Source organism: Furipterus horrens, unplaced genomic scaffold (assembly GCF_987537825.1).
Source record: "Furipterus horrens unplaced genomic scaffold, mFurHor1.1.pri manual_scaffold_1, whole genome shotgun sequence".
Taxonomy (NCBI): Eukaryota; Metazoa; Chordata; class Mammalia; order Chiroptera; family Furipteridae; genus Furipterus; species Furipterus horrens.
In genome coordinates this window covers 198,941,466-200,094,898 of record NW_028327171.1, presented here as the reverse complement: position 1 = coordinate 200,094,898, position 1,153,433 = coordinate 198,941,466, and the positions used below count along the sequence as shown (strand labels likewise).

At 36.3% G+C, this 1,153,433-nt stretch overlaps 2 protein-coding genes and 1 pseudogene across 4 annotated transcripts; 2 read left to right on the top strand and 1 right to left on the bottom strand.

Annotated features, from left to right (window-relative positions):
* Positions 1-77,303: 77,303 nt before the first annotated feature.
* On the top strand, positions 77,304-216,932 carry IKZF2 (IKAROS family zinc finger 2). Of its 3 annotated transcripts, none has more exons than XM_090283392.1 (8): positions 77,304-77,472; positions 80,956-81,004; positions 81,817-81,921; positions 165,695-165,961; positions 172,542-172,709; positions 199,213-199,350; positions 209,816-209,959; positions 215,777-216,932. In XM_090283392.1, exons 2-8 carry the CDS (start codon positions 80,971-80,973, stop codon positions 216,499-216,501), a joined length of 1,581 nt encoding a protein of 526 aa, XP_090139518.1. In that variant the 5' UTR covers positions 77,304-77,472; positions 80,956-80,970; the 3' UTR covers positions 216,502-216,932. The 3 variants fall into 3 exon arrangements, with proteins under 3 accessions (XP_090139518.1, XP_090139511.1, XP_090139502.1); XM_090283385.1 differs by having other exon boundaries at positions 77,419-77,472; positions 165,695-165,883; XM_090283376.1 differs by lacking the exon at positions 77,304-77,472 and adding an exon at positions 79,157-79,424.
* Positions 216,933-373,478: 156,546 nt separating this feature from the next.
* Positions 373,479-374,717, bottom strand: LOC150022608 (PC-esterase domain-containing protein 1B pseudogene; annotated as a pseudogene).
* Positions 374,718-601,773: 227,056 nt separating this feature from the next.
* LOC150022607 (receptor tyrosine-protein kinase erbB-4-like) lies at positions 601,774-1,122,967 on the top strand. Its single transcript, XM_090288254.1, has 4 exons — positions 601,774-602,505; positions 956,776-956,927; positions 1,122,562-1,122,748; positions 1,122,948-1,122,967. The coding sequence occupies exons 1-4, from the start codon at positions 602,424-602,426 to the stop codon at positions 1,122,965-1,122,967; spliced, it is 441 nt and encodes a 146-aa protein (XP_090144380.1). The 5' UTR covers positions 601,774-602,423.
* Positions 1,122,968-1,153,433: the final 30,466 nt, after the last annotated feature.

Below are 1,153,433 nucleotides of genomic sequence, written 5' to 3'. Positions count from 1 at the left end.
TTGGGTAATTATCTAGAAACCCTTTTTTTTTTTTAATATAGTTAACTAAGCAATTTCTTCTAATGAAGGTGAACTATGTTCTCTAAGAAAACTACCTCAACTTTTTCTAAAAGGTGAGCTTTAAATAAATGCACATAATAAAATATCCTCAAGGTTAGCATCATATGGATCATTATATTCAGGAAGGCAGTCTTAATTAAATTATAAATTATTTCCAGATTATAAAGAGCTTTGCTCATTCATGTCTGTATTTTATACAACAGTGCTCTGAAGTGATTACTACACTAAAGTTAAGGAGTAGTATAATCATTGCAAATCAGAAAATGTTGAAGTCCAAGAAAATACTTCATGCAATGACCACTTTTTGTAAGGTGACACTGAGCTTTCACAGAATGCTGTCCAACTCTAACAGAGAACCCTAAACTCTGGTGCTCCAGCAGTATCAGTGATTCCCTCATACGGGAAAATTTTGTAAGACAAAAGAACACAAAAGCAGATCTAGTTGACATGCAGGTGAACTTGATGCTAGGCTCCATAAATCAACAGGTTCAATTCATTCTCTTCCACATCCTTATTTTTTTTGCTACAGCCAAACACACAGAAGATTGGAAAACAAAATTTTCGGGAAATCAATAGAATGTTCTCTACTGATAAAGCTGCCAAGGCTGAGGCAGAGGTAACCTCCCCTCAGATTAAAAAGGTCTGTGAAAGCTCCCTTTCCAGTGTAATTAAAGATACATTTCAAACTCACTTGTGGGCCATTCTAAATTTATAGGTCCCGGGACAAGCTAACTGCATCAGAATTTCTGGAGGTAAACTCCTAGCATGCAAATGCATATTAAATATATGTTGACATTTGTCTCCATAGATAACTATCATGTAGAGAAATCTAAGATCATAAAAAGAAAGCAAAAGTATCTGGTGGAGGAATAATTTTTAAAATATATACTCCATGATTCTATTTCCAGAATTGAGACTTAAGATTATTTACCTGCAATGAATAAATCGAGTGTCACAATCAACCGAATTTGTGCCCTTTGGTAATCTTACTCCAAATCAGGTCTGCCCTCCCGTAAGGCCACCGTGGTAAAGTGGGTATTTACTAAGTTTCTTTTTGTTAGTGCAAACGTTTTTAATTTTGTAAAAGTTAAATATCAGAAAGTTTCTATATAAAAACTCAAAATGTTACCAAAAAAGTAAATTCCAATTATATAAACACTGTTTCCTGTGTATAAGCATATAGATAAAGCCCCTTTTCTGTCATCAAGTGCTCTGATAACTTAAGCATATGCGACCTAATAGTATAAGCCTTGCATATGCATATTACTTTCTTCAAGAGAACTCAGAGTTTATGGGCACTCAACAGCACTCCAAAATTCCTATAGGAGGTGTAGAAGGAGTTAGTTCTCTCTGTATACATATATGTATACGAAATTGAGGCATGCACATATTAATAAGTTAACAGGAGTCTGTAGCTAGGCCAGGAATAGAATCCAGGTTACATATTTTTAGACTAGTGCCTCTGATTTTCACACACAATATAATACTTACCCACACTCTTTAAAAGGACACGGCTTTTGGCAAGGAGAGGAGCAGGAAAGAGAATTTGAGTAGCCCTACAACTGAATGAAAATCAGCACGGTACAGCATACGTGTGTTTGAAGTCTTCTCTCTTAAGTAGGTAACATGAATGCATCTATTTAATGGTGACAGTAGCCCTACAAGACAGATATTATGCCCCCTTTCCAAGTAAAAAAACTGAGGATCCATAATTTGCCCAATGAAAACTCAAGTTACGTAGCCACATTCCTGGGGGTAATGAGAAGCTCTTCTCAGGGCACAGAACTGGTGCTCAACAAATATCAGCCCCATGGCTCCGCAGGGCTGCCCCTGACGCCTCCCTCTGCTGGGGCTGATTTCCTTCTCTGTTACCGATAACGGCAGGCAACTTGGCTGAGTAACTGGAAACACGTTTTGAATAGTACGACTTAGTATTAACGGGGAAATAAAGTGTGGTTTCTTTCTTACTCAATAAAATAAAATAAAATAAAAAACAGCAGATAGCCAATCACAGAATAGCCCTCGGTGAATCACATTTCCTCAAATATATTCATACTTCATGTGACACAGGAAAGATTTCTGTACATGTTTTCCTTAGGCCTGCAGTGGTTTGCAGTTGTTCAAATGGCCAAACATTTATTGATCACCTAGGATTATCCAGGCTCTAAGTACATTACTTTAGTTAATTCTCAGAATGACAGCATGAAGAAAAATGCCGTCTTTACAGATAACTTCACCATTTAATAAATAACAGATAAGAAGTGGTGAGGCCAGAACTCAGATCCAGACATTCTGGCCACGGAGGGCACACGCGTGTGCCTTTCCCTCTGCCGCTTCTCTCTGGGCTGTGTGATTCCGAATCCATCCTCTGCCTCACAGATGGCATCTGCAAACTTGCTTGATTACTCTCAGTCCCAGCACTTTAGAGCCTTGGCCTCTTGTCCTGTGGACAGGCTTCATCTAGATTGAGTCATGGAAGAGGATAAAGGAAGACCTTGATTTCTTATTACCTGACAGGACCTTTACTTGGGGATGGTAGCATTCCCGAGCTCCACCCCTGATCACACCATTTGCTGTTTATGTCAAGTCAGCACATTACCAAGGTCCTGTGAGTCTTAAAAATTGAAAAACCGTGACCATAAAATTTGATACTGCTCATTAAATTAAATGTGAAATAAAAGCCTTGCATAAATAAAATTTAGTGTTAACTCTTTTTAACATGAAAGGTAATATATTAAGAATAGTGTATTTTAATACAATAAGAGAATTTAACGTCAAAAATGTTGGGCTGTACGCAGCAAATGTGTTATCACAGTACAGGTTCTTCATGAAAGAGTTTTCCATATTAATCCAAGTTTCCGGGTACTCAGGTCAGACAGCCTTGTTTCAAGGCTTTCCATGATCACAGAGAGTGAGACTGTTTGTGAATAAGGATGGCAATTAAGTGCTCTTTCTCATAATGTGTGCATGCACAGAGAAAGAGCAGGAGAAGCTTTCTTTCAGTAGGTTCTATATACGTGACTACATGAGCTTAGCCTCATCCCCCGCCCCACGCCCACCCCCGCAGTCCCAAGGCTTAGAGGTGTGTCTCAGTCCTGGGATGGCCAGGAGGAGTTTACAGTGGCCTAAGTAATCTCATCTAATCACTCCACAGCACTGCAAGCATATTGACATTCTCAATATGTCCCTTCTGTGGCAAGGATGGGAAGTACTGGCTAAGATATTGTTCAGTGCTCTAGTTAAGTGTATAATATCTGTGCACATCTACACAATGAACAAGCTATACAATTTGTAATTATTTTCCCAATGTTATATGTGTTATATTTATTGAATTCTAATTTGGTTAATTTTTAATCTCATAATTAAAAAATAGTGCTTTATATTATGTATCCTTTTTAAAATTTAATTTTCAAGTAAGTCATTCTTATTATTTTACAAAGGCATCTGTCCAAATGGACTTGGGTAGAATGTTCTTTCAACATAGTTTGAGAAAGACTGCTCTAGGCTACATCTGCCCGCTTAATAGAAAGTTGACCCTATATTCTCCTCTCCTGATAGAATATACTCATGCTTATTTATATTCAAAGTACTAGCTTGATTTTATTCTCTCAACACTCAAGCCAGAGATCTTACCTGCCCCCTTGAAGCTGAAGGAATATAGTCACTTCTTGATGGTAACTGTGCTAGAACATGGGGCCATGATATGGTAGGGTCATCAAACCCAAAGCCTGGTGTTTTATGTGAAATCTGAGTAGTAGAGGTCATGCTTGCCTTTGCTTCCACGTGCCTAGTGAGAAAGCATTTTTCTCTTGTTGGCTGAAAACTTGCCAGGGCTGACAATGTTAAATGCTATTTTTCTGTCTGTTATTACTCCTGAAACCTCGCCTGTCAAAACTCTTTTTGATTGTTACCCTCAGTCTGGGCTGCCAGTGTTCAGGCTGGTTGGGCTGCCTTATGTAGCCTTTTTCAGGTTGACAGGAACAGTAGGTGGTCATTGTTTCCTGTAGATTCAGAATCATCTTCTAATTCACCCATCTGACCTGGCATAAAGCGCAGTCCAACAGCCCCATCTCTTCCTACCCCTTATGCTGACCTGCCCTTTTATGCTATAAAACCTAGGTCAAGGCTATCTCCACTCGTCTCAGCAAATGTCAACAACTTTGAATCTCAAGTGGAAGGGGTTCAGGGTCTTGATCCCTTTGTTATCAAATAATAGCTGGGCCTGATCACCTCTCTCACCAGCAAGCTTCAAGCTTTGCTCATTAATAGCCTTTTGCCAAAGAATATGCAGGTAGGGAAAACGTAGATTTACAGTTGTTCGTGTAGAAAATAATACAATAGTTAATAAATACGAGAATAAGCTCTGTGTTTGCATACTTACAACGGTAAACCTACTTTTGCCCAACCCTGTATATTTCGCTAAGTAATTCTGCTTACCTGGAAACTCCCTTACATATTTAAAATTTTTTGTTAACCTTAACAGTTTTTATAAATCACAGTTCTTTTTAGACTTGAGCACCTCTGACATTATTCTGACAGTCGGTATCACCATAATATCTAAGTATGTGGCCTTTCTTCTTGTGTTTTGCCAATTTAAAATCTGACCCTGTCAGTAATTTCCTGGGAGGTACCCTGGCTCTTTTCAATACTTTTTTTTTAATGCTTCCAATATGCAAATGCATAGGTCAGGTCACTAGTACCAATTTCCCTAATAGCTTCTTTCACCTTTTACAGGATGAAACTATCAGTGAGCTAAGACAAAAATTTATCAAATGCTCTGCTTTCGAGAAATGAGATTTTCAATTGAATGTGTACTTGAAGTCTAGCTTTGTCATTTGCACAAGGTGAATTTAATCTATTCCCTTTCTTTGTCAGGTTCTCTCGAGTACAATTCTACACTAATAATAATAGTTAATGTTTATTAAACACCTCCTTCATGCCAGGAAATAGATGTCTAATCTTATTTAATCCTCACTGCAACCTTATGGGGTAGACAATATCATCATCCACATTGTACACGTGAGGAATTTGAAATTAAATGAAATGTATATGGTCCCCTAGCTATAAATGACATATTCAGGACAGGAGTCCGGCAATCCAGTTTCTAAGTTCAGCTCGGTAACCACGATGATATCCAGTCTAATCTTAAATTGTTTCTAATCTTCTGGCCTCACAGAAATACATTCTATAATTCTATAGATTTTCATGAGGAAATATATACTTTTTAGCATATGGCACTTCGCTCTTCTCTACCTCTCTTAATAACAGTTGTTTTTTTTTTTTTTTAACTAAATAGTATATCCTTCCATAGTATAATTTACCATTGAATTTTTTTCTTCCCAGACTCTCAGGTCTCATTCATTTCCTTACGTTACAAGCTCTGTTTCGTTTTGTTTATTAATCATGTTTTTCAGCTATTCTTGGACCTATATTAGGCACAAGGGGAAAAAAACAGGTAGCCTGAACAGATTAATCTAATGTACCTCCTTTAAAAGTATATTAAGTTTAGGAGCATTCAGAAAAGAGCATGCCCATATATTCCTATTACTTATGGTAAATATTTTTAAAGTGAAAATGTTGCAAGAAAGTCATTTGTAAAGTTAAAGTTGAAAGAGATTTTGGGATTTATCTATTACTTTTGGGGAAAATAATGACACTTGGAAATAACAAATGAGCTGCCTATAGTTAAAAAGCTAGTTCCTTCAACTTTTTTCCAAAACAATGCTTTCAGTAGGTGATCAATAGTTAAAATGCTATTTAGCTTTAAATTTATTTATATTAACTATAATTCTTCAACATCTCCCCCACATAATAGGTATTACATTTAAAATATACCCTTTTATCATTTTGCATTTTGAATTTCTTAAGGTACAGTTATTTAATTATACCCATAAAAGTAGGCTCTGAATTCATAAAAGGTTTATGACATAAAACTACTATTTTAATTAGGCAACATATATTCTGAAAAATGGATGCAAAAAAGTATACATAAAAATTCTATAGCATATCTCATGAGGAAAACTTTTTAAAAATGTCAAACATAGGCAAAGGGAAAATAACAAAAATAGGACACTGGTTCTAAAAGCAATCTCAACAACAGGAAAATAGCTATTGAATGAAAAATCATTCAGCCACCTTTTTCTCTATTAGATTTTCTTTTTCCTCCTTGGAAATATAACAGATTTCTACTCTCATTCAAGTAACACTGCATTTGATAAGAGTAGACAACAGCTACCTGTGGTTGCTTAATTCATTATTTGGACGTAAGTGTTTTTACTGACAGACTTTATTAAAAATATTCTGTTTTTAAATATAAGCACTGGCTTAAAAAAAAACAGAGCTTATGAAGGAACATTTTCAAAATTTACAGTTTAATGATAAAAATCTGTGTGAGTAGGTAAAGTTGAATATCCAGGAAGCCCGAGAAAATTAAAAATTGTGAAAAAACTCTGAAGTTTCAAAAGCGATATAGTTCTAATTATAACTGAACTCATATCCTTTCAGGCATCTGATCCTCATATTAAAAATAAAACTCAAATATAATGTAGAAACTAAATTTCATTGCCTATTGTAAGCTTCGTTTATGAGAATAAAAGTTTGCAAACAGAAGCTTGAGGGATGGTATCATGGGAAAGTAATTATATTGACATAAAGAAGTTTGTTTTCAACATTCGCACCCCCCACCTTTTTTTTTTTTTAACGCTACTCAACCACTTTAACATGTGTCTCCTCCTTTTTGCCACCTAATACAGCGGATTCACATTTAGTCTGCTGTTCCATGAGGGGCTTATCTTCAATAAGGAAGAGACTGGTAACTGACCAAAAATACACCACCGACTCTTAAGATCTATGGTTTCAAACTTGGAAAAAAATATGTTTCAGAATGAAAATTTAAAAAAAAAACTTTTTAAAATAAGAATTAAGAAACTTCATATGATGATCATTACAAACAACCTGGCTTCACAGATGTCCTCATTAAAGCTGGAGGTCCCACTGAAAGGAATATTGACTCAAGAATATGACATGCTTGAGTTTTAGGCCAAATTTGCAACTAAAAAAATGCTGATAAATTGAGGCAAGTCATGTGCCTCTCCATTCTAAAAACTTTCTCATCTATAAAAATAAAATTATTTTAATTATTGTACATTTCTCCTTTATCATTCATATTAGTTTTACTTACGTATTCAAATCTCAATTTCATGTCAAAATAAATTTGAGGAAGTTTCCAAAGTAAACCTAAAAAGTTGAAGAAGAGGAAAAATATGAAGAGTAAAAATAAAATGAAATTGGGGAGGGTTGGTAGACAGAATGGCATTCTATTTGGGGGCAAGCTTTTCTTCAGCAATAACTCCATTTTAGAGCCAAACTTTCACAGTGGGAAAGGGTAAAGGAAACATAAAAACCCCTAAATTCCTAAGGGATATAGGTTGGAAAAATATTCTTTAATTGTTTTCCTGTTTTTTTTCCATTAGTAAATACCTGAAAAGAAAGAAACAAATTTAAAAAACCTAATGGGGGCCTGTAGTAAAATACTCTGTCTATGTATCCAAATCATCATATAATTTTTTTTAAATCCCCTAGTTCCAAAAGTTAAAATATCTTTTCATTGGTGCAGATGTAGAAAATAATACTGTAAAATACTTGTTAGCTACTACCACCATTAAAGCAGTATAGAATTTTTAATAGAAAAATATATACAATCTTCAAGGGTAATGAACACTTTCAAATACTTTCTTTCATTTTTGCCTCCCTCCAATTTTTTTCTTCCTCAGCCCCAAATTATAGAAGCAGTTTTCAGTGTCTTACAGATGCATTTCCCTCCAATCCAAAATGAGCTTTAATAATGTTAGTGTTAGCAACTAGTTCCATAGCAACTGTTATGGGATCTTTTATTTACATAGACTCAATTTTCTAGAGCAATTACATTTGTAACTCACAACAGTACAAAGAAACTTACACTAAAATTATCTTTTGCATCTGGTAAGAGTGTAAAAGTACTTAAAATATTTTGAGGGTGTTTCTTAAGAGCTCTCCCTGGGTCAATTAAGTTGTATTGTTTTGCTACCACACTCATGCCAGCCTAAAGCAAGACCAGGCGATACTAACTTCTAGCTAAGTGATTTAAATGGCCATAATGTTCAAAAAATTAAAAAACCAGAATAGTTTTTGTCACTATATTTGGTAATTTTCTTTCTCATGTGTTTAAAAAAAAAAAAAAAAAAGTATTCCTCTAAGAAAACCTGCTGAGTTAATATGGAAGACAGTTTCACTATTGGTATTGTACTAAAAAATAACAGTCACCCTTATAGTTCATAGAAAGAAAATCAAATCCTATTTTAGTGAAGTTTTTATAACAGGCTTTTGGTTGATAATGTTGAAGAATCATGATATATTTAAGAGATATTAATGGTCATTTATCTTTGATGTCAGAGGGAGACAAAGGCATGAGGAACAGAAGATTTACGGTGACATATTATAGACTCACTTGGTAGATGTTAGATTATTTCACTCTTCCTCTGAATGACAATGAAGCTTTATCAACTTCCCTTTATTAAGGCTAAAAATATATCCTATAATAGGATCATAAACATTTAATGAAACTCACAGCTGTGCTGAATTTTAAAATTAGGATAGGATGGACAAGTAGTTCATAGAAAAATAAATCAACCTTACACCTACATTACCAGTTAACAGCCCACCTCTTCTAATTCATCTCTAAACCTGACCTCTCCCCTGAAGACCAGGCATGTACTTCCAACTTCCTAAATGAATCTTGATGTACAAAATGAGTTGGTTTTCTTCCCAAGCACATCTAGATATCTGAGATATGTCACGGGAGAAAGCTCAAATTCAAGAAGATAGAACAAGATGATTGACCTTTTTTTTATTTTTTCACTGCTTTCTGGGAAAAAGATTAAAACTCATATTATCTATATCTTAAGTTGGGTTCCCCATAAACAGACTCTGAAATGAGGACTCATGTGAATGTGATTAATACTGTTTTCCCAGAAAAAAGTACCAATAGAGGAGTAAGGAAATGGGACTAGTAAGGGAAGGAGAGTAAGCAGGCATGTGTTATCGGCAATCTTATGGAAGGTAACTAGCTTTGTCCCACAAAGGATGTCTGATGATAGTGTAGGTCATGCTTCCAATTCATCCTGACCAAGACAAGGTAGCTGGAATATATATACTCCTGCACCTGTCAATCACTGGCTAAGAAATGTGCCTGGAAAGATGTAAAATCCCACGTATTTCTAATAAAAGTGAGCAAAGTGAGGTCTTGCAGCCTGAGCAACCCTCCAACAAAGAGACACAGTGCTGATGATTTAAGCGTGAAACATATCCTACCTCCATGGGAATGTGCTAGGTTCCTCATATGGTCCAAGCAAGTTTTGGGGGTGTGCAGACTGACTCTGTCCCAATCTCCACACTGGTGACTGTCTAAAATTATTTTCCTGATACCTACATTTATTCTTTATTTCTTTTCTGGGGTGAAAGTGCTTTCTATGGGCCATGGTTGCAGTTCTTTCCACTCTGTTCCACAGCTTAATACGAGGCCAGGGGATATGTATTATTGGTCAGCTCCATGTCTTAAAAGCTCAAATATGAACATGCCTTCAATGAGATATGTTTTTTCTAGTTCACCAGAATCTCCTAACAGCATCAGTTATGATTTGATGCAGCTTCATATCACAAAAAAAAAAAGTAGTAGTGTTTCTCCAAGGATGGTGGCCAGACCAGCTGCATCGGCATCACCTGGCAGTCAACAGATAATACATGTATATGCTTCATAAAAGGCCCTGCAATTTTCATATGTAAATACTCTGGCCATGAGTGACTTACCAACTTGATGCCATTGCAGAGAGATGGGGAGAGATGTGCACAACTGACTCTCCCAAGCCCAGCCAGCTCCTGCAAACCGCTGCCCAGAACGTTAATGTAGAGTCCATCCTAGCTACAAGGAAGGCTTTGAAATGAAGGCATTATTTCAAGAAACCATGCACCCAGACTAAAATTCAAGGTCCATTGTGAAGGGTGAAGGGAAGAGTGGATATTGCGCAGGCATTGGCTCTCTCTGCCCAGCACTACTTACTTTGTCCCACATCTGATCTACTATATCCATTTATGCTACCTGCTTGGATCCTATGCAGATGTCTCTGCCTTAGATGTTGTCCAAATTTTAGTTAGATCACTTTCAAATACCAATAGATGCTCACCTGAAAAGACTGGGGAATAATTATAGGTGCCAAAATAGCTCGGAATACATTGCATATGATGATACATGAAGAGCAGCATAAACATATAAATAGATAAAGCTCATTCAGTAACTAAAAAGTCATATACCTCTTTTCAGTAGGGAAAAATCCAGGATATTAGATTGTCCATTTTGTGATGCTATGAGAAGCCACGTGCTACACTAAAGAAAATACGGGCTCCGTTGATAGACATACCTGATTTTAAACCACAACTCTTCCACTTAGACTTTGTAGAAATTTGTTCACATTCTTGAAAACTGTATTCTTACATGTCAGTAAAGAACTAATTAAGTAAAACAAGGAACATGATTTTGATACATAATTGTTCAAATGTATGCAAGAATCCCTTACATGAAGGAAGAACATTGAAAAGGCATAGTAGATACAGTTGCATAGCAACCTTCAATAAGAAAATGTACTCCGGAGTTCTGTGTATCCATGGGGCTAGATAATGTCTGTATAAAGAGCCATTAATACCTTACTTTTTAGTTCAACAACTTTTGTAGAAAATAAAGCCATTGAACTCTCCTGTCTCCTCCTCCCCATAAAATTTCTACTTGCCCACACTTGGTACAGTTGTTGTCCCCTTTGCCAACCCACCTATCTGACCTTCTCGTATCCTTCTTATGAGGATCCTTATGATTACATTGGGTCCGCCTGGATAATCCAGGATAATCTCCCCATCAGACTATTTTTAATTTATTCACATCTGTAAAGTCCTTTTGGCCATATAAGGTAATATTACCAGGTTCCAGGGATTAGGATGTGAACATCATTGTGGAAGTCATGATTCAGCCTACCACAATCTGCCATCTGGGCTGCAATGTTTTATGTACATTCTATGTGCAAAGTACATTCACCCCACTTCAAAATCCCCAAAAGTCTCAACTCATGGTGGCATTAACTCAAAGTCCAAAACACCATCTATGTATCACCTTCTCAAAAGTCCCAAATCTCATCATCTAAATCAGGTGTGATTAAGACGCTGGATATTGTCAATTTGGGGGCAAAATTCTTCTCTATCTCTGGACGTGTGGATTTAAAAAAACAGTTATCTACTCCCATAATACACGGTGGAACAGGTATAGGATAACAGTTATCTACATTTTCATTCAAAAATAGAGAAAATGGGAAAAAGAAAGGAATAACCAATGAAAGAAGAAAGGAGTCACCAGTTTCAGGCAATTGAGATTGATTTTTCATGGGCATGTGCAACCTAGATTATGTGCACAAACTTTCTGATTCCTAAGGTCGACTAGTATCCCAGGAGGGCTTTTCTTGGCTGTCTCCCTGTCCTATTAAATTTCTGACTACCCTGCAATTTTGTTTGTATTAGCACTACCAACCCTCTCTTGATTGATCTCCATCAAGATTTCTGTTGTTTATGACAACACCATTAGGTACGGATTTTCCACTCTCTGTTCCAGATAAGATCTATTCTCTCAGGTAGAAGAGCAAAGCTCTTCCTCCTTGTCGCTTATTCTGTGTCCTGGGAGGAACCCGAGCCACTGCACCAGAGCTGGGGTTGAGGGTCTGCTTTTCCAGAAGTAATACTTCCATAATGCAGGCAGTCATGGGGCAAGTGGTAGCTGCCCCAGTCTTCTTGGGTGGACCTTCTCAACATGGAATTTCAACTCTATGAGTGAGATGGAAGGAAGGAGCAGAGGGTTATAGGCAGGGCCTCAATATTCTCGGTGCCTTGTGAGGGGGACAGAGCTTCTACCTTCTAAATGGTGGCTGAGTGGGAAAGAAATCCTCTTGGCCATGCTTACTTCTACACCATGGATCTGGGGGTAATAAAACTTCTGGAAGCCTGCTCCTCAGAGCAAGATATTGGGGCCCCAGATAGGGAGCTGGAGAGTGAGGTCACTCCCTCTTAGATGCACACACTTGGGTTGAGTTTACACAAGACCATGTGAATAATGAAGTGAATCATGGTTCAAATGTTACAGACTCTCATTGTTTTCACTGAGATATAGTAGATTTTCTTGAATGAATACTTCCCCATTTGCTGTATGCCTTTAGGACAAATTCCTAAGGCTTACATGAATGCTTTTTATAATTTTTCACCAGTTAAATTTTTTGCCAGAGGAGAGTTCTTATCATTCTGGAAGCCCTACTCTCTGACCTCTTCAAGACTCCTTTGCCTCATCTGTAACATGGTTGCAAAAGGAGATGATGTATTTTCCTGGGCTGGGAGGTACTAAATGCTCAAAAAATTTTACTTCTAACTAGAAAAACATGCAGTTACATTCTTCTTTCAGCTTAAAACTTATATATTGATAAGATTCCTTAGTTAACACAGAAGATGTAGTAATGTGTTATAGATTAGAAAAATAGGGAATCTGACCCTCATGCTATGTAATATTTCATAGCGTATATAGTCAAGTTCTAATTTCAGTTCTGTCATGGACTTCTAATGAAATTTTTGATAGTTTACCACACAAACATTGCTTCTTATGTAGTCTTGTTCTTTACCTTCAGAGTTTGCAAAATGGTCAGATATGGAACCTGTCCTGATGAAGAAATAACTTTCTTAAGGGCTAGTACTCTTTTCTTCATGTGAAATGTAAATAGAGATAATCTTGAAACAGTCTAGCCAGAAAGTAGCAGTCAGTTGAATATATGCATTAATATTTGTAACATGAAGACAAAATGTTCTACAACAAGGAGGTAGTTCCATCTTTCTTCTTGGAATGCTGAAACTCTCTTTGACCCTGGAGGAAACCTGAAAGAAAAACAATCGGCTATTTTAAAGGAAGATTAGTGTTGCAGCTTCTGGTGACTCATTTCTCATTGGACCCTGCTAAAACTGGTTTTGACTGTTCTTTTTCTGGATGAGCCAGCCAAAAGTTTATCCAAAGTAAGCTGGTTTTGATTTCTAACGTGGACTAAACCTGTCACTTTTTTTAGTTATATAAATAAAGTTGTACTCATCCCTCTATGATTTCTTCCAAGAACAAATTCTATGTATTTGTAAGTCTTAAAACCCGGACTGGAGTGAGTTAGAAACACTGCCTTTGACCTTCATGACATCTGTTTTGCAAGGCCAACCTCAAGTGGACACAACTTTCATGACGTTTCTGAGTCCTTAAAACTCTATACATTTAAAAATAGTTTGCCATTTAGCCGTGTTGGATGTCTATAATTCCATTAATACGTAATTTACCTGGCCCTGTACAACTTAGTTTGTCGTTTTCTTTCCAACTGTGCAATCCTTTGAGATAAGTCTTTGGTAAATAGAGGAAGAGATTGAAAGAAAAAAATTCTCTGAGACTGGCTGTCAATGACTGGTCTTTGAACCATAGAAAAATGAAATCATGAAAGATTATATAGACCCCAAAGGGATAAGTAGGATCTCCTGCACACACAGAGAAAAATCAATCCTCTCACAATTGTCCCTAGGCCATTACAGAATCCCACCCCGCTCTCCCACATTAAAGTTGTACTTGAAGGTACACCAAAGGACAGCACCAATGTGTGTCTCCCAAAAGCCTTTGTGATTGTTTGTCAGGGGCACTGAGGCAGTGCTATTTAAAGAGACTCCTCATAGCTTGAAACAAGCATAAATCAAATAGACAGCCTGGAAGAATCTAGTATAAGACACAAGATTCTTTTTTAACTGTCCCTTCATATAGACCAACAAATATACAGTCTGTCATTAATTTATTTTGATTGTGTCCCCATTTTCCCTCCTAATATTGACTATCTGTACCTTCTCTTTTTGTTCTTAATGAATTCTTCCAGCCTTAACTAGTTTTTTATTTTATTGATTTTCTTTGTTTATATTTTATTTTATTAATCTGTACATTTGCTTATTATTTTCTTTCTTGCTTTCATTCTGTTGTTCTTACTCTAGCTCCCTAAATTCAATGCTTACCTCGTTACTTTTAATCTTTCTTGTTTTCTCTCTAAAAACTTCTATAACTGTGTCCCACAAATTTATGATATAATGCATTTACTGATATCCAATTCCAAATTCATAATTTGCATTATTATTTATTTTTTGAGCCATAATTGTTTAGAATTTGGTTTCCTAGTTTGTCAAGATAAGACTAGGAGCTTTCTTTCCTTATACATATGTAGATACTATTTTCAGACCAAAATGCCATTAATTTATAAAGTTTATATAATTTAAAAGTTTCTTCTGAGACCAATAGGTGGTTTAATATTTCTATAAATAATCCATATGTTATTGAAAAGAATGTACATTTTGTTTATTTTGAAGGTATATATTGACCAATCGTCGTCGTCGTCGTCGTCGTCGTCGGCAGCCGTCCGTCTCGAGAGACGATGGTGTAGCTTCTTAAGAGTCTATCTGCACCGCTGAGAATGGCTGTGCAGTCCGACTCGGGAGTGACACGGTATCTGTCTCCTCCCGTGTTGAATCGACATCTTGCGATGACGCTGGAGTGTCCTCTCCAGTGAAGCTGAAGCTACAGAGCCTGGGCAGGGTGATATGGAGGGTCTGCTGTTGCCCATGCAGCAGACCCCCCCCTCTCTTCGCAGCTGAAGGATCCAAGGGAAAGACGGAGTCAATATAGCTTGGCTTCAGGTGCGCCGCAGGAGTTGCCGGTGTTGACTACAACGTCGAACCGCCTTAGGGACTCCGGCTCCGGATTTTCTGTCGGGGTTTACTCCCTTAGCCTTTCCCCTGAAGAGGTATGCCGCAAGGCAGCGGAGGTTTTTTGGAATCAGAGTTTTCCTTCTCTGATATTGACCAATAGATTGAGTTTAAATATGTTATTAAATTTTTCTTTTCCATTACCTCATTTTGCTTAGCTTGAATTTATTAACTTTTGAGCAAGGTGTTAAATTACTCAAATATGACAGATTTGAAAATTTCTTCTTATAATTCTGTCCACTTTGCTTTACATATTTAAAACAATGTTGTTTTATACCACAGTCTCAGAAATGTTTTATCTTTCTGGTGAATTGAAGCTTTATGATTAAATACATACCTAATTAACACTAATAATTATTTTATTAATTATTAATAATATACCAGGTTCTTTTTGGTAATTAATACTTATGCCAGGTTACTTTTGGTAATTATTTTGTGATAATTATTCTTCTATCTCTATATATTCAATTATGGTTTAAATGAATGTTTTATGCAATATATAAAATTCATTTGAAAATCTTCATCTTTTAACTAGTTTTACTAATAATACACATTATGATGATGCCACCTAGAGTATATGGATTTGTTTCTACCATATTATTTGAACTTTATATCTACCATGCATTTTCTTTGATACTTTTTCCATTCTTCCTGCCTTCTAATGAGCAGATACTTTGTCTTTCTTTATTTGTTCCTTAACTAGTTTAGAAGTTTATATATTCGATTTTTATGCTTTTAGTGATTGTTATTACATAATACACTTACTTGATTAAAAAGATTAAACATAATTACAGAGGGAACTAATTAAATTATTTATTTCAAACAATAGGTTATAAAAAGTGGTTTTTTAATAGACATTCCTATGTGCACTGAACAATCTCCAATTATGCAGTTTAATAAAAAATACAAGGATTAGTTCTGTGTGTTTATGATAGGTTACTATTTTTGCACACATACTTTGCCAAGTCAATGGACAAAATATCTCTGGAAGTATATCTAAGGAACTGGTAATAGCAACTAATCCTGGAGAGAGGAAATAGGCACATGTGAAATAAGTGTGGGAAGGAAAATGCTTTTCACTGAATATCCTTTGTACATTTTAAATTTTGTATATCCATATATTACATTTTCAAAAAAATCAGTAATTTAAAACATATTAACCAATATCTCTTCTCCCAAATAATGCAAGGATCTTTCCCTGCTCTTGCTTCTAATATATCAGTTAATATCTAATGCATCAGGCAATGTTGCTTAATTGACAACTACAAAATCCCAGGAACACCCAACAATAAATCATTTCTCACTATGTGTCTAGGTTATCTGGGGATGGCTGAGCTAGTCTACCCTGGACACTGAGTTCACACTGTGCATTAGATCATATCTGCTCCAGGCATCTCGTATTTTCCTGGAATCAGTGGCTACCTGGAAGCATACTCTTCTCATCACAAAAAAGTAGGAATGCAAGAGCAACAAGAATGCACATTACGAACTTTTTTTTTTCTCTCACTGCAACTGTTAGCATTTCATTGACCAAAGAGAATTCCAAGTCCAAGCCCAACCTAAATTTGGTGAAGAAATATATTCCTCCCTTGCATATGAACAGCAAAGAGTAGTAAGTGAATATTTGTTGAATAATTATCAAATCTATCACATCTAGTATTTTAGCTCTTCTTTGCTTTGAAAGTCCCCCAGATTAGTCTCTTTTTAACACTTGGCATTTAATTTGATTTGCTTAGGTCTTCACCAGTTTCTTTCTCCAACAATGCTCCTTGCATTTCATTCTTTTACACTGTTCAATTACTATCTCACTACATAGTTCTTTCAGCAAGGTCCTTGAATAGTAAACTTCCACTGACTCTGTTCAGAAATGTGTCTTCAATGATAACTTAGCTCAGTATAGAGCAGAAGTGGCTGGAATTTTTACTCAACAATTAATTATTTTACAGTATTAAAATCTAACTTGGATTCACAGACCTGCCAAAACTTTTGTCTGAAAGTTAGAATTTGATTAGGAATAAATGGACCTTGAAGCACAGAATGAGAGCATTGGAGTGGGAGTGCATTCAGACAAATGTAAGAGTTGGAGCTGTCAATTGTCCCTGAACCTCCCCCTTGCCTGCAGAAGTATAATAGTTATTTCTTTATTACCTGAGAAGACAACAATTTCCTCAGGTGAAGACTGTGCAATAACCAACCTCACTAACCCAGTTACCTTGCAAAGTAAAGCTTATTCTTCACACCCTCCAAAACTCTTCATTGATTCCAGACCTATAACCAGAGACAGATCCAGGCATAACCCTCAAGAGAAAGTACCTAATGAACTATGAGATTTTTGTTAATTTATAGAAGAATATGAATTCTAACAATGTTATATCAAGTGGGTGGAATAGACTTTAGGTCAGACCAAAGTTCTCAATATGATGTACTTATTAAAAATTTTGAGTTCAGTGTATAAGCTTCAATAACTGAATCTAAGTTTGTTTGTTTGCTTACCTGAAACATGGATTCAGTGTTGGATTATGTCTAATGAAGTTAAGTTTCCAGAATTCTCCTTGCATAATGTAGAGGAAATAATGCCAAAGCTTAGGAACATAGAAATGTCAAATTGTACATATCATGTGTGTCTTCTTTATCATGTCTGACAGGAAGTTTCAGAGTATGCTTCTTTCTTTAAAATACTGAGAAGTGCCTGAGAAGAGGTCTTACAGGTCTTGAAAAGTGCTGTAAGATCTGACCCATGTAGGCCAGAGAAGTGGGTAAGAAGTGCCATCACTTACATGCACTTTTTTTATTTCAAAGAATATGATGGGATATTGTGAAAGCTAAGTAAGTACAATTACCTAGTAGACAGCTATTATCTCAGTTGTACCAGCCTTACTGACTATATAAACAGAAATCACAGATGTGAAGTGCTATGATTTTTATTTACCCAATTCCCCTACCCCTTTGCCCACCATAGATGGAAGGACACACTGGGATGGGAGGGGCACTTCCTTTTCCAAAGACCAATGAGAGAGGAACTTCAAGACAATAAATAATAATAATAAAAAAAATTGAAAGAGCTTTCCAGAAGTGAAGAGTGACATCATTCAGTTCAGCCAATGGATTTTTTATTTTTACCTAAGTCTACCAGAGCCAAGAAAAATATATACTTGGAAAATGATAACAGGACAAAGACAAGAAAGTAATGTATCAGCCAGGTACTCTGCCATTTATCATTGCAGGACTGCCTATATTTCCTGGGAGCCAAGAAACGCAAATGAAAAGTTTAATCCTTCTTGCTGGTATGTGAGGAGAATGCCTGCCACATGGAGAGACAACCAGCAGAGAGTAGCAGAGAGGATAACCCCAAGAGATGAATAATCCTGGAAGAGGAGAAACTTGACCAAGGATGGTACAGGGAGCTCCAGGAGACTGGAATCTTCTCCAAATGTCATTTAGGGCTGGCAAAGTTTTGACTGTTGATTGAAAGCAATGATTCAAGAAAAATTAAACCTTTTGGGGGGGGTGTGGGGGGTTGGTGCCCTATTGAGTTCAAACAGTTCAATGAATGAATTATAAATCTGTAAGATGCTAAGAGCAGGGTAAGGCAAGAGAAATAAAGAAGACTGTGAGCTTTCAACTTTGGGCAACTTGGAAAATGATGATTGTCTTGATTAAAGGAAAGAGAAGAAGGACCAGTTGGGAGGGGGCTGGAAAAATTGATGGGTTGTGTTTAAGACATTTGAGTTGGGTTTAGACAATTGGGGTGCTGAGATTTCTGGCTTCCAGAAATTAACTGGAAATGCATGAGAGAAGGTAAAAAAGGAGGTCAAGAAGCGCATACATGGTGGATGTTCAGAAAAAGATGATCACCTTCTACATGAAAGGAATGAATTTTCCATGGTAGACTGCTCATTAAGGATATCTCCCTAAGTCGTAACGAAGAGCTCCTTTTGTCAAGAAAAATTTAAATAGTTAAACATCGCATTAAAGTAACGATGGAAGAAATCAAAACTGAATGGCCTGTGCCTTTTAACTATTCTTATTACTTTATTGATGAAACCTTAAGCTCTTATATTTGATGATATTGTATTTCTAATAAAGTCTCTTCTATTTTTTCTTATGTAAAGGACCTGCCTTTCTGTTAAAGGAAGCCAACCTTTATTGAAAGATCCTGTCACTTAACAACTCCAGCTTTGCTACTTAAACAACCTGGATTTGTCCTTAATGACCAGACAAGTGTCTGCCACTGTAAAATTAGGCAAGTCAAACTTCTAACTTTTGGAAAGTTAAAGTTAACTTTCTGAGAATCATTCTTCACAGGAATCAGGAAACAAAGGTATAAGGCTCTAATTTCCTAGGTAGATAATTATTCTAACCAGAAATAAATGCTATATTTACTTTCTCCTATAAGTTTGGTTTATATTACTTTAACTTCATTCATAAAAACTAAAAAGAGATTAGGCTGTTCATCTCAAAAGAAGTGTATGTAACTGGATGTCCATGGTGCTTAATAAAGCATGCTCTAAAATGGATAAAGAAAAAAAAACATCTTCAGCCTGAAAGCAAGGGTGCCCCCCCATACACACACACACTCATGGCACTTTGTGACACTTGGCAGCTCATTATCACACTTCACAGAGTCCCATGTCAGCATGTCAGATTTCTCTGAATTTTGACAGAATTAAAGTAGTGCCATTTCATATAATTGATATTGTACAGTTAATCAGGCAATGGCTCCATAACAGAGTAACATTCTCAAAAGGCTTAATTACTGAACTGTGAAGATTTACTGCCATCTGGAAGTTCCTTCCCAAAGTTCTGTTCCTGAGTTGTATGTAGGGTTCACAAAAATAACTTGGTCCACTTAGAAATTATGCCCTCGATTTGAAAATTAGAATTGTTATTTTTGGAATCTCATTTGGCCTAAAGATCATAGAAACCTTATGAAAAATAAAGGAGCAATGGTACATGAGATGGAAGGAAATAAAAGTGGAAGCTCTGGAAATTATTTTCTTTATGTAACATTTAAGAGTACAGGCTTGGGAGCCAGATGGCTAGATTTCAAATCCCAGTTCCACCACTTACTAATCATGTGAGCTTGGACAAGTTACTTAAACTTTATGTGCCTCAGTTTCTTCATCTGGAAGATGAGGATGCTAATAGCATTTATATGACAGGATCAGAGTGAGGATTAAATATCTTAACATTTAAAAAGTGCTTGGAACTATGCATGGCACATTGTGAACAACATAAGCATTCATTATTATTTTTAGTATTAAGATTTAAAAATTAATTTTTCCTCAAGATTGTTCTCATCCTAAGAGACAAATACACCATTTGAAAAACACCTTCTAGGCTATTAAGTTTTCTATGCCTAAGGACTAGTAAGTTAAATACATGGTACCATCATCATTTCTCAGAAATTTTGTAAGTAGAACCCCCCCCTTTTAAGAAAAAGTTTGAATTGAATTCCAACTAAATTCTAGTCTAGTCTAAGAATCTATGAATCTATAAAATTAATTATAACAGGTGCTATGGACTGAACTGTGTTTCTTCAAAATTTATACATTGATGTGATGGTGTTAGGAGATGGGGCTTTTGAGTGGTAATTAGGTTTAGGATTAGTGTCCTTATAAAGAGAAACCAGAAAGTTTGCTTCCTCAATCTCTCTCCGCCATTGGAGAACACAGCAAGAAAGTGTCCATCTGCAATCCAGCAAGAGAGCCCTCCTTAGGGAAACTAACTGAATGCATCTTAATATTGGACCTCCAGCCTCCACAACTGTGAAAAAATAAATTCCTATTGTTTAAACCACCCAGACCATGATCTTTTGTTATGGCAGCCCAAGCTGACTAATACAATGGGTTAAGAAACTGATAAGAAATTTCAGAAGAGAGAACTTTCATACAAAAGGCTTCTTAATTCATTACCTTTTATCATGCCATTGCAGTATCTATGAAGAAGAACAAGAAGAATGAGGAGAAACAGAAGAAAGAGGAGGAGGAGAATTATTATTACAATTATTATTATTATTATTATTATTATTATTAAAGTTCTTGATTGGTAGGAAGTTAGAAATAATTTCTAGGGAGGAAATAGGGTCTTCTGTAGCCTGAGTGGAACCCAGGGGGTAGATAGCAAGATAAATAGAAAACAAGAAATGACAAAATATATGTATCTTAGACATTCTCACGAATGAGGATATTAGATAAAATAGAATTAATTTTATTAAATCATTTCATACATTGTTAATATAACCAGACTTTTCTGATTTAAAATGTTTTGTGATATTTTTATATCATCACATATACTTCTATTATTGTGTTTTTGCTGAGACTCACAGTGTTTCATTAAGGGGACATACCACCATTTATTTAACAAATTTTGAAATGATGGGAATTCATAGTGCTTTCACTTCTTTAATGATATGATGAATGTTCTTCTATTATAGTATTGGACACCTCTTAAGCAATCCTTTAGATGCTTTCATTAGTAACCCTCTTCATTTCAGACACCTATGTGCCTGCCAGTACTGCAGAGGCTCTGGCCAGCTCCACACAGATGCAACCAGATAGCATTTTGCCTCAGATACCTGTGATGTCTCACCTCCCACCCCAGGAATTCCTCACTGGCTCTAAGGCATGAGATTCCAGGGAACCCTTTGGGGCCCACTCTTCACGAGATAAAATTTTGACCAATAGGAATGAAGACTGGAGGATATACACTTATCACCTTTCTCTCCTATGATGAACAGACCCGATAAACATTTCATTAGGTTTCTCAGATGGTGTTATAGGATTTAGCAACCAGCTGTTCATAGTGATTTTCCTCTTTTTTTTTCTTCTTTGCTTCCCTTGACCAAGCTCCTCCAAATATGGCACATATACAATAGCCTTTGTTTTAGGTTATGCTCTCTGATGAACAAATCAAGAAATATGTGATCAGGAATCACTTTAGAAATCATAACCTCAAAATAGGATCTCAGAGCTGGATTACTCAATGGTCAGATATTAATGAGGACCCCCCCACACACACACACATATACACAGATGGTAAAAAAGAAAACTCTGTTATGCAATAACATCATAATTACTGAGCCTTCCTCCTTTGGTTGATTGAGATGAGGTGAAAGTAGAAGAAGGTAAGACATCTGAATGGGGTAAGGGCAATTGTAAGTATTACAATGATAAGGATGGTGGTATAAACTAACTTTTGTTAACTGTGTTGGAAATCTTGAAAATTAAAATGAAGTCTCATAAGTCAGTTGTCAGTGCTAGCAAACTATGAAACTCAGCCTCTATGGCCTCTTAGATGGAGAATCTCATCTCCTCCAGCTCCAGAACCCACTTGGCTGAATCTCAGGCTCAAGATACAATTGTAACGGTGACAGTGTTTAAATCAGATTATGAGGCAACATCTGGACTGATGTTCCATATCAGAGTCAGAGCCCATATAGGTAAAGATTTGGGACCAGGGACTGAAATAAGGACATTTAGAGGGAAAAGCTTGAGAATCTCAAAGCCTCATAATTCTCCTGAACCCGCCATTTTGGTGAAGCAATCCTTTTGCTGGAACAGAGGATACTTCCCCGCATAGAGAAAGTGCAAGACCCTCACCTGAGGCCAGTGTCTTGCAAAGTGATGTAAGACTTGCCCTTTAAATGTGTCATTGCCTCCAGGCCAATAACTAGAGTCAAATCTCTTATTGACTACCACATACACTCCCTGCCCTTGAGAGAATTAGCTTAAACATCAAAGACTTGTGGGACATGGAATTTATATAAGCACAAGATTTGGAAGAACATGTAGGAATGGCTTGTAGGCATGTACAACCAAGGTGTTGGAATAAAAGTCTTGTCGGAAAGATCTAAACATGGTTCTAATACTCTCCTGTTATGGTTTCTTAAAACTTGGGATTATGTAAGTCTAGAGAATGCATGTGACAGATTATATTTTCCAAAGATGGCCACATTGTTTCCTAACCCACATGGTATTCTAGAAGCTTGCCAATCTCTTATCAAGAGGTGGGAGTTTGGATCTGGGCAGGCTGTGACTGCTTCTGTGAACACACTGCAGCAGAACTGAAGCCACAGGATTTCTGAGGTCAGGTTACTAGTTGATCTACTATGTAAATGACATCACAATATTAGACCCGGTGAGCAGCTGATTCCCTAGAAAGACCCATGGCTGTCAAAGTTTAGATGACAAAACCCACAAAAATTTAAGAGCCTGCCACATCTACAGTTTGTAAATGTCTGTTAATCTGAGGTGCATTATGGTATCCTCTTAAAGTAGGAACACAGGGCCAGATACTCCATGTCAACCACTGTTGCATCAATGTCTCTTAATCATTTCAAACCCAGGGCTTTAAGGTGATGAAAGGTCTTCCCTATAGTCCAGTTGATGGAAGAGAAAAGTAATTGTGTCTGGTTCACAGATGGGTCAGTATGATAGTTTAATGTTAACTATAAATGGTTTGATGCTGCATTATATATAGCACCACTTGGGGACAATCTAATGACACCGGTAAAGGGAAATTCTCCCAATGGGAAGATGATGAGCAGTACACTTGGTTGTTCAACTCCTGTGGAAGAAAAAGTGACCTGGGGCAAGGATATTTAGAGAGCCCTACACAATGGCAAATCATTAGGCTGGTTTTTCAAAAGTGATCTGAAAAAAAGTGTGACAGGTATGACAAGAATGACAGAGGCCTGTAACTGGGCTCAAACTTCAGTGCCCACGAGTACACATCCACCACAGACAATGGAATGACTTATCCTGAGATAGCAGCTTGACTCTCTCCTCAGTAGGACCAGTGCTAAGAATGCAGTGGAGACAGTGGCAGTGACAGAGACAATGCATGAACGGAGTAGTATTGCCTTCCTCTCACCAAGAATGACCTAAATGCTGTCACTGCTGAATGACCAAACTGCCATCAGTAGAGAGCAACAGATGATATAGCATCACACCTTGAGGAAATTGGCTAACCAGTTTGGGGCAGATTGATTATATTGAATCCCTTTCCACTCTAAGGGCCAAGGGCCAGCTATTGGTGAGGAAAATCTTCAGCTGGTGAAGAAGAGGAATGATAAAGAGCATTTACAATCTCAGGACAAACAACATCAGTGGAAATGGTAAGACATTTTATGTTGTTTGGTCTGGTTTTGGTTTGCTTGTTTTTCACTCAACTTCTAACACCATCTCTACAGTGACTGTGACTGTCCTTCATCTTGAAGAGTTGGTTCTCTGGCAAATTTGAGTTGTACCTCTCCTCCTGCAGGGGAGAAGTGAGGGCAACTTATTCTCACCAAAAAATGCAGGCCCCAGAACATAGTAGGGAGATCTCCCCAATGGAAGACACAGCAGGTCTCAGTGCTGCGAGGGATGGGCTTTGTTGCGTGTCACCCGTGCTCTGCAGTGGATCCTCCCAACCTCATATTCCAGGCAATTCAAGGTCATTGACCAGTTCAGACAGGTGCAGCCTGACAGCAGCTCACCTCAGGCCCAGGTAGAATGACCTTCAAGCTGGATTTGGGTTGGGATCCTAGGAGGGCGGGGGATACAGAGGAGCTGTTTATGTGCAAGTTGGAATTGTGGTAGAGTTAACTCCCACTGGGGTGGATTGTTGCCCAGCGAGAGATGGGCGTAGGTCCCTAAGTGCTGCCTCTTTCCCCACAGATTGAAAGCCTAAACACATCGAGCATATTCTGGTCCATAATGGTGACTGAACTGATCATGTGTCCTTGGGCTGCACTCTCTCCGTCCTTACTTTGCTCCCCTGTCCTCACTTGTGCTTCATGGGGTAACGTTCCAGTAAAGAACTTACCCACAAGGCTTTGTTTCAGGATCTGCTTTGGCGGAACACAGGCAAAGACATGAAATTCCTTCACATATTTATGTTTCCTTAGGATAAATTCTTATATCTGGCATCACAGAGCCACAGCATATTTTTAAGGTTTCAAAGCATGTTGCCAAAAGTGCTCTCCAGAATGATTTTGCAGTTTCCACTCATGTGTTCATGAGGAATATATGGATGTGGCCACTTTCCCACACACTCATTCAGGACAGGCCATTTTTTACTATTTGGTAATTCAATATGTAAAAAATGGCATATCCTTGTTATAATTTTTAACATCAGATTAAATTTGGGCTTTGTTCTTAACATGAGAATAAATTTGGATCTTATAATATAAGCATCTGCTTATTGCCCACTTATTTATATTTGGAGAAAGTTTTAATTTTGCCAGTGTTATATCTATTTTTTATGTAATTGCAAGAGTTCTTTATTCATGAAAGTTATGAAAAAATCCATTATCTTTCTTATATGGTGAATGCATTTCACTAGTTTGTTTACCCTTTAATTTTGCTTATGATGCTCTTGGACATTGTCCCTGGCTGGTTTGGCTCAGTGGATTGAGCGTCGACCTGCGAGCTAAGTGTCGCTGGTTCGATCTTCCAGTCAGGGCACATCAGAGAAGGAAAACTCTGACTCCAAAAAACCTCCGCTGCCTTGCGGCATACCTCTTCAGGGGAAGGCTAAGGGAGTAAACCCTGACAGAAAATCCGGAGCCGGAGTCCCTAAGGCAGTTTGACGTTGTAGTCAATACCAGCAACTCCTGCAGCACACCTGAAGCCAAGCTGTATTGACTCCGTCTTTCCCTTGGACCCTTCAGCTGCGAAGAGAGGGGGGATCTGCTGCACGGGCAACAGCAGACCCTCCATATCACCCTGCCCAGGCTCTGTAGCTTCAGCTTCACTGGAGAGGACACTCCAGCATCATCACAAGATGTCGATTCAACACGGGAGGAGACAGATACCGTGTCACTCCCGAGTTGGACTGCACAGCCATTCTCGGCGGTGCAGATAGACTCTTAAGAAGCTACACCATCGTCTCTCGAGACGGACGGCTGCCGCCGCCGACGACGCTCTTGGACATTCATACCTTTGTTGTTATTGTTTTGGAGGTCTGTCCCATTGATCTGGCTCTTTATCAGAATCACATTGTTTTGTTATGGCATTTTTATAGTGTTTTAATATCTTGTAAGTCTCCTATTTTCTTTATTAATTTTTGAAAACACTCTTGGCTAGTCTTACAGTCATTCTTTCTAAAATTTCATTGTTATGTTGCACTTAACAAGTAACTCTGGTCATCTGAACTAGGGGTTTACATGTCTTTTTCATTTTGATTTATTTACATTGTGAATTATAAAAATGTATTGCCAAATTAAGCAATTGTTTAATGTAGTGGTTTTCAACCTTTTTCATCTCATGGCATATATAAACTAATTACTAAAATTCTGTAGCACAACAAAAAATATAATTTTTGCCAATCAGACAAAATAACTGGGTATAATTTCGATTCATTTACACTGAACAATTGTTGTGTTGGGTGTTGTAATTTTTTAAATTTGGCAATCTAAGGAAAAGGAGGTCAGAGGTCAGTGCCCATGACTAAGCAGTCAAGTACTGCATGTTTTAAAATTTTCTGTGGTACACCAGTGTGCCTCCTGTGGCACACAGATTGAAAATCACTGTTTTAATGTCTTAAATAAACTTAATGTGGTCTATTTCTCTCTATTCCTACTACTGCTACCTTAGTTTGACCCCTTATCATTTTTGTATCTGGCTTATTACAGTTGCCTCCCCAAAAGACTCACCATCCAATAATTCTGCCCCCTCTTCAAACCACAAGATTCTCTTCAAAGAATCAATTCTGGTGGGTTTTATTGGTTCTCCACATTCTTCAGTATGAAGTCCATTTAACACGGTGTACAAAGCCCATCATAATCTAGCCTTTGGGTATCTCTCCCACCCCATGTCTCACCACTTCCTCTCCCCTCTCCCATTCCAACCCAACTGCGCCCCTGGAGTTCTTCATTTGTTCCCAAAATGGGCACTATACCATCCTTGGTGCCTCTGCCCAGGCTGTTTCTTAAAAAGAAACAAAACAACAAACAAAAAAAACCAGTCTCATTCTTTCACTGTCTCATCTTTGACTGTCTAATGACTATTCATGATACTTGGCTCAGCCCTTATCTTCTCTAATATGCCTTTCTTGATCCAGTCTTGAATTTGTGTTCTTTCTTTTGCATTCCCAGCACATCCCACACATGCTGCTATCTTTACAATGTTTATACTCCGTGGTCATTGTCGCTAAATCTTTGGAGTCAAGGATGATGTTCAGTATCTTTTGTAACCCCAAAATCTAGCACAGTATCTGCTATAAGAGTCAGTTAATGGATGATGGTTGATAAAATAAAATAATTCTTGGTTTCCACACCTGAATGGTGAGGATGACATTTCAACTGAACAACATTATATAATGGTAAAATTAGATAAATACCTGAGAGGGCCTTGAACGCTCTTAATTGGTATACAAATACAAGACAAGAGTCAAAGATAAAGAGTTATATTTCCAAATGCTCAGAGTGAGAATTTCATTACTTTCTAGATTAAAAAAGAAAATGTAACCATTTAAAAATTGAATTTTATTTAAAACCCATTGATCCTCAGAAATAATTTTGAGTTCATAAACATTTTATTTGGGATGTTTCTATTAGCTCTTACAATGTGTTTATGATACATAATCATAATTATTTCCATCTAACCTTTACATTTGGTGACATACTCAAGTATAGAAACTTTCCTTTGTAAAAAGGTTGTATTTTACCATGTTTTTTACAAAGTAGTTTTGTCAGTTACCACAAAAAAATAAGTTATATTTTTTATAATCAGAACACTGCTGCTATCATTTGAAAATGCTTTCCAAGGGCAAGTATGTATTCTAAATAACAAGTTATGTATATTAAGTAAGTATAGTAAAAGTCAAAAAGCTGATCATAAATGTCTCAAGTTGCTAACATCCTTACCACGTTAAAAAAAGAGCACAAACTAGAAAGTTTTTTAATCTACCTGTTAAAAAGCAGTTTATAAGTGGATTGAGAAAATGTGATCTTCTAAAACTTAAGAAAATTAAAGACAAGTTTTCATGTTAAGGAAGTTATCAAACTGATTTAATCTTGCTGAATGCTTTTAAATATTTCCTTAGTAACAATATGTACATATGCTTATTTTAATATGTTTCATAATTCTTTTAGTTATTTTAATGTAACATGTTTCTGATCAACTTGTTGGGGGCAAGATTTCTTTAAGCACAAATATATAACTCAAGAAACAGGAGGACTCATCTGAATTAGGTGCCCATTTAACACATATTTATTGGCTAAATAATTATCTAAGATATTCAGACATTTTTCGTAAGAGCTCACCTCTGATTTTCTTCAATTACAATCTTTCAAAAATGTATACCTCTTCTTATATTAAATTTTACTTTTTGAATGGCTTAAAGTACTCTTATATCTTTGCTTCTTTTTAAATACCTTAATGACATTGCTTTGATTTCCCTTTTGAAATCTTTGCTAATGTTAGATCTATATATAATATAGACAATTTTTGTCTTCCTAAAATGTCACACATATGTAATGGAAATTTAAAGTACAGCACTTGACTCAAAAATTTCATGAATTAAAATAATACATCCATCAGGAAAAAGCAAGGTGTTTCTGGTAGTTATGTGTTAGGGGAAAGGACAGAAAGTGATTGTAGTTAAGAACTTCAAAATACTAAACTTCCCTGGCACTTATCAGTTCTCATCCTTCAACCTTTTTTTATTCATCTGTAGTTCTCTTTCTGGCCTCCAGGGTTTAGATTTCACCTTCCACAGGGTCTATATTTCTTTACACGCATTCCCTCTGATGCCTTCCCGCACTTACAAAGTTCTAGGCCCTTTCTTGCTGCTCCCTTACTACCGAACAGTTCACCAACCATACATATAAGCAAACTTGAAGATGTGGCTACAAATCTGCATGTACATTTTTATTTAAAAAAAAAAAACAAAAGAGAAAAACAAAAATAGGGGTAGTGGAGAGTATGGTGTGTAATGAAAACCTAATCATCATTCTCTTCTTCTTGATTTTCTCTTCAATAATAAATGCAAAAGTCATATATGTTGGTACTTAAATGGACTCATGATATATAAAAATATTTTTTCAGCATTTGGCACTGGGCTTGATGAAAACCATTCAGCATGCTGTTTCACTCCCATTTGAAATGCCAGCATGGGAAGTTTAGCATCATGAGTATGTTATAGAATCAATACAACAGACTGAATATTCAGCCCATAAAAAGGAAACTTGGCATATTTTTAAATATACTCTACTTAGTAGGAAAAAAAAAGTTAAGAGCAACAAAAGTCATATAGTATTGGTATAATATAGTGTGCCAAAAAAAAATAACCTTTTTTAAAAAAAGAAGAAATCTCGATATTTGTTTAAAAACATTTTTATTGTCAACACTATTACAGGTGTCCCCCAACCCCCACCTTTTTCCCCATCCACCAAGCCTCAGCTCCCATCCTGGCCTCTCTATACCATATATAATATGGACATGTTAGATCTTTTAAAATCAAATATGGCCCTTTTAAAATAAAACCAAACAACTTAAAAAGTTGCTACATGGGTAATACTTCATGTAACAGGCAAATAATGCTTCATATAGTAAGAATGAGAAAAATCAAAAGTTTCTTTAATCTTAAGAACTGGTTTTGACAACTTAAACAATCTGATGCACACTTCTCCACATTAGGGATAAACCCCCACTTTAAGAGATACACTTTGGGGGCAAACTTGGTTGGTGGCAGGGTGCCTCTCAAACTCTCTCATCAGTGAAGGGACCCTTCTCAGTTACCACATTCCACCTACAGGCAGCATACAACTTTCACAGGGAAGCAGTGAGTCCCTGTCCCATAATGTTTAAACCCACAGACCTGATTTTCTGAGCCTCCTCAAGCTGGAGTCTTTTTTCTACTTTCATTTTCTGTCATTTAAAAAATGTCACCTATAGTGCTTGCTAAATTCCCACTGGCGTCTGCTCCTGGACTCTTTAATCTCGTCCCTTGATCTGCCTGTTTATTTCCATGCTGCCATCACACAGCATTACACTGTTTTAATTGTCACACCTTAACAACACAGCTTACTATGCTCTCGGTAAATTCCTACTTATTACTCTTCTTTCTCAGAATTTTTCTAAACATCTCTACACATGTAGTTTTCCAAATAAATGAGGATTATACTGTCATGTCAAAAAAGAGAATCTTTGTATTATATTTACAAATACATTTGTAGAAAATTCACACCTTTATAATGTCTGTCATTCCAATAAGAACAAATTATATCTCTCCATTTCTTCTGACGTCCTTCCATGTCCTTCATTTCGTTGATTGGTTTGTGTTTTTTCTTCATACAGGTTGTATATATTCCTTGTTAAGTTTATTCTTGGCATTCTTTGTCCGGGGCCTGCACTTTGCATGGGAAGGTAAGATGCCCTGCTGTGTTGGTTTGACTCAGAAATCTATTCCTCCTCTTGGGGACTGGCTTATTTCTAAAAATACCATTAGGAAAAACTTTGATAGGCTTTCAATCCATTTTGTTCTTGAGAAGAAAATACAGGCCAAAAATTTAGGAATGAGAGGCTTCTCCTTGCATTGCTACATCACCTTGTCACCGATTCTCAATAGCTGCAAATGCGACCTGAGAATGTGGCCTGCAAAGCTTTGGTTGCTTAGCAACAAATGGGACCAGCTCCTCCTCTCCCCATTCTTCTAGAAATAAAGGCTTAAGCCTCAGGGCTCTGAAAGGAAGCATCAGTTAGAAATCAGAGTGAAGGGCCTTTCTTCCTTAATCTGCCTTCACTTACTTCCAAAAGGCCATCCTGCATTCCAAGCTCTGGGCACAGGATAGATTTATAAAAAGAAGTCTCATCACACCTGGGAGGGGACCAGCCCTGGAAAATATTGTACCTCAGGGAAGCCAGGTGCCAACAATTCCCAGCTCCCCTCCTTGTTCAGAATAACATTACTCCTTGTCAGGAGCCCAATCTTAGCCAAAAATACCCAGCGTAATAGAGACGTCTGCTGCTGTCACTTAGTGGTCTCAGAGCCGGAAGCAGGGACAGAAACCACTTCCTGCAACAGAGGTACACTGACTATCCACGCATGTTCCTGTCTGTTCCCCATTGGACAAACTTCCTTCCCTCTGTGCCTTTTCCCCTGTACTTCATTTTAAGCTCCAAAGATTTACCAGTGGACTCCAATAGTCCCCTTCCACGCAGCTCATTTAATTCCCCAAAGCGAAGAAATTAATCTGATCCTCTCCTCAGCCTTTTCAGCCAGGACACAAAGCACAGGCCACTAGCCGGATCCTGGAATCGTTACCTTTGGTTAGCAGTCCACCTCTCATCCAAGAAGCTGCAGCCAGTGGTGGTGTTATCGGAGAAACCCTGCTTCTTCTCGCCAATGCACACATCAGCGGGCCTATGAGCGGGCGCGCAAAATTTATTACTGAATGGGAGAGCGAAAGCAAGGGTGGCAAAGGCTTGGGGGGGCAAGCTCACCCTAGGGTGGCCAGAAGGCCAAGAGCATCATGAGAGCCAAGAAAGAGAGTCCTTTTTCCTAAAGACTTATCTAGTTGGCGGGATGGGCTGAGGGAGTTACATTTTGATTGACAGGTTAAGGTGGTACCAGGTTTCCAGGACTTGGGCTGTGAGTACCTAAAGGTGTTAGCGGGCTTCTTCCTTTAGGCACTATGGGCCCTTTCCCACCTTTCAGGCCTTGGGATGTCAACATAGTTTCAAAGGCTTTCCTTCCCAGATAGTGGAAAGGACACATAGAATTCCAAGGACTTTCCTCTTCCCGTGCTAACATAATGTTTCTTGTGATGTTGAAACACCTGCCAATATTATGGGACCAGGCCCAGGACTGCTGAGTCAGCGGGTGAGGCACGTCTCCCCTGATGCTCATTCCCCTGTAACGGTGGGGGCCCAGAGCTAAGGGACGAAGAATAGGGCCTTTTTATCCTGTGGCTGAGTGGCAGCAATTAACTTTTGTCACTGTCTTTTTACTTTTCACTTTTGAGCCACTTTGTTTCAGTTATCTCTCCTTTAAACATCCCAGAGACTGTTTTCAACTTCACTTGAAGGTTCATCTTTTAAAGAAATGAATTGTTTAAGTACATTTTAATTTAGGTTTAATAATGGCAATATGTAATTTAATAATTTAAGCTAAATGTTCCATAAATCAGCATTTATAGAACATTTAGTATGTACTAGGTGCTGTCATAGACCCTTTTTATATAAGTGACATATTATCATTTAATCCTTACATGAAAGGTGTTCATTATCCTCATATGCTAGATGAGGAAACTGAGGCACAAACTGGTTAAGAAACTTGCTCCATAGCACACACCTAGTAATTGGTGATTCAGGATTGGAACTTGCAGTAACTGACTACAGAGTGAGCTTTTCTCCGTCATCTGAGTTTCAGTTGGCTGTGCTTTCGGCTGCTTCCTCTTTTCTTTTCTTTTATTTCTTTTCTTTTCCTTTTTAATGTTTTGCCCTGTGATTGATACTTTCTTCTCCACTTCCTCTGGTGTCCTTATTCCTGTCTGTCTCCATCTCAGACCTACCCCTTCATATGAGGAAGATCCCGCCTTCACCTAAGGAACTCAGGAAGCTATCAAAAGGCCAGACCAGAGAAACAAAGCCAGGAGGGGCTGGATACTCACTTTACATTCCAGAAATGCCAGCCTGGCTGAGGAATGTAGTTGAACTGCGCCGGGAGAGAGGCTCCAGTCCCCATCCTTTCTCAGAGCCGACCTGCATTTCCCTTCTGGGTCCCTCAGATTTCAGCAGAGCTTGACAGGATTTCCTTCACTTTTCATACGATTGCTATCCTCTCTAAAGAAATGGCATCTTTCTTTCATTGGCTTCTAAACTCTACTCTATTTGGAAGAAATTCTTTGCTGGTCTGTGGTCTGTGTTTGGTATCATTTCCAAAATAAGTATCTCCCACCCCGTCCCACACCATCCCTTGTGGTTTCTTTACTTCATCGCAGGGGGTCTTTTATGATTGGGGTAGAATTATGTGCTCTTAAGTCACCACTGTACTGGAATTGTTAACTTTTGATTCATCCAGTTTGAGCTAATCTTCAATTTCCATTTACATGAGGAATATTTTTCAGCTACCCAATATCACCATTAAAATTATGTTTAAATATTTTAGGAATGAACAATCAACAGGAATTTATTGTTTCTCTACCCAGACTCCATTTAAGTAGGGTGCCTAGAAACTAATGTTAAAAAAATAACAATAATGATAATAAATGGTAATGTTAATATTTCATCTAATACAGTCACTAAGTATATGTATATATTATAAATTAATGCTTATGTACCAGGAATCTAAATGTCATTATAAATGCTATGTATTTATCAAGAACCCCACTGAGACCAGGAAAAACATTAAAAGAACATTAACCTGCTATATGGCACGAAGTTCACCAGTTTCTCGTTTGTAGTTTGTATTCTGGAATATAGCAAAGAATTAGATTCTGGATGTCTGACAAAATTTCACTGACTCCAGTAAAAGTCAATGGAAGTTTTGCATGAATCAGATCATGTTCCTTAAGTTATTTAAAAACTAAGTATGAATTTGGACTAATAGATAGAAGAAAAATTGATTAAGGTCAATCAATTTATAATTAATGTGTAGACCAATAAGCACTGTAGAAAGTTCAATTCCAAAGGTCATTCTCAAGAAGAAAAAAATAATTTAAAAATTAACAGGGAGAGCCCTCATTGAATCTTATATTTTATTGAAAAACATAAGCAGAGTAGTACAATGATGTCTTCTTTTAAAGGTATTATGACGTACTAGCTGAAGTATTCTCATGCTCCATGTGGACTCATCTGCCACAAAAATGCATCCCTACATTCTGGCATTCTACAATAAAACCAGAAACACACACACAGAGACACACAAATGCTCATATATTCTACTAGTCTTTCACAAACTAATGTAAGAAAATAAACTTCTTTAAGTAGTTTTGCTATAAAAATATGGCAGTAAAAATGTAAAATAAATATAATCCTACTACAACTCATAAAACCTAGAATTCTTTCTTACCACTAAAGTCTTAAAAGGGGGATGCAACATGGTTAGAACTATTTCTGGTTTTGAAAACATCAATTATGAAAACCATTAGGATTGTGTTTTTACCAGCAACTGCTCACCACATATCTGGGAATTGCATGATTTTTACAAATGAGGTAGCTAATGCAATTTTATGGTATAACTTACCTCAAAATAGTAACATACCTCTCAAGGAGCATCCTAGGTCTTGGGAATATTGAGCGCCACACAGGAAATTATATCTGTGCTCTGCAGGAAAGGAAAAATATCACTATACATATAAACCCTTGAAAGGAAAGGTAGATGGAGCAGAGAGAACAAGAGATGGAGGGATAAATATGTAAAAAGAGAAAATTATGACCTCTATTTAGCTATAAAGTAATGATTTGGGGTTTAATGTGAAATGTTTTTCTTTGCTTTTTAGCTATACTTTATACATCCTCCAGATGAGGAAAAAACACTTACAACATTATGGTGTATGGCTGAAGGCTGACCTTATGTCCCCAGTGAGAGAGCAATTAATTTAGTCAATGTTCAGCATCCAGTTGTAACCTTGTGATCCTTTCATTCACCTACTGACAAATCTAGTTCATGACAGACAGTTTGCAATATAATTGTTCTACACAGAATCACTTCCATAATAAATTATCTTTGTGGCTCTTTTTATTATACCTTAAATTATTGCTTTACTTAAACAAAATTTAAGACAAAATGAGTCTTCTTTGCCTTAGTTTGAAAAGGATTTTTAGATATTAAAAAAAAGAAGATTTTATTTATTTATTTTTAGAGAAGTGGGAAGGGAGGGAGAAAGAGAAAAACATTGATTGGTTGCCTTTACAAGCCCCATCCAGGGACTGAACCCACAACCTGGGCATGTGCCCTGACCAGGAATTGCACCAATGACATTTTGCTTTGTGGGATGACACCCAACCAAGTCACACCAGTCAGGACTAGATATCTCTTTCATGCTGTTGGTCTCAACTTTGAGAACTTATCAAAACTAATGTATTGATATTCCTTATATACCAATATTGTCTTCCCCAAGAAGATAACCCAAAACATTTTTATTATTACTCAAGACAATCTGACAATTTCTTTTGAAAACACAACTTCTGAATTATCCACACCCCAGCAGCTACATACAGTGTACCAACTTCAAGTTCAACATGAAGAAACCAAATAATTTCAAGGTAATGAAAACTAATCTTCACATGCATTGAAAAACACATTAAGAAAGTGGAGTATTTTCAACTGGTACTTTTGTTGCCACAGCTGACACTGGTCTGGACCTAAGCAAGCTGGGACTAATGACATGATTTCACCAGGAATGTGACATTTGAGACAAATAGCATGTAATACAGCATAGAGTAAATAAAATGAAAAGGACCCAGAAAGAAGGACTACTCCTGTTTAACAAATTCCAATGTCAAAAGGGCCAGACAGATAATTATAGAAGAGCGAACAACACCTATGTAAGTACATGTGCATAGCCAAGTGGGTAGGGGGGACTGTGGAAAATTAGAGAGAGCAAGTCCCGTCTAAAGAGGTACACTAATCTGCTGATAGACATGTTTTTTTATTCACCAAACATTTAATATCACATTCCTGATAAACACTCATTCCCCCATATCCTCTTCAGTCCCATGGCATTAAGACCAAATATGGCCCTGACCAATGTGGCTCAGTTGGATGAGCAACTGATCCATGTTTCTCTCACAATGATGTTTCTCTTCTTCTCTTTCTCCAACCCTTCTCCTCCATCTAAAAAATAGATAAATAAGTGTTTTTAGAAAACCAAATATACAAATGACAGCCAATGTTATAATCTAGTCAAAACTACTCCTCTGAACTCCATATTGTCATGTCCAGCTGCCTATTTAACATCTTAACTTGGATGTGTGCCAGGCATCTTAACAAATTCTTGATTCTTGATTTTCCTCTCTGAAATAAGAACTTTCTAGTTCTTTCCCATCTCAGTGAATGTCTCCACTACTTGTGGTTTCTCAAGTCCAAGACTTCAGGTAATCCATAATGTTTTTCTCTTTTGTCTTATCCTTTAAATCCAATCCATCAAGTCCTGGGGGCTTTAGTTTAGAAATAAGCTGAGTCAGACCTCTTTCCAAAACCATTGTTACCACTCTAATTTTCTGTGTTCTGGTCGATTGCAAAAAGTCTCATAACCATTTCCCTGCTTCCACTCTCCGTCCCTCCTCATAGCCTTTCCTCCATGTAGCATGGTAATGTGCCGCAGCGACACTTAGCAGCAAGATAATCTAGTTGGGAATGCAAAAGAGTCTGCAGTCAGGGTCCACATAACATTTCAGTCAATGATGAACTGCATATACGACAGTGGTCACATAATATTACAATGGAGTGAAAAATTCCTATCACCTAGTGACATCATGGCTCTCACAATATCACAAAGAAACACATCTGTTTGTGTGACGCTGGTATAAAGTAATCTATTATGCACCAGCTATATAAAAGTATCGAACATATAATTATGTTTAATATATAATACTTGATAATGATAATAAACAATGTTGTTACTGGTTTATGTATTTACTGTACTACATTTTTATTTTCATTTTATAGTGTACTCTTTTTATTTATAAAACAATGTTTTCTGTAAAACAGTATGTCGTTTCTGGTGTCAGCAGCCTCATACATCGCACACAAGGGGTTTACCACCCTTTGTGTCATTTTCTCTTGTGCTCAACTTAATCTTGTGTTGTTTTGCACAGTAACATGCTTAGAAGACTTGTAGTCCAGGAGCAACAGACATACCATATAGCCATGGTATATAGTAGCCTGTTCCCCCTGGCTGGTTTGGCTCAGTGGATTGAGCGTCGGCCTGCGAGCTAAGTGTCGCTGGTTCGATCTTCCAGTCAGGGCACATCAGAGAAGGAAAACTCTGACTCCAAAAAACCTCCGCTGCCTTGCAGCATACCTCTTCAGGGGAAAGGCTAAGGGAGTAAACCCCGACAGAAAATCCGGAGCCGGAGTCCCTAAGGCGGTTTGACGTTGTAGTCAACACCGGCAACTCCTGCGGCGCACCTGAAGCCAAGCTGTATTGACTCCGTCTTTCCCTTGGACACTTCAGCTGCGAAGAGAGGGGGGGTCTGCTGCATGGGCAACAGCAGACCCTCCATATCACCCTGCCCAGGCTCTGTAGCTTCAGCTTCACTGGAGAGGACACTCCAGCGTCATCGCAAGATGTCGATTCAACACGGGAGGAGACAGATACCGTGTCACTCCCGAGTCGGACTGCACAGCCATTCTCGGCGGTGCAGATAGACTCTTAAGAAGCTACACCATCGTCTCTCGAGACGGACGACTGCTGATGACGATAGTAGCCTGTACCATCTAGATCACCTAAAGAAGCATTTCTCAAAATGTATTGCTGTTGTTAGGAAGCATATAACTTGCATTCAATACTCCTCTACCTTGGACATTTGCCTTCTTTTTTCCATCTCTAAATGCCGCTAAATATCTACATCCATCTCCTCATAACCACTGCTCTCAAGCACTCCAGCATTATCTGACATACTACACTTTTACTCTAGAACAAAAGCTCTAGAAAGGCAGGCTTTGTTTGTTTTCTTTTTTGCTGTATTCATAAAGGCTCACAGTGCTTACTCAGTGATGGATGGATGAGATCCAAATTCAGGCATGTAATCTCAAAGCTTACGCATTTACCATAACACAGCTTGACTGTTGGACGTGGCAGGTCACAAAGGGCCTTAGGAGTCAAAGAGTTTCAATTATATTCTGGGAGCAAAAAGTTATTGAAAGGTTTAAAATAGAAGAGTGACATCATTAGATTCACATTTAAGCAGAATACTTTGACAGTATCCCTGGAGAATATTTTGGGTGGAAGAAAACCCAGAATATTTAGGGAGATTTGCAATAATCTAAGCAAGGGATGCTGGTGGCCTGGAATAGGCTAGTGGCAACAGAGATGGAGAGAAAAGGACTAATTAGATGTTTTTGTAAGATAAATCTATCAGGGCCTGGTGACTGATTGAAGTGAGGAGCTAGAATAATTTACATGTTTATGTCATTCTCTACAATAGGTTGGCTTGGGGGGGGTTATTAATTAGTTCAGTGTGGTCATGATAAGTTTAAATATCTGTAGGAAATCCATATGGAATTATCATAAGGCCAATAATCAAGAGGACTATAGTCTAGTAGTTTAGATTTTGGAGTAATTTACCATATAGATTATAATTAGAGCTATTGAAGAAGAGATCATCCAAGAAGACCATGAAGATTAGGATTTGAAGATAATCTAGAATAAAAATATGAAGAGAACATGTAAAAGGCAGTCAGAGGAAGAAAAGCTTGCAAAGGAGAATAAGGAGTGATCAGCAGGTAAAAGGAAAACCTGCTGTTATTTGCCCAGAGAGAACTTGCTGGGAAAAGCAGCTTACTGAAGTGCCTAATATATGCTCGAGAAGTAGTATGCACCAGGAGACTCTGAGTCAAATTACTCCATCATTCAAAAAACCTAACATATAAAACCATCAGAACAGAGTAGTGGACAAGCTGGAAAGACCTAATGGGTTGACCAACACAATGCCATGGTTGGTATTAAATGTGGTATATAACAAATAGGCAATAATGTTTAGAAGGGTGCTGGGAAATGCCCAGTAGAGAAATGACAGAGGAAATAAAAAAGAAAGAAATTAAATGGCGTACCAAGGCCAAGATCCTATATACCCATTTTGCCTCAATTTTCCCGTGCCACTCACTGCTATAAAATTTCACAATACTCCAAAATCTCTGGAGATTGATTCTTTTCAATATAAGGAGAAGAGTTAGCAAACTTTTATTTGGGTTTCAGCCTAACTGTATTGTATACAGAGTCATGTTGCTCATTATTCATTCTGACAATAAAATACTAATTCTAATAGCAAAATCAGCTAATTCTCAACGATTATTTCAGAGTATTAATGCAAGATCTCTGAGAGTGCTCTCTTAACAGTTATAAACAACATTTTTCAGTATCATTTTACATAATTAAGAAACTCAGCATAAAGACTGCGATTAGTTTAAAAAACATGTGTTGTTTAGTCACAGTTCACTTGCTGAGCAATTCATATGTATTAGGACATCTTTTTTTCATTATTTTTGTTGTTGACACTATTGCAGATGTGCCCATTCCCCCAACTTTGCTCCTTTCCTCCCAGCCTGTATCACCCCCTTTTTCCGGCCATCACACACTGGTGTCTGTGTCCATGGGTTATACATGTGTGTTTTAAGTGCTATACATGCATCGGCTAATTGAAGCTGCGCAACTCTATCAAGTAGATTATTATTGTTATTGTTATTATTATTGCCATTTTCAAGTGAAACTGAAGCTACAGAGCCTGGGCAGGGTTTCACTTGAGAGGACACTCCAGCGTCATCGCAAGATGTCGACTCAACACGGGAGGAGACAGATACCGGTTATCAGCTCATCCGATTGGCGAAGGAAATGAGCGCCAGGGGTCTCCTCTGACGGTGGGAGAGGTCATCGCACCTCACTGGACAGCTACTGTCTCGCCATGGCTCGCCTGCCCCACTGGGTGCGTGGGGATCAGAGAGGCGCCTCTCGAAAAGTGGGCCACAAAACACCCGCACCAGTTAATTCCAAGCAAACAACAAGAAAGAAGCCTCCGGCTCTTCGCCTCGCTAGCTGGAACATCAGGACCATGTGCCCCGGACTTACTGCAGACCTTCCGTGGATCAAGGGTGCCAGGAAAACCGCTGTCATCGATAGGGAACTGGCACGACTAAACATCGACATTGCGGCTCTACAGGAGACCCGGTTGGCCGACAACGGAACTATCAGAGAAACCAACTACACCTTCTACTGGCAAGGGAAGTCTCCGGACCAACCAAGACAGCACGGTGTTGGGTTCGCTGTGAAGAACACGCTTGTTAACTCCATAGAGCCACCCACAGGAGGCACAGAGAGATTACTTACCCTCCGATTGTCAACAACTTTCGGCCCAGTCAGCATTCTTAGCGCGTATGCCCCAACCCTCTGCGCCACCACCGAAGAGAAAGAACAGTTCTACCATGCACTGGACGAAGCGTTATCCAAGATTCCCAGAAATAACGCTCTCTATCTCCTTGGAGACTTCAACGCAAGAGTAGGAGCCAACCACATGGCCTGGCCCACCTGCCTTGGAAACTTTGGGAGAGGAAAGATCAATGAGAATGGTCAGCGACTGCTTGAGCTTTTGTGTCACCACGGCCTGTGCGTGACAAACACATTCTTCAAGTGCAAAGAGATCCACCAGGTGTCATGGAGGCACCCCCGCTCCCGCCATTGGCACCAGCTTGACCTTGTCATCACCAGAAGAACGGATATTGGCAGCACCCTCCTCACCCACAGCTACCACAGTGCAGACTGCGACACGGACCATGCCCTCGTGGTAAGCAAGGTGCGCATAACGCCGAAGAGGTTGCACCACTCCAAGATGAAGGGTCACCCACGCATCAACACCAGTTGTGCCAGCAACCCAGTTAAGACCCAGCAATTCATCAACAAGATGGAAGATGCACTCGGCGAGGGAGTGGCGGCAGATGACATTATCGAATCCAATTGGCCACGTCTCCGCGACGCCATATACAACTCCGCCATTATTGCTTACGGGAAGAAAGAGCGGAAGAACGCTGACTGGTTCCAGGCTCACTGGGAAGAAATGGAACCCGTGATCGAGGCTAAGAGGAAGGCCCTACTGGCTTACAAGGTCACGCCCACTCCCAGTACACTTCAAGCTCTACGGGCTGCCAGGAACAAAGTCCAGAAGACCGCCCGCCACTGTGCCAACACCTATTGGCTAAACCTGTGCAGAAGCATTCAGGAAGCCGCCGATATAGGCAACGCATGAGGAATGTATGAGGGTATCAAGAAGGCAACAGGCCCAATCCCCTCCAAGATCGCCCCCCTTAAGTCCAAGACAGGTGAGGTCATCACTGACCAGGAACAGCAAATGCGGCGGTGGACCGAGCACTACCTCGAGCTGTACGCAACGAAGAACACCGTAACAGACACTGCTCTTAACGCCATCCCAGACCTACCAGTCATGGAGGAGCTAGACACCCCACCTATTGCGGCAGAGCTCGGCAAAGCCATCGACCGCCTTGCTTGCAGGAAAGCACCAGGAAGCGACGGAATCCCTCCAGAAATCCTAAAGAGCGGGAAACCAGTCCTGCTACAGCCGCTCCACCATCTACTCTGTCTCTGCTGGAAGGAGGGTTACATCCCCCAGGATATGAGAGACGCCAACATTATCACCATGTACAAGAACAAAGGAGACCGCAGCGACTGCAACAACTACCGGGGCATCTCTCTCCTCAGCGTCGTCGGCAAAGTATTCGCCCGGGTCGCTCTTGCCCGCCTGCAGACCCTTGCTTCCCGCGTCTACCCAGAGTCCCAGTGTGGCTTCAGAGCTGGCCGCTCAACAGTGGACATGATCTTCTCCCTACGCCAGCTGCAGGAGAAGTGTCACGAGCAGCATAAACCACTCTACCTCGCCTTTATTGACCTCACGAAGGCGTTTGATCTGGTCAGTCGAAGCGGACTCTTCAGCTTGCTACGGAAGATTGGCTGTCCACCACATCTGCTTGCTGTGGTCATGTCCTTTCACGACAACATGCACAGCACGGTGTCCTACAACGGCGCAACCTCTGAGGCCTTCCCAGTCAGCAGCGGAGTAAAGCAGGGCTGCGTCCTCGCGCCTACACTGTTCGGAATCTTCTTCTCCATGCTCCTCCAATACGCCTTTAAGGACTGCAGCGAGGGGGTCTTCATTCACACCAGATCCGATGGCAAGCTCTACAACCTGGCCCGTCTACGAGCCAAGACCAAAGTCAAAGAGGTGCTCATCCGTGAGATGCTCTTCGCCGACGACGCAGCTTTGACATCACACTCCGAAGAGGGACTCCAGCAGCTAGTCACTTGCCTTTCCCACGCATGCAAGGAGTTCGGACTAGCCATCAGCCTGACGAAGACGAATGTTATGGCTCAAGGCACGGGGACTCCCCCATGCATCACCATCGATGGATACACCCTGGAAGTTGTCAACGACTTCACTTACCTCGGGTCCACCATCTCGAGCTCTCTGTCAGTCGACTTGGAGGTCAACCGGAGAATCGCCAGGGCAGCCACAGTTATGGCCAGACTGAACCGGCGAGCGTGGAACAATTCCAGCCTCACTGAGAAAACCAGACTGCGCATCTACCAAGCCTGCGTACTCAGCACTCTCCTCTATGGCAGCGAGACGTGGACCACCTACGCAAGGCACGAAAGGAAACTCAACAGCTTCCACATGAGGTGCCTGCGACGCGTCCTGCATGTCGCCTGGCAGGATAAGGTCCCCAACACCGAGGTGCTGAAGCGAGCCAATATGAGCAGTTTGCATGCAGTTCTTAGCGAGAGACGCCTCAGGTGGCTCGGCCATGTCAAAAGAATGGATGCAGGCCGTATCCCCAAAGACCTCCTCTACGGCGAGCTAGCAGAAGGCAAGAGGATGACAGGGCGCCCAAAACTGCGGTTCAAAGACATCTGCAAAAAGGACATGACACAATGCTCCATCAATCTCAACACATGGGAAGTTCAAGCAGACGACCGCCTAGCCTGGAGGCTCGCGGTCAGGCAAGGTACGTCACGGGCAGAGGCTGCGCGCAACGACGAGGCGGTCCAGAAAAGATCGAGGCGGAAGCAGTGTCAACAGCAGCAACAACGGCCATCTGCCTTCACCTGTACCAAGTGCAGCAGGGATTGTCACTCCCGAATCGGACTGCACAGCCATTCTCGGCGGTGCAGATAGACTCTCGGGAAGCTACGCCATCGTCTCTCGAGACGGACGGCTGCCGACGACGACGATTGCCATTTTACAAATGCAGAAGCCAAGGCGCTGAGAGTCTGAGTGTTCTGCTTGCTCCAGAGCAGAGCCAGGAACTCCTGCACCCTGACCATGGCTTGCATGTCTGTCTCCTTTTCAGTTACTTTGCCTCCAGGATTTTGTGCTGTGGACCATTCACTTATCAACACTTGTTTTCTTGTGAGAGTTAAATCTCATACTCCGTCCCTCACCAAATGACACAATGTTATCTCCATCATTTGATAGGATGCAGCATTAATAATTTTTATGATGGTAGTAGAAGCAAATTCTTCTGTGCTGCTTTTTGAACTGAACAATCATACAGCAAGTGAACTCAATAACGAAGCACTTACATATAGATTTTAATATGAAAGAAATATAAAGTTATGATCAATATTTAATCTCTTACACATAATGGGCTGATTTCCATTTCCTGGTGCAAAAAAACCTAGAGAGATCGTCTCCGCCGAGAGAACCGATGACTGGGAAGGGAACACAGCAAGGCAAGTGTTCTCTGAAGTATCATAGTTCCTGAATGCTTTGCACTGACACCCGTTAGAGGGTTTCCAGCACACCATCAAAGTCGATCTTCCCACATTTCCCCCTTGCTGCCATAAATTTCAAGAGTTCCATAATTTCTCACACCTGATCAATGTATTTATTGGCCTGTAGGTATTTCTGACTCTATAATTTTACTCTTAAAGGATATTGATCTAGTTGTAATTTTTATTTTTAATATTTTATATTAAAAATAGATTAAACATCTTTTTATTTAAAATATAAATCAAATATAGTATGAGTTTTAATTTTAATATTTTACATGAATGAACTTTAATGTCATGTACATCCGATAAACATGGCTAAAATGCTGTGTATAAAATGTGAAATAAGAATTTGGGTTGATAAAGGCAGATAGCAAAGTCACTGGTTTGATGTTAATAATATTGACTAGATCCCTGCATTTCAAATAAAGACAATTGAGTGTGTAGTAAATCAGTGAATGAGTTCTTGTATTCTCAATTATAGTCCAGACAGAAAAATAAAAATGTGTAGAGTCTAGAGAAATGTATGTACATTCACAAGTATACAGTCAAATGTGTCTGTTAATGAGTGTTGCTCAGAGAAATTTTCATCAGAAGCACACAATCATTTGCATATACATCTGGTCCCTTGTAATTTAGTAGTGGCATTGTTGGAGTACTTGCTTCACAAGGTTAATTGGCATAGTCATCTGTTTTTTAAAATTATTAAATTATTTTAAGTCCAAAAAGTAAGCATAGAAAGGCCTGCAAGGGAGTATGGTGTCAAGGCTCCTCAGTACCTTGACTGTGATGTACAGACACTCACAAATGAGGACAAGTAACACTGGGAAGATGACTCAAATTGCGGATTGAATGAATATCAATATCCTGGTTGTAATATTATATAATAGTGTAGTAAGATATTATCATTGGGAGAAACTAAACAAAGTGTACAAGGGATCTCTCTGTATTACTTTTTACATCTGCATAAGTATATATAATTATCTCAGAGAAAATTTAAATAAAAGGTAATTACATAAGGGAAGTACAATAAAAATCAAATTAATTTTTAGAAAATATACTTTTTGTGAATTAAAAACATGTTATTGTGAAATTTCTTTTAAAGGCTACTGTGTGTTACCTTATTTAAAAATTTTCCTTTTGTTTATATAATTATTTGATATTTTATAACTTTGGTATTCTCTTCTAGGGCATGTCTCATTTGTTAATTTTTTAATATGTAAACTTATTTGTTATGTTGGCATATGACTAGAAAAAGAGTCCAGCCAAATTTCATCTACAGTGTACATGGGGAGTTTTTTTTTTGTTTTTTGTTTTATTGTGAAGCAGCAAATACAATATTTTATAGCACCTGAAGTTAGAAATACTGGTTTTACATAAAAAAAAAAAACTGCAGTTGTTTTCCAACTTGTATGGTAATAACAATATTAGAACAATATTTTAGAACAATAAGAAGAAAGGGGGGGGAAACGGAGAAGAAAGATAGTACTTATTGCTTTTTTATTAACTCATCTGATCCTTATCACAGTGGTATAAGATTGATAGTATAATGACCTCCATTTTATTGATGAGAAAACTGAAACAAAGAGTAACAAAATAATTCTTCCAAGGTCAAATATCTAGTAAGAGTCAAGATTGAATTGAAAGCAAGTCAGATTTCTTTTAATTTTGGGCAATTTTCAGTGTATCCAAATCTCAAAGTAAATTTCATCTTTATCCAAGATAAGGCTGCACTGCTGTTGTCAACATACTCTGCTTTGGGATAGAATTACATCAAGAGAATTGATAACAATGATAGTTTCTTGTTAACTCTTAGAACTTTAAATGAACTGTCATGGCATCTTAGGAATTTTTGTGGTCCATGGGGAAGAAAGTAAAAAAATGCAAATCAATGTTATATCATGTCATATAGCAAGGAAGATAAGCAAATAAACAAAATATCAAATAATAAACAATGATGTTTTCATATTCAGTTTATTCAACAGTTTTAGAATTATTAATACGTGATAGCTATAGTATGGTACTAATGAGATCAAATACACAAGTCTGACTTATTCATTTTACAAATAGTTATTAAGCACTACTATATGCAAAGCCATATTCTGAAAGCTAGGAGAAACAGGAAAACATGTAAATTACAGTCCTTGCCCTCAAGGAGCTCAGTACCTGTGCAGGAAGATAAGAAATGTAGGCAAATAAATCCAGGGTGAGACAGCACTGTGTTGAGATTCAAGTAAACGGGGAAAATAAAATATTTTAGTGGATGAGTATAAATGTAATTCAGAAAGGTGTCTCAGTATTGATACTTAAGTAGCTTTGACAATACGGGTACTTGATTGACTCACAAAATTTTACATAGTGAAAGTGGTTGGGAAAACTTGATCCAGCAGATTGGTGGTATTCCCAAGTAACGGTTTTGTTTTTCTCTTCAGTTTTCTGTGTGGCAAATTTATTCCAAGACTTGTTAACCTTATAGTTTTAAAATGGTTATCAATAACCCCAATAAAAAGGTGTGAGTGAGAGAAAAAGGGAGTGAGATAATGATGAATTGACTAATTATTTTTACCCCAAATACCAACTAAAGTCTTGGACGTCCTAACTGAACCACCTGCATCCTTTACTGACCCTTGGATAATCTCTCTGACCAGGAGAATTCCATGTATCATGTCAGCTTAGGCCTTGGTTCACATGACCCAACATTCATGAACCAATCTTTACTCCAAGGGCACCTATGGCTGTATCACTCAGACTGACATTAGCTAATAAGAGTCCAATTTTAGGGGACCTGGACTGGTCTGACTTCCCTTGTGTAGCTTTTAGAGAAATGAGGGCAGCGTGAAAAGAACACAAGGCAGCAACCAAGTAGGACCACTGCAGTCCACTCCATGCAGCCAGATACAAACCCCTTTCAGTACAAGGAGGGGCATTCGAGGTGACTATTGAAGGACTAGAAATACACACACAGCAATTCATTCTTTTCTTGATGATTTCAGGGGCACTTCAAAACCTTTTAGTAAGGAAGGTCACCCATTGTATTCAATTTACTGGAGTGAAGACACAATGAAATGTCGGTTTTTCAAGTTTCCCAGAGAACCATTCAGTTTCAAGCAGAGAGAGAGCTGTTCCTGGAGGTAGAGTGGTTTTTGACTCTTACATCTTATCCAGAAGCTTCCTTTTCTCTCCCCACTTCCCTGAGTAAGCTCCCGAAGTCAAGGTTTTCAAAACCTGCTCAGTAAAAGTGGGTGCTTCATGCATTATGAGACATTTAATTCTAGATCTTGAAACTGACCCATAAGTGGCTATGTTTATGAAGAGGCTTGCCTTCCCACATCTGGAAATATCTTTGATGTTCTTTTGAGGTCTCTGAACTAACTTCTTCCCCTAATTTCTGTTACTTGTGTTACTGTAAAACAGTCTGTCAGAGTGCTGGGGAGTCTCTCCATTGGCCAAGATGGTGTCAGGGGAGGTTCTTACACTAAGAGCAGAAAGCTAGAAATATCAATGGTTAGGGCCCAAGTGCACAAAGATAGCAAGGCAATTGGATAGAAAAAAAGCCCTTGAATAAAATCTCTTTTGTTTTGCATCAGCATCTGCCTTATAAGTTTGGCAGACAAACCTCCCTTTTTGTTCAGTTACACTCATAATAACTATCAGGGGTCCAAAATTCCCCCCCACCACTTCCCAACTCTCAAATTGATTCTGTCTTCTCTTGCCATTTCCCACAGGGAGTCCATTTTTTTTTCTACTGTGTGTTATAAAACTGTCCCTTGCTGATATAAACTCTCCTTGCACAATTCTGTATTTATAATTGTCACCAATTTAAAGATTAAATAAAGTGCAGTTATTTTCTAATCTTATTTCATCATCCACTTTCCTTAAGTGAGATTTTTTTTTTTTTCAGAAAATATCACAGCATGTATTTAGTCTGTAATGAAGATTACACATTTTCTTATCCTTCTCATATCACTCAATGGGGAAAAGAGAAATCGACTGATTTGTGGGTCTTCACACCCTTAACTCATCATCATTATTCCACTTTTCTGCTTTTGATGTTTAGAAGATCCAATACGACTTTCTAACTTCTTTGCATTTTCTACTTTCTGTTCTGCATCCACCTTTCTCCCTCCCCAAGAAACACTGACCCTCCCTTGTGAGTTTCAGAATTTCAGAATCTGTTTCATATTTATTCTTGGTATTTAAAACTGGTGTCATACTCAACAATTTTAAAGTCTTTGCTGAATGCTCATAGTATATAATAAATTTATAATTCTTTACTTTCTTCAAATCCCTTAAGTCGTGCATCTTCTCTATACTAGCTCTCCCAGCAACACGACCAACTCCATGTAGATGACATTTCCACAGGTTTCAGACTTACCAACATTTCAGTCTTGATCCTGTTCCTCTTTCACCATAAATTTACCTGCCACGTGCCCCATTCTCACTGTACCTACTCTTCCCCTCTGTCCAGAGCTTAATCATTTGATTCCTTCCACTTCATCTAGTCCAGTTAACCCTTCTGGCTACAACCTTTTATCAATAAGTCCCAGCTCCCTTCCCTTGTCACATAAGGGAAAAGCTTTCAGTTGGCCATTCAAGACTTTGCTTACATGTTTCTATTTTCAGTTTCTTTCACAGTTCCTCAATATAAATTATGCATTCTAGTTTAACTGGTTTAATTACTACCCCACAGACACATCAGTGATTATTGCTGCCTTGTAATCTTGTTTACTCTTTCCTGTTGGACGGAGGAGGTGTAGAAGCAGGTTATTCCTACTTCTGTCTTTACCCAAATTTATTCTACAAAGAATCACTCAACTTCCATCTCCACAAGGCTTTCCCTGCCTATTTAAGCAGAGAGGTTTCTCTTTCTTCTGGACTTTATGACACTTTTCTGACCACTTGGTTGGAACTTTATCATATCGCTTATTATTATTTAATTTGTCATATGTATGTATAGGCTCTTATTCTCAAGCATATAAGATCCTTAAGGGCAAGGCCTATGTCTTTTATATTTGTTTATTTGTATCTACTACACAGTACTGATAATATGAGAAGGACATAGCATAAAACTGTTGAATAAAATAAATGAAGAAAAACTTAGTTCTAAGGCAGCAGACCCTCATTCAGATTTCCTATCATATGGCTATATACATTTTATTTAAACTACATTGTTTAGTGACATAATACTGGAACAATGTGAAAAGAAAGTACACAAGTTAATTTTAAGTTTTTTATGAATGTAAAATAGTGATCAAGCTTGCAGGCTCTAGAATCAAAAAATCTGATTTGAATCCAGCTTACTAGATATGTAAGAATGGGCAAGATTCTTAGCATTTCTCTAAGACTGTTCTTCATCTTTAAAATGGAAATTATAATGCTACAAACCATATGGAGTTGTTTTAAAATTAGAGCAAAGTATTCAGTACTCTGCTGAGTACTTATTAATTGCTTAAGATAGTAAATATTATCAGATATCTATAACATAAAGTGAACCTATTACTCTAAGGAATTACTATGTGGCTAAACTGCCAAATACTGCACACTGACCCCAAAACATGTCAATGGATTATTACATGAAATATCAACATATGTTTTGCAATAAGCAGCTTCCAAAGACCTAAAGTCTCATAATGTAAAAACAATGAGAATTCTCCCAATGAGAACCAAATTTTTACACCAAATTCCATCCCTTACCACAGGTAGCTTCAAAGGCATCATAGGTAACGGCAGTCTTCTGTGGGATGATTGGTCACTGTTATACTCACAATCACACTATTGGCCCCTACTGACAAGACTTTTATGTTGAATTCTTAGCTTAGCCAGGGACCATCCTCAACTATATAATACATGCCATCATTTTGGATGTTCTAGTTTTAATAAGAAATGGTTCCCCATGTTCTATGCAGGGGCTGTTGACTTTTCTTTGCTTCTTGGACCATCTATGTATATTTTTCCTGTGGAATCCACAAGTTTAAAATTAGGAAGCTAAATTATGAAGCTCTTTCTGTAAATAATCCAGCAGCCTGTTCTTTCTCTTTACAATGAATAGGGATCACCAAGTTTCTTTTATTGAGGGCTGACCATGTGCCAGGCACAATTTCTTTGAGGGACTTAGGATTTCTGCCCCCAAGAAGCTTATGTCCCAAAGGCAGGACATATGAGTGGCAAAGGGGCAGTCACTCTCCTTTGTTTTGAGTTCATTCTTTCTCTTCTTTGGGCTATTGGGCAGCAAGCTTTTAAGATACTGCAAACTCATTAAAAAAACTAGTGACTTTTCTAGCCTTTCTAAGATTGGTCTGTTCCTCAAGATGTATCACCTTTCTTCTTCTGAGGCTGACAAGGAACTCCAGTAGGCTCCAGCTTCACTCTCATTAAGTAATAAGTAGAAATTGTCAGTCTCTGAGGTATATTGATGACAAGCTGTACATTAACTGAAGCTGAATGCTCATCAGCTCCTAAAATATTTGCCCAGAGGGACAGTTTTAAACTCTCCTAAATCTAGTTAAGAAGGCCAGAGGCCATAGCTCTGAATTACTATAATTAAGGGAAATTCTTATTCTAACTAAAATTCCTGGAATATGGGAGTAGTATCTTTTTATACAAATCTTGGAATTATTGTCATGAGCTGTTAAGGTAACATTAAATGAGCATAATTTAAAAAAATAAAAGCAAATTAATCTAAATAAACAAAATATTTAAAAAATATGTTTGGAACTGAGTGCAAAATATCTTTCCATAAAACTATTCTAAAATTAAAAAGTTTATTTTTAAAATGATTTCTGGGGGTTGGGGAGTAGAAGAGCATACAGATGTCAATTTAGGTTCTCATTTTAGTCTTTCTATTGCTTGAGGTTCTCTTTGTACTATGAAGCATTGGATACAAACATAAAATCCTGTTTATCATTTAAACAACATTATAAAATGTTTCTTTTATTTCTTTTTAAAATGTCTTGCTTGATGTGCTGAGGGTTAAGCAGATAAAAAAGTAAAAGTCATTGTAACTTTCATACTCCATAAAGAAAAGACCTAAGTGCATTGACATAATGTGTTGGCCTTCGTATGTAACTATAAGGCTGATGTACTGTCAATACCACTCAGCTTAGAGCTGAGCAGTGGTGACAGGTGGAGCTGAGCTGTCCACAAAGGCCTTGAGAACATGGTCAGCGGAAGACGGGCCCAACGCTTGACTGGGAGGGAAATGGGTTAAGTTGATTCTGGTACACCTTGATGACAGCCGACATAGTTCAAGGAACACTAAATACAAGGTATGAAATTCTTCCTGCCTTTGGCCAGGCTATTTAGCCGGCACCAGCTAGGATCAACCTTGCTATCTAGGTTCAATAGTTTAACAGTGATTCAGTGGTGTACTCTTTAGCCCAATGATGTCAAAAGTGGTGTAGTATTCATACCCTAAGGGATCTACAGAAAAATCTCTTGGGTTGAAAGTAAGAAAACATTAGAACTTGTACTCATATGTATTTTGATCTAAAAAGAAATATATTAAAATATACTAATACGTACTATATGGGTTAACCCTGGCATCCTCACCAGATCTGTCTGTTAAATATCATTTCAGTAGAAGGTAACATTGGTTTCTCACACTTTGCTTCTATTAGAAGGAACTTTCCTAGTCAAACTTTTGATCTTGCCACCCCTCTAAGCCAATGCCGTCAGTCTATCCAGTCTAGCAATACCTAGACTGGACAAGTACTAATTCTGAGGACCGTTAGCAAACTCTCAGATGAAGCTACATTCTCTGAAGTAGACTCTTCTAATAAAAATAATAATTTGTCTTCCTATGTCACATGTCACTTTATTTCTTAGTTTGTTTAGACAAGACGTCCTATTAGAGACTCTCACAGTCTTTTACCACATATGATAATAGGAAGTTTTCTGAGGGAAGTGTAAGAGTTGACAACTAGAGGGCTTGACAATGGTCCTCTCATTCATTCATTCACTTTCAGTCTGTGTATAAGTAAGTGACTCTATGGCTGTGTCAAATATCTTTCACTGACTCCTCCAGGTCTATTTTTCAACCCTGTTAACTCTCCTTTGTACCCTGGCTGGCTGACCTCAATGCGTTATACCCAAGGGTGCCCTTGACTGTCAGCTTCTGGTTGGTTACATTTTCTGTGACAACTAGTGGCTATACTGCCTAACAGACAGCTGCAATAATGTAAACAATCATTCCCTTCCTGAGAGAGGTAATGTTTTAACAATGAGGGAAATAATAATTGCTTTTAAAAAGAACCTCATGCTATGGAGGCCATGTTTTGAAAAGGGTGATTTCTACTACATCTATTTTTTGTAACTAAGTGTTAGTAACTGTCATGCTGATATCTAGAAAATTTAAAAACATAATTTTCTAATGTGCTTAAACATAGTTTAGTGGGTTTGAAGTGCATTTGTCAAAAATGAAATAGTCAATCTTTGATTATGTTGAAAGAACTACTAAATGACATCAGGGAAAATGAAATTTTAAATTTACAAATAAAATTTAAACTACATTTTTGTGTTGGTATGAACAGAATTGAAAATTGAGTGTCATTATTATTATTATTATTTTTAGTGCAGGCAAATAAATATTTCTTCCTTTTGGTTCTACCTCGGGTTGTGTGGGAAATTTTTCAACTGTGATGGTTACCAAACGCAAGTATGAAAATACACCAAAAACTTCTAAGCAGACCTCTTAATTGCTTCAACAAAAAATTTTAAACCAATATTTTCAAAAACATAAGTTTTTTTTCCAGCTTTTCTTTATTGATTATATTGTTACAATAGTTCCAATTTTCTCCCCTTTACTCCCCTCCACCCAGCATCTCCCTCCCCCAGCAATTCCCCCCCCAAGTCCATACCCATGGTTCGTAAAAAATAACTATCCCTCCCTCTCGGATATTAAGACCCTTTGTAATCTTGTAAAGGGCAATGGGCGAAGGTCTCAAGCTCCTCTAGCTGCTTCAAGCTGGACATGGTCGTCGTCCTACCTACCCTTGGGTCCAGAAATCCCTAGTAATAGTGGGGGTGTGGAGGGGAGGGTGGCCTTCCCACATGGGGAAGGATCGTGCAGATTCCAGGTCAGTTGGCTGTCTCCGGACAACGGCGTGCTTGGTTTAACAGGCTGGCATCCTTGTTGTATTCTGGGGGCAACAGATTTGGCAAAAAGGGTTAAAAGACATCATTCAATCCATAACCACTAGATGACAAAAGGCAGGGATTAATTTTTCAATGTCCCACATTAGGGGGGAAAAAAAAAAAAAAAAGGATTTCTTTGGAGGAAGGTGTGCTAGGCACATTTCACCTGTCCAAAACCCTTTTGCCCATTATATTTAGTTTGGGCCGAGGGAAATAGTTTATGTTTCCCCCCTCTCAGGCCTCTGGGCTCTTTCTGTCCAAGCCATTAGGATAGAAAAGAGAAACCAATTTTAAAGTGAAGCCCACAGACCACCCCATTCTTCACCAAGCCAGCCCTTTAGTTCAGCCAAACCGTTGAGTCTCAGGAGGCAGCGCTGCAGACAGGATTAAGTGAGGCTTATGCGTACAGACAATCACTCAGGTAATGCGATCATAGGCTTATGCCCTTTGAAAACAGAAAACACATGTTAATTTATGTAACATAACCAACAAACAAGTCTCTAAATCTGTAGGACTGTCTTATTGGGAAGACATCCAGTTGCAAGGCACTTGACATTCTACTTGCCTGCAATTTGAATCTCTTTGGTGATATCACAGACATGGTTTAATTTTCAAGTGAAACCATATTTTAAATGAGAAGAAACTTTTAAGACAGTTAGCTGACCTACTTTACAGTCTACTACTGATCATTGTGATTTTCCTTGCATAATGATTTTTCTCCCTAAGATTACCCTCCTTGTCTTTAAAGGGACTACATTAAGTCCATTTTTAATTTATCCTGTTCATTTGCATAAACATAACAAGAGCAGCAAATGATCACTTATGATCTTTAGTTCTGCTTTGCTGGAACTTACCCAAGGAACATTTAGGGTGACCCTCAGTCTGCTCTTCAGGGCACAGAAGCTGGGCCACATACCTGGCATTCATCCTTGCCTGTACACACCTGTCCTTTCCAAGTCTTTCTGGTTTTCCATTGTGCCTTAAGGTCCCTTCTAGCCATCTTTCAGGAAACAACCTTCGTTCCTTCCCTGGAGAGATTGCTGTGGACCGCACAACCAACCATGGTACCAGGCCTTTTATCTCGCGGGCTTTTATTACCTTTGAAAGTCATTCCCAGTTCCTCAGGGCTTTTTGGTAACAACTTGAGCCCAAGTATGTCTCCTTTAGGCTTGACATTTCAGTCAAAGGCTTGGTCAAAAAAAAGGAACCTCTATTAACAACTGGTCTTATTAGGTCTATGCAAAGAAACTTAAGTCATTACTTACTTGTTTAGAATGCCAAACTCTGGAGAGATCAAATAGGGAGAAAAATAAACAACGTGAAGGAAAATCTTGGACCTAGTATTCACTGAACTGGCATTTCCGTTCTTCATATTTTCATTTTTCCCCCACTAAAAAAAATTTTTTGTTTGTTTTTCCATTACAGTTGTCTCACTTTTTTCCCCCTCTTGCTTCCCTGTACCCTGCCCCTCCCTTCCCCCACATTCAGTCCCTACTCAGTTGCCCATGTCCGTGGGTCATTTATACATGTTCTTTGACTTGACCCTTCCCCTTCTTACCCCCTTCTCTCCCTCCCCCCTCCCCCCTTGTTACTGTTAGTCTACTTATTGTTTACATAGCTCTGGTTCAATTTTGCTCATTTGTTTGTGTTGTTCATTAGTTTCCTGTAATAGGTGACAGCATAAGGTATTTTTCTTTCGTTGCCTGGCTTATTTCACTAGCATTATTCTCTCTAGTTCCATCCATGTTGTTGCAAATGGTAGAAGTTCCTTCTTTCTTTCTGCTACATAGAACTCCATTGTGTAAATGTACCACAGTTTTTTGATCCACTCATCTACAGATGGGCATTTAGGTTGTTTCCAGCACTTGGGTATTGTAAATAGTGCTGCTATGAACATAGGGGTGCACAGGTTTTTTGAATTGGTGTTTCAGGATTTTTCGTATATAATCCTAGCAATGAATTGCTGGTTCAAAAGGCAGTTCCATTTTTAGTTTTCTGAGGAAATTCCAAACTGTTTTCCATAGTGGCTGCACCAGTCTGCATTCCCACCAGCAATGCACCAGGGTTCCCGTTTCTCCGCATCCTCTCCAGCACAAGTTGTTTGTTGATTTGTTGATTATGGCCATTCTGACTGGTGTGAGGTGGTATCTCATTGTGGTTTTTATTTGAATCTCTCTGATGGCTAGTGATGTTGAGCATACTTTCATATGTCTATGGGCCCTCCGTATGTCTTCTTTGGAGAAGTGTTTGTTCAGGTCCTTTGCCCATTTTTTAATTGGGTTGTCTGTCTTCTTGGTGTTGAGTCGTATGAGTTCTTTATATATTTTGGAGATCAATCCCTTGTCTGAGATGTCATTGGCGAATATATTTTCCCATATGGTTGGTTTCCTTTGCATCTTGCTGATGTTTTCTTTAGCTGAGCAGAAACTTTTTAGTTTGATGTAGTCCCATTTGCTTATTCTTTCCTTTATTTCCCTTGCCTTAGGAGATATATCAGTGAAAAAGTTGCTACGTGGGATATCTGAAATTTTCCTGCCTATTTTTTCCTCTAGGACTTTTATGGTATCACGGCTTACACTTAAGTCTTTGATCCATTTTGAGTTTATTCTGGTGTATGGTGTAAGTTGGTGGTCTAGTTTCATTTTTTTGCATGTCCCTGTCCAGTTCTCCCAACACCATTTGTTGAAGAGGCTCTTTTCACTCCATTTGATGTTCTTTCCCCCTTTGTCAAATATTAGTTGACCATATGAACCTGGGTTTATTTCTGGGCTCTCTATTCTGTTCCATTGGTCTATATGTCTGTTTTTATGCCAGTACCAGACAGTTTTGATTACCGTGGCCTTGTAGTATAGTTTGATATCAGGTATTGTGATTCCTCCTACTGTGTTCTTCCTCAAAATTGCTGTGGCTATTCGGGCTCTTTTTTGATTCCATATAAATTTTTGAAGTATTTGTTCTAGGTCTGTGAAATATGTTGCTGGTATTTTAATAGGGATTGCATTGAATCTATAAATTGCTTTGGGTAGTATGGACATTTTAATGATGTTGATTCTTCCCATCCATGAGCATGGTATATGCTTCCATTTATTTGTATCTTCTTTAATTTCTTTCTTCAGTGCTATGTAGTTTTCTGAGTACAGGTCTTTTACCTCCTTGGTTAAGTTTATTCCTAGGTATTTTATTTTTCTTGTTGCTATGGTAAATGGGATTTTTCTTTCAGTTTCTATCTCTGAGTATTTATTGTTGGTGTATAAAAATGCCTTTGATTTCTTAATATTGACTTTGTATCCTGCTATTTTGCCGAATTCACTTATTAGGTCGAGTAGTTTTTTTGTGAAGTCTATAGGGTTTTCTATGTACACTATCATGTCATCTGCAAATAATGGCAGTTTTACTTCCTCTTTTCCAATTTGGATGCCTTTTATTTCTCTTTCTTGTTTGATTGCAGTGGCTAGAACTTTCAAGACTATGTTGAATAGGAGTGGAGAGAGCGGACATCCTTGTCTTGTTCCTGATCTCAGGGGGAATGCTCTCAGTTTTTGCCCATTGAGTATAATGTTGGCTTCAGGTTTCTCATATATGGCCTTTATTATGTTGAGGTATGCTCCCTCTATTCCCATTTTGCTGAGAGTTTTTATCATAAATGGGTGTTGTACTTGATCAAATGCTTTTTCTGCATCTATTGATATTATCATGTGGTTTTTGTCTTTCATTTTGTTTATGCAGTGTATCACGTTTATTGATTTGTGAATATTAAACCATCCTTGCATCCCTGGGATGAATCCTACTTGATTGTGGTGTATGATCTTTCTAATGTGTTGCTGGATCCGGTTTGCCAATATTTTGTTGAGGATTTTAGCATCTATGTTCATCAGCGATATTGGCCTGTAGTTTTCTTTCTTTCTTGTGTCTTGACCTGGATTTGGAATTAGGGTTATATTGGCTTCATAGAATGAGTTTGGCAGTCTTCCCTCTTCTTGTATCTTTTGGAATAGTCTGAGGAGGATAGGAGTTCTTTCCTAAATGTTTTGTAGAATTCACTTGTGAAGCCATCCGGTCCAGGGCTTTTGTGTGCTGGGAGTTTTTTGATTGCTGCTTCAATTTCACTAGCTGTTAGTGGTCTATTCAGACTTTCTGCTTCTTCTTGATCCAGTTTGGGAAGACTATAGGTTTCCAGGAATTTGTCCATTTCTTCTAGGTTGTCAAATTTCTTGCCATATAGTTGTTCATAATAATTTCTTATAATCCTTTGTATTTCTGTAGTATCAGTTGTGATTTCTCCACTTTTGTTTCTGATTTTATTTATTTGGGTCCTCTCTCTTTTTTTCTTGATGAGCCTGGTTAAAGGCTTGTCAATTTTGTTTATCTTCTCAAAGAACCAGCTCCTACTTTTGTTGATCTTTTGAATTGTTTAGACTCTATGTCATTTAATTCTGCCTTGATCTTGATGATTTCCTTTCTTCTACTTGATCTGGGCTTTGCTTGTTGTTCTTCCTCTAGTTCTTGTAGCTGTAGGGTTAAATTTTTTATTAGAGATTCATCTAGCTTTTTTAGGTAGGCCTGTATTGCTATGAACTTTCCTCTTAGGACTGCTTTCGCTGTATCCCATAGGTTTTGGGTTGTTGTGTGTTCATTATCATTAGTTTCCAGAAACTTTTTGATTTCTTCCTTGATGTCATTGTTAACCCATTCATTACTTAATAGCATGTTATTCATTCTCCATGAGTTTGAATGTTTTTGAGTTTTTTCCTTGAGGTTGATTTCCAATTTTAAGCCATTGTGATCTGAGAAGATGCTTGATATAATTTCAATTTTCTTGAATTTGCTAAGGCTTGTTTTGTGTCCTACCATGTGGTCTATCTTTGAAAATGTTCCATGTGCACTTGAGAAGTATGTATATTTTGCTTCTTTGGGATGAAAACTTCTATATATATCGACTAAGTCCATTTGATCTAGAGTGTTGTTCAGTGCCTCAATATCTTTGGTGTTTTTTTGCTTCGAAGATCTGTCCATTGTTGACAATGGGGTGTTAAAGTCCCCTACTATGAGTGTGTTGCTGTCTATATCTTTCTTGGAGTCTTTCAAAACTTTCCTTACATATTTGGGTGCTCCTAAGTTGGGTGCATATATATTTATAAGGGTTATATCTTCTTGATGGATTTTTCCCTTAAGTATTACGAAATGCCCTCTTTGTCTCTTTTTATGGACTTTGCTGTGAAATCTGTTTTGTCTGATATAAGTATTGCTACCCCGGCTTTTTTTTCATGTCCATTTGCTTGAAATACTTTTTTCCATCCCTTTACTTTCAGTCTGTGTAGATCTTTTGTTCTAAGGTGGGTCTCTTGTAGACAGCATATATGTGGGTCATTCTTTCTAATCCATTCAGCTACCCTATGTCTTTTAATTGGAGCGTTTAATCCATTTACATTTAAGGTTATTACCGATAAGTACTTATTCATTGTCATTTTTCCCCTTTGTACTCGTGTTCTTCTCTGTCTCTCTCTGTTTCTTTATCTTCTTAGAGCAGATCCTTTAGCATCTCTTGCAATGCTGGTTTGGTGGAGATGTATTCTTTTAGCCTTCTTTTGTCTTGGAAGCTCCTTATTTCACCCTCCATTTTGAATGAGAGCTTTGCTGGGTATAGTATTCTAGGTTGTAGGCCTTTGTTTTTCATTACTTGGAATATATTTTGCCATTCCCTTCTGGCTTGTAGTGTTTCTGCTGAGAAATCTGATGATAGCCTTATTGGAGCTCCCTTGTATGTTATTAGTTGTTTCTCTCTTGCTGCTTTTAGGATCCTCTCTTTGTCTTTGAATGTTGCCATTTTAATTATGATGTGTCTTGAGGTGGGCCTGTTGGGATTCATCTTCATTGGGACCCTCTGTGCTTCCTGGACTTGCGTGACTCTTTCTCTCGTCATGTTAGGGAAGTTTTCTGTCATTAGTTTTTCAAAGAGGTTTTCTATCCCTTGCTCTTCTTCTTCTCCTTCTGGAATTCCTATGATACAGATATTATTACGTTTCATGTTTTCCTGCAGCTGTCTTAGAACCTCTTCAGTCTTGTTCAGTCTTTTTTCATTTTGTTGCATTGTCTGGGAGTTTTTGTGTACGTTGTCCTCCAGCTCGCTGATCCAATCTTCTGCTTCCTCTAGCCTGCTTTTAATTCCTTCTACTGTGTTCTTCAATTCAGAGATTGTATTCTTCATTTCCTCCTGGCTCTTATTGATAGCTTCTATGTCCTTTTTCATGCTCGTGTAATTCTCTGTGAGTTCCTTGTAGTTCTTCTGGAGCTCCTTGTAGTTTCCCTGGAGTTCTGTGTAGTTTCCGCTGAGCTCATTCAGCTTCTCCATAATCCATGTTTTGAATTCCATATCTGATAGTTCGCTCCCCTCTATTTCATTTAGCACTCTTTCTGAGGATTCTACCTTTCCTTTTGATGGGAGGTTGTTTCTCTGTCTCCCCATTTTTGTGACTCCTATTGTTTGTTGGTGCTTCTTAGAATAATCTGCACTTCCTGGATCTGCCTCTGGTGGCGTCAGATCATGTACCAGTCTGGCCCTAGGCAGCCTGTTGGAGACTTCCAGGGATCTACTGCTGTTGTCTGTCTTCTTTGATTGTTAATCTATTCAATCTGTGATTAGCTGTCAGGCTTAAGGACCGTGGGTGTGGCAGCTTAATTCCTGTAGGCAGGGCTTTTGCTTCCCCTCAGGCTGACGCCACTTGGAGGGGAATGGTCTACCCGCAGTACTGGGGATGAGTCAGCACTGGGACCCAGTCGGCTGCTCCTCCAGTTCTCCCCTCAAAGCCACCGTGCCAAACTCTCCCCAAGTGTCTCCAGTCCTCTCTGCCTTCCCTCTGCTTGAGCCCAGGGTAAGTGGTGGCCAAAATATTTTCGTATGTGATCCACTTAACAGTTCTTTTTCTCCCACTGTTTCTCTCCGGCTAGCAAGAAACCCTGTGGCTTTTCGCTTTTCACAGCTGATACTATTTTACTTTCCACTCTGTTGCTGTAGGCTGGGAAGCCCAGCTGGGGGTTTAGACCCTGCCCTTCTCAGGGGGAATCCCCGGCTGCTGAGCTGTTTCTCAGTCCCTTCAGCAGCCACCTGTGTGAGCCCAGCCAGCCCTTCCACGTCTCCGCACTCCCTACCGGTCAAATGGTGATGTAGCGGCCTTTTCTGTCTCTCCGTGGTTATAAGACTTCTTTTCAGCTGGTGTTCGGTTGGTTATTCCAGATGATTTCTCCAAAATTAAGTTGTAAATCCAGACTGGTCCTGGGAGGAGGTTAGTGTAGCTTCCACTTACTCCTCCGCCATCTTGGATCTCTCCCAAAAACATAAGTTTTGGTAGTAAGATGAAAGGAACCCAGTAGGCTCTCTTACTCTTGAGTGGTGTGTCGCTCATCATGAACCTACAGTAATATATAATGTAAATAAAGGCAAGCCTTACTATATTAAGGCACTGAGGTTCTAGTGTTTGGTTACAGCAGCTATCCTACCTTGATAAGTACAAAAACAGGCATTTTGGTTACAAAATCCAGAAATAAGTGGCATTGGTTTAGTGACTGGCCAGAAGAGGGGAAAACACAATAGAGTGGGCTGGACGTTGGGAGATTTCTGATATATCATAGCAAACTCTCAGTAAGCTGCCATGGGAGAACCTGGAAGGCAGATCACATGTCTACTGGATCTGTAGGTCTAGGGGAAGCAGGTGGAACTGTCGGTGCAGTAGAGTGTTGGCCACTACTTCAGCAAGAAAGACATATACTCAGGGTGCGTTTGGGCAGATTTTGAAGCAGAAACTGGCAACGGTAGGAAGTTCAGGGGTCAAGGGCCTTCCGTGGTTGAAAAGTTGATAGCTCTGGGATCTGAAATTAAAAATAGTCCAAAATGACAAAAGAACCGGTGAGATTTCTCAAACAACTCAGCCCTTCAGTAAACATCAGGTTAAGAAAGGTATTTTTCCATCTTATAGTTTCATATTGCCTCAACATAGATGAACGGAAAGCATGGGGACCAGGAAATAAAGAATAAGGCAAGTTCAATAAGTATTTTAAAGCCTTGGCATGTGGAACTGAAAGCAAATAGAACAGGAACTTAATAATTTTTATAAAAGAAATAGTAGTGCCAAAAATAAACGTAAGCCAGGGCTAAAAATAAAAAGGTCTGGGGGTTGATAACTACCTGTGGACAGGGAGGTATGAACACGGCATAATCCACAATGATTCCTCCGTAATCATTCTGTGTTTCTGTGGAGGACAGTGGTTAAGACAGAAACTCAGAGAGAGGAGCCAAGCACTACAGAAAGAAGAATCAGAGACAAAACAAGAAACTGTCTATACCTTGGGTAGTCACCCTTCACAGTATTTACCCAGAAGGATTTAATAATTTCTATGGATCATTGACGGCTATGTGTATTTTATTTTTTCTTCTTTTGATTGGAAGCTTTTATTGCAGTCATATTGAGGAAAGGACATAGAGTACCAGACCCAGGGAAAGCTATGTAATTTGTGGGAACCAGCGCAAAATAAAAATGGGGGGCCCCTTGTTCAATAAGCAGGGAAAATTTGCCATTAAACACTCTAAAATATAAGGCATTCGCTTTTTCTTTTTTTACTGTATGTTTGATTTATCATTGTATTTTACATTTGCTACTTTATAATCTTCTTAATAAATAGTTAATTTTATTATTCACGTTTTATTGTGCATTGCCAGTTTTAAATGGAAATACAACAGCATTTAACTCAAATGTGGAACTACTGAAATTACACAGTTCTTGTCTTGTCACTTGAACATGCATTTGTTCTTCCAGAACAGTGGAAATGTGGCTTACAACTAATTGGACTTTTTATTTTGCTTCTCGGTGTGTTCACATTCTTTTAATTCTGCCTACCTTTGGCTTACAGATGAGAAAGGAAGGAATGAAAGAAGGAACTATGGTTGCTTATCTTTCCTTTTCCTTCTATTACATCATTTCAGTGTAAGGGGTTGGCTAATCCAGGGCAAGATAGCACAAGAAAAAGGATATAATGGAGTTTCTCGGTCTTTGTGTTTCTTAGAACACCATTACCTTCTTCCTGTGTTCGAAGCAAGTTTCTAGTTCAAATGGAAAGAATGACGTCTCAGGGCTATCAGTGCCCTGCTTACTCAATCATAGTGACAACATGCTTACCCTGTACTCACACTGAATGTTATAAACTCTCAAGTATCATCAATCTTCCAGAATTTTGTGCTCATGGTTCAGCACAAACACTGTATGTGAATGGGGTAGCAAGAAATGGCGGGTGCACACGTTGCACATATCTGCTCTGCTCATGTGTGTGCTCCATCATCCCACTGGACTTCATTTACAAAACACAAATTTAAAGATAAAGTGATTAGTAATTGGATAACACTGAGAACACTGCATTAAGCCAATTGCAGGGGCCTGAGTGTGGGGACTTGGGCAACGGTGCAGGTCATACACGCGTGAGGCTGGTCCTGACTGGACCTGAGAGGACCACGCAGACATGAGTCTGGGCATCCTGGACTTTGAGCTAGATTCTGTGATGGGGATCGGACCTTGCATGATCTCAGTTGGGGAAAGGATACATTATTCATGGGAGGAAAAGAGTGAAATGGAGTTTGGGGTGAATGAAAAGATACATTATTGTATTCACCAAAAGCAGAGAAAAGTAAGCTAGACTGGATCCCCTGGACTTCCTCTTAGTTGGTGTGCCGTATGACTGAGTTCTGTCCACTGGAATGTGGGCAGTGGCATGTCCCGCAGTCCTGTGCCCGGCCAATAAAGACTTCCCCCATAGTGCTCTCTCTTGTCCTTCGCTTGTCTGCCAGGCAGATGCGGAAAAGCCAACAGAAGGATGACTGAGCAAGTTCAGAGAGATCTTGAACCCCATCAAACATTTTAAACAAGAAACAAACTTCTACACTGATATTTGCGCTTGTTTATTACAAATATTAGCTTCTTCCAAATAGAAGAAACTTCTATCCTCCGAATAAGCTACCTTTAACTCAGAAACTCTTCATCATGAAGGCTCAAGTTAAGGATGTCAGCTCATCTTGGAACCTGGACAGACATATGGGATAATTCAGGGATGTAAAGGAGATTTTTTTGGTGGGAATCATTGGGTGCAGGGAGCCCACTGGTTGATTACACAGCCTGGGAATAAGGTTAAGCCACGGATGCGTATGTTAAACAGCTATAGTTTTAAAGTTTGTGGGCCACAGTGGTTGAGGGTGAAGGATAGTGTCAAGAAAATTAAAAAATAAACCAATGTTGTATTCTCTGAGAGGCATTCAGTGATCCCGAAGGAGCACCCCTCCATCCTCACTCCTTTATTCCTTGTGATGACACCTTGTTTATTTCCTTTATGACACATTGTACACATGTTAATTACACATCTGTTTGCTGAATTAATTCTTCATTGGTTTACACAGTACAATGTGTTTCATATGGTCAACTTTATTAGTTTCATTAACTCTTGTGTCTAATTGAGTGTCTAGCGCTGAATGAATGAATACATGAATACACACAGGAATATATGCATAAACTATGTTCAATCATGAGACATTTAACACTTTACTCTCTCTCTCTGTTGGTTCCTGCCTTGTCCCCTGATACTGCCCGAGTGGCTATCCCACATCTTAGTTGCTTGACTGGATCCCTGATTCATACAGTTAGACCTCTACAATATCGCCCATCCCCCTGCTTAGACTCGCCTGCTATTTTGACATTTGCCCAACAACTTCCCAGCCTCTGCTTAGATAGACACCCTAGGCCTTATCCCTTGATTTAGATGCTCTGTCCTTAGTACTTGTGCCCATCTTTTCATTCCTAGTCTCTCTTCAGATGCACAATCTAGTGTGTGTGCTACCAGTATAACTGACACTTGCTTCACACCCAGGTCCAAGATCATGTATCTTAGCACTGATTGTGAATCCAAGTGTGCCCAGAGGGTGGCTGCCTCTGAGCCCTCTCTCTCCCAATTTCCTTAGTATGGAGGCTCAGCTCCTGACCTAGTGTGGTTCATATCAAACACGCACACTTTATAAAATAAAACAAAACTTTAAATACAAGAGAAAATGAGTTAAACAAAAAAATACTTTAGTCCTGAAATAACAGGTGATACCAATAATTTGGCATTAATCTCAGAGAAGGTCTTGGGAGGTCAGGGATTGTGTGTGTACTTAATCTGATGTCACACACAATCCCCCACACCATGCTATGCACAGCAAGTACTCAATAACTATTTCTTTGTGGGTTGTTTGGTTATTGTGACTAAAACTTCATAATCTTGACAAATATTGATGTAGTAGAACATGCCACAAAATCTGTTCTTAGCTCCAGTTCCCTTGAGCAGCCTTGGCTTGCTACCCACATGATTCTGTGCTGAGGTCTCTCTCAGCCACATTTCACCACCATGGTGACAACACTGAAGTGGCCGAGTGAGTGTAGTGCCTGCTCATAAAATCATTTCAAGTAAATGGCTTTAGATCCTCTCAGCTGTTATTCAAATCTATATCATTATTTACTGTAAAACACAAAACATCATGGTCTCATATATTTCTTCCCTCATTGAACTTGCACTAGGCAAGCTATGTGACAGGGCATGAAGGTATGATAAGGTTGGTCACTCAGAATTCGTTTCCTTAAGAATTCTATTCTTTCTCTAAATTGTGGATAATTGGAATTGACTGTCTCGTGGATTTTAAGGGAATTAAAGGAATTTGGCTAATGATTTGGTGCTTTGACAAGAACACACCACATGCAGTGGGTACAAAAACCTGGAAGTTATTATGTATCTGTTTTGAGATAAACACTTTGCCGCTACTGACATCCTGTAACTTTTTAAAATTATAGTTTCAAAAAAAGTAAGCCAAATTGGTTGCCATGGAAATGATGATGATGTCACAGAGGATGATGACTTTTCATCATCTACAAGAAGCAAGAGCAGATGTGCTTGTAAGAAACAAAGATCTTGTTTCCATACAAATGTTCTCAAAATAAAACACAAAGGAAGAAAAATACCCAGAGCACATAATGCAAAGGGAAAGGATTGCTTCTAAATAGAATGTTTTACAAAGTTTTCCATACAGTCTCAGCTGCTCCTCAAAGCACAGCCAGCTTGAACACGGATAGCAGACGTGAAATTACATTACTCACAAAATTAGTATTCAGGTTGCACAATACCTCCTTTCAAAGGCTCCAAGCATACTTTATGCATGCACAATTATAGAAGCAGGTAATGAGAGGGATTCTGATTTTTTGCCTATTGTTATTAATGTACTTAGCTAGATAAAGCTTGATAAACTTGCTTTGTTAAAAATAAATGCAAGCAATAATTTATTAATTCTATTGAAAATATTTTTCGGCTTTTATTATCGGATGCATTGAATAATTCTTAAAAAACACACATAATTCTGTCCATGGATTTGGGTAGCAACATATCAAAGCTCAGTAACAATAATCTGCAAGCTACAGTATTTTTAAATAATTTTATTACTTCACATTACAATTAATTTTACTTCAATTATTAGAGATTTTTTAAAAGGGTATTCAAAGTTTATGACTATGACCTCTTGAAATGCATGGATAAGATAAACAATATATCAAGTAAATGGGTTGTGTCAAAATACAATATATTACACTGCTCTCATTACATCACTTTACATTTAATCCTATACTTTGATGGTCATTTGATGATACCCTCCTAAATTAATTCTTCGGATTCTCAAATATCACTCATCACAAGCTCAAATATTTCTTAGAACTTATCAAAGTTTAAATTAAAATGAAATTAATTATAATAAAGTTCTCACTCCTAAAGTAAAAAAAGTCTAACTTGCAACATAGATTTGCCAATAAAAATTTAGAATTTTTATATAGCTAAATGAAATATATGAACTGAGTGGAAAAGAAATAAAATAACCATTTGGACAATTCCTAAAATATATTTCTTCTAAAGAAGTATACTATTAAACAATCTTTTAAGTGAAATACATAAAAGATAAGACTAAGATACATTGGGCTTGAATTCTACATTACTATTAAGTGGTAGCATATACATTTCACTTTACTCTCAATTTAATGTCTGAACTAATTATTCATTTTTATTCAAATGAAAATTGAATTGTCAATTTTGTTGAAAAATGCAAAATACTAGCATAGAATAAAATAAAAATAGAAGAGTAAAAATTAAAAGTTCATTAAGTTTTCTGGCCTGAGTTTAAAAAAAAGAGAATAAGTAACAGGTATTTCTGAGCCAGATTTTAATTCTAGTTTTAGTTCTGCAATCATATTGTCAACACTATTTTAAGACATAAGCTCACTTATTAAAAGTACATAATATGAATATAGTACTGTAAATGAACACCAAGTTTGAGGTGTATAGCGAGAACTGAAATACTATAATAATATAACTTCTAAAAAAGAGAAATAAAAACGCTTAAGAGACAGGCTTTTTATAAACACTACAAAGATTTAGGAGAAACCAAAGAAATGTTTGTTTAATAAGTGCAAAAGACAGTAATAGCTTAGTTGATTTAGACAAAGTGTGAAGGCCTAAATTAAAAAAATAGCATAGATATTTGAAAACAGAAAAAAAGAAAGGAAAATGCATTAAATGGCTTTTTAATGAATGAATGACTACACAGTATTGGAATATTTTATGCCACTTTATTGATGAAGGATTCCATCTCTATGATAATTTTTATTAACAAAGATAGTACTAAATCTGTGGAAATCACAGTGTTAAGAAATAAGAACATCATAAAAGATGATGACCCAGTCTTTCTCTAAAATTGCTCTAAGACTATAAGGGAGATAAGATACAGATGCATAAAAATATATCTTATTGGGAGCTAAATGAAAACATTATTGATGTAGATAGTAGATACTAGGTAAGTTAACCTAAATGGAATTACAAAGCGTATATTTATAATGTATGGTAGCAGCACAGTTCAGGGGCACAAATATCATAAAATGTAGTATGAAGATTCAACAGAACTGAAACTGCTTATAGCAGTGATAGCATATGTTGTCTTTTCATATACAAAGGATTTTGTCTATAAATAGGTTTTTGTATCTTTGATTTCATTTTAAAGACTGCCCATGAGGGTGAACAAACAACCACTGTGTAGTTTGTAGACTTTGGGAGTGATATCTTAGTTTGCAAATTATTGTAAACCTTTTGCCCCTATGTGAGAGTGGGTTGGTTCATTTAGATGTTTGTTGTGATGTGAGGTTTTCCGGGCAGCGACGCAGATGCTGTAATTCCCAGCTGGCTGAGATCTGTATTAAAAAGTTGGAATCTGACATATTGCATTAGGAGGATTACGTTTTGAAGAACCAGCATGAGAAATGAATATTCCAAGCCACGTGGGAGAGAATATGTTTCTATGACACTATAGTAATTAATGGTACAGCTGCAATCACACTAATTTAAGAATGGCCTCTGCAAAATAGCTTTTCATAATATTGGGTTGCTTCATTTTTTTAAAGAAACACGGTATAATCCTAACTAGGGTACAAGGCAGTTTTCAACCTTGATCAGTTACAAATATTGACTCATTTAATCCTTATTTAATTTTTTAAAAGACTTGTGAAATAAATTCTATTATTATTGTATACACCTTTAACAGATGAGGAAATGGAGAGATTTAGAAATTCGCCCAACTGTGAAGTAATGATTAAGTGGTACAGCTGGGATCTGAACCCTAGGCCTTCCGGATTGAAGGCTTTTTGTCACTGTGGCATCAATGACACTTCCGTCAGTATCACCTGGGTCAAATTCCTCTTGGAGCACTGAGCTGGGAAATTTTGTGTCTGTGTTTTGCCTTCCCAGACCATGAGACCAATTCGTGTGTTTGTCTTCTGCCTGGTTGCTCTGAGTTCAGAACTAAGTTTTGTGTTCAGTGGTGGCATTTTTGTAACCAGAATTTCTTCATGCTTTTTCTTTCCCCTCTGCTTCTTGGCTTCTTTTATGTTCCATATAGTTTTTCATCTTATTGTTCTCTGAATTTACTGGGAGTAAAAATTCTTTTAGGAAGTATTAGGGATCAATCAATAATCAACTTCTAATGTAACCACAAATTAGTTTTGAATGGAACACAAGCCTGTTTTCCAATTTATAAATAGAAGAACTACAGGAGACCAGATGTGTCTTCTATCAGTCACTTAAGATAAGGCGTGGCTAAACTAAACGGGAAGGTCATCTGAAACCAGTGGTCTTAACTTCTTCTAATACTTAGCAATAAAAACATACACAGACTTAATTAGATTTGGCCTTTCCAGTGCATTTGTTCTTTCCTTCCGGGGCACTAGAAGAGCCACTGTCCCCTAAGCCCACTTCATGTGGTGGATATGAGGATAATGGGAACCTGAGATAAAACAATGCCATGTCCTCTTATCTTTTATGAAAGGCAGAGTTAAAGGGCAGAGAACAAAAGGCTGGGATTCTAAATGACTTGCTGCTATGTAGCCTGACTTTTACCACTGACTCGCTGATAACATGGAAATTCTTTAAATTCTACAGGTTGAATATGATATGATTAAAATATATCTTCATTACAAAATTTCACCTCTCCTTCTAGCTGGACACTTTGATCACTCTCTGTTATTATCCCTTCATTTCATATATGAAGAAATAAGGACCAGAGAAATGAAGTGAATCAATCACAGTAAAACAGAACCACAGTTTTCTGACCTCTGGAACCTTGAGTATTAAGAAATCAAACATTGCAGGTACATCTCATCCTTCTCCTTCTCAACTCAGAAGTTATGACTATTCTGAAAGTGGCATCTTTCTATTCCATTTTATTATATGTTTACTCGTCGGCAGCCGTCCGTCTCGAGAGACGATGGTGTAGCTTCTTAAGAGTCTATCTGCACCGCCGAGAATGGCTGTGCAGTCCGACTCGGGAGTGACACGGTATCTGTCTCCTCCCGTGTTAAATCGACATCTTGCGATGACGCTGGAGTGTCCTCTCCAGTGAAGCTGAAGCTACAGAGCCTGGGCAGGGTGATATGGAGGGTCTGCTGTTGCCCATGCAGCAGACCCCCCCTCTCTTCGCAGCTGAAGGGTCCAAGGGAAAGACGGAGTCGATACAGCTTGGGTTCAGGTGCGCCGCAGGAGTTGCCGGTGTTGACTACAACGTCAAACCGCCTTAGGGACTCCGGCTCCGGATTTTCTGTTGGGGTTTACTCCCTTAGCCTTTCCCCTGAAGAGGTATGCCGCAAGGCAGCGGAGGTTTTTTGGAGTCAGAGTTTTCCTTCTCTGATGTGCCCTGACTGGAAGATCGAACCAGCGACACTTAGCTCGCAGGCCGACGCTCAATCCACTGAGCCAAACCAGCCAGGGGTGAATAGCTTGGGTGCAGAATACAAATTTGTGAACCATGGTTTTTGGCAGTGAGGAAGATTTCTTATCTTGAGGTAGTTCTAAAAAATTGTGTATATATTTTTAAATAAATGACTCATATATTTAATTGATGTTGCAAGCTTAATACTTCCAAGACACCTATGGAAAGTCTATTTTAAGTAAGAATGAGTATTTTTAGAACATGAATGAAAACCACTCATTTTAACTTACATATTTGTCAAGGAGACTGATGAATGTCCATAGCTCAGGAAAATGGCTTTATATTTCCATAAACTACATCAATAAACTTATAAACGTTATTCCTTGGTTGTATTGCAATATACACTTGCAGACTTAAAATACAAACGGCTTTACTGATGTAATGGTCTCCTATGAAGATGCAGTAATGGGAATTTCTCTGTTTAGTGAAGTAGGATTTTTTATATATATAAAAAGAATCTTCAATTCCAATATGGTTACATATTATTATATTGGTCTTTGAAGGTGCATGTTAGCCTATGGTTGTGACTAGAGACAAAAGAATATTTTGCTTTTGGTAAGGTGATTTATTGTTATCTTTTTGGCATTATCTATTCCTTTCGTCATCAGCTCTCAATGTACAATGCTTGGCAATATCTAGTGACTTCGATGAATAACCCAGTCTTCCTATGATCCAGAGGCCTTAAGCTGCCTTGTTTTCTTACCCTGATTTTGAAGGAAGTAATGGAGTTGCATTGGCAGAGAGAAAGTCGAATCTGCCAAAGCTCCGAAGAAAAACACTCAACACATAAGTACACGGTGGAGCAAGTGTTAGGAGGTATCATCCCAATTAGGAGTCATCTGATAGCAGCTGATCTGCAGGAAGTGGACTCTGTGAAACCTTTATTTGACCCCTGAAGGTGTGGCTGTCCATCTGATTCCAGATTAAAGGAGGCAAGCAGCCAGTGGACAGGAAGACTGAGACGGCAGACTGAAGCTCCCAGAGAAGTGACTCACCTCTTCCACACTCTCAATTCAAACATCACTTGCTCTCTGATTCAGTACCACACTGCTCCATCCCCTCCCAAACCATTCCTACCATAGTCCTGGAAACTCCTATCTCAGGAAAAACAAATGAGTAAGCAAATCCATTCCATACCTTCTCACTTATTAAAATAAACAAACAAACAAACCCCAAATCAAGTATTTCCTAAATGAAAGAGCTCTTCCTTGAGGCCACTGCTCCTCTTTAAAGTGGGATGAATATATAACTTAAAGAAACCAGGTCACTTTTAAGAGTAACAGGGGGTACTATTAACAAGTATGTAAGAACCGTTATTGGCAAGCCAGATGATATGGTCACCCTATTTATAGTCCTCTCAACTGAAGGCCACTCATTTTCCTATGATTCACCTGGTTCAGGGTTAGAAAATGGGGTCAGCATCCCCCGTACAACCCCAAACCATTTTTCACAGCTGGACTGTGAGTTCGGTTATAACCCTGAGAATGCCAGTGGCGTATCTGTGGTCACCAGTCTCAACTGGTACCTTTATTCTGCCCATCGATTTTCCCATCTGTTTTAGTTAGTTTCTTTCACACTCTTTATAGCATCTATTTCAAGATTGTTCACTCTTCTTAAATGTTCAATCCATTTTTCCCATTACTGTCATTAACACTGACACCTTCTTCAAACCCTCAACTTATCACGTCAACTAACTTACTTGCATTTGTACCTGTCCCTTTCTTGCTTCTCTTTAGTACAAGAGGTATTGCCTCTCCTACTTGAAGCGAATTGTTTTATTTGTTCTCTAGACCCTTTTTCCCCTGGCTCCGCGGGGACTTCATTTCACCAATTTTCTGCTAGTTTCAATATCGTAATTGTTATTGACACCTTCTCATCAGCATTGTGACATGCTTAAGTTTTACTTAAAAACAAAAATTCTGTGTCTGTGCAAACTGGGACAGAAAAAAATTAATTAAAATAGTACAGTTTTATTTTCCTATTCCAGTAATCACTGTATTTGTAAATTCAAAATGAGAGAAAGGTCTCAGTCTCCCAGGCTTCACTTAAGGGATCCTAAAAAAAATGTACAAATTGAACTTTATTACAAACTGAGAGCTACTCTCCACTGGAAAAAAAATTGTTTCTTGAAATCCAAAATATCATTTAAGAATACCATAACTATTGTCACAATGTTCAGAGAAAGTCAGTAATCATTCTTTGCACATAAAGGTGAAGTGAGTTTACAAAAGGGAGCTGTGTGACGTACGTGTTCTGAGAGCATTGAATCAGAAATGACCCCCTTCGAACAAAATATGCAAATATATTTGGGTGTCCAGAATTTTAAGTTGTTACCATGAATTACTACTCAATTCTTTCTAGGGAGGTTATCATTTAATTCTCTGTGGTTCTTTCATACACTCACTTGAGGAAGAGGCCAAGGTAGGTACAGATGAATAGCTAATATTAAAGTATTAGATGTCAAATAGGTCATGTCCCACTTACAGATAGGCACTGGATTTGGTAGAGTTCTATGTTGATAACACATTCGATTAACCTCCTAAGAAGACCGTGGACATTCAGTTTTCCTTTCTAGTGGTTCAAAATTGGCACGTTACCCAAAGAGCAGGATTTAACTACAGCAACAGATTTGTATGATTAATAAATATATTTGACTATTTAAGAGACAGTATAGCATGATGGCGTTAACACATGCCTTTGAGTCCAGCTCTGACCCTGTGAGACCCTGGACAAGATAATATCTCCAAGCTTCAACTTCTTCATGTGAAAATGGGCTATTATTACCTCTCTTAAAAAGAACTCTGAGGGCTAAATGAGATAATGCATGTAACATGCCTACCATGATGCCTAGCATAAAATAAATGTCTACAACGATGATATATACGGATTACCCAGTCTCTTTCTCTTTTTTTGCCAGAGGTTAGGATTTCTGCATTTTGTAGCTAGTATACAAAACATACTGAGACTTGAATCAAGTCAGAAGAGCAAGATATGGACTATAAGTCACTGCATAGCAAGACTTCTTAGAATATTAAAATAAATAAATAAATAAATAAATGTCTACAACAATGATATATACTGATTACCCAGTCTCTCTGATGTTCCACTGTTGTTAAAATCAGTTAAATCACCAATCTAAAGTGCTATAGATACTGCATAGAATTTATTTCTCAATAATGGTATATTTCAAAAACAGTCTTCCAATGAAGCAGTTTCTGGAATCTAGTTTATAGGGCTTTCGATAATATCCTTAGTCTACCAAGTGGGACTTTCCCAGGTGTCTAGTACCTCACCATGACGTTGTTTTAAGTACCTTTTGGAACATAACCGCTATGTGGAGAAACATTGATGGTGTTATTCTCATATTCACATATCTTGTCTTAAGACAGTGCAGAATGCCACACTAACCTCTATATTAAGCTAACCTTTCTCTAAACCACAAGTCATGAGAATTGGGGGAGGTGACATTTGACTTTACTACCTGCAAATGACCTTTCTTTGATTCATTTCTCTCTGCCACACCACAAGCCTTCTTTCAGCGTTATCAAGCAGGAAGTGGCTCTCCATTTCTATCCCTGTACAGCTTTTAGTTCCCTAGGTTTCCACTCTCTGTTGGTAATGTGTTCTTCTATTTTCTTCAGTCTATACAGAATTATTTAAAAATGTGATTACACTTGACTATGAAAGGATTTTGGTTTATAGAGTTGAGGGTTTTCACAAACACTGAACATGTAAATTCCATGAGTTTTTCACAGGATTAAAAAATCAGATCATACTCTTTCTGGCACTGATTTACATGGCAGATCTTCCCCTGGAGATGAGACTTGTCATCACCCTGCATTAGACTACGGTTATCTCCAGCACAATCCAGCCGGAGGTATTACGGATCTTTAGGCTAGTCTGTCCTACTTTCACCTCCCAATTCCAAAGTCAAGTAACCATTTTTGGTTTTCCTTTTTTCCCTCGTGGGTGGTAATTATCCTGTATCAACATTAATATGCACTAAACAATGTGTTCTTCTCCTGTTAACCTCTTTCTCTTCATGAGCTGACTCTTTAAAAAAGTTTAATCTTTTTGTTTCTTTCCTTGTACTAATACTTTATTGGAGGTTCCAATAACCTCATTATACTTTTTGTTCAATAATTTGGTGGTGTCTTAGAAGAATGTTCTTCCCAATGCCTTTCAGAGTTGTTTTCTGAGCATCAGCTCTCTACACTCAACCCAGCTCAAATTTCCTTCATTTTTGCTTGAATGAAACACAGTTCCTCAAATGCTGAACACATCCATAATTTAAAGCAACTATGATAGCTTTCAGCGACATCTTTAAAAATGCGTGCTTCCATTTTTATTCAGACACCTCTCTAGTCTTCACCTTCTTGGTCTAAATTTAACTCCTAAAACTTAGAATTCTCATTCAGGATAGAGATAGCTTATCACCTGCTCTATATCAAAACATGCTCTCTAGAAGAAATCTGATATTATTCTATCAAAGTGTGAAGTTAAGTCATAATGTTACCTTTTCTAGGTACAAGAGCCTTATCTCTAATTGCAAAGTGACACTCTTAAGAATTGTTAAAAGAAACTATTGTTCAAGGTGGAAAGAATTAGAAGACCCTTACCATGTATGATTCACATGCCACCCAGACAGACCCCAATCAATGTAGTCAGGGAGGCAAAGCTGCCAGGTATTAATATGCCTTATTTATGATCTTAGAATGTTTTCTTTGAAACTATAGTTCTAATTCTGGCTTCCTTGCTTCTTCATAGTGCCAATCTAGGTCGACAGGAGAAAAGTGAAACCATTGTTCCACATCCCACTTAAAAAGAGAACACTGCTTCAAAGAGGCGAACGCCACCACCTGACAAAAATAAAACAAATAATCAGTTTTAAAACATTGTGCCTATGTGTGCTCGTTAATCTCAACTTTTTCAGGGATTCAAGGTATTTTAGGGCACCTGCTCTAGATGATTATGTTCTATAGCTAGAATAAAGTCACCTAAATAAAAAAAAATAATATATAACAATTTCCAAAAATTTTCCCTTAATATTAGGAAAGTACTGCCATGTTTTAAATTGTCCTCTTCTACCTTCTACTGAAAACAAAACCCAAACTTGAAAATATAGAGTTAATTCCTTGAACAAACTAGGGCTTTTAAATCTAAAACAGATAAAAAAGCCATCCAAAGAAAACAAATTAATACTTCATAATGTACTTTTTAGCTATCATGCCTTTTTAAATTTTTCTTTTGCTAATTGTACTTAGTGGTTATAGAATTAAATCTGTTGCATTCCTTGATAATCAACCTGGTTCATGAATTATCAGTCATTAACATGAAATAATTTGTTTATGAAACAGAGGGGACACATAAATGTATTTTACTCAAAATTGTCTGATATACAATTTTAATCACCTTTATTATTTATAGTTGTAAAATTCATTACACCCACCAATTTATATTATATCACATTCTTCATATGAACCATAAGCCAGAGCTAAGTATATTTGTAACATGACCTATGATGCAAGATTTTACCAAATTCTTTATGGAATGAGAATGTATCTTTAATATTCTACCAATTTTGTCCATTGAAAAGTTTAACACACAGAAAGTAGGTATGTGATTAGCTCCGTATTCATCCATCCAGTCAATGTGTAATGAGTAACAACTCATGCCAAGCATTTCGCTAATTCTAAGAAAACAACTGTTAGCAGGACACACATAATATCTGCCCTTAAAAGGATGATATTTTAGTTGAGGGAGAGTTTAGCTATTAAAAACTCAACAAATAAATACATTATTTAAAAATTGTATAATTCTCATTAGGGATAGAGGTAGCAATAAGAAAAGATGAAATACTGCCATTTGTGACAACATGGATGGACCTTGAGAATATTATGCTAAGTGAAACTAAGTCAGTCAGAAAAAGCTAAGAACCACATGATTTCACTCATATGTGGGATATAAAACTGAAACTCAGAGACACAGACAGACAACAGTATGGTGATTACCAGAGGGAAGTGGGTGGTGAGATGGTAGGGGGTAAAGAGGGTCAAATATATGGCAACAGAAGATGATTTGAGCTTGGGTGGTGGGCACACAATGCAATATACAGATCATGTATCATAGTAATGTACACTTGAAACCTATATAACCCTATGAACCAATGTCACCCCAATGAATTTAATAAAGAAGAAAAAAACTCAACAAATGAATAAAATATTTACAAATTGTACAGCGAAGGAAATGTGCCAGGTGCTAACATAGAGGTTGGTGCTGGGAAGGCAGTTTCAGTAGGATGGGACAGAAAGGATCAGTAAGAACCAGCTATGTGAAAAATGGTGGGGGTTGGGTATGTTTTCTCCCCACCTCCTTACCCCTTCCCCAAAGTCAAAATTTAACTATCCAACTGCATACAGAAGATAAAGAGCATAGTCTAACTACATATGTACTTTTAAAATGTATGTGGTGTAGTTAGGGTAAAAGTGGAAAAATGTTCTCTGACCACTATAACAATGCAGTTGAGAAAAACTGTGAACAAAGTGAATTACTACAGTTTATACAAAGGCTCCTTCTCACAAGTGGAATTGTGAGTCTCAGAGCCAGGACTATTCCACCGCAGAGGCTAAAATAGAACTCCTAGTTTTAGTCTGTCCAATAATCTTGACTTCTTTGGAGGTAAGTTGGATATACCATGATTTGCAAATGAGAAAGGAGCATATGATGTTAAAAAAGAGGGGCAAATTCCCCGGAATGGCCTAATTCTCACAAGTGGTCATTTGCAGTTCTAAAATCTAAGAGCCACTGCCCTCTGCCCAAATTCCACACTCTTGGGGAGACAGGCACCAAAAGTCAAGTACTATCTGAATGCTTAGCCACTAGAGGGAGAGAGCGTGCCTCTGGTGATGAGGAAGCCAATGAAAGTAACTCATGAAAAGGATAGTCTTTCAAAAGAGCTAAATTAAGCCCTAATCAGCCAGGGGACAAGGGCTTTATCAACTGTGGTAGTTTTGAGGAACTTTAGGATGATTCCTTAAAATTTCACAATGATTCTTCTTCTATTAAATAATTAAATCGTTTACACTATCCAGACATTTCATCTTAATTTTCAATATATTTTAATTCATCTTTTCTAAGAACCTTCATAACTTTGTAGACATGTAGGCTTAGTTTTTAGGAGAGATTGATAACAATTTAGAGATGTTACCCTTTATATTCTAGAAATCAACATTCCATTTTTCTAAGATAACTTAAGATAAAAATATTTGCTGTCTACTGGGATGATTAAAATGATTTGTGGAATTCTATGTTGTCTTTCCCAAATAGGACTTTTATTTAGATAATTGACAAGTTAAAAAATAACCTGTTTACCAACATATAACTCACAGAAACTGCAATTTTTCTTCAAATTGTCATAAAGTCATTGCTAGCCTGAGCCCAAACGATTGCTCTCTGATGAATATTGGATAATCTTGTTTGCAGTATGGCATTAAGTATCATTACAGTTGTCTAATAAATACAATATGTGAAATAAACTTTTAAAAAATTCATTATAAAATGTAAAGTACTATGCAAATTGCATGTGTATCAATGTGAATGGATTCCTTCCCCATCACAAAATCTAAAGGAAAATGTCTTTACGTTATTCAAAATTTCCCAGAAATACAAAATGGTGCTTAAGATATAGTTGATTTTATTTTCAATGTATCATTTTCTATCCTCAGCAGAAAAGAGAGAGAGAGAGAGAGAGAGAGAGAGAGAGAGAGAGAGAGAGAGAAAGAGAGAGAGAAACAGCAACTCAGCAACTATTTCTGGGATTCTTGAAAGGAGGCGTTCAGTGCCTACTTTCAGCATTGATTTTCTCCGCAATTTGTGATATGGTTTCTCAGAAATGCTGTTTGGCAGTCCTAATAATTTTATGTGTTTTCAAACTTAAGCCACCCCAGACTACACAGTTCAGTATTTTCAGCTCCTGTCATTTTCCTTTTCCCTTTAATTACAGAAATCTCTATTCCCACTTTTTGTCAGTGTGGTCAAGAAAAATGCTAAATGCTACTATTTGTAGCAAGAACACCCATTTAACATGACGATCTATTTTAAGTTCTTCCCAAATAAAAAGGCTGTGCGATAACTAATTAGTGATATTGATGGGCAACACTTTTACGCCTAACAACTTTTTGGACCCACGCGCGTTCCTTCGACTTGGATGGATGTAGCAGTTGCCCGGGGGAGAAAAACGCAAGCAAATACTAATTGTAAACTTGCACTGGAACACACTTCCAAAATAGTTTAGGAGTTGAGCTTCACCTCAGACCTGAACTTCCTTCTCAATCCATTCCCGAGGGCCCTTGTATGCTGATTCGTGTCCTGGTATATACGGTGCCATTCACTGAAACTGCATCGCATAGTTTATTGCGAAGCCTGAGTGGGTGGGTCCACGCGCACACCCCGACTCGGGCCAGGACGCCCAGCCCGGAGCTGCGCGTCGGGCGCCTGGATCGCCGTCCGCTCCCGTCTCCGGGCCTCACCACAAATCCCAGTTGGAAAGAAAACTTCACGCGGTCGAAATGAGCCTCCTCTCACCGTTGCAATCCTTCCTTCTCGGCCGGCAGAAAACGTGAGATTTATTATGGCTCGGAGGGAGCGGGTTGGGGTCGCGGCGGCGCTCTCGGAAGCGGGTTACCTTGGCCCCCCTTTGGGGGCGGGATTCGCCGTCCGGGGTCTGCCGGGCGGGGGGCGACGCAGCCGGCAGCGCGGGTGGGCGCGAGGGAGTGCGCGCGTCGCCGAGCCGCCGGGGCAGCACTTGTCCTGTAATCGATTGCCGAGCGCGCCGAGCGGCCCAGCGCGCAGACACGCGCACACGCGCCCTTGCCAGCCCGCGCGCGCACACTTACACACGCACAGCCGCCCAGGCCCCGCACACGCGCGCGCACGCACGTCCGGCCGCCTGCCCGCGCCCCGGGCCCCGCTGCCCGCCGCCGCCTTCTCCAGCCAGCCCTCCGCCCGCGGGCGTCTGCGCGAGCCCGGCCGGCGGGGGAGATGTGCTCCGGCTGCGGCGGATCGGTTTCTCGGGGTTTGACCAGCTGTCCCGGGCTAACCCTGCTCCTCGCTGAAGATGGAGGAAGTAAAAACAGGATTACCCTTAGCTACAGATCCACTGCCTTAGTTTCCACCACCAACTGCAGTGCACAAACACACGTTAGGCACAGAAAAGAAAGAAAGAGAGAGGACACACTAACAGTAAACACAAACAAAAGGGTGATGGGATTATTTTACTGCATGCACTGCTGAGGTAAATCTCCGTTTGGCTTTTGCGTGGTGAAGAACAGCTCTTGTTTTATTTGTCGTCTTATTCATAGATAATATATAAATATATGTGTCTGATTTGCAAAAGGGGGGAGTATTTTCAAAGTTAAGTGTAATTATATAGCATCTCGTTTTGCACTGTGATGTGATCAAATGACTTGTTGCTGTTAACCAGTGGTAACAATAATAATGTTTTTTTTTTTCCTCCGGAGGGATGGCTTGTGGTTATGATTAGGGTAATAATTTCTGTAAAGGACGCTCAGGGAATCGGGATGAGGATGATGTCCTCTGCCTTAATTTATCGCCCCCCCTCCCTTGTAATCTGTTTCTGGGGTGTTAATTGATTAATCAGTTCTCATCTCTGTAGCTGTCATGGATTTGGACTTGTTTTGCTTTGTTTTAACTTGAATTCCAAGAAAGATTGGGCAGTTGGGCATAAATTGCAGCTGTCCAGAGAGAAGGTAATATCCAGATCATGTTGGAATTAAAAAAAAAACAACAACACAGGTATGACATGTACTAAGGCAACAGTTAAATCACTTTGACAGGTTCTGGTATGGGCGAAAGAGATGGAATTAAGGTTTATTTATTTATTTATTTTGCCAAGGGCGAACAACAGTCTTGTGAAGTTGGCCTAGGTTCCTTGCTGGGTTCTGTCTGACTGTCCCTCCCCTCTAACCACCCCCCACCTTTTCTTTCAGTTTTCTTGTCTTAGCTTTTGGTCGATTCTTAAAGAACCGGTGGATCAAGTTTTTTCTCTTCTTGTTAATCGCATTGCTGTAGCACTGACTGACCTCTCTCTCTCTCCCTCTTTTTTTTTTTTTTTTTCCTCTTTCCTGAAAGTACGTGGTGCCATTCCTGAGTGACTTTTCCTACTAGACCATCCCAAAGGGACGAGGGGGAGGGGTGAAAGGAGGAGGAGGAGGAGGAGGTGGAGGAGGAGGAGAAGGGGGGTGTTCCTTCTCTCTCATTTCTTGGTTTTGTTTATCAGCGGATCTGTTTGCTGGATTTGGGCTCGGAATGACCCACCTGTAAAGTGCTTTTCCTTCCTCCTCGCCTTGAACTCTGCAGGGGGCTTGGCTTGGAGGGGGCAAGGGAGGGAAAGAGAGAAGGGGGAAACACAAAAAACTTCTTTCTTTCTCTCTCCGTTTATCTTCAGCCCGACATTGTCACCTCTCCTTTGAGGGGTTACAAGAAGCTGAGATCTCCCGACAGAGCTGGAAATGGTGATGAATCTTTTTTAATCAAAGGACAATTTCTTTTGTATGTACATTTCGTTTCTATTTCTCCTTTTCTTTTTCTTTCTTTCCTTCTCTGAGGGTTAATAACCATTTCATTGATGGGGCAGACTTCTTTCGCTTCTCCCTGACGTTTCTTTCTTTATAATATGTGTGTGTTAAATGTGTACATTTTTAAAGAGAGAAACTCATTTGTAAAATATCCGAAGAAACTGCGCCCCTTTTAAACTTTACGGATGCCTTTCTTTAACGCCTTATGTAATCATAATTTGAAAGAATTTGATAACAGTACAGCAGGTTGAAATTTAAGTGCTATGTAGTGGCTGAGTTGGGAATTTGATCTGATTATTCCATAAAGAAAGAAAGAAAAGTTTTTTTGGGGGTAGGGAGGGTGGTGGTGAAGAAGGGGAGGGGAGGGAGAAGGGAAGTGGTTTTGGAGACAAGAAGTGAAGCTGCCTGTTTTCCAGTAAGTAATGGAGAAATTCCAGGAGCCAGGGCTAAATATACTTGGCGATCAATACAGAAATGGCTCATTGTGAATAATTTAGCTGCTGGTGCAGTGAGAGTTTTGAAACTAAAGGCAAAAAGGACCAGGGCCAGAGGGAAAAAAATAAGTAAAAATCTCCTCCGGACATGTCAGTTCTTTAAACTTTTTCCTTCAAAGAATAGAGTTAGCTTATCGATCTTTTCATTATGTAAAATCAAAGCTAGGGGGTGTCATCTCATGCCACTTACTTTTGTTTCTGAGAATTAAGTTCTTGTTTTGCGTCATTGGCGCATGAGAATAATCCCCCAAACTTTGAAAAAGTGATTCCCCTCCCAACAGCAAAAAGTTTATGAAATTTTCAAAATCAGAATGTATTAAGTAAGCTTGGCATTTGTATCCAACCATGGTCTGGCAGGAAATTAAGGTTACATTGAACAGGTGCTTACGCAAAACTTGGGGTAGGCTAAAATGTCAATACAAGTTTGGGAGTTGGGTAACTACTGCAGAAATCTTAGAGACACACTTGGGCACTAAGTTTTTTTGTTTTTGTTTTTGACTTTTGTTTTCTTATATTTGTTTGTTCTCCCCCCTCCCTCTTAGAACATGATGAACCAACTTACAACAATTGTGAATAGAACTATCTGTATACTAGGGAAGTCCTCAAACTGCAGTGTGATTGTGGGAAGTAGTGAGGGGTAAAAGACTTAAATCCCATGTAAAGCTGGCATGTTTGAGATGTGACCCCCTGTTTTTTTTTTTGTTTGTTTATTTGTTTGTTTGTTTTTGAATCAAGTATGTTCTGATTAACAGAGTCGTTCCTTTCTTGCTACAGCCCATCTCACAGCACACTTATCTTTCCTATCCTATCTCCAGCAGGAATCAGATCATTTGCAGAAAGAGTTCAGTGACTTGCAAATGAGCACATACAGTACACTGTAGTATGTTCCCTGGGCACAGGTTGCAGCAGCAGCAACATGGGCTGACTGCTTGGAGCTTCAGATAAGTTAAGCATTTAATGGCAGAACTGAAAGGAATCGTTGTGTTAAGGGTATAATCTTTTGTGTTGCAGCACTGCACTTTGACTATGGAAACAGAGGCTATTGATGGCTATATAACGTGTAAGTATTCGTTTTCATGCATTTTGTATTGGTGATAAAATTATGCTTTGGTATTACCTGTATTTTAACTTGTCAATTGTAAGTTGTTGTTTTTTAATTTTTTTATCATGGATTCTATATTCTTATTTTCTATCTCTTCACAATTTCACCTTTAAATGAGTTTGATAAAATAATAGCATACAGTGAAACAGAAGAAAATATAGAAATATACTTACTCTATTAAGGGTAACATATAACTCAGTAGTATCTTAGCAGATCCACACTTTCCGACTTGATTACTTTACCTAAGTTTAGAATAGGTCAGGTTAAATATATGCCTGGAGTGTACTAAATATTTATTACTCAGTAGCCTAATTTTTCAGACACATACTGTGAAAGAGCATTAGCTCCCTTAAGTTGACATGTTTTTAGCCAATTCTCCTTTCAAATATCCAACTCTGATAGCCAGCATTTTGGAAAATGCTCATTATAAATACTGTATGCTCAATGATTAAATTAGATTTTAAAGTAAACTTATTTTTTCAAGTAAAGGATACTTTGGAAATCAGCTACTCCTAATTCCTCTTATTTTACAGTTGAGATTATTGTGATAATGAATTTTTTTTATTGTGGGCTGGCTGTGGCTTTTTATCATTTCTTTCATTTACTATATATTTCTAAATGATATTTCTTTATAGTTTCTTTTAAGGAAAAAAGTGTATCACATTAAAATTTCAAGGCTATTTGTGCCATTGCATGTATGGAGCAAAGTTGGCAATTAGATATTATATGACAATAAACAGAGACCAAAATATTTTATTTTGTGAAAGCAGGTGACAATGAGCTCTCACCTGAAAGGGAGCACTCCAGTATGGCGATTGACCTCACCTCAAGCACACCCAATGGACAGCATGCCTCACCAGGTCACATGACAAGCAGTAAGTCTTCTTTTTATGATATTTTTTCTATTTCTCTAGACACACTTGAATTTGTTAGGTCTGTGGGGTCCTCTCACATTGTGGTGTAGCTGCTGCTATAGATTTTGCTAAAGAAAGAACAACAGAGATTTATTCCTGTTCATTCTAGTATCATAAAACATGAGTCTGCTTACTAGTCTGAACTATCCCAAGGTGGCATTTGGGAGCTGGTGCTTACCTGTATCAGGTAAGAAATGTTAGGCTTTTCTGGTTATTGTTTTGGCTTGCCAGGTTTATGACTAGATTTGTTGTTGTTGGATTTTTTAAAAAAAGGTAGAAACATGTCACTTCCAAAGGACTCTTCACATTAAAAAGTGAGATAATTTTATATTGCATTGGTACGAAGCTAATCCATTAGTGGCAGAATTGCAGTGTTACTTGATTTTTTTTTTTTTTTTTTTACATGTGAAAGTTTCTCCTCCAAAGTGTTGGAAGTTAAGTATAATTGAATATTTGTGGAATTCACTTACATCCATTTCTCTGACAAAGTGAATGTGTTTTGTTTAGGGCTGTCCAGAAAAGAACTGAGAAAATTTGGAAGGATGTTTTGAACTTATAGGAATAGACAGTTTTGGCTACTATTTTTGATGAAGAGTCATTCATTGATGTAGTAAACTTTTTTGTATAATAAAAGAGCAACTTACATGCTGTCAGTTATAGAAGACAAAATACTTTAAGACCATAGTTTGCTTTCTCTTATAATGTTTTTATCAGTTAGTTATCAAGTGCAAATGCTCTATTATTCCTACTCAAACAAAATTTGAAATCTTGTGTTTCCCTTATAGTTCTGGTATATGTTATAAAAGATGTTTGACTTATATTTAACTTTATTTAACTTAGAAGTTTTCTATTTGAGTGATATGTGAAGGAAAGGCATTTTCTTTCCCCCCTTTTTTTTTAAATTAAGATTTTATAACTAAAGAAAACTGAATCATCTACTGAATTACAAGCATATCCTTAAGTTAACTCTCATTTTCTAGAGAGAACAAATTTTCCTTTCCAATTCCCTCTTATAGTTCTCAAAGCTTAAAGTTATTATAAAGCTACTGGCTTTGTAAGTGGTAAAGACTTCTGAATTATAAGCAAAAGTATATAGTGTACTGTTGAATACATTTTGTAATTAATTAACTTTAAGTGATTCTGGCTATTGACTTGAAATTTTGATTGAACTGTGTGAATTTACTTATTTAATAGTTTTCTTTTTATTAATGGGAAACACTTTCTAGGAAGATTTCATTCTAGAAGCAGTTGCTGAAATTCTTTTAACACGTAGAAAGAAAAATTAATAGTGAGTGAATGTATATTAAATTATAGTGCTAATCACTTATAATGGATCTTGTAGTATTAACTTCCTTTTTGCTAGTTGGCTATAGATTTGATGAAAGTTATATTATTACTGTAATATAGGCAGTACAACTTTTACATTTTAACATTTTAACAATGTTACTAGTTCTTTGGTAAAATACATTTTTATTTCTCAAATAATTTTTGTATAATTTCCTAAAGAGGAAAGATAGATGAATATTAAATTTCTGTTAGCCAACTACTTAACTATTGGCTTTAGAAACATTGAATATACGTGGTAGATATTAATTTAATCGTAGACTTCTGACGGTTACCCCTTAGCCACCACTAGAATATCATCAGGGAAATGCTTTTTAATTGGTTGATTGCTTCTTTTATTTGTGAATTTGATTCTGGTTTAGCAAATATTGGCTTCAAAAAGGTCGTTCATCCACTTTATAGTGCAGAGTATAGGCATGATCACTTTGAACAAATAAGAGCTGTGCTTTTGACATTTGGGCTTTTCACACCCAATAACATTAGCATTATGTTTGGTAAAGAGGTGCTTTTTTTTTTTTTTTTTTTTTAACTTACTAGCCTGTGGCAGTTTCATGTTAGTATGGTTTTTGGCTGAGCTGCACGTGTTTTCGCGTTCTTTTCCAAAGAGTTGCAGGTTAAACATTTTGGCTTTCACTTCAGAGCTGTCTCGCATCCTTTATGTAGCCTCTATTTACAGTATCTAGGTTACCCAGTTAGGTGTTAGATGGAGAAGATACCCATTTTTCCTTTCTGTTAGATCTAGGAGAATATCAGCATTTGCTATTGCCAAAGCAAAAAAGTGGTAGTGAGAGACTCTTGTCTATTAATTTGAACAGGAGACCTAGAATCTGTCACTCATATTTCTCTGTAACTAAAAATAATTTTTTTGCGTCTGTGTGACCTGTCAAATCACTTGTGTCTGTGATCACTGGTTTTTGTAAATCCCTTTGCATACATTCTTGATTTTATTAAATTCAGAGAAATTAATTTATTTTCTGCATTTTTTAATATCATCATATATACTTCCGGAAGGGCTATTGCTTCCAAAAACAGAATTGCCTTTTTGATTGAAACTTTTAAAGCAAAAAGTAAATGTGAAAATCTTCCTGAGAGAAGGCTTCCAGGAACAGCTAGGAGAGGACAGGAGTAGATGTGTAAGAGGGAAAAAGTTATGTTTAAACAGTTTAGGGAAAAAAATAAAGGAATTAAAACCTTTGATTTTTATGAAATAACGAACATCCTGGCAATCAAGTATTGATGCGATGTGACAGCCCACTTCTTCTGGCTTTATGGAAAGTGGTCAGTTTTGCTCTAAGATCCTAGTCATTTGTTTAGGTTATTTGATGACTATTCTAAGATGAAGAGTATCTGTACAACTTGCTGCCAGCTATTGTATAATAAATAATGACAGCAGCCACCCCTGTTTGACAGGGCTAGAAGAGAGCATCAGCAACGTGAGCGAGAACTAAAAATGTTACAATGCCTAACAGTTCTTGGTTTCAAAATTCAGCATGAAAGAAAACCTTAAAAAGAAGTAAGAGGTATTAGTGATCTTAGCATTTTCTAATGACTGCTTCCTATGTTTTAGAATGCATTTTCTTAGAGAACTTTAGACTTTTTCTTCTGGAATAAGGATCTCTTTGATAAGAAGATGAGCATTGTTGCCTGAGATCATTAGTGTACGTATTGAGTCTGCTGACAGTCTTCGGTGTCAGGGATGACAGTACATGCCTTGATGGCTACTGGAAATACACAGTGTTAAGTTATTTTAAAAATAGATTCTGGAAGTTAAGAATCTGAGACAGACAACTCAGACAGAACAATATAAAAATAATCCATATTGTATTTCGGCCCATCAGATGAGACTTGCTTTGTGATTCCTTCTGTTTCTGGGTTAGCTCATTTCCAATTCTTGCAAAGTCGCTTCAGTATCAGTTTCAAACTGGTCTATACCTGCTGCTGACTATTGTGAAAAGAATTTTAAGGTTCAAGAATTTTAAATTAATTTTATTTTTCTTTTCGTCCACTTTTATAAGGCCAAAGAGTGACTATTAACCGGAGATAGTTTAAATGGTTTGAAAATACATCCTGACACAAACTTTGTTCCTATTACTTTAAAATCTTTACATGGATCAAGTTCTCAGTTAATACTATTTATCAGTCAGTTTGATGGCCAGATGGCATGTAAAGAATTGGAAGAAGTAGTAAGTAATTCTAGTTTTACAAGACTCTGACCAATAATCAGGTCAGGGAATCTAGTTTATCCTTTACAGAGTGCTTCACATCAATTTTTTTTTTTTTAGCTAGTTTCCATTTTTAGAACCAAGTGAAGCAGAAGTATATTATGATTTCCATTTTTCAAATGTGGAAAAGGAAGCTTAAAGAAATCAGTCCGCCTTTTAGGTCCCTTAGCAGAAGGAAGAAGCCATCAGGATTGGGACATAAAACTGTAAGTTAGTTGGTTTACTTAACTGATATTTCTCTGTCATGTCATTAGGTCAGGGTGCTCACCATGACCCAGGTTTTAGTGACAAAAGCAGTATTACAAAAGTAGAAGAGGGTTATTATGAGGGTGGAGTAATATCAGGTAATCTTGCTCTAGTGCACTTAAAAAAAAGAACATATTATGGGACTCACCAGCTTTCTGAGTTGTCTTCTGTAGCTTAGTTTGGCAGTCACCCTTGGTTGGATTTCCAGAGGTTACACCCTAATGTAACGTCAGGTGGGCTTGATGCAAAAACTCACTGTTTTGAACTGTAGTACTGAGGTTTGCGTAGATACCCAACATACCTTAGTTTTTATTTGTTAGGAATTTTTTTTTCAATCAGTTTTATTTGATTTTTTTTTACACCTTATCAGATGTAAGTGTCATGACTGTGTATAAAAACAAAAAGAAGGAATCAAAGGAAGTATGTACGTGCAGGGAATTAACAGCAAAAATGCTGTATTTTTTCTTGTACCTCGTTTCTCCCTTCCCCCAGTTTTAGGCTGCCTCAGAGTAAGAATAAAGGTCAGTCTTCAAGAAACAAAACAAATTTATGATAACAGTGTTATCCTTATTGCCTCTATCTTTTTCCAAATCTGTCTTTCCTACTGGAAGTACATTAAAAAAAAAAGTAACCAGATTAATTTGGTTCTATTGGGAGTCTTCCTTCAAGCCCTAGTGGATTGAGATCTCTGGGTCTCATGCTCTTCTCTCTAACTTTGAATATTGATATATTTTGATCCTATGATATTTTGAAAGATGAATAGCAAGGGTCACAGTCCTAAAATGAATAGAATATGATGTTTTTCTTTGCTTTTACCTGTTTATATCAAATATACTTATTGATCCAGTGGTCTTTTCTTTTTGTGAATTAGTCAATAGTGAAAATATCTGCTTTAAAGTAGGTTAGGAGTATTTAGGAACTATTTCCCTTATTATAAATGTTTAATCACTACTGGCATGCGAGATGGGAAGGGAGGTGTAATTTCTGAGTGTACATAGGAGTCCCCTAGCATTATGCTATATGCATCCGTAGTATTTCACTTAGTTTCCACAACAGCTCTGTGAGGTTAGTAGTTACTCTATTTTATAACATAGAAACCGGATTGTCAGTGGTTAAAGTATGGGCTTTGCAGTTATATGGGCCTGCGTTAGACTTCTTGGCCACTAACTTACTATGTGACCTCAGGTGTTGCTTCACATCTCTTAGTTCATCTGTGGAATGGGGATCAGCAACCCCTACCTCCGTGGATTTTTGTGAGATTGGAATGAGGCAATATATTCAAAATGCTTAGCTCAGTTTCTGGTTCATCCAATAAATAATCACCGCTGCTATCAGAGCAATGGTTACTTTTTCATTGTCCATGACTCATAAAGAAAAGAGTTTGTTGTCAAATCCAGATGTTTGAAACTCAGGTCTCTCTCTCTCTCTTTTTTTTTTTTTTTTCCTTTCCTTTTTACTACATAGGTCCATGGAACGGAGGCAGGCATTAGGGTAAAAACCTTCTATTATTTAAAGCATTTATGAAGCTTTTGGTTAGGAAAGAAGTAGAGTTTGTCTGTATATTAGAAACATTTTATTGGTTTCAGTGTTCCTGAGTTTTGTATTTTTGGTTATATGGAGAGAAGACTCATTTACTTACTATTGGTGCTCCAACGCCACCTGTCATTGTAAATGGAAGAAGAAAAAGTCCTCTTAATAGAGTAACCTATCCATATCTAGAATCAATTATTTCTTAGAAAGTCTGCATCTAAAATTTTACTTTATTGAGGCTGCTAGTAGTACCATAAATTCTCAAGTTGATACTACTAATCAGATTGTAGGCCTGATTGTTGCTAATTGTGCATTTGGGAGGTAATAATCTAGGTGTTCTAAATTTGAAGTAAGCTTAAGTTCACTTACAGGCATTTAACATGTTGCTGTATTTTTCCAGTTGGTTAATTCAACAAATACTGATAGGCTACCTTTTATGTGTCAGGAATAGTAAGGTGAATCCAAAGGTGAATAGTCCACCATCCTTGTCCTCAGGAGCCCACACTCTAGTTTGAAAGACAGATACCTAAACAGAATGTTATACTATGGTAAGTTCAGTGTTCTAATTATTCCAGGCAATGGGGCAGGGAGGGTACTAGTTCTGAAGACATACTAGAGGGAGAGGCTGCTTGAGCTGGGACTTACTAAATGAAGAGGAATTAGCAGAGAAGGAGAAGGCTTTTTCGGTAAACTCAGCTACCATGGTAGCTGAGATGGAATAGATATGTTCTGGAGAATCCAAGCAGATTGGTATTTCTGGATTTGTAAAGTTTGAGTCTGGGAGTCTGAGGCCAGAGCAAGATGATGGCATATCTTGTATAAGAGGAAACTTGGATTTCATTGTCAAGGGAACCAATGAACATGACTTGCCTTTTGATTGACATGGATTACACTGGCTGCAATGTCGGAAAAAGATTGGGATGGGGACCAGTCTACAGGATTCTTAAATGGGCTGTGAAAATGATTGAGTGAGAAGCCGTGAAAGGTAGTGGCAATGGGATTCTAAGGAAGAGAAAGACTTGGGAAATATGTAATAGCTTAAAGTGGACAGGGCTGGGATAGTAGGATAAAGGAAAGTAGTCCATGATGATCCCTAAGTTATTGGATAGATGGTGATAGGTGCCCTCAAGGGAGACAGGAAATACTGGAGCAGGTTTCCAGGAAAAGATTTAGTTGAGTTTAATTCTGAATACAGAGAGTTTGGAGTACCTGTAGAATTTGGGAGGGAATAGCAGTCAGGCAGGTAGACAGATTAGACGCAAGTGTGAATTTTCCTAATTAGGGAAATCCAATACGTGTCTTGTGGTTTGGTTTCTTTCCCTTCTGTATTGCTTTAACAATAGTTTAGTATTTCTTAAAAACTTCCCAAGTAATTCTCAGCATTTGATCAGTGACCTGACTTCCCTAACAGCCCCATTAAATCAAAATTCTGTTGAAATGTTTGAGCACAGGTATTAATGAACTCTTTGATTAATGGAGTCCTTCTATGCTTGTCTCAGAGGTTGGATTAGTTGATGGGATTGACTCACTAATTTTTAAACAAAATATGCCAGCCCTTCTTAAAATTGTGTGATATATTAAATATCATCACTTCTATGCTTATACATTTTAAAAAATCATAAGACTAATGTATGCCATATCTCCAATGTCTCTACTGTGAGGATTTGTCTTTATTCTATAACCTATTTTTTTATAAATAAGTATATAATTTCAAATATATAACGATCTGTTAACTAAATACTGACCAGTTCTGCCACATTAATAGTCAAGGAATTTAATAATTTTGTCTAGTGCTGTTTTGAAAACTTTGAGATAAATATACATACATGATATATATTATTTTAAAATGGTGTGCTATATACTTAATTTTTTAAAAAGGCTATAATATCATGCCATCTGGGGTAAAATTACCTAGAGGGAAAGATGTAATATATAAAACATCTTAACTAACATATTTATTGCCTCAACAATATCTATTATGAAACTTCATCTTAAAAATGTAAGTTCTGATTACCCAAGACATCATGGAATTCCAAATGCATGTTAATGATGGAAATACTTCATCTGAGATTTCCTGTATGTGGAGATATAGAACTCTCTAGAGAGATATTTTTCATCTTTTAAACATTGATCCAGCCAACATTTATTAAGCACTTACTTTATGTGATGCGCTGCTGATACTGGGGCACAAGGAATATTAGTGTTTTTGGTAGAGAAGGACATTGCCTTTAAGGGTTCAAATGAATTCATGTTTTATTTGATAATTTTTTCAGATACTTTCTGAGATACTTATTTAAGGTAATCCTATTGCATTTAGAAGCAAATAAGTGTGACGTGCTCATCAGGATTTATATCCATTATAGATGAATGAATTGCTTGTTACCTTTTACCGTTGAGAGTTCTTTAAAAATGTATAAATTTGAAAATGCACAATAAAACAGACAAAAATACAACCAGCTTTTAAGAGGGTTCCACAGGATAACATTTCCACAAGAAATGTTTTATAATGCAAGATTTGGCTCTCAGCCTTGCAAGTTCCAAAGCTTGATTGGCGGCACATTTAAGGTAGACCCATGTCTCAGGGTTGGCTCACATTGAACAACTATAAAATTGATCTTTAAATTCGTAATGGCAATTTATGACTATACTTTGACTAAAAATCAAACGAACAAAAAGTCTGCAGCCAAGGATCTGGATCATCGCAGTTGGCTTGACCAGATCATTTTGTTATTGTGAACCAACCTATATGGATAATCAGTGAAGGTCATTTGGTTAGCAAGAAATCAGTACAAAGGAAGTTAGGTATGTAATTCGAATATCTAAAGGCATCAAACTTAAGTGCCTGATATATTCACCATCACCTTAGAGATACTTTGCCATTTGGATCATTGTGGTTGAAGTCCTTTGTCCAATTCCTTCTTCCCTGGATAGACATGGATTTAGATTCCCTAGATATAGACTTAGCCAAAATACTTTTTTTGTTGTTTTTTTTTATTTGTTTTGTTTTTTGTTTTCATCTTCCTTGGCAAGTCCTCCAGATTCATTCTTTAACTTATATTACTATATATAATCAGGTTACAACCAATTCTTGTGCAGGCCTAGGGTCCATTTATTTTCTTTAATGTAATTTTATTAAATGTTGATTTTATAGCTTAACTCTATGAATGCAATTTTATAATGCCTATAAAAAGTACCCCAACTATTACCGTAACTTCAAACTTCCATTCGCAGAAATATTGACAGGTGACGTGGTTTCAGAGGTATTAAATGTATTATAGAAGAAGATAGAAAATAGCACTGCCACTTGAGAAAGACACCGTAAGTTAGCTGGGGATTTAGAAGAGCTTCTAGTTTACAGGTCAGCAGGAGCAAATATCACACCAGTTTTGTGAAATCATTGAAGTAGTCAGACCACAGCAAAAATAGTTTATAGAAAATTATAGGATTATAGGTTAGTAAATAGGAAAGGCTATCTTAATTCCTGAGTATGAGTTTAAGAATATTTTTGGAAAGCATACAGCTTTTTGGGGGGGTCACACATTGATTATAAAGAAGTTAATTGGAGATTTTGCATATGTGAACCTTTGAGGAAAGTGACCATGCCTCATCTGTCTGCATCCCCAGTACACGGAGTCTTCCTGGGACTTTGGAGTAACCCAGGCGTTAGTTATTGAATTAAGGAACTACTTATGATTAGCATGTTGCACACGTGTATTGAAATAATGTACTTCTGACCTATTTGAGGAAATTTGGAAACTTGATTTCTTAGATGTTGAAATAACTCTGAAATCCTAATTTACTTATTTTCTCTGTTTGGGTATGCCTTTATTTTAATCATGTCACACCCTAAAAAGGACTTTGTAATCTTCTGATCAGCACCAGAAAGAGGATCTCTAATATACTAACTAGCTCTTAAGTTTTCTGATTCTGTACAATCATATTCAGTGGAACACAAGTTAATGTAAATGTTTCCATGAATATTTTATAGTCATCATCATCAAAATTACTAATATCTTTATATAACAAATTTATAGTTTATAGTCCACATGCTTATAATTTTTAAATCAGTTCTCTATCACATATTTTAAACTACTTTTAGTAGCACATACCAAATGGAATGCTTCAATTAACTTTTCTTACCCACTGCAGATATTTCGAGGAGCACATAATTAATCAGTGAAAAGTCACGTTCTAATAAATTAACATTCTGGGTGTCTGCACCTTTGACATTTTTGTCATTGCTCTCATATTATTGTGGAAGCTGTAACTCTCCTTACACCTGACAATGTCAACTCTACCTTCTTCTAAGACAGCAGTATGCAGGGCTTGGTTATATTTTGAAGTGCTAGGCTACTACTTTGTTCTGTTCTCTTGAATTAACTTTATGAATTTCTGGTTTAGTTGCAAAGAGGTATTGTTTCTTCTACAACTATGTAAGACCTTTTCTGTTACTGTCATTTTCATGAAGATCTTTATTGCTTTGTTTTTGTTGTTTAAAACAAACATTAATGAGTAATATTTGCATATAAAATATATTTTTTATAAGATATCTTTAACCAGACATGTTAATATCTTTACCATCTAGACAGTCAGACATGGATTGCCTTATTTTTTCAATATATATTAACTTTTGACTGGAAAAGGATTATTTTGATCTGTAGCTTTTAGGCCTGCACATATAAGTTTAATTACTGATTAAAATAAGTCCATTTATTTCTATTAGAAATGATTACTTAGATCCTTAGAAATTGCATTGTTTAAGTATTTTTAGGTATTAAAAATAGGAAATAGTACAAATCATTTTAGGTACTGCTTTAAAATTACAAACACTTTAGCAACACTAATTCCAATGTAATATTTTAAAATACAAATTTAATTCTATTATGTTTGCAAAATACTTGAAAGGAGTAATAGATTTTGTTTGGCTATAATTGAGAACTAGAAAAAGAAATGAGATATTTTGTGAGTCTGCTGTTTTTAAACTCTCAAAATATGAATTACATATTGCCATCTGTCTGAACTATGACAGATTAATGACCTAATGACAGTTTTTGGATTCAGTTTCTGGAAAACAAAAACAAACAAAAGGGAAATATGCACCCCCCCCCCTGTCTCCCAACAAAACACAACTTAAAATAACTTATTATACATAAATTGTTACTACAGTAAAGTTTTTTGCATAAAACATTTTTGATGAAGTTAAGTGGTCTTACTTGGTCTCACAATTTGAGTCCAATAGCTGGTAACAAATTTGAAGAGATGTTTTTTCTCTAACAAATCAGAGAAACTATAGTTAACTAAATAATTGCTTTCATATAACTGGATATTCAGGGAAGTGCCATTTGTGTTTCAAAAGCATATATGTGCGCATGTGCATACATGTATAAATGCAAAGAATAAATAGGTAAAAGAAGGAAACATTGAACTATTGATAAAGTTCAGTTTGGGATACGTGAGGGTAAACTAGGTGATTTATTACTTATTCTAAATAGATCTACATTGTTTGGATCTTTTTCTAAAGATCTTTTATTTGTGTGCTTGAAAGAAAACTAAAACAGTCAACCATCTTGTCAAATAAATAAAGTACAGAGTTATTTGGTAAGCGAGCCGATGATATCTCTGATTAATGTAGGTCTAACCTTGAAATTTCAGTAATATTACAGACTCATCAAAACAGTCTGCTGCTATTGGTGATAAATACTGGTCAGGGGAATTGCCATATACCAATGCTGTCTAAAGACTTAATATTATTTTGGGTTTATTCTGAATATAAGGTATTTTCTTTATGGCGATAATACAGTGGAATGTCCAAATCAAGTTATATACTCTACATATTTTGAGTGATAGCCATGCACAGCATGAGCTGTGGTAAACAGTATACACATAAGTGCATTTCTGGCAATGGTCAGCCAGAAGAAATCTGAGTAGAAAAAGTTAAAACTTAGCACTTAGATACTTTGTTCTATGTTATATATGACAATCATGTTTATTTTTAAAAAGAGATATAGTTGCTTTTTCATGGTTATCAATTTAAAACTCCATTGAGCATTGCTATTTTTTTACATTAAAACTTGTGAAGCTATATTGTTTTTAGCTAGACGATGGTGGTATGTTGCTGGTGGGAATAAAGCCTGTGAAAATAACTTGATTCATATACAAGAAAAAAGTAGAGGTGTGAAGTATGGAGAACATAGAAGAGACCTGGCTTGAAAAGGTAAAAAAAAAAAAAAAGAATAAAAAATGAGAGACAAGCCACAGAATCCACTAGTTAGTAAGTGTAGAGGGAGGAGCAGGGCAAATGAAAAATAGGATCTCTCCCTCCTCCTTTTTCTTCTTTTAGGAAGCATAAATAAAGAAAAATTGGAACTTATAGGTTAATTAAAGAAGCTATCTGCTTGAATGGCGAAGAATGTGGCTGTAAGATTAGAATGGTTTTTGATAGAAGATAAGTGATAAATATTGAGAGAGAATCCATAGAAAGAAGTGAACTTCTTCAGAGTCTGAAAGCCAGGGAGTCGAAGATGGCAGTAGACTGGTAAGAAAAGCTGGAGTCCAAAGAGGTACAGAGTAGGCAGGGAGATTGAGGCACTGTATGTGAAGTGGTTGTACCAAGTGCAGATTGTTTGCTGTTGTAAACCAGTGATGTTCCTGATGGCCTTGCGGGACTAATCTGTCGCTCTTATATTTTGTGAAAGTGACTGTGTAATGTATACATTGTGTGAGAGATATCCTATCCGGTTGTGTTGTAAATTATCACTGATGCAGTCAACTTTGGTCTTGTTCTTCATCTGCCTTTTTACTTCAATCCAGTGGAAATGAGTGTTGGGCAGTTAGGGAGACCGTAAGCCTGCCAGAAACAGTAAGAACTTTCTCTGCTTTCTTTTCTTTTTTTCCTCTTGGGAGGTGGCAGTGAAGAAGGAACTTGATATTGAGCAGAGGAGATGGGGTTTTGCATCCAGTTTTGTTCTCTGATCTGTTGTTTTTCCATTTTCCTTCTGAAGTATCTAAGACACAGCCCTGAGTGTTTCAAAAGACTTTTCCTGAGATCCTGCTCTGTCAGAGATTTAGAATTCCCAGGTTGGCTTTTACCCATTACAACACTCTTCAAGATAAACCTTGTAATAATACTGTAGTAAAATTTTATCGGACAGGAGATGAAGTTTACACATATATTATCATTGAAGGGGAGATTTGCTAAGCCTATAAATAATAAAAACAATGTCAGAGTATATGCCTAACTTGCTTAAGGAATCAAACTTTTTATAAGCCTATTAAAAATAACATTTTACTTGTAAGATACTTTATATTCTTTGAAATACTTTCACATCTAACTTACAATGTGCTCATTAAAACTTAACATTTATTTAAACAGTCTCAGAGGAATCCACTCTTTCTGGCATTGCATAAGCATTTTATTTGTTACTAGAAAATAATAAACATATATTTTTAAAAATTACAAAATTGAATAAATTTTCCTCTTCCCTTCCTCCATTAGTATAAAAGAGTGAGTCCTGATAAATATCAAATGTGTGACACTTAGATACCTCATCTTTTGGAGTCTCAGTTTATAAAGCAGAGACATTAATATCTGCCTTTTCAGAAGAGTGGCCAGCATTACAAATAATGTATGTAAAGTCTTCAGAATGGTGACTGGCACGTGGTGAGTTAACCAGAATGGTAGCTATTATTACTATTATTATTATTAGTTAGGTAAAAAGAATATGAGAAAAAAACTTGACTTGAACAACTAAGAAACAGATCCTACCAACACGTGATATTAAATAGGCTTCCTTCTCGGAAGGACATGCTTTTAGCCTGCTTTTCATCAACAAGAAAGGAAAGAAGTCCAAAACTGCCAATAAAACACAAGATGTCTACATCTCTGACTGGATATTTTTGCTCTTCCTCTGTCTGAGTGCTGTCAGATAGTCTTGTTTGAAAGGAAAATGTGTGTGCAGAGAGGAGGCAATTATTAATTCTGTTGCATTCAAATCAATTACTAAAGAAATGAAACTAAAATTACCTAATTAAAGCAAATCACAAATAAATCTGCTCTGTTTGTGTAAGATACAATTGAAATGGTAATTGTGTAGTAGCAATGCATTTCATTAGAGAATGGCAGTCGAGAGGGGTGTTCAGAGGCAAAACTTGACTGCAGGGTGCGCCTCCCTCCTGACCTGGCCCAGAGGGAGCTTTTGGTGGGGACTTGTGGACTAGATGTGTTGGTGAGTGAATTCCTATTAAGGTTCTGAAATTTCATGAACTTCCATACTCATGGTGCTGTGTGCCCTACATCATAATGCATCTCTCTGTCCCCTGGAATTCTGAGAACTATCAGACCCCAGTCATGTCCATGATTGTCCCTCTTACCCTGTGAACAGTCAAGTAGAAAATTGGGTATTTGTTTAAAAAGGTTTTATAGCACCCTAGATATAAACAGACTACCCATAGGTCATTTGCTTTAGGGGAGTAGAAATCTTATTAAATCTCAGTGAGATCATCTAAATATACACATTTTGCTTTCCATGTCCAAAGCGTAACTTTTCCTGGGTCAAGGTTACTATTAGCATAGAGACAGTGCAATGGGTCTTTAAAACCAAATGATCCTTTTTTATCTACAAGTAGTTTCTTCTCTAGTCTAGGAAATCTTTATCACTTCCTATCTTATTTTACCATTACTCCTTGACTTATCTTATCTTATCTCCCCCTATGACTGGAACCACCTTGAGGTCAGGGAAAAGGACAGTAGTCTTTGCAGCCTGAGGGTAGCAGACATGACTTGAGAGTCGAACAGATAAGGATTTGTATCTTGTCTGTGCTGTCTTCTTTCCTTCATTTGTGAAGGAGGGGAAGTTAGCGCTTGTCTCTTAGGGTTGTTGTGAGGATTCATAAAACAACTTTAGTCAAGTTTCTATCATAATACCTAACACGTTTCAAGAAATAATTCAAGAAATATTGATTCCTCTTTTCCACAGAAGCTGGCTAGCATGGTGCCTTAAACATACCAGTCTCACAATTAAGAATATTGTCTGTTAGTTTTAAATGTACTGTGAGTTATCATGTGTTGGTTATCTGACTGGACACAATAGAGACATATCTCATTATTCTATTCATGGTTATTACTCAGATTAACCCCAAAGATTTGAACACTTCAGCACTATGTGTGCTGAGGATACCAGAGTCCAAATCACCCAGCTAGTCTTTTTACCCACAAAGCAGTTGCACAATAAATGCTCCAAAGTTAGTTCTAGCTTAGACTCTAACTGTTTACAACATTCATTAAGCAGAATACTTTGCTGGACTAAAAGCATTAAGTACTTAGAAACGTCACGTGGCTTCACTGACCTTTTCAGGCCAGTGTCGCTCTAGGATATAGAGATAGATTTTTCAAAAAACTTTAAAAGGTTGTAGAGAATCTTGATCATGTGTGTATATAAAGTTAAAATGCACTTTGAGCAGTTTGGTTACTTGTTGGCCCTTTAGGAGACACATGAAAATGGATGCAATACTCCCATTGCTTTTAGTCAACTTATCAAGGAGCTAAACACTCTAAAGAGTGTTTAAAAACCTATGAATCAAATAGCTCTTCCTTGAAACTGTACGCAGTTCTGCTTAAGCTAGATTGTGAGACCAGACCTCAATTTTCTTAGAGTGATTGTGATAATTATCACATTTGTTAATGTTATTATAACAGTACCTAAGATCAGATACACAATCTTTACAAAAGATTTTTTCCAGTTTTTATCTGAATCCTTTCTTGAAATATTGTTTAAATGTGTCTAAGCAATTTTTGATCAGCAGTCATTATCTGGTTTCACAAGCATTTTTGCATTCATTCCTATAGCTACAAGAAATGAGGCTGTGTACTTAATAGCGTTGAGAATACCAAATCTTCTCATTGTTTACATTGTAACAGATCATCTTCCGAAGAAGTAATCTTTTTATTGCTTCTCTACCTTGTTTTTCTTTATTTTTTTACGTTACAACAAAATTGTATGTTATTTGGAAGCTTATGAAACCTAGTTCACTTAGCCTAAGTTTCTATAAATTAAGCCTATGTTATTTAACTGGCATTGTCAGGAAAGCAGTGTACTTAAATCTTAACTAAACTGAAAGTGCTTGTATCTTTATAGTAGCAATTTAATGATAAAGAGCATCTGCACTTTTAAGCAGAAAAAGAACCCTTTGTGCTAATCTGTAATTTTGTTTGCCATTTTTTTCTTTATTGTGTGAGTGGTTGGAGTTGAATTACTTTAAGACACTTTTAGCCAATAATAAGGTGTTTTTAATCAATTACAGTGCATTGCTACCTATTATGGGGGTTCTTCATGATTGTAGAGGGCTCCCGCACTCCTCTTGATGCATGCTTTTCAAGTGTAGAGATTATGGCTATTTCGGGTATGACTGTATCTTCAGGATCATGTATCTGGATGGGCTCGACTCTGGTGACTGAGGCCTGTTAAGCATACTCATCACATTATAGTAAAGCCTTTTATTGCTTTAAAATGCTCTCATGCTTTGAATTTGGTGTTTTTTTTATTTCTTTGTTGCCTATGAGAGACCCCGGGCTTGGTAATTAGTATTTATTTCTGTGTCTCTTTTTACCACGGGTTTTGATTTTCTAGATTGCTGTCTATTGAGATAAAGGAAATCAGCTTCATCTTTTAGCTGCCCTTATGACTAGATCTGTAGGTTCTTTCCCTCTCTTACTCGGTTTATTTCTTTAGATAATGTCGATGCTTCGACTTTTAAATCTGTTTAAAAATGCTGTTTGGTTTTGGTATTGTTTCTTTCCTCAAACTCCACATCCAATCCGTAAGATAATATTGGCTCCACTTCTAAAATACTTCCTGAATTTACATAATTCTCACCATGGTCATTCCTACAACTGTAGTCTGAGATACTCTCATTTTCTTGTCCCCTAAGACTGAAATATTGTAAAAACTTATATCTGGTCTTCTTGTCTTTATTCTTGTTCCTCCATCCCCCATAATCTACCTAGTAGGCAGAGCTAGACTTTCGAAAATCTAAGTCAGATTTTAACAATCCGTTGCTTTAAACACAAAAGGTTTCTACTAAAACTAGAATAAAATTAAGATTCCTTTCTAAAGTCTACAAGATTCTAAAGGATATGACTATCCCCTCCATGTCTGACTTCTTCCAGTGCTCTTCTTGTTCACTAAACTCTAAAACCAGCTTCCATCTCTCTTCTCCTTGGACATGGCAAGTTCATTTCCATGTGAGGGTCTTCGCACTCTCCGTTCCTTCTGATGGGAGCACCCTTCTTTCATAAAATTGCATAAAAGCCTCCTTTTCTTAAATCAACTGTAAGCCCTTGGGTAGGCTTTTAGGCATTCCATTAAATTACTATTTTATTTTCTTTGTTATGCTTAATAGTATCTGAACTTTTCATCTATTTGTCTCTTCTCCCAATACACACTTGAAGAATATTTGTTTTGGTCACTGATATAGCTCCACAACACACAGATTAGGGCCAGGAACATAAAAGATAATAATTGTGGGCTCAAGGACCAACTAAATCCTTATCTTTTCCCTTCTATCAATAGAATTATGTGTGTGTATGTACCTGTGTGGTAAACACAGTCGCTTATGCTGTAATATCCATTCCAAAGCATGCGTTTTAGAAATCTGTATATTGAGCTCAAGAACATATAGGAAAGTATAGTAGAACATTAAATTAAAACCTTGTCTTCTGGCTCTTAGCCTGGTGTTAGTTCCCTTACATAATATGCTCATTCCTGCTTTTCATTCATTTGTTTTTTTTTACTTCACTTATTAAAAATATTGGGAACATACCTGTGAGTGCAGCTGTTCTCATATTTTGGGGTGAAGTCCAGTGAATGTGGTGAAGAGTACTGACTTTCAAGCTACATAGACCTAGGGTCAAGTCCTGGATCTGCTCCTTAAATTTTAGGGAATTGTCTTTCAACTGTGTAACCTTGGGAATGTTCCTTGGATTTTTTACATTCAGTTCCCTGAGATATAAATAACAATACTATCATAAGGTTTTAAGAAATACATGCAATAACTAACATAAAACACTAAGCTCATTTTCTGGCACAATTAACTGTTATTATTGTTTGTAGATTGTAGATGTTTATATGTGATTTTTATATCTATTAGATATGGTTCCTATTTGAAATATAAGTAAAATCAACTCAGTCTAAACTTAGCTCTCTCCTTCTAAAGAATGTTTCTTTTTCTGATTTGATTGCCATACATTTAGAATATTCATTTCCATTAAACAAACAAAAACCAAGTTTGCCATCTGCAAATTTTACTGTTTTACAAATTCATTGTGTTGTTTCACCAATCTGTTTTATTTTATAATGGTAAGTTTATTTAGGTATTTTATTTAACTTTATATTACACTTAATAGTATTTTAATTATGGCTGATTATCATGGTAATTTAATAGTCTCTCAGTACTTAGGAAAGGGAACGCTTTATAAAACCCATCAAATCTCATTTCTTTAGTTCTTAGGATGTTTTGGAAATATATATTTTTAAGTTAGTTAATTGTGTGGAAAAATTGCAAGTTATAACTTTTTAGAAAAGAAAATTGATGTATCTAACCAAAAATCCTGATGATAAATTAGGATCTAAAGAGAAAAGGAAAACAAGGATAGTATCAATTTCAAATTACCTTTATTTGAGTGGATTAACTGTCATCATTCCATGACTGTATGGGCATAATATAAATCTATAAGATGTTCAGAATGGGGTTAACTTCCAGGAAGGAAATGGTGTAATCTAAACCCTATAGTTGGAAAATAATGAGAATTAGGAACTACATTGATTAATAATGGATCACATTATTATCCATGATTAAAGACTGCTAGGTAGAACTGATGTAACATGGTTTTCTTTTTTTGGAAAATAATAGCCTAATTATAATGGTGTTCCACTTGGTGTTTAGTAAAAATGCAATACCCTGAGAACATACACGGGGTTTAGAAAGAGACCTAACCTCTGTAGCTTAGTGGTTTGGCACTTCTGACACACATTTTGGGAGTGGTTTGAAATTAGAATATAAAGTCAGAACAGCATGACTTCAGCTAATGTACTGTTTGCCCTTGACCCCTTCTCCACAACCTGCCAGTGATGATAGGTCTTTGACAAGTGTAACTGCCTTATGCCCATTTTATTTACAGTTTTCATAGCTAATGAATAATAAGAAAAAGTCCACCAGGACCTGATTGTTTACCTCTCTAATAGCAGCTTACAGACGGTGCATGCTGTGGCTGTTACAAACCATGTCCTATAATAGCATTTGATGTAAGTAGCTGCACACCATTCTGTATTGTGGTTGGAGCTGGAGAAATAGAAAATTGGTCATTTCCCGGCAGATAGCAGTAAGTTTCAATTCAGTCAGAATGCTATATGTACTGTGATAGGTTTATAATTATTACCCAAAGATTGATGGTTTCTTGGTGAGTGTAAATTTGTGCAGCAGTAATCCATTAAGAAATCAATAATCATTCCATTCTGATGTGTAGTTCCTATTCACTGTTATAAATGTGTACCCAGAGCTGAAACCAATGCCTTTTTAAAAAAAATTGTAGTTGACACTATTGGAAATGAAGGGATTTATAACACTTTTTTTCTTCAATCAGATTCTTTTTCTTTGCTTGTGTTCTCTTGCCCTATATGGCATAGCCAATAAAAGGCTGCATATTTTCTTGACATTTAAAAATTTTATTTAGACCTCTTTTAAAATCTTTGTCTCCTTTTCTTTGTCTTTTAATTAGTTGTTTAATGGCAAGTTACTTATAAGTTTAAAGTACCTCAGTCTTTTTTCCTGTAATATGGAGGTGTTTTTTTTTTTCCCTAAATCTACATGGTCAGGAGAGTGGTCAGTTCTTCCTTTTAAAATAAAATTTTAACCTTAAGCTATAATCTTAACCTTACGCTGTAATCTTCTCATAAAAAGCAAATCTAACACTTACTTATTCCTGGAACCTACTAAGCATTCTGCTAGATGCCATTGTCGGACGCAAAGATTATGACACCATTAACTATGCTCTCAGATGAGCTTATACTTCAGAGACAGAGAGACAGAAAAGACAGAAGTCAGCACAAGTAACACAAGGATGTGAAGAAAGCAGAAAAGTGGTGGGGGAGACGTCGGCTCTGAAACCGTCCATTACGTAAGTTCCGAACTGGAACGTCGGTGTTCTGGCGTGATAGTGCCGGGGACGGTGGGCTGTGGGCGCCCAGCTTCATCCCGCAGGGGATGTGGCCAGCGTTACAACACTCAGCCACGGTATGGGGCTGGAGGGTAGTCTAAGTGAGGATTAGAAATGAAAATGACATCGGACCAGAGTAGCAAGTTAAAGCAGTGGAGAGAAGTACAAGCTGAAAAGTAAAAGCACCACAGCCCCACGAATCCCAGTCCTCAACTTCTCCCGTTACCAGTTTCTTAATTATCTTTACGTACTTATTCAGTTTTTACCAGCAGGTTCAGGATTGTGCTAGCTCAGCTAGTATATAGACTACCATATCCATATCCACATACTGGTATTTTTCTTTTATACAAATAGGATTACACTATGCATACAGACTTACAGCTTGATTTTTCAATTGGGATTTTTTTTTTTTTTTTCATATCAATACTTATAATTCCATTATATATTGAGGACACATCATGATTTACTTAGCTAGTGCCTATCTGATAAGCATTTAGTTTCTAGGTTTTTGCTATTACATAAACAATATTTATCATGAATGTTCTTGTCCATCCATTTTTATTAGCATATATCTTCATGATAACTTGGCGGTAGATTTACTATGTCAGGAAATCTGTGCAGTGACCATTTTGGTGGATAAAGTATGGTCAGATTGCCTTTTGTAAAGCTTACTGATTTCCACTACAAGTAGTTTGGGAGTCCCTGTTCTGTTACCTTTGACAACATTGAATTTTATCAATTTTGATTAATCTGAGAGGGGAAACTAGGATCTAAGAATGTTTTGACATTTTCTTAATTATGGTTACTTAAACATTATTTCATATGTTTATTGGCAAAAATGTCCGTTTAATTCCTGTCCCTGAAGAACATTTCTGCTTTAGCATTCAAGAGAAATTACAATTAAAAACTCTACTAATAACTAGGAAAAGGAAGAAAAAAAGTTTTATTTGGTGTCTGCCTTTTGAGGAAAATGAAATGGGAGGATACTGATCATTTGATGTTAAGTAAAAACTTCCAAATATTAAATACCTGACAGCAGAAGATCCAGCTTTAAAGCCTGTATCTGCTTTTATTTTCCTGGTTCATTTTGATGAATCCCCTAACAAACCCTCCAGAAGTATTTAGCATAGTACTTCAATAAAGTTCAAAGGTTAATGAAATCTTAATTGTTATATTATGAAACCTGGCTATGCATGTAGCAGCAATTCTTTTAAGGAGAAAAGGATGTATTTAAAGAGTAGAAGTAGCAAGCAAATAGTACAGAAAGAAAAATAAGGCTTTACTTAAAAAAAAAATAATTTGATTGGTTACATTTAAGTGCTAGATGTGAGATATAAGGGGATAACTTATATGAGGTATGAGGGGATGCGGAGCTGCCTGTGTTGGACCCAATGTCTCTTTCTTTCCTATTTCAAGATCTCTGAGCCTGTCAGTTGATAAACAAGTTGATTTACCTGAAAACTCCCAGGCTAAGCCTGCTCTTAAGAGAAGCTGACATCGAGTACTCTTTTCGTTTGTTTTCTTGTATACTTTTTCAGGAAAGTACTAGGTTCGGACTTGCCCTGTGTTTCACTCACACAGGAAACTGAAGTAGGCTTGAGAGCAGAGAAGGTCCTTTGCATGACAGACATGTTTTTCATGAGAAATTATGCATCTAGATATGTTCTGTAGTTTCACAGCTTCCAGTCTGTCCCAAGATCTAGATTGTTGGGGCCTGTTAAAGAATACGCCAAGCCCAGGTCACCAAGGATCTGGGCTTGTTCTTGGACTCAAAGAGAATTCTGAAGTGGAACAAAATTGTATCTCTTTCCCTTTCCTGCTCCTCTAAGACATCAGTTTGAGGAGGTAGCTGATTCATCCTTTGCTTTTTGCCTATAAAATCATGTTTAAAAATATCAGGCTTCTAAGTTCTCTTCTGGGGCTACCAGTGAGTGTGTATGTGTATTCATGTCATTCATTTCTCCAGTGAAAATAATGCTGATGAATCAAAGCACTGACTTGGAAGTGACCCCAGAGGTCATTTAGAACAACTTCCTAAACAAAGCTAGCATATCCTTGCCAGCATGTGTGACAGGAGGTCTCTGGGATTGTACTTGACCGCTTCAGGGCTAAAGGAAGGGCACTCGGTGCATTGTTGATCAGCTCTAATTTTCAGAAAGTTCTTTATATTGTGCCCTCATCTGCCTCTCTGGAATGTTATTAAGACACAAACTAAATATCTACAGGGAGTTTGGCATGCTTTGTTCTATATTAGTGCTTATAGATTAGGATTTCATGTAGGTTTTTAGAGTTTTGTGTTGCCCTTGTCTTTGAAAGATTATCGTAATTTCTTTTCCAGAATAATACCATAGGTGTTATGTTGCTTAACATATAGCTCCTGTCTCTTTACATCTTCACCCAAACAGCAACAGGTAAACCATCTAAGTATGGTTACATAACAAACAGAATGTAACAAAACATTCTGACTATTTTTAGTAATTTACATCTTATTAATGTTACTTTAGTTATTTTATACCTTCAAATAACTTTATCTTTTATTTAACACTTCAAATTAAATTATGGGTAAAATGCTGATTTGCCTGGAAACTGAGCATGTTTTGAAGACAGGAATTCATTGATTAAGTTTCCATTTCAAATGCAATGTAAAATTTTGGCTTTGTGCATAGAATGTTGAGTAGTTACTATGTTACTCTAAAACTTGATGCTTTGAGATGAGAGTAGAATTTACAAGTGAACAGGAATAGAGAGAGGTGTCAAAATTTATATGAAGAAAATGGAATCATCTTTCAGGGATTTATTTAGTTTAGGATGTGGAAACTTACCAAATTTTCCAGCTAAAATTTCTTATGAAAGATTTGTAGGTGAAAAATATAATATGAAGTCCCCAGGCAAGTGTTCTAGACGTCCATGTTGGTTCCTCTGAGAATATTTGACTTGGCTTATGACTTTGTATTTCTCCCTTGCCTGAGTGGTAGTTTAACTGTGCCTTTATTGGATTTACTATTGTAATTGGATATGGAATTGTGCCGGGAAGCATATATTTCAATATGTGCACCTAAGCGATCTAAATCATTAGGATGGTGACTCACTCACAGCGAACAGGGAAATTAGCAGGCTTTGTCTGTCTCTGTGTGAACAGGCGGGGAGGAGCTGACTCTGGCTAGCTGCAGATATACCAGTGTTCTCGATCAGCTGTGGCAAAACCTAGCCACGTGGAGGGTGGGACTTTCTCTGTTTAGCCAGGCTAGGTTTTATCCGACATGTCTTTGCTCTGTGTTGGAGAATTATCTAATTAAGGGGTTTGTTGGCTAGTAAATGATTAGCTATATGTGTAGGAAATGTGTTAGCTCATTCATTTATGTCACTGAAGAGTTGATAAGGGTTCTCCAGCAAGTTCACATACCACCATGGCAAGGAACATTATGAATATCTCAGAAAAGAATAACTTTTACAACCAACTTATTTTAAAAACAGTTATGTCATAGAGCCTTGTTTCCCAAACTTACTTGCCCATAAGAATTATTCTGGAATGTTTTTATAAATAGTCCCACACTGTACCCTAGGTGTACAGAATCAAAATCTTGAAGGAAGGAACCTGTGGCTTTGATGATCAGGCAAGTGTAGGAAACACTGAAATACAGGCATATCTCATTTTATTGGGATTTGTTTTAGTGTGCCTCACAGATGTGGCATTTTTAACAAATTGAAGGGAAGCACTCCACCAGCAAAAAAGATTATGACTGTCACTTACGTAAGACTCACTTTACTGCTGTGGTCTGGAACCGAACCTGCAATATCTCCGACGTGTGCCTGTGGTATATATGCAGGGAATTGGGAAGGACTGCATGGAGATAGAAGGCAGTGGCTGCTCCAGAAGTTAGGGAATCACACCACGTACTTGCTGTCAAACAGTAAAATGCCCCTTTCTTTTCTATGATGGCATAAGCAAATGATTGGTTTGCAGGGGATGGAGGGGGAAGGTGGACGTTTCTCTTTAGAAAAACAACAACTAATATGTAAAGGTATATACATATATATATATTATTGCAGTAGGCAATATGTACTTACTCTTTTTCTTTTCTTTATTATTTCTTTTTCTCTACCCACATTTGGTCCTTTTTCTTTTTCTTGGCCTTCTGGATTATTTTGCTTGGTACGTTTTCTAAAACCATGTGCCCCGTTTTCACACTGCATTTAATGGGACCGAATATTTTCTCTCTCCACGTCTTTCTCAGTTGTGTTCCTTCAGCCTGTTTACAAAAAATAGACGCATGTTCCTGTTTCAGCCAGGGAGCTTGTGCATCTGTTGACACTTCAGAAATAATCAGTTTAGATTTCAACAGCTGATTAGTGCTCAGTTCTAACCAAACTGAGAAGGAACTTTTAAGAATGATAACATATTATTCGACTTAGCTGTCTGTACAAAAATGTAATAATGATCATATTTAAGCAGTGCTGTGGTTATAAAGGCTTTTGCTATAGTTCTGTTTTTCTTTATTTTACCTTAAACAAGCTACCAAAACATTCAATGACCAGTCTGCCAAGAGCAATTATTCCAAGAGTAATCACAAAAATTTCATTGGGCTCCTTTTACTTATAGTAACCCTGAATATTAGAAAAAAATTTATTGGTGGAATTCCAGGACTATTCTGTATGATCTGCTAAACAATTTTACAGGGACTCCAACTTCCACATTGAATTACTACTGAATGTAAGAAATATAGCTAATGGTATCAGCATGGCACCCAAGTACTGATTTGCCTATAAGATAGGAAGCCGTATCCCCATGAGCTGGAGCCAAAAGGAAAGAAGAGATGCACGTTTTAAATGTGCCTGTGCAAACATTTACCTGGTTGACCTTATATTTCTCCAATAGTCCGTGGAAATAGACTAGAAATAAAATCAGAGAATACAATAGGATCGATAGAAATAATAGAATATGTAGAAATAGAATGAGAAAGCATAAAACTGATTTATAGAATAGACCCTATAGGATAATTATCTAAATCAATAAGTGTGCATTGTTTGAATACTTTATGAAAACTATTGTATGTAGAATAAAGAAGAATATTCTTCATTTAAAGAGAATGAAATTTGGCATAGAGAAATCAAATAAATTAAAAATCAGATATCACTTGGATATTTTAAATGTGAGGTTGATACATTCAGGCAAACATTACAGAGTTTTTCAGTTTTATCCATATGATTAACGCAGAGGGTACCCTGAATCTTTAGGAAGAATTGGAGGTCATCTACCTTCTAGTTATAGTCATAGAATTAATAATTCCTTTTCTACAGTCTTGTCACCTATTGCTGTCATACAAATCTGTCATTCCTGTTCCTGAAAACCTTCATGACTCCCCTTACCTTTGGGGAGCTACAAAGAGTATATTACCTATAAAGAACTGATAAACTCTTTAACATTTTATGCTACACCCTTTATTAAATAACACAATCTATATTTTTATTCTCACCTCCTAAAATTGCCTTTCACATATATCCTGTTTCAACCACAGCCACTTGTCATGTCTTGAACATATGTTCTTTGATGTTGCTTTACCTTTACATAATTCTTTTTCTTGAATTTCTGTCCCTTTTTCTCAACCAGTCAAGCTCCCAATCCTTCTTAAAGACCAAATGTCACTGCTTCTTTCAAACTTTAGTTACTCCCCTGCATTCTTTTAGCACTGATTATGTACACAATTCTATTATAGAACTTACCACATCCTGTATTTACTGTTTTATGTCTGTCTCCCATATTGGACTTTAAAATCCTCTAGGACAGAGACTGTCTTATTCATCTCTGTACCTGCAATCTTGCCACTGTACCTGCCACATAGGAGGTATACCCCTCCCCAGTTTTTTATTACCAGATGAATAAGGGAGAGTAAACCGGCTTGGATAGAGTGGATGGGAGTTGGGGTGCTGCCTTTGAAGAAAGAGAGGTGGAGATCTCCTTTAGCTGTAAATGCCAGTTTCGATCTGCCTTCACTTGCCCTTAGGTGAACGGGATGCAGTAGAGCTCCACATAGGATAGCTACGTCTGAATCCAACTCTCTAGACATAGTCAGACACCCAGCACGGAAGCCTTTTCAGGTCTTGCCTCATGGTTATTCTTGTAATTTGGAGCCTGCCAAGAGAGAACGTCCATACCTGGGCCTCATAGTAGGCTAGACTATTAATAAGCAAAATTCCTTTGGACTTCCTTATATGTGTCATCTGTAGCAGAATAATAACAGTGGTACACCCTTTCTTCTTTGTCCTTCTCGTGTTTCTTCTCTCCCACACTTCCAGCGGTCCTGTTTGTGCTGGCTCATGGTTTTCGACTTATAACGAAACTTCCTCTGGCCAAAACCTAGGGCGATTTGTTTCAGCTCAGTCGTTTGCCCTTTGTCAAGTTGACCTATTTCATTGAAAAGAAAACGAGGTTGTGGTGGGAAGAGTACTCAGAACGCAGGAAGGGGCATGTCACCGGGGCCCCAGCAAAGGTTGGGGAGATAAGGCTAGCTTCAGTGAAGACCGTGAATTGTCTCTGCGCCCTCTTTGCTCTTCTTTCTTCCTTCTCAGCACTGCCCTTCAGAAACCCACTTCCCTTGTACTTTTCTGCTGTGTCGCTGTCCCACTCGGGCCTGGCTTCCTTTCAGGGTTCTGATATGTGTCCACCAGCCCTCTTCATCCAAGGCAGTGCTAGTCTGTGGCCGTAGGACCCCTTTGTACATTCTGTCCCCTCGCTAGAACAAGTTACGGAAACTCATTTAAAGCTGAGATTTTACAGAGTGACATAGTTTAATAAATTACTGTTGTCTTACAGTGCTATATATCACATATATGCTTCAGTAGAGGTTTTTCTAGAAATAGAGAAGTCTCAAGTCATTTTAATACATTTCTCATAATGAGAGTTTCAGGTACCAGATCACACTGGAGGGTATGGAGGAAAAGTTGGGGACCATAAATAGTATTCTTTTGTTTTCTATCAAATTAGTAACATTGCAGCAACCTCTCAGCCCACAGGTGGTACCAAACCTGAGCTGAGACTTTGTTTTTCATGAGTACAGAATATCAGCACTAACTTTGTGGCTTGAAAAGGGTTAGAGAATATTAGTACCTGAAAGTCTCTTGTTGGCCATTCTTTGACCTCATGCCAAATAATTTTTTTTTTGGAGGGGGGGCGGTTGGGGGTTGCCTCTGGTTGCATCTATAACACATATAATGCTTGAGGTAATAATAGGATTTGAAACCTTTTTTTAGTTTGGTAGAGTTGGCATTGTTTACTTTTGTTTAATTTTAGTATGAAGGACTTCTGGTTTAGTTTTGTAAATACAGGACACACTTCCCAATGTTTTTGAAGGCTGTATAAATATATACTTGAACATGTCACCCGGAGACCTCCCGCCAGCCATCATGTGTGTGAGCAGTGTCCAGGCATGTGTAGTGCGGGAAAGGTGCGCACATTTCATAATTTCTACACTTGTCGAAACTTTGCCCTCGAAGGAATGCAGCTGCTTTGATAAAGCCCCTACAAAACCTCAGCTTCTAAATATATGTAAAGAATCAAATGCCACAGCCATAAAAATGTGTTTAGTAAAAATATACCAAGCCTTTCTATTTTGGTATTCAATGCATTTGTCCTCAGAAGGAGGGAAAACCTGATCAGTTGGAAGACGTAGAGCAAGAACTATTTGTAAAAGGGATCACCTTTAAGTTCATTTATAAGCCTTTCCTCTTTTTTTATTAAGAGTGTATTTTTGTTCTGTATCCTGATTATACTGGTAGTTACATGAATCTATATGTTGTAGAACTGGACACTGAAGGGGGAGGGATAAAGCTCAATTTTTGCATATGACAATATTAAAAATAAAATGATACAATAAAGGAATGCACTTTTTATTTGAAACCGTGGTAAAATGGTGGTTAAATTTCCAGAATAACCAATGAAAAGGCTCAGTTAATATAAGACTTATCTGATCGATAGTATTCATAGTATTACGCACACTAACCTTTTATGAAGAAATACATTTTAAATCACAAGTGAGATTTTGAAGAATACATTTTTCCCTGTACAGCCAGGAGTGGGAACAGAGCTTTGGCAGTTTGAGTCCCTGGTGGTCATTGCGGTACGTTCCGCTACAGTCACTGTGGTTCTTGAGGTAGGGGCTCACATTGAAAGTTGAGAGAGGATTGACTGAGGGTAGTTGTAAGGAGACCCTGGCCTTAGCAGATCAAGAGTCCTGACTGTTGGGCAGTCATCAGTTCCTTGATGTGCCTAGCATTTTGCACACAGTGGTAGTGGATGATCAATAACTAGTGCCTGGAAGCTGGGGCTTAGGATCTGCCCAGGTTCAAATCCTGGCTCCACTAACCAGCTCTGCGACCTTGGATAATTTACTTCACCTCTCTGTGCTTCATCTCCCTCGGCCTTAAAGATTGGGAAGAACACCTCTCTCATAGGCTGTTGGGAGGATTAAGTGAGATGAAGCATGAAGCTCTTAGCAGAGTTGGGGTACCTTGTAAGTGATCTCGTAAATGTGAAATGCTCTTATTAAATAACTGCTTTGTGAATGGCTGTGGCTGCTGCTGCTTTCTGTGTTAGGGAGACTGTCCAGTAATGATGGCTCCTTTACACACTGGTTTCCTTACTGGGGTCAGGAGCCTTTGTGAAATATTTTTTTTTCATAGTACACAGAAAACTCAGATGTCTAAACTTTTTTTTCTTAAATGTTTTATTTGTTTAATTTTAGAAAAAGGGTAAGGTAGCGAGAAAAAGAGGGGGAGAAACATGAGCGTGTGGTTGCCTCTCACACACCCCCCAACTGGGGACCTGGCCCACAACCCAGGCATGTTTACTGACTGGGAATCGAACCAGTGACCCTTTGGTTCACAGGTCGGCACTCAGTGCACTGAGCCACACCAGCCAGGGCTCAGATGTCTAAACTTTTAATGTTTCTTTTTATTTCTGTGTACGTTCAATTCCGAGCCTTATTCATAATGAATTTTACCTTAAATGCCATTGAGTAAAAATTATTTGGTGTACCAGTTATTTGAAGCATTTATAATAATATGGGTTAATTTTCCTGGATTGTGATTATTGGATGTAAAAATGATGATTTTAATAAAGTATATTTTAATTAGATATATGTTATTTTAAGTATTTTTAATAGAATGAATGCAGGTTAATTAAGGGGAAAAATGCATAAGTAGAAAGGAATATTCAAAACCTCACAATTAGAACCAATTACAGTGCAAAGTAATAAAAGCAGAAATTCTTCTATAGCATTATTCTAAGTGCTTTGCATATACTGTAATTTATTTAACAACTCAAATGATTCCTATCCAGTTCATTTTTTATTCCCATGTAAACACAGGAATGACTGGGATCTTATAATAAAAATTTTATATGATTATTTTGTCTCAATTGTTTACATTCTAAACACTGTTTTATGTCACTAAGTGCACATATACATTATGTTTTTTAACAGCTACAGAATATTGTATTTTGTGGTAATGAACCTACTGGCACATCTTTTTTTTTTGTTCTTGTAATCAAGGTGGAGTTTGTCTCTTAAGATGTTGATAATAATAACTTCGTTTTTCCTACAAATAGTGTTATTAATCAAAAGGCAACAAAGTATCATCTACTATTTTTTCTTATTAAAAGAGTTTCAGGCAGCGCTTTGCTATATCTAGTTCTAGAGTTTTACCCTGCCTCTGTGTACCTGTTCTACCAAGTCAGAAAGCTCTGATGTTAACGTAGCTATTTTTTCTATCATACACCCAAACAATGTGATTCCGAGATAGCTATTTCTTTCTAAAATGTTTTAAAGTAAAATAAGATCTACGTATTTATTATGCTGTGTAAATGATTAGACTTTCTTGGTTTACTGACAGTTGGCATGTAGTATAGAAATTATCTTTTAGTTTTGATGGGAAAAACTTGGTCTAATGCCAATTATGACTATTTCCTGATAGTAATTGGGACATATTTGTTGAGATCCACATGGTTTGAGTCATGCAGTGCCTTAACCTATCCCTTTAATTTATTTTTAAGGCAGGAGATGAGAGTGATGGATTGGTTTCAGGGTGTGAACACAGTCTCTGATTGTAATTCGGGAGATATGTGGATCTGAAGTTGATGGGCAGGCTGCCTGCTTAGCCAGGTGAGCTTCCATTATCTCAAGAACCTGTACGGATTAGTCTGCTATCATATTGAGAGACCTCACTATGAACAGAGCTATTTTCCCAGGGTGGCTGAGAAGTAAAAGGTAATATTCCATCTCAGGCTTAATTTTTCCATTGTTTCAAGCCTATAGACTTTTATTTAACTAATAGGGATAGCATATTTATTCAAGAGGGAACCAGAAGTCTTATTTTCCTCTCCAGTCACCATTTCTCTTCCTCCTACTTCAAATTGGGGCCAGTGCATGTCTAAGGCATAAAAATCTATACTTTTATTTTTCTAGGGTAGTGTCTTGCAAAACCTAGAAGTTCAGCACACTTACTGAATATTGAGTGGATAAAATTAGATTAAGACCTGTATAAATAACAACATGAAATATGATTTATCATAATGTGTGTGATTGTATGTGTTTATTATACAGCTTCTTTGCAGCTACTGAGCACAGTATTGTCTAATTTGGCTGTGATTTTTTTCTTTCTTAGATTACGATTGAAACTGCTCTTTTACAATTTTTAAGAGGTAACAGGAATTTGCTTTAATTCTAGGAAGCTTTCCTTGAATAGGTTTATGCTTCTGTTTCTTAAGAGGCTTATGTTTTGATCAAAGTCATTAAATTAGATGTCTTGGAGGATCAGACCTTCACACTTTATGACGGATTTCTTTTCTTTTTTATTTTATGAGGAATTTCTTACCTGATTTTCACATACTCTTTCATGTACTTTATATTATGAATGCATTCAGTGTGTACACTGAGGTACATTACATGTTAATCTAACCATTAATAATTATATTTCTCAATTACACCTGACAGCGAATCAGTGGGTAAAACATGAAAGAAAAAAAAAATCTTAGTCTATCTCACTTATATTTTATTTTATCAAAATACTCTTTTAGATTTTTAGTAGCAATTATATTTAGGATCTATCAAAGTAAAACTATCAAGAGTACTGGTCAGAGGGAAAAAACACCTCTGTCCTTACCACACACACACAAGGACACACACACACACACACAAGGACACACACACACACACACACACACACACACACATACACCCCTTATTATTTTAGAGGAAGATTAGATTTTAAATTTGCCTGAAGAAGCTACAGATACTATTTTTTTTTTCAAGAAACCTATTGTCATCAGTAGCAAATACAAGCACCTAAAATATATTTTAAAATTTCAGTCAGCTGTTATTTGAACCTAAACTTGAGAGTTGGTTATCAGTGTTGAAGGAATACAGGAAGTCATGTAAAGGCAGGGAACAAGGCTGTGTTAACGCGTTGAGGAGGACTGATTGCTATAGGCATATCAGGAAGAGGGTGGTGTAGTTTCTGAGGGAAATAGGTGTTCTGGTAGCCTGCTATCGCCTGCCATCCATGTGATAAACATAAAATTATCCACTTAGCTTTATTTCTATCAAACTCATGTACCCTGCTTCTCCTTGCTGAATAGACGCCACATTTCATAGTATAGTCCCAGTCAGGTTTAGAAACATGCTAAAACTAAACAAAACACATACCATTCTCCATCTCTCCACCACAATTAGAGGAAATTAATGTGCCAAAGATCAGTAGGTGCAATTGAGAGAGAGAGAGAGAGAGACAGAGAGAGAGAGAGAGAGAGAGAGAGAGAGAGAGAGAGAGAAGAAAAAACAGATATTTTTACTTCAGTAGTAAATGAACTTTCAAATATGACTTTTTTTTTCTTTTTTGGAGAAATAGACACTTGCAGAGTTAGGGGGTTTCTTGAGATTGTACTTGAAATTAATGTAGCACATTTACAAAAGGGAGCCTAAGTATTAACATCATTTGATATGTATACTGGATAGATTCCAAAGTTGATGGAACTGTGAATTTTGTCTAATAAATACCTATTTTCTATGAGCTCAAAAGTTTGCTTTGGAGAGGCACTGGGACACTGGGAATTAAGGAGGGAATGGGGTTACTCTTTCCTCTAGGGTGGAATTAAGATGCTTATTAGCTAAGTATCGTAGAGATTCGGGTGCTCTGCCTACCATTTCAGATACATTTAGAGTAGTACCATCACGTACTTCCAGGATTGTCCCTTGCTACAGCTGTGCCAGGAGCCATATTGGGTATAGGTTAGTCTTTGTGGATAAAATAGAAAGACTTGTTTTTATATTGTTGTGGGAATTGTCACTGGATACCTTTGCCCTTTCATACAAATCTTTATCACATGCCTATCTCCACTTCATTTTAAATCCCCTAAGAATTTGCATATAAAATAAAAGAAATAGAAACAGATGCAAGATACAGGGAACACACTGATGGTTGCCAGAGGGGATTAAGAACTACAAATCGGTAGCGAAGTACAAATTGGATGTAAAGTACAGCATAGGGAAAATAATCAATAATATTGTAATAATTACGTACGATGTCAGGCAGGTAACTGAAAATGTCAGGGGACCGTATTCAAGTATATGATTGTCTATAACCACTATGCTGTACACCTGAGACTAACACAAAATAATATTGAATATGAACTGTAATGAAAAATGAAATAAAATAGAGAAATTGCACATCAGTCTGAAGCAGGAAAGCTCTCTATTCCTCAGGAGGATATTTGTTCATACCAGCTCTCCTAGTGCCACCAGCTTCTCCAGTGAAAACACACCTGTAGTTACATTGTATGTACTATTACCTCTTTCACTAGTTAGAAGCAGTAAGGAGTAGGGGATAGGCAATAATTTAGAAAGTTTTCATAATTGTCTTCAAGAAATGTGACATAAAAATATTTCTTATCCAAGTCACAGATTTGAAAATCTGGAGCATAAGACTACCTCTATCAGAGATATTTACATGTTACTGTGGAATAGTTAAAAATATATATAATTGAGTCATACATATGGTAACTTCTTTTAATGTACTGGTAAATTACTATTTTTTTAGCATGCTTATTGATTTCATAAAGCCCCTAAAAGTACTTACTTGCATCTGTATATAAAGGAAAAATAAAATGGAGACCTTGATACATATTTATTGATTATCTCCAAGGCCTTGGAAGGGTCGTCATGGCCCAGATCAGACTTTTGATCATATTGGAATGTTCATAATTATTTCTAATACAGGACAGAAAGTTTATATTTTTAATTATTTTTTTCTCAGTTTCTGTATTTTAGGGGTTCTGTTTTTCTTTTGGCAACTGTAGGGTCAAGGTAAATATTGTATTAAACCAGTGAAATATATTATTGAAACATGCATTTACAAGTATTGACTCATTTAATCTTCCTAAAACCATATGAGGTGGATACTGTTGCCCTCGTCTTATAGATCAGACACAAATGTACAATTAAAAGCCATTAAGAAGTAAAGCTGTGATTGAGACCTAGGTTGTGTGGCTCCAGAATCCTTGTTCTTAGTTAGGATGACAGTATTTCCCAAACTGCAGATTATAATTTATTATGGGCTGGGGATCAATATAGCGCATTTTCAACTAGCATTTTAATAAAAATAAATCATTGTGTGTATATATTATGTGTAATAAGTTTTTATAAACATGTGCATCTATATTTAGACAGATCTAGATGCAGATATATATTGAGTTGCAATAAGAAATGTATTCTGATTGTGTACCTAGGTCAAAAACATTTGCAAGCCACTGAACTGCACTATAGAGCCATTCACCATTCCATGTCTTAAATATAGGTGTTTAGTAAACAATAAGTTAAATGAATGTATTATTAAATTTAAACAAAAAACATAAAAACAACTCACACTGTCTTAGGCTTAAAGGATTCTGCTGAACATATAATTTCCCTGTGGAGTAGGAATGAAAATGTTAGTCCCAAGTTCTCAATCAGTAGAACTATAGCACTCACATAATCAATTAGTTTATATCCAATTCCCAACTTAGATTCAAGTTGCCCTCCCCCAAATTTTCTGGTTTGTAATTTTTTATTACTTTAAGACTGTCAAATAATAATCATAGTCCAAAATAAGTGGCAATTTCTAAAAATTTAGTTAATCTGGATTCCATTAAAGTAATGATACATTATCAACAAGTGACGTTTATTTCAGCAATGCAAAGATAATTCAATGGTAGGAAATTCACTAATACTTATCATATTAAACTAAGTATAAAAATTATAGGGTTATTTCTATGTACACTGAAAAGACATATGATAAAAATTAACAACCATTCCTCACACTTAATAAAATAGGGCTTAAAGGAGACTTCTTCGATGGGATAAATATGTATTTATATAATCTCCAAAGCTATTATGATTGATGGGAAAACACGTGAAGTATACTCACTAGCATCAGAAATAAAAACAAATTTGGCTCACTTCCTTCACTGTTATTTACAATTGTAATGGAGGAAACTACCAATGCTACTGATGAAAAGAATTGAAAGTAGGCTATTCAAATGAGAAAGGAAGCAGTGAAATAATTGTTATTCACAGATAATGAGATTTTATACCCACAACCATCAGAGAATCAGTTGAAAAATGATCGCAAACAACATATTAATTCAGTAATAGGAAGTTCAAAATTAATCTATATTTTATTTAATTGTATAATATTCATATTAAAGAATATGCAGAAGAACACTTAAAATGGGAAGACATGCTATATTCTTTCACTGGTAGACTCATCATCCATTTCTAATACTGAACATCAGGAATTGGAACAAAGATTTAAATGTGAAAGATGAAACCATAAAAGTAACAGAATTACACCCTGACCAGAGAGCTCAGTTGGTTAGAGACTCATCCCCATATGCCAGGGTTGTAGGTTCGCTCTCTGGTCAGGGCACATGCAAGTAGCAACCAATGAATGCATAAATAAGTAGGACAACAAATCTCTCTCTCTCTCTCTTCTCCCCCTCTCTTCCCTTCCTCTCTCTAAAAATCAATCAATAAAATTTTTTTTAAGTAATAGAAGAAAATCTGAAGTTTTTATGGTCTGAGAATGGAGGTCATTTTAATAAAATGCAAAATCCAAAAGTCAATTCAAGAAGATTAATGCATTTAAACTTATAAAACTTTAAAACTTCTACATGGCAAACAAATATGAGCAAAAGCAAAAGATAAATAGGTTGGAAGTAAAAATTACAACTCATTATGAATAAGATCTAATCTCCCTAATACATAGCAACTCCTAGTAATTGACTAGACCTAACACAGTCTGGTTATATTAACACATAGTTGACAGAAAAATACCACTGGCTTTACACATATAAAGAGTTTCTCAACTTCTTTCAAAATAAAAGAAATCTAAGGCTATACTGACAGCATTTTTTAAAAAATGCACTACATTAGCAAAAATCCAAATGTATAATAGCATACTCTGTTGGCAAGGCTAGAAGGAAACTAGGATTTCCATGCACTGTTGATGGGAGGATGAGTTGATATGGATGTAAATTAGAACAAATGCATATGAGCTTTGATTTAGTATTCCCATTTCTACATATTTATCTTACAGTATATTTGTGAAATGTTAAGTGTACAAATTTATTCATGGCTACTTTGTTTTTAATAGCAAAAGATGGGAAACATTTTGCAAGTAATGTCCATCAGTGGAGGACTGATGAAATAAACTATGTACATAAATAATGGAATGTATGTAGGTATAAAGAAAAAAGAAAAATGAAGACTGTTATGAATATGAAAAGATCTCCGAAATACGTTGTTAAGAAATAGAAGGGCAGGATAAAATAAGTCATATTTATGCAAAAAGGAGAAATTACTGGGAGTTATATTAAAAAATTCAGAAACAATACAAGAAAGCAGTAAGTTGGTTATTTATTTTGGGGTACATAGGTAGAGGACTCATAGCTAAGTGGATAGGGGATTAGGACAGAGGCAAGACTTTTCATTATATCCTTTTTAAAAGCAGAACTTTTCATTATATACTTAATATTTAAACCATTCAAATACACGTATTTATCTGTTCAACAACAACAACGAAAAGAAAGAAAAGATAAACACAAAAAATAACAAATGAATCACACCCCTCAATGTTAACAAACAGTCGAACAAAAGTTAGGAGGGGAATTCATCTTACTGATTACTGGACATTGTTATACAATATGCAACTCTGAAAATTATATTATTAAAGTGTCTGTATTATATATTATTTTGCTGATGCTTATCTCTTTGAAATTAAGATTGCCAAATTGCTATTGTATAATATGGTGGTAATAATGGTAGTGTAGGAGTTTGTTTTCGTTACTATTAAAATTCAGTTAATAAATATAAATATATAGTACATAAACACACATGAGAACATTAAAAATCTATTCAATGTAGGATTCAAGAGCTACATCTTAGTTTTGGTAGGATTTATTTATTCTGTGAATTTTTTAACCTCTCAGAAAGTAGTTTTCTTAATTTGTGAAAAAAGATACCAATACTTACCTCATGGAATTGTGGCCAAGATTAGAGTGATTGTCTTTATAAAACACTTAGCATAATAAAGGCTGAATATGAGCATTTATTATCCTGTGATTGTATTAATTATGATATTCAGACTTAAAATTCTAAGGTGAATGTAAGCAAGGAAAAATGTACAATTTACCCCTACTTAAAATATATGATTTATTTGAATAGAATAAGGAGGGAATAGGTTACAGATTTTTTAATGGTTTAAGTTTGTGTCTACTTGCATTTTTTATTTACCAAGAGCCTGATAAGATGAACTGTTCAAACCACTTTATAATTATCTCCTCAAATTTAATATTTGATATGGAAAATGAATTGTTATATTTAAATTCTTTGAAATACTTTAGATTATGGTTGATTGTTTTAAAATGGCACATTCACTGGGTGGAATGAGATGTAGTTATTAAAAACTAGATGCATAAAGATTATGATGCCCTAGGAATTTTTCAAAATACAGGAATTTAAAAGGCTACAAAACTTTATTTACTAGGATCTCAAATTGGTAAATAAAAACCCACTAATGTATTTGAATTTCATAGAAAAAACATAGGAAGAATATACATCAAATTTTATTAGTGGTCATCTTTGAATGCTGAAAATGTTTTTTCCATATTTTCTAGATTTCCAAATTTTCTGTTGAATTCAATGAACATTATTGCATATATATATATATATATATATACTAAAAAAGCAGTGTGTTTATACTTTGAAAATGGAAAATAGAATCTAAATATACGTACCTACTAAAGAAAAACAGTTCAAAGCTGTATTAGCTTTGTTAGTGGAATCTTATTCCAGAAGAGTAGAAGTTGGCACCTGGAAGGACTCTTGGCACTTCTGCCTATTGAGGAGGGGTTTATTTTGGTAAAGTAACACTGCCACTATAGCCTGATGGCCACTGCAGTGGGATCAGATCTCAGGTCACATCAGTTCATTAGCTCAGCATGTAGCTCAGCTCTCTGAAATTGTGGGCCACACTAAGGGTTGGTTTTTTTTTTTTTTTTTTAATTTTTTTGAATTAATGGGGGTGACATTGGATAATAAAATTTTATATAGCTTTTAGGTGTACAATTCTATAGTATATCATCTGTATATTGTAGTGTGTGTTCACCACCCCAAGTCAAAACGCTAAGAGTTTTTAGGTGATCCCTGTGTCTTTCATGCATATAATTGTACTTATCGAGACCAAATACAGATCACAGGGCATGAGGGATGGTAAAGTAGCTATTATAAAGAGATTATTTTGTGCTTTGTAAATGGAAGAGGAATTAAAAATGAATGTGTAAAGTTCTTCCATACTTCTGTTCATTTTTTAAAAATTCCCTACTTTACAATGAAATATGTGTACATCTTAGAGTCTTCATTATTCCATTTCTTAGCAGCTGGTATTCTAGTTGACATCAGACATTACACCCATTTTGAATACTTTGGGGAATAGTAGTAAGTGGACTAAACACTGAAAATGATGTCTTGTAGATTTCTATTTAGTAATTTCAATCTTTTTACCTTGATTTATAGTCATTCCATCCTCCTGAAAATTTAATTTAGTGTCCCTGTTGTCTTTAGGTTACCTTTTGTCTAATTTAGGACCATGCATCTGATTCTTTTCATTTCATTTAATTAGAGCTTTTGAGGGATATTTCAACTCCTTTCATTTTAGAGGTGTGAAACAGATGAAGAAAAGTTAGGGACTTGTCCAAGGCTACACAGGTAGTAAATACATAAAACTCAAGTCTTTTCTCTTTCAGTTCAGTGTGCATTATGCTCTATCATGTTCTAGTTATGTATTATTGAGAAAGGGCTAGGATATACCTGTTCTTTACCAAATTATGACCAGATAGGTGCAATGATAGATACTTTGAACAAAAATTACATTAAATTTTTTTAAAAGGATACTTTTTAGTACTATTGTCCCAGCATTAATTACATCTTAAATACATGTGTTATTTAGTATATTCATTATAGTACTAAATATGAACAAGACATATGAAAGTGAGATTTGAGATTCTTTACTTTTAGATTTTTCTAAGTGGCAAAAAGCTGTTACATATTTGGTATCAGAATGGAACACCTACAAAGAACAAATTTAAAAAAAAATTAGTTAGACCATCTTTTCATTTAGAAAAACAAGGATGTCCTAAGTTAAACAGGAAGAGTTTGGTCCCCTCTTTCTGTAACTTGTTTAGAAACCACAGAGTAAATTTTTAAAAATTGCATCGATGTCAAAAATATTTAAATACTAATTATCTGATTCATTATTTTCACTTATTATAATAATGCCATCCCCCCCACCCTCAGAGAAGTAGCCAATTGTAAAGTTTAACAATTTAAAAAAAGCAAGTTTAGGAACTTTGTATCTTAAAATAAAAAAATGGAATAATTCTTATCACTGTATTTTGGATTATCAAAATATGTAATTGAAGAAAATGTTATGAAAAAGATTACAGATTTACTTTTGCCCCAGAGATGTTTTATTATTTGAAGAAGGGAAAAATTAAATAGTGTAAAAAACATTGTGAAACTCTTAAATCTTAGTGCAAACACTACAGTGAAATAGAGTTTTCTGAAGTAGAGTTTGGTTAAATTGAGAGTATAGCATCCTCACAACAGAGGTTTTGAGCATGGTGCTCATCTGTCAATAGTTTGGCTAGTTTTTTTTTCTTTTTCCCCCAGAATTTCCAGTATTTGATTGGAGGAAAAAAGGATCTTTGCACTTTAGTCTTTGGTTACAATTTTATAAGTTGGTAAGCTTTCTGTAAGTTGTGCTGTTTCACTTTAGATAAAATTGTTTCATCAAGGCATTTGGGAAAAATGGAGTCTGTCTGCGGTGGTATGATGTAATGTGTATAAACGAAACTTTCAGATAAGAGAAAAAACAATCCAGGGATTAAATACCATTCCTTCATCGTGTGTGTGTATGTGTGTGTGTTCCTTTGCTACAGTGGTATTCTCTCCCCTCCTTCCAAACCTCTTGTGTATTTTCACTAATAGTGATGTCGGGTTCTTTTGGGAACAGTAGGAAAGGAAAACAGCAAGGGAGAAGAGGATTGGATTGGATCTTCGGGGAATGACTGGGAGGGAAGGCAGTGGGGGAATTGGTTTCTATGGGTAGCTTGTGGGAGGGAGCCCTGCCATAAGAGAGGAGTCAAATCTTTGGGGAGGTTCAAGGGACTAAAAGGCCCGGAATTAGACATTTCAGAGAGTCATTGGAATGAAAAGCAAAAGAGCAATGGAGGAATTCATTTGGACATGCCTCAAAGCAGACTAGTGAGGGAAGAAGCATCGGGCTCCTCTCAGAAAGTTGTGGTTTTCAAGCAGGGATGAGGGAAGGATGGACTCTCTCCACTGCTGCTGTTGTTGGATCCACTTAGGTCCCTGGTGGAAGGGAAGGATCTGAATGGCTGCAGTTAGAAATGGTTGGCTGTGTATCTCTGTTTGAGTATGAAAGTGTTGTTCTGACTTCCTCTCCTTTTCACTGTCTTATCTGCGTATGGGAATGGCTGAAGGCTTTATTGCTATCTGTGTGTTGCATGCTCTGTGGATCTTTTAAGGCGTGACCTTATCGAAGTTGGCATCTAAATGCAAAGGAAAATGCAGGGCAAGCTTGTTCTAGTCGGGGTTCCTGTCACCAGACCATGGCAGTGTGGAACAATGGATACATTACCTGAATTCACTGGATGCAAGCAGTCCCTGCTTTTATGCCTGCCCTTATCAGTGTTTAAAATAGTGCCCAGTACTAAGAGTACTGTCTGTAAAGAGAACATCTCCTTCCCATTCTCTTCTCTTCCCTATCCTTTATGAATATTTTAGGGGGAAGGCTTTTGTTTGAGCAGCTAGAAATGTGGAAAAACAAGATTACAAGGCCCAGGTGAAAGTAGTACAAGATTGGAAGAATGAAACTCTTTTTTCTCCACTCGGAGTAAAATGATACTTTTGGCTTGGGGCCAGAGAAACATCAGAGTTAGGATGGTGCATACAGGACTGGCAACATGTTTGTGAAGGAATGGGCTGGGAGAGCCTCCTCTCTGCCCTGTGGTTTACTGCTGTATTTGAGTTTTAACTCTGGTTTTTTTTTGTCCGTTGGAAGCAGTGGTAAGAGAGATTACACTAAGCTTTAAAACCACAACAAAACAAAACTTTTAAAACATTTGTGTGGTAGCCTAAGAAACTGACAGGTCTGTGTTCAATGTTCTAATACTATTTTTCTGACAGTTTGTAGTGCCTATGGAATAGTTAACTCTATTTTTTTTCTTTCCATTCTATCTGCATTATAAATAGAATTGGAGGTATGTGAGCATTAAAATAAAGGAAACTATAATTTTATGCAGAAAATATATACATCTTCTGAAAGTGCCATTTTTTATATGACATAATTAGCATTCCTTTTTAGTACATTTCCAAATACTGTACTTTTTTAGAAAATTCAAAGAAAGTTTAACTTTTCTTTATCAATTTAACTATATTTGTGATAAAGAATTTTACAGTATTTTTAATCTTAATGTATTCCTATAATAATTGTTATAATTTATAATAATTAACATCTTTAGCAAATCTGTGTGCACCTTAAAATACTGTTTTGCGTTTTATTTTCCCTAATTATACAAAGTTCACAAAACAAACCTTTACTGAAGATTGAGATGCAATTTTATTGTAAGAACAGATTTGTTATCACAGGATGGAGACATGGATAAGAAAGGTTCAAGAGATTTCCCATTCTTTCCTTAAAAAAAAGTGTATTTATCCTTTGTTATCTTGTATTCATTCATTCATTTTTTAACTCAATGTGGTACCTGTAGTAAGTGCCCATTAAACTTATATTGTTTCCTTTTTAGTCTGTTGATTTGATAAGTTATAAGGTTATCTTTTGTAATCATTAATAAAATATTTTTTGATTTGTCTTTAATACTTTTAAAAGTTAAATTATTAGGCTTTGGAGACAGATGTAGGTTAAAATCCAGCTGTTTGGTTAGCTGTTGATAAACATGTATATAAGTCTAGCTATCATCATTTATTACAATTTATTGACATTTAACCAAAAGAATAGCTAGATACAGAGTGACCTTGTGTGAATAAATTAGCATCTCTGAGCCTCAGTTGCCATCCACATATAAAGAGAAGTGGTAATACTTATATCTGTTGAGATTGTTATAAATAGACATATATTTAAGCCCTCTATATATTTGGAATATATAGATGCTTAGTTTCTTAGACATTATAGGCACCTGGTTATTTATTGTTATTATTTATATTATCACTCTTGTGACCACTATATGGACTCGAGCCCCCATGCCATTTTCCCTCTCTATGTGTCCATTACCACCTCCCGTACTATATTCTAGAGTTAAAAAATTTTAGCTTCCTTATTTATCACACCTGATTCCACCTCTATGCCTTCACGCATGCTCTGGACAGCAGCCTAGTAATGCTGAGGAAGCATTCCCCCCCCCCCTCTTCTTGTGCAGCTGGGAAAGTGGCAGAAAGAGTGAAGTATTTCCTTATTAGTTAAACAACAGTATGTGTTTCTATAGATTTAATATGACTGAGGCCCTTTCCCTCAAATGTTACATATAGTCTTATGGAAATCATTTTGAAGCATGCTGTGGGTTTTTATATATTCTTTTTGTTAGTTTCTGATCATGAGTTATTGAAATCTTAAGAGATTGACATCTTATTTCTTTTTAAAATTCTATGTGGTTTGTATGTTGGAAACAAAGAAAAGGGGCAGAAGCAACTTCCAAACTTGTCTTGGTGAATTATGAACTGCTGTGGTTTATTTTGTTTGTAATACAGTGATAGTCAAGTACTGTATTCACTGTACATTTTAATTCAGTATTGAAAATTCAATCCTGAATTTTTGTCCTTTTCCACTTTCTTTTTATGCTTCAAGAGCTTAATACCTTTGCTCCAGCTGGATAAAAGTTGAGCAAACAGATACCTTGACAACCACTAACAGTACCACACCTTGGCTTTCCTGGGCACAGAAAGTAGTCACCTATTTCTGCGATTAAACACCTGTCCTGTCTGAAAGATGCCAGTCACAAATGCCATAAAATATATCATAATTGAAAATATGGAGTTGTCACAACTTAAAAAATATGTATGTATTGTATATGCTTCTTTCCCAGTTGTATACCACAAAAAGGAAAAAAAAATGTGTGTGTGGCAGATTGAAGTCTGCAGCCTGGAAATCACTTCCTGTTGGCTTGCCTGGTGACAATGTTCTTCTAAGTGCCAGTTTTAATACTAGTAACTGGTCATGGATCAGTTATCTGAAATGGAAGGTTTATTTGTTAAAGGAGGAATGACATTATTTCCTGTCTTTTACACAAAGCTAAAGTGAGAATAAAGTGGTAAGACTGTCCCTCTGCACTTTAGGTGTGAATGTACTATCATCTGTGCTACTGGTTTGATTGCCACAGCTACTGTCATTAGCAGCTTGGACCAAACATGGAACAAGCTGTACTGTAGTTCGTGTATGATGGAATACAGAGACTGATTAAAGGTACTGGGAAAGGCACTGGATTATTCATTTGACAGCTGATCGTGGCCTTGTATGTTGGGCCTTAAAGTTATTGTCATTTGTGTCCATTAAACATTTTTACTTGCTGCTTTTTGAAATGAAATACAGATTTAATTTGGGCCTAGGAAAGGCTTTTCTCCATTTGAAACTGATTTGTTTTGTGTTCTCAGAATCATCTCCATAGTAGATCGTGTCAGGTACCAGAAAAACCTCACTATGAAGAGAGCTTATATATCATGGAAGTCCTTTGCCCAGTGCCTTTCCTGGGACTGCCGTGGGGACAAACACTGTTAGTTTGACATCTGAAAGAAGAAAAACTCTTTTAGATTGGAGAAATAATGAGTAATGCTGGTTTAGAGCCTGTCTCTTATCTTTCTCTCCAATTCAGTCACTATATGGCGTTATAAATAACCAAATAAAACATTTCATGGTTTCTGAGATTTCTTTTTAGGCAGGCTTGAAAGGTATGAAGTGATTTACTGATAAACCAAACTTCATTGTTATAGGCAGAAGAATGAATGTTTTGGCTCCATCTCACTTTGTTTTATTGTATTACACTCTTCTTAGGGATAGGGGTATAGATTTGTTTCATCTCTAATAAAGTTCAACTGTGTAGGTAGGGTCAGTAATGTTAAATTATTTGCGTTAATGCCAAAACTGATAAGAGGTTGTGTTGAAACTATAAAAGAAAAGAAAATACATAATAAGCATTTTTATTCTGTAATAAAATCAAACTTTTTAATACATTATTTACTTTGTTGGCTTTAGGCTATTGGGATTTCTCTTTAATAACTCTATACAAGTATATTGAACTCTTTAAAAATATTACCTGAAGTAGCAAAAGGTTCTGTTAAAGTTGCCAAGTGTTCCAAAATAAATTGTTTTATTAGTGTGAGGAATTTCATTAATAATTTAAATGTAAACCTGTGAAGTTACTCTTATCGTTTGGTTTTCATAGTTTATTTAGTGACTATTCTACAGTATAGAAGTTATTCTGTACTGCTCTGTACTAAATCAGTATTGTTAAAATCCAATTGCTTCCTTCAATAACCTTTTAAGATAGTGTATGAAGTATGTGGTTTTTATGAGAGGCTAATACGGTATACTGGCTATGTTTCTGTGTATTTTTTTATTAATATCTAAATTAAGTTGAAAACAATATAAGTGGAACATCATTAGTAAGAGAAGAATTTTTAGTTTTTAATTTTAGTTTGATTTATTACACAACAGCCACTCCCCATTCATTCCTAAAATCAAGCATTCTTTGTAACAATTTTCAAAAATGTCTGTAGACTGGGCAGTGTTTCGTTACCTTCCTGCCTTCAGATAAATATAGAAATTGAGTAATTATTTAAAACTTGTTTAAAATTTTGATAGTAATAAAATTGGGATCTTGTATTTTATATTTTTCAAATTTCACTCTTATTGTATTATATGAAAGTATTTATAACCAATTGGAAATCAAATAAAAATGTGTTCTTTCGTAGATTGTTTGACAAGCACTGCTTTAGAAGACCTAAGGAGAGTTATCTATGTGCATTAATTACCTTAAGTGCTATACTTTATGATATAAACATTTCCCAAACCAACTTATATTAGTAACTGATTTATATAGATAACCATATAATTTTTATACAGGAAACTAAAGTGAAAATGAAAGCCAACTCTTCACTGTCTCTAAAGCAGCAGGGCTTTTTACTCATATGCCTTATAAGTATCATTTATTAATTGCTTACAATGTGCCAGATACAATGGGTTTGCTTTATCTCACTGCTCTAAAAGCACATGGGAGTGGGGTCCATATTAGCCTCATTTTATTTATTGGTTTCTTTACATTTTTTTTTTCTTTTACTGAATATAGAGAGAGGGGAAGGGAGGGAGAAAGAGAGGGAGAGAAAGACTGATGTGAGAGAGAAACATTGATTGCCTCTTGCATGCATCGGGACCAGGGACTGAACTGCAACCCAGCCGTGTGCTCTGTTAGGGAATCAAGCCACAACCTTTGGTTGGTGGGATGTCGCCCAGCCTACTGAGCCACACTGGCCAGGGCCATATTAGCCTCATTTTTAAAATGAGGATGGGGGAGGGGTTGTTATACATGTAAATTTTTTTGTTACAGTAGGAGATTATGTTTTCTAATTTTCATTTTAGACTTTTTAGGACTTTTTTTTTAGTAATAGGAAGAAAAGATTACGTACTTTAGCAGATTTTAATAGTTTTATATGTACTGTACTCTAAAATCAGGAGCTAGGTAAGGGTGGAAGAGGAAAGATCAGGTCCTTTCAGATTTCCCTTCTGTTGTAAGTTGGTACATATGTTTAAGATACGGCTTCATCACACATGTTGATTTTGACCTCAGAGTCTGTCACTATTAATTATTGAAAAATGCAAACTTTTAGGGATAGTGTATTCACATTATAGTTGATACTGTTTGTAAGGTGGAATCCTTCTTTGCACAAAGATGATGAGATGTGATTTTTGAATGACATCCCTATTCTTTATATGATCATAAAGTGGCCATAGTTAATCGACTCTCAGGAAACATGTATATAATATTTGCATCTATTTTCTGTTTCCCTTTGCAAATGAAAAAAGAAGGAAAGGAAAGGAGGGAAGTTGGGAAGGAGGGAGGGAGAGGACAGAGAGGAAGGGAAACTTTCCTCATGCAGAGTCCACAACCGAATAAGCCTTCAGTTGTTGGGCAAAGTCAGTTGGTTTACTGTTTTTGTTCTTCTTCTCTAAAATTCTGTAATTTGACTAGGTAATATTTAGTTGGATTTATATTTTGTTTGCCCTCATTTGGTCAGTTCTACCACTTGTCATCGATGTGCCCACATGCCTGATAGCCTTTAGACAGTGTTTACAGATGAAGGATAAAAGCTGTCAAGGGGAAGACTAGAAGAGGTGACTGTGATTCTCTGCTGCCCTGGAAGGCACTTGGATAATGGAGAAACAAGTGCCTGCATGTGTTGGATTTTGTTAATTGGATCCAGCTCCAGTAAAAGACAACTGAGGTCATGTCAACACCTTGGAAGGCTGGGAGACTGGAACTGGAGCAGCTGAGCCAATCCCCAGACAAACAGGTTTTAAGCAGGAGAGAGAGAGAGAGAGAGAGAGAAAGAGAGAGAGAGAAAGAGAGAGAGAGATCTGCTTTGGAGTCTCTTTCCACATCACCTGAGGCACTGATTCTGTTCATTTATGTATCAAATAGATCTTTTATCAAGACTTACTTCTCTTTATGTAGCACAAGTAGTTGCTCATTTTTGTGTTAGACTTTGAGGTCTTTTAATTTTCTTCAGAGTAAGAAGCAAAGGAGATACTAGTTCTGTAATTAGGTATTATGAAGGGAAGACCACTTGTGGCAATAGTGAGGTCTTTTATTGATTATCAGCATTTGATGTAAAGTTAAATGCAGATTAAATGTACTGTGTGCCTCAATATTGTGCTTAAATATTTCCAGGTTATGTACTATCACACACTCAAACCTCTTTTAACTCTAGAGTGAGATTTTCTTGTAATTTCTAAAAATGGAGACTTGGATTCTAGTCTCAGCTTCATCACTGGCTTCCACCCCAGACCAATTTAATCAAAATCTTCAGGGTTGGGGCTCAGGCATCTATAATGATTCTTTAATTCCCCTAAATAATTTTGCTACACAGTGAAGGTCTAGAACCACGTTCATAGAATGATATAACTAACCTAACTTTTGGGATTTTCTGAAGTCAATTAACACACATCAACTGTACCCTTGCAAAAAGTACTATATAATTTATAATGTCTTTGTTTTTCAATGTTGAATTGGAAAATGGTCCTTTGATGTGATCCTGCACTTTGGCAGATTACATTTAACCTTAAATAGGGTGTAAAGATGTTTAGTGGTGGATATCATAAATATATAATTATATAATATTTTATCACATGCTTAATGACAAATAAATAATTGATTTGCCAACAACTATATACTGATAGAGGGAAGGGGAGAGAAGCGATGAGTGAAGGGAGAGGGAATAACATTTATTGAAATCTCTGTGTGCTCTGTGCCAGGTTCTGTAACACAATAACCTCTAATAAGGAATCACTATTCCCTCTTATACATGAAGAAATCAGGACTTAATGAGTTTGTTGATTAAATTTAATTATATTTCATTAAGTCATAGAATCTCATGGATATGATTGATCCTAAAAGTCATCTAAGTAAGTCATCTACTGCACATAAAGGCTAAATGTGAAGGTTTTGGGGTACTTAAAATATGAAATCAGGAATGAACCTTGGGATCTAAACTATTGTCTGTCAGCAAAAGTAAGCACAGTAAAAAGAAAAGTCCTGAGAAAGAAAATCGATACTATACAGATCATAGAGAGCGACTATTTGCTTAACTGTGTAAAGTTACTTTAAAATCTCTTTGGCAGTTATAGCAGAGATGGACTTTTACTTTAATTCTTTAGATATGATTATTCCTTATTAAGATGTTTTAAAATATTGTGTATCAATTTATAAATCTTATTATTTAGAGATATTGCATATTTTTAGAACCACTACAGTTAACTTGAATATCTAAAATAATTCCATAGTTGTATACCAATTTTATTTAATAAGGGTTTATTATTTTGATAATCAGAGAAAAACTATTGACGTTTACATATAATTTTCAGATGTTTTATTGAGAACAGGGCAAGTCTGATTTGCTATTCTCAGACCCTTTTAGAGTCAATCTTTTAGCTATGGTTTGTGAAATTTGTGTCAAGATTAGAGTATGATGCTTTTAATCAAGCAGCTTACCTTCAGAGAATGGGTTATTTATTAATTTTCTTTTTGAGATTTTAGGTATATAATCTTCTACAGTACTTGTTCTAGGCTTTTCTGAGGCTATTTGCCAGGTCATCTTCTGTATGGACTGTCTGATATTTAGCAGTCATTGTAACCCAGAGATGGGTTCCTTATATATATATCAACTAATATTATTAAGAAAACTGAAAGTAGAATTCTTTTATTCCAAGTCACAATATTTATATTTTATTTTAAACATCTATAATTCTCTATTTAGTAAATGGAAACAATATCCTTAGATGAGCGAGACATACTAAATTTGGAATATTTCCTGAATTTTGCTTACCCTGAAATACATGCAAGAGCTTCTGGTTCTTTAGATTTAGTGAAATAGCAAAATATACTTCTTAGCATGAATTGAAACGTCTGTTCTTCACCCTTTCATAAACAGATATTTTTATCATAAGAGACTTTGTTAAAACTAGATAAAACAGAATTTCAATGTTGTATTAATTGTTATAAACATATTTTTAAAGATTTAATGTTTGAAATGTTTATTTATACCTAACAGTTAAATGTTCATTGTATAACTAAAATAAGTAATATATGCATGGTTTAACATTTTGACTCTTCAGTGTTTAAAATATTTTTATTATTTAGATAAATCTTCAGTCAAGAAGATCTGTTTTTTATTTTCTCAGCTTGTTATATTTGACTTTATGTGTTCTCTGTCAAGATTTTATTCACTCATGCATGCATGCATTTCTACTCCTTCATGTTTGTTCATGGACCAAACATTTATAGGGTGTTTACTGTGTGAGGGACACTTTTCCTAGGTCACAAATCTTCCTAGTAGGATATTCCAGTTAAGTTAGTTGGGTGACTAGATTGGATATAGTTATTTTTGCAATCTTAGACTATGTTTTGGTCCACTGGTTCTCATTTAATTGGTCAAGCCTCAATGTATTAGTCTGTTCAGTCTGCCATAACAAAATACCTTATCCTGGGTGGCTTTAACAACAAACATTTATTTTCTCAAAATTCTGGGGGTTGGAAGTCTGAGATAAGGGTACCAACATGGTTGAGTCTGGTGAGGACTCTTCAAGCTGCACACAGCCAACCACCTTCTCACTGTGTCCTCACAATGGAGGGAGGGAGGACGAACAACACAGGCTTAGGCACAAGCTAGCAGTGTATGCAAGCTCTCTGCTGTCTCTTCTTAAAAGGGCACTTATCCTCATTATGAAGACCCCACCCTCATGATCTCATCTAATCCTAATGATCTCCTGTAAGCCCCTTTTCCAAACACTGTCACATTGGGGGTTAGGACTTCAACAAAAGAGTTTTGAGGAACACAATTCAGTCCATAGCAATTACTATCTTTTAAAAAGAAATAGCTAAATGAATCTGCTATGCATCCTGGATGGAGGGTCACTGTTTTAAGTGAATCTTGAGTTTATTGAATGAGTTGTGTATTGCAAGATTATATAACATCCTAATTTTTAATTTAATGGTGTATTTTGGTCAATTTTAATTTACCTTATACTAAAAGCTAACTCTTATCAATCATCATTATAATGTTCACTTACTTAAGGAGCTTTTTACAGTAATCATATCTCTTCTGATTTTTTCCAAAGTCTGCAACTTTAAGTTCAGTTCTAAATTTAAGATATATGTTTATAGCTGCCTTTAGAATGTTTAGAAATAACTATACACATTTTAAACTCAACAGATTAAAAACTCAGAATTCTTACATGACACTTCACTTAAACTTATTTTCTTTCCAAAATATCTTCTTCTTTGTTATTACTATAACTCTCTACACCTATGGCTCTTGAGACTTGAAATCTTGATATCATTGATTACTTAATATTCTTTGTTTCTCATATGTGGTCAGTTCTCCGCTTTCTTATTTTTCCCCCTTAAGCTTTGTCTTGGTTGGATCTCATCCTCTCATTCTACTGCTCCTTGTCTCTTTTAGGCTTCCTTTTCCTGGGGCTGATATTTAGCACTCACAGGTCTAGTTGTACTGGTTGCTAAAATATTTAAAATGCACTTTTTTGGGACAGGTTTGAGAAATAGCCTTTTTCCCCCAAGTCTCTTGAGTAACTCTTCGTCCCCAGCAAATGCCAAGGACCTATCTGGGCTCCTGAAGCTATGGGCTTCCCTTGCTGACTCTCGCCTGCTGTTGCTTGTGGGAACTGTAGCTTCTCTGTGATGAATCACTTTGTGTAATTGTTAACTATGGGGAATATCTCTCCTGTCTGTACTTCACGCTTCCTAAGTATTACGGTAGTTTAGTAAAGTGGCCCCTTACTGACCCTGTACCTCTAGCTACGTTTTCCTCTAACACAGTCATCATATCTAGATGACTCTTCTTAATGTCATCCCTCCTCTGAGCAAGAGATGGAACTCCGTTCAGACCCTTTATCTACTGACCTGACCTTTGCTGCTTAGCCTGTTACTCCATGCCTCTCACACGAAGTCAGATTGATCACACACAAAGATGTTCTCCTTTCCTTTTTTAAGTTTACCTTTGTTGATTGTCACATCTTTGAAATTCTTTATCTTGTGCCATTCTAAGTCAAAGATCTCCGTGAAGTTCTATGTCAGTTCTCTCTCAGATAGGACCTCATGAAACTTCTGCTAGCTTCCCAGACTATAATGATTTTCTCTTCTTAGACTCCTTATAGCAGCCTATCTCTTATAAAGTATCAGTTCTAGAAAGAGAAAGTTAGAGTTTATGTAGCTGACGTTTCTAACTCAGGAATCCTTTCTGCAGAACCTTGAATATGCGATCAAGATTTTTTGCAAGCCTTTAAAGCTGGTGATTCCGTTGTTGGGCACTTCTAGTTATTATCCAATTATTTAATGAAATATTTCTTGATGTTTCCTGTGTGACAGGCACTGAACTTACTTTACAATAATGATCAAAACGGATGCGACTACAAGCTTCTTGTAGAGCTTATATACAGTGTGGGGAATACATTAAAAATGTAAGCACACACAGGAATGTATAGTAATAATTTATGGTAGGTGCTATGAAAGAAAAGAACAAGGGGCAATGGAAAAGAACATGAAGGGCTTTAGTTTATAGTGAATATTTAGAAAAGGTAACATTTAAGCTGAAGACTAAGTAAGGAGGGGAAACTCAGAGAGTTGTGGTGTATGACAAACTATTTAAGTATATATGTATGTATGTGTGCAAAGGTCCTGAGGTAGAAGAAGGCTGTCTTTATTCAATATAGAAGTGAAAGAAGGCAGGTGGGTCTAGTATTTGAGGAAAAGATGAAGGTTGGGACATGTGGCTGGAGAGATAGGAAAGGAGCCATATGATATATACTTTCTTGTAGATCATAGAAAGAAGTTTGAATTTTTGTCCTAACGCATTGAGCAGCTATGGGAAAATTTTGGACACTGAGCCAGATTTATTATTTTGGGGGGGAGGAGGACAAGTTTTTAAATTTAGAAAGGCTGATTTTCTGTATTTCTTAAATGACTTAGTTATGGAAATGTTGAGCAAGTACACAGCCATTGTCTTGCAGTAGAGAGTTTTTGACCTTCATTAATAAAAGGCTGCCACTCCCTGAGAATGCAGGTGTGTTCTGTTCTTTGTAAAGCTAGTTCCTGGGGAGGAGGAGGCCACTTTCCATAAGATGTTCAGGGCCTTCTGGGAGAGAAGGAGCTAATACGTGGTGTTGGGGGATGGAGCTGTGTGGCCCCCTCACTACAAAAGGGGAAAAAAAACAACAACCCAGTGTCAGAAAAAAGCAATGAGTGTGCTAAAATAAAATTACCTTAAGGAAAGATGTACTTGGGGACAGAAAAGGGGAACTCAGGGACGGAACCGCCACTCAGAAGAGCTTTTGAATTCATGGGGCTGATGCTGCAAAGTCGTACAGATGTAGCCAGAGTAGTTTGTGCTCTGAGGGAGAGCAGCTGGTAATGGTAGGTGGGAACCGTGGAGTTACAGCGGCCATGACTGAGGCTAGGCACCACATGAAACCGGATCGTCAAGCTTGCGTGGCTTGAGCAGGGAGCCAGAGAGGACAGCACAGATGGGTAGTCAAAGACCAGTAGCCTTGGGGGCAGAGAACTAGTTAGTGCTTCCCACTCCTCCTTAAAGTGTGGTATATAGAATGCACTTCTAGGGCAAAGGAGAGCTCTGACCAGTTATATTTAAAGTAAACATTTAAATATGACCATAATTGTACCTCAAAATGATGGAGCATGTCATTAGGGCTATAGTTTATAAAAGAAGGTGCAACTTGTTTCTTTCTTTTTTTTTTTTTTTTTTTTAGAAAATAGGTTGGAAAGTGGAAGGGAAAAAATCGGGAAGCCAGTGGACATGAGGAAATCAGTAGCAGTTAAGTAAACTATCATATTGATTAGCACTGGAGTAATACTGGTAGAGATAAGTGAAATATTGTTTCTTTATTAAGATCTCAGATTTTCCTGCAGCAACTTAGTTGATCCTGTATCTTCCAGAGATCTAGCCTTGAGCTTTCATATCTGCTTTGTCTGTTCTTTCTGCCCTGATTAAACATTTCTGACTGCTCCAATGATTCCTCAGATGATTTCTGGAATCCAGACTCAGCCATTTAGAGGATCAGGTTTCCTTATCAGCAGTGTGTCATCCATGGGTTTGATAAACGTGCCTTGCATTTTTTTTTTCCCAATCTGGTTAAAGTAGCCCTGTGGCATACAATTGAGACCTCTCTTTATGTTAACATTTTTCATGAATCAACACTTTGGGCGTGGTTGTTCAACCTGTTATGAATGTACCTAACTCATTATTTCCTGCATATTTCGCCATTTTGACCTCAGGAATATCATGAGAGATTTCTTCAAATGTGTAATTAAGTTCAGGATGAACAAAGTCCACATTTTCTTTATCTCCCAATCTAGTAGTTGAATCAATGATAAAAATATTCTCAGCGAACCCATATTTGGAACCTTTTTTAAAGTTGTTACACAAACATTTGCCTACTAATTTCAATGGGTTCATTTTAAACTTGCTTATCTGAGATTTGCAGAACTCACATCCTTTGCCTTTAAAAATAATAGAATTAGCCTGCCTGTAGTGCTCTGGCACCTTTCCTGTTCTCTGAAGTATTTCGAAAGGTTCTTGCAGTAGTTTCTTGATCACTTCTACGTATCCTTTGAAGTCCATGGAATATATGCATCTGAGCTTGACACTTATAGGTTTATTTTTTCACAGGTCTGGAGGCTCGAAGTCTAAGATCAAGGGGTCAGCAGGGTTGGTGCCTTCCGAGGGCTGTGCAGGAGAACCTCCCATGCCTCTTTGCTGACTGCTGGTGGTTTGCTGGTCACCTCTGGCATTCAATGACTTGTGGATTCATCACCCTGATCTTTGCCTTCATGTTCACATGTTTCTCCCTGAGTGAATAGCTGTGTTCAAGTTTCCTGTCTTTATAAGGATACCAGTCATACCTTAACTAATTATATCTTTAAGTTTAAAAAAGCTTTAATTTTTAAATTTGTTCATTCCTTAATGTAACTGAAATATGATATAAAACCACTTCATTGTATAATTCTCTCTATGTATGGCCAAGGCATCACATAAAAGTGTGACTACCTAAGTAAATGAGCCTGTAGCTGGTGATCCAAAAGATCTTGTAAGTTTAGCCTCCATTAGAAAGCTTTGAATAAGAGGGAAAAAAATAGACTTCACCTGTAGGCAGAACCTAAATGACTATAAGGGAACCCATGTTCTTCAGTCCTCACCAGCCTGTGACTTCCACATAAAGACACATACATTCTGATGGTGAGCAGAATTAAGATAGTTCATGCTCCCCAATAGCAGCCCCGCTGGCCTGATACATGGAAATTAGCACTCTTCACAGTGTTCCCACTTCCTAGTTACCTCTGGAAGTCTACTATCACTCATGCATGTCTGGACATCATTCTTTCAGTCATCATTACCACAAGCTGCCTGCCACTCTTCCTATGGCTTTCAGATACCACATCTACAGCTTAAGAAGTTCATTGACAAAGACCCTCTGTTGTCATTACCTATAAGGAGAAATCCAATGCTTGTATCGAGGATGCCAGATATGGCTTCTGAGGTTGTTTGTAGGAGCCCTCCCCCCAGCTTTGTGCCATGCCATGTCATATCTGTCTTAGACTCTGAGAGGGCCAGAACAACAGGAAGTGCCTCTTGATCACTTTCTGGCCATAGTCTCTTTTCCAGAATTTCATTTCTCATGACATGCAGTTCCATCATCTTAGCCCTCATTCCTCTACTGTAAACATTGAATCTCAGGCAAGGAGGCCCACGGGAACCAGACTCTTGGTTGTCCTTTCATCTCTGTACTTATCTGTTACTTTAGTTCCATTTCCTACTCCTTCTCCCCTTTTTGGAATAAAGGTTCTCATGCTCATGAATAGTTACAAACAGATTTGGGCTAGAGAGTGGAAGTTATTTTTTGGGCTGCAGATCAGTTAGCCAAAAATGGTCTGTTACATAAAGCATTACATTTACTAAATTAAAATGAACTAGGATCATTCTTGAGAATTGTAAAACTTTGCTTATTTGTCGTATTTGAGGAACAGCAAGTCCAGCCCGGTCATAGTGGTGTGAATGAGAAGAATAGTAGGGGGTGAGCTATATTTCAAAGAATCCACTCTTAATACTCTGGAGAGTAGACGGAGGGTGCGGTACTGGAAGCAGAGTGATACTAAGGAGGCCTGGGTAGAAGTGATTTATATGAAAGGTGTTTGTGGATTCAACCAGAGCAGGAGCCGTGGCGATGGCGAGAAGTGGTCAGATACATTGTAGAAGTAGAGCCTGTTGGAGTTGCTGCTGGGTTGGGAGTGGCGTGTGAGGGAAAAAGAGAGGTCTGGAATGATTACTGGATTTTGACCTAAACAATACCGTGAATAGTCATGTAGTCATGTCATTTACTCCTGCGGAAGGGCCTGTGGGGAACAGGTGAAGTTTGAGATTCTTTTCTATGACATACAAATAGATATCTTGACTCTTAACCAAAAGGTTGGACAGCCAGAACACTCTTGCAGGGTAGTGCAGTTATGAAACGTCGTACAGTGTAATTGAGGTCCAAGCTGCCAGATATTTGAGCACCATATATGAACTTCCCTCCTGACATGTATGGCAGATCTTTTATGTGTGATACAACCTTTCCCCCCACCCCCATATTTATGCTTTCCTTCTTTCCAAATCCGTACTCTGCTACCTACTAATTATAAGATTTGGCTAAGTTACTTAAGACTTGGTGTCTTTATCTGTAAATGGCAATAATGTTACTTATTTCACTGGATTGTTTGCGGATTACATTAGAAATGTTTGTGAAACTCCTAGAACAGTGCCTGATATGTTGTTATAACCTATTAAATATCTTCAGTTATTGTTATTATTTTTGTAAAATGAATGCTATTCTTAAAGCCAATTTTAAATATTTTGGAATGAAATAGGGTAACATGAACAAATAATGATGGATCAGCATTTTACACACACATATATATTCAGTATATAGTGCTTTTTCCTTTTTTAAATTAGTTGTATTTTTTTACCTCGGAGAACTACAAAATATTAAAATCGGTATCTTGAATTTTATAAGCACATGTGGGGATTTTCTGAATTGTAAATATGATTAGTGATGTAAGTTAGTACTTGGTACTTCATAAGATCTGCCATAATCACATGCAAATCCAAATTCACACAGAAATGAGTCAGAAATGCAGGAACAGGCAGTGTTTTGATCACATTTTCTCCCTGCTCTGCGAGGCCTCATCTCGCCAGCATCGTGTGTACCAAGACCTTTTATTTGCTTGGATTTTCTGTTCACTTTACCTTCCCTACCCTTTGCTTTAAAACCCAAGATTACTACTGTAAGTGTACAGGTATTAATGAAAAAATTGTTTTTAGAACAGAATAAATGTATGCTAGATAATACTATGTCAAGACTCTTCTCATTTCATTAATAGAGACATCTTTAAAAAGCAAAGGCCTGATCACTTAATACAACTAGTCTCTTCGGGCTGTGGTGTTGAACCTGGAAGAAAGCCAGACGTGGCCAGTATAAGGTTAGATTCCATTCCATCAGCATAATAGTTAATAATAGTTGACTGACAGGGATGTGAAGGGTGCCCTCTTTTCCTCCCCCCTCCAGCCCCATTCCAGCCTAACCTCTCTAGGGAATATGCCATTCCTAAAATTCCTTGCTCAGGCACAGCCAGGGGCTGCTGGACTGGTGCCTTATTGTGTAAGGGTTGGAGGTGTCTCTCCCAGACAGTCGCTAGTGTCTGTGATTTCTGCGGAGGAGGTCCAGAAACCTCTAAACATCTGTAGGGGACATGGGCAAAAGGTGAGCGGCCCCTGCTGTGGCTAGTGTTTATGTGTGAAACATAACTGGACTTCTGTTCCGTCACCTGGACTGACTTCGTACCACATCGAGATCATTGCTGCGTCTCTGCTGTCGCAGGTGACATTCTTGTCAGTGGAAATTTAAAGCTCTTTTCATCTGTCGGATATTATTTTGCATTGTTAAAACTATGTCTGTTCGAGGAGCTTAGTGCTGGTAAGTTAGTAACATTTGCAGCTTTCTTCCAGCCTTTTTTTTTTTTTTTCTTTTTTCTTTTTTTCTGGATGCAGGTATTTGCAGGATAGGAACTATTCAAACAGTTATAGCATTCCAGAGATTCTTTCCCTGGATTCAACATGCTTATGTTTCAGAGTTATATTTAAGCACTGAGAAGTATTTCTGAATACTGAAGCACATAAGATTCATTAGGAGAGCGTTTAAGTAAAAATTCAAAAGTTGTTTTTTAAGTCCAAGTAATCCCTGTTCTTAGTGGGGTGATAATTCCTGCACTGAAGCAGTCTTGAATTCTATAATTCGGTGAAGTGAGTATCTGGTGTTGCCTGCAGTTTGGGTTAGCAATTATTCTTTACCTCACATATCACCACTACAGAGCCACTTGCTAACTTTTAATCGCCGCCTTCTCAAGTTTAAGAACTTGGCCAGAGAGATCCCGGAAAGTCTCAACATTTTCCAGTGAGTGAAGTCCATCTCTTTTGGAGATCTTGACACCTATCATTAACAAGACTGCAACCTCCTTAAGGAAATCAAGAACAGAGACCTGCTCTTCTGTATATTTAGCAAAACATAGAGTTCTACGTCAGGATAATTCTTAAATAGAGCGCATTGTGCTGCCAGGCAGGCTGACCCAACATCATGTCACCTCCTTCATTCTACGGATTATGTTGTGGGTTTCAAATGTTTTTCTCAGGTCAGTTTCCCTATCATTAATGCTGCAACACCTTTGCTGAGTAGATAGCCACTCTCTCATTCTTTTATTACACCGCATTGAAACCAGCATGCTGACTCCCATGGGTTGATGAATAAACTCCAGTTTTACAGGCTTTTGTTAAATAAGCTTTAAAAAGAGTTTCTGGAATTAAAATATGATGAAAAAAATCCCTAAACCAGACTTAAACACACACACACACACACACACACACAAAACCCCATGTAAATGAAATCACATTGAAATATGTTAACATTTAGTGTTAATATGCTCATATGCATGCCATTCATCCTGCAAGATGTCGAAGGTGCCACTAACCTTACTGGCAAATTTGGCTGGTAACATGAGCTCCCGTCCATGCGTCCAAAAGCCTTTCTTTTTGATAACACATAATCCGGAAAATATTTAGTTGCTCTTTAGCGCCTTGCAATAAAGGAGGAGCTCATTTTTTTAATTTTTTAAAAATGCTTACTAAAAATTGCTTTTCACATCACCTGTTTCTAAATATTTTTATATCAAACTTGAAAGACAGTGTTGGAAAATGTTCAGTTTGATTCAGTGGACGTTTTCTGAATATTAGTGTGTGCCTGTGACTGTGTGCATGTTTGGGATGCAGAAATGAAAGAGGTTGTTCCCAGGTCTCAGTGCACAGTTTAATAGAAGAGGCAGGCTAAGAGGCACTACTCTGATAGCAGCCACTTTTGCCAAAACTAGTCAGAAAGGGGTTCAGGAAGTAACATTGGGTTTGGACCTGGAATGATGAAAGCATGAAAATGAAGATAAACAAGGATGTTCAATGAAAAGTGATATTTCATGAGCAAAGAGCGTTATATACCAGTGTGTGTTGGGGAAACTGAGAAGAGCTGCAAAGAAAGATTGCAAAGTATGACTCAACAAAATTTATTGTTGTTGTTACTTTTTAAATTAGAGAAATCATGACAATATTTTTCACGTATGAAATGCCTTCTAATAATACTCATCTCAACATGATCTTGGGAGTGTGTAGCACCTTAGAAAATATTGAAGAGCTGTTTGAGGAAACTTGTTTTACTTTAAAAGATATAAATGGCCAAGGTTTCAAATGAGTAACAAAAAAGATATCCTGAGATTGAAGTCCCTTCATTTTTGATGGGATAGTGAATTATAACATCATTTGCACATTTATTTAGTCATTTCTTTATACAAACAACGTTAATGGACAATCTACTATGAGCTCAGTCCTGTCCAGGGTGTTAGGAAGACATCAGGTGACTGAGATAGATATGCTACCTGCCATCCTGGAATGTTAAGGTAAGGGAAAAGTCATGATTTTTCTCTGCTCAAGAATCTTTCTGTTTTAGAGTGACCTAGATGATTTTTTTTATTCATATGTTTTATCATTTTATGGTTGTTTCAGAAAGTATTTTCTGCATACTTTGTTATTTCTGTAAGATCTCATATATGTTCATTTCCTTTTCCCAAGCTATAATAAAATGAATTACTAAGCACTTTTCAAACATTGGCCGTAGGAACTAATGCAATGTTTTGTGAGCAAACTATAGTTTAGGGGAAACCTCTGGAGAAAGAGTGAAGAATGGAATTAACATGTATTGAGTATCACTTTGTGTTAGACCCTATGTGAGAACATTTTATATATGTAGTTTATACCATTTAATGCTTAAAGTACCTCTGGCAAGCAGCTGTTACTATCTCAATTTTTTTTTAAGCCAAGAAAACATTCTAGAGGAGGGAAAATGAGTCCAAGTAATTTGTTCTATGATGCATAGCTGTTAGGTGACATTTGGATTTGAAATCAAGATGGTTGGGTTCCAAGCTTAGCTTTTTCTCACTTTATTATCACTTAGACAGAGGTACTTGAATAATTAGTAAATAATAAGTGTCAATCTGTGTACTTAAACCAAGGGCTGACAAGCTCCCAAATTTATTTTAGTGTTTCCGCTAGAGTTTATGCAAGTTATTTAAACTTTATTACTTAATTTTACTATTTTTGCCTTCCATACTGTAGTTTTTAACAGTTTTTTACCTAGATGGCTCATTTTGACTCAAGTAGAAAATTTCTTGTATCAAAGGTATAAAATTACTATCATATAAGTAGACATATGAAGAAAAATATAAAATGCTTTTCTAGGACTTAAATGAATTGCTAAACACCTTGCAAAACAAAACAAGAATCTATCCTTTCAAATTGTATTTTGCAAACATATTTTAGAATGAAAATGGAAAACTTAAATAATCAAAAGTAGTGGAAATGTCCCCAGCTTTTATGGCTGTATTAACTCAATTTGCTGAAAATCCCATTCAAAACAATTTCCACTGAAATGTATGAGTCCTTTTAGTATTTGTGCAGAGTTTACAGCAGGTATTTTTTTTTTTTTAATTTACATAGTCACCCAACTTTGAAGATGGACATTTTTAACTCTTGCTTCAGAATAGGTATATTCAGCTGATCTAAATATTCTTTCATATCTCATATACTGAGAGCTTTGTATAACCTGAATGTCATTGGGCTATTGATTGTGTATAAATTCCAGCCCTGTAGACTTAGAGTTTTAGAATTGATTGGGCAGAGGATTTGCTTCATTGCTGACATTAGCAGTGATTCTAGGGCTCTTACTTCTTTTTTCAGTATTATTCTTGTTATAAATCTTAAGACTTGTGCCATGAATATAACATTAGAGGATAAGCTATTGAAAAAGTACATTGGTAAGTAAAATAAAGCACTCCTCTCACATTTGTCCTATGTTCTATATGTATTCATATATTTAGACAGCTGTTCTGTTTCTTCAATTTGGCTGTACAATTCTTGAGTGTAAGGATCATTCTTCATTATTTCTTTTATTCTCCAAACTTGGCACAATAGTTTTTATATAGCAAGTCTTCAGTCTATAGTTACTGTTGCTGGAGTTCATGGTAAGTTATTTCAGCATATAGTACACAACAAGTAGAATAAAACCAAAAAAATTAATTTTCCCATTTGACACGTTGCTAAAACATCCTACATTTGTCATGATTATTGGGTTACTTATAGTCAGATTTATTTACCTTTAACCTAATCATGTGCTCCACTGGTTCTTTATAAATCTTTATTATGTCTATAGTTTAGTTTTAGTCTGTCCTTTTAAAAATGTATTTAACGGTCTGCCTGACTTTGTAGCCTGACCTCTGGCCTCAACAGCTGAGTATCCATCATGGACTTGGATTCTGGACCCTAAGCAGAGAGAGGAATTGTGAGCTGTGTGGTCAGGGCCTGAGTGTGTGGTTTGCTCTAGGGTTTCACGTGTGTTGCCCTTAAGTCCCACTTTCCCTGTGATGAGTTTCGGAACACTTCTCTTTTTCATACTTTACTGCATTTGTAGATATTAGTCCCTCTGACTGGATGTCCTCCCACCCAGTTCCATTGGCCAACTCCTTCTGTTTCAAGATGGAGTTTAGTCCTCCTTTTGGAGAAGCGTTCCTTAACCCCTCCCCCCCAGATGTCTTTGGTCATGCCCTCCATTATAACTGTCCTCCCTATCAGTTCATATGTCTATTAATGCACTCATCACACTGAAGTCTCATTATTTGTTGACTTTCAGTCTCTACTGGACTTTGTAGTTTAATGAATATTTGAAAGAATTATTGATTTCTGCTGCTCCATTTCTGATCTTTGCTGGTTACCTGCCGCATCTGCTTTGAGGGTATTGTGGATGTGAGCTGAATTGAATCTAATAATGATGTACCTGTTCATTTTCTTCTCTGTTCTGGGTAATATCATGCGTCTTTGGGCCGTGTTCCAGTCTGTTGATTGCTTGGATAACCACTGCACAGCCAGCTGCCTGTGCTGGGAGTCTTGCTGAATATGTTTGCACTGGAGTTTCATGGGCAGTGGTTCCACTTTATTCATTTTTCTAGCATATGGGCTTATTACCCTGTCTAACTTAATGAATGTTGGACAAATCCACCAAAACTCTAATTGCTTTTTATCAGTCTTAATTGATTTATACTGAAAAAATATCCCAGACTAACCCTAAAATCAGTATTTATAAAAAGGATTTTAAATGATTAGAACTGATCGAAGAAAGGGTCAAGACTGTGCCAGACATTTCATCTACTATTTAAATGCATTCTGGAGAGAACTTAGCAAGTGGCCTTTCCCCCAATGTGTGTTGAAGTTACTAAGGCTATTAGAGTTAGTTAGGATTCTGAGTCATTGATATGTTTGCTATCATATAGATCCAAACTATTTCTGTCCATGGCTAGTGCATCTATTTCATCTTAAATTTGTCACTGTTTTGAAAATTAATGTTGTTTCTTTAAAAAGTGTTCATCAGATCTATGAAAATTTACTAGATTTAAGAAATTCTTTGAAAGCATTTTATAAACATTCAGTTCTCCCAGATTTTACATAGTTTTAATCATTTGACTTTTACCCCATAAGATTTTTTTGCTTTTTGATTACTTGTTTTCTATTTCAACAATTTTAACGTTTCTTTCTGAATGGCACTTGCTACATTTTCATAACTGTTGCATCTGAACTGAATGATTGATTGATTGATTTTTTCTACCATTTTTCTCTTAATATGAAAAATTTGAATATATAGAGAAGTATATGTTTAATGAACTCTCATGTATCCATCATTCAGATTTAATAATTATTAATTCTTTTAGTCTTCTTTTCTCTATACCCCAAGCCACGTTCCCACACAGATTATTTTAAAGCAAATCTCCAACTTCTTTGGAAGTTCACTAATACAATTTTTGTAAGTTAGTGGGTGAGCAAACGACTTTCTGTCCACATCAGAACTGAACATACCATATAATACACACACATGCACATGTCCACATACACATATGTACACATACTTGAGCATATATAGTGGCTCAAACTTAGTGCTTATTACCTTTCTCTTAGGAATATTTTTTATGTCCTGACTGGTGTGGCTCAGTTGGTTGGGATTTTGCCCGCAAAGCAAAAGGTCACTGGTTCGATTCCCAGTCAGGGCACGTGCCTGGGTTGCAGGTTCAGTCCCCAGTGGAGGCGCATGTGAGAGACAGCTGATAAATGATTCTCTCTCACATCACTGTTTCTTTCCCTCTCTTTCTCCCTTCTTTCCCCTCTCTCTGAAATAAACAAATAAATACAATCTTCTTTTCTAAGGAATATTTTTATTTTCTTTGTTCCTTTGAACTTTTTATTTGTAAGTAATAGAATGTGGAATTAGGGTATAAATGATTTTGAAGTGTTAATCAAGTTTTATGCTAGAAATAGCTTATCAGTTTGTCAAATTAGGTAATTGGGTTCTTAAGAGCTTTTGGAGGGGTTCCGAAGAGTAGGGAAAATGATAGGTGAATTTTGATTTTTGCAGGTGATAGGGAAGCACATGCAGAGTGTTCCTTTACAATATGCCATGGAAAAGACAATCTAGAGAGTGGAAAAACATGGGCACTGATCTGATGCCTTAAGGGTGTTTAGCACTTTGGGTAAAATGGAAGTGGCTGCAAAAAGTAAAAACAGAGGAAATGACATACTTTGCCTATTTTTTTCACACTTTACACAGTTTTACTTGGACTGGCAAACATATTCTGCCCAACACTGGTGAGGCAGTATGAGCTTCCTCTGTTGGTAATGTGCAGGTCATTTATGGTGGTGGTTTGTGGATGGACCCTATTGCTGACATATAGACATTTTCTCTTCACCCTCAAACTAAAGAAAATTGAAGAAAAAACAACTACAAGTGCAGTATTGGCACTTTTTCAATAGAGTTAACTTCCTGATGATGGGCTAGTCCTTTCATGTCAACCTGATGTTTCAGAAGTTAGTACCCATCATGCAGCCATTGTCCTTCATAGATCTGGAAACAGAAAACACTTAGCGAAGACTCTTTGGCTCTGAGGTTGACGTATGGCGTATGAGGTTGACATAAGAGAGAAGAATGAACTCAGTGTCTCAGGAAATGACAACAGAGTTGCACCCTGGTGGATTGTCCACCTGTCCCATGCTTATGAGGCAGATAATTCTCACTTTTTTTCACTGAGTTGTAAAATTTATTTTCTGGCCTCACATTTCAAATGGAAGACATTTGGATTAAAAACAAAAACAAGAAACCAATAAAATCAAAGCCCTGGCTCTTCAATTTGTTTGTTATGATTTTACTTGAGTCAGTTGAGTGTTTGGGATTCAGTTCCCTTATATGTATAGGAAGTGCATATACCTTGTATTGTAGTGTGAAGAGCTAATGAGATGACAGTTTTGACAATACTTGAGAACTATATGGAACTACCTAAGTATAAGTTACATTATAATATAAACTCAGGCATAATAGTCTTATATTCTCTATAAGACAAAATTTGTTTCTGAAAAGAAGATAATATTGCTATGGATCAAAGAACTATGTAACATAAAGGGGGATGTCCTTCATTTTTTTTAAAGTGTTATTTTTCTTTTAGCATTTTAATAGAGTGTAAAATATTTCTATCCATATATTTAAATTTCCTCAACAATTTCGGCCATTTTTTACACTTCTAAAATTCACATAACTAAAGATAAGTTTATGTATTCATGATTCTTTTTTTAAGACACAAGAGTGATCTGTTTAGTTAAAGATTTGATGATACAGACTATGTAGGGTCATCACTGGGATTCCTTGTAGGATCATAAAGCTTTAAAGCTAAAAAGGAATATAAGATCTCATTCAACACACTTATGTTAGAGGTAAAAACAAACTAGATTTCAGAGAGAAATAATGAATAATTCTGTCATTCAAAGTAGCTGTGAACATGATCTTTTTTTTCTTTGAAATCACAACTAGAAGCCTACAGGTCACTTTAGAAAAAAAAAAAAACCCTGACAAACTAAAGATGTTAGACAGTTTTCCATTTTTGCCATTCATATTATTTGCTATTTTCATATATTGTGTTTGTCACATTCACTTTAGATAAAATACAGTTAATAGGAATGGTTTAATATAAATTCTTATATAGATTTAAAAGATTTAGAAGTTAACTTTTTGTGATGGGAAAAGATCACTATTATTTTATAATAGCTGTGGAATAATTTGACTTAGCATGTGGTAGAAACCTTGTGCTTTTTAGGAGTGCATTATTAAGAACCACTAATGTAAGCAAATGACAAATTAGTGTACATATTTCTGAAATTGGAAAATCAGGTCATTAGGAAATCATTAAAACAAGACTTCGACATGAGATGTGGGGAATTTTACATATATAAGATGGAAATTTTTATCATTCTTAAGCAGCCTACATAAAGATGTTCCACAGACTTTTTGGTACATTCCTGCCAATATGTAACAATATTTTATTTCAAGGAACCAATTTTTCCTCAAAGGTATTTTTTTGTATCAGTTATATACTTTCTGATTTTCTAATTCATATGTTTTGATTTTTTAATTTTGAATTAAAGAATTTGAATGTTGAAGTTGGAACATCTCTCAGGCTTCTTCTAATTTAAAATTACATATAGAAATTTCTCTGAACAATTGAAAATCAATTATTATTCCATAGTGTTGAATACAAAGAAATGACTATGCAATTTATTCCCATTTATATGTTAAATATTTAATTCTAAAACATAATAGTTGTAGTTAACAAATTCATTTGACTTGAGAATTAAAAAGCACTGCACATACAGTATTTCATTTAATTTAAACAAAGGACAAAGTACAAATGCTAGATACATAGGTGGATGCTATGACAATATAATTACATTGCCAACTGTCATATTTAATTTTCATTTTAGCATTATATGCCTGATACACATTATTTACCTCCAAATAGTTCTCTGTTTCGTTTATACCTTAGTTATATCTCATATTTATGATTACTATTATTATTTTTAGAAATAACAATATACAGTTGGAAATCTGGCCTGTTTTACTGTTTAGGAAGAACTGCAGTATCAGCAAGTAGTTTTTTTTTTTTTTCTGTATAAGTGATAAACTATGTAGTGATCAATATGACAACTTCATCCTTGGAAATGATTCAAGGTTTTTCACGGGGCTTTATGGAGCTTAATTCATTTTTTTTCTGTTTATAAAAGTCTAGTTTTAGTTTAAATGATTCCGTATGTAGAAAAGTCTTGGGGAAGACTATTTTAATTTTTACAAATAGTGATTTAAAAGCACAGCCATTCATGTAGCCATGTGTTTTAAAATCTGTGTATGAATTGACTATCTATATCATGTTGATAACAGGGTATTCATGAAATTGGCTGGGAAACAATTAGTTTGTATGCCATTTTAGAATTGTTCTCTAGAAAAGTATACACATATTCAAATCTGAAATCATTGAAAGTTAGTTTTCAGAAATCAAACTGCTGTTTGTTGATCAGGACTCATGCCTGTCACTTTGGACATAGTAAATTAGACTTAAATTTAGGGAACCTTTCAATAAAATTGTAATAATAACTTTCTATATCACTGTATTAACAAGCTAAAACTTTTGATGATTGAAATTTTTACAAACAATGTAATGGGATATTTTTTCTAATTGGAATAGTTTAACAAAATTTGTTCTATTTGCCTAGCAAAACTTCATACATATTGAAGCTTAGCACATATTCTGTAGATTGCAAGTGAAATTTAACGTTAGCTTCTATGCTGTGACTAATACCATCAGTCTTAAAAAAAAAAAAAAAGTTTTGTTGTGCTTTGGTCAATTCTAATTATGTTTAGTCTGAATTTTAATCTTTTATATAAATATTTGTTTATAATACTTACAGATGTCAGAATAAATTTATTTCTTTGTATTTAGTTTTATATTGAGTTACCAGTGAAGAAAGCATGAGAAACAAATACTACTGTGTTCCTGTTTTTAGTTAGAGATGGAGCTGTCTTATTAAAGTTCTTTTTTTCTTACTTTTTTTGCTATTTTATTATATCATTAATTAGTCTGATCAGTGCTCTGGACATTTGTAACATGATAATAAAACTTGTTACTTCATTAACTTTGAGAGGATGTTAAAATACATACATTCAAAGGACTGGAGGAATATGGCTACATAAGTTGGATTAAATAGGTACAGACTTCAGGATCCCAGGGATTAGTAAGTGAAACAGATCCTGAATTTCTTTAATTTATGTAATTTGTAAGTTTATACAGACCACATTATAAGCTAATGTGGTTTTCAATTCCCTAATTTGAATTTTATATATTTAATATGAGCTTTGCATTTTGGAAAGATAAAAGTGTAAGTTGATTTTCTTCTGCTTTTATTGTGATATTAAATGTACATCCTTCAAGGGTGTGCCATGCTCTCTATCAATGGCCCATCAAGTGTTGAATAATTCTGTCGTAACTAAAAAGCATTTTTATGATTATGAGGAAACGTTTGAATAATACTTCCCTGGAAGTGTTTTCTGCTTGACTTTTGTGAAGTTCTTCTGTGGTAAATATGGAGTTAGTTTATTTCCATTTACTCATTGGGAAACTATGATACGTAATGTTTACCTTCATTTTTACTCATTGAAGTCCATTATTAACCAGCAATAAAATCTAGGCATCTTACTTCTATTTCCGTGGTTGGTTTATTATATATAATTTCCTAGTACCACATAACTACATTAGTTTCCTTTATTAACCTTTACTGTGATGTTTCTCAAGGAATAGATAAAAGTTTTCATTTTCCTCTTCCCTCAAATCATGACATGGACTTATGACATATTATTACTTAAGCAGGTTTTAAGGAAATTATGTATATCCAACTCTTTAAACCTTCTGCCACCTTATAATATTTCAAGAGATCACCTGTGGTAATAGAAAAAAAGCAAAGGAAAGGAATATAAAACTAATAGTTTCTGACCAATTAGTGACAGAAGTTTCTGAGTTACCCCTTCTTTATTTTTCATCATTAGTTGATCTGATTAGAAAAAGAAAAGAGATTTTAATTTTACCTTTGTCATACATAGAAGGGATTCACTGCTTCCAAATGGAACTGACAAGTGAATTTCATTAAGGCTAATAATATGGCAGCATAGTGAAAGCTTGCAACTATTGTCAGCATGTAGAAATTTTAAACAAGCTATTACTTTTTGACCAAATGCTCCATTACTTGTCAGAGCGATCTTGTATGTAATGATGGCGAACAGAATGGATTGAAGAGGTTTCATTTTAGGTTTTCTTTAAAATTGTGTGTGTGTGTGTATGTTTTATTTTAGTCTGGGGGAGTTTTCTCACATTGTGGGTCTACCTTCATGGTGAAAAAAGCCAATTAAATAATTTGTATCTGTGGTGGAGATAATGTAGAAATTATTAGTGAAAAATGCCAACTGATACTTACATGGATATTTTCAACAGTAAATACTGCTTTGTTACTTTTTTACATACTGAACAAAAATTCACATCAGTAAAACAGTGAAGAAACAAAGTTATGTCTGATGAAGAGATGTATGGTAGAGCTACTAGTCCTTAGTTTCAGGAATTTTAGTGAATTGCTCTGAACCTTTCATGTTCCAGATGCATCCTCCTTCCGCACACAGAGAGAGACTCATGCAGAATTGCGGTCTCCCCCTGACTTCACCTATATGAGCAGAATATGAAAGCAAAGACTGTGTATGATTTGAATGTCACTGTAGCTCTAGTGCTTAGCAAAGTATCTGGTAGAGGAGGGTTACCCCAGATATATTTGCAGTGTTAATAAACACTCACATTTTCACACCTTAAAAGCTGACAGAGAGGTTCAGTTCTGGGACCCATTCATTTTATCCAGTTCCTTTGCTCTGCAAATTCTTTGCACTTTTGTCTGTTAGGTTGCATTTCATTTGTTTGCGCATTACTCAGTAAATGAGTTTATGTTTTGCTTAATGTAGTATATCTTTGTTCCACATTATTGTGAGGGCAGTTACTAATAAATATTTGTTTGGTACCTAGTAAAATATGAATGTCTTAAGATGAAACCATCAGTAGAAAATGAACATTGACTACCCCTATTTGTGAGAGTCGGGTACCACCCCGTTTTGGCGGTCTTGGTAACCAATGAAATACATTTTGAGGGTGTTTGGCTGGTACAGAGGCACAGTGTTATTCAGCATTACGATGAAGAAAAGACTTGGTTTGAAATTAAATGGCTAATGTTGAAGGTCTCCCAACAAAATGAGCCTTCCCTAAATGTTAGTATTTCTCATCTTTTTTTTATCTCCTCCTTCCATTGCTGGCCTCTTTAAGCTGGCCTACATAATGAATGAATCTCTGTGGCCCAGTTGGTCCTGGATTTAACCTTTAAGATCCTTAAAATCTCTCTTCTTCAGCGTTACTGTTTTGAGACCTGGACACCATCATTGGCTCTCCTTTCTTTTTCTTCCTCTCAAACTCCGTATATTTTGTCTCTGAGACCTGTGTTTCCCTGCCACTGAATTGCTAAGAACTCCAACAGTATTGGGATCCTCTCCATCTCGAACCAGACTCTAAGCCAGGCTGGTCTTGTTAAGCTTTGTTATCTCCAACTCAGCAGTGTCAAGTGTGTAGATTGTACACTACAAATACGTGTTGAATAAACAAATAGACTTGTTTATTTATCTACCTATTGTTATGGGAAAGGGGAATGTGAAGGGGGCGTCAGGAAAGCCAGCAAATACCCTGACCTTGGGGTTCAGCCTAGTGCAGTCCCAAGCACACACTATGGGGTATAAACAATAACAATAACCTTAATATCTGAAGAAAGAAGCTAAGTTCTCTGTCTTTAAATGTCTACTCATCAGGATCCTACACCTTGATTTGTTTTGCTTTGTATGGTTGAAGATATGTAATTTAAACCTTACTTGATCTGTATACATCTCTTTTTAAAAATAATTATATCTCTTTGCCAGAATTGGGCATAGCTAAAATTATAAGTCATATGCTCTCTATATTATCTGAAAAATGATATGAAAATTTTATTGTATTCTTATTAGCCTTATAAATCTGTAATTTTGGTATCAGCTAGGACTTTACAACTTTATGAGTTTAAGGTAATTACAACGTTAAGAGTTTAAGGTAGTTCAAATTTTGGAGAGGTATTTTATTTTTCTCTCAGAATAAAACTTGAACCAGATATTTGAAAGTAATTTCAGTCCTGAAATGCATGAAATTATAGGAATACTGGGCATATAATTTTTAAAATATTATTGCATAATTAAAGGAAGGCTTTCTGGCCGTTAGGTGCATTAATCATGCAACGGGTTTAAACTACTTACATATATCACTATGAGGAAGAAAATAAAATTAATCCAAATGATAGTTTCAGATTTAATACACACACACACACGCACACACACACACACACATAAATATATATATATATATGTGTGTGTGTGTGTGCGTGTGTGTACGGCTAACTCTGCCAGGCACATATTGTTAACTTTTTTCAGGTGGCAGCTTTTGTGGTTTTAGTGTCAGCTTGTCCCAGAAGGTGTTGCCGCACTGTGAAGGTGTGAGGCAGTGTAGTAATGGAACAGGAGATAAAATGGAAGGCTCATAAAATATCTTACCATTTGGGCCTTCCTGGAGAAACCGCACTTGAATTTCTGAGTGGTCAGCTTGACATTTTAAAGCGGGGAGAAGTTGTGTCATTATTTCTAGAATACTACAGTAGTTAGAGAAAAAAGGTTTGAAGTTCATTGCAGTAATTGCTGACAGCTTCCCAAGAATGACGTGCCTTTAGTAAGCATGCGCTGCCTTGAAAAAAGGCAGTGTCCTAGGAGTGGGGATGAGCTTCGTGAGAGGAATGTGACAAAAAGGTAGATTTGGCCATTTTTCTGCCCCTAAAATAATTAAATTAATTTTGAAAGTGGAAAAGAAGTACAGTGACTTTCATCAGTTCATGTGTTTATTGTCTTTGAGCAAAGGATGCTTCTAGGCCTCTGAAACTTATAACTTGTATATTTTCAGTTATTTAAAGTACAGCAAGGTAGCTGGTGTCCCTGGGCTTGGAATAGTCCCTGCGAAGAGCTAGGCAATCCCCACTTTCACAGCGTCACAGCAGCCTCCCTCCCTGGAAACCTGCAATTTGCCTCTGCGTCCCAGAGGGGGAGGAAACTTGCAGGCATCCGCAAACCATACATAATGGCAGGGTTCACATCCTTACAGGGACAAAGCAGAAAAAAAGAAAAATTTGAGTCTTCATTACGTTGTGTGAGTTAAGGACCTTATGCTTTTGTGGAGACTGTTGTAGCACTCGCTTTGTTCCTTCGTCTGTCGAAGCTGTGAGCATGTTGGGTCCGCTTTGCTTTGTTTCTCCCTCCTGCACACCGGCCAGTAGTCAACTGAACAAGACACATGGGCTTGGCATGTTAATCACATGGCACTATCTTCTGCTTAATAAAGAGCATCCTGCACACATACCAGCCAGGTTACCAGTGTATGTACTGTGTGTAAATGTACATTCACATTTAAACGTGCTTTTACTCATAACCTTCAGAAATACATTAGACATAGATTTATGAATACTTAGTTAAGTAGCACATTCATCACCTCACATATATTATTTCTTCTTCTTCTTCTTCTTCTTTCCTCCTCCTCCTCCCCTCCCCCTCCTCTTCCTCCTCCTCCTCCTCCTCCTCCTCCTCCCCTCCCCCTCCCCCTCCCCCTCCCCGTCCTCCTCCTCCTCCTCCTCCTCCTCCTTCTCCTCCTCCTCCCCCCTCCTTGCCCCTCCTCCCCCTTCCTCTTCCCCTTCTTCTTCTTTTCCCTCTCATCCTCCTTCTTTTTTTTTGTTGGAACATTTAAGTGCTACACTCTTAGCAAAATTTAATTATCCAATACACTGTTATCAACTGTAGTCATCATATTATACATTAGATCCTCAGACTTTGTGCGTTTTAGAGCTGAAAGTCTATACCACTTTACCATCCTCTCCCTATTTTCCCATCCTCCAGCCCCTGACTCCATATTTTTATACTCTCTGAAACCATGAAACTCCTAGAATAAAACGGGGGGGGGGGGGCAAGGGAAGCCCCTTGACATCAGCCTTGTTGACAATTTTTGTATAAAGAAATCTATATTGAAACACTAAATAGCTAATAGTTATTACTATTACACAAAGTGTATTTTACATAAGTTCTCAAGGATAGTGCTTTCCATCCTGGAATCATATATACCACAGACTGAAGGGATCTCAGAACGTTGACCTCAGGCAGGTAGGCTTTTAATTATTTTACCTGCGTAAATAAGTTGAATTATCTTCATTTCACAGATAAGGAAGCTAAGCCTCTTATAAGATAACTTGTCCCTTTATAGGTGATAAAGATGCAATATCAACACTAAATGTTAAGTTAATAGAAGGAGAAATAAAACTCTGTATACATTTAGTCTACTTATGTTCTGACCAGAAAGCATTGAGTATTTTAAAATAGCTAAGGAATTCTCTTACATCTGGTAAGTGTTATAACTTACCTTTACAAGCTTTTTTGTTTTTGAAGCTATTTGTGTGCTGTTTAACGGTACTGGTATGTTTGTTTGATCTGCTTTCTATGATACATAGAACCGTGTCTTCACTTAAGAATATTTTGTCTAGTTGTGAGCTTTACAAAGCTTAAATGTTCTAGAAATGGAGACAGACTCCTCATTGAATAATCAAAACTTCAGTTCAGAGATAGATGACGTGCTTAAAGAAACTACTTATAATTCAGAAGAAGCTAACTTTTTGAAATATTGATCTTATGAGAGTATTTCTTCATTTTTATGCTCTGCATTTTGCACTGAGATTTTATAGTATTAACATATTCTGGAGTGAGGGCTTACAAACCATTGAATTTCTCACCACGGTGTTTTACTGTGCATAGTTGCTCATTTATAAAAGTAAAATATCGATGTTCATAGGCATATCGTCGTCGGCAGCCGTCCGTCTCGAGAGACGATGGTGTAGCTTCTTAAGAGTCTATCTGCACCGCCGAGAATGGCTGTGCAGTCCGACTCGGGAGTGACACGGTATCTATCTCCTCCCGTGTTGAATCGACATCTTGCGATGACGCTGGAGTGTCCTCTCCAGTGAAGCTGAAGCTACAGAGCCTGGGCAGGGTGATATGGAGGGTCTGCTGTTGCCCATGCAGCAGACCCCCCCTCTCTTCGCAGCTGAAGGATCCAAGGGAAAGACGGAGTCAATACAGCTTGGCTTCAGGTGCGCCGCAGGAGTTGCCGGTGTTGACTACAACGTCAAACCGCCTTAGGGACTCCGGCTCCGGATTTTCTGTCGGGGTTTACTCCCTTAGCCTTTCCCCTGAAGAGGTATGCCGCAAGGCAGCGGAGGTTTTTTGGAGTCAGAGTTTTCCTTCTCTGATGTGCCCTGACTGGAAGATTGAACCAGCGACACTTAGCTCGCAGGCCGACGCTCAATCCACTGAGCCAAACCAGCCAGGACTATATATATATACATATATATATATATGTATATATATATATATATGTATATATACATAAATTTCAGAAGTGCCATGAAAGCAGGCACCATATTGGTCTTACTCACTCTTGCTTTGAGGTGCGTGGTACAGAGCAGCCTCTCAGTGAGTAAGTTTGAATGGATGAATGGAAAATTCTAAAGTGTTCCCTCCTTCATACTGTCTCTTGAAAGTTGAGTCTGTTAATAGGCTGGCAGCACTTGTCTTTGAAATTTCTGCTCTACGTGCATTCATTCTCTTAGTATTCTATTTTAATTCTCTAAAATACTCTACAGACTCTTTGATTTTAGAATATTTTTTATTTACATTCCTGTTGAATGAATGCCTTCCAGAAGAAATGGTGCCACTCCCAACTAACATGGACTCATGCCTTCTCTGCTCTTCATGCTTGCCCCGATCTTGAGTGCCATCTGTCTGCTTTATTACACAAAGCATATCCACCTGTAAGTGCTACTTCAAATACCATTTCCTTTAAGAAGCCTCTTGTATCATCCTGGGACTTCTCTGTAGTAAACATGCCCCTACATTGGTATTCTACACTGCATGATATGCTTCATGTAGTAGATCTATAAGTAAGAAGTAAAACAGCTCTAAGGAAGTTGTATATACCTATACCATTGTGTTTGATACTGAGAACAGCCCTAGGGCTGAGGTATGACCATTATCTTGATTTTTATAGATGAAAAAAATGAGACTTGAGAGGTTTTATAAGGTCATGTGACTAAATAAAAGAACCGGGCCTTGAACATCAGGGCACTGAATCTAGATTTCTTAGTCTTACCTGGGAGCTGTACTGCCTGCTCTGTGTGACTGCATGCTTTCCCTGTCTTAGGATTTTATGTAAAGAATATTATCTCATTTTGCATAGTAAGAAACAAGGACATATTAAGTGACTGCTTAATATTCACACTTGTAAGGAACTTAAACACAGGTATTCTAATCCACCATTTCTAATATTCACCTACTTATTTTGTAATTATTTTTTACCTTTTAACATTTATTCTATATGACTGTTAAAGTGTCTTATTTATTAGGTGTAGGAAAGTAGGTATGAGCATTGGCAAAAAGAAACAGCTGCTACATTGTGGAAGATAAATAATCTGCCACTGATGTGTTAAAACTTTGCTGAGTGGTTGTCCAGGTTTATTTTCCTTAATCATCACTACAAACTTTTCCTTCTTTGTTACTACTTCATACATTTTATGGGTTACACATTTTTAGCTGGCCACTCCTGCATCCTGGGGCCAGATGTTGACTTTATTTTGCCTGGTTAGTGAAGTGTTCATGGGAGCACACCAGGGGAAGAAAGTCTGTAGCTTGTCAGTAAGTATGTTCCAGATTTTTGGCACCCGGCATTGACATACTCGAACCCACAGTATGGAGAGCTGTTGAGTTCCCCTGTCACTTCAGCTCAGAGACTCAGGAAAGCTGCTGAAATGCTTCTCACAGCTTTGGTTCTTCCCTCCCTTGCTGTTGCCCCGTAATAGAAACCCTGCTCCGTTTCTTATCTCTCTCTCTTTAGCAAGCCGGCAGCACTGCCTTCTGACCTGGTTTAAGCGTCCTTAGTGACCTCTGGCGATACAATGTGCGGGTCCCTTCGGGAATATGCCCACTCAGCCGGACTGTAGAGTAATGATTGTATTTTTACAGAAGTTGGGTTAAAAATGTTATAGTCTCTGTATTAAAGAGATAATTTCACAACGTAATTTGCTTCACAATCTCTCCCCACAGTTATATTAAGGAGATGGTTGCCAAGTACCAATTCAAGTAGATTGCTCTTATATGAAATAAAATCCATGCTCAGAAAAATCTGGCAGTGTGAGCTGGTCTTCTTCCAAAACAGGCTCTCAGATAAATTTCTCTTTACTCCAAACTGGCAAAGTACTACACCTGTATTAGACATGCGGGGGAAAAAAAACAAAGTCAGATGACACACATTGACTCAAAGTTATTTTTCTTTAGCATACTGACATTTTTTTCTTTATTAGTAACTAGTAATTGCTTTGCTTTTGGTGACAAAAAGAGAGGAGCAGGAATTTGTTCGTGAGTTAGTTTTGGGTTCCATCTCAGATCTGGCTCACAGTAGTGTGTGACTTGGACATATTAGTGGTGTCACTCATTCTGAGCTTTAGTTTTCTCATTTGTAAAATGAGGATAATATTTGCCTTGCAGAGTAGCTGTCATGATTATGTCAGGCAACACATAATGTGCCTGAAGTGTTTCCTGTCACACAGTGGTACTGTACTTAATGTTACGTTGATGATGCTGATGTTTTGTGTTTGAAACCTAACTCTGTATTACTGTATATTTATTTGTTACCTGTGGTTAATTTATGCGTGGTCTCTGTAACTTAAAAAGAGAAGTATAATAGGAAATTAGCCCTGGCTGGGTGGCTCAGTTGGTTGGGGGGTCATCCCATACACCAGAAAGTCTGTGGGTTCGATTCCTGGTCAGGACACATACCTAGATTGAGGGTTCAATCCCTGGTCAGGGTGCATAGGGGAGGTAATTGATTGATGTTTCTCATTCACATCGATACTTCTCTCTCTCTTTGATGTTTCTCTCCCTCTCTCACTCTATCTGTTTCTTCCTTTCTCTCTCAAATCAGTGAATTTATCCTTGGGTGAGGATTTAAAAAAAAAAAAAGAAAGAAAAGAAAATCAGCAACAGCATGTCAACAAATGCATATCGAGCACCTCGGGTGTGTAAAGGTGAGATGGTTTTAGAACTGTGAATAAAGACGTTTCCTTTCAAGGATCTTACACTTTAGGGAATAAGGACCTTATACTCCAGGGAGTCTAGAGTTAAGGCATATATGCTACTAAAGTCACTGTAATGTGTCCGTGCTCAGGAAACACTTCATGAAAAGAGCTAGTGGGTAAGTGAGCTTTGAATAGGATGCTAATGGTGATAGAAATGGAGGAAGGATTCCAGTAAATAATAACAGGAAGCCTGGGGGAAAGCCTGAAGAGATGTACAGGATGAGTTCCAGGAAGAGTGACGGGAAAGTGACTGGAAAAGGTATGAATAACTGAGGAGGGACTGATAGGACATGCGACCGGAGGTGTGACGGAGCTGTGCTGTGCATGACCTGACATTCCACACCAAGGCTTTTGTATTTAATGTGTAGGTAGCGGGCAGTCACTTAAGATATTTTTAAAAAAGTAATAGGAGCTTTTCTTTAGAAAAATAAATTAACTCTTCAGGATGAGTGGGGGAGTAGAGTGTGGCAAAAGACCAAAGAAAAGGACCAGTGAGAAAGCTGTTGAAAGTGTTCCAGGTAAGAGGTCACGGGGAATCCATGTTGCTTGTGAAGGTGCAGAAAAGGGGTTGGATATGCAAGGCATGGCTGATATTGAATCTTTAGGACTTGGCAGTAGAATCATTCATTTAAAGGATGGAAAAGGGGGTAGACCATTGTTTGCCTGTGCCATTTCATTTTAAACTAGGCTTATTTTCTCCACATTGTGCATTTATTATGAAGTAGTTGTCTGCCAAAAAAAAAAAAAAGAAGAAGAAGCTTCATCCTTAGTCTACAGTGATGCCACTGTGTGGGATCAATTAATCTGTGCCATCTGCAGATGCGCATGCTGTAAGAGGTCTCATATATTGTGGGAGACCATCAGAGAGGCAGATGTCTGACCCTCCTGTGTTTTACTTTTATTCAGGAAAGTAGAAAGGACATTTTTTGTATGTATTTTGTTGTGGAGATCTCTTTAAGTGCCAATGAAATACTCCAAGAGCTGATCATAGGTATGATTTATCTTTATAACAATAATTGACACAACATTGTCAAACTTGACCACAGTGGAAGTCCTAAAATGCCTTCCTCCACAAACTGTTGGTTTAGAGATTAAAGTTGGTAATATTGACTTATTTCTCAAATAGCTGCTTTTCCCTACCACTGATAAGTTATAGTGACCAAGGAATATGGGGAATGGAGAGAGGATCAAATATTGACAGATTCTTCAGGAACTAGATGTACTATATAGACCTATCCCTAGACCAAAGTGAATTTTCAAATTAATTGGTAGTTGTTTTGAATGGATATATGCATCCCAGACTTTATAGAAAAGTATTAATTAATTAAGTATATGGAAACTTAAAGAATCTTTATTCTAACCGTTGTCGACTTGAATTCCTGGTATCCTCTTCAACTAACAGACATAGTTTCATAGCATCTATTCATCAATGAGTGATATTTGTCCTAACTTTAATACTAATATTAGTCACTTGTTTAATTGGAGAGCCAATGTCCTGTCATAGAAAGATGGCTGGGCTAAGAGGCAGATGTCCAGTTGATAGCAGTGTCACATTTACTTACTTTGTATCCTTGGGAAAGTCTCTTAACACCCATGCCTCTGTTTATGTATCTGTGCTGCCCTACCAACAATTCACTGTTGTTTGAGTATCACGTGAGACAGAAGTTGTATATTTTAAATCAAAGTTGTAATAAGTTGCTTTTTCAATATGATTATTACCATGATTAGGACACTGAATCCTTAGTGTAAAGAGACTGTTTTTATCTAGCCTCATGTTTTTAGGAATATCAAGTGTTATTTCTCATATTTCAAATGATGCGGTTGACTAAACTGAAATAAATTTCCCAGGGTCCCCCCATGAGATAAGTGGTTGCAGGACAGGTTAAGACCCTGGTTTCCTGTCTTCAGGTGCAGGGTAACTTTCTACTACATACACTATCCTCACAATAATCACAGTATTTCAGAAATCAGCGCTGTCTTAATCTAGTTTTCCTAATGGGTTTTAAACACATATAATCTCACCATATTGGGGAGAGAGCCGAGAGTGGCGAGGGAACAGATGAGGTGAGGTAGTGTGATGTACAGACATAGAATGCTACCCACAATGGCTCAGCCGCAGTTCCGTGACAGCCAGTGTCTGGACTTGTCCAACCGTTTATCAAACTGATACTTTAAGGATGTTGTGGGGGAGCCATTTTGCAAGACACCCATTTATTTCTTCACAGTTTTAAATAAAGATTTTATATTTAGTCACAGTTAAAGAAAGGTTTTATTTTGTATGAAAATTTGTTGAGGAATTTTTTTTAAACTGTACATACCTTCAAATAATTTTTGTGGTGATAGTTTTACATTAATTGTTTGGACTGTTGTTAAGTTCTTAGTAAATAATTGTACTTTTCCGTAAGCGTTTGGAGGGCAGTTTGTTTTTCTAATGCATTATTTAAACAGCTGCTGGGATGTTAACATGGATTTAATCATGTTTAGTGTTTCTGTTTCAAACATTTAAATGAGAGAAAGATATGTGAGCTCAGAAGCAACTTCAACAGGTTATTATATAGACATTCATTCAATTAGCGTGTATAACACCATTTCAAGTATCGTGGCATAGACGGGGAGAAATTGATGCTTGTAAGTAATAACTGCCTTAAGTGTCCTCTCGAATTCTCACACAACAGAACCCAAGCATATAAAAATCCCCTTAAACATCATACCTGAACAACTTTCCCCCCAATTTCAAGTAAAGAATGATATTTTAGCTGTCTTTTATTCAACACTGTGAAACAAATATTCCATTAACTCCCTTAGTATTTGCATCCTTTAAAATATTTTTAAAAAATTGAAAACTATATTTTGGTAATTAAACAGAAATACATCACTAATTTGATGATAATTAATCTAGAAAACCTTTTTTACATTCCATAAGTTCAATCACTATTACGTCCTTTCAATAGAGCAAGTAAATCATAATGCCTTTGCATTACTTTTCTGGCTAGGAAATGAGATAATCTGTTTAACTGTAAATAGAATCAAGTCATACTAAATATCAAGTTTTAAGTTGTAGAAAGTTTAATTTAGATATTAAAAATATTTTAATAAGGACATTTTGGGATCTGGTTACTATGATATTTTCAAAACTTAACATTTAAAATGATAGGGTTATCTGTGAAAACAGAATGCTAAGGATGAGGCCAGAATTTGTTCTTACAATTTGGTAACTCAGAATCAGTGGACTGTATTTCATCATGAATATAAAAAATTATCTTTGTGCTGGCTGGTGTAGATCAGTGGACTGAGCACCAGCCTACGAACCCAAGAGTCACTGGTTTCATTCCCAGTGAGGGCACATGCCTGGGTTGTGGGCCAGGTCCCCAGTTGGGGGCGTATGAGAGGCAACCACACATTGATGTTTCTCTCCCTCTCTTTCTCCCTCCCTCCCCCTCTCTCTAAAAAACTAACTAAATAAAATCTTTTAAAAAATTATCTTTTCCTCCCAAATCTTAAAAATAAAGACTTTCGTTTTTTGAAGGCATCATTTGCCAGACATTGCAAAACCTTTACTATATCACATGAGTCAGTAACTTGGTGAAAGTATGGAGTAAAAGGAGTAAATGCCCAATTTCTAAGGAAAAGCTTCTTTACAGATAGGTACTGTTCCGGTCAACAAATCTATTATGTAACCAGATTATATACATTAGTGCAATATTTCCTGTACTCTTCTTATTCATAAACTGTTATGACCTTTATCTGTGCATATACTATCCTGTTAATGTGGATTCTTATTTAAGATAATATTTTTCAGCTTTTTGCTTTAAACCTTCATAATCATAGCAAAGATATTAGGCAAGCAGCAGATACTTTAAAAATCATTGAGCCAACCAGTATATATTTAGGCAAAGTCAGTTTTGGTCCTTCTTTCTTATTGGTTGAGGTGGATGAATTTTACAGTATGAGGTCTATGAGTGTATGAAACAACAGTACGTTTTATTTTTCATTTTATTTTAAATGGTGTATATTCATGTTTTTAATTATTTTTTTTAAATTTCGAAGTATAATTGTGGGAAAGAAAATATCATTAAGATATAGACTGAATTAAAATAATTTGCTTTTAAAGCTTCACGCGCACACACACACACACACAAATTTTTCCCCATTTGGTTTACAGCCCCTCCCCCCCCATTTTATTGCAGTGATCCATATCTATTTGCTTGTGTAAATAAATACCCATATTTCATTATCATTCTTTAGAGTGAGAGAAGATTACTGTAGTTTATCATATATTCTATTTCAGTTCTAGCAAATATGTACTTTTTTGAGCATTCAAGTTTATTCTTCTGTTGATAGGAAGTTATAACTATAATTGTGATATCCTATAATTTTTAAAATGACATTTTTACTTACATTGATATTTTGTTTTGATGTCCATATAATAGTATTCTCATCGGGGAAACTGATAATTTAATGTAACATCAAGCCATAGTGTTAACAATTCTTTGCTATTTTTAAATTTAAGAAATCTATTGTTTCAGATTCAAGAACAACTCTTTAATATGTGCATTTCTTTAGTTCCTGAAAGGGAATGCTGATAGACTTTATACTCATTAATATATTTTATCAAATGTTGACTAGTTTAGGAATATAAATGATGACAATTCTGTGAAGTTTCTAATTTTTAATACATCACTTAAAATAAATGTGGGGCAGTTTGTTCACAGATTGTTATATGAAGTAAAATCATACTTTCATTTCTTTGTGTTATTCTCAATTTTTCTGTAAATGACAATTATGAGTGAAATATGGGATATATATGGTAACCAAATAATGTTTTACACTGAGTAGAAAAGTCTTCCTTCCCAGAAAAAATATCAAGGACGAATTTCTTAGAGTATGGAAAAACCTGTTGAAACATGGTACAAAATCCAGAAGCCATAATTGAAACCCCCCAAAATTCAAAATTTACATTTAGCATGCATGCATATACCCATGAGTAAAAAGATAAACCAAAATATTTTCACAACAAATCAAACACAAAGCTAAGTTCCTTAGTATATAAAGTATTTAAATACAATGATATAAGACTGACAACCTAGGAAAATGGCAAAGAGCTTTGATAGTTCTCAAAAAAATCCAAAATTTAAACATAGAAAAAGATGTATAACTTCACCCACCATAGAAAGTTCAGATCAAATAGTAGAGTAAAAAACCAATTATTATTTATCAGATCAATAATTCCTTGTGGTTTTATACAATAATGTCTATAATTGCAATAAATAAGAAATAACCTTACATTTCTATTAACATAATAGATGAATAAATTGCAATACATTTTTAAACCAGAATATATGCAGGTATTAGAAAAGAACAATATAGGTTTCTGAGTACTAATATAATATGGAAAACATTAAAGAGGTATCGTTAAATGAAGAAAGCAAATTAAAGTGAGGTGAATAATACAGTTAATTTTTATGAAAAAGGAACTATATATACACACCCACATGTACACACATAATACTGAATTAGAAAATGAGGATAATGGTTTACTTTGAGACTAGAACTGAGGGATGGTGAACTATGGGTAGAAAAGGACTTCATTTTTCATCTTTTATTGATTAATTTGTCTTTACTATGTTCATGGATTTTTTTTTCAATAAATGATTAATTTATTTGATTTCCTCTCCTTAGTTTTAAAGTTGACTTCACTGAGGTATATTTTATCCTGTAATTTTTTTTACCTTTTTATTTTGAAATAATTATCAATTCACAGTAAGTTTGAAAAATAGTACAGAGAGGTCCATGTACCCTTCTCCCAGTTTCCCTCAACAGTTACACCTTTTATAACTGTAGTGCAATTATCAAAACTATTTAGAAAATTGGCATTGATAGAATGTGTGTGTATAGTTCTATGGCATTTTACTTCATTTGTAGATTTGGGAAGCTACCACAACAATCAAGATGCAGAACCATTCCACTGCCACAAATACCTCCTTTTTGTTACCTCTTCATAGTCAGACTGCCCCCTTTCTCTCTACTATCTCTTATCCCTGGCAACACCACTAACCTGGTTTCCATCACTGCAATTTTGTCACATCAAGAATGATATCTAAGCGGAATGAGACAGCATGTGACTTTTCTGTAACCTTTTCAGATTGGCATTTTTTACTTGGCATAAGGCTCTTGAGCTCCATCCAAGATTTTCTTTAAATATATAAAACAAGTTTAAAGAAACAAAATTTGTTATCAAATAAGTAAAACACCTATTTGAATACTGCCTGAAATACTTCCTATTTGCCACAAATTTCTTGATTTTTGAGGGGATATTCAGATGAATACAACATTGTTGCTACTCTTCTCAAAAATCATTAAAGCAGTACTGATATGTGAATAGGGTAAAACTCAGTGTGGTGGACATTCTGTTAGAGATGGAGACAGAGGGCTATGTATCCCTTTTAGATCTCAGAGTAGTTTATAGCCTATAAATTAATTAATATGCACGAAAACCTTATGGACTAGAGCATTGTCTGTCCAGAGAAAAAGTAACAGTCAAGCCCATTTTTTATATTTATTCATTGAATGCTCACATCAGTTCCAGGAAGAAAGCACCATTATCATCCCCATTTTAATAGAGGATGAAGAGAACATAAGTCACTTACAGAAGGTGACACTGCTTGTACTAAGTGCCATTGCTAGTATCCAAATCCAGTTTACAGGACCCTCGGTCTTAATGACTAAACTGTTCTGTTCAAACTTTAGTCTGTAGTCTGAAGTCATCTCCACTTTGCGAACAAAAAACATAAGATTCAGAGGTTAACTAATTATTTCAAGATAATACTGCTAGTAAATGTCAAAGCCAGTACTAGAGCCATGTTCTCCTGACTAAATCCAGTGATCTTGTTGTACTACACTGCCTCTAGTTGGTAGGGGACTTCCAAGGAGGGGACAGGGGACGCACCATTTTGGTAGCACTACCCATCATAAGTACTTAATAACAAATCACAGAATGTGTGGTTTCTCTAAGAATATAATTGCAGTGAAAAGAACTTCCTTTTTATGAAAATGTTTCCTCAATTCAAGTAATACCAAATAATTTGTTTTGCTCAATAACTTTGATATGATTTCTTAAGAACTGTTCAGGATTACTGGATAAATAGCTGGTATTCATTTAAAATTTGCTTCTGCTTTGTGAAAAGACTTTGTCAGCAGTCCAGAATGAGGGCTGTGCTAACAAAATTCCTATTTTTCTGTGGGATGATCCAAAAACAGCAAACAGAAGGCATTAAATTTCTCAACAGTCACAAGTGCGTGCACGCAGGCCACGCCATTCTTGTCACTCATTGCTCTTCGGTGTGCACATTTTAAAGTTGAGATACTTTGGTTTGCAGACTAATATATTCTGTGGAGACCTTTTTTTTGATATAGGATAAAAGAACAGAGTAGCTGGAGAGCATGTGAGGTCTGTGTACTCCACCCTACTTTTATACAGCTCTTAACTGAATGTATGTGTTTAGTCTGAGTTTAGGATATTTGCCTTGGTGGTGTGTCCTCGTGGGTCTAACACATTTGCTGGATTAAGAACCTGAGTTGTTTCTCTTGCTCATTTCAGAAGGAGGTTTACATGAGTACTCTGATGTAAAACACAGAGTATGAAGTGTGTGTGTAAAATGATTGTTAAATTAAGACTAAGCAATAGCTAATCTGGTCTCTTTCACAATCCTGTCTCAGTCTCCATAGCCTTCATGACAAACTCAAGCCAATACCAGAGTTATTGGGTTGGTCAAAAAGTCTATTATGTTTTTTTTCTGTAAAATAAAAGACACATTTTTTTATTTTCACCAATTACTTTATTGATTTGGATATTTTGAGTATGTCAGCTGTCTCCCGCTATTGGCTTCTAGTGGGTAGAGGCCAGGGGTGCTGCTAAAACATCTTCCAATGCATGAGACAGCCCTACAGCAAAGGATCATTTGGCCAAAATGTCAATAGCACCAAGAAACTTCACAAACCACTTTTGACATATTTGATCAGTTGCAGCACTTTCTCCATAAACTGCACACATCTTTAATTACATTTGAGGTGCATTTTTACCTTTCTTGAGGTAGTAAAGAATAATACGCTGAAAATATTATGTATCTATTTCCATCTTTGATTATTAAAATGGCTGCACAAAAATTCACCAGTTTTGAGGGTATTTTTTAAATGCACGCTGGTATGACAGGTGTCACAATACAATCTAATATAATTGTTTAAAATAAAGTTAAAGACAACTAAGTACCCCTAGTGCCATGGTATGGAAAAAACATAACGATATTTTGGCCAGCCCAAGATTTGAAGACTTGCTTTAAAAGCGTATAACTGATTTCACTCATTTGTGGGATATAAAACTGAACAAAACAAATGAACAAACAATAAAAACAAACAAATGAAAGTTCATAGACACAGATCACAGTACGGCTGTTATCAGAGGTAGAAGAGGTGGGGGCCAGGTAGTAAGGGTAACAGGGGTCAAATGTGTGGTGACGGACGAAGTTTTGACTTGGGTGGTGGGCACACCGTGCAGTATGCAGATGGTGTAGCATAGAATCATACACTTGAAACCTATACAGTCTTATTACTCAATGTCACCCCAGTAAATTTGATTTTAAAATAAGGGAAAACAGAAAGAAATGAGGGCAGAAATAAAGTCTCATTCTGTTCACTCAGAGCTTTCCTGAGCCACCTTCACCTTCATGTCAAAGCTTTACTAAAATATCACAGAGTACAGAATATGTTCACCTTGCATTGGTGTGGACTGTGTTTTACTTAATACAACATTTCCAACCATGTGGATCGAATGGTAGTAGGTAGAGGAGAGATGTAGGTGACAATATAACATGCATTGAAATGTCTTCTTGCTTCTTTTTAAATTACAGCAAATTCAGTAAAGCTAGAAATGCAGAGTGATGAAGAGTGTGACAGGAAACCCCTGAGCCGCGAAGATGATATCAGGGGACATGATGAAGGCAGCAGCCTAGAAGAACCCCTAATTGAGAGCAGCGAGGTGACCGACAACAGGAAAGTCCAGGAGCTTCAAGGCGAGGGAGGAATCCGGCTTCCGAATGGTAAACTGAAATGTGACGTCTGTGGCATGGTTTGCATTGGGCCCAATGTGCTTATGGTACATAAAAGGAGTCACACTGGTAAGCAGCTGAAAGAATAACCTGATGACTGCCTGTGACATCTGATGTTGATATTACCTGACATCTATTCTCTTTCCTTTTTATTCAGGGGTGGCAATGGTGAAACTCCTTTTTCAGAATTCTGCTAGTATTGGATTGCTGAAAAGCAGAGAGTAGCCTGGGTCTTGACTTCCAGCCTTCAAATCTGAATAGCATATCAGGAAAGAAGTTTGGGATTCAGTTTCCACAGTTCTTAATATAGCAATAATATGATAAGGGTTCAAAAGGTAGAGGAGAATTTCATTGTGCAACTTAATCTCTTTGTATTTCTATCCATATTTTACCATACCCATGGGCAGGTAATACAGTTTTCAAGCTTAGAGTTTATACTCTAAAATGGTACTCATGCATTTATATAGGGATGGATCATTTTCACCTTATCTGATTAATGTCCTGGAATACAATTTCCAGTCGATCTCTGCCTACCATGGGTCTCTGTAGCAGACATATACTTATTTTCCCTAGTCTGATGATTTTACCAACTTCCTGTATTTTTTATCATAAATCCTGCAAGGAGATATAGGGTGGTTATAGCAAAGGGTACTGAGGGTGCAGGTAGGAACCTGTAATCGTGACACAGGATGACAAAAAGACCTCAGATTAATTTAATAGGTACTTTTAGACTTTTGAGTCATGTGAAAAACCAACCAAATGAAAAGGCCTTATTTAAATCTCTACCATCCTTTGGCAAAATTTTTTTAGATTTTTAAAAAATAAAAAATGTGATTGTGGCAGATAGGTGACTCTTAAAGAATTTTTTTCAAGTTCATGTGAAAATTGATTTAATGACAGTGCTAGTTTTAACTAATACAAAGTACTATTGTTTAGCTAAATATAATAACTAATACTCAGAGTTTTAAAATAGGACACTCTGGAAGAGAAATAAATTATAATAAAGAAATTGAGGTAAAATATTGATTTGTAAATAATCAATTTAATAAGTAGGTGCTTAAAACATGAGAGATACAAGGTACATTGAAGTTTCTAATCTAAACCTCTCATTTACACCAGAAGAAACCGAAGTCCAAAGGCGTCAAGTGATTTATCCATTGTCCTTTAGGTTGTGAAGGGCATTGTGAGGCTAGAGCCAGTGTCATGATACCCAGAGGGACTTTGTTCAAATACACTATGCTCAGTAGCCTACATTTTATGATAAGCTTTCACTATAAGGCTGATATCCTAAAAATTTTAGTGAGAAGTTACATGTTAAAATCATCGTTAGTTTAATCAAAATCAACTTTACAAGGATTTAAGATTATTCCAACCATATAGGCAGTAGCAGTTTTACTTTTTGTTTTGTTTTGAAATTTCTTTTAAAATATTTATATTTAAAATTTAGTAGTATTTGCTAGTGCAGGTTTTTTTCTTTAATTTTTGAAAACGTCTCATGGAAAAGTTAAAAGATCAAGTTTGGAACCATTTGATAAAATAAAGAAGAAAAAAATTGGAAAATAATGAGTCTGTGCCCATGAAATGATTCTAACTGCAGTTCTAAAAGAAGAGTTGCACAAAGTTATAATGTATTCATTACCTCTGAGTGATTGTATTGAGAAAGATGATGCTCATTCAAATGTTTAACTTCTCCCATCTAGCAACATACAAACTAAACAAAACTAGTCTCATGACTTGCCAGTTGAGTTGCCTTAGTGTCCATTTTAAGGCTGAAAAGTATACTAAAAACAATTTTTGTAAAATTTTAATAAACCTTTTATGGTCTAAGTTAAGAATATTTGAAGAACCCGAGAATGCCTTTTTGAAAGTTTAGGCTAATCAGTGTTTCACTGTCCGCAGCAATTGTCATGAGGTTGTTGGTTTGTTAACAGTAATAATTACATACCTACTCTACTGTCCATTTGATATTTCCTACTGTAGTAGAGTTGAATTATTTTGATTCTGAAATCTTCTAATTAAGATGGAAAATACTTCTAAATAGTTATACAGATTTCCCTAAGTCCTAGTAATATGAGATTCACTCAGCTAGTAAAGGCAAGAAGAATGGACTAAATAAACCATTCAAAGTACTCTTGCAACTGTATGAACTTTTACTGTTAATGAATGTTTATGGGAGTATTATAAAAAATCTTATACTTTCCTCAGCTATGGAAGGTTTTGTTAAGTAATAGTCATTCATAGAGGACCTTGGGATATCTGCTACATTGTTGACCTTGAAATAGTGATATATTTTTAAATTAGCTATTTTTATATGTTTGTCTCCTGACCCAGTTTATGCACCTGAGTGGGTCATGACATTTTCTACTCCATTTTAGTGCTAGAATAGAATATCTACTTGTATTTGTTTTAAACTAGATGGAAAATATGCATTCAGAATCTAGCCATTCACCAAATGTTTTCTCCTTAATACCATGAACTACTTACTGTGTTCATTTTCGAACTTCCACCTCTCACACATTATTTAGCGCTAGTATAAAAGGCAGTGTCTTAAATCTTTATAAAACCTTTGGGAAACATGTTTCTGTGTTTTTAATTCCAAAACTATCTAATGTAAAATTCATAGTGAGAAAAGATACGCAACCACCCAATTCATTAAATGACATGGAGTATCAGATCAAATTCACTTCTTCTTTCTCACTCTATACTAACGTGCCAATTCCAGTATCTTATTAATGGGTTGGTATTATTTCTTTGCTGTTGTTACTTTAGTAAGTATTCAGGTAATATTGTCATCGGATACTCCAGGCACTCTTCGCTGGGAACGCAGGGAGAAAAAAGAAGTAGGAGCAGTAAATCAATTCGTGCATACATAAACACAGATTGATGTATACATTATAAATGCAGAATATTCTTAATTTCCCCCCTCTTTGGGGAGAGTCCTCCCATCTTTGTAACTTCAAGTTTTCATCACTGTATTTTGTACATTACAGTTTTGTGGAGCTATTCTTGCTCCAGGGCCCTCTCTCCAGGGACTTGAGATTTTTCACATTCACAGGTTATTGTTCCATTCAGCACAGGAACACCTGTGTCGTGATTCACCAAAGCAAATGGATGTGTGTACACCTGCATTCCAATTGAGTATTTGAACCCATATCTAGGAATATGTTTGTGGAAGCACATAAAATGTTGACACATAATTTATTTATTTCAGTAAAGCATGATAGATAACTTCATCCAGTGAATAACTAAAAAGGGTCCTTGATGAGATTAATAGATAGATTTATAAAAACAAAAAACAGAATGAGAATGGACCCAGAGTTGTTAATCCAGACTTTTCTACTCACCTACAAGAGGATTAGTTATCACAGATTCAGTAGCCTTCTGTGTTTCTTTTTTCTTTTTTTAATTGAATTACTCTATAATGTCACTAATGCATATAGTAAATTTGTGGGATTTTCCTGAAATTTGCTTTTATTTACATCTGAAGACGAACATTATTATGTTTTACAGACAAGCTTTAAACTGATTTGAAAATGACCAATTGACTCAGTCTATTTTTTTTTTAAATGATTATTAAAAAAATAATTGAGATGTTATTTCAAGTTACATAGACAGTATAGGTAGTTAACTGGACTTTTTACTTAATTTTCAGATCATTTTACACGTTTCTGTAATGCCTAGGCCACAAAAATTACAAACTCATTTAATAAATGGATTGCTTACATTTTATAGGAATGACTTTTTAGAAAAATAATAGTCAATCTACTTATTTTTGATTTTTTATTAAACAGGTTGGGATATGACTCCTCTATTTAGATTATTCCTAGAATATAATGATGTATACTAAAGAGAAGTCTCATAAATTAAACTCTGTTTTCATCCTTGACTCCAGTAGTAATGTCACTGAAGGTTTTCAATGTAATTCCAACTAGATTTAGTGTAGAACACATGCAAAATAAGCAAAAAAAAAAAAATAGAGGATTTTGGAAAAACTTCTCATTTACATAATCAAGACATTAACAGTAGTTAAGCATGTTTCAACCCAAAATGAGTAAAGCCATAGAATTATTATCCAAGAATTTTTTAAAAATCTAGACAATTCATGTAAAGCAGATCTATATTTCTCAAAGGTTCATCTAATTGAAATCAAAGTACATTATTAACATCGTCTCTTCCCTCTATTCAAAGTGGGAGCCTGCGTGCTCATCTTCAGCATGCCTTTTCTTTACTTTCCAAGGCCCTGGGAGCAGAGAAATGCCTCCACATTCACGCTTTTGCGCTCCGCAATATGGCAAGATTTTCTGATGTACTTAGACCCCTTTTTGTTTCTCCTCTTCCTTTAAGGATGATTATATCAATTCAGAAGCAATTCTTATTTAAAAAGTATTTGAAGCTATCTTGACTATTTTGCAAATGTAAAAAAAAAAAAAAGTACCCTGTCTTTAACCCTGTAAACTCAATTAGATGAATTAAAAAAAATTGTTTTTAAAAGAGCTATTCCTTTTTTTTTTTTTTAATTTTTAGATTAGCATTATTTTAATTGTAGGAGACTTCAAGAAAACCTAATTAACCTGCTAGTGGAGTATTTTCCAAAGGCAAACATAATTTCAAACGTTTTGTTCACTATCCTAAATAATTGTTTAAAGTTACTGCATACTGATTTGTTACTTGCCTGGGAAACCCAGCATAGACAGATTTCAAAAGTAAAATAAAATATTTGAAGTGAAAATTATAATTGAAACTTGCTATTTTCCTACTGCCTAAAAAGTTAATTTCATGAAGAAAGTGCCTCCTTCTTCCTTTTTATTACTATTTCTATGGTAGGGGTAGGTAGTAGAAAACTAGATTTTAAAAAGTTTTAGAGTCCTATTCTATTGAAAAAAAGCCAAGGAATTAAGTTTATATGTGTTACATGTGTGTTCATGTGTGTGTGCATATGTATTAGTAAAATAAAAAAGGTTTACCAAATTAGATTTATTTTAAACTGTTGACTATTTTTTAAGACTGTATATAAGAGGTTTTAGGTCAAGTACTTTTTAAAAAGCTATTTAGTGTTGATTTAATTTGTCAGTTTTAGCAAATGAATCAAAAAAGTTAATTAAGGTTAAATATAAGGCAACTTTAACATAATTTTTTCAACGTAATACATTATTATAGGACATTTTGTAAACTTAGCTCATGAGATCTCCAGATTTCTTAAGAAAAAAATTTAACCTTCACTACATACACAGAAATTACACTTTTTTGGTATGTATCCTTCTAAATTTCAAAATGAGCAAATACGGCAGAATTTGAGATACACTTACTTGATCTACCCATTCTTAATTTCTTTAGCCTTTAGCTCAAATCTATGTGATAGAATATGCAGTGACTGCTGTTAGAAAGGGACCAGTTTATTTTCTTTATGCATTCTAGATTTCTTTTTTTCACTGAGTTTGTATTCATTATATTAAAGGTACCACCAAAATATGAGGTTTTCTTATTCATTATTATTATGAATGTTTCAGTTAAAGATATGAAACATGATGATTCAATTCAAAAAATTTTAAACTATTAAAATTATAAAATAACTATCTAACTTCAAGTATAGAAATTGTCCAGTTACGTCAAAAGGAAATTTTTTTAATTTTATTTTTATTCTAAACTTTGAGCTTTAATATATATTTATATTGTTTATATATTAATTTATAATATATTTTATATCTATCTTTAGAAATAGACTTAAATAATAATATTTTCTTTATGTTCTGATTAATTTAGTTTGATCCACATGCCCATTTTACTGCTTCACCAACTATATGTTTTTATATTTGATGGCATTAATGTCAGCCAGTTGATGGCAAAAAAGATTAAACAGATAATTATGACTTAAATGGTTTTATAGCAACATCAGGAATAGGAGGAAAGATCCCTATCAAACAAATTATTTTCTCAACATAAAGAAGTGAATAATTTTCTTTGATTTTCCCTGATTATATAAGGAAACTTTGCCAAGGCTCTTACTGTGGCTAGGAAAATTGAGAGACCTGAGCTATATTTCTAGGTTTTGTGGTAATAAGCTTTGTAACCTGGTTCATTCACTGAACCTCTTTGTCCCCTGACAAAAAAAAAAAATTATCAGCTAAATGAGAGAGTTAGATTAAAGGTGCCTTTCAACTCAAAATTTATGTGATTTTTAAAGGGAGCAAGATATAGTCAATCTGACAAAGGATGAATATCAGCATCTTAACTCTGTGACTATAATCAGATACTTTGATACTTGAACTTCAGTTTCTTCATTTGCAAATTGAAACTATAGATACCTGATTAGGTATATTATTATGAGAACTGAAATATTTTATGTAAAGTAACCAATAACATCAGTAAAGTGATGGCACCTAGTTGTTCAACCACTTGTCAATCCTATCACTGTGACTCTTTTGAGTCAATGACAGGAATTCTGTAAAATTTATATGAAGGCAGAAAATGACACTTGACCTACAGCTTGAGATTGTATTTGAAAGGCAAATTCTAGGAGGGTAAAAGTTTAGAGGACTTGGAAGGGAGATGAGTATTCTCAGCACAAAGGACCGGCTCTAGTTAGTGTATGGCGAATTGGTCCCTTGCACATAACCTACCTGATCTTTCTCATCTCTTTTCCTTTCTGCAGGTGAACGTCCCTTCCACTGTAACCAGTGTGGAGCTTCTTTTACTCAGAAGGGCAACCTCTTGAGGCACATAAAGTTACACTCTGGAGAGAAGCCGTTCAAATGTCCTTTCTGCAGCTATGCGTGTAGAAGAAGGGATGCCCTCACAGGCCACCTCAGGACCCACTCTGGTAAGTGGCAGCAGCTCTTTGAGAGGAAAGCTAAAATCTGAGTCAGGAGAGGTCCATAGATAAGACAAAGTAACTCAGAGCTTTCGTGCAGACCTAGGCAATAGTTTTATTTGCGTACATTGAAAGCCTGATAAATCATGAGCAATGCACGTGGCCCTTCTTATGGACTTGGCAAAAAATAGCATTGTCAACTTAAAGTTTCTGATTTCAAGTTTCAAGCCACTGAAATAAGAAAACAGCTGTGACATAAGTTTTCTCTAAGTTTTTAAATTTTATAGTTATTAACATAATAATTATGGTTAATCCAAGAAAATGTGAAATACCATATTTACATGCTGATGTTATCATAGAGGAAATGAAAATTGTGATTTTTTTTTATTATTATATTTTGACTGATTACAGTGCCTAGGCTGGGACCTCAGTGGGCAGTCAAATATTGCTGTTTTTAAACTTGAATATATTATGCTCATTAGAAAACTGGCTATTAGGATATATTATATTTCCTTTTAACTCTTGTTTTGTAAACTCTCAAATAGTAGTCACTGGATGCTCTCTGGAACTTTTCTCTGTTTCATAAATCATTAAAAATCTGGACTAGGTTTGAGTTTTTTTAATGCTAGAATACAGTAACTAAAAGAGAAGGAAAGATTAGAAATTTGAATGAATCTCATTTAACTTTTAACATGAATTGCCATAACTGAGAAGTTAAAGGTGGAAAATTAATATAAAATACTCTCAAGCTAGTTTTATATCCTCCTCCTATTTCTAGTGACATTAAAATTTAATTTTATTATAAAAATATGATGGAAGTGATGTTTTCATCTACATTGACAAATTGTATTAGAGAGTCCTGTGGATTGTGAGGTAATGCTTGTATTATCTTTCTTTACATTTTTCCTGTTAAGTCTTAATATGAATGTGAAATATTAAGTTTTTAAAAATGAATGTGAAATATGTAAAATTATTTAGATATTAACTTAAATTTGGGGCAGTTACAGAAAAATGAAATTAATACAGGCATTTAAACAAAATATATATTTTACTTTCCTTCCTGATTCAAAGTAATTCACTTATTTCCAACTATGACATTTTATATTTTATTTTGAAATTACACTATGAAAACTATATCTGAAAGTAGTATTTTTATTATAAAAAAATATTCTCTATAGTAAGATTTTTAAGACATGACAATTTTTTTTTAGCTAGCCATGTATTCTGGCTTACTAACATGTTGTCAAATTGCCCAATTATTCCATAAAACGTAGCTTTTGGGGAACATATCTATCACATGAAGTTGAGGCAAAAAAAATAATTTTAATATCTATTTTATTTTTTCTAAAATTGTGCTGCTTTTAATATTACGGTTTAGTGTACACATGTTTCTCTATCTGGCGACTGCTATATTCTAAGACATTTCAATGCCTGGTGACACCACTGGAAGGCATTTGGCATTCATCTCAATTTCGGTTTCCTTGCATACCTTTTGTTATTTTAACAGATCTGTCCCTGTGGGTGGTGTCTCACCGTGAAGACATCATGGTCTTCGTGTTAGATTGAGCTGGGCAGCTGCATTCAGCTTTTGTATGCAAATTAGGCATGGCTCATCTGAGGCACCTGGTTGGTGGGTGTGACACAGTGAGGGGAGAGAAAGATGTCACTCCAAAAGTTCGTGACTCTCATTTCTTCAGCCAGGCCAGACCCTTAACATTATTTACATGACTCTGTGTAATTGTAAAGTTCATGTGTATAAATTGAAGCTGTTTTTGTGAAGCTGTATATTTTACAAATAAATATATTGATATTTTGAGGTTCAAAAAAAATAAAAAGTCATGGCCCCTGTACATGCGAACATGCTGATTTGCAGTTTAGTATATTAGGGCATTATTTTTACTAATATAAACAGTGAACTCAAAGAGAGTTTAATGGAGTCAAAGGGAGAGAAGGTTGTCATTCAGCTATCACCTCATCAAGGGGTGATATTAACTCAGTCATCCTTCCAACTGGAATCTAAAAGATTAGCCATCGCCAGTGCTCCCCATAATAGATGAAACATGAAACAAGACTGCTAAAGTCCATGTTTCTCTAATTGATCAGGAAGCTCAAATTGATCATCATAGTGTTGTTCTTCTACTACCAATTCTATCTACTCCTTACCCTCTTTTATCACCTGGGCTAGACAGTTTTCTTTATCTGACGGGTGACCCGAACCTTAATTTCTACAAGTTCTGAGTCCTGTGATCCTGCCTTTCTTGGATTCCTGCAGTTTTACAGTAACCAGGATTATTGAGCAAGTTTTTTTTAAAGAAGTGTTCCAGTGAATCTCCTGAATTCCAGGCATATTGTCCTTGTCCCTATCATACAGCAACAACCCAAAATCATCTTAGTAATCGGGAAAAATTACCAGTCTGTAGCCCACTTCTGTCCATATAGTTCAGCATCTTAAGATGCCCCAGACAGCCAGGGAGTAGGCTTTGCTTTCAACACAACAGTACCAGAACTCTAATCCATGCTTCCCTTGAGCATTGAGATCTCCCCAACCCCCAATCCCAAGATTTCAGCACAGGGAGAAAAATCCTTTAAATGAGTTCCTGGATGTATTTGTTTTGTGGCCACTCCTACCTTAACCTCTTTGTTCTCAGACTCATGCATTGCTGCTGTGGAGGGGACGGCATTAGGCATATATCTTATCCTATAGAACACATCCAGACTTCTCCCAGCAGGCAGCACGCATGGATCAATCCACTGGTAGGCCATTTTCCCCCTCCATTTAGCCAGGTGACTCTGGATCGTGGGACATGAGGCATGGCCAGTGGAGCATGTAGGTTTCAGCCCATCACTGCATTTCCTTTGCCATAAAATGAGTTTCCTGGATGAAAGAAATATTTTAAGAAATACCATGGTACTTGGTAAGGTATTCTGTTAAATCCAGGGGGTTGAGAGGAGCTTGCAGAAGTATTGAAGGAAAGGGATGCAAATATATATCCTGAATATCTAATACATTCTATGAGGGTAGATTTCTCCCTCCCTCCTTCATATCAGAAGCTGTTCAATGTAACCTGCCTGCTACCAGTTGATGGGTTAATCTTCCTGGGGCAGGGCGCCATGTCCGGGTCTCAGTATTAGAAAGTTGTGAAGTTAGCAGTGGTGGTAGTGAATCCATCAGAGAGAGGGAAACATCTCTGTTGTTGAATCCATAACATAGCCACCCCCCCGCCCCGCCCTGCCTTGTCACTTTGTACATAGGTCACTTCCTTGAGCAAGCACAAGAGTAGCTAAGTTAGGCCTGATTGACATTCATAAAATTGATGGTTTGATGGGTTTGGGTCATGCATCAGATACTCTCATTCGGATTACTGAGAGCCTTCCTTACAGTGGATGCCTTCTAGAAGGAATTCACACAGGACATGTCATCACACTTTATACCGATTCAGGGAGGCTCATTCACATAACTCTGTCTCAGACCTTCTAGCACCAGTTTTCCAGTCCTGTTCTTCCAAGCCCTTGACCATATGGCTGTATGTGTATCCTTTAGATACCTCTCCTTCCAGGCGGGGTTTACAGTCTGAAATTCCGTTGGGGGGTATCCTTTCACTACTGTATTTCATGGCCAGCCCCCTTCAGTGGGCCTGTAACACAGTGATCACAGCTCATAAATACCAGCAATCCATTTACAAACTAGGTCCACACAGTCTTATCCTCCATTTCTTGGTCATTGAGTACACCCCACAAGGTCATATATGTGACCTGAGGCGAGACTGTGAAGCAGTGGTAGCAGGTATAAGGGACACCTGAGCTACTTGCTCATGAAATTAAATTGCGCCTCCCAAACCTGCATGGTCCCAGTTTCAGTTCCAATGAGATGCTCTTGTGCTTATCTTATCCAATGTTATACTCTCAGATAATACCGAGTTCATCTTGTGTAGTTTGGGCCACATAGTCATTTGGTGTTCTATGGCCCAATACTCTCAGTGTTAAACAGAGTGTAATATGAAGAAGAACTTTTAAAAGTGAGAATAGTTAGTTCTGGCTGGTGTGGTTTAGTTGTTTGGAGCAGTGTCCCATAAACTGGAAGGCCACAGAGTTCGATTCTCAGTCAGGGTCCTTATCTCAGTTGCAGATTCAGTCCCCAGTTGGGGCATATGTGGGAGGCAACTGATTGATGTTTCTCTCTCCCTCTCTCTTTCTCCCTCACTTCTTCTCTCTCTAAAATCAGTTTTAAAATGGGGGGAGGGGGCAGGGGATGGTTATCAGTACAAGATTGCATGTCTATGTCAAAAAAAAAAAAAAAAAAGATCTGCACTCCGATGCTTCTGTTGACAGAGATGTTTTACAGCCACAGACATTCCCAAAAATCATTGCATTGCTGGATCTTAGAGCCAAAGGCATAGAGCAGCTTTCATCAGAGCAGCGGTATGCTGCAGATCCTTTTCTTGCCCCTGCCCTCTCTCAACACTGACAGCCCTGTGGAATACTGGTACAGCATACCCAATGTGGAGTATCTTTATCCAAACTCCTAAGAATGCACCACATGTGTGCCTTCATGATGAAACATGCAAGGGGAAGCAATCTGTCATTTGCTCTAGAGGATCAATTTCAACATGCCAAGACCACTCAGCCAATAACATTTCACCAGTGCTGCAACTCTCTGAACTTTTCAGGGAGATAATCTCCTATCCTCTAGCATGTATCTTGCTGAGGTATCTTAGGTATTTACTACTTCCTGTTCATCAAGTCCAATCAGTATACCATGACTGTGATGTTCCAGCTTGATGTTCTGTGAGATGTCAAGATGAACAAGATTTCTTTGGACTATATGATGACAAAGACAGGAGAGTTGACCTAACCTTAAGGTAAGATAGTGAAAGTATGCTGTTCCTATAATGTGAAGGCCAACTGCTTCTGATTATCTTTGCTGATAAGGAATTATTGTTAAAAGAAATTGTTAATACCTTCATACCTGGTGTCAGGGGCTATTTTAATATGATCCAGTGAAGATACTACAGCTAGAAGTGAATTCTGTGGTTGGCATTATGAGGTCATTAAGTCTGTATTCATCCACAGAACCATCTAGGTCTTAGTTGAGCCTAAAAAAAAAAAAAAAAAAAGTTTAAATGGGCACGTGTTAGGAGTCACCACCTCAACGTCTTTCAGTTTTAGTTACTATCTTGGGAGAGGCGAAGGTTCTAAGGCTCTGCTATCCAATATGGTAGCCACTGGCCACATTTGGCTATTAAACACCTAAATATGCTAGTGCCACATGGTGAAATATTTTTGATTACATAAAACACAGGGGTTGGAAAAAGTAGGTTTACAGTTGTGAGTATGGAAAGCAATTAATAAAGCTGTTGTAATAATCATAACCTGCACGCCTTTTTCCATATGAACATAAATTAGGGAGCCCAGATCTATTTGCACATCTGTCATTGTTCTCTCCAGCCTAGAGAAGACAGTTACCATAAAGCCTTTTCAAGCATGCTGGTTCTTTCCTCACCCATGTAATTGGTTAAGGGTGTGTCCCACAGGCCCTTCCAGGGATATCTATGGTAAGGGATAGGTGGAACAAGATGATTCATAATAGAACCTTTCCAATATTCTTAATTATTTGAGCTTTTGGACTTCTTCCACTTTGACCTGCCAGATAAATTTTGGCCTTTCAACTTCTTACTGTATAAGCTGCTACTGAATCAAGGATTCAATTAATCACTCCCACCAGCTCAAGGCAATATGCTAAATCTCAAATCCCAGGTGAATGCACATATATTGATAGATTTGGCCTGATCTGGCATTTTAGTTCATCTTCTTGGTATAAAACCCTTAGAATCAATCTATTCTGTTCCCCTATATGCTAGATAAACTCCTGCTGATACAAATGGACAAAGTTTTGTAAATCTTTCAGTGTATAGGGTGTCCCTTCCTAGAGCAGGCCTTGGTTTGTGGCTCTCTTAGTATATACTTGTTATGAGCCTGGGGTCAATGAGAAATAATAGGAGTAAGTTTTGAAAAGAATTGCCATTTTCTGTTGGTTTCTAGCTCAACTGAAACAATTAAAAGTTTTCTTATTACATGGAAATAATGTTGGTTTCCTTAGATGGTAGGGTGGGGAGGGAGGAGGATTGTGTCTTCTGGTAAAGATGGTTCAGGAATGTTTAGGGGTTCCAAGCTCTGAGCCTTCTCAGTGTTTGATCAGATAGTACCATTCCCTGTTTTACTCTTTCCCCATCAGGACCTCACTCCCAAGACTGTGGTATTGGTACTGTCCCTTTTATTTAGCATGGCAGTTCCACGAGCCTTCAAACCGGATTCAGGTCTTGGTCTTCAGCCTCACTTGCTCTGAGGCTTAAGTAAACAAGGACTACTTCAAAGCTGACTGAGAAACCCTCTGGTAGTTCACCTCGGCTGTGATTCAAGCATTCGAGGCCTTCAATTTGTTCTTTCTCCTTGGTCTTTTTCTTAAGGCCATCCGTAGTTACGCCTCACTGTAGTCGCACGCTGCCCACCACCATGTTTGCTCTCGCAAGCAAAGGCCACAGCGTCTCATGCCTAGCCTTGCACCTGCACTTCCTTCCATGCTACCACCAGGGATCACCTGAGTAATCTTGTTGCCAACACATGCCTGGAATTGCCAGAATTTTATTAATGCCCTGGTAAGGAGGCCATCCTGTTCTCTTCAGATATGAGCAACCCAATGCCAGAATGTCATTTTGATGGACTTGGGCCTTGGGCCACTCCTGTTAGTCATAACTGTCAATCAGGGCCCTGCCAGGAAAGCACTGAGTCATTCAAACGGGGAAAATTAGGAGATGTCTCCTGGAAGGACTCATATTAGCAAAAGGATGGTTAGATTGAAAGGAAACCAATGAAGGCTGGTTGAAGCGCTCTGCGGGCTAGCAATAGTGGGGAGCAGTCAGCCCCAGGTCTAAGGGGCAAACGGATGGAGGGGTCGCTGCCATTAAGAGAAGTAAGAGACTGGCTTTCAGTAGAGGAACACGTGCCTCTTAACCTGTGACTGACTCTTTCCACCCTCCAATCTCTTGCTGATGCTTCACTTTAACTGACTTTAAAAGAGGCCAGAGGACAAACAAGCCTTTTGCAGGAACGGAACAAAGGAGGGTGAAAATGGCTATGGAGGCAAAATAGAGAACATGCCACAGATTGACTACAATTTAAGAACTAGTACTTAAGGTAACTAGTATAGGGTATTAAGTGTGATGTAATTACTTTAATTTTTGATTTTTTTATGAATATTATTATTCTTAGAAGGTATTCTACTCCCCCCTTGACTTTGGGCAATAATGACTGTTCATTATTTTATTTTATTTAGTTACTGTATTCTCTATTCTGTAGTATTACTTCCTTTTTTTTAGATTTAAAATTTTTCCATCTAGTAGGTTGGTAATAATGAACCCAGAGTTGATGCTCACTTGTTTCTGTGAGATTATATGTATATGAGGGGGATCCCCCCAAAACAGAACTTTTTTCTGGAGGGTGGGCCCCATGTAGTACAGGCTTCCCCCATAAGGTGAGTGTCCTAGGAACCCATCTGAATCAGTGTACCAGCTGGCGTTGGTCTGAGAGGCTGGGTTCAGCTTCAGTGAGGTTCTTTTCAAAACTCTTTCAATGAGTTTGCCCATTTCATGATTTAGAAGCACACCTGCCCACTCCACGCTGCATGTTCAGCAATTTTTGACCAAAAACAGCATGACCCCCATGCACTACCATCGCTATTCAGCTGATCTTACCCTGAGCGACTTTTTTTTGTTTCCCTGATTGGAAAAAGTCCTCAAAGGGAAACATTTTGCCGGTGTGGAAGAGGTGAAACAAAAAATGGCAGAAGCACTAAAAGGCATCAAAATTGATGAATTCAAAAACTATTTTGAGCAGTGGAAAAATGTCTTGATAGGTGTATTGCATCAAATAGAGAGTACTTTGAAGGTGACTGAAGTTTAAACATAAGAATAAATACACATTTTTTAATAAATACGTTCCAAATTTTGGGGGTCCCCTCCTCATATGTATGTCTAAAAATGAAAAAGACACTTAGCAAACTCTATGGCATGTAATATACATTCTTTGATTATCTTTGCCCACCTCCAATTCTTTAGTATTTGTTTTTATCAACTCACCTTTATCAAATCTTTCTGAAGTGATTAATTTGTTTTCTTTTTTACTCTTTTTATTGGAACATGGATGTTTTAATAATTTACACAATGACAGTAACAGATACAGCCGGCATGAATAAATGTGGCTAGAATAATAACTGAATTTTAGTGAATATCTCGTTTGCCAGCTGGAATCATTGATATGTATGTGGACATGCCAGAGAGAGGCCTGTGTGTGTGAGGAACTCAGTGTGTCAGGTCATCCATCAGGACCTTTCTCAAAGGGGATGAGAGACAGTCAGTCAAGAGAGATTCTTGCTATTACTATTCCTGTTTAGCAGGTGATGATACTGAGGCACAGAGAGAGGTCATATAGGCAGAGCCTGGATTCAAATTCCAAGTTCTGTACTTTATTCTGTATATAAATGATAACAGGTCCCAATTTTATTCTATAAAACTTTAACTAGACTAAATCAACTCAAATGATAAAGAAAAAAGAATACTATCTGGAAGTCAAGATGTTGACTTTCAAGTTCTAGAATGGACTCACTGCAGCAGCGGTGTGACTTTCACTGGAATGGGAAACAGGTTTAAGTGTGCAAATTCGGATTAGTTGATTTGTTGCGTGTTTTTAATTTTCATTGCAGTCATTGATAACATTCTTAAATTTTGAAAGATTGCCCAGTTTTACAAAAAATGAACCAGAGCCCTTTAAAGAACAAAAACACTTTGGTAGTATATACCAGTATTTGCCACAGAAAAGTTTGTTTTCTAGCAATTTTTTCTTTTTATCCTTACCCAATGACAAGCTTAGAGGGAAAGGAAGGGAGACAAAGGCGGAGAGAAACATCATGGGAAAGAAACATCATTTGGTTGTCTCACACGTGCCGCGACTGGGGATCGAACCGGCAACCCAGGCATGTGCCCTGACCGAGATTCAAATCCATGGCTTCATGGTTTATGGGACAACACTCTAACCAATTGAGTACCCTGGCCATGACAGCAATAATTTTTTAAGGGTATAATTTTATTATTTCTGGAAATATATCAAACCAATAGCAGATTTTTTCTTTTTCAGTAGCAGATAATTCCTGTCAACAACTCCTATACTTTACTCCCCACTTCTTAGGATAATGATGAAACAAATCATAACCTTTCCAACTTTAGTTATGGCAGTGCTATATCTTAATTTTGGAATGTTTTTCATTTAGGAAGTAAAAATAAAAATTTAAAAATAAAATGATATAATCTAAGTTTTATTTGTACAATGATCATTTGTGTTTGATTTTTTTTAATGTTTTCATTTATTATGGGTTATTTATATCTATTCTATTTATATTGATGCTGGGCATGTTATTAGAATTTCTTTATTTTATTGCAATTATTTTGGCTAAATTTAAGTATATCTAGAAATTGCAACCCTCTTTCTACCTTCACCCCTTTGCAACATTCAGTACAAAATGAATGGCTGAGAAAGGGGTAAAAAAGATCTTTTTACAGGTGAAAATTAAGTGATATTTTAAGAGAGAGTGGGAAGAGAAGGAAAGGAGGGAGAAATAAAGAATTAGAATGTATTATCAACAATAAATCAGCTGAAAATGTTTAGCCCAGTGAGAAAATAAAACAAACTTTTATAAACACATCCCAACCTTATACTTTATATAAGGTTGTGAGAAAGTAAAGATACTGGTTTCTATTTTAAACTCTCTATTCCTTAATCATAAGACTTGCCACACAAGTCATCTAGTTTGCTCTATATAAATGTATAACATAGCATAGTATTTTGAGGTTTTAATAATGAAACACTGAATTAGTATGCTTGCTAAAGAAACAGTTTTTAAATTGGTTTTGGTTCTTAGGTGTTTTAGTTTAATAAATGATTGTAGTTCTTTCATTCCTAGACATTTGGTTAGTTTGCTTCATACATTATATATATATTACTCCTTTTGTCTTTATTATACCTAATACATTGGGGAATGAGGTTCTGGACCCCTATTAATCAAAGTAATACTTGACGTACTTGTTATCTTTTAAATCTAGGAGGAACTAGAATTGCATATTTTTTCTAATTAGCATTTCAGTTATATTTCTCACATACTCTAATGCTGTGCCCAAGTTAAATATTTAAGACAGAATGGAAAAGTATGTATTTTTAATATATGGAAACTTACATATGTGTTACAAATTCATTTGTATAAATTATAAAGGGAAACAGTAAGTATGCTTCTCACACACTTTGAACTGTTTTTATTCCATATCTAAAATTCAGTTTTGGTCATTGAACTGTACTGAATTCAGATTATTATAAAAATTATGTATTGCATAAAGATGGAATCTATTAGAAACATTTGAAAATGAAAACTCTTAGTATTTCAAGGGAACATGTTCATCTCTTGTATTCTACAAAAGTCAAGTATTCCTTAACACTAGCATATTTTTAAGATGATTGTTTGTTTTAACCCTAATGTATTGTGCCAATATATATAAATAAAATATCCTTGAATACACAGAATACACAGATCAGTGCAAGAAATGTACAGGGTTTTTTTTTTGCTCATCTCATTTTAAGAAAATGAAAATTACTTTGTGTTTTTTAATAAGACCTGTTATAAAATTCTAAGTCAAACTTTTGCTTTCAATTAAACCAGTATTTAGTTTGCAATGTAAGATTTTATTTGGATATAGCACCTGAAAATAAATACGAAGTAAAAAATAGTTTACCTTATACAGTCTTGTGCTGCTTAACAACGGGGGAGACATTCTGAGAAATGTGCCCTTAAACGATTTTGTTCTTGTGCAGACATCAGAGAGTGCCCTTTCACAAACCTGGAAGGTGTTGCCTACCTGTAATTTTATTTGCTGTCCTTTTATAGCACTGGCAGCACGCGTTCATGTACATCAACCTCACCACAGACAGGTGAGAGATGCATTGCACTGAAAAATTCTGATGGCTACCACATCACTAGGTGATAGGAATTTTTCAGCTCCATTATGATCCTGTGGGACCACGGTCGTATTTGTCGTCCATCTTTGACTTTGTCATTATGCAGTGGGGGCCATATACATAGTCCCTCTCTATATTGCGTTCACTTATCGCGGCCTCACTGTACCGCAGGACTTTTAAAAGTATATTTAATTATTTATCGCGAATTTTTCGCTATATGGCGGGATTTTGCGGCACTGTATACGTATGTTGTTAAAGTTACGTAGGTTTGAGAGTGTAGAATAAATGTCAGGTTCCTACTTTGCAGGGGCATCTAGAACATAATACCTGCGATAAGTGAGGGAATACTGTATCCATGTAAGATAACCCTGGAGTCATAGCTAGTTGAAGATATTTCCAGTGTCCACGTCCTCTTTTGATTTAGGGTCAGTAAGTCTACATTTGTGAAGAAATATCTAGTTTATTTCCAAACATTACCCAGGAGTGTTAAATTTTACAATAGCTTATAACTTGTTCGATGTTTGACAGTTTTCAGTTTAAGAACTTTGTTCTTTATGTACAGTAGTCACCTTAAAGCCATTTTGTCCTATAGAAAGGAATTGGACCAGATGTACCACGTAAAATATTGGTTAGAACAGCAACAACTTCCTCCTCATTGTACAGTTTTAGTTCTTTTTTATAAGGACTCTCTTTTTATTTTTCGAGACCCTGTTAATTCCAGGGACTTAATTTTATCCATTAAGTAACACAGAAATATGCTTGTATTTGTTCCTATTATTGATTTTTTAAACTGTATCAGTTAAATATTACACTGCTGCAAACTCACTTAAAAGTTTGCCTTTTATTTTAAACTATAGTGTTTCTTGTTCAGTTATGCCCTTAACTACAAAATAAAATATTATGACTCACCTGCTCTTGGATATATTTGGATATTCAACTTTAGTAGAATGTTCAACCAACCAACAGGCATTCTTAAGGTATAAACCACACAGTTTCAAGGAAGCTGGTAAGAAGATATAGCTTTCTCCTCAGATTCAAATTTCTGTAAAATAAAATTCAAAAGTAGCATCTGGCTTGAACTGAGATAGGACTAACCTTTGGCCATATTGTTAAACAACTTAATGTTCACATGTTCTAGTTTTATGTTTCATATGGGACAGTCTGTTAATTCATCATGAGAAGGCTACATCCTCAAATATCCTGTCACTTCTTACTGAAAGATTCACTACACAGCCACATCATTTCCTTAAATTGCTGACTGATACTAATCAGAAATTCCATTAAACTAAAAGGTATTCTAAAGTGCATGTAACGTTTGTAATTGCTCAGTCTTTTCTAATACCCCCTCTTCCCATCTTATTTTGTTTAAGTTACCTTCCTCTCTTGTGTCTGCTTTTGCCTTCTACTCTTTCTTCTGTCTTTCTCATAGATTTTCCCCTAGTCCTTCAATGTTCACTTTAATACTGCTTCACTTTATTTTTTGGAGGAGACTGCCAGGAAAAGTACATAAATAAGTTCCTTTAGTTTATATTACATCAAAATGATTTGTATAACATGGAATTACTACCGGTTGTAGACAGTCACATAATAATAGTACTGATTATTTTGTGAAACGAGTGGAGAGCAAAATATATCTAAAAATTAGGTACTTGGCCAAAAGATTATCATCATCAATTATGTTCATATTGATATTATTTTAAAATCCAATCACCATGACTTCTCTGCCAGATCTGCCAAAGAGAGCTGCTTAAAAAATACTAAATCCAAGCAATGAAGGGGAAATTTGGACAACAGTAATAGAACAACCATAAAAATTTTTTTAGAAAATTCTAATCCAAAGGACAATATATAATAATGGACATACTGGATAGAATCGTGCAGGTTCAGAAATTGAATCTAGCGCCGCGGCTCATTCATAACAGTGATGGTGCATTAAGTGTAGTATAATTTGTCCTGCAGGCTTCCCATGAGAAGGAACTGTTTTCACCTGACTGTAGACTGGGCACCTAGCCCACTTTCTGGGTGATCTCCCAAGTGTGAACTTTCCCCACCCTCCCCACCCTCCTTTGCTTCCTGGAGGTGGTTGATAGAGGTGGATTACACCGATAATTACACAAGCTGTGTCAATTGCACACATGATTTACATAACTGTGCTATGCTGATTTCATCCGTGAAGTCCTGGTACTGATGCCCTTGGTGCCTTCTCTGTATGCTTTGCAGTAAATGCTGGAGAGGAGCTGGGATTAGTATTTTCAGTCCCAACTTCTAAAACACACACGTAAAGCCCTACCCATTGAAATTTAATCAGGAGGGAAAAGCCACTTTCAGTCAGGTCAGCTACTAAAACTATCCATGTGATTTCCACCTAGTAGAACACCTTTTTTTTCTCTCACCAAGCAAATAATCACTTTATAGTCTGCCTCTATATTTCTTATTGAAAAAATTAAAAACTTTGAATAACATATGATACCATATTTAAAATTTCTTCAGATATGTAGCTGTAATCAACCTTCTTTAAATTTCAGACACTTATTTCTCCAAAGAGTTATTAAAGAGACATCTTCCTTCTGTAACACATACTCATCTGATGTAGCTCTCCACTTTGGCACAAAAACATTAATTAGGTCAGTTTATTGCTGGAAACTTTCCTCCTTAGCCTTTATCTATCCTCAGGAGTTCTAAAGAAATAGGCAAAAATCATGGCCCTATTTCTTGTTCTTCTTAATCTTCTACAGACATAGTCCTCATTGCCAAGTTTACTATCTCTGTTTTATGCCCTACGTGGATGTTGGTGTGGACAGTCTGAACTTGTGGCCAGCGCATGTTTTCCCTTTGACATCGCTGAGCCTGCAGGCCAGCATCTTTGGAACTCCAGGGCAGAAGTAGAAGGGCCGCATGCCAACTTCATTACTCACTCAGTGTCCAAAAGGGCACATCACACTTTTTTTTTTTTTTTTTTGGAGGGGGTGAGGGTAAGTTAACCTCCCTCCACCCTCTCCTTTTATTTTCCTCCTTGATCTATGTATGTGAGTCAAGGAAACCTGTTTATCCACAGCCTGTACTATCTTGCCAAATCTTCTAAGTAAACTCCCAAATGGTAGAAAATCATAAAAATGAGGTAAATAATGAACCAGTGTCATTTATTATAATATAAAATATATAGTGAAAAAATTAAATTTGTATTTAAGGTATCATAGGTCATCTATTAGAGTGGTATCCCTTTACATTGTACAGAAATATGATGATATAAGCGTATGGATAAGAATGAAAGATCCTAACTTCAGTGCCTCGAAACAAGAGATCTTGTTATACGTATTCTATTTTGCACCTGCATCCCTTATACTGTATCGATTGGATGAGTGGATGAGTCTATGGGTGCTTTCAGTTGAACATTCTTGCATTAAGTAGAACGTTTTTTAATACTAGTGGAGGTCAGGGGTGGTTGTATCTATTTTTTAGTAGAAAAGAAATCTCAATTCATTGTAAAAATAAAATTAATGGCTAACACTTAATAGTGTCTTTTGTGACAAGCACTGTTTTAAAGCCCTTACGTTACGATAAGGAAAGTCAGATTTTAAGAGAGAGATGCTACCTAAAATCCCTACTATCTGTAGTTTTAAATATTATATAGCTTATTAAGGTTATTATACTTTTACCTTACTTTTTGTTTATATTTTGCCAACTATGTATGATTTGGATTAGATTTTCAATGCACACAACACAAGTACTCAGAATAGTAAAACTAAAGATCATATCGTGCTCAAATAAAAAATGTTCCATAATGCTTGATGACATACAGAAATTTAGAATAATTTTTTTAAACCAAGAATAGTATGAATTAGCCTTGTGAGAATACTTTTTAAAAGTTATGCTATCATATAGTAAAGATCTTTCTGTTACAACTATGCATGCATATCCTTTACAACTTCCAATATACTTGGGGAGGGCCGGGATAGAAGCTCTGCTTCGCCCGCGTCCGGAGCCTGTGCTCTCAGTCGCCGTGCTCCTGCCTTCCAGCCCACTGTCCGTAGGGCAGCCACAGTGTTGCTTTAAAACCCGTTGTAAGTCATCTCATTCCTCTGCTTAAGCCATCGAATGGCTTTCCATTGTTCTCGTGACAAAATCAAACTGCTTATCATGGGCAACGGAAGTCCCGCCCACTCTGCTCTCTGCTTTCTCTGCCAGCTCACGCTCCTTTATGCTTCGCTACCTTCAGCTCCTTCCCCAGGTTTTGGCATGATTGCCTCATTATCCTTCAGAGAGTGGTCTTCTGCAAGCACCCTGCGTAAAGCACCCACCTAGTTACGATCGATCGTCCTGGCGCTATCTTCATGTCCTGGAGAACTTCCATCAGAACGGGCAGTGACCTTGGCTTTCTGGTTAGGCATTTGTTGCTTGTCTGTACCCTGCCACCGCCGAGCCCCTGCCATTCTAATGTAACCTCAGTCAGGTCGAGGACCTCCTCTTCCTTATTGATGTATTACCCAACTCTTTGAATGGTGCTTGGCACATAATAGGTAATTTTTAAAATCTGATTAATTGAATGAGAAGGGCCTTATGGTATAATGTACTTGTTCTGAAAAGAAATTCCATAAAGAGAAGGGAAGAAAAACACTAAGCTGTTCTCATTTCCAGAAGGTCAGCAAATGCATATTTTTCAAGTTTGTGAATCACAAAAATAAATAATTCATTTAGATAATTTTTTCATGTGAAATTAGAGGTAGCTCAAGAGTGCTTTTTTCACCAAATCCTGGATAATAAACATACCTTGCCTGGCCTCTTTCAGTTGAAAATTCCTGGTGCCAGGTGAAAAAAGTCTAAAAAAGCTCTAATAATAAATGTTAAGTATTCATTCAACACATATTTTTTGAGTATCTTCGTGTCGAGCATTTTTCTCAGCACTTGAGCTATAGCAGTGAAAAACAGACCTGGCTCTATGGGACTTCCATTGTAATGACAGGAGATGGGCAGTCAGAGCCAGCATAATAAATTACATTGTGTATCATGTTAGAAGGTGATGAATGCTAAGGGGTGGGGGAGAGATGCCTTCATTGAATACTTACTCTGTGTCAGGACCTTGTTAAGTTTTCCATATGCATATTTCTGTATTTTTCACAAAAATGCTATGAGTTAGGTACAACTATTTACTTATTTAACTTAACCCAGGGTTCACACACACCTGGTAAGTGTTACAGCTATAAATTGGAAACCAAGTATAAAACCATATTGTGGATACACATACACACATTAGTTATTCTATATAAATACTTGGTAAATTAAAATAAATTGTCTGCTTCCAAATTGATTGGACCTATTTAATGTCCAGATTTCTTGCTTACTTGGATAGTATAATATTTGAAAGCTTAGCTTACTTACTGAGTTATATTGGAAAGTCAAATAAGAACTGCTTGACTGGGAGCAAAGGGGAAAAAATTGGAACTATTGTAACAATATAATCAATAAAATACACTTAAAAAAAAGAAAAACTGCTTGAAGAAAGAACAGAAACCCTATCTAAAAGGAAAATTCATGTGATTGTGTTATTAATTTATTCTATATGCCTCAAAATTTCTTACTTGGCTTTCTATTTACTTTTTATTCCCTATGAAAAATGTTTTGTGCCTTTGTAATATATCTGTCTTGTGTCTTAGATTTCTGTTTTTCTGTCTCCTTGCTGCATTATAACTCTTTGCATCTTTATAATGTCTGTGGCTTCTTTTCTTATATTCATTAATCAATCAAATTAATTTGAGAATTAATGTTATTACATTAATGGACATATGTGAATGGTTAAGTAAGGCATGGATGGACCTGGAGAGCATTACGCTAAGTGAAATAAGGCAAGCAGAGAAAGACAAGTACCGTGTGATTTCACTCCTATGTGAAATCTAATGAACAAAATAAACGAACAAACAAAATATAAATAGACTTATACAGAAAACAAACAGGTAGCTGTCAGAGGGGAGGGGGGCTCAGGGGTTTAGGTAAAAAAGATGAAGGGATTAAGCAAAGAAAACAAGGAAACTCATAAACCAAGATAACAGCATGGTTACTACCAGAGAGACGGGGGGTGGGGGGAATAGAAGAGGGTAAGGGGGGTACGTGGTGATGGAAGGAGACTTGGGTGGTGAACACACAGTGCAACATACAGATGATGTACTCTAGAATCGTGCACCTGAGACCTGTGTAATTATATTAACCAGTGCCACCCCAATAAAGTAAAAAAGAAATGTGACGTAAGGTTGAGATTGTGAGCCAGGAGTTTGCATGGTGTCTGAAGGGTGTTGAAAATGATCATTTTCTTCAAACATTTGAAATATCCTGTGCTTCTCTTGCTTTAAAATAACCGTCCTAAGTGTTTGCTTCAGTGCCCCCAAAGTGCCATGCTGCAATTCGAGGATCTCTGGCTTAGCAAGTTATTGGAGGATTTATTATTTTAATGACAGTACTTGTTGACAGTGTGGTGAAATGGTTCTCTCAGACACTAGCAGTGTGGATGTGAATTGGCAAGTCCATTTCTGAGTCAACAGTATAACAACAGTGATCAAGAACATTAAAATGGTTTATGTAGGGAGTTCATAAAATAAAACAGACCACTAATTCGGACAAAGTATAACTTATAGGTACTAAAAACAGGTAATAATTGATGTTATTTGCATATTTCAGCGCTCATCTTTCTTTAGATTAATTTATAATTGTGTAAGGAAATGCCAAATAAAATCAGATATCAAGTTCCCATTTTTTGCATTGTAAGTATATAAAGTGACTGCATTTAATTTGTTAAAGGAAAATTCATATGGTATATGCATAATACTGTTGCTGATTTTATATGTGTTATGACAAATTATAAATATATTTTCTGTATAAGGATGTGTTTGAGTGTTTCTGTGTGTATGAACACATACATCTCTATAAAGAATAAAACACCACCAATATTAGTGCTATTGTAATTTGTTTCATACATTTCACTAAGATAACTGTTGAAGTGACATATTTCAAGGAACTATAAGTGAATAAGACTTGGTTGTGCTATTTAACTTCGTAACTCCTTATGAATTTATGGTAAACATTATTACTTTTAAAGTTTTTATGGCTATTTGATTTTTTTCATCCCTTTGGGTAGGTGTATGGGTTTCTTAGGAACATAGGTAGGGGCAGGTCTTTTCTACTTTTAATTCCTCATAATGACAGATGGGAACAATCTCAGGAAACGCTAGCCATTTTTTAATTGAATAGTTTTCAGGATTGTCAAATTTTCTTTATGCATCTTCAGTGTACAATTAATTGCTGAGGTGAGTAATCTTAGCTATAGCTCTGACGTGTTTACACCGAATGTCCTTTTTTGTGTGAAGTACAAGTGTAGGATTTTTGTGAGGTACAATATGTCAAAGAAGTGGCTGTATGTTAACTCATAATTTTTAGTATTATATATTCTTAGAATTATATTTTTAAGAAACTGTATTTCACTCATATAAATTGTACTGTCATTTAAACTTACAAAGTTAGTGTGACTTTATTGTTATTAAATCCAGTTAAATATATAGCTTTTTCTTCCAGTCGTGATGAAATATTTGGGATCAGATGAACCCTCTTGCTTTGAACACATAGAATACCAGACAATGTGTATTAAATGACATTTAGACATTGAATAATAGCCACTTAAGGACCGTGATCCTTGAGAGGAGGAAACAAAGGTGGTGAGATCTACAGTTACCCCAGCTCACTTCTGGGAGGCAATTTCCAGGCCACAGCTCAGGAACAGTGAACCCAAACAGAGCAGGCAGTCTTGGTGAATTGAGCAGTCCAGGGAGACCTATGTGGTTTGAGTGTGGAAGGCAGAGCCCCAGGTAGGAAGAAGCTGTACAGAAAAAGCTCTGGAGTTTTGGATGGTACCCCTTATCTTTCACAAAATAGTTATATACTTATGTGTATGAGGAAATTACATAGGAGGAAGGAGAAAACACCAGAAAACATAAACTCAGACAGTTCCTGGAACTTGTGCAGGGTTGGGAATTGTTAGTTATCGCCAGCCAATGTGGAAAGATTGTATAACAGGCAGGGCATTGAGTAGTCTTCAGAAGGTTATCATCTTAGTATTGGGGCTAAATTAGTCATTATATCAAAGCATGCTCTGCATCTGCCTTAAAGCATAAAAGTAGTATCAAAAGGATAAATTGATTTCAAGAAATGTAACAGCGTAACAAAAAATACACTTAAAAAAATTAGAACTAGAGAGAATTATGCTTAGCAAAATAAGCCAGGCAATGAAAAACAAATACCATACAATATCACCTAATACAGGAAACTAATGAACAACATAACCAAAAGAGCAAAATTGAACCAGAGGCATGTAAACAAGGAGCAGAGGAGAGGGGGGCAGAGAGAGAAGAGGGGTAAGAAGGGGTAGGGTCTAGTCAAGAAACTAGTATAAATGACCCTTGGACATGGACAACGGGGTGGGGATTGACTGTGTGAGAAGAGGTGAGCTGGGTCAGGGGAGGAACATTGGGGGAAAAAGTGGGACAACTGTAATAGAAAAATAATACCCCCCACCTCAAAAAGCTTTAATACATATATACAATGGAATATTACACGGCCATAAAAAAGGAATAAAATGTTACCATTTGCAAGAAAAAAATTAGAACCCACTAATATAAAATTTACAATATCCAGCATCCCATGAAAAATTAACAATATGCAAAGAAGGTAGAAAATATTACCCATAATTTGTAGAAAAATCAATCAATAGAAACAAACCCAGAAATGACTAAATGGTGGAGATAGCAGACATGGTTGATAAAACAACTATTTTAATATACTCCATATATTTAATAATATAAAGGAAAGCATGGAAATGAGAATAGAAGTGGTATTTGGATGGAAATATGTAGCATTAAATACTTATTTAGAAAAATAAAAAGGTCTCAAGTTAATTAACTAAGCTTCTTTCTTAGGAAATTACAAAAGAAAAGCAAATTAAGTCTAGAGTGTATAAAATAAAGAAACAATATAAAGGCAGAGATCAATGAAAGAGAAGACAGAAAAATAATAAAGAAAAACCAATGAAATCAAAGGCTAATTCTGTGAAAAGATCAATAAAATGAGTAAACCTCTAGCCAAGATTTATTAATACTAAGAGAGAGCACTCAATTTACCAACATCAAAAATGTAAATGGGACATCACTAAAATTCCTGTAACCATTGGAAATATAATACAGGGTATTATGAACATGTTAATGTCAATAAATTTGAGCAGATAAAATAAATAAATTTATTAAAACATGGAAATCATTGAAGCTCACTAAAAAATAAACACTCTGAATAGTCTTATACCTATTCCAGGAATTGAAACTATAATAAAAGTACCCTCCCAGAAAAAAAAAAAAATACCCTCTGGATGATTTTCCTTATAAATTCTGTCAAACATGTAAAAAAGAAATAATTTAAGGAAACATTTAAGTAACAAATTCTTCTAGAGAATAAAAGTATGGGGAAATACTTTCTAATGAATTATGAATTCAGCATTACCCTGGTACTAAAACCAAAGATGCTACAATAAAAGAAAACTGTATAGCAGTATCCTTCATGAACATAGGTGCAAAAATTCTTAACAAAATTTTAGCAAGTAAAATCCAGAAATATATGAAAAAAGGATAACGTATCATGGCCAAGTAGGGATTATCTCAAGAATTCAGTTGATTAGATACTGGAAAAAAATTAATCCGTGTAATTTTACAGATTAACAGACTGAAAAAGGAAAACCATTTAATCATTTTCATATATGCTGAACAAGCATTTGTTGTAATTCTGTATTTATTCATGATAAAAAATTGCAACAATATAAAGGAACTTCTTTGACATGATAATGGCCATCCTTGGAACACTAATACTGATATTAAATGGATGAAAATGTACCCGTAAGTATAGGAACAAGACAAGAATGCTCTCTCCACTTATATTCAACATCATACTGGGAGTCTTGTCAATGGATCATGGAAACAGAAAGAAAGAAAAAACACATTGGACAAGAATAAGTAAAATTGTATTTACTTTTAGTTTATATCATTATTTATATAAAAAATACTAAGGAATCAGCCAAAAATTAAAACTTAATGAGTGATTTTTATAGGTTGCAAGATTCAAAGTCAATATGAAGAAATCAAGTGTATTTGTGTATGATAGCAATGGACAATGGAAAACTTTATTATAGCATACAGAAATATATGAAGTACATCGAGATGCATTTAATACTATATAGAACACTTAGAGTTAAATTTAAGTCATTATGTGCAAGAAAAACTATAAAACATTGCTGAGAGAAATTAAAGAAAATCTAAATAAATAGTATGATATTAGCATGAACATGATTTAAACGATTCAGTACTGTTAAGATGTTAAGTCTCATGAATCTCAGTCTATCAGTTCAATGCTATCCCAATAAAAATTCTAGTACTATTTTTGTAGAAATTGACAAACTGATTCCAAAAATTTTTGGAAATACAAAAGACCTAAAATAGAATAATTTTGAAAAAAAGCAAAAATTGTCGGATGACTTACACTACTTACAAAGACTAACTCTATCAGGAAGACCTACTCCTTGGGTTTAAGGATACACATAGAGATTAATCAAATGGAATAGAGATCCAGAAATATATGCAAAAAAATATGACCAATTGATTTTCAATGAAGATACTGAGATAATTTAAGGAGAAAAAAAAATAATTTCTATAAAAGGAGCTAGAACAATCAGGTATCCACATTTTTAAAAAGAATGGTATAGGCTTTACCTTACACCACAAGCAAAAATTAAGTTAAAATGAGTCAGAGACCTAAATGTAAGAGCTAATATATGCAACTTTTAGAAGAAAACAAAGAAGAAAAGTATTCTGACATTTGTTTAGTCAAAGATTTCTTGCATAGAACACACACACACACACACACACACACACACAAAACAAAGCACAGAAGAAACTTCTTTAAGAGAAACTTAAAAATAAAAAAAGCAAGACACATTTATAGAAAAGATTTGCAGACCCTATCCCTAATGAAAGACAGGTATCTAGAATAACTAAAGAACATTTTCAACTCAATAATATTAGTGATAACAGTAAAAAAAAAAAAAAAAAGAAAAGGAACAGGTTTGAACTGCTAATTCACCAAAGAAAATATGTGAATAGCAAAACATCAGCCTCATGAGACATTAGAAAAACACAAGACACCCTGGAATACCACTACATACCTACTAGAATGGGTAAGATAAAGAAAAAAGGTTGACAATACTGTGTTGGCATGGATGTGGAACAGTTGTGAACTCTAATATACACAGTGCTTGTGGAAATACACAGTAATCCATTTTGGGAAACAGGCAGTTTCTCATAAAGTTAATCAAATATACCTACCCCATGAACCAGCAATTCCACTTCTAGGTATTTACCTAAGAAAAATGAAAACAAAGACTTGCTTACAAATGTTTGTAGAAGCTGTATTCCTAATAGCCATAAACTAGAAACAACCCAAACTAATGAATTTACTATGGTATATTCATATAATGAAATACAGCTCAGCAAGAAGAAGTAGTCAACTACCAGTACATGTAACAACAGGGGTGAATCTCAAAATCATCATGCTGAGTGAAAGAAACCAAGCGCGAAAGACTACATACTGCATGATTCAGTGTATATAACATCCTTAAAAAGGCAAAACTGTAGTTTACAGAAGCCGATCAGTGGTGGCCATGGACTGACTGTGGGGAAAGGAGTTGGTGCAAAAGGGCAAGAGAGAATTTTTTAGGGTGATGGAAATGTTCTATATTTTAGTTGTGGTGGTGGGTACACAACTATACACTTCTAAGCTCCTTGAAAATATGCTTAAATGGGTGCATTTTATTTTATGTAAATGATACCTCAATGAAGCCAATTTTAAAACGTTTTGTTGAATTTTAGATTTCAGAGGAATATGCATGAGCCAATACTTAGAAGATATTTGAAAGTATGTTTCCAGTACAGTCATCCAGCAAATACATACTGAGTATCTCCTATGTTTAATAACTGCTATATGCATTGTCAATTCAACATTGGGTGAAACATGACCTCTGTCCATATGACAGAGCTCATTGTTTGGATTAGGGAAATAAATAGACACCAAATGGATAATTACAGTGCAATCGTCATGTGTGTCAGTGGTGTGAACAGAGTCCTGTGAAAGCTCAGAAGAGAAAACTGTGTCTTTGTGCTCACCCTGATCATTGATCATTCACAGAAAGGTTTAAATGACAAGTTGAAGCTTATAAATATGGGCTATTTTCCAGGCATAATTTGGACATTTCATAGAAACAAGGGCTTAATCTAGAGGGAAAAGAGGGAGACTACTGAAAACAGAATCTGGAGGTACATGTATTTGCCACAAAGGAAGAGGGGGGGACATAGTATCTGATCCCAGAGGCTAAATAAAACAGGGGATTCAAGACCCATGAAAGCTTGATAATGACCAAGAAATAAGGAACATTGAGGATTGATTAAAGTCCACTTTGGATAATGGTTCAGAGGCTATAGATGATTTTTTTAAATGTTTCAGTAATATCAGAATGAAGGTGGTTCAGATGGTGAAAATATGTAATAATATTTATAAAAATGAAAGTAGCAAAATACTGATCCTCTTCAGTGAATATTCATGTGATACATTTTAATTTGTAAGTTGATAAGTATTAGACAGATAAATTCATCATGTATAGAGAGTAAATGCAAACCATATTTTCATGTACATGATTTTTAAGAAATATCAAAGAAATGACAGGAAATAGTCTTACGGAGATAGTAGAGCCATTCGATTTGGCAGGGATTGCTAGTGATGTTTGAAAATAATTTTCTAAAGACTAGTAAGGGCATGATCTAGACTCTGAAGGAGCTAGTTCCCAAACTTCTGAAACACTACCTCTCCTCCTCTCCACCGTACCCGTCATTAGCTCACTAAGTTCTACTTTTCCTTCACTACTCAGTCTACATGTTCCTCCCTTAGGAAGACCTTCCTGTTCAGCCTTCTCCAGCCAAGTTAGGTTCCCTATGTTATACCAGCACAGCATTCTTTTGTTTTGCAGAATCTACCGCAATTTGTTCAATGGCTGTCTTCCCCAGGCGACTGTCAGTTGCATGAGGATAGGCGCTGTGAGATTTGTTCTCCATTTTACAGCCCAGCTGCATCACAGTGTTGATAGGCAGTAGGCTTTTTGTCAGTATGTATTACGTGAGAGGGAATAGTGGAGCATTTCCAGAAAAAATGTCTTGGAGGTAAATAGTGATGAGATGTCAAAGTCCAACTTGTCACTAGTATGTGGATTGCTGGAGTGGATGCAGAGGAAGAATTGGGAAACTTGGGGTTATACTTTTAGAAAATGTTACTCAAATTCCTTGGACTCACTGAGAACAAGGTTGGGCTGAAGAGGAAAGAGTGATGTTTTAAAACAGATGACAAAGTGGGAGAAGCTGAAGTGAAGCAATTGGGTAGACTTCAAAAATGAGGAGAGTAAAAAAAAATATGTCTTGAAAGCAGTAACAAATATACTGTCTTTTTCACTTTGTCAGGTGAAGCAGGGGTTTATAAACAGTTGTGAGCCAAGGGGAATAAAAGGCAACTATGTTTAAATAAGTTGAGACGGTATCAAGTTCACTGATATAAATTAGGGGAAGAAAGTGTAGAAGGTTATGTTTACAGTAAAACAGGTATCATAGAGGAAGGTGATGGAATTAGTTTATAGTGGGCAATTAATTTCGGTGCATGTGCTTAATTTAATAGACTTGTTCAGTGTGAATTTCTTACTTATTTCTAGAGAAATAGCACTAGAGGTCCCAAAATTGAGTGGTTTTAGCAAACACAGGCTTTTTCTTACGTGTAGTTCCTTAGCATGGAACATAATTATGTATTATATATATTATGCAAGATAATATAATATAATATATTATTTGTACTAAATGTTTCTGACTCAAAGTATTTTGTTGTATTTTTCAATGCTTTACACAGCGATACAAATTCTTCACTATAGACACGGCTACCTGGTTTCAACTTCTCAGAAATCCTTGGTTCTGAATAATAGAAGTTACTTTGCTTAGTATTTTTAGAAATGAGTAATCATGCCTTAGAAGCTTTTGTCTGAGATAGTTTATAAAAAACTATAATAGTGAAATAACTTATTTTAATTTACGTGTACCTCAAACATAATCTAAAGGTTTTGTTTAAAACAAAAATCAGTATAAGGAAACTTTTTGTAGCTGGGAAATACTGTGAACAATATTTCAGTCCTACTTATAACCAGTGTCATAGCATGGAAGGTGACCGGAGTCAGGAATGCTACATTTGGCAGGGAAAGAGAGTCATCTACCTGTCCTCGGGGCAAAGCAGAGTGACTCCTCTGGGAGTCAAGTGAGCGCCTGCCGCCCTCCTGGTTTTTCACACTGTGCTTCACTACTGAGAGGTCTAGCAGAGACCACCTGGCATTGAATGTTTTTCTTCTTACTATTCACAACCAAGAATCAAAGTGCTCTGTGATAGCCTTGTGAATACTTATACATTAAAACACGCCTCTTTCCATAAATGTGTTTTTTTTCTTCTTCTTAATCAATTTTGTAAATTTTATTTTTTTTTAGTGTAATCATTGCGGTATTTTACCAGGTATACTGAGAAATGTCTCTCTGGCTATTAGGAAATAATTTATTTTCTGAATGTGAAATGTGTTGGAAAATATTACTTTCATTGTATAACTATATGTGTTAGGGCTTCAGTGATTATTGTTAATAATCCTGACTTTCAAAGCACCTGGGAGGTTAATTCTTGGTAATGTACAAACAGGGCTGATGTGAGAGACACACTTTATCTGCTGCAAAGTTTTGCATGTGTGAATAGTTATTACCAAGGTGGAAAGAAAAGAGAAACTCTGCTTTTATCTGCTTTTTTTCTCATCACTTGAATTCCTTTTAGTCTTCTTGGTACCCGTGAATAGCTTTTTTCATTAAACAGTGATATTTCGAGTTGTTGCATTTTAGTTTTCTTCAGTATGATTCTCTGTACTTACCACCCCCCCAAAAAATAAAAAATAAAAAATAATTCTCATCATGTATCTAGGGCACTCCTGATTTGTCTTGTGAATGAGTCAAAGCTGAGAGAATTGTGTTAAGAGTAGCTGTTAGTGTTAAGAGTAAGATAATTTGAAGATTGATCATCTAGGCCACAGTCAGAGCATGAATTAGATTCAGTGTTTCCCCCGTCACCAAAGGTACAATCTGCCTCATCTTCTTTCTGTCTTTTAGTCTCGGTGGAGATTTATTATCTAAATCGGAGGGTGGAGGAGGAAGAGATTTAAGTCTGAAAAGCATCTACATGCTTCCTCCAGACCATCAAAAGCTAGCTGTTAATTTTGCTATTTTGCTCGGGACGAGCCTGGCAGCACACTAATCTTGCCTTCTCTTCCCAGTGGGTAAACCTCACAAGTGCAACTACTGTGGGCGAAGCTACAAGCAGCGCAGTTCCCTGGAGGAGCACAAGGAGCGCTGCCACAACTATCTCCAGAACGTCAGCATGGAGGCCGCGGGGCAGGTCATGAGTCACCATGGTGGGTAGAAATGGCATTCACAATCTTCGTACTCCTCTCTGCTGCTCCTACAGCTTCTCACGGGTTAAATAGTTCTGTCTGCCCTTCAGCAGGAAGACAGAATCTTACTTTGTTTAAAGCAATTTGAGATTGCATTAACTTTGCATGGGATTATCTTCTTGAGCATTTAAAATGAGTTGAGCTTTGGGACACATTACAAACAAGCTTTACTGGGTTTTTGTGATACCCCCAAATTATTTCTCCAAACGTGTGTTTGAATAAACATAATAATAGCAGGCACCCTTGAAGACACCAAACAAAGATACTATTTATTCTTCCGAAGAGGTAAGAGATGGTTCCACATAAGTCTACAGGCTTCCTAATAGATTTAACCGGTTATCTGTGTATGTCTGTTTCTCCTAGGTAAGTGAACAGCAATATAATTGGAATTTTCTTCAATCTGTCTTAAGATTTATCTTGGAAATTACTGATTTTGCTTTCTATAAGTGTGGGACACAAACTAGATCAAAATTAGGCACCATTTCCCTCCACAAAAATCAAAACCCAAGCAAAACATCCTGATCTCCATACACCCAGTAGCAGACAGGAAGGCAGTCTCTAAAATTTATTAGTTAAGAATTCTCTATTACTGATAAATTAATGTTAGTAAATCAGCCTTACACAGGAAAATTACTCAGTTATTTATATTTGGAGTCATCTTGACTTGTCTTACCCTACTAGTTATATATTTTTATTTTATTATTCATACAAGTACATACAAAAACCTTGACTTATTGGTATTTTTGTATCTGTTATATAAAAAAGATTTGGCCATATTAAATAGTATGATTGGAGAATGCTATAGTCATTTTTAAAGTGATTTACAAATAGAGCTAATATTATTTGTGGGGGTTTTGTTTGTTTTCTGTAGTGCATACTGTGAAACTGTATATTTGCAGCTTGTGATTATATGTTGGGGATTCCTTTTAATCAAAATACTTCATTATTGTAAATAATTGAAGCATTTCTTTGTGTTGAGGGTAGTTCATATAATATAAAGAATCAGATTTAATTCTGTTTATTATTGTGAGTCCATTTGTTTATATTATGAACTAAAAATTGTAAAACCTCTCTGTTTTAAGTCTTAGTATATCTGATATTGCAAGTTTGCGTTACCTGGGCTTATGAGGGTATCCTAGGTTTCAGAGCATAGAAGGTGAAGTGGCGAACCTAGCAGTTCAACAAACCTGGTCTGGCTATGTGGTGTCTAAGTGTGTTACTCACAGGCTTGGCATGATAATTAAATGTTATTAGGTGTGCAATAAACACCCAGTAAATAGTTCTTTTTACTATTACATTTCTGGGCCTTAGATATAAGAAGTTGTAAATGTTCTATCCCCTTTAAAGTCATTACTTACTGGCATTAATTTAGGCATCGGAGGTTTCATTGGCCTACTAAGCCCACTATCTTTGTTTAAATTGTTTGCTTTAGAGGTGGCTTGATACAGGGTAGCGGATGGAGGCTTCGGGGCATGCCAAAGATTTCCAAAGACACCTTATGGCACTGCTACTTTTTCCATATAATGATCTCTTGCTGCAGCTCTCACACTTTATTGGATTATTAATTCTATTAATTCATTTTTCTGTTCATAGTTATTTATGAAACTGTATTGCATACACCTCCGAATGAGGGAGAATCTCTCCTAAAAGACTTTATATTACTATAGGGGAATAAGTGTACATAAATAATTATAGTCAACACTTAACTATCTGTTGGCAGATGAACCCGTTATAGATAAAGTGCTGACAAGCAAGTTAAACAGGCATATTTTGGGAGCGGAAAAGACTATTTTCTCAACAACTGCAGCCTCAGCATCAACCCCATTTTTCAGCTTGCTTAGCTTTTCAGAGCAAAGGCCCTTTACAGGTGGCTCTGAAACTGGACTACTGGAGGGAGAGTAGGGGAAGTGGGAGAAACACTCAGCCACAGGGAGAGCATGGGCAAAACCAAGGAGAAGTGGGGAAGGGTGGGTTTCAATGTCATTTATAGACCCAAATATTTGTTCTTCAGTATTGGGTATAGATTTAACCACCTAAGGTTCTATTAGTGCCATTTAAGGCTATAATTTTTCTAGGTCTCTTGTAATAATAATTAGACATTATCCTTGCTCTCCTTTTCCCTTTATTAGCATACTTATAGGGAACTGAATGTGTGCGACATGGATTGATAAATGCCATAAGAGAGAAAAAGATAGGTAACTGCTGCTAGAGTTCATTATTAACCTTGTTTCATATACATTACTGGGCACGTGGCTCCTTGTAAGCAGAGCCACAGTGAAATCATTTTTATCTCTTTCCCTCTCTTACTATCTAGTTACATCGTGTCTTTTTTTTTTTTTTTTTGTCTGTTCTTCTGGAGGTATGTGTGGGGGTTGCTCTCATCATGGCTACCATTAGCTCCTTGAAATTAATTACTATTCTTTTATTTTCATATCTGACCTAGTTATTTCCTAGCCTCTCTTTCCCAAAACATGTTCTTCCCATGTTGGTTTTTACAGTGAGCAAGTGTCTGCAGTGGCATTCTTTCACTTCATTCAGGAAATGTTTATCAAGGGCTTATGTGCTAAATTCTGTAGAACATTCTGGGGATATAAAGATAAATGGATTGGCACAATTTCTTTCTTACATTTATAGTCCAGTAGGAAATACATACTTAAAAAATAAAATAAAATGAAGCGAATGCAGTAATGAAGACATATATATATGCTTCTCCAGGCACACAGATGCGGAACTGATTTCACTCTGCCTGGAGAAGTCAAGGAAAGCTTCTTACGTGCAGTGTTATACCCGTGGATGAGGCTGGGGAAAATTGCATAGGTTGGACAGATTCCCAGAGAATGTTCAGTTGCTGCAAGCTAAGACTTAGAGGTATAAAAGGACGTGAGCAGATTCCTGGAAGTTGAACACAGTTGGAGCTAAAGGAGTTGTGGGAAAGGAGATTGAAATAGTAGGTTGTGAAGTAAAGACAGAGCCTTTGATGCTAATCCAGTGTTTGGATTTCATTGAGGTAATCACATTTGTGTCTTCTAAAGAAAAGTTTCTCCAATGTAGCCCACAGAGTGGATGCCTGACAGACACGCTAGGAGAGATGGGAAGAGAGAAGGCCGAGGAGGAGAGAATAGGGTGAAACCCTGAACACTTACTCCGCAGGTGGAATACAAGGTTCTTTAGTTTGATGGAAAGGGAAATATAATGACTTGTACTTTTGCAAATAAAGATAATAATGCATTTGGTTTTATGGCAGATCATTTTACTAGAAAGTTATGTTATGCTCATTTTTCAAGTCTATTCAGCTTGAAGAAAAAGCTTTAAAAATCAAAGTACATAATTAACGTCCCCTCCTTTCACAGAGACACAACTGAAAGTGTGAACTAGAAAGAGAGTAAAATTTAAAGGAAAATATATATTTCCAGATTTATGGTTTGATTATTTTGTAAAAGGAATTTCTTTATTGCAAGTGTGGAGACATAATTAGTAATATGTAAACTTTCTGGTAAGCTTTCTCAACCTATTTCCATTGGTTGACATTCTTTTTTTTTCTTTTATGCAGTGGTAAAACATATTTAATAAATATTAATTATGAGTACTTTTCTTTGTTTTTTAAATTATATTTTATTGATTATGCTATTACAATTGTCCAGATTTTTCCCTTTTGCCCCCCTCCAAACAGCAACCCCCACACCCTCAGGCAATCCCTCACCATTGTTCATGTCCATTGGTCATGTATATAATTTCTGTGGCTCCTCCATTTCCTGTGCTGTACTTTACATCCCCAAGGCTAGTCTGTAACTACCTATTTGTACTTCTTAACCCCTCACCTCTTCACCCATTCTCCCCTATGCCCCTGCCATCTGGCAACCATCAGAATGTTCTCTGTATCCATGATTCTGTCTCTTCTTCCTGTTTGCTTAGTTTTCTTTTTTTTTTTTTGAAATTCAATTGTTGATATGCATTTTTTGCCATTTTGTTATTCATAGTTTTGATCTTCTTTTTTTAAAATAAGCTCCTTTAACATTACATATAATAATGGTTTGGTGATGATGAATTCCTTTAGTTTTTTCTTGTCTACCCTTCAATTCTAAATGATATCTTTGCTGGATAGAGCAATCTTGGCTGTAGGACCCTGCTTTTCATGACTTTGAACATTCCTTGCCAATCCCTTCTAGCCTGCAAAGTTTCTCTTGAGAAGTCAGCTGGTAATCTTATGGGAATTGCCCTGTAGGTAACTAACTTATTTTCCCTTGCTGCTTTTAAGGTTCTCTCTTTATCTTTAAACTTTGGCATTTTAATTATGATGTATCTAGGTGTGGGCTTCTTTGCATCCATCTTGTTTGGGACTCTGTGCTTTGCTGGGCTTGCATGTCTAGTTTCTTCACCGAATTAGGGAAGTTTTATTTCATCATTTTTTCAAATAGATTTCCAATTTCTTGCTCTTTCTCTTCTCCTTCTGGCACCCCTATGATGCAAATGTTGGATCTTTTGAAGTTGTCCTAGAGGCTGCTTATACTAGCCTAATTATTTTGGATTCTTTTTTCTTCTTGTTGTTCTGATTGGCTGTTTTTTGCTTCCTTTTGTTCCAAGTCATTGATTTGATTCTTGGTTTCACCCACTCTATTGTTGTTTCCCTCTAAATTGTTCTTTATTTCAATTAGTGTACCTTCATTTCTGACTGGATTTTTTTTATACTGCTGAGGTCCTCACTAAGTTCCTCGAGCATTCTTATAATCAGTGTTTTGAAATCTGCATCTGATAGGTCGCTTATCTCCATTTTGTTTAGCTCTTTTTCTGGAGTTTTGATCTGTTCTCCCACTTGGGTCATATTCCTTTTTCTCTTCATTTTGGCAGCCTCCCCGTGTTTGTTTCTATGTATTAAGTAGAGCTGCTTTGACTCTGTCTTGTAGCATGGCCTAATGTAGTAGGTGTCCTGTAGGGTCCAGAGGCACAGCCTCCCCTATCACCCAAGCTGGGTACTCGAGGTGTGCTCTTCATGTGAGCTGAGTACATCTTCCTCTTGTAATTGAGCCTTGGTTTCTGATGGAAGATCAATGGGAGGGGTTAGGACTGGCTGTGACCACTGACCACCAATCTCTGCCCTCCATGGAGCTGTGCCGGGGCAGGATGGTGGTGCTCCTATGTGTTCTGTAGCTGTCCACTGTGCATGCTGTCCTGGGGTGTCCCAGGTTGTACAGGTCAGGATCAGCCCCAACCTGTGTTTGGCTCTGGGCCACCCTGCCTGAGCTATAATGTAATCTGTGATGGCTGCTACTTGTGCTGGGCTTGGAGATTCACAGGTGAAGCCAAGCAGATGGGGTGCTGCTAGTGCTGAGCTTGGGGCTCACTGAGGCCATCTATTGCTTCTTTGATAGGATTTAGGAAGTTGTGAAGCCTGACCCAAGACCAGCCCTTCATATGGAAAAGCAGCTTGTGTGGGCCCATAAGTTGGGTGGGGCAGAGTCTCTGGGGATCTCCCAAGGCCCATCAAACAGTGTAGACAGGTTGATGGAGTCTCAGATAGGGCACTAGCTAGATGGCTCTGTAGGGGGAAGGTTTAGAAAAGAGACAATGGCCTCCGTTCACCTTGAGAACAGACACGTCCCTTCCTCCCTGTATACCACTGGTGCTTTTCAAGCTGCTACCCCAGTGCTAGAACTCAGAGGGAGTGAGTCTGAGTAAGTCCATGTGTGGATTCTTTAAGAGGAACTGCTTGGGGCTCCAGCAGTTTCTTCCATTGACTCAATCCTGGTTTTTGCAGCCGAAAGTTGTGGGGACTTATCTCCCTGGCCTGGAACCCTGGGATGGGCGGAGGGTGCTACTGTGGGGCTGGGACTCCTTGCTCCTACGATATCCCTCCCCAATTTTTATCCACCACATATGGGTGCAGGACCAACCCATGTCACATCTGCACCCATCCTACCAGTCTGGATAGATGTGGTTTCTTTAATTCCATAGTTGTCAGATTTCCATTCAACTTGATTTAGTAGTTGACAGACTTCCAGTCAACTTAATTTTGGATGGTTCTGAGTGATTTTTGTTCTGTATTCTAGTTGTAATTTCAATGAGGTTGTGTGAAGAGGTGAGCCATGTCTGTGTATGCCATCTTGACCAGAAGTCCTGTGACCTTTAGGAAACATCCATTGGATAGTATATTTATATTTATCTCAAATTCTAGAAGGTACTACAGATACAATGTCCAATAAAATACAGTCTCTACCCTAAGGTCATTTACCAACATTTGGAAGAAATTGACCAGCAAACCAACAGTTAGAACACTGTGTGATAAGGATACCAGGGACACAGAGGACAGATATCTAAATCCATTGGGTGTCCAAGAGAAACATCTAGGGAAAGTTATGTTTCAGTGGAGTTTCCAAAGTCAAGATAGCTAGCTGAATAAGTGGAGAATGGTGTTTCATGCAGAGAGAATCGTATGTGTGTAGAAACAGAAGTCTAAAAGAGTGTTGTGGTTTAAGGATCTAGAAGCAGCTATGTATAATTAGAGCCCAGTTTGTAAGGTCAGGAAAAATAAGAAGGTGATAAGGCTAGAGATTATAGGCTGTGAACAGGACATCAAGAGCCTGTTGTGCTAAGTGAACAGTTTGTAATTTATCCTAAGAAAACATTATTAAGTTCACATTTTACTGCTAGAAATGTGAGGGAGAGATCAGAAGAGTCAAGAAAGAGGCAAGCAGACCCTTGCAACAGTCTATTGATTGATTGAGTTGGGCCTAGAAGCCTGCAATATGCAGGAATGTTAGATAATTGGGACCAACTATAGATGTAGAATCTAAAACACTTGGTAGCTCCATGAATGCTCAAGGAGAGGTGATAAGGAAGAGGAGGGTGAAAGGAAGAAATCTAGGATCTGCCACGATTACCTAGCATGGATGAACAGGTAGGTAGTAATGCCGTTCACTGAGATGGAAATTAGAGAAATAGGAGAAAGTTTGGGGAGGGACATGGAAATTGCAGTTTTTAAACACATTATCCTTTAAGTACCTGTGAGAGTTAGCCAAGTGAAACTAAAAAGATATATTCAACTTCTTAGCTCTCGAGAGAGGGATGGAGGGATGGGTAGGAAATAAAACTGTGAGAGCCATCGTTATATAGGTAGTAGCTTGAAGTAACAGGCTGTAGAAAGTTATATGGGTAAGTCTAGAGTGAGACATCTAGAAGGCCAAGAATATACCAGGAAAGGAAACAAAAGGGCCATGAAATGAGTAAGAGCAGAAGGCTTGAAAGTGGAAAGAGTGATTTTACAGAAGCCCAAGCAAGTGTCAACACCGTTCGATGTTCTCCAAGTAAGATAACTGAGAAGTTTCTTTTAGATGCAGCAACATGGAGAAAATGTGTGATAATATAGAAGACATCTGTTGTTTTTGCGTGCCCTACATACCTTCCTTCTTCTTTCGATAACAGGGCTTTCAGTTCCCTTTAGAGAACTGAGTCCTGTTTCATGAAGCCCTGGAGGGAATTGTTAGTCCAGGTGCCCTGCCCTCTTCTGGCCGCGGGATGGCCATATGACCTAATGCGGGTGTCTCTGTGTTGGGGACCCTATGGTTCTGTCTTTATGATTTATCAATGTGATGAGATAATGAAATAATGCAAGTATAAATCCATTTGTTTCCTGGTTATAACTTCAAAAATAACTTCAAAGAAGATATTTGGTTATGAAACTTGCTCCAACAAATGAATTTAGCATGCTGATATTTTCTTAGTTTAGATGAATGTCTCGTTATGGGAGTAAACATCATTGAGTTAACTAGAGAGCTTGTTTTATGTTTCAAGCACTATATGGCAGAAGGCAAAAGTAGGTTTACACTTGTGAGTAAGCAAAACACCAAGTTTACTCGTTTTATTGTATATTGTTATTTGCCATACAAACAACTGTAAATCTACTTTTGCCCACTCCCTGTATGTCCAGAAACATTTTCATGAGTTGCACCCAGATTCATGAAAGGGAAAAATTCAGATGAGTTATGTAATTGAGAGAATATATAAGATATTTTTCCAATGGCAGACCTTGAAAATATGTTGAACTTGTTTATATTAAGTCAAAATTCAAATTTATGTCTACAAATACTATAGCATAGTGGCTAAGAGTCCAGTCACCTAGGTTCAACACATATATTCCTTACTAACTAGATGTAAACTCTGAGGTAATAACATCCCTGGGTCTTTGTTTTCCTATCTATAAAATGGAGATGGTAATTGTACCTATCTCAGGGGGGTTGTTGAAGCATTAAATGAATTATTAAATGCAAATCCTGAAAACAGTACTTAACACACATGTCACCTGTTGTTATTATTATTATTGTCATTATGCTGGAAATAAGGTCAATATTTGATATGTAAAGGATTGTTGTAAAGAGTTTAGACCAGAGCTCTGCCGAAGTCATTTTCTGTTCACACGAGCTTCATTGAACTTGGGACAAATCATCTGAATTGAAGTGGATGTGGTGTGGGACAGTTCCCACACCCAGGTTTCGTTTTGAATGTGAAATGTGTGCAAATATGAAAATTCAAGGTGAGGCTTAGAGCAAAACTGCTAAGTTTTAGACTACTCATCTCAGAACTAATTAGTATATTCAATTTGGGGGCAAACCCTGAAAACCACTTTTGCTGTTTTTTAGCAAAATTTACAACAACAAACTTTTTTTTTCTTTCCTTCTTTCACTTTGGACCTTGGTCCGTGACATATTTTCATCTTTGATCTATAGTTACTTTTTTAATAACTTAATAAGTGCCCGTGGATCCACCACCCAAAACAAAAGTTAAGATTTTGACAATAATCTGTGTAATGACATTGTCCCCGCCACATAACCACGGCTATTGCATCCTCCTGTCCCCCTTATTTGATTCCATGGTCTTCCTTTCTTTGCTTTTTTTTTTAAGGTTTTTTTTTTTATTTTTCCCATTCTAATTTTAGTTTGTAAAATAAGACATAATGTTTTATGCAATGTAAGAACCAGTGAGCTGTTTCCCCGTTTCTGAATCTCATTCTTGGAATTTTTTGCCAATTAACACCCAATAATTGCAGAATACCTTGCGATTCATAACCAGAGGACCTGTTAAAAACAGAGGTTTAAAATTAAATTTTTCTAGCCCATCTACTTGACTGTATTAGATTAACCCAAAACTTAGATCTAATGCCAGTCTCTTTAAACATGCCCAATTTAGGAAAACAATTTTCTGATGCTATTTTTCACTCTTTTAAAATCTGCAACCTGTATTGCTTATTAAATAGGTCATCTGAATTGTGTGCTGGGTTTTCTTAACTTTCATCTCTTGCTCTTTTACTTTACTTTAGCACCCGCCCTTATAAATGAGAGTGCATTTGGTTTCACACAATGGAACTATCCTTTACAAATTCAAGGAGCAGAATAAATCATTTTACAGTGCATGTTGAACAGGTACAGATATCCTAAGATATGAAGCCTTTCAGTTCGTGAGCAGTATTGTCACAGGTGCCATTGACGAGAGCAACAATAATTGAGAAGCAATAAGTTATGGTCTTTCCTGTGAACACTGGTTTTAACCAACTGATTTCAATCTGTCTCAGATGTTACTCTGTCCTTAGTTAAATGTTTGGTCTTTGACAGTATTTTTATTCAAAAAGAAATTTTATATGTCCTTTGTCTACACTCAGAATGCCAGTATCTAACCTATAAACTAGTGTATTAGCCTGTAGCAGCCGAAACAAATGGGATGAAGAGGGAGCAGCGATGGGAAGTTTATGTCATATGAATTAGAGCAGTTTAGGGAGAGAATATGCCAGTTTGGAAATAGAGTCTTTTACCCTGCTGAAGAGCTCTTTTTCAAATAAATTGCAATCATAAAGCTGCCACAGTTCACTATGCACGTTCAGATTTGGATCTCCTTCGTGAAGGCTGTTTTGTGCAGGTATTTAGCTGCTGCCAATACGGCTACCAGCTCACTCAGCTCATCAAGTAGAAAATCTGTTACAAAAAAATACATGGGTGAAGAAAAAACTGGTTAAGTGTTGTGCTGTTATTCTGTGTGTCTGTTGAAGCTTTCCTCCAAAACTAGTTGACTTACTTAAATTGTTTTACAAAAATAAACTCCAAGAGCCTTGAGAATAGTGCAGTCTTAAAGTAGTATTGATTTTAGTCAATGTTAAAAACACTTTCAGAGGAATCAGATGAGAAACGAGACGAACATGTTTGCCACCAATAGTGGCAACAGTTTATGTCATTGATCTGAGAGAGACTCAGATAAAAACAAACCCTCTGTGTCTGAGAGTAAAATTACCGGGTACTTGAACACTGGAGGTTCTCTTCCTACTTGCTTTTATTCAGGCTTCCTAGCTTATGTTTGTATAACACATATTGAGATGGCAGATCCAACTTTGTATCTTTAAAATGTTGAAGAAATTATCAGATTGCATTTTTTGTATGGTTTTATATAGTACCTCCTATAGAAGATTGTAAGGAACAAGAGCCTATTATGGACAACAATATTTCTCTGGTGCCTTTTGAGAGACCTGCTGTCATAGAGAAGCTCACGGGGAATATGGGAAAACGTAAAAGCTCCACTCCACAAAAGTTTGTGGGTAAGCATTGCAAATGCTTTTATTTCTTTAAAAAGGGTGATTTTAATGGGCAAAGACATGTTCCCATGTATTAAAAATATATAAGGTGTATTTCAGTTCATGAACTAAATGTCAATCTCTTTTCTTCGTTATTCTTTTCTACTTTATGCCACTCCACCACGTAAACCACAAAGACACACACACACACACACACACACACACACACACACACACACACACAGGTGTATGAGCTTAGGAAAGAGAAATATAGGAAAGACTGATAGTAGCAAGTTGCTATCTCCAAATGAAATGATATATAAAGTGAAATAGCACGTAAAATAAATGTCTATATATTTTTAAAAATAACACTTAAGGGAAATAGTATAGTCTGTAAGCCAGTTTTGGATTGTGTTTTTATATTTGCATTATCACCTGGTTTTTAAACTGTTTTCTTTACATGAGTTAATGTTTTTAGCATTTGATCTAGAATGAACAGAAATTTCTCTTTTTAAAAAAAATTCTGCATTAGAAAAATAGGGCAGCAACCTACATTCAAGACATTTCATATTGGTTCTGTGTTTCATATTTTGATCTTTATTTTCATCCAGCCTATTATTTTGAATTGAAAAGATTAGATAGGATGTATTAGACTTTCCTTTTTCATTTCCAAGCCCTTGGATATTCTTTGATGTACTCGGAGTTGGCATCATTCTGCATACTCTGAAGTCATAAAGTATCTCTGAGGATACCAAAAGCATCTAAATTTTATTTGAAAAGACCGTGTGCATGATAGAGTTTCAGTATAAAGAGTTGTCATTAATTACATATGTAATATCTATTTTTATAGACCTTACATAGTGTAGAAATTAGAAGAAATAAAAATATTTAAATAGATGCTCACATTCTATTGTAAAAAATCATTGTGAAATATCTCATATGAATTGAATGGTAATTGACAGAAAATCTTTGGTTATTTCAGGGAGGAAAGGGTAATAAAATACTATTACTCCAATAATCACTTAGAAGAGATTTTCTTTCTATCTAAAATTGAAGAACTAACAAATTACCAAAATATCACTTGAAGGGACGCTGGAGAGATTAATTTACAGAGCTTATTGAAAGAGGGCTGATGGTGGCCACAGGGACCACAGTTCACAGTCATTGAGTGTGAAGCCCCTGCGAGTACACTCAAAGGCTGGCCAGCTGGTCTCAGACCTACCACATAATTCTACTATGTCAAGATTGCCAAAAAGAGGAAAACAAAAGTATTGCTTTGGTGATATTTTTAGTTTTTAAATGGCTAAACACAGTTATCACCCAATCTATATTATGTTAATAAATGATACATAGTTATGATGTTTCTCTTACAAATTCTACATTTTTAAATAGTCAATCATAAGTTAAAAAAAAAAGAAAAAAAAAGGCTTGCCATGGGCCCTCAGTAACTTTTCTTTCCATCTCCTTCATTTTATAACTAAAATTTTAAAAAATGACAGTTCATCTATTTTTTAAAATTGATTGATTTGATGGATGTCCATTAAATGCCTATATCTCAACTAGACACTAGTGTAGTTGGGAAAATATGAAATTCATTATTTGTTTTTCTGTCTTAATTTATTTAGTTCTGCTTTTTAAAACATTTTTACATTTTTTATGACTTAGAGATGCTACTCTCAATTTGATTTTATTACATTTTATAGAAGAGAAGGACAGATTTTTATATTTACATTTAGGTTTTAAAATAACAACATTAGATTTTTATTAGGAATTTGATTTTTTTTAACTTGAATTCTGCGCTAGTAGTAATATATAACAATTGCATAGTAATCCTTCTGTGTCTGAAATGAAAAACATTTGATCATTCCACAGTTACTATAAATTCCTTTTTCTGTGTCCCTCAGTTAAATACTTTTCTCTGACCTTATGAAGCCCTCCCAGCCAATGAACCCCAAGCTTTCTACATGTTGATTTGTCTTCTCTTTTCTTATCCAGCTTCAATTCCATGGCTCATCACTTTTTCTCTTCTCTTGCCACTATTTTTTACTCTCCTGACTTGTTGTCTTTCTATCACCTTCTCCTGGTGAAACCTCACTCTCTCATGAAGCCAACTGAGCCTTTTCTCCATATCTACGTGGTGGCTAGTACTTTGGAGAAAAATCTCACTGCCTTACAATTTGGTGTCACTTTAAATAAATGCATAACTGACATCAAATATCCATTGTCCTCTCCATGCTACACAGCAGCCACCCTTTGATTTATTCTTGGATGGTCTTTTCTCCTACTCCCCACTGTGGCCATTTCAGTCTTTCTCTACTCTCTGTAAATATGGTGCCTCCCTCCTTGATGATATTATATGTCTAGAGTCACAGGGAATAAAGTCAGTTGAAGTAATTTCAATATAACATCACTAATCCTATAGGATTCTGTGCATCCACCTGAATACTTTCTTCTTTTCTCCTTGTTTCAAAGACAGAGTATGATGTCTCTTTCTGATTCAGCTTAACTCCTCTAATTGTGTGCTAGAATTCTCCTATCCCAGTCTCCCAAATACCTTACACTATTATTTTTCCTCTCCCTCGTATTTCAGCTTCTCCCCTCTATTGGCATTTTTATTTTAGCAATTAATGTGATGAACTCATCATTATAAAGAATTCTTTCCTCACACCCAAATCTCCTTTCAGGTGCTACTTGTGTTCTCCTTCTCTTCAAAGATGGAGTTCTTGAAAGAGTTCTCAGTGCTTGTTTTCTATCATTTCTTTCCTTCTACCTGTACCCTGGTTTTCTTCCCTATGTTCCACTGGAATTATTCTCATTGACATCACTGCCAACTTCCACAGTGCTAAGTCCAGGAGACTGTTTTTAGACCGTCTTACACAACTCCTGTGGAGCATTTGCCGCTATTGATTAATTCCTTTTGAAGTACTCTCTTTCCTTGGTTTCTAGGACATTGACCTTTTTTGCATTTCTTCCAGCTTCTCTGGCTGCTCTCTTCAGTATTCTTTATGGATTTACCCTTATTAGCTATGCAAATGGAGGCAAAGGTACTAATGGAGGCCTCCATCCATATGCCTAAATATTTTACTATAAATCAAGGTGAAAAACTGTTATGTTTTACCCTTCTAACTTAGAAGACTGAGTTCTAATAAATGTGGAATTTTCAGATTCCTTGGAGTTCCACACCAGACCTTGGCAGCATGAGCAGAACCCCCTCCTTGCCCAGAGCCAGGCGCCTCTCTTTGACACATTCTTGGTCTCTTAGTTTTATCGAGTTCCAAAAGGAGCCTCATGCACATGTGTGAAGACACCTCAGTCTGCATATCCAAGTTCTTTGCACATTGTGCCCATGCGTAGTACAGGAAGAGTAGATTATGGACCATTCCTCAAGCCTAAAGGTGTGCATCCCAGTAGCTCAACTGGTAGGAAGAGGACTGTTAACCCTGGGTGCAAACTCAGAGCCACGAGGGCAAGGAATGATGGGGTTCAGAGTATGGTCTAAGGAGTAAGCTCAAGATCGGCACATTCCCTGGGCACTGCACATTCCTCATCCCCTGAGGAACAGAGTTCAGGGCGCTCTAAATATGGGACTCAGTGCAGGAATCCCACTTGCGCTGGCCTATGGGCAGACATAAAAATCTTCATGTTTCAGCTTCTATTGCTGAATTTCTCTTCTTTACATTTTACCTATTTGTGGGTGATATCATGGTTTCCCATGACTTCAGAAGTTACTTTCCATAAACCGGTGACTCTCATTTCAACATCCAAGGATCAAATCTCTCTCATATGAGTTTGAGATTGTACCTCTGTATCTTCTGGACATGACTATTACTCATAGTCTACCCAGACCTGAATTCATTATCGTTTCTATCTCGTTGGCATCCACCAAGTTTCCTGGGCCAGAAACGTGGATGTCATGATTACATTCCTTCTCTTTCTTACTCTCTATGGACCAGATAATCACCAAGCCCTAGCAATTATATTTTCTAAGCTTCTCTCCGTTCCATTGAATTTTCTCCATTTCCACTGCCACTCTACTAGGTCAGACCAACGTGGTCTCTATAGTAACAACTTCCTAAACCATCTTGCTGAATAACTGTCTAGTCAAGTCATTTCCCTGTTTAATCCTTCCAATGTTTATTACCCTCTGGATAAAATTCAAATGTCTTAGCTGTTGAATGCACCCTAAATTGTAAGACTCCATTTTTCCTACCAGTTTCCACATCTGTTGCCTCTGAGCCTTCCTACCTTCTGCTCCGCCCCCACATTTCTTTACTTGGCTAACATTTGCTATCACATTAATATATCTGATGCCACTTCTTACAGGAAGTCTTCTTTTACTCCCCTAGTGAGAGATTTGAATTCCTCTTATATGATTGCATAGCATGTATCACACTGTATTTAAGTGATCCCTAAATTACTCTTAGTCACTCTAAAGTATAAACTCTTCGAGAATATGAAGTTCATGTAGCTTAGCTTTTAAACTTTTGACATTGCAGTATCTTAAACTGGATACCATGAGAAAATTTCTCATTTTTTCCTTCTATTTTCCTCGCTCTGATCATTACCCCGATCATAGTTTGCAGACCTTTCTTAAAACCTGAGATAATACTTGCTACTTGGAAGTGCTTTTCCAGAATGCAGTTCTGTGGATCGATATTTCCTATCAACATTACAACTTAGGTGTCCATCTACAACAGCATCCTAAATATTTATAAGCAGTCCACAGATATTTTTAAGAAGCATTTATTGTAAGATTTACCTATAGGAATAACTAGGTAATAGTAGGAGACCCCATTATTTTAGTGGCAGAAATATAAAAAGATAAAATATTCTGTCCAAAGTTGGTAATGTTTGAAGGAGAAAAACTAAAATTACTTTTCTTATTCTGTTCACCAAACTCTTTTATAGTTAATGCTTAGATACTATAGTGAAGTAAAACTAAATTAATTGCAGTAAATATTAAAAGGAAAACTACAAAGTCACTCAAGAAAAAGTATAGAAAATGGACAATGGATCATAGCAGAACCATTTTATACATGTCTGAATAAGAAAGGGGTAATGTAAAAATGAGTAATTGTTCCTTTTGAGATGCAAAACAATAAAAATAAATATTTTCCGAGTTATAAGTACTTTTGGAAGTTAACTCCTATTTTTAAATATCCCCAAATGTTATTCAATTTATCAGACAGTACAACTTTTAACAGTATTTTAATTGGGACCTTTTTTGAACTCTCTAAAATGGCATATGTTCATTCTGTAATTGTTCTCTTAATCTAGCAGCTAAATCAACCAAATTAACCCTATGTAGAAGTGTGATGACAGATTTTATAAGCAGATCACAAATTCTGGTTATGTGGCTTAGTCACTGATGTTTAAAATATGCAAAAGCCAGCATAATCTCTGACTTATTTTCACATGGTGTTTTTGTTTTTGTTTTCCTCCTATAGTTGTTGACTTATTTTCATAGTCTCTGACTTATTTTCACCTGGTATTTTTTCTTTCTCTTATAGTTACTGAGCTCTAGACAAGTGGCAAAATTAATAGTGAATGAAAATAAGATAACACACTCAATCATACTTTCCAGGCTAGGTGCATTTTCACGATGGTATTAGGACAAGTACAAATGGCTTGTGAAATTTTTATTACTAATCCTCTTTGCAGGTTTAGAGCGTTTGTGACTCTCAGCAGAAGTAAAGAGCCTGAATACTTGTTCTAAAATCAAAGATATACCATATTATGGAAATGGGTTTGATTAGTTAGCTTTGAACTTCTGTATTTTTAATCCAACCACTTTGTTGTATCTTTTATGCCTTTTTCCTTTTCTTCCCCTCTCTCTTCCAGGGGAAAAGCTCATGCGATTCAGCTACCCAGACATTCACTTTGACATGAACTTAACCTATGAGAAGGAGGCTGAGCTGATGCAGTCTCACATGATGGACCAAGCCATCAACAATGCAATCACCTACCTTGGAGCCGAGGCCCTTCACCCTCTGATGCAACACCCGCCAAGCACAATCGCTGAGGTGGCCCCAGTTATAAGCTCAGCTTATTCTCAGGTCTATCATCCAAATAGGATAGAAAGACCCATTAGCAGGGAAACCTCCGATAGTCATGAAAACAACATGGATGGCCCTCTCTCCCTCATCAGACCAAAGAGTCGACCCCAGGAAAGAGAGGCCTCTCCCAGCAATAGCTGCCTGGATTCTACTGACTCAGAAAGCAGCCACGATGACCACCAGTCCTACCAAGGAAACCCTGCCTTAAATCCCAAGAGGAAGCAAAGCCCAGCTTATATGAAGGAGGATGTCAAGGCTTTGGATACCACCAAGGCGCCTAAGGGCTCTCTGAAGGACATCTACAAAGTCTTCAATGGAGAAGGAGAACAGATTAGGGCTTTTAAGTGTGAGCACTGCCGAGTCCTTTTCCTAGACCATGTCATGTACACCATTCACATGGGTTGCCATGGCTACCGGGACCCACTGGAATGCAACATCTGTGGCTACAGAAGCCAGGACCGTTACGAGTTTTCATCACACATTGTTCGAGGGGAGCACACATTCCACTAGGCCTTTTCATTCCAAAGGGGACCCCTATGAAGTAACAAACTGCACATGAAGAAATACTGCACTTACAATCCCACCTTCCCTACGATGTTGACATACCTTTTTTTAAAAAAAAAAAAATATTATTACTGTCATGAATTCTTATTTTGTGGACGCAGTGTCTTTGCTCTGCCTAATTACAATTAGGAAAAAACAAGAGAGAAGGGATGGGGATATTGATTCTTGATAACTTGGCTTGTTTATTTTGTGGGAATTTTGAGAGCAGTTCATTTCTGCTATGCATAGATATAAGGTATATCGTGCTTTGAAAAAAGAAATCACTTGATTTATATAGATTCACCTAAAAGATTCTGATTTGCCACTGATGCTCAGAATTAGGATTGAAGGCAGGAAAGTTTAGTTTTTCTGGGTAGGACTTTCTCAGTTTAAAATGGGATAAGTAATTTAATGCTTCAAAGAAGAATTTGCTTCAAAATGTAAACTGTTTTGTTTTTTTTGTTGTTGTTGTTCTCTAGAGATCATGGAGCAGAAACACATTGTTATTTTCAGTGATAACTCCTTTGGATGGGTTGTTGTGGGTTCTATGTTTACTTCCCCTATGGAATTTATAATACAGTATGTTATACACTGTACCATAGAGCAAAACTTTTAAACTACAGGTATTTAAGGACACCTACAATACACCTGAGGTCCTATGATTTTATTTTTCTAAACTTAAGCACTGTTTTTCCATAGTTTTGATGACTGGCATTTTATAGACACCCTGGCAGCCTTACTTTTAACACCTTTAATGAATAGTATTTTTAACTAGTTTTCAGAATAACATATGGTCTAAGAGTGGCTAACAGGCAGTCAGTAATTTCCAGAAGGGACCTCTACTTCTCCTAAATTTGTTTGGGAAGTTTTCTTTTAACATTGTAATGTAACGGTGGCTTGGTATACGTATTTGCTTCTAAAAGTATGCTTATGATTGTCACTTTATTGGCATTTAATCAGTGTTAACTAGTCAGCAGAAAAATATAATTAGGCTAACAGTAGGGGGAAAAATCCACTCAGAAATCCCTTTCCTGGTATATTTCTCTTCTCACTTGTGTTTTTCAAGCTGTGACCACCCAGTGTTCTGTCCCATAATCCATTCACCTTTTCCTCTTCCAGCAGAAGGCCCTACATACCTTACCATAGGCTACTTCTTTCAAACTCTCCTCCAAGCAATTGCTACCTTGATTTGTATGTGTAACTTGAACCTCGTAAGGTTACAGAACTAGGGCTATTTATTTGAGTATTTCTTCAATAATAACATCTACCACTTTTGCTGCGAGGAAAGGAAACTTCTTTGTTACCTGTACATTGGACTACAGATAAAACAAAATTTTTTTTAAAAAAGTTTATTTTTACCATTCTTGGAGTATAGAAAGTGGCCGAACCTCCGAGTGAAAGTGACTATGCCCTGCACATTTTTCTGCCTCAAAAACATTCAACTATTTATAAGCGCTTGTCAGAAATAGATCTCCATCCCATAATACAGAATTTACCTTCTTTTAATCAATATGTGTTACCCTAGTTCACGTGCAGATTTTAATTTCATTTATATGGATGCTGTACTGGTTCTTTGTGGTCCCACAGCCTTAGAGGGAAGCAACTCAGTGAAATTGATTCAAGTCATTTTGGGGGACATACCTGGAAGCAGAACTCGATGCTTGTGTATAGAGAAGGCAACGCTGACCATGACTGGATTGCCTGATACCCATTTATGAATACTGAAATTCTCTTAGCAGTAACTGATAGCTGCTCTAAAAAATGGTTAAATAAGATGCAGAAACTATGTTTCTTGATACACAATAATGTGAGAATTAGCAGGACTAGAAAACTATGGACAGATAAGCAACTCTGGCCTCAATACTGCTCTTCACTCATCTTCTATTTTAGCACCTGCTTATTGAAGCAACATCTAAGCCCTGACACAGCCAGAAGTAAGCAGAAATGGTACCACTCAGCTCTTTTCCTAGCCCCTGTTGAATGATTTTTGGAGAAATATCCAAACTGTTTCTTTAAATCTTAAGAGAAGCACCAAAAGGGAGATGTGAAATGTTTTACTTACAATGTCAGCCGTCTGTCTTTTTTTTTCTTCTCCTGCATGCTTTGGTACATCGGTACGTGATGAACATATAATTTATTCAAGGATAAAGTATGTCTTCGAGACTCACCCCACTCACCCTGACCACTCATAAGTAATTGAATTTTTTTTTCCCTTTGGGTGATAGCTAAATGATTTAAGTTAGTGATTTTGTGTTTTACTGTAATTTCAAGAAACATTTGGATGGCATTCAATATGTTCATAACTTTGGCTGTTTGAATTTCTGCTGGCATTATTTATGAATTTTCTTTCTGCTTACAATCTTTTTTTTAGATATATAAATGATTACGTACCTGCCCTGGGATAAAATTGAATTTAGGTGAATCTAAAGAGTTGTGTAGTACCCCATGAAGATAGTACTCAGGCACTCTCCTTTTCTGATTTCAGCTTTTTAAGAGTCTTTTTTTTATTGACGGGACATTGTATTTATGAGAGTGTATTAGCTACAAGTGTATGTTTGTACTTTCCTAGCCTCATGATATAGGGATCAGAAAGAGGTAAAGATGGCTCAGGTGGGACAGGGACAAATGAAGGTGCGGTCAGTTCCGGTGTGTAGGTCAGGAAGGATTTTTGTGGATATAGTACTTTCTGGGAAAGCCTGGACGGCTGTATTTGCATGCCTCTTCTTCACAAAAGGAAATAAGCAACATGGTAGCACCTAAAAATAAGCATGAGGGTCAGACACCAAATAAATCAAGTTTTATATAACAGTTATATGCCCAGTTTATTCAGGTGAAATTTCACAATACAGAGTATTTGAGGGGCATGAAAATGGGTTAGTCTCTCTGTTTCTCCATTTTGGCAAAAATTCAGAACATCATATTGCTTTACCGTAATTTTGCCCAGAATTTTATCTCCAGCTCTTGGAGAAGTGTGTGGCCTTTCTCTATTAGTGGTCCCTCACTTAAATAGCCCTTCTAATCTGGCTTTTAAAACCGTGAAAGTGACCAATAAGCAGGCTGAAAGAAATTTCAAGTGGTTGAAACATTCCCTTAAGGATTTTTGGAGGGACAAAATGGGAGAATGAGAGACCAAGATTTAGATTGGGCTACAAAGTGGGGAGTACTTTCCTATATACATAAAAGCACATACATTATTTTAAAGAAAATTCATAGAAAGAAGCAATTAGAGTGATCACATGTATTGTTAGAACATATAGAGAGTTAACAGCTGTTAATACCTGAGCAGTTCAGTAGGCTTACATTTTACCAGATGGTATTAAGAAATATTAAAGAAGTCACTAATGTGTCTTTAGGACTATTTGCAACTATTGAAACTTGGGTCTTTACTATCTACTTCAGAAGAAAAACAATCAATGAAGACAGTGGAGATTTTAACCTGATTTGATATAACCTCCAAAGTGAAAGAAAAAAATTAATCTTGGGTAGGAAGATACAGAAAAAAAAAATCAACTGTTATTTATTGACAAAGGGAGAAAGACAAGAATATTTTAAGAATGTTTTGTGTCTCGGTTGTATACCGCACAAAATCACTTGGAGGTCTCTAAGACAGTTTATATAAATATTTGGAAAACTTTACATCAGTGCAGGTATTGTGATGAAAATTGGTCTGTTTTCCAATGTTAATTTACTTGATCTCCAAAATGATCCCTTAAGGTAGAAAAAGAAAAGCCTGCAGAAATACAAACATACAAAAACCTGTATGCCCCTAAGTCTCAAGACAGAACTTAGATTATGAGATACTGGCTGTTATTTTTAAACTTTAAAGTGTTCATTTTGCTAAACAATGTTATATTTGTGATCAAATTTAATTATATTTTATGTATTATTTTAGCAAGTACTATCTTATGAAGACTATTCTAAAACAAAAAATCCCCAAATGCACAGGGAAAAAAAAAAAAAAAAAAAAGTGGCAGTGAAATTGTAGTTTGTATATATGAAAGTTATCTTAGAAAAGTTTTTAAACCACCAGTTTCTGCAAAATAATTAAAATATACAGTAACTGGTCTCTTAAGATCCTCAACTTAATGTATTAAATACTTAAAAAGTTTCCTTATCTTGGTGCCTTTTTAAAATGCATTGAGAGAGTGTTCATTAGCTGCTGTAGCTCTATGACACTTTTATTATGTATTTTTAAAAATCACTTAAAATTGAGTTCTATATAATTTATCTTCATGTTTTTAGGGCAGCACCGTTAGAAGAATTTCCAATACAGAGACTTTCAGCTCACCTGTGTAAATTAAAAGGAAATTTTGAAACCAGATTTTAATATCTTTTTAGTTAGGTAGTATTTCTGAATAGTGTTACAAGAGTATGCAGGTGAAATATGAGGTAGATGGAAATTTGAGCTATGGATTGCATTATAGTATGTGTTTAGTTTTGTTTTTAAGGAAAAATAAGTTCTAATGGCATGCAAGGCTTTATTAGTGGGATTTTTGCTCAATAAGACAAAGTATTGTTTTGGAATTTCATCTAATGACTAGCTTTGTACTAGTCTTAGAACCTCTCTAATCTGTTAATGTTTTATGGAGTGATGTAAAAAAGCAGGTAATTAATTCTCCTTGAACAAAACAAAGCTGAACAGTCATATCACGTAGCTGTTCTCCAAAGCATTATCTCAAACGTGTCCTACCATGGTTGTGTATTACTTACAATGAATGTGTTAGGATGTGACAGCTTTTTAAAAATTACTAATGATAAGCTGCTTGTTATATGAAGCAAATGTCATATGACCAAGAAGCTGTGATACCCTAGTGTTTCTTTTTATTTTAGTGTATTACTAGGCCAAATAATGACACCTTAAAATTTTTACATTTATTGCAGAAACCTAAAATTTTGAAATTTCCATGAAATCTTTATGTAACATTCTATTTCGAGCTTTTTAGTTTTCTCTTGCTGTACTGTAAATTTGTGGATATTTTTCACATGCATTCTTTGAAGTACTTAATTCTGTTTATGGGGTTTTCCTCCCATAATAGTGCATTTGTATATTTTCTGTATACATTTTTTGTGAATTAACCTTTATCCCATACAGAGAATGGTATGTGAATGACTAGTTTTCTAAGATACCCTTTTTATTGTGAATCAAATATAAAATGTAGAGGCCCTCTGCTAAACCACACAAAAAATAGCATATAACTTCATACAGGTGCAGATAAGCCAGTTTGCAGTTAACGGGGCCCTCAAATTACCTCACATGACAGACATTAAGAAAAGCTTCTCGGGCAGGTGGAGGTCACTGCATCCCCTACTATGCACTTAGCAGGATTCTATTTAATTTAATTTGCTGGAAATGAATTTTAAAAATTTAATACACTGTACAAAGGGAAGGACTCTAGGTTTTGTTTTTGTTGTTGTTGTATTCTTTTATGTTTATTTTTAAATAGTTCCATTTCTGAAACTGTGACAAAAAAAAAAAAAATCGACTCAAGCACGCTCAGAATTTCAACATAAATCATTTCCCCTTCAGTGTAAAAAAGTTCTCTTTGTTATCTCTTCAATTCTGTCTACCCTCCTCTTCTTCTTCTCTCCTCTCTGTCCATAACCCTTCCATCAATGTCACTGGACTTCTCTGCCTCTCTTTTTTCCCCCTACTAGTTTGAAGATTAGGTCAACTCTTATTTCTAATTCATGGGTCCCTTAAGTCTTAATTTTGTGTGTGTGATTTTTGTTGGCTGTATAATCTGCTGACATATTTTTATACTCAAGTGTAGTTTTATATTTAAAAACAAAGTAGTTGGATTAAAGATGGTAAGGTATATAACCTTTGTATTACTTTCGCTTTCAAATATTGGGTACCTACAATGTGACCTCGGAGATTATGTAATTATAATGTGGTATGTTTGCCTTCCTTTTTTTCGTTGAATTTCGTGTTCTGATTTGGTTTTCCTCCTAAAGTGTATATAATGAGAGATTAAACAATTTTTTGCAAGTATTTAGGAAGATGTTAAAACTGTAAAGCAAAAAGTCTTAACTGTTTCCCAGTTGGGAGAAAATGCTTTAACATTGACTATAATATTATTCCAGGTTTCGAGGGGCCTCTTCAGGCTCCGTATTTGCTCTTACTAGGTGGGCCTTTTAGACCATGTGTTATTTGCAATTCCAGAACAATTGCTTCTATTTAGTTGAAAAGACATTTTTCTTTTCTTTCTGTACAAGTGCAATACTTTCCTTGAAGTCTTAAAAACTATGGTGGTTTTGTTTTGTTTTTTTTACCTAGTCTTTAGTTAATGAAAAAAAGAAACCCTGGAAAATCATGGTATGTTAGATAAAGGACACAACAGGCAAAAACAGAAACACTCCACAGTTTTAAAAAATCAGAGAATGTGGAAATCATTGATCTAATCTCATGGTACTGTTATTGAGGCTGAATTTTCGTTAAAATTAGTAATTTTTTGTCTGAGAAGTGTGTCCGAAAGTTAAAATTCTTAAAGACTCAATTTTTTCTTAGGCCCTTGCCCAATGTTTTAAAGTAAGAACATAATTTTTAATTTTTTTTTCCTTTTGAAATTGAACGTTAAAACGAAAGCAAAGCACTTAGCTCAATTTTAAACACTTACCTATCACTTATGGGAGAAAATGTTTAAGAAATATTTGGAGCACTCCTGTTTTCATACAAATTTAAGTAAGAAGTATTTTTCATATCATACATATTTATATGCAGTTTGTTGGTTTTCTTTTTTTATACCTGTGTCCCTGGAGTAAAAATGCTGTAATGTAAATACATATTTTGTTAAAAGATAACACTTCTTTGGCATTTCTCTTAAAGGCAGTTACTGCATTTGTACAGTATATGTCTTGGCCATTTTAGATTTTTTTCTTTAACAATACCAAAGGTAATTAGACTACTTTAAAACTAATTGCTTGACAGTTTCTAGGATATTTTAAGTTTTAGAAGCAAAAAATAAAAATAAAAAAATAGGTCAAACCAGTAAACCTCATATTTTTTTTCAAACTAATAATTTGGGAAAATAAGAACTATTGTTTAAAAAAGAAATATATATAAATATATATGTAAAATTGAAATTCCAGACCTTGTATGTCAGGTTTGCTCAGTGTAATGTAGTTTTTTTTTAAGGCTCAAATACCATACCTCAGAAAATGAGGTTTACTATGGAAATACTGAAACAGTCTTTGCAGCTGCGTGACAAGTCACTCTGCTATGTACCAATTTGGAGACCTCCAATATCACTGCAGACTAAATTATGGGACTTGTATTTTTTTTGTTTTTAACGCACACACATACATGTTCTGTACATGTACGTGGGTACTGTGTATATGTGAATGAGTGTTGTATATGCATGTGTGAGTGTGTGTCTGTATGTGTGTACCACTAAAAAGCTGCAGAAACTTTGTAATACTTTGTGAAAGGATTATATTATAAAGATTTGTACTGTCTGAGTGCACAGCTACTGGAATAAATTTAGGGAATCTCAGGAACAAGCATATAATTTGTCCAAGATTTATTTCTTCTCAGAAGTGTAAGTGCAGTTTTTAATTCTGTATATTATTTAATATTTTACCAATAAAATAAACTTCTGACATAAGAGTTTGCTATAAAAACTTTCTGGTGAACATTCTGTACACAAACGTCTTTGCAAAGGCAGAATATGATACTTCCTCCCTTTATTGCCACTGTGCACTACACTCCCTGACCCAGAGGCTGGGGCGCGGGCGGTCTCAGTAATCCCCATCATGCCTGCGGAGCCCACCAGGGCAGAGCGCCAAGTATTCCATGACGTAAGGATGACACCTCTTTTCTCTTCGGAAACTTGGTATTTTATTTTACCCCTAAACCAAATCTAAGTGGCCTGTATTTCAGAGCCTACCCCCAGTTTACAGAAGAAAACAGTGAGACCCGAGGGAAGAAGAGGTGTGACGTGCTCCCGCATGCACAGTGAATTACAGAAGCAGTCCAAGCAATGTTCACGAGCCTGTTAACAATCAGCATTTCTTCAGAGTCAGACCAAGATTAAAGTTTAAGTCCTAGAGATTGTTCCATCACAGTGGCAAACGGGGTTGTCTTTTCTGCTTCGTGTTAGACTACAGCTACGTGAGTCATAATATTTTCCTCAGATTTTACAAATGAAATTTGTTTTAACACAAGAAGTTTCCTCTGTTACAAATATCTTCATAACCAGAGTGTAAAAAGGCAGTGATGATTTGCAAACTAGTTTTCCTGACCGTTAGCTATTTGCTTATCCGTGCCAACTTGAAGTCCGCTGTCACATTTGAGAGAGCAGTTAAAATTGTTCTTCATCATCAATATGTAGTCATAGAATCTCATGGACCTTGGTTACATTTCTAATTTCACTTCCATACGCCACACAAAATGAAAAATACTACAAATTCAAATGAAATTTTACATCCTTGACCATCTTTAATTCAAAATACTAACATTATGGGGGCAGGGGGAGTGCAAGCAAAAAAAAACTAGAAAGACAAAAAGGATGAGCTTAATAAATTACTTTCTAGTATTGTTTATGGTGGATCCCTTCAAGATCTGCATGAAATATTTATCAAATTTCCTTTATAGTATTGACAAGAGAAAATAGAAGTTTTTTTCTTTAAAAAAGAACATGCCACATGTTCTTGATTTTTCTATTGCATTAGGGTCAGAGAAATGATAACTAATTGCAATCATGATACTATTGTTAGATTTTTTATCAATATGCTCAGGCTAAAGGGCTGACCTTGGGCTGTGAGCCTCCTGGTGACGGCAGTTCATTTAGAGGTTTAGCAACTCTACCTCTTACTATAAGGGTTACTAAGATGGACCCATTAAACTTCCAATAAAATCTCATGTTTTGTTAATAGCCATACTAACAGTTCCCAATGTGATTTTTTTTTTTTTTAACTTCCCACAAGAGGTACCAATTAGGATACAACTGGTGAGACTGAATTTTGCTGCTTTTCTCCAATTGGACACAAAAACTGAAGGGCGTTCTTCCATAAACAAGCCTAACAGGCAGATGGAGAGGAAGTGACAAAGAAGATGAATGGTCTAGGTCCCCATACAGAAATGGACAAAGTAGGGGGAGATACTGGAACATAAAAAATATGCCCAAGCTGAGAAAAAGAAACATACGATTTTTTCTGTTTGTCCTTAGTACTGTTCCATAATCCTAGAATATTCTTGGGTCGGACCAACTGCTTCTATCTTGAAATTTTGTCAGGCATGGCACAAATCCCTTGAAACAGTAAAAACAGATAGTGCCCCTATTGGTGTTGAGCTGTTTGTTCTAGAAATCCTTGAAAGAGCTGTATGAACCTGATCATCTGACCAACTGTAACACATGCAAAGAAGCAAGATTTTTACGTGCTCCAGGAAGAACCAAAGGTGGAAAGGAAGTAATGTAAGGGGGAGTGTGTTTGGCCCTGCTGAGCCTCAGGTAAGCTTATGACTTGAGTCATTCGGTGTTGGCATTTCACCTCAACGGATGGCAACTGGGACCATTATCAGCTCTCTCCACTGGGTGCGCTTCATGAATACCTTGATGGGAAAGTAGAATTGAAGAGAAAATGGGAATAAAGTCAATAGTATGTCAATACCCTAGGTCCACATATTGGTTCTGGTTGGTGGATTTGAAAACTTAAAAAAGCTATGGCCAATACAGCTTTTTTAAATGATGAAGGAGTATCCAACTTTAACATTACCCATTCAGAAGTAGGGATGGGATACCTAGGGTGGTCGGTTTTTAAAGCAGGAAAAGTGGGTGAATATTTTTAAGTGAAAGGCCCAGTCTAAGGAGTGAGTGGCCTTTTTTTCTTCCCTATTTTTCCTTCTGTTTCTGTATTTTTTTCTTATTATGTCATGTAAGTCAGCTACATTTCTTTCTAGCTCCTTTCTCACTGCCTCCTCATCTGTGTTCACATCCACCTTTTTACTCTCTCCCCTCCCTTCTCTACACAACCTGTGTTTGCTGTCTGTTATTCACCCTGTCACAACTTTGATGAACTAATTTAAAATACAGTCGCTTTCAATGTAAGTAATTTAATGCTACCAGAATATATATGTGAGTTTTAACTATGCCCTTTTTTACAAGTACTTTACAGATAGCACAATTGTTACTGGCTTTATCTAATTCTCTCAAAATTCTCATGGATGTGTAGGGAAGCAGGTTCAGGTTGGTTAAGATTTTGTTTATAAACACCACAAAAAAAAGTGAAAAGGCCAGAACTGGTATCTAATTTCAGATAAACTTAGTCTAATGTTTTATTTTCTAAAAGTGTTTATTCAGCATTTGATTGATAAGCCCCATTAATACAGGGAATGGCAAATCTGTGGTCTGAATGTGTGTATCCCACCCCCCAAATTCACGTGTTGATATCTTAATGCCAATTCGATGACCTTAGGAAGTGGGGACTTTGAAGCTGAACAGGTCATGAGAGTGGAGCCCTCATGAATGGGATTAATGCTCTTCTAAGACAGACCCCACAGAGCTCCCTAGTTCCCTCCGCCTTGTGACAGCGAGAAGACACCAGCTGTGAACCAGGAAGAGGGCCTTCACCGGAACATGACCCTGCTGGCATCTTGATCTTGGACTTCCCACCTCCAGAACTGTGAGAAATACATTTCTGTTTTATATAAACTACTCAGCTTGTGGTGTTTTGTGACAGTAACCCAAACACACTACGAGAGCAAATATTATAAATTAATGGGTAACAAAAAATAATGTTTCAGAGACAAATCTTATGAGTAATGTTTTGCTTATTCTAATTTTTAAACAGAATAATCCCAAATGAATTAACTCCTTTACACAATCAGGAAGGATGAGAAATATAACATTAGGTAGCAGGGCAAAAATAACCTAGAATTAAAGCCTTTCTACAGAAGCTTTAAGGTATAGACAAAATATTGTAACTCCCTCTTTTAAAGACTCCTTTTTATACTTGATTTAAGTAAGTGTGGAATTTAAATTATTCACCAAATTTCCTTCATAACTGATGACATTCTTCACCCATTTCTAAAACATTCTATCCGTAGCCCCATGCTCATTTCTTTTCTTATTGCAAAATGTAATTTCCAGTGTTTATAGTTTGATTTCTGATCCCTTTTTATTTAAAAATCCTGAGCTGACTCATCATGAGTAATATGAAGTTGCAAGTACTGGAAGCCCTGGGTATGGTATCCAAATGTTTATCACTTTATTATATCTTCCAAATTCAGTGAGCAGCCTGGGTATCATGCTTATTCTTCTTGGGTGCTAAATCCAGTACTAATTTAACCTCTTTCCTGTTAATTCTGCAGCATACGGGCATTTCCAACATTCTCCCACACTTCCAACTCTATCCATTGTGAAGTGGTTTATACTTACAACAAAATCCAATCTCATGTTGTCTGCCCTTAGGAATGAGCCATGTACAACTATTTGGAATTTCTTGGCTGTGACCTGACAAGTCTCCCCAGTCTTCAGGGATGGTTGCTGTAGTTACGCCTGCCATCATATACTCCTCATCTGACTTGGACAATGTAAGTAACCTGATATTTTGGCCTTCAAACAGTTGTTCTTTGTTTCGCCACCCCACCTGCCTTCACTGTTTGTTTAATTAATTAATTTATTTATTTGCATCAGACTGTAACATGCATATATATTACTATCATTTGATAACAGTCAAGGGGGAAAAAAAACTGGGACAGCAAATGACTCATGTTTTTCCAAACTCTTAGCCAAATTACTTTGCAGTCATCCTAGCAAATGGTGGTTTGTCTCAACTGCAACACTGATACATTTCCCAGGCTACCAGAGTCTTGCGCTTTCTCTTCGATGTTTTGACAAGTCTGATTATAGCTAAGATCTATGATCACTTAATCACGTAATGAGCATGCGAACAACTCTGCTTCAGGCGTGGCTAAAGGGGCATCATTTAATACGCGAGAAGAATTCTAGGAGCTTTCTTGGGTCTTTGAGATATGAAGTGGGTCATTGCCTAATTCTTTTGAAATAAAGGTGAGCTCTACAGTGTAATATCTCTTCATAGAAACTCTAAAATAGACACATAATATTATCTATTTAAATTACAGTATGCTTAAGAACATTTTTGCCTTCATTATAGAAATGTTTGACTTTTTAAAAAATCATTATTAATCATAATCTTGAGAGACCAACATACATATTCAATATGATATCTCTCATCTTTAATAAAATGTTGACTTGTGCTAACATGTTTTGAATTTTTCTTAGAGCAATGATTTTCAACCAGTGTGCCACAAAAAGTTTTAAAACTATTTAGTCAGGGGCATTGACCTCTTTCTCTTAGATTGTCAAATAAAAAAATAACTACAACCAACACAATAGCCATCCAGTGTGAATGAATAACATTTATACCTATTTTTTTGTCAGACAGGCAAAAAGTATATTTTTGGTGTGCTGCAGAATTTTAGTAATTAGTTTCTGTGTCCCATAAGATGAAAAAGGTTGAAACCAAGTCCTAGAGTAATTTATCATGGTTCTAAGTTTCTAACCTACAGAAAACTTAACACCAAAGACAAAGGTGTGTGCCTTTGGGGTATACATAAATTTACTAACATCATTCCATCAAAATAAACTGTCTTAATGAAGTGTTTTTTTAAGATGAAGTATGTTACAATATGCTTGGGTTAGTTATGTTAGTCTCCTGTATCAAACGCAGAAAACATGGCAAATTAGCTCAGTTCAAAAAAAATTAGCCTACAAAAATGACCAGGATAATGAAGCATATGTGTTTTCATTTCTGTGAGCATGTTGCTCATTAATATCAGTAGGCCTTGCCAGCCACGTTTCCAATGTGAGTATAACCCAACTACAGTTATTAGCCATCACATGGACATTTATACATAAGCAGCTGTGGGCAGTGCCAGTATCCATGGAAACCCAGCACATTGAAGTCACCATGTGTCAGTAATGGCAGCCTGTCAGCCTGCTATTGGACAGTGAGTGTCACCGACACCAGCACAGGGTTAAAGTACAACTAATAACATTTATTCACCTGTTCCATCTTAAATCTGTAGACTGTAGTTTCTGTTTATCTTCTGTTTGTTCTTTAGGTCTCTGGAGGCTGAGTTATAAATAACCCTTGTATTTCTCAGTCACAAAGACTTCTCCTGCTTTTCTTATTTTTAAGTAAGACTTATTTTCACTATCTGAAACCGAGTAAATTACAAATGCAATAGTCTGGGAAGAGAAAAGAGCTCTAGCTTTTAAATTTGTTTTGGTCTGTGAGATATGAATTCATCCCATTTGTCCAGCTATTATGGCAGACTCCATAATAAACCTGATTTGGTCGGAATGGCAGTAAGAGTGAATGACTTATCCCACCCTGTTTATCACATGTACAAAGCCCATCTGATTTATCTGCAGTAATGCCTAATTTATAGCACAGCCAGGCCTTCTGATGTTTTACTATAACTAAAGTAAGCTGACATATGAGCCTAAGCATGAAAAATAGCCTTGATCATTGTATTGAATAGTATTAAACAGTCTTTAGGAGATATAGTTATGAAAGAACATACACATTTTAAAACCTAAATTTAAACCTGATTCTGTCACGGTAAATGGAATGAATCATTATCATTTGAAGATGGAAGGGTGTTTTTATTCTTTTAAATACCCTAGAGAAATTGCTTGGTAAATAGTACCGGAAGAACAAAAAACAAGAATGAAGCAAAATATTCACATTTTCATTACCATTCTGGCCCAGTGAACATAATTTATTCTGGGATTCTTGGCACTGTCACTTTGTATCCTTGGAAAAGTTTAAGGAAATGTCTACAGAATTAGCCTGTAGGGTGAGACTTTAAGGGGATAGGATGTACAGTTTATTTAGTTTCCAAAATTTAAGTTGAATCCATTTGGAAAGTTTGAGGAGACCAAAAGCTCTGTTCCTGTCCTTTCTGTGCTCTTTCTGCATGATTGGTTCCTGTTACAGTATTCACTGGTAAAGTCATCTAACATGTAAGGGACTACAATGCCTAGTACATGCAGCCACTGTGGTGAGTGCTATAGTGAGTTCATGCATTTATTTAGTACTTCCAGTGTGCGAGACTGGGTGCTTACAGCATGCTATTGTGTAAGACACAGTCCCTGTACTCAGGAAATTATCTTCCACAGAGAAAGCAATGACATAATTAGGAATAAAACAGTATAGTTCTTATTATAAATGTAAAAATAAAATGCTATGGAAACAATGGAAGGTGATCCTAACTTAGCCTGGGAGTCAGGAAATGCACGATGGTATAAGTCACATCTAAGCTGAGTCCAAAGCAATAAATGGAAGTAAATCTGATGAAGATGGAAAGGGAAAAGAGGAAGACAGAAAGTGTGTTCTAAGCAGAGGGAAGACATCTATAAAGTCCGAAAGGGGAAGGTGGAGAGAGAGAAAGAGAGACATAAAGACAGACATGGGGGAGAGGACAAAGGAGAGTCAGAGAGATGAGAACACAGAAGAGAGAGAGAGAGAGTAAATACAAATGGTTACCTCCGGGTAGTTGCATGGTCAATGTGGCTGGAGTGTGGAAGTGGAATGAAAACAAGACATAGCAAGAAATACAACTGGAGAGTTGAGTAAAGTCAGGTATCAGGGCTTTGTTTTTCTAACTCAAGGACGTTGAAATCATAGCAAGGGAACAAAGACCCATGGAAGTTGTATTGGGAGTGACATGATTAGATTCGCAAAATTGCTTGGACTTGAACATGAGGTTAGTTTGGAGAGATGCCAGACTGGGAGTGGAGACTGCTTCAGTAAATCCTAGAAAAGAGAATGGCAGTGGGCCTGGAAGTGGGGAGGTGTGGTTAGGTTCCAAAGACGTTTAAAAGGTAGAATATACTGGACTGTTGATTGATTGTAGGTAGGTAGTGAGGAAGAGGGATATATAAAGATGCTACTCTAGTTTTGGAGTTGGAAAAGTTCATGCACGATGATGCCATTTACCTCAAGGGGAGAAATGGTTTTGAGTGGTACAGAGATAAGAAAAATATTGAACATGTTGAATGTGAAATACCAGTATGACATTCAAGTGGAGATGTCTGGTAGGACATCTGGAGAGGGATCTGAGCTTAAATTTTTATTTAAAAAAAAGTACACATACACACACATACATTCAAAAACAGGAGGTTAAAATGTAAAGTATAAAAAGAACTCTATCAAGAAAAACATGAAACAGTAAAAGGAATATGACTGTGTAAAAATTACAATAAAGAAAAGCTTTCACCAAGGGTCAAAACAATGGCACAGATAGCCTGGGGGCTCAGTGGGAGAAGATTTAGGGACCAAGCATGGCCTCATAGTAAAGGCGGTATTTATGAGAGCTTCTGGAAATTTTGTTGGGAAATTTTCAAAAGTCAGGTTGAAATTATGTGACAGGGACTTTAAGGGAAATGTACTTCAATTTTCAGTTCCTCTGAATTTGAATGTGTCTAGAAAGAGAAACAAAGAGAAGAACCAGAGAGCCCAAACTTGCACAAATGTAGAGCGCTGCTTGGCCAGAGAGTGAGGCCCCATGTTCCTCTGCTGACCTGGGAGATGGTGGATCTGGTCCTGTGTGTCTCTTCTCTCATGAATGTTTGAGCAGGTTCTTGATTCTCCTTGTGATCTATATGGTAGACTGATGTTTAAAATTATTCTTTTAAAAATTTTGGCATATATAAATATACAAAGTAGGGGTCTTTTTACACTTATTAAAAATGTCATGTAGTATCATCTTATTTTGAGCTAGAGATTATTAGAGATCATATCAATTTACAGGAACAGAAACTGAGGCCCTCCTTATGAGTCTTTTTGTGAATTTATTTATGCAAGCCTTTTTTCTTCACAGCTAATCACGTGACTGGGGACTGAGGTTTCATCATTGTCAGATGATGCTCAAGGTCACACTAAAAGGCAGGATGTACAGTCACAGAACAGCCTTATATGTCTACACAGCTTTTAGACAACCTGTTTTATTTACATAGCTTTCTCTGGGACCGCATCTTACCCACAAGTTGTTACTGGTCTTCTGGTAGCCTGCATGCCTTGTCATAAAATTGACTAAGTTTTCCCATTTATTATCATGCACTTACCCACAATTAATTGGGTACCTAAATATACAATGCCCAGGAAAATCTTAAATATTATTTTCATAGTCTATATAAGGAGGATATTTGATAAGTATGATATCAAAAGAAGTTCAAATTATCACTTATTGATCAGTCATTTAAAATCTATAATTCTAAGAAATAACCCTCTATATATCTTATATTAAAAGGCTTTGAAATATTTTATATGCTTATATAAGAATAATAAAAGTTTATTATGAGTGATATTTCACCTGGGATAGAAAAGTTATGGCAGAAATTCTGAGTAAAGCTAAATCCACTCATGAGTCTGTGATTATCATTATGTAGAGCAGTGCTGTGCAATAGAAATGTCATTTGTGCCACAAATACAAGCTACATGTGTAATTAATTATTTTTCTGGTAGACACACTAAAAAAATTAAACAAGGGAAATTAATTTTAATGTATTTAATTTAATCCAGTATATCTCAAATGTTATCATTTCAACATATAGGCATATAAAATTTATGAGATATTTTACCTTCTTAGATTTCCAAAAAGTTTTTGAAATCTGGTTTGTATTTTATATTTATAGTGCATATCGGTTTGAACTAGTTAACATTTCAAGGGCTCAATAGTAGATCTATGATCTATCCTAGTAATTGAAGTCAACTATATAAACTCCCCTGTGTAAAAATAATGACCACTGCTACCATTTAAGTCTTTATCATGTAACAGTCGCTATGGTGATTTCAATGTTTTTCTTATTTCATTCACAAAACAGTCATATGCTGTAGATGCCACTGTCAAACCCATTTACTAAGATGAGTAACAAGAGACTCAAAAGGACAGAGTGGTTTGCCTAAATCTATGAAGTTAACAAGTTACAGACCAGAGATTCAAATATGAAAGTTTTTAAAGTATAATATATTGAAATTATAGTTTATGTTTGTTGATGATTTTATATTTTTATTTTTAAGCAAAGATAGCCTACTTGATTTTAGGGGAAGTAAATTTGTGGTAAAGTGACTTAAATGAATTGGTAGTTGGTAAAGTGGGAGACCATGGACCTATCTTTGTTTGTCAGGGAATTTGTAAGTAGCAAAAAAATAAAAGAGGTGATGCCACAGAGATGACATTGACTCAAGTGACAAGAGGGACATATATCTTTGCTAAATAAAAGTAAAAAATAAGTAGACGTAGGAAGGATAGTAGTATATCCTGGATGTGCTTTAATCAGATGATACCAAAAAGAATGAATTTGTGGTGAAATCCGAAAAGATGAACCTCTACATTATTAAGCACATGGAAAGAAAAATCAATTATAGAAGTGTTAAGAAAATTGGAGGATTAATTTTAGGTCTAAATTTTCTAAAATATGAGATTACTAAATTGAGATCAATGAGATTTGCATGTGATATGGTGTTTGAAGAATTAAATATGAGTATTAAGCAAGTCTAATTTGGACAAAATCAAAGATGAATGCAGAGGTCAGTGGTATGGAGTTGAAGGTCAAGGAAAATCATTCATAAAAAGATGCTCAGTTTTTCTTCTCTTGACTTTATGGAGATTCTCCACTGATCACTACAATACTTCAATGGCTATTTCTTTACTCTGTCCATCATCATGATTTACCTTTTATTTGTGTCAGTTCCTTCAATACCCCTGGCCTTTCAGTCTGCAGATTCAATCTTTTTCCAAACACTAAGCTATATTTTTTTCTACCATTCAAGATACCACTTGGAATCAATCTACTCCCAAAAGCCTTTCCAAACCGCATATGGGAAATACTGTGTCCTCCACGGAGGCGAACAATGGCAGGGAAAATTTATACAAATGTTCTCATTCTGTGAGTTAAGCATTGCCATAGGGCAAAGGCGTATGCTTGTGTGTGGTATGCTTTATATAATTTCTGTCCTGCCTCCACCTCCTCATTCCTCTAATTCAAACCACATACTCTTCCTTATTGCTTAGGTTTGTATCCTTTTTACTAAGCATTCTTCATCTGCCCTTCCTCCTTGCTGTTTACCAATGAGTCTATAAAGCATCAAGCAAAGAAAATATTAATATTCGCAAATGGCTGGCAAGTAAGAATTGATTGGGGCCAGGAAATGCTTTAGTTCCATTAATAAAAGAGGTTTTATCTTACCAGGTGATAGATGAGGACATAATAGAGTTGAAAGACAGCAGGAGCTTTAGGGTCCAAAGGCCAAGAAGACCCTAAGATGTATTGCTTTGTAATATAATTTAAGATATTTAAACTTGCTGGTGTCAACTTTCTCATCAACGGTTGTGATGAGAATACCTACATGGCAAAGGTATTTTATTATTCACTTATTTATTCATTTGTTTCTTTGGACAAATTGTGTGTGCCATTCATATATTAAACAGAAGATATAAAAATAAAAACAATATGCGATGGGCTGAAGAGAAATAGAAACAAATGTTAGTAAGAGTACTTGAAAGTGGTATGCTGGGAGCAGGTGTAGAGTACAATGGAGCAAAAAAAAGGGAAGTTCAGTATTTTACTTTGTGGGATGGAGAGATCAGTTAGGAAAGTCAGGCTATTTAAAGCAGTTGACACAAGCTGTCAAGGAGGAAGAACACAGCAAGAGGGGTCGGTAGTTACATATTCAATAATATGTTCAATTCTTTAGCAGATATTTATTGTATGCCCAGCATGTGGTGGAGAACATAGCAGTAAATAGAAAGACAGATGGTCCTTTTCTAAGACACGCACGCTTCTCCTGTCCTCAGAGGGCTTACTGTCAATGTGAAAGAGAGATAACAATGTTAACACACTTCCACTTCACTGACTTGGCAAATTAACCAATACTTCCAATTGCCTCTGTAAAACAAACTGATTAATATTCAAAGCTCAGTGAAACCTCCCAGCCAGTAGGCTACACTTCAGTAAGCTTACACACTCCCCTCAGTGGCTTAAGTGCATGCTTGCCAAGAATTAGTTGTGTTTATGCCCAAACGATTTATGACAGTTGACTTATTAATGTAATAATTAAACATTGCTCACATAATTCAGTAAAACAGAGTGTAAAATAAGAGAGCTGTTTCTTTGTAAATTAACTTGAATATTTTAGAAAGACTAAGTAGAATCTTTAAAAATGTCTCTTTCAAAATTAGGTATAAAAGATGCAATCAGAAAAGACTCAGAAAAAAATTCGTAATAATTTAAGCAAGTCTGCTTTCAGATTGGTTTGCAAATGTCTTTTAAGTTTTCACTCCACTTTAAATAAAGTGAAACTAGAACTTACTGTGATAAAGAAAGACTAAATGGATCTTCAGTGGAACCATCTCCAAATTTAAGGCCATAGCCCTACATCAAAAAAAAAAAAAAAAAAGGGTGAATGATTGTGCATTTAAATATATTGGATTAAAGTAAATGTTTGAGGACTGCAGATAACATTTTTGTAGTTCTCCTATTTGAAGCTACTTTAAATATTAGTGATCATATTGGTAAGAGCTTCTAATAAAGAAATGTGGTATAATGATATGGACAGTACTGGGATCTTAGAAATCTATACTAGGGAGGCATAATCAAGCCCAGAGAACAGGAACTCAGAAGTAGGAGTAAGTCTGGAAAAGGAAGGGAACAGGGAGAGGAGAGCAGTCCAGGCAGGGCCGAGAGGAACAGAGGGAGACCTGAAGACCGGAAGCAAGTTCAGCGTGGCTGGACCCTACCGTGGTGAGAGTGGACAGGGCAAGTAGCCTGGGCCGGTCGGAGGGGCCAGACCCAGGCATTTGAACACCTTGTAAGTCATGGTAAGTCTGAACTTAAACTTGTGAAAGATTTTTAATTAGGGGCTATTTTAACAGATTTGGATTGAGGTAAAATAACTAGTTGAGTGTGGAGAATGGGTTGGTGAGGAGCAAAGTCAGAGGAAAGAGGTAAATTATTCTAAGATGATGGTCACATGGATTGAGGGGGCCGCACTGGACTTGGAGAAAGGTGGCAGATTTTAGAGGTATCTGTGAGGTGTAGAAAAACAAGGTGTGCTAACTGGTTGAAATTTAGGAATTAAAACACAGTGAAAGAAGTGAAATACAGATTTTCCTCAATTTTTGGCTGAAGAAATTGAGTGGGTGGTGCCATTTATAGAAATGTGCAACTTTAGTAAGAAAAAGGTTGTTTGGGGAGCATGGGGGATGGTGAAGCCCCTCTGGGAACACTGCTTCTTCTGTCTGATGGGAAAGTCCTGTAAGCCATTGGATACAAAGGGTGCAGGAAAGAGTTAAGGCTTAGAAATAGAGGATTTGTTGGCATCTTCATGCAGATTGTAGTTGGAACCATAAGAGTAGAGTTAATCTCCCAAAGACAGTTAGTAGAATATAAAGAAAGAACAGACAGAGTAGGAAGCTGCACAGCAAGAATACCGGTGAAAAAATATTGAAGTATGGGTAGGAAGCAAGAAGCCAAATAAGCGATTAATAAAGATACAGCCAAAAAACGAGGAGGAGGAGAGTGTTCAAGGTGTCCATTGCTGCTAAGCAAAATATACACAAAAGATTTCGTAGTATACAGGTCATGAGTGCCCAGGATGAAGGGTACATTTAAGGGAGCATCTGAAGCCTAAGGGGAGACTACAGTGGGACAAAGAGTGAGGGGCAGAGTCATATGCATTATCATGCAGTTTTAAGAAGCATATGCTGTTTTAAGGTAAAGTATAGAAAGAAAAAAGCCTAAAGAAGCTGAAAAAGGCCAATACCGAAAGCGCTTGGATGCCAAACTAAAGTGGATTGAACTTAGTCCCATAAAAAATGCTGGGCATGTGGTGAAATCTATGGACGAGTAGAAACTAGCCCACTTTGATAAGGAGGAGATTCGTGCACTGTGAGAGGATTGGTGAAGGAAGCTGGTTAACACTGAGCCTTCCACCTTGCTGCGGTGGCACACAGATGTGCTCCAAGCAGCTTGTTACTAAAAATATGGTACCCAGATTAATCTCTTTAAGAATGTCACTCTTCCTTGTATTCCAGTATGTTTTCTAGCAGCATGGGAAAGAAAGGGGTGGAGTTATTAAACTTCCAGAAGTGTGCTTAAATAATTAACTATGCCTGAGGGAGTGACTCACAAGTGAACATCACCCATCCTTTGTGTTGATGTCAGGGAAAAAAGTTGAGGATCATTAAGTTAGAGAAAATTGCAACCACTGAAGCAGAGATGACTAGATCCTAATTAGGTATTATCAGTAGGGATGGTGAAGAGAAAAAGGATTGTGGGAGCGGAGTAGCAGATTTGAAGGCAACAGGATTCAGAAACTGATTGGATGTGAGAGGTGAGATGTTATCCTCAAAATAGGAATGCGCTTTATTAAAAGCTTTTAGTATATCAGGGACTCCAATAAGAACTCTACATCAACCCATTTCATCTTTTCAGCACCCTTTCAAAGCAGGTATTGGTGTCTTCATTTTATAAATAATAAAACTAGAGTTTAGAGAGTTTAAGGAACTTTCCCAAGGTCATTTGCATTTTGAAGTGCACAGATAAGGTTCAAACCCCTATTTCCCTGATTCAAAATCATTACTATTCATCACTACCCTATACGGACTCCCAAGTCTAGAAGACATGTCATGTTAGTTTAGTTATATATGATGGTAACATCAAGTTATGATGGTAAGTACAAGATGAGCAAGTTTAGGGGGAAGTGGTGAGCTCAATTTTAAACATACTCTGTTTTAAAAAGCCTGGAGAGTATCCCGGGTGATGCTGTCTAATAGATAGCTCTCGGGTGGAGTTAAGGGGTGGAGAGATCAAGCAAAAAGCAAAAAGGATTCACAGACAAGGACAACAGTGTGGTGATTGGGGAGTGGAGGTGGGGGGGAATAAATAGGAATGGAAAAATACAATTAAAAAATAAAATATTTTAAGAACTGGAGACTATCCCTGGTGAGGCTATCTAAAAGATACTTCCATATATGACTAGAATTTAGGGGCGATGTCTGGGAGGAGATAATTTTTGAGGCATTAGCATTTAAATTGTTAAAGTCATGGGAATATGAGACTGTAACATGAGAGGGAAATCAAGTGGAGAGCTAAGAAACACTAAAATTAAAAAGGAGGTCAGAGAGAAGATGCAGTAGAGGAGACAGAGTAGGAATGTTAGCACAAGAAAGGAGGGAGCAGCGAAGGGTGAATTGCACCAAAGCATGAGATGGGCGTGATCAGACGGTACAGAATGCTACGGAGTCCTCCAGGGAGGTAACCGAACGAGTCCCCTAGAATAGACCAGACCAAGAAGATTGTGAGTGAGAAGCAAGTTAGAACAGCATGAGATTTTAAAATGGCAACACCAGTACTGTCTGTGGTCTGGAAATAGACAGACTGTGGGAAAGAAAAGTATCCAGCCTTGGAAGGTCCATGGCCAATGCATTTGAAAAGCCAGCATTCTTATCCTAGGGATTTTTCGAAGGAAGAATAAGAAGCAGGGGCATTCATGGCAGCATTGCTTATGAGAGCAACCGTATCTGAGTAGTTAAGAGGCCTCGCTCCAGAGTCAGAAAACCTGAGCTGCAATCTGCCAGTTACTAGGTCTGTGACCTTGGGCAAGTTCCTTCAACTTTCTGTGCCTCACTTTATCTGTAAAAGAGTAAGAAGATTACTGCTCTCAGTAATGTTATCATAGCCTAATTATGTGTCGTAAGAATTAAGTGAGCAAATAGTGTGAAGTATTTATATTGTTTGTTAAATAAATACAAAAATAACCAATATTCAATGGTAAGATTGACTTAAAAATCTTATATATCCATGCCTTGTGAGGGTATGCAATTAAGAAAAATTATGTAATTAACTACTTAGTATTATGGAAAGATACTAACAGATTGTCATTAGAAAAATGTTATAAACCAACTGAATAGAATGAGTCCATTAATGAATAAACAATATATACATGTATATTGTATATGCATGAAGATTTTTAGAAAACTATATCTCCAAGTGCTCATGTCTGGAAGGTTGGATTTGAATTTATTTTGCTTTTTAATTTTTACACATTTCTAAATTATTTATATAATTCGTATATATAAATTTATATATACAGAGAGAAAGATTTTTTTAAGATAAAGAAAAAAATTAAAAGCATCCTGGAGGTCAGGATATAGAATAACAAGTGATAATTACTCTTTGGCAAAACTAGTCTGTGAAAGGGAGTAGAGGAGGGGTTAGTAGCTAGAGTGTATTTATAACCAACAGAGAAACAGCATATTTGAAATGCTTAACAGAGTCCCGCCACCTAGGAGGCTTCCCATAAATGAGGGCTGTTATTATTTCTACTACTGAAATTTTTTCAGGCCTCAGACTTACACTACCAGCTCAACTACTGGGTAGCCAAGGGCAAGAAATAAAAAAATAAAAATTTTAAGTAGCATTCTAGAAAAAAAAAAAAATCTCTTCATAGAAAATTCTGGACACTGTTCCTGGTGGTCAGGGCAGTGTCCAAGAACTAATTATCTATAGGAACAGCCTCAGGACCAGAGAAGATAAGACTCCAGTTGACAGACAATCTGTAAAGTAGGTAAGATAAGAAAGAATAAATTGCTTTAAGATCCTTCTTCCCACCTCCCATTTATATAAACTTGTTTTTCTATCTAACCATTTAGGGTAACAATGTTCTGTTTTATCTCTCGGATAGTATAGATTATACAACCCAACAGGTCTATAAATGTCCCATGCTAATCATATTACATGTTCAGAAAATTCTGCCTAACCAATTAATGGCTTGAGCAGAGTAAACACAACCACAATTAAAATCATTTCAATTAGCCACTAAAATAATTTTAAGGGCGTATTTTAAAAGACGTCGTATAATTTTGAATTTCTGATTTATTGGTACTATGATGGACTGAGATACTAAAATTGATAACAAGATCCCAGGAAAACCTGCCACTGTGGCTGTCATCCAGGAAAACCAAGTTCAAAATTTGGGGACCTTAGAACTTTATCAATTTTAATAATTATATTTTTAAAACCATGACTGAACCAGTTATATCATCAAATTAGAGCGATACGAAATTAGAAGCTTCTATAATTATAATCTGTTAAAACAAGGGACTTGAAGCGAACCAAAAACAACTTTAAAAAGAAACTCAGAATATACTGTGCCTCAGAGTAAAGATAAACATACCATTTAAAGAGGAGTTAAGTTCAGATGTCATTTCCTTCAAGTTTTGAGTCAGTGGCCCAACCAGTGAGTCACCGTCTTAAAATTTTAGACTAGGATAATAAGCCTTTCCAAGTCACCTGAATGCTCTAGATATTTAAGTCTCCATATTTGAAGGAAACACAGCCATGTTATCTAAACAGACAAGTCTCACAATTTCAGAGTTCAGGTGGATGTGTAACACAAACGAAGGACTTATCACGACATTCGTGGTTTGCCACAGCTCCATAAGCAAGCCCCTGTCCTCTTTCTTCAGCTCGGCCACCCCATCCTAGTCTGTAGACAAACAAGCTCTCCCATCGAATTCTTATCAAGATGGAAACAAGGCCAGACCTGCTCTTCTAGATAAAATGCTTTGGCTTCTAACCGCCTGGCTGCTTATCTTTCATCTTGCAGTGTTAACCATAACCCCTTTCCTGACCTGCTCTACTTCTTGTTTTCAGACGAACAGTAAGGACTGGGGGAAAAACATGCTTTAATGGACAAGTTCACTCTCTTACCCCCCTCTCCATTCCTTTTCCATTCTGTTCAAACCTCGTCACATTCACATTCTTTTTCTAAAAGTATCTGAGGTCATGTTGCATGGACAGCATGAGATTTGATTTATTGCTAAGTCTTTCTTTTTCAGCTTTTACTCTTCCTACTCTACATCATCACATGTATATTTTCAGTTAAGATTTCCTGTTGATTTTGGGGGTGAGGGGGCAGGGGAATTGGGTTGTCAGAGGAATAGCAGAGGTGATATTTTCCCCATAGTTTCCTTTTATTTCCCCATTTGCCTGCCCAAGTCCTAAAAAGCTGAATCATCTTAGCTAAGCTGTTTGGTTTGGCTTACCTGAATTCCTGTGTTTTCATCCAAACAAAGCATGGCACTCCCCTTCTCTTTCCTGAGCAGGTGAAAGTTAATGCGCTAGAGATCTATAGGCAACGTACTGGCTAGGCTGGTAAGTGAGGTTACCTGTGACACTACCCTTCTGTGACCGCTGGTTCCTATACATGAAGTGGGGAGTTGGGGGGGAATAAGCTAGTTTCCTTCTATTCATGAGAATTTGAGGAAACTCAGTTCTTCTGTCATGTGAAACAACGATGAAGCTGCACTGTGTGAGATTGGACTCCGGTGTCGTGAACACCACGTTCTGGTTGTGACACCTTCACCCCACACACAAACTCAAGTACCTGAACCTGCCTGTCCTGGGAAATATGGAAGTCTTTCCAAAAGACCTTGCACTCCTTGGGAGAAAATCATCCTATTACAACATGCTGATAAGATCTTTTTGTCCCTTATTTTTATCTTTTAGCATTTATAAATAAATATACCTTACACCTCAGAAAATTATCTCATAGGCACCTGCTCTGATCTAGGTCTTTCATTTTATTTTCTTAACTTAGAAAAGATTGAATCTGGAAATATACTGCCTCTTTTCATTTTTCATTTTCTTCAGCCAAATTAGGAATTTAATTGATCTTTTGAAGCCAGTTTTTTTTTTTTTAATTGTGTCAGGATTATTAATATTGTGGGGAAAGTATCATCGAATTCAATTTTTTAAGTGCATATTATATGCTTAGCATGTATAAGGTATTTTGTTAAGTGCTAATGGGAAGGGATAAACACCTGCCTTTAGAGAATTAACAATTTTGTGCCAGAAAACCAACTGTGATATTTTCCCCTAATATAGCATTTTGATAACATCAATGATTCCATGCTCAGGATACACATTCTTGAAAACCAGGAGAAGATACATTTCTTAGTTCATGTCCCATTGTATCCACAAACAAGTTTCTAATGTTTCTTTTATTCTCAAAATAATTGATATCAAACATGTCTTTTCTTAAAGGAGAATCATACTAGAAAATATTTTATTTCTCCTCTCTTCTGCAAAATATAATTTAAAAAGTAAACTTTTAAACCTTGTTTCAATTATGATATATGTTACTTCCCCATGACTTTCCGTTAGGGCTGGGAAGTCTAAAGAGTAACTGGGCATTTACCTAGGTTAAGCTTAATGACTTTTGTTGAACTTTTAATTGAAGAAAGGGGATCTTTTGTAACCTTTGACTTCTGAAAAGTCTCCTTTAGTAACAGGGATTTGTCCTCTTTACTACAGAATGCTAGTCACCACTGGTCTACTTCTGTCTTAGAGATATAAGATCGTTTTTATTGAATCTTTTTTTGTTGTTGTTGTTATTTTTTTAACCTGTAGTAGGTTCTCTTATGACTATAGGGCAAGGGGCAAGTTTTTAAAAATCTGTCCATTGTCAAATAATCAGGTGTCTTTCAATCTAATGAAAACTCTAAAAGTACAGTTTAAATAGAGTAGTGAGACTAGGACCCAAATCCTGTGATAGCTCCTGGATTTCACAGCATTTCTACAAAGTCTTTAAATTAATGTAATTTTAAGTCCCCTCTACTTAGAAAACACTTTCTAAAAAACTAGCCAGTTTCATGTGTAAATGAGAATTAAAAAAAAAAAAAAAAAAAAAAAAAACTAGACAGGAGCAAGTTAGAAGAAAGTTAAAGGGAAAGAAAGTGGGGAAGGAAAACTTCTGGGCAGGGGTGTGACTTGAAAACAAATTTGCTTTAGAAAGATAATCTGAGAAAATGGCTTGGGACAGGAAGAGTCTGGAAGTGGGATAGTCAGCTGGGCTTTCCATCAGTCCTTCAGGTTTGAGAAAAGGGGACTATGAAGTAACTGAGAACGGAGAAGAGAAACCATACATGAAAACAAAAAAAAAAATATATATATATATAGGCTTTTTAAATATTCTATTTTTTAATTTTTATTTTTCAATTGCAGTTTACATTTAATATTATTTTATATTAGTTTTAGGTGTACAGCGTAGTAGTTAAACAATCATAAACTTTACAATGCGGTCCCCTCAATATTTCAAGTACCTACCTGGCACCATGCATGGTTATTACAATATTTTTTACTATTTCCCCTATGCTATATTTACATCATCACAGCTGTTTTGTAATGACCAATTTGTACTTCTTAATCCCTTCACCGTTCACCCAGTCCCCCAGCCTTCTCCCCTGTGGCAACCATCAGTCTGATCTCTGTATCTATGAGTCCGTTTCTATTTCGTTTGCTCATTTATTTTGCTCTTTAGAATCTACATATAAGTGAAATCTTGATGACATTTGTCTTTCTCTGACTTATTTCACCTAGCATAATGCCCTCTAGGTCCATCCATGCTCTGGCAAATGGTAAGATTTTATTCCATTTTATGGCCGAGTACTATTCCACTATATATATATGAGTATGTACCATTACTTTTTTTATTCACTCGTCTGTTGATGAGCACATGAGTTGCTTCCATAGTCTGGCTACTGTAAATAACACTGCAATGAATACGGGGGTGCTATATATATATATATATATTTTTTTTTTTAACTGTTTTGGGATTTTTCGCATATATACCCAGAAGTGGAATCACTGGGTCATGAGGCAGTTCCATTTTTAATTTTTTGAGGAACTTCCATACTGTTTTCCATAGAGGCTGCACCAGGCTGCTTTCCCACTGACAGTGCATGAGGGTTCCCTTTTCTCCACAGCCTCCCCAACACTTAGTTGATTCATTGAGGAAAACCATTCTGACAGGTATGAGTGATGTCTTACATGCATTTAATTTGATCTCTCTAATGACTAGTGAAATTGAGTATCTTTTTGTATCTATTGGTCGTCTGAATGACCTCTCCAGAGACGTGTCCAATCGGGTCATCTGCCCATTTTTTAACTGGATTGTTTTGGATTTTTTGGTGTTGATTATATGAGTTATTTCTTAATTTTGTATATTAACACCTTATTGGATCTATCATGGCAAATATCTTCTTTCATTCAGTAGGTGGTCTTTTTGCATTGTTGATGGTTTCCTTTGCTATGAAAGGCTTTTTAGTTGAATGTATTCCCATTTGTTTATTTAAAAATTTTTAAATATTTTATTTTATTTTTAATTATATCTTATTGTTTATGATATTGCAGTGTCCTATTTTTTTCCCCTTTTGGGAACTTATCTTTCTGGCATGGAACCCTGGGCTGAGAAGCTTAGTGTGAGGCTGAGACCCTTCATTTCTAAGATATCCCTCCTGATTTTTATCTGCCACATGTGGGTATGTTACTAGCCCTTTCACTGCTTTGTTTCCTTTGCCCAAGGAAATACATCAGAAAAAATATCGCTAAGAGAACTATCAGAGATTTTATTGTTTATGTTTCCTTCTAGGATATTTATGGTTTCAAGTCTTACATTTAAGTCTTTAATCTGCTTTGAGTTTATTCTTTTATGTGGTATAAGAAGGTGGTCTAGTTTCTTTCTTTCTTTTCTTTTTTTCATCTATCTGTCCAATTTTCTTAACAAAATTTATTGCATGTATCTGTCCAGCTTTTTAACACTATTTATTGAATAGACCATTTTCACCCTGTTGTATGTTCTTGCCTACACTGTCATATATTAACTGATCATATAGGCATGGGTTTATTTCTGGGCTTTCTATTCTGTTCAATGGATCTATGTCTGATTTTATGCCAATGCCATGCTGTTTTAATTTTTGTGGCCTTTAATATGGTTTGATATCAGATAGTGTGATTCCTTCAACTTTTGTTAAATTTGCTTCTAGGTTTTTTTGTTGTTTTTTTTTTAATGCAGCTGTAAATGAGATCGTTTTCTTAGTTTTTCTTTTTAAGAATTCATTATTAGTGTGTAAAAATGCAACTGATCTCTGAATATTTATCTTGTATCCTGCTACTTTACTAACTTTTTTATCAGTCCTAGTAGGGTTTTTGTTTGTTTGTTTGTTTTTGTAGAATCTTTAGGGTTCTGTCTATACAGTATCATGTCATCTGTAAGAAATGAGAACCTCTTTCTTTCCGATTTGGATGCCTTGTATTTCTTCTTCTTGTCTGATTTCTTGGCTAGGACTTCCAATACTATGTTGAATAAGTGTGGTGAAAGTGGATCTCTGTTTACTGTTTCTTATCTTAAAGTAAATAATTTTAGTTTTTCCCTGTTGGGTATAATGTTAGCTGTGGACTTGTCATATATGGCTTTCATTACATTGAGGTATGTTTCCTCTATTACCACTCTGCTGGATTTTTTCAAATGCTTTTTTGCATCTATTGATAAGATCATATCATTTCTATTCCTCATTTTGTTTATGTGGTATATCATGTTAGTTGATTTGTGGATATTGTTCCAACCTTGCATCCCAGGAAGAAATCATGTTTGATCATGGTGTTTGATCTTTTTAATGTATCGCTGTATTTGGCTTGCCAATATTTTGTTAAGGGTTGTAGCATCTATGTTCATCAGGGATATTGGTCTATAATTTACTTTCTTTATAGTGTCTTAATCCAGTTTTGGAATTAGGATAATACTGACCTTGTAAAATAGGCATGGAAGTTCTCCCTCCTCTTGCATTTTTTTGGAATAGTTTGAGAGGGATAGCTGTTAGTTCTCTGAATGTTTGGTAAAATTCACCTGTGAAGCTATGAGGGTCAAGACTGTTGGGAGTTGTTGTTGTTGTTAATTCCTGTTTTGATTTCATTAGTTGTAATCAGTCTGTTGGATTTTCTGTTTCTTCTTGATTCAGTTTTAAAAGATTGTATGTTTCTAGAAATTTATCTGTGTCCTCCAGATTATCCAATTTGTTGCCATATAGTTGTTCATAATATTATCTTATAACCCCTTGCATTTCTGTGGTGTCAGTTGTTACTTCTCTCATTTTTGGTTTTATTTATTTGGGCCCTCGCTCTTTTTTTCTTGATGGGTCTGGTTAAATGTTTATCAATCTTGTTTATGGTTTCAAAGAACCAGCTCTTGGTTTCATTGATCTCTTTTCTTGATTTTTTCTAGACTCTATTTCTGTATACTCTGATCTTTATTATTTCTTTCCTTCTACTTACTCTGGGCTTTTTTTGTTGTTCTTTTTCTGGTTTGTTCAGGTGTAATATTAGATTGTTTATGTGAGATCTTTCTTGTTTCTTATGGTAGGCTATGAATTTCCCTCTTAGGGCTGCTTTCTCTGTGTCTCATAATTTTGTGTTGTTGTGTTTTGTTTTGTTTTGTTTTTATTTGTCTTAAGGTATCTTTTTATTTTTTTCCCTTGATCTTATTGTTAACCCATATATTGCTTAGTGACATGTTATTTAGCCTCCAAGTGTTTGTGTGTTTTTCAGATTTTTTTTCTTGTAATTGATTTCTAGTTTCATACCATTGTGGTCTGAGAAAATGCTTGATATGATTCATGAAATATATTTTGAATTAAAAATGATCAGTGTAGGGTGATTTATTGGATTAGGGGAAGTAGAAAACAGCTACGTCAAAGATGAAATTTCAAGTCTCAGTGACAGAGAGAAGAATTGTGGCAGGGCTAACATAAGAAACTAGGAGGGAGAAGTCATGGAAAATGTCAGATGAGAATTTCAGAAAATTTCAAAGCTTGAAGACATCAAATTCCCACTGTAGGTTTCTATATATTGGAAGAGCTATAGGCCAGTAGTTCTGCTTTTTTTTTTTTTTTTTTTTTAAGAGGCTTTAGCAAAAAGTTTTTATGGAAATTGTGAGAAAGCTTCCAGAATTCACTAAGACCAGTCACACTTAGAGAGCCAACAGTAGTACACAGGAATAGCCACAGTTGGGGTATTTAAAAAGGAAGGGAAAAAGAAGAAATTTGGAGGCTAACGCTACCTAATCAAGATTTATTATAAAGCTACAGTAGTGAAGATATCGGTTGTGATATTGGTATAATAATAGACAAATAAATCAATAACATTAAATAAAAAGAAATTCACACACATACAGGCAACTGATTTCTGACATCGTTACTAAGCCAATTTAATGATGAGGGGATAGTGTTCTTGACAAGTGATGCTAAAACAGTTGGATAGCCATATGATGTAAGATGACCATTGATTCATACCCCACATAGTATATAAAAATATTAACTAAAATTGGAACACAAACCTATATGTAACACAAAAATTAAAATTTCTAAAGGAAAACATAAACTTTTTTGATTTGGGATTAGACAAAGATTTCTTAGATACAAGACCAAAACATGACTCATCAAAGAAAATAATTGTTAAAATTAGTGTTATTAAAATTAAAAAGTTTTTGAAAGACACCATTACAGAGAAAGTTGAAAACTGGAAGAAAAATATTTGAAAATTAGATCTCTGATAAAGGACTTGTATCCAGAATAAATAAAGAATTCTTAAACTCAACATAAGAAAACAAAACAATTTAAAATAAACTGGTAAAAATTGAAAAAGACACTTCACCAAAGTAGATATACACATAGCAAACACATGAAAAAAATGTTCAACATCAATTAGACATTAGAAAATGCAAATAAAACTACAATTAGGTACTAATACACACAGAATAGTTAAAATGAAAACATTGACTGTACCAAGTGTTAGGAAGGATTTGGAGGAACTAAAAAGCTGAGAATGTAAAATGTTCAGCACTTTGGAAGTCAGTTTACCCATTTTTTAAAAGGTGAATATACTACCATGTGATTTATTCATTTCACTCTTCATTACGTGTTTACCCAATAGAAATGAGAGCATATGTCCAGCGGAAAACCTGCTCACAAGCATTCACAGAAGCTTTGTATGTAGTAACTCCAAACCAGAAATAATCAAAAATCCATCAAAGAGAGAATAAAACTGAAATGTGTACACATATTCTAGCATATTTTTATAATAAATTCAAACTTAACTATAAAGAAGAACACACTATTGATAGATACAACAGGAATTCAAAACCTTTAGGCTCAGTGAATGAAAAAAGCCAGACCAAAAAGAGTGGGAATGCCGTATCATTCTATTTATTAAAAACTCTACAAAAAGAAAACTAACATATAGTGGCAGAAACCAGATCTGTGGTTGCTTAGGGAAAAAACGGGAGGCAGTTGAGGAGAGAGAGGAGAGAGTGATCAGCAAATGTCGTGAGGGAGCTCTTGGGGGTAATGGCTCTGTATCCTATCTTGATTGTGATGATGGTTTCATGGGTATATAAATATATGAAAACATCAAGTTGAACAATTTAAATATGTTCAGTTTACATCAATTTTACCTCAATAAAGTGCTAAAAAAGATGAATAAACTCATTAAGTCACTACTCCCTAGTAGCTCTAAATTAGATGAACATAAATTTTAAGCAGAAAGGAAAACAATACAGATAGCTGCTGAATGTAATAGGAGGAGACAAAAGGAAACCAAGAAAAGCCAGAATTTCAAAAGGGAGGGAACAGTTAAAAGAACACGACACAGCTCTAACAGGAACGGAGACTGTCCCATGTAGTCGGCAAAGAGAAAACCACTAAACACCCACAGAGGGTGGTGGGGTGGGAGCCAGAGAGTCAGAGGCTGAAGAGAGTCTGCATGAATATTGAAACCACTTGTTTTAAAAGCCGGCGATTGAAAAAATTGAAAGAAATGAGATGGTAGCTAGAGGGGACAGCGGAACAAATTAAACTTTTTGTTGGGTGTAGTTTGAAGGCAGAAAACAATAAAGGGAGGATGAAGAAGAAAGCTGAAGCTCCTAGAGATGAAGGAAAAACATGTGGAGACAAGTCCCTAGAGGAATTTGGAAGTGACGGGAGCTAAGGCACAGGTGCCAGAGTGAACCTTGGAGAGAAATCTGTGATTGTTAACTCCTGACAGCCCTCCCAAAATGATGGGCTACAGAGCACCAAAGCAGATTATTCTCAATCTTAAGGAAAAGAAATTCTTTTGCTGGCAGATTCCTTCAAAGACATGAATGACTGTACATTTTGACATTTCTTAAAACTAAGCTCGATAAAAGAAGATATTATGTTAATCATCACCTCTGACCCTCAAAATGTGATCTTTTCAGGCTATAATCTACTGGCCACAACCCTTAGGCCCAAGTGACATACTAGTCCTTCTAATTCATTAATCTCAGTGTCTTGCTGCTTCAGGAAGATTACTCTGAGTCAGATGTTTTAGAAGGAACAGAGGGCAGGAAAACAGTCTGGGATAAACCGTGTGTTTATGTGTACAAAGTAATGGGAAAATCTCCATGGAGAAAAAAGAAAAACAGCAACAACCATTCCTGGATGCCTGAAAGGCATTGCTAAGACTTACAGAATAGTGGAAAGGATATGGACGTTAGAACCAGGCAGGCTTAGTCTCAAATCCAGGCTCTGCCTCCTTGATATGCTATAACCATGAAGACATTTTTGGCTTCCATTAATCTTGTCTCATCTATGTAATGTGTATACTGTTTACCTTACATGGTTGTCCAAAGAATTAAATAACTTGTTGGATGTAAGTATTTAGTAGAAAATAAGCAAGCAAATAGGATAGCTATATTTCTTATACTACTATATAGTAAGTGTTCTTAACCCATAAAAAAATACCCCACACTGTCTTATTTCCATCATTTGTCTCCATTGATGGTCAATTAATGCCTTTTGACCCATAAGTGATTAATTTAGCAGTCCTCTCTGTAAAACATGGGAAACTGTCTCAAGTGCAGATAACACATCAGCGTGGAAGGATGAAGTGTAAATGCCATCAGTTGGCCTTTCTCCACATTGCCAAGTTGCTTTCTCTCCCGACACGCACTAAGACTCAACACAACCATTTTCCATTCTTATTACAAGGGAAGACCTGGAATGAAAAGACAGTAACTGTGATGGATTCTGTAATTCCGGAAGTTGAATCCTTATGATATTTTGTAAGGACATGAGATATGGCTCACATTCTAGCATATGCTCACACTTTTAATTTTGTGAGAATAGATTCTTATCTAGAAGTGAGGGATAGGGACTCAGCTATTCACTGGGAACTTCTCTTTAAAGTAAATTAATCCTTTAAATGCATATCACATAGTGCCTTGAACCTACTTTAATTATAGCATTAGGCCCACTGCTGAATTACGGTTTTTTGATATAATTGAACTGTGCCTTTTTAGACTAACTTGCAGTATATCCCAGGCATTCACTGTCTGGGTGTTTAAAGGATCTAGAATTTGTGGACTGTATCTATTCTCAATTTATCAAGGTAAAAGAATAATGTTTATGATAAATCCTTAGAGTAAATGCACAGACTCAGTAATAAGCTCTCTGAATCATTACTGGAAATGCAAATAACATATCATGATAACCTTTATGGTTCGTGTTTGAAAGTAGACCAGCTTGTCTCCAGTTTTACGCTACCGTCAAGAATTAGTTCAAGCGCAAAAAAAAAAAAAAGACGTGGTCTTAGTGATCAGGATACACTTGCTAAAGATAGTACACCCCTTGCCCATCTGATCCTCCTGGTGGCAGTTCCCTGCATACTAAGTCCTATGACTTAAGAGCTATAAAGGGTCTGGCATGAACCTTTCCCTGCTCTATATCATGGCTGGAATTAGTTGATAACCCAATCCTAGGCTTTGGTTTGGCTCTAGGCACTAATAAATTAAGTCACATTATTGCTAGAGGATCTGCCCCCCCCCCCCAAAAAAAATTTTTGTATTCATTTTCTAGGATTCTGGCGACTATATGATTGGATAGAATGTCATTGAAGCAAATGTTTTCTGTGAGTTAAGAGAGGAAAAGATCTTACATGAGTCAAAACCTATAAAAACTGTCCAAACTTGAACTGAGCTAATTGTGTAAAGTTAACATTGCCAAGTAAGTATTGTAAAGTTAATTTGACACATGCTTAATAGTACACATTATTGTGCCACATGGTAATTAGGCATAAGTGGTAAGCAATTAATATATAGGGCTGAAATGAGAAGTTTTACACAGCCAAACCAAGTTCCAATTGATCTTTTCCTTCTTGCTTCATTAATGTCCCACGTTCTATAAATAGCATCGACATTGACAGCTTCTCTGACACCTTGCCTGAGGAATCTCCGTAGAATATTATTGTGCTGTTTTAAAAATGTGCTCTAAACCGCTTGTTCAGGGGTTTGCGCTGTTCACCAACCCATATCGGCTGCATAGATACTTATGATAAAGCATTTTTTTAATGTAAATTTTATTTTTCAACCACAGTTATTATTCACTATTACTTTGTATTGGTTTCGAGTAGCATAGTGATTAGACAATCATACACTTTACCTAGTGTTTCCCCCAATATTTCCAGTACCCACCTGGCACTGTACATTGTTATTACAGTTTGTCGACTGTATTCCCTATTCTGTACTTTACATCCCTGGGGCTATCCTGTGACCACCAATGTGTATTTCTTAATTTTTTCAAATGAAGTGCGGAATGACCTCTGGGTCTGTGCTCTGTTCTCCACACTGCCTGTGGCCGGGGTGGGAGCTGACACGTGTGACCCTACCAGGGAGCCTCCTTCTCTGACTTGCAGACAGGCTGATGGGGGAACGCTGACAGGGAGAGGGTACGGAGGTCTCAGGCCCAGCCCCTGTGGGGTTTCCAAGGTTTCGGCTCCCTCCTGCTGCCTCCTCACACACACCCTATTTGTCTCCAGGATCCAGGACTCCCCTCCGCCCACTGCCACTGCAGGCCTAGGGGCAGTGCAGAGCCTGGCTCCAGCATGAGTGCTCCATGCTGGGCCTGGATTCTCTTCTTTCCAGCTCCTGAAAGGCACGTGTTCCCCCCTCTCAAACTCTCCTGCTTTATTTCGTGCTTGCACCCTGACTAGTTCAAAGGTATGGCTTTTTACCTATAAACCTTCAGTGTGTCGTGGTTTACAAAAAAGCAAGGTTCGCACAACACCCTGGAACTTGTTTTGCTTCTGTTGCATTTTCAGTCTTGATGTGTGGAATGCTGTAGGTATGGAGTATCTACTTGCTGACTGATTGCTATGAAATGTATAATATTTCCTGAATTACAGTTTCTAACATCCGTATAATTCCAGCAAGACAGTTAATGATCAAATGGTGCATTGTGTATAGAGTGGCATAGATACAGAATTATTATTTTGCCATGGTTGTGGAGCGAGTGAATAAAAAGCATGCTCTAGTCTGCAGTCATACTGATGGATTTAGCAAAACCTGCATACTTCACACTAAAATCTTGTTTTCCGAATTGAGTTTCTTCCTCTTTGCATTGTCAAAGCTTCACCTTCTCACTTAGAACATAACATTGAGATAATCATTTGAATCACCAAGGCATCTGTCTTTCTTTGCAGGAAGTATATGCTTAATAAATTCAGTAAAACAACTAGTTATTGAGTGCCTAATATAGGTAAGATCATTTGAACAGTCCTGTGGAGAATGGATAGGCCAGGAGAGAGTGGAGGCAAAGAGATTAAGAATCGTTTCTAATATTCTAAGACAAGCTAAATATTTACTGAGCTTTGTTATGGCTGTGCTCCTGCTGTTTCAGTCCTGCTTAGTTTTGGGGTGGGGCTTGTGGAGCAAAGCTGGTATTTGAGTTGTTCTGGCGAATTCTTCCGAGTGACAGTGTTTACTTTGTTTTTCTGCATTACCTTTCCTCTTCTTTCTTTGGTCAACTGATTAAACAAGAAAAACTTGAAGCAACTTACAATCTCGTTGGGGAACAAAATACTCACACAGGAAAAGTAATAGCAGACTATTAAAGCAGAAGAGGAGTTATCAGAACATGGCAAGAGATTAATATTCAAATGGATGGAACAACAATAAATGCCAGAATTTTATGAGACTAAGAGGCGGCTGTGGGCTGGGAACCTTGGGAAATTTTCATGAAGAGCTTGGCACAGAATTATAAGCAGAGAGCTAGACAGAGGAAGGAAGACATTCATGGAAAGATGAATTCTAAGAAAGGCAAGGTTGCAAAATAAAAAAAAAAAAAGTCTTATTTTTCTTATCTTTCCTTTTATCCCTTGACCTCTTGTCTTCAAAGTGCAGAGCTGCCTGAGTTATGAGTAGGGTGGGGAGGTGTTATCTCTGAATGGGGGAGGCCATTTCACTTCCTTTTTCCCATTCCTCAGGGCTTAGCCAGATATGAAATGCGTGTTTTCAAGTCTGGTCTAAGTTCACGGTAAAGACCCACTTAAATTTCAAATAGGACCCTCAAATTAAATTTATTTTAATTTTCATTCTAAAACTCATTAGGAATGCTGTTTCTTTGGGGAATGTTGTGTCAATGGAAGATATCTCTATATTCTTCTAATCACTCTAAAAGTCATGAGGAAAAATTTAAATGCATTGCAACAAAAAAGAGTTGCAGAAAGAAGTGTATCATTTACTAAGTGCAGATCAGTTAGCAGTATTGATTTGCGTGCTTTGTGTATATATGACTAGATTCATGTATTCTTTGCAACAAATTATCTCAATTCTGTAGGCAGAAAATTATGGCAAAGAGAGGTAAACATGCGAAATGCCCCACCAGTGGAAAATGCTGAAGCTAGTAATCAAAATGAGGTCGTATGACTCCAGGCTTTCGCCACTAAATGCCTTGAGAAGTTATGTAACTGATCCAGTTCCTTGTCTGTAAAATCTGGGAGGTGGAATGAGATAATCTTGACATCTACCCTCATGTTAAAAATGAAATGTTGGGTTCACATCCTCAATTTCTACTTTTCTTACATGACTCAAGTTTGAAGCTCTCTGTCCTCACTTCCAAAGGAATTAGTTTTCCCTGCAGAGAAATACTGACATTGATTGTTCTGGGTGTTTGAATGACTTCAAGAGGATCAAATTGCAGGTCAGTGATGAGCAACTCCTGACTCAGATTAGCAATCTTCCTGACTTTTCCATGTGATAGAGGACCTATTTTCAGTGTGCAATTAGAAAAGTGCCCTGTGTTATGACCAACATTAACATGTTAGTAACTAAAAGTGTTGTTACTAACATTAAATAAGTAATCTACGCAGAGTGAATATACCGACTCTCACAAAGACCAGATGGAGCTATTCTTGTACACAGTTTTTCCTGAATTGGACTAGGTGAAAAAGACAGATTCTGTCCCTTGCACTAGTTTGTGACCTATGCATCACTGGCATTGTAGGACATACACTCGCATTCCATATCTTTCCCAGCTGCTTCAGGATCTGAGTAACCGTGGGCCCTGGAACAGGGAGCAAAGGGGCCTTTTGTGGGGGAGGTTGAAGAGGGTAAAGGGAGTAAATGGTGACAGAAGGAGACTTGACTTCAAGTGGTGAACACACAGTACAGTACACAGACAACATATTATAGAATTGTACACCTGAAGCCTACATCACTTTATTAACCAATCTCACCCCGATAAATAAAACAAAACTTTAAAAAGGAAGAGAGGTAGCCTTGAAGAGTTTGACTCATTTTGAGCACCGTCCTGTGGACCGAAAGGCCGTGGGTTCAATACCCAGTCAGGGCACATGCCCAGGTTGCTGGTTTGTTAGATGACTGGTTGGGGCATGAACAGGAGGCATCCAATTAATGTGTCTCTCACATTGATGTTCCTGTCTCTCCCTCTTCCTCTCTCTCTCTCTCTCTCTCTCTCTGTCTCTCTCTTTCTCTCTCTCTCCTCTCTCTCTAAAGCAATGACAACACATCCTTGTGTGAAGATAAAAAAATTCTTTTAATTAAAAAAATAATTGGAAAACAATGGAAATGAATGTACTTTGGTGAAGAAAAAATTTTAAAAAATAAATAAAAGAGAGGCAAGGCCTAGGTTAGAAGCAGAATAAAGCCCTGCTTATTCATCAAATTCCATGCCTGTTTTGACCAGAAGAATTTCAGACCAGCCCTGAGTCCCACTGTTATCGGTGCCTCCTGCAAGCGCATGTGCAGCTGCAGCCCTGGGAGCAAGCAGCCCCTTGCACGGCCTCCAATGCAAAAGAGAACATGGGGATGAGAGCAGAAATCTCCCTCCACTACCACTTCCTCTATTTTGAACTCAGTGAAGGAAGTTTACTTTCAGAGGCCTTCTCTTAAGTCAACATGATGCAATAACTGAAATGTCTTAGGGACAACGCTTTACAATGCAGAACTGGATACTGGATACAAGGGTGAAAATGCAAAGTGCCCTGAAGAAAGCAGCATCCTCCTAGGACATTGAGAAAAGTGTAAGTGAGAGAGGAGAGGGCAGAATTTTCTAGTTGAGATCCCCAAAGGAGAAAAGAGGACAGGATTGGGGTTGAGATGGAAAGACAAATTTGGTGGACTTTTTTGGTTTACTAAACTAAAAAGATTCCATGCAGTTACTATTTCCTTCCTTAAATAACAACCAAAAAAGCAGCCAAAGGAGTCATTGGTTGAGTCTGTAACAAGCCTACAGATTATTCTTCACATCATTGTCCAAGTTCCCACAAAAATAAGAAACATCTAAATTAAAAAAAAAAACAAAACACACTTTGTTCTCCCTTTTTTATGAGACACAATCAGAGGGAAACAGTCAATAGGGAAGAGCACTGGGTGTGGAGATGGGCACTTGGGGATATGAGGGTCTATTTTCAGGATTTAGGCCCTCATTTTATTTCAGCAACAGTGCTGACAACACGTAGGAATAAGAGGAAAGTGGTCAGAACTGTGGCTTTGAATTCAGGGATGTGCTTCTGAGTGTGGGAAGGAGGAACCCGGCAGCAGGAGGCCCTCCCCTGGAGGATGGTGACCTGCAGTGTGGATGAAGCCCCAAGTTGGAAGCTTCACAGTATTTTGGTATTTTCTGTATTAGGCCTTGCCTTTCTTTCTTTCTATTTTCCTTTTCTTTCTTTTCTCCTAGCAGCCTACACAAAACCTAAGTAATTTGCATCACCTTTACATTTTTATTTCTTTTATGTGTATGAGTTAGCCTTTAGGGTTTAAAGGTAGTTCCTTTCTTCCATTGTATTAGCTCTGGAAACCCCACCCCACCCCACCCCCACCCACCTTTACCATGGAATGGTTCCTCTGGGCATGCTAGGAAAAGAAATGATACTTGCAGTTGTTTTATTCTTCTTTCTTTTTCTTCCTTTCTTTCTTTTCTTTCCCTGAACATGGCAGGGTATGTCTGTTAGTTTGAAACACTGATGGTTATTAAATTAAATAGAGTGTTTGTGTCTGGGAGACTTCTAGGCCATGGATGAACAATATGACATTTCACAGCAACTTTCGACTTTGCCAAAAGGCTAAGAAACAAAGTGAAAATATTGGTAAAATGTATATTAGTGCTAAATACTACATATAGGGGTAGAAAAATGGCTATGTATGTCTTTGATAATTAAATAAAGGGGAAGGGAGCAAAGATACACCTAAATTAATTTTTTTTTAAAGGGAACTGCTGGAGGAGCATTCAAGTTCCAACATGATTCGTGAACAATGACTGGATTTAGTTGTTGTGCCTGCATATATGGTTCTACATAATGTTAATTTCAGCTAGACTACTGGAGAACTTTGAGGAATTAAATCCGAAATAAAAATACATTTGAGCCCACCTGCATATTTGGTCTTTTGGCTAGTGTTACATCATAGGTCTCTTCCTGTTCACCTATTAGCAAACACAAAGATTACATCTGGGTCTTTTCTTCAGAAGTTTACCTTATAAGCATAAAAGATAAATACATGTCATATTGGCTTTATGTAGCTTTTTGTTGTATTCTGAAATAGAGGACACATATTTATAATTATTTAAATTTCTTTTAGTTTCATCTTAGCTGAAAGTCCTAACACAGCCTAAACAGATAATTGAATATGAATTTCTACTTCAGGGGTAACAATTTGTTTGAAATAAATAGATCACTGAAGAGTCTATCTTATCCCCTCTGCTAAGTTTGGGAAAAAACGAGGGTCTCAATATACCAATTTTCAAGCAAAGAGATACATATTCTCAGTGGTAATGTAAACCACAAAGAAACTCAGTTGTTAACTTAAGTATCACCCAGATGAGGACAAACACAAGAGGTCTAGGAGCAATTCCAGGCTCTTCTATAGCAAACAGACATCTGCCTTATAATCTTGAAGTTAGTTTCAGTCAGTCTACACGGTGCAGGACTGACATGAATCAACTTTTTCTAAATCTTGAGTAGTGAGGAGAATTAACAAGTTGGGTGGAGCTCAGAAATAAACAGAAAATACTTCACATGTACAGGCGTGATTTAGACTGGTATCAGCTTTGAGGGAGGAGGGGACCTATTTGTAAACAATTTGCAAACTGACTGTTGCAAACAATTTGCAAGCAAAGCAGAATCAAAGGGGTACTGTAAGTCTACAAACAAGCGGCGTAGAATTAACATTTTTGTTTAAAAGAAATACAAAGCCGAATTGCTTGACATCTTGTGCCCTGGAAGCCCTTTCTTGTCACTAAAATGGTCCAGTTATCTATCTACCCCTGAATTCTGTAATACTAAGGGTGGAGGGTAGACTTTGTGCTTCGAAGGGTATTCTACTGGGCTGTCATCTTGACACGATGGTTTGACTCACTGTGTGAATTCTGACTAATTGCTCAGTACCTCCAGGCCACTGGTTTCCCCCAGCAGCTAGTAAGTGCTTACTTGCAAAAATGTCCGGGCATGAAAATTTGTGTGAAAGACCCACTTAAAGCTAATTCATAAACATGTTTTAGAATTGTTAACTACTCTTTATACTGAGAAATACTTTTAAAAGTTTTGGGTTTCACGGGGACTAGTAAAGGGTCTTCCTAGCCCCCACCTTGGTTTCCTTCTCATCTTCCTCGGGGTTAAATTTATGGTCATTACCTGCAGTGTTGCATTCAGAATTTGAACAGATTCCTGCAAACCCTCTAATGAACATACACTCACATGCAGCACTCTGATGTTTTCACTGATCTGCTTGGTGATTCCAGGTTTATTACCCTAATTATGAGCTAATGAGCACAGAGCTTTTCAAGAAAATTTGCATTACTTGCTTAAGTAGGACAAATTATCAGCTTAACCAAGATAAAACATCTCTTATTGTTTGAGACCCTTTAGCTCACCAAAAGAGATGCCTATCGTTTAACAAAGTTAAATCAGTTTTCAGAGAAGCTGCCGCCTTGAAAACAATAACTGCTGCAATTTTAAGGAGCTTGCTGGGCAGAGCGCAAACATCTTTAGCATCCCTTTCAATCCCTGCTTTCTTTTGCCCCCCACCCCAACCCACCCCACCCCATCCTCTATTGCTGAGATTGAAGAATGGGACCAGTCTCCTCGCAACCAAAACGGGAGTGCAGCAACAATTTAACGTAAGAAAACATAGCACAAGTGCAGACTTCTTACATCAGGTGTTAAGTTTTCTTTTCGTCACAAAGTGCAGATTGTTACATTTTCCTGTGTTTTGCTCTTGAAGCCAGAAAAAAATTAGGGTGTACGTTTTATTTTTATTTTCTTTCCTTCATATTTTCATCTACAGAGAATCAACTTTGGGATTTGTTTTGGAGTTAGATAATCCTTACTTTAATACATAAGTTAAAGGCCTTAATTTTAGCATTCATCTCCTCTGTTCAAGGGTCTCCTTCTTATATGAAGTAGTAGTTTGAGAATTCTCTGAGAAATGACGCCAAGGCTAATACGAGGGGACCGCCAGGCTGTCCCTAAGAGATTGAGTAGAAAAGGTGAGTCGGCAAATCAGTCAGCTAAATTAACTAGTTGCTTCGGAAGACGTGGGCTCTTCAGTGCCATCACATTATGCCTCGTTAGCTCCATTAGGTGCTTGACATTGTCATTATTCTACCTACTTCTTTCTGTGCAGTTCCACCGTGTCAGCTTTGATTTCCCCTGTACTTTTTTTTTCCCCCCCAACTTAAAGCTATTATATCACCTTCCAGGAGCATTGATTTTTCGTCAGGTGTCACCAATTTCCCACTCATCATTTCCTTGCAAGCATAAAACTGACGACTGCTGCTAATGCTGCACCCTTTCATTATTTCAGAATTAATCACTCAGTCCTATCAGCCAGTCCTCGCATCCTCCTTCCCCATTACACTCAATGTGTAATTTTTAAATGTGTTAATTGACAAACATTAAAATAACTTCCCATCCATGTGGTGTGACACAAATAAGTCACTAAGAGAGCAAGGAAGAGGGGGATGATACAAGCGTTTGTTTGAAACAATCAGGCACCTAGTATTTGTCCAGCATTGTAATAGGTGATGTAGGAGGGGTGACAGAAATAGAAGATGTCACCACTCCTAACCCTTACAGAACTTTAAATCTTGCTGTGTGAAGCAATTTTTGAAAGGTTTAGAACCTTGGCTATAAAGTTCATGGTCTTTATGCTTAGCTTAGTTTTAACTTGGCTGATTACTTTGGTAATTTAGAAAACGTCAGTAACCAGTGAAGGAGTTTTATTTTATTTTACTTTATTTATTTGTGTGTGTGTGTGTTTTAACAATGTAAGTAGCAATGATTTTTAGAACTTCAAACAATATATTGACATCTTAGATGCAAAAAAATAAAAAGTGCCGCAAGTTGAAATCAGTATAATTCTCATTAGAGGAGCTTATATAGCCATACCAAAAATATAACACATCTCTTAAAAATTAGTATATATACCACTGCCTCATTAATTTCTTTAGATTTTGAAAATATATTTTTAATGAACATTTTTAAAAATTTCTCTAGAGAAATAAAAGTTAAAATGACCATTAGCAAAAATTCCTAGAAAAGAACTCTTTCGCAATAGTATCTACCTCAACTGGCATAAAGACCATCGCTTTTTAAGATGATGTAAATGTACAGCTCAGAGTCACATAAAAGGCAGGCATATATAGGCAGCATATCTAAGAAAGACAGAGATATTATAAATATAGTCACTCCATTTTCTTAAATGTTCTACACCTCCAGCTTAGAAATGGTAACAATGGTGATTTTAGGGAAAAAGAGTGAAGATAGTGGTCAGGAGGAATTTATAGCATGATCCATTGGCAGTCAGGTATTTTAAGCTTCTTTTTGAGATATGTGGTAAAAAATACTTTTGGGGGATGTAACATATATAAAAAATACCATACGAGAAATGTTATTTCTCCAAAGCATAAGAGGTTGGATTATAAATACTGACCAAACTAAGCTGAAGGATCATAAAACTGCATGATCTTCAACTGGCAAGCCACCTGGCTGTCTCTTTAAAATAATTTCTTCTTTTCAGGGTCATTTCCAACTTTTTGTTGATGTTCATCCTGCTTCGACTTTTAAAAGGCAGGCAGCAAGCTTTATTGAAAGAACATCAAGGTGGGGGAGTTGTGGTCTGAATACAAATTTCACATTTCTGTCCTTGGGCAGGTAGCAAGCTCATTTTCTACAGTGAAATGTGAATAATGCTAAAGGCCAAATTTACCCATATCATAGGAATGTTGTTAAAATAAAACAAGGTAATGGGTTTTAAAGTACACCAAGAAAAAACACTTTTATCCAAATGCCAAGTGATATTCTATTCTCTCTACAATTTGTGAACTTCTGCTTCTCTCCATTTCCAAGCCATGAATTCTGTGCTTACATATGGTATATTTAAGCTCAATTAAACTTGAAAGCACTATAGGAAATATCATTGAAATGGTAGTGGGATGCATTGTAGTAGGGAAAAACTTGAAGGACTTTTCATCTGATTGCTAACCTTTAGTAATCAGCTTTTCAGAAGTTTTCTAGATAATCATTCCTGTTATAGATGCCACTTAGTTTTGAGTATCCTGAGTTTAGTGTCTGACTGAATTATATTGGTTTTTGTATTTTTATTTTTCACTGAATTATATGATTGTTATAAATATGTCCTATAACTTTCAACACAATATATCATTTGATGTTACCAGAAATAAATACAGAGTTCCCTTGTATGTTTGTTCCATTGATTCTAATACACTGTGTAGAGTATTTTGGTAAACACCTACCCCTCTGCATTTGTTTGAGGAATTTTCTGCTCACACTCCTATTACCATGTTATATATTTTCTTAATGGACAGCATGTAAAGCCTGCTGTGCAAATAGCAATACAACACCAGGATATCATATACCTAGAGGAGATAATATTTTTATTTTCCTTTTTTTGTAATTACACTTAGCAATTTTAGAAATTCCAATTTAGTTTGCTCTATTACTTGAGACAGATCAAAATGTAATATTGAGCAGAAATTGATATATCTAGTATATTTTTTACCCAAAATATCTAACTGTGGTTTTATTATTTAACTTGAAAGGCAGCAAACATTTACTTGCTTAATGTGAATTGAAATTAACCCCCCCCCCAAAAAAAATGGGCTAAAGAATGTAGAGTAATTGACACATTAAGATATCTCTTTTGGAATAACTAGTATTTTCAATGTTTATTTGAAGCATTGTGGAAAAAATGCATCTTCGGGGCTTTGCACTTGATGCTTTTTGGGAACATGCACCATGACCTACGTATTGTGTACTCAGTATGTGTTGGTGGACTCAAAATATGATTCCTTTATAACTAATGAGTCTTCCAACTGAGATATCTTAAGATCAAGGCCTAGCTTTTCCAGTCATATACAGAAATATGAGTATAACTTAAGACTATCTTGCATCTATGCTAATATTGCTCAAGATTCCCAATCATACAAAAAGTTACTCATCACCTCCATGGGCACAGAAATAAATTAAAATTATTGCCATAATGCCTAAGAACCGCAGCAAATGGTTCAAAATATTAGCTTTTCTTCCCTAATATTTCTAAAATCCAACCATGCATATCTATAGAACTTTCTAGTTCTAACATTGTGAGGCTCTTTCTTTTCTGAAACCTTTTCTTTCTTTTCTTTTTAAAAATAAATTTTTATCTAGATAATTGCCTATATAGGGTAAGGTTAAACTTGTCCAACAAATCCCTAAATTTTGTATTTTGTTTTTCATTTTCATGTGACTGACATTTCACACTAGTTTTTGCCTTAATCATTCATACTTTCAAACAATTAAGTTGATGAACAATATCATATATAATGTGCAGTAGAACTTTTTTACTTAAAACAGAAAGATATGAACTGGAATATGTATAGAGAACAATAACTCAATATATAGGAAAACATGGAAAACCCCTTGCATAGTACTCAATGTTGAAGATACCTGATAATTGTTAAACATTATTATTTGGCGTCCTCCCTATTCATTCCTCTCAACATTTTAAATAAGAAACATAAGGCATTATAAGAAATTGAAGTTCCTTTTGAATCAGAAAACTGGGATTATATGTCATATAATTCAAGTTTGTATGTCATACTTTACTTACTTAAAATTGGAATGAAATCCACTAGCAAATGTTTAGAGGAGAAAGGGAAAAAGAGGGGAAGGATACTTCATTTTGTTGACCGTAGACGGAGCCAGCCCTTGACCCGTAGCAGCGGTGTTTTCTGTTCCCAGAAAACTCAGATGTATCAGGCCCCAGTGAATTCAAATCCCTAATAATGTCCGAGCTCATCACATGCACTATGTTTTGCTATTTTATATTGTTTTAGTCACATTTCTCATCTGGATTTCGATTCTCTTTGGTGTAAACTATTGTTTCTTGGTTTGCCATATTTATTCAAGGCCCTGTTTGCTACAGATATATTCATCTAAATCCTACTAACTGGTTCCCGTGGCTGGGATCACATAATTCTTCACTGAAAATCCCTTAAGTGCCCAAATTGGGTTTTGAGGTCATCCAGCAACATTTCCATTGTTATACATGCCTGGCTACTGCTCTCTTTTTCCTACCTGCTTCTCCATGGCCTGCCCTTTAGACACACTCTTACCTACATTCATTTCTAAACATTTTTTCAATACTCAGCTCAAAATCTACTATATTCATAAAGCCTTTCTCATTTTTGTGAAGGCAAATGGAGCCCTTAGGCCATGTGCAGAGATTTCTGACTTGACCAATGCACTCTTTTCCCTGCCTAAAATGGCTTTAGAGGTATGTTATGTACAATCATGTGTATTTAATTGACTTCTCTTTTATCAGATTATCTCATATGTAGGGACTGCCCTGTAGCAAATACATTAAGCTTCTCACCGCAGCTCAGATGCACTGATAGAGGCATTAAGCTCTCTTATTCATGGCTCATAAATAAAGCCTATGTTGATCTATGGTCAGGTGCGTAGATCCAAAGTTAAGGTGGCAAATATTAACCTTCTCCCATTTGTCTACAGCTCTCCAATCACCACTGCAACTCACATTAATTCTGTCTCCTGTCTTTCTAAAGAATCGATAGAATTCCCAGATGTGTAGCAATATGAGACTTTCTACTGGCAAGTGAAGTGGTGGAAGTACAACCTTTGGGGCAACTATTTTTCCATGTTCTTTTGAAAGGGTCCAAATGTTCTTGGTAGTAATGTTACAGTTTGTAGTGTTTGGTTTATTTTTTTCCACAGTCTTCCTGATCTTTGAGAGCTAAGTCAAATCTGCTTGATCCCCAGTTTATTAGCTTAACCAAAGGCATATAGGCTCTAAAGCTTAACCTAGGAAAGAACCATAAGTCTAAGGTCTTATTAGAAGCTATCACTTGATTGACAGAGAGGCATGCCAGTCACAAGCTGCTATTGACATCTTGTTTGCCTGTCTGTCCTCACACACGAGGCAGCCAGTGTATCTTTTGCCCACCACAAGGTGGGTGCTTTGAATACTTGGTTAATTTTTCTAGATGGGAAATAATTTCAAATAAGTGACCTCAAGTGTTCAAACAAACAAACAACCAAGATGACTGTAGGATCGGGAACTAGGTTGCTGAAGTGGAGTCATTTAAAATGGCAGGACGTGCCTGGATAAGATCAAAGGAAGTTCCCTTTTCAGTTGATACCACTTCGCGGATGGGAAAGGGCACCTTGCTGTGGTCAGTGCTGACTGTCTGCGCAAGCCTTAGACAATTCTTATCTCTGGGTCCACCATGTGAAAGCCTTTGAAATAGACTTGGGTTACCCAAGAGGGTGCTGGAGCAGAGGGGATGGCAGGGGCCGTGCCAGCCCTGCCAGTGGATGGCTCTGCTTAGGGGGGTTCAGGCTTATCTAGAGACGGCGTTACGCATAGTGGGAAAGTGGTTTCTGCCTCATGCTTCTGAGTTGGAAAGTTATTTCTAACATCTTATTCCTACTTACATGTCCGAAGAATGGGTTTATGTTTAAAAAAGAAAGAAAGAAAGAAAGAAAACTGGTTGTACAATTGCTTAACAGCAGTTAAAAGTATCCTGTGCAAATATAGCTTAGAACTTCAGGTGTACAAACTCTTATGTCTTCTTTTAGTCAGTTGTAGTTTTTAAAGATCTAATTCCCTACTTTGGAGATTTTTACATGCAGCATCCTAACTAAAATCCCCTTCCCCCTCCTTCCTTCCCCATGGGTCCATTGTGTGCCTTGCAAATTTTCCACAAAACTCACTCCATAAATTTCTTTCCTATTCTTAGGTGTTTATTCCTTAGAAATAGACACCAAGCAAACAAATGGACACTGAAGACATCTTAAGATAGCAATTGTACCTCTCACCTGTAAAGATAAAGAACTCCAGGCAAGAAATAGGAGACCTGGAGCCTGAACACTCATCAAAAGAGAAGATAATGCCCTCTAAAAAGAAACCCTTTCAATATGTTCATCAAAAATCCACAGAAAAACATCAACAACAAATACGGGTGATGCGTGTGTCACGAGTTTAGATTTTATAGAAACCCAGTACCTCTTAGATTTTAGAACTAGAGGGGGCCATCAGTATCAAATAGACCAACCTTTTCACTTTGCAGATGAGGGAACTGAAGCTCAGAAAGGCAGGCGGTCCCCGCCAGGCTCCACAGGTGGAGAGATCTGCCTTCTCATCCGTCTTTCATTGTAGTTCTCTCTATTTATTATTTTTAAAAATTTTTTAATTAATTTATTTATTTTTAGAGAGAGGGGAAAGGAGAAAGAGAGGGAGAGAAACATCACTGTGTGGTTGCCTCTCACTCACGCCCCCAACTGGGGACCTGATGTGCAACCTAGTCATGTGCCCTGACTGGGAATCGAACCAGTGACCCTTGGCTCGCAGGCTGACTCTCAATCCACTGAGCCACGGCTGTATTTCTTTTTTTAAACGCAGTGTCTCCCATAGCACAGTGAAAGGATGAGAAGAAATGGTGGTGCTGCAAATATATGTATACACATAAGTGCTCATTTGGAAATGAAAAAGACAATACAAAAAATGGAGAATGAAGATATATTTAATGATTAAACCTAGGTTCTAGTTATCCCACTTATATTACTTTTTAAAAGAGTATGTTTTAAAATCAATAAAACAAGCCCATATTGTGATTCATCATGGCCATAGACAACCAGTTAAAACCTCCCAGGAAGACAACAGAGGTTAGAAACTACTTAACCAGTTTTCCAGGATATTCTTTTTCTCACGTAGGATTGTTCTTAAATGACTATTTTTCATTGCTCATTACCTAATTTTATGGCTTGATTCTTTCCTTTTGAAACTATCTTTTCCATGTCACTTGTGTTGAGGATCAAGATAGGATACTGAAGAAACGGATGTGCCCCACAGAAAACCTTTTACATGGCGTCTGATAAGGAGGCCACCAATTGCTACCATAAGATGTGAAATCACCTGGGAATCTCCCAACATCACGTAACAAATGGCACATAACCAGGGAAAGGAACATGACTGCATTTCTCGTTAACCAGCCAGGGCCATTTTGTAATTGGAACATCGTCTGGAAGGGACAGACCCCCAGGATGCCTGAAAGGTAAAGTGTACTCAGGCTGGGACAGATCCCCCGTGGAAGGCATGCAATTACTTGGATACCATGTGAAGAGTCGCTAGCCAGCTGAGCAGAGTGAGTGACATTTGGTTGCCGTGGGGTGTGGGCACACTACTCGAGGCAATCTGGCTTTCTTTTTCTCTAGTATTTATCTGGCAGACTCAGCCATTGCTCCTCGCGATGCCCCCCTCCTATGTGAAGTACTCATCCTGGGGTGCAATGATTTGGTACGGATTTCCCACAGCGTTGCTGACAGAGCTTTCCAAGGCACAGAGAGCCTCCTGTAAAACACCACCAGGTCCAAGAGGAATGCATGGCAGCCCCACTCTGACTTGCCCTGATCGACCTCCAGCTCTGGCTTCCTTGTGTTCCTGGGACATTTGTACTTTTTTACATGAGCCCTAATCAAGTTACAACCTCTTTAGATAGCGGAGAGAGAGAACACACCCTGAGACAGAAGCTTCATTTTCCCCAAGAAGCTGAGAAGCTTTGAGGCTTAGAAGGAAGAAAGACATTCAGTCATCCTCTTTATTTACTGCTTCTATTTAGGGTAAGGTCAGGGTTTCCTCATCCTGATAAAGGGCGGTGAGGAGAGTACATATTCCCAGATGACTCTGTGGTTTTAGGTTGCTTTGTTCCTCTTGTGTCTGACCTGCTGAATTCAGGTCAAAGTCAGGGAAATAGCTGGGAGGAATTCTCTAGTGCAACAGAGGTCAACGGAGGGAAGACACGTGCGTGCAAGCACACACGTGCACACAGATATGTGGGGGCCGCCTGTTCCCCAGTGTCACAGTCCGCCTTTTGATTTCCTTTGTGCTTGGACCATAAGTAGGGCATGTGACTAGGACAAGGAGGTTGCCGTTTGAAGGTGGTAATGGAATGGGTTACATTTGTTCCATTTCCTATGCCCTTTACATTCATGAGATCATTATCATGAAAACGGATTTGTGCTGTACCATTTCCTGTTCTTGCTACAATCTTTATCATGACAAGAAGGTGCCAGGTTTTAACGCCTGGTGTTAGGGTTAACTGCTTTCAATAACTGCTGTGGAGTGCGCCTTTTCCTCTCATATCATGTTGTCTGCCCGAAGGGTAAAGGTGGGGATGTCTGGAGCGTTGAATGATGGCATACCGAGGCTCTAAAATACCAGGGTAGGGAAGCACACCTTCTTCCTTCTATAGCCCGGCCTACCCAATGGGAGAACTTTCACAGGAGGCTCTGACTTGCTGCTGTAGCCTCCACATTGACTTCAGTTGCCCACTGTTCTTATCCCTGGCTCTTTATAGCCCAAATGACACCCCGGTGACAGTCAGATTGTATAAGTTAAGGGGCATGGCAGTGAAGTTTCCAATTATCATCAAAGAATTTCCTCAGCATTACCATGCTGAGACTTCAGGCTGTTGGTATGGATTAGATCAAAAATAGAACATGGTATAATAAGAACCTTTGCTTCCTGGCATGGACTAGAATCAGAATAGCTAATAGTACAACACTTTCAAGCTCTTTCTCTCTCTCTCTCTTTAAAGTAGGTTTAGTTCTTGTGCAGGCTGCTAAATTGACAGCTCAGGACACTACGGATAGAAAAATGATAAGCTTTTTCTCTTCGCTTTTCCCAGTATACCTTTGGCCTGCCCTGGAGGAAATGTCTCAAGAAGAGAGAGATTAGTTCTTTCTCCAGATACTTTTAATCTTTGAATTCAGGAGTAGGAGTATTATCCAAGCTGCTTATTATGAAGAATGTATCAAGATGTGGCTATGAGTTTCCTAAGATCAAAGCTAAAATTGACTAATCATTTCAAATAGGCAACTGCAAAACCACCCAGCTAGAGCCAGTTTTGAAATCCTGTGCATCTTTCTCATAAGTGAATTCCTGAGTGCTCCACGTGAGTTGCAATGAATTGTTTGTGGTTAAAGTTTTGAGAACTCAACTTTTAGAGGAAGATAGGGTAGCGCATTTGCTTCATAGCCAGCACTTGTGAAGAATCCAGTCATTGCCACTGATGACCAACCTGTATTTTTTGGTAGCAGAGCTCAGAGCAGCGGGGCTGACTAGGAACACCCGAAGACTTAAGCCATAGGCTGAGGGATACTGGGGTGTGCAAAGTCTTCCAAAACTTGGTAGAGGTAAAAATGTCTCCCTTTTATTATATAGGACTTATCTAATATTCAATAACTTTGGGGGTGAGGGACCATTGCACATGTCAGGGGGTGTTCAAAAACTCCTGAGATCTTATATAATGTTTTTGTGATCATATAAATACTTTTTTTTCTCTCCAGTATACCTTCCTAGTTTTTATCAAATTTTCAAGGAAATCTATGATATCCCACAACCTTTGACCCTCCTCCCCTTTCCTGCCCAAGAGATTTAAACAGAGAAGTCCTCTTCAGGAAGAACTGAAGAAGTCACCTTAGCCTCATCTGAATTAAGTACGGTAATAAAAGGGCTTCAGGCAGGTGCCCCTTACTAGATACACCATGTCCCATTGTTTCTGAGTCGCTCTGCCATGTGTGGTCTGCTTGTCCTCAACTACCTATAAGTCAGCCCATTCTCACTTCTGAAATCTAATACGCCTGTCTCCTCCCCTTTTTCCTTTGTCCAAAATATCTTGTACCCCCAATGCTACCTCACTCTCTTTGGACTTTTCATAGAATTATCATGCCTATGTGAATCCCTATGCACACGTATTCAACTTCAATTTTCTCCTATTAAAAAAAGAATCCCACAGTTTTAAGAGCCACTGCTTTAGACAGTAATGTCTCTCTCATTCCTCACTTTTCCGCACTCAGAAAACACTTAAGAGAAAAAAGGCAGTAGATCACCGGGAACACAGTGCTGTCCTTTTATAAATGAACTATTAGAGGGCATTTGTAATAATGTGCATGATCATCTACCAGCACCGCCCCCTGTAAGGAAAGAAAGATTCCCCTTAGTGATCACATGATCACTACCATTTTAAGACAGGGAAACTAAAACACTAAGAAAATAAAAATCCAGTCTATAAGGCACGAAAGTCCTTAATAAAATCTAACAATTCCCTCTGAGAGACACTCTGTGAGAGCCAATGTAAACAGAACCACATTGCCTGCCCTGCTCTAATTTGAGAGAGAGAGAGAAAGGGAGAGAGTTAAGGGGAACAGCTCCTCCTTTCCCATCTAATATTGTGCTGGGGAGTTCATAAGGTTAGGAACTTGACACTGGTTTCGAGTGGAAGCCAGTCAAGCAGGATTTCTTTGCCCTCTGGACAAATGGTTGGCCTACTTCAGGAATTTTGAATAATTATTGTTGTTCTTTTCAGCCAGAAGAAGTTTGCCTCTCACAAAGGGAAGAGTTTGGGGCGTGAATTGCATCCCTTTGCCTGAGTGTGCAAAATCAGTTCTGCTTTCCAAGTTATCGTTCCTAGAGCTTGGGTCTGAGACCTAGTTCGTCTTCCTTTCTGGGGTCCTTGAGAAAGCAAAGTGCTCCAGGTACTGCTTCGAGACTGACCTAGTGCCAGCACCCTGCACTCCCCAGAAGGAAATGCCTTCACAAATAGCAAGGAAATAAGGGGAGCGCACCACCCCTCCTGCTATGTGCAGCGTCATTTTTCTCTACAGGGCATGGAGTAGCAACTTGGTACCTGCAACCGTGACACTCAAGAGAATTTCATCCTTGCCCTTCTCCCACTAAAACTGGTCCTCGTGATTCCCTTGCAGAGAATCTTGTAGCAGCTGGATAATCTGTAGCACCACAGAGAGTAAGAAGTCAGTTGCCTGTCCTGAGATCATTACTCTGATAAAACAAGTGGTTGAATGAACTGAAATTTTCCACAGTCAGGTTCTTGAACAAAATTAGCATCGCAGATGGTGGGAAGAGGACAGAGTATGGGTAACCACTGGCTGAAACTGCGGGCAGCTCTCGGTGCCTCAGAAAAGCAAGGTTCCCTTCATTTTTAACTCCCTCTTACTATTCCTTGGTGATTTGTATTGTTTTGGAATCATTCTCTCTCATGCATAACAAGTACTTTAACCATATGGGATTACCCATCTAAATTCCCAGGGAACAGGAAGTAGCTGTGAATGTATTTGTATGCTTGCTATATTATTGTCTTAATGCTGCCTCAGATTACGAGCCTGATTTTCACCAAGAATCTTCAAACAATTGCTATCTGAGGACTTAATCTACTTCTAATGAGAAGCCCATTAGTTCTGAGGAAGAATATATTATTGTGTCATGACTGTGTTGATTTAAAAATGTATATATACTTTGGTGTAGTATAGAAAAACCTTGTTTTGGTTATCTGTGAGGGTTTTTAAATTTTGGGGTGTGTGTGTGTTTCATAACATCAGTTAATCCAAAGCATTTAGTCTTTCAGCCCAGTAAAAACATACACAGCACAAATCCCCCAAAATGTTTTTGCAGCCCATGCAACTGACCCTGGATCCAACCAAGCCAGCAAGGAGACCAGTGTTTTGCACAGAGTTCATTTCTCAATACTTTTGACTCATGTTTGTGGATTGCTTTATCATCATTTCAGTACCACAAAGGGTTTCTAGAGTTCTTAAAATACAGCTTAGTTCAGTGACCACTTCGGCAACTAGCTTTGGTGTGTTCTAACTGGAGATTTTCATGTGCATCTTTATGTCACCATTTCATGGATACAGTGAGCAAAAAGCAAGGGTTAATGGCAGCTACTTATTTACCAAGGGTTTTGAACTCCTTCGATAAAATTAAATGTTCACAAGGAACATCAAGTTAGTATTTGATTATGTAAGTAGGCCTAACTTTTGAGATGTGACAGAGTTAAGTTCACTTCAGATTTTGTTTTTCATAGCATATATGCTAGGCCATGTAAACTTAGGTGGTCTCCAACTGAGAAGCCTGATTTAGAAACCTTCACTTTTTTTGCTCAAGAGAATCCAGATTTTTTAACACATTTTTTAAACCTGTGGTAACATGAGATCTACTCTCTTAACAAAGCTGTACAAAACAGTATTGCTGACTATAGCTATTATGCTGTACAGATGTCTAGCAACTTGCTATTCCCTTTTCCTCCAGACCCTGGTTACCACCATTTCTTCTCTACTTCTATGAGTCTGACTATTTTATAATCTTCATATAAGTGTAGTATTTATCATAAAGTATTTGTCCTGTGCCTGGTTTATTTGACTTAGCATAATGTCCTCAAAGCTTTTCTGTGTTATACCATATGGCAAGGTTACCTTCTTTAAGGCTGAATAATATTTTATTTCATGCATATACCACATTTCCTTTACCCGCTCATCTGTAGACAGACATTGAGGTTGCTACCATATCCTGAATACAGTGAAAATGCTACCATGAACGTACGAGTGCAAAAATCTCATGGAGATCCTTATTTCAGTTATTTTAGGTAACTACCCAGAAGTGGGATTACTGCATCACCTGCTTACTCCTGTTCCTTCTCTGTTATATTTCAAAGGCATCATTCCAATCAATCTCTTGTAGCTCTATCTTCATGTTAAAGTCTGCTTCCCAGAGGACCTACCTAACACACCTCTGTTGAGTTCCAAATCCCTCTCGTACTACAGCCCCGTTTCTTTGTTCTGCTCTGTAATCTGTGCACAAGAGACGTCTAAGGCTGTGGTTTCCACTGCCTATTTCCTGCTTACTTGATAATCCCCATCTATCTGTCTTCTATTACCCATGTTACCCTGAAAATGCTATCTTCACTGAAACAACCTATCTCCATGTTACAAATACAATGAATACTTTCCTGTCATCTTATTTTGTCTCTCATTGAAATCTGATACTTTTCTTTTTTTTTTTTAAGGGGAGGAAAAAGCTACTTTTTCTTTGCAAATCTTCTTTGGCTTCTGATTGAATTTAGAATAAAATCCAAACACTCTCCTTTGGACTACAGAACACTATATGACCTGGTGCCTGCCTACTTCGCTCATCTTCTTCCAGATTTACTTCTTTAGCATGCTTCCAGCCATACTGTACTATTCACTGCTCTTTGAACATGCTAAATGCTTATCTGTCTCAGGGCCTTGGGTTTGCTCTTTCCTCTTAACACAATGTTCTTTCTTGGCTCTTTAACCTGGCTGGTTGCTTCAGTTCAAATTTCAGGGCTTTGCTCAGATGGCACCCCCTGTAGAGGTCTCCCCGGATCAACAATGTAAAGGTACATGCAGATGCTTAACAAATATTGGCTCAATTAATATATAACTGAATGATTAAAAGCTTAAAGGGACCCACTTTGGATAACAGAATATAGATATTCACCCCTTATGTTCTGCACTAGAAATTAGGGAAGATGGGAGTAAAGCAAAGAGATAACATTAAAAATATAAACTAGTATCCAAAAAATTAAAATGTTAACATTTTTGTCATGGACTTCTATATAAAATTTAGGTTATGTTAAAGTTTACATAGATATTGGGGTGAGGGGAAGTTATCATTTCTTAAACACATTTTCTATGCCTAGAACTAAGCTAGGCTCTTTAAATAAAAGAAAAATAATATGTATTTGTCATAAAATCTTCTCTTTCTACTTTCATATTAGATTAAAAATAAGCTATAGTATTTTTGTGTAAGTATACAATAAAATTTTTACAATCTAACACTTTATTTCCTTTTTAGTTGTAAAAATAATATTTGATAAAGTTCCTAAATAATATGAAAATTGGTACCTTAACATAAGAGCTTAGGAACCTATAAAACCATTTTCCACTTGGGAGAATGACATATTTTATATTTTAATACATTATAAATCAGAAATAAAATTATGCCACATTTCTTTATAAGTAGACTACCTTCCAGAATATTTTTAGGGATTACATAAGATAAAGGGAGGCATTTAAAAAATAAAAATGACAGCTACCATCTAAAATTTGCTCTACAGAGAAGATTTGCCAAGTACTTTACCAACAGGACTTCAGTGAAGTAGCTGACTGTCCATTTTATACTTTTTAAGAAATGGAGGCTTAGAAAAGTTGAGTAACTTACCTAAATACACTCAGTAATTATCTCAACCAAGATTGGAATCCACATCACTCTGATTTCAAAGCTCTTAACCACTGTGAAGGGATGAATGTTTGTGTTTCCCCCCACTTCCAAAAAATGAATATACTGAAGCCCTAATGCCTAATGTGATGGTGTTTGGAAGTAGGGGCTTTGGGAAACACAAATTTAGGTTTAGATGTGTTCATGAGTGTGGGACCACCCCCGACCCCCCCCCCCCATGAGGGGAGTGGCCTTAGAAGAAGAGGAAGACAACTCCCTTTCTTCTCCTCATGTGTATGCACTGGGGAAAGGCCCGATGAGTGCACAACCAGAAGGTGGCTGTCTATCTACAAGCCAGGAATCAGGCTTTCTCCAGGAACCGAATCTGTGAGCACCTTGATCTTGGACTCCCCAGCCTCCAGAGCTATGAGAAGCACGTTCCTCTTGTTTACACCAGCCAGTCTATGGTATGGTGTCCCAGCAGCCCAAGCAAACCAATACCACCACCCATATCGCTAGGCAGTTATTATATTAGTTCTACTGAATGAAAAAGGAAGTCACCTTAATGAGAAAAGGCTGATTTCTTTATTGCTCCAGCTTTAACGATAAAACCCACAAGGGATTTGTCTCTTGGTTCAAATAACATTTTACTAGAAATTAAGTTATAAAAGTATATGATGAGCTTCAGCACCGGAGAGACCTAGATCTCTCTCTGCAGAGTTGTGGTTGAAGCTGCGTGGGGATCCTTCAGTGCATTAGACTACAGCTAACTCTCTGGGGTACCTTGCTTTCATGAGCACTAAAAATCGGCACGAGTACTGAAGGGAAGACTTGAAAGGCCCTCGGAGCTGACCCAGAGTCTGAATGTTCCTTGTCTACGCTCCCCGGTAGGAGATTTTCTGATTTTCACTCATAGCCAGCAGCAACTGTACATGCTACGCAGGCGGTACTTTAAGCTCCCGGAGGGATGAAATGCTTCATCATCACTCGGCAACCACTTCGGCAGACTAAAGGGTGACATTGATTGGCCCTGAACAAGTGAGCAAAAGAAACAGTACCCAAATCTCAGGAGGAAAATATGATAGGGGGAAAAAAAAGAGCAAGCCTCTTTTCACCCAGTCTTTAAATGTTTCAGACCCATAAAATAAATGCAAATCCATCTGCAGTGGGAAATCCAGTCACTCAAATGAGGGTGCCAACAAAGTCATCCTTAGAAAGTGCTCGGTCTTAAGCTTTACTCTGAGGGAGATGGAGAATGATTGCCGGGTCTTGAACAAAGGAGTCACATGACAATAGGTCACAATTTAAAGAGACCACTGTGGATAAAATAGTTTAGGAAGCAAAATGGAAGGAAGCTAAGAAATCGGTAGGCAGTTACTCCATTTGTTCAAGAAAGAGTTGATAGTTTGAACCCGATAAATGCAGGGGAGCTAATGAGAAATGGTCAGATCTGGATATATGTTGAAAATAGAACTGATAGGCTTTGCCGATAGCGTGGGTATGGGGTGTCATTGATCAACAGGGTGATTTAAGGTTGAGCGAGGGCCATCTATGGAGTTCAGGAAAATTGGAGGAGAAACAATTTGATGGTCAAGAAATTGAGAGTTAACATTAGATATTCTAGTGGAGTGAATAATTGGGTATAAACGTCTAAACTTCAGGGGAAAGGCCCATGCTGAAGATATAGTTCGGGGAGTTGTCCCAAATAAGGAACATAGTTAAACCCATGAGCCTAGAGAGATCACTAAGAAAGTGAGGCTCAGTGGTAACAGGGAACGGTTCAAGGTATTTAGCATGTGTCAGGCACTACTGTAAGTGCTTTACTTAGGTCAGATTCACTTAATCCCCATAATTCTATGAGGTAGATACCATTATTCACCTGTCGGGGAAACTGAGCCACAGAAAGGCATAAGCGATCTGTCCCAGATCACACAGCTGGCAAGATGGAAACACAGGCGGGTATGTTTCAGTCTTCTACAGAGAAGGCTTGAGTTACACATCCCTATTTTCAGACACTGTTTCTGCTTCGGTGCCTGCTCTCCTCAGTGGTGGTCCAAACAAAGAACAAAAATAAAGGACAGGATTCTGCACCATTTAAATTCTAGGCTCATACAATCATTAACACTAGAAAATGGAAGACTCATACACAGGTTGTTAAAAACAAAGCATTAGAAATGCACACACACACCTTCCTTTAAAAGAGACATACATTAATTATACTTTTTAGTGTTATTTTATTTACCCAGCTTTAGAGTGTAAGATGCCTTCCAATTTTAGTGATCTAAAAGGAGGAAAAAAAAAAGTGTGCGTCCTAGAATTAGTGAAATACGATATTTTAACTTTTTTATAGCAATCTGGCTTATTTTGTTGATTGGGTTCTAAGCATCATTTTACCAGAAATGCATTGTTCTTAATGTACTCTCCATTATATTAAATCCCAATTCTTTCCCTTTAATAGGCATGGCTTTCTTCCCTAGGAATAATATTCATTGAAGGCACCAGTAAAACCTTTATTTTTAACCCTTCAGTTATATATGTCAGAGTGGTGTTCATAATAATGGCTGATCACGGGCCTAAGAAATACAGTTTTCACATTGTGTTTATTGAGGACAGGATCTTTATTTCATTCTCTTGCTCTCTCTAATATAGTAGGGGCTGGTAAATCTTCACTAGAATAGAAATTTAAGGTTAATACTCATTCTCGATGTTAAAATGTTACCATGTGCATAACCAAAATGCATACATAAAGCTTTCCTCCTGTCACTTTGAATTTTGTTGATCTGCTCAAGTACCAGTGCTTGTGAAAACAAACATTATTCTTACTTGGTTAATCTGTGTGTTTATCAAGTTTCTTTATCCTCAGCCCAGACTGGTCTTTTCACACTAGAGAAGTTGTTGTCCCTACCCAGTGACAGCAAAGAGAAGCTACACTTTGTAGCTTAACAAAATGGCAGGGCAGCCCTGGCCAGATGGCTCAGTTGGTTGGCATATTGTCCTGTAAGCAAAAGGTTGCAGGTTCGATTTCTCGTCAGGGTACATACCTAGGGTGTGAGTTTGATCCCAGGTTCCAGTGTGTATAATCTCTGGTCCGGGCATGTATGGGAGGCAACTAATCAATCTTTCTCTCTCTAAAAAGCAATGAAAAATTGTCCTCAGGTGAGGATAAAAAAACAAAAAACAGTAGGGCAGACATTGGAGACATTATACTAAGTGAAACAAGACCAACACCAAAGGACATGTATTCTATGAAAATATTGTACAATTCCACTCACATGAAGTACCTGGAATAGTCTAATTCATAGAGGCAGAAAGTAGCATAAAGGAAACACCCTGGGCAAGTAGCTCAGTTGGTTAGAGCATCATTCCCCACACGCCAAGGTTGCGGGTTCAGTCCCTGGTCAGGGCATATACAAGAACCAATGAATACATTAATGAGTGGAACAACAAATCAATGTTTCTTTCTCTCTAAAAAAATTTTTTGAATTAATAATAATAAAAAGAAAGTAGCTTAGTAGCACAGTGGCTGTTACCAGGGTGGAAAGGTGGGAGGAACTGCGAGTTATTGTCTAATGGGTATGGAGTTTCAGTTTGGGATGATGAGAAAGTCCTGGATAGCCTGTGGTGGTGGCTATGCGACAGTGTGAAGGTGCACTTAATGCTACAGAATTGTGCATTTAAAAAGGGACTTTTTAACCATTTTCATGTTATATCTATTTTACCCAATAAACACACACACACACACAAACAGTAGGCCAGAGACCATGCTAAATTTCTCCATTCTTGCTTAACAAGTGTTCTAAATGCAGAGCTGCCAAGTGGGGATGTCTGTATCACTTACAGATAGATGCTGTGTGCCCGCGTTTACCACCACATCATGCCTCCTGTCCCCAACAAATGATCCTCTCACCTCCTCCTGTCATCAATCCAAAACTTTAATTTTCCAGGTAGTTCAAACATGCGATTTACCAGTCCACTTTAGGGTCTCTCTTAACTCAGGACTTACTCATATTTTTAAAGGTTTTTCTTTTTTTTTTTTAATTTAAGATTTTACATATTTACTTTTAAAGAGAGGGGGAAAGAGGGAGAAAGAGAGTGAGAGAAACATGATGTACAAAAGAGAAACAACGATCAGTTGCCTTTTTCCTGTCCCCAGCTGGGGACCTGGCCCACAATATAGGCACATGCCCTGACTGGGAATCAAACTGGCAACCTTTTGGTCTGCAGGCTAACACGCAGTCCCCTGAGCCACACCAGCCAGGCAGGACATACTTACTGACCCCTGAAATGAAGGCCTGGATTTGCTCCAGCATGGGATGAGGAAGGGCTCCGTGGGACCCGTCAGGCTCTTTCCTCCTGGGCGGTTTACCGTGAGACCTAAACACCTGCTGGGAGAATTCGAGAGGCTGTTTCGGAAAGCCACAGAAACAATGTTCCCCAGGGTTGGGGTTAAATACTGGAAAGTTTAGTAGCTCCCCGATCTGTGGTTTTGTTTTCCGTACTTTCAGTTACCCCTGGTCAACTGAGATCTGGAAATATGAAATGGAAAATTCCAGCTACAAACAATTCAATAAATAATTCATAAGTTTGAAAGGGCGCGCCTTTCTGAGTAGCACGATGAAATCTGGCTCTGGCCTACCCAGGTGGAGAATCCTCCCTCTGTCCAGTACATCCATGCTATATAAGCTACCCACCCATTAGTCACTCAGTAGCTGACTCGGTTATCAGATCAACCATTGAAGTGCCACAGAGCTCATGTTCAAGCTATCCTTATTTTATTTAATAATGGTCCCAAGGCACAAGGCTAATGATGCTGGGCCCTGGCTGGATAGCTCAGTTGTTTAGAACCTTGTCCCAATACACCAAGATTGTGAGTTCGATCTCCGGTCAGAGCATGTACAGGAATGAACCAATGAATGCATAAATAAGTGGGGCAACAAAATGAATCTCTCTCTGTCTCTGCCTCTCTCACTTTCTTTTTCCTCTCTCTCTCCCTTCCTCTTTTTCTCCCTTCCCCTCTCTCTCTCTAAAATCAATGAAAAAAAAACCAACAACAACAACTAATAATGCTGGAAATTCAGGTATGCCAGAGAGAAGCCATAAAGTACTACCTTTAAGTGAAAAGGTAAAATTCTGAACTTAATAAAAAAATTATATGGCCAGGTTGCTGAGATCTGTGATAAAATTTTCTATCCATGAAATTGTATATAAATATAAAGAAAGTCACGCTAGTTTGCTGTTGCACCTCAAACTGCAAAAAGGGACGGCAGCAGTGTGTGGTAACTACTTAGGACACAGAGGCATTAAATGTGTAGTTGGAAGGCGTGAACAAGAACTGATGGTAATGTCTTGCATCAGAGAGCACTGGGCCTATATGAAGACATCAGCAAGGGTTACCCTGAAACAAATGCTCATGTTCACATTGTTATAATTGTTCTGTTTTATTATTGTTCTTGTTAATCTCTTACTGTGCTTAATTTATAAATTAAAGTTGCTCATAGCTATGTATGTATAAGAAAAAACAATACATATAAGGCTCAGTACTATCAGGCATCCACAGGGGGTCTGAGAATGTATTCCCCATGAATAAGGGGGGCTACTGTGCAGATTCATGCCTTGTTCTCCTAGCATTGGGATATATGAAAGGCACATAGTTTTGAAGATCTAGGTTCAGTCCCCAGCCCTGCCCCCAATAACCACATGATTTTATGCTAGTTATTTCTCTTAGAATATAGATTAGGAAGGATCTCAGCCTACTAATCTATAACATTGGAAACACTAGTACTCATTTTTCTTGTTGTGAACATTGATCTACCATGCTGGACCCAGAGTAGATACTCAAGAAGTTTTAAGTTTCTTTCCTTTCCTTAATTAGAATATCTTGCCATCACTAATAGGAGTTTGGATTTTGAGATTATAATTATGGGCAACCCATAGCTGGTCCAGAAGACAGTCTGTGTGGAGAGGGCTTTGCCTGTGATCCTGTGGCAGAAAAAATAAAAACTGTAATACTGAGGACTATTATAATGAAAAAAAAAAAAAAAAAAAAAGCAAATGGTTATTTAAAACCCAAACTCATAGCTAACTTGGCTCATTTGGGAAATAACAAAACTCATCAGTGGAAATCAATCAATAGCATTCCTTTCCCTAATGAATCTGATGGCATGGGGGTTGGGGGATGGCCAGAGTAAAGCAAAGTCTGGAATTTCAGTGCCTCTGGGCGGTATTGCTGCAAGGAATGAGCAGGAGCTTACAGCCCGTTGTTTAGGCCGCCATATTGATGTGTCTTTGGTTAGGCAAGGCTGGAGAGCATAACTTCTCTGCATAAAGTGAGGCGATAGAAACATTTGAGGGAAGCTTTGAAGAAGAGGCACTATGAGGCTAACTACATACATTTCCTTGTTATCTCTAAAGCTTTAATTAAGAAGTTCTAAACATTCACATGACTACTAAGAATGATATTTTAGGGGGGAATCAAGAAAGAAGTTCTATATTGTGTTTCAGGGGTGGCATTGTACAATACAGAAATAGTTCCTGGGGAGGCCATCACAATTCATAACAAATTTTAAAGCAGCACTTCAGAGCCAGGGTTGACCAGCAAAATACACGCCATCCCTACCCTCTCCTTATTTCCCCTTCCAAAATTCTGGAAAAATGATGAGTAATGTTGAACTCCAGCCATATATGGGATAAGGTTCAAGTCCATTCCATCTGAATTGAAGGAGACAGCACAGCTCAACCTACGATTGTGATACTCTAATAGAAGTGGGCTGGGAGGTAGGTAGGAAGGGTGCCCATGCAAGCTCAGATACCATCATATTCGCCTGAACACAACTCAGGGGTGACAGAGCAGGGACGGATATCATGCTATACAGTCCTCTTCTTGCAAAGAAAATATCAAGTCATCTCTGGGGAAGAGATTTTTTTTTTCTGTTGAGTTTTTGTTATATACTTACACATAAAACAAAATTCGAGTTTCTTAAAGGGAACTGGTTTTAAAAGAAAAAAATTCATCAAAGTTTCCTCTCAAAGTATTTGTCAGTTGCCACGGTGTGTAGTTTACACTTAAGCTCCCAGTTTGGATAGAAACAGAAATCCATAACTTCATTAAAGACCCCGTCTTAGTCTTGGAGAGAGAGAAGAGGTGTGCAAGGAGACAGACTTGCTTTTAGATACAGTTCCAATGTAAAAATAGATTAATTACCGTTATTCACTGTGTTCTCTTTCACAGTTTGCTTTTTTTCTTTTTTACTGCCTAGAAGCTATTCCTGTGCTACAATTTCATCACTAACTGTTAATTTAAGACTGATAGACCCTGAGGTGGATATCTTATTTTGATAATATTTTTGTTTCAGTACTCAGGGGTTTTTTCCTTTTGATTTACTTATTTTTACAAGTTATCATTTTGATATTAGTAAAATAAACCAGGTGTATCTGAGTTATTTCCCCTATAGACTTACAGTAACTCTTTTTCCATTATGATAGTTTTTTGAAGGAGAATAGCTGTGCTAAGGGCAATGCTTGGAATATGGTAGGTCCACAGGAAATACTATGAAGGAAATAAACATGGAATCCATTAATGAATGAACTAATAAACATATTGAGAGTTGGCCAGGTTTCAGAGAAATTGGTCAAATGTGTTCAGCTTCTACATGTATGGGTAACAGTTCCGCTCTCTGCCTCTCCTTCGTATCACCTCCCCACCAACAACATCCCCAACAGCAATAATGCACGTGCAAACACAGAAACACACACGGGCAGCAGTGTGTTTACATAAATGTTTATCTAGGTAAATGGGTGGTTCAACATTTCAGAGGTCTAGTCTTAGAATTAAAGGTTGAAGTTTAAGAAAGGGAAAGACAAGTCTTCCCTTTCAAGTGCCTTCCTCTTCATTCAGTGCAGACTGACCTATTGAATGAATGAATGAATGAATGAGTGAATGCTCAGCTCAGGCTTCTCCTCTCTTCCATCGGAGCTCTTCTGAAGACCCAAAAGGACTTTTATAAATGAGTATAAAATGGAGATTGACTTTTAATGACACATTCTTTTATCATTACTGTTTTGTCGTTACTGTTTACTCACAAAAGTGATGTTAAAGATTATATTTATATAACTTTATTGGAGATCAAATGAGAGTTCTCTCTCTCTTTTCTCTCTCATTCCTTCCTTTCTCTCAACAAACTATTTTCTTTATGAATTTGTGTATTTGTGATTGAATTCACATTGTATGTAAATTGTACTATTTCTTCACTTTGTAATTAGAAAAAGATATTATTCATAGCACTCAGGGAATTATAATGGGTATTACTCATTGTATTACATGACTAAAATGTTAAGGTTATTTATACCTGGAGATTACTGAGATTTCTATTAAAGCTTATATTTTAAACCCTGAGTGGGTTTTCCCTTTTCTTGGTACCATGGAAATATATGCAATTAGACCATTTGCCATCAAGAATAACAGATATGTAACAGCAGAAGAGTGCAGAATCTGCAGCTGGTGTGGGCACATTAGAAGAAGACTCAAAGAAGGCTATGATGTATAGGACTCTTAATATATATAAGAAAGATAGGCTAGAATTCATTAACCAAATTAAACAAAAATCCTCAATACTTGTGTGAATTTAAAGAGGGTCAATCTATGTTCAAAGGATTAGAGCAGATTAATATATATATTTTTAAGTATGACAAAAGAAAAGATGTTGGCATTAGTAGGTTGGCTTGAGCAAGTTCCAAGGACTGGCAACTGAAGGTGAACTCTGATTCTTTCCTGGCTTCCTCACAGTTTTTGGAATTAAAATTGACTAAATACCATGAGTAATATGGAAGTTCTCTGGAGGGTAAGTTGTGCTCTGATTAACACTTATTTTCTGATCATTCAACTGGAAACATAATTGAGAAACTTTGCTGGGGCAGTTTCTTGGGGATGGAAGTGATATGCAGAGTCACTGTACTTGGAACTTCTTCAGTTTATTCCTAAATCCTGGCAGAACAAATTCAACACTTGCTTGGTCATTGCTGTTGCTTTTCCACACTTGGGAAACAAGGCCTAGTCCGGAAATAGCCACCCTCATCATCCTTAACTCCACAATACACCTTCCTCTCGCTCTGTGCCTCCCATTTCACACTGCATTGCATATTCTATTCACAATATTTCCAAAAAAGAAGGGATGCCCGTATGTTATGCTGCTGTCCGGAAATACTCTTGAGATTTTAAGTTTGTAGCTTATAAAGATTCCACTGGTCTTTCTTTTTCTTTTATTTTTTACATCCAATCTCTTATAAAAGTAGTGTTTGGATAAGGTTTTATCCTATGGGTTTTGGTGATTAAGAGTAATACAAATTATACTGGTATAACACTTGCTATTTATCATATTCCTCATCAGAGGAATTCAAAATTCTGTAGGCATTTTTTTCCTTGTGTCAAAATGCTGTTTGGGTACTAACATTGGCTTATTTTCAACTAGTTTATTTTTATTATTGAAATAGTTAAATAGTCATGTAAAATTATCTTTCTCTTATAAAATGAAAACTATGAAAATTAAAAAAACAAGGTTCACTTCTTTCATACGTTCTTTTTGGAGTCACCTAATGGAGTGCTGTATTTGGGCTCCAGCAAATTCCATCATGGCCTTACATCGCCTCATTGGATGGCCAAATGTTTAAATTCAAAGCTAAGGAAAAGCACTTGTAGATAAATGACACTTGAAACTGCAGATTAATGAAAAGAGCACCACATTTTAACCATTTTAGAACTAATTTTATGGTTCTTTAGCTTTTTCTTGAGTTAGGATTCATATTTTTTAAATGTACATCTTAATCACCCTTTCTATATCCAGAGCACCAGAAACAATAGTTATAGTGATGAGATTCTATTCCTACAAATTTCAAGAAAATGATATCTGAGATCATGATTTAAGGTAAATTCGACATGTATAGAACAGAGAGTTTTGGCCAATTTTTCCTGATTCAATAATATAGTAATAATAATAATTTTAAAATTCCAAGTGATGAAGTTTCTTTATAAATCACAGAAAACTACCTAGAAGTATTTTCCCTACTTCTGTGTGATATGATATTAGAAAGCTTCAGAAATGGTTCTAGTAGAGTTTTTACGAAATATTAATACTAAAGTCAACTTGTCCTTTTTTCTTTTCTTTTTTTTTTTTTTTAACTGCACGTTTTTAGACCTTCAGCTCCTTAAAGTTCATGGGGATATTAGAATCTAATAATGCTTAAAATTTGTTCTCAGTTTATACATAGAAATAATTAGAAGTCTTCATTTTAAAATCATTCACGATATGGACAAATCGCTGAATGACATTTCTAAGAGGAACAAGGGAGATCATGTCATTTTCTTGATATTTGTAGTGGTAAAATCCCATCACTAAATGATTGTTTTTTGTTTTCTTTAGGCATGGCTACAGAAAGAGTAATTAGAATACAGTTTTTCAAAATTAAGGTTTTTAAGCCCCCCCAAAGTTTTAAAGAACCATGAAAAGAAAGCACTAAATTTCATTTTAAATTGTGCTAACACCTGGTTACAATTGCTGTCTTCTCACTAGTTTATAACTTCTTCAGTTGTTAATCAACAGCTGGTTTTCCACTACCTCTTGCATCTATTTCTCCATTTCTAGGATCTCTGAACTAGTCCTCAGGGACTTTGGAGCCTATTAGATTTGCCACTAACTATGGTCGTCGGCAGCCTTCCGTCTCGAGAGACGATGGTGTAGCTTCTTAAGAGTCTATCTGCACCGCCGAGAATGGCTGTGCAGTCCGACTCGGGAGTGACACGGTATCTGTCTCCTCCCGTGTTGAATCGACATCTTGCGATGACGCTGGAGTGTCCTCTCCAGTGAAGCTGAAGCTACAGAGCCTGGGCAGGGTGATATGGAGGGTCTGCTGTTGCCCATGCAGCAGACCCCCCCTCTCTTCGCAGCTGAAGTGTCCAAGGGAAAGACGGAGTCAATACAGCTTGGCTTCAGGTGCGCCGCAGGAGTTGCCGGTGTTGACTACAACGTCAAACCGCCTTAGGGACTCCGGCTCCGGATTTTCTGTCGGGGTTTACTCCCTTAGCCTTTCCCCTGAAGAGGTATGCTGCAAGGCAGCGGAGGTTTTTTGGAGTCAGAGTTTTCCTTCTCTGATGTGCCCTGACTGGAAGATCGAACCAGCGACACTTAGCTCGCAGGCCGACGCTCAATCCACTGAGCCAAACCAGCCAGGGGGCCACTAACTATAGGACCTTAGGTAAGTCATATAACGACATGGGAGCTCTGTGAAGCTCCTCATATGTAAAATGTGAGAGTCAGGGGGGATTAAATAAAATTTAACATGGCTCTTCCTCAAAATTTCTTCATACAATATTCCAGTTCAGTCTCCTCTTACCTCATACCGGGAACTTGCCCTCAATGATCTATCTGCCTCCGCTCTGAGCTCTGGTGTGGAAGGTTGTTTCTACCAACTTAATCACTTTTGACTTTGGGAAAGCGTGTCTGTTTTCTTTTGCTGTATATGGAGAAGACTGTCACCTGGCTATTTCAGACATTTCCCCCTGTTTCCAAACTGGAGTAAAAACACTGTGAAAGCTGGAACTATTCTTATACTTCCTGGCAGAACTCTGGGCAGGCAACTGGTCCTCTTGGCCCCAGGTCTCTTAGTCACAGCCACAGGTAGTTCGCTTCCTTCTTGGCTGTTAGGGAAGGGCCTGGTTAGCCAACCCCACAAATTCCACACCCCACCCCCTGCTCCCTGGGTTAGCTCTCTGCTCCTGCCTCCGGCTTCTTGCCAGGTTGTACTGAGAGGATCAAATTAAGCGATTAAATTACCTTTGCGCGGAGCCAGGAAGGGCACAATGCTGTTTATCTGCCGTCCACTCCGTAATTGTCTTTTCTACATCAACAGTTCTGCTTCCTTCGACTCTTAGTGGCCCTTTTTCTTCCTTGGGAAACCCACCACTTCTCCCATTTGTTTATAGTGAATTGATGACTTGAATAATAATTTAGTTCAGTGAGATTTCAGCAGCAAATGAAAATTAAAAAATCTTTTCACCTGTCCAAAGAGTCATGTGGTAAACATATTAGAACAACACAGAATGGGATGGTTCAGAAAAGTTAGGCATTTACAATTGTGGCAAATATGGGAGCTTAATTCATTTCATCTTAGTTATAGGGTTTCACTTAAAATTGATGCTTTCTTATAACTCTCTTTGCTGAGATTAGTATATGAAAAGATCTCATGAAGAGGTAAAATCTATACTATGTCAAGATACATTTTTGGCAAAGAGAATGACTCACCTTCATGAATTCTGTGTGTGTTACAGAGTTCAGTTGGGTGGCCAGGTGATCGGTAGGAGTGGGTTATTTACCTGCGAGGACCTGGAAATTTCTTTACACAGTGTCAACAGAATTGTTGTTAAGCAGCAAGTTGGCAAATATGGGAAGGTTGTCATTAAACAATGTTGGGATTCAGAACTGTTGACGTTTATTTGCTTTTCAAGTCTTCAGCAGCTCATGGAGTGATCCCAGCTATCTGAAAAAGAAAAGACACATGCATCATTGCATTTCCTCTCTCCCTCTTTTTAAAGTTCTTGGCATCCCTAAAACAAGGTGAAACAATCCTTTAAGGCAAGGGCTTCCATAAATGGCCTTGTGGGGGCGGGTCATGAACTCCTGCAAGTATATATGGCATTTGCTGTATAATCATGTGAATACATTTAGTCTTCTGTTGGGGTGGCGTGGGGAGGGTTGTACATATTTTCCTGCATTTTTAAATGGGCCTGTGAAACAATACAGTTTATAAACTACTACTTGGGGGCCTAAATTGAGCAGCTTTCATAAAAAAGGAAAAAGGGAGAGGGCACTCGTGTGGCGTATGCTTCCCCTACACACAAGTTTAAAAGCAGAGCTAGGTAGACGTGGAAGGAAGAGATGGAGCACCCTGGTCACTGCCGCAAGGTAAGAATGGTGTGTTGGGCGCAACTGAGTGGGAACGGAGAATATTAATATTGCCTCTCCAAGAATGGGCATCAGGTGGCCCTCATCTATTCACCTAGACAGGAGTTGCTCACTTTTGGTTCTCATTGAGAAATTGACAGCAATTTCTGCTTTTCTAAGGATCTCATTCACCTCAGGTGCAAATGGGTTCAGGCCATCTTTGCTGCCATGCTTGGCTCATTGCCCGGTTCTGAGACTCATAGCCAGAGACCTCCAGACATAGCTCTCTATCTGTTAACCAGGATTTGTGTTGCTCCATCCCCAAATCAGGAAATGGCCATCTAACAGCTAAAATTTTGCCTAATTTTTGCTTATTTCACAGCAAGTGAACATCAGAGATACCTGTTTGCAAGCTGGGCTACCACGTTTGCCTAGTCCTCGTTCCCCCAGGTGGATCCACGTTCATCCACCATATGAAAACAAGCTTTGCTCCAGGAGGCTGGCTCCGGCTTATTTCTCTCCAAGGTAGGCCTTCTCCTTATAGAACTTCATTTATGTATTTATGTATGTATGTATCTTTGGCTTACAATTTCTTGAGGCAGGGAAAAGTTTGTTAAAACCTATTTTCTTCTTTGGGTCTCTGGCTTGTTTGTGAGATTGTGCCTCATCCGCATGGATTTGTAAGGACATCACCCTGCCAGTGTCTGATCAGTTTCAGTCTTCACAGCTTACAAACCAGAGACTGTTGGGCCATGGACCTTGGGCCACCCCCCCCCATTTTTTTGGGTGGTGTGACTTACCTTCTACTATTAATAACATTCTTAAAATGAGTTATTTTGCTTCCTACAATCCTTCCAGCTAAATGTACACACACACAAACTCTATTTCCACAGAAGGTGAGATTTTACTCATCAGAAAGTCATGTTATTATGATGAACTGGAGATTTACCTGCGTCAGCAGGGATGACTGTGTTGTAAATGTAGCTCTGTCTACTGTTGCTATCTATATATTTTCCCTTAACTCTAAAAATCATCCTTTAGTTTTAAAATAAGTGTTGCTGAAATGCAAAAATCTAGATAATCATTTGCATATAATTTTGACAATAATAATTTGTGATGAAAGAATCATATGAGCTCTGATTTTGTGAACTTCAGATACCGTTTCCCCATATACGTTGAACTGGTTTTTTAACTTTTGCTTTGTAAATATATTTATTTCTGACTGTTGCTGTAACAAAGAGTGGTTTAAAACAACACGGATTTATTCTCCTACAGTTCTGGAAATCTGAAGTCTGCGAGGGCTTCCTGTGGGCTGAAAGCAAGGCAGCAGCAGAGCTGCCTTATTCTGAGGGGCTCTGCCTTTTGCCCTTTGCTCTTTGCCCTTTGCCCTTTGCAGAGGCTGCCTGTACTCTGTGGCTCTAGACTCTTGTTACATATGCACCAACGGCAGCATAATATTTAAATTTCTCTGGCCGTCCTCTCTCCCACTAAGGACCCTTGTGATTGCATTGGACCCACCTGGATACCCCAGACTACTCTCCCCATTTTGGAGCCTTCATTTAGTCATGTCACCAAAGTCCCTTTAGTCATGTAGCATCACATATTCACCGGTTCTGGAGATTAGGATGTAGATGGATCGAGGGGCCATTATGAAACCTACCACAGTTATTTAAAAGGCATCTACAACAGAATGCTTGCCCTAAAGAAGATACTTATTCTTTAAAACTTCATCCGACATCAATGTATTTACTTTTTATTAGACAAATTAACCCCAGCCAGGTCAGAACTGTTATAGGACATTCAAATAAGAAACTTTCCAGTTCAGCTTCACAAATGTGCTTTTGGAGCAAGCGTAGGTGAACACGTTGGGAAAATACAACAGCACTTCAGGTAAAAGAAGCTGTCAAGGTCATTTCTTTCTAGTCCCTGGTTTTCTGCACAGATGTTGCAGGTCAATCAGAACTTGGAGGAGCCATGGCACCTGTGTTTAGTATTCTCCAAACTGCCGAAAGCTGACAAACTGTAAAAACTGTTTTCTGTCCGCGTTCCCAGGAAAGGAGTGATGTAGCTAGTTTACCCTGCAGTTCTGGTTTTTCCAAGTTTTGTAACTTGATGCCTTCAGACTTATCAAACCGCCAAGGCCAGGCTGTGCCCAGCTCTTCAGGTGGCTGGTGAGGATCCATCCCATCCCTGCTCCCGCTCAGTGCCGCCTTCCCGTTGAGGAAGGTGGAGTGGCTGTACAGTGTCTGCCCTTGGCGTGTTGAAGCATGACTTGAAAAAGAAACTTGAATTTTAAAAGAATTTTTCTTACAGAAGAAGGGAGCTGAAGGGATGACAGATTCCCATAGGATATGCACACATACCTGTTTTTTTTGGATTGGGTGCTTTAGACATTTTCCGAAAACAAACCCCAGAGTAAAACCCTCAACATGAGAAAGCTTTGTGCTGTTCAAAAATTATTCTCAAAGCTAAGTAGCACTTTCTGACCAGGTGCAGAAATACAGTTTTCCCCCTCTTTTTTTTCTAAACAAAGAACTAACTTCTAATTACCTTGCTGAGCAATAAATTATTGTTTTAAAATCACATTTAGATAAAATAACCTGGGAGCAAATGCTGGTGGTTTTTAAATACTGATATTTCTTGCTCATACTTTAGATTTTGTTTTTAAAGGTGATGAGTAAGAAATATCAGTATTTGAAAACTTAGATACAAGTATAGAGATTATGCTTGTATGTGTAATAAGTATGTAGTCTACTCAGAAATGAGCATCATAAAGTGAGAGAGAGCTACTTATCTGATATTTTTACCCCTTTTTGGTCTTAGTACAGTGGTGTGCTGGTAAATTTATTTAGAAAAGAGCTCCCAGGAAAGAAAAGCCCTGATTGGTAGTGTTCGCCAGTTTCTACGATGTTAAAAATCACTCCCACCAAGGCCAGTTTCAAGTAACCATCCTGAAATTAGGGAAGCCAGGGGTGAGAAGAGGGTGAGCGTGACAGGCTCTCCGTGGCTGAGGAAGCAGCTGTAACTAATACAAGTTAGAAGATCCATAGAGACAACAGGGGGATATATTCAGAATGATTGAATCCTGTCTCTGAAAAGAGAACCATACATGACTTTTCTTTTCGGTAAACCGTAAGGATGTATCATAGTGTCTGTAACCAAGAACGCAACACACAATTCTGACTTTGGATGGTCTGGATTTTTCTTTTTCTAAATTCTGGCAATCCTCTTTCCCCATGTTCTACCCTGGACATTCTGAGTCTGCATCTTGTTTCAAGGATTTTAGTAAAAAAAAAAAAAAAAAAAAAAAAAAATTATTTTAAAGTCACTGGAAGGCCTGAATTCTTATTTATATATTTGACACCCAGTACACTTTTTATATATGGTGTTTTTCCCAATTGCTCTGTGTGAAGGACTTGAGGTCCTTCCAATATCAGCTGAAAATACCAGACGCCTATTTGTTTGTGTGGAAATTTCCCGAGACTGCAGCTTTTAACTCTCTGACCCGAGTAGCATGTGTGCGACTTTTCCACTGTGCTGTATTTTCTGCATTTTCTCTGCGGAGCTGCGGCAAAGGCAGAAGTGCCCCTGTCTGCCTCCCAGCTCAGTCTCAGTACTGCCCTCAGGCCTGGGAAGGCATTTCCCTCCTGTGGCTCCTGCGTTAGACATTTGACTCTAGTTATCTGCCGTCAGAGTGCGCCTTTCCATTGAGTTTTGCCCACCTTCTAAGACCACTGTGTGGATTCTAGAGACACTGAGACCATTGGACCTGCATTAGCCTCTTTGTCTGGTCCACCTCCAAAGAGTAGACTGTTTTTCATCATCCAACATTTTGATTAAGGGTAGCTGAGTTTTTTGGGGGGTTGGGGGGTATAAGTTTGGGCCTATAAAATGTTGGTGTCAGGCTTAGTGGTTAGATAGTTGAGATAGCTGTCTTTTTGTTTGTTCATTTTGTTTTATTTTTGGACAGACGTATATCTCAGAGCTATAATGCCTCTTAAATTTGAACCTGGCTTTTTAGGCAAGGACATAGCTTGGAACATGTTTCATTAAATGTCTGTTGGCTGAACCTTTTGAGTATTTAGACGTATACTATGTGGACCTTCATGTATCCTTTTGATCCAGACCCTGTGAATAGTAGGGCAGGTGTCCCCAAGTAACCAGTTAAAAAGAAGCGTTCTCCTTTTCTCTTTAAAGTATAGACAATCGAGGTAAGTAAGGATGAGGCTGATAACAGGGAAACATACCAGGGGAAGAGGCGTGACGATTCATTCATTTATCAGGAATAGAAAGCTAATGCTAAGGGCCGCCCTAGGGGAGTCCTCAGAGCTGTGGACTCTCGTGTCTCTCTAGTCTTGTCTCTTCTACCGTGGGCAGTGTGTGTTTGCTGAAAGGAACCCAGCCATGGGCATTTGAAACTCCTTTGGGTGGGAAAAGTCATTTTCTGCCTGGGCTCCGGGCTGAGTCGTTTTCCCTGTGCAACACCATGCTGTCTGTCTCATGTCATCAAGCTCCCTCTCCCAACTGCCCAGCCACGGTAGCTCTAGGGCACGGCAATCTCATTGTTCCCTACTCAGCATCAGGTAGGTTACCTATATGAGCACACTAGGTAGTGAGGCCTTTTCAGCAAAACTGATGTCAGGGTGGGGATCCAAGTTAAGACAGACTCTAAAGTGGTGTCATTTTATGTACTCAGAACATGGGGCTATAAAAATTCAACATCATGGCTATCTCCGTAAAGGTCTCAGTTAGTGCATACATCAGTGCTCATGTCAGTGGCAAATGCTTCTTGGAGAAGGGATATTCTAGCATTTTCTAACTAGTAACAGTACTAAGGTAAACTATATATATACATATATGGATTTAACTGTGAGAACAAATTAAAAAATCAAATTGATTATCCAGGATTTGGGGGGCATCTGTGTACTATGAGGTTTGTAGTAAAACATAGAACCATCCCTGCCTTTATGATGCTACCAAGAGAAGAAAATGAAAGATAGTAAATAGTCCTAGACTAGCATGTGCTATTGTCTCCTTAGATGCTACAGGCAGCTGAGACAAAGAGAAAAGCCAAGAAGGGGAGTTAGGAAAAGCTTTTTGAAAAACACAGGCCTTGATCTATCTACTCCTTGAAGGTGTATGGTTGAAGTGGGGGAATTCTAGGGAATGGGAACATGATCAATGTGATAGTTAATTTTATGTGTCAATGTCACTGGGCCAAGGGGTGTGTAGCTATTTGGCCAAACATCCTTCTGGGTGTTTGTAGATCAGATTAACATTGAAATCAGTACATGGAAGAATGAAGATTGTCTTCTCTAGTGTACGTGGGCCTGATCCCATCTGTTGAAGGCTGGACATGAACAAAAAGGCGGACCTTCTCTTGAGAAAGAGAGAATTCTGCCTGCCTGCCTGCCATCAAACTGCAACGTGACATTTCTTCTTCCTATAACTCGAACTGAAACTTCTTCCTGGGTCTTGAGCCTGCCAACCTGGACTGGAGCTCACACCATCAGTCCTCCTGGTCCTCAGGCCTTCAGACTCAGACTAGAGCTAAATTAAGGGGTCTCCAGTGTGCTTATCCACCCTGCAGATCTTGGAAGGCAAGCCAGTCTTCATAATTACACAAGCCAATCCCATCCTCTAGGACAATGTAACATTTGGCATGACCACATTAGAAAATAGAAAGCACGTGTGTGGCAATGTTCCAGATCAAGGTGATTTGATAGAGTAGAAGGTAAAGAAGAATTTACGAGAAGGGTTTGATTGGAAATGCAATGGGCATTCCCCACTCCTAAGGAAATCACTCTCATTGGTCAGTTTTGTCACTCCTCCCACTGAGCCCAAATTTGAATGAGTATTTCATCACAACACAGTAACCCCAAGTACTCACTAGTTATCATTTATAGTAGGCACACAAGATTCAACCTTCTAAAAATCACCTGGGGATCTCGTTGAAATGCAGATTCCGATTCAGGAGGCATAGGGTGAAACTGAGTTCTGCATTCCCAAGTGGTGCAGATGCCACCGTGAGGACCCACGTTGAGTGGGGAACATCGTTGTTTAATTAATGTTGCTTGAATCAAGGAGCAATTGAAGAAATACTTCATAACCTCTGAAGAAATAAGGCATGGCCTGAAAAGAAAAAAACAAATGAGTATAGCACGTTCAGCAATTGTTTTTGAATTGTTCCATGCATATTGCCTCCTAATTATTGTTCTGGCAATGGGTTGTCAAGAGTTTTCAAAATCATAGAACAAAAATTAAGAGGAAATTGATATTCACCCAGAAAACGTCGCTTGAGGTGAGCATCGTAAGTTTGTCAGGCATGATGTGAACAGCCATTTTGCTAATACTAAAAGAGATGGCATTTTAAAATTTGAACTCTGAGAAGCATTTGATGTGCTTATTTGTAAAATGCTAATATTCATTGGAATTGGCCTAAGTAAAAGCTTGATAGGAAGAGGTCAAAGGATTTAGGTAATTAAACCAGAACCTTTCAACTAGCTTTTCTCCTGGGAGAGTTAGCATGGTGATGGGAATTCCAGGGAAGCCAAGTGTCCAGCCTTCTCAAATCAGGAGAAGTGATTTTTCCTATCAAAACCTTGTGTAGAGCCTGGCTGGTGTTGCTCAGTGGATTGAGTAATGGCCTGAGAACCAAAAAGTCACAGGTTCGATTCCCAGTCAGGGCACATGCCGAGATTGTGGGCCTGGTCCCCAGTTGGGGGCATGCGAGAGGCAAGCAATTGATGTGTCTCTCACACGTTGATATTTACCTCCTTTTCTTTCTTCCTCTCTTCCCCTCTTTCTAAAGGTAAATAAATAAAATCTTTAGAAAAAAAAAGACACTTTGTAGAGACCCTGGCCAGGTAGCTCAGTTGGTTAGAGCATCATCATCCCAATATGCCAAGGTTGCAGGTTCAATCTCTGGTCAAGGCATGTATAAGAAGCAACCAATGAATGCATAAATAAGTAGAACAACAAATAGATGTGTGTTGTTGTTGTTTTTTTCTCTCTCTCCCTCTCTCTCTAAAATCAATAAGTAACAATTAAAAAAATACATTGGGTAAGAAATAATAAAGCACGAGTGAATGATACTTTCAGTAGGAATTATCTCTCTGGAAATAAAAGAAATAAACAACCTGTCATCTGGCCATACCATTTGTGGAAGGAAAATATTACAAGATACGAAGTTAAAATTATATATGAAGAGATGAAAAATGAGGCAAAATTCCAACTTATGCTCACATTAAAATACTCCGAACATCATTAAAATACACACACACACACACGCACACACTGTGTTTTTTTTTTTAAGTGGAAACCAAGAAGACTGGATGATGAATAGAAGTTTCCAGTAAATAACACACACAGGCACACACAGCAGGCATGCTCTCATCTCACTGTCCTGTATGTTTACGTGTTGTGTTGTTGTAGCTCAGTGTTGAGCTACGCGCAAGAAGGGCCGATGGAGCACAGCTGTGTCTGTGTGTGCACTGAGAATTGTTTGATGTGATGGATTAAATGGAAACAATGAACAGGATGTCCACGTGAATTTCAGTGTTATCACTTGCTAGGTTGGAGCCATTCTGCCTTGATTTCATTAAAATACACTCTACTACAAACATTTGAACATCTAAAATATACCAAACAGTGTGCTTGCTGCTTCAGAAACAATGTATCAAAGACAAGGACTCATTTCTAGTCCCCTGGAGGTTAATTATTTAAGAGCTCTGACTTGGATTTCAGACTGTCTTGGATTTACCTACTGTATCTTTCACCTACTTGCTGTATGACCTTGAGGGACTTCCTTAATCTTCCTAAATTTTGGTAAAATGAGATTACTAACAGGATCTACCTTCACTGTAATGCAAGCAACAGAAAAGGACCAACTGAAGAGTGGAATTTAGTGGAAGTATGAGGGGTAGCTCTCGATCCCTAACAAATGGAAGTACAGACAGAATTCCGAGAGACAGAAGCAGGAGTGGCAGAGATCTGGGTGAAGAAATAGGGACACACTCTCTGGGGAGTTGTAGTCAACTTACCTCCAACTGTGTTCTGTTCTTGGGCCAAGTTTCTAGGCTTTCTACCTGATGGGTCTTGCCAAGTGAGCATGGGGATGAGGGAGAAGTGTCAACCCACCCCTTAGTCCTTTGATCCATCGTTCGACGGTCCCACCAGGCTGGGGCATGGTGGGGATGGGCAGATTCCCAGAAAATCAGACGGGTGTTATCAAGGGGAAGAGACAGAGGCTGGACTGACAAAAACAACAGCTGTTCACCACAGGCACTTCTGTTTTCACTAAGGGAAAAGAAACAGGCTCTTTCTACATTAGTTCATCTGGCTCAGTGCTGCTGACATCTTTCTGTGCACCGACATCAGGGGTTCAAATACTGACCATTTTTAATGGAAGGCCAGGGCACATTTTATTATAGAAACATTAGTGACAATTTTAGAAGCCTTAGCTGCTCCTTGTAACCTGTTTTGCAGTTTCACAAGGGTTTAGAAAGGCAGCCAATTTTAACTAGAGGCTTCCTCGCTGATCATTTCACTTCCTAGAATGATCATGTGAAAAAAAAATTTTATTTTTTTAAATCTAAAAAGTATACAATTGGTATCATAAAACTTGTGGGCAAAAAAAACGTTAAGAAAAAGTACTTAATGTTCTTTTTTTTTTTTAACCTCACAAAAATATAAGATTATTTTTTACTTCATGGGATGTTGGATTTACTCAATTTTCACTTGGAATCACTAATAATCAATTATTATTTTAACCATAACTTGAGTTTGGCTTGTCTTATTTTCTGCCTAGTATTCAGTGATGTGGAGAAGCAGTAAATAAGCTGTCAGATGTTAAATATAATTAATGTTAAAAACAGATCTGATGAATCAGGTTGTTATTTCTGAAGAGAATGACTCAACACAGACTTGCAGGTCACAATTACTAAAAATTAGTCATTCTGTGAGATCCTTTGGCTGATACTAATAGCAGAAACACCATTGAGGGAAACCCTTTCGAAAGTGCTACAATATGACCTCAGAGAAACATGCCTTTCCAGACACAAAACTTGTTATCAATTCATCCAAAAGAATGTGAGCAACATTTTCTTAGAATGTAAGTTGTCACTGAAAAGTTCACTTATGAACAGATTTCTTTCCTTAGCTCGGTTCCGAGTGAGTGAGTTTTGCTCTGTGCTTTGCATTCCATAAAGTTACCGGAGACTAAGGACTTCTGTAAACCTCAGCTTCCCAATCTGTTTAATGGAGCCAATGTGGGTGCCTACTTCTAAGGAGTACAATGGGAACGGAAGTAAAACATGTGAAGTACTTAGCATAGTCTCGATACATACCAAATGCTTGCTAAATGTTATTTAGCAAAATTACCATAAAATGATTTTGCAGTAATCTAAAGACTCTAGTAATTTGTAATTTGCCCAGTGCATTTGGGAAGGCTCTTTAATTTTATCACACCAGCGAAGTTTATTCCTCCTCTTGATTTGTGTTGCAACTCCTCTTCCCCAAGCCTACAAGTTCCTTTTCCAAGTCATCCTGAGTGAGCAATGGGCTGGCTCTTTCCCCCTCGGCTTTTCATGACGCAATGAACTGCACATCCCCCTCGTTTTCAGGCCTGAGGGTGCTCAGAAGCTAGCTCGACTCCCTTGACATTTGTTCCCATTCCTTAGGGGCATCTGCTTTCCCTTTTTATTTCATCACCTTTAGAAAAATCTTCTTTTGTTCCCAGAATTGCCAACGAATACTGTTCTCACAGTTTGCAGGAAGATGTATGGGCTTGCCCAGGGATGATGAGTTCCTAAGAAAGAACAAGAGCCCTTGAAATGAAATTTATTCTGATCTGGACAAAAAAGATGGCCTGTTGTGGAAATTTTAAATAAATTTCAGAGAATCATGAATTCTTAGCACATGACACATCTCATGTGGAAAAATGCTGAGAGATAGTCTGATGGACATTTTCTCCCCCATTACTTAAAATATAACATTTTGTATTGTATTTCTTTTCTCAAGATCTTAAAAAAGTACCTCAGTTTTCAGGGACGCACTCATGTCTGAAAGGAAATATTCTTAAATTAACATATTGTTTTGCTACCTATGTCAATTGTTATGACTTAAGCCCCACCTTAGACTCGATATAGCCAAAGAAGTCATGGGGGCAAGATTTGGCTGAAAGATTAATTTTTAGATATAAAGGACAGTTTTATACACATACAAGAAAAAAAGAAAAATTCCATTCTTTGAAATATTTGTAGCTAGTTATATGTAATTTCCTACACCTTATTGAAACAGTTAAACATTCTTTCTTAAATTAAAAAAATAATGCATATGACTTAGGTATTATTTTTATCTCCCACATTACAGAATAGGAAACTAAATTGTAAAGCATCACTTGCCCAGTGTCACAGGCTACTTTGTTCCTGATCAGGAATTTAATCAAGCTCTCTTTTAATCCAGATTTAGCGCACTTATGCCATGCCATACTATCTCGTCTCCATGAAAGCTCATTTCTCTTTCCACATAGGTCCTACTGGTGGTCCTTCTAATTTTATTTGTGAGTTTTCTTTCTCTCCTTCATGACTTGCCACGGATCCGCAATCTCATATGTCAGTGACTTCTCTTCAGATGGCTCTCCTCCATACAAAGGGAGAGCACAGACCTCAAGCGAAATGCAGGGTTGGAATGTCAAAGCCTCGGCCTGATCCTGAAGGGTCCAGAGCAGCGTCCCTTGCAAGCACGCCATGGCCTCTGGGTTTCTGTTCAGGCTCAGCCTGCCTGCAGGCCTTGATTGCTCCATCTTTCCCAGTTCTTAATGAGAAATTGTTGTTTTGGACACTGTTCTGCTCAGTGGACTTGAAAATCAGGTATTTCCTTTCTTCCTGGTTCTTCCTGTGCCTGGGAAACAAACTTGGAACTCTGCTCTTCTTCTCTTCATTCAGCAAGAGGGCAGCCCCCCCCCCCCCCCCCCCCCCAGTTATCACCCCTTATTTCAGCTCTTGGAACCCATCCTGGGTCAATAGACCCCTTGAGAAAAGTTTAAGTTCCTTGGCCTATTTCCTTTCTCAATATATTGAAGAGCTGAATAGAGAAAAGCTTCTCCATATACAGGGTGGGGCAAAAGTAGGTTTACAGTTGTTCATATGGAAAATAATATAATAATTAATAAATAATAACATAAGAATAAATTGTTTTTGCATGCTCACTACTGTAAATCTACATTTACCACACCCTGTATAGCATATAATTCTAAAATTTACTTAAAAACAAAAAAACCTCTGCATTGCCATCATTTGAGACAATTTATATAAGCAGATATATGGGATGATTATAATAAAAGATATCATTTCCTTCTTTTTCTTTTTCCCTACTGAATTAAGCATCCATAGTTGCTTGTGCAGGATGACTCCTTACTGTTCATATGTGTGAGCGCTTGTGACAAACCTGAAGTCCCGTGATCATTACATATGCGATCATCTTTGATGTTTCTGATGCAGAGATTTGTACAGTGCATGCAGCAAAGACTGCAAGCTGGTCACCAAGGTCTCATCTCCCCGAGGACATGGCAGCACTGCACTCCCCAGTCTCCCTTGCAGCTTAGGAGAGGCCAAGTGCTAGAGTTTGTGCACTTGGGTGCTCTTACGTGCCTGTCTCTATTCTGGCTTCCTGCGTAGGAGCCAACTACGGCTCTCTTGAAAGGCCCATAGAGCTGTTCTCATACTGATCCTCCGAGTGACTGCATAGAACTCAGCAGCTGTGACCTGGAACTTCCACCCTGGCTTGTTATGTGAAAGGGAAATAATGAATATCCTGTTCCCTGAGACACTCCATGTGGAGGTCTATTTGTTTTCACAGCATAGCCTGTCTTCACTGAAACGATGTGTGTCTGGCCCCAAGTACAAGTTCCTTAGCTGGTAAGAGCGCTAGTGGGAGCGAAGTGCCTGCCCTGCACATCTAGCATCAGCGACAGCTCTGGCCAAGTGGCAAGTCTTTGGAACATTGGTGGAACAAGACAACACACTGTAGACCACTAAACGTTGGTAGAAAAAGTAAAATGAAATGGGTTTTTAGCTAAAAGGTGAATGCTTTCTATAATTTAATAGTAAAATGCAACTTTCATATCAGTCTAAATATTCCATCATATGTTCTATGTACATGAAGAACAAAAGATTTGATTCTTTTTTTAAGTCCTTACCCAAGAATATGTTCATTGATCCCAGAGAGAGAGGAAGGGAGAGAGTGAGAGACAGAGAGAGAGACAGACATCAATGTGAGTGGAACATCAATCGGGTGCGTCCTGTACATGGTATGTAACCTGACAGGGGGTTCGAACCCACGACATTTTGGTGTTTGAGTTGACACTCCAATGAACTGAGCCACCCAGTCAGGGCAAAATATTAGATTCTTAATTCTGTTTCGGTAAATGCTTCAACCAGGATTTTAAAGATAGCGTTACAGGTAATGATGGTCTTGAGTTTATAACACTAGTTATATATGGAAGGATCATTTAGATTTTTAGATTTATACTTTGCCACAGATCAGGTAAAAAAATATATATGTATTTGAAAATGTGTTAAGTCACACATATGCACAGGAAAGGTGATCACTTTATGATATATTCCTTCTCAATATAATTTGGTTGGTCCAAGTCTAGGATTAATTTATCTTCTTAATTCTCTAAGTCTGTGATATTAGACCACATATTTTGATATATTATATTGTAGAATTCCAAAATTAAATGAAGGAGCAAGATAAATAAATGATACTTATTTGTGACTATTAAATTTGTGTGGTAGGCTGAAAGATGGCCCCCAAAGATATTAGGTCCTAATCCTTAGGAACTGTAAATGTTACCTTCAATAGAAAAATGGTCTTTGTAGATGTGATTAAGTAGAGGATTTTGAGGTAAGATTACCTTGAATTATCAGAGTGGGCCCTAAATGCAGTCACATAGATCCTTTTAAGAGAGAGGCAGAGGGAGACTTGACACAAAAAGAGGCAGAAATGTGATCAGTGAAGCAAATTGGGAAGATGCAGCCACAAGCCAAGGAAAGCTGGCAGCCGCTAGCAGCAAGGACCAGATTCTCCCTGAGGAAGAATGGGCCTGCCCACTCCCTGTTTTGGCCCAATGAAACTGATTTTGGACTTCTGTCCTCTAGAAGTATGAGCAAATATGTTTCAATGGTTCTAAGTCACCGAGTTTATGGTGAATTTGTTACAGCAGCCACAGGAAAAACACTCAAGGCCACTTTCTAATGGCTAAGTTTAACTATGAGAGTTTATATCTGTGATGTTTTATCCTAAACGTTTAGAGATCTAGGTTTGTCTTTCTTTCTTTTGGCCTAGAAGAGCCAGTTACCTCCCATTGTATTTTGGGTTGTTGGGATCTTTAGGGGACTCAAGGCAAAGGGCATTGCCCTTCCCCAGCTGAGTTTGAACCATTGAAAAATAAGAGGATAATAGATGAAGAACAAATGATCAATTTCCTCACCAATAAAGCTGACTTTGTAGAATGGGTTTACTAATAATAAGCTTTAGATTTAGAGATTCCTACCTGCTCTATTCCCAGCATTTGACAACATAGTCCTCTTTCAACACTTGGTGTCTGAAATAGGTGAGTGGAATGTATGCTTTCTGTGGGCACTTGTCTCCCTGGAGCATTGGGAGATAAGGGGACTCAATGCAATGAAATGATTCCTTCCTCTGCTGAGGACAGAAATGTCAGGACTGCTATGGTAGTGAGAACCCTTTACATGGTAGGATATATTAGGAGTGGGGATAAGACATTTTTGATGTCCCCAACCCAAGATAACTAGCTATCCATGGGCAGAAAATGTAGCATTCTGCTTTCAGAAGCTGATTGCAAGACCACTTAAAGGCAGATGATAATATCATAGCTGTTCTCAGTTCAGAGAGTATCCAGCCATGTAATATGAAAAATAGAAACATTTATTGAAGAATATACAAGATACAAGAAAATTTGTACATAGGACGATGACGCCTCAGTCCCCTTCAAAGTTATGACCTTCTTGAGGAAACCTGGCTCATTGGTAGAAGTTTGAATCAAGTCATTAGCAACTACAGCATGATGTTCCTTCTGCTCTGGTAGCGGAAGTTGCAGAACAAATTTTGCCATGACACATTTCATGCCAAAAACCTGTGTCAAAATCTCAGACACAGTAGTTTTTGGAATCCTCAGATCAGCTTCTAGTTCTCATGCTGTCAGTCACCAATCTTTGTTGATTGCAGACTGTACACGTTCAAATTTCTCAGGTGTTCTGCTCGATGCAGGCCTGCCAGAATGTGGGTCACTTTCAACAGATTCTTGGCCATCTTTGAAGCATTTGGGCCACACTTTTATTTGCATTGCACTCATTGCACCATCACTGAAAGCCTTCTGGATCATCGGAATAGATTCCACGGAAGAATGTTCAAGCTTATGCAAACTTTGATGCAGATTTGTCGCTCCACTCACTTAGTCATTTTGAATGCAACGGCTACACGGTGCACATGCTCACTTAGTGGTGTCTGCTGCCCCCACTGACTAGGACGGTGAACTCATCATTGTTCACACATGTGCATTCCAGTCCACTCTCCTTGGCTGCCAGGTTATATCTGTTGTGCAAACCATTCTTGTTATGTTAAAAACAGCTCAACTTTTTCTAGACAGACCTTGTATATATTTAATGTTTAATAATTATACATTTTAATAAAATACTTAATAAATTTTATATATAAGCTTTTTGAACTTTTGTCTAAAATCCTAAATGAATCACTGAAGTCAAGTCCTGTGCATTTCTTGGGTTTACACATGCACCTTTCCTTACATATTCCTTAAAAAAAAAAAAATCTTCCAAGGAAGACTTCTGCTCAATACAGTCTTTCAATAAGAAACTGTCTTTGTAAATGTATTTGTTGATATGTACCTAGAAATATCACTCTTTTGTAGACAGATACTGATAAGTTGCCTACTTTTCATTCCAGAATGATTCTTCCTTGAAAATTAAAAGGACATCGGTTTGTTTTAGTGTGATAAACTTAAAACCTCAGCATGAAGTCTTAGTAATCCAGCTAGGAGCTATTTGTCTTTGAGATACATTCATTGTTCCTTTCCTAAGGTTACTTCAGCAACTTGTGTTATGTGTAATAGAAGTTGCTTTTGTTTCCACACCAGGCCAGAATGGATTGAGTAATAACATTAACAAATACCTTGAACTCACATAGCACCTTTCACCCTAAATCCTTTTCAAATTCTAACTTATTGTCTCTTCAACATTCCAATGACTCAGTGACAAGAGGCATTATTCCCATTTTCAGGGGAAAAGGGAAAACACAAATAAAGACAGCGCACATCTGTATCTAGAAATCAGAGCCTTTGACATCACTATCATGGCTTTTTCTTCTAAGAGATCATATTGTGTGTTTGAAATCTCTCCTGGTTCTTCTGAGTGGTATTGCTCAATGTAGCCTTAGACTTGAATGAGGTGAGGATTAACTGGATTCCCATGGTTGGCTTCTCAGTTGTTAAAAGTATGACATGAATAAACACTGAAATGCCTACTGTGTGCAGGGGCACAGTGGACTTCTCCTCTGGATGTTTGCTGGCTTGCAAAACCCTGGGGTTTGATGAGGGTCAGAGTGGTGGTATTAACTTACTCTCTCTCTCCTATCCTTGAAAGTTTGCTCAGGTAAAGAAGCATTTTAAGGCTCAGAAAAATATGATCATGTCCTTTTCAAGTAAATTCAGGACACCAGGTCCAGCACCAAGGAATGCTGATCACTTCCAGTTAGGTGATGTCGGGTCGACTGTTTTCAGATCTCAGTGAAGTGCTTTCTATCCTTCTTAGGGTGTTCCTAAGACCGAGATTTTCCCTTCATGCTAATACCAAATATTAAGAGGCTTTTTTATTCCCTTTAAGAGCAATGAGTGTGAACTAGAGGAATTGTCAACCAGCAGTATCAGTCAGCAAAACACATCAATTTGATGATGCACAGTACCTGATTATGCACAAAATCTTAATAAACTGAACCAGTGATTAATGTCCTTTCTTAAATCTGTGTTTCCAATACGCTGAAATTTCTTATAAGGAAGAAATCTTTACTGACTTTCCCATTTTAAAACAATTCCTGCCATGATATTCAGCAGGAAATATGCTGTGATTCAAGTTATTCATGCAGTCCTTCAAAATTTACCGTGGTAGATGATCTGGTAACATACTATTGTTATTTGACTGTATTTTTCTTTGCCTTTATAGGCAACGTGCTTTATAGATATAAGTTCTCATAATTTCCAAAGCTAGGTAATATTTTTCAAAAAAGGGAAAACTTTGCTTTTTCAATTAAAATTTGCCATTTATTGCACTTGATAAAAGAACATACTTGAGTTCCAAACCCCATCATGACCTAAAAAGTCAGGAATGATCACCTGCATCCCAGGAATTGACAGACCTGCACTCTTACTTGCTAATGTGTTGTAGAATGCATCTTCTTATGCAATATTAATTAAATCAATAGTATTTTGGAAGACACTTCTGTGTATTCAATCCATCCTAAAAGTGATAAACTCTGTGAAAAGTAAGCTCCTAACTTCAGAGAGCAAGGAAGATAGTTGGGAAGTTAGGGAACAAAAGAACCCCCTAAGAGAACAGTAAAGGAATAGAGAAAATAAACCTCAATTTAAGTGCTAAAGGACTTTAATGGGAGGGAAAGGAAGACATTCCTCCTTGGTCAAGAGTGTAATCTGGGAAGACTTTGTAAAGGAAATGAATCCTGAAGACATAATGGAAGATAGATTTCCTGAGAGGGGTTCTCTGCAGAGAGAGAAGTGTAAGTCTGGAGAGTTTGGAAGAAATAGTAACTTAAGCAAGTAGCAGATATAAATTTAAAAATATCAGTGCTTTCCCAAAATTCTCTTATTGTGCCTGGTACAGGTACAAATTTGAAGTTTTTAAAAAATATTTTATCTATATTAATTTAAAAGATATGTCATTAATGCACGGGCATTGTAGCTCACTTGCCTATACAGAAAAACATGAGGAAGAAAATAAAAAACACCTAGAGGTGCCTAATTCAAACTCCCTTTATTTCTTTCTAGTATTTTTTCTCTGCATAAGTACATATACATAAACTTATATAATTGGAAGCATGTCATACATGATGGGGCAAAAGTAGGCTTATTAATGTTCATATGGAAAATAATACAATAATTAATGAATAATAATACAAGAATAAACTGTTTTGCCTACTCACAACTGTAAATCTACCTTTGCCCACCCTGTATATACACTATATATTTTTCACAATTAAATCTGTAAAAATCACCTCTTTCTATTAATCAAGCCTGAATCTCTAAGACTGACCTCTTGGGAAATGAGGACCTTAATCAGTTTTCTGCCGATCTGCAGAATTTTCCTAAAAAATTAAGCATTCTATGTAATCCACATGTTCCTTTCCTATGAGAGCAGGGAGCAATACACAGCAAAAAGAAATCCCAGGAAGCTCATATCTTTCTCATGGCTACCTGAAATCAAGTAACTGGCCAGATGGAGAACTGGAAATCAGAGACTACAGATTTATTTGTCTGATGCGACTTACTTAGTGATTGCATAGTATGTGCCAGGTATATTGCTAGGCTATGGTGAGATTACAGACAGACACAGTCCAGCTCTCGGTGAACTCCCTGTGTAAGGGAGATATAGACACCTGACTAAGAAATCCTAAAAAAGTGTGGTGAGTACTATGACAGAAGAAATGCAGGATGTTATGGTAACTTGTAATCTAGGCTGCTTCAGGAAGTCTATTGCAGGCATCAGATATAGCAGTGACTAAACGAAGCCAAGAGGTAACAAGGAGTTAGCTGTAGGCCAAGGAAGGAATTCATGAGTTTCACGGAAGAGCATGCATGAATTTTCTCTGCACATGATACCAAAACCACAACAATGTCCTCAGTATGGTTGGAGTATAGAGTTCAGTGAAAGGTGTGGGGATACATGACATGATTGGAGAGGTCAGAATCAGAGCAGGAAGGATATTGTTAGCTATGTGAAGAAGACTAGAATTTTAAGAACAAGAAGGACTCATTAAAATTTTAAAGTAGAAGTGATATGATCAGATTATACGTTTACCCAAAAATCCTACAGAAGATAGTTACTTCCTTAATTCCAGCTAGAATCAATTAGTTTATTTATTGAATGCCATTGTGATGCTAAATAGTTCACTTATATTAAATTAATGATTATTCACAATAACCCTGCAAAGTAGATGCCATTATTCCAGTTATGTAGAGGGGAAACTGAGCTAGAAAAATATAAATAATTTGTCCAGTTACCTAACTACTAAATGATAGGGAACTCGAAGGAAGCTCTATTTACTATAAAACTCTTCCCAGTGGACCAGGCTGCCTTCCAATTATGCTCAGTACTAACTGTTGGGTGGAAATGCCAAAATTTATTTGAAACCCAACTAGAACTGGAGGAGCTTCAAAAAAAGATGAAAAGGTGTGGCAAGCGTAGGAGGTGAACTGGGCGGGGGTGAAAGACTTGAGTGAATCAATTTCTTTTAGTAACAGACTCCACTCTATTTAGGTCTGCCTAAGTGGGTTTTTATGCTCCAGAACTTGTCCGCCAACTGATATAATCCTTTTAGAATAAGCAAGTTCTCTTTTACAAAGGGGAGTTTAATTACATTGGCAACTCCAAGTAGTCCCCATTTCTTAGATTGTTTGAGTTTCTGGGCTTATCTTAATAGAGGAAATAAAAGTGTTCTACTGGAATTAAATGATGATTGTGATCTTTCTTATGGATAGTCTGTAATTTATATGAGAATGTCTAAAGGATAAAAAGCCATTAAGAAAGTTCTAGTAAAGCAAATAGGCAAGGTAGGAGAGTGCCACCAAAAGTTTGGGTGTCTATTTTAGATTGTCCACATACTGTTGTCTGAAATCCCCGATTCCTGCATTCTTTCTACAAATGGAGGATAGGTTGTCAAAGCAACTTTAGTAAAATATAAATAATAATGTTCAATTGCTTTTGTTCACAGTGACTAAGTATATAGTGTATGTTTATGAATTAAGGGATAACCCCAAATACAGAGTTTTCAGCACCATAATTGTTCTTAGAGATAATTTAGTTCAGACCCCTATATGATAATTAGGGACTAAGACTCATCTTGGCTTAAAATCTATTCAACATAATCTCCTAATTTCCTAAACAAGTGTTTTCCGCCAGATATGTGATAATTGACTCTATATCACCAATGCTTGTTAAACCCATCTGATTTTAAGGAACTAAAAGTTCATCCGTATTTCTTGATTAGGCCAAACTGCAAATCTCTAACTCGTTCAAGTATAAATAATGTACTATGACTTATCTGTTTTATAGGCAACATAAAATATTATTTTCTTTGCCATTTTCCTTTTTCAGAGATGTTTTTGACTACCGCCATCCTCCTATCATTGGCAGTAGCAAAGAATGCTCCAGTCAGGGAGTAAGAATTGTTGAGGGAGTGTTTGATAAAATGTGTTAGCTCCATGGAGAAGCATATCCAGTTATTTCAGCTCACCTGGTTTGACTGCAGAGCATAACTTCACAGCAAGGAAGTGGAGCTTTTAATGTCTTGCTCACCTTCTACATGACCCCTTCATACCACGCCTCTGTTGGGAGACAAAAACAAACACCACAGAACTGAGCATTCCCAAAGATTGAGAGCCCGCTAATCCTTTCAGAACCACTCTGTCCTGATACTCTGACTAAGGCGGAACTTTGTTAGTCTTTGAAAAAAAAAAACAAAACTAAAATATCCCTTTTTTTGTTCTTTGTTTCCCTAATCTTTTTGCTTAAAAATCTCATAATCCAAAATATTTTATGATTAACAGCCTTACCCACTTTCCACTGGAAATTGCTCTCTTCAAAGAAAAAAAAATGACAATCGAAGATTTTAGAGTGGGACAGAATTGCTGACCTGGGGATCACCTAATGACTTTAAAGTAAAATGGCTGCCTTTCATTCACAAGGAAGCATCCAAATGAGAAACAAGCATGGCTATTTTTAATCATTGCCCCACAAAGAAAGGGGACATGGAAGTGGGACAAGGAGTCCGACAGCCTAGAATTTTACCAGGATGTGGATGGAGTTTCCTGGTAGAGTCTGAAGACATCTGGGCCTTCCTGCCTGGAGAAGACCATACAGACTTGGGCTCGCTTGTGTGTGTGTGTGTGTGTGTGTGTGTGTGTGTGTGTGTGTGTGCTGAGGACATGAGATTCTCCAAGTCTTAAGAGAGGTCCCAACTCTCAGCACTTAAATAGAAAGACTTCATGGCTCTGGGTAGAATACAGCTATCATGAACAGCCCAGATATTTTGTCCCTGATTTAACTTCCAATTTTTCTGAATTTGTTCAGTGAGTGGCTATTTGGGGCTCTCTGTTGTGGTCAAACCTCTCCGTGGTCTTTGGTGACAAGATGTCTCTTGCATTATGCTCTCTGAAATTCTAAACAAAAAAGTGCATGCTCAGTCTACCCAACCAGAAGATGTTGGCAACAATCACAATGGCCATGAATACTATGGTGCCCTGGCATGCACTACGGCCTAGAAAATTAGCAGCGGAGTAGAACTTCAGACTCTAGAACTTGACCACATGTACAAGAGCTGTCCGGAAAAAGTTCAGCCATTGTTAATATAATGAGAACGGTTTGCATGACATCGATATAACCTGGCAGCCAAGATCAGTGGACTTGTGCATGCACGAACAATGATGACTTCACTATACTAGTCAGTGGGGGTGGTAGACATCATTAAGTGATCATACGTACTGTGTGGCTGTTACATTCAAAATGACTGAGCAAGTGGAGCAACAAATCTGCATCGAAGTTTGCAATAAGCTTGAACATTCCTCTGAGGAAACTATTCAGATGATTCAGAGGGCCGTAGCTATGGGCTACTGGTGATTGGCACCTTCAACATGACAACATGCCTGCTCATGCATCACGTCTTGTGTTTTGGCAAAACATCAAATCACCTAGGTCACCTAGCCCTGCTACAGCCCAGAGTGGTGCCCTGCAACTTCTGGCTTTTCCCAAAACCAAAATCACCTTTGAAAGGGAAGAGAATTCAGGTCATCGATTAGATTCCGGAGAATATGATGGGGCAGCTGATGGGGACTGGGAGAACTGTGTGAGGTCTTCTTTGAAGGGGACTGAGTTGTCATTGTCCTATGTACAATGTTTCTTGTATCTTCTTCAATAAATGTCTCTATTCTTCATATTACATGGCTGGATACTTTATGAACAGACCTTTTTTTGAACCCTTGTTCCACTACTCATTAGCTGTATAACCTTGGGTGAGTTACTTTTCTGGCTCCAGTTTTCTTATCTGTAAAATGGGCATAAGAGTACCTATCTCATGGATTTTTGTAAAAATCAAACTAATATGTATAAACTTAGACTAGTGCAGGGCACACAGTAAGTACTAAAAAATATATATATATTGGTTCTTATTTTAAATATGTTCAACCCAGGTGAACATTGAGGCACAGGAAAAATGAAAGAACTATTTGTGCCCATAAAGCAAATCACTTAAAATTTTAAACACCAGAGGTTTTCTTCAAGACTCCCTTTTGAACAATTCCAGGGCACGGTCCCCTTATTTTGTGCAAATGGTGCTCATGGAATTGCGTAGCGAGATTCTGCTTGGACTTTCTTTCTGTGGTTCCCCAGTGTCGTGTTTCTTTTTTCATTTTTTGTTTGTGTTTTTCTGCTTCTCTTTCCTTCACTAATAATGAATATTTTTACTTTTATGGTTTGTATTGATTTCTTTTGGCACCAGTGAATAGAATACAATTTACCCTAGTGCAATTGAAAATGAGAACAAGTATATTCTTTTCTCACTGGTTACTCACAGCTCTAAGACTCCTGTGTGGTTAGAAGTGCAGCAAATTAACACGCGAACCCAAGTGCTAAGTAAGTCCCTCCAGGGTTGGATGGAAAAGTTATCTCAATTGCTGTTGTTGCTGCTGCTATGAAATCTGTGTGGAAGTTGCCAGTCTTTTAACACAGTTCTTCCACTGTCTTTTTTTTTTTTTTTTTTATGAAAATAAAATCAACTGGTAATTATTGAGCATTACTATATACAAGGCACTAGATGGATATGAGATTACAAGAGAGGCATTCTTCTGAGAGATAGTGAGCAAGTCCTATGTTAAGCATACAAATTGATGCATTTAATTTTATCCCCCAGAAATTTTTAAGTGCACTTTGTTCGGAAAATGAAGGACTATTACATGAGAAGAATGGAAATTTATTTCAACTGAAACTGAAGTCAATTTCTATGAAACTATCCAAATTCCCTCATAAATTAAAGGCCTGTTTATTTAAAAAAAAAAAAAAAAAAGCCCATATGTGAAATACTGGGGTTGGAGAGACCCCTAGCTTTTCTACAGGATTTCAACCTACAAAAGTTTACAGCCAAAAAGCCTGCCAAAAGGATTAATTCCTGAGTGGAGTTTTCCAAGCTCTTACAATAGCAACATCAACCATCTCTTCTGCCTCCCGTGGGGAAAGGTTGTGCCAAACACGCTCTGTTGCTGTCTGTCTGTGCTCTGCCCAGCCCTTCCCTAGCCTTTTGTCATTTGGCCAAGTTAAAACAAAACCAGCTCTTGCTGATAAGTGCCAGGCATTTTCAAAGTGCTCCTTACATATTAATTCATTTAGTCTGTAGGCCAAGGTGAGTTCTGCTATATTACAGATGGGGAAACTGAGGCACCTTGAGATTAAAAGAGTCACCCCGAGTGACACAGTTGGAAGAGCAGAGCGAGAATTCAGACTTGGAATGTGCACCACAGAGCTTCTGGTCCCTTTCATCCACGCACCCAGGCCTGGCTACAAGGCTCCACCTTGTGGGTGGTCTCTGTGGGGATAATAGCCGCATCCCTGGGGCCAGGTTCTTGTATGCTAATTTTCTCCTGGAATTCAATACAGTTTCAGAACTTTAGGAGATTAGAGGCTGGAGTTGAGCACCTGAATTTGATTAGTAACTTTTCACAAAGCAGGTCTCTAAGGGGTGTCGCCCTGAGTGGCCCTGGACACGTGAGAGTCTATGTGTAAAGGGGTAGCCCCAGAATCCCACTGTTTAGGGACAACCTATTACTGGCAGCTTGGGATAGGAAGTGAGATCCTGAGGGCATGGCCTAGCCTGAGAAAATGAGAGACAGTTGTAACTGAGGACGAGAAGAGGGTGAGAGCGGGCAAAGGGAAAACAGTAACGTGGTAAGCGGCTGGGAGCTACAAGCCGGAAACTTCGTGGCTGAAAGGGCAAGCGAAAATGCCCCCAGATTTCTGGGGTAGGCTGGGGTGCAGGGGAGGAGGTTGTCTGTGTAAAAAAAAAAAAAAAAAAAAAAAAAAAAAAATTGAATATTTAAGGGTGGGGCTTCCTAACGTTTGACTTGAAGGCGTTTGCATTGTTTCAATGTAAATCTCATTAATGCACCGCTCCCCTTATCATGGGAGGAAGTGTCTGGTGGAGATCTGGGAAGAGCAGGTATCATCTCTGTGTTTATCAGCGACCTCCATAGAGACGCAGGAGCCGAGGAGCAGAGGAGCAGAGGAGCTCTTGCGAGATCTTACCTCGTGGAAATTTGCAGAAATCACAGGAGCAGCCTTGGAATTAGGAGAGTTTGCACACACATCATCCAAATATCAGGGGACAGGGTGGCCCCAGCTGTCATGGGGAATGGTAGGTCTCCCAATCTGGGTACTTCCTTTCCCTGAGCACCCAGAGTTCGCATGGAGCCCCTTACTGAGTGCAGGCCAAAGTTAGCTTTACCACTCTCTTGACTGCATGGAGAATTGATTCATTGTCTATTTTTGATATTCCATATTCCCTTGACCCTTTAACATAGTTGTTTTTTTCTTTTGCCACAAGAAAAAAAAGATCTATACATATTTTTATGGAGGGGGGGAGGAGAGAAAGAGGAAGCAGTCATTTTTGTTGGTGAAGCTCTCCTCAGAATTTTTCATTTTTTCCTGGAAATGACCTGAGGCTCCTTGTACACAAGCACCGAAACCTAATAGTCATATTATCACTGTGTTCCTAACCCTAGAGACTCTTAGGATGGGTGTGGGTTTACATAACAGGGAAACTAGCAATGACCTGGTACAAATGCTAATTAAATGTTTGAAAAAAAAATTCAAGGATAATACTGCAGTGATGCAAAGGTGTGTGTGAGTGTCTTTGTGTGTTTTTCTAAATCATCTTGACATGCTTGACAATGGATACAAAGTTCAGGGCAAAAATGGGGGAAAAGTGCGTGAATGGATAGAGAAAATGGCTCTCTCTTCCAGAGAAGTTGGTGACTCACTCTGTGACAATGCATAAGTCACCCAGTCTCTATGTTCTCTCCTCCACTTTTAAAATAAGTACTGGAACACTGGAGAATGTCACTACTCAACTAACAATATCTCTAAGATACGTGAGAATCATATAAGAAAGTGCATGCATCCATCCTTGGAAGGAAGGATTTGAGTTTGGGGGAGGGGAATTTATGTAAAAATAAGCTTTCAAGACTTTCTGTGGCTCTTTGATTCTGTGATCATATTTGAAATAGTGAAAGCAGAATCATGCCAAACAATAAAACTAAAAGAGAAACTCAAGTTATACTGAAAATGGAAGAGAATGGAATGAGAGTAACAATGGGAAAAAGAAAACCACTAATATTCAACAAGGAAAGTATGTAGGAATTTTATATACTTTTTTTCTGTTCATTTTTTAAAGAGAATTGCTAGATTGCATTCCACCTTCTGCTGCCTAAAATTCACTTTTAAGTCCATCTCCAGAGACACCTGTGTAGCTGGGACAGTTCAGCATTCAAAGCACAGGGACTTGCAGATAAATAGATAAGAAGCCTCACTGTCTTTGCCTTAAAAACAAAACAAAACAAAAAAAAAAAACCTTTGGCAGACACTCTTTAATCTTTGTACAATTGAAGGAAAAAATAACCTAACCCACTTTTTTCTTTTGCTCTTTGGAATAATCTTTATTGTAGAAAATAGAAGTTTCTGATGCATGCATTTCTAATTCAATTAAACAAATATTTTCTGCTTGCTCACCATCAAAATGAGGAAGCTGCTTGCCCACAACTTATCTAAAGGAAGATTCAGAAGAAAAGGGAATTGCAGTTAATCCTTTCCTAGGTCACACCTTAAATAGATTTCAGCTAATAGAGAAGTTATTTGTATTTAAAATACAAATATACATTTTAGAACATGTGGAAGGAATCAAAGATGAGGGAGTAGTCAGAAGTTCAACCCCACATTAAAAGGATTGAAAAATTAAGAATAGAACAGTACCTTCCAAACTATTTCGGAAGGTCTGAGAGCTTCTATTAGATGCTCCCAGAAAAATAAAATATATAGGTGTTCCTCGGTTAAGTAATTCTGGAGAAGGCTGAGTTAAAGTTCCTTACTACCTTCTGTAAAACTTTGGAGTAATTACTAGGCTAATATATATTAAGCATTTCCAGGAATGGGTTGTGTAGAGTAAGCAGCAATTTTCAAATATGAAACTTTCTGGCAGCACAAAATAATATCTCATATATTTTAAGAAAAGCAGGTTGGGAAATACTAGTTGCTCTTGAAGCTTGTTATATGTTTTCTGGGTAGGTTGTATAGTGTTGTCAGTATCTAAATATCTTGATAGCATCCCCAATACATACTGGCCATCCAGTTTTATTCACATCTAGTTATTTGTGGATCTAATATTGGTGTTCAGATATCCAGACTTCTTGACACAAAAATGTGATCATTAAGGACCCTGCTCTGATGTGCAGTGAATCGCGAAGCAAGAAAAAGAAAACCCGAGTTTAGTTTTTCGATGTCAGTGCCATACCTATTCTGGTGACAGGGAGCCTTTGGCCAAAGTAGAGAGTCATGCAGTTGATACTGCCTCCTGGTTCTCTCTCTTTGTGGTAATGACATTCTGTCCCTGTCTAGTTAAGGAATATTGGAATTGAGCTCTTAAAGCTAAAGCTCCATATCAGCAGTGGGTGATTTAGAAGCAAGCCATTTGAAGTCACACGGAGACTTTAGGTTAATGAACTGTAATTACTTGCCAGCTGTGGGAATAATAGGGAAAGATATTGTTAAGTCAAGCAACAGCTATTGAAATATCCAGAGTTAACTATCACAATAACTATTGTTTAAAAACGAAAGAAAACCAAACGTATTAGGGAGGGAAGAAGATAATAAGCAGAATAAAAGAGGGAACTGCTTGTGCATGATTTTCCTAAGTTATGGCATCAACCATATGAGGGAAACAGAGCAGTTGAATATCGTGGCAGGAAGGCCACAAATGAAATTGGCTCATTCATAATTTTAGTCATATTTTCCAGAATCAAAATTCAAGGAAGAAGTTTATTCCCACCATATGGATTTTTTTTTCTTTGTTGAGTGTTGTCTTCCTTGACAACCACGCAGAAATCACTCCAGCACAGGTGAGCGATACGGACTTCATGATGCACCTCATCAGTCATATTAGACACACCCCACAGTGATTACCATTCTGATTCAGGGTTGGATAAAGACTTCAGTGCACAATGTGGTGTTTTGGGAGGTGATCTGGAAGCATTAACCATACAACTTCGGCAGAGACTGTTTTGTGAATGTGTCAGTGCTATCTCAAGGACATGAAAAACCAGCTTTCCTCTCCCTTGATAGGAGATTAATTTTTTTAAAGTTTCTAGAGCATTCACCATTGTAAGGTGGACAAATATTATCCCTGTTTTTCAGCCGTAGAAACTGAAATGCTGAAAGGTTAGGCAACGTTCACAAAGTTACATGATGAGTCATTGCCTGAATCAGGAAATAAATTGGTGGCTCTGATACCCTTTTCCCTGATTTTATCAGCCCACAGGAGTCCTTTAACACTATTTACAGAAGTATTTTCTTATTGTCTTGCCATGGCCACTGAACATATCTTTTCAGACTTAAAAATTACAAAATGTGACATATTTTAGGGAGCAGGATTCAACCAACAACATTAACTGATGCAACAAATTTTATTGAGCATTAATAGTGTATAGGAACCAAACATTTTCAGCCCTAATTTAAACTCTACTCACAGTTCAAAAATATGCACATAGTGTCTTTTTGCCTCTGGTAAAAGAGGAATAATATTCCTACCAGGGATTTTATAAAAATATATGATTATATTGCATTATATGGTTTGAGCTGAATGGATAGAATGACAATACATTTTTTTTAATGGCTATATCACTTACTGCTTTTCTAGTAGAACTTTGGTAAGTTTCTTATGAAAAGTTCTGCAAAATAGTATTTAATTTTAGCGTATGTGTGTATACTTGTAAAGAAGGATGTGCCATATTACTATACTAAACACTTCCTCATATAAGGTCCTATTTTGTCCTCGTGACAACCACTTTCATATTCTTCCGAGTAGGGAATTACCTCTGACCAAATAACTCAACTTTGTCCCCTAGAGTTTCTTGAATGTTGCTCATCGACATTGCTGTCCTCAATACTATGTTTATCTTCCTTTTCCGGCTATAGCTCTTTACATGGTCAGAAACCCAAAACTGGGTTCATCAGCACAGTTGGAACATTTTTACTTCAAGGCTGCTGGTTTTAAAGAGATTTTGAATAAAGAAAAAATAAGAAGTACACAAATATAGAAAAGACAGAATATGTACCAGAAGCCCCATTACACGCCGCTGATTTCTGATTCAGTTACTGCTAACTGGAACGCAGGCCTGGTAAGATTCCGAATGCCGTTTCGAAGAATCTCCAGTACAGGTGTCACATGCTTGCTCTGTTTCCCTGGATTTTTCACATTCTAGTTTCTGGCCTTGATCCATATGGGAGAAGCCATCCCATGAGCCACACTCTGGCCCTGGTGGTAGAAATGAGCCAACCTCAGAGATAAACTGGGGGAGATGCCAGAGCAGCTTGGTTCCCCCCCCACCCCCCATCTTACCACCAAGCTTCATTTAACAAATGAAGAAAGAGAAACCCAGAACGGTGAATAACTTGCATGTAAAAGCTTGAATTTTCCCATTCATGTTGAATGGGAAGGCCGTTCTTGCTGCAGGGAGCCATGCTCTTGTTAAGTAAGTAAGTGGTCACTTGGCAGATTGCAGAACTCAGTCCTGTGTGGTCAAGAAGACACAACTACCAGCTAACTCGCAGGAAACTCTGAACAAGTCACTCTTTGATGAGCTTTAGCTTAGAAAATATCTTCAATGAAGGGCTGTCAATAGAAAGGGAAAATTAAAATCTGGCTTCACACATTAAAAATTATAATAAAAAAGAGTATGAAGAGCATGAAACATGGTAAAACATAGTATCTCATTAAAAAAAAAAACTACATATGAATGTCTTCCTCTAAACTCTTCATCTGGCCTTTTCTAAAGATGATAAAAATGTCATATATGTCATTAATTCTCCTTATTTGCAGTAGTTGTGTTCTATAAAAGTCCCTGGAATTCTAAACCATTGTTTCTTGGGGAAATACAGAGTTAGGGTCCTACAAACCTCATCACATTGTCATCAGCCAACTAATACATAATCCTGTTTTATGTAAAGACACCTTATTTAATATTATTGTTGATTGATCAGCATTGAACTCAGAGCCAACAGCTCTATAACTCTTGTTTGAACAAAGCTCACCTAACACACATTTTCTGCAGAAAACACATCAGTGCTGGCTTGCATTTAGAAACAGTGGGAAGCTCTTTATCCCTGTGCTTGTAGTTCATTTAAAATACTGAATCCCAACAAAGGACACAAAATGCAACAAATGTAACACTAAACACACCACAGAAGAGACACTTATTTATATAATGTGAGAGCTGATAGGAGAAGGCAGAGCATTGCTTTGTTCTACCTCAGCCAGGGATATGCTTTTCGTTGGGTGACTGAAATTTTTTGCTGCTCTGCATATGTCCATGAATGACTGCAGAGCACTGTGAGTATTGATTTTGGGGTTACAAATAAATTTTATTAAGTAGGGGAATTCACGCACACAAAATCTGCCAACCATGAGAGTCGACTATAAATGCAAACAAAGAACAGAGAGCCAGTTTTAATCCTGTGACCAAAGTCATTCCTTTCCACATTGAGAAATCAATGGACTTAATCTTAATACCGGGACGTTTGGTGACCAGCAATTAGTGTAACGATTAACCTTGCTTCAGTCTGTACCATTTCAAATTTGATGATGTGTTTTCTACTAAAGTTCTAAGATAAACCAATTGAAACATAATGAATTTTAAAATTATTGTGTCACAAAATTAAATCACTCTGAAGAATAACAAAATAAATGTTAGTAATATATGACAGTAGGGCCAATATTGGAAAAGGGAAAGGATTGGAAGGTGGTTTTGCATGTCTGCCAGACTCTGATTTCAACATAACTGTTGCTGTCAGGTCCTCCCACTAGCTTTTTCGCACCAAGTGCTATGATCCCACGCAGTCCACATGATGCTCAGTGATATTAAGTGAAGTGACAGAAAAATAAGAGCGAGAACAGCAGGGTTGTATCTCCAAGTGACTTGCAATTCATACTTAGAAAACAAGTAGTGAAAATCATGCAACAAGGAAGTTCGGGGCACAGTACGCACTGGGGAGTTGATCAACAGTTGCCTTCCCAATATAATTTTATTAACAATTGGCCTTTTTATCCTATCAAAGGGCCATGTAAAATGAACACTGCCAAAAATTATACATTTTGGCTCTCTTTGACAGTGTGGATTGTAGCATGTTTGATTTATGTTGCAGAATTTTAGTAGCAGTTTAAAGGATAATGTGAGTGTGTGTCAAGCAGTAGATAGGGGAAAGGGAGTGATAAAGTGACATGTATGGTGTGATGCAAACTGATTGGCATGTCACACAATAATATTTGGAACAGTTCATATTAGCCCTGAGATTGTAGTCCACTCTGTTTGAGCTGCTCAGGGTCTAAGAGGAAATCTATCTCCCTTCAAGCCCATGAGATCTGAAGTTCAAGAAAATTGAATCCATGCATAGCAAAGCCATTCTTCTTACAATTTTTTAACCAATAAATATTGTGTGGGAAATCAATCCATATGTTTTCAAGTCATTTATGCGAGCTGAATAATTAAAGTGTTCTTTGGTAAGAGCTGCCTGATGTCTTTAAAGCCAGGAAACTATCCTGTGCCAAAAACACAAACTCAAACACCAAAAGGTCAAGCTAAGTTTGAAAATTTGCAACATTCCAAAATATAATTATGCTAAAAGCACTTAAAGTGATTGCTACGCCCCCCCCCCCCCCCCACTGCTGGTTATCATATGGTAGAAAAATAAGGAATCCCTTCGTTCCCTTTTATTTTTTAAATATCTTTGCCTGTGTGTCTTCATAAAGTTACCTCCAAGTTCTGTTGGATAAGAGCCTAGACTATTAATGAGATTTGCAATAAAATCTTGTCAGCTCATTAAAAAATTATTAAATTAATGAATGCTTGTGATTTGTCTCTAATTAAAAATAAAGTATAATGAAGAAGATACATTTTTGCTTCATTCATATTTAATTAATTCTGAGTTGCAATGATTATTCCCATTTTGTAGATTTAGAAGTCAAGGTCCAGACAGATTAAGTAGCCTGTGAAGGCATACCCTAATTGAGTAAGTTAAACTTTGCCTGACACACTTTAGAAGTACTTGATGAAAAACAGGCATAAAAGAGATAGCTGATAAATTTAGCCCTAATAAAAGTCTAACCTGGTGTTAATCTGTTTACCTCTTTGTGTATGATAGCGAGAGGCTAGGACTTGAGGAAAAATATGAAAATGAGGAATACTCAAAAATGTACTATATTTATAGCATAAGGATGACTAACTTTGGTGCTGGAAGTCCTACATTCAAATTCTAACTCTTCTGATTGTTAACTCTGTGAGATTGGGCAAGTCACTTGATCTCCCTTAGTAAGGGGGAAAAATGAGACCTTGTAGGTGCGTAAAGACAAAATATCATTAAAAGAGTGTTTTATTAATTAAAATTACTGTACACATGTAAAATAATATAACAAAAATACAGAAACAATGGGAAGCTCCTATTTATAATGATATTAAACATCATTGACTTTGAAGCTGTTATTTATTTATTGTACTTGTTTAATATTACAGTTTAATTTTTCCTCATTCTTTTAGTGGAATATAAATTTACTAAAATAGGAGCTGTAAATAATTAAATAAATTATTTTTGAAAGGGATAAAAATCTTCACTTATGTCATGTTTGCATCATTTTTACAAAAAGGAATAGCCCTTGCTTTGCCTTGTTTGCTCTAAATTTAGCACTTCTTTAATTTCTTAGAAAAGTAGTAATTCATTTAATAAGATAGACAATGGCCTTTCAAATAAAAAATTCCTTCAGGGAAAAAAAAGGGTGGGAGTAAGACCAGGAAGAAAATAGATTACTCAGCTGGAAACAAGCTGCTACCTGCCAGGACAATCCATGGAAATCTCCCCGTTGCTGTGTGCATTGTATTTATGCTATAATTAAAAACGGATTAAAGAGAACTAGAGCATAGCACCTTGATAGTTGTTCGCCTTCACACTCAAGAACAAGAAAGCCACCTTGGAACATTTAGCCGGTGGCATTTAGCTAAGCCCAAGCTGTCTAGCCCGGCCCGTGGGCTAGGAGTGCTTTGCCAAAAGGTGGACAGTTAGTTTCCTTCTCTGACACAATTCCAATAAGTTAGAGAAAGGGGTGAGGGGCTTTGATTTTTTAAGCCAGAAATACCATGTGCAACTAAGGAACTTGAAACATTTTGTTCTCCCTCCTTCTGTTAATATGATGGCTTGCACTTTAGAATTGGTAATTCTGAATATATTGGGTCTTTCTACATGCCCTATTGAGGTTTCAGATACAATATTTTTATTCTCTCAAAGAACATATAACACCCACTGTACGAGGTCCCCGCTAAACTTTAAGTCCTGGGAATTCAAAACCTTTTTTCCCAGCTGATAAAGTGCTAGTTACCTACCATTTTCCCTGAATATGAAAGCTACTTCTCTGTTCTTTGTCCTCTCCCTACTTCGCCTTTCAAAGTGAGTCCCATTGTGTTTACCCAGAAATGGGGCTTTGTGGCAATCAGAAGATCCCAAGGTGGCAGAGCTAAAGCACCCGCAGAGCAGGATTCCAGCTTTCCATGGTAACACCCAATATCCCTTCTTCACCACCTCCTTCTCGTCCACTCAGACAATTCTAATCCTACCTCTGTGGTTACTCTGAAAAGGCATCCAGTTCAGCTATCAGAAATAATCTTTCTTAAACAAATATTTACCAACGTCTCTTTTACTCTTTAAGGGAGTGAGCAAAGGAAGGGCTTGAGTCTCTTAATCCCCTTGGATCCCCCATTGTGTAGATGATGATAGAATGTAGTCAAGGCTGCTAATGCTGGAGCCCAACCTGTGCCGGGACTGACACTTCATTGCCTCAGTGATCTCAAACCTTAAGTGGCTTGATTGGCTACTCATCGCATAGGCGACTATGATTCCTTATTGCCACCCACTGCAAGTCTCTTCCTCTGTATGGCAGAGATCCAGGAACATTCCAAGAGGGTTACAACATTTTCCTTTTACAATAATGGGCTTTACCTTTCTCTTGGTTCCATGAACTCTTTAAATGTCAAAGTGATTCACAGGGGAGGAACCGATCCTACACTCTTCAGTGAAAAGCTTAAAGATATATAAGATCTTTTCTCTCATGAAATGGTGCGATGCTTATCTTTTTGAGAATAATGCACTCCATGCTTATCATCACATTATCAGTGTGCATAGCCAACCAGTCTGTTGGATAAAAAGGCATAAGAAATGTACATTTGGAGAAATTATTGTCTATAGCTCTTGCTTCTTCTACCTGCCTTAGAATCCCCTGAACTATTGTGAAGAATATCCCAAGAAAGAGTTAATTCTCTGTGTCCTTACATTGGCAGATATTTCACTAACCATGCCTTGATTTGAGGATAATTTGCAGTGGGATAGGACCAAAAGCAATGTGCCTCTCACATAGTCAGACTATATTTCCCATAAATGTTCACGTGTGACAATTCATGTCTTTGAAATGCCTATTTGCCCCAACTGAAGTCTGAACTGCATTTTAAATTACAAAAGAACAAGTCAGACTATATACACACATGTGAAAAAAAGGATAGTGAGATATTTACATCCTGACAAAGAACTGTACTAAGCATTTTAATATCCATTCACAACTATTTACTGAGTTTTCCCTGCTTATACTATCTGGGCATCTAGCAGGGGCAACCACCCCACCCCACCCCCGACTTAGGACCTTGGATCCTGTCCACTCTTGTCTACTTGGGGGTATCAGTCAACAGTGTTTCTCTCCTACAACATCACTATTCCCACCTCTTCTGGATCTTTCTCATCTACGTACAAACATGCTATTATTATTCTTCCATCATAAAAAATGCCCTCTTGATTCATGGTACTCCAGCTAATGCTTCATTCCTTTTCCCATTTTAGACAAAGTCCTTGGGAATGTTGGGAATATTTGCAGCCTCTAGCTTCTCCCACTCTTTAACTTAATCCAGTATGGTTATCCCTTTGTTCATTTAACTACCTTCAGAATTATGTCCTTGTTACAGCTTCATTGATAAGATTCTGAAAGGCAGTTTTTTCCATGTGAAGTTACCTTATTTGCAAAACAGAACGCTACAATCTCATCCTCATGCTTCAGAAATAGTGAAAGTCGCACTGTATAATCTGCTGTGCCAATTCCGTACATTTTTAATCTATAAAAGAATGAATTTTGATGCCACTAATCAACAATACATTTATGGTGCATGCCTAAAGATGTCTAATGAATTTAAATTATTGATCTAAGCTATTTAATACACAGTGGTTGGAATTAATCAGGTTTATGACCTTTCTGTATCTGTGGCCTCATGACACAATCACAAATAAAAGATTTTTCTCCTGCATTTGTTTTCCAGCTTGTCCCCTGCCTCTCCCCCAACATCCTGCTCTGGGCCTGGCTCTAAGCTCATATGATTGTCCTGTATTCTAACAACCAGGAAGCATGATGCCCAGCAGGTTCCCAGCCTGTCTGATCCTGCCCCAATGCTTGGTAACCAAGTACTGCATTACTGATTGCGGTCAACTTTACCCCATGCTTCCTGGTTCCTGATCCTGGCTACAAACTGGTTTTTAAAATATTCCTAAACTTTTGCTCTAGGAAGTAAACTTTCTGTAATAAGAGAACTCTGACAGTAAGGTTTTAATTTAATTATTAATGCAGGAATGAAATTATTGACCAGAGTTGTAGTATAAATTATTCCTATGACTATGGGTATGTATGTATCAGTAGAACAGACAGTACCCTACATCTTTTATCATAATAAATCCCCTCCCTTTACCATCTGGAATGTATACTGGTCTAGAGTGACTTAGATTGGCATCAATAATCCCTGCATTATATGAGTTTATTACCTGTGACATAATGTATTACACTTGTTTCCTGGTTAAGAATGAGATGGCAGGAAGAATATGAGTAAGGATGTGAGGAAAGGAATCTATATTTCTTTGTACAGAGTAATTTGTAGTTACGTGGTAGTTTGAGATAACAACCACTTCATAAATGTAAGAAGAGTTCTTGCTTCATTAAGTAGTAAGACTAACAAGAAGGGGGAGCAGGAGAAAGAGAAGAATGAAAGGAAGGAGGGAGGGGGGGGGAGAGGGAAAAAGAGGGTAAGACGGGAGGGGCTGAAGGAGGAAGAAAAAGACATAAATTATTTTCTTCCCATAAGACCTATTAATAAAATATTTCCGAAAATTTGAGAACTTATTTAGAGAATTTATTCTTCTCCCTGTAGAGATGGTGTAACTCCAGCGGGTCCTAATGAAGTAACAACTAAAAATTGACTTGAACTTCTTGCATAGAGAGGCATAAACTGAGAGAAGTTGATTAAGCTCATAAGAACTCATAATATGATAAAGAAACTACATCAGGCTTTGAGTACAAGTCCTATTTTATGAACAGTTTTCAAAACGGAGTGATTTATTATCGTCAGAATAAAGTAATATGGTAGGCATTGTTTTCTTACTGGTTCTGGCTGCTGGTAAACTGTGTGACTTTAACTACCCACCTGTGCTCTTATTTCCACACATGAAAAACAGAAGTCCTGTCATTTATTTTATACAAACTTGGGGTACTTTTAAAGCACCACATTTATGATAACATAAATATTAACGGCAGTAATCCCAGGGAAGTTCCTTATTTAAAGAAAAAAATGATCTTCATTAATATCTACCGGCAAGACATACATGTAACAAAATCTAAGATCATATATATAGCACTTGTTGATGTGTGTATATCAGAATCCTCAGAAGAGAAGCCAGCGCTTGAGTCAGCAGAACGATTGATCCCTAGTGCTGGATCCTCCCATTTGGAATAATGTTCCAGACAGTTTGTACTACCACTCCCTATGCTGAAGAAAGACATGAATTCTGTTTAAATGATGTGTCAGGCTTTCCTTAATGTGAAATTCCCAGATGTGAGGGATAGGAAGCCTTTGAGAGTTATTTTAGCGGAATCAAGGATTAGACACCATAGCTGAATTCTTGGAAAACGAACCTTGTGCCTAATTTTTCCCGTGGACAACCCAACATGGTCCCTATAATAGACAGCTGAAGCTATTAAAAAAAGTTAGACCAAATAAGTACTTGCCCCAAATACTCCTAAACTATACATTTAGTTCAGGGTGAAAGATCTGCTTGCCAGGATTGAGTTATGTGTGAGGATGGGGAGTGGTTAAGTAAAGTCATCATTTCCAGTTCTATAAAACGTGGAAGGATCAAGGATCAGTCAAAATATTTTGTTACCAGAATGCTCATACATGTGTGTGTGTGTGTGTGTGTGCGCACACTTTTGCAAATTTGATAACACTTGAATCTGAATTAGCAGACTTTCGTCAATAAATATTTAAACATTATATTCTGTGAGTTACATTTATATCAGTTCTCCCTTCTCAATCTTGGAATGATTCCTCATATTTAATACCCAGTTAAGAAAGGTATATCTAGACTCCTAGTATGATGTAGTAACTTCTTGATTGCTCCAGAATGTGGTGGCCCTTGTTTTAATAGACTGAAATATGCACTGCATGGATTTTCACGTGTCTGCCGTGTTTCATGTTGTTTTGGATCCCTTCCTGAAAAGAATCTGTTCTTCTAAAACAGAGCTTCAGCAACAATGTGCCCAGATTAATCTGTCATCACTGCATCAACACTCTTTGCAGCAAAAAGTTCAGAAATTCAGTTTTCCCAGTTTCTGAATAACCCTTTGGATTCAGAAGAGAAGGCAGCCTCGCTGAGGGGCCCCTGGGTCACATATTGCTAAGAAGAAATGCAAGTTTATCAGATAAAGTAAAATCAAAGAAAATTAAAATTATTTTAAATGAACTACCTCTTGGAGAGTTTCTGTAAGAATAACACAGAGCTCTGTCATCAACAAGGTGTAAGTCATTCATAATTAGGATTCTGTGAGAGATGACTCATGTCTCTTGGATAAATGAACATAAAAGCGATTAGCAGGGTATGAGTTATTTGGTTTCTAAGTGTCCTGAAAGTTATGACAACCAAAGTTCTATTGTTATCTGTCCACTGCTGGTTGAATGTATTCAGCATTAAATTAACTATTTTTTCCTTAGAGTCAGTCAGAAACTTTTTTTTTGGAAAAAAACTTCTTTTAAATACTTACGATTACACTTCTTGTTGAAGGAAAGAGAACATGACAAAATGATATAATTCCAATAAGAAGCCACCAAATTGCATGTGCCATCCCACTGAGCATGTCCAGTGTAAATGTGGAACTTCACGTCTCATGATGGACAGCCAAGCACCTGCTCATCACACACCACACACGAGCAACTGAGAGCTGGTCAATTTAATTACTTGGAATTCTACAAAGGACACTTCACGTACTCAAGGCTGTTGCATTTCCTTGCTCAAGTGAAATTTATAACCTAAGATGCACACATTGACACAGGCTGAGAGAACTGAGGACCAGGAAGAGATTAAGAAATTAATCATATCCAGTGATTTATTCCTTGGGCTTATCTGAGTGTTTACGTAACAGCACAGGATACTGTTTAAAAGGGACGTCTCGGGAATATGACTGAACAGGGTCCAAATACTGGCCCTATACATTTCTAATTGTATAACCTCAAGATATTTAACTGAACACTTCCCTCCCATGCCTCAGTTTCTTACCCCATAGAGCTATTGTGAGGATTAAATGCAATGATGCTTAGTGGATCATAAACTTCTTGAAGAATGTCTGTGTTCAACAGTCTTGTTCACTAGTAAATCTCTGGTATCCAGCATAGTGTCTAACACATAGCAGAACCTCAGTCAACGTTAAGTCAATAATTATGTAAAATGTTTACCATAGTCCCTGGAACAAATCAATAAATATGATGATAGTGATAATGATCACATTTATTAAGAAACCCTTTAATGATTTCCCAATGCACCTATAGGAAATTGCATTGCAATAAGGCCTTATATGATTTGACTTGTTTCTATCTTTGAAACTGCATCTTGAATTAACCTTCTACTCTTTTCTTCTACCTCCAGCCACACTTTTCTCCTTCCCTATCTAAGGTAAACCAAACTGTTTCCTACATTGGGACATTTTCAGGTGCCTTTTCACTGTGTTCTTGCCAAAGATTTATGGGATATACTCCCTTCTAACATTCTTCAGTGGGAACTGAGGATACTCACCAGCATGAATATTCATTGGGAAGAGGTAAGTATTCAGATCGTTTAGGAATTACTGGACACTGTCTTTGAGATGACATTAATTCCTGGAAACTCAAACATTACTATGGTTCACCACTCAGAATAGCAGCTTAGGGAGGTCAGGTAATTGATAGAATGTTGTCTTGGGCCTAGAGTGTCCCCAAATGCAATAGGCTCAGCATGCACCTAAATGCTCCTTGTGGAGTTTCCCCCCAGTTTCAGGATGTATAGTTAGAATGGATGTACTCAACAAATTTTGGAATCCTTATATTGACTATAATGGCAGGAAATGCCATGTGGAATCCACTACAATTGGCTCTAAATATAAACATATTAAATCATGAGCAATACTGCGTTCTTGGAGGGATTGTGGAGATTAAGGCCACTACCGAGTACTTGAAATATGTGAGGTGGTAATTCCTACCATATTCCCATTCAACTTGTCTATTTGTTCTGAGCAGAAGACAGATGGACCTTGAAGAGTGACAGGAGATTATAATAAACTTAATTAGCTGGTCGCTGCAATTGTAGCTGCAATTCCAGATGTGGTTTTTGTTGCTGGAGTAAATGTGCACACCCTCTGGCACCTATATATACAGATATCAACCTGGCAAATGCTATACTCCCTGATTATACATTCTGTTGAAGCAGCTGATTTGACAGAATGGTGAAGTGACCCTTTGATGTCTCAGTTACAGCACCAGTGGGGACACACTGCCAGGCTGTGGGAACGTCTTTGAAGATGTAGTATATGCTTTAAGTCCCTTACAAATGTTGCTCTTTCTCCCATGGCCAAGATGCTTGGCTCCGGAGCCAAAGCCTGGAAATGTGAAGAACTCTTACTTTTACCTCTAATAGGTAAGAGCAAATTTTTTTGCTCCATCTCCATGACTTTGGGCGCTGCTTCGTGTAGAGATCTTTGTTCCCAGGGGAGAAAGGCTTCCACTAGAAAACAGAAAAATGGTTTCATGAACCTAGAAGTTGAAAATGCCACTTTTTGACCTTGGGCTCCTAAGTTCAGTAAACAAAAAAGCATAAAATAGGGTTATGCTATACTGGCTGCAGTGACTGGTCACAACCATCAAGGAATATTGGGGGTGTGCCACCCAAAGTGGGTGAGGACTGTACCTGTAATACCTTTAGTACTTCCATCTTATAATACAAATTAATGAAAAAATACAACAATCTAATACAGACAAAACTGTCTACAGTCCAGAACCCTCCTCCTATTTTCCCCAATAAGATGTGTTAATAGTAGTTAACCTTGTATATCAGTTTATCAATTTAAATTAGCAAATATCAATGGATGACTCAGAAAATAAATGGACATCATCTAACTAAGGACAAAGTGATTTTGTGTTCTCTTTTGGAGGGAGGTTTAGTATGTTTTCAGTTGCATAGGAGATGTTTGCATTATTTTAGATGAGAACATGATTTTGCTATTATTTTTACTTCAGAATTAAATGATTAAAGGAGAACTATATGCATGCTTAACTGACAAATAATAAATCATGCTGATTTTATACTGTTCATTCTACTAACTTGAAAGTATATTTCTATATGTTTTAGAGTAAGATTGGCTACTAGAGACATATCTAAAACCTGGGAGGCAGAAGTTAAATAGCCACTATATTCTGCAGGTTGTTGCTTAAAGGTGATAAAGAACAGATGAAGGTACCAAGAGGTTCAAGTTTGTCCCTATCTCGCCCCCTCTAAGTCTCTTCTTCATAAATGCCCCATCTCTTCCCAGGCACAGACTGACAAATAGGGTAAGCTCCTTGAAGGCAAGATCTAGATGTTATTCGTTGTTAAGTCACAGGGCCAGGCAGTCAATAAATGCTTGTCCATTTTCTTTAAAAGCATTACCTTTATGTTCTTTTTTTTCTTTGTATTGTCATCTATTAATGTACTAAGAATTAAACTGATCGTGGACTGGAAAGAACCAGAGATTTTAATTCTCTTATTTTACAGATAACAAGAGGTTTAGTATTCACTGCCCCTGGCTGGTTTGGCTCAGTGGATTGAGTGTCGGCCTGTGAGCTAAGTGTCGCTGGTTTGATCTTCCAGTCAGGGCACATCAGAGAAGGAAAACTCTGACTCCAAAAAACCTCCGCTGCCTTGCGGCATACCTCTTCAGGGGAAAGGCTAAGGGAGTAAACCCCGACAGAAAATCCGGAGCCGGAGTCCCTAAGGCGGTTTGACGTTGTAGTCAACACCGGCAACTCCTGCGGCGCACCTGAAGCCAAGCTGTATTGACTCCGTCTTACCCTTGGACCCTTCAGCTGCGAAGAGAGGGGGGGTCTGCTGCATGGGCAACAGCAGACCCTCCCTATCACCCTGCCCAGGCTCTGTAGCTTCAGCTTCACTGGAGAGGACACTCCAGCGTCATCGCAAGATGTCGATTCAACACGGGAGGAGACAGACACCATGTCACTCCCGAGTCGGACTGCACAGCCATTCTCAGCGTTGCAGATAGACTCTTAAAAAGCTACACCATTGTCTCTCGAGACGGACGGCTGCCGACGAGTATTCACTCAAATTTAAACAACTAGTTTATGAAAGAACAAGAACTAGAATTCAGATCCCTTGTGTTGTCTTCACTACTATGTGGCTTAATTGCAATAAAAATAACTTGTCTTTGTAAAGTAATTTATACATTTTAAGATGTCACATATGTTATCTTACTTAATCCTTTGTATAACTCTCTGAGGTTAGCAGGGCAATTATTTCCTTTTTCAAATAAAGTAGTAGAGAAAAAATAAAAATCAAGTTACTTATCCAAGGTATATATTTTTCATGTAAAAATAAAACAATATTTTTACATTTTTAAAAGGATATCATGAAACTGATTTGTATTATTTTTTTCTGGCATGTGGCTGAATTTGTAGAATGTGTGAATCAGTGCATTTGCAAAGAATAGACTAAGAATTGCTTATTTCACTATATTCACAAAGAATATGTGTCATCAAAGAATCCACCTGACTGATGGCCAGTAGTGATGGTAAGGACAGTAACAGTCATTATTGTGAAAGACGTTTGTAATGGACAATTAAAAGATTATTGAGTGTCCTTTGGCAGACTACTGAATGTTGTCTAGATAGTAGACAATCTCTGGGGCTTGTCTGAGTCTATGGAAGTGTGGACATTTGATTGTCTTTGGTCAGTTTATTTAACAATTCTACAGAGAGGCAAGTGTTTCATGACCATAATGAAGCAAATAAGTCCTATTCTGCAAGTAGGGAAGTTTTTATACCCAGATTGACATTATTTTTAAGTTAGAAAGAGCTGGGTAACTTTGGGCAATTGTCTCAAGCATAAAAACCTATGTGATAAGAAGTGATGTTTCTGCTGACTGTTATTGTGTGGGGAAACCAATACAATTGATAACTTCCTCAAACATTTCACTTTCAAAAATGGCAGCTCTAAAATGATAGACAGTGTGATATGAGGAAAAAAAGGTTCAAAAAAGACCTGAACCCTACTGCTGGCCTTATATTCCACTAGCTACTTGACCTTCTGATATACACACTTAACCTCAGAGCCTCCAGTCCTTCATCAGTGCCATGAAATTAATAATAACTATTCTCTCTTCCTCACAGGGTTGTCCTTTGGAATTAATGAGATTTCAGGTGTAGAAGCATTTTACAAACTGTATGAAAATAAAAGATGTTACCACATCAGGACCTGCTTTGTATACTCTCAACTCACCCAGTACTTTTCCTTCTTAGATCTTAAACCAATGCATAAATAATAAACTTTGCAATATTTGTGCAATATTTAATGTCTGCCTCAATCTCTGTGTATTAGACTCTGTGATAGCAAAGACCATGTTTGTCTTTTTCCCTTCCTTTCTCCCTCCCTTCCTTCCTCCCTCCCTCCCTTCCTTCCTTCCTTCCTTCCTTCCTTCCTTCTTTCCTCCCTCATTTCCTTCCTTCCTTCCTTTTTCTCCCTCCCTTTTTCTTTTCCTCCTTCCCTTCCTTCCATCCTTTATTTCTTTTTTTATTGGTTTTGTATTACCTAGCAAAGTACTTAACGCTTAGTATCTGTTCAATAAATCATTGACTAAGAAAGTTGGTGAATGAATAAATGAATGGGTGATTGAATCGAATCAGGTTGCTGTACCTTTGTGTCCCCGTCCTCCCACCCTACCCTGCCACCACCACACGTTGCTTTTTCTAGTACTAATGTATAAGTTACCTGAAATAGATGAAAGAGTTTCTTTAGGAAAACAAAAGTCATCCTATTCCCCAGACTGATTTCTTGGAGACTGAGAATCTTCCCCCTGTCCCAGTGGGGTAAAGGACTTCCATTAACGCAGTGAGACCGTAACCCACCAAAGCCTCTATATCCCAGCTGTGCAGTAAAGCACAGGGTTTGCTCAGTCTTGCAGCCTAGTGGATTTCTGGAGAGTCAGGGGCATCTTCCTTCAGAATTTTTAAATTTAGAGCCAGTCAGAAAATTTAGAAAAGCTATCGACTTTCAGAAATGTCAAGCAAACAGCCACATTTGAAGCACAGACTTCATTTTTCTTTTATTGTAACAACAGACATTTAAGTACCACTAGGATAATGGGATCATTTGCATTAACAAACCAAACCAAACCAACCCAAAATGTTTTTCTTGCCTTTGGTTCATTTTGATGGAATGGATTTTGTGGTGAACTATACTCTACTCATGACTATACTTGGTATCTTTGAAAAGAAGTTTGATCCTTAGTTAATTATTCTCCGATGTCCTTTCATTGCATTCCTGTGACTGTATAAGCATCTTTCTCTATACTTCACTTTAAGGGTATATAGGCAATTCTAAAATTAAATAATAAAGAAGCTGTAAGCCAAATTCTAGCTCTAGGTGGTAAAATATTAAATTTTATTTTCATTTTTTAAAAGAGGAAGTAATAACTTTATGAGTTCTAAGACAGTGAAGACATCTTGAAAAGTGTTCCAAGCTTAAATTTTTTTTTTTAATGCATCTATTTCTCTCGCAAAAGGTAAACACACCTGATTTTTCTTCAGTTGGATGCGCCATAAATCTCGTGTTAGGAAGAAAGTTAATTTGGGAGACGGCTGTTAGAATGAAATGTGAGAGAGTGCCAGGGAAAAAAACGTGGGGGAATGTAATCACCGTGACCTTGATTCCCTGCTTCCTCCTCCCTCTTCTTTGGCTATAGAATTCAGGCAGATTTAATCAGCCCTATTTGTGGGTTTTATTCATTCTGTCACCAGATGGTGCCACACTTATGATGGTTCTGTGTGTAGCCCTCCTCTCCTGGCACTCGAAGAGCAGTGGTCTTGCTGGCACTCACAGTTAAGAGCATGGCAGAGCTACTGAGTAGAAGCTGATTTTTATTTCCCATCAGTCTGCCTGTATTTATGCCTCTCTTTGCAGTAGAGTGTTGTTTTGTTATTTTCAATCTTCTAAGGCAATTTCCTTTTATTTTGTTCCAAGGCATTATTAAATATTACTTTGTGATTTTTAAAAAGTTGAAGTTTTTTTTTTTTTTTAAATTGTGATGTCTTCTCAAATTTTTGCACCCTGATAAGGCATAGTTTAATAGGAAATGCGAAATTGAAATTTGTGCCGTATTGGAGGTGTCATAGGAATGTTGATCATCTCTACCTCCATAGTTATTAAGGATGAATATGGGAACATATAACACTTCCATGAGGTAAATGGCATATGGGAGTTCATTAGGACTGTCAAAACTTCTTTTAAGGAGTCATCATATTAGTTTTGTTGATATCATAGAATATCAGGTATGCTCATTAGGAGAAATATAACTATAAAATAAATAAAATTAAACAAACAGGCCAAGCTGCAAAGAGAATAGTCCACTCAAAATAAATTACGTGATTTTGATGTAATGCACATAAGGAAAAAATACAACATCACGGAACATTTGGGTTTCTGAATTTTGTAGTCTGATATTCTCATCCCTTTGTCAAAACTGTAAATCGTAAACATAACCACATGTCCCAAGTGTTTTAGGTCAATTCTTATTTCAGATATTAGGCGCCACAGTCTCTTAAGCATATATACCTTTAATCTGAAAGCCACCTAGTGCCATTTTATTTTTCATCCAAAAGCCTCTTGACAAGGCTTTTTCCTTTATTGCTTTACATTTCCTCTTGTTTCTTTTTTCTCAGCAGGGATCATGTATACCTGCTAAAGCACAGCTCTTGCATTTCTATTTACTATAACTGATTTTTCTGAATCTACAGCCTTCCCCCCTTTGTCTTTCATGGCCATAAAGAACTCTAAAGAAAAACGTGTATAGCAATAGTTTAGGCTGTGTTAGAACTTTCCTTTCTTACCATAGATCATTGCCTGCCTTTCTTCCTCCATTCCAGTAGCTGAACACTCAGTCCTAAATATAATCCCTCTGTGAACACCCTGCTCTGCTAGCTACATTTTAAATTCATTTTTATTTGTAGCAATCCAGATTTTGATGGATTCTGAATTTGAAAAGGATAGGACATATTGTTTGGCCACTTCTGAGTCCATATAGAGAAAGTGGGGACAATGCCAGAATTTTTCTCCTTTGGGAGGAGGGTGGTTCCTGTAAGCAAGCATTCTTTTAAAGGTCACAAAGTGTTCTAAGATAACCTGTATAGCAATTTGTAGTATGAGAACTTTCCTTCTATAACACAGATTAAGCTACATCAATGGCTATTGAAGGAATCATCATACCTTGACTGTATTTTAACTGTGTACTAGCTGATGATTACACTACCAAGTCGTCATTTAATGGTAAGGAAAAAAAAAAAAAAAAAAAAACAACAAATTTTAAAACCCCTTCCAGGACACATTATTTTTAATCTCCTTCAGTTGAATTAAAGGGCAAGAGAAAGCTTGATATAGCTTGATATAGTTAATTCAGAAGTAACAAGAGTGAATGTATGTTGGGTAGAATTAAATAATGTACGAACATTATTCATGTGGGAAATCATTTTAACACATAATTGAACATGGCTTAAAGCATTAGGCAGTTCTATAAGCATCAACGAAATAGGTGACCTGTTGATAGAGGCGAGAAAAATGGTATAGAGCACACAGGTTCCTTTATGACTTGCAGTCATTTTGACACATTATTCCAAGTGGTGTGTGTATGTGTGTGTGTGTGTGTAGGATGTCCTTCTGATAGAGGAAAAAATTTTGAGAATCTAAATATTATTAAATAGTAGCTTCTCTTATGGGGTCCTTAATGAAGGTCCACTTGGGCCAGTAAGGAGGTTTCATGAAGTCACACCATAGGAAGATGCAGAGAAGAATGAAATAAATCCCCATAATCTGTCCATTACAAAACTATCATTTACAAATTGGATAAACAGTGAATAAGGCCATAGCCCTACAGCCCTAGGAGCTCATTTGGTTAGATCAGCGTCTTGATACACCAAGGTTGAGGGTTCAATCCCAGGCTAGGGTACATATAAAAAACAAACCATAAATGCCTAAGACAAGTGCAACAACAAATTGATGTTTCTCTCCCTCTCTTTCTCTCCCTCTCTAAAATCAATCAATAAAAAAATAAAATAACATAATTATTTTGAAAAAAGGTCATGGCCCTATGAAAAGTATAAATTAACTCATCACTCTAGAAAAAAATGGCAGATTCTAACCTCAGTTAAATTTCCCCAAACAGGGTTATTGGGGAAACTGCTGCTATTATAGTTTAAAACCTAGTTTTATGATTTTCCAGCTACTCATACTTTATCTGGTAATTTTTAAAAATAAAGGTAGATACTTGCCGATCTAACTTCATGGGATCATTATATTTTCAAAAATATATTTATCTTCCTGACTTGAAGCTATATCATGGGAATGTTTGCAAATTTTTTCATCCAAATATCAAGTTTCTCAGGCACATTTTCAGGTGTGACCATTGTCCCCATAGATATATGAAATACACACACATATACAAACATACATATATATATACCATATGGCAACCATCTGCAACACTGAGCTATACATTTCAGTATTTAATTTTATATTTCCAAGTAACATGCTTTATTGGCATTTCTTGATTCTTTAATTTTAGACAATATCTCAGAACTTCCTGTTATGAAAGATGATACTTCAGCACTGTACACCCCTTTCCTGTCACACCGGCCACATTCCCTCTGAAATGCACTCACACACTTTTTAGAGCCTCCTTTCCTGCCAATAGGGATATTTTATCATTCAGAGTTAACTAAATATTCAGTGCTTATATTACTGATATTATTATTAGGCAAATACTATTCAGAGAGATCAGTATAGTGATAATTGCATTTTGCTTCTTATAGAGCTTTTTGTTTTTCCTGAAGTTTACATTTGCCTTTATTTTTGTTTGGTTTCATATATACCAACAATTAATTAATTTCCTAACTTTCTTTCAAAGCTAAAATTGTCTATTTAATCTGTTTTAAAATTAAGTTTTATTTTATTATTTGGGTTATGCCATTTAGAGCCTTGTTTAATCCAGTTACAATTTGTACTTTTCATCTCTAGACCTTCAATGCCACTATCCGATAAGGCTTCTTTTTATTTTTAAAAAATTTTTAAAAACAATTTTATTTATTATTTATTTGTTTGTTTGTTTGTTTTTATTTATTTTTTTTTTAGAGAGAGGGGAAAGGAGAAAGAGAAGGAGAGAAACATCACTGTGTGGTTGCCTCTCACGCGCCTCCAACTGCGGACCTGATGTGCAACCTCGTCATGTGCCCTGACTGGGAATCGAACCAGTGACACTTGGCTCACAGGCCATGCTCAATCCATAGAGCCACAGCCGCCAGGGCCAGATAAGGCTTCTTTTAATTAATATCTCAAGACTTTTCTTCACTTTTTTTTGGTTTCTTCCTCATATTGGTAGAAAATATAAAATAACTTCCTGAGAAATATTTATAAGAGAGTAACATCTTAAGTCTATTTCTGAAAATGCTTCTATTCTATTCTCACATTTGATTAATAGTTAATATGAGTATAGATTTATAGATTGGAAATAATTTTTTATTCAAAACTTTGACTGAATTGTGCCACTACCTTCTAGCTTCTACTGCTGTTATTAACCAGTTTTGTGTTCATATGTTTTTTTAAAATTGTTTTTCAATTACAGTTGTCCCATTTTTTCCCCCATTGCTCCCCCCACCCAGCCCACCCCTTTGTTCATATGTTCTGATGATTTTTCTGCCTATGAAAACTTTTAGGATTTTCTCTTTATATATTGTGTTCTGTCATTTCAGAGAAATTCTCTTATTATGGATCTTTTTCAAGTCCTTGTATTAGATCTTGAGAATCATATCAACCTGGGAATTAACATTATTTAGTTCTGGGAAATTTTCTACAGTTTTAACTTATGCTCTCTTTCTAAACTCCAATTCTTGCAATTTATCTCTCTTAGACTTTTAATCTAATTTTCTCACCTTTCCTCCTAAGTTTATATATATGACCTTTTAATTTTTGCAATCACTTTTTTCATTTTCTAATCTTTCTTTCAAGATCTGTGATAGTAAACTTTAAAAATGTAGGATCATGTTCTCATTTCATGAATATAATGGCTAATAATTGTGTATGTTTTTAAATCCCATTTCATCTATGTTTTTTCTTTTTGTTTTGAATTTTTCTTTTCATACGTGAGGCTTTTCTCAAATATTTAATGATTCTTTGATGTTTATTTGTGTTGATTAATATGAAATTGTGATTTTATAGGTTAAAAAAAGGTTGAGTATTGACATTTCATATGATTTAATGTAGAATAAGATTTTAAAAAGCTGCAGCACTAGATGCAGACTGGAGGGTGTTGAAAGTTTGATCACTTAGTATGGAGACCCTCATTCAATGCTTGTGGCACCTTTCTTTTCCCCTCCGTTATGCCTGATTCCTTAAACACAGAGTGTGTCTTGTAAACTTCTGTAGAATGTAAATCTCCAGTCTTTTGCTGGAATAAAACATGAGTTAGTGGCCTGAGAAACCAATAAGGGAAGAAGATCCAAACATATAATTACTCACTTAAAAAACTCAACTAATCTGATTTTCCACTGTGCCCTACAGTTTTAGAAGTACCTGGGGTGGGCTATTCCTAAGCCTTTAAAACACCATCTTGCTTCTTATTCCTCTTGCCTGTCCCCTCCTTGCATTTTGATAAGTCAGTTGTTATTTATCAATTCACTTTCCAAAATTTTGCCTTTTATTGTTTTCTTCTGTTTCTTCACCGTTTTTTGGTGGGCTTATGCTTGTTTTAGGTTGTTCATTTGGAGGAAGGGGCAGAGATAAATACATGTTCTCAATCTCCAAAGTTTGGGGTTAAAAATTGAGATCCTTCGGTTTTACCACTCATTTTGTAGAAACACAAAAATACCAAAAAAGGGCTCGGCCAAGTCACTGAGACTTCAATTACAGAGCCAGTACTAGACTCCAGAGACTGATTCTAAGTATAATTTCTGCTACAACAATAACTCTCATTATGGACCATTATTCTTTTCTCTTCATTATACAAATGGTTAGGTTTTTTCAAGAACCTCACCTCTACTTCCTTAAATAATTCAATAACCACAAGACTATAGCAACTTTATTCTTTGGTTCACTCTATAAAGTGCTTTTCCATTGTTGTCCCAAAGTAAATGTGTTCTCCACTAGTGAATGTAGAAGTATTTACATTTTCACAAACAGTGCTGATAAAAGTAGACAGTTACTATATTTATATGTGGAGCTAACATTTGTAACATAGAGAAGAGGTTTGTTCTGGGTTGGAAATGACTAGTGCTTTCCATTATAAACAATTGTAAGAGGAGAACCAATGATCTTTTCATCCCTCTCTCATTCCACCATATTTTTTATTATAATGACTTTGTAGTTTATTGAAAGAATATAAATTCCATGAGTTAAATCAATCAATGCAGAAAAGTCTTAAGAAAACTAGCAACAAATCATTGGAAACACCAAAACCCAAGTGTAACCAGCGATGACATTTTGTAAATCTAATTCCAGGTGTCCTTCCTACCTATATGTTGAGAGAAAGGGGATTTGTCAAAATAATATTATAAAAATGGAATAGTTAAATAATATGCATTTGATTTAATTGTACTTGAAAGAAATTTAATGGAAAAAAGGAAGTCAGATTAAAGCTGTAGTAGTTATTGAACTTCAGATAAACATGGTTTCATCATATAAAGAAAGCATTAATTAAGATGGAGCTCTTTTAAACTCATGCTTCAATTTCAGTCAGTATAAAATGATGCCTATTATAAAAGATTTCCATCCTGTTTAAAAACTAAATGTTTGAAAATGGTTAAAAGTTGTGGACTGTGCCATCAAAGTGCTTATTCAAATCCTATCTCTGTCATTCCATAGCTATATAAATTTGGGTTTATTAAGGTGTCCATGCCTCAGTTTCCTCAACTGTATTTTAGCAAGAATAATAACAGGTACCTGAAAAGCACTTTGTGAGGACAGAATAGGTAGAGCACTTAAGAAAAACTGAAGATCCCTCTGCCAGTGTTAGATATTATTGCTCACCCTTGCCTTTCAAACTCCTTTAGTCTAATTTTTTCTAGTTATATTATTTTTCATTTATCATATGTTATAATATTTATATTCCATTTTATAACATTAATTTTGACAGATTTTAGTTTGGAGATCTATGTATAAATTAATTAAATATGTATAACCAGTTCTTTTGCTGCAGCTTCTTCATTTCTGAGTTTTTGATGTATTTTATAGAAGGCTAGTTGCTTTATAACTCTTTATTATCCCTCTCCAACCTAAAGGATCAAATTCAGTCTTAATAATCTGCTCTTGGCAATGTCTGCAGCCTTGTCTGTCAACCTGCCCTACCCTCACCCCATACACTCCATGTCCTGCACTTCACATATATTCTCCTCCCATGCCAGACTCTTTAAAACTTTTACACCTTGGCATATGTTACCCGTGTCTGGAACACCATTTGTCTTCAGCCTGCTTGGACCTTCCTACTTAACTTGCAATATAATCTTTCTCCACTTCAATAAGTGATATCGCAGTCCTTCCAATCACTCAGCCTCAAAATGTAGTAGTTATCCCCAATTTCTCTTTCTACCTCATACTCCATAACTAATAACCCATCAATGAGTATTTATCACCTCATCTTCATACTATCACCTAAATTCAACTAGTTTTTTTTATTATTCACTCCTATGATCCTAGTACTAGTCATCATGTCTTACCTTAATACCCCCAGAAATTCCTAAATTGTCTCCCTTTCACTAGCCTTGCCCCTTGCAGATGCCTTTTTATACAACCAGAACAAGTCTCACCTCTCCTCTGTTGCAGTTATGTTAGTTTAATGAGAATCCTGAGTTTTTTCCACTGTTATTTTTGTTGGATGATGCTATAAAATATTTTTAACATCATGATATATAGTAAGTATGCAATAAAAGTTAAGGTCATCTTAAAGAGCGAGTTTATTATCTAACAGAAAAATCTTTGTTTTCTAATTACATAATATTGTCTTTTTGATACTAGAAAACAACTCCTCTATCTTTATTTCTAAGATGTAAGGTATATATAAAAAACAAATTTTTTTATTGATAAAATTTTGAAAATTTGCAACCTATGAATTAATGAATGTGAATTGAGAGACATACTTTAGATTCTTAGATACGTGAGTCATTTACATAATTACATCTCTGAATTTTGTTCGCAATTAAAAATTGCATTGTCTTTGTTCATTGTGAAATAAAGGCCACCTTTTTCGATTAAACCTCTGATTTCTCCTAGAGCCATATCTTTTGATATTTTGAACTGAAGAGAAAGGAAAGTAGAAAAAGAAAGAAAAAAAGAAGGAAGGAAAAAAGGGAAGGGGGAAAGGAAAGAAAAAAATGAATACAAAAATTATCACCACTAAAACTGAAGAAATAGGTTATACTCTACTAGTAATAATACTTTTCCTAGCATTACTACCAATAATAATTGCAACAACAGCCATTTATTGAATATTCTGTAGGTGCCAGCTTCAGAAAAAGATTTTTTTTTACAAGAACCTTGCCTTTTAACAACCATGCTCCAAGATGTTAAGTAATTTGCACTGGGCCACACAACTAGTAGGTGGCATTGCCAAAACATGAACCCTGGTCTCCTAATCTGACATTCTGACACTGTCTGCCACTCTTTACAGTGCCTCTCATCATTAAATAATGAATAAAATGCAAAAATACCCTTCAAAGTTGAGTTAAGCAACTGGAAATATTTGTGGTTATGGTGTTTGTTTCCTTCATTGAAAAATAGATTGTGTTTCACAGTTTTAAATCACAACAATTCCATTAGCATTCAGCTTGTGCTGTGAAAGGGTTTGGATCTTTGCCATAAAATGCCCTTTAAAGTGAAATTTGGCCAAGTTGTAGCCTAGGAGCAAGAGTGGGGCAGAATTGATCTACTAAAATGAAATTGCCAGACTTGAGTGGTCTAGCAACCATAATGCATTATGCTGACTACATAGATTCCAAAGTCCTTTTTAATGCAACTAGAGCACGGATTTTTTATGTTCAGAGATGTTCACAAATAGTTTACCTAATTTCTTTCACTTATTTTGGAAGCATGCAATAATAACAGCTTATAAACTACAGCTAGCAGAAGATGCTTACTTCACATTCCCCCCCTCCCCAATCTAAATTTACAGGAAGTTTAAGTAGTGAATACATAGCTGTAACTGTAGCTTTCAAAATCACCACTTTGCTTGACAATTTAGGATTCTTGGTTGTAAGCGATAAAAATAAAACAGAGCATAGGCACAAAATCAATTTGTCTTGGGTTATGCCTGGACCTCAATAATCTAATGATATTGTCAGGAACCTGACTCATTTTAACTCTCAACTTTGTTTCCTTTGTTTTCTTAATTCCTACGCAGCAATATTCAAATGGTGGCAAAGATGGCAAATATTTTGAATTTATTGTAGTAACATCATAAGAATAAAAAGTTCTTCCGTCCTTGTCACTTTGGCCAATATTCCTGAAATGGCTACTGTAGAGCAGGAGTTCAACTCCAGCCAGGTTTACTTTGGATTCAGTGAGACCGAAAAACAACAGTGGAGCATTGGTGACAGAATTCATACCAAATCCCTTCTCACGGTGGTGGGCGGCAACAGCAACCAAATCTGTCTTTTAATTTTTGTGGCGGTGAGCAAGAACAGGGGCCAAGCAATCATTCACCTTCACTTGCGTCCTGCTGTGGCGGACAAGGACTTAAGAGAGCCATGGAAGCAAGAATCATGGGCGCCCTCTGAACAGCAGAGGCCAGTATATATACGTGAAGTTACCAAAGGTGGTGCCCAGCCAGGCTGAGCTGTGAAATGCTTAAGCAGAAAGAATTCACTTAGATAAGGGTGCCCTAGGAAAATGAAAATGCATGTATGTGGAGGCAAGGATCCTGGCTATGATCACCCTGACATGACGGCTGCCATTAGCTCACACACTCATCCCCAAATAGCTACCAGGTCCAGGGGGACGGATTGCTCTGAAAAACCACTTCAGTTCAGCAAATCTCATTTTAATAGATCAGTTGTGCCTCACCATTGCCCCTGGGGTACATCTTGGCCAAATTTCACTTGGAAGGGGACCCATCCACTCTAGAGGCTGAGGACTTGAGTCAGTCCCACTCAAACCACATGGTGGGGAAGTGGAAAAGGTGTTCCAGTTACTAGAAGGGGGAAAACACAAAAGAAATCTAGTATTCCTGGACATTTTTTTCATGTGACAGAGAAAAACGGTAACCTCTCATCAACATCTCACTTTATTGGCATGAAATTTTACTTTATCCTAATTTATTTCAGTGTAAGTATTCCATATTTGGGCATATTTAGGTCCTAACATTAGCCTGGATTTCATATTGTTTCCCTTGGCAATAATTAGGAAGAAAACTTAAACATCGAAATAAAAAAATGGAGGCAAAGTTAGCTATAAAACCAAAATGGAACTGTTGAGTATAAACTTAGGAAACATATGAAAAGCTGTACCCTGTGTTAAAGATCTTCCAACTTCAGGTCCAAGCAGCATGTCATGAGGACTGCTTACATCTGCTTTGGAATGACTTTATCGTGGATAGAACAAATATTTTATGCCTTCCTATTAAGACAAAGTTTAAAAAATTCAGAACTCAGTGAAGCTTTTTCCACCACATGTATCAAAGTTATTCTCTGTCTCTGGGACTGTGCATTTGAGTATGCAGCCAAGAAACGTTTATCAAGGAGTGCTGGTTGAAATTGGAGAGAAGAAAAGGTAAATTCTTAAATATTATAATGAAGAATGAAATGCAAATAAAAAAGTAATTGTACAGTGTTTATTACTATCCAGGGGTAATAACAGTATCTAACACGAAGGGCTGATATGAGGACCAAATGAGATGATAATGTGACATGCTAGGCTCAGAGAAAGTCTTCAATAATTGTTAGGTATTATATAAAATGTAAATGTCCTTCCATTAACTTTCATTTTAATTATAATAAAAAAAATTAATAATAGCTTTTGTAAGTTCACTTATGACCTTGGTGGCTGGACTTAATTTTTCCAGAAGGTATTGATTTTTCTCAACTATGCATCTTCCAATGTAAGCAGTTTCATGGGCCAAGTCAGGAAAGCCAATGTGGATAGTGCATTCAATGTATTGCATGGACTCCGAGGGAAAACTGTAGATGAATGTAGGCTGAGGGGGCCTCAGAGGAAAGTTGCCATCAGTGTAGCCACAGGACCTTGGGAAAGGTGAAAGGGAGAGGGGGCTGGGTTCTGTGATGCTGAGTTCTGCTCCGATTCTAGTGTACAACCCATTGACAGAGCTGCAATGGGTGTCTAGGAGAGCCTCTATTTTTACAGAAAGCACAGCTAGTGGCTTCCTATTCTCTCAGCCCCCTTTCTGACCCCACTCCAATCCTTTCTTAGTTTCATCTCCTAATCTCTTTAAGATGCATGTTCTGTTAGTTCTGACTGATGGACTGCTTGAGCAAGGGGAGCTGGCATTGAGGTAGTCTGGGTTTTCCTCTCTCCCTATTTCTTCTCCCTCCACATCCCATCAAACCTGTTCGTTCTTCCTCCTGCATATTCTAAGCATCCCCCTGCTTTCCATCTTCACTTTCATGACCCAGTTGTAGGCACTGTCAACTGCTGAAACTATTGCAGGGACATTTTACCATGTCTCTGTTTCTTTTCTTTTTCAAAGCTTTCCAGGACACAGAGAAACCAGAGTAATCTTCATCATAGGTAAAGATGGCATTTCATTTCTCTGTTCAGTGTTCCTCAGGGGCCACCCCATTACCTACAGCACAAAATTTACAATCCTTCTTGGGGCCTTCAAGAATCTCATTGATGCCTCCTGCCAACTGTCCCCCCCAGGAGGTTGGATCTTTAACTCCCAGCCGTCTAAATTATGTGTAGTTCCCTGAACTGTTCATGAACTCTACCCTCTGAATTCACATCTGACTTCCACCCTTCTTTAGACAGTCTCCTCCTTCTGTATTCCCATAAAACCCTTGCTCTTCTCAAGTTTCAGTTTAAGTGTGTGTGAAACCTTCCTGACACTGAAGGTCATTTATGCTTTTGTTTAGTATTTACTGAGTCCCCGATAGGCACTGAGCCCTTCAATGATCTTTCTGTTGTTCCCATTGAAAGTTTCTACTTGTTTATAGCAGTGCTCCCAATTGTGCCATCATTTTTTGTTGTATCCCTCTTTTTAAAAATACTTGAAGACACAAAAGATGAGCGTTATGTCTTTAACTCTAATTCCTACATCATAGAAGAGTACCTGGCACATCACAGGTACACACTCAAATAGTTGTTGGATGGAGGAACTCGGCACAGTAGGAAAATTAAAGAGGCAATTGGGTTATGGTAGGAAAATGGGGGTCATCTGAACAGGAGTTACCTATACTATGATCCTGTCTAAAACCAACCCATGTCCTCTGTGCCTGTCTCTCTTCCGAGGGGTACTGGGCCGTCACGCTGGGAAGTTGTTGTTTTGTACTACCCCCTTCCTTCCGTTTCTCCGCCTGCTGTTGTGTGACGTCGCTATTCACTCCAGTTGATGGTACCACCCACTTAACAGTCAGAAGAGCGAAAGGGTAGGAACCCTTATTAGTATAGAGAAACTTGCAATAACATAATGTCAGAAGACATTGAGTAATAGTGAACAGACCCACAGAAGTTTTGAGAGCCACGTAGCTCTTGGTATTCTAGGAAAAACAGTACTTACGCTGCTTTTTGCATCATTATTTTGCTTTCTCACAGCTAATAAGTAGGCAGCAGGTTCCCAGAAAGAGTAATTATTTTCCTGATTAACTGGATGCATCAGGAGATAGGCATGCTGATGTGCAATGGCAGTCGTGAAATATATTACATAGTCTTGTTTCCAAAACATTCTCTTGGTTGACTTTATTTTGAAGGAATTTTGTGGAATTCTGAAGCACATGTGGAATTTTACATGGTAATTTCATTCATTTCACAGCTATGGTTATGCACTTTTGTTTCCTGGTAATATTGGCATAGTTCCAAAACATGATTGTTATACCATATTTTGAAGTTTTGAAGCCAGAATGAATTTTAAAAGTAACTGTAGTATCTTATGCTGTTTATTTAACATACGAGTGTGCTTTCATTATGGCATTATGGACAATAAAAATATCAAGTTCATGAATAAAGTGGATACAAAAACCACAATTATGTTTTGCTGTCATACTGCTTTGCAGCTCACTTCTGTTCAGGTTTTTCTTTGGGTTTAATATTAGCAATCCCTTTGTTCATGACTATTTGGAGTGCTCACTGTGTACCCAGCATTGTGCTAGGAGCTCAAAGAGGTAGGAAGGGCGTCAATAATTACTGGCTGAGCACTATGGGCCAAGCACCATGCCAGGGACATAGCACATGCTGTCTCTTTGAACTCTTCTTACATGAAGGTATAATGATATTATAGTAGTTTTAGGTATTCAACATAATGACTTGACATTTGTATATATTGTGAAATGATCACTATAAATCTAGTTAACGTGTCATCATATATAGTTACAATTTTTTTTTCTTGTAATGAGAACTTTTAAGATCTACTTTCCTAGTAACTTTCAAATATGCAACAGAGTATGTTACTATGGTCACCACGCTGTATATTAGATCTTATGACTTATTTATTTTATAACTGGAAACTTGTACCTTTTGATACCCTTTATACATTTCACTCATCCCTCACCTCCCTCATTTAACTCTTAGGTGGCATTCTCTCTATTTTACACAAAATATCTCTATTACAAAAAAAAAAAATGAAGAAACTGGTCTCTGTGAGCATTGAGAAGATAAATAAGACCTATTTCGTTCTCTCAAAGGCCTTCTAATTCTACAGTCAGAAACAACAAACTTATGGGATCCTCAGAAAATGACATACCTTCTAATTATTCCCATTTTCCTCTTCTAGGTTAAAGTAGTCCTGGGGCCTGTATGCAGAACTGGCCTTCCAGGGACCAGGGAAGCTTGGTTCTGTCAGTGCTGGGACAAGGACTAATGCTGTACTTTCATTCCTGGGGGCGGGACTGGGGCCTGAAGATTGGCCTGGGAGAGCGCACTGTGTTCTGGGGAGGAGCTGGGCTACAAGGTTCTGAGAACCACTGAGATGAAAATTGGTGTCAACTTGCGTAAGTGAGTGTGATCTTCTGAGTCCTCATGGAAATGGGGACCAGCTGAACAAGTGACTGAGTTCACATTCCTCTAGAGCCTGGAGAGGGCATGAGGAGAACTGGGAGCTGCGAGTCTTCCCCCAGCTGCCCCATGGGGGACCAACAGCCATTCTGGCTACACTGTGATCCTGTGGGGACAGCAACACTTGTGCTTTTTAGATAATAGATGGGACTGTAGCAACTTCACATACTCCAAAGCTTGCTTCAGCCCCAATGAGTGGATACGTGAAAATAACAAAACACTGATAGAAACCCAGCTTGCAGGGATGAGAAGAATAAGAAAATCTCAGGACAGGTGTCCTGCTCAAACCTAATGAGATAAAGATGAGAGACAGGACAAAAAGCAACTTGACAACTATAAAACACATAATAGCATTCAAGGAGACTTACTATAGTACAAAAAGCCTTTCTACTTAAAAAAAATTGATTAGCAAACTATATATATATATATAATCAGTGGATGACATGAAGACGTGAAGAATGTTGAGATCTAAATGTGAAATTGTGACTTTCAAGATCAGAGGAATAAATTCTATAAAGCACAGAACAAGAACAAATTATACAGGAGATTAAAATCATAAGGAAAAAGAATTGTGGCAGGGTGGTGAATAAAAAGCAAAGTAATTTGTAGAATTGCTATTAGGGATTCCATCTGTGAATAATGGACATTATAGAAGAATAAAGAGACACAGGCAGGTTAGAGAAACTGAGAGCAGTGTACAGGTAGAGGTGAGGAGCGGAGTAAAGGTAAAAAATGACTTCCTTGGAAAGTAGCATGATATAATCCTATTTATAGATAACTTTACATATGAGTGTTTGTGAAGATTTACAACTTAGTATTCATATATTATTTATTAGAAAAGTTAATTTATAAATATCCTTGGGTGTCCATAATATAATGTTAACTTAAAAAAAGGACACCCAGGATAATTTGTAGAATATGGTACTATTTTGATTTTTTTAAAAAAATCAAATCAACGTGTGTATGTGTGTGCAAATGTGTTTGTGTGTGAATGTCTGTGTATGAGGGTATGTATGGGAGTGGTGTATGTGAGTATGTGTGTATGTTTGTATATAGGAGAGAAGAATTAAATGAGAGAAGAGAGAAATTATTTTTGTAGTCTTCATATTGCTTAACTTATTACTAGTTATGTATTGCTTTTGTAATTTGAAAACTATCAAATGAATAAAATAGTGTAAAACAGTTCAGCATGTTAATCTCTAGGTAATATAACAGTAGGAATGAGATTCAGTATGTCATAGAGATCATATTTTGGGTATATTAACTCAGTGCATTTTTATCCTCAGAAATTGGTAACTACGGTTATGCAATAAGCTCACAGACGAGGAGCCACACCAGAAATTTCTGATCCCAGGTAGTTGTCATTGTAAGAGACAAGCAGATGTCCCCTTCCCAGTGACAGCTGCACCATGAGCCTTGTGAAGAAGGAGGAAATGATGCCGAGAAGTAAGTCTTACAATAGTTGAAAAGCACCCCATTAGGGAGCATTTTGAAAAATTATAGGGCTCTTTTGCTATTGTTGTCACAGAATACTCTGAGGCCACTTTTTGTATTTAATGAGCGGAGCCCAGGAATTCTAGATGGCTAGAATGAGTGGCCCAGTTCACTGACATAAAATAGAATCCTAAGCCATGGACAGATAGAAAACTTATTTCAAGTTATCTGAGCCTGGAACCTAATTCCATCTGGCATAAAAACAAAGTATTTTTTGGCCAGTTTACTACACACTGAATTTTCCGTATGTGCACTATAGTATAAATTGTAAGAAAATCATATTTAATTTCACTTGCAAGTTTATTGAGATTCGGTCACTATTTCAGAATATCATCAACAAGCACTCATGGAGTTTGAGTCTCCAGTATAGCATTTATAACAGTCACGTTCAGGTGATTCTGCATACAGACTTAACCAATTCAGTATGTCTTTCCTTAGAGTTATATAAAAAACAATTGTCTTCATTTTGAAATACATAAAGAATAAATTACTTTTGTTTTTTTCTTTTTACTACAGTTAGAATATTACATTGATTTTTTGAAGTGATGTGAAGAGAGTTATATTATCTAAGATTTTCATTTCGGAACGGCTAAAGCAGTGACACAAATGATTTCCTATTAAAAGGGTGCACAGAGTCTGCCAGGAGCGGCGTGGCTGCAGCCCACGGAGTGCGGAAACGGGGAGGCAGCAGAGAAAGCCAAGCAGGTGCCCACGTCCTGGATTTCCTCCACTTCAGGGCTCCCATGTTCTGCGCAGCAGGCCACGGAGACATCCAAACAGGTAGCGGCACCTGACTCACCATGTCAGTGACACGCATCCCTGGGCGTATGGAGGGGAAGCTGCCACTGCGTAGGAGAACCGTCACGCCCAGCGTGGCCCGCGAGCTCGGGAGCCCAAGCGGTGATAGGAGACGGACAGAGAGGCCCGAGGCAGCACTTCTGCTTCTCTGTTTCCTACACAAGGAGTCCAGAAGTTCCTACACTTCAGACTGGGGAAAAAAGAGCTGCTGAGAGGAGTGATTAACATGCAGAGGACTAACTTTAGAGCAAAGAGGAGCAGCAAGCCAGGAAGCTGAGACAGAGTCGTGCAGCAGGTACCATCTGTCAGTCCCAGCAAAAGGCAGGTGGGTCTATAAAAATCAATATTCACCAATCCAAGACACAGAACACAGCAGTTCCTCTAAAGCCAGAACCTGTGAAAATCAAAGGAAAACATTAGGACCAGGCACCCCTTCTCCCCTTCTGCCTCGGGCTCACGCCATCTAAATGCCAGGAGGAGGAAAATGTGAGCCTAGGCATTTTACCTGGAGACATGAAATATTTACATAAAAACACTGCTTTAAGATCCTGGGCTGGCTTGAGCTGCCTAGGGGATGATGTCTAATTTTGCCATGCTGTTTATTGGAAAATCAGATCAGTTATTAGGAAAATTCAAAACCTACATTGTCTTTACTATTTCAACAACTAGCTATAAATATTTTAAGGCATTCTTTTTATTTTTGATACAAGGAAGATTTTAGAAGCATGAGGGTCTTGGCACTGGAGGTGAAGGGAGAATGTCTCCAGACTGGGAGGGAGCAGAGAAAGGAATATTTCCAGACATAAGCCAAGTTTTTCCACTTGACAGTTTTGCTTTGGGCCTATCTTGTTTATCTTTATCTGGGCTCCGATCACTAGAAATTGAGGTTAAAGTCTACTACAGTGAAAGGGGAAAAGAGAGGATATACTTTTGTGGACATATTTTCTTCCCAAATTCTTCTGCATGATCTTGGTTTCCTAAATACAATTTTAAGAAGTGTATGAGTTCCTTTAAAATTTTCTCCTTTTATATTTATTTAATATTTTCTCATTTTATTCTCTCTTTTTTCTTCTTTCCCACTCTAAGCTTTCTTATCATTATTTTTGTTGAACTTTAGCCATCCTGCATTTTGTGGAAAATGGAAAGAGTTTTAAGAGTGAGTCAATACATTTAGTGCTAGAATAGAAGGAAGACATTTCTCAGAGGGTTATGGTCAAGCCATTGGCCTAAATACTCAATGTATTGTATAAGAGACTTGGTTTAGGTTGCGAATAAAGATGTTTAATGGTTTTAGGAAAGCATATGTCTACCCAGGAAAGTAGACATTCAAAAGGAGGATTTCACTTAGTCATTCAATAACATTTGTTGCACAATCAATACTGCTAGCTGCTGGGGGCATAGCAGTGAAAAAAAATTATCCCTGGTCTCATGAGGCTTTCATTTTATGTGTAGATGAGAAGCAATAAACAAACAAATAAGTATATAAACAAGTAAATAATATGTATTAGGTGGTATTAAGCACAATGAAGAAAAGCAAACAAGTTAACAGATTAAATGGTGACTACCAAGGAGGGAGAGGGAGTAGCCATTTTTAAGAAGTCCTCTCCTGGAAGGCAACATTTGGAAAGAGACCTAAGTGAAGTGGGGAGCCAATGCCTCTGATTATCTATCTATCATCTATCTAGCTATCTACTATCTATCTATTTTTAATACTCATCTGAAGATATGTTTATTAATTTTAGATAGAGAGGAGAGAGAGAGAGACAAGAGGGAAACATCGAACATCGGTGTGCAAGAGAAACATCAATCGGTTGCCTTCTGTACCCACTCAGACGAAGGATTGAACCCCCAACGTAGGTATGCGTCCTGTCTGGGAATGGAACCCACAAGCTTTTGGTGTATGGGATGATGCTCCAACCACCTGAGCCACACCGGTCAGGGCCAACTACTCTGATATTTAGAGGAATGCCTTTTTTAGAGAGAGCAGCAAGAACAAAGGCCCGAGGCAGAAAAGAATACCCCTGGCATACTCCAGGAGATCAAGGAGACTGTGTGGCTGAAGCAGAGGGATCAAAGAGGGGAGCAGTGACTGCGTCAGTGAGTGATAATCAAGTTCAGTTAGAACCTCAGAAAACACTGGAAGGCTTTTTTTATTTCTCCATCATATAGGATTTCACAGAGTTTTGTTGAGCAGAGCTGTGAAATAACCTTATGGTTTTACCAATCAGTGTGTCTGCTGTGTTGAGAATACATTCACAGGAAACACCCAGAAGTTGGGAGGACATTGAGAGAGGAGCAGAAAGGGAATAGATATTTTAGAAGCTGAGAATATAAAATATTTCAAATAGGAAGCAGTGGTCAATGAGGTGAAGTGCCGCTCTGAGGGCAAGTAAGCATGTCCGCTGGATTTGGAGAAGTAAAGACGAGGCTGGTAGGAGCGGTTTCCATGGAGTTGGGGACAGTAAGACTGGAGTGCTCCCGGCAACTGTCATTCTACTCAATGATTCTATGAGTTTAACTATTTAACATTCCACATATAAGTGAGATCATGCAGTATTGTTCTTTCTATGTCTGGCTTATTTCCCTCAGCATAATGTCCTTGAGATTCATCCATGTTGTCACAAATGGTGATATTTCCTTCCTTTTTATGGCCGAATGATATTCCTTTGTATACTATATATGTATGTACACATATATTTACATATACACATGCATATGTAAATATATATAATATTCCTTTATGCATGGACAGATACCTAAGTAGTTTCTATTGATCGGCTATTGTCTATAATGCTACAACAAACATGGGAATGCAAGTGTCTCTCTGAGATAAATGATTTCACTTCCTTTGCATATATACCCAGAGGTGAGATTGCTGGACTATAGGCTAGTACTATTTTTAATATTTTGAGGACCCTCCCCACTGTTTTCCATAATGGCTGTACCAATTTATAGTACCGTCGGCAGCCGTCCGTCTCGAGAGACGATGGTGTAGCTTCTTAAGAGTCTATCTGCACCGCCGAGAATGGCTGTGCAGTCCGACTCGGGAGTGACACGGTATCTGTCTCCTCCCGTGTTGAATCGACATCTTGCGATGACGCTGGAGTGTCCTCTCCAGTGAAGCTGAAGCTACAGAGCCTGGGCAGGGTGATATGGAGGGTCTGCTGTTGCCCATGCAGCAGACCCCCCCCTCTCTTCGCAGCTGAAGGGTCCAAGGGAAAGACGGAGTCAATACAGCTTGGCTTCAGGTGCGCCGCAGGAGTTGCCGGTGTTGACTACAACGTCAAACCGCCTTAGGGACTCCGGCCCCGGATTTTCTGTCGGGGTTTACTCCCTTAGCCTTTCCCCTGAAGAGATATGCCGCAAGGCAGCGGAGGTTTTTTGGAGTCAGAGTTTTCCTTCTCTGATGTGCCCTGACTGGAAGATCGAACCAGCGACACTTAGCTCGCAGGCCGACGCTCAATCCACTGAGCCAAACCAGCCAGGGTCTATGCATACTACTAGAACACGTCAATCTGAAGTGCTTCTAAAAGGAAAATCTGTTATTTCAGAACCGAAATAACTGAAATAACAGTCCCTTTAAACGGTGAGAATTCTAACACAAGAAGGAATCAACGTGTTAGGTTAGTATTCTCTCCACTGAAAACACCCCCAGCTGGAATTCTCAGGATGAGCTTTCTTCTGTGATGAGGCCGCACCCACAAGGCGGGGCGCTCACCAGGGGAGGTGCAGAGAGGCCCCCCTTTTCTGAAAGCCCCCGGCCCTTACAAACTGCGCGATCACGTAGCCACTGCGGAAGGGCTTCTCTAGTTGGTGTCCTTTTCTAACTTACGCCCGAGTGACAGGGTTCACGTGCCATTTCTTTCAACAGACAGTGAAATTCAAACTCAGGTTTCACTACCATTCCTTGACGAAGCGGGTGGCAGAAGGACGCCCACGCCCACCCCCGTGAGAGCTCAGGGAGCCGGGGCAACCTGGTCGCACGCCGGCATCCCCGCCGAGTGAAGTCCCCCCGTCGTACGCGCAGGGCCCGTGTTTGCACAACTGTCACCGGAAACCAGAACCAGCCGTGGCCGTCCAGCCGCAGCCCGCACACACGGCCCGGCCACGTGAGAAGCGGGCAGTCACGTGACTGGTCCAAAATGGCGAAAACCAACCAACCTTGAACCGGTTTCCTCGCCGCCGCCTTTTCTCACGTCCGAGGGGTGGGTCCTGTCTCTCCCGCACGCGAGCCCCTGCCGAGGGAACGAAACGTTCGTTCTCAGAACAAGACACATTTCGCGGCCACCGCCGGGCCCCGGGCTGGTAAGAACGGGCCGGCAGCACTCTTGGGCGCAGCGCCCGAAAGCGTTCAAGTCTGAGGGGTGACGGAAGCTCATACAAAACTTAACTTGGTGGGTGGAATGTAAAATAAAAATAAAAAAAAATCCCGAAGGAAGTAGGAACGGAAGGGACAGAGAAATGCCCGAGGAAGGTGACCCCTCCCACTCTGGTGCTCGGTGGCCCGGGGCTCTCAGGCGCCCACGGGTGGCGGCGGCTGTCGGAGCGGTGACAACCCCCCCCCCCCCCCCCAAGCTCGGTCCCGCCGGCGCCCGAGGCCCAGGCCGGCACAGGCCCGTCCCCGGGGCTGGGCAATGGCACCCGCGCTCGAGGGGGGGCGCCAGAGGCCCAGACACAAGCCCGGCCCGGCCCGCAGCCGCCGAGGGCTACCCCCACGGCCCTGCCCTAACGGCCGACACCCCTCTCCTCCGGCCCAGCCGAGGCCCGTGCGGGGCCCGTCGAGCCACCACTTGGGGCCTGAACACGGAGCGCGGCGCCGCCTCCGCACTCCTCAGGCTGCCCGGCCCACGGGGCCTGCACACGTGAGCCGTTCCCGCTCCTGTGCGTTTCGGCCACTGAGTCACGCGGGGAGCGAGCTCAGCGGCCTCCCGCCCGACAGGAACGCTGGAACGCCAGCCATCTTCGCTGGGATCCAGGGAGGCGCCACCGCGGCCCGCACCTCGGGCCTGCCTCGGAGACCTCCGGGGGCCCTCGGGACGGGCCTCGGCCTTGAGGAGGAGCTCGGCCCTGACATTCGGGGCCTCCCCCAGCCTCCCCCGTCCCACGCCCCGGCCCCCGGAACCAACCCCTTCCTCACAACCGCCCTCCGCGGAACCCCGCGGCCCCTGCCCGCCGCATCCACCCCCATGAGGGCTTCCGGTCCTCGACGCCCCCTATTTCCACGCTCAAGATGGACCCTGAGGCAGCCTGCACATTTCAGCCCTCTCCACCCTCTCCCGTGCCCCCCACACTGCAGGAACCCTGGCCTGCCGACCGCCCGGACCTCGTCACGCACGACCCACCAGGCCAACGGTCGACCACCAAAGCTAATTTATAGTACCACCAACAGTGTATAAGTGTCTTCTTTCTCCACCTCTTTTCCAACACTTCTTATCTCTCCATCTTTTTGATAATAGGCATTTTAACAGGTGTGAGGTGATGGGTTGACTTTAGGTATGAGTGCAACCATTGCAACAGGAAGGAATGCAAAGTACTTGGTAAAGATGCAGTAAAGTATACAATGGGTGGTGCGAACAGGTTCTTTTCTGATTTCTGCCACTCCAGCAGTAAAATATAGTCTAAGGGCATTAGCTGAAGTACAGAAGAGCAGAAAGTGTATTAGAGATTTTGAGAATAAAGGGCAAGTGATGAAATAGTCATTTGGGACAGTGGCAAGGTGACGTGAATTGGGACAGGTGGTAGGACTGCTGAGAGCACCGTGGGTTCACAGCAGGTGCAGCCAGACATCACAAGTGAGGCTGGTCAGCACAGCCATATATTTTGTCAAATCATGTCCAGCTTCTCAAAGTCAAGCTCAGAATAAGCAAAAGTTGGATTCAATCATGGTGGAGGGTTTTTTTTTGTTTGTTTATTTGTTTGTTTGTTTTCTCCAGGCAACTACACAGTAGGGAATAGAGGGAGCAATATTGTCAGGGGACTTTGTGAGGAGTGATTATAATGATGGTTTATATCTTTTTTACTAGGTTAGGGGTAAGTAAGGATGGGAAGAGGATGGAGGCAAAAGGGGACAGGATCTGTCTCTCCATGAAATTGAAGAGTCTTTGGATGGCATATGGCAGGGATTAACTAGAAATAAATAAAACATGGTGATTGCAAAGTGGGGTATTTCAAACAGAAGTTGTTGATATCTGTGATTAATGGCACAGTCAGATCTAGGATATGACCTGGGAGCAGGTGGCTGAGGGAGGTGAGGAAAAGGTCGCTGGACATGGGTCAAAGCACTGAGCACCATGATATATTGAGAGGATTCTGCACAATGTGAGTTACATGGATATCCAAATCACTCAGGATGACTGAAGAGTATTAGTAGGGGAGAGTCAATGAGCTACTTGCTAAATTGTCCCTGAATGAGGAGGGGTAGCCTTGGTGTCTGCACAAGCTGGAACAAGGCTCAGAGGGGTAGCCTTGGTGTCTGCACAAGCTGGAACAAGGCTCAGAGGGGGGTGCTATGATAGGGGGTTACCATATGGCCTGAACTTCAAGGGAACTGGGATTGTTTTATTAAAGGGCAGAGGTGGTACTGGTCTTGGAAGTACCAACAGAAACAAGGGAGAACATTTACTCCACCCTCTAGACAGATTGGATGTAAAGGGGAAAATTACCAGCTTTTTGGAGGATATAGAGGATGCAGTATCCACAAGGGCACCGGTTTTTAGTTAGAGCAGGAAAGTGAAGGAAACATTTAAAGTAGCATTTGAGAATCCCAGGAATTATGTCGAGGAATTATCAGGAATTCCAGAGGGCACCCTGCATGGACTTGAAGGAGGACAGGGGTGTGGAAGATCGCTCCAGATCGGGGGATGTTACAGCTCATGCTCAGATGAGAGTTCAGGTAATGACAAATGACATGTACTTGGGGGTGACTGAAGTAAACAGGAATGAAGTAAACAGGGGTTAGTCTTGAGACGAGATTGCAGTATCTGCAGAAAGGAATGCTCACTCTACTCATCATTTCAGGAATATCCAAGAAAGCACAAAAGGTGAGAATAGGGATTTACAAGTTGGTAATAGAAATGCCAAAAAGGGAAAGGTTGAGACTTAGTCCATGTGCCCAGCTACCTCAGAGAGCCTCATTTTTAGTACTGCAGCTTGCTAGTGGTGCCCTGTAGTTCAAAACAAACAAAACAGAAAACTGCATCAGAATTATGACAAGTACCACGTTATTGAGTACTCATTGTGCAAAGCTATTCACATCCTTTATTTCAGTTAATTTTATAAACAACAGTGTATGTAGGTCTAATCTGTATTTCACAGTTAAAAAAAAGGGGGGGGGTCAGAAAAGATTTGAACTTGAAGCTCTCTCTCTGACCCAAAGTGAACAGTGAATGCTAGTGAGAGCATGGAGTTTTGGAAGATTTGAGGGTAAAGATGGAGTGAAAGTCTGGTTCCAGGAGTAATTCAATTCCACAAATATTAAGTGTCCATACTTTAGCATTGCACTAAGCTCTGGGATATGAAAAGTGACTAAAACTTGATCTTTGTCCTATAGGAGCTCAAAAATCTACTTGATAGACCTTGTAAACCAAGATTTTAAAAAGTCCGTGTCCAGATAGAGGTAGTATAGAGGAAGAAATGACCGAGCCTGTACCATTCAGGTTTTAAGGGACCAGAGCTTTCCAGGCAGACAAAGAATGTATATCCTTACATATAAAAGGGGCCAACATGATTAAAGGGACAGGTGGATTAATTACGCTTGAATTGGAAGAGAGACCCAACATTTTGTAAGATTGTGGGAGAAAAATAAGAATTAATGAAGATATAATCACATGTAAGAGGGTAGGGCCAATGAGAAAATTACATAAAGAAAGACTATCCCTCAGATTTATATGTTAGATCGTTTTTTCTCATAGGAGCTGACACTCTAACAACAAAATAAGTTAAAGTTTCTGGCAAGAGCTTGTCTTATCTTTAATGATCACAAGTATGACTTATTTCTGTTATACAAATGAGAAGAAAAGAGACTGAAGTCCAAAGTTCATGTGCTCGATACCTCCCACAAAAGAGGATTCCAAAAACATACTATAAAAAGTGTAAGTCATTTGGCCAAGTTGGAACCAGTGCCAAGAGAAAAGAACCTGGAAAAAAATATATATATATAAACTACGTAATAATACAGAGGATTTTAGAGGTAAATATGCAGACTGCAGAAAATGTTCATTCATCATTCGTGTAAGTGAAAAAAAAAATAAAAGGTTTGAACACCATCTATTTTGAGTTAGAAACAGACTATATATAAAAATGATTTGTTTATTCATTATTTCACAAATATATATTTATTTAGAGGTTAACATGTACTAGACAAATGTGTCAACTCCCCCCCCCCAAAAAAATCCCACTTTTAACATACATTAAAAAAATACATACTAGATAATGTACTGGTTTATATAAGTCATATAAAAATGAATAAGGTATCATCTCTGCCCTGCAGGAACTCACAGTCAAATAAAGGAGACACAAAGAAATAAGTAATTGATGTTTGGAAAGTGCACATAGAAGAAAGCTCTTAGCTTGAGGGTTTCCCCATAATAGAAAATAGATGTGTTAACCCAGCATATAGTAGATGTTCAAAAACGCGATAGCTGTAAGCGTTGCCCAACAGATGTAAGTGGAAGGGAGAGTCCCTGGTTACTTTCTGGTTTCCGAATTTTGGCTAAAGTCAAGGAGGTGGGACCTGGATATATTTATGTTTAACCACGGCCCTAGGTGAGTCCTCTGAAGAGACAGCTTTGGAAAGCGTGGGTTAAGGCAGTCAGTTTTAACCACAGGTGCAGATGAGAATCCTTTGTGAAGCTTGAAATAGAATGCTGCGTGGGCTCCATTCCAATTCCATTGAACTAGGATCTCTGGGGGTGGGTTTCGTGCATGAGTATTTTTTAAAGTACTGCTCAGGTGGTTCTAATGGCCTGCCAGGTTTGAGAACCACTGAGGTAAGGGTGCTGCATATGGGATTGCCCCTAAAGAAGGCTAAGAAAGGGTACAAGTGATAGGAGGAGACGCAAGGGAACATCTCCTGGTGGCATTACAGTGGCCTCTCAAGAAGGAGCAACTGAAGTGTGACAGATACATCAACATGTCACTGGATTTTATTATTATATAAGGTGGCTGGTGACCATGAAGAGAGGGGATTCAAAAGATGGTGGGACAGAACCCTGATTATAAAGGGATTTTGGGCTGAATGGAGAGAAAGTGAAGAGAGAGAGAGAGAGAGTACGGATTCTTTCAAGAAACTTGCTTTAAAAGGAAGAGGGGGAGGATGAAGGTCTGAGAAGGAACCAGAATTGATTAAGAAAGGATAGTTGTTAAAGGATAGTTGTTACAAAGGAAATCATTCCGGTTGACTAGGCCAAAAAGCAGGGGGAGGTGGCTGAGATGGGAGAGTGGTACTGAAAAACGAGTGGATGATTTAAAAAAGTTGGGGACCTTGGGGCTCAGTTAAAAGAGAGTGACAAAGGCCAACTCAGTGCATTAAGATCATTGCCTTGGCAGAAGACTTTAAAATGAACCAAATATGCAACTTTGTTCGTGAAGTCTGGGTATAGAAACCAACATTGGAAAGACGAATTACTTTGGGGTCCACAAATTATGGGATAAGGGGAGCAGACAGATGTTAGTACTATGAGCATTCCTTTCCTTATAATATTAAGTACCCTAGGAATGACATCAGGAGTGGTCTTTCCAGGGCCAGTGCAAGAAGAAATGGGAAAACATTACATGGAGGAACGGGCGGTTACTAAATAAAATGCGTTAGAAGAAGTTGAATGGCAATGGTGTTAAGACCACAGACATGTTAGCTAAGGGGCAACAGTGACCAGTTGAATTGGAGTAGAAGACGTGAGTGTAGGAGAGAAGAAGTAGGCACGCCCTGGTTGAGAAGGCTTTTGGCTACTGGGATAAGGGCATACAGACTGAATCCTATGAGTGGAGAAGAGCACTGTTTGCTTTTCACCATGGAAGATGGTGGGCAGAGTTGCGTGTTAAGGAGTTTTATTGGGCAGCTACCGACACAGCATGTCTGGATTTCAGAGGCTGATCTTCTCCAGTAATTCACTCTAATTTAGATCTTGAGCTTCTCTAGTAATTTACTCTCCCACTCCACACAATCATGATTATTTAGCACCTTGCGCTCCTGCTTTTACCACTGCCCTCATAGATTTTTCTCAAACCTCCTCACTCTGGACATTTCCTTGTCCCTTGATGCCTCTCTTGCTGTCATTCCTATTGATCAAGGGGTTCTTTTTCTTTGCTCGTTAAGCTTTTTCCTTTATCCATCCCTCTAATGCAGGTATCACCTAGACCTCTTGCTCCTCTTCATCTTCTTCCAAGGACACTTCCCACTTCCACTTTATGAGTTAACCATCACCTCTGTGTAGATGGCATGAGACAATACCTCTAGCCATGACTGCTACCCTGAGTTCCAGACCCCAAGTCTCATTTCCCATTATAGATCTTCACCCACATCCCTCCTGTACCTCAAATGCAGTGTTTCTAAGACAGAATGATCATATTTCCCATGAAAGAAGAATTCTGTCCCATGCCCACAAGACTTGGGAGGTTCTCTTGTGCCCCCAAGGACCGCGTGTCTGAGTTGTTGTGATAGTTGATTACTTGGCTTGTTAGATTTGTTTTTTGTTTGTTTGTTAGTTTGTTTTTTGCTTGTTTGTTTTTGTCGTTGTTCCTCTGACTTGAGTTATGCACCTTGACAGAAAGAAATCTTGGAAAGGGATATTATCTATATTCTATAACTGGCCCCATTCCTTGGACTTCCTGGACCTGCAAGAAAGGTGAAGGGACCTGCCATTGTTCATAGATTGAAGCCAAAAGCTGAAACTTCTTAGCTTCTGCTCTTCTGTCCCGATCTCTCAAATCATTTCATCTTCAGTGGCCATAGCTTTGTTGTTCTTTGTGGTTTTTCTGTACTGCTCCTGTTTCTTAAGTCGAATTATATTAAGCCCTCCTTTGCATTTTGTTTGCTTGATAACTAAATAAGTCAGCATTTTCCAACATCTCCTGTATTCTGACAGGAGGTAAGTGCTTCACACTGATAACTATCTACCCCACATGTTCCTCTCCATTCCAACAGGGTTCCATATGCAACTCCCTGGTGTGTTTCCTGAAGGTAACTGTGACCTTGCCAATAAAAAATACACTTCTTTCTACTTATAATAAGATTTTTATAAGAAAATATGTCCTACTAGTACTTTTTGGCTGCAGGGTATCTCCCACCCTTACTCTAAAATAGTAATCCGTGAGGCAGCCATCCCTCCTTGCTACTACCTTCTTACACAAAATGTTGCACACATGGTGAATGATAAACTCTGGGGCCTCTCGTGGTCCATCAGCCTTTCTGGTTGCATAATAGTTCAGTCCCTACTTCCTTAAAGGACTTCTTTATGTGTACATCCACTTGATACCTAAGGTCCTACTCTTTACATGGAATTTAAAAGCTGGTACATGCTACATGCTTCTTTGTTATGTGAATGAATGAATAAGGATGCACCTTTGAGTTTTTTTTACTCTGCAGGGTCTAGACAGGAAGGAAACTATCCAATCGTAGCCCTCCTGGTTCTGGATACCTTTCTTTGTACCAAGGCTGCTTGGTATTATGTTGAACTTTCTTTTATTCAGTTCCCTCATTTGCTTTTCTAATCATCTGAGTTTTAATACACATAATTTCAATAGTTTGTTATGCCTGTAAAATATATTTTAAACAATTGCTTGAGTTTACAGCTTAAGTATTTAATTAGTTATTTTCTTTCTGCAAATGTTGAAATGCTGTTTTCATTATCACCTTTTCTAGAAGTCACGTGTTGCTTCTTGAGGATTTTAAGAAAGAATAAAAGCATAGGAAATAAGGACTACTAGTTGGTATTGTTAACTTTTTGCATAATATTATTTTCTTTTTAACATGAATGTAAGGTTCATGTGGATAATAAGCAATCATATTATATCATGATTTGTGTCCATCACTAGCACCTATGAGAACCACGTAGATAGTAAATATTCAGGATATAGTTGCTATTTTTTTGGTTTAGGAACACAATCTACCAGCGTTGACAAGGGACTTAGAATTTAACCACACCTCAATTTAAACAAATTGTTTCCTATAACACCCTGTTTGTTTCTCTCCACTTCTCGCAATATTTAAGGAATTCTTTTACTCTGATCTTTACATGTTATCTAGATCTCTACATGTTAATAGGGATGAAGTGTTAACTTGTCCCACTTATTATTAATAATGATTTTATCTAGTATCACATGGCAAGAAAATCAAGAATAGTCTTGTTCTTGAATTTATGAGTAGATTAAGACAATTTTGTTCCAAATATCTATAATTTTTAGAGAGTAGATTAAAGCTGTAGGCTCTTTGGGGTGTGCGTATAGTTAAAATTTTTAATTAGAAGACTTACTAAAAATAACCTATCCCTTTGCTTATAAATAAAAGGAAAATAATGGAATTAGAAAGAAAAATTAGAAACTTTGTTAGAATATTGTATTTAAATAAGCACTTAAGTTTTAAGTTAATAATTGAGGTAGTATTATGGGAAATCATTTGAAAAGTCCACATGAAATCTATGTCACATAATTTGTAGAAAACAGACAGCAACGTGGTGAAAGTCAATGGGGAGTGGGGGCTGGGTGAAGGGGGTCCAGCAGAGGTGAGGAATAGATGTCTGTAACACTGTGAACAATAAAAAAAATTTAAAAAATTGTTACAAAAGAAAAGACAATAGAAACATTTCTCAACAGACATGATTCTGTAGAATCTGAAGATGATTTTTAAAAAAGCAAAAAAAAAAAAAAAGCTTCTAGATATAGATTTAGACAATATTTTACATTAAAACTTTTCCTTAATTTAAATTTGAATTTAATATGGGAAAACATTAATTGCAAGTAAATCATCAAATCATAAATACTTTAAAGCCTTTGCTAACCCTGTGCTTCCTGCCATGAAGTATGCATGAAAAAAAAATCCTTGTTCTCATAGTTTATTCCCATTAGAGAAAAAATTAATAGGATATAAAGTTAAATAATGACTTACAAATCACATTGAGATTAAAAACAGAAGAGATAGCACAGGGAAATATATAGTCACAAACATATTCTTTGGTCTAGTCCTGTGCTGAAACATGTGTCCTTCCCTTTTCTACCTCCCCCATCTCCCCAAGCATGGCTGAGCGCCTTCTGCATGCCAGGCCCAGGCAGGGTATAGGGTTACACAAAGAAGGAATCAGAGTTTCTGACCTTGAATGAGAGGCCTAATTGGATTCTTCAAGAATCGTCATTTGCCAGCTCAAACTTCAGAGATGGGGGAGGGGAGAGGCGTGTCTATGTTACACCCTCAATTTGGGGGTTCTTAGAGGCTTTTAGCCCCACCCATGGTGTCTCCCAGTCATAAGATCTATTGAGTAGAAGGCGGAGCCTGCCCTATACAGCTGTGCAGGAGCACTTCATGGAACTCAGCCAGTATTTCTGATTCAGTCTAAGCTGCAGAATGGGAATAAGATCTAATTTAATTTAAGGGGGGCGATAGCAAACCATTATTAATAAATAAGACTAAAATGGGAAATTAGAACTGAAACTCTAGGCTATGTTGTCTCTCCAAGTTATTTTCTTTAGCTTCGGACGTATTCGGAACTTCACTGACCACCTACTGTTGTTACCCTGAAATATGGGAAGAACGGTGTAGATAAGCAGAGGTTTAGGATTAGGTGAAGGAAAGTCTACTGTGGGAAACAAGGGCACTCCCCAAAGTTACTATGACCTGTATGTAAAGAAATCAGACAGCCTTGGGACCTAAGTGATCAATGAAAATTATTTTTAAGGGAATATCTATGTCAAAATGATGCATAGATGCCAGAGGACAGCTCTGGAGACAGTTTTCAAAGGTCGTCCCACGCCAGTGTCACTGACTCAGTCTAAGAGGGATGCAAACAGGTCTGAGTATGTATATGGGGAGGGTGACAATAGGTTATGTGCTTCTGTTTGCTGGCTTTTATTTCAGGAATGGTTACGTCTGGCTGTCTTGCTTCTCTTGGCTCTTCTGCTGTTAATTCCATGAAAAGGGTCTAAGGACTCTGCAGTAGAAAGATTTACTAGGTTTCCTCACTAATGTCCCCAGGCAGACTACACTGAATGTCTCCAGGCAGGCTACACTGCTTAGCCTGTCTCCCTCCTTTAAAGTGTTTTTTGCTCATCAGATATCAGATCCAGGTTTTTAGACCAGATCCATGGGAAGGTGGGCATGGGTACTGGACACTGAGGTATTTCCATTATTTTAATTCTTGTTCCTCAAATCTTACAGGATAGATGACATTATATAGTGCTTTCTGAGCCTCTCCTTGGAGAAACTTCTAGGGCTTCAGCAAATCCTATGCTAAAAGTATTAAGGATTCAATGTAAATGTTGTTAGTCTGGTTTAGTGCCTAGAAAAAGCAGCTCACATTAGAAATTCTTTGGAAACCTTAGTGCTGGTGACTTTAAATTCTGAGGATGCCTGTGAAGAGTGTGGAAGTCTGGTTGAACCCGACAGTGTGTTAATCCCTTATGAAAACACTGGATGTCAGGGCAATGGCTCACACACAACAGAAAAATGACTCTCCCACATTCCTTTAAGTAGGGAGAAGAGAGGTATGTGGTTCCTTCCATACCATATTAGGAACGTGCCTAAGGGTCCCTGGGGGGTAGAAAGGGGTCATTCAGAACACAGAAGAGTCTCAGCTCAGCGAAGGTATGGGTTTGAGGGAAAAAACAGTTGGGAGAAAAACTTAAACCTTCAAGTATAAAATAAACCTTTTTCCCCATTGGGAAAGGCTTTGGGGAAAAGGGTGGAGCACTTTACCTAGAGGACTCAGCAGATGAGTAAGGAATTGGCAGTAGAGCATCAGGCTTTTAGGAGGGAGAAGTGGATAATTAAATTGTCTTAAGGATCCAAGTCCGGAGAATGACCTTGTCCTCCCACTCTGGAGTGTTTTTCCCTGACGCACCTTTGGGATGCTGCTGGCCTTCTTTAGCAAAGTGTGTTAATTCTGAATTTGTGAGGTGGAGCTTAAGTAACTCTTACAGTGCCGGTGGAGCATCTAAGGAGACATCTCTCCTGATCTTAAGTTCTTTATTCAAGTAATTTAGCTTGTTCTTTCAGTGACAAAAAACCAAACAAACAAAAACAAACAAACAAAAAACAAAAACGAACTATTTCCTAGGTTTTCATGTCTTCCAGTCCTATTTGTTCATGTCACTATTTCCATTCCAACAATTTGGCTTTATTTAGTTTTAATACTTTCAATGACTTAAGACACATCTTAGAAAGTGAGAGGTATTTACAGGGGAGGGCAAAAGTAGGTTTTGGAAGGTAAAACAATAATCAATAAATAATAATACAAGAATATTGTTGTTTCGTGTACTCACAATTGTAAACCTACTTTTGCCCACCCCTGTATAATTCGGTAAGAATTATTTTTCTTTTTTGTGTGTGCTGATACGTTGTGTGGTGCTAGCATGACCCTGAAAGTTTAACAGACTATGTTGAGGAAAGAGAACTAATGTTATACTGTAATCACTTAGTTAATATTCTGGTTGCTCGGGCAAAAAACGCAGTCATTCTTGCCTCCTTCCTTTTCCTCATGCCTTGTATCCAATCTAGCAGCAAAGCCTGAGGCTCTCACCCCCAATTACGTAGCAAATCAATCTTTTCTCACTACCTCCATTAAAATCATCCTTGCCCAAGCCTTGACAAGAAGCCTTGCAATCACCTCCTCATTATACCCTGCTTCCTCCCTATCTTCAACCCAGCCACAGAATGGTCCTTTGAATGACATGGTATCATTTCCCCATGTTTTTCACCTCACTTTTAGTAAAAACTGAAGTCCTTACCATGGCCTGCAAGGCTAAGGCTGTAACTCCAGGTGCCAAGGAGCTAACCAGCTACCAATTCTCCAACTCAATCCTTCCACTCCTTCTTACTCATCATGACCGTATACATCTACCTTCAAACTTGAGTTTTTCACACTTTCCCCCAAGTACCTGCATGGCTTGGTCCTTCACCTTGGTCTGTCCTGTGATAAATATTTCTACAATGCCTTCCATGACCAGCTGCTATAACCACACTCCTCTCTCCTTCATTAAGCCCCTTAGCCTTACATTTCTCCATAGCACTTATCAGTGCTTCAAGGTATTTGTGTTAGTCTCATCAGTTAACAATGCTTGTAGAGACCCTTTCCATTAATTTTGAGCCTAGATCAGTGCCTGACACATTGCATGCTTCAACAAACATCTGTTGACTAAACACTGAATAAGAGAATCAGGGTTGGTCTTCTACTTTGGTGAAGTAGATGGCACTAGCTAACAATGAGTAGATGGCTCAGAAGTCATGTTCACGTTCTCTTCTTGGTTACTCACCTGTTTTTCCTAATCTAAGTATGAGCTTGCACTCCACAATGAAAAGCAAAAAATAAAACACACCAGGTAGCCGCACCTGCTCTTCAGGCCTCCCTCGGGGCAGCCGTGGACTTCAGGTGAGCTGTGAACTGCTTACAAGTGTGGGCTGAAGGGGTATCAGTGAAATCCTGCCAGAGTTAGCCAGGTAAATTCAGTGTCTGACCTGGGGTTGCGTTGCCCTGGAGGTCACCCCAGAGGGTTTTTCTGCTTTTCAGAAGGGCTCTAAATGTGATGCAAGCAGACTAGGTGTGGGAGTGAGAGAGACAGGCTGGACGTTATGGGTGTGGTGCAGAAGGCAGACTTACTTTTTACCCCAAAAGCTTTGATTGTCTTTGACATCTTTTACTCCTTTTACTTCTTTTTATGTATATGCATGATCTATCTTTAAGAAAGAACTAAAGATATATGTGACTTCTTCAACACATCGACATAATTTATCCTGAAATGTAATAGATGGATCCACAGTAGAGCCTTTCTTAAGAACGAGTCTGATGTAAATCTCCTCTCTGCCCTCCCGGTGTAACTGCCCTGTTTTGTGCCCTTTGTGATTAAGCCATGTGAATCACATCAACAAAATTCCTTTATTCTCGTGTCTAGTTCGGTTCTTCCCATGTGGAGCCCCAGCAGGCGATCAGAAGAAAGAAGTGTGAGTTTTGGTTATCTATTTCCTGAATTCCAAAGTCACAGTTTTTCTCAAAGTCGCCCTTTCTACAGATCTGTCTCCTTTTGGCCCCTGCCTGCTCTATTCCCCAGGGAATTATACTGTTTCTTCTCTACACCTTCCCTACACCTGTGTTCTTAGTCCTTTCACTAAATCATCTCGGGGTTATTTTTGTTTGTGCTGTTTGTTTCCTGGTGGAACCCTGGCTGATACATGTTTCCAAAGAAGGAGCAGAACTGTAAGGAGACAAAAAAGGAGCAGATGCATTCGGTTAGAGATAGGTCAGAAATAGGACCTCAGGAATACACAAATAGGATCCAGGAGGACACCAAGATAAACCAACTGTCCAAGGTAGGGTTATTCAGAGTTAGAAGGAGCCTTTAAGTTTGTTGAGCCCATGGCCTTCATTTACCATCTGAGGGAAACAGACTTGGAGAGAGGTTCAGTGACCTTGTCCATGGTCACATGACCAGTTGGTAACAGAATCACAGTTTATACCCAGATCTGAAACATAAGCCCATTACTCCTTCATAGTCAACAGGTCTGCTTAGTGCCAACTACAAAAAAAAAAAAAAAAAAAAAAAAAAAAAGCCCTTTTGTATTAATTGCTGGCCTCTTTCTTTTTCTAATGCACTAAAGATATGAATATACCCTGTTCACTGGGATTGTACTCACTGAGGTCATAGACAACGAGAAGATAAAATCTTTCTCCAGTTGTGGCTATGGTAATTGTTTCTTTTTCCTGGCCACATCACTTCTGAGTTCTCGTTTGCTGACTCATTTCCTATGTTTCACATTGTTCTTTTCTAGGATCCTTTCTCACATTAATTGGAGAATATTCTTATTTGAATGATGATTGACTGTTAGAAGTTCAGATTTTAAATACAAAGCTCTCTCTAACAACTACTGCTATAGATTCAGTCATCTGCCTTCTGAATAACATAGGCTTTGAGGTTCTTCAAAAGTACTGGTGCTCTTTTTTCTTATCTATAAAATGGTAATAATAATAATGTCTACCTAATAGGTCTGGAGTGAGATTTAAATTAGATAATACATAGAGCTCTTAGAATGATAGTTAACACAGAGCATGCTGTCAATTAATGTTAATTACTAATGCATACCTCAGTAGTAAGGTGAAACTCCACGCTGTAACATTCAGATTGGTATTCTCTGTTTCTCTTCTGTATTTCGGAATATATGTGTTTGAGGCTAGGGATGAGGGTGTATTCCGTTTTTTGGCTGAAAAAGCAGTTTCTGGGTTAAATCCAATCACCAAATGATTCCTTCTCTGGACAATTAATTGCTTTTCATGTTTCTCCTGTAAAACACGATTGAATACAGAGGGCTTATACTGAGTGATCTCAAGTCTTCTGGGATTGTCCATTTGAGATATTTTATACACCTGTCGGGTAGGCTGCATTCGCTTAAGAAACTCAGGTTAGCTCCGCAAATGTTTACTGAGAACATACTAGACTAGATGCTGGGGATAAAATGGAGACTCAGATAACACCTTCCCTCCAGAGAGCTGACAGTCCCTGGGAGTGTTTTGTTCTTGGTCACAGCTTTGTTCAAGCCTATGAAACAGGAGACATCGGCCTAACATGGGTAACTCAGTGCCAGCTCATCCCTGGGCTTGGCCCCAAATCAGAAACCTGTCCTCATCTGATCCCAGAGAGCTCCCAGTGACATTAGTCGGAATTTTGAGGGTGCAGCTGATAAGAATTTTACTCACTCCTTGCATTCTTTCTACATGTAAACAAATGTCCCCGGGAGTCTGAAGCTTATCATGCCAGCCCCTTCCCGGTAAGCACACTTGAGACACATGTAATAAGAGGCTAGAAGACATTTTAAAATTATTGGATCTAAGGAGCTCATAGAGGCTATCCAGCAGCCAGATTCTACAGCTCTAGCTCAAGCCATGCACTTCACAGTTGAGGGTCCATCGGCAAGGTTACCATAGGTTACTCAAGGAGGTTCTGTGACATCCCATAGTCACCCCGCTGGTTGTGGTTTAGCCACTAACAGTTGAGTCTTGTTTAATGTTGTTTCCTGGAACTGTAGAATGTTTGATTATTTTAGCTTTCAATTTTTGTGATGCTATGTTACTAGTATAACTGCCTGGAAGGTCTAAGCATTTGCAGTTTGATTTTCTGAAAGGCCGGAGTTTATAACTAACTGGGAAAAAAGATTTAATTTGGCATGAAGATATGCGACCATTACCACCTATCAGGGAACTCCTTCTCTTATTGGGCTTTCACAAATGCGAAATGCATCCATTGTTCAGATGCCCACGTGAAGGTGCTGGGACATTAGTCCTCTTAAGTTCCATGTCATTGTCCCAGGTCTCTCCATGCAGTCCTGCTCTTATGGGGACATAAGGGATAGTCTGGGTGAAATGAACATTCAAAAGGTAAGATGGAATTTTTTTCTATTTTATATTCTACCCTATAAATTACATATGAGTGAAATTATAGTCCAACACCACCTACAGAAGTTTTTAGAAAGAAGAGAACCTTACAAATCATTAAATCAAAAGCTGAAAGAAAAAAAAAAAAGGGGGCTAACCGAAAAGCAACCCCTGTAGGAAGATAAGATGCTAATTTTTAGAGGCACTCAGCAGTTAGAAAATCAATTTTTCTTAACATTGAGAATTATTGAGTGGCTGAAAAAGCATCTTACTCTATGAAATATAGTCACTGTTTAGTGCCTTTCCATTTTATTTACTATTTAAAGCACACAACAGCTAGTTAACCAACTACTTATAAAATATATTTAATGTTTAGAGGCACTCAGTGTGGTTATAAAATGATTTTAAGGGTATACAAATACGGTACGTTAACCACACTTCATGAACTATGGTTCCCTCTGGAAAAACAAAAACGTTTTCCCTGGCATCCTGCGGCATTTCATCCTGAAGTTTGTAAATGACCCGTCTTGCTCAAACTGGCTGCCTCCCTGGTTTGTGATGCCAGCCACTTTAGAGCACACACCAGAAAGATCAATATAACCCCTATTACATAATCACTTATGCAAGTGACAGAGCCCCGTGCACTCAAAGGCTGGTAGGCTCTCCAATAAAGAGCGGCTTGACAGACACAGTGAATTTCAGCAGCATGCACAAACCCCAGTAAAGAGGGTACAGGGCTGTGGTCTTTTCTCCACGCGTGGTGGACTGACGGCTATGCAGTGACACACGATGCACTGAGGTGATCTTTGTTCCCTGCCATGGGTATACATTAGCCAGTTGATGGGTCTATGATGGGGAGATTCTAACAAAGGATGGGAACAAAATGGACCTTTCTTCAAAGTATCCTGCTACAGAGAATCATGACAAGCAAGACACAGGGGTACAGCATAACCCTAACAGTGAGGGAACATTCAACCATATTTATTTATATTCCCTGAAAACACTCTGCATCACAATGTGTTAATCTCCCTCTTTCATTATTGAAACTCCATGTCATTCTCTACTGAGGGAATGGGATGGAAATGTTGCTTTTAATTTCCTGTTCATGTAATAAAGCAGAGTGTGTGATGATGTTCACTTTGCCTTTACTTTGTCACATGGCCTGGCAGCAGGGCTTCTAGCCCAAGATGATGACCACACTCAAACTGAAGAAAGGACGCAAAGGCAGAGATTGGGGGCAGGCTGGTGTCAATCCACATTTCGTCACGTCACACAGGGGGCAGTACTTCTAGCAAGGATACTCGGTAGTGAAATTCTAACCAAGGATAATTGATGGAGAAGTATAGCAATTTTTAATCCAAAAGTTTAAAAAATACATAAACTACAAAAGGAGGAGAAGATTGTGAGAAATTATTTAGTGAGTATTCTAGCTTATACTGCAATATGTTTCAGTTCCCTGGGCCATTTAAAAATGTGCTAGACCGGCCTTCTGGTTTCTGGTCCAGCATGTAAGGAGTTTGCAACTCATCACTCCATTCTGACAAGCAAATAGCTGAACAAATTGAAAATCAGCAACCCTCCTTGTATCCGTCCAAGACTTGAGGTCATAGGGCAAACTGCCATCCTCCAAATTGAAAGGTAGGCAGATACAGAGAATCACAGCTTACTGAAACACAAACCCACAAGTAGAACCTTTGTGGGAACCAGTACTAGGGTAGGAAAACCTAAACTGTAATTGAAAATTTGCCAGAAGCTCAGTATGAACAAATCTGATAGCAAAAGCTCCAGGAGAGTCTTAGGGAAGCCCCGACACTTTAGTGAGTTTTACCTCCAGGAGCCCTACCAGGTTCTTAGTGAAGATGAGAGAAAAGTCTCATGATTCCAGCAGAGGAAAGAAAAGTAGCTATATATATATATATATATATATATATATTTTTTTTTTTAAATATATCTTCTATTGTTAGCTTTTATTATTTTTTTGATTTTTTATTTACTTTCAGAGTGAGGGGAAGGGAGGGAGAAAGAGAGGGAAACATCAGTGCATGGCTGCCTCTCACGTGCCCCCAACTGGGGACCTGGCATGCAACCCAGGCATGTGCCCTGACTGGGAATCAAACCAGTGACACTTGGCTTGCAGGCCAACGCTCAATCCACTGAGCCACAGCAGCCAGGGCTGATAAGTAGCTATATTGAAGTAGGACAGAGCTCTGTGTGCTTAACAGGCCTGCCCTCAGGAGAAAGTATTTAACTAGAGCCCAATCTACTGGGATATTTCAGAGCCTAACCAACTTGACAGAAGGGAAATATTCAACTCCAGCCCCCTGTAGTCATCCTATTCTAGCTAAGGTGGCGGGGGTAGGGGGTGGGAATGAAAAGCATGTGTGAAGGTCATAGTCCAGGGGCTCAAAAGTAGAGACCTCATTATAGTCCTATAAAATGTTTCCTCCCCTGACCCCACTCTACCCAGATCACTAAAGGCTTATTTGTCATAGTTCCTTTACCCAGTACCTCATGTCTAGGTTTCAATAGGAAAAAAAAGAAAGCACATTAAAAGACAAAAATCACAGTTCAAAGAGACAGAGCACTGGAACCAGACTCAGATATGGTAGGGATACTGTCATTATCAGACTGAGAATTTAAAACAACTATGTTTTATATGCTAAGGGCTTTCAAGGAAAAAGCAACCAACATGTAAGAACAGACAGGTCACATACGTAGAGACAGAAATGCTAAGAAAGTATAAAACAAATTTTAGAAATAAAAAATGCTGTACCAGAAATAAAGACTGTCTTCTGCCCTTGATGGGCTGATTAGTAGACTGATACAGTTGAAGGAAGAGTCAGTGAGCTTCAGGATATGCCAGTAGAAACTCTAGAACTAAATAGCAAAGAGAAAAGAGGCTGAAGGAAAAAGTAGTAATATCCAAGAACTGTGGGACAACTGCAAAAGGTTTAAATATAATGGGAATACCAGAGGAGAAGAACAAAAGAAACAAAAAAAGTTGAACCAATAAAGGCTGTCAAATTCCCCAAATTAATGCCATAAACTAAACCACAGGTCCAGTAAACTCAGAGAACATTAGGCAGGATAAATGTAAAAAAAAAAAAACCCAAGCAAACTACATTTAGGTATGTCATATTTAAACTGCAGATAATCAAAGATAAATGAAACTCTTGAAAGAAGCTAGAGGAAATACCTTACCTACAGAAGAGCAAGAATAAAGATATCAAACTTTTCCTAAATCATACAAACAAGAGAGTGAAGTGAAATATATAGTGTTAAGAGAAAAAACAAACACCTATTTTCTGTACCCTATGAAATTATCCTTCAAAATGAAGGAGACATATTTTCTCAAAGAAAAATTGAGGGAATTTATTGCCAGTAGATTTACTTTGCAAGACATGTTAAAGTTTTTCAGAGAAGAGAAAATGACGTCTGAAGCTCAATCTATATAAAAGAAAAGAAGAGCATTAGAGAAGGAATAAATTATAGTAAAATAAAAACTTTTAGTTTTTTATTCATAATTGGTTAAACAGATAACAGTTTGTTCACAAAAATAAAACCAACCATGTGTTTGATGTATGGATAACCTTGCACTACCCATGAAGCAGTATTAATTGAAAGTAAACTTGGATAAGTTATAATGTATACTGAAAATGTTAGAGCAGACATTTGAAATAACAAAAATGAAAGTAATAATTGATATGCTAAGAAAGAAGAAAAATAGAATCACACAAAATGCTCAATTAAAACCAAAAAAAAGAGGAAGACAAAAATAGGAACAAAGAACAAGGGCAATAAATGGAAAACAATAATATGATACATATTAATCTAATTACATCATGATCATGTTTGATGTCAATAGTCTAAAGACACCAAGTAAAAGAGACTGTCAGATTGAATAAAAAAACCCAACTATGTGTTAAATACAAGAAGCTCACTTTAAATATAAAGATATATAGATCAAAAGTAAAGGGATGGAGAAAGATATATCATGCTAACACTAATCAAAGAAAGCTGATGTCAAAGCAAGGAAAGCTATCAGGGATAAAGAAGGATATTACATAATGATAAAGGGCCAATTCTCTATGAAGACATTACACTCCTTAATATGTATTCAGCTAACAAAAGTGTCAAAATATGTAAAACATACATAAACTGATAGAACTGCAACAAGAAATTGATGAATCTACTACTACAGTTGGAGACTTCAACACCTTCTATCAGTAATGGACATATCCAGCAGGCAAAAAATCTGTAAGGACATAGTTGAACTCCACAGCCTCATCAAACAAATGAATATAAATGACAGCTACGGAATACTTTATCCAAGAAGAGCAGAATAAACATTGTTCTCAGGCTCACATTGCACACTCACCAAGCTAGACCACATTTTGGGCTATAGAACACATAACAAATTATGAAGAATGGAAATCACACAATGTCTGCTCTCATACTACAATGGAATTATTCTAAAAATCAGTAATAGAAGCATAGCTGAAAATCCCCAAATTTTTGGATATTAAACAATACATTTTAAAATAATGTGTGATTGAAAGGAGAAATCTCAAGAGAAACTTAAAAATATTTTAACTAAGTGAAAATAAAAATATAACTCATCAAAATTTGTGGCATGTGCCAAAACAGTGCTTTTAAGCACTATTTATAGCATTGATTGCAAAAATTGGGAAAGAAGGAATATCTAAAATCAATAATCTAAGCTTCCACCTTGGAGAACTAGAAAAAGAAATTAAATCTAAAGTAAGCTGAAGAAAAAATTTAGAGAAGAAACCAAATAAACTGAAAACAGAAAATCCACAGAGAACCAAAATCTGATTCTTTTAAAAAATCAATAATAGCCAGGACAACTAAGAGAGAAAGTGAGAGGACACACATTACTAACATCAGAAATGAGAGAGGGGGACATCTGTGGATCTCACAGACATTAAAATAATAAGAATAATTAAAGAACATTATAAACAACTCTACTGCCCACAAATTTGTTAATCTAGATGAAATGCACCAATTCTTTGAAAGACACAAGATGACAAAATTCACACAAAAAGAAACAGACCATCTGAATAGGCCTACAGCTACTAAATAAATTGAATCAATAATTAATAACTCTCCAAAACAGAAAGCACCAGGCTCAGATGTCTTCACTGGTGAATTTTACCAAACATTTATGAAAGAAATTATAACAAATTCTCTACATTTTCTTTCAGAAGATCAAAGCAGAGGGAATTTTTCCATACTCATTCTATGAGGCCAGGATTACCTTAATACCAAAACAAAGACATTACAAGAAAATAATATTAGAGATCAATATCTTTCAAGAATATAGATGCTATTATCTTCAATGGAATATTAGTAAATCAAGTCCCCAAAATTATACACCATAAAACAATTATGCACCACGACCAAGTGGGATCTATTTCAGATGTGCAAAGATAGTTCAACATCCAAAAATCAAATTAATGTAATCCATCACATCAACAAGCTACAGAAGAAAAATCACAGGCTCATATCATTTTATGATAAAAACTTAGCCAACCAGGAATTGGGGAACATTTTTGACTTGATTAAAATAATATATACAAAAACCAACAGTTAACATCTTACTTAATGGTGAAACTATGAGCTTTCACACAAGATCAGGAGGAAGGAAAGGATGTTCCCTCTCACCACTCCTTTAAAACATTATGCTGGAAGACCTAGAGAATGCAGCAAGGAAAAAAATAAAGGTTTTTATATAGGGGATAAAAAATAAAACTGTACTTGTTAACAGATGACATGACTGTCTATGCAGAAAATCTGAGGAAATCAGTAAAAATATTCTTGGAAGCAATAATTGATCACATCAAGGACACATGATACAAGGTAAATATACAAACATCAGTTGCTTTTCTATATAGCAGTTAATTAACAACTGGAATTTAAGGCCCTGGCCGCCGTGGCTCAGTGGATTGAGCATCGGCCTGCGAGCCAAGTGTCGCTGGTTTGATTCCCAGTCAGGGCACATAACTAGGTTGCACGTCAGGTCCCCAGTTGTGGGTGAGAGTGAGAGGCAACCACGAAGTGATGTTTCTCTCCCTCTCTTTCTCCTTTCCCCTCTCTCTAAAAATAAATAAATAAACATTTATAAAAAAATAAACAACTGGAATTTAAAATAAAAAAACACAATGCCATTTACATTAGCCTCCCCCTTAAGTGAAATGGGTATAAAGCTAACAGAATATGTACAAGATCTAAATAAACTATAAAATTCTGATGAGATCAAAGAACTAAATAAATGGAGAGATATTACATGTTTGTAGGTAAATTCAAAATTGTCAAGATGACAATTTTTCCCAACTTGTTCTACAGATTCAGTGCAATCCCAATGGAAATCCCAGCAAGCTATTTATGGATATTCACGAACTCATTCTAAAGTTTATCTGGAGAGGCAGAGGACCCAGAATAGCCAATATAATATTGAAAGAGAAGGACAAAATTGGAGGATTGACAGTATCTTGACTTCAGGCAACAAATGGTGCTAGACCAAACAGACCCAGACAGACTTTACACCGTTCACAAATATTAACTCAAACTGCATCGTGTGCTTAAATGTAAAATGCAAAACTAAACACAAACTCTTAGAAATAACAGAGGAGAAAATCTAGATGATCATGGGTTTGGTGGTAACTTTTTAGATACAACACAAAAGGCACAATCCATGGATAAAACAGCTGACAAATTGGGCTTCATTAAGATTAAAAATGTCTGCTCTATAAAAGACACTGTCAAGAGAAAGGAAAGGCAAGCCACAGACTGGGAGAAAATATTTCTAAAAGACATATATGATAAAATACTGTTATCCAAAATATACGAAGAACCCTTAAGACTCAACAATAAGTAGATAAACAACTGATTAAAAATACCCCAACAATCTGAACAGACACCTCATCAAAGAGGAAATACAGTTGGTAAATATGGATATGAAAAGGTGCTCAGTATCCTGTCACTAGGAGATTGCAGGTTGAAATTACAATGAGATACCACCACATACCTATTAGATGGTGAAAATCCATCACACTGACACCCCCAAATGCTGCCTGGGATATGGGGGTAACAGAAATTCTCACGCCTTGTTGATGGGAATGGTAAAATGGTTCTGTCACTTTGGAAGACCGTTTAGCAGTTTCTTTCAAAACTAAAAACACTCTTAGCATACAATCCAACAATCACATTCCCCAGTATTTACCTACAGGAGTCAAAAACTTATATACACACAAAAACCTGCACACGAATTTTTAACACAACTTTATTCATAATTGTCCAAACATGGAAGCAACTGAGATATTTCTTAATAGGTGAATGGATAAACAATAGTACATCCAGATGATGGAACAGTATTCAGCAATAAAAGGAAACACGCTATTAAGACATAAAAAGCCACAGGAGAACATTAAATGCATATTGTTAAGAAAAACGAGCCAATCTGAAAAGGCTACTTACTGTATAATTCCAACTATTATAACATCCTAGAAAAGGCAATTTTATGGAGACTGTGACATACACATGGTTGTCAGAGGTTGGGCAGGGGATGAGCAAAGGAAGCACAAAGGAATTTTATGGCAAACAATTCCGTATGATACTGTAATGTTGGCTACATATCACACATATAATCCACAGAACGTACAAAACCGAGAGTGAAAGCTAAACCTACAAAAAGTGGACTTTGGGTGATAATGATGCACAATGTAGTTTCGCTGAAAATAACACAAGTACCATCTTCAGGATATGGGTAGTTGTGGAGTCTGGAAGGGAAGTACATGGAAACTCCATACTTTCCTCTCTTTTTTTTTGCTGTGAATTTAAAACTGCATTAAAAAATAAAAAAAAGTCTATTGCGACAGCCTGGATGGAACTGGAGAGTAATATCCTTAGTGAAATAAGCCAGGCAGCAAAAGACAAATACCTATGATCTTACCTAATACAGGAACCTAATGAACAAAACAAACAAAGGAACAAAATAGAACCAGAGGCATGTAAACAAGGAACAGACTGACAGTGACCAGAGGGGGAGGGGAAGGGGGGAAAGGGAGAAAGAAGGGGAAGGGTCTAGTCAAGGAACTGGTATAAATGACCCATGGACATGGACAACGGGGTGGGGATTGACTGTGGGATGAGGGGGGGGCAAGAAGGCAGTGGGGAGCAACAGCGGAAAAACTGGGACAACTGTCATAAAACAATAAAAAAAAGCACACACACACACACACACACACACAAAAACAAAGCCTATTTTGAAAAATGTGCTAGGCATTTAGTGAGTTTGAGAGCAGAGATTTCTGTTTCTAACAGAAAAAGAAATCTTTCATTAGTGAATGATATCCTTTTTTTTTTTTTAAGGATAAATGTTATATTGAAGCACAGATAAAGTTAAAGAATCTGCAAAACAACTTATGGTGAAAACTGAGGATTAAGTTCTATAAATGTATATAAAAACTACTGATGACATTGTAGTTTTAATAGAAATGTTTTAGTAAATTTTAAGGATCAAAATTGTTACTTTTTTTCAAGGAAGAATATCTTTGGAGAGAATACTCAGTATTCGAAGAGATATTCAAGATAAGATAACCGAGAGAGAGAGAGAGAGAGAGAGAGAGAGAGAGAGAGAGAGAGAGAGAGACAGAGAGAGACAGAGAGAGAGAGAGAGAGAGAGAGAGAGAGAGACAGAGACAGAGAGAGAGAGAGAGAGAGAGAGAGAGAGAGAGAGCGAGACAGAGAGAGAGAGAGGAGAGGAGAGACTAACGTTAAGAGGAGAGAACAGTGTGGCGGTCTGGATTCTTGTCTCCTCACCAGGAACTGCTGTGGAGGTTCTGGCAGAGAAGTGTGAGGCTAATGACAGGGTAACTGAAGACTAGGCCTGAGTGACAGAAGTCGCTCATTCCGTCCAGCCACTGCCTGTGCTGTGAAGGAGTCTAGGTCTCAGCGTCCCTGTTGGGGCCCTGCCTCGAGGTGCGGCGTCTTCGTGGCCTGCTCCGGTGCTGGGGAGCGTAGGGCGGAGACGGCGCTCTGCCGTGGCGGTACTGGATCGAAACTCTGCGGGTGGGGCCCTGATGCTCCCGGGGGTCAATCCTCGAGTTGTCTGCGGCAATATATTCCACCTGGATCGTCGAAAACTCATCGTAGAATTGCCTGGGCTGTAGAGGTGGGTGGGAGGTCACAGAGGTGCCTTGGCCGTGGTAGTACGGATGCGGAGGTCGAGAGTGGGCAGCGGGCCTGCTGTGTCGTTCTGGGCCGTGGACATACGAGGATCTGGGTGGGAGCCTAGACAAAGCCTGCTGGCCTGCATCACCTCTGCCTTCCTGGGGCTGCCTTGCTCTCGCGGGGCCAGCACTTCCGCTGGGGTGCCCATCTGTGATCCATCTGGCCACAGGGTAGCGGCGGGGAAGGTCCACGCCCCAGGCATCGGCCACGTGCGCCAGCAGCAACTGGGAGAGGTGGCGGTGCGCGCGCTGGTCCCAGTGCACGCCGTCTCGCTGCCGGTGCTGCCCCACATGGCGGAAGTGGAAATGCAGGTCCAGCACGTCGAAGCCGTGCCTGCTGGCCTCAACCGAGCTGTAGAAGTTGGCCTCAATCACGTCTTCCCTCAGGTGGACGCCCCGGAGCTGCTGCTCGGGTAGGAGGAAGCCGCCCGAGACGACCTCGGCCACTGGCATGGCCGTGTGCCACACGAGGAGGCAGGACACGGGCAGCACCCCTTCCAGGAGTCGAAACAGTTTCTCCAGATCGCGGCGGTAGCCTCGCAGAAACCTCTGGCCATACCTCCTCGAGAGGTCCCAGAGGCAGGAATTCATGACGACCACGTCCGGAGCGTGCGCGCCCCTACGCAGCTCCTCCAAGACGTCCTCGAGGTACGGGGAGTAGGCGCGTGTGAGAAAGTAGAAACGCACCAGATGGTGGCCTGACTGGAACTGGCGGACCTCGCGGTAGTGGCTGCCATTGTGCATGGGGCCCCTCTGTCCGCCCTCCAGCAGGGAGTCTCCCTCGAAAGTCAGCTCACCCTTGGCCTTCAGCTGACTGGTCGACAGCAGGCAGTCCTTCTGCAGCAGGATCACCAAGTCCTTGTACACAGCCCTCTGGACTGAGTCCCCCATGATGACCACGAACTTGTTGTGCAGCAGCTGCCGGACTTCACGGGAGCGCAGGTGGGCCATGGTGACTGAACGCGGTGGGGCGGGCGTCTTTCTTCAGGGCAGGTCAGAGGAGAGAGCTCAGAGGTGGGGCAGAAGCGCCCAGGAAAGAGGCCAGCCACCCCGCGTGAGGTCGCGTGGAGTCCTGCCGGGCGCGAGGTCTGAGCTGTGAGGAGAAAGGAATGGAGGCGCTAGCTCCGTCCCAAGCCCCCGGCGCCAAAGCTGATTCGGGCTCAGGGCGTACGTGACCTCTGAACCGCGGACGCCCCTGTGCGGGGCCAAGCTCCACCTGGCGGAGTGGAGGCGCAGAACCCTAGCGGGAACCTGCCCCTCTGCGCTGAGTAGAGAGCTCTCATTCAGTGCATCGGTGCCTGTGCCTTCTCTCAAGTACGTTAGGCTTGGGCGCTATTAGTTTGTATTTCTGAGCACAGCCAGCTTACTGCCGCTTTTGTGTTACCCCTGCCTCATCTGGGATGCCCCTCTTTGTTCTGGCTCTTGTTCTCTATATGCATTCACCCCCCTACTTAAAAATTTCTTCATTGCGCTCTTGGTTCTCCTGACCCACCTCCTGAACTCATGAGATTTGGGGAATGACCCATTGGGAGCGAGATGACTGTTCCAGAGGCAGAACTCTGCTGGGGACTGAGCTATAGCCAGGAATTCCAAGCTGTGATTGGTAGAGTACTGTGCAAATATGTTTTTTAAAAATATTTTTTTTATTTATTTTTAGAAAGAGGGGAGGAGAGGGAGAGAGAGAGAAAAAGACATCAATGTGTGCTTGCCTGTTGCATACCCTCAACTGGGGACCTGGCCCACAACCCAGGCATATGCCCTGACTGGGAATTGAACCAGCAGCCCTTTGGTTCCAGGCCGGCACTCAATGCACTGAGCCACACCAACCAGGGTCTTTTCTTTTTTCTTTTCTTTTCTTTTCTTTTCTTTTCTTTTCTTTTCTTTTCTTTTCTCTTCTTTCTTTCTCTAAACCATTTATTGTCATCTCATCGTGGATTCTCATCCACTTATGAGAAGTAATACAGAGAGATTCACATGCATTGTTTGCCCACTTTGCCCCATGGATAACCTCTTTGAAAGCTATATAGTACAGTGTCACAACCAGAAACATATGCAATATACATGCCATTTCCTCACTGCAAGGGTCCTTCCATGCCTCTTCCTCATTACTTCATCTCTCTCCTGCCCCCATTCCCCTAATGCCTGACAACTGCTAAGCTGTCCCCCATTTTCAGCATTTTCCCATTTTGGGAATTCTATGCAAATAGGAATTGTACAGTATGTAACCTTAGGGAATTGACTTTCCCCTCTCAACATCGTTCTTTGGAGATTCATCCAGGTTCTCTGCAGATTCATCCAGCATGCCCTTTAGAAGCTCTAACCACTGTTTTTCTGCATTAGGACGTGAGTTTCCCATCGGCACAAATGGGTCAGTACTCTGTTCCCTTTTTATTTGCTGAGTGCTATTCTATGATATGGATGCCCCACAGTCAGTTTAGCCATTTTCCCTTTAAAAAGTCATTGTTGGGATTGTCTCCAGTTTTTGGCTGTTAACAAATCTCGCTGCTGTGAACATTTCGGTACAGGTTTTTGTGAGAACTTGTAGGTTTTCATTTCTTTGGGAATGCTGGGTTGTATAATGGTTGCAAACGTAGTGCTTTAAGAAATGCCCACTGTTTTCCAGAGAGGCTAATTTTGCATTCCCACCATCAATGGCTAATTTACTTGTGTAGGATATAGATATGAATAACCTGCATGTGACCTTTCTGATTGTGTAAACCCTGTTTCCTTCTTTGGCTATGAATATGGCTTTAAGCTATATCACTCAGCCCCCCTAACCCTACCCTTCATCTTTAGGCATGAATGTGAGCTTCTAGCCTATGCGACCTTAGCCTCTTTATCCTTGATTAGGGATGTGGGCTTCCTGCTGAATAAATCCTGATCTCCCTCTCACTGTCCTTGGTCTGAGATGCAAACTTCCTGGACCAATTTTTAATCTATTTTAAATAGATAAATAAGCAATCTCCTTTTACATGCCCCTATTATAGTTACATTTATCAGTCATGAAAGACCTTCGAATGAAATAGTTTATTTTAGAGCCACTGTAATTATTTTAGTTATGCACATAAATATAAATTCATGAAATCATAAATTCATAAAATAGCATGCGTGAGTGTTATCGAGAATTGTGCTTGTTTGTATATCAGAGGAAAATTCATATTCTTTCATCTTTATTTACTTCTCTACATTTTAGTATAAATTTAAAAAAACTAAGTATAAATCACTTGGTTTGGTAATTTGCTCTTAATGCGAAAAAAGCATATAGGACATATTCAATAGGGTATATAAGAATTACCTGAAATTCTCTTATTTTATAAAAACAAATTAGTTTGTATATTGCATTTTAAAGGTAATAACTAAATAATGGAACTAAGGACAATTTAGAATATCTTACATATAATCACCTTCAGTTAATTCTCTGTTATTTTGTGGACATGCTACCCTTTCTGGGGGAGAATTTTCTACTTTAACATAACATGAAGAAAAATGTCATAAACCAAATTGTGATGATATCTTAAAGACACTCCTATAATGTGTCTTAAAAACACATGTGTGGAGAGCTAAAGGAGTATTATATTTATTAGAATATTATTGTAGTTTTTATATGCCCAAGTACTCATTATGGGAAACAATTTTTAATATAATCTAATGAGAGGAAAGAGATCAATTTCAGTTTTTTTTTAAGGAGCTGACTTTTTAAAAGTGTATTTTATTGATTATGCTGTTACAGTTGTCACAACTGGCGCTGTCATTAGAGCACAAGTGAAATAAATACTGTCAGTTAGCCAGTTAATTTTTTAAGAATACTTTCATCTACTTGTTTATTTACATTGATTTTTAAAAGGATCAGTTAATTGACAGGTTTGCATTTATTTTTACGTTCTGTAAGTACAACCCGTGAAAGACATTGCTTTGCCTTGTGTTCTCTGCTATAAGTACAGAAACATTTCAGCTTAGGACCATGGAATGTTAACACATATAAGATGTGAACACTTACTTTAACTCATTTTCCAACATTTTAGTCTTCTCAAGTGCTTTATTTCTAGTGTCTAAACTTCATTCTTTATACATTCTTTATAAATATGAAAATCTGCAATATGTTCAATTTAAAGTATTATGCTATCATATTAGCTTATTTTATAATGGTTTTCTTTTTTTCATAGTCTTTAAAATTACAAATATAATAGGTCAGTGATTTTCAGTCTTTTTCATCTCATGGCAAACATTGACTACTAAAATTCTGTGGCACACCAAAAAATATATCAGAGCACCAAAAAACCTGACAAAAATAGGTATAATCTTAATTAATTTACAAAAAAATAATAATAGTAATTAGCTACCCTTTTTGCTCCAAAGTCACTTTAAAAAGTATCAAGTGCCAATACTTGTATATAAGGGTTTCTAGTACCAAGAATTAACCAAGAAGATGCAACCTTATTATGTGACGTGACCAATCTAATGCAACTATATTATATGACCTATATCTTTATGGTTCAAGACAGGGCATTCACACCAGGAGGCTATTTGTTGTTGAAAATTGCTGTCATAGGTGACTTTAACAACTTAAATAGAAAAGTATAAATCTATATTCAAAATCTTTTCTTTACTCCTACACATTCTCAAAATTGGGTGTATATTCATTCAGACCTCTTTTATACCTTCACAAACAATACATTTAAATGTGTATATACTTACACATTTTGTTATATAAAATTTGTCAGTCTCTGTATTATTTGGTAACTTACTTTTTCATGAAATATTATATAACAAACATCTACCTTAGATCAAGTTCCTTAGAAAACGGAGCTTAAAGAAAAAGCCAACGTGCTAATTTATTAGCAAGTACAATCCCAGAGAAGTAGGAGTGAGTCAGGGAAGAAAGGAGAACAAGTATAATGGTGTGCCTTACTGGGCGGGACACTCTGGGTGTCAGTTACAACTGATAGTGAGATCTCATGGGTTCATCTTTCCAAAGTCTGTATAAACTACTTCATCTCAGGACAGTTAATCTCTGGGTTGGAGGAAGAAAAATATATCTATCAGCTCATATCTCCCATATGTCAAAAGTATATTCACTGCATGGGGCATGCATTCCCCCTACAATTGCAGATTGCCAGTGTGTGAGAACCAAATGGATCCCCTTACCACTCACAATTCATCAACAACATGAAAGTCCTAAGGCACAAGGTGCAAGGTATGGTAAGGCCTTGGCAAAGTCAGATTGCCACCGTAACAGCTGAGATACAGGTTTTACCAAAAGCATCTGAGCTCATCATACATACTGATGTCTGAAACTTGCCTTTTTGTGTTTCCTGTGTCTTATAGCTCATTCCTTTAAATGGCTGGATAATATTTCATAGAATGGATGTACTACTATTTATTTAAATAATATCTTTAACAGTAATAGCTTTGGTGTTAATAAGGCAGGAAAGGATGAGAAGGGCATAACATTGAATCTAAGTCTTGAGTTAGACCATGTCAATGAATTCTTTCAAACCCAAACTACAACCTTTACTTCCTGCCTCCACCTAACTCTCTCAAGATCAACTTTCTGCTTGTGCTTTTCCAGTGTGTTTCTTTCATTACTCTGACATTTTTGTACAATCTAGTCTTTCTTTTTATAATTTGTTAATTCTGACTGTAAAGAACCTTTGAGGATCCCTTGGAAAACCAGACCCCTTCTCCCTTCTACTTAGGGTATTGAGGCCATAGTTTCCTGCTATGATTTCTCCAGTGATAAGACCCTGTCTGCTTTTTATCTTCTAGTATTTTCTTAACCTGTCATCAGAATCTCTCTCTCTCTCTTTTTTTTTTTTTTGTCTTCTGATACTTCTAATTTTTAGTTAAAATAATTTTTTCCTATAATTTCTGTGTTGCCAGGAGCAAGAGGAAAATAGAGAATTGTGCTTGTTCTGCTATCCAAATGCCATGTATTAAGTTATTGTGGAAATAAGTATGTGATCTTGTAGGATTAATTTCACCAGTATTGAAGATTTAGAGAAGTTTAGTATGCTAAAGAGATGAGCACGTTGGTTGGAGAGGCCTTTCCTGACCATCGTATCTGTATCTCCTTTTCCATCCTGCATCCCCTGAGCTCCTTACCCTGTTTTTTTCCTTTACAACATTTACCACTACTGCCTGACATTTTATTAGTTATTTATCTATTATCCACCTATCTCGTCAGGGTTTAAGTTGCAGGAGGAAATGGCTTGTTTGTATTTGCTGTTGTATCCTCCGTTCTTAGGACCATATTGGGTATGTGGCTGGTACTCAAGAAATTCTTATTGAGTGAAAGGGAGAATGAACTATGGAAGCTCAGCTTTGGAAGTGATCTTGAAAACCTACTTTAAATGCCTATTTAAAGCTGGGATTGCCTAAAACACAGGCCGGCTAAAGAGTCATCTAGACTGTCACTATGTCATTCAGGTTGAGTCATGGGGAACCTGTGTTTCCCATGTCAGTGCATTTTGTCCTCAGAAAATTGGACCATTAAGAACAATTTGCTGACTTTCTTTTAAATGATTCTGTTTGCTTCTTTGAGCTAGTAAAAGGTAATGATAATAATTCTTCTATAGGGCAATCTTTAGTACATTTGGATAAAGTTAGGCTCACAATTACTTCAGTTATTACTACTAAGAAATATTTTCTATTCTCTGTGAGAGCATGGCTCTATCTTCAAACAGGCCTAGCAAGTGTCTAGTATGAGGTCAAGTGGATTCCTGTGGAAAATGACCCCCTTTCCTTCCAAAACGCAGTCAACTTTTGCTTCTAGGGTCTTCTGTCCTGGTGGATTCTTAACTCTGCAAATTCAGGGTGGGTTGGTGGGGGGGACTAAGGAGGTTAGAGTTGCTCACATTCCCTCACATATAACTTTGATGTTATCTATGTCCTTTGCTTTTCTTTTGTCTGCTGATGGAGCAGTAATCTCAAAACTACCATGTTCAAGTTGTCATTTGTTTTGCATCAGTTATTAAAGCCAGGTTACCTTTTGTCATTGGTCCTACATTATAAGTCTCTTTTTCTATCCTAGTTACTCTTCTCAGTATATCACAAGTCACATAGGACATTAAAAAAAAAAAAAACAAACACCCAAAACCCCAGTATTAGGTGTGGTTTGATCAACACAATCCCAGGTTTGGATTATCACCTCCTTTGTTCAGCTAATGCTGTCTAAAACCTAATCTGCTTTTCTGGATGGTCCACCACACTCCTGACTCATATTGACTTTACCTTCCACTAAAATGCCTGAGTCATTAGTATTGTATTCCCTGTCCCAAACCTGTGCCACTGGCTTTTTTAATTTGAGAGCAAATCCCAAGATTTGCTACTGTTAGTTTTATTTGATTGCTGCAGCTGGCCAAGATCTTTTTATCCCATTGCTACAGCCTGTGAAGATCTTTTTGGATTCTGATTCTTTCATCCTGGTTAGTCACTGTTCCACTCAGCAATCTGTAAACAGTGCTTTGATAGTATTCCTTCAGATTTGCAAGTCAGTGGTAAAAATACTAAACTGGATAGGGTGGAGTAAAGGAACTGTGGTACGCAAACAACTCCAGGTTTACAGTTATCTAGTTTTCATCAGACTTTGGATATATTTAGTTGTTTTTAACCTATTATTGACCTCCATAATTATTTTTGCTTTTAAAGACCATATTTCTCTGTATTATACAAAAGGAATTCCTGAGAAATTGTTTCAGAGACCTGCCTGAAGTCGTTGTAGAGCAGGGTTCCCATGTTTCACAGACTGAATGGCATAGTAACTCCACAGAGGTATGCGGGATAGTCTCCCTGCCTCTCCCACTTTACTCTTCACCCTGCTTTGTGCCCCTGGAAGCTGTCCTCATGCTCTGTATTTACTGGATTCCATTGTCGTGCATGGGCAGAGGGCTGTGGAAGGGCAGGAGAATGAGATTGAGGTATGTATTTCCCCAGGTCCCTTTCTTCACATCATCAATGGCTTAGTATAAGTGGCTCAGTTCTTCTACCACAGGCCTCGATGTCTCTCCAAGAGGCTCCTCTTCAAGCCAAAGACATAGGATTCCCTCTAAGTTCTTGTCCATGTTTTCCTCCTTGCCCCTTGTAACCTAAGGGTCAAGGATGGCTGCAGTGGGCTTACAGGCTATGTGGTCATACAGGACCCCATGCTTGATCTAACATTCTGCTGTCCCTGTCTTGAAATTCATAATGATTTTTTAAAGATTTAATTTATTTAAGTTTAGAGAGACAGGAAGGGAGGGAACAAAGGAGAGAAATCTTGATGTGCAAGAGATACGTTGATCAATTGGTTGTCTCTCACATGCCACCAACCGGGAACTGGTCCACAACCCAGGCATGTGCCCTGACCCAGAAAACAACCAGCAACTTCTTGGTTTACAGGTCAGCGCTCAATCCACTGAGCTATACCATCCAGGAGAAATTCTTCAAACTTTTTGAATAGAGGGCTTTGAATTTTCATTTTCTCCTTAGGTCCACAAGTTATGTAGATAGTCCTGTGTCAGGTGGTACCAGATCTATATAGTTGCTCACTATTCCTATAGATTTCCCTTGTCTCAGGCTCTTGCGAAGAGTCCATTCTGTAAACTCTTCAGTTACCTTCTGGTGGTGTGTACCATTTCCTGCCAGGACCCTGGCTAATTCAGAAAGAAATGAGAACAGTCTTCTTTCTTTTTCTGAGCTTTTATTGGCTCCTAGTGATAACTCCTTCTTTAGGTTCTCCAAACCCATTCTGTTATGTAAAAGATTTAAAAATCTTAACTGAAATCAGTGTAACTCTTACTTGTCTCTAATTTGTCAAATATCCCTTCATCCCAGTTTCCAAAATAGGTTGGTATTTGTCTCCAGTTTTATTCCCCTTTATTGTTCGTGATAACCCCTCAGAGATCACTGTCAATATTTGGTTTAATGATCTTATTTGCAAGTTCCTTACAGACTTTCAGACATGATTCAAGATCTGAAGCTTACCTATCCTACCCCAGCAAAAGTTCCAGTTAATTCCCTCTTACTGATAAGTTTTATCTTTTTTTTTTTCAATCCACAGAAAGTTTTGCTTTCTCTTTTGTCATTAGCAGATTAGATGGCCTCAGACAGAAAACATTCCCTTCCTTACCTTCTACTTGCTCTGAAGCAAGGCTTACAAGACTTTTAATTTTTTTAAATTTATTTTTTTGGTAAACTGCACTTATTTTGGTACCATAGACGTCCTAAAACAACCTAACAATTCGGTGTTACCCTCTAAATGTGAGTTCTCGCCTCTGTTTCTTTCATTTCTTCATTTGACCACGTTGAGAGGACAAATGTATTAACACACAAACCCAGAGGCTTGGTCAGCTGCCACTTGCTTCTAGCTCTGTGAAGGAAGGATTCTTTATTATTTTGGTACCTTTAAGGTTCGGGCTCTCAGCAATTTTACTTGCATTCATAGAAAAGAGAAAGACCAGGTTGATTTTCCACAGAAAAAAAAGCCTAGAAAAAGAGTTGTTAGAGATATTCCTGTTTGGACTAAAAAGCGTAAGGGTTTTAGAGAAGAGTTGTAGGGAAGAATCTAGAAAGATGGTAACTGTTAGGGAACCGCCGTGAAGACAGCTGAGGAGCAAAGAGAAGATATATGTCATTTTCATACATTGTCTCTTAAGAGGCTTCCATAAAGACCTGGGTCACTTGGCATGGCTTTCTTAAAGGTTGCTGCGTTACATACGGCATCATGGTCAGGCCCACCGTGAGAAGGGCCAGCGATGTTGGCGTTCCTATGTCCCTTAAAAATCTGAGCTCAGTAACCATATTGATTTCTGTAGACTATCTGGTCCTTTTCTTCCTCTGTGGCTTCATTTGCAGTTGCACAGTTAGAATTACTTTTATGTGAACTCCTGGAACATCTCCGTATCTCCTGGAATCGACACAGTTATTTCCTGGCATAAAAGTCAAGCCTACTTTTTTTTTTCCCCGAAGTAAATATTTAATTAATTATTCTTTTCTTTTCCTTGGTGGAAGTCACTACCGTTATGACATCAGGTAAAATTATGCTGATATTTTGAATTCTAAAATGCTGTTAAAAATATGATGTGCCTCACAACACTTATTTGTGCATAGGCAAAACAGCAGTGTCAGCAAGACCCCTTACATGACTGGGTGTTTGCTACAGAGACCGGATAACATGCGGGGCATTCTCTGCCCTCGGTTTTTGCCTCCCAGAAGAGCATCAGCTGATAGGAGCACTGATGCTGTGTAATGATTCAGTACTGACACTGGAGGGTAAACTGAAGATGTAAAAAAAAGATCTGTAACTCATTCCATTAGCAAAGTCACATACCTCCATGGAAAGGATTGCTCTCCTTTTGTGTCATCTTCTTCACCCCCCGCCCCTCCCCCACAGCCCCAACCTGGTGCTGCTCACCTCATTCCAATCCCTAATGCATTCTGACTGTTTAACGCATGGACTCATTTCATCTCTGGGTGCCACTGTGCTGGTCGCTTAAGACCTCAGTGTCTTCTCTCCTTCAAGTAAAACTGCTCACGTTGGGTTTTATAGTGACAGCTGTTATTATTTTTTAATGAACATCTTAAAATCTTGGTCATTGTTTCTGAAACTAATATGTCATGGCATACTAGTCCTGGAAGATTTCATTTTTAAAAGAATAAAAGAAAAATATCCTTTGGTAAATGTGTAGGAAATTCTATTTATTACACCCCTTCCTTGAAAGTTACATGTACATTTATATCATAAATAATCTGCAAAGTTCCACTATAAAAATATTTGCTTTAACTTTGCTAATTCCCAAATATGTGTTGAGAATCCAAACCACTTACACCTACGGGTTAATTGGCTACACGCTACATTAACATGATTTTACTAGGTGGCTATCTTCATTACATTTTATTCTTCAGTCAGACTTGCCCAGGACATTAAAGTTGCAGATAACTTTATTGTTCATTTTAGGAACTTTTTAAAAAAATCCACTTATCTAAATACTCTATGTACCTTCATCAGAGTAAATACTGTTTCTCAGGGCAACATGGCATCAAAGGAAGGCTAATTCTTTCACGGATCCCATTGTCTCCTGAATCTTCTACAATCCTAATCAAGCCCTCACTTTAACCAGATCCCTCAAATCTCATAAATATCTCCCCTTTGTCCTCCCTACTCTGGGATGCTTCAAAAGTAGCCATCTTCCTCACTGTGGTATGCAATCAACTCAGCTTTGCTTTGTCAACAGAATGTTTCAGGGGATCAGCATTCCATAATCTAATTGCAGAATCCTTTTCATGTAAACCTGTTTACATCCAGAGGAACCATTGTTTCCAGAAATACACTTGAGAGCATGTAGTCTGACAGGATTGTGCAGGAAAATTCAGTGTCCAAGAAACATCTGGATCCAAGCTATCAAAAATTACCCGTTCTCCAAATTACATATTTTTTATAAATTTACATATTTTATGTCACAATATTTACATATATTAAAAGAGGCTAGCCCTTCCTTTATGTATTTCCTGTATGGGTTATTTAATGGCTGAATACAGTTTTCTTTTTCTTTTTTTAATTATTTAATTATTTATTTATTTTTAGAGAGGAGGGAAAGGAGGAAGAGAGGGAGAGAAACATCGCTGTGTGGTTCCCTCTCACTTGTGCCTCCAACTGGGGACCTGACGTGCAACCTAGTCATGTGCCCTGACTGGGAATTGAACCAGCGATACTTGGTTCGCAGGCCGATTCTCAGTCCACTGAGCCACAGCAGCCAGGGCCTACAGTTTTCTTATTAATGTTCACTAAAATGAAACTCAGTTTTTCTTCTTTCTGTGTGTTTCTCATATGTTAAGTGGGTCTCAAAAGTTTACATCCGGATTTTATGTGGAAGAGAACAATTGAGAGAAAGATCTCTGAAAGGCCCCCCCAATTAGAAATGTGGAATATTCATTAACAAGTGTAATATAATAAGCCTTGCATCAGTGAGGGCAGCTCTTGGTACCGTCGTTGGCTGGGGCTTCCAGGAAAGCTCCAGCAGTTCTAGCCTTCTGTTCTGCTGGCCTCGCACAGGGAGGTGGATCGGAGAGAATGCAGTCAATGCAGGACATTCCCCGTGTCTCATACCCCAGTTTCCCCAGACAGGGTTACTTGTCACCTGCTGTTCTGACACCCACTTGTGTCCCCTTCTCTCTGCCATGCCCTCCTCCGCCCCAGTCCCCCGCCCCCTGCACAAGAGGAGATGGGCAGATAATGGGAGACTAATTCATATTGTTGTGTAATTTCACTTTCTCTCATGGTAAAAAATTAAAACAAAATCAGACATCTGTAATTATCTGAACCTCAGTTTTCTCATTTGAACAATGGAGACTTTTATGACTGCTCCGTGCTTCAAAGGTTCTAGTGGTGATCAGGATGTAGAAGTAATAAGAATATAAAGCTTTACATGAGTGCAAACCACTGTAAAGATGGTGATAGATACAGGGGCTACTTCACAGTAAGGTGGAGGTAAGAGGAAAAGTGGTGTAGGTGTTATCCTTGTCACTCTAAATATTTTCACTATATTATTATGGCTTTCAGCAAAATCTTAGTTTAAGGCAATGCCTGTCATTTTTGTCTGCCAGCTCAGCTTTGGTTTTGAATTTAATTCATTCTGAGTAGAAAACTACAACAGTGATCAAAGGCATAATTATAACACATTTATAGCCTATTATTATTATAACATTCTGAAGTAAAGGGCAAACATTTCACCCAGTGAACTTGTTCTTCCTGTTACTAACACAAGATTGAGACATTTAAATGCTAAGACATGGATCCCTGGGGCAGAACATAAAATATTTATAATGAAGAGAGTATGGACCAATAAATTTCTGTTATGAATGTTTTTAGCTGGAAGAAATAATAAATAACCTTCTACAGGCAATATTTCTGTTCGCATTTATTGTACCTCATCACGTCAGATTTTCAGGAAACAATAATGATTGCATAGTAGGACGCCAAATTACTCTTAATTTAATGAACGATTAAACTGTTAAGCTTTGATTAAGATTTAAGAGCCTCACCAATTTGACTGTCAGATATGGTTTTCTTGGGAAGGCATCGTTTGTGCTAGTACCAATAAAGATATTGTAATTTATATAATTTCTATGAAAGACAGAATAATTTCAGATATAGGTAAGCTTTGAAAAAGGAATATAAAACTCTTTGGTTTGGGGAGTGAGGAAAGGAATAGCATTTAAATAATAAGGAAATGAATTATGTACTTGGAATGTCTTATCTATAGTCCATTTAAATCGTTTTAAAAATTGGTACGGGAAATGGGAAATAATGCAGGACTGGGTGTCAGAAGGTTTAAATCAGAGTTCTGACTTTGTAGCTTACTAGCTGTGTGTCTCTGGGCAAGTCATCTATCCTCTCTGGTTTTTCTCTTCGGGAAATAAAAATAAAAAGACATATTTGGCATGGCTGTTGTAAAGATGACATGAGATACCTTATGTGTTTCAGCCTGGGCTGTCTAGGAAGCAGAGACTGTGTGCAAGTTTTTTGTTGGCATTTGTGATCCTGGGAATTGGATGGAGTGAGGGATGGGAAAGCCAAGATAACAAGGAGTGAAAGTCAACATCAACAGGACTTGCCAGTGGGCCATCACTCTAAGTACCTTACTTGCTTGATCACAAAGTATACTGTCCTAAAGCCTTCTCGTTAAATGTGAGGCAGGACCATCTGCCTAGGGGAAGAATGAAAGAAGAATTTATTTATCATTTTTCTCCCCCCACTGGTCACTCATGCATACAATAGTGCCTGAATTGGGTTTCCCCAAAATCAGTGTCTTGAAGGGACAACCCCAATATCTCTGAATATCACTGTATTTGGAGATAGGGCTTTAAAAATGTAATTAAGTAAAGTGAGGCCTTCAGGGTGAGCCCTAACCCAATATGACTGGTGTCCTTAGAAGGAGAGGTAATTTGGACAGACACAGGGACATCAGGGGTGCGTGTACACAGAGGAGAGACCACGTGAGGCCATAGCAAGAAGGCAGCTATTTGCTAGTCAAGGAGAGTGGCCTCAGAAGAAATTGAATCTGCTCACCCTTTGAGCTTGAATCTCCAGTCTCTAGAACTGTAGGAAAATACATTTATATTGTTTAAGTGACTCAGTCTATGCTATTTTGTTATGGCAACCCCAGGTAGCTAATACAGGGTGTTGACTCCTCTGCACTCTGGGTTGTATAATACATGTGTGAGTGGAGAGCAGGTTCCCTGCTTGTATCCAGCTTGAAGTGTCAACAGAAAAGCCCTCAGGGAGAAGTGAGAAATGGGCTTCTGGGACAAAGTGCAGTCCAGCTGCACCTGTGGGATGCTGAGCAGAGTCCTTACCAATTAGATGGTCATTTTGGTGCCTGAAATAGGGTAGATGACCAAGAGGACCCAAGGAGGTGCACAGGAGGGATTGATACAATATGCCAAAACATTGAAAAACTCTAAGGTTCTTATTAATACTAATTAGGGATAAAAGTACTTATTGCTACTTCATGTATTTATATAGGCCTCATTAGGGATATATATGGTTTATGAGCTCATAATTATCTTTGTTTTAAATCATGTTTCTGTAGAGCTCTTCTGGGATCAAATGGAAATAGCCACATGTTTTCTCTAGAAAGCAAGCAAAATTTAGAGTGTTTAAAAAAAGAGTAAACTACTTATATGCTTGAAAAGATAAAGCGTTAGAACCTGGCATTGCTCCCACTGATTTTGTGTATGTGCCTGCTTCCCCTGAGGTCTGTAGCATCAGGATTTAGCCTTCAAGTTCCATGGACCATGGTCTATTGCAAAGAATCCTGAATTGGACATCCTAGAGAGATGAGTGATTTTCTTGGTCACATCAGGCGTGCATATGGTTATAAGTTGGGTTACATGAGACCACGAAAGCTTTCTGTTATAGTTGTGGAGATGTCGGGAAATCTCTCCATATTTCAGGGGTAGTTAAAGGGTTTGCGGGTTGGTGAAGTGAGAAGGAGTGAGAGGAAATGTGGTTTCTGTGGGTGAAGAAATGGAGTCAGGAGTCCTGAGTGCTCTGACAGAGACGTGGGGGTGGGGGGTGGGAAGCTTGCTCATGCAGAGACAGGCGATTGAAAACGTATCAGTTTTGAATTTTCCATTTCAACATATCTGACACTAGACGTGCTCCATGTATATACATTCCGATCTCAGAAGAAAACAGGTTGAACGCCATCCTCAAAGATAATATTTAGTAGAAGTCAAACTGGTTCTCGTAAGAAAGATTGTCAAAATGTTGCTTGCTGAGGAGCCTGATAAACGTGGTTTGGATGAAATGTGAACACTAAAATTGTAGGCTTTGTGTAAGTCATCATTTAATAACTACCTTATTTACCTAATAGCTAAGAAGGAAAAAACACGAAGAGACAGATGCGCTTGCTCACCCGCTGTTAGGCTTTGTGTTCATCTCTGGCCCGATGCCATTTCCAGGTGTTTGGTGTTGAGCCAAATACTAAAGTTAGATGTTCGGTACAGCCCTTGTTGAGACACAGGGGTGATGTAGCAAAGCTTGTTCAGTCCTTGGCCCTTGACACTGCTATTAGGGCCTCTCCTTCTCGGCTGTCAAGTGTACCCACCAATTTAAAGGAAAATGAAATAAGATAGAAATGTGGTCAGAGGAAAAAAAAAAAACCACCAACAACAACCAATTAGACCCCGATGTTTAAGCAAGGTCTTCCTCAAACTGTACTTGTTTACCAAAAAAATTTAAGGTTTTAAAAAAATACTGTTTTGGAAAACCATGGGACTGGGATGTCACTTCTATCCTTTTTAGGGTTTGGTTCAAATATAATTCTGAAAATGCTCATAAATATAGGACAGGGTAAAGATAAAATATGGGCAAGCAAAACTGAATTTGAGACAGCAAAATTTTAAAAAATAAGGGTATGCCTGTATGTGAATTCATCAGATGATAGAATCGAATCCTCAATTTTGCAGCTCTAGTAACTTTATTTATTTATTTTTCATACTCACAGAGGGTACTGCAGAGAGATGCTACAAACCAAGTCCACAATAGAATCATATCTACTATAAGCTGTAATGAACCGTAATTAGTTCATCAGTTTCATTGACATGTATGCTTGATTCACTGTCCCCATATTATAGGATAAAGTGATTTTTACAAGAGCTTATCATCTGGATAGATATACTTCATCGCTTTGATTATTTGTGCCATGTATTGGGAAAAAAATAAAGTGGAGGGATTCATTAGATAAATGTGAAGAAAGGTAACAATAGTTCAAACGTAAAGAATCAAAGGATTTCTAATCATGGTTGACCAGTCCTTCAGTGTTGCTTTTAGTTTTCAGTCAGACAAGTGAGGCCTCTGGCTGGCATCTCTTTACCACTACAGAGACCCCAGGGCCAGACCTGACATGGGTTTTCTATGCTCACTTGGTGTGATTTGGTGTAGTTACCTCTCCTTAAATCTAAGTCTGGGCACAGCCCTCTTATTCTGTCCCATCTCCAAGGTTGAAGAAATGCCTAAACCTGTGGTTGAGGGGAAGACGGAAGGTAGAAGAGAATGTATGTGTTTAATATGCTGATCTCTGCACCACAGTTCGGGGGGCTCTGCTTTAAGATCCAAAAGAGCAACCATGTTCTCTTTGGTCTCACACATATTAGAAAGAAAAGTGGATACCAGAATAGGGCTGAGAAATAGAAATTATTTTTGGGCCTCAGGTTTAAATTGGAAAGCAGGAATTAGCAATCCTGAAGGTTTCCCCCAAAGCAAGAATTTAAAGCAAAGGGAGGTGGTCAGCCTTAAGGGATGATTCATCGTAGCCACAGGGAGGAGCGTTAACATGTCCCTGACCCAGTATAGCCATAAAATAAACAGAACCGCAGTCCCCATATTTATTTCTCAAGCTCCATACAGTAAAATTTAACTTTCGTGATTACGATCTTACTCTCCTACAATCATACCTTCATTTCTGTTCACACACTCAACCCTCCTCTCCATCATTGTTAAAATAATTGATCAACTCTAGTTAAGCCCGTTTTAAAATTAAATTTCTTTGGATGGCATTGGTTAATAGGATCATATAGGTTTCAAGTGAACATTTCTATGATACAAGATCTGTGCATTGCACAGTGTGCCTACCATTCAAAGTCAAACCATCTTCTATCCCCATATTTTAGACCGCCATCAACTCCCCATCTCCCCCACCCCCTTTCCTCTGGCAACCACCATGTTGATGTCTGTGTCCATGAGTTTCAGTTTTATATCCCATATATGAGTGAAATCTTATGGTTCTTAGCTTTTTATGACATATTTCACGTAGCGTAATATTCTCAAGGTCCATCCATGTTGTCACAAATGGCAGATTTTGTCTTTTCTTATGGCATTGTGTATACGTATCACATCTTCTTTATCCAGTCCCCTACTGGAGACTGCTTTGGTTGTCTCCATGTCTTGGCAACATGAATAATGCTGCAGTGAACATAGGGTTACATATATCTTTGCACATACATGGTTTCAAGTTTTTCAGGTAGGTATCCAGGAAAGGGATTGCTATGACTGTAGTAAAGCCTTTTCTTTTGATTTGTAGCATGAGCAATATTGGATCTTTTATCATTGTCCAGGGGCCAAAAATGGTTGCAATTGTTGTTGAACAGTATGTTGGCCACATGTTCAAATAATAGAGTCAGTATGTTTTTCTTCAACTACCAGACACATTTTCAGCTGAAGTATTTTGAAATTTAAAGCCATGGGTTCAAGTGTTAATCTGAAAGTAAAAAAACTAAATTAAGAAACAAAACTAATAAATACACTACTTTCTCTGTGTCTGCAGACATCTTGCATACTAAAGTGTGCATTCAATGTAATTTTTTAGATTAAAAATTACACCCATTGCTTGAAATGTAGAGGTATTGCATCCCAAAGTATTTTTTAAATTTATTGATTTGAGGAGGGGGGCGGAGAGGGGAGGGAGAAACAGCAATTTGTTTTTCTACTTATTTATCCATTCCTTGGTTGATTCCTGACCAGGATTAAACCCATAAACTTGGTATATCAGAATGATGTGCTAACCAACTGAGCCACCCAACCAGAGTTGTGCCTCAAAATATTTCGAACAAATTAGAACAATGTAGCATACAATTTGAAAAAAAAATGTTTACCTGTTTCCCAGCTTCTCAGATACTGTGTGTTATAATTCTTTGAGACAGACATCCAGGGTCATACAGCTGGGAGCTTGCATACAGAACAGGGGCTAATGGTATTTATTGTCACCTCATACTGGCTATTGACTGACTTATTCCTGAGGCTTTGTCTTTTTAATTTTTTCCACGACACTTCATCTGATTTTTCAAAGAAGGAATCTTGCTATTCAATTCCCAGCATAAATAATGAGTGCTCACAGAGAATCCCAAATGTTCTGCCCTTGACTTTGTATAGTTTGTGCCAGAATAATTATTGCGACACCTAAGCAGCAGGAACTGTTCATTCGAGGTTTGAACTCTAGAAGCAAATCCACTGTGCCTTACTTAGTAAAGCTGTTGTCGGGCTCTGTGTGGTTCACGTTTATAATAAATAAAGGATGATAATGCCAAAAATTAAACTTATACCTCACCAAGTAAGACTATAGCCAGGGGTATTCAAAATAAGTCCTGGGTGCAGAGACAGCGGTATAGGAACTAGAGAAATAACAAGAATGGGGAACAGAGAGTGTGTGGAGGTGAGAAGCTCTCCATGGGTGTTTTCACACCTCAGCAGAATTCATGCATGGAGCTGCTCTCAAGTGTGATATTAACTATTAACTAGTGTCTGGCTAGGTCTGCAAGCCTTGAGGGCAAGCCCCGGAGCTCCGGTGACTTGAGCAGGTCCCACAGTGGTTGAAAGAAATGGCCGTCTCCGTCTGGGAATCATTGTCTGATAGTCTCTAGAAACTGGAGAGCTGGTTCCGTTTGAAGTCTCCTTTCTAAATATTCTTCGACCAGAGCTGCTTACCTCCTGAAACCTGAATCCGGGGTCTGACAAGTCCCAACATACCAGAGCTCCTGATACCTACAAAGCCTGTACTCAGTCTCACCTATTGATTCCCTGAACTTGCTGCCTGAGGCAGAGGGGGAACTAATTAAAAGAAAATGGAGCTTTGAAAATCTCTGAGAATCTCTCTGAGACACTGCCACTTACCTTGGGAATTTGAATCACTGCCCAGCATAGGAGCTAACAACAAATCTTCCTCCATGCGGCCGAACTAGGAGTGAGATGCCTTTAAAATGGGTAAAGAAAAATCACAAAGTTTCCTGCTCCCATCTTAATTTCTCCCTAAGAGTTTGAGTGGAGAAAAAAATATTGATGGTACAGATGGTTTCCTATGTGTGGATGTTATATGTGTGTGTATTTGGGATAATGACAGTTTGTACCTCCAGGGTGTTTATGGACATCAGTGAGGTTTTGAGGTTCTCTCTGTGCAGTATGGGCAATTTCTCCCAATTTATAGATAGGAAAATGAGACAGAGAGACAGAGGTAGGTAATTTTTCTTCAGTAATCTGAGTCAACCAGAAAGACAGTTGGATGAGATTACAGTCAGGGTTGCTGACACTCAACTTCATGTGGAAACCACTAGACCGCATCGTTATCTTCCTTTTTTTGACTCTCCTACAACAAAGAAGCACTTACACACTTACAGAGTCCTTGCCTGTTTTGTTTTGAAGCAATTTCTAAGCAGATAGAACAAACATGTCACAAAATTGTCACTGAATACTGGCCATGATGGCTCACTCCTTAGTTTTTGAACACAGAGTGGCCCCTGGAAGCTGAGGAAAAGATTTAAAGTAATATCAAGATCCGAGTGTTTCCATTGGTTGCATTTACGGCCACGTTCAGATTGTATCACTTCCAAAACACTGCAAAGGCATTTTGCCAGGATGGTTCCTTTTTTCCAGGAAAGGGCAAAAACAGGAGGATGAGACCACAAGGCTCTCATTTGATTAAAACAATAGACTGGGACTCACTGTCCTAAATCCTAAACCTGCTCCCACGTCAGATGGTTTACTAGTAACCCACATCTTGAATAAAATTACAGGTAAACAAAATGGAAAGATTTATTCCTAAATAACAAAGAAAATAACATTTTGATCTTCAACCCTTTCTGATAACCAGTAATGATTCCCATACAGGAGTCAAAACTCTAAACCCAAGGTACACCTTTTATTTATTTTTTATATTTGATTTATTTATTTTCAGAGAGAGGGGAAGGGAGGGAGAAAGAGAGGGAGAGAAACATCAATGTGTGGTTGCCTCTCATGTGCCCCCAACTGGGGACCTGGCCCAAAACCCAGGCAGGCACTCTGACTGGGAATTGAACCAGCAACCCTAGGTTCACAGGCTGGCTCTCAGTCCACTGAGCCACACCAGCCAGGGCCAAGGTACACGTTTTAGCAGGCTAGGTTTAACCAGTAAAGTGGAAAAGCATGAATCAATCCAGGTTCAAGCCCTTCTATTTTCACTTTCTCCAGAGTTGGAGATGAGAGAAGCATAAGCTGTTAACAATTCCAGATACACCAGAAAACCAGAATGGACTGGAGAAAATGGGACTTTTATATAAGTAGTCCCAATTATCTGTGATTTTAAACAAACCACTCCAAAATGTAGTGGCTTTGTTCAAACAAAACTGATTTATTATTTCTTACAATTTTATGATTTGGCAAGGTGCGTGCTCTGCGGCTTTGCCTTGGGTCATTCAGGTGACTGCAACCTGCTAGAGGATCATCTGTAATGTCCGAGGTAGCAGTTGGCACTGATTGTCAGCTGGGGCAGTTAGGTCTGTCACCATGTGACTTTTCTTTCTTCAAGAGGCCAGACTGGCTTCTTACCTGAAAGTTCCAGGGCAGTATTCCAAGAGGTCAAAGGCAAAAGCCTCAAGGTCTGTTAAGGTCTAGACACTTGAACTCACTCATCACTGCTGACACTTTCTGTTGAAGAAAGTCGCAAGGCCAGCCCGTATGCAAAGGAGTACCAAAATAATCTCCACCTCCAGATGGAAGAAGCCACCAAGTTGCATTATGAAGATGCAAGCCTGCCAGGAGAGGAGGAATTGGAGGCTGGTAGCCATTGAACACATGAAAAGTACAAGGGTAATGAGATGAAAGGAAGAGGTCTTCATCCTGTAATGTTTTCTGGGAAGACAGGGATGTTAGAGAAGGGAATCACAACTGAGCCCAGTATAATAGAAATTTCAGACAACTCATAAATAGGGCAAGTTTTTCATCTTTGAGGTTTGGGGGAAGGGAGAAGATAGAATTAGTATAAATACTGTCCTCATAGTATAAATAATGACCCCAACTACAGGGAGTCTTCAAATTTGTACTCAGAGAACAAAATTTCTAGCGGACACCACATTCTCTGTTTAAAAACAAAACAAAACAAACCATTGAAACAGAGGTTGCCTTCTGAGGCATGCCAGTTCTACCGCACTTTCAATACCTGCTCCTCTGGAATTCTTAATTGACTATCAGAGGTAACGGCCAATTAGGACAATGATCTGGCAAGAAGCTGACATACATACCCCAAACGGCGTGGCTCACCCGGAGGTACATTCCGGGTCCAGAGACTGCAGTTGGAGAACTTGTCTCCTGGTGGCTTATAATGGATTTCTCAAATCAGTCTGTGAGCTCAGACTTCTATTGCCCTTTTCCTTTATACAGCATAGGGAGTGAAGGATTTGAGGCTAAAAGATGTACTCGAGATTCTAAAATAAGTTCCAAAGGGTAGAACTAGAAAAAGAGATACTTTGAAGGCTCACTGAGAAAATGTTTATTAAAAACTGTGGTGCATTTACACCGTGGAATACTATGCAGCAGAGAGAAAGAAGGAACTCCTACCATTTGTGACAACGTGGGTAGAACTAGAGAGAATTATGCTTAGTGACATAAGCCGGACAATGAAAGACAAATACCATATGATATCACCTAATACAGGAAACTAATGAACAACACAAACAAATAGCAAACTAGAACCAGAGGTATGGAAACAAGGAGTAGACTAACAGTTCCCAGGGGGTAGAGGGGAGGGATAGGAGAGGTGGTAAAGTAGAGGAAGGGTTTAGTCAAGGAACTAGTATAAATGACCCATGGCCATGTACAACGAGGTGGGGATTGACTATGGGAGAAGAGGTGGGCTGGGTCAGGGGGAGAAATGGGGGAAAAAGTGGGACAACTATAATAGAAAAGCAATAAAAAAAGAAAAAAGAAAAAAAGTTTCTGTTACTAACAATACGGAGGGCATATCTGTCAACCATAATTATTCTGTTTTTTTGTTTACTTGGCGCCAAAGAGTTTTCTTTTCTTTTCCATAGAAACGAAAGAGAAAAAGCAATTGAAAAGTTTTATCTGGCAAAGAGAATTTTAGAGTTTTCGTATGTCATTACTCTTTAAACTAGTGTGTTTACCTTTTAGAAGACAAGTCCCTCATACTCATAGCCGTTAATATACACACAAAGGTAAGAATGCTACAATGTAGAGACTATAAAAGCAGACATACACTGTTAGGTGATTTTGAGCATCTTATAAATAATACCGCTTAAGTGTTCAAACTGGAAGTTCTAAATATTGTGTCCCGAGGAGCGAATTTTAGTTAGTGCATAGGTGAAGAGAAGGGAGTATGGTGACAATTAAAAAATGTGCAGTTAATAGAGTTGTTCTTTTAGAGCTATAACTTGTCTCTTTGCTTTTGAGAGAGAACAGCTCTGTGCTAATTGAGTTTTAGTGTCCTGCGCAGTTTGCATTTAAAGAATGATCAAGAAAAATGCAGTAAGATCTATGACTTTTTTAGAGACTTGGTTGTTGAATTTCAGTTCCTGCACTGGTGTCCGAGAATTTCTCTTCTGCTTGAGAGATTCAGTTCAATCTCTGTATCAATTTGTTTTTTCTTAACCTGGCATGTATGCAACCCAAAACACTACTGAAAGGAATAAAAATGGTGGTGAATCAAGGAATGCAATATTACATAATGTCTCGTCAGGAAAAAATAGAGGTCGTTTCTGCAGAGAGTTCCTGTGCTCCTGGTTACTTAGTACAGTACCTGTGGAGGAGAGCACTGATGCTGGTGAACTGGGCGCTGATAATGTGGACAATTGGAAATGAGACTATTTTTTACAGGCCAGACCTCAGGGCTGGGCCTTAGAGAATTGTTGTTTAACTTTTCTTTATGGGGCATGCTGGCTCTTGCAAAGTAAAATGAGAATTTAGAACTTCCTTATGCTTTCTCATGGTTTTCAAACTTTTTTCCCCAGCATCCCCCCAGCTATGCACACGGGAGACTAAGTAGCGATATTATGACTCTCCAGTACGTGTCACCCAGACCGTGAATGCTAGGAAGGGTCTCAGCTAAAGAGACAAGGTGGTACTACTGTTAGGAGGCAAAGTTGGTATTTAAACCTATGCAGCTAGATTCTAAGAGTTTTGCTATTAACAAGTACAGATTCACATCAAATTGTTAACTGCCAAAATCGGTATTTAGTAATTGATCTAAGGAAGTACACACATCAGCAGTTGTTGCAATTAACAAGCTTTCCTTTCCTCCCTCCCTCCCTCCCTTCCTTCCTTCCTTCCTTCCTTCCTCTCTCCCTCTCTCTCTCCCTTTCTCCCTCCTTTCCTTCCTTCCTTTTCTTCTTTTTCTTTCCCTCCTCCCCCCTCCCTCCCTTTCTTCCTTTTCTTCTGTTTCTTTCCTTCCTTCCATCCTTCCAACATTTCTAGCATCTAATTCTGCAAAGTCACAAAGCAAGTAGCTAAAACATGGGAGAAATCACCTCCGTTGTGATGCTTGCTTCTTTCTTTGCATGGCCATGACACATGGGAGAACAGATGCCCTGCTCTCCTAAAGCTAAACACCCTTGGTTCTTTAATAATATTTGCATTCATTTGTAGCCAGAAAATATTTGTCAAGCACATACTTTTTCAAACTATGGCAATGTGGTATTCACTAGATTAAAACAAAACACCCCAGAGATCCAAGATGGCGGAGGAGTAAGTGGAAGCTACACTAACCTCCTCCCAGGACCAGTCTGGATTTACAACTTAATTTTGGAGAAATCATCTGGAATAACCAACCGAACACCAGCTGGAGAGAAGTCTTATAACCACGGAGAGACAGAAAAGGCCGCTACATCACAACTTGACCGGTAGGGAGTGCGGAGACGCGGAAGGGCTGGCTGGGCTCCCACGGGTGGCAGCTGAAGGGACTGAGAAACAGCTCAGCAGCCGGGGGTTTCCCCTGAGAAGGGCAGGGTCTAAACCCCCAGCTGGGCTTCCCAGTCTACACCAACAGAGTGGAAAGTAAAATAGTATCAGCTGTGAAAAGCGAAAAGCCACAGGGTTTCTTGCTGGCCGGAGAGAAACAGCAGGAGAAAAAGAGCTCTTAAGTGGATCACATACGAAAATATTTTGGCCACCACTTACCCTGGGCTCAAGCAGAGGGAAGGCAGAGAGGACTGGAGACACTTGGGGAGAGTTTGGCACGGTGGCTTTGAGGGGAGAACTGGAGGAGCAGCCGACTGGGTCCCAGTGCTGACTCATCCCCAGTACTGCGGGTAGACCATTCCCCTCCAAGTGGCGTCAGCCTGAGGGGAAGCAAAAGCCCTGCCTACAGGAATTAAGCTGCCACACCCACAGTCCTTAAGCCTGACAGCTAATCACAGATTGAGTAGATTAACAATCAAAGAAGACAGACAACAGCAGTAGATCCCTGGAAGTCTCCAACAGGCTGCCTAGGGCCAGACTGGTACATGATCTGACGCCACCAGAGGCAGATCCAGGAAGTGCAGATCATTCTAAGAAGCACCAACAAACAATAGGAGTCACAAAAATGGGGAGACAGAGAAACAACCTCCCATCAAAAGGAAAGGTAGAATCCCCAGAAAGAGTGCTAAATGAAATAGAGGGGAGCGAACTATCAGATATGGAATTCAAAACATGGATTATGGAGAAGCTGAATGAGCTCAGCGGAAACTACAAAGAACTCCAGAAAAACTACAAGGAACTCACAGAAAATTACGTGAGCATGAAAAAGGACATAGAAGCTATCAATAAGAGCCAGGAGGAAATGAAGAATACGATCTCTGAATTGAAGAACACAGAAGAAGGAATTAAAAGCAGGCTAGAGGAAGCAGAAGATCGGATCAGTGAGCTGGAGGACAACGTACACAAAAACTCCCAGACAATGCAACAAAATGAAAAAAGACTGAACAAGACTGAAGAGGTTCTAAGACAGCTGCAGGACAACATGAAACGTAATAATATCCGTATCAGAGGAATTCCAGAAGGAGAAAAAGAAGAGCAAGGGATAGAAAACCTCTTTGAAAAACTAATGACAGAAAACTTCCCTAACATGACGAGAGAAAGAGTCACGCAAGTCCAGGAAGCACAGAGGGTCCCAATGAAGATGAATCCCAATAGGCCCACCTCAAGACACATCATAATTAAAATGGCAACATTCAAAGACAAAGAGAGGATCCTAAAAGCAGCAAGAGAAAAACAACTAATAACATACAAGGGTACTCCAATAAGGCTATCATCAGATTTCTCAGCAGAAACACTACAAGCCAGAAGGGAATGGCAAAAAATATTCCAAGCAATGAAAAACAAAGGCCTACAACCTAGAATACTATACCCAGCAAAGCTCTCATTCAAAATGGAGGGTGAAATAAGGAGCTTCCAAGACAAAAGAAGGCTAAAAGAATACATCTCCACCAAACCAGCAATGCAAGAGATGCTAAAGGGTCTGCTCTAAGAAGATAAAGAAACAGAGAGAGACAGAGAAGAACACGAGTACAAAGGGGAAAAATGACAATGAATAAATACTTATCGGTAATAACCTTAAATGTAAATGGATTAAACGCTCCAATTAAAAGACATAGGGTAGCTGAATGGATTAGAAAGAATGACCCACATATATGCTGTCTACAAGAGACCCACCTTAGAACAAAAGATCTACACAGACTGAAAGTAAAGGGATGGAAAAAAGTATTTCAAGCAAATGGGCATGAAAAAAAAGTCGGGGTAGCAATACTTATATCAGACAAAACAGATTTCACAGCAAAGTCCATAAAAAGAGACAAAGAAGGGTATTTCATAATACTTAAGGGAAAAATCCATCAAGAAGATATAACCCTTATAAATATATATGCACCCAACTTAGGAGCACCCAAATATATAAGGAAACTTTTGAAAGACTCCAAGAAAGATATAGACAACAACACACTCATAGTAGGGGACTTTAACACCCCATTGTCAACAATGGACAGATCTTCGAAGCAAAGAAACACCAAAGATATTGAGGCACTGAACAACACTCTAGATCAAATGGACTTAGTCGATATATATAGAAGTTTTCACCCCAAAGAAGCAAAATATACATACTTCTCAAGTGCACATGGAACATTTTCAAAGATAGACCACATGGTAGGACACAAAACAAGCCTTAACAAATTCAAGAAAATTGAAATTACATCAAGCATCTTCTCAGATCACAATGGCTTAAAATTGGAAATCAACCTCAAGGAAAAAACTCAAAAACATTCAAACTCATGGAGAATGAATAACATGCTATTAAATAATGAATGGGTTAACAATGACATCAAGGAAGAAATCAAAAAGTTTCTGGAAACTAATGATAATGAACACACAACAACCCAAAACCTATGGGATACAGCGAAAGCAGTCCTAAGAGGAAAGTTCATAGCAATACAGGCCTACCTAAAAAAGCTAGAGGAATATCTAATAAAAAATTTAACCCTACAGCTACAAGATCTAGAGGAAGAACAACAAGCAAAGCCCAGATCAAGTAGAAGGAAGGAAATCATCAAGATCAAAGCAGAATTAAATGACATAGAGTCTAAACTAACAATTCAAAAGATCAACAAAAGTAGGAGCTGGTTCTTTGAAAAAATAAACAAAATTGACAAGCCTTTAACCAGGCTCATCAAGAAAAAAAGAGAGAGGACCCAAATAAATAAAATCAGAAATGAAAGAGGAGAAATCACAACTGATACCACAGAAATACAAAGGATTATAAGAAATTATTACGAACAACTGTATGGCAAGAAATTTGACAACCTAGAGGAAATGGACAAATTCCTGGAAACCTATAGTCTTCCCAAACTGAATCAAGAAGAAGCAGAAAGTCTGAATAGACCAATAACAGCTAGTGAAATTGAAGCAGTAATCAAAAAACTCCCAGCACACAAAAGCCCTGGACCAGATGGCTTCACAAGTGAATTCTACAAAACATTTAGGAAAGAACTAACTCCTATCCTCCTCAGACTATTCCAAAAGATACAAGAAGAGGGAAGACTGCCAAACTCATTCTATGAAGCCAGTATAACCCTAATTCCAAAACCAGGTCAAGACACAAGAAAGAAAGAAAAATACAGGCCAATATCGCTGATGAACATAGATGCTAAAATCCTCAACAAAATATTGGCAAACCGGATCCAGCAACACATTAGAAAGATCATACACCACGATCAAGTAGGATTCATCCCAGGGATGCAAGGATGGTTTAATATTCACAAATCAATAAACGTGATACACCACATAAACAAAATGAAAGACAAAAATCACATGATAATATCAATAGATGCAGAAAAAGCATTTGATAAAGTACAACACCCATTTATGATAAAAACTCTCAGCAAAATGGGACTAGAGGGAGCATACCTCAACATAATAAAGGCCATATATGAGAAACCTGAAGCCAACATCATACTCAATGGGCAAAAACTGAGAGCATTCCCCCTGAGATCAGGAACAAGACAAGGATGTCCGCTCTCCCCACTCCTATTCAACATAGTCTTGGAAGTTCTAGCCACTGCAATCAGACAAGAAAGAGAAATAAAAGGCATCCAAATTGGAAAAGAGGAAGTAAAACTGTCATTATTTGCAGATGACATGATAGTGTACATAGAAAACCCTATAGACTCCACAAAACAACTACTCGACCTAATAAGTGAATTCGGCAAAATAGCAGGATACAAAGTCAATATTAAGAAATCAAAGGCATTTTTATACACCAGCAATAAAAACTCAGAGATAGAAACTGAAAGAAAAATTCAATTTACCATAGCAACAAGAAAAATAAAATACCTAGGAATAAACTTAACCAAGGAGGTAAAAGACCTGTACTCAGAAAACTACATAACACTGAAGAAAGAAATTAAAGAAGATACAAATAAATGGAAGCATATACCATGCTCATGGATGGTAAGAATCAACATCATTAAAATGTCCATACTACCCAAAGCAATTTATAGATTCAATGCAATCCCTATTAAAATGCCAGCAACATATTTCACAGACCTAGAACAAATACTTCAAAAATTTATATGGAACCAAAAAAGAGCCCGAATAGCCACAGCAATTTTGAGGAAGAACACAGTAGGAGGAATCACAATACCTGATATCAAACTATACTACAAGGCCACGGTAATCAAAACAGTCTGGTACTGGCATAAAAACAGACATATAGACCAATGGAACAGAATAGAGAGCCCAGAAATAAACCCAGGTTCATATGGTCAACTAATATTTGACAAAGTGGGAAAGAACATCAAATGGAGTGAAAAGAGCCTCTTCAACAAATGGTGTTGGGAGAACTGGACAGGGACATGCAAAAAAATGAAACTAGACCACCAACTTACACCATACACCAGAATAAACTCAAAATGGATCAAAGACTTAAATGTAAGCCGTGATACCATAAAAGTCCTAGAGGAAAAAATAGGCAGGAAAATTTCAGATATCCCACATAGCAACATTTTCACTGATATATCTCCTAAGGCAAGGGAAATAAAGGAAAGAATAAACAAATGGGACTACATCAAACTAAAAAGTTTCTGCTCAGCTAAAGAAAACATCAGCAAGATGAAAAGGAAACCAACCATATGGGAAAATATATTCGCCAATGACATCTCAGACAAGGGATTGATCTCCAAAATATATAAAGAACTCATACGACTCAACACCAAGAAGACAGACAACCCAATTAAAAAATGGGCAAAGGACCTGAACAAACACTTCTCCAAAGAAGACATACAGAGGGCCCATAGACATATGAAAATATGCTCAACATCACTAGCCATCAGAGAGATGCAAATAAAAACCACAATGAGATACCACCTCACACCAGTCAGAATGGCCATAATCAACAAATCAACAAACAACTTGTGCTGGAGAGGATGCGGAGAAACGGGAACCCTGGTGCATTGCTGGTGGGAATGCAGACTGGTGCAGCCACTATGGAAAACAGTTTGGAATTTCCTCAAAAAACTAAAAATGGAACTGCCTTTTGAACCAGCAATTCCATTACTGGGATTATATCCGAAAAATCCTGAAACACCAATTCAAAAGAACCTATGCACTCCAATGTTCATAGCAGCATTATTTACAATAGCCAAGTTCTGGAAACAACCTAAATGCCCATCTGTAGATGAGTGGATCAAAAAACTGTGGTGCATTTACACAATGGAGTTCTATGTAGCAGAAAGAAAGAAGGAACTTCTACCATTTGCAACAACATGGATGGAACTAGAGAGAATTATGCTTAGCGAAACAAGCCAGGCAATGAAAGAAAAATATGTTATGCTGTCACCTATTACAGGAAACTAATGAACAACACAAACAAATGAGTAAAATTGAACCAGAGGTATGTAAACAAGGAGTAGACTAACAGTAACAAGGGGGGAGGGGGGAGGGAGAAAAGGGGGTAAGAAGGGGAAGTGTCAAATCAAAGAACATGTATAAATGACCCACAGACATGAGTGGGGACTGAATGTGGGGGAAGGGAGGGGCAGGATACAGGGAAGCAAGAGGGGAAAAAAAAAAGTGAGACAACTGTAATGGAAAAACAAACAAAAAAATTTTTTTAGTGGGGGAAAATGAAAATATGAAGAATGGAAATGCCAGTTCAGTGAATATTAGGACAAAGATTTTCCTTCACGTTGTATATTTTTCTCCCTATTTGATCTCTCCAGAGTTTGGCATTCTAAACAAGTAAGTAATGACTTAAGTTTCTTTGCATAGAACTAATAAGATCAGTTGTTAATAGAGTTTCCTTTTTCTGACCAAGCCTTTGACTGGAATGTCAAACCTAAAGGAGTCATGCTTGGGCTCAGGTTGTTACCAAAAAGCCCCAAGGAACTGGGAATGACTTTCAAAGGTAATAAAAGCCCGCGAAATAAAAGGCCTGCTGCCATGGTTGGTTGTGCGGTCCACAGCAATCTCTCCAGGGAAGGAACGAAGGTTGTTTTCCTGAAAGATGGCTAGAAGGGACCTTAAGGCACAATGGAAAACCAGAAAGACTTGGAAAGGACAAGTGTGTACAGGTAAGGATGAATGCCAGGTATGTGGCCCAGCTTCTGTGCCCTGAAGAGCAGACTGAGGGCCACCCTAAATGTTCCTTGGGTAAGTTCCAGCAAAGCAGAACTGAAGATCATAAGTGATCATTTGCTGCTCTTGTTATGTTTATGCAAATGAACAGGATAAATTAAAAATGGACTTAATGTAGTCCCTTTAAAGACAAGGAGAGTAATCTTAGGGAGAAAAATCATTATTCAAGGAAAATCACAATTATCAGTGGCAGACTGTAAAGTAGGGCAGCTAACCATCTTAAAAGTTTCTTCTCATTTAAAAAATGGTTTCACTTGAAAATTAAACCATATCTGTGATATCACCAAAGAGATTCAAGTTGCAGGCAAGTAGAATGTCAAGTGCCTTGCAACTGGATGTCTTCCCAATAAGACAGTCTTACAGATTTAGAGACTTGTTTGTTGGTTATGTTACATAAATTAACATGTGTTTTCTGGTTTCAAAGGGCATAAGCCTATGACCGCATTACCTGAGTGATTGTCTGTACGCATAAGCCTCACTTAATCCTCTCTGCAGCGCTGCCTCCTGAGACTCAACAGTTTGACTGAACTAAATGGCTGGGTTGGTGAAGAATGGGGTGGTCTGTGGGCTTCACTTTAAAACTGATTTCTCTTTTCTATCCTAATGGCTTGGACAGGAAGGGCCCAGAGGTCTGAGAGGGGGGAAACATAAACTATTTCCCTCGGCCCAAACTAAATATAATGGACAAAAGGGTTTTGGACAGGTGAGATGTGCCTAGCACACCTTCCTCCAAAGAAGCCCTCTTTTTTTTTTTTTTTTTTTTCTCCTAATGTGGAACATTGAAAAATTAATCCCTGCCTTTTGTCACCTAGTAGTTATGGATTGAATGATGCTTTTTAACCCTTTTTGCCAAATCTGTTGCCCCCAGAACACAACAAGGATGCCAGCCTGCTAAACCAAGCACGCCGTTGTCCGGAGACAGCCAACTGACCTGGAGTCTGCACGATCCTTCCCCATGTGGGAGGGCCATCCTCCCCTCCACACCCCCACTAATATTAGGGATTTCTGGACCCAAGGGTAGGTAGGACGACGACCATGTCCAGCTTGAAGCAGCTAGAGGAGCTTGAGACCTTCGCCCATTGTCCTTTACAAGATTACAAAGGGTCTTAATATCTGAGAGGGAGGGATAGTTATTTTTTAATGAACCATGGGTGTGGACTTGGGGGGGGGATGCAGGGGGAGGGAGATACTGGGTGGAGGGGAGTAAAGGGGAAAAAATTGGAACTACTGTAACAACATAATCAATAAAATATACTTAAAAAAAAAAAAAGAAAACACCGCAAAATTAACTTCTTGAGATTTTACAGGTTTTGAGGGGTGGGGGAGAAAAGTTTAAAAATGGTTATAGTATATTGAAGAATTATTATAGAATTATGATCCAGGTTCTTTGGGAGCAGAAACCTCTAACTATTACAGGACATCATGCAAAGATTTCCAGAAATGGTTATACTTAACGACACCTGAGCACCGGGTAGACATAAGCTAGATGGAGAGGAGGCGGATACCACAACAGCAGAAGAAACAAATGGTCAGAGGCTTGGCAATATAACTTAGTATCATGTGTGCAGGGAGCTGCACAATGTTTGATTCCCTGGAGTGAAGGGTACATTTAAAGATTAGATTAGAGAGGACAAGCCTTTCTGAAACTAGAGAGAAGGTAGAGAGAAGCTGTTGTAATAAGTTTAGTTTGTAAGTGACTTCATTCAAGAAATATTTACTGAGTGCCAACTGTATACCAGCCCTGTGCTTGACATTTGGGATTTGGTGTGAACACAGACATCGTCTCTGTTTGCTTAATACTTAACAATCAGTTGGGAAATAAAGACAGACAATAACAGTAAATCTGAGGCTATGACAGGGGCCCATGTATGGAAAACTATGAGAACTTACATTTTGAGAATCTAATTTGCCCTGAGATTAAAGTCAGCTTCTTAAGGAAACAATCTTTATTATAAGACTGAAAAAAAAAAAAATAGAACTTAGTCAGAAGAAGTGGGAGGTAGCGCTTGATGGGTGCGGAAAATGCACCCGAGGAGAAAACAGAACAGGGTGTGTCTGAGCATCTGAAATAAGGTTCATATTGTCTTTGGTTGAATTCCTCAGAAGTGGAATCTGAGACAAGAATTTGAGTGAAAGTTGTTTACTTGGAACATGATCGTGGAGAGTGGAGAAGCAAGATTGGGAATGTAAGAAACTCAGTACAGAAAGCGCTACGACCAGGTTGCCCTTTTTGAAATATTGGGGTTCAGTCCTATTGTGGGCCTCTGAAGAACTTTGAAGAACATGCTTCAGACTTGCGATATCTTAGGGGTGAGGAAGATAGGCTATGGATCCATCAAATTCCCTCTGTAATTTATGAAAGGCTCTTCTGAAGATGTGAATGCCCCAGCATTTCCAGGTTGGTTGGCACGTAGATTGAACAAGCTCCTATCACTAGAGATAGTGCTCAGACAGAGTCTCAGGTGCTCCCGTGAACTGTGTTTGGATGTGGTACGCCATACTGAAGCCTCTCGCCTCTATCTGTGGATCCTCAAGGTTGTGGGTCATGTTAAAAAATAAAAATAAATAAAAGACTTACAATGGAAGAAATAGTGGGACGAGCCGTAGACCCTGCTGCTGCAGTGTGTTCAAAGGCCAACATTTGTGTCTTCTACCAGTTATTCTAGATTCTGCTTACCTTAGTCAATGCATTTGCTGTTCTAAATGGTTTGTCTGAGTCAGGGGCCTTAGCGTTTGGTTCTCCGTCCACGTGGAGCTGATGACCAGGTGTACTGTTCATTGTGCCTTCATCACAGTCTTTCAGGGCCATCCCTGATTTGGGTTGTAGTGAATCAGCAGTGAATCTGTGGCCCACCCACCACAATATACAGAGGGGACCCATCGGGTCATAAGAAATGCCTTTTGTGGCCATATGTGTGAATTGAAGAAGAAGGATAGATCTGAGCCACTTCTTAAAAAAATATTAACTTGTGCCATCGGGGCCTTTTAGGACCCAATTCCCATTTCCACTGCACTATTGTTTTCTGGTGTTTATGGGGGTCTGAAGATAACCAGTTCATGACAGGCATTTTTAGTTGCATTGCCATTGGATTTCCCATGATCCTGTATTTAGCCTCTGCGAGGGTCCATGTACTTAGTCTCTAGTAGTAGTGTATAAGAAGCTACTTGTTAACTCATTCTCTGCTGCATATAAGATGGCCTTCCTCAGGAACCTTAGATTCAACATAGCATTTTCATTTACCTCAGATATCTCTAGTAAAATGGAATCTGATGGGTCACTTGGCCAAGTGGTAGGTCTGCTTGAACTGCAGCCTTAATATGCTACAGAGCTTTCTCTTTTGCAAATCCTCACATTTGGAAGCTCTCTATATTACCCTGTAAATGTGTAGGAGCAGTAGTTATAGATGCTATATCTAAGAAAAAATATATATATAAAATTCTGTGTCTAATATAAAATATATAAAACTATATTTTAGATATAGCATGCTATATCTGAAATATAAGGAGATCTATTAAATGCTATGCTTCTTTCCGAGTAGTAGAAGGGACAAGGTGTATAAATTTGCCTTTAAACTTTGAGGAGATATCCAAGAATATCTCCAGACAATGAACTTCTAAAAACCTCATCAATATGGTAAGATCTTGAATCATTTCAGGCTTTACCTGTCACCCTCTGGTTCACATGTATCTCAGCAGTGGCCCAAGTATATGTCACTTTCTGCTCTTCAAATCCATTTATATGTTAGGTCAGTGTGATGTTTGTGAACATATCCAGATTATCAAGGCTCTTTTGCACTAGGCTGTGACAAAGAGCAGGAGCGTTAATTTAGGCCTGCTTGAGGCAGGACTGTAAGTATGTACTGGCGTCCACCCCATGTGAAAGCAAACTGCTCCTGATTGGGATGGGAAAGAATGCAATCTCTAGATGAACAGCCTGATACCAAGTTCCTGAGCTTATGTTCTAGTTAAACGCCACACCTGGCAAAGAAGCATCTCCAGCTGGGTCTTTGTGTAGGAAAGCCACACTGTGGCTGTGTTTCTCCTTTACTATCACACTGCTGCCACTTTTACAGCACTTTGGACACCCGTTGTGTGTGTGTGTGTGTTTTCCCACACCAAGCAAGTCTGTGGCATTGGCTGAGTATCCTACAATAAACTCAATTTTGACACTGTCTACCTGGAGGTAGCATCAGATACCACAGGTTAAGGGCTCAGTCCTACAAGCTCCCCCACACCCTCACTTCAGGTGTTAATTGCAAGTCCAGGTTGTTACCTACACTCTGATCAATCAGCTACGAATTGGAAGTTTCCACCACACCTTCTTTGGGTTCATTTAATTTGTTCGGGTGGCTCACAGAACTCAGGGAAACAATTTACTTACCGCTACTTTAACTTTTGGGATTTTTATAGAGTCTTCATCACCCAGTCATGTGGAATCATTAACTCCATTTCCAGCCCTTCTCCCCTCTCTGGGGAAGGGAGAGAAGTGCAGAAAATTCTGAGATTCTAATCACGGCTTAGTCTTTCTGGTGACCAGCCCCAATCTAAGAGCCCACCAGCCTTTTCTCATTAGAACAGAAGACACTCCTGTCACCCAAGAAGTTCCAAGGGATTTAGGAGCTTCGTGTCAGGAACCAGGGTCAATGATAGAATATATTATAATATCATTTTCCCATAGTCTTCCCCATTAAGGCGTGCCTTGATCCATCTGGCTTTTCAGGGTCATACCAGTGAATTAAATGGAGATGTGTGAGAAGCATCGTGCCTGCATTATTTAATCTTTGAGGGTGGCCCAATGCTTTGCAGTTCTACCCAGAATAAAGTATTGCTTTCAATTTGCTGTCTTGGCCTGGGGTGGGGGTGGGGAGTGGATAGTTTCAGGGGTTTCACTCAGTCTTTATTACATGCAGTAACGACTATAACTCCACATGTTAGGAAACCCATTGTAAGGATTCTGCCAATAACCAAAAGTATCCAACAAAATTATGTATATAAGATTCTGGTAAGTTACCAAAGGGTCAGTGACCTTCACAATGATATGGACTTTGAGTAGGACTCTGTTTGTCACCTGTCCTCCATCCGCTTGCACTTTAATAGTGTCCATGACTGCATGTTGGGTGCTCTCATACCAGTGTCAGCTCAGACTTTGTATTCAAAGCCTCTCAGAAGATTTGAGTATTCCCTTTTCACCAGTATTTGATGACTTTGTAAATGCCCTTAGCTCACTCTAAGAAAGAATTAGGGAAAGGCTACTGTCTGTACCTGTGACATTCTAGGGTCCCTCTTCAAGGCAACTGTCCTGTTCTTTCCTTAAGGGGCCCTGGGTCAGAAAACTGATTCGAGTGTGGAAACTTGGTGAGGAATTATGCTTTTTCATTGCAATAAGTGACACTAGCTTTTTGCTTACCTGCTCTTGACCTTTTTGGTGGTGGTGGTCAAATTACATACTCATAGGCTGATCATCTCTGTCTACACTGGGAACACTAATTATTATCCATTACCTCAGATACCTACAGATCAAGCCCCATAGTTCCCCTTTGATCTTGTTGCTATAGACTCGAACTGTAAACATCTGGCTTCTACTATTACAGAAGACTAACATCGCCATTGACACTAATTTCAGCACCTCCTACCATCAACCCTGGCCTATAGCGAACAGCCACCACTGAGCTTTATAACGATGATGGCGACCCACTGACTAGTGCATTTCTTAGTCACTCTTGTTTTAGTAAAGAGAGTTTTTTTCTGCCCTCCTCCTACCCTCAAGTGGGAACATAGAAAACTACTGAGCTTCCTCATCCTATGTAATAAATAAATCTGAGTGCTTGCAAATCTCTAAGATCCTTGACCCTTTTCTCAGTACTTTATCAAAGCTGTTTTATCACTTCTACTTCGTGTACTATTGGCCATAGTTGTTTCTAAGCTTCGAATAGACATTGCAGTAAAATATTAGCACCGCCTCCTGGCATCCTGATGAGGATCTAAACTAAGACACAGAAGAGGCCTCGTGTATCAATAGGCGGTCAACTGTGCAGCTTCTGTTCCTGCCCCCAAGTCCCATCCATTACCATCAGTAACACCAGGCATCTTCTCCTAGCTCCCGAGCTAGCCAGGTCCTTGATTCTTTTGGTTAATTCTTGCTTTCTTCCTGTGGTGGGGACAGTACTTCCTTGTTCAGATGGTGCTGAGATGTGACCCTAATTACTAGGCCAGAAGCAATGATGTGTAGCATGTATAGATCTGAAGGGGGTCAAGCATTCTCTTGCAAGTCATTTGCCTTAGGCAGGGGAGGGGTTATTTTATTTTATTTCATTTTTCACGGAGTTCAAGCAATAGGAGCCTACTCTCTGAGTCACTTTTGTCTGCCCAGAGAAATCTGGACATTCAAAGTTTTCAGGCATATTCACTAAAATGTCTACAGCTTACATGGTAGGATCTTATCTCTTTCCTGACATTAGCATAGGAGACTTTGAATTCAGCCACCTTTGAAATTCTTCCTTTCACCCCTACAACCCAGATTTGGGCCTGATTTACAGCAATGTCTGCCCTCTGGCAATGGGAAGTAAGAGTATTTTTAAATGCTTCTATGAAGACATTCTGGCTTTACCCTGAGACCTGTTAATAGTTGGCCTGAAAGTATCATTTTCTTCCTTCAGGGCTTCTATGGTTGTTAACAGTAGCCAACGTGTTTCACAGTCCTTAAGATCATCAGTTCCTTCCTACCCCTACCTGATCCCAATGCATTAAAAAGGAGACCTACGATTTACTTAGTAATAGTGATGCTACTAGGCCCTGGCTGGTTTAGCTCAGTGGATTGAGCGTCGGCCTGCGAGCTAAGTGTCGCTGGTTCGATCTTCCAGTCAGGGCACATCAGAGAAGGAAAACTCTGACTCCAAAAAACCTCCGCTGCCTTGCAGCATACCTCTTCAGGGGAAAGGCTAAGGGGGTAAACCCCGACAGAAAATCCGGAGCCGGAGTCCCTAAGGCGGTTTGACGTTGTAGTCAACACCGGCAACTCCTGCGGCGCACCTGAACCCAAGCTGTATCGACTCCGTCTTTCCCTTGGACCCTTCAGCTGCGAAGAGAGGGGGGGTCTGCTGCATGGGCAACAGCAGACCCTCCATATTACCCTGCCCAGGCTCTGTAGCTTCAGCTTCACTGGAGAGGACACTCCAGCGTCATCGCAAGATGTCGATTCAACACGGGAGGAGACAGATACCATGTCACTCCCGAGTCGGACTGCACAGCCATTCTCGGCGGTGCAGATAGACTCTTAAGAAGCTACACCATCGTCTCTCGAGACGGACGGCTGCCAACGAGTGATGCTACCGCATGTTAGGTGTTCTCAGCAGCCAGCTTTTGACCAGCAATAAGGTTCTTGGTGCCATCTGACTGGTGAATGATTCAGTTCCAAATCCAGTCCTGAATAATTGCTTCTTCGGCCTATTTTTGGTACTAATTGTCTTAAGTTGGGTTTAACTTTTTCTCGAAAGCAGAGATTGAGATAAAGGAGTTGAGTGCAAGCACTGTATTTGAGAAGTTGTTTGAAAAAGCTTTTGTATGTAATGGGTTGGGGGGAGACTGAGAAATTAGCAAAGCCAATACAGAACACATCATTATCCAGATTCACTCTTAGGGTCCCTAGGGCATAATCCCACAGGGGATCTCTTAAAGACTGAGTAGGACATGTTTGAAACTGTCCCGCTTCCAGCAGTTAGGAAACTGGGGCATTTACCCACAAGTTCTCATTCACAGTTGATTGAGGGCTAGTCCTGAGTATGATAACGTTCTAGAACTCCCCAAGACAATGGCTGACCAAGCAGACTGACATACATGACATATACGTGTCAGGCGGTCATAGGTACCTACAAAACGAAGCTGTCAGTACCTACAGAAATGGTTAGTGCTGACCAGACATAGACAGGGAACTGATGTCTGCTGTAAGCATCAAGTGTCAGTAGGAGCATGGCGAGGAATGAGACAGAAAATGTAGACATTAATAATTGTACTGAGGGCGATTCTAAACTATAAAAATGTGGTTACACTTAAAAAATAATTCTTCTCTCTTCCTCTTTCTGGAGTCAGGCATATTTCACCTAGGACAAAGGAGAGGCAGACACTCTGTTAACATAACAGGAGATAATAAAATTGCACACCCAGGTGAAAATACTCATTATGTTGCAGATGCCACTCAGGGAGAACCCACCACGGAGGAGAGCCCACCTTCCTAGTACCTCTTCTTCAGCCCCATCTGGCAGGGAAGTCAGCAAAACTGAGGGTCAGCTCGAACAAGAAGAGGTGAGACCCTGAGAATGAGGCAAAGGGGACATAAAAAATACTTGGTTAGGGGAAAGAGAGCACAAAGTTAAAAAGAGTGGGACGTTTCTGAGGCTGGCCTTGAGGGTGGTGGGGAGGTCAGTGGGGAAGCGTTGCTCTTGGACTTCTCTACCATCCCTGTAGGCAGACCCTCTAATGCCAATGAGTGACCGCAGCTTTAACGTGGAGTGGGTGGTGTTTTCATACAGGTGTCCAGATCCCTTCCGTGTCCTTGACTCAGAAAAATAAGAACATTTGGGAGCATTAACTGTACTCCTTCAAACTCCATTTCATATCAGGAACGAAGTGCTACGTTTATCAAGGGGGTCTTAACAGGGGACGTGAACAGATTTGCGTATTTGGAAAATGCCTCCTGCTGCCATGCCACGTGAAACTATGTTAAAACAAAGAAAGGCTAGAGAAACGGGACCCATCAGAAGGATGTTGCTATATCAGGCAAAGAAGCACAGTTGTCTGGTTTAGGATGGTGGCATGAGGATGAAAAGAAGGGAAGATATTTGAAATATATTTAGGAGGTGGTGACTCAAGGATTGATTTAACTTAGAGAATGAACAAATGGGGCATAAAGACTCCTAGCACCTGGAGAGATAGTGGTACCCTTTCTGAGATACGGTATAATGGAGGACGAGAAGGGGGGTTGAAGACAGATGCATATAAAGAATTCAATTTTGAGTTCAAGGAGTTTGGAAGATGTCCAAATGGAGATATCCAGTATGAGTTAGATGTACATCTGGAGCTCAGGGTGGTATGGGCCTGGGCAGAGATAGAGTTTTCGTAGGAATGTAATATAGAAAGTACTGAGACCTATGTGAAAGGACAAGATTGCTCAGAGGGAGAATATATAGAGTGAGGAGTAGAGGAGTAAGTAGGGATTAGATCATGAAATGAGCAGCCAAGGGTTAGATGTGTTATCTATGTAAATGCAGATGACACCCATAATGAGAAAAGTGCTTATGATGTGAAAAAGATTGTTCCACATATTAAAATTGTCAGTGAATGGGAAAGGATCAGAAAATCTACAGACAAAGCTGCAGTGAGGAGTATATGGAGATTCACACAGCAGAGTGACACGGCTCTCTAAGCAGCAGGGCATTTCACATAAAGGTGAAGCCATCACAGCCTGGAAGTGGTGGCGAGGAGCCAGGGTGACAGCCTTTCGGCAGGCTCGATGTAATGCGTGGTGGGCAAGGAGCGTACCAGCATGACCTGAGATGGTTGATGATGTATCTTCAGGTGAGAATCAGATTTTATCTCAGATGAGGAGCCATAGAGAACATTAGGTAAAGCATTTAGATTTATAGAGTCATTTAGTTGTGGAAGGGGAGTTTCAGAGACCAGAGTTACAGTGCTAAGAAGAGGATCCATGAGTGGTAACTTGGATAAAGGGAGAGGGGGCTAAGGTGAGAAGCCATATTGTGGTGGCAGTTTGGTGAACCGGGACTGGCAAAGCAGTCCCCGTCATCCAAGGTGACAGCTGTGTGGAGTGGTGTACTTGGAAGTGTGGGCTGGAAAAGTGAGGGTTCAGAGGTGTAGGGATTTTATATGAGGATAGGGCTTTCCCTTCCTTGTGGTCAGATTTGCATTTTATGGTGATCACTCTGACAGCTGCAGGTCTGGAAGACCAGTCTGGCTCCAGGAAGACAATTTAAAAGGCTACTGCAAAACCCAAGGAAAAAGTGGTGGGTCCTTAAACTAAGTAATAACAGACAGAATGGGGAGGAGTCTGCACACACAAGAGGCATTTAGGTGAAAGAATTCCTAGGACATGGTGATTGATGAGCTGTAGAGAATGGAGGAGCGAGATGACAAGGAAAGAGTAGGATAGCTTCCTAGTTCTAATACGTGGACCAGGTGGAGGGTGGTATCGATATCTGGGTTAGGGAACCAAGCAGGAGGGGCAGATTTTGAAATCTGGCCCTATCAAGTTTGAGAAGGCAGAACGATGTAAAAATTTATATACTGCTGGTGGGATAATAAATTGATACAATGACTTCAGAAAACAGTTGGACATTTCCTTGAAGAGCTGACTGTGTGGATTTCCTAAAACCAAATACTTGTAGTTCTAGATGTATATTCTATTTGTTATATCTCCAAACTGGTTATCTCTATTTGTATTATAACGTATGATATAATACATTTTTAAATGAACAGGAGAAAAGTCAGCCAGTGTAGACTGCCCTTTTAGATGCTTGGCTATGAAGGAAAAAAGAGAGGTAACTTTTGGTTTCTATAGAATTCACTCATTGGTCTTTTCTGGATGTGCTTCTTCTCACACTTGACCCCCAGATTTCCTAGGGGACCCTCTTGCTTCTGGTTTGCTCTGGCTCTTGTATCATGGCCACTGTTAGTGCTGTCGATGACCTCGGCCTTCTGAGCAGTTCTTTCCCATTTTGTTTAACATTGAGTTTGCTGTTGATCGTAGGGCCAGTCTGAGAACCTAACCAGTATTTAGAGCATAGTTTCTCTCAGGAAAAGGGATTCTGGAATTACATAACCAAAAATTGCAGTAACACATTAGTTGAGTCAAATTTATAAATTTCTAGAGCTTTCTGACATTCCTGGGAAAATAGCTCATTTTATTCAAGGCACTTTGGAATGAGAAAGATAATCACAGAGAAGGGTGCTGCTCTTATTTAGGTAATTTTTACATACGTTGTTCCAAGTGTTTTGAAGATGTCACAGCTGTCTGGAAGAGAGTCTGCTAAGAGTATTACCAATATTATTTTTTATTTTTAGTAAATATTCAGTAGAGGCTAAATCAATGCCCCATTAAAAACACTTTCAGAATAGGGTCTGAGTCATCTCGGGTTTCTTTCTTTTTTTTTTTTTTTCCCCTCTAATCCATTTGTTTTGTAGACAGAATGATTGAGTGGTTTCTTGACTGAGTGATTTCCAACCTTGACTCAAACCGACTATCACATGCTAAACCCGTAGCTTGATCCTATCAACTATAGTGAGCAAAGCGAGAGCAGCTCTGTAGATGGGAAACCTTCAAAGACCATCATCATCAAAAGGCTCTGGCTGAATCTGCAGCATCCATGGTGCTGGGCTGTGTTAGTACTGTGCAGTTTCAAAGAGGCTGCTGACGCTTCAGAATAAGTAATGAGTAAATATCCCAAGGAAAAAAGCTTAAAGAACATGCTAACAAATTTCAGAGTCTAAAGTTTTCACCATTTGTACTTACTGAAATTTTTATTATTTTTCTTACAAGTAGACTGCGCATTTTAACATATAACAGTCTCTGCATACACTTTGATTATTAGAATCATCCAGTGGGATAAGCAAAGGGAAATCAAGACCCCTATTTTAAAGATAAAGAAGCTGAGGTTTAGAGATGTTAAAGGACTCGCACAAAGTTGCAGACCTAATAAATTATGGAGAAGGGGCTTGATCCCAGCTCCGTCTTTGGATTCCAACTTTAGTGTTCTTTCAGCTGTACAATGCTACCAAGCTGTCAGGCAGGTATGATAAAATGCAGTGAGCATTATTACCATGTCCTGAAATTTTAACTAGATGTGCTTTTTTTTCTTCCTCCATGCAACTGTACTGCAGTGTTTAGTTAACTGGTCATTAACTTCAAATGATGATTATCATAACAGTGATATCAATTCATTTGTATTTAGCTTTTTTAAAGTAACTCATAAGAAGGTCATTTATATATTTTGCCCTGAGCTAGTTTTTTAATTAGGTAAAAATTGCCTCTTAATGTCAGGGTATCACAATTTCTCACATTCCTAAAATTTTATGATGCGATTTTTAAAAAAGTGACTGTTGTTGTAGCAGTAGCAATACAAATAAAGATATACTTTTTACATATCTAAATTGGTATAGACATTATACACTATACAGGTATTATCTAGTTTGAGGATTTTCAGACTTTTTCATACCATTGCACACATTAACTAAGTACTAAAGTTTTTCAGCATACAAAAACACATATTTTTTGCCTGTCTGATGAAAAACATGTATACTTTTGATTCATTCATACCACATGGCTGTTGTTGTGTTGACTGTTGTCATTTTTTTTTTTTTTTGACAGTCTAAGGGAAAAGAGGTCAGTGCCCCTGACTAAATGGTCAGGTATTGTGTGTTTTAAGAATTCTTGCAGCAGCACACTGGTTGAAAGATCAGTGATCTGATTTAATGCTTACAACAATCTTTCAGGTAGATACTTTTGTCTTTTACAGATAATAGCACAGAATCTAGTGCCTGAGTAATCTGTTTTCGTTTACCCAGTTCATAAATGTACTAGGGTTTGTACAGTCTTGTCTCTTTTTCGATCTGTACTCATAGCCCATGGTCTACCGTAGCACTTTTATATTTGTAAGAGAAAAGTCTGAAGTCTAGGAGGCCGGCATCAAGGATGCGCTGAGGCAACATTTACTGATACAGACTAGAGTCTGCTCTCAGGCTCTCGTGTCTTCGAACTTCATGGGGAAAATGCAGGCTTCTGTGTTAGCCTGTCTTTAAACGGGGATCAAATGTGAACCTCACAGGGTTGTTGTAAAAATTAAGTCAAATATCAGAGGTCTCCTGTGGTAAGAATTTATTGAACTTTAATAACTAACTGGTCCTGGGAGGCTTTTATACATAAATTATAAAGGGTAATTCCATACATTCTCTTAATTGTCCTCTAGTACATGTAATCTGATGACCCATAAATAAGGTGTTGGTACATGGTGATAAGAGCACCTGTGTCATAGTGCTCTTGTTAGAACTAAACAAGTGTGTTCCTTTAGAAAACTTGGGAAGCGTTGGCATATAGCCTGTGTTCAAGAAACATCAGCTACTACTTAAAATATTTAAAAATTAAATCAAATAATACATATAAATATCTGATATGTAGTATGATGTCACTACATCGGTGTCTCTTAGCCTTTATTTTTACAATATGCCACTTAGAACACTTTTATTTAATGAAGCAGAAAACTCATAAAGTGTATCCAAGAAAACCAGTAGTCTCATTTAACAAGAAGCCTGAAGGCAGGCAAGTCTGCCGCTGACTGGCATTGCAGTGAGCAGGTTTCTCCTCTCTTCTTGCTCAGCAACCCTGGCTTCTTCCATGATCATCAGCTGGGTCCACATCCCAGGTGTTCTGTGTAGACACAGTCATGCCAAATAGAGTGGAAATCTCTCTTCTAGGGCTTATTCTTTTCTAAAAGACCAGCAGAAGGTGAGAATTTTGACATAAACCTTTTGAAAACATATTGCTGTTCAGGGGAATAGAATTACATGACTAGTTGTGACAAAAAAAAAATTCCCCTTCTTGGTGTTGTAAGGGGCTTAGCCTCCCTTAACACACACGGTCGCTTGAGGCTTGTGTGGAATTAGGGTTATATTTACGAGGAAGAAGAGGGTAGGGGAATGGCTGGGGGACAGACAGGAAACAGCCCATATACCACACAGAGAAGAAAGCGGAGAGTGTGGTGAAAGTCTCGTTTGTGAAAGGAAGGTCAAGGATTCTTGGAAATTCGTCCAGGTGGGGAACTTGGAAAAGGGTGATGATTTGTATGAATTGGGGCTCAAGTTAAGGTCTTGAACACAAGGGATAAAGCCAGAACCCAGAAACTAGGAGCTATAATAAAGTCAAAAAGTAGCAGAAATCAACAAGGGTGACTTAAGTCTCAGATGCTAGCCTGGAGCCTATGGAGTTCTCTTTGGACCAAGAATTAGTCCCAGGATGTTGGTGAGAGCTGCCCACATAGATAGGATTCAGAATGGACTCAGCACTCTGCTCTTTCAACTATGTCTTCCATCTGTTTTCTTCTACTCGCTCCGGCCATTTGGGCAAAGAGGCAATGAGGCAATGAGCCAGTGAGTATACTCCTTTCCCCACCCCTGAAAACGAAGTCTTTCTTGATTTTGTTTCACTAGAATTTTCCTCCTTGACTGCCCCCGCCATTTTCCTGACTGCCCTCACTCTCACTTCCATGTCGGGTGCAGCTCCTCTCTATCCGTTCACCTGTGCAGTGCGCCCTGTCTGCCAAGGTAAACCCGACTGTCCTGAGCTCACGTGGCAGTCAGCATCCCTCGTTTTATATTGAGTGCTGCCTTAAGTCAATGGAAACTCAGCAGACTCCTGTGGTAGTGTGGTGATGTAACATGCAAGAGTAGGATGCCAGAAGGCTTCTCTTTATTTAAAAAAAATAAATAAAATAAGCAATGATTGTTGGCTGTCAACCTGATATGTTCTGGCACCAGCCCAAACCAAGCCTGGGGCCTTTCGAGGATTTCAGGGCTGTGGAAATATCTTAATTATAATATGCTGTGCTTTTACAGATGTGTTTTTCAGAAGATCTCATGTAGTCTAACCTACAATTTCACAATGAGCCCTTGTATGGTGTGTAGTACATGAAGAGTCAACAGAGGGCAGAGGGAGGCAGGAAGGTAATCTAACACACTTGGCAGCAGCCACGCTGGCAGAGGCGAGGACAAAATTCTGCATTCTTTAACTGTGGTACAGGACCGGTTCCATGATTTCTGTTCTCTTAATCCTCTCATCTACCTATTCCCGACCCCACCAATGGGTTATAAAATAAGCTATAATTATACGGATGATAGCATTTAACAGTGTATTGTATGACGGGTTACTTAAAAAAATTTAGCGAGACAATGTTTTTGTTATAGAGTGAATAATTACTATTTAGTTAACATTAAATTATAACTGATTTCTGAATGAGCAGAGATTATATACAAAGATGCTTGTGTATTTCGGTGGAAAACTATCAGCATAAAAACTATCAATATAAAGCAAATGCATTATATATTTGGGTATGTAATTATTATGAAGGTTAATGGTGAGTGTTAGAATATGTAGCTCGATACCGGTTAAAATTAGCAACAAAAATTACCTTTATAATGCTGATTCAGAATAGTCAAGGTTACCTACACCAAGAAGGACTTTATAATCAGAGTAGGAGGTATGTAATCCTTGCCCTAGGATCATTTATGTCTTCTGTGTATTCCTATTTGGGATGCTTGTTTATATCACACCTAGATGACTTTTAGGTTCCTTGTTTCCGACTCTATCCAGTACCCATTCTGTCCATCACGGTTTGAATCGGGATCTCTGACCACCTTTAGCTTGGCCCACCATGCCTGACTTGTCTCTGTGTTCACAGTCAGCCTCAGCTGGCTGACTCAAACTCCGCATCCCATGAGTTCTCTTGGTTGGATCTAAGGTCTTGGATGCCAACTCAGATTCTTCCTGAATTAATTCATGATACCTGTGGGCTTGACCTATGTGAGCTTTTCAAGACATGATCTCCTCTCTGCCACTCCTGCCTTCACATCCTGCTGGGCTACTCTTCATGTACTGGCTTGACCTTTCTCATATCTCTGGTGACTGAGGATGGGATTGGTTTGGGGAATGGAGTGTTAGAGAGTTAGGCCAGTGTTGTTCTGTGGTCTAAAGGAAGGAAGACATAACTTGCTAAGAAATGGATAAACAAAATTGGCCAATCATCATGTCAAAGGTCAAAATAGTGTTCAAAAATGGGAGGAAAGTTGGGGTAAACATGTATCTAGAGATCAATCGATAGGCAAAAGGCAAGCAAGATTTGATGTTTAGTAGTCATTATAAGAGTTTCTCCTCACACACCTTTTTCTCAAATCTCTGTCAGAGTATAAGGTCCAGTTTAATAGCATGAAGCCATTAGTGATGGGAAAACAAAGGAGATACCTTGTTTCAGGAAAAATAGGACACAAAGCAAACCAAAGCAAAAATAAAATATAGTCTGTTTGTTTTTTGAAATATGAAGATAGAGGATTTGCTCTAGGGAACTATGTATCTAATGTTTGCTATAAGCTCCTAAGTATGTACAGACTTAGTATTAGAATTTGGGGGCAGGGATTTGGAGATGGAGGGGTGGGTGGTCATTACCTGTGAGGAGGAGCTTTTTCTAAGGTTACCATTCTCAATCCCTGATTTTTTCCTCCCACTCCTGATTCCCCACCTGTTTTACCCCCAAGTAGATTAATTTAATAATTAAACTCCACATAGTAGGTGATTCTAATTGTTCTTACATATTTCATGGAGACTAAATTCACTACCTTCCTTCTAGTTTTGCCTCTACCTTGTTTTTACCCACTTAAAAAAAAAAGATTTCAGAACTTGAGTAAGTGACAGTGTTATTATGGGAATATACTTTAATCTGCTTGAATTTACAAACAAAAAGGAATTCATTTATTCTTAAACCTTGGTACTTTAGTGATTATTAGGGATGATAATCATTGCCTGAGATATGGGGCCATGTCTCAGAACCGTCATGATGCATATTACTTAATGAAGGTATATTTAGTGCTTAAGGATTCAGTGTCTAAACATCTGAAACTGAGGTTGCCACATAGTAGAGGCTCAGTAGACATTTCATTTTATGTGAATAAAAGATTTGAAGATTTAATCTTGATGAGTAGGTAGGACAAATTCTGTCGCTTCTTTGGTCCAGGGTGAGGTAATTATTGATTCACATGTAACTCTGACTAAGTGCTCATGCTGCATTCTGACAGAGCTGAATTCACATTGTGTCTTAATGTGGATTTGGTTCTCTAACTTTTAACATTTCACTCGTAAAAAGAGGATAATAAGTGAATTTACCTGTAAGTTTGTTATGGTTTTAACTAGGTAATGAACGTAATATGTTTCAGAACTTCAATAGGCTATCTGGTATATGTTCACATGCTATCTTGTAAATGCTCAATAAATGTTAATTTATCATTAAAATAACTTTAATAAACATGAAAATATAATATTTAACATAATTACGTAATGTTTTGTTATTAAGAAATATTAACATTTCCTACACAGTCCATTCTATTTAGCTAGAGACTGTTTTAGATAAGGAGACCTTAAAAAATTTTTTTTGTATTGATTTGTCACTATCAGAAACTTTACTGGGACAAATGCTAAAAAAACGTGGTCTTTTGTGAGAAGATTCTTCTCAGCCCAAATGTAATGTTTCCCAGGGCTATTGATGTCTTCTGCAGCACCTTTTCTTACCTGTACATTCTTACTCAACTCTTCTAGTTCAGGCCTTCATTGAGTTTGATACCTATGCTCTCCTTGAGCCCCTCTACTTCTCCCCCACCTCCCCAATTTGTTCTCTATCTTGTGGTCAGATTAATCTTTTAAGAGCCCAGTTCTGATCTCATTACTCTTCTGCATGAGAACTGTCAGCTCCTTGACCTGCCAAGCACAGCTTTCAGCACCCCTGCCAAATGGGATTTTCAACATTATCTCCCATTATTCTCTGTTACCATTATGCTCTAACCCCGTGGGAGTAACTGCTGATGTGGGCACTCAAACCCCCTGCCTCATCTTGCATGGTTCCTTCTGCATGCAACACCGGGACACTGGGTTCAAAAATTAACCCGCTCCTCTGTCTTTCCAAACACACCCAAAATGTGGTCAAAAGATAGAATAATATCTTTTGTCAAAGACTCCAGAGAAATATATTTCAAATATGCTTTAGTAACTTAGTAAAATATGGGGCAACCTATGTATTTATAATTTGCATGTTCAAATATTAGACTGGCTAATGTATTTACAGTATTCCCTCACTTACCATGGGTATTACATTCCAGATGCCCCTGCGAAGTAGGAACCTTACAGTTATTCTACATTCTTAAACCTATGTAAGTTTAACAACATATGTATACAGTACCACAGAATCCCACGATATAGCGAAAAATCCACGATAAATAATTAAATATAATATTTTTAAAAATCCCGCAATACAGTAAGGGCGTGATAAGTGAACTGCGATATAACGAGGGACTACTGTACATTGTGTGTGTTTGTGTGTGTATGTGTATTTTTTTACCTTAGTTAATAGTCCTCAAAGTATTCCATCATTTCCTTCAATCGCATGACCTGGCCCTGTGTCTAACATATGCCAAGAAATTGTGACTATTCATTTAATTTTATAATAATAATGCAATTCAGAGATGCCTTTGCACATTGATTTTTACTCTTCATGTCTGTTTTTTTTTCTTTACCATTTTTATGCATTTTATTCATTCTTAAATTTTTTATTTACTAGAGAACTATTTTCTCAGGTGCCACAGTGTGCCAGTGTAACAGGCAATCATAGAGCCCATTAGACTATGCTCTCAATAAATATTTGTTAAGTAAATGAATAAATATGTGAATAAAGGAAAGATAGTTCAAGATGATGAGCTTTATAAGAAGAACTATATGAATGATATAATAACAAAACAAAAATTACGAAAATTTAAAATGAAGGTTCTGAGGAAGGGACTGTTAACTTGGTACACACAGTTACTACTTATGTAAGACTTTATCTTTGCCATAGATACTTAATAATAATGACCCTTTTAAATCCATGCAAATTAATATTACCTGTAGGTTTAGTGTAAGAGTAAATTATACAGGAGCTAAAGATACTGGACAATGAGTCTAAAAAACAAGTTAAGGTGTTTGACCTAATACTGTATGAAAATATGTTGACAGGATCCTGTACAAAGAATAACTCACAGTCTAATTTTTATCTTCTTTCAAACCTTAATACATCTCCTCAGTATTAACTGCCTATTGATTTTGAAAGGCGCTATGAAGTTACAAAATACATGTGATGAGCTGAAATGGATTAGACTCCAGCTATATATCATTCATTCTCTATGGGAGAGAAATTCATAAATCATAGAAGTACCTTGAAATGCAGGTTTTGTGAAAAGATAGCAATATTTTTTTTCTTGTTAGATAGGCTTAGGAGACTCTTATGAAATTTAAATTCTACCACCCCAAGGACAACATTAACCTTTGTTAACCCAACCCCCCTTTTTTTGGGGGGGGGTACGCATTTACTATTAAATACATTTTAAGAGTTTGATATTCAAACCTTACTGAAGCTTTGCAACATTTAAGTTATTAGTTCAGTAGTATTAACTTGATTATTAGAAGAGGGAAGTAGGAATTAGGTATTAATGATAAAAAGATATGGAGAAATAATGTTGGAAATAGCAGAATATCAGTCTGAAGAGTACATATTGAAGAATTCCAAAAGAGAGCTGTTAATATGATTAGGATGCAAACCCTGGCATGTATTAGCTATGTGATTCTGGGCATGATGCTTAAGTATTTCTTGTCTCAATTTCCCCACCTGTAAGTTAGGAATGATAATAAGGGGACCCTGCCAAGGGTATATTGAAAATTCTACAAGATAAAATCGGTGCCTTGTACTTTTCATTAATGGTTGAGACAGATAGTTGTTACTGGACCACATTTCATACCACAGAAATATTATCTTGACATATTTAATTACTTTTGGAAATACGCAATGAATCTCTTTTAAAAATACTTCAGTGGCTTTAATATTTGGCCTCTTTTGTTCATTAAAAATTTGTTTGTTTGTTTACCAGACCACTTTTTTACCCAGATGCCAGAGTGTGTCAAACATTATAATCAAAGTAGAATTAAGATTTAGTCCCTACCCTGCTTCAGGAGCTGACAGAGTCATGACAAGAGTAGACCATGGAAATTCATGATTACTGTACAGCATGAAACTAGAATGAACAAAATGTGGTGGAAACACAGTCAGCGACTTCAAAGAAACTGAATAAAGAACTTCACAGCAAAGGGCCCCGATGGGAACTGAGAGTGACCACAGGCTTCCACGCAGCCGCAGTGGCAGACACACCTGAGAGTGCCAACGCCTCCAAAAGCTTGCCTGTAGTTTTGTCTTTTTAAATGTGATCCACGGGAGTTTCCAAGCTGCTTTATGAAACAGTTCCACCTGGCAAAGCCCAGGTGCTGAGTGAAGCAAAAGAGTATGACACACAAAGTGATCAAAGCCAAGGTTTCCCTGCAATGGCCCTCTTCTTCCAGTGGCCAGGCAAAGGCCGAACATGGCTTTAGGTGCCACGCCCTTCAGCAGCGCTGCCTCCTGGCCTGTGTGCCTAGTCCCTCCCTGCACCCTTCAGGCAGGGAAGAGCTCTGGAGCTGTCTGTAGCAACACTTAGCTCCGGGAACCCTATGCGTGTGCTAGGGACCTCTCTAGGCACTGCGGATAGACCAGTGGTTGAAATAAACCCCTTGTCTCACTGGGCTAATATTCCAGTGGGGTGAGAGATGGTAAATACACAAGCAAATGAGTAATATAAACTGAGGACCAGGCAAGTGCTGTGAAGAAAAATGAAGCAGCATTAAAAGGCAGAGAATGCCTGGAGTTGTTACTTTAGAAAGGGTGGCCAGTTAAGACCTTTGTAGGGAGATGACATCTGTGCGGCGACTTGGGCAGTGGAGTGAAGAAGCAAGCCTCATGGAAGTCAGAAGGAAGAGACTTAACATTGACAGTTAATGGTGGATAAAAATGTGCGAGGCTGTTGTTAAAGGAAATGGCAATGAGGCCAGTATGGTCTCAATAGAGTGATTTGAAATAAGAGTGGTTTGAAATTTCTTGGGAGAGGTAGGTGGTGCAGTCATAGCACGATTTGCAGGAGAAGTTAGGGTACACGTGCTGCATAACCTAGTTTTCATTGCAGCTGATGTGTGGAGAAAAGCCTCTGTGGAGAGTCAAACGGAAGCCAAAGGCAGGGAGATTTTCTGGTTCCTTCTCCCCCCGATTTTGAACTTCCTGAAGATCCGAGGCTTCTATGCCATGGACTTTGAAAGATGCTGCTTGGCTTGCTCTTAAGTCTATTTCCAGGTCACCTCCCTGTGTGTGGAGCTTTTCCTTGTCACCTCCGTGGGTTTTCACACCTCAGTTGCAACACATTTGAGTTTTCTCAATCACGTTAGAGTAGTAATAGGCGCTTCCACAGATTTTGCTGTAAATCCAAACCTTTCTTTATCTCTGCCTCACTTTTAAGACTGTTTTCATTATTGTCAGAGTTTGACTCTCCTGCCGCTGTTGTCATTTAACTATGTCAAATGAGACATCCGACATCAAAAGTATAACCTACATCTAAGCTGTGAGACAAAAAATCTTACTGTCATTTGATGTGAAAGTTTAATTTGTTGAAAATAATGAACAGCAAAACACGTCACTTTAAAGTATTGTCAGTATTGTTGACTAGTACATATTCTGCAGTGCTTTTCTCCCTCTAGTTTGTTATGTTCCCGTTGTTCAACAAATATTATGGAGTGCATGAGGCTCTGCTAGTTGCTGGACCCGCATGTGACATAGTGGTGTCGCTGTGGTCAGTGGATCGTCATTGGGATAATGCATGAATGTTTCCCGAGGTTTTGGTTATTCTATTTTATTTTATTAAATATTTATTTATTTTTTAGAGAGAGGGGAAGGGAGGGAGAACGAGAGGGAGAGAAACATCAATGAGTGGTTGCCTCTCGCACACCCCCAACTGGGGACCTGGCCCGCAACCCAAGCATGTGCCTTGACTGGGAATTGAACTGGTGACCCTTTGGTTTGTAGGCAGGCACTCAATCCCCTGAACCACACCAGCCAGGACCATGGTTATTTTATTTTTTTACTGAGTTATATATATACAGTTGACTCTGAACAACATGGGTTTGAAATGCATGGACCATATAGCAGATTTATTTTTTTTCGGTATATATCTCTATTGTTTTCCGTCTGTGGTTGGGAGTCTGTGGAATGGGGGGGGGGGCTCACTGTATGCATTGATCCATGTCATTTTATGTGGGGGACTTGAGCATCCACAGGTTTTGATATCTACGGGGAGCCTGGAACCAGTCCCTTACAGATATTGAGGGACAATTATAGTAAAGTTTTTGGGGAAGTTATATGTGGCCCTGGCCAATGTGGCTCCGTTGGTTGGAGCGTCATCCTGTAACTGAAAGGTCGCAGGTTCGATTTTGGTCAGAGCACATGCCTGGGATGCGGGTTTGATCCTCGATCTCTAATCCCTGGTCTGGGCATGTACGGGAAGCCATCAGTCACTGCTTTTCTGTCTATCAGTGTTTCTCTCTCTCCCTCCCTCTCTCCCTTCCTCTCTCTAGAAGTGATTAAGAAAATGTCCTTGGATTAGGATAAAACAAATAAACAAACAAAAAAAGTTATTTGTGGATTTTTCAACTGTGTGGGAGTTGGCACCAACCCCTGCATTATTCAAGGGTCACGTGTATATCTAACGCATGTATATATGTGCCTGTTTGTGTGTGTATATAATTTTTCTGTTACATACATGTGTACATCGTGTAATAAGATAGTTACTATTCATTTATCTTTTTATGGTATTTTCCTGACATGATTTAAACCCCTTAGTAACCATGTAATATGTAGATACTATTCACATTTAAAGGATTAGGACACTGTGGGGATAATTTACTCAAGATCAGAAAATGAAAAGGTCAAGTTTAGGTCAATGTGACTCTGAAGCCCCCTCTGATGACCCTAAACTGTGCCAGTATTATCAAAAGGCAGAATGCATGTGGGGCAATACCTTGAGTTCTAAGAAAAGCAGAATGAGATTTATACACCTTTGTCATCAAAATCACATTTCTGTTTAAAACATTTCTCCAGGGATGCCCAGTGAAGAGAGGCTATTTCACTTTAAATGAACACATACAGAGATTTATGTCATTGATTGCACTTTTTTTTTTTTTTTGGTCTTGTGCAACACTAATCTCCATTTTCTTCTCTTTGTTAGTCTATTGCTTCCCTATAAATAAAAGATTGCCAAGAGCTGTTATACCACATGCAAGGAAACCCTCGGTCCTCAGGCTTTTACAAGCCGTTGTAAAACTGTAGGGATCTTGGTGAAAAACGTCCTGGCAGGTAATGTAGTGAGCAGATGAGCTCACCCCTGGTATGCAAAGCTGCCGAATTAGCTGGTTAAACAGGCTGCTGAGATAATTACATTGTCTGTTTTGTGACACATTACACCGCTGCACTTGGGATTAACCTGTTCTCTTGTGTCTACTTCTGATCAGTTTTTTAGACAGCCTTTTATCTGATGAAGGAGCACAGACATCAAAAGAGAAAGCGGTGTGGGTCGAAAAAAGGGCTCACATAAAGCTGAAGAGTTAAATTTTGTATTTAAATTACTAAACATATATCCCTTTTTTCCATAACTTTAGTTGCTCTCTAGAGCCCTCTGCTGGAAGTGATTGGTAAAGATTTTGCTTTCCAATTCATTGTTTATGTTTTCCTGTGGCTATTATATCATGAACTCTGCAACTAATTAAAAATTGACATATCAATGTCATGCCATACACATAACACATTAATTATAAAGCTATACTTAGAACAAAACAGTTGCATTTTAAAGGTTTAGAAGGACATCCTAATGCTAGAAATACATAGGTGATTGTCAATCAGCACATATTTGTACGATTATTAAGAACCTACTGCGGGTTTAGCAATTGTAACGCTCAGTTTGTTCTGAAATTAAATGTGGCACATTATAAAAACAATGACAGCAACAACAAAAAACTATCCCTAAAGACTTTTATGGGCCTTTATTTCCATATCATTATCCTGAAGAGGAAAAATTATTTAGATCTTCTGATTATATGGGAATGTAGTGCACGTCGATTTCATCATCAGTGATAATGTAGGTAGAGAACAATTAAGAGAAGAAATAGAAAACCTACTCATTAACAGCCTCTGGCAACTGAAATTGAATTTAACCAACTATCGAGCCTCTGGCAACAGGGAGATGCAATTTAAAGCAGGTATAATAGATTTTAACAACTAAAATTTGTTTGTCACACTGTACCAACTAAGATATTAGTTAAATGGGGCAAGAGATTCCCTTAATGTTAATGAAATTCAAATTTAACTCCTGCTGTCCTTTTTTTTTCTTTCTTTCTTTCTAAAATAGCTATGCTTGACTTGATAGGCAAACATTCAAGCAAGCTTCTTTCAAAAAAGTGTACAAGCTTTTGGGATGAAGTTTGATTCAGTTGAATCTGCATCCATTAGATACTTTTCATATAAGGGAACTTAAAAAAATATTGTTATATTTTCTCCTTACAAATGTGTCCACAATATAATGTCACATACAGAAGCTCTCCTAACTTTAATTGCTCATCTCTGTAGAAACCTTAGAGCACGTGTTGATATGAAACCTCATTTAAAAGTAATGTGCTTTCTTGACTATTTAAAAAAATATTCTCATCAAGAGAAATAGTCTGTTCATCATTTTTAACTGAGTCAGTTCTACTGGTTCCAGATCAGTCTCACTTTATTTTCATTACTTAAATACAGACAAAAGTGAGACAATTTTATGTTTTTATTATCTTAGGTAGTACACAGGATTCTTAAAATGTGTGTCTTTATGACTTGAGTCCTGATGTTTCTTACTACTCATCATTATACTAAATTTTGTGATAAAACAGAAACAAGTGACTGAGATAACTTTATGTGGTAAACTTAATTTCCAGTCAATTCAGGAAAAGATCATTTTTTTCCTTATAAATTTTCAAAAAAAATTTAACTGCATAGTCATCAATTTTAATAATAGTCTAATTAGTTCTTTGACACTGGACCTACTAAATGTCAGACACCAAGACTAAAGAAATTAAAATACTATTTTTCCCCTTTCCAAATTTTTTCTTTTAGTTTCTATGTTTATATACAATTATTAGTATATTACAGCATAGATGCCTATTTTCTGTTAATCCAGTGGGTATGAGTACAAATGATAGTTTTATGAAGCACTTTCTATGGGGCAACAGTTTGATAAAGAATTTACATATATAATCTTATTAAATCCTTCTAATGATCCAGTGAGGTGCTGATTATTAGACCCATTTTATCAATGGTGATAGGTAGCTTAGAGAAATAACTTGCTGAAATTAGGATGGCGCAGGAGTGCTATATATGTGCATTCACGACCGGACTGACTTTTACTTGCAAGCCTAATTTGGGCACCTTTGTACGCTACTGTATACAGACTGACTGCAGGTTTTGGGAGCTAGATAGATTTTGCATGTCTGTCTCAAAAAGAGAAGAGACTGGTGTACAGAGCAGAGTGGTCGGGACTGGAACTCTTGTTTCTACCCCCTGAAGCCGATGGCCTTTCCCCTTGAGTGGGGGGTGGCTGCGCTGCTGTTACAGGTGGAAATGCCTTTGGGAACGAGCTAAAATTTCTACAGCACAGAAAGCATTCTGAGTAGTGTCTGGGAAAATACTGTGGTGAGTGACTTGGAAATAAAATTAGCTTGAGTTTGAATCTGAGCGTGCCACTTCAGTAGGTGTGTGACCAAGCAAGGCATATAATATCTGCGGAATTCTATTTTCTCATCGGAAAAACGGGGATACTAATACATATCTGAGGGAGTAACTGTAGTAATTAAATCTCACACTGAAGTGCCTGCCTGGTACAATCAAAGTGCAGGATAGGTTCCCATCTCCTCCTTCTCTAGCAGTTAATTTTGGGAAATCGATGGGTATGCGCGAAGCAATTAGACATGAAACAATGAAAGAATACCACAGAGCTGCATTTGATCAAATGTGACCCTGAATTGAAAGAAAAATTCTGCTAATATGGAGTCAAGTTTTGAAGGAATATTCAGGGAGAAAATGGGGACTTGAGATGAATCTTGAAAGATGGCAGAAGAATTAGTATAATTTGAAAGAAAAAGTCATTTTTTTTCAAGGCGGGCAGCACTAACTCAATTGCTTGGGTGCAATAAAAGTCCAATCCAGTTACGAAAGTGCCATTCCAATGAAAAGCTTTAATGAGATTTCTGCACCCCAGCAGATGACCCACTTATTTAAATACCACACAGTAGTCAGTACTACAAAATTCCTTGATGGCACGACGATTTACTCAATTTCTGGCAATTGTGGGTAATTTAATCAGCATAGAAATTGAGGGCACTTTCCTTGGAGTCAGCATATTGCCTCTTGAGCTAGCATTCACCTCTGAGCCCCAGCCTGGCTGCTGGTCCTTGGCCTTCTTCTTTTCCAGAGGGTGTTTTCCTGCTTTCACTATCCATGCTCCAAGACCACTTTTGCACGCAGATTAGTTCATCCTGTTTCTCTGCCAGCCCTTTAATCACTGAGGAGTCAGCATGACTTTTAATTATCAGTGGTAATATGGTTAAATTTGTTCACCAAGTCCTTTTTGAGTCATGAGCAGTGAAAGTGGAACAAATGGGAATATTTGTCATTTATGTTACAATCTGGGCGCTTTTAGCAGCTCTGGATAAGAGCATATGTAGCGGTGACCTTTTTGGAGGGAAGTATGTCAATAATTTTAAATTCACCCACTCTTTGATTGAACATTCTATTTCTAAAATGAAATACTCCAGATACACTTACAAAAGTATCCACAGAAAAAACTGGAAACAAGCTAAACATTGGTCAAGATGGGAGTGGGTGAGTTAGTTGAGATACATTTATATAATAAACTATTATGTAGCTATTAAAAATGAGTTAGATTTGTGAGCGTTATATGGAAAGACTGCTCAAATATATTATTAAGCAGAAAGAAAGGTAAGTTCAGAACGGCCTGTACTTATTCCAACACCCAGTTGACCCAGCACCATTTATTGTAAAGGCATTCTTTCCCCAGCTGCTCCCTTTTATTGTAGATCAAGGTCAAACATACAGGTGGCTGTTTCTGGACTCAGCATTCTGTTTCATTAGTCTGGTCGTCTATCCTCGTGACAACAATGCATTGTTTTAAATAGGTTAGCTTTATAATAAGTCATGGTATATAGCATCAATTTCTCTCTGCTTCTTTGAGATTATCTTCAATATTCTTGGCTCTTTGTATTTTTGTAAAAATTTTATAACCACTTGATTCCAACCTCACACAGAAAAGTTACACATTTTAAAATTTGGAGGGCATTGAATCTATGCATAGACTGGGAGGAATTAACCCTTAACAATGTCGAGCCTATATTACTATGACCATGGCATAACCTTCCATTTATTCTGGGCTTTTAAAGTTTCTGGCAAAAGTGGTTCATGGTTGTCTGAGAATAATAGGTCTTTTACACAGTTCATTAGATTTATTCCTAAGCATTTTATGTTTTTGATGTAATTATGAATGGTATTATTTTAATATAGTCTAATTAACTAATCTTTACCAATTTATGAAAAGAATTTTGATCATGGAAAGACATCATTTAAAAACCATCAAAAAGCCACACAGTGCTTACATGTAAGAATAAAAATATATATAATAGTCTGCAAACCAGTACTAGAATTATAGACAAAATAATTTTCTAATGGGTGAAAAACATGAACAGATAATTCCCAAGAGGATATCCAGAGGTCCAATAAACATATAAAAAATAGTAATTAGGGACAAGAACATTAAAATTACAATGATTTACCTCTATATACCCACCAAAATGAACTAATTTATTTTTTTTTTTAATTTCAAGTTACTACTGTAAGAGGAGATGTAGATTAGGTGGTGTTCTCACAGTCACAGCTGGTAGGAGCCAAGTTTGGGAGCCTAAATCTGTAAAAGTGAAAAACTAGCTTATTTCCTCAAGTTGAGCTTAATAAATGGTATGGCCCAGCAAATACCCCTCTATGTAAATATCCAACATTAATACAAAGATATGTTCATCGAACAATTTAGACCATATCCTCTAGGTCCATCCATGTTGTCACAAATGATAAGGCTTCATGTTTATGGCTGAGTAGTATTCCATCGCATGTGCATACACATCTCATCCACTTGCCTTTTGATTGGAACATTTAATCCATTTACATTTAAAGTAATTATTGATAGGTATGTGCTGCCATTTTATAATTTTAGTTTTCTGTTTCTGTCTTCTCTGTTTCTTATTATCTGGCTCTTTTCTGTTGTATGTTGTTGACTCACTGTGGTGCTGTATCTGGATTCTTTTATCTTTATTTCTTGTAATTTTGGTTTGTGGTTACCACGCGCTTCATATATACCAGCTATGTTTATAGCAGGCTATTTTAAGTTCGTGGTTGCTTAAGTTTGAACACATTCTATAAGCACTGCCATTTTTACTCCGATCCCTCCACATTTATGTTTTCGTTGTTATTTTTTATTCTGTGTACATGTTTGTGTGTATCCCTTAATTTACTGTTGTAATTATACATGATCAGGTATTATGCTAAAATGAAATAGGTCAGATGGAGAAAGACAAATACCATATGATTTCACTTATATTTGGAATCTAAAAAAACAAAATAAATGAACAAGTAAGACAGAAGCAAACTCATAGATGCAGAGAATTAACTGATGGTTGCCAGATATGAGGGGTCGGTGAGGGTCTGGGTGAAAAAAGGTGGTGGAATTAAAATGCAGAGATCAGCAGTTACATAATAGTTACAGGGTTATAAAGTGTAGCTTAGGGAATATAGTCAATAATATTGTAATATGTATACATGGTGTCAGGTGGGTGCAAGACTTATTGGGGGGATCAGTTTGTAATTTATATAAATGTGTGGCCACTATGCTATACACATGAAACTAATACAATATTGGATGTCAACTGTAATTGCAAAATAAAATAAAAAAGAAACTTGAACAGTGTTTGTAGCAGCATTACACTTACTATCCCAAACCTAGCAATAACTCAAATGTCCATCAACAGTAGGATAGGTACATAAATTGCAATATTTTAAAATTATAAAATACAGTACATCCTATTTACATTTTCTATATTTCTGTATGTTAAGTTTCATAGTAATAAAATAAGTAAATAAATTACTACTGTATTTAATACCATGGATAAATTTTATAAGCATAATGTTGAATGACGCAGAAGAATAGGAGATTTTATTTTGCATGATCACATTTATCTAGGCAAACTAATTTATGGTTTTAGGATTCAGGGTAAGAGTTATTTCTAGGGAAGAAGGAGAGAGTAGTGTTTGGGAAATGGCATGAAGGATATTTTGGGGATACTTAAAATATTCCATTTCTGAATCTGGGTGATGATTACATGTGTGTGTGTTTATCATAATTCATCAGCTATCTAGTTACAGATTGTGTACTTTATGTATGTTATGACTTAAAAGGTTTCTAATATGTCATAGAAAATGTAGCTTTTCTGCATATTAAGAAAAAAGCTTAACCATTTTTGGATTAGAAATTTTAGTTTTGAGACCTTTATTATTTATATTATACACTTGTATATGCTATTTGTATAATTTTAAACATTAAAATCCATGCAAAAATATCTAGAATATCTAGGAAATCACTTGTATCTAACAGAATTTTAGTGCTTAGATAGACTAGACTAGATCATGAGTCATAAGGTTTCTTTTCAAATCAATTGCTTTGTTGAAATTCACACAGTAATAAATATAATAATTACATTATCTAAAAATGTTTGTATTAGACCAGTTTCTGGACTCAGAGTTTACTTTGAATTTCACTGTAACACCGGGTCTCTTTAATATGCAACAAATATACTTAATTCTTTAGTGGTTTTGATTTTGTGACTATAAACTAAGATCTTATTTAGCAAAACACTGAAAAATTATAACTCGCTCATAACCTTGAAAATAGAAAGGGCTTGAATTTTAGAATTAGGAAAATCTGAATTTAGATATTTTTTTAGTTGCTAGCTGTGTGAGCTTGAGCAAATTTCTTACTGTTTGAGCTTCAGTTTCTTTTTATATAACATCAGGATTATCATTCCCATCTTGTAGCTGCCACTTACTTTAGTTATTATTTAGATGTATCTATCAAAATTTCCAGAGTTTTAGATTACTGTTTTTTAAGCTAGGGTTTATAAAATGAGTCATTAGAGATAGCTTCCTTTGCAAAAGGTAGTACTTTTATCATATTTTTTTCACATTCCTTGGGGATGGTTTTTAGTCTTTGAGTAGAAAATCTGAGTAAGTCTAGAAAATAAATTTCTTCAATTGATTAGTGACATTTCAAGGGGCCAGGAAAAGGTGTGTTTTTTTTCTCCTCTATAAAATAATTACCCCAGTTTTTCAGTAGTTATTGTATTCTGATGTGTCTTACAGATTAACATGATTAGATTTAAAATTTCATGTTATTTAATAGAATCATGTATTTTCATATTGTGGCTCATAAATTTCTGAAAGGCTACAGATATGGCTATATTACCTTTTTTTATGGATGGAAGGTTGTGGGAATAGAATCTGTTGCCTGTACCTGGATGCTGCTTGCTTCTCCCTCTTTTGGATTACTCCTGCTTATCCTTCAGGACTCAGATGAAAACTTAACTTTCTAGGGAGAATCCTTGATACCCCAGACAACACTAAGTTCCCTTTAGTATAGTTCCTTGGCATCCTACATTTAAAAAAATATTTTATTTATTTGTTTATTTTTAGAGAGAAGGGGAGGGAGGGAGAAACAGAGAGAGAAACATTGATGTAACAGAGAAACATCAATTGGTTGCCTCTCGTAAACGCTCTGACCAAGATCAAACCCGCAACCCCAGCATATGCCCTGACTGGGAGTCGAACTGGTGACCCTTTGCTTTGCCAGATGATGCCCAACCAACTGAGCCACACCAGTAAGGGCAGCACCTTGTACTTTTGCCATAAAAATAACTCAGTCATTTAACAATGAAGGAGTGGGCTTAATCATGTACTCTTTCTAAATAGCTTCTAAATTATCTGAAGTTTTATTGATTTTTGTATATAAATATTTTTGTTTTTGTTTTGCTCCTATCAAAGTAGACTATGGTCACCTAAATCATGGTTCACTGATGGTTCTGTTGAGCTAGGTTCTTAAAATGAAGTTTTATGAAAGGTAAAAATGTTCATAGAAATACACACTAAACATAAAGAAATATAATAATTTTAATGACTCTGTCACAACCTCACAGAAATATGTAGACATCATTTTTCTTTAGCAAAAATAGAACCCTTTACCCTTCTTCTTAAAAATGCTGTTTCTCAGGTTCAACATCAAAAGCAACCATCAGTCCACAAAGTTTAAACTGTGAACTGAACTCTCTGTTGCTTTTGTAATACTCGTTAGACCTGAAAGACACCCTTAATTGCCTGGGATGCGTGTAAACAACTATACCTTAATGGGCTGTGTTACTACAGTTTAGCTGGGCTATGTTCCAAAGTATACAAACTTTGCATGTACATTTCCACTGTATAAAAATACTTCTCTGTTCATCAGGGTAATTAGGAGATGGTACAAAGAAGTAGACAAATTAGGAGAATTCATTAGAGTACAATACCTAATGCTATAAATAGACATTTTGATTTAGGATTAGAGACCTAGTAAAAACTGCCAACACATTGATTTGGGGGTGGTGAGAAGGGCATAATTAGAGACTAAAAATATTTGAAGGTGTTGGTGCCCAGAGAGAGGAAAAATACTAGTGTTTATCTTTTCCTTCTGGTCTTTGGCCTTTTTATTTAGCCTAACGGATGTTTAGAGATGATTTTTAAACCTTTGTCCTTCAGTTCAGCTGGATATTTTCAGTTCAATATCATATCATTCATGTTTCAAAACCAATATTATTTGATCCCCTAAAAACTTGCCGTTCACACCTGATTTGCCTGTTTTCATTAGTAATACTTTGGTCTCCTGAGCTTTGACTGCTTCTAATGCTAGCAAAGGGCACACAGTAGGAACCCACACAGCTCAGAAGTACAGCTGACTGTTATTCCTCCCTGTCTTCCATGTGCAATCAATCCTTACATCTTGTTGACTCTTCCTTGACATTGTCTTTGATTTCTGCCACGGTTCTTCTATTCTTGGCCTGAGCCACCATTTTAGCTAAGTCACTAGATGTGGCATAGTAGACTTCAGCATCTTCTCCGTTCCTTCCCTTCTCCAGGTCTTCCTGCACATTTAATTGTTGCTTGTACACTCTTTGCCCCTTGAGGGACAAAGATGAGACTCTGAATATAGGGGGCATTCAAGAAATACTTGGAAGTTCAGTGAAATAAAATTTTAGAGAATATACAGTGACAAAAGGCTCCAGCAATGAAACTGAAACACATAAACAGTAGACTTTTTGGCAGTTTGCAAATCATGAGGGAGGTAAAGAGCCAAGTAATTGTAAGGTTTATGTGTAGGAAAAGCACATGTTCATCTATAACAGTGGTCTCCAATAGAACTGGCCTTTCTCCCTCAACTTACTGCCCATCAGGTGGTTCTGAACTCCCACCTGGCATTCTTGTCGAGTCTGAAAGGGTGGATCATGGCTTTTTTCCATATTCATCCTTAGCGCTTAATGTTAGAAATGCAGCAAGTATTCTTTGAAATAATAAACAAGTACTACCTCCTTAAATGCTGTAGTGATGGTTGTTGACTTCTGAGTTATCCTGAGGTGTGGCCTCACTTGGCGAAGACACCTGCTCATCTCCTATACTCAGGTTATGATGATGAATTTATGTTATTTATATTTTTTCATTTGAATAAAACATGCTGGACTTCTAAGCAATGAAAACTACCTTCCCTGTGAGTGCATTTTGTTGACCATACCCCGGATTTATCTACTGCTGGATGTGGTCAATGAGTCTTGACAAATATATAGCAAGTTTCCGCAGCAGTTGTGAGTCAGTTTGGTTTGTGTGTCTGCCGTTGCTCTCCATCGGCTGATCCTGTTCGGAGATCAGTGTGGTTAAACCCAGAGATATTATAGTGCAGAGGAGACAAACACATTCCCTCTCTGTTTTACCCTTAGACATATTGAATGTACTCAGGAAGAGCAAGAACTGATTTATATAATTCCGGAAGTTAGGGAAAGTCAGTTCTTTAAGACATTTACTTTTATTTATGTAAGAAGCCTTTTTATTGGGAACATCAGCTTCCAGGCATAACTAGAATAAATGAGGTTTCCAGTTTGTTTGTTAATTGACAGAGTGATGGAGGCTTTAAAGAATCACACACAAAGTGCAAAACTTTTAATTTTATGAAACTTTAAAGTTAATTATGTCTACTTAAAAATGATAAAGACTGAATGATGTGATATTATAAAATGTCCTACAGGAAATTAACAAGATTATTTCTTTTGCCTGTACATTTTTTAGAGCCTTTTTACTTAGGACTCTGCATCAGAATACATGAGTCCCTGTTCCAAGGACCATTTCCTATACTTCACGAAACCTTAGGAAATTACTCTGTCTCTATAATTCACTTAGCTATTTTTAAAGTAGACACTTGTTGCAAATTAATAATTATTAGAGTAAAGCAATTTTAGGAAAAATGTTCCACTTCATACTTTTTCAGTACAATATATTTTGAATGACATCATAAAATAATAAAAACCCCAGCTTATCTCAAATGTCCATGCATATAGGATTGCTGTAATTAAATAGGTGCTCCTCAAAATAGTAGAAACCTAAAGATATGTCTGAGGCAAACCATATTGAATATTTAGGATGAGCAAAAAGGAAGGCTGAATTCAATGGACTGTTTCCCATGTTCGTTTTGCTGATTTCTCTGTAAGCATTTGAACTATTGATGGCTTTCTTTAATAAACAGTTCTATTTTCTTTACTTCTGTGACCTCACTCTCCTTTGGACAGCCTCTTACCTCTATGATTGAGTCTTTTCCCTACCTTCTGAATGTCTGTCCACCTTTTCCACCTTATCCATAAAGAACATTGGTTTTGAATCTACTTAATCCTCTACAACCCTCACTTGATATATTCTTGCAAGATGATCTCACTGATTCATGATGTTCCAAGGGCCACCGATGAACTGTTGCTAACTCACTACCTCTAGGACAACCATTCCCCTGAGTTCTAGAGTCAACAACCTCTTCACATCTCGACCTGAGTGCTCCACAGGGACATTTTAAAGTCAACACACCTACGAATGGATGCCTCACTTGGCCCCACCCCGCCCAGATATTCTGCTTGTGTTCCTTGTTTCAGAGATGGTCTCCACCATGTTCTGGTGTTCAAGTCAGGTACTCTGGTATGTTCTTAATTCTTAAGTTTGTTCTTCCTCAGCCCCACAATCACCACATCAACAAATATTGATGTTTCTACCTCAACAGAAGTTGAATTTTTCATCCACTTCTCTGTATTTCCATTGTCCCTATTTTCCTTGAGGCCAGGATTGTCCTTTTCCCAGATCAATGCAAACTACCTTCTAATTGTCTTTTTGCTTCCATCCTAAGAGAAAAACGTTTGATCCCGACACTTCCTTATCTAAAACACTTTAAGTCATAGATAGCATGAAACCTAAATACAGGAAATTATTTGTGTTATTGAATATATTGCGTCTGGCCCTGTTTCCCTATTCAGTCTCATCTACTTCTACTCCGCTCCTTATAGTCTAAGCTCCAGACAAACTGAATTACTTGTGGTTTCCTCAGTGCGCCACACTTCTCCTCTGAGCTTTTACATGGGCTGTAATTCTAGGTGGAACATCTCACAACCGGTCTCTTTATCTAGTGCAGTCTGATTTCCTGTTCAGGAATCAGCTTAGACGTTACCTCTTTGGGGAAAGAAACATTGCCCTTTCTCTCCTACTCCCAGCCTCAGGTTTGGTTAGGTGTCTTAGCATATACTTACTCTTTATGAAACGCTTAACCCACTGTATGAATGAATGATTTAATGACATTTTTGCTTATACCTCTATTATGGCAAAGAACTATTTAATAAGTCTCATCTACTTCTTCTGATGTTTATGTTTCCAGATGGGACAACAATTGCTAACCCAAAGGAATAAGTAAATCATACCCAGAGTGTCACGGAGTGTCAAAAGACACAGTCCTCAGAAAGAATACTCTTGGTTCTATGTTAATCAGACAGATTCTAGATTATTAGATAGAGCAGTCTCTCACTGTGGTAGTACTAAAAATTGTTGCATTTTATTTATCTTGTGATGCTGGTGTCTTCTCAGGAAATGTAGCTTAAAATTATGTTAAAATATTATTTTTTCTTTTTGAAACCAATTTATCTTCAAGTCTTTATTTATTTTTCCATTATAGCAATTTATGTACTTATATATGTTTTCAAAGTAAAAATGTAACATCTCTCTTTTCTCCTGTTTTGTAGTTAGTCTTTTGCTATGAATAATTGAGATTGAAATCAAGGTTTTCAACACTTCTAGTAAAGTTTGGTGACTTTGCTTTTGCAATAAGGAAGTCACTAGTTACTCAATATATATTATAAAAATTCAGTTCTTGATTTTTAACTATTTAAAACAAGGTGTTTTAGTTTTTAAAAACTATACCTGTTTTATTTGTATCCGCTCATAATGATTTTTGGAAACTTTATTTGCTCTCTTGAGTATTTGGAGAGTTGAATGTCTTATTGATTTCTTATTCATCTTTTTTTGGTGGAAAGTGACTGTTTCCCTTTGGAAGAGGGATATATTCCAAATATTTACTGATGCATAGCACACTTCCATTTTATTATGCTCACAGAGTAAGCATTTCAGGAATTCAGAAAGGGCTCAGTGAGATTGGCTCACTTCTGGCCTCAATTGGGAAAATCCAAAAAGAGATAAGTCAATAGCTTGGAAATGGATTCACCTCTAGACTTGTTTACTCATATGCCTCGTGGTTCATGTTAACTACTTCTGGGGACCTCACTGGGGGTTATTAGCCAGAACACTTAGATGAGATGTCAATATGGAGTATTTCCTCATGGGTTAGATTGAATTTCCTCAGAGTGTAGTGCCAGAGTTTTAAGAAAGAACACTCTCAAACATAACAAAACAAAAACTATGGTAAACATGCACAGCATTTTTATGACCTAATCTTGGAAACAAAGAGTTTAGAGTACTCTAGTTTCAACAGACTTTTGGTAGAAGTGCTTGCATATATCAGCCATGGTTCAAAAGGAGGGGACTTAGACCTCATCCCTAGATTCCATGCTGTAAGAAGAATATGTGAGATGCCATGACAGTGGCCAACTTTGGGAAAAGCATCTCAGCGTCCATTCACAACAGAGCTTCTGTCAACGGCAAATGTAATATTGCAGTTCTCTTGAACCTTTTCATGTTACTTTTGTTAAAGGACGTTTAAAACGGATTTCTAAAGGCTTCATTTAAAAATATAAAAGTAATAGACACTCATAAGGGAATTTGAAAAATAAGCAAAAGTAATAAAGGAGAGCGAAGTACCATGATGTATTTCACAATTCTCTAACTTCTAAGGTTTTTATTCCATCTGGCGCTTATTTTAGATAATGCCACTATAAACATTTTTCCATAAATGGAAAAATATAAGAAATAGTTAGTTGAAACATAGCTATGAAAAAATAAAAACATTAAGTAACAGTTACAAAATACTAAGAAAAAACTTCTTAAGAAAGATTCTGTAACTTTTATCGTTATGGTTCTTCACAATGTTCAAATAGAGAGGTTTAAACAGTATTTTTATTTGTAGTTAGTTCAAAATTGAATTATAATTTGGCTACATCTTGAGTTCTATAGTATATGTTTCTAGTAGTACAATTACCCCAGAGATGAGGCTTAAAATCATTGAACAGGAAAAAAAAAGCCATCAACCATAGTCAATGTATATTTTTATTCATACATTGATTATTTATTGGCAGTAATATATGTATCTCCTTGGATATTCAAGAAAAGGTTTTAATGCTTTTTGATGGTTATCAAATCTCAGAGTACTTTTCAAAGAACAGTATGGAGAACAGGAATAGATAAAGGCACCTGGTTACTCTGTAATTAATCATTCCTGTGGACACCATTGACCGCTACTTGGGAGAAATACTACTGGTCCCAAGAAATAATCAAGTTCTAAGTGTGAAGCATACTATCCCTTAACCACAACCCCCCAAAAAGATGGAGAAATATTCTGAAACCTCATAGGATAAAAATATCAGAATATAAGGAAGGTATTTTATACTATTATAGCTACTCCAAGGGAGTCCAAATCAAAATTCCTATTAAATATAGGACGTACTATGTGAATATAAAAGTGTGCTTTATTCTCCCAAATTCCATTCCTAGAAACAAACATAGTGTATGAAGGTACATGCACACACACACACACACACACACATACACACACACTCACAATCCCTAATGGTGTAGTGATAGAAGCTCCAGGTGAGGCATCATAAAATCATAAAATCTGGGTTCTCGCTATATAACATTGAGCAAGTCATTTAACCTCTTTGGATTTAGTTTCTCAACTATAATATGAGAAAGTGGACTAGAATGATCTTAACCTTCTAATAGAATGTGATCATGGTCTGATTTGTAGTTTAATGGGCAAGCTGGAAACTGCCAATCTAGAGTTCATTAAAAAATATTATTTTATATGCACAGAAAAAGGCGATTAAACATTTGACCCACATTCCTCTCTCGCTTGTCTCCGAGGTTCCTACCTGAGAAGTGGTTTATGTAATCTTTTGATCATTCCATCCAATTAGATATTTATGTGGCACTTAATACTCATGCTTAGTTTCCTGACAAGGAAAGAAAAAAAAAATTATATCACTTACATTTAAAAAATATAGGGGAACATTCTAGAGACGGTTATTTGCTAATTACTTTTGAATTCCTTACAACTGTGTGCATGCACACTGCAATCTCACTTCTATAGCAGTAACCCTAGAGCTCATATTTAGTGGGAAAATCAAGTATCTTATAACTTCTATCATCTGAACCTTGGGGACGTTCTCCAGTTCCCTTGGAAGAGCCGGTGTTACAAGCTGTAAGTTCTGTGTCTGCCTTTACAGGAAGGAAAAGGAAACAGGTAGAAAATTGGAATCTCAGAAGAAATGCAAACAGGGATTATTTCTAAATTTGTGTTGTGTGGGTTAAATCGATTTACATATATATATTATTATTATTATTATTAAGGTTTTTTCCATCCATTTATTTTTCTTCCTGGAACAAGTTGTTAGTATCTGGGTTTTAACTTGTAGAACAAAACGTATTTTCAAATACGTAAAGTTTTAGATATATAAATGGCTCTAAAATTAACTTATGTATAAGTATATTAAGGTCTTAGCTGTTGAGCATTTATCTTGCAATTTTTAAATTAAAATGATTATACTTTTTGTGCCTTACGATGTTCAGTGTAGGGTTGAAAGTGGTGGCGGGGGCGGCGGGGAAGACTTATAAACGAATGGTTTAGTGACTTAACTTAATGAAAATTTCAAGAAATACACTCTCGGCTTACTAATAGTAAACTTCGCCTGAAACCAAAAGACAATCTGCAGTCGTAAGAAATATCTTTGATTCATTGCCTTCCACCCTCTGCCCACTTGTGCAATCAGCATCGCTGAGACAAGTAGAAAGTTATCCGTGTAATTGTAGTGCTCTAAAGATTTTATTTAATTGTTCCCAGCATTTTCCATAGCCTACAGTGAGAGTATCAAGTACTGTACTAAGGAAGTGTTGCAAGGTACTGAGCCATGACTAATTTATTACCTGTAGAAATGCCTTAACACGTAATAAGGTGTTAATTGCATTCAGGTGACACAACGGTACTTAGAAAGATAATTTGGTGCACCTTATCTGAGTTGATGGAAGTGCAGAAAGCACTCAGGTTATACTGCACTAGGAAGGGCAATTTCTTGTGGCTTATCAGCCCTTGATAATGGACACTTAGCAGTCTAAATACTGAATGCATTTCTTCTATTGCCATTAATGAAAAGCATTTCAATTAATAATAAGAGGAAATGGAAGTTTTGTTTTTAAATGTTTTGACTTGCTGTCTTTTAAAAAGGTATCAATGTGAATGTCAGTAGTATAAATTGTTTATTTAAATGTTTATTAACCCCATCAGCAGTAACTCATTTAGAAGCTTTACACTGTGCCTACCCTAAATGACACCAACATAGTGAGATAGGAAGTGAAAAAATTTTAGTAAGTCATCCACACATCTGCAAGTTTCCGAAATGGAGGCTATAAGGGCTGGAGTAGGGTTCATGTTTGTAGCAGAGAGAAATTAATGCAAGACCATTGGATTTTTGAGTTGGTGTTAAAAGCTGCTGTCCCGATTTAGCTTGTTTTGTCGCAGATGTACATCCGAGTTAGTGTGCTCCAGTTGTATTCCAAATGTTTACACACCGATCTTATTCAAGATCATAAATGATTAACATACACAGTAGATTTATATGTTCTAAACCAAAGAGGTAAATATGAAATGTGAGACCTAGAAAATCATTGCTGCTTTTTAGATCCATGTTTGTGTCTCGATTTGGTTTTTTATAGTTTAGTCTCTGGTATAAAATATGTAGTTGATATATTTATTTTCATCAGTTTTATTTTGGTGGCCCCTAGACACAGTATTGGTGTCGGAGGTGCCCCATAATAATAATAATAATAGCTGACTTATTGAGCACTAACTCTGGCCTGGACAATTTTAGCTCTTATGGATTATTTTATTTAATTATCCTAACAATTCTCTGAAGCTGGGAGGAGTTTTAATCTTCCTTTCTTCAGATGAGGAACCCAGAGCACAATATAATGCAATTCATGTCACATACCAAATAAGCAGTGCTTACTAGGACCTGGAGCTAGGCCAGCTTATCCCTCCCGCCCCCCCCCCCCCCCCCAGCCCAGCATCGGATATCATGACATGAAGGTTTGACACCTGAATGAAAACTGTCTTATTCCAGAGTCAAGGTTTATGAGGTCTGTTTTCGTTCGGTGGAATCCATTTTGCTTATTTGATTTTTTGGCCTATGTAAATTACAGAATTGAATTTGGCAGGAGCGTAGAGGCCAGCAGATTCTCACATGTGCATACACGGATGGCGCGTTTGTGGCATGGTTGCACCTGCCTGCTGAAAGACCATGAGGATCGGCCTTCCTTAAAGCTTCCTTTTAAGTGATGGTTAACTTAATGCACTGGCACTGGAAGAAATTTTTAGACAGTGTGATTTGCAATACTGACATGAAAACATGACTCATTTTGTTTTGACTTGATTAATTTAGCTGATGCTTAATTACCTACTTGTGAGTCATTCACACAGTGTTCATCAAATATTGTCCAAGTAACGGGAACTCTGGGTAAAAAAGAGAATAATATGGGAACCAATAAGGAACCTCATTTGTCACTATCTTATGTTTTCTCCAGGCTTTCCTGCTTTTGGATAATGGGGGGCAGGTCATTTGAAAAGAATTGAAAAAGTTATTAAAACTTAAGGGATTTGAAGGGTCCAACACATTCCTGATTGAAGGGGTATGTGATTTGGTGTAAATCAAATAGTTTTTTCTAACCCTGTCCCCTTTGAAACGTTACATAGTTTTATGAATATTACATCTAGCTTACAGAGGCATTACAAATCACCCTGGTGAAAAATAAAAGCAATAAAATTGCAATAGGCAGCCTGTGATGATGGTGAACATGGTGGGGGAGGGAAGCAAGTTTACCACGAGCAAGGAATGCTGCACCAGGATAGAAAGGTGCAGTCCTTGTCCTTAGGAACTTTCCAAAAATTAGTGAGTGTGTATAGGATAATAACACACACACACACACACACGCTGTCAAAGCAGGAGGTGCAGAGAAGCCCCATTAGTGTAACATAAGAAAAAGAAAATCTGCTGTAAGATTTTTTAAGGGGATAGTTAATTTCTGGGTAGGCGGTGTGAAAAATCTTCACGAAGGAAGTCGTAGTGCAGCTAGACCTTGAAATCTGCGTAAGATTCGGAGGCATTCCATGCAGAAGTAATGGAGTTAGAAAAGGAAGGAGTGGGTAATAGTCATTGGGTTGAGAAAGAATCAGTTAATTGGGGCCTGGAACATGATTATGACAATAAAAAATACAGGAAATGAATTAAATGAATTAAATGGAAATTTGAAAAGAAAAAAAGACTCATTAGATATCTCTGCCCACCATGTGAATGCCTTTTTGTTTATAATGATTTTAGATTTACATTCTCAGCTTGGAGGTTTGAGAAGCTAACTGTACCACTTGAGTCAGAAGTAATCTAGTTCAGAGAAACTGACACACACACACACACACACATACACACACACACACACACACACACACACACACAGCACTTTTTGTTCTCCACCGTACAAAGCCAACCAATGGGCACAGATCAGCTTCAAACTATACCCTAAACCACCAATGTCCTTTGACTCTCCTGTTACATACAGAAATTCAGCCGACTCCTTTACCTGCTGAATTATCTCCAAATACCTATTTTTTATCCCTGCAATTTAGCTTCTGTTACCAGCCTCAGATCTGCTGCATACCTTTTATCTCTGTGGCAATATGACCTATTTAGAAATTGACATTAAACACTCATCTATGTAGTAGGGTGACCCATTTAGAAATTAAGTATATATTGTTTGTTTGTTTTCTCTGCTGCAGGGAGAAGACCTCCAATCTGTTCTTGTGATGGGATTGCATGTTATGAAGGCATTAAATTATGCAACATGGGAAGGTAGGACCTGCATTCTTTTGGTCCCTTAGGAGGATGTTCAGGCCCTTTTGATTTTCTGAAGTATAAGATCTTGAGATTCTGATAGGTCTTTAAACCCATTATCGTGGAAAAGGAAGAGGCAGACTAAAGGGAAAGAAGTGTTTCCCTGTGATGGAGACATAGACCTGGGAAGAGGTACATATAATGGTTTTGGGCTCCACTGGGGCCGAGGTCTGAACCTATGGTGGATGAGTGCTGGGGCTGAGATAAGAAAGGCTCTACATGGGACTGAAAAGACAGGGTGCCGTGAGCTGCAGCCTTGGGAGCTGGGCATGGGAAGGGTGCTGCAAAACCTGGCCCACGAGGAATAGAGATGCTGGTGAACAGTCTTCTCCTGAATGACCAGGCTTGCCTGGCACAGCCTTTCTTGGACTCAGAATTGCAGCTCTGGGCAGACAGGGGAGAACTAGCGTCTAGTCCCTGCCCCATGAGACAGCAAAGTGCAATGACAGAGCTGGTGGCTGCGGACAGAGAGATGCGGGGAACCTGCCTTCTCAAAAGGGGAAGCACTAGACTACGTTTTAGCACTGGCTTGATCCCAGAGTCCTTAAATGATCCACTGGTAGAGGTAAGAACTTAAGATCTCAAGCTGGTGCTGATTAAATATTGAAGACAAAGACATGTTGCGCTATTTGCCTTCTGACAATATCAAACAGCTCTCCAAGCCCCCGCCGCAACAGGGTAACTGGCAAACAGATATGGTACCAATGTTAGTTGTGGTGAGAGGACAGTGCATTGCTCCTGCCACACACCAGACATATCCAACTCAGTCTCAACCCATCCAGGATCCCTCTTTAATGCTCTCATACCCTGCAGGAGGCATTATCTCCATCTGTTTTGATGCCTGCCTGGTATGTTAAGTTTATGGGGAAGTAATTATCAGAGAGAAGACTAATTGGAGGAGAAGTTTTGACGGTCAAAATGGCATGTATAATAAAGTCATGACAGATTAATGCATTCCTCTCTCTTGTCAGGGGATGTCTGCCAAGATATTTAAAACAAGCATTCACTCTGGCCTCTTCCATCAATAGTATTAGAAAATTTTCACAAATTCTTACTATTTAACATTCATTTTCTTTTTTATTTATCCTACCAGCGTTCTATTTTATTAGCACTGCAAATGACTCAGATATTTGGAAATTAAAGTTTTTTGAGAATTACTTTGAACTTCATAACTAAATTTGGGGCATAGTCTGGTATGAGCAATATATTTAGAATCTGTTCATTAGGCAGCGGGTAATGCAGAAAGGCTCTTAAGTTTTATGTTAATTTCTACTACTTCACATTTCATTTTTGGGGGCTTTCATGACACTTCCACTACATTTGATCCCTTTATTCTGTCACAAGTTATTTACAAGACTCAGGCCTAAATGGCTGACAGATGGTCCAGCAATTAATTGGGATATCGGAGTCAGGAAAGGGGGCTGGTTTTACATGGAGGGTAATTGGTTTAATTTGAGCTCTATTGAGATGGAGATTCTGGTGGGACAAAAGGTGGAAAACTTAAGGTCAGAACCTGTGCATATTAGAGATGTTCAAGCCAGGCTTTGAATTGGAGACTGCAACGTATAAGACAGCAGGGGAAGGAGAATAATGAAAAGTCAAGGGGCAGAGCATTATCAGAGGTGTCCGGGGGGCAGGGAGGTGGCACCCTGAAGAATTGATTTCTTCTCCCAGCTGCCTCCTTCTCTAACTCAGTAGCCACATTTCTGCAAGGACAGCAGCACCAGGAAAATGAAACTTGACAACCTTGCCAGTGAACAATTACTGCTTCTGGTAAATCAGCAAGCCACATGTCATGGTTTCCTGCCCAGGAGGAGCAGTCATTCCAGTTAGAGAACAATTCAGAAGCCTGTTAGAGCAACCCTGTCACCTCGTTTTCAAACAGTTCTGGCTCCCTATGACAAAATCCATGACCAAAATCATTTATAGTATGTAAAGTCGCCTTATCCCATCCTAACTACCAGAGCAGATCCTACTGAGGACAGAGAAGAAGGTAAAGGGTAGGACTTATTCAGGGAGAACCCAACAGTGCAGCTTTTATTTTATAAAACTATGATATACTTTTGATAGCACCTTTTGATAGAACTAAGTTAAAGTTCATAATCAAGTTATTAATTTATACACCCCCCCCCCACACACACATGACTTTACCAGCCAGTCTCTGGAATCAGTCTCACTAAAGGATCCATCTCTCAATTAAACAGGGCTTCCAAAGAATTCCTCTATCGTGGAAACTCAGGGGCAGTTGCTAGTATGACAGTTTTCCTTAACAAGTTTCTAAAAATACCTCTTCGTGTCACTTTTTATGGCTGATAAAACCCATAACCATTTCATTACCTAAATTAAAACCTCAGAGCCCCTGTCAAGATTACCATGCTGCCAGTTGTTATAGACTGAATATTTGTCACCCCCTAAATGGATAGGCTGATACCATAACCCCATTATGACGGTATTAGGAGGTGGGGCCTTTGGGAGGTGGTTAGGTCATGAGGGTGGAGCCCTCATGAAAGGGATTAATGCCCTTATAAACATGATCCCAGAGAGCTATGTCAATTTTCTGCCATGTGAGGACATAGCTGTCTGTGAACGAGGAAGTAGGCCCCCAGTAGACACTGAATCTACCAGTAACTCGATCTCTGACTTTCCAGTCTTCAGAACTGTGAGAAATGAAAGTTTGTTGTATAAACCACAGTGTATAGTGATTTGTTAGAGTAGCTCGAATGGACTCTGAAACCAACCTTACTAAGACTTCTGTTTTAGGTTTTTAGTTTTAGTTTAAAGTATTATATCCTAAGTCCCAACAATGAGTGAAGGAAAAGCACCTGAAGTTCATGCAAACCTTCATGAGCTATGATTAAAGACTTTGTTTTCCTGGTTCCCGCTACACTGATAATTTATTTACATTCTCTCAGGTTACATCACTTGCTCTACATTATCATAAAGAGCTCCATAACCTTTATTTGTCATGTGTATGGCTGCAGTTCTCTCAATCAAATTATTCAGAAATAACAGATTGAAGAATCTCATTTTGTAACAATAGTTCTTATAATTTCTAACTAGGTACCAAGTGATAGTAAAAGTTCAGTAAAGGGTAGATGAAAATGAATCAAAATAAGTTAACAAAACATAAGCTCAATTTGTATGCATTCAAAAGATTATATTTTATGGCAATCGTTGCCCTAAAATGTATTTTAATAAGTGATTTCATTGCTCTAAATATAAATATGAATTGATAGAGGAGTAGTCACTATATGATTCGAAAGAGCCATACATACAGTGTTATGAACACATTAGGTACTACCTGTTTGTGTGTGTGTGTGCGTGTGTGAGAGAGAGAGAGAGAGAGAGAACAATGAGGATAATAAAATCTCAAGATTGCTGTGACAATCATTCACTTGACTTGTAGAAGTAAAAATAACTACAGAAAGGAAAAATATTATGTTACTGACTGAGGAAATCAAACACATTTAAAAAAGGAAAGGAAACATGGGTTAATTTCTGTAACCATAGTGTTTGATTTGTGTATATGCTGGTCAGGGATTTTTGTAATTTAAGGCCGTACGCATGCTTTGCTGTCCGTCTGTGATTCAGGATCCCTTGACAACTGCCAAAGTTAAGTATATTTTTCTAACTTAAAACAAAATAACTGTTGACTAGGCTTAACTACAAATCCACATTTTATAATCTGCTAAGAAGAGCATAATTAAAAGCTAGTATTTTCAAACTACTCCATTGAACTCTCAAACTCATCTCAAGACGCTTCCTCAAAATAAAACTCTGGCAGATCTGCTCACTTTGTGTTTATCTCAACACTTCCTAATCCATGTGACTCTAAGATATGAAAACAGGGGCAGACAAGGTTGTAAAACCCAGTACTTAGGGTCGATATCTAGGGAAGACTCATTTGATACCACAGGCTCTAATAAAGGCAAAGAGAACACTTACATTGTTAACTAAGATGTGAATTTGCCTTGAGGATTTCATCAGAATAAATTTTCTTGGTAATCTTCCGATCATCTTTAAAAAAAAAAATCCTTGTCTTTCCTTATTCACTTCTGGTGAAGCCAGGAACAGGGCAAGTAAGACTGAAAAGCTGTTTGTTTTCAACTCACAGATGAGTAGTGAAAGCCGGGTATGATTCAACAAAGCCCGTACTGCAGTTCTTTTATAGGAATATGAGTTTTCACATGCCCTGTAGTTTGACAGTCTATTTTCAGGGTGTCAGCTTCAGATTTCTTAGTACACAGGATAACTGAGCAGAACCAGGCCACTTGTTATGTGGGTAATTCTGTCAGAGGTGGAATGATAGTCAGCTTTTGCAGATGGAAAGATATGATGCTAAGGATTTTTAAGAATTTCTTACAATTTGTGGTGTTATTAAAAAAACTGTTATGTTTTAAAATTCTGTCCATCTAACTTTCCTTCTAAATAACATGATATTTGACCCATATAAGATACGATATGTAATGTGTATCAAAGTCTAAAGCATAGTACTACAGTGAGCACCATCTAACGCAGGACGGCTGGTATTATCTTCCTATGTGCCTCTTTCCCAGTCTCTATCCTTCTTCTCCTTAGGGGTTAGAACTATCTTGAATGTTGTATTATTCCCTGTTCTTCCATTTTGTATAATCTTATCACATACAGTGTTTTAACTAGTTTTCCTGCTGGTAGAGCAAACTATACCATTTTCATGTCCCAATGTAATAAAGTATCTATGTGATAAAATCAAGCTGATTTGCATGCAAGGTTATTCACAGTTTTGCCTCTTACCTATCTAGTCTCAACTTCTGCTACTCTCCCTGACCACAGCAAGCATTCTATATAATTTTATAACTGAGCATAATGATTTTTTGCTTCAATAACTTGTTGCATATATCAGTAGTACATTCCTTTTTATCACTGAGTGGTATTCCGTTGTGTGAATATACTGTATTTTGTTCACCTGTGTAACTGTTAATGGATTTGGTGTAGGTTCAGTTTTTGACAACTATGAATAAAGTTTCTATGAATATTTATATACAAGTATTTTTGTGGACATATGCTTACATTTCACTTGGGTAAATAACTTGGAGCCGTATACTGGGTCATATGGGCAGTTTAGCTTAAAATAGGGAAAAAAAGAGGTTTTACAAAGTAGTTGTATCATTGTGTATTTTCATGTGTAGTGTCTGAGATTTCCAGTTGCTCTACATTCTTGACAACATTTGCTATTATCAGTCATTTTAAATTAACCATCTTATGGGTTTGTAGTGGTATCTCATTGTGGTTTTAATTTACATTTATGTTTTGCTTAATCATGTGGAATATCTTTTCAGCTACTGATTGGCCAAATTGGCAGTTCTTATTATTTTGTGTGAAGTATCTGTAAATCTTTTGCCCATTCATATAAAAATTATTGATTCATAAGAGCATTGTGTATATTCTAAATACAACTCTTTTATTAGATAATGAATTCCAGCAATCTGTGGCTTGACTTTTGTTTTCTTTTATAGTTTATGCTTGTGTGTGTGTGTGTGTGTGTGTGTGTGTCCTGTTAAAAAAAACCCAGCTTTACCAGGGTCACAAAGATTTTCTTATGTTTTTTTCATAGTTTTATAGATTAGCTTTTACATTTAGATCTAGAATACATTAAACTTTTGTTATTCTTGGGAAAGGTGAAGGTTGCTATTGTATTTCATATAGATATCCAGTTGTTCCAGTTTACTGAAAAGACTTTGGCACCTTTGTTTAAAATTATATGATTTCTGGCTCTATTTCTGGACTTTTTATCCCATTCCCTATATTTCTACATTTTACTGCTACCACCATGTCTTGATTACATAGCTTGATAGTCAATCTTAAAATCAGATAGTGCAATTCTTTCAACTTTGTTTTTTTAGAAAAATTGCTTTAGCAGTTCTAGGTCATATAACTTTTAGAATCAGCTCATTAGTTTTGACCAAAGACAAACCTTTTGGAAATATTTAATAAGATTTTATTGAATCTCTAGATCAGTTTGGAGCTTGGATGCTCCCTTTAAAATTTAAATGCTTCTGGAAAAAAGAATGACAGATTATAAGTATTACAGTGACTGTAATACTTGATACAGTGACTGTATCAAGGAGTGAAACTTGGCAGTAAAAGCAGAAAAAGATCTAACATGAATTACATCTTCCATATTTCCATTATTTTGCTCAGAGGTAGCCTCAATTTAACCTTGAATAAAAATTTCCTCCAAGAGAAGAACACCACAAAAAAACTGTTGTATACGTAAGATCCCAGCCTATAATGAAGTATATTTTATAATCTCCCCCCTCCCATTCTAAAGAAAAACCACACAGGATTTTTTTAAAATTCAAAAAGCCTATGCTTGTTTAAAAACTACCCTTTTAATGTGCAAACAGCAAAGCATTTAGAACTACAAGTTACTAGGTATTGGGGAAGTACCTTCCACTTGGAACTTCATCCTTTCTGCATACTCAAGCACCTACTGATAAGCAGACAAAGGAAGTGTTTTCTTGATTTAGACAGTAACACATCAGAAGAGTTGAAACTACTTTCAAAACTGCTTCATTTGGAAAGGTGTTTTGCCCCAAAGGAGTTTTCAGAAAGCCTCAGAGAGTGAATGCAGAGAACTCTTAAACTATTTGAAATTTTTCTTTGACCTTTTACAGAGCTTATGTTTTCCTTTATCTGCTTTTGTTTGTTAATCATTAAATTATTTCTATTACCTTTTCGGTGTGTGATATATTCACATGGACGTTGCATTTATTTAAAAGAAAATTGTATAAGACTTTTGACATATATTGAAAGTTGAAAATGGCTACTCAACACCCTTATTGATAAAACAATCTAGAATTCATTTTGTTATGAAATTGAGATATTTGCTGAGTGGGAAAGGAATATATCATACTTGTTAAAAAATAAGATATTATACTCTAAAACTAGACACATAGGGTTTATTTTTAAGATTTACTCATTTTATTCTGTACTCTTGGAAAAATAATATAACAAATTATTATTATTATTATTATTATTATTATTATTTTAATTTTGTCTTAGCAGAGGTGCTTGTTATTGCCAAAATCAAGGAGATGTAAATTGTAAAACTACAAATCTCATTGGAAGATAAAAGTTAACACTGTCTTTTAGGATTGGTTTATATCTATATTCACAGTTCACCCTTTGCCTTCAATAATTATTGTCACATTATTTTTTGTTTTAACTATAGTAGCAAGAAAATACTTTCTAGATATAGAAGGTAAATAGATTGCCAGATGCTAAGAAAGTTTTAGTTTTATACAATTGTTTGATTCTTGGGCTATTATCATTCATGAAGTCGAAGAAATTCTAAGACTTTCCCTTTTCCTTTTCCATTGAGAAAATGTGGGGAATTTTCCCGTCTGGTTTAAGGTGGACTCTGGGTATGTTAGTGGCTTTTTACTGTGCATGGCTGGGATTTATATAGGTCTCAGGTCTCAGAATCCGTAGACTCTCCTAGGCCCTCCTCCATCACCATCGCTTCCCCAGTCTTCTCTGGTGTCCAACTCGAGGTAAAAAAGGTGCTTCATCTCTGGCCTACAGAGGGGCCTGGCTTTAGCCTTGAATGGTTTGCTTCATCCTTTCCTTATGCACAGGGCATGGTATCTAATGGAAACCATCGATAGATCTCTTTCTTATCTATACAGTTGGAAAACATAAGCACAATTTGATGCTTGAATCTATTTTAATCATTGAAAAAAACCTCATCTTTATCACACTTCATTGTAAGCCCATAGTCTCCAGTATCTGTGGCTAAGTTATATTCCAGTTCATTTCAAAATAAAATTTTGAATGCTTTCTTATCGCAGCCTTCTTCTAAAATTTGGGAAACATCAATAAACAAAACAGACAAAAAGGTATAAAAAGTCAAAGAATAATAAAAGCCAACTGGAGAAACATATTTGAACACAAAACCCACAAATATACATATTTTAATATATATGCTATTTTGAATCTGTTTATTAAATGATAGTAAGTTTTAATTTTTTCTAAGACAAGATAAATAGAAATGTAAGTTCTGATTTTTTTCTTCCTCGTTGAAGTGGGTGACCTTGCAGAAGCTTTGGCTAAGTACATCCCACTTCGTAGGCCACTTTTAAGTGACTACAGAAACCTACTGGGCCCGACAGTTGATACTGTCTTTTCTTGATGTGTGTGTATTGTTCACATCTATCTCTCTACCATGGTCTCACTTTTCCTATTTCAAAACTGAAACTATCTTTTGAGTCTCACTAGGTTCTTGTTTCCTACCTGAGAAACTTACTCTGGGAAGCAGTTCAGAAGTGGTTGAGTAGTTCTGAGCTCCCGAAATAAGAAAACCTTTCCAGCTGAGGGTGCTAGTTGGTAACTCAAGTTATCAGATCAACAGGCAGTTTTTTGAGTGAGGGGATTCGTTATTCAGTGACCACTTCCAGCTCTTCTCTGTCCAGTGTAATAGTTGCCATGAATCCGAGTATTACATTTTATAAAAACAAAACACTGAAAAGGAATATCATTCTTCTACAGCGTGCTTATTTCAAACTGAAATGTGAAATAGATACATGAAACAGATGAGAATCAACTTGTTCACTGACGATCACTGCTGGTGATTCCTCAGCAAAGTTATTGATCACCATTTAAGTGCAAGCCACTATATGAAGAATCCTGTGGGCTATTGAGGACTCAGAATCCCTGGCTTTTTAAACTTTTTTTATCTGAGGCTGATCTGTTGTATTTAGTCTGATCTCTCATAATAGCAGCATTTCTGATTTTCAGACGTTCCTTTGGCTATTATTCTCTTCGTTCATTCTGAGACTCTTAAGAGATGGTAACTGCTTTTATTTATTGATTTTTAATGCATGGTCTATTAATACACCTTGTAATATGACTCACCAACCACTAGCCATCCCACACAAAGACCAGGTTGTTTGGGGCCGCAAAACTCTGGTTGTGGAGGGGTTGCTGTCTGGTTTCACAGCCTCAACTCCCTCCTTTTTTCACTGGAGTCTTTGAAGGACGCCTCAGAGCAACTTCGAACAATGCAGCGAGGCATGGTTTTGTGCACAACTTAGGGCGAGGGGAACAAAGAAAAAGAAAACTTCCCTTTAGTAAATTGGCAGAAAACGTTTCTAAAGGTTACACACCACCCACACATTCCTTTCAAATGATCAAAGACTTACAAGAGGTCATGGAAGGAGACAAGAAAAGGGGAGCCAGGAAGATTTTTTTTTTTATTTTTTAAGTTTTCTGTATTGCAAGTCTTGCTGAATAAGGGACAAATTAGGACTCTTGATCCCCTTTTGGAAGATTTTTAGATTGAAGGGAGCAGACCTTAAATTGAGTTGGTGAGCTGTTATTTCGAAAATGAACAATGCACCTCTCTCTTATGTCTCATTCCACATTCACCTCCACTTTTGTCCATTAAGTCTTTTAAGTATTCTTTTCATTATTCTCTAGGTTTAGTTTTCATGGTCCTCTTTACTTCCTGGTTTCAGCAGAATGTACTTAACTTGTTATCTTAATATTTCTTGCCCATCCCAAAGCAGGAAGTACTCAACATTTATAACAAATCTGTTTGGGCATGATCTCCTTACCCATTGGTAGCTTCTAAATTCAAACCTAGTCTTTTGATTTGGCCTTAGTTTTGTGTAGTATATTGTGCCATCTTTTTATAGCTTGGTTCTAGACCTCCACTCATTTTGATTAGTGAGAGTGAAATGCTCCTTCATCGAGGTTTCTATAGTAATCTGTTCCTCTGTTAGACTTGTATTTATAATGTAAATTTTACTTGCTGGCCTCACCCTGATATTGCAGTGTTCTGTATCTTCTACAACTTTTCATCCCTGCCTCCTCGCAAACTGTCTGATAGGTAATGGATACTCAATAAATATTTGTTGAAAGAATTAATAGATTTATTTAAACTCACAAAGCCCCAGGCATATCTCTGTGGTTTTCCTTGACACTCTCTACCAGGTGCAAAGTGGCTAGAGGCCAGACATTTTTTTTTTGTTGTTGATGAATCCTTCTTTGCCATTTAGTGCCCTGCCTTCCTTCCCAAGTTCCCTGTTGCCTTGGTCCATACACAAACAGAAGACTTCTATCACAACATAGAAGAAAAGATATGAGAAAACCCGTAGAAGGTACTTTAGCATTTCAACTGAAGGAAGTTTTATATCAGGTTTGTACTTGTTTCTAATAAATAGCTCTTTGATTACATAATCCATATGGTAACTTGCTCATCTCTGGTATTTTATGAGTGATATTCCAAGCAAGGAACTCCCTGCTCTTGTTCTGAAGTGACAGGTCTGTTCTGTACTCCTGGAGGCTCCTTTCTCCTTTGACCTCAAGTGTCTGATCTGCTCCTAACTCTAAGTACCTTCTTAGACTTGATTTCAGTGCCCTTTCTTGTTCCTCAGTTTCAAGGTGTACCTTTGGCTTATAAAGATTTTTTACATTGCCTACTTCTGGCCCGAGGTTTAGAATAAGCTCCCTTTGAGGTCAGAAACTTGACTTCTTGAACATGGCTGGCCAGAGTTCACTTGGCTGCTGTGAGCAGTCTGACCCATCTGGAAGACCATGATAGTCTGTGAAGGATCTACTAATGACAACTTTCCACACAGCCTACATTGGATTTACTGAACCCTCGGTTTTTATTTTTTTAAACTCCTCAGCTTAGAATTCAGTTTGGAATAGTATAGAATATCATCTCATCCAAAATACAGTTAAAGCAAGTTTTGAAGATATGGTCTTACTTATTTGTCAGAAATACATTTTTTTTTCTCTATTGTTTGCAAAGACAACTGTTGTAGCTTCCTTCTGTGTCCTAAATTTATATATATATATATATATATATATATATATTTGCATGTAGTTTAAATAGAAAGGACACATATGGAGCAATCAGAATACAATGTAAACTACAAATACTTTTGGGAGTAAATATTCATTATTCTGCTTGCTCAGAAGGAACTTCTGAACAGGAGGTTCTGATAGTGGCAGACAAGCAGAATCCCCTCTTTCCCTGGGCACAGGGAGAGCTGTGATCCTGGTGGTCCAAACAGAGTACACCAGTCACAAGGATGTGATCCGTACTATGTTGTCCAGGGTCTGTCCTGGCGTTTTTCTATTCAGAGTTGGAAGTAGAGACTTCTTATATTCTCTGGTTATACACTCTTAGGCTGTAAGCTATGAGCTACCCACAGATGTGCCCCATGCAGACCAGGCTGGAAACTAAAGTTGACACAGGGGGAAGTGGGGATTCTGACTGGGAGCTACTGTCAGAACCCCATGGGGGAGAGAGGATCCAGAAGGTGCTCTGTGTCCCTAAGGTATGTGCGCCCTGGTTGTGTCTATGATTTCATAACATAAGCCTCTGTGTTCACTTTTTTCTTTCTTCGCCAGAGTTTTTTTTTGCTGTTGTTTGTTTGTTTTATTATTCTTTATTTTTTTTTCTTTTTGTGTATTTCTTAAAATTTCTACCCTTGACATGTCTTAGTTTAGCTTTTAAACTTGTGTTTTTCTAAGCAGAACTCTTTTCTGAGAAAGGAATACATATTTCCTGAAATTAAAATTTAGATATAAAAAAGATATATTTTATTTTTAAGTGATACTAAAATGTAAACTCTATCTTTAAAGGAATTGTTTGTGTTTTGTTTTTGAGATCAAGTTCTTATATTAGACTGAGGTGTAATTTGGTTTTTAAAACACCTAGACTTCTAGATACAGAAGTTTATTTCCATCAGAAAGATCCTTGTTCTGTCTGAAGGATCCTGGTTCATGAATGAACATTATTCTGCTTAGTCTCCTGAAAGATCTTTTTGGGTAACATACATTTTTACATGTCTTACATGTGGAAGCCCTTCCCTACAATGATAGTTTCCAAAATGCCACCTCAGTCTTTGTAGGCATTAGAATGACCGATCTACATGGGTGCTGATGAAATCTCTTAAACACACATGTAATTACAGTATAGTCTGTGGGACAGCTGAATCTTGCCAAACTTTATATTTCAAGTTCAAGCTACCCTTAGCCAGTACACTCTCTGTATGCCTATTCAGGATGACTTGGGTTTTACAGGCAGCAATTGGTATTTTGCAATCCACTAAGTCTCAGTTTCTAGATTATGCTTTGCTGGTGTTGTGACTGGTTTTTCCACGTGTACGCACAGGCCTACAGAACTGTTTCTGACCTCCTTACTCAGCTACGCATGTGTGGAGGATGAGCGCCTTTGACATTGTCCGTTAGTCAGCTGTGCTCCTGTCGCGCAGAGCTCCCAATGTCAGCCTGCAAAATTCTTAGTGTTTTCCCACCATCCTTTGTATTGTAAACACAGCTATTTCAAAATGTGACACAATGAAAATTGTCTGGTTGGGGACATTCTACTTTCTCTTACGGAAGGTTAGTGGCCTGGTAACCAGGGCAGCAAGCACGTTCTCGATCAGTTTTTGTGAGCAGACAGGTATGTGGGTTTGAGCTGGCTCTTATGCCTCCTGATTTTTTAAATGGTTGTATGCAGTTTCATATGTGGTACCATCCCCAATAAAGATGGAAAACAGTGACGAAGTTGAAAGGTATATTCCAATTATAAAGGAACTTTACATACTAGTTATTTTATCTACAGCACCTACTTTATAGTTTGAATCATAAAGTTAAAAAGAAAGAATGTGCCCAAGTAAATGCTTACCAAATTGTTGATTACTTATGTTCCTTCCACTTTCCCAAAAGATTTTAGGGATGATATATAAAAATCTACAAGAGCAATTTAGCCAATAAAATAAATGTAAAAAGTTTTTGCTAAACCTAGGAGCAAATTTTGTAAAAAAATATGTTAGAGTCATTTAGTAAATATTTTTTTTTTGGAACAAAAAACCCAAAAAACAAACAAACACAGAATACCCAGTTGGCTGTTATCATAAATCGGTAAAGGAGATAATAAAGTTTTGTCAAGAGAGAAAATGGGAGAGTAGAATGGACAGAAATGCGTTCTGACTCTTGTTCTGCCCTTCACTCAGTTTACTTGGGACAAATTGTCACTCACCTGAGCAATACTATTCTTATCTGTAAAATGGGTATAACAGTAATTATCTTCTCATGAGCATCTGGCAAAGAATAAAGTGAAACTACAAAAGAGATGGCACATAGACTTCTTAAAAGTAAACTTTGCTTACCTCCACCATTGTTCTAAGCACTGAGATGAATTTCTTGCAGAGTTTTCATACAAGGACCAGTGGTCGACATTTTAGTAAGCATGCTGTCCTTGTCTACAACAACACTTAATTAAGAAAACAGGAGAGAATAAAATGCAAGTAGCTCTCTATGAAGTGATTTCTGTGGGGCAGAGTGAGTTAGTCCAAGTTGGCACCTGCTGGTTATCTCCAAGGTAAAACTTTGAGACAAGATGCAAACTAGTGGTTAGCTGAACTAAGACTATTCCTCACCATTATTAATTGCCTCAGGCCAACTTTTGATAGACGCTGAAAGGTTGAAACTGCTGAGTGAGAGAAACTTTCTTCAAGTGAAATGAGTTTTGCACAGAGTACTTACTGGTTTTATTTTCATTGCAAAACTCTGATCATTGGTGAAGATACATAACTGAGACCATTAACATTCACACACTAGTAGTAGCTTGATAAACACCAAGCTATGTCCTTCACTTGGGGCTTCCACTTCTGTCAAAGGATGCCAGCCTTGAGTTTCCAATATGGTCATGAACAAGTCTCTTCAACTTTGTGTCAGGTGGCCCTGTTAATTTTCATCACCAACAGTCACTTGAAGATATTTGGTGTCCACCATTGCTGCTCAAGGAGCATCTCTGCCTGGTGTCCTCCTGTGCTTCCAAAGTTGACAATCCTTGAGGTACTGGAAAGTTGCATTCTTGGAAGGTCTCACTGCTTCAGAATCATAGTGTGCTCTGGGCAGAAGTAGGAAGAAAGCTCTCTCTCTCTCTCTCAACATGGCTGAGATCTGGGGCTGAGCCACACTATTTTGTCTAAACCCATTCTTGCTTCCATTCCCAAGTACCATATCCCTCTGTCTTCATCTTGTGACCTTCCCCACCCTTACTCCCACCCTAGAAAATGAGCCATGCAAACAGGCCACCTACAGGTGGTAGAGAAGGAGACATCATGCCGTAGTTCATTAGATCACTCAGCCCTCCAGCCAAGACACTGGTATAAATCTACTGAATTGGGAAAATTGTTACCAACTAGCAATCTCATAAAATCACTACACTTAGTTAAGCCCAAGGTAATTGTATTACAAGGAGTTTAAGGTAGAGATATATCCATGAAGGAACATCTCAAGGGAAACAGTAATGCCGTGCCTTCAGGAAACTGAACCCAGAATACATTGGGATTCTTTCCAGTTAGCTTCTCTTCCTGCCTCACCTTATGTAGGGGTTGTCTGGTAAAAGAACTAAAGGAGGATTGATGAATAGTGAAGAAAGAGGGGTCATAAAAGTGTCCCATAAAATATGGAGGAGCTGTATGGAAGGGTAAGGGCAGTGATGCAACTTTCTGTTGGAGATTGATGAGGAGAGTGAGGATGTTTTAAATGGTCTGTGAATTGCCTCCAAAAGATTAGCCTGGGCTAGTTTTTTAATTGCGGTTTAGTGGTCCTGGACCCAGTCCTCCACTCTCAGCACTTACAGGATCTCTGGGATTGGGTTTTATACGGACACCTAGAATCCTTTGCTGGACCCTAAGGACTCCCTGTGGGAGAATTCATGGATGTTAGGATGAAGGATGCACCAGCACCAGTGGATATGAAATAAAGCATGTTATTCACACAGCCAAGAACAGAAGGATTCTCCAAGGAGAGGGCCTCAGAATAGGTCTAGAGGGAAAAACAGCCAACCAGAGAGTGGATTTGGCCTCAGAGTGCCTTTAGAGTGGACTGAGGAGCGTTTGTAGATTGAGTCTGGAGTTGGAAAGCTTTGAACTTCCCTCCCGTGCCAAAGACTGACTGGCATATATGTGTGCTCTAAACTTGGTTGCCCGAATGTAGAGCAGGCAGGGAAGGCTTGGGATCTAAAAGTTGTCAAGGGTAAAACATGAATTACAGAGTTGCCCTTTATATTACAGCTGGGACTATGCATTTTAATAAACTTCTAAGGTAACTCCTTTGCATTTTTTAATGTGAGAACTACTGTTTTTGGGGCTCCTCTGATTGGACATGAGCCTCTCTTAATTCCTGCTGGAAAAGAGATTTCCTTCTTCTGATTTTGAGCACCATCCCAAATTATTTGGGTCCCATGAGGCACCCAAGACAGGCAACACACCTGCCTGTCTGAGCTGAGCTCCAGTGAGTCTGGTCCTTAGACATTGAAAACACTTTCCATCATCACTGCAGAAACATCTAATAACCCAACTGACTACTGAACAAATTTCCAAATATGTGAGCATAACCACAATCTGATTGCTTCCCTTTGTTTTATTATCCAGGTCTGCTCTTTGCTTTTCCAGTCCAGTGAAATTAGTTAATAGGGAGCTCCAAGACAATCCTTTATTTGCCCTCAAAATGATAAGATCAGCAGGATTTTTGATTTCAGATTAATTACCTGAAATAGGTTTGATCTTCTGTCCATCTCGGGTTCTTCTCTAAGATTCCTATTTTCCCCTGGCAGATATTTGTTCCAGTGAGTTCCTGGAACTGCTTTTGGAGTGATGAAATTCAGCATAGATATCACTGAGGAATCTGCAAACTCAGCCTAGATACCACTGCAGAGTAGCTGTACCTAAAGAGGCGTGGTGTCCCTGATGGGCTCCGCATGGCTAGGGAACAGCGGCACTAGTAGATCTTTGGGAAACAATGTTGTTACTTGGTAGGATTTATCATTTAGAAACATACATGTGTGTGCCCACATGCATTGACATTTTTTTTTTTTTTGCATTGACATTTTGTATTATTATTAGAAATGTGGCCTTGAACAAAGGGAATAGTAAAATCAGTTGGCAAGATCTGTGGATTAATAAAATGGACAACACAGACTTTAAGCAGCATGCAAGTATTTACAGTCTCAATGGGCACCCTGTTTTTCATTTGAGAAACCCTGAATCCAGGCAGCAAGCACCTGTGATACTCTTCATTGATCTTTCTCATCATGGACCTTTCCAAACCCCATTGTATTAACTGGACAAATATGCGGTTGCTTCATTAAGCTCATGCTTGTATAAAATTATTGTGCACTTACCAAAGCCCGATGAGGTACGATTTTCATTGCATTTTTATAGATGAGAATGAGAAAAGAGAGCCTGAGTAAGCCAGTAAGTGATATTGTGGAAAAATGGATCCAGGTGCCCTGACTTCAGACCTGGGCACATCAATACTGTGCTCCATTGCCTTTAAGCAAGTCACTCTCCAGAGTAATTTTTAAAACAGGCATATTAGCAACTGTCTGTTGCTGGAAGCTGTCTAACCTCCCCTGAAAAAAACGTAAGATAGTTATCATATTCTCAGAACTCATATCATTTGACAATATGTAGTTGTACAATGTCTGCTTCTGATAAAATGTGGAAATAGTAGAAAATCTGGGTATTACACTTTTGGGTGGATATCTTCCTCTGTAGTTTGTAACACTTGTGAAGTGGATTTTAAACTGTTCTTCAGACTCCCTTTAATGGCAGAGGATGGGAGTGGGAAGCTAGTGGATATGTTTCCTCTGGCTTCCATGTGATTGGAACTTGCCTGTTCTAGTCTTGGGCTTTCAAATAAACTTGTTGAAAACAAGATTGCTCTACTAAAAAACAAAAAGCCAGACGTTTCAAAACCATTTGACTGGATGAGTTTCAATAACTGTTCTGTGGCATCTCTTATGACTATGAATGTGCTCGAATTTGGCTATTTTGCTAATACAGATGTTTGCACATCAGTACCATCCAGCAGACACTTGAGTGCTTCAACTTTTTCAAGCACTGGGGTTGACACAGAAGGATGCGTTTAATCTCAAAGATCAGAAAGCCTCCCTGAGGGGCACAGGCACATAGAAGCACCATAAAAACCTGACATAATGCACTGTAGTGAGGTGCGCAGAAGGTGCAGGATGGCATCTTAAAGGCTGTGAGGATGAGGGAGGCGGTGCACAGGTTTCGTTCCTGAGAGAGTAGGGTTGTGACAGGTGCAGGTGAAGAGAGGGCATTCCAGGCAGAGCGGATGCAAGCGTGGAGGTGTGAGCCTTTGGAAATGAATGGGGTGTTCGAGAGGGTTAAGTGGCAGAGTCAGGGAAGGGCAGTGGGAGGGTGAGGTTGGTTGGGGCAGGTTTGTAGTGGGAATGTTATGGTGGGGAGTTGGATTTTATCCTCTAGCATGAATAGGGAGGGAAACAAATTCTTAAATTAGATTTTTTTTTTTTTTTTTTAAGGAAGATAGATATTCTGACACCCTAGGGGGTCGATTGAGGAGAGTGAGATTAGAGGAAGAGAGACCAGCGAAGAGATCCTGGAGATTGTCTAAATCAGAGAGAACAAAGCCTGGAACTGGGACATAGTCATGTGCCTTTTGATTGGAGAAGTTAGCTTTTGATGCAAGAAACCAAGATTATATTTCATCACTAATAAATTGCTATCAAATTTTTAAAAACGATTTCAATTTTTAGATTGAGTTGAATAATCAGTTCAAAGACTGGGCGTGGGGAATTTTCACACGATCGCTTTTTGAGCTCTAAAGTTGGTCAGTAGATACACACTGCTAGCAAAGCTGCATGCTCACTACTGCTTTTGTATGAGGCCATCATTTATATGAACGTTCATAAGTGATTTTTCTTCTGCCCACAAGCCATGGCTACCTAGACTAGCTCCTCAGATGGTTCTGTAGACAAGCCTGGCAGTGATTCCTCAGGTCTATTGGCTGACGAGGTAAAAATAAGTCATAAAATATGAGGCAGTTTGCCTTTTTAATACAAAAGTACCCCCACCCCCCTCCAACAACAACTGGCTTCTCCAATTAGGTAAATATTTAATGTGTGTTTGGAGGAGACTGACAGTGGTGTTCCCTTCTGATGGCAAGGCCTCGGGACTTTCGCATTGATTTAATCTCATTTTAACACTGACTTGGTAAACTCTACTGAAAGCATTTTTGGCAGGAATGGTGGCTGTGATGGTATGCTGGTGGTGGAAATTGTCAGGGAACATTTAATTGAATTTTTTACACTTTAAGAGTCCAACTTGTCGTTTGGAACAGATAGCGAGATGACCGTACCAGGGTCTGGTGAGGGGTTTCAGGACTTCTTACAGAGGTCGGATAACTAAAAGGAGAGTAACTGATAACGGGTATGTCAGAAGTAACAAAGGAGAGGGGTGCCAGGGGGAGAGCTATTGTTCTCGCAGATTTCCTGTTGTGTTTGTCCTGCTGTGGTCCAGAAAGGAGCTCCGTAAAGTACATGGGATGGGTTTATTGGCCGCAGACTTTTTGTGTCTCCTTCAAAAACTGACTAGTTCCTGAAATGGTACAGAGCCCACTTCTAACTAGCTTAGCTCCTGTCGTTTTTCTTTACCCGTTTTCCCCAGCTGCCATGTTTCACCTTGTTGTTTGTCATCCTTTCTGGAAACACAAAATAAAACAAAACGGAAATGCCTGATTCTGTGTGTAGCAACTTTCCTCCCCTCGCTAATTCCAGTTCCATATGTGTGCAGAAACTGGCGGATAAAGCACTGCAGTATCTTCAAGGAAGATACTGTATTTTTGTAAGTTCTGAGAAGTTTTTCTGTGTTTTATAAATTGTTTGAGATCTCTGTGCTTCTTGTGGTTTCTGGACAATTCAGTTAAAAGTCAGCTTTACCGTCTAGAGGTAAACATGCCCAAATGATGTCATATGTACCCTCGAGGAACAGCATCCCACTTCCAGTTTCACCTAGCCAGGTAATGGTCATTCCTTTCTGCTTTTTTCTGTATCCTTTCTTATGCGGGGCTTTTATAGAAGCGATCCTTCCGTTCTGTTTCTCACTGCAGCAATCGCCGAATATCTTGTTATGCATCACTGTCAGCTCAGTTTTCCCAAGGTATTCGGTGTATGGGAGACAGAAGGCAAAACAGTCTGGAGACAGCACTTATTGAAGTAGGCACAAGCTTTACTGATGACTTTGGTTTAAGAATCTCTTCCAAGCAAGGCTGTCTCCTGATACACTCTTCAGAGAAGGGAAGTGAGCTCACATTCAAGTACACTGTCCACATTCACTGTCATCAGTGTACCCTGTGCACACATTAGCACCCACCCCCTCCCGTGCCCTAGCTAGAGTCCTGTTCCCTTCTGGCCTCCCTGCTCCACCTCCTCTTCTTATTCTCGCTCCTCTCCTCCTCCTTTTCCTCCTCTTTTTCTTCTTCTTTCCTCCCTCCTTCCCTCCCTTCTCTCCATTCTTGACCCTTGGCTTTTAAGCCTTCTCAATGCCAGAGGCAAGCTGGAACTCAAATCATTCTGAAGGGTTAACACTCTATTTATATCAAGGATACAAGGACCTAATTTAAATGGAAATCTGCTTCTAGGTTCTTGATTCACTTGGATAATTGAATTAGTAAATAAAAATCAATCTCCAAATCCACATATTTAACACCACACAGATGGATAGATAATAATTATTTGATGATTGAATGAATGAGTTCATTGGAAATAAGCCTAGCCCCACCATTTTTTCCATATTACATTTTTAAAATTCCACTAGAAAATGAGTGGCAGAGATGGAGATAATAAATAGAGGGAGTGTCCAGCTCTTCTCCATATTTTTTTTTGAATGGCACAATGGGGTACAATCAATAGAAAGGAATCCTGGCTTTTAAGGTCTTCTGCTTTTTGTCATCTAGACATAAAAAGACTTCAGTCATTTTTATCCCCCTGGCTTTAAAGAAGCCACGTTGGTTGGGTACATGAAGAAGAAATAATCAGGTCTTGTTCTAAGACTTTTAATATCAATGTAAATTGCAAATGTGACACTTTGGTTGATGGCAAAGATGAGAGGAATGGTCCATTTAGGAAGGGTGGAGGCCGTAAAACTTGTGTTCACCTTTTTTTTTTAAACCTACAACACTGCTGACTGCATTCTTTCTCACAGTGGTACTGGGCTCTGTGCTCTGCAGAGCGTGTTCACACACATTTCTCTTCGGTTCTTGTAATAACACCGGGAGCCTTATCTCCTGCCATTCTCCCCCTCAGTGGAACCACAGGAGTCTCTTGCTGTTCTTGGACGGTGTCAGACTCCTCCTTGCCTTGGGGCCTTTGCACATGTTATCCCCTTGTCTTGGAATGTTCTCTCCACCCTCTACCTTCCCACCCTCTTCACTTAAATATTATTCCCTAAGGAGATACTCTCCCAGGTTAAGTTACATCTCCCTGTGTGGTTCTCGTTGTTTCTATGTGTACTCCTTACTTTCCCTTCATGGCAATTTTAGAAATTTAGTTACATATTATTTGTATACTTGGATGTTGGTCTTCCTCCCTAAATAAATGCCAAGTTGCCTGAAAACAGTGACGGTACCCAGCATACCACCTACTAGAGCCCCTGGCACATGGTAGGTGCTCAACAAATATTGAACAAGTTCTAGGAAAGCGAGCAGTTGAGTTCCTGCTTTACCAGTTGGGAAAATGAGACTCAGGTGCTTTGGTTTGCCCACCCCCTGTCATAGGTGTGATACGTGGTGGACATGGACATGAAAGCCAGGAATCCCTTTTATAATTTAATGGCAAGGTGCTTTCCCTCCTTTTTAGACACCAGTCCTTGTTACTTCCGTGAAGTAGTCAGTTACTTGGACCAATATCCAGGGAGAGTGAGCAGGTGGAATGATCAGAGATCCTGGGGGAGACGTCAGCTTGTAGCTGCTTTCTCGTTTTGCTCTCTGTCTCACTTAGAGGTAGATTTCTTTCCACAGAAACATTTCAGTCGATATGACATAGGACCAACACACCCACCCAAAGAAATCCCACTGGTAAATGATCTTCACACGATGTTGAGAAAACAGCCCAGGGATTTAAAAAATAAGATTCGAACTTCCAGAGCTTATTTGGGCAAAATTCCCAAGAATCATTAAGGAAAGGTAGCTTGGGTAACACCTAAAGTATCCAACCTGTATTTCTAGATCTTTTTTTGTTTGTATACCTGGAATTACTTCAGATCACCAAGTCATATTATTTTTTTGCCATATCCAAATCCTGATTAGTGGGTTTGTATTTTATTCTTTAGTGGTTGCTAAGGGGGTGCATTTTTTTCTAAGTGCGGGCATTCTCCACGGCAGCTCTCAACAAATACCCTCCAGCTGAAAGTGTATGTGTCTGGCATTAAAATCACTAGCTTTCAGGCTGACTCAGAGCCCTGTGTTTATGGACAGATCACCTCATCTCTCAAGCTGCCATTAACAACTTGCATTCCTGAGAGTTGGAATAAGCCGTCTGAGTCAACAATGCCCCAGCTATTTCTGGACATTGGTGTGGCCTTTTGATGACTTTTCTTAAATTATTAAATTTGATAACATAATTCTAATATTTTTTTACATTTTTAGCCATAAGATCTAAACTCATCTCCCCTTTTAACTTTAGGTGCTCCTGGCCTTCTGATTTTTATTTTTATTTTCTAAATTTCATCCTGAGACTATTTTACCTCAATAGTTGCCACCCTCAATTTTCAAGGGATTGTATATTTTAATTGTTTATATGGAGCTAATTATCTTGAGGGTTTGGAGGGTTTATCTTTTAAACTTGGGACCATTGATTTAAAATTTTATTATTAAAAAAGGTATTATCAATTGTAATATTCTAGAATTCTCTGATAATTTAGAACTGTTTGAAATGTCAGAAATATAGGGTTTGAGATGAAACTTAAGTAAAAGGTAGGCTTTGCAAAGGAAAAGAGAAGGAAGAAGTCCAGGCCACTGTCATACAGCCTCAAGTACAGGGATAATTTGACTTGTTCAAGAGTCTAGAAGGAGTTAACCAGGGCTGCAGCAATGCTAAGATTGGCTAACCAGATAAAGTGGTGACCAGGTTACAGAAGGACTTATATCAGTGTTATTCATTAAAAAAATGGTATTGAAGTATAATAACATCATTATGTTTTTCTTTTATGAATTGAGTATTGCTATTACAATTTAGTTTATATATCTGTCATAGAAAACTGTGGGATAACCAAAGTACCTAAAGGCCCCTGTGGCCCATGGAAATAGGGGTGAGAGGAGGGTCAGTGAAAGAGAAATAGGGATCTTTTGCAAAACACCACAAGCTCCTGTAATGAGGGATTTGTGACTTTCATACAGTAAGTCCTGGCATGTTACTTACGTGAAATAGAAGAGCCCGCCCTGAGTGGGGGAGGTCAGTGACCCATGCCTCATTTCTGAACAGAGCCAAAGGGAGCCAGGGAGGTGGCTGGGGGGTTGGGCACCATGGATGCTACACCATGGACGCCACATGGATGCTACATGGATGCTAGGCCTGGGGATTTTTCACAGATTGGTGCCTGTTTGTCTTTGTGATGCTAGAAACAAATATATTGCCTGCTACAGAGTTGGAACTCAATACATATTTATTGAGTGGATAACTAAATGAAGACTTGGTTTGGTAGCACTTCAAATCCATTTTGAATGTCCCTAATCAGCTTTTTCCCCCATTTGCTTTAGCAGCTTTTTGACCTTTTTCATTCTTCTGAAACCCAGTACTTTGTTATTTTGATACTCACTCATTTCCTCCTTCACTAAAAAGGCATATTGAAAGGCATATTGACATCTGAAGCATTATTTTGTTTTTCCTTTTCCTTTATTTATGTCTGTGAGCTCTTCAGGTCCTCTCACCTCTTCCCGAGAGCTCTTCCTCCATTGGGCAGTCAACCCATCACAGCCTCTTTCCCTGCATTCTGAAATTCCCAACAATCTTAGATGTAATTTTTCATCCCCAGGGATGAGGGATGAGAAATAAAAGCTGAGAGAAGGTATATATACTAATATTCATTTTAAAGGTGTGATCAGTGATATAAACAACTCCCCTCTGCCTACTACCTCCATGATATTATGGTAGAAAATAGCAGGAGGTGCGTACTTTAGACTGAAGGTCAAATACACCTCAGAGAATATGACCCTTAGTAACACCTTCCAGAAGAGGGGTCAGTCATCCAGAGAGAGAAAAATGGAAGAAACGGACTGAATAAAGGCTTGAGGTAGGAAAGAAGCTGTGGGTGCAGCATAGAGCAGGAAGAGAGTGGCAGAAGAAGAGTTAGAGGGTCTCCAAATAAGCCATTTGGTCAAAGAGGTGTGGTCAGAGGGGGAGGGAGGATCTAGATCATGCTGGGCATTGTAAGGCAAGGTGAGGAGTTTGGATTTTATTCTTTGTTCAAATCAAGGCCAGAATCCACTTTATGTTGTAAGAAAATGACCTTTACTGCAGTGGAGAGAGGAGGTAGATGAGAGAGGGCAGGACTAGAAGTAGAAGCAATGCTTTGGAGACTGTTGCAGAACTTCAGGTGGAGAGATGGTGATGGTCTAGGTCAAGGTGGAGTTGGATACAAGTGGACACACTTAGGGGCTAGTTTACATGAGGTCTCATGAAGCACAGTGCTGAAGGAGGCTGTGCTGGAATTACTTAACAAGCAACCGACCAAAGCTCGGGTTACAGCACCATGAAGCAATGGTACCAAACACAACCTGAAAGATAAAGAAGAAAATGGAGAATATTAGAAAAATCTAGGAAAGAAGCATTTGAAAATGTAGGTGTAAATGCTGCTTGGTCTACTGGCTCTTAATTCTCCTGGTTCCTCTCAATGATGCGAAGTCACTAAAATGGCAGAAAAATGGAACGACATTTAGGATTACCTCATTTTAGTCACAGGCAACCTAGGTCAAAACACTTGTTGCTCTTCTTCTCCTTGAGGTACTCCAGCAAGTCTGCTTTCTTGAGAACTCTCCAGAGGAGATGGACGTTCTGTGGCCTATGGAACTGTACACCTCCCAAGTTTGAGGATCTGACGTGCTCCTTGAGAAGCTTCCTCCTCACACTCCCCTGTGCTCCAAGGGCAGCCCTTGGAGTGCCTCCAGCAAGCCTTCTGTTGGGGAGAGAGACCATTCTCTCCTTCGTGCTGGTCCCCTTCCCCAGCACTCTCACGTGATTCTGGTGGAGGCTCCCACCTCACTTGGCCTCTGGTCATGATCACTGCATTTTGAAGTAGGTTAATGACTGCTGCCTAGACTCCACTTCTCCACTCCCCTCTTCACTCCTCCTTATATCTTACTGGTGCAGTTATGGAGGCCAGGACATGAGTTGATTTTAGTAAGCCTGATTCTGCTTTCTTATTAAGGCTCTGCTGGAAATACCTGGGCCCCAACAATCCAACAGTGACTGTTCCTTTATAATGCAGCTTTATACAAAGTCTGTCCAGAAAATATCCAGCACATAGTATGAAAAATAGAGGCATTTATTGAAGAAGGTACAAAATACAAGAAAAGTTGTACATAGGACGATGATGCCTCAGTCCCCTTCAAAGTGATGACCTTCTTGAGGAAATCTGGTTCATTGGTAGCAGTTTGAATCAAGTCATTAGCAACCACAGTTCCTCCTGCTCTGGTAGCAGAAACTGCAGAATGAATTTTGCCACAGCACGTTTCATGTCAGGATCCTGCGTCAAAATCTTGGACATGGTAGTTTTTGAAATCCTCAGATCGGCTTTTAGTTATCATATTGTCAGTCTCCAATCTTTGTTGATTGCAGCCCATACATGCTCAACATTCTCAGGAGTTCTGCTTGGTGCAGGTATTCCAGAATGTGGATCACTTTCAACAGATTCTCAACCATCTCTGAAGCATTTGGGCCACACTGTTATTTGTGCTGCACTCATTGCATCATCCCTGAAAGCCTTCTGGATCATCGGAATAGTTTCTGCAGGGAAATGTTCAAGCTTAACGCAAATTTTGATGCATATTTGCTCCTCTGCTCACTCAGTCATTTTGAATGATGTGCCACACAGCACACATGCTCACTCAACAGCGTCTGCCACCCCCACTGACTAGTACAGTGAAGTCGTCATTGTTTATGCATGCACGTTCCAGTCCACCTCCTTGGCTGCCAGGTTACATCAACGTTGTGCATTGATATATTACATTCTCATAATATAAACAATGGCTGGACTTTCTCTAGACAGACCGCATACAGTTTACTGCTTTTAAAGGTGAGTCTTTGCCAATTCCTAAGCAATAGGAAAATTTCCACCCAGTCTCCTCTTAGATTTATTTGATTTTGTGATTACCAAAGTCAACTTCAAGAGATGGACAATAGTTCGAAACTCTCTGGCTATGTTTGTTGTCTTTTGGATTTTTTGTGCTTTAAAGTTGAACTATTACTGGGGATAATATGTTTTGTGTTTGCTCTGATCTTTTCTTTGGCCATGAGTACTTCTTCAGTGGCTTCCTATTGTTTTCCCTTTGCCAACGAATTTATGATCACTCTTGGATTTCATTTTATAGGTGGAGTGTAGGGAGCCTGGGTTTTCCACAGAATCTGAGATGCGTGGTCATGCATTTTATTTAATATTGAAGGAACTGGTAATCTCAGATTACAGATCTGAGGGACATCCAGGCAGTCGCACATATGAGGTTCCTAAATCGATGACTTTAACTCAAAGCCAAGGCCTTGGCTTTTGATGCTGAAAGGTATATCGTTAGTTCCAAACTTGCCATGAGCAAGTAATGGCCATTCTCTGACAACTTTCACAGCATGGTCATTGTTTGGCAGTTTCAAAAAGCAGCAATCTTGGTCTATGGGCAGAGTTGATGGCCTATATGTAGGGGGAAAAAAAATCTGTGTTAGTAGGTGGAATTTGGTGTGTGCGTTTTTTGTTTTTTATTAAAATTTAGAGTATATAGATATTTTCTCAGGGAGCTGGGCTTGGGTGAGGACAGGTCATTTTCCCCATCTGGGCTGAGGTCCTACTAGGTCTTGTGTAGTCTCTGTGGGACTTACGAAGTTTCTTGTACCTCAACATTGTCACCCCATTGGAGTTACTTCATATGATTGCCACAATTGCCTTTATGGTGTTTTGTCACCTTACCCTAACATCTGGATTTCTAGTGCAGTCTCTAGTGCAGATGAGCATGAGTGGCAGCCCTGCAGCTATGTAACTACCACTGTAAGAGAGTGACAGTGAGTTAACCTGTGTTATGAGTCTTACCAAGAATTAAGCTCCATCCATTGGCACAGGGTTCCTCTGAGTTTGAAACATGGTTATCCTCTTTTCTTTCTGTGTGTGTCTTTACACAGATTTATAAATAACATAGTACATATGTATCCATATACACATGCATATATAGTTATGCTTTAAAAAGTTAAAGAATATTGATTCAAAATATACGCACATATGGATATATATTTATATCTGTATATATGTATATGAAGAAAACCATAAACTACCTGTGTGCCTAGGCACTGCTTTATCTTAATAAGTTATCACATTAAAGTAATTGTTTTTTGCTTTTTCGGGATAATATAATAGCAAATAGCTACTACGAATGGGGCAACTTTTTGAGTTAGAAGGCTGTTTGTATTTTTAAATGACATTGAGGATTAATTTCCCTTATGGGCACCTATTACTCTTTTGCTCAGGCAGGAAAAACATAATAACTTAGATTGGATTTAAAGACCGATAGCAAGTCAACTGAAAATCAATGTATCCTGAGAGAAAGTAATAAATTTGTGAAACAAATTTAGAAAGCATGAGATTTTGTTCCCTCTGCTAAGTCTAGAGATCTTAAAGGGATTCGTGTGTTCTCTTGACTAATAAGTGAACCAGTTTGTTTCTTTGTAGCACTCACCCTTTTCTCATCAGGTTCTGCTACCCTCTTATTGAGATGTGGACCATATTGTTTGCTTTTGTCTATGCTACCCTTAAAGAGGACAAAGGGTGTTCTTTTGGAGACTGTGCACATGACAGACATTTGTTATCAAAGAACAAACGTTGGCCTTTTTAAGCTGTAAGTGTATCACATAAGATTTACTGAAGAAAGAATGGATAGGGAACTGCAGAAGCAGGAGTAATGCCAGCCCTTTTGCCCAGGCCTTTGTGTTGGGATTGAGTTGAGTGGGAATGCCTTTTGGGGTAGAATAGGTAAATTGGAAGAAACCATAATGCGGCATGTAGGCAATGAAGTAGACATGGGGTGGACCAATTTGCTATGTGCCTGACTTGTTAGCAGGTATTTATATCTGAAAACCCATACCATGACAGAGATACTTAGAACAGATCATCATGTACCCCAGGGTGTGAGAGAAGACTAAATTTGCTGTCCATAATTGGAATATTAAGAATGAAAGAGAAATAGTTTCACTTTTCATTGTTAGAATAGAACTCAGAGCCCTGGATTTAAGCCCTGTTTTGCTGTACATACAGGGGTGGGCAAAAGTAGATTATTAATAATAATAAATAACATAATAATTAATAAATTAATGAAACTACAAGAATAAACTGTGTTTTATGTACTCGCAACTGTAAAGCTACTTTTGCCTGCCTCTGTATTTGTCACAATGAAGAATCATACTGGAGCTTTCCATAATAGAACTGCTTAGGTTAGCTATCAGATCTGTAGAATTAGCCTCTTCCCCTCGATTATTTGAATTTTTAAATGTCTTAAAGGATCTCTTATTTAAAATATATTTAAGTTCTTCTGTTTGTCAAGCCAGATTATTTTACGTATGAATTCTTCGATTTCATATATTGTGTTTGTTATCACCTACTGACAACTAGGCTTCACTTCAAATACAGAACAGGAAAAGAGTGTCATCCTTGTGTGGTGGGGAGACTTAGTTCAAGTTCAGGTGCCTGAGTCCCAGCCCACTGGCTCTGTGATATTGTGACCCTCTTTCTGCCCCTCTGAACCTCATGTTCTTCATCAGTAAAACCAGTGCTGACCTTGCATCTTCATCCTAAATAGCTGAACAATCAATGGCTCTATGTTTATTTATTCTCTCACTTCTTCAGCAGATATTTGTTGAATATTATGATGTGTGAGTCTTTGCTATGTTTTGTGGCGAAGGAAAAAAGAAACAAAACCCTTATCTTTAAGGAATGTACAGTGTAATGTAATATGTAAACTATATAAATGATTTATTCAATATTAAAATTTGAATTCTATGTGCTTTTATAAACTAAAAGTCCTAAAAATGTATAAAGAGTTGATAGAAGAAAGGGATTATTTCTCACAAGGAGACAGAGCTTAGACAGCTTCATGAAGGAGCGTTTTTCTTTTTTTTTTTTTTTTTAGTCGTTGAAGGATGGATAAGGTTTCATCAGATAGAAATTTCTAGGTGGGTAAAGGTCAGGAAAGCACCCCAAGCAAGGGGGAAAACCCAAGGTAAAAAGATGTGAGGACAGAGAGAAAACATGGATTATGTTCAGAGAACTGACAGGCAGTCAAATAGACTTGGTTGGAGCAGACTTCATGAAAGGAAATAGTGGCGGATAACCCTGAAAGTTGTCACACAAAGTTTCTGACATCAGGAGAACTCAAAAGCAAGAATTGCCTGGGCTACCAGGAATATAAAGATGAATACGACATTGTGTCTGCATCCAGGAATTTGGACTTTATTCAGCGGGCAGCGGGGGAGCCCCGAATGTTAGTGAAGAGGAAAAATCAGCATGCCACTATGAGCTTCAGGAAACTGACTGGGCCATGCCACTGGGGATAGATGAAGATGATAAGAAACTGGAGTCAGGAGCTACTGGATGGGAGGAATGCTGATATTCAAAAGAGGTAGCAGTGGACCTGGCTGTGCTTGGTGGCAGTGGGACTGAACTTTTTGAGTGATACTCCTTGAGAATCTGATACAAGACCCATTGCTCATAAAGGATGTCCATAGACGGGTAGGAGATTTTGCATGCAATTTCAGTAGGTCCACAGACATCAGTGGGGCCCTTTGTGGACCCTAAGTTAAGAAATTCTGCTCTAAAAGAGGTTATGGAGCTTGAGTCTATAGCATGTGTACCACGGGGTAAGGAGGTGAAAATACCTCTAGGCTCTAAGCTTGGATGTTTTGGCAGAACAGCAGAAATAGGGATGTCTGCAGGATGAGCTTATTGAGGATGTTTGTGATCATACCTGGCGCTGTAGTTTTCACCCATTTTGGAGGGCTTTTCCATGACTTGGCTCCTGTCTGCTGCCACTCTTCTGAACGCTATAAGAAGAGCAGACTAGATTAATTTCAGTGACTGAATACACTTGAACATATATACAGACAATTACTTGTGACACAGGACTCAGGAATATGCGTATCTCCTTTTTATCATATTCACACAAGTTCTTGCATATTTTAATAGTTGGAAATTAATTTCTCCCATTGGTATTCCAAACATGATGAATGTATTCAGTATTCATGTGGCTCTGATATAAAATTATATGGAAATTCTAGTACAATTTTAGTAATTAATGCCTGCCAATTATAAAGGGTTATAATTATAGTACTCACAGGGACTTATGTAGTATATAAAAATATACAAATAATTAGAGAAATTGATTTCCTATATCCAATCCTTCTGATTATGAAAAAAAAACTAATTACTAGCTAATCATAATGTGAAGAATGTTAATAAATGGTCAAAATAGAAGCATACTTAACTTGCTTTCAGATTTCAAGGAGAAACATTTATTTATTTTTTTATTTACTAATTTTTTTTTGTTTCATGGTAAGAACACTTAACATGAGATCTACCCTGAGAGGAGTACTTTATTTTTAGATAAAAAGAAATATGAAGGCATTTAGGAGACTAAGAATGAAATAATTTATCATTTAAATTCAAAATATAAACTATGTATTCCTATGGAATTTTTGCCATAATAGACACTTGGGTCAACTTAATAGTTCTAAATCACAAATCATAAAAAATTTAGAACTGGAAAAGCCTTCCCTGGAAATTACCTAACCCAACAATATTTTCCTTTTTGCCAAGGAAGAACTGAAACACACACACAAATTGTTACTTTTTTTACAGTGTTCAGTGAGTTTCCAGAAGAACAGGGAAGGAACCCTGTGTTTCACTCCTAGGTGAAACACTGTGGTTCTCACAAATGTGATCCTACCTTTGTGACGTACTAAAGCAGCCAAGGGTGTTGAATGGTCCTTTAGACTCTCGTACAAGAGTTCTTGTTGAGGCAAAGTGTGTATTTTCATGTGAACTAACTTTTCTTGACGTAATGAATAATACATTAGGAGCATTAGAGTCTATAATTCTAACACATATCTAGAAGCTTATTAATGAAGTATATAACTGCACTATATGTACCTTGCTAAGTAGACAATCAGAATACTCAAGTAATTTTATAAATCCTGCCATGTTCTTTCTATCTATAGGGTTTCTCCACATAATAGGAAGGAGGGGTCTGCTGTTCCTATGCCAAAGAAAGTAACCTTAACCCAAATGTGTTAGAAGATGTCAGCCCTAAGAGGCATATATAATGGGAAATTTAAAAATTGGTGGAATAAAATAATCATTTTGTTGCTATTAAAAAGATAGACATTATATGTATTCTTACAAAAAAGCAATGATGGAACTGCAAATACAGTGGTTGTTAATATGTTCCAGAACTCGTGACAAGTGCCAAACCTGACCAGTACTGAACAAGCAATGAGTGACAAGCATTTCTCTCACAGGGCAGTGCTGTGACTCGTACTAGTTCCAGCAAACACGACGGGTCCTGAGTGCTGAAACAGGTTTGTCGCGTCAAAATGCACTGAGAACAGGGCTTGACAAGGTTTGACTGTACATACAATGCTACAATGGATAAGTTTAGGATGGAAGGTGGTCTGGGCATTGATTTTTGCCATTAAGCAAAGAATCTAAAAGATTACCTGTCTAGGGCAGCTATGGCGGTGCCCCGGTGATATCTTTGTCTCTGCTGTCTGTTTTCTGTCCCTCGGATATTTTTCTTAACTTTCCTAATTTGGCTTATATATTAAAAAATAAAATAAAAATAAAAGGAATCACACTATTTTTTTAGCTAGAAGGGACTCAGAAGTGTTTTGAGATCAACCACATGAGAATTAGCTGCAGTGTTCCTTCAAAAGAGAGTACACAGATCCCGCCCCAGACCTTCACAATCAGATACTGTGGGGGTGTAGCCCAGCAACATGTGTTTTAACAAGCCCTGCAGGTGATTCTACAGCAAGCTAAAATTTGAGAACCACTGATTCTAGACAACCCATCCAGTTGACCTAGAAGGAATCAAGACCAAGGTAGTGATTGGCTGTTCACTTTAAACATGCATTCAGATTATCAGCAGCAAAATAAATCAATCCTTTAGGAAAACGAATCCTTGTTTTAGTTAAAACTAAAAGTAATTTTCTGTTTCCCTTATATTTGTAGATGTAACAGTGGTGGTAAGGAAGAAATGAACTTGAAGTTTATTTTAAGATGTTTGCACATTCTTAAAGGTCTTTGAAAACTCTGTTCAAGACTGTTTGCTAAAATGAATTACCTTTAATATGCCTGAACTGCTTTGCATTCACTAGAAGAAAGACTCAATTTAAATCTAAAGGATTATTTCTAGCTTTTATTGCATGGCAGAATAAATCACATAGTTTGTTATTAGAAATTAGACTATGAAATGTTCAATAGTATTGAAGTTTTGAATAAGAAGTATATCTTGTCAAATATTTTGTGACTCCCAATTCAGACAATCATAAAATAGAGCTGGAAAAAGAACTCAGAACTCATTCAGTGTGTGAGGCAGCATCTTTGCCAAAACAGAGGCTGTGATTAAAACGAGGCCTGCTCACCTGCATGGTAAGAGATGAAATTCTAGTCAAGCACATCGCTGCTGCTAAACTTGGCACTTCCCCCTTTTCAAAATACAATGGGCATCTAACCCACAATAAATTTTGCCAGAGAAGAAGCCGAGAACTATGGAACTCATCTGCAAAGTCTCTGTTTTATGTATCTCGTTTCTTGTAATACTCTGAAATTTCTGAGTGTCAATGAAAAAAAATAAAGGTTCCAGGGGAGAGAGATGGTCCAGCTTTGAGGTCCATATCCTGTCATTGATTTCTATGCAACGCTCTCATCGACTTCAATGGGAGTTCCGCACTTGGATCAATGTCAGGATATGGGCCTTTACATTTAGATGTGAAAGTGTTTTAATAGTGGTTGGCAAACTAGTGATGAATTAGGGTGAAAGACACAAAGAATTGGCTGGAAACTTCTAGACCTCTATGCTACCCTTACCCATTAGAAGAGTTATTAAAAAAAATGCTGTGGGAAAGCTGCATATGTGGATTTGGGTCACTAAGTGTCCTAGTACTCTAATTAAGTTACTTGAGTCTATTCTAGGTTCCGTATAGACACTGTGGGAAGCAAGTCCTTAAGTGACCAAGCCATTTGAATTAAATTGTCCTCTGGACCAATGTGCCACAAATCATGTGCTTTCTCTCTTGACTGGAGGCTCATGGTAAGATTTACTTTCAGGGTCTTATAATTCAGAACATTAGCACATTCCTTATAATTTAGTTGGAAATACTGAAGTTTAGTTATTTCATCCCCCTTTGGATCTAAATCTATTCAGGCAAATAAGAAACTAAAAAGTGAATTTTCACTACCCTTTATGGTGATTCATTCTACTTAGGGAAGTTTTCCTTTAGCATTGTATATGGAGTATGTGTGTATGTCCAGGGTGGGCCGAAGGTAGGTTTACAGTTGTGTGCACACAAAACAGACTTTATTATTACATAATATTATTATTTATTGCATTATTTTCCATATGGACAGCTATAAACTGACTTTGGGCCCACCCTGTGTGCCTCTGTGTGTGTGTGTGTGTGTGTGTGTGTGCATTTCTTTTCCATTTCTAGACAGATGAAATGAATATGTGCTCACAATCTCCATCTAAGTGAAAATGTTAACTAAATCTTTCAAATCTGCCTTCCTCAAGGTCAAATACTTTGGGACAGTTGTACCTTTCCTCACTTGCCTCATTTGCTAATAATTTTGTCTTTGTGATCCCCTTTCTCGTTGCTGCAAGTCATGTTATATTTGTGTTTATTACAGAATTTTGCCCAAGTAAAGCTTTAGGTTTTCACTACGAACACTCCCAGAGTATCCTGTGATCATAACAGGAAGGCACCCAACACTGAACTGGGAGCCAAACACGGGTTCTCCCCTGGCTTTAATGATTTCGTTCAGTCACTGTTCTCCAGGCTTCAGTGGGAAGATCACTGGTTGTAGATGTTTTCATTTCCTTCAACCTACATGCAGATCCAGTTATAAACATCTCTTTCCCTCTCTGACCTTCATTATAATTTTCTATTTCATAATCATCAATTTGAGAATGGAGCAGACATTGAGGGTTTTTTAAATTTCAGTTGAGTCCCAATATTCATTCTCATCATGCTCTCATTCAGAGAGAAGTGTTCAGCTTAAGTTATGACTAAAGTTACACATGTCAGCTCTTCAGATCTCATCTGCATCCTGATGCATAGCAACATGGTTATTTCTAGTGCAGACAGTTATGTTGAAAATAAATTTAATGAGTGAAGACTTTTGTAGGAAGGAGTGATATATGATGTTAATTCTGTATTTTAGAGCGAAAGGACTGGCAGTTCGGCTTCCATCTTCCTTTTAAATCTCACACTAAACATTTCAGATCTTACTGCCAGGACTCTAGAGATTAGTTACTGGAAGAGTACATATGTGGGCAGGGAGAAGGAAGAAGCCCGTGCCAGGAAAAAGCAGGAAAGAGAAGAGTTTTGTTAATGGAATGGCTGATGAACTCATAATAATGACACTAACTAAATATGTATAGAGAATAGAGAAAAATGCCAATGTCAATTGAGATGTATAGAATGTGGGCATTGTCAAATGAATGCTTGCTTTCTGCATGTAACTGAATATTTCACTAGTTACTATCAATCTTTCCAAAACATTGATTCACTTTATAAAGCAAGACATTCTGCATAACTCTTTGCACAGATATTGATAGGTGAATCCTGACATAGGCCCCTTGTGTCATTTGACACAGCCAGCTTTCTACCCAGCGCTATTCATGCACCTCACATAAAAGGAAAAGAGGCATTTGGTATGTAGAAAAGCGTAATAAGGCCAGTGATTGTCAAGACACCAATGTTAGGCAAGGAAAGAGCCAAATAACATTCTAGGAAAATGGGGAGTAGCTGCCAGAGGGGAAAAGGCATGTATTATTTATTACTAGTTTTTATTGTCAAATCTTACTAACTCAATATTTTCATTTATTTTTTCAGTGTTTACATCACCTGACTTATATGTATCATTTTACCCAGACACTAAGCAGTTATGAAATTTATCAATTTGAGTAGATTTTGAGAAAAAAAAGTTAACATGTTTTAAATTCTGTCATGAAGGAAAGACTAGATTCAAGTAAAATACTCTTGTTTTATTGATTTTAGAAATGCAAGCTTCAGAATAAATTAGATCTTAAGGATTTGTTAAAACTTTCCAAAACATTAGGAATACCATAAATAATTATATATATGTTATACTAGTAACAGCAGCACAGACATGAACTTAGTTTGTTAACTTAAAGCCTAAATAACTTTGCTGAAAACATATAAAAGTGAATCTGAAAGCACATCTTTTCTCAAAGTTGTGCTTTCTGATTCACTAATATGAAAGGTATTTTTAAAACCTTCTATGTAATATTTTTTCTCTGCATCAAGAAAAAAAATATCTAAGATTTGTGTTTAAGTGCCTTGCACATTGTAGACACACAATAAATATTTTGTTGAATAAATATTGATTTACTAGTTATTGGGGAAAGTTAGTTGTTACTTAAAGGCTGTGTTAGTGGTTATTATTGGTACAACTTTAGTTTGTGCTTTCTTGGCTACAGACATGAAAAGATTAAGGTTTCTTTTTTCTTGCCTATTTATTTTCTTTTTGGTTTAGCTGATCAGCTTTTAAAGAGCTTCCTTCAGGGTCAATGCAAACTCAAACTAGTGTCATTTCAAGTGATAATCCAGTGAGATTAACTCCACAAAGAAACAAAACAAAATAGAGCGTGTGTGTGTGTGTGTGTGTGTGTGTGTGCGTGCGCGCACGTATTGTGTGGGAAAGAGAAAAAATACACTGCATTTTGTATTCTGAAGTGGAACAGCAGCTCCCAGTACAACTTTGTGCATTTATGTCCTTTGCTCCTAACCTCAAAAATACAACTACGCTCAAGACAGACCGAGTTACCAGATCCCATCAGTTTGGGCCTGTTACAATGGGTGGGATTTGCTAAGGGGAGCCCCACCCAGTAGTTTTTGCGATGCACAGCTGTGTCTGGGAGCACAGCTGTGCTTCCTGTGAGCTCTCCAACATTTTGCTGTGCAGCTGTGAGAGCCTCTTAGGACATTGTCAGGGGGCAGCTGCAGAGGCTGCTCGTTGTGGCGGTCTTGAACCTGACCTTAGTCGGGTTTCAGTGGTGAATGTGAGGCTCTTGTAAACCCCATGTTCTGAACACACACAGATGTGTGCTGGAATTTGAGGGAGAAGACTTAGACCTAACGTTCCTTATAATATTTTAGCTACTTTCAGTGTAAATCTCAAAATCATAACTCAGACAGCCTCTTGATTGTTGTTCGATTTCCATATGAATATATGAATAGCCACATAAATAACATGTGTGTGGTTCTAATTGTATTTGCGGATTAAGAATTTCACTTTCATTAATTATTTTAAACAAAGTACCAGCTCATCTTTAAAATTATATCATATGCTTAACATGCTGTACTGAGTCAGACTTTGCCCCCTTAATTCTCTTCTAAAAACTGATTTATTCTTATAGGTTAACAACTTCCATTCATATTTTATTTTTTTATAGGTTAGTTAAATTTCCCCCCCCCCCACATTAGCTAAAAAGGTCTTTGTAAACACTACTGTATGCTCAATATGATGACAAAGACCCCCCCCCCAAAAAAGAAACAAACAAAAACCAAAAACATTTCTCTGACTTCAGAGACACCCAAGATGCAAGCTTGAAACATGTTGCTGCCCTTGACTAAGGCCCCAGATCAGTGACAGGGATGAAAAATACAAGAGAAGAACGGCCCCTGTACATTCCAACTGGACAGGGAAGGCAGGGAGAGAACGGTGCAGGGCAGGGCCAAGGTAGGTTTCAGTTGTGAGGACCCGAAACGGAGTTCGTTCTTGTAATTTATTCATTCATTCTTGTTTTCGTTCCCATAAAACAACTGTAAACCTACTTTTGCCACACCCTGTGTTTTCAAAATGAGCTTAGTTTTACAGAGGAGAAAAAAACCCAACAACGTGAAGAGTGTGCCAGCGAGTGAAGAAAGCTTCCTGAGCGATGAGGAAGGCGGGGGAGAAACCCGATGTGCTCAGCAGGTGGAGTTGAGCTCAGAGCGCAGGGCTCGTAGGGTGACCGGGCTGGACCCTGAGCTCAGCGGGCGCAGGCGGGTGGGTTACAGAGAGCCGTCCATGTCATCACTGCTGCTGCTGGGAAACCGGGAACATGCTAATGATTTTCAACTTTTCAGCAAAAAACCTGCCCAACTTAACTTGGGTAAGGAAAGGCTCGATGAATGTTGAGTAAGATGTTTCTGATGACTCTAATATCAGGAACAGTCCTAAACATAAATCAAATAGTGAGTTTAATTAGTGTATCTGTCAGGGTTCTAGAAAGAACCAAACACATTGGGGGGGGGCGCTGATGAAATGTCTGCACGAAGGTACTATTGACCAGATTTCAAGGAACTAAGTAGTGTCTGAGGCACGTTTGGACTAACAACAAAAGGCAGCCAGCAACCCCGTAAGCCAAGGTCAGGGGGCACGAACAATAGTTACTGCGCCCAGTTGAGAACTGGAATTATGAAACAAGGGCTGCTAAGCAGAAGCTGTAGTGGAAGTGATCAAGCAGAACTTAGCGAAAACAGGGTGGAAGTGAGAGGGCTGAATACTTCAGTCTTGCTCCTCCTGTCTTCTGACCTCCCATTGGCAACCCTCCTAAGCCACACCCAACCGGAAGCCAGAGGACAAGGGAGAGCATGTGATAAGTTTTGTAGAGGTCAACCTCCAAGGGCACAGAGCAGGGCCGAGGTACACAGAGAATGGATCTGGGGCAGATGGAGAATAATCAGCCCAAAGTGGTTAAGATTTTTTAAAAATACCCTATTTCCTAAATTTGGACACAAAGATTCTGTGTAAAATTTGAGTTCCATAAACTATTGATTTTCCTAATTTACATCTGACTAATTGAAAACAATTACATTTTTCTTTACAAAAATACACCATAATGCACTTGTTACGAAAGTGTCTTCACATATTGTGTTAAGAATAATATGCAAAAATCATGGTTAGACAGTTCACAAGAAGAAATTCAGGTGGCCAATAAAAAAAAAGATAAAATGATTGACCTCAGTAGTGAACACATAAAAGTAAAGAAATTCAATGTGATTCCCTGTTTTTCTGATCAAACTGGAATGACAAGAGGGCGGATTCTTAGAGTTGCTGACAGTGTAGTCTGAGACCATTGCAATATATTGATGTGAGTAAAATTGAGACAGACTCTTTGGAAACTAATTTTTTTGATTTTCATCAAGAAACTTGAGTAAATTTACTCATCTGTCCTAAAGCCAGTTTAGTGGGATTTATCCTACGGAAACAAGCATGCGAAATATGTATGTTTACTGTTATTCAAAATGGCAAATATTAGAAACAAATTATTACCAATTTGTTTTGGTTTCAAATGATGGATCATATTATAGAACATTAGAAGTGCTTGAATCTACTTTGAAGTAAATGTAAAAAGACAAAGTTAGTTATGTAAGTATAAGAAGTACAGAAAGCTTATTTTGCAAGAAAAGAAAAAGAAAGAATATAATGCTGAACACCGGAATGTTACCAATAGTGATCTCTGAATGGTAGGTTAGTGGTAATAATGTATTTTTCCTTCTCCTTTTGGTCTGTGTGTTGTTTGTCCCTCAGCAGTAGCTGGGAGAGCTCCTCCTCCTCATTCATGGCTATTATCTCAGCCTCTGTAATACCTTTTCTTATTCATTTCCTGGATCCCCAGCTGGCCTTCTCGACCCCTCCTGTCCCATCAGTCTGTCTTTCATGGCCGCTGTTTATAGTCTTCTGGGTGGTTGTCACCTGTGTTGCTGTTTTGCGTGCCTGGATTTTTAACTTAGGTAAATGATACTATGTTGTAGATTTTTTCTATTTTTTTTTTTAAACCTAGCACTTGGTTTTGAAGATCTGTTTACATGGCTGTGTTTACCTCTACTCCTTGTTTTCTTATTTCAGCTCAGTGTTTCATCTAAAAAGTATAAATTTTATTTCTAATCAGAAAAGTATAATGCAAAATACCTTTCTTAAATGCTAACTTGGTATCATGGAGTCTTTTAGTTAATTCTTAACTTGAGGGAATGCTTGATACAGGGGACCCCTTTGAATTAGTGCAATTTTCCATTAATAGAAATAGAGATTTAAAAAAAATAAATCAGGAGTCAGAATTCTAATCTAGAGCTCTTGTATATTTTATTCATGAACTGAATAACAAAGTCATTAGTGTTGTACAAAAAGTTAAATCTGGCCGAGAGTGGCAGTTCTCAAACATCTGGGTCTCAGGAGCATTCTTCATTATGTAAAGATTATAGAGGACCTCAAAGACCTTTGTGTAAATTTATTAAGATTATGTAGATTCTTGTAGTTTATATATAGATTAAGTATACTTGTATCTACTATATTAGAAATTAACACAGAGCTTTTAGAATCGTGATAATCATGAGGATACACAAACTCATTAGCTCTCAGAGTTATGACATTATCACTCTTCACATAGCTTCTGGAAGATTCCACAGGACGTTTGTGGCTGAGTGAGAATGAAAAAGGCGAACCGTGCCTTAACATTGTTATGGAAATAATTTTCACTTCTTGGACCCCTGAAAGGCCTTGGGAACTCCAAGGATCCTGGATCATACTTTGAAAACTGCAGATTACCTTTGAGAAATACGAATATTTTTTCCTATGTCGGCAGAGCTTGCACTAATTCCCAGTCCAGAGTCCTGAAATAACATGCACAAGGTCCCATCTCACTCAGCAGACTGAGTCTTGCAGTTGTAATGTTGTCACCACCTTAGTTATGTAATGTTAGCAGTTAAATTTCTTCTAGCATTCGTCGAAGTCGGCAGCCGTCCGTCTCGAGAGACGATGGTGTAGCTTCTTAAGAGTCTATCTGCACCGCCGAGAATGGTTGTGCAGTCCGACTCGGGAGTGACACGGTATCTGTCTCCTCCCGTGTTGAATCGACATCTTGCGATGACGCTGGAGTGTCCTCTCCAGTGAAGCTGAAGCTACAGAGCCTCGAGAGACGATGGTGTAGCTTCTTAAGAGTCTATCTGCACCGCCAAGAATGGCTGTGCAGTCCGACTCGGGAGTGACACGCTATCTGTCTCCTCCCGTGTTGAATCGACATCTTGCGATGACGCTGGAGTGTCCTCTCCAGTGAAGCTGAAGCTACAGAGCCTGGGCAGTGTGATATGGAGGGTCTGCTGTTGCCCATGCAGCAGATCCCCCCTCTCTTCGCAGCTGAAGGGTCCTAGGGAAAGACGGAGTCAATACAGCTTGGCTTCAGGTGCGCCGCAGGAGTTGCCGGTGTTGACTACAACGTCAAACCGCCTTAGGGACTCCGGCTCCGGATTTTCTGTCGGGGTTTACTCCCTTAGCCTTTCCCCTGAAGAGGTATGCCGCAAGGCAGCGGAGGTTTTTTTGGAATCAGAGTTTTCCTTCTCTGATGTACCCTGACTGGAAGATCGAACCAGCGACACTTAGCTCGCAGGCCGACGCTCAATCCACTGAGCCAAACCAGCCAGGGTTAAAAAAATTATGGTACTTCAATACATATTCTACGATAAACAAATGTGGCACTGTGAAATTAAATAATCTTATCAGTTTAAAACTGCCATTTCACCACAATCTTTTCATCTTCCTTCCCTTTCATATTTATTGTCAAACATCAAATATCCTAACTGCATTGTTCTTGCATATTTTTAAATCTTTGGGGAAAAAAAAAAAGAAATAACAATGTAGAAGTAATGAATATGTACTGTCCTATTCAAAAATCAGGAGGTTGGCCCTGACATAGGTTTATTCTTCTGCCTATTTGGTAACTCAGTTATATGAAATGGAGAGACCTACAGACAGAATCGTCTTCCTTGATACTTGAACACATTGCCCTTATTAAAAACAATGCCAATATATGAAATCCAAGTTTCCCACTTATTGTAGCTCTGGAGGTTACATTTGGCTTCTTGTCTGGTAAAGCGCATACAGCCCAGAGAGATAAAACTAATACTGTGGTGTGGGAGCACAGGCTGCCTGCTGCATTGACCTTGGATACTCGTCTAGATATATGAGGATACTGGGAGACAACAAGCCTTCTAAGCTATTGATGCACATGGAGGAGGGATCCCTGAATTGGTTGAGTTGCAAATTGGGGAGAGGGGCCACAGAAAGGATAGAGACGCAAGTTTCTTCTTCGGGATGAGTTCAGCCTTCTTGTTGAGTAGGTACAAGTGGGATAAGAAGAAGAAGGACAAAATACCTCCAAATGAAATGCGTGGAGGGGCTTCACTGAACTACTGGAAGCCACAGCAGTACAGGGACATCACAACGTACATGTCACCACCGAACTGCCACACAGAATTTGTTTTGACGTCTTCCACTGCCTGTGTCTCTTCTTCTGTGGCCCTGGCCCAATCTGGAACCAAAAAAAATCTCTTAAGAAACACGCCAAGTTGTTCTTCATGATCATCACACTAGCTACCATTTCTTGGGTCCTTGTGGTATGCCAAGTTCTGAGCAAGGTGTTTAATGTGAATTATCGCGCCTACATGAATTCTCAGAACAGCTATATGTGGTAGGTTCTACTATTTCCTCCATTTCACATACGGGGAAATTGAAACAGAGTTTAAATAATTTACCCAGGGCAACGAAGCCAGTAAAAGGGGGTGCTAGGGATTTAGCATTACCTTAACAGAAGGGTTTGTGTTTTCAGAGACCAAGTCCAGAAGGTAATACTTTTACCTAAATGAATACTTCTCTAAAAGTGGTATTTTAAGCACTTTATCCCCGTTAGATAGGACAGAGATGGATTTCTGGACAGTGAAGAAAAATAGTTTCCTTCTGGTCACTTCAAATCACAAAGCCTCTGAGGGCCTGTGGCTTGCACTTATTATTAGGAAGTCATTACCCCGGGACACAGGGGAAGGAGAATGTTCTAAACACATTTTGTAAATATGTTTTAAAACTGCAAATGCAAAAGCATTTGCTGCACTGGGATTCAGAGGGAATCCGGAACAATAAAGTCAAAGTGGGAACTGTAGTGTCTCAGAAGAGGTTACTGAATAGATTTGAAATTTAATTTGCTGAGAACTGTCCCGATTCCACTGTACTTTTGCATGGAACGTGCACAGCTTGTCTACCAGCCGAGCACTGCCTAAAGAAAAGATGGCTCTTTGAAGTGTAACTCTGTAGAACACAAAACACTACGACCATGGAATAAAGAGGATTAAACAATAAAACACAATTGGAGCCCACACAAAACAGTGCATGGCATGCTTGCGCCACCTTGTGGAATAATGTGTACCTGCACTTCTTTTACTGGAGGAACCTGAAGCAATATAATTTTAAACTACTAGATGCCTATTATCTGTTTCTTTAATTATTACATTGTAATTAAGAACATTTATGATGTCCCAAATCAGTATTCAGTATGATATACTTATGTGCCTTATTCTATTTTGGTAATTTAAATACTACCTGTTTTTTTAAACTAATATAAAATTATTTTTCCTGCCCTCTTCCTTACACCTACAGATGTAAATTATTCCATGCATAATATTTCAAGTTCAGTGAATAATGCATGTTGTGATTAGTATCCAGGGTTTCAGTTAATTTTTCCATTTTAATGTTAATATACATTTTAAAAATTAATAAATATATATTAGGGCCCTGTGTTCCATTTATAATAGGAAATTGTAAAAAGAAAGCAAAATGTCAACTGACTGATGGAACTTCAGGTTTAAAGGTAGCACAAATCAGAACATCTATTAATTTTGCTTCATAAAAATCTATAGAATCTAAATAATTACATCTGCAGGCATGTTTTCCTGAACTTGAAACATTTCCTTTAACCATTAAGGGATTAATTAAATCAGATTATGATATATCTTAAGTCAAATGAAGAAAGGAACTCTTTTTTTTTTAATTATAATTTTTATATGTGTGAAGTATATAGCTCTTATAAGCAATGACTGCTCTGAGGCTGAAATACATTATATATTCCAATCAGATATCTTTTTATAGACATTTAGACATTGGAGATGAAAATGAGGTGATAAAATGTTATTTACCCATAATTAAATTGCCTGTATTTGAATGACAATTGAGAGCTTCTCTTCTATAATCAGATCATAGGAGAAAAATCTGTAATAAGATGTTACTATCCTATGTGATTTTGTTAATAAATAAACCACAATTTGTTCTTCCTTTTTTTTTTAATGATTATTGGAGTTGTAGTCAATCTTGAATCAAAGGGTAAGTTAATCCTTAGCCTTCTTGTCACGGTCCACCTGGTCTAGCAAGGATTTCCTCAGGAAAACCCGACAACTATTTTAATATTAGTCTAAATATAAACAACGATACTGTAAAAGCAGTGGAAGAATGCAGATAAGGTAAAAATGGCAGCAATGTGAGGATGATTTGCTGTTTGAAATTTCAAATAATTTAAACCATCAGAAGTAGCATGGCATCAAACAGAAAGCAGTTTGGGAATAAACATGCCTAGGTTGGAATTCTAGATCCAGCACTTACTAGCCAAGTGATATTTGGTGAAATATCCAGCCTTTTGGAGCCTTGGATTTCTCATAAGTAACAGCAATATAGATACAACAAGATTGTTGAGAAGGAAGAATCAAATAGCACCAGTGAAGTGATGGGCGCAGACAAACAAGAGGAAGCAAAGTACATATATTAAGCATTTAAGTTTTCCATTCAACAGAATAAAAGACATTGACAGACTAGGCTGTATGGGCTGCAAGCTTAAACTCAATGAAATCTTTGGATTGAACAGAAATGCAGGCTAACTTAAAGTTAATGGAGTGAGACAGTAGACATCTGTGACCTTCAATAAATTTAATAAGTGCTTTATCTTGTCTCTGTCCCTTTCATTTTGCAGTATGGTTGTAGCAATTTATTCTTGTTGGACTTCTTAGATGTTGCTGAAATCTGATTCTTAAGCTAGAAACCTAGGAGTCTTTCTTAATTCCACACTCTTCTTCATGCCTCAATAGAATCCATCAGCAAATGCAATCCATTACATCTTCCAAACATTTCTCAGACTCTTCTAGTTCTCCCATCTCCACTGGCGCCCCTTGTCAGGTCAGCTCCTTTTCATTCCTCAGCGAGGCCTCCTCGTTCCCCTCACTCCCGTCCCATCTCAAATAGTCTTTGCTTCCTTACTCTCACTTTGTCTGTCTTAGAAATAGCAGCAGCTATGTGCTGGGAACTTTTCCGATATGGGATAAATACATTAATGTAACAGACAAACATCTCTAATTGCAAAGCTTACATTCTAGCACAGAGAATAGAATAAATAATTAAAGTGTACACTAGAGCAGGAGGTGGCAAGTGCCGTGTAGACTAAAGCAAGGAATGGGGCGGAGAGTCAGGGAGTTAAGACTACAGTTTTCAACAGCATGGTGAGAAACGTCCTCCCTGAGAGGGTGGCATTGTAACTGTGCAGAAACACCATTTTCTTACCATGACCCTTTCTCCTTTCCGTCTGTCGGCTGCCTTCCTTCAGACTCTTAGGGCGTCAGATTCTGGTCTGTAGCAAAGCCTCAGGTCTGTTGGCCACAGAAAGAGAGTTCTGTTCAGTCTAAAGAGAACATCTTGACTTAAGGTGTGTTTCAGCCACAGGCCCATGAAACCTCAAGGACCCTACAGACCATGCCTCCATGATGCCATGGCTGACAGTGCTCAACTACCAGCTACCCTGGTCCCAACCAGTCAGTATAGTCCCCATGATGAACAATTTTTCCCCTCTACCACCCATCCTCTGGAAGTCATTGAGGAGCCAAGTCTTTCAGCTCTAGCTTACATGTGACTCTGGGCTTGGTCCCAATTCTTCAACGAATAAACCTCTCCTTTCTTTGCTGCAAACTCCTGTTTGTGTTTGGTTGGGTTTTGATATGTGCAGGTGAATGGAGCTCTTCTGTCTGGTAACAGCTCTATAAATCTTTAAAAAATCTTAAAGGAACCATGGGGATGAGTTATGCACCTACCAACAGGGGAACAGTCAGTGCAGAAGCTCTGAGCATATTTGAAGAAGAGCAAGGAGCCAGTGAGTTTGGGGTGGATTCAGCCTTTGTCATAACATCATCACAATGTGAAAACTCACTGATCCTTTTATTTATCCTCCTATATTTCTTTCTCATTGATCTCTCCGAGGGAGGGACTATCTGTGGTTTAATCCCCGATAAATCCAGTACCCAAAACACTCAACAGAATGCCTTGGCATATAGTAGACAGTCAATAAAATTGCTTGATGACTGAATGTTCTCTTTGCCTATTGATGTCGAGAACATGTGACTCACTCGGACACCCATTGCAGTGGCACTGCTCTTGGGTTCCCATGTTCCTAGGGAAGGGTGTTCGTGTTAGAGACGGAGATGCTGGCTGACTAGTTCAGTTTCATCAGACAGTTACCACACTTGGGCAGGTCCTTCCAGAAACGATTGCAGGGAAAGAGCTTGGCTGGAGGCCATCAGATAATAATAAAAGAAATTACATGATCCGGAGAGAGATTCCTTCAAGTAGTTTTAGAAATAGTGATGAATGCCCCTCTCTACCTTACAGCTGTTTCTTTCTACACCTGGAGTCTTATACGTTCCCTCAGGCCTGGGCTAGAGAGAAGCTGGGACTTCCTTCTCTATTTCTTTTCTACGATAGATCCCACTCCCTGAACTTATCTGTATTTAATTAGGGTAAATCTTGACTGGCCATGTGTTTCTTTCTTTCTTTTTTAATAGAATTACAGAGGTTTCAGGTGTATAGTTCTGTAATACGCCATCTGCAAATTGTATTGTGTGTTTACTCCCCACACTCCCATTTCCCTCTGGGAATCACCATGCTGTTGTCTGTATGTATGTTTTATTAGATTTATTTTTTTTGCTTAATCCTTTTATACCTTTTCCACCCAGTTCTCTTCCCCCTCCCCTCTGACAGCTGTCAGTCTGTTTTAGGTATCTATGAGATACCTAGTTTTTAGTTTTTTATGTTGCTTGTGAGATTACACATATGAGTGAAATGATATGCTATTTGTCTTTCTCTGACTGGCTTATTTCACTTTGCATAATGCTGTCAGGTCCATTCATACAGTTGCAGAAGGTAAGATTTCCTTCTTTTTATTGCTGTGGTCATATTCCGCTGTGTATATGCATCACAGCTTTTTTATCTACTCATTTACTGATAGACACATGGAAGAGAGGCAAGAACACCCAGTGGGATAAAGATAGTCTGTTCAATAAATGGTGTTGGGAATACTGGACAAATACATGCAAAAAAAAAAAAAAAAAAAGAAAGAAAATAGACCACCTTCTTACTGCATGCACAAGAATAAACTTAAATTGGATTAAAGACTTAAATGTTAGACTCCAAATCATAAAAATTTTAGAAGAAAACATGGGTCGTAAAATTTAAGATATTTCTTGTACCAATACTTTTTCTGATATATCTCCTTCGGCAAGGAGAACAAAAGAAAATAAACCAATGGGACTACATCAAACTAAAGAGTTTGTGCACAGCAAAAATATCCATTGACAAAATAAAAAGACAACCCACTGAATGGGAGAACATATTTGCCAATGATACATCTAATAAAGGCTTAATATCCAAAATGTATAAAGACCTTATGAAACTCAACACCAAACAAACAAACAAATACAACAATCCAATTAAAAAATGGGCAAAGGGCTTAAATAGATGCTTCTCCAGAGAGGACATACAGATGGTCAATACGCATATGAGAGATGCCTAATGTCACTAATCATCAGAGAATGCAAATTAAAACCACAATGAGATATCACCTCACACCTAGCAGAATGTCTGTCATCAGTAAGTGAGCAAACAACAAGTGTTGGAGAAGATGCGGAGAAAAGGAAGCCCTAGTGCACTGTTGGTGGGAACGCAGACTGGTGCAGCCACTGTGGAGAGCAGTATGGAGTTACCTGAGAAAATTAAGAATGGAACTGCCTTATGACCTAGCAATTCCACTCCTGGGAATATATTCAAAGAAACCCGAAACTCTAATTCAAAAGAACCTATGCATCCCTGTGTTTACTGCAGCGTTATTTAGAATAGCCAAGATTGGGAAGCAGTGTGTTTATTTACCTCAGTCATGTTCTTGTTTCTGTGCGTACATGCCGGTCATTATGATATAATCTGCAAAGAGACTAGTCTTTTTACTGGATTGTTTCTAACTTAAAATTTAAAAATCTTACAAACTATGCCTCATGATAGGCAGTATTTTAATATACAACCAACAAACGTATTGTCTCAAAAGAAAAAAAAATCTAACAGTTGAGCTGAGGATGTTCTTGATGAGTGTTGTCATGGTAACTACAAGAAGCACTCTTTCTTCCATGATGCAGGTTTTGCATAGATGGGGAGACTTCTCCCACTTTGCATTCAAGATGTAAACCCCAATGTTAACCCTCTTTTCAAACTTCCTGACATCACCCCCCGCTGATTCTGCAGGTGTTCGCCCTCAGTCTGCCTTGGTTCCTCTTTCTTTTCCCTCTGCTTCCCAGGCTGTCGCCATTGATCTTCCCCCTTTCACGTAAGACCTGGCTGGTCTGAGCGCCTTCATGCACAGCCTCAGCTCCCATGTACCTGAAGCGCTCCACAGCCCCCCAGCCCTGTAGTCCCAGTAAGTTGCGTGTGGCGTATTCCAGCAGTTAACTCTCAGGCCCTTCAATGCCAGGAGGTCCCACCAGATTCATCATTTCACTTTGGATCTTTCTTGCCATCTTTGTTTCCATTTCAAGATATCATTATCAAGCCTAGAAAATAAAAATTAAAAAAGGGCTCATGGGATCATCCTCCTTCCCTCCTACATATTCAACGGTTGTTTATTTATTTATTTATTTATTTATTTTTTTTTTTTTTGGTTTTTCAATTACAGTTATCCCCTTTTCCCCCAATTTCTCTCCCCCACCCAGCCCACCCCCTCTCCCGCAATCATATCCCTCCCCGTTGTCTATGTCCATGAGTCTTTTATACAGGCTCTTTAATTAAACCCTTCCCTTACTTATCCCCCTTCTCTCCCTCTCCCCTCCCCCCTATTGACTTCTATTCTGCTCTTTGTTCTATTTAGTTCCTTTGTTTGTGTTGTTCTTTAGTTTCCTGTATTAGGTGATATCATATGGTATTTTTCTTTCTTTGCCTGGCTTATTTCACTAAGCATAATTCTCTCTAGTTCCATCCATGTTGTTGCAAATGGTAGGAGTTCCTTCTTTCTTTCTGCTACATAGTATTCCATTGTGTAAATGTACCACAGTTTTTTGATCCACTCATCTACAGATGGGCACTTAGGTTGTTTCCAGCACTTAGCTATTGTAAACAGTGCTGCTATGAACATAGGAGTGCATAAGTTCTTTTGAATTGGTGTTTCAAGATTCTTCGGGTATAATCCTAGTAGTGGAGTCGCTGGTTCAAAAGGCAGTTCCATTTTTAATCTTTTGAGGTAATTCCATACTGTTCTCCATAGTGGCTGCACCAGTCTGCATTCCCACCAACAGTGCAGTAGGGTTCCCGTTTCTCCACATCCTCGCCAGCACTTGTTGCTTGTTGATTTGTTGATGATGGCCATTCTGACTGGTGTAAGGTGGTATCTCATTGTGGTTTTTATTTGCATCTCCCTGATGGCTAATGATGTTGAGCATTTTTTCATGTGTCTATGGACCTTCTGTATGTCCTCTTCGGAGAAGTGTTTGTTCAGGTCCCTTGCCCATTTTTTAATTGGGTTGTTTGTTTTCTTGATGTTGAGTCGTATCAGCTCTTTATATATTTTGGAAATCAGTCCCCTGTCTGTGATGTCATTGGCAAATATGTTTTCCCATATGGTTGGTTTCCTTTTCATTTTGCTGATGTTTTCTTTTGCTGAGCAGAAACTCTTCAGTTTGATGTAATCCCATTTATTTATTTTTTCCTTTATTTCTCTTGCTTTAGGAGATGTATCCGTGAAGAGATTGTTACGTGAGATATCTGATATTTTCTTGCCTATGTTTTCCTCTAGGACTTTTATGGTGTCACGGCTTACATTTAAGTCTTTGATCCATCTTGAGTTTATTCTCGTGTGTGGTGTAAGTTGGTGGTCTAGTTTCATTTTTTTGCAGGTCCCTATCCAGTTCTCCCAGCACCATTTGTTAAAGAGGCTCTTCTCACTCCATTTTATGTTCCTTCCTCCTTTATCAAAGATTAGTTGACCATAGAGGCCTGGGTTTATTTCTGGACTCTCTATTCTGTTCCACTGATCTATATGTCTGTTCTTATGCCAGTACCATACTGTTTTGATTACAGTGGCTTTGTAGTATTGTTTGATATCTGGTGTTGTGATTCCTCCTGCTGTGTTCTTCTGTCTCAAGATTGCTTTTGCTATTCGGGGTCTTTTTTGGTTCCATATGAATTTATGGAGTATTTGTTCTAGGTCTGTGAAATATGTCATTGGTATTTTAATAGGGATTGCATTGAATTTGTAAATTGCTTTGGGTAGTATGGCCATTTTGATGATGTTGATTCTTCCCATCCAAGAACATGGTATTTGCTTCCATTTATTTGTTTCTTCCTTAATTTCTTTCTTCAATGTTATATAATTTTCAGAGTACAGGTCTTTTATCTCTTTGGTTAAGTTTACTCCTAGGTACTTTATTTTTCTTGTTGCTATAGTAAATGGTATTTTCTTTTTTGTCTCTGTCTCTGCTATTTTATTGTTGGTGTACAGAAATGCCTTGGATTTCTGTATATTTATTTTGTACCCTGCGATTTTGCCAAATTCACTTATTATATTAAGTAGTCTTTTAGTGGAGTTTATAGGATTTTCTAGGTATACTATCATATCATCTGCATATAATGAAAGTTTCACTTCCTCTTTCCCAATTTGGATTCCTTTTATTTCTTTTTCTTGTCTGATTGCTGTGGCTAGGACTTCCAACACTATGTTGAAAAGGAGTGGAGAGAGTGGACAACCTTGTCTCGTTCCTGAGTTCAGGGGGAATGCTTTCAGTTTTTGTCCATTGAGTATGATGTTGGCCTCAGGCTTCTCATATATAGCCTTAATTATGTTAAGATATGCTCCCTTTATTCCCATTTTGCTGAGTGTTTTCATCATAAATGGGTGTTGAACTTTATCAAATGCTTTTTCTGCATCTATTGATATGATCATGTGATTTTTGTCTTTCATTCTGTTTAGGTGGTGTATTATATTTATTGATTTGCGAATATTAAACCATCCTTGCATCCCTGGAATGAAGCCCACTTGATCATGATGTATGATCTTTTTGATGTGTTGCTGGATCCTGTTTGCCAATATTTTATTGAGGATTTTAGCATCGATGTTCATCAGTGATATTGGCCTGTAGTTTTCTTTCTTTGTTGTGTCTTGACCTGGTTTGGGGATTAGGATAATACTGGCTTCATAGAAAGAGTTTGGGATTTTCCCTTCTTCTTGGATTTTTTGGAACAGTTTGAGGAGGATAGGAGTTAGTTCTTCCCTGAATGTTTTGTAGAATTCGCCTGTGAAGCCATCCGGTCCAGGGCTTTTGTGTGCCGGGAGATTTTGGATTACTGTTTCAATTTCCTTCTTTGTTATTGGTCTGTTGAGACTTTCCACTTCTTCTTTATTCAGTTTTGGAAGGTTGTATGTTTCTAGAAATTTGTCCATTTCTTCTAGATTGTCAAATTTCTTGTCATACAGTTGTCTGAAGTAATTTCTAACTATCATTTGTATTTCTGAGGTATCAGTCGTGATTTCTCCTCTTTCATTTCTGATTTTGTTTATTTGTGTCTTCTCTCTTTTTTTCTTGATTAGACTGGCTAGAGGCTTGTCGATTTTGTTGATTTTTTCGAAGAACCAGCTCCTAGTTTCGTTGATCTTTTGGATTGTTTGTTTAGTCTCTATGTCATTTAGTTCTGCTCTGATCTTGATGATTTCATTCCTTCTTCTTGCCCTAGGCTTTGTTTGTTGTTGTTGTTCTAGTTCTTGTAGCATTGTGGTTAGGTTTTTTATTTGAGATTCTTCTAGCCTTTTCAGATATGCCTGTATTGCTATAAACTTCCCTCTCAGGACTGCTTTTGCTGTGTCCCACAGGTTTTGGGTTGTTGTGTGCTCATTATCATTAGTTTCTAGAAATTTCTTGATTGCTTCTTTGATGTCATTGTTAACCCATTCATTATTTAATAGCATGTTATTCAATCTCCATGAGTTTGGGTGTCTTTGATTTTTTCCTCTGAGGTTGATTTCTAGTTTCAAGGCATTGTGATCTGAAAAGATGCTTGATATGATTTCAATTTTCTTGAATTTGTTGAGGCTTGTTTTGTGACCTATCATGTGGTCTATCTTTGAAAATGTCCCATGTGCACTTGAAAAGAATGTATATTTTGCTTCTTTGGGGTGAAAAGTTCTATATATATCAGTTAGATCCATGTGGTTTAGTGTGTTGTTCAATGCCTGTATATCCTTGGTGTTTCTTTGCTTTGATGATCTGTCTATTGTTGATAATGGAGTGTTGAAGTCCCCTACTATGAGTGTGTTGTTGTTGATATCCTTTTTGTGGTCTTCTAGTATTTGCTTTATGTATTTGGGTGCTCCTATGTTGGGTGCATATATGTTTATCAAAGTCATATCTTCTTGATGGATTGTTCCTTTAAGTATTATGAAATGTCCTTCTTTGTCTCTTTTTATTGTCCTTGCTTTAAAATCCATTTTGTCTGATATGAGAACTGCTACCCCGGCTTTTTTTTCCGGTCCGTTTGCTTGGAATATTTTTTTATATCCCTTTACTTTCAGTCTGTGTAAATCTTTTGTTTTGAGGTGTGTTTCTTGTAGACAGCAAATATGTGGGTCCTGTTTTCTGATCCATTCCGTTACCCTATGTCTTTTAATTGGAGCATTTAATCCATTTACATTTAAGGTTATTATTGACGTGTATTTATTCATTTCCCTTTGTACCTCTGTTCCTCTCCTCTCTTGTTTTTTCCTTCTTTTTTCTTAGAACAGTCCCTTTAGCATCTCTTGCAATGCTGGTTTGGTGGAGATGTATTCTTTCAGTCTTCCTTTGTCTGAGAAACTCCTTATTTCACCTTCTATTTTGAATGAGAGCCTTGCTGGGTAGAGTATTATTGGTTGTAGGCCTTTGTTTTTCATTGCTTGAAATATTTTTGACCATTCCCTTCTGGCTTGTAATGTTTCTGTTGAGAAATCAGTTGATAGCCTTATCGGAGCTCCCTTGTATGTTATTTGCTGCTTTTCTCTTGCTGCTTTTAGGATTCTCTCTTTGTCTTGGAATGTTGCCATTTTAACTATGATGTGCCTTGGAGTGGGTTTTTGGGGGTTCCTCTTGATTGGAACTCTCAGTGCTTCTTGGACTTGCATAGCTTTTCCTCTCATCAGGTTCGGAAAATTTTCTGTCACTATTTCTCCTATCAGATTTTCAATTCCATGTTCCTTTTCTTCTTCCTCTCGTATTCCGATGATCCTTAAATTATTTTTCCTAATGCTATCCTGTAATTCCCTTACATCTTGTTCATATTTTTTCAATCGTTTTTCATTTTGCTGTATTGTCTGGGAGTTTTTCTCTACATTATCTTCTAACTCACTAATCCGATCTTCTGCTTCGTTTAGTCTGCTTTTGACTGATTCTACTGTGTTTTTCAGTTCAGAGATTGTATTCTTAAGTTCTTCCTGGTTCTTGTTAACGATTTCTATGTCTTTTTTTATGCTGGTGTAGTTCTCTGCAAGTTCCCTGTAATTTTCTTGGAGCTGCTGGTAACTTCCTTGAAGGTTGTCATAGTTGATTTTAAGGATGTCAAGTATATTGAGCTTCTTTACCACCATTGTTTTGAATTCCATGTCTGACATTTGGGCTATGTCTATTTCGTCTATCTCTCTTTCTGAGGATTCCTCTTTTCTTTTCATTGAGGGGTTATTTTTGCGTCTTACCATGTTGGATTCTTTTTGTTTTTTTTTATTTATTTATTTATTTATTTATTTATTTATTTATTTATTTATTGGGGGGGTAGTCTGCTTTGACTTCCCTCCTTTGTGGTGTAATATTCTTTATCGAAGGTCTGGGAGTTTCAGTGGTGCAGTCTCTTTGATATCCTGAGCCTGATGGTCTTGAGTTACCCTTTATGTCGTTTGTTTATGCTGTACGGTTATATTTCAGATGTTCTTTGATAGGATCTTCCTTCTGGCTACTTGGTTGAGAGTCACTCTATCTGCTTTGTCTTGAGTTCTTTTGTGGATATGCTGTTAAAGACATAAACACACAGCCCAGGCAGGAGACCCACACCCTCAGAAAGTATCCCCCACTCTATCCTGCTATCGTTAGCCAACTAGCCCGTATTAATATAAATGTAAAGAGATTTGAGCTTTTATACTATAAGAAGAATAGATACAAGTTGTTTTTGGGGAGGAAAAATATAATTTTTGATAGAGGGGTTGATAGATTAATAATAGTTGAGACTGTGCTAGCCAGTTAGTAATATTTACATTGTATGTTAAGAAAAATAGAAGAAAAGGATAGAAAAATACTTAGTATAGTAAGAAAGTGGGATTGTATTGTATTTGGGTTTATATAGTAATTATATTGTATTATTTAAAGTAATAGGGGGGCTAAGCTAGACACACAAACGAATAAACCACTATTAAAGAGAAAGGATGAGAAGGAGAGGTTATATGCAACACGTTAGAGATAAAGTTTGTTATTATTGGAAGAGGTGGAGGAAAAACACCCCCCCAAAAAATCCCCAAGAAAATAGAAGAAAGAAAAGAAGAAAGAGAGAAAGAGAAGAAAATAAAAAATTTACCACAACCCCCCCAAAAAAAACCCCAAAAGGTAAGCAAGAAAGGAACAAAGAAAGATAGAAAAGAAAGAATACAGAAGAAAGAAAGAAAAAAGAGAGAGAAAAAAAAAATTGAACCAAAAAAAAAAATATATATATATATACCCCCCAAAAAAACCCCAGGAAAAGAATAAAGAAAGAAGGAAAGAAAAGAAATTATTAAGAAGAAAGAAAGAACAAGGGAGAAAAAATTTGGAAAGAAAAAAAAAAAAAAAACGATGTTTTTACTCCGTTTTAGCCTTGGTGTGTTGTCTTCTTTTTCTGGGTCCGCAGCTGGTCTAGTGTGGGAGGTCAGAGGTTCTTGTTCTTTTGCCGGACTGGTGTGCGCACCCGGTTGCCGCTATGGTGCGCGCCCGCGGTTGCCGGCACGGCGCGCTACCTTGCTGCCCGCTGTAGCCAGTTGAGGTGCCCTTGCGCGCAAGCCCCTGCGCGCTCGGACGGCCCGAGAGTTTGCCCCGCGGTTGGAGCCCACTGCTGCCGGGCCGCGGTGGTTCCCCGTTCGTGCCAAGGTGTCTCTGTCCGCGCGGGCGGCCCGAGCGCTTTCCCCGGGATTGGCTCCCGCCTTCGCTGGGCCGCGGCGGTTCCCCGTTCGCGCCGAGGTGTCCCTGCCCGCGCGGGCGGCCCGAGCGCTTTCCCCGGGATTGGCTCCCGCCTTCGCTGGGCCGCGGCGGTTCCCCGTTCGCGCCGAGGTGTCCCTGCCCGCGCGGGCGGCCCGAGCGCTTTCCCCGGGATTGGCTCCCGCCTTCGCTGGGCCGCGGCGGTTCCCCGTTCGCGCCGAGGTGTCCCTGCCCGCGCGGGCGGCCCGAGCGCTTTCCCCGGGATTGGCTCCTGCCTTCGCTGGGCCGCGGCGGTTCCCCGTTCGCGCCGAGGTGTCCCTGCCCGCGCGGGCGGCCCGAGCGCTTTCCCCGGGATTGGCTCCCGCCTTCGCTGGGCCGCGGCGGTTCCCCGTTTGCGCCGAGGTGACCCTGCCCGCACAGGCGGCCCGAGAGCTCCCACTGACCCCGGGCTGAGGTGTTTTCGCGCTCGCGCACTGCCCCGTGCCCTCAGTCCCGCTGAGCCGAGCTCCGGGAGTTGGTCTCTCGCCTCTTAGGGCAGGGCCAGGGACACTTGCGCTCAGTGGAATCGAGCGTCTGTGGGTCGCCGCCTCTCGCTGTTCCCGTGCTGCAGCCGCCCCGTTCCCTCACCCGTCTGGGTGGGCACAAACAGAGCCTGCGCTAGTGGTCTGCTTTCCGGCCTAGGGCCCTGCGCCCACGGGAGCTGTCTAGGGGTGTCTGTGCACAGTCCTCTGCGTGTTCAGTGGGCCCTCCCTGTGCCCGTTGGGGTACTGATCTTATGTCCGTTGGGGAGTGTCCGAGGGACGCCTGGACTCACGGCCCCGCGCACCTGGGCCAGTGAATGAGAGCACTTCCCTATGTGCGCCCCCGCGACCCAATGGTAGGGTTGAGGAGTGGATTAGCGCACCCCTGCGCCTGGGCTCCTCCAGAACGGCCTACCACTTCCAAACTTTCCTCCCGTCTCCACCATCCACTAGAGAAAAATATAAAGGAGAATTATGTTCTCACTTGCCCGGCAGCACGCTGTCTCCTGTCCTTCAGCGCCAATGCCACTTGGTCGAGTCCCGTCTCTGCCAGCGGGCAGAGATCCACTCTCCGCCTGACTCCTCTCTGGGGTAGCCTGTGGTCGCCAAAAATCCTTTGTGTGCTTCCCGCCACAGCTCGGGCAGCCGCCCCAGTCAGGAATCCCGTTTCGTCCCCTTTTTCTCCGCTATCCTCACTAAACAGGTTGTTCCCAGATGGATTTTCTCTAATCCAGCAGTGCCTTGGCTCAACTCCCGCCAATGTCCAGCTGCTCACTGAGATGTTCTGTCTGCAATTAGACCAAACTGCAGACGGGTCTCCGGAGCCTAAAACCGCAACCTCTCCTCACTCCTCCGCCATCTTACCTCTCCCGGTTGTTTATTTATTCAACAAATATCGAACACTAGTTGTTTGTCAGGGACTTGCATAGGCCTCTGGGGGTAATATTGTGAGCAGAACCACCTGTTTCCTGTCCTTAGAGAATTTGTCATCTGTTCTTGTCACTAAGCCCTTTCCTCTATGTCACGCTTTAATCACGCACCCTCCTGTCCATCTTCATAGTCATTGCTGTGGCTCAGGTCTTGGCCTTTCCTGCTTTGGTAGGGAAAGGCCACCGAGTTGGTTTCTGTGCCTCTACTGTTCCGCCCCGCGATCAGTCTGCACTGCAGAGGCAGTCCCCTCTCTAACACAGGAGAGACTGCATCGCTGCTTGGTCCTCACTCACACATCTTTGTTGAATCTCCTGGACTGACAAAATCAGGTGTGTAATCCTTGGGAAGACGTTTACCCCTGATTTACCTGTGCATTTGTATCTTCTTCCTCTTTCCTTCTCTGGACCTCCCTCGAGGTCCAGGTACACAGAGCTTTTCACCATATACCGGTCATGTGGCCTTCATGCTCTTATTTGGAAAACCACCTGCACTTTTCAGTGCTTGGTGAACACCGTTTAGAACACATTTAGTAACCAGCTCAAGTGTCACTCCTCTGCAATTGTCCCTGATTCCCCATACTTCCCCATTCGGGGCGTCCCTTGTAATTCTTACTGGTAATATCCACATCCATAATACATTGATGATCTCCACTTTTAGTTTCCTTGAAATGAAGCAAGAGATGAGTATTTTAAAAATATTTTAATTTCAGAATCCTTATAAATCTCCCCCCCAAAGTCTTTTCCCATTGGACGACCTGCTGAAAGACAAATTCCAAAGCAATTAATTTAGTTTTTTCCCCCTAAATACAATGATTTTTAGTTCATTAATGGAGTTGTACAACCATTATCACAATCAACTTTGGAACATACTTATTACTCCAGAAAGAATCTCTGTATCCTTTAGAAGTCAGTCTCCATTTGTACCCAAATCCCTGTCCCTACACACACACACCACTCTACTTTCTGTCTCTGGATTTGCCTGTACTGGCTATTTCATGTAAATGGAGCCAAACATTATGTGGCCTTTGTGTTTGGCTCTTTCACTTAGCATAATGTTTTCAAGGAATCCATAAGATAACATGCATCTGCATTTTTATGGCTGAATAATATTCCACTGTGTGGATATACCATATTTGTTTATTTATTCATTTGTTGATGGATTTTTGTTGCCATAAATGATGGAAAATGTTGCCATAAACATTTTATCATGGTTTTTAAATTAATTTTAATTTTAATCTACCTCCTTTGGCACTGTTATTTGCATAACAATGAAGAGTATTAATGAATTATGGAGTTAGATTGTTCACTTTTAAATCTATGTGACTGGAAATTTTTTCTACCTTCTCTGGCACTCAGTTTTCTGAGGAAGATAATAATAGTGTCTATCTCATAGGGTTGTTGTTCAGTGGATTAATACACATAAATGTATACACTGGTGCAAGTTACATAGTAACGGCTCTATAAATATTGCTTTCTATATAATTATTTATGTAATATTTATTAAATTACATAATCCTAGGAGCAGGTGCAGCTGGTATGACAGGATTGGGAACACACACAACTGATTCTTGATAAACTTAACCTATGTGATCTCTTATTAGCTGGGCTTATTCAGTGTTTGTTGTACATTAGTCACTGCTTTGCAGAGAAAACAGGCATTGTTCATTCAGGTTAACCTAGTGGGACACTTACAGTCGTCAAAAATCACACAGTTTGTGAATAAGTTCTGGGGATCGAATGCCCAGCATGGTGACTATAATTAATACTACAGTATTGTATTCATGACCTGAAAATTTATCTGAACTACTGTTTGAACATTTGGGTATTTGTTTGATTTATAAATTAGATTTTTTTTTTTTCAGGAAAATAGAAGCCACCAAGGCTTTACTGTAGAAAAGTGTTTAATATAGGGAGTCCAAAAGGGCAGAACTTGAGAGAGTTGGACCAGTTGTCTCAACTGTCTGTGGAAACCAACATGAGTACTTGTCAAGAAGTTACCCTGAATCCTCGGGCAAATTCTCACGAGCTGTCTGACTAGACCACGCTTGTAGCAACTGCCATCTGAAGAAAATGGCTCCCTTTCTCTCCTTCCTTCAACCTCTCAGACAAGCTTCTCTCACTGAAGGACTCTAGCAAGGTCCTTACTGGCAAAAGAATCTGGAAACAGTTTGCAGGCTTCATACCCCTGCAAGTTCAGAAGGCAGAGGCTACACAGATTGTGCTCAAGTAACTTCCAGCAGTGATTGGTAGTTTGCTTTTGAAAATACTTCCACTGATACTTTGTGCTGGATGGGCTATTGTTCAGATGTTCCTGTCTTTCTCGTCATGTGCGGATGGGCTAGAGTGCTCAAGTGTTGAGTGAGAAGCAAAGGCCCGGCTACTAAGAACTCCATGCACATTTGAACATTTCATTTGAGTGGCTTGCCTCCAAGATAGTGGCTGGAGAAATCAGTAATTTTGACATAAGTGAAATGGAATCTTGCCTGACATCGTGGTCACATTGAATTAAAAGAGATGTCAACTATTTATGAAGCATCTTGACGGGAAGCATTTCGAATGAGGCAAAGGAGAATTAAAATGAAAGACTCATTTACCAAAGCAAAGGGTGATCAGTATAGTGAACAATTTTATGTCTCTTTTGGCATTTACTTAAATATAATCTTTTTCATGAAGGTTTGAAATAAAGTGACTGCTGATACATTAACTCTGACGTACAGGTAGCTGTACCTATTCATCTGTGTATATGCGGAATATATTTTCCTCTCCTTCTCCTGGCCCATTCTGGGATGAGAAAAAAGCTCCAAAGACCATTTCATTGTGCTCATCAAGGGAGGGGAAGAGATGCCAACCTTTTTAAGATAAATCTATCACAGAACTAATAATTATCTTGGTAACATCAAGGTCTAAGTGCCCTGTGGGTCTTTTGAAATAAAAAGCCCAAGTTCATTTCAAGTAGACCTAGGAGGGCAAGGCTGAGAGATTAGTGGTCCTCGGAAGGATTGTCAAAACAGAGCAGACTTACAGATAGGAAACCATACAATGTACTGTCCCAAAGAGTCTACTTTTGAGAGAGAAAGAGAGCACCAAACATAATCAACATTACCCAGTTTCTTCAACTATTTACTTAATTCCTGACAGATCTTTAAAATATTGTATATATTAAAACCTATGTACAAAAATAAATATTTTTTAGAACTATTGATAATATATATTGTATGTTAAAGCAAAATCTATATTGATTATCTAAAAATGTAAAAAAAAAATAAGCAAAATAATTATTGTACATTCCTGTACTTTAACTAGTTTCTTAGTCATATCTGTCTCTAGTAGAATGGAATAATATGTATAATTTTATGCATTTTTTAATGTATCTCAAATACTACCAGCTGGCACACTAGGTATGCAGCATAGCAGCCATCTCTGCACCGTTTCTAAACATTTGTGGCCAAGGAATCTACATGGAGTCCTTGAAAGGGATGCATTAGTTGTGTTGTCTCTGGTAAGATTTGGAACAAATGTGACCAGTTATTATTAGTTGACTTTAAGATTTATGCATGTATCAAAATAAGAACTCCTGTCACTCCATATGAATGGCACACACTACCAGATGCAACCATAACTATAGATGGAAGTACAAAGCAGAACGCTCCCAAACTCACCCCCACCCAGACTGAATCTCAGCTGATTTCAAACCCTGGTTCCACTACTTATTTGTGCCAATGTGAGGTCCCTAACCTCTCTGTGCCTCAATCTTCCCATCTGTAAAATGGAAATTCTATGGGAATTATTAGGTCTAAGTAAGTCAGTAAATGAAAAACACTGATAACAGTGCCTTACACAGAAAACATATACTGTACTAGCAATTGCTTTTATATTCTATAGGAAAACTTTTCCACTCCAATACATTGATTAAAGACTTAATTATCCTACAATTTTGCAGGTGTTTTAAAATACCTTCAAATATCCCTTTACACTCTTAGGAGCCCTACACCATTTCAAAAATGGCTTATATGTAATCATTTATATTTTAATTTCATTTATTTTATTTTATAGAAATCACACGTATAATTACATCATTTTAATTTTTTTTTCTTTGTGTTTTTCTTTCACCATTGCAGATGACCTTTATCTCCTACTTCTAGGGGGAACTTCCCATCACTTCCATGCACTGCTATAGAAAACTACCACCCTACTTGTTCCATAAGGAAACACTACAGCAAATCTAGACATATGAAGTAGAACAGCATAAAGGTAAATTTAGGTCATGGGTTTTGAAGCCCATAAATATGGGTTGAATTCTAATTTTTCTATGTACAAACTGATCTCAGGAAACTTTTATGAATGACCTAAACTCTCTAAGACTATCTTGTCACCAACAAAACGGAAATCATATTTTCTTCTTAGGGTTATTATAAGGCTTACGTAAGCCTTTGAACCTACAGTAATGAGTGCAGTGCCTGGCATTTAATCAGTATCAGAATGTGTTCCAAGGGTCATTCTTAGACCTTCACATTCGTATTTATTTAGTCTTCCCAACAACTTTATATGTTAGATTTATACTCTTATCACTGTTATTTCAACAAGGAACTGAGACCCAAAGAAGTCGAGATACTTACTCAAAGCTGCAGCCGTGACTTTAAACCTGTATGTACTTAACAACGGCAGCTAAAATATTTTTAGTTGAAGCATAGCTCATGTTGTAAAATGTGAAAAGCTTGTGTGTACAGTTTGAGAAAATTTTATATATGTACATATAAACTCTTATGACAACCATGCATATTAAGCTCTACCTTACCTACATCACTCAGAAAACTCCTTCATGGCTCTTCCAGCCAGTGACCTCTTTCCCCTGCCGGTGTAACCACTAGTCTGACTTTTAACTCTGGATATTCATTTTGCTGTTTCTGAACGTCATACAAATTCAGTTCAACAATGTGGAATTTTTTTTGCATCTGCCTTCTTTCACTCCTCCTATCTGTGAGATTAATCTCATGTTGTTGTGTATATCTGTATTCTTTTCAATGTATTGTGTTCCATAGTATGTTTATATCAAAATTTACCCATTCTGTTGTTAAACAACATTTGTGTTATTTCCAGACTTACCCTTTTATTATTAAAATTGCTGTTAACATCTTTGTTTATGCCTTTCTGTAGGCATATTTATTCATAATAGATAAATGCTTAAGAGTTAAATTGCAGCATCACACAGGTTTGTAAAACTACTCAGGGCCTGAATTCTTAAACATCATGCCATCATCACCATCAACAGCAATAACATTGTCATCATTGTTGACAATTTTAGCAGGTCTGTCTGGCCAGTGTAGTAGTCCCTGCTCCCTTTCCCATGAACAATTTACTGAACCAGAAGGATATCACATAAGTGTGTGATTCCAACCTTCTTCCTCTCGGGCCATAATCTGTTGGATTAGAGGTGAGGCAGAGTTTTTAATCTGGCCTTAGATCACTTCTATGCTGTGAGGCTTTGGGTATTTTCAGTCGCTGAGCCTGAGTTTTGTTTTTTTATGTAAACAAGATATAATTGAGGTGTCTTATTGCGGTGTTTGGAAAGACAAAGGTATTGCAATATGTTTTAGTACAGTAGCACATTGTAAGTACTCAATAAATGGTAACAATAATAGCTATCATTTAATGAGTGGTTATTAGGAGGCAGACAATACCCATGTATTATCTCAAGTAATCATGTGGAGATGTATCAGCTATTGAGAAACACTATCAAGTTAATAAAAGTTTAAATCCCTTTAATGGGATTTAAATGTTTCTTTTTTTCTGGTGTGTGTGTGTGTGTGTGTGTGTGTGTGTGTGTTATAGTTATAATAGTTTGTTGGCAAGGCTTATTTCAAGACTTCCCAGCATCACATTTAACTTATTCTTCTTCTTAAGTATTTCTGCATCCCCCTGATTCTTAAGGAAAGATAAGAGAATGCCATCTTAGTCCTAGGGAGTACAGTAGTTAATTTAGTTCTCTCAAAATGTTTACAGCTAGTTTTCTTATTGCTCTATTGCAAAAAGATTCTGTAGTTTAAGAGTGAATATATAAACTTTTCTTTTAGTGATTTCAGTTTACAGTAAGGTGAACATCTGATGGAAAAATATGATTTTCTGAAACAGAACTCACACATTATTTCCAACTGGTAGGTATAAATTAATGTGACAAAGAGCAATAATTTTCTAAGTCTTACATGAAATTGAAGTATCTCGTCGGCAGCCGTCCGTCTCGAGAGACGATGGTGTAGCTTCTTAAGAGTCTATCTGCACCGCCGAGAATGGCTGTGCAGTCCGACTCGGGAGTGACACGGTATCTGTCTCCTCCCGTGTTGAATCGACATCTTGCGATGACGCTGGAGTGTCCTCTCCAGTGAAGCTGAAGCTACAGAGCCTGGGCAGGGTGATATGGAGGATCTAAACCTTGTCTTTTCTTAGCATGCAAGAAGATCTATTGACTGTAATGAAAATAGTGCTACTCTCTCCTCTCCCAACGTCATCCTTGGAGCTTTGACATTTGAATTCACAAGTTAGCTTTTATTTTAACAGTTGTTGAAAATACACGTTTTAAATGCCAACAACTCAGAAGTCATTCCCCTTTTCCTAGCAATTTACTGGTGGCATTTAGTCACATGGTTTTGCCTTCCCATTGACCTAGCTTGATTTGAAAATGTTGTATATTGGGGGGAAATAATTTCATAATTTTTAATGGGTCAGGTCACTCAGTGCTCCAATCTAGACTATGTGTGTGTGTAAGTGTATATTAGTGTGTATGTAGACATAGGTATTTTATTTAAGGAAGTTAATTTGTTGCTCAGTATCTAAGGAAGAAGGTGCAAAAGTGAAAAGCTTTCACTGTGAGCTTGTTAAGAATTCAGGTTTAAATTAATTACTTTACATGACAGAAGTTCATAAAAATATAGATGGTATAGAACAAAAATCAGTCAAGAAAAAAAAATTAAATTAAGCACCAATGGCAGCACATTAAATTGCATTAGGATTGACAGGAGGGTTTGCCTATGGTTTAGTCAAGTACAGTCCAGGTTTCTATGACCTCCTGGATGTACTTGTACAATGACTGTAGACAGGCATGGTGTGTGACAATCCTCCATATTTGCATTAATGCCAGAAACTTTTAGAAGTTAATGAGATGGAAATGTTACAAATGTTTCAAGGTTATTATCACATTTATGAGAACATTTATATACAAGGTTATTTGTTTAGCATCAGATTATATCTTAACAATCACAAGATGACAGTATAGATGACCTTGATTGATTTTTTAATTCACTTCTCAGGCTTCCATTAGTTTTTCCTTTTATTTATATTACATCATAGTTTCCATGATTACAACACCTTTCTTCCTCATAGTTAGTTTAGTTTTTTTTTTTTAATTGGAAGAAAATGGGAATACACATTTTTTCCCTCTCTGAGTTTCCACTAAGTTGTTGAAACTTTGGATAATGAGAATAAAAATGAACAAATACTATAGTTGTCCTTAAGAAATTTTCCAGCTCATGGATATGCAAATTGGTCTGATGTTTAGGTAATTTAATTCTATTTCTATTTTACTTAAATTTAGTAGTCTGCTTAGTTTTATCAAAGTTCAACATCTAGTGATGTATTCACTTGGTTTTTCTTTGTTATTTGCTAATGGAATAAATTGCCTTAATACATTTCCTACTAGTGAAGTATTCCTACATTTCCAGGAAAATCTCACTTAATCATTGATACAGATCATATTGATATCCCACTGGATTCACTTACTGTTGGAGCAGCTATTTAGAGTTTTCAGTAGTGTCCATAAGTGAAATCAATCTACAGCTCCCCTTTTTCTAGTAGTATAAAATTAAATTTAGGTTCTAAGGTTTGTACATTTAACTGTGGAGATAATACTTTGACAATTTTTCTGTGTTGTAATATACTGACAGAGAAGGAAAACTCTGACTCCAAAAAACCTCCGCTGCCTTGCGGCATACCTCTTCAGGGGAAAGGCTAAGGGAGTAAACCCCGACAGAAAATCCGGAGCCGGAGTCCCTAAGGCGGTTTGACGTTATAGTCAACACTGGCAACTCCTGCGGCGCACCTGAAGCCAAGCTGTATTGACTCCGTCTTTCCCTTGGATCCTTCAGCTGCGAAGAGAGGGGGGGTCTGCTGCATGGGCAACAGCAGACCCTCCACATTACCCTGCCCAGGCTCTGTAGCTTCAGCGTCATCGCAAGATGTCGATTCAACACGGGAGGAGACAGATACTACCATGTCACTCCCGAGTCGGACTGCACAGCCATTCTTGGCGGTGCAGATAGACTCTTAAGAAGCTACACCATCGTCTCTCGAGACGGACGGCTGCCGACTTGAATATACTGTGACAAGCATCTCTTCTTTGAAAGATAGGCAGCAATGAAATGTATCTAGATCCAGGATGTATTTTTTAATCCTCACTGAGGATATGTTTATTGATTTTTGAGAGAGAGGGAGAACAAGAGAGAGAGAGAACAAGAGAGAGAGAGAGAGAGAGACACAGAGAGAGAGAGAGAGAGAGAGACAGAGAGAGTGTGTGTGTGTGTGTGTGTGTGAGAGAGAGAGAGAGAGAGAGAGAGAGAAATTGGTTGTATCCTGTACACACTCTGACCAGGGATCAAACCCACAACCTATGCATGTACCTTGACACAACCTTTTCGTATATGGGGTGACCCTCCAACCAACTTAGTCACCTGGCCAGGGCTTTAGCATCTATTTTTGGTGCTAAGTAAAACCTTTTTAGACTCTAATCAAGTCTTAAGAATCCCAAGATCTCACTGAAAGACCGTTGTGTACTCTTTGTATTGACAAAAATTAACCCCAAATTTGAAATATTGAAATTTCGTATTAAATTGCAAATGATTTTACATTTTTTTAAAGTGGAATATCTTCATGTTCTGGACTCATCAGTTCCCAAGAGGAACTGGCATATACCAAAGAGGAAGTCTTGCATATGTGCAGAGGAGACATGGAAAAGAATGTTCATAGACGCACTGTTGGCAATATCAAAAACTGAAAATAACCCAAATGTCCAATAGTGGGCAAATGGATAAATAACTTGCAGTATGTTCAGTCTTATTATATGAAATGAAACTGAATGAATACACAACACCTTTCTGCATCAATCTTAGTAACATTAGGTTCAGTCCTAAAGCAACCAGAAGATCCCCTTCATCAAAAGTTCACAAGACAAAGCTAAACAACTCTTAGCTACATCCATTTATGTAATAAACCTATAAATAAAAGCATAAAATTCAGAATGGCAGTTATCTCTGTGCAAAAGGAGTGAAAAGAAATTATAGAGAAGTAATACAAATAACTAATTGGTATTATTCTAGGTCTTGAGTTAAGTAGTGAGCTTATAAGTATTCATTGTATTGATTAGAAACAAATAACATAATAAATTAAATGAGAAGGCCATGCATGGGAGTGATGTTTTTATGAAGCAAGGGTGATGATTATTCCAGTGCTATATACCCTAAATTTAATATACACGTGTTTATGTGTGTGTATGTGTGTACGTGTGTGTATTTCTTGTAATAGTTCTACCTCTATATAGCCTCTTAGTTTTGATCTTTCTCTTTCCAGTGTTGGTGTGTCCTTAAATTCCTTTCAATTTTTCCATCAAAATGTGTGGGAAGCTTTAACACCTGTGTAGATCAGCTGCTGAGGTCTCTTGGATAAAGAGAGATAATATGAGAAATTTTTTTTCTGGAAGTCTAGCCATGCACACAGTTGAAGCACTTCATTCTGAAAAGCAAGCAAGGCCCAGGAAGACAGCCCTCCTCTATGACCAGCGGGGCAGCGGGAATGGACGTGTTTTGCAGCTGCATAGAGAGCAGGCCCAGCACTGCCCCCTCAGTGTGTCAAGGTGACCTGTGATGCTTCCCAAAGCACTTGTGGAACCTGTTCTGCCTCGGGGCCCCAGAGGAAAGGTCAGCTTTCGACAAGTACATCTTCCTGTGACTACGGTGTGTTATAAGGCAGCTCTGATTTTTCGAGAATTGGTTTAAGTCAGTGCATTTAAACTTTCGTTTTGCAGTTGAGTCCCCTGGGGAATGTTAAAACACCCTAATGCACAGCTGACCATTTGATTCTAATGTTCAGCTTATGTTGATACCACAGCTTCAATGATAAAGGTAGGAGATTAAGTAGAAGATTTAAATGCTTTCTCCTGGTAAATTTACCACTGCATATATCACAACCATATTAGTAGCATGGTCTTTTCTCTTCATAACATAATAATAATTAAATTGGCTGTGAAATCAAGAACGGACCCTAAAGAATGCTTCCGTAGATGGAGTTCTCCTGGTGGTGATCATTTACTAGTTGCTAACTTTATTTCTTTAGTTATAAAGCCCCAGTTATATACTCAGCTAAATATACATTTTTCAGTATCCTTGCAGCTAGGAGTAGCCCTTGTGACACATTTCTGGCCAATGAGTTGTAGGTAGAAAACTTCTGGCTGGGGCTTCTTGGAAGGACTCTTCCTTTCCTGATTTAACAACAGGCTAGATGAAGCTGCCGAGGCTCCTTTTGTCTTCTTACCTGGACTAAAGATATGATGTCCGGAGGTGCAACAGCCATCTTGAAACCACAATGACAAAAGCCACATCTTAGGGATTGTAAAAGCTTTAAAGATTCCCACTGTCATTGTTTAGCTGCTGTTGAGGTCTGACCTTCTAGTTATGAGAGAAACTCCCTCCAAACTTAATAGTCACAGCACTTGCTGTTATTAATCTTTGGTACTTGGAAGTGAGCACATTCTTCTTTGACTCAGTTTCTATAGGGCTTTCAAAATGTTTTGAGTTTTTCAATTCATTTAATAATGGCTTCAAAACTGTCAAAACTAGAGGAATGATGAGAATTAGAAGAGGAGGTAGCAGACCATGCCCTGTCCCTATAGACCATGGCCAGTAAGGATGGTGGGCAGGGCCATCTAGTGTCCCCGAGGACACACACGTGAAACGTTCTCCTATAATCAAGTGTTCTTACAGGGCAGAGGAGGTTCAATGAGCGATGATTGATTGTTAGGGTATATACATTGAACTGGTAGCCTCTGAAGTCTTAAACTGTCCATCTCTCCTAAAATTCAAAAGTAGGAGACACTTTAAGTCAAGTGACCATAAATCTTCTGAACTCCTCATCTGAAGGTCAGAGGAAAGCTCCTTGGTGCTTTAGAATTTGAGCTGTGGTTTTGCTGGAGCCTGGAAACCTTAAATTGGCTGGTCCTTAGCAACTAAAGGATCTAATTCCATAATTGGAAACTTATTGAAGTCAATCTCTCAATAATTTCCACTTAATATAGTAGCATTTGTTAACTACAACCATATAGAATAAATTTAACCTTTTTTGTATTGTTCCAAGTATGTACCTTTAAATTTAATTCATAGATCTCAGGGTCCATGTTAACATTAGCTGCAACTGAAAACTAGAGGCTTCCTGTCTTTCCTTTCCAAATTAAACATTTATTCTCAGCTGGTTTCTTAGATTACTTTATTATATTTGGTTTTGTATAAATGCTTCCAAAGATAAGCATGTTTGGAATGGTTCTTTAACATTAGTGGCTTTGAGTGCTTGTTTTGTAACTATTTTCTGTGGTATTTAATAATGGAAGTGGATTTCTTTTTCATATTTTCTGCATGTCAGATCTCTGTACCCCTCTTTCACCAAACTGCACGATTTTTTAAAAAAATTCTGAGATGAGGATGATTTTATGATCACAGGGGGAAAAAAAGAGAGAATAAAAATTGATATAGAGCAAGAAAATAATTCTCTGCTGGCATAAGATTTTTATTTAAAAACTTGAAGATTGTCTTGCTGTCAGTACACAGTCCTGGTAGTTCATTTCTGGATGGAAGAATTTGAGTTCTCAGCGTGGTGCTTCCACCTTGTTTCACACTGGTTTGTTTCATCTGATTATCTTATCAGTGAAAATGACTCCTTAGGTAACTCAGGGAATTTGACCAAGCTGAATGGGAAATTTCATATAAGTCCTCCTGCCTTTTATTATTATTACTTTTCTTTCTTCTCTGTTCCCTGCCTTACCCCAGATATTTTCAACGTCAACTCTTACAATGAAATAGACACTCTGAAACTGGAGGTCCCTTTTCCTTATTTACTAAAACATCATGGAAGTTCTGTTTGCGGACAAAATTTAAGCTGTGTGCAATGAATTGCATTAACACCAGCCACCATTTAGTGATGCTCACTGTGCGTCAAATACTGTGCCTAGCAGGTTATTTATATTGTTTCTCATAATTTTATTTACAACCCCGTGAGGTTGATACTATTGACTTTATCAATAAAGACAGGAGTCTGGTGCTTAAGAAGATTATGCAATTTGATCAGTATCAGACAACTGGTAGTAAATAGACTACAGCTTGGATCCGGTTTACCTTACCCTCATTCCCTTGCTAACGATAGTTAAATACTTTGCCTAACTGCTCTTTCTCCATACGTAGAATTAGACTCTTCAAATGGGAAGACACCTTAAAATGTTTCTTATCTAGCCTAATGCTGTGCCTATATTTTAGCTCTTCTTGAACCCACTAAAGGATGGGGACCTCACTTCTTTCTGAGGCACCTTCTTCAGTTTCAGAAAGGTCTGCAGAGAATTGCAGTTATTCACAACGGACCTTTCTCTTTACTGCTGTGGATAGGCCCTTTGATCCCTTATAAAGAGGCAGTGTGGGGTGGTAGCTAAACCTCATCTATAAAATGAGTACAATAATCCCAATAGTGCCGCTTAATGATTAAAATGATGGTAAGGGTTAAGTGAGGTAAAACATGTAAAACACCTGGTCATTAGGTTTATTCCATTCAAGTTCAAGCATTCTTTTAAGGCCTTGGGGATTTCCTCCTCTCTTCTTTCTGCATCCATAATAATAAAATTTCAGCAAAGTGATAACTGGCCCAGAAAAGGAGCCCACTTTAAACCGGGCTTCCACTTCTTATCTTTAACGTTCGAACTCATTTTCTCTCTGACGTTTATGTTGGCTCCATCCTTTCTTTATATATCCATGTTTGGGTTTTGCCCTTTCTGATTAACAGCTTGTTTGAATGCCCCCCCCCCCCCCAACCCATGCTGTGACAAGTTTTGATTTTCTCTATCAGCTCTAAGCGCTACAGTTGGAAACCAAGTGTTTCCAGGATGCGAGGGCCCTCGTAGTGTAGTGTACTCTGACCTGCCGCTCTGGGCCTCTGGCCGGGCCTCTCATTGAGAATGCACATGAGTTTATTCCACTGCTCAAGGGTTCCAGCTGCACTTAGAGTAAAAGTCTGATTCTTTACGTGGTGCAGAAAGGGTCTGTCACTGCATCACTCTCTGAAGTGCAAGTTTCTTCTGGGTACCACGCTCCAGCCGCAGTGATATTGTTCTGTTTCCCAATAATACCAACCTCTTTTTAAAAATTTCTTTTTCTGGAATGCTCCAAACTTCCTTCATTCTCATCTCACCTTAAATAATCATTTTTTTTCCGCGGTGCCTTACCTGACTTCCAATTCATGTTCTTATTGTACCTTATTCATTTTCTTATAGTGACCCTAAGAGTTTATAATTATATAGTTATTTCTATATTGTTTATAGTCTCACCAACAAAAGTATAAAATCCATGAGAGTAGAAATCTCATTTTGTACATATTAGACCTAACAGCATAGTGCCTGATATACAATGTGGACATTTATTCTATATTTGTAGATTCAATGAATCACCCTAAGTAAATTTGCAAAATATTAAATTTTCTGTAACCATGTAAAAAAGGGTTGTGTTTCAACATCCGTGCTTCCTGTTCTTAATTAAGAATCCATCATGGTTATACATTAACCGATATATAACTAAGAATAAAAATAATTTAAAGGGAATGATGAAGTGATGATATGAAGACACAGGGACACGGCATTGGATGTACACACTAGCTCTCTTGACAGTTCTTGAACTTGGCAGTCTCTGTGGCAGGCGTACTAGTCCTAACTCCCTTTCTTTGTTCCATCCACAGAAGTTCTTCAGTTAATGTGCTTGTAATTTCCAGTTGTATAATTATATCTCCTGAAATAATTTTGTTTCTTTCCAATTTTCATAATTCTCCATTACTGCACCCATTAGTTTTGATAAATAAGAGAGGATTGACTCTCTTGAGCAGCTGAACTCAATGCCTTTAGAAATCCTATGGTCAAACCAATTCCTTTCAGACACACTTCAGAATTATGTTTTCAACTGCTTAAAGAATTTTTTTTTATAAAATCACATTTACAATCACTATTTAGTATATGTTGACTAGTACACTTTAGAACAAGTGAGAAAGCACAATCTCTGTCTATAACTTATGATTTTTTAGACACAATTTTTTATTTTCAAATGAGCCTATTGAGTTTTATTGGCCTTTTGCATTTGTTACCTAAGAACATAAAGATAGTTCCCTGATAGGAGAGAAGTAGCAAAGAAGACTAATTTGTGAATCTCCAAAGTAAATTTTTATTTCCATTCTAGAAAAAAATGAAAGCAAAGGGGGAAAATGTACAATAAATGACATATACGTCTTAAAATTAGAGGATACTAAAATCTCTGCTGAATAATAAGAACAGGAATGAAAGTATTTAAAGGAGACTTTCAATTTTTAAGAGTGTTCAAACACATACACACACACACATACATAGACTCACACTTTGTGCCCAGGTGTTATTTTCTTGGTGCAGGTGTGGCTGAAGAGATATGTCAATAGCACTAGCTTTCATTACTGCTTAACTAAAGGAGCAATCTTTTCAGATCTCCATCTGGTATTGGCAGGACTTTTCTTTCCCTGAAGGAAACATTTGTTTGAAGTTATTAACCCTGCAGTGAAGTACTGTTTGCCACTGGGATCTAAGTGCCATTGATCCCTAGTTCACCATTCTGTCATTGTTGACCTGGCTACACACTTCCACTTACCTGGCACTTCTCCTATGAAACTTTACACTTTGTCTTCGTAATTTCTTTTTCTTAGATTATAAAATCTTTAAAGGCAGGGACCATGTTAGTCTCATCCTTGTATCCTCTACAAGGCTTAAGATATCTTATGTCTTAACATGATATCTTACTGTCGCTGGAACTAGTTTTATAGTAGCAAAGACACTCATTTTTGTCTATTAGAAAATTACCTAAAGGCCCTGTTCACTTTTACAAAGAGGTTCCTTTAAGACAAGGAAGGCTTTCATTGCTTATGATTATTTCCCATTTACATACTGTACTGAATGGTAGTTAACCTCCAGGCTTGCTGCACAAACTTACTTCCTCTATTTACTCTTGCCATGGGTCCTGCCTTCTGCTTTTACTCCCTGGCCTGTTGCGCCCTGAGTTTTTCACTTTCCCACCACAGTCCACTTGACAGAGTACTTATCTTTCTCAGCCCTGGCTAGTTTGAATTGTCATGCCTGAGCTGAAACACTCTAGCACTATTACCGTGGCTTTACCAGTCTTCACCTGCTGTCAGGGCTTTCCAGGCTAAGAGCTAATTTAATCTGACTCAACCGCCCCAAATATGCTGGCTGCCACAAGTCAATGCCCTTGCCTAACAGCGCTTGGTAAATGCTGGTCTCAGAGCTCCAGTGTTCCTCCCATTCCTAACCTGCCTCACACTGATTTTCATGACACCTTCTGGGATTTGTTTGTATCACCAGCACCTAACACAATGCTATTGTGTGACTGTAGAAGGCACCCAATACATTTTAGAGACAAGAGGAAAAGCTTATAGTAAGTGTGGAGGGTGTGAGGGAAACCTCTTTCAATTTCCACAACCGAACTCCAAATAATTTTAGTCACTCACCTGTGCTTGAAACCCCCACATATTTGTGAGATAACTTAACTGGAATTCAGGTGACTTGAGACAAAGTTTTGTCCTTCCAAACTAACTTATTTGGGTGGAGTTCTAAGTTGAGTACTAAATTATATGCATTAAACATTAGCATAATGTTCTAGTAAATAAAATTTTCAGAGGGATGTTTATTTTAGATGAGTAATGTTTTCTTAACATGTATTCTTTCTTGATTTATCATCTTCTTGGGCATATTTTTTTTTCCCTTGAGCTGTTATATTGTTATTTTGAAGTTCAAGTTATCCACTAAAACCCCAGTGAGTTTAAGGGATGTTTCCCCCGTTGGTTAGATATCTGTTTATGGCACTATGGTGGGGATTTGTTAGAGGTTTTCAATTGCCTTAGTTTTCTCTACCTAAAACTTATTTTCTGTCTTTACCTAGAGAGCAGTTGTTCTTCAGGTTTACTAGAGAAGTTGTTTATGTGTAGGACGACAACAGCTCATTTGATTTTGAAAATCCCTTAGGAAATATTTATTGAGAACTTTCTAAATCCAATCAATGCTAATCATACATTATCCTAGTTATAAAGATGTCTGTTAAACTTTCCCATTTCAAGGAATTCATAACCTAAGGGCAATGACTTATCCAAATATGTATAATACAAACTGTATAAAATGCTCAATAATTCGTATGAAATTCATTTCTTTTTTTTTTCTTTTTTTTTCTCTTGGCGAAGATGCAGCCCTTTACAAAGACATCTGCCTTGTCAGTTCACAGAGGACTATTATGTGGAAATTAAATTCACAGCAACAACATGTTCTAAATTGAATTACTGTTAATCACTTTACCTGCATTTAGTTTTTAATATCCTGTAATATACTTCAATGTTTTCCAGAATTATCAATCATTTATATATTCCAAAATTTATAGTAAGATGCTTAATGCCTACACAAGGTTGGACAAAAATAGGTTCAGATGGAAAATAACACAATAACTAATTATTATTATAAAATAATAATACAAGAATAAACTCTGTGTTTCATATCTTCACAACTATAAGCCTATGTTTGTCCCACCCTGTGTATTTTCTCCTTTGTGTTACCCTGGTAGGAAAAATTTGGGACTTAAAATTCAGCCCTTTTCAGAGGGATCCAAGATGGTGGAGGGATAAGTGGAAGCTACACTAACCTCCTCCCAGGACCAATCTGGAATTACAACTAAATTGTGGAGAAATCACCCTGAATAACTTAACTGTGAACTAGGTGGAGAAGAGCCTTATAACCACAGACAGACAGAAGATACCACTTCACCACAATGTGACTGGTAGAGAGTGCAGAGGAGGCACAAGAGGGCTGGCTGGGCCCCCATGGGTGGCAGCTGAAGTGCCAGAGGGATATTTCAGCAGCTAAGGGTTCCCCCTGAGAACTATGGAGTCTAAACCCCAACCTGGGCTCCCAGGCCTATAGCACCAGAGCCAGAAAGGAACCCAGATCACCTCTGGCTGTGAAAAGCAGCAGAGTTCCATCTGCTTGGGCCAGACAGCTAGAGATGCAGAGAGCCTCTTAAAGGATCAATGCAAAAAATTTAGTTTGCAGCCACTTACTCTAAGCTCCAGCAAAGGGAGGGCTGAAGGGACTAGAGATGCTTGAGTAGAGTCTGGGGTTGGTGGCTCTGGAGAGAGAACTGAGGGAACGGCTGCCAGGACCCCTGGCTGAGTCATTTCCCATACTGTAGGAGTCATCTCTCTCATGCAGAGCACTTCTCTCTGAATGGCGTCAGTCTGAGGGGAAGCAATAGCCCTACCATCAGGAATTACTGTGCCCCACCCTGGGGTTCTTCAGACCTACTGTTGATTACAGATTGATTAGTTTAACAACTGACTAGTTTAACATCTAAGGTACAGAATACAAAGAAGCAGCAAAAATAAGAAGACAGAAAAACAGACCCCAAATGAAAAAACAAGAGAATTCTTTGGAAGAACTAGATGAAATGGAAATAAGCAATTTATTAGATAGAGAGTTTAGAGTAATGATTATAAGGATAATCAAGAGCAGGAACAAGAGCTTATATGACTCAACATCAAGAAAACAAACAACCCAATTAAAAAATGGGCAAAGGACCTGAACAAACACTTCTCCAAAGAGGATATACAGAAGGTCCATAGACACATGAAAAAATGCTCAACATCATTAGCCATCAGGGAGATGCAAATAAAAACCACAATGAGATACCATTTTAACACCAGTCAGAATGGCCATCATCAACAAATCAACAAGCAACAAGTGCTGGCGAGGATGTGGAGAAACGGGAATCCTACTGCACTGTTGGTGGGAATGCAGACTGGTGCAGCCACTGTGGAGAACAGTATGGAATTACCTCAAAAGATTAAAAATGGAACTACCTTTTGAACCAGCGACTCCACTACTAGGATTATACCCAAAGAATCTTGAAACACCAATTCAAAAGAACTTATGCACCCCTATGTTCATTGCAACACTGTTTACAATAGCTAAGTGCTGGAAACAACCTAAGTGCCCATCTGTAGATGAGTGGATCAAAAAACTGTGGTACATTTACACAGTGGAATACTATGCAGCAGAAAGAAAGAAGGAACTCCTGCCATTTGCAACAACATGGATGGAACTAGAGAGAATTATGCTTAGTGAAATAAGCCAGTCAAAGAAAGAAAAATACCATATGATATCACCTAATACAGGAAACTAAAGAACAACACAAAGGAACTAAATAGAACAAAGAGCAGAATAGCAGTCAATAGGGGGGAGGGGAGAGGGAGAGAAGGGGGATAAGTAAGGGAAGGGTTTAGTCAAAGAACCCGTATAAATGACTCATGGACATGGACAACGGGGAGGGATATGATTGCGGGAGAGGGGGGTGGGATGGGTGGGGGAGAGAAATTGGGGGAAAAGGGGACAACTGTAATTGAAAAACCAAATATAAAAAAAATAAAAAATAAAAAAAAGAATTAAAACAAAAAAAAAGAGCAGGAACAAAGACATAGAAATCATAAAAAGGATCAGTCAAAAATAAAGAATGCAATATTTGAGATAAATAGTACACTGAAAGAAATAAACAGTAGGTTAGATGGAGCAAAGGATTGAATCAGTGTTTTGGAAGACAAGGTAGAAAAAAAAACAATCTGACAGAACAGCAAAAAAGAAAAAAGAAAGAATTTTTAAAAATGAAGAGAACTTAAGAAACATCTTGGACAACATGAAGTGTAACAACATCCACATCATGGGAATACCAGAAGGAGAAGAGAATGAGGGATCAAGAACCTACTTGAAGATATAATGACTGAAAACTTCCCTAATCTGGTGAAGGAAAAAGTCAGATAAGTCCAGGAAGCTCACAGAGTTCCAAATAACTTGGTCCCAAAGAAGCCTACACCAAGACACATCATAATTAAAATGACAAGACTTAAAGACAAGGAGAGAAACCTAAAAGCAACCAGAGAAAAGCAGGTAGTAACCTACAAAAGGAACCAATTAGATTGGCACCATATTGCTCAACAGAAACATTTCAGGCCTGAAGGGAGTGGCGTGAAATATTCAAAGTAATGAAAAGCAAAGACCTATAACCAAGGCTATTTTACCCAACAAAGGTGTCATTTAATGTCGAAGGGGAAATAAGGAGCTCCCCAGATAAGGAAAAGCTAAAAGAGTTTTTAACACCAAACTAGTACTACTAAATGTTAAAGGGTTTGCTTTAAGAAGAAGAATAAAAAGAGAAAGGAGAAAAAAAAAAAAGGAAAATAGTCTAATAATAAAATAACACTACATATGTATCTATCAATAATCACCTTAAATGTAAATGGCTTAAATGCTCTAACCAAAAGACAAAGGGTAGCTGAATGGATAAGAAAACAAGACCCATATATATTATATGCTGCCTCCAAGAGACCCATCTCAGATCACGAGATATATATACAGACTAACAGTAAAGGGTTGGAAAAAGATATCTCATGTAAAAGGAAAAGAAAAAATAAGCTAGGGTAGCAGTACTTATATTTGACGAAATAGACTCTAAAACCAAGGCTATAAGAGACAAAGGACACTGCATAATGTTAAAGGAAACAATCCAGCAAGAGAATATAACCCTAGTAAATACTTACACACCCAATATAGCAACACCTAAATATGTAAAGCAAAACTTGCTGGATATAAAGGGTGAGATAGACAGAAATACAGTCATATTTGGTGATTTTAACACCCCCCCCCCATTGACTTCAATGGATAGATCTTCTAGACAGAAACTCAACAAGGAGACAGCAGCTTTAAATGACACAGTAGATCAAATGGATCTAATTGATATCTTCATAGCATTTCACCCCAAAGCAGCAGAATATATATACTTTTCAAGTGTACATGGAATATTTTCTAGGAGAGATCACAAGTCTCAGGACACAAAACATGTCTCAATAAATTTAAGAAGATTGCAATCATATCAGACATCTTTTCTGACCATAATGGTATGAAACTAGAAATTAGTCACAAGAAGAACACTGGAAAACATGCAAAGACACAGAAGTTAAATAGCATGTTATTAAACAATGAGTGGGTCAACAATAAAATAAAGGAAGAAATTAAAAGACTCAACAATCCAAAATCTGTGGGACCCTGGGAAAGCAATCCTAAGAGGGAAATTTATAGCAATACAGGTTTATCTTAAAAAACAAGAAAAAGCTCAAATAAACAATTTAACTTCACACTTAAAGGAACTTGAAAAGGAACAACAAAGCCCAAAAGAAGTAGAAGGAAGGAAATAATATCAGAGCAGAAATAAATAAAAGAGTCTAAAGATAATGATAACAAAAGATCAATGAATCCAAGAGTTGGGTCTTTGTGTAAGTAAACAAGAATGACAAACCTTTAACCAGATTCACCAAGAAAAAAAGAGAAAGGACCCAAATAAATAAAATCAGAAATGAAAGAGGAGAAATAACAACTGACACCAAAGAAATACAAAGGATTTTAAGAAAGTATTATGAACAATCATAAGCCAACAAACTGGACAACATTGACAAATGGATAAATTTCTAGAAATGTACAGTTTTCCAAAAATGAATCAGAGAACCTGAATAGATAGATTATACCCAATGAAATTAATATTCAGCAGAGGAAACAAGCAACATACAATGGGCTAAAGATAGCTTATTCAGTAAATGGTGTTGGGAAATGTAGACAGACACATGCAGAAAAGTGAAATTAGACCACTTTCTTACACCACACACAATAATAAATTCAAAGGGGATCAAAGACTTAAAAGTTACACCTGAAACCATACAATCCTAGAAAAAACATAGGCAGCAAAATCTTGGACATTGCTCATAGAAATTTTTTTCAGAAATATCTCCCCTGGCAAGGGAAACAAAATAAAAAATAAACAAATGGGACTACATCGAACTAAAAAGTTTTTGCACAGCAAAGGAAATAGTCAACAAAATAAAAAGAGAACCCACAGAATGGGAGAACATATTTGCTGATACATCTGATAAGGGGTTAATATCCCAAATTTATAAACTACTTACAAAACTCAACACCAAAAACACAAACAACCCAATTTAAAAAATAATTTATTTCATGACAGTGGAGAAATCTGACCTTGAGCAGGACCCAATCTACTTTCTGGGGAAAGTTTTTAGTCTCTTTGGAGCTTCTTGAGGTACCATTAATTTAGAAAACATCGATTGCTTGCCTTTGTCTTCTAGTATATGAGTTCTGTGGGAGAGCTTTATGTATTTCATTTACTGCTGTATTCTCAGCACCTAGAGGACTGCCTAGATCTTTAATGAATAAATGGGTAAGTTCTGGGAGTGAACACTAGGTTTTGGTAATACAACAATCAATGGAACACGCCTAAGGTGTAAGTAAAATTATTCACACCAACTTTGAATCTCCACTCTTATTGTGTAAAGCAAATATGTCTCATTGCATCAAAAAAAAAAATTTCTTTTTGCCTTATGACTCCATGGCAGACCATATGAGGCAGATATCCTCTGCCACACAGCTCCTGCTTAATCTGGCTATGTTTGTCAGTATTAGAGAGTGACAGCTCAAGAGAGATGTCTAGTGTGCACACGAGGATTTTTTTCTCCTGTCTACTTAACCAAACCATCCAAAAGCTGCATATCCAGGCAATATCACCGTGACCAACTCTGAACCTGCCTGGTTGGACCTCAAGGTAACACAGATTTCACTAAAGGGAGAGTTGGAATTTGCACACACTTAGTTAACAAGAATAGCATGTCCCTTTACATATCACTTGAATCCATAAATGTCATGGAATCAGAACTTAGTCCATTTAAGATGATACATGTTAGGAAACACCATTACCTTCTGTTGTATAATCTAGTATGTTCCAAGAATGTTACATGCACAAATATCACTCAACCCTTACAACACTTATTTATATCTTATCATTTTCATTTTACAAAGGAAACAAACAAACAAGAATTCAGAGGAAAAGCAAGTTATTAAGTTATCCCGAGTGACACGGACAGTAAAAGACCAGCAGGGAATTCAAACACAGGTCTACTGATGCTAAAGTTTGTGAGCATTATGCTTTGGTAGGATGCCTGGGAAAACGCTGTAATTTCATCCAGTTATTGAGCTCATTGGTGCATTTCTTTCTCAATATATAAACTCTCACCTCTTGCCACCACTCCTTGTCCAGCGTGGTGCCTTTGTAGACAGCAAAAACCCAGACTGGATAAGCAAAAAAACAAAACAAAACAAAATCCAGATTGGAGCTGAGCTGTTGCCCATGGTAACCAACTGTATCTGAAAATGAGTTCAGTTCAGATGTCAAATCACTCCAGATACAGCCTGGAGAGACTTTGGAATTATTCATAATAACCACAAATTGAAAGTGGTAAGAGAATTGGTGCTATTTTCTTATCAATCTCTAGAAAGTAATTATGCTATCTCTTCACTACTTGATACTTAAAAAAAATTCTTCCTGGGAAAATTTGTTTCATAATCGTCAACATTATTTCTCACTCTGTTTTGCAACATTCCAGTGTGTTTCCAATTATTTCAGGTATTACCATAATGTTCTTAATTTCCAAACAAAATTAAATAAGATTAACTTTGTTTTAATGTTTTACTATGGAAAATTCCAAACTTATTTAACAGTTATAGAAGAGCAACAAACCTCTATGTACCCATTGATTCAGGTTAAGCAGTTATCAAGAAATGGGAAATCGTATTTCATTTGTATCTTCCCATTTCTCACCCATACCCGCCACAGGGGTAATTGATAGCAAATTCCAGGTATCATACCATGTCATCCTGGTTAAACTTTATTTTAAATTAGAATGTCATAAAAATATTTGGAAAGTGAAAAAAAAAAAGGGAGAACACAGCAATGATGTAAAACAAAACCCAGCCAAAAGCAACAAAAACTCTCCATTTTTGTTTTATTCCATGGAGACAAAAGCCATGCATCTTTTATTCATTTTGTACAGAAATTAATATTTAATTATTTTTTGATGATGGTGGATGACTTTCCTAGAATGTGTAGCAAATCATTTCTGAGTGGGCATCACACACTGAGAGAGGTAGGGCAGATTGTAGCAAGCCCATGGTGGGAAATGGGGCATCACTGATGACTTTGTAATATCCAGCATTATTTTGTTTTTAAATTACTAATCTTCAAGGTAGACCCTTTCTATAGTGTACTGAAGGAGATGGGCTCAAGGCATGCTTTTGTATGCTGTGTGTTACATTCAAGATAATTTCTATGCTATCCAGGTGATTCCCACATGTAAAGTGCTTTATTGAGACTGATAAAGGAAATACTTTGGATTTCTGTGCCTTTGTATTTCTCATCAATAGTGATCAATAATAGAGCTGCAACTTTATTATACCTTTAAATATCAAAGTATTAAAATAAAGATTTAAAAATTTTTTTCTTAAGTATATTTTGTTGATTATGTTATTACAGTAGTCCCAGTAAAGATTTGTTTTTAACATGCATTTTAATAGTAAGAAAAATACCCTATCTACATTATAGTTTTTCTAATTTTGTAGAATGTGTCTAAATATTCAAAAATGTTTCTGATCTTAGTCATATAATTGACATTGGAAACTCATATAAATTTGTTAGTAATTTATCATATCAAAAAAGTCAAATAATGGAAGAAAATATTCAATATATTCATAATAAGCTTTGTAAATTCATTTTAATCTCCATCTAAAATATCATTGGGAAATCTCAGCAAATTTCTGCCTCATTGACATCCAGGATTCATTGCAATATTGTCATCTAATATGAACCAATAGCTGTCAGTTTTTTTAAATCCAATGAGGAAATTAGGCTGTACATTGGTTAACATATATAGAAAAATACTTCTTTGCATTATATGGGAACTTCTGTAATACCTTAAATTCAAATCACAATAATTATCATAGATTTGGTTGAAAAATATGCAGTTGGCATTTAAAAAATATTTTGACTTTAAAATGTAAAGAAAATGGCTGGTTCTAGATGGTAACATACTCTAAAATGAAAGTTTCTGTTCGTCTCGTAGCATTTTTATTTTAAAATAATTTTTAAGTGAAACATGCATGGATAATTTGTGTAAAGGCAAATTAAGTAAGGATGTGCAGTTGTCCAATGTATCTATACCTTTAGTTCTCCTAAGAATTAACTGGAGGGCTTTTGAAAGTGTAGCCTGCTGGGCCCCACCCCACAGCTCTAATCCCAGCATCTGAGGAAGACCTCAGCATTTTCATGCTTAACAAGTTTCCATGTGATGCTGTTGTCTTTGGTCCAGGGGCCACACTTTGAGAATCACTGCAGTAAATTAATCTGCTCTGAGAATGTGGGATTTAAAGTTGTAATAATTATAATAGGTCTTTTATAAATTGGGTAGTGCCTGGAGAAAGAGATAAAGAAGATAAGGATTGCCACCAATTCTAGTGCTTTACCTAGTCACATCTCTTCTCCGATGTCCCAAATCCCCTCCGCTCTCCTCACCTACGCTGATGACAGTGCTTTACGTTTACCTGGATCAATTAAAGAAATCAGACGAGCGTGAACTTCATCCTCTTGCTACCATAGTTACTAGCTGGCTCACCTGTATTCATGTAACTTTCATCTTGATCCAGTGGTTTCACTCTCCCTGCTCCAGTCTATAGCTATTCCCCTGCCACTTAGGTGCTGCATCTCACTCCCACCCCTAAGAATTTGCTCCGACTTCTTTCCCTCTCCTGAGTTTGCTTCTTATCTTACTTTCATCTTCTTCACAGTCTTCTTTGCTGAATTTCCCTTCCTTTATCAACCTTAAGTATCAGACTGATACCTAGATCCTTATGAAGTATGCATCAGCACAGTTCACCTGCGGGAAGGCGAGGAGAAGCATGTGTTCACTGGATCCCATCCTCATTGCTCAAGGGCTGTGGATCGTCAGCGCCTCTGCACGCCAAGATGTAAGTGCACGAGCCAGGGGTGGGTTTCCTCTGGTGTCCCACAATGCGGTGTCAGAGAAAGACCTGGATGAGCAGGGACCTAGAGGCCCCTATCTGAGCCTGATGTAAGGTGTAGTCAGGTTGCACCTGTGTGTGGCAGGCCTGGTCTCTGCAGCAGTGGCTGGGATAAGGCTGAAGTGAAGACGATGTGACTGGGGACGCAAAGGGTATGATTTGGGACACATCTATGTAACTCATATACAGACATGTTTGCTGGCTTTGATAAGGAAGGAAGTCCTTCAGAATTGGCCTGGAGGCAGAGGCAGGGGCATTGGTGGCGTCTGAAACAAACGGCCTAATTTGTGTGATGTTGGGCTTCCCTTCCTCCAAAACTGTGAAAAATCAATGTTTCTTGTTCAAGCTACCAATGGTATTTGGCGAGAGCCCTTTTTCTGGCGTGGAGAAAACCACCTTTTTGCTGTCTCCTCACATGGTGGAGAGAGAGGGCACATTCTCTGGTCTCTTATGAAGGCACTAATCCCATCGGGCTCCACCCTCAGGACATGATTTAAACTAATCACCTTCAAAAGTCCACACTTCCAAATATCAATACTATCATACTAGGGATTAGGGCTTCCATAAACATTCAGCCCATAGCACTCTTTCTCTATATATTCCAATAATATTTCTACATATTTCTCAAAAATAATATGTTGAGTTGCAAAAGGATACTTATATAATTTATCATATATGAAAAACACATAAAACAATAAGGTGTGTTGTTTTTGGAGACGTCTAACAAAACATACATAGGAATAATGAATAACGATTTTGGGGTGGAGGAGGGGAGGCTATTCCTGAGTTTGAAAACAAAAGGGAAAGAGAATGGGTGCCTATTTGTATAATAGTTCAGCTTTAGAGAGAGGAAAAGGGAGGTGAGAAAGTTCAGGAGGGGGAGAAGGAGACAGAGAATGAGAAGGAATGGAGCAGCACAAAAGGTAGTGTTAATCGGTGGCTACCTAAGTTTCTAGAGTATGATTTCCTGTTATTTTTACACGTTGACTTTTTTCCCCATAATATACAATTGTTATGAAAGCATAATGATAGTTTTACATTTGTAGAATGGAAAAGGCTTTATTCATGCTCCCTGGCTGCTTCATTGCTCCAGAGGTGCGGACACCTTTCATAAAAGGTGAAAGGTCATCTTTGCAATTATGTATGCAAGTTATTGGAGCCTGAATTCTTGTATCTAATTTCTTTTGCAGTGTTCTCTCTAAAGATCAGAATAGTTTTCGCTGTTGCAAGAGATAATGCAAGAAACAGTAAGAGTCCCAGTTAGGGAATCTGCTTCCTTTTTTCAGAGGGCTATAATATACCTCTCTGTTACATAGTCTTCCTTCTGCGCTCACACGTATAGTTAAGTCTCATCCGTCCTGTGGGGGCCATTGGTTCAATTTTCTGAAGAACGTCTTGCTTCAAAGTTACTTTATTTGGGTTGGGGAGGGTATGAGTGATGAGATACATCACTTTCATTCTAGTGTATTTAATGTATATATCTCACCCAATTTGAGAATGTTTACGTAAGTCTTTAGGTCCATAATTATAATTAAATGCAAAAACTGCCTATGTAATTTTTATTCATTAGTTTCAGACTCACTCTCCCACCTGATACCAAAATTAGATGTCAAAATTATCTTTCAAAATGTGATTTGAGTAAAAGCTTAGAATAAGCAAGAAGGACAAGAAAGAAAGAAAGCAAACAAACACTGTCAGGGCTCAATAATCACACAAAAAAACTTTTTCTAGGTAATATAAAACAAACAATCATCTTTTAGTCTGGCTAATAACGTCCAACTATCAGGATTAAAAAAAAAAAAAGTAATCCACCTAGAACAATGATCTGTGTTGAGAATTCAGATAAAGAGACTATTTTACAGTTTGGTTCAGTGTTGAAAGGGATTTATACAAGGAGATCTATTCATGTGCAAAATTCTGGCTTTAATCTCTAGCAGCATGAGACTTAAATATATATTTAAACTCACCAATGCTAGTCACTGGGAACAAAAAGCAATGATCGCGGTTGTATTTCTCTAGATAAAACACTTACTTTTTGGTTTTATTTCATTTGTTTGCTTGTTTCTCCTGAGAGCACTCAGGAGAAAGACTTTATCACTGTTTACTCAGCATTTAGACTGAGTTTCCAACCTTCTCAAGGCCTTCTCCCAACTTTCTGGCACAGAAATCAAGTTAAATCTTTCAACGTTCTAGGCAATACTCCAAGTTCACTTCAACCACACCAGGATTTCTAATCCATTGCCCAATCCATCCACCCTATCATCCCATCCTCATTCCACGGCCCCACATTCTATGATCAGTCATTGCAGTCAGCCCCCAGCTTCCTGGCGCCTCTCTCCTGAAGTTCTTGTCCCAGATCCCAAACCTGATTCATTCTGTCTTGCTCCCTCTTCTCCGCCTGCCCCTGAGCAGCTCTGTAAGGCTGGAGCACAGCCCATGGCTGCACTGACCGGTCACTACTTAAAATGATTACAGATATGAGGCTGCCTGTCCCTCGGTGTTGTCCGGCAACCATTCTGCTTCTCCCAGGTCAATTCAGTTCCCAAGGCAGTGATATTTAAAGCTTCTTGATCCTCAGACTTCCAATATTTCCCATCTCCTTCTCACTCTCAGCTGATCTTGTTGCTGTTTTATTTCCTCTGAGAAAAGACAGCAATGAAAAAAAAAAAAAATTCCTCCTTTTCCCACTTCCATATCCACTTCCGTGCCTACACCAGTTCCTTTACACTTCACCTTCCTCTTGCGAGAGCTTCCTTGGCAGCCCTATGGGAAAGTCCACCTTGACCCCATCATTCCACCTACGTGCTCTATTTTTCTTCATAGTACTTGTCGCTGGCTGATGTATTGTACGTTTAGAATGCGAACTCTGCAAAGGCGTAACCTTTGTCTGTGTTACTTAATACTTTCTACAATGCATAGTTGTCTGACTATATGTATTAAGTAAAGAAATGAAATGCTGTCTTCATTCCTTGGAATATCTACCTGGATTTGATTATTACTGACCCAGGGAGAAGGGCGTAGTGTGAGAATTAGGAAGTTCTCTTTTACAGTGTGAGTCAGAACTTGGCTGATCCAAGATATTCCTTCTTAATGAGCTTATTTTCCCCTCACAGCCCAGTTACTGTTCGCTTCATTCCCACCCTGCCACAATATTCTGATGTTATAGTTGATAGAGTATCTCCTGTTATGTAAGTGCTGCACTCCATATGTGAATGCATAATTTCATGATTGCTCAACAAGCTTGACAGCATTTTTGTTCTTGATCTTGTCTTTGATGATTACATGAAGAGCATTATTTAAATATTACCATAATAAAGGGAACACCCTTGTGTTAAAAGTCTTTTCAGGGTAATTGATGACTTGTGCCTTGTTCATCAGTGAAGTTGGGTGAATGTGGACCAAGGGGACTTATATTCATTTTGCTGATAAATTGATGTTTCTAATAATTGAACAAAAATATTCCAAGGAGAACATGAACTATTTCAGCCCAAGGATATGGTCCTAAAGAGGTGTTTCATCCTTAAGAGAGCATAAAGGATAGAAGATAAAAGTCTCTGACTGCTACATGGCCTTCCAACAGTATTCTTTTCCACCCTGTGTATTGTTTTTCTTCTCTTTATGTTTCAAGTGGGGGACAAAATGTAGTGCTAACAAAGTCATGGAGCACAGGATGAATTACTTAATCCAGTTATGTACTTAAGATCTTGAAAATGACCCTGGGGTAGGAAAGCAGAACATCATCAAATATCTAGGGAGTATAACAGATACTCTACCCCTGGCTGGTTTGGCTCAGTGGATTGAGTGTCGGCCTGCGAGCTAAGTGTCGCTGGTTCGATCTTCCAGTCAGGGCACATCAGAGAAGGAAAACTCTGACTCCAAAAAACCTCCGCTGCCTTGCGGCATACCTCTTCAGGGGAAAGGCTAAGGGAGTAAACCCCGACAGAAAATCCGGAGCCGGAGTCCCTAAGGCGGTTCAACGTTGTAGTCAACACCGGCAACTCCTGCGGCGCACCTGAAGCCAAGCTGTATTGACTCTGTCTTTCCCTTGGACCCTTCAGCTGCGAAGAGAGGGGGGGTCTGCTGCATGGGCAACAGCAGACCCTCCATATCACCCTGCCCAGGCTCTGTAGCTTCAGCTTCACTGGAGAGGACACTCCAGCGTCATCACAAGATGTCGATTCAACACGGGAGGAGACAGATACCGTGTCACTCCCGAGTTGGACTGCACAGCCATTCTCGGCGGTGCAGATAGACTCTTAAGAAGCTACACCATCGTCTCTCGAGACGGACGGCTGCCGACGATAACAGATACTCAAAAGTCAAATGGTAGCCAGATCTCACTATAGGCTATTAAGATTTCAAAGGCAATATGCATTCAAATGCAAATGCCAAAGATGGCTCTGATTTCTGCTGTATATATACATATATATCAACATTTATTAATATACATTTTATATATGTATTTAAAACTCATTTCCACAGGAAAACAAATACAGAGTGAGGCAAAAGTAGGCTTACAATTGTGAGTACAAGATACACAGTGTATTGTTGTATTATTTTCCATACAAGCAACTGTAAACCTATGTTTACCCGCACCCTATATGTAACTTTAAAAATACAGTGCAAGCTTGGTTCTTAAACTTAATTCATTCTGGAAAACTGTTTTAGGAGCAATTTATTCAAAGGCTGAATCTCTTTCGTTTGTCACCTGAGAGACGCGTGACTGATCATACAGGTATCAGCATGAAAGGGTTGTCAGGTAGAGACTCAAGACTGGAAGTTTTGTTAGACAACTGAGACATTTTTTCCATGAACAAGTTGATCAAGAGCCGAATTGTTCAAGAACCAAGATGTTCAAGAACTGAGATTTGATTGGATTAGTTTGTGGAAAATACATTTTATTCTGGTGTTGTGGGTTAAGTTTTCTTAAGAACAAATTAAGAGCTAGGCTTTAGAAGTTTAGAACACTTTGGAAATAGTTTTATTTTTCTTTCAGGATAGCTGGAATTGGTGTGTTCCTATGGATTTCTGCAGCTGAGGTCAGTCTTCCTGGCTTCCAGTCCCTCTTCAGCCAAAAATGACTGGAGGAGGTTGGGTAAATTCTGTTGTCTTTTCTAGCCCCTTTTCTCATCTATAAAATGAGTATATGTCATCAGAGAGACACAAATTCTTGATAGCTTTGGTTTCATTTACAAAACCAATGGTTTGTAAAAGGAGTATGTAGATTGTCTGTGGTGGAAGGTTGCCTTGGCGCCATGTTGGAAGCTGACTGCCATGGATGTGTGAGAGCCTAGCTCAGGCTTTCCATCAGAGCTGTGGGAACTGGCTGGCAGAAGAGGAATGTGGAGCTCCTGCAGGACGTGATGGAACACCTGCCCTAGTTAATCACTTTTCCTTCCTTTCAACACAAATCAGAGTGAAACTGGTCTACAGCCAACCCCTTGAAGTGGCCATACTTCTGTGTCTCGGCCAGTCCTAGCCTGGGCATGCACACAATGGGTGTAGGCACTTTTCTTGCGTATCTAGAACTGCATGAACATTTTTCTAATAATCTCTGTTAAGAAAACATTCTCTGTTTTCACTACACCTGTTCATGGCTACCCTGTCTACCAACAGGATACTAATATATATTGGTCTTTTACAAATTGTCAGTTGTGAGATTCCTACCTGGCATGCCAAGAGTGAGTTAAAGGTGTGTCAAGATATTGATGGCTTCAGCCCTCAAGGCAGCAGGACATGCCTAGGCTGGCCAGAGTCTTTGAATCAGTGACCTTTGGCCATGTGTAGCCAAGAGTGCGGTCCAAAATGATCTTTTTCCATGTGTTCTGTGATGTGAAAAGCATCAGAAAACGCTGGATTAGATTGGTTAATATATTTTTACAAAACATACTTTTGATGCCCATTATAGGAACTAGGGAATCTGTCCTGAGAATATAGAGATGGGAATGTATATATAAAACTCATACCTCGACAGTCTCTTAAGTAATATGTCATTTCTAAAATTCTGTCATGAATTTCCATTACTGCAAAATGACCAATTTGGGGCAAAAATAATTATAGCAAAGAGACAGTATATATAGATAACTGAATGAGTGTAGACACTACAGAATATTGGGGCTGTAACAAATTATTGGAATTCTTACTATAGCTAACTTTAATTCTTTATCTCGAGTAAAAAAATGTTATTTTTATAGGAAGGAAAATATGTGATTTTTAATTATTAAAAATATATGTAATTTCATAATCATACATTAATTCATTTATAGGATAGCTGAAAACTTCAGTACCATAATACCAATATCATTAAATATTGAAAATAGATGCATATCACAAAATACTTTTTAAGGCAATAACAAATAAGTGAATGGGGTTATAACCTCAATGATAAGGTGATTCTTAACATTTACACACACACACACACACACACACACACACCCCACAGCAGATACACAAGAATGATAAAATTTGGCAACAGATTGCGGTCTTAAATGAAAATATGGCAGCTGTACATGAACACAAACTATTCCAATTAAAAGAGCACATATTTGTATTTTATACACATCCATCAAACAATATTGACAACAATTTAAAAATACTCGACAAAATAACACTTCTAGCAATAAAAAAAAATATACTGTATGTGCATTTCATTTAAAAATAATGGTATGATTCTGAGCATGGGCTTTTTGTTTTAATGACAGTTCTGGGAGGTTAATATTCTATTATGCTCTGTTTAGCAAGAGCATCTCAAAAACGGTGATGAAGGATGTTTTCTCTCTCTGATCATGGTTTGCTATGAGATTCCTCATGTATTTTGATCCCTTAGTAGGTGGCAGTTACTTTGGATACATAGGCATCATGTGCTGGGTGTCCTAAGATCCATTGCAATGTACAGCAATACTAACTGGTAGATTATTTCCCTTTTAAAAAAATGTGAATTATTTTAATGTGTAACTTGTTTATCCAACCTCCCCCATCAATTTCCTAGAAGGTAAATAAGACAAAGTAAATTGCCTATGTGTAACACTCAGTCATGTTAGAAAGCAAAATTATTAAACCATTATGTATTGATTACCAATCAATATATTGGTTCCCATACAGTTTCTTATATGTGTGAAAACATAGTAAGTATTCCTTTTGCTGGTCTAACAGTTGTATTTGGAAGGTAATTCAAGATCTCTTCCACACATTATTTCATCAAAAAATGTAGTGAGTTTTGGGCATGTGCACTTTTTCTTTGTAAACGTTAGCCAAAATTATTATTTTGAGAAATATGTACATTCTATGAAATTTGAGAACTGTAAACCAAAATAAGTTCCACAAAGAAAAGATGAGCTGGAAGATATACTGGGGGATGTCTCATGTTGTTTTCACAGATTCCAGCAATTTGTCTTTATTTCCTCTTTTCACAGACAGGAAGATTGAGGTTTGGAGAGCTAAAACTGCCCATAAATAGTTTATTGTATTTTACTAAAATTTACTTATTTAGCTATTAGTTGATGTTTTCAAGAATAGAGCCAGCTAAGTTACTCCTATTCATAATTATCTTTTTTCCAAAGTCTCTCCTAGCATTTGATTTCTTGTGAATACTGAATAAATATTTGCTGACTTCTCTGTGTTCAACTCCTCTGATTCCTTTATTTGCTGACTTCTCTGTGTTCAACTCCTCTGATTCCTTTCATTTCAAAAGGTGAAAAGGTGGTAACTCTGGTTTGCCCAGATTAAGAGAAAGAATAGTGACGCCGCCTTCCAGATGAAGTATTGTCTTTCCCTTATCTAAATTACATCAAGTGCATTTAAATTCCTGTAATTTCCATGTATTTACATTTAATTTCCTATCTTTCAAAAGTGTCCATATTAATATTTCACATTCTCAACAATATTTGGTCCCATCTCCCATATTTTAGTACTATTGATATTCTCGCAAATAAGATCACTTCATACTGTGGCAAATGAAGTTTTTTTACTACTTATTTAGTTTGGGAGCAATTCAATAATCTCCATCAAAATAGCTACTTGGAAGGTCATTCCAGCCACCATTATCTATCTGAGCCAAAGGCATTACGCATTTGTCATTCTATTTTTAGAAACTCAATTTCCTAGATTTGTATTGAAAACCATGATTACATAGTGGAAGGCCATTGTGAGGCTTTCCAGCTAGACCCGCTTTTTACCAAAAAACAGGGAGAAATTGTCTTAGATTAGCAATAGTATTGATGACTTTAATCACATTTCTCTAAGTACTTGAAATACTTAAAATGAGTGGTTGATTCATACTGACTCACTAACACCTAAGCACAGAAGTGTTTATTAGAATAATGTGCTTGCATCCTCTTGAAATTTAAGCCAATTCTAAAAACAGCCATCTTTTTGAAGGATCATGCGGAATCAAGGGTTGAGGGGGAAAGAAGCAGAGAAAAGTAAGAAATGTTACATGTTCCTGTTTTGTCCTGAAATTCAGTCCCTTCTGGATAAGTAGGGTTTTCTATCTGAGATATGAGAAATTATAGCTCTGATAGCTAGCTGTAGCCTCCTTGGTCTATTGATTACATTGTCCTGATTTGCTTTTCTGGAAAAACATTTTTGCTAAAAACTGAAAAGACTTTCTCCTTCATATCTAGCAGTATAGTATAGTTCTGTGCCATGCAGTGTTTAAAGACTCAGTTTTTAAAATTGCTAATCTGTTGCTGATTTTATTGTGTTAATTCCTGTTTTAATAGCTGTTTCCCTCAATTCAGGATACAATTTCTTGTGTAGGTCTTCACACACCATTTTTTTGTGGTGTGTGTATATTTAACTTGGGGTGAATTGGGGAAAAAAAAACCCATAGCTTTTTCATTTGTTTAAAACAGACCTTCTGCCTGTTACATTTTGTGTGTTCTTAACCAATTAAAGAAGCCAATGACATTTTTAGTTTTATATTGTCTATGCTTTTCACTAGTATATCCCTGTTGGTTTTCTGATTTGTTTGTGTCCTTTATTAAATGCCATTAAAATTTTTTTTCAATAAAAGGAAAAAGGTGTGAAGAAAAAAAAAAAAGACTTCAGATAGAATTTCACTTCAATCACTTATTTTTACACATAAAGCTGGAAGTTTTGGAAAGTGTTTTTAATCTAATAACTTACGGGGCAATGCAATGTGTTTTCCTTTGCTAAAATTTCTGCAATTTTTACCTTCAAGATGGCCCTAAAATCTAACCCGATCCTTACTCGTACAGAGAAGAGTACTTTTAGTGACTTATTTAGTGCTTCTCAATATCGACTTTTCATTAAGAACTAACAGTTTATTTTTATGTTTAGAAATAATTTCAGTTTAGACGTTACATTCCTTCAGAAAAATTCACCAGTTCTTTTGTACAAATGCCTCAGTGTCCATTATAAATTTTTTTCTTTTATATTTACTCAAGAAACCTATCATTGATTTCTTAGATTATGTTCTTTGACTTTTGGTTCTGTGCATGTATCTGATCGTCCTTTCAGCATTAAGTATTGCCGGCTGTTATATTAGTTCTGTGGTCTGATGGCCAGATGAAGTTACTTGGAGCCATTTTCCTTAGGCTTTCTATGCATAAATCATCTTTACTCTTAAATGGAAAATTTTATTAAAATTAATAGGTTTAATATAAAGAAAATTATTTAAATTGATTAGTTAAGAATTTTGATAGTCACAACATATAATGCATATAGTCTCTGTATTAATATAATTTCACTCTTTGTGTTGACCTTTATTTTCCTTTATCCAACTTAACAAGTATTTCTGAGTGCTTACATTGTACTAGAATGTGTAGAAGATAAAAAAAAATGAAACAAATTTTGCCCTCTGGGAGCTCTTTGCTTAGAGGGAGATTAGATATACATAAGTATAATATAAATATTAAAGGTAAATACTTACACACTTTTTAAGTTTATGATCTTTCCTTTCAATTTAGTAGTTGTATTAGTTAAAGTAATACAGGGTGCTATAACAAATAGATGCAGAAATATCCATGACTCAGCAAAATAGATGTTTCTGTCTTACAGACTCCAATCAGCATAAAGATGGGGTGGCATTTGGGATTTTGACCCATATATCATTCAGGATTCCAAGCTTCCTCAACATGTGGATTTCAAGGTCAGTGGATCCTAACATCCAAGAGGAAGGTGGGGGAAAAGAACATATAATATGTACGCTTTTATGGGCCAGACCTGGGAGGGGTAATCATCACACTAGGTGCTGTTCCCAGTGTTGATGGTTGAATTGTCTCTTCCCCCGCAAATTCACCTGGTGAATTTTTACCCCCAGTAACTCAGAATATGACATTTTTTGGAAATAAGGTTATTATAGATGAAAACTGTTAAATTGAGGTCATATTGGCATGGGGTAGGATTCTACTCCAACATGACCAGTGTCCTTTTAAAAAGGGGATATTTGGAAACGGACACATAAATAGGGAGAATCCTGTGCCAACATGAATTTAGGGATCAGAGGTGGGAGAGATGCTTCTGCAAGGCAAGAGATTCTAGATTGCTACCCTAACAGAAGCTAGAAAGGAGGTCTGGAGAAGGAGCCAACTGTCCGAAGCTCGATCTCGGGCTTCTGGCCTCTCGTACCGTGAGATCATGAATTGCTGTGCGTGAAACTTCCCATTGGGAGCCAGGACCATCACTGTCACATGGCCATGTTTAAAATCCAGGGACCTGGAAGCTGTAATCTAACTCTTTACCCGGGAGGGAGGGAAACATGTTTGGTGAACAGCTGACTGATCTCAGGCACAGTTTACCCTTCCGGCCACCTACTTACTACCCATTTCACTCTTCCTCCCACATGTTGAAGCCACTCATATACTCTCCAAGAGAGAGAACAGGAAGTCCCTCTCAATCGCTGCAGCAGGCTGATAATCTGGGGTCTCTCGATGACACGACGTCCTTGATTAAATCTGGGTGAGGCTTTTTCTGGTCTGCTGATCTATCAGTCGTCACCTTCCACACCTTTCTGCCCCCTCCAACCCACGAGTAGTCAGGAACCAGTCAGGAGTCAGGAATTATATCAGCTATTTTAAAAGAGAGAACTTGATGCCAAGTATTAATAACTAGGCTTTGAAGAACTCAGAAGTTGAAATAAGAACCCTAAGTGGGTCACAGAAGTAGCAGCTGCCACGGCGAGGACCGAGGGAGTGAGGGGAAGAGGTTTGTATGTTCGCATTGAGAGGCTGGGAGGAGAGGCTTTGTGAAGCTGAAGTGCAGGATTCAAAGAGCAGTGGCGCTCAGTTGCGGCTGGTGCCTCTCAGTCAGGAAGAGGGGGCCTGTCTGGTTGGGGCCACAGCTCCTAAGGAATGAACGTTGATCAGCAGGTGCTGGAGCCTCCGAGAGCTTCCGGGAAGCTGGTTCCGTGGGGTTGGAAGACCTGCAAAGTGGATTCAACTGCTGCTGCTGGGACAGACGGTCATTTCCAGGCTGAAACGTGAGGCTGAGGTGGCACAGGAACCAACAAGCACCCACGGACTGCTGTTGTTTTCCTTCCTTTGGAGCCGATGACAGCACATCCGCACCTAGCGTCCAGCACAGGACGTGTGCGTAGATATGCCCTTCAGAGCAGAGAAGACTGCAGGGCACACAGCAGTCCCTGGGACACAACCGGCGGGGTTAGGCAGAGCCAGCAGCGCAGCGCAGGTGGAGACTGCACCGCAGGAGCGAGGGAGATCCCTTAATTAGACCCCGTTCTACATGGGAGGAAACTGATGCCTGTGTGTGCTGGTGATCCCCGAGATTGGCCCCAGCTAAAATGGCTTACTAGGACAAGTGAGACTCAGGATACAGTCACACCATGGTCAGGATTGATTAGACTGGAAAAATACAAAGCAAACTCACCAAAGAGAAAAAGGCACATGAAACAACTGTGTTCACCAGCAGATGAATGGATAAAGTAATGTGTGTGTGTGTGTGTGTGTGTGTGTGTGTGTGTGTGTGTGTGTGTGTGATGGAATATTATTCAGCCATAAAAAATGAAATCCTGCTATTTGTGACAACATGGATAGACCATAAGGACCATAAGGACTTTATGTTAAATGAAACATGTCTGAAAGAGAATGACACATATTGTATGATCTAACTTATATGTGAAGTATAAAACAACAAAAATGAGCTCGTAGATACAGAGGACAGATTGGTGGTTGCCAGGCGGTGGGTGCAATAGCTGAAGGTGGCCAAAAGGTACAAATTTTTAGTGACTAACAAGTGAAACAGCGCCTGGGTAAAGTCAGACGGAAACCAGGTATAAGCTTTCAAGAACCCTCATCCAGTGGATTCATACAGAATCTTGCTTAGTTTCCCCAGTGAGCCATGGTAATCCATGTGAAATGTCTAGCAAGGAAGCTCTAAGAAGAGACTAAGTGTTTGCAGTTTTTCCTGGGCACTGGTCACGTAGGCACCCTCAGCCCCCAAATTTCAGTCTCCCAGAAGGAAAGCAGGTATTTGGCATAAACCATATTATTTCAGAAACATTTTATTTTATTTTAAAATATTTTATTTTTAGATAGAGGGGAACGGAGTGAGAAAGAGAGAGAGAGAGACTTCGATGTGAGAGAGAAACATTGGTCCGTTGCTGCTTGCATGCGCCCTGACAGGGGACCATATCCTGCAATCCAGGCATGTACCCCAACTGGGAATCAAACTGGCAACCTTTTGCTTTGTGGGTTGACACACAGTCAACGGAGCCACCCCAGTCAGGGCTGTTTCACAAACATTTTAGGCACAGCAAGCCATTCTTATCAGGGAAGAATGGTGGGGACCTCGCAAGCAGTCCTTTTAGGGTTGCCGTTCTGCCCTGCTATATTAATGAACGCTTCTGCACACCTTCCAAGGCACCACATGTACGTGATTAACCAAGTGCTTTTCTATTCCATATCCATAACTCGCAGCCTCTCAGAACAATTGCTTTACCTCTCGTCACCAAATCACTAAGCGGGGTCACACATTTTAGGTTGTTTGCAGTAGCCTTATTTTTTTTAAAACATATATATATATATATATATATATATTTTTTTTTTTTTTACCAGTTCAGATCCAGTCAGAAAAACAGGAACAACTTGAAGTGTTTTCAGAAATAAGGTGTATTTGCAGAATGATATTTAACACAGCAAGTTAGGTGCTCATAAATCTATGGGAAAGGTGTGAGGATTTAAAGTTAGGAAGGCTGTTTCTAAATTTTGGGTTCGTTTCTCATTTTCAAGGAGTCCAGAGATTGCAAGATCTATAGGAAACACCAGGGATCACAGCTGCCTTTGACATAAAGGCAGATAATTGCCTGGAGAAAAAAAAATCTTATCTGCCAAAATTCCAATTCTTTCAACTTCTATTGGAGAAACAATAATTTGATTTTTGCTTATCTTTTACCTTCAGAATTCATGCAGGAGATTCTTATTGATGTGTCCTAGTGGCAGGGATTCTTGGAACCTTAGCTCCAATTTTTCAGCTCTGCGGTATAGACTGTACAAGGGAAAAATGACAAATTACCTAAAACAATTTAAACAATAGGTTTTATTTTTAAGTAAGTGTATGTGCACTCAGTATATTTTTATTAGTATGCTTGATAAAATGAGACGTCTGCAGCGATAAAATTAATGGAATAAACTGCTTCTGAGAGTAATTAAACCTATTAGTGAATGAAATAGTACTGAATAGGTTGACAAATAGATAAAATTTAGATCATTATAAGAAAATAAAATTTTGTTATATAAAGTCAAATTGAAATAGATTAATGTATTCCATAAAAATGAATTCTGTAAATGGAAAGGATTATAAGCAACATATTAATGGAAATGCAATTGTGAAATTAGTCCTAAAATATTCATATGATATTAATGGGAAATTATATTTTTATAGAAATGCAAAGTGGTGATCAATTTATGGAAGTTTTTCATGATCAATTTCTAGTATAAATATTTTTAAATATTTATTCATTTGGCTTCTAATTGATCATTTTGACCTATTTTTATACTTTTTTAAAAAAAAAATTCTCACCTGAGGGTATGCTTATTGATTTTTTTAGAGAGAGTGTAAAGGAGGGAGAAAGAGAGGGAGAGAAATATTGATGTGAAAGAGAAACATTCATCGTTTGCCTCCTATTTGTGCCCCAACTGGAACCGAACCCACAACCCAGGCATGTTCCCTGACCAGGAATCAAAGCGATGACCTTTCAGTTCATGGGATGATGTTCCAATCAACTGAGCCACACCAGCCAGGGACCTATACATTTTTATCATAGTTGTAAAAATGTGTATTATTTTGTGTATGTAAAAGTTCTCTAGGGACTCTGTATGCAGGTGCCATTGAGGTCAGTGGTCATTTGCAGATGTCAAGGAAACATTTTCCTTTGCTTTATCCAGTAATCTAGGATATAGAGTTTCACTCTTTAGTGGAATGAGGGGTTTTACCTGTGCTTGGTGTTTTCTGTAGGCCCCTTCAGTTTACTGCCCACCCTCCTCTCGGTGCTGTGTCCTGGGAGGCGGGACACCATGGACCATCTCCATGGGTTTTCTTGATGTTGGCTTCCAGTTGGATTTATCCAATGGGAGGCGCAGGCAGCGGGAGATGGGAGCATGGGAGAAATGTTCGGGATATTTATTTTTCTAGGTGATTTACCAAACTCCTGTTGAGCATCCTTCTCTATAGAATTATTCTCTCTAGGTTTCCGTGACTGCTCCACCCCTCCACACTCAGAGTTTTTAGACCCAAGGGTGACACTGGATCCCCTGGGGAACTATCTCTTGCAGTATCTCTCGCATAAACCCCATCCACACCTTCATACTGACTCCATCTTATTGAACTGTCTTCAGTGAACAAGTTTCAATATGTTTTCGGTCTCTTTCCAGGACTTTGATAATAAAATACCCACTGTGTACTAGGCTATAGAAAGAATTACTATGACTATGAAAAAAGATATCTGTGCTCTAGTAAAGCTGGGCTTCAGCAGTTTTCTAGATTTATGATTTAAGGTCTCTCTGAGCACCTCTTGCCTTGAAGCCAGGTATACAATGTATAGCTAGAATTTAAACTGTTATTAATTAGTCTTAATCAATTCACTAATATCTTCCAAACTCTTACTATGTATGCCACTCTATGGTTGGTTCAGATCAGAGTACAGTATAAGGTATGGCTACTGCCCATAAGGTGCTTACACCCTTATCTGAGTCTTTCAGACTCTTGTTTTTAATCCCTGTCTGTCACTAGTATAATGAGACAGCCATATTATGTGTAGAATGAAATTTAATATACTAATAAAATAATGTACCTTATTCTAAATAATATAATATACATGTGAACTAATAAACCTTGTTTATATTTCTTCTATATAGTAAATGAGTTATGAAAGTAGCACATTAATCCCTGTAACCTTTCCTCAGTCAGGCTGTCTATTTGGAAATGAGAAAGTACGAGGAGGGAAGAAGATACAGCATTTTATTAATTAAAAAATTAACTGTACTGAGACATTTTTATACCTCCTTCCAAGGTCGAGTGGAGCACAAACTGGGAGGGGGGAGATTTTTTTATAGTGATCTCCTCCATGTATTTTTAACACGTCAGGATAAATTTATCAGTCTCTTCTATGTGTAAACTTCACTGGTTCAACTATGAGATTCAAGTTTTATTGGGTAATTTTCTATTAATCATAACATTGACTGGTTGAAGTATAAAATGCAAACTTGAATGGGTAGTTTTCAGTGGACTTCTACACTAAGGACTATTTTAATGAAAGAAGACTGCCGAAATTGCCGGCTACAGCTTGGAGTTACCTATTTTCCTCCCTTCCTCCCTGTCTCTACATGCTGCCTCCACTTTACCCCATTCAATCACTCATGAAAGTCCTGTAGATATGATCTTCACAATACCACGCTCCTTAATCAACCAGGCATTTGCTGACTGATGTCCTCCTCTAGGTGCTTGGGATGCATCCACGTACACAACTCAGACCTCTGCTCTCACAGAACAAACCTCCCAGCAGGGAGAGGCAATACATAATGGACGTCATTATACATTACGTTAGAAAGTGAGAAGTGCCAGGAAGAATGACGGAGCGGGGAGGAAGGATCTCCTGAGGCTTTGGGCGGCTGCAGGAGGCCTTAACAAGATGGTGCTTGGACAAAGACGGGATGGAGGCGGGGGTGTTAGCCGTCTGTGGAAAGGGCATCCCAGGCAGGTGGAGTAGCCTGTGGTGGTCCCAAGGTCAGACTGGACTTGGCCCATTCACAGGACAGAAACGATGGCTAAGTGTGAAGGGTGCAGAGGGTGAAGGAAGTGGGGAGGAGTAAGTAGTGAGATCAGGGGGGTAACAAGGAATAGATTATATAGGACGTGGGAGGTCCTTTAAACAAGGATTGTGGCTTTTACTGAGTGCAGAATCATGGAAGGGTTGTGAGCAAGGAGTAATACGGGCTGCCATGTTGGGAACAGAATGTGGAGGAGTAAAGGTAAAGTAGGGAGAACACTGGGGCGCTGCTGTGGCAACACAGCCCAAAGCATTTTCTCTAGTTTTGTTATCATACATATTACAGTAGTGAATATAAATATCACAGTGATGAATATTTTTGGATGTAAATTGCCTGCAAGTTGTTACTCTGAGTAGATTCCTGAAGTAAAATGACTAGGTCAAAAGTGATATCTTATTAACTGTTTTGAATATGTTTCCAAATTTCATTTTTGAAAAGATGTGGCAATTTATTCTTTGTAGTAGTATTGAGGATATCATTTTTAACATACCGATACTATCACATCTATGCATTCAATAGTATTGTTTTTTAAACTATTAATTTGAAGGTGAAATAATACTGTGTTTTAACTCTAATTTCCTTGATTGGAAAGGCTAGGCTTTAAAAATTATTTATTTATTGTTTTCATATTATATACATTGTTGTTTAATGTTTTATTATCGATTTGTATGGATTCAGTATTTTCTCAGATTTATTGCAAGTATCTTTAACCCCCCATTTGTTATTTAACTTTTATTTTTTAAAACTATTAATGGCTTTTTGAAGGCATCCAACCCAGTCTTTTTCTCTCTGTTAACAATACCAGCTTTGATGATAATTATTGTGATTCTTTTATATAAATGAAAAAAATTCTTGTTACTAAAAAGACTGAAAAAATGAGATTAAAAAACATTTTTGAAGTCTTCTCACAACACTTGAATCAGCACCCAAATCTTCAGAGGCATCATTGCACCCAGAGAGAAGAGTTATTTCTGGTCAGATAACTGTAAGTGTTACAATAATCTCATTGTAAATAGACACCATGGTCCCATTTGCTTTGCTGCTATGATAGAACCACTTTAGGGAAAAAATAAACAATCTTGCAATCAGGATCCTAGAAATTGGGGACTTCTGTCCAGTTCAAAAGAAAAATACCTTTATGCTGACATTAGCAAAAATTGTTGTCACCAATGAATCAAATTGGATTATTTGCTAATTTTGATTTAGTTAAGTTTTTGTTTAGTTACTAAAGATGACTTGTAGTTGAAGTAAACATCATTAAGTTTATGGATCACTTGTTATTCTAATTTATGTAAAACTATTTATACATTATCTGCATATATTAGTGTAGGTTCCAGTGAATATGAGTATTCTAATAGTAAGAATTACAGCCAGGATTGTTGACCACTTACTATGTTTCAGCTACAATTTTAAATGCTTTACTTTTAGTCATTATTTCAAATCAAGGAGCCGGCTGCTAATATTATTCACAACTGATGTATGGAGAGCTCAGGTTGTACAGAGTAATCAGAGTACTAATTTAGGTAACTCAATTCCAGAGCTTACCATCATAGTGCCTATAAATTATTTAATTACTTTTTTATAAAGTCTTAAACTCAATACCCATATTCTCTCATAAGATTTAATCTAAAGAAATAAATGGATAATTTGATGTTTATATTTTAACTTTATCATTGGTGATAGAAGAACAAAAATTTTTTTTAGCCTATCAATCATCTCAAAGTTCCTGTCTAACTTCTATTTAAGTATTTATATGGAAATACATATTACTGTAATTTCTTGCTCTTTTATTTTAATTACTTGTCCAAATTAATAGCTTTCATGTATTTCTTGAAAAACAAAATTGTTATTCCTTGACTGTCATTATCATGATGAAAATCGCAGCAGATAATTAATAAAACTTTTATGGTAACAAATAAAGGAATAAAAGAAACCAGCTGGAGAAACTATGACCATCTTCATTCAGCCATCAAAATGAAATTATAATTTTAATGAGCCTTAAAATTATTCATTTAGCTGTAAAGGAAATAGACCGTATCTTGTTTGATTTTCCCTTATAGCTGATGAACTCAGTGTTACGTAAGCAAGAACGAGTACATCCTCTGGCTTTGATGTGTTGATTGATGCATGTGGATTCTAAGAAGAATTTCAATAGATTTTTCACTTCAAAAATATTAGTAAAACTGAAAAGAGAACCTTTTCTGATGGGTTGCTTTTTCTGATTTTTTGGTGATACTTCTCATCTTCAGAGACACACAAATCACACACACAGAAATATACCATGCACAAAAACCAATCAAAAAACACAATTTCTGAGGATATTTTTCAAAGAAATTGAAAAAAAAAAAAACGTTAGCTTTAAAGAGAAAATCTCACTTTAAAAATAATGTCTCAGAATTAATTCATAAACTATCATGCTGAGTCTTATTCACACCAATGACTCACTGTTCAACTTCGGGAAAGTCAAACGATCTTCTTGTGCTTTAGTTTCCCAAATACAGTATGAAAGCATTGGATTCCGTGATCTCTGAGAAGCTTGCTACTTTGGGATTGATCTATCAACAATCATGTCATAGTTTTCTTCTGACCCAGTTTAATTATTCCGCTGTGGTATAGTGTATATATGTTGGCATAGCTGAAATCACACTAATTAGCAAACTGTTGCGGTGATATTATCAAGTATTTTATTTATCTTTTAGTCCATGGCCTTCTCACTGAAAATTGAAAAGTAAATTGAACATTTCATCATAATTTCCTTTGAAGGGTGACGGGGTGAGGATTGACAAGATAGTAAGATAACTATGTATAAAGTCCTTGGCACTATCTATGATATATGTTCACTAAATGATCCCTATTATTGTCATTAATAAGGACTATTTAGAGTGCTAAACTTTCTAGTTTTGCTTCAAACTCTAACATAGAATAAATGAGTCACTGCTTTACAAATTATCTATTGATATATTCAAAAGGTTGAATGTGCTTTCTAGTGTTCTACAAAAAGGATCATGAAAGTGCTTATTTCTTCTTCATATTTTCTTCATCATACTTTCATTTATAATAACCACTCACTGGCTGTTCATGAGCAATGTTTGTTTAGGTCAGAAAAAAATATCCTAAAATAATATTTGAACTCCAAGTTTTCCTGGATTTGTTGGAAAGTTTGATATGTTCACATAACACCCATGTGGGTATTGTGGATGCACATATTAAACAATTTTTTGTAGATCAAATTTATACCATAGGTTAGTATTTTAGTGCCTGTGTAAATTAAGCAGTGAGGTTATAGGCAGGAAATAGAAATTAGCTGGGTTTCTCGTTTCATTCTTAGAATAGTTGTCAAAATTCCTTTTATAATTAGTTTTAAAACTTCAAAGCTTGCTCTTCAATGTCTTGCTTTGAAAGAAACAAATCTCAAGTCTATCTCACTGAGTGGACCTAAATTGTATACCGCATAGGCTACCCTACCAATAATCCTACCTGGTCCTTCAGGGATTCCCCAGTGTGGGTGAATTTATATACACAAGACTTTCACTTGGGATGGAAAGAATCGAGTTTTACAGAGGAATGTTGTGGGTGGGTGGGTTCTCAAGGACCCCAGGGTAGGGCTTGTTGGTTTGTTTTGTCACTGTCTCTTCCTCTATTTTACTCCTCCTCCTACCCCTTTTTCCTGAGCTTGGAGGTGGGATTTGCTTGGGACCAACTGTTTTGATTCAGAACAGAATATCTGTCATTTCAGTGGTGGACAAAATCAATTTGGGCCAGCGAGGAGTCCAATAAAAAGAACCTATCAGAGGTCTGTCAGTGATGCTGGGTTAAATAGTAGAGATTGAAAGGGGGAGAAAGAAGAATAATTGAGGAACTACGGGCTACGGTCTTATATGTTAAAATGTATATGGCATAATCCCCAAAAGGAACATGCACATTTTTATTCCTTCCCTCCACCATAATTAATTTTGATGATTTATCATTGTATTTTTAAAATTTTTTCACTAGAACTCTTTAAATGTTCATTCTAAATGTTGCTTAGGAATGAGAAAAAAGTCAGAATCATGTTTCTTATCCCCATAGAATCCATTCCAAGGCCAAATTTTATTTACTAATATATTTTTTGGGGGGTGGGCAGGGGCTCTTTTGACTTCATTCTTTTTTAAGAATTTGAGTTGTATACCTGAAAGCAATTATATATTTTATATTTTAAACAAATTGATCATAGAAAACATCAAGGGTTTTAGGAGCATGGCCAAGAAATTGGATTTTAAGAGACTATGTGTATATTAATTAAAAAAATTAAAACAGCTTAAACAAGGTACCTGAGAAAACAGAACCAGTTAATTGCCTGTATTCATCGTTAGAAATAGCTCCATTGGCAGAACATATACGTCTTCAGCATTATCTTATATTTAATTTTAAGAATAAGTATTGGCTTTGTCCTTTCAGGAAAATTTTATAATTTTCTGCTTTGGCTGAGAAGCTAAAGACATTTGTACCACTCATATGCTAAGGAATGACATACCGTTGTTAACATTGATCTTTTTTCCTTCAAATGTTTTATCGACTTCCCTCCAAGGCATTATCTTCCTTGTGGTCAGAGTTAGTACAAGCTACTGTACCTGAAAATCGATATTTAGCTTATTATGTGTAGCAATTAATAAATGATTTTCCTTATCAACTATTAGTCCATATGTCATTCATCAAAAAAGGTTAGGTATTCTATTTTTTCCTTCAATACGACATAATATATGAGTTCATAAAAGCAAAAATGGTTGGGATGAAAAAAACAGTATAGATAGACATAGTGATTATTTGAAAATGATTCCTTGTCCTAGACTTTAAAAATGGTTTCAACACAGTTTATATGACAAGACACACACAGAAAGAAATACAACAGATATCTTCTTACTATTTTTCCTGTCAGGCTCATTTCATTTTTAGCCAACCCAGGTTGGCCAGCAGGGAGAAAAACAGGTAAATATCAGATAAATATCAATCTTCTCTCTTTACGTTTCCTGCCTCTCTTGGATGTCTCTGCTCCAGGACATCCAGTGTTAAAAGCACCACCACTTCCTTATCATAGGTTTATACAAGCACATTTGGCAACATGGTTCAACCAGATTTCCTTTGAAGTCCTGGATGCATGTCTTTAACATAATTGTAAAGCTATTATACAGTGAGCGACCTGAGAAAGCACAGTTATGCAATCCCCACATGAAGTGAAGATCAAGAAAGGGCCCATAACGGGGAGCAAAATGAAAATTTGCCTGCCAAATATCATAAACGGGGTCTTCTCTAAATGGTTTCATTGTGTACTTTAAAATACACATCTTTCAGCATGTCAGAGGTATTTCTTCATTAGAGATTATACTCTTTGAAGGCAGGAATGGTGTTTTTCCTTTGCCTATGTCATTATGCACTGAAGAAAGTAGAGTATCAATAAATATTTTAATTGTATGTATATTTTAATTGTATGTTCCTTAATTGATGCAACATTAAAATAAGTTCAAATTAATTTCAAAGTCTGAAAGATGTTAATTTTGGAATATGGCCTTTTGAGCTTCTCTTCTTACTTGCTGAGGATATTGAGTTGAATATATTCATTAAACGGCTATTTATTAAGCAGCTCCTTTAGTGCAGGTGTGTGCTAGAGCTTGGACAGACACTGAGGTACTAGAGATACATCAGTGTGCAAGACAGACCTGGTTCCCAGCTTCATGGACTATAGCCACATTTTTAAAAAGATTTCATATAAGGCAACACTAAAGAGCAACCCACTTCAAAACCCACATTATTATTTAAACACTTAATGTTTATTAGTCTATTTGACTTTCACTCTTTCTCTTTTTAAAATCAGTATGTGCATAAGGTTTAAAATTACTTTGCCTTTCCTAACCTATTACTATTAATGTTACTTTACTGTAGAGATTTAATACTGTGTTTGTACAGCATAGGGAAACATCAGGGCTATATGACACTATAAATTCTGTTTTAATACTTACAATCTTTTACCTAAACAGGTGGCATAGGTGTCTTTTTTGTTGAGAAATCAGGTTTTATTTAGAAAAGATATCTTAACATTTTAATATAACGAGCCAAAGTCATTGTTTGCATTATGGTTGAGTTTTCTTCTCTACAATGATCCTTTTGGATAGAAAGGAAGACTTGTGCTTGTTGATATAACTTTACCTTTTTCTTTTTTTCCCCTAAATATAATCTGCTGTCTCTCCTTCCCTAAAGACCCTTGGTCACAAACTGAAGATGAGATAATGTATAAGCAAATACTTTTAAACTGTAAAATTTTGTGGGTTTGCTGGCTATTATTTCAAATTAAGCCTTCTGTGACTGTGAACTAACTACAAAAGATTTTGAAACATGCATTGTGTAATCATATTTTTAAAATATTCATATAGGAGAGGAGGGGAGAGAGAGAGAGAGAGAGAGAGAGAGCGCGAATGAGAGGCCAAGAGAAAACAATGACTTAACAGTTATTATCCTGGGTGGTTGAATTTAAAAAGACTTATTTTCTTCTGTATACTTCTCTGTATTTTCTAATGTTTTAAACCAAAACAAGCTAAGGAAGAATAGAAATTAACTTCCAGACATTTCTTTCCTTGTATTCTCTGCACTCAGGTAGTCCACCGGATAGGTATACACCTACATTATGTTATCTGAACACAGGTAGGGCTGTCCTGTGTCAAACGAGTATGCCATTTGTATAATATTTTATGTTTATGTCTCTGTCAGTATTTTAAAATGCAAATGCTCTGGGAAAGGGTAATTATGCCACAGTGCATTTTAATCAATCATACTTTCCTGTTTTCTAGAAATGTAAAAAATATTGATTGGGAACTTATGTGAAATAGGCACTTAAATGCTTCTTGTTATTAATTAGCTGTGGCCACCCTGGCTGGCATGGCTCAGTTGGTTGGAGCATTGTCAGTTGGTTGGATTCCAGTCAGGGTACATCGCTGGGTTGTGGGCCTGATTCCCGGTTGGGGTGCATGGTGTTTCTGTCTCACCTAGGTCTCTCTCTCTCTCTCTCTCTCTCTCTCTCTCTCTCTCTCTCTCTCTCTCTCTCTCTCTCCTCCCTCCCTCCCCCTCTCAAATGAGAATAAAATAAACTTTTAAAAAAATTAGCTATAACCTTGGGGAAAACAAAACCCAAATCCTCTGCATTACTTTCTTCCCCTATGTGTAAAATCAGTAAGGTTCCCTTGAGTTCTAAAAGTTAGTAATTCTACAAGTGACCCAGAGTTTAACATGTGGTTCTCCCCCATGTTCCATTTGCTATGAGCCATTTATTCCTGGGTATCCACATCTGAAGCCTCCACTCCAGGTTGCTTGAGGGTGGTGGGAAGGAGCAGGGGCAGGCACAGAAAAGAGGAAATGAAATTACATTCCTAGCGTTGTTGTCCTTGCAGGGAACTTTACATCTACTTCACAATCAGCTTGGGAAGCAGCATTTTTCCCCCATTGGAAAAAAAAAAGAGACCTGAGACTCAGAATTAGTCAATGATCAGCTAGTATGAGTAACCCATCGCTGAGTTGGGAAACGAACCCTGGTAGGCCTCTATCTAAATCCCTGACCTTTCTATCACACCTGGTTATGTCTCAGAAAGAAATCATAACATCAGGGATCAGGACAGGAAACTGCTTTCAAGCCCATTTTCTTTCCTTGCTCCTGGCCACGTGTCAGCTCTGAAATGCCAGCCTGCTCTCCTGCAGTTTCCGTGGCTGCTTTGATAGTTGACTGCATTGTCAGTAATTTTCAAAATACTGTCACTTTGTCTTTCAACTCCTTCAGATCTCCAGGGAAATACAAGTATGTATTTCCAAAGACTGATGTTCAGAAACTAGAACCTAAGAGGTTGAGGATAATTAAGTGCCTAGACACATTTAGGAGAAAAGGCTGCTAGAGTTCAGACTTGTATTTTTTATTGGACAGGAATATAAAAGATTTCTCTCTTGAGAACCTTCTCCTTCATGTTTCTTTAACCCCAGAAATTCAACAAGCATGAACTTGACAAGGCAAAACTGACAGCTTAACATTGCCTCAGTATTTGTATTGTTCTGCAAGCTGTGGACTTAGGTGTTTGTTTTGTTTCACTGCAAGCACCAGTGACTGACCCTGGCTACGGTTAAGGAAAATGAAGTTTACGCTGTGCACATGCATGTGTATGTGTGCACGTGTGTGCACATGTGTGTGTATGTGTGTATGTATGTGTGTCAGGATTGTGGTGGCCTTGGGATGGAAGACTCATGGACTCACAAGAGGCTGAAGGTCCAGGCTTGGGGTACTCAGGAATCACCGGGCTCTAGAGTGATCAAGTGTAGTGACGGACCCTTAACAGGAACAGCTGGGTCAGCATCAGTGTTACACCTTCCTGCCACCCCCCGGCCCTAAGGAAACATCAAAAGTCCCCAGATCCTTATACCACCCATTCAAGACTCAAAGTCCCAAAGAGTGTCCAATTGATAAACCTAAATCGGTGGACAGATAAAGAGCTGATAAGTCTCTTAGGGTTGTTTGTTTGTTTTATGGTTTATTTTTTGGTGTAAGACTGATTATACATTCATGATTAGGCCCAATGAGGGATTTCTAAAAGGATCCTGGATAGATAAAAGAAAATTACATCGGGTTCTTTATAGATAGGTTCACAAGACAAATCAAATATGAACTTATTCTGAAGAAATGATGTTAGTTTTGTTTTATTTTGTTTGCATAAAAGTTAGCAAAATCTATTCGTGTATGGTGGAAATCTTCCTCTTTCTCAGTGGTATTACTGCTTAATTTCCCTCTCATTGTTCTGTTGAATTAAAATTTTTAATTTTATTTGTTTTTTCCAAAAAAAGAAAAGAAGACTTTTAGAGTATGTCACAGAGAACTTAGAGATGTTTTTTCTTCACACTGCAGCAAGCACAATTCCCTAGTGCTTTATTTTGAAATTATCTGAACTAAATAAAGCAGACTCAGATCTACATACAGGTAGATGTAATTAGGTAGATGCAATTGGGACCTCAAAATGACTAGGTTTTATTTTCCCTAAATGGAACAGTGACATCTAGTGCCTGAAAAATTATGTCACTGGATCAAAAGGAAGGTAAGAATAGACAGGCTTTTAGGCTGATTGAAGATGATGGAGAGGTCATCTGTTAGTTTAGATGCAGAGACTGGTCTCTTGCACCGTCTCTTCTTCATGCCCCGGGCACACACCAGGGTCACAAATCCTTTCTAGTGGTTCTTAATTCTGGACTCACTTTGTGCCAGTATATTACTCCTCGAGTTATAGTTCTTCAAGGAATCCTTATATTCTGTTTCCTCCTTTCTCCTACCAATTTTATTTCCTATTATTTCCCGAAACACATGCTCAGTTTTCATCAGACTTGATCTCTTCACTTTCAAAACATAAATCAGGTTATTTCTACTTCCACAACTTGATTTATATTCCTTTTGCCTGCAAGGTACTTTTCATTGTCTTGCATCAAATTATTTTCCTGACATATCTTTCCTTTCCCTTGTCTTATTAAACCACTTCTTATCTGAATTTCTGTAGCATTTAGATTCTTCACAACTTCCTGATATTTGGTTATAGTCTGTCTTGAATTAATTGCTTTTGTCTTCTACAGGATAGTTTGGTCTCATCACTTCAACTGCAAATTTCTTAAGGTCAGAGAGTTCCTATACTTCTAAACAACCTTTATAAATTGTCTGAGGTGTCAGTCAATGATTAATAATTTTTTGCTAGGCTTCTAAAGTGTTGGTTTTATGCAATTTCAATAGTGTATTTTGGTAAATTGTGATAGTTTTTTAAAATTTAAATCTTTATATTTTGATAGGTTCATTGTAATTTTGGTTTCTGTGTTTTAATAAACTGAGTATTCCATGAAGCAAAAAAAATAAAAATAAAAAAGGCCAAATAACTGTGATGTTTACTGAAAATATCATTTAGATATAGAGAAAGTTTCTTGACTGATGTGTATCAGTTTGTTGGGCATCATCCTACAGAGCAAAAGGTCTCTGATTCAATTTCCAGTCAGGGCATGTGGGAGAGGCAACCAATTGATATTTCTCTCTCTCTCTCCCTACTTTCTACTCTCTCTATAAATTAAAAAAAAAAAAATCTTTAAAAATATTAGCTATGGAGAAATTTTAATAATTTACTTGATGTTTCATCTGATATTTATAAAGTGCAATTAATATTTATACAAAACATTAAATTGTGATTACCCATAAGAGATAAAAGTAGAAAATTATTTAAGATAATTAACAGTTTTAATTTGCAGGTAAGGACAAACAAGCTTAAATTAATTGAATTATATACACATATATAAATTTATATATACATGTGCTGAGAATATATTCAAGAAAAATAAATAAGGCTGCCAACAAACCTGTATGCGAAACAAAATACATTTTTTAGTTATGAGCTAATGATAAAATATGTTGTGATTATGTGTAATTTATACATTAAAATGATTGCTCTTATTGATTTATATAATCACAGTGTAAAGTAAATAATTTTATCCCAATTTTATAAATTTATTTTTTTTAATATATGCTCATTAAAATCATATGTGCCTGGCACTTTGTTAGGTGTTTGGGATGCAAAGGTGAGTATCACTTCACTTCCTAGCTTTGAGGGTTTTTTTTTTTCCCCCTGCCTGGTCTAGTAGCTAAAAATTAAATCATTAGCCAAAAATCATGCAATAATAGGCAGAGATAACAGCAGCAGAAATCTTTAGTCTCAAAGGTCAGAATTTTTTCCACATTATTTTGCTACCTTTGTTTGAAATTATTTTGGAAATGAGGTATCTAATAACACTACACATAAACTTACAAAGAACAGCTCTCATTCATCAGAAATGATTTAGCTATTCAATTTGCTGAAGCAGAATAGCTACAAAAAGTAACTTAGCTTTATCACTTTTAAATTTAAACTAATGTATCAATGTTATTGGAAAATAAGTTACTTTCCCCATAATCATGTAGTTCACCTAACACTACTCATTTTTGAGTAGAAAGGTCTGTGCTTTGTAGGGTAATTCTTTTATTCCTCTATGCCCCCTACCCCATATTATATTCCTTCCTGAGATTATCTGTCTTGTAAACCAAGCATTTGTTTTGGTGTTTGCTACTATTGTTTACTTAATTATTTCCTTTCATTTTTCCTTGTATATGTTATACTCTTTATACTATACAGCTCAATGCTACTTAATATTTTGTGCTCTGTATACTTGAAAATACTTAACACACTTCTATTTTTCTATTGAAAGAGACCAAGCGTACAATGAAGTCTGTCTGGAAAAAGTCCAGCCACTATTAATATAACAATAATGGTTTGTATGACATTGATATAACTTGGCAGCCAAGAAGAGTGGACTGGAATGCACATGTGTGAACAATGACAACTTCACTGTACTAGTCAGTGGGGACAGCAGACGCCACTGAGGGAGCATGTGTACTGTTTGTCCGTTGCATTCAAAATGACTGAGCAGGAGAGTAGAGCAAAGAATCTGCATCAGATCTTGTGTTGAGTTTGAACATTCCTCTGTGGAAACTATTTGGATGACTCAGAAGGATGCTGCTATGGGCAGCTGGTGATTGGCAGCTTCATCAGGACAACATGCCCCGCTCATGCATCACATCTCATGCAGAGATTTTTGAGAAACATCAAATCACCCATGTCTCAGCCCCCAGATTTGTCACCCTGCAACTTCTGGCTTTTCTCAAAGCTAAAACCACCACATTTGAAAGGGAAGAGATTTTAGACCATCAATGAGATTCAGGAAAATATGACGGGACAGCTGATGATGACTGGGAGAACTGTGTGAGGTCCCAAGGTGCCTACTTTGAAGGGGACTGAGGCGTCATTGTCCTGTGTACAGTGTTTCTTGTATCTTGTATCTTCTTCAATAAATGTCTCCTTTTCATAGTGTATGGCTTGCTACTTTCTGGACAGGCCTCATTGTCTATGCTGGGAAATACAGTAAAAGGAAATTACAACATCCTGAAGCAGAGGAAAATTTGCAAAAGTTGAGATTCAAGGTAATAATTGCAACACTTTTGGATCCCTAAATTTTCTTGTATTTCTACTTACTTAACAGACATGTGATTTCACAAGTTAAAGATCCCATAACTTTAATGGAAAATGAATGGGTTGTGCAATCAAAATTCTTTGCTGTAATTAACATGGGAAGATTTTTCTTCTGACCACTCACTGTCATAGATTGGAATTGTATAATGTATGCTTTTGAAGGTGCAGCAGCAAATTTAACTCGTGAGTATTCCTGATTCAGCATAAAAATAGAGCTGACAAGTTTATGTGACACATTGGGAGAGAAGATGCACTCCCGATATTGATGCTGAGTTGAGCCAAGTTTCATAAAGGATGAGTCATGTTTCTTTGAACCAGGAGTGGCTGAATGAGCAACTGAACCTGTTGGTTGATTTGTTGGTTGACTCCTGTCCAAGAAGCTCTACAATTATGTCAAAGCAAAAGTTGTAATTTTTTTGGGGGGGGAGGGGTGCTCAGATATCTTAACTTTTGTGTGGAAATCAATATAAGGAAAATTTCTGGGTGGAAAAGGAAATTAATTATGTCACCAACTTTTAGCTACCTCTTGTGACCTTTTGACTCAGTCCAAATGACTTAATGGAACTATAATTATTTATGGATAAAATTGATAATTGTAACACTTAAAATCTGTTCTTAAATTTTTCTTGCGCTGTCTTCTTTATGCTATAGTAAAAAATTCTTGTGTTACTCCTCTGTCTGTCTAGGTTGCCTGGTTCTCTTGGAAGTAGAGGACACCCAATAGATGTAGATGAAATTAAATGAAAAAGCAAGAAGAATTTTCCTATCCAGAACCAAATATTATGAGTTGCAAATCCCCATAAGGGTTGGGGATAGTGGGTGGGTGGGAGGGGTGCTGTTTGCATAGCCTACAACCCTGATCCTTTTTTCTTGAGCTCAGGGTACCTGAAGGGAGGAGGGAGTTAGATGCTTCCAATTTAAAGGGTAATAAAAGAAATTAGGTGAGAGATTATAACTTTTCAGTCTCACTTGCACCTGTATTTCTTTTTATTTTATTTTATTACAGCTGTCTATTACAATTGTCCCACTTTTTCCCTCATCTACCCCCCACCCAGCCCATGCACCTGTATTTCTAAGTAAGGTCACTTTTATCCAAATAGTGTGGTGGGGTGAGGGGGTTACTTAGAATATCAGAAATTTATTTTAATATAACAGACAGTTATTAAGTGATGATTATAAAAACACTCTACTTGGTACTATGAAATCAATAAAATGGAAAAAAGAAGTTTAGAATTTAGAGCAGTAGTCATATTTTATCTATAGTATATTTTCATGTGTATATGAATACAAATACAGTATGTACATATTTAAGAGAGAGAGAGAGAGAGAATGTATGAATATTTCTTTACCAATATCAGGGCTAAAAGTTAGCTATAAACCAACAGTTATAAGAAAAGTGAAGAGAAAGTAATTCCGACCTAGTGGTTATTCCACCAAGCAATTGTTACACCAAAGGGTTGGTGAAAACCCTCTCTCCTCTGGAATTACATCTCTGGTATAGTGTAAATATTTGGCACAGTACAATAGGAAGTGCTGTTTTTTGATGGAGGAGCTTTGAAGAGGGATGTGAATCGGGTTGTTAAGGGAAGTCAGCAGCAGGGAGTTCTCAGTGGTATTGTTTCAAATAGTTAGATGCTTATCGTAATGCCTACTTTGTGTCTACCCTGGCTGGTTTGGCTCAGTGGATTGAGCGTCGGCCTGCGAGCTAAGTGTCGCTGTTTCGACCTTCCAGTCAGGGCACATCAGAGAAGGAAAACTCTGACTCCAAAAAACCTCCGCTGCCTTACGGCATACCTCTTCAGGGGAAAGGCTAAGGGAGTAAACACCGACAGAAAATCCAGAGCCGGAGTCCCTAAGGCGGTTTGACGTTGTAGTCAACACCGGCAACTCCTGCGGCGCACCTGAAGCCAAGCTGTATCGACTCCGTCTTTCCCTTGGACCCTTCAGCTGCGAAGAGAGGGGGGGTCTGCTGCATGGGCAACAGCAGACCCTCCATATCACCCTGCCCAGGCTCTGTAGCTTCAGCTTCACTGGAGAGGACACTCCAGCGTCATCGCAAGATGTCGATTCAACACGGGAGGAGACAGATACCGTGTCACTCCCGAGTCGGACTGCACAGCCATTCTCGGCGGTGCAGATAGACTCTTAAGAAGCTACACCATCGTCTCTCGAGACGGACGGCTGCCGACACACTTTGTGTCTGGGAATGTTTTTAGTTATATATATGGCTAGCCTGCTTTTCAAAACAATGAATTTTTCATATGAAATTGCATTAAGAAGAAATAGCAAAGCAGTGTGTTACGCATTTTGCCTGTACGTCTATATCCTAACACCATCCCTGTCCGTCCCAACCATTGCCACTTCTGTCACCACGGACCACATTCTTACCGGTCTATTGCCACAGCCTTCTAATGGATTTCTTTCCTTTCAGGGGAGCCTTCCAATCCAGGCTTGGTACTGCTGGCCTCAGCTTTCTTAAGCATTGCTTTAGTTATTTCATTTGGAGCCTCCATTAATGATCCCTCAGTTGTCCCCATTTCCTACTCCGTTAAGGATACGATCCCTAAGTGCCTCAAAACTTTCCACATTGTGATCCCAAATCCTTTCAATGGTATTTCTGAATATAATGCCTCTGCTCTGTCCCCAAACTGGCATATTGCTGGTCAGTGTGCCAAATTCAGCCTGTGACACATGTTTATTTAAAAACAAACAAACAAACAAAATTCTGGCATTGTAGAAGGATATACCAGATAAAATCCAGACTACCAGCCCTCATGTGAAATTCGATAATCAGACTTCTGTCTGGAGCCATTGCCATCCAAGGTCCATGCTGTTGACGCATCCTGCTCCCTTGCTTTCAGCTGATGTACACACTCACTCCTTTGACCCCTCAGGGGTAATTTATAAGTGTCTTTATTATGGTATGTATAGTCTGTCTTTAGTTAGTCACTTGCCAATCTTACTATGGGATTGTAATCTCATTTCACAGTGGAGGCTATATTTCTCAGTGCTTCCCTTATAGCACCATGAACACCAAATTTTACTCATAGAAAATGCTTAAAAATATTTATCGCGTACTATTGTCTATGGGCTTCTGGCAAACTTGGTTTGCCATAAAGGTTGTTGAATATTTCATCTTATTCCACATCCCGTGTTCAGCAAAACTTCAGAACATCTGAGCATGAGTGCCTCTCATTCCCCTCACAGTTTGGTGTTATAGATCATGGACTTCAAAATAAAATATGTTATTCTATTCACTGTCCTACATTCTCTGAGTCACAAATGGCAGAGTTCAAAGAGTGCCACCTAGATAGTGGGCTATATAGTATTGTCATGGTAAAATGTGGCAATTGGTTAAATATTCTTACAGGAAAAATCAGAGAAGTTTAGAGAAAATAACATTAATATTTATAGAAAGGACCTTCATGAGACAAATATTTTATGAAACACTTGAGCCTTGCCAGTAGAGTAATCCCCGCTTGTCCACAAGGTACACGAATATATTCTAAGACCCACCCCCAGTAAATGCTTGAAACAATGGATAGTATCAAATCCTGTGTACACTCTGTTTTTCTATATACATACATACCTATGATAATGTTTAATTTATAAATTAGGCAGAGTAAGAGATTAACAATAGCTAATAATAAAATAGAACAATTATAACAAAATACTATAATAAAAGTTATATGGTCTTTGTCTCTGTCTCTCAAAACCATATACTGTACCCACCCTTCTTTTTGTGATGATGTGAGATGACACAATGCCCACGTGACAAAATGGAGTGAAATGAATGACATAGGCATTGTGATGTTGCATCAGGCTACTGTTGACTCTCAGATGAGACATTAGAAGGAGGATCATCAATCCATGACAAAGTCTATAGTTGAATGTCAGGAGCAGTTGATGTGAACAATTGGGGGAATTTAATGTTTTTGGACCATGATTGACTATGGGGGTCTACTGTACTTAGTGTAATATATGTGGCAAATAGTATCATCAAAACCATTAAAAAATTTAACAAGTTAGTAGCTCCATGTTTAAAATGGAGGACTTTGGGAAGAATATCAAAGCTTTGTCTTATTTAGTGTCATTTGAAGACATTAAATGAAATATTCACACTAGGCTCTTGAAATGGATAAGAAAAGAAGCTATATCTGTATTTTAAGAGGCACAACAGAAGAAGAAAATACAATCCTGAATTTGGATCTGCTCATGAAACTTAAATCTATCTCATGGATTTTAGTAAGAAGAGGAAAGATTGTTTCCAACAATGTACAGATTCAGGCATAAGAAAGGAATGGAAGCAGACGAGCAAGTACATTGACCTTACAAAGTATGTCTCGGAAACTGGATCCTCTCCCGCTGTCCCTCCCTCCCTCTTTCTCTTCCTTCCTACCTTCCTTTTTCCTTCTTTTCCCTCCCCACCTCCTTTTTTGTTTCCTTCTTCACTCAGTTCCCCTACCTTCCTAAATTATTCCACAACAAACTACAAGAGGAATCCTAAAGGTTTTTAAAGATCAAAAAGGAATTTTAGAGATGATCCTTGTCCTTCCTTTCATGTTATACATCAGGACAGGTGGCATCACTGGTTCATTGTTCTTTAAATAGTAATAATGTTTCAACGACCTTTTCTCATTCAAATGCTAATGTCAATAATTGACAAATGGCAAGGACTGTTTAATCCACATATCAATGATTTATCGATGGACAATATTTCTAGACACACATCCAGACTCTTGGAAAATTATTGTTTATAGATCAAATAGTAATTATTACTAAATGTTTCTATTTGCTCTCTATTTGCATAACTTTCTTTGACAGTGACCCAGATAAGAGTTTTTTACTATTCACTGCACTTAAAATGTTTTGCCCTGTCAATTTGAAAATTCCATGTATAGAAAAATATATTTAGTTCTAAGTTACAAAAGGTGTGAGGACATTTTTGACTATCAATGATGATTAATTATAAAATTTAATTGCTGCCATTTAACAAATTTTTCTAGAAATGAAATTTCAACCCATAAAAATAGAACAGCATTTTTCATTAACATAAAAAATCTGCATTTATAATACTAAGTTTATTTCTTAGTATTATAAATTAACAATACTCTTTTAGTATTGTTAATTTAGATTTTTCAATAAGTCTGAAATATAACACATAGTTGAGTAAAGCAAAGAAAGTGATATTTTGAGTTTGTAAATACAATGTTGGGAACAAAGTTTTTCATTATAATAATAAATTAAAAGGATACCTATATAAATGTAAATAGAACCATATAAAGACATCTCAGGGAAACATGTAGAACAAACAATTTGTTACAAAATATTATGAAAGAACAAAAATACAAATAGGATTTATCTACAACGAACAGATACAAAATGATGGAGTGAGTGAATAGCATTGCCAAGTCCCTTACACCTGCAGTTATTAATCGTGTGAGTAAAAGTGTACACAAGGTTCTTGCAGCTTATGAAGTCTTGCAGCCAAGTTGGAGAGAACTTACACATAAATAATACAAGAAGTAATTATTTCTTAGCCAAGCAAATGCTTCTGTAGTCTTTTTTTATTTCTAAACTACATATTGATTCAACCAAAATAATTTTTTTTAATCTAACAACAATAAAAAAGTATCAAATGATTTTTTTCTGAAACCCTTGTTTCCTGACTATTGGTCACCAGCTGAGATAAAAATCTTTCATCTCTTTAAAATTTTAGCTTATTTTACACTGTGTTGGACGATGTGAAATAATTTCAGAAAAAAACAGCAGCTTATTTTTCAAAAGAAGAAATTACAGCTCAAAATGCACGTACTAAATTGGTTGGATCACGAGGCCGGAAGTGCAGTTTTACACGTCTGAATTCTTGAGGATTAGCTGTGTCAGTTTTTTTTTGGGGGGGGGGGTGTTTGTTTTTCTGAACAGGTGCCCTACTCTTGACAGAAACTGAGAAGGCAGCAGGGCTGTCTGAGATAATTACAGAGGACACTCAACTCCCATTCATATACAGCTGTCAGATTTTTATAGGTTCCTATTTGTGATGCTGTAGTTAAGGAGTTTCTCGCAGTTTTCAGGTTCAGTTTTTATCTTTGGCGATTGTAACACAGTTATAAAAATCCCCCCCTAGACCGAAACTTGGTATACAATGGCTCTCAGAGTAAAGAACACTATATGAAATTTTCATAGATGTCACTGACCCCATATAAAATTGTTTTATATCACAGTAAAACCTTGACAGTATATTCAGATGTGACTTATAGGTACATGTTTCATGTTTCCTTGTTACTTCAGTGTATTAATAGGTTCAGCTACTTTTTAAAATAATCAGGTTTTTAAATTTTACCATCCAAACTACACTGTAAAGTTTATTTTAATATCAAAATATTGACCCTTATTTGCAAATAGGTAAGTATGAAATTATAACATATAAGTATGGCATATATAGTTCAGTGCAAAGTGGAGTGTAAGGGAGGACCATGTTTTATAACATGAGTGCACTCTTTGTTTATATAAATATGTATGTGCATTGGTATCATTTAATCAAAAATTCCTCTTTGCCATGTCATTGTTATTATTGACATCTGTGAAAATAAAGTATATTTAGCTCAATTTTTGAACTAATCAAGAATTTGTGGCTTATGTGTTGATAGCAGTAATATTTAAAAGAAGCATTTTTTTAGGCCAATATTTATATTAAATATAAGAAGAGTTTAAAAGAAGAAAATATTTGTAAACTATGATTCTAAAGTATTATTTAGTCTCAGTTACAATTTAATATGTAGTTGTGAGCTATGTGCTGTATTTGCCATCATGAGATAGTCTGGCTTCTACAGGAGCCAACTTTTTATAAGGACGTCTATGAAAATAGGATCGGATTGGCTAACCTTGTAAAACAAAACCTATCACATCCAAGAGAGAACCCTGACTAGCCAATGCCAGTCAAGCAACTATAAAACAGACAAAACGTCTGGTTGTTCTATTCGTTTATTTGCCAAAATAGAATGGACAAGGCATCCTGTGTTTTAAGATCGACAGGCATTAACAGCTTTTATAAATAACAAATACCCAGGATTCTGCATAATAATTCTGAGTGTAATCGCTGACAAAACAATGTGAATGCAATGAACTTTGCAGCTCATCTCAGAAATCCATACTGGCATCTGCTCTGCCCTCTTTACAGAGTCATCTGCCAATCTCTACTCCCAAATTACTCATGTAGCCTAGACCAGGGATTGCAGTGCCATTAGACTGATGAGGATCAAGAGAATTACAAGAAAAAATCTACTGATAACTGCTTACTTTGTTTTATCTGTATAAGAATAAATAAAGCGATTGCCTATCAAATATAATTTTTCTTTTACTTCCAGAATTTCTCAGCTAATATGAAAAAAGCAGAATGGAAAATAATACCTACTTCATTTTAAAACGACATCTAATTTAAAATTTTTCTTGCTGCAAAATTGAATTGGTTGAATTTTCCATTGTTGGGTGACAGAATACTTATTTATAAAAGCAGAGTCCCCCCAGAAGAGGCAAGATAAATATGGTCAATTATTTTACTTTCATACTTCAAAGCGTTGAGTAGGATGTATTCAACGAATAATCTAATCTGCAAAACAGATCTGTTTGAAGAAGCAATAAAGTATAAGAAATAAAAAGAACTCTCCAGTTCTATATTTTTATAAATTATATCATGTTATGTCATATCATATTAATTAACCCCTAAAGAGAGGCAGACTGTCATGAGCAGACAACCTCCTTTATTAAGTGGTCATTGTTAAAGGGGCCGTAAATATGAAAAAATTGAGCTAATCACTGACCAGCCAAATGCTGTTTCTTTGCAAACCACACTCACAGTTAGAAAGAAAAAGATGAGCTATATTTATTGTGCATTTGTTATGTGATACGAGGATATGCTGTGTTAAAAGCTTTTTTGAATATTAATCTTCATAATACACTTTTTTAGATGGCAACCATTATCATCCTCGCTGAAGGTGAGGGAACCGGTAGGTGTTAGAGATAGGATGCAAAGCCGAATAGTTGGGCCCAGATTCTGTGCCCTTAGTCCCTACACCACTGTGCTGCCTCTGCGGGATGTTACCTTAAAATGGAATTCAGTGACTTCTAGAGTTAGCAGCAATGTTTATAGGGGCATTGACAATTCTCTAGCATTCAACACAAAATTGTTCGGAGTTATTATTTGGGTGTGGGGCCAGAGAAAGTTATGGAGAGCTTTGACTTTCTCAGTATTGTTTTCTTCCATTGGCAACGATTGTTCAAAAAGCAATATAATATTCAGAGACACCCTGGGAGGCCAATTCTGAATCTAGTAGAACAACCCATGTTACTCATCCCAACTGAACCCTGTAACAAGATTTTTGTCCTTACAAATAGGTGTTTGAAAAAGGATTTTATTTTGACAAATAGAATCCCCAAAGATTAATGTTTATTTTTTGGCACTACTCATCCTTTCTATGAAAGAAAAACAAATATATATTTGGAGAAATATTATGAATAATTTCAACAAGATGAAAATATACACAGTGCAAAATTGCTTATTATGATTATATAATGTTATATAAAGTACCTCCTTTTTGAAGTTGGTGCATCTAAATTCTTGCCCTTACTAATAATGAGTGCTTTATATAAGAAATCTCTTATCAATGGGTTCTTAGCACATATTTTTAGGCCAACGGCATTTTGAAACAAATTTATAAACCATAGAATCTTTGAGCTGAAAGAAACTTTGAAAGTCAATGTCTTGCTATATACAGTATCTGTAGCTTTTGACTGCCCAATATCCACTCTCCCCAGCACTAATAATACTCTGGCTTTCTTAGGGAATCCTATGGTTCCACTGCTCTCAGTCCTTGTGATTGGATGCAACTGATCAAGCTCTCAAGCCCTTACTTTAATATAGTTTTAGTCAATCAAAATAATTCTCCTGATCATGACCTATTTTGGTCACATGGTACATACCAGGTAAAGCAGATTCAATTTCAGAACTGCTATCAGGAAAGTGAAGCTCTTCTTAACTGGAGTGGCTGTGAAGATTAGAAGTTAGCTTCCAAATGGGGCGTCTGTCTTGCCAACCTCAGTATGTGAGAGTTTGCCTGAATAAAGCCAACACATTGGAAACCCAGAAAAAGTTGGAAAGAGACCAATTCTGGATGGGGCTGTCTGAGCCCCAGAATAGAGCTCTTTGAGTTTTACCCATGAAGTCTACTGCAAACAGAGTATGTTCTACAGTATTCACGCCTGTTTAATGTCATCTGTTATCCGATTAAGTACTTTAAACTACAGGGTCTTAAACCTCGTAAGGAACTCATTTTCAGCATCAATATGTTTTAGAAATTTTATTATATTGGAAATAGGTTTGCTGCTTTTCTAGTTTTCCTTTGATTCTATCTCTGCCTTCTGGTGATAAAAAAAAAAGTAATTCTAATGTCTTTTATAGGGAAACCCATCACATACAAATACTATCTATCACCTAAATTAAGATTATCAATAAATATATCTTTAAGTCTTTCAGTTAAATAACCGCAAAAGAAAAAAAAAACTGTGGAATTTGTACTTTCTTTTAATAACAATGAATTTCATCAGTCATCCATTAATAATCCTGTTTTAGAGACAGAGACAAATGCTGCTAATTAGCTAAGGTTAAACAGCGAGTTTCTTAGCTGCATGGGCTTCGGCCTGATAATTAAGGTTGACCACCTGTGATGTGAAGGATGAAAAGTCCCACCTGCTCAGTATTATCTTCTGAAAGCCATATCAGTTAAAGCCAAGGGTTAAGTGAATATTCCCTGAAGGACCTATTAAAATTGTATTATTTAATTTAAGGGAAATACATCATCTCCATTAATTCATTAACAGCAATTAATTCATTATCAGGAATTGGAGACAAGGGAATACAATTCAGGACCATTTTTTAAGAGAAGAGGGTTATGAAGTAGAGTATCGAATGACACATGATGTTCAAAGGGAACTCTAGGTGGGAAATTGTGTGGGGCCCCCTTTGCAGTGCAGGTATCAAGTAATGGGCTAGTGATGATTAAGTTATTAGGAGGATAATCCTGCTCCTCATTTGCTTGTAGTGGAGAGACCTTGGTCTATCTCCAAATGTGTGTGTGTGTGTGTAAATGTACATACAGTCATTTCACCTAGGAGTCTCCTCGTTACATTAAAGGAATGTTGGTATTGAATAAATAGCAGTGTAGGTCTAATTGTTCTTTGTAACCCCTGAATCAACCTAAACCTGTAAATAGGATATTGAAATATCAGTCTCCTACTCAATTAATAAAAGAAATTCTAACTTAAAAATTTCAGATGCAGTTGTGCAATATTAGATACGCTCTGTTAACAGTAGCAATAAAAGCAGCACTTTGAAGATGTGTTTATGTATTTGTTTTCTATTGCTGCTATAACAAATTACCAAATTTATAATCTTAGAGTTCGGTAGGTCAGAAGTCTGACATGGATGGGTCTCTTAAGATATACTAAACCTTTGTCGGGGCTACATTCCTTTTGTAGAGGCATCAGGGAAGAATTCATTTCCTTGCTTTTCTAGCTTCTAGAGGTTGACTACATGTCTCGGCTCATGGCCTCTCCTCCATTGTTAAAGCCAGCAACGGTGGATCAAGTCCTTTCCTTCCTGGCCCTTCTACTTTTAAGGACTTGATAATTAGATTGGACCCAGTCAGATCATTCCGAATAATCTCCCCATATCAAGGTCAGTTGATTAGTAATTGTACTTGTATCTGCAACCTTAATTCTCTTTTGCCATGTAAGATAGCATATTTACAAGTTCCAGTGATTTGGGGCATGGGGCTCCTTGGGGAGCCAATATTTTGTTTACCACAGTCTATTACATAGGATATATGCATTCCTGAAAAACCTCAGGTTCTGTTAAGTAACACTCCAAAAATAATAGGGCATGCCGGAAAAATACAGGCTTGGAACAGGAAATGCAAAACCTTTGCAGTTTAGTGACCAGAACACTAACAAAAATAGTGCCAAATCTAAAAATGTATAAGTTTAAACAGCATATTAAATTTATAATAAATCTACACTGCTTTAAATATAGGACTTGACTTTTAACAACCAAGGTGGGGTTGGATGTCCCTTGAAGGAAGCAGGTCTAAAGAATGGGTGGAGCTATTGAGTTATAAAGCAAAGCAAAATATGCAAGAGACAGGAAAATCTTACAATAAGCACTTTCATTAGTCACATAGTATGTGGCCAGAGTGAACCAAGAAGAACGATGGATCAAGGGCATGTCCCGAAAACTGACGTCACCACTGCTTTCTATATTCAGCTGTGTTGTCTATTTTGTGTTTTGACCTTCTTGGTAGGTCAGACCTTTAATGTGCTCTGAAAGTCATGTAAGAACCAAAGGGATTTCTGTGCTATACCAAAATCTCCCCTATGTACCAATTACATTTGAACTAATCCTTTAATTATATTTCCAAAAGCAAATTGTGTTGCAGTTTTTAAACTTAGTGCAAAGCCACTTTGGAGTCATAAGGAGAGTTAGGATTAGCTAAACGTCCCAAGATTTTGTTCCTTTACCATCATTGACAATGACTCATGACCGTGAGTCAGTCCTTTAGGGGCTAAACGTATTTTACGGGAGGAATGACGGAACCTTTGGCATTCTCTTAGGCATACTCTGAGAAGAAGTCTTTTCAGGAAAAAAACCCCAAAACATCACAAAGTCATTGCAGAATTTTAAATAATCATAGATGCTGAGAAACCACTATGGCAAGGAATGGAGAATGTATCCCCGCTAAAAGAGGTAGACCATAAATTCCGAAATCAGGTCGCCTCTAACTAGAGGTCTCACCAAAAACAGGAACGCTTCAAGGCCTAGTAAAGAGGAGACATCGAAAGCTAAGTGATAATGTCCTGTGGAGGGACAAGGATATTAAGCACGTCAGGGAGAAGCATATGGAAATCTAGAAGCAGAGATTAAGAGAAAACTGAGAATATTTGTTGTTTCTGTGTCTCATGAGCACCTTATTAAATGGGAAATTAGCATAAAACTATGAGAATTTAGCTTGATCCCACCTCTATTCTTAATAAATTAATTCTCTTGCTTATTTATTAATTTACCTGAATATCTAGTGTTGCTGCTACCATATGCTGGACACAGTGCGAAGTACTGTGGATATGTGGTGAATATTAAGACGTCATTTGTGCTCTCACACATTTGATGTGAGAAACACGTTTCCAGCAAATTGTCACAGTAATATAATTACTAACTGTGGCGAAAGCTCTGGAAGGAAAGTAACAAGGCTATAAGAACATGTAAGAAGACTACGTAATCTAGTGGGGGGATGCAAGGTGGGGTCTTTGGGTTTACATACATTAAAATGATTATCACACCCTGGCTGGTGTGGCTTAGTTGGTTGGGTATCATCCCACAAACTGAAAGGTCAGGGGTTCGAATCCCAGTCAGGGCATATGCCTAAATTGCAGGTTCATTCCTGATCGGGGTGCATACAGATGGCAACCAATCGATGTTTCTCTCCCTCTCTTTGTCCCTCCCTTCTCCTCTCCCTAAACCCTCTCTCCCTTCCCCACTCTCTAAAAGCAACGAAAAAAATATCCTCAGGTGAGGAACAAGTAAATAAAGAAAATGATCATACAAAGCTGTATGCCATGGAATCTAAGTGAATGACGTTTCCCATGTGCACAGCAATGACAACAATATGTTCAATATCTACTGACATAGAAGCAAATCCATTGACCTTTGATTTCATTTGTTTTAACAGTTGACTACCAATATCATGTGAAAACAATTATTATTTGAAAAGTGGATGGCATCCCAGTACAATTATAACACTGACACATCAATTCATTAAGACTCCTGCTATTGAATTGTTTTATTTAAAATTTTATGGTATTCCTTTTTGTACTAGTTCGGTATGTCGTATGACCACGAGGGGTCAGTGCTGCCCTTTCTTAGTTAGCAAACCCAGTTCTTCCATCTTAGACGTTGGAGGCAGGGGAGGAAGAAGAAATAGCTTTCTCTGGTCTGGAAATGAATGACGGGGAGAGGGAAGGAGAGAGGGAGGGAGAGAAAGAGACTTTTAAGATAAAAGAAAACGGGATTGCACAATTTTTTAAAGGCCACCATTACAAAAAGATTTACTAACTGCTTGTTTTTAATCAATTGAAAGACTACACAAGAATACAAATTACGAATAGCTAATCAAGGAGTTACTTTGCATCACACTATGAATTTAATTTAAAATCTGTATTGTTTTTAATCTGTGTAACCAAAAATATTTCAAAAAACATTTTTCAAAAACCCTATATATAGTGTATTACTGTATTGTCTACCAGTTAAAAATGAATTTGTATGAGGGGCTTAATAATTATTTAAATTTTCATTGTTATGTCACAGAACAGTGATAATTAAGATCTGTGAATTTCATCATACAAACTACCTTCATTAATTTTAAATGATACTGTAGAAAATCTAGGCTGATTTTTATACAGTATAAATAAGAAACAACCAAAAATTCTAGTGTGAACATCTGATAAATATAATACTTTTCCTGCAGTGGCTACTGCCTTTGTTATTCTGCATGCATCTAGGAAAAGCATCATTGGTAAATTTTATAAACAATTTTATTCTAATTTTCCTGTTACATTCTGTTACATATATTTGTGATTTAACTGGTCTGGTTAACATATAAAGTACCAAAGATATTTCATATGGTAAAAGAGTAAAAATACACTGTATCTGAATTTCTGATTCAAATCTTCTCCCGGTATTTGATATCTGATTTATTTGTATTACACTTCCTTTATGTATATTATTTTTTATATCTTCCTATTACTTGAACATTTGCAAAGGACAGTTAGGCACAATAATTTTATAGTTGATTTTAGAATTTTTTTTTTTTAGCTTGAAAAGATTTCTTTTTGGCAAGCAACCTTTCTGAAAACAAAAATGCAGTTTAAGTCAATAGCTTCTTGATTGTCTGTATTAAAGAATGCCAATAGCCACATTAACCGATAAGCTTATACTCCCTCCGTTTCTTTGCTTAGAAAAAATGTAAGCTTTTTTTCCCTTCATGATGGTCACTAGAGCTGACCTTGAAGAAGGCGATAGTGATTGCTGGTTTAATCCTGTAGTACTTCCATATGGGGAACTTCTAATAAAAATGCTTGCATAGATCTTTATGCATTCATGATGCTTAAAATAAACTAAAATAGGACTGGCTTATATAAGCGCTTAAATGATTGCAGACCATGACGAGGTGCCAGATGCTGGGAATAGAATGGTGGTTGCTGCCCTCTCACCTGGCTCTCTTTTTCTTTTCTTCTCACGGGGACCTTCTGATTATAGCCCCAGGGAGGTCAAAACATGTAATTTAAAATTACTTTCAGTTGATTTGATCAATAAAATGTATTTAAATGTGTAACCCTGAAATACTGTGGAACGTCTGGCATTCCTCATGGCAAGTTTTCTACTTCCATAAATATGTCTCTAATGTGCATTGTGTATTGTGATGGAGAACCGTGTCTGCACACACATACACACTTCTAGAAACACTCTTCAGTTGTCTTCAGCTCTATAGGCGCATCCACCATTCTCTTCTCTGAAGTTAACACGATCCTATTTGTAAAAGACTAAGTGAATATACAGTAAAATTAAGTCTATAAGGGACAGTTTGGTCCACCATATAAAAAAAAAAAACAAAAAACAAAAAAAAAAACACAACTCAGGAGCAAAAAAGTAAAATGACTGAGATTGGGTTTTCAATTCCTTGTGTGAGAGGTTTAAGAAAAAAAATTAAGTAGAAGATAGCGTTTAGTCACAGAGACTTAAAGCAAGAACGCAAGAATGGTTGGCATAAGAAAAATGAGCTGTTCTGAGGATGTTGGAATTAAACTAAAATTTTGAAGCTGACTCATAGTAGCTTTAAAAGTTCAGCTATGTCAGAAAACAGCAAGGGTGACAGAGTTTTGTTATTTCTGTATGAACACCACAAGGGCTTTGCAAGCTGTCAGTGCCTTCAGAAAAATGTAACACTACAAATGCGAAAGTAAATATTTCTGAAACAGTTCTGTTTTTTACTTTTTAAGGCTACAACCATCTTTACTACTTCCGCAAATCTCAGATTCACATAGACACTAAGTTAGTTAATAAATATTTACTGGGTACCTTCTGAGTAACGGACGTTTTGGTAGGCAATCCATGATCAAGAGCAGAAGTAGTGAGTAAAACCAAGTCTTAAAAAAGCCGGGCTTAGCTGCCGTTAGCCTGTTTGAGCTACTCCTTTGGCATTTATTTAACTCACGTTCACAACCAGTGCCTAAGTTATTTTATGGAGTTTTCTAGGTTTATTACTCACTTTGGAGATCTTTAAGATCATTGCAGGACATTTACTTCTGTATGCAGAGAACATCTCACGTATTATACCTAAATCCAGGATAAAGTTGGGCCTTAAAGAAATCCGTCGCTAAAGAGTGTTTAATTGTAATAGACTTGTTCTCCACTCCAAAGAGGAGCATAGAATTCCTTAGTCATATTTTAAATGCAATTAATTTTTCCCCTGGCAGTTTCTCTTGTGTAATCTTTTATATTATATCCTAACAAAAGTCATTTTATCTTTATCCAGGGTTGGATGGCCTGCTGAATTTGAACCAGTCATGCTTGGGGTACATATGCTGTTTTAGACTATCTTATCAGTAGTTATGACTTAAATCTGCTTGCTTTTATTTGAGGTGTTCAACTCTTACCCTGAGACCTTGCCTTGCAGTGCTTATGGGTTTACTGCTCATTTCCTGAGCATTGACTTTCACGTTCGTTTGAGCTTGCTGATTGCTCACCTGGGCTATTGTTGCGTGATTGATTTTAGGGCATTTCACTCCTCAAATCCCAATCTATTCTTTTCTTTCTTTAATATTCTCTGCTTTTCTTGATCGTGGTCCTAGATTTACTTTATTTCTCCTTTAATGTTTAATAAGCATTCCTTGTGGGTTCTTAGAATGTCTAATTATGGCTCAGCGGCAGTCTTTATTCTTTTTAAAACTTTCAAACCTTTGATTAAGTGCTCAAAAGTAGTTAAAATTATATGACTAGGTAAATTCTCAGAAATGCACGGAATTATTATAACACTTTTTTATATGTTATGTAAAATACAACATAACTTCTCATATTCAACATTACATGTAGAAATTCTAAAATTATATACAAGAGGGCTAAGTAAATGCACCCACAGAAACTATTCATATACCCCATCACTATGTTTCTGAAGCTCCTCATTGTCAATATTTATAAATTAACAGTTGTGATTTTCACACAACCACTGCTGTGACTGGAGTCATGTTTTGCACTGTAAATTCCAAGTGGATTTTCTGTTGAAAACTTTCACCTGCACATTGGGGAGAAATATTCTTAATAATGTTTTACAGAGAAATAGTGTCTTTATTTTCCAAGGCACCCATACTTGGAACCTTGATGTCATCATTGACTCTTTGTTTCATTAATGTCTCCTGCAGTCACTACATTCTACAAATTCTTTTCAGAAAAATGATCTCGACCTCCTTCAGTCCCCGTAAACTCCCACTGAAATTATCATGTAGTCATATCCAAATTCCTAGACGACACACCCCTTTCTCCTTAGTGAGACATTCAGAACACTCCACAGTCTGGCTCAGGTCACATTTCCAGACTAAGTCCAATAGGCCTCTGATGTAAAAAGTATTGTCATTATAACAAGTCACTTACATTTCTACAGCTGTATCCTTTCCTGTCCCCCTGGCTGGTTTGGCTCAGTGGATTGAGCGTCGGCCTGCGAGCTAAGTGTCGCTGGTTCGATCTTCCAGTCAGGGCACATCAGAGAAGGAAAACTCTGACTCCAAAAAACCTCCGCTGCCTTGCGACATACCTCTTCAGGGGAAAGGCTAAGGGAGTAAACCCCGACAGAAAATCCGGAGCCGGAGTCCCTAAGGCGGTTTGACGTTGTAGTCAACACCGGCAACTCCTGCGGCGCACCTGAAGCCAAGCTGTATTGACTCCGTCTTTCCCTTGGACCCTTCAGCTGCGAAGAGAGGGGGGGTCTGCTGCATGGGCAACAGCAGACCCTCCATATCACCCTGCCCAGGCTCTGTAGCTTCAGCTTCACTGGAGAGGACACTCCAGCGTCATCGCAAGATGTCGATTCAACACGGGAGGAGACAGACACCGTGTCACTCCCGAGTCGGACTGCACAACCATTCTCGGCGGTGCAGATAGACTCTTAAGAAGCTACACCATCGTCTCTCGAGACGGACGGCTGCCGACGACGACGATCCTTTCCTGCCTAGACTCTCTGCCCCACTCAGGTCTCTTCAAAGGTCTTCTCACATAGCCAATAACCTGACTCACAAGCATCTCATAATTGGTTCCATTGTTGTCCTTATCTTTGTATATATAAGATCTGTCTCTTCAACTAGGTTTCGGGAATGAGTCATATTTATCCCAACTCTGTATCCTCACTTTCTAGAAGTGTCTTTATTTAGTAAATATTCTTATTGATTACGTTAACTCCTCCCTGTGAAGTATGGAAGTGATGATATTGTATCATTGTGTCTCAGTGAAAATGTTATTAAGTTTTCATGACTATTGCTGTTATTATAGCAGTATTATTTTCTGCCATGGAACATTGCCATCACCAGGCCCTTTGAGTGTAAGAACAATAATAACACAAATTTAATTTTAAAATGTTATGTACTCCCTAACCAAGTCGATTCCCTTTTCATCAATAAGACCAAAGCTCTATTGGATGTGTTATTGCACTGATAAAGTAATTTCAAAATTAGATTACAATGCAAATGAGTTGGCTAGGTTGCATTTTATTCTTGGTAGAAATATGAGAGGTCTGATATGTGATTATGATGAACTTCTAGTGAAAATTGACTTTTTCTGACTTGGAGAAGTATGATATAAAAAAAAAACCAAGATGAATATTAGTAACCGTGACGCTGGCTATAGTCCTTTCTTGTGTGGAGGATTACTAATCTAGGTAATATCATGAATGAAGTAAAAAGAACAAAAAAGCCTTAAAATGTACATGTTTGACAAACAATGGCAGCATGGTTCTCACTGATACTATAAAATGTTTCATTTTTGCATTAGAATTCTGATGAAGAAGTATACAAACAAGGAAGAAACCAGTCAAGTGGATGTAAAGTCAAGAGTACAGGCAAATGTGTCTGTAGATATTATTCTTTAAAGAACCCAGTGTTTGTTTGTTTGTTTTTTTTATGTTATATTATTTCTGCTCTTTTCCTTCAAGGAAAAATATATATCTGTATATTGAAAACTACATTATGCTCTTCAAAGACTCTCTATAATAATGCCATTGTTAAAGAAAAAAGAAAAGAAGAAGGAAGAAAAGAAGAAAGGAAGGGAGGAAGGAAGGAAGGGAAAACAAAGAAAAGGGGAGGCAGAGATATAGTTACTGTCAGGCCAAAGTAGTTTTTTCACAGAGTCATTTTGAGCAATCCACCAGGTCAGATTGTCGAAACAGCTTTTTGCCTTTCTTTCTGTTTTAGATTAAGTTGCTTACTTGAACCTTTGTGCATTATTTTAAAAGGAAGAAAGCCATAGCTTTTTATTTTAAAGATTTGCCATAATAAAATCTAAATTACTGAATTTATCAAGTATTAGATGACACAATGCAATAATCTTAACTAATTTTTAAGAATGCAAGATAGTCTTCGAATTTGATGTTGTTCTTTGTAGTCAAAGTAGTAGTGTGTTTACAACATGTAATGATAGGGGGAAACAAAACTTACAAAAAATAAATGTGATTTGTCTAAAGCTATATGTGTTGATGAAAATGTTTTATGTTTTCTACATACCAGTTTAGTACACTTTTCTCTGGAAATTATTTCTAAATTGTTATAAATTGGACTAAATTACATAACACACATATAAGAAAATATTTCATAAATTACATAGAGTAGGTATAAATAATGTGCCAGGCTCCAGAGTCTAAGTGTTTATAAGATCATAATATCACATTTCTGAATACACCATACCAATTATCCTTTATATTTCTAAATTCCTGAAGTAGTCATACATTTAAACATAAACTGGTGTGAATTCAATTTTATAAAGAAATTACAATATATTTTAAAGCCCCTTTTATATATTAAATTGATATAATGGTGACAAAAATCTTCTAAGTTATATGCCATGTAGGAATAATTAGAATAAAATTATGTATGTAAAATAGAAAACATAAAAAGAAAAAACATACAAAGATTTAATTGTATGTACCTAAATATTCATTGGTTTATCAGTCTGGCATCTAGTGAAGTATGCACTTGAAAATCAGCTCTTTGAGGGCAAGCTCTTGTCTTATGACAAGGCTTTTAAGCCTCAGGGTTGAACATACATGTAGCCTATAGTGCATTTGTTGGATTCAAGTGACCGCATAGAAGCAGAGTTTGTAACAGTTGCTGAATGACATGAAACAGAAATATATGACCCATCCCTGCTTAGAAGAAAGTTAGAAAGATTAGTTTCACTCTTTCTGGGGCCATCTTAGCAAACATGGGTTGAACCTGATTAATTATTTTAAATCCATCTGATAGCTCTGTGCATATGTTTACAAAATTTATTTGGATTTTCACCTAAAATATCGACTTTAGAGAGCAGAAATTATCTATTATTTTAATATTACCCCAAGTGGCCTAAACTGAGGTAATATTAAATTGGCGTTGTTATTAAATCTAATGAAAACAAATCAAAAACACTTTCTGAAACATGATTTTCATGTTTTTACCAAAGAATTATACCCACACATATAGAACTGTGATTATATACACACACTTAAGTATGTGTGTACATGTTGCAAATAAACGTGAAAACATGTTTCAGAATTAGTGTCACTCTTACAATTTTTGGAGTTTACTTTTAGTTGGAAATATTGTTTGAAATTAATTCTGTGAAAATTACTACTATAACTTTTTATTTATTTAAATATTTTGAAAACAGGAAAGTGGGAATTCAAGTATAGAGGAATCTGCTTCACAGGGCAACATGAGTGCTTTGAGTCATGTGTCTTTCTGTACTGAATTGTAGGAAGGCATGTTGAAGAGATCTCCTTTGAAACCTTTGGACAGTTAGCAAGCAGACAGGAAGTGCAGATTTTTCTGTTCATTTTGACCCTCAATGAATTGGTGAGGGTGATGTTTACTCTGTCTGGGGATCCCTTAGCCCAGTCTAACTGGCACATGATAGTTTTCTAGTGCTGTTTCAAAGCAGGAAGAGCTAGTCACTACTATCAAGTCAAGAGAGAGGATGACAGAGATTTTAACAATGCCGGCCACTGGAAGTGGAAGCCCACAGACTTCAGCCTACTGCATCTTCTATGGATTTGGAGTTGTTACCACAGAGGACTTGATACACAAGGGTTGGAACAATGCTTTACTCACAGAAAGAAGAGATGCAGTAAGATCAGCTTCTTTAGCTTAAGTCAGTCTTTCCTGTCCAGTAAGTCCCTGCTGGTAACCAACGCAAGGCAATGGGGAGGGCAGGTATCCCTCGCATGCTGCAGGCTAAGACCCCTTTACTTTGTGGTAGGAGTAGGGAAGATATACTGGTAGGGCCGGCCAGGTGCCATATAACACATACATAAGTAATACAAGGAAATCCACTGCGTACCTAGAGCAAGGGGAAGATTTATCCTAAGAAGGAAGAAGAATCTGGGGCCAAGCAGCAGCTCTAGCACCCACCTGGAGAGGGGCAGCAGGTTCCACGGCAGCTGCTTTCCTAACAGCTTTCCTAACGAATTACCGACAACTTTGTGATGAAAACAACACAAATTTATTATCTCACAGCTTTGTGGGTCAGAAGTCCAGGCACAGCATGGCTTAGTTAGATCCTCTTGGAAATCAAGGAGTCAACAAGGCTGGCCTTTTATCTAGAAGGGCTGGGAATGATTCCATTTCCAAGTTCATTCAGGATGTTGGAACAATTCAGTTCCTTGTTGTTGTGGGACTGAGGTTCTCTCTTTTTTGACAAGTAGCCCTTTTCATCTTTAAGTCAACAACAATATGTGGAATCCTTTGTTTGAATTTTTGCCAGCCTTTCTGCTATCAGCTGAAGAAAGATCTCTGCTTTTTTCAGGGTAATGTGATTAGATTAGGCCCAAACAGATAATTCAAGATAATATCCCATTTTAAGTTTATTTGATTGATAACCCTAATTATATTTTTTATGTAACCTAACAAATTCACTGGAACAAGAGCAGAGGCTGTAGGTTATAGAAACCAAAATCTACCAGTTTAATTGTTTTTTTTTTTTTGTTTTTTTTTTTTTCTTTTTTAGGGAAAAAGGAAGGGAGGGGGAGGGGGAGAGAAACATCAATATGAGATAGAAATATTGATCGGTTGCCCCTTGTTCCTGTCCCGATGAGGAACCGAACCTGCAACCCAGGCATGTTCCCTGAGTGGGAATCAAACCCTTCACTTTGTAGAACAATGTCTAATCAACTGAGCCACGCCAGTCAGGGCTAATTGGCAATCTTTAGGGCTGTTCTTGATGGACTTCTCTGCAGCAGTTGACACTGAATTATTCACTCACTGAGGTTCTGCTTCTTTGGATTAAAACTTTGTTTCTTCTTTGGGATCTAGCTTTACATTTTTACTCTCCCTTGCACTCTGCCCTGAGTTCATTCACCATTTACGTATTGGGGTTTCCCCATTCTCACTCAGCATACCTCTCTTTTTTTACCTTTCATTTCCTAGAAAGAGTTGGTTCATGTTCAAGATGGATATCACTTGCACTCATCATCCCCAAATCTATTTCATCCGACTTAACAAACATGTACTGAGGATCTGCTTTTCTTGTTAGGCTGAATATTCTAGGAGGGCAAGAGTCACAATGGTACTGTTCATGGGGAATTCTCAGCATCTAGCCTGTGTGTAACATAGGATATATCATTAAAAATATTTGTACAATGAATAAGTGAATAAAAGAGGATGAATGAATGAAGAGATATAGGTATAAACATAAAATTGAAGTATAATGTGGTAAATAACCCAATTAAGTGTGCTATAGAATTCTACACAGAAAAATCAACATTTAAATTTCAAGGAATACCCTGGAGGAGATGATCCTTGGACTGGGGTCTTGAATACAAATCCCAAACTAGAATTTTTTTCTGAGTCCAAACACATATTCTAACATCAACTTTAAATAAGTGTCAAACATTATATTTCCTTAAAGCTCTTGTTTTCCCTCATACCCTGTGTCTTAGGGAAAGACCTTTCATCAGTCCAGTCCTCCAAGCCAGACTCAGGGATTCATCCTTGACCCTTCCCCTCCCTTAACTCCACCCCCCAATCTAATCACAGGGTTAAATTTTCAATTTCTTTTGAATACTTTCTTTGATTATGTTTTTGATAATGTATTACTCATAGTAATTATATTAACCAACTGGTCTCTAGATCACTATTGTCACTCTCCTCCCATCCATTCTCAACTCCGCTGCTTATGTAATATTTCTAAAATATAAAATATTACCATAACACTTCCTGCCTTATAACCCTTCACGTTCACCCTCTTTCAGCATGATCCAAGTTCAAACTTCTCATCCCAAGATGCTTCATGGCCTTTCCATCTTCCCGCTGTCCAACGTAGTCTACAATCCACCCATACAAAAAAATCTTCTAGACACAAATGTGCCACGTATTTCACCCAGGGCTGTGACACATTCTGGTCTCTCTGCTTCAAATGCTCAAATAAGCCTCTGGGACTCTCAGCGTCTGGAAATTCATATTTATCTTCCAAGTATCCTACCAAGCTTTGCTTCTCTGTGAACCTTTTTGAGACATTCTCTAATTCCTTCAGCTTACTGTAGTTAGGTAGATCTCTCCTTTGTGTTCCCAGAGTACTTTATGTGTGTCTTGGACTTTGCAATTACCCACGTTCTTGGAAAAATTTAAATTACTTATCTGTCCCTTCCCGAGTAGGCAGTGAGCTCCATGAAGGCCCGAGCTATCTTTTATTTATGATTGTATTCCTGTATATTTCACTAGTAACATTATTAAAGATAGTCATTTCATTATTTGCACTGCTCTAAGCATTTTACAAACGTAGCTGATTTAGTTCTCAAAACGTAACTGGAACTATTGTTACCCCCTTGTGCAGAGGAAGAAACTAAAGCACAGAGAAGTTAAATAACGTACTCAAGGTTGCCCACTTGGTAACTGCAGGGCTGAGACCAGCATAGGCAGTTTAGCTCTCAGGTTTCTGCCCTTAATCTCTGTGCCGTGTGACCTCTTGTGGAAAACGTGATTTGCAAGTCTCCTGAACTGAACTGTCAGCACTTTGGAACCAGTGACAGGTTCTTGGTATTATCTGCCTCTCCCTCCCCTCCAGGGTACCTACATATACAAACTCACAGCACTGGTGAGTACCAACCACTGGTACTCAAAAAATGTGTTGAGTGAACATAAAGATATCAAAAATAGATTCATTTTTTAAAATAGTCTCCTATACTTAAATGCTCTACAAGTCAATTTAGTACTTAATTATTGTTTGAAGTCTCATTCAAAATATCCTTCCTGCCATACCTGTTTTGTAGCATTTTGTTTTTAATATTTTAGCTGCTTTTTTTGATATTTCCCACCAATTCATTAAAACACCTATAAAAAAGTTCAAAACAGGTTTTATCCCCTTTAGTCTATTGTTTACCAGTGATTCAAACACTGAACCTTAAACCCAGCGCGTGCCGTCCTTTCCTATGAAGGGAGGAAGGGCCAGCCTGAGCCCCAGGCTCAGACCATCCCATGTGGAGATGGAGGTGTTTTCCAAGAAGATTCAGAGTAGAAAAAGGGTCCCCATGTGTAAATATTCATCATATCAGTCTGACAAGGAAACTAGTAGAAAATATTTATAGCTTTTCTTTCCCATGAGGGGGTGTGAGAATCCTAGTATGAAGAGGACCTTCCTGTAGCCAGAGGCCGTGACTTGGTGTTTGGACTGACTCTGCAACATTAGCTTGTAGTTAATGGGAACTGTCAGCTGCCGCGCGCCAAGCTGTCACTTTTATAGTGCACGTGTTAGAGCCAGAAGGATGACATTTAATTTCTCCTTGATGTGCCACCATCCCCGTCTGTAAAACTATCAGAAATTATGGAAGGACTCAACATCCAAGGTAACAGTTTCAAAGGTAAAAGAAGATGGCTCGTGTCTCGTTCTTGCCGCTGGTGATTCTGTTACCACGCCTCTGTATTCTCTCTAGAGGTGGCAGGTGAAGGCACCAGCTATTTCAGTATTTCGTTGTACAACATAGGTGAGTTTCTTTTTTAAAGGAAGAAGAAAAGGGAAAAGGCAATGCAGTCAAATGTAACAGGTTGATGATTAGCAAAGTAAACATCCATTATTGAGGTTTTTATTTTTTTATTGTATTTTTTTTAATACGTCTTGACTTTTGTCTGGAAAATAGGAAACTCTTCAGTGGCCATGCCCAGAATTTTTTCTCAAAAATGTAGGTTGAACAGATACATTACAAGCTTTTGGCAGTGTTACCCTTATGTAATACAGGACCATATGCAACAATGGCGTGTGCATTAAAAAAAAAAAATGCTTCGGGTTGGAAATGAATTTCATTTATTATTTTTTATTTTTTCTATTTGTAGCTAGAGTAAGGACTAATGGATCACCCACTAAGTATAGTAAATACGGATTGTGTTTTGAATCACACATTTGTTAGATTTGGGATTGCTACAAGATGATTTAATTAGTTGATTTAGGTTAGGAGCCATCGGATTTTTATATGTGATGGTTATACGGAAAAGCGTGTAGATTCAAGTCTCTATTATTGCCGTTTTCTTTTTTAAGTCTTGCAGTCATCTGCTGAGAGTAATATTGGGGGGCGCTTTGGAAATTAAGCTTGTTCAAAGAATGCATGGAAATGTTTCTTCTGCAGCAGACACAGCATTTTTATTGTGCTTTGCATTACTGCACCTCACAGCAATCAAGTGTGCTACAAGTTGAAGGTTTGTGGCAACCTCGCGTTGAGCAAATCCGTAGGAACCATTTTTCCAACAGGCTCATATGATGGTTAGCATTTTTTATCAACGGGACATTTTTAAATTAAGGTATACACACTTTTTAGACATAATGCTATTGCACACTTAAAGAGACAACAGTGTATATAAACGTAATTTTTATATGCACTGGGAAACCAAAAAATTACGTGACTCACTTCATTGCAATATTTGCTTTATTGCGGCAGTCTGGAACTGAAAACCCTCAGTATCTCCAAGCTATATCTGTATGTTTTTTCTTTATAATCTCTACATTATATATTATATATTGTTTGCTGAAGCAGAAGGCAACAGTTATGAATGTTAATTTATTCATTCTGAGCCTATATGCATTTTATAGATTGTCAGAGAATGTACCAAAGATCTTATAACTTCATAGCACCTTGTTAGGATCAATAAGAAGTCAGACATAGTAAACATTTCAGGTTTCTTTCCAGCCAATTGGTATGACATTAAGGGAAATTTCATATTATTAATTTGACGATAGAATCAAATGAAATCCAGAAAATAACAGGTTCTAAAAGCACATACTGTCATTTCATGACTATTTATTTATTTTTGATTTTCTAATGTTAAATTTAAAATAGGTAATTTACTGGTAACGCTTCTCTCTTGATTCATTGTTATTCTTGGGGAATTTATCTAGTTCCTGATAGTATTTTAGTTGCTTTGTAGCAGGTAGGCGTGGGGAGGCAATGTATTGGGTTAGGTGGTTGGTTGGCTGGTTGGTTGATTTGGTGACATTTCATGGGTGGTTGGTGTGGGTGCACTGAATGTGGATTAGGATAGCTTTGTTCTGTGTGTAGGATATGGGGTGAGTTGTTTGGTTGATTTGAGGGCACTTGCTGTGGGTGTAGGTCGCTTTGGAGCTGAGGTGTGAGCAGCAGTTTGGCAAGATCACTTTTAGTGGAACAAGGGGAACCTTTATTCCAGCTTGGTATAACTTCAGACAAGACATGAAATCTTCTCTTGATAGTAATGAGCTAAAGATATTGTAGCTATAAATGATAATAAACCCCTTTGATTAGTTAAGTAAGGTATAAAAACTTAGAGGAAGGTAACTGAAAAGATTTCAGTGATTTGAATGTTATTATTTTCACTGAATTAAGTGGTTATTTGAAGACGTCAAAGACGTTGTTTTCTTTGGGCGCTTTTAGATAACAATTTTAGCTGAGAAATAGCCAAAATCAAGACAATTTATAATTCACATTGTGTAGAGTTTAGGGCCAAGCAATCATTTTTCTGAGCATGTGCTTGCCGAGTGTGCAGTTTTCCTCCCTTTCTTACCTCTCCGGATTTATCACATGCCAGTTCTTAAGAGTCAAGAGGGCTATCAGCTACCCCTGGCTTGCTGCTGTACAGAAAGCCAGCAGCACATAGAAGCACAAGGAAGTTCATATGGCCCTTTCCCTTTCTGACTGGCACCTAAGAAAAGCTGTTACAACAGAAAGTGTTCAATTACGCGAAGTCATTTTAATTTTAAGCTGTTTAGATACAGAAATCCTGCCAGCATTATGAATTTAGCTTACCGTGTTGTCAACTAAGAAATCAAGCAATGAATCTATTTACATGTTCTGAGAGTAAGTAATTTTGGTTATGTTGACACCCAGAGTTTCCCCGTCATCTCCTCCTTCGCCTCTGCTTGCACGGCAGGATGGAGGTAACATTCATTAAATAAGTGCTTGCGTCTCTCTTCTCAGGACCAGCTTCTTTCATTTGGGAGATGCCTCGCCACTAGCAAAGGTGACCTTGAGAGGAAAAATAAATAGACTAATCTTGATACTTGTGGTAGTTGTTGTATATGAGCCTCCCATAATTTGTGTTTGGCAGAATAATAGACCTGATTTTATGAAAACCGTACAGTAACCAACTGAGCTAATCAGGTTTACACACCATTTATGTGTCACGGAGGGTCATCCATTTAAAACCATACTGACACATGATTGTGCCATGCTCTGATTGTAGCCCTATTATGTGTGTCCTACGGGCAGTTTAATAAAGCGCCTTGCATAGCAAATACCCAAGTTAGATGATCAGTAGTAACCATGAATTAGAAATGCCATGGTTTTGTTAACACTCATGTGATATGTATTAAAACAAGTTGAGAGATTCTGTTGATACATGTGATGTCTTAATATTCAAAGCAAACGTGAAAACTACAGAGTCTGAAAAACTGACTGTTGAGTCTATTCTGATTGGAGTATGGACCAGGGAAATCACACTGTGATATTTTTCACCAACTCACACAAACTTGTTAATCAAAGTACTGCTATGCTGGCTGTAAATAAAGTATATTATCTCTATATCAGAGCATCTAATTTTCTTTTCTTACATAATGCATTTAAGATTTCCTAAAACACCCCAACTCTGTCTCCTGATGATTGTTCTATATTAGTGCACAAGAGTCCCTAAATATTTTGTAGTTGAATTTGGCAGGCAAAAATCAACTGTTTCCTCACCTGTATTTTAGGAGAGTTGTCCTGGTTTTCTCACTTAGGGCCTCTGTTGAGAGTGTAAGCCTGGAGAATGGCTGTAAAGAGCCACACCATTGAGCCATCAGAGGACAGAGAGCACAGGCTCCTGTGACATAGTAGGAAGAGCACATGTTTTATTATTTAAAGAGTTGGGTTCAAGTCAACCCTTACTAGCTTTACCACCTCTGACAAGTTACTGAAGCACCTTTAATTTTGGTTTCTTCATTTCTGAGGAATTTTGATAGAGTTATTATGAAATGTACAGTTTATGTTTCAGATGAGAAGTTTCCTAGGCTTATAATTCTTGGTGTCAACTGTTGTTCACATAGCCCATATCCTTCCTTCCTTCCCTTCCTTCCTTCCTTCCTTCCTTCCTTCCTTCCTTCCTTCCTTCCTTCCTTCCTTCCATCTTTTCTTCCTTCCTTCCTTCCTTCTTCCTTCCTTTCTCCCTAGCCATCTATTCACCTATCAATAACACACACACACATAGAGTTACACACTTGCTTAGTGTCTAATATTGAAAGTCAAGTTCATCAATAAGCAGATTTCTTGAGAGTATGGTTTCTAGTTGCATCAGGATGCTGTCCCAGAGCCCTTTGATTAGGATGTACCATCTTGGATTATAACTCACTATCTTTTGGCTAAAGATAGCTTCTTCAGTGGCAAATACCGCACCCCTACCATTGAGTCAGCATCAGCCTTATTTCTTGTCTTATGAACATTAGCTTTTAGAACTGTCCTCAACAATAGCCTCCCAAAGAGATACTATCAAAGACTATCAATTTATAACAGTAATCTTTTGCTGTATCTACCTTAACATGAGGGCTCTCTCTATTATTTATCAGTTATTTTTTTAAATGATTGTTAACTTGGTAGTATGCGAGTCCTAAATAATACTGTTTCAGCCAGACATAGCACACACAATCATGATATATATGATATGGCCTATATATCATATATCATAATATATATCATATACATATGACATGTCATCGTCGTCGTCGTCGTCGGCAGCCGTCCGTCTCGAGAGACGATGGCGTAGCTTCCCGAGAGTCTATCTGCACCGCCGAGAATGGCTGTGCAGTCCGATTCGGGAGTGACAATCCCTGCCGCACTTGGTACAGGTGAAGGCAGATGGCTGTTGTTGCTGCTGCTGACGCTGCTTCCGCCTCGATCTTTTCTGGACCGCCTCCTCCTTGCGTGCAGCCTCCGCGCGTGACGTACCTTGTCTGACCGCGAGCCTCCAGGCTAGGCGGTCGTCTGCTTGAACTTCCCATGTGTTGAGATTGATGGAGCATTGTGTCATGTCCTTTTTGCAGATGTCTTTGAACCGCAGTTTTGGGCGCCCTGTCATCCTCTTGCCTTCTGCTAGCTCGCCGTAGAGGAGGTCTTTGGGGATACGGCCTGCATCCATTCTTTTGACATGGCCGAGCCACCTGAGGCGTCTCTCGCTAAGAACTGCATGCAAACTGCTCATATTGGCTCGCTTCAGCACCTCGGTGTTGGGGACCTTATCCTGCCAGGCGACATGCAGGACGCGTCGCAGGCACCTCATGTGGAAGCTGTTGAGTTTCCTTTCGTGCCTTGCGTAGGTGGTCCACGTCTCGCTGCCATAGAGGAGAGTGCTGAGTACGCAGGCTTGGTAGATGCGCAGTCTGGTTTTCTCAGTGAGGCTGGAATTGTTCCACGCTCGCCGGTTCAGTCTGGCCATAACTGTGGCTGCCCTGGCGATTCTCCGGTTGACCTCCAAGTCGACTGACAGAGAGCTCGAGATGGTGGACCCGAGGTAAGTGAAGTCGTTGACAACCTCCAGGGTGTATCCGTCGATGGTGATGCATGGGGGAGTCCCCGTGCCTTGAGCCATAACATTCGTCTTCGTCAGGCTGATGGCTAGTCCGAACTCCTTGCATGCGTGGGAAAGGCAAGTGACTAGCTGCTGGAGTCCCTCTTCGGAGTGTGATGTCAAAGCTGCATCGTTGGCGAAGAGCATCTCACGGATGAGCACCTCTTTGACTTTGGTCTTGGCTCGTAGACGGGCCAGGTTGTAGAGCTTGCCATCGGATCTGGTGTGAATGAAGACACCCTCGCTGCAGTCCTTAAAGGCGTATTGGAGGAGCATGGAGAAGAAGATTCCGAACAGCGTAGGCGCGAGGACGCAGCCCTGCTTTACTCCGCTGCTGACTGGGAAGGCCTCAGAGGTTGCGCCGTTGTAGGACACCGTGCTGTGCATGTTGTCGTGAAAGGACATGACCACAGCAAGCAGATGTGGTGGACAGCCAATCTTCCGTAGCAAGCTGAAGAGTCCGCTTCGACTGACCAGATCAAACGCCTTCGTGAGGTCAATAAAGGCGAGGTAGAGTGGTTTATGCTGCTCATGACACTTCTCCTGCAGCTGGCGTAGGGAGAAGATCATGTCCACTGTTGATCGGCCAGCTCTGAAGCCACACTGGGACTCTGGGTAGACGCGGGAAGCAAGGGTCTGCAGGCGGGCAAGAGCGACCCGGGCGAATACTTTGCCGACCACGCTGAGGAGAGAGATGCCCCGGTAGTTGTTGCAGTCGCTGCGGTCTCCTTTGTTCTTGTACATGGTGATAATGTTGGCGTCTCTCATATCCTGGGGGATGTAACCTTCCTTCCAGCAGAGACAGAGTAGATGGTGGAGCGGCTGTAGCAGGACTGGTTTCCCGCTCTTTAGGATTTCTGGAGGGATTCCGTCGCTTCCTGGTGCTTTCCCGCAAGCGAGGCGGTCGATGGCTTTGCTGAGCTCTGCCGCAGTAGGTGGGGTGTCTAGCTCCTCCATGACTGGTAGGTCTGGGATGGCGTTAAGAGCAGTGTCTGTTACGGTGTTCTTCGTTGCGTACAGCTCGAGGTAGTGCTCGGTCCACCGCCGCATTTGCTGTTCCTGGTCAGTGATGACCTCACCTGTCTTGGACTTAAGGGGGGCGATCTTGGAGGGGATTGGGCCTGTTGCCTTCTTGATACCCTCATACATTCCTCGTGCGTTGCCTATATCGGCGGCTTCCTGAATGCTTCTGCACAGGTTTAGCCAATAGGTGTTGGCACAGTGGCGGGCGGTCTTCTGGACTTTGTTCCTGGCAGCCCGTAGAGCTTGAAGTGTACTGGGAGTGGGCGTGACCTTGTAAGCCAGAAGGGCCTTCCTCTTAGCCTCGATCACGGGTTCCATTTCTTCCCAGTGAGCCTCGTACCAGTCAGCGTTCTTCCGCTCTTTCTTCCCGTAAGCAATAATGGCGGAGTTGTATATGGCGTCGCGGAGACGTGGCCAATTGGATTCGATAATGTCATCTGCCGCCACTCCCTCGCCGAGTGCATCTTCCACCTTGTTGATGAATTGCTGGGTCTTAACTGGGTTGCTGGCACAACTGGTGTTGATGCGTGGGCGACCCTTCATCTTGGAGTGGTGCAACCTCTTCGGCATTATGCGCACCTTGCTTACCACGAGGGCATGGTCCGTGTCGCAGTCTGCACTGTGGTAGCTGCGGGTGAGGAGGGTGCTGCCAATATCCGTTCTTCTGGTGATGACGAGGTCAAGCTGGTGCCAATGACGGGAGCGGGGGTGCCTCCATGACACCTGGTGGATCTCTTTGCACTTGAAGAATGTGTTTGTCACGCACAGGCCGTGGTGACACAAAAGCTCAAGCAGTCGCTGACCATTCTCATTGATCTTTCCTCTCCCAAAGTTTCCAAGGCAGGTGGGCCAGGCCATGTGGTCGGCTCCTACTCTTGCGTTGAAGTCTCCAAGGAGATAGAGAGCGTTACTTCTGGGAATCTTGGATAACGCTTCGTCCAGTGCATGGTAGAACTGTTCTTTCTCTTCGGTGGTGGCGCAGAGGGTTGGGGCATATGCGCTAAGAATGCTGACTGGGCCGAAAGTTGTTGACAATCGGAGGGTAAGTAATCTCTCTGTGCCTCCTGTGGGTGGCTCTATGGAGTTAACAAGCGTGTTCTTCACAGCAAACCCAACACCGTGCTGTCTTGGTTGGTCCGGAGACTTCCCTTGCCAGTAGAAGGTGTAGTTGGTTTCTCTGATAGTTCCATTGTCGGCCAACCGGGTCTCCTGTAGAGCCGCAATGTCGATGTTTAGTCGTGCCAGTTCCCTATCGATGACAGCGGTTTTCCTGGCACCCTTGATCCACGGAAGGTCTGCAGTAAGTCCGGGGCACATGGTCCTGATGTTCCAGCTAGCGAGGCGAAGAGCCGGAGGCTTCTTTCTTGTTGTTTGCTTGGAATTAACTGGTGCGGGTGTTTTGTGGCCCACTTTTCGAGAGGCGCCTCTCTGATCCCCACACACCCAGTGGGGCAGGCGAGCCATGGCGAGACGGTAGCTGTCCAGTGAGGTGCGATGACCTCTCCCACCGTCAGAGGAGACCCCTGGCGCTCGTTTCCTTCGCCAATCGGATGAGCTTATAACCGGTATCTGTCTCCTCCCGTGTTGAGTCGACATCTTGCGATGACGCTGGAGTGTCCTCTCAAGTGAAACTGAAGCTACAGAGCCTGGGCAGGGTGATATGGAGGGTCTGCTGTTGCCCATGCAGCAGACCCCCCCTCTCTTCGCAGCTGAAGGGTCCAAGGGAAAGACAAAGTCAATACAGCTTGGCTTCAGGTGCGCCGCAGGAGTTGCCGGTGTTGACTACAATGTCAAACCGCCTTAGGGACTCCGGCTCCGGATTTTCTGTCGGGGTTTACTCCCTTAGCCTTTCCCCTGAAGAGGTATGCCGCAAGGCAGCGGAGGTTTTTTGGAGTCAGAGTTTTCCTTCTCTGATTTTAGAGATGTCCTTCCTCTTTCCTCCTTTACAGTCTTGAGGGCAGCATTTACAGGCTAAAATAGAAAACTGGCCGTGTAACCTTCTAAGCAGATACTACCAATACCCTGCTTGGGTATAATCACCCAACAATAAACATCTCTTAAATGTCCTCCAAGTGCCATGCCTCGAATTAGTAAATGGCAGTGCAATGGCAGCCAAACATTTGGATCAGTTTCACTAAGTAAACCACCAACACAATTAGGTTTTTAAAACAATAGAATAGTGTCTCATTTTATTAAAAATAATAACTATTTTTAAGCAACTTACCAGCAACACTAAATAAAAACCTGGCTATGTTTCCCACTGTTTCAACTGCTCCTCAGCTGGCTTTAACACAGCAGTATCCTGACTGGTGGCCTGAGTTAAGACTTGAAGAACAACAGTGCTGGCACTATTGAGATTCATGGAAACCAATTGGCTCAGTCCGAATAGCCCGGCTCTCCAGCTTCCACTGCCCAACACGAAGTGGCGTCGGTTGGTCCCGCGCCCCACGCTTGCAAGTCCACGCGCCGCCGCCCACTGATGCCGAAAGCGGCTTCTAGGAACGCGCCATGTTCTGAGTCGCAGCTCTAAACGATGCGGACGCTAGAATATCGCGTCACAGACATCCACAGCAATAAAAAAGATCAAAATACTGATACACAAAACAACACAAATGAATCTCAAAAAGCATTACGCTAAGTGAAAGAAGCAAAGCATAAAAGTCTACATGAAGTTCTAGAAAATGCAAAATTATAGAGACAGAAAGTAGATCACTGGTTGCCTTGGGCTATGGGGCTAGAGGAAAGGATGATACAACAACAAGACACAGGATAATTTTTAGGGAGATGAAAATGCTTTAATCTTGGTTCATTAGTAGTTATGCTACCGAAAAGCAATTTGGGGTCCTGCTGCCTGCCGCCACCCTCTAGGCAAAATTCCAGAAGCAAAGGTTTGGTGATAAAGAAAGTCTATCCAGTCACAGCTTCAATTACTTAAGCCTATCAATTAAGGCTAAACTCTAACACCTGGGCCCTGCTATCATTTCCCCCTGTTTTAATCACCTTATTTCTATAGGGCTAGTTACAAACTAAAACAGCATAAAATACAAAAACTACACAACTTTGGAAGAATGACAGGCTTCTGCCTCATAGCCTGTTCCCTCTAGAACACCCAAAGAATAAACCAGGGACCCTCTGCCAGGCCAGCCCAATCCTTTAGAAAAATAGGAAGCCCCACACTTTGTTCTTCCACAGAGGCACGAACTTAACAATATACTGTCTAAAAACGCTTTAAGAGAACTCCAGAAACCAGTTAAAAAGTCATAATATCCCAGGAAAGTGCAAAGCCAAAACCAGCTACGTTAAAATGGTTAAAAAATTATTTCACCCATGAGAGCCCCTCCCCTAAGCCAGCACAGAAACAACCTTAAAGAAATGAAGACCTAATAATTATGAGACAAAAATAAAAACGACCATCTTAAATAAGTTCAATGAACTTCGAGAGAAAACAGACAACTAAGGAAAATCAGGAAAATGATGCATGAACAAAATGAAAGTATCTTAAAAACAGAACTTCAGGAATTGAAGAATATAATAATTCAATTAAAATATTCACTAGGAGGACTTCTGGCCAAGATGGAGGCGTAGACAGACACGCGGCGTCTCCCTCCACAACCAAGAAGGAACACAACTACCTCAAAACTAGAAACAACCACAAGCTCCAGAAAATCAAGTGCACGGAAGTCCAGCAAACAAAGATATAACCTGCAACCAGGACCACCCTATTCAGCTGCACGTTTACATACTACATAAAACACTTTTAACTTTGAAATAACTGTAGGCTGAGAAAAGGGAATCAAAGTTGCAAAGACACGACCTGAGTTCTGCACGTCCCCTCACAGCGTCCTTACGTGACATGACATGACATGACATGTCATATACCTGATATATATTAATTTATTATTATCTAAGAATCTCTTTCACTATTTTGGACACCTTTCCCACAGTAATAAAATAACAAACACACAAGCACATAAACACACAAACACACACTCTTGTTCCTGAAACAGGCAACCCGTTGTATTGTAAACAAAGTGACAGGAGGTGCTGTAAGGACAAGCTGGCTTCACAATCCACTTGTTGCTTCGTGTGGCTCTGCCACTTGTTCTGACATCATCTCTTAAGTCCTGAAAATAAATCTGATATCAACACTGTGTCCATTGTGGAGCCTCTCTAGTAACCAGAGAATGCAGGGAAACAAAATTATACATCAAGGCCTTTCGCTGTGCTGTTTGGAAGAGAACAGAAAAGGAACATCCAGACTCATAATTTTAAGCATACTGTTTCTCCCTCAGCTTTGTCACAAAATGCCAGCAGAATGTGTTCCTGTATTTCTCATGTTTTGAAAATATTTATTGAGGATTTCTACATCCCCATTTTTCTTCCAAGAATGCTGAATCATGATTGCTTTAATCCGCCAAAGCCAGCTGACAGCCCACGCACAACCTGTTACCAAGATGCTCTTGAAAATATGTTCTATTTCTAAGTAGTCAAGAAACTTGGGTCTTTAAAAAAAAAATTTTTTTTACCATAAAGCCCTCTCCAATTGAATTGCTCTATTCAATATAGTGCATACGTAATAACAAACCTCTTTCCCTTGGAGAGAGACTACAAGGGAAGTGCCTGTGTATTTACCAATCACTCACTTCTTTGTGGCCTGGCATAGGGTCGCATTGTCTGTGAAAGGCACAGAGGCAGCATCCCCCGTTCTGAATGATTTGCACAGTGTTTCTAAAAACCTATGGGCCATGGAGTGGATGTCTACTTTGAATTTTTTTGCTTTTAGCCTGTTATAATGCCTTCAGATCTTATTAGTTCCTGAAATTGAAGTTGAAAAGACATGTAAAGAAAGCATACATTTTAGAAGGTTTCTCTACTTCTGTTTTAGGGGCAAAGTAGCTGCTATTAGTGGCTTTTTTCCCTACAGGTGACATGGAGAGATCAGAGTTTTTCATTTGTAACTCTGTGATTCTAAAGACTTATTTTCTCACTGTACTTCCTCTTTAATGACAGCGTTAGCAATGCAGACTCAGCACTTAATAAATGTTTGCATATTTCTGTGCTTATAAGAGAGCTTCTGTAAGTAAACGCGAGTCTGGCCTTTAAGGGAAAAAAATACGTTGGCCAAGACTTTAATGTGTTCTCAGGCAGTTAGTTGCCTGATGACGTGCTTAGTTTGATAGCTCTGGTAACTTGTTTTGAATTAGAACGTTGTATTTGCCTGAAGTGGTCTCTTAATTCCATTGTTTCCTGTTTTCATCAATCCCCACCTACTTTTGATGTTACTAGTGCCTCCTCTTTATCGATATATTGAAAAGCATGTGATGAATTAAGTTTATACTAAAGGGTTATTGATTTAATGTTTTCTTTTCTTTAGGCTATTTATGTTTAAATAGATAAGAAATATAGAAATAAGTAATACAAAAAAAGTCTTAGTAACAGTGATATACTTTGAAATTTAAGAATGAGCTCCTTGGCCTAGCTGGGAAGTCCTTCCGTGACCTACTGAACATGACCAGGATTGCTCCTTGCTTGATTTCTGAACGGAATAGCCTGGGACAGTTGCTGCTCTTCTCTTTCTGTTCTGGGTCCCATGGTGCCAATGAGTTTTATCAAAATTGGCTTAGCATGTTGGACCCTATGCCTTGGTTCACCGATCTATGGCCAACTCCTCCTGGACAATTCCCTGGTTGGTCAGTTCTTACACTTTATGCTAGGAATGAATGTTCTCCCAGCTTCACTGGTCACCCCATTTAGTATCTTGTATTGTAGCCTAACATGTCTCTTATTCAAACTTGTCTGGATTTTGATACTCTCATTCTTTCTTTTAAAGAATCAATTAATTTTATTGAAAAATAACTTCCTCGGTTAGAATCAAATAATAACCCTGACCATATGACAAACTAGTATGCTGTGAGAACACACTTAATAATTATTCTAACAGTTTTTTTTTTTTTTTCCCTGAAGTTTATTTCATTGAAGTATCCTGGAGGGAATCATCCTGTCCTGAAGATAGAAGAGGAAGGAGGAGGAGGAAGAGCAAGAGATAAAAAGAGCAGAGGCCTCCTGAAGCCTCATCCAGGGGGAAGTAAGCAGCCCAAGTTCCAAAGAACCTTCCCCAGGGTACCTAAATGTCAAAATACTCATCCGGAGGCTCTTGGTTTCCGAAGAGCACCTGCAGGTAGCAGTACAGGGAACAGGAGGGGTGTCATTGATATTGTTAACTGACTGCACTTCACAAAACCCTTGCGAATCTAAGTTCCTGTTGGTTATAAGTTGCTGTGATTGTATATCAAATGGGACAGAACAAAAGTGAAAAATGCAAGTGGTACTCAGGTTTGTCTTACTTAACAAGGTTGCATCTGAAAAGCATTCTGATAAAATAAGTATTAGTTCAATTACCTCTTAAATTTTAGAATCTCAATCTTCCCCCACCCCGCCCCCCACCGGATGCATTTTGTACATTTCCACCTCTCCTCCCAGGCTATTGCTCTTTCTTTTCCCTGAATCAGACAGAGTCCTTTTCCCGCTTCTTAAGGTTCTGCTTAGATGCTATCGATTTGCTTTGATCAAGTCCTGCCTTCACGCACACTGTACTTCTCATCATGGTTTGCCTACTTGGAAAATATGCCATTAATCTTATAGATGACATAGACAGGGAACAGTTCAGGGACAAATATAATCAGAACCAGGAGGAAAATTATAGAGCATTTCTTACTGTTGATCTTAATAAACTTTTTTTGTATGTAAAGGCTGCAACTTTGAACAGGGAGTATTTATTGAATGATTTCTATATCCTAGGAACTATTCTAAAAATTTGAATGCACGGTTTCACTTAAAATATATTATAATCCTAGGGGAAATATATTATTATATCCCCTATTTATATGGGAAACAAGGCCCGATTGTGAAAATAACTTACCCTGAATCACAGATTGTAGGTGCCAGAACCAGGATTTGAATGCAGAAGTCTGGGTGTAGAACTTGTATTCCTTGCGTCTTCATTATTGAGCACCTACTCTGGGTCAAAGATTGTGTTGGAAGCTTTTTATTTATCACATTTAAGCCTCATAAACCCCTGAGAGGTAGGTATAATTGGGTTCAGAGGTTTATTGGGCTTGCCAGTAAATAAAAGATCTGGGACAAACACCTTCTAGGTCCAGGACTCCTTATTATACCACCACAATACTAACCTGAACCCAAATGTCACCCACAGATTGCATATAAATATTAGGGATCATATTTGACACATGAGGTCATCAAAACATTTTTGAACAAAATGAACTTTGAGTGCATGTTATCAGCTTTTATTCTTACAACCTTTGATTTTGTGGGATGATTTTTACAGAATTGGTGTCTGCTTCATTGTAGGGAAATTTTCTAGTTTAGAAAGGTTATAGTTAATGGAGTCAACCTGAGTACACACAGTAGACAGTAAATAGGTATCCTAAATTGATGCTATTAAGGGGTGTTGGAGAGATTGCCAGCACTGAGTAGTCATTAGAGTCAAATCTCATGACCTAGACTTGATCCAGGGTTGCTCTGGAAACAGAGAGGTATTTGATTTGCTTCCCCTAGTAAATTCCTGTGCTTAGGCTAAATACTTCCGAAGCCTTTAGTACTCTTCCCTTGGACTGCCCGCAACACTTTCATGGTGGAAACAATTATCTGGCCACTGGATGCCACTGTTGCTCAACCAGAAGTCACAAAATGGGAATTCCTGTGGCGATATAATGTTTGCCAGTTAAAGAGCATTATGGCTATTATTGACTGTGGATTTATGCTTTCCAACTATTTTTCTCGATGAATTTGATCCTCTACAGGAGTTTCATTTGCCGAGGGGCAAGGCAGCATTCAGAAAATATATAAATAAATGGTAAGCCGTGAGCATTTTGGAATCTTTTACTTTTGAACACTCTGCTTTTATTTTTTCTGCTTAGTGTACTGTAGCTGACAGTATCCATTAGTTATCAGCTAATGTTGCAGAGTAAGACCAAACAAGGTAGTGTGGCCTTAAGGTATTAGAAGGGCCCCTTCATACTAACAAAGACCCTGGGTGAAAATAATTTGCGTGAATAGCCACTGGAATATTATTCAGACTCACTAAGCACCGCATTGCAGATTGGGGGAGTTACAGAGCTTCTCCATTTATACCAGGCACAAGCACATTTAAAATAACTGTGTTGTATACTTTTAAAAAGCAGCATAAAAATTGTGTGTGTGTTTGAAATAAGATCAGATAAGGTTTGGGGCTCAAAAGCTGAAGTAATAAATAAACATGAGGTCAGTTTAGGAATAACCGTCATTGCTTCGTAGGGCAAGGCTTGGGCAGCAAACCTTTTGATTAACGTGTACAGCGAGGGCCATGGGAGTGGGAACCAAGCTCAGGACCTTTTCAGGATCAGAATCTTCCGGTCTCGAAGGTGCGGTTCTAGCCAGCACGGTCAGTCCTTGTTTGCTGAAAGGCAGGCACAGCCACGGCTCCCATTCCAGTATTTGAAATGATTATTTTTATCTTGACAGCTCTGTGGATTTTATTTATGTCGTTAAAAAAATAAAAATGCCAATTTCACATTAAGAGTGGATTTCCATTTACTTTGAACACAGTGAAATAGGAAAGTTTCAAGAGGATAACCCTTTTCAAGTCATAAATATGAATATATAGTGTAATTGCACATATGCATAAATATTCCAATTACCTAAAACATGTATTTTTTCTTATCATTTTAAAATGATACCTTTATTGTCTGTCTCTTGATTGCCTTTGTAATCAATACTTTTCTATCATTGATATTTGCTGGCCTAACGAGGGGTATCGCAGTTCAGAGCTCAATGCATTTTTAGTTTCTTTGTTCTTCATTTAAAAATGAGAGTAGAATTATTTTCTTTTGAATATAATCTGTTGGTGGAGAAAAATGTGGGAAAAGGTAAAAGGAAGAGGTCATAGAAATATTTACTTAGAAAATTTTAAATGTCAGTATCAGACTAAACTAATTGAATATTAATTATTTCAGATAGTAAAAAATAGTTGAAAGAATGTTTTTTATTTTACACATAACAAAAATTGGGGTGAAATTATGGGTCTGTGCATATACATAACATATTTATTTCCCTTCAAATACTAGAAAATAACATAATGCTGAAATGTAATTATGTTAAGACAAAATGAAAGTTAGTTTTGAATTCAGTGTAATACTATCACTGATTTATGATCAAGTAATATTCTTTGAGCGTTATTCAGAGAACACAATGACAATATTCAGAATAGTATTTTGAAAAGAAATACTAGAGAGACAGAAAACATTTACAGTGATCATTATATTTTTAATATAATGCATAACATCTTCTCCAGTGTGTTGGGGAATTCCTAAATGGAGTAAGAAGCAGATGCAGTAAGACAGGTAGTAATTCCATTTGTCTATAAGTATTCATTTAACAAAGTTACATTATGCTACATAAAGCAGACCTCTCCCATCCTCTCACTCTATCTATCAGACAACAGTGAATTATCACAATTGTTTTATTTTCTTCCAGTATTTAATTAGACAAAGAGCATCTTCTCCTCTATCAATGTTTGCCTGAAATGTCTAAATAGAAAAAAAAGTGAAGTCTGCATACATGTATTATTAGCTAAGATAAATACCGTATATTATAATAACTGATATTATTTTCTTGAAAATTACATAAAACACACAAATCTGTTAATGGTAATACTTTATATAATGTAAACAGATATTACAAAGAACTATCTAGTGTAGTGTTTTTTCATTCAGTTTATACAGAGTAATATAAATTGCTTATGAATTAGTTTTATTTTAAAAGTAAGTTACACCCATAATGAAAAATCTGAAATGACCAGTATACATTATGGCATTTCATATTACTAATCCAATTTTTTTAAATAGACTACTTGAGAAAGTCTGTGTTGTTTACAAATTGTTTAAGTAAATGTTCCCAATAAAAGTTAGGTAAAGTTTCATTGAACAAAAGATTATTTTCTAACTTTATATAACTTTATATTTTTTCTTAATAAAATTATTTTTGTAAATGTGTATATTCTATCCTGAGATTTGAAACATTGTCCAGTTCAATCTTTCCCTATCTTAATAAATTTATATTGGATACTACTGGTTTTTATTTCGATATTATCAGCTGTTGGGATATTTGTATTTTTGTTATGCCACATTGCTTTGATATAGTAGTATGTTACTAATATGTTTGCTACATCATGTCAGCAGTTTAAATACTAAAAAGTAGATGTGAATCAAACTATATTCATGGTTGGTTTTCTTAAATGATAAACTAAAACCTCAAAAAGAAAGATATATCAACCAGCGTTTTTTATTTTATTTTATTTTGTTTTTTGTTTTTGTTTGTTTATTTGTTTTTTGTATAGTCTTTAGAGACCTTTATGGCTCATCAAATGGGAAAACATTTATAGATTGATCAGTATAAATTAATAACCACCCTTCTTTAAAAAATACATAAATCCTACTATTAGTAGTTTCTGTCTTGTCATCAAACATGATGAAAAGTTTAACCTTTGCCATTTTGTCTATTACAACTTTTTTGCTACTACTTTGTGAGATTCAAAAATTTCAGTATCTTATATGCTGGACCTTCTCTACTGGAAAATTATAGTATTAAGTACTTGGAACATTCTCTGACATGTATAACCTGGGAAAGTAGAAAACTGTGACTCTTGGTTCAGATTTCTTCTTGGCCAGGACCATGAAGAGAACCTGCCAAATGGCTGGGGCCTCAGAGACAGACCTTCAGAGGTGAGGAGCAGCTTGATAAGGGTAGGCACAAAGAGAATTAGAGAACAGCAATATAAAAGGAAGAGAACTGGCTTATCCTGCGAGGTGATCAGGCACAGGGGTCCAGGCTATTGAAGGGTTGAAGGACAACTCAACAAGGTTAGGACCCTTTCTGAACAATTAGAAGCTCTTTGCTGAAGTTTGAAGTTTCATCCATGCCCATACAAACCTGAGAAGAAAATACATGGTTTCTAAATGATTACTTTAGTTGACTGTCGGGAAGATGTTCAGGAAACATTCTGAGAACTCGTTGTGACCTTAGTCAGAATAACATCCATTTTTCTGTGCATGGCAAATGTAACTTTGGATTCTTTTGACAAATCTATATGCTAACTATAACATGATCAAACTCTTTGCTAAGTTAAGAATACAGAAGGAAGGAAATGAAACATAAGAGGCTACCTGAAAAAGAAACTAGCAAACTTAATCTTGGTTCAGATTTCAGGCCAGGTACAATCATAGCCTCGATAAGTTACCTCATTTGTTAACTTATCCATAAATACATCAACATGAAAAAAGTACAAATGTTTGTTTTATTCCTGGTTTTCAATTGGCAACTGTTACTGAAGATTTACTTTAGTTTTAAAATCACAAAGCAGTAGAAGAAACTATGTGGGATACGAGAACTTAGAGTAAGAAAATATATGAAGCAGATATACAACAGGAAAATTACTTTTGCATAACTTTGGAAAAGAATACTCTGTCCACAGAATCGAAATTAGTTTTCAGTTAGAACCACAAACCAAAACTGTCTGTAAGAGCTTGGACAGACACTGATGCATAGACATAAAACTGACACAGATTTGATTTATATTCAGTCACTCCTCCTTCGCACTTTAAGAATTAAAGCTTATCCCTCCAGAGTTTGGCATTCTAAACAAGTAAGTAATGACATAAGTTTCTTTGCATAGAACTAATAAGACCAGTTGTTAATAGAGGTTCCTTTTTTTTTTCTTTTTTTTGACCAAGTCTTTGACTGGAATGTCAAGCCTAAAGGAGACATACTTGGGCTCAGGTTGTTACCAAAAAGCCCTGAGGAACTGGGAATGACTTTCAAAGGTAATAAAAGCCCACGAGATAAAAGGCCTGGTACCATGGTTGGTTGTGCGGTCCACAGCAATCTCTCCAGGGAAGGAATGAAGGTTGTTTTCCTGAAAGATGACTAGAAGGACCTTAAGGCACAATGAAAAACCAGAAAGACTTTGAAAGGACAGGTGTGTACAGGCAAGGATGAATTCCAGGTATGTGGCCCAGTTTCTGTGCCCTGAAGAGCAGACTGAGGGTCACCCTAAATGTTCCTTGGGTAAGTTCCAGCAAAGCAGAACTAAAGATCGTAAGTGATCATTTGCTGCTCTTGTTGTGTTTATGCAAATTAACAGGATAAATTAAAAAAAAAAGAATTAAAGCTTAATCATGCACAATAAAGAAAACAACATTTATTAACAAAAAGCGAAGTCCTCCGCTTTGGATATTAAATTATCTAAGACAATAAAAATATTTCTTCAGTTAATGTATATTTATGAATTTAAAAATATGCTTGTACTTTTAATTTTTTAATCTTTGAAACATTGAACACCACCAAAGTATCAGAGAATGTCAGAACTCTGAGGGTTAAGAGCAAAGATGTTATTTCAAGTAATAGTTAATTAACAAAAACCACCCCCATCATTATGATGATCAACAAATGTCTGTCATTTAATTGATCATTATAATACTGAACCTGCTTTGCATTTATCAAAATTTCTTCTTACCTGATAGAATAGTAAAGATATAAAGATCTTCACAGTGATATAGTAGTGAGCTTATTTTTATATTTCCTTAAGGCATTTTAAGTGTGGCTGTGTTGGTGCCCTATATGAAGAGCTATGTGTAGTTAAATGGAGAAAGAGGAAAAAAAATATAAGAAACAATTGAAGTCTGTGAAAATTATGACTTGTACATAGTAGGTGATCCATAAATTATGGACTTGTGAAGTCTTAGATTTGGAACACAATCTCTTCCTTTAAAGATGCAGCAATGAGCTCACATATATGAAGTGAGTTTTTTTGTGATCACAAGATAACTTAGATGATGGGAGGGAAATTACAATCCTATAATTTTAGATGATCGGGAGAAAAGAATTGAATTATCAGAACATCTTATTTTCTTTCTGAGTCTACTTTTGTCCCAGATGTATACTTATAGCCAATAGCAAAATGTCTAAAGCAGCAAGCTCTAATCTTACCTTTAGGGAAGATTTAGAAACAAGCTGAAGATGGGAGTGAACTATAAGACTGGGAGAATGTATCTAATTCAACATTGAACTGAGAGATCAATATATTCTTTTCTCCCACCAGCAGCATTGTCATTCATGATGACAAGACTGTCCTTGAATTATATAAGTAATCGGAGAAACGAAGCAAAGAAGGGGATATTGAGAAGCAGCAAAGGCTACAGGAATTTCTTTGCTGGGGTATGGCTTCAGCCATGGGACATCATGGAAATCTGGGAAGGGAACGTAAAGCGGCATTATGGCCTATGTGATCTCACTCAAGTTGGAGAAGTTCTTTTACCATTTCATGCTATTCTGGTTTCAGGCCACAAGAACAAAAATTGAACTAGCTTAAGGAGAAAGGGAATTTGAACAACTAAGTCACGGGAGGTAGCTTAAGCATTCTTGGGACCTGTTTGGGCTTTTGCTTCTTTAAAATGGCAGCTTTGTTCTTTCTCATTGTAGCCTCGTCATCTCTTCATAAAAGGACTTTTATATCCCAAAAGCTACCAGTGAATGACAATATTAACTCCTCTTTCCTTCCCGTGCACAAAATTGCCAGAGAAGAGACTCGGGGGTGGGAGGGTAACCATCTTTCAACCAATCAACAGTAACCAAGGAAATTTGATTGGTCCAACTTAGTATTCTGAGAGCTCCAGCTTAGAAGAGGGAGTGGAACTTGTACCATGGAGGTGGATCCAGGTCAAACATGTCAGCCTGAGGGAAGGACAGTTCCTAGAAAAGGGGTCCTGAGCAGGTAATTCTAGGAATTGCCTTGTGGTTTGTACCTCACAAGTTGGTTACTATGATTTGTTTTTTTTTTCCAGGTTGCAAATAACAGCAACACATTTTAGTTAATTCAACTGATAGCGATTTATTATAAGGATACATAGGAAAGTAAAGAAATCCATCTCAGAAATCCTCTAGCAATCCAGTCCTTTCCACATCAGGTAGCCAATGTCCTCTATTCCGGTGTTCCTTTCTTATGACGGCTCAGCTGAAATGGGAAGCACATGAGAGCAGACACATTAAGAATTAAATCTTGACTCTAGCTCAGGTCTTCTACTCTCCCACTCTTCTGGTTTGCCCACACAGGGTATCAACTTCCTAAGTCTTAGGGTCTCATAGTCAGAGTATGTGAGCTAGATAGACTCTGATTGAGCAGAGCAGTCCCCATAGAAGATAGTACGTTTTATTGGGGGTAGAGCTTTCACACCAATTTAGTTTACAGGCTGCTGGTCAGGTCGCAATCATTGTTTTTAACAGTTTAGAACCAGGATTGAGCGTCGGCCTGCGAGCTAAGTGTCGCTGGTTCGATCTTCCAGTCAGGGCACATCAGAGAAGGAAAACTCTGACTCCAAAAAACCTCCGCTGCCTTGCGGCATACCTCTTCAGGGGAAAGGCTAAGGGAGTAAACCCCGACAGAAAATCCGGAGCCGGAGTCCCTAAGGCGGTTTGACGTTGTAGTCAACACCGGCAACTCCTGCGGCGCACCTGAAGCCAAGCTGTATTGACTCCGTCTTTCCCTTGGACCCTTCAGCTGCGAAGAGAGGGGGGGTCTGCTGCATGGGCAACAGCAGACCCTCCATATCACCCTGCCCAGGCTCTGTAGCTTCAGCTTCACTGGAGAGGACACTCCAGCGTCATCGCAAGATGTCGATTCAACACGGGAGGAGACAGATACCGTGTCACTCCCGAGTCGGACTGCACAGCCATTCTCGGCGGTGCAGATAGACTCTTAAGAAGCTACACAATCGTCTCTCGAGACGGACGGCTGCCGACGACGACGACGACGACGAGAACCAGGAAAATGGAGTCAGGACAGAAGAAACTGAGAATTAGAGGCAAATCATGGAAGTGTCAACTAACAATTAGTATGGGCTGCCGAGCATCCAAAACAATGTAGACCAAGTTTAAAAAATATATATTAATTGAAATCCCTCTTTTGCCAAGAATTATTTTAGATACATGGGTGTGACCAAGGTATAGAAGAGCTCCTGCTACAGAAGGGCTATACAATTGATGAGGGAGTAAAAACTATCACAAATGACACCAGTAGAAAAAGCCACTAAATATTGTGCTTTTTAACTTTTCCCTTAATTTAAGCTAAAATACACTATCTATTTTTTCACTTTTTGCAACATAATTGTTATAAAGATTTCTTTTTCAACAAAACTCAGAAACTTAAACTTTTCCAAAAGCAGTAAGTTTTTTGTTTTGTTTTATTGTTGTTTTAATCCCTTAAACTATTCTAAGGACAGAATGGAAATTTAAGAAAAAGTAGTTTTCATGGAAAAGAGATAGAGTCATCATAGGAAGCAGAAGGTGATTTAGGAAAGGTGACTGAGAAGAAATTGAATGAAATAAAGGAAAACAAAGGGGTAGGAGGGTGATAAAAATAGAAAACAAAGATAATCTTCAAGATCAGTGTGCATAGTTCCCTGAAATTAAGTACCATCATCCAGGCACCATTGTCTGCTGTAGGGTTAGTTTCTCTAGGCCCGAGGCTGCTTCTGGGTAAAAACAGTATGATCAGTTTCTTTGGCCTCCTCTCTGTGCCTGCTACTTGCTGTGGGCCTAAGAAAGGAAAGACTTTAAGCTTCTGGGATGTGGCTGCTGTTTCTTTCTGTTCTCAGCTCCATGCAAATTCTATGGGGATAAGACTATAGATAAAAGATGTGGGGGAGGAGTGGGAAGGTCTCAAATGTTGAGTGGAGAGGCAGGGTGGCTTGGTTTTTAAGTTCCTCTGATACACTTTATGTATGCATTTGATGCTTCTGGAGAAACTGAAAACAGGGAAAAATTCACAGGTAGAATGCCTGTGCAAACAACAAAATAACCTACTACCGCATGAGATTCTGGCCTCGGCCCAGGCTATAGTTTCAGAGCTGCAGAAGGCAAGCGGTGTGCACTCTGATATGACTCAATCCCAGGATATGCTGGATCAAGAAAAAGCACTTGCAGAGAGAGAACACAGAGGAGGCTGAAACCTGGGGCCGTTGTAGAATACACCTGATCATTTGAGATTGGTTCTGTCCTGGCATGGCCACCTTAAATTCTTTTCACCTGAACAGCTCAGGCCTGGGACAATTTCTGGCCTTTTATAACCAAATTGGTAGCTTTTGATTAGAATCTGCTTCATGGGAATGAACCCCAAACCAAGTTGTCCTAGAGTCCAAGGGAAAAGTGAAAAGACCCATAAAGCTAAAAATCAAAGGGTGTGTAGGTCTACAAATGCTGACTTGTAGTTTGACTCAGTGTAGGTCCGTGTGGGAGGGTGGGAATGGGGAGAGTCAGAAGACAGGTGATTATGTCCCCAGGGCTACCTGATCTGCAGAAGGGGTTATAGAAAGGAATGGAGGCTTATGCCTGTGGTAACGTTTTATTTTCTTGTTTCTAGGGAAAGTCTAGTCTTGGCTGAGATTCGTGGGGCAATGGAAAATATGGTGAATTTCTTGTAATATATATTTAAAAAACCTTTTCTGTAAACATCTCTCCAGTGGTCTGGCACACTGCGGGCCAGCTGTCCAGGGCCTCTTTCATTCAATCTGTGGCCTGGGGTGCGCCCTTTAAATCCAGCTCCCGCGCCCTGACAGGTGTTTTCCCAACTCCTGAGGCCGACAATTTTGGGGAGTGGCTGAGCCAATAAGATTTCCCTTTGGGGGAGGGAGCGGGAGAAAAGGCGTGGCTTGTGTGGGTCAAAGCAGGGGCGGGGTTTGCGCGGCCGAGCCGAGCCAGCCCGGTTGCGTGGAGGGTTGTTTTATCCGCCCCCCTCCCCACTTTTTTTTCCTCCGGGTGTCTTATTAATTTCTCCGTGGGGCTGCAGCTGGAGACTGCGGAGCGTTGGAAATGACGCTTGGAGCTTTAATTACCGCAGCAGCCGGACAAGTGTGAGGAAAGCTGACAGAAAAAAGGACTGGATAGGGGGAGAGGCAAGAAGCTTCCTCCCTCCCCACTTTCTGCCCAATTTGGACTGGAGGTGCTAGGAAACTAAAAAGGGAGCCGAACATAGCCCGGCCGGGGCGAGAGGCCGGAAACCGACCGCCTCTTTGCAATCAACTTTTTTTGGAAACCTTTTTCCCCCCCCTTCCTTTTTATTGTTGCCCGACCAGTGCGAAAGACAGCAAGCGAGGAGCGAAGGAGAGAGAGAGAAGGATCGCACAGGGAAATAGCTGCACAGTCCGACCAGGAGCTCCACGCTCACACACTCGAGCACCCTTTCACACGCGCTCACACGCGCACACACGCGCGCGCACTCAAGGCGCACACTCTCCCCCTCCTCCGGTCCCCGGACCTGGACCCGCGATCATCGCGGACTCCGTCGCCCGCGCTCGGAGTCGGTGCACTGCGCGCGGCGCGCCAGTCCCCCTCGCGCCCCCCACGCGCGCCTGGCTGAAGGATCTCCTCTGCGTGCCCGAAAGGGGATATGCCATTTGGACATGTAACTGTCAGCACGAGATCTGAGACTTCTAAAAAATGAAGCTGGCGACAGGACTGTGCGTCTGGGTGAGCCTTCTGGTGGCGGCGGGGACCGTCCAGCCCAGCGCTTCTCAGTCAGGTGGGTCGAGGTTCCTTCTCGCGCTCCAGTTGTTGAACCTGCTGCGGCCCGCCTGGCTGCACGGGTGGTTCCCTTGTCCCCTTTGCCCAACCTGACACCCGCTGGCTCTCAGGAAAGGAGGAACCAATCCACCGGATCCTCTTGGTCGCCTCTCATTATGTCCCCAAACTTATCCTCAGTGTGTGCATGCATTTTCTTTTATATAGGGAAGATAGATACCCCTATATTTTCCGCTCTCCTTGAACCCCTTTTTTCTTTCTCGCGCGTTTTCTGTGAACCTGAGGGGGATCCCTGCTAGTCGCGCCTGTTGTGAGGGACATGGGGGGACCCAAACTCTGAATCAGAGGAGACCCTCTTCTCTCCGTCTGGTCCCTGAGGGAAGAAGCCTGGGAGAAGCGCACACCGCCCGGGACGCGGAAGGACTGGGGTCCCGGGGCGGTGCCAGCCGGTCCTTCTGTGCGGGAGGGCGGCGTGGAGTGTAGCGTGGAGAACCAGCTTTGCACCTGTATGTGCTGCCGGCGGCCACTGCGCCTGCAGTCGCCGGAGCCTTGCCGGGTCGGACCCGACTTGAGCCCAGCCTGGGCTGCTGCAGCTGCGGATGGGAGCCCGGAACTTGGGGCCTCCTGGGCCGGCGTCCCAGAGCTCTCGCCCAATTGACTTAAGGGAGCTTGCCTGTCTGCCTGCCTGACCTCTTAGGAAAAAAAAAAGGGTTGACATACTTGAGCCGGGAGCCGGCCTTCCCATCGGTTGCTGGGTTTGGCTCCAGGAAGAGTTCATCCTGTAGTTAAACTTGCTATTGGCCGGAATCTCTCCAACTTCTCTGTTTACTACCCAGTGCGGCTGCCGAGCCGACCAGTCGCGCGGATTGATTGAACCGGAGGCGGGCGCGGCCACTGTTGGCGAGAGAGCTTGAGCCCCAGCTACCTGGACGGGCCAAAGGCTAAGCGACCTCGAGAGGCGGCGCGGTGGGGCTGGCGCGCCGCGGCTGGCAGGGCTAATGACAGCACCTGCAGTGCGAGGGAGCTCAAAGTTTGACACTTGAGTTTCCTGGGGATGAACGTGGGACAGGAAGGGACCGCAGAGAATCGGTGTCTGACGCGGCCAACAGGGCCCTTTTGGAGAGCCGGAGAGATATCCGGAACCATCCGGGGCTGTTCCCGGGAGCGTGGGAGGCAGCTACAGGAGATAAAGCCCCCGCGAGGGGCGATACCGAGAGCTTTAGGCCCGGGGAGGGTGTCCTTCTGACCTCACAAGAAAACAGTGCGCTGTAGTTTCCCCGCTCCGCCCCCGCCGCTGTCGCCTCCTCCTCCTTGCCTTGCCTAGTAAATAACAAGTTACGATCATAGAGCCTTTTAAAATGACCTTCGAATGGCACAATGTGCGCCGTTTGTACTGGTCGTTTGCACCCTCCCAGTTACTCTGAAATTCTTCATGCATACCAGGTTCTGCGCTCCAGCCACCTCCGGGATTACGCCAACAAGGACTTGAGATTCCAAGCGGCCTCTTAGATACATCCCTTTTTATCTACCTCCCCACTCCGTGTCCCTTCATATTTTCCGTCAATGAGTTGATTATGCACATTGACCCATTCAAAAGCAGTTGCGACCGACAAGCAGGCTTATCGGAGAGGAATTTCTAGGAGGCGACCTACTGGGGGCTGGCTGTCTGGTTCAGCTTCAGCGGCTGGGGGACTAGGCTTGGAGTCCGCCGCAATTTGGTATTAACTGTGTGGCTCGGGGTTGAGCTATGCCGAAAAGCCCTTTTCAGAATTTCTGCAAGAATGTAATCCAAATTAGTTCTGCAGCTGGTCTCTTCTCCGCTCCCCCCTCGACCCCCCCGCGAATTGTCAGACCCACAAGTGAGCCCATTTAGAACGCGAGGATTAGCGTGCCATTGTTGTTCGTGTGTGACTCTGTACTTGAAATTCTGGGGACACAAAGGCGAGCCTCACTTGTTCAAAACACAGAGATCTAGATAAAAGGGCCGCACAAAGAAAAGCTGTCGGGTGCATCCCTGGTGTAATTGCAACACGCATGCTAAGGTGATCCACTGGAAACTGTAAATGCCCCTGGGGACTTCTTTTTTCACCCTACCCACCCTCTCCCTGCCGCACCTGGCGGAGAAAGTTCAGCTGGTTTTAATGTAGTGTTTTTATATAACCGAGTAACTGTCTGGGATGTGAGCGAAGATCTGTGTGTTTGTGGCTGTGTATGTGTGACTGACTGTATGTTTCCGAGTAAACACATATTGCGTCTCCACTCTCCTGGTTAGCAGTCAGTAGCAGTTTGGAGGAGTTTGTTTTGGTCCAAATGAGAAATTAAGTGCGGATAAGTAAACTAAGCTGCCAGAGGGCGACAAGATGTTGACTGAATTGCTTTTAGATGAAACAAATTAAGGAAACGAGGGAAGACAATCTGCTTCTCGCATTATTAGACACGCTTGGAGTTCCGGGGAAAGCGGCATATTTTTGAAATGCTAATTTCTTAAGAAGCAGAAGGAATGCACCTTATTTACTGCTCTATGCGAATAGAATAAAAATATGGGGGGCACGACAATTCTCTTGTATAGAGTTAAGATAGTTTTAAAAATATTTATAGCTGAACAGGACCTGTTTTTCTCCCTTTGCTTGGAAAAAGTCAGCTTTAAAGAAGCCGATTTTTTTTTTTTTTTTTTTTTTTGTAATTCAGAATGATTTAGCCTCATTTCCAGTGATTCATTTTATCAAGAAATATAGTCAAGGGCTCTCTATATGGCTGCTATAAAGTCTTTACCACTAAAAGGAGTAATTCCAAATTTCCATCTTCCTGGTATGATTAAAAAATATTATCACCTTTGTATTGAAATGAACTATGTAGTAATATGGAAATAATAGTCTTACACACCTTAATAGATATGCGAGGAACAAGTTAAGTTCCCATTTCTTATTTGCAAGTAACTTAGTCCTGCTTTCATTCTAGAAAAGAACAAATTTTCCTACATACTTAAGATGTGTCTCCAATCTTAAGGACTTAAGATGTGTCTCCAATCTTAAGGGTTGTTTTACCTTTGAGAAGAAAAAGGTTAATAACCTTCCTTAAATGATGTAAAAGATGTTAAATATATTTTTTTAAAAACCCACAACAATTCTTTTTCCTACACGTGTTTGCTGTAAATGTTCCCATGGGTACACTGTTTCCTTTATTTTTCTTTTAATTTTGAACATTTTATGTATGGAAAAGGGGTCTTTTTAGAAGGTATTATTTTTTCTTCTGAATGCTTCTTAATAAATTTATGCCTATTACTATAACCGTGCATCGCTTGGAAACACTAATATGGGATGTTGTGATAAAAATTGAAAGACTCTTGGTTCTGTGATGAGTCCTGTTTTCTGAATTTCTTCGTAAATGAAACCACTTTTATTTAGTTTAATCATGCATGCATTGAAAGTCAAGTTTTTGAAAATCAAGACACTGCTTTATATATATTTTTCATTTAGTCACTGGAAATGTATCTTAATTAAGAAATTACATTAGAATATTTACCAGGGCATGTGCTTCATGGAAAACTTAAGTATTTTTTACTCTAAACTGAACACAGTAAGTTTACACTGGCTGAATTTTAGAGTTTGCATTTATTTGAGATAAAATTGTCTTTCCTTTTTAAAGTGGATTCAAATATTTAGTATTCATAAGCTTTCATCCCTTTGGTTCTTAAATAGAAGTACTATTTATCATCTGTCTTTTGTATTCACCCTTCCATTACTATAGATTCTTTTTCTTTTTTACATCTTATTGTTTATTGAGTTTACACATGTGAGAATATATTTTCCCCTCCACCACTAAGCATATTCTTTCTAGTGTGTGTTGTTCCCAGCAACCTGCCACACGGCCACTGCAGGAGTCCTCCGGGCCAGTTGTCATTCTTTCTTTCTGATAAATCTGATATGGCTGGTTGGCTGGACAGTCGCAAGCCATTCCATTGCTCAGATGTATCCCTGAAAGACAATAAAAAGGCATCGATCCAAGATTACTAACACATCTCAAAAGCTCTGACTCCAAGGCCAAATCTTTCTACAGAGAAGTCTTTTTCCTTTTCTCTTAACCTCTTTCTCTTCTTGACCAAGGAAGGAAGGTAGACCACAGCCATTAAAAAAAAAAAAAAAAAAAAAAAAAAAAAAAAAAAAAAAAAGCTAGGGATGCAAGCAGTTGGAATCTTTCACAATATTTTCTGAAGCTTGGTGATTAGAGCCATCTTATGATTAATGAGTATGTACGGTGCACCTTTTAGACAATAAATTGAATTAGGGGTGCCTTAGACATGGCAATGCTTAGAAGTGGTGTCATTTTTATATCATTGCAAACCAGTCATTAGGAAAGTTTATTAAAAATAGCAGCAAATTTTTGTTTTATTTTACAGTGTTCTCCTGCTGTTGGATATCCATGTGTAATTTGTAAATGCCTAAAATAAATGACCAAAAAGGTTACCTGCAAACTGATTGGCCCTTGCTGATTTTACCCTTTATGAGAGATACAGTTTTATTAAGATGTTAATATTTACATTGAAATTAACATACACACGTTCAAGCCTATAGCCTTTCTACAAAAATTAATCATCAAGTGTATTCCATTGTTATCTTTTACAATGATTTACTGAGTATGTCGTGCAGGCTAGAATTTAATTATATTATAAATTAAATTATTTTAGAAATGTTTTACTATGTTACTTTTACTATGTTACATTTGACCATATGGAATCAAATTGCATCTTTTCTCCAAAACTCATTTTCTAAATTATTATAAATATTGGGCAGTTGGAGTAAAACCTTATATTTCATGCTTTTTAATACAGGTATTAATTGGCATTTACAGTTTATAATGACAAATAATTTCTTAATTTTTCTTTTTTTTTAATAATGAAAATATCCTAAGTCAATGTTCCCTGAAATTGTAGCTCTTCAGCATAATTTAAAGGAGATTTAAGTGCCTATTTTGTGGATGTGACCCAGGACATTACCACGTGGTTAAAATGAGGATTTTACATTGTGGGGATATTCCCTCTATTTTCTTCTTAATACCTTGAGCAAATCACATCATGTGTTTGTGACTTGGCTCATGTGCCCTGGGGGGACATTTTTGTAATCTTTATTTCTCCACTGCGTAGCAGTTTTCTGAAAAGTGTCTTTAAGGTCTTCTGTGATATTGAGGTACATTCCAGTAACAAGTTAATTGATATATTTAAAACATGTACACATATGTTAATAAACATGATGTAAAGTTTCTAGCAGACCATCTCTGTTACAAGAGCACCTGTCTAAATGAAATCAATAGGTTATTAACTCTAAAGTATTTGTATTTGAGACCAATTCCCCCAAAATATTAATTTTCAGAATTGCTCCATGATCTCTTCAGATTTCATTGTATATGACTTTTTTCTTTTTTCTGAGTTGTTGATAATTTTGACATGTTGATTAAAGAAATTGACATTAAAAAATTTTTATCAAAGCTTTAAAGCTACATTCTTGTTTTTTGATTGGACGCTTAGAGTAGTGCTTTCCATTTGTACTAATATTCCAAGAGGGAAGAGAACTGTCACACATTTATAACATAGAGGCGAAATATATCAATATTTTGAGGCCTAATGCAAAAGTGCTTTGCTGAACATGTAGTAATTGTTTTATAGTTATTTTCATTTTGAATAAGTGATTGTTCTGCAATCCTGTTGCTTTGCACAACTCCAGGGGACAGCAGACACATAAGATTTGATGGGAAAGATGCATGCCTGAGCTGTGGGTAGTGCAGCGGCAGCCCTGCTATTGTGTGATGCTACAGAATAAAGGACTGGGATAAAAGTTAAGAGAACTGGATTCTGTTCAGACAGTCACTTTCTATGAGATCTTAGGTTAGACTTCTTGCTGTGTCTCAATTTCTTTATCTCTTTTTAGTGTAGCTAAATGATTATCATGATTAAAAAATGATTTAGTTAGAAAAAGGATGTTCAAACTTCTAAGAAAAGAAATCCATTGATTTTCAATTATTTTTTGTCAGTGGGCTTCCCCTTCCTCCGCCCCCAAGTGAATTCATGTGTGTGGCCCTGGTATCTAAAATCAGTGAAAGTGGGGAAGAGAGCTGCTTCTGTCACAGCTGCCCAGAGAAGCCAGCTTTGAGCTCTTGACTGTAGCGCTCCCCCAGTTTCCTCCCACTCTTTCCTTTATTCCCTGTGCTGGCTTCACAGAAATCTAGCACTATTTAGGAACCACAGGTTTAGTCCTCTCCTTTTTGCGGGAGTTAAGTTTTTAAAATTTAATCTTCATTGTATTTTTTTTTTCCATTACAATTTAGTCCCGTTATACACCCACACTCCCACCCCCAGAAATCACCATACTGTTGACCACATCCATGAGTCCTTTGTCCTTTTTGCTCAGTCCTTCCACCCCCTCACCTCCTTTTCTTTTTAACCGAGGACGCTAGGAACACAGGGAAGTTAGGTGATATAAGTTAATTGGCATCTCCTGGTACCAATATCATTTTCTTGAACATACATAGAAGTACTTGAAAAGTTGCAGACATTGAAAGAATAAATAAATACAAGGCTGTGTTGTTTTAAAAGAGAATTGCAGCCTTGGCTGGTGTGGCTCAGTGGATTGGATGCTGGCCTGCAAACCAAGAGGTCTCGGGCTCAGTTCCGATCAGGGCACATGCTTGGGTTGTGGACCAGGTTCCCAGTTGGGGGTGCACAAGAGGCAACCACATGTGGATGTTTCTCTCCCTCTCTTTCTCACTCCCTTCCCCTCTCTCTAAAAATAAATAAATAAAATCTTTAAAAAGAGAGAGAATTGCAAAGTTGAAATGAAAACAAAGGGATCGGAACCATGGACCTAAATATCAGACTGTGACGTTCTTCTCAAGAGGAAGACAGTGGAATTATCAACATTTTTAATTCATATTTAGGAATTAATCATTGATTGAATTTATAATTTATAGCACATTGAGTGAAAGAAATAAGGCATCTTTGTTAAGACAGTCCTGTAAGAGAATCTGTTTAGTTGGCAGGGTCTAATCTAGACATAGCATTTTCATCCTAAAAGTCAGAGAAGAGTTACCCACACTAGTTTTTGTGTATAACAGCACCTTCACGTGTTTCTTTTATGTTGAGACTTATAAAGATGATCAATAAGTAGAAAATGGTTATTCTTCATTCTTCCTTAAGTGATATGCATGCTTAAACAAAATGGATTATAAAGAATAAACAGTGGGCTTCTTGTCACCAACTGGTTGATGGCACCCTTAATCAGCAAATCCATGGGAATTCTTCAGATTTGTCCATGTCCGTCCTTGAATCCAAGGTATTTATCTTTTACTCTGTCTTAATTGAGTCTTCTTTCTTCTTTAGGTCCCTACTATGTTACAGTTGTATTCTTTGCACAGGTGCGTAAGCCAAGCTTTAACTAGCAAGTCTTTATACATTTATTTCTATTGCATATTTGCTTCCCTCTAGGTGGCTTCTGCAAGATGCTGCCTCAGGGCCTTGTGAGCTTGCAAATTTGTTGACTTAACCTAAATCTCTCTTGTTGCTTTCCTCAAGCACCAGAGTATTTTCAGACATGGTCAGCATTAGTGGGCCAGAGTGACAGAAAGGAGGTTTTGGCTGGGAGAGTCACTTCCTGTTAGGAATTTGAGGTGAGAATGGACCCCATAGAACATTAGCACAGATACGATGTAACTTCCTGGGCAACATCATTAAGTTTCTCCCTTGAGAGGTAGAGGTAGGTCAGTATCACATTAATCACATTATTTCCAATATTGTGGGGATAACTGAAGCGTACTAAACATCAATAAGAATATGTAAGATTCAGAGTCTGAATCCTGACAAACTAACAGGAATCAAGGCTGTGTGTGTGTGTGTGTGTATATTTCATTTGGAACAGAGTCTAAAGGTATTTAAAGAGAAGGAAATGAATAGTGTGATAACGAGTTTCTTACCAGGTATTTAAGCACCACGCTTACATAGTCAGTATTCTACAACTGTACCTGGCTTGTGTCTTTGCCTTTGCTGACCCCTTTGCCCTGGGATTCATGGTTCACTTTGGTGCCTTTGCCTGTCCCAACTGTTGAATTTTTTCAGTTCTGCCTTAAAGCATACCTCATCATTACATATTTCTTCACTGACAACCTTATAAATAATCCTTATCTATACCACTTATCTGGAGGTGAATCTCAAACCATACTATAATTTAACTTTTTTAAAAGCTAGAGTTTTTATTCCCTGCAGAGATTAATATGGTGCCACATACATAGTAAGCTCCTTAAAAATATTTTTTAATTAAAGAATAACATACTGAAACAACTTTAAGTTCATTCACAGATGGTTATTATTTGTAATTAAACCATATAGTGCACAAAGTAAGCTGTTCTAAAAGTATAATTATAGAATTCTTAATAATAGATATTAGACACGTTTACCCTGGGAATTTCTTTAGTTGCTTTTTCGAGCTTCCTAGGATATTTCTTTCAACAGAGTGTTTCCAAGAGTGTATCATTTGTCCCCATTCTCATTTTTAGAGCCTGCTTATAATATGGTCTAAAGAATTTCTGTTGGTTTTATTTTTGGTGAGTTAAATATATATGAATATCATTCTAAAACATGTGTATTGTAGCCCACTATTTTAATGTGGCCATTACATTACAATTTCTTATCCCCCATTTTTCATTTGTTAAAAATTAAGTTTACTTGGTAATGTTGGCTAATAACAGCATATAAGTTTCAGGTGTACATCTTTAGACTACACTAGCTATATATTCCACTGTGTGCTTACCACCCAATCAATGTAAGTAGTAACATGTACTGACCCATCAGTGTAATCCAGGACCATGTTAGGAACTGAGAAACGCATATAGACACTCAAGATGCCAACTTTTCCCCTTTCTTTTAAAGATGGATAGACAAGGGCAATAAAAACACAGTACAAAATTATGTGACTAAGTGAGTTTCCAAACTATTGGGAAGAACAGTTGCCTCCAGAGAAATGCTAACAGTATTTTATGAGAAAAGGGTTCCAACAGAATGTGGCATTTTCTAGTCCTAGATATATGAGATAATACAATTTTCTTATAACTAATATCTCTCAGCGTCTTAAAATAGACAACCTGGCATATGCCTACAGTTTCAAAAGGATCCTATAAAGGAAGCTTTGCCACATAACTGACAGAGGGGACTGGGAGTCTCCTGGATGCTCCTTGACGTGAGTCATTGTACATTCGGACAATTGGTGAAATGGTTATAGTATTTATAGAGTCAGATTCTGCTGGTGAAAATGCTCTTCCAGACATTTCTTCTCATTACCAGATTCAAAGTAACTATCAACTTTCCTAAGTCACTGTGGTGCCCTAATTGTATCTTAATTTAGAAGGGCCTGAGAGAGTTAATATAGCTTTCAAACTTCTCCAACAGTCTGCAGAGTAATCTGTTCAAGAGAGAACTGGGCAATGGAGACATTCAGACCGCTGTCTGGAATTCCTTTAGAACTTTCCTGGCTGTTTTTCCTTTAAGAATACCCGAGAAGAAAGTTTCAGTCAGGAATTATTGTTCCTTCTTTGCAGATAAGGAAATAGAGATATAAAGAAGTAGTATGTGAGGGTGAAGCTTGACTGGTGCGCCAGTGTGGTGCAAGTTTCTTATCTGCCCTGTCCTGAGAGCCAGCCGGTCCGCCTTCTGCTTCTCAGCTGCTTGAATCTCTCTCCCAGCGACAGAAGCTAGCGATGCCTCTCAAAGGCATGGCTCCGCCACTCTACCTGCCCCACTGTGCCAGAAAGGGATGCTTAGCACACCAGTTCCTTCTGCCTTCAGGCTGTCAGCTCTTTTTGCTTTTCCTGTAGCCACATGAAGGAACTAGACCAATATATCTATCATTTAAGGAGTTCTCCTTTAGGTTACTACATATTTATTCTCCTCCATTATATTCTTCAGTTCTTTCTTTGTACTGTATATGTTAAGGAAACAATGATATAAGCCTTGTCTTTTTAAGGAGACTTCAAAGCAGAGCCATATCTAAGTTTTTGAGAAACGTATTTATACAATGTGGGGAACCTCTTTAAAAGCAATACAGAAATGGAAACACATACAGGTTAAGTACTGAGCCTTGGGAGGCACCAATGCAATAAAGGAACTCTGAAGCTGATACTTTTTACTATGAATTTTGGGTGTAATGATATAATTTTAATTGTTTTCTATTGAATATAGTTAAAGTCCACTATTAATATAGAACAATGCATTGCTTTGAGGGAAAAAAAATCATCCTATGCAGTAAAATCACACTATAAAGCACTTTAGTATATCTTTGTATAACATAATGTACTATACAGAGATAATTTTTATAATATTTTCTCTAAATATAAACAGGCCTAATGTAGGTATGTATCTATTTTCTTGACCTCTTATTTTAAAAGTGGGTCATGTAATACTGTCTCTTATGCAGTTTTCTAGTTTATAATGTTTGCATGTGATTTAAACAAATCTTGCTAATTTGCATATATAAAAGCTATGTTCCTAAGGCCCTGTGCCTTGAAATATAGAGTTTTAAATTTTTAATCATTTGTTATTTAGCACAGATAAAAATCTACCTTTGACTTTTATCCTCTGGCTAAGTTAAATGTGACCATTTAAACTACAATAAACATTATTGCTAGCTGTGAATAAAACAATGCATCTAAATTAATGTCAGCACTTAGATAGCTCTGATATTTGTTCATGTTTTAACTAGTATGTTAGCACATCTAAATAATAATAAAAGGATGAGTATTTCAAGTCCCTATTTTACTATGTAAAAATGTCAACTAAACAGTTAATAATATTTCCCAGTTGTTTTAACTTCAAATTTAGCAGCCCCATTGTCCCTGGTGATATACTGAAATCTCTAAAAGTATACTTGGAATTTATAGAAACTGAAGTGATTGGCATTCAGATATAACTCTTTAGTGGCCTTTTTCTTTTCTTTGTTTTAGTACAAGATGAAATTTGAAAGTATGAAAAGCGTTGAGATAAATTGAAATAGACAAAGCATTTTGTGCAACTGTTGGTGAAAGGGACATTCATGATTTTTTTCTGTACTTACTATATTGCTTGTGGCCAGAATTAGCACACCATGAGCCAGAGAGAGAGATAAGACAAATAGAATGGCACGCAGCTAATTTTGCGTAGCAAATTTAGATCTGATACATGTTATTTCACTCCTACAAACTGACTCAGTCACTCTGTGGAAGGTGCAGATGAAGTTGGTCTCCCACAGCCTAACAGATTTCACTCAATACTTACAGAATATCAAATAAATTTCTGTAAGTACCGTATTTCTGACTGGCAGGATGAACACTGTGAAGTTAGATTTCTTAATGAGAACAAAACAAGGAAAAACAAAAACACTTCAATTATCTCAGTTCTGCAGAAAGTAAGATGTCAAAACATGCATTATTTTATGGTAACTTTGGGATTTGAATCAGGTCTATGGTTATACTCATATTCTGGAACTAGTCATTCATTGGATGTAGAAGTCTACAGGATGGGATCTACTGTCATTATCAGGAAATGGCTGTAAAATAAATGAACAAACCCCCCCTAAAACCCAGACCTTGGTCTTTGTAGAAACTTTCCATCATCCAAAAGAAATTTTAGAGAAATTTATAAATGAGGCTAACTTGTGTGAAAAAATGGTCATACTTGATGGAAATGTGATTCTAGAAAATGCCAGGAATTTGTACAATAATGTCCATATTTTGGGCTACTTCAAAGAATATTCCTAAAAGTACATTCTAACATAAAGCATTGTAAGGCATCTAAAAAATTATAAAATTATTCACATATCTGCTAGAGCTTTGCCGTGGCTCAAGACTACAGTCTCCAATCAAGCTTACTAAAGAAAATAATTCTCATATTCATGAATCATTCACCTCATCATATTTCCAGTGGTTATTTCAAGGTTAATTTTTTTCAGACAGCTTCTCTCTTGATTAAAGTTCATAGTAATTGTATATGTGCTGATATAGCCTGTGGAGGTTTTAAAATAATGGCATCATTGATATTATAGCAAATCCAGATCAAATGCTTTTCAATGCTTCTTTTTCAAATATATGAAGGAAAATAACTTCAGTGTCTTTTTTTATTTCTATTCAGAACATGGAGACTTTTGTTTGGCACTGTGAAAATCCTGTAAAGCCTGTGTAAGGGTATAAACAACAAAGTGTATTCTGTTATCAGTCTAATATTCAAGACCTATGTTTCTTACAATTTTACTGATTGTTAAAATATTGCAGATAAAACTACTAAAGAATTAATGCATGAGACAGTAATGAACCTTCACATCTCTGCTTTGACATGTGCTGTGGTCCATTCTGACATGTCTTTGCCATTATAGTTGCTAAATACTTTGTTACTCTTACACATAATAAGGCTTTTGCTGCATTTTAAAGTAGTAGGACTACTAACGGTATTATACTAACTTTGCCACCATGCAGCACTAGTTCATTTGAGGAAGGCATGCTTCTAAATTGTGTATCTCATCATAGGTGCTTTTTTATTTGACTTGAGGTTTGAAAAGAATTGACTTTAAAACGATAGACAGAATGTCTGGCCTGCAGACTGAACTAGCCTAGAAGAAAAGTCACATGAGTGAGGCAGGCCAAAGCACTTCAATAAAGCAGATGCTATGAATGCTCCTGAAGGTAGGTATGGATACTGATGGGTCATATGTCGCTTAATTGTGCTGCTGAAGAATCACAACTTGAAGTTGTGTTTGCTCTAATATGTGTGGTAATAACCACGTTACATGCTTATATTATTAATCAGAATGAACACTTATCTGACAAGGTGTCTGTCAGCTGTCCCGTGTGTGTATTAAGTCACTTAAAAAGTGGGGCTATCCTTTGAGGGCACCACACATATTCTTTCCATTTGTGGGAAATAAGGAGAAGAAAACATCTGATTTAAAACTTTTTTTACACAATTAAAATGTAACATTGCGATAGATTTATGAGGTAGCTTAATGATGATGTTCTTGCTAAGTTAGATATGTGATTTTTATTTTTTTTTAAAGAAAGCTATATTGCATCAGAGTACTAGAGTACCATTTCATTTGAAGAATGATTAAAGAGAAGTAGATGCCAAGCATGAAAAAGAGGCAGCTTGGGAAGGGGACATGATAGCTATCTTTAAAAGTTGAAGGGTTGTTACATAGAAGGGGGATTAGCACTGTTCTGTGTAGCCTTGGAGAACAGAAACATTAACAGCTGTCTGACATTGTAAGGCATCGGATTTCGGTTGCACGCCATCAAGGAGTTTCTCACAGTTCAAGCTTTCCAAAGTTGGACTGGACTGTCCTGGGAAGTAGTGGGCTCCTTCATGTGTGGGGTGGTAGGCTCTGACCTAACCTCTTCTGTGATGGTAAGGAATGAATGAGGCAGCTGAGGGACAACTGGTCAGTGGTGCTGGGGATGGGGATTTGGGGCCATGACTTCTGAGGGCCCTTCCCACCCTGAGAGTCTGTCACAAGCACACTGTGCCCAAATATCCTTTCCTGGGCTGCAAAAAATGGGGGCATGGAACACAAACCCCACGTCTCTGTGGCTGGGGTTCCCACCCTAAAGCTTTTTGTCATTATACCTTCTCTTCATAGATCAGGGGATTTGAGAAAGATCTTTTAAAGATTGTTTTTCGTCTGGAGAAAATTATGCCGAGTTGAAATAAGCCAGTCAGAGAAAGACAAATGCCATATGATCTTACTCATATGTGCAATCTAATGAGCAAACTGAACTAACAAGGAAAATGGGGACAGACTCAGAGATGGAGAACAGATGACAGCTAGTGTGTTGGGGTGAGGTTAGGGGGCAGAGGGACTAAGAAAAAAGGAAAAAGGGCTCATGGACATGGATAGCAGTGTGGTGATTGCTGGGGGGAGGGCTTAGAAGCAGACTAAATGGTAATGGAAAAAATATAATCAAGATTAAATAAAAAATAGATTGCTTTTCTTAAATATAAAAAATAATCGTTCTTAGTTTTTCTTAACAGTCTTTATAGTAAGCATTTATACTTCTAATGTGCTGTAATAAATACAATTTTTCTCAAATTTAAAAACCAGACAGTATAAAATAAAAATAAACGAGCTTAAAAAATATGTGTGTGTGTGTGTGTGTGTGTGTGTGTGTGTGTGTATATATATATATATATATATCATGGTGTTCCTGGGTTAACCCAGCAAGTATTTATAAGACTGGGTCTAAAGCAACTAGAGGGAGAGAGACATAAGCCGGGGCACCGTGGGGGTGGGGAGTGGGGAGGTCGGGGCATGGAGCAGGGAATTAGAAATTGGGCCTCCAGTTGTGAGTGGAGTGTACATTGTAGAGAAATTGCAAAGGAGGAGCACTTTCCTAAAGGAATGGAAAACCAAACGGATGCAAAGACATGAAGCCACATATGTGTCTCACTTACAAATAAAGTAGCTGTTTATCAGTTAACTTTGGAGATATTTAACTTCATGGCTTTTGACATTTTAATCTCTTTTACTACCTCTTTTAGATGTATGCTGTAAGACACTAATACAATGCTTTGCTTTTTTTCTTTTGTGCCCATTTTTTGAAACATTTTAGATTTTCCTGGTGTGAAAACTACAGTTCTATCAAAGATACCTCTGCGCACCCTTCTGATGCTCACCGCCTCTCCTCAGTGTCCCCCGTCTGTATCCATTTTAATGCCCTCTACACCAAGCACTGTGACTGGGCTGGTACACTTTATGCATTACCACCTCCATTGTTCCCTAACACCTGAATGGTAGGTGATAGGAACTCCATTTTATAGATAAGGAAACTGAGATTCAGAATCATAACCTTGGCCAAGGTTACAGAGCCGCTTCTCAGCAGAGGCAATATTGTAATAATCCACTTGGTCATTTGGGGGTATACTTTAGACTTAGATTTTGGCTATTTATCTTTAAAGAGACAATGAGTGAAGACAGCCCACTCAATAAGAAATAAGTCTTTCTCAAGCTTGTCTGTAGATGTGGCCATATTCTTTACCATTTTGTCTTAGTTTCCGGACGCCTTTCTCTGTCTCCCTTCTGTGTAGCTTCTTCTGAGCTCTTACCTCTTGCTGGAGCTCCAGCCTTCCTGCTGCTACAGCCCTCTCAATTTCTCCACTTGGGTATAATGGTCTTCAACTCAATCTGTCTATTATTTTTCTTTTCTCACAGTTTAATGTGCCTTTCTTATCGTAATTGTTATAATTTACTATTAACACCGAAATTAACTCTTCATTTGGTTAAAAAGCTGAGAAATCATAATATCTAACATTAATTAAAGGCCTACTGTGTCAGAAAGTGTACTCTGTATATGAAGATATAATATCTCACCTAATCTTCACAGAATTTTACAGGCAAGGATAACAAACTTAGATTAAATAGTTTGCCAAGTGGCACACACCTGTGCAGGTGGCATATCAGCAATACAGTACTCCTTAACTATTAATTTTACACCGTCCAAGTATCAATGTTTTATATATGAATATAAACCAAAGCCTCTAACAAGGATGTTGACAATATAGATTGTTTATTAACTCTTTTATGCCATTAAGAATTAGTTTCTTTGATGTCCATTATAATTATTAATACCTAGGTGTATTTATGAATATGTCAAACTTTGAAGCAGAATCCAGGATATTAACAATATATGCTAGTTTTCTATTGTCACACTACAATATGAGTACACTACGATGCTTCAAATAGCATAACTGGATTAGTCAGTTTTTAAAATTGATAATATTAAGTAAAATATTGCAGAGTTGAAGTAGAGGTTAAGTAGAGGGAGTTAAGAATTCTATAGCCCAAGTCTGAATTCTAACCATGTAAATATTTGTTAATTATTCAACCTTTTAATCATCAATTTTCTCATCTAAAACTGGGATCTAATTCTAATAAAAACTTTATAGTTGTGAGGATTAAATTATATGGTATATGTAAAAAAAATGTCAATCGCATTTTAGTAAATGCTCAATGACATCATGTATGCTATGGTGTTATCAGTGTTATGGTAGCCAAGGCGGTTAAAAAAGCAAAAAAAAAAACATCATAAATTTAAAGTAACAAAATGTTAAATGTACGAAGACCATGGACTTTAAGCTGTGTACTGCATTTAAAAACAGGTGATACAATGTTGGTTTGTAGAATTATTGTATTTATGGACTGGCCTGAGTACTGTAAGTACACTATTCAGGAAAGAATTTGGCTCTCTCTCAGTGTGGCTGTTTGCTCAAATCGTTTTTCCTTCAGATTGTTTTTATAGTTTTGGTATTTAAAAAAAAAGAAGCGCTTAGAGGGACAGTTTTGTTCCAAAGATTTATGTTTACCTGGCAAACAAAACCTCTCTGTCCTTTCATCCTTATTGTTTTTTAAAGTGCCTTCAAGAAAAAATGGTTTTTAATCAAATTTATGAAGTAACTTTTCTATGTTACATTTTATAGGCATTTAAACTTTTCAAGATAGGGCACAACTAATGTGACTGAATGTATTTTTTGGAAACATTTTTGCATGCTAGAGCAGCAACTTCAAGACCTGTACACAAATACTTATCAGACTGTGCCATGTGGAAAATAATCTGAAGATTGCTCTGATTATTAAGTGCTTTTCCTCTATCATGCTTTTTACACATTTATTAAATAATTAAGGAATCCAGTTAAAGGCTGTGCATGTCCTTGTAACGTTTTTAACTCTCAGAGCTCCGTCAGTAGTGCTCACTTACTGATGAATGTTGGAACACCTCACAACAGTACACGTTTTGAAATAGTATTAATTATGGAGTGGGCAGTTTTTGCTCTTCTAAAGTTAGCTGCTTGCTTTCATGCAACAACCTCAAACTTCCTACCGCCAGGAGTTAGAGCAAGAAAATAGTGATTGCGACAATTTGCAAATCTGGAAATTTTCAAGGATGCTGTGAATTGCCCATTTTGAAGCTAAACAGATAAATAAATAGATTTTCAAAGATTTAGGCTGTTACCTTTAGACTGAGAGGTAGGTAGAAATTTACTTCACAAGTTCCAATCACATGTTATTATCTTATTCAGCTGAAAGGCGTTACTTCGGAATATGGGTGGTAGGGATGTGTGATTAGGTTTCTGTCAAAGTTTCTGAGACAAACTATGAGTTATACCCTTGAAATAAACACTGTATAGCAGTTGAATGACTAAAAATTTTAGATCTGAGGACAGGTACCCAACAAAATGATTATCACATGTCAACACCTTTTAAATTTTAAATGCATTATTTAGCTGCAGGTGTTGAATTTGGTATCAAAATTTTATGTAACTACAGCTCTACTTTATTTTAAACATAACTATAAACCAATAAATTGGAATGTTAAACCATAATCCAAGTGAATCCTACTGATTTCCTCATTGATTTTGTTATTACTTATTATTAATATGACATTCTGTTTACCCTGTGGTTGATTACAAATCTAGAAGACAAAAGGATTATCTGCATATTTGAATATAAAGACACCTATGAAGATATTTATTCAATTAAGATGCCCTGATATACCTGTTTTAAATGAAGATGCCATGAGCAGATTAGACTTCATGGATGCATTCTACAAATGACAATAGTTGTTACTATGGTAACCTTTACCAGGTACTGGTGGTGTAATCTGAATTAGTCCTATTCTACGGTGAGGTGGTGAGGTAATGTACATTAGAGTAATTAACATTCAAGGCTTGAGTTTAAAGAAAGACGAGATGCTGAGTTTATGAGAAAAGCAGGGGTATTGAACAGGGTAAATTAGCCTGCTGGCGATGAAATGACCACTGCATCACCTTTTGCCAGCGTCTCCTTCCTTTATCCGACTCCAGGCTGGCTTCTGTTTTAGGTCTTGTTCTCCACCCCTGAGTGGTCTAATTGCATCCATGAATCAGGAACCACCTCATTCTGTTCTTACAAAGCAGTCTCAATCTTTCACTGCCAGCCAATATCCTACTTAAAAACCAGTCAGGAGAGGGCCTTCCCATTACAAAAGGACGGTCCATTTCTATCAGCTTTGATACTAATTTTGACTTTAATGAATGATGATATTGGTTAGGTTTCATGCATTTATGAATTTACACCCAACACCAGCCACCAAATAGCAAAGTAGTTTTCCTCTTTGCTACTTGTACATTTGGAGGCATTTGTCATGATTCTAATCCTGTCACTGGTTTTCTTCAACATTGAATTGATATATACTCTTAATCTGTGTGTAGCACTTTGCATTTTATAATTTTATTTTGTTTTATTTTATTTTGAATCATTTTATACCCCTCTTTAGTTTCTACAGATGTACTAAAGTGGGTTGTCAGTGGAAATATCTGCCTGAAATGAATACAGCTTCAAAGCAGAAAATTATTGATTTTTAAAATGAATTATTTTCCTCAGATTTTAGTGAGGCCAATTTCCAATAGCCATTTTATTTACCCTTTATCTTTTCATGCAGTACCTTGAACATCACCAAGGCCACTATCACCCTCAATATATTCCTGAAAAAGATTATTATGATTTGCAATTTTTCGAAAAAGAGAGTTGGCAAGTTGTGTGTATTGTTTGATCAAACTTTGGTATATCTGTATTATGTAAAACTGTAAATTATAGTTTAAATCACAATTGTTATAGTAATAAAGATAAGATTTTCAATTATTCCAATTAAGTAGAATTTATTATACATTAAAAAAAATAAGGGATGAAGGATCTGTACTACATTTTATTGATAAGAAGGAAGACAGCAAGCTTCTCTGGATTTACTTGTAGTTTAAGAAATCAAGTTTAGAAAAGCAGTTTGGGTTTTACAGGTTTGTCATTCTCTTTGACTAGAAATCTCGATTAGGAGCTCCAGTGCATGTGATTCTGGGAACACACAGGAATGGTAGCAGTGGAAGTCCCAGATAAATATTTCAGAGGAGGTTCTAACCAGCTGTCCCCTTGGACTGTGATCCCTCCTTGGAATAGTCCCAGGACTTGTGAAAGAAATCTTCTCTAGGATTATTGCCCGACATGAAACTATTCGTGTCCTGAGACCTTGTCTTCACCCCGCTCTCTTCCCCCTCCCCCCTCCCCCATCACTGCTGCTCCAGCAGGAGTCAGATGCAGAATTAGAGGTGTCCTCGCAGATGTCACCTCGGCACTGTGGCCATTCCTTCTGTCCAGTTCTCCGTCTCTCCCTCCTGCTCCTATACTTGAGCTATGAACAACTTCATTTGACTTGCGCTCTCAACTGTCCAGCCTATTTAGCAATTACTGAGTAAAAGTGGGTTACCAAAGTGGTACCCAGCAAAGTTGTCTAGCCTGTTAGTGCCAGAAATGATGGAGTTTTACACAAATATTTTGCTTCTTAGTGGTTGCATGCATCACTGCAGCTCTCTTAGAGCATTTTGTTATGTTCTGTAGTTTTTACAAGTATGCAAGTGTTGAAGTGTATTTAATATCCCTGACACTATTAAATGTCCAGTCATTTCCCAAGATTTTTAGGTGGGTCTTGGGAAATTCTGAGATGAAATTATATAATTTGTACTTGAGAAATAACATTCATTCATGAATATAAGTTGCAGTGAGGATGTTATGGGGGGGGAATTAATTGGTGTCATATCTGTGGTTGAAATCAGAGACAATGATTAGAATTACGTTTTCTAAGACTTATTTTTCCAGGGATGGACTCTCTGTCCTTTGAAAACTGCCTACTGAGATGTACTTACCTAGAAAATCAATCCCTTATCAATTAATTTATTAGTGTAGTAGGCTGATTTATGGTCAAAGAAAGGTCTGGGAGAACGTAACCGGAAATTATCCATTAAATATACATAATGTCTATATCCCATACCTGAGAACAATGAAAACTACGTATATAGATATTCTCAATTAATGACACACTTTGGTGTTTTCTTTTCTGAGTTTTGTAACTTATTGTTACAGACTGAGGAGGGAAGCAGCTCCAGCCTGTAGGGTAACACTCTGTTTCCTTTCATACAGTGCACAGTGGTTTAATTCTCATGATAACAGGCTCACTCCGTTTTCCAGCAGGAGGCCTCTCAAAGCAAGATGATGCCTCTCACTTGGCAGATTTTTGTATAAGTAAATAAGACTCTGCACATTCCTTTCAAATACCCATGTGAGTGACATAATGCTATATAACTGTTTTTAAATTTAAAAAATAGCTGTATTGTGTCAGTGACCTGTAGTAAATAGCACTGCAAGGAGAAGTGACAGCCTCATTCACCTTGCACCCATGCAGAAATAACTGAGCTCTATTTCCATGGCTGGACGGAAGAAAGAAGAAAATAAAAGGAAACAACCGACCTTGGATTGCAGTCACTCTCATGCTAACTATTTTTATGACATTGAATTTACCACTCAACACACTGCAGATAGCCCCTTGTATTCTAAGCATTTGGATAGTCATTGATTATAATGGTATGATGGCTGTATAGAACACAGTCTATTTCCATTTCCCCGAGTTCTGTATATTTTTGTTAGTGTTGCATAACAGGTAAAATATCATACTGAGAGATTTTTATTTATTGAATATGATGTGGTGATTATAAATACATTTTTTGGACAAGGATGGAAATGTATGTTTAAAACTTTTCTAATTCAAAACATGATGATATCATCTTCACATTGCCCGATACTTTTCCTAAAAATTATAAACATTGAAATGTTTAATAAAGAAAATAGAACCATATGCTATAGAACAAACTAAAACTAAGACCTTTAAATTTTTTCTCAATGAAAATATTAAAAGATTTTTTAATTTTTAATTTTTAATTGTGATTCACATTGCTATTCTAAGACTTTCAATAGATGTTATACAGAGAATATTTCAAGTTCTCAGTGATTGTCAGTCTGAAATTAAAGCCTTTGCTCAGACTGATTTCATTGGAATTTATGGAAGTCATGCAAACACAGTTCAATGGGACTGAGCCATTGTACTTCTTTATACATTCTGACCACTCATTCATTTGTCCAGCACCTAAAAGGCATTGCACAGCAGTGGGATCGGAGAGCCTGATGCACAAACACAAGGACCCAGGCAATTTATCCCTGGCTTCACAATTAGATTATTTTAATTTATATAAAATTCAGGACTAGAGGATTTAATATATTTGCCATCCACAAAAAAAATCAGTAAAAGGAACACTTGGGATACTCAGAACTTCTGGGTTATTTTATAAATAAACAGGGTAAATTCAGGACAATCAACTGAGGTTGCAGATTATTTTGGTTATTACCATATTAATACATTTTAATGTTTGCTCTATTTCTAGTCTATATGAAACTTAGAATTGTTTGCAGAAAGAGTTCTTCAAATAGTAATTTTTTCCAGTTAATTTACAGAAAATAAATATAAGAATCAGAGAAGTTATTTGCCTAAGAATAGGCCGCCAATTAGTGACAAAGACTGGGACTATATCACCTGACATTTTTGTATTAACATTGCAACTATTCCGTAGAACACTAGACAGTTCTTGCACTGCATTCTATTTTGTACACTTAAAGTATAACTTTTAGATTATTATTAAAATAATGTATTTATTCAGCAAAATTAATATGTGCAAAACTGAGGAAATATCTTTTGTAATCTCATTAGGAAAAACTACCTCATGTGCTTTGCAGTAATAAATTGTACATGTGATAAATATCTTCTAATATCCGAGTAAGTGTATGTATGTATCTGTGTGTGTCTTTAGTAATTTTTGCAAAAATGATATTGTAATTTCTTTTCTATTTCAAACCAAGTTTTGTATTTATTTTATATCTTATACATATTTTTATATCTGGAATTTTACGTATATGAACAAATTTAGTGGTACAATTTTTTCATTATTTGGAAACAATTAATTTACTAAATTCCCTTATGTTTTTTCAATTTTAATTGTTCTCCTTTGTTAAAAAATGTTTCAGAGAATGTCCTTTAGTTTATCTGTGTACATAATTGTGATTATTTTTCAGAATAAATTTAAGCAAGGTCAAGATTAAGAAAAACATAAGCTTTTGATATTCATTACTTTATTACTCTGAAGAAAGACTTTACTAATTTACTCTCTTGTCAGCATTTAAACATTTATTTTATTTACGATATTTTAGATTTGTTTTTATTTAATAGATTTCTGAAATATGAATATTAATGAATCATTTGGATATCAACATACTAATTAAACTTTTATCTTGATATTAAGATCTGTAAGCTATCTATAGTAATGTTAATTTCTTGAGACTATTCTTAAGAATTGTGTATGTTGTGGATGTAACTATAATTTATTTATTTTAAGATTTTATTTATTTATTTTTAGATAGAGGGGAAGGGAGGGAGAAAGAGAGGGAGAGAAACATTGATATGTGAAAGAAATATATCAATTGTTTGCTTTTGCACACCCCCAATGGGGGACCTGATCCACAACCCAGGCATGTGCCCAGACCGGGAATCAAACCAGAGACCTTTAGGTTTGCTGGATGATGTATAACACACTGAGCCACAGCAGTCAGAACAATAGCTAAAATTTAGTTTCTTATTTTAAATTACATTAAATTTTAAACTCTGTTTTTTAGTATTATTATATGATAGCATGAATTCATGAATTTCTACTAAAAGATCTGTTTATATTTTCTAAACTTATTACCACTTAAAAAAATTAATGCCCAGAAGAAAATAAAAATGTAATTTTCTCCTTTTCCCCCCATGTTACTTAACTTCAATGTGTGTCCTATAAATCAGTTAGGTGAAAATTAAACATTTTTAAAAATCTGTCATTTGACCTCACATTATAGTGCTAATTTTAAAGTATTTAACCAAAAATGGAGTACCTAAAATACATACTAGGTCTTAAGTAGTGATAAATTGATACTAGAAATGCTTTTGTATATAACACTTGATATTTTTGCCATGAAAGAAACCTCTCTGTTCAGTGTGGAGTCAAAGCTCTGGGTCCTATACATGCACATCCAGAAACATTGCAGTTTTCCTTTTCTTCATTTAGGCTTCCATTTTGGTACTTTGAAAGTTAATCTTTTCTCTGTTTTCAAGTATAAATCATGAATGTTTACTAATGTCTTGAAAGTAAATACATATTTAATCTTTAGAAAATACTATCACATTTTTGTCCCCTATAATGAAAATTGTTAATCTTTCAATATTAATGAAATATTTGTAGCATTATATACAAGTATTTGTGATTAAACTTACATTTTTTCCTCTTGTTTTTTTTTTTCTTTTTTGCATCAGGTTACTAAGACATATTACTAAATGTGTTATATGTATATGGGTGTATATGAAAACTACTGTATTAGAATAATGATGAAAGATTCTATGAACACAGGGTAATATTTAAACCATAAAATTAAACTTTTAAAAATGTATATATGTGTATATCACTGCTTTTAGCACCTTACTAAATTTCTTTATAAGAAATGTAATCCTTAACATTCTATTTTAAGAGGGAGGGGGATAGTATCATTACATAATAGAAAAATAGGGCATTTTGTTTAAGGCAATACGTGGTCAACAGTTCTTTGAGGATGTTTTAACACAGTGCAGCAAAGCCCATTTTAACAATATCAGTGCAATAGATCAGAACTGATGCTGTCGATGATGAACAAACATGAATTTCAATAAAGGAAGAAAAAAGTTGTAAGAAGATGTTCTGTTGGCTTCTCATGTCTGTGGAAGTGATTATTTGTTTGTTTTCCTGTACATTATAATTATCTTGGAGATTTCTGAGACCATTCCAATTAGGAATGGATAACAAATAAGGTAACATATGAAGAATAATGGTCTCTGTTTTAGAATATAATAACTAATGCATGAGCTTTAGGGTCAATGACCCTGAGTTCAAGTTCAAGGTTTGGGACATGCTAGCTTTGTCATCTTAGAAAACTTAACTTCTCTGTGCCTTAGGATCCTCAAGTTACAGTGTGGAAAATATTAATTATTGCACTTATTCTAGTGGTTATGTAAGAAAACATGTATAAAGCACTTAGCATGACCTGTGGCTCACGGTAAATACTTGGGAAATATTACTATATTTTGTACCAAAATCTTTGAGGTGATAATTTTTAATGCTTTGTTTACAATTTTATATTGATTTATATAAGATAGTTTGTCTTTTGTATTCATTTTCAAAGTACTGAATATACAAAAGAAACTTCTTTCATTTCATTAAGTCCACATCTATTGAGTGGCTACTTCTGTACCAGACGTTGCATCAGGAAACATAGCTGAGGTCATTAACATAAAGACGCTAATGAAGAAGGCAAATACAAAAAGGGCTACATTTAGTATTTAATGGTAAGCAAAATGTGCTCTGGAATGAAAAAAAAATAGGTACCTTTACTCCAATCTGGAGGTCAGAAATATTTGGGAGGTGGGGAGATGGTTTCTGAAATGAGTCATGAAGATGAACAAGAACTGGTCAAAGGAAGAATAGTAGGAAGGGTGTTCCATACAGAAGAACCTGCAGCAACAGATTTAAAGAAGCTGGAAATTATCATGGAAAGTGTAGTTTAAAATTAATTCAGTGTGTTTGGATAGGTCATGGATGGGTAAAGAATGAGACTCAAAATATAGGTACAGGTCACAAGGACCCTTTTATATCCAAATAGGGGCTTATCTTAAAGTCATTGATGGGGTTTATATGCTGATTTGACTAACAGAATGTATCATCTGATGAAGTATGTGTGTGTGGGGGGGGTATTCAGGTACATGATCTACAGTTCAAATAAACTAATATTTGGCAACCTGGATGTTTAACATAGTAGAATATAAAGAATGAAATATTGAAGTGCAAAGTCTAAAAGGCTTTGTAGAAAAGGCTATAAAGTCAAATACTTTTTAGATTTTACAATTTTGGAGACAGAATCAAATGTAAGCCCTACCTGAATAGTTACTGAGCTTTGATTTTAGTAAAGAGGGTATTGAGGAAGGCCTAGAGATTAAATAATATTGACTGGGTTCTACAATACTATGTATCAGGCTTTGTGCAAGGCACCTTAACACAAATATCTCTATATTTTCCACAACACAGACTTATTTAAAAATATCTATATAGTATCTGTATTTGTATCTATATCTATGTGTACATCTATATCTTCTCAAAAGAGATTTAATAACTTCATAGAGTTAAAAAAAGTTCAGCCTTTCCGATGTGGCTCAGTTGGTTGGCGTGTCATCCAATGCACCAAAATATTGTGGGTTAAATTCCCAGTCAGGGCACATGCCTAGGTTGAAGGTTCGGTCCCTGATTGGCGCATGTGTGGGAGACAATCAATCAATGTTTCTGTCTGTCTGTCTGTCTGTCTCTCCTTCTCTCTCCCTGCCCCCACCTCCTTCTCGCTCCCTCCTCTCTCTCTCTCTGGAATCAATAAATATATTTAAAAAATTTAAAAAAGTATATAACAGGCAGGTGAAGTTAATTAAAACAAAGTTCATAAGAAACCAAGTGGAAATTTAAGTCCAATATCCCCTGACTCCAAAGTCTTGTGGTGGAAACTGTTACCGGTTATTTCAACAGTGACTTCCTTTACTTATTTCTTACTGGCAGAGTAAAATTTAACAGAGTTGTCCCTCCTTCCTGGGGGGAGAATCATAATTTGTCTAGATCAATTATCATTATTTTATTTCCCATCCCAGTGCTTGATTCAGTTATGAACATGGGATAGATAGAATTCCAGCCAGTGAAAGGGGAAGTTTGGTGGGCTTCAAGAAGAAGGTTTTATTTCTAGCAAAAAGAACTACACAGGGGAAGCATGCCCTCTTTCTGGCCACACATCATGTCAACATGTGACACCTGGAATTGTAGAAGTCCATCCTGTGGCCCCAGGTGAAGACTTTGATGGCAGCCTAAGAAAGGCAAAGGTGGAAAGACACTGGGATTCTCCCCGACATTTTTGCTCCCCTGGACCAACCCTGGGATATCGCTATCTTTGGAACTTGTAGAATCAAAGAATCAAATCCCTTATCTTTACAGCCACGTTTTCAGCCAAACTGTTTTAACTGATATAAGCCCTAAATGTTCAAATAAAGATTCATTTAAATGTCCTCCTCTTCATTTAACTCCCTCTTTGCGACCAGGGGGAAGGAATAGATACGTCTGCAGGAAAAATTAGGTATCTATTAGTGTTAAACGCTCCAGGTCTGAAAGAGATGTGAGAATGGAGACAAAGAACTAAAAGGGAAGCTGCTTATAGTGATAGGACCACGGTTATGAATTCCAAACCTTTGCTGTGTAATTTCATTGTTTTCAAACTCTCCTGAATTTTGTAATAGAAGAGAAATAATGGCGGTATTGGCTGTCTTTAGGATATGCTTCATTGTCCTTCATTCCCTGAACAATAATACTTGAATTTTAGGTAAAGTTATATGATTGTCATAAAAGGTCTGGAGTTAGGCTAGAAGGTGTTTTACTTCCCACCAAGTTTTACCTTTGGAAGAGCCATGGAGAATGTTCATTAGCTTTCAGCAAAAAGGCATGCTGTTTGCATAAGGCCTAATAATGGTTTGAGAAAACACAAAAAAAGAAGTTAAAAGTGAAGTGGCACCTTTGGTTCTATACATCTATATTAAGTCAAACTGTTAAAATACATTTTCAGGTAGAAATATTCAATTTGGAGAAAGATTAGCTATTTTTCCCCCTTTAAATATATCTATTTATTGATTCCTGTCATACATAAGAAACAGGACTAATCGTTGCTACATAAGTTATTGCATTGCATTTTTGGAGTAATATTTTCTTTTTAGTATTTTGTTAAGATTTATTTGGTTATAAATCAAATAGTCATAAAATAATAAAGTCATTTGATACTCCTGGTGATTTCACATATATTTGAAAAATAATGATACTTCCATATTCTATTAATCAGTGGACATTTGAACTACTATGACTAATGACTATTCACTTCTTCCAGATATTATTTTTCCAGGTACACTGGTGGAATAAGAATGAAATGTTTATGTTAGGAAATATCCCACTTAAAATGTTGAAAATTGACATATGATTTTAGGCTTTTCAATCAGACAAGTATAGTATACAAAATATTAATTGCCTGCTAGTCTACCTATTGGCATTGATGTGGTCCTATTAGTTAAGAAATTCCTATTAGTTAAGGAATTTCATAGTCTGTTAATTAATTCCATTTGTATAATGCCATGATTTTGTATTGTTATTATTCTTCTTCTTCAAACATAACCATTAGAGTTTATTTGCATTTCTTGAGTTCTTACTTGATAAATCCACAGGAACACATCCTGCTGTGATGTTTAGTTGCCCAGGAATAATATGTAATTTGGTCTTTTCTGGCTTCTTGTACTTTGAGAGCAGTTTGGGAATGTCTTCATTTGAAAGCCTGCTACTCTTGTTTATGCAAAAGAGAAAATCTCCCATCCAGATCCAGAGAGTTTTGAATACCCTTGAAAATGGGTTTGGCAGCCCCGGCGAAGGGCATTCTGTATTGTCAGAGGTGGCTGCGTGCTTGCTTGGCTCTCCTGTGCACCTCCTGGACCATCTTTGCTGGGTCAGAGTTTTTGATGTAGAGTTCTGTGTAGTGTGTAATTTTGCCCTGGAACACGTTTTAAATTTGCAGAACTAGAAATATTTGCGGATCGGATTCACCATTGAGAAAATTTCCTGCTTTACATAGCATAGTTGAGATTCAGCAATTCCATGAATGAAAGACTCAGGTCTTCACAAATAGTATCATTGATTAAGAAAAAACCCTTAACCAACTATTATTTATGACTTACAACCATGAAATCCAAGTTGACAAGGTCATGAAGATCTTAGTCCATAAATTGTTTTAAAATGCTTGAGCTGCATATACAATTTTGTCCTTTCCTTCTGTACCTGTCAAACCAGTTTATTACTTCTGTAGTTTATATAAACATGTAGACTTCTGTGCACTTCAGTTTTATTTACATTACACAATAGTCATGCTGGAGGTTACTCAGTTATTGTTGAATTAAGGTATTAGATGGGAATAGTTATGTAATCACCTTACCTGGAGGTAAATGATTATGCTTTTGTGTCATGTCCAGTAGTTGTGTTAGGTAAGTACCTACAGTTGACCCTTGAACAAGGAGGGTGTTAGAGGTACCCACTCCTGTGCAGGCAAATCATGTATAACTTTGACCTTTCAAAAACTTAACTACATTAACCCATTGTTATCCATGGGGGGATTGGTTCCAGGACACCCTGCCCATATCAAAATCTACTTATGCTTATTTCTTATAGGTAGGATGATGGGTATTGATAGTCCCTCTGCATATACAAATCAAAAATATGGTTTTTGATCCATGGTTGGTTGAATCCACAGATGTAAAACCCAGGAACAGAGAGGGCTGACTGCATATTTATTTCAAAAAATCAGTGTCAATGTATAAGGAGACCTGTGCAGTTCAAACTTGGATTTTTCAAGGGCTGTATGTCAGAAAATACATTTTGATTCTTGTTTCCATGGAACAGACTGATAGTGACCCGAGGGGAGGGGGTAGGGAGAGAAGGGGAAAAAGACAGGGAACATGTATGAATGACCCATGGCAGGGACAGCAGGGTGGGGATTTACTTTGGGAGTGGGGGAGGGGGCAGTGGAGAGCAAGGAGGAAAACTGGGACAACTGTAATAGAACAACAATAAAATTAAATTAAATTAAAATATATTTTGAAAACAAAGTGCACTGTAAGAGTTGTGGCTTGTCTTTTCAGTATTAAAATGTTTTTAATATTAAATGTTAAGTATTTAGTGCATTTTTACTTTATTTTTTGTTACATTTTGAATATTTCTATAAGTACATGCTACATGCTGATGTTTAGTGAATAGTTCTTGGACTATTTTATTAACTATTTGTTAATTAAGAATGGAAATAGCTTAAGGAATCAAATTTAGTAAACTATTTCATTAGGATAAGTCCTAATGAAAATAAAACTCATATGCGTATTTCAACAACTTCTAATTCACCTAATATCAGCATCTAGCATCAGTAACAATAGTTGTTTTTACTGCTATTTCTGGAACATAGACTATATGCCAGGCTTTTTGATAGGTGCTTTAAATAAAATATTTCATTAGGATCTGAAAAACATCCTGCAAAGTAGGAATTTTCACCCACATGTTACCAATGAAAAAGTGAGGACATTTAGAGGACATTTTCCTAAACTCACATAGCTAGTAAATAATAGAGGCAGCTTTTGAATTCATGTTTGGCTCCAGAGCTAGGTATGGATTTTCCTGTGTTGATACTCTATATTTGGAATCTGTAACGCAAACTTATTTGAAGTAAATTATTTACAAGTAGTTCTAATAGTGTTAATTTATAATGATGGACCACAGAACACTTGTAATATTTTTTATAAAAAATTTAAAGAAACATTTCAGTATTATTAATCTCTCAAATGCTAGACTGACAAAGCTGTTTGAATGTTGACCAGTAATAGAATCAAGAGAATTTGACTCTATTGCTATTAGTTCATACCTTTATATAAGAAAGCACTATTATGAATAGTACATAGCAAATGAACAAGAGTCATAATAAAACAGAAATTGTAACAACTCTTATGAAATGGTATGGTAAATTTCTAAATCTCACTTATTCCTGTATATTTTTACTCTTGAGATTGTAAAAAAAAAAAATTGCAGTTGTTTCCTTTGGACCCATCACGGTTGGGTGACAGGGTTTTTAGACAATTGCTTATTCATCATCATTTCTAAGGACCTTGGCAAAATACTATGAGCAAGTTTTTGTGTAGGCTATTCCCAGCATCTACTTTTAGGAAATTATTCTGGAAAGAGAACTTTAGAAAGAAGTTGAAGTAAAATTTCAGTGCCTGTGAAAAGATATAACAAGAAATGATGCAAGGCCGAAGGGTATTAGAAAATAAATGTGATGTTAATTCAAAGACTTATGGTTTGTCAGAGGTGCTTGGCAGACTCAGAAGTGCAGAAGCAGTTGATTATTGGAATTGGCAGATGATGAAGAAGTAAAGTTTGGAGATGCAATAAAAGCAATACTGGAAAAATTTCAAAAATATGCTCATCTTTTAAATCTCAAAAAAATGCTTGAGGGAAGACCGCATAATTGCCATTGTGAATTTTAAGAGCCTTTTAGAAAGACTACTAAAGAAAATGTTCTAGAATTGCTGAAATTAGCATCATAACCCACTCTGATAGTTATATATGTGTATATATATTCTGAACATATATATTTAGATGCTTCTGGACTTCATACACATTTAAGAGATTACATGTATGGTGCCTTGGTTTCTCTAATAGCCTTCCAGCTGTCTGTGTTAAACTCTGTGAAAATTTGATCAAGTATATAGGAATCTTATGCTTTTAAATATGAGTTTAGCTTCTTTTAAGTTATTTTTCCAGCATTATTGAAATATAATTAACATATAATATTGTATAAGTTTAAGGTGTACAACATGATTTGGTACATGCATGTATTTTGAAATTAACTTCTTCTTAGATATCCTTGAATTTGACCGAGCAATCAGAAATTTAAAAAGAAATTATTTCTGGAAAAATTGATCCATAAAATGTGACTGCAAAATCATAACACAGTTCCTGAGCCCATAAATAAATTATGTTTAATAGTTTGTCCTTAAATATTAACTGGTCAGTTTGATAACATTAAAGTTCACCAGACTTGATTTCTATATGATAATGTGTATCCGAGATTTGATTTTACCCTGCATACATGCTAATAGGTAGCTTACCACTCTGTTATACATAGATGGTGTCAGAAGAAATGAGACCCTTGAATCAGAAACAAAGGATTTTATTACTTATGTCATATTATTATTATTATTGTTATTATTAGTTTATTATCTTCACTTTATATGCTTTTTCACTGTACCTTTTTTGTATTATTTTTAATGCTTATTCTAAAGATTAAAATATATTTTAGGTAACTCCAATGCATATTATCTATAAACTTAAGGAATCATAACTTAGAATGTTGAAATTTTCTCTATTAATGATTCCTTTGAGTTAAGGAATTTATCTTACTTAGAATAAGAGATGCCTAATAAAAATATAACTCTGCTCCTTGGAAGTGGTGCTGCATATCTAAAAGTAAGACGATATCCATTCTGACAGGTGTGAGATGATATCTCATTGTGGTTTTAATGTGCATTTTTCTGATGATTAGTGATGTTGAGCATCTTTTCATATGTCTATTGGCCATCTGTTTGTCCTCTTTGGAGAAGTGTCGGTTCAGGTCCTTTGCCAATTTTTTAATTGGGTTGTTTGTTTTTTATGTTGAGTTTTGTAAGTTTTTTTTATAAAATTTGAATATTAACCCCTTATCACATATATTGGCAAATATGTTCTCCCATTCTCTGGGTTTTTATTTTGTTGATGTTTTCCTCTGCTATGAAAAAATGTTTTAGTTTGATGTAGTCCCATTTGTTTATTTTTTTCTTTTTTTCCCATTGCCTGAGGAGATACATCGAATAAAATATTACATTTATACAATGGAATACTACTCAGCCATAAAAGGGAAAAATTTTACCCTTGTGACAGCATGGATGGACTTGGAGAACATTATACTAAGTGAAATAAGCCAGTCGGAGAAAGACAAATACCATCTGACTTCACTCATATGTGGCATCTAATGAACAAACTGAACTAACAAGCAAAACAGAGACAGACTCATAGATGGAGAGCAGATGCCGGCTAGTGGGGGGGGGAGGTGGGGGGTGGAGGGACTGAGGAAAAGGGACTCATGAGCATGGACAACACTGCGGTGATTGCTGGGGTGGGGGAGTATAGAGGGACTAAATGGTAATGGAAAAATGCAATAAAATATAATAAAAAAGAAATAAAAATGAGATGAAATATACCTATCACTTATATATACCCTCTTTGAACCAATGCGGGCACTGTACTGTACTGAAGTTCCTTGGGACTGGAATTTGGGGCAGTTGCACAAGGAGTCTCTAGTCAGGAAGGAGCATGAAAGTTAATATCTAAAAAAAAAAGTATAAAAATTAATGGAGTAGCAGATAGTCTCCATATTGTCTAATGCTAACCATGGCATATGTATACCAATTTTGGAACTAATATTTACTAGATGGGAATTCTCAAGGGGCTTGCATACACAGATACTTAACAACTAGATTAGTTTTCCACAAGCAGTGAATTTCCCTTACAATCTTTCCCCTTACATTTGTTTAATGCATCAGCATTCTTTTCTCTTCATGCCTGAAATTCCTTAGGACATAAAAATTTGGCCACACCTGGCAAAAATCAGGACCTTTGAAACTTCAAAAAGACCTGTGTGAAGCACCACAGAACCAGCTACTTTTTTGGCTGTTCCCAGAAAGGTCACATACTACTCAGTGTTTTCTACAACGCGACGCAGCACGACAGAACAAAGCGGTTATCTTTTGTACTTGTCAGCATTGTTATATCAGCTTCAAATGACGAAATGCTTCTGAGCGTGCTGCTGCTTTTTTCCCTCGGGGGCTTGTACTGATTTCTTTAAAGTGTTATGTGCACCACATAAATAAGTCATTTATTACCCCTGACACCTGAATTTGCTAAGCTAAATAAAAGTATCTTAGACATCACTTAAAACTTCATTTAGATGCTATTTGCTTTGAAGTGATAAAAATGCAGTTCATTTTGACTTCCTGTCTTCAGGTTACCATTTCTCCTTAACATTGCTATCACTGTATGTTGTAAGGGCAAGGTTTAGATCGTCAGGGAAATAAATTTTAACTTTTAATCGAAATATTTTTATTAAAAACTTGCGTCAAAGTCATATTTTGATTTGTAACTATAAAATGAGATAACTGGTATAAGTTAGGGTGTTTAACAGCTGATAGAACATAAAAACCCTCATATTATGGTGGCTTGACCCAGGAAGGGTCCCCCCCCTGCCCCGTTGCATAACAGTTCAATGCAGGTGTTTTTGAATGAACTACTTCCTAGGTTTCTATAATCTCCACATGGTTCTCAATGCACCCTGGTGGATATCTGCAGCCAGATGCAGGTAAAGAGAATGGAAGGTTGCATGTGGGAAATTTCTAAGAGCTAAGGCTGCAAATGGCATGCACTATTTTTGTGCATATTTTCTTGGCTAGAATTTAATTCATTAACATACCCAATTCCAAGGGAAATATGTTCAAGCTGTGTGCTTAGGCGTGGATTTGGTAAACAGCCAGCAGAATCTCCTTTAGGAAACTTAAATGGGAGATTCTTTCTTATAGTAGAGAGGGATTTAAATTTGAGTTCAGTTAGCCTTGTAAAAGATATAGCTCAGCTATTTATAAGCTATATAACCCTGGGCAAATTATAAATTTATCAGATTGTACTAAATAATAGAATGAGAAAGCTATAACTACCTCACAGGGTTATTATGAAGATTAAATAATATAATGTATATGAAGTGCCTAGCACAATGCAGGAAAAATTGTAAACACTTGAAAATGATAATTTTTATTGTTAAGTAATGTTATTTGTGTGTGTGTGTGTGTGTGTGTGTATAGTGATATATAGGGAAAGAGAATCCCTATTATTTCTCTTAATATCTACCTTATAGTAATGTATCTGTCTTGTAATTTTAATATTTTTGTATCTTGGTTATCAAGTCATTTTAAATCTAATGTAATTACAGTTATACATTTATAAAAGAAAAATGTACTGCATGTTTTAATGTCATGAAACTTAGAGGTTAAATAATCCATGAGAATTCACTTTCGGAAAAAGTACAACTTTTCATTAATTAGCAGAAACAACATGATTTACATGTTACTCTTCTTTGCGCCTAAAAGAACCTAGAGGAAAAAAGGCCATATTACAATTGAGTATAAAAATACAAAACTGAGTTTTTAGTAACTATACAATGTATATTGCTGTGTAACTTTCAGAGACCCTGTATCCTTGGCCACATATAATTCTGGATCATTCATTTCTAGTGTTAGATTTGAAAATGTTTTTCTCCATCTTGATTCATAAAATGATTTTTAAGGTGTTTCTCTTTGTATTTAAACACAACATCTGTTATCACTAAGCCTGGAAAGTACTCTACAGTTTATATCATGTTTTTTGAAGAAAAATCAGGACTTAAACCTTTTCTTGTACAGGGCAGTGAATGATGAGGTGTAAAGAGAGTGGTTCTTCCATCCTTAAACTGGAGAAAATATTTCAAGACAGGTATGGTTTCCAGACTAAGTCTTACCCTTGTTACAAATACTTGCATACTCTATCCAAAATCCTGAAGATATCTTATTTTCTGTGACTATCAAAAAGATGAGTAATTGGAGGTGTTATTATTTAATTATTATGTTTTATTTTATTGAAGTTCTGTTTTTCTCTGAATTTATTAGATAGCTATTGAGCTAGTGTGACTTATCAAGTGTTTTAAGTAATTTCTGCTTAATCAGTTGCTGAGTATCTACATGAATGTGCTTTGATCTTGTCTAGGGCATCATCGCTCCCTGTTCAAATTTAGTTATTCATTTCACAAGGCCTACTTTATGCCAGCAAATAACAAAACACAGATCCCCAAGATTTTTTTTTTTTTTTTTGTGAAATAATGGATATGTTAACTTTATTTTGCGGTAATAATTTTGTAATATGTATATGTATGAAATTATCACACTGAACATCTTACATTTACACAATGTTATGTGTTATATCTCAATAAAGTGGGAAAAAATAATAATAACTCAGAATTCCCTCCATACTTTAATCATCAACCCCCATCTTCTATATTCTCGTTTTATTCTTTTTTTTAATTTTTTTTTTCTTTTTTGGTTTTTCAATTACAGTTGTCCAAGATCTTAAGATAAGTCAACATAGAGAATTTTGGGTGGGGCATTCTTTTAGTGCTAGGATTGATTTTGACTGGAAAAGGAGAATCTATTCATGTTGCTTTTGTCTAAAAATATATGTGTAAATATATGTCTTTGTCCTTTCTCATTGAAGACACTGTTACTCGTATTATTTGTTGTGTACAGGAGTGTCTACAAAGACAGTATTGAAGCAGACTGTCTACACAAAGCACACAATCAGGTTACCCCCTTCATAATACCTATTGATATTCTTTTCAGGGTCTGTTGATATTTATGAATTTCCTCCTCTTTTTTCATTCAAAAAGAATTACCCTTTAGGAACAACTGAGTTAGGCTATTTCCTCAATTTATGCAGATGTATTTCAAGGATTTTCTACTCCACTGAACAGTTTCTAAGTTTGCCGGTCGCTTTTTTTGACACCTACAATCTTTTCCTCTCTTATTTCTACTTCCCCTGGAAGTAAATGTGTAAATTTTGGATCTCTCGGATTTATGGATGGAAAGAATATTTTTGAGTAGTTTATTCTAGCTTCTGTGTTCACCATTTATGTGATCCACTGAAGAGCAAATACTTTGTATAGAAAGGTGGGTATAAATCTTCTAAACATGCCTGTGTTGCATGACAAAAGTTATCCCCTCCTCCATCAACCTAGAATACATTTCCTTATTATTCCCTAGAAAGAAATCAGTGAGTCAACAACATGGAAAAAAAATAATTAATTAAATGCTGGGACCATTTTTTAAATACCTCTAGAGTAGTCATTTATATGTTAATATTTTACAATGGCTAATTTAATAGACAGATGGTAGTTCATATTACAGTGTGAGAGTGGGGCATTTCCTTGGGCCAATGATTATCTACCCAGTTTTCAATTAGAAAAGACTGCCAATTATCTGGAGTGGTTTTTATTTTAATTACTGAGTGATTAGGACAGCTAGGTAACCAGCCTCGAAGAGGGAGAACTAAATTGTGTGTGTGAATGCTTGAAATACAAGTCCATAAAATAAATAAAGGCCATTCAAAGGCACTTCCAATGAAATGGAAGATGATTTACCCAAGACAGTCCATGTTCTTTTACTCATTTGATCAATAAAAAGTGAGTTTAAAATGTTAAACTGGCTTTTTGTGAACTAGACATTGTGTTTCTAAGAAAAAATAAATTCAGAGGAAAGGGATTGTGTATTAGGAACTGGTTTCCAGCAAGTTTTTTATTTAATATAAGTTTTTATCTCATAATGAGGAGTCCCTTATAGGGTGACCTTTCCCCCCTGAAATATGACTTGTGGCAGAAAGATAACATGAATAATGAATAAGTTCTTGATTTTTTCTTCTTGTCTGTTCTTCCCCTTTTTTCACTCAAGATCCTTTTCTAAATCTCCAGTTATCCTCTGACTATTTTCAATTAAGTGCCTCCATCAGGTTAATTTCAATAATATAAACCAATCCTATTGTCTCCAAAAAATAATTTTTTTAAACTCCTGTGTTCTTGTCTGTGCCAAAGAAGCCACTATTTTAACATTCCTTCAGACACGAATGTTTATAATTATTGATTGCATACTATCATTGCCCCCACTTTTCTTTTTTTTTTTTGGTCAGTAATTCTTTGAAAAAGCTGTTAGAGCAGTCTGTTCCTCTGTATTTGGGCCTTCATTTCTGTCCAGACTTTCCCACAGTAACAGCAAACATACTACAATAGCCTTTGCTCACCAAATATTCTCATCTCTTTAAGTAATCTTTTGAATAGCAAACACTGAGTTTATTCACCATTCCTCTACTTGAAAACTATTCTGTTGACTAGTACACTGAGTATAAAACACCTAAAATATTTTGCCTCAGTTTCAAGGCCTCTGGTAATTTTGTATTACCTAACCCATAGGAAATGAAGGATCAGTTAGAGTAACAAATTACTGAGAAAGGCTAATTTAAATACTTTCTAATTTAATATTATCCATGCATGTTAGGTCCCCTGACTCTTCAAGTAGATTGTAGAATCCTCTTAGGAGTCAGCTATGGCATTTAACACAGTTTTAATATAGCCAACTAATAGTTGATTAATTGAACTAAGCACTTTTGTTTTATTAATATCCCAATAATACAGGAGAGGGTTTTAACCCAAAATTTATATTTATTTATTTATTTATTTATTTATTTTCCTTTTTTTTGAATTTATTGTGGTGACACTGGTTAACAAAACTCTACAAGTTTCACTTGGATAATTCCACAGCGCATCATCTGTGCACTGCGTTGTCTGGTCACCACCCTGAGTCACATCTCCTTCCATCAGATATTTATCCTCCTATACCCTCCCCCACCTTCCCTCTCTCCCCTTCCCCTGGCAGTCTCCACACTGTGTCCATGTCCATTAGTTTTTCCTCTTTTTTAAACTTTATTTTATCATTGACACTATTATAGATGTGCCTATCCCTCCCCGCTTTGCCCACCTCCAATCCCCCTTCCCTAGGCCATCCCCACACTGCTGTCTGTATCCATGAGTTACACATGTATGGTCTTTGGCTAATCCCTCCACCTTCTCTCCTCCAGTCCCCCTACCCCACCTCTGTCAGCTCTGTGTATCCATGCTTCTGTTTCTATTTTGTTTATCAGTTTATTTTGTTCATTAGATTCCACATATAAGTGAGATCATATAGTATTTGTTTGTCTCTAACTGGCTTATTTCACTTAGCATAGTACTCTCCAGGTCCATCCAGCCTGTCACAAAGTTAGATTTCCTTCTTTTTAGTGGCTGTGTGGTATTCCATTGTGCAAATGTACCACAGTGTTTTTACCCACTGGTCTAAGATGGGCACTTGGGCTATTTCCAGGTCTTGGCTATTGTAAATAATGCTTCAGGAGAGGAATTTTTTTTAAATGTTACTATTTTTATCAATACTAGTGGATCTTAACCCTATTGAAAATTATAATTATATGGAGAGCTTTAAATAAAATGCTATTGCCAGAACCCTGCTCTGAGAAATTCTGATTTATTGATTTACTTGATCAGAATCTCAATATATATGGACCTAAGAATGTACTTTTGTAATTGCTTAGGTGATTTTGAGGCTTACCTGGTTTAGGGACCCACAACCTTATATGCATTTTCTTCTCTGCACCACTATTAATTAACTACCACTACAAAGTAAGGTCTCTGAAACTAAAGAAAAATGCTTTTTTATAGGTGAAACAGACTATAAAGATTATGAAACTTATTTCTTAAGAACTCTCAACTATCCTGATGGATTTCCAGAAATGTTTAAATATTAATGCATTATCATAAAAATACTGTCTCACTATACTCTGGGTGATTCCATAAGTGAAAGAATATAATTAATCATAATTGCTTAGAATAAAGGTATCAATCATGGTGAAACTCCTGGCCCTAAGATGAAATATATGTCAGTGAAAATAATAGAAGCCTACTGAAAGTACTTGAACTAGTTTTGCAAAAGGAATTTATCTTAATTCCTTGGTGAGTTATTTAGGGATTGAAAGGATTTTGTTTTTCTTTATTATATATCGGCTATAGTGTATTTTAATAGATTTTTGGATTTAAATAGCTTATATGTAATGTCAAATTAGTCAGGTTGGGAAATGTAAGTAACTCTCCAAAAATTAAGAAGCAAGAAAAATTAATCCCCGTTTCTTGGTAGAACAAGTAGCTCATTTGATTCTTGGATATTTTCATTTGAAAGACTGGAGATTCAAAAAGGTGTATGCAGAACGCTCAGGCAGGAGGATATAAAATCCTTGCATCCATCAGGAAGTCACGTGCACACACAAACGAACACATGAAACTTTGAAGCCATCTATATCTCTTTAGGATGAAAATGTAAATAATGATTGGCTGGGTGTAATATATTCAGAGTATAGTTGGGGGCAGTAGGGACTACAAGGGGATGACTACTACATTGTTCCAATTAACTGTTGTAGATTTATTAATTTTTTAAAAAGGCTACATTTGGAAATATGAAATTTATTTAAATACACCCAACTTAAAGATGTGAGCAACTTAATTTGCTTTATGCAGGAATAATAGCCTAGTGTCTTGCTGAATTTGGTCACTGGCCTCCAATATTCAATTTGTTATATCATGCCCTTAGATATTCATGATATTGTGAAAATATCAAGAAGATCTTCATTATTTCCTTTACAAGTCTTATAATAATTATTTTTAAAAAAAGCTGATAGTTTGGGTAAATTCTGAATGGTAGAGTAATATTTTCTTCATAAAATGAAGCTAAGATGTAGGTTTTACACATAGCAAAACATGTTGAATTTGTACAAATGTTTATATCATTGTCAAAGGTATTTGGTAAAATTTTCCACATTTTGAATCTATCAGTAATATTTACACACTCATGTTGGTTCACTAAAATATTCATACTTGTCATGTCTTAAGCAGTTCATGTCTAGGTTAATGAATAGACAGAAAATGGATATAAGTTTAAGAATTCTCAGTTCATATTGATTCTCATTGTGATCCAGAAAAACAGGAAAAAAAAAAAAACACTACTATTTAAAATAAAAAGTAGTATCCAAGCAAATGTTCCTAATGTATTAAATAAAGAACGTATTGCCTGTGATCTGAAAAAAAAGAATGGATGTATAGGGCATAGAGTCTAAGAAAATTATGAAAACATTTTAGTAGATTGTTTAAATCATATTCTTTTTTTATTTAAATAACTTTATAAAGTCATCTTGGAGATAGACTTGGTATTTGTTTTTTGTTTTATTTTTTGTTTTTTCAGTGATTGGGGAAATGCAACTGGAATATCAAAAACTTAACTGCACTTAAAAAGGAATGTATCATCAAGGTTATATGAAGATGAAAAATTTTCTAATAGTCTCCCATTAAGTATGTGTGCTGGGAAGAGTGGAAAATCTAAGTATAGTGAATCATATTCATCAGAATTCTGGGTTGACAAGTGTCTCCATTGAACATATAGACCAATGAGTTTCTGTCAGGCTCTGGTTGTCTAATACTTTTACTACTTAGCAAAGGTAATATTTGCAAGTAATGCATCATTCAAGACCCCAAAATTACTCTCTATTGTGTATGTGCTTGCATACGAGCATGCAGGTAGACCATGATCCGCACAATATACATGTTTTTGTATTGGGGGACCCAACAATCAAGTATATTTTTGCTTTCCCATTTTCAGACTTATCCTTTATTTCTGTTCTCTGTTCAAAAATTTCTCATCTATCCTAAAATATGTAGAGTGAGATAAAAACTTTATCACTTTTTGCTTAAGTATTTAACATTTTTTATATACCTATCATAGGCATTGGCATCTCATGTTCCAAGACACTTGTATTTATAGAAACATTAACTTCATTTAGTTTTTTATATGTAATATTTAATAAAAATTTTACAGCATTATTATAAAAGTCATAACTTAAACCTCTGGTTGATACTTTTGTGAGGGAATCAGCAAAATAAAACAGATCTGTAAAAATTAGTAAACACAATAAATAGTAATACCTATTATACTGTTACATTTGTAAAGTATATGCTTAATAGGTAAAAATGGAATCCTAACATTCTAATTATACACATGTGTGACACTCATCTATGTAACTTTAGAGATCTTGATTGTGTAGGGAAGTTAATATATTCTGGATCTGATCTTTCCTGGAGGTTGTAATTACATGGCAAGGATAATTTTAAGCATCAGTGGTGCGCTCACAAGTACTGTCAGGTGAGGCAAAACACATGATCAGCCAGGTAGCTTTCTCTCATGGCTAAGCATTAACTCAAAAAGTTTAACTATATGCAGCATGAAACAGACACCCTTGTCAACAGCATTAGTAGACCAGATGGTATGAGACAGATACCGGGTTCCTTTAATTAGCTGCTAGTAGGGTTTGAAAAATGCTCCCTTAATAGGCTAATAAAATAGTAGGTTTACAATTTAAGGCAATTTCCTTTTTCCCCTTGAGGAAGAATGGGCACTAAAACTTATCAAGTTAAACTACCCCGACACAGTAAGTGATTCCCATTCATGAACCCTTTTCACAAACTCTGAGTCATGCAGAACAGAGAAGGGGCACATTGGGTAAGAAGAGGGTTTCCATCTGTAAAAATAGTACTTCGTTTTTTATTTCATCAAGGTTTTAATGAGGAAAAAATAGGCTTGACAAACATAATGATGCTAAATAAGCATCAGAATAAGTAGCTGAGGGAATTAGGATAATCCTTTACCATGGGCTAGATCTTCCTTGAATGTAGCTTTAGTTACACCAGAAGAGCAGTCTGAAATACATTATTTCCCACAGTCCTTCCCATTTCCAGTTAAAAATAATTGGCATTTAATTAATTTCAACATTCAATGTAGAGCAAAAACAAAAACATTAAGATTTGCAAGGAGAAATATATTTTATTAGTCACTCGTAGGATTTTCTGCTTGAGTAATATAAACAGAAAAACACATATTGTTATAGCTTAATAACTTGAAGCCCTGGCTGGTTTGGCTCAGTGGATTGAGCGTTGGCCTGCGAGCTAAGTGTCGCTGGTTCGATCTTCCAGTCAGGGCACATCAGAGAAGGAAAACTCTGATTCCAAAAAACCTCTGCCGCCTTGCGGCATACCTCTTCAGGGGAAAGGCTAAGGGAGTAAACCCTGACAGAAAATCCGGAGCCGGAGTCCCTAAGGCGGTTTGACGTTGTAGTCAACACCGGCAACTCCTGCGGCGCACCTGAAGCCAAGCTGTATTGACTCCGTCTTTCCCTTGGATCCCTCAGCTGCGAAGAGAGGGGGGGTCTGCTGCATGGGCAACAGCAGACCCTCCATATCACCCTGCCCAGGCTCTGTAGCTTCAGCTTCACTGGAGAGGACACTCCAGCGTCATCGCAAGATGTCGATTCAACACGGGAGGAGACAGGTACCGTGTCACTTCCGAGTCGGACTGCACAGCCATTCTCGGCGGTGCAGATAGACTCTTAAGAAGCTACACCATCGTCTCTCGAGGCTCTGTAGCTTCAGCTTCACTGGAGAGGACACTCCAGCATCATCGTAAGATGTCGATTCAACACGGGAGGAGACAGATAACGTGTCACTCCCGAGTCGGACTGCACAACCATTCTCGGCGGTGCAGATAGACACTTAAGAAGCTACACCATCGTCTCTCGAGACGGATGGCTGCTGACGACCGAATAACTTGAACACACTTCCTGCTTGGGTTCTCCTAAAATGTCCTTACTACGTGAAAACAAAGTAAGTAGGAAAACAAACTTTAAAATCTTGCTAGATTATTAATAATTTGTGTAAATTGAAGTACAGAAATGTTTAAAGCCATTTTTTTAAAGTTAACTTATTATAAAGCTCTCTCCCAATGAGCAAAATTGGACTGCAAATTATTACTCCCTAGTTTCAAGAAACTTTGCTGTTCATTTGACATGTTGAGATGAAGTATTGCAATTGTCTAAAACCACTAACAGGTAGAGCTGCAGTGACCATGTGACTCAAGCTGGTTACTTTACTCTTTGGAATTCCTCAGTTCTTCATCTGTAAAAAGAGGCATTCCCATTTCAATGATGCATAGGTTCTTTCCATTTCAGAAAAAATTTAAAGCTCTAATTTACAAATTCTCTCAACACAAATATAAAACTGAAGATACATTATTTTTATAACCTATGAATGCTGCCACCGCCCCATTATAGCAGAATTTTTTCCTACTAACATTTTGAAAAAAGAAAGATTCAACTCTACCATTTTAACATAATTACATAGCTTTTCAATAGTAATATAATCCTACATTACTCATTAGGATTATTAAAGCATACCTTTTATTCTAATTCCACAAGAAGAAAGAAATTCATAATCATTTTTTAATTTTATTGAGGAATAATTGACCAATATAATTGTATATATTTAAAGTATAAAATATGATTATTGGATATACAAAAACATTGTAGAATGGTTGACAAGATCAAGATAATTAACACATCCATAATGTCACTTATTCAACTAGGTAACATTTTGTATGTGGTGAGATTGCTTAATATCTATTCTCAGCAAATTTCAAGTATACAACACCGTATTATTAATTGCTGTCACCATGCTGTAATACATAGCTTCTTAGAATGGTAAACATGGCTCTTTGACCTGTATCACTCCATGTCCTCTGTTCTCCAGCCCTGGCAGCCACCATTCTATTCTGTTTCTATGAAGTCAGATTTAAAAAAAAAATCCACACATAAGTGATGCCTACCATCTAGTATATTGGTCTTCCTCTTTCTGACTAATTTCACTTAGAATACTAATGCCCTCCAGATTTCTCCATGTTGTTTCAAATGGCAGGATTTTCTTCTTTGTTTTGTGGCTGAATAATATATTTCATGTGTGTCTGTATGTATCACATTTTTATCCATTCATTCATTAAGGGATATTTAGGTTCTTTGCACATTTTAGCTATTATAAATAATGCCACAGTGAACATGTGCATGCTGATATCTTTTTGAGATATTGACTTCAGTTCCTTTGGGTATTAATTCAGGAATGGAATTGATAGATCATATTGTAGTTTTATCTTTGACTTATTTCAGGAAGTGCCATGCTGTTTTTCATAATGGCCGTATTATTTTAGATTCCCACCCAGTTTGTAAGGGTTCCCTTTTCTATATATCATCACCAACATTTATTTCTTGTGTTTCGCATTTACCTGATAGTGATGTTGAGCACCTTTTCATATACTTGTTGGGCATTTGTATGTCTTTTTTGGAAAAATGTCTATTCGGGTCCTTTGCCCGTTTTTAAAAGTTGTATTGTTCACTGTTTTGTGATTGAGTTGCATGAGTTATTTATGTATTTTGACTATAAACTGTATATTAGATATATGGTTGCAAATATTTTCTCCCGTTTTGTAGGTTGCGTCTTCAATATATGATTGTTTCCTTTACTGTGCAGCTATTTAATTTATAGTCCCACTTGTTTATTTTCTCTTTTATTGCCTGTGCTTTTGTTGTCTTATATAAGAAATCATGGTCGAGATATGCAAGCAACTAAGGGCTCCATCAGTAGATGAATGGATAAAGGAGATGTGATATGTACAACTGAAATCTTTCTATTTGTGAGAGCATGGATGGACCTAGAGAATATTGTGCTAAATGAAAAAAGTCACAGAAAGTAAAATACAATATTATTTCATTTTTATGTGGAATGTAAAGATACTAAACTAATATATAAACAAAACAAAACAAAAGGAGACCCATAGATATAGAGGACAAGTTCATGGTTGCCAAAGGAGGGGAAGGTGGGGGGAGGATAGAAATAAAAATTAAAAAAAAAATTGCTGAGGACAATGTCAAAGCTCTCTATTCCCTGCCATGTTTTCTTCTGGGAGTTATATGGTTTTGGGTCTTAGGTTTAAATCCTTAGTCCATTTCAGTTAATTTTTGTTAGTGATATAATGCAGAGGCCCAGTTTCATTCTTTTGCATGTAGATATTCAATTTCCCAACATCATTTATATCCCAACATCATTTATTTCCCAACATCATTCCCCATTATGTGTTCTTGTAACTCTTGCCAAAAACTATTTGACCATATATGCATAGGTTTATGTCTGGGCTTTCTATACTGTTCCACTGGTCTGTTTCCATGTCCCTACCGTACCGTTTCTATTACTATGGCTTTGTAATATAGTTTGAAATCAGTGTGTTGCCTCCAACTATGTTTCTCTTTCTCAATATTGTTTTGGATATTAAGGCTCTGTTGTGGTTGTATGCCATTTTAGCATAGTTTTTTCTACTTTTGTGAAAAATGTAATTTGAATTTTATTTTTGGAGGGGGTTGCATTGTTTCTATAGAACACTTTAGATAGTATGAAAGTTTTTTCACAATATTAATTCCTCCAACCCAAGAATGCAAGCTATTTTTCTATTTGTCTTCTTCAATCTCTTGCATTACATGTCTTACGGTTTTCAGTGTACAGGTCCCTCACCTTCTTGGTTAAATGTATTCCTAATTATTTTATTGTTTTCAATGCTGTTGTAAATGGGGGATGACTTCCTTATTTTCTCTTTCAGATAGTTTGTTGTTATTTTATAGAATTGCAACTGATCCTTGTATTTTGATCTTATATCCTGAAATTTTACTGAATTTATTAGTTATAACAGTTTTGTAGTAGAGGCTTTAAGGTTTTCTAGATATAGGATATATCATTTGCAAATAATGTCAGTTTTATTTCTTTCATTTTAGTTCAGATGCCTGTTATCTCTGTATCTTGCCTGATCACTCTAGGTAGCTGTGTTGAGTCAGAGTGGTGAGAATGGGTGTCCTTACCTTGTTCCTGAGCTTAGAGAGAAGATCTTTCATTCACCCTTGTGTATGACATTAGCTGTGGGTGTGTTGTACATGGGCTTCATCATGTTGCTTTATGTTCCTTCTGTACAGACCTTATTGAGGGTTTTTCTCATGAAAGTGTGTTGTACTATGTCAAATGCTTTTTCCATGCCTGTTGAGATGATTATATGATTTTTATCTTTCATTCTATTAATGTGATGTGTCACATGTATTGATTTGCATATGTTTGATCATCCTGGCATTGCAAGGATAGATCCAACTTGATCATGGTGAATGATTCTTTTAATGTGTTACTGCATTCAGTTTGTTAATATTTGGTTAAACATTTTTGCATTGATATTCACCAGGAATATTGGTCTGTAGTATTATTTTCTTATAGTTATTCTTTTTCTGATTCTGTTATCGGGGTAATGCTGACCTTGTAAAATGAGTTTGAAAGTCTTCCCTTCTGTTCAGTTTTTTGGAAATGTTTGAGAAAAAATTGGCGTTAATCTTTTCTAAAAAAAAAAACAGCTCGATAGAATTCACTAGGAAACCATCTAGTCTTGGGCTTTTCTATGAAGGGAGGTTTTTTTTTTATTACAGATTCAATCTCCTTAATTATTATTGTTTTGTTCACATTTTTTTTCTTCATGATTCAGTCTTGGTAGTCTTGTATGTTTCTAGGAATTTATCCACTTCTAGGTTTTTTAGTTTGTTAGCAAATCATTATTCATAGTAAAGTTAGGCTTAGTACAGTGGCAGCATTTCCTGGCTATGATCCATCAGAGCCGCCATGCGGGAAGGGACTGGAGCTCACAGCAGTAGCAGTGTGGCACTGTCAATGAGGGTTCAAAGCCAAGACTTAGGATCCAAGAGTGAGGTGCCAGTCAGTGGCAGCTATGGTCCCAAATGTGCTGAGGTGCTGTGGGGCTTCTCTCAGGGACCTTGGGACTTAGAAGGTACCAGAGCTCCCCAAGGCAGGTCCACCAGCAACCACAACAACAATTTCTGCTTTGAGGGGACTCTAGGCAGCTCCATCAGCTGGGATCAGCATTGGTGAAGGGTGTGGGAGACCAGTATGGCCAGGGATGCAAACATTCACAGTGGTAAGGCTGACTGGGGTTGGCCTGCTCTCCTTTTCCCCATGGGGTGAAATTCCTCTGAGGCTATCCCTCCTGTCTTCCAAGATTCTCTGGAGTGGGAGATGGGGCCACACAGGTAACAGGCTTCCTGTACTTTTCTATGTGGTCATCCCCAGTGTTTGAGCTCCAGGGGTTTTTGCTTCTTTGTTGTAGTCCAGAGTGGTCCATGAGTTGTTTTCTTCATTGTGTATATTTATTTACTGTTTTAGTTTAGTTTTGTTTTGATAAGACAGGCTTTGGGATCCTGTAGCTCTCCCTCCATCTTGCTGATGTCACCTCCCCATTCTTAATTTTCATGTATGTTTCAGAAATCTGAAACTGTCTTTTTGCAAGTATTTTTTGGTTACATTTTTTGTTTCTTTGGAAGCTTATAAATAAAAATCATTCTATCATGTCATATATGCATTAACTGCATTGTAAAGTTAATTAAGCAATAGCTAGGTATTTCATAGGGATTAATGACTAACAGGGAGGAATGCATGGCTCAAGGTACAGCCAAGGACCATTAACATCGGCTGCCATTAATTCCCAGAAAATGCCCCAGCATCAAAGTCATTATTGCTATTATAATCTGAAATTGGAAAAGAAATATCACCACATGAGGTTTTTTTTTGTTTTTTTTTAAGGGTGATGCAATTTTAATTGATATGTACAAGGCATTCATGGAGAACTTAATTTTTGCACATTAGCCAATCATTGGTCCTCTCACCTCTCATAGTTCCATTTGGGTTATAACTGAGCAGTAACAATAGTAGACCTGGCTATTTCCTGGGGATTAATGAATTACTGGGTGGAGGTAATTGCCTAACATATAGTTTCAGGCCATTAACCTCAGTTGGTCACTAATCTCCTGGAATTTATTTTAACTTAGCTCATTATTTTGTGGTAAGAAAAAACAAAACAAAACAACACATTCAATTATTTTAATACTAATTCTAGTACATTTTTGTTTTCTTGAAACATGTTCAATAGTGGTAGGTATCTGTAGTCTGTTTTTGCATTTCAAAGTTACCTATTTTTGAATATAAACACTCAATGGGTAAAGAACATACCTATGATATTTAGAATAAAGTTCATCTGATTAGCTTGTTGTTATTATCCTTATTGAAGTAATCTGTTTGATTTTTTTTTTTTTTTTATACCCTGGTTCAACATGGAAAAAAAAAATCGCTTTTGTTATGGATCAATCATCTATGAACAACATTTTTATTCAGTAAATATATATTGGTTCTGTTGACAATTATTTTTTGTGATGTATACATTCTTTTTAAAATATTTTATTTGTATTGTATTTTTTCATTACCACTTTTCTCCGTTTTACCCTCTTCCACTGCCCCCACCCCTCCCCCCACAGTCATTACCTTGTTGTCTGTGTCCATGAGTTCTTCTTCTCCTTGGCTTGATCTTGCCACCCCAGCGCCCCCCAAGAGCTGTCAGCCTGCCATAACATATATATATGTATATATATATATATATATATATATATATATATATATATATAATCTTCTTAATAAAAATTGCTTTTGTGTTTTTCTTAGTAGTGCATTACTTATTACCAATAAGATCAAATTATTTGTTTTTCTTAATGTGTTACTAATTTCTGCTTTTCTTGAAAAGTCAAAGATTAAAAGCATTTTTTTCAGACTGAAAAGAACAATTGATTAACATAAATTGTAATATTATTTAAAATCACATTTTGTGATGAACATAATGCATAAACTAAAAGGTATAGTTACAATGACAGTTTTAATTTAAAGAATGTCAACAAAAATTTTTCTAGTGTCAAGGCAGAATGAATTATGTTGATTGGATTATAGCAAATTCTAATGCTAATCCTTGACTGTCTTCAAAGAAAATGAATTTTAAAATGCTAATGTTAAATTTGCTATGGAATTTAAGTATGCATCTGAAAAGTAATTACTAGGTAAACTTCATGTGACTTATATTGAATATTTTTGTAGTATAAGTGAAATAATTGCTATATTTAAACATTTTAACTATATATACATTAACAAAATAAACCATGTCATAATAATTAATATTTTTAGAAGTTTCAGATGTTGTAGGATTGAAATAAAAATACGTGATAAAATGAACACTATTCCCAAATAATGTAATATTTTTATATTTGTTCATTTCTCTGAGTTAAATGTTAATGAAAATTGAATATGTATCATAAGATGCTTATATTATTGAAAAGCACAAAGGAAAATAGTATATAGCCTATCTGTGTGCATGTTTACATAAACAGACTTTTATAAAAACAGCTTCTAAGAAGGAATTAAAGCCATTTTACACATAAACTGTAGTTAATTTATTGTGTGGTGATTTAAATAATTAATTAGGTTCTTTGTTTATACAAGTGTAGGTAGACCTAGATTTTAAGAAACACGAATCAAATAATCAAAGTGTATTTAATGCCATACATTCATTAAGAAAATTTGGCACTGAAATTAAAATTTAAGAAAGTTATCAGACTTCTTAGCACCAAAAAATTAATAATTGTATTTGAACCAACTTTTTTTTTAGTACTTTTTATAATAAATGACTACTCTATGGATTAAAAAATGATCATCACTATACTATTTCCTTATATTTACTCTGTGGTATATAATTTATAAAGTGTTTTTTGTCTACATTAGCCCCTTTATTTTAAAGAAACAGTTTTTCTGTTTTTGTTAATGGTTCCCATTTGCTCTTGTTTAAATTACTTATTTAAAGTTCTGAAAGAAGTAAATGGAGGTGTAAGCCTGAAACATAGGTTTCTTTCTCCAAATCTTGCACCTTTACCCTATACCTAATTTTACTGATGGAACATAATAGATCTAATCAAGTCATTTTAAATGTATGCTAGTTACATTGAGACACCCATTTTTATTTTTTCTCATGGTTTAGCATTTTTGTACATAAAGACATAGCCATACTATTTCAATTACATTTACATTAACACCTACTTATGAAATCAATCATAATATTTAAATTAGGCTTTTAATTTTATTTCTTTGGCAGAATAATTGATACTAGGTTGTATGAAATCTAATTCCTTATGGAGTTTAAAATTATTATTTTAAAATTTAATTTATGACCACAACTCAATTAGTTATGATAGAATTTTAAAAATTCAAATAAAATTATTTTTATTGTTATCAAACACTGTTGTTTTATATTCTACTGTTTTATTTGAAAACCTGTTATTTAAAATCTAATATATTGCTCTTGTTTAAATGTTTAAAGTGAGTTGTTTTTAAATTCTAACCAATTTTTCTTTTACCTTACTAAAGTTTAATATTTTCTCAGAGCTTCATATTTATTTTCATAAGGTCTATTTTTTGATGACACAAAATTTATATAATTTATATAATACTGAATCTCCTGTTAACATGTCTCTTTTGTCTCTGATTATAAGAGCATGCTAAAATTTATACATATTTTTAAGTAGCACTTCAAGAATCTGCTTGAAAATGTCTTTGTCTGCAACATTTATATATAACAACGCATATTTGTTCTTATGACAAAGAAAGTATTCAGGAATACTGTGAAATGGAGACCAGGGTTAGGAAATTTATACAATCCAGATTTTATGTGTTCTTTGCAATGTCAATAGTTTTGAATGTTCATATTTCTGGGGTGAATAAAGAAATGAAGTACTGCATCTAAGTTTCAGGAGATATTGTAGAAACAAAAGGATGAGTTTGCCAAAAATAATAGACTCTCAGTAGTAGGAATAAAAATAACTTTCTAGACTATAATTTTAAAAGCAGAAAATTCTAGATGGTGAATCAATTAAAGGCAGTAATCTACTTCTACATATAGTCTTTAAAGAAATTTTAAATTCCACTGAAATTATTATCTACCAAGATAGTCCTATGACAAGCTTAATGTTTTTCAAAGTTCGCCCACTTTAAAGCAGTAAACTCCACTTTTAACCTGTGTGAAATGAGTTCCGTTTTTACTTATTTTTTCTGGTGCCAAAAAACAAAAACAAAACAAACAAAAAAATTCTAAGCAACATGTTAATATTCCTTGAAGAAGAAGAAACTATTACCTTTAAAATGCCCTGAGTTATAAGGGCCTAAAATTTGTGTTGTTCCTAACGTTGATTCTGTAAAGTTAAATATTAATAAAGTAAAATAAATCTAGGAATCAGAATGAGTCCTTATTATTGATTTTTAAGAACATTTGTACCTAACAGATTCTCTATTCATATAGAACAAATTCTAGATGTGTTTGGAAATAATCTGATTTGCATACTTCACATGTCCTAGGACTAAAACAGTGCAGACATTTGCATCGTTTCTTTTGCTGGTGATTATTCAGTTCTTCTGATTTAATTATAGAGCCAGTCTCATTTGGATGTTAGTTATCCTGCAACACTACCATTTAAAACATGACCCTCTTTCTTTTGAAAGGGAAGAAGATAGTATAATCATAGTTAAGGGGGAAAAAAAAAACTTTAGTAGAGGACAATTTGATTTCATGGAGTACTTGAAATAAATTACTGAAAACTAAAAACATGAGTTTTTGACTGTTTCTTAACATAATCTTCTAAAGAACTAATTGAAGCCCGAAGTTAGTTATAAAAGAAAAAGTTTTCATGGAAATCCCAAAACCGTTGAACTTCACCATATTTTTCAGGACTTTTTGGGTACGTTTTATGTTTTACAGCACTTTCAAATGTGCAAATCAAATTTGCTTATAGAAAATGTCGTTTGCATATTACATATATTGTATAGAGTGAATTATTTTTAAAAATTCTATTGAATTTGCATTTAAATTACATTCCAAAACTGTCAGTAAATAGAGAGCACTCTGTCTAGTCAAAAGTAATATGTTTACCAATAAGAGAGACAGATTTGAAATTTCAGGTGTAATTTTCTGGGTAGAATAGAAGACGAAAAGAATGATACAGTGAGTCCATGAGAAAATCAAAGAGAAACAAATAAAAGGAATGAAAAGCAGAGGGAAGCGGAAACAGTAGAGACACTTTTAAATAGTTATTTGACCTGTTTGTTGTTATGAACCTGATGTTCACTATGTGCTGGGCACTGTGCTCCTGTTGGTGATATAACAATGAATAAAGTATAGATTTTAATTATTATGGAAATATAATATATAGATTAATAGAAATATGCATGTGAAATACAGAATGAAGAAAATGATTAGCTGTGTTCCTTAGCTGGGGAACAGGGAAGAGATGCCATCACAAGAGATGCTTTTGTAAGGAAGAGTTAGAAGATATTTGTGCCCAAATCATTGCAAGTAACAGTAAGAGATGGGACTAGAAACAGTAAACTGATTTTAGGGGACTTTAAGGAGTTCAGTAGTGTTAGAATATAGTGTTCTTAGAAAGATACTGGGAAAAAATGAAGGAAATGATAAAAGAAGACTATTGGTAGACCAGAAGGCCTTTGTGACCATGTAAAGGAGCATGACTCTTTAAGCAATGGGTAGACTTGGTCTTAAGTTACAGAGGAAGTTGTTGTTCATGGTGGAAGTGTTATCTTAAAGTTCTGTTTGTGATTAGCTAACCTTATATTATATATATAATCTCTCCCCCTCTTTCTATATATGTATATATGCCAGCGATGACTATATATATTCACTACTCTGTGTTTTTTCTCTATTCTTAAATAGAAAAGCCCTACATATACTTATGTTTGAGTTTTAAACAGTAATTATGTATTTACTTAAATGTATAATGAATTAGAGTTAATTTTTATTGGCTATCATGATCTGGCAAGATTAATATTTGGAATTCTGATATATGCAGATCTTCCCTGTGGGATAAAATTGATGAGCCAAGAAAGATAAACATCTTATACCTCATTTCTGATTTAATAGATTTGAGGAATTGTATTTAATAGGTTGTTAATTTTTATGGCTCAGAATTTGGGAGAGAGGGCTATAGGGAAGCACTATAAGTTGTCTGACTCTTGGTTAGTGGGGTTGTTTGGTGAGTGAACCTTAAGTCAACTTCAACCTTGTCACCTGAGGATGAAGAAACAACTTAAAAGGAGCTCCCAGGGAAAGACAAGTCATGTTGGGTTGTTATTATGATATATATTACTAGTTGCATCTACCCCCATGAAAATATCTTTAACAACAAGTGTCAGATCCAATTGTGGGGTGTAAGGGGGGAAAATCACTGGTGCCAATTCTTTTTTTGTCCATTATACCCATTCATTTAAACTCTTTTTTTTTTAAAGATTCCATTTATTTATTTTCAGAGAGAGGGGAAAGGAGGGAGAAAGATAGGGAGAGATGCATCAATATAAAAGAGCAACATCGATTAGTTGCCTCTCTCGTGCCCCCAACCAGGGACCTGGCCTGCAACCCAGGTATGTGCCCTTACCCAGAATCGAACCAGCAACCTTGCAGTTTGCACAGTGATGCCCAACCCACTGAACCACGCCAGCCAGGATGCCTTTAAACTTCATAATGACCTTTCTTTAGCTTTAGGGAATTAATTTTGGTTGAGCCATATGGGGGTGTGAATTGACGTTTATCAATTGCCTAGCAGGCTAATTCTTTTTTGGGGGGAGCCTCTTAGGAAAGATGAATGGCAAGATTTGGCCATCTATTATGAAGCCAAAGTGGAAGTTATCCCCTCTGTTTCCCTGACCTATGTGTGACCATTCAGATACTTCTGCTCAGGACTTAGGTTTTCAGGGAGTAACGCAAATGGGAAGATTCAGTAGAGATTTTTCAAGGTGGTTGCAATGAATTCAAGAATTTGGATATGAGGTAATGAATGTCTGTTCACAAGTTAGGAGTGTCCAGTGGCTATTATAATGGTGAGGGGAATTATAAGTAGAATATTTCCTGGTAAGAATTTGTCTGGGTCTTACCTTCTTTGGTTCTTATTGGAGCTTCTCCAAACTTACTCCTGATTCAGTGAGTTGTCTGGTAAAGTTCCAGTTCTTATCTGCTCAAGTTAACCAGTCATTTTCTGTCTTTTGTAATCCAGATCCTGATTGTACAGTTTGGTAGGATGATTTGAAATACACTGTCTACAATTTTTTTTTTTTTAGACCAAAAATGATTCTCAAACATGGATGGAGAATCAACCTGAGCATATTTGTGATATAGAAAAAAATCACTTGGACAATAGTATGGATGATGGACTGTAGGGGTCAGAGCTATAGGGATGAGTATAATTAAGAGTTGTAATTATGCAGGCGGAAGAGAATGAGGACCTAAACTCATAAATGGCAGTGAGGATTCAAAGGAGATTTGGGGATTCACAGCCTTTAGAAATTATTTCAGGAGAGAGGAAGGGCAAGGAGTTCAGGAGGACTTTCAGCTGTTCTCCTTGGATGGCCTTTAACATCCAGGCACAAGAGATCTCAGGGAGAAAGTGGAGTAAAAAGTGAAAAACAGGAAAAGCTGGGCAGAACAGGATCTTAGAAGCCAAGAGAGAGAAGAGTTTCCTGACAGAGGGAGTAATACAAAGTGTCCAGAAGCCAAGAAGAATTAAAGTCAGAAGCTAGCCACAGGGTGGATGGGTCAGGGGTTATCAGTGACCTGAAAGCTGTGTAGGGGAAATGACAGGATTAGAAGGCACATTGCAGGGACCTGATTTGGAGGTGAGCAACCTGACAAAATGACTGCAGGTTACTTTTGTAATAAGCTTGGCTGAGAGGGCAAGAAGAAAGCGTATGTTTTATGCAGTTTGACAGCTAAAGAAGCCATTGCTTAGAGACACAAAGTAGAGAAAACACAGGAAAACTAGAAAGTAAGTGGAGCAAAGTCATGATCGGAGATGAAGTATTTCTCTGTATCGTGCGTAGTTTTCTCATAAGTAAAACTGGAATAGCAGGAACCACATTCTATGGTGTCTGTGAAGATAGAGATAGTGTCAGCTAAACTCAGTGGTTGATATTTAGTCAGAACTTTCTAGGAGCCCCTTTTTATGCTATCATACCGGTTGACATGTGCTATTTCCCTAGTTCCTTCTCTAAACTCTAGTCACTTGGATGGCGTGTAACGTGGATTATATTGAGAGTTGCTCTCCCAGCTCTTGGAGTATTGCTCCCACATATAGATTCTCAACATACCTTTGCTGAATAAATAAAACAAATAAATGAATGTTTAACTTGGTGGGAATGTAGTAATTATTAATTTCTTCTCTAAAGCATTTCAGCTCTTTACAGACACCATTTAAAATATTAGTTTTCATTTGGCTTCAGCTGAGCAGCTGAAAGTCCTCCTGAACTCTTTTCACTTCCTCACTCCTGAAATAATTTCTTGCCTCCCCATTTCAAGTGTCCTTCCTGTAGAAGAGAAATTTATTAAAGTCAATTATACATTATGGTAAGGATTTTAAAGTGTTTTTCTATGAGATAAAACATAAAAGCTATTTTTCACTTATTATTTTCTTTAGCCTTAAAGAAAATAGGAATGAAAGAAAATATTTAGTATATAGAATTATGACAATCTATAACTAAGACATGCTTTATATTACTGAATTATGGCTGAAAACAGAATGTTAATGCTGTTATAATCTCTTCCTTCCACCTTCCCAAAGAAAACCAGATACTTCTGGTACACTCCTGTCTTTATCATTGTAGAATCAGAAAATTACAAGATATATCAAGAGGTCATCTACTTTCAGTAATTGCCTCTAGCCCGTGGTATTAAAAGAAATCTTTAATTTTTTTGCAAATACATGTAACAGTGAAAACTTTAAAAGAAAAAAAAACACTCTGGAAAACTAAAGCGGGGAATAGTTCCTTCTCTCTACTGCTCTTTTAAATTCTGGTATTTTTAAAAATTATTTTAAATATAGTATAAACTAAAAAGCTATTTGTAAACTTGTATTATAGCTTAGTTTCAACCATAAAACTAAAAAAATAAAATGAATTAAAAGAAACAAAATAACAAAGCCAACACAAATTTAAATGAACATCACTTTAAAGCAACAGTGTTATTTTAGCTATACCTTGGTGCTGATGCTCAGAAGGACAGACTTTGCAGTCCCCCATGTTCAGTTTACACTTCTGTCTACCCTAATGACTCAGTTCTCCCACCATTTTCTTCATCTTTCAAATATTTCATAATGCTCACCTTCATCACGCTTCAACTTTTACTTGGTAATAATTCACCCATGTCTCAAACCTCCCAGCTTTCTTTCCTCATTAGCACACTGGAACAGATCAAGTACCACATGGTGGCAATGGCGGTGGCAATGGCAGTGGCAATGCAAATTCAGTCCCTGAAGTGCGGGACAAAACTTGATTCAAGTTATCATTATGATTTTCATATTGATTATTCACATTGTCTTGGATAAAACATGATGACAAAATTTTTTTGTTGAAAATCATAGACTCTTAGGCTTGGGAAATATTGATTTTTGCAATATCTTTGGTAACCTATTTAGTATCCATGAAAATTATAAGATTGTACTCTAATTCTAATAAAAATGATACAGCATGTTTATCTCCGCTTTTATAATAGGTGTTTTAGCTTTAAGTGTTTTATGGTTATTTTTATCCTTTATTCGTTCCTCATTTTTTCAAGTTATATGCCCCTGCTTACTCTAATGTTCTCAAGGTCTTACTTTATTTCCATTATTGTTCTTGCCTTATTTTGTTTGTATTTTTCTATTATCTTCTGTTTTCTCACCATCCCTGTGAAATTTCTAGTCTGCCAGACTGTTGTTTAGTTTTTAAGGGCCAGTCTTGTTTGAGTAGTAGTGTGCTACTGACCTGTTAGTACACATCATGTACTTTTAAATAAAATAGCATCATGATATTACTGACACATTCGTACTGGAGTAATTGAAATTTCTTGATGTTTTTATTTACACATCCAGTTTCTATATTCTTTTTCTTTTTTTTCTTTTGATGAGTATGACTTATTTATTTATTTAATTTATTTTTATTTAAAAAATTTTCGATTTATTTATTGTTTTTCTATTACAGTTGTCCTACTTTTTCCCCAATTGCTTGCCCCCACCCGGCCCACCCCTTCTCCCACAGTCAATCCCCACCTCATTTGTAACTGTTAGTCTGTTCCTTGTTTACATGCTCTGGTTCAGTTTTGCTAGTTTGTTTATCAGACAATGAAAGAAAAATGCAATGTGATATCACCTAATACAGGAAACTAATGAACAACACAGTTTCTATATTCTTGATAATTCATTTTTATAATCCATTCAATAGGTGTTGAATGTGTGTGTGTGTGTGTGTGTGTGTGCATGCGTGTGTGTGCATGCATGCTAAGCACAAAGGGGACAATGCACCTGCTATGAATACTGTCTTCTAAGTGTTTATAGTTCTAATTGAGCATGCAGACTAGCAAAACAAATAACTTTAGGTTAGTGCTGTTTATTATAAAGGCATAACAATACAGATGAGGCAGGGACCAACTTTCCCTCTGTAAGGAACTGAAGATGCAGACTTTCAGAGAGGCCTTAACAGAGTAGGTAATTTTGGAGCGGATAGAATTAAAAGAAGAACTATAGAAAATTTGGGATGTTTTTGAACTTCAGTGATTGGAATCAGAGTTCATAGAATCAGAGCATCAGAATATTCTCCATCTCCTGTCTCTGCTACCTTCTGTCTTGTCTTTATTCTCTCTTGCTTTTCCATTGGTGAATTCATAGCCTGACTGTTTTCCTATTTACTCCAGAAGAAAAATATTGGAGAAGACCTTCAAATGGCTGCCCTTTGCTGATATATTCATTTCTGGGGTAGTCACTATGGCTGGAGTAAAGGGACAGTATTGTCATTTGTCCAACATGGTCATGTTTGGGAATTGTGGATGTGAGGAGCCCAGAGAAAAGGCAGTGGCCACCACGCCATTCCAGGTGGCAGCGACAGAAATGGACGCCAGGAGGAGTGGAAGTGAAGTTGTAGGAACAGAGGGTTTCATGTGACCAGAGTGCACAGGTGGGTGGAATGTGTGAGTGGGGAGGGTGTCAGGTGAAGATGGGAGAGGTAAGGCAGTCCTCATCTAGAAGGGCCCTTGAAGCATCACCAACCCAGCAGTTTCTTCCCTCTAGGTAGAGACATGGCAGTTTTTTTAAATTCAAATAATTTTTATTATTATGGGCTCCATTATTTAAAAATCCTCTTTACTTTCTAAATGATTTTCCCTGAAATCACACACACAATAAATAAATAAGAAAGAAGAGGTGAGAAGCTAGAGAAAAATCTAAATAGCAACAAAAATTTCCTTTTATTAAAACACTTAGTAAACTTAAAATATCAGTGATTTGTGATATTTATAAATGTATCTTGCAATGAATATATGGCTAAAAAAGTCATACAGAGATGAGAAAAAATATTTGAAACTTGGATCATGGAATAAGAGGATGTTACGCTACTATTCACAAGCCAATCTTGCTTTGAGTTTAGGACACACTAAAGTTTCAATTCTTTTCCACTCTTGTACTCTTATTTGAGTGAAACATATTGTACAGAAGATTTCAAGTGGCAATCTAGAAGTTACAACTGATATTTAGGACACTGAATTTTTAATTTTTAGATTAAAAAATTGAAGTATAGTATCCGTACAGAAAAAAAATGCACAGATCATTAGTCTGGATTTGATACATTCTCACCAACTGAATATGCTTGTATAATCAGCATCCAAATAATAAAAAAATTGAACATTAATACTACTCCAGAACAACTGATGAGTTTCCGAAGTATAGTAGTAAGATTAGACTGTGCTTTTGAAATGAATGGAAATAGAAAGAGACTAGGGACTTTTAGCAACAGTCCAAGAAGAGGAGATAAGGATATAAAGTAGGACATTATTTTAGCCAAGAGAAGAAAAACATTTCATGTCTGAACTATAGATAATTTTCTGTGGAGAAATGTGAAGAGCTGGCTAATGGGCCAGAATGCATTATGCTTAAGACCTTGATTTGCTAGGTACACGTACACGAGACATTTAGACTATGTCTTTAGTACTCATAAGGTTTTTAAAAACTTAATGTCAAAGTCAACACAAAAAACTAGCATTAGGAAAACACTCTCAGAATAATCTTCCTTCGGTTAACAAACCGTCTAACCAAGGAATTTGTGTGAGGACTACATATAATAGACATGGATTCGCCTTTAAACCGTAATCAGTAGTCCTTATGAATCCCGAATGTCCTTTACTTAATTATCTTTTTAATTTTCTTCCTGCAAAAGTTATGAGCACTGAGAACAACATGTCAGTCATCTGTTCCAGTTAATTTCACAGGAAGATGGGGAGAGAAGCTCAGCAGATGGTGCGACCTTTGCTCTGAGAGTAGCTTGGGCTAAGTAGTCACTCTGTGGGTACCTGTCTTATTGTTTTAAGCTCACAGAGAGCAGTGAAATGATTGGTCCCAGCCATTCACCCTGTCCTGTTTATCTACTAGAAAGGCAGAATGATATGGTGGCTAGAATATTAGGCTAGGGAATAGAAGGTAATCATTCTAATACTTGTGAGATACTGACTATGTGATTTTAATCAAATCTTTTAAGTTCTCCAAAAATGTCAACAAGGAAGTTTAATTAAACATCTTGTGTCCCTCTAGCTACAAGTATATTGATGAACTTCCCTAAGGTTTATTTGCCTTTGTGTGAACCCCGAAGTGCTATAATCTTTTTGGAGTTTTTTTTTTCATATTTAAAATAATGAAATTTATTTCTGGATGTTATTAAGAATCAAATTTGATTAAGAATTTTAAAATAATTTAATTCTAATCTGCTACACACGAATTATGGAGGTTCATGCTGATTATTACACCACATTCCCAATTACTTCAAACCCTTATTTCTAGTCTTCCCACTCGTTGAAAAACTATTCCTTTTCCTAAGATCCTTCTGTTGTGGAGTTGTTCCCTCACACCTTCTTCAGTTAGGAGACTTGGCAAGATTTTTTTGTTTGTTTGTTTTGGTTTCAGTTTTTAAACTTAGCCCAGTCAACATATATCCTTTCCCAAGTGAAATATATCTTATTGACTGACATACTTATGATTTGAAACATGCTTATGATTATTCACTGACATCCTTATGATTTGTCCTCAAGGTGTAAAATGAACTCTAAATGTTCAAATTGTGCCTAAACCGAAGAGTAAATCTCCAGGAAGTTTATTCAAAAGTGTTATGTGGACTATTACTTTATTAACTTGTTAGCAATTTTGGTTCACAAGTGTTTTTTTCCCTTTGTGCCTATTTTTTCCTGATTTTTTAATTTTATAACATTTTTATTGCATTTTATTGGGGGGTGACTTTGGTTAATAACATTATGTAGCTTTCAAGTGCACAATTCTATAATACATCATCTGTAGGTTCACATCTTGATTGATGCCTACCATCCCCAGGCCTGTTGTGTAGAGAAGACTTAAACTAATTCCTAAACATCTAAGTACAATTTACCATGGCTTAGCTCTTCTAACCATATCTCAATCTAGAAATATTTTGATGAAATTGTCATTTTTGTATATTTCCTTAAATACTTCATGGCTCTGTAAGTTCCTGCAATTGTCTGTGGCTATTTCATCTTTGGGAAACATTGCTGTGAATAGTTTCTTTCATGGCATGCTGCTGAAGTAATTTTCCAAAAGAGATGGGAAGAAAATGAATATTGAGTTTATTCTCGGTATCAAATTATTATCCCTTTTAATCTTGTTGGAGCTTTGCAAAGTGTATTGCTATTTTAGAGTTGAAAGGTTTGAAGCTCAAAGGGGTAAGTTTCTCATTGGTAGCGTTTTTCATATTGGAGGAACTGGAATTTGATTCAGGGTCAGTGCCTTCTTTCTGAGTGTGTCTTTTGTCCTCTTTGCAGAGACAGAAAGGTTCCATTTAGAACCTCTCCATGCTGAAATTAAAATGCATTCCTTTTTCCTGCATTTTGTATGTTATATGTTAGAGTTCCTAATTTGCATAGTATAAAACTTGCATATAATTATTTTCATTATCAAATAATGAACAATTTGTACCTTTGGAAAGGTTTTATGTACTAGTGCATTAAAATCTGCTTTCAAAATAATTTATATGTATGTGTATATATATATATATGCACATATGCATGTGTGATATATAATTTACACACCTCTAATTTATAAGATATATAAATTACATATGTAACATATATCAATTGTGTTATATATATATAATTTTTAGATTTAACTTATATCAGCATATTCAATTTTTCTCAGAAAATATAAATTGTTTAACCCTTAAAAATTGAGAGTATAATTATGCTTATAAATTCAAAAGCTGCTGCAGAAAAGTTGGCTTTAAATGTGTATTCTGTCTAGCAAATAGCACATTGTCATTAGTTGCTCACTGCATAATCATAAGAATAGTAGTGTGAAATCATTTCTTTTTAAAGACTTCCAAATAAACTTAAATATATCATCAAATATAGCAGTAAAACTAGCAACAGCATAATTTTAAGATACTCAAGACTTATGCCATAACTGTACAGTGTGTCGTGCTGCCAACGGCATATATGGCTGCCTACTTGCTTCTCCGTGGTGTCTCCTGGTCCTTGACAAGCGCCACAGCACACCGCTATTCAAGGCACAACCATGGTATTTACATACATACTTCATGACACACATGTGTTACATAAAAAGGCATGACCTTTAAATTGCTATGGTAATAATAGAGCTCTTTGGTTCTTATTGAAGACTCATGGAGAATATTATCTAGTTATCTTTAAAGATTTCTCATTTCTCTTAAAAACAAAAAGCAAAAAACATACAAACAAACAAAAATCTCTCCACCTTGGTTGAGAAAGCCCTGCATGATACAGTGTTTTCTTAAAGTTTTATTGCTACTCTTCTCTGTGCTCCAACCACTGTGCTCCAACCACACTGGCCTTCTTTTGGTTCCTCCAACATTCCAAGCCCCTAATATATTCTGCCTTCCCAGTAAAGTACATTTGATAATATACTTATATTAATAGGGTCTAGTTTTACAAGTATTAGGATTTACTTAGATATTCAATGAAATGTATTTTATTAACTAAAAAATTAGCTCATTATTTTTTCAAAATTATTAGAGTATTTTAAATGTGTTATCTTCCTTTGATGTTGTCTACTTGCCTAAAGGCAGAGTTGAAAATAGGTCTTCACCTAGGTAATATTTAATGCCCATAAAAGTTAAAAATGAGAATTTATTTTTGCTTTTATTTTATTGAGAATCAGAGATACCTTTAGAAGTTTTCTTTACTTGAAAACATGATGGAAAAATAGAACTATAATAAATGCAGGAATGTCTTACAATAGCACATGAAACTTCATTGCAGATGTACTATATAAGACCATGACCTTCTATTAGGCAGAAATCATCATAAAGTTTTCTGTTAAAATAACATAAACTCTCATCAAACTCTCTCTGTGTTCTGCCTCTTCCTTTGCTAGTTTTTTAGCAGTGCTAGAGCTTATGATCTCTACAGAACATATCCCAATGAAATGATTGTCTATCATCAGACTATCAGCTTTATTACAGGGTTATATATGGGACATCCAGACAGGCAGAATTATAGTGGTTGTGAGTGTAGGTTCTGGTTCTATTTTAGATTTTATTATACATTCAGCCCTGTACTTCCTAACATTGTGAGCCTCAAAGAAGTTTCCTTGTCACTAACATAGGGATATTAATAGAACCTTCAACATAAGGGAGATATAAGAATTAAATGAGTTTATGACTTTTAAAGCAGTAACCCTCAATGTTGTGTCTCTTATTTTCATAATAAAAGTTATTTTTCTTAAATTGCAATACCAGGATTTTTCTTGAGGAGAGAAGTGGTTACCTTTCAGAGTATGATTTAATTGGAATATTTAACAGATAATGGTGATAAGATTTCCTGGTCATAGTCTGGGTGGCTAAGCTAAGGAAAAGAGAGAGCTCTAAGAGACTACAAGGGTTTGATTAGAAGAAATGAGGGGAGTGAAATCCATTCTAAGAACATGGCAGGAAGTAGAACTTGAGTAGAGAAGATGAGTAGAATTCCTAAGAATTGGGATGTCTGGTCTAATATACCACTCCTCCTGGCTCCAGATTTTGATAAAGCTGATCATACAAACACTCCTGAATGTGTACTTTGGGGTGTACAGGGGTTTGGGTAATTCCCAGCTGGGCATTCATGACACAGAAGTAGCACAGCAATGATTAAGGCAAAATTTAGGGTTTAGAGAGAGAATATAGTAGATATGAGAACCCAAAACTAGGGCTGAGGAGTAACAGTAATTCACTATTGCTTTCCCCAAATTGATCTTTTCCGATTTTGGAAGAGATAATTGAGAGGAAAGTATATCAGCCAATTTTTACTTATCTCTTGGTAAACTGGTGGCCAATCCAGCTTGAGTAAGTAGTTTGTGGCTTTCAGCTTATGACAGTATTAATAGGGGAGAAAATGGTCTTGAGGAAAATCCAAGGATAGGACATGCAGAACACTCAGGATCCATTGGAGCTGGTACCTGCAGGCTTTAGGGCACTAGGAATCAGGGACTTTTACAGGAATAGGATCCTGGGGCTGTCAAGAATAGAATCCTTTCTCTCTCTCTCTCTCTCTCTCTCTCTCTCTCTCTCTCTCTCTCTCTCTCCTCTCTCTCTCTCTCTCTCTCTCTCTCTCTCTCTCTCTCTCTCTCTCTCTCTCTCTCTCCTTTTCTCTCTACTTTTATAGACAACTATCTCTACTATATAGCTATTCTTGCTCACTCACATATTTATTTATAACTTTGCCTATGCTTACTTGTGAATCTCTCAATGTGTATTTTCAATTTCTTTTCCATTCTTCCATTTGGAATTTCCCATTCCAGATGTCTAAGAGAGAGAATCTAATTGGATTGGCTCATATTTCCAAGTCAGGCCTGTGAGCAGACATTCTGTGTTTCTACCTCGTGGAAGTGACTGAGTTCAGATTGGTATCAGAATACAGGTCTGAAATTAATTTTATATTTTCTGATGTAAATTTCCCCCTACTGAATTAATTTAGTTAAGTTAGACTTTCTGAAAATATGGCACATTTACCTGTCTTTGGATTTAATTTTTTTCTGACCCATAGAATATTTCAGAATAATGCATCTAACTCAGAGTGGGTTGGTTCGATTTCTGTGTCCTTGATAGAAGTTAGTAGTCTTGACTGAAGCTTTCCAGTAAAAAATACTCTTGTAAAGACAAAACAAATGACTCAGTTCAGTAAGATTATTCTTAGGAATAATGCTAAAAATAAGCAGGTAAACATCTGAACACTCCCCAGTTCTTTCTTTTCGTGCATTGCAAGAAAGATGCCAGAGAATCACTATCTGTTTCCTGTCCTCAAAAGAGTGCCCACATATTGAAAAACTGAGTGACAAGCAATCTGGCCTATTCATATGACCATATTGTTTTCATCCCTAATTAGCCTGGTCCTCACTGTGCGGATGAGGAAACAGATGCACGAAGCAGCAAATTACCTTCATCTCGCCTCTGAACAAAAAAAGACACAGCATTTAATTGTCTCATTTGAACTTGGGCAATTCAGTGGAAATTGAAGTGGAAATAAAGTGGAAATATTCAAGAAGGGATCATTGCTTTAAAAACCATGTCTTTTTTTTTTTTTCCATTTAAAAGTCACCACAGAATGTAGATTTGAATTATAAGAACTTCATAACTTTAGCTGGAAATGATTACTTCTCATTAAAATACTTATGGCCAGTTGGTTCATTAACTGGCATGTGGATAAACAGAGATAAATGTAAAGTGTGTGGTTCTGAGGGTGTACTGCATGTTTATCTTCCATGCCTAGTTCTCAGTGAAATTAATTGTAATGGCTCCTTTTGGATTCTTTATCTGATTGCATTGGAGGCATTATTTTGCACAGCTATCAAAGTGGCAGAAGTATGGGGAAGAAAACAAGTGCCAGAGAGGAGCTGATGAGAACCGATCAAACTGCCTGACAGACAGACACAAACAGTTTCGCTTCAGGTTTTGCCTTTTAGTTTGTACTTTGTAGTGAGCTGTCATTTTTATTTATATCTCTGTGATTTCTAGACTCTAACAAGTTTTGAATAATTATTTTTAGCTAAGACTTATTAGATAGTCATATTAGGTTGAGAAACATTATACTATTCCATGTAGATCATCTCATTTAATCTTTACAGTCACACAGTAATGGAGGTACCATTACTATAACATTTTGTAGATGAGGAAACTGAGGCTTAGGGATTAAGAGCACGTAAGAATTGATGTTCTTAAAGCCATTCTGAAAGCACAATTAGAAGTAGAAAAATAGTTAAATGGGATCCTCATAACTGAACATAGGCTTCTGAAGTGGCATCATCTTTAAGTTTTGCTTCACAGAGAAGTATGTGAGGGAAGAGCTGTTCATTGCTTATGCACTTGTGGGCCTTCTGCATCACTTCCCACAAGCACTCAGATGTGGAACTGGAACTTAGGGAAGAACTGAGATGTATAAGCCGAATAGTACACTATGGGATGCATCAGATGCCTATATTGCAGTTAATGCAGTGCAATATGAAGAACCATGGATCAGGCCAACCGATACAAACTATTGTGTTAGAGTGGGGAGAGAGAAAAGAGAATAATTCCATTAGCAGGGTAGTCTTTGAGGTTCCCATGACACATCTTTGCTTTTTGTTTTTTTGCAAAATACTGCTATCCAAAATTAACTTGACAAATTATTTTTAGGCACCTACTATCTGCCAGGTGATAGAATGTGGAGCAAAGTAGATATTGGCCCTAACTCAAAATTTTTGATCTAGTGAGGAAGTGTAGCTTTATTCATTTATCTCACTAAAAGTTATAAATTACAAACTAAGCTAAATGCTAAAAAGAAAAAGTATATTGAGAGGCGTTAGAAGTGTGTGTGTGGGGGAAGTGGCTTGATTTAATTAATAGAGCTAAGTAATTATTATAGACATCACTAACAAAGTGATATTTGAGCTGAAATTTGGAGGATGTAGGCAAGGAATAATTGTGATGGACACACAGTCTGATTTTTATTTTAAAGATTCTTCTGACAGCATTTTGGAGATTGGATTGAAGGAAGTCACAAGGGCCCTTACAGTAGTTCAAGGCAGAGCCTAGGGAGAAGTGGATAGTTTCCAAAACCATTTGGAAAAGAAAACTGATAATACATGTATTCATCTGCTTAAAAATCAAAATTTTAATTGTTTTTTGTTCTGAAAACACATTTAGGAGAGTGAAAATCAATTATTTATACTTCATCATGTTATTTGTGCATATAACAGAACTGGATTGTGTGTTTTATGTATTACTATGTTATTTGCAAAATAATTCCTACTTCCTTCTTTTGTATGAGCTCATTGAACGTAAGAGATACCAAAACAGGTAATAATACAGCTTTGTAATTGAAATAATAGAGGTTTTCCAATGGTACTATTATGGGAGTGTTTACCGTAGCTTAATTATACAGGGAAGGCTTGCCAGGGGAGGTGGTAGCAGAAATGAGTATTTGAGGGTTTGGTCAGCAAATGAGACATTCGTAGCACAGGGAAAATGAGAACGAAGCGATGGAAGTGAGAAATTCCATGGTATGTTTAGAGATTATAACACAGATTTTACGGAGCGTAAAGAGTATGGGAGGCAGCACTGGCCACATAATTTGCAGGGCCCAATGCAAAAATGCAGGGCTCCTTGTTAAGAAATTATTCACACTTTTAAGATGGTGACAGTAGAACAGAAGGACGAGCCCCTTCAAAGCAAGTTGGCCGTGCGTGACTTCACAGGTCACATGTCTGTGAAGCTGGCATGATGGGAGGTGTTAAAGGAAAGGCAGGATTTGGATAATAAAGGAGAAGCAAGGATTAAGAAGATTTTCAAGCTCTGTAGCTTGAGTGCTTGGGAGGTGTTGACACCATCAATGAAAATAGAGGCTGTGAGAAAGACACTGGCCGGGGGCCAGGGAAAGGTGACCTGTTTATACTTTTCCAAGTTCAATTTAAGGTGTCTATGGAGTGTTTTATTGGAAATACCTAATCAGCAGACAACTGAAAATAAGAATTTGAATTTCTTGAAAGAGAGCGGAGCTGGGGAGATTTGTAGATATTGAAGTCATGATAGTAGAGGAGTTTATCAAGAAGAGAGAAGAGCAGCATGCCGTGGACAGAACCCTTGGAGACCCCAGCATTCTCAGAAAGTTTCTTCATAGAAATCATCAGTACATGGCATGATTCTGAAAGGCACGTGCCCACCTCCCCCACCCCTGCAAGGCTCATGGTAAGCTTTTGGCATGGCACAGGCTATATCTTTGGCAGCTGAGAGATACTAACACCACATCATGGTGGCCATTCCCGTAATACCAACATTAACTTAAGCTTTTCTCTGCCAAGACAATATGAAGTTAACACCAATGTGTGGCAGGCACGATCAGTGTCATTTCAGTAACCAAGAAATTAGCTGTTTTGAACCTTATTACTCTTGTATGCCTCATATATTAGCACGTTTTAATTAAACAGTCATTTATTGAACTCCTGTTTACAAATGTACTGTATTTGTGACATCACTGAGCAAATATACTAATAAATCACTATTTTGCTTGTATTTTCAGAGGCATATTGGGCTATTAATTGACTTTTCTATCACCCAACTCTAGTTTATCTTCTTGATTTAAAGGCAATTAAATGGAAATAGTTCCATCAATAAAATAATTAAAAATTAGGTTGATTTTGTATTTTATGTCTTTCAAGCTGTCTTTTATATTGTATTTCATTTGGTATTAAAGTATAAGTTAAAGATATTTTTCTACAAATTAGTGACTTTTATTAAGCTATTTTAAAATACTTATCAAAGCTACTTCTTTTTGTCTATTCAGAATCAGTGAAACTATTAAAACACATCCATTTTATGATGTCATTAAATATTTGGGTTTTTTTTAATAGTAGTAATAGCTTTGCATAGATTTTAAAAGATACTTTTTGGTTAATTCAAAAGTTTACTATAAAGTCTTATGAGATGTTCTTTAAATACTCCAAGAAAAGGAAATGCTAACCAAATGAAAATTACAGTATAGTAAGCTGTAGTTTTATGTATATGCCAAAATTAATAGCATAGTTTTATTTCCAAATCACAAAAAAATGTTGATAATTATTTAAAGTAATCAGTAAATACTAATCTTATTATCCTAGCTACTGTGTTTAAGTGTACTCTATGGTTAATACATTTGAAAAAGAAAATTAAAAACTAAATAACAATATCATTATACAGTATGCCATACAAAGCTCCTTATCATACTATGGGAAAAATCTATTTAATGTTTCTTGTTTTCTGAATTTAATTATCCCAATTATTTTTTAGAATCATTGCACAGAGCTTGTGATGTAAAACAAATTTTTACTTTGTCAAAAATACATTTATGGATCTGTTATAAACTGATGCTACATTTTGGAAAATGGCAAGTGTGGAAGCCTGTTTTTCTGCGCCGGCTTCAACAGAAAGGGAAACGCAACATTAGTCATCTTGTTTCTCCATTGCTATGATTATCAATATATTCAGTAAGAACAAATGATAGCCCTTGAGCCTGTCAGGAAAAAAAGATGAAGTAATTTAAACCAAAAAATAATAGTTATCATATTCAAAATTAATGAACAATGTTGTATGTTGATGATTAATTCCCCCCCCCCCCCCCGTCGTCGGCAGCCGTCCGTCTCGAGAGACGATGGTGTAGCTTCTTAAGAGTCTATCTGCACCGCCGAGAATGGCTGTGCAGTCCGACTCGGGAGTGACACGGTATCTGTCTCCTCCCGTGTTGAATCGACATCTTGCGATGACGCTGGAGTGTCCTCTCCAGTGAAGCTGAAGCTACAGAGCCTGGGCAGGGTGATATGGAGGGTCTGCTGTTGCCCATGCAGCAGACCCCCCCTCTCTTCGCAGCTGAAGGGTCCAAGGGAAAGACGGAGTCAATACAGCTTGGCTTCAGGTGCGCCGCAGGAGTTGCCGGTGTTGACTACAACGTCAAACCGCCTTAGGGACTCCGGCTCCGGATTTTCTGTCGGGGTTTACTCCCTTAGCCTTTCCCCTGAAGAGGTATGCCGCAAGGCAGCGGAGGTTTTTTGGAATCAGAGTTTTCCTTCTCTGATGATGATTAATTAATGTTATATTTATGCACAAATATACAAAACAAAAGTGAATATTATCTTGGTTGACAGCCTATGCTTTTCTGTCTACATGTCTAGTAAAATAATACATATTTATTGTGTTCTCAACTTTCTTAATCTTATCTAGACCTTTATTTTACATAAACTAGCACGAAAAGCAACTTAATGAAGAAACAAGATTTCACAACAAATACCTTAGGGTATAGGAATTCTGAGAAAAACTTTAATGAAATCTAGGTACATAAGTGCATTTACTTACATATTAGCTAATATGTTAGACTTACTGTCTTTTTAGCACCTGTTTGCTAGTTCAGTTTTATTTAGTGTGGTCCACAGATTGTTGTGTTGAGAATAAGCAGTTAGCAATTTTTATATCAATTTGACATTGTTGTGACATCCAAGCAGATGATCATTTTTATAGTAATTTATTTTTTTGTAACTGTATATTTAAAAAATATTATAGAGTGGCAGTTGAAACTAAACAAACAACCTATTTCATTACCATAGGTAGTTTGAGAAACATTGCTCTCTCCGTTTATATATTTTCTATCTCTCAGCATTTACCATCATTAAAAATTCTGTCAGGCGGGCAATTTATTTATGGAACTCCAGATTTCTCAAATTAAATACTTAGTAACTTTATTTTCTCCCTATTTGTTTGTAAAGTGTAAGAGAAGTCAAGAAGCAACAGTGCAATTCTGTGCAATCTATTTGCCATTTCTGAGCTCTGTTTCCTTAGCTATGCAATGGGGATAGTAGTATCTACATCAAAGGGTTGTTATGCCAATACATATATTTTGGGTTTCAATGTGTTTAACTCCCTCCCTCTGTCCTTCCCCTTAGTAGACAAGTTGAATTTTTAAAAAGGTATGGATATATTTTTCATAATGTACAATCCCCATTTATTAAACGAACATATGGTCAATAAGCTTGAAGCCTTGTATTTTAGTTTGAATAGATTTGATTAGCATATGTTAGATTTGGCATTATTAAATATGTAACACATTAAACATAGTTATAAAGTGATAGATAGTTGACATACAAATTGATTTCCTGATTTTTGTAACAGATAACAGAAATAGACTTTACTCACTTATAGTAGCAGAGATTTTCAAGTGCCAGTTACATTATCTCTTCATTTGAGTCAGAGGAAATGACAGACAAACGGGCTTAAAATATCTCTTTTTATTTTTGTTTACTGACTGGATAATTGAGCAAATGTGACCTAGATTTGCTACTGATTATCATGAAAATAGAAAATAATTATAATAATTTGTAAATTGTGAATGCTAATAACATTGCATAGGTTGATAAATTACCAGTAAAAGAATCTATGTATGCACAATGGAACTTTGAATTTCTTTTGTGATTTCTGCCCCAGCTAAAGTAACAGCAACAGTGATAGGTGGAGAAGAAGAAGATCACTTTACAATGCGGCTACTTGTTTCATTTATCTTACAGTGACAGATTTTAAAAACAATCTGGTCCTTATACCCAAAGGGAATGCAAAACAGAATAATGAAGATGTACGCACACCCCCCTTCCCATTGCAGCATTAATTACAATAGCCAATATATGGAAAAAAACCTAAGTGTCTATCCCTGAATGAATGTATAAAGGAGATGGAATATATATAGATAGGAGTGGTTGGTAAAGGATACGAACATTCAGCTATAAGATAATAAGTTCTAAGGATCTAATATAAAATTGGTGACTGTAGTTATAACACTACTATGTAATAGACCCTTGCTAAGAGAGCACTTAAATATTTTCACAAAAAATAAAAAAAAAGATGTAAAGAGATGGATGTGTTAATTAACTAGATGGTGGGAATCCTTTCACAGTAGGTATGTATATAAAATCACCATGATACACAATTTAAACACCTTGTAATTTTATTCATTAATTATACTTCAGTAAAGCTGGGGGGAGCAATCTGACCTTTTTTCACTTGAATAGCTAAGTTATTTCATTGTAAAGATGGGAGAAAAAGGACTGCTCTGGGAAGCAAAACTGTGGCATTGAGATAGATCACATGTAATTTTCAGTATTGCAGAGATCTTGATGTATTAGTTGTGTTACTAGTAGTAATAACAATGGCAAGAGTATTTCATACAAATTTTTAATTGTAGCAGGTTATTGTATTTTTATTTTCATCATGGATTTCTCTATTCTCTAGGACTACAAGGTGCAATGTATGTGTTAACAGTATGAAACAAATGTTATTTTAAATCATCTGCTTAATATTGCTTTCACATTTGCCTGTTTTACTCTATGTTAAAGTTAAATATTAGCCTATTTTCCACTATGTAATCAGTTTATTCAGTTACAAATACTCAGTTCTCTGTATTCATTTAAGTTTATAGGTACATGCATATTAAAAAGTCCCATTTTAACCATAGTACTATAAAGCTATACACCCTTGTTTACAGATTTTTAGTTTTAAATAATATTACCACCTCTGGTACTTAAATTTGTGATGGCATAGTGTAACCTGTGTCATATACAACCATCTGCAATAGTGAGCTGTGATATGATGGGGTTTTATTTTATATGCAGATTGGACATATGAGACAATACATTAAGTATACACAGTTATTTATAAATAGCTACTCATTGAGTTGACAGGAACTAATACCTTAAGTCTGAAGCTTGAGAACTCTGAAGGAGTCTCTCTCTTAGAATTTTGTGTTAATAAACAGACTGAAATGATACTGTTTCTTAAATAAGAATATTATTTTATTAACACTTATCTGAAGGATAGTAACCTTTTGTCATTTATGTTACAAATATTTCTTCCTAATGTTTATTTTTATTTTGCTTATAGTTTTACTGAAAAGGAGCTTTAGATATTAAAAAGGAATATAGTTTTTAAAAGTACTTGGGAAATTTCTCAAATTTAGAAATGAATAAGGTACTAATTCTGATTCAAGTAAGAAGATGAATGTGCGAGAGGAAGGCACTATTCAACTACATTTTCTTTGTGAAGTGTGTCTCTGGTCAAAATGTTTTTCTAATCACACCTAACATTCACATGAATATTGACGTTATTCTTGGTCTAAGCCAATTATAGTGTTTTCTCATATTACTGTGTTCTATAAAGTATCCATATTACTTGTAGAAAAGACTTAAGGTGATAATTTCATCACTATTTTACTTATAAATAGTAACATCATTTACATTTTAAAGGACAGCTTTTATTTGCATGTACTTCTTGTTTACAGCAATGATTTCTGTTCCTTGAGCTAAATTTATAGCATGCACAACAAAGACATTGAAATAACATATAATCCTTTCTCTATGTTGTTAACCTTTGGATATATGAGGTCGATCCAGAAAGTAGCCCGCCATGTACCATGAAAAATAGAGACATTTTTTGAAGAAGATACCAGAAACATTGTACACAGGACAATGATACTTCAGTCCCCTTCAAAATAGGCACCTTGGGACCTCACACAGTTCTCCCAGTTGCCATCAGCTGCCCAGTCGTATTTTCCCGACTCCCATTGATGGTCTGAAATCTCTTTCCTTTCAAAGACGATTTTAGTTTTGGGGAAAGACAGAAGTCCCAGGGTATAAAATCTGGGCTTTAAGGGGGCTGAGTCACCTGGGTCATTTGATGTTTCACCAAAACACTCTTCACAAGACATGATGCATGAGCAGGTATGTTGTCCTGATGAAGCTGCCAATCACCAGTTGCCCGTAGCTGTGGCCTTCTGAATCATCTGAAGAGTTTCCATGGAGGAATGTTCAGGTCAATGCAAACTTTGATGCAGATTCGTTGCCATACTCGTTCAGTCATTTTTTAATGTGACGGCCACAAAGTACACATGATGGCCTCTGCTGCCCCAACTAACTAGTACAGTGAAGTTGTCATTGTTCTCATATATGCATTCCAGTCCACTCTCCTTGGCTGCCAGGTTACATCCTTGTTGTGCAAACCGTTCTTATTATACTAACAATGGCTGGACTTTTTCCGGACAGACCTTGTACGTCCTGGAAGGGTTCCATTTACTCATCTGCTGGAAGAACAAGGCCATATGTAAGCCTCAGAGGTTATTATATCAGTTCTAGGAACCACCTGTCCTGGTTTTCACCTGTCTATGCTTCTCATCCTTGTTAGTATAGCTCACCTAGATTAACTTTATAGAGTGGAACTGGTAACTACCAACATCTTCCAGCCCCATATTTTAAACTGTGCCATTCAGAGAGAATCAGATCCTTCCCTTTTCTTAATTCCAACTGGAAAATCCTCAGGGATTTTATTTTATATGCAGATTGAACATACGAGACAATACATAAAGTATACGCATCCCATTATTTGTAAAACTGTATAGCTAGGAGAAGTTGGTACTATGATAGGCAATCCTCCTTAAGTCATTTGGAGTAAGTAAAAAATATGTTCCCCATATGAGGCAGGCACTGTACCATGCTCGAGCTGATGATGACAGGGTTGTGACTGGGTAAAACACAGAGCAGCTGGTACTATTCCCTGGCTAGGTGTGTTGTCAGAAAAGTATCTTTGCTTTCCTCGGAACAGTGTAAGGACTTACAGCTGGTTATATCTTGGTCTGGAGAGGGTAACAACAAATTATAAAATAATAGACTTGACCTCTCTTCACAAGGCATTTACATTCTACTTGTAGAGGTTAAATGAACAGACCTAAAACAAACAAATAAAAAAGCAACCTATTGTGAACTTATGTGATATTGTAGGCTACATGTGCTATTGAATTGCAGAGAATGTCAGGGTCAGTATGTACTACAGTCTCATGAATATTTTGAAAAGTTCAATTTGCCTAATTAATAAATAGAGCTAAAGAAAGCTGGTGTTCTAGCCAAAAGAAGATTATAGGGAATATATTAGAAAAGAGAATCAGCACTGGATGTCCCAAAAGTAGTCACGCTGGCCCCTTGCAGGATTGAAAAAGGTTGAGAAAGAAAGGTTGAATATGTATGGCGAGACAAAATTATTGAAGGCATTGATAATCTGAAATGTATGTATATTGTTAAAAATGCAAATACACAAAACAATACATTGGTCTCAAATGTGAGGTCTTACTTTTAAAACATTCACACCATTAACGTTTAATCAATAGCTGCAAGAGATTTACCTGTGCAATGATTGTCTTTGGAAAGCAGTAATGCAAGAAATTAAAATCTGAAAAGCTTTTTATAGTGCTAAGTACTTTTGGAACCCAAGACAGAGTAACACCCTTTAGAGGTGCAACTAGCAAGTTTCTTTCATATTGCTTCGAAGTTGCAATCACAGTCCAACAGTAGCGGTGACATGTCGTCATCGTCGGCAGCCGTCCGTCTCGAGAGACGATGGTGTAGCTTCTTAAGAGTCTATCTGCACCGCCGAGAATGGCTGTGCAGTCCGACTCGGGAGTGACACGGTATCTGTCTCCTCCCATGTTGAATCGACATCTTGTGATGACGCTGGAGTGTCCTCTCCAGTGAAGCTGAAGCTACAGAGCCTGGGCAGGGTGATATGGAGGGTCTGCTGTTGCCCATGCAGCAGAACCCCCCTCCCTTCGCAGCTGAAGGGTCCAAGGGAAAGACGGAGTCAATACAGCTTGGCTTCAGGTGCGCCGCAGGAGTTGCCGGTGTTGACTACAACGTCAAACCGCCTTAGGGACTCCGGCTCCGGATTTTCTGTCGGGGTTTACTCCCTTAGCCTTTCCCCTGAAGAGGTATGCCGCAAGGCAGCGGAGGATTTTTGGAGTCAGAGTTTTCCTTCTCTGATGTGCCCTGAATGGAAGATCGAACCAGCGACACTTAGCTCGCAGGCCGACGCTCAATCCACTGAGCCAAACCAGCCAGGGCTCAGCGGTGACATGTAGTAGTAGACATTATATAGTAGACATCCTTGGGGCAAACGTGCTGAAAGCAAGTATACAATTAGTATAAAAATATAACTTCATTTAATTTTGTCCCCAAGTAAAATGCCTAATTCTCTGAAACCATGTTATCTTAAGAGAGATTCAAATGTATAAATCACATAGTGATTTCATTTTGGGAGAAGATTTTGAGATATATTTGACCCTAAATATACAAAACATTATTTTATGCAACATCTACAAATAATAAGATGGTGCTATTTGTTATAATCAGAGTAGGTATTGAGATGTTCATTAGTTGGAAACTGCCATCACTGCATTATATGTAGATTTTAAAAAGCACTCCCATAGTGAATTAAATAATATAAAAAAAGAAATCTATTTCTTGGATGCTTGATTTCTTTTGATTTGTCTTTTTATAGATTAAATATTGGAAGAGTTAAAATTTTAGAAAAATAGATTTGATTGATCCTTATAACAGTCTAAAAAATCAACATTGGCCTACTGATATAATAGAGAGGAAATAATTATTTTTTTATAAAACATTGAATAATGTTTTATAAAAAATGGTAATATGGCAGGTAAGTTATAAAGGAAATCTATCACGGTCAAATAGTTACATTGAATTTTAAATTATCTGGAATGTCTAGAAATCCCTTTGAAACTGGTAGTTTCAGTCCACCCCTAAAAAAAAAAAATTAATATCAAATGTAGATAAAATAGTATACAGTTTTGAAGAGTAAAAAGGAAATTTCTACTGTTGAAATTATAATAACATTTTAAACTTGTAAAATGGGATGATAGTTTATTGAATATTATTATAAAACAGATTTTATTTAAAACAGAAGAAAGACTTTTGAGAACTTTTAGGGTGCTTTAAATACTTCCATAGCCTATAGAAATCTGTGGTTCTGGTTAAAATTTTACTTAAAATTTATGGTTATCATTTTTTGTTTTTTGGCTCTTGGTTAGATATAATACTGAACTTATTAGCTATTGTCAAAAATCCAGAAATAGCAAAGTTAAAACCACCAAATCAATAGATCATATTTAATATGTTTATTGTGCATACAAGAACAGTTCACAAAATCTGAGCTTTCTAAAACAAAAACTGATAGGAGGCCCAGGGGCATGAAGTTACAGGATGGCTATAAAGTGAAAATGAGGAAGTTGTTAAACTTTACAATCAGTTAGTACAATGGGGGGTTTCCAGGTGGTGAGGAGCTTGTTTGAAAGTGATTATCTCCTACCAGTTTTAGGACAGTGGCAAGTTTCTTTTATGATTGTCAGAGGCATTTACAAGAAATAACCTGTTTCGTTTATGTTCATGAAATAAGCTGGATTTAGTTTTGCTTACGTGGCTGAAATGGATTTGTCTATTCAGGAAATGATTAAGCCTGGTCTTTATTTTATGTTAAAATTAAATACTATTATATCACTTTTAAGTGAAATAATAGAATTTAAAGTAGAAGAAAATGTTTGTAGCAAACTAGGTTAGAAAAGATAATGTGGCAGAGAAAAAGATGGTGATAAAAAGATGTGTATGTATATTTTAAACAGCCAGAGGATACTAATTAAAGTGCAATTGGTGAAAGGCACCGAAAGGTATTGGATAAGGGGAGTGTGATGAAGCCTGGAGAAGCAGGAAAACAGAAAGTGGAGAAAAAGTCACAGGAACCTATCTGACCCGTTCAGATGATTCCAAATGCTTGGCTTTGAAGCACATCTACACCTTTTGTATGTCTTAGTGATTTGGAGTAATTTACTTACTAGGTTTTTCAAAGCATCTTTTATAGGCTGAAATGGATACATGCACAATTTTTAAGAGGACACATTGCAAATAATAGATATAAAATATCACTTATTATAGTAATTCTATTTTTTCTTTCTCTTTCATTTATTCAACGCACAGGTGTTCTGTAACTATTGCTGTTTGTGTTCCCATTCATTTATTCATGTTTGCCTAATCTGGCAAATTTCAAATAAAACCAAATTTAGGAAGCTTTCTGGGCTTAACTTCAGCAATTTTGATCACGCAATTAGTTATTGCCTCCTTTATGAAATCATAATATTCTAGTGCTGAAAAGGAACTAAGAGGCCATTTAGTTCAACTCTCTCATTTTAAAGTGAGGAAACAAGCCCAGAGAGGTGAGCATAAGTGCTTGGTTGCAAACCAAAGCATCTTATTTTCTGGACTCCCTGTGTCCATTCTTCAACATTATAACCCTATCTGCTTCACTGTAACATGCATTTTGATCTTGTGGCTTTTATAGTATCATAGAGCTTAGATGATGATAGAACGAAGTAAGAACCTAGGTTGACTGTCATTCTAATATTATGTCAGATCTGCTGATTTTCCATTTGCAATAATTTAAATGTTCCTTTTTAAGTTTTTTGTTCCTTAATCACATTTAGCTTTCTAAATAGATTGTAATACCTTAGTGATTTTTCTTAATTAAGTTAAATATTTTTTAACTTTATTTTTATTGTTTACACTCTTACAGATGCCCCCATTTCCGCTTCCTCTTTGCCCACCTCCACAAAGCCCTCACCAGTCCCCTTCGCTCTGGCCATCACCACACTGTTGTCTGTGTCTAGGGGTTATGCATGTATGTTCTTTGGCTAATATCTTCACATTCTTTCATCCCGTCTTTCCCTTCTCTCTCCCCTCTGACAGCTGCCAGTCTGCTCCATGTGTCCATGTATCTGCTTCTATTTTATTTGTCAATATTTTGTTCATTAGGTTCCACATATAAGTGAGATCATCCTGTATTTGTCTTTCCCTGTCTGGCTTATCTCACTTAGCGTAATGTTCTCCAGGTCTAGTCATAACTATGTGTAAAACATTGCTGTTTACAAACGTCATTACTGACTACCTCTTATTTTGTGAGGAAGAAACATTTACAATTCTGGAGGTAAGTAAAAAAATTATTTTAGGTAGATAGATTCAAAATTTTATTCTAGGAAACGGAAATAGTTGCCTGAAATATATGATGTACTCCTATGTCAGAGTGAATTACTACTTGACAGGAGTTAATGCTTTTATAATCAGAATTTTAAAACCAGGAGCCTTAAAGTGTGAAAATGAATTTAAGACATTATATATATAATATATATCCTGCATTGATCCTCAGGAGGCTAAAATGATACTTCTACATTGAAATGTGAAAGTATTAATCTCAGAAATGCTATGAAAAAAATGTCTTGTACCTGTTTACAAATGTGTAGAACAACAGCAAGAAAAATCTGGAATAACTGCAAAATAATTCTACTAGGATGGAACTTGGCTTGGAAATATTCACTCATAAGAACAGAGAAAAAGAGGTTTTAGTATAAGAAATCAATCTGCCTAGGTAAGAAATATACCAATATTAATTGTGAAAGTTATAAAAACTCTACTTTAAAATGTAACATGAAAAAAAATAGAACAAAAGAGCCTACTTAATTTCACAGTAATAATTAAACATCTCAATCACTTCTAGGTAAAGTGATTGGATTGCAGGATAAGGACAGTCGTTATTTTGGGACTTTCTGGGATTATTGATACCCTCTCATGCAAAACTTATCCTTGTTGAATCACTCCAACTAGTCGAGCAGAGGAGGCAGTTTCTGTTCTCCACCTCCGGAGGTGCCGACTGCTGGTAAACGCGTGCTACAGAGAGACTGTATGGTCCGGTTGGAACAAAGGGGAAAATGTTCTACCTCAGGAGACATTTGAACATCATTTAGTCATCTACCTTTCTACTTATTTTTTTACATTTAATATTTAGACATAGTGATCAAGCTTAAATTTAACAATTCCCAACCTCTTTGCATGCCTCATTGGCAGGATAGTAATTCTACAATATGAAACAGGGGTCAATGATCACCTTTTGAACTGAGTCCTGAATTAACTCACTAATTGAACTGTGTCACTAATTGAATGGAAATGGCTGGGGACACAAACAAAATAATTAGTTTGTGTCTCTTACGTTGTTGGTGTTGGGGTTTATAATATATTTTAGCACATATATCCAACTTCTAAGTTTTGTTTCCCAAACTTTTTCTTCACTGTTCAGCTTTTCTCTCCCTCTTAAGTTCCACTGCCTACCTTTTTGTTTCCACCTGGAACTATTACAGTAGCCAATTGTCTCCAAATCGGTCCCTCCAGCCCCTCCCTTCTTACACCAATCCGACACTGGTGTTGAGTGAGCTTTTCCCCCGCAGACCCGAGTGTGGACTCTGACACCAAACTTCCGCTGCTGAGAGAATCAAGCCCCAAAGTCTGGCACAACAGAGTGGGTCCTTTCTCCACGGCTGTCTGCATTCTGCTTGTCCCAGTTCGTCCTCCTCTCTATCTGCTCCTGGCTTTATGATTGCCACCCTGGATTACTCCCGTTTTCCGTAACAGATGCCACACTCACGTATCTGTATGCCCTCTTCTGCACTTCCTCTTGCTCCGCTGTACTTCACCAGATGTTTCTTACCGACTCTGGCATAAATCTCAAAGCCCAACTAGAAGTAAAATGTCTGTCATGAGCTTTTCCTGCTCCCCCATTCCCTGAAGGAAAAGAATTAGTCCCTTCGCTGACTTCATACTGCACTTCGAGGACCTATTTTAGTTTCACAGTTTTTGTTGGGATTTTTCTCTCTTGTTCATGCTTACTTGCTTTCTGAATGTTTATTTCTGTCTCATCCATATGCTCAGCACTTGGCAGTATACATGCTACGTAGTAGGTATTCATCAATTCGTTGAAATGGACTGTGAAAAAATGGCTATAGGAGCCAAGGCAAGAGGAACAATTGCTGATTCCTATTACTCTATGACGTAAAATAGAAGTTAATAATGGTGTAAATATTTTAAATATCACAAGTAATGATGTTATTAGAACTGAATGATAAAAAAAAAGCACAGTAGTCTTCCTAGAATGCTGTGTAGAAAAATAGATATTGCCAGTATCCTATCTTTCAAATCGTCTTCAAGATCAAGACTTTCATTATTTCAAATACTTCTAGGCAACGAAAAAGCAATTCCAGGGGAAATAGTCCTAGTTGATTGAAAAAAGTTGGGTGCATTTTAATGTGTGTATTAGAAATAAAAGTTTTAGAGATAATTAAATCCTGTTACGCCAATAGGTTGGCAGGTTGCAATTTACTGGCACTAATTCTGAGGATATCAAAGGCAATCATGAAGAAAACTATTAAAATGCAATAAAACTCATCATCACCTTGGAATCTAGCTTGGGATGTTCATTTCTGAGGGGTACTCTGTGTGGTAACATGTCAACAAGTATTTAGCAAAATGGGACAGTCCAGAAAGGAGGAATAGAAATGATGTAAAGGACAATGCAGGCAGTTGCATAAATAAGATGAAGTCACAAAATGATCATGTAGAGAGTACAGACATGTGATGTCATTGGAGGACTCTAAGTGCTTTAATAATTTTATTTGGATCATTGCATGGTTTAAGGCTTTAAAATAAATTCTAATATAGTTGGAACCAACCAAACAAACAAACAAACAAAAAACTAAAGACATCATCTGTCTCTATCAGTCTAAAACAGTTAATTCCAGGAATTATTTATACACATTTAAAAACCTTTACTCTCTGATGAGTCTTTAAAGATAACTATGGCATTTTGAGCTACCGTACCTTTCGAGTTGGTATAATGGAGATTATTACACATTTCTGTGACATCTATAGAGGCAGGCCAATAAGGGAAGGAACATTGTGGTGGACAAACGATGCCGATTCTCAGGCTTGGCTATAATAAAACCTTAACTCATACAAATTAGAATATGGAGTATCTAGATTCAGGAAATAAATGCCGTTATAATAAACATTTTTTCTACTTAATAAGAAAAGTATATAATTACTTTTTATAGCACATTATAGAACACAGTGCCAATGATTTTTTAAATTTTGTGGAGATAGATACATATATATGTATACATATATATACATAAATTAAAAATATATTTCTTGTCTTTAAAAACCTTGTAAAATTATATATTTTAAGTGTAAGTAACTATATTCTTTTTGTTACTTTAATTGTGAGTTATTTTTGTATTCAAATTCTGCTAGCAGAATATTTGTTTCTTAACCTTCACCATTAATCAACCCAGTAACTTTTTTTTTTTAAGAGAAGATAACTAATGAAAGAAACACTGTGGTATTTATAAACAGCAGACTCAGTCTTTTTATACTTAATAATAATAATCAGTTGCGAGTATAATTTTGTAATAATTAATCAGCTCTTACATATTTGTACTTCTACCTGTCACTTAATCTAATCTTGTATCCTGTTTATCCTATCGGTCTTTGTACTCCAAAAATATTACACTTATTTAAAGCATGCCATATTTTCTGACAACTGTCGTATAGTTTTGCTGTCATGATTTTAAAACTAAAAATATATCTCCATAGGTTGTTGTTAATGTGTATTTTATTGCCATTCTTTACACCAATTTCATCTTCTGTCAGGTAGTTAGAAGAAATCTTTTGAAGCTGTTTCTTGAAATTACATTTTCTTTCATTCCTAGAGGTTGCTATAAAAAGATTAGGTTTAATAAAAACAAAGTACTGCTTTAAAGAAAGGTGTGCTGCAGTTTACTTTAAAGCACTGTTTCCTCAGGAGAAAAATATTTGTGCTTGTATTCCCTGATTCATTTTTCCCAATTCTCCTTCAACTGTGACATACACTTGAATTTTTAAACCAAGGAAAGAAAGGCAGGTTGGTAGCGAAACCACTGTGTTAAAGACGTTTGAGGGCATGGATGCTCTCTGTTCATTTTCTTGCAGAATGTCCAGCACAGAGCAAGGTGGCCTGAACATAGTAAGTGCTTGATAACTATTTGTCAAGTAAATAAATGAACGTTTGATATTTTTAACAATATATTGTTTTAATGCTTGTTTTATTCTTATGGGTTAAATGAGACACTGGTATTCTCTATTGCTTTGTAACTAAGATTTCTAAAATTAACACCTTTTCATTCATTTTTTTATGCAATTCAATAAAAAATAAATACATTGAGGTTGCAACCGGGGTTTGGAATTTTCTCATTCCTGTGGTTTATGTTTTAGCCTCAATCTTTCTCCTTCTCTCGCATTATTGGCAATGGAAACCAGCAGGAATTTAGTGCACACTGTTTTATTGTTCAGTTCTTCTCTCACCATGTTTCACATGCTCAACATCCGTGTGTGGCGGCCACTGTCACACTGGACATTGTGGATGCAGGACATTTTCATCACTGCAGAAATTTCTGTGGGGTTCTCAGGGCTAACTGTTACCATCTACAGAGAGTAAGAGTAGGATTAGAAGGTTGATAACACATTTCTTCTGCTGAGTTTGAGCTGTTTGGCAATCCATGTGGACAGGCAGTCAGGTATGTAAGTCTGTAATTTAGGGGGAAGCTCAGAGCCTGAGGTAAATATTTGAGAATCATCAAGATATTACTTGATGATTAAAACCAAGAGAACATATGAAATCACTTAGAGTTGGAAAGACATATAATGGGTGCTTGAAGCAACATATTGAGGGAAACTCAACTGAGTGTTGGAGAATAATCTTTTGAAAGTGACCAAATTGTCAGAGAGGTGGGAGAAGAATGAAAAATTAATATCATGTAGACTAATGTTCTTAATTTTTCATGAATGGACAAATATACTGAGGTTCTCGATGTCAAATGTAGCAGGAAGATCCATTAAGTAATGTTTAACTGTCAAAAGAGGGAGGATCAGGAATTTTTCATAACTTTGCTTCAGATTTGCCATGCTAATTATTTTTATTTCTTAGCATCTTAATATTGACACTTTGTATTCTCTTTTAAAATGTATGTTGCATATTTTTCTCCCCTAAAATGTGTTCTGAGGTGCTAGTCAGTTTTCCTGATGTTTTATTTTACAAAAAGAAAAGAAAAGAAAAACTCAGAGAATTGTAAAATCAAAATAGATCTTAAAGAAAATTGAGTTCAGGTGCTTCACTTTGTTAACATGGAGACAAACCAAGAAAGTGAAAATGACTTAACTAAGTGTACACTGTCTGTCAGTGTGCTCTTGAACAATACTAATTACATTGCTCCTGTTTGCTGATTTGGTCCTGCAGCTAGTGCTGGAAGGGATATAAAGTTAATAGATTGTGGTTATATCTACTAGAAGTTAAAACTTTAGATTAATGAACAGTACTCATAATAGGCTCCTGGGAATCTTTTAAGCTATTTTTAAAACAGATTAAAATATTATTTATTGTGGAATCAATTTTCACCTTTCTATGGGAGCTCATAATTCAAAAGTTTTCATGTTCTTATACAGATTCTATAAACGTGTGGGTTTATGCATAAATATTCTTTTCTGAAATATATCAGTGTGGCAGGGACTCTCAGATATTAGCTAGCTTTTCACATTGGCATTTTCATGCTAAGCAGCCATTGAATCCTTCAATTTGACAGCATGTTTTGGGTTATATGAAAGAAAAATCATCTTAAATTAGTCTGTCTGCTCAGTGAAAAAGAAGATAAATTGTCATATTTTAGTGCCTCACCCATGGTAAGTTACAGAAGTTAAGAAATACAGTATTGTATATGTTGATGTATAAAAGTTTTGCAATTCTGTGATGTACCCAGTGATTTTGTAGAGCAGACAGAAAATACCCGCTCTGTCTCTGTGTCAAAGATGTTTAAAAGATTGACGAAATTAGGTTTACATATCCTGAGCATGAATAAACCACTAGACCTTTTACATTCTCATTCCTGATTTCTTTCTTCAGTGCTTAAATACATTTCTCTGATAGCTAGGTAAAACCATTTAAAAATTTTAAAATAATAGGAACAAAAAACAGCCCTGATACAATAATCGTGTGGAGCAATGAAAAGCATAAATTGGAACTTCCGGCCAAGATGGAGGCTTAGACGGACACACTCAGTCTCCCTCTACAACTAGAGAGGAATACAACTACTTCAAAACAAAAGATAACTAGAAATTTCAGAAAATAAAACTACACGGAAGCCCAACGTACAAAGTTATAAACCAGCGGCGCTCTTTGGGCAGGTAAGAGCAAAAGTGGGTGGTGCTGTTTGTGGTCGCACCAGGGACAGCGGCAGGGAGGACAATCCCAGCTGCAGTCGAACCCCGGCAGCTCGCGACCCCAACGCTGGGAAAAGCAGCCACCGCATCACCTCGAACAGTGAGGCCCAGAGGGTGGGAGGATGGATTCCGGTCTCCTAGCGGAATAACTGTGTGAATCCATCTTGGACCCCCGCCCCCACACAAGGCACCACAGGGCTGCGAAATAGGTTGTAGGTAGCCACTGGTCGCTGGGCAGTGACGACAAAGGGCCACAGCGCGGCGAGAAAGGTTGCTGGACCACCGCCGGTCGCTGGGCCGTGATGAGTACACAGGCACTGCCCCCTACAACTAGCCCAAGAAAGCAAAACGCATCTGTCAAAATGAGGCAGACAACTATAGAAATCCCGGGGGCACAGCTCACCAGGCAACAGATGAAGAACCTGACAGATGAACAAATAAGAAACCTGTCAGAGGCTCACTTCAGGGCCATTGTTATCAGATGGCTTACAGAATTAACAAAAGATCTGGAAAAAGATGAGAAAGAATAGAAAAACACTCCTACTGAAAGGAACAAAACCACATACGAGACAGATGGTGAGGAAATAAAATCCAGAGTTCATTTCAACAAACCAGAACATAGAGAAGGAACAGTCAACCAGTGCAGACAGAGGAAACGGGAAGCAAGGATGAGAGGATCAGAAACCTCTGGGACACCTATAATAGATCGAATATATGGATCATAGGATTGCCAGAGGGTGAAGAAGAAGAACTAGAAATTGAAAAATTAAGTGAAAATATAATAAAGCAGAACTTCCCAAACTTGGGGAAGGAAATAGACTTACAGGTCCAGGAAGCACAGAGAGTTCCAAAACAACTGGACCCAGGGAGAACCACTCCAAGACACATTATAATCAAAATGTCAAAAGTTAAAGATAAAGAGAGAATCTTAAAAGCAGCAAGAGAGAAGAAAAGAATCATGTACAAAGGGGTCCCAATTAGACTATCAGCTGACTTCTCAAGGGAGACCCTGCAGGCAAGAAGGGACTGGCAAGAAATATTCAAAGCAATGAAAATCCAAAACCTACAACCACGAATACTTTATCCAGCGAAGCTGTCATTCAGAATAGAAGGGCAGAGAAAGTGTTTCCAGGACAAAATAAAACTGAAAGAGTTCATTAGATCCAAACCACTGTTATATGAGATGTTAAAAGGACCGGTTTAGAAAAAGGAAAATCAAAACTATGAAATCTAAAATGAAAACTGCATCACAAGAAACAACAACAGAAGTTAGGGAATTGAAGCAAAGGCAAACTAAATAGGCAATGAGAGTGGAAAAAGAACTATAGGTATGGGGAGCATATTGGGGGGGAGGTCAGCAGGGAAGGGGAAGGGGGAGAGGGAGGGAGATGGTATAGGAATTAAGAAACATCGTAGGAGGGAATGGAATAGACAGAGAGAGGTTGAGAAGAACTATATGTACAACCAATGGACATGGACTAAAAGGGGGGTACAAGGGGAGGGAGGGGGGCCACCGGGTGGAGGGGAGCAGAGGGAAGGGAAATTGGAACAAATGTAACACTGTAATCAATAAAACACATTAAAAAAAAGTAAAATAATTATTAGAATTATAAATAATTAAAAAAAAAGCATAAATTGTTTATTATACAAAGGGGTGAAAAATTACTTATCACAAACCTCACAAAAACAAAATAAATGGGCTAATATCAAAGTTTGGTGGGTATCAATGAAATATAAGGAATATGAACTCCATTTAAAAACAACACAGAACACACTGAACTTAATAAGTAATCTCATGTTATCTGCTTTTGGACATTCTTTTGCTTGCTCTAATATAAGTACAATTAATAGATACCACCTTCTGTGCATTTTAAAAATACCTCAGTTATTGAAGGCAGAAGGAGTTTAATTTTTTTCTTCTGCAGATACAAATTTGCACATCTCTTAGTTCCCAAAACATCTCACGTGGGAAATTAGCATAGGCCATTCTTTTCAAAATGGACTTCCAGAGTTAGTCTATATGAAAGTGGGGAAAGGAGAAGATGTGAATACTAACAGTTCTATAGTTATATGCTTGATAATTTTGTCATCATATAACATTTTATGCAGTTACATCGCCCTCACACATGCACTAGGTAGGTAAATATCATTCTTGTTTTTGTTGTTTACTTTTTTTAGCCCCAGTCACTGAATTCTGACATGGTAAGTGATTTGCCCTGAGTTGCATAACTAGAAATTGTCAGAGATAGAATTGAACCATCTTATCTCTTTCTAAAATCTGAGTTTGTTCCAATAAAGTAAACTAACAAAGGTGGTGGAGAATTAAATGGTCTCTTACAAATTATGTAGTGTTGAGGGCAAAGTTAGTAATGCTGCCTCTATATTTTCTTGTATACAAATAGTTGTGACTTGTCTTGAATATTTAGGTTTTCAAAATAATTTTTAATTTTTTTCAGTTTGAATATTTCTAGTATGTATATCTGTCTCACAGAAAGAAATTAATTGCTCAAGTATTTGTAAACTTAGAGTAAGTTTATATTCTAAGAGGCAGTTTCAAATGTTGATTCTAAACTTTATTGATAAGCATTGGTGTATGTAGACAAAATTTATATGTAAATGTATAAATCTGAATATGTTACCATGGTAACAGATTCTAACTGGTCTAATTAAATATTCATTTCCCCAGTAACATCCTTTATACATTCCTATAAAGATCCTCTGAACTGTTGTTAAACTTCACTGACTTATATATTAGTCAGGAATGCTAAATGTATTCTTTGTTTTTTGATCATATATACTTACACATTTGGATATATGTTGGTTATAAAACATATGTAATTATGAAACCAAAAATTACAAACATAAACATGTTTCCCCTTTCCCTCTACAAAGGAAAGGTATCAAAAGAGTTACATTTTATTTTTACACATTTTAATTTTTGAGTTTTAAAGACATTATACTTGAATCTTTTCAGAAGACTCTGACATTGTCACAAGTCTTTGAGTCTCTCTTGAGGTTGCAAAGTGTATGTGTGAATAAAATGGACAAGGTCATTAGCTTGCATGATTTAGAGAACCTTGGTAAATTATTCCCTCCCATCATCCTCCCCCTTCATTCCACACATAACTTTCTGCCCTACTCATGACATCTTTCCCCACCCCTATCCATTTATTTTCTACAACAAAAAAGAATGATAGTTAACTGCCCCCTGATAAATATCTGAGAAAGAACTGGACACTCACTATCCATACAACGTACGTGAGAGGTGCCTCAGACAATCATTCCCTTGTTCTGTTCTATTGTGCCTCATGCCTTGCTTGTGATACAACCTTCATTGCAACCCATTCTCCCCTGACATGTAAATCCAACAGGCTTTGTAGATATGAATAGCCGTGCCCTGTAGCAACTAGGCAGAAATGAAAGGAATGTATGCTCAGTGTGAAGTAAAGTACTTTACTGCACTGTCAAAGTTCAGCTGTACCTAACTGTTGGAAAAAATTGGCATACTGCTTCAGATGCTGGAGTTAATGATTTTTGGTGAAGTTGGTGATGTTTCTTAACTATGTGTTTTCTACTTTTGTTTAACTTCTTTATATAGTACAGTTAGATTATTAAAAATGTAACTATTGGACATAAACTGGGTGTGGGTAAATTTTAATACTGTTAAATTTATTAACTAATGAACTCATAAAAAGAAATAAAATAACTGCTATACTTTAGTCCCCAGTATACTTACCACTATGTAATCGTCTTTGTACTGTATCAAAAATGCGTTGTTGGGTGGAATTAACTGAAAAGATAAGAAGGCCCTTACATAGGACTAGGCCATGTTTATATCAATTCAATCATTTCCATTGATATATTTTAAATTTCTTAATTCTATTTAATATCAAAGACTCTAAACAAGTAGTTGATGTTTCCCTCAATATTATGAGACAGTTAGAAATCCTGTTTTATACTATGCTCTTGTAAACACAGTTCAAAAAGCAACATTTTTTTGAAATGGTTTCCAACTTTATCACAGAATATTTGTGGTTTTATCATGCACAAAATGTTTAGCATAGTCCACAACAATTGTATTTATATGTTTTATTCATGGCCTTCTCAACAATTGGACTATAAAATAACAAGGCTGGCTCCTTCTCTTATTTGATTTTATTTAAAACATTCCTTGTTTGCAACTTTCTTTTGCATATTAGAGTGCCTAGGGTAATCACCGTAATTAATATTTGCTGATTGATTCACAAACTTAATGTGTTAAGATGCAACAGTTTTATGAAGACAGTAACTGCCTTTTGTTTAATATAATGAGGACATAGGTTTTAGGGAAAGTATCATACACTTATATTTCTTAATCATATTTAAGATAGGAATATTAGATGTAACATTATATAATATAAAATAGTCAACTCCAACTAGCTTTCTACTAATATATAGGGAAACAGACCTCAGCCTGGCTATGTTCCCTCAGTATCTGAATGTGTTTTATAATGTCTTTTGAGTATTTATATAGTATTACATAGGACGGCTAACTGTTTCAACCTCTGTTGGGGACTAGGGAGCAGCTATAGTTTTCTCTCAGTTGATTCCTTTAATATATTGAGGACAGGTTTGTTTATTAAAAAATACATTGTGTTATATGAATGATGTACAGTGAGTATATTACATTATGTGCAACAACATTTTCTCTTTTTAAAATATCTCAAGAATTTCTAGATAGAACTATAACAAATATAATGCAATATGTTTTGAATGTAAAGGTTTATATATCGTCGGCAGCCGTCCGTCTCGAGAGACGATGGTGTAGCTTCTTAAGAGTCTATCTGCACCGCCGAGAATGGTTGTGCAGTCCGACTCGGGAGTGACACGGTATCTGTCTCCTCCCATGTTGAATCGACATCTTGCGATGACGCTGGAGTGTCCTCTCCAGTGAAGCTGAAGCTACAGAGCCTGGGCAGGGTGATATGGAGGGTCTGCTGTTGCCCATGCAGCAGACCCCCCCTCTCTTCGCAGCTGAAGGGTCCAAGGGAAAGACGGAGTCAATAAAGCTTGGCTTCAGGTGCACCGCAGGAGTTGCCGGTGTTGACTACAACGTCAAACCGCCTTAGGGACTCCGGCTCCGGATTTTCTGTCGGGGTTTACTCCCTTAGCCTTTCCCCTGAAGAGGTATGCCGCAAGGCAGCGGAGGTTTTTTGGAGTCAGAGTTTTCCTTCTCTGATGTGCCCTGACTGGAAGATCGAACCAGCGACACTTAGCTCGCAGGCCAACGCTCAATCCACTGAGCCAAACCAGCCAGGCAAAAAGGTGTATATATATATATACTGTTTAGAGAGAGAGCAGTTAATTTCTGTGCTATATTGCCTTACATTTCAGTTGAATGATTATGAATCAAAAAATTAATAATGTAGAGCAAAAGTAGAAGAATTCATCCTTTTTAAAAAGAAAGAATCGCACTGTGAGATTGATCTTCATCTGAAAAGTTGGAAATGGTTGTTTTCATTAAATAGATATGGTTTTCTGTAGAAGTGATCATCGCTAAGGAAATGTATATACTTAAGTTAACATGGCTAAATAAAATTAATGTAACTAAGACTGCAATTAATTTATTCTTAAAGGAAATGATAATCATTCATCTATATTCTTTACTTTTCACTTTCTCTGCTAAACTGCCCAATATTTCATGTATCCTTATTCATTAATGTTATCGGATAGAGAGAGTTAGTTTATCTGGCACTAGCAGAGCCAGACACTGGACACTGAGAATTGTAGTGGAGAAAGATTAGCTATTTTATTATAATTGGCACCATTCAGGAGATCGGGATGCTAATTTCCAAAAACCTGAACTCCCCATGGCCTGCAGGATCTAGATCATGTAGGGCCATATCACCAGCTCCCATGGGTTATGGGTTTGGGGTGCTGCTGAGGGCTGTTTGGAGGGAGGTGAGGTAAGTTAATAAGCCACTGCTTCAGGTCTTGAGGACAGTTCTGAAAACTGTCCCAGCATTCTTCTTAGTTTCATGGAAAGGTCATTCCACCTAATGGCTCAGGAGCTGAAACACAACCTAAGATGTTATCTTTAGTCTGCCAGGCGACCAGACTTTGTGATCGTTAGTTCCAGGCTACTGTCCTTCGCTGCCTGGGGGCCGGCCGGGGGTGGGGGGGAGGTTGCTAATTATCTGGAGGATAGGCTAGGTCTCTGAAGGGTATCTATTCAAAGGCAGACATATGATTTCTAGAGGTAGGATTTGAAGCTAAGTTTAATCAACATCCCAAGGACCCTTGGTTTCATTAAGTTATTTTATGTACCAGGTAGGGAAAAACAGGAAGAATAAAATCAAGTGGATAGCACTGATTTCTTGAAGTGGACAGTTAAATCACCATGTATACAAAGCAAATACTCCTATCTTCCTGAATTAGGTGTGTAATTGAGTCACTATCAATTAAGTTCTTTTGAGGCAGTGAGTTAGATGCTTCAAGAGACATGTCCAACATATATTAATATGCCTTCCCTGCCTAAAGACTGATATTATTGCTGCCATAACAAATGATTACCCTTAGTGGCTTAAAACAACACGTTTATTAGCTCAGCGCTCTGGAAGTGAGGAGTCTAACACGGGTTTCACTAGGCTAAAATCAAAATGTCAACAGCATTGCATTCCTTCTGGAGACCCTTGAAAAGAATCCAGTTCGTCTCGTGCCGCTTCTTTTCCTGGCTGCCTACACTTCCCAGATCCGATCCTCATCCGGCAAACTCATCACTCCTCTCTCTGCTTCCTTTCTCGGGTCTGTAACACTGAGCTTACCGCCTCTATCTTTCCCTTGTAAATACCCCTTTGATCACATTAGGCTCACTAGGTATGTCCATTATAATCTCACATCCCAAGCATTTAATTTTATCGTATCTGAAAATCCCTTTGCCATGTAAATTTAACATATTCACAAATCCCAGAGATTAGGGCATGGTATCTCTGGGAGTCATTATTCTGCCTACCACAAAGACTTAAGATAGCCTGACTCTCACCAGCGTTACAATCTATATCATTATTACCATTGCTCCCTGACTTCTGTTGGGTTTGAAAAGAGACCCTGAGTTAGCAATTCCCAGGCTCATGAGACATCATGATCCCCTCTGAAGTGTGTCCCAAGTAATTTGTACCCAGAAATAGTTAAATGCCACTTTTTAAATGATTTACTTCTTTTCAAATAAATTAGAGTTATAGGCAAGGTTATTCCCATAACTTATTCTCATTTGGCTAATGATTTATTAAATGGGAGAAAAATAGGTGGATAATATACTTGCAAAAATATATCCCAAATCTACAGTAAATGTCTATTATGCATATTGTATAGATTAATAGCTCTAATTATGAATTATAATTATAAAATTTGTGATTGTGGGAGGGATGTTCATCCAGTCTTTATACCTATATGAGAATATTTTATGCACATGAATGCCATTTTTTCACGTTGGTCATGGATCACTGAACAGAATTTGATACCTTTTTTCTTGAGGGCCAAAAGTTAATTAAGTGTGAATAATGTAAGTTAATGCACTGTGAATAGAGTCTACAAAAAAAGCTTAAGTAAATAATCATAAAAATGTAAGTGATGCAAATTATAATAATTAAATGCATTAATAAAATAATATGAAATACATTAAGTTCAGTTTGGAGAATATATATGGTATCAAGTATAATTTGGGGTGGTATTTGTAATTATTATCTCACTGAGGAAAGTTGTATATAATTATATATAGCCTCATTCTTTTAAGAAAAATGAACATTTGACTTAATTAGCTTTTCCTTTCAAAAATTTACTTACTATAGAAATTGTGGTATTTTTATCACAAATTGCCAAAAATTTATTGTGTATGATATATTTTATACCTCTCCCTGCCATCTCAGAACTCAGCTAATATTTATTATTGGCAATAAAGTAATTCTGCTAATGGCACTTTTCTTGGTTAATACGCATCCAATTTCAGAACAAACTGGAAATACATTTCTAAGATATAACAAGTTGGTGAGTAAATCTCTTTCAAGGTGATTCTTTGTACTTTTCAGTATTAAAGAATATATAAGGACTAGGAAAAGAAATATGGACATTTTAATGAGTTACAGGGAAATGAGAGAAGCCACACTCTCCTTTTAAAAGGAAAAAAAAAATCCACACACAAAATCGGAATTTAGACTGAATAGAAATATGGAATGATAAATACCTTCACATGCATTAGGTGGGAAGAAAAGATGGAGGCCAAGAAGCTAAACATGAAAATGGAAAACTCTGTGTAACCTAAGTGACATGCTACAAAACCCAAACAGAAAGAGAATCTGGAAGTATCAGAGGATGAAGCTATAAAATCTTGAGCAAAGAGCTTAACAACAATTAAAAAGAAATTCTAGGGTGGATAAACAAAGTAACACATCTTACAAAGGCAAAGATGCTTGTATCATGTAATAGATTATTTAGTAACAGCTTTCAAAGAATTGAAACATAGACTCAGATTTTTTTTTTTTTCTTTTTAAGGTTTTTAAGCTCATTATTTTGGCTCTCTGGTTTCTCCTAGGATGCAGTATAGAATCTCCATGCCTGGTGTTGATGTACAAACAGCAGCTGTTTTTTTTTTTCTTTCTTTCATTATTTCTTTTTAAGTGAAAGTTAATACCTTTTTTATGTTACATAGAAGAGGCAGAAAAAGTCACACTCCCACTATGGTACAATGCCCTGAAGATCAACTGAGGGACCATTATACACATGGCTGGGTACAGTTTATTCATCTGTACTTCTGCTTTGCAGATAACAAATGGTAGTATTCTGTAAAATTTTGTGTGGATTAGCAAATGTGAGGTCAAAATAAATCTTTTAGCAGGCTTTAAGAAGTAGTTAGCTCTTTGAAATTATATTGACATTTATATGGAATACATTCTGATACTGAGTTAACATTGCTTATCTTTTCCAGTCTTCATTAGAAGTCAACTCTGTTGAGTACACAGTACAACAGGAACAAAGTTTTAGACTTGACACATGCATCAAAATCATTCCTCTTTATTTTTTTGTATGCGTGTATCCCTTAAAAGTGTGACAGCAAACTGATAATGTTATTATAGAGATCCTATGATTATCTTAGAGTTCAATATTTTAATTGAACCTTCTCATAATGGAATCTTTTGAATAATTCAGTTACCAATACCACTTAAGGCACTGGATTTGAGTCTGAAACATAACATCAGATTCAATGTGATATTGAAATCTACTTCATGAGAAATGATAGTGTGATTCCATTCAATTTGATTAAGTAACCATTTATGAAGCACTTACTGTTTGTGTGAAAAATTTCAGATCAACATATACAAATGATTGAGACCCAGTGTAAGTTTTGGGCAGTGGAAAACCAATGTGGAAGAAAGCAGTGTTTTCAACTAGCATAATCTGTGTAAAATACATGCCCATTCTTGTTGAATAGATCTATATGTCATTTATGAAGAGTTAGTCTTTTAGTGTACTATTTAAGTAACAGAAAATTAGCTTTTACTCTTCACTACTGGGATGTCCTTTAAACTATTCATGCATTTTCTTACTACTTTTATAACTCTTAAATCTCTATTGTAGTACTTAATATATCTGCTTCTCCTTTATAAATTGAATTAAATATATACAATGGTAACTTTTAAAGAAATCCAAAAATAATGTTTATGAAAAACATTTTCTTTGATATAAAGTCTAGCAAGTAATAGAAAGACAGAAAGGCATCTTGGAAATATTACTGGGGAAATGTAATTATTAGTCTTCATTAGCTTAATAAGCCACAGTGTTTTAGAGAGAAAGATTAGGTCAAAAAAGACTTAGAGGAATTAGCTAGAAACTTTAAGTGGGATGTATTCATTTATCTTTTAAAAAACATGATACCAATTAATTTTTTTTTTACTTCTTTCCTCATTAAAAAGGAATCAATCAAACTATTTCTTCCAGTTAACTCCCAATGGACACTTTTCAAATATGTTAAAGACAGACATGTGGGTTAGACATTATTTAAAATTAAGTTCCATTAAATATTTGTACTTAAAGTTTACCTTAGTGTAAGTTATATTTATTTCAATATTAAAATTATGAGATTTTAGAAAAACTAGTGGAGTACATGAAGCCTAAATCTGGTGATCTTTATTTTTCTTCAAAATGAAGGATAAGCTAGGTTTTTACCTACCCTGTCTACTTTAGGATATCTTCTCGTTGGAATAGCTAGGTATGGTATTGTCATTATATACCTGTTAAACATGGTTCGCAAAGATTCTCTATGATTTTTCTTTGGGTTCTATTTGAGTTGCAAGCTTGCTATCATACCCTACCTGGCAGCAAATACACCATCTTTGATGACCTCTGTAATAGCATCGTATTGTCATGTATCTCACCACACCCAATTTATGATGCTATTATACTAGTTTTCTTTTTGACCTTCTAATGTGAAATAAGCTTATTCCACCTAAATCCCATGGCTTTTATACTTGTATTTTTGTGGTACTTCTTGAACTCTTTTTCTTCAGGTGTTGCATGGCTACCTGAATCTCATTAGAATAAACTGTAATGCCACTTCCTCACGAAGGTCTTTCTTTATTATTCTTATTAAACCAAAACTTTCTTCTTCCAGTCCCACCAGAAGCACTCACTCTATCACATTATCCTGTTTGTTTGTTTTTTTAGAGTTGTACCTGACCAATATTGTATAGAGTTTGTTTTCAGAAATGATGAATTTTAACACTGGAGAACAGCTTTAAATTGAAGCTATTACAGCAACATTTTCTACCTTCGTGATTTAAGTGAGATATTTTGAAATGGAGGAGGGCACATCTCGGAATCTATGAATTCATGCCCCTAAATGCTTTATAGATGTTAGATGTTAGACACATTTTATCTAGATGACAGCTGAATATGTGTATAAATAGGAGTTCTCAAAAAGGATCACGTAGTTTGATGGAATTAATTGAAAATCTGGAAATTGGATCTAGAAACACATTCTATGGCAAATTTAGAAGTGAGGCAGAATGTTAAATTTTGAATGTGGATGAGCCATGAATTAAAGGTGTAGTTCCATCACCACCACTGCTAGCAGGGTGACCTTGAGGCAGTCTTTTACCTGTTCTGAATTCACTTTACTCATATGAAAAATTGCACCTCCTTTCTCAACAAGGACTTGTGTATGATATCTAAGGCAGACTTTGAGAAATAATGAAGTGCAGTGTTTCAAGCACGTTCTTTAGAGTTCAAGTCTAGTGACTACTTTCTAAATTGTGACCCTGGGTTAGTTACTTGGTCTCGTTGAGTATCAGACAGACTTCCAGTATTTAAAACACAGTTTACTGCAAATTCCACTGTTTTCCTCTGACTTGAGATGCTATGTTTATCATGTGTTTAATTCTGTGTTGAAACAAAGCCATTTCTGGATTCTCTATTCTGCTTCTCTATGCTAATTGTTTTGGCTCCAGTATCAAAATGTTTAACTTTTCAAAAAAAATTTAAAGGCTCTTCTTGTAAAAATTTTTCTAGTTTGATAACAGTATCATGTTGTCAAATGTTATCTTTCTCCCAAAACACCACCCCACCAAATTATGATATTGATTGCAGTTACATTAAACATATAGATTAATAGGAGGGTTACTGAAATGCTTACTATTGTAACATTAAACATTTGTTCCATTGATTCACATTTTCTATTCTTTCAATAAAATTTATAGATTTAGTTTTCTTTTGAATTTTTCATTAAGTTTATCGCTGGAAATTTATAGCTTTTTATTGTAATGTGAATATGATTTTTCTCCCTTACTTTGGAAATGGAAAGGTATTGATTTTTATATATCTATCTTATTTCTGGCAAACATACTGAACTATCATATGTGTTATAATAGCTTTCTAGTTAATATCTAGGATTTTTCCATGTAGATAATTAGAACATCTGTGAATAATGATTTTTTTCATGTCCAATATTTATTTATTTATTTATATTTATTTGGGGAGAGAATAGAACTTCATGTGTTATGTATGACAGGGGAGCCACCTATCTTGCAGGACTGTGGTAAGCATTGCTAAGGACCAATTTAAAACACCTGACATCTAAGTAGAAATTTAGTAACTGTATTCAGTATTTTTATAGTACTCTGTGACTGGTAAAGTTACTATTTGTACTAAATTCAAAAACTCTAGTTGAATTATTTATTTTCAAATATATGCTATTTATAGAAAATATTTGCAATTGCATCTTATTAAAAATCATTGCATGTTTCCCTCATAATTTTTGTTGTTTAGATATATTTTTTAATATGACAAAAGTTACAGGGTGGTTAACAAGAAATCATAATGAATTGTACACTGAATTATGGTTATGCCAACATTGCTTTTTAAAATAGCAGAGAAGTAAGCAGCAAAAGTGCATCAAGGGCCAGCAAACCATATTAATCTCTCTCTCCCAAGCAAAATTACATGGGACAGAGGCAGGTTTGTTCTCCATATACAGGAGGTTTATATTCGTTGTGTCATTACTTATGAAATGTCTATTAATTGGGAAATGTTTAAATGCATTTGGTACAACACCTGCATGTAATTTGTAGTTTTTAATATAGAATTTATGAGAAACTGCACCTAAATATACAAAATGCATGCACCATGTAATGCAAAAAAAAAACAAAAAAAAACATAAGGGGTATCTGTTATGGTGAAATGTATGTAGCAGGCAGGCAAAAGTAGGTTTACAGTTATGAGTAGATGAGTTTATTCTTGTTATTATTCACTATTAATTATTGTATAATGTATTCATGTTATTTGTCTTATTATTATTGTTATAATTTTGTATCCTTACTTTTAGCTATGATGGCTGGCAAAGACTGAGAGAGAGAATATCCAAGATGTTGAAATTTTAGGTGATTATTATAACATTGTTTCATTTATACATTTTTAATGAACAGGTTGGGGGCCCATGGACCTTCTGGTCTTGGTATGATATAATAATAAATACTAATATCATTACTTGCCATAACAATGAGCCATAGGATGAGGAATAGAGATGGAAGAGATATGTTTCTGGGAAATCCTCTGTTAGCAAGATGTTTAATTTAATTCATGTCTTCAGGCTTTCTTTCAACCATGTCCTAATTAATTTTCCTCAGAACTGTTTAACATTTTTCTAGTCAATATTAATTAGGAAATGTTGCTTATTTTATAGCATGGTGTATAAAAACATAATTTACTAATTAAGCATTTTTATGTATGTATGTGTTTATTCATAACTATTCATTCAACAACCAAAGTACACATATTCTATTATTTATTTATTTATTTATTTTAATTTATTTTAATTTTTCTGCCAGTGTTGACTAGAAACCTTTTCTAGAGATTACATGTACTAACTTATTCATCAATTTCTGGTCTTCTCTTTATTATGTATTTACAATGATTGACACATTTTTATGTCACAGCCTATCTCCGCATTGATTATGATTGAATTTGTCTCTTATCTTGGGCCATGTATTGAATTTCCTGTTCATTGATCAAGATTCTCAACAGATAATCATTTCTCAGCCCTGGCATATCTGGGAACTTTCAGTAACATACCAAAGGATTATTATTCTTTTTCTTTTTCAAACCACTATATTTAAATATGTATTTATAAGTGTCAAAGCAGTGTACCTCATATTTAAGTCTAAGTTTTGGAGTAGGATCTTTGGAATCAGAGAACCATGGGATCAAGTCCTACTTCTGATCTTGAGCCAGGTATAATTTTTAAGACTATGCTTTTCTTTTGTAAAGCTAAATAAAATTAATATCTATATCAGGGGCCAATATGAGTAAATTAGGAAATATATAGAAATTCTTTGTCTGGAGTGTGGAATTTAGTATGCGCTCAGTAGGTACTAGCTTTTATCATTAGCTTAATGCATGTTTTATTTCTACAAATATAGTTTTTAAAATAATTATGTTCTCTCTCCATTTACTTATTACATTTGCCATAATAGAAATATTAATAAGAATTTAGGTTAGTTTTCTAGATTCAATGGAAGGGGTGCTTTTGATGTCACTAAAGTAGAATTTCAGGATAAGGCAACGACATATATTCAAAATAAGCAGGTGCTTACACTGCAAAATATTTCTTCCCTTTGTAAGTGTGGTGTTACCCATGATTTTAAAGAGAGAGAGAGAGAGAGAGAGAGAGAGAGAGAGAGAGAGAGAGAGAGAACGAGAGAGAGATCGGGGTTTTGTGACAGTAATGGGCCTTTTAGAGGCTTCACCGAAAATTAGATGGAATGGTAGGAGCTAGTAACTAAAAGCAAGAGGTCATTAGGAGAAACATGGACATCGCTTTGTTCATAAATTCCTCTGGTCATGTACTGATTTTAAATCTTGTCTTCTGCGGTATTAGCTTTTTTTTTTTTTTTAAGTCTGCAAGACATGGAACAACATTGTTTCTTTCCTAAAAGGAATGTGAATGAATAAATAGCAAGGTATTCCAGTTATTTGATGAATACACTTTTAAGTAGGAAAAAGTTTGAGTTTATTATTAGATCAGATAAATATGGACTTAGTAAAATTATTTTACTTAAAAGTTTTCTTCAGAAAATGATGAAAGATGGAAAATCTTGAGCAGTAAAATTTTAATACAGCATTTTACATTTTTTATCTAACAGGCAGGTCACAATAGCTACACACACTTTACATCTCTTCTGTCAGTTGTACTGAGAATGATCTTCAAGATAGAAGAATGTGAACTTTGGTGTTTTGATTCCATAGCATAAGGAGATTACAAAAAGTTACTATTGGCAAAATAAGGAGAATGGGATATGTTTTGATTGTTAAAACTAGCCATGCCACTGGCACAAGACAAAAGTTCAGGATTATCTTTGAAATTTTGAAGTTTACTAAGGTGAATATGTTTGTGTGTATATGAATATGAGTGAGGTCTATTGCTTGGTTCCAGGTTATGTTAAAAACAGGGCAGTTATTTTTTCCAAACCTTTTCCACCCACATTCCCCTATAGCTCCTGAGATTCTGTGCCAGAAAATCTTTGTCTTTTATGACCCCTCTAGAGATGTTCCAAATATATAATGTTTCAAATATATAATACAGGGAAAAAATATGAGTTCTAACACTTGCCCTGAGGTGCTGAACAAAACCTATAGTTCCCATAAGCATCACCTACGTACTTCAGGGACAAATCTTGTCATTTGATTATAACTGTTTTTCTAGCACCTTTCAAATCAAAGACTTGCTGCTCACAGGAAATCACATTTCTGTTCATGGAGTCGTGAAATTTCAGAATTCACTGTAACCACTCTGATTTAACTGTCAGGAATCCCTGGAACTCCAGGTTACAAGGCCATGGATACACACCATGGAATTCCATTGTCGATTGGTGGTTCTCTTGCTGACTACTAAGGAGCAAAATTATTTTTAACAGGCTTTTTTAAAGCCTGTCCAGGAACTGGAACATAAACCTACCTAATTGAGTCACCTTGCTTAATTTCACTTTGTGGATTACTGGTTTCTTGAGAGGTTGTTTAACAGCCGAAGAGAGAAAAATAAATCTCCAGCTTTAAGTATCTCTTTGGGCATTCTTCTCTCGAGTAACAACTTCGAGAATGTTTGACAAAACCATCAGTAAATACAGGCTTTGAGTTTAGAATGCTCACTGCCAGTCCACAGAGCTCATTCATCACAAAGTGTGGAGGTTTTAACGTGTTTGATTTGTTATCTCGAGTAGTTGTGTCTTCCCATTGCCTTGCTATAGAGCCAAGAAATAACGAATGATATTTTCTAATATCTTATATATATATGCTCTTCACTGGCAGTGAATTGTATGTAGATCAGAATTCTTCCCAGAAAGGAATTTTGACAAGGAACCATTTTTTTTTTAGCAGTGCATCTTGTTGAGTACCTGGTGTGTGAAGCGAGGAATAAATGAAGTGTGAAACTTAGTATTAAGAAGAGATACAATTTGAAACATTTTGTAGTTTGTCAATTCTTAAATGTGAAGGTGTTTCTGTCTGTAAAATGCAAGTGGTTGAACATGTTAGCCTCTTCAGAAGTTATATGTAATTTCTAGCAGATGCAAAAATTGTTAAATTTACCTCAGTGGTTTCTTAAATTAAAACATATGTATATCGATCATAAGCAAAAATGTTCTAATTCTAATAGAAAGGTAAAGAGAAAGCTTTCCTATACATAATATAGCTTCTACATGAATTATCACACTGATAATGGATACAAACTGAAACTTTAATAACACTACCCATTTTGAAAATTCAGGTCAGTGGAATTTTAGAAAATATTTTAGAAACTATGAATTATCCTATGATGGCTACTCTGTAAGTGAAGTAACTTAGCTAAATTCAGTATTAAGTTTCTAAAATATTATGCCTTTAAAATACGTAAAATTTTATATTATAGTATTGAATCTCAACCACATAATTAAGGCTGTGTGTCACATGTGTGGAAAAAAGTCGTGTTGTATTATTAGACTTAGAGATGATTGCAAGAGTTTTTAGCTGCCTTTCTCTCTGCTCATCTGAATAACTCAAGAAAGAGATGAGGCAAGCTAATTAAATGAGGGATTCTTCACTGAACAGGCAAACTCAAGTAGGTCTCTCAGAGGTCATTCTTTAGAAAAACAGTTGCCCTCTACAACTTCTATGGGTCATTAGTGATGTAAAATATGTTTCTTGGTAATAGAGCCCAGTAATTTGCAATGATGATTTGGAAATCTAATTGGATCCTTATCAACTAATTCTCAATAAGCTAATGTAACTGCTAATTACTGTTGTTGGTGACATTTAGGCATTACGAAGTCTAATTTTGCCTTTGAATTAGAAAATCCAAGGCTATATTTACAGAAACTAAGTTATTTATCACTTAGTAGGGTGGGTCTTTGATGTATTATATATAGCTAGCATCCATTAAATTATTAGGGATAACTCATGATTCACAGTTGGATGCAAAAGTTGTACAGCAGCAGGATCCTGGTTACTTACAGTTGAATCACATTAAAAGTAACTGAAAATAAAATTGCAACCAGTAGTGTGTCATCCAGTAGTGTGTGCTGTACAGAAACATAAAGTCATAGTTTTTAAAAAAATTTTTTTAAAAGATTACACAATGGGGTAAAAGTCATTTAAAATTATAGTCTGACATGGCTTTGATAATTATAAACTTCTATTTATCATTCTTAATAAGTATAAACATTACTATTTCATTATGACCATTGCATTTTTGCTCCCACCTCCTTTCAGGGAAAGTCATTCCTCAGGATGGTATGTGCAGAGAGAGAATAATCTAAGCAACAGACTACCGGGATTACAAAAAGATAGTGTTCCCTGACCTTTTTATTCAATTCAGTGAATGTTTTAGTCATTGGAAAACAGTCATGGATAAAGCAGTTAAGATTCTTGATAAAATTATTGACCTGGTGGGGTTTATATTGTCTTGGAAGGAGACAAAATAAGTAAGTCATATGGAATGCTAGATGATGTGTTACAGAGAACAATAAATCAAGAAAGAGTGCAATGAATGTTGAGAAATTGAAATTGTAGTTTTGTATAGGGTGGTCAGGGAAGGAGCTACTGAAACAGTGGTGTTTAAGTGAAGCTCAGAGGGATGTGAAAAAGCTATTAAAAGAGTGGTTCAGGCTGTTACAACAGCAAGTGCAAAGGCCCTGTGGTGGTTTTGTGCAAGGAAATAGCATGAACTACTGTGTATGGTGGGATAAGAACCTGCAAGAGTCTTCAGAGGTTTGGCTATTGAAATAACAGGGAAAGCAAGGCATGTAGTGTCTTTGGATTTAATTTCCAGACATGAAAATCCAGTGGCAAGTTCTGAGAAGTGGAGTTACCTCATCTGACATACAGCCCATGGCTCTTTGGTTGATAATACACTGGTGGGGGCCATGGGCAGTAATCCAGGCAAGTAAGTGTCTTGACTCTGTTTAGAAGAGTAGCAGGTGGACATGGGGAGGAGTGTGATTCTGGATACATTTTAAATGTAGGGAGAGACTGCAGGAGTTGCTGAGAAATAGGATGTAGCATTTCAGAGACAAAGAGAAATAAAAAAAAATAATCATCTTGCTAAAGAACATGAAATTATGGCAATTGGATTCTAACCTGCATGGGTCTGGTTCTAGAACCTGTGCACTGGACAAGCACACACAAGCATACCTTGCTTTATTGTGCTTCACAGGTGATGCATTTTTTGTTAATTGAAGGATAGGATCTCCACCAGCAAAAAGATTCTGACTTGCTTTATTGAGATACTTGCCTTATTGTGGTATTCTAGAACCGAATTTGCAATTTCTTTGAGGTATAATGCTTTCTAAGTTCGTCAAGCCTGTATAATGCTTTCTAATCTTTGACTTAAATATGATGATACATTTTTAATTGGACAAAGTAATTAATACAAAAACTAAATGTTTAACTCTATGACATCTAGTTGCTGCTCTGTGCCTCAGTTTTCTAGTCTATGAAATGGGCTTCATAGGGCTTACCTCAAAATACTTTAAAGGGGAATAAAGATAATTTAGGTAAAGTGCTCAGGACAATCCATGTGTTGTAGTAAGAGCTTAAAAAAAATCTTGTCAAATGCCCTATTAAATTTTGAGGGAGGGCAATAGTTTTGGGTCCATGACAGTCACCTTTGGTATGCACACCTATCTAAACCTGTATGATTCCCTAAAGATCCAGCTGCTTTCTTGGGAATCCTGGCTTGGCTGTCCTACTCAGATAAAGGCTGGCATGTAGGTCATTATCAGTGGACCTCTCTGCTTTCTGGGTTCTGTTTATTTCCATCTATTTGGGAAGCCGCAGCAGGAAATCAGAGTGAGAAAGGATACTGAGGCTGAGTATTTGTTCGCCTGGTTCCCTCTCCGTGACATCTTGGCCTTTGTCCTTCAACAGAAGAAGGTCATTGCTGCTCCCAAAGGAAGCTGATTTAAGAGGCTCTCCTTGTTCTGAACCTCTCTGTACCGCGGTCTGAGGCGGATTTAAGGGTCGGTGCACCCTGGGCCCTGACTTCTGAAGGGCCCTGCAAAACCCCAACTTTACACCTTTTTCTAATGACACCAAGTTTGGTTTCATTGCTATGCCGCATAAAATATGGTTAACATGTATTTTTCTTTTCTTTTTTTTAAAGGACCCAATATTTTCTTCTAGGCCCGAGGCCTCGGCTGACCTTAAACTGCCTCTGACCTTGGTTCAGACCTGCCGGGCCAGTGGCTGATGCCGGCTCTGATGTGCTCGCCCCATTCTTGCACTAACTTTTGTGATTTCCCTACACTACCTACAACTCGAACATTTATAACTTTTACGTTAGCTTTCCTTGAATTTTCCCAATTTTATTGTGTCACCTATCAGTTGCTAGGACTTGCATGACCTGGGGAATAAATATTCCATCCCCTGATGTCAGGCCGTTCCCTAAAAGTGCTACCAGTGGATGAGACCTGGACTCTTCTCTCTATAATGCCTGCAACTTCCCTTCCCGTCCCAGGTCTCGTTGTGTACGCATCTGTTTCTTTTCTTCCGTATACTAATACATGGGCAACCCTTAACTAGTCACCCTCCCTCATAGTTTAATCTTCTCAATGGGTTTAATGTTTTTAAAACAAAAGCCAGAAAGGAAGATTATCATTAGAAAATCCAATGAAGTCAGAGAACCCAAGGGTCTAGCTATCGCCTAGAAATTAAAGGAAGAAAAATATAGTATTTACAGAAGATAAGTTGATACCTCTAAAGAACTAAGACCTAGGTTCCAACCACTGTGTACATGTAACTTTAAAAAAAATGATATAGGAAAATGTATTTTTCACCATATAAATATATCTAAATATATTATAATTTTCTTTACCTAAAATTATTGCTCCTCTTGTAAGTTATTCTTGAAACAACAGTTTAATGAAAATTAACAAGAAAAATAAAATTCTGTAATTGATTTTCCAGTTATAGTCACAAAGATGGAGCTAGTTTATCTAAGATTAAAATCCTATCAATTACATACATCTCCAACACAAAGACATTATTATTCTAAGTTTTATATTTATGTAAGTCATCTAAATAGTTTTAAAATGATCAGATCTATGCAAATGAAGCTTTAGAATTTGAAATTGCCCTAAATCCTTCCTCCTCTAGTATTTTGTGCATCTTATATTTGTTCCCATTTTACTAGGCAAGCATTGGGTGATAGCTAATACATTCAAAGTTAACAGGAACTGACATTCCCTGGAAAAATTAAACAAAAGGAACCAAGCAAGAAAGGCAGAACAATTTCTTTTAGGTATGCTGAATAATTACTAATAAGGCCTACCGGTATTTCTTTTAGTCTCTGGGTACTCAAATCATTGCTACTTTATCTCCTTATAAAAAATGAAATATATCTATAGGAAAATGAAGTGAATTGTATGACCAATGATGCTATTCTATTTCGTAATAGGACATTAAAAGTATCTCATATACTGAAAAGCACTTATAAGCACTCTCACACATTCCCAATCCCTGTTGTGCAAATTAGAATAAACTAACGATTAATTTGAAGGTGCCATTAGAATATACTTAAGGCATATGCAATAGCAAAAGGAGGATAAGTTTTAAAACTAGTGCAACTGTAATATTTATGTGTTTTCATTTGCCTTAAGTTCAAGTCCTAGAACTGACAATATGATAAACTATCATCTCTACTTTAAACTTTCACCCTTGCCTTTTATTTGCAAATGAGCAAGCAAGTGGCCTGTTTTTAACACATGGACCATTAACTGGCTTCTTCTATTTGCATAGTAATGATAGTGAACCAATGGTGATTTACAGCTTTGACTTGTATCATAAATAACAGATCATTTACGCTGCTAATTACACTCATTTCCATATCAATAATGCATTCTGGGTTGGGTTGGACCACTGCATTAGAAATGGAATGGAATGATAAATTGATTCTCTTCAAAAATTGTGTAAAACCGGTGTCTCTACAAGTAGATGCTATTAAATAATGTACGTAAGTGCACAAGACCTTTTTACACTTTACCCTGTAATTTAAAGCATCAGAAGTGGAGATTTATGAGAAAATATTGTTCCATGTGCAAGCACAGGTGTGTAACATTTGTTTCTATCTGTTGGAGTCGGTCAGCACTAGTTGGCTGGAGTACAGTAATCCTGAGGCCTATGTCTCATGTTTATTATGTGGTGCGCCAGTTAGACTAAGCACTGTTAATCTGAAAGCATTATTTTTAAAATATAGGCTTTACTTAAAAAGGGATGATCATGAAGGAGTGTGGCTAGTGGTACAAACTCATCATTACTACATCAGGGTTCACTCCATGCCTTATAGATAAGCGGTGCTCACACACACACGTGTGCATGCCTGTGTAAATACTTATTCATCATTAATGTAAAAGTGCCCCAAAGTTCCTGTGTATGGGCATGCAGAGAACGAGAGAGGGACAGAGACAGAGAAACAGAGATGAAAATTTTTAAAAGACTTCAACTAAAATATCACCTTCTGTGATTCAACTATAGAAATAAATTATTAAAACATACTGAAATATATATCTAGAAGCAAATGCACAATGAAAAGGGGCCTAATTTGTATGTTATAACCACAGTCTTTTAAAATAATTATTTTAACATACATTTCACAATAAAATGTATTTAAGAATTAACAAAAAAATTCAGAAATTATATTTTGAGGTATGATTTAAGCCCACTATGAAGAATAGTATTATGTTAAAACCTAAAAAGAAAAATGACAAATAATATACTTCCAAAGTTGTTAGTCTAAAATACTTTGCTAAGAAGTTCAGCTTTTGTATAAAAATGAAAGAAGTGAGAATTCTCAGACTATAGATATAAGAAGGCATTTCTGAAGATAAATAGTTCAAATGTGAATTTAGACAAAAACTTTATAATAGACTGGAGAAGTTAATAATTCACAAGATCAAGTGATTTACCCTGTATAGCAACAGTGGAATTGCTAAACTGTTTACTGGACGGTGACAAACAAATAAAAAATACATAAACTTTCCTCTTCCAAATCCTGGTTTAGAAAGATATATACCAACTAGAAATAAAATGCTAGAGGAGAATAGAATGAACAATGATTTTAAGAGTATCATTTATTGATAGATCAAATTTATGCATAGTCAAATTATAAAGATACATAGAAGGATAACCTAGACAAAGAGGAAGAAGTGGAGGCATAAGGAATTTCTAGTACATTTAATTTTCCTAAGATCGAAATAATTCCCTTCCCCCTCCCAGAATCAATATTACTTCTCTACTTGTTTGTTTTAGATTATGAGATTTAGCTAAATTGAGGGTGACTATAAGAAGAGTCAACAGGACTAGTACAGTGAATAAATAGCACAGAATAACGCCGATTCTATAGGCTCCATAGTGGCAAGGACAGCCATCATTGCAGGTACTAGGCAGTGCCAGATAGAGAGTCAGTAGGAGTGTGATAAATACCTACTTAATTAAAAAAAAAACAAACAAAAAAACCAATCTACAGACTTGAAAGGTAAACAAAGAGTGTTCCTTTGGTTCCAATAGCTAAGCTAAGTGTGTATTTTAATCATAGGATGGCCTGAGGTGCAGCAGGTCTGTATTAGCCCCCAGGGAACTCAGGCACAGACATTTAAGATGGGTGGTTGAAGGACATTTAAGAGAGATGAGAAAAAACAAAAGTTGTTACCAAAGCATAATTAAGACCTGTAGATTGGGTTCCAGAATTTGTTACTTTAAAAGGTTTGATCTTACATGCTTAAACATAGAATTCCAAAATATTATTCAGGTTTTAATGTATTTTTTGGTGGTTTTGAAAAAGCTCATGTGCAAAATTAGAGCAATAGGCAAATATTCCTATCATGTTGGCTTAGTATTTTAAATCACATGGCCAAGTAAGTGTCTATCCCCGCCAAGTGAAAATATACCTTAATTAAGGATTCTCCTTACATTGTTTTATCATCCTCCTTTAATTTGACCACACATATGCAGAGCTAACAAGACATGGCTTCAAATGCACAGACTTTAATTAAAGAATGTTAAAAATAGATTTGCATGCAGAACTACAATTATAGTTAGTTTGCCTGTGTTGCGTGGGTAGCAATTAATTAGCATTTAGTCATTTTCATGTAGGTGTTTGTACACTAACCCAGAAGCTTCATAGAACAGACATCCCATGTGTTGATAAAAATAAGGCACATGCATGCCATACTTAGCTGCTGCTCCTAATTACAGTATTAACTGAAATGAGCCATATGCCATTTTCCCACGATAGGTGCATGTAATTTTACTATGGTCACCAACTGTTGACATTACTAGCTGAACGTCTACCCATAGTCTTTGCCTTTTATCTCAAAGATGACACCTTTCTGTGATTCAGACTGTCACTGACAGCTTTGGGAATGTTCTGGTATCACTTTTTAAAAGATAGTAGCTAAGTTACAAAGTTTCCATGGCACTGCCTGTGAGGGCTGTAACATTAGTCACGGATATGACTAATAGTTTCTCTAAGCACACTTACCATTTTGCCTTCACCTGTAGTTGTACTGTGTTTTTATTTGCCCTCCTTGTGAACTTGTTCCTCTGGAGTTAAGTGTAATTAAATGTCATGAATATTATCTCACTAGACCTGCTAATTTACTCAGATTATTTTAAATTTTTACAAATTTTTTCCATTTTCATGTGGTATCTATTTTTCTTCTTTTCACCATTAAAAAACTTAATTGTATTTTTTCCATCACCATTTCCCCCCCTTAGATTCAATCCCCCCCACAGTCACCACACTGTTTCCCATGAGTCCTTTTTCCTTTTTTGCTCTTTCCCTCCACCCCCTAACCTCCCCACCACCCAATAGCTATCATCCTGCTCTCTCTGAGTCTGTCTCTATTTTGCATTTACAATGATAATCTGCATATTTTGTTTCAGAAATACTTTTCTTTAAATTTTAAAGTTTTACTTATTCATTTTTAGAGAGAGGAAGGGAGGGAGAAAGAGAGGGAGAGAAACATCGACATGGGAGAGAAACATCAATCAGTTTTCTGTATGTTCCCAACAGGGGTCCTGGTCTGCAGCCCAGGCATGTGCCCGGACTGGGAATCGAACCAGCGGCCTTTTGCTTTGCAGGATGATTCCAAACCGTCTGTGCCACACCAGTCATTGCCAAAAATTCTTTAAAGCTCTTACACTGTATGGTTTTAAAGTAATGTTCATTCTATCAATAATGACACAAATATCGTATTAAAATGATGTTAGAGCTTAAGAGATTGATTTTGACAATTTTAACTTAAATATTTGCATTTGCATTAGTTAATTCTTTTAAAAAATTATTTATTTATTTTTAGAGAGAAGGGAAAGGAGAAAGAGAGGGAGAGAAACTTCACTGTGTGGTTGCCTCTCACTCACCCCCCAACTGGAGCCCTGACATGCAACCTAGTCATGTGCTCTGACTGGGAATTGAACCAGCAACACTTGGTTCGCAGGCCAATGCTCAATCCACTGAGCCACAGCAACCAGGGCTTGCACTAGTTAATTCTTTTAATGTTTTAACTTGAGGCCACACTAATGTCTAACTTGGTAACCCCTCCCTTACAAAGTTAATACAAAGCAAGGACCGGTGGTTTTCTGAAATGTGTCTACTAGTGTTTTATGTCATATGATGGTGGGCCACTGATGAGGTAAACACCATGAGAGCTTTTATCACAGAGAGAGTTTTGGGTTCTGTATAGAATACATCTAGTGAAAGTTGGTATCTCTTATGTTGGTATCATCTGGTCTGGGCCTGCTGGAACCGGCTGGGCTGCACAGCAAGAGGTGAGCTTGAATGTAATGCACTTGAATCATCCCCAAACCACCTCACCCCCCCACCCCCCCCACCCCCAACCCCCCCCCCCCCCGGTCCATGGAAAAATTGCCTCTCATGAAACCGGTCCCTGGTGCCAAAAAGGTTGGGGGCCGCTGATCCAAGTGACAAGACAATTTTTTAATATGTGTTTCTGTTTCAGTTGACTTTGCAAAGCTACTGATTTCCCCCTGTATCTAAATAATGAATATTTTGTGACAATTCAGAAACATATCTCAAATACTAAGCACAGATTATATATTACCCTGTTGAGCAATTAGATATGATATTTAACAAACACAAAGTTTCTAAATCTGGGATAAATTTCAATGCTATATTATCAATGGGAACATCTTTGAACAGCATGTTTTTCATTTATCCCACCATACCATCATGTTTGTTTTCCCTGAAGAGGTCATTCCTTTATACATCTTTGTGTCTTATGTATCTTGTGAGTTTAGACTTTGAATCAAAGTTGTACGAATAATAAACTTTTTTATTTTAAATTCCTCAAGCTTTTCTGAGAGTATCCTAAATACATTTATTCACTCTACTGGTTCAGTTTTTAATCTCTTGTGATTACAAAGATGTCTCCAATTCATTATTACCTAGAGTTATGTAGTCAAGTCAAAATTGTCTCCTCTCAAGCAGAAAGCCTTAAGAAAACCACAATATTTTTCATGTCTTCAAACTTTTCTAGCATGATAATGTGGATAGTTTCAACAATCTCTTATCTTCTTCTAGTTTATGATCTTTAGAGGAACTGTTGAAAAACATTATTTTCCCCTATACAATGTAAGTAATCAAATGTGATGTGGCATTCCACATTCTTATTTTATGACTGTATCTCAAAGTGACAGCACCCAAAGACAGTAGTTTCTAATATAGAATAAGCAGAATTTTCTAGTCCTACTTGGCAAACTAATTATATAAAACAAAAAAACTTAGATGATATAAGAAGTGTTGAGGAATTGAAATTTTGGAATTATTGTTTAAATGTTTGTATGCAATTTATTAGCATAAACAGCCTTTAGTTTGATAACTGGCAGTTCTCACTGTGACCCTAAAGAAGGTTTTCAGAATGGACATTGGGAATACAGACCAATTAGTATCAATTCCATTTCCTGTAAGTAAGCAGAATCTGCAAAACTGTAGAATTTCTAATTTAAATAACATCACGAAAAAGGTAGTATTGTTTTTGTAAATATTTTCTTGATATAAAACCCACAACTTCTATTAAAATTCTTTGGAATAAATATCTATTAAGATAATTTAGTTGCTAAATTTTGTTTAGGCTCTAAAAAGTATTAGCTGTTTTGGCTACAGGATATAAAAGCCATCGCCATGAACTGGAAACATGTGACCAATTGTGTGAATCATCTTTACAGCATATTAAAAAACTTCTACCCAGTAATTAGCCCAGAGTAAAATCTCCAAGTTTGCACTAACAAATAGCCCTAAAAAAACCCAAAACAATACAAGTAAATTATTGCTTTCATCTGTGTACCCGTTCTTTCAGCACACGCTGATTATTGAGCCAAGATCTGTGCCATTCTCATCGCCTGTCCTCAGTGATGCTTGTCTTCTGCCTGGGCTGAGAGCACTTGCATAAATGAGATTAAGTGTGAGCCAAATCATGTTCTAGGGCTGATTGGTAGCACGTTACTGGAAGGATGATTTATTCTGGAGTCTACAACAGTACTTTGGGAATAATAAGATTGTTCTTCTGAGTGGGAGGTAGAAACAAACTTCTATAAGAGAATGTGCTTAAAATGAAAAAGCAAAAACCCTCTCTGAAAATACAAAGACCTATGAGGATATGATCCAAATATTTGACTTGTTAGTTGGAAAACTTGAACAGGTCCCATCCTCCTAGAATTAAAGCACCTCACATATACATTAGAAACAGTAAGTCTAGGATGTTCCAAAATAAGTCAAAAATTATTTTTAAAAAATAATTTAAATAAATGTATTTGCAAAGCAAAAATTTAAGGTGCAACCTTCAGACTTCAACTTTATTTCTGTTGAGCATAATGGTGGGCTGCTAGGGCCCATCATTCTTATATACCAAGCATTAGTGCCAAAGTGGAAAATTAATTAAATTGTATAATTTTAAATTTACTTTTTGGAACAGTTTTCTGAAAGACGTTAGTGTATGACAAGACATTTTGACTGTATTTTTGTTGATTGGTGTATGGGGCATGAGTAGGCTTACAGTTGTTCATATGGAAAATAATACAATAATTTATAGATAATAATACAAAAATAAACTGTTTTGCATGCTCACAGCTATAAACCTACTTTTGCCCAACCCTGTATAGAATATTTCCAAACTTTGGATTCAGATATGAATGCTATAAAATGGAACTATTTATCACAATGACTTATTATATATGGAAGGAAGGCATGAATGTTTGATATTCTCAGTATCTTTTCTGAAAGCTCACTAGATAATTCAGATTTCATAATACACTCAGTAATATAATTTGTATAACTGCATATAGAAAAAAATTCATTTTAGTATAGTATATATATTTAAGAAATATGTTGAGCAAAATAGTGTAAACAATGGACCTTATTTTAAAGTAGATAATAAAATAAAGTTTTTCTACATCAATGTCTACCTAGTGCCTCACTGCAAGAAGTTTTAAATAATGTCAGAAATATTAAATATTCTGGATCCTGTTGACTATAGAATAAATAGGACATTAATTAATTCAGTTCTAGGTATGGATTGATTGCATAATATACACAGGCGTCTTTAGCATAAATTTTGTAAAAGTAAATAATAATGTATTTCACTCCTGATATAAAGTAAGTTCTCAAAAAATTAAGTGAAGTATTGAAATATAAATTAAATTACTATATTAAAGAATTTGAACTCTTATAAACAGGGTATATAATAATGCTATGTATTAAAAACATATACAGTTATATTTATATATGTGTGTATTTATAAATATAAATATATGTTAACATAGTACGTGAAAATCACAAGCAATGTGTTTGCTGTAGTCTGAATGTTTGTGTCCCCCCAAATTCATATGTTGAAGCTCTAGTGCTCACTGAAATTTAACATTTAATAAATGTAATTATAATAAACTAAATTCTATAGAATTATAGTATTATGGGCCTATTACAAGGTAACACCTCAGAAATGCCAATTGTTCTAGTAATGCTTGCCTTACATTGAAATCTATTCTAAATGGTTTGTTTTTATGAAGTTTGCATGATAAATTATTTATTTTTCAAAAAATGAAAGTATTTCTAATTAGTTATTATTTACTTAGCAATCTAAGAGACGTAACTAATTTTGTTAAGAAAACATTCCTCATTATTAATTTAATATTTTGAAAATAATGTTTAATTCCTCCTCTCATTAATTAATCTTTTTGTATTCTTAATGCTCTTAACAGTTGAAATGAACCAAACCTTTTTATTTTAAGAACTTCAAATATATATTGATGTTGACATTATTTAAAGTAGAGGTAGACTCTAGGAATAGAAAATTACTGTTGCATTGAACTAGTGTGAAAATTTAGACTCTTGACTGGTGGAGGATATACTAAACTACTTTAAATGACATATTTAAGAATTAATTGGAATTACCTAATTTGGAAAACACTAGAAAATGTTATTAACTAAGTGAATTAGAGTGGAAAATACCAGGGACTAGATTTTATGTTATTAATAAGTATTTCTTTTATTGCAAATTATATTTATATTTAATATAAGTTAAATGTAATTTATTAGCATTTACACAGGTGGGAACTTATTAGCATTCTTTCTCATATTCTCTTCAGAGGAGTGCCATTTTATATTGAAGTACACCTCATTTTTGTGTCATTTAGACAAAACTGTCCGCAGGAAAGATTCACTAATAAGTGGATGCTAACAGATGAATTGATTGGTCAGGTTTCAAAAATAGTGGGACAGAATTATTTTTATTGAAAACTATTAAAATTTGAATGTTGCTTATCCATAGCAACCCAATTGTTCAGCATCCTATTGTGATTACTTTCATTTTCTCTTTCTGATCTTCATGTACTTATTGAGTTCTTGTTTTGTTTAAGGTGGAGTAAGAGTAATTGAGCAGGTAGACAATCCTGATTTTTCTTCTAAGAAATTGATAGCCATTACTATATCTAGCACAAACTTTTATGATTAAAAAGTATGTAATAAATATAATTTTACAATATTTAACATTTGGTTTAAAAAATACACATAATGAACTTAAAATGAAATTTTAAATTGTACTGATAGTGTCATTCAAAAATAGAAAGATAAAATATATCTGATCTTTTCTCTTGAATGCTAATTTTTGAGAATTTTTAAAAGGTATATATTTTTCCCCTTCCTTAGTTACTATATTTTTTCTTAGAAGCATATATACCCTGTAGTAAATCAATTTATAATACTATCTCATTAAAGGACTGTCCTGACATTTTGGATGAAAGGGAGTGGAAAACATCCTCGCTTAACATATAAAGTTAGGTCTAATGAAATTAAGGATTTAAATATTCTGATATTATGTGAATTAGTCAAGCTTTGCAACACTGAAGAAAACCTGGCAATAAATGAAAGGTAAAGGAACCATTGTTATTGAGGTAGACTGCATTGAAGAAGGAATTTCCTTGTCTAGTCTGTAGTGTCTCAGATTGCATATAATGGTGTAAGAGTTGAACTTGGGTTTTTCCCTAAGTTCATATACACAGATTAGTTAATTTAAACTTGTCATGGTGTTAAAGGCTTTATTCATATTTTAGGTGAATGCATTATGGGTGTTTGAATGATTTATGAACAAGGTAGTTTAAAGTTCAAGGGTTTTAATTGAGCTATTATAGATATTTATTATCTTTCTGAATGTAGGAAGAAAAGATCTGAAAATGAGCAAATGTTTCTGAATTCCCGTCTTCAGAGTTGCATCCTTTTGCAAGTTTCCAGTGGTGAGAGCCAGACCTCTCTAGCAAAGGAATGAAAGGATGTTAAAAACAGTACACTATTGTGCATTTCTATCAAAGGCAGGAAACTCGGGGCTTGATGTGTATGTTAATTCCCCCACTTCTTATCCTTGCTGCCATGTTTTCAACAGCCTGTTCATTTTGATGTGGCAGATAAATAGATAGGGGTGGACTCAGTGGGAGGGTAACTTTCCATTGATTGAGTTGACAAGAAATGATGCTTTAGTAACTACCCTCTCTGCCTTTTGCAATTCTATTAGCGATAGAAAGTTCGGGTGGTGGAACTTTGTGTGGCTGGCTTCATGAGTCTGCAGTCCATGCAGTTACACAGATCCTTGAACTTAGAAGGAACCTAAGCATTGTTGTTGGCATCTTGAAATTCTTAATTTGAATAAGAGACCCAATATTTTTATCTTCAATGGAGCCTCAAAAAATTTGTCACTTGCGATGGTCCCAAGGATGATACCATAAGGTGAATGGAAAACAGAAATTATCTAATGTTTTCCTGTTGCTAAATAAAGAGCCATACCTGTATTTGACATAAATACAGAAAACTAACACCTAGTTTATTATGTCAAAGAAGAAGACAAACGCCATTAGAAATGCTGTTTAGAAAGTATTGTGGTGGTGCTTTACAACCAGGCATTATAATTCATATTTAAATAGGTATTTTCTCTTTATGTTGTCCTAGATTATCACTGTATGTCAGTGATACACACAGTATGTCAACACCTCCCTAGTAATTACACTTGGAATTACATTTGATGTTGAAGACATGTGTATCCCTTTAGTCTTTAAATAATTTGGAAAGTCTCCCATTTGAGACACACCATACGCACACACACACACACACACACACACACACACACGAATACACATACCCATCCAAATAATTCTGTTACATCCTTTATTTACTAATATTTTACCACTGTTTCCAGATATCATTCTATTCTTCCATATGGCATTAGAAAAACCTGCAAATGCAAATATAGGGCATTCCAAGATAAGTGACACAAAAAAACCCTAGGCAAATTACTTTTATCTCTGTTACTACTTTTTATTCAGTTTGTCTTGCTTTTAGTGAAATTTGAGGAAGGTGGTGCGGGGCTAATTGCAGACAACAAAATAGTCTCTCCACTAAGTTATTAAACAGGTATTACAAAATAAAATAATCAAATTGCGGAGCCAAAGTATTTCCTTTCTCCGTTCCTGGATTTTTCTTCCCTCTTCTAGAATACCAAAGTAGGTAAGTGACGTTTGACAGGAAAAGTAGGTACCAGATCTTCTGCAGCAGGGATAATGTTCTCATCAGAGGTGTTTCTGAAACCATCATCAGATTCAGTTTAATAGATCCAAACACTCATTTGTTGTGAAACAAAAAAGCATGTTGCTCTTAGTTGAATTAGCATTCGGTTGGCAGAGCTTAAGGCTACTTTTGGCCCAGTTAATGTTTGGATCCAGTTCTCAGAATGTTTATTTCAAGCCAAATGTCTAACTAGACAAACTCTTGTGTGTATAGTCATTTACTGTGACAACAACTACATTATTAGACAAACCAGTCTGGTCTCAGACTGTAGTTTGCCTCTATGTCTTTAGCCAGGTTTCTTCTGTGGGTTCCGATTTAAATCAATTCAATATGCTATTTCGGACTCATACGAAACAGAATGAAAGCTAGGACAAAAAAGAAAGAAAGAAAGAAGTGCTGACTCCATTTCGAATTTCTTCATATTATAGGACTGGGAAGGAATTGTGAAATGTCATATTTTTATTAGGATCAGAAATTTCAGAGCTAAGTATTAACAGTTTGGTTTAAAATGCTAAGATTGGAGCCTAGAAATTTAAAAATTCCTGTCATGTTAGAAAGCTCTGAATTTTTGAAATGAGGCAATTTAGTGTCACATAAAGGTTTTTTTACAGCATTTCAGTTTTCTAGGAGAAAGATCACCTTCCAAATTGCAGTTGAACTTCTGGTATGCAAGACATCTCTGCCTACTAAAGACATTCCGTCAGCTAAATTGCAAATATTAAATCATTTTGATTTTTAAAGTTATTTAGTTAATGAAAATATAATTTTTATAGCCTTTCACTAATAGTGCAATGAATCTGCCAAAGGAGAAGTTTTACAAAACATTCCCTACATAAAGTGTTCTAAGTCCTGATATCTCGTGGTAAAGCATGTTACTGTTGAAATTTAAACGATCTCTAATAGCATTCTGGAAATTTCAGAGGTAAAGTTCCATTAAATATTGCTAGGTTGATTTTGAATTTTTGTGTTTGTTTAGGAGAATGATATAACCACCTTAACTCTTGAGCCATTTCATGAAGCTACTTCATGTAAATTCTCTCATGAGGTCCCATGAACTCTGGCAAGTTAGTTTACTGGCATTTTATCCCTCGTTTACAGATTAAAGAGAATCTAAGAATCTGAAAGACTAAGTGTGTTTACTGGATTCCTATAGATTGTCCTGGTATATAGTGTTTTATTTTTGAAGATTTTTTTTCTAGGACAGAAGCACCATAGATAAATGTGTTATCATCAGAAGATAACTGAAGTATTCCGTGGCTGTCTATAAATGCACACACATGCGTACATGTTCACATACAAGTAAATGCCTGTTAAAATAACTTTGGCAATACCTATAAAAAGTCTAAATAAGAGAAGTGGGAATACAGTCCAAAACTGAATGATTATTTCAAGCCCCAGGACCCTTTCTGCTATACTATGGGTTTCCATATTGTTTGTGTTACTGGCTTTTAAAATTAACCAGATGCTTCTCATTAGCAAACATAAGACAAACAAGGTATGCAAACTGTATGACTGCTTTATAGTTGTATTCCTTTCAACCACCATTAATTCCAATCATTATAATTAAATTAAACTGGGTAAAAATGGCTTATTCAGGTGAGTAAATGGGATATAACAATGGAGACTATTTAATACTGAGTTATTTTAATGATATAGCCAGAGTGTCTGTGGGTATTTATCCTTCCCACTCATTTAAAATAGCAAGCAAATGAGACTTTAGGTGTGCAAGGACTTTTCCTCCTGTAAAGCATCATAAAAATACTATTACTTCAGTCTATATCAACATATCACAAAGCAGTGCTGAGGGTTCTATTCTATTCATCACTGATGTGGATTACAGAACTTGACAATTAGTAGCTGAACATTATGATCTATTTTTTAAATGCACTAATATAGTACAGAAATACATTTAAGCTGCCTTATAAAACAAACCAAAAAACAAACAAACAAACAAACAAACAAAAAACCCACCTCATTTCAAATTATATAGGTAATTGAATACATTTGGATGGAAGTTTCAGCTGAGACCGGAAGACAATAGGAACCACAATTCTAAAGCACAAGACTATCATGATCAATTTAAAGGGAGAAGGCAAGGGGAAAAACGACTACTGGAATTATTAAATATTTTAGCAAAACTGAGGGAGAGATTGAAGGAGATTTCTGAAGAGAGATTCTGGTATGCTATGATTTCCATTCCCACAGCCTCCAGAGGGGGGTGGAGGGGGTCATATTTCTCTCCCTGATTGTGCCTTTAAGAAAAACAAAGAGAAGGATTATCAGTTTGAAGGATGTTGTGGATTGTTATGTGAGAGACAGTCTAATTACCTTGACTTTAGAGTAACCAAGGCATAATTGTTGGACTCCCAGGGTTAAGTCAAGACAATAAATCTTTCTAATGGACCAGATGAGGACTATCGGAAGGAGGTGGTGTAGCTTCATCTTAGTTCTGTCCAAGAGGACGACCTATGGGGTCAAAAAGTCCTTTGCAGATGGAAGTTGTCAATACTGCAATAAATTAGGGACTAACTGTTGCAGTCATCTTTGTCAGGGGACTTTAGGTAAGAGAATCCTGACTTAAGAGGCAGGGGACTGGAGGGGATGTGGCTTCCTAGTAGAGTTCATGAAAGTTTCTAAGAGAGAAGAATCATTTGACACACTTGGCAAAGTCTAAGAGCTCCAATACTAGCTTCTTTAGCAATCAAGTTAAGAACTTTATTTCTCTCTATGATCAGAAGCCAGAGGAGTTTAGAAAGCAACATTAGCAAGCTGAGTGAAAGGCAATCGAAGCACTAGCTAGCCAGGGTAAGAAATAGGTATCATAATAAATATTTATCTTTTCTATTATTGACTATTTTGATGTAATTCCCTTTTTCATATATGCCACTGTGTCTTTCTAAGTTTTGGTTTCATGAATATCCATCTTGATAACTTCTAAAACTTGTAGGAATCCTCTGGGTAGAAAAAATTATACTATAAAAATGGGTGATGTACTGTAGTTGAATTTGGTAAGGGGCATCATTAAAAAACTCTTTTAACATTCTAACTTTATTGGTTATGCCAATGAAAAATATGAATTTGAAACTAGCAGAATAGAAATAAATACAAAAACCTGTCTAGGTCTAATCCATTAAGTTAATTTTTAAAAAACAAATAATGACTTTTTTTGACCTGGGCTCTAGTTTATTACTTCAGAGATTAAATAATTTTAAGTGGGTTTATTTTGTTATAAAATCAGTCATTTTTATAATAAAAGTTTAGATAATTTCACTTAAATTACCTTTTATAACTCTTAGACAGTAATTTTCTATTTTCTCTAAATACAAATATGATCATTAGAGTTGTAAAACTTTTGCTTAGTACTTACAAAATCAATTATCATAGATTATGACTGTACTTTATTATTTTGAGGCTAGACATTACTCAATAAATTATTTTAAAGGAAATATTTGAATGTGTATATATAAGAATAAATGTTCATATTTATGTACATGTTACAAACTTATATGATGGCCCTTCCATGTAGCTTAGATGGTTAGAGAGTGGTCCCAATATGCTATACACCACGGTTCCAGGTTTGATCCCAGGTCAGGGCACATAAAGCAACCAATAAATGCATAAATATGTGTAAAAACAAGTGGATTCCTCTTGCTGTCTCTCTCTAAATACAATCAGTCAATGAAGAAAAGAAACTTATAAGCAGTCAATACAAGAACAGTTCAATTTAAAAGTTTCAAAATCTTACATAAAATAACTATGAAGTGAGAAGTAATATACATATTTATATTTATTTTCACATTTTTGCTCTTTAATATATACCACTCTTTCATTATTCCAACAAATATTCAGCATTCTTTCCTTAAATAATTCTTTATATTGGATGAAAAAATCAGAGGAGAATATTATTAATGAGACTGCACATGCACTTCATGGTGTAGATAGGTCTTACACATAATTTAAAACAAACATTAAATGGCTTTTAGATTTTCCCAACTAAGTATAAAACTTAAATAAGAAAATAATACATAAGATTTTCTCAAACTAAATCTGTATATGTCTTCCATATTTTCTTAGTTTAAATTTACCTTCCCAATTACAGTTTCTTTAAAAAGTAAAACAACCTCTTTCCCATTTGTGATCAAGCACACACTATTAAATTTTACATGTATTAATTTATGTATTAGAATGTGTTTACTGTTATTCTTGAGTGCCTACCTCTAACCCAGATTTTAACACTAACCAATGCATCAATAAATATATCACACAATTTTTATCATTAATAGCAATTATTCTTACCATATATTTCTCATAAAAAGTCATGTGTGTGGTCTTTTGCTGATTATTACATAGTATAGCTGTGTAAAATGTCTGTCTCCAGTTATTATACTGATAAAACAGTTGAAGATCCAGAAAATTAAAATGAAAGTTATTTTTTTCAAATGTAATTAACCACCTCATGAGATTTCTTCAATATCTATCAATTCATGAGTCTATATTATTTTAGATTGTGTTTTCAGCAGGTGAAGCCTGGATTTATTCATGGGTATGTCTGTCACTAGAACACATAAATTGAAACTTCAGAGTACTGTCATGTTTAGTCTGGAGAACCACTGCGCTCTGAAATTTGTGCTTGACGTGATGTCTTGTGAGAGTTCAGCCTTAGTCAAATGTTTGTTACTGAACCGTAATGATGAACATTTTCATTGTATCGTTCAGTGATTTATCATCATGTTGGAGACTGATGAATGCGACTCATGGTGTCAGCACAGTGGAGCCAACAACTTGTTCTACAAATTCAATACTGAAAATGCTTAATGAATTCTCAGCGTGAGCATGTGATAAACAAAACTCTTTGGACATCATGCTTCACAAACCAGTTATCGCTGGTTTTACCTGGATATCTTTTTACAATCATTGTACCTGCAGGAGAGCGGGGCGCTGCCAGTTCTTACTCTTAACACATTTATTTATACATGTGATGTCTATTTTCTAAAATAGATGAATATTTACATACAAAATTGTATGTAAATACAGAATTTCATTAAGCATAGGCTAGATTATACTGCAGGGATATACAATCCACAAACCTCAAGGATTTTGAAACATCAAGGACTTATTTGTCACTCATGTTAAAGGTCCAGTGGGGAACGGCTGGTGCTGTTCTTCATAGTGTCGTTGTCCTCCCTTCTAGACCAAGGCTGAGCGAATAGACACTGTCCAGAGATTTTTCAGTTATTGTGCCAGGAGGAAAAGAGAAGATGTTGAAGTTCTACTGACTTGAAGTTTCTGCTTAGGAGCGACGCATGAGACTTATTCTCACATTTCTTTGATCCAGTCAAGATACCTGGTCACATGTGAATTCATGAGTGTGTGCAGTTTTACTATGGGTCCAAAAGAAGAGAAAAATTTCATGAAACATGTGAATGACTGCTGGATATACAAAATATTGATATATAGATGTTAATATAAATGTATTCAGATTTAAATGAGAGTTGGCATTAGCATTGTTTACTTACCATTTTTAACTGGAGACCACATTTGAGATTATAAACATGGATTAGGATGAACAGGTAGATTAAAGACTGGTGTGTGGTGTGACACAATCCTGAAACTTCTGTATGTTTATGTATTTTTACATTTGTTCCAGTTTCTCGTCTTCTAAGTCACCTGTTCCCTGTCTAAGCTACATGCTCCTCTATTTTAAGTATATGGAAATTAACACTTTATGAAAATCAAGGATGATTCTGCATAATTAAATTTGGCAATAGGTAATAAATTTAATAATGTTCTTGAAAAGATGATTTAAACACAAACTATTTTTGCTATCTGTAAAGAGAATTGGCCAAAATGAAAGAAATTATAGTTGCAGAATGAAGTAGTCAGCTAATATATCTGATAACAGAAACTACAAGTTCAGTTTTGGCATTGCTGAGTTGATGTTTGTTTGGAATGATTAATCAGATTTGCTTTTAAATGAGTTGTGGAAGAAATTCCAGTAAAAATTTAGAGTAACTTTAGGTATAATTCAGTAGAATTTTTGTTCTCAAACTTTGCTGCATATTTGAATCATCTGGGAGCTTTTAAAGCAATCCTAATGCTCAGTTATCAAAACATCTTACTAGGAGCACCAGAGTGTTGGTGGTCCAACCATCAGGTTTGTTAAAGATCCTCAGATGATTGTAGTGTGCAACAAAAGTTGGCGACCACTGGTATACAAATTTTAAATTAAAAACTTGGAATATTACTGAATAAAATACAGTTTTTAATATCTTTACAGTAGTCCCTCTCTGTATCTCAGTTCACTTATTGCAGCCTCACTGTATGCGGGATTTTAAAAAATATTATATTTAATTATTTATCGTGGATTTTTCACTATATCGCGGGATTTTGCGGTACTGTATACATATGTTGTTAAAGTTACGTAGGTTTAAGAGTGTAGAATATGTTTAAGAACATAAGTAGTGATTATAAAAGTATGGAAGAGGTTAATAAAGGAGTGGGAAAGGTTAATAAGGGACTGGGAACAGTTTATAAGTGTGTGGGAAGGGCTTATAAAGCCTTAAAATATATATAAATACTAAAATAAATGTAAGGTTCCTACCTCACAGATTTTCACCCATCACGGGGGCATCTAGAACGTAATACCCGCGATAAGTGAGGAAATACTGTATATGCATATGCTTTTGTTCTTTGACTGAATAAATTCAGGTAATTGTGTTTACAAGAAAAAGTATTTTGCAGATCTAACCTTATGATGAGGACCGTATGTGTATATTTCAAGTTTTTCTAAGCAATCTAGTAGTGATAAGTGTGTCACCTATCTGATGATAAATGTGTCACTTCGATACACAGCTCAATACCTAAAAACAATTCACATGAAGTGATACGATGTTTTGTAAATTATTAAGTAGGTTTCTATGATATATTTGTTGGAAAGAAGACAATGTCTAGGTTTAGATGGTCTTTTCTCAAATTTCTAATTCACTGAAGGAACTTACTTGGTACTGCTGTTTAGAGTTCATTCTTAAAAGTCAGTTTGTTGTATATATACAGAAGTCAATATACACATATACATATTTGAATAGTATATGAGGGCAGAACCAAAAAAACATGGCATTATCTTCTGGAGGGTGGGCACCTTGTAGTACAGGCTTCCCCTACTAGGTGAGTGCTATAGAAACCCATCTGTATCAGTGTGCATGCTGGTGTTGGTGTCAGAGGTTGCCGTTGGCTTCAGTGAACTTTTTTAAAAGACTCTTTCGCTGTGTTTGCCCATTTCATGATGGTTGATTTCCAAGCCCACCCACCTGCCCACAGCACGCTGAGTATTCAGCAAAAACCTCCATGACCCCCATAACCCACCCTCCCTATTCACCTGATTCAGTCTTGCCCTGATTGACTTTTTTTGTTTGTTTGTTTGTTTATGGATGAAAGGGTCCTCAAAGGGAAACATTTTGCCGATATGAAAGAAGTGAAATAAAAAAAAAATAGCAGAAGCATTAAAATATATCAAAATCAGAGTTCAAAAACTGTTTTAAGCAGTGGAAAAAATGTCTCAATAGATGCACTGCATCAAATGGAGAGTACTTTGAAAGTGACTGAAATTTAAGCAAGTAAGAATAAATGTATGATTTTTTATAAATAAATTTTGTTTTTTGGGTCCCCCTCATATATACAAAATGCCTGTGCATTTACTTACATAAAAACACAAATATGTACATATATTCAAGGAGAATCTATAGGATAGTGGTGAAGAGCGTGGACTTTAGGGTCAGGTTGCTTGAATTCAAATTCTGTCTTTGTCTATTATTAGCTTTACCCCTCTTGGGCAAGTTACTTAACTTCTCTGTGCCTTAGATTCCTAATTTCAGAAGAGGGCTGGACAATTGTTAAGCCTGAAATGATCATTAGTTTCTGTTATTTTTGTTTTATATTCAGCTATTCTACTCAATATTTTTGCTTTTTTAAAACATGAATAAGACACTTTTCTTAGAAGTTTCAGTCCAGAGACAAATATGTAAGCAATCTTTCAATATAGTGTAATAAACTCAATAGTAATGGGGTTTTGAAGGGGAAGAGACGCTAACTCAGGGAAATGGAGAGTGGGGCTCAGAGAAGACTTCTTAATGAAGGTAATTATTTTAAGGGAATTTGCCCAGCTGGGAGGTGAGGGATAGAGTATTTGTGCAGAGAAAGGAATACATGCAAAGTGACTAGACTTGGAAGCATAGCATGTTCAGGAAACTGCAGAGAGCCCAGGATGGGCGAGGGTGGAACATGTGTAGAGAGAGAGAAGATCCAGACCACAAAGAACTTTGTATCTCCTACTAAGCAGTTCAGACTTTTTCTTGGTAATGGAGAATTGCTGAAGGACTTATAATGCAAGTATTGGTATTTTTAGAATCAATAACCAATGCACTCACAACTACATTTTTCCAAGTGACAAGCCAGACTCAGTTCCTAGTCTATGAGTCTGAAAGGTTTTTTACAGTGAGCAACAAAGGTAAATGTTTCGTTAATGTACCTGTCCTGTACTCTTTATTCAGTCTGGTGTTTCTATAATCTTCAATCATTTAGTCCTTATAATGAAAACTAGATAACTATAATACATGTAATCATCTTTTATTTGCAGTTTGTAACAGCACATAAGTAGTAGTGATTTTGTCCCTAATATGGCTTTCAGCCATATATGCTGTTCCCATTTGTACCAGGAAATTGGCCATTTCATCCTCTCACACTGCGTGGTCATGTTAGTTCCAGGTCCACGGTCGTATTTTCAGTCCAAAATGAAACTACTATTGTAGTTTCCTTTGCTCTCAGGGAGTTCTTCTCTGTATAGTGACTACTAGGACATGAGGTATTACTGCCAGCAGGTTTTTGAAGGCAAAAATATCTTGAACTTGGTCTGTAGCCACAGGTACGAAGTCAGCAACTATAGTGCTAAATAAAAAAAAGTAGTAATGTTGTGGGATACTTACAATAAGCTTAAGACCTAGAACTAAATCAGAATTAGGTTAGCTAGAAACTGATAAAATATATTGACTTTGAACTCCCTCGTTTTATGTTGCGAAAATGTAGATTTCGGGCGTCCATCAGTCCACACTGGGAGTGGTCTTGAGCTTGTCCCTTCATATATTTAGGATTAAGTTATGTTCATCTGTGTGCTGAGTGTGTTGGGCTCTAATATTTGGAAAAATCATACCCCTCCTACATTCTCAATTGTCAAGCAGGAAGAGTTCAGGTAGGTCTAAGTGTGCTACTGATGTACATCAGTATCATATTCAAACTCAAGAATTTTCTGAAGTAGAAAGTCCAGTGTAGTTTAAGGGCAGCTGAACTTTTAAGTTAAATGTGACATTTTTCATTCAACATATACTTAATAAGTTTCTTCTATCTAGCAGATCCTGCTCCATATGCTGGCATAAATTATGATTAAGGTGTAGTCCTTAACCTTGAAACTTGGCTTATAGGGGAAAATAGAATTGTGCAATTAATTATGAGAACATATATTGACCTTCTTAAGATATTTAATCAAATGCTATTCTTCCTACCGAGGCCTTCACAGGCTGTCTTATGTAGAATTGCACATTCTGTGTCTAAATGCATGTTTTCTATCCCTCTTCCATGCTAATTTTCATCATTTAACATACTATAACTAACATAGCATATATTTTACTTTTTGTAACTTTATTATTGTCTTCCCCTTCACCACTATCAGCTCCATGAGAAAAATGATGTTTTTGGTCTGCTTTTTAAAATTTCATTATATGTTGGGCATATAGTTCTTGCTCAAAAATATTTGTTGAAGGAAAGAACAAGGGGGTAAATAAGTGAATCAGTAATTAGGAACACTTTGAAAGCACAGGTAGGGGTGATTATTTCTGCTTGTGGTCCAGGAGGGATTAACAAAACTTGACTTTTGTCTTGAAAAATAAATAGAAGTTTATTGAGTATTAAAGGAAGGGGGGGGTAACTTGAGGAAGAAGTTCTAGTCTTGACTTGACCATTAATTTGCTATGTAAATTATTATATTTGGGTTTCTGCTGGGCCTAATGGTATATATGTTTTTTTTTTCTTTCTCTCTTTAGGATTCTACTTTTCTCTCCTCCCTCATGACTTGTGAGCTTAATCATTGCATTTTAACTTTTTAAACTCTAAAATCTATTATTAAAAGTGTTAGCCAATAATGGCTCTTGTTCAGTAGTTTTAAGCCACTTAAAAATGTTAGTCTATTATGACTTAAACTGGCTACCTAAAATCCATCAAGCTGTCAGGAGTAGAGATGACTATCAGATCTGCCTAAAGGAAACGCATAAGAAATAAATTTAATTTATAGTTGCCTTTTAAAATTTTATTTTATTATTCTTAGAATGCTTAACATGAGATCTTCTCTCAACAGATACTTAAGTGTGTCATATCGTGCTGTTAACTATGGGCACAATGTTGTACAGTAGATGTCTAGAACGTGTTCATCTTGCGTAACTAAAACTTTATACCCACTGATAAATAATTCCCATTTCCCTTTCCTGTAGCCCCTGGCAGCCACCATTCTACTCTCTACTTCTAGGAGTTTGAGTTTTTTAAATACCTCATATAAAATGAAATCATGTAGGATTTGTCTTTCTGTGACTGGCTTGCTTCATTGGCATAGTGTCTTCCAGATTTACCCATGTTGTTGAATACAGTAGGATTTTCTTCTTCTTTGAGTGAATAATTCATTTATATATATATATATTTACATTTTCTTATCCATTCATCTACTCAGGTACATTTAGGTTGTTTCCACTTTTTGGCTATTCTAAGTAGTGCTGCAGTGAACATGGGGGAGCAAATATCATTTTGAGATTTTGATTTCAGGTTTTCTGGACAAGTACCCAGCAGTGAGATTCCTGGATCACATGGTAGTTTTAGTTTAATTTTTTGAGGAACTGCCATACTGTTTTCCATAGAAATGAATGAATATTAAAGCTACACTACATTTTTTTTAATTGAGAGAACTTCTAAAATGTCTGAAGTTATAAACAGCACGCTTTAATTGACCTATTTGCTTTCTGTAGTCAAATAAATAAAACCAAGGAGTGAAACAAGTAAAGTAAATAGAATTTAGTTTTTCTTTAATTAAAAATATCTATTTGATCTATTTTAGAAAACAGTAATAAAAACCAAGTACAGCATTGTTCTACCCTGAAATCTGAATTTATTAGGATCAATTAGTTTTGATTATATGTAAAATAATTGTTTTACAAAGTCAATAAATGAAATAATAGCTGTATTCATTTATAAACCTGCTTTATTTCTGAACTGAATAAACTACAGGTCCTTTAGCTGTTAACATTTATTAGTACATGGGAACCATTTATAACAACATATATATGCCGCTATCAAATGAAAGTTGAATAGAACTAAATATATCAGGAATAAAAATTAATGATCTGTGTTTAATGAATTTTTTTGGTATGGCATTTATTTTAGTATGACATAACAAATTTTTATGTAGTATTTTTTGTACAAAATAAAACAAAAATATGTTTTAGGACTTATTAATTTACATCTCCTATGTTTATAGGCATGTAGTTAAGTTCCCTTACTATTGTGTATGCATTACCATTGATGATACTTCAGTTAAAACAGATAATTATAGAGTCAGTACAGTTGTAAGAAATAACACAGAGAAATCCCTTGTGCACTTTATTCACTTAATCTAACAGTAATATTTTATAAAACTATGCTATAATATCATGATCACATATTGACAATCATATAATCCAGTGACCTTATTCAGGTTTTCCAGTTTTATGTGTGCGTGTGCGTGTGTGTGTGTGCGCGCGCATGTGTGTTTGTGCGCACGCTCTATGCAGTTTTATCAACTGTGTAGGTTCACGAACCCACCATCACTATTGGGATACTAAACAGTTCCAGCGCCACAAGAATCCATTTTTTTCTCCTTTTCTAACCATGCCCCTTCCAACCAAGCCTATCCCATCCCAAACCACTGGCGTCCACTGAACTGTCCTTCATTTCTAAAGTGTTGTTATTTTAATATTATGTAAATGGATGATAAAATATGAGATCTTTTGGGAATGATTTTTTTATACTCCTCATAATTGACTTGAGTTTCATTCCAGTTATTGCATTCAAGTTTTTGATGCTGAGCAGTATTCTGTGGAATAGACAAACCACAGTTTGTGTAAGCATTCAGCTGTTGAAGGTTTTCTGGGTTGATTTTAGTTTTTGACTATTAGAAATAAAACTGCTTTGAATTTTAGTATCCAGACTTTTGTGTGAACATAAGTTTGTATACTTTTGCAGTGAATGGCCAAGAGAACAATCCTGGGTTGTATAATATATATTCAGTCATATTAGAAACTTCCAAACTATTTCCAGAGTGGTTTTACTATTTTACATTTCACCAGTAACATATGAGTGATCCAGACGTTCCACGTGCTTGTGAGTAGTAGATATTGGCCCTGTTTTTTATTTTAGCCATTCTGAAAGTATGTACCAATATGATTATTTAAATAAATATATGTATGGATTTTGGTTTTACTAGGGAAAAAGCCTGACTTTATACTCTAAGCTTCACTAACAGATTGCTAAAGGAGAATGAAACAATTGTATAATAACATATTTCTTATACAAAAAGAAGATCACAGATTTGGATAAATAAAATGGATCTTTCTCTGAGATGAAAAATTGATCATTATAAATAATTAATAATATAAGATTATGTTTTATAGTTATTTTGGCATGTGTTCAGTCATTTTTGGGGACCATTACATATGCAGATATATTTCAATGGTAACTACAAAAATTTTTACAAAGCATTTGTATTTCTAATCAATATAAACTTCCAAAATAACTTTTATACAAAGGGCATATTTTTAAAAAAAGCACTTATTTAGCAGCCAATGATGAGGTGAGCAAACCACATGTTTATACTGGGTTTTACTTTTTCATATATATTATCTTGCTAGGTCCTTACTATAACTCTGCGAGGAAGACAAGGTACTTTATAAATGAAGAAATTATGACTAAATTGCTCATTAAGTCTTGTCCAAGGCTGCATAGCTAACAATGACAGGACCGTGAATGGAATCCATGTCTAATCCCAAGGTGCTCTGTATAGCAGGAATGAGTATGAAGACATTGGGTAAATAATGAGGTCCATGATTAAATTTTAAGATGAATGCTCATCACATGAACACTTAAAAAAATCCTCATCCAAGTATATGTTTATTGATTTTTAGAGTGAGAAGAAAGGAGAGATAGAGAGAGAAATATCAATGTGAGAGAGAAAGATCAACAATTGATTGCCTCCCATAAGCACCCCAGCAGGGGATCAAACTAGCAAACTAGGTTTTGTGCCCTGACCGGGAATCAAACCTGCAACCTTTTGGTGTACAGAACAATGCTTCAGTTAATTGAGCCACCTGGCTAGGGCAGATGAACATTTTTTTTTTTTTTAACTAACTTCAAATTGATGTGAAATGCTATATCTTTCATCCCAAATATAGCTTTCTCTAGTAACTCAATTACCTAGTTTAGCTTCAGCTAGAAGCATTTATTGAGCTACTAGAAGAGGGGCTCTTTTAGGTTGTACTACACATATCTACACGTTAATTTTGAAAAGACTGCTAATAATACTATCAAGAAAATTGTTACCTCCACACCCAAGTATATTATAGCAAGTTTATCTTTTAAAAGTTTTTTTTTTTTTTGCTGAAGTTTGGAGATAGGGTGTAAGTGAACAATTATTGTTCTTGTATGTACGTGCACAGGAAATGAGTTAAAAGAGGTTTGTAAATCCTATTTTTGTTGGCTCAATGCTCAGCCTTTTAGCTTGATTTGAGTTCCATGGTCTTGTTAAAATAACATAATTTTAACTCAGATACACCCTTCAAAATTTGCATTTAATTTAAAAAATTAAAATACATAAGAAATAGAAGCAATACATCATGTTTTATTTTAAGGCATTTTCTTCTTTAAATAATTTATTACCTTATTAAATATATGGAAAGTACATAATAAAAGATCAACTCAATGTGAAATTTGGACAATAAATTGTCCTTACTGACCAAAAGAAATTACATAACATTTAATCAAGAGAACTCTTAAGGAATTAGGTTATCTTGAGTTCCTTTGGAATTGAACTCACCTATATTTACTAAAAATAAAGATTTGGGGCCCCACATCTGGTAGTTTGTCATTCTCGAAGATTCCTTGTCTCTCCGTCTCACATTCCATCGGTCACCCAGTTTTATTGATTTCCTCCCGAAATGTTTCCCACATTCCGCGACCTCTCTGGGCACTTCACCGTCAGGCTGTCTAGGCCGCCACGCACTGCAGCCTCTGCTTCCCATCAAATGCGCTTCCCCACAGCAGCAAACCTCATTTGAGATGCAAATATAATCATGTCCCTTCCCTACTTAAAATCTTCAAAAGTTTCCTATTTTGTTCTTAGGACAAAGTCCTAACTCCTGCACAGATTTAAAGGCTTTTTTCATCTTTCCAACAGCATTTCTTGACCCTTTGAAATTCAGCCGTAACTGACTTCTTCAATGTCCTCTCATGGACACTTCCCTCCGCCTGGGTGGCAGTCGTTTCAGCCTGCCTAACATACCGTTCTCTTTGCTGACAGTGTTCCTCTGCCCCCTAGATCGCAGGCTTTGAAGCATCTTGAACTCTTCCTATCACAACCTTCATCACACTACATGCTGCGTTATGCTGTGTCAACTTGTTTCTGTCCTTGTCCCAACGTCCTGCAAAGGTCCCTGGGGAGGAACCAGCTCTGTTTTGTGTTGCTGTTGCTGCCTCTAGGATAACGACCGATGCATAATCAGTGCTCAGTAAATAGCTATTAAATTAATAAGCAAGGAAATAAAAACTGAATTCACATAACCTTTTCTATCACTTTGTTTTAAATCAGAAAAGGCATGACATGATTAGCAGCTCTTAGATCGAAAGTGAATATATTGCCAAAGTTCCCACAGGCCACTATTGTAAAACATAATGTTCAATCATAAGTGTTAAAATAAGTAACCTATTTACTCATATGACTCTGAGCCAATATAATTAACAATTAAATATTTGCTTCATATATTTTTCTATACTTAGAAAGTATACTCATATTTTTTTCTTTCTATATTTAGGATTAGTAAATAATACCAACCTTTATATAGAAAATATTAAATGAACAACATTAATATTCTCAAATATAGCTTAGATAGAAGATATTTTCAGAAAAACCTTTCTGTTTATACACTAATACTTTAATGTTCAATTTTCTTTGGTCTTATAAACTTTGACAAGTCTCGAATTGGAATAATTGAATTGGTGTTATCACTTTCTTTGCAATATGGTACCCATATTACCTGCACTGATTATCATTCATCATTAAATTATTCTCTTATACCATCTTTATAACATAATCAAATTACACAGACTTGTAAAAGTATTCTTTTAAATGAACTGTCTTTTTTTCTAAATGTCATTTTTAAAAAACTCTAATGTCATTAGGTAAATAATATAATATATATTGGAGTCATTGGTTTGGTCTTGCTATGACTTATGTAGATACATGAACAAGTTCCATAAAAAATATCTGCCACATTAATAATTTGAAACCTCCTATACATAGAGTTCCCTGTAGTCCCTGAAGCTGCTATGAAGATGATAATATCTAACATTTAGGGATTCTTACTGTGTATGAGGCATTAATCTTATTTCAGGTATTTTTATATACATTATGTCTCATGACAACACTATGATATAAATCACTTGATTATCCCTGTTTTTCAGAGGGAAAAACTAAGCCAGATGGAGTGTTGGTATCTTGCTTGGACTTGAATCCAGGCAATTAGCTTTAAAGTCACTAAACTGTACTTTTGACAGGTTTAACTGACTCCAGAGAATCATCTCTGGATTCATTCTGAATTTTAGATTGGGATGGACTTCTGATAGTCTCCAGCAAAATACAGATTTGTCCTATATATTTTAGGACATCTCTGGAGTTCATTACAGTATTTTAAGGAGTACATTGTTAAACTACTGTATTCCTTTCTTTCTAGTGTCATGGATGAGTAGTTTCTTTCTTTTTGAACCAGTAGAATTTTTGTAAGCCTATTTTAAATGACCCCATGCCACACATCAGCTATAATTAACACACAATCTCCACTACAGTATAAGACTGTCTCATAACATCTATCAAAGCTTCAGTGTTGATCCACTGGGTTGATATTCACACTGAGGAAGAGTTAACGGTCAACTTTTCTTCCTGGACTTGCACAAATACTCCCAGTCATAGATGTTTACAGTACCAGTAAGGAGTAAATGTATGACCTTCTGTTGTCAAGCTTGAGTTTTGTTTGTTTGTTTGTTTTGTTATCTTGGTAAGTAGGGATGATGGTAGATAGAAACTTAGGTGAACAAAATGAATTTATTATCATGACTCGTTACCAATATTTTTTCTTTGCATATCACACCTCGATCTTTTGTTATTTTTATTTACTTTATAATATAATGAATGCCTGTAAATCTACTGCTAATCCTAAAATATTTGTCTAACTTGTATAAAGCTTCTTCTCCCTCTCCTTTCCCCTGCCTCTCTCTTTTTCTCCATGAGAAAGAGGAATAGTTTTGAAGTTTTTTCAAATTCTGTGATAAAAAGTTAAAACAGCGCAAGAATTTTACCTTCAGTATTTATTAGATTACATATTAATTAACGAGGAGTCCAAAGGCTTCTATTTCTTACTGCATTGAATAACTCAAGAAATTCATGTAACTGACATTACCATTTCAGTATGTAGCCTCAGGTGCAACAATAAGTAACTTGTACCTATTTGAAACCTGGTAGCACATCTGTGACAGTAGCAATATTGCATGCATTGATAATCATTCTTGGGTTTAGAAGCTGACATCTAAGGCCTGATCTTAACTTGTATTTGACCCAATCCCTCTTCTACTGGTAAAGGGGGGGAAAAAGGAGACTTGTGGAAATATTCAGTACCAGTAAAGAAATGAAGAAAATGTGAAGTCTTTAAAGGAGTTCTTAGTAAAGAGTTCATAAATCCATTTGAAGAAAAAGGCATATGCATTATATCTTACAATCTTTCATTCCAGTGAATTACGTTATGTAATCCTTCATCATATGCTGAAGGACACAGCACAGCTCTCTGTTCTGGTATTTAGGTCAGCAATGGTATTTGAGCAATATAAGTGAAACAAAAGGAAAAAATTAGATGTTTTGCATATATCATTTTGGCAGAGTTGGTATTTTAACAATATTTTATACATTAATTTCTTTTTATTTTTCTGGCTACAAATTTTCCCAGAGATTGCAGGTGGGAAATTATTTTATATTTATAACAACAACAAAATCAGAATTAAATACAACTTGGTATTTAAAAATGCTTTTAAACTACTTAAATAGATGTATACAATTTGCATAATACTTAAAATGTTAATAAATGATATGTCTGCCCTGAAAAACTACAATGTCACAATCCTTAATAAACTCAGTAACAGTGAAAATTCCTTTTGCAGTATGATTATGTTATAAATATGATTTAAGTGAAAATTCCTGATATCTTATATTCTAAGTTATAGATGAGTTAGTAATTTAAAATTCTACATTAACAGTTTTTCCTCATTTGAAGTAACAAAGTTCTATTTCTAGCCTCTTCAACTTGGGCATTTCTTTAACAAGGAAGAAAATAAATTAAGCTATCTGGACTTCTATTCTTGTTGGTAAATTGAAATATTTCTTTTATTCTACATATCAGTAGCATAGCAGAGTCAAGAACATCATTTTTAGAATAATAAAGACATGGGTTTGATTCACGGCTTTGCACGAGTCATTGGACTATTTTAAGTACATTTTCTGAAATTCACTACGTTTTCTTTTTGTAAACTTCTTGGTTGCATGTTTTTAAAAGTTAGCAATTCCATGGATGTTCTGAATGGGATTTAGAATTACATACAGACACAAAAGGTAAATTTTGGTACAATGCCTAGAGCAAAATATATGTCCAATAAATTGTTAATAACAATATTTTGACTATTATTATTATACTGTGCACCAGAACATGAGCTCCACAGAGACTTGTATGTTTTGTTCACTGCTATATTCCCAGTGTGAAGAGAGTACTTAGAAAATACAAACTGTTCCACATATATTTGCTAAAAGATTGAATAAATGAATGAGTGAATGATTTTATTACCTGGTGGATTAGTGATGAGAGAGCTAAATTTTTGAGAATTTCTTATGATTACTGTTTGTACAACTAGGAAATAAGGAAAATATTAGATATAGTTTTGCTTTTGAAATTATAGTTTCAGGCTTTACAAGTATATAATTCAACTTGAACTTCGAAGGGGACTGAAGCATCATGATATAATGTTTCTTGTATCTTGTATCTTCTTTAGTGAATGTCTCTATTTTTTATATTTTTCATATTACATGGCTGGATACCTTCTGATTTTATAGTTAGCATAATATCTGAGTGATTTTGCATTTTAAGTGTATATATTTATTTTCTTAATCATACTCTATATATCATCATTTATCTTATTGTATAATAATTCTGTAACTGCATCGTATTTACCAAAATATAAGAAAGGTTGCTAATATTATGCTAGTTTATCAGACTTAGGCTCTGGCTTGTGACACTTCCATCTGAAATTTGGAGTCTTTGGCCCAGGTGGTTCTGACCAACCTACTTGATCTGAGGTCCACACACTTTGTGACTAATTTTGCAGATTCTTGTAAATCTACTTACTGTCTTGTAAAGCAAGTAGACATTGTAGCTTAGAAGTCAAATAATATTTAGAGATATATTGTCTAATCAATATATTAGTGCATTTCCAGTTCTGATTCTTCTTTATTATCAGAGTAACCCAGTAGCTGTCTCAATGTTTGAATTAAAAAAACAAAACAAAAACAAATATCTCTTTTCATCAACACATATATGCTAAAATATATGTGGAGGTTCACAGATCGGGGCCCAAGACCACTGTAAGGTTTCATAATGCTAAAGGCTGCAAATACAAACATATGCACAATTATTTGAAAACAGTCAAGTATTAGTGTATGGAATATATTTCCTCCATAGATGGCAGGAACATATCTATTCCATAAATATGTTTATATAATAATATTTAATTGCCAAATTTTACATGGTGAATGCTGTGATGGATTTTGTGTAGGAGAACCATGAGCGTTCTATTGTGCCCAGAACTGATCGAGTTTATATCTATTGTGGTGACATAATTATTAATAACACCGACTTTCACAAAAAAAAGGAATCTATTTGGACATTAAATTACATGGCCTCTTTGGGTAAGGGAGATACAGACTTACTCAAGATGTGAAATGTAACACCTTTATAAATAACTATATGAGTAATGATATAAATAGCCATACAAGTAATGAGTTTCATTTCTGTTGAGGTGATACACACTACTAGCTCACTTATACTTTGTGTATACAAAATAAAACTATGATGTTTTAGAGCAGAAAGGCATCCTAAAAATTATCCAGTCGTCGTCGGCAGCCGTCCGTCTCAAGAGACGATGGTGTAGCTTCTTAAGAGTCTATCTGCACCGCCGAGAATGATTGTGCAGTCCGACTCGGGAGTGACACGGTATCTGTCTCCTCCCATGTTGAATCGACATCTTGCGATGACGCTGGAGTGTCCTCTCCAGTGAAGCTGAAGCTACAGAGCCTGGGCAGGGTGATACGGAGGGTCTGCTGTTGCCCATGCAGCAGACCCCCCCTCTCTTCGCAGCTGAAGGGTCCAAGGGAAAGACGGAGTCGATACAGCTTGGCTTCAGGTGCGCCGCAGGAGTTGCCGGTGTTGACTACAACGTCAAACCGCCTTAGGGACTCCGGCTCCGGATTTTCTGTCGGGGTTTACTCCCTTAGCCTTTCCCCTGAAGAGGTATGCCGCAAGGCAGCGGAGGTTTTTTGGAGTCAGAGTTTTCCTTCTCTGATGTGCCCTGACTGGAAGATCGAACCAGCGACACTTAGCTCGCAGGCCGATGCTCAATCCACTGAGCCAAACCAGCCAGGGTAGTAGTGATTAGCGTGACATTTTAATCTCATTAATGGTTGAAGCAGATTCTAGAAAGAATCCCCTCTGGAATGAATCTGTATGATACTGTATTTTATAGCTGAAGAAACCTAATAAATTCCATTTGAAGAAAATGGTTCACTTACGCTGAACTTTTACTTTATTTTTTAATCAGTATATCAAAATACAGGTTTAAATGGTACTGACTCCAAAATACAAATTAAATAACCTTGCCTCCATTTAGTTGTCACATTTAATGGGTTATTTTCCTCTCTTTCTTGAGAAATTATATCATATTTCTGATGGCTTTGGGCCCAGCCTGTCTGGATGATACCTGGCTTTATCCATTCCAGTGTACTTTTGGCTGCACTCTGAAGGGAAATTATTATGACCTGTGACCTTCCTTTTTACACTTGTGAGTTCTGGCTCCTTGAAATGCCAGTCTGACAAGTTCTGGGTATCTCATCAAGAAGAGCTCCAGATGAATGGAACCAACCTTGAGTCATCTAACCTGTATGTGTCCCCTGGTTTCAAGAGCCTCACATGTAGCAATCACTTCTTCATTTCAGGTCTAATTTTTTAAAAAGGACCTGCTTTTTCCTCTTTGGGCAGATGCAAACAAAATGCTTTAGAAAGAAATTTCTGACAACCACTTCCTCTGTTTCAAAGCGTGCAAGAACTAATTAGTAGTTCTGTTACAGCTAGTTCCAACTGAATTAGAAACTTATTCACTTTTTTCCCTACTTTACTAAATTCTTGGTATCTTTTCATAAAATTCTAGTGAGTAAAATCAGATGAGTTCTGTGCTTGTTAATTAATCCTTGACTCCATACTTAAAGCCCATTTGATGCATCAAGGCTTCTAGATAGCATCACTGCTTTCCCTCTAAAAGCATTTCGAAGAAGGTATTTACCTGCAGTATGTTGTAATTTTTGGTAACGTTCTAATATTGATATTACTTTTAGCTGGTGAGCCTCAAGGAATGAGGAAACATGTATCAAACTTGGTTTCTATATATTCTTAGTTAATTATACAATGCTCTGCATATAGTATGTATGCAACCAGTATTTGCTGGTAATCATCCTTTTTGCTGACTTGTTCACATTAACCAAAACAAATGTATCCTTGAGAAATCAAATCACATGCACAGACATATAACGTTTAATTCTTTTACAGCAATTTTAGAATAAAGTACATTCAAAATGTTACAGATTCAACTGTTTTCAAACTGCAGGGGACAGATTTATCAGATTATGACTTCAGTTGAGACAGAAAACACTAAAGCCCTAGTTAATATACTTCTATTTTTCAAGCCATTTAGAAAACCTTTTTAGTTTTTTTTGTTTATTTTATTTAGTTTTGTAAGTTTTGTCTTATTCCTTTTGTTTTCTAGATTTGGCAATGTTACCATTTTATTGCAGTGCAAAAATTACAAATCAATGCACGTATATATGGCTTACGCTCAGATTCTGTGCAAGTTTTGTAAATGAAGGATATCTTTCTAAAGTAGTCAGAAGTCATCCTAGGCAGAATGATATAAAGACATAAAAATTTCATTGTTTCACTGTGTTTTCTGTAGGGGACCAGCATTCTTCAACACAGTTCATTATGTGTATACTTACTTTCTACTTTTGTAGCTTCTGACAGCTTTATTTTTAATTGCATTTATTGAGGTTACAGTGGTTAATAAAATTATATAGGTTTCAGGTATATAATTCTATAATACATCATCTGTATATTGTCTTGTGTGTTTACCTGTCTAAGTCAGATCTCTTTCCATCACTATTTATCCCCCTTTACATTCTTCTACCTCCCCCGCCCCCTTTCCCTCTGGCAACTTTGAAACTATGATGTTAGCTAAAGTCCAGGAAAAGGCTACGGGTTTATTTATTATTGGTTTTGTGTCCATAAAAAGCACACACAGTATGAACCTGATAAATTTAAAGAGTCTTTTTTTAAAACTTGGAAGAGAAAAAATCTTTAAGATACATTTTTAAAGTCCTTCACTTTCTATCAAAATAATTGGTTGGCTTTTTGTTCTATCATTTACTTAAGGATTCATTCAAAATTTATCAGGAACCTACAGCAGTCAAGTGCTATGCAAGACACTAGCAATATACAGATGCCCAAGATAAACTCATAGCTCTACAGGAGCAATAGGGAGGTAATGGGGAAAATACACAATATCAAGGGAACTTGACCCCTAGTACCCAATATATAATTAGCATTATGGAAAATAATGAAAAAAAAATTTCAATAAAGAATGAGAAGAGTAATGAGCATATCCCAGGTAGAGAGATTAATGGTGTGTGCATTAACAAGAGTAAATGGTAGAATATCATCTATGGTCTGGAGCTAGATATATTTATTTCATGCTTCTCAGTTTTCCATCGGAGGGAGGTGATTAAACTTATTAATGGATTTTTTAATAGGAAAGTATATTTGATTTTACTTGGGTTAACTTTCCTCATGGCATGGAGAATGAGCAGAAACTTTTGTGCTTATCCACATAGGTCTAGAGGAATGCTTTAAGAATTGAACTGGAGATTTAATTGATAGGCACAGTTGCTGTTATGTCTACACAAAGGCTATGGGTATGTCATTGCACCATTTCCCACCTCAACCCTGTAGAAGGGGAGGAAAAAAGATGCTAGGATGTGTACGATCAATAACTATTTGATGTGCATATGAGATCAGGAGAGCTGGAATATAAGTACACATATAATGACATTTGAATTTTAAGAAAGATGTATGTATCAAATATAGACATAAGGGTATGGGTATTTACCTAGGAGATGGATCCATGGAAGTTGATAGAAAACTTATGTAGAAGATAGAAAATGAGAAGAGATAAGATACAGAAAGAGCCTTAAAGATCAGGATGGAGGGACATAGGGAGAGGAAAATTCACAGAGAGGGTTACTGGTTGCCTGTCTTAGCATTTCAATACACAGGGAAAATAGAGGTATTAGGCAAAATGCCATTTTTAAGAAAAAATATAACACAATTTTTTAAAAATGCAGATAGAATAATTGGTCTGTTAACAACACTCTCAAATCTTGGTTGTGGATAATTTAAAAATAAAATTTTCAAATTTGTTTCTGTTAATTTTATTTTTCTTACATCTAGGATGCCGACGCTTTTTCCATTTCTTTTAGTTGAATTTATATTCTAGATTATTGAAGAAAACAGAATAATAATAAAAAAACTCCTATTACTCTTTCATAATTGAGCGATTTACAACTTTAATATTGAAAGCAACCAGACTTATGAAAGAAACAATCAGGAAGAATAGCCAGAAATTTTCTCAAGATTATTTCATGAGCATAGTAACTGAAAAGAACTCACTTTCATTTTTTATGAAGACAGTTACTTCATTTATATAGATAATGGTGATCAAGTATGGACTTGTTTTTAATCTTTGAATTGGGTGCTGACTCATACAGATTGAAAATAGGATTTTCATAGTTTATTCATAAAGTAAAACCTGGTTTGTCCATTATTAAGAATTTATTCAGTGACTTGGCCCACCTGTTTTGCCCTATGCTTCCTTGGTCAAAGCACTATGTGCTGCATATGTGAATATCTTGACCAAACATCCCATCCTATCTAGAAGTTACTTCAAATGTAGAATTAAGCCTAATAGATACAATGCATTTATTCAATATGCTAAAGCATATATTTGCAAAAAAAGCTCTTTTTACTGCCATTGTTTGCAGTATTTTAAACTTAACTTGTCATCTGCTAATCAATCACAGTTGAATTAGTTTACTTAAGACTTTTGTTTGCATTAAACTGTAGTCTTTCTGCTTGTTTGCAAACATTGCTGTTTTCTGTCATAAACCTGAAGAGTGAAGTTACATAAAAATTTCTTTTTGAAAAATAATATGTTATGGAGTATTATAGTTTATTTGTGTGTGTGTGTGTGTGTGTGTGTGTGTGTGTATATGCGGGTGTATACACACACACATATTTGTTTTAATCTGCAAAAATGGATTTAAGAACAATAATTAGATTATTTCTTTGCTTTTACAACATTCTCTCATATTGAAAGTCACTCCTGAAATATAACTGCCAGATGTTTTCTTAGGAAAATCCATACTGGTTTTTATTACCTTTAGAAAACTGACTTGAGGTGGAAATAAATGGTGAAAATGAATGCTGTAATTATGTCTGTACACCTGCACAGATTATTGTCATTTTGCTCTTAAATATGGTTAATTTGTTCTTACATATTCACTGCTCTATTGAAATAGTTCTAAAATTAAAATATAGCTCTTAAATGGCTTCGAGCTGATAAAAGGAAATTAAATGAAGTCTTTGGCCATGACCTTTTCATTAATCTCCTTGCTCATGTAATGTCACAGTCATTTCAGGAGTTATCTCTTTGGAAGCAGAACAGCAGAGATGTTACAGCCATTTGCTCCGCTCTCCTGGTCGATGGGGACCCCTTCCCTTTATATACTCTCTCAGTGGCAACAAGGAGACAGAAATAACTGGGGTTAACTGAAAAGGGTAATTCGTGTTCTGGGTAAGTTGCTGGAAATGATCCCAGCACTTATAGGCCAATTCACTTGTCTTAAGTCACTGCTCAAAATCTGGACAAGAATTTTGATGAAGTGTTACAATAACGTTGTAACTCAATCTGTCCGCCATCAGTCTCATAAACTTCCACAGATAGGGTCACAAGTGCTGTCTCTTACTTTTTATGATGTTTCGCTTGAGGGACGAGGAAAAAGCAGCTTCTGTATTCATTAAGAGTTAGTAGCCACTGGGGCCAGAAGGTAGCACCTTCTCATAAATTTGGGGACACCTTTATTCTAAAACACAACTTAAGGATACAGGAGTAGGCAATATTTAAGAAAACTTGCAGCTAAAACCAAAGCAATTAATTGAACGAATATTGATTAAGCTATGACAATAGGCAAAGCAGCTGTGCTGAGCGCTCTCTAGGACATTGAAGGTGTGTAACTATGGTTTTAAACAGCAATCTATGATTAGTTGGGCAGCAGGACATGCACTTAAGTCCTTGTGGTAATGTAGAAAGAATTCTCCTAGATAACACAATAACTAAAGAAGTGCTTTGTACTTGATCTTACTTTTTATATGCAAAATTATATATATGTGTGTGTGTATATATGTATATATGTATATATATATATATATATATATATCCACTTGTTGTAGATGTAATTGTATACTTCACATTGTCCTATCGCAAAGTTGTAATGTTGCAGGAAAAATCATTCATAATTATTCATAGTTTATGAAAATGCTTTTATAGTTTTATTAGCTGTATATATACATACATGTATATGCATAGATATGTGTGTGGGTATTTTTGTGTAATCTTAGGAACTGCAGATTCTGGTTCAGTAGGTCTGGGTTGGGGTCTGAAATTCTTTATGTCTAACAAGTTCCCATGTGATGCCATTGCTCCTGGTCCATGCACCACAATGGGAGGGAATGTGGAACATAATAACACAGGTGCTAAAGTAAACTTAGTTTTTAATATTGAGTAAAAGAAAAGAAAAAAGATAATATATAGAACAAAATTAACAAAGGTTAATTTTGGGTAGTAGAATATATTTTTATTAAAATATCAGAAAAAAACTAATTAAAAATAACAAGCTTTGACTGGTTAGGAGTTGGTTACCTATGAATATATGCTACATTTATGGGTGAATTTATTTATTTTTAATGTTTTCTTTATTATTTTATTGAGATATAAATGGCATGTGTCATTCTTTTAGTTTCAGTTGTGTGACAGAATGATTTGGTATTTGCATATATTTTCGTCACAGTAGATCACGTTAACACAGAATTATATTTTTTCTTGTGATTAGAACTTTTAAGATCTAAGCAACTTTCAAATATGCAAAACAGTATGATTAACTATAGTCACCATGCTGTACATTACATTTCCTAGGACTTACATATTTTATAACTGGGAATTTGTGTCTTTTTACTCTCTTCACCAATTTTGCCCAACTCTAGCCCCTGACAACCACCAATTTATTCTCTGTATTTATGAGTTTGTTTTCTTTGGTGAATTTATTTTTATTACATTAATTTTAGGCTATGCCTAGACAGCCCAACTGGATTTTTTTGAGAATCTGATTTTATTTTATTTTATTTTTATTGTCATAATGTGATTCTGTTATGGATAGGTTTAATGAGGCATTTGGGGACATGCCTGTTTGGCAGAGAGCCTGATTTCACTTATGGTGGGTGATTTGGTGGCATAGGGAGGCATGTTACAATTACTCAAAGGGTTAAGTAACTCTCTCTCATTTAGGTTAGGAGAGAAAATATGGAAAATCAGTGTCTTTTTCACCTCATGTGTATATATTTAATAGGTCTACTTAGTTTGTGTATAGTTTTCCAAGCACCAAAGCAAAATGAACCACACAAGGTTATCTGCTAACCCTTGTATGGATGAGACAAATTGTGTTTACATTACCTTTTGTGCACTTCTCCAATGTAGAGTGAAAAGTGTCTCCCTGGAAATGGTTCCTTAATCACTTAAGGCACAAATGCTTCTTCTGAACTTAACCCCTTTACCTTCTACCTAACCTTCTGAACTGACCCACTTTCTTTTATAGGGATCTGGTTTGATACACTATTTCCACTACTTTAGAATAATTTGAGTTCCTTTTCCCATGAAATGTAGTCAATGCTTTGAGCTTGTCTGCATTTTAAACAGCAAATGAGAAACCAATAATTAATCTGAATGTTTCATTTTATTTGATGTAGGAACATATGCAACGCTCACAATATTTTTCAGTTGGAATGCCACTGAGATTATTTTTTGAACTATGGAAAAATAATCATTTTTAATAAACAGTGGCCACAATAAAAGAAACCTTTATCTCCTGCCCATAGCCTTTGCTTTAGAAAACTTATATTGATTCAATTCTGATCACACAATATATGATTTTGTATTATGAAATGGAAAATGGACTTCTTTTTAATTTTGAGAATATATACATGTGTAATTATAATAAATTTAAAAAAGCCAAAATGCATTTAATTTGGTGCCTAATTTTATCCAAGTGTCATCAATCTCTGTAGTATGTCAAATGTAATTTTTGCAATTATAAAAATGTATGCTATGTAATAATTTCGAGGGGAGACCCAAAAAACCTGGAATTTATTTATTAAAAAGTGTGTGTTTAGTCTTACTTGTTTAAACCTCAGTCACCTTCAAAGTACTCCCCATTTGATGCAGTACACCTATTGAGATGTTTTTTTCCACTGCTCAAAACAATTTTTGAATTTTTCAATTTTGGTGCCTTTTAGTGCTTCTGCTGTTTTTTGTTTCACCTCTTCTGCATCGGCAAAACATTTTCTTTTGAGGACTTTTATCACCCCGGTAGAAACAACAACAACAAAAAACGTTGCTGGGGGTCAGATTTTGTGAATAAGGAAAGTGGGGCATGGGGGTCATGCCGTTTTTGGTCAAAACCTGCTGAACCATCAGCACGGTGTGGGCAGGTGTGTACGTAAATCACCCATCACGAAATAGGCAAACGAGTAGAAAGACTTCAAAAAAAATTCACTGAAGCTGAACGCAGCTTCTCAGAGCAGCACCACCTGGCACACTGATACAGAGGGGTTCCTAGGATGCCCACCTAGCGGGGAAGCCTACTCTACAAGGGGCCCACTTTCAAGTAGATAACTCCTGGTATTATTTGGGGGGATTCCCCCCTCATATAAGTAATAAAGATATATGCATTTCCAAAGGGCCTGAAACTTCTGTGAGAATAATGAATAATGTTTTAACATATTTAAATATATATAGCAAATATATTTAATATATTTAATAAATAAGTAGAGTTTAAATATATACTTTCAAAATACATTTTTTTGTGAAGTATACCAAGTTAAATAAGCAAACTACATTCCTTACTGTGTTTCTTAAACTAATGTATCAGTCATGAGTCTGTTCCTACATCATAACTTATATGCGTGTGTTTGTGATATATTTCCATTATCATGCAACAGTGCTGAATAAAAGTATAAGACTTTGCAAGTGTTATTTAGACAGCAACTAGAAAGAGGTTTACTGTGCTCAGCACTAGACTCTTCTCTGCTTTGTGCACTGTAGAGGTGAGACTGAAACGGGTGCCTGGCAGGTAAGTCTCTGCAACAAATTTATTTTGCGCTTTATTTTAAACGTTCAAAAACCTTTACCATGTTTGTCATGCACTGCTTTCCATCTGTTACTGGGCAGTATGTAAACAAACAGGTGCACGCATGTGCACACACATAATATAAAGAAGAGTTATGTTAAATATAAATATAATAGAAAAGTTGAACTTTCTTTTTCAGAACATCAAAGCAGAGGGATCAGATTCCCATTGTGCCATTTTTATCTTGTTATGATGTCCATTTGAATTTTTTTCATTTTCTTTTTCCCTTTGCCAAAAATAGCTTATTAAAGATAATGAGCTGTGGAAATAGCCTTCTTGGCAATACATTGACACAGATTTTTTTTTTTTTAAACGTCTTCCAGGGGCAGAATTCCTGACCAGATGGTACTAAGGGTAGTCAATACAAACATTGAGTCTCTTTCTATATTGTTTGTTTCGATTGATAAATTTTCATTGTAGTGCATTTAGATACAGCGTGTTACACTCATTCCTTAATCCACAGAGTTTTGAAGAAGTTGTTTCTGAGCTTTGCATAGCTGTGTTGTTTTTTTATCATTATGTGATTACTGGCATAACAATAACTACTTTGATTTTGTGTGGAATTGCAAAACTTTTTAAAAACATGAGCAAGAGAGTGTAGGATAACAAAAATGACCTTGAGATTCACTTATTTTTACTACTGCTTGACTACACTTAGTATATCTCTTTTCTTTAGATAATCAAATAAAATATTTTGATAGAAAATGTCAGCTAAAGTTTGAAGCTTTCAACTGTGAAATTATAAAAATTGACAATTAATTCCTGATTTTGAAGGAAATGAATGTAGATTTTGATTTTGCTCACTATAAATATAATGTTATAAAATGTGAAAAATTATAAAAGACAATCAGGGGGTTTTAATAATGAATACATTATAATATTTGAGAATATCTAAATTATTTCTTTAAAATGAGACAAAAATCTTCACTTTTAAGTACTTAATCAGTGTCACTATATCATAAATGGTATTACTTCCTACTACAATTTTGAGCAAAACTTCATAAATTGTTATTAAATACATTTATAAAAATGTGAAATAATCTAATCTTCATCCAGTATAGAATATGTGTTAATCTAAATGTGCGTTGTATCACTGTACTCCATTTAGTTAATATTTTCAAACTTTGGATACATATTAGTAGTGGAGCCACAAATACAATCAAAGATATAAAAAGACTAGGAAAATGTTCAAATTAGAGAAAATCTGACCAAGGAAAGAAACAATTAAGTGAGTTGAATGATGGTGTTTAAATGAATGAAGGCCACTCTATCAAGAGGGATTTCCCAAATTCATATCAAACATAAAGTGTTTCTTGCAGTTAATATTTCCTAAATATCTTAATGTTTTCTAATGGTGTGTAGTGTCTTCATCTCTGTGGTAGGATTGTCAAAGATTTTAATACTCACTGCAAATTTATTTATTTTTTTACTTTATTGACTCAACAAGGAACATTCATTGATTCTCTTGAGACTTTTGAAATTTTATATTTTGATAGTTTGATAGTGTTATAGTGTCATCTTCAATATATATTTTTAATCCAGGAACATTTAAGAATTTCCCAAACTTCAGTCACTCTACTAGCACTTTATGATTTTGGAAAGATCACATCATATCTATTTATTTTGTATATACTCACTCTTTCAAAGCTATATACAGGTAATAATAATTTGACATCATACATTTGATATGCTAGTTTTTAATATTTTAATATGTAAAAAATAGCTTCAAAGCCACTAATGCTTTTGTAAATCATCTGTATGCTTTATTCAAAATACAAAAATGTGAGGTCCAAAATATACAGAAAAATCTAGGCTTAGGAAAATACAATTTAAATTGCAAAGGCGTAAGAGAATTATTTATATAAAATTAAAATGAAAAGCCAAAATGTGCTCAAGACCCTCATTATCTGACACTGTGGCTGGGCAGTAGAATCTAGAGTTTTCACTGAAACAAGTTTTCATGGAAAAACTGCTGGGAACTTGGTGACATGTTTTACCCCTGTAGCTCCTTATATTCAGTTAGTCGCCATGTGATTTCTAAACCTATAGTGCTTGTTAGTTATATCAACATTCAGTTAAGGGAAAAATGGTTATGTGAGAGAAATAAAATTAGGTAATAGGTATATTGAGTTTGAGGTGACTTACATTGATTAGGTTATTTATATATATTAAATTTTTGGTATTCAATAAGAGGTAAAGAATAAGAATGGTTAACAGAACTAATGATAAAGATTTGTAGTTATTGACATTATGGTTGAAACTATGTGAATGCATGCAGTATTTAATGCAATAAGCACCCAATAGTTATGTTTTTTAATAAAAATTTAAATGGCTTTTATGATTCTTAACATTAAAATATTGATACAATTTGGGCTTTGAGGGTAGGAAGATAAAACTTCTAATGTAATGGGAAGTCAAAGTGGGAATAATATTACCTGTATGTTATGTATTTTCTTAATTTTTCATTAATTCCAAAGAAAATCATGATCTGTGAACGTTTTAAATTCAAACTCAATGTATTTGATATAGCTAAGAATGTATCATTCTTATTTATATTTCATTAAAATATCTCTGAAGCATTATATTATGATTAATTCCCTTTATTTCCAAGTATCTACCAAAGAGTTACCATGACTAGATTTTTGATATTCCCCAAGCTAGTTCCTTATGCTCTTCTGAATGATGTCTTTGGTCAGATAATTATTATTTTTTATTTACTGCTTTTATCTACATCTTTCTTTTATTCTTCATTTTTTATGTTTCCAGGCTTTTGGAAATATTTCAAGGTGTGAGATTTTTAAGAGATGAAGCAAAAAGACAGTCTAAATGAGTGTATTTCTTTAAAAAAGAAAACTTACTCCTAGACTGCTAGAAATTTAATTTAAACAAGGTATTAATAATGGATTAAAACATTTAAATGCTGATCACTCTACACATATTTTAATTTAAGGTTTAAATCAAAGCAAATTAATAGTGAAAAGAATTAGAAAAATAAAAATTATCAAATGAAGATATTAATTCTAGACAGATACTTTGTATTTTTAAATCTCTTACTGTTAAATATTCCTTTTGTTTTTTCATTCGATGGTAGGCAGGAGAGAAGGGATTTAAGGACAGAGATCACAAAGTCAAATGCATGACAGAACCAGGTAAATAACATAAGTAAATGACAAAGACTGATCCTGTCACAGGGAGGAAGTATTTTCCTGCCTGAAGAGGTGACGTCACTAGCTCCAGCTGATACCATGCAGAAATGTTGGCCCATGTTTACATAAGCTTCCAACTTAGTAACAAATTCATATCTTTATACGAACTCTCACTACTTTTAATTTTGATAAATTATTTTATGAGTTAAACATTTTGGACAAGAATTTTAAACTAGAAGCCAAACTAAAAAGAAAAAGAAAAGAAAGAAAGTGGGCCACATTTAGATTGTAGCCTGCTGGTTTTGCCACATTTTTAAATAAACTTCTGAATCTTAGATTAGTGCTTATCAAACATTAGCGTGCACTGCAGACATTGTTAAAAGGTACTCCTGATTCAGAAGGTTGATGTAAGTTCTGAGATTCTGCATTTCTCACTCGCTTCCAGCTGGTGTGGGTGGTGCTGGTCCATGAGCCACACTGTGAGGAGGGACCTGCAGTACCACTGCTGTAACAGATCTCATCTTCTGACTTGAGTTGGGTGAACGGGCCTTGTCTAATACCAGAGTCTGTCTTTTATTTTTTTAATAAATATAATCTTCCAGTTATTTAAATGTAAACTTCTAATGTCTTTCATCTTTCTGCTCCCTTTGCCTTTTAAAACTTACAAAAGATAAATGATTATTGTTTGAGTAAACATGTTTAAAAATTGCAGATGAGAAATAATATCATTGATAATTATGTGCTATCTTAACATGGCCACTTTATTAGCAATATACTAGATTATAGTGGCCTAGTTCTTTGGGGTTGTATAATCCAGATATCTTTTTAACAAAATTATTGTCTTCTTCTAAATTTTTGAAAGTTATTTTGTTCAAGTACTTAATGTAGTTTGGCTCAAGTACTTTGTTTACAATTTAAATGGATATTAAAGCATTTAATAGAAGAAATGGCTATGGCTTATCTGAAAAGAATGTCGGCATGATTTGATGTAGACTTAACAGAATACATGTTGTGAATATTTTATAATGCAGAATGGTCATTAGAATATCAAGGACTCTAATAATTATATTTCCTGAATAAATGTATGTTTTTGAATTTTCTAACTTAAAGAAATACACACAATTCCTACGGATAATTATGCTTACCTGGAAGAATGTGTCTACTTTGGACAAGGGAAAAAAAAAAAGAGTGGTGGCCTACCCCTCTCATTTTACAAATGAATAATTTGAGGTTCAGAGAAATGAAATTATTTCCTCAGCCCTATATAGCTAAATAGTTACAGAACAAACACTAGTACTTGACAAGAAAGCATTAGCCTGCTAGGGCTGCCATACCGAAATGCTACATGGTAGCTGGTTTAGACAACAGAAATTAACTTTCTCATTATCCTGGAGGCTGGGAGTCAAAGATCAAGGTGCCAGCAAGATAGGTTTGATCTGAGCTTCCTCTAAGGCCTGTAAGTGACTGCCATTTTTCTGTGTCCACAAATGGCCTCTTCTATGTGCATGAGATTGAGAAATCTCGTGTCTCTTCCTCTTCTTATAAAGAAATCAGTTCTATTAGATTGAGGCCCACCCTATGACCTTGTTAAACCTTAATTATTTCCTCAAAGGCCTATCTCCAAACGTAGTCCTGTTAGATTAGTGCGTAAACACATGAATATTTAGGGATATAATTCAGGCCATTGCAGAGACCATTTATCAATTTCAGATTAATTTATCTAACTGTAATTAATCATTTTGAATAAAACCAATATACTATTGAATGATTTTGTAACTTTCATAAAATTGTTTGGATAGAATGATTGAAATCCATTTACTAAATGAACATGTGCCCTTTCTTCAGTATATGATTTAATCCATAAAGTTGAAAGCAGAAAAAAATTTAAAAGCAATTTTTGATATTATGCTAAAGGGGTAGCTATGTGTTCTAAGTTATATAGCCATACATTTTCTTGGTGATACTATTGTGAGAAAAATATGTATCATTAATGAGATAGATTGTCACCTGGAAATGTACACAAAAATCTATTATTTATACTTTTTCAAAACAACACTTTTGAATAACTGAACAGTGAGGGCGTGGTAGCTGGAGACCTCTTTGATGAATCTGTGTCCTACGCGATCCCATTTCCCTTTAAAGCATCTTTGTATCCTTAACACAGAAAGGTGTAATTTCAACCATGAAGCTGGTGAAGTTCAATATTCTTTTGTTTTCTTCATAATTTCTATATCTCCTGTAATGTCCAGTGAAGCTGGGATAATAACCTAATTGTTGTTTTAATTCATTTTTTTTGAGAAAACAATATTTGCAATCTTATCTTGCACAAACCAGACCAGAAAATGAAAACTGTCAAGATTCTTAATATGATCAGTTTATATCAGATATGCCATAGAGAGTGTCAGAGACAATATTCTAGTACTTGTTTCAACTTCATTCTTAGTCTGTGAATAGTATGTAAATGATATCTAAGCAGATTTTGCCCATAATATTTATATCTCTCAGCAGGCCTGCACCTTGAGCTGGTGATTTCTTCACTTCACTGTCACTGAATGACGTGTGATGTATCTTTAGGGCACTTCATTGGATTTGAAGGGGCTTTGTCTGCCGTGTGCTTAATTGCCATTGCTGATTTGGCTGATGTGGCTGGGAGGCTTTTGCCTTCAAAACACACTTGCTGAAACTGAGTCAAGACAGTGTTCCTTGTAGGAAACTGTTCTCCTCAATATATACTTACAGTTACTTATGAGTTCTTATAAATTTGAACATACTTTTTGTTCTTTGTGCGACTTTTAACTTGAAAACATTGATTTATAGATGAAAATACAAAACATAGATATATAAATGAGATAAGAATATTAAATGTGGGAGAAACAAATTTTACTGACTTATCAAAGGCTACTTGTTTCCTCCATGCAGCAGTTCTTTATTTTTTTTAATTCACAGAATTGTCTGTAGTGAAGGATACATTTTTATTAAAATTAAGTTTGAAATAAGATTATGAGTTTTTTCCTATGCTTATAGTTAATTCAGTTTGAACAGTAATACAGAATTTGCAATAGATTTTCAATATTTGTAATGATTTTACTTTCCTTAATTATTTTATCTTTGATAATTTCATTTTAGAGTCAATATGGTCTTCTTAGCATTATTACAATTTATTTCCTTTATGTTTTCCCCTAAGTTTTATGATTTATGTATTCTTATTTTTGTTCCAAATGGGAATATGCTTTCCTGAAAGAGTATTAAGACAATCAGAATTCACAAGATTTGGGGTTTTAATCTTATATATTTTTGAAAACTTGATTTGGCTGATTTAGTTATATAGTCCTTGCAGATGTTATTTTGTGTTCCTTAAAGGGTGCTGTTGTTAGGTCTTCGAGGTGATAGGTTCAAAAATTAAATTAACAGACATTCCTTCTTGTTTTTTGCTTAAAAAAATCTTGATGATTTTACCAAATATATGATTTATTTAAACTTGAAGCAGAGGTTGTAATCATTCATAGTTAGCCGTCTGTTACACACACACACAAACACATACGCACATGCACGCACACCCTAATCTGTGACAGCTTCCCAGTTCAGAAGACTGACCTCCCTGTCTCCCAGTAAAATAAGTGATCCTGAATGGATAGTATACTGGCATGCACAGAATGCAAGTCAGTCTTAATAGCCACAATAGTGTATTTTGGGATGTGGGAGAATGGAATTTATTTAGAGTCTGCTCACAGCTTAATCTGCCACCACAAATGTCAGTGGCCTTGGCTCTCATTCCCAGCTCCTTTTGACAAACCACAAAACTTTTTTTGCCCTCTTCTGAATAGTGCAGGTATAATTTGCCATGATAATCAAAACTTTGCATCATTACAGTTGCAGTTGATTCAGCTTTTCTCATGCTACATTTTAAAGGGAGACAAATACGTATAAGCCTTATGGGAGAGCTTGCATTATTTGTAAGCCTTTTTATTCCCTTTCTTTGGTGTTTTGTTTTGCATGTAAAAGCTGCCCAGTTCTATTATCCCTGGCTTCCCTACTCTGCAAATTGCTGACTGAGAATTCTTTATTAGTAGTAGTAGGAGTCAGGGGCTTGAGACAGAAATTCATTTTTGTAAAGAAAAACATTCAGGTTCTAATTGGGCACAGGTCAACTTGGAAAAGCATAATGTGCACAGTGTAACCTTTTTGGCAATACATGCTCTGAATCACTTCCCAAGTGTCCTCCCAGTTCTCTTTCCTCCCATTTCCTTAAACAATCAACTAGCTGTATGCTAGGCTAATGCAAAAGAATGGCTAATTGCAGAAGGAATTAGAGCTACTCAAGAAAGCCAAAGGAGTAAGTTGTACCTCAATATTGAGATACTCAATGTTCCACAATTAAAGTGCATTTTTACTATGTGTCTATACATTCTTTAATAGATTGACCAGCTTCTTACAGATTTGTGAAATTGTCATTTCAGACTGCTCACCAAATGGTTCTTTTGTAACATTTAACATGTTAGCATCTGTAAGCACAGTCATTCCTGCCCTTGATCTTCCCCTTACCTGTGTGGTGTCTGTTGTTAACAGTTCAAGTCTGCAGTGGAAATAATGGGCAATAATTAACTGGTATTTCTTGAAAAAAATTGTAAATCTATATGTGGGCATGTATAGAGGTGGGTTTAGCTGTCATATTACTTCACAATAGTCTGAAAAGAAAAGAAATACAAATATCAAGAGCTATGTTTTATAACATTTGATTTCAGAAATCAAATACTTATTTTTTAAGTCCTGATAGTTTGTGTTTATGTTTCCTTGGTACCAACATAGCCATTTAAACATGAAAAGATCAATTATTTGGCAGATAAATGGGTTATATTATTTTATTGAATTTATTCTTTAGGTAAGTAGACAAAATTTATGTTCTTATTTGTTACTTTGTGTTGTAAAATTCAATAAAATTATACTGCAGTATAAATGCACATATAAATTAAATTATCTAACACATTTTTGTGTAAGTTAATATTTTTAAGAAAGCAACCAATACAGGTACCTTAGATTTATTTGTTGTCACATGTAAATTATTTTATTTTATATTTTACATAGATAGCTGGCTTTGGTTTATTCTAAGTATATTATTGGTTTTAAAATTGTTTCATGATAAATCTGAATATTACAGTTTGAAATATTAACAATTCAGAAAAATAGTGATTTTATTATTTTTAAGCATTCATATATATTTTACTTTTTAAAGGAGAATATACATTTCTGTTGTCAATGTTGACACAATAAATATCAGTCAAGGGTCTCCTTATTTTCATATTTTAACTTTAGTTATACAAAAAGGCCTTTTCCTTAATGTCTTAATAAGCTATGATGAAAATACATTATTTTTATTTTGTATATTTTGCAAAAAAATTCTTCATGTGTTCTTTAATCACAACTATAAATATCGTATGCCTTTAAAGCTATATTATCCAACAACATTTAAATTAAAAACTTGTATTCCCATTGAATAAATATGAATCTGGTGCATATATCTAGTATTATAATTATAATAGAATGTATAACAAAATGTTAAATTTAATATCTGCTGTTAGTCATTTTTAACTAATGTATGTCAATGAAGAGACTTTTTTATGTTTTAAATTCATGTGTTTATAGGCAGGTAAATACTTTTAAAAATAATCATGGACTAAATGAAAGAAAATTAAATGGACATTGCATATTTACTTTTTAATTTTTAATTATATTTTATTGATTATGCTATTACTGTTGTCCTGATTTCCCCCCCTCTGTTCTCCTCCACCCAGCACTGCTCACTTGTCAGGCAATCCCCCCACCATTGCTCTTATCCATGGGTCATGCATATAAGTTCATTGGCTACTCCATTTCCTGTGCTGTACTTTGCGTCCCCATGGTTATATAATGGCAATAAGTACATATCTATCAACAATTACATCTAAAAGTCAAATTAAAAAAAGAAGAAAGACAGAGACAGAATAATGGGTATGGAGAGTGTTTTGATGACTGCCAGATGGGAGGAGGGTGTTGGGGAATGGGTGAAGAGGTGAGGGGATTAAGAAGCATATCATATTTAAATTTCAGTTGTTTTATAATTAGAATGGTTAAATCATAGCTCTTTTCAAAAGTATAAATTTTTTAAATGGAAGAAGATTTAGGTATACAGTTGTTGTATGCATTTTAGGTCATATTTTTGTTACTCAGATCAATATTTCAAGATTCTGTTCAACATTCAGCTAGAATAATTTTTCTATTCTTAATGATTGTATTGGTGGTGATTGTCTCTGTTTTGATAAAATTAAGCTTTCTATTTAGGAAATGTGCCTGTTAGTTAGCCATTTTTAAATTCAAGAGTGAACTATAGCATTCTCTGGGCATTATAGCTCGGCATCTGTAAGCGTATTTAGTATCAGTGTCAGGAGAAAATAATCATGTTAAGTAACTGAAGTGACAAGTTACTTTTTAAAGAGTTGTATTAAATTTTTAACAAATCAAAATGAACTTGTGGTTGTTAAAAATATGTGGCCTATTTTGAAAATATAAATTGCATAGTAGGTGATCTAAAACCAAATACAATTAGTCTTTTTTTTTTTTTTTAATTAACAGTTTTTGGTTAACTTATCTGTACTTCATTTCAAACTGTCAGTCCTTTATTTTAGCATATTGTTGGAAGTATTCAGTTAAACATGTGAAAGTTGTGATTTTGCCAGAATATACTCATAAAGAAAACCAAAATGGTGATTATTGAATTCAAAACATTATAACAGAGTAGAAGAATACTTACAGCTTTAAATGAGATATTTATTGTATTATTACTCTTTGAAACGCTCAATTAAATTGTATCTCAAAAATATTTAACTTCCCTCATGATACTATTTTAAAATGTTATGTATATACAAACCATATGCTTAATATGGCTACAATTTATTACACATATTTTATCTATCAAAATGTGTGTTATTAAAATGTCATGTATTTTAAATACATACATGTGAGTTAGACACATTTGTCTTGCAATATCGGGATCTGGCTCCATGTCGGGTCCGAGAACCCCGAATAGCAAGGCGGGCTCTGGTCCAATGGTGAAGAAAGACGTCCGCGGAGCCTTGGGGAGCCTTTGCAGGCTTTATTGGTGTGGCCCGGCCAAGAGTGCTGGCGGTCCGCTCTTGCCTGCTCTACAGTGCCATGAGCTTATATATACTTGTTACACAAAGGTGGCTTCTAGCCAAGTGGTGACATCACCTGCTGAATCAGCTACCGGAAGTGGTTACATCAGTGGTTGCACAACACTTGCTGAATCAGCTAATCGGAAGTCACAATCCGGAAGTAGGCCCAGCTCCATTTTGAAATCTTGGCCACATATAGCCAGGGGCTTCCCCTGACACATCACCTGATCAATTTGATAGTCCAAAAGGTATACACCTGAAGATATGAATATCACCGATATTATTTTTCTCATTTTAATTTTGCATAATCTTTTATAAGTATATCTAGAAAAAGAATGAACTCCATCTCCATTTTATTGTGATTCCAGCCCCAGAGCCAGTATAAAATAAATTGATCTCTTTTTCTGTCTGCTTCAATATCTAGGATTAAAAAGGCTGGCTATCCTGTTCTACTCTTCTTTCAAATGTATAGAGAAATTTCCCTACTTCTGCTCTTTTTCATGTTATCAAATGATAGGATGATTTCCATGTGCCAGGCATTGCCATATAGATATTATTAATTATTCCTTTATCATGGGTGAACCAAAAGAGCATCATGTAGGTTAAATAATTTGCAATATATCTAGCAGTCACCAGAAATGGATTCCAAATTAGTGGCCATCAAGCTACAGATCTCTTGCCCTAATCATTATTCTGCATTTATAAGGAAAAGCTTTCTTCTACCCAAGTACTCTAATGTACTTTGGATTTTGATTTCTATGGAATGTCTGCCCAAATTACTCATTATTTAATATGAATGCCAGCAAAAATGTTAATTATAATTTAAAAAAATTCTGCAGTGCAATGTACATTTGAAGGTCAAAGTTACAGTTATGATATCTTTACTTCACATAGAGTCCTTATTCAGAACATTGCCTCTTGACTATACCAGCTCTAGAAGGAGCCACTGTGGATGTCAGCCATCAGAGGTATATCAGTGCTCAATCAGTCTGGAATATTACCTGGTTCATTTGACTAGTGGTGTCTAGATAATAGGATACATATGATTTAACTCAAATAATATAGAATCTTCTTGAAAATCTAAAATCAAGATGGTGAAGAATCATATTGAAATTTTATTACACAAAATTGAATTATACCAAAACTTTTCCATAGTAAAAAACATTCTTTATACTGTGCATTTTGTGGATGGAGTTGGGGAATACAGAGACCCCACATTTGTAAAAAATAATAGTATATATAAAAATTAGCACTTTCAATAACTTTACCCCTTTAAGTATCTTTTATTTGCTTAAATGTTGAACTTCCTCATTTAGAATCCATGCAGATTTGGCTATGACTTAAGAGGTAAACAAAAAATTTCCGCTGAGAAATATCTATTAACAAAATGAGACTGTATCAGATGTGACACTAGCAGAGTTCGAACTAATAAATGGCTAAATGAGACATATATGTTTCACCATGACTAATTCACAAGCTATTAGCTAAGTAGTCCTCAGTGCATACCACCAAACCTTTCATCAGAAATCAAAAGTGGGCAATTTATATGATATTCGACACACACCGAGAGGGCAGCATTACAGGTTAAAAACCTTATGTCGATTTATAAAGACGTAAAGCATTGAGTATAGTGCCAACTACACAGTAAGTCCTCTACACATTCCAGTTAATTTTTTCCCCTTTAAGAATCCTACAAAGTGTTAAAAGTGTCCACACTTTTATGGGAGAAAAGGATTGTCTTACCCTCCTTAAAATTCCACTAAACATCCACACAACAATCATGAATAAAAATGGTCAAATTTTACTAAATTCTATCACTTAGCAACACTAAATGATGGCCTGCAATGTACTAAATATGAAAACGGACATTACTATGATAAAAAGCTGCTAAAGAAGTTCCCATGAAGAGACTACAGTATTCCCTCACTTATCGTGGATATTACGTTCTAGAACTCCACCCCCCCCCCCGTAAAGTAGGAACCTTATATTTGTTCTACACTCTTAAACCTACGTAACTTTAACAACATGCGTATACAGTACCACAAAATCCTGTGATATAGTGAAAAATCCTCGATAAATAACTAAATATAATATTTTTAAAAATCCCGTGATACAGTGAGAACGCAATAACCGAACTGCGATATAGCAATGGACTTCCAATTGCACGAGGAAAACCAGAGCCGAGGTGGTTCGTGAAGGCCGTGTTGCCAGATGAGCCTGGGAGTTTCGGGAATGGTGAACTTGCAGACGTGGGGCTGGAGAATGGGTATCCAATCCGAAGAAGTTGTGTGTGTTAAGGCCAGGCTGTGGGAAATGGCAAGGAGTCTGTGACAGCAAAAAGTTTGTTTTCCCAGAACACAGGTGGCCAGGAAGGCTGAGGGGGAGTAGAAGTTAACGCTGGGAAGGTATTTGTAAGGCTTTGGAAGCCTCTAAGATTCCCTGATTGTGGGAGTAAGAGAAGTCTATTAAATTTAAAGAATAGAAGCTCATTGTGGATGTCTTCATTGTGAAGCAATAGAAAGGTTCTGTTTAGGGACAGTGAGGTGTCAACTTTCTGCAAATAGAGTCCTAGACAAACCCAGTACTGATATGGAAGAACATTGGTTTTACTTCTAGTATTGTGATTAAATAAGGTTATGTGATATTCTCGGATTCTGAGAAATGCATTTACATATAAAGGTGCAAATTCTTCTTGAGACAAAAGTTACATCTTTAACTTCAGTGGAAACTTTGTTTATCTCTTCAGGCACATACAGAAAAACAAAATAACAGCGACATTCTCTTTTGAAAAAAATGAATGAAAATTAGAATATGATTTGTTTCTGCAGCAAATGTAATTTTTTTTAAAAACGTTTTCTTCTGGTTAACATTCGTTTTCTTACCTTTAAGAAAACACTGAAGGTCTTCACAATAGAATATTGGCTTCTGTTTCCTTTGATGTAGTAATGCATATACAATATTGCACTAATGATTGACTGTGGTGCCCCCAGCTTTCCCCAGACAAAACCTCCTTTCAGCAGATTTCTTATCTGCTCTCTGGGGAGTGTTTACAGCAGCTAAAAACTCTTGAGCACCTTGTTTCTGAGACTGATGGGGATAATTAAGCCAGTGTTTGCCAGCCCTCTGCTCTTCCTTTTTGTGAGGCTGGAAATGAGGAAAAAAGGGATGCATTAGCCAAAAACAAAACCCTGGATATTCATGTCCAGTAATTTGGTATAGATTTTTCTGGTTGACTTTCCTCTAAACCTTTCACTTTGTTCCTGATATATACATATCCTAACATCAGGTAGAATGGAAAACTGCTCTTTTCATGCAGATCATTTAGTTTTTTATAAAGGAGAAATTTTACATATGTATGTGTGTGTGTATATATATATATATATATATATATTTAATTTTATCTAAGATTTTAAAAATTTAAAAAAATTTTGATTTGCTGCCACATATCAAATCTGCCACAAATAAAATTTAGAACTAGTTTAGTATATACAGTGGTATTAATAAGGAAGAAAGTAATATTCTGAGTTAAAACCAGGCTTGTTGTTCAAGATCTTGTAGTTTTTAGAACTGTAATTACTGTGAAACTGTGTGGCAAAATATGATGTTGGACTGGTTTATTGTCTCCCATCTCTGAATCTCCAGAGGAGGAATTCTCATAAGCAATATTAAATACTCTGTGCTAGAAGACAACTGAAATAAAATAATTTATATCAATTAGTCATGCAAGAAATTAGGATAATATACTATTTGAACTTAATGTATAATCAGTGCAAATGATCTCTCTTTGTGTGTGTGTGTGTGTATTGCAAACATACTTTAGCCCTAAGTTTTCATAACTGAAGTTAGATTCTGAATCCAGTGGTTAATGCTGGTGAGTTACTGCTAGAACATTATTAAAGTATAAATATTTCTTTACTTCTAATCTTTAACTCAGTCAAAATAAGTTGTCAATAATGGCAGTATTAGGCTTTTGTGATCTTTAGTCCAGTTAAAGACTATTTTTTCATATTATTTAGTAATTCATAACTTAGACAATATAAATATATATAAAGAATTCATAATGAAAAAATCTTAACTACCAAGATATTCTAATTGAAAACCTAGATTACAATGAGCTAAAATGCCACATAAGTGATATATTCAAGGAATAAAGACTGTGTTTCCATACAAACATTTATAAACCTTCACTATTTGAATGGTACGATTTTCACACAACTTGTTTGTCTATTTTACTTGTGCACCTCACTTGTCCATATTTTAAGAGATAAGGCAGAACAGCGTCAAACACAATCATGCGAAGGATTAACTATAGTATTTGACAATAAATACTGTTTGCTGACTACCAAAGGGAGAATGTATACAAAAAAATAATCTGAAGATAAAATATTTAAGCATACGAAACATTGTAATTAATAGTAATAATAATACAACATGAATAGCACAGGCCACTTAAGAATTTTATGAATTCCCCTGTTGGAAATATTAATATAGTTCTTGGTGTTTTTAAAGTGTATTCATATGTGGCAAGATAGAACTCCACCATTTTAGAAATGGAAATATAAATAATAGAGTTTATATTTGAGTATTATTAGTGTCAAGCAAATTTGCTTGCAAAACTTAAAAATTTCTATAGGAGGCTACTTAGAAATGCTCTAAAAAGCATGATTTGACCTAGAAAATGTACTTTGACAAATAGAAAAAGAATGAATACACTATATTCAAGAATAAACTAATGGAGATTCTGGATGAGGGCAGTGGAAATCAAATGAATCCGTCACCATGAAATCCATCATTGTTTGTCCATTATCTAAACCCGCACAGCTCAGAAAGGATACATTGTGCTTACCTACTATATTCCTGGGGTGTAATGTAGTAACCAAGTGACTGCAAGTCTGAACAATTTCAAGTCTCCCACACAGCGCAGGGCAGCACACTGTACCTTTGATAGAAAGCTACATTTCTGCGCTATTCATTGTTAAGCAATTGTAGGGAGGCTGATGATAGGAAAATGTTGATGTGTTTATGAGACTCTTTTCAGTTTCTGGGCTTCATTGTGGGCCAGTGTTGAGCTCCATGCAATGAAGATGGGGAAAATAAAAGGTGATGTATTTCTAAGTATTAAGTTTGATGAAAAAAAGATATAAAATATTTATTATAAATTTCTGTTAACTTATCTTTTCCCTATTCTCCACAATTTATAAGAATTTAACATACTTTAATAACATTTTGTAACTGCATATACATGATCTGTGTTTTTAAAGTCATATTCTCCTGGCATTTCTGCTTCACAGATAGATGGATAAACACACTCCTTTGTTTGAAAATTTGGTCTTACCAATTTTTCTTAGTAGTGGGAGGATGCCATCTAAAGAAATTTTGTAACTTATCATAATAAAGAGGTAAACATATAATATTTAAAGAAAATGAATCTTTTTATTTTTAAATTCAGTGTTCAAATGAAATACTATTAGCAAGGATCTGTGTTGTAAAGAAAATGTAAACTGGAGGAAAAGCAAAAGCTGGGAGACAAATTATCTTCTGGAATATCAAATTTATATATATTTGAGAGAGAAAGAAAGAGAGAAACATTGATCGGTTGCCTCCTGTATGCATCTTGAGTGGGGCTCAAACCTACAACTTTTTGGTGTAATAGGTGATACTCCAACCAACTGAGCCACCTGGCTAGGGCTCTCCTTAGAATTTTTGAAAGAGAAGACACTGATAAAATCCATTATGTAGCTTATTTATCAGTATTTTATTTACATATATTAAAATTCAGATTATGTTTAAAATTACATTTTTCTTAATCCATCAAATCTTTAATATAATAATATTAGAACAAAAGTTATTGATGTTTGATCCTTAAGACCTAAAAACCTAACATATCTTAATCATAAGGTGTTTCTATGTTACAAAAATTGCAATGCCAAGATATTTATTTTTGTTTTTCTTCCACATAGGAGATAGTTTTACAGTTAATGTTTGAGTAATTTGCCTTAACATGAGCACTCATGCTACTAAGTTAAAAGTTTGTAAGATCAAATTATTATGCAAAAGATGTTTCCTTCGTGGGTCCATCTGTCCACCTGCAAAGCAAGAGTGCTGTGAGATTGTGATGTAAAACCAGGGAGCATGTGTAGGTGGTTGTAAAATGAGGTTCTAAAATATACTAACCTGTTATTGATAAACATGCAAAATGGCAAAAAGGTACTTAAATCTTATGTGATGAATTGGCATGTTTTGTTTGAAATCTATTTTTTAATGATTGCTTTAGCAATAATCTTGCTATTGGGAGGAGGAGAGGGAACTGCACCGAATGGATTATACCACCAATATAGCTTTCAGATCTTTAGATTTTTAAAAACGACACGTTCTTCACTGTAAACCAAATTTTTTTAAAAACAGAGTTTAGGGTGGTACATCTGGGACAGACCAACTGGCTCTGCCCGTGGCTAATGGAATTGTGTGTAACTTGATTAATGAGGTCTTGCTACTCCTGTGAAAACATTTGTGTCATTTTTGTAGCTGTGTGGGGATCAGTACAACAAAATGGTTGCCTGTCCCCTTCAATGCACTGGCCGAAACAGTCCGCAGTAAATAGTTTCGAGCAGCAAATGTTATTTAAAGGTGCTCGCCTTGTTAACAGAATCAGCTTTTCATACAAAAGGTCAAATTGCTTCTATGCTCAAAGGTGAATATAGTTTTAAGGGTAAACAATAACTGTTTTACCTTTGGGAGTTATTTGAAACCTATTACTGTACCTAAAGGAGAATTCATTTAATTTTATTTGGTGCTTTTCCCTAAATCCCAGTGGGACTGAAATATACATTACAAATTTCCCTTGTAGTTGGTGTAACTGACTTCCCTAGAAAAGGTTGTGAGCTGAGGTGGGGACAGATGATGTACATGTAGGTTGGCAGTGCTTATTAATATAACATTTTGACTTCTTGCACTATCTCTAACCCTGTAATAGTTAATAAAACATATAACCTATAAAAGCTAGGTTGTATGTAAATGCTGTAATAAATTCCATACTGACAAGATGACTGACTGTGCATATATTATGATGATGGACAAGAGTTTAAAATGTCTTTTATTGAGAAGCAGGGAAAATTGGCTCACCATTATTAGAATAATTAGTGATACTGCTGTGCCTTGAAGCTTTACCGTGCTGATTTCTTATCTCTCTCGGGCTTTCCCATAGCTGTTAAGCTAAGGCTGAGCAAATGACAGCCAACCTTCATTGACTATGTTGAAGGACTTCACCAGGTTTGTATATCAGGCCCCCCCCCTTTTTTTTTTTCTGTGTAAGCTTCAGAGTTTATTACAAACCATTTTTGTATTAGCCATGGAGAAGACTTTTTTAAAGTTTATTTAATGCTGATAGTTTTACTTGGGATCCTACACTGTAGAATTCTAGGATTCATAAAATAAGCTGTATTGTTCTTCAGAGTTTTATCAAAGATGTAGCATTCTTGTCCAATAAAAGGATACATGAGTGTAATGCAATATAATTCATGAAGAAAATATGATAGGTGATTGAACTGTAAAATATAGCTTGCAAGTATTATTAAAATACTGACTAGTAACTTTTTATAGTTAAATTATTCAATATATTTTTAATAGACAATAATCTTAAGATATACAATATAAATATCAACATTTTATTTTCTCTATTAGACCATTCCTCGATGACAGAGATTTCTGCCTTATCCAACATTAGAGCTCTCATAAGCCTAGCACAAGTCTTTGCATTCAATATATAGTTAGTAAGATCTTCTCTAAAACAAAACAAATAAAGGAAAAAAAAAGAAAACAGCATATATGCAAGCCTTCCCAAGCCCAACCTCAATCGGTTAAAGTCATTTGTATCAGGTGATTTATACCTACTTTCTTTTTTTAATTACCTTTCCTTGCTTCTCTTCCTGCAAATGAAAGTTCCCATGATAGAGTCCCTTGTTCACATCCTCTAAAGACCATGAAACATCACTTTATGGTATTTATATTTATGTCACTACCTTGAAACTCATTATGTCATCTTCTGATAAATTCCGGGCAATCATCCTTTGTTTGTGAAAGTGTAGGTCCGTAACTAGGACCACACATATTTCTGGCCTTATTCATAGACTCTCCTGTTCTTTTAATGTGAATTGAGCAGAATTTTGGTTTAAAATTTCTTTAATTTTTCAAGTTATAGTCTCTATTTCTTTGCCCAAGTCTTGGATTATGATTATGTAAGTTGGTTTGCCAGTCAGTGTTATTACAAACAGATTTTGAGTAAATTTTCAAAAGCAGTTTTTGCTCTATAGAGAGGCAAGAGCTCCATATTGAGTGATCAAACTGGCAGGCTGAGCACCCTGAAGAAAAACACAGACCCACGACGCTCCCGTGGGTGCTTGTCGTACACGGCCTTAGGCTTTGCCCATCTCCAGTCAAGCTTGTCCACTGAGCTTTATTTCCTTTCTTCTATTTTCACGTTTTTTATTTTTAGGAACATTCACATTCTGTAATGGGTATTCTTTGCTATTATATGAGGATATATGAAATTTTTGAATATTACAACAATAGTTTATTCTTTTTGGATACGCAGATGCAGTCTTTCTCATGGCTTACTAGTTATAAGTAATAATGCTGACTCCTTTCTTTTCTTCATAGACTTCTTTAAGTCAGTGCTTTTTTAAACTTCATTCTTGTTTTCTATAATGATTTGGAGGAAACTTATGTGAGGCTATCTGGCGCTCTATGCAGGTGCCACACCAAAATAGGTGAGATTTTTTTCAGCATGTTTCCAGTGTTGTAAAAATAAAAATTTGATGCTGAAACACCCAAGTGTTTCACTTCGAGGTATGAGCCCAGTTTCAGTGACAGGGTTTCAATAGTTCTTTCTTTCCCTGTGATCTTTTTGGATGAGTGTTTTTTGATAGTGAAATAATTATTTCATTTTATGTGTAGGCTCTGAAATGTTTCTTGATGCTAAGTGTTATAGTTTAATTAGTTAATAAGGCAATTGACCAAGTACCCTCCCATCTAGAAATACATAAAAATAGGAAATTTGGAATGGGGATTGTTTACCACAATGTCTAAAGCTAGCTGAAAAGATTGGAAATCACTTGAAACTGTATTATAAAATATTATATTATAAAAAAGTCTTCTCAAACTCCCCCCCAAAGACCACTAAGATTTGTTTAAATATCATATCCCGAATTACTTGTGTTTTTTTAAAATTAATAAATAAACAGTCCTTTCTTTAATTTACTAGTCCTTCAAGTCTTAACGGAAAGGAGTATAAAGAAGAGCTAACAACCAAACAAGAGAAGACTGCTTCTATTCCGTAAAGCTCTCCAGTAACTTTTTTTCCCACAGAATTCAGTTTGGATACATTAGAGACTTCTGATGCCCTACTATTTTTTTAAGTACCCAAATTAAGAATGATTAAAAAAGCATCAATTAAAGTTGTATTCATTTACCATAAATAAAGCATCAGAGGACAATAATGAAGGTCTCTGAAGACATGGACTCTCCTAAATAATTATCATCAGATGTCTAGGTCATAATTTAGATATTAAATTACTTGAGTTTTTTAAAAAAAAATTAAACATAACGAACTACATTTTTTCCTTTGTATTTAAATATCACTTGCAAATCAGACTTCTAGAAAGTGAAATTTGTTATTATCTGCATGAGGGGAGTCAGGGTTTTAGACAGCTTGCCAAGGCTTGTTTCCCAGCGCTGTGACTTACATTGTTTGCACTCACACGTACCTGATAGGAGCCTTTCAGATAAGCCTGTGCCAGACCAGTTCTAGTTCCGTCAGCTCCAAAGCCAAACCAATGTATGCATCAGAAACCACTTTATTTTATTTTTATTAACCAGAAGTATGAATCGAACCAGAAAATTGAGTTGTTACAGAGGAGCCTGGGAAAATATTTGTTTTCACATAAAGGAAAACTGAGTTTGATATTCCTAAAACTAATAATCATTGCACTTTTATTTATTATTTTTCTTCTGCCCTTGATTCTTTCCATATTTTCTTAAGTCCCTTGGTCCAGAGAATTAGAAATGATAAGGTCCTCCCATTCTTCAAAGTTTCAACATGTATTGTGTGGTAGATCTAGTCAAGATGGTGCTGTACAGAAATACAAAGTGCTATAAAATAAACTATAAAATGTAATGACACTGTGTTTTCACTTGATGTTTCTTTGTGTTTTGTACCTTTTTTCAGGAGGAATTTATATAAATGCTTTTTTAAATATATGTTTTAGTGCTTGGCATCAAGCATGGTAGCGAACTTTAGAATGAATTGAATTTGAAAATTTAATCACTTACAGCCACAAAATACGGGTATTGTGTGTTTGGTTAAAAATTTCATTTCACATTCTGCGTCACTTCATGGCCTTTTTTTTGAGGAGAATCACTGAGGAAATATAAAAATAGATATCAGATAATTAGGAAATGTAGATACAGTAGATCTGTTAAATGTTCTACTGGTATAGAGTGACAACATAAATGCTGATATGCACCTGACAAAAATAGTGCTCTGGTATTCTTGGCTGCAAGCTTATTTTATCTGCTGTGACAAAGAACTGACTATCTCTCCCACTGAGAGTGTGTGTCTAAAATGGAAGTTAAATTGTCTAGACAACTAATATTAAAGTTCACTTATCAGTTTAAATAAACTCTCTGGCATATGGACTTCTGAAAGAACATGCATTTTTAAAGGTAAATTAAATCTTGAATTTCTTAATGGGTAAAGAGTAGAAAATATACATTGTACTACTTTTGTATCTTTTTCAAAGTTAAAATAAGGTAGTCTTCTTTCTGCTTTTCAATTAAATTGCTCTCAGAACTGAAAAAAAAATTCTTCTTAAATCTGAATTTTCTAGGTTGATTTAAATACATTATCACTGTCAAAATAAAGATTTAGATTTAAAATTTTCAATTTCTGTGTAATATTTATTTAAGACTTAAAAATCAGTTATAAAGATGAAACCATTTCTTTTACCTAATTTCTTAACTCCCCTTATGTTATAGTTTCACTTTATAGCTCAGATTTAACTGGTGGTATAGAATAACTTCACTAGACTATTTACCCAGGAATATTTATTTCATATCACCTAGTAACTATCAAAAACTTATCACCCAATGGAAATTATATTCAAGGCAGATTAGCAAAAGTCTAGGCAGTTCACCCATCCCTCTATGCCTCACCCAAAGCCACACTATCAGAGATCTGCGAATCCAAGCTATATTTCATTAGCTGCTCATCATTTAGCTCTTTTCGAAGACACTGAGCAGTCTGTAGCGGAGCAGATCCTTTAGTTAAGAGAACACGTTGCAAACCCTTCGTTTTTTGTACCCTTTCTCCTAGAACACCTATTCATATCTTGAGGACCCTTTTTTCAGGTAACACGAAGTGGAGAAAGCTGATTCAAAGAATCCTGTGAATTACTTAATTGGTGGGTTTTCTCCTTTTGCAGTAGCTGGTAGAAAAACACTCGCTGCTGAAAATAAATATGCCACTATTGCACAACGTAGCTATCCTATTCTTTGATATAAATGAGAGAGATACTCACATAGGTCTAGTCAGGGGGTCTGTATGAAAGGTTCACTGAAGCATTGGTTGTGGTCGTGAGGACCTAGCGGCAGCCAGCCGAGGTGACCATTGCAGTAGCACATGCCACTGTAATGTGATGTATGCATGATGCAGCCCATAGTGCAACAGTCAGTTGCAAGAGGGTGGAATTAAATAAAGAGACATAAATAGGTCTTGAAAACATAATCAGAATGAGAATATACCATGAACTTAGCAAGAGATGAAGTAGAGTACATGCTGCCCTAGCAAGCAAGCGATCAGTACTTCATCATCTTCAAGATAGTACCAGCTTCCTACCTGCTGGCTATTTAGATCTACATATTTTCTTTTCTAGGTGCATACATTTTTGAACCTGCCTTACCGGTTCTCTTTCTTTCTTACTTTAGTGATGTTTCTAAGCATCCTTGGGAAGGCCAACATACAAATATACAAAATCTATTTTATTTTAAAATCAAGAGGTACTTTCTATTAAGTAGAGATGGCATTCAGTTCTTGTGTTTCCATCTTTCCAGGGTTTGTGGGTGAGGGACATAGAAAGTAGGATATTTGTATTTGTATGTGACAAGTTCAGGCTTGGACAAGGATCTTTTTCTAGCCATGATCTTCTAGTTTCATTAGTACCTTTATGTACTCATTGGTTTATTGAGTGTGGGTGAGAAGGTATACAGAAAAAAAAAAAAACTGTTCAAAAAATTGTATTCTCTAGAGCCTCTTCTTGTGAAAAAGACATTAGTCTTAATTTTGTAACAATAAAAATCAGGAATGTGACCTTAGAAATCAGGGATGAGGAAAGTATATAAATCCACAATGATTATTAATAGCTTTTAAAATGACATTTAGTGGTATAGGTCAGCCAAACGTTATAACTATAGTTATAGTTTTAAATTGAAATTGCAATTCAAAAGAACTTATGTACCCCTATTTTCATAACAGTACTAATTAACAAGAGCCAAGTGCTGGAAAGAGCCTAAGTGCCCATCAGTGGATGAGTAGATTAAAAGACTGGTACATTTACATAATGGAGTACTATGCAGCAGAAAGAAACAAGCAACTCCTACCTTTTGCTATAGCATGGATGCAACTGGAGACCATTATGCTAAGCGAAATAAGCCAGTTAGTGAAAGACAAATACCATATAATCTCATTTTTAAGAGGAATCTAATGAACAAAATAAACTAAAGAGCAAAATGGAACCAGAGCCATGGAAACATGGGATCGATTGACAGCTGCCAGAAGGGAGCAGGGAGAAATGGATGGTGGAAAGAAAGGGAAAGGATTACTCAAAGAGCATATATGAATGACCCATAGACATGGACAATGGTATGGGGAGTAACCACAGGAGTGGGGGTGGTCTGGGTGGAGGAGGACAAAGTAGGGAAAATTGGGAAAACTGGAATAGAATAAACAATAATTAACCAAAAGTGTGGTCACTTGGTTCTGGTCTCAAGAAAAAAGTATACTTATTATCTATAATGCAGACAGGACAGGTAAGAACTGTTAAACACAGAAGTAGCTGCAAAAAAAAAAAAAAAAAAAGAAAGAAAGAAAGAAAGAAGTGAAGTAGAAACAATTGCAAGGAATCCTGACATTGAAAAGTCTCACTGATCATAAATACAACACAAGCACAAGTTTATTTCCTTTTTCTCCCAGTGCATCAGGCAATAGAAACTATACTTTATTTGACCTCTAAAGAGTCCTAATTTCATGCTATGTAATAATTCAGTTAAGGCTGATGGCATCATTTAATTCACTGTCCCATGATCAATAGAGGCAGTCAAGTAGTGACTCAGAGCTCTGGCTCTGGAATCAGAAAGATCTGGGAACAAATATGATTTTGACAATTACTAGTTATAAGATTTGGAGCATGTATTTAAACTTAGACTATTTTTAAATTTATAGAATGTGATAATGGTAGTTGAAATCCCCTAGGCTTATTGCAAGAATTACATGAAATAATGCTTATAAAAGCACTCAGCATACTGCCTAACATATGACATCTATTCAGAAAAGGTCCAGCCATTGTTAATATAATGAGAATGGTTTGCACAGTATCTATGTAACCTGGCAGCCAAGGAGAGTGTCCTGGAATGCACAGGTGAGAACAATGATGACTTCACTGTACTAGTCAGTGGGAGCTATAGATGCCATTGACTGAGCACGTGTACTGTGTGGCTGTCGCATTCAAAATGGCTGAGCAAGTAGAGCAATGAATCTTAACATCAACTTTGGTGTTAAGCATGAACATTCCTCTGTGGAAATTATTTGGATGATTCAGAAGACCACAGCTATGGGCAACTGGTGATTGGCAGCTTAATCAGGACAACATGCCTGCTCATGCATCACGTCTCATGCAGAGTTTTTGGTGAAACATCAGTTCATCCAGGTGACTCAGCTAGGGAGCTCAGGGTTGGTGCCCTGTGACTTGTGGCTTTTCCCAAAACTACAATCACCTTTGAAAGGGAAGAGATTTCAGACCTTCAAAGAGATTCAAGAAAATACAACAGGGCAGCTGATGCCATGTGGGAGAACTGTGTGGGGTCCCAAGGTGCCTGCTTTGAAGGGGACAGAGGCATTATTGTCCTGTGTACAATGTTCTTGTATCTTGTATCTTCTTCAATAAATGTCTCTATTTTTCATATTACATCGCTGGATATTTACTTTCTGGACAGACCTCGGTATAGTGAGTAATCAGCTTTAGCTATGGGATTATTAATCCTCACTGAGTTATATTCTTTATTATTTTAACCACATGTTTCTCAACTGAGAGCAGTTTTATCTCCAAGGAACATTTGCCAATGTTTTGAAGACATTTTTTACTTGACATTACTGTGTGGGACTGGGGATAGAGTGTGGGGAGATGCTACTGGCATCTAGTGGCTAGAAGCCAGGGATGCTGCTAAACATTCCATAGTGCACAGGAGAGGCCCCTGCAGAAGAATTATACAGCTCTAGCGTGCAGCGCTGCAATAGTACAGAGGTTTAGAAATTTGCTTTAATTATTTATTTTTGAGCACTAGGCTTAGAGGTGTTATTGTTTTGCCATCTTCATAAATGCTTAATTAAGTCTATCCACAAATGCTAAAAGTACACAAAAGCATATATGACATAATTTAAGTCAAGATCTTGTCTACATGTTGACTTGTTGTCCTGACCAGGCCTCAAACCGCCAGCCTTTTGGTTGATGGGACAACATTCCAGCCAACAGAGGGCACTGGCCAGAGCAAGATATTATTTTATCTATATTATGTAATATATACTCATATATAAGGCCCTGGCTGGTTTAGCTCAGTGGATTGAGCGTCGGCCTGCGAGCTAAGTATCACTGGTTCGATCTTCCAGTCAGGGCACATCAGAGAAGGAAAACTCTGACTCCAAAAAACCTCCGCTGCCTTGCGGCATACCTCCTCAGGGGAAAGGCTAAGGGAGTAAACCCTGACAGAAAATCCGGAGCCGGAGTCCCTAAGGCGGTTTGACGTTGTAGTCAACACCGGCAACTCCTGCGGCGCACCTGAAGCCAAGCTGTATCGACTCCGTCTTTCCCTTGGACCCTTCAGCTGCGAAGAGAGGGGGGGTCTGCTGCATGGGCAACAGCAGACCCTCCATATCACCCTGCCCAGGCTCTGTAGCTTCAGCGTCATCGCAAGATGTCGATTCAACACGGGAGGAGACAGATACGATGTCACTCCCGAGTCGGACTGCACAGCCATTCTCGGCGGTGCAGATAGACTCTTAAGAAGCTACACCATCGTCTCTCGAGACGGACGGCTGCCGACGACGACGACGACTCATATATAATGCTCTCTTTTGTGTTAGAGTCAAATCCATGACTCATCTATTTAGTCACAATTTCTTAAGATTTTCCTACAAATTGCAAGTTCTATGAAAGGGTTTTAGGATTATTTCTTAATTTTTATTGCCTAGAAAATAGAATTAGTTTTAGGATAAAGTAATTGTGTAAAAATGGAAAATAATTTTGTATTAGAATTAGTTTATTACTTATGTATCACATATGAAATTAGTTCTCGAGAATGGCTATACATGATATGTACAACATTATGCGTATTTAGTGTAAAATAGGTAGAAATATAAAATATAAACTTAAGCATGAAAAATTAATACATCAAATTAAATTTAAATCACCTAGTCTGATTAGTGAAATGTATGCAGCTCTTTGCAGAATCAAGTATGGTACTTCTTCTGTACTTGTGTGACCAGAAGCACATCAAATTTATTATAACTTTGAAAGTAACCATGTATAATATTAATGTTATGGGTTGTTTTTCTAATGAATTTTGTTGAACTGATGTGCTTAGAATGAGATGACAGGGATTGCTTTCCCAGGGTCCTTTACTTCTGAAACTCAGAAATTGATGCCCTTTTTTTTTTTTTTTTTTTTTTTTTCCTTTGGACTTCTTCCATATTCAGTAAAACTCCATTGTACATTTTTGCTATATTCAATGAATTTAGAATTTTATGTGGTAGTACATAGTGATTTATAACATCCTTCTGAACATAACAAGGAAATCATGTGTTAATCCTATCACTTTAGAATCAAATGAATGAACACAGATAACAATTTAATTTTATCTGAATACTCTGGGCTGTGACAGAATGACAAGCTTACATAAAGCAATAGATAGTTTTTACTTCTCTTTCTCAGTATTGACTTTATTTCTGCATGATGTATTCTTACTGGAGGTGTGTGGTGGGAATCACTTGAGACATAAATTCACCTGTAGAAAAATATTAAATTCATAAGCGTATTATTAGTGGTTTGGTGTCACCCTGAATTTGAGCCATAGGTTAGGGGAATTTTGAGTGATGTTCAAAAGATACACAGAATTATTAAGCTATATTTATTGATGACCTAGTTGAAAAAATGAAAAATAAATCTGTAAAACCATTAATACCATAATTTCAGATGGGTACTGTGGAGTTTATTGTTGATTGGCTTTGAAAGCTACTTGAAAATTTCTTTAAAATGAGAAAATAAATTCAGGGGTTAAAGATTAATGGAATAATTCTACTAGTTATAAATGAAAGTGAGCCCATAAATAGAGGATATGAAAGCAAGGGCCTTCTTTATTCATAGATTAGAGGCTAAATATGAATAAGAGAATTATTTTTAAAATATGTTTATAAAACTCCAGTACTGCATAATGGGAAGTCATTGTTTAGGAACTACAATAAATCCATTCATAACTTATAAAAGAGATGGGAAGTTTAGTGATCTTGTAAAAAATGGAACATATTCTTGGTATGGTACTATTTTTTTTGTTGTTGTTGTTTTTTTTTTTTACAATCATGCAGAACTAAGTACTGTTGATGAATAAATTTCCCATTCATAATTAAAAGCACAGAAATATGGCTTTGTTTCCTTTACTTTCAGCATCTTTATCTTGTTTTATTATGTTTATGTGACTCATGATTCTAATTACTACAGTAAGCACAATGATTTTTAAATTTTCCATATAACTCTAATAAAATAATCAGGACAGAAGTTTCAGTCTTTTGTTGGTAACAGAGCCCTTTCTCAAGACTACACCTGGACATTTTATAAGCAAAACATAAAAAGGAAGACATGCTGGTTGAAAAATGACAGATAACCTCTCCAAACTTCAGGTATCTATTTAATTAAACACCTTTTACATTTAAAATACTAAAAATCTGTACCTATTCTGATATTCAGAGAAAGATGATGTTCTAGAAATTAAATTGCCAGCTATTAGGGTTTTTTCACAAACTGGTAACATGAAATGTTCATTTATGAGCTGCTGTATGTCAAGTTGAGGTCAGTCTACACAGAGCTTAAAGAATAAAAATTTTAAATACAAAGGTAAGTTTTAAATGATCACAGCAGCTAATGCTTCATATATTCTTAGGGTGGGACCAATGAGGCAGCCATGAAAATGCTCTGCTCAGGTTTCCAGCCAAGGTCAGTGCTGAACACTAAAACGCTGAGGCTACACGTGCCAGGACTGCTTCCCTCAGTGACTGAGCATGCATGGATACCAGTTCAGGCGTTCTCGAGAGGCACGGGACTCTTATTTCTGAAAATGTTGGCTTGAAGCCTCACCATTGGTCTACTGGAACTTTGAATAGCGAAACAGCCTATGATTCAGACTCTTCCAACCCAACCATCCTTCCTTCCCTCTTTCCCTGACAAGGTTTAAATCTGAATTCACGTCTCATGTGCTACCTATTCCCTTCATAGGCATTCCCCCTAATAAATCTCTTACATATCTAGTGCAACCTGGGTGTCTGCTTCTTGCAGTCACAGTAACTATCTGGCATGTAGTAAATGTTTGATTTCATCATTATTTCCTAAAGCAAAAGAAATAAATAGGTACCGCGATTATCTCGATTTTACATGAAAATGTGTCTGTAATGTTTTTTGCAGGTCACTTTTTCACACTGACCAAGCTCAACACCTGTGGAGTTGCTTGTTAGTCCCATCCTTTCTATATTATTTTGATGTAGAAAGATCTCAGCCTTCTTTTTTTTTTTTTTTCTTTCAGCTTCAGTCTATCAATAGCAGAGGATTCTAAATCTCTGTAATTTCCTCATGGTTCACATTTTAAAGTTCATATTGCTACTTTATTTGCGTAGCTCTAGATATCCTACTCTAATTTTGAGCAAGTACATGCCAGTGTGGAATCAGAAGTGGATTGGTTTTACTTGAACATGCTTTCCTAAACATGCCCCCAACTGCTGCCGGTTACCTGAGGACTGAGTGGGCTTTCTTTGTGTGGCTGTCCCTACCTTTTCCCTGTGCACAGGCTCTGAGTTCATGTCCGTGCTACTGACGCTGTGTGGGGCAGGGATGCATTAGAAGGACCACCTTCAAACTTGACAAGAAGGAAGGGATTCCAGCTTAAATTCTGTAGGTTCTCTGAAAGAGCAGAAGTCATTTACCCTATCAGACATTAATCTGACTATTCCCAATTCCACAGTCACTTCATCATCTCCCATGATTGTTCAATCAAGCTACTTACTTTAGTTCTCAATAAATTCAGTGTGTTAGCTCTAAAAAGTAAAGTCTCAGTTTAATAATAATTCTACAAATATTCTTCGAAGATTCACAGCTGGATTATCCATTTCCTACTGATTTTCTTGCTAGGTAGCTCCTGGCTATCTCTGAAACTCAAACATCAAACTGATGGCAATGAGGATAACCCTTGACCAGTTTGATATCACTGTTTATCCATGCGCTCCTGAAATATAACTTGAGTTAACTAGTTGAAGGTTAAGGAAATGCCTTATTTTTAATAATTTTATTGGACAAAAGGACTGTTAAAAATACTTTATAAAACTTGTTAAAGATGATGAGGAAGATTTTCTTTGAGAGGAAGGGACCGCCAAAGTTGCAGAAGGTAACAGAGATCTGGCGGACTCTGAATACAGGGACAAGTGAACATAGCTAAGGAGTCCGGAGGGAGGGTCAGGGAATGAAACATTGCTCATAGTAAATATTGAGGTGATGGGAACTTACATCTACTGGATGGGTTCTTGCTGACAGCAGGCCAGGGTGATAATATATTTTTTAAAAAAGGTATAGAATTCAACCACATATCCAGGGTGATCAGATGTAAGGATGAGGGAACTTTTGCTAAATTCATTCAGCTGGATTCTGAACCAATCTGGCCAAGGACAGGTCAAGGCCTAGATAAGAGGGTTCAGAGGAGTCTAGCTCACGTTGGTCAACAAGAGTCTTGAGTCATTTAGTAAAATAGAGGCGTCTCTACTTTTGTAATATGAGTGGCCTCTTGAACGGTGGATAGCTCTTGTAGTTTATGAAGAAAGCTCAAATTGAAGAATTACAAAGGGAGTGAAATTTGATGCTGAAAGTATAACTAATCTAACTGATCTTTTGTAAATAGTAGAAAAGTAAAGTGTAGCTAAACAATTGAAAATTTGAACACTTTATGGCTTATATGTATGTGCATATAAAACTATCAATAAAAATGCAAGACATTTCTGGATTACGTTCAGAATAGTTTGATCAAAGAACTTTGTTTTAAGTCAGTTTCACGTCTAAGAAAATACTTTGTATATTCTCCTAGGACAACAAACAAATACCTTGTATAGTAATTTTATATTTTTATGTAATATCAAGTAATTCGGCATGCTCTTTTCAAAGTCTTTTTTGCAAATATTAGATTTTATTTTATTTAAAAGACTACAAAGATTTGTTTCATATTCCTTATTAGCTATTTGTCTTTGGTGGAAAAAAATAAAGATTCAAAATGAAATTAAATACTTCATTAAGTCACATATTTTGAGACTTAATAGTAAAGCAGTGATTCATTTCTTAAATGAAGCAAAGAGCCCCGTATATATTTTTAAAGATAAATATGGTGAATTAAATCAAATGTGATTACCTAAGAATCTTAACTAATCGAATATATACAATAAGTGCTTACCTTGAAAAATTCTAGTAGCAGCTAATAAGCAAAAATATATATTTTAATATCATTTTGTTTAATTATAGAAGTGACTGAGAATATCCTGAGGCCAGAAATTATTAAAATATAGTTTGAACCAAGAACCTTAAGATGCTGATGCATCTTTAAGACCTATAAGCACCATATTTCTCTCATTTCTACTAGGAGCTCAATTTGTATATTTGAGCACAATTTAAAAACATCTTTTATTCATATCGTAATCAAGCTATGGGAATTATAGTGCTTTTGGCATTAATAATTTTCTCTTTTCCATAGGAATTATGGAATGAGAATTTTCAGGATTAGAATAATAACATAGTATATGCTCTCCCCAAATCTCAAACAAGCATATTTTTTATGATTCCTTTTAATAAATGAAAAAAAATCAGAAATTAGCAGAAAAAAGTTCTGAGTTTTATAGAAGTTTGCTTTCCTGATATCTTTTCAAGTGCAAATAAATTAGCCAGTCTTCCCCACAGTTTGGCTGAATTGAAAACAAAAAAACAATAAAACAAACAAACAAGAAGAGCCAAGCTCTTTCAGTGAAAGAAATGGAAGAAATATCCCTTGACCTTGGCCAGGTATACAATTATTTTGCAAATAGAGTGGTGGTGTGTGTGACTTTTTTAATGAGACAAAATTTGCATCAGTTTGTAATCTGATTGCTGGTGTGTACCACTTGAACCTGACCCTAGGGTTACAGCAGTTCTAGTTAATTTATAAAAACAACACATACCTGTAAGGTTAGCCTGGAGTATATGATTTACTAATACTATACCACATTTTATAACATTCTACTTAGTTTATTGCTTTCTTTTAAACTAATGTACTAGAAACATTTCTTGAAGGTGATATTTTCATCTTAATTCTCTGAGAACATTCCAATTGAGTACAATAAGCAGGAGGATGAAGTAATCTTCAGAATGTATAAATCTTTCTTCATTCATGCTTTATATAATTGTATATTACAGTGTATAACGTGTTCTCAATTTCTCTATAGGGACATGAAACTTCTAGTTACATATTCTTTAATCCCTTTAAAATTGAAAAGAATCATTTCGCTGAATGCTCTTCCATGACTAACTAGATAAATCAATGCTTAGAGGAGAGCGACATGAATCAATGTTGATGCAATGCCTAAGCAGTTGCTTGATTTTGCACTGTTGTTGAGTTGGTTGGGTATGTGTTGAAACATATTATGTATCCTAGTGCTTCTCTTGTTCCTCTGAATTACAAGTCATTTCACACTTGGGAACATTAAAAGGAAGGTGATGCAACATGTAAAACATTCACTTGAAGGAATGTTATAATCTCAACTGTTATTTTTCATCATGAGATATTAAAGATGCTGACCCTTCAAATATGGATGACTAAGTGAGAATAGCTACTTGAATTCATGTGCTCTCTCTCTTACGTGAGTATAGGCCTTTTATGTCTCACTTAACTGCACCCAGTGGGATGATTTAGGAATAAACTTGCGGCTACAGTGTGGCTGAGTCTGAAGGGAGGACTTACCTCTGGGACTGCCATAAAAAAGTAGTGTGTGTGCTGGAAATAGAGTATCTGAGGGAGGTGTCAATATGGAGTACTGAAGGAATTGTCTACCTGAGAATATAGTATCACAGTGGAGAATCTAGCAGTAGGTAACAATCTGCTATCAATTTTAAACGCGGTTAAAGATTTCTCTGAGTTAGGATTCAAGATCAGGATAACAGAAAGCCTGCTCTGGACAGTTTGATTTGTGTCAGTGATCCTGGAATAATTATTAATAGCACCCCGATTTCTCTCAAAAGTATCTGACTTGAAAGATAAACTGTCTTCCCTGGGAAGATCTAGAGCTAAGGTCCTTAGTCCAAGAGGGAATGGCAAAAGCAGGCAGATTATCAAAACAGTGACTCGAAGAAGAGAAGCAGTTGTGGGTGAAGTATCGTCGTCGGCAGTCGTCCATCTCGAGAGACGATGGTGTAGCTTCTTAAGAGTCTATCTGCACCGCCGAGAATGGCTGTGCAGTCCGACTCGGGAGTGACACGGTATCTGTCTCCTCCTGTGTTGAATCGACATCTTGCGATGACGCTGGAGTGTCCTCTCCAGTGGAGCTGAAGCTACAGAGCCTGCGCAGGCTGATATGGAGGGTCTGCTGTTGCCCATGCAGCAGACCCCCTCCTCTCTTCGCTGCTGAAGGGTCCAAGGGAAAGACGGAGTCAATACAGCTTGGCTTCAGGTGCGCCGCAGGAGTTGCCGGTGTTGACTACAACGTCAAACCGCCTTAGGGACTCCGGCTCCGGATTTTCTGTCGGGGTTTACTCCCTTAGCCTTTCCCCTGAAGGGGTATGCCGCAAGGCAGCGGAGGTTTTTTGGAATCAGAGTTTTCCTTCTCTGATGTGCCCTGACTGGAAGATCGAACCAGCGACACTTAGCTCGCAGGCCAACGCTCAATCAACTGAGCCAAACCAGCCAGGGTTTGTGGGTGAAGTATATGCATTTGAAAACACAGTCTTGGAAACAGTATAAACACTTAGTTACAGGGCTAATGAACACTCTCACGCATTATGTAGCGAGGGTGTGTTGATGCTTGAACTTTGGTCAGGATTGCTCCTGGGGAACTATTTGTTAAACCTTCTGATTACACTAAAAATGAAGGAGATATTTGCTAAAATGCACATTCCCTAGCCTCACCCAGACCTAAAGAATGAGACTTTTCCTATAGGTGACATAGAATTAGCATTTTCAGTATTCTTCCGGGTGACACCTATTCACACTGAAGCATAAGAACTATTGCGTTAGAGATGAGAGAGGGGCCAGCAGTTTGAAAGAAACAGGTGCCACCCAAAATGTTGTGAAGGAGGGTTGGTTGAACGTAAATTACAAATAAATATATAATCTTAAAGAATCTGAAAGCTTTCTCCATTAGTACTGGATTATTTTAATAATATTTGTGTTATATAAATTGGGTTATGATGCCTTGAGTATAATTGAAAGGTTATAATAAATCAAGGATAGGGTTTAGTGGGTGGCCATAGTCTACTGTATAAGTTTTCTTTAACAAATGATGCAAAGGGAAGAATGCCTTGGTGAAAAATGGCAACCCAAACAGAAAAATAAAAGAGTTATCCAAGCTATTAGTAGTTCTGAGAGCATTAGACTAGATCTGACCCTTAAAATTGAAATATTTATGCAAATTTACTTTGGGGAGAAGGGCATGAATATACTCACAGTGTTTAAGTTATGGTATGCTGGACATTGGGCAATGAATTTCATAGAAACTGAGGGAACTTGTTTCCAAGTCAGCAAAAACACTATCCATTTCAGCTTTGTTACTCACAGGTGCTCCGCAATCAGCAGTACAGACATAAGAAATGCAGAATCTCAGGCCCCACCTCAGATCTACTCAATCAGAATCTATCTTTTAATCAAATCTTCGTCATTGAGAGGTGCCTTAAAATTTGAGAAGCACTGCTCTACATGCAGAAGTGTCTGAAATGATGACAATTTTGCTTGTATTTGGGGAGCCTCATCTTTAGTGGAAGGAGGAAAGTCAGTTATTATACAAATAACATGTTATTCCCACACTGCTATGATTCTGAAGTCCTTGCAAGAATATCATTTACAAAGGCAAAAACTTCTCACAGACTAGTCAGGTAGTTCGGAGCAGTGTGGTGCCCTCAGAGAAGGCTGAAATCTCGCCTGTGGTTTGGGGCTATCAAAATAAAAACAAAACGTACTTCAATGTTGTGAATAAGTTTTCAGTACAATAAGCAATAGTGTGTCATTGACTTCAAGTGCCTACAGACCAGTATTGGTTGAAAGTACATTTTGTGTCTATGAGCTTTCAAGAGATCTTTAGCAGAGTTTTATTTTTGGGGAAAAAATGTATATAACTCATAAATTCCGAAAGAAAGGCAAATAAAAAGGAGATAAATTGCCTTAAATTCGGGGGAAGATGGACATTTATAAGGTTGTTTCCAATCCATACTGCTGGCCTCATATCTTAATGAGAAGGTGGGCAAATTATGTAAAGTGTGAATTAAGACTCTAGTTAGCTCCTCAATTTAAAGGGAGCTGATGGAAAGAGGTCACAGATAAGCCAAAATTACTGTGAAAACACACTAATCAAAACATCATAAAATATAGATTGAATATAAACCTATTTTTTTTTCAAAATTATATTCATTATTTCAGCTGTTTAGATCAGAATTTCCCAAAGAGTATTCTGCTTTCCCAACTCCCTGCATGCTTGCTTCTAAAAGGATTCTACAGAGTGGTGTGTTTGGGAAACAGTGCATACTTTGTTCTCTTCTCATTGAACAAATATTTATGGAGTAACTTAGAGCCTTATATATTTTGCACTGCATATTAAAAGTGATAAGTAGATTTGGAGGAGGGAGACCTGTTTAATTTTGCTCAACCTGGTGTTTTCAGAAATTAACTGTAGAACTTATTTCTAGTGGAATATCCGTTAAAACTAGTGTTTAACATGTTCAGAGAGGAGAACTAGATAACAAAGGAGAGTATCCGGATCTTATCTCTTCACGGAAGCATGTTTTCTTTGCCCTATCATTAGATCTCATGTTATTGTCATTCTTTATGTGTCAAATCTTTGGCACACAGATGCTGCGATTAGTCCTAATCCACAAAATAGTCTGAAGGCTCTGATTGGTTTGCCTCTTTGGCAATTCTAAGTAAATCTGTGCTCCCCCCCAATATTAACCCATATAATGGTATTCCTTGTAATTATTATTGATGAAGTCAACCCAAAACTCATCTTCTTATGGATATCTTAAGATAAAGTACTTCCCAGACAAGGTAAAGCTAAAGGAATTCATCATCACTAAGCCTTTATTATATGAAATGTTAAAGGGACACATTTAAGAAAAAGAAGATCAAAACTATGAACAGTAAAATGACAGCAAACTCATAACTATCAACAAATGAATCTAAAAAAAAAAGAACAAACTAAACAAACAACTAGAACAGGAACAGAACCAGAGATATGGAGATCATATGTAGGGTTATCATTGTGGAGGGGAAGGGGAAGGATAGGAGAAAAGGTGCAGGGATCAAGAAGCAAAACTGATAGGTACAAAATAAACAGGGAGAAGTTAAGAATAGTATAGCAAGTGGAAGAGCCAAAGAACTTATATGCACAACCCATGGACGTGAACTAAGGGAGTGGGGGATTGCTGGAGGGAAGGAAGGTACCAGGCAGAGGGGGGCAAAGGGGAAAAATTGGGACAACTGTAACAGAATAGTCAATAAAATATACTGAAAAATAAAAAAAATTAAAATAGGAAAGATATTTTTTTGACTTTGTCTATTTTTATTCACTTTTCTCAAGGAATTTGATATGGATGCCCCCCATTTTTTTTTTTTTTAAATGACAAACCATTAGTTTCCTTATTCTGTATTGTAGTGGGAGACATACAACATATACTTTTGTTACAGTTATTGAAAAATTTACATAATGCACTTTTTCTTAAAGTTTACCTGTTGACCAATAAATACATATGGTATCTAAAGTTCACTAATCAAATCAAATAATGACGTCTTCTAATATATGAATGTTTTTGCTGCTTTGTAATAATTTTACTATTTTTTATATTTTATAAATTATTTTTACAATTATAAGTCAGGAAACTTCCAATCCACCTGGAATAATGTACCATTATGTACCGATAGTACATGGAATAATGTACTATTATGGGTTAGAAAGGCACATGTTTCACTGATGTACTTATGTCTTCATTTGTTCTTAACCCACTTGCATAAGTAAAATTAGTAATCCACCCAAAAATGAATTATGTATAAAAACTGATCAGTTTTGTATGGTGAAAAACAATCATATATTATTGTAATATGGGTTTAAAATTACTCTGTACCTTGTTTTATAACCCTTCAAATATGTAGTCCTCCTTATACACTTTTAGAACCTTTACAAATTAGTCATGCCCTCCTACTTTATTATTAATAATGTGTACTTTAAAATGGTTACAGAATCATAACTGTAACTATAGACAGTATTTAGATTCAATCTCTTACTGAATAGTTCTCACTTATGATTAAGAAATGTAATAGGTAAGTAATAAGGTAATTTAAAAGACATTATTTTCTTTATTATATTGCACAAGAGCTTACCCAAATATAAACCTTAAGAAAGTAATCTATTCAGGAACTGTTACTTGCTTAATTATTAAATCTGAGCACTGAAATTAATGATAGTCCCCAGGTATATTTATAATGTCCCCTTGGAATTTATGTTTTCCCCACCAATAGAGAATATTGTCATGAATTTAAATGAGCAGTTAAATTACTGTATCTGAATCATGTCTAAATAATCTAAATTCATTGGTATCAGATTTGTAATAAATAAGATATAAATTTTAAGAGGGAGCTTGTTCTATTTATCCATTCATTCAAATAACCTTATTGAGTGTCTACCATATGCCATGCCCGGAGTAAGACTGGCAATTATATAAACAAGGCTTACTTTAAATCAGTCATGGAAACATATAAGGATCGTGAAATATGACAAGCGCTAAAATAAATGTTGTATTAACTACCATTAGCCACTGATAAATGACCAAGTGCATTTTAACTAATAATACCTTGTAGCTATTTTTTATTTGTTCATTCATTTGTCTATTCCCTTATTCAACAAGTAATGACTGAACACCTACTTTGCACCAGGAACTGTCCTTGCATTGAGAATACACCAGTGAACAAATTTCAGATCTATCTCTTTACCATTAATTTATTGAGAGAATCTGAGAAAAAGTTAACTTGTCTAGTCTTTTTCTACATATGGATTCTGCAGATACCCATATTTTAAGGTTTTAAGAGCTATTGAGAGAAGAAGGTATAACTTTAAATCACTTTGATATTAAGCTATTTAAAAAGAAGCTTTTCCCCTGAACTATGCCTCTAATCAGTGTGCTTGCAATTTTAATAGACATGACAGTGCCACTATCTGAATAGGAATAGTCCCCTTGGAGCAGTAACTCTAATGGATTTGTGTAATAGGTGACTTAGCTGAATTAGTTAATAGTGGTTTCCTCTTAGGAATAAAGATTGTGAACACAAGCTCACTGGTTCCACACTTCTGGTCCACAAACAAGCTGCATCAAAATGACTGAAAGGCTTTAAAATGCACAGAGACACACACACACACTTCATGTTTTCCCATCCCCTGAAGCTGGGATTCTGATTCAATAGGTGTATGGGTGGGCCTAAGAGACAATATATTTTTAAAAAGCTACCCTAATAATCTTGCTGCATGAAAAGATTTTGGATCTAATACTGAAGATTAGTGATGACCACCCAGATTCAGAAATTTCTGGTCAAATAAATGATAGGATCATTCACTGGGACTCTAACATATAGCAATCAGAACCTATATCTTAACCAGGTTTTGCCCCTGGAACATTCTGGTAATGGTAGACACTTAATAATTATTTTCTGAATGAGTGAGTGAACTTTTAGTATACTTTACATTGATCTACTAAATTTCAGTGTCTGTACATTTTAACCACAAAATAGGAATTATCTCTGGAGATTGTATTTCTTCATCCAAGAAAGCTAGAGTCATAATCCTATGTTGATCAGCATCCCATTTTATATTCATTTTTTTCTTGATTCATGTTCTCTTCTTTAGCTACAGAATCCCTGAGGGGGAAAAAGATCACCACTTGCTTTTTAATAGTTCTTTTAATAGCTACAGTGATTTTTGGCAGGGAGAACTCAAATGTTCTTTTGGACCTTACCAAAAAAAAAAAGAAAGAAAAAAAACAACAGACAGGCATTTTTTTATTGACCTAACTTATTAAACTTTAAATCATTGCACTAAGTGTCAAGATCAAAAAGACAACCAATTTTTGGAACTAAGGAGGCCATTTGACTTCCAACCCAGAGAAAAATTAACCTATTTTAGTCTTTTTCTATGTGTTCCTGATCACAGGAACAATGCCAGCAATTTTGAAATGGGTTTATCTAAGAATAATAAAATACAATGAAGGCATTAATAATGTTAACTAATTATAAATAAAAATAGGACAGATAAAATAAATTTAGAATAATCTATATTTGGTTTAAAAGAGTGAAGACAGAGGGCTGGCATGTATTTTGCCTTCAGACTTATGGAGGCATATTTTTAGAACAATATAAATAGTTTCTTCTAAAGAGACAAGTTATGCTTACACTTATTAGTCAATTTGTCTGGAAAGTACCATATGTACTTTAATCCTAATTTACATGTAGGTGGCCTGAGGCCATATGATGGGTGGCTGGGTGGGTCTTCTGCTGCTGTTCTCCAGCAAGATACAGTTATTTGTGCTTAACTATTGGATTGGTGTCTGTCATTAAGTTTAAGACTGTTATTAACCAAATAAATGCCTATTAACATTAACTAAGGGCAAATCACAATGCAAAAATGCCAAAAATATGTGAAATTTAGTTCTGGTTCTCAACAAGTTTATAATTAACACAAAGTTGTATTTAAAATTTTTGTTTCTCTGCAGAGGTGGAGCACCCATTGGTCATACACACTTATTCGATTTAGTGTAAGCACATTATCTCTAACTGCAGCATTTAATGGAAGGAAGCTCTAGATTGGAATCTGTCATTTTCTTTAAAAGATTGCATTTTTTTCATTTCTCTGAGCTATAGTTTTATACTCTAAAAAACGAAGGTGTAGACATAAGTTTTCTGTAAGTTTCTTACATTAAACATTCTTCTTGCAGCATATTTATGTCTGTGTGTGTACTATCGGGATTTGCAAGAATTCCCTTTACTGGAGCACATTACCATTGCTACTTTCTACATTCGGCCCAAATTCTAAATGTTTGACTGTGGTTGAGTCAATGAAAGTGTTGAACCAGGTCATTTCCTGCTTTAACTAAATAATCTCATTGGTTAAAGAAATACCAAGGCTAGATTGTTAGCAAAAACATACAAGTAGTCATATACAGTATTCTTCAAAACAAGGCATAAAAAGATTCTTGCCTTCCCTGTGCAAAATCGAGAATAGTACACACATATGTACACATGCACAGGGGAATGTGTGTGTGCATGTGCATGCATATGTGTGTATGTGGGTGTTTTTGAGAATTTAAATAAAAATCACAGCTTTTTTAAGGTATAATTTATATACCACAAAATTCACCCATTATAAGGGGGCAATACAATGAATTTTTAGTAAATTTACTATATTGTGTGAAATTAATTTATAGTCCAATTTTAGGACTTTCCCCTCCCCAAAACAAATGAACTGTACAAGGAAATTTTAGAGTGTTTTCCATAAATATTCTTCTTGTGCCATCTGCACTCATTCCTTCTTCCTGCCCCCCAAGCCACTTAACTTTTTTCTCCATGTTTATCACTGATGATGTGAGTTTGATTTGGTTTTGGAAACCCCTGGAGTTCAATACCAGCAGATCAAGCAAAACATGTACGTATGGAGCTGCCTTGAACACTGGGTCTGGGTTGTTTTCCTATTAGATACAGACTCTGCCTTGTTCTCCAAGAGTCTGTTTAGTTTTGGAGGGCATAACTTAGTACATAAGAACATAGACCTTAGATTGTCGGAGTTCCAATTCCATTTCCAACATGTGTTAGCTTTGTGTCACTGGACATGTTACTTAACCTTTCTAATTCATACTTTATTCATCTATGGAATGGGAATTATGATTTCTACTTCACATAAGCTATTGTGAATAGCAAATTCAATAATTTAATTAATGCACTTAGAACAGTGCCCAGCATAGTGTTAACAATAATAGTATCTGTTATTTTTTTAGTGTTTACCATGTACCTGGCACTATAATTTACATATATCAACTCATTTAATTTTCTCTACATGAGGCAGGTGGTGTTAGTATTTATAAATGAGAAACTGTGTACCCGTGTACAAATTGCTTAATTTCTGTTTTTTCCACTGAATGTATCACAGCTGTTAACACCTCAGTGAATAGGTGTTTTAGTTAGCATGGGACTTACTAGACTCTTGTTGGACACACAACTGTTAGAATTCCCTCATTCCCCTCTCTAGGAGTTTAAAAACCTCTGCATTCTTCTGTCTTCCCTGTCATACATGTCCTAACCACTCTCCGCGCCCCGCCGAACACATACACACACACACACCCTTTTGATCTCTGAATCTTACTCATGGTAGTTTCTTAGTAAACACTGAAAGGATGGGTAAAAGAACAGATGCATCCATGTGATGAGGAAGTCTGCAGTCGATTTTGGGAGAAGGTAAGAGTCAAGTATCATATTGGCATGGAGGAGTCTGGAATAGGGATTAAGGATGTCTATGGTCATGTAAAATAAAATTTCCCTAAAACTCCCATAATATACCACTCGTTTTGATGTCAGACATTCTGTCTCCTTTAGGTGATACTAGAATGTTTTAAAGAGTTTTTGTTTCAATAGACTATGGAAGGAGCCTAATCATTGAATCATTGTAAACAATTCACCATATATTTGACCAAGAAAAAGAAAAGGTTTTGTTTAAATTACCATGTACAATAAGCATATTTTTGATGTCTATTATAAAATGTCTTATGTGTGCTTGAGAGAAAATACTTTAAAATCTGCCTTTAACTTCAAAATGCATTTTATTTCAGAAAAATTAGATAGAGGAATGTAACAGTTATCTTAATACAAATACAGGATGATAAATATGATGTCATAGTAAGAATCATGATGTGTAAATGTTTGCTTTTTGACTTGAAATATTTTATGGAAAGGTTTCTTCACCAGTATTTGTCTTAAAATGGATACAAATAACTATTTTGAATACTTAATATATCCTAATTTGGAAACCACAGTTCCTGAATTATAGGGTGTGGTGAAAGTAGGCAGTTGTGTAATAATTAACAAATAATAATATGAGAATAAATTCTGTTTTGCCTGTTCACAACTGTAAACCTACTCTTTTCTCCACACTGTATATTATTATTAATAAAATGAATAAGCTATTAGTCCTGACTGTTGGGCAGCCAGCTCTTCTGTTCCCTTCAAGGGTACATCGGAGACCCTCATGTCTCATCTTGTGTAAGATATACAGGCAGAACTCTTCATCTACCATGTCTTGGTAATAGGTGTAGTTTGCTGTCATATACTTAGGCTGATCATGGACAAATAAATTTATTTGGAAAATAATAGGGAAAATGGTTCTTGTATGTGTTAATATCTGTCCATCAAAGAAATGTGTGCCTTTAGTTGGTAATGATAGTTCATTTCACACCTTTATCTCTTTGCTGCATTTTAGTTCAGTTTGGGTAATATAGCTTTTGGTAATATGGCTTTTGCTTACAGCTTCTCTTCAGTTCCTAGTTATAAAACCTAATACACAGGAATGAAAAATTACAAAAACACATTTGCTACTAACTCTAATAAGTTTAGTAACAAAAAAAGCAGCTGGTACTTTATTGACTAAAGCTCTCTATGTATTTCCCCAAAGTTCCAGCTAAACAAGAATACATTTACGTTTTACGTTTTTCTAATTATGTAGAAAAGAGTTAAGGATTGATAGGTTTCAGATTTAAAGCATTTCTATTATAATAGGCAATCAATTAACCAGTTTCTGAAGGATTTAATCTCACCTTTTTATTACATTTCTAATTTTCTTCAGTTTTATTCTTCTAAATAGAAAATTCTTTGTTTTCTTTTTCAATTTTCAGAGAGAGAATTCATTCACTTAGGGAATGAACAAGACAAACTGATCAGTGATAAAATTCGAGTAAGGTTTATATGAGGATATTTTCCAAATTTAAAGTCTACAAATCTCTTTTTATGGACTATCTTTAGATTCATTCACCCTACTCTTAGAGTTTGGAGGTATAAGGGCTTTGACAGGAAAAAGTTAATTAAGAATCATTAACATGCATTCTTCCAAAAGCGAATAGAGTTTCTAAAGTAGAATACAAATGATCAGTTATTCATTATTTACTTTCAGTAGTTTGGAATTACATTATTCTAAGAACTGCAAATGTTTTTATTATAGCATTCTAAAGGTTGGGCCCAAGATGGTCTTTTGGCGGTACTAGTAAAATTAAACTTCTTGACTTGGATAATGGTTTTAAGGGTGTGGTCACTTTTGTGTTTACTCATTAAGCTGTACAATTATGACTTGTGTATGTTTTCTGTGTGAAGGTTATACCAGAACTTATGAGGAAAGCAAATTTCTGGGCCATGACTTAATGTTAGGGACTGCATTTCTCCTCAAATTATCAAAGATCATCTTCCCAAAAGTTTATCAAAATGAACTGATTATTTCTCACCCATTGACATATAAATAACCAATATTACTTTAGAAAACATAATGTGAACATTCTTTACTGTTGCGCTTTTATGAAGAAGTCTGTCCTCTGCTCCTAACAGGGACATAAAGTCACTAATAAAATTCTAATTATAGGATTCAGAAAAATGGAAGCAAGATTCGCCTATTTTTTAAATTCATGTCTGTTGAAATTAGTTGTACTCTTGTTGTTCACTAATTTACCCAAAACATGTGGAATTCTTGTTATGTGTCAGGCACTCTTTTATGAATGCAGTGAAATACTGAACCAGACAAATTAAAATAAAACAACAACTTCTGCCCTTAAGCTGTTCAAGAACTCGTAATGCTGTTAGACACAGTGATTACATTAATGAAGCTCTATATGCACTGGGTGTTTGGAGAGTAGGGCCCGATGCACTCGTCCTGCTTGGTTCAGTCTGTGACATCACTTGGCAATACTACTGAATGGAGACATCAAGGATATGTATAGCACATGTATTATTTGATATAAGAGGAAGTTCAGTATAATGCAACATATTTTTCTATAGGCTTAACAATATTATCTACCTTTCACTGCATTGGCTTCAACTTAGCTCTGGTTATGTTTGGAGTTGTAAGAAGGCTTCCAGAGGCAACTATGTCAATACATTTCCCTTTTCATGTCCAGCAGGAGAGGGAAAAAGTCGCAATTCATTCATCCACTGAGGAGTGCCTTGCCCTTATTGGCTTAGGCTATTCTGGAGATTCATGTGGGTTGATGGGTACTTAATTTTTTTAGGATACTGTGAAGATAGAAGTACAGGGTGAGGTGGGTGAGGGGGTGACTTCTGATCAGTCAGGGGATGACTTTTATAACAATGAAATTGTGTGTGTGTGTGTGTGTGTGTGTGTGTGTGTGTGTGTGTGAGATGGTCTTTATGGCAGTTATGGTAAGTTATAGACATGGAGAAAAATGGAAAACAACCATCCAACAGTAGGGGCATGTGTAATCCCTCCTTCCTACCCCTCTCCTCATTCTCATTTTGCTCCCCTACCCCTAGCCCTAAGCAACTGCTAGTCTGCTGTCACAATTCATTAGTTTACCTTTTCTAAAATTTTTATAGTATATGGACTCATACTGTATGTTTGTTGTCCTTTTTGTCTGGCTTCTTTAACTCAATATACGGTAATTATTTTGATTAACTCAGATTCAGCTGGTATAGTATGTATCAATAGTTCATTCCTCTTCCTTGCTAAGTGGTCTTCCACTATATGGATATTTCAGTATTTGATATTTCGACCGTTTCCCTTTTGGAGCCTCTGGAAACAAACATTCCAGTATAAGTCTTTCAGTTCTCTTGGGTATGCTTAAATTCTTAACACTGGTAGTCAAGGTCTAGGCTTTAAAGAGGGGCATGTTTTCTTCAAATTTATTAACATTTAAAAAAATCTGTTCATATATTTATTTTCTCTGAGGAAAGGAATCAAATCTTTCAGCATATTTTCATGGGTTTAATGACCCTCACAGAGAAAGAATCAATACTCTAAAAAAAAACGGAACATAGACTAATAACTATAATCTCCTGCAATACTTTTATCTTATAAATACCTTGTTTTATGTGACTGATGTTTTTGGTAGTCTGGAAGACCATCATCACCATATTCATGTTTTATTATTACATTTTGGGTGATTAAGTGACTTCCCCAAGGCCACACAGCTGATGACTGCTGGGCTTATAAGCATGATATATAATTCACTTAAAAAAATAATTTATTTATTTGTTTGTTTGTTTGTTTACTTATTTTTAGAGAGAGGGAGAAAGAGAAAGAGAGGGAGAGAAACATCACTGTGTGGTTGCCTCTCACATGCACCCCCAGCTGGGGATCTGACGTGCAACCTAGTTATTTGCCCTGACTGGGAATCGAACCAGCGACACTTGGCTTGCAGGCCGACACTCAATCCACTGAGCCACAGAAGCCAGGGCCTTATAACTCACTTTTGAGTGATTTTTTTTCTTTATTGCTTATCTCAGTAGAGCACAGAGAACAAACACTAAACATAATAATCTCAGCTGATTTTCTATACTACTATTCCTAACTCATGTATTTTTAAAAAGTTAATGCAATGTTATTGAATAGTCTTTGCTTTAAATCTTAGATAAAAATCAGAATTAGGATGATGGCTAATTGGAGAAAATAAAAGTCTGATTAAGAATTATTAAATGAGTAAAAACATGGAACGTGCGTCAGTTAACATAATCAGTTAAAGAGGGCTTTTTAGTGGTGGAGCGATTAAATAAAGTGATCAAACCATTTAGGACATTTTCTAATATGGAAGCATGTGGAAGGCAGTTTTTAAATTTGCATTCAATGGATATATCCAGGCTATAAAGGATTACTTTATCTCAAGTAGAACATTTAGAATTGTTTATTTTAAATGTGAGTTAACAATCCAATTTTTATTCAATCAAGCAATCAGATCTTTTTTAAAGTAATGATTCCAAGATTGATATTATTTCTTTTTTTTTTTTTTTCAGCTTGATATAATAACATTTCACAGCAATATTAGCAAGAAACTAGTTCTGTTTACCATATGTATATAAAGTGATGGACTGTTCTGGTGCTCCATGTCCAAGTGTTTGTACTGAATGCTTCCCTAGTGTCAATAATGACCCACTATTCAAAATTAGATGTAGCCTCAATTTCTCAAATGCTTGAGTGATCATTTTCTTTAGTAATTGAGTTCCTCATAGAATTCCACTGGTCTGATTACTTGCTCAGTAATCTAAGCACATTAATTTGAAAAGCTGCACAAGCATGTGGCTAGGATAATGGCAGTGAAGTAATTGCAAGGAAATCTTTTACAACAGACTTATTTTCATCTAATAAACTCTGCCCCAATGGGTAACCAGCCTGTAATGAATGTGGTATGAGTTCTAAAATGTATATGCATTAAAATATCTGTTGAGATAGTTGAAAATTAGATATTCTAGAAGATGCTTAGTCATCACTCTAAAAAGATGGTTTTAAAATTGTGTGTGTGTGTGTGTGTGTGTGTGTGTGTGTGTGTGTTACTTTTCCAATTATTAGGAGGTCTGGGTTTTAAGAGGATAACAGTTAATTTCCCACACATCTATTATGCCAGATGCCTTTGTTATATTGTGCACACGGTCACAACTCTGGGCCACCAATCAGTTCTGTTTGATTCTAAACCAGTGCATTCTTCAGTTCCTGCCTCATCAAAGAAGGCTATACTTTTAGGGCTACATTCCAACATTTTATGTATATGCATAAGGACTCAGATTTTAAAGTTCAGAGTTATTTTGATAATGACTCCTAAGGAGAGAGGAGGACTATAAATATTCTATATATTTTGTGCCATCTATAAATATTGAATGTAGCAAAAAATAATCACATTATTCTCTACGAGGTGGTTCTTTTTAAACTGTCAACTACAAGAAGTTAGAACTCCATATCTGTTTTTGTAAGAAGTACAAAGTCAACTGGCTGTTAGCATTTTGGGGGATGATGAAGAATCTATTTCTTTTTAGTGTTCTGTGAATTCCACCACCCAGAGATATATTTACTGTGACTAATTCCAGTGTTATTTCCAATACTTTATTATATTTAAAGATTCTGAAATTTAAGCCCAGCTGTTAGCAAGAGCACACATTTTGTTGTTGCTGTTATTTTAAATTCCATTCAATAAGCAGTTCAGGACATCAAATTTCATTCAATTTTGATTAAATGATGTCCTTGTCAGCTTCTATAGAAAGAGATATATTTGGTCGGCATTTGCTTGACTTTATTACTTCAGTGAATCTGTGGTCCCTCAACTAACCCATTAATTAACTTAAATGTTCTTTAACTATTTTAAATATAAGGTCTTACTATGTCAAATTATACAAAGCTAAAACATAAAATTGAAAACATTTTGATAAAATAGCACCTGTGTAGTATTAATAAAAGAGCATACATTTATAGCAGCCCACAGACTATATGAAACATAGATCATCACATCAGTCTGCATCTCTACTTTAATCATCTCCTATTAAATTTTTGTAACGGGAGTTTTTGATGTAGTTTCTGGTAACAGAGCCTGTTGCTGCGTTTGATATTGGGTTTAATAAATATGTTATAAACACAACCAAATGAATCTTTAGGCTGTATTTTGTTTTGTTACGGAGCAATATTTTGGAGCTAAGTAATAGTAACGATGATGATGGGGATGCTGATACACTGGGGCTACATTGTACAATTTTACAGTTGATTTTCGACACATCTCGATGATGTGTAGCGAGGGTAATCATCATCCACCTGTGACTATAAAGGAACCTGGCCCCAGGACTGGCAAAAGGTTGGAGAGAAATGGAGTAAAGCCTAACAGGAGTGCCTTCTTTCCTTGTCATTAGCCCTGGTTCTCTGTGTCCCAAAGCTTGTCTCCTTGGTTGCACCCTCAAGCCTTTTCTGTTATCTTCACTCTTTCCTCGAATGATGCCCACCCTTTCCTCCCCTCAAGCCCGTGGGACTCAGGGTATAATAACCCAAATCTGTTTTCTCTGACATGTAGATACATTTTCCTTTCCTCCTTTTAGTGCAAAAATCCTACGGTTGAAATCATCTTACTTTTTTTTTCCCCTGTGGAACTTTAACAGCAAATGAGGGGAGGAACAGGAGATTTGGAGTGCATATATTCTTTAAATGCCTTTTCTTCGTTGTTCACTGTTACTAAAGAAAAATAAGAGGTGTAGATTTGAAACTGCATTGTATCCCCCTGAGACGCAGTAGGTATGGAGTTTGATAAGCTAATTCCTGGCATCCACAGAAAAAAACATTGAAATGTATGACCAGGGGTCTGCTAAGCAGATCTACCCACTCTGGAAAGATTAGCCTTTTCTCATCCCATACACCTGACTTATCCTTAACTCCGCCCCCAACCTCAGTATGAAACTCCATTACTTTGACCTTTGACTTAGAGCAGCTCCCCTGCCTTCTTTGAATGCACCAACAACTGCTTTGGGACCACCCTGGAGAAAGATCCCACTGCATCTGTTTGAAGGGGAAACTGAGGTTGCTGGAATTCCTAAACAAATCTTGAAAGGGTGAGAGTTTTCTGTGTTCCTGGCTCCTAGCTTTGCAACTCTCAATGAATTTATTCAGGTAATACACCTTTTTAGTGCTCTTATGGACAAGTTTATGTCCTATGTGGCTTGAGAAAAGGGCTGGCATTGTTTACATGAAGAGATAAATTGTGCCTTACTGTTTATTGATTTGAAAATCGATCTTTGGAAGAAAACAGGAGGCATAGTTCATGAGTAATAACTTCTAGGCCTTTGAGCTTCAGTCTTCTCAATCATAAACTGAAAGTGTTGGATAAAGTGTACTTAGGTGCTTCAAATTTAAAAGTCACAGCTTCTTGTGACAAGTGCTAAACCACTTACACAGATATTTCTCCAGTGGCCAAGTTATATTCAGTTACAGCTAGATTTAATTTTTACGCAGATTTAAATGCTTGGGCTTGCTGCCGAAATGTTGCATTTCAAACTTGCTTGCACAATTTGAGAAAGCTGGGCAAATATTTATGTTCAAACAAACCAATTTGATTAGAAGCTGATACTTTTTTTTTTTTTTTGGTCCTAAAAGAGAAACAAATGTCTAGTCGTTAGACTAGTCCCACAAAAGAAACTGCCTGGAACGGTGGTGAGTTCAACACCTATGTAACATAGATCACAGTGATATTATAGCTAGGATCATTGTTTTTGGGCCACACATGTGATATATCTGTGATCTCATGACCCTGACACAAAGAGAACATTGAAGAATTACAGAAATTAGTTCCCTTGGCTTTGTTTAGCCATAGCATGTGGCAAAATGCCCTTGACTAACAAAGCTGTGAGAATCTTCTACTTCAGCTTTTTCCTTCTCCATTCTATATATACTCTGTGGGTTAAGGTCAGAAGTCTCAGCTCCTGGAGGGAGATATCCTGGAAGATTTAGATGATTAAAAAAAGTCTTTTAGGCAGAGCCATAGAAAACATTTTTCTGTTCAATAGATTTCTTTATTATAATAACAATCTACCTGGGTATAAAGTAACTTTATAAAACTCTAATCAAGTAAGACAGCTTCAGTTTTCCCACACACCAAAACACCTATTGTCTTGTTTCCCCTTATCAAAGTGTTCCATGTAAAATTAAATTTAAAAGAAAGATATCTTATTACATTTTCTTTCTTCTTCTTTTTTGAAATTTTTGCTATTTTTCTTTCCCTTCCTATAGAGACTAATGCAATTCTTTTCTTACAACATTTATTTTGAGAAAAGAAATAACTAGTTCAAAACAAGCCCTTCAGGAGAAAAAACATCAAATGCATAAAACAATAGAGTAGGAAGATGTTTTTCCTCGTTATGCTATTTTGTGTTCCTAATTTTGCAGAACAAGCAAATGAAAGAAAGGCCTGATTACCACAGTAATTATATCACAGAAATTTAAGTACATGGAATTTAAAAATGTAGCATATATTGAGGAACTGAACAGGTATGTTGGTAGACTATGTATTGTACACTTACGCACAAAGATACTTCTCTTATAGACTTTTTTTTTCCATGTAGACCATATATTGTGCTGCTTGTGCCTTTAATATCTGCGTGATTCTGTGAAATTTATGTGATTATTCTGAGCCTCAGTTTATTGAATGTGTAAACTAGGAATATAAAAATACCTACTTTATAGGATTTTATGATGATGAAAATGAAACACAGACTATGGCTAGCCACCTGAAGCAAGGGGAAAGAGGGAAAATGTGTCATTTTATTTAACTCAAGGGAGAGTAAAACCTGTAGTTTTACATATCTCTTTTTTGGACAATTCTGGATATATTTGTGTGTGTGTGTGTGTGTGTGTGTGTGTATTTTGAAAAATAAGATAGATAAGTGGTGAGCACATAAATGGTGAGTATCACATAAGTATTCTAATGTGATACCATGGTTTATAGTTACCAAAGCTCTCATTTTTCCATGAGATGCTTTATTTAATGATTTATTTTTCCTGAAGAGATACAGAGCTTGAAAAGCCTGACTACCTTTAACATTTTTTGATTTCTTTTCACTGGAAATTTTAAAGGAAAATAGGGCAGAGTGGGGCAGCAGAAACGGTTGTCTATAAATGACACTGTTTAATGCAGAGTAAATATGCAGATCTTTGGATTAATGGAAGACTGAACCCTTCCGAGGAACAATACACGTTTAAGGAAAAGTATGCTGTTTTTAAAGTTGTGATTCAGTCATGACTTCAATTCAAAATAAAAAATAAAAAAAAACTTTAAGAAACAGGATTGATACTGCTAAGTAAATATAATTCCATGTACAAAGCCATAGAAAAGTAAAAAGAGTGGATTTACGAGAAGTTTGCGTTCTTTAACACCCATCAGTTTCGAAGCTATTGTGGAAGTTCTGATACAGGAAATGAACATACGTTTGTTTTTTCATGGCAGCGAATGTTAGAGTAGGAACAAAAAAGGAGTAAGTTCGGGTCCGAGCTTTACTGTTTTATATCTGTGTGCTGTGGGGCATGGCATTTATCCTTTTAGATCTTAATTCCCTCATCTGTAAAACATAAGGCTGAACTAGATACTCTCCTGAAGTTCTTTTCTTTTAGAAACATCTGCATTCTAAGAATCCTATAAATTATATATTTAAGCTGAATACATATTTGGGCTCTATACTGTAATGAAAAATGACTAATTTCTCAAAATGTATTATAAGGACCACTGGAATTAAAATCACCTGACTTTATTGTCAGACATGCTAATCTGGAAGTAACAGCTTCAGTCCCAAAGCATCAGTCTCGGCTGCAGTTACAGAGTTTGTTTTTAACATGATGTCCAAGTAATTAAAAATTGAAAAGTATACTTGGTAATTAAAAATCAAATATGATTTTAATTGCTATTAAATCTGTTTTACTTTGCCACTTAAAATGAATGAAGATTCTGAAAAGAAAATAATGAGATAAAGGAATTTCTAGTGGTTTTGTTTCAACCTATGTTTTGACTATGTATATATGTACGTAAATGACTGTAACACTTTGTTACTTTTGGACATTAAAATACTTATAAAAGGAAAACTTTCTCAGTCATTCTAAATTCTTTATGAAACCATTTGCTCCAGAATTTTGAAAATATTGACTGAAAAGCATATTACAAATGGGTAAGAGAACCAAAGCACTATATAGATTTTCATCTAGTTACTGTGTTTTTTAGATAATTATTCCCAAATAACTCCCTCAAACGTGTAGCTGAGGCAAATAACGATAACATAGCAGTTATTCACAAAACTTTAAAAAAAAGTTTTATTGTGATATAATTCCCATATCGTAAAGGCATCCACCGTAAGTGTACATTTCAGTTTTCTTTAGTATATACACATAGTTGTGCGACCATGGCAAGCGTTTATGAACTATTTAAAAGTCTCTCTATTTTGAGGAAGGTGCTTGCTCAGCTACTAGTCCCTCAGCTGACACCATACATTCCAAACAAGCAATTTCACTCAGCATTTTATTGACAAACCACTTTTATCAGAATGCCAGGAGCTCTCTGGACACAGTCTGTGAAAGAATGATTTTGAGCTCGCACTGGATCACTTGGGATTCCAAAGTAAATTCACCTGAAAGCTTATTTAGTGTGAATGAGAGTTGTCATGCCATGCCATTTGATGAATGCAAAACTGAAGAAGATTGATGATAGAGAAGGGTGGTGGGTCGTGGGGGACTTCAGGTGAACTTGCTGCAAGGGCAAAGCCATCACAGTTGATTAACTACTACTTCAGGGTTAGATGCTCTTTGATGTTAAATGATCAAGTGATTTCTACCTCCTCAGAAGGAGGAATATACATTTCAATGGTGTCCAAAAGGAGGTCCTCGTGTGTGTGTGTGTGTGTGTGTGTGTGTGTGTGTGTGATCCTGACAGTGTGTCATTGTGCTCTACATAAAAGAAAATTTTTTTTTCTTATTTACAAGGATACTGTGAGTAGAAGAATAGTACAAGGCACGCAGCGAACATGATGCGTTGTGATAGTTTCCTCAAAGGACAATGCCATGGCATGCCGTCAAAGCCGTGTTGTAATGGCTCACATAAGTTCTTGGAACTTAAAAAAAAAATTGTATTGTAGGAATCAATAGTTGGCTTCTTCCTAATTTAATTCATATTTGGAGATTATTTATTAGAATATTAAGGTGAATCTCATGATTCAACTCCTTTGCTAATTCTTTCTAAGTGACTGTAAGTTAACGTTTGGCTCCATTTAATAACACGTGTCCTCTGTAAATGCAGTTATTGCTTTTAGGAAACATTTAGCTCATTGTAGTGTCAGGAATGTTGTTGTACAATATGCTTGTATTCTTTAGCATGAAAATACAAGGAAGAAATCCATACTCAACAAATTGTCTGAAACCTGGCTGTTGTATTTTGTAATAAAGAAAGCTAAGTATCACTTTGTGTGTGACCTGCCAAAGTGGTACAGACCATTTAGAAAATCAAAACAACTGTGCTTTCTACCTAGACATGAGAGGTTGTTTGTATAGGTCTGAAAAAGTGACGGAAGCCATGGCTGTAATGCTGTGACATTAGATTCTTCAGAGTTCTTGCATGGTATCATTCATGTTGCCAGTGTAGAATCAGTATCAAATCAGAGCTATGTGTTGCTAAATAGCCACTTTTAAAGTAATTTAAAGAAATTTATAAATTAAATATAATAATTGTATTTGTAGGATGTGTGTATGCATACATACCTGTCTGTATCTTATCTGGAATTTCTTTAAGAGCCACCTGTTGGGTTCCCATTATTGAATGGCTAGTCTTTCTAAAACTAATCTAAGTAAGAGAAACCAAATTTGTAATTCAAATACTCAAAATTATGTGTAATTTGCTTATAGTTATTTCTTGAGTTATTTTATCTCAAGATTAATGTCAAAATGGAGATAATCAGAGGGGTATTTAATAATATATACTTTTTAGTATTTTTAATAATATATACTTTTAAAAATTTTCTGCCTTATTTTTAAAAGCTATAAAATGAGATCAAATATTAAAATAACTAAAAGGTTTTTAAATAATAAGCATTTTATGTAATCCTTGCCTATAGTTCTTTGAGCTTTTTTATTTTTTGTGTAATTATAATCTGTGTATAATGCTGAAAGTTAATGTTTCTTTATAACCTGAATCATCTCAAAGTATGTAAAGATACTCCAAGGTATGACCAGCCTTTTTATTTTTTTTTAAGAAAAAATAAAAAAGCTTAAACGTTCCCACAACTTAGGAGTGTTAGTTAATTCATCCTCACTCCATTGTACAGTTAGAATTTAAACTCATGTTCTCTGCATCTGTTAACAATTGAAAGTAGTGAAAGAAATAATGTTGATGGTGATTTATAATGACTTGCCCATAGTAAAATAATAAATTGAAGGGAAAGGCTCTTTTGGGGTTAAAAGACCTGGATGCAGAGGACAATTTAAGCAGCTGGTTCAGGTTTATTGCATTAGTAATTGACCCTTTATTTTTTTTCTTAATGACTTAAGTACTAAGTGAGTTCACATTATAATCAGTCATTTATACTAAACATCTTTCAGAAGTTTCAAAAATGTAACCTTTTTGAAAGGAGATTACCAAAACATGGCAGTTTTAATATTCCTTTTCTCCAGCATCTATACTGTTAAGCTAAGTATCTAGAAGTGAATTTGGAATTTGTAGATCATTTAAATTGGAATGAGGGAAATAGTAAGAAACAGAAACTGTTATGCTCAAAAGTGCCTCAAGAAATTTGGGGTTCAATCTTATTTACCACCCTGATGTTTTAGTAGATGAAGATAGTAAAAAGTAGTTAATGAAATTTATAAATGGGTCAAAACTGGTCATGTTATCTGTTTATTAAGAATAAAGAAATGTTTTAAAAATAAGAAACTATGATAGATAATTAGAAAATCCCCTACGTAAATAATGTCAGGACACCAAACTAAACTGATATGTAGAGGCGTTGGTGAGAGTGCCGTTTGAAAAAATTTCATGATGTTCATAAAATGACACATTTATTACGCTTCTACACAGATGGGATAGAATGTAGCATCAACTCACATTCTGATTTATTATTATAAATTGAGGTATTTAAATGTATACATGGCATGATATAAATAAAATTGACTAGTTGTCATTAAAACTATTGGGGTGACAACATGGATGGAACTGGAGAGTATTATACTTAGTGAAATAAGGCAGGCAGAGAAAGACAAATACCATATGATCTCACCTCATACAGGGAAACTGATGAACAACACAAACAAATGAGCAAAGATAGAACCAGAGGCAAGTAAACAAGAAGCAGACTGACAGTGACCAGCAGGGAGGGGAGAGGCAGAGAAGGAGGGGAACAAGGAGAAGGGTCTAGTAGAGGAACTAGTATAAATGACCCATGGACACGGACAACAGGGTGGGGAATGACAGCGGGAAAAGGTGTGGGTGGGGTGGGGTTGGAGGGAGCAATGGGGGAGAAAGCGGGACAACTGTAATAGAAAAACAATAAATAAATTTAAAAAACAGTGGTGCAATAGTATGTTTCTTCACATAAGTAAAACACTTGGCGTATTTTGAAGTATATAAAATATATGGCAATTGCATGATGCAACAAAAAACTGTGTTATTAAGGGATTCCACAAGTTAGTTATAAGAGCTCTTTTTAGTTATCTTCCATTTGTTATTAACTAAGTTTTCATTAATGTTTTTGTAATTACAAGACATTTACTAGCTCATAATACCTTTGAAAACCCATTTACTGATTTTATGAAAGTTCACAATCAGAATGATTTTGGTAATTTTTTCCTTATAAGCTTCATATTGTTTAGCTTTTGCTGTGATTTTTATTGTGCTACATTTCAGTTTATTAGGGGGTGGGTTGAAAATGTGAAAGAAGCAGTGTTCTTAATTCATTTGTTGGGAAGATTTCCATCTATGCAATTGTCAGATACTTGCTCCTGCACTGAGCTTGGGACGCATGATAAGGAATTGGTGTTATCTTCTTCCTTTGAAACAATCTGCTACCTAAGATTTAATTAAAAAATAAAAGCCAGAGAAGGTGGAAGGTGGAATGGAAGTAGGAAGAAAAAAAGCATAGAAGCAAAGAAAATACAAAAATAAGGGAGAAGAAAGGGGGAAAGAAGAAAGCAGGTTGGGATCATCTACTGTCTTTAGAGTTGTTATAGTTTAACATATTCACATACATTTTTGCTGTTTGCAATCTTAATCACTTCAATAGAAGAGACAGGAATTCTGTGTATATCTGAGTTCTATCTTAATTTTTAAGGATTTACATATACCGCTTTACATACTTAAACATTTATTTAGAGCAGGTTTACTCTTTTAATTTGATCATTTAATCTTATGTAATTTAGATATGGTAACTGCCAATCATAACATCAATATTTTTTCTAATGTATAATTATTGAACACTAAGTTAATGAATTTGTGGATAAAATAAACATTCTTATTTTCATAGCATTTATAATGCAGTTCAGAGGCATAATAAATAAATGAATTCATGGACAAATAGATGCATTAATTTCTTATCAACAAGTCTTGGAAACTTTACCACTGTATTAAAAAAAAAAAAAAAACTAAAATACTTAAGGCAATATGTCAGCAAAACAAGAATTGCTTCACTTTATAATGCTCATATTAAGAAGGCAGGCAAATTATGAACTCCCCTCCCCACTTTTACCAATGAACAGGGTCTTTCCCTGACTAGTTCCACTCCAATGTATTCCTTGAAGAGTGCAGGATAAAGGGAGCCCTCATCCTGTTTGCTCTGCTCCCCCTACTCCCTTACCACCATCTGTACTTAAGATCTGAAATACAAGATTTTGAGGGAGACTTCAGGACTTGATGCCTCTCCAAGAAGAGTGTTCACTTTCTTCAGGGTCCAGCTAGGTGGTTTAACTCAAAGCAAAAATCTACTGATAAATGGCGTGAAGAACTGAAACATTTCCAATGTTGGACTAAAGGTCTTTAAATAGTTATCTAGACAATTGTACCAGCGTGTCCCTCTATTTTTCTGTATCTGTTTTCCAGGGTTTAAGTCTGCGAGTCTTTGGATTTGGCTCATATCTTCTGAAAAGACTTCAGCTATGCACATTTTACGATGTGCATGTGTAGGTAGAGAAGTATATGAAGTAAAGTCTTAGTTTCATTCCTTGAGACTAAGTGTACATGCTCTACACTTGTCCTGACACTGTAGCCACTAGCCACATGCAACTAAGGAGCACTTGAAATATGGCTAGTTCAAAAGAGATGTGCTTTAAGTGTAAAATGCACACCAGATTCAAGACTTAGGGCAAAGGAAGGAATATAAAATATGTCCTCAATAATTTAAAAACATTGATTATGTGTTTTAGATAATATTGTGGGCTTATTAGGTTAAATATGCATTATTTTAAAAATTCACTCATTTCAGAGAAGTAACGTAGGTTAATATATGAATGTTTTAGCTTTCTTCCCTAAATCATTCCACAAGGGCAGGCTAGATATTGCTTATAACAGTCTCTCTGTTTATGCCACTATTAAGTGGCACAGACGTGAAGCCTTGAACAATAGAGTATAATTAACAGGGTTCAATGTGATGATGTTTGAATAAATGCAAATGCAAACTGAAAACAATTAAAATAGTATCGATATTAAATATTGTGGTTGTAACAGGGAGGCTGGTGAATTTTAATTTTTGATATGATAAAATAATTGTTAATAAATACAGTAGTCCCTGTATGAGACTTTAAGACAATAAGCTAACATTTACAAAGAAGTTGATTATAAAGACCAGTTTGCAAACATAAAGAAATGTATCAATTTCTATGGAATTAGTCACAGTATCCCTAAAAATTTGAAGAATCAGATCCTTAAGGTTTTACTTCAAGTATGGGACTATAACATTAGAAATATTGCCCAACATATTGATGTACAATTTTAGTTTTTTATTACATATAGTTATAATATCTTCTAGGGTTAAATACGCTCTACAGTTTTTTAGAATTCTCACATTTTATGACTGATAAGAATACAATGTCATAATTTATTCTGAAAAATGAAGAATTAAGTCTTTGATTCCTTGACAAAAATACCCTCGGAACTTATAAGGGCATTGAAAGTTGTGACACAGATTACCACTTAATAAAGATAATGAGTTGCAATTTTATAAGTAATAACCTGAAGTACCTTTCATTGCTCTTTGGTTATTGAATAGTCACCTCTTCTTAAAATTACTATTTAAAGAGTATTTATTCACTTCCTACACCAGGTAATAGTACTACATGTTTACTAAGTACCTGCTATACACCAGTCACTGTGCTAGATACATTTACAAACATCTCATTCTGGATATTTTATTGTCATGGTAATCTCACAAATAATTGTATTGCCTTTATTTTAAAGGTGAAAGAGAATTACAGCAGCAACTGTCTTACTCATCTTGGCTGAAGTACCTAGCCAACTATTTCTTTAATAAGTATTCAATATATTTATTGAATAAATATGCTGAGTGTATGATGTACATTTTTTAAAGATTATACCTTTGATGTGTTTGCTGTTTGAAATTATTGGAAAAAATTAGAACAAACTAAAATTTGCTGGGCTATATATTTCCTTGGTTCATATAAAAATAAAGCTCTCAAATCAGAGGACATTAATTTAGGAGATTTTTAAAAATAGTCATCATTTCTTTCTTCACATTTTTTCATGAGCTGCTGTTGTATTTTCAAATTTGAAAATTACACTGATGGTTAGGTGAAGTCTAGGGTAACTTAATATTCTGTGAGGCTCATTCTAAGTTTGGTAGACTATTATATCTTCTGTCAGACTGAGTATGTTTTGCAATTTTATGTATGATACATTGAAAAGGACCTCATGGGGATAACTTTTTTTCTGCTGGGGTGATTTATACTCAATAATGGGTAATAGGCCTAAATTCTACACAAATATTTCCTCTAATTAATGTCTAATATAACTTCCCCATAATGCCTATAAGTTGAATTTTCTTGGACTACCAAAACAATAGTCCTCTAGCATGGTCAAATTACAGAGCTGTAAGTCTGTTGACATTTCTTCAACACATTGAATCAAGTTTACCTTGACATGAGAAAAGGCTGCATGCTTTCTTTTTTTAACAACAGGTACTGAATATATTTTCTTGTAATCCAAAGTAGTACTGTAAAATATTTGCAAAGAATTAGCTTTTTCAATATTGTTTCAGCCAATAATCAGAATATTTTACTTTTAGTGAAGTAGTGGGAAACATGAACGTCTTAGTGTTTCTTTTTTTTTACCTGGGGTTCTAAGAGCTAATATTTGTATTTAATCAGAGAAGCTACTAAGCTCTCAATTGAACTATATGCTTTAATCTTCTCTTTCCTTATCATTAAGCTAATGGAGATTTTAGAACTAATGGGACCTGGAAGGTCTTCTGATCCAATTTTTTTTTTTTTTAGCAAAAAAGGGAAAATGAAGCATTGGGAAATGAAGTGACTGAGCTGAAATGTACAGGTAATAGGGACTGAACTTAGATCAGAACATAGGACTTCTGGCTTCAAGTTTTTATATACATTTTATTACCAGGTCTGTTCTCTGAATCATTTTAATGATTTAATGATATATATGTCCTTCCTCTTAAACTATCTCAAATGCTTTTTGGAAGTATTTCATGAGTGATTGACTGTAGAAACCAAAATATTGTTTAGTCAATTGAAAATCTACCCAGAAACCTTCACAATTAAATCTCATATGCACAAGAAGACATAAAAATGTTAACAGACATTTGTTTTGCTTAAATTTATATTATTCTAAGTGTCAAATAGTAATTGTTGGGTAAGTAAATTTATAAGGAACTATTCATAATAGATTTTCCAAAAGTGATATGAACAAGTACATCTAAACTTTAAGAATTAAATTAGAATGTTAGTTAAAAAAAGTAGGACCACAACGACTATTAGGATATAAATGTATTCAGTAACTGGGCTGCTTTTACCAGCTAGACAAGTTTGGACATGGAATTTAATAAATACTGAATAAAATAAGGAAGAAATGTGAATTTGATGAAGTTTGCTAGCAATTAGAGCAATTTATTTCACTATTAACATGACAAGCTCTAAAAGGAAATCGGCTATGGATGAAAATGCAATTTTATTGCCTGGTATTCTCAGTGCCATGTACTTAAACAAAGAAATGGGTGGGGGGGGGGACAAGGGGTGTCCATGGCTGACTTCAGGCAAAGCAGCCATCCAGCACGCCCAAGCTTGCTGCCACCACGGTGCTGAGAGGGGCTTTCTTTGTGAGTTTGTATATGTGTATATGCACGGGCAGTTTTTTTTAATAGAGTCTTTTCCCTGTTTGCAATATGGTATAGCAAATGGAAGGAAAACAGTCATCTTGCTGGATTAAAATGCCAACGACAATTAAATGGTGTATTATGAGTGTTGGGGGATGGGGGCAGATATGAGAGAGTTTTTAATTCTTGATATAAAAATCAAACAAGAGCGGAATGGTATGCTATAGTAGCTACTATTGCACATATTAAAAATTTTGTATGCTATTATCTTGAGTATTGTGTTTGATCTTTTATGTGTATGTGCATGTGAACATATGAATATATATACTCACTACTTAATTGGTTGTTTATATATAAGCAGCCAAGGTAGATATTTCAATTTGACATATTTACTTATAAAGATATCATTAGGTCGTACTGAAGTACTTTAGGATGTCAAAAAGAAGATACAGGCTGTTACAAAATATACACATACTTTTTTTCAGAAAATCATTTTGCTTTTTAATACAGTTCTTTTTAAAAATCCATTAAGTGTGCATGCTTGAGGTGACAGATACATTTCTTTTGCTATTTAGGAGCATAATTAGTAACCTAATCTATAGTTATATATTTAAGTTGCTTATGTTTTATTTTCTTTACTTTTAAAATTTATTTTTAATCATGTGTTGAAATATAGTTACTTGTGGGAATATTTTAATCAATAAAAATCAGCAAATTAGGTTATGATATTTTACCTTTAATTTTCTTTTATAGTGAGACATTAAAAATATTTTTAAAATATTAAAATTTCATTAGTGTTTTGTTTAGGTTTATCTCATCATAGATTCCTTTGTGAGAGAAAATGCTTCACTATATTATGAATGTGAGGAATAATGCCAACCAAAATATAGGTACTAGAAAATGAGTTAAAAACTATGAAGTGCATTCATCTATGTAATCTTGGCCAATTAAATATTATATATTTGTAAAAGAATATTAATTAAATCTAGATAAAAAGCATGAAAGGTATTAAATGACATTAATTCTAGAAAGTATGTGACAAAGTATCTTGCTCATAGTAAGCACTCACTAAATAGCATGTATTAATACTGAAACTAGGTAACTATTGGTTTTTATTTATTTTTTGTACAGGTGCTCAAAAACCAGTAATGCCTTAAGAAATAGGTTTCATCTACTAAGTACATGAAAATGGAAAAACATTAGTTACTGCTATATCTAGTTTAAAAAGAAAAAAATTGGATTAGACATTATAATGGAATTAAACATGTTAATTTATCATTCCTAAGTCGGATACTCATAAGTCTGAACATATATTTTCCTTTTTTATATGAAGAAAACATTTCAGTGTCTTATTAACATTTTAATGTTAGTTATATTTCTATTTATTGCCCTGATTATGTATGTATCTCTATATATACACACATCCATACTAATATATTATACACACAACCCAAAAATGAAGTTACATGATTTGTAGTTTTCATAGGTTATCTTTCACTGATCATATAAAAATCAGATGTTCATCAGATTGCTCATGTTACATATGGGCTCCAATGAACAAAATGCATAAGCTATTACAGTAAGTCCTTACTTAACATTATATATTGGTTATTGGAAACTGCAACTGGAAGCGAAATGATGCATAACAAAGCTACTTCCACCAAAGGCTAATTGATATAAAGAAGAGTTAAGTCACATAAATATCACCAAACTTCTAAATAAAGACCCAAAATACTTCTCATGTTATAAATTGAAATAAATAAGAGCTCCAAATACAGTTAAGAGAGATGAATAAAAACATGTAAAGTGATTATTTTCCAATCCACTTCTCCAGTTCAGTGTCAAGGTAGCAGACGCATCTCCCAGCAGGCCAGGGCACCAGGTGGGAGCCTGTCCTGGACAGGACACCTTTCCGTTGCCGAGTGAGCTCTGCCACACCCACACTCACTCTGACTGGTACAATGTAGACTGGCCAAGTCATCTAACTCACACATATTTGAGTTGTGGGAGGAAACCCGAGTCCTCAGAAAAAACCTATGCAGACTCCGCATTTTTTCCTTCTCATCAGTATAACAAAACAACAAAACAAAAAGATGTTATTTGAGGACTGACTGCATAGTGACTTTTCTCTGTTGAAAATATAAAGGACTTCAGGTTTCCTAGTTTCTAGGAAGGCCCAGATTCTTGAGCAATGAATCTGGAAACCTTACAACATTGGAAAATAATCATGTAAATTTTGCTTCAACTTCATGCCCCTGTGATATTGGTTCAAGGAATGATTCTGGCCCAGTTCTGATTTATATCTAATATAAAGAACCAAAAGGTCATTGATGTTTGATCAATAATTTGGCACATTTTATTTACTTTCTGCGGTGGTGGCTTACAATACATTTGGACATGTCAATTGATTGGTGGAAATATGTGTCTGGATATACTGGATATGTACTCTTTAGATCAAACTGAGCACTCTGTTGTCTGACCAGCCCAGACATGGGCCTAACTGAAGAAATTTTCTAGGGTATCTGACAAAGGAAATTTAAAATACTTTTGTTGCCTGTTTATTAGAAAAATGATTGCAAAGTCAGGTATAGTTTGGAATACAGGGAGAATTGGGAGATAATTAGGTTCATTGGCTTTATGTGATTGATTCTAAAGTTAAAAAGTAAATTGCAAACAATCCCCTCCCCACAAGTGTACAGAAAACTTTGTAATTTCCCCTTTCACATCCTTCCCTTACTTTAAAGACTTAATGTGCCTGTTCTATGTATTATTATTCTGTTATGTGCTGAGAATATAATGAATAAGGCATATCTCTGTTATCAAAGAACTTAACATCGTATCTGGAAATAAATATACATAAGGAAATGGATGCAATGACATCTTATAGCTACTATGCTAGAAATGTGCTGGGGTCATAATTTAGGCACAATGAAGGGATGGCCAGTACTCCCTGGGGATTAGTTTCCAGAAGATAATATATATTTAAAATGACATATCAGTAGATTTAATGCAAGAAAAGCTTGATTAAGGCCATGGATGTTTGAAATAACATGGTAAATTTGGGGGAATGAAAATAGTTGATTAATGATGGAATATGCAGAACACTGGGTTTTGGCCTAGTTTCTTTTTTTTTTTATTTTTATTTTAACAATTTTATTTGTTTGTTTGTTTGTTTGTTTGCTTTAGAGAGAGGGGAAAGGAGAAAGAGAGGGAGAGAAACATCACTGTGTGGTTGTCTCTCACTCACGCCCCCAACTGGGGACCTGACATGCAACCTAGTCATGTGCCCTGACTGGGAATTGAACCAGCAAACACTTGGCTCACAGGCCGGCGCGCAATCCACTGAGCCACAGCAGCCAGGGCTTGGCCTAGTTTCTTAAAAGACACAAGGATGATAAGCTCAGGGGCTGAATATTCCAGATCTCACTCATTAGAGGCTGGGTGGATAGAGGTACTATTTATTTATGGAGCGAAGAAATAGAGGCGTAAGAACCAGTTTGAGGAGAAGCGATAATTATTGTATTTTAGACATGTAGTTTCAATTTTCTTTGGAACATAAGGTAGAAATACTATATAATCATATCTAGAGCTCAGGGGGAGTATTTAGGTTGAAAATCCAGATCTTCGTATTGTCATCTTACAGATGAAATGACAAAACTCTGGGAATCAGCAAGAACACACTAGAATTAAAAGGAAGTCAAGGACAGAATTCTGGGACCTCAACATCAAAGGGTTGGCAGAGGGAAAGCAATCTTGACATAAGGCTGCAAAAGATCAAATGGAGTCAGAATTTTTGTCAAATAATTCAAGGGAGACAGTGGTTCTGAAGGAAAGGACTGAGAGAGTACATGTTTATTCCCTTGGGAGGCAGTTGGTATCCTTAGAAGAGAAACTTCAGCACAGTGACAGAGCAGAAGCCTGTGTAGATTTGAGAACAGTGGGGGAGGCCAGCAGAGAACATGATCGATTATTCTATTAAGACTGTCTATGGAAGAAGGATGTAGAATCCACAAGTGTTCACTTGAGAGCAATTCAGTATTAAATTGCTTTGTTGTTGTTTTTAATGGGAAAACATTAGCATGCTTCTAAGAATGTGGGAACACAGCTGGAGGAGAAGATTTGAAAATTTCAGAAAGACAGCAAACTTATGGGGCAGGGTGTTTTGGTCCCACAAGGGACAGGACAGAATGCATTCAAAACATTCAAGAGGAAGAATTAGTTTTGATCTTGAAAAAGGTTCCTTCTTGTGACTCGGGAAACAAAGGTGAGTACAAGCATTAAAAGCTGGAGTTCTCACCTAGTGCCTACTGTTTCATCAGTAAAGGAGGCTGCCAAGCTCATGTGTTGAGAGAGGAGATGATGTTGAAGAATGTTTGTGCAACATGAAGAAATTCAGAGATATCTTCATAAAGATTGAGGATGGCTGAGCAGGCTTCCTATAGTATAAACAGTATCACTGAGCTAATGTTGCTGAGGATCAGAGTTGTGCGTATCTGAACTGCAGAGTTGCTGGTCTTGTATGTGACTTAAGAGTCGTTTAGGGTTTAAGGGAATAGATTCAGGGATAGTTGCCTAACATTTATACAGAGACTTGAAGTTCTTAAAGATAGGTAAGCTTATATGTCTTAGCCATTCCTTCTTTCCTCAATTCCAGACAATATTTTCATATTCATTAACCTAGAAGTAGTTTTCTGGGGAGCTTCTCTTAAAGTTATTCCCCATGTTCTAAACCCTTTTCACATCTCTCAGGACATCCCTAGACACTTTAATGCCATATTCAACCACTGTCTGGGGCTTCTAGGGACTATTTAGCCAGATTCTTTTACAAAGAAATTTATATGTGGTGTCTGTATAAATATTTCCCACTTATATCTTCCTGTTTTTATTTTATTTTATATTATTACTTAATACACTTACACAAATTCTACTAAGCTATATTAAGTAAGTACCTACTGCTACTAATGTTTAATATGCACAAAGCTATTCATCTTGTTTTTGTTAAATTGTTCTAATTCTTCTTCTCAGAATGTTTAATTTTTACCATCTTGAAATCTATTTTTACTTACTGTACTTTCTGACATATTTTTTTCTCTATGGAGTATGCTAAGTTCATACTAGATCCAAGCTTCTTGAATTTCTAAACATCCCCAAATTTTGATTCTGCTGGAAGCATCTTTGGGCAAGTCACATTCTCAATAACAATACAGTTCCTTCCTCCACCTCTGCCACCGTTACCTAGGAGGAAAACAATCCCAGATGTCTAGTGGATGCCTGCAACTTCAGATACTACTGAACCCTATGTATACACTATGTTTTTTCTTTTTTTTCTCAGATTTAATGTGTTTTATTGATTAAAATATTACATTTGTGCCAATTTCCCTTCCCTCTGCTCCCCTCCACCCGGTGGCCCCCCTCCCTCCAGTTGTCCCCCCCTTTTAGATTATGTCCATTAGTTGTGCATACAGTTCCTCCCAACCTCTCTCCGTCTATTCCATTCCCTCCTACCTTGATCCCCAATTCCTATATCATCTCCCTCCCTTTCCCCATTCCCCCTCCCTGTTGACCTCCCCCCAATATGCTTCCCGTACCCACAGTTCCTCTTCCACTCTCGTTGCCTATTTAGTTTGCCTTTGTTTCATCTCCCTAGCTTCTGTTTTTTTTTTTAAACCAGTCCCTTTAACATCTCATATAACAGTGGTTTGGATCTAATGAACTCTTTCAGTTTTATTTTGTCCTGGAAACACTTTCTCTGTCCTTCTATTCTGAATGACAATTTCGCTGGGTAGAGTATTCGTGGTTGTAGGTTTTGGATTTTCATTACTTTGAATATTTCTTGCCAGTCTCTTCTTGCCTGTAGGGTTTCCCTTGAGAAGTCAGCTGATAGTCTAATTGGGACCCCTTTGTACATAATTCTTTTCTTCTCTCTTGCTGCTTTTAAGATTCTCTCTTTATCTTTAACTTTTGACATTTTGATTATAATGTGTCTTGGAGTGGTTCTCCCTGGGTCCAGTCTCTTGGGAACTCTCCTTGCTTCCTGGACCTGCAAGTCTATTCCCTTCCCCAAGTCTGGGAAGTTCTCCTTTATTATATTTTCACTCAATTTTTCAAGTTCTAGTTCATCTTCCTCATTCTCTGGCAAACCAATGATTCTTATGTTGGGCCTTTTATAGCTGTCCCAGAGGTTTCTGATCCTCTCATTGTTGCTTCCCATTTCCTCTCGCTGCATTGGTTGACTGCTTGTTCCTTCTCCATATTCCAGTTTGTTGAAATGAACTCTGGATTTTATTTCCTTTCCTTCTGTCTCGTATGCGGTTTTGTTCCTTTCGTTATGAAAGTTTTTCGCTTCTTTCATATCTTTTTCCTGCTCTTTTGTGAATTCTGTAAGCCACCTGATAACAATGGCCCAGAACTGAGCCTCTGACAGGTTTCTTATCTGTTCATCTGTCAGGTTCTCTATCTGTTGCCTGGTGAGCTGCGCCACCAGGATTTCTATAGTTGTCTGCCTCATTTTGACAGATGCGTTTTGTTTTCTTGGGCCGGCTGTAGGGGGGGCAGTGCCTGTGTACGCGTCACAAATCAGCGACCGGCCGGCGCCTGCCTGTCCGCGACCTATTTCGCAGCCCTGTGGTGCTTTCTTTGGGGGCGGGGGTCCAAGATGGATTCACACAGTTATTCAGCTAGGAGACCGGGATCTGTCCTCCCGCTCCCCTGGGCCTCACTGTTCAAGGCGATGCGGCGGCCGCTCTCCCCAGCGCCGGAGTCGCGCACCGGCAGGGTCTTGGCCTCAGCCGGGATTCCTCGCCGGGGTCGAGCACCACCAGGGGCTTGACGGATCCGGGATTCCTCGCCGCCCCATCGCTCCAGGTGCGACCGCAAACAGCACTGCCCTCTTTAACTCTTACCTGCCCAAATGGCACCGCTGGTTTATAACTTCATATGTTGGACTTCCGTGTAGTTTTATTTTCTGGAATTTCTAGTTATCCTTTGTTTTGAAGTAGTTGTATTCCTCTCTAGTTGTAGAGGGAGACCTAGCGTGTCCGTCTAAGCCTCCATCTTGGCCCACTATGTTTTTTCTATATGTGCATATCTTTGATAAGGTTTAACTTATAAATTCAGCATGGTAAGAGATTAACACCAACAACTACTAATACAATAGAAGAATTATAACTATATACTGTACTAAAGTTATGTTAATGTAGTCTCTCTGTTAGCAAGCTAACACAATTGTTTCTCCTCCACCACAACTTCACAGATAGAAGATTCATTCTTACTGTAGCTCTTAGCATTCTCAGCATACCCTTTACTTCCCTATTATGTCTACAACTCCCACCTTTTCTCTCAAAGGAAGCACTTTACGGCTTCTCTGTGGCTTATTTGCACCCCCAGCTTCACTACCCTTGCACTTTGGGGCCACAGTCAGAGAGAGACTGTGACAGGAGATCTGATATCAAACCAGGATGACTATGAAGTGACTAAGGAATGGGAGCGAATACAGCGTGGGGACACTGGACAAAAAGATGGTTACCATCTCCCGTGGCAAGAAAAGGGAAAGATTTCTTCACACTATTCAGAACAGTGTGCGACTTAAAACTTAGGAATTGTTTATTTCTGTAACTTTTCAGTTAATATTTCATATCACGGTTGACCAGAGGTGACCGAAACCATGGCAAGCAGAACTGCGGCCAAGGGGTCACTGCTGTATTACTGGTACCACATGGTTTGAAATCTCTAGCATCTGGTATTGCTATCAACTCTTTCAAGACTAAAGCATAACTATAAAAGAGAAAGGGAAATCATGTATATATATTTTTGTTCGTATTGGAAAATTAGGAAAGTTATCTATTTTAAAATCACTTTGTGTACTTGCTTTCCTCCATTTCCTCTATGCTTCTGCTCTTAATGCTTTCAGAGAGTATGTTTTGACAGACGCTTCTTCTTCCATGCTCTTCTACCCAAAATTAAATGTTTATACCATCGGCTAGCTGTCTCAGAGAAAACATGACTTCCAGAAACAAGAACATGCCTAGCTGCAGAGCCTGGCACCGATTTTAAGCATTTATCTTTATTTTAAAGCTACTCAGTTTAAATTTACTGATGAACAAAATTTACTTTAAACTCATCGAAACTAATGCCACTTTTGGGAAATGTAGTCACATATTAAACATACATGGCTGAACTCTGAAGTCTATAATGAAATTAATCTGGAATTCAAAGATATATTTAATATTCAAGAAGATTTCTATGAAATTAGCCCCCTTCTTGACAGCCATCAAGGCTTAAGCAATAATTAGTGTGTGCTAGGTAAGTAGAACCTGTCCTCATGACTTACAAAAATCAATGTCAGTGGAACGAGGTTGCTCACAACGTGTGAACTTGAGCCTGGCTGGGAGGAATACATGTCTTTATAGCTGTGGTTAAGGAACCATACCTATACTTACGTGATTAAGCAGAGGGTATAATCAAATAAAAATACATGTAATTGCAGTGTTTTGTCAATATGGTGAAGCAGGGAGCAATACTGACCGTCCCACCTGCCTGAAGCTTTATAATCCATGAAGCACTAGAGATAGCAGTATGAAGAAAGGCTCGCTGCTGCCTGAAAGGCACTACTTTCCTGCTAGTCCTAGCAGTCCCTGTTAATGGGATAGGTAATTCAGGGTGGTCCCCTGCCTCCTTTTGGTCCACATACACCTTGGAATAGAAATATGAACCTTCCTCCTGACAGAAAAGGAAAATAAAACCTTGTGCCTTTCTCCTCCCACTCCCATTTTCTCCCCTTTCCTTCCTCATTCCCCCTTTCTCCTCTTCTCCCTACTTCTCTATCCTCTCTTCCTTCCGTTTCCTTTATTCCTCTCTCCCTTCATTTCTTCCTATATTCCTTTGAGGAATGAACCTCCTCTGTCATTCTTTGCATAAACAATTCTTTACAAACAAGGATGGAGAGACTAGCCATAATAAAACATTTGCATACTCACTTCAGTTTTCTTAACAATATTGCCATCTTAAAAAAAAAATCTACAAATTACTTAGAGAACACTAAGATATTTATCTGTGTTTTATAAGAGGTCATAATGTTTTATCCTTTTGGAAATTCACAAGAGCCATTCATTTCTTTCTTTAGTTGCATAAATTATTTGACTTTTGAGATACCAATTACCTAACAGAAATATAGAAGGTGAGTGCTGAGAAATGCCGAAACTCATATTTTGCTAATCCTTTCTTGTACTGAAAATATATGAAGTAATAAAATAGAATCTAGTGCGTTCTTTATTTTGATTGCTCATAAATTCAAACACGTGGAGTCGTGGAGTGAAAGCTGCTATGTGTGAACTTGATTCCATTACACTAAATAGAGCTAAAATGAGTTTTCTGAAATGGGAGAATTTTGTACAAATCGTTTACACCTACATATTTAAAGACAAGTGTATTATTAAATGTCTGTATTAAATATATTATCTTCTTGTCAGCACAGAACTCCAGGGGAAGCTGAAAAGACCTGATAGCTTTTCAATTTTTTGTGCTCCAGGCGATTTGTATATTATACCCCAGTGAACAACCTCTTGAAGTAGGGCGTGGTGGCATCCTATTACAAATGGGAAAACTGAGGTTCACAGCAGTTAAGTAATTTGTCTAAGGTCACATGTTTACTAAGTGGTGGAATCAAGCTATCCAAAACAAATTAGGTGCTAAGTTAATGATGATAATGGAAGAGTTTTCAAAAGCAATAATCACGATTATGCTCATATGTGTCCATAGGATAGTATCCCTGCTGATAGCATTACATTTTCTTAAAGTCTTATATTTTATCTTAAAAGTTGTGTGTGGATTTTTAATTTTATGTTTTTACAGAAATCAAATAGGATGTAATATCACTTACCAAACTCCAAAACTGTGTTTACCCTGTGATTTCAAATGATTCCTGGCCCACATCATCCATATTTGGGAAGCAAAGATGTAGGACATCAAATAGTATTAAGGTTTTTGAAGAAAGTTGTCTGTGGGAATGATAATGCCTGGAACTGTGTGGTGCATAACCTCTGAACCTATACTCATTATCCCTGAGTATGTGGGAATTTTAACTTCAAAAGTTACTAGCAGGAGTTCCAAATTTGTCATGTTTACTGAGTGAGGTATATGCAATACCTAGCATGATACCTGATCACAATGGATGTTTAATTAATGTTAGTTGCATGAATGAATCATTTCTGACACATATATTACACTGGGGAACACAGTTTTCCTTGAGTTAGATCTGACACTTGTTTTTGACTAACTTTTGGCATCTGAATCCAAAAATGACCTCAATTTTTCTCTATCACGTCAACTTTTTAAGATACTGGATACCCTCCCTTTGTCCCCAAAATTATACAAAATGTACATACAAAGGAAAATAAAGAAAAATTTACCTGAATATACTGTTTATTTAGAGTTATTTTTTCATATAAAGGCTATATATTCTTACTGTAAGTCAAATTGTGTACAAGTAAGTTCTGCTACTACACATACATATGAAGGCATTTTATCTTCTTAAACAACAGGCTAGGAAATGCCAAAATGAGACACTTGAAACAGTCTCCCTCAGTTGGCAAATCTTTAACAAATTGCTTTATGAAACCCAGTTTTATGGGCAGAGGTGGGAATATAATGTTCTTTCTGTCAACAAGTGGCTCATGTAGAATGTTTGGATCACCAGGTTTGAGGTCAGCTCTTGGAGGCCAATTTGACTCCACCCAATGCCTCTCACAAGCTCTGCTGTCCCACATGAACAGAAAACAGGGATACTTGGTGTATCTGCGTTGCTGACCAAGAAGGAAGCAGACCATTTGAAGGTCAACACAGATGATCCAATTGTGCCTGTGATATTGCAACAGATCAATGACTCTTTATGTCTTCATATTCTTTATGAAAACAAACTGAATGGCCAATTGGGACTGCACCAAATAAACTGCTGTTGTGGAGGAGGACACACTTCAAGCTCTGCTTTGAGCTATCGATGAACAGTCACCATTCAGTTGCATTCTAGATTGGAATTCTCAATTCCCCCGTTAAACCATGTATGTTATGGCAATACACAAAGCCACTGTCACTTCAAAAATACTGCAGAAATGCACTTTCTCTTGATTGAAAGTAGGATGCCTTCGTTCCTTTTTCAAGCAAGTTTTTCTTGTGCAGTCTTAATGCTAGGAGTTCTGAAGGCTTTTTGGATAGTTCCTAATCATTTAATTCATGCTGATCAAATCCCTTATGAACTGAGTCATCTTCAATTTTAAAATCTTCATCGTTGCTGTCACTTAGTTCTTCACCATACTCCTGTTTTTCGAAAGAGGGTAGTTCAATGAAAACTGGCACTGGAATTTGAGCTGAATGCGACACTGGGTGTACAGCTGATGGTAGACTAGGATACCCTATTTTACACTTATTTTTCTTATATCCTGACATTTTCACTAGACAAAAGAAACAGTCACTTGAATGACCTCTGGGCTCTTGCTAAACCATAAGAATACCAAATGGCAATTTATCACGTGTCCCCATCATCTACATCTGTAAACTCTCAACACACTGCTTGCACACCTTGTGAGGGGCCCAAGACTTACCTTGATCACCAAGTTTTACTTTAAAATATGCAAAATAGGCTTGCCTGACAAATGTGCTGATGTTTGTCCTTTGACTGGGAATGGTGAAACTGCCAGAGATATAACAAAACAAATCAGGTTGTTTGGGCATTTACGATGAGAAATAGCGGAGGCAGATGTGATCTGAAGGAAAGAAAATAACTACATATGTAAATAAAAAAATAAAATCTGCTAAGTCCTTGTGTACAGACAAGAAGTCAGACTACACTTCAGAATACAATTCACTATATAGAGCAGCACACAACCTCTCACCACACTGTCTCATGTGTAACTGAATAGCCTAGATAAGTATGGACCTGTCACTGGTCTCCAAGGTCGTCCCCCATCCCTCCCCCCTCAAAGGAGGTTTGCTCTCAGCCAACAGGAGAGCACTAGTGCTTCCCTCGATCCAGGCTCCATCCAGCCTAGAGTGGTTGCATTAAGATAAGCTGTAGAGGAAAACTTGACATGATAGAAGAAAACTACCTGCAGTTTTGAAATCAGCATGCCTAGTTAAGTCTAAAACAGCTGAAAAATCAAACTCAAGAGGAATTATGTTAAAAACTGTTCCCCTGTGTTATAGTATAGACTAAGACAAGTTGTTGAGATACAGTACATACCTCAAAAACTTATTTCTTTAGATAAGTTTTAAAATATTTATCAGATTTGTTTAGATGGAATATATTGGTCACTGATTTTGAAATTTTACCCTATTTCAAACTTTCAGTCTATACATTACAGTGAATTGGCATGGAGCCTAATGAAGATATGATGTTTAAGTTTGCCTTTATTTAACATTGTAAAAAAAATCTGAGCAAAAGAAAAAATAGGAATGGTAGTATAATATCTGGATATTTTTATAATATTAGTATAATATCAGGCTATGATAGTGCTAGAGGAAGTTATGGTAAGAACAAGGCAAGACATGGACTCAGAAAATGATGGGTCTAAAATTTTGAAAGCATTATAAAAGCATACTGTCATATACCACCTAATAATATTGATCTAGACAGAGATTAACTATATAACTATCCAGATCTGTAAGCACAATTTATGGAGAACATTTTAATGGAATGATATTCCTGGCTTAATAAAGAAAATCAGAGAGGAAACCTATTTTATTTTGCAGCCTTGGAATCAAAACTATTATGTAAAAAGTTAAAGATTTTTGCTTTGTGGAGATCTGTGTTAAACACATGCAGAAGTATTAGTACATTTTTCTAAAATTTATCTTTATAGTGGCTGAGAAATAGTGATACTTGTACGTTGGAGTGATAGGTTTGTCTGTGAGTCAAAAGCATTGCTAAGATTAGAACCCAAGTTGTCTAAGTCCATCTGTAATGGTTCTTCTGAAAAAAATATATGGAATTATATTTCCCGTATTTTTGAGCATCTCCTAAGGTGACAAAGTAGGTCTGTTGTTTGATTCTGGCACCTAGTTTGCAATTATTAAATGGTTTACTTTAGATGCAAACCCTTGTCCTCTCTCAATTTACCTCTAAGTTATTAGTCACTATTAAAAACATTTTTCTAGAGTAATACTTTCTAACATTTTTTTTTGGTAGACTGGTTTTCTTTATAAATCTTATCTAAGCTGTGATCATTCTTGCAAGAGAGATGCAGACATAATAGCATACTAAAAGTTTCGATCAATTTCATGAACTCCTGGTTTTAAAAAAAGCAACACAACATAAATTTTTATATAAGGTAAATTTTTCTTTAGCATTCATATCTATATTAGATGACTTGCATTATTATTATGTAATTGTTAAGTAAAATTGAGAATGTTTTAAAATGTTAAAACCAGGAGCATGTGAATATGGGTTACACCCACAAAAATAGTGAAACAAAACATAATGTACAAATAGATAGTCTCAGGAGACTTGCTCAGGAAAGGGCACAGTGTTAGATGTAATTTGTTTATTGACAATCTCTGACAATGGTGCAATGAACCAGCAAATACCACAAAAGTAATGAATCCTTTCTTTTTTAAGTAATTATATTTGAACAGTTCAAATTAACCTGTGGTTTGAGGCAACTGCTTGGGGGAACTAATTCGCTGATGTAATGACTTTTCTTATTTTTGCTGCAATGATTTAGGTAAGAAAAGAGGATAAATTAGAATATTGGAACATAAATTTATACCTTACTGGAAAAAAAAACTAAAAACCCAGCTGTGTTCTGCAATTCAGAACCATCTCTAGCTGATCTAATGTAGGACACGGTGGTTAAAATGTCAAACTAAAAACAAACAAAATTTCTGCCATGCTATGCGGCAGTGCTGTGAATAAAACAAACTGAATTGAAAGAGATAGATAGTTCATGAAAAGGATTATAAAATCTCACCCATCTTTTCAAACAACCGACTGCTGTTCTGTTGACTATCGCTGCTCATTAGTGCCTGAAATCGGTTTCCAGGGGTCTGCTGCTTATTCTGATGCCTAGGATGGCGATCCTCCACTGGCATTATTGGGGCTATTATTTATAAATAATGCTGTATCATTACCTCTGTGTCCCTGCCATTACTATACATAGAGATTCAGTAATGAGACTCAAAGTAAAATCTCAGGGGAAGTCAGGTGAGATTTCACAGCACCTAGGAGAGTTCCTTGTTAACCAAGAGCCCTCCATAAATTTTAGCAGAAAGGAATAGTGTACTTAAAACTGTGTATGCTGTTACACGTTTTCGAAAACAATGAAGAGTATTTTGTAAATTATATATATTTGTGAATGACTTGGACTTTTTCCATGTATTCTGTATCTTAAAATTCGGAAAGCGACCATTGCATTCTTCAAAAAGGGATTGTTAGCATTATGTCATTATTAGGATTTAGTCGTCCAGAACTGAGTCTGAAATTTATGGCAAAAATAATTTATGTCATTATGAGTAATGACCTCCTGCCTTCTTTGTAATATAGGAAAGCAGGGTATCATAGTGGTTTGACTGGTTAGGTTTATTTTATTATTTATTTATTTATATAGTTCTCTTATGTATTACTAGCTGGGTATGATCTGTGCTATGTTCTTGATTATGCCTCACTTTCTAGATGGTAAAATGAGAACAATTATAATACCTACCTCACAGATTGTTACATGGAATCAATGAGATAATCTCTCTAAAGCCTTTAACCCCATAACTGACACTTGGAAAACTGAGCCCATAATAAATATTACCTATTATTATGATAATTATCGCCATGTGTAGAAAAGTATTTCACAATGAATGAGGAAGTTGCTACATGTAGACTACAAAAAGACTAATATGGTGTTTCCAGGAATAAAAAAAAAATGGCATATACCCATTTGAAGCAATCATTTAGATTTGGCATCCCAATTTCTAGGACTTCATTAAGCATTGGTTGATCTGACATCTACTATATCTATTAGGCAAACTTCACCTAATTTTTAACTCAACAAAAACATGCTTTTTCTATGTATCTGACTTTGCTGTATGTTGTAAAGACAGCGGTGCAAAAGAACATATTCTTTATTGATTTATTGAGGCTCTTAGTAACTGTCTTGAATATGGAAGGGTTTCAGTGAGTATCATGAGCAAGTTTAAGAGGACAGTGTCCTAGATATAGGATATACACCAGAGAGTATGAAACAGGAAAAAAGAATCCTTACTTTACCTACATAGGTTCTTTAAAGGACTGTGTAGAATAAGCAGGGCCTGAGGAACTAGTTATGATGGTTCCTTAAGAATGCCTGCGCACCAATAAGTCATCTACTTTTAAGTTTCTCTTTCTATAAAAAAATTACTTTATCCTATACATAGCATATTATTTTCTAATTCCTGCTAGGAAACTTCATATATAGCAAATGTGCAATTTTTATCTTCTGAATTACATTGCACAGAAAGATAAGCAAAACTGTAATTGTATCTATTGATAAAGTGAAGCTCATGTAAAACATTTAACTCAATGTACAAAATTATTACTTTTACCAAATAGTATGAAGTATGATTGACCTTTAAGTACCAAAGAGGTAAGCATCATAAAAGTTAAAGTGTCCTACATTGAGCAGACAAAAATATTCAAAACCATATCTAGATTTATGTAGTTAAAGCAAGTTGTTTTTAATTGAGTTCTCTATAAAATACTCAATTCCCAAAATATCCTCCTTTAAAAAAATATATGCTAGTGAGAATGAACTATAGTAAGATGATATATTTTTACAAATTGTTTTTTATCATATTCTTTACCATTACCATTTATCCCCCTTATGCCCTTCCCTTTCACAATCACCAAGCTGTTGTCACATCCATGAGTCCTTTCCCCTTTTTGTTAAGTCCATCCACTGCCTAAGCATCTGACCCTCAAGCTGTCAGCCTGCTCTCTATCTATGAATCTGTCTGTATTTTGCTTGTTAGATCATTAAATAAATATATAATTAAAGCACTAGATTTCAGGAATGTTTTCTAACTTCAAATAAAAATATTCTTTATTAGTATCATTATTTTTATGGATATGCTGAAACTACTTTATTTCAAAATTCAGATATTTTCACCTTGAATTTATTGATCTGTTTTTAATATAATATTTAAGGCTATTTGTAACCAGATAAATAAATAACTTTTGCTAATAACCATTAACTATATAATAGGTAGATATAGATATATTTACATTCAATACATATTATATTTGGGTACACATTATGTACACCTTTCATCATCTTTTAAGTGTTTTACTGGAGACTTTACTCACTTTATTTTAGATTTACAATATTAAACATATTTATCAAAAACTAGAGTAAAAGCTCATTTTAATTATCAGTGATAGATCACATGATGTTTTGTGTGACTTTTCAAGCCTTTTATATGTTTATTTTACTCAGGTTTATCACCTACAGAATGAAAATATTAGTTTTAGATCTATCATTCTAGATCAAAAACATGTATCTTTTAACATTGTATTTGTAACAAAATGAATTATAAATTGTTAGCTTTTAAGAAACTGGCTGAACAGGTTCACATCTCTATAGAATTGATCTCTTTTGATCCCAAAGGTTTTATTAATTTTTAAAAATGTCATTTTAGTAATGATGGAGAAGAGAAATTGAATTCAAAAACAGATTGATTTTTGTTTCACTGTAATGGTCTCTCTGTACATATGTTTCATACATACACATTCATTTTAAGTGAAAACTAAAACACACCTATTTCATAATCTAAAGTGGATTATGTATTTCTACTAATTAATTTTAAGGCCACTTATATATATTTCAGACCACTTATATTTGTTTACTCAAGAAACAATTGTAAGTCTTAAATTTGTACTCAGATGAGAATAATAACATATTTGTAAATTAACTGAAGACTCTGAAATGATGCTTTAATGCATAAAAGAGAATTTGACCTGAAAAATTATGATCCAAGAAGAGAATAAATAAGGAATTGTGAGGGAAAGATTAGCAACATTAGTGAATGATTATCACCTGCAGATTTGACCAGTTCTATGGGATACCATTGAGAGTTGGAATCATCATGGAGAATCTATCTGCAGGAAGCTGTAGCTGTGGGATGCAGCGTTGGCATCAAATATGGGGTGGATGATGTAGTTAGTACCTGTGAGTGAGTTCCTCCATAAATTTCATACCTTGGGCACCTTGCTTGCCTCACCCTGGCCCCAGCTCTAGTGAATACTTGGAGTTTCTGTCCTCTTGCACTTCAAACACCTCCTGAAATTTCTTCAGATTGTTCACACTCAGGTGGAAACCAGGGGCAAACAAAATGCTTTCTCATCCTCCCAAGGTACGTGCAGAGTAGGGTAGAGGGTGGATTGGGGTTGGGCACGAGAGTGCAGATTATCTAGTAGAGAGACAAAGAGAAAAGAGGATAAAGAAGGTGTACTAAATTAATTATGTTCTTTTGAATAAACTTATACTGATATTCCTCCAAATTCTACTATATGACCTTAACATATTTATGCGCATTACTTAAGAACTGTTAAATATGGTGTTCTAAATCAAATATGTCAATATCTTTTTCTGGACTAGAAGTAAATGGAATTCCTTTACTGGAAAACATCAGTCCCCTGCTTTCTCTTTCATCAGCTTCCTTCTTCCATTCTATAATGATTCTACGTTGTACCAGGCATATATATTGATGAGTAGAAATTTGTAGAAAGCTGCAAAAATTCTGTAATAGCTTTCTGGCCTCCCTGATGCTTCAGTCTTGATCAAATCTATCATAGTCAAAATGCAGACTATTATGATGATCCCCTAATATATGATTGTAGCTTAAATTTGAAATAACACTTATAAAGTGCCTAGTAGGGACTTGTTCACATATTGAGTGCTCAGTGACTAGTAGTTCTTGATTGAGTTTTTTAATCCAGTGATTACCCCAGAACTTTTTATAGACTATCAACAGAGCTTGATCAATCCTAGAATTAACTGCTTAAGATAATCTCAAAATATAAAATAAAAAGTGATAAAAATAAGAGTTGACTGCATAAAATCTGATAATGACTTTGAAAAATGGCCGGCAAAAGTTTTAGGGCTAATCAGCTTGAATTTTATGGTCTCTGCTTTCTAACTAAAACTCATACATTTTCTCTGATTAGAAACAACACACAACATTTAAATCAGACTGTGAAAATATATCATTTGCCTACATCACTAACAGAGCTATCATTTACTGTATAGCTATAATGTTCTAGTTACCTCACATACACTACTATCACCCCTTCCCATATCGCTGTAGCATCACTGTGATTACTGTATTTTTCGCTCCACAAGACGCACTTTTTTCCCCTCAAAAGTGGGGGGAAATGTCTATGCTTCTTATGGAGCAAATATTTCGTCACACACTGTGATGTGTATTACCTGACCTGGGGTTACCAGAAAACTAGAAAAGTACTTGAATCTTAAAGTCTCTCCTCATTTGTTAATGACAGTGATGGCGGTTCTTAATACCACTGTTGACTGCTGTTTACATGGTTGAAATATTATTCTGTTATATTTTATTAAATATTTTAGTACACCATTTGATTCAGATTTTTTTTTCTTGTTTTCTTCCTCTAAACCTAGGTGCGTCTTATGGTCGGGTGCATCTTATAGTGTGAAAAAAATGGTAATTTGCACAATACCATAAAACTACTAAGCCGCAGGATAAGGATCTGAGCTTAAATTTACCTGATCTCCAAACCCATGTTTTTTTCCTACTAGATCATCATGTTGTGGTAGACAATACTTTGTTTAGATATATGAAAAAAATAAGTGCTAATGGATGGATTTTTTTTCTCATTTGAGGCAGAGAAATTAATGAAGATAACATAGTCAGTGAAAATTGTCTTATTTTAAAGTTTTTAAGTTAAAGTTAATATCATTTGGACACTCAGGAATGCCACCACAGCTGTATGAGCAATCAGCCTGTATTATCTTATTTTCTTTAAGGTTCTAGGTTCCATTTCTTAATGTGCTGTTTTGTTCCTTATGGGTACTTTGAGTATTATTTTTTTTTACTAAGTAGAGATTGATATTTAAAAGGGTTTTATTATGTAAATAGTGATATTTTAAAAGCAATAAGTTACCCATGCATTGAGGACATCAATATGTCAGACTTTTAATTGACAACTTGCAAGACCTGCTTGTGATTTATAGGTCGATTACAAACTCACTGCTTCCCCTCTGCCAGTGAAACTGGCGATACTCTTTCAGGCCAGATGGTGCATTCGCCTTGGCCAGCTGGCTCTCCCCGTGCAGCCTCATCACGGGATCATACAGCAGATATTGCCACATATGACCCAGTTCAGTAGGTAACACATGCAGGCTTCATGCCGGGCTTTGCCCTCAGGACATATGGAAGTGAACCTGAATGAGATTTATGAATCCAACTTTGTACACTCTCTCAAGCTCCCCATCGTCATTCACTGTCTTGACTCGATGTTTGAAGCTGTTTAGAGTAGGCAAAATGAGCTGTATTATTTGTATATAGTTTTCAAAGTTGACCTCACGACACTATCCTTAATTCTAAACTTTTTAATTATTTTAATAAATTCAAAACAATAACTTTAAAATTATCTAGGCAGTAATAAGTATTTAAAAATTTTAAATATATGTTTTTAAAGAGTTTTAAGTATCCTAATTATGGTTTTGATAGTTTAAAAGGACGTGTTTATTAATAGTTATGAAAGGAGATGGGTACAATAACAATAGCTAGCATATATGCTTGACAGGTTGAAATAAATTTATATATATTAAGTAATAATTACTATAATTTTAAAGTTATAAATGATATGAGAAAAAGTGAGATAGGGGACCTGTTTACTGCAAAAGACATCATTCTTTGAATATATTTTTGATTAGGTGAGGATAGAGCCACACATTTCTCATTTTATGTGTACTTTAAGTTTTCTTTGTAATAATCGTTTTCTATTTCAAATAAAAATTATAGGTCATCCATTAATTATTTTGCATGATTGATACCACACATGATTAAACTGGATAATAAAAGCTTGTATATGTTCCATATTAGTATATTTGCCATAGAAAATAGTGATATTTTATTCAAATAATTTAATTTTATTTATGTAATGCTATCATGACAGATTATAAGAGACTATCCCTGTATTTTTGGTAAATGTGGTCAGTACTGTTGAATTAGTGCATTTTTTTGTTTGTTTAGTATCAATTTTGATTTTATAAGAGAATTGGTAAAGGAAAATGCTTTTTTATATCTAGAATAAAATTTGTGTGTTTGTGTATACCAAACATCTTACATATATCATGTATTATACATATGTATCTTAGTCCTGGCTGGTTTGGCTCAGTGGATTGAGCGTCGGCCTGCGAGCTAAGTGTCGCTGGTTCGATCTTCCAGTCAGGGCACATCAGAGAAGGAAAACTCTGACTCCAAAAAACCTCCGCTGCCTTGCGGCATACCTCTTCAGGGGAAAGGCTAAGGGAGTAAACCCCGACAGAAAATCCGGAGTCGGAGTCCCTAAGGCGGTTTGACGTTGTAGTCAACACCGGCAACTCCTGCGGCGCACCTGAAGCCAAGCTGTATTGACTCCGTCTTTCCCTTGGACCCTTCAGCTGCGAAGAGAGGGGGGGGTCTGCTGCATGGGCAACAGCAGACCCTCCATATCACCCTGCCCAGGCTCTGTAGCTTCAGCTTCACTGGAGAGGACACTCCAGCGTCATCGCAAGATGTCAATTCAACACGGGAGGAGACAGATACCGTGTCACTCCCGAGTCGGACTGCACAACCATTCTTGGCGGTGCAGATAGACTCTTAAGAAGCTACACCATCGTCTCTCGAGACGGACGGCTGCCGACGACGATACATATGTATCTTATATTACTTTTTTCTCAACCCATTTAATTAATAGTAATTGAAATTTAAAGATAATGCTATATGAATTGTTGTTTTATATGAATTTTTAATGAAGTTTGTTGTCTGCATCAGTTTTGATAAGTTTTTAGAAAAGTAATATGCAACTATTTTTCAACAAAGAGATCTATAATTAATGATAAAAATGATGAGATTTTTAATAAGGAATTATTTTTAAGTAAATTTTACCAGATTAAATTAATTTTATATGATCATTATAGGCCACATCATACATTTAAAATATTACTTCTATGCTTGTAAGTGTGCTTAAGTATATTTTTGATTTCTTATGTTTTTATTCAGGATTTTTTTCAGATGGTCCTTGAAAACTTGTTTTCTAGATTTATATCTGGATCCATGGTCAACAGAATGTTATTTATTTCTGGTTTAGATTGCTTCATTTTATCTATACCCATTTTAAAAGACAAACTGAGTCATATTAGAAAGTTTAAGAGTCAGAATAGATGTTTGATAATTGAAAAAGTTGTATTTTTCAATTCAAAATTGTTTGTTTTTTTAGATAAAAGGGGGGAAAAGCAAAAATTTGATTTTTCAGAAATTTAGTTCCAGGAGATCCAAGATGATGGAGGAATAAGTGGAAATTGCACTAAGCTCCTCCCAGGACCAGTCTGGAATTGTAATTAAATTGTGGAGAAATCATCCTGAATAACTAACTGTGAACTAGGTGGAGAGGAGCCTTATAACACAGACAGATAGAAGAAGCCACTTCACCACAATGAGACTGGTAGGGAGTGCAGAGAAGGCCCAAGAGAACTGGCTGTGCTTCCATGGGTACCAGCTGAGGTCCTGGAGATATTTCAGTGGATGGGGGTGGGGGTGGGGGGGATAGGGGGGTGGTTTCCTCCTGAGAAGTGTGGGACCTAAACCCCAGGCTGGGCATCCCAGCCTACAACACCAGAGCCAGGAAGTAACCGAGATGACATCTAGCTATGAAAAGCCACAAAGTTTCTGTCTGACAGTGAGTGATGGCTGGAGACTCAGAGAGCCTCTTAAAGGGCCAATGCACAAAATTTCATTTGTGGCCTCTTACTTTGGGCTCTGCACAGTGGGAGTGCAGAATGAATTACAGATACTTGAGGAGGGTCTCGCATTGGTGGCTCTGGGAGGAGAACTGACAGAACAGCTGCCAATATCCCTGTGCTGAGTCATTCCCCATACTGCAGAAGCCATACTTCTCAGGCAGAACACTCCCCTCTAAACATCACCAGCCTAAGAGGAAGCAATAGTCCTGTCCACAGTAATTACTCTTTATCACACTGTGGAGCTTTACCAGGCTGCTGATTAGAGTGTGAGGCTACATCACTGATTAGTTTAAACTAAGGCAGGTCTCTGGGAGCTCTATGAGATTTCAGCTGATCCTCCCCAGGGCCTGGTGTTGATGAAAGCAGGCTTTGGTGCACAGCCTGGTTCTTTCTGCACACAAACAAGCCCAGCAGAGGGAGCCACATGCAGTGGATTGCTGATAGCTCCAAACAGGTTGACCAGGGCCAGTCACAAGCAATGTCTGACAAAAGTCGACCTCAGAGTCTTTGCAGATCTACCTAATACATAGGAAGAAATACAAAGAAACAGACAAAACTGGAAGATAAAGGAACAGACCCCAAATGAAAGAAATAAGAGAATTCTCCAGAAGAAGAGCTAAATGAATGGAAGCAAGCAATTTATCAAATAGAGGGTTTAGAATAATGATTATAAGGATACTTAACAGTGTGAGAAAAGACACAGAAACCATATGAAAGGACTAGTGAGAAATAAAGAATGCATATCTGAAATAAATAATACACTGGCAGAAGTAAAGAGGTTAGATGAAGCAGAGGACCAAATAAGTGATTTTGAAGACAAGGTAGGGAAAAAAAACAACAACCAGGCAGAGCAGCAAAAAGAAAAAAAAAAAAAAAGTGTTGAGAGCTTAGACAACATGAAACATAACAGCATCTGCATCATGGGAATACCAGAAGGAGAAGAAAGTGAGCAAGGGATTAAGAGCCTATTTGAAGAAATAATGATTGATAACTTCCCTAATCTGGTGAAGAAAAAAGACACACAAGTCCAGGAAGCTCAGAGAGTCCCAAACAAGTTGGACCCAAAGAGATCTACACCAAGACACATCATAATTAAAATGACAAAACTTAAAGACAAGGAGAGAATCCTAGAAGCCATAAGAGAAAAGCTGGTAGTTATAAACAAGGAAGCACCAATTAGATTGTCATCTGATGTCTCAACAGAAACATTTCAGGCCAGTAGGGAGTGGTGTGAAATATCCAAGGTGGTGAAAAGCTCATAAGTTACAGATAAATTTTCCTTATTCATTCTTTATGCTTATATGTCTTGACCTGATGTCTACTACATAGTCAATGCTGAATATCTGCCACACTGAAGAGAATGTTACTGATATTTTCTCTTTGTCATCTTTGTTAGTACAAAAATATGCCTTCACTCCTCACACATAATGCACACACACAGAAATATAGCACAGCATATGATATGTGACTGTTAACAATTAGTGGCCTGTCATTATGGAAAAACATCTCACTAGAAAGTAAGAGATCTTGCTTCATTGGAACTCTTCCACTAATTAATTGTATGCCCTAAGGAGCCTCTCTTCTCTTGGGCACAGAATCCATAGTTATTAAATAAAAGAGGTGATTTCTAGGATCCATGCCCACTGAAAACCAGAACTTTTCATTTTCGTTCTGGATTTTAAATTTTCATTCCTCTCACTTACAGATTTTATATGGCTAAAACTACCACTCACATATCAAACAAAGCCTGTATTGTTAAATGTATATGTATGTGTGTGTACATATAAAAGTAGCTATAAGGGTACTGGTCAGATTTACAGTGGTGACTTTGGGGGTGGGAGAATAGGGAAATAAAACTATATGTAGATGTCAAATGGACTTTGTTTTCTTTTGTTCACCCCTGCCATCTATGATTTGTGTCATTTAAAAAATGCAAATATAAGAATAAAAAAGCTGAAACAGATGCTAACACAATACAGAGGAGAATAGGTGTTTGTTATAATCGTTTTTATAATCTGAAAAAGACTGCTAATTTGGTTATATGAATTATGGGCTATTAAACATATATGCTGAATTGTTATAGTTAAGGATTTATATATATGCTAGAGATAGGGGAGGTGTTTACTTTATATGTTCGTACCCCTTTTTGCAAGGCTGACAGGTTTAGTTTCAGTTTACATTTCTATAGAATTGTGTGATACAGAATCAGAATGATACTCAAGACTTACAGACTGAAACTATGATTGCAGGGTGTCATAATTTAGACTTAGTCCCTCTAATTAAGTTTTTTGTTTTTTTCTTTATCAAGATAATTCCACTTAAGGAAAGTGAGGGAACATAAGAGCCCCTATACTATTAGTTTCTTTCTTCCTGAAAATTTGTTGTTGTAGTTAAATTATTACCTAGGAACTGCCCTTCCAGTAGACTAAATTCTGACTTCAGATACTCAGACAGAACTCCCACTGGGCCCAATTCTGCTGTCCTGCTTCAGGCAAAACTGCCTTTGACTTTAAACAGTCTCACTTAGGTACTATAGTAATAGGCACAATAGATACACAAGGAAGGTAATTAAGGGGAGAGTGCTTGTGTAAACATGACTTACTGACTCAGGATCTTATAGCATCACACCAAATAATTGGTAAAGAATTTCGGCAATCATAAATTCTCCATCAGATACCTACTAACTCATTGAATTTCTCATGAATTCTTTCTATTCTGCTGAATGTAATTTCTGTTAAAGTAACTATCAAGTATCTAAAGATGCTCTAACTATCACGTTTTCTGAATTCAGTTCTTTACTTAACCATCTATCAGACTGTTGACTCTAAAACAATCAGAAAAAAACAAGGGAAGACAGATTTCAAACTTACTAAATGCATTAAAAAACAAGATTTTCAAAATAATATCGATGGAAAACAGTATTTCAAACCACCCTTATTTCATTGAAAGTGTATATATGAACTATGTAGTCAGGGCTGGCCTTAGGCAAAAGGGGGGATTAGGTAGTTTTGTCTTTGGTTTGGTTCCTTTCCAGTGTTCTACTCAGCGGTGACTACTGTATTTGGTTGTAGGTTATTGAAACCTAGTCTAAACTAGCTTAAGCAAAGGGATTTTGTTGGCTAACAAAACTAGGAAATCCAGGAATGTTTTGGACTTGACGCCCACATAGATCCAGGGGTGATACCATGCCATTACAACACTGTCTCACAGTTTTAATATCTCAGCTCTGTTTTCCTTTCTTTCGGCTTCATTCTTAGCCAGACTGTCCCCACACTGTGACAGAAAGGGCTCAAAGCAGTTCTTTTTTCATATTATCTTCATAGTTGTGTTCTTACTGAAAAATGAAAACATTCCTTTAGTAGGAGAAAGGTGAAAGGGAAAACATGCTGAGGAGGCAAAACTATGTATCATGATAGAGCTTATCAAAAGTTGTAAATATATAGAGGTTTTTCCAGTCCTTTTCACTACAGCTCTATAGAACAAAGGATTGTTCACTACTGCATATAGATACTCTGGTTATCAGGTTTTAAGGTATTATAGTGTATGGTTTGTATATTAAGAAGTCAGCAAAGGCTCGGGGTGGGGGGTAGCTCAGTTGGTGAGAGTTATCATCCTGATACACCAAGGTTGTGGGTTTGATCCCTGATCAGGGCACGTACAAGAAGCAACAAGTGAATACATAGATAGGTGTTACAATAAATTGATGTTTGTCTCTATCTCTTAAATAAGAGAAAAAATGCCAATAAAAATTTGTTTATGTAATGGTCTCCTTTAATTTTGACAATTTAAATAGATATTTTCTCTATTTTAAATGAAGGAAGTAAGGCTCGGAGAGGTCATCTAATCCATTTAATCATACAGATTATATGTGACCTGATATAATATACAAATATTACAGAAACATTCCTAATGTCAGAAACCTATATGGGTCTAAACATGTTCATGTGTTGCGTGACTTCCAAATCCTTCAATATACTTACCGTGAATTGTGTTTGTTCTCTCTGGGCCCACTCAGAATATTTTCACAGCTTTAAAAAACTTCCTTTTGAAGATCATCATATTTTAGAAAAGTTTTAGGAAACCAGAAGAACTAAGGTAATACGAGTCAGTGCATCTTTGGGGGAATAAGAAACACTACCCTGCCATGTGCCTTTCTCTTTGAAATTTTGGTCTTAATTAAGTTCGAAGCGATCATATGGGAACGAACAAAGGGACCAGCACAGAACCCCTGTTAGCCCTTGTGGGGACATATCAAAGCTGAACAAAAATAGTCTTCATTTTATGTAACGGGCACAAGGAAGCGATCCTGTCAAAGTCATACATGTTATATCTAATCAAGTCCATTAACCCAAATGTAAACATATGTAGAGAGAAATAAGGATCCTACCATTCAAGAAAATGGTTTTGACCTACTTTCCTGAGTGTTTTTGAGCCTGATTATTCAAAAGTTTAGATGTATCTATACCTACTTTAAAATCTGCATATCATAAGTATAGGTGGGTGTCAATACAAACTTCGATGGTATAAATCCATTTCTTTAAAAAAAATCTTGTTCTATTACAGTTGTCCCATTTATCTCTCGTTTCTCTCCCCTGCCCCACCCACCTCCCCCCTCTCCCACAGTCAGTCCTCACCCTGCAGTCTATGTCCATGGGTCATTTATGCTAGTTCCTTGACTAGGTTCTTCCCATTCTTTAAATCCATTTCTGGTAATTATTTGTAATTGTTTTACATTCTTAAAATAACATAAACCTTTTATTTTAAATATTTAACTGATTTTTCTTTTATGTTCATTACAAGTTAAAAGTCTGTTAATTATTCACTTTGCATTCAATATATTTTTCAAAATCATGTCTCTGATTGTTTGACTCTTAATTCAAGCTGACTCCATACATAGTATTTGAGACTGTACATATCTTCATTCCTATGCAATTAGCGGTGGCTTAATGCTTAACGCATTACCTATTCAGTCTTCTCTTGGATTTTGTAGTCATGGCATAAAAGCTGTGCAAAGTTATTAACAATTTGGCTACAGTCTCCTTCGGAATGTTTGTTGTCCTTAGAGACTCACAGCAGGCAAAAAAAAAAAAAAAAAAAAAAAAAAAAAAATTATAGTTCCCTTCAGCGATTTGTGCTTTACTGAAATATTGGCTTTGACAAGCCTGCAGGGGTGAGAAATAACTTCTTGTGTGAGGGTTTGCACTTCATGGGTGTCTTCCTGAGTTTATTACCAGGAGGAAATGGAAAGAAAGCCATCCTCACCCTTACCCTAAACCACACTATTATGTGACAACAGTGCTGAAGGTTCACTCGGCTTTGGAAAAAGTCTGCACTGAGCCCTCACTGCGATGGATATCGGTACCTGGCACCCCTTTTACTGAGTGCATTGTTATGCATGTCAGTAACCCTGATGGTTGGCTCCTTGTCTTTTCAGAACTTCTAATGATCTCTTACATCTTGTTTGTCTTGTTTGAGGCTATCAAATTGTGTTCAAATTATGAGAGAAATTTGTCCCTGAATCCATTGGATGGATGGGCCTCATCTCAGGATCCTATCTTACACTTGCCAGAAAGCGAGTCAGAAAAACAGAGATGCTTATTGGAATTCTGCACAGTTAGTTGGTATTTAAGAAGAGCTCTTTCCAGGAGGACCTATCTGTAAGCCACCCTGATATTTGTAAACACCTTCTTGCAGTCATTTGTAAATAATGTGGCCAGATTACCAAGGGGAAAATAAAAACCAAAGGGAGAAAATATATATTTAACATATGTTTTAGGTGTAAGTATATTTTTCCCCTGAAAAGTGAGCAGATGTTGTTTATATACATCAAGCTATGGAATATACAGATTGAAAGGTACTCAGACACTCTGTCAAAAGAAAAAAATGAGCTGCCTAGGCTTAAAGAGGACAGAATATTTTAAGTAGACCACAAGCTGAAAGCCTCAGAAATCTTTTATCTATTTGGCTTATGTTCACTATTGTAATAAAGAAGCTTTTGGAGTTTATATGCCACTGTCTAATAGGTGACTGTTTAATGGGATTTACATTCACTCAAATAATATTAGGCCGGTAAGAGACAATGCAACATGCTGTAATGTAAATGGGCCTGACGGCAGAATTAAATGTTTGTGGAAACAGGGCAGCGGATCTATCAAGAGCTAATTAGACAGAGAGTTCAGAGGCAGGCTTGGAATTAAACAGTAACAACAAAGAAAGAAAGAGAGCAAGAATGGAGGGGGAAAAAAGGCCTTTTGTGCAGGGAAGAAAAGGAACCATACAAAAGTTATTTAATTAGAAACTCAGATGGAGTTTCTCCCATGAGAAAAAAAAAACTTATATTGTTATCTGAACTTGTTGATAATACTAAGTTAAATAATAAAGCTGATAAATTATTGTGTGTCCTAATCGTTCTTTGTTGTAATTAGCACTTGAATATTTGGCTTTACTAACATTCTCTTCACATGGTAACTTTCCTAGCTCTGTTTACTGTATCCAGAAAATGTTTTCTGAAGTTTATCTTTGAAGTCTTTCTAACAGAAAGCATAACACTGAGACTAGGTTAAAAGTTTGGGTATTTCGTAAAGAAGGACAAGGTGTAAAAGTACCAATAAATTATGTCAATAAAGAATAACAACTTTGGAATGGAGTTTTAATTAGCATATGGACAAATCTAATATTAATTTTGAAATTTAATTTTTGATGAGCAGATTCTACACTGCAGTATTTTATTATAGGCACTATTTTTTTTTTCCCTAGCACAGTCATTATGTAGAAAAAAATCTAGCTTTTGGTATAACTGAGAAACTTTTGATGAAATGAATCAGGATCTATACGCTTGATGTTTAAAGTAGTAAAGGCTGGTTACTTTATTCACTTTCTTTTTTAATCTTAAATTCAGCATTTAAATCAATGTTGCATAAATCAGTTTTCATTAAAAAAAGAATTTAATGAATATTTTTATGTTTAAGATTGCTTTCACAGTGTTGAGGAGTGGTATAGATCTTGTTTTGCATGAACCAAAAGTAAATCAGATGCACTTCAGAATATTTGTATTCTGCAAAGAATATATTTTAATTATAATAATCCTCTCAATTTGCTGAAAATTCCTGTCTTATTCACAGCACTATTGTAAGGACAGAGTGTGCTAATGTATGTGAAAGTGCTTCAGAAATGGTTGAGTACTGTTCACATTATATGATATAACCGAGAATCTCTTAAGCATTTTTGAGACACTGTTGCTATGCTAGTGGCATATGGAATTTTATATGACAAAGGTTATAATAAGTAATTAAAAAAAAAAGAAGTAATTAAACTCAACAGTTCAAGTCAGATTGATTTTTTTCCACACTCTCTACTACCCAATCCAAGAACTGTCCTGTGGACATGTTCTAGATTGTTTGTGGTTTGGTTAATCTGTAAAACCCATGGTCTGCATTACTGTCAGCAGTTAATGCCCTGAGATTGCTTTATTCTTTAATGAAAAGATCAGTGAGATTAGAATTGTTTTGTCCCTGCCATGGAAATAGACCAAGGACCAATGCCCAGTTTCTCTTTGGTGGAGTTCCAATCTGTCTTTGACCCAGAAATATAGGTGGTATTTAGCAGTTTGTCTACCCACTTGTGACAAAGGCATCTATCTTCCTTGTTTGTAAAAAAGAGAAACTAGATTGGGTCAATTTTACAGTAGGTGTATTTTGCTTCAAAACATTCTAAGCTTGTAAGGCAACATCCTCTTAACTTTTCTATGGTATTGCCGGGGTTTCTAAAACTTGGCTAATGACCCAAATCACCTGGGGAGCCACTTAAAAAAACAAATTCCCAGGCGCCTTCCCTGGAGATTCTGATTCAGTGGGTCTGGGGCAGAGCCAGAAAAGTCTCAAGTGACTCTAATGGTTAGAGAAGTTAGCGGAGTTGGGAAAACACACATGGAGTGGTATAAATTTTATTCCATTACTTTTGTCTGTAATGAGTAGCAACATCTAATTTACCCTTACTTGCCTTGAAATGTTTATGAAATAAATGTGATGAACAGACTCAAACTATGTATGTGACTTTGCGCTGGTCACATCTCCCAGGTTCGGTGTCTTCCCATAATAATTTAGGGTGATAATGCCACATCACAGCATGTTGTGATGATAAAAAGATACTGGAAGATACAAAGTGATTTCTAGAGTTTAAAGTGCTGCTTTAGCCTGGTTGTTATTAACAACTATGCCTAGTATTTGAGAGATGGGTTTTAATCCAGCTTTGTGATTGAGTCACTTGGTAAGCACCTTTAGAATTACTTTAGCTTTTTGGATTTTATTTTCCTTACCTATAAAGTGAGGGGTTGGAAAAAAAAATCACTACTTAGATCCTGAGAGGTTCATCTTTCATATTGACAGCATCATGTTTCCAAATGGCAGGAAAGGTCCACTTCAGAATTATTTACTGAGCATCAGAGAACATTATGATAAACTGAGAGTTTGGGTATTTTTTAGATGTAACTTCTATATGATCGCATTGCATTAAATAATTTAAAATATTTTGCTATATACCCTGGCACATACTGCTGTTTTATATATATATATATATATATATATATATATATATATATATATATATACACATATATACTTCTAGTTTTCTAAATTCATCATGTGCTCAATAGCATAGGTTCTGCAGTCTAGATTAGACATTTGGCTTCAATATAACACTTTACAAAACATTAGGGTTGCACAAATTAGCACTGTTGCTATTTTGAAAGGTAAATTGGCCTAAAATTATACTATATATATAGCCACAGAATTAAATGAACAGAATGATGATGTTTGGGAAATGATGAAAAAATAATATACTAGTTTAAACTCCATGGTATTTAATGAGCCACATAATGTGCCATAGAGACATCGGGGCTTTAAGTGCAGAAATTTTCTAGACACAATGGACTGTTTTATAAGAAGAGGACAGAATGACAATGAACTGGGGGAAAAAACAAAACAAAAAACAAAGCAAAACAAACAAAAAACAGAATGACCCAAGTGTCTGGAACATGGTATAGTGAACCTGCTTAATATAATTTTTTAAATGCGTGCTTATGGCCCTGGCTGGTGTAGCTCAGTGGATTGAGTGCTGACCTGCAAACCAAAGGGCCACCGGTTCGATTCCCATTCAGGGCAAATGCCTGGGTTGTGGGCCAGCTTCCTGGTTGGGGGTGTGCGGGAGGCAACCACACATTGATGTTTCTCTCCCTCTCTTTCTCCCTCCCTTCCCCTCTCTCTAAAAATAAATAAGTAAAATAGTTTTTTAAAAGAGGAATTTTTACCACTATGTTTTTGTTTTTTTAGAAAAGAAAATGAGGGATTATCAATACTATTTAGGGGGAATGGGAGGAAAGTTTAGTAAATAATTTATGGAAATATGTGATTTTTTCCCCATTTTTTTCCTTACCATTTCCTTTCCTCAGTTTCACTGTTTGTCAAAAAATGAAGAGCATAAAGAGTACGGGGCAGAGAGTCTCATGTCCACCAATCCAGTTATGATTCTTTTGATTATGAGAAAGCCGCTTACCTTCTCTGATCCTCAGTTACTGATACCCACAGTGACATTTTTGAGCAAGTGGATTTCCAGGCCTCCTCCTTGTTCCAATATTTTGTTTCCAACTCTTTAATCCAACTTTAATTCCATTTAACATGCTTTCATTATATGTTCTACATGTTTCTCCACTGTGGTTTGCTTCTTCCTAATATTTAATTCCATTTCTCTGTAACTGAGTACAGGATGAATCAAGTATGTGACTGCAACATTCCAAGTGAAAAATATTACTCACTTTAGGAAAAAAGATATGTAGAATAAATTTAAAACATGTTTGGAGGCAACTGCTTTTAAGGTTCACGTGTGATTGTTTAAACTTTAGCTTAATTTACTATTGAAAATTTAATATATTGAACATTAATATTTTTCATATCATGGAGAAAACTATATATTAATCACCTAGTTGTTCATTAACCTTCAGCATATGTGAAAGTTTTTTGGTTTCTCGCTCTCATACACCTATTGATCATTCCAAGGGGACACCGGCTACCTAAGGTAAGGCCCCTGGTTTTGACAGAACTGATTTTTATGTCTTATCTTTAAAATATGGTGGTTGCCTTAGGAAAAAAATTAATGAGCATGTGCTACTAGTAAAAATTGCCTATTTATCTAACAGCTACTACATTTGTGGGAACAAACTGGAAGGCTGATTTCAAACACGTAATGAGGTGCCACCAGTCATTGTTTATTCAGCCTGTGTTTCCATCACATTGTGATTTACGATTTTGTTTTATTTCCAAAGCATTTCTTTCCATCTTCTGAGGCAGATTTTCAAGTTTTTTTTTAAGGAAAATTAATTTTTATTGTAATTCAGTTACAGAGACCAAATTTATTTTCAATGTTGTTTGATCTTTGTTAAAAAATGAATGAGGTCTTCTAGGAGAAATAATTATTTTCTAAAACTTTAGCATATAGGCAGATTTCTCATTTACAATTAAGCATTTTCAGTTTATTTATGCAAGAACTTTTTGTACCCTTTATTAGATTATTGTCTTTTCTTAATTTAAGTACTCTCTCTAGGAAACTAATGACCTGTTAATTCCTGAGATTCCAATTTTAATTTTGAAGGAGAAAGTTTGCATTTCAACACAAACAATAAAAATGATCAAGCTTCACCAACTTTCAAGAGAAAAGTAAGTCTCTTACGTTGGCATATTTTTTGAAGGAGGATAATCTCAAAGGTCCTTTGATTAATTAGGAAGGCAAAAGTTATAAAATTAATGTAAAGACAAAGTTAGAAAGAATTGATAGGAGGAAGATGAACAGAACTAATATATGTTGCTTATAGGATTATTGCGAACACTTATTGCAGTGATGGTGATAAGTATAGAGCAAATTTTCTTTAATAATATAGGATCAGGTTAATAATTATGAAATATAAACTATATCTCCCCTATTACTCTCTCTAAACATTCTCATTGCAAGTAGAAATCAGCAACATCTTATTATTTGCTCAAAGTTTCAATATTTTCCTAGAGAATTTTAATAATTCAAATAAGTAAATTTAAATGTAGTGCTGACAGACTTAGGTAAGTTCAGCAGCAAACATTAAATCTGATATCTTATAGATCTTTAAATTATTATCTGCAGATGTTCTAGAAAGCAAAAGAAATTCAGTTCTCACAGAGACTGTTAGAGAGAAATTCCATTAATTCTCCCAGTCTCTTCTACCCTCACAACTAATTTTATTTATGAAATACTTATTTAGTAATTAGTCCTGTTGCATTCAAATGTACAAAAATTTACACTAAATGAGCACTGTTTAATTATTTTGATATAATTAATTTTAAAACCCTTTCGTCAAAAAGGTGTGAATTTCATAATCTGCAATGTACATGCAAAGGAAACCATCCAAAACTTTTATAATCCATTAAGTATTTTTATATACTGTGACTTTGACATAGATCCAGAGTAGTGTTCCAAATCCAAACAAATATTATAAGTGATTAATTTTCTGTGTGGGTATGAATGTTAATTGGTTTTTTAACGTGACCAATTATGTTAGGAAGTAAGGCAAATCAACATTCTTTCAAATATTGATATATTCATTTTTATCAATTTAGGTTTTTCTAAAAGTAAAGATCTCTTTTCTATTTTCATTCTAAAATAAGAGCTACCAAGGGTACCTACATTTAATATTGTAGTTTTAAGGTACAATGGAAGATGAGAAAGATTGCCTTTTGCATGACTTGCTTATTTCAGCTTGTCTGAGCTTTTGCAAAGAAGTGTTATCAAGTATAAAATAACAGAGAAGCAGAATTTAAATATACAAAGCCAATAAAACACCTATTAAAACTAATAAAACTAAACAAAACAAAGCAAAAAAAATAAAAATAAATGTACAAAACCTAAAATCAATCAGGTCTGCTTGAACCAGCATGGCTTTTCTGTGTGAAATTCTAAGGCTGTGTTCCCCTTCACTGAAAAACCATAAGGATTTCATTGTACGAAAGACAAAGTTTAATCCATTCTTTTCTATTTTAGTAGAAGTATAAATTCAATTGTGTGTTATAAAGTTAAAAAGAAATTTCAAATTGTCCATTTCACAAAAGTAAAATAAAGGACGCTTGTGCTGCCTCGCTGGCCCATGAACAGAAATAAATGGCCACTTACGTTATGGCAATTTCTACAGATTGCAGCCACCACTGTTTTATGTGGTGCATTTTGTATGGAAGTAGAGTAAACAGAATTCCAATCAGGAGACAAACCTCTTTGTTTCTCTCTGTATTTCCTGTTGAAATATTTGAAGTACAAAATATGTTATAGCCTAAGAAGGTTTCTCATATTTTACAACACTAGTGGCAACTGCTGTAAAGTTCTGAGGTTTAAAAAGAAAAAAAAATACATATATATATATATATATGTATATATATATATACAATTGAAAATGGATTACTGTGAAACTGATTTTACCACAATGAAGTCCTTAGTGAATAATTGCCATTATCTGCTTTTTTCAGTTTGCTACTACTGATAATGCAATGGTTTAAAAGAAAAGTATGTATCTTCCAAAATATATTTTGGAGCATAATCATAATACTTCTTTATTTATTAATTTCCATGATTTATTTAATAAGCATTCCTTCCTTCTTTCATTCATTTGACATATATTTATTAAGCACTTACCATATCCTGTGCTAAGTACTGAGTCTATGTTGTCATATAAAGGTGTACAGGAAAGACAGGGGACCTTGAGTCTAGGGGTGAAGAGCAAGTGATAAATATATAGATAATACACAAGATACTTCCTTGTAGTGGTAAGTCTTTCTGATGAGGTGACTAGGGAAGATCTCTGTGGAGGTGACTTGTGAACTGAGAAGTGAAGACCAGGAAGCAGGCAGCCATGATAACTGGTGATCCACTGTGACCAAAACATTCCCGGCTCTACCCAGAAATACAGAGATGAATAAAACGAGACAGTGCCCTTCAGGAGCTCACAGTGAATATGTTTTGCTTATTTCTTTGGGAAAATCACTTGGAAGTCATTGTGGTCACAAAATCTCATTAGTTCAATAAATGGGCATCAGTTTAATACCTGGCATTTACTATTACTCCTTCCCATATATATTGCTTATTAGCATGATGTATGATTTTACATTTTACTTATCAAGGTTCATAGTACTGGAAATACTTCTCTTGATCTTTTCAGAGTGTATTGCAGCCCACTGCCCTTAAATCTCTCTGCCAACTTATTTCTAATGTACCTCATTCCCCCAGCTTGCTGACTACTCTCTCACGTGATAAATAACTCTACCTTATCAAGGTCAGTTGGAAAGGCCCCTTTTACATATCTCATAAATTTTAGCCAGGTGCCACTGATGTGAGATTAATGTAATGGCACCATGGCAAGCACTCAGCCTTGTCTTAATTATGCTAAGGTTGCCAGTTCACCGTTTCTCTTCATCTGTCTCCTGCTTTAGGGAACACTAAACACTATGTCATTAGATTGTCTGTTCCACAACATTGGCTCTTTGCATTTACAAAGTCATCAGATGGCTTATGACATAGCTTTTATAAGAAATTAAATTAAACAAATAGTGAAAACAAAAATTAGGGGTAAAGTGCCTGATTTTTTTTTTTTTTCGAATTATTATCTGAAGGAGGAAAATGTCCTTTATGTTTTATAGTGATTTTCCTCTGACCAATGAGCTACTCTCCTGATCACAGGGAAAATTTTGGTTCTGGATGGTCTCAGATATGAAAATTCATGAAATCCCTTTACTTTTAAGAAAGAAGGATCCTAACTGATGCTCTTGGCCATAATCCATGTGCACAGTCTCGGAGATAGTTCTTCCCATCGTCCCTTCCCTTTGTGAATGACTAGTTTCCAGAGGGAAGCTATCTCTAAGCCATATGTCCTACATGGGTGTTTAATTACCTCATCAATTTTTGCCTAAAATCCCCATCTACTTTCCAAAAATCATGCCAGCATAGTCTCTTGTTGAATTTGGGAGTAAAATAGTTCACTAACCTGGATTTCAAATTTGTGATGATTTGTTTTGATTCTGCTTTCCAGATATTAATATGCATTTTATAAGGGAACAGATATCTTAGGTGACATCTTTCCTTTTTTAATTCAAGTAAAAAATTATTTTTGAATGACTCATATTCTAGGGGGCTCTAGGCCACCATGGGGAGATAGATGAATACAATCAGCCAAACTCAAGACACTTGGGATAAAGATAATTTTTTGCTGTGATGAAATAATTAGAGAGAATAATGCTTTGATTAATGATATGGACCATAGAACCACATTTCTTAGGTTTAAACCCTGCCTCCAACATTTACTAGCTCTGTGACCTCTGACAAGTTAGTTACCTTTTTTGTGCTTAAGCTCCACATCTTTAAAATTTGAGTAATACTATTCGTTGTCGTCGTCGGCAGCCGTCCATCTCGAGAGACGATGGTGTAGCTTCTTAAGAGTCTATCTGCACCGCCGAGAATGGCTGTGCAGTCCGACTCGGGAGTGACACGATATCTGTCTCCTCCCGTGTTGAATCGACATCTTGCGATGACGCTGGAGTGTCCTCTCCAGTGAAGCTGAAGCTACAGAGCCTGGGCAGGGTGATATGGAGGGTCTGCTGTTGCCCATGCAGCAGACCCCCCCCTCTCTTCGCAGCTGAAGGATCCAAGGGAAAGACGGAGTCAATACAGCTTGGCTTCAGGTGCGTCGCAGGAGTTGCCGGTGTTGACTACAACGTCAAACCGCCTTAGGGACTCCGGCTCCGGATTTTCTGTCGGGGTTTACTCCCTTAGCCTTTCCCCTGAAGAGGTATGCCGCAAGGCAGCGGAGGTTTTTTGGAGTCAGAGTTTTCCTTCTCTGATGTGCCCTGACTGGAAGATCGAACCAGCGACACTTAGCTCGCAGGCCGACTCTCAATCCACTGAGCCAAACCAGCCAGGGAAGAGTAATACTATTACTAACCTGCTAATGTTATTTGAAGGACATTAGAACAATATAAAAGCACATGGATCCATGCTGGCTCGTAATAAGTGATACAGGGTGTTTGCAGTCACTGTCTGGACACTTCTTAAGCCATGAGTTCACAGTGCTCTCCGTGTGTTTGCTTTTCCAAGTCTCTTACTGCATATCATGGGCTGTGTAGGTATTACAAGAAACACAAATGTGAGAAAAAACAAAGATCCTTTGCTCAAGGAGTTCATCATTTACTCGCAAAATAAGGTTATTTTCAATTTATTGTGATAAAAGTACATAAGTATGACAATAGTATAGATAAAATATTGCTAGAGTTCTGAAAATGGATGAAATGCTTCTCTTTGAGGTAATGAGACAAAGCTTCATGGGAAAGGAAGCATGAGATACACATTAAATGATGGGTATAATTTGACATGAAGGGCATTTTTGAATAAAGAAATACTATGGCCAAAGGCTTGAAGGCATTCAGGTATTTCCCTTGTACCAAGAATAGTTGCATATGTTCAGCTTTTTAGAAAAAATGGGAAGTGGGAACAACAGTGATGACAGATAAGCATCCCAAAAGTTGGCTGTGGTCAATCATGGAAATATTTTCTGAATGTCAAACCAAGTTTTATAAATGGTACTCTTTAATCTTGATTTGCCTTATGAACAGGTAGGTAGTTAACTCAAGGATATTGGAGAGTACTGAGGTTGAATAGGATAAAACCTAGGTGAGGTTCTACTTTGCACAAAGTTCCTGCCTCAGGCATAGGTCTTTTAAAAATATCACTGAGGAGTTAATCTCAATCCTTATAAAAAGAACTGGGCACTTAAATTTGCCACAGGACCTCGAGTTTACTATATGACAAATACTGAGAAAATCTGTCTGAACTAAAATTTTAGGGCATCTGGCCTTTGCTTCTCTTGACTTGGCTTCTGTTTCATCAAATGAAGAATGTCATCACCTGACAGTGCCTGCTTCCAATATTCTGTAGTATTATTACTAAATCCAAATGGAGGAATTCGAAATCTAAATGTGGAGTTCATATTCGTGAGATAAAATGAGTAGGCTTTTATCAGAAAAGGTCTATTGGGAAGTGACTCCTTGATTTCTACTTGCGTATTAGAATAAGTGGGCACTACAGGTAAGAAAGCTTCATTGAAAATTGTAAAAATACCATCCTAAGAACAATGCATAGCTTATAGAGATGTTTTCCAATCACTGCAAGAATGGTGTTGCTTTGTAATTTTGAACAGTTAATTTTAATAAGTAAGAAAATATTAAATATATTTTGAGAAATCTTTAGATTTGTAACCATAAAATAAAATTATGATAGCTTTTGGAATCATGTTCAGAAAGGCATTCTGAAAGGTGATGATAGTACTGTACACATAATTTATAAAAATATCATATAAAAATACTTTCTTAACTTATTTCCTACCAACTTGAGCATCAGTTATGTATAGTATTCCCTAACTTATCGTGAGTATTACATTCCAGACCCCCCCATGAAGCAGGGACCTTACTGTTATTCTACACTCTTAAACCTACGTAACTTTAACAACATACGTATACAGTACTGCAAAATCCCATGATATAGTGAAAAAATCATGGTAAATAATTAAATATAATATTTTTAAAATCCCGCGATGTAGTGAGGCCACGATAAGTGAACTGTGATACAGAGAGGGACTACTGTATATAAGCATGGTAAAAAGGATAAGTGAAAAAGAGCTGCTTTTGCTAATGATCAGGTCGCCTTTATATCTTAGTTCCTTTAACAGATATTAACTTATTGTTGGGCATTATAATAATGATGAATTTCTAAGTCATCTGGTACCTCTAGCTTCATAGATTTTTCCATTCTGTAGCAAATAGGCACTAAACAAGTAAATTAACAAATTTTTAAAGTCAATATTTAACACATTTTATAGTAAATGTTCAAGGAAATAGGATACTGAAATATAGAGAGAATTGAGGTTATCAATTCCTGCATGACAAACCACAGAAAAACTCATTGGCTTAAAATTTTTATAATGATAAAAAATATTTAGCTTATCCTCTGAGAGAAGATATTGGACAAGGCATAGTGGGGAGGACATAGTTGGGATGGCTTGTCCCTGGTCTACAATGTTAGGGCCTCAGCTGCAACACACTTGGCTTCTCTCTCTCTCTCTCTCTCTCTCTCTCTCTCTCTCTCTCTCTCTCTCTCTCTCTCTCTCTCTCTTTCTCTCTCTCATCCTCTTTTCCTCCCTCTCCATACCTCTTCTTTCTGCACAAAGCCTCTCCAAACAGCTAACTTGAGCTTTCTCACATGATAACATCAAGGAAATTGGATGTCCTACAGGGTGGTTCAAGACTTCAAGAGAAAATATATCAAGAGAGGGGAGAATGAAAAGTTTCAGTGCTCTTAAAAGTTAGGCCAGAAAAGACATAATGTCATTTCTGGTTATTGACTCTCAGTCAGGGTGGTCACAGCACCGCCAGATTCAAAGGGAAGACTCCTACCATTCTTCTCGGATGGGAGGAGCAAATGGCACAACCCCTCAGACAACTTAGGGAATTTCTGAAACACAATAGTGCATTAGCCTTCATAGTATATCTATACACACACACACACACACACACACACACACACATCCTTGAAAAGGAATCAGGAAGAAAAATTGAGGCACTGGTGTTATGGTACCCAATTGTGGGTAAAGAAAGAAGCAGTGTTCATGCCACAGAAACAGAAAACAAAGCAAGGGGTGATTTATGAATCAGTGAACCATAAAAATTAGGTTGAACATGTGAAAAAAAGCATAATATTTCTTCGAAAAAGCTTCTATGACTATTTAAAAGGGAGACAGATACTGATTTTGGACAATAGAATTTGTGACTCTGGTCCCTTGAATCTCTTTGTGTTAACATTAACAGAAAAAAAAATTGAAGTTTCTGGGCCCATGTTTATTTGGAAAGCCATCACTATTGCCAAGTCCTTAACCTGACACATTGAATTAAATTGAGTACATACAATAAAATGCACAAATAACTTCTAAGGGTAAAATATCTGAACTGTCAGTATTGTAAGACGCATTGATATACACTGATAGCATATCCACATGTCCTTAATGAATGTGAATCATGCAGATCAGCTGGCTTTCCCGACATGTGAGTAAGTGTGAATACATGTGGTTAGAGCTGCTTCCCGACTAAGGATACCCCTGGTAAAGCATGTTCATTGTGCTCCTATCTCAAACTCTGATTTCTCTGTGGCATCTTGATTTCTTGGGATGTGGGTAAATGTCATTAAGGTAGCTGACTGGTCAGTGTAAATTCCAACTGTACAGCTGACTGTAGTGATATTGAAAAGACAAATGGCCTTTTGTACTGTTGAAATTCATGTAATAATATGGTGACTAGGTCCTCATAATTTTGGGGACATTTCTGCTCCCTCTTTTGATTACCCATTTGTTTTGATTTTCCAGTGTTAGTCGTACACATCATATAACAAAAATAATTTTAAATCACATATATTTATTTATTTGTCCACATGTTAACTAGTTATTATTGCAAAAACAAAGTCCTAATGGATTGGTAAATGTGTATTTTAAACTTTGTTTAAGACCTTCAAAAACAGAAAGGTCAATATAACTCAGATAAACTGAACTAATTTTTTCTGTGAATGAAAAATTTAAGACAGAAGTTACTCTGTCTAGAATTCTTTTAATTGACTTTAGTGTTTTTTTTGACATGATAGTTCAATTTTTTAAAAAAAAGGATCACAGTGTGGCAATGTAAATAATTTAGAATGCTTAACAGAACATTTTTTCCAAGTCAGAATTCCTTTTAGCTATGGGAATAGAACAAGGCTTGGCAAACTATGGTCCAAATATCAAATTGGGTCTGCTACCAGTTTTTGTAAATAGAGTTTTATTGGAACACAGCCACACTACTTTGTTTATGTATTATCTGTAACTTCTTTCATTGTACAAGACAGAATTGAATAGTTGTGCCAGTAACTATATGACCTCAAAGTTCAAAACATTTAATTTACTATCTGACTCTTTATAATAAAGTTTCTTGACCCATGAAATAAAGAGCAAAATGCATATGTAGGTTAACTCAAATAATAATAGTAGCTTACTATTTAAAATATAACTAATTATATATATCCTTGGCTATTTTGATACAAATGCTAAGTATTTCAATATTTATACATTTATATTGAACTGTATTGTACCAATGCATGTATCTAAAATTAGTGTTTCATAGAGCTACAAAGAGCTTCAAAGGACTTTTGTTCCCAATGAGATTTTGATTTTTCTGATATTAAATATTATCCCATTTTAATGAAAATACATTTTTTCATCTTAATCAGAGGATCAAAAATAAAAGTGCAATCAAAATAATTTATTTTATTGAAAATTTCAGAATACTGTACTGAGAATTACAGTGAAATTCTTGGCTAGGTGATAACCTTAGGCACGCTTTTCTGCCTACCCACAGGCAGAAACGTTAACCATGAATGTTAATGTGAGAAACATTTATGGTTCCCATTCTCCTCTAGAGCACACTAACTAGAAATTGCATTCGACAGTTGGTGTAGTATTGATGTTTAAGTCCTCTCTGATGCAAAGGTTCATTTAAGTTGAGCATAGTACACTGTTGATATTCAGATAATTGTAAATAATAATTATTCTCTATTTTGACATGATTATCCTAAAATACATCCATGACTTACTAACAGCTCCCTGAAATTATAATTAAATTGCTTTTGGGCTACATAATTATTCCCTTGTTCCAGATCTAATGATACCAGGTATAGAAATAAGAATGTTGTGTTTTCTTTGTCAGGGGAGCATTTTATTGGCATTATTAATGAAATGATCTTATTTAAATCCTGAATTGGTTTACTAAAGCAGTCACCTGAAATGTACACATTGAAATAAGCTAAGGTAAACCAACAACCTACACCTATTGAAATATGTGTTAGTGAGGTTTTCTTTTTGTTTTAACTTACACATTAGATATGGGATCTTTTTTTATCTATGAGTTTGCCTCTATTTTTGTACATCCATATGCAGTAATATTCCTTAAATTTGCACTTCAGAAATTGTTAAGTGGGTACTTTTCATGGGGGATTATTTTCTTCTATTTGGTATCCTCTCTTCCCATGTTCTGACTTCACAAACATTATGGTTTATTGAAATGCATGTTCACAGAGCAGCTCTTCAATTTAGCTTTTCCCATTTGATTAAGGCTTGTTGAATAGGAAGCAACTGAATTTGGTGGTGCGTAATATTTTGGCATCTTTATACTCTGTGCGTACAGCTATAATTTAGAATAGCTCTGACTAGCATTAATCATCTACACTGATTATTTAGGCATTTGTTTATCTGCTAAATCTAAATTTCAATCCCCCAAACTGAAGGTATATACTAGGTACAAAATTATATGTTAGTGTAGGTTCTTTTCATTATGTTTGACAGAAATAAATCAAAATTAAGAACATGATGGGGATATTTGATGCTATGTGAACAAAACAGAATGTAACCTCTTACTCATTTTTGATTTGTTTTTACCTTTTTAAAAAAATCTAAAAGCCTCATTTGGGTCTACTTTAGCTGAAGTTTTAACTTTACACTGAGTTGGTAGGCATTGTCTTTATTTTTAAGTATTTTATTAGCCTGAAGAAATAGTCTGAGAATGTTCCACTAAAAATAATCCTGTCACCACTTTTCCCTTCAGTTCAAATATGAGAGTTTTTTTTCTCTTCAGCACTTCATTCATGAGTAGGACAGTGTCCGAGGAACGGAGATCATGCATTTCATGTGAAAGCATTCTTCTCTGCAGTGGTCATGCAACATTGGTAGCTTCAATAGATAACTTTTGCCTTGAAATCTCACTAAAAAAAAAAAAAAAAATTGAAGTCTCTTTAGAATCCACTAAGAAAGGTCCAAGAAAGGGCTAGCAAAATGCCCTGAAAATGCTGCCGTGGGTTCCCTTGTCACAGCAGATCTTTGACTTTTGGTGGAGACTTTCTTCTTTGAGTTTCCATTCGGAAGAAAAGCTCTTCTTCCTCAGGACAGAAATCTCTGATTAAAAGTCATTCCTTTTGGATGGTTGTATCCTATTCTTTAAAAAAGGGTAATTGACCAAAAAATATTCTTTAATATTTCACACAACAATATTGTTCCTCCTAAGTAGTAGTTTTCACAAAAAATGGCATTTTATATGGGGCATAGAGCTAAGCAGCAAAGGAAGGAGGAGGGGGAGGGGGAGAGGGGAGGGGGAGGAGGAGGAGGACAGGGTTGCATGCACTTGAAACAGAGGCTCTAAGTCACTCAAACCATGGTATGATTACTTCTGAAGACTAGCATGCTCTTAAAGGGTACTGGAATTCACACTGAAAATTGCTTCTGCAGCAGAATGCACCCCCAGGCCTGTGGGGACCGATTAGCAGTGTGGCTCTCTGTGCCCTATATATATATATGCTGCTTCAGTGGTTATAGTAACACCTAGGACGTGGAGAAGTGAAAACTTTGATTCATGAAAGAACCCCATGTGACTCTCTGCTGACTTTATATTCCAAGTGTGTTTGATCATTTCCCACCTCCTTCTGAACTGATTCACGAACACAAAGTAATTGATAGATTAGATACAGTCTGTTGGTTTGCAGTTTAGACAGAGAAATGTTTTCTTGCATCATGGGGCATATTTTGCAGATTCAGTTTCCAGTCTCCCTTTCCTAACTTTTAAGTTATATGATAGTAACAAGTTTTGAGATCTGCTCATTATAATTTTTATGCTGAATGAGACTCAGAGGATGGTGTTATCTTTGAGCAGTGAAGAGAGAAACTGAAGAATATATAATTATATTTTAAAGAAACGTTAGAGACCCTAGAGCCAAGAGGATAGAGCCACTTCTCTCGCACTGTGCCTGGCAAGTAAGCTGCTTAGGAGAAGAACCATAATATATGTCTTGCGACATGCATGCTGTGTTTTACTACTATTAAATTCAAGCTAGAAAAAAAATGGTAATGATACTCTGCTACAAACTCAGATTACTTTCTTTAGAATTTCTACAATTATTATTGATTTATTTATGTATCCCTCTGTGTACTAGTCTTCCCAGTAGGAAAGTGACTCTGGTTGTACATCTGAATTCACAATTGATATATAACCAAATTTTAAATTGAGAATAAGAAAACAAGTTATTAAACTGATTTGAAAGATAAAGCAAATAATATACCATAGTATTTTTTAAAAATATATAAAACCAGTATGAGGGAGGAACTGTTTCAGTTGGTTAACTCTTGTGATGGGATCCTCTGCTTGGAACATCAAAAACATTTTCATTGTACAAAAGCATTGGGTGAAACTTTTAACACATAGGCCTTTTGACTAAAATAGGTAGTGGGAAATCCCATGCTTGACCATTCAGGCTGGCTTAAGAGATGTTGAATCCCTGCTTCAGTTTTCTTCCTAAAAATTAACATGTTGAAACCAGCTCTTCAGGAGTTAATATATCCTCATGCTGGATGGGAAGGCCAGGAAAAGCCATGCCTCACTGCATATATATGTATTCTGAAATATAATCAAAGTTCTTTTTAAATCTACTTGCCAAATATATATGTAAATATGTTATAGTCCCATAGCACTTTTCTAGTTAAATTTCCTTAAAAAAAAAAAGAAAAAAGATTTCACTAACAGGGTTATGCCTGTTAATTTGAATATTATTGTAGAAAGGAATGATTTTAAGACTGTGAATTGTACATATCATATGACGTATCTATATATGTATAATAGTATTTTTGACCAGCAATGAAGAATCTGCATATCTAGAGAGGAAAGATGTCAGAAGCATATATAAAGCTCTTTTCCTTTAGATCGTGCATGGTCCTATTGTTCTCTTTTTTCCTGATTTAAATGGACTGTCCTGAGAACTGACTACGTGTTGACAGAATAAACCCTTGAGAGCATCTATTTCCCTTGTGCTGCATGCTAGAATCATGCATGAACCCTCCCAGTGGGGACACTCCGGGAAGGCATGAACCAGCAGGAGTCAGCTAACAATAATCCAGTTCCGTTTTCTCCATAAGTGAAAATGTGATGAAGGGAACATACCACCAGGAGCCACACACACTTTGTTTATTTGAGGCAAAACATTTATAACGAGCCTGTAGATACTTTTTGATTGTTCATTCACAAGGTGATTTACTGAGGCTGCTTTTCTATTGTCTATTATTTTTATTTTAAAAAGATATGAATGTGAAAAGTTTTGTACATAATATTGAATTTCCTTTTTACTTCAGATCCATGCATAAAATGCAATGGGAATGAGAAAGAATTCCTTTTCCCTAGTATTTATGGAGAAAAGTAATTGAAACGCATTCTTTTGTTGAAATAACATTGTTAATATAGTCATATTTTAAGTAGAATTAAAACGCATAGTGGTAAACCTGTCGTGATCATTTTTACAAGGGACTCTGAAAATTGTCTGTGGGAGAGTTCCTAAGGTACGTACACTCCTCGTCTATAGAGGAAGTGTGTGACTCCCCTTCTGGAATACACAGGGCATGTGCTTGGGACAGTTCCACTTGGCCCAATCCCATTTTCCAGGCCAGTGAGCATAATGGCAGGACAGCAATGAGATGTGTCTATGTGCCTTTGGTAATTACTGAGTATATGTTAATGAAGAGCTATTTCTTGGCCTTCCACCAGCACAGTTAAATATAACCAACTAGAGCTTTTTTTTTTTTTTTTTGATGAATGGAAAGCCACCAACACAGCTATAGAACACTACATAAACAAATTGCTTTTGAGTTTAATTTTGAACTAACATAAATGCAAATATACTCAAATGCATTGCTCTGTAGACCTTTACAGTTGAGGGGATTCTGAAACTGAATGCCGTTCTGCGGTGAAATCCACACTGCTGGTGTAACAAAAACACTTGAAGGTAATAAGCATCTAACACAATCTAAGAGATACCCAGGCCTGTGCCAGGCATTTTGAGCAAAAAAAAAAAAAAAAAAAAATGTTGCACAGACCATGTGCAGCACTGCTGGACCTTCACATTTAGGAGGGAGGACATGACATGAATGCTTATGACCTATAAAAAGGTCTAATAATTGCACTGGCATCAAGATGCTGTTAAAGCCTTGACACAAAAAGTAAAAACAGAGAATGTGAGTGAATATGATTGTGAACATAAAAGATGAAGAAGTGATTCTGATGCTCAACATTTATTGGTTTCCCTCTCCAGGATGGGCAGTGAACATGGTCTTTTGAATCCATTTGTTATGCAACATTAAAATATTTTGAAAATTAGAGAGTAATATCAAATCATGCGTAACATTCTGTTACGATGTTTTAAAAGTATTGCTCATAGAAAAGGAACTTGGTAGAATTATTAGCTTTTCCCAGGAATAACATATCATTTGTTTTCCATTTTGATATCTCAGTAGCTTGAACATTTAACAGACTCTTAGCTTTAGGGTGATGGCAGAAACTCAACGTGGAGCATGGCAGTGCTCTGTGAAAATGTTTTTACAGTAATCAGATAGGAACCCCTTTATTACATGGGTCTTTAGGTATACATATAAACGTACACATCACAAATCCAATGTTAGGGTTATCATTTTGGATGTTTCTATGTGAAGACAGTATTATTAGTTTCCTGGTGCTGCTGTAACAAATCACCACAAACTAGGTGGATTAAAATAACAGAAATGTATTCTCTCACAGTCCTGGAAGCCAGAAGTCCCAAATCTAGGTGTCAGCCGGAATGGTTACTCTGGAAACTATCCAGTAAAGATGGCTCCATGCATTCTAATTTTTGCTGCTTGCTTGAAATCGTTGGCATTGTTTGGCTTGTAGATAATTCACTCCACTCTCTGCTGACATTTTCCTATCACCTTCTTCTCTGTTTGTTTTTCTTCTCCCTTTTTCTTGCTTATAAAGACACCCTATCCATTATGATCTTATCTTGAGCCTTAAGTTAAATCTGCAAAAACCCTTTTTCCAAATAAGATCAAATGAATTATGGGGAACGACGTGGACACTATTTAACCCACGATAGATAGTGATTACAAATAGGCGTGGTAAACCTGGGGATTCCTGGAGTATTAATTTATTTCTTGTTTGATGAGAATATACAGTTCCAAATATACCTTTAAATATAAGTAACGACTAACTTATTCTCCTTTTTGTTATGTGTGTTTGATAGAGTTACTGAGAGAAAATAGAGAGAAGGTCAAAATACATGGATTCTATGGATACAACTGATCGAACCCACTGCACTTCAGATTTACCCTTTGATGGCTCTAATTTGTCCTTTACTCGTTCTACTTGTACGTCCTACTTTAAGCCACTTGTGTTAAGGGGCAGATTGATTTTGAGAATTTAAATGTAGAAATTACTTTCTTTCAAAGACTTGGGAGGAGCCCTAGCAATGAGTTCACTAAATAATGTAATTTTGTAAAATTTGCAATAAGAATGCATTTTAACCACAGTTAGTTAATAGTGACCTCACTGTTCATCCTGATTTTTCCTCTATAACATTTTCCTTCATAATACAAAAGTGCAAGGCCAAAGGTGGTAGACAGTTCTTCATACACACAGTGGTACCTGGCTATAAATGTATATGTGTAGTAGAAGAGAATCAAGGCTTGAAGTATGTGAAGCCAGAGGCCAGTCTGTGGAAAATTCTTCTGAATCATACAGCTCATCTAGAAAAAGGGTGTTTTTCCAAGTTTGACAGCAATCTTAACAATTTGCATGGTATTACTAATAACTGGTTGTGAAGGTGAAAAAACAGCTTGCAAAAACTATATGAGAAAGAAAATACAATTGCCCTTCTATTCTCTTTATAAAAAATGATTTTGCAAAATTTTATCATATTAAGGAGTTATCTGAGTACACAGAAAAAAAAAAACAGAAAAAATATATGGAATTGTATATCTCTCAATAAAGATATGCTATTTTTGGTGCAATATAAGATGTTTTTGGTATTTTTCAGGATTATAGAAATCAGTGATGTATTATGATTTTCATTCATATTAAAAATAAATAGATATATTTGTAGTCAATTTCGCACATTTAATTTTATATTCTTAAAGAAGTGTCCCCACATTTGTAAGCTTCAAATTTCACAAAAACAGAATAAATTTTCTTTTTATCTTTTCTTCTATAAAAGTTGAAATTTCTACTTACACAATGCAAGTTTTAATAACGTTGTCTCTTGCAAAATAAGCTTAAAATACAAATCTCTTATGAAGCTGTGCTTGTATTACTATCCTTTTAACTTCACTAAGTCATTAAAATATCTGAACACTGAACAGCCTATTTACTCACAAATTCAGTCATCCCATGTGGATTATCTTTGCCTCTCTCTTATTTATCCTTTTCCTTGGAGAGTCTTTGAGTAGAATTAATGGATAGTATTTTAATTTCTCTCATAAAAATAAAACATTGGTATAGAGTCTATCTTTGTCAAAGGCAATGCCTACTTACTCCCTGAATCCTCATGTTTTTATATATTTACATTTTGGGGTCTGTAGCAATGACATAAATGTTAACGTTTTAATTTTTATATTTTCCTTTAAACTTCTTGTATTTAAACCTACCTAAGAATGATCTTTATTAATAGCTCATTATCATCTGGGGTTTTAACCCATCGGGAATAATTCATGTTACCTCCATTGATTCCTTTCCTTTATTTTCCCTATTATCTCCATATATAATTAAATACATCCCTTTATATAATTTGGGTATGATTAAGCAGTATCTTGGTCATAAATTAAAAATGTCCCAGGTATTTTGTTGCCATAGAAACCTGAAATTTTAGATGCAGAAATGTTTTTTGAGAATAGTCAGACAGAATGACTCCTTTTGCAGAGTTGGAAATAGCTACAAAGAAGAGACATGGTTTGTCCACAGCAAAGTCAGAATCAGAACCCAGATTTTCTCATGGTTCCAAATTGAGTGCATTTTTATTTTCATAAAATATACTTGGAATTTACTCGTATCCATATGTAGGTTTTAATTCGCAACTTTTATTTTTCCAATTTAATAATTTCTAATTTCTCTATAGATACTATTTCTTAATACCCACCACCATTCTGTACCAAACTGTTGATGGAATCATGAATATGTTAAAGTAATCGAGTGCTAGAGACTGAGTTTTTGGTCTCGATAATTTGTAGAAAACTTTGATTTGAATTTTGATCATACTTTTTTTCTAATTCCAGTAAACTATTGTTTTTCAGGTGTAAAACCTTACTAATTTCAAATAGCAGGGCCCAAATTAAGCCTGTCTATAATGTTCTCTAATTCTCTTCTTTTTTGTTTCTTGTTTCCTGTTCTACAGCTATCTTTTTGGGCTCCTAATTCTCTTTTCTTTTCTTTTTTAAAGAGATTGGAGCTTTTTAAAAAAATATATTTATTTTTAGAGAGAGAGGGAAAGAAAAAGAGGTAGAGAAACATCAATGTGTGGTTGTCTCTCACGGGCCCCCAACAGGGGAGCTGGCTTCCAACCCTGGCATGTGCCCTGACTGGGAATTGAACCAACGACCCTTTGGTTCTCAGGCCAGCGCTCAATCCACTGAGCCGCACCAGGCAGGGTGAACTCCTAATTTTCTAGTGTTCCGTAGAGTAAAATATTTCCACAGGATATTTGCAAGACAGTTTTATTTAAAAACAAGTAAAATTTTTATTTTCTCTCCTATCTGTACTGTGGAGATTTTATGGGTGCATATTTTTCATATATCTGTATAAGAAGTGGATTTCTCAAGCTATTCTGTTAGTATTTCCAATATTAAAGCATGACATTTCAAAACAGCTACTTAAAGTTAGGAAAAAAATACCATTAAGTTTGTACAATTGAAGAAAAAGCTGCTTGAATTAAAAATTCTGGAATATTGTCTTCCCTTTTTTGCAATTACTAAAAACTGGAACTCAAGTTTTTGACTGTTAATTAATGAAAACAATTTTAAGTGAATGTCTTTTAGTTCAGTAATACAATAACATTGTATTTTTCAAAGCAACCTATCCATGTTTGTGTCCTTTTATTTTCTTTCCACTGAATATATCTGCATGGTTGACCCATTAATTTTCAGCAAGAAGAATAGAAGTCATTGTTTAAACAAGTGTTGCTTTCTTAGCTTTGGGTCAGAGCATTTAATGGGCTATACCTGGAATTGCTCAACTTAAAGTGTAATGTGTGTGTGTATGTGTGTATGTGTGTGTGTGTGTGTGTGTGTGTGTGTGAAGGCAAATCATTGGATTTTCAAGTAGTTGTCTCAGAATATATTTTTAAATATAATTCATGAGATGGAAGAGGAAGTGGTGGTTAATAGATTTTTTAGTCTGTTATTTTAATATCCCATATTTTCCTTTAAAGAAAGTGAGAAACACTAAAGATAGTATTGACATCCATATATTACGTAGTTGAATAGTCTGATAAAGAGCATTAACTGGGTTATTTTTTCAACATTTTATTATAAAAGTTTTAATATAAGTATAAGTTGAAAGAATTTTATAGTAAACATCCATCTACCCTCTTCCTAAATGCTACAGTTCACATTTTACTATTCATCCATAAATAACTATTTTGAGGCATTTGATGGTTAGGTTAAGTTATCAACAGGCTTTGAGTCTTACTCTGTTCATTGATTTTCTTGGTGACTTTTCCTATGACTTTCTTTTTAGACAATCATTGAGGTGTAGGTAAGGTGTGTAATAAATTAAATCAAATATATAAAATATTTAACATTAACCAAAATTGTATATGCCAATTTTTAAGTTTTATATGCATTGAAAAAAGAAGATCACTAGAAATTATGTTGCAGCATTATTTGTGCACCAGCTAAATAATTTCCAGAAACACATGTTTTGAACCAGATTTTATTTTTCGGGCAGTTTTAACTAGATAGCCCCAATGTTCTATTTAAACTTAATTAGTTTTCAAGAGAAAAAAGTATTTTCCCTGGATTGTTGGAATGATTTCTAAAACTTACCTTTTATGCACACACACAAAGTATTTCAACATACACAATTTGGGGACGGCAATGCAATTTTGTGTATTGTTTGGGGTTATATTTATACATTTTTTCTTTTCAAAGCTTTATAAAAATAGTAGGACTCAGGAGTGAAAATAAAAGACATCCAGGGAATTGTGGATTACTTTTTTTTAGTTATTAAATAATCTATAAACATATACAATATAGAAATCGTCAACATTTAAAACTGAAATGATAAGTTAAGTTTCATTCTCACCCTTTAAACTGTAAGCTCTTTGTCATTTCCTGTGCAATTGTTACTGAGACTGTGAGTGTAGTTATTGTTATTAAAAGTCTGATATAATTTTGTTTAGGTAAGCAAATTATTAAGGATTGTTCATCAGAATTATGTCAATTACTGAAAAATCTTGACCTCAACTGGGAAAAAGCAAACACTGATTATTGCAAAATTATGTAACATTATGAGTAATCAGGAGTCCAAACTTATCTAAGAATCCATATCATATAAAGATTTTTAAAAATTGATTCAGATCCTTAGCTAACTGGAGAAAAATTCTTCTGTTTTAGTCTTTCTGGAATCCACAAGATGTTAGAATACTAGTTACTACAGATACTCTACATACAAATATTGTAATATACGTCGTGATATTTGTTTAGGCTATGACTGAATTTCATCTGGGAAATGTCCTATTAGATCATTCATTTCATCCATTTGTGGGACATGCTTAAGTTTTGGAGCCACGAGAATTCAGGCTGGACTTCTGGTTCTGTCACTCACGAGCCCAGAATTATTAGGCTACTGACTTACCTACAATGTGAAGATAACAATATTTACCTAAGGGCATGATTAAGTAAACTAAGTGAAGCAGATGGTGTAATGCTTAATACATGCAGGCCCTCAATATATATTCAATAAAAACTCACCTGTTCCCCCATCTCTGGAAGAGATTCCCAAAGGAATGCGCCTAATATTCTCTTTCTAATTCCAATGTTGACACTCTTCGTCTGCGAGCTTTCTTTATTCTGGCAATCAAACTGATTTTCTCTTGACCTAACTCACTAGCACCCAACAGGAGGCAACTGATATCATTCCTTAATAAAATGCTGATGATAATGGTGATGATGATGATGATAAGGCAAAACATTTGACTCAATAAACTGAAGTTAATGATGCTTTATATGTAATAGAAATTGTTAGTTAACAAAGTAAATTTTATTTATTCTTTTATGAAGGTTATTGTGAGAGTCAAATCAGATAATATATGGGGAAAAAATCAATGCTCTCTTTAGCAATATAAACACTCTTTTAAATGATACAAAGTATTCTATGTGTACATACCTAGTGATTTGGAAGAATTAATATGTCCTTAAATACGTCTTGAACTAAGAGCTGTTAGTATATTTTGATTGAACACTACAGAAGTATGTTATTTATATGCTTGCTGTAGGTCTTTTTATTTATACAATAGAAATAATTGGCAGCTTAAATGAATTGTGCCTTTTGTAGCATACTATTATGGCGAAAAAAAACTGGAGATGAATTAGTTAGAAAATGAAACTTTGTTGAATTAGCCACTTAAAAGATGAATGACTCTTTCCTTCACCCCCCAGCAGAATGACTGGCTTTCATGTATATATATTTTTAATTGCCTGGAAAGTGGTCATGTTTGGTCATTGTAGTAAAAATACTTTTATTTCTGCTGATTTTAATGATGTTAAGGATACAATTATTTTCATTAATAGTGTAAAACAATAAGAATGTATTGATAAAGAATGTAATGCCATAAAAACACATAGATGTATACTTGGATAGGTGGATATATATGGAAATATTATATACATACACATATGTACAAGTAGATTAAAATTTAATCTACAGTGTAAAAGTGGATTAAACTATAGCATTATAACTACTAAATAATCTAAGTTAGAATGAACTACTCTATGCCTCGTCTTAAATAGCATCTGGGTGTGCTAATAAAATTAGACTTTTGAGGAGGTTATCTCTCTTATTTACAAAATATGGCAAAATGTTTACTGGGCAATCTGTTATTTGAGTCTAAACTGCGAGGGTGTTTTGTAGGAACCAGCCCTCTAGAATGGCATTTTTTCTAAAATCACTCCTTAGGGCCTGTCCCTTATCCTCTTCTAATACATAAACACTGTGAGTCCTGAATTTTCATAATATTTCAGAGAGAGCTTATTGCTTTATGAAAACAGGTTAAAAAGTTTTCCCGTCAGTAGTTTGCTATATTTTTCCTATGACATGCTTTTAATAGACATAAACAAAATTACAAATTCACTGGAAACTATGTCAGGGGCTCTTTGGAATCGACTCTGGCTGCCCGGTTATTGCTGCCCTGAGGGGCTTTGCTCAAATGATTGGGATCCCGTAGCGGATTGAGCCAGCCTGCACTGGCAAGTGGGAGCAGGTGTTAGGAACACAGCACAGCAGCGTCAGAGCAAAACATTTATTGCCACTTACAGAATCGCAATTTTAAATAATGCTATTTGTTCTGTTTGTTCCTTTTCTAGTGTGATCGGTGTGTCAGATACAACACAGAGGTCTGCATTTTAACTTCATCTCCAGTCCTTTGATTGTGTTATTTAATGAGTGAGTTGGTGTGAGATGAGGCTGTGTGCTGCAGGCAGGAATCAAGTAAATAAAATAAGGAATAAGTTTTTTTTGCAATGAGGAATTGTTAAGAATTTTATTTTTTTAAATTAGAGGCTAAATTATGTGCATATATTTCTATGCTTTTGCAGGAGTATACATATATATGGTATGCCCTGGCTGGTTTGGCTCAGTGGATTGAGCGTCGGCCTGCGAGCTAAGTGTCGCTGGTTCGATCTTCCAGTCAGGGCACATCAGAGAAGGAAAACTCTGACTCCAAAAAACCTCCGCTGCCTTGCGGCATACCTCTTCAGGGGAAAGGCTAAGGGAGTAAACCCCGACAGAAAATCCGGAGCCGGAGTCCCTAAGGCGGTTTGACGTTGTAGTCAACACCGGCAACTCCTGCAGCGCACCTGAACCCAAGCTGTATCGACTCCGTCTTTCCCTTGGACCCTTCAGCTGCGAAGAGAGGGGGGGTCTGCTGCATGGGCAACAGCAGACCCTCCATATCACCCTGCCCAGGCTCTGTAGCTTCAGCTCCACTGGAGAGGACACTCCAGCGTCATCGCAAGATGTCGATTCAACACGGGAGGAGACAGATACCATGTCACTCCCGAGTCGGACTGCACAACCATTCTCGGCTGTGCAGATAGACTCTTAAGAAGCTACACCATCGTCTCTCGAGATGGACGGCTGCCGACTGACCGACTGACATATATATGGTCAACTAAAATTTAAAGAATTCTACTTAGTTAACTAATATTCTAAAAGGGAGCTGAAATGATTTGACATGAATTAAGTAATTTATTATCTCAGTTCTGTGCAAATGCCAAAGACACCGTGGTTTAGATTCTTGTTATTTCGGTTGTGTTCTGCTAACCTGCAGCATGGACATGACCTGAGACCTTGTTGGAAATGCAGGATTATAAGCCCCGTTCAAGACGTATTGATTCACAAACATTCCGGATAATTCCTGTGTACTTGAAAATTTCAAAAACATTGGTTTTACTTATTATGGCTGTTTTTAATGTATATCAATGGAAAGATTGAGGTGAATGTAATAGAATCCACACTCATATCATACCTACCTGAGCAGAATTTGAAGATGTTCATTGAACTTTTGTTTATTTAAACATTGTTAAATATTTAAACTTTTTGGAGTTATAGCTTCTGTCTTGCTCATTCACTTTTACTGTTTCCTTGGATCCAGACACAAAGTAAGAGGATTTACAGGCAGCTGGTACACAGTTCTAATTTAATGTTTGAGTTCGTGGGCCCTGGAACTGATTTAGATTCTAAGAAATGGAAGCTAACCAAGCATGTAATCTATAACTGAAGATTTTTTCCAGTGAAAACATAGGATGTAGATGTCAAACTGTCATGTCTATTACAAAAATGTAAGTATATACAAAGAGACATTCAGTTTTATTAACATATTTTTGATTATATATCTGAGTTTCTGGTGTCTTTAAATGATATCCTAAGGAAATGTGATACTTTTGAACATTTCACTTCTTACAGTACACATAGCTATATTCAGATGAAAATGTTCACCATCACACTTACACAATTTCTGCCATCTGTGTCCCTCCATACTGTCTTCTCTCCTGTTTTTATAGATAAAATCTCTATGGTTTTTTTAAAAATTATTTATTTATTTATTATTATTATTTTTTTGTTTATTTATTTTTAGAGAGAGGGGAAAAGAGAACGAGAGGGAGAGAAACATCATTGTGTGGTTGCCTCTCACTCGCGCACCCAACTGGGGACCTGACGTGCAACCTAGTCATGTGCCCTGACTGGGAATCAAACCAGCAACACTTGGCTCGCAGGCTGACTGACACTCAATCCACTGAGCCACAGCAGCCAGGGCAAAATCTCTATGCTTTTGATTTTGATCTATCCCTCTAGCAGTTTAATGCCATCTACTGTCACTTTCTCAAAGACATTAGCTTAGCAATTCTCTCCTCTCTTAGCTATCATCAATGTAAAAGGATATTGTTATTTCTCCTGTCCTTAAAAAACTTACTTTGGGCCCCACTCTATCCTTTGGCTGCCACTCTGTTTTCTCTTTCCTTTACAAGAAAAAGTTTCTTAGAAATATGACTAAACGTTACTATCTCCAAATTTGCTCCTTTATCTTTTCTTGAAATGACTCCATTCAGACATGTGACGTTACTGTCTTACCAGAACAGCTCTTATCAAGATAAAAAATGACCTTTGTGTTGCATGCTCAAACTTGAGATTTCATTTTACTTAATCTGTCAGGAGCATTTCTCATAAACAGCAATTGTCTTGAAACACTCTTTTAACTTGGCCTTCATGACACCAAAATTCTTTCTGGTCTTCTCAGTCTGTTTTATTCATTTGTGTTCACCTTGTCTACCTCTCAATGTTCATGGGCACATTTTAGGACATTTTTTTCATCTATGATCATGTTAAGCCTGATTACTTATTTAAGGCTTATGTTGCTGACTCCCAAATTAAACCTTATTTCAGTAAAAAAAAAAAAAAAAAAAAAAAATCTAAATTCTCCCAGTTGTTCAAGCCAACCATCTGGAAGTTATTTTTGACTTCTTCCTGTCATAGCTCACGTCCAAGTGTCAAAAAACTTGAAGTTCTAGCCCTGGCTGGGTTGCTCAGTTAGCTGGAGCGTGATCTGGTACACCAAGAGCTTGAGGGTTCTATCCCCAGTCAGGGTGCCTGCAGTAGGCACCTGATAGATGCTTCTCTATCTCTTTTACTTCCTCTGTCTCTAAAATCAGTATAAACAAATCCTCGGGTGAGGATTTTACATAAATGGAAGTTCTACCTTCAAAATACATCTAGAATCCAGCCACATCTCAACACTTGCACTGTTGCTACCCGTGCGAGAGTCTTCCTTGGATTATTGTGACAACCTGTGACCTGTTCCCCTTTTGTCAATCTTTGCCCCTCATAGTCTTATTACCATATTTTTCAACCTCATCTCTTACCATTTTTTCCCTTGCTGTTTTTCTCCTGCAGCACTACTTTCTTTCTATGCCTAAATACATCAGGCATGCTCTTGCCCCAGGATTTCTGCATTTGGTATTCCTTCTGCCTGTATCTGAATCGCTCCCTCTCTCACTTTCTCCATATGATTTTTCCAGACAATCTTTGTCCTGGCTCTTCAGTCAAAATTGTAACTTTCTTGACACTACCTATCCTCTTTGCATTTTTTCTGTATTCCTTACTACTGTCAAACTTATTGCATATTTTACTTGCTTATATTTTCTAGAATATGATGCATTTGGTGGTAGGGACTTTTTTTTTTTTTTTTTTTTTTTTTTTTTTGTCTATTCCCTGCTGTTTTCAGGTACCTGGAATAATGCATATTAAGTACACATAAATATTTATCAGATGAATAAGTGACTGAGTAAATAAATACTGAGTGCTTTTAGCTTTATAGGCTAGTATGTTAGTTTTCAATAAACTACAGAGGGCACTTTTTAAAGTGAACTGTATATGTAATTCTTTTAAATATAAATTGAGTTTTATTGAAATTCAAAATATGAATAAGTTCGAAACTCAGTCAAACATAAAGCTCTTCAGAATAATGACACTTGAACTTAGAGAATTTGAAAGAACTTTATACCCACCAATTTGGAGTTCAGCTGCTATTTCCAGTCATAGACCATCGTTGATAACTAAACTAAATCCTTAGTTGTGGACTAATGTTTTAAAACATTTTTCCCGTTTCAGACAGCTCAGTCAAAATCTGAAAGTTATGCAATTATGTATTGTCAACATATTTTAAGAAATGTTAGTTAAATATATTTAATTTTGAGAAATGGATATGAGAGCAGGAGTAGAGAACTTTTCCTCTCTTGATTTAAAGTTTTCTGTATTTATAATTTTTAACACTATAAGCTTATTAGTTTTTGAATAAAAACAAAAACAACAGGGCTGCTTTTATGTGATTTGGCTAAAACATGAAGGGAATGATTAAATTAATTCATTCAGATATTGCTTGACTATTTATTTAAAGTATACTTTATTGATTATGTTATTATAGTTGTCCCAATTTTTTCCCCTTTACTCCCCTCTGCTCAGTATCTCCTTCCCTACAGTAATTCCACCCCCCTTAGTTCATGCCCATGGGTCATGCATGTCAGGTCTTTGGCTTCACCATTTCCTATATTATTCTTAACATCCCTCTGTCTGTTTTGTTTGTACCAATTATACATCTTAATCTCTGCACTATTTCCCCTTTTCTCCCCCTTCTCCTTCTGAGCTGATAACCCTCCAAATGATCCCCATATGTATGATTCTGTTTATATTCTGGTTGTTTCATTAGTTTGTTTTTGTTTTTTAGATTCAGTTGTTGATAGTTGTGAGTTTGTTGTCATTTTAATGTCCATAGTTCTGACCTTCTTCCTTTTCTTAAATAAGTCCCTTTAGCATTTCATATAATAATGGGTTGGTGATGATGAACTCCTTTAGCTTTACTTTGTCTGGGAAGCACTTTATCTTTCCATTTTAGGTGATAGCTTTGCTGGATAGAGTAGTCTTGGTTGTAAGTTCTTGCTTTTCATCACTTTGAATACTTCTTGCCAATCCCTTCTTGTCTGCAAATATTTTTTTGAGAAATCAATTGATAGTCTTTTATAAGAACCCCTTTGTAGGTAACTCTCTTATTTTCTCTTGCTGCTTTTAAGATTCTCTCTTTATGTTTAACATTTGGCATTTTAAGTATGCTATGTCTTGATGTGGTCCTCTTTGGGTCTAGCTTGTTAGGAACTCTTTGTGCTTTCTGGACTTGTATGTCTATTTTCTTAACCAAATTAGGGAAGTTTTCCTTTATTATTATTTTTTTTTGCATAAAATTTCAATTTCTTGCTTTTCCTCTTCTCCTTCTGGCACCCCTATGATTTGGATGTGGGCATGTTTAAAGTTGTCCCAGAGGTTCCTAAGCCTCACCTCACTTTTTTTTTTTATTTCTTATTTCTTCATTCTCTACTGGTTGACGGTTATTTCTTTCTTATGTTCCAAATTACTGAGTTGAACCCTAGCTTCCTTTCCTTCCCCATTGGTTTCATGTGAGTTTTCATTCATTTCACTTAGCTTAGCCTTCACTTCTTCCCTTCTGCATTTGCTGTACTCAACTCAGGCGTGTCTGTCAAGTCTGTGTGCATCATTATCATCAGTGTTTTGAACTCTGAGCCTTTTAGGTTGGCTACCTCCTGGCCACTTAGTTCTCCCATTGGAACCTTGATCTGTCAAGTTGACTTAAAAAAATAATGCTGTTACAGTTGTTCCCACTTTTTCTCCCTTTCCTCACCTCCACCCAGCCATACCTGTTTCCCTCCCCAATAAATCCCCATATTTTTGTCCTTGGTGCTCATGGGTTGTGCATAGTGTTCTTTGGTTAATCCCTTTACCATCTTTGGTTCTGTCCCTGCTTCCTCCTGTCCAGTAACTGTCTATATTTTCTATGTATTAATTTCTCAGCTTCTGTTACTGTTTTGTTAATTAGTTGATTGGATTTCACATATCAATGAGATCATGTGGTATTTTTCTTTCACTGACTGGCTAATTCATTTAGCATAATTTTCTCCAGGCCCATCCATGCTGTTGCAAATTGTAAGAGTTTCTTCTTTTTTACTGCTGTGTAGTATTCCATTGTGTAAACATACCAAAATATATAAAGAACTAATATAACTCAATACCAGGAAGACAGACAACCCAGTTAAGAAATGGGCAAAAGATATGAATAGACACTTCTCCAAAGAGGACATACAGAGGGCCCTTAGATATGAAAAAATGGTCAACCTCATTAAACATCAGAGAAATGCAGACTAAAACCTCAATGAGATATCACTTTATGCCTATCAGATTGTCTACCAACAATAAATCAACAAGTGTTGGTGAGGGTGTAGAAAAAAGGGAACCCTAATACACTATTGGTGAAAATGCTGTCTGGTGCAGCCACTATAGAAGAAAAATTGGAGTATCCTTAAAAATTAAAAAATGGAACTCCCTTTGACCCAGTGATTCTGCTTCTGGGAATATACCCCAGGTATCCTGAAACACCAATGCAAATATATATGAACCCAGTACTGTTTACAATAGCTAAAATTTGGAAATGGTCTAAGTATCCCTCGATAGATGAGTGAATATTGCTTGACATTTAATGATGAATCAATGAATGCATGCATTTAGGTTGAATGTAATATAAATATTATCAATTCAAATAGAATCTTTTTAAAATTTGTCAAATGTTTTCTGAAACTAACTATGGTGTCCCCAACTCCAATATAGTACTACTACTCAAGAGACTGGTATTTAAATATCCAGCAATCTCAGATTTGTAGAACACAGCATAAATAAAAAGCAACCAATGAGTTTACTGAGCAGCTACAATTGATACAAGGAAGTCACTGAGGAAAACTTCAAGCACGTTGTAGTTCCAACAAATCCCTAGTCTAATTTTAATGACTATACTGGGTACCTCTAACCCTTCCATATGATCTTACTCATTGTACCCACATCTTATATTTTCTCTTTAAGTGGTTGATTGAATTTATGGTGTCTTGAATGGAATATAGTAGAGAAGTAAAGAATTGGACTCTAACCCCAAGAATGTAGTCTAGATATGGGGAAACTTTTGACATTAAAGCAACACAGGTGAGTATCTTCCATTTAAGTATATCATAATCATGACTCATTTATGGTATAACCACTATAAGGTTATATAATCAATAGTATAAAATCTTTTCCACTTACTATAGCTATGCCACAAACAATGTATATATTCTTCCTAGAGAAGACAACCTAGCAATTGTCTGAGAACAAAAATAATTTTGATTAGTAAAGCCCCAATTGACAAAAAAAGTCATACAGGTATTTAGCACATGGAGCTTCAGAATGGTTGTACATAATTCAAAATTTGAGCATTGGCTTAAAGTTTATTCAAACAATTATTTGATTTTTCTCATAAAGTAGATACCAGGATATCTCTTTTATTGGATTGTTGATCTACATTTAAAAAATATGTTAATTAAGTATTGATCTACCTTTTTAACCCTAAAAGTAAAATAAATACTCAAGCCATGCAGAAATAAAAAAAAATTTTGTATTAACACCTCCAATGTTACTTAAATTTCAAACACCAGCAATGATCATTGTAGAACCTTTTCTTTAACATACCATTATTTCTAAAGTGCTATGATTACACTTTAAATGAGAAAACAAACTAATTCATCATGGCTTATTTTTGTATTACTTTCTAGGAAAGCAAATATTAGAATTTATATTAAAGGTCCCTTAAAGGAACAACCAAATTTTCTTACCAATTGTAATACTTTGAAATAAATGTGATTGTATTTGTCAGGCTTACAATTTAAAGAAATGCTTATATTAGATTTTCTTTAAGTGCATGGGGTCTATATTTCTAACATATTTATTGAGATATAATTTATATATGATGAAATACACCTTCTTTAAGTATGTAATTTAATAAATTTTTAAAACTTGTGGAGTTATGCAACCATTGCCAAATTTCTTGTTTTGGCACATTTCTATCACCCCAAAATTTTCCTTATGCTTGATTGCAATCAATGTATCCCACCCTCAGCCCCAGGTAACCACCGATCTTCTTCTTGTCTCTATAGATATGCCTGTTCTGGAAATTTCATGTAAGTTGCATTATACAGTAAATATATTTTGTTCTGTGTATGACTTTTTAAAAAATTGACATATTGTTTTGAGATTTATCCATGTAAGGGCTTGTAAATTACTAGATTGTTCCTTTTTATTATTGAGCAGCTGATGGACACTTAGACTGTTTCCAGTGGGGCTATTACAAACAAAGCAATGAAAATTCTTCCCAAATATGGTCATCCTGAGTTTTTTTCAGCTCAGCAAATGCCACCACTATTCACCTAATATTCAGGATGAAAACCTGAAGTTCTCCTTGATTTCACTTGTCTCAGTTAACCATCATTAGGTACTCTCTGTCTGGGATACTTTTGCTCCTGATAATCCTGAGTCTGTATCTTGTTATTCAGGTTTCAACTTAAATGCACCCTCCGCCCCTGGACGAATTATCTCTCTCTCTCTCTATTACCTAATATTCTTTTGTTATGTTTATTGTCTTTATCCATCTGCCAAATTAAATACAAGACTAATGATTACAAAGCCCTCTCTGTCTTATTTAGTGCAGTATCCTTGTACTCTTTGCGGTGTGTGCTCAGTAAGTATATCAGATAGATACATACACCCTTGGTTCTTAGCGTTCAATCGAGGATTTAAGAAAAGTACATTACAGTTATTGATTTACCTCACTCCTGCAATGGGATACTGATAGTATAGTTTTGTATGTATTTGTTTTTCACTATTATGCTTTCTTCATGGAATTTTGGAGACCCAGCCCCAACATCATAGATATAAGGGACCAGGTAGAGAATATAAGTTCACCACACCAATTTATATTTCTTAAATTTAAAAACATGCTGAGGATAATGACATTATTAGAAACTTTCAATCATAGACCTCTTAACCCTTAAGAGCAGAAAACAAAAAATTAAAATATTAACAAAATTTTTGAAATAAAACAATTTTTATCAAGAGAAATACAACATTCCACTAGAAGCAACAATTCTGGTAAATAGGTACAATTCCAACTGTTTTTTAAAACAGAATGATATCTGTTTGGAGGCTTCAGTCCAGATTCCAAACATAGGTGGTGGTAAATGTCACACAGTAACTGAAAGTTATGATAAGACATTATTGCTTTTCAAAATTTAAATAAAAAGCTAGAGACACAATAATTAGCTCTTTATTTTGCCTTTCCTCAATCTATGAATAATTTGATGTTCAGGAATTAAAAATTCTGAAAATAAATATTTGCTAGACAGTTTAGTGAAAGGGATTTTTAAATGACAGATCTTTAGAGTTTTGAACACAAGAAACTATAATCATCTAATGTTATCTTATAGTTTTCTTTCGGGTGAGGATTGAGGAATTTAGATTATAAATCCTGTGAGAGTTCATAGAACGTGAAGAAACAGGGCTGCTGTCTACATTTATACTAAAGATTTCCATCCCTTTTACCTCACTTCTTATCTTCTCTTGAATTCTTTTCCCTCATCTTCCCGTTTCTTATATCATTCAAGACCCAGCTAAAATATATGCATGTATCGCTTTCTTCAAAAGGTTCTCTTTGATTCCACAGCTTTCAATTATTTCTTATTCTCTGCATACCACTAACTTTTTAGCTACATCTCCTACGACATCTTTTTATCTTGTATTTTCTCTATTTTCCCCTTTATTCTCACGCTGACTTTAAGCTAAAAGCAGTGATTATATCTCATTTATCTTTTTATCTCCTACAAATTCAACTGAGTCTTTTGTTTAATTCTTTTCAATAAATATCTGTTGAATAAGTAAATGGAATGCTATATAGATTTGTTATTAAAGTGTAGATAATATTCTTGTTAGTTTTTTCCTAAGGAGGAATAGTACACTCAATGAACATAATTTACCTCACACACATTTGTTTCTCATATAGCCACATTCAAGCTGCTTAAAATGAAATATTAATCCAGTTAATTCGAGCTTTTAAAACAAAACAAAGCACTTTGCAGTTTTCTTCTTTGTTGAAATGGTCTTTTTAGCATAAATTTGTTCTTGTATGTTCAACTACCTTGAGTAGTATATTGCAGACACACGTGAACTGCCATTTCTATATTTCGAGCACGGGATTCAGGGACGGACCCAAAGAAGTCAGTTAATCTACATTTGTGGAGCTCCCTGAGACAGCATGGATCTAAGCCAGCTCCGATAGAAGATCTATCCATCTTAAAGGCTCTCCTGAGGCTTCCAACATGGGACTGACAGATGCAAAGCCTGTTGACTATGAAAGTTACAGCCATACAACATTCAGCTCCGCCATGGAAAATATTTTTTTAAGATTTTATTTATTTGCTTTTTAGAGAGAGGGGAAGGAAAGGGGAAAGAGAGGGAGAGAAGCATCAATGGGTAGTTTCCTCTTGTCTGCCCCCCCTCCCACAACTGGGGACCTGGCCCGCAACTTAGGCATGTGCCCTGACCAGGAATCGAACCAGTGACACTTTGGTTATCAGGTCTGCGCTCAATCCACCGAGCCACACCAGCCAGGACAGGAAAGCATTTAATATATTATCTACCCTTGAATTTTTCTCCCACTCTCCTTTTGTAAATAGTCAGAAGAAAGGGGAAAGTATCTCAGAGAGTATAGGAAGAGAAGGATTACTGAGCTGCTTCTATTTCCTTGACAAGCTGGTGTTATAAGGTTGAAGTGAGGGTAGAAGGGGTGGGCTGGGTTATGAGGTTGGCAGCACCATCCAGATTTGACTCCACGTAGGAGCAGGGATGGTTGTTTCCATAAACTCTGGGAAACAACAATCGGTGTCAGGCTTCATGCCATCCTCAGGATGTTTTTGCATCATAGGAAACCTGTTTGTGTTTCTTTAATATAATTTCATGTTGTACAATGGAATTAAATTTAAGGTAAAAATTAGAAGAGAAGAAGTAGAAATACTACTACCAGGTATAGTTATCTGAAAGAATATTTATAAGACTTAGGCAAGAGTTTCTTTCTAATTGCTGTTTTCATAAAATATAAATGATAAGAAGTTATACAAAATATGGACTCTATTATTATTGATATTGTTAGTGAACTACTCCAAAGTATTTTTCAGTCATACTTGGGTAAAATTGTAGAGAAAGACTACTAATAATTTTTATTATTCATTTACCATTAATTTAAGCAAACATGATGCAAGTATTAAAATATTTTCTTAAACCGTTCAAAAGCAAGGGTATATTAATGGCTTAATATTAACAGGAAATGCAGGATAGCAATTTATATGTTCAGTATAAGCAACATGAAAACTTTTACACAAAATCATTCACATCAAAAACACACACAAAAGGCAATACTGGCATAATACTGGTGTAAAGATTTATAAATGATAATGCCTTTTTAAATAATTTTTTGCAGACATTTAAAATTTTTATAAGCATTCATTTATTTTATAACAGGAAAATAATTTAAAACATATTAAGATCACTGTTTTCAAGGCATGTTTTTATTGAAATAACTTATACATTTCTCTAGTGTCAGAGCATGTTTTGTATATCAAAGGTGGCGATACTCAATGAGCAATTGACACCATTATAATACATTTAATAATAGCATACACAAATATGCCTATATAGAATGCCTTATAATTTATATGGCTTTTACATTTTATCCTAATATGACTCACATCAGGCAGCGAGAATGGGAAAGGGAGTAAGAAACCGAGTTTCAGAGAAGTTAGGCCACTTGTTGAATTCTGCACTAATAGTAAACGACAGAGGTCAGTCTCTTTTCTGTCTTTCCTGCACAGCAATATTTTTTCTTGTATCTGGTCACGGAACAGGAACTTAGTAGTTTCATATAAACTTTATTTCATTCCTCAAGATCTAATAAATATTTTAAGATATCTGATTTAAGATTTTAGATAACATACTTGGACTTTTTCAAATATTTATTCATATTTTTTTCAATTTTCTTTTGTTCCTTGTTTGTTGAAACTTACTAAGAGACTGTCTGGCTAAGGCTATAATTTCAGCCACCCTAAAATTATTCATTTTTGTCTTTCTACGTGGACTTTAGAGTTATAAGGCTTAGACTTATGTCAGGTTCTCTGTTTTGACAAAATAGAAAACAATAATGTTTCGAGTAGTAGAACCATTTCTGTATAGATAAATATGTTAAGTTCCCAAAACTGAACTGCTAACATGCAGGCAGCAACTTCAAAAGAGAGTTCCAAATGCTGGTTTGCCCAGTAATGTAAGAAAATAAAATTTTAGAGTATTAAAGTGGTAAGGAGTGTTAATGTGAAAGGTACAAAAATAAAAGTTTTATGAAAGTTGAACAAATAAATGTCAAGGAGTGCCATGTTCGTGAATTTTCTTTGATAAAGTAAATCATTTTTACTAATGCAGTTTAAATGCATTGAATCATCCAGTCTTTAAGGCTGACAGGAATAGAAGCTATCCCAGTTTATTAAAGTCCAGGCTAGGATTTGGGATGGAATTCCAAACAACTTCACTGTGCTCCTTGCTTGTTTTTGCAGTTTTTAGGCCATTTTAAGCATGCATAAGTTTTGGTGTGACATTTTGCAGTACAGGATAGGTTTTGTGATGGAATCAAATGATCTCATTTGAGTTCCTGTCTCCAGCACTCAAGTAATCTTGGGCAAATGCCTTAACATCTAAACACGGAAGGTAATAGCAATCCTACTCTATTGGGTTGTTGTGAGGATTAACTGAGGAAAAATATGTAAATCACTTGTAAGAGTGAGTGCCTGCTTCATAGTAAGTTCTTGATGTTAGCTAGATTGATTATTAGGTTAGCACCTATTGATAATTATACTATAAAGGAGAGAGACAGGGCACAGATAACTAAAGCACTCATATAACAATGCAAGCTATGATTAAACGGTACTGATAAACGGTGGTGGAGGTAGAGGAGGTCAAATGGGGAGAGGTCATTAAGATGCTCAGAGAAGGTTTTGGGATAGTTAAAATTTGATTTGGACTGTGAAAGATAGATACAATTTGAAAAGATACTTTCTCTGACTTTGATTGCAGATGGTAGGAGTTGTCAAGCCTGAGGGTAGCGATACAGTTTGAGAAAGGGAGTTGCCATGGTTAAATAAAAGACGCTCGGGTAAAACACGAGATTGCCAGGGAAACATCATTTCTCCTAGTCCTCTCTTTTGTTCAGAGCTGAAAAGTGTAACGAGGTTAGGGTGAGTGTGGTTGCTGTAAATCAGAATTTGTAAGTCTTAATTTCTCAGTGCCCCCTCTACCACTTTTTGTCTTTTTAATAAAGTTCAATCTGAAATTCTGCCTCATGGAGTTTTCAAAAGCAAGATCATAGTTGTAGGTCTTGTCAGAATGCTTCAGACATAACCTCTGAATTTCATTTTATGTAGTACTTACAGTCTTTTGGCTGAAACTTGTTGTATGTTGCCTTTGGAAACTAGTGAAAATATGCATTTGTGCTGTTAATATACAATAGGTAAAAAGGGTATTTTAGGATTTAATTATTTTCTTCATAAGCTTTTAGTGTGTAATGCACATTTTTAATATTAATGTGCCAATTATTCTTGAGTTGCATTCCACAATCCACCTTTCTCCCTTTTATATTTCTTTTAATATGTCAGAACCATAAGCATTTTTATATTATTAGTACCTTTACCTGAAGATGGTATACATAGACAATATTAAGTACACAGTGCAAAATACTGAGTTTAGAGTACTTGTACTAAATTAACTTGAATTACATAGTCTATTTTAATGTTTCAAAGCATGCCTTTCATTACATACACATGGCTTTTGCTAACTGTAATGGGTTTGATAAAGAATCTACTTAAAAGAATCAGATTATTAAGCTCATTGTTATAATTGCTTATTGAATCCCAATTACTAATGAGAAGTCCTTTTATTTTCCTATTTTTTTCTTTTTCTTGCTTGTAATTGGGCTTTCTGGTTCTTTAGCTATTATTTCATTCCATAGGTATGCCATCATTCAATAGCTATAGGATTTTTGCCTTAATTCTTAGGTATGACTAGTTACTCATCAGAACTGAAATTCATAGAATGACTAGCATGGTTGTCCTTCATTGTCTGAAACTACAATTCTGTTTAACAGAAAAATAATAATCTTAGAAATAGATTGGTTATGGTGGGACTTGAAGAGACCAAAGTCCCTCTAGTTCACTCTATGAATTGATTTTGGAGGATAACATTTAATCTATTTCAGGCTTTCAACTTGCATTTAATCATCATTTTATATTTATTTTCACTTTTAAAATAACATTTCAAAACATTATACTTATTTATGATCATTTGTTGCTAATATGACTTGCTCTTTACCATGCAAGTCTTACCCTACAGCCTATTTACTCTAAAACAAATCATCCAGTGATAAGGTGTAGCTGCAGTAGATTTAGTTGCTTTCATGTATCTTTTGTTATGTTGACATTGGTGCCTCTAAGACTAAAGGAAAGCTAAATATTCACACATGTGATAGGGCTTTTTCTTCCTTACCTGTGATATGAGGCTGTTCAGGCAGAGGTGAATACGCTATGCCAAAACGATTAAATTCCCTCTTATCTCATAGAATTGCCTGCACTCTCCAGCTAGAAATCCTCACTTCCAAATATGGTTCTGATCATTATTTTGAAGACACTTTCACCTTTACATCAGCTGAACGCCTCCTGAGGGGCCATGGCCTGCCAGATGCATGGCTTGCCAATCTGGTTACTGCTGTTTTAGAATTTTTTTTTGAATATTAAAAAAAATGAAACTGCATCAGCTACTGAGGAAGGCCCCGTTCTGTGCCATCGATTAATTGGCATTGATAAATAAGTCACATTAATACTACAAGAACATGGCATAACAGATTGATGTCAACTAGAGCTCTCCAGGAATAGAGCTGAAGGAAACTCAGCGCACCATCTGGAAAGACAATGAGAGGTGGCAAATTTCGTGCAATGGGGAAAAGGCGAGGGTGCTTTTCAGATGCCACATATCTGAACTGACACTTTGATGTGCTCAAGTGCAATCTCCCCTGTCAAAATATTTCTTTCTTGAGCCATCCTCAGTCTAATGCAATCAGACTGCGTGTGGAACGCTGCCATATCCTCTTAGGTGAGATTTGTCTTAGAGAAACAAGCTGCACAGCTTCCAGATTGCAGTGCCACCATTTCCATGAAAAGAGGCAAAAATAGATAAATAAATGAAAACATGCAATACCGGCCTCTGTTAAAATGTACAACTTGCTACACCATCTTTAACAAGCATTTGAAAGTTCAGTGTAAAACACTGAAGTCAAAAAAAATTATAGTAACACTTTATAACTGAATGAGGATTATCTGTTATTTTAAATTTACAAAACGTATCAATACAAATTTATTTATTTCACCTTGCTAAAATTAAATTTTCTTCTCCCTAAAAATTCCTACAAATTGTTTTTATTGGTTTATAGGGAAACTCCCTCTTAGATATGAGATGACAGATCATGTATCATCATCATCATCATCATCATCACCATAATCATCATTTTTGTAACTTTGGAGTTCCCTTCATAAGGAGTAAATAATTGTATTTATTTTAACAAAACATAATATGTATGTTTTTATGTATGCTAAGTGAATTTTTGTTAAAATGTAGTAAAATATGTTCTTCTCCCTTGAAGAGGGGTGAATTTCTCATCATTGAAGGTGCTTGTGCAAAGGTGGGAAGACCTCTTTTTAAGCAATTTGAAGGTTCAGTAGATGATCTTCTCTACCAATCTTAGAATCTATTCTTTAAAATGTCATCTCAATCTGTTTATTTGTCATTGACAATGAGGAATATAGATAAATGTTTAGATTTTCTTCAAACATATTACTAGTTTTTGATAGCATTATGACATCTCAGGGTTTTCTGTCCCCTACTGCTTGAATACTTTCACTTTATTAATTATTTGGAAATAAATTTAATAACTAATAATTTCCTGGGAATACAATTACCTTTTTATATATGATTTCAAGAAAGCATTCAAATCCCCACGCCAATTTTCTTAATGGATAGCTCATAGTTTAAAGCAAACATTTATACCTGTTCTTATTTATTCTTACCTCATGTCCATGGAAGATCAAATAAGACCTTTGTAATTTGCCAAGAGCATCAATGCAAGATTTCATAATAAGCAATTCAGAAAGATTAAGCTATCCTACCATGGCCACAAAGGGAACAAGATGGACATTTTAATCTGAAATTTGGATTTTACAACTTTGGTTAGATGATCTTGCTGCTTTCCTGTTTCACATTTTATGTCTTACTTTTCCTCTTAATGTGTAACAATATTTTATATTTAATTTGATTTTCCTCCTCTCAAAAGCTTGTTATTCCATCCATTTAGTATTAGAGTTCTGGTAGATAAATACATTTTCATCTTTCATTTGCTTTTTGTATTTATTAGCATAATTTTCTATTTCATTCCTTTGATGTTTAAGGGAATATCCCACATTATCATTATAAACACTTTCTGATAAAGTCAAACTGTGTTTTCAAGTGGAGAAAAAATCTGAGGTTATGAATAAAAGCAAGGCTCCTCAGCGAGGAAATGCTTTGAATGGGGTTTAGCTCAGCTACATGGCCTGAAAATGACAAGTAGTGGAGGGTCAGGATGAGGCATTTATGATATCTGACTAGTCAAGGTAAAGATGATGAAAATTACCTTCAGATTTGCTTCAGGGCCCTGATTGAGGTGGAAATAACTATCCTGACAATATTTTGGATGATGATTTACTCCCTGCAGACCACTTTGATATAAATTGTGACATGTAACCCTCATATAACCCTGTCAGAAATACATTTGAGTATTGTACCTATTTATGTATGGAGAAATTAAATCTCAGAAAGATTAAATGATTTAATGAAGACCGTGCATTAGTAAGTGCTGGAACTGATAAAGTGATTGAAGCCAAACCCCAAATCAAGTTTTCTTTCCCTTCTTCTTATGAAGATTATATTTAGCACTCTACGCAAGATTGAAGTATCACATTTCATTTTCTATAAGCCACTGCATTTTATATAAGTTGTGGGAAGACTAGAAAACATACAAACAAACAAAGAAAAAAAATACCCTGCTGCCAACATAACAGTCTTGCTGAGAGTTGTATGATTTACCATGAAAATTATTAAATCTTTATTTGAAATCCTCTTAAAAAGGAGATGTAAGAAGGATGAAAGTTTTTAAATAAATAATAAGGAGAAAATTAAATAGAAAAATGAATCAACATGTTCTTTATCCTAGTTGATTGCAAGATTTTATTCAAATAAATAAATGCATGCCAGGATTACTTGTATTGGTACAGGAGGCATACAAACTATAAGGAGAATAAATAACAATCTAGAGTGCTGGATTCTGTCTACTGATTTCTTATCATATGCTCCTATGAGAACTAGCATGTAGGACCTGTGAAAAAATGGAAGGAAAATACCCACACTACAGACCATTGCCCTTCTCCAGAATAAACTTTGGCAGGCCATGTTATCCATGTAATTGCCATTTCCTGATGAAAACAGAGGTTTCTTCGAAGGCATTTAACAAGAGCCAAATTTTCAATGCTGCTTCGGGCACCTGTGGTATCTGGGCACTTTGCCATTTCAATCTGAAATAACAGAAGGTGGAAGGAAAAGATGCTTGTCTTCTTTAAGTTCCAAGGCTCTCTGAGTATAAGCCCATCAGGAGTCCAGGCACATGACTGGTTGAAGATCAAAGTGAAAGGTTTTAAAACGTTGTTTTTCTCTGGGACACCCCAAGGTTTTGTCTGTTTGGAATTACTGAATTTTTTTCTCGATTCTTTGTGTGAAATCATTCCTTCTGCTCTCTCTGGTTTTCTGTAAAACTAGATGAAAAATTGAACAGACAGAAAGGTGAAGTTACTTTTGGAAGATCAAACCACTGGCATAAGTTATCTTGATCAACTTTTCCAGGTGATTTCTACACCCTAATTGTGTTTCCAATGTAAGTGAAGAAAAAATAAATCAATTTCTTAGATTTGTGTAAAATTGATAGTTTTTATGAGTTTTTTACTAGTGAAGTAAAAAGAAAGAAAGCCCACCCTTAGTTTATTTGATGGTATCAACTCTGCACATAATCTAGTTTAAAATTCTATGCTAAGTGCACCATTGCCTTCTAGTGACTGGGGTGTCCCTTCTCATAGGCTCCTAGAGAGCTCAGAGTCTTTATCAGGCTCAATCAGGACAAATTTGTATATAACGATTCCTCATTTTAGATAAGTAGATAGATGAGTAGATAAAAGAATACTTGAATTGGTATGCATAATTCATATTATATAGACACAAGGTTTGCAAAATGTGTTCATTTTGTGATTTTCATATTTGTGATATTTAACTAGAGGAACTCATTTCAAACCTACATGCATTTCCCTAAGAGCTAGAGAAGTTGAATGTCTTCTCATAATATTTGTGGGCCATTTACACTTCTTCTTGAGAGAGGTGTCTGTTCAGGTCCTTTGCCCATTTTTTAATAGGACTGTTTGTTTGTTTGCTGTTGAGTTGTATGAGTTCTTTATATATTTTGGATATTGACCCCTTGTTGGAGCTGTTGTTTGCAAATATATTTTCTCATTCAGTTGGTTGCCTTTTATTTATTTTTTTATGTTTTACAATTTTTGCCAGCACAGATGAGTTAGTAATGAGTCCTTTGTGTGTGTGTGTTATTTTACTGTTGTTCAATTACAGTTGTCCCAATTTTTCCCCCATTGCCCTGCCCTGCCCCACTCTCCCAAGGGCATGCTTATTGATGTTAGAGAGAGAGAGAGAAAAACATCAATGTGAGAGAGAAACATTGATCAGTTGCTTTCACATGTGCCCTGACTGGGGACTGAACCCTCAAACTAGGCATGTGCCTTTACTGGAACCAAACTTGCTATTTTTCGGTTTATGGGATGAAGCTCCAACCAACTGATCCACACTGGCCAGGGCTGCCTTTTTGTTTTGTTGATGGTTTCTTTTGCTGTGCAGAAGCTTTTTGGTTTGATACAGTCACATTCATACACCTTTTGCCTTTATTTCCCTTGCTTTTGGGGTCAAATCTTATCATCTTCACTAAGATTAAGGCCAATGAGTTTAGTACCTATATTTTCTTCAATGTAATTTATTGTTTCTGATTATATAGTTAAGTCTGTGATACATTTTGAATTAATTTTTGCACCTGCAGCAAACTGTAGTCTAATAGGACAAAAGGGGCCCAATATATGGTGAGGGAAGATGAATTTGACTTTGGGTGGCAGACACACAATGCAATACACAGATTGTGTATCATAGAAATCTACACTTAAAACATATAATCTTATTAACCAATGTCACTTCAGTAAACTTAATAAAAAATAAAATAAATAAACGTTAAACCCTGCCTACATTTGTAGGTTATAATGTGTGTGTGTGTGTGTGTGTGTTTTTAAGTATTTAAAAAGTACTTAAAGTAATTATTCTGAGTACATCGTGTAGTTGATAAATTGTGTGGTGATCAACAACAAGCTTAGAAATTTAAACAGTATGATATTTCACCTCAATGGCCTCTGAAAGATATTAAGCTTCATTTTTAATTTAAATTTTGCTTATCTCAGAACATCTAATCTATTGGAAGTTAAGTAAAATGGTAGAAACAATATTTTATTTTGGATAGTGTATTATTTTTGTAGCCTATATACACAGACTTCTTTTTATTTTGTAATCTGTGCTCTAATATCTGTTCGTTCTGAGTATTTTGACGTATTTTGTTTGGACTTTGGCCAACCATCATTATCTTCCTCTTTCTATAACCTTTATTTCTTTCTCTCTTCTCCCATCTAATTTTAACAGAACGATCATCTAACCAGTGGCTTGACTCAGCATATGGTATTCATGTTCAACTATTTTTCTTTCACCCTACATGGAATCCAACTAAACCCCATGAATTTCCTTTACATATATAGTTGGTGTCTCTCTCTTCTCCATTCCAGAAGCACTCATTTCTTAGACCCTCATTACTTATCACCTGGACAATTGCAATAACTCCTTCTAAGACAGAGAGAGCTCTCTAAAATGAACTTGACCATGACAACCCCAGTACAGTATTCTCATGACCCACTTTGCCTTCACTCTATAATCCAAATACTGAGCTTGACCTGCCAGCTCCTGGCTATTTCTCTGTTCACTTTTTTGTGACACTCTGACCCTATTCCGCAGTGTTCCAAATGGAACAGGTCACAGTGTACCTTGACCACGTGCTTTTGCATTGGTGGTTCCTTCTATCTAGGGCAGCTTGCTCATCACTGGCACAGAATTGCCAGCCTTTCCTCAGCTCCAAATGTAATCCATCCAGACTCCACTGAGATATTCCTGAGCTTTGCTTTCCCCATTTTCTGGGTTTATTGCTCTGATATGTTTATATAGACTTTTCTTCTTCCTGCCCTACTAACTTAATTATCCTATATTACTGTTAGTTTTTCCTCATATGCTTTCCACTTAGACTATGATTTTATCTGTGATTTTAACAGTGTACATTGTTCACTTTTGTGTCCCTTGCATTTTAAAAACTTTGTCACTTTGTCTCTCTCTGTCCTATATCTTTAATTCTAGACAAACTCACAGGTCTCACTATATCCTTTCCTCCTTGGGCATTTGTTCAATTTTAAAGATTTTAAATCTTTTAAAACAGGTGTTACAAACTTGCCAGAGTAACTCACATGCACATAAATTTTCACCCAGTTGATACAATCAGTCGACATTTATTGTCTAGATGATTCTAAACATTACATTAAAAAATGCACTACTTGAAAGCTGTGTGCATGTGCCAATTTGCCATTGCATATATAACCATCTGGTTGGTTTTCTGCATTTCCATTTATTTGTCCAGATGTCTGGTGCTATATAGACAGACTCATCCCTCATTTTCTTGCCTCTACATTATAGCACCTAGATGGGGTTTATTGGGCTCTTTGCTTTTTATTTATCTTCCACCTCACATACTGATAGGCTCTGAATAGAGAAAATTCTGTTCTCTGCTTCCTCCTTCCTCCAGTATTATATTTCTGGACAGCAATATGAGCACAATGGCCCCATAAAAATGTTCTTGCTGAATGGATATGTGAATTAAAGTATCCAATGAAGATCTGGAAGGCTCATTTAGCCTACTGGAAATATGTGGTTTTAATTATAAATTATTTCCTCTCATCTATTATATTGTACTCTAACATATATCATAACTAAATGTTCATACACAGATGAGTTTTCTGAGAAGGCTTCCCAATTGTCTGATGCTCAAATCACCTAAGTGCAGGTTTAGTGTTTGGAAATCAGGCACAGATATTTGCACTGTTTTGTGGTCTAATTCTGAAGTTGCACACCACTAGTTTTTAGATGGCGGTCTATGCATCTTTCATTTTAAATAAATAGGATTATTTACCAAAATTGTTTATATTTTAAAATCCTTGTGGGGATCTCTGATTTTATGATAAGAAACCAACAGAAGGAGCTTCACATAAATCAGAGAGGTGAGCATGAAAGGGAATGTTTTCTGTTATTTGATAGAATACTAAAACAATTTAGGGATACCGGTTTCTCTGTTGTGTAATCTTTTCATTTATGTAACATGATCTGAACATTCTGACATGCCCTTTAAGTTCAGCTTGATTGGCAGAAAGCCACACATTCGCTCTGTCTCTGACAGCACAATGCCAAAGCATACTGTCTCGTCACCACGAATCTGTCTTGTCACCATGAATTTCAATATTATTTATGCTATGTGAGTGCGCATTGATTTTCATTTAGAGCAAGTTCCCATAAGGCTTTTTTTTTTTTTGTACTGAACAGTAAGTAATCCATTGGGTTTCAGTTAAACTCTCCCTCTTGCCCACAGTCTTTAATCATGTAAGAATACAAGTTGATATAAAGCTGTTTGTTGTTTTTTTTTTGTTTGTTTGTTTTGTTTTTACAACTAAAGGTAAGGAAGTGGTTTTTCTCCACATAGCGCCATTCAAAGACTTGATTACTTGCAATGTATTTCTTTATTCTAATTTATGATTCTTTGCAACCTCGGAATGCTCAATTAATGGTCATTGGGTAAGAGCAGAAAAAATGACTAAGATAAAGCTACTATTTTGAAGGAATTAATTCTTAGTATGTAAAGCAACTATTCATATCAATCGCTGCCTGCAAGCTGAGAGAAATACTGAGCTGGATATATATTTAGTGAAGCTTTGCCCAGGGGAGAGTGACCTTTCATGTATAGAAGGTATCATTACATATTTACTTTTCTCAATAGCATAAAAGATGGAGGAATCACTACTTTAAAGAACTGATGCCTTGGCTGGTGCGGCTCAGTGGATTGAACACCGGCCTGTGAGCCAAAGGGTCACCAGTTTGATTCCCAGTCAGGGCACATGCCTGGGTTGCTGGCCAGGTTGCAAAGGCAACCACAGATTGATGTTTCTCTTCCTCTCTTTCTTTCTCCCTCCCCCATCTCTAAAAATAAATTTAAAAATCTAAAAAAAAAAAATAGTACTGAGAATCTTTCCATTTGTTTAGAGTATTTCTTCTATAGCTATGTCAAAGTTGATATCAATGCTTATTGCTCCTTGTAATCTCCATTTTACTATATGGAAATACATATTTTAGAAGCAGTTTCTAGTTTCCATGGGGGAACTGGTTTCCCTTATTTTAATGGAGATCCCAGAGTGACCTAAGGGAGGTGTATTGGATTCTTGCTCATTGCTGAAACCATCTGAGTCCTGATAGGAATTCCAATCTCTCTGATCTTACATGCTTGCCTTTCCTCAGTTAAACTTTTTCCTGTTTCATTCATTTATTTTTACGTATAATAGTAATTTGGTAACACTTATGACATACATTAAGTGCATTGTTTCCAGTAAGCCATAATATCTTATATAAGATAGATGTTTTTCATATCATGTGACACAATTATTACAGTGACTTTGTTTTTCTAGTTACAATGTGATTGTTCAAACTTATTTTTAGCTGACAGTGCAGCGTTCCATATTTCAACAGATCGTGCATAGTGATGATAGATTGAATTCTTCAGATTATAGCCCAATGATCTATTTCAAGCTCATGTAAGTATTAGCAATGAGAAATTACCTCTCCAAATTCAAAGAAAGTATTATTAAAAAAAATTTTATTGTATACTTAATTTGTAGCCTCAGAGTTAACACATTCTTAATTAGTAACAAAAGTATTTTAATTAGTTAAATTTGCAACTTGATACTAGTAATAGTTTGTAATAATATCAGTTAGTAATGGAATTATTACAAATTTTCCAATATAAAAGATGTAAACATTATTTGAAGATAAAAGTTTTTTCCATATTAAAATGTGTTAAAATTCTATGAGGAAATAAGGATACAAAAGTTTTCACATGACTTCTAAAAGAGACCCAAACTATGAATGAGTTGGCATATAATAAAGTTAGAATTTAATATAATAAAAATGATTCAGAAAAAAATGAGCTTGAAATTGAATAGTATGGTAGTTAGGATTTTTTCACCATTACAAAGAACCAGGACATTACCATATTCTTAAAACCCATATTTTTAAAATTTAAAATAAAAATTCAAAACATATTTTCAAATATTAAAAGGCTTGTTTTCTTCCAGTTGCATCATTTTACTACCTCCTACTTTAGCATCTTAATCTAATTCCCGTTAAAATGGTGTATTCACACTAAATCTGTTATTTCTTCCTTACTTTATATGTGTTAAGCTGCATGTTGCCTGCCTGCCCTGGTGTTTATTTCTTCCACTCCTTAGGGACATTGTTTACATAGAGTTGTGGTCAGGATATTGGTATGGCCAAGATATTTAATGGCTCTCATTTTGTTTGTGTGTGATGGGTAAATGGGAAAGCAGCGTGGTAATATATGCTTGTCCCTTTCTTTTCCCAGGTTTGCTTAACTGGAATCAGAAGTTAACTGGGTTCATTTTTACTTATAACAGCAAACTGCAAAGTTGACTTCATTTGCTGCACCTCCCACCACAAACAGATATAACATTGTTAGCTCTTTTGATTCCACGCAAGTTATTTCTAAGTGTCAAGCTCATGATCCATGTAAAAATCCATTGATAACTGTAGATTAGCATATATGAAGTCATGGTATACTGACTTTGCTTGGCTTGTGACCTTTATTTTCAATTTTATGCATCTTTGAACAATGAGATTCATATAGATTGAGAAGAGGGGGCAGGACTGTGTATGATTCTTGAATTGGCCTTTTAAATTTGATGTACATTTATGTTTAAATAATTTGAAAATTATAGCATTGATGTGTTTATTTTTAGAGAATACAGTTATTGATTCTACTACTAAACATTTTTGATAAGATATATCAAATGATGCTTATATGCATAGAAATAAATACTCAGACTTTGCATACTTCTGGATGAATTCAATACAGAAATTTGACAGCTTATTATAGATGTTATAGGTTGCTACTGGCCTAATATCTGTTTAGCGTTATGTTGGCTGGAAGCAATTAATGAAAAAAAGTTCATTGAAAGTGTTCATATTCCTGGTTTTAATTTGAGAAAGTTCAAGCACTAATGGTTCAACGAAAAAATTAAAATGTGAAAATGCTTCACTGGACGCTAAAAACTTGGACATCAAATAATGCAATAGTAATTTAAAAATAATTTTCTAAGAAGAGATTAAGTCAATAACATAAAAATATCTAAGTCCTGATTTAGTTTACAGGCAAAAGCTCAAATGAAACTGTAACACATGGACAAGTTTGAAATGATTATGGCATTTAAAATCATGGCTTCCTAATTACATACTGGGTGATTTTCTCAATATTCAGAGGATCTGAACATTAGTAAATTTTAACCAAAGATACCTTTGTTACAAAAAAAAAAAAAAAATACCTTGCATGTCAACTGAGGTTACATGTTCATTTAATGCTTAATAATTACCTGAGTCTCATGAGCATATGCTCTTTTGTATGGATTCCAGCAGCTGACATCTGAATTGCTGTTTCATACGCATGGCCCCTGATCCCATCAACTTCGAGCAGTTTCATTTTTATACTCAATGATGCATACTAGAGACTGCCACTCAAATATGGCTTCTGATTTCTGACCCATGTTTCAGTCATAGCATGACATATAATTGTGCTTTTGTTTACTAACAAGGAGAAAGGTAATGTTGAAGTCTATATTCAAACTGGGTTTCGGACAGTACAATGTTCTGGAATTGGATCATTAATATTTAAAAAAACAAATATATGAGAATCTCTGTATGTATCATATTCCTGTTAGAAACAAGGGACACATAATTGTCAAAAATAAACATTATATTTGTCCTCAGCTTATGTTGCAGCAAGGGAGTGAAATATTAATTGACCAATAATATCAATAACAGGAAAAATGTAGAAGTACATAGAATATATCTTTTGGAGATATAGCCTGGTAAAGTGGGGCAGAAAAGACCCCTCCAAAAACAATATTTGTCTAAAAAATGAAGAATATGAAAGCATTAACTGGATTTGATTGAGAGGGAAGTATCTTTCAGCCAGAGGGAAAAGTGCATACAAAGACCTTTTGTCAGAAAGATCATTGTCAGCCTATTCTTTGTTGCAATCTCAAACAAGATGAGAACTAGAGATACAATAGGTAATTCAGATGGCCCTTTGTATTATATTATCCCTAAATCAAGAGGTCCTAGGAAAGAATATACTCTATTTATTATTTTCTGCTAGTGTATTATATTATCCCCAAATCAAGAGGTCATAGGGAAGAGTACACTCTAATTATTTTCTGCTAGCATTCCTCTGAATAGACTCTTAGTCTGTGAAACAAAGCCAAATGTCTGATTTTATAAGTAGGGCAATGCAATGCAGAGTACTCAGAATAGTGAGTAAAAAGTTTTTGTGTGTGTATCTTTATATCCACTTTATAGTGTGTTTATGTGTTTAGGTTTAATTTAGGTCTTCCAGTCTTCCAGACATTAAAGAATTTATAGCAAATATGAAATATAGTAGGTGAAAGGGACTCAATGAATACATATATTTATGTACTCAAAAATATTGATCCTGTTATAGAAGAAGAAAGATTTTACTGCAGTTCTCATTGCCTGAGGACTTTACATTGTGATAACGAAATTCAGTTTTGATAAGCAAGTTTCATGATCTTTGAAATGCTACAAAAGTGATTTATTATCCAAAATTAAAACTATTTTCTTTGTCCTTAAGGTACTGCAATAGTTGAAATAGGTTTTCTACTTCTTTCACCTCTGGCAGTACTGATGGAAAGCCTATATTTTTGCAAGTTGATAAAATATATGCATGTTTCATTTCGAATTAAATATTCTTTAAAAATAAAAGTTCATCTTTTGAAGTTACACAACTGTCACTTTATAATAAAAGTCTGCTTTCACTGACAAAAATAGAGAGTTTGTGCAGGCTTCTCTTCCGGTTCTAAGAGTGTTTTGCTGTATCGGTTTGGCTATGCGCACAATTTACATTACTGTTTGTAAGGGCTAGGAGTAAAGGGTACATAATATCAGGGATGGATGGTCAGGACATGGGAGATAGGTGATACATTGGCTCTTTATAGCTTCCAGGGAGGCTCAGGAAGAGGTGGGAGAAGGCTCCAGGCAGGGTACCTATGAATAATTTATTTCAATTTTGACTTTTTCCCCCAAAGACAGATATTCTGAATTTAACCAACACACGTGGAAGAAAGTTATCAAACTGGACTCTTTGTAATCACAGTGTATCTTGCTTGTCAACGTCATGCTGAGGGAGTTGCTTAAATAATCTTGTTTTTTTATTGAAGAATATTTATTGAAGGGATTTTGAAGAATGTTTTAACTTAGACACTTTTTTCTATGCTCGTTTAACAGTTTTCAAATATTATGTGAGTCCATATGCATCAGAATTATAATATAAAGAGAGAAGAGTACCTCGTTATTGATTACTATGAAAATACTTTATGGAAACACCACCTTGTACACACTTCTCAGAAGTATAACAACTTTTGGAGGAAAAAATAAGAAATGGGCTCAGCACCATCCCTGGCTGTTTAAAGTCATAATTTCTTTGAGTCTCATTCTTTTTGTTTTTATTTTTAGGGGGGTTGGACTCTAATCTCTAAACTCTGTCACTTCATGATGTTGTGATTCTACAAAGTCTCCCTCCTTTTCTTAAAACTGGAAAATAATACTATTTTGTACAATTTTCGGTATTACAAACAATAGACTGTAGCAGAAACCACACTGTGTTTCCCTGTACTCCACAGGGAGTGCATATATGTGTTTGTTTTATTTTATTGATTTTAATTGAATTTATTAGGGTGACATTGGTTCACAAAATTGTACAACTCAATCAAACACCATCTGCACACTGCATCGGGCGTCCATTGCACCGAGCAGAGTCTCTTTCTGACCCCATCCCTACCCACTTTGCCCAGCTCCACCTACCCCCGCCCCGCTTTCCTTCAGGCTATCATCTGTGTCTATATGATATGTATATATGTTTTTTAGCTAAAAACATCCAGCCCTCCTCTCCTCCAAGTCCCCTGACAGCTGTCAGTCTGTTCCATGTATCCATGCCTCTGTTTCTATTTTGTTCCTCAGTCCATTTTGTTCATCAGATTCTACATAGAAGTGAGATCATACAGTATTTCTTTTAAATAATCACATTTGAGTGGTTAACAAAGTAACAAAGTGGCATATACCATTGCAGAATAAAAGTTCCAGGAAATATGATGAACTTTAAAAGATAGGTTGTGATTAAAAAAAACAAAACACTAAACATGGTTGTATTTGGAATTTTTTAATATCTTATTTTGCATATTAAGTGAAAATTGGGAGATTTGTGTAGATCACCAGTCTCTTCGCGGCACAGACACCTAGATGGCCAGGCTACATACCACAGTGCTAACGTGGAGCATGGGCCGCCGGCACACCGAGAAAGAGGGCAGCCGACCTTGGGGGGACGGGAGTACAGGTAGGAGTACTGCAGCCTCTTTCGTGCCACCGTGAACTTCTTCATTTAACTAAAATGGAATGGCACTATTTGGATTGATAATGAACATTGTTGAAAGCAATTAGCTGGCTGACTAGCTCCAGGTTCAGATGTTGTTAATTCTAGGTGTTCTCTCATTGAGTTAAATCTCGTGATACATGGCCTGACTTTGCCCCCTGTTTCCTTATTTGCTTACCATCTCCGTGTCTTTATAAATGAACACGCAAACAAACAGACCACACAAAAGGTTGATTGCTGTAGCCAGAATAATAATGTTTTAGTCTTTGAAAAACAGAGTTAAGGTTTTGGGGAAAATAGGTTTTCTTTCTTATATATTATGGAAGGATTAAATTGCCTATAATTTTTTGAATAAGGCTTCCTTAGAAAAATTTAATTTGTGCGAAACATGTTATTAATTAAAGCCACACAGAACTGAAATTCTTACCAATTGCAACTCAGAGTAGGTCCTGTAATTATGTGCAACCTAAAAAAAAAAAAAAAAAAAAGGTTTTATGCCAATAATTCTAAAGCAGCTCTGATCAGCAAAATGACTATTTCATTTCTCTAATGATAATTTTTAAGATAATCATGTTATATGATGTCACAGAGCCAAGCTGATAGTATTAGGCATTCAGTAAAAAATCTTTGAAAATGTTCTTAGCTCATTTACAAATAAATATTAATCTTTTTGGTAGTCATGATGCACATTGGCTTACAATTCTGTCTTAGGTTATAAATGCAGCAGGTGAAACCTACACTTTATTGGTCATGTGTTCTGTTCTGGAACCTAAGTGTTTTACACATATAATTTCATTCAATCTTCACACAAATACGAGTGAACTCATTTTGTAGATTAAGTATGTTAAGCATAAGTATCCTCAGAAAATTATTTGTGCTCTGCAACATATCGAGTGTCTTAAATTGAATTTGAAAGCCGTTCTTTATTATTCTAAAACCTCCGTTTTAATAGCTCTTTATACTACCTCCAAACATATTTGATATGTCCTGATGGCAACGTGGTTGTCACTGTGAGAAATGGGATAGTTCCCCTCTTTTCTCACTGGGGATTTATACTCCAGTGTCTATCGTCTGCCTGAGCTTATCCTGGCCACCCCAATAGACATGTTTTACTATACTGGCCAATGATTCCATATCTGCTGCAATTACACTGTCTGCCCTTTTAATTGAGGAAGGAATTTTCTGTGTTATATTTCCCCTTATGTTCTTAATATAGGATACCTAGCTAAATAAATATTTGTTGGATGAGTGAACACACTTAAAGTGAACTTTAAAAGTTAGGTGCCATTTGCATTTGCAAAGATGTCAAGAAGCTTTGCTAAGAGGTGATGGAGAAATATTGGAGATGTATAATTTAGATTTTTTGCTTGGTCAACCTCATAAAGGACATTTTTCTCTCTAGATAAATTAATAAATATAGATCTTATCCTTTTTAAGCTGATGCATAATAGAGCAAATATCCATTGTCTTTCTTTCTATCAAAATCAAGAGTCAATGAAAAATATATTCTGTCATCCAAGTTAATAATACAATTGTCCTTAAATTCCCCTCAAATGATTGATTACTAATTGCCTGATGCTACCTTTCTCTTCAGTGTGTGCTTATTATATCATGGACCAGATGTTTTTATGTGTAGAGTTTTAACACATATATGAGGAGTATTGTATGACATGTTTAACATGAAGCAAATAAGTATATTAATTTCCTTTTTTAAAAAGAGTGGATATAAGCCCTGGCTGCTGTGGCTCAGTGGATTGAGCATCGGCCATGAGCCAAGTGTCTCTGGTTCGATTCCCAGTGAGGGCACATGACTAGGTTGCACGTCAGGTCTCCAGTTCGGGGCGCGAGTGAGAGGCAACCACACAGTGGTGTTTCTTTCCCTCTCTTTCTCCTTTCCCCTCTCTCTAAAAATAAAATAAACAAACAAATAAATAAGTTATTTTTTTAAAAAAAGAGTGGATGTAAAGTTATGGTAATGTGAACTCTTTCTTGCGTTATGACTGGTTTCCTTGTGTAAAAAGCTAAAGTCCAGGAGATAGATATAGAGAGCTGGGAATTTTAAAAACTCTGTGGGCTATATCTGAGTGAGACCAGAAAATCATGAATTACATGTAATATGTTATATTGAAATGGAGGAAACATGAAAACCATTATGATAGACACAGCTTCACAGGGAGAATGGTAGTAGGTAGTTTAATATTCTTACTTGAGTTCATATAAAACTTATTTTTTTACCTTTTCACATGCATTCAATTACTTAATTCTGAATGAAAAAGCTAATTCTCTTGATAAGATAGACACTTCAGAGTCTTTGATTTATAATGCTAAAACCAAATTAGCTTAATTTATTTTTAATACTAGTTTAATGAACAAATTATAAAATCAGAAGACCACCCACTCTTATATAGAATTGTCAATACCATGTAAAAAAATGTAGCATTCTGAAGATGATTACCTTATTGTTAAAAATAATTAAGATAATCTTATAAAATACATAGAATAAATTATTTAAACAGGTTAACTCTTTGTACATTTGATAAATTCTAAATTTTAACATTTTACTCCCTCCCCACAAATATACACAAATTGGAGGCAATTATTTCCTAATAAATATTCACTTGTGTAATCATTAGATTCTATCATGATGAGGCTGAGCTGAAGAATACCCATCAATAAAAGGGGAAGAAATATATTATACATAAATATTATCATAAAATAATATCCTCATTCTATATCTATTCAAGATCCACATATGATACAAGTGTAACAGTCTTCCACAAATGAAGTGGAAACTTACAACACAAGAATTTTGCCCATAACACCAGAGCAAATCTTTTTTTATTAACTGAGTTGAACTTTAAAATTATGTTATGACCAAAAATCAATAAAGAGAAACTGATTTAAGTTCATCCAAGTGTGAAGGGGTTTATTACTAGTGCTACATCACTCTAATGATGTTCTCTTAAAAATTTGTTTTTGTGATATATTGCATCTATTATTGCTAAAAGGATAAAACTGCAAAGCAACCTTGGACATTAATAAATCAACTTAAGAAAAGTGGGCATATAGCCAAAGGAAAAATAAAAATTCAGTATAAAGGTTTTAAATATTATGTAATTGTATTATATGCAAACTATACCTATATTAAATTGCTAATGAGGATTTTCTTCACAGGATTTTTATAAACTAACATAGTATTGTCCTTGTTAGTAATGACTTCATAGTATGAAGATAAGTAGCATTTTTAAGACTTACTTTTCCTTTTAACCTTGAAGGTATAAACCTCCTATATAAACAGAAAAAAACTAATGTTGCCTAAACTGAATTTCTGAAATTGTTATTTCTTGTGTTCTTATTCTTATTCCATACTATAAGAAAATAGATCAGACTATGTTTAGAAATTATACATGTTAAGAAATTATAACTCACTTTCTGCACTATATATTAATGTGCACTATGTACTAATGACAATGAGTTTACATAATGAAAAGTGACAATTTTAGCCCTTGATGAAAAATTTCCCTTGGGCTTTTTGATCATTATCATTTCTCACTATTTTTTTTCAATGTATGTATTCATTTATTGACTTTTTCTCCTAAGAATATCTGACTATGGCACACACATACATGTGATGTAATATAAATTTTAAGGTAAATCTGATTATTTACTTTATGTATCACATACAGGAAAAAAATTGTTTAAATCCTAAGTGTACATCTCTATCACTTTCCCCCAATGAGGCACACTATCTAATCACCTCCCAAATCAATAAAATATACACACACTTCAAAAGTTTCTGTCTTGCTTGAACCCAATCACTACTGCTCACTTCCCCAAAAGTATCCATAATGTGACTTTAACACCAAAGGGTAACTTTGCCTGTTTTGAACTTCATATAAGTGGAATCATAAAGTATGTGTACTTTTGTTTCTTGTTTTATTCACTCAACAGTATATTGTGGGACTTAGTATCACTGTTTCAGTGTTTCCTTGCTGTGTAGCATAATTTGTATGCATATACCATAGTTTATTGATCAATTCTACTGTTGTTGAATGTGGAGTGGTAACTGTTTGGTAGCTGTTACAAATAGTAGAGCAATGAACATTTTGTACATGCCGTTTAGTGCCCATATGTAGCATCTCTCTTGGGATTATATATCAAAGTAGAATTACTGAGTTGTAGCTATTCATATGTTCAGCTTTGATTTAGAAAACCATTTTGCTAAAAAAAGTCTTTCAGAGTTAGTAGACACATTTATACTTTTACCATTAGTATATGGAAATTTTTGTGGTTCCTGCTCTACATTTTGGCCCACCCTTGTTATCATAATTTTTTGAATTTTTTTTGTTGGGGAAGATGTTTATTTAATAGTCATCATTTTTAGCAGTGCAGTGGTAGCTCATTATGGTTTTAAAAGATATCTTTAAACTTTTACTGAAATTTAAAACTCTAAGTATTGGTCATTTTATATCTTTTTAAAATAAAATATATGAAAGAGACATGTCTATCCATCTATATATATTGAAATAAAATAAGGTTTGTAAAAAGAGGAATAAATTAATAAAGCTAAGCCAGGTACAAAAAAGGAATAGAAAACATAATTCAAACATTTAATTTGTTAAGTTTATTATTGAGGAATATGTTATCAGGAACTACTCAATTTTAAAAGAAGAGTTGTAAGTTTGGGTTAAGCTTCCTAACAGCAAGAAAAAAGGAGAGATGTAAAGTAAATTATTAATGTCATGGCTTTCCATGGCACCAAATTCTACAAGATATGTATTCTATGCATTTTTATAAAGGTGATACTATAGGCAACATTCTCAACAACATTCTTGAAACATGTAAAATAGCAAATTGATTTAATTGTCTTAATATTCTTTTGTGCAAGTGCAGAACCATCATTTCCATGGTGTACATCGTTATGCTGATTTCTATAAAGTCATGGAGATATGAGCAAATGGACTCATAGAAATGTGAGACTATTCCTTAATATTATTTTATTTTACATAACAATTAGCAATATTATAATAATGTCCATGAAGTACAGCAACTATTCAAGATAATTTAGTCTGTACTTTTTAGGGTATTTAAAAACTGTTTTGATTAATTCAGGAGCCAATAGCCATATGTAGTTATTTAAGTTCAATTTAGTTAAAATTAAATAAAAAATTCAGTTTCTTAGTTGTATGACATAGTGCAAGTGCTCAATAGCCACACATAGATTATGGTTACTATATTGGGAAGCACATATATAGAACATTTTTATTATCACAGAAAAATCTATTAATTAAAACTATTCTAAATCTTTAAAAATATCATTGCCTATAACTTATAAGGATTATGTATTATTCAAATATTTAATTTATAACAGTCTCTTACCTGTTGGAACTAGATATAATTTATCATGTATCTTTTTCTTTTTTTTTTTTTAATGGTGTCTCATTCTGTATTTTCTTCTTTTAAGTATATTTTATTAATTATATTATTACAGTAGTTCCAATTTTTTCCCTTTTGCTCCCCTCTGCCCAGCACCCCCATCCCCCAACAATCCCCCCCCAAATCCATGCCCATGGGTTGTACATACAAGCTCTCCTGCCTTACCCTTTCATATATTCCTCTTCTTTTTTTAAAAAATAATTAGTTAATTACTTAATTTAACAATAAAAAAGAACAATTCCTCCCTCTCAGACTTAAGAGCCTTTATAATCATATAAAGGACAATGGGCGAAGGCCTCGAGCTCCTCTAGCTGCTTCAAGCTGGACATGGTCATCGTCCTACCTACCCTTGGGTCCAGAAATCCCTAATAAGAGTGGGGGTGTGGAGGAGAGGGTGGCCCTCCCACATGGGGAAGAATCGTGCAGACTCCAGGTCGGTTGGCTGTCTCCAGACAACGGCGAGCTTGGTTTAACAGGCTGGCATCCTTGTGGTATTCTGGAGGCAACAGATTTGGCAACAGGGTTAAAAGACATCATTCAATCCATAACCACTAGATGACAAAAGACAGGGATTAATTTTTCAATGTCCCACATTAGGGAAAAGAAGGGCTTCTTTGGAGGAAGGTGTGCCAGGTACATCTTCCCTGTCCAAAACCATTTTGCCCATTATATTTAGTTTGGGCTGAGGGAAATATTTTAGGTTTCCCCCCTCTCAGGCCTGTGGGCTCTTTCTGTCCAAGCCATTAGGATAGAAAAGAGAAACCAGTTTTAAAGTGAAGCCCACAGACCACCCCATTCTTCACCAACCCAGTCACTTAGTTCAGCCAAACCATTGAGTCTCAGGAGGCAGCGATGCAGGCAGAATTAAGTGAGGCTTATACATAGAGACAATCATTCAGGTAATGAGATCATAGGCTTATGCCCTTTGAAAACAGAAAACACATGTTAATTTCTGTAACATAACCCATACAAGTCTCTAAATCTGTAGGACTGTCTTATCGGAAAGACATCCAGTTGCGAGGCATTTGACATTCTTCTTGCCTGTAAATTAAATATCTTTGATAATACCACAGACATAGTTTAACTTTCAAATGAAAACACATTGTAAATGAAAAGAAACTTTAAAGACGGTTAGCCGCACTACTTTATAGTCTACCACTGAGCATTGTGATTTTCCTTGAATCACGATTTTTCTCCCTAAGATTACTCTCCTTGTCATTAAAGGGACTGTATTAAGTCCATTTTTAATTTATCCTGTTCATTTGAATAAACACAACAAGAGCAGAAAATGATCACTTATGATCTTTAGTTCGGCTTTGCTGGAACTTACGCAAGGAACATTTAGGGTGATCTTCAGTCTGCCCTTCAGGGCACAGAAGCAGAACCACATACTTGGCATTCAGCCTTGCCTGTAAACACCTGTCTTTTCCAAGTCCTTCTGGTTTTCCATTGTGCCTTAAGGTCCCTTCTAGCCATCTTTCAGGAAAACAACCTTCATTCCTTCCTGGAAAGATTTCCATTGTCAGCACATCCAACCAAGATACTAGGCCTTTTATCTCATGGGCTTTTATTACCTTTGAAAGTCAATCCCAGTTCCTCAGGACTTTTTGGTAACAACCAGAGCCCAAGCATGTCTCCTTTAGGCTTGACATTCCAGTCAAAGTCTTCGTCAAAACAAACCTCTATTAACAACTGGTCTTATCAGTTTTATGCAAAGAAACTTATGTCATTACTTACTTCTTTAGAATGCCAAACTCTGGAGGGATCAGATAGGGAGAAAAATATACAGTGTGAAGGAAAATCCTTGTCCTTCTAATATTCACTGAACTTGCATTTCCATTCTTTATATTTTCATTTTTTCCCCCACTAAATTTTTTTTTTTGTTTTTTCATTACAGTTGTCCCACTTTTTCCCCCTCTTGCTTACCTGAACCCTGCCCCCCTTCTTCCACATTCAGTCTCCACCCAGTTGTCGATGTCCATGTGTCATTTATACATGTTCTTTGACTAGACCCTTCCCCTTCTTACCCCCTTCTCTCCCTCCCACCTCCCCCTTTGTTACTGTTAGTTTATTCCTTGTTTACATACCTCTGGTTCAATTTTGCTCATTTGTTTGTGTTGTTCATTAGTTTCCTGTAATAGGTGATAGCATAAGGTATTTTTTCTTTCATTGCCTGGCTTATTTCGCTAAGCATAATTCTCTCTAGTTCCATCCATGTTGTTGCAAATGGTAGAAGTTCTTTCTTTCAGTCCTTATTCACTGTCATTTTCCCCCTTTGTACTCATGTTCCTCTCTGTCTCTCTCTGTTTCTTCATCTTCTTAAAGCAGACCCTTTAGCATCTCTTGCAATGCTGGTTTGGTGGAGATGTATTCTTTTAGCCTTCTTTTGTCTTGGAAACTCCTTATTTCACCTTCCATTTTGAATGAGTCTTGCTGGGTAGAGTATTCTTGGTTGTAGGCCTTTGTTTTTCATTGCTTGGAATATTTTTTGCCATTCCCTTCTGGCTTGTAGTGTTTCTGCTGAGAAATATGATGATAGCCTTATTAGAGCTCCCTGTATGTTATTAGTTGTTTCTCTCTTGCTGCTTTTGGGATTCTCTCTTTGCCTTTGAATGTTGCCATTTTAATTATGATGTGTCTTGAAGTGGGCCTGTTGGGGTTCATCTTCATTAGGACTCTTTGTGCTTCCTGGACTTGCGTGACTCTCTCCTCATGTTAGGGAAGTTTTCTGTCATTAGTTTCTCAGAGAGGTTTTCTATCCCTTGCTCTTCTTCTCCTTCTGGAATTCCTATGATATGGATATTATTATGTTTCATGTTGTCCTGCAGCTGTCTTAGAGCCTCTTCGGTCTTGTTCAGTCTTTTTTCATTTTGTTGCATTGTCTTGGAGTTTTTGTCTACATTGTCTTCCAGCTCGCTGATCCGATCTTCTGCTTCCTCTAGCCTGCTTTTAATTCCTTCTATTGTGATCTTCAATTCAGAGATCATATTCTTCATCTCCTCCTGGCTCTTATTGATAGCTTCTGTGTCCTTTTTCATGCTGGTGTAATTCTCAATAAGTTCCTTGTAGTTTTTCTGGAGTTCCTTGTAGTTTCCGCTGAGCTCATTGAGCTTCTCTGTAATCCATGTTTTGAATTACATATCTGATAGTTTGCTCCCCTCTATTTCATTTAGCACTCTTTCTGGGGATGATCTGCACTTCCTGGATCTGCCCCTGGTGGCATCAAATCTTGTACCAATCTGGGCCTAGGCAGCCGGTTGAAGACTTCCAGGGATCTACTGCCTTTGTCTGGCTTCTTTAGTTGTTAATCTATTCAATCTGTCATTAGCCGTCAGGCTTAAGGACCGTGGGTGTGGGAACTTAATTCCTGTAGGCAGGGCTTTTGCTTCCCCTCAGGCTGACGCCACTTGGGGCGGGGGGTGGGGGAGGATGGTCTGCCGGCAGTATTGGGGATGAGTCAGCACTGGGATCGGGTCGGCTGCCTCCCCAGTTCTCTCCTCAAAGCCACCACACCAAACTCTCCCCAAGCGTCTCTAGTGCTCTCCGTCTTCCCTCTGCTCAAGCCCAGGGTAAGTGGGGACCAAAATATTTTTGTATGTGATCCGGTTAAGAGCTCTTTTCCTCCTGCTGTTTCTCCCCAGCTAGCAAGAAACCCTGTGGCTTTTTGCTTTTCACAGCTGATACTATTTTACTTTCCACTCTGTTGCTGTAAGCTGGGAAGCTCAGCTGTGGGTTTAGACCCTACCCTTCTCAGGGGGAACCCCCGGCTGCTGAGCTGTTTCTCAGTTCCTTCAGCTGCCACCCGTGGTAGCCCAGCCAGCCCTTCCGCGTCTCCGCACTCCCTACTGGTCATGTTGTGATGTAGCAGCCTTTTCTGTCTCCGTGGTTATAGGACTTCTCTCCAGCTAGTGTTCAGTTGGTTATTCCAGATGATTTCTCCAAAATTAAGTTGCAAATCCAGACTAGTTCTGGGAGGAGGTTAGTGTAGCTTCCACTTACTCTTCCACCATCTTGTTTCTCCTCTATCATGTATCTTAATGTAAGAATTAACAGTTGAAGGTCAGTGAAATTGAATGATTGTTCTTGAATCAGAACGCCTCAGCTGTCACCTTAGCTCTTCCTTTACTTTTGCTCTGAAATGTAACGAAAATCCTCAGTGTCAACCAACTTTAGCCTTACCTTTAATACAACAAATAGGACAAACTCCCAAGTCCAAACAAAATCCGAATTCCCTGCATATTTTAATCATAACCTCACATCTAAAAAATGACAGTGTGAATATTATTTAAGGGATTCTGATGTATTCAATAGAAAAAAAGATGAGGTTAAAGACAGAGTTCATCAAGTCTTAAAGATAGCACAGCAGAGTTCTTAGGAAAAAAGACTTCTTCAAATTAAAACAACACTGTTGAAATATTATAATTTGCTTCTTTCAGAAATTACATTTTTACTTATTTTAAAATGCCCAATGAAGATATTAAAAGCATAAAATCATTTATTTTGACAGCAATCCATACTTTAAACTAAAGGTGACCACAACTCTGCACATTTCAACAAAAATATTTTCTCTCCAGATTCAGTTATATCCATTATAAAGGTATTACTTCTTAATTTAAAAAATAATAAAAATAACAGTTTTGGTATATTTCAGATCTTAATTGAACTGAGGCCTTTCAATGTTGTAAATTACTTTTTTATTGATTTACGAACACCATTGCCCTAAATGATATGGAAAAAAGTGATATCCTTATAAGATTATATCATTCTGTTATATTCAGCTTCTCTTTTTTACCTTTATGTTTAATATTCAGCTTTATTGAGTATAATTGGCATAAAACTATACAATATTTAAAGTGTACATCCTGCTTATTTAATATACATATGCATTGTGAAAACTTCCCACACATCTATCACCACACATATTTATTGTTTGTATGTGTGTGAACATTTAAGTTCTAGTCTCTAAGCAAATTTTAATTATAGAATACAATCATATCTACTAAACTCACCATGTTCTACACTAGATCCTCAGACCTATTCATCTTATACTTAAAAGTGTGTACTCTTTCACCAACCTCATCCCACTTTCCAGGTTAAGTACAGTAGGTCCTCAAATAACATTTTATTCACATCATTTTGTTATAACATTGATGAAGGAAAAAAGTCAATTGCCAGCTGGGGCCACTGTCTGTGTGGAATTTGCATATGGTCCCATGTCTGTGTGGATTTTCTCTGGGTACTCTGGTTTCCTCTCACATCCCAAAGATGTGCACATTACGTTAATTGGAATGTCTAAATTGTCGTAGTATGAGTGAGTGTAGGTATGTGTATAAATACACCCTGCTATGGAGTGGTGTCCTGTCCAGTCTTGGTCTCCACCCTGTGTGCTAAGCTTCCAGGATAAGGTCTGTTCACCCATGACTTTGAACTGAAATAAGCAGCTTAGAAAATAATTATCATACTTGGTTTTATTAATTTTTTTAAAAAGTATGTATAGCTCACATTTATTACATTATATATATTTTACATGTATATTTATAACAGTAACTCTAAATATAATAAATAATATTCACTGAGCATGTAATGTGTGTCAGATATTTTAAACATAGTATCTCAAATAAACCTGACTTAAACTTATAATATGTAAGTACATTTTTTACATTTGTGGCAGTTGAAGATTTAAAATGTTAAAGCAACTTGTTAAAAATCTTACCACTTGTACCACTTGCATTAGTCTTCCTAGTCTTCCGAACAAATTACTGCAGGCTGAGTGACTTAAACAAGAGAGATGTATTTTATCACAGTTGCTCAAGTTAGAAATCCAAGAAAACGGAGCCAGCATGGTCAGTTTGTAATGAGAGTTCTCTTCTTTCTAAAAGATGTCCACTTTCTCATTGTGTCCCCACTTGGGGGGGGGTGAGAAAGAGAGTGGGGAGAGGGAGAGAGTGAGAAGGAGGGAGGGAAGGAGAGAGAAAGGGAGGGAGGGAGGAAGAGAGAGAAAGAGAGAAAACGCACAAGCACAAGGCCAGCTCTCTGGTGTCTCCTCTGAGGACACTAATCCTATGGGAGCAGAACCCCACCTTTATGGAGACATGTAATCTTAATTACTTTCTTATACTCCTTATAGACCTTAGCTCCAAAAACAGTCACATTTGAGGTTAGGGTTTCAACATATGAACTTCAGGGAGACATAGTTTAACTCATAGCACCACTAATGAGTGAGAAAGTCAGAATTTAAACCCAAGTTATTAGAATGCTCACATGTGCCCTCTATAGCAGCCTTGAAAGTAGATGGGCAGATAGTACTTAATGTGGAGTGTTGGGGAAATGTCATCTTATTTTCTGTATCATAGTAAAACAAACACATTACATTAAAATTGAGGAAATATATATTCAAAGTTGACATTTTCATAATTATTTTATAACTTAATTTGTTTTGATATCAAATAAATGGAATACAAAGAGATGAAAATTGTAACATGTATTTTAAAATGTTTATGGATAACATCAAACTATGTAGCTCATATTGCTGCTCTATATGGAGAATGTTTCATATGAAAATTTAGTTACAAAGTTCTTCCAAGTTGAACATATCAGATGTCTCTGTATCAATTTTTTTATGTTTTATTAATTGTGCTATTACAGTTGTCCCAATTTCTTTTTCCCTTTGCTCCCCTCTGCCCAGCATCCCCCTCCCTTGAGCAGTCCTATGCCCCTTAGTCCATGTCCATGGCTCATGCATATAAGCTCTTTGACTTTACCCTTTCCTGTACTATTCTTAATATCCCCTCTCTATCCTGCACCCTCCTACTATGCTTCTTAATTCATGCACCATTTCCCTCCTCTCCTCCTTTCTCCCTCCTAGATGACACTCCTCCACTGGCTCCCCATACCTATGATTCTGTTCCCACTCTGGTTGTCTGCTTAGTTTTTGTTTTTATTTTTTAGATTTTGTTGTTGATAGTTGTTATTTTCTTGTCATTTTAATGTTCATAGTTTTGATCTTGTTCTTTTTCTTAACTAAGTCCCTTTAACATTTCATATAATAATGGCTTGGTGATAATAAACTCCTTTAGCTTTACCTTGTCTGGGAAGCACTTTATCTGCCCTTCCATTCTAAATGATAGCTTTGCTGAACAGGATAGTCTTGGTTGCAGGTCCTTGCTTCTCATCACTTTGAATATTCCCTGCCAGCCTCTTCTTGCCTGAAAAGTTACTTTTGAGAAATTAGCTGACAGTCTCATAGGTACCCCTTTGTAGGTAAATCTCTTCTTTTCTCTTGCTGCTTTTAAGATTCTCTCTCTTTATCTTTAACCTTCAACATTTTAATTATGATGCATCTTGGTGTGGTCCTCCCTGGGTTTAGTTTGCTTAAAACTCTCTGTGTTTCCTGGACTTGTATGTCCATTTCCTTCCCCAAATTAGGGAAGTTTTCCTTCACTATTTTTTTTACATAATTTTTCAACTTGTTGCTCTTCCTCTTCTCCTTATGATACCTAACAGACAAGGATATAGCCAGTTTAACAGGCACACAGTTCCAAGTACTGGTGATGAAGATGTTCATAGACTTGACAGAAAAGATTAAGCCTGACAGGGTAGAAATTAAGGCAATACTAAGTGAAATGAAGGAAAATCCACATGAAACAAGAGGTGAAGGAAAGGAAACCAGGGTTCAAATCAACAATTTGGAACATAAGGAAGAAATAAACAGTCAACTAGTACAGAAGGAGGAAACAAATTTTTTTTTTTTTAATGAAGAGAGGCTTAGAAACCTCTGGAATGGCTTGAAATGTGCCACCATCCAAATATGATATCAATTATATTTATACAGAAAGGATTCTGAATCTTCATATAAATAAATTGTGAGGTCATAAAGTCTCCAATATAGCACATAGTCTATCAAAGCTGAGAAAATAGAAAGACCTAAGATATTTCTTCTCTGTCCTGATATATAAGTTTATTTAAATTTAACCCAATAATATGTATAGGAATTACATCAAGAGCTGTTCTGAGTTAATTTTTTGGGAACTCTATTTACATAATTTCTTGAAAGTATAAAAGAACAAAAAAGAAAAGAAATACTCTTAAGCTACATACTCAATTATTTAATAGAGGTATTTTTATTTAATTTAGAAATTATGAAATAGTGTGGTTAGGTACTTTTTTTTTTTCTCTTTTGGATGAAGAGTTATCTTTTTAATGCCAGACGTGTTACAGGATAGTTTAAAGCGATGCCATTGTTTTTGGCATATTTTGACAGTTTCTCTTTTAAAGTGTCTACCTCATCCCCTGATAATAAATTCAGAAAGTGGTAAAGCTTGTCTCTTAGTGTTTTGATTTCTTACTACTTCCAACCATCCATTAACATCCTTGAGATATTCATATTGAATTCATTATTCTTATGTTGCATTTCAATACTAGTGAATTTCTTATTATCCTTACTCTCTTCTTGTGGTTCTAAATCTCATTTGTATCTTTTTTCAATATAAGAACTTGCCTTAGCCATTTTTATGTATTTCAGAAATCCATCTCTCTTTTATTAAGGTCTCTTTTCTTCTATGAAATATTCCTCCAAGATAAGTAAGAACATTATATAATATATTGAAGTAATTTTTACTAAGGAAAAAAACAATGAGAGAAGGATATCGGTTGAAATTTTAGATAAGGTGTCATGGGAAAACTTCACTGGGAAAGTGGCTTTTGAATAAAAACTGAAATCAAGAGAAGAAGTTAATCCTACACTATCTAGGCAGAGGGGACAGTGAATGGAGGTGGCGAGACATGTGAAAGGGACTGATCATTAACCAGTTCTTTTTTCTGTTTTCAAGCTTCATACATACTCCTTAAATAAAGGTGATATAAATCCTAAGATAAAGAGATCATCTATAAATAAAACAAGCAAATATTTAAATCCTTTGTGCAATTAGCTTCTTTATATACAATATCATTTGTAATATGCATTAGCTTATTTAAAGAAGCATATGACTTTAATTAGTACAGTCTGAATTAGACTTTTGCCTAAAGTTTACATGTCACAAAAAAGGAAAACTTCTCATAAGCCCATATGCTTTTTAGAACAGAATAGCAGGATGAAAAAATGGAAACTACACTTAATCATGTAACACAGAGTTACATCATGGAGATGATCTCTAAGTAGGTAAAATTCTATCCATACTGTAGAGGCAGTTCAATGTAGAGAGTTCAAGTCACTTGTCCAAGATCAGAAAAACAATAAATCTGAAAGCTAAGTCTGTCTTATTACAAAGTCTATTCTGTTTTATAACTATGTAATTTGATTATGGCATTATGTGTAAGCAATCTAATCCCAAATAATCCCTAAGAAATGTTTCAGTTTTTATGCATGTTATTAATAGCCTATATTTAATGTAGCATCATATCATTAATAAACTTAGATCTGATTTCACTTCAGTTGAAATAATGTTTCATTATTCTTTGAGGTCACAATTAATATGTTTTATAGCACATGGTTAAAGACAAATTAATTCCCCTTCTTTAATATATTATATGAGAACAGATGCTACTTCTTTCAAATACATAGCATTATTCACTGGAAAACAAAAGGATATTCCATTAGTAGAAAAATCTTTTTAATATAAATCATGATCTACTGTCATTGTTCATATTGACTCCACTTTCTTTTAACGTGACAACTGGCTACATTTCTCTTTTTCTAGCTCTTATCAGGGATTGCCTTTTTAAAATGACATTCTTTTATTCTTGACAAAAAGTTTTATTATAACCTCACTGATCATTTTAATAGGAACACAAGGAAGGAGTTTGAGGAGATCCTTTTTTCTAGAATCTGTTTATATCCAATTCCAGTTTAGAAATTCCTACTTACTTGTATTTATGAAAACTTATTAAAACAATTTTTTCAATACTCATCAGAAGAAAACATTTGTATTGCAATCCATAAAATTTGTGATCACACTGCTTATAGTTCCTTAAAACTAAGATAAAGAAGAATATTTAATAAAAGAACAGATTGAGATGGTTCTTAGTACATGTGTATAAAAGGGAGTGTCCTTATATCTAAGTGATCCCCTGTGTTTTGTTTTCTTTTACATTTTTAATGTATAACAATAATAAGCTTTTACATAAATAACTCACTGCTAAAGGCATGTATTACATCATTTAATCCCATGTAATGGTTACAAACATTAAAAGATTTCATAAATGTAGTTAAGAAATTTGCTTAAAGTCAGAGTTAGAATGGCAGTTCCAGGATTTGAAACAAGGCGATTTTATCTAGTGATATTCCTCTCTCACGCATTCCTTGACTGCCTCCAAAGAAACGCCTCCCTGGCTGGTGTCAGACCCTGTGCTAGGTGCCGAGGGTACAGTGGTACCCAGGATGCTGTGAGATAACTGGCTAGGATAACTGCCAGTCTTACTAGAATAAGATAGGTCAGTGGAAATCAGGGTTAGATGAAAAGTGGATGAACTTGAAAAATCTTTATTAGTTCAGTGCTGATTTCAATGCTGAAATCAGAATGACTGATTATAAAATATTACTAACAGTATGTTGGTAAAGACTCACAGGAGGAAAGTCTCTTCCATAAATTTGGATACTTGAAGAAACCTGACTAGTCTTTCCTCTTGGGCTTCAGAGGTACAACTCAGAAAGCTCTGTAACAAAGTTCTGACATTAGATTAAAATGGTAAATAACCAAGTCAGTTTCCAAAACTTCTAACCATAGAGTATTTTTTTAAAACATGAATATTGATGTCTTGTGAGCAACTGGCTATTCTTACTTTCTCTCTCTGATTCATGTTGCTATTGATCTTCTTCTTTCTATAAGACCCTACCACATGGAGAATACACTGTATTATTGACATATAACAATGCTTATGGCAAATAATGATATGATATTTAGTAATTGAATAGAGTTAGTTTGCAGACATCAACTTACATTTCAATATTTGGGGTTTTTTCCTTCTAATTGGGAAAGAAAATGACACAATTTTCACTAAGGGTAAAAGTGAAATTTTTAAAGTATAACTTGCTTAAAATAGTTCATGTAAGTATTTTAAAATGACTTTCTGTTTTTAACAGACATAAATTTCTCACACATGTATTTTTTTCCTACTTTGGCTAAAAATAAAAGTAGGAATAGAATATGGATAATGGGCAAGCAATTTGTGTAAAATTTTACAAGTAAATGATATCCTGGGAGAAAGAGAAAGGTTTACAATTTTGTTGCGATTGGCTGTCAATGTTATCTCTGGAAGTGAATCACAGATACTGATATTTGAGGGAGCCATTTAAGTTCACAATTCTTTATTTATGCACAGCCAAATAGAATGGAAAATACATTATTTGCTTAGAAAAATGATCATTAACAAAATATTTAAAAGGGTAAGTACAGTCTTTTGTCTCATTAAAAGACCAATTTCTAATAATTAATATGAAAAATAATTTGCTCTAGCAGAACGTAATTTTAGTAATTAGATGGCAAATGCTCCAAAGATGAAATATTGTATTTTTGTAAAATCAGCTACTACCTTATTTTACCAACATAGAAAAAATAGATCTGAACAGATTCTATAGATTGTTGCTATATACAATATTACAATGAAATGCATTGATGCTTAATATTGATAAGTATTATGATTTTAGAGATTTATGTTTGACTGTAAAATCAGATGATGTTTAAATATCATGAATAATACATCGAATAATCTTTCAATAATGTGACGTAACTTGTGAATGTCACTAGTCAGATATTTAGAAAGGATTTATTAACTTCCCTAAACTCACATCCCTATGTCCTGACAGAAGGCAGGGTTGGAGATGAAGCTAGTGGCATCCTTCTCTGAACGGAGTGACATATGACATTCAGAAATATCTAACTGTTGATTAGTGAATGTTTACTCCCTTATGAATGGAAAGTGGACAGAGATTGAATTGAATTAATGAGTGTTTTGGTTCAGTGATTTTAGCAAGGATTTTAATTACTAGTTTTTGTTGTCACTGGTGTTCACATGAATTTTTCAGGTGGTCTATGATGTCAAGATATGCACAATATTATCATATTTTCCAAAGTTACAGAGTACCTTGATGAAAGATTGTTCAGATCATGCCATTCCTCTTTTCAGCATGTTCCCAGTGCCTTTTATATGATACACAGAAGAAGCCAAATTTTTTATAATGTTCTCAAAGTTCCTCCAAGGCCTATACCCTCATTTAGTCTTTGAGCTCATCTTCTATTTCCTCCTTCCCTCAGTTCTGGCCAGGAGAGCCTCATCCTTGGTTCTTGGAAAAGCGAGGATTTCTGCGGCCTAAAGGTCTTTCATTGCTATTTTCTCTGCCAGGATTATGCTTCCCTCTCACAACTGCAGTGTTAATTTCTTCTCTTGCTTTAGGTTTTTACCCAAAAGCCACTTTGGCAGTGAAGTCTCCCTATGAAAAATGTCAACCCATATCCCATGCTTCTCATTATTTCTTCTTCTTAGTATATATTAGTATACCATACAGTATAGTGTGCATATTAATCTTTATTTTCAGTTTACCTCCCAATCTATAAGCTCCTTAAGAATGGAGATTTTTTTGACTTCTGTGTTCACTTTTGTATTCCTCTGTGCCTGTTGCATAGTAAGTGATCAATTAATAATGTATGTAAAATTATTTATATAAATAATGAATTTATGTAACAAAACAATAATTTATATGAAATATTTATATAAAATGGTGGTGTTATTACCATTTTATTTTATTAATAATTATAATACTCAATATAATTAGCTAATATGTAAAAAGAAGTTTAACAGAAAGCAGATGTGTCAGAACATTGTGTGGTATTGTAAAGAACTTAATACACATATTTAAATATCTTATCACCTAAGTATATCTCCAGTGCTTATATGTAAATATTTATTGAATAAATGAATGAAATAATGGTAAATATGCACATTTGATCACACAAGAACATTAAATATCACTGGCAAATGTTAGCACCACCATTTTAAATAAAATTAAGTGCCTGTTTAAATGAAGGGAGATAGAATGCAGTATTTATTTAAATGGACTTTTCACATTTCAAATGAAATTTATACTACAATTTTAGCTTTGTGATCAAGTTAGTATTCCTTTGACAAACATCTCTTGAGTTACTATTACTGTCAAAATATAGGGTAAATAAGGTAGAATCTCTCCCCATGATCTTTCTCTTTTCAATCTTTTGCTTTCTCTCTCTCATATACACAAACACATATGCACACATACCCACACATAGATGTCAACAAAACAAAAAGATAATTATAAGGATATATGACGGCAAATGTATTGTATACATAACAGTTCCACAAATAAGGCAACACTCAAGGAATTGATATTATACAGGTAATTATATTACTAAATAATAAACCACTGCTTTCTGGACAGCCAGCCAAAAATATAAGGAGGAGACCCATTGTAAGTTACTATAGACTGGTTAGCATGGTGTCAGAGAAGATGAAATGAGGAGTGGGTAAAAAAATAATTATTTTTAATTAAATGTTTTTAAAAATTGTATATTATCCAGTAATTCCATTGTACTTTTTTAATGAAAAAAATAGTTTGATATAGTTATCTTCTTAGTAAAGCAATATTACTGTAAAAACATTGGAGATAAAAATCTAAGTTTAGCCAGTAAATAATCCCTATATTTTTCTCTCTACTTCTGAAAATATTTATTGATTTGATTAAGTCAAGAGTGGAAAAAATCAAATCTTTCCTGGATACTCTTTATTAATACAGTCCAGAATACCACACAGAGAACCACAGGTACCTCTCAGCAGGCTCAATCAGGCTAAGCTGTGTTAGACTTGCAGCTAAAGAAAAAACTCCCTTAACTTGTTAAAATATTCTAATATATTTAGAGCCAATTTCATGTAGTGTGGAAAGGAAAACAGCATGCTCCACTGATTTTTATGTGTTTTTAAGGTAATTTAACATAGTTATGGTTGCATGCTAATATGTTCATAGGAAAGAGCAAAAATAATCAACAAATATAGGGTAATTAAACATTAGGGTAAGTTATAAAAGCAGGAAAACTTGGAGAGTTCAAGTTTAAATAAAACTTCTCAATACCTAATTGACTAATTCTGAGAAAAAAATATAATGCTTGTGCATCTAAATTGTTTTTGGTTTGTCTTCCAAGTTGAACTCAAAGGAGTTGACATCTTTGCAAATTCTTCCTGGAAACACATTTGACGAGTGCTATTTTCAAACTCAAAAATAAATACTACCCTACTGATTGATTCCTTAGGCCAGGACTATAAAATACACTGGTGCAGACCGTATTAAACACTTTCTAATTATAGGTATGTGGAATGCTATTTAATTAGTTGTGTGATACTAATTAGTTACCACCCCTTAATTTTCTTTGGTGGAAACATTCCCCTTATATTTTCCTATACGGAAATGTGGAGAAATATTCTACTTTAGGAAAATAATAATAGTAACTCACCATCAGTTTTGAATCTGAATTGCTCCTAAATCCAATGTACTCTTTTTTGACTAATAAGTATTGGTCACATTAGCACTTTTTACATTTTTCCTTTCAGAGCATTTTTAAGCCAAACAATGTTCCATTTTTTTTGCAGATATTAGTGTACCTCAGCCTTATAATAACTGTATAATATAGGCACTGTTATTAATTTTATTTTGGACATATTCAGCACTTAATTTAGCTATTACAATTATTAAGTTGGGCAATTGTGAGAACTTGAAGTTAAAAAGAAATCACACTACTTCATTTAAGGTGTAGTCAAAGGAGTCACTTGTATTGGTGTAAATTTTGCCAGATCAAAGACAAGTACTGTTTTATAAGAATTAGCACTTTTATGAGGTTCCTGCTTCTCTCCTTACCTATCATACAATGTAAAACTGAGCTGCATCATTAAAAAATTTCAGGCCAAATTATTACATTGCCACATTAAAATTGCTTGTAGCAATCTCACTAGATATTGACTTCTTTCAAAATGATTTTATTTTTGAATGCATATTTCTGAGCATGCATAATTAATTACCTTATACGAGAAAAAATAAATAAACTTTTATGTTATTGGCCTACTGCAATTTCTCACTTGTGACATCAAAAAAGAAAAACACTATCAGAGAGGGGATCAGGCCTATTCAATCATGTGTTCCCTTAGTTCTCGTCAGTTTAATGTTTCCTTGGTTATTTGCAACATGGGACTTAAGCGTCTCCAAAATGAGTTACTGAAATACACTTTAAAAATATGATATCTAGAGGTGAGTTATGGGATATGTTAAACATGTATACATTATTTTATTTTATAAAGGTAGTGTTCATGGGAACAAAATGAACCCATGAATTATGCTTGTGCCATATAAAAATTAAGCATCAGATAATGTTTATTATATAACAACAGGTGTTTTTTTTCTAAATTAAGGATCTTACAATGATTTTCATATTTTACGAGAACCACGATTATCTTTTTTAAAGCTGCATATTTTATTTAATTAATTTAATGTCAAAAATAGTCTTATTTAAAATTTATAAGAAAAACAGAACTTTGACTATCTAAATTATATGGTGAACTATTAATAGAAGACTAAAAATATGTATTTTTCTAAGATTTTTTTTAAATATAAGAATACTTCTTTATTTGATTTTCTTAGAAAGTGGCACCTTGAGTAATTGTAAGGAAGGCAACTTATAAGTGATAACTATTGTTATTTAGAATCTTTTCAAATGCTCTGAAGTTGATATTTTCAAGAAGGAGACAAAAAGTTATACAACCAAATTTATACCAATGAACACTTTACTAATACCTCCAATAAAAATATTTGTTAAAGTTAATGGTAAATTTTATCCAAACATTTTTATACAGTATCTAAAGTTTTTTAAAATTTATTTGTATTTTACTGAAACTTAAAGTGTGTAATTTTTCAGCTTCTCAAAATAGTATGTGGGCAATCACAGGGCTTCCAATATTAAAATTTTAATGCATTTTTACTGTAGTACATCTCTACTAAGTAAGACTTATGTAGGGGAAAAATAATAATTGCTGTTTTTTTTCCATCTTCATTTAGAATCTTTATACTCCTAGGACCCTAAAATTTTTCTCTATAGGGCTAAATAAATGGAAGTACATCATTTTGATACTCTTTTTGACAACCATCACTTTCCTCTTAAAGTCTGAATATGAAATCTTTAAAAGCCTTCAGACATTAATTATTACATTAATTTGAAGCAGAGCAGACTGTCTCCAAGGATCAACGTTATAATTGTTACATGTGGTTGGGAAATTAAATCTGTGCAATTATGGCTGAAATGATGTACATTGTGAATCGGTAGTGTATCACTAAGCAATAGCTGACAGGGTGTATGATTCTCATGAACAAAACTGATTGTATTGCCAGTCCATATTTTGTTATGTTAGGGAAATAGTAACATGTTACACAGTATTGTTCCTAGCCTAGTGCTCTGGTCATTTAAAATACAAAAAATATTTCATTGTAATAGATCAAATGAAGGCTGCCTTATAGACCAAAATAACACTGATTGTCTTTGAAAGGAAACAAAGTAATGGTGTGTGTATTTGTGTGTCATTTCTCTTCACCTCTCCCCTAAAAATTTCTCCTTCTTCCAGAGCACTTCTCTTTCACAACTTACCTTTGTTCTATTCTGTCCATCTGAGAGATAGGAGCTGATAAATCTTCAAGATTTTTTAACTTTTATGACTTTGCATGGCTATAAAAAGTTAATGACAGATTTATATTTTTATGAGCATTTATGCTGCAAATGCAGTAGACATCTTCAATTCTAATTTAATGTACCTTTAAAGTCCTTTTTATTAGCCTGTTAATTCCCAACCATACTGTTTTATAGAAATGTGCATTACATTTGTGCCCTAGTCAAAAGAGCGGTATGGATCTAGAATTGTAAGGGAAAAATATCCCTAGCAGTTAGATAAAGTATACACTCAATGATTTTGAAAGTCTACTAGAAACATTACTAGCCCAATGAAGCTGTAATAATAACATAACGTTTAGTATTACATATAAAGAGTTACTCATATGTATATCGCCAGAGATAGAAGAGTGTATTGTGAGTAACATCCATTATAGATGACAATCCTTAAATTACACTTTTAATATAAAGTTTTATTATGTGGTTTCAGAAATTTATATGTTTAGAAATCTAGATTCACATATGAGTGATAGGATTGCTTCCTTGAGAACTAGGGTTGTACTGCTGTACGAGTTCACATGAGCTTATAAAAACCTTTGTCTTTGGTTCATTGTAATAGCAACAGGTATACTTGTTATGCTCAATGGCCAACATAATTTTAGGATTTCTCCCACCAGAGCTCACGGGACATTTTCCGCATTCTTATTTGTATTCAGTGCGTGACCCAGCAGGTGTCAATTTAGAGAAGACTGGGGAAACAGACAGTCCACCTCTAATTAAATACCTAACACATCCCCTACTATTTTTATGTGCACTTCCCCAAATGGAAAAGCAGATGGCATCACTTGAGCCTATCTAGTGACAACCTCCTTTTTAAATTTCTGCTGAAATGGGAAAGTGGGGACAATGCCAATTCAGCTGTTACAGCTCATTCTCATAATGGACAAGATGGCAAATTAGTTGGGAGGGAGTTAAGCACCCTGGAGGTGTAATATAAGCCATCTTCATTGCCACTGCATCAGTCCAGCAATATTCAAACCCAGGGGAAAAAACATGTGGGACTTGCTTTATTTTATACGTAGCAGGAGCTGGCAGCAAAGTTACATGGTAAAATAGATTTCCAACATTTTCCTGCCATTAGTTGTCATTTTCTGAGGTTTCCTCTGTGATAGAGTTTACAGAAGGGAGCTTTAGTAAAACTATCATTAGCTCCACAGATCAATATGGTTTTGGGAATACAAAACAACTTTAGTTGTTTAAAAATAGGAAGTATCAGAGGGTGTCTCCCTTCTCCCCATGGGTATCACATCACGCTATTGATTGGTCTACAGTACAGCTGTGAAAATTTTTCAGCTATCAGGTGGACTAGCTGGGAATACAAATAAAGCCACTCAACTAATGAACATGGTATATGGCTCCTGAGAGACCTCCTGTGTATCTCAGTTTGAATGCTTCTCTAAAAGATGTGGCCTATGTCTCTGATAAGACCATGAATGATAAGATAAGGCTTAAGACCAAGAGCCTCATTCTACTTTATTTTATTTATTCTCTTTTTCTACATTTCTCACAATTTCCCCAATGGCTTTTATCAAGTAATTCTGAAACAAAAATAATGACAAAATGGAAAATATATATATATGGAAAAAACACATAAGTACAGAGTGAAACATAATTTTCACATACCTGGAATAATAGTATAATTAAATGTTTAGAACAAAAATTGAAATAAATAATTATGAATATCAAGGAATTAATGTTATCAAAGCCCAAATCAACATGAAGGCTTAGCCAAATTCTATTTCAATTTGGAATTAGTCTGTCTTGGTTTTAAAGACTGAATATTAAGGGGATTTGAAATATGGAAAAATTTTTAAAGAATACATGTATTTATAATTACATTGTAAATTTTTCTATTTCTGAATATACTGTATATTAAAAAATACAGTCAAAACTAATTTTTGGTGACAGAAAATAGGATAACTTCTTAAACCATTGCCTCTCAAAATATGACCCCAGACCAATCGCATCGGAATGATCTAGGGAATTGTTAGAAGTGCAAATACTTGAGCAGACCTACAGCATCAAAAAGTGTTATCAGCAATCTGTATTCTAAGTCCTCTGCATGTTTCTGATGTAGTATAAAGTTTGAGAATTACTTCCTTAGACCTTTGTTTTATGGAGCTACATTTAGTAGTGGAATTACATACTTACTAGTAAAATTGGCAGTTATAGAGGGGCACATTTTAACTTAACTTAAAAAAATGCTCTTAGCCCCATACTCAGCAGCATTTTGATCTTTAAGGAGAGACAGTGAAATCTAGGGAATTTCATAGTTGGCAAAACAGGCCTAATTCAAATGTGTTTGGTTATTTTATATGCTTTAAGCATATGGTATACATTTTTAAAATATAATTTTGAAAATACTTTCAGAATGAAAAGGATTCAGATTTTTTTTCTTAAGTCCTAAAACTATATCTATCTGATAGATATTGATAGAAGTCTACTTGATAGATAGTTGATAACTATATACTTGATAGATACTCGATAAAAATATGATGTTTTAAATATCCAAACTAGCTTTAAGATAAAGGTTTTCATCATTAAGATTTACATTTGATTAGGTGGGTTTCTTCTCTCAGATTTAGATGTCTCTAATTTTAAATTAATTGACATCGACTCTAAAGGTTGCATTACATTGTAGAGGAACAGATGATTCTGTGAGTTATCTTCACACTTTAAGTTGACTTAATACACTTAAGTACCGTAGCCCCGTGTTCCTAAAAGATAGAACCTATGAAGCAGGTTGTACCATTTAAATGAATCTCCAGTGAAAATACTGGCTCTGGATAATAAAGATAATCTCATATTTGAAATTTAATTTGTTTTTTTTTAGTTTAGTAAATAACTCTTTAGAAAGAAAAGTCATAGGTAACTCTAAAATAATATTCAAAGTCTCTTACATAAAAAGTAGTTATTTCTATTAATAGTTTACATCACATCTATATAAAATTTTCTATTAAAATAATGCTTTTATTAACCTTAAAAAGGCATATTTCATAATGAAGAATAATATTATATCTAAAACAGTTTTATTAGCAGTAAAGTTGATTTTATAATTGCTTAACATTTTTTTTGTTTGTCAAGATGTTTCTTTACCTGTCAAACTCAGATTCTAAAGTATTAGAAAGTATAATAGAAAGGCTAGAAATTATATTTGACCTAATCATTAAAGGATGTTATAATCAAATCAGTGTGACTATTTTGTACTTTAGCAGACAATACTTGGATTTGTAGGGTAAAAGCCAAACAATGAGAGAGAAAAAGCTTTTCCTTTGATTGGATTAAGGAAGACACACTCATTTTACTTAATATTTTAAAATATATGCCAGTAACATATTTAGTACTCTATATTAGGCACGTTGTGGAATAAAAACTTGTTAGTAAATCAGGGCATCAGACATTCTTATTGTGGAGTGTTTATGTCACTCTCAAAAAAGAAACTTTTAAGGATTGTAAGAATGGAAAGAAGAATGATGATAGTGAAGGCGTAGCAGGGATTTGGGAGGATTTTACAATTTTTATCTGCAGTAATAAAGAGATTGACAGTAGTCTTGAAATAAAATGACACTAGGAATAGATAAGGGTTGGAGGATAAGTAGAAAACATGGCAGAAACAGAAATCTGAATACTGAGAAAGAAAAGAGAACCACCATTTACTCAACTGATTCTAGGAATGGTGAATTAAAGTCACTAATAATTTCAAATAACAATAAATTAGTCAGAATAGCCTGGATAGCAAAAACTGGGCAACATGTACAGAAAAAATAACCTACTTATGTATCTTTTCAACTCCCACTTAATATTCACCATGCATTTAATAAAAACCATGTATTAGGCACAGTGACAGACATTGCGTACCTATCTTCATGTAGCTTATGTTCTATCAGAGAGGACAATGAACACATCACAAGTTTCAGTATTCAGGAGACTGTATCAGATAGCATGCACCTAGTCAGAGGAGTCAGGAGAGAGGATTACTTAAAAGAATACCTAAGCTGAGATCTGAAGGATCTACATAAGGAGAGGGAACAGGCTTGTTCCAGGTAAACGAAACAACTAGATGAAATACAGTTAAAATCTACTGAGCAAGGAGCGAAGTGGCACTAGACAAAATTGAGGAGGTAGACAAAGGCTAAATTGTCTTTGTGATAAAGGCCAAGTTGGCTAAAACATGGGAAGCCCTGAAAAGTTGGTATAGGTGAGTGCCACCATTAGCTTTTCAGCTTACAGAAAGCATCATGTCTGCAGTGAAGTGAAAAGAGACCGGTACAGAACAAGGTGGTGTGGTGGTGTTTATGCTGACCAGTTAATTATTTAAGAAGGTGTTACAATTCAGGCTAAAGATAATAGCTTAGACTGAAGTTGAAACGATAGAGAGGAGGTTGAGAGAGAAGGGGAGAGAGGGAGAAGGGGGAAGAGAGAGAGAGAGAGGGGGCGGGGGACTGAGTGATAATTGCAAGGGAGAATCCACAGGATTTGGGGTTTGACATAGAGAGCCCCTCATCTCTGACCAGCCTGAACAACTGTGTTGATCATGACTCTATTCACAAAGATAGGACTGTGGGGGAAGTGTCAATTCAGATTAGGAGATTTTTCCTTGTAGTGTATGTGAGATATCGCAAGGGTATCTCACCAAAGAATATCCTAAAACTGAAATTAGATGTCTTATTTCTTGAGGTTGTTAACTGTCAGTGCACTAAAATTAGACTTTAATGAGTGAGAACATATTGCTATATATCAGAACATTAGGAGCTCTCAGTCACATTATTTGTATTTCATAATGTCACTTCTAATATTTCCCCTTGAAGATCATTCAGGCCTCTGAGAGTAATTTGTATCTGCCTTCGCATTATTTGCTCTCCCTCGCAACACTAGCTGCAGCCTTTGAAAGGAACCCATGGTAGTTTCTCAAGTTGGAGTCGCTTATATGCCTCCCCTCTTTTGAAATAGCATGCTATTAATTTTACAAAATAATAACAGATTGAGTATTGCATATTTTATTATTTAAAACCTTTCAGCTTACTTTTTTCTTTATTTTTATTATTTACACTATTACAGTTGTCCCTACTTTTCCCTCTTTGCCCACCTCCACACAGACCCCTCCCCCCTGGGCCATCACCACACCGTTGTCCTTGTCCCTAGGTCATTGGAGAAGAGGGGGAAGGGGGAACTTGATAAAAAAGGTGAAGGGATTAGGCAAAGAACATATAAGTATCGAATATTTTTACATCTCGTCTTTTACATTTTTAATAGGCTTCGGACTGATATTCTGGCTATCAAATTTATTTTGGTATTTTTGATATAAGCCACTTTAATTATTTTATAATGTGGAGTATTTATCGATAAGACATATTAGAAAGAAAGATAATGGTTTTTTTCTGGGTGAACTCTTTCATTGGAGAATTGCCATCTCCCATGCTGGTAATTGTAATACAATATCTAAAATAACAGCTTCAGTATTATCAATCCTAATCAAATGTTCCATACATGATTAAAGCACAACACTGTTGGGATTCTGCCTTAGTCCCTTAGGTGGTGTCACCTTGGGCAGTGTCCCTCTGCTTCGCCTTTAAACAGTAGAGTGAAATAAGCACCAAATATTTTTGATCTTAGGATGTAGTCACTGAGCGATACCAGTTATGCAAATCTTGTAATTATGCATTTAAATTTGAATTTAAGGGAGAAATGCTATTTTTTAGAAAAAGGGATAGACACATTTAAAACATTTTTCATCGCTTTCATGGAAATGTGAAAAGGAAATAAAGGCAGAGACAAGTCTGAAATTTATATTTCTTTCAAGAACCACTAAAATGAAAAGATGTAGCAAAATCCTGATGGGTTATTTAGTTGTGCATCCCCATCATTCAGTATTGTTCTTTAGGATGTAGTTGTGTTGATTTAGAAAATAAACAACAAATATCTTCCTGGATTTCCCTATAAACTTTTATCTGATTGTTATGATCCCTGTTTTATTCTTTGACTCTTCAGTTTACTTTACCTAAGGAAATAGCAGAGAGAAAGGAGGCTTATTTAAAACCTTTAGGAATAGGAACATAATTAGACCGTCTCTTGCTTTAGGGTGAGAAGGTTGAGTAAAATTAGATTAAAATCGAGTCAGGAACAATTTAGTGATATTAAGGAAGAACCTGATTTATAGGTAGTCTCCTCACATCCACACTTGTTTGAATGTTTTAATTGTCTTTACCAATGAAGTAAATCCAAAACTGAGCTAAGTAAGAGGAACACATATTCAGTTTGACTGAATTGACTAGGTATCTTACTGAGGCGATGGATTATCTGACACTCTTGACTAGCTAAATTAGACAGAACGGTTAAAGCAGTTTGTACGCAGACACATCATTCATGCAGGCAGCCAAGAACTAGGAGTGCTTAACAAAGATGGCACAGGTAGTTAACCATATGTTTGAAATGATCTAAGTGCAGCTTGCCAGAAACAGAAATGGACTAAATGACCTCTGGAGGCACTTTTCAGTCCTCTGTTGCTTATTGAATCTCATTTTAATTTTTAAATACATATGGAGGATACCACCCTGTCTTATTTCAAAATGGCTTGGGTTTGGTGAGGTGACAGACAATTAAAAGGAATGTATTTCTTGTAAGCAAACATTTGAATTCAATGCTTAACGTAGCTGTTTTGATCAAGCACCAATTACTTTAAGTTGTAGGATAATTAACTTTACTGTTTAAACATTCATTAGACAACTGCCTGAGAATTTTTAATGTGTTTATTTGCATTTTTAGAACAATGAAACATATTTATAAAATATTGAAATATGTCCTTTTTATGCATGAAGGGAAAGAAAACTTTCCCAAAATATGCTTATAATTTGTAAACTTCTTTCTTCCCTGTCCCCTCCCTGTCCCCTACACCTAGTTACCTTATAGCTGAGGAAACATTTGCCTGATTTTCAGATTCTCATATCCCATTTTAGCCAAATATCTCCCTAATTCTGTCATTGCTTGTTTTGCCTCCATTCACTCAGGAACCAGACTGGTCCTGTTTCCCCCAGCAATTTAGACTGTGGATCCTATTTAATATATTTTCTCCCTAAGCATCCTGTCCTCATGCTGACCATGGCCATTAAGAGATTCAGAGCTGGCTGTCACTCTGGGGCAGAACTGAAGTACTTACAATGTGTTTGCAGTGTTATATATACCTATATATATATATATATATGTATATGTGTATGCATATATCAGAGAAGGAAAACTCTGACTCCAAAAAACCTCCGCTGCCTTGCGGCATACATCTTCAGGGGAAAGGCTAAGGGATTAAACCCTGACAGAAAATCCGGAGCCGGAGTCCCTAAGGCGGTTTGACGTTGTAGTCAACACCGGCAACTCCTGCGGCGCACCTGAAGCCAAGCTGTATTGACTCCGTCTTTCCCTTGGACCCTTCAGCTGCGAAGAGAGGGGGGGTCTACTGCATGGGCAACAGCAGACCCTCCATATCACCCTGCCCAGGCTCTGTAGCTTCAGCGTCATCGCAAGATGTTGATTCAACACGGGAGGAGACAGATACCGTGTCACTCCCGAGTCGGACTGCACAACCATTCTCGGCGGTGCAGATAGACTCTTAAGAAGCTACACCATCGTCTCTCGAGACGGACGGCTGCCAACGATGCATATATGCATGTGTATATGTATATATGCATGTATATGTATGCATCTGTATGTATATATGATGCACATATACTATATATATTTTTATCTTTGAGTGATATTTATATTTTAATTAAACATGATTTCCAAAGATAAAAAAAATTGAAAATCTCAGTTAAAATTTTAATCTTCAAGTGATTTCATGTGGGTGAGGCCATCTTATTTTATCTGAGTCTCAGCAAGCACCTACTTAAAGAACAAGTAACTGTGATGGGAGGTGTGTGTATGCTGTCAACAAAAACAGCTTACCATGGGAGAGGGTTGTCCTAGATGGGTCTTTGTAAATCCTCACATGTTGTTAGCTTGGGTAGCCAAGGAGACTAGATGCTAAGAAAAATTGACTTCTCTGTTTATGAATTTAACCTGACCTCTCTTTAAAAAAGTCAGAGAACTGATGCTTGGTAATGATACTGAATTAAGACAGAATTAATTTGGAGGCACACATGAAAATGTTCTGGATTTTGAATGTCACTTTTTAAAATTGCAATGCTACATTCTTACTGTTACTTCCAAACTTATCTAAAATTGTCATTGCATGATATTGTGTAAAACAGACAAAAACAAGGAAGCAAACACACAAACATCTAGTTTATTTGTACCCAATCTATTAAGCAGTTGGTGAACATTTTATGAGGTGCTCCAGACTGCTGGGCCAGATGTCAAGTGTTTGACTGCACTTGAGAGTGTCAGAGAGGTTGCCCGAAGTAGGGAATTCAGAGCATCATAAGGCATAATCCTTGTCTTTTGGAATTTACCGTATCTTAGTTAAATGGCATTAATATAATTAAAACAACATCACCAATTCACAACCTTTTAAGAGTAAATGTTGCAGCCTGGGAATAGCTCTCAGTGTTTGCAGATAGGGGTGGGAAGAGGATTATTAGTGATGGTTGAAGTAATCAAGAAAATCAGCTCTTCAGCTGAGCCTTAGAAAGTGGTGAAGTTAAGATTTGTGGAAAAAGAGGACCAGGTCATTTCAGGAAAGTATCAAGTTTTAAGCAAAGTTCGAGAGATGAGAATTAGCCCCAGGCAATAGCAGAGTACACCGAGAACCATGCCCCTTGATTCAGTTCATTTCTTACTCTGTGATGCAGAAAATGTTTTATTTCATTTTAAAATGTTCACTCCACTAATGACCTAAGGCAGGAGAAAAGCAGTTATCAAAATTGCTAGTGATGTGTATGGTCACTTCATAAATATGATTTAATGATTTTGAAAACAGACTGAATAGAAACAGAGCATGCTGAAAGCAGTAAGAAGGCATTTTAAAAAAGTGTCAGGTTCTTAAATCATGAATCAAATGAAAAAGAATAGAACTTTCTCCTATAGTTAATCTATAAAAATGCCTTTGGAAGAATAGCAGTAGCTTATATTCTGAGTGTTCTTAACCAGTAATAGTAAAATTATATGTAAATTAATTTCATGATCTATTGGTTTGGGGATTTTCTTATAGAAAGAATTTTAATTTCTTTGTCTTGAACAAATGTCCTCTTATTTTGGTATAATGTAATGTTAAAATCTTCTATAATCTATTTTTATAAATTAACTAAAAATATAGCAAATGTTTTTCTTCATAGTACAGTAGTCCCTCTCTATATTGTGGTTCACTTATCGCGGCCTCACTGTATCGCAGGACTTTTAAAAATCTATTTAATTATTTATCACGGATTTTTTGCTATATTGTGGGATTTTGTGATACTGTATACATATGTTATTAAAGATATGTAGGTTTAAGGGTGTCAAATATGTTTAAGAACATAAGTAGTGTTTATAAAAGTGTGGAAAGTTTATAAAAGTGTGCAAAATGTTAATACGGGAATGGGAAAGGTTAATAAGGGACTGGGAACAGTTTATAAGTGTGTGGAAAGGGTTTATAAAGCCTTAAAATATATATAAGTACTAAAATAACTGTAAGATTCCTACTTCACAGATTTTCACCTATCACACGGGGGGTGTCTAGAACATAATACCTGTGATAAGTGAGGGAATACTGTACAGTATTTTAATGCATCTGAATAGAAGATGAAAAGTTTTATGGAAAATGATGATAGCAATTACATTTATTTTAAAATTCAAGGGGATATTTGTTTGAGAAGTGAAGTTCAAATCTAGTATGTACATGTTTTATATCAACTAATATAGTCATATCTCATCTTTGATATTGTAACTCAAGTTTTGCTAGATACATACATCATGATCAAGAATATTGTACTTGTTTGAAAACAATATCTATGGTGTTACCTGTTTGTTCAAAGTTACATGGCATGTGCTCCAGACTACTTATAACTCGATCCACTTATTTTTATACTGTAACATTAGCATTAAAATATAAAAGCTACAAAAAAATATAAAAGCTACCAACATTTGAAGTGTTATGACAATAAAATTTCAATCCTTTGCCTTTCATATCCTAGATATGTGTTTAAAGGAAGAACTAAAAAAATGTTTTTAAAAATCCAAGTATTTTATTTCTTTTTGCTTATTACAATCTCAGGTCTCTAGGCTACAGCAGAACCTTAGGGTTTCTTTACCACCTTTGATACTATAGCATTTCTAAAAGGTACATATTGTGCTCATACTTTCATTAAAAAAAAAAAAAACTTAAACTTAAAATACTATTTTTACATAGGCATGTCTAATAATTTATTTGAAAATTGTAGCAGATTCTAAATCAAAACCAATAAGATTTTGCACTTTATATTTTGTCTATGTAATTTTTGAACAAATGGCTAAGCTCTCTGGTCAAGGTTTCAAGTAACAGTTACTGGAGTTATTAACAAAGCTCTATTTCCCCTTTTTATGATTTGGTAGACAAAAACATTAATCTTACAAATCAATAAGAATCAAACAAATCAGAAGTTTTTACCTGGTTAAATAATATTATATAAATAGTCTATTCAAAACAGGAATGCAAATGGCCATTATATGCAGAGGTGGGCTTCTATGAAACTCTCCAAAACCAAATCAAACCAAACAAACCTGGGTTAGATCATGTGCTGATATCCAATGTGTGAACACTCTTGCCCAAAGTCAACCCGTGGTCACTTTTAAGCTAACAACTTGATGTCACTGAATATGAAATTGGAAAGAGATTCTCAAAACTTGTGCAAACTGGCATAACACTGAACTAAAATATGCTTATCATCATGAATTTAAAAATGCATATTAAAACAATAGTTCAAAACATCATTTCTTTCCTACAAGCCTGAAAAAGGTGAATGTTGCTGGTCCTTATTTTCCCCAGAATTTACACCTCTAAGAAGTTCATCTTAAGAAAATATAGCACAAGTTCAAAAAAGGGTGGGTACCAGCATATTCTAATATTATAACATTATTTATAATTGTCCAAAATTGGAAGTAAACTAAATGTTTATAAAAATGATGAATCAAACATCAGTCTAGAATAGCATCAAGGTTAAAAGCTCTGGAGAGACACCACTTGGGTTCAACTATTACGCCCAGCAATTCCTGTAAGACTTTGAACAAGCTATTTAACTTCACTGTGCATTATTTCTCATTATTACAGTGGGATATAATACTGCTGATTTCACAGTGTTGTTATAATAATTAAATAACTTAATAGTTGACAGGGATTTAGAACATTTCCAGCATGAGTATTTAGGGAATGCTAATTATTATTATGGAATATCTGTTCATTTAAGGACTCTTGTAGTTATTGAGTTGATTTTACACATAAATGTGTAATTATAGGCCAAATATCAAAATGTGGTAAGCATACCACATTAATAATTTCTGATCTTACATCACCATAGTGTTTTTCATAGAATATTATAATTAATATTCTAACCCGTGTAGAGGGAACAGAGGTTTTATCCATGATTTTCTTTGAAATAAAAGCCCATTACAAGTAGAAGGAAATGTGAAGAAGAGCTCAACAGACTTTTCTTTACCCTGAAGAGTCTAAAGACTCATGAATTTTGATTCTAATTGGAAATTGAGTACCTTGCTTTTATAGGTCTTTTCATAAAACTCTCTCCTAGTTCATTAAATCATTAACTGAATATAGCAGGTATGAGTTTTCATTTTTATTAATTGTGACTTGTTTTTCATTATGAGATAATTGTCAGCCATGAACAAAACTGCTGTACATTGAAGCAAAAGCATATTTCTGCTGAATGAATGTAGAACTGGGAAGTATAAGTTGAAATTTACCATATGTGAATTTTTACTCTTAGTAACAATATGTTTTATTATTTAGAGTCAAATTATTTAATAAAATACATTCTTTGTAGTTTCCATAAGTAAAAACTAGAAACATGTGATTTATATAATATCATATACAATTTAATTGTGTTTCAGATATATATTTTATATATATCATATTTAATAACTATTCACATCCTGAAAGAAAATAATGTATTTGTGAAAGTTATTTGATGGGGGCAGGGCTAAACACTTGAAAAAGAAACAGGCACATTTATATGAAATTAAGATTTAAACTTTATCATTAATCATGTCAAGTTATAGGAGAGCAGTGCAGAAGTGTGGTCAGAAACAGGTGATCTGGAGAAAGACTCCCTGGATTCCAGTTTGGATCTACTATTGCAGATACATGACCTTGGACAAGTTATTTGACCACTGTGGGTCTCAATGTAATCACCTGCAGAATTCATTCATTCATTCATTCATTCATTCATTTTTGTCCCACTTTTTCTCCTGTTGCTCATCCCCCACCCTGCCTACCCCTTCTCCTACAGTCAATCCCCACCCTGTTACCCCGTTCTCCATGCCCATGGGTCATTTATACTAGTTTCTTGACTAGACCCTTGTCCTTCTTTATCCCCTTCTCTCCTCCCTCCCTCCCCTCTGATTACTGTCAGTCTGCTCCTTGTTTACTTACCTCTGGTTCAGTTTTGCTCATTTGTTTGTGTTGTTCATTAGTGTCCTGTGTTAGGTGATATCATATGTTATTTGTCTTTTGCTGCCTGGCTTATTTTGCTAAGCATTATTCTCTCCACTTCCATCCATGTTTTCACAAATGGTAGGAGTTCCTTCTTTTTTTCTGCTGCAAAGTATTCCATTGTGTAAATGTACCACAGTTTTTAATACAGTCATCCACTGATGGGCACTTAGGCTGTTTCCAGCACTTGGCTATTGTGAGTAATGCTGCTATGAACATAGGGGTGCATAGGTTCTTTTGAATTGGTGTTTCAGGATTCTTTGGATATAATCCTATCAATGGAATTGCTGGATCAAGAGGCAGCTCCATTTTTAGTTTTTTGAGGAAATTCCATATTCTGGTGGCTGCACCAGTCTGCATTCACACCAACAGTGCACTAGGGTTCCCTTTTCTCCACAACCTCACCAGCACTTGTTGTTTGTTGATTTGTTGGTGATGGCCATTCTGACCAGTGTGAGATGGTATCTCATTGTGGTTTTAATTTGCATCTCTCTGATGGCTAGTGAGGTTGAGCATCCTTTCATATGTCTATGGACCCTCTGATGTCCTCTTTGGAGAAGTGTCTGTTCAGGTCCTTTGTTTATTTCTTAATTGGGCTGTCTGTCTTCTTGGTGTTGAGTCATATAAGTTTTTTATATATTTTGGAGATCAAACCCTTGTCTGAGGTATCATTGGCAAATATGTTTTCCATACTGTTGGTTCCCTTTTCATCTTGCTGATGTTTTTGTTTTTTGCTGAGCAGAAACTCTTTAGTTTGACATAGTCCCATTTGTTTATTCTTTCCTTTATTTCCTTTGATCTAGGAGATATATCAGTGAAAATATTGCTACATGGGATATCTGTGATTTTCTGCCTATGTTTTCCTCTAGTACTTTTATGGTGTCACAGCTTACAGTTGAGTGTTTGATCCATCTTGAGTTTATTCTGATGTGTAGTGTAAGTTGGTGGTCTAGTTTCTTTCTTTCTTTCTTTCTTTTTTTTTTTTTTTTGCATGTCCCTGTCCAGTTCTCCCAGCGCCGTTTGTTGAAGACGCTCTTTTCATTCCATTTTATGTTCTTTCCTCCTTTGTCAAATATTAGTTGTCCATACAGACCTGGGTTTATTTCTGGGCTCTCTATTCTGTTCTATTGATCTATATGTCTGTTATTATGCCAGTACCAGACTGTTTTGATTATAGCGGCCTTGTAGTATAGTCTGATACCAGGTATTGTGATTCCTCCTACTATGTTCTTCTTCCTCAAGATTGCTGTGACTATTTGGGGTCTTTTTTTGGTTCCATATAAATTTTTGAAGTACTTTTTCTAGGTCTGTGAAATATGCCATTGGTATTTTAATAGCGATTACATTAAATCTATAAACTGTTTTGGGTAGTACAGACATTTTAATGATGTTGATTTTTCCCATCCATGAACATGGTATATACTTCCGTTTATTTGTATCTTTTTAAATTTCTTTCTTCAGTGTTCTGTAGTTTTCTGAGTATAGGTCTTTTACCTCTTTCTTATGTTTACTCCTAGGTACTTTTTTTTGTTGTTGTTGCTATAGTAAATAGGATGTTTTTTTCTAGTTTCTATCTCTGATATTTTATTGTTGGGGTACAGAAATGTCTTCAGTTTCTGAATATTGACTTTGTACCATGCTATTTTGCCAAATTCACTTATTATATCGAGTAGTTTTTTTTGTGGAGTCTATAGGGTTTTCTATGTATACTATCATGTCATCTGCAAATAATGATAGTTTTACTTCCTCATTTCCAATTTGGATGTCTTTTATTTCTTTTTCTTGTCTGATTGCTGTGGCTAGAACTTCTAAGACTATGTTGAATAGGAGTGGAGAGAATGGACATCTTTGTCTTGTTCCTGATCTCAGGGGAAATGCTTTCTGTTTTTGTCCATTGAGTATGATATTGGCTTCAAGTTTCTTGTATATGGCCTTTATTATGTTGAGGTATGTTCCCTCTATTCCCATTTTGCTGAGAGGTTTCATCATAAATCGGTGTTGTACTTTATCAAATGATTTTTCAGCATCTATTGATATGATCATGTGCCTTTTTATTTTCATTTTGTTTATGGGATGTATTATCTTTATCAATTTGTGAATATTAAACCATTCTTTCATCCCTGGGATGAATCCCACTTGATTGTGGTGTATGATCTTTTAATGTGTTGCTGGATCCAGTTTGCCAGTATTTTGTTGAGGATTTTAGCATTTATGTTCATCAGTGATATTGGCCTGTAGTTTTCTTTCTTTGTTGTGTCTTGACCTGGTTTTGGAATTAGGGTAATACTGGCTTCATAGAAGGAGTTTGGGAGTCTTCCCTTTTCTTGTTTTTTTTTTTTTTTTTTTTTTTGGAATATTTTGAGAAGGATAGGCATTAGTTCTTTACTAAACTCACCTGCAGAATTTAAATAACAGTTCTGACCTCATAAAGTTATTGTGAGTATTAAATGATTTATTTCACATGAGGCTCCTAGAAGAGAGTCTAGTTCATAAAATAAGGACACTCAATAAGTATCAGTAGTTAGTATAATGAAGCTATTGAGGGGTTGCAACTATACAGAGCAGATTATTCTGTTTGCCATAGAAGCTTATCAGGAAACATACACTAACTGCTTCCAGGAGTACGATGAAAAAATCTTAGACAATATGCAGTTGAATTAATAAGTAAGGCAGAAGATGATGTAATTAGAACTACCCATTTCTAAATGAATAACATGTTATTAGGAAATGACAAATGGAAAAAGTGTTAATCATGAGTTAAACAATTTGTGACAGAGAAAATGTTCTAGAAGTTAGGAGTGCATTCTGTATTTTAAGATGACTGTCCCATTAGGTTGGTTGCCTTTTTGTTTTGTTGATGGTTTCTTTTGTTTGGTGGTTACCAGAGGGAAGGGTGTTAATAAAGGGTAAAAGGGCCAAATATATGGTGACAGAAGATGATTTGACTCTGGGTGGCGGGCACACAATGAAATATACAGATCATGTGTCATAGAAATGTACACTTGAAACCTATATAATTTTATTAAGCTAGGTCACCCTAATAAATTTAATTTAAAAAGATAAACATCCCATTGCAAATGTAATAGATAGCATAATGTTTTGTTTCTGATTAGTAAGTTTTCAGACACGGAGTAAGAAATCTGTGGAGGGGTAATCTCTGAATATAAACCTGAAATGGGGAATATAATAATTTTCAAGGCAAATGAAGTAGTAGTTAGAGTACTGCTGAGATGGAAAAGGAGAGGGACGATTGCCCCTGCAAATTCTTGAAGAGAAGGTTTTCAGTATAAGTGAACATGTTTCTGAGATCACGTACCCACTATGATTATAATTTTGTGGTCCTGGGATGATCCAGGTGTTTTTACTCGCCAGCCACCTGTCCAAGGAAAAAATGTGCTTATCCTGAATTGACAGGATAGCACATGTATTTAGTGGAGTTTATCGTCACAGTTGCGCAAGAATAAATAAAACAGCAGTGTAGCCCCTGTGAGGATATAAGATATACTTCAGTAATTGGTCCATTATATCAGAGGCAGATGTTCTACTTTAAAACTGAAAAGGAACATTTATGATCAGCAAAACCAATTCTTTGGTGCACACTGGCAATTATCACCACTGTTCTCTTTTAAATGGATTGACAGACCATTTTTAGGTATACATTTTTATAGGAATTTACATAAAATATTTACCCTAATGGGCCAATTTTCTAGGTGACATTCATTGAGATTTATTTCTTATTGCCTAACATTTGCTTTCTTATCACATTTTTGCCATTAACATCACTTTCTAAAGGGTTTTCTCAATATCATGACATAAATATTTTGAGAAATGTATATAGTTTTAAGAGACCATTCTCTATAATGCAACTGGATCAACCTAATGAAATATGTCATCAGAATGTTTGTTTATAATTGGTGTATTTTCCATGGAGAGGAGCTTTCTAGCTCCAAATATCTAACATCTTTGATTTATGGTGACTTGACTTAAAATAATTCACACTTACATCCATATTAGCACTTGTAAATGGCAGCTCGCAAATTAACGCAAGTCATCATTCACTGTTGAGGAAATTAATCTAGGCACAAATGCAGCCCAAGGGCCAGCAACTTGATCTCTAATTCCCAATCCCATCAGCTCAGGGTAATCTTTTCTACTTCATGTTAATATATTTCTTTGTCATTTCTATCTCCTAGAATTTGTTTACCCTGTCTTTCTAGTCTGTTCTGTTTTTTCTCTCTTACTAATTTTAGAATACATTCTAAAATGTTCTCAAACCTAAACAATTGCCCACTCTTTACCGTTTTTTATTTTTTATATTAGGAGTGCCCTTAATACTTAGCAAATTACATGCAAACAACAGCAAGAACAATGACAACAAACAACAACTCTCCTAATGCTGGTTGGATTAGGCTGTGTATGCAACAGAGATTTTAAAATGAGAAGAAGACAATAACAAAAATTTACTCTTCAAACAGCCATCAAGATTCAGTTAATCCTTTGATATTGTGTATATTACTGGACTACAGGAGTCCATTTTCTCTGAATACATCAAAGCCCAATAAGATATGAACAGGAGCTTAAAGCAAAGAAAACAAGGGTTTATTAGTTGAGAAAATGGCCCATGCCTGGAGTTACAGGTGAGCTAATGCTCAAAGATCTGGCTCCCCAGCAACTTCTAATGGTGATATGGGGGAAAGAAATATCATTAGTCATGATGTTAGAGTCATGATACTTAGAGTTCTGGTCTCTACTGATTGGCCAGAACTAGGGTAAGGGCGTAGCTGATCAGTGCATCTGGTCCTGATGTCAGCCATGGTGTGTCACTCTGTCTGGTTTCACCAGGTTGTGCTTTTCTGAGTCTGGAGTTGAAACACAACTGAGACCTAGATACTGTTTAGTTTGTCTGAAACTCTGTGGACAACATACCTGAGGTTTTGCTCCTGAGATTATTTGATGCCCTACAGGACCTCATTGTCCTGAGGGCTTAATGATTAAGCGAGTGGACATGCAAGGAAGAACAAAGCAGGTGAGTCAAGGTACTGGATGGGGCCAGTGTGAAGCAAAAGGAAAGGGAAAATAAAAAGAAAAGGTTATATTAAATAAATGAAGTTTCTGCACGGTTATATATAGATCCAGGACATGTGTCAATTTCATCATCAATGGGATAAAGTAAGCTTTGTTCATCTGACATTGCCTAATTATTATATTCCAGACAGTATGCTAACTGCTGGAGATATATTGATATAAAGGTGAATGGTCATCGGTTCTAGGGTTGAAAGGGAGAAAGTACATAATATTTTTCTGTGACTTTAGAGGGAGGCTTTACGTACAATAGAGTGACATGTACTCTGGATCTTGAAGAATGAGTTAGAACAGTCCAGTCTGAGAAAAGGGACTGGTATTCATGGCAGAAAAAACAGCAGACGCAAAGCCATTTAGGCAAAAAAAAAAAAACAAAGCTAACCTGTAGTATGTCTTTAAAATTGTTAGACTGATTTTATATAGCTGTAGTTTTGGATGATTTTTAGTGGAATGGTAAGAAATGAACCAAAGAAAAGTTGATTCGTATTGGAATTATGGAGATGTGTGTGCCATGCTACGGATTTTGTAATTTATCCTTAGTCAGCAGGAGCAATTTAAAGATTTTCAAAAAGAAAGTGATGGTGGGAATTTAGTATTTCTATTCATAATATATCTTGTCCCCCACCCAAATCAGAACCAACTGAAAGATGTATTCAAGATAGAGATCAAAATTATTACTGGATTTCACCTCAGAATTGGTCTTATTCCCCTACCAAAAGATCAGGGTTTTTCTTTCTTTTTTTTTTTTTAAGAAATAAACTTCAAATACTTCATGGAGAAACTTCAAATACTGAAAAAAGGCCAACTACAGAGAGGAAGATGAAAAGGCCATTTGGAGGTGGGGTTTTTTGTTTATGTTTTTTACTTTTTTCTTCCAAACACCCATCAATAAATTATTCCACCATTGCAGGAAAGGGGGCAAGAACTCTACTCTTGCTCAGAGGCCTCTACATGGAAACATGACATCGGGGAATTAGGTATCCCTTCCTACGATGATTCGATCAAATTTACAGAATAGTTGCCAGAAATAGACAATGGGGACACAAATGCAATTGATCAAAAAGAGAAAGAAGACCTTGAATTACGAGCAAAGTGGTCCCGAAAGAGTGACAGGAACCGTATAAAGACCTTGGGGTAGTAGAATTGAAAATGCTTAGTGAAAAGTTAGAAGAAAGTGTGGGAGGAGCGGCGAGAGTGTGGCATTAGGTGATCACTTTGTAAGTTGGCCAAAGACATGTGGAGTTTGTTAATCAAGCTGTGAAATATAGGAGAAAGAACAGATGGAGGAAGGGGTTACAAAATAAATTTGCTTTGGGTAGGAATAAATTCTTTTTTTTGTTATTATTATTGTTCTATTACAGTTGTCTCAATTTTTTCCCCATTGTTCTCCCCTACATACACTCCCACTCCCACAGCCAATCCCCACCCTGTTGTCCGTGTCCATGGGTCCTTTATACGTGTTCCTTGACTAGACCCTTCCCCTTTGTTCCCCCCGTTATCCTCTGCCTCCTCCCCTCTGGTCACTCTCAGTCTGTTCCTTGTTGCCATGCCTCTGGTTCTATTTGAGCTTGGGGACGAGGCTGAGAGCTATAGATCTGGAGTCACTGCAAACAGACCGAAGCCAATATTGGATCAGACTACCCAAGGGGAAGAAAAGAGAAAATAATTTAGGACAAAATTCCTGTGGAATAGTGACATTTTAAGGGCAAGGAAGATTATCCAGGAAACATGATTAAGAAGAAAAAAAAAAAAAAAACACAGAGATATGTAAAGAGAGCCAGGAGAGCATTTTCTCTGTGAAAAAGGAAGTCAATTTCTAGGGCGAAATTGATTGACAGTAGAAAGGGAAAGGAGGCTGATGTCTGTAAATCCATCTCTGACATCACAGTTCCTGAGCAGGTGTGGCTTCTGACCAAAATATTTTCGGATCTGTATTTGGAAAGGACTCATAAAAAAGCATAGCTTAAAATAGTCCCTGTGCAAAGATTAACCGGTTCAAGAGGGAATATTCTTACAAAGGTGGTCTTTGATCCTCCTTTCATCAGATAGAAGGACTAGCGTGGATCCTTTAAGAGGAATAGCTTGTGACAGGTAAGAGTTCTCTAAACATCATTAGGCTTCTGAGAGTGTCATACATTTGTTTTTTCAGCAGGAAGTATACACAAGTGAATGTGGTTGCATGATGCCATTTTATACAAAGTTGGTCTCTGGAAGCTTGACTGTTTTGAAATCTGTATTTATTTAAATTTGAATGCATCAGTCCTCATGGCGATTAATTATAAGAGGAATTGAAGGGAAGTTCTCAAAACACACATCAGATCTATTATGGAAATACGAGACTACACACCCTTAATAATGAACATCTCCCATGATTGACTGAAGCCAGGGATATAGCATTCTACAGCAAAATAGTTAAGTGTGGACCGTACAAAAATCCAAAAATGCTGGATTGTACGATAAGTCATATATAACTCCTCTTACTCCTTTCCTCTGAAAAATTTCTCATGAGTGTGCTTGACACACAAGTCTTCCTCTAATTTTTATCCGTACCTGCAGTTTTCTATCAGTGCAGCTACAGCGGGAATCTGTCTAATGGCAGACCTTTACCGAGACAGTTAATGGGAACAGTAGCAGCCCTCAGGTGTGTTTATACAGTCAGACTCACTTCCTCTACTCCTGTGATATATGAACTGCTTCAGAAGTTTCCCAGCTGTTTCAGTGGATAAATCATGGCAGTAGGAGCTCATATTTAACCTTCACTGTACTGGCTCAGTACTTTGTAGTCCTTTTCTTTTATCTCTTTGGTTATCTGGAAGAGATTTCAAAAGGACTTGTCCATGTCCAAACGGTATTGTTCTCTCTGCTCCCTCCTTCCTTTCCGCCAGCCACAGGAAACTCTGAATCTCTTCTTATGATATGCCTTTATGCCAATCAAAATAAAATTAACACTCACCTAGAGGTCAGGTTGTTTATAGATTCATTGCCTGACAATAAGGAAAGATACTTATGTCTGTGTGCATTCAATGGAAGCCTGTGTTACATAGTAACCATTGATACATACAAGAGATTTCCTGTTTTTTAGGCAGTTTAGCCACAATCAATATACGCTTTTGGCAGTAATCCACTGTAATTTCTTATCACCTTTCCCTGCTCTACTGTCCCTTCATCATGACCTTATCTTTGTTCCTAGATAGTGACACAGAGCCTTTGCCCTTGCTGTTTCCTCAGTTTGGGGTACTCAAACCAAAGATGATCTCAGATCTCAGGAATTATTTCATTCTGGTCTGTGCTAAATGTTACCTTTTCAGAATATCACCTGTGCTCATAATTTAGCATAGCACTCATCATCTCCCTTTCCTATTCTCTGTCTGTCAGCTATCAGTCTATTTTCTGTACCAATGATTCTGTTTCTATTTTGTTAGTTTATTTTGTGCATTAGATTCCACAGATAAATGAAATCATATGGTACTTGTGATTTTAGGACTGGCTTATTTCACTTTGCAAAATACTCTGCAGATATAATGGTAATTTTTTTAAAAAATGTAGCCACATTAAAAAAATAATACATAGGTTACATTAAATAATATATTTTAAATTAAATATAGCCAAATGTTACCATTTTAACATAGTATCAAAGTTACTAATGATACATTTTACATTTTTTTACACACTACAGCTTCAAAATCTCAGTGTATTTTCCACTTAACAGTATATATGAATTGAGAGCAGCCATATGCCAAATGCTCAGTAGTGGCATGTGGCTAGTGGCAACTATATCAAACAGTGTAGCTCTATATTCATCTAGCTTTTACCCTTGGGGCACACAAATATTAGTCTATTTGCTATAAAAAAAAAACTATTAAGTTTGTCATATGCAAAAGGTCTTTTCTTAAAATATGGCATTAATCCTCAGCTGGAGAGCCTCACTTTATACAAAATCCCACCATATAAACTGTGACTGGTTTTTAGTGGTAGAAGTTTAGTCACAAGATAGGCCCGATGTTGAATTGCTCTTTTGTTTTGTTTTTCCCTTTAGGCCACTTCAAATTATAATTCATTTGAAGCTGTTATTCTTTGAGTCTTCATCAGTTTAGTGGGGCAACCGGTGTGAACCAGGTTGATGGCGTCTCAGATGTGGTACCACCACTCTATGGCTCTGTGTGGGGGAGGACTCAGAAAAGGGACAAAGGCTGCTGTCTGGCCTCTGGAGTTTTTTCTGGGAGGAAGCTGCCCCCTGCACTCGCCCTGATGCCAGACACTTTAGTTTCCCCTTATGTGCCCCCGGTGCCCTTCAGGCTGCTGCCCCGGGCTAGAGCCCCGGGGGAGTGAGTGTGCATTAGTCCTAAGCCTGCTGCGGACCCTTTAAAAGGAGATACCCAAGAATCCTGCGGTTTCTTCTGTTACCCCAACCCCCATGGGCTTTTACAGCCAGAAATTATGGGGACTTATCTTCCGGGCACTGAAACCCTGGGCTGGCTAGTCTGGTGTGGGGCTGGAATCCCTTGCTCCCGAGGTATCCTTCCTGATTTTTATCCACCACACGTGGGTGTGGGACCTCCCATTCCCTGGCTCTGTGTCTCTGGTCTCTGCCCCTCCTACCTGTCTGAATGAATGTGACTGACGTCTTTGATTTTTGGATTGCCATACAGCTCAAATTTCTGACCATTTTGGGTGACAATTGCGTTGTAGTTTAGTTGTAATTTTCGCTGTGATTGTGTGAGGAGGCTAGCCATGTTTACCTAGGCATCCATCTTTATTTTTTTTTTCTTATCTAAAAGGCAGTTGATCAAAAACAACAAAAAAGAAACAAAAAAAACATTAGGACTGTGGTAAGACTTGTCGATTTTTTTAAACAATATGAAAGCTTAGAGGTAGAAATGCTTAAGTTAAAACACAAATTTCTAATACAAAAGAGTTTAGAATTTAGCAGAACACTTCTTCTAGTATTAATTTTTAATCATTAATATCTTTATCAAACTGTAGGAGAAAAGGAGGCATTATGAATATACGAGAGTTATCCTGATGGTATTTCACAAGGTTGCTACTCCTGTCTAGAGGCAAAGATCATTGAAAATTCAGGCAAATCTGTGTGGTAGTAATTTCTAGCAAAGTTAATTATGTTAGTATGAAGATCTCTCATGGGAAATTATTAATAAAGAAAATATCATCAAAACTATCTTTTTATGCTCAGAAAATATTAAATATAAAGTTGAGTGAAGGAGAAGCTACAACATATTTTGATATGATCTTGATTGTGTTGCATATGAGATTTAAGACATTTTGAGTTAGTATTATTATTTTAGTCTTATTTTAAGCAATCTTCAATCTTTTCATGCTAAAATTTTATTACAATCTTCTGGATGCAGCATATGTATGAATAATTATGCAATATTAAACGTATTACTTTTCTGTAATACATATTTATTTCTCTTTCTAACTTTATTTAGCTCTCGGCTTTGTTAGCATCTGCAGAGCCTCTTTGGAATTTTGTAACCTGCCTTTTGAGTTTGTATTTTTAGTAGTAATTGCTTTTGAAATCCACTGCTTCCCCTCCACAACCACTTCCCAGCCAGGGCTATGTCTGTGTGGCTGTCTTACAAAGGTCGAGGTATCAATTAAGAAGAGGTCATCAGAATGTCAATATATCTTCGGCCTCAGGAGAAAGTAGCTGAGTAACTTGATTAAGAAAATCCATGAAATTCTCTCCAAGTCTCTAAAGAAAGAAAAGCCCTTCTGCCTAGACCCATGAATTTCCAGTAGAAGTTAAGGTGTGATATATATCTTTCTTTCCTTAAGATGAAAATAAAAAATGCTAAAGTATAACTACACCATGATTATAATGTAAGTACAATATGGGCTTAGACACTAAGAAGACATAGACAAATTTTATTTTTCAAGTTTTCATTCATATTCATATACATTTATATGACATGTGGGTGTGGTATAAATACAGGTTTTTAAAAAATCTTTCATTTTATCATAGAGAACTAATTGAATGATGATTATACTCTTTGTATTAAGGGATAAGAAAAGTGAATGGAAGAGAGGCATCATTATGAGCCCATGAATATAAATAATTTTTATATTATTAATTTTGAATAGCAGTTGCCCACCTCCTCCTGTGCTCCCTCTGGGTTTATTGCCGTCTTACAGGCTCCTGAAGCCATGGGGATGAGGGAAGTCCCAGCCCAGAGTTCCTTTGTGTGGCATGACAGTAACTGGTCCTTGTCTCCTTTGAATTAGTTGAACCCAAAGTGTGTAAGCAGTATCTACCCTGCTGAGGAAAGGCTGATGCTAACACCAAATGTAAGAATTCAGCCAGAGAAAAGGGTGTTTGATGAAAGCAGGAGGTGGAGAAATATGAAGATGGTGCACTTGGGCCTAACATGAATTTGTGCTGGGGAAAGGAAGAGTCTGAGTTAAGCCTTTGGACATAGAGTGAACCTAAAAATAATGCCCTTCCTTCTTTATTATTTTGTAAATTCTCAGTTGGCCGGTTTAAGTAGAGTAATTAAGAAAGGAGTATTAGCCAATCATTGCATTTTTAATGCTAAGTTTGGTTCTGAGTCTGTAAAGATCCTTGAATATGGATGCACACAGCATTTTAGGGCAGTTTCAGCCTTTACTGGATTGGAAAATAGTGCTAGTGAGATGATGTTCATGTCATCTGCTTGTTTAAGCTGGTTTCCTTGCCTTCCTCAAGGAGTATGATCTTTTCGTTAATTGCGCAGCCTTTCATTAATGCATTGGTGAGAATGATAGAAAACAATTCACTGCTGTAATTGCAACAAGCCTGTCATACAGGGCTCGGGAAAGCAGCAAATCCCACAGCATGGGGTCCATATTATGCAACTCCTCAGGCATGCGGATGAGTTCCTTTCCATTGAAAATATATTAACTCTAATCCTTTTCAGAATATCAGTAAAACATGTGTAATTCTAAAATGTACAAATGTAAAATGTGTTTTCTAACCTCAGTAATGGTAGTTAAGGAGTAAATCAATGGTAGCAATTATTTTACCATTTTAGACATTAGGAAAAGTGTAGAGATCAAGACTAAGTAAATCGTCGAAAGATAATGATGTCATAGAATTACATACTATATAGGATTCTAGTCTATATTAATTATCTACTTCAGAATTAAAAAAAAAAAAAATTGCCCTACGATAGAGCACCTTAGAACAGCACACCCTATCATCTCACAGATGCTGAGGGCCAGGTTGGGAGATTGGCTGGGCAGCCATTATAAGTAAGTGTCTCTGGGGAACTTCCAATTAAGCTCTCTGCTAGACCTGTAGTCACGGCAGGCTTGACTAGGGCGGAAAATGCATTCTGAGCTCTTTTACACGGTTGGCAAACCTCAGTTTCCTGCTGCCATTGGCTGGAGACCTGTTTTCTCACTATTTGGACATCTCCATAAGCCACGTGAGTATCTTCATCGCCTGGAAGCTTGCTTTCCCCAGAGTGAGTGGTCTCAAACAGTGAGAGAGAGAGAGAGAGCAAGCATGTACCCGCAATGAGACCTGGAGCGGTCTATTTAAATTCCCACCAGAGGAGTGACACATCCTCATTTCTACCGTATTTGTTAGAAATTAATCACTATGTCCAGCCCGCACTCAAATGGAAGGAAATTGAGCTACAACTCATGAAGGCAGAAGTAGCAAAGGTTTTATGGGTACATTATTTAAACTGCCACATGAATTAACATTTCAAAGACAGGCATGAATTTCTTTCATGTGTTTCACAGATGAAAAACTCAAGGTGTAGTGAAAAGTGACTTTTGAGAACACAAATAGACATTTGAGATAGAGTCAATGTCTCCTGACTACCTGCTCTTTGAACGTGTGTGTTTTACGTGCATGTTTTAAAACAGACCCTGGTTATGCAAAAAAATCTGAATGAGTGACAATATTAAATGACAAAATTTGTTCCAACCATATTAGATGTAAAACTTCCCAGGATGCATTCTTTTCTCTGTCTCATCAAAAATGCTATATTGACCACAATTCACTCACAACTGACTCATCATGCAGGGTCTTCATTAGGATCATAATTTGTATCATTGTCTGAGCAAACAGTGACGTAGTTCTGTTGTGTTGCTTTCTTGTACATCAATGTACCAGGTCTACGATTGCAAATATAAGACTGGGACCAGACCAAGAAAGACCTGGTATGCCATGTTAAGAAGTATACGTACCCTGAGAGTGGTTGTATTCCATGTGTGTTTTTGAAGGAGGACACCAAGACTTCTATTTTTTAAAAAATAGTATTTTGATGAACATCCAGAGAAAAGATTGGAGACAAGCAGGATTAAAGCCAAGGAGACCAGGAAGGAGTCCATTCCTGTAATGCTAGCTAAATTAACTATCTGAACTAGCGTAGTAACAATGAGTCTAAATAAAGTGTATTCTTTTCAGGGATAGCAGAGAGATAAAATTAATAGGACTTAGTGATCTCTTTGGTGAAGGAGGGAAAGGATGTCTTCAGATCTCTGCCTTGGATGACTGACTGGAAGACAGTATCGCTCATTGAGCTAAAGAGTTAGAAGAGAGGCATATTTAGAGATGAAAATATTCTAGTGAAAGTGACAAAATATAAAAACGTGTTTGCTTACTTTCACCAGAGAAGACAATGAAAAATAAACAAATGCTATTTTCACAATTAGATAAGCTACACAATCAACATTGATTTGTCTTTGGTCCTCTGTTGAAAATACTAGTCTGCAGTGAGAAATGTTTGAATACTGCATACAATTATAGGCTTGATTGGGTATGTGTGCTTCCCCCTCCTTTTTTTTGAAGTCTGCACTGACTGAGACGATTTAGAGGGATGGACTGAATTATTTTCCTATCCACCATTTCTATTTATACAGAAATTACACTTGACTGTAGTGACACTAATCGTGGCAGAACTGATCAAACTCAGCTCCCCTGCTGATGAACTCAGCCAGTAAGCCATTCATGACTGACAGGTGTTCCTGCTTTTCTTTGCCCTCCCCACCCCCGCCACTCTTCCATACATTGGAATCTGGAAGCCACCTCTTTTGATGCTCCCACATCTATGTCCGTTCAGAGGAAATGCCAGGAAGGGTTTGTTTGAGTCAGAGACACAGCTTACATGTAACTCTTCCCACCCTTTCCTCCCTGCTCTGCATATACCAGACCCAGGAGAACTAGGACAGGGGGTCTTGACCTTGTGTGTATCATGGACAGGTATGCAAGTCTTGTGAAGCCTGTTTAGAAATATCGTTTTAAATACATCAGATAAAATATACAGAATTACAAAAGAAACCAGTTATAGTGAAACATATAATATAATATAAAATATTATTAAATTTTACTTGATATTTAATATGTGTTCATTTCATAATTCATTAAATTAAGGACTCTAATAACTAACATGATTTCAAAGCAGTAATTAATGTCAATAAAATTTAGAGACATGGTGAAAAACTCTAATATACTAGGTTAATTTCTCTTATTTCTGTTGGTGACAACTCACAGGCATTTTAACACAACTATGATGTGTTGACTACATTCATAATTGAAGGGGGTGCTAAATTTCAGTTAGAGTCCAATGAAAATTTAGGAGCTTTTTCTTTTTCTTTTAAGTCCATGGACCCCTGATTTTGTGCAACCAGTTTAAGAATCTGATATAGGACAATGCTTCGCAAGTGTTAGTGTACAGGAGAATTATCTGCAGAGATTTTTAAAACTCAGACTTATGGGCCCTATCCCAGGGCTGCTGACTCAGGTCTGGAGCGAGGCACAAAAATATATATTTTAAACATGTATCAAAAGCGATTCTTACATTTTAGGTTCTGGCACTATCTTTTGAGAAATAAAAGCTAATATATGATATAGAACAAAATTATCAGCCATTGGGGCTGGGTGTGGTGGTCATTAGCCTTTGCCAATATTCCAGTTTTTGTATCTTCTCTATACTAATTATTGATATTTATTATAAAAATCTTACATACAGAAGTTATATAGACAGAGGATATTTAGAATATGGGTACAATATATAATATACAGACAATACTATAGAAATAATAATGTATTATTACATATTGTATTATCCTTTTTCTATGAAAGATACAATTTTTTCAAAGACAAACTTTCAGATATCTAACCAAATATCACTAAAGCATGGCAAGAGGTAATAATCATAAATGCAATGCAGTGTAGTCCTGTGACATTGAAATCATTTCAGTAATTTTACAGTACATTTGAATTGCGGCACCATTCATCCGCTGAGTTTCCATTAACTTTGCTTAAAATCTCTCTGTCCACAAAGAAGCCCAGTGTCAAGCTTCTCCTTCATGCTCAGAGACCTGGCCTGAATCACAATGCTGCAGGAGATAATTGTTATTAATTAAAATGTTCCTATCAGGCTGTGTTTTGTTTTAGTGCATATTGAGCATGTTCATAACCTCTGCTGTCTCCATTATTGGGAAAGAAAAATAAGAAAGTACTGTTACATTACTTTTCTCGTGTCTCCTGGGGTTTCCCAAGTGTCATTGAGCACCTTTATTGATTGGGTGATACCTTTACAAAAAAATGGTAGGGGCACGATATTATAGCATGTTGCAAAGCAGACTCATTATTGTCAAATTAGATTCACTGACCTTCACTGCCACTTACTAGGAAGAGACAGGTAACATATCAAGGATGGTCCACAATAAGTGCCACTCAACTGTAACTAGCCTAGACATAATTTTGTGCTATTTTAATGTTGGCTTTTAAACTTGTAGTATATAAAATACTATGATACATTGGTTTAGGCGGGTAAAGTATACAGAAATCTATAAACGTAAGTTTTTATTTTTAAAATACATTTGATTCCAAGGTACTCCCACCAAATGCATGTGTATACACACACATACACACATGGCATTGCATGTTCCCTGTCCCCATATTTTGTTTCTGTCAATTCCATGAGAAGAAAAGGTCCAAGGAGAATAAGAAACACTTGAAGAAACCCTGAAACTGGAACCAAGCCCAAATTGGATCAGCTAATCCATACACATATAATTAAAAATAAAAGAACTGCTTCAAGTTACCGAGTTATGATATTGTTTGTTATTCTGTTGGAAAATGTTAATGGATAGAATATTCTATGAAAAACCTTAAACTTTATTTGTCTCTTTCCTAAAAATAAATCTTAGGAAAACCCCAATTGCTTTCTCTTACATTACATCCATATTAGATTTCTGCAGCCAAAATCCCTCAGCCCAATGTTGAAAGCACCTGCTTCCCAAAGTGAGAGGGGGCACAAGACTGCCAAAGACAAAGGCTTCTTCCATCTCGACTAACAGCAACCTGAAAACATCCTTCAGAGGCTGCTCACTGACCTTCAATAAAATCCATGATCTTTGAAAGGCACAGAGTCTATGAAAAAGTAGGAAACAAACAATTCTGATTTAGAATACCACAAACACAAGGAAAAGGAAAATACAATGTGCTATGACAAACCACATGTTATATTTATTTTTATTCCTTTTATTATTTTTAAAAAAATATCATATGTATTTATCCTTAGAGAGAAGGGAAGAGAGGGAGAAAGAGAGAAGGAGCAAAACATCGATGTGAGAGAGAAACATTGATCAGTTGCTTCCCACATGCATCCTTTCAAGGGGCAGAACCCACAGCCCAGGCATGTGTCCCAGCCAGAAATGGAACCAGTGACTTTTTGCTTTGCAGAATGATGCTGAGCTAATTGAGCCACACCAGTCAGGGTTTTATTCCTTTTAAATCAAACTATTATAATTTATGCACATAAATATGGCACAAGCATATCACACAGAACCCCTGTCTCCTTTTTCTAATACATGCTTTTGTGGCATGTATTTCCAGTTCATAAAGCATTGCCACTCCACTGTTGTATATGAAACTTTAAAGTTTTCCTAGAAAGCAGGAAAAACAGATGTTAATCTATATATTTTCCTGATAAAGAAAAGAAACTAATATATTCTTTAAACTAGAGTTTTGAAAACTACCATTATTTGAGCCCCAGGGTATACTAGGTACTATATATGCCAAACACTTAATGTAGATTATTTTATTCAATCTTCACCATAACTCTAACAGGTATTATATTAACAACCTTTTTATAGAGGAAACTGGGTCAGGGAAAATAATTAGGAATTAGACCAAGGTCACAAAAATAGATGATAATAGAACATATTATAATTGATTATGAGAAGACTGATTCTAGAGCCAGACCTCTTACCTATGTTTTACAAAAATCGAGAATTCCAAATAGACTTAAATTTTCAAGATCAGTACAGCCATGTGACTTATTAAATGCTTATTAATGTGAGCGGATGCTTATGATATACTCTAAATTAAAACTATTTACATAAATTTTGTAAAATAGGATCCTCATTCAGATATATCTGATTAAAATGACCACGATTTCCTGGAATAAGAGAGGGACTGGGAATTTTCAAAATAAGTAACACAAATTTTAAAAGTAGCTATTTTTTGATGGTGTGATTATGCATCATTCTTATTTGTACCTATTTTTATTTCTCAATATTCTAAAATTAATGTTTATTGTATTTATAATTTAAAGAAATAAATGTAATCTTAAGTGCTCACCTAATTATACTGCTGGAGAGTTAAGTGAAGTGGGATACTATAAAGTGCATGAAGTACATGCCAAGCTATTGTGCACCTAGTAGATGTTGAAAACAGTGACCTTGCTGATTTTATGTCACATTGCCACATTATATACTTTAAAATAAGTAAAACTTAAAAAAAGCTTGTAAAAGCAGAATAGAGCGCGCACACACACACATCTATATATATATATATATATATAGATGTGTGTGTATTTTAAAATTCTATAGCTAAGTAGTTTAATCAGGAGATTAGAGTGTATTTGTTAAATAACAATATCACATGCTTTATATTTTGAAACTATATATCTTTCCAGACAGGAAAACAAGTTCAAATTAGAATGCTTAAAAATATTGAATAAAATGTAACATTTCATTCATACTTAATGAGTAAAATATAGATTTTATTTAATCCAGAACTGATTGCAGTAACCTTTCCCAAGGTGGGTACCAAGTTATGGGAGCAATATTTCTGTTGGAGGTTAGGATTATGGCCAATATTACTGTCATTATTTTTAAGTGGCAGACACAGCCATTCTTCCTGAGGAACCCACTATGAAGCCTAAGCATGCATGAACAGAGTTTAGTACCATAATCAAATGAAACTTACATTGAAGGTTATCTCACATGAATTTAATGATATGCATAATTGTTATTCTACTGCATGATAATTAGGCATGAATGTATGCAGCTCTTGTCACTGATGGTAATTTGTATGAGTAGCATAGCCAAGCCAAGCACAAGCAGAATGAGTCTAGCAAAATCACGGGTTATCTCAGGAGGTGAGAGGTACGAGGGGCGTCTGTGCTCCACAGGAGAGTCTCAAAATAATATCCACTTAGTGGAAGAAAGGTAGACAAAGGTGGATTGAGGGAAATGTGAAATGCAGAAAGGGAGAAAAATTACTATACTATTTATGGGCGGAACTGGGTCCCCAGAAAGATATGTGAAAGTCCTAAGTCCTAGGACCTTGAGTGTGACCTTATTTAGAAATAGGTTATTGAAAATGTAATTAGTTAAAACAAGGTCATACTGGAGTAGGTAGACTCCTAATCCAAAAATGACTGGTGTCCTTATAAGAAGACGGCCATGTGAAGCCCGTGGGTCAGTGAGAATCCATGAGAACATGGAGGTGGAAAGTACGCTTATACTGCCCAAGCTAAGAAATGGCAGGGGCTACCAGAAGCTGGGAAAGTCAAAGACAGATCCTTGCCTAAAATTTTTGAAGGGAGGGTGGACCTGCCAAAATTTGGATTTCAAAATTCTAGCTTGCGAAACCGAGGGGATACATTTATTTTTCTAAGCCACTCATTTTGTGGGCCTTGATGGCGGCCCTAAGGAAACTCATATTCCCATTTTGAAGTTGCATCTCCAACTCTGATTCTGGGCAATTTAGGGTATTTAATACATGAACAAATATTTGTTGAGTGCCTTCTGTTAGACTAGTTTTGCTTTAGTGTTTTCTGCTTGTCCATGATATCTTTTGTGTTAAAAAAAAAATGCTTCTGAATAAAACAAAACGAACAAATGAATTCTGTTTTAGGGTGAAAGAAGGAAGTCATTTTATTGTTTAATGAAGAAGGGATATTGGAAGGATTGCATGTATGTGCATGTGACTGTGTGTGTGTGTGTTTAATATATAAGAACATCTCAGCTTCTGTAAATTAAGAATAAGAACGCGTGAAACATGTTCAACTGAGTATACTACTGAGCTGTTGTTTCTATCTTCCTATATAGTAAAATATTTACCCCATTTGGTCATATTGTAGACTTTGTTGCCTTTAGATGTTATTGGATTTTACAAGTTGTTTATTTTCATGTAAAAGTTATAACACTTTTTAACTTTTTATGACCCATTTTATCTTATGAATCCATAGAAACAATAAATAACTTTAAAAAGACAAAGAATGCCTGAAATAAACTTGATGTTTTAAAAAGTGTGTGTGAATGTATGTGAACATTTAAAGATGATACTTCAGGATACTTTATTAATGATAAACTCCCCTGTCTATATTCTCATTCACTTAGCAAATCAAAATTAAAGATAAAATATAATAGTTTATTTATTATTTACCAAAATGTGGTATGTTTGGTGTATAAATTGTTTAAGGGAGTCAAGCATTTTCTTTACCTTCAAAGTCTTCCTTTTTCGTTGCCTCTCTATCCCTCCTTCATCTCCAGTGCTTTGCAAAGCACTGAGTGCACTTGTATTTATTATGTTTCTTTCCCCTGGTATCAAGGGGAAATTATGCCATTTGATGTTTTGCTGTCACATATATTTTCAAACTGAAAGGAAATCCTGAAAATGATAATAATTTCATTTTTCTTGTACTTCACAGAGATAATACACAGCCACACACACACCTGATGATACTTTCTCCCCTACTGCGTTCTGCTTGCTAGGTGTGCTGGAGGCATCTGCTAACATGAATATTCCTCTTTGTAGATATGGTTTCCTGAAGCCAGCTAGTTTTTAGTCTGCATTCATCGCAGGAGAAAAATGGAATAATTCTCTGCATTCCTAAAGCTGCTTTTGTGTTTTGTACCAGTTTTTCCATTGTAACTTTTTTCTATCCCTGAGTCCAAAGAATGTTCTTTGAGAATTGTGCTGCCCCCTGGTGGTAGATGGAGTAATAGAATAGAATCTTTAAGTTTAGTAATAAGTATTATTCATTAATAATGAATGAAAATTCCAACACAAATTTTGCAAAAAAAATAATCAATAAACACTGTGAATGTTGCAACTGAGCTCTATCAGGAAATCGGCTCTTCCAATCAAGAGTTAGTTGTAAAATTCAAAGAGAAGATGACAGCAAAATGAATCTTTACAGTGTTTCTCTAATGAACAGGATTTTGTTTTAGTGGATATAATTTTATTTCTGAGAAATCTTATACCCTTAAGATTTGCAATACATACACCCTCCGTTTATTTAATGCTGCTTGAGAAGATGCTTCCTTTTTTTCCCCTTTCTTAGATGTTTACAAAGAGATTTATAGAGTTATGCTCTATGGTGGTTAGAGATTAGTTTGTGGATCCTTCATTTTTACCTCTGAGTTGCATTATTTGAGTTTTATCCTATGTGCCTTGAGAATAATAATCCTTAGTTGATGTCCAGTTACAGAATGCAACCTAGAGGCACCTTAGATATAATTTTAGAGGTTGTTTTGTCTAACTCTTCAGTGACTCTAGGTTAAGTCTACATATTGTATTATGGAAAAAATCCAGTTATTACAAAATTATAACTCTTGCTTGAAAGTGTGCAAATAATAACAGCAACAAAAAGAGAGTTTTCTGTACCAACCATTTGTGCCTTCCTCCCTCCCTGGATATTCCTTTCCTTTACCCTGTCCCCACATCAGTTTTATCCTATTTTAACCAATGTCTTCTTGAATGACGATCCTCAGGTTTGGAGGGAGAACTGGGGTGGAGAAGGGGAGCCTGGCACACCAGTGTGCTGCCGCCTTTCCAAACCTATTGAGAAAGCAAATCCGGAGACGTAGGCAGACTTCACTGCACACACAGAATAGGTGTTTGTGCAACGTTAATTAAAAAGCATTAAATAGAGTGAATGCTTGCAGTAGTTAGGGACCTCTCTGCGAAAAGCCCCCTAGCTGTTCCCCTAGCTGTTAGGAGATAAATGATGTAGGAGTGCTGGAGAAGTTTCAATGTTGCTGGTGTTGCTATGGAATTTCACTGCGCGGAGCCAACACAGCGCTTTATGCAAGTGGAAGTCCCCAGGCGGCACTTGGCCCTGGAGTGCGCTGCCTTTTCAAAGCAGAAAGAGAGCAGTAGTTCGTATTTTCAAACGGAGGATCATTACTTAGCTAGGGATTGTTCTTACTACGAACTGAGTACCATATGCTTCCAGAGTTCTGTTTTCAACTAATGTGGCTATATTTTTAATGTTGAAGTTGAAAAGAGGGTGATATCAACAGAAGAGAGAAAACTGAATAAAAACCAGCAAAACAGTCCCCAGTCTGTGCCTGTTCAGGATAACAGACATGGTGTACGTTTGTGTTATGAAGGAGCCCAGTCTAAATCTATAACTGGCACCAGAATGAAAGATTCATTATTTGCCTCAGCTAAATTTTTAGGTCGAAAGCTGGAGATATTGACCAGAGCTAAATCAAGCAATGGTATCAAGATGCCAGACTGACGTGAAGCTAAATAAATCCCTTGACCCTTCAAGAGAAAGGCTGCAGTCACCCGGCCCCCTAGTGGAGACACACTGGGAAGTACATGTGGGCTGTGTCCGCAGCGGGGTGGGGTCTTCCCTGGGGTGTAAATTGGAGCAAGTTCATTGGGCCGTAATTCGAGGAGCCAATTCCAGCAGAGTTTTCCAGAGCAGTGCTGAGCACAGTACAAGAAGAGCAGGTTTCCAGGATGACAGGGAAGGGGAGAGATCATCAGAAGCCTGAGAGTTCTAAAACAGGATAGCCAAGTGCATTTAAAAAAATAGGAGTTACAAGGTACCTGAGGAAGGGTCCCGGGGATTTTCCTTGTTCTGTGCTGGCAGAGTCAAGTTTGTACGCTTGGCTGTTGAGTAAGCTGACTGGGTAGCTCTACAGTGAATTGGTCTGTAGCTTTTGGTTTGGTTTGGTTTGGTTTCATCACAGCAAGACTGTATAGCAATGTGTAGAAAAGCCTTCAGAGCCATTTATAAACAACTGTCTTACCCCCTATCTTTAGTCCTTATGAAGGTGAGGCAACTTTAGGATGACATAAGAAACACTGGATACTGCAAGAAAGTTAATTTTATACTAAACAACCCTGACATGTAAAACCATTGTTAGCAAATGCTATTTGCTGAGGAATGTGATGGTATAAGCATGAGGTAAAAGGAAGCTCTAATAGCAGTTGAATGAATCGTAGTTTTGCAATTACTGGTATAGTTATCTCTTGGAAATGAAAATACCATTCAAACTTTAGGAGTCAAAGGACTGCTGCTTGAGAAAACCTGCTTAAAATTTTTCTGTAGTGTCTGATATATTAAGTATATTTATTTGCTATTACCACGATATTTAAATTTAATATACATGACCAATGAAAACATATTTATTGTATGCACTCAATTTTTAAAAAAGTACTCAGAGAACTTTGGCTTATTCTTAAAAAAAAAACAACAAATATTCTTAAATTTATAGGAAGTTGCTTAGTAAACATTCACTTGAAGAAAAAAATTTAATTCCACAAAAGAAGTGTATGAATGTAAGATATCAACTGTTTAATATAACAAGTCAAGATAAATACTAAAACTAGAAATTTAAAAACATATTCTAGTTTTAAACTATATTAAGTCCAATGTCTTACTTTGAATTCTTTTGCCTCTTAATTTTGGCATTATTATTTGCTCTGTCTGGGTCACAGAAAGCTAGTCTAGGTTATAATTTACAAACCTTTGCACTGTATCTGGTCTCCCTAACTAGAAATAATAGAATGTAGGAAATATGAAGGAAGAATAAATTTGGTATATAAATTTTAGGGCAATGTCAATTAAGTGAATAGTTTAGACCTTTTCTAAAAAAACGAAAATCAATTAGGGAGGTGTTTCAGATACTGATGAATATAAATTTTTCAAAGACTTGTGAGTATTAATGGTGAGGTTAAAGTAGTGAATTAAAAAGTAAAAGGAACAGTTGTGTGTGACTCGAGTGATGGATTACAATTAAATCATCTTTTGATTATTTTGAAAAGTTTTTTGGAGAAAATAACTTTGAATTAGACTGACTGGATATTGTAGTAAGCTCACAATTCATGGAATATCCTGAATAGCAAACAGTTGACTAGGACTTGATTCAACAGGTAATGAAGAATTACTAATATCTAACAAAAGCTCCAAAGAAGAAGACCTCTTATGTATAAATGGTAGTGAAACATATATTTGAGGATTCATGTTGAAAGTTAAGTTACAATTTTGAAAAAAAAAAAAATTGGTCGGCATCCAAGAGAAGCCCCTAATAAACCAGAGGTGCGATGGTGGTCAAATGTGTTTTCTATTCCAGATTGATTTCTAGGTAATTTAGTGTTATCTAATTAACTTCTATTTGAACAATGTGCAAAGAGGAGGAAAATAGGCTTGTAATAGAGTCACTTGAAGATCTTATTACTCCGTCTTACTTTTTCCAGAGTGTAGAAAAATTAACCAATTTTCCTTAATGCTATGTGTTTTATTTCTTCTTTGTGAATCACTCATAAATCCAAGATAAAGATATCTAGTAATGGTGGGCATTTTTATCTGCTCATATCGGGATAATAAAAATTTAGAACATCTTTCAGAAGTTATTGTTTTACAGGATACCCCAAGTTTAAATTCCTGGCAATGAATCCAGAAATTTAGGCTCTTATAAAATCATCTCTTAAATGATTTAGGATAAAAAAACTAAATATAAATAAAACTGCTTTATAAATGTTTATAAGTTTATAAATGCTATTAACTATAATAATAGCTATAAGAATAAATTAATATTCAAATCCATTTGCATTAAACTGTCATAAAATTGTTAAGTGCAACCACAGGTGTGCATCTATGTAAGCAAACATGATCTTTGAAACTGGAATTTACAAAGCAGTCAGATTAAGAGGTGATTGTTTTCATTATGAAAAGCTTATTTGTTTACAAAATAATCTTCACAATGTTCACAATGTTCTTTTCAATTTCAGTAGTACATTAAAAACATGACTGGAAATACATAATTCAATTGAAATTTTATTTATTTTTTATTAAATATTTTATTGTTATTCTATTACAGCTGTCCCATTTTTCCCCGTTTGTTCTCCTCCACCCAGCTCACCCTGGCTCCCACAGTCAGTCCCCACCCCATTGTCCATGTCCATGGGTCATTCATGCATGTTTCTTGACTGGACCCTTTCCTTTCTCTCTACCTTCATCCCCCTCCCATCTCCCTTCTGGCCGCTGTCAGTCTGCTCCTCGTTTCCGTGCCTCTGGTTCTGTTTTGCACAGTAATTTATATCGTTCATTAAGTTCCTCTTATAGGTGAGATCATATGGCTATAGAACTTTTTGAAGATTATATTCATCATGTAACATTGGTTAATGAATGCTTTTGTTAAACAGACTCTTAAAAAAAAACTTTTCTTTTATAAAACTATGTTTAACTTCATTTAACCAGAAACAGATGCCCCCCCCAAAAGATGTTGCTAAAGATCTATTTTCTAATTACATAATCGACTACTTTAGTCAGTTATATAAATTGCTGTTTAGCCAAGTGTTCTGAAGCACCCATGCCAAATTTTATGATAGTGTTTTTCTCCTGGCTGCAGAACATTATGCGTGGGAATCCCTTCCATATAGCTGGACAGTTTCACGGAGCCATCTGTGTAACATGAGACACTATGCCGTGTGGGGAGAGCCCTGAATGAAGAGTCCTGTTCCCTTCCTGCCCCTGACTGGCTGCTTGATCTTTGTTGAACACATTATCTTGTGTTTGTTTTCTCATTTATTTGTATAAACTGGCCTTGCTGATCTCTAAAGATGGTTTAACATGTAAAGTGGTTTTAACACTCTGATAAATAACATTTAGCTTATGTATGAGCTAAGAATTCTAAACGGAATTCTAGCATATCGATAACCACCCACCCACCCATCCATCCATCCATCTATCCAACCTTTAAATATTGATTGGATGCCTACTATGGTACAAGTAGCTGTAAATGCTACACATATAGCAGTAAACAGAAAGTTCCTGTCCTCGTAGAGCTTACATTCTAAATAAAGATGTAATAAGGTGGCCAGTGATAAGTATAAAGTGTAATGTTTTAGAAAAGTGCTACTCAAAGTACCACACATGGACCAATGCCAATCTGTTACTGTTCCACAAGACAAATTCATAAATTGATAATTATTTAGAAATTTAAAGAAATGTTCAACAACAAGCAAGATAGTCCTGTGGTTAGATCTTAGTAAGTCAAACATGGACGATGATATCAGGAAATACCAGAGATTCAGATCGCTTGAGGATCTCATAGATCAAAATAAGGGTTTTTATTTAATTCTGATTAATATGAGACACCATTGGAGATATCTGAACAAAGGAAATAAGTGATTCAATTTAAATATTAAAACATATAAATTATCTTATATTCAACATAGAATAGGCTACAAAGACAAGAAGAAAGGCAGGAGCATTAGTTGGAAGCCCGCCGCAATATTCGTTTAGAAGCTGTAGTAACTTGAAGTACAGAGTGTCTGTCGGGTGCGGCTGACAGAATGCCCAGTGGATCCCACAGACGTTCTGAATTGCGTATGACTTAAATTAGCGGGTTTAGAATGGAGAGGAGTTGGCTGACTAGATCTTTTCCTGAGTAACCGATTATCTTTGCACCCATTTTCTTTATTCAGCATGTAAGTAGAAAATGAGAAGGGGCGAGTCACCAAGGGAGGGGAGCAGGAAGCCAAATGGCTTCAGGTCTAAAACTGACTTGTGCTCGTGGAGATTGTGTTCTGCTATTAGAACCCAGTGACTGTCACCTGCAGTGCTTCCCGTGGATGTCTGGTACAATGCAGAACCATTAATAATATAACTCCATGGTTCTAAATTCATAAAAGACAAAGTGCCCTAAGCATGTAAACATTTTTATTTGATTAAAATATAGTACCGCTGAACACAAATAATTAGAAACAAGTATTTGTATACACCAACTAACTAGTACTAAGCTATTTTTTAAAGAACATAGAACAGATTTGGACTCCTGGGTTTTTCACTAGTTAATTTTCTGGTTATGTTATTCATTGGTTAATTCTTATATGTGCCCTGACCAGGGATTGAACCCACACCTTGGCGTATTGGGAAGATGCTCTAAACAACTGAGCTACCCAACCAGGGCTCATCTAAATCTTTTTTTGAAGGGATCAAAGTACCAGAGCTTATAGAATCTTATTTCTAGAATAATAGACTTTGCATTATGAGAAAACTGTTCAGAATAAGTTATAACATTATGTTTTATTATATCAGCATCAGGTGGGTGTTTTTTTGTTTTTTGTTTTTGTTTGTTTTTTGTTTTTGTTTTTGTCATTCAAGAGAGTTATATGACTAAGAATGCCAAATTAAAACATCCAAAAGCACTGTTAGAAGGTGGTCTCAGTTTAGGGTTTCCATGTGCATGAACTGAAGATACCGTAAAGGATCGTCCATCAAAGCGTTCTCTTCTGTATACCCCTTCCTCTAACCCAAAGTCTAGCAATAGCACACTTCTTTTTTATTTAAAGGGATTTTTAGTTATTCAGACACATGTTGCCTTGGATGAGCAAGTCTGACTGTGGTCCTGGACAGTGGAGTAGACCAAGCCTCTGTTTACAGTTCCTAAGGCTCATCAAAGGTATCCGAACTAGGGGGCCCATGGGAGTAAAATGCAGTCAGCCCACATTTTGGTGGCCAAACCATGTGCCCTACCTAGCATGGAGTATATTTCACCCAGATTTGGGGCCTCTTCCTGAGTTTGTGCAAAGGCACCCATGCGCTACAGCAGCCCTGGGTTGGAGAACACATTAGGGAAAGGGGATCCTTGAGCACATGGATGGCTAAAGTACCACTTTCTTTTGCTGTTTCTCAGTTTTTCCTATTACTGATACAGTTTGATTGAGTGTCCCCAGAAAGCACTTATTATATCGCATGTTATCAGCGAAGTGAACATTTGCTGGTGGAAAGAACGAAAAAAGAAAGCTTCATTCTGGAACCACGGCAATAGAAAAGCCATAGTCCCTTTCTTAAGTTGTATCTTTCTAGATGCTTCATAAACCAGCCTTGATAGGGAAGAGCCATCATCACGTCAAAAACATCTAGTCTAATTTCTTCTTTTAAATACTTCTAATGGGGGAAAAAATCCCACCAACTGCTGCATCAGTTACAGTGAATGGCATTGCAAGCAGGCTGGTTTTTTTATCACACACGAGGGGACGGTTGAAGGTATTGGTAATCTGGAGAAGGAAGACGGCTGCTAATGTTTACATACTTAGCTCCCAGTGGCATTTCGCCGGTTTGGAGGTTTGCACTATCCCTCTTAATCTGAGAGACTGCATCCAGATTCACAGCAAGACTCCAAGGAGAGCCAGATGACGGGGCAGATGGCAGATGACTAATTTGGCACGCCTTGATAAGTGGAAAGTGTTTGCTTTAATTGCTTGTCAAGTCCAGTACCTACATTAAAGTTAAGGACCTAGCACTCGCACAGAAAACGAAATACTACAACGTAAATAAGAAGGACCCTTTGTGTTGGGGAGGGGGGAAAGGTGGGGAAGATAATGAAAATGGCAGTGAGAAAATTGTGGCAAGACAGTGGTATGGGGAATATAGTATTTCTTCAGGGACAGATGAGAGAAATTTAATTTCTAGATCTGTGAAGCATTTTTATTGTGTTACTAAGCTTTCAACGTAGGGATTTTCTGAGACATAATTTAAGAAAAAAATCCAATAAAATATTTAAAGTCAGGAAAATAATGAAGAACAGGAACTAAAGTTTATATACAAATCAGTTTTTCATATCTGTATAGAGATTTTAAAATTATTTGTAGTTATTTTAATGTTACTAGTCTTTGAAATACAAAATGGAAAAATTCCAAGACTAACTTGTTATAGGGGGAAGATTAGATTAAAGCAGACTACTGACAAAACATGTCATTTATAAATGGAGACGATCATATATAATTTTCAAATCTATCATTTTGGGGATGATCTCCAGTGTTTCCCCTTGCAATATAGCTTAGCAGCTTAAGCATTTCTGAGGGTACTTAAAGATGAACATAAATAAACCAAAGAAGTAACATACAGATCAATTAAATGTTAGCTTTATCAGCACGTAGCACTATATAAAGTCTATAAACTTGCCTTCACCAGTATGCAGTTTAGAATGCCTGTGTCTTCTCTGGCTACAGATCTATTCGTGAAGATCTATGATGCCAAATACTCTTTTCACTTGGCTCAAGGGCCATTTAGAAAACGTTTGAGTTAATTGCCGTGGATTTCCTGTTTTGTCAGTTCGTGGGTCATTAAAACCATTGGTGAAACATAAAGGCTCAGAGAATACACTATACAGTCACTTATTTTTTAAAGATACAATTTTTGCATTGAAAACTATTTTGTTTCAGTTTTCTGTAATGTAAATTATAAAACATTTACCACTTCAGTGTCAAATATTTTCTTAATACATTTCTTTTTTTAAATTAAATCTTTTAAATAATTTTTCCATTATCATTTAGTCTCCTTATGCCCCTCCTGCCCCCAGCAGTCACCACACTGTTGTCCGTGCCCAAATTAATTACATAAAATGCAAACTTTCTGAAATACAAAGGTGGGCAAAAGTAGGTTTACAGTTGTTTGTATGAAAACTAATACAATAATTAAAAATAATAATACAACAATAAAGTCTGTGTTTTGCTTATTCATAACTGTAAATCTACACTTGCTTCACCCTGTATAAATCAATTTCCATTACTTATCATTTTGAGTGTAATAACATCTGATACAAATATTTTTAAATCAGTGGTAAGTCTTTTTAATATTTAAAAAGAAAAAATAAAAGCAATAAGCCTTGAAGTATATTCATGGAATGATGCGTTAGTACTGAGTATAGTTTATTTCAGCAATACAAGAACAATCAGTATTTGGAATTCATTAATAACGTATTTAAATAAGTTAATTTTTTTTCAAAAGTGGATAAAAGTGCATGATAGACTTCAACATTCAAATCCAAAATAAAATCACAGTAAAGCCATTGTCACCAGCATTTGCTAAGGGAAGTAAGACTAAAATATTTTTGGGGGAGTTGTGATTTTCAGATAGAGTGGATATGCAAAACTGTTTTAATTATAATTAAAATGCCAAAGGTTAAAGATAAGAGAGAATCTTAAAAGCAGCAAGAGAAAAGCAGAGTTACCTACAAAGGAGTTCCCATAAGACTATCAGCTGATTTCTCGAAAGAAATTTTGCAGGCAAGAAGGGACAGGCAAGAAGTATTCAAAGTGATGAAAAGCAAGGACCTACAACCTAGACTACTCTATCCAGCAAAGCTATCATTTAGAATGAAAGGGCAGATAAAGTGCTTCCCAGACAAGATAAAGCTAAAGGAGTTCATCATCACCAAGCCATTACTATATGAAATGTCAAAGGAACTTATTTAAGAAAAAGAAGATCAAAACTATCAACATTAAAATGACAACAAACTCACAACTATCAACAACTGAATCTAAAAAACAAACTAATGAAACGACCAAAATAGGAACAGAATCATAGATATGGAGATCATTTGGAGGGTTATCAGCTGGGAGGGGCAAGTGGGAGGATGGGGGAAAGATGCAGAGACTAAGAAGCATAATTGGTAGGAACAAAATAGACAGGGGGATGTTAAGAATAGTATAGGAAATGGAGAAGCGAAGAACTTAAATGCATGACCCATGGACATGAACTAAGGCTGGAATTGCTGGTAAAAAGGAGGGTACTGGGCAGAGGGAAGCAAAGGAGGAAAATTGGGACTGTAATAACATAGTCAATAAAATATATTTTAAAAATGAATGTTTTATGATTTACAAAAAGGAGCATATTTAACTTGGTTAGACCTACAAGCCACCCTGAATCTGTGTGTTTAAATTTATATACAGTAAAACTGACTTATTGTGGTGTACAGTTCTCTGACTTTTAACCCATGTATAGACTTATATAATCATTATCATGGCCAGTATGCAGACAGTTCAGCCATCTCCTAAATTTATTTCCTGAGCTTTCAGTCAAAGCCTTACTCTCTCCACCCCATCCCCCAGCAACCACTCATCTGTTCTCCATCCTTAAAGTTTGATCTTTTCCAAAATGTCATATCAATGAAATCATGTAGTATGTAGCTTTTTCGAGTCTGGCTTATTTCAGTCAGCATAATGCCTTTGGGAATTTTCCATGTCAACATATCAATCATCTGTTCATTTTTATAAATATTCATGGAATGGATATACCATTCATCGACAAGGAGATTTGGGTTGTTTTTTTCCCCCAATTTTAGACTAATTTAAGAAGAGCTGCTATAAAATTCACATGCTTTTTGTGAACATAATTTTCCTTTATCTAGGGAGGTACCTATAAATGGGACTGCTGGGTCATTTGATAAGTGTATGATTAACCTTATAGCTTTATGTGATATGTCACAGTGTGACATCCTCAAGAACATCCACTGAATGCAGCCCCTTGCATAGGGTATAGTAGGTTTTAAATAAGAAATAAATTTAATCACAGTATTCAGATCTGAAAAAAAAAAAGAGAGAAAAAAAATTGGACCCAGTGAGAACAAGTAAACAAGCACATATAAAATGTAATTTCAGAATGCAGTAAAACGAAGAAGGCAAAGAAGACAGCCTGTGTATCACAACCTGGTACCTATTTAGATAAGGTGGTCAGAGAAGGCTTTTCTGAAAGACTGACATTTGAGCACAGACCTGAATACACATTCTTATAGGATATAGTAAGAAATGTGGATTTTGAAGGGGGATCAATGGTGATGGAAGGAGACGTGACTTGGAGTGGTGAACACACCATACAGTGCACAGATGGTGAGATGTGGAATTGTGCACCTGACACCTGTATAACCTGGTTAACCAGTGTCACCCCAATAAACTCAATAAAAGTTAAAAGAAAAAATAATTTGGATTTTATAGTAAGTGTGATTAGAAGCCAAGGATTGTTTTCAGTAAGGGAGTAATGTGAACAATTTATGGTTTTAAAAAGGTCATTCTGTTCTGTCGGTGGAGAACGCACGGGCAGGGACGCATCAACGCATCCAGATCTGTGAGAAGGATCCTGTCCAAGTCCATGGGAGAGATGGCCGGCCAGCTTGGATTAAGTCACTGTGGCAGTAGAAGTGACGAATCTGGCCTCATTTTGAATGTGTTTTGAACACAGAACTGCCCAAACCTGCCACCCCCATGCGACTGTAATAGCACTCAATAGTAGTCGCTGAAACTCCTACGTCTCACATTCTCTTTAAATAATTTCTGTTTTGAGGTTTGCTGCAGCTCCAGCTTTCTAAATGCTCAACGCTGCTCACTAAACTACAGCATACTTTTTATGTTAATAGTTCTGAAAGACAAAGTACTTCTTGGTGTTAAATCAGAAAAGTCAGAGAATTTTTAGGGTACCAAATATGTTTTACACAGTCACTGAATGATGCACACACAATATACATGCAGCTTATGATACTGCTTGCTTCTTTTCTTACCATGTGCCTTTAAAAACTTCATGAGCTCTTACAAAAGACCTCAGACATTTTTTATGAATCTACTTTTTCCCCTGTGATTCTAATTCAACAATAGATGCTAAATAAATAATTATTGATTTCCTAACCCATAGTTCATGTCAGCATTCAATTTAAAAGGTGAAAATTTTGTTTACTTTTTAATTTTTTTCTGCTTGTCATCTTTCTTGTGTAAGCCAATGGAATACTGGTTACCATAGTCATAACAAGCCTGGAAGCAATACTGATTTTTTTGTATTAATATGAGTATTGTTGACGTTTATTCATTTTTTTTTCTATTTTCCCCATGTATCAAATGAATAATTTTGTTAATCAACCTTTTTATATTGCCTCAAATTCCTAATTATAGCCTTAATTAATTAATTTTTTAAATGAATGAAGATTATGTAGTTCACTCACTGTTGGATATAAGTTGTGACTCAAGAAGAATAAAAAACCATGTTTGCAGCTATAGCTACATTTGCAATAGAAACTTAACTAAGTAGAATAATTGGCAATTCTGAGGCCTCACATATAGCTTTACTCCTGGAGTAACAGCTGGATTGAAAACTCTAAGGATCATGTGTAAATTCAGGATTTTTCAGGCTTGCACTATTGTAAGCTTATAGTTTAAAGACTTTATTATAGTGTTGGCAAAGCGGGCTGCATTTTGTTAAACTTGTTTGGGCTGGTGAAAATGATTTTTCAATTCTGTTTGATAAATAGCTGTGTGAAATCAATGAAACTTGATGGTTTCAGCATTGTCTTGTATACATTGCGTGATTGTAAAATCGATTGACAAATGGAAGTTGTGAAGCATTCAGTGAAGGCATCGTGAAAAGAAATACAAATGATTTTTACGCTTCTGTCCAAACTAGTCCTTTGAAAATCTAGTCTCTCTTTCAAGATAAAAGTTAAGGGGAATATATTACTGATTATAGGACGCTTGTGTCAAAAAAAATTCAGGAAATTCTCACTGAAAATAATATTTCCAAAATGGAACCGTGTGTAGTAAAATCTCCAGAGACCAGAATGTTTGGAAAATAGAGTAATCTGATTAATAAGATTTATGTTAAAAATATTTTCATATGGTATATATAAAACACATCGGTCATTGATTGAACAATAGACTTCTGAATGAGTTATAATTCTTTTTTAGCAATTAAATGAATATTATTAAAAGGTAATTTCTTGCAAAGCACTGCACTCTATAGCTCAACAGATTTAAAATAATGATTAATATATTGCACCACTCTTCAAAGAGTTTACAGACTTTATGGTTTTCTTATATAAACATATTTGTAATAGAAATTAATAATGATAATCTTCCCTTGTGCACCTCTTATATATGCAGAATGAGACACATGCAGTAATATATTATATTTATATTAATAGATATTTCTCTCAAAATTTGTTTAAGATTCTATAGAAAACACTAAATATTTAAAAACATTTTCATTTAGGTGTTTACATATTGATTTTTTATATATTGATATTAATATAATGATTTTATTTTTAATTGGAAAAAATTTGTAGACTACAAATTATACATAAAATTTCAGTGTGTTATTGTATATATTTTATAAATGGTTTTCCAAGTTTATTAATTGATGCTTAATTAACTCCATTAGTAGTTTATTAAAATATAAGCTTATCTTCAAAGGAATTAAAATAATTGAGAATGATATTTCATGAACCCATATAATAGTAGCTTTTTTCAGCATTTTACAAGTTTATAAATATTTTGTTATAAATTTACTGAGAGTAATGAAATGAAGATCATGGATTATGATATTTTATAGAGATTCTCTAGAATGTATTGGAAAAAAAAACTGGACTTTGATCTTCATGACAAAGATTATGTACATAAATCATTGCTTCTTGTTCTTCTTGTGTTGAATATTATTGTAGTTTCCAATCAGAATTCATTTTTAAGTGTTTGTTGATTTTAATAACAATGGAAACTTCCATGGAACCAGTAAAATATTCAGATGATCACTAACAATTTTGCAGTTTTGTTATGATTTGAATAAATTTAGTCAAACAATTAGGTTGGATTTGTTAAATTACATAAGGTCAAAAGCATATAATATAACTAGAATTCAATCCTTTCTATGTATAGTATTTCAGCAGCTAGGACCAAAATTCATTATTATCCTGATGTGAATGCTACTAAAACAATGGAAAGCCTCAGTTGCTTGAAAACCCTGGTTCCTTTTAGCTCATTTCTCAGCCAGTCTCTAAGGCATAGCCCTCATTTTTATGGTCCTAGATGATGCTTCAAGGTTAAGCCATCACATCTCTATTTCAGGCAGCAGATTGGAGGAAGATGTGAAGAAGAAGAAGAAAGGAGTAGCCAGGGTCCAACCAAGCTTTAAATAATGTTCTAGGACAGTATCATACAATATGTCATAACTCAGACCCCTCTTATAGCAACCCTAGAAAATCAATGCATAATTTTAGACCATTTCTCTTTGAAACCTCACATTTAAAGAAATGTTGAATATCACCTCTCTCCAGGGTCCTATGAGCTTATGCCAAGTCTCTTGTACACCATACTAGAATTCATTTGTTGCTTTGAGAAAGCAGTTTTTGTAGAGTCATAAGGATAGATGCAAAGACATCTAGAATCCCCCAATTCTTTCTCCTCTTTCTTCACAGTAATAGACTGCACAATTCTAGCCAGGCAAGTTGCCACCCCAAATAAAAATTACATTTCTCTGATCACCTTGGAGTTAAACTTAGGGTTCAGGTAATTATTAGGGTTAGGGTATTATGATCTAGGTAGTCTAATATCAAGGTATCAGTTGGGTCATGCTACCTCTGAGACTCTGGGTAGAATCTTTCCTTGCCTTTTCCTTGCTTCCGGTGGTGACAACCAATTCTTGGTATTTCTTGAATTTTAGCTTCCTCACTCCCATCTTTACTTCTGTGGTGACATGGATTTCTCCCTGTATATTCACATCGTGTTTTCTTTTTCTTCTTCGGACAGAAATCGTATTGGATTAGGGTCCACCTTAACTTGTTTACATATAAAAAGAACCTATTTCAAAATAAGGTCACATTCACAAGTACCAGGGGTTAGGACATTAATAAATCTTTTAGTGGGACATGATTCCACTTTTAAATGACTATTTCTAGAAAAATAAACTGTTTGATAAGCTTTAAAAATCCAGACAACAATAGTTTGTTTTTTGTTTTTATCATGTGCTTCCACTGTGATTAAAGGTCTACATTATTTTTCAAGGCATTTAGATTCCAACTTTCATTATTTTTAATCTGTCAATACGCAAAAGAAGGCTTTAAGGTGGCCCTAATTATTAGAATATGCTCATCCAGTTTTTTCCTTTCTGTACTGAAACCCATTCCATTGGACACCACATCAGGATCATGATTCCCTTGTCATTTCCATGTACACAACACTCCATTGTGTATATGACATGTGTCTTCAAAGTTTACACTTTATATCTTGCCTTGAAGTTTATGTATATTGTATAACTTAATCAAAGAGTATTCATTCACCATCCATTTTTAAACTTTACATACTATTATTATAAGATTCATAATATAGTTTTTCAACCCATTAATGATTAAAGTTGGTGCATTAAATGGCATATATTTTGTTCAGGCAGGTGGATAAGCTATGAGAAGCAATAACTAAATCTCTGACTTCTAGAGGACAGTAAATATACCAACACACACACAACCATAAGACACATATCTGGACACTAATGTGCTCACATATGAGCAGATTTTACAACCATACCCCAAAGATGGCAAACAGAAATCATTTATTACCAGGCCATTGTACCTCAGAACATTGGAGAATATATGTGCTGATGACCCTATTTATGTCAATAAAAGTTTATATATTACTATACAATCTTCTTGTAAATGTTTCAATGCCAGTTGTTTAATACTTGCATTTCAAAAGGTAGTATTTTGAGGGTTTAATAGAATAAGTTTTATGTAGAAAATTAATTCAGTAAGCACATCTTATTTTGTAATAGAAAAAATATAATTTTTAAAAAATAAAATTGTTACTTTTATCATTTTTTTGATTTCCATTTACTTGCATACGTAGAATTTATCCTGTTGGAAAGCAGATTAAATTATAAATCTAAAGAAAATCTTGTTTAAATAGAATTAAATATATTTGCATGCTTATATGCTCTTAGGAAATGTTATTTTAAATTTATCTCCTTGCTGTGTGTTTCTGTACACCTATGTCTTCTTTTCTCTGTTGTTAGTATGTGCAATTAATGAATGTAAATGTGTAATATTTTATGTGGAGTTGAAAAAAAATGTGACTCTTAAAAACAGAAAGAAGAACAATGATTACCAGGGGCCCATGGGTAGGAGAACTAGGAGAGATGTTAGAGTATAAACTTCCAGTTATAAGAAGTTCTGAGAAATCTAATGTACAGCATGGTGATTAGAGTTAACAATAATGTATTATACACTTGAAAGTTACTAAAAGAGTAAATCTTAAGTGTTCTCATCACACACACACACACACACACAAAGAAATAGTGAGTATGTGAGGTGATGGAGGTGTTAGCTAACTATTGATAATCACTTTGCAACATGTATATCAAATCAACACGTTGTATACTTTAAACTTACACAATGTTATAACTCAATGAATCTGAAAAAATAGAAGTGAAGATATTGATCAGTGTGTGGGTTACAGGTCTTAATAATTTTTAAAGTATTTTAATTCAGGGACTTGTAGTAGAGTTGTGGGATACCGAGTTGAGGAAGATGGTAGTGTGTTGTACGTATCATGTAAAGACTACCTAACTCCCCGTGTATCTCCTTGTCTTGGCAGTGTGCGCAGGAACGGAGAACAAGCTGAGCTCGCTCTCTGACCTGGAGCAGCAGTATCGAGCCTTGCGCAAGTACTATGAGAACTGTGAGGTCGTCATGGGCAACCTGGAGATAACCAGCATCGAGCACAACCGCGACCTCTCCTTTCTGCGGGTAAAACTGTCTCTTTCTCTCTCGTCTTTGTGAGCGAACAGTGGTGTGCTTAAAGATAGACCAGTTTGCTTGCACCTGATGGCTATGCTCTTCTGGCCAGCAGGAACTATTGTAAAAAGAGAAGAGATACCGAGATACACCCAGAGAGAGAACAAGAGTCACAATGCCATCATGGCGTCCTGAGTGTAGACCAATTACTGTTGCCCTAAGATTGGTAAAGATTCTTTCAGGGTGCAATGCATGGCATCTAGCAGGTCTGTTGCTTTCTGAATTACAAGCGAGAGGAAAACTAGGAGAGTCAGAGAACCAATCAGATATGAATCATAACTTTAGCTAGTAATCTCCCTTTTCTGTTCCTTTTTCTATCATATAGGAAATTTTAAGTTATTTTCTATTACTACAATGAGACCAATACTGTTAACTTTAGAAGAAAAATTATGTTTGTTTTGGAGAAACTGCAAGTCATTTAAAGTAGACTCAGGTAATTACAAGTACTTACGCCCATCGACATAAATGCATGCAGGGTGGGGCAAAAGTAGGGTTACAGTAGTTCATATAGAAAATAACACAATAGTTAATAAATAGGAACACAAGAATAAACGTTCATGTACTCACAACTGTAGACCTACTTTTGCCCCACCCTATACATGTATATACAAACTACCCAGACAACAGGGGTCCTTTGACAAATTTGTTCGGCTTCCACCTATCTTTATTATATTAAGCAGGCTATATTAGTTTTCAATGCCTACAGATTTTTGATTTCTTGCTTTAACCAAAATAGGTATAGAAAAATCTGAGCTTCAAAGGACTTTGACAAAGTGAGATGGAGATGTGGTTGTTTGTACAACTAACATTTATTCCTCACTCATTCAAAAATTAATAGGATATATAACATCCGTAGGATACATTTGATCTTGTTTTCAATAATGTTTATACATTTCTCTTGTATAAATCAAGTAAAAAATGATATGAAGATTGATACTGCAATAACGTATTTAGTGGATAGTAAATTATTTAAAGTATTTAAAGAACTATGAAAATTTTAATAATTCTATATGTAGGTAGTAAAAACAGTGATTTTTAATACTTTGAATATAATTAATATGTCTAGAAATAATAGTAACTGTAGTAACTGGTTCCATCTAAAAATCTAAATAACATTATGAGACTTATGATGTGTGTTTTTAAAGTTATTATTGCATTAGGTATGGTCTAGGATTTAAAGATTTAAAAAAATATATTATACTGCTTGGTTGACACAACTGTGGTGCTTATGAGTTCTATGTCAAAGCTTTTTAAAATAATTATGTTTAATTATGACATTTTTTCATCAAAAGTATATAATAAAAGATATCTTAAGTTGTAGAATGAGAGGGTTTATAAAGAACTTAACTTCTTTTTTTTTTTTTTTCCTATTTTGGACTGTTATTTTGAGGACAGGGCAATGCAAATTATCCCAGGACATCCACTTCAAAAAACTGTATCTGAGTATTAGTTATTAAAATTTGCCTGCAGGCTTTTAATTTGTCCTGATTGACTATTTTCAGGTAGATGTTATTGTTCAACATAAAGATGAAATCTTTATGGTATATGAGTTGATTTGTAGATTTGTTTGGAAATACCAAGGAACTCAATGATGTTGTAGAAGAGAAGAAGTGAGCTCTGAATTTGGAATCTGGGAATATAAATTGTGTAAATAATCTATTAGATCAAAATAATATGAAAAAATTTATAAAGGCAATCTTAGATTCTTGTTTTTCTTCTTATGTTTTTTTTTTTTAAATGTGTGGTATTTGTGCAAGTACAAATTTGTTTTTAAATAGGAATTAATAGGATATATAGCATATATATATATATAGATTATACTGGTTTAACGAAAGATAGTTATCAGTATTATAAGTAACAGTCTTTAAAATAAGTAACATAAAGACACTGGGCAGATAGCTCAGTTGGTTAGACTGCTGGCCCCATACACCAAAGTTGTGGGTTCAATCTCCAGTCAGGGTACATACAAGAAGCAACCAATGAATGCATAAATAAGTGGAACAACAAATTGATATTTCTCTCTCTCCCTCTCTCAAAAAATCAATGCATTAAAAAAGTTAAATTAGTAACAAAACTTATTATATATTTTAATTTTTTTATACTTTTTATCTCATATAGGTAACAGAATAGCATGATCAAAATAGACTTTAGTCTATGTTTTATCTTAGAAATACAAAATATGAAATACAGATCTTTGAGCGACATGGTCTATATGGTTGGATAGTCTACTTTTTTAGGAACCATTTTAAAGTAAAAAATAAGTTAATAGAATGAGCATATTTGGGAAATAATAAAATAAGGATCAAGGTTTATACTTAAGGCAAGAAACAAATTGTTTATTTAAAACAGTAATTTTTAGTTTCAAAGCTACATCTCAAAAATTTCATATAAACTTTGTATTAAGCCATGCACATGCCTCTATTTTCATCTTTTCATTTAAGGATAACCTGAATAGGCTTTTTTGCTTATTAATGGCATCTTTTTTGTTTCACTCACCTTTTGTTCCTTTTGAAAATAACTGTTTCTAATTGTGAAGTGTATTTATTCACTCAACAAATGATCTTAGCCCAAGGATACAATAGCAAGGAATCCATTGTTCTCTATTTCCACAATCTTGTAGTATTGTAGGGGTTATGGAAGTGTAATACATAAGTACTGCAAATACATGTTTGCACATGTACATATAATGTATACTATATATATTTTATACATATAGAGAGAGAGACAGGTATAAAGTTTTGTCATTGTTAAGACAGAAATAAGAACCCAGAATCAGAATGAAGGTATGCTCTTGTGCTAATGGAAGGTGTGGGTACTGGGCCAGAAAAGGGATGGCTAATTCTGACGAATTCAGGAAAGATTTCTTTAAAGAGGTGCTTGAATGTAATCATTCCTAAGTACATAATCTGTCCAAAATCGACACATTAAAATAAGTAGAGTCCATGTAAAAGGAACCTAGTGATTTTATATTGTACTATAATTTCAATCATTTGAATTGTATGCATGAATAGTAAACTTATATTAACTTATCCTATGGATTACATAGCCATCAGACATATTTTTTTAACTGTAATCCATGGAGCAAGGTACAGAGGTATGCAAGTTTCCTTTCTCAAAGAATGGCCCAAACCTGTAATGTGTTTAGAAAGATGTGAGGGATAGAGTTCTCACATTTCATTCTGGAATTTATTTCTGTCTTTAGAAACTTAAGAACTTACTTTTGTTTTTACAAGATTTTCATACATATGTTCATCTCTAATTAGCAAGGTCATAAACCACTCTAATTTCTATGATTCATAAGAGCAGTCTACCCAGATAACTTGTTTATCTCTCTTACTGTCTGATTAGTTGTTGTCTAATACAGTGCCTAAAATATAATAGGTTTTCTTTAAGTATACCTTTGAATGGACAAATTAATAGGAGATTTTTTTTAATACTCAGTAATAATAATTGTAGGTCACTTTTTCATATATGATGTATTCTCTAGATGAATGAATATGTGAGTCCCTTATCAGGTGATTGCAGTGTGAGAGCACCACAGATCAGGTGCGTGGGCAGTAACTATCCCTTCCCATGAAGATTTGAAATTGTGACCAGGAGCATTCAGTTTCTATAACAGTCTCTTGGCCACTTGAACATCAGAACACAGCCACCTCCATCTTTTTTCCTGGGGTTTGAATGGAGGCAGCACATTGAAACAGACATAGAGAGCAGAAGAATATCATTCACCCTAAGTCATTGATGAGGGAACCTTTTATTTCCAGGTTCCAGTCTGCTTCTGAAGACTGGTTGGTTGCATTCTAGCCATTGAAGTCACAAGATACTTTTGGAATTTGAATTGATTTCCCCATAAACTAGATAGGGTTGTTTTCTTTCACTATAACTAAAACATCTCTTTTAGTACATTTCCCAAGATCTCAAAAACAGAAAAAGTGGACCTATGAAATTGGAATGAGGATGTGCTTATATATAATCTTTAAAAAAATACACTGTTTTGGAGATACTTCATTAGTCTTTATTAGATATATTTAATTAAAATACATTGAAATGTATTCTTTTCAAGGTGGATTTATGGTATCAACCTTGGTACTTATCTCTGCAAACACCTTCTAACCCAGCTTTGCTATAACCTCCAAGTTTTTACATTTCTTTTTGGTTAAAAAAAAATCTAGTTGACAATATTTAACATTAGATCCCTGAAACATCACATAGTTGTCAGAAAAAAGGCCCTAAAACTTATTTACTATGTATTTTATCAATGTCACAGGGTAAGACATATAATAGAAAACAGCAAGGTGTAAAAATAATAGATTTCGCTTCTGTCTTACACTGTGAACCACTCAAACAAGGCAAAATATAGCAAGTAATGGAAATGAACGAGTAGGTCTTTTACTCTCATTAGAATTCTTGAGAGTGTTCTCCCTTCTGTCATTGCATTGATCTTCCTGACCCCCGCTGACATTTATAACTCAACGCTTCTAAACAGGTACCAGACCTACCAGCTTTTATACTTCAAATTTATGTTCTGTTTTATATATTCACTTTAAGAAAATAAGTAGTAAGTGTCAACTAAATGAAAAGCAGGTGAAATATAGTGCAAAGTATATGTATAAATGAAGTGTTAAACCCATTCTTATCCAGTGATATACTAGGTATTAATTTTTAATCCATTGCTTAAATTTGTTGGGTGAAAATTGTTTTGGAAATAGTATTTATTAGGATCATGAAGAGATAAATTTATCTAGCAGTTGGTTCACTGACCTAGGGGATATTAACAATATCAATAATTCATTGGATTATATGTTAATGATTATACATCTATTTTATTACTGTAAAATAAGTAAAAATAGATTAATACATTGACACCTTTCTAAATAGTAGCAATACTATTCTATTATTGACAGGAAAAGGCAATGATATTGAAAAGTACACTATTTAAAAATTTATATCTTATTGAATTTACTGGAGCTTGCACTGCTTAAGGGGGTAAATGGTGATGAAAGGAGACTAGACATTGCATGATGAACACAAAATACACTATACAGATGATGTATTATAGGATTGTACACTTGAAACCTATGTAATCTTATCAACCAAAAACTATACTTTTTAAAGTAAAAACATTTAAAAAAGATAACCTCTCAGATCATGAATAACACTTACTGTTATGAATTTTGAAAAACATTAGCTGTTTTTATTATATATTTGGCAGAGCTATAGGGAGGGATTTTTTGAATATACAAGAAATGCCAATGCCATCTAAAACAATTAAAAAATAAAACATTTCTTTATAGCAATCATACAAATTGTTCATGGTCTTCTACCAAAAATGTTCTATTTTTAAATTTAAATATTGTATTTGTCTTCTAGTTTATAATGTTTTATAATGTCATGGAACTATCATTCTCTTCATTAAGATATATATGGATTCTTCATCTATGATGGTGTCGCTTTTCAACCATTTTCCACGGGGCATAGAATTTGCATTGCCTTTCCAGTGCCGATAATGGATATATATTATTTCACACCCCCATATAGTTCCTCTTCTGATTAAAGACAAATATTTTAAATAAGGCAGATAAAGCTGTAACTCAGAGACAATTCAATGCATACTGTAACCTAAGACCTTGGCTTCATTAGCATGGCTTTGTTGCAATAAAATCAGGGATGGTACATAGCAATAATGAGTTTCAAGTTGCAACAGGTAACAGCTGCTTTTGGCTGTGTCTTAGCTTTTTTCAGTAACAATGAACAATAAGATTTAATATAAAAATTTGAAATATTTACATTTCAGCCTATATCAAAGCAGATGACTAGAATTAAATCCAAAAGTATAGGGGATGGTTTTATATTTGTTTGTGTTTTGTTTCCCATATCCTCCTTGATCACATTTAAATCTATGCCTGGGCTAAGATTTATGCTAATAAAGCTTATGTAGCATAAGCTTCAACCCTATGTTGAAGAATTTATATTTAAAAAATAAATGGATAATTTGTAAAGTACTTTATTTCTTTTGGTTGGAAAGTGATTCATTGAATATTTTCTGTAAACCCTAGCTACCACTGAATATCTGTGATTGTTTTTAGCTCATTAAATACCAGATAGAATGACTTGTGTGGGAGAGATTGTGTTGAAGAGATTGAGTGAAATAAGGATGAGTAAAGTAGTCATATTTTAGTCATTAAAAATCAGAGAGGAAAACACTGTTTAAACGAAACATCTCTGGCATAATAAGGTGGGTCCAAATGTATTATATTTTCAAAATTACCTAAAAAATAATGTAAGTGCTGTATTTTCTAATACAGCCTGTCTATTTCAGCTGTGCACATTTTGATAGGATTGCACAGTAAGGGAGACTAAGCCTAAATTTTAAGTTTTTCTGAATAGCTTTGTGAGATAAATAAGTGGTATATTTATAACTCCATTAAATTGTGGCCAAAGAAGTGAGATTATTATATCAAGTATTTATATTCTCTAATTGCTCATTGAGCACAAGAGTGTAAGTTTTTCTTCTATGTCACTAATTGGAACAGATGTCAAGAAAAAACTGTGAAGCTCAACTTCAAAACACTTAGAACTAACCATCATATGTTCGAAGAAACTTCACCTTCAAGAAATACATTGGTCAGGTAAACAAACATGAGAATACATAGGGTGTTCCAACACATTATTTAATTTCCCTATTTTTGTCTGAATTTCATTTACAACTGCATTTGTGGTGAGATGTAACACATCTGCTCTATATAGATGACAAAATTTCAGCTGGGTGCAATGGAGAATACGAAAAAGAAAGTAGAGAGAATAATATTTAAATATGTCTGTTGGGCCAAAGCAGATATTCTGGGTTAAATGGAATTTTCAAACCTTTGATAGTTTCTGAAAGCTGTTTCTAACACTGTTAAACATAAACACATATGCAATTTTGTATTATGTGCCTACACCTGGCTTTCTGGTTTTTATGCTGAAACTTGGTTTTTTTTTTTTTTTTTGCACTAAATCTAATCATAGAGCTTCTGTTACATTTGAAAAGCTATGCATTTTACATTTATCTATCCTAGGAAAATATGTTTTTTTTCCTCAGAGGTCAAGTACCACTTAATCTCAAAATATACATTGACTCAAAATCCCGATGCTCTTCAGCAATCCTACATAATAAATCAAAAGATAAAAATGTCTATGTTTTGGCTTTGACAGTTATATAAACAAATTTTTAAAACTTTCTTCTTAATAATTTAGATGAAATATTAAAATTATGCTAAACAGTTTTACCTCTATATTAAAAATATTAAATACACAATAAATTCAGTAGTACCTTTAAAAATGTACATTTAGTAGAAAATATATACTTCAGAGAGTAATGGAAAGGGGAGATATAAAAAATATACCAGTATAATTTATAATCTTAATATATATAAACATACGTGCATGTATTATAAATACAAATTAGTGATGATTTATTCCTACATATAGATGTTAATTAGCAACCATTTTCTAGGGTCAAGTCAAATTAGTGTAAGCATATATAATGTTTCTAAGAGAATATTAATAAAAATAAAACTGCTTAATAGAAGTTTTTTAATTTCTTAAATTGTAATGCACTATCCAGAAAACAATGCCCTTGTTGCAAATGTATTTAAATTAGAAATGAATTTATTAGGATGCTGCACAGATGGAAAGCATTTTTTTTATACATCTGGGGGTTGTAGTTAAATTTGGCTTAAATGGTGAGTATAATAAATGTATAGGCTTGTATTAACTTTAATTAGAGAAAAATGGAGGTAACAAACCCATTTTGCTCTATGATTCTTAGATACTCTTTGATCAGGGTAATTGAATATATAAAGGTTATTTCTTTGCTTCTTTCCTTTATAAGTAACCAAGACATGGTTCAGAGAGAGAACAAATGGTAGGAGTTTTTAAGACTAGTTAGAAGCATTTTGATGGTGAACTACCTTTTATAAATTCTAAAATCCAAATGCTGGAATATAATTAAATAAAACCTGTTATAAAAATTATAGTTATGTATATTCTTATTAGCTTTATTTTTTTTCTTAAAATGAAACATTTTATTTTCTTTAAAATAAAGAACAGGCTTAATGAACAATTTTATATGAGACCAAATCAGTTGTCAAGGTTTCTCTTCTGTCACATAGAGTATAATTTTAAGTTCAAACGTGGAAAAGTAAAATGTCAAAAGTATTGCATTTAGAAATACTGCAATTATTTCTCCTGATCCCTAATTTGGACCCAATTAACTGTAAAATATTATATTTAAATATTTAATGATTGTGATAAAATCAAGGTATTTGTTTTAGTAAAGATAAACCTCTTTGAAACCATTTCTATTAAATCTCTACATGGGATCAAAATATCTAATGTTGAACTAAATCATCTTAAACAATTTGGCGCCGCATGTTTCCAAAAAAAAAAAATGTTTTTATAGGGGTTCCTGGCATTTGGTAGAGCCTTGGTAAGAGATGGCTCTGTACAAAGCTGTTGGCTTTCTTCCTTTTTTCTTTGACTCCCAGAGCAGCAACTAGTGAGCAAAGATCTGTAGACTTGACAATATATTTTTACAAAGCTTTTTAGAGGTTCAGCTTTTCGGTGGTAGTGATTTTGTATTTTCAGAGAGGTGGAATTGCAAGTCAAAAACTTGGGTGTTTTTAAGAGGCAATCAATAGCTAAATAAAAATACAGATGCTCTACCTAATGCATGAGGGCTGTTCCAACAATCTAAAAGACATCAGCACATGGAAGCATTGGGAAGTATTCATGATAAGATCAATGAGAAATCAATGAAGTGTTGGGAAGAGTTCCTGACAGAAAAACGGGAAAGGACCAACAAATATGGATCATATGCTGGTTTATATTTCTTTCTTGAAGTTTCTCATCTCCAGTGGACAATGTTGGAAATTCTTATAAGTTCCTATATGTTCTGGCTCTGCCTATAAGCCTGGTCTCCACTATCATGGATGCCATTGCAACTCATGACACCCTCCAATTGCAGCCCACTTCCTTTATGCATTCAGCTCTCTCTGACTCTACTGCCCTTCCTTTCATTCTCTGGTCTTCTCCCCACCAACACACAAAAGTACACACACTTATTCATATCCAGACCAAGTTTTTTTCAATGTACAGATCTCCATTTAAAAATAATTTTATTAACCAGTGTCATCCAAATTAATTTAATAAAAAACTTAGTAAAGAATTTCTTCAAGGAAGGTTTACTAATTTCTATGTGTTGCTAAATTTCTTCCACTATTACATTCTTGGCACCCTGTAATTCTTTGTTGTACTTCCATGATAGCAAATATTTAAGTATTTGTTTAATTTCTGTTTACTCTCCTAAATAACACATACCTTGAGAGCCAGGGCCAAGTCTAGTTCACTGCATAACCTAGACTGCAATATAGTGTCTATTATATAGTGGCGGCCCAGCAAATATTTGTGGAATGACACAAGGAAGTAAATTGAATAATGAATGAATTATTTTATTCTTTATGGCTTTTTTAGTCAAAAAGAAGTGATTTTACAATAGGTTTTTTTTTTCTTTCATTTTTCTATTTGACATTTCTCTTCCTAATGTCTTGTAGAACCTATGTTGTCTCTCATCTTATGTTCCAAGAAATGATTTGGTTAGTAATAAATACTATGCTACATGTAGATGAAACATAGGAAACTTTACTTATCTACTTATTCTCATACATAAAAACATAATCAGTGGGTAAGTAGTCAAGTTTCCTGCCTCGGTTGTGCAGAGAGCAAAGCCATATGACCTTTACAAATTTAAGTATCTTTTTCTCTGACCTGCCTTGAACACCTGAGATTTTCTCTATTAACACGACCCTTTATATCCATTTGCTCTTCATAAACTAAGGTCTCTACACTTTTACATGCAATTGTTTTCTTCTCTAGAATGTCTTTCCACCCTTCTCATTTTGGAAACTCACACATCTTCTAAGAACTTACTCTAAATATAAGTTATGTCTATTCCCCCAAATATAGTATGTCCCCCAAATTCAACCTGTATTCCATTCCTGCCCCTACCACCAAGCCAAGCAAAAAGGATGTTTTCCAATAGTAATGAGTACATATCTGTATGATAGTATATGTCACTTTGTGTAGGATCATGTTGGACTGTGACATATACTTTGCATTTTTATTAGTTTAGATAATTGTATAAAGTAAATGTTCAGTCAACTGTTGTTCTTTGATATAAAACCTGGGTTCATTGATTATTTCCCAGTGAATTTTGTTATACAGAAACTTCATTCTATGTCATAAAAAACAAAGTATTTGTAGGCATCCTTAGAGTTACATCTTTTGGTTTAGCATAGACTAATACCTGAAACATGCCATTTGTTATTTTATGCTTTATCCAGCTTATATCTACTGAAGAAATTGAATTAATAATTAATCATCTTCCAAAAGAGGAATCACCATGCCCAGATGGATTCCTTGGTAAAAGGCACCAAACATTTAAGGAAGAAGTTAAACTAATCCTGTACAGTATCTTCAGAGTACAGAAGCTGGGGGAATACGTTCTAACCCACTTTACGAGGCCAGCATTACTCTTAATACCAAAGTCAGACAAAGAGATTACAAGAAAACTACAGACCATTATCTCATGAACATAGATGCAACAATTCGCAACAATATATTAGCAAGTCAAAACAAGCAAACAAAAAAGAGTTACACATCATAAACCAAGTGAAATTTTTCATCGGTATGGAAGCTGGTTCAATATATGAAATTCATTTAATGTAATCCATTACATCAACAGGCTAAAAAATAAAAGATATATATATAAAGGACTATATCAATAGATTCAGAAAAGAGCACTTGACTAAACTTAACACCCATTCGCGGTTAAAACTCTTAGTAAACTGAGTGCAGAGGAACTTTCTCGACTTGTTAAACACTGTCTAAAAAATAATAAGTACAACAGATGTCACACTCTTAATGCTGAGAAACCCAAAGCTCTCCCAATTAGAAAATCACATACATGTCAAGCCACTTTGAAAGACAGTGTGGTGATTTCTTACAAAACAAGAAATATCACCCTTACAATATGATCCAACAATCACACTCCTTGGTATTTACTCAAAGGAGTTGAAAATGTATGTGTATACACAAACCTGCACACGGATGTTCATAGCAGCTTTATTCTTAATTGCCAAAGCTTGAAGAGCATTCTTTAGGAGGTAAAAGGATAAGTAAACTGTGGCACATCCAGACAATGGAGTATATTTCAGTACTTAAAGAAGTGAACTATGTAGTTATTAACCGATATTGAGGAACTTTCAATGAATGTTATTAAGTGAAAGAAGTAGGTCTGAAAAAGCCACATACTATATGATTCAATTCTATGACATTTTGAAAAAAGGCAAAAGCATGGAGACAGAGAGATGAATCATTGCTACGGTGGGAAAAGGAAGCAGTGAGGGATCGATAGGCAAACCACAGTGGATTTTTAAGGAGGTGAAAACACGCATTGAAGGCTATATGCCATTGTACTTCCGCTGAAACCCATAGAATGTATAACATCAAGAGTGAACACCCAAGGTGGACTTTGGACTTTGGGAGATTATGATGTGTTGATGTAGGTTTGATCCTCATTTTTTTAAAAAAGCACCATTCTGGTGAGTGCTGTTGACAATGAGGAAAGCTGTTCATAGGTGGGAGCAAGGAGTATCTGAGAACTCTCTGTCTTCTCTCAGTTTTGTTGTAAACCTAAACTCCATAATAATTAAATAAATGAAGTTTAAAAATTCATAGAGAAAATAAAGCTGAAGTTAGTTATAGAAAAAGAATAAAGGCTATTAAGGAATCAAGGAAATAGGGAAGGAATTTTAGGTACACCTCCACTTGGAAAATTTCCGTGTTTTATTCACCATATAAATACGTAGGCAAGAAAAGACAAAAAGAGGAAGGATTCATGTATGGCGTAGAGGAAAGAGTTAAGATGCCGCAGGAACGGGGATGTGGGAGGGCATTGAGATGGACAAGAGAGGTGAGGGCCAACTTGTGTGAACCTTTAAGACATGATAGGTTACTAATGGGAAAGTATTATTTAGCGTGTTTAATCTCGTAGCCGTATGGAATTACTTTCGTCTGAGGCATTAGGTTGATGGAAGCCTGGAACCAGTTGGTTGCAGTGACAGTCGAAAGCATGTGATTCATTCGGTAATCATGGTAAAGAAAGATGAATAGGCCTTCACACTGACTTATAGAGGTTGGCAGTGAAGAAAGAAACTACAAGACTCAGAGATCTCAAATCTGGGCACTTGGGCAGATGTATTGTCCTGGCTCTGATAGAAACAAAGGAAGCAGAGCCAATTCTTATCAAAGATACCTGGTGGAAGCTTCCTCAAGTTTCTATCAGTTTTCCAGGAAAACCCTCTCCAGCAAAATGTGCTGTGTGCACTGTCAGGGTGCAGTCAAATATCAGTTTAGGAGGATAGCCAGAGAATGGAAGTATTAGTAAAGCGTTTTTTAGTATAACTTTTATTTGCAAAGATGAAGTGACCCCTGCCATTTTTTTCAAACTCTGTAATTAGGCTCAGCAAATAAGAAGTGAAGCTCAGCAAGTGATTGGCTGTGCTTAAGCCTTTCTTTTTGGCAATAACCTAATTCTTTCTAAGTGATGCAGTTCCCTGAAGAGCTTGGCTTAACCTTTGGTTTACTGAATATAATTACAACCCTTTTCGAATCAAGATGGAAAGCTGCATTTTAATTGCAGGACTTAATCTGAAAGCAGCCCTGCTGATCAAATCTATAGATAACTCTGCTCTGGACAGGTTCTATTTGGATGTTCCACTTTACCAGTTAAGGGACTTATTGGATGTCAATGGTCTGTGACTCAGTTGGCCATTTTGTCTCAGTTTTCAGTCTGTTTCAGTGAGGCAGTAGCAACAGCATCTGCTTTAGTACCTCCCATGAAGGGGGTTGTGGAAAGATGTCAGTCTTCATGTGATCAGCAATCCCATATCTTTCCCAAGGGAGTAGTCACAAAGTAACTAACATGTGATTCAAGTAAAGAAGAATATGGTGAAAGGGGAGTTGAGTTCTTTAGAAAAGGTCAGGCCAGGTTAAAAGCTTAGAAGAAAAGAAAAGCACGCACTCAAATTCTGAGGACTGGGTGGATTCTGATGACCTGAGAGGAAGCCAAGGGTGTGGGAATGTGCTAGTAAATAAAGCAGGTGTTAAATGAACTCCGTGGTGCTTCCCCAATTGCTCAGATTTTTAATACTTTGAGTGGGATAGCATCACCTCAAAAACCTTTCACTTCTCTAGTCAAGATGTATAAGGCACCTTTTGCCTCAGTATTTTTGTATGTCTGCTCATGTTGTCCTTTTAATTGAGTGATTCTCACCATCCCTGTGAAGTCCTGAGACAATTTCATTTTTCTGATGAGGGTACTGAGGCCCGCAGAGGTTAGCAGACTTGCTTGGGGTCGTGCATCAGTAGCTGGCAGAACTTAAGCTCAGCATTCTGAAAAGAATCACTTGAGAATTTACCACATTAAGCCCAATTAATATCCTCCACATCTTTATTATAGAATTCATATTGTGTGTGTGTGACTGACTGAAAGGGAAACCTCACAACAATGGCTTCAATATGTTTTCAAACAAAAACAAACCTGGTCTGCATTGACATTTAACTGTTTAATCATGTCTGATGTAACAGCCTCTCTCTGTCCCCAAATATACCTGTGTAAGAATCATGTGCCCTGCTAGCATAAAGGCAGCTCAAAAAAAAAAAAAAAAAGTCTTATTTGTTGGTTAGTAAACCACTCAGTGCAGATTCGCCAGCTATTTGGACTCTTATGTTCAGATAAAGACCTACATTTAAGGACTGACTTAAAGCCCTGGCTGCTGTGGGTCAGTGGGTTGAGCATCAGTCTGCAAACCAAGTGTTGTTAGTTCGATTCCCAGTCAGGGCACATTACTAGGTTGCACATCAGGTCCCCAGTTGGGGGTGCGAGTGAGAGGCAACCACACAGTGATGTTTCTCTCCCTCTCTTTCTCCTTTCTCCTCTCTCTAAAAATAAAATAAATAAACAAACAAACAAACAAAAAAGGACTGACTTAGATTGTATTTATAATAAGCAATTGGGACGGTATGTTTCCACAAAGTGGTATCTCCAAAGTAACGGTTGAAGGAAGTGGGTGTGTTGACCCTGGCGAGGAGATTACTAAAACGAAACACAGGAATTGCTTTCAGATATTTGAAGGGTTCTCATAGAAAAGGGAGTGCCTAGTTTTGAGTTGTTCCAGAGGACAGAATTAGGCAGAAGTTAAAAAGAGTCAGAGTCTGGCTTAAAATAAACATTTTGCTAACAAGTAGAGCATTCTACCAATATAATGGAGTGCCTTGTTAGATGGATAAAAGGGTCAGAAACTCTTAATTGAACACCTTACACTTTTTAGGCACTAGGCCATTGGCATCATCAACAACAGGAAAGAAAAGATGAATTTAAAGTGCCTGGCACACTGTATGCACCCAATTAATGTTAGTTCTCTTACCTTCTCTGAGTGAATACACACACACGCACACATACACACACACACACAGTCATTATTATCATATGTATATGAATATATATATATAGTCATTATTATCTTATTATCAACATTTTGCAGAGGATGTCAGAGTCTGTCAAAGACAAACAGTGAGAAAGGGCATGTAACTAAACCACTCTATCTAACCTCACACCCATTGGACTGTGCACTGCCTTTTCTGTCATACAATCCTTCTCTCTTTCCACTGTGGGTACTCAATCAAGGGAGAGCAAGAAAGTAGGGCCAGGATCTTGTGTATTTGGCAGGAAGTTGGTAGAAAACTTCTCAAGCCTTTATTATTCTTTTGGACTCTTCCATTTTCCTGGAGAATGATGCTACTAGCCCAGCAGATACACTGTGCTATTCAATTATACTGTGACTTCTCAAGAGACAGATCGTAACATTTCTAACCTCCCAATGATGGATTCAGCATGGTGTCTTGTCTTAGCTGATCCACTTCTAAAATCAACTTTATTCAAAAACTTCCCCCAGTTTTTATTATAACTTTATTCATTTATGACATTTCTTATCTAGGATGTATCGAACAGGGATTTGAAGGGTGTTAAGATACGGTATAGACTATATACTAACATGGCCACTGGACACACTACTTATCTTTCTTTCTTTAAAACTTTATTTCTGGGGCCCTGGCTGTTATGGCTCAGTGGATTGATCACAGGCCTGTGAACGGAAAGGTCACCAGTTCAATTCCCAGTCAGGGCACATGCCTGGGTTGTGGGCCATTTGGGAGCATGTGAGTGGCAACCAATCAATGTTTCTCTCTCACATCTATGTTTCTCTCCCTTTCTCCCTCCTTTTTCATTCCTCCCTTCCCCTCTTTCTAAAAATAAATAAAATATTTTTAAAAATATAGCTTTGTTCCTTGGGCCTTGAATGCTTTTACCTTCTCATAATCTTTTATCAAAATGCTAATATGCCAGGATGGTTTGTCTTGGGAGGGTTAAAACTTATTAACCACCTTCTCAGTATTACAATTTTCTTGACATTTCACTTGTCTTTCCTGACTGACAGTTTTGCTTGTTGAATGATGTCACAGAGAGCATCTCAATCTACTCCCTGAGCTGCTTTTTGGGTACCCTTCATATAAGTCTCATGTGACTCTGGCCTTGCTTTGTCTTTATTCTTTCTTGCCTAAAACATACGCATTCGTGACTCATTCCTGCACAGTGCAAATTACTTAACTTTCCAAGTTTCCGGTTCCTGTTTTGTAAAATGAAAATATTAAATTAGGACAGCATTTTACAGCTTTAGTCATTATTAAGCTCTCTTTGTAATCTTTTTGCTACCCACATGAAACTGTACTCTTCTTTTAATTTTTATTGTGTCATATGTATCTACATTAAAATATATTTTTTAAAGTTGAGTTCAAGATCACTACTAAAAATGAAACTTCAATATTTCCAAAACAAATATAAAATAATAAAACATAAATACAAAAAAAAAAAAAAAAGACTGCCAAAGACTCTGAGCCTCAGGCTTTCTTTTTCTCTTCTTTCAAAAGGGAGAATGGCAAGAGTTAGAGAGTTCTTAAAGATATACAGACACCACATTGAGACTTCCTCTTTGATGTAACCAGTGTGATTCAGTACCATTTACTGTACTTTTTGTACCTGGAATTATCTTGTTTACCACCCTTTGGAAAACTTGGACTCAATTGTCTGCAATAACCTAGTCATAGTCTCAAAGCTTAGTGACCATAATCTGGCAAACTACTTTATAATATGATTCTAACAGTTTGAGACTTGATGGATATTTTCAGATTAGATTGTCCTTATGAATTTTATGTTTTGTGGAATTCTACTGAAGGGGATATTTTGGGGCCAGTGGAATTTATAGAAGTCATCCAGTCTTATTTCTTAGAGAATTTCCTAATGAAGTACTCCAGTCCCTAGTTATTTTGAGAAATGATATATTTTAGAAAAAAAAATGATTTCAGTGTCTGATAAATTCTACTTATCTGACAAACAAAATTGAAAGTTATTTGAAAAGGAGATCTCTGAAGTTCAGGTTTGCAAACTTCTAAGGTTTTCTTCAGCAGCTCCTGTTGGTGGGATTTGTTGGTTGGACATTTGGTAATGGTGGTAAAACTCTACTCCAGCAACTCGCTATTGCATCCCCCTGAGTCAATGGTGATGTGTCTGCACAAGTCTCAGTTATGTCCCTCGGTGCTCAGTTTGAACCTGGGGACGTGCTCCACCCATACTGGGCCACAGTATCAAGTGTTAGAGAATATGGGTGCTCTTTGATTGAACACTCCAGGGGCTAAAGAACAAATTGCCCACATATCAAGTTATTTTTAATCTTTCCTCCCTGGATAAAAGCATGAGGAAAAGAAAAAAGAGAAAGACTGGACACCAGCATCTTATTTTCCTTGACCTAAACAAGATGACATGATTCTGTAGGTTGAAGGCCAGAATCAGGCTCTGGGAATCAGTCAGTCTCTTTGATTAAGATTAATAGTTTGATAACTTCATACTATCAAAGCATAAAGCTATGACTCTGTCTCACTTTAAATTCATTTTCCAGCTTCAATAATATCATAGAATAATAAAGGCAAATGTATAATAATCATTCATTACCATTAATTTGGACATGTTTAATAAACTAAAATTTTCAACCCTCATGGCAGAGGACATATTTTATCCAGTATATAATTTTGTCAACTTTTGGGAGGAAAATGTAAATTAAAGTTTACATCAAATAGAAGCAAAAACAACCAAACAAAAGTCAAGGAAAATCTCTACTCTTCAACATTTTCTCAGTTTATTCAAAGACATGGGCATGTTTCATTTTTAACTCTGTCTCAAACATAGATCATCATAAATCTACAGTGCTAAACCATTATTCTGTTTACATGCTTCCATATGCATGTGTTATATTTTATAACAAACAGGGTGAATTTCAGATGAATTGTGAAGTATAATCATTTAATTTAAATTATTATTTGAACATGGATAAAAGAGCATGGCTAAATTTTATGTTTTATTTTCAAAGTTGTAAAACTATACCGCATCAATACATGCTCCAAAATAGGTTAACTTTGAACGATATATCCTGATATGTTCCAGATACTGTATTAGATACTGGAGATACCAAAATAAACAGGATCAGTTCTTTGAACTTGAGAGCTCACAAGGCAAGGGGAGGATCAAATGTCACATTGTTACAATGTGATACAATACTGATCATACAGAGGTGAGAACAAAATGCCTGGGAAGCATGGAAAAAGGAATAAGAACAATCCACAAACCTGAATTGGGGTAATAAATATAGTTCACATGTTGACTTCTAGTTCAATGGATCACTCTTTTAAAACTGTTTTTGATCAACTAATTCCTTCCCAGTTCTTAGGAACCATTTAGTGCTGAAAAATGAACCATGAATTGCCTTTAAGAATAATTATCTAGCTCTGTATTGTGTTATACAAGAAAGCTACATGTATTTAACCACTGTACTATTTCAAACTACAAAACTTATTCACAGGTGACACTGAATTTATAATACCTCAAAGGTCTTTAACTTTTGGAAAGTTTCCTTTTTAAATCATGTATAATTATTATGTTCAAAATGGTAATTAATGTCTTTTTCTCTTAAAAAGTAGAGGAGATATATTGTAAGAAAAAAATTAAACACCAAATGGTGTTTGACAGGAAAGACAACCTTATTTTTCTTTATCTAATAACTACTCTATACTTTATGCAACTTTTAAAATTTGCCACATATCCAATCAGAAATATTTTTATATTTTATCACAAAAGAGAGAAGTCAAAATCCAGGTATGCTATTAAATATGCACAGAATTTGGAGGACTTAATGAATATAAGAGGATATAAACTGCCTTATTTCTAATTTACATCCATTGCATATTTAAAATATAATTTTGATATATTGTATTAAAATCACATATATTATTAAACTTAATTTTACCTGTTTCTCTTTACTTATTTAAATATCGGTATGAAAAACTTTAAATTACATATGCAGCTGGTAGTATGATTTACATTGTATTCATTGGAGAGTGCTGGACTTGTAGGTGTAGAAAGACTTCCCAAAATGAGCACCCTTTCAGCTTACCTGAAAGTGAAGAATAGTGTAATGAACACATCCCAGGCAGAAGTAACAGAATATGTAAAGTCTCAAGGCTAGACGAAGCTAGACAATTTCAAATGACTGAAAGGAACTGTATATTTAGTGTTGATAAACTTCTGGAAGACAAAAGGGACTAGCACCCTCTACCTATAATTATTGAAATGGATGGATGGATGGATGGATAGATGGAAGAATGGATGAACAGACAGAGAGACAGACGTAACACTGCTGTATGTTAACAGAATATAGACGTAGAGAGGAACAAAGCTGAAGTGGAAATACTGCTTTGTTCATTGCAGACGTCTAAGCACAAGAAAATAGTGGTTGGATAATGGAAATTATCATTTGAAAGGAGTGAACAGGTTTGAAACATGGTTGGGAGTAGGATTAATAGTAATTGCTGTTGAGTGTGGATTTTGTGGTTGAGAATGAAGAGTAAAATAAGGGGGCAATCTGGTGGAAAAGCTTTCACTAATCCTGAGTTAGAATCTGTGGCAGAGATCTGTATGTCAATGCTGTATTTGAGATACCAGTGAAACATTCGAAGTGAGATATATTAAGTAGGTTTTTGGTATTATTACTCATGATCTTAAATCATGTTCACATCATGCTTAATGGTATGCCCTTCTGCACATGGTTACCAATAAATGTTTATTAATTGTCTAAACAACCACATGGTATTTTAGAAGGATGTATAAATGAGGAGAAAACCTTCCCTTTGAAAAAGACTCTCTTTGTTAAAGATTAAGTTACCCCTAAACATTAAATGATCAAAGAACTTACAACAAGCGCCAAAGTTGTTTTCAAGCTATCTAAGTCAAAAGGATGAATGAAATAAAATGGTTAAATATTAACCCAATTTATTGGAATCTACAATAATATAATTTTAGAATCAAATTGATTGGCTTTTTTAGTTTGTACAAATAGAAACCTAAAAATAAATAGATAAATGAGTTTTAAAAAAATAAAAAGAAGACACTTTCAAATACCAGAAATAGATACAATAAAATTATGAAAATAATTTTAGAGGAAGCCAGGATTAATAAAATAAGTTGTCCTGACCTGATATTTTGCTATTTTCAAAATCCATTTTCTCCAAGAAGGCAAAGAATAGGGGCGAGTTCCAAGTACATAGTCCTATATATGTACTTAATTTAAGAAGGAAATTATCATAACCTGGAAAATTACAGTAGAACAAGTACTGTAAGAAACAATGAAATTTATGACAAGAAAAAAAGAAGGTAAGAGGAGAAACAAGATGGCGGAGGAGTAAGTGGAAGCTACACTAACTTCCTCCTAGAACTAGACTGGATTTACAATGTAATTTTGGAGAAATCATCTGGAATAACGAACCGAACACCAGCTGGAGAGAAGTCTTATAACCACGGAGAGACAGAAAAGGCCGCTACATCACAACGTGACCGGTAGGGAGTGCGGAGACGTGGAAGGGCTGGCTGGGCTCCCACGGGTGGCAGCTGAAGGGGCTGAGAAACAGCTCAGCAGCCGGGGATTCCCCCTGAGAAGGGCAGGGTCTAAACCCCCAGCTGGGCTTCCCAGCCTACAGCGACAGAGTGGAAAGTAAAATAGTATCAGCTGTGAAAAGCGAAAAGCCACAGGCTTTCTTGCTAGCCGAAGAGAAACAGCAGGAGAAAAAGAGCTCTTAAGTGGATCACATACGAAAATATTTTGGCCACCACTTACCCTGGGCTCAAGCAGAGGGAAGGCAAAGAGGACTGGAGACACTTGGGGAGAATTTGGCACGGTGGCTTTGAGGGGAGAACTGGAGGAGCAGCTGACTGGGTCCCAGTGCTGACTCATCCCCAGTACTGCGGGTAGACCATTCCCCTCCAAATGGCGTCAGCCTGAGGGGAAGCAAAAGCCCTGCCTACAGGAATTAAGCTGCCACACCCACAGTCCTTAAGCCTGACAGCTAATCACAGATTGAATAGATTAGCAATCAAAGAAGACAGACAACAGCAGTAGATCCCTGGAAGTCTCCAACAGGCTGCCTAGGGCCAGACTGGTACATGATCTGACGCCACCAGAGGCAGATCCAGGAAGTGCAGATCATTCCAAGAAGCACCAACAAACAATAGGAGTCAAAAAAATGGGGAGACAGAGAAACAACCTCCCATCAAAAGGAAAGGTAGAATCCCCAGAAAGAGTGCTAAATGAAATAGAGGGGAGCGGACTATCAGATATGGAATTCAAAACATGGATTATGGAGAAGCTGAATGAGCTCAGCGGAAACTTCAAAGAACTCCAGAAAAACTACAAGGAACTCACAGAAAATTACGTGGGCATGAAAAAGGACATAGAAGCTATCAATAAGAACCAGGAGGAAATGAAAAATACGATCTCTGAATTGAAGAACACAGTAGAAGGAATTAAAAGCAGGCTAGAGGAAGCAGAAGATCGGATCAGCAAGCTGGAGGACAACCTACACAAAAACTCCCAGACAATGCAACAAAATGAAAAAAGACTGAACAAGACTGAAGAGGTTCTAAGACAGCTGCAGGACAACATGAAACGTAATAATATCCGTATCATAGGAATTCCAGAAGGAGAAGAAGAAGAGCAAGGGATAGAAAACCTCTTTGAAAAACTAATGACAGAAAACTTTCCTAACATGACGAGAGAAAGAGTCACGCAAGTCCAGGAAGCACAGAGGGTCCCAATGAAGATGAACCCCAACAGGCCCACTTCAAGACACATCATAATTAAAATACCAACATTCAAAGACAAAGAGAGAATCCTAAAAGCAGCAAGAGAGAAACAACTAATAACATACAAGGGAGCTCCAATAAGGCTATCATCAGATTTCTCAGCAGAAACACTACAAGCCAGAAGGGAATGGCAAAAAATATTCCAAGCAATGAAAAACAAAGGCCTACAACCAAGAATACTCTACCCAGCAAGGCTTTCATTCAAAATGGAAGGTGAAATAAGGAGTTTCCAAGACAAAAGAAGGCTAAAAGAATACATCTCCACCAAACCAGCATTGCAAGAGATGCTAAAGGGTCTGCTTTAAGAAGATGAAGAAACAGAGAGACAGAGAGGAACACGAGTACAAAGGGGGAAAATGACAATGAATAAGTACTGAAAGAAAGAAGGAACTTCTACCATTTGCAACAACATGATTGGAACTAAAGAGAATTATGCTTAGCGAAATAAGCCAGGCAACAAAAGAAAATTACCTTATGCTGTCACCTGTTACAGGAAACTAATGAACAACACAAACAAATGAGCAAAATTGAACCAGAGGTATGTAAACAAGGAATAAACTAACAGTAACAAAGGGGGAGATGGGAGGGAGAGAAGGGGTAAGAAGGGGAAGGGTCTAGTCAAAGAACATGTACGAATGACCCATGGACATGGACAACTGGGTGGGGACTGACTGTGGGGGGGGGCAGGGTGCAGGGAAGCAAGAGGGGGAAAAAAAGTGAGACAACTGTAGTGGAAAAACAAACAAACAGAAAATTTTTTAGTGGGGGGGGAATAAAAATATAAAGAATAGAAATGCAAGTTCAGTGAATATTAGAAGGACAAGGATTTTCCTTCCGATAAGACAGTCCTACAGATTTAGAGACTTGTATGTGGGTTATGTTACATAAATTAACATGTGTTTTCTGTTTTCAAAGGGCATAAGCCTACAATCTCATTACCTGAGTGATTATCTGTATGCATAGGCCTCACTTAATCCTGTCTGCATTGCTGCCTCCTGAGACTCAATGGTTTGGCTGAACTAAGTGGCTGGGTTGGTGAAGAACGGGGTGGTCTGTGGGCTTCACTTTAAAACTGGTTTCTCTTTTCTATCCTAATGGCTTGGACAGAAAAAGCCCAGAGGCCTGAGATGGGGGAAACCTAAAATATTTCCCTCAGTCCAAAATAAGTATAATGGGCAAAAGGGTTTTGGACAGGTGAGATGTACCTGGCACACCTTCCTCCAAAGAAGCCCTTCTTTTCCCTAATGTGGGACATTGAAAAATTAATACCTGTCTTTTGTCATCTAGTGGTTACGGATTAAATGATGTCCTTTAACCCTGTTGCCCCCAGAATACAACAAGGATGCCAGCCTGTCAAACCAAGCATGCCGTTGTCCAGAGACAGCCAACCAACCTGGAGTCTGCACGATCCTTCCCCTTGTGGGAAGGCCACCCTCCCCTCCACATCCCCACTCTTATTAGGGATTTCTTGACCCACGGGTAGGTAGGACGACGACCATGTCCAGCTTGAAGCAGCTAGAGGAGCTCGAGACCTTCATCCATTGTCCTTTATAAGATTGTAAAGGGTCTTAAGTCTGAGAGGGAGGAATTGTTATTTTTTATTGTTAAAATATTTAACTAATTAATTAATTAATTTTAAAAAAAGAAGAAGAAGAATATATGAAAGGGTGAGGCGGGAGAGCTTGTATGTACGACCCATGGGCATGGACTTGGAGAGGGGATTGTTGGGGAAGGGGGGTGCTGGGCGGAGGGGAGCAAAGGGGAAAAAAAATTGGAACTATTGTAACAATATAATCAATAAAATATACTTAAAAAAAAAAAAAAAAAAAAAAGAATTAACTATAGAGTAAAAAAAAAAAAAAAAAAAAAAAAAAAAAAAAAAAAAGAAGGTAAACCTTTAAAAGGTAGTGATGGAACCATGGGGTGCGGTGCGGGAAGAGGGTGGCAGTCAGAAAGTAAGTTTCTAGGAGGAGAAGGAGCTATTTGCAAACTTTTTGTCATTGACACAACATATTTATGAAAACACCATCTAGTAATTTTTAAGGTAATAAAATAAGTGAGCAGTGTTTAGGGGTCTGCTATAATAAATGCTTAACTTAGCTTTCATTTGCCATGTAATACTTTTAGTTCCAGGTGATACACATTTTCAACTTTTAATTTTTTTAATTTAAGTTTTACAGCTCTAGGATAATTAGATATGGTTCCTGTAGGTATAGATTTTTTTTTTGTATACATATTTCTTCAGTGATTTCACATAACCTAATACTGTGTCCCTCAAGAAGCATAGAAATCTTTGACTCAAAAGAGTGGAAGAGAAATACTATACTCTAAAGAAAAGTTTTGCCTTTCCCATGCTAAAATTAAATTAATATAAAACATGTTTCTTTTTTCTTGATCCAAATGCATAACACCTTTCAGAGTTGCCATTTGTAATTTTATTTTTAGATTGATTCAATCAATAATTCTAATTGGAGTGCTTACTAGGTGCCACAGGCTGGGATATTCTTTTCTTCTTAAGTTTTATTATGTACATTGAATATCTGTTTATTAATGCCATTAATGAAATCTTATAAGTTAGTTCTCCATTTAAGTTTCTATGCAGAAAAATGCTGAGTCCCTAATAGATTCACCAATCAAGGACTGGTCCCTTGGCTCTACCCAAGTCTAGATAAGCAAATAGTCATTAAAAATTGACTAACCCACACACATCTCATACACAGCAGTAGAATGTCAGCAGATTTGGAAATAAGATGATTAGCAATGCAAATGTAGCTACTTACCTATGGCTTACAATTAAGTAGAATAAACAAAAACTTCTATCTCTGGAGAATAGTAGCCCTCCAAACTTTGCTTTAATGACTCCAAAGGATTCAAGACCTAGTTATCTCAATGCTTAAAAGGTTCTTTGCATTTGATCAGGATTTGTGTTTTCTGTAAAACCTTCCCCGCAGCCACTCAAAGGGAGTGATTCTTCCTTCTGCTCTTGCTGCTCCTGGTGTTCCCAACCTTTATTCCATTTACCACAACGCATCGCACTTACACGTTTCCTTGGCTGTTCCCTTGCGGATTGTGAGCTGTGACATTATTTTTGCATCCTGCACCTTAGCATTTTGCCCAGCACATAGTGAGCATGTGTGGTTTGTGAAACTGATTTACTTGAATTGTGTAAAAAGAGCACTCCTGTAAATATTTATATGAGCACAGGTGTCGGAAGGTAACTATCAATGAGAATGACAAAATGGAGGCTGGACCATCCCAACAATATATAAGAACAATGAAAAATAATAACATTTGTTTTCTTTATCAAGTACCGCGAAAAAGAACAGAAGTTAGGCTCTAAAACGTAGCAGCATCTTTGGCACAGCACACTAGGGGTGGAAATCTACTTAGCTCTTTCCCCGCCCCCCCCCCCCCACCCCCCACTCTTCATCACCTTACCCTCACATTTAGATGCAACTTTCTTTCTTTGTTCTTTTTTTTATTGTTGTTCTATTACACTTGTCTCATCTTTTCCCCATTGCTCTCCCCTGCCCTGCCCACCTTCCCCTGCTCTTTCACATGGGCAACAGGGTGAGGATTGACTGTAGATGCAACTTTCTTTTGCTGTGAATGCCATTGTATATAATTGGGGTCAAGATAAGATCCATTGATGTAACAAATCATTAGCTGAAAACAGTCATCTTGCCAATTAGATCTATTGCAGGTTGTTGATTTGTCCTGTGGTTCAAAAACCACACACACACACACACACACACCATGAGAGAACAGTATCCTAATACTCAGCAATGACTATAAGACCATTGATAAACTATCCCTTACCAGAAGTTCACTTCAAATTGGAAATAATCCTATCTTAATGAAACAGCTGTTTTAAAGTTAGAGCATATCTATCATTTATCTTCTGACCCACATGCATAGATTTGATAAAAGGGGATACCCGTGTGATCAGTGTTATCTTTAAAATAGAATTAGCAGCCTTCTGATATCTCACAGATGTAGCTAGATCTTCTAACCCTGACTTGCCCCCATATTGATAACTGTATGTTAGGAAAAAAATAAATAAATAAAGGAAAGGGGGGCATTTAAAGAATAGAATTAGATAAAGTCATCCTGAAACAAAGAAATCCCTCAGTAAAGGTATGTAGAGCTGATTTCTGAAATATAAAATGGCACTGTCCTGGAGTCTAACTAAAGCTTTCAAATAAGGGTAACTTGTAAGAATGTGAAGACAGTGTGTTTCTATACCTGAAGAGAAAACATCATTTCACATCCATGCCTGTTACATGTGAATTGGAGATTTGTCATTAATTGTACCTTGCTACCAAGGCCATCAAATTAAAACTGTGACAAACATACCTGGACTCTTGGTAGGTCAAAAGACACATTTATCACAATGCACTGTAGCTATTATAAATGAAGAAGGATTGTTAATTTACTGCTGAAGAGAAAATCTTGATACTTTTTTATTCTTATACATTTTATTCTAACTAGATAACATGTGACTTATCCTTTAATATCATAACCTATAAATTGCATTCTATATCACAGGAAGAATTTCATGACTCGGAATTTATTTGAGCAGTAGCCTCTCCAAATGCATAGCCAAAGAACATTGAGTATGTGCTGGCAGTTTTATGGGTAGCACAGTATATGTTAGAAAACGGCCACCTGCCACACCCCTGGTTTCTCTCTTATTTCATGTATCATTTCTGGATAAGCACAACAGTCATTAAATGTGCACTGAAAATATTTATAGAATATCAATCTTAAAAGACTGAATTTATTCAAACTCAAAGGCTAATTTTTTAAAATAAATATTAACCACCAGTGTATTTCATTGAATATATTTTAGGTATTTCTGCACATCTCATTATAAAACAATATTTTATAATATCCCTAAGAGACTGGACAACAAAATAAAAATCAATTTTTTCAAAACATCTCCCAAGGGACTGACAGGTCTTTAAGAACCAACACCCCATTTCTGATTGCCTGTTAAGTAATCCACTCTCATGAAAGAGGAGGTTTTTTTATCATCAAAGTCTGTCAAACACTGAATTGTGTACTTTTACATTCCAGCACATTCATAAGTCTTAGACAAGCATTCACACTCCACCCCCATTTGTGTTTCTTAAAGTAAGTAAAGGGCAGAAGGCAGAATTTTTTCTCAACGATGGTCCTCATTGCCTGCCTCAATGCCAACACAAACACATTGTTTATATCCAAAATCCTTCTTCTTAGAGGTGGAAGGAAAGTCTCCCTTTAGATCTGCAGTGTCTTAACTCAAGTGTCTTCTACTCAGAGATATTCCTTACCTTCTTAAATGTAAGTGACATACTTTTCCTCTTCTGTAGCATCCTGTATATCTTCTTATAGCAATAATCAAATTATGACTGTTGATTCTTCTGTTTGCCTCTATACCTCAACCCCAGTCTCTAAACTGTGATTTTTCTTGGAGAGACATTTGTCTTTCATCCCTGTATCCCCATTGCATCATGCAGGGCATTATCTGTAGGCATTCATTTACCACATGTTGAATTACTTCATCAAAATGTGTCTAAATGGGATGCAACTGCCTAAAAAAATTATTGTCTATTGTTTTATATATTTTTCTTAAACATTAACTTAAAAGATAGAGGAGCAAGTAGATTTTAGTTGTAATAATAACAGAGAAATGGGAGTAGGAAGGATCCATGTAGGAAAGATAGTCAAAACGGGAAGCTGCTTTTGAGTACCAAAGTATTCAAAAATCTAGGTGAATGGAACCCTGCAAATGCCCACTGCCTGACAGTCCAATTTATCTAGGCATCATCAGCCTATCTTTTCTTGACCTTCTCTGGCTTTTTTGTTGCCCTGGTTTTCTAAGGGCTAAGTAGATAATTCAATCAAAAGATTCGCTTTGTACAATGCTAAAACTATGAGCTGGCAACGAGTAACAATAAAATGTTTCACGTGAAAAGGTTAGTGTATTACAGAGAATGAATGAAAGCAATGTGCACTCTGTGGATATCAATGACTTACTCATTGAAACAAACTTTAGGAAATCTGAAACCTAGAGTAAGGAATCCAGCACTGTCCCCTCCCTTTGAGGAACAGAATGATCTTTTGCTTTGTTTTTATCACTCAGAGAACAACAAACGCTTTCATCAAATTCTCTGAGGATGTCTTGTCGTTACAATGGCATTTTCATTTCTTTTCTTTCCTATTTTATCCTTAAACCTGGAGCTAGACTTGCACAAAGGCTCTGCTGCTATCAGTCTACTTAAGTTTGAATATCTAGAGTTTTCTTATCACGAGGGTCTCAGATGTTGCCTTCTCGATACTAATTTGTTACCCGACCTCTTAAACCCTTTTTCTTTAATTTATGCCCAAACCCAAACTTCTCCCAGTGAAACACAGTTCTCATTTTCTTTTTCTAAATTTAAAAGAAAAAAAAATCAAAACTGAACATTATTTGCAATGGGAGCAGTCACTTTTCTTTTTCCCTGCATATTTCCAAATGTGTCAAAACATTAGGGTATGTAGGAAATAACTCTCAGTTCTCGTGACATTCTGCCCATTGTATATCAATCATACTTTCTTTTGAGAAATTTAGTTATGAATTATCTGCATTTTGGCACAGTGATTCAAAAGAAAACTCCATAATTGAGTCACATGGCTTTTTCTTCTTTCTGGTATTTGTATCACAAAACAATTAATATTCTGTTGCTTTGATATCTCCTACCACTTAATTCCAAAACATTTATACAACTTGGTTGTTTTCTCTAAGGTTTTATGCAAACTTTGGGGATTTTATTAGAACCTGAGAACTTTCTGAAATGTACCCATCCAAAGTTACCACCTTCATTATGAATTCTTTAGAAACGGGTCCCAGGAGAAAGACTGACATATAGCAAATCAGCCAGGAACAAGTTTAATAAAATCAATTTAATAAGTGGGGGGATAAAACACAAGAGTTGTTTTAATAACTGCTTGTCCCTGGTGCATTCAGTAACACAGAGCCAAATGCCAATTGTTTTCAATACTTTAAAATTGTTCTCAAATTAGAACTCAGAAAATGTCTCACAGTTGTTTTTTCTCAGACTAATACAGTGAGGAGTTGGTATTGCTCTGGGGCAAAAGCAGTCTTTCTTCCCAATAATGCTACTTTTAGTGTTTATGCAAGAAAAAAAAAACAGATATTCTTTCAGAATCTTAGTAACTGTGCTGAAGAATTTTATATGTAGCTTTAAGACATATGTTATGATCTGTTTTCATGAAAGTAAAATATGCACTATATTAATTTCATAAAAATTTGAATCTGATGATTAGCCTTGGTAACATATATGCCTGTAATCTCACAAACATAGAGAAATTTACTTATGGATGTAGGTATCTTATTTTTAAGCTGCTAATTTGTAATTGGACCATGGTATCTCACTGTTATGAAGCAGTGCCATAACTGTAATAGTTTCTTTCTATGGAAATACATATAAATTTTTTTCTGATGTATCAGAGAATCTGGTATCTATTTTTTCCTCAGTGATCACTAAGAGGTACACATTTCTTACATAAAAGCAATTAAATGGTATTGTAATAAGAAAAAATAATTTAATATTTATAAATGCTATACTCACCGCTGAATATGACTCAGTTCTAAGCACCGTAATTACACTACAAGGTGAGAATTAGCAATTTCCCCTTTTCACACAGAAGACTGAAAGGGATGTGTAACTTGACTGAGATTTTACAGCTTATTAATGGCAGAGCCAAGATTTCAACCCAGGCAAAAGTGACTTCATTGTCTTCAGTCTTAATTTCTTTGCTGTTTTCCTATCCAATGTAAAATAAACTTTGGGGAATATGTTTCTCTTTCAGCACTGAGTTTATAGATGCCAGATTGGTCCCCTGAATTTGGTTAGGATGTTCTGAGGTTCCATTCTTGTAATTGTTACCTTTCACAACAAGTTTGAAAAAGTTACTCTCCCATTATTGTCATCTTTAAAAAAATTAAGGAAGGATTAACATCCACTTCGTAGGGCTCTCACAAAGTTTTTCATTGGTTAGCACTCTTATTTACCTTTTGAGAATATCTGTTCTGAAGTTATGGTGCCTGGTTTCTGGGACAGAGACAAAGCATGGAGGGATTTTCCATATAGAAGAAGAGAGGAAAAGGACTACCTACATCCATATTTGGTAGGTGAGCATACAACACTAGCCAAACATGTTAAGTAAGCTAGAATTTGTCTTAATAGAGTTTATTATTGTTTCTCTAATGAACAATTTTATTGTACAGCAATGCCTTGAAATTATTTCCACTAACAAGAGAGCATAATTCAACATATATAATCTATGGTCTTAGTCCAAGGGATACAATAGTAAGCAGACCAGTTTGGTGTTACTTAAGTCTCTACATATTTAAATATATTTTAAAATTATCTTCCTGGAAATCATATAGTTTATCTCTGTGTCATAATCTTTACTTCCTGACATGTTAAGAGGTGCACACACCAGAAAGATTGTAGTGGTGCTGACCCTTGCAACTCTTTGTCTTGCCTGCTTTCTCATTGACGTGAACTTGATTGTAACATAATAAAGATATAAACACTGATACAATGTCATTATCCATGGAGCAGAAGTATTTTTTTTAGGTATCTAAATTTTAGTTTTGAGTACTGAGCAAGAGCAGTATTAAAACAATGCAATGCAAAAGGTAATGTAGACAAAACTTTAATTTTATATGAAAAGTCTCTCTATCCTTGTTTTAAAGCTCTAATAACTATGTATAATTCTCTCCATGGCATTTACCTTGAACCACTGACCATGTTATTCATGAAATTTGTGAAAGTTATGTACACACAATGATCATAATTAGACAGATTTAGAAAAGTAATTTGTTTCCCATTAGACATCACTATGAAATCTCCACCTGTGACCTAGAGATTTTTTCAAAGTCACTGAGGTTCCTTAAGTGAAGTGGAACTGAGAAGAACATCACATGTGAGACCTTTGTGCAGTTAGAGAGAAAACACAGAGGAATCAGCTTTTGCTTGCTAATAATGTTCTTTCACTAATCTAAAGGGTGAGACCGCTGTCCTGGGTGCTGAATTAATCATTGAATAAGCTTTGCTTCGCTTCATTAACTTTTAAAATATGCTTTGAAAATGTGTTTCTTATTGTAAAGTAAATCAAGCTTATTTAGTGTACAGGACAAACAAGATGACAAAAATCGTTTAAAAAATCGTGTAATCCCCCAATCTAAAATTAGTCACTGTTAACACTTTGTTATATATTTTTTATTCTTTTGTTTTCAATGTGTATACAAAAAGATAGGAAAATACTTTTGGAATTTTAACCAGTTTTGGATCCAGAATTTCCTCAGCTCCTTTTTCTATTCCATATGTCCAGCTAGTCTAATGGTTCTCAAGCTGGGCTAGTATCTCCTTCTACAGGAGGCATGTGACAATATATGGAAGCATTGGGCAGTGTTGGTGGGAGGAGGGTCCTTACAGGGCTGCAAGTAAATTTACCCCTAGGTCCATTGTAGTTCCTTCAAGCTGAGTGGAAATTAGATGAATCACTGAGGAAAAGTCAATTTAGTGGGGATAGGGGCAATTGTGTAATCATCTGTGATTTTTGTTTTCCTGCCTGGTGGAAAAGAAGGGACTCAAAATGAACTTAAGTTTAGGTTGAGATGACTTCAGTTGATTGTAAAAAATGAAGTTGTACATCTCTCATACATGAGCTTTGGAAAGACTCTGTACCTGCCACATCAGTCAACATTAGTCACTTTCCCTCTACACCTTCTTCTCCTTTGCTCTTCCCCTTTGTCCTCCCTCTCTTACCCCCAAATAAGTGCAATTTTTCTTTATAGCCTCTTTTTTTCTTGTTTTAGACACTGGTAACATTTTGGATACACATGTTTTTGTCAGTTGGGGAAAGTGTATTAGTTATTACCTCATGCTGGGGACTGAGTAGCTGCTTTTAAAGCCTGCTTAAGTAATTACATCAAAATGATGAAGGTGGTCAAGATAACATAAATTAGACATTGAGTATATTTGGGTGGGGTTGTGCGATAAAATAAACATTGCACATGCCGCCATATTAATTTTCACAGCAAGAGGAAATAATCAAAGATTGTGGAGAGAGGGGACAGAAGAAACAAAACCCCTTGAGTCAATGTTACCTTATAGTAAAGCCTTGTTTTAATTACCAATCCCTTGAGATGCTGGTGAAGACATTGCACCTTCACGGGACACTTTTTACAAAACATATGAAACATACAGACATCAAAAGAATTAAATCAGAATCTGGAGCTACGGCCCATGCCTCAGTATTTTGTTAAGCTCTGAATATGATTCTAATGTACAGCCAAAATAACAAGTGCAACAAACATGTCTCAGCGAGCACCCAAGTACAACCTGTCAAGGAGAGATCAAGAGTCAGTTTCCAGGAGTCCGGGCAATAGGACCAACTTCCAGGACTAGAGGCCTCTGTAATCTATACCAGCTTGAGCTCACTCTTACTGAAGCTCTGGGGTGTGACAGAGGCACTTTTAACACTGAAATGCTAGGAGTAAATAGAGCAAATGTTTCTAACTTAGATGTAAGGAAGGGATTATTAAAATTGTTACAAGTTGAAAAGGTTTCTAGAAATATGGCACAAACATTAATAACTCATGGAATAGCAGTGATTACAAATAATGAGCTTAATTAAAAATTTTAATTGTATTTTTAAAAAATTGCATCGTATTTTGTTAAAGTCTTGCAGGGTGTTATCTTTAGTACTCTTTAGTGAAGATTTCATAGAGTTTACTTACAGAACATTCAATTAAGATGCTACAAATTATGAACTAAGTGTCTGTTGACTAGTCATGTGCTTTAGAAGCATTTTTCATCTGGTACAGGTGTCTGAAATCCTGACAGGAGAATGTTGAGCTAACGCATCTGACCAGGAAAGGCATAGGCTCAGTGATCACGTGATAGTGTAATGATCAGAAACCTTTAATAGTCATCGTCGTCGGCAGCCGTCCGTCTCGAGAGACGATGGTGTAGCTTCTTAAGAGTCTATCTGCACCGCCGAGAATGGCTGTGCAATCCGACTCGGGAGTGACACGGTATCTGTCTCCTCCCGTGTTGAATCGACATCTTGCGATGACGCTGGAGTGTCCTCTCCAGTGAAGCTGAAGCTACAGAGCCTGGGCAGGGTGATATGGAGGGTCTGCTGTTGCCCATGCAGCAGACCCCCCCTCTCTTCGCAGCTGAAGGGTCCAAGGGAAAGACGGAGTCAATACAGCTTGGCTTCAGGTGCGCCGCAGGAGTTGCCGGTGTTGACTACAACGTCAAACCGCCTTAGGGACTCCGGCTCCGGATTTTCTGTCGGGGTTTACTCCCTTAGCCTTTCCCCTGAAGAGGTATGCCGCAAGGCAGCGGAGGTTTTTTGGAGTCAGAGTTTTCCTTCTCTGATGTACCCTGACTGGAAGATGGAACCAGCGACACTTAGCTCGCAGGCCGACGCTCAATCCACTGAGCCAAACCAGCCAGGTTACCTAAGTTATTTAAACAAAACAAAACAACATAGTATGTGGAAAGAGTGCACAGGATCTGAAACCCTGTGCTTTAATAGTAAGGCCTTGAGGAATTCTGTAGCCTGACTTCATCCCAGATTGCTCTTAGCAACTTGTACTTCTCAAGGAAAGAAGTTTTGGAACAATTTGAATGCTCAGTAGGCACAAGCTAGGTAAGATTCACCTGTTATATAATATGGATGAAACAAACAAAAACGTAGATATTCCCCAAACTTAAAAATGTGTAATTCAGCCAGGAAGACTACTCTAATACTAACCGCCAGTCTAAAAATTGTTTAAATATTTGTAGAGCTTTTCTTCCCCCAAATGAAAAGTGAAATCCTCAACACCCATTTTATTTAGTAGTTTTACTTTATAATTTCAAATTAATAAAATTTGTTTTATAGAGTCTCTCAGAAAAATAGAGCTATTTTAAGTATAAATTGTGATAGCCTGTTGACATTTGTATATACTGTGTGTGTGTGTGTTTTTAGGTTTATAAACTACTAATTTATTTTTGTCTTTTTTAAGTTTTATTAGAAAAAAACTAATAGTCATGCATACATATTGATAGTAGTAAGTGGTAACCAGTCTTATTATTTCACAATTCAATTTTCAATCCAACATATTCAGCACTTGAGAGTAGTTGTTTTTTAGTTTTGCTTTGTTTTGTTTCTGTAACTGAACCACAAATAATATGTAATGACTGCTCTGAATGTTCATATTATAAAAGTCATACAAAAAGCATCCAACTTAAAATAAATAATAATATACCATTATCTGAGCATTGTTTCTTAAATGTTTATTAGTGCACAGTTGATAACATCGTGCCCCAGTCCTGTGAAGTGTCTTGCACTAAAGTGGGTGGTGGCAGCAAACAATTTTGCCAAAAGACAATACTCACTTTTGATGTCCTTTAAATATAATAAAAACCTTCAAGGGCTTTATAATTAATCACACATTTACATTTATAATTCAATAATGGATTTATCAGGGAATGCTTTATTCTATAGTTTCCATTAAAAAATGAGTTAACCTGGTATCATAGATGTACTGGCACTTTTTTCTTTAACATACTTGATATACATTTTGTTATTTCTATTTTTAACCCCAGATACATATGTGAATTCATGTACATATAAACATATATATATATGAATATGGTTTATTTATTGGTTCATGCAACAGATATTTGTTAAGCACTTTCTGTGTGTAGTAGACACTGAAATTACAGCAGGTGACCAAAAACGGTCAGACCTCTGTTTACAAGAAACTCAAAAGCCAGGATAAGGTGACAGACACCAGAAAATACAGGAGACCAGAAAATACAGAAACAAAAGCAAACACGAAGCAGGCAAAAGTTTTACAGCCACAATTGCTATGCAAAGAAGTCAAATGAAAGTGATAAAGGTTTAATGGGTCTGGCTAATTAGGTGGAGGGGTTCGGGAGGCTCTGGGAGAAGGTGACATTTAAGACACAACCTGAATAACTAAAAGAAGCAAGCTGTTTAAAAACCAGAACGTTCCACACAGAGGGATGTTACTTAATAGTTCATCTGAAAGCCCTGAACCAGGATCAAGCCTGGCTTGGGGCTGGAGAGGCCAACAAAGGCAAGATTGGTTTGAGTGTGGAATTTATATCACAAAGGACAGAACACCTTACAAGTGGATATATGCTTTGAAGAGATAATCCAGGCTGCTATGAATGGGCGGAAGAGGGCGGGAGTGGAATAAAGAGGCCATTGCAATAGTTGAGGAGAAAGATGAGGGTGGCTCCTATGCCTGAAATTATAATTGTAAAAGAAATTTAGTTAACCGCGGATGGAACAACAAAAGCACAACTATAGAATGTTCTAGAATTCTCCGCCCCTAGTTTGTTGACACTGGCCATATTTGTCAGGTTCTCTCTTACATATCCAGTGCTTTGAATAAATGAATAATGTAATAAGCGTATACATAGAAGCAAAAAAAATACTGGGGAATTTTAAGCAAGTTAAAAAAATTAGTCACCTCAGGTTACCTCATATGTGAAATGAAGGTCTTACACTATTAGATGAGCTCCAAAATTATCTTCTGTTTTATATACCAGATAAATTTGAAGACAAAAAGGAGAAAATCTATGCAGTATAGGGGAATCAGAGAAGACTAACTGAAAAAGAGAGATTTATTTGAGCTTTGAAATGTTTGTAAGAACCAGAAATTGTTGTTTGTTTGTTTATGAAACAAAATACAGAAAATAAACCCTCCTCCCCCCTCCCTCTTACTCTTTTCTGACCAACCCATCAGGAAAAAAAAGAAAAATACTCATGCCTGCAAGAAAGATAAGAGCTCTGAAAAGGTTGGGGTGATGGTAAAAAGCAGATTGTGGTAATCTTGTGTGATTATCAGACCTCTTATGATGGCATATAGTTTAATACCTTTTACAATCTAGCCTTCTTTCCATCTTCCATGGTAACAATTCTAGTACTGCTGTTTAATCTTTAAAATCCATTCCTTCCTTTAATAAATATAATCATTCCAGGCCTCCTTTAATGTTATTTAAAATTTCATTTATTCCCTACTCTAAAATAAGATGATGCCTGTAATAGAAAGTTTCTATTTATTAAAATGTTCAAAGACCACAGAGTTCAATAACTCTTTGATGTTGTTACTTGATTTGTTCTTTATATATTAAAGCTGCAGGGTTTAGTCTCCTTGATGGTGTTTCCCACAAGATTCTAATTAGACAGAGAAATTTCTACTTGTTCCTGGCTCAGGGAAGAGAGAAGATATATAACAACAACAAGAATAAACAAAGAATACTAATAAGAACAATAGAACCAAATAATGATTTCTAAGCTTTCCATGCTAGGCACTGTACCTAGAGCTTTACTTACCTGATTCCATTTGCATCTTGTAACCATTCTATGAAGCATTATTATTCCTGTTTAAGGAAAGAAGAAAGTGAACTTTAGAGAGTTTAAATAAATTACCCAAGGTCACTAGTAAATGGCAAAGCTAGGATTCTAACCTTTTTCTGCTTTTAAAATGCATCTGTGATATCTTTCTTGTCCTTAAAAAAGGAAGACTGTTGTTAGATTGTTATTAGAATTTAGCTCTTAGAAATATTTTGTGCAGTAAGAATGTTTTATAGATGAGGAAAGTCAATGTGAGTGTCTAGACCGAGCTAAGACTAAGAACCTCACCTCCTGGCCTCCTGTTTAGAACACTTATCTCTAGAGTCCCAATTTTAACCTCTCCAGCCATTGGCACTGTGTTGAGTGCCGAGCTGCTGGAAGTGTTGTGGAGAAACCCAACAGGGTGAGAACTGTTAATAGGTTTTAGTAATTCACCAAACATTTGTTAAGCATTTACTATGTGCCAGGAACCAGGACGATGTGATTTGGAAACAAAAACTGATGACAAAATTGTAAGTATAGAATGTGGTTTAGAAATTGGTGACATTACTAATGTTATTATAAATTGTATTCATTGGCTTGAGTAACTCTATAGATATAGTCTACTCATGGCAGTAAGACTATTTGTATTTCTGGGTTTATTTGCTTTGTTTATGAAAATGGTTTTTAGTCTCTAAGCAGCAAAGGATAAAAATGTTCCACATTTATTATTTAATGAAGTGTATTTTAGTGATGGTATTTACAGGGATTTTTTGTGTATGTGTTAAAGACATAAAAAATCCATATTTTATTTAGAGACACAATTCCTGTACAGAGGGCTATGGTCTTAACAATTGACAGATGATCTTTTTAAGGAACCATTGCTCTCTGTCACATTCACTGGTATTTACACATCTTGCCTGGGAGTGTAAAAATCGATGTGATTAGGTAAGACACATGTTAGGGGTACAGTTGTGTGTCTGGCAGGTTGTATTTGAGACTATTGGAAGTCTACAAGTAGTATTATCTAGAATGTGAACAATTTGTTTTGTCCTTTGTGCAGAAATTTTCTCTTTGGAAAGTTATTCTCCTATCCATGATTTTTCCCCTTAAAATTTCTGGGTTTGGAAGAGAAAGGCAGGTTGTCACCTTAATTTTTTAGCCTTGTCCCCTTTTACCTACCTGGTCCAATACAGAGGACAGCTGCTTTATTAGAAATCTTGTAAAATTAAGACTTGATTATACACTCAAATTAATCTGATTTTTCATTTCCATATCAGCCACTTGAATGCTGTATGATGCTGGGCAAATAACCGAGTGCTTCTGGGCCCTCTGTTACCTCATCCATAACATTAAATGGTTGGCCCCAAGTGCGCATCTGCCTCACTACACTAACCCCGTCATGATACAAGCTCTTCTGCATTTCCCCACTTTTCTCCCTCACTAGGTCAGAATATTCTGAAGGGCAGGAACCATGCTTTGGTTATCATTTTATCCCCAGTGTTTGGTGTGATAACTGGACCATAATAGGTGATCAGTGGTTGTTTTCAATGGAGAAATGTTCAAGAAATACAGAGGAGGTTCCTCTCGTTTTTTCCATCCTCACCTAGAACAGACTCTCCTGCTCAACATGCATTCAGTTCTTTCAACAATATGGCTCTCTTACTCCCAGGGATGGAAAACCATCCTACCATTGCCTGCCTGTATTTATTTAGAATGGCCATCTTTTCAGAGATATGAAATATTTTCCATTTAAGAAATGTTTTAACTCTATAGAATCAAACAGTGAGGAAAGCATTAGTTTTGGGAGACAAGGAGATATGCATGTTTCTATCATTAAGGACAGAGTCGCTGAAGAAATCAATGGTAAAGGCATGATGTGAGTTTTAAAAACATCAAAAACATTAATGACATAGATTTTCTGCAAAGAGGGTATCTCAGTTCTTAAAGTTCCCACTAATATTTAAACATATGTATATTGCTTAATAGTTTTTTTCTTATGAAGATGACCTACAACTGTCAAAAGTAAAGAGGCAAGAGGATGACCTAAGTCAAGCTGTCAACCAGATGTCAGGCCCCAGATTCTAGTGCCAAGCAGAAGGGTCAGGAGTGGCAGAAAGAGGTTGAGTATAGGCCTGATTATCATCCATTATCAAAAAGCTAAGCTTTTATTTGTCACCCATTTATATGCACTGCTGAACAGAACGAGCTATATAAATATAGCCTTTTATCTCCATGACTTCATGCAACAAAGACAATTCATGTTGAAGTACTTAAGCTAATGACATATAATCTTTCATTAATGTATCATTCTGACCTTAAATAATTTCAAATATATTATCTTATTTGATAATTTTTAAATTGTTAGAATGTGGAAAAGAAACATAGGGTGCACGTCTTACCTTAACTTTAGTTTGCCAAGAGGATGTGTGCATTAAAGAAAATGAAACAAGCAAGTAGTAAAGTAGATATTGTACATGAGCAAAGATAAACATAGGGGGTTAAGAAAGAGAAATGCTTATTCTGTAGCCACTGTATGCCCATCCCTGTGATTTATGACCTACTAGCCTGGGCAGCAGTTTTAGTTTTATAAGAGAATTTTGAAACTTAGATTTTAAATGAATTACCCAAGTCATATACTTTGTAAACTGGGAAGAAGTAGTCACACTTAAGACTCATAATCTAAAATGTCATGACATTTCTATTATCTTTTCTCCCAATGAGAGACGCTAGTTTAAAAAAATTAAGATTTGAAAAAAAAGTAAAATATAAAGATTTTTGTATATAATTTTGTATATGTTTTAAAACTAAGTTTGACATTCCCTATATTTAATATTTTGACATTCTATGGGTGTCTGTTTTCTCATTTAACATATTTTTGAATTGTTAGACTTATTGCCTCCATTTTCAGAAGAGGATATTTGACCACACACATGTATATTATGTCTGTGGCAGAGCCAAGATTCAAAATTTAGGTCTATCTAACTTCAAAATTGCTGTGATTTTTTAGTCATGTCTTCTAACTTTTAATGTCTTTACCCATGGATAATGAAACATTTATTCTTTAAACCTTCAAAAATATTTCTGCTGTAAAAGTCTAAATCAAATTTGTTCACAATAATTTAGGCAATAGCATGTTCTCTCAACTGTAATTTTCTTTACCTGTGAATATGAATAAGAGGAAAGTTGTTCTTATCCCATGAAAAGAATACTTTTCCTGTTGCAGATTTTCAGCTTACAACTAGCAGTTGTCCATTATAACTTGCTCGTGGCTGTCGGATGAACTCTGTGGGTTAGCTCATTTAATTCATTCCCATAAGTGGATACCTTCACTGCCTTTACCACCTGTGTTTCAGTGCTCTGAATTCCCTCTAATTTGTTGAGTTGTCCGGTAGAAGGGGATCGTCGGCAGCCGTCCGTCTCGAGAGACGATGGTGTAGCTTCTTAAGAGTCTATCTGCACGGCCGAGAATGGCTGTGCAGTCCGACTCGGGAGTGACATGGTATCTGTCTCCTCCCATGTTGAATCGACATCTTGCGATGACGCTGAAGCTACAGAGCCTGGGCAGGGTGATATGGAGGGCCAGCTGTTGCCCATGCAGCAGACCCCCCCTCTCTTCGCAGCTGAAGGATCCAAGGGAAAGACGGAGTCAATACAGCTTGGGTTCAGGTGCGCCGCAGGAGTTGCCGGTGTTGACTACAACGTCGAACCGCCTTAGGGACTCCGGCTCCGGATTTTCTGTCGGGGTTTACTCCCTTAGCCTTTCCCCTGAAGAGGTATGCCGCAAGGCAGCGGAGGTTTTTTGGAGTCAGAGTTTTCCTTCTCTGATGTACCCTGACTGGAAGATCGAACCAGCGACACTTAGCTCGCAGGCCGACGCTCAATCCACTGAGCTAAACCAGCCAGGGCTGGTAGAAGGGGATAAAGTGGAGTAAAGTGGTAATCTCATAGAAATCATTTGTCTTCCTATTTATCTTTCCTTATATGTATGTACAACTGACTCTCAATTATTTGTACAGATGAAGAGGGAGCATTGTGCCATGGATAATCCAAAAGTCACTTACAGAAGATTTACCTTCATGATCATCTTTTGTGTAGGTGATATTTCCTACATACGCTTGAATTGCACCCATGAGGAAAGAGAAACCTTGTAAATGTGCTCATTGTCAAAGTCCAGCGAAGTTATACCAGGTCTGTCCTGAAGCTAGCCAGCCATGCAGTATGAAAAATAAAGACATTTATTGAAGAAGACACAAGAGACATCAAGAGACATTGTACATAGGACAATGACGTCTCAGGCCCCTTCAAAGTAGGCACCTTGGGACCTCATACTGTTCTCCCAATCACCATCAGCTGCCCCATCATATTTTCCTGAATCTCATTGATGGTCTAAAATCTCTTCCCTTTCAAAGGTGATATTAGTTTTGGAAAAAGCCAAAAGTCACACCCAGGGTTCAAAATCTGGGCTGTAGGAGGGCTAAGTCACCTGGGTGATGATATGTTTCACCAAAACACTGCACGAGACATGATGCACAAGTGGGTGCATTGTCATGATGAAGCTGCCAATCACTAGTTTCCCATAGCTGCGTCCTTCTGAATCATTCAAATAGTTTCCACAGAGGAATGTTCAAACTTAATTTTAAAGTTGATGCATATTTGTTGCTCTACTTGCTCAGTCGCTTTGAATGTGTTGGCCACACAGCACACATGTTCATTCCATGGTCTCTACTGCCCTCATTGACTAGTACAGTGAAGTTGTCATTGTTCACACATGCACATTCCAGTCCACTCTCCTTGGCTGCCAGGTTACATCACTGTCATGCCAACTGTTCTAGTTACATTAACAATGGCTGAACTTTTCCTGGACAGACCTCATAGTTCATTTTTTTTTTCCTGTGATTAATCTATATAGATAAAAATAGAGAATTGAATGTATAAAGGCATCCTATAAAGATACATATTAGCCTATCTGAAGTACCATATTAAAATTCAGAATTTGGGTTAAACTGCAATCTGCAGACTCCTTTGCATTTATAGATTTACCAGTATTGTGAGACATGAATAAAAATCTGTGCACACTTAACGTTTCTGTAATGTATTACTTGTGGTCTTCCTGTTTTGTCAACCTGTTTTGCCAGGTTTGTCTGCCTTTGTTTGCTTGCAACAAATCCCAACTGTTTTTTTTTTAATATAGACTCGCCTTTTTAGTGTGGGCAGTCTTTTGTATGGTTCCCTTTTTATGTTCCAGTTTATATCTTCTTGACTATTTTATTATTCCTATGTTTATGATGCCTTTCCAATTTTGTGTAATTTTTGAATTTCATTTGTGTGTTATTTATTCCATTTTGTATACTAGCAATGAAGACACTAAAACTCAAGACCTAAATCAACCTTAGTGGCAGCTCGCTCCGCCCCCAGCTGTCTGTTGCCATTTATCATTACCCCTTGTTTATATAGCTCTTTAAATGGTTTTCAAACCATCAGAGAATAATCATCTCCAAACCAATTTGAATTAATTTTGCAAGTCAAAGCTTATGAAACATCGAATTAAATACTTTATGAAAACCCAGATATATTACTTGTACTGCACTCCCTTTCACCCATTACTTTGGAATTCTATCAGAAGCAGCAATCAGGTTTGTCTGTCATGATTTGTTCTCTCTATGTCCATACTGATCATTTATTACTCATGGGCCTTCCCTTATCATTTCTATGTACAATGTTTTATGTTAATGGCTTCTTTTAGTAAAAAGCAAATGATATTAGGTTAGTTCTTGTACAATCAGTCTTAGAAATATTACAGTCCTTCATTTGTTCATCATTAGATGTTGAGGACCTACTGTGTGTGTTCCCAATGGAAATCTTTGCGTGACAAATGAGCATAGGGAAAGCTTACTGACACAGGCTGGGCTGATGAACATTCAAAGCAGGGGATTTCTGAAATGTGGTCTTCTGTTCCGATTACATGACACTAATTCCAGTAGATATTTAGAACTACCTGCATGAATTATTTAATCATATTTTTTCATTTTTCACTTTTTTCACCAGTAGTTACCTTAGTACTTTATCCTGGGACACTGCTTCATATATAGTTCTCTAATACTTTAGGGACAACAAAATTCTTAATAATTTCCTTTAAATCACTGTCAAGAAAGTTATTTCAGGTTTTTGAGACTGAATGGTATATGAATATATTTTGTGGGAAATATCTATTCATATAGAAAGTCAGAAATGCCTTTGGAAACTGCAACTATTTTCTTTCATAATAATAACCTTTAATAAAAAAGCTCTGTTCTAATAACCAACAACATATGCCATTTTACTATGCCAAAATATGCAAATGCTATCAAAATATTATTTTATAGTCATCTTTATTTCTCAATTTATTTGCTCAAGATCTCCATTTATTACTTTAGTTTTAACACCATTTAAACAATATTGCCATATTTAATAAGCAAATAAAAATTTGAGTTTTCTCCTGTTTCTTAAAAATTAAAAATGTTATTTAAAGAGGAGGTATTTTATGTAAATACTTAACAAGTTATAATAAGTGCATTAATTGCTACATATATAACTTAACCCTAGCCCTAGAGCCAAAAGTTATAAACTGCTTTTCTACATGAATGTTGATATGGCCCCCTTACATGTTCTTTCAAGTGACCATTGGACTTACAGTGGCTTATCCAGTAGAATGTCACTTACTGAAAAAGTTATTTCATAAATTTAAAAAATCACCTATCTTTTTATCTTCTAGGTATTAATTTTTTAATATTGTAATTGTTCTTTGGAACTTTGGCAAGGTAGTTAATGTGCAGATAATTCTTGGCTATAGTTTAGTTCTCATAAGTGATAAGTTGTCTTTTTAACTCCAATGAAGGCTGAAGTTTGCCAGGTATACTGCTTCATAATCGTCTCATGGTTGCTGCCTATAAGAATTAATGTCACATAAGAAAAACTCAGAGCTGACAACCTCTTAAAAACATACATATATACTTAATTTTTCACGGGAAATGTAGTGCCGCCTTCAGCTTCAAGCATACAAGGAAGGCAAATGTTTATAGATACAGTGCAAGCGGTCACTGGCCATTTGTAAAGAATTATCCCAAGAGCTGAATCCTGTTGTGTTGGGAGCAGGAAAGGTATGTGGCTTTTGGAAGCAGCTCTTTGTAAGGACTTGTATCATTTTCATCAATAACTTTTCTCAGGCTCAAGCACAAGAGGAGCTCTCATTCACATTCTTAACATTAACACTGAGGTTAATGGGACTAACCATGATCTGTCCTTATATTGGCATCCAGATAAAAGGCTTTTTTAAAATTTATTTTTATTGTTTTTTGTTTGTTTCCTTGTTTGTTTTTCCTTAATGCCTCAGTGAGTTAACACTCTTCTTCTTATCTGGCATGCAAATATTACTGAAGATTCTAAAACATTCAAGAAAAACATTGGATTCCAAGATGTTCATTTGTATTTTATCTCTCATATCCTGCAGGTTGAGTACAGTTTGGTTTATTACTGTGACAACAAACTCCTACTTTCCTCACTACATCCCCTTTTTATTTGCTTCAGCAACTGAGTTTTTAGAAAATGCCTCTGCTTAGTCAAAATTACCTCCCACAGTTCTTTGAAACTCTTACTCTGTGAGCCAAGAATGCCAGGAACATTTTATAATTTTGAGGATTTCTGTCCTATTCATAGAAAGCAATGAAAAGTTAATAGACACATAATGTCCATTACTGACATTAGACTGCCAGTTGATAGATACCTTTGTCTTCAACTAAGAAGGACATACTACAAAGACTATTTCAAAGAATATTTTTAGAAGCACATTTAAGTGATCTATAAAATGATGATAAAACCCTTGAAGATATTTGAACAAAATACACACAGAGACATTTGGTTCATGCCAAAAGTTCTTGACATTTGGTCCCATCCAACATACCCATGAAGATGTTTGGTCCATTCCAAGAGGTCTCTCATATCTGGTTTTGTCCAAAACAATCATGGAGACATGAGTCCACGCTGCCCAATCTACCTAATCCATGAGCCATGACTAGGCAACTGAGGCAAGAAGGGTTATTATTGGCAATACAGCCGCAACACATTTATTGTTCCAAGAAAACATGGTAGTATATTTTATGTAAATCAAAAATTAAAATAAATGTTATAGGCTGTCTAAATCCAAGAATGTTTTTTCAATGTAGTTGTTTCTGATAAAACTGAGTATAAAGAACCATTGATCATGAACCAAATATGTTCATGGACATTTTGAACAGAACAACATTTTAAGGACTTTTGGTGTGAACCAAATGTGTTGGTGAACGATTTAAACAAGACCAAATGTCCACTGATAAATAAAGTATAGAAAGAGTATACAATATAAGAGGATGCTTCAAAACCATGTTAGATGAGATGAGTTCCATACAGTATATTTAAACATTTTGTCACTTTAGAGGCCAGTGGATAGGCTATAAATAGTTTCACAAACTTAATAAAAAACAAAAAACGTTGAAAGCAATTTCTAAAATCTTGCAATGCAATCCTTCAGAAAACTTTTGAATGTAAAGAATAACTTTTTACTATTGACCATATATCTTCAAGGGAGATAAAACCTTGTTGAGGACTCATTTCCTCAATTTTGACATGTGGAGAGTTTCTAGCATATCTTCAGGTCAGTGCTGTGGTGCAAAATGTGTAAGTTAGCATAAAATTATAGTCTTCTTTAGAATCACCTTCGTAACGTATGGCAAACCTAAGATCGAATAACCATTACCTGGAAAACAGTTTTGTTAGAGACCTTAACCTTACAAGATTTATTAAGCAACGTACTCAAATGCACTTATCTCTTTTTACCTATTTTATTTAAATTGAAGTCAACCAGATCTGTTACATGTGATTATTTTACACTATAAAGAAACAAGATACAAGATTCAGGAACTCTCAACCCAGTTATAATAGGGTAGCAAAAATATTATATTTCTGTCTGCACATTTCTTGCTCTGATTTTATATACTTGATAAAAAGGCACTTAACAAATATAAAAGACACACTGCCTAACCTGATGTTTCTATCATGATGTTTTGCTTGATGATATATAATAGTCTGATGTAAGTTTGTTCATGGTCTTATTACAATTAACTTTTTGTAAAGGAGGTTATTAAGATACCATGTGAGTTGTTATAAAGAAAAATAAAGGCTTGGTCATTGAGCAAATTCTGTATGACAGACCTCAATTATTAAAGTCATGAACACCTCCAGTAGCTTTCTAGGAACACAACTGGCAGTGTTGGGCGGGTCCATCTTCGTTCTTTTGTTTCAGCCAGTTAATTCATTCATTTTGCTAATTGTATCAGTGAGGACACAAGCTTTAAAAATATGGAATGTTGCTAAGAATGCAAATAATAATGGCTACCACTGGCAAGCATAAGGGAACAGAAATAGAATCAAGGAGGTGGAATTTGGTAATATCTCTAATAGTTTGGTCTTTGCAGAAAATTAAATTTGTACGTGTATTATATATGTGTAAATACAGAGATGTTTATTATAGCATTGTATTTAGAAGTAAAAAGGAAAGAACACAAAGGTTTATTAATTGTGGATGGTTAAATAAATTATTCTCTGCATATACATATATAGGAGAAAATTAAACAGTAAAAAGAAATGGAGTAGATCTACAAACTTCTACACAGATAGATAACTGCATGGTGGTTGTCTTTAGAGATAGAGATCTTAGTGAAATTTCATGTTTTATGTTCTGTCTTTTTATTTTTATTTCTTGATATATTGGAATATATAGAATAAACTTGTGGTAACCTTCTAAAAGAAAAAGACCACCAAATAAATTATATGTGTGTGTGTGTGTTTGTGTTTAACATGATTTCTGACCTTCCTTCCACGCAAAGACAATTTTAGTGCAATATTTTTGTTTTATTTCCACTGTTATGATTAATCTAATGTAAAATATGCATTTCAGTTTTCCCCCAATAATAGAGAATAATCTGCACTGTTACATTTAAGATACTATTGTCTTCATTTTGGAAGATAACACAGAAGACTAAAAAATCTGAGCAGAACAAAAGCTAGAGTTATGGCAGTAGAACCAAGGTCAGGGAAAGAAAACATTTTATGTTGTTAGAAATTTAATAAATCATATTTTTAGTAACAAAAATATAACTTCAATGATTAGTCATCATGCAGTGAGGCAGGCTTGCTTCCTTCCTTCCTTCCTTCCTTCCTTCCTTCCTTCCTTCCTTCCTTCCTTCTTTCCTTCCTTCCTTCCTTCCTTCTTTCCTTTTGCTGTACATTCAGCTGCTGATTTGTTAGACTGGGTGAAAACTCTAGTATTTAACTTTTATTAGAGATTTTTTTCTTCTTTGTTGAAGTGTTAGGAAGCCTGTCCCCTTCTAGGATAATTATACATCCTTAGGATGTATGAATCATTTACTCTACTATTAAAAATGACATGACTTGGTACCTAAAAACTTGAGGCTTGGAGTCAACCAATAGAGATTTGAAATTTGCCTTGGTACCCTACAAGTTGTGAGAGTTTCTGCCAATTATTTAACATCTCTAGGCTTTGAGCTCCTCACCTGAATAAATGACAAAGAAAATTCCTACTCACCTCATTGAGACTCTATAAATAGTAGTGTTACAGAGCGAAAGGTGGTTCTTTCATGTGGCACCTTGGTGTAAAATCCAACAACAATAGTGTTGTGGAAAACAGGTCTTTATTTACAATATTCCAACCTGGGGAGGGCAGTGAGCACTTCAGCTCAGAGCCCTGTTCTCCCACGGGACCCAGCACTTCCCTTGCTTCCCAAAAGGCTAGAAGCCAAAAACATGCCCAGAAGTTCCCCATCCCTTATCTGTCAGCTGTTTCCTTCAGGATCTGGGGTACGATGTCATCAGCCCCTGTATAACAGTCCAGGAAAACATGTGCCGTGTTGCACTGGATCACGCATGGTTCTCTTTGCTCTTTCAAAGCCACATGGAGTTCCTTGCCAAAATGCCTGCTGCCTTGTTTTTAAATTCCTGACTGTGGTCTATGACACAGTGGGTGTGGTAACTGGCTCTGACCACTCACTTGCATGCAGAACTTAGTGCAGGCCTATGCTCTTTCCTCACATACTCTATGGTCAAAACCCCTTCCATCTCCTTGGTGCCTTGGAAGAACCAAAGCCATTTGCATAACTGAGGCACTAGCTACCAGCCATGGATATGCAAAGGCATCTTGAAAGCTGTCCATTTCCCCCATCCTCCAAACACAGGCTCTGGGGAATCCTGGGGACCTCTGCTCTGTAACTCTAACAGTAGGACATTCATACATGTAAAATACTTAGAATACTGGGTGGCATGTAGGAAACATTTATTAATATTAACTATTACAATTGCATAAAATTATATTATACAGATAAATAGATACATCTATTACATAAAAAGTAGAATAGTACTTAAGTATATTAAAAGACTTTAAATATCAATATAATTTTATTGTTGCAATATTATTGTTATTAATGTTATTAACAATAATGTTATTAATTATTAAGAGAAAACAAAGTATTATATAGCATCTAGGAGAAAGACCACTACCAAGAAATAAACCCAATAAGTTGAATCAAAATCTAAGAGAGGAAAAGATCTCTTTCTGTGAAATATTGAAATTCCATTGAAACATAAATAGCAACAAGGAGAGTGAAACATTTAAAGAAAATGTTTAGTAAAAGAGATCAAAGTAGATAGCTGAAAAAAATCTTAAAGAATAGAGAATGATTTCAGAACAAGTAAACTAGAAACCAAGGCATTTAAGCTTGTGAAATACTGTAGACTCCTCATGTTCAGAAATATCTACAAGAACATCACATTCTTACAAGTTTGCTTACAGTGCAGCAATAATAATGAAGAAATGTGGAGTCGCCAGTAGGTTTCAACATTATATTTGAAATCAATTATAATTCAATCACATTGAAATGTATATTACATCATTCGCAAATAAATAATATATAAAGTTGAAGAGAGCTAAATTCAGGGTTGATTTTGCCAATCATGTGTCACTGAACTCCAGTTCATGTGAAGTTTCTGAAACTAAAAGAAAAAAGAAAGCATTACCAAAAAAAAAAGCAAGGTTAAAGAGTTTTTGGGATGAACAGAAATGAAATTTAGTTCATAAAAATAAAGTGGCCCAGGTCCGTGTCTGAGATAATAATTGCAGTATATTTGTAAAAAAATTGCAAATAATTAACATTAATTAATTGATAATGCTATTTGCCTATAATATGATTTTATCTAATGATCAAGAGAATCTGTAACTTCTTTTGAAATTACTTTGGTTCTTGATAGACTATTTCTTACATTCTCTTCAATCAAGAGTGAAATGATTAAATTATTGCCATTATGATTTTATAATTTGGTAATTACTGAGTGTCCACAGAATAATAGGCTCATTCAAAGTATAAAAGCAGGGAATGCCCATATTTTAATATTTTCTGAAATAAGAAGGCAGTATCATTATTAAAAGAAAGAGAACTTGTAAGGGGAAAATAGATCTCAAGTATTACTTTAAAAAATAAATGTGACTCTCTGGGTATAACCCTAGTCAAGGAGCTAGTATAAATGACCCATGGACATGACAGCAGGGCGGGGATTGACTGTGGGGGAGGGGGTGAGGTGTGCTGGGGGGGAGCAATGGGGGAAAAAGTGGGAACAACTGGAATAGAAAAATAAACTAATTAATTAAAATCTCATGAAAAATAACTATGAAATACAGGAAATATACAGAAATGTGAACAAAGAATAAATGTATAGTTCATGACTTACAACCAGACAGACATTCTCTTGGCACTCATACGTTAAGAAAGTTAATATTGCTAACTTTCTATGTCTTGTGCATGCCATTCCCAGGTATTCTTCTCTTCCCACCCCAAAAGAATACACTACCCTGATTTCTAACACTGGAGTTTCATTTTCCTTATTGTTGAAATTTATATAAGTAGAATCATATTGTACATTCTTTGTGTGTCCCTTCTTTAGCTCAATATTTGTGTGATTTTCCTTTATATGTAACCTAAGTTGATTAATTTTAGGGCTATATAGTATTTTATTATACTTATATAGTATTATTTATTATTTACATGCCTGGATTGTGGACCAATCCCGCAACCCAGGCATGTGCCCTGTCTGGGAATCGAACCAGCGACCTTTTGCTTTGCTGGATGACACCCAACCAACTGAGCCACACAGGTCAGGGCTCATTTTCACTCTTAAACTGCCTTTTGATAAGTGAACATCTTGGAAGAGTGTGTGCTAATTCTAATTCTTAGCGCCAAACTGTTCTTTCACAAGCCATTTTTCAGTGAGCAGTTTGGCTTCTGTGACTTTGCACATTGTGATCCCTTTTTCCAAAAATAAACTGGTTCTTGACCTTGCTCCTCCCTCACACTGCACCAAACTTACAATTATCATAATGCTCTCAAAGAGTTTAGTTTCTTCCATTTCATTTTATTTTTAAAATATCATACATTTCAACTGGGCCACTTAGCATATTGTATTCTAATTATTTGTTCACCTTTCTGTCTCTCTCAATCAACCACAGAGTAATTTGTGGGCAAAAAAATACCATTTAATTCATTTTCTGGTATCTAGTTCAGTTTAGTTATTGCTTAAAATAGACACAATGAATACTGTGGATCAAATTGAATTGATTCAATTTCCTTTATCATATAGTAAAATCAAATAAGTCAAAACATCTGTCATATTCATTTCTATCTCTTTTATGATCTACACTGTACTATTTATATGGAAGATAATTGCAAATAAATAATTAATGAATTATCTAAAAGTTGAAGTAATTAAAAATCTGAAATACAGAATATTTTAAAATAATTAAGTTTGGTAATTTCAAATGTGAACTATGATTTGAATTAGGTTAATATGGACTAATTAGCATAACCCTTCAGAATATTTTTAAAAACTTTAATTAAATTAGATAACAGATTTATCATTAAGAGACCAATTGATGTGTATATAAAATATTTTCATTCTTTTAGCTTTGCTTCCTTTGATGTTTAGTCATTCATTCTAAATTTTGATTTTGCTTAAACATATTAAAACAATAAATTAAAAACAAGTTAGTCAGATATATAAACAAATTAAGACATGTCTCTAGCTACTAGATTCTAACTTGAGAAGTTATCATCATAAATGTAATGGTAGAATAAGTCAAAATATCTTAAACTTAATTTTTAGCTATAACAAATTTATTTGTACTATGTTCTGTTTTGAAGTGAAAAGAACTTTTCATAAATAATCTTGGCAGTATAATTCAGAAGTAGATCACATTGGAAATGTCATAGTAAATGCCATGACTGGCCTTCAATTCAGTTAGTTCTGATAAACAACATATAAAACCAACTAAAATGATGTATTTCTCTACATAAATAATTTTATAAAGTATAATTGTTTAAATAGTACAGTTTTAATTTTCTTCATTATTAATAACTCAAATTATATAATATGAATTGCTTTGATATTTTTCTGATCTATTGGCTCTGAGATACACCACCCACAGAGATGAAGTCTAATATAATTTCCTTCATGTGACCCAGCAATTCTGAGAAATGTTTAAGCCTTTAAAAAAATAGTACCTAACATATAATTAATTCAATGATTGTATAATTTTATTCTGGTTTTCATCCCAGTTAATTCTGTGCTCTTAAAGAACACATATTAAATATTATATTTCAATTCCCAAGACAGTTACTGCACAAAGTTTTCAACAGTCTTTACCCACTCAAGTATTCTTACAAAATAAATATAGCTTGTCTTGTAAATGGGAATTGGATTAACTAATGCCATTAATTAGCACTTCTTTTAAAACATAATATAGAAGTTCAAAAGCATAGAACTTTAATGTTTTAAGTGCTTTAATTTTAAGAACTTTCTTAACTGGTTTATGCTCATATTCATTATATGTGAAGAGAAAAAAGTAGAAGTATTTTGGTGAAAAGAGCCCTAATTGAAACTAAGACTTGGGAATGGATTTTAGTTTTATAATTTAGCTGGATATTTCAAAGTTTAACATGGTCCTAAAATGTGGTGGGATGCCTCCAGAAATTGCCAACACCCTGTGATCAGTAAAGTCCAAATGTTTAGAGGATGATTTGGTGAAAGGAGAAGAAATTAAGTTCTAGGTGTATGGTGGAGCTAGGTCCAGAAATCCCAAACCAAGCATTCCTTTACAATTAATCATCGATGAGCTCCTTAGAAATATAAATTCCTCCACAGAACCACTAATTGACGTCTAATTTGAAAGAATATGAACTTGAGAAATCTAACACCAAATGGATCCTAACCAAATCTAATGCCCTTGGATTCTAGGAGTATTAAGCACCTTGTAAAACGGAGGTAATTGTTCCAGTCCCCAGATTCTTGGGAGTATTCACTAAGATGGTATCTGACAAAGTATCTAGTAACCCATTAAGTGCTGTATAGATGTAGGTATACATCTTCGTATTAATCCAACTTGTAAATATACACTCATGTACATACTATTGTGATTAATCTCTATTTGCCCTAATAAAGTGTTTTTTCCCCCACCTTTATGTCTTCTGTGACTAGCCAAGGACTGGCACTTACTGGGTACATATTAATGATCTCTTCTCTTAAGTGGTTAAATAGATGAATCAGGCAAGGCTGCAAAAGCTAAATGGGCGCAAAAACTAAGTAGAAGTGAGTTCGTGAAAAGCTCTGCAGTTTATTACAATGAGATTTGACTAGCAGATCTAAAGTAAGTGTGCGATATGTGGGTGAGTTCTTACTGCCAAGGCCTTTGCTTGCTTTGACAAGCAAACATCCTTCCCCAGGGAATTTATTGCTGAACTGTCCCCTGTGATCCTTTGATATTCAGAGTTCTAGTCTGTGCTGCAACAGATGGAGCTGTCAGAGAGAGAATACTATGTGGATTCAGAAAAGATCAAATATTGAGAATTTATAAATTTAGCTATTTGGTTATAGAATTACCATCACCTTACTATATCTCCTACCACTCGGCTTGCCACTGTTATATCTCGAGCAGAGTGACTTGGACTGTTTCAATGATTTATCACAAGATTTACATAAAATAAGCATCATAAAAGTAGAAACTGTAATATTCTCTTAATCTCAGGTGAATATGATGTTACTCGTAAAGTTTAGAAGAGTTAGACGGGAGTTTCAACTTCTATACTCATTCACTCCAGATCCTTCGGCCTGAATGCAAACATTTGGAAGTTACCATATGGAAAAACACTATGGACAGAGTAAAATTTGAATTGAAAACTAATTTGTATCTAAGCCTTGTTCTTCTGCTAGTTATGTGACATGGGCAGGGTATTTCATTTCTTGCATCTCCTTTCCCACTTCTATGAAAATGAAATACTAATACTGACTTTTAATATTGTTGGGAGGACAAAACACAACTGCCATGGATGGAACATAGTAAGCATTCAGTAGATGTCTATTGTCTTTATTAACACACTCCAAACAAGTAAAGGACTTACCCAGACTAAAAATGGAGATGTGCCTTTTCAGTAATGAATTGTTTGGGAAAAGAATATTTAGCCAATGTCACATGTATTTCAAATGTCACATGTTTTATTATAATAACCTTATAACAAGAGCAAAAATTGCTTCCATAACAATACCCAAAAGATAAATGATATACTTTGTCAATTTGTTGTTCAAGTATTCTTCCTCATGAATAAATTTTGATTGAACATTATCTAAAACTACACACTGTAATACAGTAGTTTATAGCTTTTAATGATTTCAACAGTGATGGAAGATTATTGTTTTTTGTACTCAAAAATTGCATTCACAAAACTGCTACCATCTGATTATGCAAATGTCTGAAGAACTTGAGACCGCATTACCTTGTAAATGTAATATCTTTGATTAGTGTCTGTGGCCACTTCTTATAAGATCTGCCTCTGTTTATTGCTATTTGAATATAATGTCCCGGGAATCAATGAATATCGATTTAAACTATGATTTGGGCTTTTTTTTTTTTTTCCAGTTCTTCTGTCTGCTTTAATTGAAGTTGTTTCACATCCATACAAAGGCCAACAGTAGCTTAGATGTATAGGTATGGATAAATTTATAGAGATCTTTACTCAACAAATAATTTCATATAAAGTCCCTCTAGATGTGCCAGGAAAAAGGTCAACATGACCAACAAAGTTACAGATTCCCAAAGAAACTGTATCTAGTGAGTCTTTTTGTTCAATATTTTTTTCAATGTTATACAGAGAAGTTGAGGTAAAGGACATGCCCAAGGTGCTAATTTTATTAATGTCAGAGTCAAATCACCACATTCAATTCTTATTGCTATTTCTTTGTCTATTGTCTAATCCAAACCAGAAATAAATGTAATTTTGAGAGAAAAATTTGGAGAATAATAATAAAGAAAATAATTTGTATACAGATTAGTTCATATTAGAACAAATGAAAAAATTTTACCTATTTTTACATTATGAAAAAGAAATGTGAAATAACATCTGATTCTTAAATCTGAAAATACAAATATGCTTCATTAGACTAAGAATACAAAACACAAAACTGTTTACATGAATGATTTACAAGAATATTTCAATTTAAATTTAAAAACTGAGAATATTTAAATAAAGAAACCATAGCCAAAGTCAGAATCATGACGACTGACTCCTTAATTTTCTCTGAAGTGTTTTATAATTTGAGATCTTACACCCATGTCTTTGATTCGAGTTTTTTTTTTTCTTTCTTTCTTTCTGTACGTTGTGAGACAGAAATCTAGCTTCTTTCTTTTGCATGTAGATACACACTTGTCTCTGTACCATTTGTTAGAAAGATTGCTCTTTCCATATTAAACACTTTTGGTACCTGGTCAAAAACCAATTTATCCTAAATGCATGGGTTTATTTTTGGACTTTCAATTCAATTCCATTGATCTGTTTGTTTATTATATTATGCTAGTACCACACTGTCTTAATTTCTGTAGCTTTTTGGCAAATTTAAAACCAAGAATTATGAGTCTTTCAATTTTGTTCTTTTTAAAGATTCTTCTGATTTTTCTGGGTCCTTTAAAATTCTAGGTGAATTTTAATATCAGTTTGTCAATTTCTACAACAAGAATGTCATCTGGAATTTTGATGTGGATTGTATTAAATCACTAGATCAATTTGAGAAGTATTGAAACCTTAACAATATTAAGACTTCCTATTCAAGAACATAAGATCTTTTCCACTTATTTAATCTTCCATTTTTTAATGTTATTATAATTTTCAGTGTAGAAGTGTTTAACTCCCTTTTAAGTTTATTCCTAAGTAATTTATGCTATTGTTACCTGAATTGTTTTCTTAACTTCCTTTTTATTTCTCATTGCTTGTGAAGGAAATACAGTTTATCTTGTTATATTGTCTTGTGACTTGTAATCTTGCTGAATTTATTTATTAGTTTCAATAGTTGTGTGTGTTTGCATGTGTGCACATTGCTTGGCATTCTCTATATGTAAGATCATATTATCTTAAAATAGGGATAGTTTTCACTTCCAGTCATTTAAAAAATCTGATTTTCCTGACTAGAACCACCTGTAAAGTATTTAATAAAAGTAGTGGGTGACATAGTTGACTTATACCTGATTTTAGAGAGAAAACATTCAATTTTTTATTATTGAGTATGATATTTGCTGTGGGCTTTTCATAAATGCTCTAGGTTCAGTTACCTCAATTATAATCCTAGTTTATTTAGCATTTTTTCATAAAAGGATGATGGCTTTTGTCAAATACTTTTTCTGAATCAATTGAGTTGATCACATATTTTTTGTCCTTTATTCCAGTGATATTATATATTATATTAATTTATTTTTGGGTATTAAACCAATCTTGTTGTGCAGGGATTAATCACACTTCATCATAATGTATAATCCTACTTATCAATTGCTGATTTGACTTGCTACTATTTTGTTAAGATTTTTGCATCAGTGTTTATAATAGATATTGGGCTATAGTTTTGATTAATACTGGCCTCAAAAAATAGCCAAGGAGTGTTCTACCCTTGTTTATATTTTGAAAGGGTTTATGAAGAGTTGTTATTAATTATTCTGTAAATATTTGGTAGAATTTACCAGCGAAAGCAGGTGGGTGTGGAATTTTTTGTGGAAGATTTTAAATTACTTAGTCTTTTGTGATTGGTCTATTCAGATACTTTTATTTCTTCATGAGTCATTATTAGTAATTTGAATGTTTGGATGTAATTTTTATCTAAATTATATAATTTTGAGAATATAGTTAATTGTTCATAGAATTTTTTACATTAATTTTTGTTGCATGAGATTGGTATCAATACCACACTTTCATTCTGGATTTTAGTAATTTGAGTCTTCTCTCTTTTTATATTGGTTAATTCAGTTAAAAGATTGAAAAAATTATTGATCTTATCAAAGAACCAACTTTGTTTTGTTGATTTTCTTTACTTTTTAAATTTATTTTATTTTATTTTATTTATTTCAACTCTTTATTGTTTCTTTCCTTCTGATGGTCATGAATTTAGTTTAGTTTTCTTTTTCTAGTTTCTTAAGGTGGAAAGTTAGGTTATTGATTTGAAAATCTTTTTCACTATAGGTGTCCACAGCTATAAATTTCTCTGAGCTGCAATGTTGATATTTAGTTTTTTTTTTTTTTTAATTCATCAAAGTATTTTCTAATTTTCTTTGTGATTTCTTCTTCATTGACCCATTGGTTTTTTAAGAGTGTATTATGAATATATATATATATATATGTATATATATATATATATAATTTACACACACACACACATATATATATATAAATTCACACACACACACACACACACATATATGTGTGAATTGCCCACATTTTCTTCTGTTATTGACTTTTAATGACAACCTATTGTGGTCATAAAACATTTTATGTAATTTTAATCCTATTAAATTTTTTGAGGCATGTGGGTGGTCTGTTCTGGAGAATGTTTATTTTGTACTTGAGAAGCATGTGCATTTTCCTGTTGTGTGAAATGTTTTGTAGATGTCAAAGTCTTATGTGCTTATTGTTATTCAAGTCCTATTTTCTTTTGATCCCTGCTTAGTTGTTTAATCTAGTATTGGTAGTGGGGTATTAATGTTTCCTACTATTATTGTTGAACTACATTTTTCTCTCTTTGACCCTAGGAGGACTCTTCTTAGCTGTATCTTTCACTCCATCAATCATTTTTTTTTGTTTTGTTTTTTTTAGGACTTTTAAAATTGATATTCTATTCCAGTTGTCACAATTATTCCCCCTTTGCCCTCCTTCAGTCTTAAACTTCTGGATGTTCTGCTACACTGCTTGCAGCAGCCATCCTTCCAGTGCTCTCTAGAAAGACTTATTTTGTTTTCAATAATGCTCTTATGCATGGAGTTCTCCATTTTCCTTCTACAGAGCTAAGGGGCACTGTAGGCTACAGTTCTGCCTTTCCTTCCTCCAGAATCCCTGCACCATTGTACAGGAGCTGGGGGTGGGAGTCTGCTTTCCCAGGAGTGACAGACACACCGCCCTATGTATGGACAATGAAGGAAGGCTGCTGGGCCCTAGTCTCACTTGCCCCTCTTCACATGGAACCTCTGCCCTAAGGGAGAGGGTGATCCAGACCCTGGTATTCTTGGCCATCTGCATCTGGGGTAGAACTTCTGCCCAGCTGGTGGAAGCCAGATGGGAGAAAGAAAGAATAGGTTCTCTTGGCTGTGGCTGCCTGAAACAGAGCCTCTGCAACTCAGAATGGGGCTGAGTGGGAGGATGAGAATGCCAGGGAAAATCGGAAGGCCCAGACTGGGGGCTGGGGGAGAGGGAGCTGAACATGATTCCAGTAGAGCTTCCAGAACAGAGCGCTTGAATGCAGGCAATGAAGTCATCATGGCACAAATATCATGGTCCTTCTGTGTTCTTGTAGACATTTGGTAGATTTTTAAAAAAATGACTGTTTCTTCATTGGCTCTATGCCCTTAGGATAGGATCCAGATATCATAAATGATTGTGTGTGTTTCTGCATTTTAACGATTTTTACAGTTATATTGCTTTTTGTGGGGTGGAGAGCAACTACAGAGCTAATTACTCCATTATTCTTGAAGTCGCACGCTGTAGAGGATTGTACGTTTCATTTGGCAATGCATGTGATATTAAGTGAATAACCTCTTTTTTAACATATACCTGCAATGCAATTCACTAATTTTAGTGAAGGATGACATATTTAGTGTACAGTTAAATATTCCATATGCGAGCTGCGGTATCTCAGATCTCTAAGGCTTATTGTTAGTATTTCAAGATTATAGAAAACCTTCAGAAAATAATGAAAGCAATAAAACTTTAACTCTGCTAAAATTATTCATCTTTTATTTTCATCTTTTATTATCCATTATGATGTATTGGTAAAAATATTTTATTGAAGTTAGGGAATAAGTTGCGTATCTGCCTCTCATGAGCTTTTGACCTTGGAGAAGTCATTTCACTTTGTTGGCTTTACATTCTTTGTCTATAAAATTCAAAGGCTTCACCAGATGATTGTAAAGCTTCATTGGTTTTGCATTGATTCTAAGATTCAAGGGGTTATCTTGGAAAGTTCTACTTTTTCACAACCTACATTCTTAAGTCTATACAATTGGACATTATTGCTAGTTACCCTCTTACTGCTAATCTTTACAATGTGAGTACACCACCCGCCCCCCCCAAAAAACTTGGTGGTTTCTTGGGTCTCATTTTCCTTGGCATTTCTGTAGCTTTTGATAATATCAACCTATCCTAATCTTAAAATTCAGTTATGAAGAATTTCAATGATTTTTCAGCAGTCACAGAAAAAGTCACAGAAATAAAATTATGACATAGTTCCAGAATACCGAAGTGATGCCTTTTCTATGGAAACAAAATTATTAAGGCAAAATAACACTTTCCTAAGTTTCCCCTGTACACCCTCTTGGAAATGAAGCTGAATATAAGTTAAAGCCAGTAATTCTAAGAGCAGATCAAATTTGATTCTTAAAAATGTTTGCTTCGCCTGTATATACACATACTCAGAATTTTTCTCAATGGCTACTATAAGCAAAGAGAGGGTGTTACAATTAGAATTAGAAAATATTAAAAGAAATTGTTTACTCATTGGAATAATTTTCTTCCTGGGTAACTCTCAAGAGCACCAGGTTCTTCCTACTGTGTATGTTAAGATTGTCAGACTGTACTCTGAGGATATATCACATTGCTGATGTTAAGATTTTTTGGCTGGAAATCTGAAATCCACAGATGTGATATTCCAGTTCCATATATTCATGCTTAATTTCCTAGACAATGACACAAGGATACCATTCCCCCTTTATTTAACAACTGTTCTCCCTATTAAACCAAGGTCATATTTTTTTGTTTTTTCTGGGTAAGACTGTAGAGGCTAAGATTGGTTGAGTAGCTGTGACTTTGGAGGGAGTCACTGTACTTCTCTGAAAACCCTCTTGATCTTTATGTTCTTAAGGAAGAGTTTAGGGTACAAGTCAGAGCCAACCAGAGGGTTTCAATTTTACTCCTGTTGCTTCACATTGAGAGTAAAAGTCTTTTAAGACCTAATTAAGTGAATAATAGTGGCTACTTTCATCTCAAATGTTCTTTTTGAGAAGTCTACTGAGCAGTCACTTTGTGACTAGTCATTAGAGTTCTTTTTCTGGCATGATATTTAATCAAATTGAGGGAAAATTGCCTAACATTCCTTGGAGACCAATTGCTTCCAACCAGACTACTTATTAAATAATTCCAATTCAGGTCTGTGATTGTTACATGCCGCTTCATCCTCAGTTCATCAAGAACAAACACATTTTTATTTCAACTAAGCATTAAATTCTGTACATTAATCCTGGTTCTGTGGGGCTGGGTAATAGTTCTGGTAATAGTTCTTAAAAGTGACTGTACTCTGCTCCCTGACTTTCACTGATGAGCAGTGAATACCTTTGCTTATTCTGACCTTGACGTCCCAGAGGGGGCATAATGATACATAATCTGTTTAAGTCATTACAGTCATTTTTAGATTCTTCACTTCCTCTCCCTGTCTCACATCTAGCCAAATATTTTGAGTTGCCTTTTAAGTACAAATTTGACACTGAATTAAAGAATTATATAAAATTAAAACTAACTTTCTTTGAAAAGTTATCTAGATATTAATGTAGATGTTTATAAATTTGCTTGATTAATGCCTGAGAATATGCCCTATTAAATATGTTAAGTAACTATAAATAATTTGATTATACTAAATTATGAGAATATAAAATCACTTTCATTTCTATTAGGTTTAACTAAGGAAATTGCTCTTTTTGCAGACAGTTTTATGTGGTTCAGTCTAATATATTAATATATTTTGACCTACAAACTGAAATTTATTAGCTTACAAATGAAAATATTAGTAAAATAAAATTAACACTGAAAACCCAGACACTAAGCATTTAAATATTTATTGGCCAAATTTAAATAATTTTTGAGGTATAACAGTCATTAGTGGCAAAGTACTTTCCAGAGAAGGTCTGTCTTAACATATCTCTTTAAATATACTCAGCAAACAATACTTGTATCTCAAGTCCTAGTGAGGAAGCACTTGATAGTCCTTTGTTTAGAAGGAGAAATTAGTAAAACATCTAGAAGATTGAGTGATCTATATTCTGTTACATCAATGAAAGAAAACAGAACAAATTGAAAGCACAACAATAAAAAAGCTACTGTATTATGTGAGTGAATCTTTCATTCAAAAGATGGAGGAGTGGGTAGACATGTTTCAACTCCTCACACAACCATAGAATTACAACTAAATCTCAAAAACAAATAACTACCAGAACTTTCTGCATATTGAGCTGTATGAAAGTCCATGAACCAAGGAGTGAAAGGAGCCACATTCATCCAGACAGGTAAGAAGGGTGGAGTCACAGAGATGGGGCAGAATGGCAGTGTGGCTCAAACTAGCAGTGCAACAGTGGCAGAATGAACAGTTTCACATTCATGTGTAGTAGATAAAAAATGGAAAGGATACCCTGGGAGTTAGCGATCCCAGCCCCAGGAGAGATTGCACAGCCCAGGGTTCCAGCACCAGGAAGATAAACCCCCATTACCTCTGGCTGTGAAAAGGAGTGGGGGTTAGGGGAGTGGAAGAAGCTGCCTGATTTCCACTGGTTAATGGACACTCATGGCCTTAAAATGTATGCAAAAACCAGGGCAGCAACTGGAAGGGTGCCAATCTTATATGGGAAGTGGGTGAAGTGACTGGCAACAGAGTGAGAGCTGGGAAAATTGCCAGAAGCTGGGCAGCAGCATTGTCCCCTCTCTGAGACCTCCATCACAAACAGAACCATAAGGTGGTAATGCAAGTGGCCCCACCCTGGCAGTTACCTAAGACTCCACCCCACACAATATACAGGTGCCTTTGCTACATAGGCCCCACTACTAAGACAGGTAAAAGTATCTCTATGCAATACACAGACACAAACACAAGGAGGCTGCCAAATTGAAGAGACAAAGAAATATAGCCCAAATGAAAGAACATAACCAAACCCCAGAAAAAGAGCTAAATGAAAGAGAGATAGCCAACCTATCAGATGCAGGGTTCTAAACACTGATGATAAGGAAGCTCAGAGAACTCATAGAGTACAGCAAATAAATAAATAAATAAATAAATGTTGCACAAAGTGAAATAAAGAAAAATATACAGGGAACCAATAGTACAGGGAAGGAAGCCAGGACTCAAATCAACATTTTGGAACAAAAGGAAGAAATAAGCATTCAAGCAGAACAGAAAAGAGAAACAGGGGTGTGATAAAATGAGGAGATGCTTAGGAACCTCTGGAACAACTTTAAATGTACAAACATCCAAATCCTAGGGGAGCCAGAGGAGAAGAGTAATAGTAAGAAACTGAAAACTTATTTGAAAAAAATAATGAAAGAAAACTTCCCTAATTTAGCGAAGGAAATAGACATACATGTCCAGAAAGCACAGAGTCTCAAACAAGTTGGATCCAAAAAGGACCACACCAAGACATATCATAATTAAAATGCCAAAGGTTAAAGATAAAGAGAGAATCTTAAAAGCAGCAAGAGATGAGAGTTACCAACAAAGGAGTTCTCATAAGATTGTCAGTGGATTTCTCTAAGGAAACTTTGCAGACAAGAAGGGACTGGCAGTAAGTATTCCAAGTGATGAAAACCAAGGACCTACAACCAAGATTGCTCTATCCAGGAAAGCAATCTTTTAGAATGGAAGGGCAGATAAAGTACTATCTAGACAAGGTAATCTAAAGGAATTAATCATTGCCAAGCCATTATCACATGAAATGATAAAGGAACTTAAGAAAAAGAAGAAGATCAAAACTATGAGCAATAAAATGGCAACAAACAGACAACTATCAACAACTGAACCTAAAAAACAAAACAAACAAACAGAAAACAAAAAACAAGCTAAGTGAACAACCAGAACAGAAACACAATCATAGATATGGAGATCATTTGGAGGGTTATCAGCTGGGAGGCAGAAGAGGGAAAAATGGGGAAATGGTGCAGGAATTAAGAAGCATAATCAGTAGAAACAATATAGATGGGGAATGTTAAGAATAGTATAGGAAATGGAGAAGCCAAAGAACTTACATGAACAACCCATGAACATGAACTAAGGGAGGCAGATTGCTGGAGGAAAGGGGGGTACCAGGTGGAGGGGGGCAAAGGGAGAAAACTGGGACAACTGTAACAGCATAATCAATAAAACACACTTAAAAAAATGAAAAAGACTTAAACACATCTGCCAATCACAATGTTTATGTAACTTCTTTGAATCTGGATTGAAACAAACTGCTAACAACAATCAGAGAAATGACAAAAATCAGGGAAAGTTCGATACTACAATATAATTGTTATTTAAAAAATTAGTTCCCTCCTCCCCTTCTTTCTTTCCTTTCTCCCTTCCTTCCTTCTTTCCTTCCTACCTTCCTTCCTTTCTTCCTTCCTTCCAAAATGCTTTTGCTTATGCTATTCCTCCTCTTTTCCTTTCTCTACCAAATCACTCTGTGCTGAAATCCTGCCTGTGTGTCAAGGCCTATTTCAAATTACAGCTTCTCTACAGAGTTTTATTTTGTTCTCCAGTTTGTAAGAGTAAACACTACATTCCTACTCATTTGTCTGCCTGCACCTCTTTTATTTTAATACTGTAGTTATGTATGTATATATGTTACATACACACATACAGTCTGAAATTACAGGTACTTGTTTAAATGCTGTATTTTACATATAATAAGTTCACTGGCATTAAATATGGACATTATTCCTTATTGAAACCCACAGAGAACCCAGCCTCATGTGTTGTTTGAATGAATATTTTAATGCTGGCTATATAGAGAGCTATAATCTTTTGGTGGGAAGGGATGCAATGAAGCATATCCAAGAGAGGAATCTCATTTTAGTCAGGGAGCTAGAAATTCATATATGTCTCTATAATAAATGCATAAAACAGAACCACAAAGTGTACAAGGCAAATAGGGAAGAAAGATGATCCACCAATGTACAACCCAGAAAGCCTAGTGGAATATTTCAGCAGGATCTTGAAGGAGAGGTGGGCTTTCTTAAATCTCAATTTCTTCCCCTCTGATCTGCTATTTAAGAAGCCACCAAAGTTTTTTATAATAAAAATATAACTTCATGATATTAGTCTCTTATTATACAAATTTTCTGAATTTCCCATCAACTAAAAGACTGGGTCAAAATTATTTAACATGACACACACATATTTAGAACATGGTTTATATTTTAAACTTCATTTAATACCCTATTAATACCCTATGCACTAGAGTTATATCTAATGGCTAGCAATGTGCTGGACTTAACATTCTATGTTGTGCTTCAGACCTTTGTATGAGGTATATGTTTTTCTTCTTGTTGTTGTTATTTTGGTTTGTTTGATTTTATAGCCAGGAATTCCCTGCCTTTCAGGGGAATGATTATTCAGCTTTCTAAATTCATCTGGGATGCCCCTCCTCAGCAAAGATTCCTTTAACCTCATTTTTCTTCAGGTAGGAAGGGATTTGTTTATTTTTGCCCTTACTGCATTTTGTACATATCTCTATTATATTTAGTGATTTAACATCAAAAGTCTTAATTATCTTGTCTGTAAAATGCAGAGAGTAAACCAAAATAATCTCTAAAGTCACCTCCAGCTTTAATGCTCTTTCATCACTGCTACTCTTAAGGAAGGCCATTCAAACGCCACTGGAAGTAGTGGTACCGATGGATGGCAAATCGTAACTGAGTCACAAGTGACACTACTCTCTGAATTAATCTCTCTAGCTCCTGTGATTATGCAAGGGTCATGTGTGTGTATGTGTGTACATATATATTTCCATATGGGGTTTTAGCTTTAACCTATTTATGGCTTTTTCGTTTAGTTAGTTGACTTACTGGATTTTGTTTTAATTTTAGTTATTTTGCCACCTATGAATTTTAAAATTTTTATTATGTTCTCAGTTCTATAATTTTTCCCCTATAGTTACTAGATTTAATATCATGCTTTAAGTGGTGCTAAAATCTCAGGCCTGTAAAAATGTGCATTTACATTTTTTAAATATTGAAAGATTTTCCCTTTTTATGTACTACATTTTAACATATGAAATGTATCTATGTTTAACGACTGAAATAGTAATTATGACTTTCCCTAAAATGACTATCCATCTAGCCAATTACCCAGAGTTAATTATTGAATACACCATTTGTTCCTCAAACATTTTAGATACTATATTTACAATACGTTACACACACACACACACACACACACACACACACACACACTATTTAAATTCATGGACCTAATTATCCCTGTGTTAGTTGTGATTCCTTTAAATTGTTGTTGTTCTATATCATCTATTTCAGTTCTGGTGGAACACATCATTCTTACATCATTTTTTTCTTTTCTTTTTTTTTACTTTTTATAGTTAAATGAAAATAATTATGTTTTATAGTAAGCTTCCAGGTTTGGAGGAAAAAAATGAACAAAATTTTATTTTTGCCTAAAGTAATATATCAAAAGCATATTATTAATTTCATTCTGCTATTAAATCGGTCTCCTCTGTGTGTATGGGAGAACTTCCATTCTGTTAGGTAATGTGCTAAAAGTTTTATATACTTTGTCTCATTTAATCTTCACCATAACTGTGTTTTACATATGAGGACAGAGACATTTGCAATAGTTAAGTATCTTAAAGGGTTGTTAAATGGTGGAGACCACATCATGCCTAGGCCAGCTGGTTCCAAAGCAACTGTCCCCTTAAAACATTTACACATTATCTTTTTAAAAAATCAATCTGATCAAGAATTTTACAATTAGACAGGACAATTTATTCCATCTGAGATGCTGACTTTTTTTTTTTTTTTTTCCTTAAAGAACTGAAAAGACCAGGAAAAGAAAGGGGAGAGCTCAGGGGAGACTGTAGTCAATAGAGTTAAGATTCCATTTAAAATAGCATATTTAGTCTTCCAAATTTATTGACATGTAAATATAGAGCTATAGGAAAGCAATTGTTTTACATCTTATTTAATTAATATACACATAGGATTTTGAGAAAAGGCAGATTATGTTTTTTATACTATTGATATAAGAAAAAAAAATGGGTAATGTGAAACACTTAGAATAGATTCTGATTGCTCCTCAAAATGAACATACCTAAAACAAAGAATACTCATATGTAACTTTGACAGAGAGGATTCTTTTTAACCATATTAAGGAAACTTAATCTAATGGTGTGCTCAGGGCCCATCTTGCAGTTCCTCCTTATAGTGTCCACCAAACCTATCCCCAAACTCCTCACAGAATTGCTTCTGCAATGACTGAATTTAGGGACTGTTGTCATGGAGAGTAAAATGGATATTGAAGTACAATGAATGTTGAAAAGCACAAATCAAATCTGTTGTCCCCAGAATACAACAAGGGTGCCAGCCTGTTAAACCAAGTACGCCGTTGTCCGGGGACAGCCAACTGACCTGGCGTCTGCACGATCCTTCCCCATGTGGGACGGCCACCCTCCCCTCCACACCCCCACTCTTATTAGGGACTTCTGGACCCAAGAGTAGGTAGGATGATGATCATGTCCAGCTTGAAGCAGCTAGAGGAGCACGAGGCCTTCGTCCATTGTTTTTTATAAGATTATAAAGGGTCTTAAGTCTGAGAGAGGGGAATTGTTATTTTTTATTGTTATAACAAATAAATTAATTGATTAAAAAAAGAATAAAGAAAAGCACAAATCATCATCTAAAGAAAACACAAACATTGTTTTCCATTTGGTGACATTGTTTCCTGGGCATGGATGACCAGTTAGTCAGGGTCCCCGTGACTTTTTTGCTCACTCTGAAATACTAAGCAATTTTAAACTCACCTTCAGGTGACTATTACAATATATCCATCAATTTTTAAATCTTCATCCAAAGGTAACATCCCCCTCCCTCTCTGCCACTAAGGCCATTGTCTGGCATCCAGTGATTTCTGGTGAGGAAGTGCGGTAGCTTCTCCTCCCCCCGCCCCCACCCTCTGCCTCCACAGCAGGCTTGCTACAGCATTGCCCTCCACAGCTGGCACTTCAGAAGGAGGAAGGGAAAGGAAAAACACAGGTGTTTCTTCCTTGGGGATGGCCTGAGACCTGCCAGCAGAAGCAACTCCACCCTGAGTTCTTCAATGTTCCCCTCAGTAAGTTTCCCCAAAGTGGAAACTCCCTGGATGCTAAGCAGGGTTCCCAGGCCCTGAGCTGCCCAAGTCCTTCCAGCCTCTATTTTGATGGTGGCCGACTCTGGCTGATCTCCTGCTCCTGAGAACCTTCTCCCTCCCAAGCCGTCCTCTGGAAAAGGTCTTGAAATGATTCCAGATCTCTTCTTTTTATCCTATATGGCCAGTATCTGGTCCAGAGAAAACATTCTCATAAAAACAGAATAGAATGGTGGTTGGTTACCAGAAGTTAGAAAGAGGGAAAGAGGGAAATGCTGGTGAGAGGGTACAAAGTTTCAGTTACACTGGATGAGTATGTTCTGGAGATCTAATGTACAACAAAGTAACTACAGTAGCAATACTATATTGTGAACTTGAAATTGGTGGAGATGGTAGATCTTAAGTGTTTGTACCACATGCACTACAGGCAGCCTTGTGAAGTGATGGATGTGTCACTTAGCTTCATTGCGCTGCTTATTTCACAACATGCATCAAATCATCAAATTGCACATGTTAAAAATATACAGTGTCTCACTGTCAATTTTATTTCAGTAAAGCTTAAAAAAGGGTACATGGGATCTCTGTTTTCTTACAATGGCATGTGCATCTATATTATCTTAAAGTAAGAAGTTAAATGGATTTATTGAGTGAATTAAAAAGAAAATTTTGTATTTTTTGCTCAGTCAGAGAGAGAAGGTTGGCTCTTCCTATAACAAAAGCAGTTTGTTCTTAACTCTCAATTCCTTAGGTGGGAGGTATACTGTCTTTCCTCCTTCCAGTTCCATGGGTCATGTAATAAACTGTCTACTTAGCATCATGTAAACCTACCACAGCTGATGTGAAGGAATCAGGGGAGAGAGGTTACTGTAAACCTTTTTCTCTAGTCATTGTGTCTCAGAATCCTTATTTTCTCCCCTCCCTTATCTTCTCTCCCGAGCCTCCCTTTCACCTACTCCTATACTCTATTGGAGATGAGTCGCTTTTCAAAAGGAATTTCAGTACTATTTGTGGCAAGGTGACTTAGACTACCCTGGCACCACAAAGAGTCTTTCGAAGAAGCAATACTTGAAGCTGAATATGAGTAAGATTCAGCCAGGTAGAGAACCAATCTCTACCTGCCTTGGAGAGCCTGGGGAACTAACCACATGACAAATAATGCAAGAGGTAAGCTGGAGGGGAAGAAGGGCCAGTTAGGGATGCCCTTGGAGCCTTTTTAAGAGGAACCTTTTCATTCCAAGAGCAAAGGAAAATCTTTGAAGGGTTTTAAGCTGGGAGGTGGCATGACCACATAGACACATTTTTTAAAATTAATACATGTTCAGAGTGAAGAATGGTCATGAGAGGAGCAGGACTAGAGGTATCAGGCCCAGTTAAGAAGGTGAAGAGCAGTTGTTGTAAAATAATTGTGGCCTGAATAGGGGAGGTGGCAGTGGGGGCGGGGAAGAGGGCACTTCTTAGGTATTATCAAGAGGCAAATTACCTGACCTGGGTAACTGGATGTTTAAATTAAGTCAATGGGAATTAATTATTATTCTGGGGTTTTATTTGGAAAGAGCCCTGGCTGGTTTGGCTCAGTGGATTGAGCGTCGGCCTGCGAGCTAAGTGTCGCTGGTTCGATCTTCCAGTCAGGGCACATCAGAGAAGGAAAACTCTGACTCCAAAAAACCTCCGCTGCCTTGTGGCATACCTCTTCAGGGGAAAGGCTAAGGGAGTAAACCCCGACAGAAAATCCGGAGCCGGAGTCTCTAAGGCGGTTTGACGTTGTAGTCAACTCCGGCAACTCCTGCGGCGCACCTGAAGCCAAGCTGTATCGACTCCGTCTTTCCCTTGGACCCTTCAGCTGCGAAGAGAGGGGGGGTCTGCTGCATGGGCAACAGCAGACCCTCCATATCACCCTGCCCAGGCTCTGTAGCTTCAGCTTCACTGGAGAGGACACTCCAGCGTCATCGCAAGATGTCGATTCAACACGGGAGGAGACAGATACCATGTCACTCCCGAGTCGGACTGCACAACCATTCTCGGCGGTGCAGATAGACTCTTAAGAAGCTACACCATCGTCTCTCGAGACGGACGGCTGCCGCCGCCGACGATTTGGAAAGCTATGGAGCTAATTTTTCTCCTTTCTAAAAATACTCATTTTGGAGAAGTCACAGATATGGGAAGATAAATGATGCGTACTGTTTCTAAAAAGCTAAGATTGAGGTAATTTTTAGACATGCACCACAATTCTGTTAGGCATTATTCTGATTTTATATATAAAATTAATGAGGCCACAAATATTATATGTGTTAAGGTCAGAAGCTGACCCTGAGTCTGACTCTCTGGCCTAAATTATTATTATTATTTTATCCATGTATTGTTTTATATTATTCCAACATTATGTTGCTTGAGTAATTATTAAACATGTAAACCAAGAAGGATATTTTCATTATAATAACCACAACAGGTAATGAACATAAAAGTTAGACTACTATAAAACTTAACTTACAAATGAAGAGGCAATGGGAAGTGCAAGACAATAAAAGACCATGGCAGAAAGGATAGAAAAGTGAGGGAAAGATGACTACATTGTATTTTAAGATAAGGTTGTTTTGTGTTCGTAGGTTCTTTAAATCAAGTGCAATATCTTCCTAAGTCCCTGTGTTTCCATGATTACTGACAGTTCGTTCATGTTGTCAGTACAGAAATTTGATAGTTTTCTTAGTTGGGAATAATATCATATAGAGGACAAAGGAATTTTAGTTTTAAATCTATTGTGAAAATTGTTGAAAAACTTCTTTGTGAACCTTAAGTAAAAGGCTTCAGTGAATACTATGTGACTTTCGTTCATGCTATTAAACTAAAACCTCTCAGTTGATACCAACCTTCCCTTTTGTCTCACTTCTTATTCCTTGTGTCTAAAGCTATTTTATACGCTTAATATTTAGAGCGCTTAAAGAAATTACTCAAAGAGTAATGCAAAGAAATTGCTTTGAAATACCTAAAGAAGTGAAATGATTTGTGTGTCAATATGAAACCTGAAGCAGAACAAAGAAATTAAATACTAGGCTCTGACACAACCCAAATATTACCTTTCAAAGCTTAGAAGGCCTCCCTTTGGATTTCTGAATAGGAGGTGTAGGCATTCTTTCTAAACCTGTCTGCAGGTTTGGGGGAATGTTGGCGTGGAGCAAACACTCGGACTCCTGACGGCGGTGCCTTTGTTCTCTGGGAGACAGAGTGCTGTTCTAGTTACAGAATTGCTTTGCTACAGAAAGTCTGCTCTTTTTTGTTCCTGGCTTACTGCCATGGAAGCTTGCAAATGTACCTTCTCGTGTTGTTAGTAAAGCAGAAATATGGGGGTGGATTGGCAATGGTTGTAGTGATTATTTATTTCCTGCATTATTTAAGGATTTTATGTTTAAAGCAACAGAAAAATGGGGTTCTTAGTTATCAGAACACACATTTCTTTAAAAAGGCCAAAGGCGAGAACGGTGCAGTATTCCTAATCATTCCGATAAAAATGTGGTTCGCTTCTTTTCCATATTAGCTCAGATAACCCAGACAGTAATATTTATTTTACAGTGAAACTTGGTGTGGTTAGTTTCTACTTTCCTCCAGAAGTGATATTAACAAGGCAGCATTAAATATTCCACCTTTATTTCATTTTTGAAAATGATATTCTGCCTAGCACTGTACAATAAAAGATCACTTAAGTCCTAAAAGAACAAAATGAGTCAAGTAAGGATGACTATTGCATATGGCAGGTTATTAACAATGCATTCCATCAGTTTTATCACTCTGTATGTTCCATAACATGAGGGGAAATTGAATTTCTCTTCTTCACAAAGAAAGCTAAAATAATAAAGTGATTGTATTAGACATGCACATTAAGATGTGTGCTTTGTAGAAAGTGGTTGGGTATATGAAGATCTTCCTAGATACCCTAAACCTAAACTTTTGTGTCAGGAAGTTTTAGAATGTTAGAACTTGAGGTAATCCTGGAACTGCTGAGGTAGAGGCACCATGTCTTGGTTCAGAAAGCACCCTCTACAAAAAGAAAAAAAAGAAAGATAGCACAAATGCATGAGGAATAAATTTGAAAGATATAGATATTAGAAACTTCGTACTTTGTGGTATTCTGTTACCAAAATCCTTCCTACTTTTCTTAAAAGGTGACCCTGGCTTATCTTTATCCCCTCATTCCTCCTTCTATTATGTTTTTCACTGTTCCTCTCTGTAAGCTTTCTCAACCTTTAACTTAAATTGCTACTACTAGAAAAGTAAATCAAAACACACATTTTCTAATAATGACATGGTAAATGATATGTGAAACATACACTTGGGAAGCAGTAGATAACATATCCCACAGCTCTAATTTGCAAATTGGGCTGGAGTAGTTCTGTGCAAAGCCTACACACTAGACTCACTAGACTCACCTGAGGGCAAAGATCATTTGAGGACAAAGACACTATGTTCTATTTAGCAAGTTTTCCTACTAAGGAATTTTCCATGAAGAGAACAGTCAACTTTTTGATATGTAAGTTAAAATACAAACAAACAATTGGTATTCTTATAATATTACCTCCTCATTTAAACATGCGTTATTTTCTTCTGGCAACTTCAAATACTTAGTGGTATACAGAAAAAAAAGGATCATTTATTTTAAGTTCAGATGTTGTCATATTCTAACTTATGGAATAGTTATCCTCATGGTAGACACAAAATGGACAAGCACAATTCTATAGTCTCCTATCTCATAAAAAACGAGGACTACAAGTATACATTTGGCTACCAGAATCTGTTACATACACAAAGAGCAACAATAACAACAAATACTAAGGAAACAAAGCTATGAAAGATTGATTTGAGAAATCTCAAACATCAAACCTATATAGGTCCAATGATTTTTGTACAGGTAAAGTTGATCAAATATCAGTGATCCTTAAATGTATTACATATTGTATGTTTGATGTTCCAAAAGATGACTTTAATTAATAGATACCATAATTATGGTATAGAGCCTAGATTTCAGAATAATGGAAATGGAGAAATATGGCTACTCCAAATTTAAAACTAAATTTTATGCCTCTACAAGGAACAAATTGACAGTGACCAGAGGCAGGGGGAGGTGGTTAAAGGGGGAAAGAAGGGGAGGGGCCAGTCAAGGAACCAGCAGAAATGACCCATGGACACGGCCAACATGGTGGGGATTGACTGTGTGAAGAGGCAGGGGGAGTGTGGTGCAGGGCAGAGCAATGGGGGCAGAATTGGGACAACTGTACTAGGACAATGATAAAAAAATTAAAAACTAAATCTATTTGATTTAAATTGCTAAATAACAAATTAATAAAACTTAGCAAATTAAAAAATAAATCTGTTATCTCACAGATTCCATTTGGTCATGAGTCTGAGTACAGGTTTGCCCAGTGTTTTGCTCAGTGCCTCGAGGGATCTGATTGAAGTCCTCGTTTTTCTTGCATACTGTTTTCTGGGGAGTGCTCTCAGTTCTTAGAGGCCACCCTGGGATCATTATTGCACTTAGCCCCCTCTACAGGCAGTTCATAATGTGATCATTGGCTTCTTCAAGGAAAGTTGGAACTTCCTCTTTTAAAATTTAGTGTTAGGGGCTCAACTGATTAGACTGGGCACAGCTATCATACTTCCCATTTTGATTAACTGAAAAGCAACCGATTAGGGGCTTTACCTGCATCTGCAAATCCCATTTACCATATAAAAGTAACATAATCATGGAGAGATATCTCATCATATTCTCATCCTGAGAGGGGATAATGCAGGGTGTGTACACATATGGTGATGAGGAGTGGGAGGAGGGAGGAGGGGGAACCCTGGGGACCTCTTAGAATTTGGCCTACCATCCTAGGTGTTAGATCTTAAAAGAATAAGCTTCCCAAGCAGCATACAATATCCAAAGGGTGGCGGCAGCCTTGTCTGTTGACAGATGAATAGATAAAACATGATACATACACACAAAGAAATATTCAGCCTTAGAAAGGAAGGAAATCCTGACTCATGCTATACAACATGGAGAAATTAAGGCCATTATGCTAAGTGAAATAAGCCAGTCACCAAAAAGACAAATACTGCATCATTCCACTTATACGATACACCTAGAGTAGTCAGATCCATAGGGACAAACACTGCAGTGGTAGTTGCCTGGGACCAAGAATGGGGGCAGGGAGGAATAATGAGTTCTCATTTAATGGGTATAGAAGCTTCAGTTTTATAAGATGGAAAGAGCTCTGAAGATTGTTTGAACAACAATGTAAATATAGTTATCACTAAGAGACTATTGCTTAAAAATGGTTAATGTGGTAAATCTTTGTTATATATATTTTACCACAATTTTTTTTAGAAAAAAGTAATTTCAGTATCTAGAAAATTCAAAGAAGTGTAACAGTTCTTTCTTTTTCGGCTCTAAGTTATCTGCAAAAAAAAAAAAAAAGAAGTAAAAGAAATGTATTGTGGAATGTAGTCATGAAGACAGGCTTTATGGGGACTGTAGTTCTTACTGAGTTCTTAACATATATAGTGTTTGAATATTTAGGAAAAAAAAAAAAAACAATGAAAGGGACAAGTTTACTAAGCAATTAAGTTACTAGCCAGGGAAGTTACGTAGAAAGAAAGTGGATGTTTTTGAAGAAAGTGAAGATGAGCATGTCAAAGGTGTTTAACTGCTAAATTAAAAAATGGATTTTACTCTATAGTGTGTGAGGAAATATTGAAAATAGTATAATGTATCTCATGATATTGCTGTCTAGGAATCATCGGCGTATGCCATAGCTTATACATTCTTGGAATAAAAAATTTGACTGCAGAATGCATGGTCAATAGATTCATGATTATCACTTGTTTTTCTTGTAAAAAGTTGTTTCATTGTTACATACAGCATGCACAAGTTCTTTTTCTTCAAGAAATGTACTGCATTAAGAGAATCAATTATTGATATTGAATCATTTGTGCAATTGGAACTCAAGGTATCTGATTGAAGGCAAAGAATGTGTCTTAATTTATCTTATCTTTCTCTAAGTCTTAGCCCAGTGCCTTGCATATAGTGATTGCTCAATGAAAGTGTACCTGTTGAATGTAAACATTCTCCCCTGGAAACTGTCTCTGTAGAACTCTCCACCTTTAATATAGGTCAACATCAAACTATAGTGCTAAATTCTTGCTGGACAGCAGAACATTTCATAATTCTTTTCAAGTAATTTCATCTAAGACTGACCTTCAGTATAGAATACTTTGAATGGAATTGGCAATTTAAAGAATGAAATAAAATCTTTATTGAGAGAAGATACATATTGTTTTTGGAAAAGATTATATCAGGTCTTCAAAGTTTTCAGAATAATCATTCTAGGTATTTAAAAATGCCTGACTATTTTGCTCTGCTTTCACTCATCTATTGAGAATCAACTCAATTTTGAGTTGCTTAATAGGAGATAGTCCTTCTCTTTTTAACGACAGTCCCACAATTTTCTATTTGAGGGCCCAAAGCAGGGAATATTTTACTAGCTGATCTGCCAGCTTCAGAAGTATTGACACTTTAAAATGCCTGGTTATGTTTTCCCATTCTTCCTTTGGTACAAGTAAAATACATGCAGAGTTATTTCTTTGAAAAATGAATATTCATACTTTGAAAAGGTGAAAGCCATCATATATCTATGTTCTACCTAAACCCAATGACAAATTAAACTTAAGTGCAACCACGGCAGGTCTCTTCCTCATTTGCTTCCAGGGAGAAGTCTACGCTTTAAGAGGCTTGAGGTCTGCACTATATAGGGATGAAAGTTATGTTATTAATAAAAATATAAAATTATAACATAAAATTCAGTTCAGGCCCTTGGAAGAGACCTGTGCAAGTGAGGGGTCCTGAAGCCTATACTTTATTTAACTTATGATTAAGCTGCCATTGCTTGTTCCATGGCTAGATAGTAACTAGAAGTTTGACTGTGACGGAAGTATGGGATCCTCTCCTCATCAGTATACAGCTTAGTCTTGTCTCAGTTCCCTCCTCAATTAGGTTTATTTTTTCCCACCCTACTCCACTCCCCTAATTGTAGTAATCAATGTAATTTAATACAAAATTGAAATAATTCACTTCTCCTTTTGCTTTTACTCTTTCTGGCAATTATACTGATGAACAAGTTACTTTACATGTGTATTTTAAATAGGTCAATTTCCAGAGAATTATTTTAAATTCAACATGAACTTTACATATTTTGGAATGTCATTTATATATAGTCTATCCACATCTATGCACAAAATGATAGAATATGGTGGGTGATCAAAAACCTAAATATTATCCTTATTTCTTACATCACCTTTAAAAATTATGGTGTAGACATTTTATCATAAATTCTGAGTAGGTGTTTTCTTAATTCCATAAAGAGTATAATATATAAACATTCACTATGAGATTTACAAAGTATTAAAGAGTATAAGAAGATTTCATAAATTGTATTTAATAGATTGATATTTGCAGTGAACTTATCCAAAGGTTTATAGGCTGGCCATTCTCACTTTATTCTATATTCTGCCCTATAATTTCAATTCATTTAATCTCTTTGTCAATGAGAACTTCTCTTGTTATAATATCTCTTGCTTCCTTGGTCATCATTCACATTTTGTAAGCCAATGAGATAACTTTTTTTTGTATTAGAGATATGGTTATAAGCATCTACACTTTTGGTTTACTTCGTTTTTAAATTAATAGCAAAGGCTATTATATTTAGGTCAGAAAGACTAGGACCAATAATATTTATTTGTAAATGCTTTGTGGTTAAAATAGAATATAGGATATCTTGATTTGTTAAGAAGGCCAATTTGGAGTTGAGGACCTTATGTGATATAATGGAGTTCTTCAATTAAAGATTTTCTATAGGTGGAAATTGTTAGTTCAGTAAGTTCTGAGAACAATCTACCCAAACAATTGTGTGGTAATATATAATTACATTTGATGTAGAGTCCTGGGTCATTTTCACATTTTTCTACAATTATCATATTCTATGTAACTAATGGGGGGCATTTTTTCCATATTAAATTCCCGTATGTACTTTTTTTGACTTAAAATATAACAAATTGAAAGAAACATTTTCTATAACTTCATTTTAATGTATTAGAATAATCAAGATTATATGTAGAAATGGAAATATAAACTTATATCTTGAATGTTTCTTTTAAATTGAGATATTTTCTAAAAAATATTTTTAAATGTACATTCAACAACTGCTGCTTTAATAAGAACAAGGAATATGCATTGAACATTGCTCAAACTATTTTTCTTTACATATAACTTGGAGTCAAGGGCAGAGAGAGGTTTGGTGACAGGGAATTCCATCCAACGGTTAAGGCCAGGTCGGTTGTATGAAGCCTTAACAAAGTGGGCATAAAGGATTGGATTAAAGGTGATTTTGCTGGGTCATTCTCCCTGAGCCACTTTGTTAGGCTATGTGAACTGAGAGAAATATTGAGAAAAACCATGTAAAATCTTGTATTTCTCGAGGACAGATCCTGTACTTGATTGAGTGACCTGTGCAGTAATTGAGCTTAACAGGGTGACTTCCCTGTCCTGTATCTGCTTTGCTGTTCATAACCAAGCTTCATAAAAGGGCATTGCCACGGACTGCCTCTCTCTCGTTACTCTGCATTTACACTTGAACTGGATACTCTACTTCGGCTCTTATCGCATCACTAAAATTTTCATTTTTCTTGTAACCATTTGCTGTCTTGTCTCCAAAGCCATTGCCTTAGTCATTGTCTTGTTTGATCTCCATTATAAAAATTTACATTATTTCTTACTTTTATTTTTAGTTTTATATTTTTCTCACAGTATAAGACATACTTTTTGAGTTAAAAATATATATAAATATCAAAAATCAAGTTATTTTAAAATCTGCTACTTTGTTACCCAGAAAAAAATTAATTGATATAGCCTGTTCCTTAAACACACACAGACATATACAGAGTCAAAATCAATTCATAATGTATATTTGGAGGATCTTACTGATTTTCTAAATTAAGCTGTATGTCACAGTTTCACATGCCATTAAAAATTCGTCAGGCAGGGGACTCCTATGGGCCTGTGTGGAGGACCGGGAGTCTCCATTCCCTTCCTCCCCATTCCCCTTGCTCCTACGGGTCCTCGAGTCAGTCCGGGAGGGAGTAGCCCTTCCCTTCCTTCCCTCAGTTGCTTGTCCCACATTGGTCTCTGGGTGATTTCTTAGAGCAAGGCTGCTCTGCACTACTTTTCTACAGCTTTCATATAAATTAACCTTTTGGATCTGAAATTTCTCTAAAGGAAATTGTACATTTTGGGTAATTTATTTCTTATTCCATCTTAACAGCTATGGGCTTTTTACCAAGTTTAAATACAAAGTTTATCAACAAAATACTACTAACATAACTGCTCCTGTTCCCAACCATGTACCATACCACCCCCACCCGCTGCCACCTCTGTGAAAAAAATGGTATTGGTTTTTTTCTTTGTTTCTTCAGAGGTAGGGGGTATTGATTGGAAAAAAGTAATGTGCTCCATTTAAAATGTTAGTATATGGCATTTTCTTTTCTATATTTATTGATTGTGCTGTCACAGTTGTCCAATTTTTCCCCCTTTGCCCCTCACCACCCAGTGGCCCCACTCCCTCAGAGAGTCCCCACACCACTGTTCATGTCCATGGGTCGTGGGTGTGGGTTCTTCGGTTGCTCCATTTCCTATGCTGTACCTACCTCCCCATGGCTATGCTGTAACTACTTATTTGTACTTCTTGGTCCCCTCGCCTCTTTAGCCATTCCCCCTCATTCACCACCCATCTGGTGGCCATCGGACGCTCTCTGTATTCGTGATTCTGTCTCTGTTTTTGTTTGCTTGGTTTGTTTTCTGGATTCAATTGTTGATAGATATGTATTTGTTTCCATTTAATTGTTTACAGTTATTCTTTTTCTTGGATAAGCCCCTTTGACATTTCATATAGTGGTGGTTTGGTGATGATGAACTCCCTTGGCTTTTTCTTGTCTAGGAAAAAAAAAAAAAATTCATCAGGCAGAACACCTATAATGGCTGCATACTATTCTAGTCTATGGATGTAGCTAAATTTAACATTTTTTTCTTGTTAAATTAAGAATATTTCAAACTTTCACAATTATAAATGAAACTGGGAAAATGTCCTTGTGTAGAAAATTGTTTGTGCCCAATGATGACTATTTTTTAGGATAGATTTGAGAACATATAATTACCAAAGCAAAAGATATGGCCATTTTCAAGGTTCTTAAGACCTGAAAGACATTTCTTTTCCAAGGAGTTGCTGAAATTTCTTCCAGGACTGTCAGAATGTCCATTTTATTACACATTTGCCTTTTTTATCCCCAATTTTATAAAATCTGATGCTGGTTTTATTTTGTAATTTTATAAGATATTTTGTAGAGAGTTAAATGTAATTAACTTTCTCAAAATATTTTTTGTAAAAATAAATTTTCTTTCCTGTGGATTGTTTTCTCCTAACTCATTCATAATTTTTCTTAATTTCTATGAAACTAAAAAGTCTTATCCTGTATATATTTTTAACACTTGGAGGACTTCTCTTTATATTCTGGCTTTCTTATTTTTTTTTCTTAGGTAATTTAATCATATTGTCTCATCATTTTGCATAGGCTTTTCTTATTCTCTATCTAGCAAAACAGCTTGTAGAAACATATTCATTATTTTCATCACCTGTGCCAACAGAAAAGATGATATATGCAGAGCACTTCATGAGAGACCAGTGTGAGCCACACACCAAACTAAGATTTATATTTATATTACTTTGTCTGACTCTGGAAAATGCAAGTCCATTGAGAATCCTGTGTTATTACGCTGTTGCTTTTTATTCAAAGGATTAAGAAGATTAAAAAAGAAAGCTTCAAATATATATTTTAACAATGTTACTTAAGAACTGGAGTTAATATATTTTCTTAAAACTATTTTCATTTTTCTTCTCATGCTTAAAACCTTTCGAGGCTGAAGAAGTAATGCATATTCTGTCATCAAAAAAGTTAATTGTATAAAATAATATAACAAAGACATAGTCGAACAAAAATGTATTTAACTCAGTTCAATGGGAAAAGGAGAGCTACTGTGTCAGACGTTTTCAAATCTTAAGAGATGAAGCAAGATCATTGGTGCCATCAGTGTTCACATTTAAATAATTAGACTGGAGGATCTGGATAGTTAGTATATTAATAGATTGACAGAAGTTCTAGCTGATGGAGAAATATAATTCTGGAGGCAATTACTTTTTTATTGGACTCTCTGAGAGCTTCTCTGAGAACACAGTAAGAGTCTGAGCCAACCGCACTCACTAGGCAAGGCTGACAGCCTCAGTCATCAACATGTTTTCTACATGTTGACGTGCTTCAGAGGCTTTTTTCCCCCATCAACATATTTACATTATATAATCTCATCTAGTCCCATGGGTTCAAATACTATACATATGCCATGATTCCCAAATATATTTCTCCAGCCCTGTCACTTCCCTTCAACTCCAGATTTAAATATACGGTCACTTTTGTGACAACTTTACTTGGGTATAGAATATAAATCTCAAAAGTTACATAATCTAAACAGAATTTTTAACTCCTCTTCTCCAGTGTCCACTAATTATTACCATTTGCCTCCACTTCATATTATAGCACTACTACCCCACACCCCCTTAAATAGTTGTCTAAACCAATTATCTAGGGATTATCTTTGATTTTTATCTTTTCCTCACTTCCCACTATACAAATGTTCAGCGAGTGTCATTGATTATTTTTTTTTCAAAATGCACCCAAATGCATGTACTTGCCTCCAGTTCTCCTATCTGCCCCCTGGTCCAAACCACTGGAGCTACCATCGTAACTTCCTATTTCCAGGCACAGTCCTTACCTGAACAATTGTCAACATGATTAAAACAGTTAAAATAAATTACATAGTGTCATCATTCCGCTACTTAAATACTCCCTTGTTCCCAGTGTACATCAAGTAAGACCATGTTATGTACCCTTTTGTGAAATAATGAAATCCTACAGGGTTTCTTTCGACCCATCTTTCTAATGTCATGTCATCATCCTTAACCATGGTGCTCCAGCTACTTTGCATCCTTCCTGTTCCTGCCCTAGAGACGTTGTAAAGCTATTTTATTTTACTAAAATTTTTCTTTTCTGATTTTACATGCATTTTTTTTCTTGTAATTTTAGGGCTCAGCTTGTACCTCATCTCTCAGACTAGCCTCTCATGAGCACCAGTACAATGTAACCCTTGCTGGAAACATCAGTCTCTTTATGTGACTTTGTTTTATTTCTCTGCAGAGAACCTATTGCAATTTGCTATTTTTTTCTTAGTAAATGCCATTTATCTAGTAGGTAAGTCCTTTTATAAAAGGGAGCTAAAGGGGAAAAGTGAATAATAACAACTAGCCTGAATTGACCACTACGGTGAGCTCTTTGCAATTTGCTTTTTATTTCTTTGTTTATTATCAGGTCACTATATTCTACATTCTGTGAAAGTAGGGACCATGTCTGTCTTACAATTGCCACATGTAAATTATTCTATACATATTTGTTTAAAAATTAATATTGTGGAGAATCATTAAGTATAGGCAGATGGCAGAATGATAATGTTAATGTGATTTCTATTCTTTAAAAACCCTATGATTATTATGAATTACATTTTATACTTTTGTCCTATACAGATTCATTTTAGATGAACCATTGTGACTAGAGAGAATAATTTGGAACTCTAGATTTGATTAAGCAATTGATACTTATACATTACTCAAAATAAATGTTTGTTTAACATTGCTTAATTTGCGAAATAAAGGTGGCTTTTGTTTAGGTTTAAGGGATGTTGGAGGTTGGCAATTAAAAATATTTTCTATTTTACCTTAGGACAACAATATGAACTATGCAGTAAAAAGTCAATGTAAATTTTCTCTTTCCTTAAAATTATGTTCCTTTCCGGAGAAGAATTGCTGTTACATGGATCGGAGACACAGAAGAAGCCCTTACTGTTTGAATTATATTTGCACTCAGCTCTCTGTGCTCAGTTCTATAGTAGACTTCCAAATAAAAAAAGAGAAATAGCTTATAATTGGTATGTAAGATATATGAACTCCTGGGAATGTGTAGAATTCTGCAAGGTTAGGCAAAGCAAACCTTGTACATATTTGGAGCATTAATTTACCTTGACCTTTTGGAAGAAAACATTATTTTCCTGTGAAAACAAGCAAAAAGAAAATGCTACATGACTCTTTTAAGATATAATGTTATTCTTTGAAGAAATGTCTCCTTTAACCTGACAGATTTGTGTCGTGATCCCCAGATCCGCAGGCTGTGGAATTTTCCTCTTCTGTGCGATGGCAAGTAGGCAATTTGGTAGAGAAATTAAGAATCACTACCCTGTAATAAAAAGTCCTTCTTTATTGTAGAACTTCATATTAATTGATGGATATGAAGATAAATAAGTAAAGTGGCAGCATTGCCAAGTATTATCAAATGCATAAAAAATTTAGGAGTGCTAAGTATCAGATCTGGACCATCTTACGCTTTTCTTTAATTTTTTTTTTTAAACTGCACATATTTAAATTATAAACAGCAAAAATACCCTCACCAGGTTTGTTATTTATTTATTTATTTATTTATTTTTTTTGCAAAGGCTTTAGGGTCAGGAAACTGAACTCCCAGCTGTCCTGCCATTTACTATGTGGCAAACTTGGTTAATGGCGTTCACCTCTCCAGGTCTCCGTTCCGTCATCTGGAAAGGGGAGCAGTTAGTTTGTTCTCTTAGGTCTCCGGCAGCACTGACCTGCTGGGATTCTGCTTCCTTTTGCCTTTTCATCGTGTCTCCTAAAAAGTAAGTTTCTCCATTTTTAGACTTTCTGTATCCCTATTCAAAACTACCCTTCTCAGTTTTCCCCTCTATTTCACATGTCTGGAAAATGTTAATATGGATCGAGTGTACCATCTTTATTCATTTATTCAAATTTGCTTCTTCACTGGCAGACTATAGATAGGAGAATTATTATAGCTGGGATTAGAGAATCCCTGAACACCATTGCCTACAATTATTCATTCCATAGAGTATATGGATAACACAGAAGAGAAGAGCTTGGTGTGGCTGTCCTTGTGGTTAGTAATGGGGCTGAAAATATTCGTCTCTGCCAGGGATACACAACTGGTCATTCGTAAATGAAACATCAGGGAATGCGGAGTTCCCTTTTGAAGTTACGAGCTGATTGCCACTCTTGGTTATTTCAGCCGACTATTTTATTGTAAAAGCTATTCTTGGACATGATTGGGCTCATCTATAAGAACAGGGGAAGAAGTCTTTTCATGTTCATCTATCAGCCTTAACTCTTACTGACCTTTCATGTTGGCACTGTAAAGAGTTATTTTCAGATATTATCAACTCTTACTTAATCCTGTTTGAAACCAAAACTTCAATAATAGCTAGAATCTCCTAAAAATGATTTTTAGGGAATGGGATTTGGAAACTGAATTAGAGTTGAATTACTGTACTACCATACAGTACAAAAATAAAATGTCAGTTCATTTTCATAAATGTGTTTAATCATCAAGTGGGACTCCAAGTCCCTGAAGTCAAGTTGAGAAAACATAATTAATTATCACTAATTTCATGTGAGATTCACATAACATAATTAATTTAAAAATTATAGCGAGAATGAGGCATTTTAAGCCTTTCATGGCTGTTAGGCTGTTATTATTACATGACTGGTAACAAACTGAGGAAGGCCCATTACTAGTTCTCCCCATCGCTGAATTCCTATTTTGGAGAGTCTTGTCAATCTTTGTCGCTTCCCACCAAAACAGCAGGTAACAGTTGGTACTGGGAAGAAAAAGGAACAAATAGAAAGTAAAAGTTTTCCCAGATTTAATCAAGGTCATCTATGGCTCGTTTTTCTATTAGGATTTGGGGATCTAAGAGGTTCCCTCCATCATAAAGGTATTAGTTTTATGGGGTGTGAGAATAAGATCCACAGGATGTCATTAACAAATCATATGTATTGTATTCCATTAAATTATTGAATGCTATAATTAAATATGTTATGATTAGCAGTTGAAAATTTATAGAGTTTTCAAGAGAAGGTGGAAGAGATTTTCCAAAAGCCAGGGGATATTGAAATTCATTGTGATATAAGAACAGCAATCCTGGATATAGAAGGAAGATTTTCAGAAACCAGTAGATCTAATAATTAATTGTGAAAAAAATATAGTAATTCTGGTACTGTTTGTTTAAAAGGGGAAGGGTTAAGTAAACAAGCAAAAACTCAGTAATTCAACTTAAAGGTAGCGGAAAAATTAGCACTGGAAACAGGAATTTTGTTTTTTTAATGTAGAATAAAATAAACTTATTGGTTTTATATCTTGAATGATGACAAGATCCAAATGGGCTACAGGAGATTATACAATTCAAATTTTGTTTTCATGTTGTATCTTGTGTATATAATTAAAATTTCATTTATATAGGTGTGATGTGGTATCTTATTGTAGAAACCTATATAATCTTATTAACCAATGTCTCTGCAATAAATTTAATTAAAAACAAGATGAAACTAGATATTCACATACATAAATAGACTGTAATCAAAATATGTGTATTTCACAAATTTCTTTAAAAATAGCGCAACGGAAAAGCATACTACTGGGAGTGGCAGCACAACCAGGTAGTACTGATTTGGGTATTAATTAGCTTTATATCCCTAGAAAATGCAGACAAGGCATTAAGCTAAAAAAATAAAATAAAATATTTCCAAGATCAAATATTTTATGAGAAATTATAGTACCTGATGATTATGAACTTTGTATAATGTGTTTTTCAAAGAACAAAAAGAAAAATAACCTTTAGCTGATAATAGTGAATAACAATACTCTTTAATATTTAATGAGTAATCACATTATGCTAAAAACTGTGCTAAGAACTTTACATTACAATTCCAATTTTTTCCTCCCAGTAACCTTACAAGATAGATACTACTGTTATTTTATAGCTGCAAAAAAAGGCTTAAGAAAATTAAATAACTTGTTTAAGATCACACAGGTCCTCAGTGTTAGAGCAGGACCTAATTCAAGTTCCAGGCTCTTATTATCTACCTGTTTTTACTTGTAACCTATATAGTAGGAACCCTATTCATGAGAGCTGAAAATAGTAGGCATTTTAACTGTATATAAATAATTAAAATAAATATATGACTCATCTACAATGTTTTATTAATTCGGGGTGAGTGTCTTAAATTATTCCAGCTAACATTCTACCTAAAGTCTTGACATGTGTTAATGTTGATCGCTTTTGATACCTTTCGAACTTTAATATCCAACTGTAGACCAAGTCATATTTGGTATAAAGTACTTCTGCTCTCATTCATTAATGGCTAGATAAACTTTTTTTGTAACACAATTCAAAAGTAAACGGCAATGCCAACACAGTATTTCAGAGGCTAAGAGATTATCTTTGACCTGAGGCAAAATAAACAACAGTACTCCCATGAAAGCCTGAGTCTTTTCCAGTTTAAAAGTATCAAATTATGGTTAAGGACTTGGAAAGCCACAGGCATATAGCTCAAGTAATTGCCACTTATGCAAGGATTTAACCATTCTCCTATGTCAAATCAGAGATAACTTGTTTGTCATTACTTTCCAAGTATATTGATACTAAATGTTTTTTTCAAGTTGGCAGGGCCCATCTCTTTTCTCAGCAAAGAGGGAAGTTTCTGCATCTGAGACCATTTACTCAATGGATTTTCCTCTGCCTCATAAATAACTAAGGTTACTTTCATTGGGCAGCATACTGTCATAGTTAATTATATAATCAATACATGATTTTACTTTATGTGCACAGTCTTCAAAGCTTCAAAGTGTTTGGAAAAGCTTAATTTGAAGTATCTATAAAATAATTTGGGGGGGCTATTATTTTAGAATCTATTATAGTTTAAATAATTTTATGGACAATTTTATTCTTTAAAACAAAATAAAACTAGCATTTAGAAAGAATGATCCTGCAATGTTTTATTGTTCCATAGAGTTGTAATTTTTCTTTATCATGGAAAGAAAATGAAAATAATTTTAAACTTGTCTGTAATGCCAATTTATTTCTTCGGCCAACAGCAACTTGAACATTTATGCATTCTGAATTTGAAATCAAAACGCTTTGAATACAGCTTATGAGCCTCTTTGTTTTTGGGGGGGAGGGGAGCGGGCAGAGAACCACTAAAGCAAACCGAAGAGAAAGAGAATAGAGCTTGGAAACAACCTCTTGGCAAAGAGGAGCAAGAGCAGTGGAATAATTTAATTGCTCATCAGCTAATTATACGGTATTATAATGTTAATGTGTCTTCATCATGACAATGTAATAGGTATAGATTGAAGCATATGAAAAAGAAAGTGTTGGTACAGTAATTATAAGTAAGAGTAGAGCTGTTAGAGTAATTATAATGCTTCGTCGGGTAATTAAGGTATTGTTCAACTCGAGATGGGGAACAAGGAGTGTAAAAGTTAAATATTGAAGGACATGCCTTTGACAATCCACAGATGTCATTGAGCCTTTGCAGAGGATAAGATATTCTAGGTTTATACAGTTATTTCCTGGTTCCTTTTCCATAATTTATTATTTTTCAGTCACGTATGTTATGAAAGAGCACAGTAATTTGACTGTGGGATGCTACTGGTGGTTACATTTTATTTTTATTTTTTACATAACATTATCCATGTTGTTGCTAATTTTTTTTCATTTTTGACTCATTTTGTATTCCCCAGGTCATTAAATAAACTAAATACTTTAAAAGTAAGCTCCAAACGAAACAATGAATGTGAACACCTCTATAAACTGAAATAATGTATGTGAACAATTCTATAAACAATTCTTTAACATACCTGAGCTCTTCCTTCTGAGGAATGATTGGCAGTTTCTCCTTTATTTTGATGTCAATGAGTTTTTTCAAAACTCTGGCTAAGAAATCCACTTACTGTAAAGGCCTGTGAGTGGATTATAAAGAAAAACAGCAACAAGTGAACACTGGCAACGTGTGGCAGGCAGCTACAATTTCATATGCATTGGCCTATACTTCTGTAGTACTAGCTGAATGACCACATATATGTCACATTGTTCTGGATATTTTATGTATATTAACACATTGTTTCCACTTTAATTCTATTGCTATTCATACATTTTACAGAAGGGACACCTACGAGCATAGAGATTTAATAACTTCGCTAAGATAACCATATAGTCTAGTGTTAGAGCTAGGATTTGAACCCAGGTAGTCTAGTACCAGACTTCTCCCAGTTATCAGTTCAGAAGCTTGTTCGAAGAACTCCTGAGAGGTTTCTATCTTCAAGGACAACAGACTAGTTAAGCAAGATTCAATGAACTGGTAGTGAATGATAAATATAGTCCATGAAGGTAGAGAAGAAAGCAGCAATTAAATATTCGAACATTAAAGATGGCAGAGAGAGAGCAGTTTGGTTACGCTGGAAGGTCCATAAAGAGGGACCCAGGAGGAAACACTATAGACTTAATTTAGAGTCCAATCACAGCCTGAAGGCCAGATGAGAAATTCACAGAGAAGCTTATTAACTTATACTACTGGTGTATGTGGATTTCCCAAAGCTTATGATGAACACGTATAGGAGCTACCATGCTAGATAGAGAGGTGAATGTAGGGACAGTTAGCAGAGGATTTATAAATAGTGATGCCTTACTACTTTAAGTTGTTTTCAAATTAACAGAAATGGACTAAGTTTCTGATACTATAATTCCCACTGAAATTGTATTGTGTTTGTTGTTTTGCAAAACTATCAATATTAATACTTTTATATATTCTTCATATAATTCATTCTTTTTATGAATGTTCACATCTGATTATATTATTGGGTAAATAAGCCACATAACTGTGAAAAATATACAAGCATTTTCTTTTAAAATCAATAGGGAAAAACACACTGCTACAGTTTTATAATTTATCAAATAACGGTGTACTATTTTCCATCAGCAAAAATTAAACTTTAACAAAACTATTATAAAAGCAACAAAAAAAATTTATAGAAAAAGAAATTAAAGAAAAATACTCATGATCTAAGATAGTTTGAACTTAGAAATAACTGATTTAAACATTAGACTCTCAAATTAAAGAATATATTTATAAAACTGGCAAACACCTTGAAGGTGTCTCCTGTCTTATTTCCATATTCTACTGAACCTCTTAAAATTTAGAATAAAAACTGAACAATAAACAGATTTTCTCATTAAGTTGGGTAAAATGCATATTTGTGCAGCATAATTCTGTCAGAGGGAGAAAATGGCTGGGCATGTTTTGCAGTTTAGCACGTAGCTGAAAGCCCGATCTGGAAGCTGTGGTCAGAATGACATGGATTCTTTTAGGGGATTTGTGGGGTGTCACCTCTATAGTAGAAGGAGCAAAGGCTTTGGAGCTAGGATGATCCCAGGAACTGACTCAATTAACCTCTCTGAACCTTATTTTCTCTATTGAGAGATAGTTAGTAATAAATTCTATCTCGCAGGGTTGTTGGGAAATTAAAAATCCATATTAAAATGATTATCACAGAAGCTGGCACATGTGATTACTCAGTTAAAACTGGCAATGATTATTGCCATTCAGCATAAGGGAGTTACTGAACAATGCTTAGCACTGGTTCCTGAGTTCTTACAAGTTTATAGCAAATCTATGAAATTAAGACTTTCTTTTGATATATTAATTATAATAGTTCTCAATCTGTAATGAAAAAGGTTCTAAGCATTAAAGAAGCAAAATGTAGGCATAGAAAGTATCCTTCTTCCTTCAAGATGCTTCACAAAAGGTGAAGAATCACAAATATCAGAGGTCAGTTTAACAAAAGAAGGAAACTAATGCTATTTCTAACTCTGAAAAGGTTTTTCTTGTCTTTTTTATTTGTTTGTTTTTGGTAAAAATTCCAAGATAATGAATATAAGGCCTATGATTAAGCATTCTTCCTTGCACATTACAGTCCTTAGAAAACACACACGCACACATACACACACACAAATGACTTCTGGAGCATATCACATTATCATCATGCATGTACCCTATAAACACACTGAACACTCATTGATTTCTTCTGTGTTTCATGTTTCCTCTGCTAGACTGTGGGTATCATAAAGACAGAAATTGTGTCTTTTGTTTTCTGCCCTTCCAAAACTGGCATAGCACTTGGAATATATATTTGCTAAGTAAATGAGCAAATGTGTGCGCTTTTATTATGTTTGGAGGTAGAGTTAGGGTTACAAAGAATGTTGATGACATACATTCACTATAATTAAAAAACCACCAATTTTCCAGAAGCTATGCTTTTTTCCCTCTAAACAAAATATGTACCACCATGATAATAAACACACACACATTTATGTTACATTTAATTTTCCTTTTTCTTCCTTCCTCTAGGCATTCCCTAGAGGGAATATCCTTATCCAGTGAATGTTAAGGAAAATGATTTAAAAAGACTACATTTGATCATTTTTTTAAAGTAAATGAGAATACAATGTCTTTCCTGTGCCTCTCAATTTTTATCTCAGTACAGCATTTAACTGAGCGGTATTACCTAAAACTGTAACAAAATGGACCTTCTTCTCTATAATTTTAACGTCATGATTTCTTGATATGGTGAAAGTAGAAGGAATTTGATCAAGCCCTAGATCCCTTAGTTAGAGAGGAAAAAATGGCTAGAAAAGTCTTCCTTCTTTTCTGTATGAAGGAGGAAAAATGAAAGAAAGGGATGCATGAACAACTCATACAGCTTTGAGAATTGGGACACTCAGCATGGATAAACAAGAAATGTGTCAGGAACAGGTATTTTGGACAGATGTATTATTGAACTTTTATTGTCTTTGTTGCAGTCACAAGCTTTGCTGGCTAGTCTGGGAATTGGTAAAGGTAGGTAGGGCTGAAATGAACACTATAGTTACAGTAGAAAGCCTAGGAGAAGCCTAAACGAAGAGCCACATTTTACTAAACTTAAAGAACTGTTAGATTTTATCACTTAAATAATTAATCACCAAATAACTAATCAGTGAAATTTATATCTAATTTTTGTCGCATATTTTATGAGGAAAAATAATTACCACTAAACAAATAATTCAAATGTAGTAGATCATATTCTAGGACAATGAATTTTATGTTGTGTTCATAAAAGGAAATGTAAAAAAAAGTCTCCACTATTTTGAAAAAGTTGTCATGCATTTCTATCTACTTAAAAAAAAGCTATCCTCAAATAGTATACTCTATCACCACATTGAAATATATATGTTGAACATGGTGAGTACTTTAAATATATACATGTTTGAAAAAGAGAACTTTCCTATAAAAGAATTAAATGCAAAGAAACACACCAGCTAAATTTGTCCAAAATCCCTGTGGGGGTGCTCTTTGAGCAAGTGTACTGAAAAACGTTTGGTCTCCTTTCTGATGTCTGTCTAAACTCTATTCTTCGGGCCAGATGTTTTTATCCAGATTAGAATTTCAAGTGGTTATCTCAGTTCTCTGAGATTTGCTATGTTCCTCAGAAAAGTTTATAATTTTTATAGAATCAATCTGCATGTAAGAAGTTTACATCCAAATACAAAAGCATAGTTTTCCTCAAGAGGATGCTGATTTCTACCAAGATATTAAGCCAGTGGCATTTTTCTGTATTCTTTGGAAGAGAAAAACCAAATGTGTTGAACTCTAGTGGGACATAAAGGGACACACCAAAGCTGAATGCTATTAGCAGCAGAATTAGTTACATCTTTCTTTGTATTAACGAAGTACTTCTGGACAGTTTGGAATGCATTTATAATGCATAATGCATTTACCCAAGTTGTTAAAAATAAACATTTTGGTGGTGTTTTGGAGGAGCTGTAATTACCTCTTGTTGCCCTCATTCATTTACTGCTGTCCTTAGATCAAGTCTCCAGTTTCCTGATGTGTTCATTTGGTGATGTAGCTGCTCTTCACATTTTCTTAGGAATTGGAAACTTAAAGACAGAAAGGTCCAAACTAGGTGACAGCCTTCACGTCTGCATGTTGTTAATATTTCCCCAAGCGAAATGAGGCCTTTTATTTAAAAAATAAATAAATAAAACCCAACACAACAATAACAACATAGTCAAAAAACAAACCAGAATTCCCTCAAGATTGACTGTGTTTCTCTAATGTAGTTCCTATTTCTTCTGCCTGGAAATAGCCCCCAAAGTGTCCTTGGTCATTTCTACCATATGGCGATAATCTAGCTGAATCTTATTATTACTAGTATTAATTTTTCAATTTCAGGTAGTTATGTGCACAATAGGAATCGTGTTGTACATTATCCCGACTTTTAGAGAATTATAACCTTCAATCAAGGGATGGTAGGTCATATTTTTGAAAGGGGTCTAAACTTACAAGTTGTATAAGCATAATTTAAGAAAATTTATTTTTTTCATGATTTGTAGTATTTCACTAGTGCCCATAGGGTCTGGTTTAATGTTATGTATATTAGGTTTGTTAACACATGCTTTCAAAATAAAGCAAGGTTAAAAAATGTAGTCTGTATTTCCTCATCAGAGACATCTCAAGTTCATGTTATCCATGATTTCACAAGAAACTGAACTAGGATTTAGTATTTTTTAAATCTAATTGTAACTGGGGGCATCCTCATAGTTCAGGAGAAACCTTTGAAAGGAACTATTGAAGCCTCTAGCTGTTTCTTTTCTACAAAACATAAAATAGATAGTGATGTGTTGATATAGTGAACTCATCTCATATTACTTTTGTCTGATTTATAACTAATATGAATACTTATCACATTAATTAGTTGTTGAAATATAATATGTAGGCATTTTACCTAAGTAATAAGTGAGATATTGAGACTACATTCCTAAGATACTTACACATGTGACCCAGAGAAGATACATAGGTATGATCACTAAAAAAACAAAAGCATAATAAAAAACTACCCTTTGAAACTGGTTCAACTTGTCAACTTCTTTATTTTATGCCTGCTTGGGTCAGGTACTCTACTAGGAAATGGGAATGAGCTGAAATCATTCATTTACTTATTCAGTGAGGTATTTATTCTATTTACTGAGCACATACTACAAGCCAGGAACTGTTAGATTCTGAAGAGATAGCAGAAAACAAAACGATGTTTTTGCCCTTAAGCTGCTCACAGTCTAGAGAGGGGATGTTATAATGAAACATTTCCTGCTCTCAAAAGAGGTTGTGGTCTAAGAGAGAAGACTGCCAATATACAAACAGAAACAACACAATGGGACATGGAGAATGAGTGAAATGTTTTTGTTATCCCATTGTTACAAGGTTGGTCCTGTCTGGAGAAATCAGTGAAGGCTTTGTAAGGTGATGACCCTTTAACTGGGTTTTAAGAGAGGTTTTTCAGATGGATGGGGCTCCTTATGAGGAGACATCTATGATAGGACTAACATGCAAAGCATGACCTTGAAAAGCAGCAGAGAATGTTCAAGCAACTACAAGCTATTTGACACTAATGTGCGTTACATGGGGATTGGGCGGGGACAGATAAGAACCACTACACAGGTAGAATCCAGTTAATATTAAGAAGTAGGAACTTCATTCTGTAGGAACAGAGAAGCCATTTATGGTTTTAAACAAAAAAATTAACTTGACTTGGTTTGAATTTTACAAAGATCACTCTTTGCCTGTGTTGCTCAAAGAGGAGAATTGATCTAATTTACATTCTCTGTTATTAAACTAGTAGCATTTGAATTAACATTTAGATAATGTCTTTATCTAAGCTATTATCTAAGATATTTTTCTATTGTTTGTCAGGAGGAAGTTATTAGATAGGAAAAATGTAAAATAACCTAGTTTGTAAGGAGTTATTGCCTAAAAACATTAAGCACAGAACTGAATCTTGAAAAAGGTGGAAATGCACTTTGTTCAAGTAAAATTGTCCTTTTGATTGAGCTTTTTTATTTTTCACTAGGTTCATGTCTACTTCGTAGACTCATATGAAGGAAAAATTATTGGATCTTTTTCAAGTTATTTTTATTCAAATAATTTCAGTTATGATTGTGAAGTATGATAAAAAGTCTGTAACACTTTGATTATGTTGATAAAAAGGTAACATTTGATGAAGCATTTTTCTAAAATGTTTTCATTTATTAACCTCTATACTAAATTTAACTTTATATACTTTTAAATTTGTATATTCCCATTACACCTCAAAATAAATATTTGCATATTGTTTAATAGTTTAGTGACTTTTTCTAAATAATATAAATAACTTATGCTGATCACTTAAGTTTCATTTCCCCATCAGTAATTATCTCTGAAGGATAGCTTTATCTTTTCAGTTAAAGAATCATATCCCTGGCTGGTGTGACTCAGTGGATTGAGTGTCAGCATGTGAACCAAAGAGTAGCTGGTTTGATTCCCAATCAGACCACATGCCTGGGTTGGGGGCACACAAGAGACAACCATACATTGGTCTTCCTTTCCCTCTCTTTCTGCCTCCCTCCCCCTCTCTCTAAAATTAAATACATATTTAAAAATAATAAGAACTAAAAAAAAAAAATCATAACCACCATCCTTTTCTTATTACTTGTAAGATAAGTAACTAGACAAAAATCTTCTAACAAAATGTCAGCTAATTTAGTCCTTTTATTTACTAGATATTTCTCTTCTTTCTATTTTATATAAGAATAGCCTAATAGTTAACAACAGAGTTCATTGTCTGCCTTCCTTCTCAGCCATCATAAAGTAGAAAACAGAGTAAAAGCAAATACAAGGAAAGATAAGGAAAATGCATAACTAATATTGTCAACAGAGAAGTCTCTCCTCAGGGGCCTGTAAAAGTGAGAAGAGAGATTCGTATTAGTAGCTTGACACAAACAGCTTCTTTAATATGTGATAATTATCTTTATTATGTACACACACAGTGGGGAGCACAACATCTTCAGACTAGGGCAGCAGATGATGAGGAATCATCATCTCTTCTGATTTTAAAAACAAGAAATAAGACTTTCTTTTTACATTTCATTAAATCTACAGTGGTTTAAAAGGTGTTCCTTTCTTCTGTAGTTAAATGAGGGCATTTAATGATGCATTATTGCTTATGATTTTTTGAGATTTATTTTTACACTTTTTGTGACAGAGTTCTTTCCTTACATTATTTCATTATAGAATCCTCTCAACTTCATTTGATATTAATATCCCCATTTTACACACGAGTAAACTCAAGCTCAGAGATGTTAAATAATTTACCAAAGATCAAATAGCTAATAAATCACAGAGATTATATTAAAGTATCTATGACCTTAGGCCTGTATTTTTAACTACCACCTAATTGGGCTTTCACATTACTTTTTTGTTATTACTGCTGATAATTCCCATATTGTAAATGTTATCTTTTGGTATGTAAAATTTTACAGTTTCCTGGACCAAAATTAATATAACACAATTTATTTTTAAAATAATTATAACTTTTAAGAACTGTGTTATAAGGTTACCTTCTTTTCTTGTGTGTTTAAATATAAATCTTAGAGAAGGTTTATGTTTTTAATATTTTAACATGCACAGTATTTGAAAAATGAATCAAAATTTGTTTTAATTGTTTGTCATCAATTTTAATTATCTGTCATGCTATTGTTTTGGTTGTCTTGGAGCTGCATTACTAAATTTAATAAAATATTATTTAATAATAACAATGATTAGCTACATGCCCAGCTTCTTAAGTTCCCAGGGGTCCTCCACTACCTTCATTAAGAAGTGATTTTGATATCACTAATTCATTTTTTAATGACCTATCTAAAATGTGCAAATAAATAAGAGATTTGGGAATAGAAACCAGTCCCTTAACATTATTAAGCATCTTAGAATCTACTGAAATGAAATATTGTTATGTCTGTAATGAGCACCATTCCCCCTACCACTTATGTAGCTTTGTACTGACATAGATAGGGCACCAAGTGAAAGGACCCCATGCTATTCAGTCTTCAGGATCCTTTCCCCTGTCCCGTCAGTTCTCAATGGAAGTTAAGCATTTCTCTCTTGCTCTGAGGGTCGTTTGTTTGTCTGTTTTGTCAGTAGTCTCTCCTTCATTTTTGTTACTCCTTTCTGTTCTGAGAAAAGTAGTAAACGAACTGAACTCCCTTCTCTCTTATTAAAATTTCAGTTCCCTATACATCTTTCTTCCCAGCATTTCTTATTCCACAAACCATTTTATTGCCCATCTATTTCCTTATCTCTAAATTCATCAGGAATTAGCTCTTATAGAAACCTGAAGGATAGTAAATATATCCTTCTTGCCCCCCCCCAATCATTTGTTAATAAACAAGTACTTCCTCTAATATCCTTATTTTATTTTGAGTAAAGAAAAAAATATAATTTCCTCTAAGGACTATTTGCTAAAAATTATGTCTGTGTCTAAAATATTCCATTTGATAAGAACTGATGTTTAAACACATTCTTATAAAAAGTGATGAAGATGCTATAGTAAACTGGTCTCTCGATATTCATTTGAATATAAAGTTATGAAGCTATCCATTTCTTGGATCTGATTTCTAAGAGGTCAGTCTATTGTCAATTCCTATTAAAATTGATTGCTAAACTGTTCTTTTAAATTATGTCTCTACTGAATATATATATTTTTATTTCTAGTTTTTACAATAATTTTCAAAGTCTCAGTGCTGAAGTAAGAAAAAAAATCACTGCCTTGCAATAGTATCTTCTCTTTTTACACTTTTAGTAATTGTGGGATAAAGTAAGTTTTGTACATTAAAAAAAATTTGCAAAGAGCTTGGATTTTTAAAATCATAATCAGCAGTAGAATGCATATTTGGCATTTCCATATTGCTTTCTAACATCTTGAGTTTATTAGCGGGAAATTTAATTAGTGCTAATCAGCCAGAGGCAAGACGAGTGCAAAATTAACTTGACATGTATATTTAATGTTCTTTAGTATTTCTCAGTTTTGCACTATAACCACAACATGGCAATTCAGAATAACACACAGACCTACAGTGTCGCTTCTAATTATCATGTTCCTGTAAATAGCTACGGCTCACGGAAAAGCCAGACCTGACTCATTATCTTCTTGGTTTTATCTGAGAAGGCATGCGTCAACGCTGCATAGGAAATGGCATGTTTGAAAATTCCAAACTTTCATGAGTGGTCTGAATCTTGATATGCAGTCTATTTTCTAGAATGGCATTTAGAAAAATTCATATACTTAGCAGTGTTATTCATGTTGAGGTTCAAAGGAGACACCAAAGACAGCCAAGTTCTTTTTCCTTCAGACGCTCTAATTCCTAGTCTACATTCACAAGGGATTAATTAGTGCAGCAGGAAACAGGTGAGCTAATAGGGAAATTGCCATATAATCTTCATCATCTCTGTTCCCTTCTTTAAATCTTCTCTCTGTTACATGATTTAATATAAATTGTCACAGAATAATTTCTCTGAAAATTTTGTGATGCATACAGTCAACCATTGTACTTTCTAAAGAACAGTAATATTAAAATATGGTCCATGTATAGGGTGACCATTTGGTATTTTTTCAGAGGACTCTCTATTAATAATTGCACCATGAAAATAAGTGTAAATTGACTGTCGCATCATACCCAGAGGTGTGGTCATGTCACCTTGCTTTAGATTGTCTTACAAGAGAATCACTTGGTGTGATTGTTCACAAATCTGGATTCTTAGACCCCAACTACTGAATCAGAATCTCTGGGTATAATCTGGGGATCTGCATTTTTAGCATGCTTTCTGGATGATTTCTAAGTGTATTAAATAAATAATAATACACACATATATGACTACCATTTACCAGGTACTCTCCTCATGTTTAATATGTTACTCCTTAATGACCCCAACCACTACTGTAGATGGATAGAATGACATATGAGTCATTCAAGCAGAAAAAGGTACATTCCTCGGAAATGGAGCTAATTGGAAATATTATGACGATTGGTCAAAAGATCTACATTTTGCCTAGACTTTTGGCACCATGAAGGACACAGCATGACTTGATAATCTGTAATCTTGGAAAAGCATTAAAAACCTGACAGGAAAGGCCTTAGTGAAAACAGAAATGTTTTGGCTGCTTTTCAGTATCAAAGAGTTTTGGTTGCAGAGAATAAGGCCAGAAGGAACAGGATGGGTATAATCATGCGATCAAAAAACATCTTTCTTGTCTGAGAAAGAGGGAGGCTTCACATGGCAGGAGCTGGGTGGCTGGACAGAGCATGGGGAAGTGATTAGTCTTAAGGGGCGACCTGGCGTTCCATGTGAAAGGATCACAGATGCTGCTGGAATTGCCCTCCCGACTGCCCTCCCATATCTTCTTAATCTTACAACTTTGTGGCTACTGGCCCAATTGCAAACTGCCACCTGTAATTTTTGTCCGATGGTTTTGCCCCCTGGAACCTTCACTGCCTATGGTTGGGGCGGCCAGGAATGCTAGAGAATTGGCTTCCCTTAAGTAACAGGTCACAACCAATTACCAAATTTGGCCGATTGAAATCCAGTTTCTTCACCTACTGTGCTAAATCACTCTGGGTTACATATTCTCTGCAGCTCCTCGGGAAGTCCCAGCAGGATTCAACAAAACACCCTGAGTCACTGTTTTCTCCTCCCTGATTCATTTTCCCATTCCCTGCCTCTTCTTTCCTGGGGTCACGTCACCAAAAACAGCCGCTGCTTGAATCTTTGATTCCGAGTTGGCTCGTAACTAAGACAACACTATCTGCTGAGAGTATAGTTTGGATTTTATTTAGTTGTTTGTTAAGAAGACCACTAAAGAAATGTTTAACCAGAAGATTGAGGGACTTTTTATTACAGCAGGAGACCTAGCAGTGGTGAGAAGAGACTAGATAGGGGTCAGAGTGATGCGCAGTTGACAAGCCAGTTAGAAGGCATTTCCAGGATCGTGTTGGAAGGGGCTATACAAAGGTAGTGAGATACTTAGGGAGCAATAGGAATCTACATGTGAAATAGACTTGATAGGATTAAGTGATGGATTGGATATGGGGTGAACAGGGAAATGACTTGTATGAAATGATGAACAAAAAGTTTTAAAGTTTGGCAGTCTGGGTATGGCGTGTCCAGGTCTACTTACTGCCTATAGCCATGACCCAGGCTGCTCTCTGTGCAAGCTCAACAAATGTTTAAATACATGCATGGCATTGCTTGATAGTATGGGCCACATCCTGCAAAATGCTATGTGCCAGTGAAATGGGGATTAAGGGACAGACTATAGGAGGTAAATGAGAAGGCTTGGAGGGGGAACTGTAGAACTCGATTTAAAAATTTGCCACATAATTTCAGATATCATATAGAGTAAACACTATATTATCCTGAGCATTGAATACATGGTGAACTTGAGAAAATTAAAGAAACATCAGAAGTTGGAATACAAATAAAATACACGATTGGAAGTGATCTCTTGGAAGATTCCATGAGAGATGAATGCATCTGAATGAAGCCAGCATTCTTGTCTTTTAAAAATCTATAATTTAGACTTGCAAATTGTAGAAACCATGATATTGCAAGTATTCAGAATTCATTTCTTTGTATATGCTGCTTGCCTTTGAAAGTTAAGCCCCAAATATAATCTGGAATCATTTTATAAATGTGACTCTTTGAAAACCTTATACAGATGAAGACCTTTGTAATGTAAACAAAAGTTGCTTAGTTTTGTTTGGGTGTGATTTAAAACTGCTATTAAGTGTGAGTGAGTGTAGACTCTGCCAGTATGATCCTATTCTAGAATGGCCGTCTCCCACCCACTTACTTTTTGCAATTAAATTTAACATTTAGACATAAAGTCCTGGGGTTAAGTCTGCTTGGCACAATATAAAAGTGAATGATTTTAAGAGGAGAGAGAAAAGGAGAGGAGAGGCAGACAGACAAAGGGCGAAAGACAGAACAGAAGAGTGTTCTTTTGCAGGCAACCGATGAATGGAAACTGAGTGATCAAGAATGATGGAAGCTAAAGCCAAAGAGTTGCAATTGAGGTATCTCAGGTATGAATTTACATGCATCTATCTCTAGTGCTGGCATAATTAACTTCAGTTTCCAGATGAATAAACTGAGGCTTAGAATATTAAATAGTGCAGATTTGACCTCCTATTTATAGATGAAGCAACTGGGCATGCTATCTAATGCCAGGAACTTATGCTGATGTGGCTCAGATCAGATGTTGATATGTGACACAACAATTTGCAAGTACTAATGTTAGGAATTATAGTTAGTATTCATTATTTTTGTTAGTGTATACGACACATAGTCACAATATTAAATGTGTGACTTTTATGGAAATACAGTTTTGCTTTATTATTTTCATGAATGAACCTTTCTTTACCTTGTTCAAAAATTAGATTAGAAAAGAGTAGGAAGGCATGTTTATAGGTTTATTTGTGTTGAAACAGAGATTATACTTGAAAACTATTATTCAAGATATACCTGAGATTGCATAAATGAACCGAATTTCAGCCATTGGCATTAGTTGCTTCTAGGAAAAACTAATGCAAATATATAACTCAAACAGCAATATTGAAAAACATATATTTTGATAATCTGAAAGGAGAATATATTCAGTTTTGAAAGACTGTATTAACCATTTAGCATCATGTACCCAACATGTCACTGAGTCTTATTACTTGCCACCAAATATTTTTCATGCATTCTAAATGGCATGTTTAGAATAATATCCTATTAATGTGGCTGCTAAAAATGAGTAGGTTTAAAATCCCTTTTTCTACCTTAGGATTTTTTCTGAATATGAGAATTTTCTCATCAGGTCATTCAATATTCTTTCCACAAATACCATACTTTTTGCACTGTAAGATGCACCTGACCATAAGATGCACCTAGGTTTAAAGGAGGCAAACAAGAGAAAAAAAAAATTCTGAACCAAATGGTGTACTAAAATATTTAATAAACTATAACAGAATAATATTTCAACCATGTAAAGTGAACAGCAGTCAACAGCGGTGTTAAGAACCATTGTCTCTGCCATTAACACATGAGGAGAGACTTTAAGGTTCAACTACTCTTCTAGTTTTCTGGGAACCCCAAGAACTCACCACCACTAGTGTCAGAATTTATGGGGGCCTTTAATAACAGGCATTGAGGGAGTTAAGAAATATCACTAGTTGTAACAGTCACTGAGAGTATCACTGTCCTAGTTGCAGGTTCTTGCAGACTACCTCCAGTGCCTGTTATGGCTAGTGATACCTCTTAATCCCCTCAGTGCCTGTGTTACTACTAGAATAGTGACCGAACATAACTCCCTTTATATACTACAAACATCAGCATTTATGGCTGCTCACCCAGTTACTGCTGGCCTCCTCACACAGGAATCTGGTGTGCACTGGAAACAGTATGGAGGTAGACGAGACAGCTGTAGCATCTAATGGAGCCAGTAGCCAGCTGAGAACATGTTATTTCAGCTCCACCCATTTGCCTCTCATTATTGGCAGAGCTTAAGACACAGTGATTGGTGATTGGAGGCAGTTCTAATACAGACCCCACCCAGTGTCAAAGACAATTGGTGATTGGCACTGTGCCTCATACCTGTTATTAGCCTCAGTTGATTCGACAGGTCAGTGGCTAGAGCTGGGAGTGTCAGGCGGTTCTTCCAGGTCCCAGATGATGGGCAGAGGTGGGTGGCGACTGACCAGATGCTCTGAGATTCAGCAGTAAAGTGGGACATTTAAGTGTCCCCAGGGGTTTCGCGTGGGTCCATCTCTTCCTCTTCTAACAGCTTTCACCACCGCTGACAGGTCAGGTAATACACATCATGGTCTGTGACGCAATATTCACTTCATAGGATGTACAGACATTTCCCCCCACTTTTGAGGGGAAAAAAAGTGCATCTTATGGAGCGAATAATACTGTAGTTATAGACAGTCTGGCGTCCATGTATATAACATATACACTGGAGTGCAAAGATGGATATTATTTATTATTTTGAACAAAAATATTAAGACAACTTTTAATATATAAACTTTAACTATTAAGACTCATTACTATTACTGAATATTGTGAGATTTTCATTCAGATATGTTTTATGCTGATTCATTTACTTGTATTCATTATTTTATTTAATCAATATTTATTAGGATGTGTTGTTACTATTTTTAAATGCCCATTTTTTGCTTGACCTTAAATTTTCTTCATCACTACATTTTACCTTAGGACTATTGCTTATTCTGGCTTTCATATCTCTTTTATATTAATATCAATAACAATATTGGTTTAGTGATATATAGTTTTGAAAGCATTTACACATCCACTTTTATTTTGATTCCCTTTGAAAGTTTATGAGAAGGGTAATACGTTTACTTGAATCCCACTTTTAGAACAAGAGAGAGGATTAAGGTCCAGAGAAGTTCAGAGATTTGCCCTCATGCACAAAAAGGTAGACAATTGAACATTATTTTATAAGGACATTTTAGAATAAAATAGATCTAATAACATTCTAATCAAAAGAAGAATTTTTGTAAATTTTGGCTCATGGGCGTACCTTAAGAAGGCTTCTGTAAATTACCCATAATCAGTCCCAAAAAACAGAGAGGAGAATTAGTATATTTATTAGTTGTCAGCTTGAATTTTTTTTTTTCATCAAAACTGATGACCTAATATATTAAGGCATGTGTTGTAATTAAGGCAACAGATTTAGGAATGTAATTGAATGATGTTATATCATGAGAAAAACAATTTTATTGGCTCATATTAACTATTCATTTTTTATTGATATAAAGAGCAAGAAAAATGATCTGCATTTATCAGGAATGGACTTAGATAATCATCTTGTAAAAACAATCCTCTTTGGACAAGATTTTCTACATATTTTTATTCCCTATAAATACAGGCACATACAAGTATTATGAATGAAAGCATTTCTAAGTTTATTTCTAGGCTGTTAAAGAATGTTACTTTATAATATATTTTGCTATACTCAGATAGTGGTCTTTAAATTGAGTGTAAATCAGAAGACTTTTCAAATGCCTTCTCTTAATTGGTTGATATTAGAAATGAATGATTATAATTTCCTATTTGGACCAATTGATAGTAATGCCCTCCTTATTTTCCTCTATAGATCCTATTCATTCTTCAAGGATTTATCATGTATCAGCATGTACCAGTGTGTCTGTTGTGACCTCCCCTTTTCTTAAACTGCTGCCTTTAATACTGATAATATTAGATGCTATGTATTAGACATGTACTGTACAATTAAATTATATTAATGAATAACTCTTTAAAGAATGTTATCTGTAGCTCTTTATTATGGTGAAGACAGCTCAAGAAATCTTACTAGCTTTTTTAACTTCGCAGGAACATTTAACCTACATTTTCCTGAATCCAAGGACTTTGGTTACTGTTACAACGTGATAGTTCTGCACATTTCATGATTCACATTCCATTGCTCTCCAACTAGATTCCTGCTCTTTAGAGTGCAGATCTTAGAACTGGTACTGGGCCAGCTGACCAGTAGATTCTGTCTGAACGCTTTTTCCCCCTTTTTATGTAGTTGAATGTTACTTGATTTATCCATAGGCACAGAGACCAACTTATTAAGAGTTAGAAATGAGTAGGAAGTAACAGATGTTGTTTAGACTGTTGAAAAACAACAAAAACAACAAAAAAATTGGAAACAGAAAGAGAACTTTTTGATCTAGTTTATTTTGAATGTCAAAATGACTTACAAGAAATTTGGCAAGGGGTCTAAGAAGTACAAAGATCTAAGGAACAACTTGAGCCTGTTTCTGTCTTAAAACTTATGTGTGAACATACATCATGATTAAGTAAGGTAGTTTCTTTGTGTTCATTGGTTATTATGATTGCTTTTCTGAGAGGTCTCATAAATGAGGGAGATGTTGTTACTGGAAATAATATTAAATATAAAGTTGAACAAAATTATTTTTGATTTTAGTATACTTTGCAAGAAGTTATTTGGAAGAAACACAATATGTTTTGTAAACAAAACAGATAGAACCAGAAAGGAAAACAAAGGAGAAACAAAGGAGTAGAAGAAAAGAGTCATAAATATAATCTGTAGATATTCTGTTTATAATCTCTTTGCACTTGTTTTATTTGGGTTAAGACAACATATTCATGGAAAAGAATGAAACATTCTATGTTCATTTATTCTTAATAATGCAGTTTGAAATACAAAGAGTTAAATTGGCTTACACCTAAAATATCCTGAGAACAAAGTATGTGCATTTGTTCAGAGACAAGGGGCAGGGGAGATAGAAAGAGAGAGAATGGAAAATGAGTTAGAATTTTAGGAATAAACATGAAAGCTATTCTTATTGTAAAAGGAGTCAGTTATTTTATTTGGTTACTTTTCAGAAATTATAATCAGTGTGCCTTACCTAAAAGCATTTTTGTGTGTTTGGTTTTATTGTATGTTTTATATTTTTGCCCTAAAAAATATTACCCTTTCATTAAAACAGCCTCACTAATATCCATATCATGAAATTATTAAGAATTAAGGTAAGAATGTATTAGCACAGACAGAAGAATTTGCCTTTCAAAATATTTCTGTTAATCTAGAAAATTTAATTATTTCTTAAATGACCATTTCGCATACTACAAAATTTTGAGGCAAAACAATACAATACAAATAAAATACACATTTGAGCTTCCTTCAGATAATACCATTTAAAGTGTCATTTTTGAATGCCATGGAATTATCTATTAAGGCCTATACATCATTCAGGTGATTACATACACAAATGAGACAATCTCTCCACACATTTTTCTCCTAAAAATGCACTAGCCTAAGAACCTTCAAGTGGCAGGTAGAAATTAATCAAGTAAATAAAAGTGTCTGTTAAAGACCAATATAATAAAAGAGTTTATAAGAATTCATTCAAAAATAAGCAATAAAAAGCTCTAACATGATAAAAATTAATGCAACTTATCTTTCAATTTGTTTATTAATTAAATATATACAAAATAAACAAGCATGCAAAAATTTACTTAAATGAATACAATCAATGTAAAGTTGCTGTTAATTCCAAGATTTGTTGTTGTTGTTTATAAGAAAAAATGTATTTCTCTTGTAAGGAGATTCAATTAAATTAGTAAAAAACTAAGGTCTAGTGATTTATTTTTTTCATTGTATATTTCTAGGTCAAAATTACAGAGTTGGGATCAGAAAATGACAAATTCACAGTCTTACTAAACTGTTTGAGAAAATGCTGTTTCATTATGTTGATCATATTCTAAAACTAGTTCGGCAGATTTGAAATCAAAATATATGGAATCTGCACAACCCAGGAAATCTATAAATGAATTATGATTTCAGAAGTTCAGAAAATATAGTTGTTTGAAATGTGAACTAAAACAAATATCTAAGTTTTTAGTCATTAGTAATAGAATAATTTTTGACTGGTCAATAAAATGGCACCGAGAGTGAGACTTGAAAAAAGACTTTGTTTCTGTGACACCAATGGCATGTTGAATGAGTCTAAATAAATAACAAATGGGAGACAGAAAAGTCAATGAAATAACAACCAGGGACAGTAAATATCAAATTGTGCTGAAAGAAATTGGTGGCACTTAATATTGTTGTTAGTTTTAGTTATGGACAGCTACTTTAATTGTATGAACATTGAGAAGCCTGAAGACACAAATGGAAACAATATTTGGTAGAGTCTTCTAAGTTTGATTTGCATAAATATTAGTAATGAACAGAATATAGGTAAATGCTATGGGTTTACAAATAACAAAACTGTGTTAAAAACCTTAAGGAAACATTAAAAAACTTTAATAGACATATATTTTTATTGTAAAATGAACCACGATTCACCAAGTTTGGAAATATTAATTGAAACAAGAAGGCTGATAATTCCCATGAGTAACTCTGATATTTAATAAATGAATATTTATTAACCTGTCCTATGTGCTGAGCCCTAGGATAGTTCTGGCATATTGAACTTAGTCTTTTTCTCAGAGGGATAAGGCAAAGTGTAGCTGTAGTAACACGAAGTGTATCAACTGGTTCAATCGTCTACTGAACTTTAAAGAAATCTAACTCCCAGAAAAATCAGAACTCCTTTGCTTTAAGAAAACAAAATAAGATGAAATACTTATTGTAAACTGCAATCCACAAAAATGCATCTCATGCTCAATAGCTATAGCTCTACAATGAGGACCCTGTGGTTGATATTTTTTAGATAGCATAAACTTTTCTTCATGGGGACATATGTAGGAATTACCTTTCTGTAAGAAATTATACTTCCTTGAGCAAGAAGATGGTTCTTTACAGTTTTAAAATTTATCTTATGAATTATATATGTAATTAGGTTAGCATTTTTGCATTGATTGCTAGAACACGTAGCATTAAATTTGGGCTCTATATCTTGCTTATTTTGCACTTCAGAATAAGAGATTTATCCCTGAACTTATATTATCTTTCTAGTTTTACCTTTGTTTTGACTTGTTTTTTCTATTTGTCATTTCATGTTATCTTGCTGTATTTTATGCTTGCATTCTTATGATTAGCCCCAAGTGCTTTCTGGAAAAAAAGTAGATTGTGACTAAACGAACAAATGTGGAAAAAATGAGGCTTAGTTCCCAATAGGATTTAGAAGTTTTGTTCTTGCTCTTATTTAAAGATGGCCATATAAAACACACCAGTATCATACATACATTCATCAAAGGTCCAAGATTTTTATGAGATCTTCCTGAAAGGAATTGCATTAATTTTATGAAGAAACCATCTGTGCTGGATATTTTCCTTGTCCCTCCAGATCAATCCCCGCCCCCTTCCACTCTGTGATGTTCTCTGTACCATGGGAGACTGACATCTATAGGCTTTATCAGCTGGGCTTCTTGCTCTCTCTCTCTGGCTTCTCTGTGGTTCCGCTTCTCCTTGCGTTACTAATCATTGGGTTCTGAATTACTTCTTGCTTCCATTCAACCCTACATATGCCTTTGTAAATAATCTCTGTATTGAACTACTCTTAAATTACCCAGTTTGAGTATGCTACCTCTCTCTTTCATGCACTCTTAAAGTATTGCCTAAGGATGTTGTGGTATAACTGAAAATCAGGGAGTTTGATACGCAATGGTTGCTTCTAGGTGCTAAGAATCTTGGCTGATATGTACAACTTCATAAAATGTCTCCCTGAAATGCTTGAGACACAGAAGATATAGGGTAAACATAAATTTACATATATGACAACATGTTTACTGAAAAGAGCAAGGCTTTTGCATCAGAATTAAGTTGAAATTTATCTTAATTTGTATACTATTAATAAGATATTTGAATTCTCTAAGCCTTTTTGTAGTTATAAAGTGGGCATAATATCTATCTTATAGCATGTTTTTTAGGATTATGAAAGGTTAAATATGAAGGTTGCTCATAGTCTTCTTACTTATCACTTTTATAAAGCCCCAGGCGCATGGAAAATATCAGTGAGTAGTGTTCATAATCTACAATTTAAAAAAATTATTCACTAAAGTCTCTAAAATAATTAAATACCCAGAATATTTAAAATTTGACTTACTTTGTGAAAAAAAGAGCACACACAAGGTTTAAAACAGTTTTTCAATATTACAAAGAATATTAACATGTGGTTTTGCAGGTACTATGCAGTTAAAATATACATCTTCTTGTAGTGTATATCATCATGAAGTAATTTCTTAGGAAAATATATTATTTTTATGCTTAAAAATAAGTGATATGGAACATAGTAAAAAAGGTATAAAAGATTATTTATAAAGCATAAAAGTATACATTTTGTGCAAGCTACTTTGAGTCACACACAGAGACATTATTTTAATGTAACTCAGGCACTTCCATTGGCCACCAGAGATACTAGAATAAAATCCATTGAGAAAAACTACCTGGAATTAAGTACAATGAAACAACTTTTTCATGAAAAATGTCTTATCCTTGTTCCTTTGTAAATAAGAATGTGTGGGCTTTACTACTGTATACCTTACTAGTTGAAAATATAAACCTCAGATCTTATTTTTCTGGAACACTTCATTGTGCATATTTAAAGAGAGACTTTTCCACTTCAACTCCAATCCTGAAACCAAACAAAAACCTACAGAGATATTAAATCTGATTTAGAGAACAAAAATTAACTATGTTAACTAATATTTGATACTAAATATTTTAAATTGGTGGAATATGCTATTAGATTTTTTTTATAAATCTAACTTTTATAAAAGCACTACAAGTGAATAGTTTCCAGAAGATTTGGATCTAAGAGTTTTTAACTTATTGGCCTGTAATTAAAAATGATTATCTTTAATTGTTTCCTGGTTCTTCCCTTTTTATTCTCTTAAATTTTTTAGCAATCGCTTTACTTTGAGTTGGGTCAGCTTTTCACTGGTTATCATGGATCTGGGTCTGCTTCCCATGGTTATTGAGCTGTTCCTCTAGGGAATCTGTTGCTGCCTGCTTATCCGATGGTGTCCCTGATGTGAGGTTGATGAAAACCAAGCAGGGAGCATACAAATTGAAAAAAAAAAAGTTAAAAAAACTCAAGCTATTGGTGGAAGGAAATAACGATTTAGCAACTGTGGACATTTAATGTTGCTGTGGTTCTTCTAATACATTTTTCTGGCAATGCACATAAGAGTTTTGTATATTTTGGAGGGTTGTTAGACGATGAAATACTAGTTCAGAGGTTTTCGGACTAAAATCTAAAAATAGATATTTATGTTTATTTAGGGACTGCTCTATATTGGTATAAAACTTAGAGGCAGTCAACTATTTAAAAGTAGGTTGTGTTGATATTGTGTATGTGGAATTGAGAAGGATTTGTTAGACAATGGAGTGGAGATAAGGAGAGAGCTGAAATGAGCTTAATACTGGTGGTTGTGGGCACTCCCCTCATTTGAGTTGGTGGATTGAGAGATATTCAAGGAGCTTTACATTAAGGGAAGAAAAACACAACTAATTGCCAAAAGTATTGAAAAGCATTATCATCACTCATCAAATAATTGATGTAGGGACCCTTGAATAGAAACTTCAGGAAAAGGATAGAGCTAAGAGTAATTCAGGAAAAGGGGCCCCATGAACAAATTCTTAGCAGATTTGTATAGGAGTTGGTCATTCAACTAATTTTGTAAACCCCTCCTTGTTTGCCTCGGAATCCCTGGTATTCCCAGGGCAATGGACAGTCATTCAAGACTGAAGACAAGAAACATATTTGCATTTTAGAAAGATATCTCTCTTGGCAGTGGAATGGGAAAGGAAGAACGATATTTAAAGGAGAGAATAAGTTACAAGATATAAACTAAATATCAATAAAAGGTATTGAATAACAATGCCATGGTCATTTAGCTATTCATCTTTAAGTCATGATTTATTAAAAGCCAGTTATATGTTTAAGAATTAAGTTCCATGTTAATTATATATCTAATAATTAAGTTGCTATTGATTATGTATTTCCAATCAGGAAGAACAGTTGGAGGGTATGGATTTATTCAGTGAGACAGAACCACTATGTTTCCATTGTCCAATGAGGTGATGTGAAAGATGGGTGTGCAAGCAGTAGAGATACAAACTCTAGTGCTGGGCTGTGTTTTGGTCTTGGCCTTGCTGTTTACCACTTGTATGTCCTTGGATGAATTATTTACCTTTTCTGTGCCCTTGTTTCTACATTAGTCAAATGGTGATAATAACACTACCTATCTTAAAGTTCTTTTAAAAATTAATTAACATATTTTGAATGTTCAAACTTTACAAGACTCATTAATTGGTTTATAAAAATATTTATTTTTAAGCAGACAATAGGAAGTTTTCTTCAAAAGTATCATTCACATTTGCCACATATTTCAAGAAATAAAGGGTTAATTTTGAAAATGGATAATTGTGCTTTTTGATTTATCAAAAAATATTAAGGATCTTATTTGCCCTTAGAACCCTAATATTCTGAGAACATTTAATAAACTTCTGAAGTAATGAAAAGATTGTCACACTTACATGTCATTCAATTATACACATTCTATAATCTTAACTAAAGAAAGTAAATAATAAGGCATGCCTATTTGTGTGAAGATCACACAAATTCTATATTCAAAATTTTAAAAAATCAAGACATCAGTTAAGTTGATTTTTCTAAAATGTATAGGTTCTTATATTTCAGTTATAAAATATAAATTATTTTACAGATATCTACTAAGAGCCTACCAGGGTTTAAAAAGATTAAGACACTATATCTGACTTCTGAGAGTCCACAGTTGTATGAAGGAGGAAAATACATAAATAAATACAAGCTGTGTGAATAATTTAGGTACATTATTTAACTTCTGAAATCAGTTTTCCAATCCAATAAAAATAAATTATATATATATGTGTGTGTGTGTGTGTGTGTGTGTGTGTGTGTGTGATAATGTATACATTTATATACAAATACATTATATGTAAAATGTATATTGTGTCTGTAGGTGTTCAATAAACCATAACATTTTATACACTAAATATTACTAACTAATTAGCAGAGAATATGTATTTGCAGTTTTATTATTAACATATTTATGTCTGTGGGTTGTGCATATAAGGGATATAAGGAATATAAATGCTAACAGAAAAGAAGAGATTTTGGGTATAGTCTGAAAGTAGAAATGGATGAGAGTAAGTTCATCAGTTGAAGAAGAAAAGGAGGGGTTTTCTCTAAGGAAATATAAAAGTAAGGTATGGAAAGAATTGCATCTGAGTTTGAGAGAAAAAATAGCTAATTTTCAGAAAATATACATCCTTACATCTATATGCCTTGTTTATAACTTTTAGAACAATCATGGAATAATTTTAATAAAATAAATGAAGATAGGCTATGTTTCCTGTGACCCTAGAGCTGAGTGTTAGATTTCCTCAGGCAATTTCTGTTACCTTTGAATTGTCTGAATGTCACACACCGCACTTGTGTCTCTTTAGATTCCTTGGTAAAGGGAAGCATGGGTAAGGTGTGGAATAAAAGTTCTGGTTCAAAGCTTCTAATTCAGTGAGACCCAGTACTTTTCAAAAATAATGCCCAAATTCGATCAATGTAATATTCTAAAGATAACATATCTCTAAATATTTGTCATTGACTTTGTTGACAATAGTCTAACGTATATATCCTATCCTGTTTTCTATGGCATCTGTATGAGGATCTCTGCATTGTCTCTTGAACAATACAGATATAATTGCTCAATTTCACTTTGAGTCATTTTCATATAGCCTATTTCTATTTGAAGACAGGCATTTATATAAATAACTTTGTTTTGAAGCAACATGTTTTCAACTGTGTGCCAAGCAGGTAAAAGTCAAATTTCCAATGGAACTGAACTTAAAAGCCTTGAGCAGCAATAGCAGGTGCCAAATTTAATAATAATCTTAAGATGTGTTACATGAAACCCAAGCTCATTAAAATCAGTTCAGCTGAAATGGCTAGGTAAATATTCAATATTTTGAGGTAAGGACTCATTTTGTAGTTTACTTTTTAAAGAATACTGTATTGGTTGTGCTGTTACAGTTATCCTAATTTTTATTCCCTTTGCACTCCTCCACCTGGTACCACCTTCCTTCCAGCAGTCTCCCCCCATTAGTCCATGTTCATGGGTCGTGCATATAAGTTTTTTGGCTTCTCCATTTCCTTTACTATTCTTAACACCCCCCTGTCTATTTTGTACCTACCAATTATCCTTCTTATTTCCTGTACCTTTCCCCCATCCTCTCCCTTCCATCTCCCTACTGACACCCCTCCATATGATGTCCATACCTATGATTCTGTTCCTATTCTATTGTTTGCTTAGTTGGTTTTGGTTTTGCTTTTTTAGATTCAGTTGTTGATAGTTGTGGGTTTGTTGTCATTTTAATGTTCAAACTTTGACCTTCTTCTTTTTCTTAAATAAGTCCTTTTAACATTTTATATAATAAAGGATTGGTGATGATGAACTCCTTTAGCTTTACCTTGTCTGGGAAGCACTTCATCTGCCCTTCCATTCTAAATGATAGCTTTGCTGTATAGAGTAATCTTGGTTGTACACCCTTGCTTTTCATCACTTTGAATGCTTCTTGCCAGTCCCTTCTTGCCTGCAAAGTTTCTTTTGAGAAATCTGCTGTTAGTCTTGTGGGAACTCCTTTGTAGGTAACACTCTTCTTTTCTCTTGCTGCTTCTAAGAGTCTCTCTTTAACTTTAACCTTCAGCATTTTAATTATAATGTGTCTTTGGTGAGGTCCTCTTTGAGTTCAACTCGTTTGTGACTCAGTGCTTTCTGGACTTGTATATCTATTTCTTTCACCAAATTAAGAATGTTTTCTTTCATTATTTTTCAAATAAGTTTTCAATTTCTTGCTCTTTCTCTTCTCTTTCTGGCACCCCTATGAATCAGATGTTAGCACTTTTGGAGATGTTCCAAAGTCTTCCTATTATCTCCTATTTTTTTTTAATTGTTGTTTTTTTCATTTTGTACTGATTGGCTCTTTATTTCTTCCTTATGTTCCAATTCACTGATGTGAACCCTAGTTTCCTTCCCTTCACTATTGGCTCCCTGTTGATTTTTCTTTGTTTCACTTAGTGTAGCCCTTATTTATTCCCTTATGTGTTTGCTGTACTTAGTGAGTTCTCTGAGCATCCTTACCACCAGTGTTTTGAACCCTGCATCTGATAAGTTGGCTATCTCCATTTGGCTTAGTTCTTAGTTCTTTTTCTGGAGTTTTGTTGTTCTTTCATTTGGGCCATATTTCTTGTCTCCTCAATTTGGCAGCCTCCCTGTGTTTGTTTCTGTGTATTAAGGGGAGCTGCTTTGACTCGCTCTCTGGGCGCACCTGTTATGTTATAAGGGGCAGAGCCTTAGGTATTCCATTTGAGTGGAGTGCCAGTTCACTGCTTTGTGCCACGGTATGTGGAGAAGGAGTCAGAGAGGGAACAATGCCACCTGCTCCATTTCCAATCTAGCTGTGGCCCTGGTGGTGGTTCCCAGAGTAGGGTGGGTCTGCATACATTCTAGGACCATGGGGGCCCTCTAAACAAACTACACTGAGAGACAGGCAGTTTCTTCTACTGCCCCAATCCCTACTGGTTTTCATAGTCCAAAGCAATGAGGCTTTATTTTTCCAGTGCTAGAACCATGAGCTGTGCAGTCTGGCACGGGGCTGGGATCACTCCCCAGGTGTCCCTCCTGACTTTTACTCACCACATGTGAATGAATGTGGTACCAGTCATTCTGCCCACTGCCAGTGCTGTCTTGCTGCAGCCACCTCACCGCCAGGGCCACACGGCATCCTCATCACCCCGACTTTCATTCCCCACCCCATTCTACCTGTCTGGATGAATATTTCTCCTTTAAATCCTTGGTTGTCAGACTACCATATAGTTCAATTTTCTGGCAGTTTGGTTGTTTTTTGTCTTGAAATTATTTGTGAGTCTTCTAATGGTTACACAAGGAGGTGAAGCATGTCTACCTATTCCTCTGTCTTGGCCAGACATCCCCATTCTGTAGTTTAAAACACACCTTTGGCATTAGAGTTTGCTTATGGGAGATGATGAAAACCTAATTTCACAAAAGGAGACTTTAAATGTGTGAAAACCTCAAAAAGAATGTTTCATATAAGAGCAAGTTTTCTTATTCAGTTTCTAAACAGAGGCGGATTTAATGGTGGGCATACCAGGTGCACGCCCTGGGCCCCAACTTCTGAAGGGCCCTGCCAAACCCCAACTTTACACTTTTTTTCTAGTGAAACCAAGTTTGGTTTCATTACTACACTGCATAAAATATGGTTAACATGTATTTTTATTTTCCATGTCTCTCTCTCTTTTTTTTTAAGGGGCCCAATATTTTCTTCTGTGCCTGGGGTCTCAACTGACCTTAATCAACCTCTGTAAAATGCTCTTTGTCACTATTAAATGCTTTTATTCATTGAGAAGGTTTCTTTGCCTTCCATCACCAGTTATTCTTCATCTCTCATGAAAGGAAAATCACTTTTACTATTTAAATTATAGTATAATACATACATATTGTTTAAAAAATAAAATACCTACACTTGTCTTAATCTAGTGGGGAAATAGCTTCAGAATTAAAAACATGAATTTGTCTTTTCTAATATTGTCTTTAAGGATTACAATTAAAATTTTTTGCTACTGAATTCTCAGTAAAGAATTTAACAGTCTATTTAGAGGGAGAATCATTTCTTGGAATTGAATTAGGTGGCTGATGACACAATGATAATAATTTTTCTTGTACTTTTGAAATTTCTTTTCACAAATTAGAGACAGTGAGGTAACTGAAGACCCAGATGAAATACTGCCTCTTCCATGAAGCCTCCTTGATTTTTCCAATTTTTCAATACTCATTTTATTCATGACAACTGTCCCTAATGACTGGCCAAAGCAAGTTAGAGACTAATTCATGAATTATAAATGAAAATGAACTGATTGCCCCATCTCCTTTCCTATAGTTAAGGCCCTTGACCTAGATATCTTATGACTAACGACATCACTTACCTTAGGACCTCGATATGTTACTGTATACAACTTACTACCTGGGTTTTCAATGAAGCTTATGCAATTCTGAGAGAGAAACACAGGAAAGCAAGCTTTCACTGATTTTTTTACTCACATCTCTAAGAGAAGCACTTCATCAAGGGCATTATACATTAGTTCCCACTACCATGATATTAAAATAAAGCCACCTGGTGTTTCCACTTAGAATTTAGAAGAGGCAGTACATGAAAAAGGACTGTACATCCATTTATACAAATTATTTGTTACATGGAAGAAAAATTTTCAATTATAAATAAGGAGAAAATGACTTTAATTATGCCTTTAACCATTTTGCCTTGATTTAATGAAATAGTCTTGTAATTTCCCTCTGCCTTTAATCCAACCTCTCACATGTACTTCTATTAAGCTAGCTTTTGAAAGCAGAAATCCAAGTAGGACATATGGGTTTCCCATTCTGCTTTTCCCTTTCACTACCCTAAACCTTAATACCACCAACATAATAAACACAATATCCTATTCCCTGCACATACCACAATTTCTTGTATTTCTAGGATGGCAAACTCTGTCATACTCTGGTTGTAGAAAATTCATATGCACCAAATTTTCTGGAGACAGTTCACATATCACCTCTGAGAGTTTTCCTTAGTAGTTGCAGACAGTCTCCTCTATTTTCAAAGCACTTGGTGTATATCTCTTATCAATTTTCATCAACATTATTTGCTTTCATGTCTGCCTCCCCAATGAAATAGTGAACCCTCTGGCAAAGAACACATTTGCTTTCTTTCTGTACCTTCTAATTTCTCCCCTTTCTCCCATAACGCAGCATGAGTAAGTTCTCATAAAAAATTTGTTGAATTAACTAAGAGCATGCTCATTGTAAAATAAGAATTTTCCTTTAAAAATAATATTATCCTTTTGCATTGGCATCCTGTGAATGATGAAAGAAATAATTCAACGAACATTTATTGAAGGCTAGAAATGTACTGAACCTGATTTTTCCTAGACTAAGAGTATTAATACAATGCTGTTGACAGTGATGAACTCTTGGTTCTTATCATGATCTGCTTAATAAAGATGCGTCACTTTTCTCAAAAGTCTTGTTTACTTATATTGAGGAGATCCCAGATGCATCTCATAGACTGCCCATGTTAACATATTCCCTAATCTTTCTCTCTGGCTGTTCCTTGTTCATGTTGGCTGTACTTAAAGCCACTTGAGAATGGCATGTCACAAGTGCTATTTCGGCCAGCATCCACAGTGGCAATGCTAAGTCTGGTTTAAAGGAGTTTTTCTTCAATGTTTCCAAAGTTACAAACTTAAATCCAAGTTGTGTTCCACACAGAAATCAGAAAGATGCTATCCCCACACTCAGTGACATGTTTAGTGACTGTGTTCATTTCCCAGGACCACTGTAACAAAGTACCACAAGCCGAGTAGCTCAAAACAACAGAAAAAATTTCTCATGTTTCTGGAGGCTAAAAGTATGAAATCAATGTGTTGGCCAGCCATGATTCCCTCAAAGGCTCTAGAGAAAAAAAAAATTTCTTTCATCTTCTAGCTTTTGGTGGTTGCTGGTAATCCTTGGCATTCCTTGGCTATAGATGCATCACTTAAATCTTTGCTTTCATTTTTACATGGTCTTTTTTATCTGGGAGGCTGTAGCTCTGTGTCCAAATTTCCCCCTTCTTATAAGGATGCAGTCATATTGGGTTTAGGGCTTATTCTAATCTAGTGACCTCCTCTCAAAATTATTGCATCTGCAAAACTTTGCTTCCAAATGTCACATTCACAGGTTCCTGTGGGCATGAATTTGGAGCACGAGCCCTCTTCAACCTCCAGTGTACTTTCCCAGGCCCTGACATTAAAGTGGCTTGTGATACATCCTTCTACTTTATCTATGGAACTCTCTTCTATTATTACATGAATAGAACTGGACTAATCAATCACTGTATTCTTTAGCCATTCTCAAATATATGCAAATCTCCTAGAAAGTTAAAATAATAGTAACCACAAAAAATAATTACCCTTCTTTTTCTGCACATGAACACATCCTCTGAATGTTGTTAGAACAATGGAGTCCCAACTAGATTTGAGACTCCTACTACCATACTAGATTCAGAGGATTAATGGCAAATAACATCTAATCCTTGCCTTCAAGGGAGACATAATCCCATAGGACAACAAGAGGGTTGTGTAGCAATACAATAAATGCTGTAACAGAGAAGTCTCAGGATACTCGATGAGCCACAAGGTAGGCATGTAACCCTGCTCAGGTCAATTCTATGTTGGAATGGTCAAACAAGGAGCCAAACAGATATATAAGGAATGCATCTTGAAGAGCACTCTAATGCAGGTCAAATACATCCTTAGGCAAGGATAATGGAATAAAGGTTATAAAATAGGAGTGAATGGATGTGATAGAATGATTGTTCTGGTGTCTGCAGGACAGGGGCATTACCATGACTAGAAGAAGGAGGGGAGTATTCAATAAACAAGAGATGGTGTATGTCTAGTAGAAATAAGGGTGGACAGGAGGATGATGATTTCAAATACATTTAGGAGCAATATGATGTCAAAGATATGGAGGTAGGAAAATGTCTTCACAAAACCCGAACGTTTCAGCTTTGAATGTTATTTACATGATAAAACCACTCACTGGGACAGGAAATAAAACAGGGGAGGGTAGTTTGGGAGGGATAATAGTGCAACTCTTTGCCAAATCTTCAGGTTTAATTTGGATACTACACACAATCTAGCCATCTCATTGAAGTTATACTATTAGTACCAACTTTTAAATCTCTTATGCCAATGAAAATAACTTTTGAAAATGATTTAGATTTAGCAACTGTATTTGTTTCCTGCACATGTTCTAACAAAGAACCACAAACTTGGTGGCTTAAGACAACAGAAATTAATTCTCTCGCAGTTCTGGGGGCCAACATCAAGGCCACATTCCTTCGGGAGGAGAATCCTTCCTTATTCCTTCAGCCCCAGGTATTCCTGGGTTTGTGACTGCATAAGTGTGATTTTGGCCATTGTCTTCACATGCCTTTCTTCTCTACATGATGCAAGTATCTCTCTGATTTTCTCTCAGAGACACTTGTCTTGAATTTAGGACCTGCCGGGAAAGTCCACGATGGTCTTACCTTGACCTTCTTTATTTCTTTAATTAAATTTATTGTAGGTGAAATTGGTTAATAAGATTACATGAGTTTCAAGTAAAAAATTCTGTGATAAATGATCTATATATTGCATCATGTACCCCTACCCAAAGTCAAATAATCTTCCAGCACCATATAGTTGGTCCCCTTTACCCTGTACTGCCATTCCCCACCCTCCTTCCCTCTGGCAACCACCATACTGTCGTCTCTGTCTCTGAGTTTTTGTTTGTTTTTCTTTTTTGCTTGTTTGTTTCTTTCAGTTTTATAGCCCACATATGAGTGAGATCACATGGTTCTTATGGTCTGTTTTCTGCCTGACTTATTTTGCTTACCATGATATTCTCAAGGTCCATCCATGTTGTTGTAAATGTCAGTATTTAATCTTTTCTTATGGCTGACATTCTTAATTTAATTACATCTGAAAAGACCGTTTTCAATTAAGGTTGTTTTGGGAAATAACTTTTGAGGGAGGTAACATTCAACCATTATAGTAGCTATAATTTACAAATTCAATTAATTATTCTTATTTTAATGAGTATGTAACTATAAGTTCTATTGAGAAAAATCTTTTCTACTCAGAGGAACTTTTAAGTTTTTTGTTTTATGGATACCCTCTTCCAAATCTCTAAAATGAGCTGTGGTTCATATAGACTTAATCATGTGAGCTCTTTCCGCAAGGGTTAAGACAAATGCCATGTCAGGTGTGAATCTTGTCCTCTGAGTAAGTGGGAGTAACTACTGACTTCCACAGCTGTAACTGAATGACTGAATGAATATGTGTATTCTAGGGACAAATGCAGACCTTAGAATGCTGTCAATTTCCTAATTTTCTCTTGGGAATTGATTCATTCACATTCTTGACAACTTTGAAGTAATGTTCACACTCTATGAAAGTCATACTGTTGTAGATGACACTAAATATACTCCTAAGAAATTAATCCAATTTAGCCAGTCAAGTCTATGAGCCTGTCACTCATTTTAAGATGGTTTCATGAAGAGAGGACAGTGGTATGAACTGTCATAAATATCAGCAGTCACAGCCTTTTCCCTTCTGTATATTTGTGAGTACAATGATCAAATGTGCAATGCTCTCTAAACTTTAGTATTCATCCTTCTGTCAGTCATTCAACTAACCTGTGTTAAACACCTACTATGGCCTCATCAGGAATGAAAATCTCATTTTATTCCTCTTTATATCCATCCTCAGAACCTGACATAATGGAAACCAGAACACATTTGACCAATGGGTAATTGCTTCAATAGATAAATAAAACTTGCCTATGTGGTTGGGGGGTCAAAAATAAAAGACACTCTCTTAAATTCAAGGTGTTTATTTTAGCATAACACTTAATATATCATAATTCACATTTTCTAATTTTTAAGAATGTAGAGACTAGTAGAACATAATGCCAATTAAAAATATATAACTAAAGGCAGATCAAGGAAGTGCAGATCATTCTAAGAAGCACCAACAAACAATAGGAGTCACAAAAATGGGGAGACAGAGAAACAACCCCCCTTCAAAAGGAAAGGTAGAATCCCCAGAACGAGTGCTAAATGGAATAGAGGAGAGCAAACAATCAGATATGTAATTCAAAACATGGATTATGGAGAAGCTCTATGAGTTCAGTGGAAACTACAAGGAACTCCAGAAAAACTACAAGGAACTTACTGAGAATTACACCAACATGAAAAAGGACATAGAAGCTATCAATAAGAGCCAGGAGGAAATCAAGAATACGATCTCTGAATTGAAGATCACAATAGAAGGAATTAAAAGCAGACTAGAGGAAGCAGAAGATCGGATCAGCAAGCTGAAAGACAATGTAGACAAAAACTCCAAGACAGTGCAACAAAATGAAAAAAGACTGAACAAGACTGAAAAGGCTCTAAGACAGCTGCAGGACAACATGAAATGTAATAATATCTGTATCATAGGAATTCCAGAAGGAGAAGAAGAGCAAGGGATAGAAAACCTCTTTGAAAAGCTAAAAACAGAAAACTTCCCTCACATGAGGAGAGAAAGAGTCACGCAAGTCCAGGAAGCACAAAGAGTCCCAATGAAGATGAACCCCAACAGGCCCACTTCAAGACACATCATAATTAAAATGCCAACATTCAAAGACAAAGAGAGAATCCTAAAAGCAGCAAGAGAGAAACAACTAATAACATACAAGGGAGCTCCAATAAGGCTATCATCAGATTTCTCAGCAGAAACACTACAAGCCAGAAGGGAATGGCAAAAAATATTCCAAGCAATGAAAAACAAAGGCCTACAACCAAGAATACTCTACCCAGCAAGACTCATTCAAAATGGTAGGTGAAATAAGGAGTTTCCAAGACAAAAGAAGGCTAAAAGAATACATCTCCACCAAACCAGCATTGCAAGAGATGTTAAAGGGTGTTCTTTAAGAAGATGAAGAAACAGAGAGAGACAGAGAGGAACACGAGTACAAAGGGGGAAAATGACAATGAATAAGTACTGAAAGAAAGAAGGAACTTCTACCATTTGCAACAACATGGATGGAACTAGAGAGAATTATGCTTAGCGAAATAAGCCAGGCTACGAAAGAAAAATACCTTATGCTATCACCTATTACAGGAAACTAATGAACAACACAAACAAATGAGCAAAATTGAACCAGAGGTATGTAAACAAGGAATAAAATAACAGTAATGAAGGGGGAGATGGGAGGGAGAGAAGGGGGTAAGAAAGGGAAGGGTCTAGTCAAAGAACATGTATAAATGACACATGGACATGGACAACTGGGTGGGGACTGAATGTGGGAGAAGGGGGGCAGGGTGCAGGTAAGCAAGAGTGGGAAAAAAGTGGGACAACTGTAATGGAAAAACAAACAAAAAATTTTTTTAGTGGGAGAAAAAAAGAAAATATAAAGAATGGAAATGCAAGTTCAGTGAATATTAGAAGGACAAGGATTTTTCTTCACATTGTATATTTTTCTCCCTGTCTGATATCTCTAGAGTTTGGCATTCTAAAGAAGTAAGTAATGGCATAAGTTTCTTTGCATAAAACTAATAATACCAGATGTTAATAAAGGTTTTGTTGACCATGACTTTGACTGGAATGTCATGCCTAAAGGAGACATGCTTGGGCTCTGGTTGTTACCAAAAAGCACTGAGGAACTGGGATTGACTTTCAAAGGTAATAAAAGCACACAAGATAAAAGGCCTGGTACCTTGGTTGGATGTGCGGTCCATGGCAATCTTTCCAGGGAAGGAATTAAGGTTGTTTTCCTGACAGATGACTAGAAGGGACCTTAAGGCACAATGGAAAACCAGAAGGACTTGGAAAAGGCAGGTGTTTACAGACAAGGCTGAATGCCAGGTATGTGGTTCTGCTTCTGTGCCCTGAAGGGCAGACTGAAGGTCATCCTAAATGTTTCTTGGGTAAGTTCCAGCAAAGCAGAACTAAAAATCATAAGTGATAATTTTCTACTCTTGTTGTGTTTATGCAAATGAACAGGATAAATTAAAAATAGACTTAATGCAGTCCCTTTAATGACAAGGAGGGTAATCTTGGGGAGAATAATCATGATTCAAGGAAAATCAAAATGCTCAGTGGTAGACTATAAAGTAGTGCAGCTAACCATCTTTAAAGTTTATCTACATTTAAAGTTTGTTTTGATTCGAAAGTTAAAATATGTCTGTGGTATTATCAAAGATGTTTAATTTACAGACAAGAAGAATGTCAAATGCCTTGCAACTGGATATCTGTCTGGTAAGACAGTCCTACAGATTTAGAGACTTGTATGTGGGTTATGTTACAGAAATTAACATGTGTTTTCTGTTTTCAAAGGGCATAAGCCTATGATCTCATTACCTGAGTGATTATCTGCACATATATTCCTCACTTAATCCTGTCTGCATTACTGCCTCCTGAGACTCAATGGTTTGGCTGAACTAAGTGGCTGGGTTGGTGAAGAATGGGGTGGTCTGTGGGCTTCACTTTAAAATTTGTTTCTCTTTTCTGTCCTAACGGCTTGGACAGAAAGAGCCCAGAGGTCTGAGAGGAGGGAAACCTAAAATATTCCCCTCAGCCCAAACTAAGTTTAATGTGCAAAAGGGTTTTGGATAGGTGAGACGTACCTAGCACACCTTCCTCCAAAGAAGCCCTTCTTTTCCCTAATGTGGGACATTGAAAAATTAATCTCTGCCTTTTGTCATCTAGTGGTTATGGATTGCATGATGTCTTTTAACCCTGTTGCCAAATCTGTTGCCTCCAGAATAAAACAAGGATGCCAGCCTATTAAATCAAGCATGCCATTATCCAAGGACAGCCAACCAACCTGGAGTCTGCACGATCCTTCCCCATGTGGGAAAGCCACCCTCCCCCTCCACACCCCTACTCTTATTAGGGATTTCTGGACCCAAGGATAGGTAGGACGACGACCATGTCCAGCTTGAAGCAGCTAGAGGAGCTTGAGACCTTCTCCCATTGTCCTTTATAAGATTATAAAGGGTCTTAAGTCTGAGAGGGAGGGATTGTTATTTTTTACTGTTAAATGAATCAATTAATTAATTTAAAAAAGAAGAAGAATATATGAAATGGTGAGACAGGAGAGCTTGTATGTATGACCCATGGGCATGGACTTGGGGGTGGGATTTTGTGGGGAGGGGGGTGCTGGGCGGAGGGGAGCAAAGGGGAAAAAATTGGAACTATTGTAACAATATAATCAATAAAATATACTTAAAAATAAATAAATAAATAACTACAGTTAAAATTAATACTATTTTCATTGATTAGGTTGAAAAAATGTAGTTTACTAAGAAAAACACAAATATCTTTCAAACAAAAGAATTAACTTGGGAAATTTATAAAAACAAGACAGATACCTTTGTTTGTTTGTCAATTATTTATTAATTTCACTACCTATGCATTCATCAAATATTTTCTGATTATCTAATTTATTTAAGGTCTTTGCCAATAGTGCTGGTTATGATCCTGTTATGCAATATTTTGTATTAAGAAATAATTCCAATTTTCTTGATTAGGGAAAGCTTTTGATTTAGTTTTTGTAACGACATTTATATTAAAAAGCAAACTTAAAAATATAAGGTTGGTGCAAAAATAATGTCTGAAATCGAGGTCTATTTTAAAAATGTAAAAGCCCGTGATTATGAAAATAATTATTTGTAAACATAACCTCCTTTGCTTTTTAGAACCTCATTCCATCTGTCAACTAGCTTATAAATGCCACACTTATAAAATTCTTTAGGTTCTGAAGTAAAATATGAATCCAACTCATTTTCAACCTCTTCTCTTGATGTCAACCTAAGACCATCAAAATGGTTCTGTAGTCTCTGAAACGAGTGATATTCAGAAGGAGCAAGGTCAGGAGAATATGGAGGTTGAAGCAATATTTCCCAACCAAGCTCTTTCAAGAAATTTTTGGTGAGTTGAGCTGTGTGAGAACAAGCATCATCATGATGGAAGATGACACCCTTTCTGCTGACTAAGGAGGATCTCTTTTGGTTCAAAGTTGCTTTCAAGTGATGAAGTTGTTCACAGTAAAGATTAGCAGTAACTGTTTGATTGTTGTCTAACAGTTCGTAATGGACAATTCCTGCCATACCCACCATACACTCAACATGATCTTCTTTGGATGAAGTCCTCCTCTTGGTTGTTGAACTCTTCTTCCTCCTTGACTGATCCATGATTGGCAGCATTTAATGTTATGGTAAAGGATCCACTTCTCATCACCTGTAATAAACCTACCTAAAAATGGTGCCTGAAGGTGTTGCGAAAGCAATGATTCACAACAAGCAACACATTGTTGCAGATTCTCTGGAGACAGTTCGTGTGTGACCCTTTTTCTAATTACTGAAACCTTTCTGATCCTTTTCAGTTGGAGTAGCACGGTGGTATGGCCTACGTTAAATTGTTCTGCAAGTTCCCTAAAGGTGATGACGGGGTTTTCTGTGACAACAGCTTCCACACTTCAGAATCAAGTTTTGTTGGATGACCCTATTTTGGATAATTTTCAAACTGAAATCCCCACTTCAGAAATGGGAAAACCACCTCCTGCAACTTCTTTCAGTCACTGCATCATCCCCATAAGCGCTCTGAATAGACATTACTGCTGTACTTTCATTGGCACCTTTTATGAAACTCATAGAGTAAAATATTTCTAATGTGGTCTTTAGATGGGATGAACATGGGTGCAAATATTGTGACAATTATGAACAATACTTTGATAATCTGAAAAAATAAGGTATAAATTAGTCACTGTGACATCAAAAAATTATAAGAAGAGGCACAAATTTAATAAATACTATCTAAAACTTCCTTTTAAAAACATTAGAATATTGCTTTTGCACCAATATGATATCATATGTTTTAAAGTTAAATAACTCTAAAATTGGTCAAGGGGATATTTTTAATAATTATGAATGTTAGATCTTTAGGTTACTTCAAGTTATTACATAATTTGTTTAGAACTGTGTAGTGCTTCAGGATTGGATAAATATAAATTATGATTGTGAAGAATATTGATTTAAGTATATGGGTTGACTAGAACTAAATATTTTTCATATGTAACAGATTTTTCTTTCTGCTAATTTAAAAACATAAGAATCGATATTGGGGTATATCCTTTGATATATAATTATATTCAGATATAAAAGTTAAAATAGTAGTTCACCATTAGAATTGAGAATATATAGTCATTCTGTGCTATTATAATAAAAATAAAGTAAAAAGTATAGAGCACATATTAACATTCCTTTGGTGTTTTGCATACATTTATGACAGAATAACATATAGTAAAATATTTTATGATTGAATCTTAAAATATTTCTTTTGTAGACAGAAAAAGAGACCTGACTTCTATCATAAGTAATCAGACAGAATCAGATAGATTAATTGCCAATTCATCCTTACTTTTATAACTTCTCTCTTCATTAACATTTTTAAGGATACATTACTTAATATAAATAAACAGGATCTGGTGCAGTAAGAGAAATCCATAAATTTTACCTACTTACTGCTTATTACTATTAGCACTTGCAGTACTGTAACTATATTTCAGCAAATCTGAAGCCATTCGTTTTAAGTGGAATTAATATTTTAGGTAATAAAGGAAATTCTACTACTTGTGATACTGCAGTACTTTCTTATGATCAATTTTAGTATGCATTACAATGTCTGTGAAGTTAACATGTGAAGGGATATACAGATTAGAATTGATGAACTACAGTATTATTTCAGTGAAAACACTGGCAATGGGATTCTTTTTTCTCTTTTAAACTGGTAAAATACACAAGCCTGGAAACTTGCTACCATAAGGTAGTTTTTGCTTTGCCATTCAATCCAGAGAAATTGGGAACACTGAGCATGATATGAAACCTGGCATATTGATGTTCTTAAACCACAAACCATAGGCCAGGAATAAGAAGTGATATATTAATGAATTTATTTGATTTCCTTTTAGGTTTTAGAATTTAAGAAAGTTTTATTCCCGGGTCAAACTCGATGCTCTTTGGCATTACTGCATAGCATAGAACTTTGAAGTGAATATTATTGTAATTTAAGACTTATCAGTTCAGATATTTCTATGTTTAGTGTTATATAGAGAAGCACTTTGTACAAAAATGTTTACAGGTGTAATTTAATAAGACAGATTAAAATGTTTTCTGTATTTACCTTCAAAATGCTTATTAATTTTTCTAGGGTAAAGAATAGTCATACAGATTCTGGCATTTACAACCTTTTAAATATGTCCAAACACTATTTTATCACAACACACTCAAGTAATATTCTCTAGGGTGCCATTGATTAGGTAATAGTCTTTGATCATTCATTTTACAATTTGATTTCATCTATAATGCTTGTACAACTTTAAAATAAATTGTCATTTTTTAGAGGCAGATCATAGTTTTATAGAAGCACGTTTTTCCCTTTTGATATGTGACTTTTTCTCTTTAACATATGGCAATAAGTAAATGTATATTAAATAAAATTTGGTGCAATAACCTGGAAAATATAATTTTATGCTTATTTTAAAATCTACTTTTATATATTTTACCAAGTAAATCCGTCAGATATTGTTTCTTTTCTGTAAGAGGGTACATGTATTCCAAACTTCATATGGTATTCCTACAAAATCTTTCATCTCCAGACTTATGTGTTTTCTGTTCTAGTAGTTTGGCACATTGCCCCCAAATTCTGTGTCTTGCAGGTATTAGGAATTTAACTGCATGTTGCTTTTCTTTTAACCCAGTGACAATGAATGGAAATACCAAAGTTTTCAGATTAATCAGTCAAGTTTTAAAAGTAAAATCAGTAAATTTAGAAGACTGGCTTAGAAATAGTTCCCTAGAAATGAATTGGCAGACATTGAAAACCCAATTGAGTTCCCCCTTCCCCTTTAAAACTGTTAGTATGCTCCCTGCCTCTACAGTAGTCCCTCTCTATATCGCAGTTCCCTTATCACGGCCTCACTGTATTGCGGGGTTAAAAAAAATATTATATTTAATTATTTATCGCAGATTTTTTTGCTATATTGCGGGATTTTGCGGTACTGTATACGTATGTTGTTAAAGTTATGTAGGTTTAAGAGTGTCGAATATGGTTAAGAACATACGTAGTGTTTATAAAACTGTGGAAAAGGTTAATAAGGGACTGGAACAGTTTATAAGTGCGTGGGAAGGGTTTATAAAGCCTTAAAATATCTATAAATACTAAAATAAATGTAAGGTTCCTACTTCGCAGATTTTCACCTATCACCGGGGGGAGGGGTGGAGGTGGTGTCTAGAATGTAATACCTGCAGTAAGTGAGGGAATACTGCCTCTGTTTCTATTTTGCTCATCACTTTAGTTTGTTCATTACATGAAAAAAAAAAAAGGTGAAGGGATTAGCCAAAGAACATGCATGCATAACCCATAGACACAGACATCAGTGTGGTGATGGCTTGAGGGAAGGGGGCAGTGGTGAGTGGACGTGGCAAAGGGGGGGGGGCATCAGTAATAGTGTTAACAATAAAAATAAAGTTAATACAATAAAAAACAAATGTGTTTCATTTAAAATGAAGTTCTAATACTCCCGCCTCACTTAAAAATTAAAATTAAAATAGAGAAAAGAAGAAAGAGAAAGAAAAGAAAGAAAGAAAGAAAGAAAGAAAGAAAGAAAGAAAGAAAGAAAGAAAGAAAGAAAGAAAAAAAGAAAGAAAGAAAAGAAAAAAGGAAAAGCCAATTGACAGAAATAGGGAATCATTTCAAGACAAGAGAGAATTTTATGGCTCAAGATTTTCAAAAAAATTTAAGTATCAACAAGAGTCAGGATCCATATAGTATCTAGTGTGGTTCATACTAACCTGTTTACTCACTGTGGCAGAGACAAAAATAAAATTTCTTTCTAAAATTTTAGTTGATGGATGGTGATGGTATGTTTCTAAAAGCAGGGTCACAAGTCTGCAGAATGAACGATTCAGTCTGGTAACTCAGAATATTGCATGAAAGGCAAAGACCCCAAATCTGTTCTATTCATATATAGACATTATTCTGTCTATTTTCCTCTTTGTGTCATTTGTTCTCCCCTCTACAGATATCTCTGTTGTGTGGTTTCCATTTCCCAAAGTTTTCCTACTATGATAGCAACACCCAGTGCTACTATAGACGGTTTTTATCTGGGTTATTAAGCAATACTATGAATATTTTTGCCAGTACTAGTCATTCCAGTAGTTAACAATCATGAAGCAATTATGGAAGACCTACTGGGCACTCATTATCTGATTTACACAGATGATCTCATTTCCAACAACCTATGGATGTGGAGACTTGCATTGTCATCTCGACTCAGTGAACTGGAAATCAGAAAGTGTGTGCGCCTTCTGTCCAACTTAAGAATCCTAGTTTTTTGGTTCTTAACCCTGAATACTGGGTCGCTTTAGGCTGAGATGTGGACAAGGAAAATTAAGAATCTAGTCTTTCACATGCAGTTCTTGGAACGTGTAAAACTAAATCACTGATCTTTATAATTCACGACTGCTTTTTCTATTTGTGGTTAAGTTATAATGATGCTAATTTCACTCTATGTGTTAAAAATTGACTTACATGTAGCAAAGAATCCCTCACTCTTCTTTGTCCTCATCTTCATTTAGCTCCTCTGATTAAGATAGGATATCTAGAAACAAAGTTAGAGGGAGAATGATCATAAATCTGCCAAACATTATGGTTCATTGGTTCTAATGTTCTTATTCATCACAAATTATTCCTGTATTAAACATAGAAAGACAATAAAGTACTTACCAGTAACTGTTCACTGATGAACCAAGAATTTAAGTATCTGTTTGCTGAGAGTTAAGTAATTTGATAGAAACGAGATATGGATTTAGTCATTACTCGTTTTCACGGAATGATGGCAATTAAACACACTTCTTGGAATTGGGTTTCAAAGTGGAAAAAAAAAGTCCAATGTCAATTGTACCTTGAGTTTTTCATGTCTTAAGTTTTTGAATCACTTCAACTAAGTTTCATTGGTTTCTTTGAACAACTTAGGTAACACACTTTGGAATTCTTTGATCCATGTTTCTAATTTCTCTCTGTCATTTTTTATGGTATTACCATTCTCCTAGCTTATCAACATAGAAACGATATTTATTCTTGCTTGCCTTTCCCCATCCCTCTACTCCACATCCAATTACTTAACCTTTGAAACATATCATCTCTCAATATTTCCCCTCCTCTCATTCTTGCTCTCATTGTTCTTTTCTTGAGTCTGTCTGCTTTACGACTGAATTCCCAGCTGGATTTGTAAGCTGTCTTCTTTTCCTGAAAAGACAGCCTACAAAACTATAAAGTTATTGTTCCTACAATAATTGTTATAGTCGGAAAACTCTGACTCCAAAAAACCTCCGCTGCCTTGCGGCATACCTCTTCAGGGGAAAGGCTAAGGGAGTAAACCCCGACAGAAAATCCGGAGCCGGAGTCCCTAAGGCGGTTTGACGTTGTAGTCAACACCGGCAACTCCTGCGGCGCACCTGAAGCCAAGCTGTATTGACTCCGTCTTTCCCTTGGACCCTTCAGCTGTGAAGAGAGGGGGGGTCTGCTGCATGGGCAACAGCAGACCCTCCATATCACCCTTCCCAGGCTCTGTAGCTTCAGCTTCACTGGAGAGGACACTCCAGCGTCATCGCAAGATGTCGATTCAACACGGGAGGAGACAGATACCGTGTCACTCCCGAGTCGGACTGCACAACCATTCTCGGCGGTGCAGATAGACTCTTAAGAAGCTACACCATCGTCTCTCGAGACGGACGGCTGCCGACAATGAATGTTGCTCCCCTCCTCAAATCCCTGCACTGACTCAGTTTGAATGGCAATATGATATGGCCCAAATTTCCTTAGGACAATATTCAAAGTCCTCCAAAATCCATCTCGAACTTTTCCAACATTCTGTCTTGCTAATATTTTATGTTTGAATTTTGTAACTTCCATTTTTTAATTAGAATTTTTCTGAACTTGTTTTTATACTTAATGGTGGTTTGTCAAATTAAATAGTGATGGAAGTAGACATCTGATAGCATAAACCTATTCCTTTTATCAGTAACAGAATAACAGTGGCTAAAGTTATGGGCTCTATAGTTAGTCTGGTTCTGTTCAAATTTCACTTCCAAAATATCTTTGCTTATGACTTCACTCAAATTAATTAGTTGCTCTGTTTTCAACTTCTTCATCTGTAAAATGGAAAGAATGATATGATAATTCTGTAATCATTACATAAGATTAAGTGATCTACTACTTAGCACAATGAAATATACATTATAAACTAAATATTAGGTGGCATGATATTTTTATTGTGGTTATTAATGTTCTTTTTAAGGTCTAAAAATTTTTATTTTTATATTTAGTGTTTTATAACTTCACTTCATTAAAAGTCCAACTGTGCCCCTTCCCTTTTCTTTTTTCATTTTGGACTCGGTGTGTTGTGACAATAAGAAGTGAACAAAAACCATCACCTTTTCCAGCTCCTTTTGGGAGGTTTGTTAGTATGTGTAGGTCTATTTTTCAGGTCTCCTTTGTGCATATTATTCTATTTTTTGTCCTATCACGTTGATTTACAACTGAATCTGCCAAATTACTATTTGCCTTACCATTGCACCTTATCTTTTGCCATTTAGCTAGTCAACAGAGATTTTTGATTTGACAATCATTTTTCAAATTTCTAAGACCTCTATTTTATTCTTCATAACAAAGTTATTGCTTTATTAAAATATAGCATTCTCTTCACTCCCCCCAAATGTTTACTATATTTATTTTCAACCTTTTCTCTCTTTCATTGATATTAGTTCTGTTTGTTGGTTGCCTGTCTTCTAAGGGCCATTTTTTCTCAAATATTTGCTATGTTGTATGTTCATTTTATTTTCATAATTTATTTTTGTTATGACTTGCCAGTGGTTTTCAGTTTATCTCGGGACAAGATAAGGCTGCTGTCCTCTACTCCCCATGAGCATATAGGTCTGGAAGCAGAGTGATAATGTGAAGCTATACCTGGCTTTACATAGAGTACATTTTATCCCCCTGAAGAAATTTGTTCTGACCTCTGTACTTTGTATCAGCTGATCCATCTTGTGACAACCTTGAACCACTGTGACATCTGGCACCCCTAGCCTGCATGCCTTTTAGGTTCTTGCTTTCTTAAGTCTATTACTAGAGTTGATTCTATCTGCTTTCTAGTTTCTAGAACCGTTTGGTATATTTTGCTTTATTATCAGTCTCATATTGGCCTTATTTTGGTCATAGAATGGGAGCTGTCAGTGGGGATAGAGGAGACCCTTGTGCCCTCTTGATTATCCTTGATCATGTTGTTTTTTTTCCCCCCTAGCATTCCTATAGTAATAGTAAGATCTGTGCATTTCTTTAGAAACTGATCTATAAATGTTACCAAAATGATAAGTGGCAAATTCTAAGATACTACCAAGTGTGCATTTCTCAATGATCACACTCTTGAAATGAAGCTAAATTTATCTTATTTGCTTCTTTATTGTAACTACTTAAGTGCATTTCCTTCTGAGCCTGGATATGGAGAGTGTGTTGCCTCATAATATATTGATAATTATTAGATGAAACAATTTGTACACATTAGTTTCAATGCTTCATAACATTTCTTCCGTAATAAGAAAAGATGCTATTTTATCTTGTCATAATTTCTTTTTTTTTGCTGTCACTTTGGAGGTTTTTTTTTTTTTTTTTCCCTGCTGGGCTGAGCTCTGTCAGAGAAAGATAAACAAATAACATTTTTCTTCCTTAAATATGATTTCTGTTTAAGCCACACGGTACATATCATATATCCCTGCGGTAATGAGCTATTAAGGATTGCACTAATAGCAGTTTAGTAGCTGTAGCTAAGGATTTCCCTATGAATAAATGCAGTTTCCTTGGTTATTAGGCAGAAATCCTTGCATAGCCTTTTAGCACAAGTGACACTGATTAATGGCCATGGAAAATAAATAGTGTTCCCAGGGAGCGAGCATAACAACATATGAAACCATTCAAATCTAAGGCAGAAAATATAGTATTCTAATATATTGGAGAATAGACACAGTAATCTCAGGACATGTGAGCAATAAAAAGAAATAACTGAATTTGAAGTAATTAAAAAGTTTAGAGGTACATTCTATTGGCATGAAGTGAAGCAATAATCCTTTCCTTCAATGACCACATATCTGGAAATTAAATTATAGCCTGAAACAACTATTGTTTAAGGAAACAAGTTAATAACTCTTTAAATCTAGTAGATAAGCCTTAAATTAATATTGACAAACAAAAATTAAAAAGAATATAACTATAGCAAATATTTAAATAAAAATTATGTTTGAAACACATATTTAGTATTTTAAAAAGTCATCTTTAAGAGTGTATGTGTTTGAAATAATACTTATTTTCCACTGAAATATATAGTATGAAAATGAGTAATACCAAAATATTTTGTCTACTTAAAATATACATTGGTGCTCATTGTTGAATATAATTTATTTATTTTTTTACAAAAAAATTCTAAACTTCTTAATATTCAGAGTCAATATTTACATATAATATTGCAATAATGCATACAGCATATCTCATATAACTAAGTGTATGTTATAAAATATATTTCTATATGTAATTCTACTTATATATAGATTTTGGTAGGTTTTTTCACTATGTTAATTATATTGTCATGATTTTGAATTGTTCTTAACTTTTGAATTTAAGTCAATTCAGAATTCAGCTTTAGAAGGATTGACCATGTTACTCTGCTAAATTGCAACATTCACTTTGTTTATATGTTCTTAATTCAGAATTAGTTGTGATTCTGACTGTTATTTGCTACAGTGTGGAGCATAAATGATTACTAAAAAAGGAAAATATAACTTCCATTTCTTCCTTTTCTCACATCTTCACCTGGGCTTCATCCATTGTTTATTCATCACCAGACCGGCTTCCTTGATCAGCAATACGTAGCAGAAATCTGCTGAAGTGGCAGCCAATTAATATTGAAAATCATTCCTGAACTTTGTGAATATCCACCCAGCACAAAAATATTGTATAATTTCTAACCCCTTATTTCCCTAAGGTCAATGTTACACAGCTGGCCATTTAAATTTAATGTCAATGTAATAACTCCTGGGCTGTATAACATGAGGGATGGTCTTAGCACTCAGCTGTCAAATTACTAACAGATATCCAAGTAAAGTTATCTGATGTATTTCTCTGTTCTTATTGAAATAAAAAGCATGAAAGATAAGTACTAGTATTAATTTTTAAATTAATTTTTAAAAGAGCTTATGAAGTCTTCTTTTTCAGACAAACAATGACATAAGGTTAGAAACTACATGTAACATATTTTTGAAAGGAATTATAAAGTTCCTCAACATACAACATATTAAATTTTCACAGGGTCACATTAAAAAAAAATTTAAAGAGACAAAAATGAGTCAATGATTGACCTGTCACTGACCATAAAACTAAGCATCCTAAAATATTAGCAGATTTTAAAAAGAGAGATCAATTTCCAGCAAAAAATATAATTTATATGTAGTAGCAAAGGAAATTAAATCCAAATGATCCCTTTATAGTGATGCTTTTTTTGGTATGTAAATGAACACGATTATTTCACAAAGCAGTAAACATTGGGAATCTCTGTGCATATGCTATTTTCTCCCATTCTATCGATTCTTCTTTTCCTTTCAGATGTTTAACTTAACATTGCTCTTAGTTCAAGGGACCTGCAGCTGTAGAAATTAATAGAGCTAAAAAGTATGACTTATTCAGAAGTGCTCAAGACTTATCAAGAGACCACTGCTGACTTTTTAAAAAATAAGGAAAAAGGATATTTTCTGTAGTTATTTGGCTAAGAGAAGTTGCATTACTGTTTTATATAATATGACGCAAGGGATTGAATTCTAGGAAAGTGAAAAAGAAAGCTAGTACAAAATTGATTCATGCTAATAATTTTAAAACTAATTAATTACCATTACTTATTTTATCACAAAATCAATTACTAATATATTTTGTCACTTTAATTAAGGCAGTCAATATGATCAGATAAATGAGAGGCATATTTATATGAGAAAACTAATTTTTCTATGTAATAAAGTCTGCTGTAGGTCAGAAAGGAATATACTATCAGTTATTAAATACTCATAAAATCTAGTTATGTCTCTATGGAAATATCTTTGCTAGTTTAATTAAAATAAAAATATGCTAAGACAAAAAATAGAGCATGGGATATGACCAAACATTTTCATGGTAAACTTTTTTTGTTAATGATTAAACGTTAACTCGAATAGTACTTGTAGTTTTTATTATTTGTTCCCCACATATGAAGAAAATTTGACATAATATAATCATAGTAGTGATTTATAATGATGTCTTATTAATAACAAAAGATTATATAGTACATCACAGTATAAAAAGTAATATTTATAACTCATTTAATCCCCACAACAAACCCCAAGGTATTATAATTGTGAAGTAAGGTAATATGATTGTGAAATTCATTTTGAAGATATTACAAAGTTAGACTTCCAATGTGTTTATTAACAGAGGCATTAGATTGACCATTAACATTTGTTAGAGAGATCTTACTTCAAAGGAATAATTTCATTTAACATATTAAGCAAGAAAACAAAAGCTTCCCTTACATTAAAAAAATTATTATTTATCTAACAAAGCCTGTACTGATGTTAGGTAATGAATGATTTCTAATAAAAAGATTATTTGCAACTTTTAGATATATTTGAGCTTAATACATATTGTGTTCTACCTAAACTCAGGCATGCATGTGTGTATACAGAATAATCTCAAGATTGGTGCAATCTATGAAAACAACCCATTATATATAAATGTTTAGATGGAAATGGAGAGACAAATAGATTAAATATTTAACAGTTTTATGTTATACTGAGCATTAAACAAGATAATATAGGCAAAGACAGCCAGCGGGTTGTTTCCAGTACTCACTAAATGCATTAGCTTATATCTGCTCTTTAGTAGAAGAAAGGGGGAGAGCGTGGAAAAGGGACAGAGGAAAAGAGAGAACAAGAGAGATACATATATTTCTACGACGAATCATAGAAAAATCAGCTATATATATATATATGGGGAAGAAAACCCATCACACTATTATTTGTTGAAAGACTGTCTGTAGATATGCATTCAAAAGATATTAAAACATTAAATATAAAAATAAAACCTCATACATACTAGAAGAAAATATACATATTTTAAGATAGTGAGAAATATAGATATTTTTAGACAGTAAGGAATAGTAAATATGATAATAGTGTGAGACATAAAGAAATTGAAATACGTGACCATATAAAAATGTAAAGCAGCGATGTGTTACAAATGTAATATTAAAATAACAATATATGGGAAATGATAACTAACAATTATGAAAAATGAAGTTTTATATTCTTACTTAACAACACAGCACACTGCATCTATTTTTTTTCCAGAGAAACACTGACAGGTAAGTAGATCTATTTCTCACTGGGACCTGTTGTTTGTTTGTTTGTTGTTTTTTTTCAGAAATGATCTTAAATACCTTAATACATCAAATCTGATTGTTTCTAGTAAAAATCTTTCATGTAATTTATAGAATTTGGGGACAATAAGATTATTGTAATGTTTTAATAATCAGTTTTTTTATTCTCTTTAATTTATTAGAAAAAGAAATCTGACCTAAGATGAAATACATAATGGTAATTTTAGGAAGCCCTTTAATCTCTTCAATGCTATTTAATTTTGTTTTCTTTCCTTACTCTTTTCTTCTCTCCCTTCCTTTCCTTCTCTTAGTCAGTCTTCTTTATAAATCAGAGTGTTGGATATTTTAGATTTTCTACAAAATTTGCTTCCCTGATCTGTTAGCCTACCAGCACTCAAAACTGTTACAAGGTTTCAAAATACATTCACTAGCACATGGCTGAGCAGAGAAAATAAAGTAGTCGCTCTCTATATCGCGGTTCACTTATTGTGGCCTCACTGTATTGCATGATTTAAAAAAATGTTATATTTAATTATCGCGAATTTTTTGCTGTATTTTGGGACTTTCTGGTACTGTATACGTATGTTGTTAAAGTAGATTTAAGAGTGTAGAATAAATGTAAGGTTCTTACTTTGCGGGGGGCGGGGTTCTAGAACGTAATACCCGTGATAAGTGCGGGAATACTGTAGTATTTATTCTGGTTTAATTGTTTGTTTATTATTTGGTTTATTATCGACCCTGTCTTTCTTCAAATACCTGCCTACTTGATTTCAGATAAAAATTGTTGATTATTAGCTCAGGTTACAGATTTTGATTGCCTCGTTGTTAGGTTTGATTTTGTTAATTTCATTGTTATAAAGGAAAACATCTACATTAGGTAAGGCTTAGTCTGGCACCATAGTGTCTGCATAGCTCTCCTTCACCATAGCTGGTGGACTGGTGGATTGGGCGAGGGAACTTTGCCTGACCTCGTGGAGGTGGAGTGGATATATGCAATGTTCATTTCATAGTGGCTGCCAGATCCTCATTTGTCCCACTGAGGAGTGGAGGGTCTGGTTCTGTAGGAATGTTTCGTCAAATCCTGTTCTTGGGCTTTCTAAGGATATGTATCATTGACTTCTGCCCCTGGTGAACTCACTGGTCTTTCTTCCTTTCTTTCCATATGTATGATGGGTAGATAAATTGATATCTATCAGAGAGATGGTAGTCTTTTTATTTATTTATTTCTTGGTTGGCATCACCAACTTTCCTTCTTAGCCTTTCTTCTTATCTCATGGACTGTTTATGCGCATTGCTGGGATTCAGCAACATTCTACTAGCTCCTGGCTCAGGTGGTCTACTTAAAACCTCTGAAGCTCCTAGCGGTGTGGCTCAGTTGGTTGCTCATCATCACGCAAAGCAAAAATTTCTCAGTAAGATTCCTGGTCAGGGCACGTGCCTGAGTTGTGGGTTCAGTCCCAGGCCAGGGTGCAAATGGGAGGCAGCTGATTGATGTTTCTCCCTCCCCGCCCGCTCTCTAAAATGAAGAAATAAGTAGAATATTTTCCAAAGATCTTATTGAGTCTTGTGGAAAATGCAGTTATTACAAAATAGTCTGAATATTAAGATAACCTTCTAAGTACATTTACAGTTGTTTGTTAAAAAGAAATAGGATGCTTACAAAATACACAAATGCACTGAAGTTGCAGGAACTCCTACAGCTGTAACTATGTTAAACCCAAATACATTTTTATGGCTTTTTATTATAATAATGCAATATAAATTTCTGAAGTGTTATATAATTCACTGCCCACAAAATAATCCACTTTCACCTTCCCTGGGTAAACATTTATTAAAATGCCCACTAAGAATTGTATACTGCATGGCAGATTCATGATTGGAAATGGTCTAATAAATTCTTTCTTTTATTTTATAAAGAATTTTAAGGGGGTTTAATGAGCATTAATACAAATAATGTATCTATTTCCCCCTAGATCAATTAAACAATTTCAGAAATTATCTTTACTTGTTGATATCACTTTTATTGATGTTACTAATTTATATTATAAATATGGTAGTAAATATAAGCTAAGAGATAAATGATTCTATTTTACCCTAATTTCATATACCAAATTCATATTAATAAAGGAATGAGAGCTCTGTTTTTGCAGAAGACATTCAAATAAAACATAAATGGAGTTAGAAAAGTGAATCCAGTATTCTTTTAATATACTATTAATTACATTCACCAAGGACTTTTTTAATGCATAAGTAACCATTAAAATGCTCCTCTGCCAGAATAATTGATATGCTTTTTGGCATAGCAAATCACTGTCTGGCTAATCCCAATTGTTGCTCCCTACTAACAGTTGAAAAGTGAAAACTTAATAGAAGGTGGTAGTCTTCGTGGAGGAACCTTAATGCATAGCATAATTGAGGTAGATGATGAGAAAATATCCTCCCGCTTTAAAATTTAATCAAGATTAAATATTATACAAACATAAAAATATATTTTATAAATGCTATAAAGGAACAAGAAGAATTATAAGAACATGAGATCAATCTAGAGAAACAATGATATTGGGCAACAGTTGTCTAAAATAATTATAGTTATAAAATTCAAATGAACAATTCATTTGTTATTAGGAAAAATTTTCAATCAAACAAGTGGATAAAATTAGAAAAGAAAAAATAAATTCTTTGCTAGGGGAACACAGCACATTGAAGACTTTGCTGGTTCTTTCTTGCAAGGAGGCCTAGTAAAGACTCATAGAAACTTCAACCATGTAAACATCTTCCTGAAAACCCATTCTAATGAGAGTAGGTCATCTGATAAATATTTGTCTTACCTTCCTGTCATTGTTATTGTTCAAAAGCAGAAAAGGGACTGTTAGGGTTTTCTACTATAGTCATAGTTCTATTTAGAAGAAGAAATAAATTGAGATATCAAATAAAAAAGGAAACCTGGGAAAATGGCAATGTCATCTTAGAGTTTATAGTATGAAAAAAGAAAATGCTAGTAAACTTCATGCATGGATCGATATTTGAGAAACATAAATTTAAAATAAGTCAGATTAATTTTATGCATGATGAAGGTGACATGGGATTCTAAAATCCACTTTGCTATATAACTAGGATTCATATTCCTATTTCAAAGATGAGGAGAATAAGGCTTGGAGAGAAACCAAGTTGCTGTATAGAACTAGTGAATGGTATGAATCAGAAATTAAATAGCAATAGTTTAAATACACACTTAAACCCTATACTTTAATAAAAACAGCTATGAAAATTAATTTATTATAAGTTCATAGGTATTAATTAATAGCATACATATGTGTACTCTAGAAAATATTTTTCTCTGTCTAGTAAATTATTTTTATTTAATTAAGCTTCATCTTATCATAAAAAATGTCCTAATTAAAATTTGAAAAAAAAATTAAGTTGATTACATTGTTAGTTTTCATATCAGGAACAATTTTAAATTTATAAAAACTAGAAATCTGTAATGTCACTAATATACTCCCTTTGAGAAAGATGAAGAAACAATAGATGACTTCTAACCTGGTTAAATTACTTAAGTGAAATCTCTCTTAAATGCCAAAGCTATTAAGCATTTCTGTTTTTAAATTATTTTTTAAACTTTAGCTTTGATTGAATGTATTATAAATCATTTAAGATTTTAAAATGTTAAGAGATCGGCAATGTACTTTGTAACTATAAATTGTGTGGTATTGTGAATTAAATACAATTGTGTTTGTTGTCTGGCCTAATCCCATCATCTGTGGTCTAATGAGATAATCACGTGTAAGAAAAATTTAGTAAGAAAAACTATATAAGAAAATGAGAAAGACTTCATCTAGATTGATTTTTGATGACTTTAATAATCTATGCACAATTTAGTTCATCCAAATCTAGTTGTGATTATTTGTTATTCAAAAATCTCATTTTACCTACTAAATCATTTAGCAACATATTCCCTTGATAAATAAGAGAATAATCATGATGGATTTATTTACATTTAAAGCTAGAGCTAGTGTATTGTATTAGTATTTATAGTTTTGTTTTTATATTTCAGAAAATATTGTTTTTTGTCATAAAAATATCATTTGCTTTTAATTCCACCATAATCTGTGTATGGTGAATAAATTAAGTTTTACACCTCTTTACCATAACCTGCAAATCCTATTTCTACTGGCTGATTGGGTCAATGAGGTAGACCTTGAAGTTGGTCTGCTGGAGTTGTTCTACAAAGTAATTCAGACATACGCCTGTGTTTATGATTGAATTCACTGTACTTACTGACAGTATGCCAGATAATGAAAATATAGCGAGTCAACAGTGAAATGAGAGTAGAGAAAAAGAATAATTTTTAATAGATTCTTTTTCTTTTCTTTCTTCCCTTTTTTCTCTACATCCCTGTCCTTTCCTTTTCTTCCTTCTTTCTTCCTCCCATCCTCCCTTCTTTCCTTCCTTCTTTTTTTTTTCCTATATTTCTGTCTTCACTCTAAAACATCTAGACCACAATTAATATATTACTGTCAGCACACAAATCTGCATATTTAAAAAATTCTGGATTAATATGATAAATTAGTTTCTGACAATTTCTAAGAACATTTTTGCCAAAACTAAAATGTATATCAGTAAGTATATTAGTATGCTTAGATTATGGATTTAACTTCTCCCAGTTTTCTAAAACATAATTATATTTACAATTAAAACAATACTATTTTAAGTTCTATATATAAAATTTTTAACAAGGGTTGAGGTTGTTTTGCAAATATATAGAAATAGAAAGCTGTATATTAGTCTTTATTTTTTGAGTAATGTTTATTAAGTGTATTTTATTCTATTGAAGTGCTTTGCATTCAAGACACAATGTTGAATTCAAAGAGTAATATCTGCCTTCAATAATTCATAATATAGTTAAAGACCTTAGTATCTAAACACATGACATATTCAAGTACACATTTTTTACTACCTCTTTTACTTACCAAGAGTGAGTCTTAAAATTTTTACTGAACATTTGAAAATGGCTCACCGTAACATCATTAGTTGTGACCTTTGGACAGTACAATATGATATTTTAAAGATACTTTTAAAATTATTTAAATTATTTTATTATAATTTAAATTATAGTTCAGTAACATATCACTATTCCTTCATAATGGTGCATAGGATGTTAAACAATTTATAAATTATCATTACTATAAAGTTAAGTTCCACACTGTTCATTTTGTTACCACAACTTCTTCCTCTTCTTGTTCTTGTTCTTCTCCCCTAACTCCTTCTCTTTCCCCTTCCCCTCCTCCTCCCCTCTCCGCTCCCTCCTCCTCCTCCTCTTTCCTCTTGAAATCTTATTTGGATTCTTTAAAATACATTGAATAAATGAAGCAGTTAGTTGGCTATAAATGACTGTCATCTCTAATGCTTGTGTTTACAAATTTAACCTACAATTCTAATACTTTGAGTCAAATGTCAATGTTTTATTAATCATTATTTCTAAATATAACATGCTGTAGACTAATTTACTAGGTTAGTATATAGTACAAAGACTAATTTTGTGAATCTGTAGTATGTGATTTTATTCTCAGTGGTCTGTGCTAGATATAGTATGGAAATACTTTTTAAATACATGACAAAATAAGCCAACAAAAATAATTGTCCCTTTGTTACTAATTCAACAAACTCTGACTATGCAGAGATTTTACTGAAAATACAATTTTTCTCCTTGGATAAGCCTGCATTTTTTTTTTTTCAGAAAATGTAAATACCAATAACTCAATATATCAAGAAATATGAAGGTTGTACTTTCATCTTTATCTTATTTACCCACCATTAATATCATTATCTTCCTCCAAAACATCTCGCAAACCACTCCTTCTCTATTTATCCCATTCTGCCTTTACCCATGCCAATGCCACCTCATTCACAATCCTAGTACAGCTTCCTATCTTGTCTTCCAACATAAATTCTTTCCACCTCCAACCTGTTCTCCACCCAACACAACTGATTATTTTATTTCCTGTTCCAAACCTTTCAATGACTTCCTTTTGCTCCTGAGATCAAATTCAAACTTCATAATATAGAAGAAAGGAAGAATTTGCAAAATGCTAAAAATCAAAACTTACAGCCAAGTACTGAGTCAAAACATAGAAAATTTGCTTTATGTAAGTTGTTACAACTGTTTCAAAGTAGAAACTGAGGGACAGACATGGATAGGCAAGAAGAAATGCTGAAATATATTTTTAATAGAGAAAATTGTATCACATAACAAAACTGTAATGTTTGGACTCATCTCTTTTACGGGAGAGAAATCAATAATATTTTTACTGGAAAAAATAATTTGCATCTTTATGGAGAGAAATCATTCACACCTCCATGAGCTCCATATAGGTTAACTAGGATCTCCATGAAGTGGCTAATAACCCAGCCAAAGATGACTTGGAGGCTCCTCTGGGAATGCCCTGCACTCTGGGGAAGGGTCTCTGTCTCTGTATTATTCACATCAAAGTCTTTCACAAGTTTTTATTGACAATAGCTTGCAAGGCACTCTGTCCTAGCCTCGGATCTCCATCCTCCTCATCTGATAGTATCCCTTTTTTTTTTTTTCTGTACTCCAGACATCTTGGAGTTTGACTCCCACACATTTCTTGTTTCCCCTACCCCTTCTCAGGGTTCTCAAATTTAGTCTCCTCTTTTCTTGGAGCTTTCTATTCTGCGCTTAATTTATTCTGCCTTTTCATGCAGACCTGTGTTTAAAGGTTCACTTTCTCATGGCACTTTCTTGAAACTCTGGCTCAACTAGGTCTTCTCTGGTATATCTTTACGGCATTTAGGACCCGTTCTTAGTAACACTCATTGTTACTAACTTACGTTTGCCTGATCACTACTTTTTCTACCCATCAGTCTGAAAAGTATAGGAGAGGATATGTCTTCATTGTTATCTCAACACTTCCAGCACTTTCAAATTTAATTATGGAAACTAATGGTCTTTTTCTGTCATTATCTTATCAATAGTAACCATATATTAAGGTTTATCTCATACCTTAATTTATTCCTAAGAACAGTACAAACTTAACTAATCAGCAGAGTTCACAAATTTGTGCATTTTTCACCAAGCAGATAAGCAAGCTACAGTTATGTGTAATCCAGTCAATAACATTTACCAAGCAGCTACTGATTGTGTTAGGAAGTAGGAATTTAAGGAGAGAGAGAGAGAGAGAGAGAGAGAGAGAGAGAGAGAGAGAGAGAGAGAGAGAGAGAGAGAGAGAGAGAGAGAGAGAGAGAGAGGCCATTTCAGGAACTAATGTAAATATTAATGAGTTCTATTGTAGACTTCAGAAATAGGCATAGTGCTGGCACAGGAGAGAATGATTAGTTCTGCTTGGGTGTGTCACAAAAGTTTCCAAAGGGGAAAGTTGTGAGAAATGACATGAGTGTTTGTTTCAATCACAATAGAATATAAAGGAGGCCATTCCATGCAGAGGAAATAGCAAGAACAAACCACGGTGGCATAATGTGTTTTGGGAAAATGTCATTGCAAAGTAACCTACATTTTAGGTAGATGTCCGAGGAGAAACCAAATGACCTTACATGCCAGAAAAAAATTATTTGGTGATCACAAGAGGGAAAGGCGGTTGGGGGAGGTAGAAGAGGGTGAAGGGGGACAAAGGGTGATGGAAGGAGACTTGGCTTGGGGTGGTGAGCACATAATGCAATATACAGATGATGTCTTGTAGAATTGTATCCCTGAAACCTATCTAATTGTATTAACTAATGTCACCCAATATTTTTTTTTTAATTAGACTTAAAACTGTTGACAAATACAAGCCACTAAAGAGTTTTAAGCAATTTTGGGTTTTATAAATTCACTCTATTAAAATGTAGGAGACCAGTTTCCAAAGTGTTCTTCACTACAAGATCATATGTTGGAATTCTGTTTTTTATGTATCTTTTTATCTAAAATAATAAGGAGCCTCAGTGAGTTTCCCTAATATGTGATTGGCACCTTTGTCCTTCCTTGGGCTGTACGCATGTCTGTGGTTCCATACAAGGCACTTGGCAGGAATTGCTCTTGGGAAGAGAGGGGCCCCATCATGCCCCGCTGCCCTCTCTCACTTAGTGCTTTGCTTTCAGCATATTTCTGTGTACCGCAGATTGTGTTCCTGGTTAAGTGGCTTTTACAGATAATATTATTGAGCTTTAACTACATTGACACTTCACAAAACACAAAGTTCTTTCAAAAAGGCTAGGGTTGAGGAGAAATGATTATATAAATACAAGTGGAAGAGGGACAAAACAGTGTCAATAGAACATTTCTAAGCTGTTCTTCAGCTACACTACAAGGTGAAAAAAAGCAGTGACGATGTAACCAAATATAGTAGGAAAGCAGCAAGAAATTAAAATGTTTAGGAAGACTGCATGAAATATGGATTTCCATATGCTATCTTTAATGATGAACTTTGACTATATAATGTATCTTGAGACATGAGCTAGTGTCAATATGTGACCTTCAACATTTGCATGACATTTTTATATGAAGCATCAATAATATAAAGACATATATATATATATATATATATATATGATGTTTAAAGTTTTATAATACTGATTTTATAGTTTTACTAATGGCATTTAATGGTGAGTGTCTAAAAGTTTCCTTTTGAAGTTTCTTATGTCAGTAAAGTAGCATATCTGTAATATATGTAAATAACATACACACATATTAGGGAGGCATGTTTGAAATTCTTTTTTTCTCTGTGAAAGAAGCGTGTGATTTTAGATAGTTGAACCTTATTTAGTAAATGGTTATCCAGGGGACAAGTACAAGGAGAAGAAAACTCATCGGAACATTTTTTTGTTTAGGGGTTGAGAGCATGTTTTATATTTTCGTCTACTTATATAGCAATATGTTTGCCTAAGAAATTCATAAAAATATCTTTACATTTAATAAATAGGTGAAATAGAGAAAAAGTATTAACCACACATTTTTTATCCAAGCTTTTATTTATTAGGAAATAAATTGATGTAGTCTCATGGTTGATGAACAATTGTTGTTTAATCAGGCTATTTTAATACTCAAGTCTTCTCTACTGATATTTTCAAATAAGAGAAACTTATACATGTCTTGCCAAGTTAAAATAAGTTCACAACCTAAGGAAAAAATAAATTTAAAATGTTCTGAGAGATAATCATATCATCTGTTAGCACTTGTTAAAGAAGGAATGAATTAAATAACTCCTAAAATATGATTATTTATTTAAATTCTGTAAAGATAAGGCAGTTCTAGAGAATATAAAATTTATGATGTTTAACTGAAAGTGACTTTTTTTTACTAGTTCACTATTGCTTTTTCTTCATGGCCTTTATTAATGCCATTCTTTGTCAATACTAATTAAAACAATTACTTTCCTTTAGATTCCCACAAAATTCCCCTCACTGCATTTATCACGTTTATTTTTGTTAATGTTTTATGTCACTTACCAGAAAGTAAACTTCCTAGCAGGTGAATTTTTTAAAATATATTTTTAAATATTTTAACCTCCAAACAAGCTAAGGTTTTACATCATAAGTACACAGTGGAAGTACTTTGAATGGAATACAATGGTTTGACACTAAAATATTAGCCTATCAACAGTAGGAATCAAGTGTCAGGAATATTACAGGCGTTCTTAAAACTATTAGTTATATTTATATTTCTGTGAACTTGATACAACTTTGGTGAAGAGAATATGAATCAAAATATAATTCATTTTGATGCTCAGAATTTACTATACAGTTCCATATATTTCTATACTACTATATCCCTCCAAAGTACATGAACTTTTGGAATTTGCAATTGTCTACTGCATTTGTCACCAAAGGAGGTCAGACTATGAAATCAGTATAATATGAAAGCATATATTGGGTCAAAAGCTTTGCATATTGTTCTTTTGTTGAATGTAAACAAAGTTAATTTGCAATGACAATAAGAAAGGAGAGGTATATTAAAATAATAAGATATTCTGGATGTTGAAAACTCATACCGAGATAGCTAATGTCAAGGAAATAATTAATGACAGCAATACATTTTCTGACTTAACATACACTCCAATTACCCATATTTTTGTATGAAATATATATGCCCATTATTTGGTATTTGTTAAAGAAATGCCATTTCACTGTATTGGTATGAATACACAAATGCAAGCATTTAAACTGGCAGGGTCTTGTTGAATTCGAAAGCAATTGTGAAATGTACTTTTTCTTCTTTGTTATAAAATGCTGTTATGTTACCCCACTTCATCTCTGTCCGCAAAACCTAGAAAGGGAATAGTAATTTACTACTTGGAATACTGAGAAATATCAGTTTTCATGCTGTTCTAATGTAAATGATCTGTCATTTGTGTAAATGAGTTGGTTAAGAAGAGATATTTGTGATGTTAGTACTTTTATTCCCCACCAGGAAAACAGCCCTTTATATACTTACAATATTTAAAATAAATACACAAACTGAAATACAAACAAAAAGCCCTTAGAACCCTGGCTGGTGTGACTTAGTTGGTTGGAGCATCCTCCCTAAAACTGAAAGGGCACAGGTTCAATTCCCAGTCAGGGCATATACCAAGGTTGGGGGTTGAATCCTTGGTCAGGGTGAATAGGGGAGGCAATGCATTGATCTTTCTCTCCCACTTTCTCTCCCTCTTTTCCCCTCTCTCTAAAGTCAATAAGCATGTTCTCTCCACTGAGGATAAAAAAGCCTCTAGTACATTGAGAACAATAGTATCTTTCCTGGGCCTGTAAGTAAGTACAATGGTAATGTAATTGGTGCTGATTAATGGTAATGTAATTGGTGCTGATTAATTGTCATGCTTTGAGAAGAAAGGTTCAACAGGGCATAAAGTGTAGAAAAAATTGTCATCTGCTTACATTATCATCATCACTTCAGTCAGCTGAGTCATTTATATTGATGCACTGTGAAGAGCCTCTCAATAGTTCTTAATTTTTGGAAGGTGAATTCTGAATTTGACATATATTTCTACTAGAGAAATTTGTATTTTACTATGCACATCCCACTGATTCTTTTAATCAGCATACAAGTAAATTATACATTATTTTCCCCAAGACTAAGTCTCAACTTCATTTTTATTTATTTATTTTTTTTAATTCAGGGGACTTGACCAGACATATAAGATGTCCAATATACCTGTAAGGCTTCACTTCAGTTTTAAAATGACCATCATGTTTCATGGTGTTCAGGAATCTTCAAAATAAGGTTGCTGCTGAATCCCATGTTACAGAATACTCATTACCAATCCATTGACCACTCTTCTACACTGTGATACTTTTGGTCTTGCTTGATTGGAAATACCACTGAAAATGTATATTAAAGAACAGTATTAAGCAGAATTGATTTGATAGGCTGTGATTGGGCAAGAAAATGGAGGGTTAGTAGCTATATGGTGAGTTTGTGATAGGCAAAGTTATTTAAATTACCTGTTATTCCACTTTTAAATGTTATAGAGTCAGAAAGAGCTATGGCAAAAGGGATCAGGGATGAATAGGTAAACAAGGTCTCTCATAGAACATGTAAGCATGTGAGGGGAAACCAATTTAAAAGAAAATAAATAAGCATTTTACTGAGGATAATACATAGTACTATGTGAATTATAACAGGAGAGGCTAAACTTCCAGCAAATAACTAACTTCTACTTTTCACTTCTTGGCTGTTTCAGCCTGATAAAGTGACATAAGAGGAAGAAGAAAGGAAAACAAGAGATGTCTTTTAAAATAAATGCTCCTTTTAAATTAACATAATATTAAATAATTTCCAGAATTGCCAAAAATGTAATTTTGTCAAAAGTAGGTCTAAAGTCTAGAATAGCCCAGCCAAAAAAAATTTGAAGAATCATACTTTTTTGTGCAATTTCAAAAGCTTTTGAACCTGTGTTATACTTCAAGTAATAATGTGGATAAAAAACCGACAAAAATATATAAACTTGATATACAAATTGTTAAAGACAGTTTATTTTAGCTGAAAAAATTTTGATAATTTCCTGTCAATTAGTTATTATTATTAATCTCTCACTGTGCCTAATTTATAAATGAAACTTTATCATAGGTATGTATGTTTAGGGGAAAACATAGTATATGTAGGGTTTGGTCCTATTCATGGTTTCAGGCATCTTGGAGTTTTGGAATATAAAGGAGGACTAATATACTAGAGATCTTGATTCACCTTCTATTTCCAGTGCTCGAAGCTGTTTCTATGATATTTTGCAGCTTGTAACTAACTAAGTAACTAACTAACTAACTAACTAAGGAAGCTTTTCAGCTAAGATAAAGGATGTTAAATATTTTCAATTTTATGAGTGAACAAGGAATGAAGGTAATTAATCAAAACTGTTGGGAATTCCTTTGAAGAAGTCTGTGATTAAACACCAGGCTTTACTGTGAAACAATTAGGTAAATTTGCCCTCAGCTTCGGTAATTCTCCAGGGAATAAGTGATGAAATTTTGCTTCAGATTTATACTTTTTAGATATTTATTTATTTTAATTGATTCAGCTTTGGTTAGAAAACTTCAATGGGACAGCTAATGCAAATGATATATTATGTTGATATATAAACCTCCCATGAAGTATTTTCAACTTCAACCAAATATGATGATAAAACTTGTCTGATTATTCTGCATAAGTGAATTCAATATAGTAAACATAAAATGAAAAATAATAGTTTGTATTACCCAGAATATTTTCTTATGCTAGATCAATCCTAAGTATTCTTAGATATTCACAGGTAGGCACAGAAAATATTTGCAGAGTAAATTGAAACAGAACAGTATTAGTGAAGAAAAATTGACCAGTTGGAAGAAGACAGCTTTTGTAATACATCTTTCTTTTTGAGCGAATGATTTGGTTGCAAATAAAGTTGTTTAGAATGCATAAGTCATAAACATTGCTTTTTTGAGTGGGGAGAACATGGTTTCTGTTAATAAATGCATTGACATTTACAAGGTGATCCTTCCTGTGAGTTATGTTACCAATGACATAATGAAAAACTGAGTACAAGGAAGTAAATGAAATGAAGATAAATCAGGCACACATTTGAGTAAGACCTCTAAGTATTGATAAATAATCAAAGAATAGTCCCTTTAGTGGCAAATTAATTTATCCTTCAAAAGATGTAATTTTAAACAAATAGTACAAACTAAGTAAGCAGAAGACAAACCTGTAGCTTATTTGTAAATTGTTATTATGATAACATTGATACCAACTCTTTGACTATGCGTCTTTTTCAAACGAGGTTGTTCTGTGAAGACAGAAAAATTGAACTCCAAAATTCAGGCCATGGAGTAACGAGTGTTAAAAGTTTGGCTGGGTCTCACTTTCAACCTCAGACAAATTCTTTAGTATTCTTTATAATTTATTTTAATAACTTGGAATCAGTAAATTTGGGGTCCACAGGACAAAATTGGAAAAAGGTTTTAATGGTCTAATTGCTTTCCTTAGGGTCAGTTATTTAAAAGTGGATGGTGTTATATTTCTTGATTTTAGTTTTATGAGCATTATGAAGATTATGTGAGAACTTAAAATCATTGATTGTGTTAGATTCTTACGGAGATCCCATGAACATATCCATTTTAACATAGTGATTGAATATTTACTTTCTACTTGGTGAAAATATTCGCTAAAGTAACACTTTTTTAATGAAAAAAAGATAGTTTTACAGTAAAATTTAAGCTGCCATTAATCTTGGAGATCCTATAATAGACTTCCTTCATTTCAGAGATGAAAGAAAATGGTTTGGGTAATTTATCCAAGGTCATATCGCTAATTGGCACAATTTAGGAGCTCAGAGATTTTCAACATGTTCTTCTCTTAAAAAAAAAAAAATATATATATATATTTATTTGTTTGTTTGTTTATTTGTTTATTTGTTTATTTTATTTTAGAGAGAGGGGAAAGGAGAAAGAGAGGGAGAGAAACATCACTGTGTGGTAGCCTCTCACTCGCTCCCCCAACTGGGGACCTGACATGCAACCTACTTATGTGCCGTGACTGGGAATCGAACCAGCGACACTTGGTTCGCAGGCCGACACTCAATCCACTGAGCCACACCAGCCAGGGTTGTTCTTTTCTTCTATTATTCCCTCCCCCTCACCCCATACTTACTTCCTTTCTTTATGTTTTTCTTCCTTTCCATATTCATGGAGATTTTACTATGAGCTATATTGGGTATTGGTGTTACCAAGATAAAGAGACTGGTCTGGTTGTAATCACTGATAATAAAAGTGCAAGTGGTATTTGAGACTCAGACAGCAGTCTAGTTCCTCAGTGCTTATAAGAGTGCCCTGCAGTCACTCTGTGCAATAGAACAGAAATCTCCTTCATATTCAATTCTGATCTCCATCTTCAACCATATTTAGAGAACTTCACAACTCGAAACTTTATGAATGCCATATATTGAGAAGGACCTAACCCACACTTAGAAGAAAACATGTATATGTAGTTTAGTATTCAAATAGCATAAATATTCTTACATACAATAAACAATAAATGATATGCAGTAGTCCAGGCTCCTCTCATTAAAGAACTTGAATGTTTTTAGGTAAAGAGATCTTTTTTGAAACCTAAATTAATTTCTATTCTGTAACATATTGCTCAGACTCCTCTGTGCCTCCAACTCTACACGTGAAGGGACATCTTTTATAAGAATGTTATAGGAGTTATTAGTATAATTTTCACTTAATTTTTGTCACTGCATTGCTAAAAAAGTTATTCTTACAGTGAGAGATGGTAACTGGAATTAGTGTGGTGATCACATGGCAAGATATAGAAATGTAGAATCACTATATAGAGCACCTGAAACTAATATGATAGTGTATACCAACTATATTTTCACTCAAAAAGAAGACATGCTTTAATACACTTTTGAAATGCTCTCTGCTGTTTGACTTCCTTTCTCAATGTGGCCAGGTGATGCAAAGCTTCCTTGCATTTCTTGTTTTGAGTCAAGACGTCTGTGAGGCGGGTGGGGAGAAAAATTGGGTTCTGTGTCTGTTTTCATGCTGCGTCTTCGTTTGCACTGTATAGGGTCAGTGGCAAAATCAAAGATACAGACAAAAAGAAGGCAGCTTTAAACTCTTTTGCTTGGCAGGAAATCTACATTACTAATTTAGGGTCGGCTTTAATTTGAATGAATTCTCACTGGGTGGAAATGACATTTCTTTTGCAAATTGCAGAGAGCAAGGTGAAAGGATAAGAGGTAAAAAATAAAAAGCAAATCATTATGAATCATTGGGTAACTATTTACGTGATTGGTAAGTGTATCCACTTGCACCACTAAATGAAAATATTAAAGACATAAAAATAAATAAATACATAATTTAAGAAAAAAGTTATTAATTTTATATGGTGTGGTGATCTGAAAATTGAAAAATTCCCTGTGGGCTTATTACTTTATCCAACCCACTGGTCCTTTTTAGCGTATGAGTTGAAAATGTTCAACACAGACAGCTGACAAAAGCCTGTCACAACAATAAATGAAATATATCTGCAACACTTTGATTAAAGAATAATTTAGCTAAAGCAATATAAACTGATGGGATGAAGTATTCTGAGATAGCCTTTATTCTGTATACTTCGTATTCTCCTCTAATTCATAAAAAAAATGCCCTCATCTTAATCATAGTTACTTTGAACCTAACTAAAATGTGCTTTAAAATTCATGTTCTTAATATTTCTCATTGTAAAATGTTGGGAAACTGGTGAAGCAATTCTTGAGGTGGTGCTCCATTTGCTTTACAATCAAGCACTCGAAAAATGGTATTCATGAACTGTGGCCACAAACCATTGACAGTCAAACTTGAGGGTGTTTGCACTGAAGCCTGGGCTGTACATCTGAAAAACTAATGAGGCCTAAAGGAGTTTGGAATCACAAGTTTGTGAGATGAAAAGAAAATGCAAAAGAATATTCAGTTTGAAGGAGAAAGCAGAAGAAATTAATTTGCAAAAGAGAGACATTTGTATTACATTACTTTAGTATGTAAATAAATATACATACCCTTCGTAGATTATAGAAACTTTGATATATGTAATACATTTAATTTAATGTAATAACTATGTAGCCTAATTTTAGCATCAATAAAGATTTTTTTATACTTTGTCCACTCTAACTTGTTTTACATAGGGCCACTACAGAAAATAAAAATTCTGTGTTTCTAGGCCAAACGATTAACTTTATGTAACCTTAGCATATTATTGAATCAAAGATATAAAATAATAAGTGCTATATGTAGAGATAATCTGTACATTTTACTAATGAATAAATTACCAAGGCAAAATGTTCTAATTCCAGGAAAACAATGTAATTGAATTACAGATTATGCTAATTCAGTTTCCTTTGATTCTTGCTTTGATGCTGATGGCATTTCATTTATGGTTGCTATCATCTTCAGAACAAATTCTGCATACATATCATTTATCTGTATTTATCAATGAAACCTGCTTTTGATCCTTTCCTAAACTAGTGTTCTTCATTGGTTTTTAAGAAAGTTAATTAGGCCATCAATTATGAGGCCTTGCTCATAAATTTTCAATGTGTTGTTCTTTCTTTGTTCATTTTCCATATTGTCTACCATGTGTATAAATGATGATCAAAAGACTGGAAAATGGAAATACTTGGGTTTTTCTCTGCGTTATATCATACTTTACTGATATGTCACCTCAGAATTTTGAACTTCTTCATCTTGATCTCTTTTTGCCTTAAGTGCAGCGGCTTTGGACTCATTGCAGTTCCCTATTATATGCCAAACTTTTAAAGAGAAGGTCTTTGGTTTTAACCAGCTAGATATTCCTCAAACAGAGCTTAGACCTGGCATTTAGCAAGTATTCTTTAAATACTTACTGAATAAAGGAATAAGGAATGAATAAATTTTGAACAAATTCAATAAAAACATATTTAGAGGACACATTTAGGCTTTCATCCTCTTGGAGCCTTAAGTGTCAGGTGTTGAGAGTTATAAATGGGACCTTCCTCCCATTTAATGATGCAATAAATATTTAATATTCACCATATTATATATAAAGTATAATGCTAGGCACTGTACAGGAGATTGCAGTTAAAAAAGAGATTCATAATTTGCTACCTGAAACTCATGATCTAATGTATGAGGTAAATAAAATTATGCAAAACTTTGATACCAATGACCCTAAGATTTGCTTTATCTCTATAATTACTCATTTAATCTGTTTTTCCTGTCATAGTATAATAGAATTCAGATGACATGGAGCAAAATGCTTTTTGAAGCCTATGATTCCCTTAGAAAAATATAAGGTATTGGATTTTTTAGTAGCATTTTCAAAAAATGTAATATAGTACTTAAAATGTATTAACTTAAAAATAAATACCCTATGGTATTTAAGCACCTTTAAAAATAGCATATTTTCTAATGTTTTTAAAATCCCATTTGCCTCATATCACTCAAAGTGGTATTTTATATTTTTCATTTTACTATTAAAAATAGATTTGATATCAAAATATTTTATAAATTGAGGTAAATTTTAAAGATATGATGATAAAATAAGTATTTGACCTTTGTTCATTAAACATGACTAAATATTTTTAGATAGTAATAAAAATAAATGCATTTATATAACTTAAGTTTACAGAAACATGTATATAATATACTCTGAGGAAGAGATTATTTTTCAAGTTTCAATATTACTAAAATTATAGACTCTCAAATTCTGCTGTTATCATTTATATTGCATATTACTTTATTACTTAAAAATCCTATGTACTGTATGCAATTTGATTAATTTTAACTGTCTTACTTGTACTATAGTCTCTGAAGTAAAGTAGAAAAGTAGAGCTGTTACTTAGGGAAAAAATCTTTCAACACCACGGCATTTATTCAAGTGTTTATTTCAGACAAATATTTATGATGTAGGCATATTCATATCATTATGGTAATTAAAGAAAACTAATGGCAGGACAGATTATATTGACCCTGTATATCTAAGTTATTACCATTATTGCCACTATTATTTTTAATAATTAAATAATTTTTAAACAATACTGTCTCCTTTTTTTCAAACAAGATATTTACTTTTTGTTACTAGTGTAGTAGGACTAGTAAGAACTTTTCTAGCAAATGTAGCTGATTTTATTTTTTTTGTTAAAACACTATTATGTCATAAAACATAATTTTCTCAACAGAACCTTTGATGCACAAAAATGTTTTCATACAATATAGGTGATAGTCTGTACTGTGGAATATAATGGGGGAATTGTGTATAATTGAGTACATCAAACTAGGCACATCTCTACAAGAAAGGTAAGATAGGGATAATGCTAAGTAAATTTGATATTTTATATAAAAGCAGCAAGCACAGTGACAACTATATAGAAGGTGCTCATAAAGGTAATCAGTTATAAGAGTGGAAGTAGTGGTAGTTAGTGTAATAATAGTAGTTGTCCTGTTGTGAATATCAGCAGCAGAAGTTAATTTGAGCAGTAGAAAGTATCCTTCTGTAGAAACTTAATCCCCATGACCTAATTTGTTTTACCTATTTTTTTTTTTTTTGTACACCACCACTTTTTACAAGGGATTTGAGGTAACTGTGTCAGCTAAGCAGACTTTAGCATGAATTTCTTTATAAGTTTTTATATTCATGTATCAACAGTAGAGATTGTGTCTGATACTAGGTACGGGGCCTGCTTAAGGAAATTAGTGTAGGATTAAAAGAGCAAGTTCTAGAAAAAGTAAGTGAAATATTTCCCAGTAGTGTAATTCAAGAGGTTAAATCAAATGTCACCTTTGTCATCATTTTATTAATATCATTTCCTTTGTAAGATTCTTGTTAAGTTCATTAACTTAAAGCCTAGGTGCATTTTATAGTTTAATATAATTTTGAAATAATCTACTGAAATGTAGTGAATTGTTAAGTTGTGATTGAAAGTTAAATGTGTTATTTATGTTAAAAGGTTTTATGCATTGTTATTAAATATAAGACACTAGTGCTCTGATAATGTTGTTGAAGATGATGAAGATAATAACTGGAATGAGAATAGGTCAGTACCCACATTCATTGTCCAGTAGATGAGAAAGATATTGATGTCTCTGGTTTTAATGAGCACATCATGAACCTAGTAGCCACCCTTGGAAATGTAATCCCCTGTTGTCAACAACTGCTAAAGCCTGATGTCATTAATAAATCCATCCCCGAGAAGAACATGGTGATGTTTACTCAGGAGAGAGAATCAATCACACACCTTTGTTGGTTGGCTTAAAGGGAATTCAATGAAGGAGTATAACTAAAAAAAATTACCATAAGCATTTGTGAAAAGTTAAGGGGAGACTACTCATTTCATTTGTTTTATCAAGGAGACATTTAAAAATATATTTAAACCAGTTTGGTTACTGAGTACAGCTTGGAGACTATAAAATATAATTTTTCCAGTAAATAAAATCTCAGAGAGAAAGAGAATTATACTAGTTAAGGAAATGACTGATTTTGTCTGTTGTTTATAAGTATACATTTGTCTTAATGTCCCTGAATTGCATCAGTCAAGCTTTTTAACAGTGAATGAAAGAAAAAATCATGTAGGAAGCTTCGCTATTGGAAAATTAGGTTACAAAGTGAAAAAAGAGAAAAGAAAGAGAACAATGAATGTGTATATCCATCTACCATCAATATAGTCATTTCTCTCTGTCTGTCTATATAGTTATCTATTTCTCCGCCTGCTTATGCTTCTGGATATATATATAATGATAAATGTAAGTAAAGAAAATTGATATTAATATAAGTATCTATTATATATATATATGTATGGACTGTGTTAATAGTGCTTTATCAGACACTACCGATGTTTACTACCTCTAGGAAACCCCCAAGGCATCTCCACAAACAATAAAATTAACCAGTTGACCCAAATTTATAAGTCTATACTATACTAGGATTTCTCAACCTCAATACTATTGACATTTTAGATCTGTAAAGTCTTTGTTGGGGGTGGCCAAGATGTGTTCTGTGCATGTATGATGTTTAGTAACTTACCAGATCTCTGTCCACAAGATGCCAGCCTTTTCAGATGTGGCCATTGTAAATGTCTCTAGATATTGCCAAATGTCTCCTGGGGAACAAAAGTCCCCCAGGTGAAATGCACTGTTTTATAACATGAAGGATAATGGAAACCGACACCCATAAATATATATCAAATCACAGATGCTATTAAAAACATGTTAAGTACGCTGAAAACTACATCAGACACATAGTGCCTTCTAGTCAATTCTAAAAGGCATATGATGTCATTAAAAATAATTTTTAAAAAAGAAAATGTCAGTTTAGCTTCAGATAACCCAGTGTTCCTGTAGTATTTGGGAAAATTCTCTCCATAAACTTGTTCTTTGTCCCAGTTAATGACATTTCTGTCTCGCAAGCTAAGAACTGCAGTCATTTCTTGTTTCTTTTTCTTCCTTAATGCCCATATCCAGTAAGTCTCTAAAGTATTTGTTATTCCACCTCGGATAGATGGCTTGAATCTCAGCCCTGGCTATTCTGTATTCACTACCGTCATCTTTTATTGCCTGGCAAATTTTCCCTAACTCTTCTCTCTCTAACAGTCTCTTATCACCCTCCTTTATTTTTACACTACAACCAGAAAGATAATTCCACAAAACAAGCCACAGCCTAATTTCCCTGTGGATAGCACCATTAAATCCCTATTGCCTGAAAGATAAAAATCTGAATTTCTACATGATTTTCTTTTTCCCATTTGGGGCTCCTATGCTCCTGGTCTCATTTTTTATTCAAGGCTTTCTTAAGACATTCTGCCATTAGACATGTTATCTTCTCTACCTAGACCTCACAAATATGCCCTACTAACATACTCATTTCCTGAGTCTGAGTAGAGAAGATTTTATAAGAGGAATACTATGCAATCTGAAATTGATTTATTCCTAAATTTCAAACATCACATGCTAAGATGTGAAGACATAAAGGGACACCTTTATGTGCTTCCTTGTTTTCTTCTCCTAATAACTTTGTTTTTATGACCTTTATATTGCAAATATAGGACAAATACTAGAAACTTCATAAAACAAATAACATAGCTTAAAGAGTATTTAAAATCATACACTCTTATAACTGCCAATGTACCTCAACAAATAGCACTTTGCTAGCTCTGCCAGAGACTTAACTACATGATCTGTCCTAATATTGGATACTTTTGTCTACAAAAGTAACCGTTGTCCTTAATTTTATAGAACTTGTTTTCTTGTGTTTATTTATAATTTTATAATAACCAAATAATGTATCTCCAAAACCATAGGTTTTTTTAAACATTTTTTAAAAATTTAAGACTTAATTATAGATTCCTCCTTCCTTCACCAACACTGTAATTTATCCATTCAAGCCTAGGACATTTTTTAGTAGGGTTTTCCCAAGCCTGTGTCCTGTTGACTGCTTACTCATGATAGAGTTTAACAAGTTCCTCTGTCTTCTGTAGTTCCTCTGAATTGGTGGTTGGGTCCAGAAACTATTATATGCATGTTCAGTCCCTTTGCTATAATCATGAGTGGTGGTGAGGTCAGCCAGAGGCACATAGCGAATGGCTGTTGTTGAGAACAGTGAAGGGAGTGAGATTTTAGTCTGCAAGCTAATGACTTAGCCTGGCACTTGCGCTGGCAGAAGACAGGAAACTCTATGGCAGAGCAATCAGCATGAGCTTCTTGTTTAAGCTGTTTCACCTTGGATCTGGGGACATTTCCACAGGGGTGAGTGGGAAGTGCGCACAAGTGAATATTATACATAAAATGGCTTTGTGTCACAGTTGAAAAGCTCTGAGTTTAGGAAATCCCGGTCTTCTAAAGAGGGCTGACAGAAAATTTGTCCTTGGCCCTGGAGGGAGAAATTATTGTTACATTCCAATGTTGTTTGCGATAATGCAGCCTTGAAAACTTAGTCCAGAACAAAGGCTGTTTCAAGCAATGTAGAAACGCTGTACAGAATTGTCTCTCATCAAAATTTTCTATTATTGTGACCTGTTGAATATTGAAAATCTAGAACTAGTAATTCATAAGAAATTTTAGAATGACACTGCTTAATTTTTAAAATAAATTTTATGGTTAGAAAACTTTTAGGTTTACAGGAAAATTATAATTACAGAGTGTTCCCATATAGCTCGCATTCACTTTCCTTTACTGTTTACATCTTACATTAGTAAGATTGTTTTATTTGTTATAATTAATAAACCAATATTGAATAATACTGATTTTAACTTTCTTATTTATTCATAGGAATATTTTATAAAGATATGCTGTATTTAACCTATCATTTGGTTACTGAATGTTATAGATCATATAGAAAGAAAGAATAAATGCTTAATTATCTTCTTTTATTTATTGGTTATTAAAAAATGAATTAGTTCTATATTATTGTCTAAAGGTGACTAATTTAATTTAATATTGTAAACTCATAGATTAAAAAATATTTTGAGAGACTCAATACTTTGTTATTGTAATCATTTTCATAATTTAAATTGCCTCATCAATGGCCAGGAAGTGTCTCCTGCAATTGGTTTTTGAGCCCTTTTTGACATGACCATACTAATTTGTGATAGTGTCCTCAATATCTCATATAACGAGATGTTTCAGGCTCATCTTGTACATTTATTACTCCAGACCCAGAATCTGAGATTTCTGCAACAACAAAAAAGTATATTTCAAAGTACATTTCAAGAAATCACATTTCAAAACCATAGCCTAGATGCTAGGTCCCTGGGTATTTAATAACCTAAAGCAAAGCATAACTTCTAACACACCCTACGGTTTGTTGAATGAATGAAACCAAAATAGGCAAAAAAGTCATGACATTTAGAAAATATTTCAAAATCAATATATCTGTACCTTGTAAATAATATATAAGCTATCTGAGAAGACACTATGTGATTTCCTCACTTTAGAATCCCTATAAAGGGAAAAAAGAGTGGAAAGTGTTTGAAGGTGAAGTTGTTTATTTAAGTCTACTGAAAAAACACACACAGAGAGACACATACACAAGTGCCTCTCCGAGTAAGATATTATGTAAAAAAAATGTGAATTCTTGCTCAGGAATGGAAGGGGGTGATGTGTGACAGTAAGTGGGACAACCTTATACAAGATGAGGGATGTTTAATGCATGAAATTCTAAAACAAAATTTATGCTTAAATAAACAAAGATATGAGAGAAAGTTTTTGAGACACTGTATATTGTTCTTGGCTGAGCTTTTATCTTGGTGCCATTCTTGTCATTAGACTAAGACTGGAAGTGATCAGAATAATAAGCACCGTGAGAGTGGAGCCCATGCCTGTTTGGTGCACCTCTGAGCCTCCAGCATCGAGAACGGTGCTTCTTACAAAGGAGGTGGACAATAAACATTTGTGGAGCACGTAATTGGATGGATGGATGAATAGATAGATAAGGCAGAAAACACAGAGACTTAAAGACTTTTTTAAGGAATGGAAATCAAGTGAATATTTACTAAATACCTACTATGTGCCAATTACTTTTAGTTATTAATTTGTCCAGTTTATAAAATTTAAGAAAACTTTCCTTTTCCTATTCAGTAATTTGATTAAGAAAGTACAAGTTTACTGTGTATGGTGGGTTCTATAAATATGGAAGGAACCCTTTGTAAAGTGCATCTGAGACTAATAATAATAATAGTAAAACAAATCACAGATTCAGCCAAGTGCTACGACATAGGTCATGCAGTTAAGAAGTAGTTCTCCAAATTGAAATAACATGCTTTTTCTACTCCCATTGTTGGTTGTCCTGGAAGTAGTTCTCAACCTTTTTATATTAGGATTTTTTTTTCTTTCTTATTTACATGGTACAGTCATGTAGAAAGTCTCATTTGATTCATTCTGCATATCCATCTGAACAGACCTCAAATTCATTGGTACATATGAGAATGCTATTAAACTTTTTTATTTTTATTTTTTAAACATTTTAATATAGTTATAATTTAGAGAACTCAGAATCATGCTATAGGTACTTCTCACAGATATTCTGACTTAGCTAATATTTTCTGCATAAAGAAAACTTAGAGTACATTACTCTCAAGCTACAATTTTAGACTATATATCAATGCATATTACTTTCAAAAGGGAGGAATTCTTACCATATTTTGAAATAAGTATCTAATATACTTGGGATTTTTGAATTCTGGAATAAGACATTGTTGTTTTTTAATATATCTTCTTTCACTTATTGTTTTTGTCCATGTGACTTTAAGCAAATTATTGCATTTTAGTTTCTTGACTTGTAAAATAAAGATAATAGTACTTAAAGAGTCAATGTGTCTAGGAATGTATAGGGCATATAAATTTCTTCAGTATAGAAAATGCTATATAAATATAAGTTAATATAAATATTAGGAATGGTAAGAAGACACTTAGAAATTTGTGACTTGCATAAATATACTTAAATATGTAAAGCATTCTGATAACTGGTCACCAAAACCCTGATCTCGATTTATGTTATATCTGTATTGCTGACTGTATCCAAAGATAGCTATGGTATATCTGCTGTATTTGTTTGACTTGAATATTAAGAACATCCTAAGTAACATAAGACCGCATCACAGGAGGAAATGATTCAAACAAGTATTTATTCTTTATAAGTTAATTAAGTCTTTTGTTTTCTGTTCTGACAACCAAATATTTACACTGATATTAAAGTGTATTTTGGCAGTCCTGTCAAACCCAACCCTGATACTTTGGCTCTCCTCTTTCTGAAATTGTTCACCCTTTTCATTTAAAAATAACAGACTAGTCACAAAAGCAGTCGCCTCTAACTTCTGAATTCAAAGGTCACTTCCCATATGCTTTTCAAAAGAGGCAGCTGTTGTCATACATCATTTTGTGGAGGACTGTTTTCCTCCTTTAACTGCTGAGAGGGGGGAAATCACATATTAAAATACCTCAGACTTGAACCTATCCAGCAGTTTTCTCATCTCAGGTGCTACGCAACAGAGGCAGCATGTTGAACAAGGGGAAAGATGCAGGACTCACAGAAACAAGGACAACTAATACTGAGAGCAATTTACTGGGATTTACTTCCCAAAACAATCCTAGGAATTTGGGACCTTAGTATCAGCATTTTACAGATGAAAAAACTCAGGCACAGAAAGATCAATAATGTTCCCAATATAGTGCTGCTAAATGCTGGAATGTGAACTCAGGCCATGTATTACTTTGCTAGGATTGCCATAACAAAGTACCACAGACTAAATGGCTTAAACAGAAGTTCATTCTCTCTCAGGTATGGAGACTAGAAGTCTGCGATCAAAGTGTTAACTGGATTGGTTTCTTCTGAAGCCTTTCTCATTGGATTGGAGATAAGTGTCCTCTCCTGATGTTGATTCACATCATCTTCCCTATATGTATGCCTATGTCTTAATTTCTTTGTCTTTTAAAGACATTGGTCATATTGGATGATGGACACCCTAATGACCTCATTTTAATTAAATGACCTTTTTAAAGATCCTTCTCGAAATACAGTAACATTCTAAGATACTGGGCAATAGGGCTTCAACATATGAATTCTGAAGGGTCATAACTCAGCCCATAGCAAGCAGACTGACTGGTGCCCACATCTTTATGCCCTATGTAGCATTGATTATTTAATTAATTAATTTTAATATATGTATATTGTTTGCATATCATTTACTGTTCCTAAACTCCACAAACTACTTGTAAATATTTGTGTAATTGTACTAAAAATATGATGAAATGAATCATTTTAAACGAATTTGCCCTATTTCTCAGAAGAGAAATTTAAGGTAAATAACTTGTACCAGGTCAGTAATTAATGGAGTCAAGAGTCAAACTAAAACCTATCAGACTGCAGCACCCAAATTTAATCATTGGGCTGCATTATCCTAACCAGTTTCTCTTTGGAGAAAAAAGAAACTTCTCAGATGTACAATATAAATAAAACTTACAATGCTTTGATTCATGTGTAACTTCTACCTGTATGAAAAAGCTGACAGCTGATCATTTTTAAGTGCTATCTATAGCTAATAAAAGTGTAAATCAAAGATCTCCAAATGTCCTTACTATCTTGCAATATAGTGTATTTCATTTCACTTAAATTTAATTCCCCAGATTATTGAAGATTAATGCGTACAATTACTGGGAAAAATAAATGCAATACCATCTTTTAAATAGTTGTCAAAAAGGGTTAAAATGTCAATTTGGAATTTAAGCTTAAAAATGTAATTCTATCTGTATAAACACACAGAAATACACACACACACACACAGACACATGCAATTGAGATTTGTATATGATTACCTAAATGAATCCACAGAGGCTCCCAATTTAATTTGTGTAACCTAACTCTAGTGTAACACCTCTATGATACAGGGATATGCCAGATATAAGGTCTGGAGATGAAAGACCACTTGCCAATGTAGACCTGAAGTGTGGCTTTTAGAGAACTCTCTGGACAGCTGAGAAAGATATAGAGGACAAAGAAAAAGATGATTATTTTGAGAAGGGAGTTAAGTAGTCCTCTTTTCAGTAGAAGTAAGGTATATCCTGCTCAGAAGTCACATGATGAGCGCTGGCCGAGTGGCAGCGTTGAATGAATGGCCCGCACATTCTTAGAAAGTGAGGGTTGTAGCGTTGGTAGCAGCCCAGAGACTACTGGCTCCTGGTGGCGGAGGGTTGGCAGTTTTGCTGGAAAAAACCGAATCTGAGTCTGCGCCCACATGGTGTTATTCCGTGCTGTGTAAAATGAACATGGATTCAACTCTGCTGCATTTGGGTCCGTGATATTTCACATTACTCTATTTTTCCAAACATAATTAGAACAGACTGAGTCTCTCCTTGCCAGACTGGCATAATCATGGGAGTTTTAAGGAAAGTCGAGGAAACTGAAAGCGAGATTCCAAAGCCAAATGCACCACCGCATTTGGAGGTTTTACGTGTGAATGAGATCGTCGGTCACATTGTCTCTCTACATGCAGCAGGAATATGCAATGTTTTCTAAGTGTTTACTAATTTTTCCTGGTAAAGTTCTTAATATTATGCCATAGTTATGAATGTTCTCTTCTTTAGACATTCCCAGACTTGCTGTAAAGGACAGGGAGAAAATTAATTGCCTAGGGAAACTTAATGGAAAACCTCACTGATAGAGAGGTTACAATTTGCTACAACATTTGTCACTGTCAGAGAACACACAAGTTCTGCAGTCATTACCAGCGGAGGGACTTTCCGCCCCTGCCACCCCACCCCCGTAGTTCTCTACTCCTTACTCTTTTCTGTGATACGACAGATTATTTAATTTCAAGTGTATGGACCATAGTAATCACTGTGGATGTCTTGACTGATGGAACATATTAGTATTATTTAGGTGATATATAAGTGGTCATGAGTACATAAAACAATGGAGTAGAATTTAAGGAATTCAGAAATACTTTGACTTGCTGCCAGTTGTCTTAACAAAAGTAAAGAGGTACATTTTCAAATGATGCTGCTATTAAAAAAAAGTATCCAACAAACATAGTTTGTATGTATAATCTGAATAGGAGAAAATCTACAAACCAGAGTTTTACTCACTTAGCCAATTGCTTTTAATTACATAAAATTGTTCCTAAACATGGATTAAATGTTCAGGAATTATGAGGTACAATTTAACTGCAATCAGTTAAATCTCAAGGTAGACAAAGGGGCATGTAAGGAACTATTTACTACTAACACTAAGGACCAAATTAGAGAAAACAAATAAAAGAATAAAGGAATTGTGTCAAAAAAAAAGTTGTTATTATTTGTGAGATGAAATACAGATTTAAAAATAATACTGATTTTGTTTTTGTGAAATGATCTGGAGGTAAATGGAAAGCTCACTGAAGCAATGCAATCTTTCTAATCTTTGATTGAATAGCACCCATTGGAAATCCTAAGAAGTTTATAACAGCAGATGTCACATTTTTCTTAAAATATTATATGAGAGTAATGCTTATACACGTTTGTCCTTTAGAACACACTATGTATTTTTCTTAGGTTGATTGGTAATATGGTATGACAAGTTGGTGAAATCTATTTTCTTTTGCTGTTTCTTTTGATTTCCATCATCAAATGCCACGAACTAAACCAATTGCCCCCTGGGTTAGAGAAGTTTTGAAGCATTTAAGGTCTTAATGACCTTCAAGTTCTATTCACTATTTGAACAAAGCAGATGTTGAAGCATACATTGACAGTGAAAATCAATCAGTTATACTCAGCAACAGCTTACACCATAAGGAGAGAGTTATCTTTAGGTGGGTATTCACTCTTCGGTTGACAAAAATAGGCAGTTTTCTGGGATTAAAACTTACTGAGTCAGAACCAGAGTCAGGGGTTCTCCTCTCCACTGGGGCATTCTGTTGATGTCTACTACCACTGTGGTTCTTGAGCACAAATCAGGATTGTGTTGTTCAAACAACGTTTTTGTTAGCAGAATGTTTATGAAACATTTTTTCATGGAAAACAATACATCAAAAGAAGTTAAGCATAGCTTTTTACTTGTCAATTCCATTCCATTCAGCAGCCATTATTGAATGTTTGTTTGGTGCTGGAGTCTGTCCTAACAGCTGTGATATACACAGAAAAAATATAATTGAGAAATACATTGCAACTGGAAGAGGCAAGATATAAACCTACCAAAGTTATGTAACAAAGAAATTAAAAGCAACAGTTCTTATGAAATGATAGTATAATTAGTTTTGTTTTCCAATCTGATTCTCCACAGAGAATTCATCTTGGCTATTATCAGAGATAATCTTTCTAAGAGCCAGCATCTGTTGAACACTTAGTGTTTGTCGGACAGTTTTATTATGTCTTCTAAGCCTTATAAAACCTTTCTAATAGAGCTATTGCTATTTTTTTTTAACAGATGAAGAGACTGAGGCTTAGTAAGAAGAAACAATTTGATGATCACGAAGCTAGGAAGCACGAAGCTTAGGTTTTTAGCTCAGCTCTGCCTTTTAAGAGTTGTTTTTATGTTCACGAAAAGGTCTGAAATAGTTAAAAAGGTTGTGTTTCTAAGATCATGATGCCTGAAAGGAGAGGAGCAATGGATAATTGGCATGATTGTGTGATCTTATCAGACTTTGAAAGTTAATTGACAATTTTAGATACCTCTTCACTTTTACCAGGGTTGCTTAGTGAGCTGCCCATATTAACACATAACCATGTTATTGACTTGTTTTTAAAAGGATATTAAATTGCTTATTGAGTATTCATGATAACAGATGCTACACAGGCTTCATTCCCATCTATAATTTTACCTGGCACCATAATTCAGTTTAGATATGTTGCCTAGGTTGAGTCAACAATCATTAATAACCAAATAAACTTTTAACGGTGAACTCCAGGTCACAATACAGAAACTGTCGCTTAAACTACACCAAGATTTCTGAAGACAATTGCTTCTGCACCAAAGCAGAGTGTAAATAAATTTCAAATGAAATCTAGGCATCATCCTGAAGGAATTCTACCTTCACACGGATGGCTTCAGAGTAGACTAACTTTACACTGCACATTTTAAAAAAGATACATTTATCAGAGTCTTGATCAGACTATTACATCTTTTTCAGCATTAAACTGAAAGTAATCCAACCATTACTCTTTCCTGTGATTTTATTTGCAATCAGTATGCATTGTAGCTCATGTTATCTGCAGTGGAGTATCTTGAGATATTTCAAGGTATTTGTGCACAGAAGGGCTTTAAGAGTATCTGAAAGGATGTGACCATGAGTACCCGAAAAACAGAAATCTTGGGAAATAAAAATCAAGGCATAATTTGTTGTTTTTAAATATGAGAATTTTAAATTTCTCCTCTATAATTCTTTAAAAAGCCTTTTATTATGTGAGCCCCTCCAACACAAAATAGAGCAATAAATCTTGAGTTGAGAGATTTGCTATTATCTTTTTTCCATATTATTTACATTATTTTTCCAGGTAGGAGAAAGGGATATGTGGGATAAGGTAAATAGGGTCTTCGCCATCATTGCCATCAAATAATTCACCATAGGCGAATTATATATTACCTACTAATGGTGGCTTTGTTCAAAGTGTGTTAAACATACACATCCTTGGCATTAACATATAATGATGTCCAGAGTTCACATAGCAAAAGGCTATTTGTTAAGCTAATGTTTAAATTGCATACACTGTTTTTCAAGACCAGAGAATAACAAGCAGAATGTACAATAAAAGAGACTCATTTTAGATACGGAAATCTCAGGTATAATAAACAATTCCTCCAATCCTTGAATCTCAACAAAGAAGTAACTCTTGCCTTAATCTGAACATTTTATGAAATCAACAAAATTGTTTCTAATGATAATTTAATGAATACTCTAGAATTAGAAATACATAATTTTACAATATAGTTCAAATATAAATACATTAAATAATATGTGAATACAACAATGTTCTTAGTTATGGTTTACTTTCTCTTGTAACCAAAGGCACTTGGAGCTTCCTATTCTATGTTGAGTTCATCCTTTATGTGTTCTGCATCGTTCTTGGCTCATACCTATAATGCTTCATACATACTAGAGCCCTTATTATTTGCTGGCTATTTGTAGCCTCCACTCACATGTGGTCCAAAAGCTGTGCTGAGTGACACATCCTTAACAATTAAAAGCTATAAGGAGTTCATCTCCCCTACCACACTGTAAAATTGCTATTGACTTTTCTTCTTTGCTCATAAGCCTCTTTTTTTTTATCTGAGTGACTTCACCTGTGTTTTCTCTGATAACCTCACTTATGTATTCCTTCATCGTGTGATAAGCCAATGAATTTATGTAGCTTTTGATAAGAAGAATCACTCCCTAAGTGGAATTAGAGCTAATGGTGAGCCTATTAGAAAGAATGATAGATATTATGATGTATTTTTGACAACAGAATGATTGGTAATACATCCTCTACCCCCAACATATATCTCAGTGCTGTCATTGTAACCTAAAGTGCTTGATAACTGTTGTATATAAAGTAAAGGGTAAACTATTTTCATAATTAATGAAATAATTTTAATCTTTAGACCAAATGATGTTACAACGTGTTTGATTATCTCTCTGCTACGAATTTAAAGGGATGGCAGTTCTAAGAATTCAAAGCGATAAGAGTTTGACCATTTAAAGGACTTGTAGGACTCTAAGGCTGGATTATCCCAGGCAGGTGTGATTTCAGACGAACTGTGGTCAACAACAGTGCATGTCACTGTGACTTTTAACCCCTCTTTTACATTCATCTAGCATTCATCTCTTCAATCCAAAATGCACAATATCTCAGGAATGCTCATTGTGACTCAGAATTCCCAGTCTGATGCCGGACATGAGTAGCTTCAGGTGTTCTGTGCCTCTTCATCTCTGCCTCTACTCCACCAGGATTCTTTTCTTCTAGGTGTTTAGTGGTAGCATGCTCATTCTTAAGAATTATAGAACCTGGGGAAAAAGCATAAGTGGAGGCCTCCATATTTATGTATTATTATTTGTTATAAATCAAACAGATATTATTAAATCAAATATACCTTTGACAGGTATATCTTTATACCAACTGGCTGGCAGGTAAACTGTTGAATTTTTTTAGACTTCTCAGGAATATCTTGTCTTACAGAGAGATGGGCTCCAACCCTTGGGCCATCCTCTAGCCGGTTCTTTCCTGTAGTATGAGAGGCTGTGCACCACAATTGAATGCACATTCTAACCCACACATCCAAAATCCATGCACTCGCCCCAGAGACATTTGTTCCTGGACCATCTGTCCTTCGATGGTGCCTGGGCATTGATGGCAGAGTCTATTATCTGGGGGACAGAACTGGGAAAGATGATATCACTGGCCTAGGATGAGGGCTCAGGGCTATTTGAGAATGGAGTTCTAGAATCACAAGGGATTGAAGCATAGACTAGAAAAGATGAGTGCTGACTCTAGATGGACACTTCTTCTGACTCTGCAGACCTTGCCTAGTGGTGAAGATGTGGCCAGGGAACAGCCAGAGTGCTTGACAAATATTTGTTGGTTTCTTATACTGTGTATGCCAGCACTATTCTGGTCACATGGGGCACATGATTAAACAAATCAATATAGGGCTTATATTGTGGGAGAGATAGACTATAAATACTAAAGGTAGTAAGTATACAAACTGTATAGTGCATTAGAATGTGTGAAGATGTAATAAAAGTTAGAGGAGATGAAAGGTGGTAGTGTCGGCCTCAACTGAGAAGTTGAGATTTGTACACAAATTTTAAGGCAGTGAGGAAATTAGCCAAGAAGAAAACAAGAGCAAGAGAAACTTAAGCCTTTAAGAGTATAGTGAGCACCTTGAGATAGGACCACAGTTGTCATGTTGGAAGGAGATCAAAGAGATCAACAAAACTGAAATAGAACAAGGAAGGTAGAGAGTTAAACAGAGGAGTCAGAAAAAAAACAAAACAAAACAAAACAAAACAAAAAAAAAACTGATGGCCAGATCACACCACTAACCAGCAGCACTATCCAACAGAAATATAATGATACCCATTAAAATGTAATTTTGATCTTTGTGTAGCACAATGAAAAGGTGAAAAGAAATGGGTTAACTTTAATAATACATTTTATACAACTCAATTCATCTAAAATGTAATTTCAATATTTAATCTTTGAAATCAAGAGTGATTACACTTACAACACCTCTCAATCTATACTAGCTGCAGTTCAAGGGCTTAATAGGCAAATATGACCGGTACTTACTGCACTAGACAGACCAGATAGAGGTTTTGACTCATCATTGAAAAAAATTTGGTATTACTCTGAGTGGCTTGGGAAATGTTTCAGGGTTTTAAGAATTTAAGCATCATGCCCTGGTTGGTATGGCTCAGTGTACTGAGTGCCAGCCTGCAGATTGAAAAGTCTCCAGTTTGATTTCCAGTCAGGGCACATGCCTGGGTTGCAAGCTAGGTCCCGAGTGGAGAGTATACAAAAGGCAACTGACCAATATTTCTCTCACACATTGATGTTTCTCTCCCTTTCTCCCCCCACCCACATTTTCCTCCCTCTCAAAAAATAAATAAATAAATAAAATCTTTACAAAGAGAATATAAGCATCATGACTTTATTTATGTTTTAAAGATCAGGGGTGTCCTTCACTGAGAAAACACCATAAGTGATCAAGGGTAGAAACAGGGAGATTTATTGCAGTAATTTTAATGAGGAATGCTGGTGGCTCCGGTGATAGAAGTGACTGACATAAAAAATGGTTGCATTCCTGATCATTTTCAATATGGGACAAATACAAAGGATTGCATTTGATGGGTGAGAGTCAAGAATGATCTCAAGACTTCGGACTGAAGAACAGGAAGGATGGATTGACTTCCAGAGATGAGAAAGGCTGCTGGATGGGGCAGTAGAAGAAAGATGCCTGGTCATTTTTGGAATCAGTGTGTCTGAGAAATGAATTAGGTACTCTTGTGGGTATGTAAAGAAGAAAGTTGGGCATGAGTCTAGAGTGTTTTGGGAGAGTTTGCAAGTGAAAGTTTGGAGAGTCTCATCCTCGAAACCCGGTAAGATCACCCATGAAGCGAGTAAAAGTGGATAGAGAAGAGAATTCCAGAGATGGAGCACTGGGACATCCAAAATAAAGAGGACTAAAGTAACATGAAATTGACATTAAAGTAATATAAAATATTTTAGTAATTTTTCAGTTTATTTGATGTTCTTAAAAATATAACATGTTCATAGCTGTCATTATGATCTTGTTCTTTTTTTTTTTTTACTGAAAAACTATACCTTTTAATGAAACTAAAGGTTTTTGATGACTTTTTGCATTAAAATGCCTTACAAACCTTCAACTAATTAACTTATAGGTAACTACATTAAAAAGTAGATGGTAAAAATAAAAATGTACTCATAATCAGATTAGTGACTATAATGTCTTCAATGTGTATTTTTATGTGTTTCCCAGTCATGTATAGGGCAGCTCTGATAGCTATAGTGATAAACACCAAGTTAACTTAACAGTTTGAACTTTGTCCCACAATTCACAAACAGATACATCTTTGTTTTATTTGTGATAAGCTTACTCATTTTCATTTTTAGATAAAGTTTGATTGATGGTTATGTGTTCTTACTCATTTTAGTCTGTCAACAAATGAGATCTTTATGCCTTGAATTATATTCAAATCTCAGGTATGAAGAATGCTTCATAAAACAAGATCCATTATTTTATTATAGGCACATTCATGAGTTTAAAAAATAAAACTCATATTTCAAATGAGAGTTTTAACTCTTTGTGATCGTGTATCATCAAGGAAATTATCTACAATATAATGTGGAAATGGGTATATTATTAAAACTGAAAAATATAATTAAACGATTACACAAATTTACTGGCAAACAGTCTTTAATATTTTAACAGAGGCATTTGTTTGTGTCTTTTCAGTCAATTCGAGAAGTCACAGGATATGTGCTCGTGGCTCTTAATCAGTTCCGTTACCTGCCTCTGGAAAACTTACGCATTATCCGTGGGACAAAACTTTACGAGGATCGATATGCGTTGGCGATATTTCTAAACTACAGAAAAGATGGCAACTTTGGACTCCAAGAACTTGGATTGAAGAACTTGACAGGTAAGAAAATATATAAAATAGCAAAAATACTATCATTACCAATATAATGTTATAGACACACACGTGTGTGTCTCTGTGTGTGTGTGTATGGCTACTGTAGTATGTGTTATGTTGAGGAACATTATAAAACATTTAAATATCTGCTATTTATTCATCTTGTGAGAAAGTATGCCATATGATTTCCTTGTTTCATTTATAGATACTGCGAGTGCAGTCTGAGGGATACCTTAATGCTGTTATCTCAGCTGAACAGAAGTACACTGTTCAGGAAATGCTCAGTGACTGAAAACTGAGATATGAAGCAGGTTTAAGAATGTTGTGTTTAGTGGTCTCAGGTGAATGGTGGACCATATCATCAAATCTCTGCTAAAGCAGCTCTCACTCTCGGTAAAGCTCAGTAAATGCACAAGTCGTTATATCTAGCATTACGCACAAGTCCTTATTTCTTGAAAAACATACCTAATTTATTAATTCAGTTTTGATTTCTCTTCTTTAGTAACCCACTAAATACCACTTGTAATTCCTTCTCAGAATTTTTAAATAGCATCAGTGATGTTTTTCCTCCTAAAACTGAAGATAGGTGATCGCTAACAATGTAATATTATCATCTTGCTACAAAAATCACTGTGTAGAAATTTATTTTGTAAACTAGTTCTTGCATTTCTGCGGGTATCTTATTAGTTCATATAGTTCTAGTTAGTAATGGCTATGGTGGAAGGTTTTTGTTACAAGGTTTCTAATCGTGAATTTTGCCATGTGTGCCTAAAATCAAAATGTGCTAATTAGTAACTAATTATCAACCCACAGTGGGAAAAAGGAGTTAAAACTAATAATTATTCTAAATTAATATCTATATTATGTTGTAACAAAACATGTAGTGCTTTTATGTGTATTTGAGTTCACTTACTGGTAATGTTTGTTGATATTGAAAAACAAAATACTTTAGAGATATTGCCTTAAAATATTAAGTAACAAAAACATTGTCATCATCATCATCATGAGGCTATTGAAATAGTTTATTTCTTTCATTTACAGTGGATGTAAAATATATCATTTTAAGTTTGAAGTAGCTTCATAGTTAGCTAGACATGAGAAGTGAAATTGGGATATTTTGAATGAAGAAAAGAATATTGATTATTTTACTTAGTTTGGACATGATTATCACAGAATTGATGACATAATAGAAAATAAAATTTTTTCTAAATTTATAGATCTTTTCATCAGTATTTTTGTTTCTTACTAAAGAGCAGAGTTTTTGACAAAATACTACTTGCTTGAAAATGATAGAAGAAAGAAGTTGGAAATGGAATAGAGAAAAATTGAATGATTGAAATTAGGAATCTAAAAATAATATGATCCAGTTAAAATTGCATAGGGAGTATTGGGCTTTCTTAATAATTTTTCTATGGTTACATCAAAGAATATATAAATGATATTTTTCTGAAATTTTATAAAATTTTTATAATTTTATATTAATTGCATTAATATTTTATAATATGTGTTTTTATACAGAACATTAGTCTTTAGGAGTTCCTATTTATTTCCACATTTAGCATCATGCTACTAAAATATCAGAAGTTACTCAATCAAAAGTATGCCACATTTAAACATATTGTATCTACTGAGCTTACATCATGTGTTACTTTTGACTGTGTGAGTTATTTAACTTGTGTAATACCAAACTATGTCACCATTATTTAAAAAAAAAAACTATTTCCTACTCTTCCAGAAAGCCTTACAATATTTTCTTGTGCAGTGGTAGAAATGGGCAGGTAATAAATGACTAGAAGAATGAGTTGCTTGTTTAGAATAAAATGCATATTTGTTCAAGAGTTATAATTAAATTTCTTAAAATATAAATTAAAGTGCAATAAAATGGATGGCAGAAAATTTAGACCATTTGAAAAATTTCCAAATGTTTTAATATATTTATTAGGTGGTTGACAACGACAGGACAACATTATTATATGAGACAGTCTAGAATCATTGATGTTACTTTAGGTAATATAATCAGTAGTGTAACTTCAATTTTAAAAATCAGAAGTTACATAGTAAACATGATTTGTGTTGGTGTTTAAGACTATATGAGGAAGGGCCAGAGAAACCTAACTGTTCACATAAAGTGGAATCGGGGATATAAGTTGCTCCACAGTAATACCTTAAAGGGCTAAGTGCTGTAAGTCACCTGATTAAAGTAACAAGCAAACATTGCAATTTAGTGCAGATAGGACTTTGTGTTTTGGAAATATATTTAGTCTATGTTGTTTAAGTGTTATAAAAAGTGAGGTAATAAAACTTTTTTAAAAAGTAATCATATTAATTTAGGGCTCCAGGACCTCCCTTAATTTTAGATTTACCTTGTATCATACGAAGCAAAATAGAAAACCTGCTGAGTACTCAAATACCTCCCTGATTACTGTCCTAGTGAATTACATTTTTAACTCAGTTCTTAAAGGACCAGCAGCATAAACATCTCCTGGGAACTTGTTAGAAATGCAAATTATTGGGCCTCACCTGAAACATAATGGATGAGAAATGGGGATGGAGCCCATCAACATGTTTTTAAGAATTCCTCCAATAACTGTGAAGACTACTGAGTTTGAGTAACACTGACCTGATTGATAAAATTTATGTTATGAAGAAATAGTAGCATGCTATATAGTTAATTTATTCACTTGACCCAAGTAATTTTCATTCACTTATCTTCTGGAGAGAAAAGAAGAAATGGAACAGAAAACAGATAAGTTTTGATTGAAAGACAAGATATACAACTTAATTTGGAGTGGAAACGTGGATGGGTATTAAAAGGCTTAGAGTTGAAGAAGATGTTGGGAATTAACTTTCTTCTCTATCATCATTTTGCCTAGTAACAACTGTGCATATACCCTTACAAAGACTAATAATTCCTGGTGAATTTTTCTTTTTAAACAAAATTTTATTGTTAAGCATGTTCAATGAAAAAACACTGTACAATGAAGTACAAGTTGTGAATTATGTGAATTATGTTATACGAAAGAATTTGGTTCACCTGAAATATATATATATATATATATATATATATATATTTTTTTTTTTTTTTTTTGCTATGTTGACTTTAGAATAGTATGCCTTTATCACAGTATATTTGCCACCTAAAAACTCTATCTTTGTGTAAGATGTATGTATGTTCGATTGACATGAGAACTCATATATAAGGGTTTTGGGTTGGATGCCACTCACACACATAAAAATTTATTCCCACCTTACACATTCTTATTAATTAGCTTGATGCTCATCAGAAACTATTCCTTGGACTGAGACATTACTACAGTTCTTATTTACATATTTCTGTTGTGGTTGTATCCAAAGACAAGAGACACACTTAAACATTTTTTCTAGCATAACAGAAAGACGTGTCTACTGTCACTCACATTTTTATGGCTAAGCTAGGTAGAGTGGAGAAGAGACAGGTTTCTAAACTAAAACTAAGGATAATCTGAAAGAAGGGGCAGCGTCTAGTCAAGGAACAAGTGTGAAGGACCCATGGACGTGGACAACAGGGTGGGGATTGACTGTGGCAGTGGGATGTGGGCAGGACAGGGGAGAGCAATGAGGGGAAAATTGGGACAACTGTAATTGAACAATGAAAAATAAAAAATAATAAAAGGGAGTGAGGAACTTGTCTTGGCAATTTCTAGGTGCCCTTCTACACTGGGTCATTCTTTTCTGGACAGGGAGAGACCATTTTCCATGAGTGGGTTTGTTCAGGCATGTAATTATCTTGAGGTTATTGGAAGATACACTGCTGCTTTAAAGGAGTTCAGAGCAGGACAGAAATCAATTACCTCCTCTACTAAGGTCACTTGCAATGGCTGTGGTTCTTATTAATTCCTCCCAATGATGATGTTTTGCTAATTTTTTAAATCAACGCCTTCTTAATTAAACATTCTTATTCAAAGTCAAAGAAAACATTTAATAATTTACAACCTTTAGCCTAGGAGCTTCTACTTATTAAGCCACCTGTCTGGCCAAATCTAAAGGTTTATTATATGGGACATAATGGTTATGATTGTTTTCTAACTTCTATAATTTAAAAATTACCTCATGTATTGATAATGACAGATAGTGTTATATAATTTCATCTATATGTTGTATTATAGGCATGAAGCATTATTTGAGAAATACCTAAGTTCATATCAATTCCACTATTTGTGTCCCATTTTTAATGATGATAACCTAGGTACAAAGTTATTATATTAATACGTACATTTTTATCACTGGATTTCATGTTAAATATTTTAATTTTTATTTTATGAATTATGAGAAGATCTCTTTTCAGTATGAAGTTTGGGATGCTACAAATATACAATTTATGTTTTTAAAAAGTCAGCCAAATGCTTTCCTTTTTTAGACCAACATATTTATGTATTAGTACCTTTAATATTTTATGAATATTCTAATTGGTCAACTGCATGTTAGGTCATCCTGATCAGATTATTTTTAGAAGTAGACAAACAAAAAGTTTAAACAAAAAATAAAATGATGAAGTTGTTTCTTTTGGGGGGAGGCCTCAATAAAAAATAAAGTATATATTAAGTTGACTGAATTTTTAGTAGACTAAAAATTAAACAAAATCTTAGTCTAGGAGATATATATGAATGATGTAACATTTGAACAATGTAACATCTGACCATTATAGTGAATGCCTGCTTTCAAATCTGCATAGATTATTAATTAAAATCATACATCCAAGTAACACTATTCCTTTTAAAGTTTAAATTTCCCAATACCCTCAACATTATTCAGCAATGGTCAAATAAATGACCTAATATTGAAATGGACATGTCATTTGTAATTGACTCAGTATATTTCAAAAAGTATGAATTTGGAAACAGAAAATTCTCTGATTGGGAGATCACTACTCATAGTCTGTCTCTCTTCTCTTCTTTAAAATTGAAAAGAAAATCCTACCTCACATTGTTGTTATAGGCATTCTTGAAATAAAGCAGGGAACTTGTCAACCATGGAAACTTTCACATCAAGGATGTTTAGGAAACCTCAGTTTTCTTTCTCTGCATTGTTTAGTTTTTAGCTTTCCTTTGTGTTGACACACTGACAAAACAATTGCAAGTGTGTCTGCATATTCAGTGGTTCCTGTTGCTTCACTGAGGCTTTGAAACGTGATTTGTTTAGACAAAAAGATGCCCCAATTTCATCCTCTGTAATGATACTACTTTGAAACTGCTTCATCTATAAGATCAATTTCTCTGGCAGTGAAAACTGTGAGGCTTGTCTTTGTCTTAGCTCTCAGTGTGATTGCTGCCTTTGGTACTCCACAGTACTGCTCTCCCGTCTTTCAGTGGCTCAGGTCATGCACCTGTTGCCCCAGCCCTTCACTTCAAATCTCCATCATCATGTGTCATCCTTCATTGGCCCTGCTATTTGTTATGACCTAAATAAGAGACATGTTCATTTTCAGTTCTTTTTTCTGGCATTAGAGTTGCTAAGCATTCTTCACTTGCTCTGTGAAAGGTCTTAGTAATGTTTGAGTGGGTTCAGCTAGCCTACTTCAGATTGGTGTTAAATACAATGTTTGACAAAGGTACAACTAATATTTACGTTAGAAGAACTACTCATCATATGGTGATGGCTGTAGAAAAAATGATTCCAAGAATACACTTAGCTTAAGAGTAAATTACTTCAAAAATGATTTGATCACAACTAACCTATACTGAAAATCCTTTGAGTTAGATAGATTCTGTGAAGCATGGCACATTTTTACAGAAGCATCAATTTTAAGATCAGGACCACAATTTATCAAAAATGATACTCTAATAAATGTTTTTAAAGAACATTATTTGCTCATCATGCCAGATGATGTATGTTAACAGAAAAAGAAAAGGAAAACCATAAGCAATGTGTTTATGTAAAACAGAAACATATATTTGAAAGGAAATTTTATAAAATGTTATAAATATGGGATCAGATATAATGGCCATTTCAACAATTTTCTAGGATGTGTTCTCAGCTATAGAGAACTGATAGGTGAATTTTTAAAACTGAATGAATGTAAATTGTGAATTTCTTCTTCTGTTGTACCAATGATCAGAGAGGGGAAATAAGCCATGTCACTGAAGAAATAAGGCATGGGATGGTGGAATTTATAAGGAATAGAACCATTTCTCCTCCTCTAGCTCACATGTTTTATGTGACTATTAAGATAATCTTCCCAGGCCATAAAAACCAGCCTCCTTGACTTATCTCCTATTCAGGGGTCCCGAAGGGGTCCCATTCTCTGTGCTGTATTCTTTTTAATTCTGACAGCATCCTTAGAAAAAAAATGGGGGAAAGTTTAGCATTATGAGAGTTTCTCAGGAAAATTCCCTATGTGGACATCCTGCGATTATACTTTGTTGTTCCTAAGATACACCAAAATATGTGTGTTCTCTTCCTTAAGAAAGAAACATATTTATTCTAAGAAAACATGTAAGGTTGAAAAACTCCCTCATGAAAGGTCATTTTTGAGAAAGTATGCTTGTTTGCTTATGACATTCAGAAAATGCAGGAGGGCTTTTTCCTCAGAGTCCCAAATGCAGTAATAGAAATTGATTAGATATTATCGTGATGGTACGGTTTCATTCTGAGGACAGCAATAAAGATATCGGTGTCCGCAAGCTCACCTTATGGCAGATTAGCTTTGTTGGGCCTGCAGACACCCAACTGTAAAGAGCTGGCAAACTGCATCCGTTGCTGGGGCGAGAACCACAGACCATTTGCCCATTCTGAATTGCTGGGATCAAATCAGAGCTCTGGAAGCAGTGGGAGTCGTGTTTGGGGGTAACATGAATCTGTATTTTAGAAGGAATAAAGAATGTATGCAATCTCTGAAAAGCCTCTATTGCAATTTAAAACATACATGTAAATGTATTAGTCAGAAGAGATAGCCCTAAGTTTGGTAGAGCACAAAACTCTTGTTAGTCTTAGGTAAAAGATGAGGTTTCATGTCGTTCTCATCCAATGTTTTTCAAAGGCATGGGAATTATAATCCCTATATTGTTATGGATTTATACATTTTATAAAATGCTTTCAGGTTTCTTTTTAAAATTTTCCCATACACAGCCCAGTAACACTGACTGGGGAAGTATTTGATTGTTATTTTGCGTGCAAGGACACCAGGCCTAAGTTCTTGTTGCAAGTAACGGGCAGCTTGTCTGGAATCTAGGTCTACTTCCCATATCTTCACGTTGTGCCTTTCCTAAGAAATGTTTAGGACAATTTCTCCAGGTAAGACCAAAATCAGCAAACATAATAAACTACCTATGTACATAAATAATTGAAAATTAACTGGAAAATCTTAAAGTTATATTTTAGAAAAAGCTTTGCTTTTAATTGCTGTTTAATATTTGAATACATCATGGATGTATGTATGGAAAATGATGATAAGAACATATAAATAAATGCATAAAATAATAATATTGTAAGTACTCTATTTAATTTAAAAATATCAGATTTTGCCCTGGCTGCTGTGACTCAGTAGACTGAGCGCCAGCCTGTGAACCAAAAGTTTGCTTGATTCAATTTCTAATCAGAGAACATATCTGAGTTGCAGGCCAGGCCACCATTTGGAGGCATGTGAGAGGCAACTTATGGATGTGATCGATGTCATGCTTTTCTCCCACATAGATCCCATCACTGTTTCTCTCCACTTTTTCTCCCTCCTTTCCACTCTCTAAAAAAAAAACATAGATAAAATATTTAAAAAACAATGAAACTGTATAATTACTTAGTTTCGTTAAGGTAATGCCTTCTTTCTTTAAAGCAAAACCTTATAATGCCATTGTGAGGAGAAAATGACCTAACAAAGGTAAAGCACTGTATACAGTGGTAAGCTTTCAAAAATTTTATTTTTAAATAAAAATATCAAATTTATTAACTAATTTTATAACTACTGCCATTCAACAATGGCTTTTTGAAAATCAAGATTACTAACCTCTTAGCCATAACACAAACATTTATTAACATGCTCCCTTTTATTGGAAGACATTTAAGATTCTTTGGAATGTGATGTCAGTTCAAATATTTGTTAGTTTTGTTTTCTTTACATTTGTATATTCAAGACACGCTGAGACACAAGCACTTCTAAATTATTTCTACATACCTGTCTCCTCTCTCAGTAAATATTAAATTTCTGACAAATATTTACCCACCAGCCACTATGTGAAAACATTTGAAAAGTATTTTCTTTATTATTATTACTTATCATTTTATAATCAAGTAAACCCATTTTAATCTATTTTAACTTCTAAAACACTACTATCCAGTGAAACTTTCTGTGACAATGAAGACAATCTGGGCTGCAGAGTTAAATAGCCAGTAGCCAAATGTAACCCCTTAAAACTTGAAATATGGCTAGTGAGATGAAGGAAATCAGCATTTTATTTTTATCTAATGTTAATTCAGTTCAATTTACATAGCCACATGTGGTCGTGTCGATCACATCAGACAGTGCAGCAATGAATGAACAGCGTATTTCACCAAACCGGATGCAGTAAGCGGGAATATTTACAAACAGACCAGCATGAAAAATCAGAGTAAAGGCCCTGGATCCAGGCTGCTTCTGATCAAATTCTGTTCTCGGACAAGATATTCAACCTTCGAAGCCTCAGCTTTCTCATCTTCAAAGGAGTATGATGAGAATCTCAGTTTGTAAGAAGGTTGTAGAAGTGAAATTCTGAATTGCATATACATAACTAAATGTAGTTCCTGCAATAAACGTTATTACTTGAGAAGTATGTTGTTGGTATAAGATAACAGAAACAGTCTTTTTAAATAATCACTGGAAATATGTTAAGCTTATATAATTAAATTATAAAATATAAAATGAGTGATTTATAATTTAGGACCCAACTGTATTCTACATTTGCATTGGCTGGGTTCTGGATGGCATCTATTGCTTCTTAATGTGCTTTAGGCTGCTAGTCGTTATGACTTAGGCTTTCTTGTTTGTCAGAAATATGACTTTAAAAAAAATGCTTTTTGTTCTCACCTCCAGTTTTCACAGTATAACTATATAGACCCAGACAGTTCCCAAATTCTATTTCTTAATGACTTAATTGAGAGGTGCAAGGACTAGGAGATTATAATTATTTTTACAATAGAGAAGATACATTGAAAATTCTGTTAAGAGGAATTTCTGACAGTCATTGCCCATATTTTAGGACTCCCAAGACCATGTTCAAGTTTCTTTTTATAATATAACATTTAATTAACAACAAATAAAGCACAAAAGAGACTCCTTTATAAAATATCTTCTGCAATAGAGATCTATCATATTTATTAAATATAAGTAACCATCAATTGTAAGAAATACCTTTGAGTTGTTGTTTTTGGACCACACTAAAATGTGATGTGAAAGCACAAAATAAATGTTAAAATTATACAGTGAATCAAGATTTTAGAGACAGTCCCAGAAAAGCACATGTAATTCACAGTTAATACACTATGGTAATATGTAAAGGGAATAGAGGTACACCAAACCTCTTATTACTTTCCTAGAATTATAGCAAGATGATGATGAAACTGGTCACTGTAGGACATAAAATAAGTTGCTATAGAAGTATTTCACAAATGATGAATGGACTTTTCCATTTATCTATATTTGCCAGGAAGTAGATAAATGATCATTTGCATGGCTCAACACCTTTTGATGTAATAAACATTACTAACCAGGAAACTTAAATTATTGTTTTTTCCCCCTGAGACTTAGCTGATTTATTGACTCTGCTGATGAAAGAAATGAAACTACAGTTTAAAGGAGAAAAAAATCACTTCTAGGGATTTTCCTTGAACTTTGCCCTCTTAGTGATATATGTGAGCTAGAATTCATAATGGAGTGTCAGAGAGAAAAGAGGATCTTTGCACTAGTACCTTCTTTATTAGACTAATACCAGTCTACCTAGAAATTCAGTGCAATGCTTTTCTCTGTTGCTGTAACTCTCATAGTACTTCCCTTCCCCCACTTTACGTTCTATGACCCATTCGGTGCAATACATCTTATACCTTCTAGCTATAAATATATTGTAGGCTAAATCAAATAATTTTGGTTATTGAATCATAATAATCATAACAATTTTGAGAAATATTTACAGGGGAAAGTGAAGAAAGATAGTGATCCGCACCCTTTTCCTTCCATGATTATTCAATTTATTTAATTTCATTTGCTCTCTAATGCAAATTAGAGGTTAGATTTTATAGCATCAGTAATATTGAGAAAAGCTAATACCAGAAAGGTCATTTTACATTTTTACCCTACTATGAAATAAATGGGCTTAAACATTAATTAAAGGTTTTTGGTTTTTTTGTTTCCTTTTTGTCATGACTGCACTTTTTAATGGATTTTTTTAAGTATATTTTATTGATTATATTGTTACAATAGTTCCAATTTTTCCCACTTTGCTACCCTCCACCCAGCACCCCCCTCCGCCAGCAATCCCCACCCCCCCAATCTATGCCCATGGTTCATACATACAAGCTCTCCCGCTTTACCCTTTTATATATTCTTCTTCTTTTTTTAAAATAAATAAATGATTAATTAATTATTTAAATAATAAAAAAATAACAATCCCTTCCTCTCAGATATTAAGACCCTTTATAATCTTATAAAGGACAATGGGCAAAGGTCTCAAGCTCCTCTAGCTGCTTCAAGCTGGACATGGTCGTCGTCCTACCTACCCTTGGGTCCAGAAATCCCTAATAAGAGTGGGGCTTGGGGGGAAGGGTGGCCTTCCCACATGGGGAAGGATCGTGCAGACTCCAGGTCAGTTGGCTGTCCCCAGACAATGGCGTGCTTGGTTTAACAGACTGGCATACTTGTATTCTGGGGGCAACAGATTTGGCAACAGGATTAAAAGACATAATTCAATCCATAACTACTAGATGAAAAAAGGCAGGGATTAATTTTTCAATGTCCCACATTAGGGAAAAAAAGAAAAAGGGCTTCTTTGGAGGAAGGTGTTCCAGGTACATCTCACCTGTCCAAAACCCTTTTGCCCATTATACTTAGTTTGGGCTAAGGGAAATATTTTAGGTTTCCCCCCTCTCAGACCTCTGGGCCCTTCCGGTCCAAGCCATTAGGATAGAAAAGAGAAACCAGTTTTAAAGTGAAGCCCACAGACCACCCCATTCTTCATCAACCCAGCCACTTAGTTCAGACAAACCGTTGAGTCTCAGGAGGCAGCCTAGAGAGAGGATTAAGTGAGACCTATATGTACATCGTCGTCGGCAGCCGTCCGTCTCGAGAGACGATGGTGTAGCTTCTTAAGAGTCTATCTGCACCGCCGAGAATGGCTGTGCAGTCCGACTCGGGAGTGACACGGTATCTGTCTCCTCCCGTGTTGAATCGACATCTTGTGATGACGCTGGAGTGTCCTCTCCAGTGAAGCTGAAGCTACAGAGCCTGGGCAGGGTGATATGGAGGGTCTGCTGTTGCCCAAGCAGCAGACCCCCCCTCTCTTCGCAGCTGAAGGGTCCAAGGGAAAGACGGAGTCAATACAGCTTGGCTTCAGGTGCGCCGCAGGAGTTGCCGGTGTTGACTACAACGTCAAACCGCCTTAGGGACTCCGGCTCCAGATTTTCTGTCGGGGTTTACTCCCTTAGCCTTTCCCCTGAAGAGGTATGCCGCAAGGCAGCAGAGGTTTTTTGGAGTCAGAGTTTTCCTTCTCTGACCTATATGTACAATCACTCAGGTAATGAGATCATAGGCTAATGCCCTTTGAAAACAGAAAACACATGTTAATTTATGTAACATAACCCACAAACAAGTCTCTAAATCTGTAAGACTGTCTTATTGGAAAGACATCCAGTTGCGAGGCATTTGATATTCTTCTTGCCTGTAAATTAAATATCTTTGATGATACCACAGACATAGTTTAACTTTCAAGTGAAAACATATTTTAAATGAAAAGAAACTTTAAAGATGGTTAGCTGCCCTGCTTTATAGTCTACCACTGATCATTGTGATTTTCCTTGAATAATGATTTTTCTCCCTAAGATTAATCTCCTTGTCATTAAAAAGACTGCATTAAGTCCATTTTTAATTTATCCTGTTCATTTGTATAAACACAACAAGAGCAGAAAATGATCACTTATGATCTTTAGTTCTGCTTTGCTGGAACTTACGCAAGGAACATTTAGGGTGACCTTCAGTCTGCCCTTCAGGGCACAGAAGCTGAGCCACATACCTGGCATTCAGCCTGGTCTGTACACACCTGTCTTTTCTAAGTCCTTCTGGTTTTCCATTGTGCCTTAAGGTCCCTTCTAGCCATCTTTCATCATAAAGGTTTTTAATGGCATATTGAATGAGCATAATCTATTAAAAAATAATAATAGATTTTAATTTTAATTGCTCCCCACATTCTCTAAACTCTCTGCTTTGATATTTAGCAGGATGGCTTTATATTACATATAATTATGCATTTGGTGATGTGCCATCAAGAATCCTATTATAGCTGTGCTATTTAAAATAACCAAGTGCTGGGAACAGCCTAAGTGCCTGTCAGGAAATGAGTGGATCAAAGAACTGTGGTACATTTACACAATGGAATACTATACAGCAGAAAGAAAGAAGGAATTCCTATGTTTTGTGACAGCATGGAGGGAACTGGAGACTATTATGCTAAGTGAAATAAGCCAGTCTATGAAAGACAAATGCCATATGGTCTCACTTATAGAGGAATCTAATGAACAAAATAAACTAATGAGCAAAATATATCCAGAGATATGGAAAGATGAAACAGACTGACAGTGTTCAGAGGGGAGGTAGGAGGGGGATAAAGGTGGAAAGAAGGGGATGGGATTAGTCAAAGAACATATATGAATGGCCCATGGGCATGGACCACAGAGTAGGGAGTGACTGGGGGAGTGGGTGGGGGATGGGCTGGGTGGAGGAGGGCAAAGGGGGAAAAATTGGGACAACTGTAATAGAATAACAATAAAAAAGAATAAAAAGAAAAAAGAAAAATATATCCATAAAATGAGTTCTAGGTATTTGTGGAATAGGCAATTATTGAAAGTATATGAATTTAATGGCCTGTAAAAGCTTCTCCTCCAAATAGAATCCTATGATAAATTCTGCTAGCTTTTAAACTATTCATATTACAAGAATTTGTCTTAGTTGCTGTACCTTTGATATCTACTTTACCTGCCACTTATAGCATTATAAATCTAGAAAAAATAATCTACATGGCTTAATAGATTCCAGGTTATATGTACTACTGTTTTCATAATAATAATAGCATCATTAATTAATAAACATTTACTGTGTAGAAGTCACTGGTTTATAAAAATAATCTCTGATCCTTGTTATTATTGTGCATCAATTTATTTTTATATTTTTTATACTTTTAAATTTAATTAAAAGTATTGGGGTAACTTTGGTTAATAAAATTATGTAAGCTTCCAATGTGTAATTCTGTGATATTGTGCATCATCTGTATATCACATTATGTGTTTGCCACCCAAAGTCAAATCTATTTTTTTCACCATATATTTGACCCTGGTTACCCTTTTGTTACCCTTCTTCCTTCTGGAAACCATCATAGTGTTGTTTGTGTCTATGAGATTTTCTTTGCTCATTTATTGCTTTCAATTTTATATCCCACATGGGAGTGAAATCATGTATTTCTTCATGTTTTCTGTCTGACTTATTTTGCTTAACAGAACTTGCTTGAGATCCATCCAGGTGGCTGCAAATGACCATACTTCTTCTTTTCTTATGGCTGATTAGTATCCCATTGTATATACGTACTGCACTTTCTTTGTGCAATCACCTATTGAAGGACACTTTGGTTGTTTCCATGTCTTGGCCACCATAAATAATGCTACAATGAACATAGGGGTGCATATAGAATTATAATATTCCTACTTCATAGGTTACTGTGGTTACAGTATTTCCATTTTGAAATTAAAGAAACTGCTGTTTAAAATATTAAGTAGCATGCCCCAAAGCACACAATAATTTATGGAATTCAGATTTTAAATAAGGTAGTATAATTCCAGATTGTCATTTTGTCACCATGCTATAGAGATTCTGAGAAAGAAGAAGGTCACATGATAATGCAATTTTACCATCTTCTGTGTATAAATGAGTAGAGAATCTAAGAAATTACTTCTATAGTTCAGATATCATCTCTTCAGTTCAGTCTTTCATTCTTTATTTTAGTTTTTAATGAGGTTTTGCTTAATGTAGATAGTTTACCTAAGAAGTTAAATGATTTTAAAAGAGATGGAGATTGCATAAGTGCATTGAATTATTTTTATGATATTGAAAGATATGTTACCATCTCTTTTGGTTTATTCCTATATATATTAAGAGCAAATGATAGAATATAAAAACAGAATTAAATTAAATACCCTAATTGGGAATTGACTTCATGGGCTTTCTTTCACTAATACTAAAATATGAAAGAACAGATAACTGTATTTGAGATACATTTTTGTTTTGATTTAATTCTAAAAACTATGTGTTCTGTCAAGATGAGGTTTCTTGCCCTTGTCTTAGTCTAGGGTTCTTTCTATTATTATTATAAATATTATTTTATTCAAGGTACTTGAGAAAGGGAGGTAACAATTGAAATATTTTTTTTAAACTATGGCAATCTTTATGTGCATTTAGGTATGCAGTCTCATTTATTAATAGGAAGAAAATTAAACAAAATAACTTTTAGAGTTTATGCATGACTTAGTTATAATCCAAATGCATGATTTATCTACAAAACACTGTGAAATTTGACATGAGCTTATAGTGTTGTTCAAAGAATATTGTTTAGTGTCTTTTGCAAGGGAGAGATGAAGAAGATACTGAAAGTAGTGCTTGGTATATCTAATGAAATATCTTTTTATAGCATAGGTAGAAAAGTGAAATAAAGCAGGGAAGTATCCCATGTCATTGCTATCACTTTTCATATAGTGAATGTGTGGCTGAATTTCACACCTATGCATTACATTGTCATTTCATGTAGTTAGAAATTACATGTCATAATGATAAATCTTTGCAATTAAAATTGTATCGTGCTTCAAACGTGGGCCTATCATGTTCAGAGGAAATAGGTGGATCCAGAAGTGGTGTCTTGGCTTAAGTTCCTCTTAAAAATTTAGAAAAATCTTTCTTTTGTGTAAAATAAATACATCAGAGGTCGTGATATAGATCATCAACTTCTTTGTGACTTTATTGAAAATTATCTGCATAATCTAAATAGCTATCCAATTACTTTGCATATTTAATATGTGTATCTATGGGCAGTTTATTCTTATGTTACATTTGGCTGATTATTACTTATAAAATATGGAAAATATAAAATTGAATAGCATTTGATGAAACATTTCATGTCAATATTGTGCCTGAATTATATTTAAATCAGGGAGAGATTTAATGTAACTTTTTAGTTCATTTAGATTTTAATCCATTAAAATACGACTTAGAAATGTTCACTATCAGAGAAGACTTTAAAACATTTCTTCTTGTATCACAAAATCTTATTTTTGTGTTTTTTTTTTAAAGATTTATTTATTTTTAGAGATTGGGGAAGGGAAGGAGAAGGAGAGAAACATCAATGTGTGGTTGCCTCTTGCATGTGCCCCCTACTAGGGACGTGGCCAGCAACTCAGGCGTGTGCCCTGGCTGGGAATTGAACTAGTAACACTTTGGTTGCCAATCCACTGAGCCACACCAGTCAAAGCAAAATCTTACCTTTTTAAAGAAGAACTAAACAATGATATGTAACCTTCAAATTAATAGAAATGAAAGCTCCAGACTGTGTTTCTAACGTTTGTGTGCACAAATAAACCTGTAATGACGGGCCAGAACATGGTTTCTTTCCTGAAAGACATTTCTGACTATAATTTCAAATGACTATTTAAGCCAACTAGTTTACAAACTAAAAAAAGTCCTTTGGGAAAAAGTGCAATAAAATCAGTGAGGTACGAAGGACAAGCAGTTGAAAATCCATACACGCCTATGACCTTTGCATAAGCACTAGCCAGTTCTGATTGTTGCCGTTTATAGTTCTCTGATTAGCACTTCATTCATGAAAAACTGTAAAGCAATCCCAGACAATTAAATAGCTTTTGTTGTATGAAAGACATACTCTATGATTTGGGCATAAAGTCAGGAATAGTTTGGAGATGAGAAAGTGATCAAAATAGAGCTCAGAGGTGAAATAACCGAACAATTATTGATATAGAAATATAATGTTTGCCTTAGAATGTTGATTTATGATCTGCAGTTCAAATCTGGTCTACATGTTCCAGATGAAAAAGTTTATTTCTAGATTATGAAAGTAATATTTCCAACATACTCTCTTCTACTCTCAGCAGCATGAAATAGGAGAAAGAACTTGAGTTTTGAAACCTGATAAATTGGAAATGCCATACTAGCACTGCAACTCACAAGGGAAATGTCAAACCCATTTAAATGCTGTGCATCAGTTTCCTCATCTGAAAATGAGAATGGAATGAAGAAAAGTGTATGCAAATTACCTAGCACAGCGATTAGCACAAGACAGGTGCTAGTTCTTTTCCTGTCTCCCCTTTTCATGTAGTTCTCGAAACCATAATAATATTTAAGAGAATTAATTTCTTAGTTAATTCTTGTCACATCTATATAAGATTTGGTTTTATTGGTTGTTTATTGACAGGAGTAGTTGAATTTAGCAAAGCAGCCAGAGATTCATACCCTCACTAGCAACCAGAGATTCATACTTCCATTTCACTTGTACATTAGATAAATCACCTGAAACCTGTTATGCTGATTTTTTTCAATTCTGAAATGAAAGAATATTCTTAGTCTTTTGATTTTTTCTTTTCTCTTGTCTTTATTAGTTGATTATACCTGCCTGCTGCCTATCTTCACAGAAAAGTTCTTAGGCAAAGTGTGAGTCACATTTTCTTAGTGCTTAACTTCCTTCCTTCAGACAAGTGAGGGGATGACATCAACCCTTTCAAATCAGCAGAGAATGATACTCAATTTTTTGCTTTCTGAACACTTGGGAACTAAAGTTCAAGACTCTAATTAAAAATGCAACTCCATGTGAATAGGAACCTCTATTGGGGTTTAAATGTTTAGTCTGTATTTATTTCCTAACATAGGGATAACCGTGACCAGCAGTAATAGTACCCACATGCATGCTCATTTAGCTATGTGTCATTGAATGCCAATCCATTATTGTTTTAATGCATTGCTGTCGTTTCCTAGTAAGAGTTTGAAACTTCCGCAGGAAAAATACTTTTGGATGACACTTACAAAGAAGAGCATGAGCTGAGCAACAAAACCAACTTAGTTGGCTTTAAATATTGCTTTTAAGCCAAAGTTTTCCAGTGGTGCCAAGCAAATCCTATTCATTGTTGCTCATTTCTTAATTTCTTAGTTCCTCTCAAAGTATTCAGATGTCCCTGCTGGGTAAAACTACCACCAATTCAGCTAAGACTTTGTTTCCCTAGAGATTACTTTTATACAGTATCTGAAACTCATTAATCATTGCTTCCTTTTAAATCCTCATTACAGGAGAAAGAATGGGATTTGAAAGCCTAGATATTTCATACTTTGTTCTAAATAAGCAGAAACACTACAAAGTATATTTTTCTCCCCTCCCCATTTGCTGAACTTGCAATAAGGATATTCTGATGACTTATTTTAAATAGTTAAATCTCTTTAAAAAGAGATCTCTGAGGCTTTTTAGAAATAATTAAAACACTTCTTATTTTCTTGAGAACTTGAACTTCTAAAGAAAAGATAGGGCAGAGCTGCTAGTGTTTCGGGTAGTTCAAGTGCTATAGCATGGCTGGGTCTCTCTGTCAGTGTGTGAAAAAGAAGTGAGCGCTGTGCTGGCAAAACAGGGGAGACAAGAGACACCTGCAGAGTCAGCTTGGTTTCCGGATTGGGTAACTGCACGAAGCTTGGAGGTTGCATTCTAAACTTAGCATCTTTACTCAAGATAAAGACTTAGGGAAGATTTCTCAGTGGCATCTCTCATATGTTTGTAGACCTACTTCATAGTCTGTATGCATTATTTTACCCTGTAAGGAAGGTAATCAACAGCTTAGACCCCTGATTGTACAGAACCACTGTAGAGTTCCATATGTTAAAAAAAAAAAAATTATATACAGGAATGAGGCTTTTCTAATGAAAGCTAGTGATCACCACGACTTTTTTGTTCATGTGCTTGAAAGCATATGTAACAACTACTTTTATATCTTGGCTTCAACTTTGTAAATTCTGTGACTTAAGAGAAAAGTTGTAGTAAATAAAGCATTGCTTTTAGGTATTGAATCGGTTTTTATAAAATAATTGTAATAATAAGTCCATACAGGTGAACAGGTCATCTGTGTTGCAAAGTTTTTTAAAAATGCAGACACATACATAGAATTAAGCAAAAGACAAATTAGAAATCAAAGAGAGAGAAAAAATAGGCTCATACATAGATAATAGAAAGAGTCTATCTGTTTATACATATATACATATTGTATCTCTCCATAGTCTTCATGGAAATGTAATATGCATATGTGTACATCTACACAGATGCATGCATATATTAATGTGTGTATATCATTTCTAATTATGATGCATAATTATGTACATTGTTTGTCATTGACACATATCTGAGGACCAACGTAACCAACTAGTTATAGCCCTGCTTTTCTAATTATATGTTAAATATTTGCTTTTCAAGAACTCATTTTCATATAAAATTATTTTCATGGAATGCAGTATAAGACTCCATAGAAAGAATAGAAAATGAAGACTCTACATGTGTTTCTATCTATCAACATGGCACTGGAACATTTGGACTGTCAGGGGAATGTGCCCACGGGCTGAAATCAATGTACAAAGGCATCACGTGGGGAGAGCATGCTGGAGGGGTTTTATTTGATGTTGTCAGACTGCTCTAGGGTCTGTCTTGTAAGAGCCTTCTTGGCTTTCTTTTTTTTTCTTCTTTTTTATGTTTTAAAACACATGGCTTTCTTTTGAAATATCCTGCCAAGAGAAAGAGTAAAAGAGTATATTACAAATGAACTCTGTGCTCATATTCTCTTTCTCTGTCTCTATCTCTTTTACACACACACACACACATACGTTCTTAAGACGAACATTCCACTTCTGTATGTGTATCTACAGAGATAGCTGCCATAGTCAACTGTCAGGACTGGTGAAATCACAGGTCCAGAATTTGAGATCACAAACTGTATCAACTGAGAAAAGAATTAAAGAAAAATAGCATTGAGAGGAATACATATTACAGGCACCTAAGTTTTCTTTCTGTTTGCTGATTAGTTTGTATACCTATTTATTTAAAACTATTAGATTTACACTTTTCTCCCACTAAAGGGAAAAATTAAGAGCACTTTTCTTTATTTACTCTTAACCTAAGAGATGAAAAGTTGCCACCTGGCTTCTAGTCCCCTTAAACTTAAATGTAGGGCATTATTTAGGGAGCTGTAGGTCCGGAGGAAGTGTCCTGCTAAATGGCTAATTTTTTTTTTTTTAATATACCATATAAAGCTAATTTTTATTTTAAATACTTGACCCAAAATTAAAAATTTCTATAAGTGTTTCAACTACTTGTTTGCAAGACAGACAAACATAGGTTTGGTGCCATACTGATATCCTTTTCTTATCATGACTGCTTTATTTTTAACTCTTATACTAAAACTGGATAATCAGGGAAAGTGTACACAGGAATGCTATATCCTCAAGCCCTGGTGGTCAAAAGGCATGCTCCTTTTTTTCTGCCAGGAAGAAGGCATGTTCCTAAACCTCTGTTAGCACATAAAGTAGTTTTTCAGAAGAGCTTATGTTGCTTTGTGCTTTAGAAGTTCGAGCTCTCTAACCAGGTGGAGCCCCAGGATGGCACTTGATAACAGCGAGCAAACAGGTGCAGTCCTCCAGTTTTCACATTGCTGGCTTCTCCACGTGACAAAGGTAGTTTTGTTCTTTAAGTGAATGGTGGAGGGATAGGCTCTGTTGAAAACAAACCCACTGTTGATAAAAGATTATCATTATTATTCTTAGGGAAAATTCAAAATATAATTCTACATACAGATAAAATTCAGGACATGAAATTTTACAAGACTTTTTCATACCCACAAAAGTCTCAATAAAGTTTAACAATGCATCAATGACCTACCTCTGTCCTTAGTGAATAGTTCTTGATGCTATAGGAATTGTGTGAATATCTAGCTATGTGATCCACATTAAATAGTGTTGTTATTGGGCAGACCTATTCCGGAATTTCAAGAGAAGAGAAAATACTTATTTTTTTTCTTCATCTCTTTCTGAAGGCTTTAGAATTATATGATAAACAGTTGCCATGGATTTACTACCATATGCATTATAAAAGAAGATTGAACTGTTTTAATACAAAATATTACGTAGTAAATGCAAAAAGTAGTAAATATTGTTAGAGAATACATATTACTAAGCACATGCTTATGAATGCATAATAAAATACTATTGTAGGTTGCCAACAGTTATGTTGATTAATAATATTTAACCCCTTGTAAGTATAATATTCTAGAGATGTAAAGGATCAATTCCATTAATTTACAAATAAGTAACCAGTTACCAAACTGATAAAATGGAACCTTTAGAGGAAAAGTTACTTTTCAGAAACCACAGAGTTAGCTAGAGTCATGTGTAGAACCCAGTTATTCTGAACTTTATGTAGTGGTTTTGTTTTCTTCACCCTGCATTGGTGTTTCCCAGAATCTAAAGCCTATATGGTCATCATTCTGTTGTGCTTGGAGGCAGTTTGTTGATGTGGAGCCTGATAGTTATTTCTGTTTACTTGAGGATCTCACTCTTTATGTAAATAGGACAGTAGATGAATCACTCTCATTATTTCAGAAGCCAAGAGTAAAAATGAACACACTTTTCCTTGCCTCGATGGTGGTATTATAGCTTTATGTTCTAAGAACATCATGCCTATTTCTTATCATTAATAAAATTTTATATATAAAATATAAAATTAGATTTTATTCATATTATATTTAAATTTTTGTATTAACAAATCACTTATTTTAACATATTAAAATATAATATCAATGCCCACGAATTTACTTTCAAAACTAAGCACTACATGCTGTAACCAGTAAATCACTCTTTACCCTACCCTCCACTATTATCTTCTGGAACCAAAAACTATCAGTAATTGCGGCACTTACATTAAGAGAAATATTTTAGTCAAGTCTTACTTGTAATCATTTCCAATCACATAACAAAACCAAAAGTCCTCTCTATTAGTTTTGTACCCCACTTAGCTTAAAGTCCATGTTCTCATGAAGAAAGTAGTTTGGTTTTCTCATGTGTAGTTCATTAATTTTTTTCTCATTACATTAGAGTAACATCCACTGTTTGGCAGGTCTCATATATTAGCACACAATATCATAGATTAATATCACAGTGATCCAACATAACCTAGAACTGAACAGCTCCTAAGAGAGAGTGCATGGAATGAATAAACAGTGATTGAGGGAGTAGATTAGAAAATATTTCGTATGCCAGTGGAAGTTGGAGGATGATATAAGGAGCCCCATGGAGCAAAATGAGGTCTTAAGTTAGCTGGGCATGAAATTGAATTGAATTCGAAGAAAATGTTCAAAATAAAAAGGTATAGATAAGATGGTATAAACACAGAGTCATTTTATCTCAAGTTCTTAGTTTTAGGGGTTGGGTGAGTTTAAGAGGAGTTGATAGACTGGGAATAGCAGCTGTGTAACCGTACTTCTCTCTTTAGCAAACTTTAGGCAATATGCATGGGAAAAGGATTTTTATGAAAGGACATTAGATTAAATGAGTTGCTACAATGAAAACAGTTAATGTCTACATAATATTATATATGGTACCTGGAATTCAACATCTCACTTCCTTTCAATTGTAATATGTTTTAATTTATGCAGGTAGCATGGGAGTTACAGGAGACTGCAGTAAAGGCGGGTGGATGATGTGTTAAGGAAATAGTGAAGACTGGGACCAATTCTTGTCAAATCACAGAAAGGATTTAAAGTAACTGTGGTAAAGACAACAAAGTACTCACTGAATTTGATTTCTTTATGAGGATACAGTTAAAATAAATTTCCCATTCTCCTTTGCAGTTAAGTGTGGGTTTGTAATTAAGTTTAAGTCAACCTAATGTGAGTGGAAATTCCATGTGCCTCTTAAGTATCATCTTAAAAGATTTTCAAATATGTCCCCCCCTTTCACCTCTATAAAATCACCCCTTGAAAATTACAGGTACATTGCCACAAAGTGAAGGTTCATCTGCATCCCTGGTGACTATATTGGAGTAGAGGCCCCCCTCTCCCTGTTATCACAAGCTCTTGCCTACCTATCTGAAATATTTATGATATGCCCCCTACACATGAGGGGTACATAAATATTTCTTAGATTTCCATGTGCAAGAAATTTCCAACACTCTCTGTTTGGGCCATTATCCATTTTGAGTCTTATTATACTGGGAGCTAATGCTAATTCAATGACTAAGAAAGAGAACACCTCACCTAATAAAAATACTGACACTGGAGCAGTGATGTATGAAGGGTGGGCTTGTGAGAATACAAGTAAGTATAAGGGGTCCATTGCTGAGAATAGATACCAATCATAAAAGCCAACCATTTAAGTTGTCATTATAGACCACGAATTTTAAACCATGTCAGTTATATCATAAACTTTAGTGAAAAATATTTTTATAGACCTAAGTACTAAAAAAAAAAAAATGCTACAGTTACCATTGAGGTTTAAAAATATATATACAAGCTTTAAATTGGTGCATTTTAATGATTTATCCTTGAATAAACATTGCTTTACTTAGAAGTTAATTGGGTAGAATACCTAAAGTTCATTGTCCATTGCAATAAATTGCATAACTAATAATGTTCTACATTTGTGTCATTTGTTTCTATGGGGAGCTTGGTGAGAGGCTGTGAATGTAGCTTTTTATCTCCACTACAGGGAAGATACATTCAAAAGCATGTTCAATTGAATGCTGCTCAATATATTAATTTAAAAATATAAAATAGTAATATAATATGTAGTTAAACAATCATGGCTTAACTACCATGTTGGTTCTAAATTTCAGTATTGCCATGTTTTAGAGCTTGCCTTTTCACAATGACCATATGTATAGATAGACTGGGTAGTTGTGACTTAGAGTGAAAAGAGTTTACTTAGTTACTTAGCTTGCTCTCAGCAAAATTGAAGTTAGAATTCCAGACTGTCTGCCTCCAAGGCCCAAGACCTAGCCTTGCATAACTCACATTAATGTCTCATAAATGGATCTTTCAAGCACAACTTGTTTGTTCTCTCCACTCCAACACAGATATTCTGGGCCACTTGGAAGATCCATTTGGATTAAATAGGTTCCCATTAAATGTTTGTTAAAATTTGTTGTGAAAAAGAATTAGGTAATTTGGCCAGCTTCCCAATGATCTTTTGTCTTCTAGAAAAGAGCATAATTCAGTTCTATCGATTCTCTCCTTAGAAAAAAATAATTTTCTTAGAAGAAAACATATGTAGGAGACAAAACTAGGTAATTTGAGATGCCTACTATTTCATTTAACATGCACATTTCCTAATGCTTTTGAAATTTCTAAACCTTCCATGACTTAGGAGAATAACTACAAATCAGTAGTAGTTCCAGTCACGTATATTTAATTAGCTTTGATAGCCAAACTGAGACATGTTCTCTGTCACCTAGTACAACTCTACAGCACTTTTAAAATTCATTTTTATTTTTTTATAAGGAATAGCTTCATCCAAAACATACTCTAAGACTTACTTTTGAAGAAAAACACTAGCAGTAGCAAAAATTGGTAATCAGTATATTAAATTAAAAACATTATTCTTTTTTAAATTTATTTTTTGATTACAGTTTATATTCCACATTATTTTGCATTAGCCTCAGGTATATAGTATAGTGGTTAGACCATCATATACTTTACAAAGTTTTCCCTCAGATGTTTCCGATACCCACCTGGCACCATATAAATATTATTGACTATGTTTCCTGTGCTGTATTTTACATCCCTGTGACTATTTGTAACTACCAATTTGTACTTCTTAATCCCTTCACTTTTTTCACCCAGTTCCCCAAACCACCTGCCCTCTGGCAACCGCCAATCTGTTCTCTGTATCTATGAGTCTGTTTCAATATTGTTTGATCACTTATTTTGTTCTTTAGATTCCATATATAGTTGAAATAATATGATATTTATCTTATTCTGACTGACTTGTTTTACTTAGCAAAATAACCTCTAGGTCCATTCATACTATCACAAGTGGTAAAATTGTATTATTTTTTATGGCTGAGTAATATTCCATTGTATATATATATCACAGCTTGTTTATCCACTTGTCTATTGATGGGCTCTTGGGTTGCTTCCAAATCTTGACTATTATAAACAATGCTGCAATAAACATATGGGTGCATATATTCTTTTGAATTAGTATTTTGTATTTCTTTGGATGTATATCCAGAAGTGGAATTGCTGGGCCATACAGCCATTCTTATTTTAATTTTTTAAGGAACCTCCATACCATTTTCCACAGTGGCTGCACCAATCTGCATTTCCATCAATGGTGTATAAAGGTTCCCTTTTCTCCACATCCTTGCCAACACTTGTTGTTTGTTGATTTATTGATGATGGCCATTCTGACTGGTGTGAGATCATATCCCATTATAGTTTAAAAACATTAATTTAGTGATGTTTATTTGAATCATTAGGATTAAGATTATGAAGGCAATAAAACAAAAACTTACTATTTACAAAGCAATATGATGTTCAAGGAAGCAAAAATGGTTTCCTAGTCTGTATTTCAGTGATTTGAAATTCAGATGATAGTGTCTTTCTCTACGCATTGGTATGCTCTGTAGGCATTTAGTCAATTACAGCTGATGCAACATTTTTTAAGTAATGTCCAGCAGCTAATAGAACTTAACAAGGAATTGCAGCGATACCTAATATATAACGGGGTGGAGAAAGAAAGAAATGTGGATGTGTATATGTTTGTGTATGTTTGTATGTCCTGCTGACTACACAGCTATGATATTGATCTTGTCAAGGCCAGCGCTTATGTGGCCTTGAGACATTCCTCGTCATAGCTGACTGACTTAACCACCTCCCTTCAGCAATTCTTTGTCTTTCCATTCACAATAGATCACAGTTTTCTTTGGCCTTTGCCTTTTCAGCTAGCTGTGAAGCTTGAAATTCCTTTGTGCTACATTTCAATTTTATCTAGCTCTACCTAATTGAGGGAAAGAGTGGAGTTTAAGGTTAAATGCAGAATACTGCAAGCTCAGTTCCTTCGATTAAAAACAAGCTTACTATGTACTACACTCAAAAGACTGCAAAAGAAAAATAGAAAAAAGGGTATGAAATGGGGATTAAAAAAGAGTCCTAATCTTGGCTTTTTTTGCCTTTGTTAAGATCACTGTTGTTTCACTTTCTTTACATTAAAAGTTAGATTCAGTTATGTCATTTTAATTACTATATTTATGTCACTCTTCTCTAGGTGATGATGACCGAAGAGATACTACCAAATTATTCCTGTTGTGTCTCTCACGGTTGCCCACAGTGTTTTTATTTCTCATTTGCTCTGTACACCATGAGGTGTGTTATCTGTATTTCACCTCTTCAATCATAATCTATAGTCAATCCTTATACTCACTGATTGATCGAGTAGTATCTAACACTGTTACTAAACAATGATGTTATAGAATATTCAAATGATAACTTTATTTTATGTTTTATCTGCCTTCTGTTTATATATACAGTTTACTAGATAGCAAATAAATAAAATATAACCTAAGTAAAAATTAATGACACTCCTTATTATCACACTAGCGCCTGCAAACCATCTGGTTGCAAAAGTATTATCCTTCTAGGTCTGTTGTATATCATAGCCCCCTATCCGCAGCTTCAATATGTGCATAGTTCCCACTGGATTGTCGAGAATATGAGCAAGTCTTTACAAAATCTTTTAATAGGAACCCAGACACAGGCACCTGGTGTCGGATTTCCATGAGGGTGGCCAACGATGCAACCTTTCCTAACTGCAACAATATTAAGTTAAAATTTTGGTTATGAGCAACCCGTAGAAAGCTAGACCTACTTGTGGAAAGCCGAAGAGGGTACATGTCTGCACATACCTTCTAACTTCACTTAAGCTTTTTCATTTTCTGTTCCTCAGCAGAGCAGCACAAGGTGTACTCTCTCCTCCCAACTCATTAAGATCTATTGTTTTAAGTCTTGCCTAGTATTTTTAATTTATACCGCCTCTTTTTGAAAATCTCTCTGGCTATCCACTATTTTACAACTAAACGCCTTCAGAGTTATCTGTGCATTATGTTACCATATTCTCACATTCTGTTCACATTTCACTTCACACCATTCAACCAAACTTTTTTTTCTGTCAAGAATGCCAGTAATCTCCATGTTGTCAAGTTTGATGGATAATGTTATACCTGATTGCGTGTCAACAAGATACCCATCCTTTGGTTGACAGATAATCTCTCAAGATGTTTGTTTCAGTTTCCTTTACAGGCTCCTCTTCCTTATTCATAAGCAAAAAATCCCTAGTATTATATTAACGTTTTAATCTGAACTCCAGACTCATAAAAACAAATGTACATTTAGAATTTACACAGGATAATTAACATATATTTTAGCTAATGTCTCCAAAACTAAAATTTGAACCTCATTTCTTGCCTCCCAAATGATCCATCTATTGGTCTTACCACTTTAAGAATTGGTATTGTCAGACACCTGATTGCTCAAATTAGAAATATAGGCAAAAATTATTGGTTATCTTAATATCATAGTTATATTTGAATGTCTTATCCACCTGTGTTTAAAATACACATTTGGGTTGAATGTCATGTGTCATGTAAAAAAATCAATATTAAGAAACAGGTTAAAATATGTGTTTTCAGTAACTCTAAAGTCTGTACTATATTATACTCTGTTGCTTAAAGGGATAAGTAAAAGAGTTAATGAACAAGACTCTCTAATCACTTATCACTTTGCAAGTAGGAAAGAAGACACAATTCTGTACGTATGTAAAAACTTACAGGCTGAGGCAGTTCAAAATTATAGCCAGAACACTGTAAAGAAAGACATGGCTTTTGAAGAAATATCAACAGCTTGCTGATAGCAGTTACTGGCTTTCTTACTTCCAGGTGATTTACAAACACTTACCATGTACAGGTGAGGAGTTTTGTGTAGTATATTGACAACATCATTTTGCAGTGTTCTGTTCAAGGTTGAAATGTGTCATGCTAAAGCGTTCATTTTGGAGTTAGAAGTTTTTTAATTATTTGATTACAATAAATAATTGTATGTTGGGAATAATAAGCAGCTCAGAGTGAAATGCACCACCTTTCAGCATTTCAGTGCATGAAGAGATACTCTTGTTAATGCCCATGACATCTGTCATATAGTGTAGGAAGAAGGATGATACACATTTGGTCAATGTTAGGAATGAAAGTAAGAACATTCAGTAAAGATAAGCTTGACTTGCATATCTATTAAAGATAAAAGTTATAATATAATGTAAGAGTTTAGTAACAAATTCATTATGCTTTCTGATATGCAATAAGTCTAAAGGGCTCATTTGGAATTGAACATATTTGTCTATATTTTTCATTTTATAATTCCCTGTAAATTAAATCAAATGACATTTTTATGTCAGTGTTTACATCAATTGCATTTTAAAAACCATAGTAATTTTTGCCAGATTGTTGTCTTTTAACCACGGTGGGTTAATTTAGAACAAAGTTTAAGACAGTCATGATTTATTACACACATGTACACACGCAGGGGTTCTTAAATGAAATGGAACAGTTCTCTGTTCAAAAGACTAGTGGTTGTTCATAATATTATGCATTTTATAAGATGATTTTGCAGAATAGATACTATTTTCCAACATTTTGATCAATGGATTTGGCAAAGTTCGTGGAATTTTTCTTTGCAGCATATGAAAGTGTGTCTGCCTGTTGAGTTGCCTGCCTTGGCCCTCTTTCAGCCAGTCTCTGGGATCTGTTTATCACAGACCGTGCATGGAAGTGGAACCATAAACAATTTCTCACTTCTGAGGACTAGAACACTAACCAGTTGTATATTATGTCTGAAAAAATCTGAACACTAAATATTGTGAATTAAAGACATTAAAAAACACCAATCCTTTCAGCAGTCAGTGACCATTTTAAACTGTTCCATTGTGAGGCCTCCAAAGAACAAATACCATGAGACCTTAGGAGACAAAATGCGGACTCTGCATGTTTATGCATTTTTCTATTATTTTCTAATTTTTCCACTCATTCTTTATATATTTGTTTTTATTCACATGACTAGGATGCCATCTAATGATATAAATATCCATTTTCCTGGCTTGGTTTTGGAGTTCTCTCTGTAGCTTTCTATTGACATATGGAAAACGTAGGTCACATTAAATGAATCCCCCTCCCAACCAAATACACTTTACACTTTTCTTGTAGCTCTAGCTTGGCTTACTCCTACATGTATTATTTATGTCTTATTTATTTTTGAATATTTGTTGTCATTATCAATTTTTCAACATGGCTGCACAGGCCTCATTTATATAATGTATTTTTTCTTTTTTTATGCCAAGGCCTTTTTTTTCCCCTTTTTAATCAATCTCTGTACCATTTCATATCTCTTGACCCTGGGGATGTCACTACTTTTCTTACTTTCTTCATTTATTATTTAATTTTAACGTTCCCTAATGATGTTTTATTGTGTTAAATGATTTTTATTGCTTTGTTTGGACTAGCTTTTCTCAGGTAGATATTTTGTAACTTGATAAGCATAATTTCATCTCAGAGAAAATTTGTGAGTTGCTTTATATTCTAATTTGTATACACATAAAGATTTAGATATCATTATATTCGGCTTCCTCATTTTACAAATAAGAAGAAATGGTCCGTCTGTGACAGATGCGATACGAAATAGCTAGTGAAATGGGTAAAGAACAGTCCCCAGCTGGATTCTACTTCACAAAAATGAGAGTTGGAGTGAGAGGATGAAACAATGTCAAAAAGTGATTTTCTGTTTATTTCTTTTTTTTGTTTTTACATTAATTATTAAGGTCAGTTTTATTTTCCACTTTATTTCCTTTTTAAATTTATAAATAAATATAAATTTATTTGTAAATATATGCATAACATATAAATATATATGTATCAGTCAATATTGATTTTATATAGGCTTCTGCAATTTATCTAAGCAGATATTAACGTTAAATTTTCTTACATATAATTATCTCACAATATTGATTTTATATAGGCTTCTGCAATTTATTTAAGCATATATTGACATTAAAATTATTTAATGAAATACTGACATCCTAAAATGTGAATAGTGGCCAAATGATGTCCTTCCTTTTGTCACATAGATTAAACTACCTTAAAAAAAGTCTATAGGTTGTTGGCTTTTTTTATTGTTGTTGAGTATATGAGTTCTTTATATATTTTGCACATTAACTCTGTCAGAGTTGTTATCTGCAAATTTCTTCTCCCATTCAGTTGGTTGCCTTTTTGTTTTGTTGATGGTTTCTTTTGCTGGGCAGATGTTTTTAGTTTGATATAGTCATTCATTTATTTTTGCTTTTACTTCCCTTGTCTTTGGGGTCAAATTCATAAAATTCTCTCTAAGACCAAAGTCCGTAAGTTTAGTACCTGTTTTCTTCTCTGTAATTTATTGTTTCAGGTCTTATATTTGGGTGACACAAGGGAAAAAATGTCTATCAGGTGCTTCAAATTGATGTTTATTTTCAGCTTATACATATTTTAGAATGTTTCCAAAGTACAGACAGTATGCTGCAAATATTTCTTATTTACGTAAACTATGGAGTCATTCTCTAGTGGAAATAGACAACTGGATAGTTGGATATCTATAACAAAATAAATGTGTTTTGTTCTTCTAAACATTGATGCTGTAGGCCATGATGTCCCCAAATGGGGATAATGGTTATTACTAATAAATGGTTAAATTTGGTTGGTTTTGTCAAGTATGATTAAAATAATAGTCATTTAATTTGTAGTAAAAGGGTTTGCTGTTAGAAAGATAAGAGACGTGATAATATAAACCTATTGTCCCCTTATCAAATAATTATAAATGCATTTTAGTTATGCAGGTCCAATGCCATTACCATCTGGACAATGGGAAATGAGCTTAAACAGAATAATAAAAATCAATATGATGTATTGTGACATGACAAAGGGGTAAAACTGTAATAAGTGTCTTGAAAATCAGAATGAAACTAAGCCAATCATCTGTAAGATATGGCCATTTACATTTATTAAAGTTAAGTTATATAAAAACATTGTTCAGACCTTGGAAACTATATTGAGTTTAATTAAGACTTTCTTGTTAGTTTATATGGGTTAGCTTGTCTTCACATCTAGTATTTAAATGGGAAAGTAATTTACACAGAGAGACAAATAGACACACGCAGACATATATGGATATAGATAATATAACCTTCTGACAATCATGGAAAAATAAAGATATTAAAGGAATTGAACACATAAATCAAATCTACACTGTTCCACTTCCTCACTGCCAGGAGATATTTGTCAAAAAGAATAGTGGAAAATGTATGGTTTTCAAATAGCTGGTAGATATTTATTGCAAAAAATAT

Bases quoted from the DNA above. Each gene is read 5' to 3' on its own strand.
- IKZF2 (XM_090283392.1), top strand. From the start codon at position 80,971: ATGGAAACAGAGGCTATTGATGGCTATATAACGT. The intron at 172,710-199,212 runs GTAAGTGGCAGC...TTCTCTTCCCAG, and splicing joins CCACCTCAGGACCCACTCTG to TGGGTAAACCTCACAAGTGC. The intron at 209,960-215,776 runs GTAAGCATTGCA...TCTCTCTTCCAG, and splicing joins CACTCCACAAAAGTTTGTGG to GGGAAAAGCTCATGCGATTC.
- LOC150022607 (XM_090288254.1), top strand. From the start codon at position 602,424: ATGAAGCTGGCGACAGGACTGTGCGTCTGGGTGAGCCTTCTGGTGGCG. The intron at 602,506-956,775 runs GTGGGTCGAGGT...TTGTCTTGGCAG, and splicing joins GCCCAGCGCTTCTCAGTCAG to TGTGCGCAGGAACGGAGAAC. The intron at 1,122,749-1,122,947 runs GTAAGAAAATAT...TTTCATTTATAG, and splicing joins TGGATTGAAGAACTTGACAG to ATACTGCGAGTGCAGTCTGA.